The 1,053,334-nt window shown below is 38.8% G+C and overlaps 3 protein-coding genes, 1 long non-coding RNA gene and 1 pseudogene across 7 annotated transcripts; 1 reads left to right on the forward strand and 4 right to left on the reverse strand.

Annotated features, from left to right (window-relative positions):
• Nucleotides 1–134,927: 134,927 nt before the first annotated feature.
• Nucleotides 134,928–813,053, reverse strand: ATRNL1 (attractin like 1). The gene is made up of 29 exons (XM_060768490.2): nt 811,729–813,053; nt 710,639–710,722; nt 709,253–709,366; nt 706,844–706,972; nt 705,041–705,249; nt 695,628–695,802; nt 692,192–692,279; nt 684,934–685,189; nt 670,002–670,185; nt 668,738–668,892; nt 660,995–661,079; nt 659,604–659,812; nt 653,561–653,679; nt 645,777–645,909; nt 641,790–641,971; nt 633,993–634,206; nt 629,991–630,179; nt 621,486–621,704; nt 615,313–615,450; nt 600,143–600,236; nt 578,194–578,246; nt 542,825–542,919; nt 539,202–539,280; nt 536,034–536,191; nt 482,578–482,639; nt 457,691–457,769; nt 336,941–337,048; nt 229,860–229,974; nt 134,928–137,589 (listed from the first exon to the last, which is right to left on the reverse strand). The coding sequence occupies exons 1-29, from the start codon at nt 812,013–812,015 to the stop codon at nt 137,465–137,467; spliced, it is 4,137 nt and encodes a 1,378-aa protein (XP_060624473.2). The 5' UTR covers nt 812,016–813,053; the 3' UTR covers nt 134,928–137,464.
• On the forward strand, nt 350,935–377,498 carry LOC132770976 (uncharacterized). Its single transcript, XR_010909589.1, has 3 exons — nt 350,935–351,023; nt 360,233–360,326; nt 377,204–377,498. It is a non-coding gene; the product is annotated as an uncharacterized lncRNA (long non-coding RNA).
• Nucleotides 661,216–661,416, reverse strand: LOC132772400 (U2 spliceosomal RNA; annotated as a pseudogene).
• Nucleotides 813,054–892,048: 78,995 nt separating the features above from the next.
• Nucleotides 892,049–948,428, reverse strand: TRUB1 (TruB pseudouridine synthase family member 1). Of its 4 annotated transcripts, none has more exons than XM_060768488.2 (8): nt 948,206–948,428; nt 945,719–945,814; nt 937,207–937,262; nt 923,513–923,594; nt 908,356–908,428; nt 906,139–906,278; nt 902,459–902,515; nt 892,049–892,335 (listed from the first exon to the last, which is right to left on the reverse strand). In XM_060768488.2, exons 1-8 carry the CDS (start codon nt 948,369–948,371, stop codon nt 892,232–892,234), a joined length of 774 nt encoding a protein of 257 aa, XP_060624471.2. In that variant the 5' UTR covers nt 948,372–948,428; the 3' UTR covers nt 892,049–892,231. The 4 variants fall into 4 exon arrangements, with proteins under 4 accessions (XP_060624471.2, XP_060624472.2, XP_060624469.2 ...); XM_060768486.2 differs by lacking the exon at nt 892,049–892,335 and adding an exon at nt 899,123–899,771 and having other exon boundaries at nt 948,206–948,426; XM_060768489.2 differs by lacking the exon at nt 902,459–902,515.
• Nucleotides 948,429–992,839: 44,411 nt separating this feature from the next.
• Nucleotides 992,840–1,034,280, reverse strand: FHIP2A (FHF complex subunit HOOK interacting protein 2A). Its single transcript, XM_060768485.2, has 17 exons — nt 1,033,987–1,034,280; nt 1,025,729–1,025,807; nt 1,024,727–1,024,896; nt 1,022,333–1,022,437; nt 1,022,060–1,022,182; nt 1,014,691–1,014,978; nt 1,012,770–1,012,966; nt 1,012,435–1,012,549; nt 1,012,264–1,012,340; nt 1,011,966–1,012,158; nt 1,009,857–1,010,026; nt 1,007,845–1,007,988; nt 1,006,444–1,006,534; nt 1,001,944–1,002,087; nt 996,096–996,236; nt 993,471–993,574; nt 992,840–993,380 (listed from the first exon to the last, which is right to left on the reverse strand). The coding sequence occupies exons 1-17, from the start codon at nt 1,034,029–1,034,031 to the stop codon at nt 993,275–993,277; spliced, it is 2,292 nt and encodes a 763-aa protein (XP_060624468.2). The 5' UTR covers nt 1,034,032–1,034,280; the 3' UTR covers nt 992,840–993,274.
• Between the last annotated feature and the right edge of the window lie 19,054 nt (nt 1,034,281–1,053,334).

Raw genomic sequence — 1,053,334 nt, forward strand, 5'->3', positions numbered from 1 at the left:
TAATTCTCTCACCTTGCTGAGCAGCATTTCAGTGCAGCAAGAGCCTTGAATTAATTTTGTGATTATTGGTGATATTTTCTTGGTAGTCAGACATGTAATTCTAGTCACCCTTGTGATATACAGTTTCCTCTTCATCACACATATCCCACAGCTTTTAGGTAAAATGCAGGCATTTATATCTAAACAGAAGACAAAGATTGGTTATAGAGATTCACTTGCAGTCTTTAGGGTGTCCCAGTTTTGCTTAATGGGATTTCTGTGAAGATGTATGTCTCATCACATAGTATTGAAAATGATTAACTGTGATTAATCCTGCTCATGCTGAGAAAAGCTGTCTGAATGCTCCTTTTACCCAGGAATATGTCAAAGTTGGTTATTTTGTATAATTCAAGCAGTCAAGAAGTGCAGCAGATGGAAAATAGGTTGTGAAGTTTGGATTACATTTGTATTAAATTATTTTATATTCTATTAAAATATTATAGAGACTTTGTGAGGGAATGGGGACTGAATTGAATGATAGCATTTGATAGCCAGAGTATTAAAATGCACTGTGAAAGGACTCTTAATTTGAGAGTACTTTCTTCCCAGGTTTGGTTTGAAAGACAGTTTGTCAACCTTAGTTTTCATCTGGTGCATTCTCATTACAAGTCTCACTTTATTATTTTATGCAAAGGATAAGTTTGTTTTCCTAAGGGTTTTCTATATCCACCTCCCTTCACTTCTCCTGCTGTTTATGATGTGTCGGGTCCCCTCAAATATTTTGCCAGTTAAGTTTTGTTGTTAAGGAATAAACACACTGTTGACTGTTCCTGTTGACCTTAATTTAGAACTTCATCACACTAGAGCAATGCTTCTCAACCTTGGGTCCCCAGATGTTTTTGGCGTACAACTCCCAGAAATCCCAGCCAGTTTACCAGCTGTTAGGATTTCTGGGAATTGTCGGCCAAAACATCTGGGGACCCCAGGTTGAGAACCACTGCACTAGAGCATCTATCCACTTCAACTCCGACTGCTGACTCCTGAAGAATTCTGGGGTTTGTAGTTTAGTGAGACTCAGGACCTCCCTGGCTAAGCAGTTTAAAGGATCCTCCCTAAACTACAAACCCCAGAATTCTACAGTAGGCAGCAACTGGATTTAAAGTGGCTATATGCTCTAGTGTGATGAAGTTCTTGGACTTGAACTAAGGATGCTATTCTCAGAACAGTCCAGACTTTGGAAGTGGTTTTGTGATTGTTTTTCTTTCCATGTTGATATAATGCTTTTGCACCACAAAAGAAGAAAGAAAATAAATATACATATCTGAAAGAAGAAGAAAGCCTCCACATAAACCTTGCTTTAAAAAAAAAGGAATAATCTCACTTTGTCTTTTTGCACATTTTTCAGAATTCCACAACACAACAAATGTACTGATAGTCTCAAAAGATTTTGGGAATATCTTGTAAAAGGTTATGGCAAAATATCCCTCTCTTAGGGCATGTAGGCCTATTGGGGAGTAAGTCCGACTGAACACTGGACAATACCAAGGCAACACATTTATGATAGTTTTGCACACCCCATTGGTGTAAATGGATCTAATATATAGAAGACATCTATTAGTAAGATACACAAAGTATTATGTTATTGTTGAAACTTCAAATATGATGTCATACAGGCCCATAGCCGGGGGCTTCAACCCCCCCCCCCCCAAATTCTCAGGGTGGTCCGCGAGAAGGCCTTACTGGTACATTATTTAAACTGTTATGTTTCTTCGTATCATGATCTGATCACCATGCTCAATATATCCCATATGCATGGGGGTATTGGGATAACGACACAAAAGGTTTGCTAGGGTAGATCCTGACCCCCCCCCCCCCCGAATCAATATCCTGGCTATGGGCCTGTTGTCATATGACAGGTTTATTACTTATAAACACAATATAGAGGAACAACTTCTCTTAGTCATGGATAAATGTCCATATTCATTTAGATAAACATAATAGTCCGATCTGTCATGTAATTGTAGTACCAGAGATTTGTCTCCTATTGTAATGTTAAGAAGAATTCATTACCTGAAGAAGCTGTTTTCATTACCAACACCGAAACAAGGAACTACACCCAGGATACCTTGTTATAACCTGGTCACTGTGTAGAACTCATCTCTGACACAACCTTGGATGCCACAAATAGTCCTTCGAAACATCTACAAGTGACTCTTTAAGTCATCAGACAGATGGGACTATTATGTTTATCTAAATGAATATGGACATTTATCCTTGACTAAGAGAAGTAATAAACCTGTCATATGACATCATATTTGAAGTTTCAACAACAATAACATAATACTTTGTGTAAATGGTTCTAAAACACAAATATAAAGCCCTATTTCCTCATGTGGCAGTCTGCAACCTTTTGATGTGAATGGGATGTTAATAGATGTAAAAACATTAATGTTTTTAGAATACTGATTTCAATAGAACAGTGTTGTGCATTTTTGCAATCGAACATTAGAATCAACCCCACAGGACATTATGGATTGGTTTATTAAATTATAACACACCATAGTAAGCCACTCAATGGTCAAGAACTTTATCTCAAGCAAAAGGTTCTGAGAAATTGAAATCTTAGATCAGTTTATTCTATGTATACATATTTATATTGAACTCAGTGGGATGTTCATTTGTTTAAGAAAAAAAACTAGGGAACTATTAAAGAAAAAACCCTGTTTGGTGAACTGAATCTTGAAGCCATTGATTTAGGGACTGGAGATATAAACCAAATCACAAAGTAGATGTTTTAGTTGGATAAATGTTAGAGACTCTTGTTACACCTCAAAGAAAAACAAATTATCTTCATAAGTGTCATCAAAGTATTTGTTGCTTTAAGAGAATAGATAGCACTGTGCTATTTGGTCATAAATGTGCACTTTATAGAAATTCAAGATTCACTTTAAAATTTATCTATTGCAATATCAGTATATCTTTCACTCATTTTAAAATTCAAGGGGGCAAAAGTACATCCCATGTTGTTTGGATCACATTTTCTGAAGAATAAACCTAGAAACAGACAATGAATGCTAATATGATATAACAATAAAGGCCTATTCTTTACATCCTTCACCAACTAAATATCTTCCAGGATTTTTATAATCAGAAAAATAGTAAGCTGTGAACCATTTCAGAATTCAAATGAAAATTATTGCAAAAGAACAGAAGGTAACCACAGCTTACTAACAGAAGTCCTGTTTTGCATACAGAAGGACCTGGGTTCAGTCTCCAGTAACCAAAGTTAAATCATGTACTTGCAACAAATGAGAAAGTTTACTAAGAGTGACACAAATCAAGCAGACCTTGGACTGTGCATATTGGATTTCCTAATCCAGCAGTTCTCAAAGTGTGCTCTGTGGAGCCCTTGAGGCTCCGTGAAGCATACTGAAGGGCTCCGTGGTTTCCTCCTTCCCCCTCTCCCTCCAAGCTTTCCCTCCTTTTTTTTGATCCCTCACCTCACCTCCCCCCCACCTCCCTCACCGCCAAAAGCCTTTTTCCCACAGCCACCTTGCTGCCCAGATCTTTTTCCATTTCCAAAACCCTATTTCCCTCCCACCTGTTGGGGTGCTTTGATTGTGCTTTTCCTGCATGGCAAAAAGGGGTGGGACTGGATTACCCCTGGGGTTGCTCTTATTACTCTTCTTCTTACCATTTTTTGTTTACTACAAAGGCTGGTTGGCCGCCTTTGGGAGGGCTTTGTGCTTTTCCTGCATAGCAGAAAGGGGTTGGGCTGGATGGTCCCTGGGGTCTTCCACTGAAATACTGTTAAGTTTATGTTGGTTAAAATTGTTCCTCAAAAGCTTGCCCATGCCTGATATAGATACATTATATATAATATATAAACATTTCTTGGGGCTCCACAATAAACCTTTGCTTCAAAAAGGGCTCAGTGACTGAAAAAGTTTGAGAACCATTGTCCTAACCAACAGAGACAATAATGGAAAGTAAGGAGAGCTACAATGATTCCCATTCCTGCCCTAAAGACTTTCCACCAATCAGAATAAATAATCCTGGCATAGACTAACATAAGGGTGAGATCCTATATTAGGTTGCGTATGAGTATCACGCAGCTACATCTCCATAGCTATGTTTCCCAATGGTACCTCCTCTAACCCACCTTGTAAGCATCACAGCAACCTCCCCCCCCCCCCCAAACATGGCCATTTCCATTTTGTTCAAGAAGGGGAATCAACAGGGATGTTATACATCTTCGTGGTTCCAACCTATGGTGACCCTAAGGAAAACCTATTACATTGTTTTCTTGGTAAGATTTACTCATAGGATTTGCCCTTGCCTTCCTCTGAGGCTAAGAGTGTGGACTGCCCAAGGTTACCCAGTTGGCTTCCATGGCTGAGCGGGTATTTGAACTGTGGTCTCAGGTGCTCTAGTCCAACTCTCAAACTACTACACCACACTGACTTCAAGTAGTGATACATCTAAGGTTTTTCCTGAGCTGTGACAGGCATTTTCAGGGACATTGAGTTTCTTGGGACACTCCTGTGCATGACATCTCAGTAGTATATTCAGCAACAGAAAAATAGCTATACACATCCATGAGGTTGCCCCTGGTCTCCAACAACATGTAAATGGCAGTGTTATGGAGACCTTCACTGTTTACAAAGTAGGATAGGAGGGGATTTAGTTGTTGTCTTGTTGGAACAAAACTCTTAACATCGACAGTGACCAAAAAAGTGAGCTGTGCCAGCTTAAGTCATTCACCAGTCAAATTGCAGCTGTTTTCATATCTGAAACAAGGCCTCTTCCCGTTGTTCCCAAGCATCCTAAACCATCAACAGGAGAAAGCATCTAGGCCAGTCTACGCCATGGTATACAGTTTTCTGTATTAAGAATGGCTTTTCTCCCCAACGTAGGATGACATTACTCTTATTCCAACATGGTTTAATTGAACTGTACTGAAACCATTTTGAAGGTTTATTTATGATAGGAGCAGAGCCTGGAAAACCTTTTTTGTTTCAAAGTAATTCATTCATCTTAATAAAGTTTTCAAAAGTAATATGTGGTTGTATTACATAATAATACATTATGTACAGCCACAAAACTAGAAAGGCTTCTGAGAAATGGTTGTGTTGTTCATTCATATTTTGTTCCTTTTCATTTTGTTTTAAAAATCAAGATTGATAAGTGATCACACTAGAATCATCTATATCAAAATGTCTCTAAACATATCTGCAGAAAGCAGACTTTAAAAGGAAAACAAAAGATCTTGCTCATTAAACCAATCAAGTGACATTGCTATTGCAAATATTCATGTTCTTTGTAACTTGGTGCTTCCAAGCTCTAGTTCTGGCTCTTTGAGACAGTTGCTCTTGTGTTCCACAAAATAAAAAGTGAAGGCTCAGATCCAGTTTTGTCATTTATGCATATAGCCTTATAAAGGAGGCTGCAATCATCCTGATCAGTTATTTTGGATGGATGAAGACAGCAGAAGGCTGGAACAGCTGATGCGGATGTGAGCAGCATATTTTATGAAGTTACTTTCAAAATAGCCCCTGCCACTGTTGCAGTGAACATATTGCAATACTTCCTCCCTTATATCAAAATTTTAGTGCAATATTGTAATAATTCCTATGAGCTATTTTTTAAAAAATATTCTGAATCATCCACCTTCTTCTTGAGTTTCAAATACCACCAGCTGGTTTCAACCCCAGTGGGCATTAAGCATGCCCAGATGTTAAACTGTAGGTGATAGTTTTTCAGATTTATATATGGCTTCAGAAACAGTTGTCATCATCAGTTCTGTCAGTTTTGGAGCTGCTGTTGTACCTGACATGGGACTAGGTTTGTGGAAAGTTTGTTTTTTTGAGTCTGAATGTACGTCGCAAATACACAATGGTCCTCTCTAATAGCACTGAGGTGGTAGCATGTTTGCTTTGTAAACAAGAGATCCCAGGTCCAATCCCAAGTAGCATTATGAGAAATCCCCAAACCCTTGTAAGCTGCTGATAGTAATTAGTGAAGCCCCATCTACACTGCCACATAATGCAGTTTCATAAAGCAGTTTAACTGCATTGAACTGTATTATATGAGTCTACACTGTCATATCATGAAACTGCATTATATGTCAGTGTAGATGGGGTCTGAAAATCTTGCATCTAGCACTATATTTGGTCTCCTGGACACACACACACACACTTTTAAAAATGGGCTAAAAACAAGAAATTCTGGTTAACTTTCTCCAAAACAAGTCACAGAACCACATTTTTACATTTGTTCTTATTTTTTTATGAAACAGTAAGTTGCCCACTTCTGCTTTTTTTCGAAAGGTGGGCCTATGATTTCCAGTGGATGCTGAAATCCGCACCCACATGCCAACATATCTTGCCTAGCCTTTGTGTTGTAGACAATAGTTTGATGAATCAAAAGGAAAATTTCCTATCTTCTGATGATGTATCTATACCAAGCATGGGAAAACTTGCTAACTTGGGGGCCGCATGGCGGGCTGGAGTGGGCTGGGAGGGAGGGGGTTCTCCCCACGTCCCCTCCCTGCCCTTCTTCTCTTTCAGAGGCAGAAAGTGAAGGAAATATGGGAAAGGTTTGGATCCCAAAGGGGTTAGCCTTGGTCAGGATGAGACGGTGGCCAGGAAAGAAAAAGTGCATCAATTAGACCCTGTATTGCCTACTCCAACTCTCTGCCATAAAAGAAGGCACAATCAAATAGACAGCCTCTGCAGAAAAGCCTCCAGAGAAGGGGACTCCACCACACTCCGAGGCAACCTATGCCACTTTCCAACAGCTCTTACTCTCAGAAGGTTCTTCCTAATATTTTCAGTTGAATCTCTTTCCCTGCCATTTGGAACCATTGCTTCCTTGTACCCTAGTCTTTAGAGCAGCAGAAAGTCAGTTTTCCCCCTCCTCCTCAATGGAACACCCTTTAAAACCTTGAAACATGGTTCCATGTTCCTTCTCTACCTTCTCCCAGCTAAACCCCTCAGGAGGAAGGAAAAGAAAAGGAAGGGCAGGAGGGAGGAAGAGAAATATGGAAGGGTGGAAGGGAATGGGGGGAGGGGGAAAGAGGGAAGGACGGACGGAAGGAAGGAAGGAGGGAGGAAAGAGGAGGAAGGAAGGATGAGAGGGAAGGAAGGAGGGAGAAAGAGAGAGGTAAGGAGGGAGGGAAGGAGGAAGGAAAGAGAGAGAAGGAAAAAAGGATAGGATAGTGAGAGGAGGGCCTGAGGAAAGAGCATCCGGCCCCCGGGCCTGGGTTTACCCATACCTAATTTATACTGTAGAATTAATGCAATTCAACAAGACTTTAACTCAATACTATGCAATCATGGGAGTTGTAGTTTAACAAGGAGATTAGTCTCCTCTGCCACAGAGTACTGTTGCCTCGCCAAATTACCAATCCCAGATTTCTATAGCCTAAGTCATGGCAGTTAAAGTGGCATCAAACTGCATTAACTCTACAACGGGAATGATATGCATACATATATGTACATATATAACAAAATGTTGTCTTCATTGTGAAAGACCATGTGGATCCAGAATAGATCATTTGAAGTCACTTATGGACCCATCACCAAGACCTATACCTTTGGAAGACAGTCATATGCAGCCACGAGTGATCGACTATGGTAGGTAACAAAATGTTACAACAAAGAAGATGAATACTTTGCATGTCAATGTAACCATTTTCCCTCTTTCAGATCTGCTATTGTGCTTATACTACAAACAGATCTCAAATCCATTTTTTAAAAAGACTGGCAGCAAGAAAAGCTCACTGGAATTCCTGCGACATTCATCCATTCAATACAGTACAAATTTCTGTTTCTCTGTTGTCTCTACTCAGAGACATTAACCTTACATTCACTATCCAGAGCTATTAATTTCACTTGACATCCACATCTTAAGGTCAAAATCATTAATCAGAGTTTGTATCGTTAGCTCAGGTTTTCTTTTCTATTAAGCGATCGCGATCACTTACTATTAATGAGTCATGAAGTTTTAATAAATTTTTGTTAGTGTGACATTGCTGAACAGTAATTATGGCACGCTAGGTATGGATGGTTTCTTTCCCGTGTAAATTTTGCCGTATGTTGATTAAAGAAAACCTGGAATATAATTCTCTGGTGGATTTGAAGTATCTATTTCCATAATTCCATAAAGACAGTAAACAACAAAGGCCAAGATCCTGCGTCGCCAGTGCAACTACAACAATAGAGCTCTATAATCTTAATTTCGACCAACCTTTATAGCCTGACAAGAGTCCTAGCTAAATGGTTTCTGCAGCAGTGGAGACTGGGGTGCTGGGAAATGCAGACATTTCCCAGTTGTGGGGTATTTTGTGAACAGGCAGTTGAAGCAACCATTCAAGGACTTCACACAACTGCTTGTCAACTGGAAAGCCATTGCAGATGTTTCCTGACATCTCGATTTTCAGTATCTCAGAAATCCTGAACCTGGTTAGGTAATATCAGGATGTAAAGGTAGTTTTGGAGGGTCATGATCAAATGTTAATGATTGTAAACATGAATCACAACAAATATGATATCATAGTGTGGTTTACAAACTCATAACCGACCACGAAAGAAGATGCCAGCCATAATTTGTTGTTGAAATCTCTGCAACTTGTTTTTTTTCCTTATTTGCTTTTATAGAGCTTTTTATTAAATGACTTCAAACCAAAGACACTGTTTACAAAGTCAACTTTTAAAATATCTGTTTGTGGATTTTTTTTTTTTTGTAACTAGAAAAAAACAAGAAAAGGAGAAACGCACCACAATTGTTCTGAGCTGATGGAGGAACATCACAGCAATGGCCAGAATCCAGTGTCTGCAAACACGTCTGGCTTCTCTTTTGTTGTCTTTTTGGTATTCATCACACAACCTACACCATACTCTGTCTTGGCTGGGTCTTCACTGTTTAATTGTCTGTTTAACACACAACTGCCACCCTTGTACCCCTTTAACAATAGAATGTATAAATGTGGTGTAATAAAGAGCTAACCTGGAACGTAAAAAATGTGAAAGGTGCATTAGGAAAAAAAAACCTAATTGATACCGCCGTAGCTTTATTCGAGTTTATATTTATACCAATATTGATGCTGGGTCTGATTAACCATCCACATTTTATTAGGACCATTACACACACATTTATTGGTGCACAGAAGCCAAATGATCTGGAGAGGACAAATAGTGGAAGGAGCTATAATTGAGTCCAGATGGATTCACTACTGTCCTTGAAGATATTAGGATGGCTGTCAATGTTGAAAAAATGCATTTTGACAGTTCGCTAGAACACAGACTGGGTTTCTAATGTTTGATTTCAAGTTATGCATTTTGATTAACCAGAATGATGCTTTTGTTACATCTTTCCTCCACAGTGTATTTGTTTGGAAACTAGCATCACGGCATTTAGCTCACCGGAGAAGCCTCTCAAGATGTCAGTGGCAAAATAGACCCATAGAAATGCCAAACAATAAAATCTGCAATGAACAAGATTTGGGTCAATACAGGTGACCCAAAGTTGGGACTTGGTACATCTAGAGCTTGTAAAGGATTATCTTGTGAAATGCTTGCTTCCAGCACGAGGCTAAGACCCAAAGCACTTTTTCAATCCCATTTCCTGTAATTTGTGCAAAAATGTCACTGCATAGAAACAGTGTCTTTTTCCTTTGTGTAAGTGAATGCGCACCAAAGACAGGCTGACTGATGAGAAGAGAAACCAGCTAACCCATTCAAACTTCTTTAAAAACCCCACAACCCAAGGCAACATTTATTGTGGTTTTTAATTTTGTACATTTCTAGAAAATGCACAGAATATATCTGACAGCAATCACAAAAAAGAGAAGAATTGTCCTGGGGTAAGGAAAAAGAACTGCATTTTTTCATTCAGTATGCAAAGAGGAACCAAGTCAAGATTTACACTCCCATTAAATCATCCAGTTGCTATAAGAGAACAATTGCCCTTTCCAGATGACCAATGATAATGTGTAGAAATGATAGCCATTGAGACCATTTTTGTACTTTCAGGCTCCATGGAGTGTTTCATTTGTAAGGGAGTATAGAAGCATATATCTTATATGTGTGAATGGAGCTCCCGGTGGTGCAGTGGGTTAAACCACTGAGCTGCTGAACTTTGTAACCAAAAGGTTGCAGGTTCAAATTCGGGGAGCGGAGTGAGCTCATGCTGTTAGCCCCAGCTTCTGCCAAACTAGCAATTCGAAAACATGCAAATGTGAGTAGATCAATAGGTACTGCTCCGGTAGGAAGGTAACGGAGCTCCATACAGTCATACTGGCCACATGACCTTGGAGGTGTCTATGGACAACGCTGGCTCTTCGGCTTAGAAATGGAGATGAGCGCCAATCCCCAAAGTTGGACACGACAGGACTTAATGTCAGAGTAAAACCTATATGTGTGAAGGTCACAATAAAATATAGAACATAGATAACATGGGTAGAGCATTTATGATCTGCACATGTGTGGGCTCCATTCAGAGGATGGAAAATACACATGGATATCAATCAGGTATGACCGCTTGGAAACAAAACCTTGGGGAATTCTGTCTGAAGTTTTAGATTTGATTGTTTCTGAAAGTTTGGGGAGAAAAATAAATGCTGTCTAGTTATATTACAGTGCATTTAAGCCACATTAGAGAATCAGTGAAGGCTGGCTGATGACTGTTAGCTTGAAGAAGGTATTACATTTCCATAGTTTTCAGAAGACTTAATAAAACCTCTGCAAAGACTTAATAAAATGTTCTTCCTTATAGGAAAGTTTCATATGGATGCTTAATCAAGGGTTAAATAGTAACATGAGTAGAAAAATACTCCACATTTCATCACACCAAAGCGCCCAAACACGAATCAAAGAAACATGAAAGGCACTGCAGACTAATTCAACCTGAGAAGTCAGCCATAGCAGAGTATCTGATAAACCAACCTGGGCACAGCATATTATCTGAGAACAGAAATGCAGGACTACTCTAACAACTACCATGTCAGACTACTCCGAGAAGCCATTGAAATCCACAAGCATATGGACAATTTCAACAGAAAGGAGAAAACAATGAAAATTAACAAAATCTGGCTACCATTATTAAAAACAAAACTCTAAAATTAGGACAGTAAATAAATAGCAACACTGAAAAAGAAGGGGAATTCCAGACAAGAAACAATCAGAGTCTGTTAATCACCTCCCAACAAAGGATTCCCAGGCAGCAACCAGCCAGGCTTTGAGGCTGCAAGACCATTAAATGATAATCAAGGTGGCCAATTGCAACATTCACACTTGCCTCAAATAGACAAGAGTTCTTTTCCCCACTCTGGACATTCCACATATATATATAAACCTCACTTGCCTAGTTTTGAACTGACCTCACAATCTCTGCCATAGATGTGAGTGAAACATCAGGAGAGAATGCTTCTGGAACATGGTCATACAGCCTGGAAAACTCACAGCAACCCAGTGATTCCAGCCATCAAAGCCTTTGACAACACATCAAAGGGATTATTTGACCTTTTCCTTTATTTCTTTCAACATGTATGTCCTATCCAACATCCAGTGATCTCATGGAGTGTGAACAGATATCATATTCCATCATTTAGAATCACTTTGAAGCATTTAAACCAGGTAAAAACTATGTAAACTAACCAATGGTTTAGCCCTCTGAGAAAACAATTCATCTATGCCACAACTGGCAATCTCTTCAAAGGAAGTCTGCAGCCTTTCTATACAACATAATCTTTCCTATGCCTCTAATGCAGAGGCCAAATCATGTTGAGGATCTGTATGCTGGCTCTGTTGCTTTTAAAAGGATGCCAAATGCCATAGTTCAGAGGCTTTGGATGTGTTTCCTTTGTCCTCGGGAAAGCAAAAGCCAAATACTGCTAGTCTCATTATCTCAGTTATATAGGTGATTCAGAAGCTCTTGGAAGAAACAGGAAAAATCTATAAAATTTATTAACATTCTACAGACCATCTCAGGTTGGCAGAATTCGGTATGAAGCAGCATTAACTCTTTCAGTAAAAAACCTGTCTTCATCTACGGAAAACACACATCCAGGCAGATTTACCAATTGGAAAGAAACACACAGTATAATTTCCTGGTATGTTACCACTTTAGAATGGAGATGGCATCCTTACATCCTCTGCCATGTCATAAAATGTATCTTCTGCCAAGATTTTGAGTTGAGGGATGCTCAGATGGTGTTTTGGTGACATACTTAAAATTTTCTACCACAGAGTTGTAGTTTACATTCAATACACTCTCTAGCATAGAATTCAAACTTCCTCAAAACCAACCAAAAATGAGTTGTGGTGTTATCATAAAGTATCTTCCTATGGTCCCCAACATCCTAATACACGAACAAGAAAATAATGTGCTGTGATAGCATAACTCTAACTTACACCATCACAAGTCAGTAACAGGATGTCAGCCTAGTAGTAGGGATACTGGTGGAAGCACTACATAACACTGAGGATATAAACCTGATATATCACAGGACTTCAATATGTCTTAATCTGGCCCTAGTGTCATTTTTGCAAGGTACAGTGAATTTCATCCATATTTGGAGATACTGTGGCATAGACACCGAGAACAGGGAAGCCCTGGCCCTTAAGAACTCTAACTGGAGGTCAGCTGTCACCAGCAGTGCTGTGGAATTTGAAGAGGCACGAATGGAGGGCGAAATAGAGAAACGTGTGAAGAGGAAGGCAGATCAAGCTAACCCTGACAGGGACCGCCTTCCATCTGGAAACCGATGTCCTCACTGTGGGAGAACACACGGATCAAGAATAGGGCTCCACAACCACCAATGGACCCAACACCAAGACACCACATCTGGAAGACAATCATCCCCGAGCTACGAGGGATCCCCTAAGTAAGGTAAGTAAAGTAAAGTATTTCTAAGTCTAACGTGTTCTGTTGATTTCAATTGGTCTCTTCTCGGTATTGCTAAGTCCAGATTCAACCTAACAGAAACATGAGCTATAACTGGACTTCCTAAGCTGTCCCTTCTTCAAAGATTGAAGCTGATCAGACGACAACCTTCACATTGCTGCTCTAATAACTTGAGCAGTTCCCTGTGGCAATCTCTTTGGCTGAAGGTAGAATGGAACACATCAAAAAAGGTGTGATGTGATAATGAAAACTCACATTTTTTCCAAAAGATTGTTATTTCCTAACTACCGGAGAACCTGTGAATCTCCAGATACTACTTTTTCCACATCACATCATCTCCAAGCAGGGTTGCTAGTTATCAGAGATAGTGAGAACACCAACAACTTCTAAAAGACTATAGGTCTTTCCTCACTCCATGTTAGATCTTGCTATCCAGTTCTCATACTTTTCTCTCCCATATATTATTTTCTAAACTGTATGGCCTCCTTTCTAACTTTCAGCCACACGTGTCCATCTTGTTTAATAAATAACAACAACAACAACAACAACAACAACAACACCATCTCCCTAAAGGGGACTCGGGGCAGCTAACATGAGGCCAAGCCCAAAAATACAATACAGCAAAATAAAATACAAAGAAACAAAAAATTACATCAAAATAAGAAACATGAAGTAACAAAATCAAATAAATAGTTGCAAAATAACCTAATGAGAAGGTAGAACATAATGAGTGGGCCAAATGCACAGGATAAAAATGAAAAAAAACAAAAACCCTGGATGAGATAATAATGGGAAAGTATATTTCTGAGGGAGGAGCTCATAAGAGACAAACAGTGGGGTTCATCTCTAGGCTCCTTCATATGTTCCAGTTGCTTTGCAAAATTAACATCTCATCATTCAAAAAGAAATCAGAGATGAAGAATTGGCTTAAGCCTGCCAGTCTGTGACCAAGTTGATCCCTGGAGGATTAATGGTATAATCTTCTGACCCCTTTGATTCTTGACCTTTAAATACATCCCACATGGACTTCAATTTTGGTAAGCTTGAAGCTTAGACGTTCATTGTCAGGCTAACAGATCTGGCTGGCTACCTGAAATTAGCCAGTTCTTGATATTTTCCATCGTTGTGGAGATTTCTTTCTTTCCTGTTTCCTTTTTTGTTTCCCCATAATGGAGAAGGGACGTTGTTACTCTGACTACTCATGACAATCTAAGCTTGACAACCAGCTGAGATGTAACTTTGATGGGCCATGCTTCAGTGACCAGCTGTAATTATGTACATGTTGAAAACACCATCTGACAACATGCCGAGGTACACTAATGCATTGAAAACAATTGCCCTTAAGCAGAGCACTCTTCAAAATGAGGTCTATAAAACCTTCTGGGAGGATCTGCTGCAATGATTTACCTCAGCTGTGAATATGTATTTAAGGGCACCTGAAGAGAGGAAACAATTACTGGCTTGAGGATGAAAAGCAGATCTGGGTTTCTCCTTGTTTGGTTTAAAATCTCCCAGTTACAAGAAGAGTCACTGCTGATTATTTTATATTATTTGGAACTTTTTCCTAAAATACCGCAGTCATCTTCAAGCAGTAGACTATTCATGACAATCAGTAGACAGAAACCTTTTTCACAACCTGCTTCACCTCAGAACATCAAGCATTAGTATGTAGTATTATTTAGAAGCAACAGAGGTATGTATTATATGGGAAACCATCGCCTTTTCATAGGAAATTAGTTCCCTCATGATTTATGTATGGATTATCTCACTGTTAGAGTAACAGACGGTAGAGTGATGCGATGTTTTAAACCTTGTGTTATGCAATTGTAAGCTTGGTGGTTTGTGGTTAAAAGAACCGAGAGTGGTAATGCTATGAAGAACTGAATTTATAGAAATATTGATGAGAATTAGCATTGCATCCTATTAGCATGTGTGGCTTTTGATGGAAGGACCATAATAAAACACAGTCTGCCTTTATATCAATTCTGTCTCCATTGGTCTTGTAAAATGCAGTTCTCACAAAGTGAAATTAGGCACGTTACAACTGTATGCATACAAACTGTATGCATTGCCCAAGGGTTTTGTTTTGTTTGTTTTTTTTTGTCATGTCATGTCAGGAGCAACTTGAGAAACTGCAAGTCGCTTCTGGTGTGAGAGGATTGGCCATCTGCAAGGACATTGCCCAGGGGATGCCAGAATGTTTTGATGTTTTTACCATCTTTGTGGGAGGCTTCTTTCATGTCCCTGCATGAGGAGCTGGAGAGCTCATCTGCGCTCTCCCTGGATTCGAATCTGCGACCTGTCAGTCTTCAGTCCTGCTGGCACAGGGGTTTAACCCACTGTGCCACCGGGGCTCCTTGCCCAAGGGTGAGAAGGAGTAATAAGAACCAACCACCTTGAAAATGTATGACGTGCTGGGAGCAAATGTAGTTCCTGTTACAGTAAGTCATAGCAGGATCAAGTGTGTGTGTTAAAGAAAAACCTTTTGATGTTAATTATTATGTGCAGCTGGTAATGTAGGTCAGCCAGCATGTTTGAGCCACATCCGGTGGGGTATAACTGTATAGATTTTAGACTACAGTTTGGAAAGTAATATGCTGCTCTGAAGGAGATGCTGCTATGTTCCAACAGTGATGCTTTTGGCTATGGTGGAATAGCTATTTACTCAAGGTTTATGTTTTGCTCTCTCATTTGAATCAAGATGTAGAAGCCTTATTCTGTATTACTTACAAGGATTATGTAAGTTTGTTGCACTGTTTGATTTTGTATGCAACACTTCAAGTTTATTACCTCTGCTGATAAGAGTAAAATTTTCCTCTTGCTTATGTGTCTTTTGCAAAGGGACCTGCCTAAAACACGCTCTGCGCAACAGTTCCTGCCCCTTAAGGTCTTTAAGAACAAGCAGCTCTTCCACTTTCTTAAAGGTTAAGAAATACATTTGTAGTATTTCAGAAGGGGTGGGAGAATCTGAGAAAGAACTAGGGAATTCCATTTAGCTTAAGTATGATTAATTAGAGAGGATAAATTCTTGCTGTTTAATTCCAAAACCCCTTTATTTGCTGTTGATACTTCCCCAAATGAAAGAATTATCACACTAAGCCATAGGCATACAAATGTAAAAGTTTGGCTGAGAAGAAAAGAAGAGCAAGAGAGCAGACATCAAAAAAGCAGACAACTATGTTTTCTTGCAAAAGTGAACAATACATCAGAGAGCAGTTCAAATGTGTTTGCCCACCTTCCCCAACAATAGGAGGTTGAGATCCTATTTCACGTCAAGGTCTAACATGGAGTTCTGCATCCACAGAAGGTGGACAATAGTGTCCAGATGGGTAACAAGTGCAAAGAATTTTTCCTTTGTTCAAACAGTGATGCTGGGGTCAAGGTAGAACTGTACCTTAAGTACTCTATTGTGCAAGGGGATACTGAATGCCTCCATACCTGGTGCTAGAAACAAAAAGTATTCCGACAGTCTAGCCTCTAATTTTTCTAGCCTAAAGCTTATAAGAAGATTCCAGCCCAAAGCTCCTACAAAAGGTTATATGTAGTCTAGCCACAACCACCTGTAGAGTTTTATCAGAGTAGGATAATAAGTATCTCATGATTCTAGGATGGGTCAAGGCTCTATCTTCTGTACACAGAAAAACTCCAGCGGTGGAAGGTGCCTCTGGCTGATTTTCAAATAGTTTTCTGTTCTCCTTCATTGCCCACCCCTATTCAGTAGGTACCTCGATAGCCTCTGAAGTATTTCCAGGTGCTGCTATGAAAAGGAGAGGTTTGACACATCCATTCTATCCTAACATTAGCCCAACATCAATTTCCAGCAGTATAGTTACTTGTGCCTAATAGGTTTACCATACTGGCATACTCCGTTTTGAAATTAAATTGATGATTTTCCTACCCCCATCACACGCTAGCAGACTATCTGTTTTAATCAGGAGTCCTCAGTTGATTTGCCATTACATTGTAGAGAGTTGTTCCCACTCACTGTCCCTCCCCTGTTTTCTTTGTGAAAAGAAACGCCTCCTCTCCTGGACTATGAGATTTGTTCCTGGGTTATAAATGTCATTTTCTAATTGGTTCTATCATAAACCCATGGGAAATGTTTATTAAACTACAAAAAATTGGCCTTTGCAGGAGGGACATCCTGCTATAGTGCATTTTGCTCTAGTTTTTCAATGATTGAATATCTTGTAGTGTCTCCACCAATTTAACTTAGTTTGTGAGCACAAAACTTAAGTTTCTGGGGCACAACTACTTTCAAAGTAAGAACTACACAAATAAACAGGAAATAACATTGGCAAAGTAGGAATATATTATTATTATTATTATTATTATTATTATTATTATTATTCAGAGGCAAGATGGCCATCTGTCAGGGGTGTTTTGATTGCACATTTGCTACATGGCAGAAAGAAGGAGGTTGGACTAGATGGCCCTTGGGGTCAACCAAAGGAAGATGAGGAGGGAAGGGGGTATCTGGGAGCTCTCCCTTTGCTGCCATTCCAGCAATCCTCCTCTCTCTCACTCTCCTTCCACATGTTGGAAGAAGGAAGGAGAGAAAGATGGAGAAGAGAAGGAGGTAATACATGGCACATAGAACACACGGAAGGAAGGAAGGAGCTTTGGATTTTAGCTCCCACAATTCATAACAGCTGGTAAACTGTCTGGGACTTCTGGGAGTTGAAATCCAAAACACCTCTAGGAGCAAAGGTTGAGATCACTGCTAGATCTTGGAAGCTAAGCGGAGTCAGCCCTGGTTAGTACTTGGACAGGGCACTGCTGATGAATTCCAGGTGCAGCAAGTGATATTTCAGCAGAAGGAATTAGTGAAAAACCCTCTTAGTAGTCCTTGCCGAAGAAAACACTGCTAAAATTATGGGGTTGACATTAGTCAACAGACTTGAAGGCAACTGCAAACTCTTACGAGCACACATCCTTTTTCTAGTAACCTTACTGTCTTTCCATTTAAACTACCATTGGTAGTTTATTTCTACACTGTGTATTTCTATTGCCTAAACCTGTTTGGCATCATACAGATGAGTACTTTGAATGCCCAAGCATCCTGGATTATTAGGATTAACAAAACTCCTTAGGGCTGGGAAGATTGAGAAGGCACTATGACTTGTCTGCTGGTGACTTCATTAGGAGAGTCACTGTTCAGTCATTTAATTGAGTACGAAGACATTTAAAACAACAAGCTGCCCGGGCTTTAGAAATTTTGTCCACCTATCACTAGAGACAAAGTTGAAGTACTTTGGCCACATCATGAGGAGACAGCAAAGCCTAGAGAAGACAATTGTGCTGGGGAAAGTAGAAGGTAAAAGGAAGAGGGGCCGACCAAGGGCAAGATGGATGGATGGCATCCTTGAAGTGACTGGACTGACCTTGAAGGAGCTGGGGGTGGTGACAGCCGACAGGGAGCTCTGGTGTGGGCTGGTCCATGAGGTCACGAAGAGTCGGAGACGACTGAACGAATGAACAACAACAATCAGAAAGCATATTTTTAAAACCTAGTTTCCATCATTCTGGAGGATAAATGGGGAATTCATCTGGCAAGGAAGAGAACGTGTGAGCCTTTGTTTATCTATTGCTTTCAAAAATCTGATTAGGAATAGCAGCGATTTAGCAGCGATTTGGGACAAATAGAAAAGAGTATGCTTGTAAGAGCAGACAGGAAAAATGATGAATGTTTAACATTTGGGTACTCTCTCATTTTGAATGAAAACATGTTGATGAATAGATCACAGTTTTTGTCCACACTAAACACAAGTCCAGGTGTATGGCGTGGTGTTGCTGTATTTGTATGCTGCCTGTCTCCCAGAGAGGGACTCAACATGGCTCACAAAAAACAATCAATTAAAAAATATTCACGATAAACCACATAAAATAATATAAAACCATTTTCATTCGTATTGCGTATCAGTAGTATCTATATTAAGCAGAGTACTGTGGGGTTAGTACAACATGAGCTTGTGTTAGAAACAGGGTTACTCCAGGTGCTCTTGTAAGGTTTAAAAAAGTGTTACCATACTAGGGGGAAAGTACTGTGGATCAATTGTTCTCAGGTAATGCAACTGATTTAATTTAGAAACACTGCAGAACCTAGGAGCAAAGGGATTGAAAAGAGTGACTGAACTAGGATGAATTCAATATAGGGATGGTCAGATTTATCAGTCACTTTCCCTCTGCTTCTAGCTTTCAAAATCTTAAATCTGGAAAATTGAGATGTTTTAAATATTTGAAAGAAAATTCATAATTTTTTACCACATTTATCCCAAACCCCATATTATTTATCAGAAATTAATTTCATTTGTAAATATAATTCTCATAAAACATTCAGAATGTAATGAACTGTGCAACATTTCTCTACTGTTCTTCCTTATATACACATTTTGCAAATCAATGTATTGTCGAAGGCTTTCATGACTGGAATTACTGTAAGTTTTTCGGGCTGTATGGCCATGTTCCAGAAGCATTCTCTCCTGACGTTTCACTTGCATCTATGGCAGGCATCCTAAGAGGTTGTGAGGCCTGTTGGAAACTAGGAAAATGGGGTTTATATCTCTGTGGAATGTCCAGGGTGGGAGAAAGAACTCTTGTCTGTTTGAGGTAGCTGTGAATGGTTCAGTTGGCCATCTTGATTAGCATTTAATGGACTAGCAGTTTGCAAGGTCTGTCTTCTTACTGTCTGGGGGAATCCTTTGTTGATAGGGGATTAGTTGTCCCTGATGGTTTCTTGTCTGGAGTTCCCCTGTTTTTGAAAGTTGTTATTTATTTACTGTTATAATTTTAGAGTTTTTTTTTTAATACTGGTATCCAGATTTTGTTAATTTTCATGGTTTCTTCCTTTCTGTTGAAATTGTCCACATGCTTGTGGATTTCAATGGCTTCTCTGTGTAGTTTTTTTGCAAATCATTTTTCTAATATAATGTGTTTTTACACCTTATTTTTGCTAACCTATACTTTTTAACACACTTAAATATGAGAATTTTATATTAAAATTTGGAAACTGCAAACTCTCAAAAACAATTTCCTTTTAATTCACAAATTGGTTTGAATATGTGTAAATTTAGGCAAAATTGTGTTAAGATAATAACAAAGGGAATCCCTCCACTGCCCCTAACTCCATTAAGAAATTAAGATATAGCCAATACTTGTTATGAAAACCTGTATCTGCACATCTTACAAGGTAAAAACCAAAGAGCAAACATAACACAGAAGAATATCCCAGTATAACAAAACCATATGATGAAGTATCTTTACACAAGAGCTTTTCTGCAGGAAAAGAGACGAAGGTATTAGGTTACTAAAACACATTACTGGTCATTTTGACTTGACTCAACCACCATTTGAGATAGCAGGTATTAAGCTTTCTTCTTAGCTTTTATCTTTCAGGATCTGAAACATTTATTTTCCTCCACGGGGATAAACATAATAGTTTAGTCTATTGACTAGTCATTCGAAACTTCTCCATGTACCTTCTATGAGATCATGCAAAATGCCTTGATGGATGATTATCCTGGAAGAATTTCTTGGATTTGTAAATGCTTGGCAGCAGTGAGAAGTTTCTTGTCTACTAACTCATTGATTCATGACAATTAATTAGTTGTCTACATTGAGTAACTGGCTTTTTAACAAAGAAATTGCTATGAAGATTTTTAGAAAAACAGGAGACCAACAAGATTGTCTACTTAGACTGTAGAAAAACACTAAGATGAATAGCGACATCTCCTAAAGATTACACTATTCCTGGTTTCAATGTGTTGTGTCACATTTAATTGTGTGGTACTTACTTTGAAAGTAGTCGTTATACCCCAGAAACTTCATTTTTGTGGCTGCTGCAAACTATGTTGAATTGTTTGAGACTTGATGAAATATTCATTGAAAAACTATAGAAAAATGTGCTCCAGGATTTGCTGTAAAAATTAAGTTTTTGCAGTTCAATAACCTTTTCCCATGTTTATATGATTGAACTAATTAGGAAATGACATTTATAATCAGGAACAAAAATTGTGCTACATAGTGATATGCATTTATTTATTTATCATATCAGGAGCAAACCAAACAGTTGTATTGTATTTCAAAAAACAAAAATACCCCACAAAGTTTGCAAATTTGGCATTCTATTAAATATTCTTTGACCAGTAGCTGGCCACGTGGAGTGCCTCTGGTGTTGCTATAAGAAGGTCCTCCATTATGCATGTGGCAGGGCTCAGACTGCATTGTAATAGGTGGTCTGTGGTTTGCTCTTCTCCATTCACATGCCGTGAACTCCACTTTGTAGCCCCATTTCTTAAGTTTGGCTCTGTGTCTCGTGGTGCCAGAGCACAGTCTGTTCAGTGCCTTCCAAGTCATCCAATCTTCTGTGTTCCTAGGAGGGAGTCTTTCATTTGGTATGAGCCATTGATTGAGGTTCTGGGTTTGAGCCTGCCACTTTTGGGCTCTCGCTTGCTGAGGTGCTCTAGCGAGTGTCTCTGTAGACCTTAGAAAACTGGTTGCTACTTCCCGGCGGATGTCAGGTGGTGCAATACCAGCGAAACAGTGTAATTTCTCCAGTGGTGTAGCACACAGACACCCCATGATAATGTGGCATGCCTCATTTGCAGCACACCCAAATACCTGGGAGTTACCCTGGACCGTTCTCTGACCTACAAGAAGCACTGCCTTGAATATCAAGCAAAACGTGGGTGCTAGAAACAACATCATAAGAAAGCTGACTGGCACAACCTGGGGATCACAACCAGATAAAGTTAAGACATCTGCTCTTGTGCTTTGCTACTCTGCTGCTGAGTATGCATGCCCAGTGTGGAATACATCTCACCATGCTAAAACAGTGGATGTGGCTCTTAATGAGTGATATACATGATACCTTCATTCATTCATATAAAATTGTCAATGGACAATATGCCATCCTCTCCATTTGTGTTGCAGTAGCCAATGCAACCCTGTAGTGCCTTCAGGTGACACCAAAGATCTCAAAGGAGAGGACTTCTTTTGACAAAAGAGCAAGTCTAATCTGAGAGGTAACAGAAAAGATTACAGCCTGATGAACTGAAAACATAAGTCAGTTGAACTCAGCAGATAAATAGCATTTGACTGATAAATTTTGGTGGGGATCATGGTCATTCAAAATGTGTACATCTGAAGTAAAGTACAAAGTGAACAAAAGTAAGTCTGAAATCTTATGTTCCCTTGAAATATATATCCTAAGGGTCACTTGGTGTAAGCAATCCCCCTCTATTCATGGACAAGGAGGAAACCCACCTTGAGAATCCTTCTCACTTGAGTACTAGTGTCATTCCTGCCTAAGGCATAGGAGGGTGCCATTACTGGAACTGTGTTCATCTTAGGCCCCTTCCACACAGCTGAATAAATTTCCACATTATCTGCTTTGAACTGGGATATATGACAGTGTGGACTCAGATAACCCAGTTCAAAGCAGATATTGTGGGTTATTCTGCCTTGATATTCTGGGTTATATGACTATGTGGAAGGGTTCTAACTGAAACCAATGTGGGGGAATGGTAAATGTCTTCTTTCTATTGTTCTTTCTTTTTTTAAGCGAGTGTAAAAGGGAAAATGCAGAGATTTTTTTCAATCTATTAATAATGCAAACCTAGTAAGGCAGAAGACGTGGTGTTTTGTGTATTCTGTCTTTCCACTCCTGTAGGCTTGCTCTGTTGAAAGAACAGTTTAACAGCATCAAAATGAAGTTCCATGTCGCTAAATGCAAAGTGAGATCACATTGGAGATATAATCTTGTCTTTAATAATATTGCAGGCTCCAATGTGATCATTGCCATTTTTGCCTTTTGTAGATGTAACCAAATATGCATTGTATGCACATCATTTTATGAAAACTTGAGATCCTTAACAATGCTAAGCTTCAAGCAAAAACTAAAGATGTATAGATCCATCTGTTATCTCTGTTTTGTTCCCCTCCCTCATCTGACACAAATGTTCCTTTTGTTACATTGAAATGGCATATGTCATCAAGGAAAAGATAATATACTGAAGGATGTGTATCATTTTTCAGAAACGATGACTGCTACTGTTAAAAAATAAAAGGTTGATGAAGAAGGTGATAGTTTCTTCCATGCTTTGTATAATAAAATTATATCCATGAAGGTCATGTTATGTTTTGAGCAAATAAAATAGGTTATCAGTCAGCACACTGGTTAAGAATTAATATTACTGTTAGATATCTCTTATGTAGACATGAGATACAGGGCACATCTACGATGTAAAATCAATGCAGTTTGACTCCACTGGAACTGCCATGGCTCCATGCTATGGAAATATAGGAGTTTGTGGGTTTGCAAGATCTTTAGTCTCTGCCAAATAGTGATGCTGCCTCACCAATCCAAGGATTCCATAGCATTGAGCCATGCCATTTAAAGTTGTGTAAAACTGCATTAATTCTGTAGTGCAAAAGCACTATTTCAGATTTTCTCTCAGGCAAAGCTTTTGGGGAACTTCAACAATTTGTATATACCCCCAGGGTTTGGTTAGCAATATTCTTGGCTTAGTGATAGAAAAATGCCTATTTTCAGCTTCCTGTCAGTGAAAGCTGTTCAACAGTGGAACTCTCTGCCTTGGAGTGTGGTGGAAGCTCCTTCCTTGAAAGCTTTTAAACAGAGGCTGGGTGGCCATCTGTCAGGGGTGCTTTTATTGTGTTTTTCCTGAATGGCAAGGGGTTGTACTAGATGGCCCATGTGGTGTCTTCCAACTTTATGATTCTATGATGAAGAGAAAATTAAAGTCATTTTTTCTATTTTTTTGATGTTGTTGCTTATTCATTCAGTCGCTTCTGACTCTTCGTGACATCATAGAATCATAGAATCAAAGTGTTGGAAGAGACCTCATGGGCCATCCAGTCCAACCCCCTGCCAAGAGGCAGGAATATTGCATTCAAATCCCCCCTGACAGATGGCCATCCAGCCTCTGTTTAAAAGCTTCCAAAGAAGGAGCCTCCACCACACTCCAGGGCAGAGAGTTCCACTGCTGAATGGCTCTCACAGTCAGGAAGTTCTTCCTCATGTTCAGATGGAATCTCCTCTCTTGTAGTTTGAAGCCATTGTTCCGCGTCCTAGTCTCCAGGGAACCAGAAAACAAGCTTGCTCCCCCCTCCCTGTGGCTTCCTCTCACATATTTATACATGGCTATCATATCTCCTCTCAGCCTTCTCTTCTTCAGGTTAAATATGCCCAGCTCCTTAAGCCGCTCTTCATAGGGCTTGTTCTCCAGATCCTTGATCATTTTAGTCGCCCTCCTCTGGACACATTCCAGCTTGTCAATATCTCTCTTGAATTGTGGTGCCCAGAATTGGACACAATATTCCAGGTGTGGTCTAACCAAAGTGGAATAGAGAGGTAGCATTACTTCCCTAGTTCTAGACACTATGCTCCTATTGATGCAGGCCAAAATCCCATTGGCTTTTTTTGCCGCCACATCACATTGTTGGCTCATGTTTAACTTGTTGTCCACAAGGACTCCAAGATCTTTTTCACACGTACTGCTCTCAATTCAGGCATTGTCCCCCATTCTGTTTCTTTGCATTTCGTTTTTTCTGCCTAAGTGGAGTATCTTGCATTTGTCACTGTTGAACTTCATTTTGTTAGTTTTGGCCCATCTCTCTAATCTGTCAAGATCGTTTTGAATCCTGCTCTTGTCCTCTGGAGTATTGGCTATTCCTCCCAATTTGGTGTCGTCTGGACCAGCCCATGCCAGAGCTCCCTGTCGGCTGTCACCACCCCCAGCTCCTTCAAGGTCAAGCCAGTCACTTCAAGGATACCATCCATCCATCTTGCCCTTAGTCTGCCCCTCTTCCTTTTTCCTTCCATTTTCCCCAGCATCATTGTCTTCTCTAAGCATTTCTGTCTTCTCATTATGTGGCCAAAGTACTTTTATGTTTAAATAAAACAGAGCATTTACTCTTCGCCATCACAGTTGTTCTTCGTATCCAGATCCATCCATTTCATTTGCCATCATACTCATTGATTGAGTCCCTGCCCACCTCCCCCTTTAAAAAAAAAAAAAACCTACCCACTGCCTGACTGCTCACTGGAGGGAAGGATATAAGAGGTATATAGGTATATAAAATAGGTATAAAATCAAACATTTGCTGAAAATAAGTCATCATTTGCAAAGCTTGCTAAACAAGCTGATTTTCCTTTTTGTGAAGAACAGCTGAAGCGCTTTATGCAGAGTCCACTATAAACACTGCACTATGTTGCGCCCCCAGTGACACCATGGGTTAAACCCTTGTGCTGGCAGGACTGAAGACCGACAGGTCACAGGTTCGAATCTGGGCAGAGCATGAATGAGCTCCTTCTGTCAGCTCCAGCTCCCCATGTGGGGACATGAGAGGAGCCTCCCACAAGGATGGTAAAACATTAAACATCCAGGCATTCCCTGGGCAATGTCCCTGCAGACAGCCAATTCTCTCACACCAGAAGCAACTTGCAGTTTCTCAAGTCGCTCCTGACACGGAAAAAAAAGATATTTCTCAAGATTTGTGTAAATGGGTGTATTTAAAAATCTTTTTACTGTTGCCATTGTTTTCATGACCCAACATTGAGCTAAAGAGACCCCATTTGTGGTGGGATCCCACGGTTTAAGAAAGCCTGATCTAGACCACCTTTCATTATCATGTCCTCTTGAATAGAAATGATCTTTTTGGTTGCTCTTGGCATTCAATCCAGCGTGATTACTTAAAACCACAGTAGATTCCTCCAGATGATTAAAGAAAAAGAGAGTTCTCCAGAACTGATCTTAAAATTGTAGAGTAACATCACATCTACATTTGTGCTGAATGAAATTCTTCAGGAGACCTGGCCCTGGATATACAATTGTAAAAACTGAGAGAGGAGGCTGAAATCACTCCCTGATCAACTTGTAAGAGATGGCAACCCAGATCAGCCAAACTCCCCCCCAAAGAACTACAGCAGGGTTGGGTGAATATCCTAGAGCTTTAAAAATGTCTGATAAAAAGAATAAGCTCTATGAAAAATGAAATGAGAAAAAGAGGAGACTCTGTGCAGTTTCCACCACCCAGGGAGCAATTCATACATGCTGTCAGGAAGGGAACATGATGCTTTGAACGATAAAGGTTTCATTCATTCATAGGCCAAAGGGGAGAGATTTTCAGATATGTATTTGTGAATGTGGACATCAGGGAGACATAGTTCTTTCAACCCACACTTTGAATACTTAGTGAAGCTAGGGAGTTACTGGGACAAGTTAGCTGAATTTTGTAAATACACACACACACACACACACAAACAGAATATTGATATTATGATCAGTAAAGGGGTTATTTCCCTTTCAGGGAATAACCCATAATCCCTTAAAAGAAGTATAAAAATATCATAGAAAGGACAGAGCTTGAAACATTGGATTTGAATATCAATTTGATAACACTTATTGTTTAGAAACTAGAAGATTAACACACGAATCTTCCCTGACATTAAGTCCAGTTGTGCCTGATTCTTGGTGCTCATCTCAATTTCTAATCCAAAGAGCCGGCATTGTCCATATACACCTCCAAGTTCATGTGGCTGGCATGATTGCATGGAGCGCTGTTACCTTCCTGATTTACTCACATGTTTGTGAACTGCTAGGTTCGCAAAAGCTGGGTCTGATTAAAATATTAGTAGTGGGATTTATGGAGAATGGCAGGGAGGGTGTCACTGTTGAACATAGTGGAGCACATTTAGCTAATACATCCTTCAAAGGGTTCTTTCTGTCCCTTAAAATTACTTTACTTTAATCAATAATTTTCCTCCCGTATGGACCACAAAACCCATTATAGGATTGTAGTATGGGATAGCCCAGCCAATTTTTGGGAAGGTTGCTCCAAAGCATGGGATTTTGACTTTAAAACATCTTCAATTCCATTTGCCATTCATCTGCATCTCTCTTTTCTTTTCAGCCCCAACAACACATACACTCCACTGACTTTTCAAATGCCTCATTTGTTAAATGTTGATAAGAAGTGATTTATTTTAGTTAAAGGATACTGCTCTACCACAAGTAGAGCAGTAAGTGCATAGCTGCAATGACTGGGCAGTGAATTAAGACTAGAGAATTCTTAAACTGAAATGTTTGACAATGCCTGAGTAGATGAAGAATATTTTTCTGCACAACTGAATCACTGCATCATTCCCTTCTCTCCAATCAGGAAGTCTGGTCTGCAAAAATCATTCATCAAGATCTGCAAGGAAGACCCCTCTCTCTGCTTTATCTCTGAGACACTGGTGAGAAAGCAAGCCAGGAAAGGAGGCTTTAAGAACTTCTGTCTCCCAGCTACACCTTGCTATCAGCCTGCCTGCAAGAACAGGAGAGGGTCGGCGTCCTGGCTGCATCTCCCCCACACTGGAGAGAAAGCAAGCCAGGAAAGGAGGCTTTATGAACTTCTGTCTCCCAGCTACACCCTGCTATCAGCCTGCCTGCAAGAACAGGAGAGGGTCAGCGTCCTGGCTGCATCTCCCCCACACTGGTGAGAAAGCAAGCCAGGAAAGGAGGCTTTAAGAACTTCTGTCTCCCAGCTGCACCTTGCTATCAGCCTGCCTTTCTAGGCTCTACTCGTGATGTTGGCCTATGTTGTTGCTCCCTGGAGAACTATTGTGTAGCTGCTTTTTGTGAACACAAAAAGCCCTGCTGCGCCGAGCTGCCGCGACCTCGGCGTCCCTGCTGCCGCGCGGCCGCGCCTGGTCTTCCAGAGGAGGCGGGCCGCGATCCTCCATCTGTCGCAGCCGGGGCCTAATGCGTGGTCCGGCCTGCTCCGCGGCCCGTCTGCAGTGAGGCGCCCGCAGCTGCAACTGCGCTGCTGCGGCTGCTGCGGCTTGCGTTGTTGCTGGCTGGCGGCTGTGTTGCTGCGCTGCTGCCGTGCGGCCTAGCTTGGACCTATTGTCGTCTTCCGTCTGCTTCCCCGGTGCCCCGACCTTTTCAGCCGGCGTCTGGCCTCGATTCCATCGGCCGCTAGTGCCTCAGGCCTGGTGTCCTGCAGGGCCTCCACTGTGGAACTGTTGCTGCGGTCCTCGGCGCGCCTGTCCCCGCCGACTCTTCGCGGCCCCAGTTGCTGCCGTTCGGTTGGCGCTTGGTTGGGCCTCCGGCGCATCGATCCCTGGCACGCCGGTCTCCAGTGTGTTGCTGCCTGCCGTGGCCCGACGCTCTGCCAGTCACTCGGTCATCCCTTTCTGTCATCCACCCGGCGCCTGGTCATCAGTCCGGCGTTCCGGCTCCGGCTCCGGCCCAACGACTAAGGACGTCCGGCCTGGCGTTCGAGGGAGTTCTTCATCGCGACGGCTCGCTGATCTGCCGTTTTCCAGCGCCCCAGTTCCTCCATCCTTCTGGGAGTAATCCGCCGCCATTGCTCGAGTTTTTATCATCTCGTCGGGCAATCCACCAAATCCGGAAGACCGTGTGGGCCATCCTTGTTTGGTTTAATTATTGCCATCTTCCGGCATCTCATTGTCCCCAATTCTGTGGGATACTAGCATTTATACTATCAGCACTTTAACCTAGTTAATAGTCAGTGGACTATTAATTCATATGAGCTTAGCACCTTAATCTTCTTAACCTTGCTCTCTATTTTTGAGTGTGCTAATCATTCTTGACGGTGCTAATTACCTCTGCTTTTATTGATTATTATTGTAGTCTATGTTGACCATCTTAATTGTGCTGACCGTTTCCTGATGGTTGCCAACTAATTTTGATTCCATGCCCAGTTGGTTACATCGTGTATTTTATTAATTGTTTGTGATCTTGCACTTTATGCCATTAGCACTTTAAACTACTTTTTTGTGCACTTAGCCAACTATAGCACTTTAATTTGATTGATACAGCTAGTGTTGAATCAGGCCTCCATGACGCACTTTAGTTAACACCTTGGGTTAATTCAAGCCATCGCATTTATTGTTGTTCTACTGTGCTGTGCTGAAATAAGTCTCCATCTGTATTTCAACAGCTTAACCCTGCCCTGACTGTGCTTAACAACTACTACTCATGCGACCATCTACTTTTTGGCATCTGTTAATTTGGTTGCTAATTGCATATGTGGGTAAGAAGAAATGGAATAGCACGAGGGAACTCGAATATAGCCTAACAGGACTGAAGAACACTTGGAAGGCAAAGCTATGGCAAACTGAAACTGTAACATGGCATGTAAACCGTAAAGATCCTTGGTTTATTAGTATAAGCATCAAATGCGTCATGGAGGAGGGAGAGGCTTCCGTTAACCGAGGAGTCCCCATAGAAGTCGTGGTGGGGAAGGGGAGATACGGGAAAAGGAGACCTTTAATTCGGCCTAGGGAACGTGGAACAACATTAGTAATCCCAAATCGGTCTCCTGATACGGTAAGTAGGTGTAACCAGGATGGCGGTCCCTCAGGATTGAAAGTGGTGCTGTTGAACGCCAGATCTGTCAATGGCAAAACAACTTTCATCCAGGATTTAATCCTGGATGAACGGGCAGATCTGGCGTGCATCACAGAGACCTGGCTGGACGAAGCCGGAGGGGTAAACTTGACCCAGCTTTGTCCTCCCGGGTTCTCTGTGCAGCATCAACCGAGATCCGGAGGGCGGGGAGGCGGGGTTGCAGTAGTCTATAGAGATTCCATTTCTCTGACCAGGACCCCCATCCCGCAGTCAACAAATTTTGAATGCGTCCACCTGAGGGTGGGTGACCGGGACAGATTAGGGATTCTGTTAGTGTACCGTCCACCTCGCTGCACTACAGTCTCCCTACCTGAGCTAGCGGGGGTAGTCTCGGACCTGGCATTGGAGTCCCAACGGCTGCTTGTGCTGGGGGACTTCAATGTCCACGCCGAGGCTGCCCTAACGGGAGCGGCTCAGGACTTCATGTCTACCATGGCGACCATGGGTCTGTCCCAACAAGTATCTGGCCCCACCCACAGTGCTGGACATACATTGGACTTGGTTTTCTGTCAGGGATGGGAGGAAGGTGGCGGTGTTGAGGAGTTATCCATCTCTCCGTTGCCATGGACCGACCACTACCTGGTCAGCTTTAGACTTACTGCACCCCCTAACCTCCGCAGAGATGGAGGACCTATTAAATTGGTCCGCCCCAGGAGGCTTATGGATCCGGAAGGATTCCTGATGGCTCTTGGGGATTTCCCCGCCACCTCGGTTGGTGATCCTGTTGATGCCCTGGTCGCTCTCTGGAATGGGGAGATGACCAGGGCAATAGACACGATCGCTCCAGAACGTCCCCTCTCAAGTAGCCGAACTAAACCAGCCCCTTGGTTTACCGAGGAGCTGGCGGTGTTGAAGCGAAAGAAGAGGGAACTAGAGAGCGTGTGGCGTTCGGATCCGAGCGAGCCAAACCGAACACGGTTTGTGTCCTTTTTAAGGTCATATGCCGCGGCAATAAGAGCCGCAAAGAAAACTTTCTTTGCGGCCACTATTGCGTCTGCAAAGAACCGTCCGGCTGAACTGTTCCGAGTTGTCAGAGGCCTTTTAAAACCCACCATTCAGGATGGGTGCCCTGATGACCCGGCAGCTCGCTGTGAAGCTTTTGCTCGGTTCTTTACAGACAAAGTCGCTTTGATCCGCTCTGGACTGGACACCACATTAACGGCAGTCTCTGAGGATGTAACACGAGCATCTGCTTGTCCGATTTCGATGGATTCATTTCAATTGGTTCAAACCAAGGATGTGGACAAGGTGCTTGGAGGAATGAGAGCTACCACATGCATCCTAGACCCCTGCCCATCCTGGCTTCTAAAGGAGGCCAGAGGGGGATTGGCCGAGTGGGTTAAGGTGGTGGTTAATGCCTCCCTTCGGGAAGGCATTTTTCCAGCCAGCTTAAAGCAAGCTGTGATAAAACCGCTGTTGAAGAAACCATCACTGGACCCCACTCAATTGGTAAACTATCGGCCTGTTTCCAATCTTCCCTTTTTGGGCAAAGTCATGGAACGTGTGGTGGCCTCACAACTCCAGGCATTCTTGGTAGACACGGATTATCTAGACCCGGCACAGTCTGGCTTTAGGCCGGGACATGGTACAGAGACAGCATTGGTCGCCTTAGTGGATGATCTCCGTCGGGAGCTCGACAGGGGGAGTGTGTCCCTGTTGGTGCTACTCGACCTCTCAGCGGCCTTCGATACCGTCGACCACGGTATCCTTCTGGGACGCCTCGCGGGAATGGGTCTCGGAGGTACTGTTCTGCAGTGGCTCCGGTCATTCCTCGAGGGTCGGTCTCAGAAGGTGTCACTGGGGGACTCCTGTTCTACCCCACAACCTTTGTTTTGTGGGGTTCCTCAGGGTTCAATACTGTCCCCCATGTTGTTTAACATCTACATGAAGCCGCTGGGCGAGATCATCCGGAGTTTCGGGGTGCGGTGTCATCTGTACGCAGATGATGTCCAGCTCTGTCACTCCTTCCCACCTGCTACTAAGGAGGCTGTCGAGGTCCTGAACCGGTGCTTGGCCGCTGTGACGGTCTGGATGGGGGCGAACAAATTGAAATTGAATCCAGACAAGACAGAGGTACTCCTGGTCAGTCGCAGGGCCGAACAGGGTATAGGGTTACAGCCTGTGTTAGACGGGGTCGCACTCCCCCTGAAGACACAGGTTCGCAGTTTGGGTGTGATCCTGGACTCATCGCTGAGCCTGGATCCCCAGGTTTCGGCGGTGACCAGGGGAGCATTCGCACAGTTAAGACTCGTGCGCCAACTGCGACCGTACCTTGGGAAGTCTGACTTGGCCACGGTAGTCCACGCTCTGGTTACATCCCGCCTTGACTACTGCAACGCTCTCTACGTGGGGTTGCCTTTGAAGACGGCCCAGAAGCTCCAATTAGTCCAACGGGCGGCAGCCATGGTATTAACAGGAGCAGGGCGCAGGGAGCATACAACTCCTCTGCTGTACCAGCTCCACTGGCTACCGATTAGCTACCGAGCCCAATTCAAAGTGCTGGTTCTGACCTTTAAAGCCCTAAACGGTTCTGGCCCTACATACCTATCCGAACGTATCTCGGCCTATCAGCCCACCAGGACCCTAAGATCTTCAGGAGAAGCCCTTCTCTCCATCCCGCCTGCTTCACAAGTGCGGCTTGCGGGAACGAGAGATAGGGCCTTTTCTGTGGTGGCCCCCCGGCTTTGGAATGCCCTCCCTACTGAAATAAGATCAGCCACCTCGCTAATGGCATTTCGGAAAAAACTGAAAACTTGGATGTTCGAGCAAGTTTTCAACTAATTTCCGATGTGATGTTGTTTTGACCATGGACTAGCAATCAAGGATAACGAATTGGATTACGACTTTAACTATGAGATGTTCCGGTCTGTATTGGTGGCCCAATACTATGTATGTATATGTATGTATTTTGATATTCTATTTTATATTTTTAAAGTGAATATTGTATTTTAAATATGTTGTAAACCGCAATGAGTCGCCGCACAGGCTGAGATATTAGCGGTATACAAGTGTACCAAATAAATAATAAATAAATGAGAGGTACAGGAAATGGGAGAGAGCTTCTTAGGGTCCTTTTACACATGCATTAAAACTCAAGAGGAAGCAGGTTAAAAGAAAGGGTGGCTAAACAACGTTTAGCCAAAGTACAAAAGGAATCAGGAGAAACTGGGTTAAGGGTTAGAAAACATGTGCCCTTTAAACCCGATTCTTTCTGGGAAACACACACCTTTTCATGCCTGTGTATCCCAGCAGGCATGGAAAACATGTGCTTTCCTTCCCACTCCCTGTGTAGACACCTCCAGAGCAGGTGTGTTTCTGAAAAACCCAAAACAGCTGATCAGCCATTGTACAGAGAAAGTGGTATATATTTTGTGATTAAATGTCTGATTAGGGGCAACTGTAAATCTGGATTATGCTGTGCATCCTTTGCTTCAAATGTATTGCAGAAAATTGCATAAGCATATTGTATCTATTGCATGCTAAATGAGTAGATGATCAGCTGCCAAACAGACACTGGTGGCTCAGGGCAGCACAAGTGGAAAGCAAATACAATTCTCTCAAATTCTGTCTATTACACTTTGTAATGTTAAACAGAGCTTGAATTAACAATGGGGAAGTCAGAGATTTGAGGGAAGCTTTTCTTTTAAAAATTGCTCCTTTATGTACTGTTTTTGAAAAACTTTTGCCTGATGTCACCCGTCCAGCCTCCATCTTAATCAGCTTCAAAAAACAGCTGTGAGGACAGTGGAGGAATATGCAGCGGGACTGGCAAGTCTGTATTTGGACTCCCTTTGAGATCCTGCATTTAAGAAACCCACTTCTTTGTCCTGCGTTTTGGCGCTGTCTGGAAGTGCCCTGAATGACTGCTCTCAGATTATGGAAGTCCTTTGCGAGGAAAACTAGGCTAGCCACCTTCTGCCCCTCCTCCAGCAAAGGCCTTCTTATTTGGACAAGTCTTCAGCAACTGTCTGCCTATTATGGACAAACATTTTAAATGAATGAGCTGAACTTGTAAATACATATTACTTCTTATTAGTAATGTGAGATTTTGAAGTGATTCTAATAAGTGTTTTAATAGAATAATTAATCCAATTATATGTTGATGGTCTTTTTCCTATTACTTAGTCCTGGGCTGAGCATATCCATCGAATTCATTTGATGAATTCATTGTTAAATCTCATTGATTCACTGAGTCTACTCTAGTTAGAATCAACAGTAAGCTCTATGTATAGCTTAACATTTTTATTAGCATTTTAAAAAAGTGCATTGGAAGCAACCTTGTATCCTAACCCTGGGAGAAGGATGAGATATAAAATCAACTAACCAATCAATATATTTCCCATCAGGTCCACCCAGCATGGTCAATAGTTAGGACCTGAGGAAGTAGAGGTTCAAGACACCTGGTGGGCTAGAATTTCTACTTCTGTGATAACGATTAGGATATACAAAATATAGAGAACTCATAGTAAGATATTCTACAAACAGTAGACATTTAGAATATGCATGCACACAATGTGCTATCAGGTAGCCATGGCTTAAGAGTGGAGTTGAATTACTAATTATGATAACCCTCTGATTGAAATGGCAAACAAACTAGGGCCACTAGAGCTGGCATTCACATTATTTTGTTGTTTATTCATTCAGTTGCTTGTGACTCTTCATGACTTCATGGGCAAGCCCACGCCAGAGCTCCCTGTCGGCCATCACCACCCCCAGCTCCTTCAAGGTCAAGCCAGTGATTTCAAGGATACCATCCATTCATGTTGCCTTTGGTTGGCCCCTCTTCCTTTTTCCTTCCAGTTTCCCCAGTATAATTGTCTTCTCTAAGCTTTCCTGTCTTCTCATGATGTGGCCAAAGTACTTCATCTTTTCCTCTAATATCCTTCCCTCCAATGAGCAGTCAGGCTTTATTTCCTGAAGTATGGACTGGTTTGCAGGCCTGTAGCGAGGGGGGGGGGGGGTTAGGGGTTCAACCCCCCCCCCCCCCCGAAATGTTTCAGATTTTTTTTAAAACCGGGTTTACTCATAAATTTTAACTGGTTAACCAAATCCCCATGCTAAGTCTATGAGACACAAAAAATTAAGAGTCCCTCCAGAACTGCAAGCACTATCTCAAGCAAATATTGACAATTTATTCACACTGTCATTACTTGCAGCAATAGCTGATGCAGCGAAGCAACCAAGTTGGGGGGGGGGTGTGTTGAATGCTCTCATTAAGGAGGCCAGACTTGGTGGAGGTGGTTGACAGGGGCGGAGCTGCAGGCTATTGAAGGCTGCTCTGCCCCCTGCTGTTTTCTTTGCTTCAGCGTGAGCTAGGAGGCAGGTTTCAACCCCTCCCCCATGAAAATTTCAACCCCCCCCCCACAAAAATTTCAACCCCCCCTACGAAAATTTCAACCCCCCCCCATGAAAATTTCAACCCCCCGTGAAAATTTCAACCCCTCCCGAATTTTTTTTCTGGCTACAGCCCTGCTGGTTTGGATCTTCTTGCGGTCCAAGGCACTCTCAGAACCTTCCTCCAACACCACAGTTCAAAAGCACCTATCTTCCTTTGCTTAGCCTTCCATATGGTTGAGCTCTCACATCCGTAGGTTACTATGGGGAATACCATTGTTTTAACTATTCAGATCTTTGTTGCCAGTGTGATGTTACTCTTCACTATTTTATCGAAATTGGTCATTGCTCTCCTCCCAAGACCTAAGCATCTTCTGATTTCCTGGCTGAAGTCTGCGTCTGCAGTAATAATTGCACCTAGAAATACAAAGTCTGTAATGGCCTCCACGTTTTCTCCCTCTGTTTGCCAGTTATCAATCAGTCTGGTTGACATAATCTTGGGTTTTTTGATGTTTAACTGCAATCCAGCTTTTGCACTTTTTTCTTTCACCTTGATTAGAAGGCTCCTCAGTTTCTCCTCACTTTTGGCCATCAAAGTGGTATCATCTGCATATCTAAGGTTTCTTCCAGCAATTTTAACCCCAGCCTTGCATTCATCAAGTCCCGCACAGTGCATAATGTGTTCTTCATATTATAATTGCAGAATGTATATAATTCCATAAATCACAGATGACCGTTATATCTTCTTAGTGATGGGAACTGGCAGACATAATTTTGTAGGATGGAACAAAAATGCTTTCGGGTCCTAGGAGTGTCTGCTGTCCTTTTCTACCATTAGAAATTCATGGGCTATCAAAAATTCGCAGGGCCCTCCATGTCTCTCTTCACCTCAGACTGATGTACCACCTGACCCCCCTCCCTAATTTGCTGATAGAGCCACAAAGTCCTAGCAAAAACACAAAAGCTGTGTTTTAGTCTGGCATTTGACTCTTCTCACTTGCTTTCTGTCTTTTTTTGCCCCCCTCAAAGCCAGCATGTGAAAGTCTTCCTATTGGGAATGGACTTACATTCCAAACATTTCACTGAGGGAGACAGAAGCAGAAGAGAAACATTTAAAACCAAGAAAATATCTCTGCTACTGAAAAAAAAATGATGGGAAGGTGAGGTTGTATAAGTACACGCGAGAGAGAATACAGCACTCACTATGCTGACAAACTTTAAAATGTGATTTACTCTGTGAAGGCTGCAGCCTCAGACATCAAAGCTTCAGATTCAATGCAGTGTCAAAAAACCATGAAGCTTTAAGATTCAACCAAGCAACGACACCATGCTGAAGAAGAAGCTTTTTACTCTCGACACCGCTGACTGAACGGATTAGGCTTTACAAAACACACTCCCTCCCCAGCCTTCTCTCCTAAAAGCCGCTAGTGAGGGGGGAAAAAATAAATGACTGAATGTGGAAGGTTTGGCCAAGTGGATCTTCATTTATTCCTCCTGATTTTAATGTATGTTTATTGACAGATGAGTACGAACATGCTTATGATTTGGGATGCATGCAAAGAGGAAGGGAAAGCTTTTGGAAATATACTTGTTATACTATCCTGCATTTTTAGAAATGGTTAGACTATTTGCCATATGATGCACATTTCTTGAGAAGGGATCATAATTTTGCCAACAGTTGCAAACAATATTTGATTTAGGGTCTGATATATATCTAATATTAAAAAATCCAGGATGGATTATTTGCTTGCGCAAGAGTTTCCCATGATTTTGCAGAGCCTTTGACCTTCACATTTCAATGCTAAAGCCATTAGTCAAATGGCGGGTGCTTTCGGTACAGTTGCTGGAAAACTGGCATGGACTTTAATGAGCCCTGTTTTTGAGTCTTTCAGACAAGATTGCAGGTTGGTTTGTACAGTGGCAGTGTAAATGCTAATGCAAATGAATAAAAACAGAACGAAACCACCAGTTTCTGGACAACCTTACTGTAAAATTCTGCTGCTCCCTCTTGGGGCACATACAATTGCAATTTATAGGCAAGTAAATCATAAAATACCACATATATATTATCGTATAAATAATATATAAATATAATAAATAGTAATAATTTATTTTCATATAAATAATATATAAATAGTAGCAAATACAGTACAATAATGTAAAGGAGACAAAAGAAAAAACAATGGCATGCAGGGGAAAGGTCCCAGCTGATTCTAACGGGCATCCTTCCTTGCTTTTATTAACGTTGAGACCAATTATGACGGACTGCATTTTTATTTCAAGAGTCTGTGCAGCCAACCAAGTTTACTGACATGGAACAAGTTGTCAACAGCTCCACAAACTGGCAACTGATTTTAATTGGATGAAAACATTTAGAAGTGTGTGTGTGTGTGTGTGTGTGTGTGTGTATATATATATATATATATATATATATATATATGGGATGTGTGTGTGTGTAAAAGAGAGACTGAGAAACTACAACTAAATAAGCTCTTTTTTTTTTCAAGTAAAGGTCATATCCATAAACTCGGATATAAAAAGAAAAGAATCGAGTTTGTATCTTACATGTCAAAAGAAAGAAACACCAAATTATATTGATTATGACTTTAGCACAACAGATATTCTGTAATAGGCATTCTTGACCCTAAATCAAATAAAAATAACCAATGTATTTCAGATAGGATTGTCATTACTAGTTTAATTTCTTTTCTTTGGGGGTTGGACTAGAGAACTTTTCTTTCTTTTTGTGGCAATTCTAAGTGGTCTATTAGCCAAACCTACTTAAAACATCCTGGCTGTACACTGTACACAAACATGTCAGGCTAGTAGGCCCATAGCCAGAGGGGATGAGGTTAAGGGTTCAACCCTCCTCCCCCAAAATATGTCAGGGGTTGTATCCTTAACCCCCCCCCCAACCCCCGGCTACATTCCTGCAGGCTAGAATGTAAATGGTGCAGGTTCAAACCTCAAACACAACATATCTAGATTTCGTTGTCCCAGTGGGTTTCAATTGGTTCGTGTAAACTAAGGACTTTATCACATGAGGCTATTATGGCAGAATATTTTATTTATTTATTTACAACATTTTTATCCTGCTCTTTTCAGCCTGAAGGTGACTCTGGGCAGCGTACAGATTGGCATCAATTAGATGCCACAACATACATACATACATACATATCAATTACAAACATTTAATATCACATAATAAAAAACTATAATAATCAATGTCTTCCAGTTCAACTCTTTAATAATTTTTTGATAAGTATTTATCACATTATATCATATGGTTCCTGTTGCTAGTTCCTTTGTGTGCACAGGGCAGTGGTTCTCAACCTGTGGGTGGTCCCCAGGTGTTTTGGCCTATAACTCCCAGAAATCCCAGCCAGTTTGCCAGCTGTTAGGATTTCTGGGAGTTGAAGGCCAAAAGATTCTAGAATCCTAGAGCTGGAAGAGACTCCCAAGGGCCGTTCAATCCAACTCTCTGCCATGCAAGAAGGCACAATCAAAGCACTCCTGATAGACAGCCCCTGCAGAAAAACCTCCAGAGAAGAAGACTCCACCACATTCCCAGGCAGCCTATGCAGTTATCCAATAGCTCTTACTCTCAGGAAGTTCTTCCTAATCTTTTCAGTCAAATCTCCTTCCTTGCCATTTGAAAATATACTGTGCAGAGAAGGCAAATGTGACTTTAAAAATATATTTAAAAGTACAACAAATAAACATTTTTTGTATGAAGACTTTCACTGTTTGCCTTTCCTTTTAATTCTATCCTGGTTTTCTCCCTACAGGATCTAAGATTTAGAAAAATGCCAAGGCAGAAATCTTAAATTGCTCAGATATATGTGTTTGTATCTTCTTCAGGAGAAGACAGTACAGGCACTATCCATGAGGTGTTTGTTCCAGATGGCGATACGTATGATAATAGTGCTGTATTGGTGGCTTTACTAGAAGTTGGCTTGGTTCCTTCCCATTAATGTTTGAAATGCAAAGAACTCCATACAGGTTTTGATCAAAGAGACTGTGATTGTTTGGGATGGCAGGGAATGTGCATATATACAATAGGACATGGTTGAATTTAAATTCTGCCTCCAAGTCCCTGGGCTGTGTTTTCCTTTCACATAATACTAAATCTTACATATCTCTGGGTAATTCTTTCATCTTCTGTTTTTTTTTTAAGGATACTGGACATTCAACAGTAGAGTTAAACTTGCATGCAACTGATCAGTGTTCATGCTTACATGTAATCAAACGAGACATTTCTCCTCTGATTAATTTCAAGTGCATTGTCAAAGATGATGCAGACAATATCAAATTTTCAGTATGAGGCGGCCCTGACGTCTCCCTATGTCCCAACTATCTGTTATGATGAGTGAGTAACAATCATACCCCCCTTGCTCTAGTTTTCAAGAGGGAGTTAGATCAAATACCAAAATGCAGAATTGTTCATGCATCACCAAGAGAGGACAGTCTTTTGTGTATTTGTCAGATTAACATATTCTCGAATGGCGTTTCCCAGAGGGAAAGATCTGTCTCAAGCTGTTTTTTCAGGTTCTTGCACACTGTCTGAATGGATCGTTATGAAATTGAATCACTAATGCTTAGAGCACCAAATATGGCTGGTGTACACTACTATGGAAACATTTAGTTTCCAGCCACACGTATCTATGTATTTGAAAATTTTATACCATACTCTTTACCAAAATAGATTTTAGAAATGAAAAAAAATCTAGATGTGCATTACCAAGAGTTAAACTGACAGGTTGTGTCCTTCAGTTTACAATCTAAATGAGACATGACACACATGGGAAAGGTGATTGAGAGTTGAAAGGAGAAGGGTGGGGGATTAGATTGCTGCTCTGCTATGTTTTGAAGGGTCTAGAGAAGAACCTGCTGTAGGCTCTCCATGGTCTGCAACTCTGTTCAATCAGGGTTTTCCATCAGGGAGGAAATCTATGTGTTGCAGAGCAAGAACCCATATAAAGAAATGCTATCCTTGAACATGGGGCCAACAGAGACAGCAAAGCTACAACTGTGGTGCATATTAGCAACATGACCCTTGTCGTGTGCCTTCAGGTTGTTCACAACTTGTGGTAACTCTAAGATGAAACTATCATCTGTTTTATTGGAAAGATTTGTTCATAAGTGGTTTGTCTTTGCCTTTTCTGAGGCTGAAAGGGTGTAACTTGCCTATGGCCACCCAGCAGGTTTTCATGACTGTGCCGGGACCTGAACCCTGATCTCCATTGTTGTAATTCAGTTCTCAATCCACTACACAATATTGTCTCTTTGAGAATGATTGCACCATCTCCCAAATGAAATTACTAATGACATCTGGAGGAAAAGTTCAACAGGGCAATGCTATTCTAGAATTGTTTGCCTGCATATTTCTTTATCTTTTGTCATAATTGACCAGAATGTCTAGAATCACCAGGTGAAACTAGGAACTTGTGTTCCACTTCTACTTTGCCTCCAATTTTTCTATTGTTCATTATCAGAGTCCCACTTACAAGGCCACTAAAAGGCATACCAAATTATGCAATCATGTAGGATAAATACTCAACTTTTTAATGGTTTCCAATTGGCAAGGGGGGGGGGGGCAGGCAAGAGTGCATTTTGTCAACCTCTTTGCTTAACTGGTATGCTGAACATATCACACATAAAACTAGATTAGACTTGGAGGAAGGAAGTGTGAAAATATGGGGCAAGAACAACAGTCATTAAAGATATGCAGATGATACTATACTACCAGCAGAAAATAACAAAGACTTGGAATGATGAAGAAAATACAAGGGCAGGTTTATAGCTGAACATTAAGAAAACAAAAAATTAATGAAAATGTTGAAATACCTTACCTCAGTCATTAATTAGAATAGAAAAGTCAGAAGAAAATGGACTGAAAAAGTGAAATGTTGAAATACCTTACCTCAGTCATTAATTAGAATAGAAAAGTCAGAAGAAAACAGACTGATGGACGGCTTTGAAGGAACTAGACTACTTCCTGAAGTCTCAAGAATACTAAAGTTGGGGTTGTCCATACTATTGTATTTTGCAATTTTGTATATGGTTATAAAGGCTGGACAGTGAAGAAAATCAGCCCATTTGAAATGTATGTCTATAGACATTACTAATAAGACAAACCATTGGGTTCAAGAGCAAATCAAACAAGACTCTCCCAAGAAAGCAAGATTACTAAAGTATGCTTGGGCATGTAATGAGAAGACATGCTTTACTTGAACAAACAATTCTGCTTGGTAGGGTAAAAGGCAGTGGGAAAAGAGGAGCACCATGCTGCAGATAGATTCAGTCAAGGAGTCATAGCCCAAATATGTAATGAGCAATGCAACTGAGAATAGGGTAATTTGGAGATCTCTCATTCATGAGGTCACCATAAATCCAAGTTGAGTTGAAGGCATTTAAAGCAAGGTGAAATTGCTTTTCAAATGAATTGGTTCCAGTTGTTGTTATAGTTACAACTTTGAAAGTCATTGTTTGTTTTCTCATTTCTCAAAGGTCACCAAAATAATTAATTTTTATTAAACACATCTGAATGTAGCAGGTTACAGTAGCAATACAACACGAAACTAGAACTCTAAACTGTAATACTCCATGACTTTGTGAAACAACATCCCTATAACTATAGACGTATGTAAAATTATTGATACACTATAAAATAAATAAAATTACATTACCATAAAAAAAGGGGGGGTGTGACTATTGCACAGTGAAAAGTTCCACTATGGGGCTTTCCTCAGCTGTCATCTTCAATAGGGCAGGTTCGTGGGCAAGTCACCTGCACACCCTTCATTCACTTGCCCTGGCAAGGTGTGCAGGTGAGCGATTATTATGTGAGGCACCGATTTTGCCATCCCAAAAATGTAGGTGCAACTTATATGTAGTGACAAGTATTATGTAATGAAATATGATATATAATTTAGTTATATATTCATTATGAGGAAAGGTGCTAATTATAAAAGCCTTGTAACAAAGTGCTTTCTTCTTTTGAAACTCAGCATTTGGGGGGAGGAGCTGCAAAGTTCACGAGGCCCCGCTGATATCATTGGAAAGTTACGAAAGTGAAGTAAATATATTTTCTCTCATTCTTTTCATAGTATGTTGGGTAAAGAAAATACAGCTTCTCCTAAATGCATCCCTAGATTGACATTATCTTGTGTGCTGTTATTGGGCGAGATGGATATACCAGCACCATTTACAAACTCAAAAACTGAAGAAGTTCTAATTTATATTGTTTACCAGACTCAGGTGCTCAAAGCAAATATTTTCCTTTTCCTTTGCCCCTCCTTTTCTTTCTCCCTGAAGGTTAGTTTGGACTTAACATCCCTATCAATCAGATGCAATCCTGCCAAGACGAGACATTGACATACAAAGTTACACTTCCCTTCGGAAAGCAACATGGCTCTTTTATTAAACTCATCTGTTTCAGTTGCCAAGGTTGTGAGTTCCTAAGTCATCAGAAGCTGCTTAGTTGCCTGGCATGAATTTGAAGAGGAAGGGATCTCTGCCTACAATTTGGGGGAAGACAAGTGTTCAGGAAGAATGCTTGCCATGAGTGATGTGCCAGCCTTCTAGGAGCAGTGATTAAAAATGAATATCATGGGATCTTTAGTCAAACTAATTTGCACTCTTTCATCCCTGAGACATGAGCTGAAGTGAGTTTGTAATGCAGAAACTATTGTACAGATTCAAGCAGTGTTCCATGCCATCTATCTCTTGATGGATGCACTTACCATCAGCAGAACAAGGGAGACGAAGATACGTTAGGGTTCTAATGAACATGCTTATAAATGTTACAACTTGTACATCACCATCAAGTTTACCAACAAGCTTTAGGGTGGAACAATTTCAGATTTTTCAATGTCTAGCTCACCCTGTGAGAAATGCTTGAAATGTTTGGATAGCTTTCCTTATGCTATTCCTGCAAGCTTGGGCTGCATATCTGTAGACTTCTTTGGTGACATTTGCCTGACAGTAAGTCTAGTCATGTCCAACACTGGGGGGTTGGTGCTCATCTCCATTTCTAAGCCGAAGAGCCGGCGTTGTCTGTAGATACCTCCTAGATCATGTGGCCAGCATGACTGCATGACGCGCCATTGCCTTCCTGCCAGAGTAGTATCTATTGATCTACTATTGATCTATTGATGTTTTTGAACTACTAGTTTGGCAGAATTTGGGGCTAACAGTGGGAGCTCACGCCGCTCTCTGGATTCAAACCTGCAACCTTTCGGTCAGCAAATTCAGCAGCGTAGCGCTTTAGCCCACTGCACCACCGAGGGCCTTTTATTTCCATTATTTCTCCCTATATACTCCTTTTTCTTTTCACTTTCTCTTTGAGTCTGCAGTGGAGCCACATTAGATTTTTCAGATGTCCCCATTTTTTTCCTATGGATGTGTTGTGGTTGTGCTTTTTGCAACTCCTTATTCAAGCACTCCCACCCTTGTGGGGTGCCTTTCCCCTCTTTTTCACCATTCCACCTGGTAATTTCTTGCACGTTAAAATCAGATTTCCTGAAATCCAATGCCTGTGTTTCACTTTAATCTTCATCCTCTTCCACAACTGCAAATTCTAATATTACATGTTCACTTCCCCCTAGAGTACCGATTGCAGTGCTTCCCATAACCAAGTTCTTCTTTCTGATTAGGATCAAGCCCAGGGTTGCTGATACTTTGTTCCCTCCTCTACCTTTTGAAATAGAAAATTGCCTGCAAGGCACATCAGGGATTTGTTGGAGGGCAGAGTTACTTTCTCGGAAGATATCAGGGTAATTGAGGTCCCAAACAACTAGTGATTCTTGTATCTTTGAGATTTTTGAAATTTCTTTATGAAAAGTGCATCTACTATATCTTCATGGTTTGGTGTCTTGTACTAAACTCCTACCACAATGTTGCATTTATTTATTTCACTATTTATTTTACTCACATTCTCTCAACTGGTCCACAATGATCACTCTCATGACTTTATGTACAAGTGAATATGTCTTTGAAATATATTGCTATTCCACCCCATTTTCTGTTACGTCTTTTCTTTTTTCAATAGGTCACATTATTCAATTGTGTTTTTCTAATCATGGGAGAAGCTCTTGTCTGTGTTCACAACACGTTCACAGACAACGAGAAAGGTTGCATTCAGGATCCTGACTCTATTCCTGTCACATTTTCTTTCTTATTTCTCCTTGTCTATTCTTTAGCTGTTTATACATGAGCTTTACATTATATAGGGATGTTTTAGTGTGTGTACTGGAAAAGATGGGAGTGATGCAAGAAGGCACCCCTACAAGTTCACCAAGACATGCAACTTCAGATGGCTAGAATGCAAAAAGCCAAAGAAATTCCACAGAAACCCCATTGTTATGCCCATCCAGATATGATTTAATGCAAAGTTAGCATATTTGGCCATGTTATACAATACTTTGGCTCTGATTCCTATTCCTATATGGACGGGCTTTAGCATAGCTGGTAAATCACCATAAATGATAAGATCTACCAACTATAAGGTTGCCAGCTCGAAGTCCTGGGTCAGCATGAATTCCCAACTGTCAGCCCAGCTTACTGTTTATTTAAGCAGTTCAGAAACAGCTTGAGCTGTAAGTAGAGAAATTAGATACCGCTAAAACAAGAAGGCGAGGTATTTTACAACTCCATAAAGAAAAAGATGAGAAAATGCCCGTAACCAAAAGGAAGGAGGAAGTCCTGATGGCTCTTCATCATAGAGGATGGAGCGACCCCACCCCCCACCCGTGGCTGGATTCGAGCACAACTTCCAAGGCACCAAAAAGCTGGATGTCGACACAATATACCTCCTTTCTGTTCTTTCTATCTGTCTTTGTTCTGTCTATTCCAAATGGCATTGAATGTTTGCCCTGTATGTGTATTGTAATCCACCCTGAGTCCCCCTGGGGATATAGGGTGGAATATAAATAAAGTATTATTATTATATAATTTTTTGACTTATCAAAATGACATCCATTTACTCTTCTTCAACTCGTAAATTTGGTAAGAATGACTGTCTGAAATGCTGGTATTGTGAACTAATTTTCAGAATGCAGTTGCTTTCCCTGAAATGGTCAATAGAAAGTGATTCATGAGTCCTCCTTCCCACCTAGTTTACTGAATTTGGTGCCATTGGCAGTCTGAAAAGCAGGCCTCTTTGGCCATTTTATGAGTGTTTTTAATGCATTTGCCTAGAATGCATTAAAAAAAGTTGTTTCTGTAGAGTTTTGTGGCATAAGGCATATCTCCTACCTCGTCTTTGTTAACGTTGTAGGCATAGTAACTCTATTCCCACTTCAAGTAGTAGTGCAGCTGTGGCCAGTGCCATCAATGAAAGACAAGTTAAAAAGAACCTGCTAATCCTCAAGGTACCACAAGATTCTTTGGTCATTATTCCTGCAAAAGACAGTGTCCAAAAAGTCTATTTCCCTTTATGTCAGTATGCATACACACATATCCAAAGCAAGCAACAGTTTAGTGTGGCAGACCTACTTCCCCTTTGACACCACCTCCCATGTATCATTCCCCTTTTGAAAATGAATTCTTTCAGCCCTGCTCTCCTATCCACTTCATAGCTGCTGTTTTGTTTCCTTCCTTTAGAATGCATTGAAGTACAGAATGAAACAGTACAATACTGACTCAAAGATATTCTGTCTGCAGAAAGATAGGGATAGCCAGAAGCATCTTATTCTGGCTGAACTGGCTTTTTTGCTAGTTCAGTTGGCATAACCCTCTTCCGACTGATTTCAGAGGTCAGTAGGAAAAGGGTTCTGCTTGCACAATTTACTTTTAAGACCCATTTAACTTAAAGGTTCCTGTTTGAATAGGAAAAGCAATCTCTTTTCCCAGAAGACTCCTTTTTCTGCTATCTATCTCTGCTTCCAGATGGGCTGGAGACTTACTTTTGAAAAAAAAGAAGAAGAAAGCTTAGACTCCAGATCAGCTAATGGTTCTAACAGATACTGGGTACAATGCCTAGAATCTGGATTTAATCTGGGCAGTCCATTTATATGGAACCCTACACTATGATCTTTTGATAATGCCCCCCCCCCCCCCCAAACTCTCCACAGGACTCATCATTCTGCCAAAAAGGAAACATGCCAAAGAAGGGAAATTATAATTCACATTTGAGGACAATTGAAAAGATAAAAGGAAAGAGATGGGGGAAAAGTGTCTACAGCTCCTTTAAGACTAACAGGTTTATATTTTAGCATGAGGTTTTGTGGACAGCAATCAATTTTGTCCATCATTGCATCTAGGGTTGGCATTTATATCTGCTAAAACTCGTGCTATAACATAAGGCAGTTAATTTTAAAAGGACTGCTAGACTCATCCTGCCCCCCCCCCCTTTTCTTGCAGCAGTTTAGTAGAGATGCTGCTTTGAGGGAAATCTCCTTTTCAAAAGAAAGCTGCACCTATTACTCCCTGTCTAGTGCCTCATTGTGGGAGCCTTCCTGGCACAGTTCACCTTTACAATCTCTTCTGTAGATGATGATGATGTAAAATGTTCTATCTTAATTTTCTGTGAGATTTTATTCTCCTTGTCTCCTGTGCTATATTAATAATATATTATATTGCATATAATACAATATAATACAATATACTACTACTATTACTACTACTAATAATAATAATACAATATTATAATTATATATTTTATATTACATGTTGTTCGTCGTTGTTGTTCATTCGTTCAGTTGTCTCCGACTCTTCGTGACCTCATGGACCAGCCCATGCCAGAGCTCCCTGTCGGCCGTCACCACCCCCAGCTCCTTCAAGGTCAGTCCAGTCACTTCAAGGATGCCATCCATCCATCTTGCCCTTGGTTGGCCCCTCTTCCTTTTGCCTTCCACTTTCCCCAGCATAATTGTCTTCTCTAGGCTTTGCTGTCTCCTCATGATGTGGCCAAAGTACTTCAACTTTGTCTCTAGTATCCTTCCCTCCAGTGAGCAGCCGGGCTTTATTTCCTGGAGGATGGACTGGTTGGATCTTCTCGCAGTCCAAGGCACTCTCAGAACTTTCCTCCAACACCACAGCTCAAAAGCATCTATCTTCCTTCGCTCAGCCTTCCCTAAGGTCCAGCTCTCACATCCGTAGGTTACTACAGGGAATACCATGGCTTTGACTAGGCGGATCTTTGTTGCCAGTCTGATGTCTCTACTCTTCACTATTTTATTGAGACTGGACATTGCTCTCCTCCCAAGAAGTAAGCGTCTTCTGATTTCCTGGCCACAGTCTGCATCAGCAGTAATCTTTGCACCTAGAAATATTACATGTAACATTACTAAAAATATTATAATATAATGGTATACCACAATATAGTAATATATAATACTGATATTGTTTGTTATTCATTCATTCAGTGGCTTTCGACTCTTCATGAACTCATGAACCAGCCCACGCCAGAGCTCCCTGTCGGCTGTCACCACCCTCAGCTCCTTCAAGGTCAAGCCAGTCACTTCAAGGATACCATCCATCCATCTTGCCCTTGGTCAGCCCCTCTTCCTTTTTCCTTCCGTTGTCTCCAGCATCATTGTCTTCTCCAAGCTTTCCTGTCTTCTCATTATGTGGCCAAAATACTTCATCTTTGCCTCTACTATCCTTCCCTCCAATGAGCAGTTGGGCTTTATTTCCTGAAGTATGGACTGGTCGGATCTTCTTGTGGTCCAGGGCACTCTCAGAACTTTCCTTCAACACCACAGTTCAAAAGTGTCTAACTTCCTTCGCTCTGATATTGTGCTGTGCTAATAATATAATATATTGCATGTATATATATATCTTGTAAGCCGCTCTGAGTCCCCTTTGGGGTGAGAAGGGTGGCATATAAATGTCGTTCATAAATAAATAAATAATAAATCGAAAGAGGGGGGGGGACACAGAGAGATGAGGGAGAGAGAGTAGAGTTTCTCTTATCCGATTTAAATGGGCTGCTAAAAAGTTGGATAAACAAAAATCTCAGAAAATACAGAGGGATGAAAGAAAAGCCTATTAAACCCGAGTAAAGGCAGGGTTTGCCTCCCACCTTCAGTGCCCCCCCTCTCTTTCTATCTTTCCCTCTGTCTTCCATAAAGCAAACATTTCCACTGCTGGTGAGAGAGAGAGAGAGAGAGAGAGAGAGAGAGAGAGAGAGAAGAGAGATGGGCCAGGGCTGCAGGGAGTGGGGTGAGGTGAGGATGGACACCAAGGTCAAGAGCACCAGAGAGCAAGGCCTTTCTTTCTTTCCATCCCTCTTTCATAAAGTAAGCATTTCCATTGCGAGAGAGAGAGAGAGAGAGAGAGAGAGAGATAGCCAGGCTGGGGCTGCAAGGGGGGGGGGGAGGTAGGTGGGGATGGATGTCAAGGTCAAGAATGCCAAAGAGCAAGGTCTTTCTTTCTTCCCCTCCCCCCCTTCCATAAAGCAAACATTTCCATTGAGAGAGAGAGAGAGCCAGGTTGGGGCTGCAGGGAGGAGGTGCTAGGTGAGGATAGATACCAAGGTCAAGAACACCAAACAGCAAGGACTTTCTTTCTCCCCCTCCCCCCCTTCCATAAAGCAAACATTTCCGTTGCTAGAGAGAGAGAGAGAGAGAGAGAGAGAGAGAGAATCAGGCCAGGGCTGCAGGGAGGGCTAGGTGAGGATGGGCAGTCTCGGTGGGACTCCCCCTTTACTTCCCTGAAGCCTCACCTGGCTTGAATGCGAGGCCCCAGGGAGGAGAGAGACAGCAAGGAGGAATCAGAGTCCGGTGAAGGAGCCAGCAAAGGAAGAGAGGAAGGAAGAAAGGGGAGCCTCATTGCAATTCTCTGAGGAAAAGCAAGAGCCTTGTTTTTATTTTTCCAAGCCAGAAGAAGCCAAGGCCCATTGGATAATGCGGAATGTTGGATAAGCGAGACTCTACTGTATATACACGTATATATCTCCCCATGAATTTCAGTTTCCTTAGGCAAGGAATACTCTGGTGGTTTTTCTAGTTCATTCCTTTGAAAACTAGCTTACTGCTATATTGGTAATTAGGGCTGACTCTGCTTAGCTTCCAGGATCACATGGGAATTGGTGCCTTTAGATATAGGAGTGTTTCTAAATAACTAAATAAGTAACTGAACTGTAGCTCTATACTTTCACAGATCTTAGTGACAAAAGAGGTAAAACTCAAACATGCCTAGGCTCCTCAAACCATAGTTAACACACACACACACACACACATACACAAAGTACTTGTACTGGAAGGATCGCTGTGGCTGGCCAAGTGCAAGTTCCTTAATGTGTGCATTCATTCACTCGTTTGGGCTGGCAGGCTGTAGGAAGGGAATGGGGCAGGGAAAATGCAAGTAGGCTGGTCTGGTAGTGTATGAATCTTCAAGACACACAGAGGAACAGCCCCTGCTGCAGACCCTTTCACTGCCAACCTAATTCCACCCTCTCTCCTTGTGCTCTCTCATCCCATCCCTCTCTGCTCTATCCATCTGATTGAGTAAATGCATGAGAAAACACTGTCGCCTTGCCTCCTTATTCTACTTGTCTCAGCTTCCCCTCCCACAAATGAGTGCAAAAGAGAACATATATTAACACCCTTCCTCCTTGAGATCCCTCCTTTCATCCCCTCTTCCCATCCCATCCCATCCCAGCAAATTTGTGAAGGAATGAGGACACTGTTGGGCAATCATTCCATCAGTATGATTTCTTCTCAGTGACCAAACATTTGACTACTGATTAAGTCTGACCTAACTGAGCACAGCTCAAGACAGGTAATTGTAGTATTGACATCCTTATTAAAATGTCATAGGTTAAAAATGGCATCATTATTAAAATGGCATCAGTACCTTCATTACATCTGTATAAGATATATTGATGTATTGATGTATCTAAAGAAAACCAATAAAAACTACTTTTAAAATGGCATAGTTCAGTGGCAAATAACCATGGAATAATCCAATTCATGAAAGTTAAACCCACAAACATATGTATTTTTCATATTCTATCAGTAAATCTGACACTGGCCATTTCCCATCACATACCTATGTCTCTTTTTCCCTCCCATCATTTCCATATGCAATGTATCTGAGATGGGGATCTTGTTATGACAAATTATGCTATTTTAATTTGTTATTGTTCTATTTTTAATTGTATGTTGCCTGGGCTTGGCCCCATGTAAGCCACGAGTCCCTTCGGGGAGATGGAGGCGGGGTAGAAAAATAAAGTTCTTCTTCTTCTTCTTCTTCTTCTTCTTCTTCTTCTTCTTCTTCTTCTTCTTCTTCTTCTTTCAAACTAGAGGGTTAGAACAGGATCCCAGAACAGACAACATCCTGCCAGAGCTGGGGCATGTCACTCAAAAGCATTTTTGTTAGTGGGAAGAAGTTCCCCCGCCATTCTATTCATCTTCCTCTTTCTCACTCTCCAACACTGCCTTGATCAACTGCTTCCATTACTGTGCTCATCTCCTTCAAAAATTTGCATTGCATTTTGCATAATTATGTTATGGTTGGAAACCTGCCAATCATTTCACTTAACTAATTAGGAATTTTCAGTTGTATGAACTAAGTGTGTGTGTGTTAGCCAAGTTACTGCAGCATAAACAGAGACGTGTTTTTGATGCATTCCTTTTCAAGCTACATCTGTGATGAAAAGGCTCAGGATGCAAACCTGTCCCGTTTTGCTGCACTGGAAACTTTGTCTTTGATTTCAACCAAGAAAGGAAAATGAATTTGCATTGTATCCAGAGTCCCATCATGTTAGCCTAGGGATATTGTTGGGGAAAGTTACTGTTTTGACTTATAATTCCCAGAATCCCTCAGCCAGTATGGATTCATTCAATGTTGGTTGCTGGGTTGTGAGAGGTGTAAATGCTTTGAGGTATAAATGGTTTCAGACAATGACTTTCTTCAAATTGCGTAATCCAAGCGGTGGAATGAAAATGCTGTAAGCCAAGTGTTGCTCCCTTTCCATTGGCATTTCTTTTAGTTTACAAGACGGATAACTTGTTATGGTACAAAATAGGTGTAAGCCAAAAAGAGGTGAAAGAAGGAGGGCTTGTGGGGAGAGAGTACTTTTTGTGTTTTTCTCCTTGTCATATATAGTCCATCTCTTCTCATGCTTAGGCTGTCAGTAATGGAGTTTACTCTTTTCCTTGTCGTGGAATATATGGATCTTATCATTCTTTCCATTGCTTTAAAGGACAGGTGTCGACTCTGCCTGACACCTCTGAAAAATGAATGATTTCCATTGTAGCATGATAGATACGCTCCCTAGATAAATCTGATCATGATCTACAGACAACTTCTTTAGAAGATTGACTCAAAGCTTGAAAAATGGTGTGCATATCCCCTTGAGAAGTGCAGATCCTTTCAAAAATAGGAAATAAATTGTCAGCGTGCCTTGGCTATTCCATCATTTTATCCTCTGATGGAAACGAAAAAGCTATTTGCCTGTTTATCACAATGATCATCAAGATGAGGAAGCCTTGCTGAGTTGGAACATGAAGCGTAAAGAGGGTCACTTGTTTGTGTCTTTTTATAAAGAAAATACTTCTAGGTTTTATCTTTGAACTAATGGCTGCCGAGGCCTTACTTTTCCTAAGTGGATGTACACCTGAGGGAATAAGGATTGTTCAGCCACATAACTCCCATAACCAGTATGTGTCACTACATAGCAGAGTTGGCAAAGCATCCCATGTTCATTGATGTGCATTGGGCACTGATGCACACTATGCACCAATGCTCACTAGACACGCTTGTTGGTGTCTCATCACACACCTTCATACTACCCGAAAGGAGTATCTTAGTGTCTCTGATATGTAGCTAGGTAACTTTAGAGTTATGTAGTGTAGATCATATGGGATTCTGGTAAATATTTGTCCAATGTTATTTTATCATTATCAGATTCTCTTATAATATCTTTACAATAATGAAAGCTTGTCCAGAGCTTTAAAATATTTCTTTTTTTTTTTTTGGGGGGGGGGCTATAACAACCAGAATTCACTAGGCAACTGGTCCAATTCCCAGAACCCATCACCCAGCATGGGATTCTGGGAGCTGGTCGTAACATATCTTTCTAATTTTCTGATATTGCCCCCTTGAGCTTTATTTAGGTCAGGATGTTTCCTAATGAAAGTTGGATGGCCAAATCAACATAAGGCATTTGTCAGTACAAGTAGGCATTTTGCCCTAACACTAGGAAACCTTTGATGTCAAACACATAAACCAAGAGTTTCCCGAAAAGGTGTTATATGTGTGTAGTTTGATTCAGATATTGGTGAACTGTGACCTAAATGTCTGTAGTAGCACCACATGGGAAGCTCAAAGGTTATGGATTTATGGATTCTGGAGATCAATACCAGGGATGAAGCTATACTACTCTGTCTTCCACACATTTGGCTCACAGGCACTGTTTAGTCAAACACATCAATAGTTTTTTCATAACATGTTTTTGAGAATGGTGTGAAACCTATGAAATATTCACAGCTTGGAACAAAGAAGTGACAAGTAAAAGAACCACCTGTGAAGAGTTACAAAATGACATATAAAAGTAAAACAACATATGGAGCAACTTTACTACCTTGGGTTTAATGTGTAATGCATTCTAGTTCCTTTCTGCAATCATTATTAAAAACAATTTTAGAGGCAATAAGTGGAAAAAATTATGCCATTTTCTAGTCAGTTGTAATTTTTTTTTCAAAAAACCGAAAAAGCAAAAGTAATATACAAGTACAGCAATGAACCATTTCTGTACAAAAACATTTACCTCGTCCAACCCATACTTTTGTAAAGTAAAGTGTATTTTGCACAAATCACCTTGCATCTGTTTGTGTGTATACAGTTTGTGGGCTGGGTATTTTTTTAGCTAAAAAATTCACACAATTCTGGAAATGTGAAAAATCATCAAAAATACCCAAGAACTATTTATTCTTACCTACAAGGTTTACATCACTATTCTTGATACCATTCTATTAAAGGTAAAGGCAAAGGTTTTCCCTTGACATTAAATCTAATTGAGCCTGACTCTGTGCGGTGATGACAATTTCCATTTCTAAGCCAAAGAGCCGGTGTTGTCCGCAGATGCCTCCAAGGTCATGTGGCTGGCATGATTGCATGGAGCGCTGTTACCTTTCCGCCAGAGCAATACCTATTGATCTACTCACATTTGCATGTTTTTTAACTGCTAGATTGGCAAAAGCTGGGGCTAACGACGGGAACCCATCCCACAGATTAGAAGCGCTGACCTTTTAGTCAGCAAGTTCAGCAGCTCAGCAATTTAACTTACTGTGCCACTGCATTTCCTACTTCTGGGAAGGCCTTGCTCTCGGTCCCGCCTGCCTCACAGGTACATTTAGTGGGGACGAGAGACAGGGCCTTCTCAGTGGTGGCCCCTCAGCTGTGGAACGCCCTTTCTACAGAAATTAGATCGGCCCCCTCCCTATTGGCATTTTGGAGGAAAGTGAAGACCTGGTTCTTCGAGCAGGCATTTGAATAGGCAATGTAATGAACATAAGAATACGGAACAACGGATGATGAGATTGAATCATGATTTTACCTGAGCCGCTAATGAGATGTTATATTGATGTTTAATTGTTTACTATGTTGTTTTCTTAATTGTTTTAAACTGCTTTATGATGTCAAGCATTGAATCTTTGCTGTTGTTAACCGCTTTGAGTTGCCCGAGGGCTGAGAAAAGTGGTATATAAATGAAGCAAGTAAATAAATAAATAAATACTACATAACCAAATTATTTTAGCTTCCAAATTACATGATCTACCTCCAATAGAAACGAATACCACTATCCTCATCTAGAAATTGCATCTAAAATGTCTCAGAGTAAATTTGCAACAAGAACTAATAAAGTGTTGTACTGTAGTTGACTACCCATACTCCAGAATTACAGCAGTTCAACACCACTTTAACTACCATGGCTCCATCCTATGGAATCATGGGATTTGTAGTTTGTTGTCAGAGCTCTCTGAAGAGAAGGTAAAAATTTAACAAAACTACAAACTGCATTATATGAATCTACATTGACCATGTAATGAAATTTCAAGCTACTGTATATTATATGGCAGTATAGATTGGTCCAAAGACTTCAGTGATGTTAAACATATTGCAGGGAGGATCTCATTAAACTCCAAAGCATTCACTTCTGAATAGACATGCCCAATCCATTTAAATCCTATTTTGAGAGAAAAGCAGGATCTAAATATATAAACAAATGCCCCTCTTTTTTTAGTGAAAGAGAGCAAGATGACACCCGAAATATTTCACTGCTGCCCACCCATCTACTATAGGCAACTGTAGCTCATGTTTTCCCTCTTCTCATAGTCATTCCTTCTTGACTATTTCTATTATATCATTGCTCGTGATAAATGTGAAACTCACACCTATGGGGAGGACAACCCATTTTTCTAAACTTCTAAAAAGTTCAATTAATTCCTTATCTTTATTAAACTGGGCCTAATTTAATTCTTATGGCTCTCTACAAAACTCTACATGGCTGACTGCCCTTTATAGCATTTTTAAAGACTTTAATTGTTTCTCTGCCACTTGGAACAGAGATAGCATATTTCTCTTCAGCTTTAAGATTCTCGAGCAGCCGTAAACTTTGAATATTAATACAATACTGCCTTTTCTCTACACCTTCCCACTAGTGATTAAAAAGATGCATTCAGTTTCTATTGGTGAGAATCTGCATGTTTGGGTGGATGAAGCAATTACAGCTGAGGGATTTAAGCACTAAGCTTTGCATTGCAGGAAGGTTTTGTTTTTTGGTTTGTTTTTTTAAATACATTTGAGTCAGTGACTGGTGCCCTGAAGTACTTAAAATCAACCTTCATAAATTCAGACGCTTTCCTTTTTTGCTGTCCTTCAGCAACTTGTACTGCTGAAGTTATGAGGGAAAGGGGGAAGGGTCTGCTTTGGGAAAAGTTTATCTGCTACTTCAGCAAATCTTCAAATTAGGATTTGGAGAAAATGCTGAGAACTAACTTCATACTTCAGCCATGTGGTTTTGTTTGTTTTTCCATTATGTAATATTTTGTGTGAGAGGCCTTTTGTTGCATGCATGATATCTGCATAGATAGAGCCCATCGTTTGGATTGTGCAGAAAGGTTGCATGGCATTGGGGCCACAAATAGCTAGTCATGCAATATATTTCACCTGGTATGGAAATAATATTTACCATTATTCATCTCCTGGCTAAAACACAGGTATTGTGACACTCAGTTGGAGAGGACAACAGAGTGGAGAGAATTTTGTGTAGCTTGGTACTGATATTCACATATCCCATTCTGGAAGAAGACAGGATATAGATCTAATAAATAAATAAATACATATGTAAAATAAAAATTCAAAAGTGTTCATAAAATAATCCTATGGATAAATATATGGAGTTTTCATTATCATTATCATCATCATTGGCTATCACTCATGGCCAACTATTATTACCTTCCAATAGTAGAGTCTTGGCTGTGGGTCCATAGATGACTGTAGAGATCTGTTCTTGATCTGCACGTTTTTTCATAGTAAGGACATCAATTTTCTACATTGAAATGTTTTGTGTATATCCTTAAAGCACACATTTTCTCCCTAAAATACTGATTTCACATTTCTACTTTTTTTTGCATAACATTCCATGTGCGTGCGTGCATACATGCATGCAAACGCCATAGCAATCTTGCGTTAACAACATATGGATATCTTGAAAGAGTGTTGTTATTTTTGTTTTAAAGTAAAAAAGAACAACTACCCATTGTTTTTAGAATACTATTTTTGGCATAATGTTTCTATTTTGTAAGTGCAATATATTATCTATTAGTTTTGCACACTCAAAGGCAGTTTTAAAAACAGGTAGATGTCTGAGATTCATGTAAATGCCTAAAAGAGTCACTATGTAACAAAACTTTTAGTATTACCAATTTTTGGGACCTTAACATTGAGCTAAGATGGTAGAGGGCACAAGAATCCACTGATCATAAAAATGGGCAAGGAAAACACTAGCCTTGGGCTACATGTTGCCTCCCGTGTTGTATAAAGTAAACATGCTGGATAACACTGAAACAATCAGCTGAATTGCTATCAAGAAAAAACAAAAAACAAATTGGGTATAATATAGTAAGGATAACATCACTTTAATTGTACACATTACTTACTTAATTCATATTCACAACAGACCTGTGGGATGATCACCTGTTTTACAGAAGGAAAACAGGAGACAATGTATTCAAACCCATGCAAAGTTATCCAGTAAACTCATACGGCTTTGTCACACCTGCTGTTGGAATCACCGCGGATCGCTGCAGATCCCACTGATTCTGGTGGTGCCTGCTTAGGGGGCATGGGACCTGTGGCCCCACATCCTGCACCATCCTGACTTTCCCCCTACCGAATAATAATACTAATAATACTAATACTAATACTAATATTAATACTACTACTAATAATAATAACTTTATTTTATACCCCGCCACCATCTCCCCGAAGGGACTCAGTGCGGCTTACAAGGGGACAAGCCCAAAATACAGAGTAAAAACATACACAATAAGATAAATAAAAACAAATTAAAATCACAACAACACCATAAAAACAGTTACAATCACAAGTACACATCTTAAAAACAGTATATGGCTGAAGATTAGGTGCTGAGTCCAAAAGGATCAGGAAATGTGCAATCCTTCCTAGATAGAGCCTGGGGAAAGTGCAAAATATGGTTCAATTCAGTTCGAGTCATAGCTAGGAGGGTAAACGTTCTTAGAGATTTACAGTAACAGGATTTCAAGTGGGAGCGCCAACAAAAGTGCAATGATGCAAAGGGCTATGGTTAGATCAGTCCAATTCTCTGGTGAACTCCCTAATCAAATGCATAGCGGAAAAACCAGGTTTTTAACTCCTTGTGTAAAATGGAGAGGGTAGGCGCCAATCTGATCTATTTGGGTAGCGAGTTACAGAGCCGAGGGGCCACCATTGAGAAGGCTCTCTTTCTCGTTTCCACCAGCCACACTTGAAACGGTGGCAGAAGCGAGAGCAGAGCCTCCCCAGATGATCTTAAAGTATGTGCTGGTTCGTAGGGGAAGATGTGATCTTGAAAATAGACAGGCCCTGAACTGTATCACATCAGGGGAAAGCATCTGCTGGCCAGTATAAAGGCTCCTTTATGCTATTTGGGCAGGGGGTCACACAATCCCACCATCTACCCCTAATTCATAAAGGCAGGCTTTATGGCCAAACCATATACTGGACAGGGGGCAAACGGATCCCAACACTGTCCCTCCTTTAATAAGGAATTCACACCACTTTGGCACTTAGATAACACTTGAGGGGATGTCTCTTTATTTAAACCTTCGCTGCCACCATAAGAATAAATGAACAGGCACCCTCTAGCTATTTAAGATGTTAAAAAGGTTGTTTAAAACACCAAGGACTGTGTCTTTTAGAAGGGTTCCTCTGAAGGGAAACAGGTTGAGGTTGAATTAAAAAGAAAAGGGACTAACTCCACAAATGGCACTTGACTATTTTTAAGTTTTAAAAATAACAAGAAAGGTTTATTGAATAAAAGTTACAGAATAAAGCGAATGCAATTGAATAAGCTTGGCTGTTACAATTAAAGTGTTCTTGTTCTTAAAAGCGTAACGGTTGCATGAGAGAATGGTTCTATCTTTGTTACAGTTCCTAAACAAAACCCAGCTATTTCTTCCCTAAAATAGCTGTAACCAGTCTGCCACAGCCTACTTTGCTGTGCAAACTTCAGGCAAACTGCCTATTCTAATCAGGAACTCCTACAAGCTTCTCTGATCCCACTCTGACTCTAACACTAACCAGAACTGAACTGAACTGACTAAAAGCAGCTTCTCACTTTCCCTCCAACAGGTTAACTCCGCCCCCCTTTAACAAACCAATCCTGGCTGTTTCAGGGCTGGCCCAGGCCTAAGCCACTCCCCCTCTCTGAACTGGAGTTTTTCCCTAAACCAAAATGGCTCCTGCCGCTCCCTGCCAGGCCTTCTAAGCTGAAACTACCTAGCCTGTCTCTTCTAGGCCCTGCCACCCCAGCTGGCAAGGTAAGGGATCTTCACAGTCAGCTTACTCCATTGAGGGCAATGCAACACGGGAAACCCCTTATGTTGCCGTTGGCGGCTTTTTTTGGTAGCAACTCTGGTTCCACAGCAGTTTTGCCATGGAGCTGCCCCAGAAGCATTTCTCCAGTGTGATGGGAGCTGGCAAGCTCTGTAGCAAAGCTGCTGCGGAACCAGAGTTGTCGTTTAAATTTTCCCTGTGTGACGAGGTCCCTAGTATCATGAGTAGTTTCTAATCCACTGTGGTATCAAATAATTTCTGTACTTGCATCAAACCAATGGCTATTTAATTTTTACAAGTATACTAAATGCCAACAAACATAACTAACACAAGCCCATATGTTGTGCACTGGGCCACAATATGCTAGCCTACTCAGACTGTACATCCTGCAAATAGTTGTTCTTCTAATTGACTTCCCACACCTCTCTTGAGTGAGCCCAATGATCTTTGTCTTTTCCTACAAATTATGTGACTCTGGCAGATCTATTTATGCTGATACACTCACAGGGCTTATATAATTGGCTGCATGTAAAATCTTAATAGAAACTATTGCCATCAGTCCCCAATTTGAGTAATTAGGGATAATAGGAATAAGGTACTTGCATTTCTGTGGCCTGCGCATGACCTTGAAAAGCTATTTTCACCCCATGATGTGATTACAAACGACGTGCATCTCTTTCTGATTTTAACATATTGTCGTTTATTAATACCTGTGGCTTTTAGCCTCCAGCTTTTCATATTGAAAATGCACTTATTAATATAGGTTAGAGATTGCTGATATAGTGTCTGTGATGCTGCAAATGATATATAGACCTCTCCAGCCTTCTATTCATTTCATGGTTTTCTCCTCCTCTCCCGCCGCTCCAACCAGCTTTTATGCATGTTAGCTCTTGCCATTCATGACACATTTTAAGCACAATCTGCTGTGAATGTGAGGACAGCCTGATGGAGGTTTTGTATACATTGTACAATTCTCCCATTTCATTAGTTTACTGTTAACTGTCATATGGAGAATTCGGATTATACCTTGATGAAGTATTTCAGTTTTTCAGCTAAATTACAGCATTAGAAACAACATTTATGTCCCACAGATCTTCAAACTCTGATGTAATCTGTTCTTCTCTTTCCAGTAGTGATGAGTTAGTTGCCCTGGGAAGTTCCCAAACTGAATGAGAAGGCAGTGACAATTAAGTCTACACATAGAATGAATGTAATTTGACACCACTTTAATTGCCATGGTTCAATACTATGGAATCATGGGGGTTGTAATATTACAAGATCTTTAACCTTCTCTGCCAAAAATTGCTGTGCCTCACTGAACTACAAATCCATAACACCGAGTTATGGCAGTTAAAGTGGTGTCAAACTATAGTAATTCTACAGTGTAGATGCACCCCATCACTTGGGGAAGCACACTGAATAGAAATACAGAGCTATAAATGGCTGTGCTGCTGCTTGGTTCCCCCCAATCACCAGGCACTTTCATTGTTTGGTTTTCATTGAGTTTTTTGTAGATTGGGTTCTCTACAGAACTGCTAAAACTTGACACTGTTTATTTCAGTTCATTTATTACTTATTTTATTTCAGTTTTGAAAAGATATATATTCTGCCTTTCAGCCCTAGCAAGGCCTCCCCTGCTGGTTTGCCTTTAATATTTTAAAAACAAACATCTACCTGACAAAAATAAAAGGAGGGAAAAGACAGATAAAAAACCATAGTAAAACAAGGAACTTGGCATATTAAATACAAAACTGTGCAGCACAGAAAGGAAATGAAAACCTCAGAATAGGCCAACATGCCTGGTGAAGATAAAATAGTCATAACAGTGCATCTATTTTCAGTCCATTCTGGTTGTCAGCATTGTTGCTTTGATGGCCAAAGAGCACCACCATCCATAAAAGATAGGCATCAATAGACTTGAGGAAAGTCCAAAGTTTTGGGTAAGTACAAAGAAGCTCAGAAAATTATTCTAATGGACCCCAAATAACCCTATTAAAACTCAGCATCTTCGGGAGATATGATATAGTAGCCCAATTTCTTTCTTATGGTTCTACATGGTGACTATTCTGGAACATGCTGGCAGTACTCACAGTTTGGAAAGTTCCTTTTCCAACCAGAACACCCACATCCTCAAGTGTAGGGATGCCTTGAGTAGTCCAATCCTTCCTCCACATTTGTGGTTTTGTCTCTCGTAAATTTGGATATTCAAGTATTTGATCAATAATGCTCTATTTTGAAATCTTTAGATCCTCTCGTGTGACCCTATGATCAATGTCACACCGGAGGAACTAGAGATTTCTAGAGAGCCGTTTTGAGTCCCTCTACGGAGGTTGAGAAGATCAGGATATAAAAGTTTTAAATACATTTTAAATAAAGAGAACACCTCTTAAGGAATCTCTAGGTTCCCCAGTGCAATTTTCCATTCAGCTTCCTGCAAAAGTTGACCACAGAGTCATGCTGGAAGACCTATAAATTATGAGAGTTTACCTCACAGGTAAAAAAAATAAAATAGCAATTTCCTTATTCATTTTTTAAAACTTTCATGGAGGTTCTGTACCCTTAACACAGTGAATGTGGAGGGCTGACTACAGTTCAAAAGGGAACTTTTCTGGTTGTAATGGGGTATAATTAGGCATAATTTTACATTTTATGGAAACTCTTCTTCTTCCAAGAAGCATCACTTACTTCTGTGACTCTGACAGCAGCAGGTGGATGGAAAATGGACAAAATTCTACATCTCAGGTAAATATTGGCCAGAAGAGTTCCCTTATGCAATTCCTATACTGAATACTAACATAATGCAATGTGGATAATTAGTCAAGGCACAAGGCTATTAACCCATTTTGATTGCAATTCCACTGCATTTAGGCAATGTAGAGAGACAATGCATATTCAAACACTTTTCTGTGCATTTTAATATTCTATTGCATTGAGCCATATGAGAAATTGCTAAGGGTTCCATGGAAGAACATGATTGTGAGTGAAAACAGTTTTTGATCAATATTTATGCAGGGATTCCCTGAGACTGAAAAATTATTTCAAGTCTTCCTCCAGGGTAAAAATGCTGAAAAAGTATTCTCTATGTGGTTGTTGTGTAGGGCAACTTTTAAAGGAATGAGACAATTTCAAATATTTATTTTGGAACACAGATGTTCTATTTTTAATTAAAATAGCTATCAGCCACTTCTCTTATGTATAGTTTTATCCAAAGCCTATCTCATTTATTTGCTAAATATCCAGTATTTCATGTCTTCTCCTTTGCTGAACACAGTAGATTGTCATATTTAGACCTTCTGCAACCCTTTATGTTTAGATAATTAAACTTGACTTTGCTTGAAGCAGTAATGAACATCATCAACAAAATGATATGAGGGAGCCCTTTGGGAGTCATTTTTTTCAACCCAAAAGTATTTCATATGGCTAGTACTGGGAGCTCTAGAAATGATATAATAATAACAACAACAACAACAACAACAACAACAACAATAATAATAATCTTTATTTATACCCCGCCACCATCTCCCCAACGGGGACTAGGGGCAGCTCACATGAGGCCAAGCCCAAACAACAAGTACAATAGCAGAGCCAGGTCTTGAGATTCTTTTTAAAGGTTTCTAGGGTAGGGGCTTTCCTAATCTCTCCGGGCAATGAGTTCCAGAGTTGGGGGGCCACAGAGGAGAAAGCTCTCTCCCTTGAACTCACAAGGCGAGCCTGAGAAACTGGCAGGGGCGAAAGGAGGGCCTCCCCCGAAGAACTAAGAGCTTGGGCTGGTTCATGGAGAGACATACGGTCACGAAGGTAGGCGGGTCCCAAACCAATATGATAAAACTTTGGTATAACTAAACAGAATGAACAAAGAGCAAAAAAGGCAGTATGTTGTCCTTGTAATGGAAAGTCTGTTGTTTTACGGCAGCTTCACTACCATCTCTAGTGTGTCGATGTTTCCATAATACTGTATGCTAGTTTTATATTTGTTCAGAGCTCAGTTTTAATTAATTTTCAGGTATGGCTCCACTCCTAAGTGACATGGTAGCATTCCTGAACTGATAAATGATTTGCTAAGTCTGAAAGGGGGGCATGTAGGCTTTCCAAGGCAAGAATGCACCTTTCTGCATGCTTCATTCGCCCTATGTGATTGGTCTGGGTTGCCACCTCCATATTTGAAAGGAAGTTTCTTCCTTCAAGTGACTATTATAAGTCAGCTCAGGAATGGTGCCAACACAGGACTAGCTAGTCCTGAGCATTCCTAATGGTCCCTTCCCAGTCATCATCATAGGCTATCACATGTGACCTAGTATTATTGTCTTCCATGAGTAGAGTCTTGGTGGTGGGCCCACAAGTAACTGTAGTGACCTATTCTGGATCTGCATGGTCTTTCACAGTGAGGACATACATTTCCAGATGGAAGGTGGTCCAAACAAAGGTTTGCTTGGTGCACCTTCCTCTTGGTACGTTTCTCCCTTTCGCCCTCTATTTGTACCTCTTCAAAATCCACAGCACTGTTGATAAGAGCTGTCCTCCAGTTAAGAGTGCTTGAGAGTATGCATAGGCTAAAAAGGCTGCATTGTCAGGTTTACTGTTAAGCAGGGTCAAGCCACAGCTGTTCTTTCATCATTCAACTTTACCAAACTCCCACTAAATATGTTCGATTACCCTAAACAGTTGTATGGTAATAGGCTTTGCATGGCATAATACAGATGTCTTTGATGTGAAGCTTCAAAATATTGCTTTTTAGACTATAATTCCCAGAACCCTCCAGTCAGCAGGGCTGTTGGTCATTCTGGGTGAGGGATTCTGGAAGTTGTCATCCAGAAAATTATTTTTCTATACTTCTCTCTAAAAGTGCCTGCTGCCCTTGAGGACTTACTTTTTAGCTGATTCTATACAGCATGATGGAGTTCCCTTAATAAAGCAAGACAGCTATGTAGCTTCTGGTGCTCTCCTTTGAGGGTCAGGAGGGGGGCAATTTGAGTATGTACATCCCAGGAGGCTTGGCACCTACTGCTGCATTTATTAGTATGAGACAGAAAAGACAGTCCAGTGAAACTGTTAAGGAAATTGGAATCAGCATGACTGCCAAGAGGAAAGTGCTGGAGCATTCCGCATGGATGTGACATGGCGTTGTGCCACTGCAGTGCCCTTGGCACAATGGGTGGTTAGACAATGCTGACTACAACATACTAGTTTAACACTCCTTCGGGAGTTATGTTCAATATGACAGCATCTGTAGCTTTCTCTCCCTGCAAATTTTGAGTAAAAAGATGCTATGATGCTAAGAATGTGGCTTTTGTAAGAATAGATGATTCTCTAGTGATTTCAGGTAAACTCTACTGGGATTCTCTCTCCTCCCTCTTCAGGCAACTCCATTGATCTGAAAGGTCTCTGCTGATCTGATGAGGCCTTGCAAAATTTCTCTTTGAGCAGAAAACATTCTCAGTAGATTGGCAGTTTACATAAGACAAACAGAACTCTTAATATATAAATTGCTGGAAGAGTGGAAGGATACCAGTGTTGCTGTGTATACTCTGTTCACAGAAGTGTCAGAAGAGTCTCTTCTGTTTTATGGTTGGTGCCACCTGAAAGGCTTTTTGCCTCAGTTTGAGTACAAAGAATCTTGAGCAGGGGCCTTGGATTTGCCTGCCAGTATCCAGCACGGATCAGGGATACAAGTTGGAACGTTGATACCAATAAACATGTAGGGGGAAAGAGAAGGGGAGAGTATAGCTGTGGCTGAGCACCTTTACTATATCAGTTTGTAAGAAGCTTCACTTTTAAAAATGTTTATATGTGTCCTTTTAATGTGTAACCTAGTACTGTAACTTGTATTCAGCTCCAATATGATCTTCAGCCATCTTCCTGTAGAATATCTTCAATGTAGTAACTTGACACAAATCTTTATTGTATGAATTGAAGATATGTTTATTTATGGATTCGCAGGCACATAAAGCATAATGGTTACACAGTATTTTTCTTCACAGTACTTCCTGGATATTGTTACTCTCAGCTTTTACTATTATGAATAACTAAAACTGTTACTATATAATATTCAGAATGGCTTATCTTATGCCAACTTGGTTTGGTAACTTTCTCTACTTTAACATGCAAGTCTCCTGACTGGGTAACTTATAACTTATATTTCTTTCTTTTTCTCAATAGTTTAACTGTAAACTTATTCTCAAAGAACACTTTTCTCCTCAGTCCCACTGACTGATGACTTATACTCAGATTATCCTTTTATTCAGTTCTGCCACTGAAGACACAATCCTATACTGGGATTTTCTTTCCCTTAGGTCACAGGCTAGATTACAATTCAAAATGGTTCCTTTAACACTTTAAATATCAAGGGTGAAGACTTTAACTTAGAATAGGAATCTCCCCACTCCAGCTCTCACATAGCCAGAGACATCTTCCCTTTAGCTTACCCGGCTAAAGACTGGCTCATATTTTAAAATGTCCACTCTTCTCCTTTTAGTTAGCTCTGCCCCTTTTTCCTCCTAGCTGTTCTGGAATGGATACATTTCTACTGCGGGGCTTCGCTACTATGGCAACCAATCAGCTGTAGTTAACTCTGGCCTGTGCTTGCCATATACCAACATTAATAAACACATTCAAAACCTCCACTGTAATTAGATTTTCCATTACACTAATACAATAAGAACCCATATTCTTAGAGTGTATGTTCTTGGACCCCAGTTACATGAATCTTGGATTTGTAGGCACACCAGAGCTGTATGGCTGAGATTTCTCCATGCCCCTGCCTAAGCTGCATATGATGGAACCATGCCAGTTGAAGTGGTGAAACCCCAATGCTATGTTGTGTCATGTGAAAGGTCCTGCATTTATAGACCACAGCCAGGATCCTTTTAGACCTATGCAATGGCATGAGTTCTGAACTCATGTTGACTCAAGTACTGAACGCAGCATTCCATCATTCTCTATCACCTCTATTATGCTTACTTAGTCTCCAACTGACCTCTTTCTGGAAGATTCATGATAATGCCTGGGAATGTACAGTAGCACACACACTCGGGGAAGAGTGGAACTGAAACTATGCCATTATTTGTATGCACAACTAACACAGGAAAGACACTGAGCCATCACTGCTTCATGCAGAGACAGTTTGTGATGCTTCCAGGCTTCCCGTTCTCCATCTGTCTTTTTCCCATGTCTGGGTTGACCAATTTTTCTGGAGAGGCTTTGGATTCCGATGGCTCAATTAAATGTACTAATATGATTAGAAAAAATGCCAAATGATTCATTTCCTTCCACCTCACCCACAGGGCACCTGTTCTTTGCTGTGCTTCTTTGGTTTCTCCCCCACAACACTTCGCCACCCTGGCTTATTGCAGAGGGAAAGGAAATGGCAAAGAATAGGCCTGCTAAACCCTGGCATCTTGAGGAGCAAACACAGCACGAGAACAACTAGTGCTGACCCTTGTCAGAGGGCTGTTGCTTTTCCATGGAACTTGCAGGATTGGCAGAGCTGCTCCTGTTTTCTGCCAGCTGTCATCTTGGGATTTAGCACTTTGCTTGCTGCAATATGTATTGACAGAATACAGGATGAATGATCCCTGACCTTGCAATTAATACTGACAAACCACCCAGAACACCGACAGAATACAGAAGGTGACTAGGTTGTACATTTAACACAGGAAAACACACTTTTTTGTCAGTCTTGCCTCGAAATGCAACAAATATCCTCAGTGCAAGCTTTTAAATCCTGTTTTTGGGTTTTTCATTTGGATGCACTTTATATGCTGGTGCAGTCATGTTTATAAAGGAATAGCCCAATCTGAATGGCAGCTTACTCAATATGTCCCATGCCTTCTTGAGACCTTCAAGATCACAAAGTCAGAAAATGCACATTTGAAGAGTATGTTCCCTGAGCTCACCTTCTCGTCACCAAGATACCTGGTCCCTGCCCAAATAGAGCAGTAACCAGGATGTTACATACCCACGGAAAGTAGTCTACAGAGTATATGCTAGGAATATGCCTATTTCATCTTAGTATGTCAGGACAAATAATTACAGTTGTTTCCTGCCTATTTCTTTTGGGGGACACTTACACCAACCATCCAGAACCAGACTGACAATTGCCATTCAGAGGACCTTTTAATTGGCCTACCCACAACAGTGGAATGATCTGTCAGAAGAGCTCTGACAGCTAAACGAGCTGTCAGAATTTAAGACCCATTGAAGACTCATCTCTTCCGACAGGCCTACCCAATCAACTTTCAGTCATGAGTTTTGATTTACATTCTATTGCTGCTATATGTTAATTTTGTACCTGTGTTTGGTATATGTTTTTTATATTGGTGTGTTTTTATTATTTCTTTATTTATTTACTGTATTTGTATACCGCCTTTCTCAGCCTATCGGCAACTCAAGGCCTATCGGCAACTCAACAAATCAGTATACATAGTATCAAAATGCAAATTAAAACATAAAAACAGTATAAAACCACCACAACACAATAAAACCATATGTTTTGATTTTGTTATATCTTGCCTTGAGCCATCAGGAGAGATGGGTAATTTAAAAATGTGTTGTTGTTGTCAGATAAAATATTACAGGGGAATTATACTCCATAGATAACATGTATTTTTTGCACACAAAACATTTTCTTGAGAAAAAGACAGTTTTTAATGCAGAAAACACATGTGTTTTTATGAAGAATAACTCCTTCACAACATTCAAATATCGGGATGTCTGTCACTGCTGATCGACAATTGCTTGTCTATTTTTCTTTTTATCTGTATTGTCAATCCCTAATGCATGATGTAGCAAATCAGATTATCACAGTAGAACACGCTGCCAATGCCACTTCATGCCACCATCCCATACTGAGATGGTGAATTTCTTTTGTCTTTCCCACCTCCATTATACAGGCTGTACTCAATACTGTGGTTGCCATTCACATGAATAATTAACACTTTTGCACATAGTTGTAATTTGTTGTGCTATTGCACCATGGTCATGTTTACAGAAACATCAAATTCACAGAAAGATCAAATTCACAGAAACAGAATTGCTTAAGTGTATCTGTCATGCAGTTGGTTGCATATTTTCTATTGTTGCATACTTATTTTGGGTCAGCAGAGATGTGAGATTTTGGGAGTTGCATTTTTTTTGCCAGAAACAGAACGCATTTTCCAAGCTCTGCCGGATATTAGATCTTTCCACTAAGGCATTTTTCCTCAACCCAGAGTAGTCCAAATGTGTTGGACAACTAGCATGGTTACCAGAGGAGAAAGAAGAGAGCCAGGTGCAACAGCTGTGTTTTGTTTGAGCAGCTGAGAGATGGCTGTACATTTGCCTTACCATACACCTCCTGTGCTCTTTAAATGAATGACTTCTTTCCACCAAACTTTGACAAAGTTTAGTAATTTTCAGCATTTTCCCTACATATATCCCCCTCCTTTTTGCTTTTACAAGAAACCATTTCTGAAGGAGAGATGAAGTCATTCAAAGAGGTTCCACCTGGCCAGGCAACTGGCTCTTCTTGCCAGCACTTAGAATTACTAACCTGCTATTTGTCATTTTTATTGCCATTTAAATTTGCAGAGTGCTTTTAATCTTTATGGTGTTCACTCCTTGCAACTGCCTCACAACGGAGATCACCCTTATGCCTTTGGTACAGGTAACAAACTGAATCTGAGAAGAAGTAATGCTCTCAAAGCTACGAGGATGGCGATGTGAAGGGAAAGAAGGAAAAAGTAATGGAAGCAACCTTTCTCCTGCTAATGGGAAGGTGTACATCTACAAGCAATGTGAAGAAACAGAACATAATCCTACAGTAGCAATATGCTACTAGGAGCCACCAGTGGCAGAGTGGGTTATACTTGTGCGGGCAGGACTAAAGACCGACAAGTCGTAGGTTTGAATCCGGAGAGAGCGTGGATGAGTTTCCTCTGTCAGCTCCAGCTCCCCATGCAGGGACATGAGAGAAGCCTTCCACAAGGATGGTAAAACATCAAAAAAAATTCCGGGCGTCCCCTGGGCAATGTCCTTGCAGATTGCCAATTCTCTCACACCAGAAGCTACTTGCAGTTTCTCAAGTCGCTCCTGGCACACACAAACACACAAAAATACTATTCTGTCAGTACCATGGAACAGGCAACAGTCCAAATTAGCCATTTCTATGGTGCTGCGGTCCCATGGACCCCCTTCAATAAACAGGGACCATGGAACGACAGACTTCATCCCATTGCAACTGCAGCCACCTTTTTCTTCTTTCCATCACCACTACTTTCCTCCGAGCTACTGACTTTGCTTTGTGTGAACTAATGCCGTTGCATAGATCTAAAAGGGTCCTGACTGTGGTTTATAAATGTGAGACCTTTCACATGACGCAACATAGCATTGGGGTTCCACTTCAACTGGCATGGCTCCTTCATATGCAATTTAGGTAGCGGCATGGAGAATTTTCTGCCATACAGCTCTGGTGCTCCTACAAATCCAAGATTCCTTATGATGGAACTACAGTATGTCCCCCTCTCCCAGAACCTGTGGGGATGCCTGGATTTATCATATAAAAAGGAAGTTGTTGATAATACTGAACTCTATTGAACTCAATGACTTCCATTGGGAGTTACTATAAAGTCACCCTGGAGGACTTAGAATATTCCACTCTAGGATATTTTCAAGGTGAATCTATGGAAACATCTGACAGAACTGCCTGGAGGACCTGAACAATCCCTAGAGATATCATATATTGTTGGATGTAAATCGGTGTCAGCCCCACTGGTACTAGGGTTGTACTGTACAGCAATTAAAAAGGAGTTACAGTGTTATAATTCTGAGTCCAACACATTTCATATGTAGAAAAATGCTCCCCTGCAGGCAATTGATTTATTTAGTTCTTTCAGGCAGCATAAGATGAATCTATTTTGAAAGAATAGAGTTTTGTAAGCAGGTAAAATTGCTAGGTTATGTTTTAGAAGGCAAAATCATGCTTACTGCTCCCTGTTCTCAGAAGGTCTGTCACTTAGGGATAACACTCAAAGCTCACAGCCAAGCCTTCTTCCCACAACTTTCTACAGGAAATTACAAGTTTTCTCAAGGTTCACCCACCTGTGGAATCTGGAAGTCAAAATCAATTATAATTGCCTTCAGAAACCTTCTTTTCCCATTAGCAATTCCCTAATGAAAACAAAGGAAATTGAAACCCTCCCATTGTATCTTTAGCTATAAGTTAGTTATGCATATTTAATAAGGGGAGAGATGTACTGTGCTACAAAAATATGGTTGTCCATGGAAACTGACATTCTTGGCATTTTCGCACCTCCTCAAAATAGTATTTTTTTTCTTTAAAAAAGAATAAAATAAAGCAATTGCCTTCTTCTCTGGACATCTTCAAAACTGTCTGGACAGTTACTTGCTGGAAACACTTTAGATGGAGATCCTGCATTGAGCAGTGGGTTAGATTTGATGACCAATAAGGCCCATGAATCCATTCTATGAGTTTGATATGTTGCTACAAATATGGTGGACGTGTGAGACAGTTGAAAGCAAAGTTGGGTTACCAATGATACTGTTATGGCAACTTATTTATTTATTTCAAATATTTGTACCCCATCCTTCTCAACCCTCAAGAGGGAACTCGGGTGGCTTACAATCGGCAGCAATTTGAAGCCAACACATACATCATAACAATATAGACACAGATTCACATTCATTAAAACATTAATTAATGTCCAGAGGAGGGTGACTAAAATGATCAAGGGTCTGGAGAACAAGCCCTATGAGGAGTGGCTTAAAGAGCTGGGCATGTTTAGCATGAAGAAGAGAAGGCTGAAAGGAGACATGATAGCCATGTATAAATATGTGAGAGGAAGTCATAGGGAGGAGGGAGCAAGCTTGTTTTCTGCTGTTCTGGAGACTAGGAAGTGGAACAATGGCTTCAAACTACAAGAAAGGAGATTCCATCTGAACATTAGGAAGAACTTCCTTAGTGTGAGAGCTGTTCAGCAGTGGAACTCTCTGCCCTGTATTGTTGTGGAGGCTTCTTCTTTGGAGGTTTTTCAAACAGAGGCTGGATGGCCATCTGTTGGGGGTGCTTTGAATGCAATTTTCCTGCTTCTTGGCAGGGGGTTGGACTGGATGGCCCATGAGCCCTCTTCCAACTCTACGATTCTATGATTTTATGATTAAATTATAAAATAGCCATTTAAAACGTTTAGAACATTATTAATAACAATATAATTGCATCCAACTGGCCAGATCTTTGGCTAGCTAAGTGGACTGAAACTGAAGGGAAAAGATACAGGTTGCTTTGTGGTCCTTCCCAGTCCTCCTGAATCCATCCATGTTTTTGACATTATCAATAACTGGTGTGTTACTAAGTAAATGTGGAAGGGATCAGGGCTGAAACTATAGTCACACATGAAAATTTTAATGTTTCTGTCTGTTGCACTATTTAGTTCAATTGTTCACACACACACAAACGCACAAACACACACACAGAGGGCCCTATCCTGAGATCTGCCCTAGATCTCCAGCCGCTTTCAGTTGGCATTGGCTGAAAGCTACTGCCAAGTATTTTTTTAAATAGAATTTAGGAACATTTCAAATAATTCCATCCATCAAATCCAAACAGGCCATAGGTAAAGGTAAAGGTTTTCCCCTGACATTAAGTCCAGTTGTGTCCAACTCTGGGGATTGGTGCTCATCTCCATTTCTAAGCCAAAGAGCTGGCATTGTCCGTAGACACCTCCAAGGTCATGTGGCTGGTATGACCACATGGAGCGCCTTACCTTCCACCGGAGTGGTACCTATTGATTTACTCACATTTGCATGTTTTCAAACTGCTAGGTTGGCAGAAGCTGGGGCTGACAGTGGAATATCACGCTGCTGCCCAGATTCGAACCTGTGACCTTTCGGTCAACAAGCTCAGCAGCTCAGTGGTTTAACCCACTGCACCACCGGGGGCTCCATACTTAACATTTTTAAAAGAGAAAATGTCCAAAACTAGAAATCTTTGGAAAGATTGGAAATACCAATTGCATTGGGAGAGTCGCCATCTGCTAAATATCAAAGTTGATTTTTTTTTCGAATAAATACAGATACACACAATCCATGCCTTCATTGCCAAAACACACAGAAATTGTTATTGTGAATGGGTATCCATTTGTAGATTATGGCAGTCACCAGCCAGCTCTAACCTTTGATATAATGCTAAATCTTATGTTCTTGTGAAATTTAATAGCTGGTCTAGTACTTTCCTATGATGACTATGATGTGCTCCCTGGATCTCTGTTACTATACTCATATGTTTCGGTTTTTCTTCTAAATTTTTATTTCCCCTGTTATAATTGTGGCAATATTTGGTATCTATATCAAGTAGAGTGTAGCAAAGCCAGTGCAATATGAATTCGTGGTAGACAACTAGGAGAACAGTATTCAGGATGGTCCTGTACAGCTGGAAAAAAAATTACATTGATTGTTTAAGGAAATCCCGCTTGAATATAAAAGGAAATACATACTGAGAGAGAGAGATCACCTATAATAGAAAGGCAGCTTGGGTGTGATCCTGGACTCATTGCTGAGCCTGGAACCCCAGGTTTCAGTGGTGACTAGGGGAGCATTTGCACACTTAAAGCTTGTGCACCAGCTGCGCCCATACCTTGGGAAGTCTGACTTGGCCATGGTAGTCCACACTCTGGTTACATCCTGTATAGACTATTGCAATGCACTCTATGTGGGGTTGCTTTTGAAGACTGTTTGGAAGCTTCAAATGGTCCAGCGGGCAGCAGCCAGCTTGCTAACAGGCGAAGTGCTCAGGGAGCATACAACCCCTCTGTTGTGCCAGCTCCATTGGCTGCCAGTTTGTGCTGGCTTTAGCCTCTAAAGCACTAATGGTTCCAGCCCAGCTTACTTGTCTGAATGTATCTCTCCTTATAAACCATCCAGGAATTTAAGATCATCTCGAGAGACCCTGCTCTCAATCCTGCCTTCCTTGTAGGCACACTTGGCGGGGATGAAAGATAGGGCCTTCTCAGCGGTGGCCCCTCGGCTTTGGATATTAGATCGGCCCCCTACCTCCTGAACTTTCGGAAAAGAGAGAAAACCTGGCTCTTCAAGCAAGCTTTTGGTAATATGGCGTAATTGGATAAATACAGTATGATGAAACAACAAACACAGAATGGCTTAAACGATGCAAATGGATAAGGAGTCGAACTGATAGACATTAAGTATTATAGTTTTAAATGGTTTTTATATGGATTTTTATTCTGTCCAATTCAATGTTTTTAACTGATATGTATGTATGTATGTTTATGGCATCTAATTGTTGACAATCTGTACACCACCCTGAGTAAATAAATAAATGCCCCTTAAACTGGCTCTCATGTGTGGGCTAAGCCATCCTCATCCTGCAAGATACTCCACCTCAAATGCAAGATACTCCACTTTGGCAGGAAAAACGAAATGCAAAGATACAGAATGGGGGATGCCTGGCTCGAGAGCAGTACGTGTGAAAAAGATCTTGGAGTCCTCGTGGACAACAAGTTAAACATGAGCCAACAATGTGATGTGGCGGCAAAAAAAGCCAATGGGATTTTGGCCTGCATCAATAGGAGCATAGTGTCTAGATCTAGGGAAGTAATGCTACCCCTCTATTCTGTTTTGGTTAGACCACACCTGGAATATTGTGTCCAGTTCTGGGCACCACAATTCAAGAGAGATATTGACAAGCTGGAATGTGTCCAGAGGAGAGCGACTAAAATGATAAAAGGTCTGGAGAACAAGCCCTATGAGGAGCGGCTTAACCTGCTGGGCGTGTTTAGCCTGAAGAAGAGAAGGCTGAGAGGGGATATGATAGCCATGTATAAATATGTGAGAGGAAGCCACAGGGAGGAGGGAGCAAGCTTGTTTTTTGCTTCCCTGGAGACTAGGACGCGGAACAATGGCTTCAAACTACAAGAGAGGAGATTCCATCTGAACATGAGGAAGAACTTCCTGACTGTGAGAGCCGTTCAGCAGTGGAACTCTCTGCCCCGGAGTGTGGTGGAGGCTCCTTCTTTGGAAGCTTTTAAACAGAGGCTGGATGGCCATCTGTCAGGGGTGATTTGAATGCAATATTCCTGCTTCTTGGCAGGGGGTTGGACTGGATGGCCCATGAGGTCTCTTCCAACTCTTTGATTTTATGATTCTATGGAGCCTCATGGGTCATCCCTTCCTAGACAAAGACTAACTTTGTAAAGAAGGGGGCATGCCCTCTGAAGGCAGAAAAGAAGCAAAAAGGCTTGAGTACATAGATTAAAAAAAGAATCGGAGGTGAAACAAAGGGGCAGGCATATTCTCTAGAACTCCATCTGTCACTAATTAGTCTGTACAAATGCTGATGCCTCTTTGCTTCCAATGATAATTGTTATGATTATGGAAATCAGCAAAAGACCATTTTCAAAATGAGGATAAGGCTGCAACAGTTCAAGTAGGTGGGACTGAAAGTTATACAAGTTATCAGAAGACTATTTGTAGAGGGGTTTTTTTTTGAATATGTGAGAAATGTGTGTATGTTTCTATTATCATTTCAGCCTAATTTGCATACATATAAACTCAGATAAGTAGGATGGGCTTAACTGTATCACAACTCTTCTTTCCAAGCAGAGTTTATTTCCATATCGTTTATTGTGCTCAAGAAGAAATGTGATTACTATTCATACTTAAGGTTTAATAATATGTACATTAAAAAAAGAATGAAAGCATGATGAAAAATGAAGGCAAAAAGTATTTTCCAGCTTAATCTGGGCCTTTTGATGCAAATACTGGTGAAGGTAAACCATTGAACTGCAGGGCGGGGGAATTATTTTTTTCTCAGTCAGACCCAATAGTTTGCCTGTTCATTAATTCTATGCCTTTACAACTATTAAAACTGCAGTTGCCCTGCCGTTTAGCTCTTTGATGATGCTGTCTCCATGTGATCATGCCTTTGTAACAGTACAAGGGATTTTTTAATTAAAAGTATTATAATAAGTTCACTCTATGTTTCAAAGCAACCATTGCAAATATTATGAGTTGTTTTCTTCAGGGATCTCATTAGTCTGTGCTCTTAATTGCCATTTAGTAATGAAATCTAGGCATGTATCAAGATGTGTTCAGTCTCAAACAGGTGCTTTATCTTTTATTTCTCAAGACACTTAACCATAGGTGTCCCAACAAAGACAAAATGTCAAGTACTGAGGAAGGGAATTGCAGCCCAAGTAAGGTGAAAAAGAGGTCCCAATTATTTGTTGTCAGACATTTTAGAGAATTGAAAAAGCAGGGAACATGATTAAACCATCAACGACCTTCCATGGGAAGATACCCTCAGTGGTTACAACATTTAAGTGGAAATTTCAGTGAACACAGTATGGATATTCAGAATATTAAAAAGATGTATGATCTCTATTGACAGATGCAAAAGAATCAGGCAAATGCTCCATGCCAAAGGTCAATTTGTCATAGTACTCCATCCATCCCAACAATCACATAGGGGAGGAGTTATGAAGAGGCAAACAAAAGAATGACTTGACAAAACATGACTTGGGACTTTGTCACACCAACCTGCTATTCCACTACAGCAGTGGTTCTCAACCTGGGGTCCCCAGATGTTTTGGCCTTCAACTCCCAGAAATTCTAACAGCTGGTAAACTGGCTGGGATTTCTGGGAGTTGTAGGTCAAAAACATCTGGGGACCCCAGGTTGAGAATCACTGCACTACAGTATGCTAGTGTATATGGTGGATACATACCTTGTTGAGCACCATCAATATAACTGGCCACCACACATTTTGGTGCCTCAAATGTTAGAGCTATTTCTAGTTATATTTGACCTGCTGATATTTGACCTGCTGATTCTAAAAATGGCACCCTATCATCACTAGAGATATAGAACATGTGCCATATAGAAGTCTACACTCTGCTTGCCCCTAAAAAACCAGGACATTTTAACATGGCATTTAAATTAAGCATAAAGGGACCATATTAAAAATTAAAAGAAAAGTGCACTACATGAAAAATTTACTTATTTCATACCGAAAGCACAGATTTATGGTACAAATTTCCCTTCATTCGACACACCATATCTAAGAAACTAGAGGTGATGTGGTCTATCCTATGGAATTTTCTGAATCAGCATCCCAAATAACCCAATGGATGGACCTAAAAACCAAGATTTTTTGTTGGGATGTGTAATGTTTCCCTCTTCATTAGCACTATTGCATTAATTTGTGTCCCTGGGGTCTCACAACCATATGTCCTCATATCCACATAATCTCACTTTCCTGCACTACCGTAGTGTCTCTCTCTGTATGTGTAGGGTGTGTGTGTGTGTGTGTGTGTGTAGTGTAATTCCAACATTTTTTTGAAAGAGCCAAATATAAATATAAAACAAAAGGAAAATAACCAGGTTGGGATTAGCAAGGGGAAAAACAGGAGCAGCTCATTGACTGATATCATTTTACTACTGGTATGTGTTATTCCCCCAACCTTATTTTCCATCTTTATCTCTATGATACTTCATCTTGTTGACGGGAAGCTTCCCACCGGAGTGGAAATCATCTATCGGACAGATGGCAAGCTATTCAACCTCAGCAGACTGAAAGCCAAAAGCAAGGTTACAACAACATCTGTTATAGAACTCCAGTATGCTGATGACAACGTCATCTGTGCACATTCAGAAGAAGACCTACAAGCCAAACTAAACACCTTTGCAGAAGCATATGAGAAGCTTTTTTTTTTTTTTTGTCATTAAACATCGAGAAAACCAAAGTGCTCTTCCAGCAGTCACCGGCCAATCCCTCTCCAATGCCAGAAATACAGCTTAATGGTGTAACATTAGAAAATGTTGACCATTTCCGCTACCTTGGCAGCCACCTCTACACAAAAGTCAACATTGACACCGAAATTCAACACCGCCTGAGCTCTGCGAGTGCAGTATTTTTCCGAATGAAGCAGAGAGTGTTTGAGGACCGGGACATCCGTAGGGATATCAAGGTGCTTCTTTATGAAGCTATTGTCCTCCCAACCCTGTTATATGCCTGCGAGATGTGGACAGTCTACAGACATCACATGCAACTCCTGGAATGATTCCATCAGCGCTGCCTCCGGAAAATCCTGCAAATCTCTTGGGAAGACAGGTGGGCAACGTCAGCGTGCTGGAAGAAGCAAAGACCACCAGCATTGAAGCGATGGTCCTCCGCCATCAGCTCAGCTGGATCGGCCATGTTGTCCGGATGCCCAACCACCGTCTCCCAAAGCAGTTGCTCTATTCCGAACTCAAGAATGGAAAATGGAATATTGGAGGACAGGAAAAGAGATTTAAAGATTTAAAGATGGGCTCAAAGCCAACCTTAAAAATTCCGGCATAGACAATGAGAACTGGGAAGCCCTGGCCCTTGAGCACTCCAGTTGGCAGTCAGCTGTGACCAGCAGTGCTGCAGAATTTGAATGGAGGGCGAAAGAGAAAAACGTGCCAAGAGGAAGGCGTGTCAAGCCAACCCCGACCGGGACCACCTTCCACCTGGAAACCGATGCCCTCACTGTGGGAGAAGATGCAGGTCAAGAATAGGGCTCCACAGCCACCTACGGATCCACCCCCAGGATACCACTCTTGGAGGACCATCATCCTCGGACTACGAGGGATCGCCTAAGTAAGTAAGTAAGTAAGTAAGTGAAGTACTACTGGTATGCTGGCATAGAAGTGAAAGAACCTATTGTAAAAAGTTAGATGACAGAAATAGCTTGGGATAGGGAGCTATTGATAGGTTTTATGTATTAGTAGCTAGAGATGGAATAATCATTGTGGGAAGAGTGGAGGCAAAAACAGCAGCATCATGTGATAGTAACCAACACAAAGGAGATAGTCCACTGCAATGCCAGTTTGCTTGCTTCATGTGATAATGTCCTGAATAATTTTGGATGGCTTTCTTTCCCAGAAGTTTACACTGTGAAGACAAAAGAAGTAAAATTGTAAATTTGTTTTTTTTAAAATTACATTTAATTACATACATAAATCCTCACTGTAATTTTCAAAGGACTGGTTAGAAGAGTGATGTATTCTGATATGGTTAATACATACGGCAGTGAAATTCATTATACAAGACAGTATAAGACATCATGCAAGAGATAATAGGAGAAGGACAAATGATGTCAGTGCAAATAAATAGCACATATTCAGTATCATGTTGACTTGCATGATACTTGACTTCTAGTTTTCATGTTGTAAATTGTGGCATTGTACATCAAACCTAGGACTAATGACTTAGCATAACAGACAGGTTCTTGAATTATAGTGGAAATGTGGGAGAAGTTTTACCACTGCTGTTTTCCATATTACAAGAATTACAGAGAAACCCAGATTTATATGAGAACACTTCATCTTTTTCCCAACATAGTTCCATTTTGCAGGGCACTAAGGACCTCATCGGATGGGTGGGTAGGTGGGTGGGGGAAGCTGGAGTAAGTGGAAGGAATTCTTATACCATTCCCGTCCATCTTTTCCCATCTTCAGGGATAGGCGGCCATACCACCTCCTTATTGTGCCTTCACCTATATTTCCTACTCTTTATTCCATTTTTCTCGATCAGGAGTCTATTTACACCCAATTCCTGATAGAGGTCTTTGGACTTTGTTTCCATGAGCTTGAGAAATGGAACACCTGAGTCCCACCGGAAGTGCCCTTGTGTCATCTGATGGCCTCCGGGGGACTCCTGTGGGGCTATGTCTCCTAACTGCATGGCATAGTGTACTTTCATTTTTTTCTGACTTATGGCAACTCTAGAACCTATTGTGTGGTTTTCTTGGCATGATTTCTTCAGAAAATTTTGCCATCTTGTTAAGCGATTTCATCTCTGTAATTTTACGGGTTTGGGGTCCTGGCATGCCTAGGCTTTGAAGGATCGAATGAGACACAAATGGCTTGAAGGCAAAAAACAGAGGCTTTATTCATTTAGCCAAAGTGGATGTTAGGGAAGTCTGCACTCTCAAATTAGACATAAAGGTCATGGATAAATACAGAGACATTTATAGGAATCTGACAGCTATTCAAAACAATGGATTCTTGCCACCCTGAGTGTTGACTGGTGAAGGTTGGTTGCAGCTAGGATCCACTTGCTGATTGGCTGAGGCATATCATCTGCAGCTGATTGGACTTCAGATCTGGCAGAATATTTGATAAAATGTCATTGCTCAGTTTCAAATTTGTTGTTTCTTGGGTTCATCTTATTTGAGTACGTTGGGGAAAAGGAATGTGGGTAGCCTCCACGTTGATGGGTGCTAATGCCTGCATTCCTGCTAGCCTGGGGTGGGGCAGTGAGTCCAGGCTGGCAAAACAATGGGGGGCAGTGGGTGTAGCATGCTTGAATGTATTCCCAGGAAAACATTGTGCTGGGCAACCTTTGTGACCTTTTGATTTGCCTCAGGATTAGTTTTTTGTTGGTTCATAGAAGTATTGTTATGGGATTATGCCAGTTGCCTGAAAGGATGATGACATTTGCCCTGAGTTCCCCCTGATGTGTATGTATATGCTCATACAACTTTGTAGATTCCAGACAGAGGTCGCCTTGTACAGGTTAGCTGAACTAGGTTTCTGGTGAAAAGGTCCCCCACAGTCCAAACCGCTGGAACACTTCTTTAGCTTTCCTGGGGCCAGAGGTATTGGAGACCTTTAGAGCTCCAGGGTTTTGATAACACTCTGATGAGGAGAAAGAGATACTTGTTCAGGTTTCCCAGTGTGTGTTCACAGCAGAGCTGGAATTGCAGCATAACTTCTTTGAGCCAAACTATATCTGAACCAAAGGATCCTTTCTTTCTTTTAGCTGTTCAGTTTCTCAAGGCTAGGAAATATATCTACCCAGTCTCTATTAGAAGACAAACTTTTCTGCTCATCATAAATTTATTTCATTTGGTATTCTTTACTTGGAAGCAGAGATTTTGCATGGCCACTTACAGGAAGCAGTTTTTCTAAACAAAACAAGCAAGCAATGATGTCTAGTGGACACAACATTATGCCTTTGAGCTAGTACCATCTCTTCCTTATTTGTACAAGCTTTTATTATAGTAAGGAGTAAGGTGTTACCCTGTAAAAAAGAATAACCACTATCTCCTGACACTATATATTTCTTTTCTTCACTCACCCACACTATTTCTTCTCTGCAGTCGAGTAGACTCCTGCAGTCTGTTCTGCTTCTGCCTCCTGGAAAAACGGCAGCCAACTAGACTACTAAATCTTGTCTTAAACTACCTTTTGTCTGCCTCAGCCGCTATTAAAGGCCATCTCTTATTCACCCACCTGACATATTGGCTCTCATCATTTTTGCTTCTCTGACCCCACTTGGTGTCATTACCATTTCAGTAGTGTTTTCTTTGTGTTCCTTGGACAGACAAAGCCATTAGTTTGCATGGTTTACTTAAGAGTCCATCTCTGGACAGAATCACCCATTTTAATGTCTTACTAATTTTCCCCTTCAATTCTTCAACCTGACAGGTCTCCCAGTTACAGAGTAAGTTGCTCTGCTGCTGAACAAAATGTCACTGGACAAAAAGCCTGGCTTGTTCACCAATTCCTTTTTGAAACACTTTCACAAAACAGAGCCTGAGAGGCAGGAAAAAGTAGTCAACACGGGGATGGAACGAGGCATCATATACTGCCAGCAAGCATTTTCCTCCCTGTTTTACCCTTTGACCTGTAAGCTTTCAAGACTAACATTAATAAAGCTGGTTTCTTCTTGGATGAGAGAGAGAGGCAGTGCTTTTTTCTCACTGAATTGAGCCAATGCAATTTGCAAAGGTTTTTTAAAACGTTTACTTAATTATTCTCCCTTTCTCTTTCCCTTAATAAATTTGAAAAGGTGGGAATAAGGGCAGAGACGAGCAGAGGAAGGAAAACAGCAGCAACTGGCGTGCTCGCTTGGTTTTCTTTCATATGGTCTTTTCGTTAAGTGTAAATAGTTTTAACTTTACAGGTTATGTAATTGTTTTTGAAAATCATTTTTATTTTTATACTTATTTTATTAATGCTTTATGTAGTTTTTAATCTGTACTGTTTTTCACACATTGTAACTCAACTTGGGTCCCATTAATAGGGAAAAGTCAAGATATGGACAGCAGTAACAATAATGACAACACTTCAGCCCTATTGGCAAGCAAGGATGCTTTCCTTCACCAGCAGTATCTTATGGAGGTTAATAATCAAGGAAGGAAGGAAAGATTGAAACTACATGCCTTGGTCCCAGCAAAAGTTGGATTCCTCTATGCTAGTTTTTACTAACTGTTATTAAAAGGGAGGTGACACTTTACATCTTGTTTTCTTTGCTCTGCACATAAAAGGAACTTCATCGATTCTGGTTCTAGAAACCCAAATGCACACAAAAGCAGAATGTAGCAGTGCCATCCTGTCTTTTTGTTCTTCATGCTCTCAGTTTGCAGCTTAGCTCTCCAAGAATTGCCAACATGGAAAAATAGAGGATGAACATCTCTTCTCCAAAATGCCTATGAAGAGAAGTGTTTTAGTTTCAGAGATTGTTTTGTTTGTTTTTTGTTTTATTGAATACCTGCCTTTGCATATACATACATAATTAACTATCTTGGCAATGAAGTCTAAACACAAAAAGCATTTATATTTTATTTAACTTTATACAGGTAATTTTATAACGTATTTTAATAATTTTAATAATGTTGTGCATGAAACAGTTTGTGGACAGTGATGCATCAGAAAGCAAAGGTGCTACTATTCTCAAAGTATAATGTCCACATTAAAAGGTGAAGAAACAAACTAAACTACTAGAGCACAAAAATTGATAGATTATCACTTGTGGTGACTTACAGAACCTGGCTGAGGGTGCTCCAGACAGCAGAAAAATGCGGGTGAAAACAGGTTCAAAAATGCAATTTTTGCCTGCATTGGAGTCCCCACACCAACCCCAAACCCTGGATTTCTCCTCCTGGGTCATTAGTAGATAGCAGTCAGCCACCCACAAAATCCCAAATTTCAATCCTAAAACTTACCCGAAAGTGGCTGCCATGTGCGGACCCTGCTTGTAAAGTTCTCCTGGTGCACTAATTAAGTGGTGCATGAGGAAAAGAGGGGATGACTCTGTGGATTGGGCCCAGGGATTGTGTGATGCAGTCCCCAGGACCATTCTACACAGGACCCATACCTGGTAAGACCTCGATCTTATCATAAGATCAGAAAAGAATCTTGTTGTTGTTTATTCATTCAATTGCTTCTGACTCTTCGTGACCTCATGGAACAGCCCATGCCAGAGTTCCCTGTCAGCCATTGACACCTCCAGCTCCTTCAGGGTCAAGCAAGCCACTTGGATTCATCAAGTCCCACATGTTGCATGGTGCATTCTGCATACAAGTTGATTAGGCAGGGTGAGAGTATATAGCCCTGCCATACTCCTTTCCCAAGCTTACCAGGTGTTTAATTAATTTGGAACAAACCAGGGAAACCCTGGTTTATTCTGAACTAATACAGTTTTAGCAGAGGAGTCATTTGAACACCTTCAGTAAAACTGAGACACATCCTGGGATATGAGCCTGTTTGGATGGTCCCTAAGAGAATAATATAGCCCTTTCAAAGCCTCTGTGAAGCAGGCCTTTATTGTCCTACAGGCAGCCTCCACATCTTAAATAGCTATTCAGAACAAGACATATAACATCAATGGTAATACAGGGACAGAATGCTGCCACAAACCCAGATGCCAAACCTATGCTCCCACATCTATATCACAGGGGTCAATAACAGCACACATAGCACCAGATGTAGATTCATTTGCTCTCCTGCTATGCCAGAAATGGCCTTCTACACTCTATATTGGACAAGAAGATAAATGGGAAAAAAAATCTGACATTAGAAATAGCAATATCCTAAAGCTGGTTGCAGAATGCTCCAACCCTCCTGGACATGCGGTGAGGGATTTAAAGGCTGTAGTCCTTGAGCAAGGACATTGCAAAGGAATATTGAAAAGAGAAAATACAAAAGAATTCAGTGGAACCTCGACTTAAGACTGTTTCAACTGAAGAGCATTGTGAGTTTAGACCCTCTGCTCGATCTAAGTTTTACCTTGACATACGAGCAGCATTTTGAGTTAAGAGCTAGCACCAGAGGGAGCACTGGTGCAAGAATACAGGGCTTTAGGGCTTCAAGGGAGCAGCCTCCATGTCTCGTGCTCTTGTCTGCTTTGGGAGATTGCTGTCTGCTTTGCTCTTGTCTGCTTTGAAGCACTGGGTTAGTTGATTTTGTGCGGTTTTTATTCCTGGTATGTTTGGCTTCATGAAGAGAGAGAGCAAGAGAGGGAGGGAGGCAGAAATGAGTACTGTGTGAAGTAAACGATGTTTCTGCCTCTTGACTTTGTGCTTCCTTCCACAATTTTTTCTTCTCCTTCTATCCGTGTGTGACAACTTTGTGATTTTATCATTTTAAAGTTGATCTGTCTTTTTGTATTGTTGCATTTGAATGTGAATTTACACATTATTTGTTATTTATAAAGTATATTTTCTTATTTAAAAACACGCAACAAAAATGGGGCTTCTAGGCAGCAATGATTAATAGCATTTCAATGCATTTCAATGTGAAAATTCACTTTAAGATAAGAGTGATTTGAGTTAAGAGCTCAGGCACAGAACAAATTAAACTCTCAAATCAAGTTATCACTGTACTATAAAGAGAAACAACTGGAATAAATTATATTTTAAAATTCCTATCCAGTATCACAGGTATGAACAAAGATAATTGTTTCATTGCACACTAGATATACGAATACAAGATTCCTTGTTAATGTAACAAAAATGATATACTACAATAGTGGTTTGAACCCAAAAAAAAAACCCTGAGTTTGGGAAGCAGAACTGCAGGCTGACAACTTTAAAGATCTAAAATACCTGTGTCATCTTAAGCAGGAAAATTTAGGGCAAGGAATCCTATTGCATTTCATCCCACTCACAACCATGTAAGTATATTTCATATCTGAATATGTATTTGCATTCTGTACTGCATCCAAAGAGGACTTAAATACACCTAAGGTGTCATGTCCTGTCTGATCTTGGAAGCTAACCAGAGTCAGCTCTAGGCAATGAATCCTATGGGCTGTAGGATATATGTCAGAGATGTTAAGGAAAACTCCCAAAAATACAGCAGAGCATCCAAAAGCACAAACAGGATACTTTTAGTTGAACATTCAGCTCACAAAAAGCAGAGCATGAAGTGTCGTGGCTGGAAAACAATTTAGAGCTTAGGAAGCAAAGATGCAGAATTCAATCTTTAAAGTTACAGAAGGTTTATTTACAAAAATAAGTACATTTTAATAGTAAAGAACTGAGTCTGAGCTACTCTAACTCCATCTCTTCTTGGGTTCAAAAGAGAGGGAAACATCTCCAAGCACTACATCTCTCCTGACACACACAAGCAGAGAGAGAGAGAGAGAGATCTCACTACAGTTAAGATGTAAAAAGCAGAAGTCTGAAACAAAGGCATGTACCTGATAAGTATCCATTCTACATAACCAATCAGAATAAGAGCAGAAAGAGAGGAGAGAACAGATACATTCCAACTGTCATTCAGGAGTCAGGGGGCAAGGGACTTCCTCAGTCCATTCTAAAGCTAACTAACTATTCCTCATTGAGGACTGCAGACTTGGGTAGTGTGTTGAATTCCAACAAGAGATAGGAAATGGCAAAATACCCTCTGAGTTTTCCTTGCCTGAGAAGACTCTATGGAATTTGTGGGATCTTGAAGGTACATCACACACGTTGCATCTAAAACAGTGGTTCTCAACCTGTGGTTCCCCAGATGTTTTGGCCTTCAACTCCCAGAAATCCTAACAGCTGGTAAACTGGCTGTGATTTCTTGGAGTTGTAGGCCAAAACACCTGCGGTCCCACAGGTTGAGAACCACTGATTTAAAAGCTTATCCAAAAATTAAAACCAGGTGGTCTTCAAAGTGCTGCTACATCTCTTTCCATCCTTATTCCTCCCTTCCTCTTTTTATGTTACAAGAGAATAATAACCCCATTTCTTTGCAAAATAAGTCATATGAATGGTTGATGGTGGTCTTCTGGAAACAGCAGCCACAATTTCAGTTGGAGTTTTGCTCTGTAACAGTTGTTATAATCCCAACTGCCCTACAATACAAAGCTCCTGGGTGATTCTTTGATGGGAAATACCTTATCTGTCCTAGAATAGCTAGCTACCACCTGCTTTCTCATGGAAAATGGATTTCTAGATTAGATGCTGGTTTGGTTCTCTAAAAGAATAAAATGTATCTGATCTCATTGAGACAAAAGGCAGATAAATAATATGATTTTAATGTTTATTTTTTAATTGCAGACATTTGGGTTCCAGCACTTTTAAACTCCTTCCACTAACCATTTTCTCACCAGTATTCTAAATTCACGCCTACTCTCACCCTCTGCTTTTCCATTCACCCTTTAATGACTTCTTAGCCTGAAAAGTTTCTTTGATGGAGAACTGGATCTTAATAGCCTGTTGGCTATTCTGAGTGGTTCTGAAGTCTTCCTATCCCCACAAGATTAGACAACTGGACAGGAAATAGCAAATAGCCACCTTGAAACCCCTTCGGAGTCGAGAAGGCGGGATATAAATATAGTAAGTAAATAAAATAAAATATTAATAATATTTACCATATAAGAATAAGTTGAGCAATTGCCTAGGAGTCTAATGGTAGGTAGGGAAGTTGTGTGAAACTGGGCATGTGTAGCTGTGTGTTTTCAAAAGTAGTCTATATATATATATATATATATATATATGATGCCAAAAAGCAAATTTGTCCAAAAACTTCATTGTCTTCCGATACATATCTAATCAGAAATGTTGTCCTACAAGCTTATTCACAATATGCTAAGGGCTGTAAGCAGGGAGCTTCTTTTGCTGTACAATATAATCTTAATAGAAATAAGCTGCACTAAAATGAATGGAAATGAATTCCCAAGAAAGCATATAGTTTGTTGATGTAATTTCAAAGAGACCACAAAGACCAAAAAACTCCTGGCAGATGGCAATCCATCCAAAAAACAGACTCCATCACACACTAAGGCCAATATCAAACAGCTCTTACCATCAGAAAGTTCATCCTAATATGTTGGTAGAGTCTCAGTTCCCAAAGTTTGAATTCATTTTCTTAAACACTTGTTCAGGAGAAGATAATACAACATTATTTTAAGTACCACATTTCTTTGATTTTAAGATACCATAAATTGTAAAAACAACACTAAAGCGCATATATATATATGTGTGTGTGTGTGTGTGTGTGTGTGTGTGTATACCCTGAAATTCTAAGACACAGTCCATTTTTAGAGATGTTTATATGGAAAAAGTCCACCTTATAATTGAAGAAATACAGTATTTAAACATGGTTATAATGTCACCTTCTTTTCTCCAAGGGCACATCGACACTGATAATATAATCCAGTCTGAAGCTAGCTCAAACCACAGTGGTTACAATGTGCATGCTGCCAAAGCACGCAGCAGCAGGAATTAAGGCCAGTAAAGCACATTAAGTAAAGTTGGGGGAAAGTCCAAATTAAGCCCCCAAATATGCTTCAGCAAGCCTGAAATCTAAACGAAATCATATGGCAAAATGCAAAGCTATTTGTAGACATCCGCCCATGCTGGTGCACTTTGTAAAACTCAGACCTTGGGGATGGGGCTGCCGAAAAGCACCCCAAGGAGATAGTTGGGCAGCAGGGGGCTGACTTCCTGGGACACGTAATTGGTTTCCTCCACTGATAATTTTGTTACTTTCCCCCTTTCCTATCTTGTATGCCTCTGAAGCATTTATGAGAATGGAGAGGATGAAAATCAGCACACTTTGGCTATGGTGATTCAACCACGTAGCATTGTCTAGGCCACATTTTACAAGCTTATTTTCAGGACTATCATGGAGGACCTTGTCAAAGACCTTACTGAAATCAAGATGTACTACACCCACAGCATTTCCTTCATCTACCAAGCTTGTAACTCTATTTTAAAAAGAGATAAGATTAGCCTGACATGATTTGTTTTTGAGAAACCCACATTGACTTTTAGTATTTATGGCATTCCTTTCTAAATGCTTGAAGACAGTCTATTTCATAATCAAAACTTTCCTGGCATTTGCATGGGCAATGGTGACGAACCTTCTCCTGCCAGGAAGCCACAAGAAAAGATAAATACAATGGGTTGGGATAACTAAAGGCCACAACTTGTTTACTGATTGCAAGGAAAACAGGGTTGGTGTTGGGGATTCCTCATCGTCGGAAGAGGAAGGGGAGCAGGGAGGTGCTCAGGTCTTGAAGGGAGAGGAAGAAGAATCTGACAGTGAGGCTTTGTGGGTGCCTACTTTTTTAGAAAGATGGAGGGAGTCAGAGAACAGGTGGCAGTCAGCTCGATTAGCGGCTAAAGGATTTATGAGCTAATTGGGTGATGCCCTAAGCCCTCCTGCATGGAGTATAAATCAGAAACAGGAGAACTTAGCTTTTCGCTGCTAACATCAACTCTGTTACTGGTGGAACCTGCTTTGTGTTAAGACCTTCGTGATCTGTGCCTTATTATGTGCTGATTTTGCTGGGACTTTTGCAAAAGACTTTCATTGGTGTCTGTAGTAAGACTTCCTTGTTTTCTTTTTCAATTGCATTTGCTTATTTTGTTTGCTGGAGTAAACCATTTTTCTTTTACTTTCAATTTTGTGTTGAGGCTGTTTTGAAGAGCAAAACAGGACAGTTGGTAGTCATGCATGGGTCTTGGATGAAGAATAGGCCAGCATGCTGCTGACCAATGCTGCTTCACAACAGTAGGGGTAATAGGCAGTGAGCTGACCAGTTCCAGCCTGGTACACAGGTACTGTCACACTCCTACACCACCAGGACATTCCCCATCCCTCACCAATATGCAAACCGGATCCAGGGCCCATGCAACACGCCACAAAAGGGAGGGACCTCCCCCCTCCCACTAACCCTGAACCATTGCAACCCAATAAATCTGAACCAGCAGCACCCCAGTGCTGGCCTGTCCCCACTTGTTTCCGTACAGGCGGATAAAAGTACAGGCGTACACGCAGCCAATCATGGTGCAGGCCACAGCTGCCCATTTGAGTGTGCCAAAACGCACAGGGCATGGAGGCTTATGGGTAGGAAAAACCCCAAGGAGAGGATGGTAGGTGGGGTGCACCAGCCACCACAATGTCCCTGCCTACTAAGTCAGGCAGGGCATTAAAGGCAGGCTGACTGGAAAGTAATTGTTTGCAATTGACAACCCGAATGGCTCCTGGAATATGCCTTTGGATTGTGTGCCTGTAAATAAATAATTTATTGTGCCTGTAAATAAATAAATATTTTTGATGAAGGGAAAATTTGTCCTCCTCCAGTCTGCAGAGATCTCTCCTGTTTACCAGGAATTCTCAGAGTATTGCCAGTGGTTCTGAGATTTCCCCCCCTGTCAGTTCTATTAATAAAGGATTGATACATTCTCATGTGCATTGCTCTAAGAATGTCGTTGTCAAGTGGGGAGAGGAAGGAAAGAAGGGAAGAGTGACCAGACAGTATCTATGTCAGCAGAAAGTCTGCAGGTGTTGGTGGGGGGGGGGGGGGAGGGCAGGGAGAACTTTGATTACTTTGATTACTTTCTCAGACTTATAGAGAGTAGCTGGATCTCAGTTCTCCTGGCTACAGAACCCCAGAACTCTATCACAAGTGAGATTGGCGGGGACGAGGAGCAGGGCCCTCTCGGTGGTAGCCCCCCACCTGTGGAAGTCACTCCCTGGGGAAATTAGATCTGCAACATCACTCCTTTCCTTTAGGAAAAAACTAAAGACATGGATCTGGGACCAGGCATTCGGACAAGCGGGCAGATAAAGAAAGAACTTTGATGATGATTAGGAAATGATTAATGGATTAGATCTATGGAACTCTGAAAGACGAAACGCTGATCACGAGAATAGTTTTACATGATGTGTTATGTACTTGTTGTTGATTGAGTTAATTGTGATAACTGTTTTTAACTATGGTTTTGTATATTATGTGTAATTTGTATAGGCATCGAATTGTGCCTTTTCTGTAAGCCGCCCTGAGTCCTCCTTTGGGGGTAGAGAAGGGCGGGGTAAAAGTACCCGAAATAAATAAATAAATAAATAAATAAAATTTTATATGGATACTAGCTGTCCCCTGCCACGTGTTACTGTGGCCCAGCCTGTGTAGATGTGCTTATATATATTTGTGTATATCTGTATATATGTGTGTTTGCGTATATATATGTGGTTTTGCACATGCGTTATAATTACTTTTTTGTTTTTTGGCTTTTTAAGTCTCTTCTGTTGTGTTTTTCAGTGTTTTTATGAGTGGTGGTCACTTTTTGGCCTGATAGGTGTATTGTGCCCAGATTTGGTGTCAATTCGTCCAGTGGTTTTTGAGTTATGTTAATCCCACAAACGAACTTTACATTTTTATTTATATAGATGTCCCGGTTGCATTCACACTGTCAGTAAACTGACATGGTAGCACTCCTGGGGCCTAAAAGGTACCTTGGGAATATAACATTTCAGTGTTGCATGAGAAGGAAGTGAATTTCTCCATGCACAAAATATATACTCACTATACACATATAGCTTTAAGGATGTCACCAGCAGTATGCATGGTGCATATTACGAAAAGGATACCAGCCATTATTATCTTTTTGTGTGTGTATGTGTATATATAATTCTTCCTTTATGTGACTTTATGTGGGGACTGTATTCTGAGACAGCATTTCAAAATAGAATTTCACTGAAAAAAGCAATTCATGTGTTCCTGAACAAAAAAGACTTAATGCTTTCAGCTGAAGTGCTTGTTATATTTTTGGTTTTGTTTTTTGTCAAGCATCAGTTCAAATGGGTAGGAGTTCCTGGTGGTATAAAAGGTATCCGTGTTACAATTTCACATGGTTTTTTTATATTCCCATTTACATGGTTGCAGCACAATAACCCAATTCTGTCCTTTCTTTTTCTTAGTCAGCACACTGTACAATAATTTCACATGAGCTTGAATCTTACAAGTTGTGTTGTGGTTTGGCAGAACTGTCACTTTCCTTACAATACTTTGCTTCTTCAGTTTGCATTCATTATGGGAGAAATATTATTTGTCCTAAGATTAGTCAGTCTCAGCACTATGCCTTAAAGTTAATTTGTAGTGATTTATCTGGGACAGATATCAGGAGCAAACAGCAAAAGTATGTGATTCCCCCCACATCTTATCTTGTAGTTGGAGGCTTTTGAGTCACAATGGCAACATGCAGGAGAATGCAAACCAGAAGCTGCCTTTTCATGGGCCTGGAAGGAAAACTTACTGGTTATTTTTTGAAGGCTCCAGAAATAAAGAACGCTTGTTTAGGTGCATCCCCATTGCAATTCTAGTTCAAATGAGAACACTTTGGTTTATTTCGTGGAGACAATATGTTAAAAGAGGTGGATCTGAATTCAGCTAGATGCTTATGGTAGATTGTTATGGTCACTTGACTCATATGATTACTGCAGTTATCATGTGTGATAATGGACCCGCCTATTATCTGGCCTACACAGGTGAGGAACCTGTGACAGGTCACAGGTTCGAATCCCGGGGAGAGCGTGGATGAGCTCCCTCTATCAGCTCCTGCTCCCCATACGGGGACATGAGAGAAACCTCCCACAAGGATGGTAACACATCAAAAACATCCGGGCATCCTCTAGGCAATGCCCTTGCAGATGACCAATTCTCTCACACCAGAAGTGACTTGCAGTTTCTCAAGTCACTCCTGACACGACAAAAAAAAAAGGTGAGGAATATAGTTTCTCCTCCATATAAACAAAGGGTTAAGGATGTGTTAAGTTACATTTATTGGGGTCAGCATCCCTAAAGACTTGAGAGACAGTTAACCAATGGGTATTCCAGTTTGGGAAATTGAACAAAAGCCGCAAGATCCTCCCAAGCAACAGATTATAATATCCTCAGGGTGGCACAAGCAAGAGAGATAAAACAAAGAAAGACAAAGGACTGAGGCACTTTATTTTGTGAGTAGAATAAGAAATGTTTAGCTAGACATGTTAGCATTTATGTTGCTTTCTAACCTCGGTGGAATATGACACAGGCTGTTTTGTAACTTTGTGACTACCTTTTTAGCAATGCTGGAAGGAAGGTACCTTCATGTAAAAAGATACCCTTTGGCTAATGTAGATTGTTTGCTTAGAATAAAAGCTTTTCTTAACTTCCCTTATTTCTCACCTTCTTTTCCATGTTCTTGCTCGGTGTGTGCACATAAATGGACATCGAATTCTCTTCTCCCACCAGAAGTGTAGGGAAGGTCTCTACAGAGTCAGAGGTGGTGAAAATGCAACTCAAAGCACTCACTAGCTTCTCTCTGAGTTACTGGATCATAAGGGGTTAAAATCAAGTGGCAGCTGGTGATACTCCAGGGCAAGAGTAGTATCATTTATATCATGCAAGAGCTGTAAAGAAGCAAGTTTCTGTATGAATATTACCTGTCTCATGTAATTTCTGAAGTTAAGAAAGATCAGATCTGATTAACCCTTGGATGGAAAACTACAAAATAACACCAGGGATTTATGGTTTTACCATGATATAATGTGAAGTTGCTTAGGAGATCAGTTTCTGGAGGGAGTCCCTCTTTCCTATTTCAATCACAGGTTATGTGTTCTGGTTTGAAACCAGGCTTGAAAAGGATATTTGAGGTATGAAAATGTCCAACAGCAACTCAAAAGAAAGAAATAGTAAATTGTTAGCTAGAAATAGCACATCATTTCTAGTCAAAGGAAAAAAAAATACTGTAATTACTGTGAATGTCATGATATCTAAGGGAATGTAATAATAATAATAATAATAGTAATAATAATAATAATAATAATAATAATAATAATAATAATTGTCAAGAACCATCATTGAGGGAAGTCAAAAGTGCAAAAGACAAAGAGTGAATACTATAAAAACACAATCCAGAGCAGAAGAGAAAACTAGTGAAAGAAGGCTCTCCATGGACAGATCTTGGGAAAAATAGAGAGCCAAATTGACAAAGAAAAAACATGGATGTGGCTCACAAATGGAACTTTGAAAAAGGAGGGCTTGATTCTGGCAGCCCAAGAACAAGCCATTACAACCAATGCCATCAAAGCCAGAATTGAAAAGTCAATGACAGATCCCAAATGTAAAATCTGCAAGGAAGCAGATTAAACAATAGATCACATCCTCAGCTGCTGCAAGAAGATCACGCAGACAGACTACAAGCAGAGACATAACACTGTTGCTCAGATGATTCATTGGAACCTGTGCCACAAATACCCTCTGTCTGCAACAAAGAACTGGTGGGATCACAAGCTGGAAAAAGTTACAGAGAATGAACACTACTCTGGGACTTCTGAATCCAGACAGACAGAATTTTGGAGCACAATACTCCTGACCTCACGTTCATGTTAAAAACAAAGTATGGTCCCAGTGGTGATCAGCACACTGGGTGCAGTGCCTAAAGACCCTGGCCTGCACTTAAACACATTCAGCCTGACAAAATTACCATCTGCCAGCCGCAAAAGACCACCTTACTGGGATCTGCACACATTATTCACCGATACATCACACAGCTCTAGACACTTGGGAAGTGTCCAATGTGTGATCCAATGCAACAGCCAGCAGAGTTTCTGCTGTGGACTCATCTTGTGTTTCAAATAATAATACAATATTTCTATTCTGCCCTATCTCCCCGGAAGGACTCAGGGCAAATTCCAAACATCAAAGGCAAACATTCAATGCCCAAACACAACAACAATACACCCATTTGGCAACCAAACATATAAAAACAAATGATGATCTAACAACTAAAATTAAATAAAAAAAACACAACCTGATATATCAGACATAAGACAAAACATCAAACATTGAACAGAAGCATCAATTTTCCAGTTTCTTGGGGCCAAGTAGATTGATAATTGGTAATGGCTGAGTCATAACTATGCAAGGGTAATTGCAAAGGGTTGCATCAGCCAGTGTCCCTTACTGAGGACCTATTAGTAGGTGGCTATATAAGGACGATGAAAGAATTCATCTTTGTCTCTCCTGTGTGATTTGGTGTGAGTATCTGCCTATGTTATATGTGACTATTTGATGACTCTGATTGTTTGCAAGTATCAAGGAAAGTGGATCTGTGTATCCTGTTTGTATATTTGTATATATTGCAGTTGTGAAGATTAAAGCCTCTGGATATTTTGGATGAAAATCTGAATCAGTGAGTTTACTAAAACAGAGATAGATATGGTCAGATGTTGATAGACGGGTGGAGAAACATATGCTTTTGCTGTGAAAAGGACTTTGCTGTATTTTTGCTTGTTTTTGGGACATTTGCTATCCAGCTTGCAGCAGTTTAGGGAAACTATGATTTGAAACTATAAATCACTTCATGTGCCAACATCCCACAACATAAATCTTACACATACTAGTGTGAGCATGTACAGTATATGACTGAGCTGATTGTTATTTTGGAGCACACATAGGAGGGTTTCTACACTACACAGTTATAGCACTATGATTCCACATGAACTGGCATGATGCCATCACATGGATTCCTGGAGTCAGTAGTTTAGAGGAGGGACCTTAGAACCTCTGACTGGGCTTTCTAAATGCTCTTTCCCCATCTGTCAGTCCCAGGATTCTATAGGATGGAGCCATGTCATATAACATTATGATAACTGTATAGTGTGGAGGGTCCTAGGGTAAGCAGCACTGAAAGATGACATCAGAAAGTAAATGAATTGGAAGGAGTGGCAAAGTGGTGAAATGGATTTACGGAATTATATTTAGCACTATTCTATAAGATTCTGAAAGCCAAATAACAGTATATTTTGCACTCACTGGAACATAATTTTGTCTGAAAGCAATATGATTTTGATAATGTTTACTTTCAGTTATGCATGCTTAAGCCTTCCGTCATCCTTTAGCTTAATGATGATAATAAAGAAAAGCACACTAATAGATGAAAAATACCTGCCCTTGAAATAACCACAAGAGTTCAGCAATGAGGGCAGAAGAGAAACTACCTTTCTGAGGTGTGGTTCATTGGATGACACTAATTAATCATTCTGCCTCTTACATTTATTTAAAGCAGGAAAATAAGAAAAATAAGCCCAAGTGTAGCACAGTATCTATCCTTTCTTCGTATTGTCGAAGGCTTTCATGGCCAGAATCACTGGGTTGTTGTAGGTTTTTGGGCTGTATGGCCATGTTCTGCATACTTCTTATTCTAATCTTTGTAAATCATTTTCCATTGCTTTTATTGGGTGCAGCCTTGAGATTGTATCTTATAGGGGGAATGTAACTATTTAATTGCAGTAATAATTAAATAAAATATTTTCCATTGGAATAGTCAGCACTAGATGAGAACAAAGAGAAAATCGATGATTGATGTCTTGTGAGCCGGGCTTGGAAATATTATGTTTGGGGGACTCTAGCTTCCAGAATCCTATGGTCAGCATGGCCATTTATAGAAATTCTGTGAGCATAGGTGATGTTTGCACAAATTAGTAGAAGACAGAGTAAAGTGACTTTCCTGATGATATTGGACTCCAGTGTCAGCCAATCAGTAAAGAGGAACAATGGACATAATCGTTCCACAACATCTCAAGAGCCAAAAGAGTAGAGTGAATGCATATGTAGGATGACCATGGTATGTATTTTCCAACCGCAAATGAGCCTACAAGGTGCTGTGGAACAGATGTCGAGACCATTTTTCCTTTCCTCCAAATATTTAATTTCATGAACGCTGCACCTATGTATTCCAATTACACACAGCACTCACTTTCCTGTCCAAACAACTTATCATGTGTGACAGTGGTGCAGTTCTGATGTAGTATTTCTAGGACACGGCCCTATTTTCTGCTACACAGAAATACTAGTCCAGCAGAGTGAGAAATTTAGCACTATATTTGGTAGAACACTGGTACCAGACGGAAAATAGGTATTAGAATATGCTTATCCAGGACTCCGTTTTATGTCCATTGTAAATACTGGTGACATGGAGATAATTAAATGGAGAACAGAAATTCATGACTGGTGCTAAGAGGAAACATAGGGGATTTAATCAAGGCCTTCGTTTCATGAATTACTGTACTCTTGTGGAGCCCCTTGATGCTCTGGCATTTGGGACAAATAGCTACGTTTTTTCAAAAGTAAAATGATGATATATTTTATTACTACAAATTTCACTGGTGAGTTTTCAAGTGACCGAGAAGTCTTCTACAGCTGTGTAGCATATTTTCAGCAGTAGAGAAGATATAGTTTTGCTTTTCTATGTGCGTGTCTTTCTGTAGCTACATTAAATAAAGATTCGGACACCTGGTTTCTGCAACAATTTAGCAAGACATAAATGTGTCTTAGGACCGCTTCACATTGACTCCCAGAACCGTGATGTATTGTAGGAAATCGTACTTTATGATTGCCATTTGTCCTGTTACTAGCTGTTTTCCCATCATATCTGTTTGCCTTTTTTGTAGTTTCCTGAGTTCATCGCCATCTCATGTTTCTCCTTTCTTTTCTCTCTTCCGTTGTTGATTGTGTTTCTCCATATTACCTTATGTGAGGTGACTGGCAGGACTCTCCTCCTCGTCTTCCTTCTCGCTGGCCCGGTGGGGCAAGGGGCCAGCCAGTCAGTCCCTCCCTTTCTGGGAAACCTAACTAATTGCTCCAAGATAAAGCTGGCTAATGGCTAAGAAGTGAGATGTGAGGTCTCTCTGGGAAACAAGGTTACCACTCCCCTTTCCTACCTGCTTTATAAGGATCTAAAGTCCTCCCATTCATTCTCCCTTGCCTTGCTACAAAACAGCACAAAAGAGTTAGGTGCTTGCCATTAGACATGTTTTTCACCTAATTTACTGATTTGGCAAATAGAGGGAGAAAACAAGGAGGCAGTGACAGACTTTGTATTTCTAGGTGCAAAGATTAGTGCAAATGCAGCCTGCAGCTAGGAAATCAGAAGATGTTTACTTCTTGGGAGGAGAGCAATGACCAATCTCGATAAAATAGTGAGGAGTAGAGACATCATGCTGGCAACGAAGATCCGCATAGTTAAAGCAATGGTATTCCCTGTAGTAGCCAATGGATGTGAGAGCTGGACCATAAGGAAGACTGAGCAAAGGAAGATAGATGCTTTTGAACTGTGGCGTTGGAGGAAAATTCTGAGAGTGCCTTGGACCGCAAGAAGATCCAACCAGTCCATTCTTCAGGAAATAAAGCCCGACTGCTCACTGGAAGGAAGGATATTAGAGGCAAAAATGAAGTACTTTGGTCACATCATGAGGAGACAGGAAAGCTTAGAGAAGACTATGATGCTTGGGAAAATGGGGGGAAAAAGGAAGAGGGGCCAACCAAGGGCAAGATGGATGGATGGTATCCTTGAAGTGACTGGCTTGACTCTGAAGGAACTGGGGGTGGTGACGACCGACAGGGAGCTCTGGCGTGGGCTGGTCCATGAGTTCACCAAGAGTCGGAAGCATGTTTTTGAACTGTTAGGTTGACAGAAGCTAGGGAGCATCTAACAGAAGGAGCTCACCCTGCTTCCCAGATTTGAACCACTGACCTTTTGGTCAGCAAGTTCAGCAGCTCAGTGGTATAACTTACTGCACCACCAGGGGCTCCTCAAGTGAATATAAAGTGTAAAACTACTGAAAAAAAAGCTCAATGTGATGAGGTTCTTACACTTTGTATTTGGATACTTTCATTACAAACCCATGTCTTTTGAAGCACAGTTACATACTAAGTTATACAATTCTTTTAAACTCAAACATCTAGCAATTATTTAACTAATTTCCCACAAGTTCAACAACATATTTTGAAAATGGATGGCAGCAGTTCAATCACTATAATTTAAAACCTTGTTTAGCAACAGTCTACGAATATTTTTCGTGACGGTTTCTCATTTGTTTTACATGTGCATTTCATCTACATGCAAATTTCTCATGACAGTTTTATGACAGCTCTAAATCAAACCTTAAGGTTTCAAATCTTAAGCTCAGGATCACTTCTGAACTGAACTTCATGCAATCTCATTTGGACAGGGCTTTGAAAGGAGTTGTGTGCCTTTAACCGAATGTGGCAAGAGGAAATTCTGTGGGTTAATCAAAATGATCAATGAGGCACTGGCTAATCACACAGCAATACTCAGAAGCTCAGAATCCATCCTTCCTGTTCATTTATATGAGTTCCTATTTCCCAAATAAGTTTTAATTTAGAAAATCCAGAATATAAACCCAGTGGAAAAGGTAATGAAAAAGGGAAGAGTGAGGAATGACATGACTGAACTCTTTAAATGTCTAAAGGCTATGACAGAGAGGAGAGTGAATGGTTAGTTCTCAGCTGCTTCGGGGCAGGACCAAGTCGAGTACATTCAAGTTAAAGCAGGGTAGATTTCAATTGAACATTACAAGGGACTTCTTGGCAGGAAGAGCGGTTTGATAATGGAACCAATTACGAAGAGAAGTTGTGGGGCCACTTTCTCTGGACATCTTCAGACAAAGGCTCAACAGCTACTTGCTGGAGGTGCTTCAGCTGGATTTCCTGCATTGAAAAGATCCTCTGGGGCCTCTTCCAACTCTATGATCTCATGATCTGCTGTTTGCATTAACTAATACAGTCATTACATTAGAGAAGGCAAAAAATCAGGGTTCCAGTAACAAGATGAAATGATTAGGAGACCTCAGCATCATTTTGGATCCCAAATTTGAGGTCTCTCATTCCCGCCAGCCTTGTTTGCGACAGGGTTGGGACTGAGAAGAGAGCCCTAAAAGTACATTCTTAGTCTTCACTTGGACTGTGAAGTTAAAACATCAGTCTAAAACTATCCAGGAATATGTACATGTCTATTTGTTATCACTCTATTGAGGTATTGGGCCTGTGGGGACTGACTTTCAAGGTTGCATTCTGTGACACTAGGCTTCTCTTAACAGTCCTCCTGGTGCAAGAAAAAGGCATCTGATGCGTCATTTTCTCACGCCAGGAGGAATGTAGGGAGAGGGCTGTGCTGTCGGCAGATCTTTTTGATAAGTTTTGGGCTTCAGGAATGGTCCAATTGAGTATGTTATTCTGATTATTTCTTATTACTTATGATTCTAATGGTTGGCTTGTTCACTTTGTTTTATGTGATGTTAGCCACTTTAAGCACAATTTCTAGTAGAAAATATACCTCATTAGTTTTTGTTCAAGTTGCTGTGGGAAATTTTAAGATAAAAACCAGATGGAGGCTGAGACAAAAAGCAAAATAGGATTTTTAAACAATTAATCAAGAAATCGTGGAAGATATTACAGAATTTGTCAGAGTGATTTTGCACCTCATTCAAGAGGCAATGCCCAGTTTCAAGCTGAAAAGTCAAAATGTCAAAAAGAAGGGGTTTGAAGCCATAACTTGTGAGGACATTTAAAATCTGAAACAATCTGTTTTCTCTACATCATAAACATTTTTACTTCTATTATCTGGTTTCTATTCTGAAATACCACAAACTGGGAGGGCTTCAGTCAGAGGCGGCCCTAGGTAATTTTCAATGGTAAGCAAACAGTATTTTGGCGCCCCCCCCCCCCCCCCCAAAACCAATCACTATCTATCTATCTATCTATCTATCTATTAGGCCTGGGTAACAACGCAAAAAATTGTTTCTAAAATCGTTTTGTAATTGAGGTTTTTTTTTGTTTCGATATTTAAAATAATTACAAAATTTTCCAAAAAAAAAGTTCGGTATTTACGAAATTTCGTAAATATTTACAAAACATTTTGTAAAGATGGCGCCCTTTTTTTTCAATATTTTTTCAATATTTTTTCAATATTTTTTAAATTTAATTATTAATTTAGTAGAATAGGGAGGAGAAATTAAAATTATTATTAAGGAGGGAAGGCAGGCACTCACTCTGGCGGGCCCTCTAATCAAGGTGGTCAGTTGAAACATTCACACCTCGCTCCAGCAGACAAGAGTCCTTTGTCCCACCCTGGTTATTATTCCACATAAATATATAAACCCTTTTTCCTACTTCAACAGACCTCACTAGTACAGGATGCTTGCCATAGATGCAGGCAAAACGTCAGGAGAGAATGCCTCGCTCGCCCCTCTCGCTCGCCGCTCGCTTGCCCCTCTCACTCGCCATAGATGCAGGCGAAAAGTCAGGAGAAAATGCCTCTAGGCCATGGCCATATGGCCTGAAAAAACCTACAACAACCCAATCAGGGACATCTAATCACCTCTCAACAAAAGATTGCTCCAGGCACTGCCAGGCCATCAAATGCTAATCAAGGTGGTCAGTTGAAACATTCACACCTCGCTCCAGCAGACAAGAGTCCTTTGTCCCACCCTGGTCATTATTCCACATAAATATAAACCCTTATAAATATAGACTTCACTACCTCTGAGGATGCTGCTTGCCATAGATGCAGGCAAAACGTCAGGAGAGAATGCCTCGCTCGCCCCTCTCGCTCGCCATAGATGCAGGCGAAAAGTCAGGAGAAAATGCCTCTAGGCCATGGCCATATGGCCTGAAAAAACCTACAACAACCCAATCAGGGACATCTAATCACCTCTCAACAAAAGATTGCTCCAGGCACTGCCAGGCCATCAAATGCTAATCAAGGTGGTCAGTTGAAACATTCACACCTCGCTCCAGCAGACAAGAGTCCTTTGTCCCACCCTGGTCATTATTCCACATAAATATAAACCCTTATAAATATAGACTTCACTACCTCTGAGGATGCTGCTTGCCATAGATGCAGGCAAAACGTCAGGAGAGAATGCCTCGCTCGCCCCTCTCACTCGCCATAGATGCAGGCGAAAAGTCAGGAGAAAATGCCTCTAGGCCATGGCCATATGGCCTGAAAAAACCTACAACAACCCAATCAGGGACATCTAATCACCTCTCAACAAAAGATTGCTCCAGGCACTGCCAGGCCATCAAATGCTTATCAAGGTGGTCAGTTGAAACATTCACACCTCGCTCCAGCAGACAAGAGTCCTTTGTCCCACCCTGGTCATTATTCCACATAAATATAAACCCTTATAAATATAGACTTCACTACCTCTGAGGATGCTGCTTGCCATAGATGCAGGCAAAACGTCAGGAGAGAATGCCTCGCTCGCCCCTCTCGCTCGCCATAGATGCAGGCGAAAAGTCAGGAGAAAATGCCTCTAGGCCATGGCCATATGGCCTGAAAAAACCTACAACAACCCAATCAGGGACATCTAATCACCTCTCAACAAAAGATTGCTCCAGGCACTGCCAGGCCATCAAATGCTAATCAAGGTGGTCAGTTGAAACATTCACACCTCGCTCCAGCAGACAAGAGTCCTTTGTCCCACCCTGGTCATTATTCCACATAAATATAAACCCTTATAAATATAGACTTCACTACCTCTGAGGATGCTGCTTGCCATAGATGCAGGCAAAACGTCAGGAGAGAATGCCTCGCTCGCCCCTCTCGCTCGCCATAGATGCAGGCGAAAAGTCAGGAGAAAATGCCTCTAGGCCATGGCCATATGGCCTGAAAAAACCTACAACAACCCAATCAGGGACATCTAATCACCTCTCAACAAAAGATTGCTCCAGGCACTGCCAGGCCATCAAATGCTTATCAAGGTGGTCAGTTGAAACATTCACACCTCGCTCCAGCAGACAAGAGTCCTTTGTCCCACCCTGGTCATTATTCCACATAAATATAAACCCTTATAAATATAGACTTCACTACCTCTGAGGATGCTGCTTGCCATAGATGCAGGCAAAACGTCAGGAGAGAATGCCTCGCTCGCCCCTCTCGCTCGCCATAGATGCAGGCGAAAAGTCAGGAGAAAATGCCTCTAGGCCATGGCCATATGGCCTGAAAAAACCTACAACAACCCAATCAGGGACATCTAATCACCTCTCAACAAAAGATTGCTCCAGGCACTGCCAGGCCATCAAATGCTAATCAAGGTGGTCAGTTGAAACATTCACACCTCGCTCCAGCAGACAAGAGTCCTTTGTCCCACCCTGGTCATTATTCCACATAAATATAAACCCTTATAAATATAGACTTCACTACCTCTGAGGATGCTGCTTGCCATAGATGCAGGCAAAACGTCAGGAGAGAATGCCTCGCTCGCCCCTCTCGCTCGCCATAGATGCAGGCGAAAAGTCAGGAGAAAATGCCTCTAGGCCATGGCCATATGGCCTGAAAAAACCTACAACAACCCAATCAGGGACATCTAATCACCTCTCAACAAAAGATTGCTCCAGGCACTGCCAGGCCATCAAATGCTAATCAAGGTGGTCAGTTGAAACATTCACACCTCGCTCCAGCAGACAAGAGTCCTTTGTCCCACCCTGGTCATTATTCCACATAAATATAAACCCTTATAAATATAGACTTCACTACCTCTGAGGATGCTGCTTGCCATAGATGCAGGCAAAACGTCAGGAGAGAATGCCTCGCTCGCCCCTCTCGCTCGCCATAGATGCAGGCGAAAAGTCAGGAGAAAATGCCTCTAGGCCATGGCCATATGGCCTGAAAAAACCTACAACAACCCAATCAGGGACATCTAATCACCTCTCAACAAAAGATTGCTCCAGGCACTGCCAGGCCATCAAATGCTAATCAAGGTGGTCAGTTGAAACATTCACACCTCGCTCCAGCAGACAAGAGTCCTTTGTCCCACCCTGGTCATTATTCCACATAAATATAAACCCTTATAAATATAGACTTCACTACCTCTGAGGATGCTGCTTGCCATAGATGCAGGCAAAACGTCAGGAGAGAATGCCTCGCTCGCCCCTCTCGCTCGCCATAGATGCAGGCGAAAAGTCAGGAGAAAATGCCTCTAGGCCATGGCCATATGGCCTGAAAAAACCTACAACAACCCAATCAGGGACATCTAATCACCTCTCAACAAAAGATTGCTCCAGGCACTGCCAGGCCATCAAATGCTTATCAAGGTGGTCAGTTGAAACATTCACACCTCGCTCCAGCAGACAAGAGTCCTTTGTCCCACCCTGGTCATTATTCCACATAAATATAAACCCTTATAAATATAGACTTCACTACCTCTGAGGATGCTGCTTGCCATAGATGCAGGCAAAACGTCAGGAGAGAATGCCTCGCTCGCCCCTCTCGCTCGCCATAGATGCAGGCGAAAAGTCAGGAGAAAATGCCTCTAGGCCATGGCCATATGGCCTGAAAAAACCTACAACAACCCAATCAGGGACATCTAATCACCTCTCAACAAAAGATTGCTCCAGGCACTGCCAGGCCATCAAATGCTAATCAAGGTGGTCAGTTGAAACATTCACACCTCGCTCCAGGAGACAAGAGTCCTTTGTCCCACCCTGGTCATTATTCCACATAAATATAAACCCTTATAAATATAGACTTCACTACCTCTGAGGATGCTGCTTGCCATAGATGCAGGCAAAACGTCAGGAGAGAATGCCTCGCTCGCCCCTCTCGCTCGCCATAGATGCAGGCGAAAAGTCAGGAGAAAATGCCTCTAGGCCATGGCCATATGGCCTGAAAAAACCTACAACAACCCAATCAGGGACATCTAATCACCTCCCAACAAAAGATTGCTCCAGGCACTGCCAGGCCATCAAATGCTTATCAAGGTGGTCAGTTGAAACATTCACACCTCGCTCCAGCAGACAAGAGTCCTTTGTCCCACCCTGGTCATTATTCCACATAAATATAAACCCTTATAAATATAGACTTCACTACCTCTGAGGATGCTGCTTGCCATAGATGCAGGCAAAACGTCAGGAGAGAATGCCTCGCTCGCCCCTCTCGCTCGCCATAGATGCAGGCGAAAAGTCAGGAGAAAATGCCTCTAGGCCATGGCCATATGGCCTGAAAAAACCTACAACAACCCAATCAGGGACATCTAATCACCTCTCAACAAAAGATTGCTCCAGGGACTGCCAGGCCATCAAATGCTAATCAAGGTGGTCAGTTGAAACATTCACACCTCGCTCCAGCAGACAAGAGTCCTTTGTCCCACCCTGGTCATTATTCCACATAAATATAAATCCTTATAAATATAGACTTCACTACCTCTGAGGATGCTGCTTGCCATAGATGCAGGCAAAACGTCAGGAGAGAATGCCTCGCTCGCCCCTCGCCCAAAATCTGGCTACCAGTACCCTCTAAAATAACCCTCTAAAATCAGAACAATAAATAAAGAGCAACACTAAAAAAGGGGGGGGGGATTCCTGACATGAAGCAATCAGGGCCAGTTAACCGCTCCCAACAAAGGATTCCTGGGCAGCAACTAGCTCGGCTTCGAAGCTGCAAGGCCATTAAATACTCATCAAGATGACCAATTGCAACATTCACACTTACCTCAAGCAGACATGAGTTCTTTTTCCCACCCTGGACATTCCACAGATATACAAACCCCACTTGCCTAGTTACAAACAGACCTCACAGCCTCTTGAGGATGCCTGCCATAGATGTGGGTGAAACATCAGGTGAGAATGCTTCACCAAGCACCAAAGAGCATTCTGAACTCCACCAATAATAGAACTGAACCAAACTTGGCATACAGGACTTTCATGACTAACAGAAAATACTGGAGAGGGGGTTGGGAAAAATAGACCCTGACATTTGGGAATTGCAGTTTACCAAGCACCAAAGAACATTCTGAGCTCCACCAACAATAGAATTGAACCAAGCTTGGCATATAGGACTTCCATTATTACCAAATACTAGAGGGGTTTGGGGGAGGCATGTACAGAAGATGACATTTGCAGTACCTTTTGACCAGGCCTCCTTGCTGCCCTGAGAGGGGTCCAGGCTCAGCTGCAGCAGGGAAGGAAAGCGAAAGAGAAAGAAAGAGCCTGGCTGGCTGGCTGGCTGGCTGCCTCCCTCCCTCCTGGCAGCACGTGGAGGGAGGGAGGGAGGACTTCCCTCTCGCCTAGTGGGCGGGCCTGCGCTTCTCCATTAGAAGGCGGCTGTGGAGGGCGCATGGGGCCTGCAGGAGGAGGCGTGGCCTAAGGACAGAACAGCGCCCCCTGGCAAAAAAAAGTATTCCGCCACCGCTTACTTCGAGTAATGGACGGGCCGCCCCTGGCTTCAGTCTTGCTCCCTGCTTAATATCTCCCCCTTGTTTAGGACAACATATCCAATGGCAAAGAACTGCGAGAGCAGTAGTCCAAAATATCTGAAGAGCCAAAGGTTCTCTAACCCTTCTTTTACTTGTCTTCATCATTTTGGTTTGCCTTTTTATGTGTTTTCCTGTCCCCCTTTTTAAAAAGATATGGCAAACAGGAGTGTGGATTTGCAAAATGCAGCAAATCAAGCGTTTGTAAAAGGCGCAGCTGCAAGAACTATTTGAAAAGTTGTCAACCTTCATTAAGTCTCTTACTGAGTCTGTCCCTTGAGGAAAAAGTTGAGAAGACAAGTCAGTTTGTATTGCCCTCTGCAATTTCAACATGTGAGAATATTGATTAATAAGAGAATGTGAGCAACTGTTTAAAGAAATTTACAGGGCGTAGAAACAAGCATATATTTTCTTGGTGGAAGAGAGACATTAAGAGGGACTATATTGTGGATGCAGTAGAGTTTTTACCAATGAAGCTATGAAAACCATCCTGAAATAGCAGTAGTTCAACTAAGCTGGCAGGCCAATAGGTCACACATTTAATTACACAAAGAGGGCAGGGGGTCTTGGAGCATGATTAATAATTAGCGAATATCAGCACCTGTCAGATCCAGAGGAATTAACGAGATGAGGCAGAACAGGTACAAAAATGAAATACAAAATGACGTTTCCCGAAGCAGAAGCTTGAACATGCCCTTTCATTAGCCTTGCTTCCAACACAAACATTATCATACATCTTGTACCGGAGTGGGGCAACAGATCATTCAGAAATACTCAGCCGCACCAGGAATACCTTGTTCATAGGCTACAACCTTAAGAACACTTTCTAGGGAATAAATTGGATCGGATATAGCAAAGCTTACCTTGGTAAAAACATGCCCAGAATATCACTGATAGGATGCAGTCCTATGCTCACTGTCTTGAGTAAGCTCTGCTGAAATCACTAGTATTTCCTGATGAGGAAACCTTTTTTAAAAACTTACACTGCAGAGCAGAGGTTCAACTTAGGAGTTCCATAACATTCTGAAGATATAATGTCAAATATTGTATTGGCTGAGAACACAGAAAAAGCTCAATTCCAGCATTGGAAGTTTGGAACTAAAGGAAATGCAAATATACAGTTTTTAGATGATAAGAGAATCATTAGAGAAGTGTGGATGGAAGATATATTTCTATTTGGGGGGGAGGGGACCCCAGTCTTAAGTGGCTCTGACTTGGCTGAAAACAAGCTTGCTAGAAAACTGTTCTGCAATATCAAAGCACATATGAGGGTTGTTCATTAAAGATTTCTCCTGACCTACTCCTATTTATCACAGTACGTTGAAACTGCACATGTGTAATAATAAGTCTCTATAAGTTATGTGCCAATTTACAACACAGAACTGATAACAGTCTTGATTTTACAGGTGCTGAAGTGGTGTGAGGTTTGATAATGGACCCAGTGGAATACAGAGCAGTCCTCAAGTTCCTTTACTTGAAAGGTCGCACACCAAATGAGATGTTCAATGAGATGAAATAGGTTTATGGTGATGATTTCACATCATATGATGTAGTCAAGAACTGGCATCATCAATTCAATGTGGTTGGACTTCGGTGGAAATAGCTCCAATTCCAGAGTGAACCCACTCTGCTATTGATGAACATACCATCCAGCAAGTGGAGGTCACAATTTTGAAAATTTGCCACGTAACCATTAGTCACCTAGCCCAAAATGTCAAGATTAGTGGGGGCTCAGTGGAAAAAATCATCCAAGACCGTCTTCACATGCATAAGGTATCCGCTCGCTGGGTCCCCTGGCTGCTAACACCTTTCAAGAAATAGGAACGAGATGAATGCTCTCAGGCTCTATTGACGATGTGCCATGGAAACCAGGAGGACTTTTCAACAGAATGATCACACAGGATGAAAGTTGGCTCCATCACTATGATCCTGAGATTAAAGTTCAGTTGATGCAATGGAAGCATCATGACTCACTTCCTCCAAAGAAAACATGTGCCCAACTCTCAGCAGGCAAGGTCATGCTCACAGTATTTTAGGACCACCACGGAGTGGTATCGATGGATTCCCTAGCAAAGGGTACCATGATCACTGGGGCATACTATGCTTGACTGCTGCAGAAATTGTGGGAGGCCATCAAAAACAAGAGATGTGGCATGCTCACCAAAGGTGTCCTCCTTCTACAAGACAATGCAGCAGTTCACAACTCAGATGTTGCCAAATGGAAGCATTGTCCTGTGGCTTTGAAATTCTACCACATCCCCCTTATTCACCCAGCCTCGCACCAACGAATTTCCACCTCTTTCCAACAATGAAGTTATTTTTGAAGGGCAAGCATTTTTCAGATGACAAAACTCTGATTTCTGAAGTCAAAGCATGGCTTTTGGAGCAACCTGTTGACTTTTACAAGCGAGGTGCTTGCAGCTGCTTAAAAAGATGGGAGAAGTGTGTGACCCTAGGTGGCACTCAGGCATGTAGCCGGGGGGGGGGGGGGGGCTTTGGGGGCTTCAGCCCCCCCCCCCCTGAAATTCTCATGGTGGTCTGCGAAAAGGCTTTACTGGTACATTATTTAGACTGTTATGTTTATTCATATCATGATCTGATCTCCATGCTCAATATATCTCATATGCATGGGGGTATTGGGGTAACGATACAAAACGTTTGCTAGACCCTTTTTCACTCAGACTCAGCCCCCCCCCCCCCGAATCAAAATCCTGGCTACAGGCCTGATGGCACTAATAACTGTGCCAAGTTTCATTGCTCTCAGTCTACAGGAAGTGAGCCAGGGGAAATCTTTAATGGACGCCCCTCATAATAACGAAAAAGATAAAATACACCTTGCAAATGTCCTCATGTAACAAGGACAGTCCTGATTAATCATCTGTTACCCCACTTTTCAATGTCCCAGTTTCTCTCTCTCCTCCCACTTTCCCCTTTGTCCTCCTTGGTTTAATTCATTAACTTTGAAACTAAGGCCTTCCACACAGCTGAATAAAACCCCACATTATATGCTTTGAACTGGAATATATGGCAGTGTGGACTCAGATAACCCAGTTCAAAGCAGATATTGTGTGACTTCCTGTCTTGATATTCTGGGATATAGGGCTGTGTGGAAGAGCCCTTAGTTAAAAGTGAAAAGGTATTTTCCACACAAATAAGATGAGGGAGAGGAAAGGGGAAGAATCTTGCCTTTCCAATGAGATTCAGGCAAAAAACCAACTACTGTATCCTCTTCTGACTGTGTCCTCTTCCCGGTTTTTCTGTCATATTTACCATATGTGGCTCCAATTTTCATCTGTGAAATGTTGGAAGGTGTTAAAATGTTGAATTTTAAATGCGGGTAGTCCCCTGTGATAAGTGGATTTTGAAAAATGTTTCTTGTTGTGGAAACAAGGCTTGGTGATAAGCTTCAGTGGAGACACCTTTTCCCCATGAGACAAATCTATCCCCCTTCCTCGGGGCAGATCTATCTCATGTCCTGTTGTCTCACTCCTATTCTTAACTATGAGTTATTTGTAAGTTCAATGCTTGTAATCCAGGAACTACCTGTAAATGCAAGGCGTTCAATTTGGAAACATTTTTTTTCAGAAAATGCACTATTATAGAAATAAAGGTCTTCATGGAGAAAAATACACTGAAATGAACACAGAGGAAGCCAATCGGATATTGAAGAAACTTCTGCAGTAAGAGAGCCATAGAAAGAAAAGGGTTAAGGCTGATCATATTTCTTTGCCCTAATGTTCCTTTAAGCTTGCTTTCCCCACTTCCCTTCCAGTTCCAGTTGCCATAAGAATTTCCTAGCCCTCTTCATCACTTATAAGCCATCCATCTCTCATAAAAAGACCACAGCCTTATCCAATTGTTCCCTTTTAGGGGTTGCTGCTTCTGTGGCAAATTCATCATAACACATTCAAAGAATTTCAAAATGTCTTCCTTCCTCCAAATAATCATTTTACCTTATCTATAAAGGAAGCCCAGCAGTTTTTATTCTAGGGCTCTCCTGGGTGCATGCTAGAGTTCACTTGCAGCCGAGTTCGGAGTCATGCAAAAGTCAAGGCCTTTCAATCTACACTACGATTCCACTGGAAGAAAATTCTACATTTGTTGTTAACTGCAATAAAATTGACTTCAATGTATGACAATCCTATGAATGAGAGATCTTCAAGGTACATTGTGATCAACCGCTTTGCTCAGGTCTTGCAAAGAAAGGGCCATGGCTTCCTTTATTGAGCCGACCTACCTCTTTCCCTACTGTCTTCCAACTTACTTATTATCTGTTCTTATGGTATGTCCAAAGTACGACAGTTTCTTCCTAGTTATCTTGGCTTCTAGGGAGAGTTCAGATTTGACCACATATTTGTCTTTTTGCAATCCAAAGTATCCAGTCATCTATTAATCCCAGAATTCCATAGGATGAAACTAAGGTGATTGAAGTAGAATAACAGCACTATGACTGTAGTATGAAAATCCCTAGGAAGACTGTTTCCCAGATTAGTCACCACGACAGAAAAGACTCATCTCACTCTAATGGAAGTTTCAGCATATTAAACATGCCACTTTTTTTGGTTTGTTTTGCATACGATACTAGATCAAAAATATTGAAACTGCTTAGAATTCAAAGCAACACATCAAGTTTGGCCTTTCGGAGGCTAAAATATAATTTCTCTACACAGAATAATATTTTGACAGGGCTACTTTGAAACATGCAGTTTCAGGGCTGATTACCATTTCCAGAACTCTACTTTAAGATTTTGTTCACTCATGCCATCCATTACCTCCAGTTAATAAAGCCTTCTTTAATGATCAACTCTGTGTTTTATGAGACTTGAATAAAGAAATGCAAGAAAACAGGAAACTGAGTTCATGATGGATGTGTCCCCTCATAGTGTTTAGATCTTTTTTGCTTGATTTAGCATTCTTCATTCTTCTTCATTGAATTGTTCAGAGGATTTCCCCCTCCCCTTACACAACCTCTCTCCTGATTAAAACAAATTAGTATCAAAGATTCCCCAGCTGAATGATGAATCATTAATTGCGAAACATACAATGCTCCTTAATTACCTTTAGAACAGTCGGAGAACAAATAATCTTGGGTTTCTGGGGGACTGTGGCTTCATTCTTAGTGTCTGCTAGAAGGTAACACCATTTACAAATACTTTGGGGGACTCTCCCTGCAGTCCTGAGTAAACATATAGTAGATTTCTTTTTGAGGGGAGGAAGAAGTGAATCAAGCTTTCAGATGATTTGGAACATGTCATAGTGATAAATTCTGAACTGGAAAAGCAATGTATGTGTGTGTCTAACACATGTTCATACTCTTTCTTTCACACAACAAGGGCAGTTGACACCACAGACAAAATACATGCTAAAATCCATGTTCCAATGTGGACCTTGATATAATTTTAGAAACGTGGAAAATGTAATTCTGAGGTCAAAAAGAAATGTTTTTCCCAAGCTACATGACATTACCATACTCTTCAACATTTCACTGATGAAATGAGGACATGTGTGGCTGAGCAACATCATAATTTGGCCAAGATGAGAAAAGTTATGAATGACAAAGAGCAAACAAGCTGAGAGAGGCTGCAACTGTTTTCCTTTGTCTCAGCCTACAGGGAAGGGAAAGATTCTGCCCCTTCCTCTCTTCTTGCCCTGCCATTAATTGAGTACAAACTACTTTCAGTCCTCCACAAGCACTGAGGTTAGGGACACAGGGCCCCTGTGAAAGTGAAAAACCATGGATTTAAAAATTAGGGGGTTTTAGGGACCTCATCACACACACTTATTTCCGGCAGTGGCGATTGAAGTATTTCATTCCAGACATGGAACCTGATGGCTCTCATCACATTTCATATTCTGCATTTAGACAGAGTGGGAAAGATGGGTTGAGCTGCTGAAAACAGCTCAACCCAAATGAGATGGGAGGAAGCCGTAATGGAGTGGGTCACGGGGCGATGGGTCCCCACGCCCCCTGTATGAGCCAGGATGTGGTGAGACACCACCTTTCCTGTGGCATGTGTGACAAGGTTCTAGGACAGTATAAGTCTTCCACCACAACTCTATAATCAGCTTTTGGAAGCTGACCATAGTGTCATGCTGGAGCACATACAGATTTCAAGATAGGTGTCCTCTCTATAAATCTATAGGTCCTCCAGTGTGATTGAATGATGTTTCCCATAGAGTTGAACTGGAGAATCTAGATATTCCTAGAGAGAAAATTTTAATCAAATGCATGAATAATCAAACTTGCAAAAATCAAACCCACAAATGGGGAGAGCTGACCCTTCTTTTGTACTTTGAAGAACCATTTATAGCAGTTGAAGTAAGTTGATGACAAAGTAAGAGGAGAGAGAAACTAGAACATTTTTAAAGCAGCTGAAAACTTGGGGTGATTGTCGGTTAATTGGGGCGTTTGTTTCAGGACAATTGGAAGGTATGAAATATTGCTCTGTGGTGCAGCTGTGGCATACATGTGGAAAACAGCCCATGTTGCACATCTGTATTGGTTCCCCAAAATAATTCACAGTCCTTGGGATTCCCTTTCCCTCCTCATTTCACTTCCCAATAATTGCTGTTTCGTGGTTCTGCCTCTTTTTTGTGTCTGGAGAATAATGTGGAAGCTCATTCTTTCTGTAATTAGAACATCACCAACACACTCACACAGACACACACATATGTGTCGGCTCTTGACATTATCTTTTCCTCCCGAAGAGTATAAATGCAACACTTCCTATAAAAGTGACATTTCCGGAGCTGGGGCTGCAATGTAGTACACCTACTTTCATTGTTCAATTGGGAATTGTAAGTTGGATAACCTAACGTGCTCACATTGCATTTACAATATTGTGTTTCTGCTGAAATCTAAATATTGTGAAGATAATGGGTGCTGGCCTTCAACTTAAGTAGCTCTTGATGGTAAATCACTCAAGTAGGCCTCCCTAGGGAGTATAAATTGCTGATGTCTGCCTGTATACTTGCATAGCACAAAATAATAATACACTTTTTTCCCTTCTAAATAACGCTCAGAAAAATTCTTTGCGCACCTAACCAGGTGACATCCCTTTTCACTCTGTCTAAATGCAGAGTATGAAAAAGTTACATTTAGGACAACAACTCTGAGAATCGTGATAGACAGCTTGTCAAACTATGTGTTGTGACATGTTATTGTGTCAGCTGCAGTGTGCATGTGTGCCACACAAACTTCATGAGAAACTTTTGAGCCTATTGAAATAATCAATAGATCATATAGTTTTAAAAATAGAAATGAAAGGTTCCCATGAGATATGTTGTATCCCCATACATTTCATTATTATAGTGTATATTATTATTATTATAGTGTATATGTCCATGTCTCTTATAAGGGGTTGGTTTAACCTCCGGTCTGCTAGTAAAAACTGAATAATTTGTGTCGTGAAATAATGCATTGCCTAAAAGGTGTGACACTAACATGAAATGTTAAGAAAGCTCTGCTCTAATCAGACTGGGAGATTTCTGCATTTTCAACAAGAGCATTACACTTTCACGTGCAAAAGCATACTTTGGTTTCTGTTGATCTCTTTTTATTTACTGCATCGAGAGGTCTGATTCACTAGATAATTGACGAACAGAAAAGTCATTGGGGGCTAATTCTGTGGTGATTTTGGTCTACTATTTTCATTCTCATGTGGCTTTTGAATAAACCGCAGAGTTGATGAGATCACCGTTTAACCATGGCCAGTAAAATAATTATTACTGGATGTAGAAATGCATATATCTTTGTCCAATGCAGTCATTGTATAAACTGTGCGTTGTACTATTTGGATTTTATTAACAGGGTAATCCCTGTCTGAAGTACCTGAAATGAGAGACCCATTCAGTTGAGTTGTGTGAAAAGAAAAACCCAATAGCATAATAAAACAGTAATATGATCAGAAGAGTATTTCTAGGGGATCTGCACGTGTGTGTTCCTTTAATAGCTCTAGCTGAGTTATAGTGAAAGGTCAATAGGTAATCTAATGAATGAGGTCGCATCAGCTGTGTGGCAGTGAGTTGGTAGGGGTTTATTATTTCCCAGAAGAAGTCGGGGGTGGAGGAAGCCCTCATTTTAAAATGCTATTTCCCGAATGGCACATTTATTATCCATTGTATCTAGGGAGAAATTACCATCGCTATGATCAGATTTATTACTTAGCCTATAGCTAAGACTCAGGGTGAGTGACAATGCTATTCATTCAATCTTCTACAGCCTAGATAGGTAGAGTAGAGAGTTTGGAAAGGTTACAACTCTCAGAATCTTCCAGGTAGCTTTCGAAAGAGGTGATATTTCCAGAGTCTGGTGCATTGCTATCATTTTCTGTTGCAAATGAGAAAGTAATGAACAGGGATCTAGACAGCCTTGATAGGAGACACCATGGCAAGTTTTGACCTCAAACTTCTGCCATTTCTGCTGCCTGGGGAATTTGGGGAACTGTATTCCAAAGAAGCCGTTTTGGTTATATGTGAAGAACAATCCCTGAAGTTTCTGCTTTTTGGAAATGGAAAGAATGTGATGGCTCTGTATGAACTATGCAGAAGCAATTAAAAGTTCACTCAATTCTATAAGATCATCGAATTGTGAAGTTGGAAGATACTCCAAGGGTCAACTGCCAATGTAGGAATCTATAGCTATAGCATTCTTCAGAGATGGCTGTGCAAGTTTTGTATAAAAGCCTTGAATGAAGGAGAAACTCCAATACATTGTTTGACTGCCATTGTTTTGCAATCTAACTTTTTTAAATTTGAACCCATTCTTCCCTTTTGTGCAGTGACAGAAAACAAACTCAAAATATTTGAAGCTGTGAGTTGATGCCACTTCTCAGTTTTGTATTCTTTAGGCTAAACATACCCAACTCCCATTAATTAGTCTTAATGTTTCCTGATGGTCAACTCCTGTAGATATGTTCCAGCTTAATGATAGTGTACTACTTGGAGCTAGACACAAAATTCCAATTGTTAAGCTCAGCTAGAGCAGCCTTATTGAGTCAATGGGAACTTGCAGCCTTATCACACAAGGCCTCTCTTCTGCTAGAATTGCATCGTCTGTAAAAGCATTATACAATCAGGATTGCTGTCTTTCCTTGGCCACCTTCATAATGATTCTGAGATTACAGCCACTGTTAGCACCAAAACCTTATTGCACAGTTTGCCTACCCATTACCTCCGTTAACATTATCTGTGCCTCTTTTCATTGTTTCTTTTCTGGCAAGTGTCAAAGAGGGAAGGAGGGGGAGAGAGTACAAGTGTGCAGTGCTAATCAAAAGCCAGTTGAAGGCCTTCCTTGAAAGAGTCGGGGGGTGGGGGGCTTCACCACATTTTGCAATCATGTCATTGTGCAAGAAAGCTCAGGCTTTATTCCTACTTGGAGGGGGACAAGCAGAATATCAAAGCCAAGAACTTCTTTCCTCGCTGTTGTATTGCTCTTTCACCTTAATCCTATAACAGCATGGGTATTTGTATGTATATATGTGAGAGAAAGAATGAGACATTATCATGCCATGATGTTGTTCCATTGTAGCAAGACATCTCCAGAAAATGGTTGGATCTTGATCTTCCATCCAAGTACTAGCATCTGACCAGTCAAAATTGGTGTAACAGTGCAATTGAACTTTTGCATAGGAAATCAAGCATGACAGAAGTTGAAACAGGTCAACATTGCAGGGTTATTTTTTTAGTAAAAAGAATAGCTTTTAAATGGTCTCCCATGGGACAACAACAAAAGAGCAATGTTGTCATATGGTAAACTCTAAGAGAACGCACTATTACCCAGATGCAGTTGTGATTTACCTGCCTCGTGTGATAAGACTCTTGATAAATAAATACTTAGATATGTTCTATTGATTCAGTGGGTCTAGTTTGGACCAGTAATTAGATTTTGGTCGTAACAAACAGAGTATTAATCTAGATTGTGACAACTAATTCTGATGATTAAACAAGTTGGATTATACCCTGACTTCCTTGAGAGCTCGGTCAATCAAATGTAGAGTTCAAATTCATGTGAATATTGATGAATGAAAAATGATTCTAGAAACTAATTAGTGAACCAGAAAGCTGTTTTGTTTCATTTATTTTCTACTTATGAGAATATAGCTGAAAAACAATAATTTTAAAACTGAAGTTCAAGTTCTGTTAGCTATTTGCTTCACATTACGTATTATGGCTGTCATCCTGTGAGTGACCTACCATAGCATAACTACACTCCACACTACTGTAACCCAGTTATTTATGGAACTCAGAATGCTGTAACAACCATATTGTTATTGTTACACAAAACTTCCAACTCACTGCTCAGCCCTCCAACACAGCCATTGTGTTGTTGGAAAGTCCCTCTAGCTATTTTCATGTGGTGGAAGGACAACATCTGCAGGAACATCTCAGGGAATTTCCAGAGGTCTCTGCAGATGCCTCTTAAAGCATGTTCAACTATTTCTCTGTTGAATCCTCTGCTCTCCAACAACATGGAAATGGTCAAAATGAGGGAGGAACTGCATTGCTTAGAAGGTAAGAGTCAGAGGGTAGCTCTGGAAGATGTAATTGTAGAGATCTACAAGATGTACATCACCCAATGCAAAATGTCACCTGGCATAACAAAGTTGTCTATAATCTGTCAGGTTTTAAAGGTCAATATACTCTTAATGAGATATTTTGCTTTAAATTACTCAAAATGCATTTGAATGCATAATATTCTAACATCCATTGCCTTGAATAATTTTTTAATGGAAAGCCTAGGATTCATTGACTAACTCTGTTTTTTTGTCAATCAGACGAGAACATAGGATTAGGATCGGATAAATATCTATACAGGATTAGGATTGGAAAAATATCTATACAGTGCTTGGATTGGGAGAAAAAATAGAGAAAAAATTTTAAGCTAATACGGTGGTCAAAGGAGAAGGAAATAGAATGATGAGGTGACAATTATGTTTCTCAGGGCAAAAAATGGGATAGACGTAGGCCTGCCCTGAAAAAAGAAGGGATGATTTTCATCCCTCCCCACACTACTCCACTTCAAGCTATGGAGTTACAGAATATCAATAATATAGTGTTTACAAAACCTAATGAGAAATTTCCAGAATGAAATGTTTCAAATCAGTATGCAAAAGCCTCTTTAGATAGACCTTGGAAAAGTGCATGTGTTTGGGGAGAGAGTGCCATTCTTTTACTAACACTGTACAGATTCCCCATCTGCCCCCTCCTCACAACTGAAGATTAGATCCTAGAGAAGTTACATTTTGGAATATAGATTCCAAAAATCCCACTTGGAGCATGGTAGGAAGAAAGTTATTTTCTCCATAGATCTAGCAAAATAGACTAAAATGTTGGTATTTATGCTCTTATGCCGTCATACTCATATAAACACTTTCTTGAACATTATCCATGGTGTCTTCATTAGGAGAGGAAACTGCATATTAGTTCCCAAGTTACCTGACTGAGATGACTTTTGGTGCTATCTCAATAGTCATCACACCATTCCCAGCTATAAATACCCTTGCTACCAACTCGCAAGCAGGCTCATGGTTTACGTCTGTGTTATTGTGAGGGATGCACAATATTCAGTTCATTTTCTATAATTTTTGCTTAGATCAATCTAGATCAGTTCAGCTTCTATAATTTGTTTTTACATCATTGATTATGTCTTCTTAATTTGATTAGGTGATGATGATAAACCTACCTCAACACTATTGCATGTAATCGTATACCATTTGTTTATTAAATAAGTGGGTATTTGTAAATGGGTGACTTTTTCTGGGTTCTATAATTTTCCTTAAGTAATTGCGATAAAATTCCAGTCATACTGGGAATAGAATTGACCACCCTACAGGCAAAACCAAATTCTATAAAGCAATATCATTCCTTCACAAAAGCTGCTTACTGTAGTATTTAGTGTTTTTCATTAAATAAAAGAACAACTGCATATTCAGTTGCAATGGAGAAAACTTATCCGTGTCTAATGATGCGAATTCTGGCTGGTAACCCACTGGTTACTCCTTGTTCTGTTTGCAGTTGAGTGGACATTAGCAATTGCCAGGCAACTGCAACCAATTGAACTGCCCGTAGTTTTTTCAGGATAGAACCTTATTGCCACAGCTTACTTCATCCCATCACAGTCTTTCATGACATAACATATGCAGTAGGTCTCCAGGTTGATGGATGCTTTGGGTTAAAACAGAAGGAGAATGACATAAATCCCAGGGCCACCAGAGTCTAGTTTAATTGGACAGACTCAGGAATACTGAATAAAATATATCTGGTAATTTGAGAGCAGCTGGGATAGAAAAAAATAGTATAGAAGAACAACATTGCGATGTTACTGGATGAAGAACAGACTGAAGCAGCTCAGACATCACCTTGTCATTTTATGCCATGGTAATAAATCTGGGGAAATTCCTAACTCCTCATTAGTTACACTCCTAAGAGTAAATTTGAATCCTACGGCTGTGTGCTAAAAGCACAGAAGTTAATCCACTCTTTCACTTCATTTAACCACTATAATGTTGGCATGATATGATGGTTTAAAGACTTAACTAATCCACCTTAAATTATCTTGCATGTGTAGCTCTAGATCAACTTTCGGTATAATCAGGAGTTTGCACTAAAAATGCATTTTTATTAGCAGCATCCAGCTTGTTACTTGTCTTCTACCAACAGAGAATCTCTAGTCTAAGGATATTACATTCCTTGGCACTCAAAGCACAGTACTATGCATTCTTGTTCGATTAAAGTGAGTCCTTCGTATCCACTGGGATTTGGTTCCAGTAAACAGATACTAAAATCCATGCATGCTCAAATCCCATTCTATATAATGGCATAGGAAAATGTCACCTCGTATGTAAAATGGTTTTTATTTTTTATTTATTTATTTATCTTGTCAGGGGCAACCAGACAATTGTATTACATTTCTAACAGAACAAAACAACAGACAAAACACAAAATTTGCAAGTTTGGTAGTTGATTAAATGTTCTTTGACCAGGATCTGGCCACTTGGAAGTGCCTCTGGTGTTGCCGCAAGAAGGTTCTCCATTGTGCATGTTAAATTGTGAAATCAAAGTTTGTCTTTTGCAAAAAAAAAAATTAAAAAAAATAGGGGAAGATATTTTCAAGTAGTGGTCAGTTGATTCTGTAGGTCCATAATCCTTGGATACTGTAGGCTAACTGTATTTATATTGTGTTGTTTGAAAGAAAAATCCTACTGTATTACATGGGATTGCTCATGGAATTGTTTAAAAATCTTGAACTGAGTCAGATCAGTGATTTATCTAGCTCTGCATCTTTTGCACTGAACAGCTTTGTGTCAGGGTAGAGCTTCCCAGATTGGTATTGTTTTGTGCTGGTTGGCTGTCTTCCTTGGAAGCTTTGCAAGCTTTGCAAACTTGGGAAGGTACGCAGGAAGAGTTGTCAAGCAGGGACTGCCTGGTTGTAGTGAGGAGGGACTGGAGCAAGCCTGGTTGAAGACTTACTCATGTATACGCCCCAAGAATACATCAAGCTGTTGTTGGGCCATGAGATGTCTGGATCCAGATTCATGCTAGGACCAACGACCTCCTCAGAATTCTGGGATTTGTAGTTTAGGGAAGGGCCTTTAAACTGCTCATCTAGAGAAGCCCTGGACCTCCCTAAACTACAAACCCCAGAATTCTGCAGGAGGCAGTCACAGCATTTCAAGTGGATTAAAATGGATGAATGTTCAAGTGTGATGAGGCCCAAAAGCTCTGTGTTTGAGACTCTTTGCCTACAGTTTCCTGTCCTATCACATGATGCATGGTTTCCTTTGTTAGCAACCTATAGTCAACTGTAGGCAAAGGGTCTCAGAAATGCAGTAAAGAAATGTGGAATCGAAATCGTGTTTTTTCCCTTCAGTATGTGTCAGGAGTGTGGCTTCTGGAGTTTCTAATGTTTCCAAAATCATAGCAAAGTAGGGAAAGTGGGGCTAATGCTGCTTGGTGTAAAAGACTTCAAAACTGCATAGCTGCACTATCATGTCCCTATTTCTCTGAGCATATCGGCATCTGGTTCAAACTTCACTGTGCATACGAAGGCAGAAGACAGTGAGCTGTTCCATATAAGTTGCATCTTAGAAAACTTGCTAAATTCTCTAGTGCTGGCTTTTTAAAAAAATGTCCACCATCTGTGTGTGTGTGTGTGTGTGTGTGAGAGAGAGAGGGGATGGTGAGGAGTATAGGATGGATTGGGAGGAGAAAACTCATATCCCGTATGATGAGTCAAATCACAATATTTCTAAAAGGTATGGAGAAAACAGAAAAGGTGTGATTAGATCCTATTTGCATTCTGTACTGGGAGGGGCCACAGCCAACAGGGAACTCTGTACACATCCAGCCATCATAAACTATGAGTTACATATAGAACTATCGTTTCCTGCTTTGTTTGTGATGAGGTCCTAAGTCTCTATGGCTACAATCAATAAAAGTTGTGGCCTTGTTTGTTTCAACAATGGTTGCAATGTGTACTATTTGGGGAGGGGGAGGGGGGAGGATACTTCTACTATGTGCCTCTGACCCCACAAATGTATCAGTTGTCTTGACAGGCATATGGTTTGGTCAATAGATGTGTATAGGTAGAAACAGGAAACCCTTGTCTTCATGGATAGCATGATATCTAAGCCTTCTATAACATGGTGCCAAAAACCAAGTTTAGAATACCAAGATTCCTAGCAAGACTGCTTTCTATTATATAATAATAATAATAATAATAATAATAATAATAATAATAATAATATTGCAGGCTGGAATCCTCATCTAGCTTTTTGCAATAGTGCTGGCACTTCCCTGATGATAGCCAAATACATTGGAGTGGACCGACTATGGCACCATGTTAATCTCTAGCCCAGTTGGATTATTACCTTGTCAACTGTGTCAATGCTACTCCTCTCTGCCAGCCTACAGTTCTCCACGCAAGAGCCTGGCACAATTCCTTCCTTTTTGCTGGTTTTGCAGGTACACCATTCTAATATCACAGACGTGGCCAGATGTTTGCAAAGAGAACCATTCATGCCAAAGAGTGACGGCAGTGACACAGGGATGAATCATCCTTTTCTCCCACACTGGTTAGTGCTGGTACAGTAGCCATCTGGATAGTGGATCAAACCAGAATGGACCCAATCCAGTGCAAATCTCCAGGATATTCAGGAGTTTCTTCCGACTTTGCCTAAAATGGGGCAAATTTAATTTAAAGCAAGAAAATCCACACCACCTGTTAAAAGTCAGCTTGGGTCATGGGACAGCGAGCACTGGATTTGAGGTGAGTCTGTGTTTCTTGCTCATGTAGAAGACAGGAAAGCTTGGAGCAGACAATGATGCTGGGGAAAATGGAAGGAAAAAGGAAGAGGGGCCGACCAAGGACAATATGGATGGATGGTATCGTTGAAGTGACTGGCTTGACTTTGAAGGAACTGGGAGGGGCCACAGCCAACAGGGAACTCTGGCGTGGGCTGGTCCATGAGGTCATGAAGAGTTGGAAGCAACTGAACGAATAAACAACAAAACTCGCTCCAAGAATATACAAGCAGGATCTCTATATTAAAATGGAAGGAGTCTCTTGTCCCTTTAATGATTGTGCAGAAGAGAAATCCAGCAGATGTTGCTTGTCTTAGGTAACAAGCAAAACCTGCTGAAATTAGTTTCTTGTGGGTTTTTTCGGGCTATAGAGCCATGTTCTAGAGGCATTTCTCCTGACATTTCGCCTGCATCTATGGCAAGCATCCTCAGAGGTTGTGAGGTCTGTTGGAATTAGGACAATGGGTTTATATATCTGTGGAATGGCTGGGGTGGGGCAAGGAGCTCTTCCCTGCTGCAGTTAGGTGTGAATGTTACAGCTGATCACCATTAGCATTTGAAGGCCTGCCTGAGCCTGGGAAAATCTCTTGCTGGGAGGTGTTAATGTGTGCCTGGTTGTTTCCTCTCTCTTGTTTTGCTGTTGTAATTTTGGAGTTTTTTAATACTGGTAGCCAGATTTTGTTCATTTTCATGGTCTCTTCCTTTCTGTTGAAATTGTCCACATGCTTGTGGATTTCAATGACTTCTCTGTGTAGTCTGACGGTGGTTGTGAGAGTGGTCCAGCATTTCTGTGTTCTCAAATAATATGCTGTGTCCAGGCTGGTTCATCAGGTGCTCTGCTATAGCTGACTTCTCTGGTTGAAGGAGTCTGCAGTGCCTTTCATGTTCCTTGATGCGTGTCTGGGCGCTGCGTTTGGTGGTCCCTATGTAGACTTGTCCACAGCTGCATGGTACACGGTAGACTCCTGCAGAGGTGAGAGGATCCCTCTTGTCCTTTGCTGAACATAGCATTTGTTGGATTTTCATCCAGTTCACCATAGAAAAAGAAAATGAAGGAATACTGCCTTTTCTAGATGTCCTAGTCATCCTTCCGGTGGACGAGCGCGGAGGAAGGTCAGGCTTGACGAGCTCTCGTCAAACCACCCGATTTTCTGGGTTTTGGGGGGGAAAACAAACCCCCCTCTCTGTCCTGGAGCGAGGGGATAGAGGTTCGCTTTGCTGAGCCCCTCGTCCCAGACCCCCAACCCCCACACGTCTCTTCGAAGGGGGCGGCAAGGGTCAAGCCTGTTTGGCAACGGCAACGGCAAGCGAGCCCAGTACCGGGAAGCAGAGGCAACTCTGCACTTACTTCCTCCACGGCCACCTCAAGAAGAATATAAACAAAGAAGAAATACGCTACGCAAAATAAGCGTGAGTAAGAAGGAACGAACTCACTCAATCATTCTCCATTACTCTCCTTAATGTTTTCTCCTTACTCAAGGACTATTGGTGGGACTGATTGCATATGCAAACAAGCAACTCTTTTATTGTCACTTTTTCCTAAGTTAAAGGCTATACTGAAAAGCGAATTAGTACAGACAGTGAGCGACCGAGAGCAAAGAAGACCAAGAAATACAGTATTATAAGAAAATAGTACTATAGCAACAAAATAATCAATGAATGAGGAACTAAAAACAGCTAGAGGGAAGAGCAGGAAGAGGAAAATCCGGGATAGATAGAAAATAAGAAACCGCAAAGAAACCACAAAGAAGAGATCGGTATAATGTCATTAACAGGCCGAGTGGATTAAACACAAAGGAATTGCTATAGAGGAACAGTTCAAGCAATATATTCTATACAATTCCAAGCCATCAGGAAGGGATTGCTACTACACCCAACTACAACTAACAAAAGCTAATTAAAGCTAATTAAAGCTGATAGCCTATTCCTACCCCAAATTAACGTGAAGGGACAACAGCTGCCTACAAGAAACGGCAGCGGAATTCCGCCAACAAATGCCAGCGGAACTCCATCAAACCAGCCCAGCAAATTGGGGAAAAGTAAATGCAACAGATAGTAAATTAACAGTAAACTAACTCAGCCTGCCCGACTGCGGCGCGGAGCGGCAGCAAAGTGTGACCGGGATCGGGGCCCAACGGCGGCTGGCGGCTACGCGGCGGCGGAGCGACAAGAGAGCGGGAAGAAAGCGGAAGAGTTAACACCCGGATGTGACGCAGCATCTCAGCGGCTCAACGTCTCAGCGGAGGCACAACAGAAGGAGCGACCAGGAATCCAAGCCGGGCGTGAGGAAAGGAGAAGCGAGGAACCAAGAGACCCAGGAGGGAGGGTGGAGGTTTGACGGCTTGGAATAGCGGCCTTCCCCCCCCCCCCCGAGGCGAAAGGCGAAGGCGCGGCGGCGAGGAGACAACATGGACTGACGACCAGAAGGATAACGCGGAATCGAGGAAGGACAGTGAGAACTGGGAGGGGGGGAGGAAGGCTGCGGAGGAGGGACGGTGGGGAGGGAGGAGGACGAGAGAGGACGAAACTAGAGGGCAATACGGAGGAAGGGAAGAGGAGCGATACCCTATAGTGAGGGGTCAGAATGCTATCGAATGCTATAGACCTTCACAGACCACCTCAATAGACCTCTAAAGGCCACGGACTAGAACACTAGGATACAAAATAGCCTCGGGGTATCTTTCCTTCCTTACCTTCCTCTTCATTTGCCCCTCCCCCTACAAACACCGAACCTCCTCCTTTTTTTTTTTTTCCCCTTCTTTCCCTCCCTTGGGTTCCCCCAATAGGAACCCATATACGGGCCACAACAAACATGTCCAACCCTAAAGGAAAACTAGACCCAAAAGATCTAAAAGAACTGAAAGACCCGAAGGGCTCCCTTAGGAGACATTCTGTGGCAGGGCCTCTGGAGGAACCCAGTGTAAAGGAAGTGGGACCAAAAGAGCTAGGGATAAAAGATCTGTTAAAGGAAATACAAACTGAAATCCAAGGGCTATCTGCGAAACAAGATAAGCTCCAAACTGATTTTCAGGCAAGGGCAGAAAAACAAGAGGCGCAGCAAAAAGCTATACAAACAGAGATACTAGAAATCAAAAAGGAATTTAAGGAAGATATGAATATAATGAAAGGAGAAATATCTGAGGCATTACAGGAGATAAAAGTAGTTAAAACAAATAATATGAAGATGGAGAAGGCACAGATAAAAATGGAAAAAAGATTAGCCTATATCGAAAAACAAAATCAAAGACTAGAAAGAGCGCAGGAGAAATTAGAACAAAATGAGACTGAATACCAACTTCGGTTCAGGAATGTTACAGAAGAAGAGAGCGAAAACACAAGGCAAATTATAATAGACCTGTTAAACAAATTAATGGAAGTGCCGATACAAGAAATTGATAACGGAATAGATAGAGTCCATAGAATTCAAACGAGCTATGCAAAAAGAAACAAATCCCCTAGAGACATTGTTGTGAATTTGGTTAGAAAAAGGACTAGAGATGAAATACTGAAAGTAAGCCGCCAGAAGACTATACACTATAAAGAGTCCAAAGTAACAATATTAAAAGAATTCCCTCCAAACACATTGAATAGAAGAAGAAAATACTTCTTGACCGATGAATTAAAAAAGCTAGACATCAGGTTTCGATGGGAAAAGCAGGAGGGAATTATGACTACTTACCAAGGGGAAAGATGGTGGCTTACATCGGAAGAGAAAGCCAGAGAATTTTACAAAAAACTGGAAAAGGAGGCTAAAATTAGAATGACCCAAAGACCGGAGGAGAAAAGGAAAAAGTCCAAGAGGAAGAGAAGTAAATCCCCTGACATCGGTAGAACGACCAGAGATTACGAACTTGGACAAGGAGAACAGGACGAGGACGAGGACGATGGCGACATGGATCAGGACGAAATGGAAGGAAAAGATGGATGACTTTATACAAGAGGTAAAATTTTATTCTAATAACGTGAATGGTTTGAATTCCCCTAGCAAAAGGAAGTCCATCCTTAGCCAAATAATAAAGGGAAAGTATCATATAGTAGCCCTACAGGAGACACATATAGCGCAACGCCACACCGCACACTTAATACACAAAAAGCTAGGCAGAATGTATTATTCGTCAGGTCCAGAGAAAAAGAAGGGGGTAGTACTATACATAGACGATAATATTCCCTCTGAGTGCATCTTCAAGGATCAGGAGGGGAGAATGCTAGGAGTTAAAATAATGATAGGATCAGAAAGCATACTGATCTGCAATATTTACGCACCTAACGGTCCCAAAAGGAAATTTGTGAAAACCCTAAAGGAAAAGATAACATCTGGGGAGTATAACCACCTGATAATATTGGGGGACTTTAATGGCATCATCAATCACAAATTAGACAAGACCACCCCTCAAAACAAGAATAAAACCACAAACACTAATACACTCCCGGGTTGCCTCCTGTCTTGTATGGAAGAATATGACCTTGAAGACGCCTGGAGGATACATAATGAAGGAATAAAAGACTACACATACTACTCCAACAGACACCGCGTGTGGTCCAGGATAGACATGATCTGGACCACACGGTCAATCATAACAAAGATATCAGAAATAAAAATACTCCCAAGGGACTATTCAGACCATGGCCCAATAACAATGATAATAAACCATAAACAAGGACCTAGAAAATGGCGATTGGATGACAACCTGCTTAAACAAGAAGAAGACATCAAGAGGTATAAAGAGAAAACAAAGGAGTATTTCCAGCTCAATACCAAAGAAGAAACAAAGACAGAAACGGTGTGGGATGCATATAAAGCGGTGCTCCGAGGGCACTTGATTCAACAGAAAATAATCAGAAATAAAGTAAAAAAGCTACAAAAAGAGCAGACTGAAAAACGGATAAAAAATGCAGAACAAGAGCTTAAAGACAACCCGGAAAACCAGGCAACGAAAGAAAAGTTGGAACTCCTGAAGAAAGAAAAACATAGATTGGATTCCGAAAGGATGGCTAAACAACTAAAATTTATCCGACAACGAGAATTTGAAAATGCTAATAAAATAGGAAAACTCCTAGCCTGGAAAATTAGAAAAAAAACACAGCAACAAAGAATTCCAAAGGTCAAAATAAAAGATAAAATCCTGATAAAAGACGCAGAGATAATAAAAGCATTCCAAGACTTCTTTCAAGATCTATATAAGAAGAATGAGACAAACGAAGAAGAAATAATAAACTACATAAGCAACCAAAAGTTAGAAAAAATATCAGAAGAACAAAGGAATTTGCTAAACAAAGAAATAACCGCTGATGAAATTAATAAAGCGATCAAGAGCCTACAAAATAACAGAGCCCCTGGTCCCGACGGATACACAGCGTGCTTTTACAAGGCAATGGTAGATGAGACTGTAGATGCCCTAAAAAAAGTAATGAATAAAGTACTACTAGAAGGCTCAATTCCAGAGTCCTGGAAGATGGCAGAAATTACCTTAATACATAAGGAAGGAATCGACAAAGAGGATATAAAGAACTATTGACCAATCTCTTTGTTGAATAATGATTACAAGATATTTGCCAACATACTATCAAACAGATTTAAAACCTTCCTTACAGAGTGGATTGGGGAAGACCAAAACGGCTTCTTGCCAGGTAGGAACATAAAGGACAACACGAGGATCATCTTGGATGCATTAGAATATTACGATACCAACCATCAGAAAGAAATGGCACTTCTTGCCATCGATGCCGAGAAAGCCTTCGACAACATCAACTGGCTTTTCTTCAAGACACTCTTTCAGGAGATGGATTTTGGTTTCCAGTTTAGAAATGCGATAAACGCGATCTACAAAGACCAGAGAGCCAAATTAATAATAAACGGGCTATACTCGGAAGAATTCCAAATTGAGAAGGGGACCAGACAAGGGTGCCCTCTCTCGCCATCTATCTTTATATTCGCCCTGGAGGTGCTTCTAAGGAGAATAAGGGAGGACACGTCGTTAAGAGGACTTAAGTTGGATAAGCAAGAACTCAAGGTCAGAGCTTTCGCAGACGACGTCATCTGCGTGGTGGAAAACCCGAGGGCAAACATATCTAAATGGCTGGAGGTAATTGAGAAGTATGGAAAGGTGGCGGGCTTTAAGCTGAACAAGGAAAAGACAAAGCTCCTACCTAAAAATATGACAAAACTTAATCAGGAAAAACTAGAAAAACTAACAGGAATTAAGACAACAAACAAGATTAAATACCTGGGAATCTGGGTAGCACAAAGAAACCTACATTTATTAAAAAACAATTATACACCAAAATGGCAAGAAATTAAGAAAGAAATGGAAGCATGGAGTAAATTGAACTTATCGTTATTGGGCAGAATTGCGGCCTTTAAAATGAATGCCTTACCTAAAATGCTCTATCTTTTCCAGAATCTCCCAATCATTAGGAACAATAAAGTATTTAAAGAATGGGACAAGGAGATCACAAAATTCATCTGGGGGAAAAAAAGGCCAAGAATAAAGTACACTGTCATGACAATGAAAGTCAACAAAGGAGGCTTTGGTCTACCGAATCTGCATTTATACCACGATGCGTGTGCCCTACTCTGGGCAAGGGACTGGACCAGACTTACCAACATAAAAACGCTGACAGTTGAAGGTTTCGACCTCCGTAAAGGTTGGCATTCGTACCTTTGGTACGAGGGGGAGAAAACCGAAAGCAATTTCGGGAATCATTTCATTAGATCATCAATTTTGAAAGTCTGGAACAAATACAGAAGATTTTACTACCATAAAACACCACTATGGATCTCCCCACTGGAGGCTAAACAACGTAGATTGCTAGGATGGACCCACTGGCCATCCTACAAAGATATCCTATGCAAGAAGAACGGAGTAATAGAACTGAAAACACAAGAAGATATAGCCAACGAATTTAAGAACGTTTCGTGGTATCAGTACGCTCAAATTAAAGAAAGCTACAAAGAGGATAAGAAAATAGGCTTTAGTGATGAAAACGGAATGTGGGAAAAAATCCAAAAGAAAGACAGGAAAATAGTAACATCCATATACCAAAACCTATTAGGATGGGCCACAGAAACAGAGACTATCAAACATTCAATGATTCAATGGGCTAAAGACATAGGAAAACCCCTCCATTTAAAGGAATGGGAAATAATCTGGAGGAAACGTCTAAAATATACTTATTCATCAGATCTAAAAGAGAACTGGCTAAAAATGCTGCATCGTTGGTACTTATCACCCCAGAAAATAGCAAAAATGTATAGGAACACAGACAACAGATGCTGGAAATGCAAAAAGAAGGAAGGCTCTTTCTACCATTTATGGTGGCTATGCCAAAAAGCGAGAGAATATTGGAGGTCCATACACAAAGAATGTAGAAAGATCTTAAAACTTAACATCCCCATGCTTCCTGAAATATATTTACTAGGAATGTTTGACTCAAAACATTTCCCGAACAATAATATGGAAAAATTATTTATCTTTTTTACAACAGCCGCAAGAATGACATATGCCAAAATGTGGAAACAAGACCTGACACCAACTAAAACCCAATGGCTAGGAAAGGTATTGGAAATCCAAGAGATGGATGAACTGACGTATTGGCTGCGCCATAACGACGGAAAAGGGGTGGTGATGACAGATTGGAACTTGTTTAAGGACTATATCGAGAATGAAACATGTGGATATACCGAACAATAAATGTACTGTTATGTAATGTGATGTTATAAAATGCTATAAAAGGAAAACTGCAATATAATGATCAGCATTTGTTGGATTTTCATCCAGTTCACCATAGAAAAAGAAAATGAAGGAATACTGCCTTTTCTAGATGTCCTAGTCATCCGCAAACCAGATCAACAATTGGGTCACACCGTCTACAGAAAACCCACACACACAGATAGATATCTACATAAAAAACTCCAACCATCACCCAAGTCAAAAAAGAAACACCATTAAAGCCTTGGCAGACCGTGCAAAAAGAATCTGTGAACCTCACCTCCTCCAAGATGAACTGAACCACCTCAATTGGGCTCTCCAGGCCAATGGATACTCCACCTCAGACATCAGAAGAACAAACCACGAGAGTAAAGATGAAGATCCACCCAGAGGAAAAGTGTTCCTGCCATACATCAAGGGAACCACTGACCGCATAGGGAAGCTGATGAGGAAACACAACATACAAACAATCTACAAACCCACCAAGAAAATCCAACAAATGCTACGTTCAGCAAAGGACAAGAGGGATCCTCTCACCTCTGCAGGAGTCTACCGTGTACCATGCAGCTGTGGACAAGTCTACATAGGGACCACCAAACGCAGCGCCCAGACACGCATCAAGGAACATGAAAGGCACTGCAGACTCCTTCAACCAGAGAAGTCAGCCATAGCAGAGCACCTGATGAACCAGCCTGGACACAGCATATTATTTGAGAACACAGAAATGCTGGACCACTCTCACAACCACCATGTCAGACTACACAGAGAAGCCATTGAAATCCACAAGCATGTGGACAATTTCAACAGAAAGGAAGAGACCATGAAAATGAACAAAATCTGGCTACCAGTATTAAAAAACTCCAAAATTACAACAGCAAAACAAGAGAGAGGAAACAACCAGGCACACATTAACACCTCCCAGCAAGAGATTTTCCCAGGCTCAGGCAGGCCTTCAAATGCTAATGAAGGTGATCAGCTGTAACATTCACACCTAGCTGCAGCAGGGAAGAGCTCCTTGCCCCACCCCAGCCATTCCACAGATATATAAACCCATTGTTCTAATTCCAACAGACCTCACAACCTCTGAGGATGCTTGCCATAGATGCAGGCGAAACGTCAGGAGAAATGCCTCTAGAACATGGCTCTATAGCCCGAAAAAACCCACAAGAAACTAGTGATTCCAGCCATGAAAGCCTTCGACAATACCTGCTGAAATTCTCTCATATATAACCATTAAACGTTCAGAAGCTCTTTCAGGTTTCAGTCTGAATACTCAAGTGAAGCTATTTTTTACAGCTTTGCACAGGGAGGTATCCAATGCAGATTTGCCAGGCAAATCTGTTGTTAGATGCAATTCCTCCCCCCAGATTCCAAGGGGTGCTTTTTTACTATGACAATGCCATGGTTGATTTTTGGTGCCTTACTTCCTCCCTCCAAACCTGAACACCTTATAGCAGTGGAACTTTAATTCTTACCAGCTTCAATAGGATCTCAGCCACTGATCCCTGCATTGGAAGCCTTAATTTTTAATTCTGCAGCAAGGCCTGAACACGTCGTTCCACAGGAGGCAGAAAATATCCAAGTGAGTTTATTTCTTGATACTATTAGCTGCCAGCAGAGTGTTATAAGTATTTACCTTTGTTGAAGACTGCTTGCTAAGCACAGTTATGAGGCAGGGAGAAGAAACGTGGCCAGCCCCACCTATTGGTGCAGCAATTCCAGCAGTTATGTGAACCTTAATTTTCTGAAGATTGGCTTTATTTGCTCTTATACTTTGATTTTCAAATAGGGAGATATACACGTATAAGCATGAAATGGAATATCTCAACAAGGCCACATACTTTCATCCTTTTTGCGAGACATCAAATTGCTGCTGCTGGATTTCACATTAAGGAACGTGGTGGTGGAGCTCCATGGAGGGACAAGTAATAATAGTTCAGATTCTACTGAAATGGGGGGGGGGGGGACTGAGTAAAGCGCAATCAAGGCTCAAATCAATATTATTCATGAAAGTTTCAATTAGAATGAAAACAGTGAAGCAAACTGAAAAATGGCAAAGATATTTTTAGAATTGCACAAGAATTTTTAGAAATCAAAGCCTAAATTCTATTCTTAGTCCCAACTGGAGCACACACTCTCCCGCACTGAATCAATCAGATTTAAATATGTTTTGACTCATCACTTAACAATTGATAATGAGTCTACTTTAGTTGGAATTAGTAAAAAGGATTCAACCAATGGACCATCGGTATTAAAAATAATCATAATACTATAAATAGCACATTCACATTAGGATGCAATTAGTTTTCTGTTTCTCTCTTTTTAAAAAAAACATTTTTAAAGGAAAGCACAAGAAAAGTAATTCATGATTTCATCTACCTTGTATATTATCCTGCCTCTCACTCTGCCATAAGAATAGATATGATTAGCTATTAATTATATTCTTAGTACTCATGAAAAGAGAACAGGGCTTCTGGGAGTTGAAGTCCAAAACACCTGGAGGACCAAAGTCTGGGTATCACTGCATTAGAGTGTGCCATTAGATGAGTGATTACAGAACATGATCACATAGGAACATATCTTTGGTCTTGTTTACATATGCACAGTTAATGAAAGTGCAACTGCTTGCAGGTGCTTGTGCACATGAGGGAATCACTTTCCCACGTTTATTTTGGGCAGTAATCTTTTACCGGTACTAAAGATGTGCAACTGGTGGTACACCAGGAGTGAGTGTAAGTACAAACCGAGATTTTGGTCTCTGTGTTTAATTAGCTACTTAGCCATTTTTATGTGTCAGATGATAGGTAAAGGACAAACCTGGGAATTGCTGCTGCTCCTCCTGATAATAGTAACAGTAACAGTAACAGTAATAGTAATAGTAATAGTAATAGTAATAATAATAATAATAATAATAATACACTTTATTTAGATTCCGCCCTTCTCCCCTAGAGGACTCAGAGCAGATTACAGTATTTACATATATAGGCAAATATTCAATGCCTTTACAATCACTTGAGACATACAAACACAAACAAAGGCAAGGCTTCTCCTTTCATTTCCAGCTTCTGAGGTGGTACTCATCTCTGGATCTGGGAGGTGCTTTTCTCCATCTTCAAGCTGAGGGGCCTGCGTTGTCACTTCCTGGTCATGTGTTGGTCTTTTACCACTGAAGCAGTACCTATTTATCTACTCACATTTGCATTTTTTTGAATTGCTAGATTGGCAGGAACTAGGGCTAACAGACGGGAGCTCACCCTGTCTTGCGGATTTGAACTGTCAACCTTCAGGTGAGCAGTTCAGCAGCACAAGGGTTTAACCCATTGCACCACCACAGCCCCTTTAATAAAAATGCTATAGAATGAGACAAATTTTTGAAAGCTGAACCATTTTATTTTATGGTTTTAAAATAATACTTTGCCTGAATTGTCAAGACATTCAGTTTTATTTTACTTCCAAAAAACATTTATAATTGCAAATAGGAGGAACATATTGAAGCATGCATGTATGAACTCTTTTGTATCTAATTTGACAACATTCCCACAGTTGTTTCTTCCCATCTTTATTCTGGGTTTGATGTACTATTCTATCATAATGATGATTATGATGATGATGATGATGATGATGATGATAATGATGATGATGAAATCTTGCCCAATTTTCCCTCCCTCCAAGCCAGTATGTCACTCCTGTTCATAATACATTTTGGTTCTGATAATGCACAAGTAGTTGTTGTATGCATATAATCACAATGTTTTACATTTTAGTGCAATGCTATTTCAGGTCAATGGAAGAATGAGGGATAAACCATAGTATTTAAAGAGGAACAGTCACAAGATGAAGGATCCATCACAGTCAACTTTGTACAAATGCACACAATTGTTATTGACATAATATTAAGTGCACATCTCATACAACATCAAATATCTACTGTGGATTGGAATGAGAAAAGCAGTGGCATCAGTTAAATTTCAAAATGCATATTCTGGCAATAGATGTAATTCAGAAAACCAAAAAAAGGCAGAAAATTGTGTGTGATATTTTGAGATATTCAAATCTCTTTATTAACCAAAATGTTGCAAAATTGGGTAAGGGTAGATATATCAAGGAAAGTCTTGGGCCTGTACCCCATGCTGGCAACTAGGCTTACACAATTTCTAGTTACAAAGCGAATGCACATTTTCAAAGTTTGTGCAAAGAAGCATCGCAGACCTTCTTGTACAAGTGGTTCTTGCCATTCTTCTATGTGAGGGCAGGCGCTGGGCAGGTTAACTTACATGCCAACTAGACACACATTCCCCTTATGATCAAAGACGGCAATTTATTGGACCACGGGAGATCCTGGAAGCTGCCAGACATCTTTACAAGTAGAACCAGGTACAGCAATTGCCTTCAATAGCACCATCTCAATGCATCCTCCTTCCCTCAAGTCTCGAAACTATCCCAGACCATGCACTGTTCATATTACAGTTTTTAGATGTAATGGGAATGGAGTATTTGCAGTGGAGAATCACAAATGGGGGTTGTTCAGTGATTTTATGCTGTTTGTTAGGTTTCAACTAGAGTTGTTCATGAGTTAGCTGGACAGAAGGAGAGTAATAATGTTGACAATAATGTTAATGTTACATTGCATTAATGGATTATTAAAGTAGTAATATCAGTCTTGCCCTAACCCCTACTCTGCCAGGTAGTGACTGACAAGGATATATTTCATTTCCCTGTGGTCTGTGATTACCTCAAAGGCTGATAGCAATTGCTGGCAATGGACCACCTTGCTGACCTTCACATCTGCCTTGTGCTATTGGGAGAACGCCAGGAGAATATTACTATTTTCTGAAGATATATTGACACATGCTGCTGACATATCACAACACAAGCTTACATCTCTTACCATTACACATCTTACTATGGATCTGTTTACAAGTGGCACTAACATTTCAAAAAGGTATGCAATGCAATTTTTTTCAAACCTGTAGAAGGTGTTTAAGTCTTTTGGAAAAGAAAAGATAGAATATACAAAGAGATCAGATTAATTTCAAGAAATGTGGACAGTATACTGATGTGGCTGTAGAAAAGTCAGATCTGTTCTTCTCTCTCTCATAAATCATAGCCAAAACCTTGATGAGATCTGATGCTATGGCAAGTCTCCTATTGACATCTGTGAATATGAGATGGATCACATGAATTCAAAAGGGATAGTGCATTTGATAAAGGAAGCTAGCAAAGTTAGAATGGGCAAAGGAAAATAATCCTGCCCACCCCTGCCTTACAAAGTACAGCCAAACAGATGGTAGCATGTTACTGAAGGACATTGGCAGAATATAGGCCAAAATGAAACTAGCTGATTAGCAAAGATGGATGAGATGACTCTTCAGCTCTTCACTACATTAATGAAAATAAACGAATTTTGGAGGTTGCTATAACACATTTGGATGGTGTCCTAAAGGTGTTGGAATTTTTGTCGGCTTTCATTTATTTATTTATTTATTTAGCGTATTTGTATCCCATCCTTCTCAACCCCCAAAGGGGGACTCAGGACAGCTTACAATTGGCAGTCATTAGATGCCAACAAAGAAACAGTCAGAGCACAACAATTAACATAAATAGGTCAACAACAATTTTAAAATACCTTAAAAAAGCAATAATACATTTAAAATATTGGCCCTTAAAATATTAACACAACTAAGTCTGAGTCCGCAAATCCAAATCATAGCCCAGAGTTCCAGTCCAATATCTCTTAATTGACAATTCTCATGAGTCATTACAGTTGTTCAGTGAGCTGCCCGAATGCTTGGTCCCAAAGCCAAAGTCACCCTGATTTCACTGGGGCGTGCATGCCACAGTTGGGGGACCACCACCGAGAAGGCCCTGTTTCTCGTTCCCACCAATCGCACTTGCGAGGGTGGTGGGATTGAGAGCAGGGCCTCCCCTGATGATTGTAAACTCCGAGGTGGGTCATAGAGGGAGATACATTCAGACAAGAAAACTGAGCTGGAACCGTATAGGGCTTTATAGGTCAAAACCAGCACTTTGAATTGATGTAAAATGAGAGCTGTTATCACTGCTTTGACTTGCCCTCATCCATCTATATGTAACAATAGATGTAGATCAGAGAAAGGTAGTCAATGAAAGAAAAGTGAAGATTGGGTCAGGAATAGAGGATGACAAAAAAGGACATTGATCTTGATGTTATGTTGATTTGCTGATGTATTGTTGTATTGTTTTAACTGCTTTAGTGACTGTGTAAATGTTAATGCTAATGCTATGCACTTTGTATACTGTCCTGTTGTAAACCGCACTGAGTCGCCTACGGGCTGAGATAGTGCGGTATACAAATAAAGTAAATAAAGTAAATAATAAATCTCCTCCAAAATAAAAATTACGTGTCCCTATCAACTCCAACTGAAGGCAATGATCAGGAATGGTGGATACTGTAGTCTAAAGGCTCATCTACACTTGCGGATTCTGGAATTGGTTTGAAGCTACCTTCCATGGTTAATATAATCCCCATCCTGGCCTCAAACATGTTCCAGAAATGACTGAATCCTCCGCATAGTAAAACAGGTTTTTACCAAATTGAATCTGAATGGACATAAGTGGTTACTGTAGATGAGCCCCAATTCAGAGCATTCCAGCTTGGGGAAGACTAAGCTTTAGAACATGACAGAAATCCAGTTATGTTGGCAAAACTGATTAAAATTTATATTTAGACATATTAAAATAAACCTACATACAAACCTACAAAAAACAAAACAACATCAACATCGAAAGATTAAAAATACTTTTTCTAGAATAATATTACTACATTCTCAACATCAAAAAATCAATAACTATAAACTACAAACAATCTACATTATCTAATCTAATGGCTTTTCATTTTCTCTCTGTTGGTTATACTGTTTTCTACATCCATTTAGTGATAAGGTACATACTTTCTTATATAATAGCACACTTTTAGTCCAAAAAAAACCAACACAGTGATTTGACCCCATCTTTGTTGGAGGAACACAATAAATGGCAGAACTGAATTGTCTTTCTGCAACTGGAGTTGTAAAAGTACAATGTGCAGATATATCAGCACAATTCTATATCAATGTAACAACCGAAATGGGATAAAGTAATGGAAGTCAATAGAGAGAAAGGAACTTGAACCGAGTTATATAACTCTTTGGGATATAATTACAATTGACTCTGTGTTTTTGTAGAAATTACAGAAGATTCATAAGGTTAATTATCCTTATGAAGTGAAACCCCCATTTCAAATCTTTAGCCTAATTTATCTGTTTAGACCTATAAAATCCTAAGTGATTTAGAATCGGTTATCTTCTGGACAGCCTGCCTCTCTCTGTGCTATAAAGTTCGCTTCTGGAACTTTACCATCTTTGGCACATATCTGATAAGGGATGCTAAGCTGAGTGACACCAGGGGCATGATATTGTTTGGCTTTTAAAGAAAACTATTAAAATGTTATGATCTAATTATTACTAAGCATTTTAAAGAGTTACTATAGTAGTATGATGAAACTAACATTATAGTTGTTGTGTAAATGTTCTGTATACACGTTGAACAACTCTTATTTGGATTTCCAAAATAACTCGAAAATTGCCCATACAGGTGGCCGAAAAAGCGACATCTTTGCTTTCTGATGATTTTATGAACAAAATTATTAAAAATAGTGAGCAAAAATAATTGTAAGCTATGTGTATATATGAAACAGAAATGAATTTGATTATGAGACTTGGGTCCTATTTCCACAAAATCTCTATACACGTATATGCAAATACAGGTATTCTGAAATCTGAACATTTCTGGTCTCAAGCATTTTGCATAAGGAATATTCAGCCTGTACCAGCTTCTGAGACCAGTGTACCCAATGTAAACAAATACATGCCTCACACAGTCCTCTCTTGGATGTTTCTGCTGTGAGAGGATATGGTCATGAATTTAAGGTGCTGATAATGACTGCTGAAAGAGGACAGAAAGGATGTTGTTATTTATATAGAATGAAGGTTAGGAAGATTTCTAGTAGCAAATATCATGGCTTACATACCATAGGTATTTAAAGTGACAGCCATCATATGGATCAGCAGTTTAAGGCAGTCAGCTGGTAAATGTGTTCTTTTTGTTCTTTCGACTTTTGAGCCCGTAGTTATGCTTTATCTGTCTCCTATTTGTTTTTGTTTGCATTCTATTTGTTCGTTGTTTTTCTATAGATTATATCCTTATTCTCAATTAGCTTCTGACATGATAAATAAATCTGTCTCCTATTTCTTCTGTTGTGCAGCCAGGATGGTTGTTGTTGGAAATATGTGTGTGCACGATTGCACTGTCTTCATGGACAATATTATCTCACCTTTGTGATAATGCTTCTCTGGCTTGCTTTTCAAAGTGCTTCATCTTGGCTCTGTGGAGCCCCCAGTGGCGCAGTGGGTTAAAGCCCTGTGCCGACAGGACTGAAGACAGACAGGTCGCAGGTTCAAATCTGGGGAGAGGCGGATGAGCTCCCCCTATCAGCTCCAGCTCCTCATGCGGGGACATGAGAGAAGCCTCCCTCAAGGATGATAAAAAACATCAAAATCATCCAGGCGTCCCCTGAGCAACGTCCTTGCAGACAGCCTATTCTCTCACAACAGGACGCTCCTGACACGACCAAAAAAAATTAAATAAAATCTTGGCTCTCTCCCTGATTCTATATTAGAAAAGCAAAGTATATCACATGGTGGATTTACACACTCTAGTGACTAACACTGTAGAGAGCCAGAGAGCCACGATGACATAGTGGTTTGAGCATTGGATGAGGGTCTGGAAACCAACCATGGAAACTCACTGGGTTACCTTGGGAAAGTCACATTCTTTCAGCTTCAGAAGAAAATAAAGGCCTCTGAATGAATCTTCCCAAGACAACTCCATTATAGGTTTGCCTTAGGATTGTCATAAGTTGGAGACAACTTGAAGGCACACAAGTAACTTTGTGACGGCATACCCGAGCCCTTTGAGAAAACTATGTTGTCTGGCTTTACTTGGGGCTATCTGATACCTTCTGTTAAGATTAAGACCCTTAGCAGACAGAGGAACTTTAGGCAAGGTGAAAAGATAACCAAGGATATATGCCCCAGAACCTTCAATAATTCAAATAAATCAAGGGAAAAATTAGGAAAGTTTACAGCCAAGTCTTTTATTTCTCTTTTGTCTTTCTTCAAATAATCATCTCACTGTTCATACATGCCAATCCTAATGACTTTTTTCTTTAAGCAAATCAACATTACAATGACAGAAGGGTTTTCTTTTTTCAAAAAAAATCAAAGACCCTTTTTGGACTTACAAAAGTTCATTAAGAATTTCCAACAGGAATCCTTTTTTGTCGTTGCCCTTATTCTGGAAGAACTTGAATAGACTTGCCGGGGCAGAAGTCTTTGCAGAATGGGGCTCTTTCTTTTAGACTAGTAACAAAGTGAGGTAAGAACAATCAACAAAAATAATCACACTGTGACAACGTAACTTTAGCATAAGAATTAGTCTCCTTTTGAGATGTGAAAATATCCCAACAATCATGCCAGCATAATTTATCAATGTGCAACTAATCAAAAGAGCAGAGCAATCATGATCAAACGGAACCTCATAGTTTTGGATGAGAGGGAACTAGATACTGTACAGCAGTTCCATTTAATGTCTTTCTTTTTGTACATTCAGTCCTCATCCATATGAAGTAGTAAAATGATATTACAAAAGAAACACTACCCAACTCACAAACAGGGCGTTATTACTGCTACTGCACCACCTTGGCATGCGAGTAACTATGTAATCAAAGTGTAAACAGTGAAATGTTTTCCCCTTTTTGAAAAAAATGAAAATTAAAAAAATGCAGATATAATAGTTTACATCAATCATATTTGTATAACTATCTTCCTTACTGCAACTCCACTGCAGGTAAGAATTCATACCTCTCTGGATACCTCTCATGCCGGCAAGCCTGTAAACTAGGTTCTGCCGCTCTTGGGAAGTTCTAGTAAGACTATTGGATTTTGTAATCTGCCCATAAGCAGATCTCAATTTACATCCTCTTCAAATTGTACATTTCAGTCAGGAAGCATAGAATGTTTAACTTGATGTGATCTCACATCAGCGAATCCAACATTCTCTTCACTGAAGGCCAGTGGGGCCAAAATATCAGTAAGCTTGACCTGCTGCTACCATCATCTGCAAAAGGTCTCCCTAAATAGAATGGACTGTTTTGGAGGGGCTGGGGAAACTGCAAAAGAATACTGGTTTTCTGAAAGGTAGCCCTTCTGCAAGTTGGAGAACTCTTTCCACAGACAAAAAGGCTGTGCACACAATTCTATCTCATGATTATAAGGCAGCAAAGCTGCTTGGTAGCTTCCCCCCACCCTCTCAAATATTTAGACAATGATTTCCATTTAGCTTTTTGCTGCTATATAACAATTTGGTGACCCCAGTACAGAAAAGCCATTCCAAAAGCCCTGAGCAACAGAACTGTCTACAGACTATCAGAGAGTTGTAGACCGATTTGTGATTTAGGGTGCAGTGAATTTTTTAAGAGGAGGGATAAAAAACGATGAGTGCAGGAGTCTGTTGGTTGGAGAAGGGAGGATTTTTAATAGCTGTGATAAAGGGGTCAGTGGTGGTCAGGGCGGCATTCTGCTGCAATGATTTAAACACTAGAGACCGGGACTACACTTCGCTGCAAACTCAGGGACATTTAAGTCTATTGAAATCAATGGCCTCCAGGATGCTTAAATCTACATGTGATTTCGGCCTTCAATGTTATATTAAGAGTAACAGAATCAAATGCGATGCTGCACTGCAATAAAGAGTTCTTCAATTTTAGAAATGGTTGATGCAAAACGAAAAAGGGAATCTTGGCTGTTGGACAGGCTTTTCTACACTCAATCAGCTCCGATAATGAGTTAGTTCATTGGCATGGAAGACAGCCACGCACTCTCTCCTGTTTTCTCCATACTGAATCCTTATGAAGTAGAGCATTAAAGTCCACTCTTCATCCTGTTTCAACTTGGACTGCTGCCGGGTGCTTTGGAATCCGGAAATTCTTGATATTCATAAATCCAGAATGTTATTAACTGAAATATATATGTTTTGTTTTTAATATTTCCCTCATTAAAATACACTTTTGATATCCACCTACCATCTAATTTAAATTTTGACATATCTGGGCAATACTAATAATATTTATATCCCTAATAATTCCAGCACCTGTTTTAAGTGTATGTATCTTAATGCTGATCAAGCTGAGAAACTGAACAACTCAAGTCTTCTAACAATATAATGAGTTCTTTGAAAGTACTTTAATTTTCAGTGATATATTTCCTTCCACATTATAAAACAATGTACAATCTTTTCCAATGTTTTTCCCCTCCTCCTGATATGCATAACAACAAATATGGAGAAATAGTTGTTTTTATATCGTAATGGATTTCAGAATCTTTTCCCGAAGTTCATCCATTATATTCACATTGGCCCTTCAGAATGCCCTACTTTGGGGGCGCAGCAGGAAGAAGTTCTTAATCCATCCAAGTCTGGTATTTCTTACCATCATCCTTCCCACCATCAGAGGTTGCCTCCATAAAAACTGAGGCTGTAGTTTAGCTTACCATGGAAGCTCTTTTAAAAAGAAAAAGAAAACATTACAGAATATACAAATGCATTCTCTTCATCTCAGACACAGGTCCCTTGGCGTGTTGAAAGGTGATGTTTTCGATTTCTTACTCCCAGACTCTTATCTTTACACTCTGAGGGCTTCTGTTGTGAAATGTCTATTAGTGCACTTGCAATTGCCAGTCCTGGAAGGAAAAACAAGAGAGGAAGAACAATTACCTTGCTGTGAAATGAGATCCCAAGTTTTCTATCTCCTTTTATGAGCAGCACAGTCACATTTTCTGAATGAGGGAAACTCACACCTTTGCTATGGTGGTTGGTCCTAGAATGCTTCTCAAATGTGGGTCCATCAGAACTGCCAACATGTCAAACATCAACTATGTGTCAAGGGAAATATTTGTCAGTGTTAAAACAAGTGGCTGGTTGCCAGGTTTGAAACTTCCTAGGTCCTAAAATTCAGGGACAATATTTGAATTGAAGGGATTATTTCCAGCATTTCAACCCCGTCCTTCTCAACCCCTGAAGGGAGACTCAGGGCGGCTTACAACGGCAGCAATTCGATGCCGTCAACATATAACACATTACATTCAACCTCACACAAAAGATAAAACATTAGATTAAAATACATTTAAAACATTATTATTCATCATATAGCCGAATCAAAGTCTGATTTAACAACCAACGACTCAGTCCAAAGCAACATTATGATTACTGGGTTGTAGTAGGTTTTTTCGGGCTATATGGCCATGGTCTAGAGGCATTCACTCCTGACGTTTCGCCTGCATCTATGGCAAGCATCCTAAGAGGTAGTGAGGATGCTTGCCATAGATGCAGGCGAAACGTCAGGAGAGGATGCCTCTAGACCACGGCCATATAGCCCGAAAAAACCTACAACAACCCAGTGATTCCGACCATGAAAGTCTTCGACAATACATTATGATTACTGCCAAATCTACTGTCTAAAAGCCTGGTCCCAAAACCATGTTTTGAGCTTCTTTCTAAAAAAGAGGAGGGATGGAGCTGACCTAATTTCGCTATGGTAAGATTCCACAAGCAGGGGGGCCTTCACCCAGAAGGTCCTGTTCCTCGTCCCCACCAAATGCACTTGTGAAGAGGGTGGTACCAAGAACAGGGATGGTTCCTAGTGAAGTTATTAAACATGATATATTATTTTATATACTCATATGCAAGTGATGACATTTTAGTAAAAGACATTGAATCCAAAAACCTGAATTGACTTATCCATAGGTCAATTAAATTACTGTACCCAAACTTCAACTTATGAAAAGAAAGGAATCAATCCATTTCTCTGAGTGATGACAGTCAAGAGCTTAGTCCATCCTGAGAGAATCTAAAAGAAGCAACAACCTCCTCTATTCTCTCCAACATGGTGCTAATTATGGTCTTTTTAATACTTCTGGATGGGAAAATGGCAATGATGGCAAAGGACTGCTGGTCTTTTGAGTTGTAGCTAGCGCTTCCCCCTCTCCATGGAATGACTTTCAACATCTGTGGATCAAATCAGAATTCATAATTTTGACCCCAAAAATTGTACTGGACATGAGTACACATAGTAAGTATCAGCTTAGTGTTACAGAATCTCTAGAATCAGACTAAATGATGAGCATTGAATGTACTTGACACTTAGTTCAAGCGGAGGTGACATTTTTCTAAGGTATCCTCAGGTTGGGAAAGAACTGCACCAGAACTTTCCTCCTGTCTTCATTTTCCTGAAATTTGCTTTGCAGAGTGTACTTATTCCTCTCACTCTGCAAAGCACTCTTGTTCCGAAGGAGATGCTAATGTTCAATCTTACACGGCATACTGGAACATGCTAGCATGCTGTTAGAGTTCCATTAAAATCAGGTCACTCCAGAAGATCGTTTTTCAAAAGTCACACAAATCATCTGATGAAATTCACTTACTGTGTTCTCCAGGCCCAACGTACTTCCTTGTTATCAAAGCAATACAATTAACTGGGGGAACAATTCATTATTTCAGACTGGCGGTCTAAAAGAATTTCATTTACCAAGTCAAAATGATGCAGAGACGCTGCCAGCAAAGTAGAATTTACATCAAAATGTGACCAAAGATTGATAAATACACATTTTTAAAAGCTGGGACTAAAATATTTACGATATTCTTTATTTTGATTTAACAGGCTTTTGTTTGTAAACAGCTAGAGTTAATATTCCTGGTTGGAAATATAAATCCTATGATGTCTACCATTTGTCATCCCCCTTGTTTCGTGACTTGTTTAATTTACCATGCCTTCCCTCTTTAAAAAACACCTTCCTTGCGACTGATAGCTCTTATTTCTTCTCCTTGTAGCAGGAGTTGAAGAGAATCAGCATGGTACAACTTCAAATCACAGAAGCCAAATGAATGAAACACATACATAAATCAAAAGCTTCTTTGTGATCTCAGAGTCTCCAAATTCAGCCTCCATTTGGGAATGAGATCTGCCTAATCAGTTTGAGCTTTACAAGCTTACTCGTAACTTCCATATAGACCAATGTGTAGTTTTAATAAATACTTAGACACACCAGTAAAAAAGATCTACAGTTCTAATAAATAAGTTGAAATGGTATTAATTACTACTATCTATTATTCAAAGTGCTGGCTTTAGCCTATAAATCCATAAACAGTTTCTGTCTGAATGTATCTCCTTTTATGAACCAGTGCAAGCATTAAGATCAGCTGGGGAGGTCCTGCTCTTGGTCCCACCACCTTGGCAGGTGTGACTGGTGGGGACGAGAAACAGGGCCTTCTCGGTAGTGGCCCTTCAGCTATGGAACTCCCTCCCCAGCAAGATTAGATCAGCCCACTCCCTCTTGGTGTTCAGAAAATAACTCAAAACCTGGCCATGCAAGCAGGCGTTTGGCGAGTGATAGTACTACTGAAGCAGCTAAATGACAACCATGGGACTGGTGCAATGTCTAATACGTTGTATGTCCATGTTTGATGTTTTGTGTATAGTTTTCAAAGGTTTTAATTCACAGTTACATGTTATTGATTTAGATATGTTATGTATTGCTTTTTACATGTTTGGCTAGACTTTTGATATATTCGATATATTTTAAGCGTTTGAAAGACTATTTAAATTGATATATACATGTTTATACAGTTTTATAATACTGTGTTTTACTGATATTGTTATTGTCTTTATCTGGCCATAGTTTATAAGCCACCCTGAGTTATTGCCATAGTTTATAAGCCACTCTGAGTTCCCCTTCGGGGGCAAGAAGGACGATATAAAATACAATAATAAATAAATAAATAAATAAATAAATAAATAAATAATTTTACCATTATTATGTTGTATAACACTTTGAGTCTCCCCAGGGGTGAGAAAAGCGGTATAGAAATGCAATAATAAATAAATAAATAAATAAATAAATAAATAAATAAATGTTATTGAAATAATCATCACCATCAACAACACTAACATGATATGCTAACAACAAAGCAATATTATCTTGGTTATATGTAGAGTACAGTAGGGTCAAGTACAACTCAAGGCAATTTAATGATAGTTGGTCCTTAAGCAGCAAATTTCTAACCATAAAATTAGTGGTGTGGGTTTTTAAATTTTTAAACAATTGTGCAGAAACAATTAATAAGTACAGAAATAAAGTCGACCACACCAAAGCAGATTGCCTTGCAAGCCATGTGCAATTTAAGTCTAAGTGCGATACTTGAGCAACGGGTCCTGAAAGGGGGTTCATTCTGAGATAACGTTCCTTTTCCCTCCCATACTTTTGAAAAAAGAGGCAGTGCTATACATTTTGATTTTCTGGGAAAACAGCTTCATTAGGCGTGAAAGGTTAATTGCAGGCTTAAGTGCAATTCAGGGAACAGCACGTGAGTCTGTGGTGAATAGAGCAGCCATCGAGAGAAGGCAGCATGCTATAAACTGTTTGCCCTGCTGAAAATGTTTTACTACCTCATTTACTAACTGTCTTCTTTTACTGCTTGCATTTGTAGTTCTTTTAAACCTTTAATAGCTACAGTTTTATTTCACTGTAATCAGATTTAAATAGAAATACCCAGCCTGGGATGTTTAAGTGATTCCCTTCCCCTTTCCCACAATCCTTGAATATAGCTACATACATACAAGGATCTGACGTAAAGCTAGATTATCTTCTTGGTAAGACACCATCATTTAATACTTCACTTTTATTTTGCTGGTTGGGAAATGCAAGCTTCTGTTTTGTTCATTTTAATTAAAAATTATACTCACATATTCTCTTTTGTAAAATAGAGGGGTGTTAAAGATGACCTGTGAGTGGGTTGCTGTGAGTTTTCCGGATTGTATGGAAAGCATTCTCTCCTGACATTTTGCCCACATCTATGGCAGGCAATCTCAGAGGCAGTGAGGTATGTTGGAAACTAAGCAAGTGGGCTTTATATATCTGTGGAATGTCCAGAGTGGGAGAAAGAACTCTTGACTGCTTCAGGCAGGTGTGAACGTTGCAATTAGCCACCTTGGTTAGGATTTAATGGCCTTGCAGCTTCAAAGCCTGGCTGGTTGCTGCCTAGGGAATCCGTTGTTGGGAGATGTTACCTGGCCCTGATTGATTCTTGGCTGGAATCCCCCTGCTTTTTGAGTGTTGCTCTTTATTTACTGTCCTGATTTTAGAGTTTTTTAAAATACTGGTAGCCAAATTTTGTTCATTTTTATGGTTTCCTTCTTTTTGTTGAAATTCCTTGATATATAAACCTCACTTGTCTAGTTTCCAACAGTTCCTTCAACCTCTGAGGATGCCTGCCATAGATGTGGATGAAACGTCAGGAGGGAATGCTTCTGGAACATGGCCATACAGCCTGGAAAACTCATAGCAACCCAGTGCATCTGACCATGAAAGCCTTTGACAACACAATGACCTGTGCGGTTTGGTTAGGAAGATAATTGGAATAATACCATTTTGGATACCTTAAATTATTAGATTCAATGTCAGACCCTTTCCCATAGTTCTGTAGAAAGTGAAAATCCATAATACAGAAGACACTGTAGTAAAGAGATACTGGTTTGGAATTTTTTATGCTTAACAGAAGTTCAAGAAATTTACCCCATAATGCCATTTAAAAATTATGAATGGATGAATAAATAAATAAATAGGTTCTCATGCAGACAAGTGGAAAAAAGGGGAAAAATGATCTTGCAATGCCCTTTGCAACCTAAGCTTCAGCCTTCGGCATTACTGCATTTTCCTTTGTTATTCTTCCTAAAATCAACTGCTACAGCTCAGAAACAGTGGAGTAAATGCAGTGCATTACAGCAATGAGCCCATTAGTATATTACTATCAGATATCCTGGTGCCAGTGACAGTTAATGCTAATGATTCCAAACAGTTTTAAAATCTACTGAGAAAATTGTGGGAATTAGAATGGCTAATCTATGGTTAACCATGGAACTCAATGAGTACCTCTTCATCCCTAGCTCATCAGCTCTATTTAGAATTACACACTGGTCATTAAAAAAAACCCAAAATAGGTACTGCTATTTATTATCATCGTTTCTGTGCTCTGTGGATACATATGAAAATATTCTGGTTCATCAACTCTGAACCATTCATAGCTGGGTGAATACTAGTTTAATGTGATACCATTGGTTTGTACTCTTGCCAACCTTTATTTACAAAAATTGACTTACGTTGCAGCCATCAAATTCAGAGCAAAGACATTTATAGAATGTATTATAAGCTGTTATATTCAAAATATCCATTCCTTTCTCATTTCACATTTCTGTAGCCATTGAAAAACTCATAGTACATTGCTGTTCTCAACTTTTGTTCATCTCATCTGTCCCCCCCCCCCCACACACTCACACACACACTCTCTGGGGCAGACTTTATTAAACTGAACTGAGCTGGTCTTTGTGTCTCCTCATTTTGCATCTTATTTTGACTTGTTTATTTATTTACTATATTTCTACCCTGCTCTTCTCACCCTGAGGGGGAGTCAGCAGCTTACAATTATTTATTTATTTACTGCATGTATATCCCACCCTTCTCACCCCAAAGGGGACTCAGGGCAGCTCACAACAAGGCAAAATTATGGCAAAATTCAATACTGCATTACACATACCGATAAACAAATATTCTTCCTAAAATCAACTGTTACAGCTCAGAGCAATAAAACAATTAAAACATATAAATACAACAAAACAGATTAAAAACATAGTGCCTAGTCTCATAGTTGTTATTTGTGTTGCTACAGTCAAGCTGGATTCCATATTGCACTACTCCCCATATGCCTGTTTCCAAAGCCAGGTCTTCAACTTTTTCCTGAAGGTCAGGAGGAATGGGGCCAGTCTGATGTCACTGGGGAGGGAGTTCCATAGCCAAGTGGCCACCACTGAGAAGGCCCTGTCTCTTGTCCCTACCAGTTATGCTTGCAAAGCGGGTGGGATTGAGAGCAGGGCCTCTCCAGCAGATCTTACTGGCACATAGCGGAGATACATTTGGACAGGTAAGTTGGGCCAGAACTGTTTAGGGCTTTATAAGCTAAAGCCAGCACTTTGAATTGAGCCTGGTAGACTTCTTCCCTATTTTTATTTGTCTCTTTTGAATGCCTTAATTTTTATCTTTCTTTTCTTTTCCAGGCTCTATTTTACTCTCTCTTTGCCCATCCTCTGGACCCTTTCTACCTAAGGTCTTTCCTCCTCTGCTCCTCTTTTCTATAAGACATGTCTTCATTTTCACTGTTGCTTTTCATTTATGATGTGAAAAGGATGTCCATAAGGAATGAAATCAAAACGTTCACATTGTAAGTGTCAGTGCTATTTACTTTTATGGAACAAAGTCCTGTTCAATAGAACACCTTTGTCCTGGAAAACTACATGGAAGTGGCTATAACCATATTAATCATTCCCACATATTTAATACAAGAACAATCCTTTATCTTCCAGGTAATTATGATTATAAACTTCATCTCTTGAAACAACCTGTTGCAAATAAATTTGGAAAGCTGAACTGATATCTGCTTAGCAGGTTCCTAACACTGCGCATAACTTCTTAAAAATCCAATTACACAGACTTCTTATTTAGCACTAATATTTCACATGCATGGTAGATCTTTTCCACTCATACAATCTGTTTTCCCTTTAACGGGTGTATTTACTCATTAACAGAGTATCAATTAATCATGAGGAAATGTACCTCTACATTCAAAATGCTGTTTGTCATTCTGATTTGTTTTCCAGAAAATTCTTATTCATTGATTTGGGACTTTATAAAAATATAATGTAGTGGGATAAATCATACACAAATATTGTGTGTTCTTCAAGGCAGAGGAGCATGTCCCGCTATAGAACATATGTAACTTACCGAAAATAATGAAGCCTCTGCAAGATTAATATTTTGTAGACAAATCAGTCATAGCTACATGATTAGAATTTAATGGGAACAACGCATAATAGGGACTGAACAATTGTGCCCCACTCTCTCATCGTCAGTAATTTCAAATCCTATGACTGGCATACATTTGTCAAAAGGATGGGCACGAGATGATACAAACACACACTCACACAGAGGGTGGATCAAAATTTAATGCCTCCATCACTCTAACTTTTATTTCTTTCACATCTACTAGACTATCTATGCATGATATTATAGAGATAATCTTACTCTACTGATAGAGTCTTTTTTTTCTGATAGACTGATTAGAACCATGAATCTGAAACTAAAATAGTCATCACGGAATTTCTGGCCAAAGAAGGTTGTGCACCTAAAATGGTTATTGATTATATGTGAGTTATATTAATTGTACTGTTTTACTTGCTTGTTGCCTTGTTGTTGTTGTTTTATTGATGTGTTGTTGGGCTTGGCCTCATGTAAGCTGCCTGAGTCCCCTTGGGGAAATGGTGGCGGGGTATAAGTAAAGTATTATTGTTGTTATTAAAGAAATCCATCATCGCTTGAAGAATGTTTATGGTTTGGCCCCTTCTGACTTTTACCTGTTTGGACCTCTGAAAGACAACCTATATGGTTTCAGATTAAATCACTTAAATGACATCAAAATAATGGGTCACAAAGCAAAACCCCGAATTTTTCCAAAATGGTTTTGCTGTCTGAGTTAAACAATGGTGCCAATGTGTACAAATTGATTGTGGCCATGTTGAACGGTAGAGGACAGTTCAGGCTATGATCTGTAGCAACTTCTGTTGTTATATGTTCATTCATAACATTTTCATAACACAGGAGGCAAAACTTTTTGACCCACCCTCAAGTATGTGTGTGTGTGTTGTGGTGTTATGTGTATATAGGTATGAATGCTTACATTCACAAATCAAGCATAACTATGAACTTCTGGCTTCATATTTTTGATTGGCTTGGGAGAAAGACAGTAGCTGAAAAAGCTTTTTTAAACTAAAATATAGTTTATGTTATTTATGTATGTGAAGATCAATGCAAATAGAAGACTTCGCTGTCACATCATCTAGATTTGTAAGTCCCTTATAACCCCGCTTTGGAACAGATGCTTTTTCATAAACACAGAAAGCTAGAACATTTATCAACTATTTACAGTTCTTAGTATAATCTCCTTTAATCCTTGTCTTTAGCTGGAAAATCTCATTCTGCTGTTATCCCCCGAGCCTATCAGAATGAGCTGTAGACAGAGAAATGTCACACACATCAAACAAATGACAGTCCTTGCAACCAGGTCTTTATTTTACCTAAACCTTTATCATATATATTTTCACTTTTACCTGTTCCATGGGAAATCCAAACCTTGCTAAAATATATACTTTGCCTGTTGGAGTATTGGATTGTTAAAAAACAGCCAGTTTGGGGCAATTGCCTATTTCCAGGTTCTAAAGCAGGGGTCCTCAAACTATGGCCCGAGGGCCAGATATGGCTCCACAAGGTCACTTACCCGGCCCTCACTCAGGGTCAACCTAAGTCTGAAATGACTTGAAAGCACACAATAACAACAACAATCCTATCTCATCAGCCAAAAGTAGGCCCACACTTCCCATTAAAATACTAATACGTTTATATTTGTTAACATTGTTCGTCATTTTAATTATTGCATTGTTTTTAAGTGTCTTTTGCATTACAAATAAGATATGTGCAGTGTGCATAAGAATTCATTAATGTTTTTTTCAAATTATAATCCGGCCCTCCAACAGTTTGAGGGACTGTGACCTGTCCCTCCTGTTTAAAAAGTTTGAGGGCCCCTGTTCTAAAGGAATTAAGACTACTAATAATCTATATTGCTGGGAATGCTGGAGAGCTTTGTAACAATTGTCTGTTTATTTTGCCCCCCCCCCCCCTGGAATTAATTATAAACTTTTCCAACATTACTCTTTGATGCCGCCTCTCACAAAATCCTGCCATTTCCATAGAGACTCGTGGTGTCTCGTTCTTACTTCAAATAGATGCCATATAATAGGGAAAACCTGCTCAATCTGAGTAATGATCAAAGCATCGCTATCTTGGCTGTTGATAACCTCACTGGGCTTGACAGCCTCCTGATAAGAGCTTAGAAAAGAAAAGAGAAACAGATTAGAGGCATAAAAACGCTCCATTTGTTTTTGCATCAGATGCCTCTTGGTTCCTTGTTGCAATCGATTCTTGTCAGAATTCCTCACTCTTTTTTTGAAGACTTCTCCAAGGAAAATCTCAGTTGTCTTCTAGGTAGCCCTACCATTAGGTATTATGAGGCCAATGCAAATTTTAGAAGGTGACAGGAAGGCTTTCCACAGAGCTTGACCTGCATCTCATACAGTTCCCCATTGGCTCAAGATGTGATGGAAGATGCCTTGCCATCATGACTATTGAAAAATGATTAAATTACCGCTTTAATTCGCTTTTGTATATTGAACAAAAGGGGCACCCCTTTGTTCTTCACTGAGGTCATCAAAATGCCTTGCGTCAAACCTGCTAGACTTCAGCTGTGACCCACAGAAGAGTGATACTGTTATTCCAGGTCTATTCCATTTCATATGACAGCCCCAGTTAGGCCTGGCTTTTCCTGAAGGATTACATTGAAGACAGAGCCTAAGGGCCAGGAGTAAATTATCTAAGATGTATAGCTGCTATAGACTTCTACAATTTCTATCAAGCAATCTATTCATATTTAATAATAAGGAAACAGTGATCACTGTAATGTGGGATGTGAATGTGTCATTGTTGTGTATTACCTTGGAGGTCTTGGTGGGTTCAAGAGTGGGGCTCTAATGGATTGCTCCCATTAACCAGTACATAAAATATAAAACATAAATATCTGAATGAATGAAGAACAAAGAACAAAATGTGTAGACCTCAAGCAGGACAGCTCGTCTGCAGACCATATGTAAAGCTGCACGTTCATATGCTGCATATTACTAAGAAAGTAATAATTTAGAAAGATTTCTAAAGTTACCTTTCAGTTTTACAAATGGTAAGTACTAGGGTTGAGTATGCTCAGCTTGGAGGAACATGAATGGGAACTCAAGGGAGTTCAACAGGCTTCAAATCAAAGGAACCTTTGGAAACAACTCCAAATATGTATCAAGTAGATTGGAAATGAGCAGTTGTCTTCTCGCTCACCCCAAAGTACAAAGGTCTCTTTCCAATCAAACACTTTTAAAAAGAGCCCTGGACAGAGTCTTTGGAAACAATCCACCCCCCCCCCCCGGGCCTGATTCTGCCAGGGCAAAAAAACCAAAACAACACTTTTGGGAAGGAAAGAGGGTAGACTTTCACCGAAACATGGGTGTCTTTTCCAATAGGAGACGGGTAATCAAAGATTCTCAAAGATAGTGGTCTTAAAGAAGGGGCAGGAAAGTGGAGCCATTGTTGACATTCTAGAAACCCCAATCCCTCAAAATAATGGCTTATTCATGTTTTACAACCACACCATGTCAATGGCCGATTACAGGAGCTCAAGCAATACTTTACCTATTGGTTGAGCTCCTGCAACTGGCCATTGGTATGTAAAATATTAAAACCAAATCCCGTTCCAAGCTGGAAAAAGTACAATAGCGAGAAACAGAATCATTTGCATAATCTACATACAATTAAGGAGCAACCAACCTCAGATTCAGAATTTGGAGATAAATTATTAAAAGTGATAAATTGCCCGAAACTAAACATCTGAACTTGGAGGTTAAGTAGAGGCAGTATTGATTAGTACTTGGATGGGACACCACTGATGAAGATTAGGTGCTGTAAGCTTTAGAGGAAGAAACTGGAAAAACCGTATCAAAGCATTCAATGCCTAAGCAACCCTATGGAATTTAAAGAGTTGTCATAAGCCAACAGGAAACTTGAAGGCACACATATTAAGTGAAGCTACATTAAACCACATCTGTAACCCAGCAAGGAAAAACTTCACTCCTTTCAGAGGGCAACTATAATGTTTTAAATTATTTTTATTTAGTTTACTGGCCTCACTAAAGAGTAGAAGAGGAATATCACATAGTTCAAATGATAAGTATCTTGTGACCTTATTACAAAAGGCTATGGATTTGCCACACATCGTGGTGACTCCATGGGGTCTCGGTGGGAGTAATGGAAAACCCATTCCTCCACAACCCACATCGCCTGACTTCTGCCCCCATTCCATGCGGGAAGCGTCACCGCCTGACTTCCCCCCATTGCTCCAAAGGCAACATGGGAAGCCTTCTATGTCACTGCGGTGGCAGCATATGCTGCTTGCTCTCCTCTTAAAGCAAATATAAATAGTAGATGCGTTTTGTACCACAGACCACTGACCAATGACATATAGTGTTTATATTCTTTAAAGAGTCACTAAAAATAACTGTGGTAATGTAGATAATTGTGAAAATAGTTACTTGAAAAGTATAATTATAATAGTACCCTGGAACCTCAGAACTTTAACTGTACCTAAGTGTATTTTAATGGTATCATTCCATGTCCTGTTAAAACATTAATGTGGTCCGGATTCCAGGTGGCCGGCAACTTTAACCATAATTAACTTTTGATCTAAAAGACAGGAACACTTGAAGAAATATTAAGTACCATTTTCCCTCCACATTTGTGGGCTTGATTTTTGTGGATTTGATTATTTGCAGATTTGCTTCAAATATCATCTCTAGGAATCTCTAAGTCCTCCAGTACAACTCTGTAATGACCATAAGAGTCATCCCAAGACCTAGAGGTAAAAACTTTGCAATTTTTAAATGTGTTTTCTACACTTTTCTGGGGGTTTCGTAATACTGACTCCAGCAAATGTGGAAAGCTAACTGTAATGTGTAGAAAAATACTAGAGTGGGGGAAATGTAGAATGCAAGGAGTTTCTGTGAGGCTGGAGAACATGGATGAGAATGGGTTACAATTATGAATCAGTTTGACTTGCTTTGCTTGTTTTGTGCCTTACAATGACAGATTCATTGGTGGTTTGAATAATGATACCTTGGCCTCTATAAGGCTAGGTTTACTGAACACTTCTGTTCAGGGCTAACTGTAATCTAATTGGCACAGCTAGTTCCATCTTTTGTGCAAAAGAACAGCAGCCTGAGCCTATTTAACAGTGACTGCCCAGGACACATCACCACATCTATGTCCCTCTTCTTTTTGTTCCTAGAAGCTGTGTCAGAAGAAAGAGATGCTTTTCTAAATATTGCTTTCAATGCTTTAACAAGTAGCCGAACCACTGCTACCATTTTACATGCTCTCAATATTTTTATTTCTCGGGGCCAGGGGCAGTTTCTCTGAACTCCAAACTCAAGTTGTGTCTTCAAATGAACTGAGCTTAGTGGTGCACTTCTGAAAAAGGCTGCACAATAGAACTCCTGTTGAATATATTCCAGAGCCATCTTTTGCCTTTTTGTCCACAAACTTCAGATGGTGATGAATATCTTCATGAAGACAAATTATTATGGAAATGTATTGAAATTCTGATATTCTAGTTTAATCAAAAGGAGAGATTTTATTTATTTATTTATTTATTTTTTGCATTTATTGACCGCCCCTCTCAGCCCGGGGGCGACTCGGGGCGGTGAACAACAACAAAAAAGGACGGTGTACAATAAATCAAGACAACACAAACCAGACAATACACACATAACAACACTTATCCTAAAAATCCGCTTCGTCAAGTCCTGGGGTCATAGCCAAAAAATCATAGTCCTAGTCCGTTCCAGTGTCATTCAGGATACATTCAGTTGAAGGCCTGCTCGAAGAGCCAGGTCTTCAGGCCCCTACGAAAGGCCATCAAGGAGGGCGCCTGTCTCACTTCAGCAGGGAGGGTGTTCCACAGCCGGGGGGCCACCACCGAGAAGGCTCGCTCCCTCGTCCCCGCCAGACGTGCCTGTGAGGCCGGCGGGACCGAGAGAAGGGTCTCCCCGGATGATCTCAAGGCCCTCGTGGGCTCATAGGCCAAGATGCGGTCTGCCAGGTATTTTGGGCCGGAACCGTTTAGGGCTTTGTAGGATAACACCAGCACCTTAAATTGGGCCCGGTAGCGAATCGGCAGCCAGTGGAGCTGGGACAGCAGGGGCGTTGTATGCTCTCTGCGTCCTGCTCCCGTTAACAACATGGCTGCCGCGCGTTGGACTAGCTGAAGCTTCCGGGCCGTCTTCAAGGGCAGCCCCACGTAGAGAGCGTTGCAGTAGTCGAGGCGGGATGTGACCAAAGCATGTACCACCGTGGCCAAGTCAGACTTCCCAAGATACGGGCGCAGCTGGCGCACGAGCCTAAGCTGTGCAAATGCTCCCCTGGTCACCGCTGAAACCTGAGACTCCAGGCTCAGCGATGAGTCCAGGGTCACACCCAAGCTGCGAACCTGCGCCTTCAAGGGGAGTGCGACCCCGTCCAGCACAGGCTGTAACCCTATACCCTGTTCGGCCTTGCGACTGACCAGGAGTACCTCTGTCTTGTCTGGATTTAATTTCAGTTTGTTCGCCCTCATCCAGACCATTACAGCGGCCAGGCACCGGTTCAGGACTTCGACGGCCTCCTTAGTAGCAGGTGGGAAGGAGTGACAGAGTTGGACATCATCTGCGTACAGGTGACACCGCACCCCGAAACTCCGGATGATCTCACCCAGCGGCTTCATGTAGATGTTAAACAGCAAGGGGGACAAGATGGAACCCTGAGGAACGCCACAGATCAACGGCTGTGGCGCTGAACAGGAGTCCCCCAGCAACACCTTCTGAGTACGACCCTCCAGAAATGACTGGAGCCACTGCAAAGCAGTGCCCCCGAGACCCATCTCTGCAAGGCGCCCCAGAAGAATACCGTGGTCGACGGTATCGAAGGCCGCTGAGAGGTCCAGGAGCACCAACAGGGACACACTCCCCCTGTCTAGCTCCCGGCGCAGATCATCCACTAAGGCGACCAAGACCGTCTCGGTACCATGTCCCGGTCTGAAACCAGACTGTGCCGGATCCAGAATATCCGTGTCTCTCAAGAATACCTGGAGTTGTGAGGCCACCACGCTTTCCATGACTTTGCCCAAGAAGGGAAGATTGGAAACCGGCCGAAAGTTGTCCAATTTAGTGGGGTCGAGTGATGGTTTCTTCAACAGCGGCTTTACAACAGCCTGTTTGAGGCTCGCTGGAATCTTGCCTTCCCGAAGGGAGGCATTAACCACCACCGTTACCCACTCGGCCAATCCCCCTCTGGCCTCCTTCAGAAGCCAGGATGGGCAGGGGTCTAGGATGGACGTGGTGGGTCTCATTCCTCCAAGTATCTTGTCCACATCCTCGGGTTTCACAAACTGAAAAGAATCCAACAAAATCGGACAAGCAGGTGCTTGTGTCACATCCACAGAGACTGCATCTAATGTGGCGTCCAGCCCAGCGCGGATCAGAGCGACTTTGTCTGCAAAGAACCGAGCAAATGCTTCACAGCGCGCTGCCGAGTTGTCAGGGCTCCCACCTGAAGTAGGGGGAGTTAAAAGACCTCTGACAACCCGAAACAACTCCGCCGGACGGTTTTTTGCAGACGCAATAGTGGCCGCAAAGAATGTTTTCTTTGCGGCTTTTATTGCCGCGGCATATGCCCTTAAAAAGGACACAAACCGTGTTCGGTTTGACTCGCTTGGGTCTGAGCGCCACACGCTCTCTAGAACCCTCTTCTTTCGCTTCATCGCTGCCAGCTCCTCAGTAAACCAAGGGGCTGGTTTAGCTCGGTTACTCGAGAGGGGACGTTCCGGAGCGATCTTGTCAATAGCCCTGGTCATCTCCCCATTCCAGAGAGCGACCAAGGCCTCGACATGATCACCTACCGCGGTGGCGGGAAACTCCCCAAGAGCCGTCAGGAATCCGCTCGGATCCATTAGCCTCCTGGGGCGGACCATCCTAATGGGTCCTCCACCCTTGCGGAGGTTAGGGGGCGCAGTGAGCCTAAATCTAATCAGGAAGTGGTCGGACCATGGCAACGGAGAGATGGACAACTCCTCCACACCGCCACCCTGCTCCCATCCCTGACAGAAAACCAAGTCCAATGTGTGTCCAGCACAGTGGGTGGGGCCAGTTATTCGTTGGGACAGCCCCATGGTTGCCATGGCGGACATGAAGTCCTGAGCCGCACCTGTGAGGGTTGCCTCGGCGTGGATGTTGAAGTCCCCCAGCACAAGAAGCCGTTGGGACTCCACCGCCAGGCTCGAGACCACCCCCGCTAGCTCAGGTAGGGAGACTGTAGTGCAGCGAGGTGGACGGTACACTAGCAGAATCCCTATTCTGTCCCGGTCACCCACCCTCAGGTGGACGCATTCAAAATTTGTGGTCTGCGGGATGGGGCTCCTGGTTAGATAGATGGAATCTCTATAGACCACTGCGACACCGCCTCCCCGTCCTCCGGCTCTTGGTTGGTGTTGCACGGAGAAACCTGGGGGACAGAGCTGGGAGAGGTTTACGCCCCCCGCTTCATCCAGCCAGGTCTCCGTGATGCACGCCAGATCTGCCCGCTCCTCCAGGATTAAGTCCTGGATCCAAGATGTCTTACCGTTGACAGATCTGGCGTTCAACAACACCACCTTCAAGCCAGAGGGCCCGCTCACCTGGTTACACCAATTTACCTTCGGAGACCGATTGGGGATAGTTAATTTAGATAAACGGTCCGAATTAGGCCGAATTCGAGGTCTCCTTCTCCCGCATCTCCTCCTTCCCACCACGACCTCTATGGGGGCCCCTCGGCTAGTGGAACACCTCCCCCCCTCCATGCCGCAGTTCTGAGCCATGTGGTCCCTTTCTCCTATAGTTGTTAAGCTTATAGGTTCTTGCCAGCATCCCCTCTCCCCCTCCTCCCCCCTCCCCACCACATCTTCAATCATAGGCTCCAGAGCACCACCCCTAAAGCCCCCCCCGCAACAAAGCAGCGACAGGAACAATACACAAATGGGGGCAGGGGACCACATGGGTAGCAGCAATACAGATGGTAACTGATGTTCCAACTACTACAGTAGGGCAGTTCATAAAGTGCTTAAAGTGCTTAGAATTGGGAGCAGTTCATCAGTAAACGTAATGATCGTAATCGGTTAGCAGCAGCACATATTCAAGGCACATTAACAAAGTGCAAGGTCTAACGACGCATTAATAAAGTGCAGATCTCAGTAAAGTGCTAGGCCTAAAGGCACATAAATAACGTGCAGATCTCAATGAAGTGCTAGGCCTAGAGTGCTCTACTAATGATAATAAAGTGCGGCACAGAGGGACAGGGAAGGGGCGTAAGTGCTGGTGTGGTCCGGCAGTCGATGGTAGGCGCCTAAGTACTCTATCCTATAAACAAAAGGCAGATGACAACAATGCCTACCAGGAGAGGACTAGTTGATGTTATACAATTCCCTATTAAGGGTGATAATGGTGGTAAATTAATTGAATTGCTATGACCCCAGAGTCAAGACGGATTGTAAGCCAGCGGATAGGCTTCCGGAGCTGGTGACTCGGAGGTGGGGCAGCACAGATCGACAAACCACACTCTTGCTCTTGCTCAGCGAAAAAGCTGGTCTACATATAGGTGGTTCTACACACTGGACAGGGCCCTGTAGGAGTCACGATGATGCCAGTCAATAATGGGCCGGAAGACACGAAGAGGCCAATCAACAATGGGCCAGGCACCTCACGTTGGTCTCTACCGGGGTGGTTCCCCAGGGTCCTGGTCTCCGTGCCCCGTGCCTACAGAATGGAATACTCGCCTGAGGTTGGCAGGGAGAGGGCAGGGGGAGGGCAGGGGCGGGCCCGCCTGAAGATGGCGAGCGGGGGCGGACTCGCTCGAAGATGGTGGTAGCTCTCCGTGCCTGCAGAATGGAGAATGGAGGACTCGCCTGGCTCGCCTGATACCAGCGGGGGGGGGAGAAGGCAGGAGGCGGGCGGGGGCGGGTCAGTATCGGCTGTGGAGGCCGGGGAGCGCCCGGCCTCCCCACCCGGTGACCGGCGGTGCTCTTCTCCCCGCCGGCAGGCCTCTTCTCCCTCTTCCGCGTCAGGCCTCTTCACCTCTTCTCCCCTGCCGCCTGCAGTGGAGGCCTCTTCTCCCCTGCCGCCTACAGAGATGAAGTTCGGCGACGGCGGCGTAGTCCGGCTGGGCCAGGCCGCGCCCGGCCTCTCCTCTCAGCTGCCGATGATCCGGCGGCGGTCCGGTGGTCCGGTCGGGTGGCAGTCGGGCGGCGTTCCGCCGTGCTCAATTTCCCCCTCGGCTGTCGGCTGCCGGCGGTGACTTGGCGGCGGCAGCAAGCCCACGGCGGGCCGATGGTCTGGCCGATCCGCCCTCGGCTTCTCTCCTGGCCGCGGCGTGATTCAGCAGCGATGGTTTGGCCGCAGCGGCAATGGCGGCAACGGCGGCCCGACAGACCGACCGCTCCGATGACGCCGCCAGCAGTTATGGAAATGGGGCTAGCGGCGGCGACGGCGGCGGTCCGCTCTGCCAGGCCCGGGATCCAGGCGGCGACGGCGCTTCGTGCTGAGTAGGCTGAGCAGGCCGAGCAGGCTGAGTAGGCCGCAAGGTAGGCCGGGGTAAGATGGCGGCGGGCGTTCCTTCTCCTCTCCGTTTTCCGGCTTTCGCGGCTCTTTCGTGATCTGTTCGGCTCTCCTCCCCCTCTATCGGGGGTCCAGAGCTTGAGGTTCCTCTCCCCCTCGTTTTGCGGGTGGTGGGCGGGTGGTGGGCGAGGGGGGGCTCAGGATTCCTCCAGATTAGAATTTCTGGCTGAGCAGCATAGCGTTTTTGCTGCCAGCCACCATACCGGAACCGGAAGATTCTATGTGTAGTATATACCTGTAATGTGCTCCAACATACATTACATTCAGGTAAGGTTGTGTAACTGCAGGAATCACAATTGTTTTGTTCCTCAGATTTGTGCTGCAATATATCATTGATTCTTCATTTTCAACTTTCTTTCTCATTTCACAACAGTTAAGCCAAAAACGCTCTAGTTATTCAATATCCAACTAAATAATACAATTAAACATCCTTGATTGACATTGTTGCTTGCAATCACTCTGACAAATAAATGATCCCTGGATTTTATTTCAGGAATTAAGTCAATCATTTCTCATAATTTTGAAAACATATTACTCTGTGACATCTCAAGGCCTCCAAACATTTATGATGCTCAATTACTCAGATCTGCAACACACCTATTAATTTCTAGTGCTATGGAGAGAAAGAAAAAGGAGTAAAGCAATGCAGTGAATTCTCTCTTCTGAAATTTGGGCTAGGTCCATTAGCCAAACTGGCACAGTCTCATTAAGCACATTGATTTTATTTAGTATAATCTACAAATTAGAGCCACAAGAATGTTTTTTATGTAGCAAAATTATGTAGACCTATATTTATTAATAGAAGGAAGTTTGTCCTCACATTGTCAAAATACGAAATATACTTTGCTTTGGATAAATAACACAAGATTTTTGAAAAGTGAATTATTCTCCTTTATCTGATACATCATATTATAATTCTAAATTAAAGATTACCTCTGAGCCATTCCTGATCTAAAAAACACAATGTAATAATCCATTTTTTTTCACACAAGCATGTGATTAGAGATAGTGGAAGGTTCTTACCCCTCATGTGATACTGGATAAAATCATTCCCCATTGTCACTCCATTACACTTCTTCATATACTGTATCCCCCCCCCCCCCTTAGCCAACAGCATCCTAAATCTCTGGGGGATATTACCACCCATTTCTGTCCCTCTGGCACCTTTTTAAAGGCCTCTCCAAGCTGAATTTTGCTATTGAAAACTTTTTTTTTAAAATAATAGCTCAAATCACTTCCTGATTATCAGTGGGGCCAAAAAATAGCCTAAAGGCCTAAAATATTGGGTAAGATGTTCCAAGCACACCAACATTTAGAGAAAAGGGCAATAGCATCCTTGAAACCTGGGGTCACTCTTTGGGGACAAAAGACTTTCAAAATTTTCAAGAAAGTTAGTGGCTCAGTGAGAAATTTGCAAAATGGTGACGGGGGGGGGGGGGGGGCACATGCATCTCTTTGCCCATAATAAGCGCAATGCAATTGATATTGGCTCTTGATGGTGAATATGGAGGACTAACGTAATTTTCCAGCGTGAGTGTGGCCACAGTCCTGCTCACTGGACTTTTCATTGTAGTCAAAAGAAGAACAAAGAATTTGCAATATAAGATATGCAGACCACATTCTGAAGGTGATCAGTACACTTCAGACCACTGAAAATCTTCTATTCTCAAACAGTATTTTTGTATATACTATGACAATTTGGATTTATATTATTTATTGTTTTGTTTGTTACTTTCAAGTTTCACTGTTTTAAGAAACGGTATGCAACTTTGAACATAGTTTTGTCAAGGCCATTCATAAATGTTAAAAATAATAAGTAATACTGTTCATCCTTGAAATTGATATTTTTCCTCTAGAACTTGCTTCAAGAATTCAAGCTATTCCAATATATCATAGGCCACACCGTCTATGATATTTAAAAGTAGCATACAATGTGATGTGACTAGGCTCTCTTCCTTACAAATTGTAAGGGGAAATTGGTGTACTGAATCATCTTTGGATTACACCTTGGAGAAGTGACCCTTATAATCATTGCTACAAGAGAGAGCTAGCTAGTATCTTACTGAAATATTTAATGAAATCTATAACTTTTTTGAGGGCCACCTGCTCAGTGTTGGACATCTAGTAGTATAATTCTTCCTATTTTTTGTTGCTCCATCAGGCAATTCCAACTAGCCAGATACATTCTTGAGGATCAATTTGTACATCTCACCCTTCACCGTGTGCTTTCATTTTGACCAGAACTATCAGTGGGATAGTTTCATCATGTTTGAATTCTAAGTCAGGATCCAATCCTGTGAAATATATTTCATTAGCCACTGTAGATTCCATGGCACTGTACGGAACCCTCTGAATTGGCAGCTTTCACCTTTTCCTGATTATTCATATTTTCCTACATGCTTTCCTCATATACTATGGGTTACAGAAAGATGAACCAACACAATTTCTGATTCATCATGGATTCTCTCTGTACCAACTTTCATAATCTTTAATATATATCGTAGAGATATATTTCCTCAGAGAATTTACTTTTCTTGTATGAGTCAACTAATGTCAATATTGACGAAACAGACCAAAGGCAGTGCATAAGCAGGCCCACTGTTTGCAGTTGTTCCAACCCATTTCCCCCCAAAATATGTCCTCCCCTGCCTCTCACGATGGATGATGTCTGACATCAATAAAGCATAAGAATTAGAAAATAATGGGATGCGAACAATTCAGTATTTAAGAGCAGTGCATATTTGAATGCCTGCTTTTGCTTTGGGGATTATTTTCAAGAGATATTGATTTGACAACATATTACACAACCACCCTACACTGTGCTCTTGGGAAGACTGAAAAAACATTTTCTGCTTAGCATTTCAAATAGTGTCCTAATTTAAATGAGATTTCAATTTTAATGTTTCTTTCTTCAGACTTCTCATTTGCACTAGAGCAGTCTTTCGATCCCTTATTAGCCCAAGTACACAAAGGAGAGGAGATGCGCTTGGCAATAATAATAATAAACACTGAAGGTTAACACACAACCTCACGTACTCAAAAAACTGAAAGAATATAAAATGATTTATTGCCTCGCATCCTACTTCAAAGATGAAGGACCTTGCTCCATATAGGGCTCAAAAATGTTAAGTTCACATGGTACACCTAAAAGATATCCAGTTCCTACATGTGTGTGGTGTAACATTTTATGTATCCCGTGATGTAACCAAACTAATTAAATTACACATCAATTGTGTATATTTTAGTAAATACTAATTCTATTCCCAATAAATTTCGAGTGAAACCCTGTGCAGATATTTATCTCTCTGAACATACAGTACTGTGTGTGTGTGTGTACATGTGTGTGTGTGCGTGCTATATTTATATATGGAGATATGTGTTTAAATCTGATGGCCTCTATGGGTGTTCAAGATTCCATCAATATAAAGACCTAGACTCATACATCTGAAAGCACCATAGGTTTTGATTGCACACTTTGATTATAGGTGCTGTTCAGACTGTCTATGTGAATCCAGGGCATTTTTCTATTTGGTGCAATAGAGAAGATGCCCCCCCCCCCCCCATGCGTACATAGCAATGTAACATGGACTGGCATATATATTTTTCTTCAACACTAACAATGGACAGTATCAATTGATGCCCCTAAGTACAGCAAGCTGATTTAGGGGCTGCAATGTAGGCTACATATCAATCAAAGCTAGTTCTTTTCTCTAACAGAGGAGGAGAGTTCGTGGATTAATTAGGGGTTGCCACTACTCCTCTCTTCACTACATCTGATGCCTAAAGAAGGTGACTTGCTATTCCAAGCAATAAGTTTAAACTTGAATTAAGTTCTGATGGAAGGATCCATAGGTATAATCCCATTTTCTGATAGAAAAACAAAATATTCACCTATATCGCTACAGGATTTATGGGCTGATCTTAAGCAATTTAATATATTGCAAAGAAGTGCACTAGAAAACTAAAGCTGAACTGGCATGTTCTATATAACTATCACATATTGCAGATAATGAGCTGGAAACAGTAATAAAACAGATAATAAATTGACCAAGCTTGTGAGTTTTTGCAAATATTAAAAATGAAAAAAAAATCAAAATAATACAACCTCTCAATCAATGAGCTTTTCTATTGGTAATCTGTATAGCAATCAGGTTCCAGGGCCTACAATGAGCCATTATGATGGTGGAAATAGATTTTTCTAATATCTATCATCTCACTTTCTCATCTTTCTCCCAACATAAAGCTCAAGGGGCCTTACAACATTGATTATCTTTTCAATGCAGCTGATGGTGTACTTTTCTTTTCTACAGCACTTTGCTGTATACAGTCTGGTAGGTTGGCATTAAGTGGGTCCCACAATGCCATACTTATAACATTTCACTGTCTCACTTCTCCCACATCAGTACATATTTCCCCGCTCGGGGTGAGAAGAGTGGGATAGAAATATAGTAAATTAACAGAAAATCAATATTTTGCACATATTTTGAGATAGGGTATAGAGGTCATGCCAGCTCCCAAAATAGAGATATTCAGAAGAAATTTTTTGCTTTTATTTCTTCCATGTGCTCTGAGTGTAGCTTTCACTTCACTTTCTAAAATTGATACTTTGCTTTTAAAAATCTGCCAGCTTTTCATCTCTTAGATCGAATGCTTCTGTGTATTTTTTATACTGTCCTTTACATTTTACTGAGCTGTGTAATGTTCTTTGCTGATTGTATAGCATCTCCACTCTTCATTTAAATTTCCCTTTGATTTCTTGGATCTTGTGGAAGGGGTCTCTTGTGCTTTCTGTTTTATTGTCTTTTCTATTTCTCTGCACTGATTTAGTAGCTACCCTTGTCCCTGCACACTGGCTTTGACTCTGTTTCAATTTTTGAACATGCCTCTTTGAAAGTCTTGAAAACAAGACACTCACTGAACAATAGTTTGAATGATTGCTACATTTCACATATATGTACTCTTGGCATTGACATGATACACATACATTATGTACACAGATATCCAAATACAACCAAATACAAAATATCAATTGAATACCAGCTCTAAAACAATTCAGAAACTAGATCTAAAAAGCCACCCAATAATGTGCAGTGTAATGAATAAACCTTTATTCTAAATACGAAAGAAACATGACATGAAAAGCTGCAATATTTATCATTTTTGAATCACAGGGGAAAAACCAAAGAAACTGAAGCAGGAAAGGTTTTATTTGTGAATTGGTATTATATTCTTGTCCCTTGTGTTACCAGAATGATAAATGCCTTTCTTGACGAAGAAAAGAAATGTTTTCATGCTAACAGCAGCGTCAATATATTCATGTCATTACTTATCTTCTCAAAGATATTTTAAAAGCTATCCTAAAAAAAACCCTGTCTCCATATGATCTTTTTATTCAGATCCATTAGAATGTGATGTATTTAGCTTTCTAATTATCCCAAAATTGAGGTACATATAGAAGGTAGGGTATAAAATATCGGATCATGTCCTAAATGTTTCTCTTCTCCAAAAGATGTGCTGAGTAAATCGAAAGTTGCATTCAAAGATCCTTTTCAGTGTTGCAAAGGATGCTAGGAAGAAAGCTTTCAAATCACATGGACTGGGACAAGAAAGTCACAAACTGCTCATCATTGATCCATATTGCATACCATGAAACTGAAACATTTTAATGTGCAATCCACTAGTGCTCTCATATATGCACCCTTCCTCCGGGAATGGGACTCAAGGTGATTCACAAAAAGAATCAGTTAAAATCTAAAAAGTTCTAAGCAAAGGAATCCAATCCAGCAAGTTTTGGCTGCTTTTGAGTATGCAGAAGCATAAGAGTTCTTTTCTCAGTTGAACTTTGCTTGAGCTACACACTATGGTCTGTCTTGTAGTCTTGCTTTTTGGCCATAATTTCTGATATACCAGCTTTATCTGCCTTCTAGCTTGCCCTCTGAGTTTGACTATGTCGATTTGACTCCTGGCTTGGTTTTGATTGGTACCCATAGTCCATAGCAACAGATTTTTCTTTTACTGAGATTTAAAATAATTTCAAGATTCAATTCTCCAGTTTTGCATTCATTACGATGCTAAACATGAAAGTTTGACGGAAACTACACTATGACCCCCCACATCTGCACCTTCATTTATCCACATCCAACACAATATGTCCTCTCTGGATATAAAAACTCCCTGGGGATGGGGATTGGGAGTGCTTCCAGGAATGAAATAGATGAAGATCTGTATCCCCACACATGAGTAGTACCACAGGGAAGTACTAAAATTAGAAATATAGAAGTTGAATCCATTATTTCTATGCAAACAGAAAAAATTATAGTGTTTATTAATATGGATGTAAAGTTTATTTTAAAACATTTGGAAAAATGTTGAATCCTTGGCAAGAAGAATCCTGAAAAGATTAGAATCTTTGGAGTTCTGTTCTGTGCAAAATACAACATTTTTCTGCCAATAAAATATTTCTGTGAAGAAATGCTATTTTCTGTACAGATAATGTTATTTTCCGCATAATTGCTGTTTTGGTACAGATAACATTGCTTACTGTGCAAAGATAACTAAAAACACATGCAAATTTTCACACATAATTCCTGAATTACAAATAGTCTTTCTTTGAACATGGTGAAGTTTATGAAGATCGTCTCGCAGAGGGAAAAACATTACTGAAATTACTTGTCATTCTTGAAGGAAGTGATGAATGGGTGAAGAATTATACCCCTAGCTGTTATCAAACTTGTTCATAAATGTCAAAGTCCCTGAAATAGATAATGATGACACAAGTGTCTATAATATGGGTCAACTCATGAAGACTGAATGCATTGTTCACAGAAGAGAAGGGAAACATAACCTTACCCTCAGTGACAGTCCTCAGAGGGGAACAAAATCTGACATAGTTCCTTCCTCCTCGCAATTAAGTGTGTGCTCCCTAGTATTTTGGGGGGTAGGGACAAGAAGAGAGACAGAGGAAGGAAAGACATCCATTTTCTGCTCTTCTTCCATGGCTCTACCACCATATAACACGAAGAAAAGAGTGAGTTTGAGTCATCATAGGCTGAAAGGGATGAGTTTTTTTTAATGATAGAAAGGTTGTTGATGATGGGCAAAGGAAAAGCTAGACATTTCTCTCTGCCTTGAATTTTGATTTGAGTGAAAATTATCTCAGGAACATGGTTTGAGAGTTCAAAAAAATCACTTGTGAACCAGGCTCAAGCGAACATGGCCATCTTACCCAACTATACAACATTACTAATGAGAATGGCTACCTTTACATGCTTGGAAGTGAGAACATGCAACATCAAACACTTTATCTTTCCCTTTGAAATGGAAAGCTTTTTTCCCCTATTGGTCTGAATAAAAATTTGTACATTCACAAGACTAAATTTTGGGCAAATTCCACAGCTATGTAAAACATTTGACACATTACATACATGTCTGAAATATACAGAAGCATTGGGTTGATTGCTTGTTCCTTTTTAATTAATCAGCCAGTTCTTCTGCATTTGTTGTGTATGCATACCCAGTTTCATAAAAGGGAAAGACTCCATTTTTTGCACAGAAACATTTTGCAAAAAACATGGGCAAATTCATGTGGGTTTAGCAAATTCTGAATCGACTGTCTTGATGTTTCTCAACAAGTTGAGACAGTCTGCCTCTGTAAAAATGAGGCAATTAACAAGAATCTCTTCATATTCATAGATTTTAATTACAGGGTCAAATTCTCTTGTAAACTAACATATACTAACCTTTTTCTAGGTACTATTTAGAGCTATAATGAAAAGTCAAGGAACACTTTTTCAGCTTTCATAGAACTGAGGCTACAGGTGTCAGTGTTAACACTGACATCAACAGCTATCCTTTCTTAAGAAACTAAATCCTACATCTAGATCTCTTTGGATAAACCAATTTAGTCTTTCACCTCAACCTCCAAAGACTGGTCTCATAGGACTTTATTTCAAGCAGAGACCTGTCAAGTCTCCCAACTGCCTTTCATTAATGAATTCCTTCAGTATGTTTACCCTCTGGTGTGTTAAAATAACAAAACCTGCATGGATTATTTCTAACAAGTAAAAAGGATACCTGAACCTGAAGCCCTCCCAGTTTTTAATATTTAAATCCACATCAATGAGAGACTAAATCTGTTTTTGTTTTGTAGTCTGAGCTGCTCATTGTTAAAATATGGAAACTGTATTCTTCTGCTGCATAACATGAAGGAGATTTTGAAAAATAGGCTAGAAATGGCTGAATTTGCATAGATTTTGTCAGTTAATGGCACTACTCAGTGCAGCTGAAAGGAATGTTTCAACCTTTTAATCAGTGCTATAAGTGAGTAAAGTGTATTTTATGTTCTGGTACACTTAAGAGGAATTTAAGATTCTTTTTGGCCGTCCTTTCTTGAAAGGTGATTCTATTTATATTCCTGGCAGTGTCCCAGATATTAAGACAGGAAAAACATAAAATAATACTATTGGAATAAGGAGATAATTACAACAGTCATTTTTAGTGTTCTCTCCAGCATTCTCTGTGCATATATATATAGCGCACAACCACACACACACAAACAAATAAATAATATGATATGCATTCTCTGAACCGGAACACAATGGATGAGAAACCCCTGCTAGCATGATGCAATACTAATGCAAATATTATATTAGAGGGCAAGAAAGCAATTAACAATGAAATCTGCTGATGGAACAAAGAAACCGTTCTAGAGATTAAATCTTCCTGATGTAGCTTGCATTGTAAGTCACAGCTGAAAAATGTGAAAAACCCACGATCACTAAGTTGTTGTGTGTCTGTTAAGTCATTTCTGATTTCTGCTGACCCTAAGGAGACCCTATTGTGGGGTGCCTCCCAGTTGTCATTCCATCCTTTAAGATTTCAGCTTGTTTTCCATACCCATTAAGCATGCTCAGTATTCACTGAATATTTTGGAGCAGTCCCTGAAAGCCCCCCCCCCCCCCAACCAATTACGTTTTGCAAATATTAAGAGTTCCCAAAAGCTTCCCTTTGGTGTGTAGAGGATGTTCTTTTGGTTATATTATATGATGAAAAATTGACATCATGGTTATTTTGGGATTTAATAGAAAATTGTAGGTGTGAATTTTTTAAAAAATAAATGGGATATAGCATGGTATATAGTTCAAATTATATTTGCTAAGTTCATGTATTTGGTATTGATATTACATAGCTCAGTCATATAAGATCTAAATGGATTTTTTCAGTCCTGGGATGCGATAGTAATAATGAATGCCAAGGTCATACTTATGACCTGTTCACATGGGCTTCTTTTCAGTGTCAGCAACAGGGTTTTTCAAGTTTAGGCAAGGAGACTGACAGCTCCCATCACACCCATTACAAGTACTTCCAGGGTGGCTCCAGCACCAAACTGGAAAACAATCCCTGCTGCCACTGGAAAGAAGCTGCTGGCACACGAAGAGAGGCTTCCCATCTTTCATAAGGAAAGATGGGTTGAGGCAGCTTATTGAGGCTTTTTCTTGTCTGATGGCATAGGGTGAAGCTGGGACGGTGTGGAGTGACAGGTCCCCACACCCCCTGGGTGGGCTTAAGGTCCCAGAGGCTTCTCTAAATGTGGAAGAGCTGTCTATCTGATTCTGCACCCTGCTTTACAAAAGCACAAAATTTTCAGATCAAACAAAGATGCCTCCTTACGTGTGCGATGAGGTGGTAAGTGAATGGCAGCTTAGCTTCCAGTGCCTATGCATGCCTGCTTCTCAATATGTATATGTTTGGAGAATCGTGGATCCAGCTTGAGCTTCCTTTGGGTGTTGCTGTACGGGGGTGGTGGGGGTCCGGAGTGGAGAACCTAATTCGGGGGAGACCTCCACTTGTTTTAGAAGAGAGGGAGAAGGAAGAAGAGAGAGAGAGCAAGCAAAGCAGTGGCTGTGGGAGCATCACCTTCTCCTCCTCCTCTGTCACCTTCACCTTGTCCTGCAGGACTGGCGGTATAAGGATGTGGTGGTGGAATGCTTGGGTGGCAATGCTCTTTCAGTGGCACCTGCAGTCCACACTGTCCTACTGGAGCATGTTCTTCAGCTTTGGTTTCTGCCTTGCTTTCCTGGGGAATATTCAGTTTGCCTTGGCTTTATCTGTCAACTGGTGTGTGTGTGGTGAGGGAGGCTCTCTCTCACCGGAAGTGAGGGGCTGCCACCCCCCGGGGCTCTGTGGCCAGGTCAGCCATCTATGTGACGGAGCATGAGGCAGGAAGCAAGGCACCTCCATAGCTCTCCTTCCTTCCCCCATGTGATGAGGGGAATCCGTGATGGAGTGGGGCATGGGGTGACAGTCTCCATGCCCTCTGTGTGGGTGACTCGGAAGCAGCAGCACTTGTTGTCATTGTCATCATTATTTGAACAACCGTGGCAGCCACACACCAATGTTGAAATACTCTTTTGTGAACATTATTGCTTCAGCCCTTCATAAACAGGATTAAATTAGCCTGGTTCTCCAGCCACACTCGACTATCCACATTAGACAATAGCTGCTCACCCATGTATAGATCTAATCTGGGAAATTACACGCACACTATGGGGCTTAAAATTTAAGCTATACTAAATACAGAGACATAACTGTATACCAATACTGAAGGAAGACAGATCCAGGAAGAATCCGTCTTCTTCTAGTTTATACCCTATGCAAGGTCTAATCTCTAGAGTTGTCAATGATGGGTGTAATGGGATGGGAGTGAAGAGAAGACAAATGTCTTCTTGTGGGTACTGCAAAGAAAGGGGGATAACCTTCTCCTGGGTGTTGTAAACTATTTATTTCTTCAGTGTAATGGTGGTGTCCAATTGAGTCCAATTGGCTCCTATGCATAGTTAGGTGAAGCTGAAGATCATGGTCCAGATCCTGCATGTGGAAACACAGCTACTTTTTTCTTTCCTATCCACCAAAAGGTACTTTTTTGGTGGTGCAGCTTTCCCTTCAGATGTTCCCATGATTCCAGTGTAGCGACACATGTCAGCTCCTCTTCCTCTATTAACATTGGTGGAGAACAGGAACCATTTTGAAACATTTTATTTGCCCGAATAAGTTATACTATGACAAAAAACAAAAACAAAAAAAGCCAAAAACAAAACAAAACAAAAACTCCAGTGGAAAAAAGTAACAGAGCCCTTTTGTCCTGGACTTTTGTATTTTGTATAGTGCTAGGCAAGTGGATAATATTCTGCAAAACTGTTTACAGCTGTTTGGCTGAAAATACTACATAAGGTCATATTCTGTGTGAAAGCAGTAGAAATATATCCTATCCTGGTGCATTAGAATTAACATAGTATGTAGTTTGAACCTAGCCTTTTACATACATTTCTTCAAAGGTTAACACCTATGGGCTGGAATACATGATAGCCTTTTGTAGTTGATGAGCCTAGAGAGTGGACATGCCATCCCAGTCCATATTATGTACAGTGAAGTGGACTGCAAAAGGCTATCATGCATTCAAGCCCATATTAACAATGGTTTGCCATAAATTTTAAACCATGGTCAGAAACAAAGCACTGTACGCTCGAAAGTCTTTTTGTTATTTCTCTGGAGACTTTTGATCACATAATAGTGTTGACGTTGGGGCAAAAAGGAAAAAATCTATTTACCTAGTTCATTCCCTTGCCACTTCAGAACGGCTTATTCCTGTCTATTCTCCAGAGCTTTGGTTAGTCTGCTATTGTTTACTAAGGACATTTAATCCTATCATACACACCACTAATTGTTTAAAGCATAATTATAGATGTTAAAATGTGTTGCTTTTTACGATAAAATGTCCTTTGGTGAGAATCAAAACAGAAATTAAATGAATGTAAAATGGAATTATTTAAAAATCAGTAATTGCACATGAGACAATTAAAATTAGAAGCTTTTGATGAAATAATTATTTTAATTATGCAGCATACTTAGATTTACCCGTTGTCAACACTTCAACATTTATTATTAAGATGGATTTTTATGTCCACTTATTCTGCTGTTTTTATTTAAGAAGAACAAACCAGAACACCCACAAGACAAATTCACAAACTTAGGCAAATCAAAGTATGCTGACTGATTAACATATTGCACTACCTTAGTAACATAGCTGCAGCCATGACCACAAATGTTACATTTCTCTGAACACTTTCCTGTTTGCATGAATTGTCCTTGTTGCTTCTAAATGCAGCCAGGAAATTTTTAATTTTCAGTATGACATAGGAGGTGAATTGCCACTACCTATGAAAATAACAGCATGCCTTGTTATTGTGTGCTCTGAAACTGTTTCCAATTTATGGTGATCCTAAGGCCAACTGATTGCAGGATTTTAAGGAGCTGAGAGTGTTTGACTCTCCCAAGGTCACCTAGTGGCTTTCCATGGCCAAGCAAGGAACTGAACCCTGGTCTCCAGCATTGTAGTCCACTGTTCAGATCACTATACCACACAGCCCCACAGCTCAATTAATGGATATCACTGTTCATTACAATGTTGGGAAGGTTCACCATGATCCCAAGAGTTACAAAGCTTTCAATGTCAAGAGGGAGACATTTTCATCAACAAGGAGAAATGCATTGTCGAAGGAGAAAAATTTCACAGTCCTTTATATTAGATTTTTTATAAACTGTGCGTCATTCCATTTTATTTTCAATTTTTAAACTTGATTTCTAACCTATCTACAATGGGTTATCTGTCTTCTATTAAGGGTTATATATCTATTTTGTTGGAACTAAGTTATAACAATTCTATTGCTTGTTAAACTTCTCCAAATCTGACTTGATGACTGGTGCACAATACGTGGCATTGCTGCAGATTTGGAGAATGTCATTGCTTTCTAAAAATCTACCCTGTTCGCCATAAAAGGCTGCATTCATTATAAGTTACACAGATGCCCAGTCCAATGGAATTGCTCTAGAGTATTTAATTTATTTCAAGGCACCAGCGACTTATCTCTGATTTGCTTATCTGTTTGCTTTAAAATCCCCTAAATATGTGCAAGTCAAATTTGAAATAAGAAATCCTTGCATGGATTTAAATATATAGCTTTAGTCATCCAAAATTGAAAATTCTGACCTCACTCACCCAATTTTCCACTCTATAAAATGGGACAAAGACTACTTAACAGCTCACCATGTTGCTGTAAGGCCCAATTTATGAATATGTTAGAGAAGTATGCAATTCTAGTCCTATAGAAATGGAAAGCATTTCATAATAGTCCATTCTTTACCTGCACTTCCTGCTTCCTCCTTTAAAATAGTGATCAAATTGCTTGACTAGATCATAAGACCGATTCCTGCACAAGGCACGACACAGTGCCTATTTTCAATTTCTTTTCCCCTTTTAATAAAGAGTTTAAAATATGCACATATCTTCCCAGCCAAAAGTGTTATGTTCCTTTTGCAGCTGTCAGTTTGAGTTCCTAATGGAACTGGCCCTGCCTGAAAAGAGTGTGGAGCTCTGCATATAAGGCAAAGGAAGGCAATATGGTACATTTAATGTATTCTTGACTGTAAGGCCAGGTGTTATGGGGATTCTGGGATCTGTAGTCCACACTATTTGATGGATGCAAGGGTGCTAAAAGTGGCAGTACTGATACTTTGGAGTTCAATACTTTTCACTTCTATGTAGGTCTTGGTTGTTAATGCATGCCTCCAAGTTATTTCCAATATTTGGTGATCCTAAAGGAAATCTACCAGTGGTTTTTGTCATGTAATGTGTTGCATAGAAATAAATGTGTCTACCTTCATCAAGGCTGATAGAGTGTGACCTGACCTATGATTTCTATGATTGAGCAGGGATTTGAGCCTTGCCCCCCAGAATTGTACTCCAGTACTCAAACCACTGCACCACACTGGGCTAGAAGAAACAGCTGGCAAACTGACTGGGATTTCTGGAAGTTGAAATCCAAAACACCTGGAGGACCAAAGGTTGGGGACCACTGAAATAAATGGGCAAACAATGTGTCTCAGTATAAGGCAGGATTGCACATCTTTCTTTTACTGTGATCTGAACAGAGCAGGTCTGATTGGGAGGAAGCTGACTTGAGTTCAATGTGTAAGTGAAGTGAGTTGGTATAGGCTCACATTCTCCTTGTTCTATGCAGTATGCTATGAATGGCATGTGCATTTTAATGTGTTATGTTCTGTTGGGCTTGGCCCTATGTAAGCCGCCCCGAGTCCCTTTGGGGAGATGGAGGCGGGGTATAAAAATAAAGGTATTATTATTATTATTATTATTATTATTATTATTATTATTTTACTGACACAAAAACACAGTATGTCACAGCAAATGAGATCTATATGCTGGATTTCATATCACAAAATTACAAGTCGAATACTTCCCAAGTGTCCAGGACTGTGTGATGTACTTTTTGAATGATGCGTGCAGATCCAAATAAGGTGGCCTTTTGCAGTTGACAGTTTGTGATTTTGTCAATGTTTATTGTTTTCAAATGTTGGCTGACATCTTTTGGCACGGCACCCAGTGTGCCAATGACCACCGGGAACACCTGTACTGGTTTATGCCAGAACCTTTGCAGGTCGATTTTGAAGTCCTGATAACAGCTGAGTTTTTCCTGTTGTTTTTCCTCAGTGCGACTGTCACCTGGAATGGTGACATCAATAATCCAAACTTTTTTCTTTTCCACAATCATGATGTCTGGTATATTGTGTTTCAAAACTTTGTCAGTCTGGATTCGAAAGTCCCACAGTATTTTTGCGTGTTCATTTTCCAATTATTTACTGCAGGTAGGTGATACTTGCGACATAAGTTCCAGTGAATCATTTGGGCCACAGAGTTGTGCCTCTGTTTGTAGTCCGTCTGTATGATTTTCTTGCAATAGCTGAGGATATGATCCATGGTTTCATCAGCTGCCTTGCACAGCCTGCATTTTGGGTCACCAGGTGATTTTTCAATCCTGGCCTTAATGGCATTTCTTCTGGTAGCTTGTTCCTGGGCTGCAAGAATCAGGCCTTCTGTCTCCTTCATCAGGGTTCCACTCATAAGCCATAACCACGTCTTTTCCTTATCAACTTTTCCTTCAATTTTTTCAAGGAACTACCCATGCAATGCTTTGTTGTGCCAGCTGTCAGATCTGGTTTGTAGTGCAGTTTTCTTGTACTGGTTCTTTGTCAGCTGTGCTTTGAGAAGTTTCAATTCAATTGGCTTCAACTAAAGCAGATTCTTGGCTTTCCTTGACATATTCTGCCAGGGTGTGTTTTTCTTCTTCAACTGCTTGTTTTACTTGTAAAAGTCCTCTGCCCCCAGACTTTCTATGCAGATAGAGCTGTTCAACATCACTGCGAGGATGTAGTGAATTATGAATGGTCATTAGTTTTCTTGTTTTTCTGTCCAAATTGTCCTGACCTGCCTGCATCCAGTATTATTATTATTATTATTATTATTATTATTATTATTATCATGGAGAACATTCATCTTGTAGACAGTCAGGTTTTTGTTAGATGAGGAGCCCAAATAAAGGCCTAGTTTACATGTAAGTTGCTGCCTCTACAGTTGTCCCCACACTGCTCAAGGAAATTTACAATTACTTTTTAGACATAAGATATGTGCAAGCTTGGAAGCAATGAGGGAGTAACCTCAGTCAATTGTGACCACATTACTAAAAGTAATTTCAGGACATGATTCAATGGTTGCAATCATTCTTCATATAGGCAACCCATCATTACATAATATTTCCCTCTCGAACTGAAGTTTTTATTGGCTACATTTTAGAACCTGACAATATCATTTGGGGAGGGGCTAATATGTCATAGTCCAAACTATCAAAATGAATAAAATATAAAGTGCTTACTTCTTAGACAGATCATTCCCAAGCATATAAACTTTTATCATACTTTTAAAAAACTGTCAAGCCACTCAAGTGAGCACTTTGAAAATATGATTTAGTAAAAAGCCCACTTCTTACAGGTAATAGGAACTCTGTAAAAGTCCTTCAGAAAAGAGAGTTGCCACTATTTTCAACAACGAAATAGTTATAGAACAGGTGACAAATGGGAGCAGCTAGGACAAAATCATGGCCCTGACATTCAATCATGTGCTCTTGAGATTGGTAAATAGTTCAGACTTGTGTTAAATACATTCATCACAAGTGACAATGAACTGCTGCCTGTCTTCCCATTGGTGTCTGAAATCAATAGGTTTATGGTTATGTGATAGCACTATGTAACATGATTTTTGTTCTTGGCTTATAAATGCCATTTCCTAATTGGTTCTACCATAAAAACATGGGAAATGTTTATTAAACTGCAAAAACTTTGTTTTTGCAGGATATTCTACAGCCCATTTTGCTATAGTTTTCAATGAATACTCACAGTCTCATACATCTGCCTTTGTGCTTTGCTACTCTGTTGCTGAGTATGCATGCCCAGTATGGAATACATCCCACAGTGGATTTGGCTCTTAATGAGACATGCCACATTAATACAGGATGTCTTCATCCAACACCACTGGAGAAATTATACTGTTTAGCCAGTATTACAACACCTGAAATTCGCAGCAATGAAAGGATAAAGGCATTGGCATCTCCGTCCCATTCTCTGTTCAGATATCAGCCAGAATGCCAATGACTTAAATCAAGAAACAGCTTTCTAAGATATATAGAGGTACTCACAGGAATACCTCAGCAAGTGAGAGTCCAAAAGTGGCAGGCTAAAACCCGGAACCTCAATCAGTGGCTGATACTGGATGAGAAACTCCCTCCTGGGCACACAGAAGACTGGACAACTTGGAAAGCGCTGAACAGACTGCACTCTGGTTCCATGAGATGCAGAGCCAATCTTAAGAAATGGGGCTATAAAGTGGAGTCCATGACATGCGAGTGTGGAGAAGAGCAAACCACAAACCACTTACTATAATGCAGTCTGAGCCTTGCCACATGCATAACGTAGGGCCTTCTTACAGCAACACCAAAGGCTCTTGAGGTGGCAAGTTTCTGGTCAAAGGAAACTCAGCATGATGCCAAGTTTTTAACTGTGTTTGTGACACACAGCTGTATTCTCAATTTGCTTCTGACACAATAGATAAATAAATAAATAGAATCTCAACCACTTAGTTTGTGGCAGCCACAAAAACGAAGTTTCTGGAGTATAAAATCTACTTTCAAAGTAAGTACTAGACAATTAAACAGGAAATAACACTTTCAAATCAGGAACAGACAATTTTTTAAACTTTCTTACATAGTATAATAATTGTTTCTATGTTTATCTGCTCTGGATGACCTTGCACCTAGTGGGATGAGTGAGTGTAATAATCAAGAAAATAAAACATGAAGGAAACGTCAATTCCATTGCAGCATGATTGGGATGGTGGCCTATTGGAAACATCAGCTAGTCCATAATGCTGTGTGCAGACTATTGACCCCAATAAGGCTGATTACAGAAAGAACATGTCTCATGCTAAGTTCATCAGCTACCACTTTGTTTCTAGGTAGAATTTCAAATAGTGCTGTCTATATATAAAACACACATGAATTGAGATCAATCCACATTTCCCATAGGATTGTGTCCCTCATTTAAAAACTCTGGTTGAGACTTTTTTTTCTGTCCCACTACCATCAGGATACATTTGGCAGGACATAAGGTTGCTTTTCTAGTGGCCACTCCATATACACACATACACATTTTGAGCACTATTACTAACAACTGAAAATAGAACAAATACGTGAAAAAATATTTACAGATAATAATTTATTTAATGTGGAGGGGAAATTTGAATGTAAGCAATGGAAACAATTAAGATAACTACAATCAGATGCCCATCTCTTTAAGCCGCTTCTCATGGGTCTTGTTCTCCAGACCCTTAATCATTTTAGCCACCCTCCTCTGGACACATTCCAGCTTTCAATATCTCCCTTAAATTGTGGTGCCCAGAATTGGACACAGTATTCCAGGTGTGGTCTGACCAGTATAGAGGGGTAGCATAGCTTCCCTGGATCTAGATACTATACTCCTATTTATGCAAGCCAAAATTCCATTGGGCTGCATAGATGTTCTAGTGATGGAGCATGCTGTGTGATATGTTATCTCTTTTGATTCATTCTTTGCACATTTGCAAAGCAAAAGGCTCCTCAATGAAGTTGCAATATCCCAAAATGTGGATCGGAGTACATATTCTTGCTTGGCAAGGCACTGGTATTATTTATATGATAGCTGGAAATATCAATTGCAATAGAGAACACCAGTGCAGCTAAAGTCCTATGTACATTTACCAGATAATAAGCAACACTGAACTGAATGAAACCTACTTCTGCATAGTTATGTGGAGGATTATGTGCTGTAGAGGAAGATAAAAATGCACATCTAACAGGATAACAAGTTTCATGTACAGCTTGGCATATTAATAACCACAAATATGCATTTTGGCAGCTTGAATAGCAAACCGAGCTACCTTAAAGGTGACACTTTTATCACCATCATTAAAGGAAAGGCAAAAGAAGAAGAACAGCTCACAATGTGTCAGCCAGACTTTCAAGTATAGATCCAAGCAATTTCTCCTATGGAAGGGTATAGAAAAAAATATAAGATATGACATAGCAAGAATGTTTCTCAATTTCTCCTGCAGAGCTGCAGTATTTTGTGGCAGTAACTTGGTTCCTTCTACACATTAGAGGTACGAATTATTTATTGTCATCAAATAACATTTCCTATCCATGTTATCTATAAATTAAATACCAACATGGTCAAAACAGATTCTCCAATACTAGTAGCGGATTAGCTAATTGTACATCAAGATTCACCAGGGGGTTGTACTGGATGGCCCTGGTGGTCTCTTCCAACTCTATGATGAAAAACATTTGAAACCATGTATCATGATACAAGGATCTAATTAAATGGAAAACCCATGTATGCATCTTTCCCAGCTTTTGCACAGCAGGTCTAATCCATGTGTGATCAAAGACTCCTTCTACACTGATAAAAGCAGCAAATGAATTCAACATTTTTTTAACCTTTGGTGGGCATTAAATGATTAAGCACATAATGATTAGTTACTGATTGTCAAAAACCTTTCTGTTTTTCCACTAAGACCAAAAAATGTAGGGATCAGCAACCACTGTGTTTGAATGCTTTGAAGTCACTTTGACATATGGTGACCCCATAGATTTTATGAGGTTTTCTTTGGCAAGGAGTACTCAGGGGTCATCTTCCTAGTTCCTTCCTCTGAATATTTTGTGAGCAGTATCCCATCCCAGCACCAACCTGTATCCCATCCCAGCACCAATATGCTTAGCTTCCAAGATCAGGTGGAATCTGGTACCTTAAGTTATGAGGAGGTCAAAGATTTGTATATTTTGCTGCAACATCAATTGAACCAATTACATCAGCTCCACTGGCTGCCAGTCTGCTACCAAGCCCAATTCAAAGTGCTGGTCTTGGTCTATAAAGGCCTATATAGTTCTAGTCCAACTTACCTGTTCGAACGCATCTCCCTCTATGAGCTATAAGAGCTTTAAGGTCGGCTGGGGAGGCCCTGCTCTCTGTCCGAAGTGCGATTGGTTGGGACAAGAGACAGGGACTTCTCAGTGGTGGCCCCTCCTCAGTGACACCAGGCAGGCCTCAATCCTCCTGATTTTTAGGAAAAAACTGAAGACCTGGCTCTTCTTGCAGGTGTTTGGTGAATAGGAAACTACGGAATGAGACTTTAACAGCCTGAATAATGGACTATGGATTTTGGAAAACAACTTGGACATGAGTCGGCATTTTATATGGTTTCAATGTGTTTATTTGTTTTATATGTGTTTTTAGTTGCTTATATGTTTAGTTTATATTTTGATGAGATGTGTTCATTGTTTACCTGTGTGGCATTGAATTTTGCCCAATTTGTAAGCTACCTTGAGTCACCTCTGGGATAGAAATGAAGTAAGTAAATAAATAAATAATAAAATGACTAAGTTATTGTTTTGGATAAATGAAATAATCCCAATTCAAGACATGTTAACCATCTGCAGTGCTTCTAAGTTTTTGTGTGGGAGGAGTGCATAGATAGCTAGAAAAACCTGTAAAAATGGAATTGGCTGGACAACCTCTTCTAATTTTGAACAATGCAAAATGTTTAATATTCAGTGCTGAAGGGCAACTTAACAGAGAAGCAACTCCTTCCCCCCCCCCCCCCATGAGATAAAAGGTGGCCTGGGGAATTTAGAGCGGGTTGAGGATCTTGTTGACTGACAAGTAGTCCTATACTATGTTCATCTCTGATTTAAGAATCCACCTAACTGGCACACCGCTCCTTTCAATTGAAGAAATAAGAGTAAAAGATTAGGTAAGAAAGAACTAATGGTCTCATCACACTAGAAAATGAATACACTATAAATCCGGTTGCTGCCTCCTGCAGAATTCTGGGGTTTGTAGTTTAGGGAGTAGCCTTTAACAAACTCACTAAACTACAAACCCCAAAATTCTGCAGCAGACAGAAACCGAATTTAAAGTGGATTCATTCTGTAGTGTGATGAATTAGTAAAAATGGTGTTGTATCTAACTTCAAGTATGCAACTGATTATGGTGCTGCACATTAGGATCTTCTACATTTTAAAAAAAGGCAGCTACCAATTTCCCCAAATCAAGTGCCAGGTAGAGAGGTTTTATTTTACCATGGAAAACACTGTATTCTCAAAAGCTGATATTTGCTACATGATGAAGAAACCCTGAAAGGAACCTATGGGCACAAAGATTGGGTTCATATTTATTTTATTTATTTATTTATTTAAAACTTTTATATCCCGATCTTCTCTACCTCCTTAGAAACCGGCTAACAGTGTTCTGGCATGGCTGTGCCAGGGGTTTGAATTCCCTTTGCCTTTCTTTGCTTGTTTGCATGAATTCCTTTAGGGCATGCATCTTGCAATCTGGCAGCTTCCTCCAGGGTGCAGCCATAGGGCCAGCAACCTGCCAGTCTTCGTTAAGTTCTTTAGTTCCGCCCCTCTTTATTTATTTATTTATGGTACTTCTACCCTGCCCTTCTCAACCCCCCCGGGGGGGGGACTCAGGGCGGCTTACAAAAAGGCAGGATTTGATGCCTACACAAGATATGCATACAAACAAACAGCAGTTAAAACAATTAGCAAGTTAAAATAATCAGTACATAACACAACACAACATAACACAATCAGTTGTGTTGTGTTATGTACTGATTATTTAAACTTGCTAATTGTTTTAACTGCTGTTTGTATGTATGTATATCTTGTGTAGGCATCGAATCCTGCCTTTTTGTAATTCCAGGTTTGGAGGGAAAGGGGATATTTAGCTCAGTTATCACGGAGAAGCCTTTCCAACAGGACGTGTGAGATTCTCCCACCTGTAGAAAGTTTCTTTTTTTTCACAAACTTCATGGGAAAACAGTCCTAAAAGCTTTTGTTGGGGAATTTACAGCCCCACAGCTTCTGAGGAAAGCAGTTCCACAGGTTTACTAAGAAATACAGCCAGCTTTGCTGGAAGGCAAAGGACACCAGATGGAAAATCTGCAAAGTCTTGGCCAGTAAGGTCTACTTGGGTTACCCATAAAGCAAATTGGAACCGGGAGTAGGGCCCCACACCAGCCTAAGAACAGATTGCCCCGGGAGAGGTCAAAGGGTTTCCTTTATAGAAGAAAGAAACAGTTCATGAAGCAAGTTGCCTGTCTATTTTGGGCAAGTTAAAAAGTATTTGATTGATTTGTTGAAGATCAAGAAGAATTTGATTGATTTGTTGAAGATTTAAGCATTAATAAAGAACCTTGTTAAACTTTCTAAGCTTCTAAAGACTTTGTATAGGGAAATCCATAGGGCCTCTCAGCTGAGGCACCCCGGGCGTCCGGCTGAGCATATAGAGACCACATCCTGTTAATGGACAATTGCTACAAGCCCAGCATGTGACAGCACAAACAGCAAGAATTAAATGCTAAACAGTAAAAATCTAAAACAACATGTAACAACAGTAAATTAACAATACATATAAAATTTGGATTGGATGCTAGAACCATTTTCTCTTAGTCTTATTAAAATGTATTTGCTTTCATATTTTGCATAATTCTCTTTTTGCTCTTTTACTAGTCTAAAACAATCTTTTTGTGTGCACATACAACAAATGGGGTAGTGCTGGTGAGGGATACATCTGTCCAAGGTTTACTTCAGATGGAAGATTTCATCCTCCTGGAGAATGTCACTTCTCTACTCTCCATGAGTACTGAATAAATTAGTTACTGTTTCACGTGAGACCTTGGAAACTACTGCAGACATCACTGAATGCTTTCAACCTCTTTATCTAGGAAATGTTAAGAGCATAAAAATTCAATGAAATATGAATCTATAAACAGAAGTAATAATAGGGTAAATACCTAGTAATTTCTGCTTTCTAAATCATTAAGCCTCTTAAATGTAATTATCAAGTAATCTACAGAAGCATGTAATTAATGTGTGGATACATGGCATTGTACTCTGCAAAAAAAAATTGTGTATTTACCAAAGGATTGCATTCAAATTTAAGCATATACATGGGAAAACATAGCTTCTTTGAAGAAGAAGAAAGGCATGCATGAGCCTAAACTAGGAATAATTTATTCTACTACTTTGGTTTTAAAGAAAGCTCCATCTCTTTTGTGTGTTTAAGCACCCTGAAAACAATGAAAACTCACAGTGGCTTTTATAGATACACTTCTTTTAACCTGAAAGACCATAAAAGGGTTTCTACCATTGTATGCATATCAACTCATACACTACGCCACCACCCCCATTCAATTTGTAGTACTGATTCGTGGCTAAGTGTGAATAATACTGCAAACTGACAAAAACAAAGACTGGGTGTAAGGGCATCTTAACAAGGAAATTTAAATTTCAAAGTGAGATGAAATATCTAATTGCCCAGGTGGCAACATTTTTCTTGGAGCAGCTGCAGATTCAACTCTGCTCTATAACATATTTCCAATGTACTGTTAATTCCAAATGATAATTAGATATTTTGAGACACGCATCATTAGACAGAAATTATTTAATGCTGTTTGCTTTAGCTGTGAGTTTCCTGGCAAGAACTGATACTCACTGCAGTAATGGTATTCTAGCAGGTACTGAAAACAGCAGGGGACAAAAAAACCCCTAAAATAAAGCATGGTTTTATGCAGATGGCATGATGACACCATGCCGTATTAAAAATGCAGAAATTTCCATAATTTGTACAGCATTCTTAACAAGTGTTTTTAAGCATATATAACTGAAATAAACTTAATTTACTAAGATTTCTATTCTGTCTTTCCAAAAGTGTATAGTAGACAATATCTCCCCAGGTGCAGGTGGGATTTTAACTGGATCTCACATTGCACTTTGCCATCACTCTGAGTATGATGGATATGTATTCTACACACACTACAGTACATCAGCCAGTAGAGAAAATGAAAGAGAGCAAGTGGGTGCCTGCTGTATGACCAGAATACCCAGAAATAAGGGGGAAAGCCTTAGTATTCCTTTTACCTTCTCAAACTGGCTTCCTATGAATACAAAATGGCCATTGGGGGGTTGCATTCTATAACATGTACATAAACCTTGCAGAGTTAGCTGCCCTAGGTGGACTGCACACATAGGAGGATTTTCAAGCCAGTTAACGTAAATTCTGTAGACCAGTGGTTCTCAACCTGTGGGTCCCCAGGTGTTTTGGTCTACAACTCCCAGAAATCCCAGCCAGTTTACCAGCTATTAGGATTTCTGGGAGTTGAAGGCCAAAACATCTGGGGACCCACTGGTTGAGAACTACTGCTGTAGACTATAGTCAAATCATATGTACTATTAAATATTATGCAACACACTTATGGGGGAAGGGGAGAGAAAAGGAGTGAGTTCTTCGAAGCTGAAATGCCTTATTTGGATCTGGAATAGGTGACCAGGGGGTTGTAAACTGAATAATAGCCTAAATTAATTTCACCACATTACACTCAAAGAGAGATTCTCAAAGGTGGGACAAGTCTTCCTCTTGAATAAGGGTTGTAATATCCATGGTGGCTGAAAGTTAGAATGTTTTAAGGAAACTTTTTATTAAACAGTGGAAAGGGGGGGGGGGGGTTGGTAGGTGTATGTGCTGTCATTTTCTCTTCCTACACACTTGACAACTTTGATCCACAGCTCAAGAACCAAACTACATAAGAGCAGGAATTTGGTAAATGTCTCAAAATAGGATCTGCACAAAAGGTGGAAATGAGTGGGGCCAGAAATAGAATACAGATTAAGAAGCAATATCAGATAAACTATTTTCTATTAGGTATAATAAGTTTGACATAAAGTTCAGTGGACAAAATATTTGAAGAACATTTTTTTAACAAGGTATTTGTTTCTTCCCTTCTCTCATTCTGGTATTGCTTTCTCTCTGCAACATCAGAACTTATGACCAAAAACATTTCCTTCAACTGCATATAATTTTGTCTCCTATATTTCATTTTTTTGTCATTCACCAAGTGATTTCATAGAAAAACTTTCCAAACAACCGAAAGAGTTCTATTTTCCACATTACCCATCTGCAAATTCCAAGAGATGACAGTGAGGTACATATCTGATGAGAAATGCATTTTTACTAAAAGAAAAAGCATTGCTATGACATATCTGGTCAACTTTCAGCCAGTGCCTCAGATCATACATTTGTTTTGCCTAGAAAGTATTTTTTTCCTGCACCATTACTTTGAGACATCTGACAAGGGACTCTTCAAGACCAGTACCATTTCATGTAGTCCAGGTTGAGGATCCAATATCTGAAATGCTTGGGACTAGAGTTGTCCTGTCCCATACTTTGGATTCTGAAATAGCCGCATACTTATACATAATATGTTAGAGATGGGACCCAAGTCCCATCTTCAAATTAATTTATATACAACTTAAACACATAACTTGAAGGTAATTTTATACACAATATTTGTAATAGTTTTGCACATTAGACAAAGTTTGTGGACACTGAAGCAATGGTACCTTATCTCAGGCATTTGGACAGTTTTGGATGTCAAAACATTTTGAATTTTGAAATTCAGGTCAAGAGATATTCAACTTATATTTATTATGAGTTCCCTGGTTTCACTTATTTTACATACCTATGGGATAGAAGTATGCTATGGAATTAGGAAATTGTAGTTTTGTACAGTGTTTAGGCTTATTTGCCAAAAGTGCTGGTGCCTCACCAAATTACAGCTTTTAGGATTCCAAAACATTTTGCCATAGCAGTTAAAATGGTGCCAAACTGCATTAATTTGAGAGTGTATATGCACTCTAAGACACAAAATAATGGGTTCAAATTGCAAGAAAATGATTCCACCTAGATATTAGGAAGAAGTTCCAGATGATAAGACCTGTTCGGCAATGGAATATGCTGCCTTGTAGGTTTTCTCTGTAGGTTTTTAACCAGAGGCTGGATGGTCATCTGCTGGTGGTGCTTTAATTCTATGTTCTATGACAGTTGTTCTCAACCTGTGGGTTCCCAGATGTTTTGGCCTTCAACTCCCAGAAATCCTAACAGCTGGTAAACTGGCTGGGATTTCTGGGAGTTGTAGGTCAAAATACCTGGGGACAAAATACCTGGGGATCCCAGGTTAAGAAGCACTGTTTTATGATTCTAAGCAACATTCTGTTATTTTCCCAATGAAAGCAGCTATGAAACCTTGAATACAATTATTTAATAAACTGCCAGTAGACAAAATTAGCTAATGATATGATGGAAACAGTCTGCTTTGAACACCAGCTCTGAGAAATTATAAATGTGTGTTATCGTTAAAATTGAATTCATCAACTTGCTTTTAAACAATTTTTAAATGAATGAGTATTACCTGAGATCTTTTTATACATTTTAAATTTAGCAATAGTTCCACTAAGCATTTCAAATGATTCAATATAATACTGTAGTTGCATTCTAAAGAAACCTGCATACTTTTCTCTGAGATACAAGCAAGAAAATAGAGCATTTTCTTTATGGAGTCTACAGTAAGAATAAATGGCCTTTCTGTTCAAAACTAATAGCAAACAAAATTGGTCCCAATTGTGAGCTGAACAAAAGAAACAAGTAGCAGCACAGTAGCTTCAATCAGATGCATTTTTCTCTATTTCAACCTCATTGGTCTGTGAGCAACAGGGATGCATTAAAATATAATCAGGGTTTATAACAAAGGAGCACAACTAGAGAGGAAACCGCAAACTCGCTCTTTAATTTGTAGAAGGTCATGTCAAAGAAATAAAAGTGGGATCATCACCATTTGGATCAGCGAAGTAAATCAGATTTACACTAAGAATGAATTAACACAGAGATAGTAGCATATGGCTGAAGTAATATGTAACAAATTTAATGGCAAATGCTTTTAATTACACTTTGTAAATATGAGTCATAGGGTGAGGAGTCTGATCTTCTGTTCAATGCAGGATCTTCAGCCAAAGCAGTGGTTCTCAACCTGGGGTCCCCAGATGTTTTTGGCTTTCAACTCCCAGAAATCCTAACAGATTTCAGGGAGTTGTAGGCCAGAAACATCTGGGGACCCCAGGTTGAGAACCACTGAGCTAAAGCATTCCCAGCTGGTAACCGTCCAGCTTTTTTCTAAATATGTGCAGAGAAGGAGACAGCACCACCTCTCTAGGCTATTGGTTCCACTGCTGAACCATCCTTTGTGTCAAGAAGTTCTTTCTAATATTCTATCACAATCTAACTCCTGTAATTTCAACACATTACGCTCTGGGGAAGCTGAGAACAAATCTGCCTCCTTCTGTCTCTGTCTCTTAAAGCAATGGTTCTCAACCTGTGGGTCCCCAGGTGTTTTGGCTTTCAACTCCCAGTAATTCTAACAGCTGGAAAACTGGCTGGGATTTCTGGGAATTGTAGGCCAAAACACCTCAGGACCCACAGGTTGAGAATCACTGCCTTAAAGTACTTAATACCCACTGGGATTTGGTTCCTGAACCCTTCATAGATACTGAAATCTGGAAGCTCAAGACCCATTATATATAATGACCTAGCAAAATGGTGTTGTTCATATAAAATGGCAAAATCAAAGTTCATTCTTGGGATTGTTTTCTTAAAACAAACATTCTCAAGCTTTGGATGACGGAATCTGTGGATACAAAGTCCAAGTATTTAAAATCCACAGGCATGTCACTCCACAATCTTCTCATCACCAAGCTCAATATGCCCAGCTTCTTCAATCTTTCCTCATATGTTTTGTTCTCCATCTCTCTTATCATCCTGGTTGCCTTTCTCTTAACCTGCTGCAACTTATCTATATCCTTCTTAAAATGAGGTGCCTAGAACTGAATGCTGTACTCCATAAAAAGCCAGTCTGGGCATCATATTACTCCCCTTGATGTGGAAACTATGTTTTTATTAATGCAGGCTAAATAGTAATTTCCTTCTTAGCATCAGCAACACAAGGCTGGCTCATGTTCAGTTTACAACCAACAGTAATCCCAAGGTTCTTTCTGCAGATATTACTGCTAATCTATGTATTCCATATCCTATAACTTTAACTAAGTGTTTGGATTGTATGAATTTCATTTTATCATTTTCTGCAGTTTTCTAGTACTCTACCATCTACAAATGGTATTCTACCATTCACTTTTTGTATCTTCCTTTCCCAGTGTAGTCTTCTATCTACTTGCAAAACTGATGAGGATATCACCAGTACCTCAAAAGTCTTCACCTTCTACTTTAAACGGCAATATATTGAATATGAAAAATTGTTCACTTTCTTTGGTCTTCTGAATAGCTGTCCATATCCTGATTACATAATTTAACTGTTTTGCCACAGGGGCAATTATCAAAGGTGTGTTTCAGAAAGAAGAGAGAGAGAGGAAAACATTCTGCAGAGGTGTAAAATCTTCTGATATTTCTTGAATGTTCAGAGTTTTTTTAAAAGGATATTCAAAGTAATTTGTCAGAGAATGACTTCTGAGTTCTGGAAGTAGGGAACATGCTGACATGCCAAGATTCTTGAATGTTTACACCTTTGTGGTTCCTGATTTATTAATCTGGACCCATCTGAGCTTTTTATAGACCAGCTATATTTTCTTTATTCTTTTGTCCTCACAATTCTAACAACTTTATTCTGCCTTTGGCACAGCATACTAAAGTTTGGTCTTGAGATCCTTTCTATTTAATGTCTTTATATTTGGTATGTATAAAGTCTGTGCCTTTGGTATCTATTTGCCTTCCAATATTTACCTTTTGCGTACACAACCAAATATTTCTGTATTTACCTAGTTTATTCTGGACACTTTAACCTTATTTCCTATCCTTATAAATAATGCAACTGCATTATAATTGGTTTGTGTGCATCTGCATTGTTCAAAGGAGCCACAGTTCTAAAACTGGTATCTGATTATTTAATTACTATTACTGAATGAATATGCTTATTGATTCTGACTACTTCAGCTATGTCCAAGGTTACATCTATTCACAAATATCTATTAAGATAAAGGATAAGTTTCTACCAAGCTCACGATTCTACATAAAGTAAACCCTAAAACCATTGAACCATGTACATTTGAAGACATAATAAGACAAAAACTCAGATCCTTACTGATGCACATGTTTATGCATGATATGTTTTGTAGACTGTTCACTTGAACTGTAAGACCCAGGGGGATTTTTTTAAAGTTTGATGTAAGGTTTTATATAAAATGAGAAAATGAGAAAACTTAATGAGAATTCTTATTATTATGAAACCATCCACTATCATGTGAAGTTAATAATTTATGGTAAGAAGATGCATGATATTGCGCCTTTTATTGCAGTCTCTTTACACAAGGCCTGTTTTTTCTTGTTTTGATCAATGAAAAAATCAGAGATAACAGAATACTTCACTGAAGCATAACGTCAGAGAGATATCATTTGAATAAAGCTCCAGATTTTTAATAATGACAGGAGTAAAAATTACAGAATTTCTTAGCAGTGTATTGATGAATCTAAGTTATCTGATTATACAGCTATATACTAGTTTTAGAGAGTAATATTTATTCCACAGGTACAGATTATCTCAATAATTAGAAAGCGCCCTTCTGAATGAATTCAACCAGTGAAAAGGTATTGTATATCAAAGTGTCATGCACCACTTATTCTTGGTGATAATGTGCAACATTCTCTGTATATGTCTTCAATAATTTTTTTATTTGTGTTATAACTTCATATTGCTTTTTTCATATAACTGACTTATTAAATGGTATCGAACTCCTGGACAGAAGAAGCTGATGGTCATACTCAAAGCACTGCAATAAGTTACATCCCTTTAACTGTAGCTTGTTTAGAAGCAACCTTTGCGATCAATAAGGACTAATTGACATTACATACAAATAGCTTTGTAGAATTTGCGGAAAAATGACAAAATGTTATCACAAAAAAATATATTTAATTTTAATTTTATAATTTAAAATATATTTAATTATATATATATATATATAAATTTTATAATTAATATATATACAAATATCATATATAATCACGAAACATTGCTAAAAAGACTAAGGGACTGATTAACAAGGCATATACTATTACAACTTCATTCAGGGTAAATAAAATGAAATACTTCTTCACAAAGTACATAGCTGAATAATAAAAATATGTTGCTTGAATAATTAGCTTTTTTGGAATACAATTCTCAGAATTCCCTCAGTAGCAATCATGGCTTGGAAATTATAATAATGGGTCTGATCCAATATGTCCCTTTGTACATCAGTCCTTACTAATACAAATATCAAAGGCCATAATGAAAGAAAGGCCATTTTAAATACTGGCCCATGTCCAATTGGGACCTGTTGGAATTTCTGTTCCTTTCTTCTTGGCTTTTGCTGCCATTATGTTCTCCAAGAGAACATGACAGAAGTGAGGAGATGGAGCAGTGACATCTACATACTGCATTCTGTTTTCTTTTCAGAAAGATGCCTTTTGATTTTGTGGGAGAGGCAAGAAATTGATAAGAGTATACAATGAAAAAAACAAGGTGTTGAGAGCTCTACACATAGAGAAGGAAGAACTTACTGAAAGTAGCTTGCCTGAGGTCAAACTGAGATCGACATTGCCTCTAATTATTTTATTAATTTTTATTAAATATTTTTATTACATTTCTAATCAGACAAAGTTTCAGATTCCTAATCATACACAGATTCCTTACACACACACACACACACACACACACACACACAGGTCATATTCTTCATAACATTATCACTATCAAAATGCCAGTTCACATCAGCAAATTTACAAAGTGATGAAGAATAATTTTGTGTCAATTGAGAATATAATTGAACAAAACCACTGACAGGGAAGTGGTGATGGACTTGACCAGGAAGGTTCTGTGTGATCCAGGCATGTAGCCGGGGGGGGGGGGGGGGGGGGGCTTGAGGGGATTCAACCCCCCCCCTCCCGAAATTCTCATGGTGGTTCGCGAAAAGGCCTTACTGGTGCATTATTTAAACTGTTATGTTTATTCATATCATGATCTGATCACCATACTCAATATATCCCATATGCATGGGGGTATTGGGGTAATGATACAAAAGGTTTGCTAGGGTAGACCCTCTTTCACTCAGACTCAGCCCCCGCCAAAACTCAGCCCCCCCGAACCCCCCTGAAACCCCCCCCCCGAAACGAAATCCTGGCTATGGGCCTGGTGTGATCCATGGAAATGTATGGGCACATCTACACTGGTACTTAGGTTGGCATGAAACCAGCTGAGAAGAAAGCAATTTCGCAATGGACTTGATTTGATGACTATCCCTGGAACTGGTTCGAGATCTTAATGGTGTTTACATACACTGCAGATGCTGGTTCCCAACTAGTACCCAGAACTACAATATCTGTTGTTTCACAGCAGTGCACGATTTTGTTTTTTTTTCTCTCTCTCTAACTCTCTCCTCTGCAATGCAAACATGTGGATCACTGGAATGCCTGTCCCTTAATTGCTTTGCCATGTGATATGGTTTACATCTATGTGCACTTATTTACATCTATGTGTGCATCTATGGCAGTGTTTCTCAACCTGGGGGTCACAAGGGGGTATCAGAGGTGTCGCCAATAAACATGAGAAAACACAGTATTTTCTGTTGGTCATGGGGGTTCTGTGTGGGAAGTTTGGCCCAATTCTATCATTGATGGGGTTCAGAATGCTCTTTGATTGTAGGCGAACTATACATCCCAGCAACTACAACTCCCAAATGTCAAGGTCTATTTCCCCCAAACTCCACCAGTGTTCACATTTGGGCATACTGAGGATTCGTGCCATGTTTGGTCCAGATCCATCATTGCTTGAGCCCACAGTGTTCTCTGGATGTAGGTGAACTACAACCCCAAAACTCAAGGTCAATGCCCACCAAACCCTTCCAGTATTTTATGTTGCTCATGGGAGTTCTGTGTTCCAAGTTTGGTTCAATTCCATCATTGGTGGAGCTCAGAATGCTCTTGGATTGTAGGTGAACTATATATCCCAGCAACCACAACTCCCAAATGACCAAATCAATTCCCCCGAACCCCACCAATATTCAAATTTGGGCATATTAGGTATTTGTGCCAAATTTGGTCCAGTGAATGCAAATATATCCTGCATATCAGATATTTACATTACAATTCATAACAGTAGCAAAATTACAGTTATGAAGTAGCAATGAAAATAACTTTATGGTTGGGGGTCACCACAACATGAGGAACTGTATTAAGGGGTCACAGCATTAGGAAGGTTGAAAATCACTGATCTATGGGCTGTATTCCCTGATTTTGTTTATCCCCGTTTAAAGACCTTAATACATGCTGCTATGTACATTTGTGGCATGCATAATTTAAACATCATACTGTCAAGTTGTCTTCAAGCTGGATTACATAGTTAGTGTAGATGTGCCCCAGGTCAACTATATGATGGCAAAAATATTTCTCTGTGCCCTGTGATGTACATGTGTGTAGTGGTTACTGGTTACCCTCTTTGGGCTGGATGCAGGCATGTAGCCGGGGGGGGGGGGGGGAAGGGGGCTTGAGGGGCTTCAGCCCCCCCTCCCGAAATTCTCATGGTGGTTCGCGAAAAGGCCTTACTGGTGCATTATTTAAACTGTTATGTTTATTCATATCATGATCTGATCACCATACTCAATATATCCCATATGCATGGGGGTATTGGGGTAACGATACAAAAGGTTTGCTAGGGTAGACCCTCTTTCACTCAGACTCAGCCCCCCCCCCCCCCGAAACAAACTCAGCCCCCCTGAAACAAACTCATCCCCCCCCCCAATCGAAATCCTGGCTACGGGCCTGGCTGGATGTATTACAATGCATTGGAAAAATCTTTAGTTTGTAGACATATATATTCTTTTATAATATATCCCACAACATAGAGTTTTGCTACTATTTGGTTTTTTCTTTCATTCTTGTAATCATCCTTTTTTGTTTTTAAAATAAAATTATTTTGAATGATTTTCCTGATTTTTTTTGCAAAAGAGCTTGCCAGTCACAAATCCTTATGTTGTACGAGAGGGCCATTACCAGGTGACTAGAGGTTGGGATTGGAGAAGATGACCTTTCTAAGTGGCATTGAATATCACCAGCCACTGGATGCTACTATACTTCTTTCTGTGGTTGGGAGACCTGAATTGAATTCATAGTTCTGAGAATAAATAGATCCCTTATGTATTAAGTGTGTATATTCTGTGCTTCTATTTAAATAACTCCAATAACAATTTAAAAATATAAGCACATTCTTTTGACCTTTAAAGCAACACATAATCTGGAATTTTAATATGAGAAATGCCTGATTTTATATTGACCTCTAAAGGAGGTCAAACTGACATATTCTTTTAAGTTTTTAGAATGTCTTTAAGATGTTATTGTTGCTGAACTGATTAATCTTCTGAGTTTGGGATGAATTTTAAAGACAGCTATTAGGTGGAATTGGGAATTTTCTTATTTGGGGTTTTGGTTTATTTCTTGTTTGCATATGTCTTATATTTCTTTTGTATTTATTTGATTTATAGGTTGCTCTGAGAAACCAGAATGGCATTCTGATTTGAGCATTGCCAGTATAAACACAGAAGCTGGGAAGTGAAAGAGTTTGTGTAATCTTTATTGTGGGCAGAAGCTTGAAGATATTTGATGGGGAACATTTGTCTAAATGAAGGATATAGGAAGTGGAGAAAGAAACCAGCCTTTAGAGAAAGAAGTAAATCCTGATAAGAGTTTTTTCCAGGGGCATATTTCAAATGCCTTCCATAAAAATATGAAAAAGAATTCAATAACTACGGCTGAAATGAAAATGGGAAAAAATAGAAATTTATGCCCCATTTCAAGGATTTCAGAAGGTAGGTATTTCAGTTAGCACAACCGCAGTAACAACCATGGGAGTCTCAAAGTATATGTATGTACTAGCTTTGTATCCCATTTTATGTACCAAACTTCTAGTGTAGTTTTAAACTGATTCTCTTTTGTACTTCTGAAGCACTGTACTTCAGGCTTAGCCTAAGAGAGTGAAATGAAACACTCACTCCAAAATAGCCCACCGCATGCACATCTGCTGAAAAAGGAGAGAGTATTTTATAAGGGGAGGCACACAAATATTTCCTGAAATAATTCAGACAGTACAGTGAGAGCAGGACAGTGATCTTGTTTCCCCTTAAACATTTTTAAAGCATGTATTGCTAATCTGGGGACCCCTGGTGGTTCAGAGGGTTAGACCGCTGAGCTGCTGAACTTGCTGACCAGAAGATTGGCAGTTCGAATCCAGGGAACGGGGTGAGCTCCCACTGTTAGGTCCAGCTTCTGCCAACCTAGCAGTTATAAAACATGCAAATGTGAGTAGATCAATAGGTACAACTTCTGAGGGAAAGTAACAGCGCTCCATGCAGTCATGCTGGCTACATGACCTTGGAGGTGTCTAAAGACAATGCTGGCTTTTCAGCTTAGAAATGGAGATGAGCACCACCACCCCTGAATTAGACACAACTAATTAATGTTAGGGAAAACCTTTACCTTTATTAATCTGCCCCCCCCCCCCAATTTCTGGAGAGGAATCCTAATGCAGGGTGGAGGGCAGAAGGATTGTAATTATGTATCATTTTCTTTGAACTAATCATTATCCTCTCCAGTATATATGGAGGAAAGTTACCACTCACTTCAATGGTAGCCCTTTCCCCATGTAAGTTACAAAGCTCCAAGTGTGCTGTGTGCTGTTTGTTTCCAAAAAGTTCTAAATATTAAAAAAAAGAAAAACCAAAAATGTGTTAAATGTGGCAACACCTTGTTGGTTAAGAGTAAATGCACAGATCAAAACTACCAAAATGAATCAAATCACTTTGGTACAGAGGTTTGAAAAATGACATTTTATCGCAAAAGAATGCACATCCTCAGCACGTTTTATTTTTTTATTTCTGTAAAAAATTGTTCAGATGGATTTGGTATCTTTTGGAAACAAATTCCACCTATCGACAACCAGTCTGCATCAGCTTTGTCAGAGAATTAAATATCACCCTTCCCTACAACAAGGATTCCAATTCAGATTGCTTTTTTTCAGTTGGCTTTTTTAAAAAAACAAACTCTCTGCCCTTGAGAGCAAATCAGATATGAATAATTCCAAGTGAACATTGGTTCCTAAACTTTCTACAGTATTTCAACTATTTGCAAATAAATAAATAAATAAATATATGTGATAAATATGTATGTTGTCAAATAACATAAAACAGGACAATGTATTTGGATATTATTATCTCTTTTTATCCCCCTTTGCTATGCTTCAGACGTTTATCTGCATGCAGAAATATTGAAGAAACCAAAGGGAGAGGATATGGCATACAATTTTAAAGCACTCGGGATTAAGAGCATAGTGAGCTAAATCCAGCTGATATATTTCCTTCCAGTTGGAACAGTTCTGGCAATACTTTGTGGTACAGTTTGTGTTCACACCAATTCCAAAAAGTAAAACAGAGCTCTACCACTTTCATTACTATATCCCTCTGCTTCATTTAGTTCTTGAATAATGTTAGAGTTCAGCATACTTCTGTACTGGAATTTCAATAGCTTACCTCCAAGTAAGAATACTTATGCATTAAAGCACTTTTATGCAGATGTGAGTTACTGGAATTATAATATGGATGAATGTAACCTCCCGATAAATGTTGAATTTAACTAAAAACAATGTTTTGAATGGGAGGACATTTGTAGGGACTTTCTTGGAACTTCTACATATTTTTGGAATACACTTTTTCAAATATTTGCCATAATCCAAATCTCAGCATTCCACCAAAGAAGTCTGAGCATTTCCTTCTTGAGACGGATGTTATCAACTGTGAATTAAATAGAAGGGGCAGATTGTATAAACATGGCAGTGTAAAAAATAATCACATGGCAAACCCTCTGTTTTCAATACCTCTACCATTGTTTCATCGCCAGCCTCAAATTAAAATCTCCACAACCCCACCCATTTAAAAAAATACTAAAACGTGATCAAAACACAATAATCCATGTAATCTAAACTGAAATAGATCATTTTGACAGCTGTAACAGAAACTTAACAGTTATTAATGTATTCATTTTTAGTAAGCTTTTGTGGCAGTCAGGAAGAAACCACTTCATTTGGGAGAAGGGCAGGATATAAATCAAATCAATAAATCATTTTGCTGATCAGTTTTGTGTTTTTATGTTGTTGCAAAATGTAGAAACCCAACAGCTTGATCCAGAATTATGTTTTAATATGTACTATCATTATTTCTTGCTGGGGGCATAATTATAATTTGATTTACTAAATATGAATGTTTTACACATATAAAACTATAAACATTTTTAACTGGGCCATGAATAGGGTGACAACATAGGTCATGTCTATACACGCCAGGCTGATTCTGGATTGATTGTGATGGTGGCCACACACACCAGGCCCAATCTCGTGTGACTCCATGCTGTTCTCCACACAGGCTAGCTCCAAATTATCCCTGCTGAATCACCCTCTGTTTTCAACACCTCTGCCATTGTTTCATCACCAGCCTAAAAGTTCCATAGAAAGCCTACCCAGCATGCCATCACTTCTCCTAAGGTCAGAAACGGACATCCAGACACACAATCAACAGGGAGATGTTGTCCTCCAGCTCCATGCTTATCTTATGGAGAAGGGAGATAGCCCAGCTTCTGCAATGGGGATGACTGATCAAGCTGAATTGGACCCCAAAAAACTTTCCACATGGCAAAATAACCCAATATATCTTCAGAGTTGCCGAGAAATACTTTCTCACAAACTTTTCTTAGCTAAGAGAAAAAGCTATGCTCTGGTTGGTTCTGATTGTAGCTTAACTTTGAAAAAACAATACTGCTGTTGTGGCTGAGCAGTCACTATATGCTAAAAGGTCCTCCAATTTTTTCCCCATACCGCATGGAATTTAAAATTATACTAGCAAATCTACCTCTCTTACTCCCTTTCGCACATTTACATAAATACCCCAGCAGTCACATAAATGGGAAGGTACTTATTACAACCAGACCACAGATGCATCCACACAGTAGATATAATACAGTTTGACACCACTTTAACTGCCATGCCTCAATGCTATGGAATCACAGGGCTTGTATTTTCATGAAGCACCAACACTCTTTGACAAAGAATTTGTAGAACTACAACTCCCATGGTTCCATAGCAATTAGCTATGGCAACAAAAGTTGTGTCAAACATTCTACAGTGCAAATGCACCTCATATTAACTGTAAGTTAGGGCTACTTCTAACTATTTTTTAAAAAAACACAGGGATATGTTACTTTCAGTGATGTATATTTAGGTATATTTAACAGAGTACATTTAGAAAGACATTTTCAGGAACATCTCACTGATATAAAAAACAAAAAAAATTCACTTATAAACTGAAACTGGAATTATAGCGTTAGTGTGAAGTGGTTTCTGGAAAACCGAGACAACACCTATTATTTCTTGAACAATTATTTCTGATTTCCGTCTGCACTGACATTACACTAATAATGGTAGCATCAAAATCATGACTGGTTTGTTCTTTTGTTTATACCTGTCTCTTCCAGCAAAAGGAGGTCTCCACACTAGGTTTTTTTCAAGTTTGAGGAGGACAAGCTGACCCCCAAAAACATCCCACCCCTCATTCCAGCTTGAAACTCAGCTGGTTGTTAACACCTCATTTCTTTAGCTGCCAAAACTCTGTATATCTCTCTCCTTTAGAACTTCTCACCTACATAGTGACATATGACTAATTTTCCCCTGTTCTCTAGAACTTACTTTTTAAATTTAAATAGACTAAATCACAAAGAAAGTTAGCCTCCTGATTATAAGTGATGGCCAATTCCAAATCCAATCCTTCTCATTGCCTAAAAGCCTATATCTGTTTTCCAAGTGACATGGAAGAGCAATTGATCTCAAAGAGGGAGGGTGGCCTTGCACAGAAATGGCAGAAAGATCTGGCCACTTCCTGTTTTTCAACCCAGGAATGTTTGGGAAAGGTCAAATCTGGATGCGTGTGAACTGAGTAGATATTCAAGTGAGACTTTTTCAAAGCTGGAAGTTTATATTCCAGATTTTCTCAATTTCAAATTAATTTCCATTACTATCCCTAATTCATTTTCCCATTTTATCTTTAGCACACTATACTTCAAGCTAGCAGAGGTGGGGTACCAGCACCCACCCCATGTTTTAAGATCAATACCACATTTCTCACTTACAAATAATTCTGCTCCTTTATCTCACCCTGAGTTTTTAAAATCACTTTATGTACATGCGGCCCGCTCACTGTTATTATGTTTGGTTTACTGCTTTAATTTTTTTTTTGTATTTTGTTTATTGTATTCATATGTTTTGTACTTTACTGCGATGTTGTTTATTTTATTGTAACTTGTATCCTATTTTATTGTATTTTGTTGTTTGGGCTTGGCCTCATGTAAGCTGCCCCGAGTCCCCGTTGGGGGAGATGGTGGCAGGTATAAATAAATTATTATTATTATTATTATTATTATTGTATCCATTAGCCATATTTTTAAAAATTATTCCTGGAAACTTGCCTGAGACAAATAACAAACAGTTCAACAAGGGTCTGCACCAGTTCATGGACCACCACTTTGAGCAGCACTCACTGTATTATAGTGTATAGTTTAATATTATGTCTTGGCAGAAATTTAGTATATGAAAGCAGTAAATATGATCATGTATTTGTCAATCAGATCAAAATGTCCCAAGAAGCAAGAAAATTAATGGTGAAATAAAGAATAGAACACATGTGTCAATCTAGGGTCTTCTAGAGGAGGAAATAGACAAAAATGTACTCTCAATGAGTATGGGAAGGTAGATTCATTTAAAAGACTGCCCAGTGTGCACTTTATGAATACACTGGCAGTCTGCTTTTACAGTGGTACTGGTAGGCAAACTTACTAACAGAGCTCTTATCAGCCAGAATCTTTGCGATCAAGAGCCATATTGAGAATTGTCCCCCGCCCCCCCCCCCAAAGTTACTTATCTAATCTCTACATTTGCTTATTAGACTACAGTCTCACAAGATTCCCTAGACAGCATGGTCATCCTGGGAATAGTTCAAGACCACTAGTGCTCTTCTTACCTGCCAGTCTTGGGCAATTCCCTCTTGTGATTTTAGCTGTTTCCTGCTCCTACTTTGGCTTCAGATAATAAAAAATTAAGTGTTCTGAAACTTAATAAACAAAAGAACCTGCAATCTAGTGTTAAAGATGAGACGCATTACATATTCATAATTTTAGCTAGCTGGAGGGGACAATAACTAGCATCATGTTCACACAATGCACCTGACTTGTTTAGTTATAAAAGGTGTTTCCAGCCAGTTGATAGCACAATGGGCATTCCCTGTCATGTTTGTCTTCTCTCTTGGATTTGGACTATAAGATTATTGTGGTACTGTGATAACACAGAAACTATTGTCATGTGAACAAGCACTTCACAATGATATGGAGTATCAGCTGGAGTGCCTTTTAATACATTGTTGAGAGAATAATGTAAGCCAATGAATGGACACAAACTGGGCCTTACAAATAAGAATGTACAAAAACCTGTGGAAGAGTATTTTAATCTTTCTTCACACTCAAGCTTTCAATTTAATACAGAAAAATATCAAAGGCCAATTGGAGTGAGAGGGTGTAAAATTGGAACTCATTTACCAAATTGACTGTATTCCTATGGGGCCACTCTCACAAGATAAAAGATAAATTGTGTACCATTTGGTTGTACACTGCATTTATGATATGTCTGAGCTCTGACAGACACAATGTGTTTGCTTTTTCTATTACTTTTAAGATATTTCTGCCTTACTACCTATCTATTGAAGCTGCTTTGCTTTCAATTAGATTTGTCTCTTATTATCTCTGATCATTTCTCATTTGTTTCTGTGCAGAGTGTTGTGTGCCTCCAAAACCTGCATGAGAAACTAAGGAAAACAATGACTTCTTCACACAGGGGTTTTTATGGCCCCCTTCCCCTCTTTGGGACATGGCCTGCTGAGCACCATCAAATGACATTGGCTTGGCCCTGCCTCCATTCCTACCAAAGTGCAAGATGCTTCCTCCTCCATGACGGAGAGGAAAGTTTGTTTTGGATAGCTTCAGTAGGGACAGGACACCTGTCCTGTTCCCACCATATGATGGGGGAAGGAAGGAGGGTGTGCAGAGTACCATGAGGCTCCCCACATGTCTGCCATTTCCCCAGCAACTGCCAACGAAATGGCACGGCCCCAAGGGCTGTGTGAAGAGGTCACAAAATGAGAAAAATCAGCATACACAAGGAAAGTATAATATCGCCCATATTGGATGTAGTAAGAGACATCTATTAATAAATATGAGGTCGATACACCAGATTGGTACTTGTATTTGACCGTGGTAATTTCACTTTGAAGGCTAGGTAAATGTATGAAGAACATAAACCCTGATCAATCAGCCTAAATCTCCAACTAGTCACCGCTATCTCCTGGTTCCTGAAATGGACAATCAATCATTCTAGAAACCTCACAAGTAGGACATGAGGGCAAGAGTCCTTTTCTACTGCAAGAAGTATTAAAGGGCATTTTGCTACTACTGAACCAAAAGACATATACAGTCCTCATTTTTAGAAACCACTGACAATCCTATATAGATTTATCTAATCCTCTCTTAAAGCTAGCTAACCACTGGTAGACACTTTGTAGATGCAAATTCCATACAACACAAAATGGACAATAAGAGCTCTTGGATAGTGAAATATAGTGCCTCAGAGTATGGTGGAGTCTCCTCTGGAGGTTTTTAAATGGAGGCTGGATTGCCATCTTTGATTGTGTATGGCAAGGTGGTAGAAGTAGATGACCCTTGTGGTTGAAGTAGATGACCCTTGTGGCCTCCTCCAACTCTACAATTCTGTGATAAGCTGCATGAAAAAAGTCTACCAAATGAATTTCATATTAAAATTGTAGCCTTTGCTCTTAGGGAAAAATGTCCAGCTACAGCCAATCTTGGTTGCTCTGTTCTGCATTTCTCCAAACACAACAGTGTATCCATTGCAATGCCATGCCCTTTTTGAGATGACCGTTCTTTATTTATTTATTTATTATTTATTTATTTTGAGGTTTTATATACCGACCCTCTCACCTTCAAAGAGGGATTCGGACCGGTTCACAACATGTGTTAACATACAAAAAATATACAATAACAACACAATGCCACTTCATTACACGGTTAAAATATCAGCACTATACATGTTAAAACATTATCATCACAGTTAAAAGAGCCAAATTGTTCGACACCATCACAATCCCATTCATCATCCTCCTTTCATGTGGGCAAAGAATTAAATCAGTTGTCAAATGCCGCGTTCCACAACCAGGTCTTTGTTAATTTCCTGAACGTCATGAGGGAGGGGGCAGTTCTGATCTCTAATGGCAGGGAGTTCCAAAGATAGCAAGGAACCACCACCAGATAGCAAGGGTATCACTATCTCAGTTACTCAGTTAGCAAGGGTATCACTATCTCAGTTATCACTATCTCAGTTCTTCTCCCTCACCAATGTAAGAAACAATGCACGCATCAGTGGAGAAGGTCATCTCTATGGTATCATCCTGATTATGTCGCTCTCTCTCACACACACACCAGTGATCCCTGGGTGTTTGATAGCCGTGATTTTTCAGTTCACGAGACATGTTTGCTTGCCTGAGTGAATGCACACCTGGGAATGGCTGGGAACATTCAGGCAAATAAAAAACAATTGCCTCAAGCAGCCCTTTCTTGTCTTCTCTTGGATATCACTGTAGTAACAAACTACATTAGGTTTATCCAGAGCTTCTCCTCCTAGTCCCAGACACAATCTGTTATTCAAGTTTCTTTTTCATCATTTTTTCATATGACGACTAATCTGCACTATCTTTATTGTAGGCAAGAAGATGAGGATATTTGATGGGAATCATTTGTCTAGGGGAAGGATAATGGATTTGTCTGCAGCTCTCTGCACAAAAAACAATCAGAGTACCTTGGACTTTGTGATATTGATCCAAACATTCATCAGCAATAAACTATAAAAGAGTTCTTTGCACTTTCTCTTCACACACACCTTTTTACCTAGGCTAGGCAGACACTTGTACACTTAACAAAGGCTATGGTAGACAAAACTATGTACAAATTATTTATGTGTGTGTGTGCGCTTTGTGTAATTTATGCGTTTGTGTCTATATATTTCTTACACAGTTCAAATATATTAGTTTTAAATTGCAAATGATTTAAACTTATATTCAGAACTATTTCTATATGGATGCTTTAATCTCATTTCATCAATATTGGAATTAAATAAACAGACTTCAAATGACTATAGAAACTTAAATAAAATAACTGGCAGGGTTGAAACAGAGCTCTAAAATCAATTGCTCGTTTGAACTAAAGAAGACCCAATGACTCTTCAATAGGCTTCTGAACATATTCTTATGAAAGTTTGATTGATTTAATGGATCCGCTTGAGTTAGGAGTAACAAATAGATTTAGGTCAAGGCTACACCCAATTTTCTTGAGTAAACATATTTGTGTGTGTGTGTGTGTGTGTATGGAGATGGTTGTGGGAAGGGTTCTGAAATGTTTTCAGAAATATATCCTTAAATCACCCATTCCATGCCAGTTCAGTTAATTGTTTGCTTCCCCTTAAGTCAGCTGCTGACGTGACCTTCTTTTGTTTTTCATCAGTGCTTCCACTCTACACTGAAAATTCTCAACAAGCGGAGTGAGCAATGGCATTGTGAATGTGATGTTGCCAAGGTGTAATGCTGCAGTTCTATACTTTATTCCAGGGCTGATCTGGAATACTGAATTCCGGATTGACCCCAGGATGATTTTGACCAACATCTCCCTAAGTCACTTCAGGTGACAACTGATGGACACTAACCATATTGTGCCCAGAGGTCACCACTATGACAAGAACAGGAGGGGGACAGCAAGCGCCATTCCTGGCTTACGTCAGACTAAAATTGCAGTTTGCTCTTTCTTGAGTGAAATTTAGAGCTACTATCAACTTTTAAAACTATGGTTCAAGGACACAGTAAGTGGCTTTAGGTCACATTAAGCCAAGTCAGTTTCATGCATCATATAGCCACCAAGGAGCTTTATTTACTTTCCCACCCCCTTTCAGGATTAATGCTCAGTGTATACTGTATGTGTCCAATGTCACAGAGCCAAATTCCGCCAAGTGAAGAAAACACACCTGACATCACATTACTGACTGTGGAGGAAAGAATGAGGCATGTGTGATCTAAATGAATGTCAAGCAGGGGAGAAAGGGGATGGCTATGCCCACAAGTTCTCCCAAAGTAAGAACTCTAAGATTTTTTCCTCTGATCTCCAAATTTCTAATAAGGCAGTAATGCAAAACTTCAGTTGAACATTAAGAAATACAGTTAAACATCCAAAGGTTAAGGGCAGGCAAAAAGCGTATATGAGCATAGCAAACATAAGAGTTCTAGGGGTGAATGGTTTGGGGCAATGCTAGAAATTTGGAGATCAAAATGATTTCTCATTCAATGGTGGCAATATTCTAATCTCCCCTCCCTTTCCCCAGTAGCTACACTCCTACAGATTGGTTGGATGCAGAACATCAATGAATTTGTTTCTGTGGTTGATGGAACAGCCTTCGAAGTGGTTTGTTAGCACTTGAATAATGAAAACATTCTTGTCTGAATTTTAATAGCAAGATGAGCAAAGCTGCAGTTTGTTCATTTAGCCTGAAAGTGAGGCTTTCCTTTGACTGACTGCAAATTGGCCCGAGAGGCTGGCCTGAGCTGAACAGTAGTTAAGAACTCAGAAGGATTTTGATTATAGCATATTATATAAGAAGATTGGTGTTCCTCCCACTGTAAGGATGGCATGCTGGGACAGAGATTGAGCTTTTGCCCTGAGTGGGAGCTGAGATACTTAGTGCCCCATAAAAGTGCTCAAAAGATTTGAGAGACAAATATGTGCTCTGCTGTGGCTACAGTTTTAAAGCTGTTCTGACAGTACAAGGCTTGTTTACTTCAGTGGGAGAGCATTTGTCTGGACTGAATCCCTACAGTCTGGGCATAAATGAAAGCTGAATTTCTCTGTAATTATGTCAGCGTATATCTGCTTGTGTGTGTCACTTTAAACCACAACACTTCCCAAGTTTAATTTCCTATAAATATCTCTCCAGGATACATTTTCAGCATTTCAAACAAATTCATTGTAAATGACAAATTTAAGCTGCCGACAAGATCATTCATTAGCCTCTTACTTGCTATCTTGATTCAGGAGGCAACATAGCCAAGGTTCCCTTTAAATCCACCCTAGTTAAGATAATCAGCCTCTTTTTCTTATTCTATAAATCAACAGAGAGCATTATGCATGGAAACGGTGATTCTATTTTTTGGGTAATATAGGCTCTTACAGAAAGGCTCCAAAAATTGGCTGCAGCTTTCAAATGCAGCTCTTAATCAAGGAATATTTAGGTGGGAATTTCGTGCTTAATTTCTCACCACTTTAAACATTCTGAGATTTATTTCCTACTTTTATATAAAAAAGCAGTATCTACATTTTTCTGTGACCAAAATGCCAACCCATCTAACGCAAATTGCAGGAACGGCAACAGTTATTGGTTTGCTTTCCCAACACTGATTTCCTCAATTACATCCTTAAAACTAGCTTTGGCATTTTGTTTTTATTTGCTGTAATAGCTTGCATTCTCTTTGAAGGCTTGCTGGCTTCATGTATTCAGCAATTAACTCCTGGCTTCTCGCTGTTATGACAGTACTTTGTCTTTGACATGTTTTGTGAATGCATCCTTAGGAAAAACCATCTTAATTAGATACTACTAAACTCATTTTGTCTAGAGCATAAAAGGCTGGTATTAAGATATCTCGCTACAATTACTGATTTGGTTAGAGGGAAGATCTCAGAGAGGTTAAATAAGAATGCCCCAGAATGTTAGAGACAAGTCCTGAAATCATCTCTTTTCTTGGCATGTATTTCCTCCCAAGGTTTCCTGTCATACAGTCAATTTTGTAATTAATTTCACTAAGCTGACTGAATATACAACAGCTCTAATATCACCACTGCATCATCGGAAGAATGTGTCCTTTGCATGCATGGCGTGTACCCACTTCCCTGAGAGAATGCCAATTCAATCAACACATAGTTATGTCCACATCATATTGTTGAAGGCTTTCATGGATGAAATCACTGGGTTGTTTTAAGTTTTTGGGGCTGTATAGCAGTTTCAACGTCAGACTTCTTACTGGCTGGGGGAATCTTTTGTTGGAAGGTGATTAGCTGGCCCATTCACACCATTCAAACAGACAAGAGTTCTTTCTCTCACTCTGGACATTCCACAAATATATAAACCTCATTTTCCATGTTTCCAACTGACCTCACAACCTCTGACATAGATGAAGGCTAAACATCAGAAGAGAATGCTTCTGGAACATGGCCATACAACCCGGAAAATTCACAACAATGCTATGTCTACATCATTTGTCGCATAATGTGGCATCGTGCTAAATCAGCTCCCATGAAGCTGAGCATAAATTTAAAGGGCAACAAATTCAAGCAAGAAACAGCACTCATGTATCATGTAATGTCACAGTAAAGACAGCAGCCTAATTATATGGAAAGTGTTTTTCCATGATCACAAATGCTCTCTCCCTGCACCACCATCACTAATAGCACAAGCAGGACTCAATAAACAATAATGGTATAGTTAACATTAGTTTTGATACTCCCAGAGTAAAGGTGCTAGATATCAAGACTTTAAGCTGCTTCTATCATACTTGCCCTCCATAACAAATCAGCTAAGAACTGTTTCCTCATAAATATCAAAATGCACATTAAAGCACAAGACACTGTTGGGAAATAATTGCCTGCAAAAATATCACTTGCAAAGAAGACAGCCAGAACGGAGAGTGGATTTGGCACATTTTAGCTTCTTGACACTAATGAGATTAGAAATACTAGAAAGTAAGCTCCAGATGAGTCCTTCCTTCCTTATGGTACAGCAGTACACGACCTTTAGGCTTCTTGTTACATTGCATTTTGTTCTGCTGTTGCTAAATGTGTTATATTCCTTCTATTTAGCCCTGCACATTCACCATTCTAATGTATCTCCTACAATGTTATGTTTTCAATGTTGAAGTTTTGGGTATTTACATTCAATGTTCAAATGGCAAATAAGACCCCTAAACACATCCAATAAAATGAAACAGAGACATGCATATTCATAAAACATTTCCCTTTATTAAAATGCTAGGTGTTCTACCAATTGGTGAACTAGGCATCAAAGCTGGTCTATAGAAATGACAGATGTACATTTCTGTTGCAGTGCATGTATATTTGAGAAAGAGAGGGAGAGAGAACACAAAGAAGTTGTGTGGAAAGTTGCTAGGATGGACACATACCAATAGAAGGTTTTTGAAGATGAGCAACGGATGGCAGCTTAAGAGTGTATAGTGCAAAACTGACAGCTAGTTTGACAGTTGTACACATCTGAAAAACCTCAGCTTAAGTATTCATAACTCTGTGAGAGGCAGGTCAGTTATACACTGAACTAGAAACCATTTCCTGATGCTGAGAAAAGTATTCAATATCAGCCTTGGTTTTAGAGGGGAAAAATGAAATACCATTTGGAGGAATAATTTAGGAGAATTCCCATTTTAGCAAAAGCCAAAAAAGGAAGAAAAGTAGGTTATTGGCATTAATCTACTTGTGGCAAAGTATTTATATAGGTCTAATCAGAAGCCAATCTTAAGTAAATGGGCGACAAAAGGACCTTGGGTAAGGAGAAATTAAATTCATGAATGAACAACGAATGAACAATTTTTATTGATGAGCCAGTTGGCCTTATCAAAAACAGACAGTGAAAACACAACGTACAACATACATCTAGTCCTCTTAAAATAAAATACAAATATACAGGTATTTGTCAGCTTGAAACCAATGTAGCTTAGCTGTAGATATATGCATCAATTATCCTCGTCTCCCCTACACTGCACTACAATCTGATCTATGTACCCCAAAATTAAATTCACGAAAAACAAACAGCACAAGAGGAAAAAGAACACTTGTGTACCTTTAACAGATAGATGTTCCAATTTTGTCTGACCAATAAGACCTGGAAAAAAAGAGATCAACCTGCACTTCTGAAACAGTGGACTCACTTAGCCTTTCTCCCAGATAACACAAAAACTGCTACCAGAAGCCACTTCTAGTTATAATTTTCGAACAGATAGAGTAGGTTTTCGTGGCCATGCTATAGTTTCTATTCCACTTTAAAGGAAAGATAAAGGTAAAGGTAAAGGAAAGATAGCAATATATAAATTTATTTATCATATCAGAAGCGAACTGAAGGTATACTTGTAATATATTTAAAAAACCATAAAGTTTTAAAAAATGGCATTATACTAAATGTCCTTTGACTAGTAGCTGTCCACTTGGAGTGCCTCTGGTGTTGCTATAAGAAGGTCCTCCACTGTGCATGTGGCAGGGCTCAGGTTGCATATATAAATAAAAATACTGGGAAAGGAAAGAAATATTAAACTTAAGAAGGCACGAGGCTTTGGAAATAGTTCATAACAGATCCTTGTAATTTTGAGTAGAAAAAGAAATAGAAAAGAGAAAAAATGTTTTTTTATTAAAAGGCACCTAGAACAATATCTGAAATATTGAAGAATAAAGAATATGCTGTTGTTATGTTCCTTCAACTCATATCCAATTTATGACAATCCTAAAGTGACCCTATAACAGCATTTGCTTGCCAAGATTTCTTTTCAGAGAGACTTGCCATTGCCTTCCATTCAGACTGAAAGAGTGTGACATGCATACACGACCACACCACACTGTTTCTCTCTTAAATAAGCAGCTGCATATTTGTAACACACATCAACCTTTAGAAGCAGAGCCATTAAAATCTATTACATCAAATAGGACTTAAAAGTCCACCAATGTCATAAGTGTGACTGAATGCTAGAATATCAGCATGAAATATCTTGAGAAAAACAGTTCTGACATTCTCATAAGATTCAAGAATCCTACACAAGGAATCATCATCATCAGAGGGACACAACATTTCCAGCGTGGCCCCATTTCCAATAGAGAATTAAGTGATCCAATAATGATTGTAAAAGAGAACAGCTGGATCTACAGGTTTCCAATATGTTCACACGATACAGTTTTCATTTAGAGGACAATACTACTCTTGCCGCCATCATAAGATTCAAGAACCCTACACAAGCTATCATCACCATCAGAGGGACACTGCCTTTCCAACATGGCCCCATTTCCAATAGAGAATTCAGTGATCCAATAATGCGGGTAAAAGGGAACAGCTGGATCTACCGATTTTCAATATGTTCACACTATACAGTTTTCATTTAGAGGACAATATTACTCTTGCCTCCTTTATCTTTTGAATGTAATTCTTAGATCCTGGGAAATCTATAACTAACTTATCACTCCCATTCCAACAGACACCATCAAAGAAAACTGAATTCCAAACATCTGATGTTTTATTCATACGAATACCTATTTTCAATAATTTTCTTAATGGTACTTTATGTTTATGATATCTCCCTGTGAGCCACTTTCTAACTAAAAAAAGGAGCACAGGCCAGTTGGTTATTTAGCTGTCCATGCGTGTGGTTCATACACATACATAGAAAAACGTACACAGATATATATATATATATATATATATATATATATATATGAATATTATATATATGAATATATGCAGCTATCTTTAAAATGAAGGGAAGCAAAAAGAACTTAGAATAAATATAACTTGAAAATAGGGAAAGGAGTGAGCAAAGCATAAATTATTATCATGTTTCCAAAAAAGGTGATAGGACTGAAAAGGCAAGTCAATAAAACAACATTAAAGTGAAATCCCTAGATTTGTGTAACAGTCCAGTGACATAAAATCATGTGGCAAAAGGAAATGAACCATCCTAAAATATATTTAATATGTGTGAAAGTATATAATAAGGGGGGGGGGGGGGAGGAGAGATACAAAACACATACTTGATGGATGCTTGATCACTGAGAAGGTAAGTTAAAAATAGCAATCAAACATAGCAGTTAGTCTAATTGTTGCGACAGCCATTTTTATAGGAATGTGACACATGAGGGAGTGCATAGTTCCATCTCAAATGGTAGCATTGCTGCAAAAATAATTGGAATATGTCTCAGAAGCATTAAAACACTTGCCAATAATAAGGAGATAGCCCAAAATACAGTGCCAGGGAATTCACAGCACGCTCAAATGCATGTTCACCAACCAAAGCCATGTTACTATCTCAGGAGAAAGATCGTTCTTACATATAAATCTCGACTGGGCGAGTAAGTAGCTGGATTCTATACTAATACTGGCAGTAGGGCAGCATTCTATGGCTGTGGACATAGGTATAGCCATGAATAGGCTATTTAGAAAATTTATAATCGGCACATGGGAATCAGATATGGGACCACTGGGTATAAACTGGATTTCCCCATAAAATATGTCACAAGTGCTGTTAAAGCAACGAAAAAAGGGAAATATTTACTTAGTGACTTCCCACTAATAATAATAATTTTTATTTCTTACCCACCTCTCCTTGGGGCTCAAAGTGTGGGACAACATCATTAAAACACACTATTATAAAACATTACATAAAATACATATACTAAAATGTATTTAAATGAAATACATATATAAAAATACACAGAACAAAGATTAAAATACACTAAACATGGGGTATGAATTTAAAATTCACAGTTAAAAATTAATTGGGTAGGCCTGCCAGAAGAGAGGTCTCTGAAATTCAGACAGCTGATTTAGCTGTTGGAGTTCTTCTGGCAGGTCATTCCACAGTCTTGGTGCAGCCGATGAAAAGCTCTTCTGGGTGATGGTCACTAGTTGGGTTCATTAGTGGGTACTAGCAAGTGCCAATTCAAGAACAGAAGGCATGCCTTTGCAGTAGTCCTTCCAAATATTGTTAAATTTCAACAAATCCCAGCATTGCTCACCGTACTATGAGAGTTTCAGACCAACAGCATCTGGGGAGCTGCACAATTTTTACCTCTGGACTAGTGTGAGTAGTTGCATACTAGTGCAAGGAAGATATCAAAATATAGTCATATCTACCTCTCATCATGAAAATTTCCCACCCTCTAACAAGCTGACAATCCTTATGTGATTTTTGCCAATTTTAACTGATACCACCTCAGTAAATGATGAGTTAGATTGCATGCTTTGTTTACCTGGAAGTGAGCCCTACTCTCAGCAGAACATGTAGCTATGCAAGCAGTTCTAAGTATCCATGGATTCAACCAAGTTAATAATAATAATAATCATAATCATAATCATCATCATCATTATCATCATCATCATTTCTATCATGCTCTCTCTCTCTCTCTCCCCCCCCCCATATGTTACATAATTTTCAAAAATGTAAGCCTTGATTTTGCTACTTTTAAAATAAAGGGCACAATTTTACCATGCCATTGAATATAATGGAACTTAAGCAGCCATAAATTTTGATATCCATGGGAAGGTCCTCGAACCAAACTCCACCAAGGATCCTCAGCATGTAGTGGGAGGGAGTGTCACAGATGCATTACTCTGTGTTTCTAAATACATAGAGGTTGAGTATCCCTTAACTGAAATGCTTGGGACCAGAAATGTTTTGGGTTTTGAACTATTTCCATATACATAATGAGATATTTGGAGATGGGATCAAGGGGTCTCATCATATAGATGGGGCCCAGTGTCATAATTTGCCAGCCTCCATGGTGAATCATGGCCACAGCGGGTCAATCTTCACACCAGCTGATGCTTCCCCATGCCATGTTGGGAAGTGCCACCATGCTGCCAAAGCCCCATTGTTCCTTTTGGAACAAAGGGTGGCTTCTGTGTTGGCATCAGAAGCACCCCACCACCCTGCCGCAGAGCCCCATCAGAAGGCATCCTTCTTTGCTTCTTTGTATTTTATTTTGCTGTACTTGTATTTTATTTTGTTGTAATTTTGGGCTTGACCTCATGTTAGCCACCTTTGGGGACAAGGTGGCGGGGTATAGATGATGATGATGATGATGATGATTATTATTATTATTATCCTACATTGTTTGATGGGCAGTGTGGGGTTCTATAGGTGAACGGGGCAGAAGTATGCTAGGTTGCTTCAAGTGCCCCATGGGATAAGCCTAAACACAAAATTCATGAATGTTTCATAATGAATTTATACACAGAAAATCACACACAATTTTGTATATTAAAGCAGAATATTTGGTGTAGTGAGTATTAAAAATCAATCTATACTAGGCCAGGGAAATTTACTAGGTGTTGAGCAAGTCATGCTCTCTCACCCCAAGGCCACAATGGAAAAGCTCATCTGAATTAATCATGCCAAGAAAACCCTCTGATGGAGTCACCATAAGACAGTTACTTGAAGACACATACCCACAACAACAAAGTTGGAGTTATACCTCTTTGACTTACATAGGATGCTATGTTAGGGTATTCAACTGGGTTTACTCTTCAATAATTGGCTTCAGTATTACAGTCTAAGAACGAATTAATCAGAAGGATATATTCCTAACAGATATAGAAGAACTTTTTCTTAAATTTCTCTTTAGTTTTACTATAATTTCATACACAAAATAATTTAAACATTTAGGAAATGTAGACTGCATTGTGCAAAATATTTATGTACCAAAACACAGAGGTATTTAGCATATGATACTTCTTCAGAAAAGCCATGGCAAAAGAAGTAGATGTATTAATGCCATTGCTATTAAGGCAAGTGTTTGTACGTATGTATGTTGCATTTGAGCAGCCATCCTGAGTAGCTGAACTGCATGGTGGGGATACAAAAATAATGTCTCAATATAATAGTTATGATTCGAGCTTCAAAACTGGCATCTTGAAAACACATAGTAAAGAAACTAGACTTTAACATTTGATCCACAATCAGAGGCAGAAACAGCACAAGAGGCTGAAACACATATTTTGAACTGTCTATGAAAGAACAGACACATCTAGAGCAACTTGAAATAGAAAGAGAAAACTTTCATGCAGCTGAAGGCAATAATAAAGCACATTTACCAGCAGCTGTGGGAAACTGTCAATAATTTTTCTTTCTCAAAGCTGGTTATTCATGTTGTATGGAACAAAATAGGGCCATGCGTCCATTATGCAGTTCACGAGTGATGAATTACTCCAATGAGCAATGATTGGATTAAGTCAATGGCAAAAAGCTACACAATGGCAAAAAGCTACACAATGTTTAAGGAAAAATATTTTGATGTCATCTACCTAGCCATTCAGGTCTTTATTACACCAAGCAGGCAAACCAACATTTCAGTGGGGTGCATCCTGCTTCTAATTTAGCTTCTTCTAACTCTTTCTGTGATTCTCCTGTATCTAACTATTGATGGGTAACACCATCAACAGCTCCTAATCCCAGTTCATTGTCATCTCCTACCTTAGTGTGGTGGGTATGTTCCATTTCTGTGCCAGTTACGGCAAAGGTAAAGGTTTTCCCTTGACATTAAGTCTAGTTGTGTCTGACTCCGGGGGGTAGTGCTCATCTCAATTTCTAAGCCAAAAAGCTTGTGTTGTCCATAGATGCCTCCAAGGTCATGTGGCAGAATGACTGCATGGAGTGCCGTGACCTTCCCGCCAGAGGGGTACCTATTGATCTACTCACATTTGCATGTTTTCGAACTGCTAGGTTGGCAGAAGCTGGGGCTAACAGCGGGAGTTCACCCTGCTCCCTGCTTTCAAACTGCCAACCTTTTGGTCTGCAAGTTCAGCAGCTCAGCAGTTTAACCTGCTACACCACTGGGGGCCCCGTGCCAGTATCATACCAGAAAAAGTAATGTCAGTGGGCAGGATTCTTCTCCTCTCCCTGTTCCCTTTGCTGTTCCCAAAGTGGTTGTTTTGATTTATTTTAGATATATTTTGTTTCTTTGTTTTTAATGCTGAAATTGCACAGATGTGCTAATAATAAATAAACAAACCATAAGGTACACAGGGTATGGAGTAGTATAGGGAGGTTGTGTGGAAATATTATTGTGGAACCATGGAATACCGAATTGGTGCAATTCCACTAATGGAGAGAATTGTGACATTATATGCACCCATTATCCACAGAGCCTCTGGTAGTGCAATGTGTTAAACCCTTGTGCTGGCAGGACTGCTGACCGACAGGTTGGCGGTTTGAATCCATGGAGCAGGGTGAGCTCCCCTCTCAGCTCTAGCTTCTTATGTGGGGACATGAGAGAAGCATCCTACAGGATGGTAAAACATCCACATGTCCCCTGGGCAATGTCCTTGCAGATGGCCAATTCTCTCACACCAGAAGAAACTTACAGTTTCTCAAGTCACTCGTGATACAAAAAAAATTATCTATAGTAGCACATCTGTAGTGGTATAGCAGGTTTGTGTAATAAAGTCCTCAATCAACCTACTCTGCTCTGATGCCTACTTTTACTTGGACATTTTTTAATGAAATATCTGATTGATTCAAGTTACTACTACTTAGACTTGATAAAATATTTTAATTTAAAATGGTATCCATCTGGATATTTCTCACCAAAGAATTTTGTTTTACAAGCCAGTGAAGACAAGGAGGAGATACACCAAATCAGGTGTTCTTACAAAAACTTGGCGAAGAATCAAGAGGAGCCCATCTAAGAGCATCTTATTTAGAGAGGCTTCAAATCTAGGAGCCCCTCTACTGAGCTATCCTCAAAGTTAGGCAACAATAGAAGGCACAATCAATGGATAAGAAGAAGTTTCTAAGTGAATGAAGAGAGTACTTCTCTATTCAGAGAAGAGGAGACTATTGATCTGCCAGTCCATAGTAGTAAAGGGCACTGCTGCTTGGCTAAGAGAATTAAGTAGAAAGGTCAGGAAGCAGCTCCTTCTCAACAGCCATAGAGAAAAGGCATACTTCTTATCTATATGCTGCTGGCCTTAATCTTGCCTGGATTAATTTTTAGTTAATTCTATCTCACAAAAAATATATCTGACTTCTTTTAAGAGAAATGTCACTGAAGGGTTTTTTTCTACCTAGGATCACGAAGCTTTGTCTGACCCAGTGAAAAAAAGATACTTTTCCTCATTCCAGATAAGACTGTCTATGCATTTTAAGTAATAACTGGGGCCCTCCTCCAGCTACTACAAACTTTTTCACCCCCAAAGGAAGATATTTCTCTTCATATAGATGGGAAAAGATAGCAGATGGGCAAAGACAAAGTGGGTGTCAGCAAAATAAAGGGAAATGGAGTGTCTGTTCAAGGCAGAATACGTTGCAATACAGGTCAGGGTTCAAAGGAACCCCTGTTAATGGTTTCCACATTTCACAGCCATCAAAAGTTATTGTATCAATGATAACTCCATAATCTAGGATAATTGGAGAGAGGGACTCTTTATAAGGCAAACATACAAACAATGAAGTTGTATACAGAGTTGTATACAGAGTAAAATGTTTGGCGGGCAACAAGTCTGTGAAGACAAGGTAAATAATAGTAAAATAGTAGAAGGCAAATCTTAATCCCAGAAGAACCTAAAAGAAGCACATATGATTCTCTCCCCCGCCCCCCTACTCTCTCCATCATGGAGCCATTTCTGGAAGAGAAAATGGTGGTGGCGGCTCCTTGGTGCTTCCACTCAAGGTATTTCCATTCAAGGGGGATCAGTGCTTCTTTTAGGTTCTTCCAGAATCTATTAGGTTTTTCTCTCTCACCATTCTTTTTAAAAGAGCTGATATTGATATTGAAAAAGTCCATCCCCTTCTCTTGAGTATAGTGACAAAAGACCTTTTTGTATGTCTGGATGGTAAAATGGCATCAACGATTGGGGCAGCTGCCCCCTTGAGGTGGCCCTGGCACTTTTCCCTCTCCATAAAGTGATTCCACAAGTTATATCAAAATCCATAATTTTTGTCTCCAAACAGATGCTCAACTTCTACATGAAGTCGATTTAAGCATGAATATATATCAGTGGTTCTCAATCTGTTGGTTCTCCAGATGTTTTGGTCTACAACTCCCAGAAATCCCCACCAGTTTACCAGCTGTTAGGATTTTTGGGAGTTGAAGGGCAAAACATCTGGGGACTCACAGGTTGAGAACCATTGGTATATATGGTAGGTCCTTACAGGTTCTAGTAAGGCTAAATTCTTCTCTTCCCATCCCAAACAACTTAGGGCCCTTGCAGACAGGCCCTATACCCCAGGATCTGATCCTAGGTTTTCTGTTTATCCCAGACTATCTGGCAGTGAGGACTCATACAATCCAATTTAATGCAGAAAACCTGGGGTCAGATTCTGGGATATAGGGCATAGTTGGAGGGGTCCTTAACCTACCTGATGTTTGTGTTGTGCCAGAATTTTTGTCACAAAATGGGTTTTGTGTTTTGGCATGATATATTAATCTGAGGGTAATTAATGGAGATATTTTTCTTATACAACCCAGTCAAATAATCCAACTAGAGGAATTTCAAATATATGCATGAACCTTGAGGTGTAAATAGATTGCATACATGCAAACTAAATCAATAGCTATTTCTGAGTGGCAAAATTCCTTTCACAAAGGACAGCTCTGCTTGGAAGGACATGTTTTTAAGACCACACATTCTCTGATGATGAACTAATGAATATGCTCATCTGTGATAATTAATTATTTCAAGTTTGTAGAAATACACTGTCTTCAGCAAGAAGCTTTAGAGAAGCAATAATTCTTAGGAACTTACAAAGGCACTTCTATATTAAAGTAATATCTCATAATACTGAATACTCGGCACAATCGTTTAATGAAACATCCTGACTTTTTCCATTCCTCTATCTTAGGACAGCTCTCCAGCCAAAGAGAAATCTAATCGGATATTCATCCTCCCTGAAAACTAGGTAAATTTTGTTTGAGTACATTTTGTTTTTGTTTTTTTAATCTACATTTTGTTGGATTTACATATCATTTAGGAGATACCCAATACTGCAGCCCCTGGCCTCTAGCTGACGTCTTTATAATGTAAAGGAATGAAGGGGGCTTGCTTCCTGCTCTGTTTTCTCTTTAATTTTTGACTTGACAACTATACCAGATATTATAGTAATAATATCTCTGCAGTCACTTCTGAAACCGTTTCTTGAAGTACTGAAAGGGCTGAGATGAAAAGATTCTTGAAATTGGACAGCTCCAAAGTTTTAAGTGCTACTTTCAAGCCAGAACTGTCCCTATCATGCTTTCAAACAACTAATAATATAAAGCCTTGACACCTTCCTGACAACATTTTCCTGCATCGCAAATTGCTTGTGCATTAGAAATTCTTCTAAAAGGCTCTGAAGTAAGGGTGGCTGTGAAATGCATAGGGAGGAAGATGGGTCTGTGGTAGATTGCAATCTTTGAACTGCATGCAGATGGTACAAGGTTCAGTCAATGATGTACTGGAATCAAGACTCACAGTGCCAGACTTTCTGATTATCAGAGATAGTTAAATCATTTGCCACCCAATTGAGGCTGATATGCTCCCCTTCCCCTCTTCAATTGACTAAAATACGTAAAGGAGCTGGGTGGAAAATAACTTTTTTTAAAACAATGGTACAGATTGTTGAGGGTTCCTGTTCATGTATTAAGACCAATTCATTCAAAAAAAGCTTTACGCTCTCCATGGACTCCTAGGCAAAGCAGGCTCACACCTACTCAACAGCTAAGTAACCCAACCTTTGAAGAGCCAAAGCCTTGATAGCATAAGCCCCATGGGAGTTTTGGTTTTTGAAACACAGAGTTTAGCACCAAAACAACATGCGCTCTGCGAAAATCACCCATAGAAGGATGGCTGAGTGACTGACAGGCCCGCTTGTGAATCCTCTGCAAGCATCTCCAATCGGTTGTGCTTTGGGGTAAGGAATGTGACACAGTTAAACTACCCAAGCGCTTTCTTGTTTCTACTCAGCTTGATGTGCTGTAATGTAGCAGAAGGAAGTGTTTTCCATTTAGTCTTGGGTTCAGTGGTCTTGCTTCAAGTAGCATTCAATCATCTTTACACTGGAAAAAAGACTTCGGTTTTAGTCTTTTACTTTTGTGGGTATTTAGTTTGTTGTATTGACCAGTGATTTCATTTGCCCCTCCCTAGGAAAAAGAAGTTATATTTATTTGAATCTCTCTTGCTCCCCTAAGATTGCAGCCAGCTATTTAGAAAAGGCTTAAACTTGCTTTATAGGACCGTAACTCCTTAGCTCCTGCATTTATCTTTCAAGGACACTTCTATGGATTCTGCAATTTCTATATAAACTTTCCCAAAACAAAACAAAGGTGAAAAAAAGAAAAGAAATAAACTCTTCCTTTTAAAGCCACTCTCAATCCCGCGCACACAATTGAGTACACCTCACTTTCCTCAATCTTAATACAGGTCCTTTGGGAGGGAAGGAATATTATAGTCCCTAACTCATCTTATTAGCTTTGCTCTAGATAACTGGGGAGTGGGATTTATATTCCCACTGCTTAAGCACAGTTTTCTTCTATCACAATAAACCTCAAGATTGCTATGACGGGGGGCAAGGCTGACCAGCAATTCTTACTCAAGATTGCTAGGAGGAGATAATGAGTTAACTTCCATCCTTATCCCAGAAAATTTGTTTTGGAAAGAGGTGAGTAAGGATTAGACTGCTTGAACTCACTATTTCACAGCAGAAATCGCTTCTCTTTACCTATTTCTTAGCAGAAATGAGTTCTGGTAAGCTCCCTAAATAGCTGATTCTGCTGCAGAATGTAGCACATGGGATGACGGTACTCATATACTCTATGACAGTGGTTCTCACCCTGTGAGTCCCCAGATGTTTTGGCCTTCAGCTCCCAGAAATCCTAACAGCTGGTAAACTGGCTAGAATTTCTGGAGAGTTGTAGGCCAAAACACCTGGGGACGCACAGGTTGAGAACCACTGCTCTATGAAGCAGCCATTAGCAAAGTTAATAGTATCCTTTGTGTGTTTGTGCGTGTGCGCGCACCTTTAAGTAACTTATTGATTTATGCAACCCTATGACTTTTCAAAGGATTTTCATTGACAAGGATAACTCAGAGACAGTACCAGATTTACCATTGTGTTTAGTTGTGCTTAAGCACAGGGCCCCATTGGCTAGGGGGCTCCATCTTCCTGCCAAAAAAAAATATATGATGGATTTTGCTTCTGTGGTTCAATTCTAAATTTGAAGGCGTACTGTTTCAGAGCGATTCCAGACACAATGATAGGGTTGATATCTTTGGTTGAGAGAAATAATCTTTGTTAGCAGAGATGTATCATTATTTCACATTAGTGTGTAATTTTTGTCTTTATTGTATTTGTGATAAGGTAGTTACTCTGCCATTAGACTCTTCTTAGATTTTGCCTTATGATTTCTGTGAAAGTGATCTATTTCACAACAAGAATGGGTTAAAGCATTATACCTGCACACACTCACAACATTGATGTGCAGAAAAGCACAATTGTATTTATTTATTGTTTGAGTTGTTTATAAATTACCTTTTGCTCCAATAATGCTTCAGGCAATTACAATTAAAATGAACACTAACAAGAGGAAATTGCATTAGGTACTATGGCATGAAAAACATCAATTTATGACAGCATTTTACATCTTCTTCACAATTATTATAAACGCATTTAGCATTAAATGCTGTGCACCGAGATGCCATCTGGATCTTTCATCCCATAATGAAGCACACAATAGCCCTATTATTCAGGTGTTACAAAAGTAAATTAAATGTTTGTGTGAAGACTGGCCATGAGTTAGTGCTTCCCCCCTCTGACCTAAATCAATTTGTTTATCTCAGCTGAATTAGATCCACCAAATCAATGGAACTTACATATGCATTGACTTACCAAGTTCCCATTGAGTCAATAGGTTCATTCATGCTCTGACTAACAATTTGAGTTAAAGCTAAGGACCCATTTTCTTTGCTCTTCACAAGTAGAGGGCTGCTGTCTGAACATGTAAGCATTCTGGATCTATATTGGTAACTATACTCATGATCCTGACATATGGGGAGCAGGGGCAAAAAATGGAAGCAAAGCCTGGATCCTTGTAGGGACATTAGGCTAGTATAAAAGTAGGTCCACACATACTACTTCATCACACTAGAGCAGTGGTTCTCAACCTTCCTAATGCCATGGCTCCTTAATACAGTTCCTCATGTTATGGTTACCCCTGCCCCACCATTTTGTTGATATATAACTGTAATTTTGCTACTGTTATGAATCATCATGTAAATATCTGATATCCAAGATGTATTTGTGCACCGGGATTGTGGCGCAGCTGGCTGAGTGTCAGCTGCATTAAGATCACTCTGACCAAAAGGTCATGAGTTCGAAGCCAGCCCGGGCTGGAGTGGGTGTCCAGCCATTGTGTAGCCCCTTGTCGACCTTTGCAACCCGAAAGACAGTTGCATCTGTCAAGTAGGAAAATAAGGGACCACCTTGTGTGGGAGGCTAAATTTAACTAATTTATGAGGCCATAAAAAAAGATGACTCCGGGGAATGTGGAATGCGGAAGAACTTCATCGGTGGCGTTGATGGACGATGAAAAGCAGCAGCTCCCCTGGCGGCCAGAAAAAAGTTAAATAGCCTTTGTCTGTTAAATGTTGTTTGTCAACTGGCATTGAATGTTTGCCATATATGTGTTTACTGTAATCCGCCCTGAGTCCCCTGCGGGGTGAGAAGGGCGGAATATAAGAACTGTAAATAAATAAATAAATAAATATTTTCATTCACTGGACCAAATTTGGCACAAATACCCAATACTCCAAAATTTTAACACTGGTGGGGTTGCGGGAAGGTTGATTTTGTAATTTGGGAGTTGTAGTTGCTGGGATTTATAGTTCACCTACAATTAAAGAGCATTCTGAACTCTACCAATGATGGAATTGACCCAGACTTGACACATACAACTCCCATGACCAACAGAAGATACTGGAAGTTCATGAGTTTTGGAATTGTGGTTCACCTGCATCCAGAGAGTACTGTGGACTCTAATAATTATAGATCTGGACCAAACTTGGCACGAAAACCCAATATGCCCAAATGTGAACCCTGGTGAATTTTGGGGAAAATAGATCTTGACATTTGGGAGTTGCAGTTGGTGGGATTTATAGTTAGCATACAATCAAAGAGCATCCTGAACTCCACCAATGATGGAATTGAACCAAACTTAACCCACAGAACTCCCATGACCAATACAAGATACTGGAAGGGTTTGGTGGGCATTGACCTTGACTTTTGGAGTTATAGTTCACCTGCATACAGAGAGCACTGTGGGCTCAAATAATGATGGATCTGGACCAAACTTGGCCTAAATACTCAGTATACCCAAATGTGAACACCAGTGGAGTTTGGGGAAAATAGACCTTGTCATTTGGGAGCTGTAGTTGCTGGGATTTATAGTTCACCTACAATCAAAGAGCATTCTGAATCCCACCAATGATAGAATTGGACCAAACTTACCACACAAAACCCCCATGACCAACAGAAAGTACTGTGTTTTTCAATGGTCTTTGGCGACCCCTGGAGACCCCTCTAGGGGTCCCGACCCCAGGTTGAGAAACATTGAACTAGAGAATGAATCCACTTTAAATCGAGTTGCTGCCTCCTTCAGAATTCTAGGGTTTTTAGTTCAGGGAGGAGCTTTTAATAGCCTCACTAAACTAGAAATCCAAGAATTCTGCAGGAGGCAGAAACTGGATTTAAAGTGGATTCATTCTCTAGTGTGATGAGGTAGATAGTTGAGTCCTTGCAGAAATTAGGTTTTGTCTCTTCAGAGGACAATCATTTAGCAAACATGTATGTACTAGCCCTCACTACTATAGACTGGAGGGTAAGAAGGTGACCTTAAAGCCATGGTGCCATTTACACAATTTTTGAATAACTGTTGAATTCAGCCTAGCTATGGAAGTATATATTTAAATTTTGTTAAAAGCATGTTTGGATCTGGGCCACAGAGGACAGGGTTAAGGCAGTTCCCTTTCTTCTGTTCAGTCTGCTTATAGAACACCTGAATAGCTCATTTGTCTATAAATATAACCATCTTATTTTATTATCACTACTCTTGAAATTTCCAGCTGCACATCCTAGAAGCATATGAGATATGAACAGAAGACTGTCTCAATGATGTAAAACTTTTTAACCCTTTGGTTAAGTCATTTTGTCTGCAAACAAGTTTCCTTTAAAGTTGTCACAAACAAGACATACTGCTGTATTTAAACCTTTTTCTCACCAAAATCCTCAAAGGGTAACTTCACGAGTTTGTTAGCTATCTTTAAAACTTTTTGCCTTGCCTTTGATGGCACTAGAATGTTCATATCAAAAGACTGAACAGTAAAGTAAGAATCCACAATGCTGAAGAAAGCTTATCCTTGTGAATTGCTTAAGGGCCTGCCTGGGGAAACTGGTCAAATTTGAAAGAACATATTCCCCTTTGCTCATGAACAGCTACATTTTACAATTCTATATCAGTTCCATTTAATACAGTGTTCCACCTTGGTGCACTTTATACTAGAGAAGTATCTCACCTTGGCACCCTGGGAAATGTGTCTAGTGATATATATCTCTTCAGATGTGGTTTGACTGAAACTCCCATCAGACCTAGCTAACATAACTGATATTAGAAAAGACTTGAAGGCATAAAGCAATAACAAGGGATGATAGGAGATGTGGCTCAACAACACTTGGCAATGTACCCCCTGCCCCAACTCGTCTTATGCACCAACTCTTCACTCAATGGCTGAGCTCTATATTTAGATCCCCTGTGGATGTGCAGTTCCATTTTTCTCTAAAATAGGTACAGCTCAGTTGAGGAGATTCAAGTCAAGGTGACTTCTGGATGGCTTTTGCTTTCCAAAAACGTCTTAATTGGGAAATTAGCTTCTCAGCTATTTCCCTTCATGGCAACACTCTTTTTCTCTCTCCTTCTTGTCTACCTGTTATTTTTGTGGTTCCACTGCTGTTCTGCCATTTCTGTTTTTCCTTATGAAGGAAGATATGAAGATTAGCTGGCTACACAAAGCAAAGGGCTTGGCTAGCTAAGAGGAGGAATTAGTTTTTTGCCAATGTAATCTGAAGTATCTATCATAAGATGAGGAAGAAGCAGTGTGTGAAGACTATTAAAACACTGCGTGGCTCAAATTTTAACTGACCAGATTTATAACATACAAGTCAAATACTGTATGGGGCCCTTTAGCATTAACAGTGCCACTGTTCATTATTGGCTGAAGAACAGCAGCACAGGGCCTGGTTAGCCATGATGCCCACTTTGTGTAACTCCTTGCTATAAAAGAGCTGGCTCCCCTCTTCCAATTTTCCAACTAGGAAGATGCTGCTATTTCAGCATGACTTCCTAGAGCTTGGGTAATTACTTTGAAGAAGAGTAAATACAGGTTGAGTATCTCTTATCCCAAATCCAAAATCTTCCAAAATTGTCCACATAGGTGATGAATCTAATCAACTTTGCTTTTTGATAGTCCAGTGTTGGCAACTTTGTTTCATGCACAGAATTGTTAAAAAAACCTGTATAATATTGCCTTTAGGCAATGTGTCTAAGGTGTTTATGAAACACAAATGAAAACCATGTTTAAATTTGGGTCCCATATTCAAGGTATCTCATTACATTTAAGCAAGTATTACAAAATCACAAAAACCAATCCAACCCCAAAATATGGAACAGTTTTGGTCACAAGCAATTTGGATAAGGAATACTCAACCTGTTAAATCACATCCTGAAGTTATTTGTAACTCAGTGGTGATGGAAATATTCTTTGGATTCAACCATATCTTTTGATGAATCCAGTCTGACATTGAATCAGGCATTGATTTATTACTGGATGTTTGTCTTATATAATTCTGTTGATTCCTTTGTTCTTTTTTATTTTTAAATCAAATGTGTTGGCGTTTGATAATTGTAAGGCTAATTATTCTTGTTTCATTGTTTAGTTTCTTTATGACTGAACAATCATGAGTTGCTTTGGGGTTATCTGACACAGATGGGAAAGTGAAATAAATTATTTTAATAAATAAATACCAAACAATTCACACATGGGCAGCAATTCTAGTTTTATGCCTTCAGAAATTGGCAGTGATATCAGCTCATTTGTTAGCCTTGTAAGTTGCAGCTTGTTACAGAAAGAAAAAAATTCACTGGGAAGAGAACGGAGGAATTGTTTTAATATTAAATGACACTAGAGGATATAATGATGTGTGAATATGTCATCCAATATTGTATCTAAAAACTATAAAATGTGAAATTTTATAAAGCTAAAAACTTTTGAAATTTCATAAATAATATATGCACAAATATTCTGAGACAAAGACACATTAAAGAGGCAGGTGATATTTTGGTTTTGGGGCCCAAACTCATCTTCTCACTCTTAGTGCAGGTTTGCAGACAATAATTAATGATGAAGAATGCTGGGGAATGATCCAAATTGGCCACATGCACTGAGATATTCTCAGTAAGGGCTAGCTAGTTATTTTGTGTGCAGCTGTGTTGAGTACGTAAAGGGCAAAGGCAAATTTTAATATATATTTATTGTTATATTTCATATATCCATCTGTCAAGGTAAAGACAGACATGCAAGATACATATGTTTATTTATCTAAAAATAAATAAAAGAAATGTCAATATTGTCTCATTCAGCCATTTTCATATTCATATATATTGATGCTATTTTTTAAAATGTCTATACTATAGTTCTTGATATAACATTGTGTAGTGATTGAGGATTTTGGGAAATTAGGATTTGAACCCCTGCTCAGATATGAAAACTATCTGGGCAACTTTGGTCAAGCCACAAACTCTCAGACATGAGAGAAAGATAGAGCTCAGAATAAATCTTGCAAAGAAAACACCATGAGAAGGTTCCTATAAGTCAGAGCTGACATGTAGATGCATAACAGGAACAAGCAATAGGCCTACAGGGCATCATTATAGGACATACTCCCCTCCTATATAGATTGTCACCTTGTGGTGGTGAGGGGGCTTCTGTGTTTCAATGAACTTGTGGGCGAAAATGTTGCTTCCAGGAGGATTTTCCTAGGTGGTAGGGCCACAGGGGAGGATCCACTGAACACTCAGAAAACCAAAGTGCTCTTTCAGCAGGCACCAGCCAATCCCTCTGCAATGCCCAAATTCAGCTTAATGGTGTAACGTTAGAAAACGTTGACCATTTTAGCTACCTAGGCAGCCACCTCTCCACAAAAGTCAGCATAACACTGAAATACAACACCATCTGAACTCTACAAATGTAGCATTTTTCAAATGAAATGGAGAGGGCTTGAGGATTGGGACATTCATAGGGATACAAAGATGCTTGTCCTCCCAATCCTGTTTTATGCCTGTGAAACATGGACCATATACAAACATCTTATTCAACTTCTGGAACGATTCCATCAGCACTGCCTCTGAAATATCCTGCAAATCTCTTGGGAAGACGGGCAAACAAATGTCAACATGCTGAAAGAGGCAAAGACCACCAGCACTGAAGCGATGATCCTCCACCATCAACTCTGCTGGACTGGGCACATTGTCCGATTGCCCAATCGCTGTCTCCCAAAGAAGTCACTCTACTCTCAAGTCAAGAACAGAAAACAGAATGTTGGTGGACAGGAAAAGAAATTTAAAGGTAGGCTTAAAGTTAACCTTAAAAACTTGGCATAGACACCAAGAACTGGGAACCCCTGGCCCTTGAGCATTCTAACTGAAGGTCAGCTGTTACCAACATAGCTGTGGAATTCAAAGAGGCACGAATGGAAGGTGAAAGGGAGAAACATGCCAAGAGGAAGGCACATCAAGCCTACTGTGACTGGGACCACCTTTCATCTGGAAACTGATTCCCTCACTGTGAAAGAACATGCAGATAAAGAATAGGTCTCTACAGTCATCTATGGACCCACTGCCAAGACCCTACACATGAATGGCAATCATACTCGGCCACACGGGACTGCCTAAGTAAGCAATAGGACATGCTATACCACCATAATCACATCTGATTTCAGAACCTAAGCATTGGTGAGCCAAGCCATGTACATAGAAAACCACAAAGGGACAATGGAAATCTCCAGTCAGGGCTGTGAAAAAATTCTGTCAGAAATGCTAGGGAGTTGCTGAGAGTAAGAGATGAAAATACTAAAACAATTGGAACATTGCTGGATTCAGCATAAGGTGGCTTCCTAATCATTTTCTGGCAGCACTTCTACAATGTTCATCCATCTGACATCCAAACATGAATAAACATGGCCCCACGCCCATTTACAGCCTCATCACACTAGAGTATGGATCCACTTTATATCTGGTTTCTGCCCACAGAGAATTCTGGGGTTAGTAATTTAATGAGGCCAAGTACCTGTCTGAGCAATTTAAAGCCCCCTCCCAAAACAACAAGCCCCAGAATTCTGAAGGACGCAGAAATTGGGTTTAAAGTGGATCTATTCTCTAGTGTGATGAGGTCTCTAGTGGCCAGATCATGTAGCATCCTGTAGCTCTGAAATCTCTGCTGGAGATCCAGAAAATGGCACCCTCTTTGTACTCCTATTTATTTATTTACTTCCTTACTTTACTTTACTTTACTTTATTTGTATACCGCTCTTCTCAGCCCTTAGGCGACTCACAGCGGTTAACAACAAGAACAGCAAAAATTCAATGCTACCATAACACGGTATAAAAAACAGTTAACATCATAACATATTATAGAAAAGTATACAATTAACAACAATATACAATTAACACCAATAGCCATTCGCTAGCGTCTCCCATCTGCAGAATGTGGCTGGATGCCAAACAAGCACCACCCTCACCTTTCTCTACCCTGTAAAAAATTGTAGGAAAAAGATATCCACACCTTTATAAGAAGGTGTGGCTACCTTTTTCTGCAATGACTTAAACTCAGCATATGCAGATGTAACAGAAGTTTATGCCACCAAAAAGATTCCAGCAATTACGTACTTCTCTGGCATCCACTTCAATAAGGGGAAACAAAATCTCTCTTCCAACTTCTGCATTTCATATCAATTTTAGGGTGTGCAAATAGAAAACTAAATGCTTTATGTATAATGATTTTATAATTTAGGTTACAAAATATTGGCATGTTAAAAAACCCAAAAACATTCTCCCCCATCTGTCATTTATAAATATTGTCTTTTTCCAAGTATTGATCTATAAACAAAGCCTTTAGAAACCAACAAGGAAAGGAGAATGAGGCATATGAAACAGAAACGAGAACAAACAGTGACACCCTGAAGCTATCTCATTTTGTTTAATTTTTGATTGATTTCCTTAATTAATCTAAAGCAGTTTGTACTGAAGCCTCAAAGTGAACAGCACCAACCCACCAAAACATCAAAATAAAGATCCCAAAATATTTCTAGGATCTTTTGTCAGACATAATATTTGTCAATCTGTGAAATGCTAAATCTCTATGACAGGTTTCATTTATGCACAGATCAAAAGCAAGCAATATTCCCTGGTGCTTTCAGCCGTGTCAGTTCATCTATTCTGTTAAGTAATATTGCCCCAATCTTTTTCTCACAATAAAGTGCTGTATTTGTTGCCTACTCACATTTTATGTAGTTATGCCTTATGTAGGCAAAAGCTATTGCAAGGCCTTCTTGGCATACTAGCGCTCCTGCTAATTCACTTAGTTCTTGTCCCAGAATACTGGCTGCTGTTTCATCCCAAGATTTCCTGTGGCCAGGCTCTGACAACTGTGCCAAATTGTTTGAAATCATGCAAGAGCTTTGTGCTGCCAACATATTTGCTATGGGGCAATCTTTCATTATTACCTGTCTTAGGTTAAAGTGCTTTCCTTGAATGTGCCTGCATGTGTAGCAACTGAAGCAAAACATTTGGGAGATTAATGATGCACCTTTCCACTTTTGCAAACCTTTCCATGATCAAAATTTGGCACCAATGTGGATAGTGTCTGCCCAGTCCTTAAGTGCAATTCCAAACTTATTTAGATTGACAGTAACTGTGTCAGAGAGACTGAGAGGGGGACGACGACAATAAGGATTCTTACAGATGGAATAATGTGTCCAAAAAGTATGGCAATCACAAAGTTCTACTCATGCTTCCTTCTGAAAATAGAACTGGAGATGGGGTAACGCTCTATGCAATGGCTCTTCTCTAGTCATGCTATCCCCACACAATTAGATGATTAAGCGGCAGGACTTCTAGATAAGCAGGACTTCTAAATCAGTAGTACTTGAATGCTAAATGAGCAGGACTTCTAAGTGAGCAGGCATTTTAAATGAGTGAAACTTTTCAATAAGTAGGATTTTTACTCATTTTTGCTCAATCATGAATACAACCTTCCTTTATCATCACACTTTAGCAATTATTCTAACAGTTCTATTGTCGGGATGATGTAGGAAGAAATCAAGAAGAAAAGGAAGCACAGATAAATGGGGAGCAAGCAGGTGGCATGAGGAGAGAGTGGGAAGGGGGCTAAGTGGGTAGCAAGAACATGGGTTGAATTTGAAGACAGAGGGACAAGAAATGAAGGAAAATGAAATAAGACTTTGATGTGTCCTTTAATGCCTTACTGCTACAAGCGTGTCGTCTGTAATATTTCACAGACACATCTTTGTTTTCAAAAAAGTTGGTGGCTTCAGAGGAATTCAATCTTTAATGAATTGTTCCATGTTACACTGTGAAATATAGGTGAGTAAAAATAAAAGTAAAAATAGTATTTGATCTTTATTAAGCCTTGCTTTAGAAACATAGCATTTTCCATTGTTTCCTAATGCTGTCAAATTCAAGGCTTTGATACCAAGAATCACACAATATAGGAATTATTTTTAACATGGACAGTATGACATCTCTTTTCATCAAGATCTACTAAATGCTATGTGCATCTGTGCCCTGGCCTGAGCTCATCAGACATTGCAGGTAAACCACCGTGCCTCCTAGGTTTGCTTTTAAGATAGCGTGGAAATATTCGAGAACAAATCCTTGATTTGCCATTACTGCTTTGCTACCCATGGCTCTGAAATCCCTGGAAAAGAACAAGAGCTCCACCAAAGTATTCAAGGAATCAGCACAACTACAATGGCTTTTTACAGTGGCCGATATGGGCTGCAGGAGGACAACAGCAACAATCTTTCTTCTCTCAATATAGACTCACTCTTCTAAGCAATGGTAACTCAAAGGATGAACTCTGCAGTAGAACAGGCAAGGTTACCCATGTGACAAATCTTTATCACTTAAACAAAGTAGATACATACTCAACCACAAGCTATGTGTAATAGCATCATACCCATTGATTTAAAGGAAGATCTTTTCCCATTGCATATGTGGTACTTTCTCTCGCTTTCATTTTGTCCTTCTAGAACTCTTCTGCAGTCTCTTTAAAATTTCAGTTTTATACGAGACTGGGGTGGGATCTCTTTTGTTCTATTCACTTTTACCTGAGAAATAAGGTTATATAAAACAGCATATTATCTGCAAGTTATACACACTATGCCACAACAGTTGAAAAATAATAAGATATGACATTACAAGAAAGGTTTTAAATAAAATTGCTGTTAGGGTGCTCATGGAATTGAGAAGGTATTCCTATAGAATGATAATGCTAGTCAGAATGGCAACTGTTAGAATGACACCCATGTGCACTTGCTCAAGTCATACTTACTGAAATGGGCTATTACTGAAAGGCCCTCCCAGTGGGCTTTCCCTTCTATTGTGAGAATTAAGAATAGAAGAAAATTCTTGTATTTTTTTTATAAGAAATTTGAATTAAGGCAATTGCTTATGTGTTGTTGAAGGCTTTCATGGCTGAAATCATTGGGTTGTTGTAAGTTTTCTGGGCTGTATGGCCAAGTTCCAGAAGCATTTTCTCCTGCATTCCTGCATTCCTATCAGCAGAACATGACCTGGATAGATGATACCAATTTTTGCTTTAGCTGTCTTTAATAAGAACAGGGCTTTCTCAGTGGTGCCCCCTCGGCTATGAAATGCCCTCCCCTGGGATATAAGATTGGCCCCCTTCCTTCTAACATTTTGTAAAATGGTTAAGACTAAGCTCTTCGAGCAAGCTTTTTCTAGTGGAGCATGATTAGATATAAACAAATATATGGAATGACTGACGATGCAACTGGACAACAATTTTAGTAAGGAGATGCCGAGGATCTTGTATTTACATATATATTTGTTTTTTATATTACATTTTAAATGTTGAATTGTTTTTATAATTGTTTTAACTGTATTTTGATATTTGTTATGACATTGAATCGACTGTGAACCGCCTCTGGCTGAGAAAGGCAGTATACAAATGTGGTAAGTAAGTAGATAAATAAATAAATAAACTTGCAAAATTCCAGATTTTTGTATTGAATGAGTTGGCAAAAACTCTTGAGATTTTCTTTAAAAAATGAACATGGGAACATTCTTACAATTGTCCATCTTTTCTAGCAGTTATACCCTGAGCATTTCTACTCTATAATCTGTACTATGGCAGGACCTTGTCCACAGTGCACTGTCCCTATCATCTTTTTATTTTGCCCTTATCGCAAAACAGAAAAGACTTGGAACAAGAAAAGAACGTGCAAAAGTAGAGTTGCAGTTGAACATTAGGAAAACAAAAAAGTGACCATAGATTATTTACACAACTTAAAAACATATGATGAAGATTTGCTATACATCACTACAGTAATGAGTCAACATGGAAACTGTAGTAAAAACATCAGAAGGTGACTTAGGTCCATTTACATCAGAAGGTCCATTTACACTGTAAAATTTGTGCAGTTTGACACCACTTGAACTGCCAGAAGTAGATAAGATCCTAAATTACAAAACTAGTGCATGAAATATCAAAGTCAGCATCATCCATGCCACTATATTCTTTGACAGCCAAGAAAAATGACAGGAAGAGAAGCAGTGTATCTGAAATGTGGTGCTGGAGGAGAGTGCCATGGATAGCAAATGACCAATAAAATAGTCCCAGTCCAAATCAAATCTTGGCTCTCAAAACAAACCAAAGTGACTAAATTAAAGTGATCATACTTTGAACATATCATGTGATGACATGTCTTCCTGGAAGAAGACATGTTCAGTAAACTTGATATCAATTGGAAAAGAGGAAGAACTTAGTACCAATTCAATAAAGGAAGCCATGATTCTGAGTTTTGAAGACCTGAGCAGAGCTGTTATGACCTAGGCTCATGGAGGTCTCTCATTCATAGCATTTCATAGCAAATAAGAAGAGTAAAGAGCAAGACTTCAGAGACTGGATGCTCCGTCTTCCAAAGTATCTTCTTTTGCTGCACTGTAATCTAACAGTGGAATACTTTAATGTTTTGTATGCATGGATATTCTTGTAGGTTAGTTATTGGCTTGAGTCTCTGGACTTTTCTACTCCATATCTACACGCAGGGGATAGATTGTGCTCATAGATATTTGCCTCCACATTTTGTGAAGAATGTTGTGTTCGCTGTCCAACAAGACAGCTTGTTGGCTGAAAGACAGAGAGGTTTCTAAGACTTTCTGTTCCCAAGGTTCTAAAAAGGACTAAATTATAGCTCTCCAATACTTAAGGCAGTAAACAAAACAAATCAGACAACAGAAATATAAGGGGAGATAAGGTAATGCATAAATTATCTGAAAAGAGCAAAATGCCAATGATGTGGCTGCAGCAGCAAGTGGAAGAGATAACTAACTCAAGGTCTGGCTATGTAGTTTGGGTGAAATATTGAACAACACACAGAGAACAATCTAGGAGCAAAATAAATTCTCTAGGATGAAGAGCTGAGAACATGTCATCACAAACAATAAAAATACCACCTGCAAAACAAACTTTAGAAATAGGGTTAGCTGCAAAGTGTATAAATCTTGGTCTCAACTCCTTGTGGGTTGGTTCTGAGTGAGGGGAAAATGAAGTGTCTTATAGAATATATCAAAGAAAAGTACAATTTAAGGTCTACTAAAGAAGCATACTAAACAAGGGAGCATACAAAAGTAGCAACGAAGCAAACACATTTACCCCAGCTACAGCTAAGTAAACATTAAGCTATAGCTAAAATTATGTTTTGCAAGGAATATTTTCCACTGATATAAGTGGGGTTTACTCTGAGTAAACATGTTTACGTTATGTAGTAAACCTTATTACATAAGCCATCACATGTAGGCATTAGCTCAAATTTCTGGAACTATTGGTTAACATGAGATAAGCAACAAGTCTGTCTAGACCAAAACAATACAAGTCTTCTGTGACATCACAGCAGTTAAGCTTGAGTTTACCCAACTATTCCATTTGCCATTTCATAATGTTCAAGCTGGAGAATGTCAGAGCTGGTTGCCCCATTACACCCAAAATCCCCAATTTTCTTGGCGGGGGTAGGGGGGAATCCTAGCACGCCAGAGAGAAGGATAAGTTTTTATTATTATTTATTATTATAAGTTCAAAAGCCACTTTTCCATCTTCTTGCTTCTTTTATGTGCACAGGCTTGTTTATGAGACTTTGCATATGTTTGTGTGCAAGTGATTTGGGATTTTATTTGACAAAGCTAGAATTTTCACTCATGCATCCCCATACTCATAGTATTAAATAATGCAATACAGGTATAATTTTACTGCATGACTGAGTGGGTGGGTGTGTTCATCCCGTCTGAATTTCTGGCTTAACTCTGCAGGTAGCACTTTACATTCCATCAATATTAAATAAGACATCTTGCACCTTATCAGTTCAAAACATTAGGAATATTACTCATCATCTAACAAAACACTGCCCATCTGCTTACCTTCTTTATCTCTACAGGGTTATTGAGTTCAGATATATGATGAACTACACACTAAATACCTCTTATTTCGTGGTTTGTGGATGTGAGAGAGGAACAGAGTTGTCCTCCTTTAAATAATTGCAATCTTGCTGAAGATATAGACATTTCCAGATCAATAGAAACAACAATATTTTTAGGTATCCAAAGTAGATCCAATTGACTATCATCGTTTGACATTCATCTAACATCAAAAACTAATTTCCAAATGATGTAAATCTTTAGTTGCTTCCATACACACACCATAACATAACACAAATCTGTCCCCAACCTTCCCCTCCCATACATGTCATTTGCTGTACACATTAAAATCGTATGTGTACATTATTTTAGATGGGTAAAGGTACTGCTAATATGTGAATGTCCTTAAAATCTTTCCATTAGATTTGTACATATAATTAACACTGATATATACTGCTATGTTGTGATAGCAGTATATATCAGTGCTAATTATATGTACAAATCTGATATATACTGCTATTACAACACTCAACCCTTTATTACCAAAAAAATAAAAAAGCGGAGGGGGGGGGGGGACGGGATGACAACTACAACTATTTTACAGCTCCTTGTTTGGGCACAGGCCATTTCTGATTCCATTATCATTTTATATAAGCAGACCTCCTGAATTATTACCAAAGATCAATACTTCCAAATCTGTCTTATTTTTCAATGGATCATTATTATGTTCCTTAATAATATATATGCTTCATATAAGGTGTGGGGATATTGATACATGGATATATTTTTGCCTCCCCAAAGGTTGGTATACTGTTTAATACCATTCTAGTTTCCTTAGCTCAAACATATAGGCTAGCACCCTGTTTCACAATTACAACGTCATCAGCAAGTCTTACAACCTTGTGATTTTTTTCCTATTAAAATAGACATTTTGGGACAATTTCTATGTTAGGGAAAAACTACCCTAAAATATAGCAGGGCATCCAAAAATAAACAGGATACAAAAGCTGAGCATCAGCTCATTAGTGAGCAGAGCGTGAAGTGCAGTGTGATGTGGCTGCAAAGAATTTAGAGCTTAGGAGGTAAACATGCAGGGTCCCACCTTTTAAAAAATGTACCTTTTTCTGCTCTCTTCTCTCTTTCTGCTCTCATTCTGATTGGTTGTTTAAAATGGAGACTTTTCTATTGCAAGCTTTTTGAATCTGACTTGTGCCTTCTTACACTTTAGTATGGAGAGTATATGTTGTATGCTTTGTTTGAGATCTCTCTGTGTGTGTCAGAAGGATGTAATGATTGGTGTTTTCTCCCTCTATTTGAAACCTTGGAAGAGTTGCATGTTAGCTCAGATCCAGTTCTTTACTATTAAGAAATGTGATTCCCAACTGTCATTCAGGAGACATGGGGGAAGAGAAACCCTTTGTGTATACTAAGCTAACTAACTGCTCCTCGTTGAGAACTTGAGACTTGGGCAGTGTGGGGTTGAATCCCAACATTCTACAATTACAAATGCCACCCAAACCCCTTTGAAAATCTAGGCAGCTCTACCAAGGGATTGAGTTCCATACTGCTGGCAAGTGTAGTGCTGAAAGATAGTACACCCAGCTCCTTCCCATAAGTGAATAGTAGTATGTTGAGTTGTAAAACAACTCTGCAAGGTAGGAGGAAGTTGGGCACATAATCCTTCAGTGTCTCAACAGCACTGGTAGAACTCTGACACTCATTGGTAGATATGCCTAGATTTTAAGTTAAATTTCTAGGGATCAGATAACAACAACAACAACAACAACAACAACAACAACAACAACAACAGGATTGAAGAGAAACAACTGGAAAAGCTGACATGATACGAGGATTTAAAGATTGAACTGCAAAGACTCTGGCACAAGCCAGTAAAGGTGGTCCCAGTGGCGATCGGCACACTGGGTGCAGTGCCTAAAGACCCTGGCCTGCACTTAAACACAATCGGCACTGACAAATTACCATCAGCCAGCTGCAGAAGGCCACCTTACTCGGATGTGTACGCATTATTTGCCGATACATCACATAGTCCTAGACACTTGGGAAGTGTCCAGTGTGTGATCCAATACAACATACAGCAGAGTGATCTTGTCTGCTGTGGACTCATCTTGTGTTTCAAATAATAAACAACATTGACAAAATCAATGTTTAATAATAATAATAATAATAATAATAATAATAAACAATAAACATTGACAAAATCGTGATCTGTCAACTGCAAAAGGCCACCTTACTTGGATCTGCACACATCATTCGAAAATACATCACATAGTCCTAGACACTTGGGAAGTGTTTGATAAAATCCAGCATATATATCTCATTTGCTGTGTCATACTGTGTTTTTGTGTCAGAATAATAATAATAATAATAATAATAATAATAATAATAATAATATATTTTATTTATATTCTTCTCTATCGCCTCGAGAGGACTCAGAGCGGATTATAGAATACATTTTTGGCACATATTCAATGCCTTTATACAGATTAACAAAGACTAACAGTACATAGACAGAAACAAGGCTTCCCTCTTTCTTTTTCATTTCCAACATCTGGAAGCTGTGCTCGACTCGGCATGGAGAGGTGCTATTGTTCCATTTTTCGATGCCTGAGGAGCCTGTTGCCCATGGACACCTTGCCGGCATGTCTTCAAGGGCGCTTTTTACATCCCTGTGAAAGTGAAACCTATTTATCTACTCACATTGCTGTCTTCAAACTGCTAGATAAGCAGAAAAGCTAGGGCTGACAGCAGGAGCTCACCTTAACCACGGCTTGAACTGCTAACCTTCTGGTAGGCAAGATTTTCTGTAGCTGGCGGTTTAACCCGCTGTGCTATCAGATTATGTTTATATGTCTGATGGAGGATTTGGTCATACTCTTCCTAAGTATGTAGTTTCCAACATATTATCTCAATTTTAAAATTATGTTACACTGATGTTAAATTTAGCTCCTAGTGAATACATTACCTTAACACAGCAATTAGACATGATTATGTCTATTTTTGCTATTCAGGTATGTGATGGTGGCAGCAAACTTTGCCTTGTCAGTTCAAGTTGACTTTTTTTTGTGCAAATCAACAACTCAGAAAGTTGCCTGCATTTTAAGCAGTTGAGCAAAGAATGCTTATTAATATAATTAGCTCAGCAGATATGGAAGAACAATGGAAATTGTAAATTGTGTTTAAACATGTGCACGCGTGCACACACACACAAGAACTTTGGATAACATAATAAATCCCCAAGTTATTAGCAGCCCCCATTGCTATAGACTGGATGGTTGGTAGGATTAAAAGAGGACCTTGATCAGTTTCAATGTTGATATAAATAGGCAGAATAGCATTACCCAATTAGTGCTATAGGAGGATTCATACCTGATTGACCTGGTGGGGGGACTCCAGACGATCCTCTTGGCAGGCATAAAAACACAGTAAGTACTGCTGCTTTGTTTCCTGAGCAAGGCTCAATGGCGATGGGTTTTGGAGAACCCTGAAAGTGAGACAAAAAACATCATTTTGCATGTGGAATACTCTCCCTTGGTATTTCTTTTTTTGTTTCCTAATTAAATTTGTTCATCCCTGAATGTTTCCCATTTTATATAAAAATGGTGTCTTAAATATAAAGGTTTCTTTATAAAACCTTAAAGATAAGGTTTCATATACAACTTGCTTCATCCAGTTAAACCAGAAAAAAAATGAAATGACCTAAAAGGAAGGTTGTTAAGTTTCACTCCAGCAATTCAGTAGCAGGTAGTGTTAATTATTAAAACATTCTGATCAACAATCTGATGTTTCAGCACTACCTATGCTCATGGGATTAGCATCACTCAACAATTTGCAGATAAAATACAGAAGGTATAATAGTATGCTACGTTTTCTAAATCAACTTTAATTGCAACAGAAGTAACAGGAGAAAGTATTGCTAAAGATAAAATAAATTTATTGATTCATTTTCTTTGCATTTTGCATCAAATATAGGAGGAGAAACCTCTTGGCTAAAATAAAAGGGGCAAAATCAAATACAAATTGGACTAGTAGCATGCAGCATAAATCAAAACATAATCATTCTGCACTAGAGAGTCAGAAGGAAGGTACTCCATTCCCATACAGCTCATATAGTGAAAATCAACAATCTTGCTGAAAGTGATAGGAACCACCTTGCTTGTTTTCATAAGAAAACTAGAGGAGCCTTGGTAGAATACCTCGTACCTTGGGAAGTCTGACTTGGCCACGGTAGTACACGGTCTGGTCACATCCCGCTTAGACTACTGCAACGCTCTCTACGTGGGGTTGCCCTTGAAGACGGCCCGGAAGCTTCAGCTGGTCCAGCGTGCGGCAGCCATGTTACTAACAGGAGCGGGATGCAGGGAGCACACAATGCCCTTGTTGCACCAGCTCCACTGGCTGCCGATTTGCTACCAGGCTCAATTCAAGGTGCTGGCGTTGGCCTATAAAGCCCTAAACGGTTCCGGCCCAAGATACCTATCTGACCGCATCTCGGCCTATGAGCCCACGAGGACTTTAAGATCGTCCGGGGAGGCCCTGCTCTTGATCCCGCCTGCCTCACAGGCACGCCTGGCGGGGACGAGAGAACAGGGCCTTCTCGGTGGTGGCTCCTCGGCTGTGGAACACCCTTCCCACGGACATCAGACTGGCGCCCTCCCTTATGACATTGCGCAAGAGACTAAAGACGTGGCTGTTCGAGAAGGCGTTCAAACAAGTAGTGCAATAACTGGTAATGACGATAGGAACGGAACAATGGAAAACGATATTGGATTGTGGTTCAACAATGAGACGACTCGAATGACTTTGTTGTAACTGTATTATTGATATTGAGATTGTGGATGTTATTGATGATGATGTTTTTGATATTTCTAGTTGTTGTTAGATTATGTCTTGTAAATTGCACCTTATTTTTACATGTTGTACACCGCTGTGAGTCGCCCCATGGCTGAGAACAGCGGTCTATAAGCACAGTAAATAAATAAATAAATAAATAATAGAATAGAGAAAAAACAGGGATTTTTTTGGTAATCAAGTCAGGTCATTGATCCACCCAGCTTGTGTTATCTGCAGTAGAGATCATATACTGGACAAGGCAACAAAGGTTTTTGTAAATGTTTGGGTGCTTTGTCATAATTTTGGAATTTTTGTGAAAAAAAATCATTTATGCAAAAAAAGAAGAAGAAATCTGCTTTTATTCAACAACAAATGCCATCCCCACATCCCACAGTCTCCTAAAAAGCATAAAAAATAACCATAGTTGACTATTTTCTCAATAGGGTGGTTCAGTATGCCAAGATACCTTTGTTATCAGCCTTCTTTACATCTGTAACCTATACTGGTTGAAGTATAGGCTTTCAGATGAGATGACTGAAGTATGACTTCTGTCTCTGTGGGAGTGATATTTGTGATTTCATTTATCCACTTCTGACAAATTATGACATCTCTAAGCGTTTTCTTGGTCCTTCAGTGTAACCATATGTTATTCCTAGGCCAGAAGTCCTTCATTTCAATATTATATGTGGTTTCACATATCTATATAATGTCCAATAATATCTTATTGATACAGTGGTCATACTATTTTTGAAGATGCTAGGGTTGGAGTTTGGGACCATTTACAAAGAAGTATCTTTATCTACTACTGGAATAAAAATTTGCTTTTTAAGACTGTAAGTAAATGGGGAGCATGTATCACTACAAATAATAATAATATCCTCAGCTGTTGCAAGAAAATCACACAGACGGACTACAAACATAGGCACAACTCTGTGGCCCAAATGATTCACTGAAACTTATGTCACAAGTACCACCTACCAACGGTAAAGAATTGGTGGGATCATAAGCCTGCAAAGGTAGTGGAAAATAAATACACAAAAATACTGTGGGGACTTTCGAATCCAGACTGACAAAGTTTTGGAACACAATATACCAGACATCACGATTGTGGAAAAGAAAAAAGTTTGGATTATTGATGTTGCCATACCAGGTGACAGTCGCATTGAGGAAAATCAACAGGAAAAACTTGGCCATTACCAGGACCTCAAAAACGAACTGCAAAGGCATAAACCGGTACAGATGGTCCCTGTGTTCATTGGCACACTGGGTGCCATGCCAAAAGACCTCAGCCGGCATTTGGAAACAATAAACATTGACAAAATCACGATCTGTCAGCTGCAAAAGGCCACCTTACTTGGATCTGCATGCATCATTCGAAAATACATCACACAGTCCTAGACGCTTGGGAAGTGTTCGACTTGTGATATGAAATCCAGCATATAGATCTCATTTGCTGTGAAATACAGTGTGTTTGTGTCAGTAAAATAATAATTTTATTTTTGTACCTTGCCTCTATATCCCCAAAGGGACTCAGGGCGGCTTACATGGGGACAAACCTGAGATTCAACATAGCTAAAATATAACACAAAAAAATCATAGAAAACATTTCAGTATAAAAACAACCACACATAATACAATATATAGTGAACATCTAACAACTGTCAGTGGTCTGAGTAGAGCACAGTTCTCAAATATTATTTCAAAAAGTGGGTGGGTGGAAGAAAAGAAAAGTAAAAATAAATTGTACAAATAAGAATTTCTACCACTTGCCTTTAAAAATATTTTAAATTAGTCATGTCTCCATATTTTACATATGATAAATCATATGCATTTTTCATTTCAGAAGTTTTATGTTTAATTGCATACTGAAGATTTTTCTTAAACAAATGTTGTTTAAATAACTTGTTTTGCTCTCTAATGTATAAATATTTAGAAAGCAACCCTATCATGCTTTAAGATAAAAAGGGAAATATACCATCTTTTGATTTACAGTTCAAGGTCCTTATACTTTGCTTTAGAATGAAAAACACAGAATATATGTGTGTATTTGTGAACATATGTGAGAACGATTTTAGGAAAATAAAACTTTATATTAAATAGGCTGATGAACTGTTTTGCATTATGGAGGTGGGGGAAGAATGTTCATTCCCACTGCATAAACCAGAGACTGCCACCTTCAACAGGCCTGGGGTAAAAATACAACAAAATAAAAATAAAAGCAAAATAGAAATTAAAAACATGGAAAGAAGACAAAGCCAAGCTTATCAGACGTCTACTTCCAGTTATGAAAAATTGGTAATTTTCTCATTTTAAAATGAAATAGGCAAAGTGTGTTTGTAAGCCTCATGAAGCCACATAGCTAGTTCTGAAGCTCTGTAAAGCTCAAGGGTCTTTCACAAGCACCAATGACTGTTGGACAGATCACCTTGAAAGCCCTAAATGCAATATATCCCTCTTCTCAGGGTATTTTCGATGCAGGAAAGACCTTACGACAACCTCCAATTTGCATCCTGGTTTTGAACTAAACATTCTTGTAACAAAACATTAAAGACAAATGACCAACTGTAGCCCCTAGCAGGTATCCTCTTTAGGAATTTGCTAAATCTTCCAGGGCAACTATATGTTACAGTATATACTTGAGTATAAGTCAAGTTTTCAGCCCTTTTTCTGGGCTGAAAAAGCCCTCCTCATCTTATACTCAAGTCAAGGTTACTTATTATTTTACTCTGTTATTATTTTTATGATTATTATTGGAATTATTATTATTAATAATTTATTATTATTATTACATTTATTATTTTATTTTATTACTATTACATTTATAATTTATTATTATTATTTTATTACATGTATTATTTTACTCTTTATTATTTTTGGAAGGATACAATACATAAGCAAATTTACATTGAAGAAGATTAAAATAATGATTTAATCAGAGTTGGACAGTCTTATCTTAAATTATGGTTTTATGTAAATATTCAAAAACATTAAGCGTACTGATGGCTCAGTTAATGTAATTTTATGGCTATATATTTTGATTTTGAAATTTCCAGTAGCTGCTGCATTTCCCATGCTCGGCTTATACTTGAGTCAATACATTTTCCCAGTTTTTGTGGAAAATTAGGTGCCTTGGTTTATATTCGAGTTGGCTTATACTCAAATATATACAGTAACTTCCAGTTTAAGCATGCCATAGGCTTGCCTGGAAGACATAGAAAAATTCTAGACAGGACATACTGTTTTGTCACATACACATGATAATAGTAATAATAATAATCATAATCATAATAATTATCATTATTAGTTGAAAATACATCACACAGTCCTAGATGCTTGGGAAGTGTTCGACTTGTGATTTTGTGATACAAAATCTAGCATATAGATCTCGTTTGTTGTGACATACTTTGTTTTTGTGTCAGCATATTATTATTACTATTATTACTATTATTATTATTATTATTATTATTTATGAAACCACGGGTATGGTCTCAAGAAAACTGGGGTTGCACTCTATGTCAAGGGTATCTGTACATCCAATATTGTAAAAGTACTTGCTGGAAGCAAAGGATTCCAAGCAGGAACATTGACCTTAACATTCTTATTGTTCAAAATATAACTGGGATTTATAATTGTATAACATTTCAGGAATGGAAATTTTGACATTTGATTGTTACATCTACTTTGAGTGAATTTTTGTGAATTTAACAACATTATTGTTAAAGTAATAATAATAATAATAATAATCTTTATTATTATTAATAAAGATTATTATTATTAATTATTATTATTATTATTATTATTATTACCCCGCCACCCTCTCCCCGAAGTGACTCGAGGCGGCTAACATGGGGCCAAGCCCAAGAATTACAAAAAGGCAAAATAAAATACATACAACAGACAATAACATCAAATAAAATACTAAATAATAACAAAGTAATACAATAAAATAAAAACAATAACATACTTACACAAATATAAAATGATAAAGGGATTAAACAAAGCGAGCTGGGACAAATGCAAAGGATAAAATTATAAATGTAATCAGTAATGTCCCTCTCAAGTTAAGACCATTGCAGCATATGTAGTTTCAATATCATGAGTATAACAAGTAATAGGACACTTTTAGAAATATTATATCTCAAGCTTTGTTACAGAAATGCAGTAAATAAATAAATAAATAAATAAATAAATAAATAAATCTATTCCTTTTGGTTATTTGGAAGAAATATTAGTTGTATCAAGGTTGCATTGGTGGAAGACCGAAGCTTTACCCACTTTCTCATTCCTCAATCTTCTCCCCAACTTCCAAAGAGCTGTTAGCCACAGAAGACCAAACAGGTATGTACTTTATCTGTAAAATACCTAAATAAAAGGACAGGGGATCTCCCCCCTCTTGTACAAATTAGCCTTTAAACATATGTATCTGAAACAGCTGATTTCTAGGTTTCTGGAATAGAAACACAACTTGCCAGCTCCCTTTTGGGGTTGCCATGTGTTTACTGAAACAAGTAGGAAGGGTTGGACAGTATTGACGACATTACAGAAACATTGTAAAAAACTGGGAAGAGGTTAAAAACATGTCTCACTTAAAATGTTAATATCATTAACGGTTTTCAGCTGAACTTCATCTAAAGCACGCACTGCCAGCATTTTCTGTGGGTTTTTGCCTGAGAAAATGTTTTATAGCATGTGAAGCCTGAGAAAGCAGAAGTGCAATCTTAGTGTATATCATTTCAATTTTGTAGCAAGAGACCCAGGCAACATAGAGTAAATGATAATAATTCAGATACCCTTAGGTTTGTCAGTTGTTTAAAGATAAATACATAACCATGAATCAAAGTTATTTCAGTGGGACATGACATGTTCTTTGAAATGTACAGTTTATCATAGACTCTCCACAGCTTTTGGGGAAAGAGATAAGGCACATGTTTGTTTGCCCAAAGCACTTAGTAACTGTGATTTATTTACTGGAATTGTCACATTTTGGATGGAAAGAAGTAGTAACTGTTATGCTGTGCCAAAAAAGCAACCACAGACAGCCAGACAGTTAATAAACCATTTGGAATGGATAACATAAAGAAGAAACACTGAACATATCAAAATAAAGTGAGGTGATTTTTCTTGATCAAAATTAATAACTGTGAAACTCTGCAAACAGCAGCAGTAACACCAAAATACACAAAAACACATTTAAGTATTGCTGAATCAAAATTTAGCACATTTCATTTCATATGATTTCAATGGCACCACAGTTAAGCAAATACCTAACCATTTCACACTGTCAAAAGAATCTTATTTTTATTGGATTGTGTCTGTACTATATTATAGAGGAAATAATATTTTTCACCCTGAAAAGTCAGTATGAATCATAGAGAACAATTAATTGATGTTCAAACTTTATGGGTTGTATGCTTTCACAAATTTTCTAGAGTTGAAAATATGGTATTTCCTATTTTCAGTTATTTTAAAGAGAAAACGTATGGCGAGGAAAAGCGAATCTCTCTTCTTCTTTTTAATTGTTGATTATGCAGACAATTCTTAGGCCACATATATTTTACTATCAAAGTTGAGACCATAAATGATCAGGAATTGAATCCAACTTTTTGGATATCATAGTTTCACCTAATACTAGAGCTAGAAGTGTCATGTGTAAGTAGCCAATAATTTACATTGTTTTGCTTTTAAAATTAAACCATTAACTTTTATCTTGGAAGAACATTCCACTAAAAATGGAGATTTATTTAAAATAAATGATATAATATAATAAATAAAACACTATGGCTCAGTCTACACTGCCATATAATGCAGGTTGAAACTGCATGATATGATCAGTATAAATTAAATTAATGCAGTTAACTGCATTATATGAGTCTACACAGACCCTATAATGTGGCTTCAAGCTGCATTATAATGCTGTGTAGCTGGGACCCATGTTTCCAGCTTAGCGATCTAAAAAGTATTTTACATTATAATTTATTTATTTATTTATCATGTCAGGAGCAAACCAAACAGTTGTATCGTATTTTTAAAAAACAAAAAACAACAACAACAAAGGGAAAAAAAAAAAGACAAAAACACACAGTGTTTGAAAACTTGGCATTCTATGTCCTCAAATGTCCTTTGACCAGTAGCTGGCCATTTGGAGTGCCTCTGGTGGTGCTATAAGAAGGTCCTCCATTATGCATGTGGCAGGGCTCAGGTTGCATTGTAGTAGGGGGTCTGTGGTTTGTTCTTCTCCACACTTGTATCTTGTGGATTCTACTTTGTAGCTCCATTTCTTAAGGTTGGCTCTGCATCTCATGGTGCCAGAGCCCAGTCTGTTCAGCACCTTCCAAGTTGCCCAGATTTCTGCCCAGGAGGGAGTCTCTCATTTGGTATCAGCCATTGATTGAGGGTCTGGGTTTGAGCCTGCCACTTTAGGACTCTCGCTTGCTGAGGTGTTCCAGCGGGTGTCTCTGTAGATCTTAGAAAAGTTGTTGGCATGCTGGCTGATATCCAAACAGAGGATGGGCCAGAGATGTCACTGCCTTGGTCCTTTCACTATTGGTTGCTACTTCCCGGCGGGTGTCAGGTGGCGCAATACCAGTTAAACAGTGTAATTTCTCCAGTGGTGTAGGGCACAGACACCCCATGATAATGCAGCATGTCTCCTTAAGAGTTACATCCACTGATTTAGTGTGGATTCAGCAGCAGAGTAGCAAAGCACATGGGCAGATGTCTTCGCTGTATCTGGTTGTGATCCCCAGGTTGTGCCAATCTGCCTTCGTATCATATTGTTTCTAGCACCCACTTTTTGCTTGATATTCAGGCAGTGCTTCTTGTAGGTTATAGAACATTACAATTGGAATAAACATATAGTAGAGCTTATGTAAAATGCACGAAGCAGAGAAGTGATTGCAAATATCAGTTATGAATTTTCTTGTCTCTATTAGTCGTTGATATGGTCCCATAAAGAAAATCATTCAACTATGTCCTATCCTATGGTGTTTATATGTAAACCATGTTGCAGCAATGCCATTAACCTTATGAGAGCTTAAATATATAAGCTGTCAATGGTGTGCCTTGAGACTACCAACCTCTTTCAATGTATTATTTTCCAGGTTGTTCGGTTTAAAAAATTCAACTCAAAACACTGTTTAGGTTCTGACACGTAAGCCTTATTGTGTATTCCTTCAACAGACCACTACACCTTTTCCTCACAAGTGAATGAAGAGATCTACATCTTACGACCTCATCAAATGGGTGGTTTTCCCCGTCAGTGCACTCCCAGTATGCTATCAGGATGGAGTCCGCCAGAGACCATCAAATGACACAGGACTATTTCCAGCAGGGCTCTGTTGGGATCCCCGAGGAGTCCGGTGACTACCCATTTCTTCATTGAAGAAGCTGGGGATGGCACAGAAACATTGTGGGATGGCAGCCCATGACCCACAACAGTAAGAGGATGAAGCTGGATGCTGTTCCATGGTTTCCTCCACTGTCCCCAGGTTTCTAGATCTTCATGTGATGAGGTCCTTAGATGAATGTGTGTACAACCTCAGGTCTTATAATTCATAGCACCACTGCTTGGTTACCAAACCCCCATGTCTACAGTTTAGGCCACATTTCAGACAATCACAGCAGGGGGTGAAAAGAGCACAGATTTCACATTCACTGGTTAGATGACTTGGACATAGCACAGATCTGCTACACAGACTTTATGATTAGTGGAAGAACTTGATGAATATGTCTCAGGTCATGGCAAAACAATATTATTCTCTCCTCAGCATACAGAGTCACCTCCATTTGATTGTATCAGCAGGTTCAGTCTGTTGATGCCAACTTGACTAATGTGCAAGAATCTGGGAAGGTGAGGGAGTTTGTTTACTTTAAGATAATTTAAATTCAGCTCAAGAAGATTTACCTAATCTAGCTGGGGGCACATATGTATATAACAACAGCAGCACGAGAGAACAGATGCTCAAATAGGTGCTTCAGTGTTCCTAGCAATCCTGAAACATGATTTGGAACACACTTAGTTCCATTCAGAAAATTAGTTACAGTTGTGCTTTCCTTTCCCCTTGACTTATGCTTTGGTTTTGGAGAAGAATGAGTAGATTAGAGTAAAAATTAATAAGATTCTTTAAAATATTTACTGTCTTAAGAAAGTGAAATGTACTGAATGTGTGAAAAGTTGCCTGATAATTTATATTCAAAGAAAAGGAGCAGTCATTTTATTTAAGTACTTGGCTATATATTTCTGGGCACTCATTTGAAAGCTAGGTGCATCTAATTTTTAAAAGTGCATTATTATGCCATAAAGACAAATAGATCATGAAAGACTAAATGGCTGGCATCTCATGCCAAAAAAGCAATTAGAAAATTGGATCAAGGAATTAATGTGGGTATGTTACACCTGTCAGCAGTAATAAGTATTTTGACACGAGCAGAATAAAATTTGTCAGAGTGCACCAATACAGATCCGATGTGCAAAGTATTTAAAATGCAAACAACTATGCATTAATCACTTCTGTGTTGCCAAACTAAAACATCTGAATGCTATTCTTATCACAGTCTGTCTATAAATAAAAGTGACTCTCTGAGCAGCTGGGATAAGTTACTCCTTTACAGATAATTATAATTTACACTAATGTAAATTAATTTTTTCACCTCAACTGAAATAAAGATGATTGCTTTGTACACAAACAATCAAGTATGTTCATTTGAAGCAATTAACACAGCGATCTCACAGCCTCACAGCTGCTTCTTAGATTTCTGTCGGTGACAACCCAAGGCATTCCCTTCATCCTTGGAAGAACTGAATGAAAATTAATAGGAATATAACTAGCCTTAGTATTAGTAAGACAGGGATCTCTCAGGGTACATCTACACTGTAGAATTAGTGAAGTTCAACATCCCTATACAACACTATAATTGCGAAGTTCAAACTAGGATTAACTCAAGCAATTCCAGGTTTAAATCTGCCAAGGTGGCTGGTTGCATCTTTCAGAGCACCCCATGTTTGGAAATCCTGCCCCAAATTATTAGCTGTACAGTTATTGTTAATTATTCAATACAATTTCTGTTGGCTCAATTATTTCACTGAAATAAAAGGAAATCTCATGAATAATTTAAGCATTAATGAAATTATTACACAAACACTTCTACTGAAATAAAATCTATGCTTCAGGAAGAATATCCTTCAGAAAATACTGCGGTAGAATATTGCAATAAGAGTATCTGTTGGTTAATTTGTGTTTGTGCATTCACACACACACACACACTCCACTACTTTCTCCACAAACATTCAATAAGCTTTTCCCCCTTTAAAATGATTCCATGTACAATGAGACACTAGAGGATGAACTTGAACACTATCAATGTTTTTGCATTCCTTCGCTGAATTGCTTTCCAATTGAGACTTTCACAGTGATTTACAACTTTAATTAATTAAACTCCACTTCCCCCTATGTGGTAGGTAAGCATTATTATCTATTTTAGAATAGTGATCTACTGGCAGGACTCTCTCCCTAGGTTTCTTAAAATGCTGCCACCAAACTGAAGGGGAAATTGAGCTAATTTCCTTTCTTCCACAGCTAACTCACTCTTGTCAAGGAGGATTTATCCTCAGGGTTCATAAAATTATATCAAAGAAGCACATTATGTTCCCTTTCCAAAACGCCACTGAAACCTTATGGGAAAGTGCAACCGCACAGAATAGCGATGAAAGCAGTAAGCTCTCTTGGATTTTTCACTCTTCAGAAACCACGACACAACAGATTTCAACATAGAATGATGACCTCCAATCTGGTCCACAGATTTCTATCCAGCAAGAATAAAAATTTTACTGCAGGACAAATAGATGGAACTGGCAACCATTCTGTTTATGACAAAGATAGTCAAATGTGATCCTGTCTCAGGCATGATCACAAACAGCTACATTTTAAAACCGGACCAAAAGAAAAGTCTAGAAAGAACTAGAGAAAGATTAGCTGCCAGAAATTATGTGGGGTGGGAATGGATGGGTATAGTGTGGTGAAGAAAGGTTGATAGGACAGGGACCGTGTCTACGGAAATAACAGGCATAGAAGTGCAGAGTCCAGTGGTTGGTTGATACCAAAGGGAAATAAATCTTGAGGCCACTGGTGTATAATAATGTTACCATATAGAAGCATGTCTGGAAAATTTTGATCTCAACACATAGAGGAATACAAAAATGACAAAAGAATATAGTAAACCAAATTTCCTAAAGATAATCAGCAGAACAGGAAAAATGCAAACTTGGCAATATATTTTCAAATTGCTAATAGCACCAGCATACTAAATTACTTTGAGCTATAAATACTATACTGACTTTTTAGGCAATTGAAAGTTGGAAAAACATGTGCAAAAGCAATGAAGGCATAAGTAAATGTTCAAAACCCTTGAATTCTTTGCAGGCAGATCCAGAATTGCTGTCTTATTCCCCATAATACCGTGGCCTTAAAAATATTATTCATGTGAAAAGGCATACAGCATTGTGACTCTTAAGAAGAAATGTGAGAATTATAGAAAATGATTACTATTCAACCATAGATGTCAGAAAGGAAATCAATGAGATATTTCTGAGGAGCAAAATGTCACTGACATTAGTCACCACAGAATTCGTGTTATTTCAGAAGCCTAACAATCTAAGTACACAAAAGTATATCTACAAAAAGCGCAATGTAAACATTATTCTGTTCCACCCAATATAGGATATATGGATTAATCCCTTATATATGGATTAATAACTGTTCAGTAGGAAAATGTCCAGAACATTTGAATTAATGGCATTGAACTGTAATCACTGTGACCAATTTTAAATTTCACATCATCCCCACCATTGAGAAGACTGTTTCTGTGGAGTGCCCGCAGAAAGCTCAGCACATGCATTTATGTCTCTGATTCACTACCCTGGCAAAAAGTGCCTATAGGAGATAATGATGATAGAAACGAGTAACTTGGCTTTATTTATCAACTGGTCCTTGCCATTATGTAGGCTTGTAAACCATCACTTATTTTATTTTTGTAGGCAAAAATAAATGATAGTGAGGCAAGAATGCTGCAAGAAGGAAACTTATTGATGGCTTCCACACTCAAGAGACCACAGAGGTCAAACCCCAAAATGCTGCATGTGATGAATGCAGGGTCTGTAGACTACTTGTGATTGTCTCCTCACTTGTCTCTTGGAATTTTCTCCTCTTTTACCTTGTAGTGTTTCTGGGGGACTCTGACAATTGGCTAGGGTGATGTTTATAAACAGGTTGTCATTGGCAGGCAATGGGAGAAGATTGGTGTTCACCTTGGTACTCATTCAGGTATAGGGCAGAGGTGTCAAACTTGTGGCCCTCCACATGTTTTGGCCTCCAACTGCCAGAAGCCCTATATAGCTTTTCCAATGGTAAGGAGCTGAAGCCTAAAATACTGGAAAGGCCACAAGTTTGACACCATTGGTGTAGGGTATAGCCCTGGAACAGCCTCCATAGGGTACATGACTTTGAGGAAGGACATGGGGGCAAGAGTATACCCCTAAAGAAAACTTTAGTATTTCAGTCTCATCTGAACTCATATGGCTCGGGTGAGTGTGTCTGAGATTTTTCCACTAAGTGACTGGCTGTAAACAAAACCAAATATCTGGACTGCCCTTGGGGTGTAAATGATTCACCCAAGGAAGGGCTGCAGGATTCAAGATAGACACCTAGTCTCAGTGCAACCACATCAGTTGACTCCCCGCTTGCTCCCATCAACTCTAAATAAATAGGACACAGTTTAAAGAAGATGGTCCTTATTCAACCTTTTTTTGTGATTAGTCTCATTATTACATTTTTAGTTATCAATAACATTGATCAAATATTTGCTTCTTACTCGGCAAGGCTATGAAGGAGTTTTGATCATTTACAATGATTTTTCAACTGATTACAATGAATTGAAACAGGGGTTATGCAAAAAACAAAGTTTTCACGAAAAGTATAAGTTTTTCGCAAACTATTTCTGTGTAAAATAAAAAAAAATATGCAAAACAAGATGCAAAACTTTGGTGAAAAGTGCTGATTCTGCAAGACAGAAAACATTTTGTGGCAGATGTCATTTTTGACAGTGTTGAGTCACACTTTCTTTGTGAGAAAGAGAAAAAATATTTTCTTTACTTCCTTACTCTCTTATTAGCTGAGCTTTAGAGTTCTGTATTGTATATGCTATATTACTAACAATTGCTACTGGAGCCTTCCATGAATGGGTACTAGAATTACTGAAGGAACACATTAAGTAAAGGTAAAGGTTTCCCCTTGAAATTAAATCTAGTTGTGTTCGACTCATGCACATCTCCATTTCTAATCTGAAGAGCCAGCGTTGTCCATAGACACCTCCAAGGTCATGTGGCCAGCATGACTGCATGGAGTGCTGTTATCTTCCCACAGAAGCGGTAACTATTGATCTACTCACATTTGCATGTTTTTGAACTGCCAGGTTGGCAGAAGCTAGGGCTAACAATGGGAGTTCACCCCATCCATGGATTCAAACCATTGATCTTTTGATCAGCAACGTCTGTAGCTTAGCGGTTTAATCCACTGTGCCACCACGGCCCAAAAGGAACACATAAAAAATAGTCTTAATAACTATGTTATCAATATCTTGTTTATGCTGTTTCAGAGATAGACAACCCTCTTCCAATCATATCAGATATTTAACTTGGAGATTACCTAAGATCTTTCCACAGTTGGGATTGGAACATTACATGATTAAATGGCAATTTGTCACATGGAGAATGGCCTCCCTGCTCCAACTCTAATAATCTTCTTAGATGTATGTGATATGATTCTATTACCACATATCCTTGTGCACATTTTCAGCTCATGTATAGGTCACATACAGGTTTAGGGTCAAAGCTATGAATTTTGATAATCGATGGATAAGTTGAGCACTATCACATGGAGATGGGAAAGCACACCTCAGGGTGTCACTGCCATTCTCCCACCCAGATATTTTAAAAGGCCAGAAGCAGTGCAGTAGGAGGGTGAGGGAGTAGAGGAATCAGTACTTCTTTAGGTTCTCCTAAAATGAACTAAGGTCTTATCTTTTGCTGCTCTAGTCAGAGAAGGGGCAGGCCTGTAGCCGGGGGGGGGGGGGGGGCAGCCCCCCTGAAATTCTCAGGGTGGTCCGTGAGAAGGCCTTACTGGTACATTATTTAAACTGTTATGTTTATTTATATCATGATCTGATCACCATGCTCAATATATCCCATATGCATGGGGGTATTGGAATGATACAAAAGGTTTGCTAGGATAGATCCTGAGTCCCCCCCCCCGGAACCAAATTCAGCCCCCCCCCCACGAATCAAAATCCTGGCTACAGGCCTGGAAGGGGGTGATATATATATATATATATATATATATAGAGAGAGAGAGAGAGAGGGAGAGAGAGAGAGAATAATTACATTGACCTATGGAAGGTTTTTTGTGTTGATTTTTGACTGAATTTCTTGACTTATACATGACTATATACAGCATATGTGTAGGAGGACCAAAAAACCAACTGCATATGAACAAGTACAAAAGCAGTCATTTTGTAGTGATTTCATAAGGTTGTTGTGTTTTGTCTGTCTCCTTTTGTGTTAATTTACAAATGTAAACAAAAACACACATTTTTGTCAGAGCACTATCTCCTTCCAAACAAATTCATCTTGTTTCTCCGGACAATTGGAAAATGCCTCTGATATGAATTCTCTGTGAGTGGTCACACACAAAAGGGCCCTTTCAGCACTTCTTGAAAACTTCACAGCTCTCTTTTTCAGAAAGCTCATTTGCTTCCATCAGGTCTTGCCTTCCAGAAACCATGAACACCCTCTTGTTCCAGAAGCAGGAACTAAAAGCAATTTTGTTGGAACTGACAGTCTCATTTTTCCTGAGATCTGCTACATGAAAAAGCCCTTCTGGCCTTGAATTTCATGCATCCTACAGGATACTTCTGAGAAATAAAGACGAGTCCATGTTAAGCTTTTTAGCCAAAATTGTTCTAAAATGTGAGGGGCTAAAACTCACATTTGAGGTGGGGGGGGGGGCAAGTGTACAAATATAGTTTAATCTTGTGTAAAGCTGTGTAAGTTGGTAAATCATGCAAAAAATGGCAAAAGAGGAAACATGCATTAAAATATGCAAAAATTCTGAAAGAAAAGACAAAGTCCTGAAACCCAGAACAAAACAAGGAGAAATAAGTTGGAAGTAGGTTTTGGAGAAACTGAATGGAATCAAGGACCTCATCAAATGAGGGGAAGGGGAAAGAAGGGCGAATCACCTTCTTACTGTAAAATTTAGTTCTGTTGTGTTGAAAAAGAGACTGTTTCATTATCCACATCCCATCAGATACTAGTCCTTTCTCCCGAAATTATCCATGTTCTTTCCCATCCCATGAACTAGTGCATTCCCTGCCCACCGCCCACCCCAACCCCTTTTAAAATTAGGGTAAACTTTGAAATTGTGGAACTTCCTATGGTTAAAAATAATTCATTTAAAAAATTTAAAAACTAGCATTATTGCAATTTCGAAAGCAAAGATTTCTACAAAGGAGAAAAGTCAGCAAAAGCAAAGTGGTGATATCTAACAACTGCACTATTCCTTATGAAAACTTTAATTTTTAAAAATACCATTCCAGGTTCATGGTAGGATTTTTCAAAAAGAAGTGGAACACCAGTGCGACCGCCCATAGGAATAGTTATTCTTCCATACCACGATCTAACATGGGAGAATCTGACAGATTCCATCCCACACGCAAGTAAGCACTTTCTCCCATTTCCATGCACATCGAGCTCAGAAGATGATTTCTCCCTATCTGCAGTCCTCCTGCCCTGTTTCTCCACATTTTTAAAACAGTTCATATGGACAACAGGCAGAAGTGTTTTTACATCATATGATAGGCTACATAAGACTATGTCTGTGCACGGTTTTAAAAGAATGTAGAAAGGGGGGGGGGTTGCATCTGATGAGGCCCTTAAAGCTCAGAGAGTTTCACAACCTTATCCGGAGGGCATATGAGACATAGTCCTATTTTTTCATCAATTCAGTTGAATCCCTCACGGTTTTCATTTGAAATATTATTGCTGTTTCAGTGGTTTCAGCACTCCATATCTGTTTGTTATACAAATGGAAATTGCAATAAAATGTGTTCTGTCCAGGGTTTTAGTCAACCAGTTCTGAGGTCCTCAAGATACTCCATTCTTCCTGGTTTCCCCTATTTTTTTCATCTTCTACACCCCATAATGCTATAGGCACTGAACATGCTCATTCTGTATTGATTTCTTTCAGTTTTGCCCTTGAGATTTTTCCACCCCCTAAATATATTTTTCCAACTTATAAACTGTGGTAGTCCCACCCACCTTTTAGTGGACCTGTATTGGTACAATCTCATGAACTATTTTTTAAAGTGTACATACACTGAATTTTATTTTTTCTGTTTGCTTTGAAAAGCCAAGCAGAAAAGTAGAATAAACACACGTAAACAGAAGAAATCTCTTTTTAGAAAAATAATATTTAGCTAGCTCAAAAAATGTGTTCCTTTGAGACTTTTTTGATTTTCCATAGTGCTGAACAAGCATTGGATAGTAATAGCTATATATCACATTATGGAGTTGCTTTACACATTTATCTTATTAATGAATAGCACTGTAGATACTATAGATGTTAGCCAATTTGCACATGTCTTTCCTTAAAAATAAGACTCAGCTAGTTAACTAACCAACTGTAAACAGAATGGTTGCATAATACATTTCACCATTGGCTTAGCAATACTGTTAGGCTGTTGTCATAGACTTCTGGGAATATACCCCTTTCACTACCATGCCAAGATTAATGCGAGAATCTCACAGTCAAATATGAATTAATATCATTTTAATTCATCCATTCAAACTCATTTTTATTAAGGGAGGACATCACTGTCCTAAAACATTTGGCGCTTCCTTATTCTAAGCACTTAACACATACCGTGATGCATTCCATATCTATTATGAATGACAGTAGAGAAGGTAATGTATTTCAGTAATGGAAAGTAATAAAAGACAGTAGAAATATTCCATTTCAAAGAGAAACTTACTTTAAATTTATTATAGGTTATTGTAGGCTGCTATTTTAGAACATGTACTTTTTCATGGTCAAGGACATTTTAAACAAATGTATGTGCTCTTTTTAGGCCTGTGTTATATATATTTTAAAAAACAGCACAATCCATCGAAATGTCCCCAAATGTATGCCCCAATCTTGTGGTTGGATTTAATATTGAAGGTTGAAGTAAAGAGATGCACTTGCAGTGCATTTACAGTAGAATAACACTATGTCGGAGTGGGCAAGATCTGGCCCATTCCCACCCTGAAATTCTTGGAAGTCTCTGAGAGTTTCAGTTTTAAATGAAAACACTTTGAGATCTCACACAAGCTTATAAAACCCTGAAAAAAACCCTCAAAATCAAAATGAGAAATTGACTTTTGTCAGTTTCTGCTTTGAGATTTGTTTATTTATGACTATTTCTGTGCCAGTAGGAAATATTATGTAAGCTAAAAATTTGTCTTGGAGCTTCCAAAGCTCCTCATCCCATTTTATATAGATTCAATGGCGCAGATAGTGTCACTTTCCCAAGACATGGTCCTTAGAATATGGCAGCTATGATGGCAATATTTAAGTAGCAATACTGGCGCTGTTGGACCAAATAACAGCCCATTTCTAGTAACAGAAAAGGAATACTGCATGTGCTATCTGTAATTTTGTAATGCAGACTTGACTTGAGAAAACTCAGTACCACCAGCTTTGTATGATACTGTGTGGTGGGCAGAAAGGCTGCTGTTCTTGAAATGCAAAATCCAAAATGCAATTGGATATACATCTTGTTGCACTTGAAGAAAGGAGAGTTGTTACTGATGTTCTCTTAACTATGACATTTTTCAAACCACAATGCTTAACATTGTTTAACTTCCAGACAGTGCCAAAATTTGTGCCAGTGGGTTTTAAAAACCTGCTTTGGCATGGATTCCCACCCCCCCCCCAAAAAAAAACACAGGGGGGTGTCAGGATGTCATGATGTAATCGTAGGGGGGTGTCAGGATGTCATGATGTAATCGCAGTAACTTCTGGGGTGGCATTCAGCCACCCTGAAGCCCCCCAAAACAAGCCTTATGTTTTTTAAAAAAACGTACTGGACCACTATTACAGTGGTCCTTCAGTCCTCCTGGCATGTAGAAAATATGTGCCAGAAGACCAGGAGTGGGGGTGAGGAGGAAGATTGCTCCTTGCCCCCCATCTCCTGCCATATCATTTCTACACACCAAGAGGACTGAAGGACCACCTTAATGGTGCCCTGGTAAGTTTTCAAAATTTTAAGCCATGTTTTGGAGTGTTTGGGGGATGGGGTGAGTGCCACTCTGCACCTTTGGGCTCTAGGAACCCAAAAGATGAAAAATGGCTGTGGCAACTCACCCCTGGGTAGTTCCGGTTAGTCCTGGAACTACTCAGGGGTGAGTTCCCACAGATCCGATAACCCATTAGATCTGGGACTTTCAGAAAGGGGTAACGAAACAATTTGGATCAAACCAGGGAAACTCTGATTTGATTCAAATTAATTCAGTTTATCGAAGGCATCATTTGGACACCTCTAGTAAAACCGAGACAAGACTCAATTTAAAGGCCTGTCTGGATAGGTCCAGAGAAAAAAATTGATATTTTAACATACTAAGATACAATGTATTCCATAAAGCATAATGATTATTTGAATCAAATGATTTCTCTCTTAGATTGCATGTAGATACAAGAGTTGGAAACTATTTTAATATAGTTGGGAGACTCTCACAGTTACATGTTGCTCCACCATTACAGTGGATAATTTCTATGGGAGGAAGGAAGTAACTTTAAACACATGAAGCACCTGGAGGGCTTTGTATTCTGATCTGAAAACAAGGCTCCTTGCACCACTAGGAGCAGCATTCAGTTCATGTTGGCTCAGTGAATTACCCTCAACTAAGGCTGTATCCACACTGCAAAATTACAGCCGTTTGACATCATTTTAACCACAAACACCACAGAATTCTGTGATTTGTAGTTTTGTGAGGTATGTATCCTTCTTTGTAAAACAGCTCTGGTCCCCCAACAAACTACAAATTCCAGGATTCCATAAGACAGGGCAGAGGCAGTTAAAGCGATGTAAAATTGCTATAATTCTGCAATGTGGGTAACCTGTAGGGTTCTTTCTCATTACACAATTCTTGCATTATGTTTCCATTCGTTGTAGTCTGGGAAGACACGGGATGGTTTTGGATGAGAATTGCAAATATCCTGGCCTAAAATGCAAATCACTCAATTGCAGGGGATGCTGCCATGTCCGTGAAAGTGGAATCATAGCACTAGTATTGCATAGTGTGAAGTCACCTATGGAACATCAGTTCTTTAAATAAGAGTACTGTGATATTGCAACCAGTGATACTCCCTGCCAATGACACTTGGAAATTATCCATTACCCTGCCAGGACTAGAATACAATATCCTCATAGTTTTGTTCAGTGTGTCCTGTATCCAGGATCCTATACTGTCCTAGGGAAAAAAGACCTTCGTTTTAAAGTTTTTAAATTATTTTTAAAAATAATTTTCATTAAAGTATATATTTTCCAGACCTAAAAGTATTAAAATAAATAAAGAAAAGGAATAGAAGAGAGGTAAGGAGGAACGGGAAGGGGCTGGGAAAGGATAAAGGACCTGGGGAATGAAAGGGGAAATTTTATGCAGTTCCAGTCATCTTCATCATGGTTTATTTATAGTCTTTAAACTTGTTTCTTTATCTACACTCCTCCCCTTCCATCACCTTTTATGTGGGATAATTTTTCTTTTAAATTGATTGAACTATATTATCATGTTCCATTTTCCCCTTGACATACAGTCTTTAAAAGGTAAACAATCTGTTGTTTTCTTGTGTTTTCCTTGATATTTTGTTACTAGTTGTTACTAGTTTATCCATATTCATAATATCCAATATTTTTATTAGCCATTGATCTATTAAGGGTGTTTCTTTTGTTCTCCAAGTTCTTGCATAGACTATTCTTGCTGCAGTTATCATATAATTAAACAGTATGTCCTTATTTGTGTCCATATCCTTATCTGTCATTCCCAACAAAAATATTCTGGTTTAAATTGTATTTTCATGTTGAGTATTTTTTGAATAGTTTCCTGGATTTCTTTCCAATAGGCTTTTGCTGTTCCGCAAGTCTGACAAATATGAAAGAATGTACAACATGTGTTTTGCACTTTTTGTAATATTTGACTAATTTTTGTGAGGTTATATATCACTGGTACATCATTTTGTACCAGTTTTCTTTCAAATCAAAGGCATATGAAACTTCTCTCTGTCCACTTTGTAGATTTAACATAAGCTTTGGTAACACTCCTATCTCCTACATAGTCTATTAATAACAGGAAATATTATTAATTTTGTTCCTGAGTGAATCATTTTTACGTTCCTCTGCAGAAGGAATGGCATCCCTACCCCACAGAAAAGTAGCTTAATTTAAATATTGATGTTCCTTGTAACACTACCTTGGAGTTCCATCAGAGAAAGCAACAACAGAAAAAAATCATAGTTCACAGATCTCAAATGAAGGCTCTCCAACAAATAGTTTCTAATGACCACCATGAGTTAAGGGGAGCTATCCTCCAAAGAAGTAACTCTTCCAACCCCTGCCCTTTGTATAAGTCTGTCTAAATCCTGTCTTGCATTTGTAAAAAATATTCATCTGCCTGTAGAACATCTAGCTTCTGTCTGCAGCTGTTCTCCTCAGATATGGCCAGTTGCAAACCAGGAACTATAGTATTTCTCAATACTAGATCCTTAGCCAGTAGTGACATCAGCTACTGGTATTGCAGGATACTAAAGGCCAGCTGCCTTTAGTAAAAACAGATTGGAAATCTGCAAGTATCTCACATTTGAAGAATACATTCTATGACCATTACAAAAAAATGTTTAATGACTTGAATAAACTTGGCAGGTATCACTGTATGTTTATGTGTTGTTTTGTTTAGTTTCAGCTGAACTGGCTACACGACAGCAATTGCAGTGATGTAATTGCTAGGACTGGTGCCTAGAGTGAGCGCTATATTTCAGCTAATTAGTCCCACATCACGCCGTAATTAAGCCGTAAGGTACAAAGAATGCAAGCTTAGTCAACAAAGTCAGAGCAACGTGATGAAACAAAAACAAACTAAAACAGCATTCCAAGCCAAGCAAAAGGAGAGAAGCAGCAACCCTGCCATAGCCTAAAGATACATCTCCACTGTAGAATTAATGCAGTTTGATACTATTTTAACTGCCACCACTCAATGCTACAACATTGAGTTCTGATTGACTAAATGCACTTCCAAACTGTTTATATGTGTTTATATGTTTTCATGGTTTTATATGGTTTTTATATTGTTATGTTGAATGTTTTCAATTGTATTTCTTTATGAATGTGTGGCATCGAATTGTTGCCAATATGTAACCTTAGGCCTGAGAAAGGCGGGCTAGAAATACTGTAAATAAATAAATAAATAAATAAACAAACAAACAAACAAACATGACTAAACTTTCCCTTTTTGATATTCCTGGAGCTTTCAAAGGAGGGATCTGAGCATGCAGCCAGGCATCTCAGGTAAGTTTAGGGAGTAAATGGGGGGCTGGAAGGGGAGGGTGGGGTACCACCCTGCTCCTTCAGACTCCAGCCCCCCCCCCCAAAAAAATGGGATTGCTGTGGGGATTGACCCCCAAGATTGCAGAAGTGGTGCCAGGAATCAATCCTCACAGGGCCCACATCTGGAAAGATCTGGACCTTACCTTAAGGTCCAGATATTTCCATGTGTTTAAGTAATCTGGAGTAAACTGGGAAATCCTAGTTTACTCTGGATCAATTCAGATTTACCTGAGGCATCATTTGAACTCCTCGGGTAAACCTGTGACAGGTCATGGGTTAAAGACCTATCTGGAAGGGCCCTGAAAATCTACTTTAAATAACTAACAAGTCATTACATTTTCACAGCATTCTCAATCTGTTGTATTGCAGAGGGTTGCATTGGATGGCTCATGTGGTCTTTCTAACCCGAGAATTTTATGGTTCTAAATATTTAATCACCCTGTTTATTGCTAGGATCAATCCTTTGAAAAGAATCCTTTTTCTGTATCTCTTTTCTATGTAGGCCTGAGTGGAAAGAACAGCTTGATTTGTTTAGTGAGGAAATCTAATTGTCTTTCCAAAGTCTTTGTGCACCTCTCTGATTTGAAGACAGCTTTCCTGAAACTTATATCAGGCATAGTGGGAAATGTGTGATCTTCCATACGTTGGACTGCTAGATTTCACCAGACCTCACAAAGTAGCAAATGTGGGATGAGTGACAGGTTGCAATCCACCAAACATCTGGAGAGCTACATGTGTCCTGTCCTTGATATAAACCAATAATATGCCTAGATTCTGTATCTATATCAATATTTAAAGACCCTATAATACCACCTGTTTTCACTGCATGTTCAGTAGCACCACAGTCAAAACGTTCCTTGCTATATCAAACTTTAGGCCCAATAATAATCCTTTACAGGTTGCCTTTACATATTATTCCATGCAAAGGTAGATTTGTTTTTATTTATATGTGCCATCAAGATGGCTTTGACTTATGAACCCTATGAATGTGTGACCTCCAAGTCACGAACTGTTCTGCTCAAGTCTTACTCATCAATTGTTCTGTCCATGGCTTCCTGGATTGGTCCATGGTGTTATGCAGTTTTCCTTCATTTCTTGTTGCTTTCAACTTTACCGAGCATTATGATCTTTTTCAATGGGCCATGTTGTTGTTGTTCATTCGTTCAGTCGTTTCCGACTCTTCGTGACCTCATGGACCAGCCCACGCCAGAGCTCCTGTCACCTCCTAATATGCCTAAGTTATGATAGCCTGAGATATCACTGTATAAGTCATTTAGGCTTATAGTGGGAGTTCAGACTTTGTTTGCTCTTGGACTTTATCCTCCTGCTACTCTTTTTCTTGTTTGAGACTCAAAGTATTTTCCAAATTTAAAAGCACATTGATAAAAATTCTATTAGTACTCACTGCACAACAATTAGAAAAATCCAGCCATCTGACCTTTTACAACTGATCATCAAATGTTGTTGAATATGATGACTATAACTATGGTGCATTGGTAATGCAAATGCCTAATTCAGGACTGTGGGAGTTACTTTTAAAGTGCATCTTCACCTGTAGAATTAATGCAGTTTGACATCACTTTAACTGTTATGGTTCAGTGCTATGGAATCATGAAATTTATAGTTTGGCAAGGCATCAGAAAGAATTCTTTGGAAGAGAAAGCTAAAAACCTTGTAAAAGTACAAGTTCCATGATTCCATAACACTGAGCCATGGCCAGGCGCGAAAAGGCCTTACTAGTGCATTATTTAAACTGTTATGCTTATTCATATCATGATCTGATCACCATAGCCAATATATCCTATGTGCATGGGGGTATTGGGGTAATGATACAAAAGGTTTTCTAGGCTAGACCCTCTTTCACTCAGACTCAGCCCCCCCCAAAAAAATCAGCCCCCCTGAACCCCCCCCCTGAAAAAAATTCAGCCCCCCCCCCCCAAAAATGAAATCCTGGCTATGGGCCTGGCCATGGCAGTTGTGTTGCATTAATACTACAGCATAAATGTGCTCTAATTACATATATATAGGCTTGTACTGCTTAAACAGGTTAATGCAAAATTTCTGCAAGCTTGCTCTTAGTTTAAGTATTTACTTCAAAAAGTAGGGTGAAATAACATTTTTTTTCTCTTTTCTAATTGCCAAGGAGGATCTGAGATCTTCTTCTTCACCATTACATTGCTGACATGACTAGCTCATTGATAAAACTTGTTGCTTGCAGCAATGAGAAGATCTGAATTGACTCTAAGGGAATGGCTCATCTTGTTAACCAATGTAGGATTAACACACATTTTTCTATGAAAAATACCCAATAGACAGAATTGATTTATTCATTCAGACAGGGTATCTGTCATATTGCTCAACCCTGTGAATTTAGTGTCTGCTATTATAAAATCCTATAAGCTGCCTCTAGCATGAGTTTCTTCAAAGGATTTGCACTGAAAAGCTTTTATGGGATTATTTCTAAAGATTTAAAAGCAATCTTAAAATCAAAGAGCTTGTGAGAAATACAGCTGGTTCACATCTGACCAAAATAATCAGATTTCAAAGCCCGAGAAAAGAAAATTTGCTAATTATAACTTGAAAAGATGCTTACTGTGGCTACGACAATGAACTTGCGATCACATATCTATTTCATATTACCCTGTGATATTCTTTACCAAATTAGGTATTGATCTCATCTTTTCACCAACTTTTTATTTTCTTTTTCTTTTCAGCTATGGAATTTGTTAACCTTCCATTCTTTTGTTATTGATTATCCTGTTATCAATTCCCTATCTCCACTTTTTAAATTTGCTATTTTTGTATTGGAAGCCCCTATGTTTCACTGGATAGCAGTTTCAGTCCAAATGGTGTCAGTAACATGAGACTAGGAACTTACAATGCTCTGAAGTCCTATTAAATGGAACTGAAGTTAGATTCCTAATGTTTTAATTGAGTATTGTATCGATGTATCTCTAAACACATTTATATACTAAGTATTTCAGAGAATCTTAGAACGTGGTTCAAATTTTATTTCGGTCATAAGCAAACCAATAATTTATATCAGTTTAGTACTGTTTTTATGCAGGGTTACTCAAATGTAGGGCCCCCTGATGGCGCAGCAGATTGAACCGCAGAGCTGCTTAACCACTAGACTAAAAGGCTAGTGGTTGGAATACAGGGAGCAGGATGAGCACCCGCTGTTAGGCCCAGATTTTGCTAACCTAGCAGTTCGAAAACATGCAAATGTGAGTAGATCAATAGGTACCACTTCTGCAGGAAAGTAACGGCACGCCATGCAGTCATGCTGGCCACATGACTTTGGAGGTGTCTATGGACAATGACGGCTCTTTGGCTTAGAAATGGAGATGAGCACCACCCCTCAGAATTGGACACGATTAGACTTAATATCAGAGGAAACCTTTACTTTGACCTTACTTAGATGTATATTTGCCCCCTACCCCAACTCCATCCACAGATTATATGTCTATGAATTAAACTAGCCACATCTGGAAAACAGTTGATTCAATGTATCTTCTCAAGTTTGGACTAATCAAGAATGAATCCAGGCTTTGATTCAAATTTCTGTTCAGCTGCAAATGGGCTGGGTAGCTTGGCTTTTTATTTGTTGGCCCACACAATGTTTTTATACACAACGCAGATGGCAATGCGCATTCTTTATTTATTTAAAACAGTTATAGCCTGATATTTCTATTGTTTAGAGTATCAAAAAGCAAGCGTGGAATATCCAGAAAAATCATAATCAGGGCTGTAGCAACTGTTTGGGATATATATGGACCCTTATGGACAAAAGACAGAATGTCTCACAAAATTTATGTATATATTTGGATGTCAGCTGGGCCAAAACTTTGGCTTTTTTTGTAAACAAGAAACACCAGATTTAGCTAGAAATTGGGTAAATGCCAAGTGTCGTCAAGTGCTGAGTGCATTTCCATTCACCAGTGTAGACACTTAATTCCAGTGCTGTGTTGCTAACCATCTGCTAACGCAACATGACATTCTCATCCCCCTTCTGTATTCTCTCTCTGTGCTACTAAAAAAACTTGCTCTGGGGGGTTCCCCAGATGTTTGAAGCAGGTTTGGAAGGAGCCTGGGAACTTGAAGGATAGGAGAATTGCTTCCACCCAATTCCACCATGGAGCAAACTTAAGCTGTTCCGCCAACAGAACGAACTTACTGGAACTTTTAAAAAGATAGGAAATGAAAGAGAAAAGAAATCAGTGGGACTATTGCAAAACAGCCATAAGTCTGACAAAGAAATTATGGAGCATATGTAATTTTAAAAAAAATAAATGGATAATGAAACTTGAAAATATTTTAATGAATTGGCATTCTTGTCCAGTGTGGTGAACCTTCCACTTAAAATCACCTTGAAAAGATTTCTTTTATCAATCTGTGTTTTTAAAATAGGATTTTCAGAGATCTTTTTCATCCCTTTTTATAAATGTAATTAATCCAAATGGGAATGTATGATACTGTTGCCTACAATGCCAAGTAAATAGCTCAACAATTCTATTGACAGCTGTGATAAATTGCAAGAAATGAATAAAAGGGTGCAATGTCTGCCATCACACAACTTAAAAGATCATAAAAAACAGAAAGCTTTAATTAACTCAGGAAATTAAAAGGTGAGTTTAATAAAGTAACCTTAATAACAAGACACACTCAGGTGAACTCAATTGCACATGTTAATCAAGAACAAGAAGCAATTCCAGGTACAGCAGTGATTAGGTGCTTACATAACTGCTAAAATTAAATAAAAGACAAATACATTTTACATGGCTCCTTGGATAAATGATGAAACCATGATATTGAGGCCCATAAACACCAACATGAATTACATGGTTCTAATGATATTTTAAAAATGGAAGCAGCATGGATGGCATCACGACACCTAATTTTATAAGTGGCCAGCTGAACTGAGAACCATGAAATGGAGAATTTCTATAGGTCAAAGTGTGAACACTTCATTTCCCCAGGTTTTTTTCTTCATTTCCTTCTTCTGCTTACCAAGTGATTAGGTCACAGAGCAATATAGGACCCTGTTGCTTCCTTCCTAATTAACTGAGAAAAATGCAAGGTAGAAATGTTGGAACATTGGCAGGACTTCCTGGAAATGGCAGTGGCACTTGTATGGTAATGAGCTTTTGGGGGCAATAAAGGCTTCTGGAAAGGTCGTTTTTATGGTCCCCTTTACCCTTAGGGCATGTTTGGTGAGTAATGAGAGAGAACTTTCTTAATGGCCACAGCAAGACTCTTTAACTCTCTGCTGATAAGAGTCTAGGTTGGCATCTCTAGTGCCCTTCCTCCACTGGATGAGGACTTTCAAAAAGAGAGTGTGTGAGAGATACATAATTGACATTTAAACTGTTGAAAACTTTTTCCTGATTGGGTGATATTTTTATTGCAGTGTGTGTTTAATCTGTTTTTATGTTTCAACTCTATTTCATTTGAATGTCATTACTGTTAGGTCCATTTGTTCATTTTTAGCAGAAAGGCAAGATACAGATTTAATTCACAGACTTCACGTACTAGCTTTTATTTGAATATTACATTTACATCCAATTTTTCCTCCAATGTTTCTAACCTGTGTGTATGGGTCACCTCATCCCCACTTCTAGAATTGCCAAAACCTGTGTGGTAGGTCATGTAGAATAGAATTGAATAGCTTTATTGCCATTGTACTATTGCACAATGAAATTAAACGCTTTCCCCAGGACACATCACAAAACAACACACCTATCCCTCCACACCCTATTACCACCATACAGTCTCCAATGAGAGATAAGCAGAAGAACAGATAATAAAAGCTCAAATTGAGGTAGTATCACTTAAATAGGTTGTCACAACATGTTAAAATTGGAATTACATTTGATAAGCTCTATGGAACTCCCTTTGTAGGTGAAGGATGGGTTTTTGAAACAGCCTCTCTAGGGTCTGTGGCTTGGGAAGATGACCCCCTTTGGGACTAGAATGGGGGTTTCCCACTATTGTGGCCTCCCATTTAATACTGACCAGGGTGAGAAACAAAGATTTTGGATTGCCCTCGGGGTACAAGTAGTGGCCCAGGGGTTGTCAGTGGAGGTAGTCAGAGAATTGACACCTGTCCTTTTACTAGACCCATTAGGAGGATTAACCCCTCTTTTATTCCTGCAAGTTTGCAGAAGTTTAATAAACAAATAAATAGATCAATATATGGCCCCTTAGTACCATATCCGATGTCTGTCTTCTTTATTTCATGATGGGGGTTCAAGATGTCCAGCCCAGAGTTGCCCAGTGAGTTTCAATGCTCAGTTGTAACTTGAACCGTGATCTCCTAAATTCTAGTCAACCACTACACCTCACTGTCTTCTTAGCCTAAGAAGAGTTTTAATATTAATTCCCTAAAGTTATATTTTTGGAATATTACCATGCTACTACATGTAAGGGTCAGGAGGATTTGGAGGAATTTAGTTGTTGGAAGACTGCACCATAAGAACCTCCTGATTGTAAGGGTTGTTTAATAGTGGAATATACTGCCTGAGAGTGTGATGGAGTCTCCTTCTCTGAAGGTTTTTAAGCAGAGACTAGATTCCCATGTGTCTAGAGAGCTTTAATTATGTATTCCTGCATGGCAGATGGATCGGACTGGATGGCTCTTGTGGTCTCTTCCAGATCTATGATTTGACATCATTTGTGTACTGCTGTGCCGAACAAGTATATTTCTCATCTTTACTACTCAGTTCTGGAGCAACAAAAATAATAGCAGTTACCTAGTAAATATATCTGACATTCCTCCCTCCACAATATTTTTTTATGAGCATCTCCGATAACCTCAACATTGAAGTTTAGAATGCATTTAGGCATGCTTCTTAGTTCAGTCAAATGAATTTTGGCAATTTACAGTTGGACCAAATTTATTTGCAGGAGCCTTTCCTCCTAGTTTACTCATTTCCTCAAGGAAATTGCAAGTTAATAGAAAAAGCAGCACTGGAACTGCCTCACATCCTATAGTTATTAATTAACAAAAGTCTGGTTCAGTAACTCTAGATACTAAAAAAAAAAAAAAGGTTAAACAAAGCCGAATGCTTCTTGAAAAAGTTTCAACTTCAGTAGTCATTCTATAAAAGATTTGCATTAAAATGTATATCCTCATTTAAAAATGCATAGGCAGGTTTTTACAGCACATGCCCAAATGTAGAAGGCAGGGATAATATGTAAGAAACAACACAGGCATCAATTTAGGTAATTTTCCCTCTATCACATCTAAGTGATTGCTCCTCAGTGTCTATGTAAGGAGTATTGCCCTATAATCAACTAAGCAAGAAACTGAGTATATGATTAATCGTGTACAATAGGTTAGAAGACTTTTATGCACTAATGTACAAAACCTTTAAACCTTTTGATAGCCATAAACCTTACAGACTAATTGTACTTGTACACAGCAAAAAATGTTAAGTGGACAACATGCTGAGGAAAATGTACATAATCTCAGGTTCTGACAATTCCATTTCTTCTATTCTCTCTAAAATATTGAACATTTTCTTGAAAGGTAACAGGTTATCATTACATTGATTCTTAGAATGAGATTGCACAAAAGACGCTGACAGATTTTCAAATGTCCCTATATATTCTAAGAAAGGAAAGATGACGGTTAAAACTTTAGGCTCTGCGGAGATGGCAGATGGTTAAGAAAGTGAATACAGAGGTTGGCATCTTAACACAAGTCTGATACAAGCTACAAACAAACCAAATAACAAAAGCATTTCTCTGAGGGGTAGTGGAATAAAACCACAGTTCCCACTTTAGATAAATTAAGAGATAGGAAGAGCTGTGTGAAGAGTGGTGTATTTTAAAAACAAAACTAATGGGCTTTATATTTCACTGGGTTTCATGAAAGGCACAGAGAAAACCACTTTTCACAAGTCGATCACCATTCATTCAGGTTTGCCTTAAGTAAGCCATTATTTCTGTTAAGCTTCTTCTTTTTTTGCCACCTCCAAACAAAACACAAGTGTCACAGTAGAAAGAGGTGGAGGATAGATGCTGAAGGTCACTTGGTAAATGAAACTCGGTGGGTAATGCTTTCACAGGATGAATTCTTCTAACCATGCAGGTTCTGCTTCAAATGGGAAGGTCTTGCAAACAGAGTGAAAGCATACACATGCACTACTCTCTAGAGCTGTAGTAAAGCTATTAGCTTTGGTTGTGTTATCAGCCCCACTATAACACAGAATCAGACAGTGAGGGATTTGGGAATTCAAACAGGACAAGTACCTTTGTCTAGCTTGATAGAGCTTTATTATACTGTTTAAGAAGCTCATCAAATGGGGTCCAAATCGGCACCAGTTGAACTCCTCTTTTGCAATAGAGCCTGCCGGCTCCCATCACATGACATCAAACTACTTCCAGCAGGGCTCTGTCACAAAAGGGAAGTTCAACTGGCGTATGCCACCATGGTGGCAACATGGCAGGACTCCCATATAACATTGAAATCAATATGGGGTAGCCGTGCGGTCAACACCTCCCCCATGGGATGGGGCAATCGGTGAGTCAGGTGATGCAGGGTGTGGGGTAATCAGTTCCCCATGTGCCCAACAGGCATTATTTGTGATAATGTATGGTGATTCTAATGGTCCATATGATAAGGTAGAAAGATTCAAGTTATAGGAACCCAATCCTGGATCCAAAATGGCAACTGTTCTTTCCTTCAGACCTTTTCCTAGCACCCCGTCAAACAATTTTGGGGCACAGTATTTGCACAACTGGGGTACACCTTAGATCTTGTTAAAATGTTACAGTTCTTTGGATCATACTACATACAGGTTGCATCCTTGTATGCAAGGAAGTATATTTTTTTCAAAAAGGTTATAAGTGCTGCCTAAGGGTGTGCAAATAGTGTGAACGTTTTTCACACAAATAAGTAACAATTACAGTCATCCTTCTACATTTGTAGTTTTGACTGACTTTTCATGGATTTAATATAAATGTACACTCTAGGAATCTGTAAGCCCTCCAGTGTGACTTTGTGGATAACTTCCTCCCGTCATGATGGAGGACATAAAGATTTCTAAAGAACATCTCTCTAGGAATCTGTAGGTCCTCCAAAGCAATTATATGGTGGGATTCCCATGGAATTTTACTACAGAGTTGTGCTGGAGGATCTAGAGATCCTTAGAGAGGTGTTCTCTAAGATATTTTTTTTCATTTTCACGGTGGGCCTGTACCTTGAATTACAACATATGTAATGCTGTAATTTATAGTATGTAAGACTATAATGTATTTTAATTTTAAATATAACATCCTTGTATTCAACAAAAATCAAAATTGGAGAGAGTGTTAAAATAAACATTCTAAAAAGAGACAAAACTTCCACTGCTGCTTATGAAAGGTAAGATAACTAAAAATGCAACCCCACAAGGTCTAGACAAAGCAAAGTCACTGATTCTTTATTTACTGAATGTATTTGAATATTAACATTTAGTAATATAACCCCACAAGGCTTGCAATATGAAAAAACAACAAAGATTTACCCATATTAAAGTCCTAAAGATAAAGAGCAAACAACCAAATGTAAGAACAGCAGCAGGCAAGCCATATAAATGACCAATAAATTAATTTCCAAAATCTCAATGGAATCGTTAAGCTCTGTCTTTGAAATGAGATAAGAGATGATACAATTCAAATCTCTCAAAGGAGGGATCCCCATGAGACACACTAGATAAATCTGACCTCTAAAATGACAGAGCTTCAAGGAGAGCTTCACTGGCTGATCATAAAACTTAGATGGACTCATAGAAGAGATACCACTTCCCAAGATGCTCAGGTCTCAGACCATTTATATGTTTCAAAGTTAAAAGCTTACCCTTTAGCAGGGTCTGGAAACTAACTGCCAATTAGTGGATAAATGGGAGTGGATATACACTGTAGAATTAATACCATTGACACCATTTTAACTGTCATGGGTCCTGGGAATTGTAGTTTGGTGAGGCACCAGCATGCTTTAGGAGAGAAGGCTAAAAACCTTGTAAAACTATTACTTAATATCTGACAGATGAAACACACATCATATTGAAGAATGTCACTATATTTGGGTTCTGGGTAGATTATAAACCAGTTCCATCTCAAAAGATACAGATATTTCCCTTCAAATTTATATTATGAGGTTTTTTGAGCTTTTAATATGCTTGCCAAACGCAAATCATCTGTAGATACTAGTGCTGTACAGTGAACCTACCCATAGAACACCCTGAAAATGTTGAGGAACATTGGAACAAACTGAAGACCTCCATCAACACAGCCTGCGAAGAAACTATTGGATATCAAACCAAGAAACATCAAGATTGGTTTGACGAAAATGACGAGATCCAACAGCTAATTGACAAGAAAAGGAAAGCCTTCCAAACATGGCAGAGGCATCAACTGTGCTGCTAAGAAAAAGATCTACGCCAGTGCAAAAGATGAGATCCAAGGAAGGACAAGAGAACTCAAGAACATCTGGTGGACAAGAAGGCTGAAGAAATTCAACACCTGGCAGATACCCATGATGCTCAGGGATTTTTCAAAGGCACAAAGGTCATATATGGACCAAGAAACCATAGCATACAGCCTCTACGCTCATCAGATGGAACCAAACTTCTGAAGGACAAAAGATCAATTGCACTACGTTGGAAAGAACACTACAAAAGCCTCCTGAACCGCAGCTCCACTGTGGCCGAAGAGGTTCTCCCACAACTCCCGCAACAACAAACCAGGGATGAGCTTGCAGCACTGCCTAGTTTGGAAGAAGTCAGCAATGTCATCAGCCAACAAAAAAATAACAAAGCCAGCGGACCTGATGGGATCCCTGCTGAAATCTTTAAAGAGGGAGAACCCGAGCTGACACAACAACTCCACCAGCTAATTGAAAAAGTGTGGGTGAATGAGAAAATCCCAGCAGATTTCAAGGATGCCACCATCATCACCCTCTTCAAAAAAAGGGAAAGAACAGACTGCGGAAACTATTGAGGTATTTCCCTTTTAACCTCCACTGGGAAAATCCTCGCAAGAATCCTTGCAAGCCGCCTTCTAACCCTCTCGGAAGACACCCTCCCAGAATCCCAGAATGGCTTCTGCCCCTCCAGAGAAACAGTGGACATGATCTTCACTGCACAACAGCTCCAAGAAAACTGCAGGGAACAAAATCAACCACTGTACATGGCATCCATTGACCTTGCAAAGGCATTCGACACAGTGAATTGCAGCGTTCTCTGGACCATCCTCCAAAAAATCGGGTGCTCTAACAAATTTATGAACGTCCTGCAGCTCCTCCATGATGGCAACAGTGACCAATTTAAGGTGGAATCAGGGATATGTTATTGCCCCAACCTTATTTTCCATCTTCATCTCTATGATACTTCATCTTGTTGATGGGAAGCTTCCCACCGGAGTGGAAATCATCTATCAGACAGATGGCAAGCTGTTTAACTTCAGCAGACTGAAAGCTAAAACCAAGGTTACAACAACATTTGTTATAGAACTCCAGTATGCTGATGACAATGCCGTCTGTGCGCATTCAGAAGAAGACCTACAAGCCACTCTAAACACCTTTGCAGAAACATACGAGAAGCTCGGCCTGTCAATGAACATCAAGAAAACCAAAGTCATCTTCCAGCAGTCACCAGGCAATCCCTCTCCAATGCCAGAAATACAGCTTAATGGTGTAACATTAGAAAATGTTGACTATTTCCGCTCCCTTGGCAGCCACCTCTCCACAAAAGTCAACATTGACACCCAAATACAACACCGCCTGAGCTCTGCGAGTGCAGCATTTTTCCGAATGAAGCAGAGAGTGTTTAATGACTGGGACATCAGTAGGGATATCAAGGTGCTTGTTTATGAAGCTATTGTCCTCCCAAACCTGTTATATGCCTGCGAGATGTGGACAGTCTACAGACATCACATGCAACTCCTGGAATGATTCCATCGGCGCTGCCTCCGGAAAATCCTGCAAATCTCTTGGGAAGACAGGTGGGCAACGTCAGCGTGCTGGAAGAAGCAAAGACCACCAGCATTGAAGCGATGGTCCTCCGCCATCAGCTCAGCTGGATCGGCCATGTTGTCCGGATGCCCGACCACCGTCTCCCAAAGCAGTTACTCTATTCTGAACTCAAGAATGGAAAATGGAATATTGGAGGACAGGAAAAGAGATTTAAAGATGGGCTCAAAGCCAACCTTAAAAATTCTGGCATAGACACTGAGAACTGGGAAGCCCTGGCCCTTGAGCACTCCAGTTGGCGGTCAGCTGTGACCAGCAGTGCTGCAGAATTTGAAGAGGCATGAATGGAGGAAGAAAGATAGAAGTGGTCCAAGAGGAAGGTGCATCAAGCCAACCCCAACTGGGACCGCCTTCCACCTGGAAATCGATGCCCTCACTGTGGGAGAAGATGCAGATCAAGAATAGGGCTCCACAGTCACTTACAGACCTACCGCCAGGATACCACACTTGGAGGACCATCATCCTCGGACTACGAGGGATCGCCTAAGTAAGTAAGTACAGTGAACACGCTGAGACAAAAATATGTTAAGCCACATTGTGTGACTATAGAGGCATCTGATTTATAAGTAATATTTGTGGGTTTAAAAAAAAGATTTACCTAGACTATAAAATGACTGGTCTTCCATTTTCCCCCCAATATTAAAAATATGCTCATATGAAAACAAACAAGTGAAATTGATGCAACTCTATGAATCATTTTAAGTGTGTTATGAGATATTTGCTTTGCATTTTTATTAAGTTCCAGAAAATTTATGCTAGTTGAGGACAATACAGAGCTGTCAGCTAAATGTCCTGGATCATGGTGTGAGCCTGGTAGGCCATTCAAAAGAATCACCAGAGTTATTTGTAGGATTTCAGAACAATTCTCAGTTGCTTTGAAGGACCTGCAGTGCAAATTTCTATCCCCACATGTTTCTCTTTTCTTTTCCAGGAGACAGCCCTGACTATGAATTAATAAGTCAGCTTCCAGAAGCAGAGTTCATAACAATACGAAGAAAACTAAGGAGGGGGAATGGATGAACACCATTTAATCTACATACCTGCCGTCCAGACCTGCTGTGAATTACAATGCAACACTTGTCCTCTATTCTGTTGATCTGAATTAAATGTTCAACAATTTGCATTCTTCCAGCCTGATTTGATATTCATTGAAAAACTGTCAGAAAGGATTGAATCATTATAAATTCTTTTAATAGGAGTGGTCTCGTTTCCATTCATCTCACTCCTGTCCTAAGATAAGCTTGAAATAACGGATACTCCCTTAGCCTAAAAGGAATCAATGAGTGCTTTATCTTGACAATACTTTTAGTCAAATATTATAAATGCTGCATGTATATATTCCTTGTTGAGGTCTGATGTAATGCTTGACAAAAATCTTGATGAGAGAGCATTGGAACAGGTGGAAACTTTATCACCTGTTGCCTTTCGCTTTACTTGCCATCACATGTTTTCTGCTTCCCCATAAAAAAGTACTTTTTAATCTGTTACACAACAGTCCATTCCCATAGATACACTGACTCCTATTAAAATCTCTTGCTGCTGTCTGATAACATCTAAATAAACTTTAGCATGAAATATGAACTTGACATTCCCCTCCTCTCTCTCACACACACAAAATAACCCCTATAAATTCTTCTCCATATACATGGATTCTGTATCCACAATCATCCACGGCTTGAAAATGCCCCCGACCAACCCCCAATGGCCAAATCTTAATTATGATACTTTATGTAAGGGAAACCATTTTACTATACTATTGAAAATAATGAGATTTGAGCTTCCACAAGGGAGAGGTGTGTGTCCTGTCTAGAGACACATTCTTTACAACCCTAAAAGAATCTTAGAGGTTGAGATATGGTTGAATGTCATTTCATCTCCATTCAGTGCAATGACCTCATCAGACGGGGTGCTTTTTTGTAGCATACACTGGTTGACCTTCCCTTTTTTGATGGAGTCTGTGGGATCCCATCCCACAACACAGAGCTACTTCTGGTAGAGTTCTGTTGCAAAAGGGAAGGTCAACCAGCATATGATGCTGTGGTGGTAACATGGGACACTTCCTGTGTTGAATTGAGACCAATGGGGGAAGCTGGGCAGCTGATGCTTTCCCCCATGGGATGGGGTGACAGGTGAGATGGGTGATGTGGGGCGTGGGGCGATGAGTTCCCCATGCCCCCTTGACAGAAACACCTGGATTTGCTATGATGTGTGACAATTCTTACCCTTTTTTTTGTATCATCAGAATCTAATTCTAGTAGTTTCACTAGTTGGCATGTTTCACAATAACTTTGTAGATTGGGGGCTTCCCACCCCCCTCTTTCTTTTGGGGAGTTAAATGACAAATTAGATATTCTGCTTTTATTGGGAAAGACTAGAGATGACAATAAATGGGTGGAACCACTGTTCGTGTCTAAAGAAAAAGATGAACAATAAAGAAATAAAATAAAATAAAATAAAATAAAAGGAAGCCCACTGTCATCAACATTAGAATGCTGGAAAAATGGCAAAACAAATTTCCATAGAACAAAATACTGACTCCCAATAGGAATATTAGACAATAAAAAGAACAGTTATATGGAAAAGTGATAATAAATTTAAGTAAAAACGATATAACAAAATAGGGGATTTTTAAAATTCAGATAAAACAACAAAAGACTGAGAGGAATTAAGAGACAAATGTTGATCAAGCAATTGGTTGTTATGGCATGGAATGTCACAAAAAAATTACAGAGTGAAAGAAGAAGGAAGGCCCTGAGACAAATTTAGATCAAATTTTACAATGGAAAACTGAGAAAAAGAAAGGAATCATGGGATTTATATGTAACAAATTAATAGATAGGTAAAGGTAAAGGTAAAGGTAGTCCCCTGACATTAAGTCCAGTCATGTCTGACTCTGGGGTGTGGTGCTCATCTCCATTTCTAAGCCGAAGAGCTAGCATTGTCCGTAGACACCTCCAAGGTCATGTGGCCAACATGACTGCATGGAGCGCCGTTACCTTCCCGCCGGAGCGGTACCTTTTGATCTACTCACATTTGCATGTTTTCGAACTGCTAGGTTGGCAGAAGCTAGGGCTGACAGCGGTAGCTCACGCCTCTCCCCAGAATCGAACCTGCGACCTTTCGATCAACAAGCACAGCAGCTCAGTGCTTTAACCCACTGCGCCACCGGGGGCTCCAAATTAATAGATTGTATTGGTTAAATTAATAGATAACCAATACAATTTAAAATCCACCCTGTTAGAAGTATGGGGAAAAGGAAATAAATGGCAATCAGAAGGACATAGAACTGCGGATAAATTCACTCAAAAAACTTAAACATTTAAAGATTTAAAAATACTGACAAAATGGTACAGGGCCCTCCAGCAATTAGTCCATATGACGAAAAGGACATCTAAATTCTGTTGGCATGAATGTGGGGAAATTGGATCTTTAATCCACATGTGGTGGGATTATGCCAAGGTACAATAATTCTATAGGGCAAATAAAGGAGTAAATGGAGGAATTATTTGGGCAAAAATAGGGTTGAACAAGAAACAGTTTTTTTATCCTGAAACTGGAAGGGAAAAGCGGCACTAAAGACTGGGCTGAGACAACTAAATAGAAGTTAGCTGTGGTACACGCTACAGTCGCCCTGGGATGGAAAGAGCATAAAAATGGGATATACAAAAATGGTATAAATATTTAGCAGACTATAGGCTGCAAGATTATACTTTGGACAGGAAAAAATGAATATATCAATGGACACCCCAGGGGAAAATGCGAAGGGAAATGGGAAGAAGGTATAGCCAAGGTAAAGGGTCACAGAAAATATTACGAATTGAACCAGACTACCCTTTTGATCGAACAAATAGGATGAATAATAAAGGAAATGTATGACTGTTCCCAGAAAAAGGGGGGGGGGGCAGTGAAAAGGAGAGGGGAGGGAAATAGTGGAAAAGTGATGGATACAAGTAGGGGATGAGAACAGTACTAATAAGGTGTAAACAATAGATGACACCAGAATAGGGTGAATATATATGGATTTTCTTTCTTTCTTTGTTAAATTGGATATATAATGTATACCTCACCTTTGTAACTTTGATGTTTTTAAAAAATTTCTTGCAAGGAAATGTTGTTATGTTAAACCTTATTTGTACGGTCCGAATATATAAAACAATGTGTGGTGATTCCGGAGGCCTGTCTGATGAGGTCGTATGTTTTGCAGTATAAGGAGCAGGTTGATACTGGACATTCATTAGCACTTTTAGGGTGTGATTCTTAATTATTTCAGAAGCTGTTTCTTGGGTGATAAGAACCAATTCAGAATGCAATGTAGTGTAAAAGTCAATGCAGCTGTCCTCTTCTCCTCCGTATCACTAAGTCAATTCAATTATTACGATATCTTTCACAACGTCTCCTTGTCATTGAAAAGTGCTAAAATGCACAGTTCCTCAAAACAATTGTGAAGACACTCATCCCTTTCTACTGTGATAGCTGAACCAGTTTATGCCTCTCTACTTTCCTTTATGTTTCAACATATTGCTCACCCATAAAACATCCCTTTTGATATGAACCAACCTATTTAGCTTTTTCAGAGTGAATAGGCAGCTAGTGGAAAGGACTTATTCAAGGCATTTAGAAATCCCAAGGACACCATTACCGGATTTCTTAGTAGTAAGTCATTGGAAAAACAGTGTCTCAATGCCAATAGAGCATGATAACATGAATCATGCCACCAGTGCATGGTGGTATAGAAGTATCTGTTGGTTTTACAACAGCAGTGGTGGTGGTGGGGTGAGCCATGCTTTTTTCATTTTAAAAGTCCAGAATCTTACCTAATCACCTGGATATTTTTGACTGATGTGGATTGACAGCATTCATCTGAAGGCTGAGATAAAGGAATTGTGTAATTCCATATGGTTGCACACTGCACACATTTGGCTACACTCTGATTTTGCAATGTTGCAATTTCATACAATTTTGTAAAAACCATGTAACTGTGAGCACACTTATCACCTTGATGTTCAGAACTTGTTTTATGTACAAAGTGCAATGTGTTTTTGAAAAGTGCAAAAAACAAAAACAAAAAGCAAAAAGGCCTTGACAAAATTTCAACATAAAACTGAGAAATGGCAAAATGTTACAGAGGTTTAACTATAGTATTTTAAAGGAGTTTCTAGACATCTTTATTCACAAAGTACAAGAAAAAAAAATGCAAACACTTATTTTGGTCTCTTGGATCTCTGATAGTGGCACAGTGCAGAACATGAAAAGCACTTAGGTTTCAGTCCACTTATGTGGAAAACTCTTCCCATGCAAGGTTTAAAGAACTCAAGGTGTTATGATGTTAAGACAGTCAGGTATGACCAGAACAGTGGAGTACCATGTAGACTCCTCCTCCCTACAAGTTGTTAATGCAGGTAGCAATAAGATCTCAGCATGAAACTGGATATGTCAAGGGTAGGGGTAATGTAGTTCTGTGAGCATGAAGTTAAGATTCATCTCCTTGATGTAGGATCTTGGCAACTGAATCAGAATTGAGAACTAGGAAAAGGGCTTATACCTAATGTCATAGCTTTGAATCAGGTTACAGGTTCAAACTTGTAGTCAGAACACATCAGAGCCAGGGGAAGAAGGACTGCCCCAAATTATAGTCCAATAGCAATCCTTTTACAGCTCTATCTGTAAAAAAGAGTCAGTAGTCAACTGCAGCAGAAGGAATTGGGTCAGTGCCTCTGATAATCCTTTAAAATCATGGAAGGTATTCCAAACTACCTCATTTTAAAGAGTTCTCACAGATGATTTGCAGGAAGGGCTACAAAAGGGAGCAACTACGCACAGGTACAGAATACATAATAATAATAATAATAATAATAATAATAATTCAGACAGACAGAGTTTTGGATCACAATACTCCTGACCTCACAATCGTGTAAAAAGCGAAGTATGGATTGTTGATGTTGCAATCCCAGGTGACAACAGGATTGAAGAGAAACAACTGGAAAAGCTGACACAATATAAGGATTTAAAGATTGAACTGCAAAATCTCTGGCACAAACCAGTCAAGGTGGTCCCAGTGGTGATTGGCACACTGGGTGCAGTGCCTAAAGACCTTGGCCTGCATTTAAACACAATCGGCACTGGCAAAATTACCATCTGCTAGCTGCAGAAGGCCACTTTACTGGGATCTGCACGCATTATTCGCCAATACATCACACACAGTTCTAGACACTTCGGAAGTGTCCGACGTGTGATCCAATACAACAGCCAGCAGAGTGTCTGCTGTAGACTCATCTTATTGTGTTAATAATAATAATAATAATAATAATAATAATAATAATAATAATCCTCTCTCTCTCTCTCTCTCTCTCTCTCTATATATATATATATATATCATTTGCTGTGTCATACTGTGTTTTTGTGCAGAATAATAATAATAATAATCATCATCATCATCATCGTCATCTTTTATTTATATCTCGCTGCCATCTTGCAGAGGGACTTGGGCGGCTCACAAAACACTCAAGGTGTGACATGCAAAATACAACAAGTACAAAACAAAACATATGAGTAGGCAATAAACTATCAACACAATGTCATAAATTCACAGTATCCCCTGATAAAAACAATAAAATACAGCAGTTGCTGTAGATAAAACAACAGTATTAGATCTCAGAAGTATAAAGTGCTAATAAAGAATCGAAAGGACCTCATATATGTTATTAGAGAGTCTAAACAAGGTTGAAGCCTTGTCAGAAAAGCCAGGTCTTTAATTGTGTGTTGAAGGTTTGGAGGGTGGGGGCTAGTCTGATCTCTCTTGGCAGGGCATTCCAAAGCTGGGGGCCACCACCAAGAAGGCCCTCTCTCCCATCCCAACCAACCATGCTTGAGACAGAGATGGGACAGAGAGTTGGGCCTCCCCGTAGATCTTAAAGCCTGTATCAATTCATAGAAGGAGTTGTGGTTGCAAAGATAGGTTGTACCCGAAGCCTATATGTTACTGTATGAGAAGACATGTGAAACACCAATCTTCCTAGACTCAGGTTGTCACTGTAATGTGAGTTGAAGTTAGTGCCCTTCACATCAAGGATGTCTGTGAAGCATCGAAGCAGGTTCAGAACTGAATCTTTTGTGTGCGTGTGTGTGAAAACAGTTCATTCCTGTACATTCTCTGAAACTGCATTTCTAAATGTTCAAATGCTATGGTAGATGATGTTTTAGCAATACGTATTTAGGAATCTGACTCATACATGATAGAGAGTACTAGTAATTAGAAATAACATAACTAATAAAATATCAGTAGAAAAAACACTTTCAGAAAAATAGCTTGTACCTCTAAGCTTTTTTGCTTTGCTCTTTTTTTGTAAAGTAATGGTAAAGCAGATTCATTTTCAATTATGAACAATTTAGTTGCCATCATTTAATAGAATTACGTGCCAAGCACTGTGATCTTTGCCTGGCATGGGATCCCTTTTAGCAAGTTTTCATGTGAGAAACCCTCTCTGGTTTTTGATGTAATTCCATTATTAACTAACATAGTCTTCTAGATACAAGACTCATTCAACCCACTTCAGGTTAACCTGGCTATTCTTTAAACACGTACAATGTATTAACGCATGACAAAGAGAAATCTCTAAAGTTGTCTGGAGAGTTCTCCAGAGCACAGAACCAAGACACAATGACCTGCTGAATACTGAAATACCTTTGAAAGCAAGAGGAAAAATCCTCTTTCAGACTTTAAATTTTCATCAATCTGACTCATTTCAGTAAGAAGATGAGAAATACAGTACAGCAGAATAACAGATTTCTTTTCCAACAATCACTCTGTTTCAATTACTAATATTACAACTTTGATTCTCCCTCCTTCTTCCAAAGAATTCCATTCCAGGTTTTATAAACCGCCTTATGGCCCTCCCTTTGTTTCTCCCCCCTGAGGAGCAAATTAAGTACAAACTACTATAGTAATTTGCATTACGTTTGCTGTAATTGAATGAAACTAAGGAACAAAGTTCCTTGATGTGGGGCTGCAGTGGAGCAATGAGTTAAACTGCTAAGCTGCAGAACTTGCTGACCGGAAGGTCTGCAGTTCAAATCCATGAAATGAACTCCTGTTGTTAGCCTCAGCTTCTGCAAACTTAGCAGTTTGAAAACATGCATCTATGAGTAAATCAACAGGTACCGCTTCGGTGGGAAGGTAACGGTGCTCCATGAAGTCATGCCAGCCATAAGACCTAGGACACATCTCCCTTTAGAGCAGATCTTGGAGTCCTCATGGACAACAAGTTAAAGATGAGCCAACAATGTGATGTGGTGGCAAAAAAGACAACGGGATTTAGGCCTGCATCAATAGGAGTATAGTGTCTAGATTCAGGGAAGTTGTCTTAGAAATGAAGGTGAGCACCACCCACCTGAGTCAGACTCAACAAGATTTAATGTCAAGGGGAAACCTTTACCTTTAAGTAACAAAGGGGAAAGTGGAAAGGGGAGGAGAAACAAATTGGGACATTTTAAAAACAGCTTAAAAAGTGGGATGGCAGTGGATGAATCGCCTTGTTTAATTCGGACAGTTGGGGATAATAAACTTTGATGACTTGGTATGGCAAGGGTTGTATGGAAATACTCTATATAGACAGGCTCTGAGTTACAAATATACAACTTACAAATGACTCATAGTTAAGAACGGGGATGAGACAACAGGAAGTGAGAGAAATCTACCACTCAAAAGGAAAATTCACTCTTGTAAGACTTATCATGGGAAAAATGTGTCTCCACTGAAACTTTTTCACCAATCCTTGTTTCTACAGCAAGCCACATTTTTCAAAATCCAATTCTGACAGGGATAGAAAGTGAGGTGAAATCTTGGCCACAGAGAGGCCAATGGGTCACAGAAAGCAAAATGAACACCATAGGGGTGTTAACCCATATGCTACCCAAAGCTTTAAAAACATGTTTTTGGCTGGAGTTACACTTTAAAAATGTACCTGTTCCAACTTACATACAAATTCAACTTAAGAACAAACCTACAGAGCCTATCTTGTTCATAACATGGGCACTGCCTGTATACACACATATATGTAGAAATATTAGTAAAAAAATAAACCTTCCGAAAATGGGTCAACTTATCCATGCGTCAATATCAATAATGTAATAATTATCTTATAAACAAGGAAAAATCACTTTCTATGACTAAAGTAGTAAAAGGCAAGAGAACCTAAAATAAGCATTGGGCCACTCTACTCTCTTTGCAGTATCACCACCTGTTGCCTGTTTGAATGCCGCAGCAGGGAAATGGCAGCAACTGGTATTGGTAGCTGGCCCCTGTGGTGGCATTGGACCATTCTCCTCTCTTCAGAATGACCTTTCACCTATCACCCTTTTCCCATGAACTGGAGAAAAATAAAACCACCCAGGTTTGCTCAATTTGAAACAAGCTCTTTTCAACTGCACTAGTATGTGCTTCCAAATATTTATCTATTTCCTGAATTTGATGAAGAAGATAGAATTTTGTAAATTATGTGAGAAGCATGCAGAGCTGGAAACTGTGTTATGTAAAGACTTTGCCACAATTCTAGGTTGGAGTTCCGCACAATTAATCAATCACTATTCAAGCTTTGAGATTAAAATCATTTCTACGTGTTTGCAAAGTATAGGATAAATGTTGATGAACAGTGACATATTTAGAAAATTACACTGGAGGACAATGTGTGTGCTGATGATTAAGTATATCTCAGGTACTCCCAGTAAAAGAGACTTTGGATAATTTATGCACACAACGAGCTCAAAGGTTGTTGCTGAATGTGTGTGTATGCCACTGAAAATCCATTTGATAACTACTTGAAGCATTCAGGACACGGCTGAAATAATCACACCTGTGTGTTCTGGGTAACAATCACAAAAGCAATGCCTGGTACATGCAAATCTGCAGTAGAGCTGCAAGTTGCATAAACCCATTGTTGTTTGAATTGGCCTTCTGAGATTTGTTAAAGAGACTCTAATTATGTGGAAATATCCAAAATTATTTTCATTAGAACTTCACTTGACAGTCTTATGATTTCTTGTCTAATTAGTAAAGGCATTTTGGTTTAAATAAGTTGCTCATTGCCAGCATCCTCTCCAATTTACATCAGAAATGCTAAGTTTGTGACAGCATAATTTTCATCCAGTTATTATAACTGCAAAGTATTAAAATGAAACATAGGAATTAAAACTTGGAAAATACAAAAGTGATATATTGCAAAGAACATGTTCACATGTATTTCAATTATATTCACTACATCCCACCAATCTTCTTGGAAGCTACAGTTTGTAAAAATACATTGGGCAGTGTGTTTGTCATGTGCTTCATACCTATAAAATTAGGATATAAAATCCTAAACAATTTCCAAAGCAACCCAGTACAAGCTAGGTATATGCAATGGGGGAAGAAGAATGGAAATATAGGGCATGTTACACTGCAACAGTCATACAGTTAGGGTTGGAAAGAAATCTTGCACTTTGTGCCTTGCATGACTTGTTTATAGAAAAAATGCAGTTTTCCTGAAGCACTTGCATACCTGCAAGCCTTACAAGGTGTTTCCAAAAACAAATATGTGTACATAGACAAAGCATATGTTTTTAAGACAAAAAGTAAAAGTGGGTAATTGGAAAATACATATAAAAGCAGAGTTTAATAAGTGGGGAAGCACATACAATTTGCAGAAATGCAGGAAATGCATTTTAAAAATGAATGCAGGAAAAAGCACAAGATTGTGTTAAATTTTGTGCTCTGAATTCCTGCTCTAAGGGTACATTTACATTGTAGAATTAAAGCAGTTTGATCCCACTTTTACTACCCAGGCTCAATAATATGGAATACTGGGATTTGTAGTTTGGTGAGGCACCAGCACTCTGGCAGAGATGTCTAAAGATCTTGTATAACTACATCTCCCATGATCCCATTACATTGAGCTATGGCAAAAAAAAAATGGTGTCGAACTGCCTTAATTGTACAGAGTACATAGGCCCCTTCTACACTGTCATATAAAATCAAGATTATCTGCTTTGGACTGGATTATCTGGCAGTGTAGACTCATATAATCCAGTTCAAAGGCGATCATATGGATTATCTGTTTTGATAATCTGGATTATATGGCAGTGTAGAAATTCCCTGGGCTTCGTGGTAACTGACTTGATCCCATGTTTGACTGTTCCATTTGGCTATGTTCATATTGTGAACGTCATCTTCCAGAATATCTGAGCATTGGCTATACTCGCTGGGAGCTCTTGAAGAGCAAAGTTTGGGAACCATTCATTTACCTCACCTGACCCTAGTATATATCTGAGGCCCCTTCTACACTGCCAGATAATCCAGGTTATCAAAGAAGAATATTCACATTATCTGATTTGAATTAGATTATTTTAAGGTCCTTCCACACAGCCATATAATCCAGAACATCAAGGCAGATAATTCATAAATATCTGCTTTGAAGTAGATTATTTGAGTCCACACTGTCATATAATCCAGTTCAATGTGGATTTTATGCAGCTGTGTGGAAGGGGCCTCGGGCGGGCAGAGTAAAATCCTACATTATCTGCTTTGAACTGGGATATATGGCAGTGTGGACTCAGATAACCCAGTTCAAAACAGGTATTGTGGGTTATTCTGCCTTGCTATTCTGGGTTATATGGCTGTGTGGAAGGACTCTTTGTCTACACTGCCATATAACCAGTTCAAAGCAAATAATGTGGATTTTATACATCTATGTAGAAGGGGCCTGATTTTGAACTATGCATAGAGGGGCGGTAACACATACTAGAAACAGGTGTGTATGTGTGTTATTTTTGTTTTACTATAAGGTTCTATGCTGACTGACAGATCCTAACAACAGCAATCTGCAAAAATAATGGGTTTGAGTTCTCGAAAATGTACCATGAAGCCATGAAACAACAATGTAACAGTCTTTTAGTGTTAAGCCTTAAGATCATTTCTCTCCTATTAATGTTTAGGTTCATATGGAATCACACATTCATCCATGGTGCGAGATGAACACCATGACTGAAAGGTTCAGCTATAGTTACGGTTCAAAGTAATGACAGGGGAAGCAGTATTCAACATTTATATTTCATAATCAAAATAATTTTGCTACTGAAAGAAGCACAGAATTGGGACAATCTCTTTAGGCTAAGTGGTAAGAGCTGTCTTCTTCTGTATGCGTACGAGTATTTTATCCTGCTTACAGAGTTTAAAATATTTCAAGCAGTCAGAATTTTCTTGGGAGCACACTGTACTGCTGTCAGGCTTTGCCCTGATAATTAGCTTCTGGTTTTCTTACATTTAATTGCATTATACTTAGGGTCAAACTTCTTATTGACAACAAAAAATAATGACTCCAACTTCTTGGCACTTCCAAAGCTTTTTAATGACTTCTCAGCAATAAGTGCCAGTGGTAAACAAAGTTTGCTAGTGTCAAATAAATATATTCTTTTCTTTGTTAAAAAATGCCTCCTTAAAGTTGCTGTTGTTTCGAAACCCTTTGGGTATTTATATTTACATAAAACAAAACATCTGCAATATCAATGTATTTCCTAACCATAAAGCCCAAGAAATAACCTCTTACATTCCGGTGGTATTTAAATATGAAACAAAAGTCTATAATGCACATTTCTCTATGGATCTGAGTCTGTTTTTGCTGGCATTCTTCTGAGTCCCAACTGCAATCCTGTCCCATCCTTTTGTTTGTGTCAGGTAGTGTGATTTCTTTGTACACATTTTCCATAATGTACATTCAATTTATTATGCATGTTTTCTACGTGCACATTTGTCTGTGTGTTTTCCCCATTGACTAAATCAATGATACTCAATCTTTGGTTCTCCAGATGTTTATTGGCATCAGCTTCCAGAATTCTTTACCCCTGATCATTCTTGCTTGGCTTGCTAGGAGCTGAAGATCCGAACATGGGGCCCAATGGAATAACACATATCTTTGTGTATTTTTTTCAATGGCAGTCATCTTCAGAAATTCAAATTTCAACAGTATATGTATGTTATACATATGCCTCAGAAACGTATACATTTCGGAAGCAAGATATGTTTTGCCTCACTATAAGAGTGCTCCATGACTTAGTGCAGGGGTCCCCAAACTAAGGCCCGAGGGCCGGATACGGCCCTCCAACATCATTTACTCCAACCTAAGCCTGAAACTACTTGAAAGCACACAACAACAACAACAACAACCCTATCTCATCAGCCAAAAGCAGGCCCACACTTCCCACTGAAATACTAATAAGTTTATATTTGTTAAAATTGTTCTTCATTTTAATGATTCTGTTGTTTTTAAATGTTTTTTGCACTAAAAATAAGGTATGTCCAGTGTGCATAGGAATTCATTCAATTTTTCCCCCCAAATTATAATCTGGCTCTCCAACTGTTTGAGGGACTATGACCTGGCCCTTTGTTTAAAAAGTTTGAGGACCCCTGACTTAGTGTATAGCAAGTTTGCATCTTGGGGTAAGCAAAGCAGTATGTGCATAACAGCAAAAGTGCCAAGTTGCTTCTTTTTCCCAAGGAAAAAAAACCCACCAGCCAAAGAGTTTGAAATCATTGGCTGATGATTGGACTGGAGGAAATCAGGTAGTATTATGCTGCCTTACATCCCTGGAGCTCCAGCCAGAAGTTACAATTGAGCTTCATTCAAAGCAACCTGCTGGTGTTTGGCTTTGTTGTTTGTAACTGTAATGTTATACTCTCAGTCATCACAATGTTCCCAGCTATATGGCATGGAATTTAGATCTAGGAAGGTAGTACAGGTTCACAATAATAAAGAGGGCCCTTTTAAGGGACCGTAGAGGTGTTGATATGCATGCTCATGCCTAGCTCACACCTTTCCAAGGAGTATCTGTCTTGACCACGGAAGAACCAGAAGTGGACTCCAACAGCTGCCATCCCGACAGTTGGCTCAAGTGAGCTATGGATAAATTATACACAGGTCGGTTCATGCCTAGATCCAAACACAAGTGAGCACTGGGCCTATGTATTGCTGTTTCAGTACTGGGCATGTTTTGGTGTTTTGTGTTGATAGACAGAACAGGACTCACTCATGAGCAGGCAAGTTTTAAATTTATAGTTTGGGCAAAAAATCTCATAGCTATTTCTTTCCCCAGGGAGTGTACTGACTGGATACATCAACATCCATGGAATAAACTCAGTTGGCATGATCCACTGAGTTTTTATATACATGTGTATTTTATATACACATTTACTACAAGTAGAGTTTCGATTTCTATGATCACCTCAGTGAAAGGGAATCTCATGTCAAATCACTAATGTGAGCTGTGTGACCTGTCTGAAACCAATATTGGTTTAATTTTGCACATAAGTATCCCGATACAAGCAGATAATGGAGGCAAAGCATGGAGTTCATAATTACTAAATGATATGCTGTTCTGGTTCTTCAGCTAACCTAAAATAAAGGTAGCCCAATGGCTTCAAAGATGATGCAGCTGAAGAATCTTCCTACTTTTATTTAACTTTTTCTATCTAGTGCTAATGGGCACAATGTTTTTGAGAGTCTAAACAGTGTCTTTTCAAGATACAGGAAGCAGATGCTACCCAGCTAGTATGGATTGATGTTTTCCTGATTACTGGAACTCAGTTATAATTCAAAGGCTGAGAAATGATTATTGTATACTTCTGAGCCAAAGATAACTTCACATAATTAGTTTCTTCAAAAGCCATGCAGAGCTTAATATTTATTAATTCCTATGATACCTAGATGGTGGGAAAAACACATCCATAACACAACTTGCAGATACTTTTCAAAAGCTGAATAATTTATTATGCAATAGCCTTTTCAAATAAAAGTATTTACAGCTATATCTCACATAAAACTTCAAAAAGCAACCTAGAACTTGGAGGGGGGGGGGGTATTCAAGCAACATTTCACAAATATATTTAAAATATATTAACACAGAGCTTAAAAACTTATCAGGGCTCACTAATAGCTAAGGGACATTGCCTAGATTTATTGATGTTTTAGTCCATTGAGGCAAAACATTGCTAATAGTTTAGAACTAGGGTGAATGGTAGTTAATAGCTTGTTAGATTTAAGCAGCAATAGAGGGATTAATTTGATTTGTATTAGCACAATTTTTAGCTTTGTAAAACATTAAGATTCTATATGTGCTATTGTCGTGGGTTTATGAATGGCAACTAGAGTTACTAGTTAGCAGCCCCAGCACTGCTAAGAGAGAGAGAAAAGTAAGAGTTTTGACAGTGGTAGTTTCTGGAAGTTGTATATTGGAAAAGCAATATTATTAAAGCAACGATCAAGACAAGCATTATCCAGTGCTTTGGGGAGGGGAGGAGATGAGTTGTCTTGAAAACATATTTCGCAGTCAGTGTTCCAGTCTTGAAAATATCTCGTCTTCCTCTGTTCTACAATAACAGGCCATGTGGGGCTGATTCAGCATCCGGGTGTCTGGATCATGCCTGCATGGTGTCTTGTCAGGGCCTCTCTCAACCACCTTAAAGATGGAAAGGGAGCTCCTACTGCCCAGCCACACTGAACATGGTTTGCTGACACTGGGCAGCCAACCTAGGGAGGACTTCCTATGTTGCAGATGTCCCCAGCCATGGCATGCCACCTACCAGCTCCTCAGTGCTCTGGCTGATGTCAGAGAGCCACCATGTTAAGGGAGATTGAGGGGGTGTCACACACAGGCTGAGAATAAGGTACATGGCATGTTGTGCTTAAAGGACAGCCATGGCATGGGGAGATGACAGAGGAGACTGCCAACTACCATCTGAGCCTGGGGAATATGGGATGATAGTGAAGATAGTTGCAGACGGATCTAGTTAGGAATTGACCCAACTGTCTTCATGGCTTGAGTTGGGCAATGACCCTCGACTTAGCTTTACCCAGGACATCGTCACATTAAGCAATTTTGAACTAGGTGAAGCTGTATCAGTCCCATGTGGTGTTTAACTCCTGCGGCGCAAATCCACTTACATACTAAATGATCAGTGTAAATGAAACCATACAGCTGTGATTGGCAGAAGGTGGTTCCAAATAATCCTCTAAAATTCCACTTTTTCAGTTGATTCTAAAATGTTCTGATTTGTCAGAGCTCCTTTCACTCTCCTCCCTTGTCCTTAGCTAATTTCTGTTGGTGCAAACTGAGTTCAGATTGCAATAGCAGCTTATACTTAAGTCACTCAACAGAGAGGAGAAGAGATCACATAAATGAAGAATATTTCATTAGTAATCACAGAGAAGTCTTCATAAGCTATGTGATGTTATGGGTTAGTATTCCCCGCTCCCCATAATGTGCCAGGGACCAACACCATGATTGTCCCCACTGGCTACCACTCTTTCTTTCCTTCTTTCCCAGACCCCCACTACAGACTAGTACCAGTTTACAGACCACCACTTTGGGTAGCATTGATTTAATACATTCTGGGAACTTGTAAGGATAACAAAGAAGGGGAACAATAAGTCCAAATGGCTGCAGCATCAAAAAGAACCACTCATACACTATGAAATATATAGACATAAAAATTAACATTCTGCAAGTGTTTGGAGGAGTGTGGCTGCTATGTATGTGCCAACTCATGCAAAAACCAAATCTCAATTCACAAAAAGAAAAGGACTTTTCTGCATCTCCATTCACCAAAAGGGGGTTAATCTTCACTACTAACTAGAAAGAGAATGGTAATTTTGAAGGAATTATTACAGCTACAAAGGATTATAAGTTAATAATCAAAGTGAATTAGCTGTTTATGATACCTGAAGAATATTTTCCTAGACTAAAGTAGCGTTCCCTAACCTGCTGCCCTTCAAATGTCTAAGACTTCAAATCCAGCAATCTCTTGGCATGAGCATTCTAGTTCAAAACATCTGGAGGGCTTCAAATGAAAAGGGATTGGGATGGACTGAAGAACTGATTCAGAAATGGATGTATGCTGACCGCTCATTCCTACATATTCTTTCCATTTGGTCCATGGCCTCTTTTTAGATGGTTCCATGTCTTTTGTCCTCCCCCCCCCCCCCCGGTTCATTTTCCACAGCACAATCCACCTACAAAAGAACAAGAAAAATGCCAAAATATTTCCAAGTAACCTTGCTGAGACTGAAACTGATCCTTCATAGACCTGTCCAAATGCTGAGAGGGAAAGCAAGATTTTAATAATAAATGCTAACCATGGGTCAAGGTAAAAGTCTCCTTTATAATTCTAAATTGTGAAGATTCAGTGAAAACACTTCTAATTCGTGGAGTCTCAGTAAGGGTATGCACACGAATGGACTAAATAAGTGAATTAGTAAGCATGATCTTATAGTACTCTAAATGAAATGGCTAAATATAAAAGAAGGTAAACACAGAATTATTTCTTAAGTAAAACCCCCACATTTGCTATATCTGTATCTTTTTATTTTTCATTAGAAAGCATGATCTTACAGGACATTAAGGTTTTGTGTAAACTTTTATCACATAAAGGCGAAACAATTGACTCCTTTTAGTTATAACACTGGATGCTGAGATAGGAATTGTCAAGTACTATTATCTCTGGAGCAATCATATACACTATAATTTGTGCTGTGTATGACAGTTTTGAAATGTGTCACAATACAGAGTGATTCATTCTTTTTATTTTCCTTGACAATGGATTTTAATACTTTCTGGTATTTATTGTGTCAACTTTTTGACAACTAACATTGCATTTCATTTTCTTCTTCTCAGAAAACTAAGTTATTTGCCTTGGGTACAAAATATGGCATATTGCTTGACTGCCACTTGTTCTCCCTCTTTTGTCTTTGTAGATGCTTTTGCCGAAAGAACATTACTTAGGACTGAGTCCTGTGAGGGAATGGATAAAGAAGAGTTTGTAAGAAAGCACGACCTTTTAAAATAAATATCTCCAATATGCCTGAAAATATTTTTATTACTTTCAAGGGCACTTCTTTTTGTCTCTTTGATTTTTGATGGTGGCACACATTTAGGCTTCAGTCCACTTATATAGAAAGCACATATCATGCATGATTTACAGGACACAATACTGAGGAAGTTAAGACAGAACTTTTAAGTACTGAGCACACCCAAATAACATTTTCTGAGCTCAGGAATTATTATATAATAAAGAAAATAGCAAAAAACAAAAACAAAAAACCAAACAAACAAAAACAAAAAACCACAGGATAGGAGCTGTCAAATTTGACCATGTTGAATTGCTTCAGTGACATGGAATAAGTTTATTCCTGTGGGCAGTCCCCCACCAAACACTGACAATTATCTCCCAAAATTCTGTTTTGGGAATTTTTAAAATTAATTAAACCATTACAAATATCAACATTTTAAAATATCTTTGTTTTTTTCTGTCTGTGGTGCTAGCTTTTTACATTTCAGACTTCTGCAATGGAGAGTGTTGAGATTTGGAGGAAAGCCTAGTATCCTCAAAGTAGTGTCTCTTTAAAACCAGTGTCTCCAGTCTACTTCAGAGCAGCACGATTGGAGGGAGGGGAAAACCCAGTATTCCCAAAGTGGTGTCTCTTTAAAATCTGTGCCTCAGATCTACTCCAGAACAGCAGGATTGGAAGCAAAGGCCCAATATGCCCAGAGTTTTTCCCCATGGCTTTTTCTTTTTTAAAAATAGAGTGGGTGGGAACTACACTCACTCATGCGATAAATCTGAAAATGGATGATTTCAGGAGAAAAAGGAAGAAAGAACAATATGTGATATGGAATGACAAATGGAACTATGTGCTTTGTAATGCTACAGGACCTAATGCCAAGCTATTGTGAGGCTCCCCCTCCCACATGGGATAACGTCCTAATTTGCAATAGAAAAAGTTGTTTAGTTATTTTAAATGGAGCTCATTCTTTACATACCAAACAGAAGGCAAAAATTGGATTTCTCATCTTGATTGTGACAGAAGTAAGGGCAAAGGGTTAAAAATGTATAATCTGTTTTCCTTGTATGCTAAGAATGCAATCTGTATTTTAAACCTTTTGTGAGAGATTCGCAAGTGTGTATACAGGGACTGAACTGCCATATAACTTGGGTTAGCTGGGTTACCAAACAGAATTGCAGTCATCCTATTCTGTTTGAACCATCACACTGAGGTCAATAAGCCGAGCAGTAGAGGGATTTGCTATGAAGCTTGTGGAAACTGCCTTGTGTCCTGCACTGCCCGCTGCACCTTTTTCCCTTTCACATGGGGAAAGTGTTGCTATCTGGCTTCCTCCCGTTCTTTTGAATGAGAACACAGGAAACGTCCTAGCACGCTTCCCTTTCTTAGTGTGATGAGGTGTGTTTAGACAAAGAGTAAAGTTTCACACCCATACCAACATTTTTGCATATATAGTTATAGATGTGACTACTGCAGGCACTTTACATAGTACACTTCTACTGAACTGACTTTAAAATGTAGAAGCACACTATGGACAAATGACAGGTGTACACTGAATTATTTACTTTGACTCAAAATGCAGTTGTTAGAGTATTTGTCTGAAGAAATGCCCCTAATGAGGTCTTCAAAAAAGTTGTCTTGAAGCCGACTCTATACCCCTAACAGGCTAGGAAGTCACAAGCAATTTCACTCTTCTTGCTCACATTCATTTCCCATTATGTGGATAACGATAACTGATAGTGTCATGGCTTCATTTACTAAAGGCAAAAAAGCCATCAATTAAGGTTTGTACAGAACTCAAGGGTTGAGAATGTGCTTATCTTGAAAGAGCAGAGTCGTACATCTTGAAGGAGGACAGAAAACATTCAAGCAAAACATCTTAGCCATGTAAGGTCCAGAAAGTAGGCTACCACAAAGTGAATAAGCCACAAGTGTTTCACTGTTTCTGTAATCATATATTTAGTGATAGTAGGGCATAGAAATGAGTTTAGACATAAAAACAATTGACAGGTTATCTTCTAAACCCATAACTATGGTTAGGTAAAGGTAAAGGTTCTCCCCTGACATTAAATCCAATCGTGTCTGACTCTGGGGATTGATGCTCATCTCCATTTCTAAGCCGAAGAGCTGGCATTGTCCGTAGACACCGCCAAGGTTTTGTGGCCGGCATGACTGAATGGAGCACCATTACCTTCCTGCTGGAGTAGTACCTATTGATCTACTCACATTTGCATGTTTTCGAACTGCTAGGTTGGCAGAAGCTGGGGCTGACAGCAGATGCTCACGCCGCTCCCCTGATTCGAACCTGCAACCTTTCGGTCAACAAGTTCAGCAGCTCAGTGGTTTAACCCATTGTGCCACTGGGGGCTCCCTATGGCTACATTAGCAGAAAATCAAACTTTCTGCTGATGAATGGAGCTGTACAGGTTCACAATTAGAACTGTGAGTCCCACATTAAATGGTTTTGAGGAAACCTTCCACTTCTAGGGAGTGGCTCCTTGTTTCAGTGTGATGAAGTGGGTGGTCATATGTGTAGACCACCCACTTCATCACACTGAAGCATTTTGCCCCTTTGCAGCACTTTGGGAATGGGGTGTGCCAAGCACTGTCTCATGACGCTCAGTAGGCCCAGCCTCATTTACCCTCCATGAGCCGAGGAAGCATTGCAAGACACTTCCTCGGCAACTACAGAAGGTAAATGGGTTTTAGGTACCTGCAACAGAGCTGACCACATTTTTGGGTCCTTTTCTCCTGTGTGATGGGGGAAAGGTCAATGCAGCAATGTGCGTTACTGCCCTTTCACCCATGTGATAGGGACAGGGCGCCAAAGTGCCTTGTTCCATTATCCTCATCTGATGGGGGAAGGATGGAGGGTTCACAGAGTGCCATGAACCACCCCGCATGACTGCTGGTAAAATGGCACAGCCCTAGGGAATGTGTGAAGAGGTCCCAGGACAAGAGGGAACAAATAAGGGGTACATGCTATTTTAATGCCCAGCCAGTGGTATTTCAAAGTATTTCATTACTTTGCTCACTGTTGCAAAGAGGAAGCTAGATTGAATAGAATCTTTTTCTGTAGTAGCAGCTTGTTGTCTATAGCCTATATAGAATTCAGAATGCTTTATATTTTAATTCTTCATGCAACCTCATTCCCTCTATGAAAAAACTCTAAGCTCCTAGGCATTAGTAGGTAGAAGCATTTATGAAAATCCTGTTACTGGTAATATCAGAGCAAAAAACAAGTAAGAGGCTTGCGGTCCTTTAAGCGACTCATGCAATAAGCTGTCCTTGACTGGGATATGTGTCTATAGATCACACTTAAAATATGATGATAAGGATACTTATTCATGCTAGCTTTAGACATGATAAGAAATTTAGTAAGCTACCTTGCACATTTGTTGAAAAGATTGCCCAAGCTGTCAGCCTCTCATGGAATGCCATTATTAGGGCTGAAATTGAAGGGAACCACAAATGCATGCATTGGGCTGGGTTACATGTTAAACGGGGAAGAGAAAGGATTTAATTTCAGCTTGTTTTTGATCAGGATTTACCAATGTTCACAAGATCTGAATTTGGGAGAAATGGAAACTGATAGAATTAGCTATCCCTAACTTGGTGCCACATTTCTCTGAAATCTGGGAGAGGTAAATCAGCTTTCATAAATTTAAGAAGGGCAATGGCTTTTTGGACAGTGGTTCTGGTGAGAAATACATCCGTTTCACAGAACTTTGTCTGCAAATGGTTCCAGAAGTGTCAACAGGAGAGTGGTAAAAAAAAGAGGATGAGGACCCAAATCATTTCTAAAGTTATCAGACAGACTGAATAACTCCAGCTTCTCTCTGGTTGGAACTGAAAATACATTGTCTCTGCCTCACAAGAATACAAGATGAAGAACTGAGAAATGTTTCTGTAAGATGGGAAACAGAAAATAAGTCTCCAAAAAACTAGCTTTCCACCAAGCAATGCAACATTTATAGGGAACTATCAGTGCCATTAAAATGGGGTGTGAAGCAGAGTCCTTAGTGCCATCAAACTGTCTCCCACATCAAATAACTTGGATAGCTGGATTGATCGTACCCCTGGATTGGAAATGCTGCTGTGGAATGCCAAGTCAGTAAATGGAAAAAAAACCCATTGCTATTCAGTATTTGATTATGGAGGAGCATGCCAAGCTGATTTATATTACAGATACCTTATTGGATGAGATTGTGATTCCATACTCCTGGTCAGGTGGTCATCTCACAGTTTACAGGGTTCAAGTGTGTATATCTAAGGATGGGTAGCCAGGACAGGATATGGATTATGTTGGGGTACTGCCCACTCCACTGTTCAATAGTCTCCCTTCTTGAGCTAGCCAGTGGTCATGGGGTTGGGGTTGGAGTCTCAACGGCAATACCACTGGGAGACCTTAACATCTAAGTTTTGGCTTAGCTCTCCAACCTGTTAGCATAATTTTGAATCCTAATGTTGTCCTCTAGAGAATTAACTAGTTCTCCTAATTTCTTCCATCTGTATATTTGATAAGTGTGTCCTCTATCCTATCATTACAGTAGTTTATAAAGATGTTGAGTAAGATTGGATCCAAGAAAAAGCCCTGAAGCAGCCACATTAGCACTTTTCCCCAAGATGAACAGAAATCATTGATGAGTACTCTCTGGATTCGGTCTATCAAGCAATTACAGATCCACTTAACTATAACTCTGTCTAGCCCACAGTTAGCCAACTTGCTTGGAGAAAGCTTGGGGAACTCTGTCAAAAAGATATACTATATCCACAGCACTTCAAAAATACTATCAAAAACAAAGATGAGATTAATTCAACATGGCCTGTTCTTGGAGAACCTATGCGACATTTTAGCATTTATTTCTATTTCCTCACAGACTGTTGCGTAATCTGTTCTAGAGCCTCCTGATACTGATATCAAGTTGCTTGGGCCTTCTTCTTTCCCCATTTTTGAAGACAGGGACGATGTTAATTATTTTCTACTAATCCCTTTACAGATTAGCTCTATGAATTTGCTTGGATGCAATGTAAACTTCAATTCATTTAAAGTGGCTAGATATTCCTGTGCTACCTCTTTCCTTATTTGGGCTGCATCAACCGGCCAATATTGTTGGACTGCAATTTCTAGCATCCCTTACTATACACTATTCTTCCTACAACATTGAATTATTGCCATAGTTTGTAAGCTGCCCTGAGTCCCCCTCTGGGGGTCAGAAGGGTACTATTTACTGTACTTATACTCGTACAGTAAATAATAATAATAATAATAATAATAATAATAATAATAATTTGCAATCCAACAATATGATCCCCACTAATATATATAGCTCTAGATGTATCAACTGGAAGTGATATATACTTTGGGGGGGGGGGGGTGAGGAATCTCAGAAGTATAGAAAAACCACAACCTTATTTTTGTTAGTGGTTTTTCTATACTTGTAGATTCCTCATCCCCCCCCCCCGCTTCCCCCAAGTATATTCATTTATAAAACAATTGAAATGTAAAAAAAAATGTAAAATGTAAAAAAGAAATGATTTCTTTAATGGTCTGACAAGAACCCACTGTTTCTAGGGCTAATGGAATATTGGGACTGAGATGTGGGGGATGAGGACTTGGTTGATACCCCAATGGCATATGCAATCTCAGTTGATGGGAGGAGGGTTGGAAGGATGCATTTCATAAGGTTAAAAAACATTTCCTTCTGTGCTATACTGAAACCTTCAGGAAGGGTTAAAGGACAACAAACACTTTTCATCTTGTCTATTTGAATCTTTTTATGTCATATACTATAAAGTTTTTAAACTATGGGAAAGAAAATGGATGTTCTTACCTCTTTCCTGATTCTGACCCTTTTTATATTTTATTAGTATGAAACAACAGAATGAGATTTTTGTTCTGGGTGGTTGGAACAGTACGATTTAGCATTAATATGTATTACTTTCAACAATTCATTGGGAAAGTGAAATATAAATGGTGATGACCTTGGAGACCACGTTATGGTTAACAATGTGGAATAATTCCTTACACGTGTTTTAGGAAAGGGATGCAGTTACTGTAAAGTACAAGTAACAGAACAGGTTACATCGATACAAGGAGGCAGGGATAGGGAATTAAGTTAATAGTGGCCTAGCAGCAATTCAATATGTTAAATCAACAAATCCATCTGAACACTCAAATATTCACATTGGTTGATCATATCTTGGATATCAATTCACTGACTCTATTAATGAACTCTTGGCATTTTAAACTTGGATAAATCATTAAGTATGATAAAAACAACAGTTTAATGCGAAACTACTTGTTCAGCTGAAAGGAAAGGTATACCATTAAGGCAGTGAACCAGAAGTAATGTAAAATTCTTTTGCATTTACCTGAGCAAAATTCTTATCTTTATCTAAAATATACAGAAGTAAATCCCAGAGGTGCTAATGTCAACATTTAACCTTTCTGCTGCTCAAAAATGGATATGCTTTTTAATAGTGCCATTTCAAGTTGTTAAAATACTAAGGGAGGAAATTCAAGATAATGAAAAGTCAGTATAGTTTGGATAAGGCATGGAGATGAGGACAAAGAGCACTAACAGGGAAAACCCATTCTGGCCCAGTTTCAGATACTTAATTTCTGTACACTTAAAAATTCTGCTGCCAATCTCAACATTAACTGCCCCTTTTAGATTGCAACTCAGGGAATGTGTAAAAATGACTTTTTTCCCATAGAAAAATTTTGAAAGTTACTTTTCGAAAGAATGAATATAATGAAACACAGGACTCATCTACACAGGCCACAAAATCTGGGGCTGGTATGAAAGAAAAGAGGTGATCTCTAACATATTGCACTTGCATAAAATGTAACATCACCAAAGGTGCCCAGCAGTGGACAGGAGCTATCTGGAGCTCTGTGGTCACCATGTGGTGACAAAAATGACAAAGGTAAGTGCTATCCCATTTTCAGGGAAGCTCCAAAGCATTCTTCAACTTTTCTGAATGCAGGGCAAAACCACAGTAACCAGTTTATCCCACATGGGGAGAGGAAAGGTCCTGTGCATTATGTGAACACACAGAAGTGACTTCTTGCCCGCTTCTGGGTCTGTGACCCATGTAGGCAGGCCCAGAGAAGGTATCCACAACTAAACAGTGAAAGAATAGCACGCTGATATTGACACACTTAGAGAGTTCTGTGAAATTAATTATCAGAGTCCATTACATAACACTTGTACTGGTGGGATTAGCCTAAAAACGACTGAAGTAAAGATATGAGAAAGCGGAGTTTGTTCCCAGTAGACTCTAAACCTGTCATCAGTGCCATCAAAGACACACCAAATCACAGAGACATATTCAGGAAATGTTTAGCACAGCATATTGTTTATATTACAAAGGTGGGCAGTAGAGAAAGCTTTTACTTTTTTCCCATGTTGTTGCTATTCCCATTGCCCACTTAAGGCTTTGATTATTTCCATGGGGGAAGAACATAAAAAGAATTACCATATTTCAATATCTAATGAAATGGTAATACATGTTTTTATTAAACTTAATTATCTTCCTCTTTCTCCTCCTTCTCTACTGGTAGATTCTAGGGCCTGAATCCTATTGTTAGTTCAGTTGAACAAGTGATTTAATTCTAGTTGGAATGATCAATAGAACTATGGCCAAAATACTCTAGGTGATTAGAAAACCATCCATTAGAGTTTAGTCATCTAGAAATCTACAGAATTGCTGAAAAAATGAGGATTACTATATATTACTTGAGAAATCAGAGACAGGTTTGTGAACAACAGTTGTAGAGCAACTGTGGGAGAAGATTCGTGTCTCATTTTACAAGGGGAATTTTAACAAGAGGGAGCTAATGTACTGGGTCTTAATTTTTTGTGATCGCTACTCTCTTTTTCATTTGGCAAGTTTTACTTATACAGCATCTAAAGGTTTTTCCTGATATAAAAGTATAGAGACATCTTGATCAATTTAATATTCTCTAAGAAATGGCCAGTTAACATGGCACAGGACAGGGGCATCCTGGGTCTCAAAGGAATTAGTTTTCTCCCTTTGCTCTTAGTCCCCACATGGCCAAGAAGAAGTTTGGTCGCTACTTGCATTGAGATCCCTTCTGACTATCTTAAATGACAAGAGGTCTGTGATTAATATAATCACTTTTCTTCTTTAGTATGATTTTACCATCTTTTCCTGAAGAAGCAACTAGTGAATCTTTAAAAGCTCTACATGGTTTTGGCATTGGAGTCTCAACGGCTTCTTGTGCTGGGGGACTTCAATGTACATGCCGAGACTTCCCTAGGAGGAGCGGCTCAGGACTTCATGTCATCCATGGCAACCATGGGGCTGTCCCAACAAGTATCTGGCCCCACCCACTGTGCGGGACACACATTAGATTTGGTTTTCTGTCAGGGATGGGAGCAAGGTGGCGGTGTTGAGGAGTTATCCACCTCTCCGTTGCCATGGACCGACCACTATCTGGTCAGATTTAGACTCACCACACCTTCCAACCTCTGCAGAGGTGGGGGACCCATTAAGATGGTCCGCCCCAGGAGGCTTATGGATCCGAACGGATTCCTGACGGCTCTTGGGGATTTTCCTGCCACCTCGGTTGGTGATTCTGTTGAAGCCCTGGTGTCTCTCTGGAATGGGGAGATGACTAGGGCCATAAACACGATTGCTCCGGAACGTCCCCTCTCAAGTAGCCGAGCTAAACCAGCACCTTGGTTCAACGAGGAGCTGGCAGCGATGAAGCGAAGGAAGAGGAGACTAGAGCGCGTGTGGCGTTCGGACCCGAGCGAGTTAAATCGAACACGGTTTGTTGCCCTATTAAGGGCATATGCCGTGGCAATAAAGGCGGCAAAGAAAGCTTTCTTTGCGGCCAATATTGCGTCCGCAAAGAACCGTCCGGCGGAGTTGTTTCGAGTTGTCAGAGGGCTATTGAACCCCACCACTCTGGATGGGAACCCTGACAACTCGACGGCCCGCTGTGAAGCATTTGCTCGGTTCTTTGCGGACAAAGTCGCTTTGATCCGCTCTGGCCTGGATACCACGTTAACGGCAGTCTCTGAGGATGTAACACGAGCATCTGCTTGTCCGATTTTGATGGATTCATTTCAATTGGTGAAACCCGAGGATGTGGACAAGATACTTGGAGGAATGAGAGCTACCACATGCATCCTAGACCCCTGCCCATCCTGGCTTCTAAAGGAGGCCAGAGGGGGATTGGCCGAGTGGGTGGAGGTGGTGGTTAATGCCTCCCTTCGGGAAGGCAATATTCCAGCCAGCTTAAAACAAGCTGTAATAAAACCGCTGTTGAAAAAACCATCACTAGACCCCACTCAATTCGTCAACTATCGGCCTGTTTCCAATCTTCCCTTTTTGAGCAAAGTCCTGGAACGTGTGGTGGCCTCACAACTCCAGGTATTCTTGGTAGACACTGATTATCTGGATCCGGCACAGTCTGGCTTTAGGCCGGGACATGGTACCGAGACAGCTCTGGTCGCCTTAGTGGATGATCTCCGCAGAGAGCTCGACAGGGGGAGTGTGTCCCTGTTGGTCCTGCTGGATCTCTCAGCGGCCTTCGATACCGTCGACCACGGTATCCTTCTGGGACGCCTCGCGGGAATGGGCCTTGGTGGCACTGTTTTACAGTGGCTCGGGTCCTTCCTAGAGGGTCGTACCCAGAAGGTGTTGATGGGGGACAGCTGCTCGTCCTCACAACCTTTGTCTTGTGGGGTCCCGCAGGGTTCAATACTGTCCCCCATGTTGTTTAACATCTACATGAAGCCGTTGGGAGAGATCATCCGGAGTTTCGGGGTGCGGTGTTATCTGTACGCAGATGATGTCCAACTCTGTCACTCCTTTCCACCTACTTCTAAGGAGGCTGTTCAGGTCCTGAACCGGTGCTTGGCTGCTGTGTCGGACTGGATGAGGGTGAACAAATTGAAGTTGAATCCAGACAAGACAGAGGCACTCCTGGTCAGTCGAAAGGCCGAACGGGGCATAGGGTTACAGCCTGTGTTGGACGGGGTTACACTCCCCCTGAAGACGCAGGTTCGCAGCTTGGGTGTGACCCTGGATTCATCGCTGAGCCTGGAGCCTCAGGTCTCAGCGGTGGCCAGGGGAGCATTTGCACAGCTTCGGCTCGTGCGCCAGCTGCGCCCGTACCTCGGGAAGTCGGACTTGGCCACGGTAGTCCACGCTCTGGTCACATCCCGCATAGATTACTGCAACGCGCTCTACGTGGGGCTGCCCTTGAAGACTGCCCGGAAGCTCCAGATGGTCCAGCGCTCGGCAGCCAGGTTGCTAACAGGAGCAGCTCTCAGGGAGCATACCACTCCTCTGTTGAGCCAGCTCCACTGGCTGCCAATTCCCTACCGGGCACAATTCAAGGTGCTGGCATTAGCCTACAAAGCCCTAAACGGTTCCGGCCCCACCTACCTCTCCGAACGCATCTCCTCCTATGAACCGACACGGACATTAAGATCGTCCGGGGAGGCCCTGCTCTCGGTTCCGCCTGCGTCACAGGCACGGTTGGCGGGAACGAGAGACAGGGCCTTCTCGGTGGTGGCCCCTCGGTTATGGAATGCCCTACCAAGCGACATCAGACAGGCCCCGTCGTTGCTGGCATTTAGGAAGAAGCTCAAAACCTGGCTTTTTGAGCAAGCGTTTGGCTAATCAGCGCAATTGTACACAGAATGACGGTAAACTGAACATAGGAACGGTATAAGGATATGAGACTGGATCTTGGTTGCGATCGAGGCACTGTATGAATGGTTGTGTGTTTGTTATTGGGTATGCTGTGTTTTAATTGTTATTGTTGTGGCAATTAATATTGTGTAAACCGCATTGAGTCGCCTATTATAGGTTGAGAAACGCGGTATAGAAATAAAGCAAATAAATAAATAAATAAATGGTTTGGGTCCAGATTGGCTATAAGATCGTCTTCTCTCATACAATCCACCCTGCACACTTAGGTCCTCTGGGAGGCATTCTCTCCAACCTGCCAGAACCCAACTGGCGACCATCACTCAGAGGACCTTTTCATCAGCCTCTCCAAAACTGTGGAATGACCTGCCAGAAGAGCTTAGACAGCTAAATGAGTTGTCGTAATTTAAAACACAACCTGAAGACCTATCTCTTCTGGCATAGTTTTTAACTATGAATTTTAAAGTCCCATCCCATGTCTATTGTATTTTAATCTTTGTTCTATGCATTTTAATATGTTTATTTTCCAGAAATATGTTTTAATGTATGTATTTTACTGAATATTTTTGTGACAATGTATTTTTAATTAAGCTGTACCCATGCCTGGAGCCCTGAAAAGAGGTGAGTAATTATTATCATTGTCATCACCGTCATCATCATCATTATTATCATCATTATTATTTATGATAAATTTTCTGCATTTTGGTTCACCAAAAGAGGTATTACTATTCTGTGAATTTTGTCAAGCCTTGTACCTATGCTTCACATTGGTATCTAGTTAGCCAATGCAGGATAAAGGGTGAGGGACTAAGCAGGCTGGATCAAGCAGAAGATTCAAAAGGGCCCTTCTTAATTTCTTAATATTAAAATAGCAGCTTTTGGCATTAGTTCTTATGAATTCTTAATTAAGCATTACTGTTTTCAAATATGTATGCTACATTTATGGATATTAATTTTAAAAGGGATATTACTGCAAATTAAACATTAACATACTAATTAAAGGGAAATCTGGCTGCAACATTATCCCCTCTACCAGGCACTGAATGGGTACACAGTACTATAGCCAGTTTTCTTGACACCACCACACAAGAGGTTTCCATAGATCCTGTGTATCTACAATACTCCTGAGTCCTGAGGTGCCCCTTACACATTTTTCTGCATAACTGTCCATACTCTCAATCCTTTGCTAAACAAAAATAAAACAAGACTTCTCCATCCTAGCAGCAGAAATATGCACTTCAATTACAGTGAGGTGGAAGAATCCACTCCCTGCACAGCAGCTGAGAACAAGTTGTGAAATGCCACAGCACAAAGGACTTGAAGTGTGACCAAAAGCTGTTCTCTTGCTACTCTGTTCTCATTGCTAAAAGGTGATCCTGGGTCAAAAGCAGTGCTTGGGTGAACCAAAGTTTTACAGCCGTTGAAAAGCTTAAGCCCAACCAGATTTTTAAAATGATGTCATAGCAGTGCAGTTATAACTTGTCTGCCATCGGATCCGCTGATAGCGGTTGTGGTTTGTATTCAAGGAGCTCAAATAATTGAAACAATCCATCTGCTCTATGTTCTCCTCTGTCTCTGGCTCCAATGTGATTACTTGTTGCCTTGTGATATTTGCCAGTGATGTCATACTTAATCAAACAGCCGCTTACCCTCTGGATCTCTAGAGAGAAGTGTTACTTTTAACAATGAAGCCTAGATAACTGAGACAATCCAACTGTTTGGGGCATTTTTCCTTTCCACCAATACCTGATGAGCCCTGATATTTGTCAAGGATTATCAGTCCTGCCCAAGTAACTGACAGGCTTGTGCATATTTCATGAAAGCTGATAGCGTTCTAATTCCTCATGAATCCCAAATCATTGAAGTAATTGACCCATACTGGAGATACTGCTTCAATTTCTCTTATAATAGAGCATTTGCCTATTGTCATGTTCAGTTTTAAAGCTGCAATGGGTATAAGTCTTAATTACTTTTTCCACAAGATAGAGTAGACCACAGAGGGAAAATTATATTATTTGCATAGCTCATTTTAGTGAACTGTAAGACACTAATCTGTTCTCCCTGTCCAGTTTGGTTGCTTTTCAATGTGGTTGCCATCTCAGCATAAATATTAGTAAATGGACACAAAGGAGGCACACAGGAAAAAGAAATATGGTTTCCAATATCACACTTCTTTCATTAACGCCGCTAGGAAAAAGGGGCAATTACAAACCCAAACAACTTAACAGTATCAGAGCCTGATTTTTCAAGTGCAGCCAAAGAATGGCTGTTCTTCCAAAGAAGCTGTCAAATATTTTGCAGCTGGACCGTGGCATTAAAATTAGATGTATTATATTGCTGAGGGCAAGAAGACTGGCGCAGGTTGACTGACAGAAATATTACACATTAATTTAAATAAGCAGGCTTCTTATTAACTACTTTTGTGCACTCTTTTGCTGTTGTGGCTACAGAAGACTAGTTGATCCATTATTTATACATGTTAATCATTTGTACTCGACCTTTCAAATAAAAATATTTCAAATACCACTTACAAGAACATTAATTAATGTTAGCACAAAATTATTAAAAGGGACATCTCAGAGTCCATCAGTAGCACAAACATTTTTAATGTTTGTTTAAGAGTCAGCAGAAAGACAATGAGATTTACTCATTAGAAAGTCTTTCAGAATAAGAAAGGCACTTCATGGCACTTTTAATGATAACAAGTATGAGGATTTGTCAATATCCCAGGGGAGAGAATGTATTAAACTCAAGTGCTCCATGCTTTTGGTACCTAATGTGATAAAATTAGAGTAGAGTCCCGCTTATCCAACCTTCGCTCATCCAATGTTCTGTATTATCCAACGCAGTTTGCCTCCCACCCAGATCCACAGCTGTTTCAGTTCATTGCAATGTTTTGGTGCTAAATGCATAAATACAGTAATTACTACATAATGTTACCATATTGAACTGCTTTTTCTGTTGATTTGTTGTAAAACATGATGTTTTGGTGCTTAATTTGAAAAATCATAACATAATTTGGCATTTAATAGGTTTTTCCTTAATCCCTCCTTATTAACCAACATTTTTTGCTTATACAACATTCTGTTGGCCCAATTATGTTGGATGAGATTCTATTGTACTGATTTTACAGACACCAGGACATCTAGAACTTGGGTAAATTCACATAAGCTTCAGATAACCCAGTCCTAAGTCCTTTGGGGCAGGAGACAAAATGTGGCCTTGTGAGCTCCCCAGAGTCCCCACTGCACCTTATGCCCATCAACACTCCATTTTCTAAAAAACAGAAAGACCCTTCCCATAGTATTCTGGGGCTTCATAGCCACCTGGATGGTTGGAATGGATTTCTTTTGGCCTGATCCATTGTCCAGACAGACCTCAGTACAATCACCCTTTCCCTGCGCTGATCAGCACATGAGAAGGGAATGGCGCGTTCCCATGGCTACCATTCCTTGCCAGCTACGGACTGCTTTGTGAGTGCCAGTTCATAGTGCTCCCACCACCTGCTGATATTAGACTGCAGTGAACACATGATCAGTGAAAAGGAGGCAGTTGCTCCAAGTCTTCCATGCTGAGCACATGAATTCTGATAGCAACGAATATTCTGATAGCAACGAATATGTCGACCAAGCACTTGCAGGGTGCTCAGTGACTAGTGGAAGTGGCAATGGCAACATGAGATCAAGGAAATGGGCCATTCAGGTGATGGGCTCAACTATCAAGATAGTCGCTCCAGGATCAGCAGGTATGCCAGATTCAGAAGTACCTCAGAGTAACCTGCCTGGTTATAAGCATGGCCAATGGCTCCTGATCTGGATAACATCCTCACAACAAAAACCTATGTGGCATACCCATATCTAGCATTTAGACACTAGGCTAAGACCTTTCTCCTTAAGGAGGCATTAGCTCCTTGATGAATGTCAGCTGAGTTGTTTTGTAAAACAATTATTTGAAAAAAAATAATTTTATTGTCAAATTCTTAGTTTTAGTTAGTGTTTTCATATCATAGCACAAAACTGTTACAAAGATATTGCCAAATGGGTAATACATACACATATACATATAGACAATAGGATATATCATCCTCCTTATTACTGTAACGATTCCAATCTCCATCTTTTTCTCAAGGCCTTTCATGATCCCTTTAATCTTTGGATTCCATATAGAGATGTCTGGCAATTGTAATACCAGAAGGTTATTTCTAAAGAGGCTTTCTTATCTGTGGCTATCAAAAATGCAGCATGTCTTTAATCATCTTCCCATGCAATATTTTAGGTCCTCCATTAACACCAAATGTTTCTGCAACTGAATTTTTGCTACCATCTACACAGTTCAACCTACTCTGAACAAAGAATAGAATATACAATAGCACACCTATCCTTCCTTTGAAGGACTTCTTACAACATCTACCATGTTCCTTCCTGTTTAAGCTTCTTCCGTTGAACTTGTCTCACCTATCCTTCCAGCACTGTAACTTTGTACAGGTAAGTGATTTTAAAAAGAAATGGCTATTTAAGGCATGAAAGAGTAGAGGGGAAATTTCACAAAGCTGCTCAGCACGGAAGGCTAATCTAACAACATCAAATGATGCAGTTAGCCATTTAACTATTCCTCATACTCAGTCTTTCCTTACAGTTTCAGGGCACACTGTTTCAGAAAGTCAAGACAATCTTGTGTTGAAAAGGACACATTTTACAACTAAATTGTACCATGAAAATGAGCACAATTTCGACCAGGCATTTTCTTCAGTTAAAGGTACCTTGGCAAAAAGAACTTCATTGTTATTATTGAAAAACAAGTCGCCAAACTTTCTTCCAGGCATAGAGTTGTTCAATATCAACTTCTAATTTAAAAAAAAATAAGTAGAATGTACCGATTTGGCTAGAGAAAAGCTGCCATTTAAATGGGTGACAAATTAAGCACTAATAAAACAAACTTATTTTCTATGTTAAAAATGTGTAGTTTCCTTCACTCATCATGTTACAAAATTTGAAAAAAATGTTCTTGGTTTGAAAGTGTTATTTCTGTTAAATTGTGCGGTACTTCCTTTGAAAGTAGTTGTTATACACCGGAAACTTCATTTTTGTGGTTGCCACAAACCATGTTGAATTGGTTGAGACTTTATGAGATCGTCACTGAAAAACTATAGCAAAACGTGCTGCAGAATGTCCTGCAAAAACAAAGTTTTTGCAGTTTAATTAATTTTTCCCATGTTTTTTTTTAATGACAGAACCAATTAGGAAATGCCATTTAAAACCCAGGAACAAATATTGTGTTACAAAGTGTTATTAACAAGGAGGGTAAGAGTGACAAAATCACTGTTGTACCCTTGCAGTTTGCAATGAGTAAGAATTGAGAAAGGGCACCCATTTGGTAAAACAATACCTTTACTTATGTGCTGTACACAATACCGGGAAATGAGTAGAAGAATGTAAAGAAGTCACAAGAGGGACTTTATTTTAAGATAACTGGTGTTGAACAATAGCAGAAACTACACACTGCAGCATTTTGTCAGCAGTGGGATTTAATTATCTGCCATTAATTATTTCCATGCGTCAAGAAAAGGGCAGAAAACAAACCTTTAAAACAAGACAAAAGAAGTCATTCTATAGATGGATAGGGCTATGAAGAAAGACAGTAGAGAGAATAATACAGTTTTGTGGCTCATAGAAAAGTATTTTTGTAATAGACACCCAGTGGGTGAAAATGTGACACTGAATCATATCTGAAACTAAAGGGTGGAGCCATGATGCACAGGACCCACCAGAATGTAATCCACTATTGTCACAGCATAGTCTAATTTTTATGGGTTTAACAAATCAGGACTGAAATTAAACAAAATTGGACACATCTACTGTTGTTACAGCACATCCTAATGGACAGTCTTCTAGTTGTACTTGAGTTTTAGCAACTAGAAACCGAACAAAACAAATCAAAACTCACAAAACAGGCTGAGGGACATTTGTTAATATTGAAAGGGAGTTTTTCAATCACAGTAAAACAGGATAAGCAATACCTTTAGGAGAAATCATGGAAACAAACTCTAAAACCAACAAGCAGTTTTGCTGGTAGGTTATAAATATTTGATTCAAAACATTAGCTTCAGAACATTCCTATTTCACTTTGTGTCCAAGGCTAAACGTTATTTAAAAATATGAGGTATATATGAGGTTGGATGAAAGTGTATATACCGCTTACAACAACCCAGTGTATATACATTTGGCAAATATATTCAGACCTGAATGTGGATGAAGGAAGCATTTTTTTACCATATTTTAAAAATAAATTTGCAAGTCACCTTTGGCTCTTACATGAAAAGATGGAATAGAAATTTAAAAAAAGATTTTCGAAGTACTTCCTTCTCCATGTACTCAGGAAGACTTCAAGTTCTTACTGAGCTGGATATGGATAACCTGTGTCATTGCAGGCTGTTAAATGAAAGGCTAGTAGTTTAATGCCCTGCAGCACATGTGTCAAACTCGAGTCCTATGGGCTGAATCTGATCCACTATGTCATTTTATGCGGCCCTCCAGATGCTGGACTCCAACTATAGTATTCCTCATGATTAGAAATCATGAGAAGAGCTGATGAGAGTTATGATACGGTATCATTTGGAAGATGTTCTTCCAAATGGAATTTGTTCTGTTTGATCAGGAGAGTGGGGTTCAAATTTAGATACAAAACTTGGCAATATAATGTCTGAATTTAACCATTGCATGCTGCTTTGAATCCCACCCATGGAAGAAAAGCAAGATATAAATTAATTAATTAATTAATTAATTAAATGTCCTTTAACCTTTCTCTGGCTTCAAAGACACAAGTGCTGTTGGATTGCAATTCTCATTATCCCCAGTCTGCATGACGGATAATCAAAAGTGATGGGAGCTGTAGTTCAATAACATCTGGGGAGCCAAATAGTAATGAAGGAATGTTAAACTAATTTTGAAGCTTCGGTTTTTCACTTCATTCCACAGTTGAAAGTATAAGATACCTTCCCAGATACATGTATATAGACAGACATATTCTGAGCCACTTGTATCGAGATGAATATTTATGGAAGCAGAGGAAAATGTAAAACTATAATTTCTGGCTATATACTTGCTCAAACTGCATGTTCCCATCCCTGGAAAATGTTAATGCTTTTGCAAGTTTCTAGACAGGTGACATGTCATGGATTTCCAAATTATAGTTGCTGCCTACAGACAGGTTTCTGGTTTCATCTGTGAAGAAGGAATTCACATGAAAGCAAAGCATACAATTGTGACTTGGTCCATACAAGTCATTTGCATAGAAGATAGGCTTATTACTGTGGTTGCTATACAAGTGGAAACTTCATCTAATAACTTAGCACACCTTCCTTGTGTATAACTAGGCTGCTAAATTGCCATTTAGGATATGTTCAGTTGCTCATTATGCTAAGCCTCCAGACTTCTGTTTAGGCATCTAGGATCCGCTCTTTCAGACAACGGTGAGCTTGTGCCATGGCTGCAGATCATTAAGCTGTCTGAACCACCTTGTTTAGAAAAATTGCTCTTGTTATGAACAATTTTGCAATGGTAGAAAAAGGCTGAGAAAGAATAAGTATTTCAGATAAATCTTTCAGGTTACACTGTTATACGAAAATTGAGCATTCCAATCAAATCTTCCAACATCTGAGCTGATTTCTGGCACTCAACTAGGGTTTTTGGAAGGACATGGGGAGGGCAATAATGTTCAGATAACTTTTGAAAAACTATGCAGCAAACTGTGCTGTTTACATTTTGTTCCAGTATATCCTTCTTATGGCTGCCAAGAAGGATTTGGATGTAGAAGGTAAAATCACCTGGGATACCTTACAGTTATGGAATTGGGTTTCTTCAATTTTTGTCTTTTACTTTGGGTTTTGCCTTAGGGGGCAATGGATTTTGGAAAGTACAAAGATTATTACTAAAATGCACAGTGTTGTTGGAGACAAGAAGTAATGTTTTCAGAATAAATGTAGACTCGGGAGGAACAAAAAAAGGGGTCGGGAGAACAGAAAACAGAAGAGCAGATTACATTAGCATAAATATTTGCAAACCAATCTGTAATTCACATTTTCATTGTTAATTGAGAAAATAAGCACAGAAAAGTGAGCATTTATTCTATCTTGTACCCTCCTCCCAGAACCACTTATGTCTAAATGACATCAGATAACAATCTACATCACAACAAGATGCATTATGTAAGTCTGGTCTTTGCAGGTGACTATAAGGGGAAACAAAGCAAGGCAAAATGTACACCACTTTTCTGGTCAGATATTGAAATTTTCTATAGTTGAAAGAGGACATGTCACTAGGCTCATTGCAACTAAACAAATTCTATATGTTATAGAATCATGAGGGTTGTAGTTCTGTCAGGACTTCGGTCTTCTCTGACAAAGAATTCTTGTGCCTCAACAAACTATAAATCCAAAGATTCCATAGCACTGACCCATGCCAGTTAATATGGTATTAAACTGCATTAATTATACAGTGCAGATGCACCCTTAGAACGGATTCACTACTCAGTAACAGGAAGCTATCAGGTGTTATTGGCATTATTCTTTGAATATTCATTGTAGTCCCTAATTGTTAATTTACTGTTCTAGAAAGATCATGAAGATGGCATACAAATTACAAGTTCGTGTGACTAGCATTTATTTAAGGCCTGTTATAGAACAAAAGAAATAAAAGATGTAAAAGTATTTCAAAGCATGAATAAAACATTACATAATTTGTATTTTAAAACACTGGCCTGACATTGTGTTGAAGCTGACATAAACATGTCTGATTATTGTACTTGGGAGTTTTTTTTCAGGATTTCCTTGTTACAGCATCCATTTTGTTCAACATAGATCTTTATGACAGTTCACTTAAACAGCACAAATGCAAAGTTCTTAGGTTCAAAAGGCTATGACTACAGCGAAAACAAAGAAGGCCAAAACCAACAAGTTTGCTTCATTTTTACCTGTCAGCACTCAAACAATTTGTGAAATGAGAAGGCCATAAGCTATTTGGTTTAAGAGCAACACAATAAAAGAAATTTATTTTTTCTTAAATCCTTCCTCAGAATTCTTCACAGCTAATTCTGGAAGTGAATAGCCAACTAAATATTCTGGATCAGATGGAAACAATCACCCAGTATTTCTAATTAGATGGGAGTGATGGAAGTTGTAGTCTGTGTTGTCTAGGGAACACCGCATTGGGGAATGCTTGATATTGATTATTTTGTTGTTGTAATTCTTTATTTATTTACAATCTAATTAAGGCGTGGCACAAAAGTCCAAGGGAATGGCAGTGTGGAAATGGATTAAGTCCAGCAGATACTGCCTCTTCCTCTCTCTTTTGGAAGCCAGGGCAGTGGCAGTTGGGAGGAAGGGAGAAGCTCCCATCTCCTCCTGGGACTTGGCATGGTAGTATTTAACCAAATTCAATACATCAGATTTAGTTGTGCAACTATAATATTTGATATGCAGTATCTTGCAAAATACATATATGTTTTGCAACTTAGGTTTCACAATTTTAGCACTGCAGAGCTAACGTACATGTGACTTTTGGTCATCAACAGAAGCCAAAAATGTTTTACAGTTGACAACGCCGATCAATAATATTTCATATTCTCTGTGATGCCACTATGGTCAGAAACTGTTGAGGCTTTATCACTCAGTGTCTTACCTCCCATTTCAAGCTGTAGAACTGCTTCTAAGCAAGCATGCAGCCTTGTGTTTGATGCTGTTTATGTAATGCATTGCTAGATTCTTTTTACATGTCTACTGCTGTGTTGCTTATTGAATTTTTGAAATAAAGGGACTAGGAAAACTAAAGATGAGACCAAGGGTTCAGATATTCTAAAGGCATAAAAGGCTGGGACATGGATTAAATATTTTTCCTCCACTGGAAGGCTGCTGTGGTGCCCGAGAGCACCTGCTGCTACTACTGTATGGTTTCTCTTTTAGATACCAGATAACTCAGAGGAGATGGACAGGCATTCTGCCATTGCAACATTCCAGCAAGGTGTGTTCAGCGGGAAGTAGAGTCAGAGATATTGAACCAGTTCCACCTAATCAAAGTGCTGTAAAGAAATAAAAATACTATTTGTTTGCAATGATTGTTGTAATGCCAAATGACACATTTGTTATTTTCTCTCTAGTAATGTTCAAGGGATGGTAAACATTTTTAAAAAGTCTAACATGTATTTCATTTCTACATTTCTCAGTAAAGATGAAAACCTGCTGGTAAATTATGAAGATGTGATCCAAATTTGGTCAGTAGTCAAATTTCAAGTACTTAGTTCCTCTTTAATTTTGTACTGTAAATATGTGTGAATATTTTCCAATCCACAACATACATTTACCAACCAATTCTTTATTGGGAGATGATGGTAAAAATTCAAAAACATAGCCCCATGAAATGCATTGGTTACCCTGACACTTACCATGGAGAGGAGGAGGTTTAGACATTGAGAGACTACTACCAGACCTCTGGTTGAGAACTATTTTATACTCAGGCTTCTCTAATCAATATTAGCGCACTTACCATCACTGACCATACAACCACTCTGGCCACAAAACCAACCTACACAATTTTGTGAATGATAGTTGGCTTCTGTAAATCAATGTGAATGTTTTACATTCCGATTTTACATCATTGTATAATTCTTGTAGACTTTTGGTTATAATTGGCTCCATTTATTGATGTTAGGTTCTAATGTTGTTGTAGTATGTGGGGATTTTCTGGGGTTATACTGTTGATACTTGTTTGCTTTATGGAGGCATTGAATGTTTGCCGTTGTATGTTGGAATCCTCCCTGAGTACCCCTGAGGAGATAGGGTGGAATACAAATGAAGTTTTATTATTATATTTATTATTACCACTATGTTTCTTATATGTAAAAAATTACAAGTTGACAATTTTTCTGTTTGTTGACTGATATGAAGTCCCACCATGTTAAAAACAATAGTCATCACATTTTTAATATTGATTTTACCCACAAAAAAAAGAAAAACGTATTTATCATTTGCACTTCTTTTTTATAGCTCTGCAATATCCATCCAACTGATTTCAGGTATACCATCTTTTGATTCTAGCAATGTCTTAAGAAATCTTTGATCTTAATGTTATGATGAGCTTTATTCTTCTTGCAAAATTATTATTCCTTATAATCAAATATACTTCACTAAGGTATGATTAAAAAGGGTGGAGGTAAAAAGAAAGTGCAAGGAAGGAGGTAAGGAAGGAGATAAGGAAGGGTGAGGGAGGGAAGGAAGGAAGGAATGATTCACTGCCAGTTACTAGGCTCTAAGGATTCAACTCAATTGCGCATAAGGTGACATCTTGGACTTAACCTAGGGTGCATCTACACTGTAGAATTACTGAAGTTTGACACCACTTTAACTATCCTAACTTGATGGTATGGAACCATAGGAGTTCTAGTGTTACAGGGTCTTTATCCTTCTCTGCCAAGGAGTGGTAGTGATTTACCAAACAATGACTCCCAGGATTCCATAGTGTTGAGCCATGTCAGTTAAAGTGTCAAGCTGTGTTAATTCTACAGAGTAGATGTGCCCCTTGAGAGAAAGCCATGACACTTCCGATGCTTCATAAAGTTGGCCCAACATGACCTTCTGCATTTGTGGGTATTTTCTAATCCCTATAAGACCAGCATGTGTGTGTTTCTATTTCTATCTATATAACAGTCCAAGTGTCCTGATCCACACAAGTATTGAACTAAGTAGTCTTGAGGTTCTGTCAAAAATGAGACAAAGTTACTGGTACTGCAGAATAGTACTTTACTGATTATGTAACAATATTAAAAAGGAAACAAAACCTGAAGCAAAGGTAAGGTAGCTCATGTTCCTTGAGTTGCCTGAAACTGCCCTTCATCACAGCTGTTGTTCTTTGGGGATCCCACAATGAATCAGGCACTGCAGAGGAACCAGGTCCTTGGGTTGGATCACAGCTGATTTCTTTTGATCTGTAAATGACCTCTCTCTCTTGTTCTGAAAAGCACTGACACTTTTACACACCAAGGGAGAGAATCACCCCATACAAACAAAGGAATAGCTTTGCAGACGTTTCAGGCTAGAACATCTTTGTTACAATATGAGTTGACCTCACTCAGCAGGTGAAGCTGCCTCTACTGGAAAGCAGAATTATTAATGTTTTTTTTTCTTACAGGTCTGCATGATTAACTAATAAATGTCCAGTTTCTATTCTATACATTCCTTAAGCACTTAATACCTATGCATAAGGTAAATTTGGGAATGAATTAATCTTCTCACCCTTCATGCAGATAGCATCTAGCCATCTACATTCCATCTCACAATTCTTATAGTTATCCATACACAGATTCCACAAATTTATAGCAGACCCAGTGGATCCAACTTGCCAAGGCTTTGGGGTAAATTTAAAGAAAAGACACAAAATATAATAATGATTAGAATACTGTAGGGTGTCACAACCACACACTGGAGAGCTACATCCAAGAATGTTCTTCTGTGGCTATAAAAGCACGTGAAAGCTCTTACAGAAATGGAGGGATGGAATTTATTAGGGAAGCCACCTCCTAAAAACATCTCTTAGTGCAAACATTTTTCCAACAGAATTCCAGACAATTCTCCTGCTACTCACTGTTATTTGGCTGCAACTTGTAGTCCATTGGGTAAAACTAGCATCTTCACATCTGCCATGTTGGAATCATATACTGTATAAGATTATTCTAATAAGAGGGTATTCAACAAAAGGGAAATTGCTTTAGCTTTTCCTGCTGGCAGTAGTTCCAAAGTATTCACTGGAGAACTGGGAAACACAGACAGTTTTCATGGGACATGATGTGGTGTCCACTAGTGTGATTATCTTGATCATACTTTACTGTAATCACTGAGGGAAATGAAGATCAAGTCACATTATTTTAAAACTAGTAGTGCTGGTCATTTTTTCCTAATATTTTCATGAATTTGAATTTCTCGGCGTTTTATGAAGTTAGAAATATGGCTGCCCCAAGCCAATTGATCCACATAGAAGTCAGATAATCACTATAAATTTCATTGTTTTCAAAATAAGACTATTTGAGGGACCAAAAGCTGCAGTGAGATAGTTTTCTTATTACTGTGCCCTCTGCGATCCAGATAATGCTTCTAAACTTGTAAATATTCAGGCTGATGCTATGACTGATGTAATGTAAGATTTTTTTCATGAGTAAATGCATATTTTTCTGTTGCAAGACTGAAGCAGCACTTTCCCTTTGAAACAAAGGCTAGCATTTGTTGTACATCTCATTATGTAATAGGTTCAGTTTTCCAACTAATTTAGCAAGCCTTAGAATTTATTTAATTAGACCAGAAACAATATTTTTTCCAGTGGAAACAAAAATGGTTACAGTGGATTAATTGGAAACAACATTAACAGTTAATTTTCTCCATGATATTGGAACACAAAAATAAAAGTTAATTTACACTGTGATTAATTAAAAGATTAACTAGTTCCTGTTGAGAAATTATGTGTAATGAGGGTATGTCAGTACAAGTTGCTATCGAATAGCTAGTTTAAAACACAATAGATATAGTGTGTTCAGGTGTGCAGATAAACTAATTGCCATAAATACGGATCTTTAGAAAATAAGTAATATAAACTGTCCTTCAGCTAACAAGAACTATTCCATAGACAGGCTGTCTCCAGGTTACAAACAAGGTAAGTTCTACACATTTGTTCTTAAGTTGAATTTGTTTCTAAGAACAGGTACATTTTGTAACTGTAACCCTGGCCATATATACATACTCCTCCCCCATTTTTTGTTAGTTTTTGTAAATCAAATTCATAAAAATTGTACTTATGACGTGATATCCAATGCGTGGGCATGGCCCACACCAAAAACTTAAGAATTGGAACGTACCCGATACTTTTTCGTTTGCATTTTGTAAATCTCAGAAGCCTCTCAAAGACCAAAAGGCTGCCTTTTCTCTTTAAATTAATGGCCTCTCATCATTAGGAGAGGGAAGCAGTAGAGAGAAAGCAGAGTTTGCTGGGGAAAAGATTGAGAAGGAAATAAATCCTGGGAAATGAAATTTGGGAAGACAAAGAGCCCTATGCCAGAGAATTCAGAAAGCCGTAAACTACATTTCCCAGAATTCTGCTCAGCATCAGAAAGCTCTCAATCAGGATAAGGGGGATTTGAGTAACATGGAAATAACTAACCACCCTAAATCCTTTTTGAGAGAGAGGTGTGGTTTAGACATTAATAATAATAATAATAATCATCATCATCATCATCATCACACAGTCCTAGACGCTTAGGAAGTGTTTGACTTGTGATTTTGTTATACAAAATCCAGCATATAGATCTCGTTTGCTGTGACATACTGTGCTTTTGCATCAATGATGATGATGATGATGATTATTATTATTATTACTATTATTATTATTATTGTCTGTAGCAGCCGGACAGAGTTCCAATCAATTGCTGAATCTGCAAACAGGAGGACTGAATGATACTTCTAGTAAGTACATATCTGTGTTGGACTATAAAAGAAATCCTTAAATGGAAGTTTTATTGGTTAATATGAGAGATATTCAATGAGATAGTTGTGTGTGTTTTTTTAAAAAAAAACAATTTTAAAAAACTTTTTAAAATTCCCTAAAGTCAGCAAATGCATGAATATTTCTGAAAGTTGGGAGGAATGATCCCCTCTTATCTTGTATCATTATATAGAAAATTCAATAGAAAATAAAAAATTCTCTCACTTCCTGTTGTAAGACAGATATTTGTAACTCGGGGACGGCCTGTAGAGCAAAGCTTCCCTAATCTTTTGAGCAACATGGAAATAACAAGAGTTTTGCTGGTAACTGATAGCAAGTGGAACTCGACTTATGATGACCCTGTGAATAAGAGACCTCCAGGGATGAGGGAATTCAATTATATCCAGTTCATGTGCTCAGAAGCTATCTAACCACAGATCCTTAATCTTTGCAGGACTTAATTTTGCTTAGCCCTCATCTAATGCACCACTCACTGGTCCATATTGTGCAACCTGACTCAGATGTGACAGAGAAATAGTATTGAGAGTTATCTCCATACTGATGACTCCTGACACCAAACTCTCTGATAGCTGCTCTTCAACACCTTGATATAGATATGAATAAACATTGGTGACAGGATTGTTCTCTGTGGCACCCCACAGTAAAATTGCTATATAGCAGCAACCCAAAATCCCTGTAACACTGTCTGGAACTTATCCTGCAAGTAGAAATGGAGCTGTTCAAAGACATTGCTCCCAATCTCATAGACACAGTTCAAGAAGCATGGTTAATGGTATCAAAAGCTATTGAAATATCAAGGAAAGGTCAAAGGTGACAATCCCACATCCATGTTCCAGTGAAGGACATTCATCAGGGCACCTGGGAAGACTTTTACAATACATCTCTCATACATGAGCTCAGCTTTTCTATGGCAGTGTTGTAAGGAACAGCAATAATATAAAACCATCCCCTAAAACAAAATAAAACTCAAAATCCAAAAACAAACACTCAAATCGCCCAGATTCATACACATACACACACACACAAAACTTTTTTGCTAGCATCTTCATGCACTCATGACAAACTGACACAGCCAAACATTTTCTGTTAATCTAAAGTGTGGCACATGGTATCCAATGTATAAAACCCAAGAGTTTGGGCTCTTCAGGAACTTTTAGGCTCTTCAAGGACTTTTCCAAGATGGCTTATTCCTTGATTTCTTTTCAGCTGCTGTACATGTTGTAATGCTTTCGTTGGTCCATTTAGCCTCATTTAGCTTCAACTCAACAGTGACTTAGACTATCTCTATTCTCTTAATCTCACTTTGCTTCTAGGAAAGCTCTTCTGCTCTGCCTCATCCTAGTTACATGTTTATTTGCCTCGTCTTGCATCTAGAGATGCAAATACTCATTTGATTCATCCTTCCATGTGATAGTGGGGAAAAAAATCAAAAGTGTTCTTTCTTCTTAGTGAGATTATAAGAAAGTACTTTTTCTTTTGCATTTTAAAAATATTTTTGTAGTTAGTGAATGTTTTGTGAAAGTGTCACAAAGGCTGGCTTGTGCTAAAATGTGGTTTTCTTGAGCTCCTTTGGCTTCTGCCATAATTGTATTTTGGGAGAAGAGGACTGTTTTGTTCCATTGTTGTTGTTTTGATATGGTGAGGATGAGGACACATGTTGCTTTGACTATGATGGAACAATTGCTTCTCTCCTTTTCTTGACCTTCCCTTCTTGGTTTAGGTAAAGGGATAAAGGTTTTCACCTGACATTAAGTCCAGTAGTGTCTATCTCTGGGGGTTGGTGCTCATCTCCATTTCTAAGCTGGAGAGCCGGCATTGTCCGTAGACACCTCCAAGGTCATGTGGCCGGCATGACTGCATGACCTTGAAATACCTTGACATATGATTTTGAGGCATAACACACTTTGGAATTTCCATTTCTTAACAAGTTCCTGTTTTGAACAAGGCACTATGTCATTTAATTTGTGAAAAGTCAACCCAAGATGTTTGTAAAATTAACTTCTACTCATCACTTGACTATGGTAAACTCCTTATGGAGATATTGTGTCAGTTAGTTTGCCTTTCTAAGAAAAAGATTTACAGGGTTTGAAACAGATTGATTTTTTAAAAAATCCCAAACAGCAAAGTCTTTGAAACACCACCTCAGAAATAGGTCAGACTCTAACTGCCTAGGTATTGGTACAAAGCATGAAAGCTTAGATACATTTTCTCATGCCTCCTATCCTTCTGGGAGATCTCATGGATCATTTCTCTCTTCAAAAATAAAAGGGAGGAGGAGGTGAGTAGAAAAAAGTATCAATTGACAGAAACTATCCTAAAGCAAACAAACTGAGCTGCCCATGGGGGGAAATCGGCAAAGTTAGTTTCAACAGTGAGCAACTGTGCTACATTGCAAAAATATGTTGACAGGATGGTGTGATGAGTTGCCTACTTGTTATCACAGTTCTTCAAGTAGCCATCTATAAATTAACACAAATGGATTTGATGTCCTGGCACAATGAATAATCTGGAATTTTCTAGAGCTGTTATTTTCCTCCTCCACTTGTCCATGTGACCAACCAGATTTCTGCTCAAACCCTCAATTCCCTGGCAGCAACCACAAAGTTATGGAGAGCAGAACATAATGTGGAGAGGAAGGGTGGGTGTTGTCTAAATTTATATGCCACTCACAGAGCTACGGAGATAGTTAGGTAACTCATTCTTCTTTATTGTGGTTTCTACGGCTCACACAAATAGGAGACTAGCAAGAAAGTGGCAAGGGGGTCATGTGACACAAAAAAACCGCATGGCTCTTTCAAAGGCAGCATCAGTGTATATCTAGTGTATAATGACTAATTTAAGGTCAAAGGCTAGGACAAAATAGGTACTCTACACATGTCCTCCAGTGAAATGCCTTTCAGAAAGGCAGATGATGAGGTGACATCTCTGGTGAAGCGACTGTGGATATGTATTTGAGGAACTTGCTTTCCTACAAGTGACCCACTCTGAGAGATGCTGAGATGAAATTGGCAGGCTCTTCTTGAGAGAAGAGTAACAGACAAAGAGTCTTTGAGACTTGTGAATGGTAGCAGTTCTGTCAAATAGAAAGCCAGCTCCCGTTGAACATCAAAGCAGCTCAAAGTCCAAGACAGGATTCTGTATGAATGCAGGTAAAACAATGTCCTGGTGTAAATGAAAACCTGATGCCACTTGGGGGGGGGGGGGGGAGCATAATGTCCACTCTCAATAACACATGTGTCCTCTATGCCCATTCCCAGCAGAGGACTGGAGTGCACAGCTTCCACTGAAGACTGGTCAGCTGCTCCCACTGCTCAGGCAACTGAGTGGGTAGGGACTACCACAGAGTGGTCCTAATGTTACCAGCAGGAATTCAAGTAGGCAGTAGGAAACGAAAATAAATTATCTTTCTTACTGAAAAAAAAATTAGGTATGATGAGTCTACATGAAGGGTCCTGCTGTTCTGACAGATGCAGAACTCTCTTTATCGTTCAGGTAAAGAGATAGATGTTACAAGAACCCATTGGCTTGAAATGTTTTCTGGAGAGCTGTGAAAGGACAACCTCCAAACTCCACTGCAAAGTAGAGCCCAACACTGGAGAATGAAGGTTCTTGTAGCCCTTCAGAAACAGTTTGACTAATGGGTTCTGGAAGAAGAAAGGTTTGCCTATGGGATGGAAGTTGGAAGAAATTGCTGCCAGGTAGCACTTGATAAAAAAAGAGAAACAGAGAGAGATCTATCAAGCAGCAAGAGAAACATAAAGTACATTTGTGCCTAATCAGGAGAGATCCTTCATGGTGACACGAATGACAGGAATTTCTTCCATTTATACACACAGGAGCACTGAGGAGCAGGCCTATGTGCAGCAGTGATAATCTCCCATATTAGCTCGGTAAGAGAGTCTACAGCAATATTCCCAGTCTGAGAATGTCCAGATTTGAATGCCTGACTTGCCTATTGTACATTGCCAGAAGGTTTGGGTGAACTGGAATCCTGAGATGAATGTCTTGGGAAAGGTTCAAGAGTGGGTTGAACTAAGGCTGCCTTGATCAGAATTAATCTGGTTCTATCTCTGAATTATGGCTACTATCCTGGTGATGAGGGGAAATGGAGGAAAAGACTACACACTGAATCTATGAGAGCCCTTAGAGCAGTGGTTTTCAACATGTGGGTCCCCAGATGTTTTGGCCTTCAATTTCCAGAAATCTTAATACCCGGTAGGCCAAAACACCTGGGTTGAGAACCATTGCCTTAGAGGAAAACAATTACAAATAATTTTGTGGGAGATAATTGTCACAATTATAGGGAAAATAGAGGAGTCTTTTTCATTCATCCAAATCCAGGATCCCACAAATATTATAATACACATGCAGAAGTATGGGTGTGCCATGTTGATTTCAATGAAAGCAGCAGATGCATGCACAGAAAGTAATGCATATGTGCATCTTAAGACTTCTCGAAATAAGAGCCTCTTGATATAACCCTTGGTGATGAAAGGCATTTTGTGAAGAACTCATTCTTATGTGCAATAGAAATCACTACACAGCAGTGACTGTATATTTAAACTAAAAGTACAGCAAAAGAAAACATGTTAAGGATACTCTTAAAAGTATTAGATCTCTACAAGTACAACTTAATTTTAGAGTGCCATGAAAACAGAACATAATGAAAACGTGTATAGATTATGAAAAGCAATTACCATGTAAATAGCACCTATTTCAAGAAATCTACTTCAACTCTCTATCTTTTCACACGTATAGGTTTTGAGGATAAGCCCTAGTACGTATTGAACAATATTATTTGTGTTTCTATTGCTGTTGTTCAGATTCACAGGCGCAACATATTTTTAGCTTATCATTGTTTATGTAAACACTTTAATCATTATTTATGTAAATACTCTCAAAGCATTATAGATTAAGGAACAAAATGTCTCAAGTGATGTCAAATGGATTTCTCCTGAACCTATAAAAGGATACAACATTCCATTAGTTTTTCCTGTTATTTGAATAATGAGATTGCTCATTTTCTTACAGCAAAGTATATCGACTCTTTTCACATCTTTCCTTTCAGCTGCAATTACCTTTTTATTTTTATTTTTAGATGTTTATTTTTAGAATTTTTAGTATTGCTCTCTGCATATATTCTAGTACCTAGAGACAATGCTTTAAACATCCTGAATCTTTTCTTCATAAGTTTTAACAGCATTGCACCAGAATATTGAATCAAATGGACCAATAAGAATTTTACATTGTTTTAGACAAAATTGCATTGATCCTCGTTCAAAAGTGTATAGATCATCTTTATATAAATATTGATTAAGAAAAAATAATCTTGCTCTGAACCTATACCTGATTACTCCTTTTTCTATTAATACAGCTGTAGCTGTGTTGACCATTATACAAATTGCAAAATCTGTATTGTGATTATAGCTTTATTGGGTCAAATAGGGGCAGTAATCCCTGTGCAAACTTTACAAACCAGGGGTCCATTCACATTATACACTATATTATTCCACTTGAACTGCTATGGTTCCATCCCATGATATTCATTTGTAGTTTGTGGAGGAGATCAGAAAACGTATCTACCAACTTCAGACTCCTTCTATAGGAGCCATACTAGTTCAACTGGAAAAATACTGCATAAGCTCCTGTTGTTTGTTCATTGGGCAAAAATGTATTTTAAAAGTTTTCAAATGAAGGACCTGCTGATACTATTAGAGACTGGTAGTCTTCATGATACCTTAAGATTGTATGGGTGAAGGACCTGAAGGTTTTCAAGTTTGGTTGATCAAGCCACAGCCTCAATGACTGTGAATTAAAAGGCGAATAAACGCAGCATAATGAAAACTGATTTTAATTTGGGAGAGCATAAAAAGTTCCCTTTGAAAGCTCAGTCTTCAGAGATAGGGGCAGAAAGAGAGTGATACTGTTAGGAGAGTACTACATGGCACCAGGCCCACATGTTCAATAGTGCAGGCATCATCTGAATCCCCAGAAATAGACTCATTCACTGCTTACAAGCCTTGCCAGCAGCCAAAGCATTTGACTAGGGGCAAGCAATTGAAGCCCCCATGAAGAGACCAGTGTTAATGCATTGATTGGTGTTCTACACCAGTTGCGGCAGAAGGGCGTGGCCTGGGCAGAGGGTTAAACATCTGGCCCCTCTCTCCTGCTTCAGTTGTTCATCCAGTGACCGCCACCCCACCCTCAGCACATTATGAGTGAATGCTGGTCGCCTTAGGGGGCCAGGTAGGAATTTTTTCCCTCCCCTAAAGGGAGGGATTTTTTGCCTACCCCATGTTGTGTCATTGGAGAAAGGAGTTAATTTTGGTGGTGCTACTAATTAAATTTTCAGTGGCAGGATATGGGGGGAGAACATTGTTGATGCTCACCTTGGCACCTTATATATGGGGGTGAAGGGGGGTACCCAGGATGGCCCTGAGTTGTGGGGATTGGGGGCACCTTGGGATTTTTCCCCTTGGGGCTGGACTGGGGGGGGGGTCCCAATGCCTCATAGAGTTTTGGGGCTCGGGAAAGAGTGCCCCTGGAATGGACTTCCAGTAATGACTGTTTGAGCCAGCAGGTCTCTGAGGTCATGTGTTTGCACAGGGTGGATGAGGAGGTAGTCATTGTGTGATACCTGGCCTCCATCATGACCTATTTCTTTGTTGCTCCCTCCAGATTAGTTTTTTACTGCTCTCTATTGCAATTTAAATAGGTCAATAAATGGCCCTTTGTTACATATTTTGTTGCCTGGTCTCTTATTTCACAGTCTTCACAGTCTTTCACATTGGTTCACAGTACTGCACATCTTCTTCAACAAGCATCTATTGCTCCCATCTCAAAGAGGCAGTGAATCCTACTACTTTAAATTTTAAGGGAACTGTCCCAGGTGCTAGTCTCCAGGGCAGCAGAAAACAAGCTTGCTCTATCCTCCCTATACTCTTCCTCATATATTTATACATGAGTATCATGCCTCCTCTCTTCCTTCTCTTCTGCAGGCTAAACATGCCCACATTGCCCAGCTCTTTCAGCCACCCCTCATAGGGCTTGTTCTCCAGACCCTTGATTATTTTACTGGCCTCCTCTGGATACATTCCAGCTTGTCAACATCTCCCTTCAATTCCTGGATTTAGACACTATACTCCTATTTATGCAGGCCAAATTCCATTGGCTTTTTTTAGTTGCCGCATCACAGTGTATAGAACAAATGTGACTTTGTCATGCTAAAGAAATAGGCCCAACTGTTCTCTATGGAAGAAGAAAAATAAATAGAAATGGTTCTCTTCATCTACCCAGAAAGTGTTTCCAACAAAAGTAAATGTCATTTTGCCACATCATAAAGATGTATCAAATGCAACTAAAAGAAAAATCAGATCTCTGAACAACAACAACAACAACAGGAGCAGCAGCAATAGCAGAAGCAGGGCAGGGGATTGTGTGCGAAACAGCAATGAATGCACACAGAGCACACATTTTCCAGCATGAACTATTGCTACATTTTTAGCTTTAATCTTTCTAGTCTAACATTAGCAAGAAATATTTTGCTTATTTGACAGCAATAACAGCTTCTTTCTTATTTGTGTGTACATTTCCCAGAATACCATTACAATGGCACCTCTTCATGGCAAGGGGACAATTGTTTCTATTTGTTTTCTATAGAGGATATTTTAATAGCCTTTTATACATTTGTTTATTAGGGATTGGCAACAACTCTAAATAGATACTTAAATATATAAAACTGTCTCCTTCATCTATGCTGAAGCCTACTTTATTCATACACAAAATGAGTAGAAAAACATCCTCCCCTCCCACCTTCAACTTGTTGTTTCCTAGAAGTTTAATTTGTGGCTCTCATATCAGTGAGGCAGTGAATCTCCTCCAGATTTCAGTCTGAATTTTAAGTATTATGAATAGATTTAACACCTACTCTTTCAGCCACTTGTTCTCCAGACCATTGATTATTTTACTGGCCTCCTCTGGACACATTCCAGCTTGTCAACATCTCCCTTCAACTGCGGTGCCCAGAATTGGACACAGTACTCCAGATGTGGTCTAACCAAGGCAGAATAGGGGGGTAGCATGACTTCCCTGGATCTAGACACTATACTCCTATTTATGCAGGCCAAATCCCCATTTACCTTTTTAGCTGCCACATCACATTGTTGGCTCATGTTTAACTTGTTGTCCATGAGGACTCCAAGGTCATTTTTATACATATTGCTATCGAGCCAGACATCCTCCATTCTATATCTTTGCATTTCATTTTTTTCTCCCTAAGTGGAGCGTCTTGCCATTTGTCCTTGTTGAACTTCATTTTGTTAGTTTTGGCCCATCTCACTTATCTGTTAAGTTTGTTTTAAATTCTGCTGCCTTTTGGAGTATTGGCTATCCCTCCCAATTTGGTGTTGTTTGCAAACGTGATAATCATGCCTTTTCATCCTTCATCTAAGTTATTAATAAAGATGTTGAACAGAACCAGGCCCAGAATGGAACCCTGTGGAACTCCACTCATCACTTCTTTCCAGGATGAAGAGGAAGCATTGGTGAGCACCCTCTGGGTTCATTCGCTTAACCAATTTCAGATCCATCTGTAGTTTTGCCTAGCCCACATTTGACTAGTTTGTTTTCCAGAAAGTCATGGGGGACCTTGTTGAAGGCCTTATTGAAATCCAGATACACTACATCCATGGTGTCCCCTGAATTCGCATGGTAAGCAATGCTAGTTCCTGTGGGGTCATACACCACTTACTATGATTTACTTTCTAATTTCCTTGGAACGTTCAGTTTATCAATGATATACCTCACTGGTTGTGAGAGAATATCAAAGGTTCAGGGGAGAGGTGTTAGTGGTCAGGGGCTTTTTGCAAACTCTTCAGCCTGTTTTAATGTATCGTGGTTCAGATCATAGCTACATGTTTTATAGCAATAAACGCACTGACAGGTGCAAAATTATTAAGAAAGGACTGATGTCAAAAACAACTCTAAGATTCCCTACTCTATAGATACAGAAAATCAAAGTATCTCTGGAATTGACTGAAAATAAGTAATAAGCAATGCAAGGAGCTTGGTTTATTCTGTGACAGTCATTTAACCTAAGGGGTGAACATCTGCAGCCTTGACTCTTTTCAAACAGCTGCATTAAATCTCCTTTCTTCTCGTTCTTATTTTACCTTCATCTTTTCTTTTGCCATAACATCTTTCTCTGCAGTTCAGAGGCTCTGTCCCAGCAAAATGTCCTCTAGCAAACTAAAGAAACAGGTGAAGCATGCCATAAACAAAGAGGACCAAGGGTCAAGTAGCAGCTGTTAGGTATCCATACAGATGGGTTTAAGGCATGTTAGAGCCCTAGATATGTTCAGTATTGTGTTTTTCTTCCAAATAGACATCACCTTGATGTATACGGTACAAGTATGTAAGTTTTATTTTTAATTGTGCAGAAATCACACAAAGAAGCAAAGGATAAAAGAAGTGAAACCAAATTAAGACTATGTCAGCAGATAATTAACTGAAGATACATTAATGAGGAACCATTAATGCATAAACAACTAGAAAAGATGGCCAAGTATCTAGCAAGGTGTCCATGTAAAGTTGATGTCCAAATACTACACATTTAAGTACTGAAAGGTAATTCCCTAGTTCAGTTATGGAAGGTGGATATTTCTCTCTCCAATGGTGTTATGCAAGTTTTTTAGCCATTCAAAGGACACAGAGAATCCATTTCTATAGTACAAAAGTTTATTACCAAGATGCTGGCAAAGCATTCATGAATCCATGCAAGTTCACAAAATTCAAAAATGCCAAGCTCTCCCTCAAACGAAATAACAATTAGACATAAATCAAACCATATGTTTAAGAGTCAAATGAAGAAAATTGAGCACCAGCAGTTGTATTCAAAACTTCAGTAAACAAATACCATATAGTCCAATATATATGAGATAAAATGTATTAATGCATAAGTCAGAGTTTTAAATCCATAGATATAGAAAGTATGGAGGTCTTTTGGTTTAGTAGAAGAGTGCAATCTCTGTGTCATTCCATTTGTTTCTAAAGCTCAGGATGTTATTTATATTGATTTGGCAGTATTTAGAAGCAAACATTGGGAATTCTCCCTCTACTTTTTATGTACTCAGTGAGCATTTCCAAAAGCAGGGGCACTAATTGCTTCAGGGACAGACCTAGGTAACAACATCTATTGTAACTGAAGACACTGCTATGCAGCTAAAGCTGAAGGATCATCATTAATCGAAGGGGTGAAAAACACTATCAGAAACAAACATTGGGCATAATCAAACAACTATTATTTTCTCCAAGCAACAGAACTACAACCAGATACTTCCAGACCACTTCCATCCTCCCTCTACCAATAGATGTAGCCCCATCTTGGCATTGCAAACAGGCCTGTAGTCAGGTGGTGGTGGGAGGTTAAGGGTTCAACTCCACTCCACGAAATATTTTATATTTAAAAAAAAACGGGTTTACTCATGAATATTTAACTGGTTAATCCATTCATGATTAAACCAGGTTTTTAAAAAACCTGAAACATTTTGGGGAAGGGGTTGAATCCTTAATCCTCCCCCTCCTTCCCCTCTGGCTACAGGCCTGATTGTAAATTTGCCTTGTAGGAGGAGTCCTTGTTGAACACCTTTTTTATATTGCCCCATATTTTACAAGCATGATGTATGCTTTCAGATCAAGCATTCCAGGGTGGTCTTTGTTAAATCATATTAGTAGACTTTTGGTGATCCGTGAACCAGCATCTTGGTGTCTGAACTCAGAACATACTACAAGATAGAAAAAGAAGAATTGAAGTCTCTGCGTACAATCAACTAAAAGATGACAGTCGCTTTTAAATTAACAAAGCAAGTTTTTATAAAAGGATGATATTTCTTCTTTTCCTTTAATTAAGGAAAGCAAAGTTCAGAATCTTGAGATCACTGGTCTGAAGAAGTGAATTTCTGTCATAAGCTGCTGTCAGTATGGCACAGTGTTAAATGCCTTCATATAACTCCTTGGTTTGTCTTCACATCGATGAAAACACTGATTTTTATCAAACGAAATGCTAACTCCTACTACTCATTAAAGCTGTCAATTTCTCCCCTCAGCTTCATCTAGCTCATAATTGAAATTCTTATTTTAAGAGTGTCATTTTAACGTTATTGCTAGCTATGGAACGTCTTGAGAAGATTGCAACATTAGAGTTAATTTGGTTCTACATCTCTGTTAATGGATACTGTCTGAAATATAATAAACTGTGGGTACCCAGACCTCAGCTGAAATAAGTCAAGGTTACTTTCCCAATTACTGCAGTTTGTTAGATAGCAACAGACAATTGGGTATCATTCCTCATGTCTCTCACATTTCAAATTGCTTATAACATTTTTGTTGTGTTTGCAAAACTGAGTTTGTTAATACAATATGACATGGTCTCTGTATGTGACTATTAATTAACCCACGTTGATGTAGTCCTCTGGCATCTTTGACTCATCATAGTTGGATGAATCTGTATAAAACTTCAAAGAATACATTTAATGAATATAATGTTAAAACATTAAAGATATATATACATAGCTGAAGTTGCTAATTAATCATGATAAGAGTAGAGCCAATGAATAAAATTTGGCAAGGAAGTTACCATATAAGCAAACCCTTTGAGTCAATTGGCCCATTTATTTGGGAGTAACAATAGGATTCATGCCATAATTTCTATAACATTAATTTGTAAATAAATCCCAGCAATTTCAATGCAATTTATTTCCCACTTTGATTTCCAGTCCAGGATTGCCATAATCATGGTGGGTACCCCAATATAAATCATGGTGGGTCCCCCAATATAAAAGCTGTACTTTGCTGAAATATCACAACAATAACTTAGACATTCACATATAATCATGGTGGGTACCCCAATATAAAAGCTGTACTTTGCTGAAATATCACAACAATGACTTATACATTCACACCTCATTCATGCTGTACAGTACAGAAAGCAATCATGTCCTTCCTATTTAGCATTAGTGACATATTTAGCATTATGCTTTTTTTCCAGTTTGCAAAACTATTCTGATGATCAAACTGGTTTAAGAACCATGTGGAAGATTTCCTTGCTGCTGCCCCTCCTCATGCTGTCAAAACAATGCTAGTTTCGCCCCATTCATATACCATATATTTTTGTGTTTGTATTCAGTATGAGGTGTCAGGGCCTTCCTTCTTTCGCTACTAAACAACAGCTTGGTCAGCTTACAATATAAGATAAAGTATCAGTACATTGATGCTATAGATAGTCCACCAAGAAACCTATTTCCATGTAAAAATGTTATTTATTTATTTATTTATTTGCTTCGAGCATTTATATCCCATCCTTCTCACCTCTGAAGAGGGACTTAGTACAGCTTACAACAGGCAGCCATTAGATGACAACATTGTTAAAATTAACAATGATTAAAACAATTATAAACAATTCAATTGAAAAATAGTTCGCCAATTCAAAATCATACTCCAGGTCCATCTATTGTGGTCACTTAAAACATTCTCTTCCCAGTTGTTCCATCTATTGTTCAAATGCTTGAGCCCACAGCCAGGTTTTGAGTTTTTTTTTACAAAAAGTCAGGAGGGAGGGGGCAGACCTAACTTCATTGTGGAGGGAGTTCCACAGCCAAGGAGCCACCATGGAGAAGGCCTTGTCTCTCGTCCTCACTAGTCACACCTGCAAAGGTGGTGGGACCAAGACCAGGGTCTGCCTTGATGATCTTAACATCCTTAGTGGTTCATACATGGAGATACATTCGGTCATTTAAGCTGGGCCGGAACTGTTTAGGGCTTCATAGGTTAAAGCCAGCACTTTGAATTGTGCTTGGTAGCAAATAGGCAGCCAGTGGAGCTGAAACAACAAGGGAGTTGTACGCTCCCTGCACCCCGCTCCGGTGAACAAGCAGTCTTCAAAGGCAACCCCACATAGAGTGCATTGCAGTAATCTATTATAGAAATAGGCTAGGCATCTGTGCTCATTGCCGGCATTTTGTGTGTATGATGATGTTATTTTCACTATTTTTGAGATGATTTTGGAATAAATAGCACTTCTGACTATCCATCATGCACCAAAAAATCAGCTTGAGAAAGCAAAATATGCTTTCTTTAAAAATAAATATCTATGGGAAGAAATTACATCAAGAGAGCTTGTACACATGCAGCTCGCAACCCAAAATGGTGCCATTGTTCAGTGCATTCTATGCTAGAAATAGTCATGCACATTGTGACATTCTTTTTCAGTTTAAAGGTGTTCCTTTTTTCTGCTGCAGCAATTCACAGGAGCATTGTAATTCCTGATCTGATGGTCCTGTCTTCCCAGCTTAAGGAAAGCCACAAGGGAGAAACAGAATTCAAGTCAGTTGTCGCTGATATAAACAGTCTCTGCAGCAGGGGTGGAATAAATCAGAGAAGATAAACATTGCTCTGGGGCAGAACAATTTCTTTCACACATCAGAGACACTGTGTATTTTCTGTAAATCAGTAACTTTCACATTAAACATGCAAAAATGCTTTCTGGGAACAGTCCTGAAGGAAGGTAATTTCGTGTGACACGGGAAATACAAAAAAGACAGTACAGGTATACATAAACCAAAAGGTACACCTCCCTTTATAAAAGGTATATGACAAAACAAGTGACACAGCAGTATTGTGTGTTGTTATTTATGCTGCTTTCATTTATTCTTGTTTAACCAAAAAATGGTAGTGTGGTGCAATTATCTCAGCAATGGATATTTGCCTGTACCTTAGCTGAAATATGTCAAGGTTACTCACCCAATTACCACTGCAGCTTTCAGTTATTTAAAGATGATTTTACTCTAGAGTTTTCAAAAAAAAAAGTTTTGCTTAAATTGTTAAATGCTTTTCTTCAGAAACAAACACGTAAATCTGTGTTTGACCTTATTTTAACCCCCGTCTGAACAAGTGCATGTGGGGAATGTGCATTAAAAGGTTATTGACACCGTTACTAGAGCTGAGGAATACAAAACAATATTTTAGAGGGAAAATCTCTCTAATATTTCGGTTTTATCCTTGTCCCTATTTCCTAATGTACAGGTTGAGTAACTCTTACCCCAATTGCGAAGGACCAGAAGGTTTTTTGTATTTCAGATTTTTTTTCAGATTTAGGAATATTTGCATATACTTACATAATGAATGTCTTGGAGATGAGGACAAGTCTAAACATGAAAGTCATTCATGTTTCATATGTACCTCACACACATAACCTTAAGACAATTTTTATACATTTTTTAAAATGTGTGCATGTTTGTGTATACTGAACAAAGCAAACAAAGGTATCATTATCCCAGTCACTCATGTGGACACTTTTGGATTTTGAAATTCTGGATGAGGGATGCTCAACTTATATGTTGTGTATTCATAGTAATCCAGAAAAATACTAAGTTAGAACAACAGATCACTGAGAGGTTTATTGTTAACTGCCAGCAAGTTAACTTTGGTTTATGGCAATTCTATGATTGAGAGACCTCCGTGTCACCTTCTCATCAACAGCCCTCCTTAGGGCTCGCAATCTCAGGGTTGGAGCATCCTTAATTGAGTCTTTCCAACTGTAATGCAGTCTTTCTATTTCTCTTCTGCCTCCCACTTTACTGAGCATTATTGTCATTTCTAGTGAGTCATTCCTCTCATGTTATGGTCAAAGTATCACAGTCTCAGTTTAGTCATCGGCTTCTAGAGAAAGTTCAGGCTCGATTTGCTCTAAGACCCATCTGTCTTTCCAGCAGCCTGCAGTATTTGTAGAACTCTGCTCTAGTACCACATTTAAACAGAGTTTATTTTATTCCTATCAGCTTTCTTCACTTTCACAACCATACACAGAAATTGGAAATGGCATGAGTAATCCTAACTTTAGTATTCCTGACACTTCATGTTCTTGCCTATTTTTTTCATTGCTGTCCTTCCAATACCTAGTTTTGTCATGATTCCTGACTGCTGTCTCCATTTTGATTAATGACTGAACTATGTTAAATCCACAATGCCTATGACAGTTAGGACTGCTTACTATCAGCTGATACGCCAGCTGCACCCCTTCCTAGATTTGGAGGATCTAAATATGGTAGTGGTAACGCGCTTAAGATGGTAGTGCATGCATTGGTAATGCACTTTACATTGGTAGCCCAATGTAAAGTGCATTGCAGAAGTCAAGTGAGACGTTGGGCTCCTGCAATGCACCTTACATTGGGCTACCTTTGTACCAAGTTGGGAAACTCCATTTAGTTCAAAATACAGTAGCCAGATTGGTTACAGGAACATTTAGGAGTGAGCATATTGCACCTATCCTAAAGTCACTCCACTGGCTGCTTATTAGTTTCCAGGGTATTGACCTTTAAAGCCCCACATGGTTTGAATCCAGGTTACCTACAGGATCGCCTTGTCCTGTACAATCCGTCCCTAACACTGAGGCTCTGGGAAGCATCTGCTACAGCCTGCCAGAACCCGACTGGCAACCATCACCCAAAGCACCTTTTCATTAGCCGCTCTAAAACTGTGGAACAACCTGCTGGTTGAGCTCTGACAGCTAAGTGAGCTGTCGGAATTTTAAAAACATATAAAGACTTATCTCCTCCTGAGGTTGGTTCTCAGGAAAGACTGCCATATAATGCAGTTTGAATTGCATTGAAGTACATTATATGGGTCTACACTGCATTATACACTTTCAAACTGCATTATATGACAGTGTCGATCCAGATAAAGACCCAAGTATCCTTGTTAGATAAGACAACTCTCATATAACCTCTGCCATTCAAGCAGAGGGAATGTTGCCCTGGCCAAGAACTTCCTTCTTTATGTGTAAGGCAATCTTCCTGGATGAAGCAGTTTAATGTTTTTAAATGAAAATCCTTCTGCCCTGTATATTATAAGAAACAGGGCATTCCTTTCTAGTATCCCAAGACTTGTGCACTAGGTGGTCCCTATCTCTCTCGCAGACAGTGGGTCTTCTTTGCCTCTTTTTTTTCCCCAAAATAGTATCAATATTGCAGAGAAGTATGCCTGACTTTAATTTTTTTTCTCTTCCCTTCTGTTCTGATTTTCAAACCTTACACTTCAAGTCTCCTTTTTACTGCTTTTCTTCTCTCTAGCCCTTCTTTTTTATCTGCTAACCCATTGAGTGACCCAGGGCTGCACAATATCATAGGAAACAAAGTGAAATTTGTAGAGGAAAGAACAGGTGGAATCAATAATAGTAGTAACAATAACAGGCGCAGCAGCAAAAATGCCTCACATTCATGAAACAACACCATATTCTTTGCTTCAAAGCTCTGCAGAAATGGGCAATATATCACATTTCAAATATGTCTATTCATAGTCAGTAAAATATATACTTTGCTATGAATCTTAATTACTAATCAGCGGCCATACTAAGCACAAGACAGCAATTCATCTAACACATAATCACTAAAGCAAGGAGTATGCTATGCATTATGGATCCAAATTAAAAATAGCAGCATGAAGCAAGTCTTTCCTTTATTTTCAAACCCGTCTTCTTTCTTTTCCACATATTGCAATCTTTTCCTTTTTACAACACAGTATAATCCAAACATACTTCCAAACCTCAACATGTGGGTAAGTAAATAGTATTATTCATCAGTATTATTCATTTGTTTAGTTCTAGGACTGCCCATTGATACTTGAGTCCCATCATATACAATGTCATAGTAAAATGATATCCTTTATATAAAATGGCAAATAATAAACTTCACTTTTGGGAATTTTTTCTAAATATTTTCAAGATGTGGACCTTTGGATCCATGGATGCAGAACCCCTGGATATGGAGAGCTTGCTGATTTATTTATTTGGAATTGCTTTGCGTGTTTTATGTATGCTGTTTGTACCCATATTTTTAAGGTAATTTAAATGAAGGAAAGATTCCTTTAGATACAATTTTAAACAATGACAATGACAAGCTCTTAATCTTGAGCAAACATAAAACATTTGGTTTGTACTGACTAAAAATGGACCTACATAATAAAAGAATCAAAAATATTAAATGTAATTGTTCCAGCGAAGTAGACATTTACTGTGTTTTGTTCCATTCTAAAGTTTGCATACAGATAAAATTAATTTTATTATGCTTGAAAATGATCAGGCTTTGTATTTTGATATTGCTAATTTAAAAATATGCACATTCAGTCATATTAATTTGTAAATTATACATTTACTATGTCAACATATGACAAGTCACCTACACATAATCAATCAGCTAAATTTTACACATATGAATGCTGGTGAAGCATGAAATCTTATTCAGTGATAAATCATGAACATAAGACTTCTTCACACTGCCCATGGGGAGTGTGCCCTTTTGCCGGCAGTTGCCGGCAAAAGGGAAGGCATGTGGAATGCCTCGTGGTGCCTATGCATCCTCCCTCCTTCTCCCATCACATGGTGGGGATGGGATCAGGCATGTTGGCACCCTGTCACTGTTCCCATGAGATGGGAGGACGAGTCACAACATGCAGCAATATGTGTTGCCCCACCACCCTTTCCCCTATCATATGGAAGAATCTGTGGGTTTCTTCAATGGAGCTATCCAGAAAACACTTTCCTCCCCATGGTGGAGGAGGAAGGGTATTTTTATGCTTCCCCTCCACTTCGAGAGGAATGTGGGCAGGGCTTGCCATGTGCTATCTGATGGTGCTCGGCAGGCCCCATCCAAGCCCTGTCTAAAAGCAGCGAATCAGGGCTATTTTGCCCTGTGTTAAAAGGTCCTTAGTTATGATGAAAAATGATCTCTATTGGCAAGGTAGTAACCCTCACAGATAGTCAAGGTAAACTGAATGAACGGGAATTGATACTAGTAATATAATATTGATATTCCCTTAAAATAAAATGATATGGCAGGAAACTGACAATCCTGAAGACTTGAAAAGATCCTTTTTAAATACTGTTCTCCCAACCACATAAGCAAATCAGTTATGTACATCTAGTTGTATTCCCTCCTTTACTATTTTCTGGAAAACGTTGAGAAAGAGATCAAAGTGTTAGAGCACAGCATTTTAGGGTTATACAGCTTAGCCTGTGTCCCATCAGCTAGTCCAATATTCTCAGGTATAATGGAGGTTTTTGTTCTTTGACCAGTGTCAACAACAACAACAACAATAATAATTTTATTTGTACCCCGTCCCATCGCCCTGAAGCCAGTGCAGCAGTAAAATTGCTTGGGTACTTTGCCCTGTACTCCAGACAGATAAATCAATCTTGGTCTGGTCCTACTGACAGCCTTCTATGCCTGGCCACAGCCATATTTTCATTCCTCTTGATCAATGGCAGCAATCAGTTTTCTGCCCTGGGCTCACACCAATCCTCCCCCCACACTTTTGTTATCTTCTAGAATTCAAAACCTTAGATATTTGTTGGCATTAAATAATATAGAGGGTGCAACCTATGTAAAAGATGAACTTGTGCTTCTGGAATCTTCTAGGAAAGATGATTTGTTTGTTTCTTGTACAGAAAACATGCTTTCCAATGTGTCTGGACAGTTGGGGAGACAGGTATCCCTAAAACTATAGCTCCTCCACCACACTGAACCCTCTTACTCAACCTACTGAAATACTATCATGACTAATGTAACTATACTATATAAGCAACACATGGTGTAGGATTACATGGATGCTTCTCAGAAAAACCCCCCAATAAGAACAGCGCTTCTCTACATATTAAAGATTTGCTGGTAGCCAAAGGTTTACATATAGGCAGTTTTTCCATGGCATGGCTATTAATAAATCTTTGGTGTATTGAAGAAGCAAAGAAAGTCTTCCAAATTGAAACATTCTTGACCTGACTTGAGGCTATGACTTTCACTCTTTATTCCTTACTATATACAGCAAAAGCTAAATAAATTACACTTCAACATTATGTCAAGTGCATACTTTATCAAGATTAAGTCTAAATTTGTGCTGTATAGGGAGTTCAGTCAAAATATAGGACTGGATGTAACATTATTAGACAGCTTCAGAATCAACATTATTATATGAAAAATGGATTTGAAAATAAATAGTACAAAACTTTCATATAACAAGATTGGCAGGTTTTTCTTTTGTCTACATTATATGAACAGGTAGAATCATTTGGGGCGGAGGGATAAATGAAAATTCTGTTTTCCTCAGAGGCAAGCACTATTCTTCAACAAAACAACTACAAAATATCTTTTCTGAAAATAACATCCTTCATCGAGGTATCACAAAATATTTTTTTCAGAAAGAACCTGGCATTAGCTAAGGGGAAAAAAGAAAGGTCTTGAAGCAATATCTCAAATGAAGAGATTCAATAGCTTGAGAGACAAAAATGTCTTCCAGATAAATGAGGCAGCCTGAGTGGAAGGGCAATTTCTAGCTACACAGAGTTATGACAACTAGAAAAAAATAATAGTGGATGAAGAGGAGGGGGCAAGTAAGAGGCTGATATTGTATGTTCTGAGGTCAAAATGTGGAGCAAATCAGTGGACATGCAGAAAAGTAGAAAAGCAATTTGAAATTGGATTTGGAGGAGGAAGAAAGCTTTAAAAAATGACAGAAAATGGGCTGATACAATCTTCCATTTCCTGGGGCAAGAATGGCATGCAGCACCACAATTATGGTGACTGTAGTAGACACTGGGTAGTTGAAGTAATAAATAGAATTACAGAAATAGCACAGGAAAGTAAGCAAAGAATGGAATCCAGCAGCTAGACAACATGTGATAAATGTAAAAAATTGAAGCAACATTAGAAACTTTTAGTAGGAATGAAGGGAAGAAGACTAGCAGATGCATTGTTGTGGGCTGAAACACCACAGTCTTATTTTGATCACAAAAGAGTCACATCGTAATATTTCTTCATGAATTTATGCTTTGTGATTTCTCAAAAGATGGTGTGATTACACTGTCAATGGACAGATTTTGAACATTGACCCACCCTCCCCCATCTTCACCAGTATACTGTGAAAGCCTTGGATTCTTTGACTATAGAAATTGTGAGATTTAATATGATGGTGTAGTACAGCTGGAGCTGATAGAGGGAGCTCATCTGCCTCTCCCAGGTTTGAATCCGGGGAGAGGCGAATGAGCTCACTCTATCAGCTCCAGCTCCTCATGTGGGGACATGAGAGAAACCTCCCACAAGGATGGTAAAAACATCAAATCATACAGGGGTCCCCTGGGCAATGCCCTTGCAAACGGTCAATTCTCTCACACCAGAAGCGACTTGCAGCTTCTCAAGTTGCTCCTGACACGACAAAAAAAAATGTAACCCTAAACAAGCAAGTAAGCAACAAAGGGGGGGAGGTAAAGTAGGATGGACAAAGTGAAGGCTGTAGGCTTGATTGTTGTAGGGTTTATTTTTGGTTTTTTTTTGCTATATGGCCATGTTCTAGAGGCATTCTCTCCTGACATTTTGTCTGCATCTATGGCAAGCAACCTCAGAGGTATTGAGGTCTCACTACCTCTGAGAATGCTGGCCATAGATGTAGGTGAAACGTCAGGAGAGAATGCCTCTAGAACAGTGGTTCTCAACCTGGGGTCCCCAGATGTTTTTGGCCTTCAACTCCCAGAAATCCCAACAGCTGGTAAACTGGATGGGATTTCTGGGAGTTGCAGGCCAAAAACATCTGGGGACCCCAGATTGAGAACCACTGCTCTAGAACATGGTCATATAGCCCAAAAAAACCTACAACAACCCAGGGATTCCAGCCATGAAAGCCTTCGACAATAGACTGTAGGCTTATTTACAAAAAAACCATGATGAAAACCTATCAATGGCATAAACAAAAGTCCACCTTGCATCTGCACATTTCCTTTTGTTTTGTCTTTTCCTACCTCTTCCCTTCTTGAGGAATGGCATTGCCATTGAGGAACTCCCTTCTACCAGACACTGATCAGCCATCCCAAGTTACAATTTTACTACTGTAGCCTCCTGGTCATTCTGCCCAATTTTTTGCTATATTGCTTTGTTTTGAATGTACCGTAATTTGTCAACAGTTTCCTAAGTAAATTCCTAAAATGAAACCTAGTCTTTTATGAAGGACACCACTTGGACAATAAGGGATCTATGAGACAGAGCTACTGAGCACTGAAATAACTTGTGATGAACAGGTTGAAAAATACATTTCCCATGTCCACATCTTCTTCTGATAGAGGAGTAAAGCAAACATACCTCTGCTCACACATACCAGTTTCATTTTATACAAAACAATCAAGTATGCTTGGGTTGCAGATTTTAAATTGGCTCATTAAATTATTTAAATTAATGGGGAGAAATAAGTCCAACAAAAACTGTATTTGTTTGTAAAGTGAGTTTAAAAAGCTCTGCCACACAATTCGCAAGGAAAAACAGGAAATTAGCAGGTTAGTATAAACTTCAGTTGTAAAATGTAAAAAACTGAAGTACAAGTAGCCCCCAGGCCGCCCCCTATATGCTCTGTAAGTTTGTTCTTAAGTTGGATGTGTTTATAAGAAGGAACAGATACATTTTTAAGTGTAACTCCAACCATATATTGTTTTGCTGTCTGTGCCCCTGTTTGGAAGATTTCACCTCCCTTTCTGTCCCTGTGATAATTGGATTTTGAAAAAAATGGCTTGTTGTGGAAACAAGGATTGGTGATAAAGCTTCACTGTAGACACTTTTTCCACATGATAACTCCTTCAGGAGTGAATTTCCCTTATGCGGGGTGGATTTTTCTCACTTCCTGTTGTTTCAACCCATTCTTAACTATAAGTTGTTTGTATGTCAGATGTTAGTAACTTGGGGACCACCTGTACTGGATCTCACTGTACTTTACATAAACCCACTTCTTTTTCATCTGTTTCTTATAGCACAGTGACAGCCAACAGCATTAAAGTTTGGCTTTGGCTTTAATACCTGTGCAAACACACAGCCATGGCCTTGTGATAGACTCCTTACATTTATTTTAATCACTTTTGTTAACAGGGGAAAATTAATGGATTTATTTCTACAGTTTTGGAAAATAACCTCATGTCTCACTGGGAATTATATTATACATGTAAGTGCATTTTAAATATATACATTGAAATATATCATGCAAGTAAGCTCACAGTAGACTTTGGAGATTATCACATACATATACCAAAAATGAGACGAAGATAAAATAACTTTATGGGAAAGTACTAGCAAAAACATATGCAGGAGAAGAGTGCCACCACCAGCTGTAGAAATATCCTTGAATTGAGATATACAAACTGTTGGGTCAGGTGTGTCACAACATTAAACTGTAAAGATTAGTAATCAAAAGGAGAAATATTGAAGACCCAAAGATCCTTGGCCAGAGGTCTAAGCATATTTGATCTGGGTGTGTTTTATGCCTTTAAATACAAACTTGATAAAGCAGATCAGCTTCTCTGAGGCCCCATCTATACTGCCATATAATCCAGTTTCTGAATCCAGATTATCTGCTTTGAACTGGATTATATGGCAGTGTAGACTCATATAATCCAGTTCAAAGCAGATAATCTGGATTTAGAAACTGGATTATATGGCAGTGTAGATCCTGCCTGATTAGCAATGCATTCTCAGATCAGAGCCTTGCAGGGTGAAAAACCCTCACACAATTCATAGTGGAAATACTAAAGACCATACCAGATATGCCCCATCCTAGTACATGCTTCCATATTTCTTCCCTCTATCTTTTCAGTGCCTCCTTTCTTCACCAGCATTGCTCACTACAGTGGTGCAAATCAGCCATGGAACAAAAGTTGCTGAATATTAATATGAATCCATGACCTCATCTAGGCTGCCATATAACACAGTTTGAAATTGCATTTTATGATCAGTATATACTTATATAATGCAGTTCGGTGCTGTTAAACTGCATGATATGAATTTATACTGACCAAATAATTTTGTTATTCTTCACTTTTCTTCATTCCTCTTTCCCCTTTTTGGACTAGGATGGTTAAAACTCCAGCTTTAGCCCTATCTGCTCCATTGTTCTTTTCCATGCAGAAACACTTCTAAAACTGTTTCACCTCACAAAAACATATCTGGAAGAGATGCAGCCACCATGTTGATGTACTTTCTCCAATTCAGCTAAAAAAATATGCATCATGAAGAATCTTTTTTTGTTAAATGTCATATAAAGAAGTGCAAAAAATATGACCCTTCTACATACACCACCCCAGTGGTACAATGGATTAAACCCTTGTGCCGGCAGGACTGAAAATTGACAGGTTGCAGGTTCGAATCTGATAAAAGCAATCTGGTAAGAGAGCGGACAAGCTTCCATTGTCAGCTCCGGCTCTCCATGCGGGGACATGAGAGAAGCCTCCCACAAGGATAATAAAACATCAAAACATCCGGGTGTCCCTTGGGCAACGTCCTTGCAAACGGCCAATTCTCTCGCACCAGAAGTGACTTGCAGTTTCTCAAGTTGCTCCTGACATGGAAAAAAACCCAAACAAACTCCAAACGTGCAGATACTGGAATATATATTTATGTGCCTCCATATATGTTTATTTAGCAAAATTTGTGGAGAGAGATTTGCCTTTGCCCTTCCTCTGATTATGAGAGAAAGCGACTTGTGTAAGGTCACCCAGTAGGTTTTCATGGCCGCCAAACAGGGATTTAAACCTTGATCTCTAGAGTCATAGTCCAACTTTTGAAACCTACATTAAGCTGGGTCTCAGAGTTTATAATGGGTACAACTCTAACCTTTAAGCATTTCCTTCAGATTAAAATGCAAGCTGTTTGCTTCTTCAGCAAGGCTACTAGTGTTCCAGAAAATCTCCTGGAGTTTTAATAGGCATTTAAATAAGATTTGTAAGAAAAATATGTGATACTTATCTTGTGTTTCAGAGGAATGGATGGAAGGAGGAAGGCTAGTAACAGCTACACTGCAGTCAACTGTGGGGGAATACCCCTGGGAGGACAGATCATTAATGAAGTTAAATAAAATTCATTAAAAATTACATTAAATTAAACAATGTCCATGAAATGCATTATTAATGTGTTATGTTACTCATTAACCATGATTCCTGGGTCAAAATAATAAGTAACATATCATTTATAATATTTAATGAACAAGGAGTAACATGCTAAAACTTGGTATTTTTAGAAGTAATCTAAGTTGTGATTAAGACTGCTTTGGCCTGCCATATATATACCAAAACACATCAATTATACCTCTTAAGAACCACATGTTTGGTACAAGCCCTCAATGAATGGATTTACACAGGTTTCTTCATGTAAACAGGAATCTTTCTCATTGAATGGAAAAGTCCTATGTGTATAGGATTTGTTCTCACTGAAGCTGAATATATGACTACCTGATTGTGTGGTATGGACGTAACTAGAAAACTCTAACTTACTACTATCCTCACAAAATAAATGCACATATTTTACATTAAGTGTGTGGAACGCACATAACCGTAACTCTTTTTAAAATAATAACAACCCCTAATTGAGGAAAAATGCTAAGGCGGAATGGAATGGCCCTCCTTCTAGCCTTTCAACATATTCTCCCAGTCATATATGTATTTGAGGATTGCTGTTCTGTATGAACTGTTACGATACTGTGAAAATTAATGCTGAACACAAATTGGTAAGCAGACGTCCAGTTGCCCCCAAAGTGAATTGGGTCCCACTCAAGCAGCTGGATTAAGTGCCTTGAAGAAATGTTAATATTGCAAATAAAACTTCAAGGATTTCAATCCCCACTACTTCAACAACCTCTTCCCAATCCAGATGCCAAAGCCAGACTTCTTAGGCATTCAACAAGTGTGTGCAAACAGAATAAGCACACTTAACCCATTCTAATTAGATCGTGTTTCTTATCCACATATTCCAGATCAAAAATTGGGAAAGAACATTTGCCATTTTGAAATCCTTAGCTCAATTTCTTATAAGAAGTTGCCATGAGTTCACATATGTTTACATGTAAGTACAGAAAAGGTGCAAACAAGAATGATCACGCCTCTGTCAACACACAAGTTGTGACCAAAGTCATCTGTCCTATATCTCACAGCTCTTATTGCATTATAAAACAGAACCTCTATCTATCATTTTTACTTATATTTTTCTGTTTTCATCATAATCATGTATTTCAGATCTATATATTCTCATATGGTTAGTTTCAAATGCACATAGTAACACCTAAATCCTCCTCTACTGAACTGAGCCACTTAACCACATAGCATGGTACTGGCAACATGAGGGAAAAGACCATGGGTGGCATTGGAAGGAAAGATATTAGGCATTAGTGAAACAGTGCTTGAAGCCAACAAACTTAGGATCACTTCCCATGGAGCAAATTTTGGTGGCAACTCCAGTTCATCAGCAGTTTTGAACGGCGCCCGCCACTTCCCATCAAACATCAGAGAAGTGCTTCCAGGTTGGCTCCATGGCAAAACTGCTGCAGAACCAGAGTCGCCACCGAAAAAAGATGGCAACGGCAACACAAGAGGCTTCCTGTGGTTGCATTGCCCTCAATAGGGCAAGCTGGTTGGCGGACACTTCACTCATGTGATAAGGAAGGGGGGAAGCCACGACAATGCGGGGCATGGGGTGATGGGTTCCCATGCCCCGGACATCTACCACTAGAATCACCACCATCTGTGGTGATTCCTGTGGCATGTCTGAAGAGATCCCTAGTTTGCTTTCCCTCACTATACAAGCAACAAATAGCTATGTACTGGTTGCTTACAGTTTTCCAGGGTTCTATGATGAATCAACCCTGGAAAACCATGAGCAACCAGAAACAGAGCCCACAAACAGAATGTCTAAATATATATAACATCTCCAAGTAAAGAATATTATGCCAATAATCAGTATTTGCAGAAATTCCTCCAAGTAGAAACTTACAACACAAGGTACAAGGCAGGCAATATTAAACTGAAACATTTTTACTAGCAAGTAAAGCAGGAGACATATAACTATGGATAACGACTACTCTGGCATTACATTGTGTCCCACAAGTCAATAGAACATTACTGGAAGTAGAGAAGTTATTACAATGTCAATGAAAGAATGACATTGGCTTTATATCTGATCTAAATCAGTTTTGAATTAGACACAACAAAAGAACACTGTGGAAAAAGGTCAAAGTGATGGCAACTTGTAATTGTGCAATTCTTATAAGTGAAAGAGCTTATCTCCCCCGTGTGAGCCTAACATGCAAATACTAACTGGTTCTCCTGGGAGAAAATTCAACTGGCAGCAACATGTTTATTCAAAATATATTCAACAACCACAAAGCGAATACAGTTTATGCATATGCATATATTACATGGATGCCATATAAAAAAAATGCAAATATAATAATAGTGGTTATTGTCAAAACAAACATAATTAGAACAATGCAACAATCCACTTTTCCCTTTAAAGCATAGTACCAGAAAGAAACAAAAAATGAATGATAGATTGACCCCAGTAAATCATGGTGTGATTATATAGTAAAATGAAAGTGGAAAAGCAGGACAGTATGATACGATACTATTTTTGTTCCAGCTTTCTGAACAAAATAAGCCCAATTCAAGTACAAGGGCTAAGGGGAAGGCTTGCAATTTTAGAGCAAAGGTAATTTTATTACTTTCCTTTTATAAGTCCAAAACAGACCTGTAATTCAATTTTATAATACAATGTTCTTTCTTTGTATTGAACTCTATGCAGTAGACATCACAGACCAATCAATATATTGCACCATATTACGTTAATATTCAGGGCAATGCACCTTCTTGCTGCAGATTGCAGTCCTCTAGTGGAAAAAGTTGAGTGGCATCCAACTCTATATATGTTAATCAGGCCAGGAAGAACTTATCCAAGGAGTAAGTACAAACACAATTACCAGAAAATGCTTAAAGTAGAAATGGGAGTGGATGTCTATTAAAAACTCTCTTTAATAAATGAAAATATTTCAGCTTGCATACCCATTCGTTTCTAAATAAAAACATGTCATAGAAAATGGTAGCAATTAACTTTTGATGTTTACTTCTAAGATTTAATTAAATATGCAGTAAGTAAACGATCCAAGCCTGTGCTCCCACTACCCACTCTGGGTCCCTTCCCTCCAAACAGAGCATAAATGTTCTCCAGACCAATTACACAAAACTTCAGTTTTATTTGCCAGCCCAGAGACCTGTATGTTGTCGGCCTGAATAACCTGCTACTTCCTTTTGTTTCTTCAAAATGGAAATCTACACAGCAGCTTCTGCAACAGCATATTATTATTATTATTATTATTATTATTATTATTATTATTCAGAAAGGACTGATAAAACACCCCATGCTTTGAAAATACTCAAATTACATTAGCAATAAATATTTCCAATAGCATTGATTTATCAGAGGCACTGAAGAGTATGGTTTTAAGCTTATCACAAATGTGATAGACTTAGGCAGGTTGCTGGGTACACAAACAGGCTTTTCTAGGAGCTTTACTTTTAGTTCAATAAGTGTACTAACAGGATTTATTAGTTGCCAACAGTTGTGCCTGATGCTTTCCAGTTCAGGGGGAACTTAAATCTGATCTGGGTTTCAGTCCAAACTTTAATGGGGTTATTCAAGGTGCTTAACTCTATCACCAAAATTCAGCACCTTGGATGCTTACTTTGAAGCACAAACACATAAACTACTCCACTGATTGCAAAATAGCAAGTCTCTGCTGGTTCCAAACAGAATCTGCCTTTCTACAAGTCTCAAACCAAAATATTTTGTTGGTGGAACATTATAACCCATCTCCTTAATACATCAGTCACATGTGTAACTTTATATTTGTGCTAAGTAGAATATTCCTAACATATTCCTGTCCCACTCTGTGACATTTGAAACATTACTTTTGTTTATTTAAATTGTTTTGTTGAGGTGTTGTGACCATTTGATCTACCCAATGTTTGAACATACAATTCTTATCACCCACAAGGGATGATACTAAGGGACTGAGGATTTATAGCCTTAAACATCTGGAGAACAAGGGTTCTCCACCACAGCATTAGAGATTGAACACTATTTTGCTACAAAAGTCCTCATGCAGCTTCTTCTTTTGAAAAGAGCAGATATGAACCAAGATTATCTACACTCCCCTTGTCACATAACCCATGCAAGCTTGGGCACCGAAGCAGCATGTGGAGGAACTGTCATGATTCTATGGAGTCCTCCAGCTCGTGTGTTCAGTTAAACATACAGAACTACAACACGGATGTCTGGGAGTGCCTCTCATGTCATGATCTAGCTTTTTCTTGTAGCTGATACAAGCTAAGCTCCAGATCTGCCAAATTTCCAGAACCTAGAAGAGATGGGAATGTGGGAAATGGACATGTACCTCAAAGTATCTATAATAGCCTACTTTGTTTTATTTACTAAAATGAACTAAGATTTTTATTAAGTCCTGGAACAAGATCTCTTCTTTTGATTATATAGCCATGGATTGCTAGTGTCCTTATTTATGAAAAGAGAATACTCAGGACTTTAATTTTAAAAAACGATTTAACAAAAAAAAGAAGACCTTTCTACGCTGATAGACAACGTAGAAAGGTCTTTTTTTATTATATGAGAGACAGGGCCCCCTGGTGGTGCAGCAGGTTAAACTGCTGAGCTGCTGAACTTGCTGACTGAAAGGTTGGTGGTTCAAATCCAGGGAGCAAGGTGAGCTCCCGCTGTTAGGCCCAGCTTCTGCCAACCTAGCAGTTCGAAAACATGCAAATGTGAGCAGATCAATAGGTACCACCTTGGCAGGAAAGTAATGGTGCTCCATGCAGTCATGTTGGCCATATGACCTTGCAGGTGTCTACGGACAATGCCAGTTCTTTGGCTTAGGAATGTAGTTGTACACCCCCAAGAGTAAAATACGACTAGATTTAATGTCAGGGGAAACCTTTACCTTTACTTATAAGAGCCACCTGATACAATGCACTAAATCTTGGTAGCTGTGCTCATGTGTTTGTGTTTTAATGATGCATATGTTAATTTGGTTTAATTTTTTTATTGTTTAATCTTGTCTTAACCTTTTTTAATATTGTGGATTTTTTTTAATAGTTGTAAGCTGCTTTAGGTCTTGAAAGAACACCACCACCACATAAATACATTTGCAATGCACAATTTGGAATAATTTTAGAACTATCAATTTAATCCTAGAAAAGCTATATGAACAATCATAAAACTACATTATAAATAAAAGCATAGAAATACATGAAAACTGCATGATTAATCCTCCAGTCGTGGCTAGATTAGCCATCATCGTCCTAAACTTGTCGTTCTCTTTTTATTTTTAGGTGACTGTTCCGAAGCCATTTCATGCATTATTACACTATTTCAATACAACATTGCATTCCTTAACCTATCATAATTTTTCTTTCAGAGTGTTGCCTTTACAATAAAAATGTCATAATGTATCCATTAGTCACAAACGACAACGTACTCAGTAGACAGCACTCTCCAACTCTCACAAATAAAAACAGAATAATGACATGCGGTGCAAAGCTCATTTTGAAGACCAATCTTGGTTAATTAAGATAGATGTGAACAGTTAACTAGGGGGCACTGTGCACTCAGAGGAGGACTTGATACAAGGCTTGTTTTATACATGCCTCTTAAATTTCTTCCGCTCTTACCCACCAAGAAAGGGCTGCCAGGTGAGCAGATTGTCACTCTAGCCTAAGCTAATAGATTCTCCAGTGGCTTTTGTTACTGCTCATGTCATACTAACGTAATGATGAAGCTCAAAAATGGCACAACATATGTAGCTGCAACTTGTCAGCTCCAGGTAATCATACTCATCTTTGGTTTCAGAAGCAGATGCAGATGAGACCAGTAATATAAATATGCAAATTGCAGTGCTCCCTTGTCAGTTGCATGTTCCTACCTCCAATGGCCCTCGTAGAAAGTCTGTTTGCTCAGCTCCGACTTCAAGTGCGACGTCCACAGAAGCAAAGGGACGGCTGGCCATCTGCTGTCGCTCCCGCATAAGTTGCTGATGGAAGGGGAAAAAAGGGATTTTAATGAAATATCATTAAGATAACATAAGGCAATAGCTGGTTTCTCTTAACATTAATCAAACAGTAATAAGTGAAAATTTTCAACAGTTCATCCCAAAGAGCAAAATTGTGGTACCTTACAGAGAGATGTTCTCAACTCCAAGGATAATGTGATAAAAAGCAACATTTGTGTGTCGCTTTTACATAACCATATAGGTAGCATCAAAAGATTGAATGTACACAACACCACATAATTCCTTTTCTCACATTGGATTAATTTGTTTCACTCTAGATGTAGAAGTGGATGCATGTCTTTGAAAGGGTAAACTGTCATGTGACCATGTTGAGTGGGATTATAGTCATCTACCACCTCCCTTGCTTTCTCTCTGAAGGTCAGTTAAGTTTACCACTGGATAAAATGTATTCAGAATACTGAAATACACAATCTAAGCATCCCTGACAGATGACCATCCAGCCTCTGTTTAAAAGCCTTCAAGGAAAGAGCTTTCACCACACTCCGTGACAGAGAGCTCTTACAGCTCTTACGGTCAGGAAGTTTTTCTTAATGTTCAAGTGGAATCTCCTCTCCTGTAATTTGAACTCATTGCTCCATGGAATCTGAGTCTCCAGGGCAGCAGAAAACAAGTCTGCTCCCTCTTGCTTATGACATCCTTTCACATCTTTAAACATGGCTATCATGTCTCCTATAAACCCTCTTCTTTGAGCTAAACACACCCAGCTCTTTAAGCCACTCTTCTTAAGGCATGGTTTCCAGACCTTTGAAAGGTACAAATTGAGCATTCCTTATCTAGAATTCCAAAATATTCCAAAAACCAACATTGCCCACTTGAGATAGTGACACGTTTGCTTTCTGATGCTGCAGTATACATAAACTTTATTCCATGCACAAAATTATTAATAATTGTGCCTGAAATGACCTCCAGACTATGTTTATGAGGTGGATATGAAAAATAAATGAATTTCATGTCTTGGGTCTCTGATCCAAGATAATGACATAATGACATACCCTGTTTCCTCCAAAATAAGGCAGGGGCTTATATTATTTTTTTCTCTAAAATGCATTAGGGCTTATACATAGCTGCCTTGATGCTATTTAAATTGACCTTTTAATGAACTGTAACTAGGGCTTCTTTTTGAAGTAGGACTAAAATTTCAAGCATCCTCCAAAATCCTGAAAAATCATGCTAGGCCTTATTTTCAGGGTGGGCTTATTTTTGGGGAAACAGAACATGTCATTATGTACATATATACAATTACAAATTCCAGAATCCCAAACACTTTTGGTTCTAACCCTAAACTTAAAATAAAATTGCCACCCCCTACTCCTGCTGTCTCTCGCAAAAGTTCATCCAAGCTCCACATCAATCCATCTAACAAACCACCCACTTATTTCTGTCTGAGGGGACTAGAGAAGATGTGTTGGGAGTTATGGCACCTTCTTCCCTCTTTAGTTCTTGCCATTTGTCAATTGGCTGCAAAATGCACAACACCTGAGCAGTGGAGAAGAGAGGAATAATCACAAACCAAACAAGGAAAGAAATGTAGAAAAAGGAGGAAGGAGGAAAAAGAGGGGAAGTAGAGATACAGTCAGAAAGAAGAGGGAAAAACAAAGGAAGGGAGAAGAACAAGAAGGATTATTAAATGGAAGGAGCCATAGGAGGTGAATGAGTGCCAGGAACCTTTCCAGCTCTCTTTGATTTGGTCAGAGTACAGTAGCAGCTATGGGAGTTATGGAATAGGCAGGGAATGGAGTTGAAAGCATCCATAGAAGAGACAAAGGGTTTCACTCTTTCCCACCATGTGGCAAATTGTGGTCAAACTGAAGTTCAATCTTCAGACATGAGCAAACCTGCCAGGTTGTTTTTCATCCATCTTTGGATTTTATTAATTTTAATAAGATTGAGATCAGAAAAAGAAATGAAATTAAAACCAGACCTTTACTAGTCATGAGGCTCATGGAAAGAAGTCACAAGCCTCATTTAGTCTGTGAACCACTGGTGTTCCATTCCATCTAAGAAATTCTACCAGCTCCTTGCTTTTTCATCAGTGACTATTTTGAGTTACAATCCACCTTCCTAAAGGAAAGCACTTTCTTTCAGCCCTTCAACTACCCAAACTCTATTTCTCCTTTTAAAAGTGTGTTACTGGCATCTGACATCAGTATGAAAAAACCAAATGGCTTCAACGTGACTGCCCCCATATTACTACCTAAAACCATACATCATACAAATACATTTCATTTGTATAGCTTTTAGCAAACAGTTGTCACCTGCTATCAGGTATGCTATATTTCCTGATATACATTCCTTATAAGTGGAACAAACATACATAAATGGTGCTTTTCAGCACTCTACAGAACTACTAAATCTTTCTCTTCCACACACACACATACACACACACACACATGGCATTTATCTTAAACTGGTATCACATATGTAGAAGCAACAGCAAGAGACTGTCATCCAAAATCTGATCTCATTGATAAAGGAACAAGCTCAGTGAACCTGTGCCAAGAACAAGCCCTTTCAGTCTTTCGATTCCCTATGCATTTGTACTGAAGCCAGATGGAGTTATTAGTGACAGTGTCTGCGGCAGCTTATATGAGGTCCCTTTTCTGATTACTTAAACATGAGGAATAATGTCTGAGCATTAGAGAGCAGGTGCCAGGGTAACTGAGCAACCTAAAGACCTAAATTAGACTCAGGTTGCTCAGTCAATCCACTGACATCATGCCAGTGTTCAATGAGTGACTAGCAACATTCTCCCCAGTATCTTTATACTTTCCTCCTCAATCTCGAATGCTACTACTAATTTAAAAAAGAACAAATACAAATGGTGTGCAACACTAAATAATATAAATCTTTCTTCTCGCGATCTGTGAAACTAATAAAGGCGGTATTAAATATTTAAATCAATTTAGTTTCCCAATTAAGTTTGCTTCCTTCCTTTTTCATATGAAGAGGATGGCATGGCATGCTGAAGGGGGGAAGAAAAGGAGCTGACCGGGTCAGATTCATGGCTATATATATCAGTGTGCTGCTGCCCAGTGTGATGAGCAACATGGTCATAAGCTAAAACAGCTTTTTAGACAATATAGAGCTTTTAGAATTGGGGCGACTTTGCAAACTGGTTGTTGCTATTATTTTTATTCTCATTTATATCCCACCTTTCTCCCAATAATGAGACTCAAGGTAAATAACAATATCATTAAAACAATGCAGATTAAGGTTATATAGACACACACACACACACACATACAATAAGTTAAAACATTAAAAGACAAAAATCATTAACATCCCAACAAACAAATCTTAATAATAGCACTGCACAGCATTTAAAAGCCCATCCCAGTCAATGTTTAAACTTTCTCATAGAAGGAGAGCAAAGATGATGCCATCCTGGTCTCTCTAAGGAAGGACTTCCAAAGTTTGGGAAGAGTCATCAAGAAGGTCCTCTCCCTTTTTCTCACCAAACAAACCTGAGAAGATGGTGGGGTGCAGAGAAGGTCCTTGGGGCTGTAATGGGCTCATAAAGAGAGATATGGTCCTTCAAACAACCTGGACTGAAGCCATATAGGCAGAGGCCCTAGGTAATTTTCAACAGTAAGCAAACAGTATCCCCCCCCCCCCCCAACCAATCACTGATATATATTTTCTGTTTGTCATGGGAGTTCTGTGTGCCATATTTGGTTCAATTCCATCATTGGTGGAGTTCAGAATGCTCTTTGATTGTAGGTGAGCTATACATCCCAGTAACTACAACTCACATATGTCAAGGTCTATTTTCCCCCAAGAGTGCCTCAGGAGTGCCCCTGGGCAAAATCAACTATACTGCAAATGCTTACTTTGTGTAATGGGTTGAGCCGCCCCTGCATATAGGACCCAAGCTATCATGAGCACTCTGAATTGTGCCCAGAAACAGACTAGTATGCAGTGAAGCTGTTTCAACAAGGAAATTGTGGACTCCCTTTGGTTGGCACCAATTAACAACCTGCCTGTAGAAGTCTGGGCAAATCGAATTTTCTTAACACAGGCAGTGCTCAACTTACAAACATCAAAACTACAAATGACCCATAGTTAAGAATGGGAGTAAGACAACAGAACATGAGAGAAATCTACCCCTAGAAAGGAAAAGGCACTTCTGAAAGAGTTATCATGGGGAAAATGTGTCTCAACTGAAGCTTTATCACCAATCCTTGTTTCAACAACAAACCAACATTTTCAAAATCCAATTATCATGGGGACAGAAAGCGAGGAGAAATTTTCTGAATAGGGGCACAGACAGCAAAACAAACACCACAGGGCTGTTTACTCTCCCTATGCTATCCAGGGCATATCTATCTATCTATCTATCTATCTATCTATCTATCTATCTGGAGTTACTGTTTTAAAAGATACCTGTTCCGACTAACAAACAAATTTAATCTAAGAACAAACTTATAGGACGTATCCCATTTGTAACTTGGGGACTGCCTGTACTTTATAATGGCAGTGCCATAAAAAGTGTACTAGAGTAATCCAAACAGAATGTAATTATGTATGTGTTACCATGGCTTGCTTCAATTTCTCTAAGAACATGCACAATTGGTACTAGTTTAATTGTCCAAATGCATTCCTGGTCACTACTAAAACATGGGGGCTTTCTACACTGGCAAATAATACTGTACTCATTCCAAAAGAGTTATGAGGGATTTAAAGTCAGATGATACTCTGGAGTTTGCTGGATATCCTGTGGAATATACCTTCCAATTCAGACCAATCTGCTTTGTGTGTGTATGTGTGTGTGTGTGTGAAGTGACTTGAGAAACTGCAAGTTGCTTTTGGTGTGATAGAATTGCTTGCTCAGGGGACGCCTGGATGTTTTATCATGCTGTGGCAGGCGTCTCTCATGTCCCCGTATGGAGATGCCTGTCACAGATGGGAGTTCACCCTGCTTCCTGGAGCCCCCGGTGACACAATGGGTTAAACCCTTGTGCCAGTAGAACTGAAGACCGACAGGTCAAAGGTTCGAATCCAGGGAGAGTGTGAATGAGCTCCCTCCATCAGTTCCAGCTTCCCATGCGGGGACATGAGAGAAGCCTCCAACAGAATGGTAAAACATCAAACATCTGTGCATCCCCTGGGCAACGTTCTTGCAGACAGCCAATTTTCTCACACCAGAATCAGCTTGCAGTTTCTCAAGTCCCTCCTTACCCGAAAAAAAACCCCCTGCTCCCCAGATTCGAATCTCTTACCTTTCAGTCAGAAGTCCTGCCAGCACAAGGGTTTAATCCATTGCACCAACAGGGCTCCGACAATCTACTGTTCAGGCTAGACATCACCCTTTCCCTATGCTCATTACAGGGAATTGTGCTCTAGCCAGCTATGGTGCTCCCACCAAGCTCATTGTTGTCATTGGTGCCTCTGCTGATGTTAGAATGGGATGCCCATGTAATCCACAATAAGAAAGGTGGATCTCCTTCTCTTTCTTACTGGTCATGTGGCCATCCTTTCTGACATCAGCAAAAGTGCCTGTAACTGTCAGGAGCTTGGCTGGAGCTTCATGGTTAGATCGGTGCAGTGGCAACAACATGGAGAGGACGAGATGTGGGCCACTCTAGCAGAGCTGATATTGTCCCAGAGTGTCTGGCCCTGGATTTGGCACTGCTTGGGGGTAGATTTACACTGGGTAAAACTGCTACATGCTAAATTTGAAAATCAAGTTAGGTTAGAGAGCTCTGATTAACTCTTTAAAACGAAAATGTTGAAAGCAAACCTTGAGTTTGCCATTTTATATAAGGAACGCCATTTTGCAATATCAATGTATAGTCTATAACCTCAGCTGACACTAATCTGAAGGTTTACCATCCAACAAATATCCACTAGACTGCTACACAAAAATGTGGTTGGATAGTTTGAGGAATGCAGCATACAGATTTTCCCCCTTATCCCTAAACTGGATACAACCTGAAGTATTATCTATGATTAATAGAAAGCTAATCAAACTTAATTCAGTACTTTTGAATGCAGCAGGTCACTAATTTCACACTCATATTCTAGGAAATGAGCTCTCAAGCAATTCTGATTTAGATTGGAGTGTACAAGACTATGAAAGACATTGCTAGGATTTTCAATTGATTTCCAATAAATTCTCCCTTTACCAATAATTTTCTTTTAGGTTAGGTCATGTAGATATAAAAATACGATTCCCATCAATTGCCCAAATATCCTTCAAGCACACGAAGAATAAGACAGCAAGTACCAAATGACCATAATAAGATAAATTACTGATTCGTTACAATGACCTGACATATTACTTAAACTGCACAAAATAATCGCATGAGCTCAATCACAATGTCTTTCCAATCAAAGACTAATTTTACTGGATGTGTTTTACATTTATTCTTGAATATCACAGTGAACAAATTGCAGGTCAAATTTATATTTCCAGAAAAATAAACCAATCTTTCTTCTTAGTATTTTTGAATGCACCGTGTCACTAATTTCACACTTACATTTTAGATATGATCATATAAATGTTGTACATTTATATACCTCCCTAGTGCTTCCAGATAGTTTAAGTAAGACTATTCTAGTCTAATGCATTTGAAGACAGTTGCCTCTTTTTATACACAACTTACCAAAAAAAAAAAAAAACCCTCAAGGCCTTGCTTCAATAGAGTATTGTATTACTATTAAACACTGAAACTTCTGTACTTCCCTTTGACCTCATGCATCCTATCCTATGTTTTTTTTGTTTTGTTTTGAGAATGTATGGGGTGGACAATCAGCAAAAATGCTTTCTCAGGCACTGTATACACTGCTGCATATACTTTTTCTGTCCTTTTTTCTGCCCTTTTTTAGGCTGAAAAAGGCCCCCTCTGCTTATACTCAACTTTAAGGTATTTATTATTTTTACTGTTATTATTATTGTTGTTGTTATTATTATTACATGTATTATTTTACTCTATTTATTATTTTTATATTTACATTATTTTACTCCATTATTATTATTATTACATTGATTATTTTATTTTGTTATTATTATTACATTTATCATCTTACTCTAATATTATTACATTTATTATTTTACTCTATTATTATTACAAGGATATGTAAACATGTTTACATTGAATAATGGTTTAATCAGAGTTGGACAGTTTTATCTTAAATTACTGTTTTATGTAAATATTCAAAAATATTTAACCTACTGATGCCTCCATTAATGTACTTTAATGATATCTATTTTAATTTTGAAATTTACCAGTAGCTGCTGCATTTCCCGCCCTTGGCTTATACTCAGGTCAATACGTTTTCCTAGTTTTTTGTGGTAAAATTAGGTGCCTTGGCTTATTTTCGGGTCGGCTTAGAGTATATACAGTAATAATCAAAAGGCACAGTATGTTGATCTCATTTCTCACTTAGGGAAGTTGTTGAAAGTCATTTAGATGACTTAAATCAAGGGAAAGAGAGTGAGAGTGAATACCACTATGTATTACTGAGTATTTTTTTGGTACAGTGGGAACTGGAGTCAGTAATTCCACTCCTAGGAAGCTTCAAAAGCTGGTCCTGGGGACTTTGCTTTGCAAACTGGCAGATCTATTTTGTCCCACTCTACTTTAAATGCCATGACACAAACTATCGAATCATGAAAGTTGTAGTTTGGTGAGACACCAGCACACTTTGACAGAGAAGTCCAAAGACCTTGCAAGCTGCAACTTCTGTGATTCCACAGCCTTGAGCTATGATAGTCAAAGTGGTGTCAAACAGCACTATTTATACAGTGTAAATGCTTCTGGCACTGAATGCTATTAGCTGACCTGAATAACCGCTTTACACAAGTCTACACTAGCCATATGGTGCAGTTTCAAACTTCATTATATGACAGTGTAAATAGGGCCTAATTCCTGAAGGTATGCTCAAGTCACAATGAGGGCCTATAATGAAGCCTGATCTAGGAAAAACTATGGAGATTGTAGGTTTCTAGCAGTTCATTTTGTTCATATTCTCCAAAAATTACTCTATTTTCTCTTGCTGCTGTCTCTGAAATTGCAATGCTTTGTGGTTGTATTTTGTACTCTGCTAATTTTATCTCATTTTTTTAAAAAAAATCCTATAATTTTATTGAATTTTTAAAAATCTGACAGCTGGTTTTGGAATTATTGTTTAAGATGGAAAGCCTAGGTTGCAATATGCAAAATAATAAATAAATAATTTCCAGAACCCTGTCATTTGTATTTGAAAGCATCTGCATACTAATTTATATCTCTCAGGCTGCCAGTCTTAATTCCCAAGTGCTACTGCTTTAACACTTGGGTGGTTATGTTTATTTATGAGTGGTTATGTTTACTTATTCTAAGTGCATAGGGATCTTCAGTTTCCCAAACCATGCAGCTAAATCTAAAAACCTCTCATTTTGTATCCCCCCCCCCCCCCATTTCCTAAAAGTGGCTCCAGATTAAATGAGGCAGATAAAGGCTTGGCTTTGTTTGCATGACAATTAAATGTAGTAAATATGTAATAAAATGAAAACTATATTGTTTGGGATTATGGATTTAGAATATTTTTAAAGAAAAAATATTGCCAAAATTATATAGATTTTAGATGAATGAGTATATCGAGACCTATTTGTTTGTTTGCTTGCTTGTTTGTTTGTTTGTTTATTTGGAGGCTGCAGAGACTCTGCCACCAATATACAATATTCTGAGGAGCTTTTCCTATGGAATCGGGCTACCACCAAAGTCAAAAGGGGTTTTCAGTTGTTGTTTGACCAAAGATTTAAAAGTAAGCTGGATGGTGCTGAATTCGAACTCAGGGCGCAGAACACTGAGGTGGATATGATTGAAGTCTTCAAAGTATTTGTTGCCACCAATCTGGAAACTCTGTTTCCCTAACTTGCTATGGAACTTCTTCACACAGAGGCACACTGAGACAGTTGTTTGATAACAAAGAACAAAGATGTTTATTTGTGTGGTTTTCACAAACACAGGCACTTAAGCGTAACGGTTGCAAGAATGAGATGAAACTTATTTAGTTACTTTAAAACAGGTCAGTACTTGGTTTCCAATAACAACTCTTAACTCTCTCAGGAAACTAGCAAGACTTCTTCCTGACTAGAATCCTTTTACTTCAAACAGTCCTTTTCCTGGGATCTGTTTAAATCACTATACCAGCTGTTCTTCCCTAATAGCTTTCTAAACTCTCTAACTAACTCTTTGGCTTCACTAACTTCCACTCTCCTTTTCTTAACTCTCTCCTTCAAACACCAAAACCTTACTGTCTTTTTCAAAACCCAGAACCTAATTAACTCTTCAAGACCCAGAACCTGACTAACTGTCAGATTTCAAAAAGCTCTCTTCAAGGCTCTTTTTTTCTGCACTTCAATCAATCTCTGCCCACTTTCTCCCAGCCAATCACAAGGGTTCTCCACATTTCTCCCTAGGCTGCTTCTAAGCTCCACCTCCACTAGGAAATGACTAACCTAAGATGGCTACTTCCAGGCACTACACAAAATGGCTGCCAAAAAAACTGGGTCTAATTCCTGAGCTTACTCTGGTCTAAAGGTAGGCAATTTGTCACAATGAGCATATAATAATAATAATAATAATAATAATAATAATAATAATAATAACTTTATTTTTTAATCCTGCCTCCATCTCCCCAAAGAGACTCGTGGTGGCTTACATGGGGACAAACCCAATCAACATAGTTAAAATATAACACACTAGAATAGATAAAAAAGGTAAAGGTAAAGGTTGTCCCCTGACATTAAGTCCAGTCATGTCTGACTCTGGGGGTTGGTGCTCATCTCCATTTCTAAGACGAAGAGCCAGCGTTGTCCGTAGACACCTCCAAGGTCATGTGGCCAGTATGACTGCATGGAACGCCATTATAAAACAACATCATAAAACAATATAAAACAAATAACATTATAACATAGTATAAAAACAACCACTGAGCAACCAACCAATGACCTGAAATAGTAAACAGTTTCTGGGCTTGAGCAGGCTGGGTGCAAATCAGTTGTGAAAACAGGGCTAATGGATAAAGTGCGAAAGCCAGATGAAAAAAATCACAAATAGAGGGCAATATGAAATAGAGTACTATATCTCAGCATAATACTGCCAGAATTATGAAACAGTGGGTGGTAATTCCAGTTTGAACTCCATGGAAAATATAGCAGGGCCACTGACTGATCTCATTTTTATATATATATGCTATATTAGATTTGTGTAGCTTGTGTAAAGCAATTGCTCATAAATGGCAAGCCCGAGAAGGACAAGAGATGAAAAGACCAATTCGAAAATCTACAGAGGCTTCCAATTGGGTCATTAGTGTAAACTCCAAGGGACGTTCTACATTAAATCTTACAGTGGAAAAGAGTTTGAGCTCTGTGATTCCCCTCTTCTATTCATCAAATTCAATTAAATTAACTCTCACATTCACAAGGTTCTTTTGTAGCATGGATTCTCCATTACATTTGAAACTGCTGTGTGTGGCTCTGTAGAGGGCACTCAACTTAGAAAGGCTTTTAAGAAGTGAAACGGGATTTTTAAAAAGATTAAGCCACCAATGAACTCACCACTGACCACACACACAGAAGAAAAACACTTGGCTCTTTTTGCTTGCATTCAGTATTGTACTCAAGTAGAAAGAAACAGGATTAGGAGCAGAGAAAGAGAGAGAGATTGCAACGTTTTGTAATCTGCTTTGTATGAAGAAAAAGGTCACTAACTGAATGCAACCGTTTATAGGCAAGATTTCAGAAACAAAAATCCCAGTTGCACAGAATACTTTAATGAGTTTACAGTAAAGTAATAAACTGATCAATAATTTGGAAGTTTTGGAAGCAGCAAACTTTTAATAGTAAAAATTTAACTACAGTACTGTCTTTTGCTCAATATGTCCTGCATCTGCATCAGGATAATCACTGAAATATCCAACGGCTGGAAAAACAGGAAGGAGAGTGATCAAATTTGGCAGAAAGAAATATGGGGATGTAAACTTTGACTTGGTTCCTCCTTGCATGGTAACAAGAGTAACACACCTACGATTTCACCATAACAGAGGGATTATACTTAGAGTATTGTGATGTATTGTGAAAAATTAGCCTTGAGCATTTCTGTAGAATGTACATAAATGAAAAATATAGTAACCGGGTTGTTGTAGTTTTTTTGAGTTATATGGCTATGTTTTAGAAGCATTCTCTCCTGACATTTCACCTGCATCTATAGCAGGCATCCTCAGAGGCTGTGAGGTCTGATGATAGACCTCACAACCTCCGAGGATGCCTGCCACAGATGTACGCAAAACATCAGGAGAGAATGCTTCTAGAACATGGCCATATTGCCTGAAAAACCTACAACAACCCAGTGATTCCAGCCATGAAAGTCTTCAACAATACAATATAGTAACTGGCCGTTGCTATTGCATAGATTATTAAAAGCAGTGGTCAGTGCCAGATTCTGATTAAGCTCAAGCCACCTTCCTTAAAAATTGCCTTCACTGAGCTGCAATTTCAAGTAATGTTACCGCAGTGTTAGATAGTTGCTACCATAATGTGCCATGGAAAAACAGACTATGTAGTTGTAGTCAATGTCTGGTAGGAGACATTGTGCATTATCTGTTGGTCTGCCCATTGTGTAGTGATCCAAGAGAAAGACACCTGAATCCTTTGATGACACAAGGTAAAGGGAACTCTATTGCAGAAACAGTGCAGTTTCGGCTGAGTGACACAAATGACTACGTAACTTACAAAGTAGACCTTTTTGCTCTCTCTGCAAAAAAGATCAAAAAGAGTTAGATAAAATTGCCATCAACTGCCGGGATAACCAGACCCTCTCCGAAAATGTACTTTAATTATTGTAAACTTGCTTTGCATTGTTTTTGCTCTTTGTGGGAGCATGCTTATGGTTTCTGTTTAGCATCTTTGCTGCCTGTTGCTCCAAATGTATACTGTATGTATGTGGTGCTTTTTGTCATGGACTTGGACCTGTACAATAAACTATTTTGATGATGATGGTAATGCATGGAATGTAAAGGTCTTTATGATAAGTCTGTCCTCTTCTCCTATCTCTCCATCTCTTTCTTTGGATTCATGTGTGATTAGCTAAAGAAAAGAGGGAATTAGTTTTGTACAAAGATGGAAATTTGGTACATATGTATTTTCCTTCACTAAACACAGCAAGGGCTCCATTGGTGCCTTCTTCTCATGCTGAGTGAAAACTAATGTTGAGTCTGGACAGCCATTGAGATTGCATTTTTGATCAAATTCCCAGCAAGATTTTTTTCAAAAAATATCCTGTCACAATATCAGCATAAAATCAAAGCCTCAACTAGGCAGTAACAGGAAGCACTCCTGAAACATATGGGCCTCCGTTTAATAAAGAATGGATGATTATTCCAAGAAAATGATAAGGAGAAAAGATTTCTATCATACTTCTTAATGTCACAGAATCATTTTTGAAAACTCAACAATATCTTGAGATGTGAAAAGAGAGTGAAAGATGTCTATATGGCTAGGCACAGATGTCTCACACAGGTTGTCATAACGTGGAATGCCGTCACTAACAATCATTGTGCTTGCAGTTACACAAACAGCTGGAATTGGATACCTGCATTCCAGCATCCAATTTTCTTTGGACTAATCAATGCAAATGCCAGTCTACATCTTTTGTAAAAGAAAAGGGGAAACAATACTGGAGACACAGTCTCTTTGTAGGTTGGAATACATTATGCATATGCCTTATTATTGCACTGGTAATTGATGGCTCCCATGTTAGTGGCATGAGGAATATGCTATAGGTTTCAGTTTAAACTTTACAGAAGTGACCCACAGGTCTGAATCTACTTTTGGAATATGTTTCACTAGCTCAGATTGATAATTTAAAGTATGGGCAAAAATCTACTGCACAGTGGCTCAGTAGTTTGCAAAGTCCACTCTTGAGAGGATCATCATTAGTCAAAAATAGCTTAAAGGTATACCACAAAGTTAACCACATTTTGATAGCCATATCAGGTAGTTGATCACATATGGAAATGAATTTTCATTCCATGAGTACATATTTTCATAACAGAATCCCTTGTATAAGATTTAGAGAAAATATTTTAGCCCACATGCATCTGAACAGGAGTTTTGCCTCTGCATCATCCATAATTTTGTAAATGTCTGAAGTGGCTAAATGTTTTGGATCAACTCTGGAACTGCAAAGAATTATTTGTACAGAATGATGGTCTAAATTCAGATATGGAGAAAAATCAACCAATTGTAAATTGTAAATTGAATAGTTCTATGATTCAACAGATGAAATCCAGTAATGTACCACTATGTTCAGAACCAATTAAACTCTGTTCTGTCCGGCTACTAATACATTGAATCTTTAAAGTAAATTCCTATCAATCGCAATGTAAGTAAGAACACTTCATCATAGATTTTCACCAAAAACTATGGCTTATTTGTGCTGAATGATATTATTACCACCACATTACATCTTTCAAATTCATAACGAAACATTGTCACCAAAATAAAAGTCTTTGCAATGGTGTCAAAAACCAACTGTTAAATGTCTTTCTACTTTAGAAAGTATTATATATAATTTTAAAACACTCTCCAAAATAATAGTTTCTGTTGAGAAGGCTGCCTTATTCAATTATGCATCAATTCTGTTTTCCATTTTATAAGAAAAGAGAAACAGCTTATTTCCATGTTATTACTACTATAAATTCAAAATAGTGGATACAAATATAGCTCAGAAATAGTTTCTAGCCTCTCATCATTATAAAAGCAATTTAAAAAGATCTTACATTTAGACTTTGATTGGGGCTATTGATTTTTCAACCTGATAACTTGCCTTGGTTTGACATTAACTGATATTCAGAGATGCCGGCATTCATGGGACTCTGTGAACTATTTCGTACCCTTTGAAGTGACTAATTTGCAGAGCATTTGCACAACTGATGAGCTGAAAAGAGGGTAAGTTCAAAGCAAGACTTTTTCTTGTTTATCTTTGTCAAAGTACATGTTTGTTTGTTTTTTGAAGAAAAAAACACTTTAAGTTCACTGTAGTTTCAAAACTGTTAATATCATCATTAAATAAACCCATTTCTAGTTAAGGAAGCATTGCACAAGCAGATTTGCTATCCAGATTCTAGGTAAATTTTACCCTTTGGTGTCAAAGGGCATGTTTGATAAATTATTCTACAACGGGTAATAATGCAGTATTTTCATCTTGTAGTCTCAAAGGCTTTCACCAAAATTATCTCTTTGTATTGTACTGAATGGCCATTACTTGCTATTCCTATTTATCTTGTGAAATGTTGATCTTTCCTATATTGTACATCTATCCGTTTTCATCTCTTTGATACAATTTTTCATTATGAAGGAGTGGTTAATGAGAGAATGGGAGGAGCTGGGATGGTCCTCTCTTGTTACCTAATCTATCTATTCCTATTCTCCCATCCCCTTGTTCCATCTTTTCCTGATTCCTTTTAGATCAAGTGAAGGGAAGAAGGAACGTGAATGACAAAATCCAAATACACATCTTTGGTTAATTAGCAGTAAATAAACACACACATAAACAAAAGTTTGCCACGTTAAAGTAAGTACCTTCTTCACCACCGAAGTGGAGAAGAAGGAGATCACATCTTTAATCTCACCATAGTTGAATATGCCGTTCAAGCATTCCGCAATGGTGCAAGCATACTAATGTAAAATGTTCAAGGAAGGGTTCTGAAATACCATGGTCTGCATCCATTCTGTTGCTGTAAATCTAGATAAATCTTGATGGTGAATGGACCAATGGAACAACTACAGACTTGAATTTGGATGGCGTGATTTTAATAACTGTTTTAAAATCATGTTGTTTATTAATAATACAATAAACATCCACAATACAATAAATGTTATTGTATTGTTGATGTTTAATTTTTTATGCTTTATGTCTAAATGTTATTTTATGTTTATGTCTTAATTTGGTTAGGTTAATATATAGTTATATTTATTGTGTTGCTATTGTCTTTTGGTTGTTACATATATGTACCACATTGAATTTTGCCTTTATAATGTTGAAAACCACTTTGAGTTTCCTTAGGGGAAGAAAAGTGATATATAAATGTAATAAATAAATAAATAATATGCACAAGAAGAACAGGAATTGATCTGGCCAAGATGAAAAAAATGTGTGAAAGATATACCTTCCCTTCCTAATGTACAACAAACCCTAAACACAAAAGGAAATTGCATGGAACAGAGGAAATTTTAATTAATAACTTAGTCCCAACATGTGAAAGCTGTTCTTGATCTCAGGAAAATAAACCCATTTGATAAGAAGAAGCAAATCCCAATAAAAATAAATATGTGTAAATAGATGAACATCACATGTCAGGATGTGTCCGTACCAGCCAGGCATGTAGCTGGAGGGGGGGCTTGAGGGGCTTCAGCCCCCCCCCCCCCAAATTCTCATGGTGGTCCACGAGAAGGCCTTACTGGTACATTATTTAAACTGTTATGTTTATTCATATCATGATCTGATCACCATGCTCAATATATTCCATATGCATGGGGGTATTGGGGCAACGATACAAAAGGTTTGCTAGGGTAGACCTTCTTTCACTCAGACTCAGCCCCCCCACACCCGAATCAAACTCAGCCCCTCCCGAATCAAAATCCTGGCTACGGGCCTGGTACCAGCTAAACCAACAAGCTGCTTCATCCACTCCATGCCAGTTTGATTGGAATGGGAGTAGAGCTATAGCTTCTGATAAGAGCCATCTGGACTGGGGGGGGGGGCGTGGGAAATGTAGCCTGTTTCATGGGAATTGAATACCCATTGGAGATAGTTAGTAAGACGGGTCATGGCTCAGCTAGATGATATACTACTAGTTTGGTGGGGAATAGTCAGAACTAGCTTTGGATTCTCCTTGGCAAGAAGGAATAATAAAGCTATTTCTGAGGACCTTCCTTTGTGAGCGTGCTTTTGTTCTAAAACCTGCCAGGGGCTGACATCACATTACCAATTTGAATCTATTCACTGTTGCATCCCTTGTGAAAGGAATATTAGATAATTTAGAAGGAGGGATAGGCTGGGTTTTTTTTAGGAGAAGCAGTGGGATCAGTTACAGTAGCCCTTATATACACAAACAATTATACAGTGGTGACAAACAAAATCTATATTTCAGTATTTGAAATGTACACACACTATCCATTCAGAAGAGCTAAGACAAAGAGGGCCGAAATAAAATAGATTCTAGCAAAATTGCCAATGGTAAATGTGAGGAAATATATCTTTAGTTTCAGGGCAGGGTAGTGTCAATGTTTTATCAGGATGGTTCAAGTTTAAAAATCTAAAACAGAAAGACACAGCTATTGAACTTCTTGAGAATAGTCTGCAAAGTGGGAAATGCACCAACTGATTGCGGCACCTTTCTCTTGTAACACTATCATTTGCCATGATACCTGAATGTATGAAACTTCCAGACCAATAGATTATATTTCTTCAAACATACACATACAAAATGACTGTTCTCTGTCTCCGTTTTTGAAAGGAAAATAATATCTTACAGTTTCCCAGAACCAAACCAAGGGTGAATGCCCCTTTCTTTGTGCTTTGTTTTTTTTAAATATGTCTAAAAGATGGAGTAAAGGAAATATTTTCTAAGGAGTTTGGTACAGTCTGCCACAAGCGAGAAAAATGTTTCAAGTACTTTATGTCCTGGCTTTACACAAAGGCGAAAGAAAGGATTATTTAAACAAGGCATAATCCAAGAGGCAGCAGCTAAGATTCACTTAAAACAAAGTGCAGGCTTGTCCTTCGCCCACTTTTGTACTCCTGTTCCTGCCCCCTCCAAATGGTACCAAAAGGTCAATTTGATGTGTATCCTTTTTGGAAACCAAATACCAGGTGCGTGTAATTTCCCCAGAACAAATCAAAAAGAGAAAAAGGATGATCATTGAAAAGGTCAATCTGTAGCTAGATCCAAGCAACATTTAGTGTTCCTTATGTTGCTGCTAAAAGAACAAAATGTGAACCCACTATACCAGTCTGTGTTAGGACTACATAAAGGACCAGAATACATTTTTCCCTTTCAAAGTACTTCACTCTTTGGGTGAACAACAACAGCTATGGTGTCATTTTTGAAATAAGAAACAGTGTTCCTTTGTGCTTATTCTGCGAAGCAAAGCAAAAATACACAGCTGACATTAACAGTAAACACACACACAAGACATCCAAAATAATGAAGTTAAGCTACAGATTATCTATATTTGCACCACTGAAATCCAGTATCAACTATCACATTTTTCTTTGTGTCTCCTTTCATTTGCTGTTAGAGCTGAGATAGTCAAGCCTGGCTCAATACATTTTTTTGCTGCCTAAAGCAAAGAATAGGATGACACTTCTATTCCATTTAGATGCCATATGAGAACTTGACTTGCAGGTGAATCTTCCTTTAACACTGGTGATGGGACACTATCACATGTCTCTACACAGACACGTAGGTCCTGGGATTTCTTCCCCTGCTGTCTTCACAGGCTTCTTCTGTATCAGAAGAAGATGGAGGGCAGACAATGGACATCCGGTAGAAGGTTGTTTTTTTTTTTAAAAAATAACTTTGTTATGCTCTGGACCGTATATGCACACACACAAATATCTTAATATAAATTGAAGCAGATTTGACCGAGTGTGCATATGATGTTCAGCACATAATAGAGGATTTTTTAAAAGAAAACTTTCACTGGATATCTCTCTTTTTTTTTACATCTTGTTTTTTGTCTGTTGCAGCGAATCAGCACACACTTAGCATTAGCATCATGTAACCACCACTCCCTTTTAACTTGGAAAATCCCGTGTTTTCAGTGCTGTGTAGATGAGCCCTAGGAGAGTACAAAACAGGCCATAGAGAACTCAATTATTGCCTCCACCTCTCAATCTCCTGCCTAATAAGAGGATCAGCTCTGAAACCAGTACCAGTGTCTTGGCATACTAGTCTGGAGACTATATAGCATCTAAAATATTTGGAGCAATCTTGTATCAAAGGTAGCATCCATGTCTTCAGTACCACACTGATTTGAGAAACATGCATATATGACAAGTAGCAGGCAAGAGGGACTCAACAGTTTCCTGTATTGTTTGCCTTTTTCTGCATAATTACTAATTTATTTCAGTACCAAATTAAAATGTGTAATTTTTGGGTCGAATTATACTTTTAACATACACATGGTTTGCACTTTTCCAACTTGTTTTGATGCATTAGCGTAATATATGTTATGATTTAAATTGTCTTTAAAATTATTTTAAATTTGTTTTAATCCAGTTTATTGCACTCTTCCATGAGATCCTACCATGTAGGGATAGCATTTTAATATTTCAACAAACAAACAAACTGAAATTTCATACATATAACTTGCTATCTTACTGAGAAAAGGGACAGTTGGATTGGACTTGTATTTCCTCCCTCCCTCCCTCCCTCCCTCCCTCCCTCCCTTCCTTCCTTCCTTCCCTCCCTCCCTTCCTTCCCTCCTTTTTAACCAACAGACTTAAACAATGGAAATGTCTCTATAGGAAAAGTGATAGTATCTAGATCCATCAGCTTCACCTTCCTGGTTGCTTTGCTTTTAAAATAACTGGGAGATTTGAGTAACACAAACTTACATTTCTGAAGGTTATTGAGAAGAAACAGATAAATAGAACAGAAAAGACAGAACTCTTGCTGTTCTGTAAGTACTTTTGTGATTCTTGTTACAATGCAGTGTGATGAATCTTTCAACAGATATAGTTTTCCCCTGAGAATTAATCTGTTAAATAAAGACTTTTGTGGAAGAGCAATCAATATAAAGCTCAGGATTCAGTTTTGTCCCATAGAGCTCTGGCTTCTTCTCACTTAAGTGTAGTGCTAAATGCGACTTAATCCAGTTATCTTTCTCACAATAGCAGACCAGGCATTCATGCTGAGCATTTGTGTTGTCTGCTATGATAATCATGTTACCCGTTTCTCAAGAGGTACTTAAGTCTTGCAATAATCCCACCTGACTCCTGCACTTATCTTTTCTTTTTAATCAAGCACATTAAAAATATTTTCAGCCAAATTTGATTACACTGCTATTAGTGATGCTATTTTTTGTTGGGGACAGAAAGGATGTAGAGACACTTGAACAATGACATTCTTACATACAGGAAGAGAAAATATGAAGGGAGGCATGATTCCCAGTATCATTGTTGCACAGCATACTCTGGTGTTTACCCAATACAACTATGTAGATATACAATGAAACGTTGAACAAGCATATATACTCATAAATAAGCCAGCCTCATGTATAATTTGAAGACAGGTTTTGAAATACAAATTATGAATTTTGATATGACATGTGGATAAGTTGAGTATCATTCCAGACAGAGGGGGAAATATCAATGCCATCTCAAGGGGCCAGCCACCCCTGGCTGCTACCAAGGTATTCAAAAAGGCCAGGAGTGGTGCCATGACAGAAAGAATCAATGACTTCAGTGGTTCTTTTAGGTTCTCCTGGGGTGGACTAAGGTCTTGCCTTTCTACTCAGGTAAGAGAATGGCTCCTTTTTGAAATAAGAGCTAAAGCACACTGATCTCTGGATATGTCAGCCCAGGTTTTTGGACAGATTTTTAGACGAACATTTCTAGACTTGTACATGATGATATAGGCATTTGTTTTTGTGATTTAGAATGCTGGATACAATTCTGAATCAATACCTTACTTTATTAAAACTGAGCGCTTTGCTCTGGTCATGCTGTTTAGAGTTTAAGACTAGACTCTAGCACAAGCATGGGCAAACGTTGGCCCTTCAAGTGCTTTGGACTTCAATTCCTACAATTCCAAACAGTCCGAAAACTGACTGGGATTTCTGGGAGCTGAAGTCCAAAACACCCAGAGTGCCCAAGTTTGCCCATGCCTACTCTAGCACCTGACCCCAGACAATGCTCTCTTCTTACCTTTGAACATGTTCCATAACAAGCTATACTATATCCAAACAAGCAACAGAAGAGTATGTATGTATGTATTTCTTACTTCTCCGTATGGATTGAGACAGGGAACAACAGATTAAAATACCATACATAACATCAATTAAAAACAAATAAACCAATTAAAACACAACATCAGTTTAACATAATACATAAGACCAATATATATTGAAATTGTGAGTAAAAAAAGTATTTGAAAATAATCTATATAAGTCTACCAGAAGAGACTAGCCTTTAATGCTGTTTTAAATTCAGACAGCGTATTCAGTTGTTGAGTGTCTTCCAACAGGTTGCTCTGAACTTAATAGACAGCTAAAGAAAAAGTCATTTGGGGGACAGTTGCCGAACTAGTCCTGGCTGAGTGGAATAAATGTCCTCCAAAGGAGTTGAATGTATGGGACAGACTGTACTGAGGAGGTGAACCTGCAGGTAACCTGGACCCAAAACATGTAGGACTTTAAAGGTAATTGCCAACACTTTCCACTTTGCCCAGAAACTAATTGGTATATAGTGGAATGATTTTAATATTGGTTTAGTATTAACATTAAACAGAACTCAGTGGTGACAAATTAGGATCATGTCTTATGACTTCCTGACAATAATGGGTTCTGGTCATACAACCTGTACTATATATATATATATATATATATATATATATATATATATATATATGTATATATATATAATTTTATTTTAAAAATTATATAAAGCACTAATCGCTCCCCCCTCCTTTCTCCTAGCACGTTATTTGTACATGCCAGGAGAACTCTGGCAGCCATCCTAGGGATGCCGGGGGAGTTCTTTTCTTTTTTTACTTAGTTTAGAGGGGCTTCTGGGGTGGGGGCTTAGCCTCCCGATGTTGTACTGAGAAATCCCAGTACAACATTTGGACACCCACCTCAGAAAGCATGCACTTTCTGGGGTGGGTGTAGACAGCCTCCCAGGAACATCCGCGTTTTTTAAACATGGATGCCCCTGGGATAAAAGGCTGTCTGGATCCGCCCTTAACCTGTATCTGTGAAAGTGGATAATACATGCTTTAGTCCAGACTCAGAAGAGTTATTGAAGGTGCTGTGTCCTACCCACAAAATAAATGTCTTTAGCTCCTTTGAAGTTCGATTTAATTATGTAATGGATCTACCAGCTAACTGACATGGCAGTCACCAGCTCTTACTAGACTTTCCTCATATGATTTTTGTAGTTGGAATAAGGAAGAGGAGACCAATTTATTATTTACGGTATTTGTATATCTCCCTTCTCAACCCCGAAGGGGACTCAGGGCAGTTCACAGTGTGCTCTGCCTGAAACTCACTGTAGTCAGAAGTAAGATCTAAAGGTAATGAAGGTATATATTAATCACAAAGATGCCTTTGATCTCTCCTAATCAGAAATGGAAATGCTAAACTTTTCTACAAGTATATTTTGTATACTTGTATAACAGCAAGTGTATGATTGTTCACATCAGTTTAAATAATACCCACTCTTTTGAAATTGTATGGTCTTGTTATGTACGCAAAAGGCAACCACACACTATTAACGAATTATAGTAATTATTGATATTAGGCCATGGTGCATTACAATAAAACAAACAAAAACAATTGATCCTGCCAAATGTATACAATCTAAAATCAGGCATAATTCATTTGGGTTACCAGGCAGCAATCTATTAATGTAAAATACGGAGTTGTCCTCTAGTAAACATTTGGATCCAGACAATAACAGAGACACATTTTTCCGCCTGATTTAAAAGTAGTTATTGTTTGAGTGAATTTTGTCTCATTTCAGTCAATTAACCAGAAACAAGGTACTATTCTTTTAGTTGCCACAGTATTTAACATCCAAAGACAGGATATAAATTATAAAAGAATGACAAATGCATTGATGTTTGTCTTCACCCGGATGCTCAACAGCATTATGGCAATGCAAATCAAAGGGGCTTTTTTGAGTTCCAGGCAGACTGGTTCAAGAGAAAAAAGTGGAACAATTTGGAGTTCATCAATTATATCACATCAAATTAGCCTCCATCATGGGCTCAACTTGACAGCTTTCATCTATTCTAATTTACAACAGAAAGGACAGCCAAGTACAGAATAGTAGCAATGACAGAGTCAAAGGGAACTTCTATAGCTTTAGTGAGCAAGAATTATAGTCCTTTTCAAGAGCAGCTTCCGTTTGGATCAAAATCTCCAGTCGTAATTAGTTCCTTAAGTCCTCTTGATCAGATAATCTCTATCCTCATTTAAGGTAGTGAAATGATACACATCTTTTTATCAACCCTGTAGGTTCTGTCCTTTTACAAATGATGTTTTATATACAATCTGTATCAGACAGGGAACTGGTTGTTGCAACTGAGGATCTTAAAGTAAAGCCCTTATCAGAAGTGACAGTTCTTTGTGCACATGATCTGTTTTGCTGGAAATCATTTTATACTTACTTTATTGATCAATATATAACTAAAAGCTGTCAATGTAACTCAATTGACTTTATAATTCGGTACTTGTGGTGAGCATTTTAATACACTATAACAGGAATCATTTAAAGCATGCTGAAAGAGTGCTTCATATATTCAACCTTGAGTACATTTCATCATTATTCAGTCATCGTAATAGGAAACACCCCCTGCCCCTGCTTTGGGGAAGGGTATTTCAACAAACTGTAGTGTCCAAGTCCTGAAACTGTATCTCAGAAGAAACAAAATTGATGATATCCCTTGGTACCACAATAATATTTGGGTGTTTTTTTATAACCCCCATTGCCATGGTGGCACAGCGGGTTAAATTGCTAAGCTGCAGAACTTGCAGACCAGAAGATCAGCAGTTTGAATCCGTGAGACAGGATGAGCTCCCATTGTTAGCCCCAGCTTCTCACAACTGCATTGCAAATGTAAGTTGATGAATAGGTAACACTTCAGTAGAAAGGTAACGGCGCACCATGCAGTCATGCCAGCCACATGACCTTTGAGGCATCTACAGACAACGCCGGCTATTCAGCTTAGAAATGGAGATGAGCACCACTCCCAGAGTTGGACTCGACTAGACTTAATGTCAATGGAAAACCTTTACCTTTAACATTTAAATAATATTTGTGTGTTAAGTTCTACTTAAGAAAGGCATAAGACTGTTTTCAGAACCAAATCCAAGACTTGTCTCAGAATCCCATGGTCTAATTCTCATATATTTCATCTTTTTTCCAGCCAAACAAGGCGAAAAAGATAATATCACTGGAACATCATTGTCTTAAAGGAAATGCTTTGATTCCCAGTAAAAAACATCAGTGATATGCGAGAGGTAAGCACTCCCCCTTCCTTTACTGCAGCAAAGAACCCTTTGGCAGGTGACAAAGCTGCATTGATTTTGTGCAGGTTTGTGGGGAAGGAAACGTATATTATGGCCTTTTAAACCAATTTGGCCAGATGTTGGGTGAAAAATCCATATGAACATTGGCATGGAATTTTTTTAAAAAAAGGGATTTGGGGTTTGCCAAGGGGCCCTTGAGTTTCCATGCAGCCTACAAACCAAAGCACACATATTCCACACTTCTGCTCTGTAATTCTTAGAAGACTGCTATTAATTTTTTTTTTAAAAAAACACACCATAATAATCTAGTTTCTTAAGTAATGGATGTGAATCTGAAATGCGTTGTTTTTATATTTATCAACAGGGAACATTTTCCCAGCTGGTAACTGTTTTATTTACCAAGAAAGAGCAAGGTTGTTGCTGTTTTTTACAACTATGTCATACATTGAAATAATGATAAATGATGATCCAGTTGTAGGCTAAAGTGTGTTCCCTACAGTAAAATCAGCATTAACATGACTGTGAGGCACCTAAGAAGAAATAATCGTGCCCAATTATTCCCTAATAACTGTTGGTTTCCTGTAGGACTCAATGAATCAAAGCTTCATGTTAGGAGAATAAACAACATACAGGGATGAATAAATGCCAATCCAAGAATTTAAACAAGTAATTTTAGATTACAGCTCACAAAATGTTCTGTCTTGCATAGCCAATGGGAAGGAAGGTAGTGTTTCTGAGTACTGATTAATAATAGGTTCAAAAGACATATAAAACATGGTGCAGAAAGGTCTGAGTATTACAGAATGCATATTACAGATTTACAAAAGAATGCACGGGGAGAACAGAAGGGATCCTTCCATTCAGAAGTGATTACTGATTCAAAACAGAAATACCAGTAGTGGAAAAGGGATCTATTTTTCAGTTCCTTTCCTTTTATAGTTCCTTATCCATTCTAAAAATCTACTGAAAAGACAGGAAATTCCAAACAGAATGTTTGGACTTCCACAAGAGAAGAAATTGGCAGTAACAGAAGCAAATTCTCCTCCTATTTAGTAACAATAAGGACTCCAGACACCTAAGATGAGGTGATATATAAACACTCCAAATCTATAAGATGACAGGGCAAAACTGACAAGCTGTGAGAACAATCGAAAATGAACATTTAATGATTTTCTGAGTAGATTATAGAAACATTAAGTATTTAAAGAGTAGAAATTCAAAGTGTACTGCCATGAATATTTGGGAAAGCTTACTTAATATATACTTCTTTACTTTAGTAAATGCTTGAGTGGGGAAATTCATATGCTGGAAATATAAAAGCTACAGAAACCGCTGCTTTCAGTTTGTGCAAATACATCAGCATGCAATCAATCACAGGGATGGGACTTGGCTTAACAATATAATAAGACTCGACTCTTCAAGCTACACAAACCATTATTATTTTGAATTGTTTTCATTTTCATTCCTGTGATTTATGAATTAAAACTGGAATAGTTAGTTGCTGTCAAGAAGCATATTTCAGTGGCTAAATAAATAAATACATAAATATGAGGCAACCATTCCTATCTTGCAGGAAAGAGGATTTTTTTTAAAAAAATTCTCTTTTGTCCGCTAATTAAAAATGTTTAAAGAAAGGAAACATCAGCTAATTCTCTAAGTAACTTTTAAGCCAGTAGAAAAAACTGTTCGGCTGTACATAATGGTGTCAGGTATCCTAAAGACTAACACAGGATACAACAAGCAGGCTATATAAGGCTGCCTCAGGTCTTATAAGAGGAAGTCCTCTTGCAAGACCTGGGGGGCAGGGGTGGCTGCACCCCTAAAGCCCACACAGATCTTCCAACAATAGGTCAACTATAATGAGTTGAGCATTTTGCTGTTTGGCACCAGCACAGCTGGACAAAGGAGGTCTAGACCATGCCTCTAGACCAGGGGTCCTCAAACTAAGGCCCAAGGGCCGCATGTGGCCCTCCAAGGTCATTTACCTGGCCCTTGCTCAGGGTCAACCTAAGTCTGAAATGACATGAAAGCACACAACAACAACAATCCTATCTCATCAGCTAAAAGCAGGCCCACACTTCCCATTGAAACACTAATAAGTATATATTTTTAAATTGTTCTTTATTTTAATTATGGTATTGTTTTTAAGTGTTTTTTTCACTACAAATAAGATAAGTGCGGTGTGCATAGGAATACATTCATCTTTTTTTCGAATTATAATCCGGCCCTCCAACACTTTGAGGGATTGTGACCTGGCCCTCTGTTTAAAAGGTTTGAGGACCCCTGCTCTAGACCATGGCCATACAGCCCGAAAAAACCTACAACAACCCAAAGGAGGAATAGTACCACTGTGCCAGGTACAAACCCCCTTTATAATAGATATGCAAGACCTGATTGCTACATATGTACCAGCAGGACTGATGGCAGTAGGACTGGTGCACATTCCCAAACATGGCCTTTATAGTGACCCATATTATTTCAATAAAAGCCTGAACTTTATGCTTCAATATAGCTGTCTTGTACAAAATGGGACTCTTATGAACTCCAAATGTACATCATCCCTCCACTTTCATCTATGGCACATAGTTCCAGTTTAAAACTCGATTCCTTTCTATTCCTATTCCATCTACAACCTTAGAATTACAGAACTGAATATATTTTGCAAGATGGAAACAGGCATTTGCACATAGGTTGACTTATCAGTGTGCGTTATAACACTGCTTTTTAAACTGTGTGTCCCAAATGGAGTCCCCTTAGTTTAATGTTGGGGTCCCAAAAATTTGGCAACAGTAAAAGTTTTCTGAATGTCAAATAGCAGCTATTTTAGACTTTTACATGAATCTGCTGTGCCTGAATTAGGATTGCACCAGCAGCTTGTATTCAAGAGAAATAGAGTAACTTATTTCCATATAATTAGTTGCAACTCTGCTTATATCAAACATCTATAGTTCTGCTAGTCCAGCTGAATCCAAAAATACATCACAGCAGGGCATTTCTAAAACTTCTCCAACCTCATTATGTAGCAAAGGGAACACATAATACACAAAGCTATTGTCTATCTACTTCAGAGACAAGAATCACATTACCTACAAACTACATATGGATTCCAAGCCATGCTTTTCAGTCCAAGGTCATCCATATTCTATGTTCTCCTCACATTTTTATTATTTATTTATTTATTTGCTATACTTGTATACCGCCATTTCTCAGCCTAGCCGGCGACTCAACGCGGTTTACAACAACTTATAACAAACAACAGTATACAGTTTAAAAGCATAAAAACACGATCCACAATACATATATCAATAAACAATCCAATTCATCTCTTGACACATTTTTGGCCAAATGTGTGCCTTCTTTGCATATTGTTTTGAAATTTTATTTTTCTCACATCGGAAGTGGATTTCTAATCACTTCTGCCACATTTCAGCAGTGAATGGGCAGAGTTCACTGTGGGTACTACCATGGGAAAAGCCCTCAGAATAGATCTGTCAAAGCTGTCTGCCCATGCACTGGAGAAAAAGAAATGACTTTTATAAGGATGATATATAATCATATCTGCTGAGAGCCAAACCAGGAAAGGGAAGCTCCTAATGTTGCTGGACTACAGATGTTTGTGACATACCATTTCCAGCATCTTAGAACACCAGAGACCAGAACTGACGGGCACAGAATTCCAGAAATATCTAGAAGGTCATGGGTTACCCACTCCCTAACCCATTAAATGCCATGGTCAGGTTTTAATGAGGGACAAACTACAAAGGGAAAGTCACAACCATTACAACTTGTTTGTGAATTATCATAGGCACGAGAAACAAAATGGTAGCCTGATCAGCAAGGAAATCTTTATGCTTTCCTGTTTTATTGGTCTATCAATTGGTAAATGAATGCTGCTGTCTTGAAACAGCAACTTCACTATATGCTGGTAGGAAATCGGTTATGGATAAAGAATGCCTGATTAACTGGGCCCACACTTCATTATTTTTTGCATGCTTCTGTTGGTTCAGGTTTGCCTCTCAATGATGTAAGTATGCCTAAGACTAGAATTGAGATGTTATCTCAGGATAAGTGATCAGATAAAACCAGCGTGTGACAAGAATACCACACATTTTGGTGTGTTCTGAAATCTGAACAAGTAGTACAGAAACAGAGGCAAAAATGTATGTGGATTTATCACTATTCTACAATATTGTTCTTGTGGATTTTCCTTATATCAGAACAATAGTTTTTGCAATGAGGCAAACAAGAAGATGGAAACATATTTACCTTGAATGACTGAAAATTACAAAATTACTTTTTTATTATTTTAGATTTTTTTTAAAAAAAAATAGGTCCTGCACAGGCTTTATTAAAGATGTCTATGCTTACTTTTTAAAAAGTGGCTAACTTCTCTCCTGCCTTTTCCACCCATTATTTCTTTCCCGGTAATTTATATTCTGAAACACTGCTTCTCAAACTGGAAGTTCTACTTCATCATAAGGATTCAGAATTTGGAAAAGTTACTTTTGTTGTATAGTTCTCAAAATCCTACTGTCTATGGGACTTGTAGCCCATAAAGTGACTGTTTATTGATCTATTTCGTATAAACTGATCAAATTCCTTTTGAAAGCAATTGCAAATCACTAGACCTATCGTCCTGGCTTTACTGCCTATTTCTCTAACCCCTTCTGTAGTCATCAATGCCAGTGATAATCACCATCATCATATTCTATCAGAAAATCCCATAAATAAATAATATGTGTGCCAGTAAGTACTCTCTTTTGGCTCTGGTGAAACTACTGCCAATCAATTGAACTGACTAACCCTGAGTTCTAGTAATGTGAGAAGATAAAAACTTTTCTCCATATTATACACAGTTTCATAGTTTTCCCCTCAAGTTTTAAATTTTTCATAAATGCCTTTCCCACTGCTTCTAAACTTCTCAGACATTGAACCTGTTAGAGATAATTACCTTGATTACTTTGAAGTGATTACTGTTCCAGTTGTATCATATTTGTTTCGATAGATATTACAATATTGATTATTTGTTTCACTTCCTTTCATATTAGTCTCTGTTAAAAATGGAATATGTTTTACTGTCTTGACTTATACTCATTGAGTGATGTACCAAGACTACAAGAACTTTTTTTCTAGCCAGTAACTATGATTTTAGCTATATTGATACCTAGATATCAGTGCAGAGAACTAGTGTGTTGTAGTGGTTTGAGTGATGAAATTAGGAATCAGGGAGACCTGCCATAGCGACCCATTGGGTGAGCTACAATCTCTCACTCTTAGAGGACGGCACTGGCAAACTTCCTTTGAGTAAATATACACAAATGCCTCAGTTCATGGACATTACTTCTACAACGGAAAACTCATTACCAGAGGCAGAAATATCATGGAAAGATTAGTTAGGTTCCCATACAATCAAAATGGAAATTTAAACATATTTCAGCATGTTTTATTCTTCAAATTTAACAATATGCTCATGTGAAATGAAACAACCAAATTAGCTAAGCCTATCATCTATATCTATATATCTGCTCTGTGCATAATGAGTACCTTAAAAACAAAAGAACCAATGAAGAAAATCACACCAAATTTGGCAACAAAATGTCTCACTACACAAGGATTGACCATCACTCAAAAATTATGATTTTGTCATTTGGGAGTTGTAGTTGCTGGGATTTATAGTTCAACTATAATCAAAGAGCATTCTGAACTCCACCAACAATGGAATTGAACCAAACTTGCCACACAGAACTCCCATGACCAACAGAAAATACTGAAAGGGTTTGGTGGGAATTAACCTTGAATTTTGGAATTAAAGTTCACCTCCATCCAGAGAACACTGTGGACTCAAACAATGATGGATCTGGACCAAACTTGACAGGAATACTCAATATGCCCAAATGTGAACACAGATGGAGTTTGGGGCAAATAGACCTTGACATTTGGGAATTGTAGTTACTAGGATGTATAGTTCACCTACAATCAAAGAGCATTCTGAACCCCACCAATGATAGAATTGGGCCAAACATCCCACACAGAACCCCCATGACCAACAGAAAGCTCTGTGTTTTCTGGTGGTCCTTGGTGACCATTCTGACACCCCCCTGGTGACCCCCCCCCCCCGGGATCTTGACTTCCCAGGTTGAGAAATACTACCTTAAGGCCATCCAGTCCAACTCCCTTCACCAGGGCAAGAAAAAATAATCAAAGCCCTCTTGACAAAGGGCCATCCAGCCATTCACACACACACACATATGTATATGACAGATGCCGTATCAAATATTTGAAAGGGACCCCTAAAGAAGGACAATGATATGTTCCATGTTCCAGAGTTGGCAAACCAGACAATCTCCACATCAACACTGGCAAAGAAACAGCAAGAAATACTGTTTACACACAAACATAAAGACATTACATATATTAGAAAACAACACGTGGCAGGGGATTGCTAGTAAGTCAACAAAAACCTTTGAGCCTCCTAGAGACCACTGGATGACTTCTTCCAAAATGCATGCAGCACTGGTTTTTTATTTCACCAGCCACCATTCTTCTTATGATTTCCATTTTGGTCAATGATTTTATAGACCCTACAGAGTTTTTTTTTTTTACAAAATCATGTGAGAGCTTTAGGGATGGGTTTATCAGCTTGCTACTTTTCTGTATATTTGCTGTTCAAAATGAGAAATCAGCTCTCTCTAGGAATTTGTAGGCCGTCCAACTTGTTTCTATGGTCAAATTCTAGTTGAAATAACCAGCAAAAAGGAGGGAAATTGTTTTTTCTCCTTAAACTCCCCACCATAAAATGGACTACCTTTTTCTGTCCATTTGGAGTTTGCCCAAATACAGTACCATTTTTGATTCAAAATTTCCAGTGACCATTGTGGCCAGGGGATTCCACTTTCTTTTAAATTCTGAGAAAAAAGCACATGATATATTTATTCAGCCTTTCCTGACATGTACTCCCAAAATGTGTAGTTTGGTAGGAAAAAATGTTGAAGAAAGTAATTAAACATTCTGTCACCAAGCAGAAGGTCTGGGTAAAAATCACATCAGCTCACACAAGATAAAACTAAAGGTGACAGAGGAGAAAGAAACTGAAGCCAGAATTTGAAGTGTTGATTCATCAAGAGATGTAGTTCTACAGTTAATGACATGAAGCATATGGCTGCTTCCTACAAAATATATACCAATCAAGCAGAAGGTATTTTCCCTGAGGTTGCCAGTAACAGATACAGATATAATGGAAATGCATTAAAAAAAACCCTCTGCGTTATTCATATTGACACATCGTAATCAAAAGCATATAATATATGTGCAATTTAGCTTTGATAGCACAGGGGAACTTATTTGAAAGATATTTGAAACACGGAAACACTTTAGCCTTTGACTCCAAGATTAGCTTGTTAAAATTTCACTCAGGTTCTTGGCACCTTATGGCAGACTGATAAGGCTGCTCCTCAATGTATTCAGACAGAGGGTGCTCTATTTCCTTTCCTCATGATTTTTGAGCTCCTGATTTGTAATTCTGGATCTTCAGATACAATGAGGGCTTTAATGGGAGGAATTTCCTTGAAGGAACCTAACTTTCCACAGCAACCCATACGTAGTTAGCAAGGATGGAGAGGTAAAGAAGCTCTTCTGAGGATGGTGGAGATATATATATATATATATATATATATATATATATATATATATTAGCACATAGAAGAAAAAAAATCAGTTTCCCTGTACCAACCTGATTATAGAAATACATCACAAAAATAATCAGTTCTGTGACAATAATGTGTGCCTCAAAACCATTCTGAGTAGCAGCTCTTTGGCACAAAGTGAATGTGGATTGGATTTCAACATTCATTGGTGTTTATCAAAGAATGTGTGCTGTTTTTCAACATATGTAGGTTAGTGCATTAACAGATCTTGAACAAGAATGATATGATGTAGCTGGTGTCTATTCTAGAAACCAGCATAAGAGTAAAGGGTAAGAGAACTAGTTAAAACAGGTTATGCTGAAGAGATCACTGAATTTCCATATATTTGCTTGGGTGAGCAATACAAAAGCAAGAAATAAAATCATTGTCGTTGCCACTACCTGCTTTTTAGGTCAAGCAACTGCCAAAGGAAGGGAATGGATCCAGCCAGCCTTATCCCTATTGCCAACTAGCAGCATTTACAAAAATTGAGAGCTTTCTATTATGGAAACTGAAGGGTGGTATCAAAAGTGTTACAAACTTATTTTTTAGTAATAACCAGAATCTATTGGTTTATTCCAATAGGGATTAGCAAGTGGATTTAGAATATAATAAATGATCAATTCCAGAAGATAGACGGATTGATAGAGCGATAAAGAAAAATAGCATTAAACTGATTATGTGTGTTCATTTGTTATAGGTTCAAGGCATAAAACAGTAGAATCAATGACAAGATGTTAGGTGTACTAAATAAAAACATTATTTCTTCTAATTGACAATATAACATCAGTTCTCCTTAGGTGACCCTAACAAATCAATGCCTGCAATTATAGAATGACCTTTAGAAACGTTGCTTCACCTTTAGATCATTATTTCTTCTCCATAAAGTATATTTCCAGATTAATCTATTGATGGCAATAGTTTCTTGAGTTCCTAAGAACTGCATCAACTGAAATCATGATACTTTATATCCTGACTTTCAGCTTTAGTTTTATCTGTCTCAATATTGATGACATGAAAAGCTACTATTTAAGATTAACACTTTAATATCAAACAATGTAATTATTGTAATACTATCTAGACAATTATTGTAATACTATCTAGCAGCATTTTCAAACAAAAAAACCCCAATAAATTTGTAGTTCATTTCTTATCCAGATTTGAGAGATAAGTAGTTCTACAAAGTAATGTAAGTTGAATATCCTTTAGCCAGAATTCCAAAATATTATCCATTTGAGTGGCTAAGATAGGGCTTTGCTTTCTGATGATTCAGTATATACAAACTTTGTTTCGTGCACAAAGTGATCAAAATATTGTGTACAAAATGATATTTTGGCAAGGTGTATGAGATAAGGGGTCACGGTGGTGCAGTGTGTTAAACTGCTAAGCTGCAGAGCTTGCTGACTGGAAGGTTGGTGGTTAGAATTCATGGAGCAGGTGAGCTCCCATCATTATCCCCAGCTTCTGCCAAACTAGCAATTCAAAAACATGCAAATGTGAGTAGATCAATAGGTACTGCTCCAGCAGGAAGGTAACGGCACTCCATGCAGTCATGTTGGCCACATGACCTTCGAGGCATGTTGCCGGCTCTTTAGCTTATAAATGGAGATGAGCAACCACCCCCCCCCCACCCTCCCAGAGTCAGACTTGACTAGACTTAATGTCAAGGGAAAACTTTTACCTTTACTATGAGTTTATATGACACATGAATGAATTTCATTTTTAGACTTGACTCCCAACTCCAAGCTTATGCATGTATACATGCATGCAGGGCAGTACCTGAGGGGGGGGGGGGAGGGTTAAAGGGTTCAACACCCCCCCCCCCCAATGTGTCAGTTTTTTTAACCAGGTTTTTTTTTAACCTGACACATTTCAGGGAGGGAGGTCCAACCCTTAGATCTCCCCTCCCTTTCTGACTTAAGGCCCTGAATGCATGTACCTAAGTTATCTTTGGTCTGATCTCTTGATTCCTTTAGTCCACTGGATATTTTAAAGGGGGGTTAATACTGCAAACTAAGCCATTTTAATCATCAGATAATACATATGGAGCAGTTTTCTTTGGAATAATTAAGGAGTAGGTAATGATTTATGTTGGCATGAAAACAGGGCAAAACAATTGGGATGACATCAAATTACCATTTGGTGTTAACCACTGGGGGAAAAAAACAATAGTGTTTATTAGCCTCCAATTGAAAAACCCATCTTGTGGCCTGGACAGCATTATTTATTTGCTTAAGCCAAACAGGCCCTTTATCAGCTTCTGTCTTTCCTTATGTTCTCATTTCCCTGCAAATATATGGTAATCAAGGTCTTTTTAACAGATGTTCCTCCAGACTCATTAACTTCTGAGCTTCATTGTTTATGTTACCCAGCAAAAGCTAGTTTATAATAGAAAACAAGCAGGGGGGAAAATCAAACTGCTTGAAGCAAGAATAAGCTTGGAGCAAGAATACACAGCCTCTTCAGCCCATAGACGATACTCTCTGAGGGGCTGTGCACATATGTATGCAAACAAACTCACAGAAATGCAAGTGAATATATACGCATACATCTCATCATGCTCCTGTTGACTAGATTAAGGCTGCCAAGTCTCAGGGCTTGGGTCTGAGGCTTTTCTGTGATCTTCATAGTAAGGAAAAGGATTTCAGGATGACAGGGCAATCTTGAAAAGTGTTTCTGTTTGTGCGTGTTTATATGCAGTTGACTCTTTACATTTGTGGGGTTAACAGTTGGAGCTTTGATTATTTATAGGTTTTATTAATATGTTTTCCCTAGGAATCTCTAGGTTCTTCAGAGGGATTTTATTGTCAACTTCCACTTAGTCATGCTTGAGGACCTAAACATTCCTAGAGATACCACTTCCCTAGATATCTCTAGGGGCCCATCCAGACACTGCCCATAATGCAGAAGATCCCTCGGTTTTACCCGAGGTGTCCAAACGACGTCTTCGGTAAAACTGAATTAATTCAGGATAAAGCAGGAAAACCCTGTAAAGACCTGGATTTTTCATACAATCCATGTCTTTCCAGGTGTTGGCCTTGTGTGGAACGGGCCCGGTGATTGCGCCGCTCAATCCTTGGGCTTTAACTCACACCCAACCATGAAGTTAATCACAGAATTGCCCTGGAAAAATCTAGAGAATTCTAGAGAGGTCTTCTTTCAAGTGAAAAACATAGTATTTTAATTTGAGGCTTTTGTACTTTTGTTTAAAAATGAAGGGCCTACTGCATGTATGTGTGTCTGTTTATTCTCCATTTATTAGTATTGAAGTTTTTATTTGAATGGCAGACTCTGTGTAAATATGATTGATGTTTCATTTATCATGCTTAATAACATATTCAAGGGCTGCTTCATATGACATCCCTTGGGATAGTAAAGGAACTGAGGAATCTACATTTGGGACTTCAGTAATAGCAATCTTGAGACATAACTCAGAAAGCCAAAAGCAAAGTAATTCAGCACCTAATGCATCCTTAAAAATAGACACATGTTTCTTCATAGACTTCACAGAAGTTTACTAAAATTTAAATATAATGTACTTTTAATAGCTGCACTGGAGACAGTGTTAAAACTATCATGTTAGCAATCTGATGTTTCACAATTAAAAATTCAATCAATATGCCTTAATAGACATTTGTTGACCAATAAATATCATGTTGTATGGATTAAGTAATAGATAAAGATATAATAGTTTTATTAAAATGGATTAGGATGTGAGGGCTGCAGGTTTTGTTAGCTCCAAAGGTATATTCCATTTGTTACATGTTAGCCTGGATTAAGCACTCAAATATCTTGGCATTGAACTTGATTTTATCACTCAGTGGGCTAAGAATAAAAATCAAGCACACATGACACACAGAATCACTATGCAAAGCAATATAGATATTCGAGCTGTGCAAAATTATCGTTAGTCCTCATTAATTGGATCAAATTTGTTAAGTTTGTACAATGCAATATCCAATACATGGGCATGGCCCAAACCAAAAACTTAAGAATTGAAATTTACCCAATACTTTTGAATTTTGTACACCTCAAAAGCCTTCCAAAGTCAATTTCCTTTTCAGTGTAAGCAAGCAAAGCAAAGCCAAAAAGGCTGCCATTCCTTTTTAAATTAATGGCCCCTTGAAGCAGGAAGAAAGCAGAGTTTCCTGGGGAAAAGACTGAGAAAGCACAGAATTCTGGGAAATGTAGTTTGGGAAGGCAAGGAACCCCATGTCAGAGAATTCAAAAGGCCTTGCCCTAAATAAAATTTCCCAGAATTCTGCTCATCATCAGAATGTCCCAATCAGGATAGGGGAGAGATTAGTCCCTCTGTAGCAGCAGCCAGACAAAGTTTCAATAAACTGTTGAATATGCAAAGAGGAGGACTGACATTTCTAGTAAGAAAACATCAGTGCTGGACTGGGAAGAAATTCCGAAATGGAAGAATGTATTGTTGAAGGCTTTCATGGCCGGAATCACTGGGTTGTTGTAGGTTTTTCCGGGCTATATGGCCATGTTCTAGAGGCATTTTCTCCTGATGTTTCACCTGCATCTATGGCAAGCATCCTCAGAGGTAGTGAGGTCTGTTGGAAGTAGGAAAATGGGTTTATATATTTGTGGAATGACCAGGGTGGGACAAAGGACTTTTGTCTGTTGGAGCTAGGTGTGAATGTTTCAACTGACGACCTTGATTAGCATTTAATGGCTTGGAAGTGCCTGGGGGGAATCTTTTGTTGGGAGTGATTTGATGTGCCTGATTGTTTACTCTCTGTTGTTTTGCTGTTGTAATTTTTGAGTTTTTTTTAAATACTGGTAGCCAGATTTTGTTCATTTTCATGGTTTCTTCCTTTCTGTTGAAATTGCTCCTAAATGGAAGTTCTGTTGGTTAATGTGAGAGACATTCAATGAGACAGCTGTTGTGGCTTTAAAAAAAAGGTTTCTCAAAACTTTTTTTAAAATCCTAAAATTAGTAGGTGTATGAATATTTCTGAAAGTTGGGCAGAATGATCACCTGTTAACTTGTGTCATTGTATAGATAATTCAAGGAGATAGATCTTGTAGGTTTTTTTAAATGTTGTTTATAAAAACTTTGAATATTCCCCCCAAATCCATGAAACATTATGAAGCTTGATGGGCTAACAGTGGTACATTTATTATATCATTATAGCCAGTTTTACCCCAATAGCTGTACAATTGAGGGAGAAAGGAGCCCCTGAAGTTTCCTCATTTGTGCAATTACTATAACGAAAAAGTAACAAAATTTCATTACTCTCATTGTAGTAATGAAATTTTCACTAATGATAATTTAGAAACACTTTGGAAATTAAATGCTGGTGCCTCCTAATTTTGTAATGAGTTTTGAAACTTTTTTATTGATTACACCGCCCTAATAGATATGCATTCCAAACGGTCAAAGAACAACTTACTTATAAAAAGGTAATTAGAGAACAGCTCTTTATTCACAGTTCAGAGGTGAGAATCAGGTGGCCCTTAATTTGTTATTGGACTACAACTCTTAGTATAATAACAGTTGGAGGGCTACATGATTTCAACCTCTTCTCCACATCAAGGATATACAACCTGTGACCTCACACCATCCTTGATATAAGTCCCAAGTATGCTGGGTTTCTACAACTAAATTCATCCTAAATTATTTTCTACTGAAGGAGGAGCCTTCTGAAGAAGAATTATAAACAGAATGTTAAGAAAAGACTTCCTTCTCATTTCTAAAGAGATCTTAATACAAAGGACATAATGTGTACATCTTTTTTTTTTGTAAGAACAGAGAGCCTCTTCTTTACTCCCTTATGCAATGATCATCATGCTACTATTGTTGTAGTTACGTCACATCATTTCTTATGTATCAACACATCACAGACTTTTCTGGGAAAGATTTGTTCAGAAGTTTGTCATTGCTTCCCCCAATGGGCTGAAGAGAGTGACTTACACAAGGTCACCCAGAGGATTTTACATGGCTGAGTGGGGATTCAAACTTTGGTATCCAGAGTTGAAAGCCCCATCTACACTGACCAGCTAGCATGAAACTGTGATGGCTAGACAACAAACGTCCACAAAAGTGCATGAAAAAAATGCTCTTAATGAATATTGGTGTTCTGTGCTTTGTATAATCATCATCTGCATAACAAAACTACTTTCTTCAAAACTGTAATAAATAGTCTATGTAGATTAGACCACAGACTGATACCCAAGCTACTGCATCATGCTGGCTCTCATCATCAAGCCAGTTGGGAGATTATAAGAGTTGTAATCCAAAAAGTAACTTTTGTAAACTGTATGAACACTACTGGTTTTCCAAGGTTGCAAGCTGTTGGCATGTGTGAATGGCCCTTTAGGAATGAATGATTTAGAAAGGCAACAAAAGAAGGTATTGAGTTTTGGCTCCTACAATTTTACATGTAACACATGCATGCATGCATGCACACACACACACACACTTAAAAGCAGCCATGTAATCCATAATCTTTTTATAGGAAGACAACTGGTATGTAACAAAAGGTGTAAAGGATTATAAAGGACCTTATATGGGGAAACCTATATGCTAATGTTTATAGTTATTTCCACTAGCTGAAAATACATGAATGTTTAAAAATCCTTAATTTTTTTATCTTTCAAATACTTCCTTCTCATCATAAAACCACCTCCAAAAGCTTGAATAAAAAACCAAAATTTAACTCGATTTCAACATGTAGCCATGTAGATGAGAGCAGTACTGCCTTCACACAGTTCATCCTATAGCTTGTTATATCCAAGCAGTCCTTTAGAAAGCAAAAGCAGTGTTAGAGACTGGTTGATTCCTAGTGTCAACTGGAAAGGGTTATTTATTGGTAGAATAGAGGGGAAGGCACTGCATATTAGCCTCTTTTTCTATGTACATCTTCTTTTACCTGTAAGTATAAAGTTTGTTGTTTTTTCAGATAATCAACATATCTCTTGTGTACCTTCTTCAATTTGCCTATTTATGAATCCTTTCCAGTCACAAAATGTGGCTAGGCATATAAAAGAGCCCAAAGTTTAGCTTTAAAAAACCCATTTTATTAAGTGAAAACACCAGAGCATTATTTTTCTTCCCTTGCATGTTACGTTTTAAAATGGAGTCATTGGAATGCTAGGAACAGCCTTGATTAATAAGAAGAGAGTAACATGGATTTGAGATATTTTTTGTACTTTATGAAACTACCAAGGAGCCTGTCTGTAATCAGGTTTGCTGTGGAAAGAAACAAACGATTTTGGACTGCAGCCATTTTATATATGCTAATATATTTATTTGTATCTCTGGAAGATCAAAAGTCTTCCATCATGACTATTTTTTTCTGCCCTGTAGACTTCCAGCCTCCTTGAGACAACTGATACTTTGAAGAAAAAAATCAGCAGCTACCGAATGTATTTAAGTTCCTCTGTGGTTCAAGAGGAGCCAAATCAAATTCAAAGAGTAGTGTGTGTCTCTGGATGTTTCATTGGAATTTTCTCTTCTTGGTCAATGTCTCTGTAGATATAACAATGGTGCTGCTAATAGCATATGAATGAGGAGGTGGACTTAACCCTCCAAACAGTCTTTTCTCCTCTTCACTGCAATTAAAAGCACAACTATGAAAAACACTCTGTCTTGATTTCATTTTGTTTCTCCATATTCTGTCCACATTCCTATCCCATGCTTGTTTGTAGCAGGAGGCAATTTTTTCATTCTTCAGTGGGAAATCCATGCACATTTTCTCATAATGCATATGTATTTATGTATTTTTCATTGTTTGCTTTTTTTTTTTAAAGGCATGTCTGATTTGGAACTATGACACATACCTTGAGTCTTGCCAAAATGCAAATTTATGAGACAAGGTGTATTGTATACTTTTAATGGGTTTTTTTACATCACCTAGGAAGGATGTAAAGTTAATATGTGAGTGGAAAGAGGTGGAGGCAGGAGATAGAAGAAGGAAGCAGAGCCGGGTGTATACGAGAACAGTGAATAGAAACCTTGAGACAAATATTACTTAACATTACCATTAATAATTTTTAAAATGTATATAACCATACAAATCTAAACAACACCTATTTTATGTAAATTTGCCCATTCAAAAATAATAAAAATGATTATAAAAAAGTGCAGTCCAGTTCCTAGCATTTTTAAGTAGGAGTCATAAGACATAATATGGACTTGCCATGTACACAGCTTGTACTTTCTTTTTTCTTTGCACAAAAAGTCACAATTTTCTTGCAGTCTCCTCATTGCAAGACAATTGTAAAAAAAGAAAAGAAACCTTTTATTTTACCAAAATGTTACTGCTACTTCTTGTAGACAACAGAGCACTAGATGGAACAAAAATCTCTTGTGTAAGCAATTACTTATGTTCCAACAGCCAAACCTTTTTTTGAGCTTTAATAAACTATACTTTGTGGCACTGTCTTGTTCCAGGTAGAACCTGACTAGACATGCTTCAATGGGTTCAAAGTCTTAACCAGAAAGGAGGTGTTCCAGAGAAGGGCAATTCAAACTAGGTCACAAAGTAGTTCAAGGGTTAGCTCAGGTGGGTGCAATGTAGTCCAGACTATCCAAAATGAGAGGCAAAAGCCAAGGAGAGCGTAAATCTGAAGGAACTGGAGCCAATGGGTTACAGAAAATTTATATATATGTGTGTGTGTGTGTGCACAATCGATCTTACTTGTGCACAGCTCATCAGTTTAAGTTTTCAGAGCACATTCCCTGGCTCAGTTGGACTTTCTCAAAGGTCCTTGTTTCCTAGAAGGCTGTTTGTCTTGAGACATTTTTCTTGCAAGTGGGCACTCCTTTGAATATATACCAACGCTGTCCCTATTTGTCACCTCTAGTACTAGGTCAGGATCTGTCTCCCTCTGTGACTCTTTAGCAGCGGTCTGCCCCTCTCGGACTGGGGCTCTGCTTTCATCTGAGATCCTGGGGTCACCTAGAGTTGCACTGCCATCTAGCTCAGGAAGGTCTGGTTCATCCTCTGAGGAGGATGAAAGCCCAACAGTCACAGATTGGCTAGATATCAACTGCATCCTTTCATGGGGTTTGACCTGTTGCAAGACCCATCTAAAGGAAGTTGAGGTCATATACTATAATAAAAAAAGCTTATGTTTTAAGACTTAGATTTTAGATGAATGTTGAACACTAGGGAATAGACCCGCACCAGAAAAGCCATATGTAAAGCCTTCCTATTTTCTTTGCAGGCTGACAGGATGTAAGAAGCAAGGAGGAAAAGGTTTAAATCTCTCTACAGTCAAAGCATATGGAACTTGTCAACTCAGAGGCAATCAAGCTTGGCTACTTTATGCAGGAGAAAGGAAGAGGAAATCTGGGATTATAAAATCCAGTGCACAGAGTGAGAAATGAGTCTGTAAATGGACCATGCAAAGGAGCACTTTTAATCCTAGAACTGTGTTTTTCATTCAATAGGAATGCTATGGAATGCTGAACTTGTACATTCAGTTCATCCATGGGTACATGTCTTAAAATAGAGCACATATGTTATATTTCAAATTGCATGACACCTCATGAGAGCACTGGATCAAGCTATACAGGGTTAGTCAAAATGCATAGGCCAATAAGCCATTCAATTGAATGGCTTATTGGCCTATGCATTTTGACTAACCCTGTACTATAGATTCGATATCATAGGAACATTGTATACACAGAAACCAATTTGTCTGGCTTCCTTTTCAATACAGCACCTGAACTATGCTGGCCCTTTAATAAAATGAAGCTCTTACTCTTAAAACATCATTAAAATGCTGCAGGCTTCTAAATAAACAATGCTTGATGTGTTTATATTGCTTTGTGTCTCCCTGATTGTGTCTTATTCTGCTAACCACCTGTCCAACTTAACTTTGATTGGCCATGTATTGCCTGCAAATAATTCAATAGGAAACAAACACGTTACTGTTGTATTAAAAACAGAATGTTTTGTGGGATGGCAATTACTGGCCAGTGTAGGAATTTTCCAGGCATCTGGATTTCAGCCCACACTGAATGCAGTGAATTATATCTCTATAATTGAGGATGATGAATGATCTGACCCTTTCAAAATGCATAATAAGTAAAAAGCCAACCACAGAGGGAGAAGAAGTCAAAGATCGGGTATATATGACTCAAGCAGTAAGTGCATGTGTTTTTGTGTAAGAACCTAGCCACAACTCGGCACTAGAATCCCAGCGGGTGCTATTGGTTGGGTAATATGTTACAGGCCCTGAGTAATATAAGTCTCAATGAGAGCAAGAACAAACACTACAATTGATTTTGTAAGCCATAAAAAGACATACAATGTCAAACGACTTAAAGGATCTGAAGAGTATGACCACACAAAAATGACAACACCTAACCTTTTGTTTAGGGGACTCCCTTACTTGCCTGAGAATAATTCTAAAAAGGGCTATAAAATGCTCTTCTGGCTTGCGAGATGAATCACAGAAGGAAACTAAATTGCTCAGACATATATTAATGTCACCTTAGCAAGGGTAATATCCATGTTTGTGCACACAACTCATTCCCACAGTTACCAATATATCAGGTTAGAGGGCATGCTTATGCCTAACTTAATCAGCTTGATAAATTAGCACTTTTTTTACTGGCATGTCACACTTGGATGCCATGCTGTGGCAAGAGACTGTCTCTGGCCCAACCCGCCACTCTTATGGGATATTAAAGCCAGAGGTCAGTTCATTTTCCTTATTGCCTTTCTCCTGTTTGCAGCTGGTCATCTGCTCTCAGCAGCATGCTGAATGGAAGAGGGGGAAGCCAGATGGAGATTCCCTTGTCAGACACTGAAAAAGAAATGAGGCAGTGATGGGCAAAGCAAAGAGGGAAGGGAGCAAAGAAATGAGACTGAATTTATTAGTCAACAACAGACACAGAGGATGGACCAGACAAAAGGGAACTAGCTGCCACATTGTTTTCTCACTGCATCAGAAAGCACCCAACCACACATCCACAATGGAGAAAAAAGAAGAGGCTCTCAAAAGAACGCAAGTCTTCTGCTCATAGCATTGTACTGCAACACAATAAAGGTAAAACAAAAAGAGAGGATGACAACCAGCACAAAGACACAAAATCTGAAGCTCCTCCCTTTCCATTCACTGTTCCTTGTCCTTTCCATTTTCCACCTAACATGTCAACCAACGGCTCAAAGATGCAAATGTGATGGGTATCTGGGATCAACATTAGTCATTTCCTGAGTTGCTCCTTCACTAGCAGAATTTAAATATGAATGACAAAGTCTAGCAGCTGATCTGATGAATCTATTGTATGGGCCACCAATACCATTATGGCAGAAGTCTAGTGTCCATTTTGCAAACAGATATGCAGATAATGCCTATTCATTATAGTTTAACAAAGAATACTAACAAACACAAATGTGCAGACCATCTCAATAGACTGAACCATTCAAGGCACAGAAGATGCCCATTATAAAGTTTCAATTTTCCAGTAACTAGAATTGTTGTTTCACATAAGATCACATTACTAATTATGGACAAGACCATGATAAATATATCTGCAATAATTTTACAGCATGCACCCAATCTGAACTTTGTAAACATAATTGTATAGATTTCCTCTGAAGGACGTAGCCAAAAACAATAAATGGTTTTGTGTTACTTGCTTCTCCATCTTTTACTTATTTAAGTGAAAATAAGACTAAGCTATGTGCAGCTCACACAAGCTGTTAGTGTGGCCCACAGAACATCATCCACTGCCACCCGCTGCCCCCACCTCTCGCAGCTCATTGTCCCCCGCCACTCACCATCATCCCCCAGGGAGGGATGGAGGAGAGGGAAAGAAATAAAGAAACAAGGAAGGAAGGAATTCAGAAAGCATGGTGCAGTGGTTTGAACAATGAACTATGGTTCTGGATCCACTGGGTGGCTGAAGGCAAGTTATATCCTCACAATTTCAGAGGAAGGCAAAAGCAAATCTCCTTTGAATAAATCTTGACAAGAAAACTCTGTGGTAGGGTTGCCTTAATGTTGCCCTAGGTCTGAAATGACTTGAAGGCACACAACAACAATCCTATTACCTTACTTGGAAAGTTAAGTGCTAAAAACCTGTTTGCAGCCCCAAGAGGCTTTGCTTATTTAATTTTGGCCCCTTACTACTGACTAGTTCTGCAGGCCTGATCTACACTGTGGAATTAATGCATTTCAACACTATTTTAACGGCTATCCTCAATGGTATGGAATCCTGGGATTTGTAGCTTGGCAAAGCACCAGTTGTCTTTGACAGAGAATGCTAAAGACCTTGTAAAACTACAACTCCTGTGCTTCAAAATAATTTAGTCAAGGCAGGTAAAGTGGTGTCAAACAGCGTTAATTCTACAGCATAAAGGTATCCTAATATATAAGAAAGTTGAAAGGTAATGGCAGGAAGAAGAGTCTAGATATAGATTCCTTTCACATCTAACTCACTCTGCTCCTCCAGCTACTGGCACTATCAAAACTGAGTGTCATGTCCATTTGACAGGCAACGGAAAAACATCTCATCCAACCAAAATGCTGATTTTAACCTGTAAGACCTTTTGTATATTTGGATTATACCCAATGCATAAACAACTTTTGTTTGTCTGAGACAGAGTAAGTCTACTAGATCAATGTTACACACCAGGGTATACTAAAGGGTATACTCCAGCTAGTAATTGGATTTAGGCCTTACATACATAGAAAAACCACAATAATAACAACAGCAATAAACCCCCAAAACCTCTATATTTATCAGTAGTATTGCAAACAAATTAGACATGTTTATTGATATTGTTAGCAATGCTAGAAATGCATTTGCAAGAGATAATCTTACATTCTCCAAGGTGACATGCTTAAATGCATTACAAGTGATCCAAGACAGATGATTTCAGGAAACTATGACATGGTGGATTGTTTTAAAAATTTGCAATAATTAATTTGTTAAAGAATAGAGCTCATGTATATGACACAATTAGTATAACTATGGATTCATTTTGCATGAATATAGTCACTATATTCTATATATAGTCACCCGTGTCCAAAGATTTGGACACGGGTCATAAGTGGTGTTTTGGTAAATCCACACTCACGACCCGTTATATGACCCGTTTGTTTTTTGTGCCCCCCCTCCCCCAACAAACACATTAAAGCAGCCATTTATGGAGTTGTTTTTTTTTTTTTTTTTGAAATTTGTCACTTTTTGTAAGTCGCAGTGAGTCAGCTTCTTTTTCAGCTCAAGGGAACTCTCCTGGGTGGCACAGCCAAACATGGTATGTCACATGCTCTCCTCAGCCTATCAGAGCTAAGGGAAAGGGGAAGGGAGGAGGCACTTCTTGCATTTCCTTTAAATGCAGGAGTCATGTTGCCTCTGCGGTCATTGCGCGAGTAAGCTGGGAGGGAGCTCAAGGGTAGCGCAGCAGCTAGGAGCTGAATTTGTTCATTCTCAAATGCTTTTGGATGTGCCAGGAAAGCATAGTTCACCTAGCAGTTTAGGATTCCTTTTAAGGTCATCACAGCTGAGCTTAGAATCCTTTTAGAATAATTTTTCTTTGCATTTGGGGGGGGGGGTCCATTTAGGATTCATTTGGGGGGGTTCATTTTTCCCCCTTTGCATTTTTTCACAAACTTTCTTTATTTTCTAGTTTATTTTAATTCTAGTCTGGTTTTCATGCTTTCCTTTCTATTGGTTTCAAAAGTATAATTCAATTATCCAAACTACAGTGCTTTATTTTCTAAAATCCCAAGTTGCTAGGGGGTGCTGCTGTGGTTGCTTGCTGTTGCTGAAGCCAATATTAAATCAAATGACAAACAAACGTACATTTTGGGATCAAGTGAGAAGAAGAATTCTAGTTTAGTCACCATTGATCAACCAAACCAACCTGTTCCATTCCTTCCCTACATTGTGGGGGATTTGAGGTAGTATCAAATACCTTGCTTTCCTTTCTATTGGTTTTAAAAATATAATTCAATGTATGCTTTATGTTGTGTCATTTCAGAGAAATTCAACGAGATAACTCTTGTAGTTTTTTTTAATGATGCTGTTAAAAACTTGAAAAATTTCCCAAAAATCAGTGGATGAGTAAAACACTCTGAAACTTGGGGGGAGAAAGGTTATAGTGGTAAATGGGTGCTACAAATGTTTCATCCATATAGCCCTAATAATGAGGAAGAAAGGAGTCCCAGAAATGTTTCCATTTACGTGCATGGACAAATAACAGAACAAAAAACTATCAAAAACTTTGGAACTTCATACGCATACAATACGGATCTTTTAGGAATTTTTCAAAACACTTGGGAAACAAAACGGGGGTTGCCCAAATTTTGTAAAAACAAACAAAGTAGATTTTGGCATTTTGCACATCTCTAGTAGTCACATATATACTAGGCTTGGGCGGTTTCGTTCGTTAATTTTGTAATTCATTATTAATTCGTATTTAAATTAGCTTACGTTCCAATATTGAGCCATGCAGGAATAGTGTGAGGAGTAAATTAGATCTGAAACAATTTTTTCAATTTATTTTGTTATTATTTCGTTATAATTTCGTATTATTTCGAAATTATTTCGTAATTATTTTCGCATGTCTGGTGGAAGTTTTATAGTTGTTGTTTGTTTTATCACACCAACAGTCAACAACAGAGGGAGAGGGAAGCTTCAGAAGCTCCCCCTGTCCCATTTGGAGGTTTTTTTAGCATATTGCGCAATCGCGTCCGTCATTAACGAATCGATTCGTAATTTTACGAAATTTCGTAAATTTTGAAATTTTTAAAATCAAAATTTCAGAATTCTTAAAAAAAACGAAACGCAATGGACCCCTAAAAACGAAGCGAGTTTAGAAACAAATTTTTCCATTGTTACCCAGGCCTAATATATACCACTGGCTAAGTATAATATTTTCAAAAAGATGCATACACTACCTGGAAATTTTTTAGCATTATCCTGTTTTTATAAAAATGAGCTTGTACTATTTCTATATTATGTTTGGGGCAATTGAAAAAATATGATTAAAGTTTTTAAAAAAACACCCACACACATGCACACCTTTTACCCAATTTGGTCTTGGATATTATATTTTTAGAAAAGGTGATAAGTAAGGGGGGGGGGCTATGTTATTATGTTATGTTGATAATTCTTTATTTATTACATCCAGATTTTCTCAGGGAAGCTCAAGGAAGCTATGTTTTCCTCATCCATATTTATATTATCTTAAACATAATCCATAATAATTAGTCCAAGGTCACTTTGTGAACAAGGTAAGGTTTGGATTCACACCCTTGAGTCCAAATCCAGCATTCTAACTATTACACCATTCTGACCCTGTTATATTATACCTGAAAAAGATCTGACATGGGATTGCTCTGTAGATCTGTCTCTTTTTTAAAAAAAACATGGAAATTACACTACACATTTCTGTGCCTCACTGCACATACTGGAAGAGGTGCCAAGCCACTTTGTTAACAAACTTATTTCCCAGATGTGGCTAAAGCAGAGACAGAAGGCTCAAATGTTCGAACATACCTAACAATTCAATTACAGTTATCGTACGGTGCCATCACATATTTTTCTTTAACAATCAAACAGCCTCAGCTGGAAATTCTAAGCAATAACATAAATAAAGCACCATCTGGCAAGAATAATTAAGGAAGGCTAGAAATAAAACATTAATTAGCACAGTATTTCAAACGACCTTCAAAGGCCTGATTATGAAATTATCTCCAAAACAGGTAATCACTTATTTCATGTTGCAGTTAAATTTAAGCATGCATAAATAATTCCACACTTTGAACCTACTACTGCATGTTATTGACTTAAACCAATGATCAAATTGTTTCATTTTTGTACAAAACAGCCAGGACATAGACAACAGATAAATAATAAGCCGGAACCAGCTGTATTGTATTACTGTCTCAAACAGCTGAGATAGCAAGTGCATGATCATTGTTTAGCCCTATCCTTTCTGTTTACCAACATCCTTAAGCATTTTGCATGATTTCCTTCTAGTACTCATTAGTGTCAACAAGTGTTTTGTCTGCTTAAATACATCTCTCATTCAGAAAAAAACATTTCTGAGACAAACCCTTCATGCATTTCACAAAATCAAGCCAGTCTTTTCATCTAAGTATATTCACAATTCAAACCTATGTTACTAGGGCACCCTAAATCCTGCAGATAGAAAAATTCAACATATTTTATTAGAAAGCGAGGCTATTACTTTCATACTATTCCTCCCCGCCCCCCTCCCCCCCCCCCCGGCCCACCAAAATAGAGAAAATGAAGGTTTTACTAAGGGGAGGGAATCATATAATAGACCCAGCATGGTATAATGGTTCCATCATTGGACTATGACTCTGGATACAAGAGTTTGACTCTCAATTCTACCATGGAAACTCAGAAGCAAATCCCCTCTGAACAAATCTTGCTCATAAGCTCCATCACAGAGTCATCTTAGAGTTGCCATAGGTCAGAAACAACACACAAAACACACAAAATCAACAACTGGAATCATGCCACTCCCACCGGCTCCTACCAGTACAGGCAATGTTGAGGATTACAAGGAACTGCAATCTAAAGATATTTGAGGTTCTGCATGATTTCCATACCTAGCTTATGCTACAGTGCTAAACTCTAGGGCCCCTTAAAAAACCTAGCATCAGTCTCCTGAACTTTAAACCATCCAGAGATATTAGACTCATAGTAGTCTTGCTATTTGTTCTTGTTCATTCATTGTTGTTTCCGACTCTTCATGACCTCATGGACCAGCCCTTGCTATAGACCAAGTATAACTGGGTACAGATGTCATAGAGTGTTAGAATACTATCCTAGCTCGCCAACCACATCAAATGGTTGCTAAAATAATCAGTATAGATTTTTAAAAACTTCCAAGAAATGAAATGTACAAGAGTTCATCAGGGCTGATTTACTTGAGCTCCCACTCAAAATAGCCACATTTACATCTGAAAAATAATTCTCAGCCATGGACTTATTGCATGGTCTCAGATGATTTGCTAGTGAGTTCAAATTTATTACCTGGACAAGGGTTATATTCAAGATCAACTCTAGAGACTGTTGTGAGGGCTACCAAGATGTCTGTAAAATGTTTATTCCTCAGGCCAGAAATAGGAATAGATTTCAAACATAATACTCCATCATTGTTCACTTTTTGTTTTGTTTGGTTGAGGATAATGAGAGCAGAAGTTCAATAATATCTACAATTTCCTTCCATCCCTGCTTTAGATGATTATGAGGTTCTAATGTTGTTTTCATATGCGGGTTTTTTCTGGGATTACTATGTCAGTACTTGTTTGTTCTATGGAGTCATTGAATGTTTGCCGTGGCATGTTGGAATCCGCCCTGAGTTTTCTTGGGGAGATACAGCAGAATATAAAGAAAGTTTTATTATTTAGTATTTATTATATAGGAAGATCAGGCAGGAAAAAATTACACTGAATAAATTCCTGCTACTTTTAGTCACAGTGCATTTGTGGATGATCTTATTACTCTTCAAGTGCTTCATATCTGAAAATACTATAAATAGGCGTTTATTTGCATGACATGCTTGCCTCATTTAGAAGTGCTTCCACTTTAAAAGGCAAACAAATCCAACAGTTCTTTGTTTAATTAATCCAGTTTAAAGCAAGTGTCACTAAAAAATGATGAAAAATCATTGCCAAAGTGTAAGTCTGGACTAATGACATGACATATGAATGGAAATGGAACAAACTATTGTGTCAATAGAGGACTTGATAGTTGAAGAGGATCGAATCTTAAATATGATTCAATTTAGCAGGGTAGAAAGAATGGGTCTGATGAGCACCTATGGCACCTTCTGGTTATGATTCTGGTTATGATATGATAAGGATATGATTCTAGAATTGCAAGTCATTCCACCAGAGAGCTGGGAGATTATCTTTGAAGCTGGCATCATAATTAAGAGGTCATGTAATTTGAGGGTAGGGAAGATGACTGCTCTGGAAACAACTGATATTTTGGGGCTCATATGTTTTTACCTAGGAGAAACTGGGGAAGGGGAGTCTGAGAGAGAATAATTTCCCCAGCTGCTCCTGAAATAGGTTCCCGATTTACCAGGAAGGTAGTTGTGGCAGGCACTCCCTCCACTCACCATTTTGCCCATCCTCCTTCTTCCCAGGAGGCTCTAGATTCTTCGCATTCCTCGGTGTGCACAGGAAAGGCTGGCCAATCAGAACGAGCCTCCTGGTAAACTGATTGAGTGGTAGGAGTGGATCTGAAGAAGACTCCTTTCCTCAAATTCACTGGCTGGGTATAAAATCCAGCACTGTAGCTCCACTGCCTTCATTTGCCTTCGAGCTTTTCCCTACTGCCTTCATTTGCCTTCAAGCTTTTCCCTACTACTCGGGCTTGTTTATTTTTGTTGCCTTTGTTTCTTGTCACAACTTGGGGGCAGTAGGCATGGGCTTTGGGTCAGATTCTGTCTTTTTTCCCACAGGGAATTGGCTGTCTTCTGGTGTATCGGGGAGATGTGGCTATTCAGCAAGCCCAGAGCAGCACTGGATGGGGACTTGTGTTATGCCCCTTCCTGTGGTGCCATCAGACCAGCAGGAGGGCTGCCTGATGCTGTGATCCAGGACCCATGTAAGGCTTCCAACCCTATTTACAGCTGCATCCATTTATTTATTTATTTATTTATTTATTTACAGTTCTTATATTCCGCCCTGCTCACCCCGCAGGGGACTCAGGGCGGATTACAGTCAACACATATATGGCAAACATTCAATGCCAGTTTGACAAACCACGTTTAACACACAAATACACCAAGGCTATTTAACTTTTTTCTGGCCGCCGGGGGAGCTGCTGCTTTCCATTGTCCATCAACGACACCGATGAAGTTCTTCCGCATTCCACATTCCCCGGAGTCTTTTTTCTTTATGGCCTCATAAATTAGTTAAATTTAGCCTCCCACACAAGGTGGTACCTTATTTTCCTACTTGACAGATACAACTGTCTTTCGGGTTGCAAAGGTCGACAACGGGCTTCACAATGGGTGGACACCCACTCCAGCCCGGGCTGGCTTCGAACTCATGACCTTTTGGTCAGAGTGATCTTAATGCAGCTGAGACTCAGCCAGCTGCGCCACAATCCCGGTGTTGTGGCCTTGTTATCTCAAATTCTGTATGGCCTGTTGTTTGTTAGTGTGGTCCAGGGTGGTTGCCCTGTGCACACACCTTGTGTGTGGTCTCATTTTTCCATGGGTTGGTCATCAATGTAATTCTGTAATTCGCTCTGTTGCAATCTGGACCAACTACAATTTCCAAAGACTCTTCAAGTAAATAATGGAGCATGCAGGCAGGGATGGATGTAAAAGTTGATAGGTGCATAATCCATATGTTTATTATATAGATTTTAGTGGACATGTGTTTTTTGCCCTCATACCTTTTGTTGGAAAATACTATTGGGGAAATCTGACAGTTCTACCAAAGGAAGTAACTAAAACTGATAATAAAGCTGTTCCAATCTTCTGAGTGCCAAGTACTACAGATAACAATGATAAAAAATAAACACAGCTGTATTCTGAAATACTGGCAGCCTCCAAAAGTACACTCAAAGCAAAGAGCATTTTAAAAAATAAGGTGTTACCAATTTCCAAATGAAGTGTGTTTTTAAAATAAAACATAAGATGCTTTCTCAGAATTGTTGTTCCCTAATTGCTTATTTTCTTTACGAAGTAAGACAATCACCTATTAAAAATACTGAGGTGAAAATGGTATAAATTAATTAGTATAAAACTATCTTCTTTACATGTTCTTTTTATGTAAACAGTGTGGATTAAATATAAAAACACACATATACACTTTTGCTCGGTTTATCACACCAGGACTAAAATCTGGGAAGGTAAAACTTCTATCTGAGGGATATTAAGATAAGCTAATTACTTTATTTTCATATTATGCATAGTATCACATAAACAATGAGCCAAGGGTCTCTTCATCGAGTGACTGAGTCACCTTCTCTTATCCCTGGGTTGTCTGATGTCAAATGACTTGTGCAAACTTCTTTTGGAATGAGGCCAAGGAGGAAATACTTTATACAATATCCAGAGCATGATCAGACTCCTAAACATCCCAGACACCATCTGGAAAACCAGACACACAGGTCAAAAAGCTTCCTTGGGGAGTCGCTGAAACAACCTCCTCCTTACACAAATTCCCCTCTCTTGGTGGAAACGTACCTTATTAGGGATGCAACAAAGACAGTTATAGCGAAGGAAGAAGAAATCCAGGTACCTTGCACAGTTTGGACCATGGCAATTCTACTTCAATTCTGCAAGGTTTTTACAAGCGTGACCTTCACATTGCACTCCTGTACATGTTTAACTTCAAAGCATTTGCCCCGGCAAACAGAAAGGATATACTCTAAAACTTACATGTGTGGGATTACAGGTTTAATTGTGAAACCTGAGAGCTTTTAGCATTTGTGTAATTTTCAAAATTTACAAAGGACTTTTTCTTTAAACATGTCAAGGTATACTTAAAGGGGATCATGTTAATGAACTGCCTCATTTCAAGTTCATTGGCATAATGATGCATTTTCTTCTACTTATTGTTTCTCATCCTGGCTCTGGTTGAGATGGAAAGGCTGTTCATAGATCTGCTGTCCTCATGGACACACCAAAATCTCATAGAAAAATATCTAGCAGTATGAGTTTTTTCACCTGTGTAGAGCCAGGATAATACTGTCAGAAATAGCTGAGGTTGGGGTACAAGCAAGTATTTTTCAGGAGAAAATATTTTTCACATGAACCTTTCTGCATTCAAAATTATGGAATTTAAAACAGCCAATTCAAGGTGGAATAATATTTCAACATGCACAACAGACAGTGGACTTTAAAAGCCACCAGAGAAGATGATTAAGAAGACCTTAAAATGTGGATGTTCAAATGTGCCTTTGATCACTAAATGAATTAGCCCTTCTAGCCATAACTTAATTTCCAATTCTTGCACTTTACTATTATCCCTGCCCCTGGAGTTGTATTGCACTTATTAACTTGGCCCTTCCAGCTCTAACTTATCATCTGACTCTTGCACTTTTCTATCAGCCCTGTCCTTGCAGTTGCATCGCACAAGTCCTTGCCTCACCCCTTAGTTTCTGAAATGCCCACTATGCTTGGCTGCTGGTTGTTGTATGGTGATGTCTGTTTTTAATGCTGTTTTGTATATGTATTTTTATTGTGTTGTATTTGAACTCTGTTTGACTGGGCTTGGTCCCTATGTAAGCTGCCCCGAGTCCCTTCAGGGAGATGGCGGCAGGATACAATAAAGCCTTCGACAATACATTTATACTTATATATCTTTCCCCCTACTTTCTCCATGGTAGAAGAAGGGCATAGGCATAATGTATGGCACTGGAAACCCTAAAGAGTGAGAAGGCTTGTGCAGCAGCAGTGGAAACACTGAACCCTTCATATTTCTCATTCATTCAGCTAGCTAGTAAGAAAAATAACCATTTGAGAGGAGTCCCTTTCTTCGGAGTCATCCTTCAACCTATCATGAATAATCATAAGATTCACCTATTTAATCTCACACACCCAGACATGTCTATTTATTGCTTTTATTTTACTGCTTTACACTGAAAGCACTCAGACATTGTTAATTATGAGTAAGAACAGCTTTCTGAGTTCAGTTCTCCACCAACTTAGTGGCTAGGATGTAAAATGCATACATTGATTTATTTTGTGAATATTCTGCTAATCCAATTGAGAATATGCCATTACAGACATGTCTTTATGCAAACTCAGAAAAATCCTGACTGCAGAGCATCCTTTTATGTTTATATTTTTATTGTTATATGTTTTTAATTGTGTTACTTTGTAACCTTTGTGTATATAGGGCTTGGTCCCCATGTAAGCCACCCCGAGTCCCTTCGGGGAGATGGAAGTGGGATATAAGTTTGTGTGTGTGTGTGTGTGTGTATGTATGTGTGTGTGTATGAATGATTAAAAGATTAAAAGTACAAATCCAACACTTCTTATTGATTGATTGGTTGCAAGGGCAAAAAGAAATGTATTTCACCAAAATGCTAGCCTAAGCATTTTATATTAGATATATTTTACTGGGTGAATCACTAAAGCAATAGATGATGGCTAGATTTAAAATATGATATGTCTAATGATTCCTGAAAATGTGGGAAGTGGCTCCATTAGACTTAATAGACTTGTAAGTATATGGATTTTCTGCATATTATTTGCTTACTAACCAGCGCACAATTAAACTCATTGTTCCAGTTTAAATTTTAGTTGCCATAAAAGAACGAGTATAGGATCTCGGATGGCTCAGATCCATCTCAGCTGAAACACAGGTATTGCGAAGCCTTTGAACCATACTGTAAATAGGTCACTGCTTAATATGGTTGATCAAATTCAAGTGTCATTAGAAGAACTAATGAATTGGTTTTTTGTGTAGCATGAAATGGAAAATCTGTCTAGCTGAAGTCAGTCAGAGAATAGAAAGGATAATTTGGCAAAGATAATAAAAGTTCATGGTAATTGTGATATACTGCATATCAAAAATATGGATTTATTGAACTGGCTTAAAGCGCTAAATAAAATAGAAGAAAGGAAGGTTGAAGGTTTTAATGAAATATTTTTCATCACAATATCTCCCCTTTAAAATCTTTAAGGACATTTATTCAAGGACTCCCAAAAGTAATGCAGTTCCATTGATTTCAACAGAACTACACTACTGTAAGTGGTGAATAGCCAGTGTCTGAGCATTGGATTGCAAATCTGGAGACCAGGGTTTGAATCCCCGCTCAGCCATGGAAACCCACTGGATATCCTCGGGCAAGAAGGTCATAGCAAATTGTGCCAAGAAAAGTCCATGACATGTTTGTATTAATGTAGCCAGACATCATAAACAAGTTGAAGTCATACAGTAACAGCAACAAACTTTAAGTGGTCACTTAATGACACTTTCCTTATTTACAATCAAAGTAAAACTGATCACTTACCAATGTTATCAGATGAGGCAAAAGTCAAAGAAAACTACTACTATACTTCTTCACTTCTAAGATGCACTTTTACCTATACAAACATCTCTTAAATAAGGTGCACAATAGAATAGCAGGTGTATCTTACGTGTTTTTGTTGTCGGTGATGGTACTTAAATTAGGGTGCGCCTTACCATTGAAGAAACATGGTAGTTTCAATCGGGGGAGGAGGGAGGTCTGTGTTATGAAGAATCATTTTCCAAAGAAATTTGAGGTGCCAAAAGCTTATTTCATTGTGATTCAGGCAGGCAGATAAAGTAACTGTGCATTATTTGACAAATAATGTTTATTTGTTTAAATACTATAAGAGCAAATGATCTCTTTTTTGAAAAAGAATTATCTTCTATTCTTTTAACATAAAGACCAAACGATGATCATGTTTTCACATTATTCCAACGAAACCATTCTGTGTTCTTTGGTTTTTTGACAATTACTCAGAGAAGATTTATTTCCCATATTATGGCTCAAATGGAATGAACAGTTGCTTAAGATGGAGAGAAAAAAGCTCTCAAAAGCTCTTGGTATCCGATGGGATTTGGTTCCAAAAATCCCTTAGATATCCAAATCTAAGCCCCATTGTATACAATGCAATACGAAAATTGTTTCCTGAATATAAAATCAAGGTTTGATTTTTTTTTTAAAAAACAACAACAACATTTTAATTCATGGATGGTTGAATCCATGAATGCAGAAACTATAGATATGGAGAACCAACTATACCTGAAGTTACAGTTAGAAGAGACAATAATATGATTCACATGCCAACCAAACTTTCACTTCCCAAATTAAAAGTTGAACATGGATCCAACTTTCTTTTTGGCTACATGTTTTCCCAGATCTTGTGATAAAGTCTCCCATATAAAAATATACATACATTATGGACAAATTAGGGCTCCCTGCTGGCACAGCAGGTTAAACCGCTGAGCAGCTCAACTTGCTGACCAAAAGATTGGCAGTTTGAATCCAGGGAGTGGGGTGAGTTCCTGTTGTTAGGCCCAACTTTTGCCAGCCTAGCAGTTCAAAAACATGTAAATGTGAGTAGATCAATAGGTACTACCTTGGTGGGAAGGCAATGTTGCTCCAGGCAGTTATGCTGCTTTTTCTCCCTTTAAACTACAAAATTAAACAGCAAGGAATAGAGGCATATCAATGATCAACAAAAACATTTCTTGTAGAACAGCCAACTGTATTTTGATGCTGAGTGTGTAGTCTGCATGTTTTCAGTGTTATATATAGGAAAGAACATTTAAATTGTACCTGTCCCATAAAATATTATATAGAACATGCTTTTGAAACTTGAAAAGCGCTCCAGAAATAACCACCAGTGTCTTTAAGGCACACATTTAGTTTATAATTGAATCTATAGTTGAATCTATAGTTGCTCTCAGTCCTGCCACCTGTGCAGGTGCGTCTGGTAAGAACAAGAGACAGGGCGTTCTCAGAGGTGGCTCCTCAGCTGTGGAACTTCCTTCCCAGTGATATTAGAGCAGCTCCCTCCTCCTGGCCTTCAGAAAGAAAGAGAAAACTTGGCTCTGGGGTCAAGCCTTTGGAGATTAACTGCAGTGAAATAATAACTATGAAATATGTGCAATGATGCTTGGAATGGCTTCAGATTACGATTGTGGATGGCGTGATTTTAACAGTGGTTATAATGTTTATATGTTTTAAAGTGCATTTTAACTCTAATTTTATATGTTTTAAAGTGCATTTTAACTTAAATGTATTTAATTGTCTGTTGTCGAAAGCCATCAAATAGTTGCCATATGTACAGCTGCCTTGAGTCCTATTCGGGGTAGAGAAAGGTGGGATATAAATAAATAAATAAATCTTTGCCATATCATCTTTGCATCTCAGTCTGATTAGTGCTGATTAAGGAGAATAAATGTGTATTCCCGCCACAGTCACACTTCATGTACAGAAGATGGATGGAATGACCACTGAAAACACTATGTAACATGATTTTTGTTCTTGGGTTATAAATGTCATTTCCTAATTCGTTCTATCATAAAAACATGGAAATGTATATTAAACTGCCAAATATTTGTTTGTGTTGGACATCCTGCAGCACATTTAGTTATAGATTTTGCATGAGTCTCAACCAATACAACATAGTTTGTGGCAGCAACAAAAGCAAAGTTTCTAGAGTATAACAACTACTTTTGAAGTAAGTACTGCACAGTTAAGCAGAAATAACACTTTCAAAACAGGAACAGAGGGGTTTTTTTCCCAAATTTTATTACATAGTGATATTTTTCTACTGCAACCAAAGACTACCAGGGCATCCAGCTGTTTCCTTTATCTTACTATCCCAGATCTGGGAAACTCTTTTCTTTTGTCAGGTACCTTGCCATTGATATTTAGTTGATTGTTCCTATCTGCTCTTTATCTAGCACAGATTATAATGAATTTCCCTTTTTCTTTCACATAATGGTAGCCACAGAACTGAATGTGAAGCATTTCCCCACAGATTCCATTGGATGCTCCCAACACTGAAGTTTTAGGTAATATAATATGCTTCTATTTTTGTCATAAGACAAATGGGAATAGTTACAAGGTAATGACAGAGGTAATTTCTTAACTGTCTTGAGAAGAGATATGGGCAACTTAGCTACAATACTCATTGGGTGGTATGGCTTAAAAATAAGTTCTGATAGCAGTAATAACGCCATGTGTCACAGACTATACTACTGAAATTTGTATGAGCAGAATGTTTTCCATCCATAAATACCCATATGGTGTATCGTTGCCCTTTATCTGAAAGATGCAGACAATGGAGAATAATGGCTCCAACTTCATTGATGTTACTCCAGGTTTTAGTCTGAACTTTACAGGAGCTATCCAAAGTTCTTAACCTATTTTGTTGTTGGGCTCAGTAACTAAGATAGCTCATTTAAAGCTTGACTAAAACCCTAAAACACATACCACATCAGAGATACTAGTTTCTCTTGGCACTGGGCTTTTGCAAAAGGGAAAGGGGGGGGGGGGAGAAAAAACTTTTAGCTTTTTACTAGTCACTGCCAAAATTCCTTCTTTTGATGGTCATCTTGTTGCCACAAGGCACTTGGACACTGAACACTTTGCAGGAGGATTCAGACTAAGATGCTGAAAAATCTGGTCTTCCAGGTCCACCACCCACCCCCCGCAACTGTTTCCCCTTCACTTCCTTCCATAATTACAGAAGTTACATAAAAGCAATGGTGTATCAATCCTAAGCATGCTCACTTTGAAGTTAAACTCATTGAGTTCAGTTGGATGCAACATCACTATACTATTCAATACATTTTATTTATTTACAGTATTATATACTGCTTTCTTCACCCCTGGGGGGACTCAAAGCAGTTTACAAAAAATAATGGCAAAATTCAATGCCTTAAATCATAAATCAAACAGCATATGACTAAGCATAAAATACAATAGCACAAATTCTCCAGAAGTTAACAGGACATTTAAACATGAAGTACAAAAATTAAAAACACCTAACAAAAACATTATAATCACATGATCTAAACTCATAGACCGGGCCATTCCAGATGTCTATTGCACATATTCCATATTTACTTCTTGTACTGCGCTACTTTACTAGTCAAAAGCTTGCTTCCTTAACAATGTCTTTGTTCTCTTTCTAAAGGCCAGGAGAGAGGGCACTGATCTAATCTCACTGGGGAAAGAGTTCCAGAGTTGAGGAGACACCACTGAGAAGGCCCGTTTCTTGTCCCCACCAACCGCACTTGCAAAGCAGGTGGGACCGAGAGAAGGGTCTCCTCTGTGATGGTTCATAGAAGGAGATATGTTTGGACAAGTAAGCTGGGCTAGAATGGTTTAGGGCTTTGTAGGCTAAAGCCAGCGCTTTGAATTGTGCTCAGTAGTAAACTGGCAGCCAGTAGAGCTGGCATAACAGGGGAGTTGTGTGCTTCTCTGGTGAGAAACCTGGCTGCCACCCGTTGGACCATTTGAAGCTTCTGAACAGTCTTCAAAGACAACCACACGTAGAGTGCATTACTTGGAAACGTATCCTTTTAAAAAGGTAACTCTAGAATATAAAGACAGTTACTGACATGTATTCTATTACTACATGCAGAAACAAACAAACTATGATTGCTTTAGAACCAGAAGACATGTAGTTAAAGGGAAAGCGATTACACTGTCCCCTTCTTTTCTAAATAATGCTTTGAACCAGAAAACCACAATTTTAAAACTTATACACAAGCACATTGAAACACCCATATGCACAGGGAAAGGGCTTGTATTTTATCAATTGTTACTTCCAAAAATAATTTTAGATACTGGTCATCTTGCATTTCCCTGAATGGTATGTTTCTTTACATCTTGACACCCATTCAGCAAGGGAGGGATCTTTGTATGATAAATGAAAATTGCCTATGTTAAAGTTCTATATACCTCCATTGCCTCAGGATTATTATTAACAGAGAAGAGCTTGCATTTCCATTATAATTTGATTCCCTTCACAGTCTGTCCTGAGATTTTATGACATTTTATAGTACAATTTAATCTTTCATTATTACCAATAGATTAAGAGAGTTATCTTAGGCTCAACATACTCATAACTATGGAGGGTAATTCTATGTCAGAATAAAATATATTCATGTCAGCTTAACTAATGTCCAATAAATGATTTAAATTCATCTCACACAGGCCTCTTACTGAAGGAAAGGGTTTATAAAATGACACAGAGGGGATCAGTTTAGGATGTTGGTAGCCATACTTAACAATTATAAATGAATGCACAAGAATTCACTAATCACTGGAAAGCTGATTTGATGACTGAGCAGAGAGGTATCGGAAATGTTTACTGCCATTTAAATCAAGGCTATATTTGTTAAAGTTATGACTGGATACACATGGCTGTTTGTTAATTTGCGGCAAAATTATTGAAATTGCTGGAAATTATTGGGTGGTATCTAGATTTTCTCATATGTACAACAGACATACCGAAATCAATGGGGTTCAGGCTAGTCACATGGGTGTGATTTGCTCAACATGCAGTCTGCTCTAAGAAGAAATCTGGATCCAACCTGTTTTTCCTATATCATATGGTCTAAAGATGTGAAAAGAGAGATATTTTCCTTATATCCCTACCCATTATTATGAAAAATGTATTTTAAACTGCATTTTGGGGAGAGGGTCCACAGTAGTTGTCACATTCTCAGAAGGGTTCATGACCCTCAAAAGAGTCAAAGCCTCTGCCCTATATTATGAAATACTGTATATGCTTGAATTAGTTATCTGTTGTGTTTTTTTGACACTAAATCCTAAAACATGGGAACCTGCTTTCTGAATAACCATAGCAGAGAGACCAACCAGGATCAGATTTATGATTGATTGTGAAGATTTAAAAAATATTTTAATTGCATTTCAATCCTGTCAAAATTGTCCTCTCAACTATTATTTACATTGTAATGGGCTCTCATTATTGTTAACAACAGCATCCATGCCTGTGCAAATCTGTCAATGGGGTCACCATAGTTGTTGTCATCATCATCTTTAATTTCTATCTTTAATTTTTATCCAACCTTTCTCCCAATAGGTAGATTACAATATAACTTGTGTGTGGTGGTGGTGGTGGTGGGCGGGGAATCAACAATGAGTAATTTGGTTGTGTGTGTGTGTGTGTGGGGGGGGGGAGGTGTTGGTTTATTCCAACTTTGCCCTGCTTTAGGAAAAGTTGGGGGATACTCCAGAGCAGTATTTCTCATACAATCTCATGAAATATGCCATGTGGTGATTCCAGTGGTGCCTGTCAGAGGTCCGGGAAACCCTTTGCCCCATGCCCTGCATCACATGACTCATTGGAGTCCCCACCCAATGGTAGGAAGTGTTCACCGCCTGGCTGCTCCCTGTTGATCCAAGGCAACAAGAGAAGCCTCCTATGTTGCCTTGGCTAAGGCATGCTCTGTTTCACCTTCCCTTTTATGATGGAGCCATGCCAGAAGTTGCAGTGTGCTGTGGGATGGGAGCCAGTGGGTTCCATCACAAAAGAATAGGCAGACCAGCGCATGCTGCCTAATTAGTTTAATGCGATGACGTCCAAATCTGCTCCTCCAGGTGTTTTGGACTTTGGCTCCCAGAAATTCCAGCCAGTTTACCAGCTGTTGGGAATTGTGGGAGCTGAAATCCAAAACATCTGGAGGAGCAGAGTTTAAGAAACACTGCTCTGCAGTATCCCAGGGATTGGCAGCAGTCAGGACAGCTGGATCAAACCAATCCTCTTTCCAGACAGACACTGCTGCCATCAGCTCACAGAAAGATCTTAAAACAGGGCATAATGGAGGCACATACAAAAGTTACAGTCTTTCAGACCAGTGTAGAGCTTCGTATGTCACAACCAATATTTAAATATTTAGCTCATGAAGCTGTTCCAAAATGGGAGTTGTGTTTTTCAATATAGCCTATAATCAGAGCAAGGAAGTAAAGAGTTTAAAAGTGCACATGTATGGGTGCACACTGCACAATTTCTACTTAGCCAAAACCAAGTAGTGACATTTCTTCTTATGTTGCTATTATCTGACATTACATTATAAGCCATTCACTTTCTAATGAGCCACCCTCATGTATTACAAAATCCCCTAGTATGAAATTCGACAACTTATGTTTGTCCCATGATGTGGGACTTCAACTCCCATCAAGCCTTGTCTACTTAGCCAGGGGTGAAGGCTACCTACATTTGCCAAGTACACAGTACTTAGTGCAGCATAGCTACACAAAAACATACGAGTAAATCTAGCTTGCTAAATATAAAGTATTTTGTATAGGTTGTCTGACATGTGGTTGTTCTTGATATCTGTTAGCTATTTGTTCTTTGCATGCCCACCCCCTTTTTGTTGCATCCTTTATGTAACAGACAACATAAATTGTGGAATGTCAGGTGACAAGCTTCCATTATTATTTTTAATGTATGCCTTACATATTTGCCACAAAACAGCTTAACGTCAAAAATCTAATCAATACAGTTATGTAGAAACTTGTAGTCTCTAAAATTTATTTGACAGAGACCCTGGGGGCATGCCTTTTATTCGCATACTTTACCTCATCGCAAGATAATTATTTTTTATGCCAGCCTCAATTCACAACTCAGTGAAGGACTAAAAATGATATAAATATTTTATATAGCGTTTCTATGTCAGTTACTGCTTACCTTCCCCCTGCAACAATATGACCGTGAGCTCCTACTGCAGCTCAAATGAGATGAAGCTAATCACAATTTAAATTATATCACACCGTTACTGTTCAAGAAAGTGTTTAGTTAAAGATTAAATGAAGTGAGAGAGAAAGTGTACCATATTTAATGAAAAAAGCTATGGTATCTGTCGCCCCAAAAGCTAGAAGCAATTTTTGTTTAGTAGTTCACACTTTTTAAAATATCTACTCATTTGGGGATTTACAAAAGACACCTTAAAGCTGAAATTTGATCCTCTCCCTTGGTTCATTGTCCTTCCTTCTGTCGTTCCTTCCTTCTTTCCTTCCTTCTTTTTCAGTAGGAATAGGTAGATGAAAGCACTATTATTGTCAGTCACAATATTGGTTACGATGTTTGTCTAATTACAATGTTTTATTGTTTTTAGATGTTGACAGTATTTTTGTGCTTGTTTTTAATATTATTTGCTGGGCATGTCCTTTGTAAGCTGCCCCAAGTCCCTTTGGGGAGATGGAGGCGGGGTTTAAAAATAAAGTTATTACTATTATTATTATTATTATTATTATTATTATTATTATTATTTTATAAGGGTTTCATTGAAAGGGAATGGGTATCTCCTCCCAGTTTAGTGAACCTTATCTCCCCTCCTCCTGAATTTCTGCCATTGTTTTGCCTTCCATCACACAACTTGGCACCTTCAACCATCAGTTTCTCCTATATGGAAGAGAAACCTTCTTTGCACTGCCTGCCCTAAGGATCCTGCACAACTACTTCCAGGACTCACAGCACACACAGCCTCAGGTTTCTGGTGTTCCAGAAACAATGCTTTAGTGAACACACGAGCTTGATTCTACTGTAGCTAGCTGTATAGGCTACAGAAACCTGCAGCAGATAAGGACAAAGCAGGCAAATATTTGTTGCATCTAGGATCTCCTACTGAGTTTACAAAGAAGAGAAAAACAAAGGGAAAGGGGGGAAGTAGACCAGCCTGTCTCATTAACCACTACCCCCATATTAAAACAACATACGGCAGATCAACGTGTTTGACCGCCAAAAATCAAGATCACAAAAAATAGAGGCTGACAAAATCAAAGTCATCTATGACTGTAGCTTTGTGACATAACGCTTAGATGACACGGTGTTGCATATTGTTAGTTTTGAATGGTATAGGCACATATAATTTTTCTATGTTATTCTTATCTCTTTTATTCCTATCTCTTTAAACTAGAAATGTCCAGCAATGCATCTACTTTGTTAACAAAGTTATAACTGTATATTTATTTATCACTTCAAGACAGCTGGCACTCAATAAGGTCTTTAACCTTTAAGTAGCAATGTATGTTGAGATCTACATCATGTCTATTACCAAACCGCATCACTTCAAGACAGCTGGCACTGAAGTTATGAATGCTTTCTCATGTACACTAGAATATGATAGTACATATCAAGAAAAACGTTCTCCCTTAGGCTTCCTCTTAGTGTTATCTTAATTTGCAGTCAGTTAGGCTTTCCATGGTAACCCACTACTTCATTCAGATATCTGATACCACATCCTACATCCAAAGGCAGTTTGGTCTAGAAGCAGATTCATGACACAAAGTTGCTAATTATTCTTTTGTCCCCTTCCTTATTCTCATATACAATAGACCCTATATATCAGCTTTGTTTAACTTGAAATTTCAGCATCTGTCATATTTATGTCATTTAAAACCTTCTGCTGTATTTCTCTGTTGTGTAAGAAAAATAGGGTGATTTTACACCTGATTCAAAGGTACAGGAGCTACAATGCAAAGGATGCACTAATATGGATCGCCCATGAAAGAAAGACATTGCCTAAGCTATAAAAAAGTCTAAGTTAAATGTTCATTAGACTGAACAGATCGCAACAAATGTGAGCTGAGAAATTCCAGAAGAATGGCCGTGTCAGCTTTCTATGCTGTTAGTAGTGATGAGTGCCGGAGGGGAAATGGAAGAGGAGAAATAGACTTGGACAGACACAAATTGACTATAACTTTGCTAGATATAGCTTTGGGTGAACCTGTTGTAGCCTGGAATAAGAATCTAGTAATGGAGTAGCCTGTCTGCTAATCATTGGTCATCCCAGCCTACTGGCTAAGAAACTAAGGAATGTCAAAGCTCAGAGTTTGCCAGTGTATGTACTCATGGAAGATCAACTCTAGTACCCGGAGGCAGAGGCAGTTGTCTGGATTAGAGTCAACCATCAGGGCCCTTTTGTATTTGGTATATTTCCCAAATCTCCCTAAATAATAACCACATCCAATCATTTAAATTTGTGAGAAAAAAAGGACAATGCATTAAAAGGAAAGAGCACGCAAACTGGTACTGTAGAAGCAAAAAGGCATTGCAATAATGTGGCCAATATGGTTAACCTCATACCAAAGGTAGGGAACATCTAAAAGTAAGCAGCCAAGTGCAGGCTTAAATAATCTGGGGACAGAATAAGCAGTAGGATGTACCCTACTGGCCAACCATCATAACCCTTCTTTGAGCTAGCCATGCATCACCTCTGACTGGTTGAAGACTCCTTCCTCTACTTCTGTTCAGAGGCTATCCTTCCCACCATTATCTGCAAAATGCAAATCTGGCCTAGAGGTAAGTGGAAATCCAGTCTTGTACTGTAAAGTGTTTTGAATTTTTTAAGAAACTGGATGCTAAACTGGAGGGTTCTTTGATATAGAAATAGAGATTAGTGGTGTTTAATCATTACAAAGAAGGAGCACAATAATAACCAATAATGGAGCTGATGCCCCTCCAGTATAATGAAAACACAATTTTATCTCTTTTTTATACATATTTCTGGAGAACCGGATGAAGAAGACAAAGATGGAGATGAAGATATAATGACAAAGAAATTGTCAATAATTACAGAAGCAGGTAACTTCATCAGGTCTGGAGACAAACTTTAGCTCCCTTGATGCCACGGTGGGATTTATCTCAAGGGACATCTCAAGGACAATATTTTAATATTACTTTCAATGAAATCTAAAGATTTCTGGCGGGGAGTGTCATGCCCTATCAAGCCCTCTTGGCTTTCTGTACCTCTAGATGTGATGTAATAGCTCCTCCCTTCTTTCTCAGTGTTATACTTGTTGCTCCTCCCTTCTCTCTCAGTGCTATACTTGTTGTTCTAAAGAGAAAGCATGGCTGCTCAGCTCCTGGGAATTTATCATTTTTCACCTACTGTTGTATGATGCTTTACAAGGTTTACCTGAATTAAAGCATCTGGAATCATATCTACGTCTCCTCAGTTGAGTTGAACACTGTCTGACAACATATATCTATATAAGTACATATAAGTACTAGTTAATAGAGAGCTAACAACCTCACACTTGCAGCCAAGTTATTGAGTCAGAATAATGCATCATCAAATTTGCAAAGTGTGGTAGCAAGTAGAAGTTGTAAAAACCTCAATTCTGCTTTCTCTTAGTCATCTTTCTGTGCTAAAACAAGGTGCATGTTTCCCTCTACGGAGGTAGAGAAGATCAGGATACAAAAGTTTTAAATACATACATACATACATACATACATACCTTGTTTGCATGTGGCAATGCATGAGTTTTGCCAATTAGCTGCAGGTATTAAAGGAATACATGTAGCCCATTTGCTGTGTGAAATATTAGACTACAACTACCATGATCTCCAGCCACCATATCAATGGCCATGTTGTTTGGAGGTTCTTGAAGTTGTCTAAAGCCCAATTTCTAAACTCTGCTTGATGCTGTCTAGCATGTTCATGACAAAGTCAAAGGTAAGATTTGAAAATGGGAAATGATTTATTATTCAGTCTCTTTATTACAGCCCAGGAGCTCATACTGGAAACAGTTTACAACTGTAGATGCAAGGCAACAATGTAAACATTTTAAATGTTACCAAGTGTATATATACGCTGTGTTATTGCTAATGTTTATTGCTTACTTTTTGTTTATGAATTTATTTATTGTTTGTATTACTGTTGCTATTGTTTTTATTGTTGTATTGTGGGCTTGGCCTCATGTAAGCCGCACCGAGTCTCTTGGGGAGATGGTAGCAGGGTAGAAATAAAGTTTTATTATTATTTATTATTATTACCAATTCCAGAGCCATCGTATTTTTTTTTAGAAGAACTAGTTGCAGAAAAGGTAAGCCAGACAAAATTATAATGGTACCAATTTATGTTCAAGGAATGTAGAAAGACTTGGCTGTAAAAATAAGATGTGCAAATTGTACGTGGGAATTGCTAAAGATTATAGGAAGCTTTCAAGATTTGGTTTACAATGGCAAGTGCAGTCATTTTCTGCTTCACATCTACTAATAGTTATAGAATGATATTGAAAGTCTCTGTTGATAAAACACCCTAATTATATAATAATGTCTGAAATCCTCAGAATTGTGTGAAATCTATACATCAGTTGAAATACATTCCAGGCTTTATCTGAGGTTTTTGAACTGCCAAATGTGATAGTCAGCCGTGCTTGCTTATCCTAAGATGAATCTCCCCTGCTCAATGGAATTTAATGCAAAGGACCTTTCTTTTATCACACCGTGTATGTAGTATGATACAGCTAGTCAGTTCCACATCAACACTAGCTATATTAAGGGAAAAACATTAATTTTTTTCATTTATTTCAAGAACTTTATAACAATACTACAAATTATGTATTCCTCTTTAGGATTTGAACAAAGAAAAGCACAGATTGCATACCTAACCAGAAAATGGGACAGAGAACTAGGTTCAGGTATGTCAGCAAAGCAATATTGTCTCAGAGACAAAAGATGACACAGAAAGAGAAAAAGAAGGGTAACACAGTGTGCAAGGTTTGGCACAGAAAGCACTGGAATGATATCAGCATTATACAGTATTTAACTCCTCTTTCAGTATGTGATTCTGTAGAATTATTGTTTTTCAATCAGTAACTGACAATGTAGATTTAAAAAAAATCTCACTAGCAGAGCTGGTTTTGAATGTCCAGCTTTCCTCTGAATAACTTTCAATTATCTGTCATGCTGAAGCTAAACAAGGAAGGAATAAAGAAACATAATGGTGAAAGGCAGTCTTCATGTGCGTGTACAAATAATGAAATACTACAGACCCCAGAAAAAAGGGTCCAAGGATACCAAAAACATGTTGGATTGTTTACCATATTAATACTGAGAACCAAATGCTTGCTTCAACATCTTTCACGTCTCTCGGCTCTATTCTCTGTTAACAAGGCTTCCTCAAAATAAAACAGAGAAAGCTACATTTAGATGTCTAATCCTATAAACCACAATTTGGAAAATCAGGAGAAAGCCACGTACAGTATTAATGAATTCCCTCCTCCCTTTCTGTTCCTGTTTTGATAACATGCCTCTTATTTCTGAACTAGGAAACCAGCTTAAACAAACCTTAGAAACTGGGATCACACCGTGTGCAATGCTGGTTGGGAAAAACCACTCTAACAACTGCCATGTCAGCCTACACAGACTACACAATGGGCTAGCATTTGGAGAAAGATAGAAAATGATGATGATGATGATGATGATGATGATGATGAAATATTATGCTGGAGCTATCCCCTATTATTGTCCACCTGAATGTCAGTGGATAACAAGAGATTTAAAGATAGGTTTAAAGCAAATCTAAAAATAATATGGTACAAACACGAGGACCTGGGAAGCCCTGGTACTGGAGCATTGTAACTGGAGGTCAGATGTTACCATCAGTGCTATGGATTTTGAGGAAGCATGAATAGAGGGCAAAAGGGAGAAACATGCCAAGAGGAAGGCATGTCAAATAAACCCCTGTCATGACTGCCTTCCATCTGGAAATCTATGTCCTCAATGTGAAAGACCATGAGGCTCTAGAATAGGCCTTCATAGTCATTTACAGATTTACTGTCAAAACTCTACCTCTGGAAGACAATCACACTCAGCCACAAGTGAATCTGCAAGTTCTCAAACTGGTGTACCAACAACTCAAGGTGGAGGTATAGGGCAGGAGGGCAACTGAGAGTAAAATTGAGCATTTTCCCAAGTGTGAATAACAGCAAGCTGAACCAATAAAAAAAGAAGAAGAAAGAAACTGTTTTATTCCCCTTTGTACTTTATTACACCAGAAAGGAAACATCTTCAATGGAAGTAGTCTGCAAGGCACACTGAGTAATGGCTCAGGACTCATAACATATTGGCTAAACTCTTTGGAGAGCTGGCTTTTGTTTAATTGGTTGCTCTCTTGCTGTATATGTTCATGCGGAAATTATTTTGGTGCTTTCTTGCTGAAGCAGCAAAACTGAAATATACGTTTTAGTACAAATTCCCTCCCACACCAAACATCTTAGTTGCAGGACAAGAACATAATAGAAATTAATGATCGGCCAAATACACCAGTATTTAAATCAGTTGCAGAGTTTTAATTGGATACTGCACGATTTATAAATTTTTGCTTTTGAAACAGGCTATGAATTAAAACTACTGGAAAGAACACTGAAATGCTAGAGTTGGTAAACAAAACCTATTAGGCTTTCCGGTAAAATATGAAATTAACTGTTCCAAATACCATTTTCTGAAGCCCACTGTAATTAACAGCTAGACACTACAATCCTGCTTTTCTCTTTCATTCTCGTATTACTTTCCTTTTTATGCTGCTCAGTTTATATCAGTCTGCTTATTTAACAACTCAATCTCATGGACAATTAAACAATACCCACAGAGGTATACAAATGTCCGACCTAATCAGTTCCACCTTATTAAACTTCTTTCATTGTTGTGTTGCATCCGGAACAATACTACTGTAAAACAGTCCTGTGGTCACAGCTGCCTTTATGAATTCATCTGACAAAGTGGAAACTACCCAAGGAACAGATTTCAGTAAAAGGTGCAACAAATAAATATATGCAATATTATAACATTAGTTTTTAGTACCATTTCTTTTCTGAGGTTTTTTTTTTCTAACAAGAAAGGAAACGGAAAGCTTTCCACAGATATTGACATGTCAAAAAAATGATTGTTCTTCAGGAAAGCTTCTAACCAGAGCGTTTCTAACTTGATTTGGAATACAGAGTGCATTCACATTGTGGAATTAATATAGTTTGATACCAGTCATGGCTGAATGTTATGGAATCCTGGAAATTGTAGGTTTGCAAGGGTATGTAGTCTACTCAAAACGATATTGTATTTACTGTTGGTTTCACTTTACGGCATTGAATAGTTGCCTCTGTATGTTGTTAACTGCCCTGAGTCCCCATTGGAGAGATATGACAGCATATAAATAAAGATGATGATGATTAATAATATTATTTGATACACAACAAGATTAGTACACAGCAAACAAATCACTATGCTGGCTTTTGTACTGGATCACATGCCAGACACTTCCCAACTATCTAGGACTGTGTGATGTATTGGCGAAGAATGTGTGCAGTAGAGTGGCCTTTTGCAGCTGACAAATGGTAATTTTGTCAGTACCAATCGTTTTTAAGTGCAGGCCAAGGTCTTTAGGCACTGCACCCAGTGTGACAATCGCTACTGGGACAATGTTTGCTGGTTTGTGCCAGAGTCAATGCAGTTTGATCTTTGCAGTTTGAGTGGAGCCCCTGGTGGCGCAATGTATTAAACCCTTGTGCCAGCAGGATTGCTAACAGAAAGGTCAGCAGTTCGAATCTGAGGAATGGGGTGAGCTCCCATCTGTCAGTTCCAGCTTCCCATACGGGGACATGAGAGATGCCTCCCACAAGGATGGTAAAACACCCAGGTGTCCCTGGTTACGTCCTTGTGGATGGTCAATTCTATCACACCAGAAGCAACTTGCAGTTTCTCTAGTCACTCCTGACATGGAAAAAAATCAGTCTTTAAATCCTTGTATCATGTAAGCTTTTCCGGTTGCTTGTTGTCAATTCTTCTGTCACCTGGGATTGCAACATTGACAATCCATACTGTGTTTTTTTTCTCCACGATTGTGAGGTCAGGAGTATTGTGCTCCAAAACAATTACTACATTGGTGTCTCACCAAACTACAAATCCCAGGATTCCATAGCATTGAGACATAGCCTCTAAAGTGGTATCACACTGCATTAATTCTACAGTGGTTATCCAGAGACAGATGGCCAGGAGATTGAAAATCAAAGAATGATCTGTCCAAATTTAGAGGACAAAAGAGCAACAATATGTGTGACTTCCAGCAGCTGGACAAGTATTACCAGCTGTAGTCCCCCCGCCCCCAAATCCTTTCTGGGGTTGAATTTTATTTGTCAATATTTCTGTTTCTATAGTATCAGCATATTGTTAACATTCAAATTTAGAATTTTAGAGCAGTACTCATGTTCCTGACATCACTTCAACTTCACCATTGAGACCGCTCACTGTCGTGTTTTTGTGAGTTTTTCCTCACCTTGATTGTTTACCTCCATTCATTAATCATCACTGTAGTTAAATAAATCTAGGCCTCTTTCCGACTACACTAAAATTTGGCTGATGGAGCTCTGAGTTCATCAGACCTCAGTTAAAACAGCTACCGTCAACATTCATTATACCTTGAAAACATATTTTCATCATTTTGACCAACTCTATCAAGATGCGGACTTCTGGAGCATTCAAGACTGTGCCATAACTACAACGAAAAGGGTAGATCGAAGTCCTGTACTAATGAGCTTTGCCACACAAGAAATGAGTGACCCAAAAGCCTCTAGAATAATTCCCATCTTTTATGACAGAACACACAGTTTTGGCAGGTTATGCCTCCTTGCAGCGCAGACCTCTAAGCGATGGTAAATGAAACTATTAGATAGAAATCATTTTTCAAAGTGACTGCCAACATCAATGCTTTGTTTCAGTAATAATCATGAATCGGCTGTGACATATTCAGGCTATTTAAATGTAGGTTAATAATAAACTTTTGTCCAAAAGCATAATATACATAATATATTTTGTAATTTTTGCTCTCTGGCCAAGCAAGCCATGACAAGCACATTTTGAACTAAAAGTTCGGTCTTATTTCAGATTTTCCCAGAGTCAGTGTGTTTCATACAATTTTATTTTATTTATATTAATTTGCTTTATTTTTTATCTCCACCTTTCTCCCAACTTGGGGACTCAATAACAATAAATATAAAACAACACAAATTAAAACAATGTGTACATTTTAAAATTGTTTATTACTATTATTATTTGTTTCATTTATACCCCCACTTTTCTGACCCCGCAGGGGACCTGAGGCAGCTTACAACTCCAGCAAAATTCAACACCATCAACTAAAACAATTGAGCAAATAAAACACATGGAATAATAAGCAGATTAAACATTTAAAGTGCACAATTCAATTGATCTATCATTTTAGCTCATAATCCTTATTCAGACCGTGTCAAAATCCATAATAACTTATTCTTCAAACGGTTGTGTACAAAGCCAAGTCTTTAGCTTTTTTTCTGAAACCCAAAAGAGTTGGGGTCTGCCTGATGTCACTGGTGAGGGAGTTCCGCTGCCAAGGGGCCACCACTGAGAAGGCCCTGCCTCTTGTCCCACCAATCTCACTTGCGAAGGAGGTGGGATCGAGAGCAGGGCCTCCCCAGCTGATCTTGGCTCATAAGAGGAGATGCATTAGGACAGGTAAGTTGGACCACAATTGTCCAATGTTATAAAAATATAACATTTTAAAATCAATTAAACAATTCATGCAGTGGTCTGATGTCCTCACAATGTATTCTTTCTTTGATGACCTTATCAGATGTAAAAGCAGCTGTGAAAAGGGCCATATTAAAAGATAGTTGTGAAACAATAAATACTTTCAAATATTTGTAACTGCTGGTTATCTTTAAGAGAAGTGTTATAACGCCAGCTATAATATGCAAGTGCTTAGAACTATAGGCTGCTGCTAATGCTAAAAATAGGTAGTACAGTTTAGTTCCTTTAATTTTCACTGCATGGCAAGCTTTTAAGATAGACCACTGATGACATGGAAATAGACTTATACTGTTAGAGCTACTAAGAGTCAAATTTGGAGATAAAAATAACTGAAAAACAATAGGACTCAATTTGAAAAACACCACTTTATAAATCAATATCTACTCAGATCAGAGAAAATGCATTAAAATTATTCATAAATGATATTACTATACACTCAAACTCCTTAAGGTTAATAAGGAAGTGTCAAAGCGATGTTGGAGGTGTTGCAAAATAGTAGATTGGAATCATAAGTGCCTAACTTGTCCAAAAATGTGTAGATTTTGGAGGGACATATTTTGCGATGTTGGGCCAAAAAAAATAATCCAATACAGAATGGCACTATTATTCATTTATATACTCTAAAGGGAAAATGAAAACTTGCCAAATAAAGATCTTATAGTATTTATATCAAATGCTGCAACGTTAAAAATAGCTAAAGCTTGAAAAATATTAGACACTCTCTTAATAAAAATGGTTTAGTAGGATATCATAGAATCATAAAGTTGGAAGAGACCTCGTGGGCCATCCAGTCCAACCCCCTGCCAAGAAGCAGGAAAAATTGCTTAATTTGTGAGACTTAACATCCTTGATGTATCAACATTGGAACCATAACTTTTTTTGCTGTCAAGGTTGCTATGTACGCAAACCAGATAATTTCTTACAGTGGTTTTTTTTTTTTTTTGTATGTGTCAGGAGCAAGTCACTTTGGGTGCATTGGGATGTTGTAGCACCTTTGAAACTAAGCGAGGGAAAGAAGTTGGCAACATAAACTTTTGTAAGTTGCTTCAACAGATGCATGGAATGAAGTGCCTATGAAAAAGCATTGATACCTGTGAATGAGCAAGAAAGGCAAAAACCATGGATATAGAATAATAGAATTGGAAGAGACCACATGTGCCATCTAGTCCAACCCTGACATGCAGGAAAAGTACAATCAAAGTACCTCTGACAGATAGTCATACAGCCTCTGTTTCAATGCTTCCAAGGGATGACCTTCCACCACACACTGGGGCAGAGAGTTCCATTGCTAAATAGTTCTTACAGTCAGGAAGATCTCCCTAATATTCAGGTGGAATCTCCTTTCCTGTAATTTGAAGCCATTGTTACGTGTCCTAATCTCCAGGGCAGGAGAAAACAAGCTTTATACAGGACCATCATGTCTTCTCTCAGCCTTTTGTTCTGCAGGCTAAACATAATAATAATAATAATAATAATAATAATAATAATAATAATAATCTTTTATTTGTATACCACTCTCCAAGGGGCCTCAGTGCAGTTTCCAGTTTTTTTGCACCGGGATTGTGGCACAGCTGGCTGAGTGTCAGCTGCATTAAGATAACTTCTGACCATGACTTCGAAGCCCGCCCGGGTCAGAGTAAGTGTCTGACCAATTGTGTAGCTTGTTGTCAACTTTTGCAACCCGAAAGACAGTTGCATCTGTCAAGTAGGAAAATTAGGTACCACCTATGTGTGGGGAGGCTAATTTAACTAATTTATGAGGCCATAAAAAAAAACGCTCCAGCAAAAGCACTCCAGCAAAGCATGCAGGGAATGCGGAAGTACTTCATCAGTGTCGCAGATGGATGATGAAAGCGACAGCTCCCCTGGTGGCCAGAAAAAGTTAAATAGCCTGTGCGTATGTCTATATACGTTGTATGTCTAATTGGCATTGAATGTTTGCCATATATGTGTACATTGTAATCCGCCCTGAGTCCCCTGCGGGGTGAGAAGGGCGGAATATAAATGCTGTAAATAAATAAAGCATTGCAATTACTGACACAAAAACATACAAAATAATCATTATAAAACATAGACATTATACTATATAACAGTCTTACATATTAAAATTACAAACCAGTTCAGTACTAATTTCCATCAGGCGAGTTCAGCTCTTTAAACAGTCTCAACTCTTTAAGCCTCTCCTCGTAGGACTTGTTCTCCAGAACATTGATCATTTTAGTCACCCTTTTCTGGACACATTCCAGCTTATCAACATCTCCCTTAAATTGTGGTGCCTAATGATAACCAATGGTAACAAATAAGGGTAGCAATAGGTGACATAGAAGGTGATAATCTGAGATTACCCACCTAGTATCTGAGATTACCTACAAGTAATCTAGTATTACTCAAGGCAATACTAGATGTAAAACTCCTTTGATTTAAGAGAGATTTTACAAAAAACGACTACTGAAATTATGTTTTAATATATAAACAATATATAATTATTGGGTTACCATGGATCCCTTAGGATAAATACATGTATTAATAGTTTTGTTTCCAGATATTTGGAATTTCAGTTCCCAGAAGCTCCAGACAATATAGCACTGTTGGAGTGTTCTAACTTCTGCTTTAAAGCAAGGCACAAAGAGTCCTTGGAATTTTTGTCCCTTCAAGTGTAAAGTTTGTTATAAATGCTGAAATATGTACTAGCCCCAGTAGTTTATGTCAAGTCTTATGTCTGGGAAATGCCAAAGGCACTGTGTTATGGGAATTCACAGCATTCATCAAGCAAAACCAAAAATACAACACGGAGAAGAGCAAAATAAAACACCAAAGAAATTCACCAGATGAAAGTAATTCACCTTGAAATGAAAAATGCACAAGAAATAGATCTCCTTTTAATTTAAATATTTTATCCTATTCTCTTTTAAACTGTAAGGCAAACTTTATGTAATTAATGTAGGAAATATTAAGGGAAACATAATAAAAGTTCAAGACTGTGCCATTACCACTGAAATAGCAACAACAGTGAAGTTCTTTATGCTAACCTTGAAGGAGAAATAATTGTGAAGTATTATCCCTGAATACGTATTTTTCTCTATGTAGGAAGCCTGTGTGTCCCTCACATTCAACATGCATCACTGAACTGTAACAAACACTGACAGGTATACTGTGCAGCTTGAAACACCACAGTATTCTTACTATGACAGCTGGACTAAAAAAGCTGGACACAGTCACATTTTTTTATATTTGCTTTAAAAGATCTACTACTCTTATCTTCACATGTCACTAAGAAAAAGTAACAGAAAATCACCTACTTATAGAAAAACTAAACATCTCAGTTTGTCATGATGCAATATCAAGATACTCATCTGATATCACTGCTGCTATTCCAAAAAACGTGAATTTATTACTAGTTCTGTATGATCTCTGTGCATGATTTGTTTGCTGTGTACTAATGAGAACTGTTACCATTTTCAACAGCCCCCGGTAGTGGGTTAAATCACTGAGCTGCTCAACTTGCTGATCAAAACGTTGGCGGTTCGAATCAGAGAAGCAGGGTGAGCTCCCGCTGTTAGTCCCAGCTTCTGCCAATCTAGCAGTTCAAAAACATGCAAATGTGAGTAGATCAATAGGTGGGAAGGTCATGGCGCTCCATGCAGTCATGCGGCCATATGACCTTGAAGGCGTCTACGCACAACTTTGGCTCTTTGGCTTAAAAATGGAGATGAGCACTACCCCCCCAAATTCGGACACAACTAGACTTAATGTCAAGAGGAAACCTTTACCTTTACCATGTTCAAAACCTTGCTCTGTTTTAAAATAATTCCTGATAAATCTAATTCATGGTAGCAATAATACTTGCATAATAGTTACACATGAGGATGGAGACTTGGCGTATCACAACAGCATGCCAAAAAACTCTCCCATAAATTGCACTTTCCCTTATTAAACACTCACAAAAGTCAGCATTGTAAAAGAACAAGATTTAGAACATTTCACAACTGTATTTTGAAATGATGAAAGGATAGGAAAATCTGTTAATGTATCCTTTTCACTGGAGGTGCCAGATAGGGATAATTTTCTGATTCAAGTTAAATTGAGTCCCCACCTCCCATTACTAGTTTTTACAGCTCTGAGATAATTTAACAGAGATGGCAGTGTCTATTTTATCATGTGATTCAAATAGGCTTATTTTATTTTATATGCTCTTGATACACATTTTCTACCTTCTTAAAATTCTTGCCATGCATTTGACATGGCTAGAATATTCTATCACAGTTTGTATGTTCATCACAATGGTTACTGAAAATTGCATGAGGCTCGGATATTGTAACATTTTTTCAAAGCAAAACGGCATAGTTAAAGCCTGAGCATTGACCAAGAAACAGACAACCTGAAGAAAAAGTCAAGACATTGTCAAGCAAATTCATGTATGGACAGTCCCCAAGTTATGAACAAGATAGATCCTGTAGGTTTGTTTTTAAGTTGAATTTGTTTGTAAGATGATACAGGTACATTTTTAAGTGTAACTCCAGCCAAATGCACACACACACATAAGCTTTGGAAAGCATAGGGAAGGGTGAACACGCCTGTAGTGTTGTTTTGCTACCTGTGCCCCTGTTTAGAAGATTTCACCTCATTTCCTGTCCCTTACACAATTTGATTTTTTTAAAATGGCTTGTTTTGGAAACAAAGGTTGGTATCAAAGCTTCAGTTGAGACACCCTTTCCCCATTATAATTTCCAGGAGTGAATTTCCCTTCCGGGGGGTAGATTTCTCTCACTTCCTGTTTTATCAGCCCCATTCTTAACTATGAGTTGTTTGTAAATTAGATGTTTGTAACTTGGGGACTGCCTGTACATGAAACAACTGTTTTTGATATAACATTGTGAAAAATTCTAAAGGGATTTCATGACCATATATAATTATATTTCAGAGCTTCTTTTTCTTGTAACAGTTCTAAAGATTAATATTTGAACAGAACCTAAACAGAACAGATTTGTGGATATTCAGTTTTTTCAAATTATTACATCCATATGGTCGCTCAAACAGTTTTCAATTAGTGCTACTTTACATTGGAATCTGTCTTTGTATTTATATGCCTTCATTTTTTTTAAAAAAATGGCTAAACTTGATAATATAGTGATAACATTTAAATTAATTAATCACGGTTACTCTGGATTCTGATCAAATTCTTAATTTAAATTTCCAGGAAACCATGTATCTGGGTAATTAAACAGTTCTGAACTATTTCTTGTCTGAATCATATAGTTGTTTTATGAACTTAAATGACTCCCATTAAAAAGTGATAATAGTGTTACCAATACTATTCATGGAGCTGACCTGCTCAGATCATTATTGTGAGCAAACGTTAGCAATGTGACACCAACATAATAACCCTAAAAAGTTCTTTTTTAAGAAACAAAGTGCATCCGATTCAATAATCATTTGGAGAAACTAGGTAACAATTCCAAATTCATTTACTTCTCAAGCATGTGAAAAGGACAGATGAAAAAAAGGGATTTTTGGGTTTTCTGAAAGAATTAATTGTTACATATTCTGAACGTTTTCTGCCCCATTGGCGAACTCACACTTTGAATGGTCCATTAGGGAGATCAATTGAGATAAAATGGAAAAATTGTGCTAGTCTTGATCTTCCTCCTCCACCTTTGTCACAACAGAACAGGATCCAGGCAAAATCTGACAAAGCAAAATTTTCTCTAGAACAATATGTAGGATTTTTAGCTGCAGTTGGCCTCAGAAAAATGCACTAATTTCTCTACTTTATTATCTTCTCCTTCTTCTGTTCATAATATGGAATCTAAACTTACTGAGATTTTTTTTACAAGATGTTTTATGCAGTTACAGCTATACTTGGTAGTACCACCAAAATTAATGGTCTGGTAGATAACATTTTATGTCTTTCAATTGAGGCACTTATATTATGACATAAAATTCTTCTCTATTTGAAACCTGAAGACAGCTCCCAAGCAGCACCTGTCAATTAGAGTAAGATGACAGTGTCACCCTCCTGCACTCAATCCTTTTCCAGAAGGATAGGGTGCTCAGAACGTCTAAGCAAGACAAGGTGCTGGGGCTGGAGGGGGGCAATTTCTGTCCAGATGTATCTTTTCAGTTTATGTATTTCAGAATTCAGATGTTTGCTACAATTGCTAAATATATCACTGCTTGTAATTTTTCATAACATCTGAGTATGATAGTTTGCCTCCTCATTTCCATTTCACAATTTATTTACTTATTTATTGAGTACATTTCATTTCTGTCTTAAAAATGACACTACACTAATAATTAATTTCTTCTTGCTTACTTTTTGTATATACTCATGTAGAAGTTGACCTCATGTATAAGTTGATGGTAGGCTTTGGGACCTGAATTTTGAATTTTGATATAACCCATAGATAAATCGAGGGTCATTCCCCAGAGAGGAGAAAACACCAGTGTTAACTCAAAGACCAAACCACTAGCATTTCCCTCACCCAGGCATCAAAAAAATAAAAAAATAAAAAATAAAAAGGCCAGAAATACTCCCATGGAGATAATAGAGGGAGCTAATACTTTTTCTGGTTCTCCTGGGATGGACTAAGCTCCACCTTTCATCATTCTATTCAGAAGAGAGTAAGGCCTCTTTTTGGATAAGAGTTAAGGTACAGTACTTACATGAATGCACAAATAAGTCAAGCCAGGTTTTTTTTTGTTGTTGATTTTTTGACAACAAAAAATATAGACTTATATGAGTATATAGGGTAAACATATAATCAGGGAGTTGAACCAACTGCACAAAGATAATTATTTCCTGGCACATTACAAATATTATAACACTATTTAATGCCCTAGGATTCTCTTGTCCATTATATCACACCTCTTTTCTGCTTCCCAGCCAGGATCATATTGCTTTCTACCATTTCTTACCACCATTCATATCACTATCTACTAACCTTAGCTTTTGACATTATTTTTCGTCCATATTTGTCCCCCAATAACCATAGCTAAAGCTAAACATGGCACCTCATCACCATGGGGATAATGGGCCAAAACTAACAAAATAAATCTCAATGATAAATGTAAGATACTACACTTAGGCAGAAAAAAATGAAATGCAATTATACAGGATGGGTGACGTGTAATTCGACAACAGTCAAAGAAAAAAGATCTTGGAGTCCTCATGGACAACAAGTTGAACATGAGCCAACAGTGTGATGCAGAAGTTAAGAAAACCAATGGGATTTTGGGCTGCATCAAAAGAAATGTGGTGGCTAGATCGAGGGAAGTCATGGTGCCTCTCTATTCAGCTTTAGTTAGACCTCACCTGGAATACTGTGTCTAATTCTAGGCACCACAATATGAAAGAAATATTGACAAGCTGGAAAGTGTCCAGAGGAGAGCAACTAAAATGATGAAAGGTCTGGATATCATGCCCTATGAGGAACTGGGTATGTTTAGCCTGCAGAAGAGAAGGCTGAGAGGAGACATGATAGCCACATATAAATATGTAAAAGAATGTCATAAGGAAGAGGGAGCTGGTTTGTTTTCTGCTGCTTTGGAAACTAGGACTTGGAGCAATGGGTCCAAATTACAGGAAAGGAGATTCTACCTGAACATTAGGAAGAACTTCCTGACTGTAAGAGCTGTTTAGCAATGGAACTCTCTGCCTCAGAGTGTGGTGGAATATCCTTCCTTGGAAGCTTTGAAACAGGCTGTATGACTATCTGTCGGAGGTACTTTGATTGTGCTTTTCCTGCATGGCAGGGGTGGGACTAGATGGCACATGTGGTCTCTTCTATTTCTATTATTCTATATCCACAATTTTTGCCTTTCTTGCTCATTCACAGGTATCATTGCTTTTTCATAGGCACTTCATTCCATGCATCTGATGAAGCAGTTTGCAAAATATTATGCTGCCAACTTCTTTCCTTCGGTTAGTCTCAAAGATGTTAGATCATCCCACTGCAAGGAATTACCTGGTTTGTGTACTTAGCAACCCTGACAGCAAGAAAAGTTATGGTTCCAGTGTTGATACACCAAGGATGTTAAGTCTCACAATTAAGCAGAAACTGGAAGAGAAATAGTCAGTAGTAAGAACTTCTTTGTGAGAAGCTTACTGTGGAAACAACTAAGGCAATTGAATCCACATCAGGCTTTAAAAAAGAAACACCCTTTCACAACTCAAAGTTTAGAAAATACATTCATTATTTCAAAAATGCTCTATGATCATTTAGCCAAACAGAGTGCAAAATGCAATGAAACAGAGACAGGTTACTGAGTGCATGGCTTTAGTGAATACTGCAGTGGGCTTCAAGGATATGCTTTGATGTTTTCTGAGCTTTGCACCTGACAGCCACAGAACTGAAGGACCAATATAAATGAAGTGGCAGCAGCAATAGCTTTGCCCCTGGGGCTTAGGCTCAAGGATGTTATGATGATAACCCAGTCAGCTTAAACTCTTTCACTGTACAGGGCCCTTAATTCTGTGCACTTCAGAAGCCTTGTTGTGGATCAAGAACTCATCTAAGGCAGACAAGTGTCACCCTTTCCAATCTACAAAGAGGGTAATTTAAGTTCAAGAATGACACTTATGAAGTAGGAGGCATAGTAGCCAGGTGTGTTTATATCAAAGAATAAATTGCGCAGCTGAGCTCTGAGAAATTGCTAAATTGCATTCCTGTATACAGACAATACTTGAGCAAAACTGGGACTAGAATCCTACCACATATTTGTTATGTAGCAAATATTGCTCAATGGCAACTAATTCAAATAACAAGTAACTTAAAATTAATTAATTCTATGGTGATTACTTGAAGATAAATAACTTCACTTCCTTTAAACTTGTATAGTTACCAGTATTTGTATGGGTATGACAGTTAGGCCTTACTAATTGATCATGAAAGACTGTGACAAAATTCAAGTGCTGGTTTGTAGTGTTGCCTGCTATTCTGTTGTAAACATTCAAGACATAATATAAGACAGAAGGAAAGTTGTTTTATCCCATAAACCAGTGGCTTGAAACATTCAGGTCTCATCAATGCAGGATTCTCTTCATCAGGCTTCCCAACACTCAACCAAGACATTTTTAAACAATTTCTCAAGTATCCTTTCCATCTGTAATATGTAGCTCACAAATTATAGAGAATTATATCATTATTTTTGGTTTACCCATGATACATGGCAAATTACTTTTGGAACTTTGGAAAACCTCCAAAAGCAACACATGAAACAAAACAAGACTCTGGTGTTTCATGATAGTGATCAGCTATTTGCAAATCTGTATTATTTTTGCTGAGATGTACATTTTGTGACATTTCCATATTTATCTGGACTAAAATAAAAATATAGGCAAAAATATATTTAACTAAGCATCCCAAGATATGTTTTCTCACAAAGTGTACTTTTCAAAATATACTTTTTCTCAATATCTATTTCAAAATGTGTTGGGACACTTAGGAAGTATGACAGCTAGTAAATAACTAAGGGTTCTTTCAGACTGTCCAAAAGTCCTGTAAAGATTGGGTCTTTCTACTTCAGGATTTCATGCTTTATAAAGGTTATTTTTGCCCAGATATCCAGACATGTCTTAAATATTCCATGGTTTGGACATTTTATGGTAGATATTGGTGATGCCCAGGCCCGTAGCCAGGATTTTGATTCGGGGGGGGGGGGGGCTGAGTTTGATTCAGGTGGGGGGCTGAGTCTGAGTGAAAGAGGGTCTACCCTAGCAAACCTTGTGTTTCGTTACCCCAATACCCCCATGCATATGGGATATATTGAGTATAGTGATTAGGTCATGATATGAATAAACATAACAGTTTAAATAATGTACCAGTAAAGTCTTTTCGGAGACCACCATGAGAATTTCGGGGGGGGGGGTGTGAAGCCCCCAAAGACCCCCCCCCCCCCCGGCTATATGCCTGGTGATGCCTAAATCAATGAGTTTTCTCTCAACCTAACTTTTTCTTCTGCTTCAGGTAGGCTATGCAGTTTTCTTTCTTGCTTGTCCTCCCTATATAAATTCAGCTCCATGGTCACAAATTTCAGGTTCCCTCCCTCAAACACATTTTTAATACCTCAAAGTACTATAACCACTTTGGTATGACATTGTAATATTTACTAAAACTATAGAAGAAAGGTGAGGAGAAAAAACCAACCACTGAATCTGGCAATCAGCTCTTTCATGGGCGAAAAAGGGACAGTGGAAAACATTTGTGGCAAAATTCATATAACCCATACCAAACCAGGACTGCCTAAATTACAAGATGGATCAAGAAAATGATACATATGTGTGAGATTTATCTTAGACAGTATTAGAAATTTCTAGGACAGGAAATCACAAGGAAAGGGAGAATGCTGCAAAGGTAGCAGGGAAAATCCTGATACTACAATTATAACTCTCACAAGGTTTTGTTTTGTTTATTTGCTGTAAAGGGTCAGTCTAGAAAAGCCCCAAGGACTGATATTAACATCGCATCAATTCACATCAACATTTGTAGAGATGTAATGCTTCAGGTACAAAAGTTCAAACGTATGTATGAGGCATATGGACTTCATTGGTTTCATTTGTGACTCTGGATTACAGACAAGATACTATATTCAATTGTCAATCCCAGCTGAGTGAATTTCTGAATAGAAAATCAACATTATAAAAGTCTCATTCATTCAACAGGCGCCCGGTGGCGCAATGGGTTAAATCCGGGGAGAGCGCAGATGAGCTCCCTCTGTCGGCACCGGCTCCCCATGCGGGGACATGAGAGAAGGCTCCCACAAGTATGGTAACACATCAAAACATCAAAACACCCGGGCAACCCCTAGGCAATGTACTTGCAGACATCCAATTCTCTCACACCAGATGCAACTTGCAATTTCTCAAGTTGCTCCTGACAGGAAAAAAAAAACCAGGCCTGCTCTAGTTCAATTGGATTTATCTGAACTCCACAATGTCTAACTTGTTTTCCATTACAATAGATATTTTAATTCATAATAGCACTAGTGTTTGCATTATGTCTACAAATCATAATCAAGAATTCAGAAAAACAGAATTGATTTGCGCAGGTTTACTGAAGAGCAAGGGAAAATACTCCAGTACCAGACAATTAAATCTAAATATAATTGATCTTGCCTTGACCGCTCCATGGATTGATCACTATAATGAACTATGCATGGATCTCTGCATGTAGTCTGCCCTTCAATAATAGTTTCAATTAAACAGTTGAATAGGATTGTAGAATATCTTCCATTCATTGACAAAATCAAAACATACTTGGCATATTGACCCATATTTTGTTTCAATATCAGCTTGTGGTTTGAGTTTTGCCCTTATTGTTTTTTTACATTGTTATTTCTAGTAGTGTTGTAGGCACTATCTGGCCTCCATTGCATCCATTTATGGAGTAACTTGCGTCTGCATTTACTGCCACTGTCTGTAGTCAAATGTTGAAACTTTGAGAGGTTTTTAAAGAGTTCTGCTTACACTTCCTGAGTAACTGACAATTCTAAATCAAAGACCCTGCCCAGTATAGGGCAAGATTCATATACTCCGACAGCTGTGAAAATGTATGACATCTTTGCAATCTTCTATTTTTCCCCAGTTGCTGATAAGAGAAAACTATGTCAAAGTTCAAGACAAACAGACGTGGGAAAAAGAAATAGAGTTCTTTTTGGACTCTGAGCTGCTCAACATGACACACTGACTTTTGCGATGTATTGATTCATTTAGAAACTTCAATATGTTTAAAATCCAGCATCGGTTAAGTTGAAGAGGCCGATTAAAAATACATTCACCAGGAAGTATACATCATCCACATGGTGTGACTAAAATGAATACTGACATGGAATTTTTAAACTGGCTAGTTCGATCACGGTAGTTTTTGTTAACTGAAGAAAATATTAATGTTAGTCTATGTATTTCTGAATGCATCACTGATGATGCACTTTGTGGCCCTGTTTGCAAATACTGCTTTTGTTTTCTTGTTTGTGTAGTTTTTTTTTTTGGCACTTGCAAGATATTCTGAGTAAATAAACAAGAGCATTAGAAAGTCAGCCTTCTACTATATCTGAAAAAAATAGGTTGAATAGAAATAATGATGAACTAAACCAAGTCCTATACTCACAAAAGTATTGATTACTGTGCCAATTCTGCTACAGTCTCTGTTGAAGTTCCATTTTTTATGTATAGTATCCAAGACACTTCTTCATTTATTCAGGCACTTCTAAGAAAACAGCAAATTGTTTCTTATCTCTGTTGAACTGTCAATTAGAAAACAGCCATGAAATCATTTTATGGAAATAATGAGATGAAAAATTGCCATAAACAAAACTGCAATGAATCCCTGAATAACAAATATTTATTTCAGAGTGAGGTGAAGAAGAAATCACCGAACAACATTTCAATAGTAGTGTGGAAAAGTTCTGATTAACTTATGATTCATTTTACAGAAAGTTAAAAAAATGTCTTTGTTCATTTGCAGACCTGCCATATTTGAGGATTTAATTAGTGATCGGTATTTTATTTTACAATGCAAACAAATAGAAAGAAATCTAATGTGACATGGGAACAAGGCAAGGTAATTCACCAACTCATTTTTGAATGAGTCTGTCTTTGCATAAGAAAATGAACTATAATAAGACATGATAGGATACAGAAAATATTATATTCTTGTCATACAAAAAAATCAAGAGTTGTATTCAAAGTAATTTCTCAAAGTTAAATATAAAAGAAACAAAATTACATATCTAAACTTGTGACCTAACAAATGGAGATCACTCACTGCATCCTCAGATAGCATGGCACAAATTCTGGGAAATGAAGTCCAAAATATCCAGAGGACAAAATGTTGAGATCTACTGTTCTAGATCATTCATACTTAAACAATTAGGGATGGATTTCAAAGGATCCACAAAAGAAGGACTTTCTCATCTTCCAAGACATTTGACCACACAATTCCTTCTCATTCAAAGTGCTCAGAATGTGTGAGTATTTTAAGGATTTTTTTTTGCAGTGGAGAAATTACAAGGAGGGGAGGGTTACTTGATCCTTGCAAGCCCAGCAGCAAGGATAGGAGGCCCCACTCTGGTATTGGTATTAGCTTCAAGTCATTTAAAGCAATTTAGAAATGTTCATACAAGTTTTATATTATTTTGAAATTGTTGTAAAGGAAGGTGGTGGGGCTCTATTGGATCAGAAATGGCCCAGAGGGTCCCCCAAATGTGTCAAAAATGCCTGCATTGTTTAGAGACAATTTGTGTGTGTGTGTGTGTGTGTGTGTGTGCTGTAGGAGAAGGATGGGACCCTCACAGATCCTCTGGTGGGCCAATGTGTTCCTACTCATTCTCCAGCAATTTTCTATTGCAGCAAAGAACTTGAACACAATGATATTGAATGGTGGATTGTAAAATGATCAGATCCCAAATGAGGGAAAGCAAAGCTCAAAGTATTTTTTTTATCATTACAAGAAGCATCTTAAGACACTTCTACTATTTTTCACATGGCGATATAAAAATGTGGAAGAACATACAGGTCAAGAATAGGTCTCCACAGTACCAACGGACCCACCACCAAGACCCCACGCATTATCTGGCATGAGGGATTGCTGATAATAAAAATGATGATATATAAATGAAATTATCTGAAAAGACAGCACTCATTTTAATGTACCTTAGTTGTATTCAAATGGGACTTTATGGCTTTTAAAAATGAGCTTTCTGAAGCATACTTTGAAACACTGATGACCACTCTGGTATATTGGTTAAAATATGGGTACTCAAATTACCTCAACAACCTTACTTCAGATTGCCACTAAGACACTGATCTCACTGGGTGACTTTGGACTGTTATTGATTCTAATTTTCTTCATACAGTTATGATGGGGGAGATTCAAATATGCCACTGAAACTCTTGGAGGAAGAAGGAAGTTAAACATAATAAATAACAAATACACAAAGGTTATAGCACACTATTAAAACAAATTACTAATGGAAATTATGTTGGATCTGGTCAAATGGGGTCAACTTTAGTGTTCCAAAATCCTCATTATCTGGACAGGAAGAAACTCTGAAAAAGGCATACTTAATGGGTCCACCTTTTCTTTCCCAGTTCAGATGTCTCCAATGAGTAACCTTTTTTTCTGGACGGAAAACCACATTGCATTAAAACAAGTTCCTACACCATAGGCATTTCTATGGCTCTACATTATGTAGGGCACTTTGCATTCCTAATATAAATAACAGGAATGAACGTTCTAAAAATAACCCCTCAAACTCTGCTAGTAATAACTGTGTCATGAACTACTGAAGCTGAGCCATCTTCCAGCTATGCATCGTATTATAGTAAAAAGTTGGCACTTTGACATTTAAGAAGCAGCAAATATAAACTCACTCCTGGTGGTTTTTTAAATATAAAGTCCTTCTACTGCCCTCACATCATATGCTGTCCAGAGAAAAATGTGTTTGCACAAAGGAATTCTATGACATCTAATTCACAACAGGGAAACAGCTTTCTAGCAGGTAAAGTCCCCTGGTTATTTCTGACTTCTAGATGCAGCACCATGATGTCTTACTGGATCCCTAGAGCTTTGGTTTTGACAGTCATCAGGGACAAGCAGTGTGACAAAGGAATGCTGCAAAAACAGAACGTGCCATTGTGAATAGTGTCAACTAAACGTTTGAGTATAAACAGTAGCTGTATTTTGGTTCCCATTTGACTTTCTCTTTCTCTATCTCTTCTCAAACTATTTTGCTCTCACTCCAAAGAGAATTACAAAGTGATTTTCAAGTTACCTTTCCATACTTGGTCTGACCTTCGACAAAAATCTTAATTGTTCTGTAAATTGTAAGCATTTAAAACAAAAGGGGACAAAATGAAGGCAACATAGTGGAGAATGTTCTGTACAGTGATGAAAAAATTAATTTTGCCAAAAGTATTAGTATTTTAAAATACACTAGGTTTAACCAAGTGAAATTAATATAGATTAACATATATTAAGTGGCTGTAAGCAAAGAAACAGATATTAAATTACTCATGTGTTTGTGGATGACACATACAAGAGGCAAAAACCTAAGACTATGAGTACGTGTACTCTATGGAATTAATATAAATTGTCAACACTTTAACTGCCATAACCAATACCATGCAATCATGAGAGTTGTAATTTTGCAAGGTCTTTAGCATTCTCTGCAAAAGAGTGCTGGTGCTTCACCAAACTACAAATCCCAGAACTCCACAGAATGGCAGTTAAGGTGATTCTTTTTTTTTTGTCATGTCAGGAGTGACTTGAGATACTGCAAATCACTTCTGGTGTGAGGGAAATGGCTGTCTGCAAGGCCATTGCCCAGGGGACGCTGGGTGTTTTGATGTTTTACCATCCTTGGGGGAAGCTTCTCTCATGTCCCCACATGGGGAGCTGGAGCTGATAGAGGAAGCTCATCCGTGCTCTCCCCGAATTTGAACCTCTGACCTGTCAGTCTTCTGGTGCAAGGGTTTAACCCATTTCACTACCGGGGGCTTCTAAGGTGATTGCATTAATTCTAAGGTGATTGCAAATTGCATTAATTCTACAGTATAGATGGACCCTAAAAACAGAGTAGTCTATAGAGATGACTATCTAGTTTCCCTTGGTGTTTAATTAAATGCCTCTGAAAAGTCCCTAAATAGAACTCAAGGGCAAATATCCCCTTCAGTTCCTCCACAGTAATGCAGAACATGCAGATTTGGAATGGAAAATGATATATAGCCACTATGCAGATATTGTGTTTTCTTAGGATATTGATTGAAAGCATTCCCTAATGGAACCAATTTCCTCCACATCTACACGTCATCTCTCTGTCTCTCTCCCACTTCATTTTTTACTTGTTGGGCGGAAAACCGATTGACTGTTGGGTAGTAGGTGAATCAAAGGCATTTGTGTCCATTGTGCTATTAACAGTAAAACTGTGATGGTCATGCTAGTTATGAGGTCAGGTCTAGTTATGCTAAAGTGTATAGGACCCGTTCCATATTTTTCTTATCTGTGAGGTTTCCCAAAGTCTGCAGGCGCACAAGTCTTATGTGAATTCTGTTGAATTTTGCACAAAATGCAATCCTGCACATGCAAAAACGATGCTTTGTGCAAAATCCATTTTTTTTGTAATTGCTGTTGATGTGTTTATATAGTGGGGGGAGGGGGGGAGGTTGCCGGTCCTTTTGTGCAGTTGCAAAAAAAAAAAAAAGATCTCAGCAGTTAAAAATAGTTTAGAGAGGATGACTCTGTGTGTTGAGACACCTTTTTGCATCAAGGTTGAGAACATTTTCAGGGTTCTTTTTGCCTAGTAAATTAAATATGAAACTGAGTACTATTTAGAGAGGAAGCAATGATACATTACTAACAAAAACACATTTGTAGTATTAAAAGAAACCTATTCAGATTGACAAGTCAAACTGATATTTTCAGAAAAACTAGGAGGCTTTCACAGGTACACAAATGGGTGCTATTCATGGCACTTCTGCACTTATTCATTTGTTACTCCCTTGTGTGCAGTATGGTAATAAAAATAGAAGTTCCACCAGACAGCTAGACAGGCAAAAGATCAATGTGCTTTATCTTGAGTGTGTATGTGTGTAGGAGAGAAAGAGAAAGAGTTTTCTTAGTGAATAGCTGATTGCTTTTTGACACAACTATCTACATAGAGCCCTTACTGCACACTGCAAGGGCAATCAGATCACCAATTTGGCAAGGCTGTTTAATCTATCATCAGAGCATCCCCATATAGCCCATATCACCCAAAATACTCTTATGTGTTCATCCCTAAATGTCTGTGCCAGAGTTTCTTTAAAAATGTTCATGCATCTATCTGGATTGCAGCCAGTATCTAAATGGTCACGTCACTTACTGATTCCCAAAGAAAAGTCAGCTAATCTCTCAAAAAGCTTCACTTAATGCAATATATATATGGAAGTATTCGTGGCTAGCTAATATGACAAAGTCATTCATTCTTATCATTATTTTACTTCATTGGTTTATTCAAATGTATGTGGATAATTTGATCAAGAAAAAAAATCAAGAACTGATTTATAATTGTCGCTCCGGTCATTTTTTGGTGTTTGCCTTCAATAGAATTGCTATCATATAAGCCTTGATCTTCAATTTCAAATGGGACTTGAGAACTCTGTTAAAAACTGCTAATGAAAAGAAATTCATCTTGTTGACTATGCTGAACTGGTTGATGACGTACAGCATATAGTGGGCATAATAGGAATTAGATGTAAAAATGTATCATTGGAATGTTTTAATAACAATACACCCCTTACTTTGAAATAGAAGGTCATTGTGTTCTGCCATTGTGTTATTAATGGAAAAAGAAAATGCAACATGTAAAGGCTGCAGTCCTGTTCTGAGTTACTTATCGATTTACAGTGAAAGGAACCAAATAAGGAAAATCCTAGAAGAGGAGCAAAGAGGACACCCAAAGCAAGTCGAACATGCAAAGTTCCTTGTTTTAAAGGAAGTAAAGAAAGAAACATATTTCATCCATGACAGAGTGACTGAGATCACAATATCCACAGAATGACTCTAAGGACACAAGCTCGTTCAACAGAAAGAACAAAAGTGCAATTCACATGCCTGAATAAGCCTGCTAATCTTGTTAGGATATGCATTTATGTAAAATTAGTCTCTACATCTCTGTCAGAAAGCAGCACTTAGACCCTTTTAATTTTTATGGCCGATGGCAATAAACGATTGTAATCATTTAACAATCAGACTCTTTACCATTCAGATTGGTTTTCTAAGAGCTGCCGCAGCCAATAGCTCTCCAGTGTAGCAATGGTGAAACGGAGCTCATTTATTTAGTCTCACAGCATTCGGGGATGTATGTTTTGCATTATTGAAATCGGTTTCTGGGCAAAAGCTTCCTGACCGAGTTATAACACACCCATTGTGTCAACTCCAATTCTATTGATCTCATACCAAAGGCTGATCAACAATGGCAACACAGAGGACACACAGCCTCAGGTTGCTGTATGATCACGCTGTCATTGGCCACTATGCCCTGACCTTTCTTATTCGTGGCTCAAAGTCCCATCCTTCATCAGGCATTGTTTCGAATGAATCTTTTATAGGAGACGTCTGTAAAATTTACACATGTCAAACACTTTTGTTCAAAAGCAGGACATGTCAAAAGAAATTAACATAAAATCACCTGTGGATTCTATTTATTATCTGTAATAGATTAGCTGCTCCACTTTTTTAAATACTTTGGCCCAAGAGATTTCAAAGCAGGAGACTAATATTAAAAAAATCCCAAGAAGCTGAGTAAGCAAACACTGTCTTAAGAATTCAGGAGAGCTTAAAATAACCATTGAGGAACATAAATGTATGAAACTAGGTCACATTTGTAATCACTATTAAGCAGCTAGAAAATAAATTACATGACTATTCATTAAAACAGAAAACTCTGAAGACAAATACTAACTTTAGATTTCTATTAAAAGGCTATGTGCCCCAAGTCACCCCACGAGCATGTTGCTTTCTTTCAACCATTCCTGAATACACTTAGTAGTCATCTTGGAACAACAGCTGCCCCTCTGCACTAGACTATTTCCACAATTTGAACTGTACCCATAACCATTCATTTTAAAACTGAAAAAAGAATGAAAATGACACAAATCGGAGGATTATGCACATTGATGATTTCTGCCCTAAGTTATCCTCTGGGGTTGGTGGCTATTCACCCTCCCAAGTTGCAAGGATGTTTCAGTCAGCTAAAACCTTGAGGCTTAAGGCTGTATTAACCTCCTTTGCCCCTCTATGTCCCAAACACTATGTAATATAAAAGGGTTGTAGGTGAAGAGCTCAGGAGTATGTTTTATTTAATGTTAATAAATTGTCAAAATATTGAATAGATCACTTTCCCTTTTCTGTTGACAGACAAAACTATTGCTGGACTTTTTGACAGATGGCAGAGTAGGTCATGACTACACTGATTGTTGAAGTTGTAAGGGCATTTATCATTTTGTGGATATATACTAGAATCTCTATGAATGTTTCTTTCGAAGGGTAAGGCATGGCTAAAAACAATCTGATGTCCTTACGCCTAATCCAAATGAAATCAACACTATCAATCAAAGAGGTCATTTTCTTTCTTACCATGTTTATTTATCCAGACTTCAGGATGAGAACGGCATGGACAGTTCCAGAACATTAGATACTGGCTAAGACATCCAGGTTGTTCTGGTTTTGTTCCATCCCATGCTCATGTTAAACTTCTATTTATGATGTAGAATTCACTGTGCAAAGCCAGTGTGCATTGGAGGGACATGGAATAGACTGAAGACCTCATCACACTAGAGAATGAATCCACTTTAAATCTGGTTTCTGCCTCCTGCAGAATTCCGGGGTTTGTAGTTTAGGGAGGAGCCTTTAACAGCCTCACTAAACTACAAACCCCAGAATTCTGCAGGAGGCAGAAACCGGATTTAAAGTGGATTCCTTCTCTAGTGTGATGAAGTAGTATATAGTGCACTATATGCATATGAAATCAAAAATCTAGATTAAATACACACACATACACACACACACACACACACAGAGAGAGAGAGAGAGAGAGAGAGAGAGAGAGAGAGAGAGAGCACAAGAAGCAGTAACTGTGTGAAAGACCAGTGGCGAATTTTCAACTCTCACCCTACATGATTTCCTATTTTGCCTGGGTTTTTTTGTTTTTGTTTTTGTTTTTTTTTTTGCTGATTCTCCCCCCCCCCCCCCGAGATCAAGGGGGCTAGAATGGGGAGAAAAAACAAACTGTGGCTTTTGCAAGTGGTTTATATTTGATTGAGACAGATTTCAAGATGACACTATGCATTAGTGTATGTTGCACAACAACCCCAAAACTCAATATAGTGGGCAGTGAAGATTCTTGATGCTGTAGGTAAGGCGAGAGTTTAGAAGCATTTTTTTTTACAAATGACTCCATGTAATACCTAGAAACAAAATACTTGTTTGTTTGTTTTTTCAATAAGAAAAGCAGACCACAATACATTACAGTAACTCAGTGAGTTATCTGTTCAACCCTTTAGCAATATAATTGTAACTTTTAGTTATCTGTAGTTGTGAAATGGATTGAGTGCGTGTTCACACTGTTTCATGCAGCGTAGTTGCGCAGTAGACAAAAAGCACCTCATCATAGAGATGACCCCCCCAAACTTATTATGTTTTGCCAGCAATTGCCAACAAAACATAAGGCACATGGGGTGCCTTTCAGTGACCTGTACGCCATCCTTCCTTACCCCATCACTTTGATGCATCAGGACAAGGCGTGTTGGAACTCTGTCCCTGCCCCATAAGTAGAGGGAAAGGGTGGCAAAATGTGTTGCAGGATTGCCCTTTTCCTTGTCTGATGGGGGAAAGGACTGAAAATTGTGGGTAGCTCCATCAAAGTTACCCAAAACACGCCTTAACTTACATTGTTGGCAAGAAAGCATCTTGCAATGCTTCCTTGCCACTTCAGCCTTCTATGGGGTGGGACCATGGCCAGCATCATGTGATAGTGCTCAGCATGCCCTGTCCCCAAAGAGGAGCAAAGGGCAAAAAAACAAAAACAAAAAATCAAACCTGTGTGATGAGGTGGAAGAAGAATACACATGTGCATAGACTGAACATTAAGTTGTTTTTTTTTTAAGAAAAAAAAGATAATGAATAGTAATTGTTATCACTTTGGAGAAAGGAAAAAATAAATAGTTTTACAAACTGAAATTATAATAGTACTAAACTAAGCATTTGGACCTTAGAAGTACTATGGAAAGTATAAACCTTCTTAAAAAATAGTTCTGATAGAGAAAAGTATTGATGGCATAAAGCACTGCCTCATCTCATAATCCTGAAATTCTAAATGACAATCTTTTAAAACAAACAAACAAACAACAACAAAAAACAATCAGTACTGTTCCATTATCCAGACAGAGACATTTGTAATTGTTGTCATGTCACTACTGCCGACATTTTAAAAAGCAAGTATATGGAACATGTTTTAATGTTTATATTGGAAAGTGCTTGTTGTAATTTTAAACGTTGTATGTTTTATGTCATGGCCTATGGCTAGTACAATAAACCATTCATTATCCAGGCAGAGGCAACTAGGGGGCAGCCACCTCTCCACAAAAGTCAACATTGACACTGAAATACAACACCACCTGAGCTCTGCGAGTACAGCATTTTTCCGAATTAAGCACAGAGTGTTTGAGGACCAGGACATCGGTAGGAATATCAAGGTGCTTGTTTATAAAGCTATTGTCCTCCGAACCCTTCTATATACCTGCAAAATGTGGACTATCTACAGACGTCACATGCAACTCCTGGAACGATTACATCAGGGTTACCTCCGAAAAATCCTGCAAGAAGACAGGCGGACAAATGTCATCATACTGGAAGAAGCAAAGACTACCAGCACTGAAGCGATAGTCCTCTGCCATCAATTCCGCTGGACCGGCCACATTGTCTGAATGCCCGATCACCGTCTCTCAAAGCAGTTGCTCTACTCCGAACTCAAGAATTGAAAACGGAATGTTGGTGGGCAGGAAAAGAGATTTAAAGATGGGCTCAAAGCTAACCTTAAAAACTCTGGCATAGACACTGAGAACTGGGAAGCTCTGGCCCTTGAGCGCTCTAGCTGGAGGTCAGCTGAGACCAACAGTGCTACAGAATTTGAAGAGGCACGAGTGGAGGATGAAAGAGAGAAATGTGCCAAGAGGAAGGCGTGTCAAGCCAACCCAGACCGAGACCTCCTTCTACCTGGAAACCAATGCCCTCACTGCAGGAGAACATGCAGGTCAAGAATAGGGCTCCACAGTCACCTATGTACCCACCGCCAGGAGACCGAACTTGGAGGACAATCTTATTCAGACAACGAGGGAATCACCTAATGAAATGAACTAGGGAGCACTAGAGAGAGAAGGATAGTTCATTTTACAGGCAGGCAGTTTTTTTGTTTTTGTTTTTGTTTTGTCGTGACAGGAGTGTCCTGTTGTGAGAGAATTGGCCGTCTGCAAGGACGTTGCCCAGGGGACGCCCAGATGATTTTTTGATGTTTTATCATCCTTGTGGGAGGCTTCTCTCTTGTCCCCGCATGAGGAGCTGGAGCTGATAGAGGGAGCTCATCTGCCTCTCCCCGGATTCGAACCTGCGACCTGTCGGTCTTCAGTCCTGCCGGCACAGGGCTTTAACCCACTGTGCCACCGGGGGCTCCGGGGCAGGCAGTTGAAGGAGGAAAACAATTTTCCCCGTTTTTGCTGGTTATTTCCCCTCCCCACTTCCCATATCATAAATGTTTCCACGATGGGGACATGGGTGAGGGGAATAACAGGAAAACAAGAAGAAATGGTTTTCCTCATTCAACAGACCCTCAACCCCCATCAAATGTAATATCTTTCTCTCTCTTTTTCTCTCTAGTGGTCTATGTCCAGATAATGGAATGGTATCAACCAATCTAATATAAATGTGTCTTACATTTGTTCTTGAGCCTCCTACTTCTACACTTTCACTCCTTATTGAAGAAAATTTAAACAAACAAAAGTCTGTTTGTTGGGAAAAGAATGAAAAGCAATTTTAAAACATATGGACAAAGCTTCCTGTAATAATGAATCTCTGCACAGCCAACAATAGTAAGACAACAAAGCACATTATACAAGAATGCTAGGGAAAGGGAACTTACCAGATGTCAAAAACAAAACAACTATCTCAGTCTGATTTTTCAAAAAAATTAATCCTATTTAAACCAGACATATTCTGATAGGCTGGAAACAATAAGAATGTATAACTGAAAAAAATATATAGTTATCGAGTGAGTTGACATATTTTAAAACTTTGTAAACAAGTTTAAACTGGCTTAAATGCCAGTATTATAGAGCTTATGAGAAACAAAGCTATTATGCAACAAATAAAATAAGGGTGTTTTTTAAATTAAAAAAATCTCACTTGAAACCAGATTTTTATTCAATCACAGAGCAGACAAATATTCATGTATGTCTCTGATTTTCTCACGCACACCGCTAGGCATTACATGATTTCACCCATATGGAGTTAAAACAATGATTAATAATTTGGGAGCCAACTGAGATAAAGTAAAAATTGTTTGCTTCAGTCTACAGAACATGGAACAAAGAAATTATATAGTAATTAAAATATGCATTCACACATAGGTGGATTTTACACAATTAGTATAAAGTAACAAAAAGATATGGTAGAACTGATTTAAAATGGCTTGATTGCACTTAGTATCTGTGATCTCATTAACAGATGCAGCATTAAACTAGAATATATTTTAAATTATAATTTGCTTAACAAAACACTTAGTACGGATCATAACTCCATGAGTAATACAGATAAGATATAGAATGACCTTTTATCTTTCTGCTTCATTTTGATCCAATTTATTATTGAGCTTAATGGAATAGTGGTTACTCCACCAGAAGAAAACTGAGAAGTCCAGGATGTTAGTATAGCTCTAATGACTAGGTAGTAGTATATCTGTAATACTGAGTCCAGAGTGATGAGCATGAACAGGTGTGAAGCTTTGTGTCAGCATTTTCCACTCCCAACGTAGAGACAACTGGCAACTTAGGGTCTTAGAGGAAGGGCTGTATCACCCTGTTATGTCAGGTTAAAGTGCTTGCAGGCTCAGATCATGAGTCACTTATCCTACACATTTACAAGACAGTGTGGTAAAGTGGTCTGAGTACTAGACTAGGCTCTAGACTACGATTTGAATTCCTAGTCTAAAGGGATTAAAGTCTTAATGTCAGCTATGGAAACCTGTTCACATTAAGATAATCACACTCAGCCTTACATAAAGGCAACGGTAAACTTTCTTGGAAAAAAAATCTGGGAAGAAAACTTTATAAGATCAGCATATGCGGAGCTGACTTGCAGGTATCTAACAACATGTATACATAACAGGCTATCTACACACATGAGTCTGTGCTATGCATGTATGGGATCACTCAAGGAAGAAATCCCTCTGCACTATATTCCCATATGTGTTTTTCAAATGCAGAAATAGAGGTTTAAATCTTAAATAGTTAATAGGGCAAATGACAGGGCTTTGTTTAATCCAATGGACTCACTATTTTAAGACTGGCCATCAAAAATACACCAATTTCTATATTAGTGTCACTGTCGAATTCATGTGATAAGTAGCAGAAGAAAAAGTGAACTACGAAAGTCAATAAATTTACACCATGAGTCCAATTTGGTCCATCTATTGAGGCAATTCTATATTTTGGCAAGCAAGACTTTTTTTAAATTGCTCAAAAATACGGTGGCAGTATGTCACCAGAAGCTTGCCTGACTCATAAACATCCAACTGAAGTACACAACAAACAAATAAAACACTTCCAGTCTTTATGGCAGCATTAATTAAAACACTGAAATGAGAACAGCGCTTACACCACTACCAAATCAAGGTTATATAGTGATGAACTTTATGTGATTGCGTGCAACAGTCATGAAAGATTCAGTGCTACCCAAACAAACGTGCGTCACTTTGCCAATGTGGTGAAGAGAGGGAGGAGTGTTAGTATCGGCAAGAGATCCTTGCTGCCAGCTCACACAATCTGGTTAATGGAAAAATAAAACCACTTAAAGCTTGGCTGTAGAATATTGGTATCGTGGAAAAAAAAGAAATGGGTTTAATGGGCAAGACTCTTAACGGAGCAGAAAACAAGCATATTCATTTGAATTGTAAATAGTCGCTTCATGCAGAAGCTCTCTATTTCCCCATGCTTTGTGAAGAATTGAACAAAAGCGCATTTAGCGAGGTGTAAATACATGAACAGAACCTCCAGCTCAACCAGAGCCAAGCAAGGTGTCTTTGTATAATGGAATAAACATGCATATTGAGTCAGAAACAGCCAGAGCAACATCCCAGATAATAACAACCATTTTAGCTGAACAGATGGCCAGGTGGCGATATAATGCTTTGTTAACTTTGTAGCAAGGGCATAAAATGGATTTTTTCTCTCACTTTATCATAGCTGAAAATAAAGAGGAAGTGGGGAGGGAAGAGCAAAGCCTGCCCTTAGAGCTGTTTACAATGCAGAGTTCATCTGCTGTGTAAGACTCTTCCTTTTGCACAAATCTCTCATAAACTTTACAAACTTTATGAGAAAATACTTACAGGACTTTTTTTCCATTTCATTCTTGTTGCAGGCAGTAGTAACACTATATAACAGAAAGTGGCAAGGCTGAAGTACAAATAATCATTTAGATCATATTTCTAGTATCATTCTTCCAACATGACATACAACATGTTTTATTACAAAGCTTTTTGCTGAGGTAAGAGGAATTTTTGTGGCCATATAAAGAGGAGAGTGAACTTGGTCCAGTTTAGAGAGCATGATCTCTCTCTCTTCCTTTTTTCCTTGAAGTTATGGGAATTTTTACTTTAATGCACTTTGGACAAGGAGCTGAATGTGCAAACAGCTATATTAGAATAATTCCATTCAAAAGAAATATTATGGTGGTAGCCAGGCAGAACTATGGCTGTGGGATGCATGCTGAATGTGTAAAGCAGATGTGGCCCAGGTTCAACTGCAGTTAAACCTGGGCTGCTTTCAAGTCCTACAGGACTGCACTTTCCCTTTTTATTAAATTTAGACAGATTTTGTTTTGCTGCTTCACTTTTTCAAAATACATTGCCCTTACAAGTACTGCTTCTATTTTGTAAAACTACAGAAAATTCACAAAATATTGTTCCCTCTCCTTTTTTTGGTCAATACAACTAATTCTGAAAGCAAGGATAGAAATAATGTTCATTCTTTTAGTTTTCAGTCTTATGTGGACTTGCCTATGTCTTTTCTGAATAGAAATGGGGCTTACTTCTGAATAACCATGCACTGGAGTTGCATCAGACCAAAACATGGTGGTTAGGAAGGCAGAGAGAGAGACCATAGATGAACTGTGAAAGTGCCAACACAGGGCAGAAAGCATACCGAGCAATTTTCAGCTAGTTGGCAAGTGAAAGAGATGGTAATGGTTGTGAGGCCAAGGTTGGGCACATCTGGGTTCTAGTTGGCCCCCAACGTCAGACAGAGGGGTTCCGGCACATATGAGACATATGACCAAGACCAATTGACTAATGTGTTGGACACTTCCTTTTCCACTCCCTTCATCCTCCTACACCTTCCCACTTCAGTGTCACAGACTCTTCCTTTCCCAAACCTCCCTTTTAGAAGGACAAAAACTTCACATTGCTACTGCCTTGCTAATGCAGCCAGCATCACACAACCTAGTGGTTTGCTGCTTATTTTCAGTGACAAATGGCACTTGGGGGAGCGTATTCTTCTGAGGTCTGACAAGGACTATTTCAGTTCTTTTGGGGGCTATGGTGAACTTGGTGGAGTGGAGGCTATATGTAGCCCATACCGTACAACATTTCACAGTTGAAAACAGGGGCATGTGTGGCTAAGGAGTATGTCAAAATGTCACAAATTATTAATTATTAAAGTCAGGAGCAGTGTCAGCAGTTTGCTTTTGCCTGAGCCTACTGGGAAGTACAGGAACTTGTCCATATTTTTCCTCTCACTCCTCCTGAGCTGAATATTTTTGCATTTTGAACTCAGTCTATAGCAACCAAAGCAAACTAAGGACAAAAGGGGAGACCGTGAGAAGGAGAGACAAACCAGGACTTGCTAAAATAAGTTGGAAAAGTGAGATGACAGAAGATTAATTGGGACTCTCATTGCTAAATCAGGACAGTTGAATAGTATGGTACCTTATGATCTGCATAGCTACAGCCAGTGAGCAAATAAAGGGATTAAAGAGGCAGGTCCTTTCCTTCAATTACACTTCTTTACTACCTCAATTGTTTCAGTGATCTATGAACTCTAAGAAGAAAGCATTACACTCACTGCCATGATCCAGTTCAATACCGTGCATGTTTAGCCCACTTCTTGATGCTACAAACATCTGCATAAAATCTTAAATATTTAAAAAATATTTAATCAAAGTTTTGTTGAAATCTAGTAATCATCTTAGATTTTTCAATTCATCCTCACCCTACAGATTCAAGTGAGCTAATAATAATACTAGCGAAATATTAATCACAAAATAAAACTTCTAGATAATATGGAGGCCAGGCAATCTTGGTTCACTAGAAATTCCAGAGGAAAATGTGGGGTCATAAAAATATGAGGACATTATGGTTTTGTGAAAACCAGTGCAGTGCAGTGGTATGAGATCTGACTATGCTCAAGAGACCAGAGTTAGAATCTACACTCAGCCATGGAAACCCACTAGGTGACCTTGCGAAAGTCACACTCTCTGTCTCAAAGGAAAGCAAAAACAACACTTCTCTGAACAGATTGTGCCAAGAAAGCCCTAAGATCTACCTTAGGATCACCATAAATGATAAATTACTTTTAGGCACACAACAACAAAAATTGAATTTATTGTTTTGCAGGAATGAGTAAGATCACCTCTGTATGGATTCTTACCATGAATTACATAAATGGTAGAACTAATTGGATGGCCTTCATCCAACAGGAATTGTGACGGAATAAGGCAGCCATCTAACTATGTGAGTTCAGAGTATGCAAGGTCTAATGCAGCAAATTCCATCTCTAAGAACTCTTGGCATTATATGCTAATTGCCCCTAAAGCATTGGCATAATATGACAAGTAGCTACTAACAAAATCTTCTGAACGATGTTCAAAGGTACAAATAATACATTCTCCCAATGAAGCTTGGAGAGACAATCAGATACATTCCACTAATTGTTTTGAGAAGTTCTGTACTATTAGAGTACATAAGAATTTTTTAATATTTGCCAAGAAGCTTCCAAGTTTAAAGAGAAAAAAAACCTGAGTTGTTTTTTTATTTTTATTATTTTGGCTCAGGCTAATCCTATCTCTCATCATCACATGAAAAAATGTCAATTAAAAATCTGAAGGTAGAGTGTTTAGTGTCACAATATGTTTCAAGCCAGTGAATAGAGAAATGTCAAATAACCCTTAGTGTTTAGAATTAGAATGCGTAAACAAAATGCAAAGTCAAATCTGTTCAACATAAGTAACTTTTAATTTACTCTTTGTAATGACTTAGCTGCAAAAAGATCTCTAGAGTTCACTGGGAGAAAAAAAAACTTTAGCATTTTGGCATCATACTGAACATCAGAAATAAAATGGGGTTAAATTAATGGAAAATACTGAAAGTTCTTAGTCTTTAGAAAAGGGCTGTTTTACTTGTTTCATTAGATGCACAGAGTCCAAAATGTAGTTTAAAAATATGCTACTTGAACTAATTATAATATTTATTTATTTATCATATCAGAAGCATCCAGCAACCAGAAGCGACTTGCAGCATGCAAACAACCAACCAAACCAACCAACGGACCTATTCAGGACCAACTGTGACAATAATCTCAATCAACATCAAAGACATGTCAGCTGCCAAAGAACTGATTATAGTGCAACAAAAAGAGAAAAGTTTTGACTACAGTGTTAACAGTGGGTGGCACTGGTTACATATAGCTGCCCAGTGAAGCTTGGAGCCCAGCCATTGCAACCAGACAAGACTATTTGGGGTGGGGTTGATACTGCCCTGGTCCTCTCCATCTATACGTAAAAAGAATTTGAGAAAGCCAAATTCTGGACTCTGTATGAAGCCAACTTGTGAAATCAGCAGCAAAGAATTGTGGCTTGTATTATAAACCAAAGTCTCCAGTTTGAAGTGGAAGAAACTTAAAACTATGACTAAAGTGTGGGATTGTTAGTCCTCATGGAGAGAAAGGTAGGGCATAAAAAAGAGGAGGAGGAGGAGATCATCTCAAAATTTTATATTTTAATAAGATTGGTAAATAGATGTGCACTTGATTGGGGGCATCATTTCAAATTAAAAGAACATCTGTATCTTGCTACTTGAAAAGTTGTTGGAAAAATGCATTAGGAAAAAAACATTTTAAAGGGGCCTAGGGCAGGCAATATCAGTGGATATTTCTAGGAAGTACCTGCATAAGGTCCCTTTTTTTGTAGTACAACCCAAAACCCACTGTCGATGCTGTCTGATATATCCTGGCCATTGTTGCCCAAAAGGAGACATAAAAATGGAGAATAATCTAGCAGTCCTCATTTCCTATTATTAGAAAACAAAACAAAAAATGAAGTGAGATCTTGGGTAGCTCCCTATATTATGAAAGAGGTGAAGTTTGGCAGTCTCAGAGATGGCCTTCATTTCTACCTGTTTGTTGTTTTATTAGGGGTGGATCTACACTGACCAGTATACTGGGGCCAATTCAATGTGGCACATGCCAGATTGGCCCTGAAGTGGGTCAGACCAAGTACACCCCCCCCCGCACTGCTGCAGAGATGGGGAAATCCTGATATCCTAGCAGCACCAAATGCAGTCTAGCACTTTTGCTTGACCACCCTTACTGTCCCCTCCTATTCTCTATGTTGTAGTGGGCTGTCACCTGAAATGACATAGGCAAGAGAAAGAAGGAATCCTACCTCCTCTCTCCCTCCCTTCCCAGATCATCCTGTCACCATGGCCAACATCACTGCAAGTGATGGCCCACAAGTAGGGACTATGTTGTGGCCAGGAACTGCTGTAACGCAGGGAATGTCCACGGGAGACATGGGATAGCAGTAGGAACAGCTGTGCTTGTTTCTTTCTGGAACCAGCCCAAGTGTTTAGATACTAAGAATTCTGGATAAGAAATTTAGAATAGCTCCTGATTTCAGTTAATGTGGGGCAAGATCATATTAAGGTGGCCTTGCCCAATGTTACCCAGGTCAGCTTTGTTGGAAACAATCAACCTCTTTCTAAAGATTGGTCCAAATCACTTTGTATCCAAACAATTTGTTTTGGATTCAAAAAGAGATGAGTTGATCTTGTTGAGTCAACACAAAGCATTCTGGAACAGTTCAGTATTTGACCAAAGTGCTTTGTAAATGAAATATGATTAAAATGATAATTAAACACAAATTTTCTAGATTGAATACAAATAATATATCGTAATGAGGAAATTTACTATCTGAATTCTAATTCATACTGGCTATTTGTCAAACTGGTGTCAAAGATGTCTGTTTGAGAGGCTTAATGTGACAGTTGCCATGAAATTATCAGTTCTCTTGCTCAAGTCTCTGCAACAATAAGTTCACTGACAAATGGAAAGCAAGGAAATGGGTGTGAGGTAAGGGGGAACTTGATTATAGTTTAGTCTGAAATGATTCTAAACTTCCAGATGCATTCTAATGTTCACTTTCATTTCAAAATGTTTCTTGTAGACACATACCTTGGGTTTATCATTTTACAAATCAACAATTTCTCTCTTAGGCCCTTCTCACACTGTCCCTATATACCAAGATCTGATCCTAGATTATCTTCTTATCCCAGATTATCTGGCAATGGAGACTCATATAATCCAGTTTAAAGCATATAATCTGGGATCGGATCCTGGGATATATGGCAGTGTAAAAGGGGCCTTAGTTGTGTGGGAAATATCTTATTAATGTTCACCAAAGTGCCATGAAATATTTTCCAGTCATTCATTTATGAATATAGTAGTTAAAACCAGGGATGTAAAGAATACTTGCTAATTCCTTCATTCTTAGAGAGAAAGGTTATCTCAATATGCAGAGCCATAAATTTACATATTTTGTTAGGATTTACAGCTTAGATATTTGGAGTCAAAGTCTATGTCACTGGTCAATATTTGTTGGTTTGATACATGCCAAGTGCTGACTTGGTTCATGCCATCAAGTTATATGGCATGAATCAAGTCAGCACTTGGCATGCCCTCTGCTTCTTATCTGCTGTGCATTACTTGATCTGACACAAAAAACCCGAAAGCAGTAAAATTCAGTATTGTAAACATGGAAATAGTGTATGCTAAAGTTATTAACTGTCAGAAGGGGATGGTCTCTAACATTATTTGTATTAATCCTAGGGTATATAAAATAAAATCAGGTTACCTAGCTTTACTCTTATTCCCCCAAAACTCCCCCAGATTGAAGGAAGAATATTTTAGCTTTCTGGTTGTATTTGAAATTACTTTCGTTTTCCTTGTTTAAGTAATGTATTACAGAAAACCTATCCTATTTCTGTGCTGTTCTGACATTAGGCCAAGTATAACAATAATGGCAAAAACAGGTTCTTAAATTAAAAACATTAATAAAAGAATAGCTTGTGGAGATTTTAAAATTAATGTTGTACATAAATAATGTTCTCAAAACCTGATTAGTAATGCTTTTTTCTACCTTAGTTCAGAAAAGTACTACAGTAGAGTAATTGTCCGAGAGCATTTTAAAATGCTACTACAGGGACAAACATAATGATAAAAATGAAATTGCCAGTCCTCACTAGAGCACACTGATTGAATCAATGGGATTTACATAAGCACTGACAACTCATTCAGTAATTATTTCAATGGGCTATTGAATAGAGGCCTGAGTGTAAATATTTGAGTATATAATACTAGTTATTGACTTCTAGATACCTTATTTATATGAAAGCATTATTCTATTATCTAAAATGGTATTTTCACATCAACCTCCCCGCACCCCCCCCCCCCCCCAATCTTTGGATATGTATTCACATGTTATGGTGCATCCAACCAATACCATTGTCAGTCTATTACTTCAGTGTTTTCTGAATCCCCCCCCCCATGTGTTTTCTCCCTCAATTTGGCAAGTGGTCTTGTGATAAAATGAATTTGCAGCATCCAGTGTATTTAGTCTAGCTAGGCAGTAAGCTATTAAAACAGTGTTTCTCAACCTGGGGGTCAGGACCCTGGGGGGAGTCACAAAGGGGTGTCAGAGGGGTTGCCAAAGACCATAAGAAAACACAATATTTTCTTTTGGTCAAGGGGGGGGGTGGTTCTGTGTGGGAAGTTTGGCCCAATTCTATCCTTGGTGGGTTCAGAATGCTCTTTGATTGTAGGTGAACTATAAATCCCAGCAACTACAACTCCCAAATGTCAAGGTCTATTTCCCCCAAGCTCCACCAGTATTCACATTTAGGCATATTGAGTATTCATGCCAAGTTTGGTCCAGATCCATCATTGAGTCCACAGTGATCACTGGATGTAAGTGAACTACAACTCCAAGACCCAAGGTCAGTGCCCACCAAACCCAGTATTTTCTGCTCGTCATGGGAGTTCTGTGTGCCAAGTTCGATTCAATTCCATTGTTGGTGGAGTTTAGAATGCTCTTTGATTGTAGGTGAACTATAAATCCAAGCAACTAAATGACAAAATCAATCCCTCCCAACCTCACCAGTATTCAAATTTGGGTGTATAGGGTATTTGTACTAATTGTACTAAATTTGGTCTAGTGAATGAAAATATATCCTGAATATTGGATATTTACATTATTATTCATAACAGTAGTAAAATTATAGTTATGAATTAGCAAATAAATAGTTTATGGTTGGAGGTCACCACAACATGAGGAACTGTATTAAGGGGTTACAGCATTGGAACCTCTGTATTAAGACTTTGCATTCCTAGAATTATCAGCTGTAGTTTCCTTCATGTTCTGTTATCATCAGAGGTGTGATGGATGTTGATGACCACATGTTTTTCACGAATTATGTCCAGGAAACAACAAAATCCAAAATCCATAAAACAGCAATACCTTTCTTGTCCAGCTGAGGCATACAAAATGCATCATTCAAGCTTCCAGAGACCCACTAATGTCTTCATTAGGCCAAAAAAAAAATCACGCATAAAAAGACTGTTTTACATTTACAAACCTACATTTTATCTCTAACGTTGTTGTTCGGTTGGTTTGAGGCCACTCCCCTGAAGGCATCCAGGACATGGAATACCTTTCCTCTTTTTAGAGGTTGATGTGACTTTCAAAATATAGGCCTTCAACAATGTGCAAACAGTATTTCCAGTTTTCAGACCTTCAGTGGTCACTGATGCCATGGTTTCTTAGTACTGCATTTTTTTTGCTGTAAAGTTCATTTTACAGCAAATAAAAGAATTTGTCATTTTTTCCTGACTTACACTTTAGTTCTGCTGTCGGTTTTATTTTATTTTTTTATAGAAACCCTTGGGCAGAAAATGATTAGCAGAAATGAATATAGAAAACTGACATGCCTCTAGTTGCCTTAAAAAAGAACCAAATCTATCCTCATAGCACACTTAGTCCATCTCACTGGTTCCTGTTGTGGCCTCTGGTTCCTTGCTTTAAAAGGTTCTAAAATGGGTAGCTGTCCATTTCTTGATTTTTGGTTGAGTGACTTTAATTACGGCTCACCTATTGTTCTTTTTAAAAGGTTGAACGCATATTGTAAGCCCTCACTCTGCAGGAAGAGCTACTGATATTGTGACAACAAGGGAAATATCACAGGTTATTTATCACTAATAACCAAGCAAAGAAGGAGGAGAGGGAGGAGGACAACCACAATTTAAATAACCAAGTTTAAATGTGTCAGAAATGTTTTCAGACAGTGTTAGAAATGGTTTTTGCTGAACAAAATGTACCTGATAGCAGACCTAACATAAACATCTCAAAAACAGAAAATGTCATAGAAATCGAAGAAGGAACCATTAAGGAAGCAGAAATATCTAGAAATGGGCATCATTACCATGTTATCGTTAGGAGTGCAAATACACTTCAGACCATTGCCAAAGCGTGAAAATTTAAGGATCAAGATTGCAAATTTGTTTCTTCAGATTGCCTATAATCCACTTTAAAACACAATCCCGATTCTCTAACCTTCCTTTTAACTGATCAGGAACATCTGTCTAATCTGGATTAACTTCTATTTGTTTGCCCTCATCCAGTCTGTTAATCATATATACTACCTTAGAAATTAAGCTGCTTCCTCAGCAAGTTAAAATTAGAGTTGAGTGTTATCACCATGCTTGTGACAATGAATCCCTGGCTTTTTGAAAACTATTCAATTGGTTTCAGATATATGTTAAATATCTTGAGGAACATGTCTGATTTCTCAGTAACACCACAGACCAATAGTCAGGGCATCAAGTAGGGCCCCAGTGTCAACTTTGGAAATTGTCCCTCCAGAAAGGACTGAATTGATTGTCTCACACATGGCCCAGAAGAAAACTGTGGATGATAGTACTGAAAGGTCACAAGAGATCCAGAAGAATCAACAGTGCCACATTCCCCTGTCCAACTTCTAGTGCAGGTTCTCCATCAAGTTGTTCAAAATGATCCATGTCCCATAATCAGGCCTGAAACAATCTGAAGCAGCATTGTACAATCTCCCTCTAGCTCTAGGACTCACAAGTTATCACGTGCTCATAGGCTTCCTAAATATGTAATATTGAGATTTGGCAGATACTTTTCCAATATAGAGGGGGTGAATCATTTTTTTGTTGCACAGACAGAGGCATTTACCATTCCTCTTATCCAACTGACCACATTATAAGCTAGAAAGAGCAAGGACCCAGCACACATCATGGAACTGCACAGGTCCAATTACTCTGTCCACATTTTTGAACTGTACAAATAGCAAGGTTTCCATTATTACCAGACCAGCACATGTGAAAATTACATCCAAAATTACATCAATGGCAATGTCAAACTAAGAACAGATCCAAGTAATTTTATCCGCAAAGTGCTCTGAAAATTGTTCATATTGACCTGTCAAGTGGTTTACATTCTTCTTCATGGGCTAGAATGTAACAGAAGTGAAACAGTTTTTCTAAATTCACTGAGTAGATCCAATGTGAGCAAAGAAGGATGCTTTTTGCCACCATCCGAAGGCCTTTCTATGTAGTCTGGCTAATGTAGAATCATTCCAATGTTTTCACGTTTATTACTCAGGTTGCCATCCCTCTTATTTCTCTGTCAGCAAGTCCCCAGTAAATCAAGAGACTAATTTGGTTCCACTGCACTGGAGAAGACATTCAGGAAAAAAGGTGTCTACTGTCTTAATCATTTCCTCAGTCCAGAGGTTAACCACAGCTGCCTGCTAATAATAATAATAATAATAATAATCATCATCATCATCATCATCATCATCGTCATTATAATAATAATTATTATTTCTATCCTGCTTTTCTCCCACATCGGGTCTGAAAGTGGCTAAGACACCAGATCTAGCATCACTGATTAGTGAGATTGATGGTACATCATCAGAATCCTTATTTTGACCCAGTCCTCAAACATACATCCTCAAATTTAGTAGATTATGGGTCATGGTAGTTGTGGTGAAATGGGACCATGACAGATCAGTGTAACTCCATCTCTTACCCCTTGTCCCTATATCTTACCTACTCATAGACAGACAGCTCCACTGGGCAATAATGAGAGAGATGATTATCCCCCACAACACCATCACCTCAAAAAAACACTTTAATGCAGTACAGGCCAGTACTCTCATCTGTAATCAAGTTATGGGTGGTTGTTATTTTCCTAAAGAGTGACCTGACATTCAGCAGAAATATTTTCAATTCAGATGTTCTGTTGATAAGATTATCTAGAATATTTGAAACGGAATAGTTAAAGGGAATCGGCAAAGCATTGATGCCTTTGGCACATTATAAAGTGAAGGCCATTCATATTTGGAAGGGTTTACAATGCACTTTTTAATAAGAAATCTTTATAGAGAAAAGAAAGGCAAAGTCAGGGACACCCCTAACCATTTTTACAGCCTTCTTGTTCAAAAGCATGGTGTGCTCACTTTACTAAAAATAAAATAAAACCTAAAGTAAATGTTTCTCCTTCAGCTCCCAACTTGCAAACTGAGTATTAGTGCAAATCTCCAAGTTGCATGAAAAATATCAATATCCTTATCTTATGATAAGTCCCATATAACCTCGGCCTTATTATCTTCTCAGACATGTATTATATATGCAGGACACATACTACATAGAACAATAAACCGCTGCCAGCCATGATTATGTGTACCCACTCTTATACAAGTTATTTTATTGTTATCGTAAATGCCAGCCATTCAGCATCAAAGGCACCTTCAGCTGATATTCAGCAAACATCTATCTTCTAAAAGAAAACTGCAATTGCAGTAATGGGCTGCAATAAATATGTTCAGAGCACAAATGGAAATGAAACTAAAATGAAAGGTGACCACCAGCATCAAAAGTACAAAATATAATTAATGAATTGCCACCAAGAACTTTGTAAATCTACATTTTAAAAAAATTAGAAACCCACTACAAGTTGAATATCATGGGAAAGTACAGTCTTAAACCATGCCAGTTATCTTAGTTGCTAGCTATAACTTGTTTTTCAGAGACAATACATTGCACACTTTATCTAACCCCTTGTTTAGACATTCTAGAAAAATGAAAATGCTTTTCTCCTGGCACTGTTAAGATTCAGGCAGAAAATACTAATGAACACATCAGCAAACATCCTAGAACCTTTATCCAACCTGAAGCATAAACTAGGTATACTCAAGCGCACTGGGGGCCATGTGCCAGCAATGTACAAGCCCATAGCTCAAAGTGATATCCTATTTTAAAATACATATTGTAGCAGTAGTTATTCAACTATTAAGGAAGGGATTGCAATGTTGGATAATAGAGGTTTAGCCAAGCAGCACCCCTTGTATATTCCCATCCTGCAATGAGGCTTTTTTTAGAAAAAGCTTTTGTTGGCATCAACTGACTTGTAAAAGTTGAGAGAGTGTTATGCCAAATACATTTAGGGACATAACAGAGGTGTCCTACTCTTCAAACAGACAGCTGCTTTCCTGTCATAGTTCACAAAGGGTGTCATGTTGGAAGACCAGCCAATGACTTGCTTAACACCAATTATTTATATATTTGCTTCATTTCTACCCCACCTTTCTTGACTCCGGAGGGGAATCAAGACGGCTTACAAATCCAGCAAAAATTTAATGCCGCACAGATAAACAATAAAACACATCTCATCAAAATATAAAACATTCTAAACATGCAAGCAATTACAATATACCTCAATAAATCAAAATCATCTAAATTGCCAAGTCATGATCTCAATTAATCTGATCCATGATGGCCATCAAGATTCTTTCCAAATGTAGACTCCGAAGAAGAGAGATAAGGCATAAAATGAACACCAAAGCCCTTCAAGAGCCCTCTAAATGAGCCCTTCTACAAATAACACCTAAGGATCATCTACCAATGGAACACCCTGAAAATGTTGAGGAACACTGCAATAATCTGAAGACCTCTCCATTACAGTCTGTGAACAAACCATTGGATATCAAACTAAGAAACATCAAGACTGGTTTGATGAGAATTATAATGAGATCCAACATATAATTGATAAGAAAAAGAAAGCCTTCCAAATATGGCAAAAGAGACATAAGAAACACATCTAATCTAATACAAAAGCTAAGGTCCAAAGAAGGACCCAAGAACACAAGTATATCTGGTAGATAAAAAAGTCTTAAAAAATCTAACACTTTGCAGATGTCCATGGCACATGGGGATTTTTAAAGCCATAAAGGTCATTTATTTCCCAACAAATCATGGCATACACTTTCTATGTTCATCAGCTAGAACTAAAGTTCCAAAGAACCAAAAAAAAAAAAATCAGTCGCTGCTGCCACCAGTTCCCTACTCAGACATTCAAAAAGGACAGAAACAGCACCACAACAAATAGGAGAAGGGTTGGGGCTCCTAAGATGAACTAAGCTCTTGTCTTTTGCTACTCTCCTCAGAGAAGCAGATGGTTCCTTGATAAGAATTAAATATAAGTGAAAACTCAACTGGTATTAGGGTGTTGTCCAAACTTCACAGATATCCAGAACTCTAACAGGGTGAATCAAGCCAACTTGCTTCGTAAGAGATGGAAAAGATAATCAATGGCAGTATAAATAATGTGACAAAGAAGCTACAGTTAAGTTACACAGGACATAAACATAAAGCTAGAAAGAAAGAAAACCCAGTAAATATCCTATTCATTCTAGAAAGGAAACATAAATGTAGACAGCTGATAAAATAAGTATGATAGACTGTTTGCTATTATCACATTAATGTTTTCTGAAACCAGAGGATTGGATGATAAGCTCTCCATTATAAAGCAGTTGAAGTCTTAAAATATATGCTTAGCGTTAGGTATATTAGTACCAGTTCCATGGTGACACTATGCTAAAAGAGTCCCAAGGTTACATTGCTGTCTTGCAGTGCCACCACAAATATTAGTTAGCACATGGAGTAAATAAAAATCCCATTGTAACCTGATAGTTTAAATTTACCCCTCAGTCTGAATAATTCATTGCCAAAGGCCCTACTGAGCTTCTTGGACTTTAATTTCTTCATGACACTTGGCTGCATATAGTCAAATAGACCTAACACCAATACCTTGCTAGACATAAGTGTACTCATTGGCTTCTTGGCCTTGTTATGGTTCAGTGCTCCATGCCATGGTAATTAATAAGATATTATATGGTTTATAATTATTTCACATACTCTCAGCCTAGGAGCTATAGGAATCCAAACACAAGCATAAACTATAACCTGTATGACTAGAAATGACAGAAGAAGATGCAACCTGCTTTCTTCCAATTTGGGATTCACCTGAAGCAATAGAAGCCACTGCTTGTACTGCTGTCAATAAAGCTACTGTAATGTCAGTTCAGACTGACAATTTTATTCTAAATATGCATACCTAAACAAAAATCAAATTCTAAAATTAATTTCATTCTGTTGATTACATGCGTTTCAGTTGATTAACAGCTCTGGTTTACTATATTCAAATATGTTCTAGTCAAATGTACCAGCTTATTGTTCACAATTGACTGGTGTATAAATTGAATACTACAGATTAAAAAAGTAACAGCCTGTTCAAATATTCATGATATTCCCAAAAGTATATTTCAATGGTCCTGAAATAATGCTGTATTCATTTTAATTAGCTATTATATTTCAAAGCATTCTTTGCACACACAGTCTGATTTCATATATCTTATATCAATACTTGATGATAAAAGAAAAGGCAAAGGTTATGTGTAAATTATTAATTTTGTAGATGAGGAAAGTATAGTTAATTCAGCAAAGATGTAGCTGTCCAGATGAGACTAGCTTGATAGATTCTTGTTCTATGTTACAGGTAGATACTTTACAATAGTGTCTAAGACAGCATTTCTCAACCTGGGAATCAGGACCTCTAGGGGGGTAATGAGGGGGGGGGGTCAGGGGGGATGCCAAAGACCATTAGAAAACTCTGTATTTTATGTTGGTCATAGGGGTTCTGTGTTGGAAGTTTGGCCCAATTCTATTGTTGGTGGGGTTTAGAATGCTCCTTGATTGTAAGTGAACTACAAACTGCAGCAACTACAACTCCCAAATGTCAAGGTCTATTTTCCCCAAACTCCACCAGTGTTCACATTTGGGCATGTTGAGTAGTCATGCCAAGTTTGGTTCAGATACATCATTGTTTGAATCCATAGTGCTCTCTAGATGTAGTTCAACTACAAGGTCAGTGCCCACCAAACCCTTCCAGTATTTTCTGTTGGTCATGGGAGTTCTGTGTGCCAAGATTGGTTTAATTCCATCGTTGATGGAGTTCAGAATGCTCTTTGACTATAGCTGAATTATAAATGCCAGCAACTACAACTCACAAATGTCAAGGCCTACTTTCCCCAAACTCCACCAATGTTCACATTTGGGCATGTTGAATAGTTGTGTCAAATTTGGTTCAGATACATCATTGTTTGAATCCATAGTGCTCTCTGGACATAGGTGAACTACATGGTCAGTGCCGACCAAACCCTTCCAATATTATCTGTTGGTCATGTGAGCTCTGTGTGGCAGAGTTGGTTAAATTCCATTGTTGGTGGAGTTCAGCATGCTCTTTGACTGTAGGTGACTACAGCAACTAGAACTCACAAATGACAAAATCAATCCCTCCCCAAACCCCACCATAACTCTAATTTGGGCATATCGGGTATTTGTGCCAAATTTGGTCCAGTGAATGAAAATACATCCTGCTTATCAGATATTTACATTATGATTCAGAATAGTAGCAAAATTACAGTTATGAAGAAGCAACAAAAATAATTTTATGGTCGGGGGTCACCAGAACATGAGCAATTGAATTAAGGGGTTAAGGGATTAGGAAGGTTGAGAACTACTGGCCTAATACAATATTGTGCCTAAAATATTTGTCAGTTTTGCAATCCCTCCCCCCTCCCCGCCCCGCTTAAAAAAATAGAAAAATTAAATAAAACAGAGATAACTTTCACTTGTATCTCAAGAGAACACAAATCTCAGCTTGGATTTCTTACTTGATCAGAAGAAAATGTGAAAAGTGATAATCTCAAATTGTTGGTATTAATGCTTCTCTAAAACCTGTGAATGAAACACAATTCAGGCCACACAAACAGATGGCCTGAATTGTTGCAGATAGAAGCAGATTACTGCAGATAGGAGCATCATTACTGTAACAAGACTCCTATCTCCTAGACTATTTTTAACCTCCGGACTTTTTTATAGGCATATTATATATACATAAGGTACTATGAAATGTGATTAACAATTTCCATGTGATTTACCAAATGCATGTAACTCAGAGAATATCTGGTTTGCTTTTGTGATCCTTCCATTCGCAATGTATATTCACTTTTATTTTGTTTGTTTGTTTATTGATTGATTGCATGTATATACAACCTTTCTACCAGAATGGGACCTGCTTGATATCTGATTTCTCACAATTTGGAGATGGGTGATTTTGAAACAATTGTGTGATTCCTAATGAAACAGAGAAAATATTGATGTCATTTGAAATACATGAAAATAAAAAGGAAAATGTTTCCCCTTGACATTATGTCTAGTTGTGTCCAACTCTGAGGGGTGGTGCTCATCTCCATTTCTAAGCCGAAGAGCTGGCATTGTCTGTAGATACCTCCAAGGTCATGTGGCCAACATGACTGCATGGAGTGCCTTTACCTTCCCGCAGAAGTGGTACCTATTGATCTATTTACATTTGCATGTTTTTGAACGGCTAGGTTGGCAGAAGCTGGAGCTAACATCAAGAGCTTACCTTGTCTGTGGATTCAAACTGCTGACTTTCAAGTCAGCAAGTTCTGCAGCTTAGCAGTTTAACCCAATATGCCACCATGGCTCCATGAAAATGCATGTATGAAAATAAAAAAGAATATATGATAACCAGAATCCCAAGAAGTTGCTTCCATAGGTCTTGATTACTAGAGAGAAATTTTCATCTTCTGCTCTAGATGGCTAGATAATTGTCAGCCATTCCACAAAAAAACTCTTCACGGGTTAAAAGCACTTTACCATGAAATTGCAAGGAAGGTGTTCAAAAAACACAAACCCAATACATGACTAAAGATTCAGAACAGTATCAGGCAGTTTTGGGTGGGATGTGAGCCCCTGCCAGCAAAAAACATAAGCGCTTTTGAAAATCGAAGCACCAATTTGACCTGCATTTGCTGCTTCCTAATAACTATATGGCTAAAAAAAGCTCCAACCATAATATTCAACATCAATAACATCAAAGTCTATACTTATGCATAAGAGACCTATAAAGAAGAAAGCATTCACTTATAATACCACCACTTAAAAGTCTCCTCATAAAAAGCGACTGAACTTCAGGCTAATTATTTGCCTCAACTTTTGCAATGGATGTATCAGTGCCCAATTCCAACTGCCTGTAAAGTTGTCATTAATGAGAAAGAACAGGACCTTTACATTTCAAAGCAGTTTGGTCTCAAGGCCTGATGCGGTGGATTAGTTATGCAGGGCTTAAATAAAAATAATTCATAAACTAGACTATTTTCCTTTGAAGGTAGGCAGGATATGGTGGCATAACTCCAAACATTACCTTGAATGGGAGCAGAACACCAGGGACAATACAGAATTTATTTCACGGACAGCACATCGCTGTCTCTCTCGCCAGATAGCTCATTACCCTTCTTACTATATCACAAATCAAGAGGCTGCTGTTGCAAGTTTTAAAGTGTATTTACATAAGTTAAAGGGCAACTATTCATTGCCTGCTCAGTTTGCCAGGTGGAGATTGCTCTTCAGGCAAGGGAACCGGCAATTCTGCAGATATTTTATAGGGCTGGCTGAGTTGATCAATGTTTCTGGGGCTTGAAGTCTAAAACATTTCGAAGGCCTTGCTATAGAAACTGAAAGTCCGCACACATAATATGGTACAATTGCAGGTTTCATTCTTCTTAACTTTGTTCTTACGTTTTCTATTGTAAAATCAAAATTTTATATGTTTATATTTACAGGATTCCTTTAGCAATAATTAAAAAAGAAATGTGTTCAAATAATGTATTAACACTAGCTTTTAATACACATGAACTATCAGTTTTATTTTTGCTTCCCAATTAAATTAGAGACCATTTGTGTACTGCTCATTAATAGATGAGTGACTGTTTCCACAAGAGTATGTTGCATCTATAGTACATATCTGCTGGGTCTGTATGCATGGAGCCCTCAAAAGGAGTTGATCAGTTGAGCAGGTGGGGTCCTTGTTTCAAAGGGCTCTTCTACACTGACACTACAAATGCAGTTGGGAACTGATTTGGAGGAACTGTTTTTGCTGTCCGGGCATTTAGATTAACATGTTTGAGTTTGAGGCCAGGTGATGTGAACCATAGAACCTGACCTTAAATAGCTCCGCAGGGATGTTTTTCCTGTTTCTGAGAGAGATGTGCATCAGTCCTACAGAGGCACAAGAGGTAACAAAAAGGGGGGAAAGTGACAGTTAGGAGTGAAGATAACCAATTAACCCAGCCAGGGGTTCAACTGGCCCTCTGTTAGCCAGCTATGCATTTTGAGCATTTTTGGCATCTCCCTCACCCCACATTACTAATTCTACAGAGCACTACAACAAGGGTATGTGTATACAAATTGCCCAACTTCTGTGGAACCCATTTCGCTCTGGGATCTGGGAAAAACTGGGATCTGCTGCAATGCATTGAATGTTGCACCTCAGGGTAAAATCACCTTGCTTAAGACACCAAAGAACACACCAGCAGTAGTCTTTATGGACAAAAAGTTCAAAAGGCAAAAGTATATTTCAAAAGATCAATCCAAAGTAACATAGGCAAACAAGATCCATGAAGACACGGGCAAGGCAAAGTCCCATGAGAACATGACAAAGTCCTGAAACATGAACATGAAAGTTGTAAGATAAATCCAAAGTCTCTTGGTTGAAGCGGGAAGTTGCTCTGACACTGAGGCATATTGAAACAGCCTATTTAATACTCTATGGACAACATGAAGGTGTTTCTATGGCCCCGAGCCTCCCTCTCTCACCTGCTAGTGATCCTGACGCTCCTTCGAACCTTAAATTCCAACCAATCAGCTCAATTTAAGCCTCCAGCTCCATCAAGATCAATTTCCTCATTAGTGCTTTCCCCTCATTATCAGGCTGAGAACTATCTGGTGAGAATCGTCCTCCCTTCCTGAATCCACTTGGCTCTCAGTAGTTTCACTTTCCCCAGCGTCATCCCTCGCTGTGGGAAACAACTGAACTTCTTCTCCCTGTTCCTGGTCTTCTTCGTCTAACGCAGGGACATCATAACTTTGCACCTGACTGTGCATCTGAAACCCATCATCCCCATCAGAATCATTGACACTATCACTGAGATTCCAGCTGAGTCACAACATTGAAGGGCTCAATCCAGACTTTCCTGCGGCATTCTTGAATGTGCTCTATACACTTAAATCTGTGCTGCATCACACATTGGAGGCATGTGCTTTATGGCTACCACAGTTTTGAGTCACCTTGAAGCCATAATATAGTGTCAGTGTAGATCTGTCCAAAGAAGAAGAGAGGTTGGCTTAGTTTTGCATTCCCTTCCTATTACACAGTTATTTGTGTAACTATTACAACTTTCATATTTTTCCAGAACTCAGATTTTGGCCCAAAGACTTAGACCTTAGATCTTCCTGCAGGCCACATGGTAGAAGAGAAATATCAGACAAGGGGTCAGTCTTGAGACAAGGGCTCAATCAGGATACTTCAGGCTCTCTAGACTCTTTTGGGTTAGCTCCCATATATTTTGCAGGGGAAAAATCAATCTAATATCTTTCTTCCCTACCTCTTTGATTTCTCAATGTTTCTCAGACAAGAGACTGCACCATGACTCAACAAGAGGGAGGTATCAGTGTGAGGAGATACTGAGTTGTCTCAATAGTTGCTCTCTTGGGAATCTATGCTACACTATTGCTGCTTTGTGGCTTTCCCAGTTCTGCTTCCATCTTTCTGACCCTATCTTAAATAGTTCTAATCACAGCACAATTTTCTTTTCTGAACTTGAATGCTGGTGGGCAGCAACATGCATTACTGAAAAGAACAGCCCAGTGTCCTCCTTCATCAGCGCTACTTAGAAACTTGCTGCCAAAGAAGCAGAATGAGATCTTCCCATCAGGGAAGTGACAGGAATATGACATGATCTGCAGCTATTGATGAGTTTTCCATCAGGGATAGGTTTATCACACAGAGGTGGTAGACCAGCAAAGGGTTGCACACAGCATCGTGCAATTGAATCAGCACCAAATATAACTGTCCTGCTTCAATGTCTGTTTGCCACCTTCACACAATGAAATCCTTAAACATATCCTAGAAAAAAGTCTCTTTTAGCACAATCAAACTTATTCCTAAAGACATGTATAGGATTGCATTGTAAATTACTTGAACTGAGGTCTCACTTAGAATCATAGAGTTGGAAGAGACCTCATGGGCCATCCAGTCCAACCCCCTCCTAAGAAGCAGGAAAATCACATTCAAAGCGCCCCTGACAAATGGCCATCCAGCCACTGTTTAAAAGCTTCCAAAGAAGGAGTCTCTACCACACTCCAAGGCAGAGAGTTACACTGCTGAACAGTTCTCACAGTCAGGAAATTCTTCCTAATGTTCAGATGGAATCTCCTTTCTTGTAGTTTAAATCAATAGCCCAGTGGTACTTAATTTAAATTTGACCTGATCACACCTTTCAGAGTGTGATACTTAATTAGACATAACAGTTGCTCAATTCATAGATTTTGTTAATTATCCAATATTTCTATTGTCATACATAACTGTTCAAAAATAATTAACTGGAGTTTAGGTCTTTGTCAAATAGCACTGCCAGATAAATTCCTACCAAAATATCAAGTCATGTTTCATAAGTGACTTGTGTACAAGCATGGATTAAAAATAATGATCTACTCAAATATTCATGATACTCCCTATGGTATTTTTCGCTGATACACCAGTGTCCTAAAATAAGATTACATTAATTTTAATTAGGTTTTGCATTTCAAAGCATTCTGTTCACATACAGTGTGATGTTCTGCAGCTTATGTCAATACTAGTAGATGAAAGGAAAAGCCAAAGGTTGTGTGTTAATTATTAATTACCTGTTGAAAATAAATGTAGCAGGCTTTGTTTGTATTTGCTCATATTACCTGAGCATGAATGTGGAAAATGAACCAACCCTTCAATGAACACCATCCACAATGAACCCACAAATACCACAACACTAGCAGGGATTTCTGTTGCAATCTCTTCAAAAGGCTACTATGCCTTTTGAATCATGTAGTAGATAATGTAGTATTACAATCATGTAGTAGTTAATGTCTTAAATAATGATGATGATGATGTTTGTTTATACCCCATTCTTTCTCTCCACAGGAGACTAAAAGCAGATAGATGGGTTGGTTCATTTTCCACATTCATGCCTACATAAGGACAACCAGCTAGCCTGCTATTTTGTAATTATGTATACGCAAAACACAAACTGATATACAAGTCCTTGTACATTTGTTCCTGTTGGACTATAGTTTTTCTGTCACAGTGACAAGGCTCTGGAGCTATCAACTACTGAACAAAAAAAAAAATCTAAAAATTATTTTACTGAACCACTGTGTGGATGAAGAGCAGACCTGTTTGGATTAAGAAGCTATCCTGAAACTCTTTTAAAAAATGCCCAAAAGTCAGTACATTTCTTTGATGCAGCATCAATGATAAAGGGCAGTTCCAAAATCACATTTAATTTTATATAGAGATAATAAATAAGCTAGTATGCTGGTGACCAATGGTTAGTATGAATATATTGTTCTGAGAGCCTCAGAACAATTGGAGTCACTGGAGAAAAGAAGAACAATAAGAAAAGTGAAAAAGTAAACAGAAAACCATAGATAAGGATGAGCAAGGCCATATGTACCCTTGCCTGGCTGATTTCACATACCTCAACAGCACCAGACCTTCAACCTTTTCCTGTCAGAAAAAAAAGATTGGCATGCTTCTCATAGGAATGATGATTCACCTTTGGAATGAGATAGTACCCACTGCATTTTTATCATTTAAAAAACCACACACGTTTTTCAAAACACAAATTAAACTTTCAGCCACTTGGGGCTTGACTTTTGCCCTCCCAGCTTTTGGCATTTTTGCACTCTTTGTACCCATGAAGTGTTCCAGAGACAAAATTGGCCCAAGAGGTTGCCCATCTCTGCTGTAGTTCGAATAATAATTAATACAAGAATACAGGAAGCCCTCAAAGAAGAAAAAAAGGAGGTGAAAAATAGAACAGAAGCTTCCTAAAAGTTGTCAGAGAGCCATTTTTACTGACTTCAAAAATGTCAGGTCTTCTTCTATCACAACTAAGAATTTAGTAGGTATTTTGGAGGGCTCAGGCCAGGGCATCATTTTACCTCTCATTTTATATAACAGAAGCTAACACAATTGCTGAGAAAAACTGTATTCCAATTCCCTGCAAATGTATGAGGCATGGAGACTACAAAAAAAGAAAAAAGAAAAGAAACATTTTTACACAATTCAGCAGTTTGCCACATTCTGAAAAATGCATTTATCAATTTCGCATTTATATATGCACTGATACTAATTACTTTTAATTTCTTCTAACTGCCTATTCTCTGTAATAAATATATGACATATTAGTTATCTACAGTTATACATGAACTCCATCAATGGATCTAAACCAGTGGTTCCCAACCTGTGGTCCGTGAATTGCTAGTGGTCCCTTCGAATGAAAATATGATCTGCAGCTTCACAATTACTACACCGTTGCCTCAAAACCATGCGGCAATGGGAGCAACTGGTTTTGCCAAACCCTCTTAATAGTGCTGAAGTAACGGGGATGTTGGGAGGGGAGAGGCTGACTATCCCTGAAGGATTACTACTACCACATCCGCTCTAGATTATTAAATATAGTTTCCTGTGGGCAAGGAGATGGCGACTACTGGATGGCATATATTCTCTATCAGAAACTAGAGCTGATGTGATCTATCCAATGCAATTTTCTGAATCAGCACCCCAAATAACCAAACCGAATCTGCAGTTGACCCAAAACTGATTCACAACTCTTTTGGTACTAATGCTGGATAGTGGTCCCTGGTCAAAAATAGGTTGGGAACCACTGATCTAAACAAACTTGAGACTACCAATGCCTCTTAAAGAAAGAATAACTTAAGCTTAAACTGTCACTGCAAAATCCCATAAGCATAGTACTTAAGTCATCGTCTAAGTTTTTTTAAAAAAATCTGTCTACATAAGTAAAGAATTGCAGCAGATATACATTCAGAGCAATTACATGACTACATGGCAGGAGGTGGGATAATTTTTAACCTCATCTGGATGTTTTAAGAATACTTGATTGCAAAAGAACCTTTATAACAAAGTGGCCTTGCTGTTATAACAAGCTCTGCAAAGATACTTTAAAAACTCACAAACATGCACTTATCCAAACAATAGAAACAGATGTAATATTTGTAGATGTACATGTTTTCGGCATTGGAAAGGAAATATTTTTACACTCTTCATTTTAAGAAATGTTTATATTCTTACTGTACAGGTAAAACAAAATAAGGCACAGCTGCCAGAAAAATGAAATCTTGCAAACAAACAAAAACCCACATTCTAGTAAATGAATTATTTGTTTTTCTTTACAGTTTACACAATCAGTTTACCTAGGTAATATAGCACCCAGAACTCAGGCTATGGGGTAGCAGCCTTTTCTTCATCTATCTTAGTTATAGCAATAATGACCCATGATATCAGAGCATTCTCAGTCACTGGAAGCCAAATTCCTTCATACACACAAACCCAATATCCACAATGGATTGATTCCAAGGTCTACCATGGGCACCTGAAACCATGGATAAGAGCACCTATATTTTGACATGGGGCAGAACCATGCCATAGAATCACTCTGGAGGATCTACTGGGCCCCACAAATGCTAGTGTGCAGGAGCGAAGAGAAGAAGAAAATTTTGAGCATGAGGAAGTGAAGCTGTGGATATTGAATTGTAGATAAGGGAACTGTATTGCATAATTTAGTAGTTTCATATGTTAGATGAGCTGTGGTGAGAAATGTGATTTACTAAATCTAAAAAAGTCAAAGTCCACAATATTTTCCCTGATTGCCACTTCCTATATATTGGTCTAATAGCATGTGCAAAATTTTAACCTTGGAAATTCTGGACTTGCATCTCAAGTTGGATTTCTGAAGGTTTGACTAATGTCTTATCTACAGAGACACAAATCCTTTTCAGTTGAAACAATACAAATAAATTAGTAAACAAAATCCAAAATGAATCAAATAGAAAACAAAAGTAGAATTTTGTAAATATAATTTTCTTATATTTCATCACATCTCATGAGAAGCTTAGCGTATCTCAGACATATTAGCTTAACATATACTTGCATTTAGCCATGTCCACAAAGTAATCTATGCAAGAGAGGCAGTGTATTGCAAGAACTTAAAACGTAGCTTTCTTTTCTCTTATTCCCAAAACCAAAATTATGCAGCTATAGGTAGGGAGAAACAAATGGAGTCCCTTTCGCTTAAAATAAGGCCTAGTAGAACCAAAGAAGGAAAGGAAAGACATGGACATCAGCTTGGATGTTTTCCTTCTTCTAAGCTATTAAGCCTTTCTGTTGGATGGAGAACTCCTATTTTTCTTCCGATTTTCAGAAAACTATAAAATATGTGAATCCCACAATAGATTCATTTTGATAAACCATAGTATGATAATCACAAGGAAACTGGATGAATACATGCTAGAAGAGCATCTAGAAGGTCATCTCACTCAAATACTTATTCAAATGATAATAGTACAACAGGAATCTTTACAACTGAATATACACAAAACTATGTAACTGCTTCCAAGTAAGAAAAAAAAATCTTATTGTACACTCCAATTCTTTTATGAATATTCACTCCAATACCCCAGTCCTTCTTTGTTCTTTCCACCCTAGCAAGAGAAAGGATGCATATAAGTTGGGGGTTTAAAAGCAATATGCCAACACATATTTAGGATTATAGTGCTCAAGCTTCTCTAGCAGAAATTCATCTTGACGGTCACCAGTAAATTGTTTATGTGCATTTTCCCACCTTAAAAATGCTCAAGTTCCATTAATGCTATTAGGAAATGTTGGGAAATCTTGGAAGAGACAATTATGACTCAGAAAAAGCATGAAAAAGATGGAACACTGAAAAAAAATGTATATATTCGTCTTACTGAGGTTCTTACTATTGCTTCTCGCTACACACAACTAAGGATGTATACATCCAACAAGTTTATCTCCTAGCTAAGCAAGAGAAATTTGGCATACATGTATATTAGAGCCCTTTCCCTCCTCCAGGCTGGGAAAATGCTCAAAATCTCCATGTGCAACTTCAAAAAAGAAAAGTTGAAGGCAGTTCATTTAAAAGATACATGTAGGGGAAATAGTATATCATTAGAATATAATTATAACTGATTTGACAAATATAAACATAAAACTAACTCTTAGCCATATTTTAAGTGTTACATTTAATTTATAGTTTAAGTTTTCTTTATAAAACCTACCTATCTGTCCTGATTTCTGTTATATAGAAAAATGGCCAAAAAAGCGAAAATGTTAAAAAGATGTATGACAAGTAGCTTGTACCTGCAATACTCTGTTTCCTCTGCATAAAATAAAATGAAAGAAACCCAGAACACCTATCATAGTGACTCTAATGTTACACTTACCTCTCTCCGTCGAGAAGCCCAGCAGGTTTGTTTGATTTTCCAGACCACAGCAGCCACCAACAGCAATGACAAGAAACAACTGCAATTGTAAAGCATGAAAAATGAATTAGAAACCAGAGCGTACTACACAACTCTTTCTGAAAAGTATTGACATTTGATGGCATGGAGACGATAATGCTGGAGGAAATATATCGAGAAAAAAATAACATCAAAAATGTCACACACCAAATTCTGTATCTCTTTTGTCCTATAACAGATGCCAGCTTTCCAATGCAGTATAGAGAAGCTGCAAATTTTCTAAGATTTGATGTTCAAGAACATAGAAAAATCAGAGTTTCTTTGTTTAAAGGTTTTTCCATACTGCTTATCGGTCACAACAAACATTTCAAGCAGTATAAATATAACAACTAGAAACAACTTTTAAGTGAACACAAGTTCAGGAAGAGTAGTTTCTACAATACAATGCTGATAAAAAAAATGAACCACCTCATTGTTTTCCCATGAAATGTCAAGTCAATACTCTTGGATGTTTTATTTATTTATGATGCTTTATACACAACCTTAGATGACATTTATTCCAGGAAGTTTACAAGATAAATTAAAGCAAAACAAAATATACAATGAAATAGTTAAAATCAATAATAAAGGGAATACACCTTTCACTTTCTTAAAATAGGCAGCATTAAAATAATAAAAAATAACTCAACTCAAGACATAAAAGATGACACAATATCTTTGTCACCCTTATCAGCCTAGCTTCCTTACAGAAGGAGTTCCACAAAAGAAAAAGAAAAAAAGAAAAAAAGTCTCCCTGTTATAACCCATATTATATAGAATGGTAGTGGTTCTCTGAAGAAGATCTGAATGAGGCGGTATTACTGTCTGGGGCAGTTGATATAGAAAATATATATTTTGCTTAGGTCCCAAGCCAGAAAAGACTTGAAAACCTCTAGAAACCTATGTAGAGAAGATTGTGGTAACCAGTCCGCTAAGTTGCCAGCGAATAGTTAATAGTAGGTAATTTTCATTTTCCAAGAACAGTCAGTGCACATATGCACTGTCAGTGCATATATGCAGATATATTGTCTTTTAAAAGACATGGTTCAACTGAAGATTTACCAGAGATAATCAGAAATATGACAAGATCAGAAGTATTTCAAATTAGCAAGCTTAATATTTTCAACATGACAGCGTTCATAGAATTTGAGAGTCACTTGTTACTTGTAACATGTTATATTTGGATATAATAAGGCCACAAGAATATTTTTATAAAAATAACATTTCATAACTCTAGTTTTCTGGGGATATTGGAAGTAAAATATATATTTATGTGTTCAAAAATATTTGGGGTGATATTACGCCATTTCTGGCATCTTTGTATTTTTGAGGAGATTATTGTGCTCCTTCCTCCAGCTCTCAAAATAATGCTACAAGAATTCTGCATAGATTACTTAGTTGTATGTGTAACCCCATCATCTACTTTACTAGGCATGAGCCACAGTGATAGACAGGCATGTAGCCAGGGGGGAGGGGGGGCTTCAGCCCCCCCTCCCCCTGGAATTCTCATGATGGTCTGTGAAAAGGCCTTACTGGTACATTATTTAAACTGTTATGTTTATTCATATCATGATCTGATCACCATGCTCAATATATACCATATACATGGGGGTATTGGGGTAATGATACAAAAGGTTCGCTAGGGTAGACCCTCTTTCACTCAGACTCAGCCCCCCCCCCCAAATCAAACTCACCCCCCCCCCCGAATCAAAATCCTGGCTACAGCCCTGCTGATAAGAGATCTGTTCTGGCACCGTCAGGGCATGGGTGGATGACATTTCCACTTTTGCCTGGTAACAAGTAAGGCTGTTGCATGGAAGTGAAATGAGGATTCTGCTTCTCAAATGTTGAAAGAATTGAGTTGTTTTTCTTGATGTGGCTGATGCTCAGTAAAATAATAATAATAATAATAATAATAATAATACTTTTTTATAGACCACCCTCTCTTTCTGAGGGGAGTCAGGGTGGTTTAAACACACACAAAAAGGCAAACATTCAATGGCCAATGCGAATTCAAACATCTTTAAAATAATACAAAATAATCACAATAAACTTATAACAAAAGAAAAATTAACATCAAAAATAATACAAAATATGAATAAATTAATATAATTATACTAATAACATAATTAACAATTAAGACATAGACACTGACAAAATGATTAAAATACATAAAATAGCTGTCATGATTGCTCTTTCTCATGTATGATAGCAGCAGTGGAATGCAAATAAATCGGCCAGCATTTCGATGGAATGAAAAGTGTCATACTCCTCCTCCTCTTCATATGCTAAAGTGCATAGATGTGTTTTCAAGAGTTTTTTTCAAGAAGAGGAGGATGAAGGCCATTTTGATTTCTTTAGGAAGGGAGTTCCAGAGATGGGGAGTGATCATGGAGAAGGCCCCCTCTCTCATTCCGACCAGCCATACTTCAGACCGAGAGCAGGGCCTCCTCCGTTGACTGCAGCGTACAAGATGGCCTGTAAAGGGGAATGCAATTAGACAAATAGTCTTGACTCAAACCATTTAGGGCTTTATAGATAACAACCAGCACTTTGTATTTAGCCCGGAAGTGGACCGGCAATCAGTGGAGCTGCCACAGCATGAGTCATCCTCTCACAATACAGCGCTCCAGTTAGTAATCTGGCTGCCGATCTCTGCAGCAGTTGCAGCTTAGAACTATCTTCAAATGCAACCCCATGTAAAGAGCAGTAGTCTAAATAGGATGTGACTAAGGCATGGATTACCACAGCCAAGTCAGGTGTCTCAAGATATGGGCACAGCCAGCACACAAGTTTTAACTGTGTGAAGGTACTCCTGGCCACCATCAACACCAGGGGTTCCAAGGTCAACAATGAATTCAGGATCACCCCTAAACTGCGAAGCTGTATCTTCAGGGGGAGTGGGACCCCATGAAACATAGGCTGTAATCCCATACCCTGATCCACCTTATAACTGACCAGGAGTACTTCTGTCTTGTCTGGATTTAATTTCAGTTGTTGGCCCTCCTCCAGTCCATTACTGATTACAGGCACCGGTTCAGGACCAGAACAGCATATTTGGTTTTTGGTATGTATTTGTGGGGAGGAGCAGTTATGATCATGGCCATCGTGCCACAATTGTGGCTACAGAGGGATCATAAATATGAATTAGTTGTTGTTAACTGCCATCAAACAAACTTCAACTTATGAGAGAGAGCTCAGTTACGAATGCGTAATTCCTATTTACGCCTCCATAAGAGTGATACTGAATTCCAGCCCATATTAATAATATGTTAATAGTGTATTACTTTTTTTAAAAGTGGTTCTTGCTAGTACATATTTTTAAAAAGAATGTGCTAACATCTGAAACTGCTAGAAATTCAAAACTATCAAATGCTCTGAGTTTCTCTGTATTTTATTGAACTCTTATCATCAATTCTGTACTAAGCTCCAGTTTCAGTAAACACATGTTATCATGCTTTTGGCTCAAATAATTGTACCTTTGTCCCTTGTATATCTACTGATCCCATTACCTGTTTGACAGCATCTGTCAAATGTCTATTGTGGTTGTTTAGCTTCAGAAATCACTACTGGCTGTCTGCCAGTTCACTTAAAAGTTTCCAAACCCACAAAATGTTAAAACTGCAGCAGCCATAGAAATAGTGACTTTGGAACTGTAGGCATCTAAAATTAAAGCATCCCCTGTTCAGGAACTGTTCCCCATGTTTCAACGGAGATAATGTGAAGTAAGAGCTCAAAGGGCCAAAGGGACTTTGCTTTTTGATCAGCATGGTCAATGATGAACTTTTTCAAGCTTCCCGTTTCCCACTGAAAGTAAATGCAATCCTCACTGTAGATAGGTGAGGATTGCAGAAAATTTCCCCAGAAACAATATATTTTTATAAATTATAATTTTATAAATGCAAAGTGGAAGTTTTGGCCTTGAATGCCCACCATGCACTATCATAGGGATCTGTGAGTCTGAAAATGAGATTTCCCTCATCCTTAGCCCACATGGGAGTGGGAGATCAATTAAACTGAGTTCAGTTAAACTGATGTTTAAATGAAGTGGAGGAATTGTTGCATATAGGGGTTACTCTACCCCTTCTCTCCCTCTGATCTATGTAGATTCTCCCTCTTGCCCATTTTTCATGCTTTAAATATACTTGACTAAGTAAAATCCTACCCTCACTTGTATTGTCATGAGGACTTCACAATAGCCTAATGGTGGTGCCTTAAATAGCTCCTGATTGGCAGGTTTTGTGGGAAGATGAGTTCAGTGAGCACCTCTGCCCCCTCCCCTTTTGGTGAAGAATAGGAAGCTGGAATTGCCCTTGGGAATCAATCAATATGGGGTGCGGAAGTTACTGTTCTTGGGTCTTCACCAGCATCAAAGATCCATGCAGCTTAAGGATCAACACACTCTGATCACCCTTCCAGTTTAATTGCTTATCTGAGAGCAATCAGCTTTCCTTTAAGGCAGTGCTTCTCAACCTGGGGGTCGGGACATATATTTCTGATGGTCTTGGGAATCCCTTTGGCAGAGAAGGCTGAAGATCTCTCCGCCTATCCTTCTCTTCCTTTTTGGAAACAGATGGTGAATCCTCCTATCAAAAGCTCTTCTTCTGCTCTCTGGATGTAGGTGAACGACAACTCCAAAAGTCAAGGTCAATGCCCACCAAACCCTTCCAGTATTATCTGTGTGCCAAGATTGGTTCAATTCCATCATTGGTGGAGTTCAGAATGCTCTTTGATTGTGGGTGAACTATAAATCCCAGCAACTACAACACCCAAATGACAAAATCAATCCCCAACCCCACCAGTATTCATATTTGGGCCTATCAAGCATTTGTGCCAAATTTGGTCCAGTGAATGAAAATACCTCCTGCATATCAGATACTGACATTACAATTCATAACAGCAGCAAAATGACAGTTATGAAGTAGCAACAAAATAATTTTATGATTGGGGGTCATCACAACATGGGGGAACTGTATTAAGGGGTTGCAGTATTAGGAAGGTTGAGAACCACTGCTTTAAGGGGCTATGGTGATTTCCTCAAAAAAGTTGGCAAGGAGGTTTAGGTGAGTAATGTCCCAGCATCTCCCACACCAGGCCTTGCCTATCATTAAAAACAATTTAATAAAATTGTCTTTACTTTTTGTGTGTGCTAGTCTATTTATTGGTAAGTAAAACCTTATTCCTGTTACAAAGAGAAAAATGCTAGATCCACCAGATCTGTTTTTTTTTACCTGAATTTCTCAACACCTTACTGCTGTAGCTATGAGGATTGCAATGATCAGCTGTGCTTCAAAATTTGCCACAGCAATTCTCTCAGATCATATATGAAACTCAGGCCATATTTTACTGAGTTCATCAGGATTCCCAATTGTCTATCAAAGAATGTTGCACTATTGGCAGATCTATTAGCAATTGGAAAGCCACAGATATTGTGGTTTTATGGCATGGAGATATCATTTTCTGTTTTTGTAATAGCCTTGGGAGGTAGGGAAGCAGAGGAAATTAGAAATCTTTATCAAAAACTGTTTTTTTAATTTTTATTTTAGTATCTAAGCTGCTCAGGACTGCAGCAATCGCTATGTATTTCCATGGGTTCTCTCATTCAAAGGTGTAAGTTTTCTTTGCAAGTTAACTTTAGGCAGTTTTTTTAGAGAAATCTTGTGGAAAACAAACTAAATATGAAGCAAATTAAGGTATGTTTACCTATCATCAAAATTGTAAGTGTCTCTTTAAAAATGGCTACTAGAGAAAGTCACTAAATTCTATGATGGAGAATGTTTATGGGTAGTACACTTTTAGATTATTACTATTGAACAGATGCTATTGGATTCCACATCACTGAAATATTTGAAAATGTAGGTAAATATCAAATGGTAGAATTAAGTCTGCATTAATAGAAAAGAAATAGACAAGATTACTACATTGCGAGGTTTCCTGTGGTTTTTATGCTTTTGAATTCCGACGGCTGCAGAAATTCAGCAGTTTCTGATGGTCGACATATTAATTTCCTTGATGGCTTGGGTTGGTAAATCAAGCAGTAAGAGCTTCTTCAGTATGTGAAATGCTGCAAACAGCATTTAAAAGAAAATTGTTCTGCTATACTTCTGTAGAGAACAGCACTTCAACAAAACTAGTTTTCATTATATTTGAATTACTGAAAGTGAGTTGCAAAGAGCAGGAAGACAAATTTGGGGTGTGTCAAAATCACTGCGAGTTCAACATTTATCCACATCAATGTGGTTTGTATTTTGGGAACAGGACGCTTAGGAAAAGGGTTGTTTTTCATCCATCTTTGTAAATTAATCTGCAACTTTTAATATGTTGTGCTCTAATAGTATTGTGAATATTTCCATTGTGTACTGCTATTCTGGACTTCCTTGCCCCATGCACTGCAATCTCAGATAATGTAAATGTAGAGAGCTGAATTATCTCTTCAATGGGGCTGATTCTGAGCTATGAGCTTGAAATTCTGGCACTGTTATTGACAAAATTACATTAAGGCTGAATTGAAATATCAATACGGAAGTACCTATTAGGCAGAGAACTATAGCTGCCCAGAGAACATATTTGGATATACTGAATTAGCAGCAACGAATAATTTATTTAATCTGCTATTTTACCAGTAGGACAGTGAAAGCTATTTGTGGAATGCTCTTCCTCATGGGCCCAAGGAACCTGGTTGGCTTTGGATGTTATGTTCCTTGATCTGAATAACTGAGGGACTTGATTTGGTACCGATCCCATGCAGCAAAATGATCAGAATTTTGCAGGTAGTGCCATCATTATACATGATGTGATAACGATAATAACCTTTTAGGGAAATGCATTTATTGAAAGAGTAAAGGACTGTCCCTCTAGAAGATTCAGAAAAAGATTCAGGAAGAAAAAAATAATTAAGATTGGAGGAAATATATCACATAGATCTGTTATTAGAAAGTGTAATCCAGCAGAAGAACAGCAGAAGAACATTGAAAAACTGGGGTTGGGAAGCAACTGTAAAAGAATGTAAAGGCAGAAAGAATAGATCATGTAACAGAACATACAATATACAAAACTGTATATTATAATTTGGGTTTGCTGTAAGGAATCTCTTTGCAATTTTTTATATAGGTTTATCTTTGCTCACACATTGCTAGACACTGACATAATTAAATGGAAATTTCCTTAGACCTTTCCTTTTCTCTTGGTTCTTCCCTCCATCCTTCCATTCTTCCTACTGAATTAGATATTTTGAGGAGGTTGATGCTTGAAGTCAGAAGATACAGTAGAACCTCACTTATCCAACCTTCGCTTATCCAACGTTCTGTATTATCCATTGCAGTCCAGGGTGGGAAAAAGAAAGAAGTCTTATCTGTTTTGGTGTTAAATTTGTAAATACAGTAATTACTACATTATGTTACTGTGTATTGAACTGCTTTTTCTGTTGATTTGTTGTAAAATATGATGTTTTGGTGCTTAATTTGTAAAATCATAATGTAATCATAACATAATTTGATGTTTAATAGGCTTTTCCTTAATCCCTCCTTACTATCCAGCATTTTCACTTATCCAACATTCTGCCAGCCCATTTACGTTGGATAAGTGAGACTCTACTGTACTAGAAAGACGCAGACACATTCCCATCTTTGTTTTTGTTTTAAACTATTCAGAAGTAAGTCTCGTTGACCTCAATGAGCAATATACATATATTCCAACCCTTATCTTTGAAGCTGATGTTTATTTGATTGAACGTGGGAAGGCAGACAATATAAAGTGATTTAGTCGTGCAGAAATTTTCTACAATAGTTTGTCATTTTCTTTGCATATGTTACTAACTGGAAAAAATTGTCTCCTTGCTTATGTCTTTCAGCAAAATCAACATAGTAATACTATGTAAAGTAATATAAAAATGAAAAGTTATTTTACTATTCACTTTTAATTCTAAATTAGCTCTTCTGACTCATACTGTATTATGTTTGTATGTGATCAATAAAAATGTATCCCATAAATAGATGTAACACTGCAAGCCCATGTCTAAGCATTCTGAAGCATCACTGAAGTGAATGTGATATAAAGAAAATTGGAAAAATCAACAGCCACAAAGACACTGAGATCAGCTTCCTTCAACAGCAGGAATAGTGGAAGTTGATAGTGATGAGGTGTTTCTTATAGACAATAACACTGACACTTTAGCTAACTCTTAGCAATTCTGTGCAGAAGTTGACATGGGCAAACCACTCATGTCTCAAAACTCCAATGAACAGATAATCCAAAAGGAAGCAGATGGTAAGAACTGGAAGATGAGACCCACAGTTTGGAAAGCATTCAACCAGCTAGTTGGGAGGAGAACAGCAAAATATGAATGGCACTGTGTATGATAACTGTATTGAAAACTGGATTTGCGTCAAAAGGATATTAGGCTGCTGTGAAAAACATGTCTGAGGCTGCACAACACAAATAATAGCAAGATGAGATGTGAGGATCATCAAGCAGAGAAAGCTAGATGTCATAAAGCAAGAACTGGAATATATACTGAGTCTCCTTAGGGAGATAGAGCGGAATATAAATAAAGTTTTTATTATATGTTATATTTGGTGTGACTGAACTCAAGTTGTATGGAATTGGATATTTTAATTAGGTAAATATAAACTGTTTGCTTTGGAAATGACAAACTATGAAACGACGTGGCACTGAGTGTGAGATATGATGAAACAAAAACAGTTGGAATCTATAATGAAATAATAGTATCTAACCAAATGACATTGTTCCTGCAGGAAAAATCTAAAAATATATTAAAATCTGAGATCTGAGCATAGCTATTAATAACAGAATTTCTTGGAAGAAAGGGCTATCATAAATTGAAGAAGTAAAATTGACATCACATAACAACAGCAACAACAAAGCAGCTTCATATCTGACCATCAACATGATTGTACAAAAGGAAGGTAAACATATATGGTATGTAGAAATAATACTAATTATTGAGAAGGAATGATAATTTCATTTAGTGATAAGTTGGCTCAAGCTACAAAAGTGCCTGCAAGCTACTAAAGTGAACAAGATGGGAATAATTAATTCTCCATTGCAACAGTGATTTTCCCATTGAGCTCAAAAGAGATAAAGAGAATTCTCCTCTTCTCAGATATGCCCATGTACTATTCAGTGCACAAAACTGCAATATTTTAATTATGCAAATTTGGATACTGCTATTTCCAATTCAAAAGCAGGAAGTCCTGTCATTTGTTTACCTTTTTAGTCCTTTCTACATTCATTCAAAGCATTTCATAAGCATTACCGTGCCAGAAAATTCAGCTCTAGAATGCTAAAATGAGAAAGGCCAAAATTTTTGTTCATTATTATATTTTCTCAGCAATTAATATAGATACTGTGCTATTCCTCAATGTAGTAGTTGTTATTAATCACTTACCCATTGCTACTCGATTAGTATGAATGTTTAATCATGCCAATTTAAATTATTTCTCTGAAATCTCAAAGGGATGGATGGGAATATTCTTTTTCATTCTGAAGTGTTGCAGATGAATTATTCTGCAGGGGAAAAACACATATTGGTGCAAAACCATACTTTCTGTTCTGAAAACAGGTTTTTGTGCACACAGAAAATGTTTTTCTCCATGGAATAATCCCTCTGCAACATTTTGAGGCATTTGAATATGGGGAGAATAGTGTGAAGGGATACTTGTCCCCCTCCCTCCCCACAGTAATGGGAAAACTATCCTAATTACTCAACTTTGTATGCAATGATGTATTAGTAAAGGATTTCTATCCCTGCTATATCTAATTATTACTTCCAAAGAAAGTAGACTCACTTGATCTCTGAAGACTTCGCGAGTCAACATTTATGTACACGGTTTACTGAACCAGTTCTAGTTGGGATTGATCACTGTATTTAAATCACAACATATAGTGATAAGAAACACCATAATGTTACAGACTGGAACAAAATGCAATATAATCTAACATAATGCCATAATCAATCCATCAATCAATGATTTATTACGGTAAACAACAATCCGTATGCATTGATAATAAACAACAATAATATACATTCACATTCTTAATGCCATAAGAATGTGAATGTATATTATTGTTGTTTATTATCAATGCATATGGATTGTTGTTTACATGATTTTAATATGTTGTAAGCCACTTTGGATCCTGTGAGGGAGAAAAGCAGAATATAAATAAATAAATACAATTATTATTATTATTATTATTCAATAATAAGGAATACTAATTATAAATTCAGAAAAGATCAGGTGAAATTCCAGCAGATTTAAATGTTTTTATATATTGTTAACATAACAGAATACACAGTATTTTTTCCTCGCTATAAATGATTACTTCTAATTTTTTCATACCAAAATGAAACAAACACCAAAAAGTTTTATATTAATTTTTCTCTAGACAAATTAATACAAACTGGAAAAATGTATGCTTATTTTATAGGGACAAAGACAAAGATGCTACTAAAAATAAAGTTAATATGAGTGCTATCACAGTATGTAGTGAAATTGAGTAATATAAAGTGCTATTAAAGTTCCAGTTTATCTGCACATAATTCTTTGAGGGGATTGCTGTTATGAGAACTACACCACAACTTTAGGTTATGTTTCCATACTGTTACTAGTTTCAGTTCCATGCTGTTTTGAACAGTAACATATGTCATCACTAAAAAGGCCTTTAATACACAGTATAGTGTGACAAAATATTGTTATCTAATTTATCCTAGCTATTAAAGAAACTCCTTAATCTACCTGTAGCTTGCATGCATGTGAGCAGATTCTGTTTTACCCCACAAACAAACCTAATTGATTTTTCTTTGTTTCATGCTTCCATTATCTTACACTGAGAAGGTGTAGAATCTTGGAAGACTCAATAGCTGTGACATGTAGGGTGTGTCAATCATAGCTTCTTCTTGTTGATTGGAAAAGGGATTATGTCATAGCTGATGTGCAAAGTACTGGAAGAGCTACCCCCAAGCATAAAATTATCTCATAGTTGGCTGATGAAAAATGCTGCTGTTTTGATGGCCACATAATAAACTAAGTCTTAAATAATTTCCAACTACTTAAAAGTATCCTCCTTTCATGAGTAGATGAGGTTCCATACACCAGCTCCCCATATTTATTTATTCATCGTGTCAGAAGCAAATTGAGGGTACAAGTATCATGCATTTAAAAACACAAACAAACAAAACTTGGCATTATACTAATTTTCCTTTGATCAGAACCTAGCCACTTGGAGTGCCTCTGGTGTCGCTGTAAGAAGGTCCTCCATTGTGCATGTGGCAGATCTCAGACTGCATTGTGGTAAATCGTCTGTGATTTGCTCTTCTCCACATTCGCATGTCGTGGACTTCACTTTGTAGCCCCATTTCTAAAGATTGGCTCTGCACCTCATTGTCAGCCTCTTCAGTGCCTTCCAAGTTGCCCAGCCTTCTGTGTGCCCAGGAGAGAGTCTCTCATCTGGTATTAGCCATGAATTGAGATTCCGGGTTTTAGCCTGCCACTTTTGGACTCTTTCTAGCTGAGGTGTTCTTGAGAGTATCTCTAAAGATCTTAGAAAGTTATTTCTTGATTTAAAGCATTGGCTTGCTGGCTGATATCCAAACAGAAAATGGGTCAGAGATGTCAATGTCTTGGATGCTACTTCCCGGCAAATGTCAGGTGGGCCAATACCAGTTAAACAGTATAATGTCTCTAGTGGTGTAGGGCGTAGACATCCTGTGATAATGCAGCATGTCTCGTTAAGAGACACATCCACTCTTTTAACATGGTGAGATGTATTCCACACTGGGTATGCATATTCAGCAGTAGAGTAGCAAAGCACATGGACAGGTGTCTTCACTGTGTCTGGTTGTGATCCCCAGGTTGTGCTAGTCAGTTTCCGTGTGATATTATTTCTAGCACCCATTTTTTGCTTGACAGTCAAGCTGTTGTAGTTCAGCGTGTTGCTCGAGTTGCTACTCCTAGTAGCAGGGAGAATGGGTCTACTTTGGAGTCAGAGGGAGAACAGCAGTGTCAGCACATTAGAGAAATCATTATGGCTCCAAGCAATACTGACACGTTTCCAGGTTTCTCCGATTGTGAGATGGGGGATGGGGAAGTAAGCAGAGGTGTAAAGAGGGCTGCTCGGGAGCCAGAGTCTGAAGGGGAATTACAAAGGAAGCGTATTCGGGAAATACTTTGTGCACCAACAGAAAATGAAGATTTCTTTGGGTTTGAAAGGAGTTCTGGGACTGGGAGTGATATGGAAGATGATGAAGAGTTAAATTGGACCCGTGAGCAAAACATAAGGGATATCTGTAACCAGCCCACCTCTAGTGAGGAATTTGAGGGGTTCACTGGGGATTGGCAGCCAGGGGACTCTTGGCAGGATCTGAACCCTGATAATCGTTGGCAAAGGTGGAGGGATGGGCATTCAGCTGCAGGTTTGGGAGCAGCTGAGAGTGATGACGAGAGGGTGGGGAGCTCATCAAGCTCTGAGGAAGAACTTTGAGATAAAAGTGGGTTCAGTTTGAACTGCAAGTCGCAGAAGGCAAAGTATCTTTATGGGACATAATTCTTTGTACCTGCCAACTTTCCACCTTGGGTCCTGGGCTATAGCTTTGTGTGTTCCTGTGCTCCTGTTTCCTCGGTGACTCCAGCGTTCCAGCTTTGCTTCTCAACGGAATTGACTACGGACTGGTTTGACTTCGCTTTTGGACTTCTGGACTTTGTTTGCTAATATCTTTGTGACTTTAACAACTTTTAATTTTGAAATTTCGTTATTCCAGCTTCAAAGACTGTGCTTTTGTCCTGTGCTTTGATTTTTAAGCAATTTGCTTCATCTTTTGATTATTAGGCAGCGCTATAATCCGGATTATATTTTTGTTTTTCCTATCGACTTGTTTTTGGTGCCAAATTGCTCCAGCAGACCTTAGCACTGAAGTTAAGTGCTTTATAGGTCCTTTTGTTTGCAATAAAGCTGTGTTTGAACCTTTAATCTGTGTCTGGTGTTGTTTAAGGCTTCTGGGTCCTGACAGAAGCAGTACTTCTTGTAAGTTAGAGCACAGTCCAGGGTAACTCCCAGAGTGGAATGGAAGGAACTGGGTGATTATGCACATGTTGTTGTCCTTCAACACAGGTTACAAGCTCCCAAATTTGTTGCTTTTCTATTTGAAGTGCAACCTCAATGAATATAATTCTGATCCAGGAAATTGGGATGGGGACAGGTAATTATCATAATCCTATCATAATATTCCCAAGTCCTATGAAAACGTAAACAAAAATCTGTAGGGTCCATTGCAAAAAAAAAAAAAAAAAAAAAAAGCCTAATCCACTCCCATTTGTTTCCTTTCTGTGATGGAGTGAAGAACATTAACCGACAAAGGCATCAACATTAAACTTTTTACTATCGAGTGTGCTACAGTTGAGGTTCTCACAAAACTGTCATCTGGTAGCAGGTTAGTGTCAATCGATACGGTTTATCATCTCAAATGCCTTAAAAAAATTCTGCAAACATGCCAGGCCCAAGGCCAAACTTTCCAGAAAAGAACAAGTGATAGTACTGCTTCTTCTCCACCCTAGGCATATATAAAACATGTAGAGAACGGTGCAGATAATGATTTCAGGTTGGTAGACTCCCATTAAACTAGCACTACGCATCTCAAGACACTACCATACGATAAGCAAACTAAACACTATGTGTCTGCTTATGTTCACAAATTACATGAGGAATCATGAAGACTATGGTGTGCTGGGCTTTATTTGGCATAAACTTAAAACATGCACATTTTTCTCAAACAACACTGAAAGGAAAAGTCCAGTTTTTCTGTTTGGAGAAAAGATCAAAGAGTTTGTGATAACTGGCTATCCCGCATCATCTCCATCATCTTCTTTTTCTTCTTATCTTTTCTTAAAAAGCTTACTATTTAAAACAAGTACAAACCATGGAAGGTAAAAGTACAAAGACATGCAAAAAGTGCCCAACTCTACACTTATTTTGTAATACAAGAGCTATTTAGCATTCATCCAAACACATATTTATTTATTTATTTATTTATTTACTTTATTTGTATACCGCTGTTCTCAGCCCTTAGGCGACTCACAGCGGTTAACAACAGAACAGCAAAAATACAGTACATGGTAAAAAGAAAACAGTAACATCTTAACACCTAAACAATCCTATATAATTAACAGCAATAGCCATTCACTGGCGTCTCATCACTGAAAACATGATCCACATCCGTCATCCATTGTTCCATTCCTATGTTCATTACACTCATTGCACTAACTATTCGAACGCCTGCTCGAACAACCAGGTCTTCACTTTTTTGTGGAATACCAATAATGATGGAGCTAGTCTAATATCTGTGAGAAGGGCGTTCCACAGCCGAGGGGCCACCACCGAGAAGGCCCTATCTCTCGTCCCCGCCAGCTGTGCCTGTGAGGCAGGCGGGATCGAGAGCAGGGCCTCCCCGGAAAATCTCAAAGTCGTGGTGGGTTCATAGGCAGAGATGCGGCCGGATAGGTATCTTGGGCCGGAACCGTTTAGGGCTTTAAAGGTCAACCCCAGCATTTTGAATTGAGCCCGGTAGCAAATCAGCAGCCAGTGGAGTTGGCGCAACAGGGGGGTTGTATGCTCCCTGTGTTCCGCTCCTGTTAGAATCATGGCTGCCAAGCGTTGGACTAGTTGAAGCTTCTGAGCCATCTTCAAAGGCAACCCCACGTAGAGAGCGTTGCAGTAGTCTAAACGGGATGTAACCAGAGCGTGGACTACATACACAGAATAACAAGATGGATAACCGACAGAAAACATACACACACATACCCACACCTTTGCAAAATAGAATTGGCACTCCAATATGTGGATTCGACTTTTGGAGATTTGATTATTCATGGATTTGATTAAAATGTTACCTCTAGGAATTTCTACGTCCTCCAGTGTGAGTCTAGAATGAGCTTCTTTCCTAGAGCGGTGTTCTGTTGGGTTACAATAGATTTTTCCCCATTCACAGTTTTTTCACTTTCAAGAAGAGCCTTTGCCCCTAACCTCACTTAATGGGGAGAGATAACTGTGTCAATTACACCTTCACTGTTCTGGTTTTGATCTTTCATATTTGGGGCAGATAATCATTATGCTGCCACATTGATTTTCAGTCAAAAAGTGACGTACAATTTTATTTGTACATCACTTTTCTCCCAGAGTGGGATGCAAGGCAGATTCCATAAAGGGTCTGTTTAAAAAAGCTGAATAAAATAAATATCTGCATTTAAAATTTATTTAAAATGTATTTAAAAGATGAATAAAACATGCCTACTTATACATTAGGCGCCTCATCATACGGGCAATTTAAGCACCCTGTTTTGAGGATCAAGCCACTGGGGCTTCTCTCCCAACACGGGAGCCTACTCATGTTCTGCTGGCTCCAATGGAACCAGCACAGGTCCTTTCCAGGAGGGTGACACTTCCCACATGTGATGAGAAAAGTGTTGCTGCAAGGAAGTGGCATGCGGGGTGACAGATTTGTCCCACTGCTCCCTCTGTCTAGTGGCAAAGTAGGACGCATCACCTGGTCTTTGTAATGAGGTCACAGATATCTGATTAAACAAGAAGGCTCTGATGTGCTTAGACAGGACTGTGTCCCTCTTCTCTAAAACTGGTCATTGACCATAAAGTGTACTTGAAGAAGGTCTTCACCTGCCAGTGTAAGTAGAACAGTTACATAGCTTCTTATGGACGGAATTCCCAAGGTGGGACCAGTAATTGAAAAGGGTCCCTCTCATGTCCTCACCAAGCAACACTGTGATGATGGCAGGCCAAAATAAATCCTTCCCCTGGAGATCTTAGAACCCAGACAGGTTTGTATGGTGAGATATAGTGTTTTAGTCTGCATCCATGCTGTTTAGGGCTTTATAGGTCATGACCAGCACCAGGTATACAAGCCATAAAGAATGGACTGTACTTTTTTCCAAATCCATATTTCCCTATACTGGCATTCCAGCACCACATTTTAGTCAGTAATGTAAGCAAAGTCTAAACATGGGTTATATAATGTCAAATAAACTATTAAAAGACAAGTGCAATCAAAAGTAATTTAAATGTTAATGTGCATTTTGCTTCTGAAGTGGAATTTTCAAATTAAGCACTATAATTCTACTTCATTTCAAACTCATTGTACAGAGAACTGTGCTGCTTTACACAGAAGGCATGCCTATTTACATCACTTGGCTATACTTCTGTGAGCTGAACCACTAACTCAGTTTTCTCCCTATAAATTGTGCTGGACAATTACATTTGCTTTTATTAACTCCTGTATGAATGTATGAGGTCGGTACCGACATATGTTACCAATAGACAAGTAGCAGTAGTTACTATTCAAAGACAGAAATTACAGGTAATTTGACCCTACACTAACTTCAAATAAAACAAACAGTAACCTGAGTCAGGTCAGCCAGATGTGATTATAAATTTGTAGGTTGGATTAAACAAGGACCACAGAAAGGACATGACTTTTGCTATCAGGAAACTGAGTGTAGGCTTTTTTATATTCCTGATGTTCATTTTGGTATTTAGATAGTATCTTAAACTCTTTCCACCTGGGATTTCTGCACATAACAATTGGTAACATTAGACAGAAGTAATTTTGTTGAAAAAGACAACTCTACATGAGGCAGAGTGGTACATGGAGTCTATGATACAATAAAGTGCAACAAGCAACAGTGTGTTCTTATCTTTCAAGCAATCTATGTCTGGCTTTGGTATTAAACTGCAAAAATCATTAGCCCAGGGGATGATGATGATGATGATGATAATCTTTATTTGTAACTCACCTGAACTCCCCAGGGGAACTCAGGGCAATTCAATGCCATAAAACAATACAAAATAAACAAATAACCCCAAGAATAAAACATCTATAATTTTTGCAATAACTACTTCATAAATTTAAATAATTAAATATAACATGTAAATCTAATTAAGCCAAGGAAGTAGCAACTAATTAGTTTAAAGCAGTTAAAATTAACTAAGCCATTTTTATATAAATTATTCGCCAGCAGTAAACCAGGTTAAAATGCCATGTTCTAGTCAACATTGCTTATCCTTCTCCTCCCCATAGGTTAGAGAACAAAGATATGTTGTGAGTAGGAGAGAATAAAAACAACAACAATGCTGCAATGACAAAAAAATGGAAAAGGTAGTAATGACTATCCAGTGAAGTTGGTTTTAGCCTGACTGGACAGTCAGGATTCCATTCCCACTTACTGCCTCAGTGCTTTGGACTGGCCTCAGATACAGGTCACTATATAGATAGGCCCTTAGACTAATACATGCTGTTAGCAATTGATTATCTGTTATCTAAAATGCTTGGAATGAGATCTTTTTGGTTTTGGATATATATTTCTTTGGATTTTGGATTTTCTGTATTTGTAAATGTGTATATAATGAGATATCTTGGAGATGGGACTCAAGTTTTAATATGAAATTCATTTATATTACTTTATATGTATATTTTTGAGCACCAGAAAGCAAAAGTATCATTAACCCGCAGACAATTTCAACTTCCGAATCATTTTGGATTTTAAAATATCAGAGAAAAGATGCAGTAAAGTAGTCTAAACGTTAAATGCTGGATAACTAATACAGCACATGGCTCTGATCTCCCCATTCATACTTTAAAAACATATTAACAAAGAAATTCACAATAGAAAAAATTATTCTACAATTATAGATCTAACTAGATAACCTAAACAGGATTATTAATATCCACAAATTATTGCTTCATCACCATTCTTCTTGCTCAGAAAGTCCACAAATAGTTTCCAATTTTTGAAAAAGACTATTAATTTTTTCCTGCAAGATCCATGTTATTTGACAAATTTGAGCGAATTCAGCAACTTTAAGAATCCAGAATTTTTGTATAGATTGGCCAATCTTTACCCAGAATACTTGGGGCAAAAACTGTTTGGATCCCCCGCTCTTGGATTTTAGAACGTTTACATATACGTAATGAGGTCTCTTGGAGATGGGACCGAAATTGGAACATAACATTCATTTATGTTTCATGGATACCTTATACTCATAGTCTGAACATAACTTTACACATAATATTTTCATAGTTTTGTGCATGCAACAAAGTTTGTGTACATTGAACCAGAAAGGAAAGATGTCACTATCTCTGCCAACTTGACAATTTTGGAGTATTTCAGATTTTGTGATTCCAGGTAAGCGATGATCAATCTGTACCTTTTAATTACAGAACACTCACATTAATTTTATCTTAATCAGAAAGCTACTCCTATTGAGTTCTATAATAAAAGCTTTTACAGCACAAATAACTAATGAGATTCTAAGAAGAGGTTATAAGGATTGAGGTGTGGACTAATTCTACTCATATACAGTGCCATATACTTTTAAGCTTGCATACTGTTTCAGATCAATGTGTTGGCAGAATAGAGGAGTGCAGTATGATGACACAGATTATGCTTTCTTCATATCAACTCTGATATTTTAAATGTCTCATTGTGTTCACTGGCACCAAAACTGAAATGGGAAAGGTGGATGCAGAATCAGTGAAATGACAAAGTAGAAGTTCAAATGGATTTGATTTTTTCCTTGCCCAAAACCTCTATCATGGCAAACACATGAAAATAAAAATGTTCATTCAGGAAGGCTGATAAGATTACAAAATTCTATGTGATCTAAATATCAGGCAGTCCTTAATTCTTTGTAAGGAGACTGTATCATATGCCAGGGGAAGAAAAAAACCTTAATTGACAGCATGCACTTAATGCACACTGACAAAGTTCTCACAATTTTACAACATGCTGTCAAATGAAAGCAAATTCTCTGTAAAGTTCTTATTGTATACAGCCTAATAAAGTTCTAGATTTGAACTCTAGTAACTCTGCAGTCCTTCCTTTCATCTATTTCAAAGAAGTAAGAAAGATTTATAGCCATAGTGGTTTAATTTTCTTTTTCAGAAAAATGGAAATAGAATCTCCACAGAATAAATAAAACATCTGACCCGTTAAGTGTGATTCCTTTTCTATGACTCATGGAAAAAGTCTTTCCTGTTTCATATAATGTTATATACCTATACTGAAGAAAACTAAATACATGACCTTCATGCCTCAAATATTTTATATTTCTTCCAAGATGTGAAGTTGCTTTAAAAACTAATGTGTGACTGGATGCATAAGTGTCTACTTGATTTCACATAAATGCTCTTGGGAGCCACTATATGCAGTAGCCAGTCTATGCAAAATGTACCTGTTTTTCTCATCCACATGATATGCTCCTTTAACACAATGACCTCCTGAAAACCATACTAATTTCATATGAGAAAAAAGTTGTGAAATAATCTTTGTTGGAAAGATGTACAAGAAGATTATAGAATAATAATAATATTAATATTAATAATAATAATAATAATAATAATAATAATAATAATAACACTTTATTTATATTCTGCCCTATCTCGCCAGGGAGACTCAGGGCAGATCACAGTACACATACAGAGCAAACATTCAATGCGGTTTTGGACAGACAATACAGAGACAGACGGAACTAAAGGAGGTATGTTGTGTCAAGGTCAACATCCAGCTTTTTGGTGCCTTGGAAGGTTGTGCTCAAAATCCAGCAACAGGGAGGTGCTGTCGCTCCATCCTCTATGACGAAGAGCCATCAGGACTTCCTCCTTCCTTTTGGTTGCTGGCATTTTCTGGTCTTTTTCTTTTATAGTGTTTCAAAATACTTCTCCTGCTTGTTTTAGTGGTACCTAATTTCCTCTAATTAAAGCACAGACTGTTTTCAAACTGCTTAGGTCAACAGTAAGCTGGTCTTGACAGTCTGCAGCTCACGCCAACCGGGGTTTCAAACTGCCAGCCTTTCAGTTGGTAGATCTTATCATTACTGGTGATTTACCAGCTATGCTAGGTTGGCAGAAGCTGGGAATAACAGCAGGTGCTTACTCCACTCCCCAGATTTGAACCTATGATCTTTCGGTCAGCAAGTTCAGCAGCTCAGCAGTTTGACCTCATTTAAACCATTAAATTGGGTTTATTCAAATTGCAACCAGCAAATGGATCGGGTCTGTTTCAACATATATAGCAAGGATATGCAAATAAGAAAATAAAAGGTTTTCTAGCTGAATTTAACATTACTTCTAAAGTTTATTTTATAGACATTTTGGTATTTATTATTTTCATAAGTATTTGCTTTTTCCAAACCAAAACACTTTCCAAACTATTAAAAGAGATAAAACAACTAGTAATGCAACAATATATCATTTTAAAATGATTACTTTTTAAACACAATTATGAATAATGTACATATTGGTAGAAATAACTTTCTAAATTTGTACGTGCAACTGTCCAACACACTACTTATTCTGTATCATACTTGATAAAATCGGTCACTACTATTCAAAGCCAATTTTATTCCCCGAAGTCTTTCTCTATGCAAAATAGGACTACATCAAGACTACTGCCGGTAAGTATATGTATAGGGACTGCAGCTTTCATTTCCTTCAGAGTCTTGTCTTTGCATTTGTTATCCATTGTCCTTTCCCAGCTGCCCTTTAGTGTCTGATTGCAGGCTGTTTTCATTTAAACTGATTATGAATACAAAATGCAATCAGAGAACCAGGCAGTCGTGGCAGTGCAAACTAGTGAACTATATGGACATATAAGTCATGCCTGAACTGCAGTGAGAATATGAGAGGATCAATGTAAATTCAATACAGGAACAGGAAAGCTGCATACCTATCCATCAAAAAAGATGAAACAATGCCGGGATTCTGCATAAAACTATTTTTAATAGAAAATAGCCACTTTCTGAAATGTAACATGTCTCATATATACTGTTCCCATTGCTATTTTATTTGATGCATTTACACAAAACAACATATAATACTACTTTGTAATAATGTATAGTTATTAGTGGAGAAAGACAGATGTCAAGGGGATGAGCATCCCCCCCCTTCCCATGTCCTACTTGTGTTGGTGGTGAAATCCAAGCAGGTGGAGTTAAGCATTCTTAAATGTTTGAATGTCAGAATATTTATATGGCTAGAATTAATAGGCCCTCTGGTTATCCTTATTTATTACATGTAATCATAGATATACAAATATATGCTTTCCCCTTAAAGTTTTTTTTTATGTCAGGAACGACTTGAGAAACTGCAAGTTGTTTCTCATGTGAGACAACTGACCATCTGCAAGGACATTGCTCAGATGTTTTACTATCCTGTGAGAGGATTCTCTCATGTCCCCACATGGGAAGCTGGAGATGACAGACAGGAGCTCACCCCACTCCCTAGATTTGAACTGCCAACCTTTCTGTCAGCAGTCCTGCCGGCACAAAGGGCTTAATCCATTGCATCACCTGGGGCTCCTTCCACTTAAGGTGAAACACAGTAAATATAGAAATTACTACCGTGCATTAAACTGCTTTTTCGGTCGATTTGTTGTAAAACATGATATTTTGGTGCTAAATTTGTAAGATCATAACATAATTTGACATTTAATAGGCTTTTCCTTAATCCCTCCTTATTATCCAACGTTTTCGCTTATCCAACGTTCTGCCGGCCCATTTATGTTGGCTAAGCGAGGCTCTACTGTATAGTTGTTCAAAAGGCATCAATAGTTGTATTTCATCCTTTAAAAATATTTTCATTAAAATGTGTTCTGAATGAACAGAGCTTTTCCAGAGATCAGGCTTAGGATTTCTGAAATAAGTGTAATTTATAGGAATTTCATAATGCATATAATAAAAATCTCAGAGCAGCACACAGAAAGGCACAATTCAATGCCATACAATACATATCCAGCAAATAAAAACATGTACATTAAAGCATCCACTTAAAAACATTTAGCGGATAAACCCTTGGCTCAGATAGCTGCTTTTAACTGGAGAGGAGAATAATGTCTTGCCATCAAAAGAAGCAAACAACAAGAATGAAGAGTGTGCCTAAGTGTAAGCAAAGTATTTCCAAATTCTAGAGCTCCTTTGCACCTGATTTGCTTAAAGATGCGAGGAGTTAAGATAGCAGATTTTCAAAAGACACAGAATAACCTAAAATCATTGTTGTAGATAATAGAGAGGCATGATGTAAACTGCTGCTCATAGGGAACCGTCAATACACGCCTGCAAAGTGACTGCACCTAAGAGGGAGCTCCTGTGGGAGGCAACCTCTCTTAGTATTCCACCTGAAGAAATGTTAACTCATTCCCAGTGAGATTGTTGTTAGGAAATGGAACACAAACAGTGGGATTTTAGGTTCTGCACACATCAAGACTTAACAGATGTATGAGCCAACTAATACATACCGGTGTTTCTGATTTGTGTTGAGAAACAGAAATAAGTTCTATTGGTGACTCAAATTAAGCCAATTTCCTAAGTCCTGTTATTTCTATTATTCTCGTATTAGGTATTAAAAAAAACTTTTCACTGTTTCTAGAGGCTCATAATAGTGGAAACTAAATATTTTATCTCAATTCAATCTAATAAAGAGTTCTTAAATGGTGCAAAAGAGGAGGTAGAGAAGTCAAACAAGATGCATCTAGACAGATTTATTTGTGGAATAAAATGCTGAAGACATTGACACAACAGATTCCATAAATGTCAATCACACTATGCTTTGCAATATGTCTACTTCAAAGCAAATGCCATGGTTTCCAATGACACTTACTCTCAGGGAAGTATATAAAATACTGCAAGCTTTGTCTGACCATGTGACATTTGTAAAGTAAATGTCATGTGAACCTTTTTAAAAATCAGATGCAAATTGGAGTCATTGTCATTTTTCATTCTATTTCCAACAAAGAGAATGAAAAATAAAATCAAAACTATTTTAAAGCATTCCTTATGAAAACATACAGACTGGACTTTAAGGTTTTAACATTCAGACCTTGTAGCCTCCTCTTTATTCTCCAAATTAACTTCGAAATAAGATTCAATCAGAAGTGCTGGTGTCACAAGATGATAGCTGGAGCATGACATTGGAACCTCAAAATGCATCCAGGTAATTGCATTGCATAATGAAACACATTGGAAAGCAGCAAACTGTTCCTCAACACAATATATGTGATAAACCACAAAGACCACACATGTGGAAAGCATAAATAGGGAGTGATTAGTTAAAATCTTTTTAAAAAGATCTAAACAACATATTAGCTAAACTATTACTTTAACTTCATCCAGTTTTAAGTCATATGCTGTAGGAATTCAAAACCTACTAACTTTAATTACACAAACCAATCTTCTAAATGCAATTGTAATTGTTTTAATTGATTTTCTCAAGGAAAGTGCAAAAATTGTATTGACGTATGCTTAAGAAAATACATTAAAAGGCTTATTGAGCAGATACAGACATAATAATCTTTAGTTAAGATATCTATACTGAGACCAGTCGTGATCATCAATGAAAATAAAACAAAAATAGGAAGCCATCTATCACCACCCCTTCCAAAATTTAATAGGAGAACTATAAGTTCCAAAATGAAATTGAAAGAGCCAACCTGAAGTGACCTTGGGAGGTAACAAATGAAGTACAGCCATTTTGGTGCACTCCTACTTTAATTTCGCCCTAAACAGGGATGTATCATGCTCAAAACATCCTTAGCCTGTAACATTGTTTTTAAAATGAAGTGTGGCTTGCAAATAAACCCAAATAACTGGATGTAAAGAACACTCGATATACTAGTGTTACTGATATTTAGATAAATCAAAATTAAAGCCATGTATGTGTGTATACACACAGCCTAGTCTCTCATGTTGTTGTGAAACAATATTGAACTTTAAATATAGGGATACAACCTAAAGTGAAATAAGCAAAACCAAATATTTTCTGATTAATTTCAAAACAAACAGATTGTCTACTATATGCTTATGGATGATGCATTTTCTTTGATTTTTTAAAAATGTATTCAAAAAGTAGAGAACTCACATTTTGGCATTGTATGTGGATTGTATAAGATTTACTATGAATAGAAACATGGTGTTGCGGTTTCAATGTTGGGCTAGGACTTTCAGGAACCCAGGATTCAAATCCTTGATCAGTCATTGAGTAACTTTGGGCAAGTCTCACATGAGACATGCTGCATTATCACGGGTGTCTGCGCCCTTCACCATTGGAGAAATTACACTGTTTAGCTGGTATTGCACCACCTGACATCTGCTGGGAAGTAGCAACCAACAGTGAAAGGACCAAGGCAGTGACATCTTTGGCCCAACCCCTGTTCGGAATCAGCCAGCACATTAATGACTTAAATCAAGGAATAATTTTCTTATATCTACAGAGACTCTCACTGGAACAACTCAGCAAGCGAGAGTACAAAAGTGGCAGGCTAAAATCCAGAACCTCAATCAATGGCTGATATCAAATGAGAAACTCTCTTCTGGGAATACAGAAAACTAGTAGAAAACTGATCGAGATGCAGAGCCAACCTAAAGAAATGGGGCTACAAAATGGAGTCCATGACATGTGAGTGTGGAGAAGAGCAAACCACAGACCACCTATTACAATGCAACCTGAGCCCTGCCACATGCACAATGGAGGACCTTCTTATAGCAATACCAGAGGCACTCCAAGTGGCCAGCTACTGGTCAAAGGACATTTTATAGAATGCCAAGTTTGCAAACTTTGTGGGGTTTTTTAAAAATACAATACAACTGTTTGGTTTGCTCCTGATATGACAAATAAATAAATACTTCTCCTTAGCCTCAGAGAAAGGCAATGGCAAACCTCCTCTGAAGATATCTTACCAAGCAAACCTCAGGAGGAATGACATAAATCAGGTTGACTGGAAAAAGACATAAAAGTAACAACAGCAAGAAAAAAACATTACCTGAAAAATGTGACAAAAAACTGCACCAGGTCCATGATGGTGTTGTGTTGTGAAAACGCGATCTAGGAAGAAAAAAGTAAAACAATACTACAGTCATTTTTACAAAATAAGAAGGGTCATTCTGTACAATCAGTTAAATACAATTAGAATGAATAGAGTCTAATGGGATAGTCAAATCAGTGTGTTGAACATGTATCCGTTTGTAAAACTGCAATACATTAATTCCAGCTACCAACTCTGGTGCTTGAAATCCCAGTGAATAGCTAAATGAGCGAAGAATATGAAGATAATGTCATGACTCTAGGGTCCAGATTCTATAAAACTCTGAGAAGACGTTTGAAGATGATGAGGCTAAGACTATTTCTTCCCAAAAATGATCTCTGGTACATTCTTCTACAGCTCTAGTATCTGCCCTAGCATGTAACTGTTAACTCCTATCAGACTCAGAGAGCAAGTGCTCATTAGTAGTTATATCTTCCCTAGCTGATGGAAGCCAACAGATGTAGAATCAGGCAATGACTAATTCAGAGAAAACAGCTAGATCAACTAGGGGGCAGTTATGATAAAGTACCTGCAAGCCTACAAAAGGCTTTACGTGATTTCAGATCTCTATTGAAAACAGCACCATTCCTAAATTGTAATGAGATTGGTGAGAGCTTCCAATAGTACAACATATTAGAAGCTGTCTATATTTCTAATTCCTCTGAAATTTTCTGACATATGTTAGCATCTGTCTTGATTGTGACCCATGTAACCTTGCCTGACTAGACCGGCTCAAAGGAGAATTGTGGTTGTGTTATGTTTTTATTTGACTGATTTTAATGCTGTTTCTATTTGTAATGTGGCCTTGCCCCCTTGTAAGCAGCTCCAAGTCCCTTCGGTGAGATGATGGTGGGTATGAAAAATAAAGTTGTTGTTGTTGTTCTTTTTCTTCTTGCCCCTTCTACTTTCTCTGAGCCTCAAAATCCTCAAGGACAAGGTAAGTGAGGATAGCTTCTGAATAGAAACCACAATGCAATTCGATAAATTCAGCTTAGGAGATTTTTTTTCCTCCTAAGTTGAATTTATTGAATTGCATAGTTGTGTGTGGGTGTGTGTGTGTGTTAACAACTATACTGGGAAGGCATGTTCTCTTTAAAAGTAATCTGCATACACAAATCCATCTTCATCAAACTTCTCTGGTGGGTGAAAAAAGATGATTAACAATAAAACCTTTCAAAAGAGTGGTTTATGTGTGTCATCTTGGCTGTAAAATGTGAACACAGTTATATCAGGCCTTAGGTCTTGAGGAAAGCCTACATTGCTTACTTGCTTGCTTACTTACTTACGTTAACCTTTTTTGCAACGTATCTGTCTTCAAAACATATTTTAAAAGCTTTCTTTTTAATCTGCATCAGCTAATGATATCCCTAGAGTCAGCCTTGTTCAGTATTTTGCAGTATATATGCAGAATTTTCAGTAATTGTACTTTCAAAATACCTTGTACAGAAAACTTCCACAAATTGCTTACAGAAGCACATTTCTACTTAAAGCTGATGGCCTCTGAGGGCTTTACTAACACTAAGCTCCCTTGTTGTTGTAAATTCCAACTGTATGTCCTAATGCTAGATGCTTATCTGCATTGCTTTGTTTTCCTACAATGCTACATATTTCCTTACACATGTAGATAATACCATGTTTTGTGGCAAATGAACAATTTAGGGTGTGTATACATTGCGTCTACTTGCACATCTTATTTTGAAAGCTATTTCTCTCTCTGGCAGGTGACCTGATTATTAGAAGAACTATATACATGTTATCTATATAACTTTGATTTTCTCATTGAATCGTGCCATATGCTGCTTGATGCCATATGCAACACAATCTTGAACTTTCACAGAACGAATCAAGAAGGGAAAAGAAAGCAATTTATCCTGAATAACAGTTTTGTGAAACCCCCTTGGCCTAAGCTTCAAGGATATCATATCAATCAGAGGAAACCAATGTAAGCTAAATAAACCAATGGGTTGATGCAGGATACATTAAAGCACTGGGCTTCAAGAATAACAACCTCTTCACATGTGTTGTGGTGAATCCGGTGGCCACAGTTGGGGAATGGGGAACCCACGGATCCCTGTTGGGGAATGGGGAACCCACGGATCCCTGCAGGAAGTACAGGTGCATCATGAGATGGGAGCCAGTGAGCTCCATGGGTTAACTAGGCCTGAACCGACAAGTTCTCAACCTGTGGGTCTCCAGGTGTTTTGGCCTACATCTTCCAGAAAATCCAGCCTGTTTACCAGCTGTTAGGATTTCTGAGAGTTGAAGGCCAAAACATCTGGGGACCCACAGGCTGAGAACCACTGCTCTGTGACAAAGAACTACCTTGTACCATCCCTCAGTCTGGGGATTGTATGTAGCAATGATGCAGGAAGAACATAAGGGAAGCGTGAAATCTAGCAAAGTTCGCTCAACCTGCTGCTGTTGACAAAATAATGCAAACACATAACAATTAGGCAAAGCTCCATCATAACATGGAGTGGGCAAAAAGGTGTGTCCAGGTCCAGTTAGGGTGAAGGTGACTACTCAGTCAAAAATAATAACTAGTAACATTATGCTATAAAGAGAAAATAGTAGGGTTGTTTTAAAAATGGAACAGACTGAAACCTAAACTCCAGTGCCTTCAACAGACTGAAACAGTCACGTTGTAAGGAGACATATTCACATGATGCAAATGTTCAGCATCATTCTCCACACTTGGCTAAAGGCCAGAGGAGTGAGATTGTTGAAGAATTTTATATATTCTGCATAATGGCAATTATTTTCACTTACAATGTGAGCATTCATTCTCATTACACAATTATCCCAAAGCAAATTGTTCGCAATCAATAACTTCAGTCGTGGTGATTACAAATGACAGCCATATAAAAGTATTTTTTGTATGTCATTTATCTCCAGATTGGATAAATATTTTATCATATCAAAATACAAATTAAATTAATAATCAATAAATATATCTTGAATAGGTGTTGTGTATCACTTATCTACCCAGAGATATTTGTAAATAACAAATTGAACAGCCTTCATAACCAGATTCACTAGAAACATTGAAGTGAGTGTTTTGATCTTTGTCTCATGTTCCTAAAAACAGCTGTTGATATTTTTTAATATATAAGATTTTGGCTAGGAAGCATCACCATAGCATATAGTGGTTGTGCATGTAGAGTGAAATAAAAGTAAATGTTGTACAGAGCCACCACTAATGTTAGATCTCTCATTTTAAGCGGTTTGCTACCTTAATGGGAAAAACTGCTTGACAACAACAGAGGCCAAAGTAGCTACCAATGAAAAGTACAGCAATATCTAACAATGGGTGCATCTACACTATATAACATGCAGTTTGACCACTTTAACTGCCATGACTCAATACTATGGAATTGTGGGAGTTGTTGTTTTACAACATCTTTAACCTTCTCTGTCCAAGAATGCTGATGCCTGACCAAACCATATCTCCCAAGATTCCATGGTACCAATCAATGGAACTTAAATTGGAGTCAAACTGTATTAATTCAATTGTGTAGGTACACCTTATGTCATAATAGGAAATGCCTATTAAACAATGTAACTGCGCTATACAACTCCAGACATCTTCCATTTCTATGAAGTGATATAAGGCTCCTAAGGACATAGGTCCCCTCTCTTTTTCCTTCTTATATAGCAACTACGCATGGCTTTCACTCTTTCCAATCATATCTTCAGTGATTACTTACAAATGCTTTTGCAATCAATTTAATTTCCTTACAATAACACTAACATAATTTATCTCTTCAAATTTATAAAGCCAGGGAAATAATTGCTGACAATCCTTTCTTTCCGTCAGTAAAATTATTAGTCAAAACTATAATCTATATTCCAAACGGAGACAGTATGATCTTCTCACTGAGGCCAATTACTGCTTTCTAATGGCAATAATTTAATTATAACAAGAATGCTGGTTTTCAGTGGTAGGCATACCACAGCAATATTTGTCTTGAAACAGGCTGTTGGTTCAGCATACTCCTGATACCCAACTCCAATTAACAACCTAGTTATCAATTCCCAGCTCTAGTTAGCATTTTGTCTGTCACCCAAAAGAATATTCTGGGTACATTTTAAGGCACATCTGCACATGATGCTTTGAAAGAGTCCAGACATGTTTTAACTAAGGGAAGTATCGTCACCATGGTCAGAACTTGTTGCAGTGGATTCTGGGCTTTCTCCTTCTCCTTCTCTGACCAGTTGAGCACTGTTTCTTTCCAGCACACAGCCACTCTGTGTCCTTCTTTTCCACATGAAAAGCATCCCATTTTTTCCACCTTCCTCTTCTTGCTACTCGCCCGCAAGCGATTTAGGGTTCGAAATCCACCTCCTCCCATCGCCACAGTGATCTTCCTTCCGGAAGATAATTGTTGCAGTTCCCCTTTAAATTTTACTTTAAGTTCTCCTGGATGCATCCTTTGCCCTAGCAAGGCAGTGGAAGTTCCTTGTGTCAGGGTCCAGGACACTACCCTCTGTGGTCCTTCTTCAATCTCTCCCACTGAATATAAGGACTTGGTCATGCTCCTATTCTCAGGAGATGCCGTTCTCTTAAGAGCTTCACATTTTCCTGACTCTGGTTCCCATAACTCGTCCAGCTCAGGCTGCCTTCCTCTCAAATGGAAAGAAATATTCTGGAGCATCATCTCCACCGACTGCAACTTAGCTTCTAAGGTGGACATTCATTGGAGAGGTCTTCTCCAATAGAGGCTCCTGTCTCTTCTTTCTTCTTACTATCACTCTAGGCATATCAGTATACTGGTTTAATAATTTTAGCAATGAAACATGTATATTACATGTTTAGCTAATGAAAAAAACATTTCAACTGTTGACAGATCACTTTACCTATTATGAAATTTATAATCATGTGAGAGCCAATTTAAGAAGAAATATCAAGTATATATGATACTGAATCTATAGAAAGACTGACATCTTGTGAAATTATTAAGGATTTAAATCCTGTCACTATTCAACCTGCCTATTACACCTTACATCTAAAATTAGTGACTCCAATCCAAAAATTCAGGGCTTTGCTTCTAAAAGCCTATTTAAATATTCAATGAAATCAGTAAAACTGTTTTTTTTAAAAAAAATTACTTCTCTTTCACTAAAATACTTGCTTCTGCCAGCAATTACTATGATAGCAGAAACACGTTTTTCAACATTCATTATCTTTTTGATGTTAATAAATTAAGAATTCCAAGTAGGAAAGAAGGGAGTTAAATGTTTCAGCAGAGGATATAAGACTCAATGGGCCTTAGTAACATATTATGGTCAGGCATAATGCAAATAAACTGCCTGGAAAATGCTGATATGGATACTCAAACTCTATAAAATTATTACTTCTTACGGTATCATCAAAAAGTGTAATTGAATTTTTTCCTGGATAAAATTACTACATACTCCCACAGAGCTCAAATGCGCATTCTGTTGTTGAAAGATCCCAAATTAACAAAGAGTAGAGATTAATTCATTTTATTGTCAATCCTTTGGTATTATTTGTCCAAGGGGGAAAATGCCACCCTTTTTGATTGAGAGAGATTTTAACTCTAGGAGTATGTGAGAGAGAACATCAGGGAAAGCAATTGTGCTTGTGATTTCTTTGTAACCTTTTCAATTGGAGAATAAAAGTACAACAAATGGCATTGACTTCTCTTCAACAAGATGCAGCACACAAAATATAATGACACCATTACTTGACATGGCAGTTAATATAAAAAGGTGGTGGCCAGAGGAGCTTTTGCACAATTGAAACTTGTGCGCCAGCTGCACCCGCACCTTGGGAAGTCAGACTTGGCCATGGTGGTCTATGCTCTTGTTACAACCAATATAGACTACTGAAACACACTCTACATGGGATTGCCTTTGAAGACTGTTTGAAAGCTTCAATTGGTCCAACAGGCAGCAGTCAGATTGCTCACTGGAGCGGTGTACAGAGAGAGGACATCCTTCCTGTTGTGCCAGCTCCACTGGCTGCCAGTCTGCTACCAAGCACAATTCAAAGTGCTGACTTTACCCTATAAAGCCCTAAACGGTTCTGGCCCAGCTTACCTGTCCGAACGTATCTACCCCTATGAATCCCCTCAGAGATTAAGATTGCCTAGGGAGGCCCTGCTTTTGATCCCACCTTCTTCTCAGGTGGGATTGGTGGGGACAAGAGATAGGGCCTTCTCAGTGGTGGCCCCCCGACTGTGGATTGGCCCCCTCCCTCCGGGTCTTCAGTAGGAATGTGAAAACTTGGCATTGGGATCAAGCTTTCAGAGAATAGTGCAATACAGTAACAGATATGGAATATGTGTCATGGTTATGTAACAGCCTTGGACTATGATTATGGATGGTGTGGTTTTAATATTGAATGTAATGTTTTTAAATGTTTATTATGCATTAATTTTAATTAATTTTAATTTTAATGTTTATTGGAATTGTATGTGTTCTAAGGCATTGAATAATTGCCTATATGTAAGCCATCATGAGTCCCCTTCGGGGTAGAGAAAGGCGGGGTATAAACAGGGTAAATACATAATATGGGCTAAAGTTGAAAATACCAAATATTTTTCAGGTTGTCTCCTTCATTTCAATATTTGATCTCCATATTGATATATAATTCTACAAGATGTAATGACTGTCACCAATGTGTACAAAGGTAAAGAAAGATGAGATCAATTAATGCTTTCAGCAGCTACTAGCCATAAGGGCTATATTTTCCTCCACCATCAGAGGTAAAATGCTACCATGTAATACAGAAATTAGTTATACAGGGATATCTTGAGTTTAATTCGTTCTGTGCTCTTAACTCAAATCACTCTTATCTCAAAGTGCATTTCCCATTGAAATGTGTTGAAATGCTATTAATTCATTCCACCTCCCCCCCCCTCAAAAAACTTTTTTGTTACATGTTCTAAAAGAGTTATCATTCTTAACTCAAAATGCTGAATGCTCTTAAGATGAAGTTCCATTGTACTATAAATACATGATATTTACCTCATATACTGCAGAAAATATACTGCAGAAAATGAGTTGGACATGGAGAGAGCACCATTGCATTTGTATACTACTTGTGAATCTCCCATAGACATTGGCTGGTCACTCTGAGAAAAGAACACAGGGCTAGATAATCTTGTGCTGTGATCTAACATTGGGCTCAGTGTGGTCCTCCAGACATTTAGGACTCCAACACCCAGAAACTCTAGCCAGTTGTAATGGTTCCTTTGTGAATCGGCTGTGTTGCTATAGATTTAGTCTTCTCTTGAAATAATTCTCCAAGATGCACAGGAGCTAAGGATACCGAGGATACTAAGGAACATCTTTATGGTTCAGAATATGTGAAAGATGCTCTACAGCCCATATATAGGGCTTTACTTACAATGTCATAAATCACAGAAATCCTCTGATGCTTGCCCTTCCCCACATATCGGAGCAATTGCCCATTTGCAATAGTAAGATCAACAGAACTATATGATTCTACATCTATGGCCAGTTAGGAGCACTGCAGTCTTGTCAGGAACTGTCCAGCACTGTTGGCAATGCAAAAGAAGTAAGGCTGCATAGGTGTCCTCTACACAGCATAGGCTCTATCAATACTAATACAGCTACAAAGGACAGTGCAATCCTTTTGTTGTTAATAATAGCTTCACTATTGCATTTCTGCTTAATGCACTCTAACACTGATATCCTCTGAACTTTGCAAAATTCTTGACATCTGAGCAATTTGCTGACTAACAACCTATATCTTATGACCTTAAGCTGATTGTTGTCTGCATCTCTCTGAGAATATTAAGAAAAATATGAGGCTCACCCTCATTTAGTTTGATTTATTTATGTTAACCTCTGTCTATTTCCTCCGTGTTCTTAGCTTTTTCTTTTACTGTTAACCAGACAACCAGAGGCAAGTATTAGTTTCTGTTCTCCTGCATTTAAACATTTCACATTATTCTGGAAATGAAAATCATGGCTTTGACAAGAATGAATTCAGAAGAAAAATAGGATTTAAGGTTTCTTTACTAATGAAAATCAATGAATTTCAGACAGTTGATAAGAAGAGGTTCTGGGATCAAAAGGGAAAGAAGCATGTGTATTTCAGCTCAAACACTGAGAATTTCTGAAAATGTGAAGATTTCTCAAAATGTTTACTCTGAGGAATAAGAAAAGAAAAACTATTTTTTTTCAGGGCACCAAGGAGTTTGAGGTGGCTCGAAGAAAATGCCACTTTCATTGGTTCCCCTGCCTCCAGTCGTGGAAGTTTAGCCTCCGCTGGGAAAGACTGCTGGTGCCTTATCAAACTACACGTCTATGATTGCTTTGCTAGTGAAGGCCATTCTCTTCCCCGGTCCAGCTCCAACCTGGCTATCATACCCTGCTGAGACATGTCTACACACAGGCCTCCTTTAGTTGTGATTTGGGGACATGCTCTTTTTCTGGAGCATAAAATATAGCATCTGGGTTGTTATGTGTTTTCCGGGCTGTATGGCCATGTTCCAAAAGCATTCTCTCCTGATGTTTTGCCTGCATTTATGGCAGGCATTCTCAAAGGTTTTGAAGTCTGTTGGAAACATTCCAGAGATATATAAACCCCATTTTCCTAGTTTCCAACAGACTCACAACCTCTGAAGATGCCTGCTATAGATGCAGGCAAAACGTCAGGAGAGAATACTTCTGGAACATGGCCATACAGCCCCGAAAACATACAACAACCCAGTGATTCCAGCCATGAAAGTCTTCAACAAGATAAGAGATGTTGTGGCTAGAAATTGGTTTAAGACCAGTCTGGTAGATTGTATATGCACTCAATACATTGTGGCCACTCATGCATTTAAGAATCACAACAGTTAAATTGTGCAGTATCAGATCTGCTTTTTATATTAAGCAATTTCTACCAAAGTGCTTTTGGGATTTTTCAGTAAAACCAGCTGCATTTCCAGAGCATATCAGAGGTCATCTAGTTAAATTATTTCATTAGATCTTCCTCATCCAAAGCTCTCATTAAATTAAGAAAATGTATTTTGTGATCCATCGACTTTCTTGAATACTGGCATGATTTTATCACTCATAATACATAAAACACAAATCCCAGGCCTGACTGGAAGGTGGGCAGTGTTTTTCACTAGACTTTAAGGTTTATAGGCCTTGGCACATGTTGATGATGCCAATGGCATAAATTAAAGCTTGGATATTTTAACTTATGCGATGGCCTAAAGAGCAAAAATTAGAACCACACCTCTGCACTTCAATACATATAATTTCACAGGAGAAGCAAAGGAGTAGCAGAATCATCCCAATTGTTTTGGTCGATGCAACGGCAAAATTGCCTGAACAGGATCTAAGCATCATGGAATATTTAATTCCTATCTACAGAAAGGCAATTGTAAACTTGAAATTATTAAACCATGACTTTTGTTAAGTCAGAATGAAGTCACTGTTCAAAACGCATCCTTCTGAAAGTTTTAAGATATAACTCTAGTGGAATTGTCTTCTTTGGAGGCTTTTAAACAGAGGCTACATGGCCATCTGTCGAGAATGTTTTAATTGTGCTTTTCCTGCATGGCACGGGGTTGGACTGGATGGCTCATGTGGTCTCTTCCAACTTTATGATTCTATAAATCTATGATTCTGTGAACATTCTCAACTTGCTGGCATAACATGATTAAACTATATAGGTCACTGAACCAAGTGTTGACTTGAATATCCAAGTTTGATTTTCTTTGGTGTTTCTGCCCTAATATATGAAGGAGGTTAGGCTAAGCATTTTCCTCAGAGAGAATGTGTGGAAATGAGATCTCCCTGCCCCTTCTTTAACATTCGCAATATCTGAAAAGGGACATTGAAGCTTCACAACAGAGATCCTTTCGCAAGGGCAACTCCAAAAGCGCCAAGGATGTTCAGGTGTGTCTAAACTACAGTGCCCTGTAGCAGATCACAGTGCCACACAAGGATATACTTAAACTGCAAGAGTGGAATATCATTAACTTTTTTGAAAAATGTTTAGCATCTAAACTTAATCGCGAACTTGTTTTTGATCCATTGACAAAAATTTCAGTGTGTTTTAAAACCATTTAAAGTTTTAAATTATATTCATTTTTATTTCATTCCTTCTTTCTTAGCCCTATGTATGTGGCATAAAATTAATAAAACCAAAATAATTAATTAAAACTTAATTAATTATAAAAATAATAATTTATCAGATATATCAGACATAACATTTAGCTATGATAGGTAATTATATATTTTGCTCAATATATTTATTTATTTATTTATTTATTTAACCTATTTATATCCTGTGTTTCTCAACTCCGAAGGGGACTCAAGTAGGCTTTACATATAAGCAACTATTCAATGCTTTTAAACAACATGCAATTCAAATGCACATTTAAATTAAACATTAATATAGGAACTGATGCATATTAAAACATTTTAAAACATTTCATTTATTATTAAAACCATGGCATTCACAATCGTTATTCATTGCAAAACGAATGTAACTGATGTATGTTACATTCATTTTGCAATGTTACATAATATGCAATTCTAGAAAAACAACAGAAAATTAGTTAATCTTTGCCAACACATTAAATGAGACTTCTAAGCTTACTAGGACAATTGTCCTTATGCATGTATATGTGTATGCGTATGCTCTGTTTACTCTGAGCTAAAATAAGTAATACTGAGGGGTTTTTTTAACCAGTCATACAACTTTCTCATTTAAAAATCATATTACATAATCTTTCTTAAGAGTATGAAAAAGTTGGTTTGTAAACAGAATGCTGAAACATGTACCAATATGCTAAATCTTCCTGTAATTGTTGAGATGTCAAGGAAAGGGTAAAGCATTTCACTAAATATAACAAGATCAATTTCCAAGTGTCACTTTTATATATGAAGATAATGCTAGTGAGCTATGACATAATTTGTTTGTTTTTTAAATCTGCATTTCCAGTATTGCTTGTTCTTGGATTAACATATTTATGAGATTGCTTGGAGAGGTTCAGTATTTTACCCACAATTCAAAAGGTTTCTTTTCTTTTGTTTTCTCAGTTCAATCACCTGTCATAATAATATATACGGGAGGCTGTAGCCTATTGTGGCCCATAGTAGCTATCTTTCATACGAGTTATATCTCCAGTGCCACTCCAAATAAATTACATTTTGTGATCTTGCCATGGCACCAATTTCCTCTGTATTTTGTTAGACACTCTAGGCTAGATTCTTTTAGCCAGGAAAAAGGCTCATTTCTCTCAAAGTCTGTCTCCACATCTCTTAATGAATTGTTGTTATTACCAGGAAAGACTGGTGTATATTTAGTCTCTCTCTTTGTTAGAACCAGAACATGCCTATCAAATTGGCACAGAAACAATACTTTTTTTTAAAAAAAAGGAATATCTTGGTTACTTTGTCGTGTGACTCCAGTGATACCATACTATAATTACTATATAACGCAAGCCAAATGTAATACATTAAAAACAACTTGGTTACTAAATAAAGTTAGTATTTCTATTTATAGATATTCCATAGTAGTGCAATTCTTGAAAAGAGAGATTATTAAAAGACCCAAAATCAAGGTGATTATAGTTTGGCCAGTTACTTAGAGTAAAAAAACCTTTATACTGTTTCTATAAATCAGTTTGGGGTAATACTTGGTAGGTCTATAGAGCTGTACTGCATAAATAATGCAAACAATCAAAAAATAATGGCTGATCCATATTTGCATGCACATGATTATGTTTTTCATCAGTTTCAATAGCTAAAAATATCGATCAACTTCACTTAAAATTATTATGTTAGCAGTAAGGTTGCCAATTCAGGTGCATCCTAGGCCTTGATACCTTGAAATCTAGGGGTTACTCTTATTGCAGAGAGTCGCCTCTCTGCAATTAAACATGAAGCATGAAGCTGCCACAATTGTTTAGAGCATGCTGTGTGTGTGTGTGTGTGTGTATCTCGAGAGAGGTTCAATTTTTCAGGCTCTGCATTGAATAGAAACCAAACTTTTCAACTCTGTTTGCAACCACTACTTGGAAGAACACATGGCATTGTCCAATCCAAGTAAATTTGTCCAACCTGTACTTTGAACACAAAACCTGTATGGAGTCACTGCTTTGCTATTATTTGTTTCAGTACAGGGCAGTCAAAGTTTAATCAAATAAACTTCTACAAACAATAAGGAAAGTCTTCTTTTTTTCCATTGATCGCACAGGCCTAGTAGATACATAATGAATCCCACTCTGGCCTTCTCAATTCTCATTTACCAGTTAGTAGCTGCTGCGATGAACAGGAGCCTGATCTAGTCAATAACAAACTCTCTGGCCAATGACCTCACCCCCTTGCAGAAGCGATCTTCATTGCAACAGGTAAAAACAAGGCACCTGGTGTAATCCCCCCGTGCTGCAGAAATTGCTCACTCTGGAATAGAGAGGTAATGATATCTATTGATGATATCAAGTCACTTCCATAATGCATAAACTCCCACTGATCACAGCAACTGTTGATCAGTAAGTGGGCACCAGGGAACTTTCACAGTCCCCATGCATTCTATACAGAAAAAGTCAGTGTGGTGTAGTGATTTGAGCACTGCAGTGTGCATCAGAAGACCAGGGTTCAGTCTGTCATGGAAACCCATCGGGTGACCTTGAGCAAGAGAAATTATCTTAGTTTCAGAGGAAGCCAAAGGCAATCCTTCTCTGGATAAAACTTGCCAAGGAAACCTTAAGATAGGGTTGCCATCAACAAGAATGCATGTTCAGGGCCCGTGAACATAAAAGAGCCACAAATGTATAAATGAAATAGAGATCTACACTGCATGAGTTTCCAAGATTATGGATCCCTGACTATTACATCTGCATTTACCAACACAAAGTAAATTATGCTTTACCTTAAAACATCTATTTTTGGATTACTGTATAAGTATCCACAAGCATTTTAAGGTTAGCATCACAATAAAAAAGAGGTCCATTTGAGATCATGTAGTGAACTATACTTGTAATGCCACAGGCTCTTTTCAAGAATAGCAAGGTACATCAAAGGTGTCATTTTGTCAGTAGGCATGACTTTATTCTTCACCCCTTGGGTGCCTAAAGGAAGCTACATTGACAAGTTCTCTCTCTACACCCCCCCCCCCCAATGCACGAAAACGTAAGGGTAGCCGTTTTCCTAGATGAGGCATATCCGATTCTAGGCCTTGTGAGAATAAGTATGCCTAACAAAGTATGGCTGTTCAATGTGTTTCACATGACATTTCAAATTCGCTAGAGGTCATCTGCCAATCAATTATGGAGAAATTAGATGTTTCCCATTGGCATCAATTCAGCATTGAGATGAAACAAGGGCACATGAGAGAATAACAGATTTCTACAAAAAGGCACTTGTCATTCAGTACTATCAAACAACAGGTAGTAAGCTTAAAAACACTGATTTTGAAAACAAAATTAATCTCAACCTTGAAAACTCTTACAAGGCTGGGATTAATTTTGAAGGCTGTACAAGACATAATGGGAATTAGTCAGCTCTTCCTTGAAGCTTGCTATGTTTGTGGGGTGGGTGGTGGGAATCCTTTTTCTGCAACTGCACATAAGGGACATAACCAAGTGAAATAGATTCCCAGCCTATTCTGCATTTTTTCTGGGGGATCAGAAACAAAAGTAGCGGGAAATTGTAGGGGTGAATCACAGGAAAGTGCTGTCCACTGACACAATAGTAAATGGAATTAACAGCTTTGAACTCAGGTGGCAAAAAAATAATAAAAGCTGTTTTTGGAGATGCTAGAATCATAAGGCAAGTTAGAATTGTATGCTAAAAATATAAATTATTTTGTAAAATTGTGGTTGATTTTACAGAGGACGACCATTGAATACAGCTGGTCTACAACTTAAGAGTGGACATAACATTTCTTGTTATGTGGCTGCCAAGGGAGATAGAAAGGAAACCACTACTTTTGGGGCACCCCCTTATGACATGGGAAATGAGAGATCAGTTTCAAGTCCGGGATGTTGGTATGGGTCACTAGTAATTTTGATGTGAGCCTAGGGATGATAAAGAGAAATTGTTGCTGAAAGTTAAAATGTAATTTAACATTAACACGCCTTCTTACTTCAATGAATAGTTTGTGCAAGCAAGTGATGCCATTACTAAGGAAGGAGGACTTTGGTTTCATAGCCCATTGCTATCCTTTCCTAAAACCTCTGCATGAACAAGACAAAAGGAACTTTTTTCTTTAATTGTGTCAATCATTGTAGCCAAGTTGCTTTACTTCCTCAATAATATACAATAACAGGTATTTTAATGTCAGTTCATGTGCTTGAAAATCGCTCTCTTCCTCTTTTTCCTATCTGCTAGTAAACCACTACTTTTCTTAAATTAGGGAGAATGCAAGAACAAACACTTTAAATATATTTACATGTGTGGATGAATGTCATTGTCTCATTTCAAAATCGTAGTATTTTATTATGCCTCTGAATTTGTACAGAAGAGAGAACATCTTAAGTAGCACCTGAGGGAAAATGTCAAATACATTAATTTGAGAGTCTGGAAACCTGAGATGCTCTTTTTAACATAACCTTTGATTGAAAGATGCCAGCACATCACCATAGCAACACAAGGAATGGTAATACAGCACTCCATCCTGCTTCACACAAATCCACAACAGTCCCATTGAAATTCCAGAAGTGTATTTTCAGTTCTTCAGCAGGATCAAAAGTTTTCTCTTTAATAGTCCCTTTATGATATGGATTTTTTTCACACACAAAAACACAACAAGGATCTTTGGAAGTTACTGGATTATTTAAGGAAAACATTTGCCCCCCCCCCCCCCCGGCAATATCCTTGATTTAGTAAAAAATATATTGCATCCATGGGACAAGTATACATAGTTTCATTTATCCATAAAACACATTGTCTCTGGACATTTTTTAGATTCTTTGTCCTGTCTCTATGGTATTCTTGCACAAGAAGTTCTTCATTTCAATAGGATTCACTATTACCCACTGTTTTGTGTGTACGCAAAATGTTCAGAAATGTATACCCCACATATACAGAGGCCATAATTACTCTACTCTGATGACAGTAGATATTGTTTTACTACCCATCAATGGACTGTCACCTTGTCATGGTGAAGGGGTTTGTGTGTTTCAGTAAACCTGTGAGCAAAGCTGTCAAAGTCATGTACTCCCAGAAGGATCTCCCAAGTTGGCAGAGTCACAGGGAACCAGACTTGCACATGGGTGGAGGATATGGAGTCAGTCATTGTAACTCAAAGTCCGAGACAGTTGAGCAGTTTGGAAGCTGTATCCATGAATGAGCAGCCCTATTTAGGATCCACTCTGCTCACCCGATATGGGGAGAGGGCTAGAAAAGGTACCCAAAACATAGCCTGCCTTTCTTAGTTATCCCTGACTAGACTGCTGCATCCAGAGGGGTCAACATATTGAAGTCAAAAAGAGAGAAAAAGAAATGATATTTGGAATTTGAAACATGCAGACACTGTTGGATAACATAGACAATGAACTTTCTGAATGTAAAACTGCTATTATTGCAAGAGAGCTGAGGTGCTTTAACACCAATACAGCAACACTCCAAGAGTCCTAGAGACTGGGAGAGGGGCAGCTGAAAGATGAAAAAGGAAATATCTTATTTTAAGAACTGTCTGAATAAGAATGAAGAATACATGGAGTTGGCTTTGCAATCAAGAACAACCTCCTGAAGCATCTGTCTGAAGCACCCATCAACATTAACAAATGACTCTCAATCCTCCAAATCAGTCTTGCAAAAAACCAACAGGAAACTATCATAAGTGCCTAAGCACCAACACTAGATGCTGAAGAAGACATCAAATAAAAGTTCAACTGTCAACTGGATGCCATCTGAGATACATAAGGAAAACAAAATCTTCCTCCTAGGTGATTTTAATGCATGATTGGGCATTAATTTGGCATGATTTTGACCGGTGGCCAAGAACTATAGGGAAAACAGGGTTGGAAACAGCAATCCAAATGGCATCCTACTTCTCACCAAAGGTGGAGAACACAACCCTGTCATCAAAAACACACTCTTCCACCAAAAAAGAAAAAAAAGAAAGAACAGAAAAGCTTAAGACATCATGGAAGCACGCCTGGCACTGGCACCTGTTACATGATTCTGCATCCTCAGGAATAACAACTGCATTTGGCACACTACAAAAAGTACCCCTTCCCATCAAATATATATCCATCTTGAAATTCTATGATATGCAAATACCAGTAGCTGCAATGTTTCTTTATTCTAGATTTTAAAAATATCATGCCAATACACTGGTTTAGAAATAATGCACCTTCATTCTACTTATACTCTCAGTCTCAAGTACACTCTGCTAAAACCAAAATATTTGTGTAATAGAATGCAACAAAGCAACAGATTGAGCATATTTATTTTTCACTGCATCAAAAGCTTCTGAAGTAACCACTATGTTTATTTCTACTTCTATTTTACTTTACTCACAATTATTGATATTTTCTTTCATTTTACATTGATGTTTCTGATAAATATAAATACACAAATGTCTAGAAATGAAATTGGAACTTGGCTATAAACTATACTCCAATAAGAAATAAAAATGGTATATGCCCTTTCTTTTTAGGTTATAAAGGACCCAGAAGAAGATTTCAGGGTCTCTCTCCCTTATGCTATATTTCACACATTTTGTCCATTCTCTCCATGAGTTTAGACAACTGCCCAAGGTCATTCAGCTTTCATTACTTTGTCATTTTACACCCTGACATGAATCAAAGGCACAGAGCTCAAGTACATTCTCAGGTCAGCCATTTCATTATTACAAGTTGATATGCTTCAAGGTATTTCCTATAATATTTCATTCAATATCAATATTTCATTTGACATACCTTTTAAATAGATTGTTTTCCAAAGCTATTGGCAAAGAGTAACTTCAGCCGACAAATCAAATCAAACCCTCACACATATGCTCCAATGTTCCTGAACAGTTTAATGCAACCATGGTTTTGTACTGTAACATCCAGTTGCCATTTTATAGCTCTATTAAGACATATTGCTACCACAACAACATGGCAAAAATGCCCAAAGACAGATTTTGAAAGATGAATCACTACTGTAAAGTGTAGACCTCGTCACAGCAATACATGTAATGGAAGTATGAATATCAGATTATGTTGCTGGGTGATATTATACAAGGTGTACTGTTATATAAATCTTGTAATTAGTAAGGTTATAGTTCTAAAACATAATATGCACCAAAGACAAAACAGACATTTAAAGAACTATAGTTCTTCGAGTGCCCTCATTCAAATGGGCCGCATGTTTACGCAGAACCTGAATAGCTCTATATACTTTGGACACGAGGATAAATAGTTCAAAGAGCTATTTCCTTCCCTTAATTCTGCTGTCTGTGGTGAGCAGAGTGGATTTGGGGAAAAAATAGATGAGGAGGGTGATTTTTTTTTTCTGAAGGGACTCAGACCTGCATGACAAGTCTGGCTAGTACTGAATGCAACATCAATATGCATTTGGTGAATTCCCAGATGGTTTGAGCTCAATCTGGAGGAAGGAATGCAAAATCCAGCTTGGGGTCTAATATAAGACCACACAGCCCTATATCCCAGAATATCAAGGCAGAAAATCCCACATTATCAGTGTGTGGACTCAGATAACCCAGTTCAAAGCAGATATTGTGCACTTTTCTGCCATGATATTCTGGGACCTAGGGCTGTGTGGAAGGGCCCCTAGCTTCTATGAAGAGGAGTATTTTGGAGGGGGTGAAAAAGGACTTCTAGATTCACCAATAATTACAAGGACAATGATGAGAGAAACGGTAATGCCTATGTCCTTGTGCAATATGGTTGAGAACCACTGCTATATAGTGTTTTATACCTATGAGACCTTTTTTTTTAACTCAAGAAACTGCAATTCAAGAAGAATTGGGTTCAGAAATGGGGGAGATTGATAGATAAAATTGAAGGAAAGGAAAGATATAAAGAGCTGAACCATTCTCTTTCTACAATTGTTCAATTAAAATTATATTTGAATGAAGGCAAGTACTGTTCCCAGAGGGTGAGGGGTGAGGGGAGGGGGAGAGGGGTGTAAAATTTATAGACACAGGTAGGAGATAAAGGTAGAATAGGCAAGGATAAGAACACTAAGAAAATAATATTTGATAGGTATTCTGAAATGGAGATGGATTGTGATATTATTCTACCTCTTTTGGCAATAAAAACATTTTTTTAAAAGAGAGAAAAGTGCAAGTGTGAGAGAATTGGCTGTCTGCAAAGACATTGCCCAGGGGACACCTGGATGTTTTGATGTTTTACCATCCTTGTGGGAGGCTTCTTGGCATGTCCCCGCATAGGGAGCTGGCGCTTACCCTGGATTCAAACCTGCGACCTTTTGGTCTTCAGTACTGCCGGCACAAGGGCACTGTGCTACTGGGAGCTCCCCGAGACCCATGATATGACACATGCAAGCCATACAGTGAAATACCAGGAGAAAAAAACCCACTGTGAGTGGAGCTGCTAGATGACGTATTTTTGAAGGAAGGTTGCGATCTCATGATGAAATACCCATGATGGAGGGGTGCTGGGGGGGGGGGGGGGTTAAGTCAAATGTGTAGCTTGAGTATAAAATGATAAGCACCAGTAGATTCACTGCCATTTGGTTTTTGTGTGTTCCAACAAACAGAGCAACATCTTGTATTAATAGTCCTGAAAGAGAACTACTATTGTTGCAGCATCTCCTTCTCTAGATTTTTAGCTGGTTATTGAAGCAGTATTTTTAAACAGAATTGAAATTTATATTTGCTAAGTAGGGTAACAACAGTTATACATTATCAAGATTTGGGAAAGAATGATCATCAGCTCTGTTTGATCATCATTCCTACAGGTTTGGGTGAAGATGATCATCAGCTTTGTCTGATCATCTCTCACTTCCAAGCCCTAAGTGAATGATTCTCAGTATGAATGACATATGTAAAACTAATTTAAATTATGACATCACTTACTAATCACTTACAATCAAGAATAGTGAATTACCAAATCTAATTTACTACGAACTTTCTAATTTAGAATAAATTTAATTCACTTCAAATGAAAATGTGATGCATAAATGTTAATGATTTTCACTGCTGTGAAAGAATACACAGCAATATAGTTCGATGTTGTTTTTGAACTACTCAGATTTAATGTGCCTTCTTTCACTAGGTAAATAAAACAGAAATGTTTCATATTATAGAAACAAAAGTGATAAACTACTGCAATGGACTACTGCAATGCGCTCTACGTAGGGCTGCCCTTGAAAACGGCTCGGAAGCTCCAATTGGTCCAGCGGGCAGCAGCCAGGATGCTAACTGGGGCTCATTATCGAGAGAGGTCTACCCCTCTGTTTAAGGAGCTCCACTGGCTGCCATTTATTTTCCGAACCCAATTTAAGGTGCAGGTGCTCACCTACAAAGCCCTAAACGGTTTGGGACCACCCTACCTGTGTGACCGCATCTCCATCTACGAACCCACACGCGCACTCCGGTCACCTGGGGAGGCCCTGCTCGTGATCCCACCCACGTCGCAAGCACGCTTGGTGGGGACACGGGACAGGGCCTTTTCTGTGGCGGCCCCCCGACTTTGGAACGCCCTCCCAAAAGATCTTCGACAGGACCCTACTCTGTCAGTTTTCAGAAAGAACCTAAAAACTTGGCTGTTCCGATGTGCCTTTTCAGATTAGGAATTCCCCATCACTAAGTCCTAGAAGCACTTTAGTAGAATTAAGATCGCTGCACACCGCACTTATTTTGATCCTACGTTCCTCCTGCCATTTCAGCACTTTTAACCCTGTACCCACTGCTCTGGCCGGCCCAGTTTTAAAGTGTCCTGATGTATTGTTCCTGTTGTTGTTATTTGCTTAACTATTTTGATTTGCTTCTGTTTTGTTGTTGTGTTATGTTTTGTTGTACTGTGTTTTGAGGCTTAGGCCTGTGTAAGCCACATCGAGTCCTTCGGGAGATGCTAGCGGGGTACAAATAAAGTTAATAAATAATAATAAATCTATATCTATCTATATATATAATAAAGAAGAGTGTTTGTTTGTATCGGACAGAGGAAGGGCGGCGGGCGGAAGGGCGGAAGGGATATGTGGCAGCGTTCTGATTGGCCAGCCTGAAAGTTCCAACATTCGGATTGGCTGCCGCAGTGGTGCTATTTGCATATGGTCTCTGATTGGCCAGCTTCAAGAGGAGCCCCTGGTGGAGAAAAGAGTTCATGGCAGAAACGGGGACATGAGAAGGAAATTTGCATATGGTCTCTGATTGGCCAGCCTCAATTCCAAGATTCCGAGATGACAGAGGAAAGGAAAGGCCAGAGGGGGCTGAGTCAGACAATTACCAAGACAGACCACACTTGGCAAACAGAGCACACAAGACCCACTCGGCATCCTACTGCAGTTTGGAGGAGGATGAACCATGGATGATGGGACTTGCAGTACCACCACTCACATTCTGAGACCGCTGTTAACCTTATCCAATGACTGATCAGGACCAAACTTCGCACAGAGACCTCTCATGACCCACTTTACATCCTGCTGTGGTTTGGCCGGGGATGGACCGTGGATTATGGGACTTGCAGTACCATTGCTCAATTCATCAGACCACTGCAACCCTCATCCAAATACCAAAAAATACCAAACTTGGCACACTGAGTCTCCATGACGCACTCTACATCCAGGTGCAGTTTGAAGGAGGATGCACCATGGACGATGGGACTTGCAATACCTGCACTCCCTTCCTACGACCATTACAACTGCCAACAATGATGGGTCAACACCACAATTTACACAGAGAGCCTGCATGACCCATTCTACATCCTGGTGTGGTTTGGAAGAATTTGTCAATGCATGATGGGACTTGCAGTCACTGCACTCACTTCCTGGGACCACTGAGACCCTCGCCAATGACTGATCAAGACCAAACTTGGCACACAGAGTCTCCATGACCCACTCTACATTCTGGTGCACTTTCTAGGAGGACAGACAATGGATGATGGAACTTCAAGTACCTCCACTCCCTTCCCAAGATTGCTGCAACCCTCATCCATAGACCAATCTAGACCAAACTTGGCACACAGAGCCCCCATGACCCACTCTACAGCCTGCTGCAGTTTTGGAGGAGGGTTGACCATGGATTATGGGACTTGCAGTACGTTTACTCACTTACTGAAACCACTGCGACCCTAATCCAATGACTGATCAAGACCAAACTTAGCACACAGAGCCCCCATGACCCACTCTACATCTTGGTGCAGTTTGGAGGAGGACAGACCGTGGATGATGGGACTTCAAGTATCTCCACTCCCTTCCCAAGATTGCTGCAACCCTCATCCATAGACCAATCTAGACCAAACTTAGCACACAGAGCCCCCATGACCCACTCTACATCCTGCTGCAGTTTGAAGGAGGATGGACTTTGAATGATGGGACTTGCATTACCTTCACTCACTTACTGAAACCACTACCACCCTCATCCAATGGCTGATAAAGACCAAACTTGGCACACAGAGCCCCCATGACCCACTCTATATCCTGCTGCTGTTTGGAGAAGGGTGGACCATGGATGATGGCACTTCAAGTACCTTCACTCACTTCCTGAAAACAATACAACCATCATCCAATGACCAATAAAGACCAAACTTGGCATAGAGAACCGCCATTACCCACTTTCTCTAATAACCCGGGCAGCGCCGGGTCCCCAAGCTAGTATATAATAAAGAAGAGTGTTTGTTTGTATGGGAAGGACAGAGGAAGTGTGGAGGGCGGAAATGTATGTGGCAGCGTTCTGATTGGCTGCCGCTGTGGTGCTATTTGCATATGGTCTCTGATTGGGCAGCTTCAATAGGAGCCCCTGGTGGAGAAGAGGGTTCATGACAGAAACGGGGCATGACAGAAGGAAATTTGCATATGGTCTCTGATTGGCCAGCCTCAAATCCAACATTCCGAGATGAGAAAGAGAGGAAAGGAAAGGCCGGGGGATGGGTCAGAACACTCCCAATACAGACCAAAATAGGCACACAGAGCCCCCATCACCCACTCTACATCCTACTGCAGTTTGGAGGACTATGAACCATGGATGATGGGACTTGCAGTACCACCACTCACATTCTGAGACCGCTGTTAACCTTATCCAATGACTGATCAGGACCAAACTTCGCACAGAGACCTCTCATGACCCACTTTACGTCCTGGTGTGGTTTGGCTGGGGATGGACCATGGATTATGGGACTTGCAGTACCATTTCTCATTCTTCAGACCACTGCAACCCTCATCCAATTACCAAAAAATACCAAACTTGGCACACTGAGTCTCCATGACGCATTCTACATCCAGGTGCAGTTTGAAGGAAGATGCACCATGGACGATGGGACTTGCAAAACCTGCACTCCCTTCCTAAGACCATTATAACTGCCAACAATGATGGATCAGGACCACAATTTACACAGAGAGTCCGCATAACTCACTCTACATCCTGGTGCGGTTTGGAAGAATTTGACAATGGATGATGGGACTTGCAGTCACTTCACTCACTTCCTGAGACCACTGAGACCCACACCAATGACTCATCAAGACTAAACTTGGCACATGGAGCTTCAATGACCCACTCTACATCCTGGAGCAGTTTGGAGGACGACAGACCATGGATGATGGGACTTCAACTACCTACACTACCCAATACTGCTGCAAAACTCATCTAATGACCAATCAAGACCAAAGTTGGCACACAGAGCCCCCATTACCCACTCTACATCCTGCTGCAGTTTTGGAGAAGGGTGGCCCATGGATGATGGAACTTCCAGTATCTTCACTCACATTCTGAGACCTCTGCAAACCTCATCCAATGACGGATCAACACCAAACTTGGCACATAGACCTCTCATGACCCACGTTACGTCCTGGTGTTGTTTGGAAAAATTTGGAGATGGATGATGGGACTTGCAGTACCTTTGCTCACTCACTGAGACCACTGAGACCCTCGCCAATGACTAATCAAGACTAAACTTGGCACATGGAGCTCCAATGACCCACTCTACATCCTGGTGCAGTTTGGAGGAGGACAGACCATGGATGATGGGACTTCAAGTACATCCACTCCCTTCCAAAGATTGCTACAACCCTCTTCTAATGACCAATGAAGACCAAACTTGGCACATAGAGCCCCCATGATCCACTCTACATCCTGCTGCTGTTTGAAAGAGGATGGACTTTGGATGATGGGACTTGCAGTACCTTCACTCAGTGACACCACTGCCACCCTCATCTAATGACTGATAAAGACCAAACTTGGCACACAGAGCCCCCATGACCCACTCTATATCCTGCTGCTGTTTGTAGGAGGATGGCCCATGGATGATGGGACTTGAAGTACCTTCATTCACTTCCTGAAAATAATGCAGCTGTTATCCAAAGACCAATAAAGACCAAACCTGACATACAGAACCACCATTACCCACTTTCTCTAATAACCCGGGCAGCGCCGGGTCCCCAAGCTAGTAATAAATAAACAACAGTAGGGGAATTTGGTCCCAAATTAGGTATCACATCGTCTTGCCTGTCTTTTTGAAGAGAAAAGATAATAATGTACCTGTTGGTTTTGATCACAGTAGATTTAGTTTAGTAGAAGTGTAGGGTTTAGTTGGGAAGATAGAATTTTATGTATTTTTTTATTTCAAACAATATGCAATGTGATTTATAAACCAAAGTTGGAAGACTTGTAAAATTGTGGTTGTCAGAAGGATTTTTGCTGCATTTTGTTTTATAATATTTTTCTTTTTTCTTTCTTTTCATATCTATTTGTGTATATTTTTTATATTTTAATCTCTGTACAAATGCACAACAAAAATACCCTTTAAAAACTGTGGATTATGGCTTTTGGTGCCACCCATCTACATCTGCCGGATTGTTTCTGTTGTTGATATATATTGCAGTGTAATAATCTGCCACTACATTGTTTATAACATGCAAGTTTATATAAGAGATAATTCTTCCTAAATAAAAAAAATGTATGATATACAATTCTATATTTATTCTGAATACTTAGTTAAATGTACTATACTGAAATTTTAGTGATTTAGTCAAGAGACAGTATGATATAGTGTAAGGGTTCTCAACATAAGGCCTGGGGGCCGGATACGGCCCTCCAAGGTCATTTACCCGGCCATCGCTCAGGATCAACCTAAGTCTGAAACCACTTGAAAGCACATAACAACAACAACAATCCTATCTCATCAGCCAAAAGCAGGCCCACACTTCCTACTGAAATACTAATAAGTTTATTTTTGTTAAAATTGTTCTTCATTTTAATTATTGTATTGTTTTTAAGGGTTTTTTTGCACTACAAATAAGATATGTGCAGTGTGCATAGGAATTAATTCATATTTATTTTCAAATTATAATCCGGCCCTCCAACAGTTTGAGGAACTCTGACCTGGCCCTCTGTTTAAAAAGTTTGAGGACCCCTGATATAAGTGGTTTGAGTAATGGATGAAATAATGTAGGATTTCATGATTTTTTTTAAAAAAAAATGAATTATAGGAGCTATCTCCTTGAATTTCTATTTTCAATAGTACAACATAACCAGGGCTTTATTCACCCCAAGTTTCAGAAAAATTTGCACATACACTGATTTTTAGGGAATTTTAACCAACTTAAACTTACCAGTAGTATTTCACTGGAAGACCCCAGTGACCATTGAGTCCAAACCCCTTCTGCCAGGCAGAAAAAAGCACAGTCAAAGCATCCCCAACAGATGTCCATCCAACCTTTGAAATAACAGTAGTAATAATAATAGGAAACCTACTAAGTAAACTTTGTAGTTACTGCCTCTCAACTTTGCCTACCTCACGAGGTTGATTCAACTCCCAACAATCCCCTTTTATCTTGAAATCCCTTTGGAAGAACATAGGTTTTTCCCCATCAAAACGTTCAAGGAGGAGGAGGTACAAGGTGGAAGCAGAATTCTGGAAAATGTAGTTTTAGAAAGGGAGGACCCCTGTGGCAGATAATTCAAAAGTCCCCCCTAAACTAGAATTCTGCTTACTTTAGAATACTGGGGCTGCCCATATCAAAGTCTCAGTGTGATGGTCTCTGTTGTCTCTCCCTAGGCCGGCCAGGTGCTGGAGGGGCTTCTTCCTTTCCCAGTCATCCATCCAGAAATCCCTCGCTCCCACCTGGGCCCCCTTCCCTGCCCCCTTTGGAGAAAGAGCTGGGCTTCTCCCTCAATTCTGGGCCCTGCCATCCTCCTCGAGATCATTTCGGAGGAGAAGCAGTGCCTGCAACAGAGACCTGGAACCACTTACAAGACTTAAATAAGTCTTCCAAAAAGACATAGGTTAGTTTTTTTATTTTAAGTTTTTTAGCGTGGGCAATACTCATGTTTCTTAATATTACTTCTTATGTATGAATCTTACAAAACAGATTCGACATACAAGGTAAATATGACTTTTTTGCACAGCCCTATGGTCTATATTGTGTCATTCTTTCCGTCAATGCAATGAGTGAACTTTAGATTTCTTTGAGCCCCAAATACCAAGTTAAGTTAGGTTTGCAGAATAGAAATGATGTTTTACTAAGGAAGGGCTTTGGATTCAGCTCAAGTCTAATCCAGTGAAGTCTAACCTGAAATGTTTAAAAGTCTTAAAATCTTAACTTTTAACTTTAGATATTTCTGTGCCACAATCTATATTTTTCATCTTTTTTCATGGAACTGTTGTGTGTATGTGTGTGTGTGTGTGTGTGTGTGTGTGTCCCTGAGAAAGTTATTTATGGGCTAACTCCACTCAGCTTCATTTGGAACCTAATTGAAGTGGTGGTGAATCATTTGTACTGTGCTAACAAATGTTTATAACTACCCTTGAAATGTCAAAATGTCATCTATTTTTCATCTAAATCCTGAACATTTAATCCCAGATTAGACCAGCAGCCTCCAATTGCATTGGACACAACTCTAATTAACACCAGCCAACATGGCTAATAATCATGGATTATAAGAAATGGAGTTCAAAACATCTGATGGAGACTAGTTTGGGGAGAAACAACATTATAGCAAAAGTCTCCAAGTGCTGACTTTAAGGCTTGGAAAGCTTTCCAAGACAATGGCTCCTAAAAGACTAGTTTGGAAATGTCCTTTTCTTAAGAACAAGATTGAAAACTGTGTCCCTCCAGAGGTTTTTACAATAAACTGGTTAAGCATCATAGCACCACTGCTTTTATGTGCATCAGGAGAGACTTGAGAAACTGCAAGTTGCTACTGGTGTGAGAGAACTGGCCATCTCCAAGGATGTTGCCAAGGGGACATCCAGATCTTTTACCATCCTGTGGGAGGCTTCTCTCATGTCCCGGCATGAGAAGCTGGAGCTGACAGATGGGAGATCATCCTGCTCCCCGGATTTGAACCGCTGACCTTTTGGTCAGCAGTCTTGCCAGCACAAAGGTTTAACCCATTGCACCACTGTGGTCTCCTACCACTGCTGTCTGTTTCATATGCTTCAAAGTAAATACTCCTCAAGTCCATATAACAAGTAAGAGCCCTGTTCTTCCATTTGCATTATAGGTGTGGGCTTTCAAGCAGGACTGAATTGTAGGAATAATTAAGCTAGGTGGTCCCAAGACTTCTAATGCCCCAAAATATGAAGCAATGTGACAAGATAAAACTGGGTTCCCTCCATGTTAATTTCAACAACAAAAAGAAAAAAAAATATGTGAGGAAAGGCTGTCAGTACCTAACACTGAAATATCTCCTCTGCATGTAAGTAACTTTTAGATCAAGTTGTATTCTTTTTGTGGCAAAGTGTTCTTATAACAAGCTCATGTTGGATTTAGTAAAACTGGGAGCCTGAGAAGAGAATATGAATTATGTTTATAAAGTAGAATGCACATTTATGGAATGCACAGAAATGAAACATTTTTAAAGATTATTTACTGGGAAATTCTAGACACAAGAATCCATTCAAATAGTTTGCCATGCTCCTACTTTAGATCACCATAGTGAACTACCCTTTCACATAATACAGTTTCTAATTTCACTCAATAAAAATTGCAAAGTATGTACAAGAAGACAGAAGGAAGGAACTGAAAAGCGTACATCATTTAAAAACATGAAAAAAAATGTTAAGAAGTCTGCCTTCTTTCTCTTGGCAATGGTTTCTATCACTCATAGAAACAGAGTTGGAAGAGACCACATGGACCATGGACTGCAATCCCCTGCCATGCAGAAAAAGCATAATCAAAGCAACCCCCCCCCCCCCACAGATTGTCATCCAGCCTCTGTTTAAAAGTCTCCAAAGAAGAAGTTTCCACCACACTCCAAGGCAGAGAGTTCTACTGCTGAACAGCTCTTATGTTTAGGAAGTTCTTCCTAATCCAAATGTTAAGATCAGTCAGCAGCCCTGGCCTACAAATACAGCACAAAAACTCACAGTGGCAAAACTCAAAGTTTCAGGATAAAGATAAGCATGTCTACCTGTTCTGTCTTACCAGAGTTCATAGCAGCCAATGTTACATTATTTCAGTATCCTTTCTGTCAAAAATAAGGAATTAGTAGTTCAGATATGCTTGAAGAATAAGTTCTTGTAAGGTCTTGGAATGAAGACACAGTAATTACTGGAAACAGGCCTTTATTTTCCTCCTTGTCAGGATACAAAAAAGCTAATTCTACTAATCTATTTCAAACTTCTTACTATATACTCTTTGAAAGCTCACCCTCCCCAGATCAGGTTACATTCCAACATCCTCAGTCCATTTGTTCCCATAACAACCTAGGGCAGATGGCCCTTACAGTATCTCTTCTCCAACTCCTCTCCTTGGTTTTCCCTCCTTTCCCAGTGTCTTTGGCCATCCATGTCAGGGTGACTATTCAACAGATTTCCATTTCTGAATTGGATTCCTGACATGCAGTATGTGTTACTTATTTAACTTATTTCATTTTTAGACATGGGATCCTCTATTAGCATTTCAGTCTTCGGGAAAGTCGATTATCTACAGGAAACTACAGTGGAGAGTAAGTAACACTGGTTTCTTCTTCCTTTGGCACCAGAAATCACCTGATCCCAGGTCATGGCCACTTAACTGCATGCTTAGCAACTACAACCACCTATGGAGAAGATTGCTACAATTAAACAAATCAGTTGTAAGAAGGTCTAATGACTCTTTGTTACATATCTGGACCAAGGCTAAATACCAAGGGTGGGTGCATTTTTCAGTTGCTGAAAGATAGAATTTGAAAAAGTTAGTTTTTCACTCTAAGCCCCAGAATGTCATAGCCACTATGCATCTACCCTGACACAAGAATACAATATGATACCTGCTAGTTGCGCTAGCAGCTCCACTGTTTTTGGTGTTAACATTAAGAGAAACAAGGAGGCAAATCCTTGATTATTTCACAATTGCACACAAGAATGAACCATTATGGTAATGTTTGTCTTGCTGGAGGAGAAAATGAATTATTGCTCAACAGCTTTCTCCCCAAATTTGAATGTCCCAAAGTGTTGCACAGACATTATTTTACAGAGAAAAAACATTTTTGTTCACAAATCCCTGGACAGGGATCAATGTTTTATGCTCAAAAATTATTTTCTGCACAAAATCCATAAGCATTTATTTATAAAGTAAATTTTGTGCACCAGTATCAAAATGTTCTAGTATCAGGGAAAATTGTGCAAAATCTGACTGTTAATATTCTTCCCAATATGTTTCCTTGCACAGAAATGCCGTGTTTTAACCACACCCCAAGCAAAAATACCTTTCTTCATTGTGTCTTACCTTTCTAGCTGATTTCTTCTGGCACATACACTCATTTTTTATCTTACTATGACATCCTTTTAAAGATGAGATAGCTAGAACTATACACAGCATTCAAAATGTAGGAAGATATGATGTTATTGTTCACATTTTTATGTATCACATGCATTTTCATTGTATGCCACCTTCCCTTCTGCTATTCAACAACTCAATTTGGGCATCTCCCTTTTGGATTCGGTGTAGCCTTTTTTCATTTTGAATAACTTCATGTCTTCAATTAACCTGCCTGTTTCCCGATTTGTTTCTTACATTTATATAATTCATGAATATGTTTAGTAGTGCTGGTTCAAAAGTAGAAATGCTATTATTTTGCTATTATTTTAAAAACCATATTATTTTAAAAACAAAAGTCAGATTCACAGTCATCTTCAAGGGCAGGAACATGTGAAGTGCATTGCAGTAGTCTAATCTGGAAGTTACTAGAAAATGAACTACTGGAGTTAAGTTATCCCAGCCCAGGAAAGATTGAAGTTGGTGGACCAGTCAAAGCCGGCTCCAAGCAGTACGAAACAAGGAATCCACCTAATTCCCAAACTACACATAATCTTCTTCAAGGAGAGTGCAAGTGAAACCAATACAGATAGGTAAACCAATTTCAAGACCAAGAGTGACTGAACAGAATCACAGAACTGGAAGAGACCACAAGGGCTATCCAGTTAAACTCACTGCCATCTATAAATACACAACCAAAGCACTCCTAATACAGTCATCCAGCCTTTAAAAAAAGTCCAATGTAGTGCATTCCACTGTCAAACAGCTCTTACAATTAGAAAGTTTTCCCTAAGATTCAGGGGGAATATCTCTTCCTATAGCTTGAATCCATTGTGCCATGTCTTATGGTGTGTATACACTGTTTGTTTAATGCAGTTCAACGCCACTTTAACTGCCATGGCTCAATGCCATGGAATCCTGGAATTTGTAGTTTGGTGAGGCACCAGCACTCTTTAGCAAAGAAGGCTGAAGGCCTGATGAAACTACAACTTTCATGATTCCATGGCAGCTGAAGTAGTAGTGTCAATCCGGATTCATTCTACAGTGCAACTGCACCATAGTTGCCACAGCAGCACAAAAGAAGCTGCTCCATCTTCAATATGACATCATTTCAAATATTTAAACACAGTTATCATCTCGCTAAGCCCTTTATTTAAGGCATTGGTTTCTAGACTTTGATTGCCTTCCTCTAGATAGGTTGCAGCTTGTCAATACCTTTCTTGAATTGTGGTACTAAGAGCTGGACACAGTATTCCATGTGAGGTCTGTTCAAAGCAAGGGGTTTGCAGAGTAAAGCAGAATTTGGATTATACCTAAGGCTCTAATTCAGGTCTGGCAAACTTTGTCCCTCCAGGTGTTTTATAATTCAACTCCCACAATTCCCAACAGCCGGTAAGCTGGCTGGGATTTCTGGGAGTTGAAGTCCAAAATATCTGGAGGACCAAAGTTTGCCCATACCTACTCTAATTCTTTCATAAATGAAACAAGAAATGATGCCTCCTTTTTTAACGCTGTTATGTAGGTGTTACAGAAATACATACAATAACTTTTCCCTGTAGATTTATGGTAAAAAAAACCTGGAACAAAAGAAACATCTAGTAAGCATGTAAACAAATAGGTCTTTTATCAATGAGTATGGCCAGTCGTTTTCATTGAAATTCTGACAAACTGAAACTAAAAAATAAAGCATGAATGTTAACATATGCTGTTGTGTTTTTCATACAGAAAATTATTTGAAAATCAGTGGTGGTGCGCCTTTTGATGCCGCACAGTACAAAGTAAAGTTTTGCTTCAGAGATTTTGGAAGGATTTTTATTTTATAATATTCATTAAAAATTAAAAATTGCAATGCAAAGCCTTGTATAATATGATGAGAAATATTGCCTTTGGGAAATACAAAGATCTTACAATGCCCATAAACACTGTGTTGTGTAATTTGATATTTTTCTCAAGTTTTTACATCCCTTCTAAGGATAACATTTCTTGCCTCAAGGGATTCAATTTCTTTAGTTCATTTACTTACTGTCTAGCAAAATGTTTTGGTTTGGGGCAATGAAACATTCCTTGTGATTCATTTGTTGTAGTTTAGAAGTAATTATATGTTTTTCAGTTGTGAGGGGTACAGAGCCTTGAATTCTAATAGAAACAATGATAACAAGAAAACCCTTCCCCTCTATTTCCCTCCAGAATAAGCAATCTCTTCAGCATACATTTAATGTGTTTAGATTTCTTAAGATTTTGGTACTTATTCATTAATGTGCAGTTCAACAATTCGTTGTCTCTTTGTCAAAAAACTGAATAGCAAAGAACTCAGACCTGGTAATTTAACTTACTAGAAATAAACATCGGTTACCTCAATTCTAACTATCTGCTCTAGTTCTAATTAAAATCTGACAACAAATGTGGAAAATAAACAACAGCTCACCGATTGAAACACTCGATATACATTTCAGTCCCCAGTTGTAACTACACAGCATGATTTTCCTATTCCCAACTGATGTTCAAAATTCTACAACAAAGACTTCTACCATATTGGAAGCAAGAAATGCCAGATATTAGAGCTGTGTTCAGGGAAGGAAGAGACACCAAGAATCATACTGCAAACATATCAAAGATTTTGTTTTAAAAATTAGCCTGTGCTTTATTGATTACAGCAAAGCCTTTAACCATACAGATCATGGAAAGCTATGAATTGCTCTTAAACAGTTGATTGTCCAGATGTGTAAACCTGTATTCAGTTCAAGAGTCTACTATTAAAACAGAATGGGAGAAACAGGATAGTTTCTAATAGAAAATAAGCTCAGGCAAGGCTGCATTCTATCACTCTATCTGTTTAATTTGAATGCTGAAAATATCATATGCAAAACAAGATCACTCTTGGAGCAAGAAGGTAAGAAAATTAGAGGAAGGATCATCAATAAATCAAAATAAGACTAGGACTTTGAGGAACATCTGTGAAGTAACTAGACAAGTAAAGAAGATCCTGGGAGATCCTGAGATGTCAACATATATTATTGTTAGTATTGTCCATGAGTTTATTTTCAATTTCTGTATTATATATACTGGTATGTGGTAGTGAATGCTAGACAATGGAAAAATCTGACAAGAAGAAAATCAGCTCATTTGAAATGTGTTGTTGGAGAAGAGTTCTACAGATACCATGGATTGCTAAAATTAACAGATTAATGGATCCCAAAGCAAATCAAGCTTAAATTCTTCCTAGAAGCTAAGATGAGCAAATGGAGACTGTCATAATCTAGACCTGTAAGAAGAAGACTTGGTTTATTAGAAAATACAGCAGTGATTGATAAGATAGAAGAGAAGGCTATAAAAAAGAAGAGCACATTAAAGATGGAGAGACTTAACCAAATAAGTAATAGTCCTGAGTGTGCAACACCTGGGCAGAGATACTGATGATACAGTGGCTTGGAGGTCTTTCATTCATATGTTTGCCATTAATTGAGTTCCATTTAATGGCTGTTAATAACAACAGATAAACAGAATGTAAGTAAAGACATCCAGAGATTAAAAACAAGGTTTAAAAAAGCTTAAAGAAAGAATAAGGGAAATAGCATTTTCGTTTGGCATAAATGTTGCACAATTTTATCCCATTTAAGATTACTCCCGTTTCTCTCAATAGCAATTAATTTTACTCCCTGGCCTTTAGCTCTTGAGTTATTTTATTGGTGGGCTACCACATACAATGATAAAGTTTAGCAGATAAGTAATTTTATTTGCCAAACTCTATCCCAGGTTCTTGAAACATTTGTTGGAGTGAAATAGAAGAGGAAGATGGAAAAAATGATTTGTCATACTTATCTGTGGTCAAGGGTTAATAAAATATTATCTCTACTAGCAGGAAGAAGTTTGACTGTTAACCCCCTAAATAGCTTACCACCTATTATGGGGTTTTTTTTCTTCCAAAAAAAGCAAGGTCAATCCAGCTGAGCAAAAAGGTAAAAAAAAACAAACCTGTGAATACTGCAGCTGATATGTAATGTACTGCAAATCTCAGGAAAAGGTCAAGAAAATACTATACAACTTTCTGATCAGGACTTTAAAATATTATCATTAAGTGCTCTTATAAAGTGTATAAAGTCTATTTCCAAGTCCACTATGAAATAGCAACATACAAATTATGTACCATTTAGATTGCTTGCCATTTCTGCCCACACATTTCATGCACAACACTTTGATGTGTTTTTGATTGTCAATATGATTGAAGATTTAAGACTAACTTGGCTCAGCCTTTCAAAGCATCTCTATTTTTAACAAATTTCTATTTCAGCTCATCATTTAAACAGAAAATGAACTACAAAGGAATTAAGAGATCACTATTTTTGTCTCCAGTGATCCAAAAAATAAGCATTTGATCCACATAGCTGCTAATGAATATAAATTAAAATGCAATAGGCTACTAAAAAGTTTATATTCTGCTGTTAGGAGGGGACAGCAAGTTTGGGATTGTGCTCAAAACAACAACAGTCTGAATATAATGTTTTAATTTAGTGTTATGAGTGCATACTTTATACCTTATATCCCATCTATTGGTCAATAGGGAGAAGCAAGTAAGAAACAGCAGCAGCAGCAGCATTATCTTGCACAAATGTGTCAAACTCAAGGCCCATGGGCCAAATGCAGCCTGCCATGTCATTTCAAGTGTCCATCCAGATCCTGGACTAAAACTCCTGTATTCCTCATTATTAGGCATCATGACTAGAGCTGATGGGAGTTGTGATACAGTGACATCTGGAAGGCTGCAGTTTGTTATCTTTAATCAGAATAGTGGGGTTAGTTTTCAGACACAAGGCTTGTGGATATGATATCTAACTTTCCTTGAACCTTTCTTCAACCTCAAAGTCACAAGTGCTGTTGGGTTACAATCCCCATTATCTCCAGCCTGCATTGTGGATAATCAAAAGGGACCCCATTATGCTGTATATCACCCTCTGAAAAAACGTAACTGCTGGTATAGGAGATTTTTCACATGAAAGCCGGTGAAGACATGACCCAGCCTTGAGTTCTACACCCAAAGTAAGGAGGCACTTGTATTGATTGTCCTTCTCTGGAACCCACTGTTCCACACAACTGGAACACTTTTAAAATAATACCGGGGAAGCCATAAAGTGGCCATTAGTGAAGCAATGGTCAATGAAAGAACGAACTAATAAGACCATCTGACAAGTCTATAGCTGAGAGATAGCCATGACAGTTCCATAGAGACCACGGAGAACAAGACAAAACCATAAATCTGACAAATGAAACAGAGTCACACTGTGTATAGGTAGCAGTAGCCTAAAGCTACTAATGGTGCGACTGCAGTGGTTCTCAACCTGTGGGTCCCCTGATGTTTTGGCCTTCAACTCCCAGAAATCCTAACAACTGGTAAACTGGCTGGGATATCTGGGAGTTGTGGGCCAAAACACCTGGGGACCCACAGGTTGAGAACCACTGTGGTACTGCAACGGCAGAGGAAAAGTAACTAAAGTGGGAAGGATCCTACACAGCAGCACTAGAAGTGGTTGGAGCTACCATCAAAACATTATGTCAGAGTCTACAATGTTCCAAAGGATGCCCTGCACAGACACAGATAACCCCATTTGTGTGAGTCACAGAAACCACAAATAAACTATTGGTGCATCTACATTGTCAAAGTAATGCAGTTTCACACCACTCTGTCATGCTCAGTGCTACGGGATTGTGGAAGATGTAGTTTCACATGGTATTAAGCCTTTTCTAACAGACTGCTGGTGTTTCACTGAAGGACAAATCACATGATTCCCTAGCGTTGATCCATGACATCTAAAATAGTGTCAAACTGCTTTACTCTAACACTGTAGATGTTTCTCAAGGCTCTCACCAGAATATTTCTATCACATTTTTCATCCTTGTATATCTCATATGATTGATGCAACCAAAAAGATTTGGTCCGTTTCCTTTCCATGACTTTTTTCCCCCTTCCCTAATATTTTCATATAGTAGACCTTTTCAGAATAACCTGACATACAAAAAAAAATCAGAAATGCATTTTATTATTTTCATTTGAGCTTATTCCTATGTAAGTGCATACAAGATTGTAGCCTAAATCACTTTAATTAAACTACAGTTCAGTAGGTCGAAGTCTAACCAAAAGTCTTTAGCAGGTAGTAGGCTCTACACTATTCACACTCTTAGTTTAAATATATTTTTCAACAAAACTCATTCTCCTGGGAAATTGGGTTTAACTGAAGACAGACATGCATCATTTCAAAACAAGAATCCTTGTTTGCTTATAAAATTGACCACATTAAATGCATGTTAAATAAGGCTGAGATTTTCAAAGTCACCTAAGGAAATTTGAAACACTGTTGCTTGTTAAAGTTAATGGACAGAGGATGTCCAAATCCCCTTAGTGGCTTGAAAACGACAACAAGAAGATCTGTTACAAATTGCATAATATGACAGCCAATTAAGGGAAATCTACCTTTAATAATGATGTAGGGGATACAGTACAAATGGGTCGTATTATAAACTTAACTACATTATTTTGGAAATACAAGTGCTGTTGTGCATGACATTACAGGAGAGAAACAAGCATGAGCTACTTGATTGACTTTATGATATAGTGATTTTGAAACTTTGACTCTCTTCGGTGTGATAACAAATTGCATTAAGCCAGTGTACGCTGTTCAATAGCTTGGTACAACTGTATTAATATGTACATAATGAAATTAGAAAGCTGTTCAAACTAATTATGTTTGTTTTCAGCGCAAAACAGCAAGATATCTGTTAAATATTCAATTTGCAAAATATTTATGCAATTTTATATCATTATGATTAAGCCAGAATGGGAATGTGAGAATCTAAATTGATTCAGCCACTGAAACATTTTACAGGCCATTTCCCAAACAAAAAGAATGTGCCAATCTTTATGGAAACAGATCAGTGGTTCTCAGCCTGTGGGTTCCCAGATGTTTTAGGCTTCACCTCTCAGAAATCCTAACACCTGGTAAACTGACTGGGATTTCTGGGAGCTGTAGGCCAAAACACCTAGGGACCCATAGGTTGGGAACCACTGAAACAAAGATTGTGGATGAACTCCAGTGCTTAAAAGGAGTACTTTCCATTTATGCAACATTTACAACTGTAAAAGGGAAAGCCAAGAGCTTTGCATGTGCCTCTTAAACCCAGTACATTTTTGGGACAGTGAATTAACAAGAGAGATCTGGCACAAATTGTGGCAGTATAACCTCCCCTTCATGGCTACAAACATTATAGACAGTCTTATAATAAAATGTTCCTTACTGTTCCATGATTCTTTTCCGAATAATACTTCAGATCCTGGATACAACTAACAATGCTCAGTCTGCATTGGAATAGTTTGGGAAGGATTATTCTTCTTTGATAATTATCCTATAGTTTCATGTTTATTGACTTTTATAAAAGTTGACAACACAATTCATTACCACTCTCCAAACAGTAATAATTTATGAATTAATCTATGAATTAGGTTGATATATAAGATGCAGAAAACATCATCCCAAGGTGTCCTTCATTAGTGAATGGTGCACTTCTGAAGGAAATCAGTCACTTCTGTTAGGTTTGGTAAACTTAAAGGTCAATTCCCATTAATCAGTAACAGTAATGTGGTTCCATTTTAACTGGCATAGTTGCATCTTATGGAATCTTGCAGTTTGTAATTCAGCAAGAAACTAGAGCTCTCTGGTGGAGAACCCAAATATCTCTATCTACCTAAAGTGCAAATCCCATTATTTCATAGGTTGTAGTCAGAATGCTATAACTGTGTAATGTAAATACATTATACGATTCATAAAATATACCTATGCCTCAAGCATGCCTTGATGTATCCTTAGTGAGATTTTCCATCGAAATTACATATTAGATTAGTGATTGAGGATCTCATCACATCGAGGTCCAAAGAGCAGGTGATAGCAGGGAGGTTCGCCAGGTAGTGTGGCAAGTCAGTCAGGCAGTGGGGAAAACCATTACCCCATGCCCCACATCACCCCCTTCCTCATCCCATGGGGAGGGCCTCGCCACCCAGCTTTCCCATGCACCCGCCCTGTTCTTGTCTATGAGAACATAAGAAGCCTCCCTTGCTCTCTGGGCAGTGTCTTAGGATGCTGATGGACTCTGGCATGCACCGTCTTCCCAGAATCCTTGAAGTATTCTAGGATGCTAAAATTTGGAAATGTGATGAAGTCCTAAGAGTCAATTCTTGGTCCAAGTGCATTTCAGATCATAATATGTGTTTTTCAATTTGATGTTTTATTTTTAGCCTTGGTGTTTTTCAAGTATTGTTTGAATTTTTGATGCTATCTTTTGTTTTTGGAGGAATTGAGCGTGCCAGTGTAGTGGTTTGACTGTTGGGTTGAAATCCCTGCTTAGCCGTGGAAATCTACTGCATGACCTTGGGCAAGTCATACATCTCAGCTGACCAAATCTTGTCAAGCAACCTCATAAATCAAACTACTTGAAGACACAGAGTAAGGAACTGGAAACTGGTATGTTCATTAACTGAAATGCATTCTACTGAATGAAGCAACTTCAAAGTTCCTGGGAGTGTTCATCTTGATATGAAACTACTCCTCTGTAGTGTTATAAAGTGATGCAGAAGTTTATCATGTGTTTACAGTGTATGATATACCAGAGGAAATTCTGCATAAGGTCTGTATTTCTGTCATTGTTGTCTCTGATGCATGGATGTGCGTCTGAAGAGTGTCTAAAAAAATTGTCAAAGTCTGTATTTTGTGCTATATTCCCAAGGAAGGAACTGGCAGAAACACCTCTGAGTATTCCTTGCCTAAGAAAACACTATAAAATTCATGGGGCTACCACGAATCATCAGGTGACATGAAGACAAGCACATGCGAACGCGCGCACACAAACACATTTATAAGCTTGATTTGGGGATACCTCTAAACTTGTTGCCTGATCTGATATACATCAAAACACATCCGTAGATTTGGAATATCTAACATTCTTTGTTTTCATTAGTCATGTCTTTCTCTGATTGTTTTAATCCCTGGTATTTCCTCATAGATTGGGGATTCACTTAAGAGCACTGAGATGTGCTACTCTTAGAAGCCATTTTTGACCTCAACCTGTCAACATTCAATCTTATGAGTTTACTATTTAAAGAAACTACAAGAAAATATTGCAATGTCCTCCCTGTGCTCCAGTTCAATACATTAGCAAACCAACCACGACGCTTCATTTGATTACCCACTCTCCATTTTCTAGTTTTGTTTTCCAAATGACTCAACATTCTGTTGCTACTAGGCATGCTCGCTGCTGTTTTTGCACATTTCCATTGTTTTTAAATGATGTTTTGAACTTGTTTTCTCTCAGACATGATTTATTGGTATATTCCTTTATTTAATATCCTGTCTTTCTGACAAAAAATGACACTCAAGGCACCAAACACCAATAAAACTCCAATAAAAACAAGGATACAATTAAAACATACAACAGATTGAAAACAGAATTAAACTATATCAGTTAAAAAATATGACAGTAAAAAGGAAGCAGCAGCACTTGACTAGATATTAGAATGCCATCAACAACACCCTAGTTTAAATAGCAAGGGTATGTCTGAATAAAAAAATTAATGCCAGTCAGTGGAAGAACAACAGACTATGTGATATAAACTGCCTTGGGTCCGCATTGTGGAGAAAGGCAGGGTAGAAATACCCTAAATAAAATAAATAAATCCATAAATAAGCTTGTGGGTGAATAGTATGCCATACCAGATCATGTGAGGATCCTGTTTGCCATATAACCATCCTTCTTCCAACATTTTCCCCAAGAAACATGGGCAATGGGCATATGCTTTGTTCTACCCTGTGAGAAACCCACCACATGTGATCCCAAAAGTAATCATGGAATGAGTTAAGCCTAGTCTAATGAACACCAGGTACTGTAGGCCAGTGTTTCTCAACCTGAAGAGACTGGCCAAATCATCTCTGAGTATTATTTGCCTAAGAAAACTTATGAAATTCATAAGTAGGCATGTGACTTGAAGTCACAGGGACAAAACAGTTTATAACATCAACAGTCTGACTGTGAAATTTATCCTAGAATTCGAAGTACACAAGGATAATACATAGCAAATTGTGGCAAAGTTAGATGAAAGTCACTTCCAGTCTCAACAGAATTAACATTTGTGAAGCATGCTAGCAATCTTTTTTCTACTGCATTAGTTTTTAATTGCCTGATTTTTCCCTTGTCTTGTAATCAATGTTAACTAGGAAAGTTAATACGTTTTGCAAAAGAAAATTCATTAGCATTTCATTTAAGATCTCTTGTTCTGTTCACTATATAGCAATCTTTATAAACCTTTAAAAGACTACAAGGTTAAAACAACAAAGTTTTGCAAAAGGTCAGAGGGGGCTAGAAAGCATTGTCGTGTAAAGTGTTCTCCTAGCAATGCTACACTTTGCCACACTCTACTTTTCTTCCCCAGCCAGGTCAACATTGGAAAGAGAGAGTGTATGTATTATTGTTTGTGAATCACAAAACTTTATTTCCTTACATCACTAAACGTGCGCGCGCACACGCACACACACACACATATAAATATTCTCTAGTTTTTCTTCTGCTGTTGTATATGATGAACTAGAATAGAAATTTATTAAAAACAGAAATTGCTTTGAATGCCTGAACCAATTTAATGTTAAATCCTCAATCATATTGACAATCAAAAACACATCAAAGTCAGGCTCACAAAATATGTGGGCAGAAATGGCAAGCAATTTGAATGGCAAATAATTTGTATGTTGCTATTTCACAGTAAAGATGATCTATAATTAGGTCTCCTAACAAACATAAAAAGTAGAACAGAGTAAAAAATCGTCACAGCTTTCCAAAATGCTATAAATGAAGGAATACATTGGTTATATCCTCCTCCTGGAGGGAATTCCATCAAGGAAAGAAGAGGTCTCTCTAGGGGCTCCTTATCCAATGGCCATCCTACAAATGGGGTGTAAACCCAAGGAAGGTCCTGCTCATGTTTTCTAACTGTTAGGTACTGGACATTGGAGGATGACCATAGAGTTCATGTGGAAAATGGTGATCCTTCTGATATCCCAGTGCTATAAAACTTCTAGAAGTCAATGTAATTGAAGTATGGTAGTTTCAGATCAAATGTTTTGTGATTTATTTATTTTTTTTTAAAAAAAATGACACAGCACTTAACAACTGGCTTTTTAAACCGCAAAGTGTTTGTGATTGAAAATGTGTTTTTTTTTCTAATCTTGATGTAAGGATGTCCCAATACTTTGCCCTTTCAAGCTGTGAGAATTCAATGTTTTGTTTTGTTTTTTTGGAGGGGGGGTGCAATACTTTTGTCAAAGGCCCCTTCTATACAGTTCCTATACCCAAGGATCTGATCCCAGATTGTCTGCTTTATACTGGATTAAATAAGTCTCCACTGCAAGATAATCTGGGATAAGCAGATAATCTTGGCTCTGATCCTGGGATATATGGGCAGTTTGGAAGGGGTCTGGGAAACTAGCAGGCTGTAACAGGAAAAACCCAAAGTTATGATAAGGAAATCTATGTTTCTATGTATATCTATTATGTATTTAATACGTATTCTATTTTTTCTCCAAATGCAGAAGCCAAGGCAGCTTACATCAATTTTTTAAAAAGAAAAAAAACTTTTGCACCCTAAACTGTATCTATAGAATCCCTAGAAAATGGAGCTACGGGTTAAGAACCCTCCTGCCTACATTATAACTCACAAAGTGTCTCTTCACTCTCAAATGGACTCTGAGCTTGTGTCAACTTTTATTTCCCCTCTCTTCTGAAGTACATACAGAGAAAACTTGTGCAGCAGCACTTATAAACATCTGTGCACCTTTATACCTTCTTGCTTGTTTATGGTTTTCTCTGTTTGGCTCAATAATTTTTGGATTCATTCAAGAAAGCCAAGGTTCTCAAGGCTAGAGCAAGACTGTTGATAACCAGGGCTTTTGGAAGTCCCTCATTCATTGGGTCTCTGAATATCAAAGATCTTACCAGCTTGATCTGCCTCCTACTTATACCACTATCATCTCTCTTACTCCATCCTCCTGACCGGAAACCCTTTCCATTCATTCATTATCCATGTTTCCAGCTTCTGGCTGCTGGTATGTTTTGGGTTCCACCCTCTGCAACAGTTTAACAGAGTGGAATAAGTTGTGCAGTGATTTGCCCATTACCCTGACATCAGTTTACCTCGAAGAAATGGAGAAAGGGACGAACTATTAATTGGTTTTTCTGATTATAGGCACTCCCCAAGTTACAAACATCTTACCAGCAAACAACTCATAGTTAAGAACAGGTCTGAGACAACAGGAAGTGAAAGGAAATGTACTTCTAAGAAGGGAAATTCATTCCTGTAGGAGTTATCATGCAAAAATGGTGTCTCCACTGAAGCTTTCTCACCAATCCTTCTTTCCACAAGCCAAAAATTTTAAAATCCAATTGTCAGAAGGACAGAAAATGCAGTGAAATCTTCTGACCAGGGGCACAGACAGCAAAACAAAGACCACCGGGGGGGGGGGATGTTAACACTTCCCTATTTATTTATTTTTATAGTACTTATATTCTGCCCTTCTCTGCCCAAAGGGGACTCGGGGTGGATCACAGAACACATATACGCCAAACATTCAATGCCGATTATACAATGGCAAGAGAGACAACAGATAGAGGTATATTTGGGCTCTTTCTCATCATTGGACATCTGTGCTCAGTTCCAGCCATGGGGGGGGGGGGGGTTGTTGTCACTCCATCTCCTTGCTGAAGAGCTTTCTTTGTTCATACACTTTCCTCCAAAATGCCATCCCTAAAATACCTTCCTGGTTAATGTAGTTTCTATTTATCTCATCTCATTGCTATTTTTGTTCTGCTAGGTGTTTGGGAGAGCTGGGCTGAAGGTCAGGAGCTCAACCTGATCCAACTTCGACCTGTCAACCTTTCAGTCGGCAAGATTTCCTGCACCTGGTGTTAAACCTGCTGTGATAAAGCCAGCCTCTATGCTATCCAAAACTTACATTTGGCTGGATTTACACTTAAGAAATTTATCTGTTCCAACTTACAAACAAATTCAACTTAAGAACCAACCTATAGAATCTACCTTGCTCATAACCCAGGGACTGCCTGATCCTACTATTTTATAAGCATATTCAATAGCAAAGTTGTTGTTGTTTTTTTAAAAAAATCAGGCTATTGAAAGGGATACAGAGATAAATCAAATAAACAAAAGTTATATAAACATTTAAGTATTTGTCATATGTATATTACTTATGTTTGACATAGACAAAATTCAGAAGGAAAATATGTGTTTTTTTCCTCTGTAGTAAAGACAAAAAACAACAGCAGCAGATCTCTCTTTCAACCCTTCAGGATACCTCTTCAACTTACAATAGAAATAAATTGATTGCTTTGCAAGTAATACCAGTGCAATTGATTTTTCCCCTACCTGCTCCCTGGCACAGACAAATGCAATTTTTAAGAAGTATTTCCAAAACAAATACCAGATTTTTTGTAAGCAAAATGCCTACGAATATAAATGAACTTTCATTAGGTTAGAAAAATCAGTGTAATCATTTTCCAAAAAGTGCTTAATCAGCTTAGGGAGGTTATTACAGGCACAGTATGCATTAAGTAGCATTTCCAACCCTTCCAAATAGCTATGGGAAAAGAGAGAGCTGAGGGAAAAATCTATTTCCATTGATGCACAAAAGATTAACCACTTCAACACTTCCTAATGAATGAGTTTTTTTCCAAGGTAAGAAAAACCACCCAATGGTGTTCATGGCCCCTTTGTAACTCAAGAAATGTATGAAACCCTGTGCAGTGTTATTGAACTTCACACGCTTTGCAGCATGAAAGCATCATGCTGCCGTCAAAACTAATAACCTCATATTAGTATCAACAGGATCTTCAGACGAACAACTGGGAGAAAAGCCACTCAGATTTGATTAAAATCATTTGTATATTTTAACAAATGCTCCCGTGTTTTTATATCTTGCCAATATGCACAATTTTCCTGTTGGGGATCCTTCCGCTTCTCAGTCCCCCTCTTAGAATTTTTTTAATGACATTTATATGATATCTCATCTCTGGACAGTTATGGTTGCATATGAAATACAATACTTCAGAGAAATCTCCAAGGAGTCCTGCTTTGTTTTCTGAACTGATTACAGGGATTTTTCCCCCCAGCCATATGTATGATGTACCAATGCAACCTTGAAAAGAGTCTTAGCTGTTCTCTTCTTCTGAAGAGGCTGTCCCTTGGTTTTGCTTGCCAGGACAATAACTGGGATGTTCTCATCTTTGGACATCCCGCTGGCTACCTCATCCCTCCATCCCTTCCAGTATTGTAGTACAAAGCATGTATTAATTCCAGCTTGCATGTTAAATAATCAGAGATGAGAGGAGGTACGGTTCAGAATAACTGGAGTGCAGTTTCTTGTGACTGCATTACGGACAATGAAATCAGAGTTTCTACACATTTAAGAAACTGCAACCCACTGTGCCCTCACACACTGCAAGTTTCAACTCTGGAGGTGAGGTGTTTTGCCATTTCTAAAGAGTTCCTGAGTTGATTGGCAAGTGACATATTATTACATTTCTCACACAGAGACGGGCCAAATGTCCAATTTCCCAGTGTGATGTTAATCGCTGAAGCGTGCTTTTGTTGCTCACTTGTAAATAAAATGATAACACAGTGTGTGGGAGGAGCCAAAATGCCCATTTCCCCAGATCACCAGAGGACTGGGGGAAAAGGTCAATTTAAAACCACTTCCTACGATCCCTAATGCAAAGGCTCTAGGAAAGAGTTAAAACCACTTCCTGTGATGTGGGGTGATGTTTTTGTTGTTGTTGTTGTTGTTGTTGTTGTTGTTTTTAAAAAAGGTAAATTGAAATCCTGGAATGACAATGGGAGGAAATCTCAGTGCATATGACACCAGGAAAAGTGCTACTTTAAGAAAACTGCTTCTGTTTCAGTCATAGGTCTTGAGTGCAAACTATCCCAGAGCTACCTTAATAAAGGCAGTGGTTCTGAACCTGTGGGTTCCCAGGTGTTTTGGCCTTACACCTTCCAGAAATCCCAGCCAGTTTACTAGGATTTCTGGGAGTTGAAGACCAAAACATCTGGGGACCCACAGGTTGAGAACCACTGATCTAAGGGGTTTGGAGGCAGTGCTGCCTTAAAGGATGCCCGTTTTAAAAAGTGTGCTGGTATCCTTGAAATGGGAGGAGTAATTGCCTGCCCATATGAAGGGAATTAAATGTGGAGTTAGAAGCTGGAGGAAGTGATCTCAGTGTGATGGAAGTGAGTAAATTCTTCATCTACTTTAAACCCCATGAAACTCCACTCTTTCCCCCACTTTGCCTCATTTACTCCAGCTCAATGTGATGAAGGCCTTGGAAAGGTTGCTTTACACCATTCACTTTCCATCATCACAGGTTGCTAACCCAAAGAGAAGTCAACCTATGACAAGGACTCATCTACAAAGTATCCAACTGCTGCCTTAAGAATCCATCATGTGTAATAGTTGGCAGATGCTAGCTATTTAATGTTTTGATGAGGACTGACAGGAGACTTTTGACTAGTGGAGCATAGCTAGCAATAAAGTTAAGATGTTGGTTATGGAGGTTGTAGGTTATTTGGTTCTGCTGTCAAAAGATTTATGAAATGCCACACAGAGCACAAACAGATGCCAAAACATTAAATGATCTCTAATTTCCCACGGCAGATGTAGTATCCAAAGAAAGAAAAGAAGACATTCACTACAGCTATATGTCAAAATGAATATATCCGATTCACAGACTTATAATGCTTAGCTTGTGTATTAGGCTAGCTTAACAACTAGCCTGATGCAATGAAGAATATTTACATACTTCCTACTCCTTGGGGAAGTAAGAATATTACTGACAACTCACATTAGAAATGACTATAGGGTGCTCTCAAGCTTAAATTTGGCCTAAGGGCTTCTGTTATGTTATGATTCCAACAAACAATTCTTTGAAAGCAAGAAAACAATCCTAAGGCCTGGAGGCAATGTGGGCGTTCCACCTGATTTGGCTGCAGCATTGTTGAATTATTCCAGCTAGAAGTTATGGTTTTTTCAGATCCCCCCCCCCCCCCCCCAATGAGATTGGGTTACTTTTAAATGAAAAATAAAACTGTATTTCCTTCCTCTGGAAACAGAACAGTTTTGGACACAGTAGTTCCAAGACCATCTTCACTACTCTTGAAACACCCCATTTTGAAGACCTGTGCTCATTTTTGCCGGAAGGAAAACCACCAGTAGTACCACCACTCCACTGCCACAGGGGTACATTCATGAAGTTCTAACTGCCTGCAGCAGTCAACATAGGGAGGTGCTATAACTGCACTGAAATTTTAGAAGTCACATCAAATGCAGCATTAAATGACAGGAGGCATAGCCTGATCACAAAGCTGAAGGTGAGCTTCATATTCACAAACGTATTGATATAAAAGACAGGAGCTTTGTTTTTCACAACAGAAAGAAACCTTTTGATCAACATTCACTATTAAATACTAAACTACTAATTAAAATGTGCTTAATTAACAAAATACATAAAATTAAAACTTCAGAAGCAGATCTCAATATCTGCATCTAAAACAACATAGCAACATGCCTTTAATTTAGAATACAAGGTCTACCTATCTGTGTTGTGCTTTCCAAATCATCAGTGGTTCATGTTTTAGCCTATTTCTGGTAGTGGAGCAGAGATACAATTGTAGTAAGAGTTGCTAAAATTTCATTCAAGTATTTAAGTGATATTCAAATTAAAATACCATGTGACTGGAGACTAATTCATTCTTAATAAGGTATTTTACCTTATTTTAAAGTATCCACTGTATCACTTACAGTACACTCATTCTCTCAGATTTGTAATGTGAATTATTTAAAAGAACAATGCATCTGGAAAGCTAAGTCCTATCCATAAACTGTGAAACAAAGTGATACTTTTTTCCCAGCAAATTATCCAGCCGACATATTAAAAGAAAAATTCGAAATTATACACCTTCCCAGCCAAATTGATGCATTTCCCAACCTCTGCAAGGAACTTCCTTCTTGTGTCCAGATGTATTTCAAGTCCATTAACTTCTCTTTCCTCACTCATATTAGTCATGATTTATTTGGCAGCAGTAGATCCCTTGCACTCTCTCTCTCTTTCTCTCTCCCTCCCTCCCCATTTATAAGTGTGTGTCTATCTATCCACATGCTCTTCGCAACAATTTGTGCAAAGCTGTAATAAGTAGATAAAAGTACCAAATAAAAGTACCAAATAAAAGCTCCAGCAAAGGATCACCGCCTTGTCGGGGCGCTGGAGCTTGAGCACCTCAATGATGTCATGAGCGAAACCGTGAAGGGCCACCCAAGACGGGACGGTTGTGGCAGAGAGGTCAGACCAAGCGTGATCCCTGGGGAAGGCAATGGCAAACCACTCCAGTATCCTTGCCAAGAAAACTAAATGGACCAGTACAACCAGAGATATGTCGGTATGCCATTGGAAGATGGGACTCCCAGGTCGGAAGATGGCCAAAATGCTACTGGGGAGGAGCAGAGGATAAGTTCAACTAGCCCCAGATGTGATGACGCAGCTAGCTCAAAGCCGAAAGGAAGGCTAGCGGCCGACGGTACTGGAGGCGAACGACGAATCCGATGCTCTAAAGATCAACACACCATAGGAACCTGGAATGTAAGATCTATGAGCCAGGGCAAATTGGATGTTGTTATTGGTGAGATGTCAAGACTAAAGATAGACATTCTGGGGATCAGCGAACTGAAATGGACTGGAATGGGCCACTTCACATCAGATGACCACCAGATCTACTACTGTGGACAAGAGGAACATCGAAGAAATGGAGTAGCCTTCATAATTAATAAGAAATTCGCTAAAGCAGTGCTTGGATACAACCCAAAAAATGACAGAATGATCTCAATTCGAGTGCAAGGAAAACCTTTCAACATCACAGTGATCCAAATATACGCCCCAACCACAGCTGCTGAAGAAGCAGAAGTAGATCAGTTCTATGAGGATCTGCAGGACCTAATGGATAATACACCAAAAAGAGACATTATTTTCATTACAGGAGACTGGAATGCCAAGGTGGGAAGTCAAATGACAACTGGGATCACAGGCAAGCATGGCCTGGGTGAACAAAATGAAGCGGGACGCAGGCTGATAGAATTCTGCCAGGAAAACTCGCTGTGTATAACGAATACTCTCTTCCAACAACCTAAAAGACGGCTTTATACATGGACTTCACCAGATGGTCAACACCGAAATCAGATTGACTACATCCTTTGCAGCCAAAGGTGGCGGACATCCATCCAGTCGGTGAAAACAAGACCTGGGGCTGACTGTAGCTCAGATCACGAACTTCTTATTGCCCAATTTAGAATAAAACTAAAGAGATCAGGGAAAATACACAGACCAGTTAGATATGATCTCACTAACATTCCTAGCGAATATACAGTGGAAGTGAAGAACAGATTTGAAGGACTAGACTTAGTAAACAGAGTCCCAGAAGAACTATGGACAGAAGTCCGCGACATTGTTCAGGAGGCAGCAACAAAGTACGTTCCAAAGAAAAAGAAAACCAAGAAGGCAAAATGGTTGTCTGCTGAGACACTGGAAATAGCCCAAGAAAGGAGGAAAGCAAAAGGAAACAGTGAAAAGGGGAGATATGCCCAGTTAAATGCGCAATTCCAGAGGTTAGCCAGAAGAGATAAGGAACTATTTTTAAATAAGCAATGCATGGAAGTGGAAGAAGACAACAGAATAGGAAGGACAAGAGACCTCTTCCAGAAAATTAGAAACATTGGAGGTAAATTTCAGGCAAAAATTGGTATGATAAGAAACAAAGATGGCAGGGACCTAACAGAAGCTGAAGAGATCAAGAGAAGGTGGCGAGACTATACAGAAGATCTGTATAGGAAGGATAACAATATCGAGGATAGCTTTGACGGTGTGGTGAATGAATTAGAACCAGACATCTTGAGGAATGAGGTTGAATGGGCCTTAAGAAGCATTGCTAACAACAAGGCAGCAGGAGATGATGGGATCCCAGCTGAACTGTTTAAAATCTTAAAAGATGATGCTGTCAAGGTGATGCATGCCATCTGCCAGCAAATATGGAAAACACAAGAATGGCCATCAGACTGGAAAAAATCAACTTATATCCCCATACCAAAAAAGGGAAATGCGAAAGACTGCTCAAACTTCCGTACAGTGGCCCTTATTTCTCATGCCAGTAAGGTAATGCTCAAGATCCTGCAAGGAAGACTCCAGCAATACATGGAGCGAGAGTTGCCAGATGTTCAAGCTGGGTTTAGAAAAGGCAGAGGAACGAGAGACCAGATTGCCAATATCCGCTGGATAATGGAGAAAGGCAGGGAGTTTCAGAAAAACATCTACTTCTGCTTCATTGACTATTCTAAAGCCTTTGACTGTGTGGATCATAATAAATTGTGGCAAGTTCTTGGCGGGATGGGCATCCCAAGCCACCTTGTCTCTCTCCTGAGGAATCTGTACAAGGACCAAGTAGCAATAGTCAGAACTGACCACGGAACAACAGACTGGTTCAAGATTGGGAAAGGCGTACGGCAAGGCTGCATACTCTCACCCAACCTTTTTAACTTGTATGCAGAACACATCATGCGATGTGCGGGGCTGGATGAATGCAAAGCTGGGGTGAAAATTGCTGGAAGAAACATTAACAACCTCAGATATGCAGATGACACCACTCTGATGGCCGAAAGCGAGGAGGAGCTGAGGAGCCTTTTAATCAAGGTGAAAGAAGAAAGCGCAAAAGCCGGGTTGCAGCTAAACGTCAAAAAAACCAAGATTATGGCAACAAGAATGATTGACAACTGGAAAATAGAGGGAGAAACCGTGGAGGCCGTGACAGACTTTGTATTTCTAGGTGCAAAGATTACTGCAGATGCAGGCTGTAGCCAGGAAATCAGAAGACGCTTACTTCTTGGGAGGAGAGCAATGTCCAGTCTCGATAAAATAGTGAAGAGTAGAGACATCAGACTGGCAACAAAGATCCGCCTAGTCAAAGCCATGGTATTCCCTGTAGTAACCTACGGATGTGAGAGCTGGACCTTAGGGAAGGCTGAGCGAAGGAAGATCGATGCTTTTGAGCTGTGGTGTTGGAGGAAAGTGCTGAGAGTGCCTTGGACTGCGAGAAGATCCAACCAGTCCATCCTCCAGGAAATAAAGCCCGACTGCTCACTGGAGGGAAAGATACTAGAGACAAAGTTGAAGTACTTTGGCCACATCATGAGGAGACAGGAAAGCCTAGAGAAGACAATTATGCTGGGGAAAGTGGAAGGCAAAAGGAAGAGGGGCCGACCAAGGGCAAGATGGATGGATGGCATCCTTGAAGTGACTGGACTGACCTTGAGGGAGCTGGGGGTGGTAACGGCCGACAGGGAGCTCTGGCGTAGGCTGGTCCATGAGGTCACGAAGAGTCGGAGACGACTGAACGAATGAACAACAACAACAAAAGCTACACAAATCATTAAATAAAAAGTCATTGATGCCTAGCAAACACCAATGTTTTGTGACTCATGAACCAGAGCATCACCCATCAGGAAAGCCATCGCCCTAAGTCCGCAATATGGATTCAGCGCTGCAGAAGATAGGGTGACTTGGAAGTCTCTTCTTCATAGGTCTATTTAAGGGACACATCCATTGAAATGTATTCCCCATGGCAGTCATCCAGAGGCAGGTTTTTAAATCTGACCTTGAAGTTGGGACTGACTCATTTAAGTTCTATCAAGTTCTCTTTCTCAAATTTAAGTTTACCAAAACCCTTTAAACCTCTCTTGTCCTGGTCCAAAGCCCTTTACAATGCATCATGAATTTTCAACTTTATCACATCAGTTGTATTACTTTTCCATTTAATTATTTATACCTTAATGTCCAAACCTTTGGAAACAAGATTGCTAACACTGAAGATTAAACCCATGACTTCTCCTTGATAAACTGAAAGTGAAGTTTAATTCTGTTGTATGTGTTTGCCAATTAAAAGCAGGACATTGCAGAGTGGTCTTAGTGTGCTTTCATGGCACTCCATCTTCTTTCCTTTCTCTCCTCTTTTTCCCTCCTTCAATTATCTATTAGAAGATTATGTGCTCCCACAATATTCTAAGTGCTATTCCTATGTGGGCTTGTTGTGTAAGGCAGGGCCTTTTTCGGCTAAATGATTTGCATCAATGCCTAAATTTGCTTATATCTCCTTCATTTATATGGATGTTGCCAATCTGAAGTTTCCCAGTTCTTTTACTTGGAAATGAATTAGGGTGAATATTATTTCCCTCCCTACTTTATTTATAAATTTAAAGTTATGAACAAAATATCTATAGCTCTATTATGTTCAGTTTAGAATAAGTTAAATAATAGCTTTTCTGAAAATCATTTCCATGGAAGCTTTCTTTCTAACCAAATGAGAGAACAAATAGACTATTGAAAGGATTCAACAGCTGCTAGTTTCAAGGTTTTCTGACACACTTGATATTATACACCAAGTACACATCAAAGTAATATACAACTTTAAAAGGCAGTATTAAGCCTGAACAACCATCCTGATGACTCCATGCCCTGTTTTTAATATTAGAATTCCATTTCAATACTTATCTGATACCATATTTTACTGTTACTGAAATGGCGTATTCAAAGTAGTTCTAGAAAATTAATGTGCCCCCGCATGATGTTATCGATGCACAATCAATATTTCAAGAATTATAGTCTTCACACACAGCCATACTATAACTGCTACTAGCTGCCCTGAAAGCCATTAAGGTGTTTAGAAAATTGAACCTTGAACAGTAAATCACTGTTATTACATCACTTATATTGCTGGGAAGACTTCTACGTGCAGCCTTGAGTGTGTGTGCATGTAGACATGAATATGACTGTTCATATTGTTTTATGGAAAAATAGCAAGTGGTTTTAAACAGGATATTTGTTGCAACACTCACATTACTTACTGAAGTTTTTAATTCTTTAAACATTTTCTCCTTCAATATTATAAAAATGTATTGATGACTGAAAAATCTTCATTTATGGATAGTAAAATATTGAAAAAGTTATTTGTTTGCTTTTTTGAGATTAATTACAGAAATACATCAGAGATTTGTACTTTTTATGCATAGAGAAGTAGAGTTGGAAGGATCAAACTTCTCACTCAGAGAGATTTTTGAGGACGCATCTATACTGCAGATTTAATTCAGTTTGACACCCGTTTAACTGCTATGGCTCAATTCTATGGAATAATAGAAGTTGTAGCTCGGTGACGCACCCTTACTACTTGGAAGAGAAGGCTAAAGACGCCATAAAACTACAGAGTTCATTATTCCATAGCACTGAGTCAAAGCAGTTAAAATGGTGTTTAACCACATTAATTGTACAATAAAAATTAAATTAAAATTATCTGCTAAGGAGATTGAGGAGAAAAATCCTTGCAAGAATATAATAGTTAGAAATTTAAACCCTGAATTAGCCAAAAGCAAAATTCATCAAACTTTCACCAAACAACTAAATTAATCCGCATATTAACTGTCTTTGTCCAGCCTTTCAGTTAAACATGAATAATGTACACTTCAACAAGTCCCAAGTAGCAAGTAGTTCCTGATTACTCAAGTGAAAAATTACAGCAACAGAGGTCTCATAGGTAATTGGAAGAGGACTATTAATTCCAAATATGGCAGTCCCAGAGTATAAACTTTCAAGGCCTATCTAGGCATGCCTTCTGCAACTGATGAGACTGTTCATAAATTTAGGATTCACTACTTAATGCACATTCCTAATAGTGTTTTATGGGAATCGTATCTGTTCAGATAACTATGTTTCAGATCAATTCAGACTGTTGCCATCTCTGCACAATGAATGAGGCTGGGTATAATATGGCAAACAAGTCTGAGGCCAATGCCAAGTGGTGTAATTCTGCTGATGCAAATAATGTTGATAACAATTTTCATTCTGCATTGTGTGCTAAGGGGGTATCCAACATGTTGTCTAGCTGCACAACTGGTTGCAGAGCTGTAAAAGTCAACAGAATTAGGCTAGCACACTGTTTTTCTCCATCAACATTATACTGCATGTAAGACAGATGCTCACTCCTGATACTACTATGCATAGGAAAGAAAAATTAGAAGGGCAATCCAAACACAAATTTCTTGAAACAAACAAGAAAATATCTCACTCTCACATGTAGGCAAGATTTTATTAACCACTACTTTAATGTTGCTAGGACATGCAAACAACACTAGTGAGAAACTTGATTTCTCACTCAACATGACAATCATGATTTATTTTTTTTGTAAAACACCTGCACTTTAATTATATTTGGCAGCCAAAGCACAAATGCATTAATAGTTTTTTTCTTCACATTTTCAAACTTTGTATGGACTTGATGCACAAATTCTCCACACTATCTGTGTCATGTTACACCCTATTCCAGATGCTGGCTCCGCATGGAATTTCAATTGTAAAGAATGAAAATGTCCATTACACAGAGAATTCAATACAGAAAGGCTCCAAATGGGCCTATTTTCTAATTCAGGGGTGTGAATCTGAAGACTCCCAAAAGGTTTTTGCCCACAGTCTTTGCCACGTAGCTAATTAGACAAATATCTACAGTTGCCTGTGAACAATGTCATTTCTAATTGATGTTTACTATTTGGCACATATGGATTAGGTGGAGCCAGCCTTCTATGATGTGATGAGTCAAAACACTATATTTTCAAAGGTGTGATGGAGTTTGTATGTATCCCATGTGAATACACTATACATCCAGTCCTTAAAAATGTGTGTGTGTGTGTGATAACATGGCAATATGAAGTAGAAAACTGAAGCCCTGCTCTGTGTACATGAAGGATGATCATCAATACAGAAGCACACTCAATGTTCTGTAAACTCCCACTTCTAAAACAGCATGGGAGATACAGATAGGGCTGGAGAGTTAATAAGGAATCAATGAAAATTGTCATCTTTCCCTCTCTTTTTTCCAGCAGAAAGCTTCCACTAAATTGTGACAAAATTCATATTGTTTATGTTCATCACAACCTGATACACTTGCCTAAGCCTTTTCAAATTGGCAAGCAGAACAATAAACTACATTCACAACTTGCTTATATGTTACTAACTCTATGTCTCAGAGAAGAGACCGATTAGTGATTTCCCAATACAACAGAAGTAGACCATACTGGGTGAAACTCTTTGGTATCATTTAAGCAGAGAAAATCAGAGAAATTATACTTGTGGGTTTTTTTCATCTGCACAAACACCATTCTTCTTCTACAAATTAATTCAGAATGCAAACATCTTTCTTAATCAAATAGTTAAGATGTGCCCTTATTTTTCTACTCAATGTCTGAAGTAGCAGTAAGATTTAGAAAGCATATTTAAAAAGTCAATCCACACATAGGTTGAAGGAATACTACAAATTACTCGCAGAGGCAAAACTATCATAAATACAGCAGTGTTTAATTTGTGATGGACAAAAAATTCAACTCAATACAATACATATCAACAACTATCTATGCTGTACTAACCTGTATTTTGATTGGCCATGAAAAGTTGCTGACATATACATAGAAAGTGATATTTGGGTTGCTTCTGAAGTTGAACTTTTCACAGGAAAAACTATCTCTGTATTCCTTGATATTAGCCCTTGAAATCACAGGGACCTCTTCTCCAGATATTGTTCCAGCTATAAAAAATACATAAAATAAATGGAAGTTAGGACAATTTTTAGAATTCATTTTATCTTGCATCTCACTCATTCAATGATACAGGGTGTGGAGCAATATCAAATTAATAAACATAAAGGTGTACATAATTCTACTCAAAACTGCAGAGTGAAACAAATTCAAATATTACAGAGCTATTCAATTTCATTTGATTCATCTGTTTAATTTAAGAAAATATTGCTTCAAAATTGGATAAATACTGAGGAAAAAAGAACCTGACATTATTTTAACCAAATTTCCTCTGTATGCTGTTTGAACAGAGCACACAGATCAAATAATAATAATAATAATAATAATAATAATAATAATAATAATATTTTATTTATATACCACTCTGTTTCCCCAGGGGGACTCAGGGCAGTTTCCAAGCAGCAACATCAAAACATACAGAGTCACAACATGAACAAAAAATAACAGTAACAGCAACATAAGCATGGAATTACCCAACAACACATCAGTATTAAGATGTATATATACTGCCTGCTCTTCATGTCTATTTGTTAGGGCATGGAAAAAGAATGGGTCAGGACAATTAAAAAGTCTGGGTCAAGACTGATACAAATTAAAATAAGATGGGACTGACATTTGGGTACAGTATTGTAATAGGTAAACAACAAAAGTGGGGACGGGCTATAAATAAACACTATAAAGATAAAGGTTTCCCCTTGACATTAAGACTAGTTGAGTCCAACTGTGGGGGATAGTGCTCATCTCCATTTCTAAGCCGAAGAGCCAGCATTGTCCGTAGACACCTCCTAGGTCATCTGGCCGGCATGACTGCATGGGTGCAATTACCTTTTCATCAAAGCAGTACCTATTGTTCTATTAACAATTGTATGTTTTTGAACTGCTAGGTTGGCAGAAGCTGGGGCTAACAATGGGAGCTCACCCCATCCCACGGATTCGAACCCCCAACTTCTGGTCAGTAAGTTCTGCAGATTAGCGGTTTAACTCGCTGTGCCACTACGGCCACCAATAAATAATATAGTGATTTGGAAAACCTTTAATATGGTTGTGGAAGCAGAAAATAAGTCTAAAATAATAATCTAAAATACATTTAAATATGAAAGAATAGAAATAAATAGAATCTAAAAATAAGCACTTATATTTTAGAAAGCAATATAAATATAAAACATGAATTTATAAATATATCCCTATTGTATATCTATCCCAATGAGTGCTTTCCCAAAACGTAGCTGATTCATACACACAGAAACATCCATGCTGAGTTTATAGAAACTTCATCCCACTTAACTACATAACCAACATATTTTTTCACAAGTAATTTATATACAAATTGCGTAAGTTATTCAAGTGTGGAGGGATATAGTTCTCTAGATGATAAAATATTATCTTATTATCTCAACTATTCTTAGGAAAGTTAATATCAAGTCAGATAAACAAGTCTAATTTGCAAGACATGAAACTTCTGCAATTCTGTTTGATCTTTCTCTATTTCTAAATTACAGAAGTGAAACAAAAGTCTGCGATATATAAAAAAGAAAAAGAATGGGTATACTTAATTTTAAGAATCACACAGAATATCAGAAAAAACTATCATTAGGTTGGCAACAGGCATTTAATAGTAATATTGGTATTGTGTTGATTTAAACGCTGGAATGTAAGTTGCAGAGGAGAGAGAGTGTGTGGTCTTCTGCTAATTTCCCTCAGGAAATCCATTATGATTGTGGGTGGCATGAGGGACTGGAGAGAAAAGCAGAAAGTTGGATGAATTAAATTATTTCAATACAGCATGCTTGTTCCTTCTTGCAATCACCCATTCAACTTCAGTACTGGAAAAAATAGCATCTAGAAGTCACATATTTATTCAATGGACAAGCACTTACTTCTAAATGTAAGTATACATTCTATAACAATGTAGGAAGTATATGCTTGAAAATTTGGAGCAGAAAACTCATTCTCTTTCACTGTTGCAGAACAAATATTGTAATTTATCTGCTTTGTGTTTCTGACATAAGAAGATTCATAACCTGACACTTCAAGGCACTCAGTGCAACAATGCAATTGTCTATGTTACCTATTATACTAAAGAATACATAGAACTTCAAGTTCTATGTACTGTTAAAATGAATTGCTCTGAGGGCTCTTCACACACTTAGATGGCAAAATTTCCACCAAAAATTTGCAGTAGAGGATGGTGGCTCTAAAACAGAATGGCATATGCCCTTTGGAACCACATCTGATTGTAAATCATTGATGTGTATCCAACATATCAACAAATGCACATTTGTCCTTCAACTATTGTGATGTTCACCATGTTTAAATATAGCTTGACACTTAGAAAAACAGATATATTGCACAAAGTGTGATTTGCCTGTCGCTCTTAACCATTCTGCATAATTGATTAAAAATGCAGTCAATGGTATTCTCCTTGGATACATTCTTAGAAAGTCAACAGAACCAATTCAAAGAAACTTTCTAAACAAAGCATTTTATTAAATACAATACAGAAACTGGGTTCACAAGTGGGGGTGGGTGGATGGGGGGGGGGGAGAGAGGAAGATAAGCAGGTTCTTTTATCAGCACACACAGAAGGATTTTATTGTTTGATATCAATGTTAAGGTTAATAATTAAATTCCTAGCCTGAACATTGTAACAAAGAAATTAAAAACTCGGTCTCTGCAGAAGCTAAGACAGTAATTTATCTTAATTAAAATCACTGCGTTCATAACTCTGCCATTCTAAAAATTTAAAGAGCATACAAGGTTTTGCAACCCAAGTAATTTTAATTGAATAGGGAAGAAAGTTAACATATTAATGAACCTTTATTCAGATTCCAAATTATCTGAGTTTTAAGTAATATCATTAATAATAATATAATGAGAACGGGAAAAGAATATATTTTATTATGCTTTACTAATAAGAAACAAAAGGCAATCATGTAAATATAATTTGAATATAACTATTTCAGATAATACAGAAAAGAAGGGCAATTCAGATTTTCTTACCTGTAGAGCCAATGGACCAAGTGATATTCAGGTTAAAGTTATTTGATGCATTAATTGATATGTCCAAATTCTTGTTTGACTGAAATTTTCAAAAGAAAAATATAAATATTAAATAAGTATATTGCTTAGGGGAATAACAAAAGATCAGTCATCCAAATACCCTTCCTTAACTTAAAGACATTGGGCATTATCAGTAACAATTAATGTCTCTATGAACTTCCATAACTTGCTTGCCAATGATAGTGGTTGAAGTATTTTATCTATATTTGTTTTAAAGTTAGCTAATAAAAAATTCAATTAGAAATCCCACTGGTTTCTGCAAATTTTCAGATTGATACAAACCAGAAAAGCTGGTGCTCTTGAGCAAAAACAGGAGAAAAATACCAATCTTACATGTGAGATTCTGAATGATGGCCCAACACCTCAAACCACAACCCCATGAATGCTCAGGTATCTACACAGTACATTTGAGTGCATGGCTTTCTCAAAATATACAAAGGAATATACTTCTAGCTCACTACAATGATAAAAAAAACAGCACATTATCACTCCAGAAAAAATGCTGCAAAATTTTGGGAGGTCTTAGAAAGAATAGAATCATAGAATCCTAGAGTTGGAAGAGACTTTGTAGGCCATACAGTCCAACCCTCTGCCAAGAAGCAGAAAAATCACATTCAAAGCACCCCTGAAAGATGGTCATCCAGTTTCTGTTTAAAAGCCCCCAAAGAAGGAAGGATGTACTTGAAGCTTCTAGTTTGTAACATCAGGATGGTCTACCATAAATGTAGGTGAGATGGGTTTATATAATGAAGTGTGTAAAGAAGCTTCTCAGCTTTGAAAAAGGTACTGTATAAATATAGCCTAAATCAGTTCTTATCAAAATAGTGGGCCACAAACTGATTTGTGAGCTGCTTCCTCCCTCCCTCCCAAATAAGTTAGTTTGGGGTGAATGAACTCTGTGGTATTCACATGATGCATGGTATCCATTCACCTTAATGAGGGAGAAGGCTATTTGACATGTTTTAAGTTGTGAGATGCTCTGGTGTTTCCCAGTAGCTCTGGAACTCACCCACATTTTTTCTGCCATATTTTGGGCTGCTTCCTATTTCTATTGTGCTGTGGCTGTTCATATTCCCTTTTCCCTGCTCAAATCAGTTATGTCAGCTCATTGCTCTGGTTAGCATCACTACAGACGCAGAGTGATCGTTGTCAGTTTTTTGTCAGTGGTCACTACTAGGGCCAGATCAGCATCACCGTTTGTGGCAGACGTAGATAGACCAAGGGGCTATCTCCTCTCACCTACCCTCAACAACTTTGCAATGAACAAGCCTACTAGAAGTGAATACATCCTGCCTGCTTGGACTCAGGACTCCCTCTTTTATTCTAGCTGGAGATAAAAGCCTTTTTTGGTAAAGCAGGCCTAAAATCCACACACATTCACTCATTCATTTGTGTATTGGTTATAATCAAACCAATGGCAGCTGTACTCATAACATTGTAAGGTTATTTGTAGAAGGAGGTGAGGGAGGCATATAAATATAGGAAGGGATTCACAAGAAACCCAAACAAGTTCCAAAGGCAGACATTTCTTCATTTTGAAAGAAGCCTTCAAAGTGGAGTCGAAGGTTGAGATTGTTTTATGTAAAGCTTACCTGATCTGATATTTTTCTTTCACATGTGCATATTGTTGGTTTATAAAAATATTGAAATGTGCTAAAAATATAGCTATTATTTCAATGTAATTTCTGCCTCTGTGCAAATTTTCTATGAGAGAAACAACATATCAATGCCATGCTTTCTGATAGTGAAGGGAAAGATATTGTGTTTGGATCTGTAAACTATAATGTTGTCGGTGAAAATATGGACCTAAAGGGTTAAGCTATACTGTACTGAGGTAGGGAATTCCTAAAAGTAAGACATAGCTTACTCCCTTGTATTCAGGTATTCAGTGACACTGCTTCTCTTCCACTATTTTTCTACAGATTTTACAGATCTGGGAATAAGAACTTTTCTTTCACTATCAAAGTGCACCCCACTGATATCTAATATCAGTCCCTTAATACTCACAAGGTGTTCAGCCCAGTCAGCTATAAGAAAGCAAATGTGTAAGTCACCCCTGCCCACATACTCAGCAGGGGCAGAGTTATAGGTATACATACCCTATGGCTACCTCCCAGACCCTTCCTTAGAATTTTTTTCTAGTTTTCAGAAAATATGATTGGGAACACCTAGAATTATTGGATTGTGGAAATTGCAGTCCCCCAAAGTATTACCGTACTTTTTTAAAACTCTGGGTCCCAGCCATTCTTACATTTACTTCTTTGAACATATGACCTACATGCTACACACACTTGATCTTAGCCAAATACCTAGGACTCTGGTTCAGTAACAACCGTATGACCTACTGATATAACATTTTTATAATATATGCATCAAAACTGATTTAGCTGAACACACTGAGAGTTAGAAGGAAGTTTATCTGGATGGAATCAGAAATTGTGTGATGTATTTTACTCATATTTTTTAAATTTTATTATTGCGGGGGGGGGGGGGGGGAGAGATTTTCCCAATTTTATCCTCAAATGCTTTAGTTATATTGAAATTGCTGCTGCTGCAGCTATTACGATTCAAACCTTTCTCAGCCTTGCAGCTCCTGCTGACTAAAAAAGAAATAGCCAGTCCACACCACATAATCTGAGAAGAACTGCCTCAGAACAGAGATGAGCAATTGTGCTCATCCAGAAGTCCCTAGACTGCAAATTCTGTCACTCCTCATTACAGCTCATGCTAACCAGAACTGATGGAAGGTGCAGTCAAACAACATCTGGAGAATCTCAAATTGTTTTCTATCTCTCCCCCCCTCCCCCCCAATATTTAAGATCAGGATGTCAACTCTAATAATAGCAGGAATAATTAACTGGATAAAAGTTGATAAAAGTTTATTTTGGACTGTGTTGTTTTAATCATTGGCTTTAATGTTTAGATGTTTTTCATTTAATGGCTTTTAATGCATATGTTTATTTTATTTGTATACCTGCTTTATGCGGTATTGAATTCTTGCCTACTTGAAAGCTGCTCTGAGTCTCTTTTGGGGTGAGAAGGGTGGGGTATAAATATAATAAATAAATAAATAAGTAAGTAACACACAATAGTATATAAGACTTTGCAAGAACCAAATGCATCATTTTTTAACTTTCCCACCCTATTACAAGTACAAGTATGGTTTGTTTTTTTAGAATAGGAATTATCTTTCCATACCATAATCTAATCCATAAACTATCCGAAATTTCTGTGGGAAATATCCAAGGAAGTTAATAGACCAAATATCTTTCTATTTTTTTAATTTTGGTCACTTCTTCAAGTAGGATCTAACAGGACTACTGTAGACTAATTTAATTACCCTGCAGAATTAAGATATGGAGCAAGTCATCAGGCTACATGATTCTGTAAAACAAAAACCTAGTCTTGAATATCAAGAGTTCCACAATAAATATTCAAAATGTTTGACTTTATTAAGGAAATCTAAGATTTGTGGAGTTATGCTTTCACAACTAAATCCATAGATAAATCCATGTTTCAAGGTGTGGTGCTGTAGTCACTTGTAACTGCTTGGAACAACTTACCTGTTCAGGACTTGCAATGAAATTGATGGCAGTGTGATAGCGATCATCTTCTTGTAATAAACTGAAGGTAAACTGATAATCAATCAGTAAGCTATCTGTGAAGAAAACATTTTAACATGAGTAACTACTCTTATATCGTTTATACAGATGCTGCAGATTTTGTTATTCCTCAGATTCATTATGTCTTTATTATGACATGGCCAATATTTGTAGCACAATCAATACATTATTATTACAAAGAGACTATTCCTGACCTGAAAATCTATTCCATTTCAATAGTGTTGCACTGATCTAATCATTCCTTTTATCTCATGCCTGACTACTCAAGCCATAAGAAGGGTACAACCAGGTGAAATGTAACCAGATTAAAAGTCAGGCATATCTCCATTTACAGTCCTGAGAGAAGTTGTTATAAGCTTAATACATTGAGTCAGACATTTCCATCATTTTTTTAAATTTGCCAACACTTAAAATATTTGAGTTGAAGTCCAATTGTTACTCCTAATTAGATAGACTCATTCAATCAAAGAAAACGTTTCCATTAATATTACATAAATTACATTGATTGAATTATTTACTCAAGTTCAGGTTAACAGTTTTATGCCTTGGAACGTTATGAATAGAATACAGAACTATAAACCTTACCCCAAGCAACAATTAATTACATGTTGCATTATTTTTCACAGAACACATGTTTTACTCCTACCTAAATTAAAATATCCAACCACTGACATTACCAAATTATTATTTTTTCAATATAATAAGAAAACACTGTGAAGGTATACATTCCAGATTCTTACACAAAATTTACTCCGACTTCTGTTAATTACATGTATTAGCATACTGTATTTAACAAGGCACGTGGCAAAGAAACTTCTTTGAACTAAGTATTTTTAAAGTAACCTAGTTGGTTGTCCTTGTTCTCTATCTACTATTTTAGCAACGTTGACATTGGGATGATAGTGAAGACTGGAAATGCATAGACTCTCCATGTTCAACTGCAGTAGTGTGTTTGTAGTAAAAATGCAATAAAAGTATGGTCCACAAAGAGCAGGACTTTATCCTATCCTACTATAGCCATGTGTGCCAACCTACAACAACCAAAGTAAACAGCAGCTACTTCCAGGATTGATTGCCAAGCACAAACAAACAGCAAAAAAATGAAAATGAGAGCGAAGACAAGCCTGCCTCACTGGCTACCCCCAATGTGTTAATAAATCATAGATCTGTATGTCTCTGGACAAATAAAAATGGAAATATAGTGAAAGCTGATGACTAATAAAAGAAAAAGTCATCTCTACATATGTTTTGAAAGAAACTTTGCACTGAACTTCAGAAAGTTCAAAATGTTTTATATCCACTTTTGCAAGGCTGCTTGATCTGGTTATTTGATTTCACATGTGCATATTGTCAGTTTTGGATTTTAAAAATCTGTTAAAACATGTTGAACAGCTCTTCTTTTTGATTCAATGTCTAACCAGGGATATATCTACTTCATTAACTGAGAGGTACCTATACTTAGTTTTCTGATTTTAGCTTGGCAATACCATTCCCAAGCATTACATGTCTGGCATTTTTGGGCACAATTATTGGCATACTGGTTTTCCCACTTGTGGGAGGACTGGGAGGCAGGGAAAGGACAAGAGAGTACTGATATTTTAACTAACCATTCATATGCTAAAGCAAAGTCAGGTGAATTATCATTGGGGTTTGTCAAATTAATAGGTATATGTTTCTTTACATTTTACAGCATAATCTGTTCGACTATGGTAAAGCAGGACTAACGTAAAAAAGCATATGAAGGTTTCAGAAGTTGCATTCAAACTTTCTCGAGCTGTTTATGGGCTAGTTTGGAATACATAAATCTGTTTCCATGTCAGCCACATATTTTTAGAAAGTGTATTTGAGCTTGCAGAAAAACAATTATGAAGCCAGAAAATCGTTATTAGAAAACACCCTTGAGTAGTTTTCATGCACTTCAGCAAAAAAAAAAAACAAAAAAAAAATGTACAGCTCCTATGTTGACTAAACAGTATGCAAATTAAATCACGGCTCAAAACTTGAGAAAACTATATTTCCTACCAATTCTAATTAATACAATTAATGCAAACTCTTATGCTTGTGATTTTCCAGCAACTGTTTACATTTCTCCAACAGTTGTTCCAACACTTCAGTAGGATAGAAGCTTTTGTGAAAACACAAAATCTCTCATTAGTAGACAGTAAAATTGTATATACTTAAGGCACTCACAAATTATGTAAACATTCATTATAAACAATATGCCTTAGGTTTATAAGCACTCTACAAACATTTCAAAAAAGATGACTAAATACTTAAAATTTAGAACTAATTTAGGTGCAAGATCACAAGTCTTTTATATTAAATATAATATTAACATAAGAAAAAGGAACATAAGTCTAGATTTATTTAGAACACGTGAATGTATACCCTTACTTTAAAATCTTTTTGATCCCAGTAGCAATAATGAAAGCATAGTAATAGCAGCAGAAGCATTCGCCTATACAATGTTATAGCAACTACCAAAGTTCTTAGCAACCATATCATCATCCATCAAACACAATAATGTTCACTGACATTATCCCTGTGTGAAAGGCACCAAAACACAGTGATAGTAGGAATTTCAAGATGATGTTACAGAACCCATTCCATACCACAAGTATGCTGGCAGAAAGCACACGCAATGTTTCCCTTTCCACAGGTTTCTACCCTACTTGCTAGAGATATGAATGCTAATAGAAAAGCTCTATTGGCCAAGTTGCTTAATGACAAATCAACATGTATACTAGAATCAAAAGTTACTGAAATAGTATTTGGACATACCATGAGAAGCTCACTGGAATAATAGTAAAAAGGATGAACATATTACAGATGATTGAATCAAGGAAGCCATACCCTGAGCTTGATCAATGTGAACAGGCTCAAAACCCAATGATTTGTCACTTATAGGATAAGAAAAAGTTGAAATCGGCTTCATGCCACAGAACAACAATCAAAGTCAACACTCATTTCTTTTATTTTACTTGTTTTTGAAGAGTCACTGCACTCTAGTGGTTTCAGCATTAGATTAAGACTCCAGGAGACCACATCTCCACTCAGTAATGGAAAGCCACTGGGTGACCTTGGGCAAGTCACATTAGCTCAACCATAAGGGAAGAGAATGGTAATTTCTACTGAATAAATCTTACAATGACAAGGTTGCCATAAGTCAAAGTCAACTTGAAGGCACTTAATAACTTGTTTTAAAACTGCACAGTAAACACAAAGAGAGATTTTCTCCTTCTCTCAAGCAGAGCAGGCAGAGCCTCTTCCAATATGACATCACTTATAATGAATGTACAACATCTAAAAAGAAGGTACACATTTCTGACTCAAAACAGTTTTTGAAGGTGGGATGTATGTGTATGTGTGTCTATAAACACACACAGAGTAATCCTGCAAATCAATTTCAGGACCTTTTGTGTAATATGATTTTGATGTAATCTGGAACCCAATTTGTCTTGCCTGAAATGAATGATGACTTGGGCTTCTGGCCAAAGGATATCACAGAAACATCCCAGAGAACCAGGTCACTCTTCCATTCTGTATACCATATTCTAGCATTTTGTATTCCTGTTGAATATTTCTAAAACAACTCCCTCCTATCTATACTTAGGAATTTCTCTACTGTGGGAGATGCAATCACATAAGATGCTTATTTATTACTTTTAAAAGTGTTTGTATTACCCCATCTTTCTTGAAAGTTTGTCCCTCGTCTTTCCTTAAGATTTTCTTGAAACAACATTTCAATTTGTGTGAACTGCTGCTGCCATTTGCTGCCTCATTCAAAAATAACTGTTCTATGATAACATTGTGATATTTGAACTCATTGCCCCAGATATTCATAAAATTCAGAATTATCCACTATCTCACAATGTATTTATTTTTCCTATTATCTGCTATAAACTGTCCCTTTTCCTCTCTTCCTTTCTTTACCTTGACGTATTGCTTATGTTTACCAAAGACAAAATTCAAAATGCGTCCCAGTTCAGAAAGTTAGCCAATTTTACTCAGTCTGCTGTAGTCATAAACAAATTGGCCTTAGGTTTGAAGATGAAATTTCCTTCTGAAAATCCAGAGGAACCTCTGTGTCCCCTTTGACTTATATAAACACGTATAGTCTGTTTGATATCCTGACCTAAATGCCCTAAAAACACCATATCTTACCTGATCTTGGAAGTTAAGTGAGGTCAATCCTGGTTAGCACTTGGATGAGAGACTGCCAACAAATACCAGGTGCTGTAGGTTATATTTCAGAAGAAGGAAAAACCATCTCTGAGCATTTCTTGCCTAAGAAAACCCTATGGAATTCATGGTGTTGGCATAAGTCAGCTTCTGATTTGATGGCCCATATTATTTAGTTTTTAACAGACCTTCCTGACATATGTATGCTGCTTTATCCTCGCCAGCACAACAGGAAGAGTGATCATATTTTGCACATGGAAAGTATGGAAGTGTTTTGTGAAAATTACCTATATACTATCGTTTCTTGATTCCTGGGTTCCATTTTGTACACTCATGGACCTGTGTACATAGTGACAATATGATAATATCCTTAGGTAAAATTGCTTGTGTTCCTTGCAAGAGAATGCTTTCCTTTTTCATTACTCCCTCCTGTATTAGACACTAGCTGTCTTCATTGACTCCAGAGAAGGTGCTTAAAATTTCTTCTACCCCTTTTTCTGTATGTTTCATATTATGTTCATTTTTCAGCATAGGATGGTACTCACTTTCAGTTATACAGCATTCCAGTTCCACCTGCCTTCCATTTTAGTATAGTTTGTTTAATGCAAATTATGTTCATATCCCCATCACTTTCCACCAGAGAATTAGGGGGATATGACATGACTAAAGCCCCACTTTAAACTCATAATAAAACTGTGTCAGGTAGAGATAGGGACTGATCCAAGATCATCCAATGATTTTCATGGCTCAGTGGATACTTAAACCTGCATTTCCCAATTCCCATTCCAACACTCTAACTTTTACAACAACTGCAATGTTACACTCAATTATACAAGTTCTTATGACAACATCACACTTAATGAGTTCTAATTAACATCCAATGCAGGGACAGATACCTTAATTAGCCTCACATTTACTGTCTTACCTGTCCTGTGTTTCTTAGATGTGATTAAATGATAGTAGACCTTACTATTTACTGCTGCAGGATGGAGAATTAAGAAGACAGGGGCTCCGGACTAATGATTTATATATACAGTGATATCTCCACTATCCTTTCAATCTTAACATGAAAAGCCTGAATGACGCCAATGATGTAATTACTAAATTATTTATTCTCAAGTAAATTTGTTTACAATACTGTAATTCAAAAGTCCAATGAAATAAGAAATTCCATAGCAATTCTATTTTTTTCAGCATGGCATCATTCAAAGAATATGTTTCAGGAAGGCTGAATATTATTTCTTTCTGTTACATTTCTTGAGCTACATTTGACCATTATGTTAGCCAGCAAGCTGCTGCAGTAATTTAATATACTGTACATTAGATTCCTGCACCCCTACACAGTCACAGTTGGACAAGGCTTAGTGAAATTCACACTTTCCCAAGATCTTATAGTTTTGTATTTTCTGCCCATCAGATTTCAGTATTAGATAGTTTCCTCAGGGACTTGTGTGCCAAGGATTTTTCACATCCCTAATACAAAAAGTAAGGGAAACACATTTGAGTCCTGGAAAAACTTTATTAGTAGGAGCAGATAAAATGAAGATTATTCTCCCCCATGCTGAATAGTCATTTCTTAACAGCACACGAAGGTGTTAAAATGGAATAAAATGCTGCTGCTAAATAAAGCAACAAAGAACATGATTTTATAAAATTCATTACAAAAAAGGTAACGTCCACATTTACACTGATGAATTGTATTGCCAGAACACACATATCGGTTAACAAGCATGCATGGAAGCTTTTAGTTCTATTACAAACAGTTAATCAAAAATACTACAGCTTATATATCCATAAGTTTTATGTCCAATAAATAAGACTATTTAAGGGCCTGTTTCAAAACAGATTCACAAAAACAAATTAGTTTAATTAAATAAGAGACCTGTATTGATTGTGACCAAGTTAAAGCACTATGATTAGCATTAGGAGAGTGAAAATCACATGACCTTAAAACTGCCAGACGTTATGTTTCTAATACCTCACTGCTACCTGTGCTATAACAGCAAGGGGAATATACAGTGCACATCACAGTAGTGGCTGGAAAATATTTATGAGCTCATTTGCAGGATTTGTAGACCAAAAACTAGAATTAAGGCTGGATAATCTGAAGTCCCTTCCACACAGCAGAATAAAACCCCACATTTTCTGCTTTAAACTGGAATATATGACTGTGTGAACTCAGATTACCCAGTTCAAAGCAGATACTGTGGGATTTTTGCCTTGATATTCTGGGTTATATGGCTGTGTGGAAGGGACCTGAGGTGAAACTGGAGCAAAGATTCCAGGGCTCTTAATGTCTTGGAAATTCCCAATGTTGGTAGCGCTAAATATAAATACACAAACACAAACAAGCTGTCAAGACAGACACCAATCTGCAAAAAGTGGAAGTCGACATCTTTGTTTGCCCAACATATCAAAAAGTTGGTAGAACTGACCACCCACTCTGTTTTCAGTTCCCAACTGGAAAGGAAGTGAATATATCAAGGGTGAATTGCAGCGATTACTTCCAAGGTTCTGGTTTTAGTATCACCAACTCGGACACAATCAGGGGATATCCCGAGATACTTATCCACTAAAGTACTGACTGTGGTAACAGAGAGGGCTTCTCTTGGTCTGACAACATTGCCAAGTTTGATATATACAATATATAGTCAGTATCTGCCATGCTACCAGTATCCAAATACTGGAGAAACTTGCGCAAAAGGTCTCTTTTGGAACCGGCTCCAAGGTTGCAACCTCCTTAATCTGACTATGTCCTGAACCACAAGAAGACAATGGATTCCCACCAATACAAAAAAACACAAATTCACTAAAAGTTGTGGTACATAAAGGTCAATATTGCCTAATAGTTTGTATATTACAATATTCAACAAACAACAAATTTATATGGTATAGGCATAACACAGTGTATAATGAACAACAACCAGTTGTTTACAAAGATTACACATACATAACATAAAGAGTCTTTTGGTGTAAAGACAACTTGTCTTCAGGACATAAGATCCCTTGCTTTAGAGTAAGCGTAATGTAAAGAGTCTTTCTTGGTGTAAAACCAACTTCTCTTCAGGGCATAGGATCCCTTGCTTTAGAAAATTTTCGGTTCCTTATACATGGATATGGATATTTGTGGATGTGGATATCCATGTATAAGGAACCAAAAATTATCTAAAGCAAGGGATCCTATGCCCTGAAGAGAAGTTGGTATAAGCTTTTTATAGAACTTGTTCGGCTCCAATTACTCAACTATGAGAGATCCACAAAACCAGACATTTAAGGTGACACCTCCTGGAGACTGATTTAGGCAAAGAAAGGTAAAAATTCCAGAAATTCTGAAGGAGGGATAAGATTTTTTTCCCCCAGAAAAATGCAGAGGAAGAAATGCTATATTGGTACTTCTTACAGACTGGGCACCGCTTTGCTCTTTTCCTAAAAGGCATGGTGTATAATTTGTCTGACACATTAACAATTTCTCTCCAGAAAAGCATTACATATTATATTTATCTTTAATGTGTGTGTGCTTTTTTTTTACAACTAGAGCCTCAAGATTCTGAACAGCTCACCTATTAGAAACCGCTTTGCCTTTGCCAGTTTATGAGGAGTTCATAATTTTAAAAATAATAACAGGGGAAACCATCAATATTACCAAAACAGATATATTTTTTGTTTCATTCAGACCCTCCATAGTGTCTCATCTTCATAAAATGAACTCAGAAAAGGAAATCAACACCAGGAATTACAATGATCTGGGATCCTATATATGGTCTTAAAGTTTTACACATAACATGGGGCAGCTAATATATGTTTTATTCTAAAGGAAATAATTAATCAGTTTAAAATTAAATATCCTGTAAGTTTTTTTAGTTTTATGTTTTATCTGAATGTTTCTGGGTTTATCACCACACCCCACACCTCAAATTAATTATATAGTGCATGGGAAAACAATAGTCATAGCAACGGAAAAACAATATTGCCAAATCATCAAAAATATTACACTGTTGTTACTATAATGGAACACAACTGAGTGATATGACTACTTTTTATCAGAAAAGTTGTATTTTCTGAACAGTTTATTTTAAATCACCAAAGTCTTTCCAATACTGTCTAGATTTCAGATTGCTATATTCTCCCCACTAACACCCAGTGTGCTCTGTGGTCCTTTTTATTTTTGACATTAAATTTTAAAACCATGGAAGAACATAAAACGATTAAGCACACCTATGCATAAAAGGCATATTTTCCTTTTGCTTCACACGTTAGTAGTAAATTACATCAAACTCAACATAAAACTCAGCACTAGCACAAAAGCATTTTCAACCACTTTGCACTCATTACGGTCAACAGAAGGTCAGAACCATCTTCAAGCAAGCCATTCCATATAAATAGTTTGAATAGTTTCTTACAAACAATGGACATACTAGTAATTATTAGATTGTAGTGGTGTTTAATGTATCCCTGTAGGAAACCACCATATACTGTGCGGCTGTGGACAGGTCTACATAGGGACCACGAATCAAAGAACATGAAAGGCACTGCAGACTAATTCAATCACAAAATTCAGCTATAGCAGAGAAGATGATATATCAACCTTGACACAGAATATTATTTGAGAACACAGAAATTCTGTACCACTCTGACAACCATCATGTCAGACTACACACAGAAGCCACTGACATCCACAAGCATGTGGACAATTTCAAACCATGAAAATGAACAAAATCTGATTAGCAGTACTAAAAAACCCACCAGAATCAAGACAGTAAATAATGAACACTACTCAGAAACAGGTGAACTCCAGACAACAAGCAAGGATCGTTGACCAAGTATGATGGCCACCCAAGTGTAGTGTCTTGGTGGTGATGCGTGGGTGACTGTAGAACACTCTTCTTGACCCTAATGTTCTTCAACAGTGAGGACATCAGTTTCCAGGTGGACGGTGGTCCCGGTAAGGGTTGGCTTCACATGCCTTCCTCTTGGCATGTTTCTCCTTTTGTCCTCCATTTGTGCCTCTTCAAATTCCACAGCACTGCTGGTCACAGCTGACCTCCAGCTAGAGTGCTTAAGGGCCAGGACTTCCAAGTTCTTGGTTTCTATGCCACAGTTTTGAAGGTTAGGTTTAAACCCATCTTTAAATCTCTTTTCCTCTTCCACCAACATTCCATTTTCTATTATTGAGTTGCGAGTGTAGTAACTGCTTTGGGAAATGGTGATTGGGCATTTGGACAACGTGGCCAGTCCAGTGGAGTTGATGGCAGAGGACCATTGCTTCAATGATGGTGGTCTTTGCTTCTTCCAACACACTGACATTTGTCTGCCTGTCTTCCCAAGAGATTTGTAGGATTTTTCTGTGCTAATGGCAGTGCTAATGGAATCCTTCCAGGCGTTGAGTAAGACATCTGTAGACGGTCCCCTTTTTGCAGGCATGTAACAGGGGTGGGGGGACAATAGCTTTATAAACAAGCACCTTCTTATCCCTATAGATGTCCTGGTCCTCAAACACTTTCTGCTTCATTTGGAAAAATGCTGCACTTGTAGAGCTCATGCAGTGTTGTATTTCAGTGTCAATGTCAACTTTTGTGGCGAGGTGGCTGCCAAGGTAGCAGAAATGGTCAACATTTTGTAACATTATACCATTACGCTGTATTTCTGGCATTGCAGAGATATTGGCTGGTGAGTACTGGAAGAGCACTTTGGTTTTCTCGATGTTCAGTGAGAGGCCAAGCTTCTCGTATGCTTCTGCAAAGGTGTTTAGAGTGGCATGTAGGTCTTCTTCTGAATGCACACACACTACATTATCATCAGCATATTGGAGTTCTATAGCACACTCCACTTGCCTCACTGCCAACAGCACCTCTGAACATACCAGCCACAGATGCAGATGAAATGTTAGGACAGAATGCTGCTGGAACATAGCCATACATCCCAAAAAGCTCACAGCAACCCTGTAGTGGTGTTGTTTTACTGGATTGTTCTGTTTTCTTTCCTTTTTTGTTGATCACTCATGCAAAATGCTTCCAAATTGGATTGTTTTTTAAAAATATATATAATAATTAAGAGCACCACCAACATATGTATGGTATATATATATATATATATATATATATATATATATATATGGAAGTAAATAACAAGCAGAACAGAAAAACACATGTCCTCCCCCGACACACACATTCTTAAAAAATAAAAGACAACCCTTTAATATAAAGGTACGTTCTGAATTTTTAAAGAGCATTGTTTTATTCTGATGAGCCCACGAGATTCTACAGAATGTTAATGGGAGAGTTACACTTGTAAACTGTGGGGGATAAACACATTGTTCTAGTCCAATTCTTGTAAAATATTCTTTAACACTTAGCCTCTTAAATGCTTTGCTAGCAGCTATCTTCCATCAGAGTGGCCCATAAATGTTCCGAGAAAAAAACATAAAGAATGCAAACCTATGCCTCCAAAGGGCAACGTTATTGTAAAACAAAAGTCTTTCAACTTTGGACAGCCCATAAAAGTTAAACTTTTAACAAAAAATCATAAAAGGAATTTCATACCATATTGCACATTCAGTTTTGTAACTTGATTGGAACAACACTGTGATATTGGAGACATTGGGCTACAGAGATATTACATTTGTACCGCTCTTGGCCTCCTCAAAAAGCACAGCTATTTTGGATACAATTCCCGCAAAAGTTGGTGTTTTACAAAACTGTGGCTGAGCTTTAGGCATTCAGTAATAAACAAATTAATGTACTTAATGAGCAATGCAGCATAAAATGGGAAATTTTTGAATAACAAAAATTTGGAAAAAGGCCATGAAACAATACAAAAAAAATTCACACCCCAAAATCCCTTTTGTTAAAGGTCCAATGATGGGTGTGTGTGGCATTTGAGAATCAGTTCTCCACCCATGGGGTGTCTTAATCAGTCAAGAATCCCTTTGGTGTTGAAAAAACATTTGGGAATACTTTTTACATATCTAGCAAAGGCTATATGTAAGGAGCCTTGAATCACAGAGCTGGAATGTACAAACTGAGAGAGAGAGTAGGAGGAAAAGATGAATAAACCTTTTTTCTGATTTGCATGACTATAGTTCATAATAGGAAATTAAAATCTTATATGCCACAAGACAATTAATAAAAAGCCTAAACAAAATAACAATTGAAAGTATAATAGAGATTGTGATGATTTAGTAGGACTTTACATGGTTGATGAATGTGGTAAACAAGGTTAAACAAGGTAAGCCATGTGAAGCCCAACATCATGTCATATTGTCATAATGAACTCATAATATTTTTCTAGGGATCTAGATTAAACTGGAGGAAGATACATATCCATCATCATATACATATGGAATGATATATTGCAGAAATGAGGACTGTTTTTATATAACTAATCTTGACTTTGATACGTAAACGTTTCCCCTTGACATTAAGTCTACGAGTGCAACTCGGGCAATGGTACTCATCTCCATTTCTAAGCCAAAGAGCCGCATTATCCGTAAACACCTCCTACATCATGTGGGCAGCATGACTGAATGGAATGCTGTTACCTTCCCACTGAAGTGGTACCTATTGATTTACTCACATTTGCATGTTTTTTAACTGCTAGGTTGGCTGGGCTAACAGCAGGAGCTCATCCCTTCCCACGGATTCAAACTGCCAAACTTCTGGTCAGCAAATTCTGCAGCTTAGCAGTTTAACTCATTGTGCCACTACAGCCCCGTGACTTTGATAATTTATTGTTATTTATGTATTTAATCAATTTATTTATACATTCAACTTTTCAAATTATGCAATCTGCTTTTTAAAAAATCAATGTTCCATTACTCTGTTCAACATCATTTCAGGCTTTGCAGATATCTGTCACAACTCAGAGTAGTTTTCACCTTGCTCAAGACACCAACACACACCAAGGCTGTAGTTTTATAGTTTATTGAGAAAAAGCAAAATCAAAACAGAGAAATAAAGATGGAGAAGTTCCAAAGGCAAAATAGAGTCTTAAATGCAAATTTATTTATTTATTATTTATTTCTTGCATTTATTAACCGCCGCTCTCAGCCCGAGGGCGACTCGTGGCGGTGTACAATACAAAAAGACACTTTACAAAGCATTCAGGACAACAAACTAACATTACTAATACACAACATTTAAATTACACTAAAAATCCGCTGCGTCATATTATGGAATCATAATCAATCTCGTAGTCGTAATTCATTCCGGTTGTCATTTCCAGTAACATAGCGCTCAGTTGAAAGCCTGCTCGAAGAGCCATGTCTTCAGGCTCTTACGAAAGGCCATAAGAGAGGGTGCCTGTCTGATGTCAGCAGGGAGGGAATTCCACAGCCGGGGGGCCACCACCGAGAAGGCCCTTGCAAAGGCAAGGTTTCCAGGATCCACAGAAAAATAACATGAAGCATCATCCCTTAGCAATGGTCAAACAAGAGTTCATGACAAAGAGGTAAAATCAGGATCAGAATCCCAGTCTTCAATAAGCCAGAAGCGGACCGCAAAAGCCGAGGCTATTCCACAGCAGTTAACTGGTAAGAAGTAACATTGGACTGACAACAAATGCCTGTCAGCTACACCATTAAATAAGCCTCTCAAACATGAAAGCATTGCGTTGACCTTTGGCTTCCCTCTTGCTAGCAAGGCATGTGCTTTGGCGAACTCTTAATTGCAAACGGTCCTATCTGCTCATTAATTCACTATTATCTTCAAACACCTTATCTTGGCCCAGCTGGGCCGGATCACTCTGGGAACCGAAAGGAGTTTCCAGCTGCACTTGTGGGATTTCACTGTCTCTATCTAAAGGCACATTCCTTTCCCCGGGGAACAGGCTTGCTGTTTCTTCTTCAGAAGGCACACTATCAGAAGGCACACTATCAACCCCATCTGGAACATGTACAGAAATCTGCAACCCATCAGTCTCCTCATCATCCTACCTAAAATCATGCTCAGGCTCAGAAGACCCAGGCCAGGAAGGTCCAAACAGTTCAGTGTCAGACTCACACTCTTACTGAGCCACACCACTATCCACAAAATAGAAAGCTATCCAGAAAAATACTAAAGTCTACAACTTTCTACAAAATGAAGAGACATTCATTTCTGGAGCAATATATTGAAGTGAGGCACACCACAAAGCCTCTATCTTTGTAAACAGAATTAACATTTAGCGTTTAACTGTGATAACACATTAATTTTATAGCCAATGCTTTGATATTTTTTTTAGTAATTTTAAAGACCTTTGCCTTTTGATTTCAATGAGAGAAGGATATGTGATGGGAGAATAAGACTTAAAATTTGCTAGTGCACATGAAGTAAGATGAATCTCCAAAGAAAACTTAATTGAAGAATAGAGTAATAAATGTAAAATAAAGTGGCTCCAGAGGGGGGGAACCCCACTTCATAATATTTTAATAATATTGCACATATTCATCATAATCTTGCCTAACTTTATTATTTTAATATACCCTCTTTATAAATTTTAAATAGTGTATACTATTATCAATCTGTTGTACAACCATTGCTCATTCTTTTGCAGGCTTTACAGATACTATTACATATTTCTGGTAAGCACTGGTTAAATACAATCTATTCAGAACAATTTCCATTTACAGAGCCACAACCTTTATGATAGCACTGTTCCTGGCCCATACGGCATGTATCTACAGTTGCAGCATGGTAAAATTGTTCTTTATATTACCACTCCGAAAGTGATTTCAAATGGGCATCATTTCTTTTTTTTTCTTTTTGCTTAGGTATGTAAAAAAGTTAAAAGCAAAAAAGAAGTCTAGTAGTTCTGAGAGCCAATATAAACATAACACACATCTGATAGTTTAGTCAGGGATATTTTTTCTATTCTATGCTACCATATATGAGAGTGTCACTAGGGTTACTTTCATTTATATGAAGAGAAATTTCAAAACTTAAAAATTATATTTATGAAACTACTAAGATTATGACACATCAGTTCTTTCTTATATCTATATATATATAAATGCTCTGTGCATAATGAGTACCTTAAAAACAAAAGAACCAATGAACAGAATCACACCAAATTTGGCAACAAAACGTCTCACAACACAAGGATTGACCATCACTCAAAAAATTATGATTTTGTTATCTGGGAGTTGTAATTACTGGGATTTATAGTTCACCTACAATCAAAGAGCATTCTGAACCCCACCAATGATGGAATTGAACCAAACGTGGCACACAGGACTCCCCGACCAACAGAAAACACTAGAAGGGTGTGGTGGGCATTGACCTTGAATTTTGGAGTTGTAGTTCATCTACATCTAGATAGCGCTGTGGACTCAAACAATGAGGGATCTGAACCAAACTTGGCACAAATACTCAATATGCCCAAATATAAACACAGATGGAGTTTGGGGAAAATAGACCTTGACATTTGGGAGTTGTAGTTACTGGGATTTATAGTTCACCTACAATCAAGGCGCATTCCGAACCCCACCAACAACAGAATTGGGCCAAACATCCCACACAGAATCCCCATGACCAATAGAAAATACTGTGTTTTCTGGTGGTCTTTGGTGACCATTCTGACACCCCCCTTGGTGACCCCTCCCCCCTCGGGGTCTTGACTTCCCAGGTTGAGAAATGCTGTCTTAAGGCCATCTAACTCCCTTCAGCGGGGCAAGAAAACATAATCAAAGCACTCCTGACAAAGGGCCATCCAGCCATTCACACACACACACACACACACACACACACACACACATGTATATGACAGATGCAGTATCAAAGATGTGAAAGGGACCCCTAAAGAAGGACAATGGTACGTTACATGTTCCAGAGTAGGCAAACCAGACAATCTCCACATCAACACAGACAAAAAAATAGCAAGAAATACTGTTTAACCACAAGTATGAAGACATTACATATATTAGAAACCAACACTTTCTCATCACATTATTTTCCTGATCAACAGACTGGGCCACAGCAATGCGTGGCAGGGGACCGCTAGTAGGTTTATATAGGTTTCTCACAAAGAATTGCTTAATTGTTAGTATCTATAACCTGATTACACTCACCTCTGGCCAGAAAGGCCAGCCATATGGACCGAGGGGAGCCTTTGAATTCCCACATCAATGAGACTAGCATTGCAGCCTGTCTGTGGCTGGGAGGGGCTTAATAATAATAAATAATAATAAACTTTATTTCTATATCGCCCCATCTCCCCAAGGGGAGAGGCAGATGAGCTCCCTCTATCAGCTCCAGCTCCTCATGTGGGGACATGAGAGAAGCCTCCCACAAGGATGATAAAAACATCAAATCATCCAGGCATTCCCTGGGCAATGTCCTTGCAGACGGCCAATTCTCTCACACCAGGAGTCACTCCTGACACGACAAAAAAAAAATCTCCCCAAGGGGACTCAGGGTGGTTTACAACAGAAAATTGGCAAACATTCAATGCTGGCATAACATAACAAACAAATCAAATCATAAACAATAAAATAAACAACATCAGGTGTACTTATAGAACAACTCAAAAATAACAAACTTAGATATTTAAATATATAAATCAAACATTTAGAACATGTTTACTACTAGATCTAATGATAGCAAACACTCAAAACATTAAAAGTAAAAAAGGCATTTACAGATCAACAGTGCTGAGGCGGTGTCCAAGTCAGAGTGATTAAGATGCTGGCCGAAGAAAATTATTATATTGCACAATTCCACATGTTAAAAAGGACCTGTAAGGGTCCAGTTACCACCCTCCCTCCTACACCCACCTCCCCATAATATCCACCCCCATTCTTTATGCCCTCCCAGAGATTCCCAGTTCCTCACAATTAAGGAGTCCTCTGACTACTGAAGCCTCCTTGGGTGTTAGCCCCTCCTCATCACAGTTGGTTTCAGGCAGCACAACCCATCCTCCCACCCTCAGTTCAATATGAGTTAATATTGGTCGCTCTAGGGCCAGGTAGCATTTTTCCCCTCCTTAAAATTGGGTTTTGTTTTTTGTTTTTTGTTTTTTGTTTTTTGGTTTGTTTGTTTTGTTGTTTGTTTGTTTGTTGTTGTTTTTTTTGCCTAACCCATATTGTAACTCCTGGGAGAAAGGAATTTGAATGGGTGAGGCTGTCATAATAAGGTCTCACTGGCAGGAAGTGGGCGGAGAACATGGATTGGTGTGAACCTTGGCACCTTTCCTTTTGATCTAAAAGGGGACTTTTGGGGTTGACTTCTATAGGTTCTGGGGCTTAAGGGGTCCCACAAAATATCTCCTTTGGGGATGACCTGAGGGGGGGGGGGAGGGCTTACCTCTCTCCTATTGGCTCGGAAGTCATGGCCACAGGAATGGCCTTCTAATGACAACTGGCCAGGATAGCAAATTATCACTTTGGAGTGCCCCCGGGGTCAGGTGCTTCACCCAGAGATTGGCTTGGCAGGTAGTCAGAGAATGATACCTGACCTCATGCCATTGCCCTTGTTGCAGTGCTCCCCCCACAATTCGTTACTTAGTTGTATTTCCAGTTTTAATGGGTCAATAAATGGGCCTTTATTTCTCCATATATCTTGTGTCTGGTCTCTTTATTTCACGGCGGGGATTCAAAGCTTCTCGTCAGTGTGAAATGCATTTCAGCTGTAAGACTCGACACTTTCTTTACTAAAAGAGAAAGACAGTCATGGCAAATAAAATAATGTAATTAAGGACTAAAATGTTTAGATTAGCAATAGGAAGAACAGATAATCATAAATTACATTTGTAATTGCCATTACTTTGAGCTCATAATGGAGAAATGGTCTCAAGCAATGCAGAATGGACATCCTGTGGCCACATTCAGATCAATCTGCCACACTTTGGTTGGCATTCTTCTAGTATGATGCAAACCATATAAGGGGAATTGTTTTGTTGAAACAACTGAAAAATATTCCAGCCTCTCTATTTGTGCAAAGCCTTTTCAGAGAAACAACTTGACATTGGCAAAAAATCTTAAGACTTATTACAGGGGAAAGGTACATATTAGACTCTATCAGTGTGCTACACAATGACCATCTCTAACATATAAATAAATAGAGGCAGGGGAAGCTTACTGCCACACTGAGTTCAAGATTAAAGTTTCTTTGGATTCTTTGAGCATTTTTAACAATACTACGTATGTTACAATACGATGAAAGGATGTAAAAAACAAAAACACATAACCTTGTTGAAACAATTATTGATTTATTTTTGTTTGAAAAATTTCTCCATATCTTGAAAAAGCATACTGTAATTTAAAAACAAAAACAAAATACAATCAAACAAGTAAAAAAGAAGCCAAAGAATACCAACAGAATACTTAAAAGCAATGGACTCCAAAAATAAACGTGTCTCATAAAAGTCATTCACAAGAGAGATCAACAGATACTAGGGATGATATCATCTCAGGTTTGGAATAGTTGGTGTAAACACCACATTTTTAACCACAGCAGCTTTTACATTATGCAGAGTCCTAGATGTACATATTACCATAATCAAAGCAAGACCTATAGCTCTGTAGATCCATACTTGTCCCATTAGGGAAATTATTAATCCATCAATCAAATGCAGATCTCCATCCACAATAACATGCTAATTCTCTAATTCAAAGTCCGCCCCCTGCCTTCATTGAGTGGACAACCACTTTCAGTTGATAATTTAACTCAGATAAAACAAGTCTATGTTTTTAAGAAGTGGATATAAAGAGCTTTGTATGACACTTCACTTAAGAACTGTGGGTGGTATCTCCAAGTGACATACTTCGAAGAATACCACGACTGAACTCTAAGGAGCCAATGGTATCTCATTACTCCATGTTAAATTTTTTAAAATCAAAATAAAGCAAGAAACTGGTATAAAATTCAACTCAAGTTTGGACAATGTGTCCCCAGGGCCACTTTTGTGTCCTCTCAGGCCCTCCAGTGGTCAAAAAATTATTTTATGCTTTCCTCTCCCAGGCAATAAAAAAAACCACTTCTTTAAAAAGAGGATTTTAACAGGTACAGGCCTGTCCTGTACCTAAAAGAGTTGAGTGATGTCTACAAATATGGCAAAACACATGTCACTATCCTGGAGGGATGGATGCTTTTTAAAAAGAGAAATAAAGACCCTCCAAAGTCTATAATTACAGTAGGGATTAATACGGTCCCCTATCATTTCATGTTGGTCATCTCCTCTCTAACTGCTCATTAGAAATACTGTAACAAGAGAAAAAATCAAAATGCAAAATAGACTTCAAAAGTGACAAAACCCAATTATTTCTGATATGCTAACATCCGTAAATGGCTGGAGCTCTTCTGCTTACTTGTGCTGAACTATTTTTTTCTAGAAATAGATGATAAAGACAAATCTAAGACTTGTCATACTTTTTTTCTCTTAATGTTTGTTAAAAAGAGCAAAAAAAAACTTTAAAAAAGGGGACAACTTGGATTTGTTCATCAGAAATATTAATATTTGCCTTTGCCCCACTAATGTGGTTCCAACTCATTTTCGACTTTAAGGAGCAAGGATCCAAATGTTCTTTTTGTTATACATCCCCCATGTATTAAGCTTATGAATATTGCTTTAATTAATTTGTTATTACATTGAATCTATATTCTACAGTTTGCAAATTTTATTACTTTTTTAACAAAAGCAGTATGAACTTTAAGATAACAGAAACAGCTGTTGTGTCCCGTCAAAGCTACTTCTCTTTTGCCCTTAATTAACATAAATTAGTAGATGAATTACTGGTAAAATAAGAGAAATAAGGAAAGATCACTTTATTATGGGGTTTTGAGTGAAATGTCTCATTGAATCCTACCTTGTTTGGATGAAACATTAATGGATTCTTTTTTCATGTTTGGCCCATTTTCAAAAATTCATATGAATATATGAGACAAAAATCAAACTTTAGCAGTATTTACATTCTATTCTGTTTCTAACTGGCTTATGCTTTAATCTGATTATGATTAACAGAGGAAAACCACAGTCAAACTGAAAAAGATTATAAGGAATGTCATAAATAAAAACAGATTTATAAACAAAGCCTATGGGTGAAATAAGTTGAATTTAAGTAGCTCCTAAATACTAAGCAAATAAGAACAAAACTGTTCAGGCATAGGGATTTTTTTCATACTGTACAGAACATAATAGAAGAAGTGTATTTCAACAACTGAAATAACTGATATCTGTCATTCACTGAGATCTTACTCAAGTCAAACTCAGCTAGAATGAAGACACACATTGTATACAATGCTAAAGGCCAGATGTACTTAGTGAACACAAATAGAAACATTATGTTTGAATAGTTCAGGATAGCAAAAAAGGAGAAAACAAACTACTATTCTTCTAAGAATATGTTTACTGGAATTCTCCATTTAAAGAAAACCTATCTTCTGGACCCTTCAAGATAAAGAACGATTTCATATATTCAGATGGATGATCCATGTTAGTCGCTGTAATGTTGGCCAGAAACTTTTGATAGCTTCAGGGCAGGACTCTATTCAGACCTATGAAGATAAATGAAGATTAACTGAGCTGTCCAGCTCTACATGTACCTGTGCTGCATGTTTTTAAAACATGGAAGTGCTAAAAAGGAATATAAACAGAGACAAAAAGTTAATTTAAAAGCAAATGGGGAGACTTAAAAATGATTTAAAGGAAATGAACTTTTGGAATGTGACAAAACATACCAGTGAGACCTAAAAGGAATTAACTGTGAAGGAAATCTGAGAAGGTAATAAATATGTAACAAGAGAAAATGTTTTCAATACATGCATGGGCAAGACGTGGTAAAAGGATTTGGCTGTTGCAAGAGAATCACAGAATCATAGAGTTGGAAGAGACCTTGTGGGCCATCCAGTCCAACCCCCTGCCAAGAAGCAGGAAAACTGCATTCAAAGCACTCCTGTCAGAAGACAAGAAGAATTTTGATAGATCAGATTAAATTCCATCTGGAAGTGCAAGACCTTCGTTACTTCTTTGTAACATCTGGTATCCAGAGAAATACTCCCTAAGGATAGGCTGTTAGGAATTATGGGAGTTGAAATCCAAAACACCTGGAGGACTGGAGTTTGCCCATGCCTGCTATATACGCATGTACAAGTCTGGACAAAATCAAGGGGGAAAATCACTCAAAAACCTGGTTCGATTTATTCCTTAACTCTATTTTTTTTTTTCAAAAACCAACGATTCTCTTCTCTGAGTAGAGTAGTAAAAGGCATAAGCTTAGCCTGTCCTAGGAGAAACTAAAAGAAACACCGCCCCCTTTACTCTCTCCACCATGGCACCATTTCTGCCCTTTTAGAATTCCTGGGTAGGAAAATGGTGATGGTGGCCATAGCTGGCTGGTCCCTTTAGTTTGTGCTTTTCCCCCTCTCCAAGGAATGATCCTCCACTTATGCACGGGTCATAACAAAATCCATAATTTTGGCCCCAAAATCTGCCCTTGACTTTGACAGGAGGTCAACTTATTCATGAGTAGCTATGGTAAGCATTCGAAAAAGGTGGGCCATTGTGCTTGATGCCTATGCTCACAAGCTGTCTGCCTCTGCTGTGAAGTTCACAAACTTTGGGGCAGATGGCAGGTTGTACTTCTGGAAGCATCTAATTTCCACAAAAGAAATTGATGTTATTCACATCACTCCTATTGAGAAGATACGCTTGGAAGAATACAGCATACAGGAAAACATGCAAGCCTGGATGCACTGTGTATTTTCATCCATGCAATTGAGAATCTTAACTCATGATTCTCTGGAAGGCCAAAATGTCAAAACAGATTGGGTTTTTATTCCAGAAGCTTTTTTTTTTTTTTTTTTTTTTTTTTTTTTTTTTGTCCAACAGCTTAATTCTGTTATAACATACATTTTGGGTAAATAGTTTGCTAACTCTATTAGGACTTACTCACTATATTGAAATTATAATTCAAGATACCATTTATTCCACCATTCATATTTAAATATTACAGATATTTTAGATGGTTTCTTTTATTTCTAAATTACAAAATATTGAAAATACAATGACAGTTTGTGGCGATCATCACTACTACATTTAACAGTCATAAAAATAGCCTCAATCTCCAAAGTCAATTAGTGTCAGACATAATTGCTGGAACTCATTACTCTAAGTCAAGCATGACAGCTTTACAATTACAGTAGGTATTTAGTTTAAACAAATGCTGTCCCAAAAGAAAACTAGCAATAAAAAGGCAGTAGCAGAAAATCAAATAGTTAGCTTATATGTCCCAGCTCACCCAGGCTAGCTATACTGGGTTTTTTGTTTTGTTTCAAAGGTTTTTAAAATTTTGAAACAAACCCGTTTTTGTTTTGTTTTGTTCTTGACCTATCAATTTCATTGATTAAAATTGATTTCCCCTAACACATATTAGGATTTTTTCTTTGATATTCAGTACTCACTAAATTGTCTTTAACTAGCCATTTAAGTATGGTAAGGCTGCCACCTAGTGCTTGACAGCCCTTTCTACTATTCCTTCTTGAATAACATTGAAAATTTAAATATCTTTCTACAATCATTAACATATTATTAAATACACATAATTACTTACATGTTTTCTGTGTGCACACACATTTGGAAAGCACTGAATGTATTGGCCAAGATGTTGATGTGCAGTGATAGCAGGAGAAAAATCCTACAAAGGCTAGTTCTACACTTAAAATTAATGCAATTTGACCACACTTTGATGGCCAAGGTTCAATTCTATTCGATCCTGGGAGTTGTAGTTTGGTGAGGTACTAGCACTTTTCAGCAGGATGGTTTTAGTTCTGAAAATTCCAGGAAGTTGACCAAAAACGAAATCAGAGCAAAAGGAAGTGTAATACAATAGAGTCTTGCTTATTCAACATAAACAGGTTGGTAGGACATTGGATAAGCAAAAATGTTGCATAATAAGGAGGGATTAAGGAAAAGCCTATTAAACGTCAAATTATGTTATGATTTTACAAATTAAGCACCAAAACATCAAGTTTAACAACAAATCAACAGAAAAAGCAGTTCAATATACAGGAACATTATGTAGTAATTACTGTATTTACAAATTTAGCATCAAAATATTGTAATGTATTGAAACAACTATGGATCTGGGTGGGAGGCAGACTGCGTTGGATAATACAGAATATTGGATGTGTGAAGGTTGGATAAGTGAGACTCTACAGTATATGGATACGGGAGGAAAGAATTGCTAATCAGCTACTAGCAAACTCATGATCAGGAGGGTCACTCTCTATACCTTGATTTAAAGGAACCCATACATCCTTCAAAATAAGAAAATGGTTCTAAGTTGTTCTCCATAATTACTAGCCTCTAATTAACTGACATTAACCCTTGTCACTTTTGCACCAGCTTTCTAAGGCCACCTGTTTTCTCGGGTGGAACTATTTTATTCAACACAGGACCATATGTAAAACCCAGCTGCTCTAGAAACTGAGCCATTTTGGAGACCTGTCATGAGAAAATGAATTTGTGACAGGATTCCTGCTACCCATGTGCCTTCAAAGAAAAATGTAACACTCACTGTAGGGAAATTCCAAAAAAATAAAGTGCCCATGGACATCAACGGAAGCTAAACAGTAGAAGATGCAGAACAGAAAAACAAAAATGTTTCACACAGAGCATAGTTAAACTGTGTAATTTTTACCACTACTTGAAGTGATGGTGACCAGGTTTTTGATGCTCATTTATTTCCAGGCAGAGTAAAATGGCACCTATCTAAAATAACACTGTTGCATTACAGCTCCACATCACAATGTCATACCTTCAAATTAACCAAGTTCTAGGTAATGAAACAAATGCACATTTTTGGCCAGGTTTTGCTCTTTGGGTACCTGATATTAAGGAAACACACCCCTCTTTAGAAGGATCAGCTAGTGAAGAGAATATTATTTTGGAGGAGATAAGGAGCAACTATGATATAAAATTGTTGCAACTTGAACAATATTAAGTTGCTCAAAATCTTTTCAGATAAATTGAGGCATTGAAAGGAAGTACTGCTTTTAAAATGGCAGTTGTAGAAGAGTTTCCAAAATAGAGAGTAATTGTGATTACATCTTCCCCTCCCCCAATTAAAATTTTAGCACTTCATTTGAAGGATCACTGATTGAAGAATAAGTTGAAGGAGGCCAGTTCTACATAGCTTTTAAAACATTTATTCAGACCGTCTAGCTGTTGAGTAATGCGTCTCACTATACATTTGCTTGAAGAGTCTCAGTGACTATGTGGGCTACTAGGCTTGTGCATTTTGGCTGAACCTCAATGCGTTTCTGCTGGCTGGATTCCGTTTTTGTGTGCCTCTGGCTAGATCCAGCCCAGTGGTGGCAATGGGGAACTTAGGAGGATTCCCTTTCTGTTCCTGGAACCCTTTCCTTTTTTCCCTTCAAGGGAGCCTGGATTTCCACAGCAGGGTTAAGGAAGCAGACACAGCTTGTGTAAGACATGTCATGGAAGTCTTCAATTCAGTTTGGCCCAACAGACAGGGCTCACAGGGATACCCTGTGCAAGCAGCATGTGGCAGCCTTTTTGCTTGCCATGTGATGTGAAATAGGGAAGGAGGAGCCGTGATCAGCTGCCAGGTGGTCCAGTTACTGACGGGAAAATGTGATGGCTGGGTCCTTGCCATTATGATCATCCAATCAAACCAAACAAGCCATATTAAAAATATAATTGTAATTCCATGGATCTTATTTAATTTGAAGAAGCTGGTCATGTTCAGCTTGAAGAAAAGAAGGCTGAGAGGGAATTATGACACCTTCTTTAAATATTTGAAAAGATGTCACATTAAGGAACAAGCTTGTTTTCTGCTGCCCTGGAGGCTAGGACGTGGAACAATGGATTCAAACTACAGGGGAAAAACGATTCCAGCTAAAAATTATGAAGAACTTCCTGGTGCTAAGAGCTGTTCAGCAGTGGAATATTCTGCTTCACAGGATGGTGGAGTCTCTTTCTCTGATGGTTTTAAAGCAGAGGCTGGATGGGAATCTTTCAGGGATGCTGTTATTTTATGTTCCTGCATGACAGGGGGTTGGACTGGATGGTCCTTGTGGTCTCTTCCAACTCTATTATTCTTTTTCTATTTTATAGGGCTTTTTCCATTTCAGGAGTGATTTGAGAAACTGCAATTCACTTCTGGTGTGAGAGAATTGCTCATCTGCAAGGATGTTGCCCAGGGGATGCCCAGATGTTCTGATGTTTTACCATTCTTGTGGGAGGCTTCTCTCATGCCCCCGCATGGGGAGCTGGACCTGACAGACTGAGCTCATCTGAGCTATCCCCAGATTCAAACCTCCACCCTACTGGTCTTCAGTCCTGCCAGTACAAGAGGTTAACCCACTGCGCCACTGGGTGCTCCATGTTTATAGGTAGAACTATACTTCTCTCTACCAGTCCTATTACCAATGTCAAAGAAACAAAAAAAAGAAATAATTAAAAAAACAAGTAAGAAAACACATGAAGAAACGAAATCAGTGGAGAAAAAGGGATGAGGCAACCTTAAAAGAGATGGTAGCAGAAGAATAAACACAGTGAGGATAACAAAATTGAGTTAGAGAGAGAGAGAAATGATATTCCTGTGCTGGGCAAGCAGACAAGGAAATTTTCCATGGTTTTGCTGACTGTGCTGGAGCACACTGGCTCAGAGCTGTCCAAGGTCCTGCTGCTCCCATCTAATTCTACTTCCTACCAGCTGGTGGATGCTATATCCCTTTGGCAATCTACAGCTGGGTTTGCTCAGGGCAACCTCTTTCTGTCCTGCAGGATTCCAATTGCAACTAGGATAGGAAAGTTGCAAGACCATTACTTGTGAAATCCACTTGTTATCTAGCAATAGCTACACCAGAGAAATTGTTAATTTGTCCTGGGACAATAACATTCTCAGTCTTTTATCCAATAGGAAATACAAAGACTAGTAGGTATCAGTTTGAACCAGAAATATGCTGCAAATATAAATAATCAACAGATGTGGTAGACAGTGATTCTTTGTTGGTTACCAGCTCTGACATTCATAGATATTACACACATTTAGACAAACATGGTATGTCCCTTTTTATGTATAGAGCATTTTATCAACTATGTAGAAAGTACCATCAGTTTATTTCATTACATATTCTGCAGTTATAGAAGTTTCTAGTCTTTCCAGTCACATTACCCAATTTTTCTCCTTGAAAAACAGATGTGCTGTTATTAATCCATTTACTTAGCTTTGGGTAACCACAATATTTTTTAATGAAATGTGGGGTTTGTTTAATGATGTTGCACTCCCAGCTTTTTGTTTAATATGATTTTCTAAAAGCATAAAGGTTGTATAAGATTAAACCATTTTCCCTATCTGTTAAAAACCATCTGTTTCTTTAACTTCTATACTCATACCCAGGAGCAGTGATTCTAAAACCACATGAGTTGCAGATGCTGACAGACGAATAACTAATCCAGGAATTTGGATGCCTCCCTCACCACTTAGGATTCATCAACATCCATCATTCAAAACAAAAGAAAAATAAATGCACTGTGACAAAACACTGCATTTGCAGGCTGTGTGTGCTCATAAAACTATAATTTGCGTCCAGTCAGAATTCACACATATGTGCCAAATCAACTTGTTCACTATTCACTCAATATAATGTTGGCTTTAGACAAAATGGGTTGCGGTGCACAATGTGCATACAGAGTGCTTTTTATATGCAAACAGCAGAATATCTAGTTTATGCATTACAGATCTCCACATACTGAAAAAATCTAACTCTTTTGTACTTTGTACTCTTTTTCTGCCCTTTTTACTTTTCCTGTATTTATTTTTTAACTCTGAGTCCATTGAAAACTCTGTTTTGAGTTGTTCTGCAATCACCTTCACTGAAGACTGGCGAAAACAAACATTCCCGACCATTATTATCACAATAAGAATAAAATATTTTCAATGTACATAATTAGTCTATTAATATAAAATAAAATGAAACAAAGACTTCACACAGTTTAACAAATCTGCATGAGAAAAGCAACACTGAATTTATCAAGAAGGTCAACCAAAAGTAACTGCCAGTTAAAAATTCTCCAAGAAGCTTAATTAGTTGGAAATTCTGTCCAGAAGCTTTGAGAAAGCTGAGTCAGAAGTCATCTAAAGGATAATACAGAAAACTGGTTGAGAGTTTCTGAGATATATTTATTCTGAATATTACAGAATATTGTTCCCTCCTTTATCATGACTGTTAAAAAATCCATCATTGTAATTAAAATTTGCTTTTAATTTAATAAGATATTTATCTTAAATATTTTCAATTTTTCTTAAAATAATTAATATAATAAAAGTCCTACATCAATGATACCATCATAGACACTAATTGTACAACTTATGGAATTATTCTATGAATATGTTAACAAGCAATAGATGAATGTGGAAATTGGTCGGTTCTATTCTTCTGGTGAATTAAATAGAATAATAATAAATATTATTCTATGTATTATTCTATGTAAATTCAATGCCGTTATACAATTAACAAAGACAGACAATACATAAACAGGGGTAAAGGCTTTCTCCATCTTTCCCATTTCCGACATCAGGAAGCTGTGCTCAAATCAGGCCACGGAGGGAGGGGGATGCTATTGCTCCATCTTCCATGCTGAGGAGCTTAGTCATCCTTAGACATCCTCCTGTTCAAATCACCAGTCATGTCCTTATGGGCACCTTTTATTACCTTCCCGCTTAAAGCAGTACCTATTTGTCTACTCACATTTCTGTTTTAGATCTGCTAGGTGGGCAGGGAGCTGGGCCTAACGGTGGGTGGGTGCTCACCCTAACCCGGGCTTGAACTGCCGACCTTTCCATTGAAAGGATTTCTGCAGCTTAGTGATTTAACCCATTGGGCTAGGCCTGGCCCCAAAATGGAATGTATACTATGGTCTTGCAACCATTCAAGTGCAAATATAAAGATCAATTAACAGAATTTTGGAATACATGGACAAGTAAGAGGAGTCTGGATAAAAATGCAAGGGAAACAACCTGATTTTAATAATTTTAACCTGACAACAATTCAGAACAATTGCTTAGCATTATCTTCTTATTTAATCTACAGCTCTCAATATTTATTAAGATTATATTAACCTATTACAACTAAAAAGATGAATAAATAAATTCTCCCTCACTTGTGATTTACAATGTGATTTAAATTTTAAATCTGAGAAATTCAGAAAAGTAATTTACAGTTAAAATTAAATCTATCCTACTATATGGCTAAACGACAAGTAACTAAAGATATTTAATTTATATTTAATTTGAGTAATATCTGCTTATTATTTTTAAAGAGTCATCCTTTCTTCTCTAATGTTAGTAATTTCCATACGCAACCACTTTGTTCATCCTCTTAATGTCAGACAAACAGTATTACAAACCACAAGATTGGTCAAAGAGTTGATTTTTGGTGGACATAGGTAATATTTCTATATTTAAGACATTCTTGTAACTGTGGCTGCTAGCTTCATAAGTCTAAAATTAGTGCTTTAGAAGGAGAAAATGAATAGAAAAAACTGCATACTGCTGAATACATTGAGGAGGAATTGTCATTTTTTTCCCTAGTCATATAGTAAAATAACAGTGAATTTATGACATTATTTAGCACCAGATTCCATTATCCTATATGAATCTTATGTAGCTAAAATGTTACCATCCACGAACAAGATCAGCAAGCTTGGAAAAATCCCAGTGGTACTCTGATCAAGAATACTCTGTTTTACTACATTTGTTACAGGTCCCACTTGCCTAGAGATAATCCAGAAATAATAATGGCACCATTATTTGTCAACTACTTATGCTACTTGTCCCCCTTTGATTGTATAACAGTCCAGTTAGATGGCAAAAGATTTTCAGCAGCTCCAGAAATATCTGCTATTTCTTAGATTGAATGTGTAGCTCTTTAAAAAGGGCAATCAATAATGTAAGGGTCAAAGCACACTGGGTTTTTATATAAAATAGGATAACAAAAAACATTATTTGAAGAATAACTTGCAGCGATCAATAAGCACATGAATGCATGTTTTTCATTTGTCTGCGGTTTATTTATTTATTCATTCATTCATTCATTTTCTATCCCACTTTTTTCTCAGTCAGGCCCATAGCTTAGGGAGGGGGTCAAGGTTCAACCCTGCCCCCAAAATGTGGCAGATTAAAAAAAACCTGGTTTACTCATGAATTAGTTAACCAGTTAAAATTCATGTGTAAATCAGGCTTTTTTAAACCTGATATATTTGGGGGATGGTTTGAACCCCCCCACCCCCCGGCGGCTGGTGCCAACAAAACCTTTTGCCATTCACCAATCTTGTTTCGCATTTTCCTGAAATAAATGTTGACCTCTGAGTAAAAAACAAACAAACCAGAATCAGCAGTGGCCTTTATCACTTAGGTAAAGTAAAGGTTTCCCCTGATGTTAAGTCTAGTCGTGCCCGTCTCTGGGGGGTGGTGCTCATCTCCATTTCTAAGCTGAAGAACAAGTGTTGTCTGTAGACACCTCCAAAGTCATGTGGCCAGCATGATTGCATGGAGTGCCTTTATCTTCCCGCAGAAGCAGTACCTATGGATCTACTCACATTTGCATATTTAAAACTGCTAGGGTAGCAACAGCTGGGGCTAACAGCAGGAGTTCATCCCGCTCCCCGGATTCGATCCAATAACCTTTCGGTCAGCAAGTTCAGCAGCTCAGTGGTTTAATCTGCTGCACCACCAGGGGCCCTAAGTACAGGACCCAAAGCAACTTATGCCAGTTCTGCCAGTTTCTGACAGAATAGCCTTATACCAGTATTAGCACAATTGTTTTCGTTACAGTGAAATCACACTCTAACAACGCGTAAAAGGATTTTCCTGAATGGGAACTGCTTGAGGGAATTTAGTGAAGAAAACAGATTTTTAGAATCAAATGATAGTACTAAAGTAACATTCCATAAATGGTACCTACATGATTAATTACTCAATTGATCTTCTTAAAGGAGATAGGGTATTTTGAATTTTTGTTTCAAAGCACAAGATTTATGTGAAGAAAATTTTTACATGTGACATGCATATATTGTATTGAAATATTTTACTTTGTGAAAAAAAACCAAGCAGTGCTAAAAATAACAGATGATGAGATCTCTGTCTCTTGCCAACAACTCACAAAACTTGCTAACAAGGAAGTTTCTATTATTCAGTTTAAAATTTACAGCTTTCAATTGCATCTCATTACTTACACTTTTGTTCATTGTTGAATAATTCATCCCCTTTCATGTCTACAATCTTATGTTTTCACATAATAATTACATATCCATCTACTCTTATCACTGCATCTTTTCTTGTGTAAATTTCTGACACTCCTGTTCATTGTCATAGAAAGCAATGCTGTGTCTTCACTCAGGATCTTGAAGGAGCAACACCTACATATACCTGTTCTAGAGAGATTTATATCTTTTCTACAGTATCGGTATTTACCAAAGCTTGTACACATGTACATTTAATCCATTGTGAGTAATACTTTAAAAAGATCCACTGAAATGAATATGATATAGTTGTAACTAAAAAGTGTGATATGTTTCCATGGATCTGTTCTGCATATGTAGGCTTTACTTCCTCAAAACACATGTATAAACAGTGTATTCTAATGCTGAGATAAATATTTTTGATGTTTATGTATGCATATAATGAACTTTTGTCCCGGCATTGAATGTTTTCCATATATATGCTGTGCTCCAACCTGAGTCCCCTTTGGGGAGAGAAGGGCCAAATATAAATGTTTTAAATAAATAATAAATAAATAAATATTCCACAAAGCATGGGTAATATATGCAGTGAAACTTGTTAGAACATTTGGGACAAAGACTTAACAAAAAAATCCTTTCCAATATTCCTACAATTGAGAGTAACGGTAAAGGTTAAGTCTAGTCATGTCCAACTCTGGGGGGTGCTGGTCATCTCCATTTATGAGCTAAAGATCTGACATTGTTGGTAGACACCTCCAAGGTCATGTGGCCAGTATGACTGCATGGAGTGCTCTTACCTTCCCAAAGAAGTGTTACCTATTTATTTACTCACATTTTCATGTTTTTGAACTGCTAAGTTGGCAGAAACTAGGCCTAACAGCAGGAGCTCACCCTGTTCCACGGCTTTGAACCACCAACCTTTTGGTCAGCAGATCAGCAGTTTAACCTGCTGCACCAACAGGGGGTACTCCTATGATTAGTACCAACAGCTTAATTCCATTCATTCCTACACAGGATTGCAACTTAAATATTGATTGTTCGTGTAAAATAATGATAGCATAATTCCTGTGTTGATCACGTTTGCACAAGTTCAGACGTATGAGAGACCTCTGTCTCATCTTGATTGAGTTTCAGATTTCCAATGAACATAAAATACATTCTATAAAAACCTATAAATAAACTATTGTAACTCTTTTCATATCTGAACACTGAAAGCTCCTTTTTTCCAAGAACATAAAATGTATTATTGTTTTATATTGAAACAGTAATTACTACTAATTTCTAATTTTTTAAAGATTGCTAATTACAGTTTAAGTAGAATACTACTTAGATCAAACTGAAGATTCTTCTAGCTCAATGATCAGGTTCATATATCTGGGAAACACATAAACAGAGCATGGAATCAACAGTTTCTACAGCAAGCAGAAGTCAGAGATATATACTTTTTATGAACCAAGGAGTTACATAGATCCATCATGATTAGTTGTCATTGATAGTCTCATCTCCCACAGATTTATTTAATTCTCTGGTCATCACTTCATCTTGTGACAGCAAATTCTATAAACCTGTGCTGCGTAAAGAAATAATTCTCTTTTCTCTCTTGATCTCTTGTCACTTAATTTCATTAGATAATCCCAGTTTCAAGTATTATGAGGAGAAAGGAGAAAATCATATCTGTTTACTTTCTTCACATCATGCACAGTTTCAGTGACCTGCAGTGTCTTGCTTGCTTGGCTTTATTAAAACAGAGATCCAAATATTTAAACTTTATACATAACTTTCTAGATAGTTTGCTTGCCTTTGCTTGTGATATTCCCAGCATATATGTGTATTTCTTGATATGTGGTATATCTGATACTCAGTACTTAAGATGTGGTACAAACAAAAACTATCCACAGTACTACTCTGTGGCTACACCATTTTTTTCTTTGCAAATGTGCATAGAGTAATATTCCACATAAAACAGTGTCCTTCAACAGTATAATCATTTCACAAATCTGCATTAGGTCTGACAAAATCCAGGGAGAGATATTATGTCAAAATTATTATTACAGCAGACAATTATGTACAAATCAGAGCTCATCTTAGGGGAAGTAGCAAAGAAGGCCACTTCCGACTCTGGGGTTTTTGAGATATGTTAGTTCCTGTTTCTGAATTCTGGCCCAGTCTTCACCATGAATACAAATGACATATATCCCACGACCTGAATGTTACTGCTGTTATTTTAAAAGCTGACTAAATCCATGTTGACTTAGCATTAAATTAAATACGATTGGTACACTTTATATGGCACAGAAAAATCAGGTTGTTGATGGGTATTACTGAGCTTGCACCATTATTCTTGCAATTCACGCACCAGTCATTTAAACTCTGCAACCATAGTCATCAGATAGAGAACAGATCCAGTGACTATATCAAAATATAGCCAAACCTACTTCAGATAGTTCTTATTTCTTGCATCCTGAAACTTGAGTGTCTGATGGTTATGCTTCCGCAGTTTGGGGGTCCTCCTGTACTCAGAGCTGACACTTGATGCTCAGGTGTCGGTGGTGGCTGGGAGGGCCTTTGCACATTTGAAACTTGTGCGCCAGCTGCGACCATACCTCGAGAAGTCTGATTTGACCATGGTGGTCCACACTTTAGTAACCTCAAGATTGGACTACTGTAATGCACTCTATGTGGGGCTGCCCTTGAAGATGGATCAGAAACTACAGCTGGTGCAAAGGTCACCGGCCAGATTGTTAACTGGAGCAAGTTACAGGGAGTGGTCAATCCCCGTTTAAACAGCTCCACTGGCTGCCGATAAGTTTCTGGTCCCAATTCAAGGTGCAGGCTGTTACCTATAAAGCTCTAAACGGTTCAGGACCTGCCTATCTGCATGACTGCCTCCTCCCTATGTGCCCACGTGATCCTTAAGATCTTCCAGGGATGCTCTTCTCTCACTCCTCCCCCCGTCTCAGGCGTGATTGATGGGGATGAGGGAAAGGGCATTCTCGGTGGTGGCCCCTCGTCTCTGGAACTCCCTCCCCAGGGAGATCAGGCTGGCACCCTCCCTATCCACATTCCATAAGAAATTAAAGACGTGGATGTTTCATCATGTTTTCAACTGACAACTCCTATGACATATGACTTGTATTGCAACCTAATTATTATTCAATCTAAATTCCTATAATCGTTACTACTCAGATTTTGTAAGTCAAACTGAATTGATTATGTTTTTGTTAAATTGCTCTGTTTTCATGATATTTCCTATGCTATCATGCATTTTATTCACCTTATTGAACCAATTATTCTTTAATCAGCCTGTATATTGGCCTTCACCTCCTTTTTAAATTAGTTTTTGTTGCTTGACACTTGTCTATTATTGTTATGTTGTTTTGTTTTTTAAATTGTATTTTATTATTGCTTTGCTTTTAATTGTATGTTGCCTGGACTTGGCCCCACATAAGCCGCACCGAGTCCCTTCAGGGAGATGGAGGCGGGGTAGAAAAATAAAGTTCTTCTTCTTCTTCTTCCAGAAGTTAGTACTATCATTACAATTAATGGTAGTGTATCCTTTGATTTTTACAAATACAGGACTAACAAGTTCAACATATTAGCCAAGCAAAGCAGGAAGCAGCGGAAATTTAGGAGCAGTTGGGGCGAATCTGTTGCCCCTCATGTCATCCCCTGTAATGAGCACATGGAGGGGAGCATTACCTGGGCAGCAGAGAAGTGTGCTGGCTCCACTGAAGCCAGAACAACATGGGAGACTTCAGTGTTGAGGGTGAAGGGTCAAATAATGCTTCCACTCCAGTTAGATGAGGGGAGAGGAAGCATCGTAGGATGCTTCCGGAGTTAAGTATGATGAGGTTGTAACTTTTACCATTATTACTAGATTTCCTGGAAATCTAGTAATGAAAAATAAGATAAATATGTCCTCTCATAATAATCATGACTATGCAAAGGAATCTTATAGTACCTTAGATCCTATCTGAGAGAAAAAATGGTAGCATAACCTTTTTTAGACCAGGGACAAATTTACATGGGCATGGACTTACCCTGAGTTGACTACGGGTCATCTTCACAATGTTCCTGCACTTCTGGTGAGTATTGAGGATTATGTAAAGTTAATTGACCTTTGCCCAACTTCAGGAAATGCTGGAATATCCCACAGCTTTGGGGTACAGTGGACAATTGGATCAGACCCAATTCAGATTGGTCCACTTTCTCTACAGGACATCACTAATATCACATTTGCCTGTGCTCAGAAAAAGTGGATGGATGGAGCCCGAGCCACCACTGGTGCTCACAGCCTGTCACAGAGCCCTTTGGAAGATCCTGGCCATTGCAAGTACCTTATTCCGACATTAGCAGAGGCATCCAGGCAACCAGGAAGAAGGGTGTGGATTGGGAGGTGAGATGATGGGGCTGGAGTGTGTGGATTCCAACCTGCTACTGCAGAGAGTTCAGTAAGGGATGTGCAGACACCTTCACAGTCAGTCCAGAGCATTTCTACTTCAGACTGGCTCCAGATTTAGACCAGTATAGACCCATCCCAGATCTTCTTCCTCAGATGCAACTATCTCTAAGTATTGTATTCTGATATCTCATTGCAATGTTTTTTAATAATAATAATCAAATGCCGAAATGCTATGCTAGTCATGAATATCTCAGGCCAGGAAATTATTTGTGAACTTGAATGTCAATGTTGCAATAGAAGCAAATAATCTAATTAGCCTATGGACCATAAACATTTTAAAACACAGTGCTCTCTTATTAAATTAATGATCCCCACACATGAATTTCACAGTGTATCTCACCCACATTAAACATATCTTGCTGTTTGGATCAATTAACTAACACAACAAAAAGCATCTAATTAATGAAGCAGCAACATGGAATACAAATTAATACCCAAAAATGATGGATTAATTCATACTGCAGGCTTTAAAATATAAAAGGTGACTCTAATTCAAACTACAATATCTTAAATATATCATTAAAATTTTGCTATTAGAATTATACATATTGGTCCAATTTATTTAATTCTGCTTAATAAGCCCTCCTTACACATTTTCTAATTTCATGCCTTCTTACTATTTAAATAATATTCAGTCTTTAACTATGTTAACTGGATTGCTATCAGTCTTTCAGTTTCATTTACCCTGTATCATATAATACCACATACTTATAAATAGAATATCTAGAAGTTTGTTTATTTGTTTGGTTTTTTGTTGGGTTTTTTGTTGGGTTTTTTTTGCAAATCCCAGGCCACTTATGGCCTCATGGGAGGCACTGAGCAAGCCACCATTTCTGATTCAAAATTTTGTTTCCATTGGGAATAAGAATTGCCTCCATGGGGTAATTGGAATAATGAATAAGATATGAACTTTGTTTTTCATAAGCATATCTAATTCTCTTCCAAGAAACTTAAAACATTAGTTTATTAAATTTTATTGTCATAATAATAATAATAATAATAATAATAATACTTTATTTATATACTGCTCTATCTCCCCTAGGGGACTCAGGGCACTTTCTACACATTTAATAACACAGAAGAAATATACAGAATGTTCAAAACAAAACACACAATTATTAACACAAAACATATTGTACAATTAAAACCAAAATCAAACACTATTCTATAGATTTGGAATGAGTTGCTAAGGGTAGTTGAGTGAGCCTAAACTGCCTAGGGTGGCTGGGCCAAGGATAGTGCAGAACAATATAGGACTGGGGAGATGGAGAAGATGCAAACCATTTTGTGTAGTTGTGTTTGTGAATCACAGTGACTTGTCAAAGATATATATTTTAAAAATACCAGCTATGTAATTTCCAACTCTTCATATTGTCATAGATCAGCAATTACTAATGAGATACATCTCATGGTTAATGAGATTGAAGGAGCCTAAGGGGAAAAATTAACATACACAATAGGCAAAGCCAGGAGACAATGAAATACTTACAGTAACATGTTCCCCTGAGTGGATTACCAAGGTATCTGTTTTCAGAGTCACAACTGTGGAGGAAAAATAGACAAGAAGAAATTGCAAGTTGATAATTATTTGATAATTATAAATTAAGAAACTAAACAATTTAAGTACAAATTAATTTAGGGCATCGCTATTCCATTTATCTTTTGCCTCTTTTCCAAGGAACTTAAGGTCATTTCCACTGCCCCCTCTCCATGCTGCCATTTACCATTATCACAATCCTATGAACAGATTAAAGGTGATAACTAGTTGTTATTCGTGCATGGATGAGTAGCAATTAACTTGGTAGACATCCTACTCTTAGTCTGACAAATACAATACTGATTATCTCTACATTCCTGTAACAATGAGCATTTCTAAAGTTATATTTTTATCACTTTAGAACAAAGAACTGTATGTATGTTCAATTATTTCCCAACATAAGCACTAAAGTTACCTACAACAAATTGAAACAAAGTCTAGTGACAAATTTATTACATAAAAGTTTCTAAAAATAATTACATTAAAAGCAAAAAGTAAAAAAAACAACCTTTAAAACACTTTAAAAACATGATTAAAATTTTGAAAGCACAGCATGCAACATTAAAAGGCCCATCGGCTGGAAGAGCTAAGAGTCAATGGCCTGCCTAAATAAGGTATCTGCTTGGCAGTAGCAAGATGACAGAGAGGGAGCCAACTGATTCTCTCATGGGAGGAATTGTCACAGCCCATGAGCAACCACTGAGAAAGATTGCACTAAAGAGCAACAGGGCAAGAGTACAACCAGAATGCATCTTAGAAAACTAATTATGTACTGCTGACTTTAATATCTTGCACTGTGTATAGAAACCCTGCAAAATACTGAATATTTCACCAAAAAAACAAAAATATTGTTCACACAAAAAGAGAGAAGAGCTAAGGGGGAAAAGAATGTATCTCCTTCTATAACATTATGAATTAGATATATAAAGAACATTAGTTAACCATTATTATAGCCTTTTTTAAGGTTAGCTTTGCATCTCGTGGTGCCAGAGCACAGTTTATTTAGTGCCTTTCCAAGTCACCCAGTCTTCTATGTGCCCAGGGGTGTCTCTCACCCAGTATCAGCCATGGCTTGAGGTTCTGGGTTTTAGCCTGCCACTTTTGAACTATCACTTGCTGAGGTGTTCCTGCGAGTATCTCTGGAGATCTTAGAAAGCTATTTCCTCATTTAAGGAGTTGGCGTGCTGGCTTATATCCAAACAGGGGATGGGGTGGAGATGTCACTGCCTTGGTCCTTTCATTATTGGCTGCTATTTCCCAGGTGGTGCAATACCGGCTAAACAGTATAATTTTTCCAGTGGTGTAGGGCATGGACATCCTGTGATAATGCGGTATGTCTCATTAAGAGCCATACCCACTCTTTTAGTGTGGTGAGATGTGTTCCACACAGGGCGTTCATATACAGCAGCAGAGTAGCAAAGCGCAAGGGCCAATGTCTTCACTGTATCTGGTTGTGATCCCCAGGTTGTGCCAGTCAGCTTTTGTATGATATTGTTTCTAGCACCCACTTTTTCCTTGATATTCAAAGTAATGCTTCTTGTAAGTGAGAACACTGTCCAGGGCGACTCTCAGATATTTTGATGTGCTGCAGTGCTCCAGTGGGATTCCTTCCCAGGTAATCCTCAGAGCTTGAGATGCTTGTCTGTTCTTAAGATGAAAAGCACACATCTGTGTTTTAGATGGATTAGGAATCAGCTGGTTTCCCTGTGTTTGGGAACCCCTTACCACAATGCAATTACCACAATGCCTACCACATGCACAGTGGAGGACCTTCTTATAGCAACACCAGAGGCACTCCAAGTAGCTAGCTACTGGTCAAAGGACTTTAGTATAATGGCAAGTTTTTTAAACTTTGTGTGTTTTAAATACAGTACAACTGTACCCTCAGTTCGCTTCTGATACGATAAATACTATAAATAAATTATAGTTCTGTATATGATCATGTATGTGGATACATAACTGCATGGATAAAGATTCACACTTTATTCAAAGGCACTTAGTAACCCTTCACAAAAGAGCTACTGAGAAGCTGCAGAGGATATCAATGAAATAACTGCTGCATTTCCCATATGTCCAGATCTGTTCACATTCCTATCTTTCTAAGCAGTTATCTACTTTATTCTCGGGCATAAACACAATTTCTTTTCTGAAACACAGCTACACAAATGACAGTAATATGGGCGCTTTGGCTTTCCCCAAAGCTTAAAAAATATCCCACACAAAGAAACACAGTTGGGAAGGTCAATTTGTTTTCATTGTACCGCTACAATATATATATTTTTATTTACTACAAGATAACATAATATTTGAGCAGATAATAAATGCCTCTTGTTAACTTACATTGTGGTAAAATATTTCTATATTATCTATTCACCTTCTTTACAAGTTCGTTCTCATTACATTTTTAATTTTTTTTTCTCCCACCTCCTCCTACCAAGTACCTTTATACTAAGGATTTTAATTGTTGAAATCAAATACATAGCTGTTCTGTTTCTTTTATTCCAAACTAATGGAAAAAACTGACATGAAGTGTTTTGTTTTCATTGTGGGAGAAAAAGAAATAATTATTATTAGGCATACCTACTTAACATAATCTGTTTCTTTTACAAAAGTTATGATTTTTTTAGTTTATTTGTTTCCATTGGTGTATTATTTTCTAGATTTTGCACAGCTTAATTGTTTTACCTAGTGTTGTTGCAGAACAAAAGCAACCCTAGAGAAGTTTATTAGGAGGGCTATACTAAACCAAAAAATTAAAGCTATTATACATGCTGGTTTTTGTTCCTTTACTCAGAATGTCATCATTTATTATTAAAACATACCTATTTTGTATGGCAAGACCAATTGTCTGGCAAAAAATATCATTTTACATTACAAGACTGAAGCTCAGTTATACCAATTTGTTGTCTTTCTATCCTCAGCTATATTACATTAAGAACTACACGCAATGCATGAGATAGTGTGTACATTTGTTTACAATCAAATTAAAAGGTGATTGTCTTTATATACTTCTTTACAGTGAATCCTACAACCACATATTTAGTACAATAGACTTTTATCTCTGATGAAAGAGATACAATCAATCATGTCAATTCTAAGTCCAAACTCTCTTGTTGGCTTATTCTATTAAATCCCCTTTGTTACTACTTTTGTCCCATAACACCTGGACCTCTGTGTTGCCAAAAGCTTTCATGGCCAAAGTCACTGGGTTGCTGTGAGTTTTCCAGGCTGTATGGCCATGTTCCAGAAGCATTCTCTCCTAACGTTTTGCCCACATCTATGGTAGGTATCCTCAGATGTAGCGAGGTCTGCTGAAAACTTACGTATTTTACTTACTTAGGCAAATTTACATTATCATCATTCAGAAAATTCACTAAAAATATTTTCTTTCTAATGATTTTTGCAAGTATTGAGTTTAATCCTCTAGAACTAAATTAGCAGATAGTAGTTAAAGTTACCAATTTCTGTGTTTATTCATGGGGACAAAATAACAATACCTCTTTGAACACTTGGTATCTCCCATTAAGTGGACCAGCAGAGCGCATGTAGAAATTTGGAGGTTTTTGAATACTTTTTTTAAAAAGTAGATTATTTAAACACAAAATATGATTTGCTGCTGTATTTGCATAACGTCTGAATTTGATTGTTGGTATTAATGGAATTTGAAAGTTTTTGGATGTTACTCAATCACCTGTACCCACCATCCAATTTTTAAAAAATATATATTGGAAGCCAGGTTTTTCTGCAATGACCCACTTATGTAGGCAAAAGCATTATGATACCTTCTCATTTTTGTTTTTGTTTAAAGAAAATCCTCCTTTTCACTATCATAATACATTGCTTTCATATTGCAGTTTTATCCTTCAAGGGGCATGTTCTCCAGACCCTTGATCATTTTAGTTACCCTCCTCCGGAAACATGGATACTGGATAGTATCAATCAATAAAGCCATGTTTTGGACTATTGATGATAACGTGATTTGGAGCTCTCTCATTCCTAGGGTCACCATAAGTTAAAGCTGACTTAATGGCAGTTAACAATATTTTCTCCATGTAGTTTCATATTGTCTGCTTGGACTAATAATTCCGTAGCAATGAACCATGGCAGAAAAAGAGGTGTCGTTTATTGTACAGTATACATGCACCCAATGTTTTCCAGCAAAGATTGTTTGTATCCCTTCCTACATTATTTCTTTAACCAAAGGTAAATAATCTTCTGGATGCAATGCTTATATTCAACTACTGAGCTCTGATCCCACATGCTCAACTAAACAAACTAAGTATAAAAGTTCTTTAGAAGAGAACTGTTGTATTAGCTTGAGTTGTTACACTGGGTCATCAGCTGAAGTTTAGGCTTTAGAAGTTATCATAGTTTGCAACTTCGGAAAAGAGATGTGAAGTGCCACACTGACTCATTCATCTATTGACGTTGTAAAATTATAGTGATATTAAATGTCAGAAAGCAATGTTTAAGAATGCTTTTACAAAACATGCAATTTTAACATTCAGCGCTTTCCAATAATGATGGATTTCATCCCTTTAAATGTTTGCATCACCTTTAATTTGAAGCTGTCTGGATTTTTATTATTTTCATTGTAACTATTGAACAGAGTTTGAAGATAACAATTCACGTGATATAAAGAAGAATGTCTCATTTTCTTCCTGCAGAAAGTTAATATTAACAGCTTAGGAGTATCTTGAAGATAATTCCGAGCTATTGTTGTATTCCCTCATCTACTTTTAATTTTCAATCACTTCTTCTTTAACATTTAAAATGAAAGTACATTTCAGAAAACAAGCATCCAAAAAAAAGTTTCCAGTTTTTAAGAAATTTAAGAGCATGTAGGCTTGCAGCATCACTTGCAACATATAATTTCTGTAATTAAAGGAAAAGAATATAAAGAATGACAATTTAATTTTCCACTTTCTATTTCAAAATAACCTTAATATTGTTTCAACCTCCTTAAACACAAAGTTTGCCACTGCATGAGAATGAAGACCTTTTTTTAGCGGGATGTCAATTTAAACTAAACCCATAATTCAAAAGTCTTGTATTCTTAAGAGTATGCTAATACAAGAAAAAAAAGGGAGGGGTTAATAGCTAAGCCAACTGTATAGCAATTACTACTTTTCATTTACCAAATAACAAACTATGAACTGTGGAACAGAAAAGATTCAGTCAAACTCATGACATAGTCCAGATGGTACTTGAAAAGTCTGATCTCTGTGTGGTAAGCCAGCATGCCAGTCTTAGCTCTGTTTTCCAAATGCAATCATTACAGACAAAACTTCTATGTGAAAAGGCCAAAAGCAGCAAATTGTCAACCTTTCAAATGGAAGCTGACTATTGCATTGGCTTGTGTGCAGCCATATTCACTAGGACATGCCTTAAGCAGCAGCAAGTCTAAACTGGCAGGCAACATATATACAACTTCTATACAGAGATGTCTGTCTAAAAATGCATCTTAAAGACCTTTAATCCCTATGCTATATGCCCAAATTGGGCTTAGTTCGCCAACTAGGCTGCAATAGAAGACCAGGAAAGAAAGGGAGACAGGAGAGACGTTTGAACTGTGTCTGTCTTACTCAATCTGTTTTTCCTTCATCCTATTGAAACTGCAGTGGCACAATGGGCTAAACTCTTATGCCAGGTGAACTGCTGACCTGAAGGGGTGAGCTCCCCTTCTGTCAGTTCCAGTTTCCCATGTGGGGATATTCGAGAAGCCTCCCACAGAATGGTAAAACATCCAGGCATCCCCTTGACAACATCCTTGCAGATGACCAATTTTCTCACACCAGAAGTGACTTGCAGTTTCTCAAGTCACTTCTAACACAAATAAAACCCTGTATGATTGGCCATTTGGTAGGAACTAGAAATGGGGAGGCTGTTTTTTCACACACCCCCCCCCCAAAATTCCATTTTTCCCACAGGCCTTCCCATCTCTAGTAGAAACTACAAAAATCACATAAATATGTATGTATGTATAATATGTATAAATAATGCCCCAAGGACATTGACCATATTGTCCGGCGTACTAGAAGACTTTTTAACCCTGGAAAATCCTCTCAGAAGTTAGAGGTTGTCTAATATGCCGGGTACAAAATTTATTATATTAAATATTTTGGAAGGGATGAGTAAATGTTGCTGAAAGGGTAGGTGCTTACTTCGGCAAGGGTGCCAAGCAAAAGCCTCAAGTCTTCCTAGTGGCTTCTCCTCCTCCTCCACTCTGTCGCCCAGTGGCTCCCTCACGTTACCTCCTCCTCCTCTTCCAACAAGGCGGGCATGGAGTGGAGGAGCCCCTCAGGGAGACTGAAGCCCTACTGGGGGAGCCAAGCAGTGCGGAGGGATGCAGCAGCAGTAGCTGCTTTGAGTGCCCTGCTCCAGTGGGAGGGCAGCTGACTGCCTCCTCCACCCTCGGTGTCCCAAGAGGCATGACCTGAGGAGGAGGAGGAGAAGGAGGGAGGAGGAGAAAGAGGAGGAAAAGGGCAGAGAGAGGGAGCATATGAGGAGGAGAGGCAAGCTGCATTGCCATGGAGACCGCTGGGTTGTCCCGCCGCCACCAGCCTAGTGGCTCTGCCTCATCATGAGTCTCCAGCAGAAGAGGACCCTCAAGCCTGGAGCAAAAAGCTCTCATCCTCCTTAGTTGCAGCAGGAGGAAAGGAAGGAAGGAGAGAGGGAAGGAGGGAGAGAGGGAGGGAGGAGGAGAGTGGAGGGAGGGAGGGCCCAGGGCAGAGGAGTGGCAAGCTGCATTGTCACGGAGACCGCTGGGTTGTTCCTCCTGCTGCTGTCGCCGGCCTATGCTGGCTTTCCCTCGCCATGAGCCTCTGGCAGAAGACGACCCTCTGGCAGAAGATGACCCTCAAGCCCAGAGAGAAGGAAGCTCTCTCAAGCTACTACAAAAAAGAGGAGTGGTCTTATACGGCCACTCAATTTTAGATGGAAAAGTTGGGGGTCATCTTATACCCCCAGTTGTCTACTAAACCGGAATATATGGTATACACCGTATATACTAATGTATTAGTCTATCTTGTGTATAGAAACAAGTATTAGGACCAAGATTATGAATTTTGATAAGATCCATGAAGATCTCACATCCCCCCCCCCCCCCCCAGTATTTCCCCACTGAAGCATTCAAAAAGGCTTTTGCCACTCTACTTAAACCAGGGGATAGTATCTTTTTTTTACAAGGATCAGGGCACAGGAGTCAAACTGACTCATGAGTAAGTCAAAGGATTTTGGGGTAGATTTTTTGACAAATATTTCTAGACTTGTTCATGACTATATAGCATGCTGTCATCTTTAAATTAAATTTGTTCTGCATGTCAACACCAAATCAGTCCCAACTTGTACTAATATAACTTTGAAAGTCTAATATTTTGATAATCATTCTTAGTTCCTAAGCACTTCACCATTTTCCTGAATTCTCCCTTCTTATTAATTACAAGAAAACCACAAAATTGTCATCTCATTGGTTATATGAGTACAGCAGCATTTTATGACGAAGAAGCCAATAATACATTTTTACTCATTTGCAAATCAGCTGCCTAAACCAGATTTTTGTAATAAGTTGATGTGCTTCCCAGGAATATTGACATTAAGAAAATGAAATGGGAAGAAAAAGAGAAGATATGAAATAAAAAAAGTCAATTGAAATGCACAAAATAGCTGAAAGGAAAATATGCTATGTTAATGTAATTTGGACTGAAGGGAGGGAAGGAAGCGAAGACTGACTTGAGGTCACTGAGTAGATGAGGAGGAAAGGCAGAACACAAGATGCAGCTTTACAATGTCAAACACAAAGGCAGCTCTAATCACAGATTCCAGGAGGAGAATTTAGAAAATTATTTCACCATGTTTCATAAGTAGTTTACAAAAGAAAAAATAAGCCCTACAAATAAGGAGCAAAGCTGTGTTATTAAATAGAGAGTATTTAAAGCCCCTGCAGAATACAGAAACCAGAGCTATCTTTTCAAGTCTTATCAACAGAAAAGATAAGGAAGAAAAATAGGTAATTTGAAATTATTTTTTACTTATATGAATACAAAGGTATTAGCAGAAATATCCCTTCTTCGCTATCAAAACTGTTGTCATGCTGGATGATGGGGAAATCATTTTCCACAACTTACTATGTTATTACTCATTTTCTGCATCATTGAACTTCTGAAAGAAAGGATTCACACAGAGGCCACTTGTGGGGCGACTTTTACTTTTGCCTGAATGACAGTAGATAGCAGTAAATTTGGTGAATTGTTGAAGTGCATGTCTCGATCCCCTGTTATTCTTTCTTTTATGCAGCAAACAGAAGTAAGCAATCTTTCTAGTTGCAGGAAAGCTACATTTTTATAGCCGTCATTTGTCAGTTTCAGTTTTATCTGAGTGCATCTCTAAAAGCAGACAATAGTAGAACAACAACAACAACAGCAGAATGAAAAAAGAACCATAAAGTAAATGCAAAAGTACTTTTCTGAATAAAGATTTGAATATAGCACTAACCCACAAAGAGGAATTCACATCCTTTGCTGGTGTTTCTTTTCAAGGTGTTTGATGATATATCAGTATTGAACCTGGGAAGGGTGAAGACTTTGATGTGCTAAAACGGTGTTATCAGACATCCATAACTATAAAGTGTAGAACCTGCACTGAATCATGATGGATGGCAAGCCGAGTGGCTGGAATCATGGGGCTAAATTAGATAGTGTACAAACCACATGGTGGATAGAAAGTGGGGGGGGGGGAGCTCTGAGCGGTGCATTTTCTTCTCTTTTTTCTGCTTCTGATATGTCAAAATGTATGCTTTGCCAAGTAACTGAATGGAGGTTACACGAAATCCCTGGGAAACTGCAGTCCTAGGGGAAGGTCAAAGGCTTATATAAAGCCAAGTTATGAAATCACACCTATTATCTTCTGAGATCTCAAACATTCTGAGACAAACTGAAAACATGTATTCCTTCATACTAAACAATTGTACACTTGAGTTTTCCTCAGATCTTCATTTACTTTCTAACTTATCTACTGTCTCTGTCACCATTTTCAAATAATATTAAACCTTAGCCAGAAGGAACCATTTTATACTAACATTTAATTACAGTAAATGGAGCCCCTTGTGACGCAATGGGTTAAACCAGTGGTTCTCAACCTGGGCCCCCCAGATGTTTTTGGCCTCCAACTCCCAGAAATCCTAACAGCTGGTCAATTGGCTGGGATTTCTGAGAGTTGTAGGCCAAAAACATCTGGGGACCCCAGGTTGAGAACCACTGGGTTAAACCCTTGTGCCAGCAGGACAGAAGACCGACAGGTCGCAGGTTCAAATCCAGGGAGAGCGCGGATGAGCTCCCTGTCAGCTCCCCATGCAGGAACATGAGAGAAGCCTCCCACAAGGATGGTAAAACATCAAAACATCCAGGTGTCACCTGGGCAACGTCCTTGCAGACGGCCAATTCTCTCACACCAGAAGCAACTTGCAGTTTCTCAAGTCACTCCTGTCACACAAAAAATTATAGTAAATGTTATAATTTTTACATACTATTAGGCATAGATTCTGTCGTAGCAAATTGGCTGGGGTTTTTTGATTAGCAGTAAGCCAATCCCCTTCTTCAGCATAAGCCTTCCCCCATTGGTTAAGGAGAAGACAAGCTCAACTTGTATGTTTTGTAGAAATCATTATATAATAGAATTTACATTTAGTCTAGCAGATGTTCTTAACTCTCTTCAGCCATTCTTTCAACACTTCAAACTCCCAATCAGTTCATACCTTCACAATATAAACTCTTCTCTCTGGTCTTCTTCATTAATCCTCCAACTTCTCTATATGTCCATCTCTAGAAGCTCAACACTATGGCAACCACAACAATGCCAACACTACCATCTCAACCAACCCCAACTCTAACACAGAAGCTTGTGCTTCTTTATTCTTTCAGCTATCCCATCCTGGCTGTATATTACTCAATGCTAGCCAGGTGATTAAGACCTTAATGCTTCCTGCTGGAATAGTTCTGATCCTTATAATTACTTATTGTCACTATAGAAATGATAGATTGTAAAAGAAAAACTCCTGACATATTCAGAAAATTATGAATACCAAGGATAGTTTTTCTTGCAAGGTAATGAAACATCTCTTTATTTCCTAGGAGAAAGGGGCCTATCCTAAAATTATGTGTTACAATGAAATTATCATAATCAGAACAGATAGGATATATGTAGTGAACATAAATTAAAACTGCACATGGACAACAATGAAGTAAGATGTGACAGTGGGACAGAACGGTACCCGAGGGGTGGGGCTGTGCTCCTAGGAGTATTAAGTCTGCATCAAATCTCTACAGACATAATTCCACCACCACCATTACCACCACCACCACCACCACCATTACCACCACCACCACCTACTGCCAATGTTAGATCTCTTTTCTATATCTGGCATGATTAGTCTACTATGCAATTATTGCAGGATACAGCAAAAAAAGACACAGATGTTGATTTTTTGCTCTCTGATTAGTGATGAGCCTAGTTATGGCTATTCTTTTTTTGTTTCTTGCATAAATAACTCCATCAATGTCAGTGAAATCATTCAGAAATCCATGCAAGGAATAGGCTTCAATTACATTCACTACATATTCAAGATGACATTAAGATTAGGATTAAAGCAAATAAAATCCAATACCAGAATGAACAAAATTTAGGAACAGTTAAAAAGATAAAGCAACAGGCTGATTGTATTGCCGAAGGCTTGCACGGCTGGAATCACTGGGATGTTGTGTGATTTCTGGGCAGTTTGGACATATTCTAGCAGCATTTTCTCCAGATCCTCTGAAGATGCTAGCCACAGATGTAGACAAAACGTCAGGATAAAATGCTGCCAGAACACGGCCATATGGCCTGGACATCATCACACAACATTGCAATCAACAGCACAAAATCCTGCAGAAACAGGGAAACATAACAAGTGACCATTACCTTCTCCTATTTGTGTATGTCGTATTTTGATATCCCTTTTCTATTCATGCCTAATTATTACAGTCTCATTTTTATAACAGCTTTCTTACACTTTTGCAAAGCACCATGGTAATTGGCACTAACAATAGCTGGCAAGAATGCTTCTCTGTAACATGAAAGACTACCTTCTGTCTTCAAGCAAAAAGATACAGTCTATAGCTATATCTTCATAGCTATAGAGACTACAATTCAATCTTTCAGGCAATAGTGTAAAGTGTGAATAAAGACTATATACTTCGTATTTACTCATACTTCACACTATTGCCTGAAAGATGGAGAGATAGAACATGGAAAAAACAGTATGTGTGTGAATATTAGCTCCATTGGGGCAAAGAGGGGGGGAAAGGGGGGGGTCAATATTTGCTACACTATTCAAGATCTGTCAGTAGCATCAAATCAATTTAGTTTTTAAGTATTATTTTATGAAATTAAATCTGCTTTGTTAAAGCTATGCTATATGCATGCCTGGGCAGATTATTAAAAATTGCCATTTAAATAAATGAAAACAGTTGTTGTTACTCACAAATATCCAGGAATTAGAAAGCATCACCATTCTTTTTTGTTTCATATTCATTTCCTGTTTATATGCTTGCATTTCCTGCTTCCAGGTTCCATTTTGTTTACGAATGAAAACTTTCTCATCAATGATCAGTCTCTCCCAGTATTGTTGTATCTGACATGGTGCTGTATTCAATGATATACTTATGAAAGAAATGGGGGAGTATGTGTTGGGATTCGGTGAGAAGGAGAAGCAGGGGAGAAAATGTTCAGACATGGATCTACCAATAGCTATCTGAGATTTTTTTTTAACCTGTTCATTAAAAACTAAGATCATTGCTTTGCAAAACACCAGGGAGCTGCCATACACTGGACATCAAGTAAAATGCTTCGAAGCTTTGTTATCGTTTTTAAATAGCATTTTTACTAATCATAAGGGAGACATGTATTTGCAGCCCATTGTGTTCTTATTCGTGGTTCATTTTTTTCTCATCATTGTCAGTGACTCATTCAAATTATGGTTTCAGTAATAGTAAAAATATGCAACCATCTCCTGTAGTTAGAAAAATAATCCTTCAAATATACAGTAAAGTGTATTTTTAATTGTTTAGACCAAGCTGATACCTCAACAAATAGCTTTACTGAAAACCACTTTGTATTACATATTGATACAACAATAATGTCAAAAAAGGAACAACAATAATGTCAAAAAAGTCTTAAGTACAGTCCTCAATTCATTGAATCATGTTTTCACATAGAAACAGCTATGAAAAAGAATGAGGACAGAATGGGTCAAAGAACAGACCTTTTTCCATGGAAACATGCTTGCTGTTCTTATTTAAACAAAAAAAAAACTCCTAATAAAATATGTTATTGACCAGGTTAACTTTCACAAGGAACCAAACAAAAACAATGTTGTATCATTCATTATACAGCAGAGCAGCACAATCAATGAAAACTTCTCAACAGGCTTTATTTACCACTAACCAATTCACAATGACCTTCCTCACTATATTATTTTCAAAATAAATATTCTTATAAAATAGAAAACTTCAGATTTTTTCCCCATGCATAAGCTAAACCTTTGCTCATACAAAGATATAAACCCTAATACTGAAAATTAAAAAAAAATCTAGCCTTATGGGGAGACACTACTCACTTTAGGCATATTTGGTTAACCAAATTAGTTGTTAACTACCTTCATATTGTTCTGGTTGCTAAATATAGAATAACTTTATTAATTATTATGGTAATTTTACAAGCAGGGTATCTTGGTAAATGGGATGGGGAGGGTCTAGGGATAGATGATCTTTAGAAGACCCACTGATTTTGACACAGTGGATAACATACAATGGGAAAATGTTAGAGGCGGTATTCTTGGTCTTAATAACTTATTATAGATCTCCAGTGGCCTCTGTTTCTATCCTTCTCTTTCCACTTAAATACTCAATAGCTGGGCTGGAAGGCTAAGTATGACTCTTTGTTAATGACTGCTGATACCATTGTGTGTTTTTCTCCCCACTTGTTTCTTCTTCATCATCATTCCAGTGTAAAAATTATTTCAAGTTGAGAAACTGAACAACTCACATCAAAACACTGCATTAGTTCTCAAGCATAAAATTCCAAATTTGTTCTTTATCATCTTAAGTCACTTTCACCATGTTTCCTTCAGCTTATGCATGCATATCTATCTGACTTTAGTTCAATGTTACTTAGTTGTGTAGTGCTTGATATTAAAAACTAGAAATGTGCAAAATTTCATTCATACATACATATGAAGCAATAGTAAGAAATGGAAGCGGTGGTCACACACACAAAAAACTTAAGATTCAAAACACTGACCTATGGCTTTTGGATCAGTTATATAAGCCTTGTAAATGGCTCCAGGTTTCTGTCACAGGTACCACTAATCCCCCAAGTGGGCTGGGGTTGGTCACACATTGAGGCTTTAATGCAGGAAGCAAGCAGAATTTTGGAAAATGTAGTTTAGGGCAGGGACTTTTGAATTCTCTGGCACTGCTGACCTGGAGGCAATATAGCACCTCTGTTTTAAAAGTAACTTCTCCAACTTGGAGAGGGAAAACCTAAGTACTTTAACACAGGAATCGAGCAGAATTCTGGGAAATATAGTTTAGGGTGGGGCTTTTTAAATTCTCTGCCATAGCAGTCCTCACCTTCCCAAACTTCATTTCATAGAATTCTGCTTACTACCTTGTGCCACTTCCTCCTCCTCCTTCTCCATGTTCATTCTCTAAAGTGCTTTCTAGATAAAAATGGATTGTTGGGAGTTGAATCTACCCTGTGAGGTAGGCAAAATTGAGAGGCAGTAACTCAAAAGTTTACCTAGGTTTCCTGTTGTTGTTGTTATTGTTGTTATTATTTCAAAAGCTGGATGGGCATATGCAAGCATGTAGCCGGGGGGGGGGGGCTTGAGGGGCTTCAGTCGCCCCTAAAATTCTCATGGTGGTCCGCAAGAAGGCCTTACTGGTGCATTATTTAAACTGTTATGTTTATTCATATCATGATCTGATCACCATACTCAATATATCCCATATGCATGGGGGTATTGGGGTAACAATATAAAAGATTTGCTAGGGTAGATCCTCTTTCACTCAGACTCACCCCCGCCCGAATCAAACTCAGCCCCCCCCCCCCGAATCAAAATCCTGGCTATGGGCCTGGGCATATGTTGGGGATGGTTCAAGTGTGCTTTTCCTGCCTGGCAGAATAAAGGGGGTTGGACTCCCCCCTCTTGTGCAATTACTTAATGAAAAGGAAGAATTTGTTATATCGTTAGAGTTATAGACCCCTAACAATATTTTAGAAACACTTTAGAAATGGTTCTCTGTGCCCCTCTAATTTAGTAATGAGTATTGAAACATTTTTTTCATTACTCACACAGGCCTATTAAAGACCTAGGAATCAAACTTTGCGACATTCTTGACTGGATAGCAGAAATTCTAGAACTGGTATCCCAAGAGTGCATGACTTACATCCAAAGGAATGAATATGTAATTACAATGAAAAAACTGTCTGGGGACACACTGACTACAAAAATACTTCCCCAAACAAATACATGCTAGAGTCTTTGAGAGGGATATGTTCCTGGACTTTCTGTAGATACATGAAATCATGGGAAATAGTAAATTCTAGAGGGGGAGGGAGGGAGGGAGCACTACCACTGGCCCTTCCAGCCTGTTTTCCTTCCCTCCAACTTGGTGGGACTTGGCAAGTGCTCCATATACTCCTTTCCATACTTTCTGGTTGTGGGATGAAGATAGCAGTCTGCCCCCTAACTGCTGTCACTGCCCTCTGCTTTGACTACACATGTATTTGTACTGTTGGCAGCATTTGAAACCCATAAAGACACGTTTTACAGGAAGGTTTCCAGGAGGTTATGAGATGGGCATACCTGTCTGATCGAGAGACCAAGAATCACCCCACCTCCCCTAGACCAAAGATATTCAAAATCTAGTGTTCAGCACAAATAATATGGTGAATGTCTCTTGGGATAACAAGGGGGTGGTTTTACTTGATTTCCTTGAGGATGGGGCAACAATGAACAGTGAATGTTATATTGCATCACCTGCAAAGTTTATGGATCTGTGTGTTTACTAATAAAGCAGCAGATAGTACAGTTAGCAGCATATCTCTGACCATATTCATGATAAACTTTTGTCTTCAAAACAGATACATATTATATAGCCATCATTTTATTATTCTTAATTTGTCAAAATACCACAATGAGCAGTACATCAAATTCAGTTAATTTGATAACAAAGTACAAAGGGCAAGGGTGCACTGCTATTGGGTGGTAGCGGTTTGAATGTAAGACTTAAGACTGCTTGACCTCTACAAAGTGTTCTTAGCCACTATCTTAGTGTGGTGCAGCCTAAATTCAGTAAAATCAGTATGGATGTCTTGTTCTTTGCTATGAAATAAGAACTGGGGCATGTGCAAAAAGAACAGCATACAATGAGATTTATGCCTTTGCATGAATAGCATTTTACTTGCAATACTCTTTCAGCTCTCCTTACTTGCAACTGGGAGTCTTTGAGTTGTACAAATGAGTTATCCTATTCAGGTTCTCTCTTTCTCTGCCTGTAAAGCTGGAAACAGGTTCTGATCATCAGCATTATTCCTTCAAGGTTACCTGGGTTTTCAAACTGCTGAGCAAGGAATCGTGAGGACAGATGGACAATATTCTCAAACAGAGAATCAAAATGTAAATGTGCCACTCATAGGTCTAATATAGTTCTTATTCTGAGACCTACAAGGACTCTAGAATCTGGAGAGTAAAAATAAAAAATATTCAAAAACCACTCAGTTCTGGAAAATTCCTACCAAATGTTTTATCAATCCTACATGACACCTGTCAAAATAGTCAAAATGCAGCTACAATTGAAAAATACATGCTGAAAATGCAAACAAGCAACAAGATCATTTTTCCATATGTCGTGATCCTGCAAGAAGGCAAAACACTTTTAGATTGAGATCCATGAAACTATTGAAAAAGTACAAAAGCTTAAAATACCCATGAACCCAGAGGCATTCCTACTAGGAATAACAGGCATATCACTTTTGAAGACATATGACAGACTCTTCACCCTGATGACAACTGTTGCGAAAATTGTTTGCGCGTGGGTCTGGAAATTGGAGGAAACACTGGAAGTAGAGGAATGGATGGTGGAAGTGGCAGAGGGGGCTGAGATTGACATTCTGATACGATACCTTCAGTCAAAAGACCCTTCAGAGTTTGGGAAGGACTAGGAACCCTTTAAAAAATTCTAGAAGTAAAGAGTATTTCAACATGGGGATTTCATGCTTAAAATGGAAAAATTGACTATTATAAAATTTAAATTTCCAACACATCATTCAATTTCCTCCTGAAGACAAACATGATGAAGAACCCTTTGGGATTATTTGGTGTGACTTTCTTTTCCATGATATACATATTTCTGTACCTCTCAGGGAAAGAAGCAATTAATGTTTTAAAATTAAGATTAATGTTAAGAAATAATGTCTGAGACATTTAATTATGAGAAATATCAGACATGACATCCCTTGTTCCAGCACTTCTATGGAATGATAAATCAGTTTGTGTTTTCCATTAATAATAGAGTTATCCATATTTGTCTAACAGTAGCCATAAAGTAAACATTAAAGGTTACATGTCATGTTTTACGTGTAGAGCTAGTTTAACTAATGTGGTATTTGAAATGAAGGACAAAGTCCTGTACAGAGGTAGTCACTGTTGCTTTCCCAAGAAATAGAAGTCAATGGTGCTAAAATCAAGATTTGGAAATCAAAAATCAAGAATGGAAAATGCTTGCTTGTGCCATGTTTAACTTATTTTAAAATTTTATTTTAAGAACTAATTACTTACTCAGAGGGAGATTTACTCTGATACTGCAACATTACAGAAACATCTATGTATATACTTTCTCTTTTTGCTCAGGACAGAAAAAATGTGCAAAGGTTATTTCACAGAAAACTGGGCGACTTAGAAGGCACTGAACAGACTGCGCTCTGGCACCACGAGATGCAAAGCCAACCTTAAGAAATGGGGCTACAAAGTGGAATCCACAACATGCGAGTGTGGAGAAGAGCAAACTACAGACCACCTGCTGCAATGCAACCTGAGCCCTGCCACATGCACAATGGAGGACCTCCTTGCAACAACACCAGAGGCACTCCATGTGGCCAGCTACTGGTCAAAGGACATTTAATCAACTACCAAGCTTGCAAAATTTGGGTTTTGTTTGTTTGTTTGTTAAAAAATTCAATACAACTGTTTGGTCTGCCCCTGACATGATAAATAAATAAATCCCTATGATACATCTGAAGAAACTTAAAAGATGTGTTTTCTCAATAGATTCTAATGAAAAATCGCATTTACACTTAGCAACAAAAGAAGAATATTTGTTGTATAACAAGATGTCTGTAACTATTTATAGTAGTTGCATTGGCACCTATTAATTTCCTCTGAAAGCAGTGCAAACCAGAAAACAACAAATTATTTTCAACATAAAATGTAAACACAATAATTATATTGTTAAAGTGTAGCTATTTTATATGTACAAAGATGAATCATGAGTCTTATCCCAAAAGAGACCTTTTGAAATTACAAAACAGCAAGTAAGACAGAAAATCACAGAAAAAAGAAAGCAGTTCTGTAAAAAGCCAACCCAAAAAGCCCCGCTAAAATAGAAACTTCAGATAAATATGGAGTAATATTAGGTTAAATTATAGGTAGCTTATGTATTGTTTATTTTATATGCAGCACTGTGGAGTGCTTTTGTGAGACTGGATGAGGGCCAACAAACTGAGGCTTAATTCAGGCGAGACAGAGGTCCTCCTGGTCAGTTGTGAGGCCAATCAGGGTATAGGATGGCAACCTGTGCTCATTGGGGTTACACTCTCCCTGAGGACACAGGTCCACAGTCTGGGGGTTATCCTGGATTCATTGCTGACACTTGTAGATCAGATGTTGGTGGTGGCCAGAAGGGCCTTCACACAGTTAAAACGTGTGTGCCAGTTGCAACCATACTTCAAAAAGCCTGACTTAGTCACAATGGTCCATGCTTTAGTTACATCCAGAATGGAGTACTGTAATGCAATCTATGTGTGGCTGCCTTTGAAGACAGCTCAGAAGCTGCAGTTAGTGCAAAGGTCGGCAGCCAGATTACTAACTGGGGCTAGCTGCAGAGAGCATACTATGCCCCTATTACACACCAGCCCATGAATGACAGGCCCCCAATTCCTGGTTTAAGCTGAAATCCAAATAAGATAAAAGGATATTATGTACTTGCAGTTGTGCTTAGGATAGCAGTTAAAATCAGCAAGCCTTGCTAATTTAAATAGTCAGAGCCATTATTCAGCACTATACGCAAATCTTCAATCTTTAATAAAATCATTTACTCTTACATCTTTGAACTAGAAAAGAAAGTATGTTATTTCTGAGTAGAAAGTAAGACTGTCTTGAAAAGGATAAGTGCTCTTTTCTCTCCAGACTTCTATAGCTTCTTCCACTTCGAAATAATTTGTTTTATAAAGTCTCACTGATTTCTAAAAAGCTTTTGCTCCTAGGGCATGGAACTCGTTGCACACTGCTGGAAAGAGAAGGGTGGGAGGAGCAACATCATTCCCTGTGGCAATGGCTTTGTAATCAATAGGATTCTTGACAGGAATATAAATCTAACTTACACAGTGAACAGCTAAAGTTTGAAATTTTCATGGAAATCCTAACTTTAGTAATCACAGATTTATAGGCTTGCTGCTGAGATTGCACAATGCTCTGCCCAACAATTGCAAAAACAATTTATATCCTCAGCTACAGTTCACCAGTATCTGAGCCCATTTACTGTATATAGGCTCTTGAATGCAGCAGCAGTAATGCAAAACAGTGAATAAAAGAAAAATAGCCAGCACAGCCCCTTCATCACTTTGAATATGATTTGAATATGAGATGTACCTTTAGAAGAACATAGCACACATTATCAATCCATTAAATACAGTTTAATGCTATGAGTGCTTTGGTTTAAATTAATTAAGACTTCAGTCATATGCACGCTTTCTGGAAGAACATCATGACAGTGGCAGTAGGCAGATTTATGGGTGAGTGAGCAAAGAAAGGATTAAGCTCTATCACTCATATTAAACCTTACTAGCCATTAGTATTTTTTATCACCTAAACATATTTGTTCATAAATAAAGAATGCAGTTGTAATTAAAACTCTAATTGAATATTTTTATTTTAATATAGCCTCTGAGTACAGTTAAAATTTTAAATGATTTTTTTCTTAATACTGATGGTGAGCCTTCTTGATAAATTGTCTCATAGAGGTGAACACATGCTTTTAACTCTGTACAGCAGAAGCTAAAAAAGGAAACCTTTTCTTTAGTTTGGATGTGGCTGTTGGTGCCAAAGCTTGGAATGAGTTGGGGGTTAGCTTCAGAATCCAACTTTGTTGGGAAAGTTTATTTCCATAACAAAGCTGTAGCCAAATCCCCTTTGTATTGGGCGTGACTTGGCTCCTGCCTTCCCTGCTCCTGCCTTTCCTGCTCCAGGTGCTTGAATTTTCTATAGTTTAAGGAGATTTCTATGGAGATGCTAGACAAGTGGTTCCCAACCTTTTTTTGACCAGGGACCACTTGACCAGGGACCACTCTCCAACATTAGTACCAAAAGTCTTTGGTCAACTTTAGATTGAATTTGGTTATTTGGAGTACTGATTCAGAAAATTGCATTGGATAGACCACATCATCTCTAGTTTCTGAAACAGAATATATGCCATACAGTAGCCACCATCTGCTCACCCACAGAAAGCCATATTTAATAAGCCCTAGTGCTATAAGAGGGTTTTGTGAGACCAGTCACTCTCATTGCAACGGTACAGTAATGGTGCTGCCACTGACCACATTTTAGTTCTTGCAGAGCACTGGTGGTCCATGGACCACAGGTTGGGAACCAGTGCGCTAGACATTAGGCATTGTCTCAGCAGCATCTTGGGCAAAAGGCTGAATGGGTGATACATTTGCTATGAATCCTGATTGTGGTTTGAAAACATTACTTCCCATGGGAACATCTTTCTCTGTTGATGCTGATGTGCCTCTGATAAGTCCCCTGCACTCAAGAAATGCAAGCTCATCATTAAATTACGGGAGTTAAAACCAAGAGACCAAGGGACCATATTTTAAATATGGCTATTCCTGGAGAATAAGGCTATCAATGGCTACTGGAAATAACATCAATATATTAGCTCTAGTAACAGCAGAATTATGCTTCTCAACACCACAAGTAGGAGATGTGATTGTGCTTATGCCCTACTCTGCAATTTCCCATTAGTGTTTGACTGGACAACTATCAATACTGAACCACATGGGTCTAAAGCTTAATTCAGCACAGCTTTCCTTGTTCAAAGACTCAGCTGTGTTAGTCTGTATCAGTATGTAACCGATCTTGTAGCACCTTTGAGACAAGCTGAGAAAAAGAAGTTTATAGAATAAGGTTTTGTAGATGGCTGAAGTAGAACTAATCTAAAAGTTTATGCTATAAAAGTTTTCCTCACAGTCTTAAAGGTGCTACAAGATCCCATGGCATAGCATTTCTTACATTTTCAACACCAATCATAAGAGACCAGGACATTTTTTTTTTTTAAAAAAGGAAGATAACATGTACAGATCTTAGTGTTTTAAAATATTGATTAGGGGAAATACTGAGAAAACCATAGGAAATCAAATACCAACAAGTGGAAATAGTTGTTAACTTTGATAAATAATCACAAATGTTGTTTTCCAATCAAACATATACTGACTAAATGTTTCAAACAGTCACAGTAAAAATGATACAATGCAAAATGAAGATAAAAGGGCAGGCAGAGCAAGAAGGCTTGTATATTATGACAACTACTACTATTATATCTGAGTCACATCAAGACCATTAAGAACTATGATGGGTAACTGTAAAAGTGTTCTTATGCATCCAATAAAGAGGCTTAGGCTATATTGTTTCTTACAAGGCAATTACTGTTGTATATTTTTCAATTTGTGTTGGCAACAATGTCCATCACAAGAAGGCTTTTTCCATACCTTCTCCTTCTGCTGAAACAATACTATGACAAACAGCATCACCACCTCAGTAAAGTATTAAGTATTGCTTCATAGCATCATCACTGAATTATAGGAAGAGAACTTTACCGTTACAAAAGTATACTATGCTTAGATATGAAATTTATAATACATTGAATTATACATACAATATTTTTTTAAATAGAATATGTTATTAATAAGTAACAAGACAATTGTAGTGGCAAGAAACATGTAAACATGTAAATATGTTACTGACTGAAGTTTTGACATCAATGAAGTCCCAACAATAACAATATTTTGCAACTCTCAAAACTGCAAGAAAACCCTCTCTTGCAGCAGATACATTCTAAATACAATATAATGAAGTATTTTATTTACTTCCATTTTTAAACAGGAAGGCATTAAGGTCCAAAGAACTTCAGATATAATGACCCAGCAGCATCACGCTTTCTATCATATGGGTCAGTCTACTAATTTCAATATCTACCTCAAAATGTTCCCAAAGTTTTAAAAAATTCTGAGTGTTTTATATAGAATAATTTACATAGCAAACAATTCACATGGTTCCACTAACAAATAAAATGAAAGTCCAGAATATACATTTTCCCCTACAGTGGTTTACAAGATCCATAAGTGTTAAAATGGCCATTAGTGCTTTGTTTTAAGAAAGACAATCGGTTGGGATTTCATACAAAATGGCCTTCATCAGTAGTGAAAGCCTAAGGTTCTAGGGATCAAACCACACAAAAAAAATTAATTACATTAGTTCGTTAAACTATAAATTGATAAATAAATTCAAGACTTTATTATTTGTACTCACAGTTGACACTGGTCTCCTTTGATCCCTTTAGTTGTGCAGAAGCATTTTCCTGTTTGCATGTGACATATATTTGCATGTCCACTGCACGTGCAAGCTATAGGAATAAAAAAAAGACATAACAACACACTGTAATTAAGTACTCATGAAAAAACTGAATATAAATATTATCAAACATACATTGTCTCCTTTCTCAGTGGACAGAAATGCAGCCAGATTTCCATCTCTTCACTCTGGAGAGAAGGGGAACAAACACCTTTCTCAGTAGAGAATGATGAATAGCTCTGTGTAACTGGGCTTTCTGCCATATTTGGCACTTGGTCCTGTTTCATCCACAGAAGGAGTCTCGATCTACACCTAAAACCTCATAATACAGTACACAGCCTTTATATAACTGACAAATATATGTATTGACAATATTTTGACCCAAATAGCTGAGGGCTTGTTATTAACTAGTGCAGGTTATACCCCCGCCCCCCGTCACAATGGTTCTGCTGGCCAACAGTATGTTTCCAGATTCACCTCAACATGCTAGTTATGATTTTGATAGCTCAACTCAAGGCTATCTGATAAACCTACAAGAGACTGCCTGGGTCCCAAGATCTTTGGGAGTGTCCCTTCACAGACATGTCTGGTGGAAACATTCTTGGCCTTATACACTTCAGGACTCCTACACTAGAGAGGCTAGGATAGCTCCTTCCTTACTGTCCTTCTACAAGAAAGTGAAAAACCTTTCTTCGAGAATTTTTTTTTTTAAAAAAAAGGATTGCAAGGGCTTTAAATATTTTGCCATTTTATTGAATGGCATGATTTTCATGGATTTGATGAATGGATTTATTTTAAAAGATTTTAATTCCATGGCATTTTAACAATATCTTTTCCTCCTAAGGTTATACTTACATCATTATATGTGCTTTTGGCTTGAGGCCCAGTTTTAGGGAGGAAATGAGATATGAATGAATTAATAATGAATTATGGAACCATCATGGTGTAGTGATTGAAATGGTAACTAGGATTTGGGGAAATCAAAGTTTTCGTCCCATTTGGCCATGGAAGCCCACTAGGTGACCTTGGGCAAGTCATACTCTCTCAACTTTCAAAGAAGGCAATGGCAACCCTCTCTGAACAAATCTTGCCAAGAAAACCCTGTGATAAGTTTGTCTTAGGGTTGCAATACATTAGAAACAATGTAAATGCATATAACTATAATTACTGCTTGTAGTAGTAGTACTATTATTATTTTAACAATAAGAAGTTATTGCAATACATTCAAAATGGTCATAATCCACTGTCTAGACACAGACTTTTTATCATCTTATTGAAACTGAACTGTATACAGAATAATGCTTATTTTATTGAACAGGACAATATGTCTAGTAGTCTGAGTAGTCATCTGTTTCAAACATACATACTTTGTTAACAGTCAAACATGCAAAAATTGGAAGTAAAGAAACACTGAAAGTTAGGTAGAAGATTGCAATTAAAAAATTGCCTACCTAGAACTTTCACCTCTGAGAATGTTCAAGAATATAGAATTTACAGGCGTGAAAGAGAATTTATGCAGCTTTGCAATCTTTTTGAAAGCATGTTATCACTCATGCATATAAGCAATAAAATACAGGTCTGTATTTGGACAAATAAGAAACCACTCCCGACCCATCACTTTTATCAACAAAGTGCTCTAGAAGCCTTTTGGTGAGGTATTTACATAATACACTAAATAAATAAATATTTAAAGTTATTTCAATAATAAAATGGAATTAAAGACACAGCAGGATACAAATACCCTAAGGAAAGAAATATTGTCAAGACTCACATGAAGGATACTGACCTCCATTATGCAGAAAGAAAATGTCCTTTATTAATGGTTTGAGGAAGTGTTTTCATAGGTTTGAACCATTATGGTTTCACAGCTTATCTACATTTTTACTTTAATCAATGCTAATTACAAGGCACATTCCACAACACCAGTTTAAAGAATTCAGGATGATGATATCCGTGACCCATTTCTACATGAAGTATGTTGCTAAATCATTGACGGAGCTCATTTATATGGAAATGTTCAGGACCTGGCTACAACAGGTAATGACTGAAAGCATGTATCTGATGAAAATTACTTGTAAGTAATATAAGTATCATTATTAGATTCCATTACATTATGCATGATCTGAAAAATCCATCAGCTGCATGAGCTTTTTTCCCTCCTGAATAAGGTATGCATGCACATATATGTATTTGTTGTTTATTCGTTCAGTCGTTTCCGACTCTTTGTGACTCTTTGAGATCTCATTGATCAGCCGACACCAGAGCTCCCTGTTGGCCATCACCATCCCCAGTTCTTTCAAGATCAAGCCAGTTACTTCAAGGATAGCAACCATCCATCTTGCCTTTGGCCAGCCCCTCTTCCCTTTTCTTTCCATTTTCCCCAGGATCCTTGTCTTCTCCAAGCTATCCTGTTTTCTCATTATGTGGCCAAAGTATTTCATCTTTGGGTTGTTGTGACTTTTCCGGGCTGTATGGCCAATGTTCCAGAAGCATCCTCTCCTGATGTTTCACTCAAATCTATGGCAGACATCCTCAGAGGTTGAGGGGTCATGACTTTAATATCCTTCCCTCCAGTGAACAGTCAGGCATTATTTCCTGGAGTATGGATTGGTTTGATCTTCTTGTGGTCCAAGGTATACTCAGAATTTTCCTCCATCTTCCTTTGCTCAGCCTTCCTTATGGTCCAGCTCTTGCATCCATAGGTTACAATGGGGAACACCATTGTTTTAACTATGCAGATTTTTGTTGCCAGTATGATGCCTCTACTCTTAACTACTTTATCGAGATTGGTGATTGCTCCCCTCCCAAGAAGTAAATGTCTTCTAATTTCCTGGCTGCAGTCTGCCAGGTATCATGCTTAGAAATACAAAATCTGTCACTATCTTCAAGTTTTCTCTATTTGCCAGTTATCAATCAGTCTGGTTTATATGTTTAGTAAGTTTAATATCAATCATAAACTCAGATGGTTTTGATGACGGATTATGAAACTGTCTTTCCAAACATGCACTGATTTCTCCATTAGACAGAGCAGAAATAGATCTGAAGCTTGCAAGTATTTTTCAGTAGTCATTACATTTCAGACAAATATATCAGGGATATATTTGTCTGAAATGTACTAGATTTATGGCTCAATGCATTGCTATTACAATAATCAGATGTAATAATCATGTACCTACACCTGAAAGGGTGTAGGTGAATGAAAGGGGTTTTTATAAATGCAAAATCCATTTTCTGGTTGAATAATCAAGGGGATTTAAATGAATGAATGAGCCCAGGAATGGGCAACTCAGTTTCTCCTGATCTTTTCGGACTAGAACTCCCTCCAAGTTCAGTCAGCATGGTGAATTATCGGAAATGATGAAATTCACAATGCAACAAAATCTACTAGAAGAAACCGGCTTTGTGTGAGAGGAAAACCATGTCAAATTGTACAAAGTATGACATGATTTCTATCAATTCTACTCTCCCTTCACAGCCTACTACACCACTGCCTATACTATCCCTAAGGTTTCATGGTAAATGTAGGATGATATTGCCTCATGTCCTGCAACTCAGGCCCCGTCGACACTGTTATATAATGCAGTTTCAGAATGCAGTTTAACTGCATTGAACTGGATTATATGAGTCTACACTGCCATATGTTGCAAGTTAAACTGCATTCTGAAACTGCATTATATGGCAATGTTGATGGGGCCTCAGTATGATTACAGAAAGGCGCTCAGCAAAAACTGTGCAGAGACAGACTAAATTTAATAGCTAGCAGAATGCCCTTCTATATCACAGTACAGTAACCTTAAGCAATATCTAAAAATACTGGTTTAAAGAAAACATTTTGACTTAGACACAGAAGCTACTCTTTTCCTAGGACATATGAGTTGTACCAAAATCTAACTAAACGGCTTCATTGGTCAGGGTATGTTAGTTGATCAAAGGATCTAGTAGATTTATTTCTTCACTTCTTTAAACTCTTGTCCCTGTCTACCGCAATTTCAAAAGAAGGATACCAGTAATCAGAGAAGTGCACTTATGCTGATTGGGAATGAACAAGACAGAGTAGCAAATAATTGCTGTGCAGATTTAATATACTGATTTGCATTTCTCTCTCTGATAAAGCATCTCCGGAACAAAGAGTCAAAAGGGATATTCCTTCTACTTTTCCAAAGATGAGAGGAAAAACTACTAAGATCAATCAAATCCTACTGACAGTACTAACACCTGATTTTACAAATGAAACTACATAACTACCTTTCACATTGTCACTATATCAGATTTATATCATCTCTTGGTAATTTTAAACACTATTTGTTAGTCATTAACTCAACAATCTAACAGTATATTTTGGGTAGACAAGGCTCCAAATCTTCTGAAATGAATATATGTTGAATCTTTAAACAACATGCATATTTCTGCCAGTTCCTCTAATAAAAAGAATGTAAATAAAATAAATAAAAAGCAGGTAAATCTAATACAACAAAAGCCTTTCAGATGCTATCAGTATAAATATTCTCGTATGTTGACTCAGAACTGCATGAGCAGCAATGACATGTTTTACAGAAATTTTAGTGAGAAACATATATTACACTTCATTACGCCTGCAAGTTGTGTTTATTTTTTCCACTTGTCTGCCCTTGAAAAATGTACAAGACATAATGAGCTTTTAATATACACAGTGCATACCGTTTAACTTACCACATTAAAGCTTAGCTGCTAGAGTTTATAGCAGATGACTACAAAACAACTAAATAAATTTATCACGGTCCAACATAGCCAACTGGCCAGTCTGTACATGTTGTTTACCATACTTGCTGCAGTCCAACTGAAGATTTTCTCCTGAAAACAACTATTTAATATTTCAGAAGTAATCAACTGCTAAGGAGCCAACAGTGCCAGGTAGCAGATATGTATTATGTATTAACTACCATACTTAATGCCACCGCTTTCATTGATTATTATTATTTTTTTTTGCATCCAGTTTCATTCTGGTCTCATCCACATCCATGCACACTGTGCACACATATCAGAAGCATGTATATTATATACCATTCATCTCAGGAAACAGTTTATTTCTCCAAACATATCTCCCTCTATGAATCATCTCGGAGGTTAAGAATGTTTGGGAAGGCCCTGCTTGAAGGTGCGACTGGTAGGGATGAGAGACAGGGCCTTCTCAGTGGGGGCCCCTCAGCTATGGAACTCCCTCTCCAAGGAGATTATATCAGCCCTCTCCCTCCTGTCCTTCAGAAAGCAAGTGAAGACATGGCTGTAGGACCAAGCCTTTAGACAATAATTCTCAGTGCAGTAAGTGTTTATGGAACAACGCAATTGATGACCAGAATGGCTCCTGGAATATGCTTTTAGATTGTGTGATTTTAATTAACTATTTTAAGATTGTTTTGTTTTAATTGTTGGTTTTAATGTATATGTTGTATTATCCTTTTTATGAATGCCATTGAATTGTGCCTGTTTTGTGAGCTGCTCTGAGTCCCCTTCAGGGTGAGAAGGACGGGATATAAATTCAGTAAATAAATAAATTCTAATAGAAATTACTTGTAAAACCCTTTGTCTCTGCTGTTCGACCAATTCATATTATCCCCAAAAGATTTTATATATAACTAAGTTAATTCCAGAGATGACTTTTCAAAGATGTAATCATTTCCCTTAGGACATCCTAGGGAGATATATATATATATATATATATATATATACCTTCTTTCAATATGTCTGTCAACCCCATTTTCACAAAGCATATTGAGATGACTCCTTCAAAATTATAAGGTTCTATGCTTTTCTTGAAATAAAGCAACATGTTAAATTTATTTATTTATTTATTTACCTTACTTCTATACCGCTGTTCTCACAGCGGTTCACAACAAATACAAACAGCAAAAATTCAGTGCTACAGTATAGAAACAGTTAACAACCTAACACATTACACAATTAATAAACAGTTACTACAATACCCATTCACTGTCGTCTCGTCATCAAACACATGTTCCAGATTCGTCATCCATTGTTCCATTCCAGTGTTCATTAACCAATCATTGCACTAATTATTCGAACGCCTGCTCAAACAGCCAGGTCTTCACTTTTTTGCGGAATACCTTTAGAGATGGTGCTAGTCTAATGTCCATAGGAAGGGTGTTCCACAGCCGAGGAGCCACCACCGAGATAATGTTATACTGTCCTTACAAGTGTGGTGTGAATTCTCTTTTCTCTCTTTCTACACTCCCCATTGCACACTTTCAATGTCTAATGCGAAGTATCCTCAGCCCTACATCTTGTGACATACTATACATTAGCATTATTCTTGGTGTTGTTGTGTGCCTTCAGGTCATGGTGACTCAACTATTACAAGATTTTCTTGGCAAGAATTCTTCTTTGTTGTTTTTTTAGTATTTATATTTACATTTAGATGTATTATTAGCCATCTTAAGTACCTATACTGGTAGAAAGAGTGGATAAACACAATGTAAATTTTTGAAAAATATTTTTTAAGATGGAAAATTATTCATTTTATAGCAGAATACAAAATGTTTGGCACTCCTATAAGTATAAGCTGCTCATTTTTTCTCTAAAACCTTAGAAAAGTTACCAACTGAATGACCATATTCTAATAGGTTTCTACAAGATCAACCATATCAGAAGAATAATCTTTAAACAAAAAAAGCCATCTACTTTTCAACACTCCCAACTACAGTCAAATTCCATGCACTCAATTACTGTCCAAAAATCATGAGATGATTTTATAATAATATTTTTCTGAACTGATTATTCCTTATGAAATTGTTTTTACATTTCTTGTGGAATGTAATGTGAAGACAGTTATTTATCGTGTCAGAGAGCAAGCTAGAACTGAATTATATGCACAGATAAATAACATAATATGAATTATCTAGAGATCTACCAATTCACACTGCAGGAGAAATGTGCATGTTTGAATGTAACAAAGCATTTCGTAGAAAAGTAGCATGCCAAGGAAATGCTTAAGTTACAGTATCTCCTTGATATTCAGATTTCCCAAGGATTTGTATATTTTTCAATGTGGGATTTCAAGCATGCAGCTCCCAAACCACAGTCCAGAATGGTAGAGTCAAAGCAACCAGATAATATCCAATCATTTGCATTGATATACTGGTTTTAATTATTTCACATTTAACATTCCGAATGGCAAATAGACATTGTCTTGACATGAAGACAGATTTGTATATGGGAAAATTTCATTGTGAATTAGTTTAGTCACAACATTCTTAAATAAAATGTATTAATCTTCCCCCTCTCACTACATACAAAGGCTGGATCTACACTGCACTATATCCCAGGATCTGATCCCAGTTTATCTGGTTTAAACTGGATTATATGAGTCTACATTGCCATATAATCTGGGAAAAGAAGATAATCTGAGATCAGATCCTAAAACACAGGGCAGTGTGGAAGGGGACAAACTTGGCATTTAGAGCATAAATTCTCAAGGCTGAAATCATGGACCTTCATTACATTAGAATGGGGTTTGTAATTAAATATCACTTTTATTGAACAATCTCTGAACCAAATATAGAAGTATATTTCTAAATCTAGTTAGCAGATAACAAACAACAATTGCTTATGTCAGACATAATAAAAATAAGATTCTTGAATGGTCCAACTGGGAAGATAACACATGAGAACAGGATGACAGACTTATGCAAAAATCCTTATAAGCTTGTTTAATAAACTACAGTTTACCAAGTCAATTCTCAGTACATCTGAAATGGCCCTTTCCAAACTAATTATGATTTAGGATCTCAAAAAAGAGATCTCATTTTCACATCTAATAGATTTTTGAACCAAAACTGGAACAAAGGGGAGGTGATTCTATGGTGGACATTAAAATACATTCCATTGCCAATATTATTTAAATATAAATAATAATTTAATACAATACTTTTATTATTAGACATTATTAACTGATCTTGGGCTGGCTCACATCTGATCTAACCCAATATTGGTATATTTCTCTATCATGGTACACATCAGTTTTATACAGTCTATAATATTGAAGCTTAATAAAACTTTAAATATGTAATTTTAGCACCACATGTTTTAAAGCATTAGTTGGGTTTGATACCAAAAGTAACACGTTTTTTCATTTACGAATAGCTATTGACATTTTCTTTAAATGGAAAAAAAATATGAGGCACCAAGAAACTGTAACACCTGAAGCTTATACTACATCTTTTGAAATATATTATTCCTAAGTTATTTGAACAAATAACTAAATGCATATTGGTATACACATAAAAATTGTAAGAATATGAAAAAGGCATGTTTGAAGGCAAAAAAATATCTACTGGAGAGAATCTATAAAATAATAATACTCATATAACATTTATTTAATAATAAGGCTATAATGTAAATGCTACTAGGCTGCTGGATCAGCATAAAAAAGCACTTCCTTATGCTGACAACAGAAAAACGAGAACCATTTCCATGAAACACTCATTTTAAAAAATTGAATTTAAAATGCAGAGGTTGCCATCATCTTTCTATCAAGCAAAAATTCTTTTCTGGAAATGAGTTCAGTACATTATTTACTCTGTGTATAATAAAAGTTACAATATTACACTAAAATAGTGTGCATAGATATTTTTTAATGCACCTGAGAAGAGTTTCAGTGTGTCTCCTTTAGGAAGCATTTCTCTTGTTTCTCTTGTTATTATATTCCAGCACTAGACTTTGTTGTTCTCAAAATGCTGTCGCACTTTTACTTTTCAATTCTATCTATCTATCTATCTATCTATCTATCTATCAATTTTATATACCACCACTCCCTGAAGGCTCGGAGCGATTTTATGCATTGATTATACAGAATTGTAAAGACTGAATGAGTCGGAAAAAAAAGTTGAATATGCATGTACACACACACACACATTGTGCAAGAGCTAACCCCCTCTTCCATATAAGGAAAATATAACACTGCTAGCCTTCATATCTCCCATCCTTGGCCCTTTCCTCTTCCTCCTTGTAATCTCTTTTAGCCCTTGCCTGATTTTCTCTCAGCAAAGAGCAATGCCATTGCGGCTGTTTGGGGCTTTACAGTAGTTCCACAGAGCCATCACTGTTGTTCCCTCACTTAGCAAAACTAGCAACAGTGATGGATCTTATTGGTCAGTGAGTGTGTGCTCCCATTATGTTCCCATCCATTTACTGAAGAACTGTTCAGCCTCATTTGAGAGCATATGCAACAGCATGCTTTTTACACTATGCAAAGCTCTCTTGATCTTGGTTTTTGGAAACAAGAGAATAGAGACAGTTGACTAAGCACACGTGTGAACAGAATGGGAAGGGGAATTTTCCCCTTTTGAGTGCTTAGTATACATGAGAAATGGTAGAGTAGTGGAAAGAGAAAAGAAATTAGTTGGATATGATATATAAGTTATCCATGATGGCAACAGGTAGAATCAGGTGTCAAACAGGGATGTGTTTTAATTTTCCATCTTAAGCCATGATACTACACCTTGTTGATGGGAAGCTTCCCACCAGCATGGAAGTTATCTATCTGACAGATGGCAAGGTATTCAACCTCAGCAGATTAAAAGCCAAAACCAAGGTCACAACAACGTCTGTTATAGAACTTCAATATGCTGATGATAATATAGTCTGCACTCATTCAGAAGAATACTAAAAGCTTGGCCTCTCACTGAACATCAAGAAAACAAAAGTGCTTTTTCAGCAGGCACCAGCCAATTCCTCTGCAATGCCAGAAATACAGCTTAATGGTGTAATGTTTGAAAATGTTGCCTATTTCCGCTACCTTGGCACCTACCTCTCCACAAAAGTTAACATCGGCACTGAAATAAACGCTGTCTAAACTCTGTGTGTGCAGCATTTTTCGAATGAAACAGAGAGCGTTTGAGGATCAGAACATTTGTAGGCAGACCAAGATGCTTGTTTATAAAGCTATTGTCCTCCCAATCCTGTTATACACCTGTGAAACGTGGACCATCTACAGATTTCACACCCAACTCCTGGGACAATTCCATCAGCATTGCCTCCAAAAAATCCTGCAAATCTCTTGGGAAGACAGGTGGACAAATGTCAGCATGCTAAAAGAAGCGAAGACCACCACCACTGAAGTGATGTTCCTCCAACAACATCTTTGCTGGTCTGGCCATGTTGTCTGAACGCCTGATCTCCATCTCCCAAAGCAGTTATTATACTCTCAACTCAAGAATGGAAAATGGAGTGCTGGTGGACAGGAAAAGAGTTTTAAAGATGGACTTAAAGTTAACTTAAAAACTGTGCCATAGACATCGAGACCTAGGAAGCTCTGGCCCTCGAGCGTTCTAACTGGAGGTCAGTTGTTAACAACAGTGCCATGGAATTCAACGAGGCATTAATTGGAGGGAGAAACATGTCAAGAGGAAGGCACATCAAGTCAACCCTTGTCTGAACTGCATTCCATCTGGAAATCCTCATTGTCCTCATTATGAAAGAACATGCAGGACCAGACTAGACCTCTACAGCCACCTATGGACCCACTGCCAAAATCTTACACTTGAAAGGGAATCACACTTGGCCATGAGGGATCACAGATGACGATAACAGTTATCATTATATCCATTATTTTATTTACACTTCATCGATCAATTTCTCCTTCTTGTGTCCCAAAACTATGTCCTGCATGGCTTTAGCAGGTTCATTATTTAAAATTCATATATAAATAAGCAAGGAATGGAAAGGGTAGAGTGGAGGAGAAGGAGGATAAAGAAAATCTGTCATAGGTACCACGTAGTCACGTAGTTTAAATAAGGAAGGAGAAAACCACTGAAATTGGAGAGGCAAAGTTGTGTCCAGAAATGGAATAGCTCTGGGTTTCCTCAGAAGGCGGAGGTGGTAGCATAAACATGTGTTAAGGAAAATATGGTGGCAGCTTTTTTCAAGGGGACATTCAGAAATTATTTGCATTGCAGATATTTCCATATGGAAAGGTACATCAGATTTTCCAAACATATTGAATATTCTTGGAATCCACTTGGTTGAATATGATTTATTTTGTTGTCATTAGATTTTGATATAACTACTGGAAAACAAAATTTAGGATGAATCGTTTCTGCCCACATGTAAGCTACAATCTCTGGACGTTTCTTTCTCCTTGATAAAATGATGCACAAGCAATATGTAATCTTGTTTTGTAATGCATATTTATTTTGAAAACAGCTGTCTCTTATCTTGAAATTTTATGAAAACAATGAATAAATGAAAACAATTTTATGAAAGGCAATAAAAACAATAAATACATTGCCAGTGAAAATGTCTTATGGTAGATGCACTGCAGCATGTTAGTTATGACATTCAAGATCCTATTCTCTCTAGTAATTATCATAAAACATATATTGCATAACAAAACTCAAGGGGAAAGCAGTGCCATCAAGATGTATGCTACCTCAGTGGGTAGCAATCTGCTTCATCTGAAAGAGAAATAAATGCCCACCCACCCACTCCAACAAGAACACAATGTAGTCCAGAAATCCATATGCACAGTGAGATTCTCCAATACAGTTTCTGTCTCACAAACATAAAAAGGAAAAAAAGTTGCATAAATCTCTGTGTAGAATACTCCTATGTATTTTACACCATGTCAGAAATGTGAATTCTTGCTTCTCACATATAAGAATGACAAATCATATTTTTTTCTCATTGCCTGTGATAGGGGAAGATAGTTTCTCCCCCTTTTCAGCGAATGTCTCAGGTATGCTGCTGTGTAGTATACAAAAGGTGTTGTCAGGTATGCATCTCAGCTGGCCTATTAAACCAGTTCCAACTATTCAGTACGCAAACACAATATATTTCTATGCCACCCGCTCTGATCTCGAGATAGATGTGAAACAGCAAGATGTAGAGTTTAAAGTTCTAGACTAGGACTGGGGAAAGCAAGTTTCAAATCTATGCTCACTCATTGAGCTCGAAGTGGTTGTTGAACCAATCAGCCTATGACATCTCGCAGAGCTGAGAATAACATTAAGCAATAAAGCATAAATATCACCTTTGCTCCATGGCTAAATGGCAGAATATAGCTAAGATGAATTCAGTAATTTCTCACTATAAAGTAGATATAGGCAGGCTTATTTCTCTCTATCCCATAATAATTCTATGGCTTCTTTAGATCTTCAATTATCTTCCCTGATGTTCAGTGGTCCTCTTTTCAGCCTTATGTGTGTATAGAATAAATACATACCAGCAGCTAGATTATCATTAATTCAAGAGTAAAATTGTTGTTTCAAAAATATATAAAATATGCAAACTCACAAAGCCAGGTAAGAAAATATTATTATAAAATACCTATAATTCTTGTTTTTAATTATATGGAAATTTAAATAGTCAAGCTCTGAAATCATGCTTCCAATGAACTCATTTAAATATCATGTAGCCAGAACTCCAAAAACAAACAGTAAAATGTATAATTGTATAGGGTTTATAAATTGATTTTAGTCATTTTTGTATCAGACATCATTCACTATGGATGACAGCATGCTTATTTAATCAGATAGCTAATGTACCCCTGAAGAATAAAGGCTACCTTCATATATCACTTTGCCATAGAGCAACTAGAGAAAGCAAAAAAACATTTTGTCAAATTCAGGAAATAAGACAACTATTAAGAATTATTTAAGGCATCATAAAACACTAAGAAACTGTAAAACTGACAATAAAGGGAGAGATTAATCCTCTTTTTGAATACCTCCCCAATGAATATCACTGCAGCTTATCAAAATATGTATGTCCACATAACCAGAGCTGCATTTTAAAATGCCAAGAGGGCAAGTGAGACATTAATAAATGACCACCTTAAGGAATCAAAGGCTTCTGCAAATTAACATGTCAGAAATACGTCAGCTAAAATGCTTAGGGTTTTTAGAGGTTTCAGGAAATTGTGTTTAGCTTTGTATTACCATCTGAAATATTCATACGCAACATCTCGTAATGGCTGGAGAAGAAAGAAATGCACTCACTGCGATTTATGTGAATTAAGCAATCACTTTATTCTGAAACTGATGAATTGAAGTAAGGTTATTATTTCTACTGTTGCCAGTAATAGTAATTTTCCACTAAGTGAATAGGATCACAGTACAATCCCTGTATCTGTGAGGGACTCCATACAAATACATGAATGAAATAATGTTTTGTGCTGAGACCAAATATAGAGCATTTGTTATTCCCCTCACTCACCTATTGCTCTGTGGAGGAGAGATAAGCTGAAGCAAAAGTTGTGGCATAGACTACCTGCACTGAGTTCTTGAAAGCAGTCCCAATCCTGAGTACAAAACCTGGTGGTAAGCCTAGCTCTCCTACTTCTCCCCGCCAATGAAACAGTCCTTCTGCTTCTTGACTAGAAGCAATAGCAGCTCTTCCCCCCCACCCCCCATTCCAGCAAAATGCAGTTCTTTTGCTTCTTTTACCAAGAGAAGCAGTGGTGCCTCCCACCAGATTTGGCAACCAGAAAAGGGGCTGTTTTCTAGAGCTCAGAGCAGGCAATCTGGTCCTCTGCTACCCACACTTTTCTCTGTGGAGCCTACAGCACCTGGACTCTGTGGGAGCTGGCAGTGGATGAGCAGAGGGTGAGCAAACGGCAAGGAGACAACCCTGCCGCTATGATTGCAGGTAAGTGAAACTGCTGACACTAGTCCTGTAGATATGAGGATCATCTTGTACTTCCAAATGTATATTTCTCTTCTATTCAAATAGGCTATTTTCTCTTTGAAAATCCAGGGATATAAATTGCCACATATTTAATTCCTATGTGCAAGTATTAACATTTTAGAATATTTCAGCAAAATTTCTGAGCAATGTTCATTCTGTGATATTGTGTGGTTTTGGATTGTATGGCAAGCCTGATTTGCAAGTGTTTGAGTGGTATCCATCCATTAGCATGTGGGTAACTGAGAAAATTGCAGAGTCAATAATGAGGGCATCTGCCTAGAAGTAGCTAGGCCTTTGTTCCTTTGGAGTGTTTATTGTATAGAGGCATCCTTTGCTGGGTGGTGTTCACTGGTCCTTGATTACTTGCTGCCTGGGGGCTTTCTTTGTCTGGGTGGTGTTCATTAGTTACTGTCTAATTCTGGTGTTCCTCAATACTGGTAGCCAATTTTTGTTCATTTTCATGATTTATCCCTTTCTGCTGAAATTGTCCATGTACTTATGGATTTCAATGGCTTCTTGTGTAGTCTGACAAAGTGGTTGTCAGAGTGATCCAGAATATCTGCGTTTTCAAATAATGTTCTGTGTCCAGATTGGTTTATCATGTGTTCTGCTATTGCTGATTATTCTGGTTGAAGTAGTCAGCACTGCCGTTCATGTTCTTTGAATCGTGTATGAGCAATACGTTTAGTGGCCTCTATGTAGATGTGTTCAAAGCTACACTGTATGTGATAGACTCCTGCAGTGGTTAGAGGATCCCTCTTATCCTTTGCCAACCATAGTATTTTCTTAGTGGGTCTGTACAGTTTGTAGACTGTGTTTCTTCATCAGTTTCCCTATGCAGTCAATGGTTCCCTTGATGGGTGGTAAGAACACCTTCCCTCTAGGTGGCTCTTTATTCCTGTGGCTTGTTCCAAGTCTTGCAGCTCTTCTGATGTCTGCAGAAGAGTGACCATTAACCTGTATTTTGCTTCAAACCAATTTGTTCCACAAATTCTTTTCCTTACCAAGTCCCAGAATGTGAAGATAGTTGTGATTGACCTCCTTTTCCTCATCAGGACATTACTGGTTTCAAGGCATAGATTTTTAATTGAGGGGAAATATTGATGAGTATTCTTCACTTTCTTTTATTTATTACATTGTAATATTTTTCAGTTACTAACCTGACCAAGAACGTACATGAAGGTATCTGGTATCAATGTTAATAGTATCAACAGCATATTGATTTCAAAAGTCTATCAGCACCAGGTTTCAAAGTTATACTATGAAAGAAGTAATTATTCTATCCCATACATGAGAACAAAGTTTGTTTTCCATCAATATACTGATTCAATTGCAACTCATGCCAAACATGATACATATTTTTCTAATGTAAAGATAATTATCAATTTAGGAAATAATTTCCTGACAGTCTATTTAACAAAACAATACAAATCAAGCCCTAGGGAACTTACCAGTGCACTGCCCTCCATTTGTTGGATCTCCATAATATCCTGGCATACATGTTTCACACTGTTTTCCTGTGGTTAGGTTTTTGCATTGATCGCAAACATTGCCATTAACACAGGTACTATGACCATTGCACTGGCAAGCTGTAATAAAAAAAGAGAAAAATCAGAGGTGGGAGTCCCTAAAGGATAGTAATTCACATAAAGCTGAAGATTGTGATTAGTACTTCACCATCACGTAAGGTTAAAGGGGTGAGTGTAAGTTGAGTTGAGAACTATAAATAATATATCTTGTGTATTTCATTGACTTTGTGCAATTAAGTTCATTCAGTGAAGAACTGCATTTTTCTACCTGCTCTATATGAGCAGAGGGGCAAATCTGTATGCACCCTAAAGGTGCACTGGGGATATGTGTGGCAGGGATAAGGGAGGTGGAGGCATTGGTTGGATAGTAGTCTAATGCCAGTAAGTTGAGCTAAGATAAAGCATTCCCTGTAGTTTAGTATTTCTACTAGGGATGGAAAGAGAATTCAGAATTCTTCATTTTCCAAATGAGAAAAATATTTGAATGGTGATACTTTTGCAAATGTGTGCTGCATATCTCCCAAAGTACCATTGTTGTGGGTAAGTCTGATCTATTATACATCCCAACAAAAAACATGGTATGTTGTTTTTTAGGTCTGTTCCTGGGGTTATTTGGAGCAATGATTCAAAAAATGGACTGGACAGACTACATCAGCTCAAGTACCTTAGACATGGGGTGTTGCATGACTGGAAAGTTTGCATCGTAAATCTGTGCTTTTGGTATGGAAGTAGATTTTCATGTAGGACATTTTTCTATTAATTTTTAATATTTCCTTCATGCTTAAAACATATTAATTAAAACACTACATTAAAATATCCTGATTTTTATTGAGCAAGCATCTGTTCTGTATCTCTAAAACTAAAGCTGATAAGGAAAAACTGATGCCGTTTTTGGAACCAGCAAGTCAAATATACCCATTAAAAGTTTTAGCATGTGAGGCACAAAATCTGTGTTGCCATTGGTCTCTGTTTGAAAATCTTAAACAGCAAGAAGACTGCCTAAGAACATATAAGTTACGTCGCATCTAATGACTCCCCTGGGCTCCTAAAGTAATAAACAGTTTGCTGGCCATCACGAAATCAGAAGTCTTCTATTGTAGCTCCTGCTGGAAACGGTGGTGAAGAATCCCCACAGCACTTTTAATGTAATTTGTAGCTATTGCTGTGTACCAAATGCTCAGGGGTTTGTCTGTTGTACATACTGCTAATAATGGTTCCTATCATTCACACCAAATATTTATTTAATGAATCCTCACAGAACTTCAGGTGTTTCAAATACAGGGACAGATCGTAGGGAAAATATTTCCACATTAGCCCTAGTATGTGAGAGTCAGGTATTTGTATTCCTTCCTTGATATACATTTCAGAATCCTTCTGGTATTTCAGAATGTAAAACAGATGAACACTTAATATTGCTCCAGTTATCTCAAAAGAACTCCCTACAGAAGAATTAACAGGTACTCAAATTAATATCCAAATGTAAGACTATCATAGCAGCAGTAAATGCACAGCAGCAATGCCAGAGCATTTCCAGAAAGCAGAAGCAAGATTATTTATATACAACTTCCAGATGCTTAGATGCAGTTGAAAATAAATGGCCCAAACCAGACCTACTGACTACTACCAATCATTTTGCGTGCTGAGCCCAAAAAATAATGTGAACACAAGTTTATTCCTTAATTATCAGAAATGCATAATAAAAATAGTGTTTACCTTTTTAACAATTTGAGACCCATTCCAAATTATGTTTGCAACAAGCATCTACAATGCAGAATTAATGCAGTTTGACATCACTTCAACCGTCATGGCTCAATACTACAGAATCTTATCAACTTTCTTTTAATATACTGGTCATTTTCTCATTTCATGTTGAATTGGGTACCAACATAAGAGAATCTTAATGAATGAAAAACTACACCCAGAATCCAGAGTATTGAGAAATGATTTTTCACTTCATTGCACGCTTCACTTATTAAATTATGCTTCAATGAGTGTACAATAATTGGAGGTTAGCAAGATATTAGTCTCATCAGTTTCATATGAGCAATTGAGCAGATCTTACATTCTTTTCTTCATCACAGAGCACTCCTAAATTGTTTTGGATCTGCATACACCATTTCTCTTTTCCTGAAATGCTTCTTGCAAAACTAATTAACTGTAAATTGTTGTGTAATATAATAAAACTAATACAAGGAGTCCCCAGTTACAAACATCCGATTTACAAATGGCACATAGGTGACAGAACAAAAAGTGAGAGAAATCTATCCTTCGGATGGCAAATTCACTCCTAAAAGAGTTATTATCATGAGAAAAAGGTGTCTTAACTGGAACCCAAACACCAATCCTTGTTTTCACAAAGCAATTTTTTCAAAATCCAATAGTCACAGGGACAGAGAGTGAGGTGAAATCTTCTGGATTGGGGCACAGTCAGCAAAACGAACACCACAGGGGTGTTAAAGCTATCTACGAGATCTATATGTTTGGAGTTACACTATAAAATGTACCTGTTCTGATTTACAAAAAAAATCAAGTTAAAAACAAATTTACAGAATCTATCTTGTTTGTAACTTGGGGATTGCCTGTAATGGGGACACTGAGCTTACTTGCTTTGATATACACTTAGTATTTGTTTCATGTAAAATCTCTATAGAACTGCACAGATAAATTCACTACTCAAGACTACATATCCATCTTCCAACATGTTATGAGAAAAATTCCTGAGGATCTTTGAATCTCCCTCCCTAAAGAAGAGAGTTAAGAAGACATAAAATGTTTTGGATAAATTCCACTCTATTACGCTTTTCATTTCACATCTCTTTGTTGCTCCACCTAATCTTGATCCTCAGAATCTTTAAAAGTTTGTTGTTGAATACTGATGCTATGATGAAGGACCATAGAAGATTATAATACTAGAGTTAAGTTTTCGTTTACCTAGCACATGCTTGAGAAATCATAGGTAACACTGCACTGCTACCATATTGAGTTACATCTGGCAAAATATCTAAAATATATTAAACAATAGTACAAAATGTATATCTTAAGTGTCAGAATATCCCTATGAGAAGAATTCTGGATTTATTAGAATCTCTCAATTCAGGATTCATTCTGTACACATTTCACACGTGGTATTTTTGAGCAGCAAACACATTTTCAGCAAAGGAGCTAGCATACTTGCACACAATAATATTGCCACACAGAAATATTTTATATGGGGAAAATATCTGTTTACTGTGTAGAAAGGTATTTCTTTAAAAATACATAATTGAATTTTACTCATATTAAGTCCACAACTACAGCATTTTCTGCATGTAAATAATGACCAAAATTCACTAAGAGTTACACATGCGTAGTTGGTTCATATTCACGATCCTCGGGTATTCACTAGTTTACAGAATGTATTGGGACTCCGAAAATCCCCTATTGCTCACACACAGGGCAGCAACTACTGCAAGTGGTAGTGATCTGTTCTCTTATCAATCAGAAAGCTGACTGGTGTCCGTCAGCCATCCTCCCGTTACACTAATCACTTGAGAAACCAGTGAAATAACCAATTGTGACAGGGATCCTGCTTCTCACTGTTGCACTAGAGATCACTCATGAAAGCAGGTGGTCAACAGGGAAACAGCTGCTGCTCAATAAATAGCTGCTGCTCAATAAATAAGGATCGAAACGTGGGGCTAGGAGATTATAATTGTAACTAAGATGGTTACAATTTCTCTGTAGAAATAAAAGCTATGATTTTGTATCATTTACTTGATGATACAAAATCATAGCTTTTATTTCTACAGAGAAATTGGTCTTTTGGTGTTGGAAAATGCTGTTTTCTGTGAGAAAATACTACTACTTACAAAAAATACCATGGGCAAATTTTACAGAAAACAAAGTCTAAACAGTTAATAGTCTTCAAAAATGGCACAGATTTTGAAAAGGGGAGAAAATTGAAAAAAAAAAGGTCATTGTTTCTTTTTGAGAGTAAACTTAATGCACAATGATATCCTAATTCTGAATATGTATCAGGAATTGAGTGAAGCTACTGTTAACATTCCTATTTCTTCCTCTTCTTCTAAATTATCAAAAACATGACTACTTCTCATGGGACCAAAACTGCTCTGCCACAGCTGCTTCAATGTGAACAAAGCCTCCCTATCACAACGTCTTATCAAGGGAAATCTTGGATGACAGGACTGTGCTTCAGGTAATTCTGCCCTGGCAGCCAAAACCCAGCCCTACTCTGTTCAAAGGTGATGATGAAAGCCCCCACCAAACAGGTCTTTGGAGAAATTGAGTGAAAATGCTTGCAGCTGCTGGTGACTTTAAAGAGAATTTTTGTTCTCATTGTAAAGACTAGCAACTCTAATTGGATTTTATTGCGTGTATTTTATATTCTGTATATCTCGCTTGCAGCATGGATAATTTATATTTATAATTCTAAAAAAAAAAACAAAATTAAAAGATAGGTATACTGCTCATAATACTGTTAAGTGTACTGATATTTGCTTACGGGAATTTACTGGTATAGATAATGAAATGAAATAAAATTGTAAAACTCCAATTATTTTAAATCACTTGAGAGGTCTGGAAAAGTGGTGTTTCTAACTGCATCGTGAAGTTCCAAAAGCAATGTTGAAGCTTATTACTGCATTTACTTGAGTTGAATGCTCGCCTTTTTTTTTTTTTTGGTGAAATGACCTTGCCAAAATTGGGGTGTGCATTAGATTTGCATAATACAATAATCTAACTGCTGAGCCAAAACAAAAAAGGTGCTTCAGGACCTACATCTGGAGCTCCTATTTGAGGGACCTCATCTCTAATTTAATGGCCATGGCTCAATCTATGCAATCTTAGGATTTGTAGTTTGGTGAGACATCAGCATTCTTTGGCAGAAAAGACTCAAGACTTTGCAGAACTATAACTGACATGATTCCATAACATTGAGTCAAGGTAACTAAAGTGGATTCATTCTACAGAATAGATGCACACCAAGTTTTTCGTTTCTACTGCTGGAAGCTTTGGTGTTATAACACTGTTATTTTTAAAGAAGGGATTGTAAGCAGGCAGCAACTATAATGTACATCTTTTTTGGCCAAACTACAAAGAGCACACTTTTTGCCACTGCGCATTACATTTGACAGAAAATACATTTTTGTTTTGGGACTTTGAAATTTGAGGTGCGCATTAGATTAGATGTCACATTAGACTCAAGGAAATGCAGGTAATTTGTCGATGGAGTACTATTTATTGTGTCTGGCACAGTTGCTCATGGTATACCGATCATGTGTTAGAAACAAATGATAATGGTAGAATAAGTCTAAATGGCTTCACATAAATCCCTTCCAGTTTAACCGCAGATGGAAAAAAAGTTTAAGTGCTTTGGCCATCTGCCTTTTATTTTTACTAGCTGCCTGTTACTTCCCTCTGTTTCCCTTTGTTTTATTCTACAGAAACCTGTAAAATGGTAAAGTGGCATAAGGGAGATAAAATTCTAATCAGTTACAGTATTTTACCCATCACTTTATCTTTGGTTATATCAATAAAATATCTAGATTTCTGGAACATTTTTGACCCACCACTGCTATCCTGAGTCAGCAGAGTTCCTTGCAGAGATATTGTGTTAGGTTTCAGCCACAATCTATTAAATATTTACAATTGTTCACAAGCAGTCTGTTTTAAAGTGAACTTTGCAGACCAAAATTATTATTCCTATTTTTATGCAATCATTTATCATTTGTGGTAAAACAAAATGGAGAAACCACAGATATATTCCTGTATTTCACCTAAATGTAATTGGTCTGTGCCCTCTTGAGCCTCATTTAATATCTTTATAGAGTATTACAAATACTCAGTTCCAGTCTAAATATGGGACATGATGGAGTTAGGATTAAACATGGGACCAGGGGTCTCAGAACAAAAGAGAAATGTGAGTGAGTTTTGCAGAAAACCAACATATTTAGCAAAGTTTTGAAAATGTATAACAAAGCAGCTAACAAAACCATGCTGCATGGCACAAGTGTATTCTTGCAGTAAAGTCACTAACCATTCCAGAGTTTTATTGGAATTATACAACCAACATAGATTCAGCAGTTAAGAGCTCCTACCTGGGCACTGGATGAAAGACCATTCAAAATTTTTCTCTTTGGGACAGAGATTGTTGTCAAGAACCATTTCAGTAGAATGCAATCCACTCAGCTTCACTGGTCCTCTTGAAGACCCTTCCACACAATGGCCTTTGCCTGTGTTACTGGGATCATTGCACCATCCACAACCAGGGTGTTCCAAACACTGTGCACAAGTCCTTAACCCAGAGCAGTTTTGAGCTGTAACACAGAGATAATAAGCCACATCTTTTAAAAAAACTGAGTATCTATGAGACTTCTCTAGTACAGATAAAGATATGAGGGCTTAAATACACCATACATTGCTTTCATATAAACAAGGAAAAACGTGAATTATTCTTGCAGGCATTTAAATAAAGTACAATTTGTCCAACAATGTTTTGATCATTCCCTCTGTGCTGTTGCGCGCTGGGCTCCTATAAAAGACTATAAACAGGACTTAATTTCTGTGAGCCCAACGGAATGCCAGGGTTGCCTCAGAGAGAGGTTTTTTGGGATTTTCCTGAAAAGATGGGCTTCAAAGTCTTTAAAGATGCAACAAAATCTTTATTACTGAACAAATAACAAGGCTTCAATGATTGGATTCAAAGTTTTCTTAATAAACTGTTGGCTTTCATGATCTTGCCCCAAGGGCAGGCAACTATTCCTTACTGTTGGGAAAATCCCTGACCTCTACCCTGGACAATCTGTCTTCTCTTCTGTTGGCGTGGGGCCCCTACACCCGGTCCAATCTGCTTTATGGTTGCTGCAAAGGGCCCTTACCGAACAGAGACCTTTGCAGAACTTCCAGGAGGAGAAAGATGTTCACTTCCCAGTGATGGCTGGCTGAAGCGCTGTGGGACTGGATCCCTAGCAAGAAAGCTGTGAGGCTGTAAGTTCCTCAGCAAACTATAAAGTCTCCAGCAAAGGCTGCGCTGAGACTGTATATCCCTGGCCAAGCTATGGGGCTATTTCTCCCCGGCCAAGCTGTAAATGATGAAGCCTTTTACAGGAGGTCCTGGTTTAAGTCCTGTAAGAAAGACTTCTCTGTGTGGACTGACCTAAAATGGCTCCTATTCCCTCCAAAACCCAAAAGGGGGGCAGAACTAGGGAACCTAATGATAATTGACAGGTCATTGACCCAATAACTGCAAAGTAAGGAAAGCCATCTAACTGCAAATGCATAGAACTTTGAAAAACATGCAACACTCAACAAATAGCAAGATAAGCTGGAGCTCCTGGTACAGCCGTACCAGAACACCCTCTGAAATATCAAATGGCCATAATCTAAATATGCTAGACATCTATATCCTTTTATAAGCAGAATAAAAAAAATTAAACAAAATGACCAACAAACATTAAAAAAACCACAACAATAAAACAGAACAGATTAATTAAAATGAATGCTATAAGGGGTATAAAAAGCAAAATAATGTTGCATGAACATGTCTTTGGAGGCTACTCTGGAACTAGACAAATTTTGTTTATAGGTAGAAATGTGAAAGCCTGGGAAAACATTTAAATCTATTTCCCCAAAAAATTTCCTTCTCCTAAAAATCCTGATAGTAGAACATTTTGCCATCATTGCCAAAATGATAGGAGTATGTCTTTCTATTCACCAGGCCTTCCAATCACATTTCTACAGAACATCTTTTCGAGAACGTCAGACAGTGACTACTTAAGAATCAGATTGATATAAAATGGACTGAGCTTGAAATTTTGAATCTAACCATAATGATTGCTTATTCCAGGAATGTTCTTTCAGTTTCTGTCAAATGTGGCATATCTCTACTATGTGACCTGTTGTCTTTTTAAAAAATATCTAGAGAGTGATTCCCACATTATTTCCTTACAACATAGTGGTTTCTGTTAATTGTGGTGGTGTGTGTTTATTTTGTTTTTTAACTAGACCAGCACTTCTGGTTAGCCTTTGGGATCTTGTTAGACTCTTCAGCGTTCATGCTGCAGAACAATGCCAGAAACGTCTATGTGCTCAAAGGCACTCCAAATCAGAATTCCTACAATAAATTTAAGTTTGTTTACCTGTCAAATCCCATGATTTTCAAGTTCACATCATTATTTTATGCAGCAATCCTATGTGCAAAAATACCCTACTTCTGAATGCATATTTACAGCATTGCACTATAGGAACAGGCATCATTGTGAACATATGCAATTGAGTTAAAATTCTCAAAATTCTTCAGTCAAAAGCATGTTTACTCAACAGTAAATGTGACTGTCTATTCATGCCACATAAGATTGCATGGAACATAGAGATCTACTATGTCACAGTAGTATTTGATACAGCATTGTAGGATTTTTCACATATGGCTATTCACACTATTTCAAGGTAAACAGTAATTGAAAGATCATAACCAGTCTTCACTTATGAGATATTGTGCTGAATCCTTTCATCCAACTGTCAGTAAACAGAAGCTCTAGAAAATTTGACAGCCTCTGGCAAAAACAAATAACAATAAACTACAGTAACATCCTGGTAAGCGAGGATGTTCTGGATGAGCAGAATACTATGCCAAAGGGTATGCTAGATTATGAGAGGCTGAAGCAAGAATGGAATGTATTTGGCTCTTAAAGCTTCTTCTATCTCCATTAAGAGCAGCAACTCTTCATGACACAAGGAAGGAGAAATTAGAGTTGAAGCATGGGGGAAGACTACTGAATTTCCTATATGTAGAGAATGTGTGGAATGTGACACAAACCACCGCTTCCTTCTTATACACAGTGTAACTAAATGTTTCAATGCAGGGTGTTTAGTCCATATGCTTTAATATGATTTGATTTAAGAGGTATATAATAACTGGATTATTATCCTAGCAAACAAGACTAGTAGTGTTTCCTCCCTGATTCCCTTCTACTCACTGATGGATCAAAAGTTTAAGAGAAACTGGAATACTGAAAATTACACTATGAAGAAAATGTGTAAATGTATTTTTTGGGATAGATCAGGTAGAACAATGGATAGAATTGCCTTTTAGTGGCTACTAAGGTTGCTAGTTCACAGGGCTTGGCCCTGAATCTGCAATATTTGTGCACCATCTCCAAGTAGAAGATAAAAGTATAAACTCTCCCATTTTTGTGGGTTCAGCTCCAGGCAAGAAAAAAAAAAGTTGTGTGCAAATTCTGAGCTAAACTAGCAGAATAACCACTTGCTGCAGTTGAAAACATGCAAATGTGAGTAGATCAATGGGTACCGCTTCGGTGGGAAGGTAACGGTGCTCCTTGCAGTCATACCGGCCACATGACCTAGGAGGTATCTACGGACAACGCCAGCTCTTCAGCTTAGAAATGGAGATGAGCACCACACCTGAGTCGGACACGACTGGACTTAATTTTAGGGAAAAACCTTTACCTTTACCTACAGTCTGGAACTCTTCATTGATTAGTTGCAGTAACTTGCAAAGATTCTCCAAGGAGTCTACGTATTTTATTTTCTTAACTTCTCCCTTTCCCTCTCAAGCAAAGACACACCAAGGCTCACTCTCTGCTCTGTTATACATTCAGCTTCTGACTATATGAAAGTACGCTAAAGGTTCTTAATTTCATCTCTCTCAGTAAATAAGGAGCAATGCCCACGTTTCACCTTAATTTGGAAATCGCCCCTTCACTCATATTTATCAGTGGAAAAAAGCCACCTGCAATATGTGACCTGTAGTCTGTTTATATTTATCTTATAGATTGTGTAAGCGTGGTTGAGGAAGAAGTCTAAAACAAGTTTATCTGAATACATATATTTAAAATTTGTCCTTATTTTTACTGTGCCAAAATAAGAAGGGGGTGCCTTAAGAAATTCTCATATATTCTTAAAATTTGTTGTGGAATTATTTTCTCCCTTAAGCTATATATACCATAGCTAAGTGCCATATCACCTAGTAGCCCAGCACAATGACTAGGCTAGGTGAATGTTCCTCATGTCATCTGGTGCAGATGACTGGATGCTACCTGGTGCAAATGACCAGAATCCCACCACCGCTACCACTACCACCTGTGCCAGAAGAGTATAATGTTTGAAGCAGTTAGCTACAATTGCTTCTTGCTTCCTGGAGTCTATCCATAGCTTGGTAGCTGACGGTTCACAGACCTGCACAACTCCATATGAGTAAAACCAACCATATGAGTCTCCAGAAGGGACTTGTTGCCAAAAGAAACTGGCCTCCCAGAATTTTTCGAACTAGTTATAAAAACATCTAGAATCTCTAGTGACAAATACTATTCTCGTTACTGCCTCTAATGTAACATTCTTTAGAGAAGACAGTTCAGACAGGAAAGTATCTTCCTCAAGGAGTGATTTCCCACCCATCTTGCTTCTTCGTAGCTTTCTTGCCTTGGGGGTTTAAGGATGGCTTTGCTCTTTCCTGGATGATGACAGGGGCCATATGTTCTTGAAGTGTGAGTTGTCTAAAATGAATTGTAGTTATAACTTATTCTCTTTGAGAGATTACAATGGGGTTTCAGTGAGAGAGGAAACATGGAGTTTTCTTTTAGGATATGTTGGTAGTATTTGTATATATTACATTATATTACCATTTTATTTCCATACAGACCAACAGCAATTGTTACATGTTCCTGATTTGCATTTTATTGTTTCATCTCTTAATATAAAGGCTTAGTACTCATCCACTAATAACATTAATTAGTTTATCGGGATTTCGGTAACTTTATATGAATATAGGTTTGCTTATTTTATTTTTATGCTTATTTTATTTTTTATGACATTTTATTTTTATTTGTTTTTGTTGAATTACTATTTTGCCTTTCTAGCAAAATGAGATTCAAGACAACCTATAATAATTTTTTAAAATGTAATTAAAACATTAATTTTAATAAGTATAAATGGAATTTAATATCACTATTATTAAACATATAATTAAAGACTATTAAAACTCTTAGAATATATTCAAAGCATCATTTCAGTGAAAGATTTAAAAGATTAAATCACACACAACTTACACACACACACACTACTGCTTCATAACAGAAAATCAAAAGGCTGCCTAAATAAAAATGTCTTCATATGCCAGCGAAAAGTAAGTAGGGAGAGAGTCAAGAGGGCTCTTATGGAAAGGTGTTCCAGTCTGGCAAGAGCAAAGAGAAAGCTCTCTCCAAAGTCCTCATCAACCATGTTTGTTAAGATGGTGGCACTGAGAAAAAGCTCTCCCACAAAGTTCTTAATGCTCATGCCGGCTTATATAAGAAGATGTAATCTTTCACATAGTCTGAACCCAAGCCACTTAGGCTTTTTTGAATACTTCCCAGAAATAGCCAGACTCGGTCAACGGTCTGGCTGAAGTTTCTGAACAGTTTCCAAAGGCAAACCCATTTAGGGTATATTATAATAATTTAAACAGGATGTAATCAAAGCCTGCTGTAAGAGAAAGGTATGTCCCAAAAAATCTAATTGTCTTTCATAAGTAACATGATGTTACTTCGGTCTGAACCAGCTGAACTTAATCTACAAATGTACTACTAATGAAATCTTCAATGGCAATATGTGTGTGTGTTATACATTTCATATGTTATGGCAATGTTATATTGTCATGCATTATCAACTTATGTGTTCTTATCAGTTAAAGTACTGTAATTTAAACTGGTGCCATTTTCTCATAAACTATCTTTGAGCATGGTATACTAATGGGAAACTGTGGTATATATTAAACAGTCTATTCCTATTTAATATATGAGGCTATACAAAGGCGGTTGCAGCGACATTTGCTTTTTTGAAGTCTTTTATTTCAGTGTTTCCATTTGTGATTACAGATTCTTTCTGGGTTACCTTGCATCAGCTTGTTTTATAGAAATGATTTCATTATACTGAGAAGCACAGTACAGGGTTCTTTTGAAGACAGGTCTTAAGATTTCTTATTCAAATGCACATTCAAAGAACAATTTGCCATTTCAGTCAGAGAAACATTACTGTTGTTGAACCTAGATTTATCTTGCCATTACCGATGTTAAGAGACCATAACGCCCTCAGAACAGCAGAGATACTAAACCACTGTTAAGAAACAAGATACTATAGAATGGTAATATCCTGTCCTGCTATTAAATGTATGCATTTAAAAATTACTGGTGCTGTAGAGTTAAAATTCACTCCTTGAAAAGAAGAACTATGGCATTAACTACATACTTCTTGGCACTCATCCATTTTTTCCATTATACTGAACTGCTCTTTGGAATACTAATATATCTGATGAATGAGAATATTACTGAATATAGAATTCTGCTAGAATAAATTATGAAATCTAATCTGTGATAGTATTTTGTATAGATAAAATCATACTTTTGAAAAAAAATTACATTAAATATATTATGGAAAACAATAAAAATTTAAATTAACAGTTAAGTATTACTAAGATCATTTATTTTCTTTGGATGTCTGATGAACTGGAGGATATCTTCATATGTATGTACCCAATGCTTTCTTTAATACTGAAGAGAGTGCATTCCTACAGTTATATGTTGAGAGAAATAAGGTTGAACATTATGAAAACCATCCTCTGCATGGCTATCAGCCTCCTCACAGTAGACTTAAATCAAGGAAAAGCTTCATGAGAACCACCACTCCTCTTAATGTTTCCCCAGTAACAGCAAGAGTATCTATTTGGGCAGTTAAACCAGGAAATCCCAAATAGATGGCCCCCATGAGGGTCTGCCTCCAGGGCAAACCAAGAATGAGCAACTTGAAAGTCCCAGAACAGACTTAGAAGTGGAGTGGGCGGAAAAAAAGACAACCTGGCAAAATGGCAGTACCTAGAAGACTCCTCCACCTTGTGAAACTTGTGGAGCAGAACAAACAACTCTACATATGTATGCTTGTCCAAAATACCCTGCCTCATGCACAATGCAGTCGCTGTTGCCTATTTCTGGTCAAAATTATTTAACCACTTGTGTTACCTTTATTTTTTATCAGTTTTATACTTATTTACCCAATGCTTTTGACACAAAATAAATATGTTGCACTGTATTGTATTAATGATTGTTTCATATGGTTGGCGTATGTTTGTGGTAGCAGTACTCCTGATGAGAAAAAACAAAAACACATTCAATCCAGAAAGTATTTGGTTTGGCTTTACAATGAAGTTGATGTGTTGCATTTTCAGCTTTGACTGCAAACCATGACATATTAGTCCCAGAATTTGCAGTCTTTGGGGGTTGTGCTATAATTAATCTAACTGTAGTTAGAAGAAAGCCAGCTAGTTCTCTTGGTGTTAGCTTTAATTGGTGTGTATGTTTGGAAACTTTTAATATTAAAAAGATGCTCCATGAGGAATTACCAAAAAGAAATGTTTTATTAGTCAGAAGTGTCCATAAAAATAAGAAATGATAAAGAAAATGATGAAAATACAATAATTTTTTAGGGAGGGGGGAGAGAATTTGCAATTTCTCAGTTAAAACAAAATATATTTTTATTTTAAATGGACTTAAAACAGTTTTTTAAGGTATTTATAAGATAATAACGATGATAAAATGACAAATACAACACACCACAACTAAAATACCACCTCCAACAGATCATTAACTTTCAAACTCCTGCCAATGGAAAAAGATTAGAGAGAGGGAGCCAACTTCCCACTGAAAGAAATTTCTCAGTCTGGGAGCAGTCACCAAAAGGCTCCCTCTCATGTCCTCACCGGACATGCCTGTGATGCTGGTGAAAGTGTGAAAAGGGGATCTCAAAAATCAGGCAATCTCAAATGGGGACATTTGGTTTTCTGATAGTCTGCTCTCGACATATAGGGCTTTAGAGGTCATAACAAGTACTCTGAACTGTATCTGGAAACACATTGGGAGTCTGCTTTGGCAGGGAAGTTACATGCTTTTTGTAACCAGCCTCAATCAGCAGTTTGGCAACAACATTTCAGAATTTTGAACAGTTTCCAAAAGCAGCTCCATGTAAACTGAGTTATAACAGTCTAAACAGGGTGTAATCAGTGTGCCCTCATGGCCAGATTTGCATCTCAGCGATGAGATGCTACTGTCAAACACATCTGGAGGGCATTTTGTCCTAGCCTGCATCATGGAATGTGCAGGCTCTTGCATACCCCAAATAGCCATTTCCATGCAGGCCAATGTAACAGCAACAAGCTCAATAAAATATCATCTCATCTGCAGAATCTTCCCAAAACCAGCCTACAAAGCCAGCCATTCTCAAACTGGAACTCTCCAGCTGTTTTGGCCTCCAACTCCCAGAAGCCCTAGCCAGCTTTTTCAATGGTAAGGAATTCTGGGGATTGGGAACCCAAATGACCACAGTTTAAAGATACCTGTACTAAGACATACTAGTCATGGGACCTTAGCCAACTGGAGGGAGGGGGTCCAAAACCAAGGGATGGGAGAATGGAAAGGAGTATCTTCAAAAGGAGCATGACTAGCAGGCTGGCTCAGCGGCACCCTACCCCAGGTGTCACTTGTATGCTTCCAATTTCTCACCACATTCACACTTTTACTAACTGCTACAATTAACAATGTTAATTTAATTTAATTACTTACGAGAACAGGTGGTTGTCTGCCACTCTAGACACTGTCCATATGGAAAGGAGATTATGTAGGCGTTTGAGTCAACACATCGTTTTGTGCTACTACACCACATGCACTCCATGCCACTGCTTGTGCAGTTGGAACAGGTTGTCCTTAAAGAACATGGTTTCTTACATGGTCTGGCATTTTGATTTGGACTAACTGAAAAAAAGAGAACAATAACAAAAAAGGAGAAAATCAGTATACTTCCTAAATTGCTTTATAATATTTCGGCATGCATGTTTCAACAGAAAGAAGTTCTCTTTCCCAGATTCAAATATGCTTTCAGCTACACTGGCTCATTTTTCTGTCTTGTTTTTTAACAACACAGAATGATAGACAGTTTTTCCTACACAACAAATGTGAGATGTAAGCTAACCATTATTCTACTTTTATTCAGTTATTAGTATATGTGATATCCCAAGTCCAAAAGTCAATTCAGTTAAATGTAGAATCATTGTAAAACATGACTGAATATATTTTAATAGGTGTTGTAATCCGTGACCTTCTGGTTCTACCACATTTGTTAAACAGTGCATAAACAATAGTTATTTACTTCACTGGTGATATATTCTCCCTTAAACTGTGTGCATTTTGTCTATGGCTATGATTTGTCAAGTGAACATCTGCCCCCTGGCGTATATATTTGCAGTCAGTGCAAATGCAATGAGAAAACAAAAAAAGAAGTAATATATAAAATCAGCATTTTTTTCACAGCAGAGTGCATTCTGTCTTCCTCAGTAGCGTGTGTTGTCCATAAAAGCAAAATATATCACCAGAACAACTATGAGGCAGATGTATATATGTTATTATTGGATAACATATAACTGTGAAGCAGGAGAACTGTCTAGTTTCCAGTTACATATAGCAAAGAGAAATGTATATAACACCAATGTATATATAGCACCCTGCTTTTCAAAAGATGCTTCAATAATATGGCTTTCAGTAGTCTGCACTAGCCAAATGTGACATGTTGTTATTAGGCTTTATACATTGCATCCATTATTATTGAGAAAAAAGTAATTCATAGAAGCCATGTTTTATGCCATCTATTTTGCAGTTTCCATGGAGAACTTCACATGACAGACATACAATATGAAAACGGTAAAGACAAATAAAAACCATGTTCCATTATTTCACACAAGAATATTTAACAAAATCTTAAAACATTAATATTAACATTGGCAACACAGTGGGCTTACAGATTACATCTAGTTACATTTCAGCATTGAAAGGATTTATGGATGCACAAAAGTTCTTTTCAGCACCGTTTCGTATTATTTCTTCTTGCATGTTGATTTCAGTTTGATAATACAATGTATACAATAGTTCTCTGCTACCACAATTTCATGTGTCAATCACATTATAATTCAAAACACAAAGAATTTCTATAGATGGTGCCTTCCCACTTTGGCTTAGATATATGGAATTCAACTGTGCCTTTTCTTTCTTCTCAGATGAGAGGAGGTGATCCATTTCTCTTTGGTCATCTCCAATTTAAAGCTTTATATCAAATGACAGCTGAAAAACACAGGTCTTTCTATCAAGTTTCAAAAAGATCTTTAACAAAAGATTTTGCAAAAAAAAAAAAAACCAAGTTTGATATTGGACCCTTTTTTTGCACACAGGTTTACTTCCACGGTCAGGAAACTTGCTGCAAAAAACAATCTTCAAAGGAGTGTTTGAAAGGATAATTCTTTTTTGTCAAAGAGAAGTAATGTCCACAGTTCACAAGCAGGTTAAATGAAGTGATGGGAAACACTGCCCTCTTCTTCAGTACTGTTCAAGAAACCCCAGTTAGAAACATCTGAGAGAAAACAGGCAATGGCCACGAGAAAAGAATCTCACAATGAGACTTTCCATTTGCTTTTGTTTTGTTTGTTTTTAATGAAGCATATAATTCTGCATCGAGATTGCAATAATATTTGGTCATTAAACATGATTTAAAAGCATCGCTGTAATGAAACATTTAACTTATACTGCATCTTCCAGTGTACCATTGTGTTTCTAGATGTGTTTCTGTGAGCATAAAGCTACTTTCTTCTAAGGAACTTTTGCTGGGTTCTTTGCTGTCTTACTTTAATTCTTATTTTACTTCTTGCAATTGCTACACATTTTTCCAAACCAAAACAAACTATCCAATAAAAAATAAAATTTCCCTTATGTTCACAACCAACAACATCAACACTTTTAGTTTTCATAGCTAAGGATCATTCTGTCAGTTTTCCATTAGTTGTTTTGCTTTATTTTCCTAATATATACCAGTTGGCAAGATCTAATCCTATGACACAATGTTCACACAATCATTATGTAACCATATCAAGCTGTATAATTTTGACTTCATCAACAAAATCATGTGAGTCACCACAAGTAAACCGTGAAGGGACACTGAAGACGGGACAGTCATGACAGAGAGGTCAGACCAAATGTGATCCCTGCAGAAGATAATGGCAACCCACCCCAGTATTCTTGCCAAGAAAACTAAATGGACATTACTCTGGGTAAAGGTGCTAGAAAAGAAAACAGCATAGAAATAAATAAATTTGCAAGAAACATTGAAAAATGGTTACAACTCTGAAGCACTTTTATCACTGATGGCTGAAAGTGATGAGGAGCTGAGGGGCCTTCTAATCAAGGTGAAAGAAGAAAGTGCAAAAGCTGGGTTGCTGTTAAACATTAAAAAAAACCCAAGATTCTGGCAACCGGACTGATTGATAACTGGCAAATAGAGGGAGAAAACATGTAGACAGTGACAGATTTTGTATTTCTAGGTGCAAAGATTAGTGCAGATGCAAACAACAGCCAGGAAATCAGAAGACGTTTACTTCTTGGGGGGAGAGCAATGACCAATGCTGATAAAATAGTGAAGAGTAGAGACATCACACTGGCAACGAAGATCCACATATTAAAAGCAATGATATTCCCCATAGTAACCTATGGATGTGAGAGCTGGATCATAAGGAAGACTGAGTGAAGGAAGATAGATGCTTTTGAACTGTGGTGTTGGAGGAAAATATTGAGAGTGCCTTGGACCACAAGAAGATCCAACCAGTCCATAATTCAGGAAATAAAGCCCACTGCTCATCGGAGGGAAGGATATTAGAGGCAAAGATGAAGTACTTTGGCCACAGCAAAGCTTAGAGAAGACAATTATGCTGGGGAAAATGAAAGGGAAAAGGAAGAGGGGCCGACCAAGGACAAGATGGATGGATGGTATCCTTGGTATCCTTGAAGTGACTGGCTTGACTCTGAAAGAGCTGGAGGTGGTGACAGCTGGTGGTGACGGCTGATAGGGAGCTCTGGTGTGGGCTGGTCCATGAGGTCACGAAGAGTCGGAAGTGAATTGAGAAACTGCAAGTGACTGAACAAATAAACAACAACAACAAAAGAGGCACTTTTGGCAGTCAGCAACAAAAAGAAATATGAAATGAGTTAGTTTCAATGCAGCTCTGCGTGCTGTACTTTACATGAAAGGAACATAAATATCGCACAGGGCTCCTCTCTTCATCTTCACAAAATAAATGGTGGAGTTTCACATGTATCCAAGCTCACACATATATAATAAGCCATTGGATTAAACTGTACAAGCCTCTGTTTTGCATTTGACTCCACTAATAAATTGAATGTAACACAAATTATTATTTTTCAAATTTTAAGAAAAAAACGTGCAGTTTTTGAAAAGAATATACTCCCCACTCAAATTACAAAAATTAAACACTGACATGTCCTATGAGGAGTGGTTTAAAGAGCTGGGGATGTTTAGCCCATAGAAGAGAAAGATGAGAAGACATGATAGTCATGTGGTCTCTTCCAACTATGATTCTGAGTTTACATCCTAATAATTTTTTTTACCTTAATCCAACTAGCACTTCCTAAAATTTCTCCAACAGCCATGCAATCAATTTTACCAATATTGAATAAATACAAGAAACATCTTATAGAAGTAATATTTTCTACACAACACGCCTTTCTTACCAACAGGTTTCTCACACACAAGACCATCAGCCACAGCTGTACATGGATTTGCTTTCAGACCTGCAACTTCAGCCCGTTCAAGATAGGCACAGAATCCAGAGTCATTTGGTTCTCCGGGAAGCCATTGCAACGTGGTGTTTGTAAAAGGAGACATATCATCCCATCCCCAATAAGAGATATTGATCTTACGCAAACCAACCCAGGGTGATATTTTCTGTAAAGAGAAAAGGGAGCATTTTAATCAATTGGATAAACAATGTTCACACAAACCATTATGTTAACTTATCAGTGATCTTTTCTTCACAATACTTTCCCCATATATTACATGTAATGCGTTAGTCATGATTTCTCAAACAATTTGTTCATAACTGCTGTTTTTAAGTGTGTGTGTATAGTATATATTTTAATGTCTGAAGTTTTAACTTCATTAATTGTTTAATAGTTTTGTATTTTATTGATAATCTTGTATTGTTTTTAATTTGTTTTGTCTAAAATATGTTGTTAGTCAACTTGACATTGGGAGAAAGGTAGGATTTCAATGATGATGAGGATGATGATAATATTTTTTTTCAAAAAGTTGCAGCTTTTGAAGATTATATTCAAAATTCTGGTTTTATTTTACATTCTTAACTTTGTAGGACATTCACAGGATTCCCTTCTAATCATTAGTAAATTGTCCACTAATTACTAATAAAAAATCTTATACACCTATATAAAATTACTCCAAAATTTATCTGGGCCATGGAATTATAGAAAGAAAGAAAAAATGGGGAGGTAATATATTAATGTATTAAGGTATCACCATCCCTGCACTGGGATCCAATTGAAACACGACATTCACGAAAGCCCTGGCTGTCTGAGCAGTTGTACATCATCTTGCTCACTAAAAAACATCCTGGACATTTCTGCATTAATGATTCATGACTATTTTGAAGAGGATGGGGAATAAAACAGAACTGGCTAACATGCTGACTCAGCAACTAAGCAAAACATTGCACATGAACAATAACAGGTCTGCCCTGTCATGGCAGCTGAACTCCCTTTTTTCCAATCAAACATAACAACAGAGCTGTGGTTTTGACCACAGCACTCATGTTGGTTTAGATATGGAGATGCAGTCTTTCATCTTCCTGACATTCCCCTTAAGCAAACCAAACTATGATATTCTACCCCAATGTCAACACTCTAATACTAGTCACAATGTATAGTTCCAAGAAACATTATTTTTTCTTCGTGGTCTCTGCGAATGCACACTTGTGGAGAGACTGCGCCTGCGCGGGCTCCAACGGAAACTTCTACATTTTAAAACTTTTCAAGTTTTGGCGGTAACCCTGCCCAGCCCCGGCAGGGGATAAAAGGGCGCCCCGCGCACACCGATCCAATTCCTTTTTTTCCGCCGCACGGCTCGCTTCGGTACTTCGATTGTTGGATAGAGATATTGTTGGATAGTGATTCTTCATAGAGTTTCTTCGAGTTGTTTGGCTGTATTATGTCAACAACTCGCTTCAAAAGATGCGCGAATTGTCCAAGGAAGATCCCTGATTCGGACAAACACGCTCTTTGCCTTTTGTGTCTCGGTGAGGCACACATTACTTCTTCGTGTCGTCATTGTCAATCGTTGACGGCACAGTCCCGTAAGAATTGGGTCCATCAGCTTCGATACCTCCTGTACCAGCAGACGTTGGCTCCGGTACCTTCAACATCGACATCGGCGTCGACGTCAGCTGTGGTATCCAGGCCTTCAACATCAGCTTCGACGTCGAAGGCAGCATCGACATCAAAATCTGTCGATCCCTCGGCGGAGACCGAGCCTCGCCAGACAAGGACGAAGAAGGCTGCACAGAAGAGGCCGAGAGCAGCTATGTCGACAACCTCTAAGGCCTCGGTGTCGGCAGCTTCCAAGGCTACAAAGCCTACAAAGCAGAAAGCTCCATGCACGGTCACGACCGAGACCGTACGCATCCGGCACTCTTCGACCAGCTCTGTGGCGTCAGTGAGATCGATCAGGTCCACGAGGTCGACGTCGGCGACTCCGCCATCTTCCACGCCATCTTCCAGTCTAATACAGTTATAATTCATTATAACTGTATTAGACTTGGCTGTGTGCTAGATACATCTAGATGCATCTCGCTGACTACATATAGTGCTTTTGGACAGACATATTTGTGGAAATGCTGGAGTTGTGGCACTTTTCAACCTAAAAAGGAGATTCCCAATTAGTGATTCTAAGGTTGAGGCTGTATTCTTTTGCTTGAAGGCTGATTGATCTACCACATTTAGGCAAGTGGGGCCCACATGATCACTCCAGATTGTGATGGGCCTAATGCACAACTTTCTTTGGTTTAACTGCTTCCTGGAGGTGTGCTGGTCCCATAGAATCAGCCAGGAATCATGTTGCTGAAAGAGTGGATCCAGGCCCCGTGTCTCAACATAGCTATGGAGCCATAGGCAATAAAGTCTGAAAACTTAATTGTGGGATTACTGCCTCCTTCCCATGCTTTCCAGTAAATGCTGTAACTCAATGCACTGACTAGTATTGCACTTGTTTTGTATTGTTTCAGAAAGGGAATTATAATATTCTTACCACACCAGGCATTCTGCATTGAGTGTGTCTAATCTGTTTGCATTTTACTGGTCAATGTTAGCCTTTAGCTATTGTTTTAGTTGCTCGTTTATTGTGATTTATTACATTCCTTTATTAAATTTAAGTTCTGCCTCTAATTATTGAGTGCTTCTTTGTCTCAAGTTAAATAAATAAATATCTGGATTGGTTTGAGAACTAATATCCCACTGCATTTTTGGTATCTTATGTATGCTTAGCACAGTTTGACTGCATTGCACTTCCAAGTATCTCTTTCACTCACACCAATCTTTTTCAACCCAGAAGAAATTGTTTTTCTCCAAAAGAGAAGAATAGACTGACAGTTGTATTTTCCTTTCAGTATAAATACAGAACATTATTCAGCACAATTACTTTTAGAACTGTGTAGCCATATCCCCTTTCCCCATTTGGGAGACAGCAGCCATTTCAACTCTTTTTTTTTTTGGTCGTGTCAGGAGTGACTCCTGGTGTGAGAGAATTGGCCGTCTGCAAGGACGTTGCCCAGGGGACGCCTGAATGATTTGATGTTTTTATCATCCTTGTGGGAGGCTTCTCTTATGTCCCCGCATGAGGAGCTGGAGCTGATAGAGGGAGCTCATCCACCTCTCCCCGGATTTGAACCTGCGACCTGTTGGTCTTCAGTCCTGCCGGCACAGGGGTTTAACCCACTGCGCCACCAGGGGCTCCATTTCAACTCTTTAAAAGATACTCATTCTGATGAAATGTGAACGCCATACTAGTAAAGTAATCTAGGGGTATATATTTATGATCATCATCCTCATTACAAAATCAAGATATAAAGTCCAAGACAAAAGGTGGACACACGGTCTGCAAATCACATGCGAGACCAACGATTTTGTAGTATTCCCCAATACCTTCTGCCACCAGTAGTGCAACTGGTACTGAATTTTTCACAGCAAGAGTGGACAAAATCTGATTATTAATCTAAAACAAAGTATATTTTCCATGTATGCCTTGTTCCCAATTAGACCCATATACATGGAAGCTCCATGTAAGTACAATTCTCTTTGTAAAAGAGTTGTAAAGAAATAACACCTTGTTTAAATGAAAGGTAACACTTCACCATCACCATACCCAAATTGAGTTCAGGGTATGCCACATGATGGCTATGGAGATGACAGTGCTCCTCTTGACCTTGCAAAGTTGCTTAGACAACTGTTTCACTATGTTACAAACAGGGGTGTTGCATCCTTGAATTATACACAACAGGGGTGAGTAGCACATAGCCCCTGGACTGCATATGCACCAGGCTCTCCATAATAGGGCAAGTGTCCAAACAAAACACTTTGTTCTGATGCAGGCCAGGAAAAACTCTGAACTGCTGGGTAACAATAAATATTTTTATCTGTCACTTAATTGATTCTTCTAAATAAAAACTCTCCAGACACACGTATATCCATATTCCTATTTGTAAATTATTTTGTTGATGCTACAAATTATTATTTTATTGAAGCGATTCCATTTTCAATATTTAAGACTCAAAAATAGAGATATTTTGGGTTAGCAGATATTTCTCAGATGCCTATATTTTGGGATATTACTCAACTATGTGTAACAAAAAGGTCATCTAAAATGAAATCAAACACCCTAAATCATGATGACTGGAGTCTGAAAGAAAAGGCATATGAAGGAACATCAAGGAAAATCTCAACAAGCTTCTCTGGCAAGTGATAGCACTTTCAGGATGACTTACACAGAATAAATCGAATGGGAAAGATAGACAGATAGGAATGGAAGAGAAATTACTTTTGGGGAAGAGAAAATCAGAAGTGAGATAAAACATAAATCATTGTAACATTTCATTAGAAGCTTTTCGATAAGCAAATGATCATTTAACCCAAGATATTGCCTTTAAGCACATGCATTTGTCTACTTTTGTGGAATACCACATGAGGGATATGTCAAATTTATAGAGCTTCGGTGTCTCAAGAAATAATTCAATTGAATAAAAATATGTTTTGTACACTGTCACCTTGAAGAAGTTGAAGGTGGGGAAAGCAATCTCTAGTTAGCAAACTTGTCAAAATCACAGCCACAAGCTGTATTCTTTCATTTAAGAATCTTGCAAACCATTCTATAGGCGTACATGCATGCATAAAATTCACAAAGTCTGACATCATACTATGGCGTAAAAATGATCAAGGGTTGCAAAAGGTTATGTTAGCAGAACAGGCAAGGTGAGACACTCTTTAAATATGGCAGTGGAGGCACATGGAAAATGGTTCTATGTATGGAAAAACTTTTGACCAGAAAGATGGACATGAGGTGATCAATTGGTAATAGCAACTGTGCATGGAACAGATAAAACTTGCATATATAAAGACCCCACCACACTGACAAAATCACAGATCTTTAATATGTGTCTAAGTGGATGCCGGCCACATAATCTTGGCAGTGTCTATGGACAACTCCGGCTCTTTGGCTTAGAAATGGAGATGAACACCCCAGAGTTGGACAAGACTAGACTTAATGTCAAAGGAAACCTTTACCTTTACTTAAGTAGATGTATTGATACATACATGCATGGACAGATCAACAGATAAACATGTATCAAATGAGTTCAAACTATTAACCAATTTAATTAGTTTATACTAGTTATTTAATCAGAATTAACCCTGATTCTGGTTCACCCTATAACATTTGGAGAAACAAATAGACAACTGTAACTGAGCTCTACTTGGTTTGCATTTCAAAAAGTTGTCTGATAACAACAAAACAAATCAAATCCATATAACACTCAGCCTTATCACACTGGGGCTGTAACACGGGCAGCCCTGTTCTTCTAGCACGAGCACAATTCTTGGAAAAGTAATTTGAGAAAACAAGGACCTCTGTAGAAAAGTATTCAAAAGGCCCCACCCTAAACTACATTTCCCAGAATTCTGCTCGCGCCAAAAGACTCGGGCTGCCCACGTGTGATAAGGAGGACTGGTGTTATAAAATGTGTTTTATTTATTAGAGTCAATAAGAAACTGTATAGAGTAGTGTATGTTTTTTTTAAACAAGAGGGACAAAGAATAGACCCAAAATATTTGAGTTGACTTATCCACTGGTCAATGTAAGGTACAGTATTAACCTGGAAGGGACTATAGCTTTGGCATCAGTGGCACAGCAGAGAGAGAGTTGGGGGGGGGGATTTTTTAGGTCACCATGGAATGGACTAGGCCTTTTGCCTCTTTATTTCTTTTTATATAGAAATGAATGCACTGCCAAAAGACACTGGCATCATTACGGTTGGTGTCACCCAGTGGATAATATAATCCCAGCATTGCACCTTCCCTTTGAGGCTACTCAAGAGTAAGAATGGGCTAGTTTGCTTATGAGTAGAAAAATGCCTCCCCCCATTTTGCTCAGGCCACTTTACAGTTCACTCCTTCAGCTCCTGGGCTTCCAGTGATGTGCAAGGCTGATCCAACCAACACAAGTCCTTGGGCTTGCCATAGCCATTCTGACATATAGGAACCAGAAGAAAGGAATGCACCTGTTGCCACCACCAAAGCCAGAGGGCAAAATGAACATGATCACAAGCACAGTACTTTGACTGGTGAAGACAAGACAGCAACAATGGCCCCTGAGAAATCATTGCCAGTTTGCCCTCTCTGCAGAATAACTTATCTAGAATTAATGGACATCAAAATCTATTAATTTTGGCATCAGAACCTACCCTTAACTCAGGATATTTTAACCATTCAGGATATTTTAGCCATGTAATCTGGGTGGGACATGGATTATAGAGATCCAGTTTGCTTTGGAGTGCCTACACAGGCACCCTACAAACTGGCTGGAAGTTGGGACAGTGGCCACAAAGATCTGCTGAGTGCATCCAATCCAAGGATGATTTTTTTCCTACTTCCCCCAGTGAGATGAACGGGTAAAAAACAGTTTCGCAACACTTATCTGCAGCAAAGCAAAGCAAGAGCTGGCAATCGAGCATTTCCATGGGAACACTGTGGTTTCCTTTTCAGGGAGAGGTGTTTGTTCACCTTTTGGTCAAGCTGTGAATCTAGTTTCTTTCCCTGATTACTGCAGCATTAGTCCTGTCTTCATAAGTAGTCTGACTCTTAGTTTCAATTGCCTGCTCTGCCTGGAATATACACACATTAGCTTTATGGCTTGATTAAAAATTTATGGTGAATTTTTAAACATGCTGTTTTTGGGTGGATTTGTGTTGGAGCTCACATTGGGGTGTACATTTTGTAGCCATCCCCACTTTTACCAGCTTCCAGTAGGATTGTAGTAGCTATGTAGAAGGACCCTTAAGACACAAGGTCGACTTCTACAAGAGTATATACCATGAGATTCTGTCAGGAGGGAATGAATGAATCAAACATTGAGAGTGAGAGGTGATTGACAGAATGTCTGAAGGAATTTAATAAGCCTAGAGTATAACAATTGGTGAGAGGAATAAAGAATGTTACCTGCTACATTTGTTAGAGTTACTAGTTTAGTGATGCAGATATGCTATGTCTTCCCTTCGACATAGCAGTAGTTCCACTATAATACTTAAACTTTATAACATTTTTGAAGCAATGTTTATCTTTTTTGTCATATTTTAATGTTGACCAAAATGTTCCACTGCTTGCATAACTGCAAACTACAATGGGAATAGAACAATAACAAAGAAGTCTTGTTATCTCACTGGCAAGACTTCTATTATTATCAAACATCTTTTTATCTTACAAAAATACAATCCATATGTCTGCAAAGCAAAAATAATGATACATATGTACTACAAAGCAACTAATACTAAAATAACATATGAAATAAATCCTGAAATGTTGAACACATACCACATGAGGATGAGAAAATTTAGCACAACAGATCCTGTAGTGAAGACAGAATTGGCACCCTATGAATATTTTCAAGATTTACCTTGGGACCATTCACACTACAAAATTATAGTGCTTTATTCCACTTTAACTGCCATGGCAATATTCTGTTGGTTCCTAGGTTTTGCAGACATGAGGTCCTAGAGCTTTCTCTGACTGAGAATTCTAAATTGACTTGAACTTCAGATCCTATGATTCCTTGGAATGTTGTTCTACTAATGCTGCCATGAAACTTAGTAGAATCATAGTAATATAATTGTGTAGTTTGGGTGGGAATTTTTACCTGAAATTATTGATAAAACCTTACATTTACATATGTGTGACTGATTTAAACATTCGTATTACCTGGAGCGTATACTTCTGTATTTCATCCAAAACAAATTCCACTTCTTTTGAAGTTGTCAATGAAGCAAGGATTCCATTTAAACCATAGCAGTAAAGTCTGGCATTGTCATAATTCTCACGACTGGAGTTTATACGGAGACATGCATCTCCAACATGATTCCATCCTTCTCCACACAGATGAGCTAGTAAAAGGTTACACAAGTTTAAACATAATTATGAAAGCAGAAGTACCACATTGAGAGCTAGGCTTTAGTACAACAGTTCAGCTAGTGTGTAGATGATTTACTATCAAACAAAAAAGGAAAATAACAAAAATCAATAAAATACTTCTAAAATGGAATACTGAAAAGGAGCAAGTCAAAGAATGCATGACCAACTGGGCAAAAAATATTCGCAGGACAATAACGATCAAAAAATGGGAGAAGATCTGGAATCACAAATGAAAGAACACCTACTCGTGTGATAAGAAAGAAAACTGGCTAAAAATGATGTACCAATAGTACATAACACCACAAAAAAAATCTACATATTACAAACATTTGAATAACAATTGCTGGAAATGCAGAAAACAAGAAGGTATATTCTACCACAGGTGGTGGTCCTGTGAAAGAGCTAAAACATATTGAAAAGACATACATGAAATCTGGCAAAAAATATTAAAAACGCAAATTCAATTTGAACAAGAACATTTTTATTAGGCATAGTCAATATAGACTGGAACATAAATAATGATAAACTATTCAACTATTGAGTATGGCAGCTAGGATTGCATGTGCCAGAATGTGGAGACTAAGTGAAAAACCCTCTATGGATCAATGGATAACAAAAATGTTCAACACTATGAACATGGACAGATTGACCTATCTAGTTACAAAGTCACAAGGCAAACATATAAAACCAACTGACTGGACGATGTTTAAAGTATATATAACAGAGAATAAAACAAATATGATTATTTTGAGTATTTGTTGGCTAGGTGGGCCAAGATGTGAGTCTGGTCTAATGTTGATTTCCCCTTAGCGAATCCTGCTTGTTCTGGGCCAATTATGTTGTTTTGGTTGACCCATGATTCTAGCTTAGTTTTCAGGAGCTTGGCATACATCTTCCCTATTATGAGAGCAGGCTAATGGGCCGATAGTTCATTGGATCGTTTTGGTCTCCTTTTTTGAATATTGGGACCATTATAGAGGAGGTCCATGCGTTTGGCATGTACCCCGTTTCGTTGATCCTTGTGAAGAGGATTGCTAGTAGATTTGCCCACCACAGTGGGTTTGCCTTCAATATTTCAGGGATAATGGCATCGCTACCTGGGGCCTTATTTGTCTTTAGGTTGTGTGTCAAGTCGATGATTTCCTGAGATGTAACCGGCTCCCAGCTTGGACCCACTAGCTCTCCACTGTCCTCGTTTTCTTGGGGAGGGTTTATTCCAGCGAACACTTTCGAGAAGTGCTCGGCCCATCTCTCTAGGGAGATATCTGCTCTGGGTGGTTCCTGGGGGTAGTTTGTTTTGTTTACTATTGACCAGAATTTCTTGGTGTCGTTTGATTGTGATGCCTCCAGCAGCTGCTTCCAGTCAGCTATGATGCGTGCCTTATGTTTTTGGCCCATAAGGAGCTGGAGCTGTTGCTTAGACTCTCTAATTGTTATAAGAAGGAGGGTGTTTGAAGTGGTGCGATAGCCATTGTAAAGTGAGCGAATCTGTTTATTTATCATTATGCACTCTTTATCAAACCAGTTTTTTGGTTTGGCGGTAGGTTGCTTCAAAGTTCTTTGCCCGTCATATAGTTTCGAAGAGATAAATTTGACAAGGGATTCATACCCAATGATTGCCACCTCGCAATCTGAGCTTTCGATAATCCTAGCTTCCATGGACATCGCTTCGTTAGAGCTTAATAAGTTGAGGCACATCTCCTTCGTCCTTTCATTCCACTTCAGTCTAGTATGTTGTTGATGTGATTGTTCGGGAGCAAGGAAATTACCTTGCTCTAAATCCAGGGTGAGGAGGAGGGGGAGATGATCACTTAGTAAATAGTTTCCTACAGCAAATGAGTCAATGCTGCTTGTCTAAGAGGGTGAGATCAAAAGATAGTCTATCACACTGGAACCTCTTGAAGACACAAAGGTATATTCGTCCGCGTTGGGAAATTGGATAAGCCCATTTAGCCAAAATAGGTTAAGCTGTGTGGCCATTTTGAGCAAGCATTTCCCGGCTTGGTTGCATACTTGGTCTTTAGAGTGTCGGGCTTCTGGAGTTAGTAAGGAGTAGAAGGGGTCTTCATCCAAGCCCTCCTCTCTCATCAGGTTTTCCAGGCTAGCCCCCACCCTAGCATTGAAGTCGCCCGCAATAATAAAATCACAAGAGGGATTCTCGGACTTTAAGCCTAATATGAAGGATGTTAGTTTGTCCCAGTGGTTGGCTGTTTCATTTTTCCCCATGCTGCTTGGGATGTAGGTGTTGACAAGAACGATTTTTCTTGACGCGAGAGTTAGCTGGACTGCTTGTGCCAATGGTGGGAGGTTTGTTAGACTGGAGGCAGCTATGTTTGATGCGATGGCTATGGCCAACCTACCCTTGGGGCGGCCAAGGCTCTTGGATTTGGTGGCTGGTAGATTAAATATGCGGTACCCTAAGATATCGATGTCCTTTTGGGCCCAGGTTTCTTGTAGAGCAATTACTGATGCGCTTTTGAGGAACTTTAAGAAATAACAGTTTGATATTTTCCTCCCCCAACCCGCTATGTTCCACGATATGAATAGAGTTTTTGGGCTTGAGTTTAGTCATTGCACTCTTTCCAGTTGGGTTATAGATGCTGTAGGTACCGGGCTAGGGGCTGAGATGGTTTTCTCAGGAGTAATATCTGAGGCTAGTGCGATGCCTCCAATATCCCCATTGAAAACACAGCTGTTGATGGAATCTCTTTTCTCCTCTCTGCCTTGCCGCAGATGTTGCTGTTGTTGTTGCATTTCTTTGGCAGTAGTGTTAATCAGCAGTGGTGTAGGGGGTGCACTCTTTCCTGGTCCAAAAGGGAGTCAAACAAGGGTGTGTACTAGCCCCACTCCTCTTCAACATCTTTTTGCACGATCTCCCTACTGCCCTGGCTCAAGTTGACGGGCATAGCCCTCCCAAATATGATTATACAGAATGAACAAAATGGATGGCAATTAAACCACTTCAAGTTCCAGAGAGAAGGAGGAGCAAACATGGAGAACCAGATTTAAAAAGGCAATAAAAAACCACAAAGAAGAGGTTTGGAAGATTGACGCATCGTTTTGTTTTGTTTCATTTTTGTTTTTAGTGGGTTTTTTGTTGTGTTTTTTCCCTCTTCTCCCTCCTTCTTTTCCCCTTTTTTCTTTCCTTTTTGGACCCATCTCAACAATATCCCCCCTCTCCTCGATCTTCCCTCCCTTCTCCCCACTCTTTTTAATCCTACCCCCTTTTTAAAAACTTCAATAAAATTTATTACAAAAGATGATCTACATTGTCATTTATTTTGTACATTATACTATATATAGTATTTTATCCTGTGCATTAAGAGATGTAGATAAATTCTTGCAAACTTTCTTACTAAATTGTCCCAAAATGTAAAAAAAAAAAAAAAAATCATCCCCAAATGTAAAAAAAAAACCTCTAACAATCTGAACCAACAGGGGAAAATTTTATTTTTTTCTTGTATGAAAAAATATCAATATCACTAGTGTGTGATGCAATCACAGTGCTATGATTGTTCTACAGTGGTTTGACAGTACTAACATTTTAGCAGAGCAATGCTTCAATGTAAATAGCAGTGCTATGAGCTACACAATGGGTATGACAACCAAATTCAGGAGGGAAATAAGTTTATGTGAGCTTCTAAATATTATTATGTTTTACACTGACAGATTTAACATTGTTGGGTATCTTAGAAAAGGCTCTTAATAATTACATCTAATCTCTTTTCTTTAACAAAAAATAAAAAAGAATTTCAAGTATATTTTTCCCCTTTTTACCTGGCAAAGCTTGACATTCTTGCTGTCGCTGGTCCCACTGGCAGTTGAGATTTAGTGAACAACTCTTACAGCTGGTCAGTTTATTGCATATCTGTTCATTTCTTACATGGCATTTGGTGTAATTTTTCACTGACTAGAATAAAAAGAGATATACAGAGTATTATATTCTCCATGAAGCAGAAACACAGAAGGGACTGATTACACATATAAATGATAGCAAGCAGACTGTGGATATATTACTTAATTTTATCAGCTGGTCAATGGACATTCCCAGAGTTCATTTGTGCCTTAAAGCATAATGTGATCTGCTACTTTATTTCATTATAAATATGGATGTGCCATGATCCATTCATGTAAAACGGTACCCATTGATTAAAAATGCTTCTAAGTGTTCATCAAGAAAGGCTCTGCCCTCTTCTTCCCAGTGTTATAATGGGTCACATATCAAATTTATATATGTGACCCATTCATACTTACTGGGAAATTAGGATCTCATTCTGTGTGCAAGCATCCATATCAGAAGACAAGACGTAAAGAGAGAAAGAAAAGCAACATATATCTGGAGAGGTTAAAATATATAACATCCATGTAAAAGCTAAAAAGGAACTGACACACAAAGAAAACAAGATTAATGGGGGATGTGATGAAAGAAAGAGATGAGAGCAGTAATTACAAAAATGAAGTGATTCAGCTGACATAATACATGTGCAACAAGGAAATACTGGGATTTCCTTTTGTGAGGAAAATAGATACATATCTAGGGAGAGTTGAATGGACTATAAGGAATCTTGTCTTCCGAATAGTTTGGACTGAAGGTGCATCTATACTGTAGAATTAATGCAGCTGGGTGCCACTTTAAATGCCATGGCTCAATGTTATGGAATACTAGGGTTTATAGTTTGTTGAGGCTCCAGCACTCTTTAGCAGGGAAGCTAAAAACCATATCAAACCATTTCCAGAATTCCACAGCACTAAGCCATTGCAGTTACAATGCTGTCAAAAAATTAAATTTATAGTGTTAATGTATTTTATTATTTATTTGAGAAATTTATATCGTGCCTTTCTCTGAGCACAGATCCAAGGCGGCTAAAACAGAACAAAAAAAACATACAGTACAAAAGTTAAAACAACCCATAAAATCATAAATATTTGAAACAGGAAATACATTTTAAATTATATAACTATTAAAACCAACATAAAAACCCAGAGCTTCCCTACAACTTCTTTGGCTTAATTTGGTTTCTTTGACTTAATGTATCCTTTGTTCGTTTGGGTTTGCTTTTTCATGTCAGGAGTGACTTGAGAAACTGCAAGTTGCTTCTGGTGTGAAAGAATTGGCTGTCTGCAAGGAAGTTGCCCAGGACACACCCAGATGTTTTACCATCCTGTGGGAGGCTTCTCTCATGTTCCCGCATGGGAAGCTATAGATTATAGATGGGAGCTCATCCCACTCTCCGGATTTGAACCGCTGACCTTTTGGTCAGCAGTCCTGCTGGCACAAGTATTTGACCCATAGAGCCACCAGGGGCTCCCATGTACCCTTAGTAATCAATACACTCTTCCTCTTTACAGTTAGACATTCATGATCTTCAAATACAAATTATTTATGGGGGCAAACAGTAGTTTACATAGCAGCAGCACACTGTTGAGATATCAACTTCATATTGGTTATAACCAGGCAGCATGGATTACTATAGTGAATGAAACTGTGTTAGTGCACACTCCTTGATAAACAAACTATGAAAGTCTGTCCACCATTTGTTTATTATGAGGTCTGAATCATACATTCTAACTTCCATCTAAACAGAGAAGCCAAAATCATAAGCCAAGAACACTCTATGGATTACAATTCTGACGTGTTTGGAAAGAGATATGCCAGAGTGCCTAATTCAGACACTGCAAATCAAAACCCAATTTAGTTGCTTCTGCTTGCAATGGGAGCCATCAAACAGGATGCAATAACATGTTACCTTCTATTCTAAAAGGATATACGGCATCTGAGTATATCCCATAGTTAGGTACATTATCCACTTGTATACTACCAAAGATTACATTCAGTATATCCATTTTTAAAAGCATTACAGATAATAGTAAGTTAGCATTAAAATGAAACAATAGGGATCTGAGTTAGAATCATAGAATCATAGAGCTGAAAAAGACCTCATGGGCCATCCAGTCCAACCCTCTGCCAAGAAGCAGGAAAATTGCCTCTGTTGGGGGTGCTTTGAATGCTATTTTCCTGCTTCTTGGCAGGCGGTTGGAGTATCTTGCATTTGTCTGTTGAACTTCATTTTGTTAGTTCTTACTGAAACATCTATTTAGATTACAATATGCCAGTTATTCTTAAAGTCTTACACAGAAGAGGCTTAGCATGAGTTCAGGTGCACACATGAAAACACCATGCTTTCTTATAAGAATTTTACTTAGCTACATAGATAACAAATTAGCCAAATCGATTATTGCAAGCCAACATAAGGTAAGCCTGTAAAAATATGATTTTCACAGAATCATTTATACTTATTTGCATTTAGTTTGGTTCAGTCATTATACATTATTCACAATGCTGCCTGAGAGGTATGTTACAATGAATTTTAAATTGCAAGTAAGTACCATCTGTTCATTGTCCCCACCTAATATTCCTTGTTAACATGTCATTATCACAATGTCAGATTCTTGAAAGGTTCAGGCCGCATTTCTAAAATGAATCCATATGTTAGTAAGCAATGTCAAATGAAATAACTAGAAAAAAATATTTTACCACCTTTTCATGATGTGTCTTCCTAACTATTGATAACCCAAAGCAACCTAACAATATTTAAAAGTAAAGTTAAATTATTCTCTCAATTCTGCTACCTATTCCCATACTCCCAACCCTAATTTCTTTTTAATCAAATTTGCATAGTCTTTCCCAGACAAATTTCATCGGCCTATCATAAATGCATACCCAACAGGTGATTCTTGTTACCACCAAGGCCCTAGCCAAAATTAACAAAACATATGATGAAAATTAAAACATCTGTTTCACAGGTTTTCCTATAGTATCAAAAATGTAAAACACCAGCATGAAAGGACATGTATGCGGTTACCCTTGTTGATACAGGATTTATCATAAAATATCTGCCACCATCTTAGGTATCTTACTTGATGATGGAAAGTAAACTACCATAATTCTCAAAGCCTGTGCTATAGGATGGATTACAAGGGAACGGAAGAACCCCAAAAGATACATTTTGCAACTGTTTGCTCAATTTGTAACGTTTGTTCTCTAAATCACCCAAAGGATGTCCAGAACTGTATTTAAAGTGGTGGGGTTCAACATTGGCAAGCAGGTGATTATTAATTTTGCTTACTTGCAGTGAGAGATCAAAATATTTTCCTCATCCATCATCACTGATTTTTTTTCCCTATGAAAACTAATAATCAGAATGTATACGAGAAGTCCACCTATGTTTTCAGTGTAGCTTCCAAATCAGTATGTATGGGATAGATCCATGCAGAGTTTATTATTGCTGGAGCCTGGAGGACAGGTTGAGTAAACGAGAACGTACGCCTATGTTAATTTTTCTGAACATTCAATGTTTCTGACTGATAATGTCTGAGGTTCTACCACATGTGGTGGACATGTCCCAAAGCTAGAAAATACTGGAGAACAATACAGGAAGCCTCTCAGAAGATACTTCAAACAACAATACAATTAAAACCAGAATATTTCCTTCTCGGCATCACGGATGAAGACATTCCGCTTGAAAAAAATAAAGACAAACTATTCACGTACCTGACAACAGCCGCAAGGATAATATACGCCAAGAAGTGGAAATTAAAGGAACTGCCAACCAAGGAAGAATGGGAAGCTAAAGTATCTGAAATAATGGATATGGACTTATTAACATACTATCTAAAAGACCCGGAGGGGAAACCCATACACCCAACAGACTGGACCCTTTATAAAAATTACAAGGAATCACAACTAAGTCCACGAAGACTTAATACTCCCAAGTGAGTACAAGTTATAGAATTGAAAACAAGAAATTAGAGACTTGAAAAATCCAAAAGAAAAGTGACCAACATCAAACAAAAGTACGGCACCCTGACATTAACTCTAGTCGTGTCCGACTCAGGGGAGTGGTGCTCATCTACATTCCTAAGCCAAAGAGCCGGTGTTGTCCATAGACACCTACAAGGTCAAGTGGCCAGCATGACTGTATAGTGCACCGTTACCTTACAGCAGAAGCAGTACTAATTGATCTACTCACACTTCAATGTTTTTGAACTGCTAAGTTGGCAGAAGCTGGGCCTAACAGCAGGAGCTCACCTTGCTCCTCGGATTCGAACTGCCAACCTTCCGGTTACCAAGTTCAGCAGCTCAGCGGTTTAACCCGCTGCACCACCGGGGGGCTCCTGTTAGGTTTACTTGGTACTAAAATCTAGTACAATTATATAAAAAAAATCTTCCTGGACACTGCATAAATTTCCTTCTATTAGTACTAGACTAAACTGATTGAATCAATGGAATTTACATAGGTATTATCTTAACAAAGTCATAATTTATTCAAAATTTTTACCTGGGACTCAAAACAGGAGTCTGTGGCCATAGATTTTCAGATTTTCAATTTGCTAACATTGTCCTCAAATTTTCTGATGTTTTACTGTTCTTCATGACTTATCAAAAATAATTACTTGTGGTTCACTATGTTCATTAGTTAATTCCCTTAAGATCTAGAGAAGCATATACAATGGCTCAGCTAATTAAAGTAGTTCAAGGTTTATCTTGTTTGGGCTAGTCTTCAAGATATTTTGAGCACTCCCCAGTTCCTTATCAACTTTACAAATGACATTTTTCTTCCCACATTCCTATGAAGGCTTCTATTTGTTTATTAAAAGTTTGATAATGATTCTAACTTCTTGAAGAATTATATTTTTTTCTAACAGACCTAGTGATATTTTTCTCATTGTGTTTTTCAGTCCATGTTGATTTGCTAGACTAAAATTTATAAATATTTTTCACACAATTAATTATTTGCTTACTAAACCAGATACAAAAAAATTCATGTCTCTCTCTTCTCTGTTCCCTCATCTGTGCATCACAATGATACTTGGAAGTGTTAAATGAATCACATTTTTCCATTATATCCACATTAAAAAAAACTATAGTCACTACCTTCGGAATAAGTCAGGATCTTAAAACAACCTAGCATGTTTCACCATGTTTAAATGAGGCACTGAAGAGTAAAGAAAGAGACTGATAAACAGGAGCTGTGAAATGATTATTAATATCTTATTATGGTAATATTTCAATGAAGGAACAAATTCACAAAAAATGAAACATGCAAACATTTTTATTTTGTTGAGAAGCAAATTTACAGATTCACAAAAACTGGAACATACAAACATTTTTATTTCTTTGGAAAATAAAACATGCTCTATTCAGTATATTGAGAAGATCATAGCATTTGGCACATTATCTGTTACTAAATCCCTTTGCCTATCCCTCCCATTGCCAACACTCAAGTACAAAGTGAATTCAGTTGCAGGACACTTGTATGTATCTATTAATGCTCAATGTATAGGCAATGCAATGGATCTATTCCTTTGTTTGAGTGTAGAGAAAGAGCGGGTAACTTAGAAAGATCTGTTTTAAAACTCTGTTTTACTATGTTTCCACCATTTTAGCATTCCTGACCCATTTGGAAGTTCAGCTCCATTGCTTTCTCAATAAAGATAATATATGATGTGAGATTAGTCCAAAGTATAATTTCTGTTCATTATCCAGCTGTCCTTGCCTAACAGGCCTTAGATGATGTATGCTTTCAATGTAATATTCTTGGCCTAGTCCTTCCTTTTATTCATTTCTTATCTAGAGATTTTACCATTGTTTTTCTAAGCATCACATATGAAAAAATACATAAACTGGTATTTGGAACTTTAAAATCGTTGCATGCATAAAGCTCTTTCAATTTTTATTTGCTTTTAGAGAGAAAAATTTATTATAACTATGTTTTTATCAACTCAAAAAAATACCCACAGCATTCTGATGTGCTTGCAAGGATTTGCTTTATCTCAAGTAATTTTACTCTCTTGTCAAAAGCTCTACTGCATGCCACTGATAACAAATAAGTAAAGACAATCACTTTCAATATTAATCTCTATGTTTCTTTTCAAAGGAACATGTATCAGTGTGATTGGGGGGGTATTGTCGCTTTTCTTTTCAAATGAAGAGAAATAAAGTTGTAGATAAGATCGCTCCCTCATTTTCCTAAAAATAAATATACGTATTGCATATAATATATGAAGACAGGAAAACAAAAATAACAAGAACTAATATTTTGTGAGAATATATTCCATTATTTGAAAGCAAATAATTCATGATTAACCTGATTATAATCTCAGACTTTTTGTAGATCCCAAAATCACTCAACAGCTATACCTTATAAATTACATGTTTATTTGGTATTGTATCATGCCTCCTCCTATATCAAATGTAGCAGAGACAACAATATGACCTTTTTGGTCATACATATGTACCTTAGAATACATTCTGATGAACTCTATGGAGATTACTTCTAAATAGACATTTATATGGGATTACATATTAGGTAATCGTTTTAATTTAGTTGAGTCAAAGGATGGGATAGGAATTCTGGACTATAGCAAACATCTGTCTGTAGCCGAAGACTAACACTCTAAATCAGCGGTCTCCAAACTAAGGCCCACAGGCCGAATGCAGCCCTCCAAAGTCACTTAACCAGCTCCCACCTTAAACTTTAGACCTAGAATTGTCCTAAGTCTGAAATGACTTGAAGGCACACAACAACAACAACAACTCTAATTAACTTGACTGTCTCATCAGCCAATACAGGCCCACACTTCTCGTTAAAATACTGGTAAGGTTGTGTTGGTTAACATTGTTCTTAATTTTAAATATTGTATTATTCTTTCATATTTTTTGCACTACAAATAAGATATGTGGAGTGTGTATAGGAATTCATACATTTTTTTTCAAACTATAGTCCACCCCCCTACAGTCCGAGGGACTGTGAACTGGCTCTGTGCTTAAAATGTTTGAGGACTTCTGCTCCAAATAATTCTGAATTTGTTCTATATGATTATTATGAACATTTCATCAATAATGAGCAGGATTTAAATCACATTTCTGTGATAAAATGTGGGTCCAATCCTACATTTTAGTTCAAGAAGCGTAAGTTTCATTTTAGTATACCTGAAATGTATACTCTTTGCTATTCTACCTCAAATTCATTCTGTAGCTGCAATGCTTGAAGCGTATCAGCATGGGATACAAAGGCATCAGATGTCATATACTGGGATCTGTTAAATGTGATCAGTTTTGTGATGAACTAAAGTGGTCACTGAAACTTTATTATACTTTCCTATGAATGAGATCCTGACTATTCCCAATTCCATTGGTTCATGATAGTCCAGCAACTGAGAAAGAGCTTTAGAGAAGAGGAGACAACTCACATGATAGCAAAATAGCTAGATAAAAAACCGTTTCTAGAATCTTAAATGCTTGTGAATGTCACCTAAGGCTGGCATTATTTGCTTGACTAGCGAGGGAAATTGAAAAATACAGTGGATGTATTAGTTCCATTATTTTCTTTTCCAATTAAATTAAATATCTTTGCAATTAATATATGAAGAAGTTAATTTAGGATGTATTTCAAACAGTGATTCTAATATGACATTTACATTTGATGGCACCAAAGAACAAGCTAATGGTTATAAAGCAGTGTCATTAATGAAACAGTCACAAACTCATATATACTCACAACACTGCAGTTGCTATTTGCTGAAATGCACTTCTTGTCATCACACCACTGGCAGCCATTTGTATTGGCAGTACAGCTGGCACAGTCTGCATATCGGTAACATCTGTCATCTGCTGCAGCTATAATACAAATGAAAGGCAAGGCAAAGCATCAAGATGAGAGACAAAAGATGTTATATGTTTTAATACACGCATTTTAATAGCTGCTGGAAACAAAATCCAGGACTTGCTCATAATACATTTATTAAGCTAAACATGTTAACAACGTTTTATTCATACTCTGTCACATGTTCATAGCATTTCTAGCATTTCTGTCCCCTGCTCTTTTGAATCAAAATTAAAAACATTAGTACCTAAATATGCTACTGAGATTTTTTTTGAAGGTTATTCATTAGTTAAATGAGAGATATCTGCATGGGACACCCATGATGACCTGGATTTCTCACAGAGCTCTGCAGCCGCCTGGCAGTGCTGACAACTACAATCCTTTTTTTCTTCTCTGATGAGCTCAGGAGGGGAATAGCGGCATTCCCTTTTGTGGCCTGCACAAGCCCAATTGAACTTGACCCTGCTGTCCACACTATTCTGAAGCTGCAAGTTTAGCCCTGAGTTGCTCCTGAGTTTCAAGCAAATGCCAAGAATCCCTTTACTTTTCTTAACACAGAGCTAACCCAATTTATCTGGTTTAGCCCACTTGAAGTACAGGAATTTCATGGGAACAGCCAGGATCGAAAGCACAGTGAGGAGAGATTTTTAGTTCTATGCTGACAAGCCCTGAAATGTGATTTGAATTGTTGCTTGCACCATTTTCTTCATTTCTGTATCAATCTTTCAGTGAATTTTAATGGATCTGAACATGGTTGAATAATTTTGAAAACAGGCTTTTATCACTTTTTATTGATGATTATGTATACTGTTTAAACTGTATTTTAAATCAGTTTTAAGATATTTTAAGTGCCAGTATTGAAGGTAATTAGGATAAAAATGGATAAACAAATAAAATTTGGGCGAAATGGCTGAGTCTAAGACATCTGATGCGTCTCATGTCTGAATAGGAATGTGAAGCCTCTTCAACCTGGGTAAAGTCCTGGGTTCCATCTGCTATTACTTGTTTATTATATATCTACAGGAATAGTTTAACAGTTAAGGCATAAAATATGATTTTAAAAACCTTCAACATGAAGACTGTAGACATTTGGTCTCAGGTTTTGCTGCTGCCAGCCTATACAATGATCAAATACAAAGATAGGTGGGAGTTCACAGTACAGAGATCAACAAAAAAACAGCTGTCCTATATGAACTATGACATTGATGAATAAAAGACCCCAGATTTAAGATATGTGCTAAATTGGCAGGCTGTGATCCTCCCAGTAGTTTGAGGGATAAATGGAAGGGAAGCATTCTTCCAGAAGTATCTATTTCTACCAGCACTTTAGAAGATAATAGACCTTTTCAACTATACATAGAAGAATATCAACAAGTTCATCTAGGGCAAAGCTTTATTGCATAGCTCATATAGCTCTAAAATCAGTGGTTCTCAACCTGTGGGTCCCCAGATGTTTTGGCCTTCAACTCCCAGAAATCCTAACAGCTGGTAAACTGGCTGGGATTTCTGGGAGTTGTAGGCCAAAACACTGAGAACCACTGGTCTAAATAGTCTGTACCATGACCAATTTCCTCTGGCAAGCATATCTAGATTATTTTAAATCATGAATTTTTAAATTACGAGTTGCTTTTTAAAATATTGTTTTTAATAATAATCTTTTAAATGAGGTTGTGCTCTCTTAACTGACTCTATATTTTAATTGGTGTCATGTATGTCTTGTATTTTAACTTATTATCGCCTGCCTCGTTACATAAAGAAAGGCACGTGAGAAATCCTATTATGCTCTTGTTTTTCCACACTTTTTCTATTCTAATCTCCAAATCCCTCAGTTCAATAAAATGATTATTAATTTGCATTCTGAACATTCAGTTTCTAAAAGATACACAGTAAACCTTCATTACATTGGTTTCCTTTCTCACTCACTTCTACAATATGATAGTATTTATTTGTGGAAGTTTTTCTTTTTTCTGAATCATGTACTTCTTTCACAAGCTACATTACTGGTACATTTTCTCATTGCATTTTTCCTCAAAATGATAACTATTCACTTTAGCAGTTATTGCCAGAAAGTAGGAAACAAAGACATACAGTTGAAACAAAGGATCACCGGGGGGGGGGGGGGGGGGAGCACTGGGAAATACAAAGCACTGAAAATCATGTTAAAATTACACAACTGAGTGAATGTGCTCCAAAGACTAATACATTACATGGAATACAGTAAATCAGATATATAATTTTCAAATCTAGATGTGTTCCTAAACTAGCATCAGCAAAGGATAATCACAAAATATACTTGAAAGACGAGGTCTTTTTTCTGAATATTGAGATCTCTCGTTCTACTTCTATCTTGAATATTATTCCCTCAGAACTCCTGACCAATACAGAAAAAGTATTACAGTATAATCTGCTTATCCCCTCTGCTTAACCACACATCATCAAATAGATGAGATTAAATTGATTATACAGTATTTCAATTTCAAAAGCAGTGTGGAGGTCACTTTCCTAAGAAATACTGCAACCCAGGGATTGTCTATACTGTCCCAAAATACCGCATTGGACGAGACAATGCTCCTGGATGTCCAAACCATGTCCAGGGATGTTGGGTTCATATATCATAAGTAGAATCAGTTAATCCACCTGCATCTATGGCAGGCATCCTCAGAGGTCTGTTGGAAACTAGGCAAGTGGGGTTTGTAGATATGTGGAATGTCCAGGGTGGGAGAAAGAATTCTTGTCTGTTTGAAACATGTGTGAATGTCACAATTGGGCACCTTGATTAGCATTTAATGGCCTTGCAGCTTCAAGGTCTGGCTGCTTACTATTTTGGTCCCATTGGATGGAGACAGCCAGTGAAATCACACCTCAGGCCACTCTGAGTTGATTAAGTGGCACATGAAGATGAGCCCAAGGGGCACTAACTATGGTAAAACAAGTATTATTTAGAAAATAATCGAGATTTACAAACTCACAATTCACCTATGATTGCTACCCAAAGGTCTGCCTATTAAGAAATTAAAGATATATTTCTTTCATTATACTCTTAAGCTACCAAAATGGAAATCTTATACATGCCAGCTAGAATCCTGTTTGTGACACAAATGCATGTAACTTGATGTTAAAATGTATATGTCTACTTTTGTATGTTGCAAAAATAGCTCATTTCACAAAACCTAACCCCTTCCCAGCAGCTGTTTACTTGTGTGACTTTATTTGTCCATTTGTTTTTCTTTTCCTATTGCTGCACAGTTAAATCCAGGCACTTTCCCGGCTGTCTCAACTTCTGCTTTCTGCCAATACTCATGGAAGTATCCACAGAGCTCACCTCAGAGAACTGTCGAACCATAGCACAACATGTACAGAATTTGATACTCCATATGAAAGAACGCAGCTGTCAGCTTAAAGCCATACTAAATTAAATAGACTTTATCTGAAGTAAATTGTCATGGAAAAGCAATCCTTGTCAAATGATTATTACTATAGCATTATTGGGTTGCTGTGAGTTTTCTGGGCTGTATGGCCATGTTCCAGAAGCATTCTCTCCTGATGTTTCGCTCACATCTATGGCAGGCATCCTCAGAGGTTGTGTGGTCTAGCATTATTGCATGGAATGTAAAATATTTGTGATTATATGTAAAAAAAGTATTGTGATATGACAATAATTATATAAAGATTAAAATATATTAAACCAGGTAGTTTTCAAATGAGCTGATTCTTGCTGTTTAGTTAATTCTAGATAAGCAAAACAAACTTCTTGTGCAATCTTTTACCTCTATATAACGAATGAGGACTATGTAGGCTCAGAATGTCCTTCTTTTTTAAAATAATAAAGGATAAAGAGTCCTGACTACTGCCTAATGAAAAGGATCCTAATTTCATTTAGAATAGACATGGAGCAATTTTATAGCTATCCCATTCAGTTTAAAAACATAGTCACCAGCTATAGGAATGGGTTCATTTTCATCAAAAAGCTGATAAAAACACAGCTCAGTAAGGGCATGGTTTAAATGAGCACTGAAAGGATAACCAATAAATAAGTAAATAAAATGCATCAAAATTGTTGGCAGAGACATTTATTTATCACTAGAGTTGTCTGAGGAAATGCAAGAAATCATTTTAATCATCTACAAGGAAAACTAAGGGTCTCATTCTGGAATATTTTCAAGTGAGTGCTCCAGGAAAAAGCTACCAGCGAACCCAAAGGTATGTCAAAATTCAACAGCCAGCGCCTCCTCTTGCTTCAATCATGTCATCAGACGCTCTTCTATATTTGAAATCCATTATTACATTCTGATTTCTTGACACATCCATTTCAAACTCTTCTTATCACAAAGGCCATGATGGCCTTTCTATATGCTTCCCTTACTGTTGTAGTTTCCAAAGACCTTTCATTTTACTTCACCTTTTAGTCTGGCATTCACATCTCTTTCCCTTTTATTTGTGAGATTCTCAATAACTAAAGAAATGTTTGTCCTCATTCAAGATGCATGTCTTTTCCCCTTAAAAAAGCCCTTACATTTTGCCATTCCACCCTGTACTTCCTCTGTTAAAAAAATACTCCTACTTTGCCAACTAAACATGCTTTACAGTGTTCCTCTCTTTAGAAACCTCATCACCTCTAAACATTATTTGCAGAAAAGGAATGTCTGCTTTATAGTAGTATTAGCAGCAGCAGCAGTGGTAGTAGCAGTTAGTGGTGGCAACAGAAACAACTATCTTTAAAATGGTTAATTAATCATTGTTTATTTAGTGTAAAACACAGAACCTCAGACAAAACACATTTTGTATTGATAGCTTATTAGTGAGGGATCTTCTGGTACTGCAAAGTGGGGGGGGGGGGGGCTACCAGAGCAGTTTTATATATGGATACATCTGCACTGACTACTTAGCTCAGTTAATCTCAGAATCATCTCTTTGGCAGCCAGACACCACATGAAACTGATCCAGGGTAATACGGGTCAAGACCCCCTTAATGCGGCCTTGCCTTGTGTTAACCAAAGTCAGGGGATATTCCATATTCTGGCCCAGAATTCAAACTGTTCCCTTACTGGGTACCACCTGAACAGTACCAGAATCAGCCACAACTATTCTCACTGCCATCCTTTGTCACCCAGACTGAGGTGGCTCAGGGACACAGGATAGAACTTAGAATTCCCTTCTATCCTCCGTGTTGTGCTTAGAATGCTCCATTTCCCGACACAATATGGATCCTACCTGCTGGCCATCACCTTAGTGACACCAGCTAGGACAACAGGATGATTGGGGAAAGGAGGGAGAGAGGAGGGAGCAATTCCTGCTCTCTTCTCTCCCTTGTCCCTCTTCTACCCAGCAGATGTTATCTCAGGCAACAGTCAACTGATAACACCTGTGTCATAGCTCAAGTTACACACTGTTACACAGAGAAGAGGAGGGATAGTAAGGGTGGCCTTCCGGCACCACCAAACCAGATTTGGCAACACTAGGCAGTCTGAACTGCCTCCTGTCACCGGAGTGGCTGACCCATACTGGGGTCAATCCAGCCTATAGAAAACTGGATCAGTAGGTCAGTGAATATCCATCCTATGTCACAACAGAGTTCCTGAATGAGTAGAATGGAGTTCTTCTCACACAAGGTGCCTCTCAAACCCAATTCCTCTTTCCTATTTTTTTTCTTGAAATGTCTGTCACATGCTTCATATGATTCATACATGTAGGAAATGTGGGACCATGGCTTCTGGCTTTGCTCTATATGTACATTCAGCAGATGCAAGAATGTCTATAGTAAAAGCTTTCCTATACTCAAGCACTGCTCTGTAAAATCAGTACCCTTCCCTATAAATTTAAGCACTATTACACCTTATATTAAAAACACTTAATAATAGGGGCAGGGGAACCTAGTACTCTATTACATGCATATAATTTTTGTTTAACTCATTATTATTGTTGTGAATAATACACCTACCTGTTCTCTTGGGACATTTTGCTCTCAAAATATTATTAGCATATCCAGATTCCCATGACGCACAGTGATTTTTGTTCCATAAGCACCTTAAGCCTGGGCCAGCAGTTTTACAAAGCTCCTCATCTCTGAATGCCTCACAGTTGGGAGGTTTGTACACGAGAATATCATTCAACAAGATACTTGAAAAGCCTCCAAATATGTACATAGACCTGTTGAATAAAGTACAATAATGTTACATTTCTAAAAAGGATAATACTATTGAAAGCCTTATTTATCATAATCCTTCATTATCAACTTCTTTTTGTGTATCTGTATTTTTTCAGTAAATTGTTCTAAATTTATGGAATATAGTAGACAATACAGTACTCCCTCACCTATCGCGGGGGTTCTGTTCCAGGAACCCCCACGATAAGTGAAAAACCGCGATGTAGGGACCTTATACTGTATATGAATATAGCTTCGCCCACTCCTTTCTCCCCTCCTCTCTTTCTCTTTTCTTCTTCTCTTTCTCCCTCCCTCCCCGTACCCTTGCTGGAGCCACTCTCCTCCCTCCCCCCCCCCTGCTTCCCCACTGGTATGGGCTCTCACCCGGTCGTTCCCTCACTACCTGTATTTTAAATTAATTTTTTTGAAAAGCCACAAAAACGGCAAGTCTGCAGTTAGCGAACCGCGAAGCAGCAAAGGAACACTGTATTGACTATACTAGACAATAACTAGCAGACTCAGTCAACTCCTTAAAAAAAAAAGAAACATACTGAAACACTGTTTGCTACTGTAGAAGTATAGTGCCTTCTGTAAACACAATTAACCTTGGCTTTATTACACAAGGTATGACAAAAGAATAGCATTCTTAAAATTACTTTAACACTGCACTTTTTGCTTTAGGAAATACAATATTAGCATTTTTGTTTTTAAATGGCTTCGCAGTCTATTTTCTGTATCTGCAAGTATTGTCAGGGGTTGAGAGAACATGGGCCCTACATGCAACATTCCAACATGTCCCCTCTCCAGTTTTCTGAACTAAAAATCCTCCTCTGGGCCAAAAAAGGCCTAGGGGAAGTAATTTTGTGCAGAAAATGTTGTGAAGGTCATTCGTCTCCCAAAAAAAGTTCAAAAGGGATGTGTGCTGTGTCCACAAGGACATATATGCTCCCACAGGTCACATCTTCTCCATCCCTATTTTAATTCTTCTGTACTTTTGTGATGAGTACTACCTATTTTTAAGTTAATCTAAACCTACTCAACTTTTTTTTCAATACAAACATCTCAGGACATTATACAGAAGACAAGAGTAAAATGTGAAAATCACATAATCTTCTAAATACAGACAATAATTGACAAATGTATCAACAATATGTATTTTAAGAGATCTTTTCAAAATGTGTACTTACCCATTGCTGACAATTGCAGAGTGACCAAATCTGTTCACATCCCGATGAAGATTAGGTTTAGGTAGAATTTTCCATTCATCACAAGCTAGTAAGACAAAAAAAGGAAATACAATTTCTGGTCATTAACACTGGAAAAAAATCATACATTAGCATAATTACGACAAATCCAAAGAGACCAATATTTGTTCACCTCCTGATGAAAATTAGATTTTTAGAACAATTTTCCATTCCCCAGTGATCATCAAAATAAGATATGACAATTAAATTTCCTTTTAGTAAATTTTAAAAAGAAGATATTTAAAATTTGTATGATTTTGTGTGTGTCTGTGTCAGGAGCAACTTGAGAAACTGCAAGTCACTTCTGGTGTGAGAGGAAAGCAAAGATACTACACTTGATCTTAGCCAAAAGGCCGAGAAGCGATTTCTGGTGTGAGAGAATTGGCTGCCTACAAGGAGGTTGCCCAGGGGACACCCAGATGTTTTTGATGTTTTACCATCCTTGTGGGAAGCTTCTTTCATGTCCCCACATGGGGAACCGGAGCTGACAGAGGGAGCTCATCTGTGCTCTCCCCAAATTTGAATCTGCGACCTGTCGGTCTTCAATGGGTTTAACCCATTGCGCCACCAGGAACTCCATTTGTATGCAATATTCCTGCTTCTTGGCAGGGTGTTGGACTGGATGGCCCATGAGGTCTCTTCCAACTCTTTGATTCTATGATTCTATCATTCATACAAATACAATTGTCTCTCTCGTCATATGTCTGCTGATTATCTATTTTTAATAGTTTCTGAGTTAGGGATACAATTGTCTAGAACAGAAGAGGTGATTGCCTACCATATGCAAATTCTGCTCACAGTAATAACTGATAGTAAAAGCACTTCTACTTAGATTGCCCTTACAATAGTGAATAATTTTCATAAACTAAAGCCAGGATGTTGCTGTTTTATCTCAGAAGAGTTGATAAAATCCCAATGTACTTGGGGAACTCATCTCAAATAAACAAGTTCAACACTGAAAATCAACATTCCTCTTGCTTGTAGTTTCTAACCTTGCATGATCTTGTGGATGCTGAAGGAACATGCTCTGCCTCTGATCTATGATTCCTCCATAAAGGCTTTGTTTCAGAATGTGGAGTTTAAAATGTGCTCCATGATTCTACATTACATTGGACACATGTGATTTTTGGTTTCTTTCTATGTTATCCCTTAACAAAAAATAATCACCCTTTCACCCTCACCCTTGCTCTCCTAAGAGCTTGTTATCATTCTCAGTGTTATAACTATAGCACAATACTTGCAGATACAGAAAATGGACTGATTTTTCAGCTAAAATGGGCTGATTCAGAGCTTATGCCCAGATTCAACATATAGAGCTAAAACCTGCCAAGACTACTTTGTTTCACAATATAACACTATGTCATTGCTAGTGACTAAGGCAATGATGAATAATATCAAGAATGTTTGGGGGAAAGACACTTTCCTAAAATAACAGTTGAAAAACACTACAAAGAAGTGTCACCACCAATCAGAATAGGTACTGATTGGAAGTGCCAGCACAAGAGATAGTGATATTAAAAACAAGTTGGAAGATCCCTTATTCCAATGCCCATCGGCCCTAGATGTACTTCTAGTATTTAGATGATAAGAGCTTTAGATAGGAATGATGTTATTTATTGGAAAATAAAAGTGATGGACACTTATGAATTCAATTTCTATTTCATTAACATTTTTTTCATGTGAACTATACAAGGCAGATGTGTTTTATCACACCAGCTTCCCAGCAAGATCTTTCAATTATGCTATAAATTCAAGTGTCTTCAAGATCCTATAATTCAGTGAATGTCTCAGACAGCTTACCAGAGCACACAGAAAGATCTATGCACACAATGACCAAGGGGAAAACACTTTCTGCAAATAAAATCCATACACACCATTCATTTTCATTGCGTGGGGGTTGGGGTAGTTGGGGACTTTGCCCACTTGGAGGGGGAACGAGGAAAGAGATGGGTTTTAACACTGAAGCAAACCCATAAAAATCATTATTAAAAGCCAAGTTTAAGATAAGAAATCCTTGCAGCCTCCAGATATAATAATTCCCTGCTTGCTCATGTTATTTGTCAAACTGACAGGTCTTTTCAATAGACTATAGAAAGTAAAAGAAACATGTTACAAATAGCCTTTCTTCTTATCTTTTCTAGCCTTCTCAATAACTGCTAAACATTGAACAGAGCTCTGTGCTAGAAAAATAGTTTTGCTCAATGGTAAAAAAAAATGTGACTACAGCTTTTCTGTACAGCACGTATTCATTTACTTGAAGCATAACTATTTCAAAGCAGATAAACATTTTACATAGGATACAATCTAGTTTGTCTTTGCTAAGAACTATTTCAACTTGCCCTTGCCTAAAGCAAACCATGCAAACATTTAGACAATGTGAAATGTGTTACAGAACAAGTCTTTGTTTGCTTCCTTATTATATACACATCCTGATTAAATCATTCAAAATATAATGATGTTAGTATGTATACCACCACCTCCTTGACCAAAATGACCTTAGGAATATTCAATTTTTTGAGAATTCAAGTAATTATAGATGCTATTTTTAAAGTAGAGTGTTGCAATGGAACTGTATGAGATGTAAACACAACATTCCGATAATTGAGTTTCACTGAAAATAAAAATTACTTCCATCTCCTCTGTGATTGAATACAGCCAGGTAGCATTACTCAGCACAAACGTATCTGTTTGCTTTCTGCTTCCAGACTCAGGATACAAAGACCAATAAAACATTGAAGTTTGGCATAAGAATAGGACATTTCTTTTTTGGTTTATTCAGTGGCAAATCAATATTTTTATTCCAGTTATAAAAGTACACTTTCTCATATAGATAGATAGATAGACCGACAGTCAGACGGGGGGACACTTCCAGACAGCACCAAAATCCGGGTTTAAAATGGGTGGGGGGGGGGTTTAAAAATCCCAGGACCTGACTGCAGGCCCCCAAACCTGTTAGTCCCGGGATTGGGGTCCCCCACCATCCTCACAGGCTTCCTCTGTATCGGAACAAGATGGAGGGTGGATGGGAAACATCTGGCAGAAGGTTATTTTAAAAAACTCCATTGTGCACTGGACCTAATATGCGCATACGCATATATACACACATGCACATTTCTTATCTCTCTCTTCCCCCAATTCTTAATGCAAGCTCTGTTTAATATTATAAACTGTGAAATAAAGAGTTTCAGAGAGTTCCAATTGCTCTCCGTTTGTGCTTCCTTTAAACTACCTGTGTGTCAGTTTGACAGCTCGATCAGCTAATCTGCTGTTTTGGGCTTGTTAAAAGCAGATATGCACTGGAGCAGTCTCCACAGAGAGGAGGGGAGGAAATCACATGGTTTGCATGACTGCAGGGTTATACAGTCATGCAAATATACGCATTTTCTGGTCAATAACAGAATATAAGGGGACTGTTTATCATGTGTTTTTCCTCTGTTAATGCAAATCAATGTGGATTTAGCACTAGCATCATTTAACACTCCCCCCCCCCCCTTTTAACCTTGTAACTTCCACATTTTAGGTGCTGCGTAGAAGGGCCCAAACAGAGTTGGTTGAAATATCATACAATACATTAGAACTATCTGTATACCACCTACTCTACAACCTATATTTAACAATAGAGTACATTATCTCCCAAACACCATTAAAATGTTGTGTCATCTATATGAAGCAATTTAAGTCCTATATCATTATGATTTTGGTTTTATAAATTGGGAGCTATAAACAGATAATTGTTGTTGCAGTTTGCAAAAAATATATAACTTTGCAATAATTACAACCACATGATCTGTAATCCACTGCAGCTGTTACTTTACATTTTGGGTAACAGCATGTTAATAATCTACTCAGAATTACAGAAATTTTGGTATAAATGTTGAACCATTCCCTCCATTTTCCCTATTTAGATATACCATCTGCTTGTCTATTATGGCAACTTTATTTTGACTATTACTTAAAACATAATAATGGAACATTTTACCTTAAAACGATTCCAATCTGATTATTCAGTTTTCATATTAGCAAAGGAATCCAAACATTTAATTCACTGGCGAATGGGGAAAACTCAACAGCAAAATACCAATTTAACTAAAGACCCTTCTGTATGGAGCAAAAATGTGGGGTAGATTCGACATTCCAGATGCAGGATCATGCCCATTTGGCAGCCCAACAAGAAGTCTATAAGAAGCTTCTGAAACATTGTCTATTAAAGAGACTATTTCATAATCTCAGAACAACTGTGGAGAAGACCATACAATGGACTTGTCACAACATATATGAAACATGATGCAACAAGAAAAACACAGGGTCTTTCTTGTTTTTGCTGCCAACCTAGATTTCTAAATTACACAGTATTTCATTCATATTAATCCAGAGCCTTGGCTATCAATAACAGGTGTGTCCACATAAATCCATAGGCTGAGTTCACCTGAAGAGAAACAGTTCCCCTAAATATTTAAACCTAAAGCTATGAATGGCCTAGCTTGTTTTGGTCAATACAAAGAATCTAAGCATAAACTATGTCCCAGTCTGCACTTACCATTTAATGTAGTTTGAAGCTAGCTAGCTTCAAACTGTAGCAGCTAGACAACAAACTCCCACAAAACTGTGTAAAAGAAAGCACTTAATGTGAATCAGTACTCTGTTGTTTGTGAAATTGCTATTCAGGCCTCAAAATGCTTCCAGGAGTTCCTATATAATTATCTGAACAGCAAAACCACTTTCTTCAGTATTGGTTTGAAATTGCATTTATTGGTCAGTGTAGATGTGTTCATAATTTTTGCAAAGAAGTCTGAAACATTTGAATTGTTTTTCTGGTGCAGTCTACCCGTCATAGAACTTATCTAATAGCTAATCCTACCGGTTATAGAAGCACATATAAACACAGCAAGTCCCTTCTTTTCCCAGCCCTATCTACCCTACCCTACCCAAAACCTACTTAAACCCATTTCCTATTATACTGCTTCGCTTTTTTATTTTTTCTCTATGTATACCAAGAAAACTTCCAATAAAATTTATATATATAGAAAGAAGTACAGCACACATAAGAAATAAAATTGATATAAGGCACCTCTGGGGCCTGTCAAGCCTTGTTTACCATGCAGTCAAGCAAGGTATCCCTAGGCTAATCAGATGTGGAAACTAACACTTAATCTATCCTAAAATGGCCTTCCACATTCAAAAATTATGATGTTTAGAAGGGAAAATATTTGGAAGTTAGAAGTGTCTTGCAGTATTCTTGCAAATAATTGCAATAGTAGGAAATCAGTGAAGATGAAAAAAGAAGCTACTGACAGTAAGTGTATTCAAACTGTAATTGTTCCACATGTGCGTTTTTCATCAGAGTCAAATCTATATAATTCAACAATATTTTCACTTGAGAAATCCCCTCTATCAGACCTTGGAGAACAGTAGGATTATACAGATTTGCTGTGATCAAAAGCTGCTCTTGAAATGAATGGGGCATCAATTCGGCCAATAAAATATTTAAGATTAGCATTGGATAGTTTTTGAGTGGGTCCTAATTTATTTAGAGCATTTATATTCTTGCAACAAGCCAAGGCAGATGTCACAGGTTATAAAACAATACCTTTTGCAATAAAAAACTGACTGATATCCATTTATTAACACAATGCATACATTGTAAAATTAATGAAATACATATTATTTGAATATATCATATTATACAAGAATAGCTGAGCCAGATGGATTGTCTAGATTGATATATTCATTTGCTGGCAGTACTGTCAATGCAAAAAGATCTATAGGACTAGACAAATCATACCCAGTTGTCTTAATTAATCCTGTTGTCTTGAGAGACATGATATACTGGACTTGGATTAAATGTGCCAAATCTCTAATGGATACACATTTTTTATTTTTAAAATATATGTCATTTTCTATTCTTAGGCTCAATTATTCCTAATTAGAGTAGAGACAGCCATCCACATTCACTCAAGTTAGGGGCATAGAACACCTGTAAAACTGCAAAAAACAAACAAAAAAACCATGCAAAATGAATGAATGAATGAATGAATTTTTTGACCTAAGAGAACACTTTTGTTGGAATGTATAGGTCTTTCAGCATAACTTTATGGTCCACTTCTACTTGATGTTGACCACATAATCACAATGGAGAACATAGTTATATCCCCTCTAGGAAATCTCTAGGTCCTCTATCATATCTGTATGGTTAATTCCCGAAGAACCACACAACTATGCTGGAGGACCTAGAGATTCCTAGGAAGAACATTATAATCAAATCCACAAATAATCAAATCTACAAATGTCAAATCCACAAATGTTGAGAGATGACTGTATATGAACTTAATCAAGAAAACATTTTTTTTATTAAATAGGTTCTCATTGCCACTGTGTTTGGAAAGTATAGCTGAATTTAGGCCTTAGCATGCATAGTAAGAGACAGAATGGTGTAGTAGTTTGAGTGCTGGACTAGGACACCAGGAGACCAGAAGAGTTCAAGGACACACCCCTCAGAACAAATTTGGCCAAGAAAATCTTTGGGTTGTCAGAAGTCAGAAATTATTTAAGGCAAATAAGAACAACAAAGATATTTATGTCTAAGTCATACTGTAGGAATGCAATTATATTTTGGGTTGTTGTAAGTTTTTCGGGATGTATGGCCATGTTCCAGAAGCATTCTCTCCTGACGTTTCACCTGCACCTATGGCAGGCATCCTCAGAGGTTGTGAGGTCTCACAACCTTTAAGGATGCCTGCCACAGATGCAGGTGAAACATCAGGAGAGAATGCTTCTGGAGCATGCCATACAGCCCGAAAAACAACACAGTGATTCCAGCCATGAACACCTTCGATAATACAACTATATTTTGTCTGAAGAAATAGTTCAGGAGGAAAAATTGACATTGGATTAATCTTTATACAAATTATAAAATAAGAACAAAATTACATCTGTTCTATTTATATTATATCAGATTAATAATGCATGGAAAAGGAAATTATAAAAATGGTTTATAATATATTAAGTGCTTTAATTATCTTGGGGCATAATAACATCACAACACAGCTTTAAAAAGAAAGCACACTGTAATTTTTTTATGCTTCAGAAATAAAATATAAGCTGTGCAAAATATTTAGCACTGAATTTTTTGATTGTCCCACTGCATTCACAGTTGATTATCATTTTTATATTATGTGACAAGAAAATATAACCATCAACAGTAATCCACTAAAGGGACGCATGGGACCCATGTACTTTAATTCTGTGTTACAAATAAAAATTACAGTGTCTGAGCAACTTGACAATTCCTTTCCAAATGAAATTAATTGGAAACTCATTATGTTAAAAAGGTAATCAAATTCAAAATGCCTTGAAATAGCAATAATTTATACTGTCAACAACTCAGTGGAACACAGTGCCATAGATGACAAGGTTTGAGATCCATTTCAATGGTAGTAGAGAAGATAGTCTTGACAAAATAAGAGATCATTATTGCTTATTATTAGTCAAATCACTAAATCTCTATTTAGTCAAGTGGCTTCACAGAGTAGGATCTTGGCTCTGGGAAACTTGCACCTTTCAAAAAAATATTTTTTACATAGTGAAGATTGTATTTAAAATAGGATGCTGTATGAACACAATAAGATTGCTTAGCTTACATATTAAAGATGGAGCTACATGGGTTCATACATGCAGTGCTCTGCTTACCAATGTCATAGGCCAGGAAATCAGCAGAAAAACACTTTGCCCCATTACTCAGTGAAGTATCATTATGCGTGTTTCCACCAAAAATTAGCATGGCTCCACTGATCAAGACGGCTGAATGGAGATATCTAGCAAAACCACTCTCTTTCAAAATTGTCCTGTAAAGGAAAATAAATTGAACACTAATATGAGTGCATGAGACAGAAATTATAACAATAAGATCCAACTAGTACTCCGAGCCAGTAAATTCATTTTTAGAAATACTCCTACAAATAAGTAACATTATCATCCCTCTATATTCACAGGTTCGATATCCGTGAATTCAATCATCCATGGCTTGTAATTTTTTTTAAAAAAAATCTGAAAAGTAAGCCTTGATTTTTCCATTTTATATAAAGGTCACTATTTTATGCACCATAGAAATTGAGCATCCACAGATTTTAGTATCCAGGGGCTGAAGCAAGGTCTTGGAGCCAAACTCTATCAAATACAAGGGTCCCACTGTAGAAAGTTTGGCCCTTCTCAAAACAGCCCAATAACTGTTCATCCACTCCTTTCGAAATTTACCATTGCTTGATACTGTTGTATGTTTTAAATATGGAAACCCAGTTGGGCTGCCTACTTACATTTTTATTGCTTTCTTGACTTTCCTCCTACTTCTAAGGAATAAAAATGTTATCCTGCTTTCCAATAGAAGTTTCTGAATCTTTTATAATCTATCAGGAGGGAGGGGGGCTGTTGATCCTGAAATAATGATACTACAGAGGCCACATTACATGTACTTAGAACCTGGCAACCTTTAGAACAAAATACTTCCAGCACTAGGAGCTGCACCTTTTCTATCAACGAGATTTATGACTAGTCAGAGAATTCACATCTAAATGGGTTCTACTTTAGCCGGTAGCAGCACCCAGAACGGTCACATGAAATTGCACAAGTCCCAAGTCATTTTAAACTTGTAGGGCTGCAATGGTACCTGGGAAAGAGGAGGTTATGTTCCTAGGTCATGGCATTAAAAGAACAATTAAGTATCAACCGAGGCCCCTTCTACACTGCAATATAATCCAGATTATCAATACAGATAATCCACATTATTTGCTTTGAACTGGATTATATTAGTCTACGCTGTTTCATAATCCAAATCAGATAATCTGGATTTTATATGGCAATGTAGAAGGGCCCTAACTGAAAGTTAAGGCAAGATCAGAAATATATAAAAACATCTGTCAATTATCTTCAGCTGTTTAATAACATCAAATATTCTTACCATGTCCTCGTATTAACTTCATATCTGTAAAGGTCATCAACCAATCCATATTTATTACCCGGCAATGCTTTGTATCCTCCATGGACATAAATGGACTTTGTTGTACCATCATAGACACTGGTATGGCCATATCCACCTTGCACAATTGCGCCTTTTGTTTCTGGTACAAGCCAAGAATTTGACCCTTGTTTGTAAATGGGAAAACAAAGTGAAAGAGGTAAAATGCAATTTTATTCTTGTTTTTAAAAGTGACAATTTTTAAAATAAATCTTTAAAAAAATTACTTAGAAAAATTTGTTAAACATTCATATGATAGCTTATACAAGGATAACGCTATATTTAGCCTACCAGATGTTATTACACCACAATTTTCAACATTCCTAATTAACACATTACTGGATTATTGTAATACATTGTTTGCAGGCAAAGATTCTACAGAATCGTTGCTTTCAAAGAACTGGAGTCAGATTGTTAAAGGGAACAATCAACTTTCTTGTAACAACTATTCCATTGGCTGCTTTTCTGTTTCTGGGCAGCATTCAAAGATATGTAGGTTCTGTACTGTTTTAAGTCCAGGTTATTTGAATCATAGAATCGTAGAGTTGGAAGAGACCTCATGGACTATCCAGTTCAATCCCCTGCCAAGAAGCAGGAAAATCGCATTCAGAGCCCCCCTGACAGATGGCCATCCAGCCTCTGTTTAAAAGCCTCCAAAGAAGGAGCCTCCATTACATTCCAGGCCAGAGAGTTCCACTGCTGAACTTATGATCAAGAAGTTCTTTCTCATGTTCAGGTGGAATCTCCTTTCCTGTAATTTGAAGCCATTGTTCTGTGTCCTAGTCTCCAGGGCAGCAGAAAACAAGCTTGTTCCCTACTCCTTCCCCTCATCTATTTATACATGAGTACCCTGTTACAATAAATGCCTTCTATTTAGTAATTTTAAATATGTACTTGCTTAGAAATTAATTATCCAATATTCATAGGTGACTACCATGATTATATTTTAAGGTTACAGTTTATACGACGAAAGATCACCTTGAAACAATTTGCAGCATAAATGTTAACATATTCTGCTACCACAAACAATCAAATAATTTGTCATTCATCTCCCACTACTTTAAAACCAGTTTATGTATATTAATACTGTACTGTCGCTGATCCAAAAAGCACTGTTTTTCATCACCCAGAAATTTAATTGGCTCTTCTAGGTCTATGTATCAAAAAAGTGCCGAAGAATTTAGTCATTTCTCTTTCATTTTAATATTTATATTCCAATTTATCTTCAAAAGGGGAATTTAAGCTGGTTTACAAATAAAAAATTATACATGTCTGCAAATAACAATACAAATTTCTTCTCATTGACAACCCAAGCAAACTATAATTTTATGTAGACTATAAAAGGGTCCACAGTGGCACAATCTATCAATCTCTTGTGCTGCTGAACTGCTGACCTGAAGATTGGAAATTTGAATCTGCAGGACGGGGTGAGCTCCTGTTGTTAGCCCTAGCTCCTGCCAACCTACCAGTTCAAAAACCATGTGAGTAAATAGGTACCACTTTGGCGGGAAAGGCATAAGACACTCAAAGCAGTCATGCCAGTCACACAACCAGGAGGTGACAATTCAAGCTACTCAACTTGGAAATGGAGAATGGCACCTCCCCCAGAGCCAGAGATGAGCACCGCCTCCAAAGCCAGAAATGAAAGGAGAAGCCTTTGCCTTTGTTTGTGTTTGTGTGTCTCACTGTATTGTAACAAGGCATTGAATGTTTGCCAGTATCTGTTTACTCTGTAATCCGCTCTGAGTCCCCATGGGGAGAAGCACAGAATATAAATAAAATATTATTGTTGTTGTTGTTGTTATTGGTATTATTTTAAATGATTGGGACAGCTACAACTAGTCCACAAGCTATAGCTTTCCTGGACAAGAATAACCACAATAGCCACAGTAGTCCATTCCATGGTAAATTTCCCATTACATTACAACACACTGTATACAGGGTTGCCCTTGAAGATGTGCTAGTGTCAAGTGCAGCAAAGGGGTTGCTGGCAGAAGCAATAGAAACCACATAAAATCAGTCTTACACACACACATTTTAATTGTATTAAGCTAGTTGTAACAGTTAATGCATTTTAACTCAGTTAAAATTATTTTCCATGTTTTAAACTATGTATCATTTGAAATAATTACAATTTATTTTACTTGTACACTACCCCAACAATCCATGGCAAAGTGTGAAATATACATGTTATAATAAAAAAAATAGAGCATCTAAATTAGAAGGGTGTACATTTTTAAAAATTATATATTGGTGAAACAAGTGAAATAGCAATAACTTTAGAAAGATGTTACCATACATTTAATCTGAAACCACTGAGTGAAATCATTACTTGAAGGAATTTATCTTTAAAATTTTCAAATAAAAACTTGGTTGTCAAACCCATTACAGAAGGCTTTGTCATAACCCAATGGTACAGAAAGTGTTTAAAAACACTTAAATTTCAAAGGTATGAAGCTGTTTTCTGTGTCAGAAAGACCTAATTAGGGTAGTGTTAATTACTGTATGTTGTTGTTAACTGCCATCAAGTTACAATACTAACAAAGTTTTTACTACTAAAACAAAGACACTGCCTTTGGATGAGAAATGCCATAAGGCTCAGGAGTTGTATCCTCAGATATGATATGACACATAACTGTTAAAAGATTCAGGATTCACATTCAAAAGTGCCCTATAAATGTCTGTACTAGGAATATATTCTAAGAAGGTGAGCAAGTTTCTGTATCTGAGGCAGTATGTTTAATTGGTGTTTATGTTTTTATCTTTTACTATATATTAATCGATTGACCCCTGCTTGAATCCATAAAGAGCTGAATGAAAAATAACAGCAATAATCATTATTATTATTGTTGCTGTTGTTGTTTTCATCATTCTTTATATGCACTCTTGCCTTTTTTTTACTGAGTTTCTGTATTTACTGATTTATGTTTATGAAGACAGATGTTATTCTTAGAATACTTCTGAACCTAGACACATCGTCAAATGGCACCATGAATACAAATGTACTCAGCAAGACTGTAGGCTGTAATAAGTATTTTCATTCAAAAGTGAAAACCACTGCTGCAATGGTACAGTATTAAATATATATGGATTATTATTATTATTATTATATTGAAAAATTCAAGAGGTTGGGGATTCTAAAGTCATTCCCATTGAATGACTGGACAATTTTAGAGACATTGTTAGCTTCAATAAAATACTTTCACACTGCTGTCATCACCTGCTGAAAAGTTGCATACTATTGCTCTTAACTAGTATCAATAAACTTTCATTAAACCCTCTAGAAATAAGTCTACCCTATTCTTGAATATGCTTCTTTTACTGTTTAAAAATAATAAGAAAGCACCAGTTAAATTACAACAAAAGCTGGGATAAGTCTATATGCTATGTATACCCATGTATAAAGTGAGGACAGGGTTTAGGGCCAAAATTATGAATTTTGTTATGACTTATTGATAAGGTGAGCGTCAACCTACAGAGAGGAGAAAGAACCAATATTGCTATGGGGGAGGGGCTCAAAAAGCGAGAAGTGGGACCATGTTACAGAGAATAGAGCAGATTGGTGCTTCTTTAAGGCTCTTTTAGGAAGGAATAAGTTCTCACCTTTTGTCACAGAGAAGATGATGTTCCTTTTTTGGTAAGAGGCTGCGTACAGTACTTACATTGTTCAATGGATAAACCAACCATGCATTTAATGGGGTTGATCCTAATTAACATTTCTAGACTTATGCAAGGGTATATAAGGTAAGTAGCAAATGTGTTCACTTACACTAAAATGTAGCACATAATACCTAAAGCATAAATATCCTGTTTTCTTGGAAATTCCCTAGGAATCACACAGAAAGCCTGCAATAGTTTCCTTTCCAAATCATTTTAATTCTCACACAACCTTTACTCATTAACATTTCAGCAAATGAAATCCCAACACTGTGCTCCTGGTTTGAAAGTGTTATTTCCCATTTAATTGTGTGGCACTTACTTTGTAAGTAGTTGCTACACTCCTGAAACTTAGTTCTTTGGCTACCACAAAATATGTTAAATTGGTGAGATATTCTATGAGATAGTCATTGAAAAACTATAGACAAATGTGCTGCAGGGTATCTCACAAAAACAAGGGTTTTGCAGTTTAATAAACTTTTTTCAATGTTTTTATGATAGAACCAATTAGAAAATGACATTTATAACTCAGGAACAAAAATCGTGTTACATAGCGTACTCTGGCTGAAAATGTCCTATTCCTGTTGACTTTAATTCATTCCAAGAATTGCAATGTTTATATGTTCCATGTCTCATTTTACTATATCTGGCTTGCCCCGATTTCTGCTTTTCTCATTCCTCACTCTTATACTTGTGCAGCTTTGGACTTTCCTTTCACATCTGAGCACATCAACAGGTGAACTTCCTTTCAGCTTGAGTCTAATTGCATCAGTTACAACATAACTTGTAATAATTATTTTCCTGTGCTGTACCACAAGTAACCCATTGTGCAATCTGTCCTGGGAGTATCATCACATTGCACTATTGTTTTATTTCTTTTGGATTATCTTATTATTGTAGGGTTGTTGTGAAAAGGGGTAAGCAAAGCACCTTCTCCGCACCTTCTCTAACTGTCACGCATCACTACTAGTGCTGCCCAGGAGTTGTTTGGCACATGTAGTCTGGCTCCTCAGCAAAAGTCTACCTGACAAGAGAATTCCTCTCTATCAGCAGCATTGCTGCTACTAGCAAAGCGTCTTGTCTCACAGGGGCACGCAATCCCACCACCACAGATTGGAAAAATACTATACATTATTTTATAATTAATATTGTGTTTATTTCTTAAAATGTTTTTTTAAAGAAGATGCACTGCTTGACAAATATTTTGACAGTTTTCCAGGCATTTTAGAAAGCCTCAGCACTTTGCAAGTCCTCAACTAAAGCATCATTAAGATAATTAGGCCTGTCAAATATTAACTGCAAAAGAAAAGGTCATAGACTACCCCATTCCTAATCACCCTTGTCAAATAGTGTCAGACGATGCATATATACTATTTCCACTGTCATTTCCAGAAGACTAATCTAGTCTAAAGAGGGCTGAAATGTTTGCATTCATTAAACAAGCTCGGCACCATAGTCGGCTCATTTTCAGATTAATATAAAAAGGAAGCCAAGTACAGTCAATGTGCTTTAAAACTTGCATATGGTAAGCATGGGATGTCTGACCATTATCACAGAACATACTTTCATATGCTTTGTGAAAAGAAAATTCTTTCAATTACCTTAATGGGTTTTTTAAACTGCAGACTGTGCTATAATCATTACAGTCAGCATTCCACTTACTCAAGTTTCATCCTCGTGGTTTTGATTATTGGCAACTTTGAAATGTTACCTTCTAAAGTCAGTGAACAATCCCATGACATCCTCATCCTCAGGGGGTGAGTGAGGGAGCTATTCAGGATGCATGTGTGCCAGAAATCTCTGTTCTGCCCATGCTAAGGAAGAGGAGGAGTACTGGTAGGAAAAGGAACGTGTAGCACACAGGGAGAGAAGAATGAACCAGTTCCTCCAGGGCTGATCCCTCCTCCTTTTCTAGTTTGCAACCTGTTTCTAGTCTCCTCTCAGTATATTCCTTCCTTGAAAGAAAGACCTGTGCCAAGAAGGAAGCAGAATAGCCAATAGGAAAAGTGAAGTGCTGTGGATGGTAGCTCCTCATCCTGCCACAGGGCTACAGCATTTGTGCCCTGTTACTCTGTAAATCAATTACATGTGCATATTTCAACAATCAGCAAATTATTAAGGAATTAAATATGAAACAATGCTGGAAAACTATTAATCAATTATACTGGGATAAGGATTATGATCTGTTAGGATCATACCTATTGGGTAGCAGAGTTTTGGAGATGTTCCTTTAATTTACTGAATAATGAATGATCACTGGGCTCATAAATAACTTGTTTCTAGTCAATGCTCCCAGCAGACAAATATTTAAGTAGACTTATTTTAAAATAAGTTTGTTTTACCCATAACTTCGTAATTCATAATTTCTTGTCATGTTAAACTTTAAAACGTTTCAGTTTGTATCTTTAACTTATTGTTTTTAACAGTCTTTTCAAAAATCATATTGCTCTGTACAGTTCTCTTTCATAAGAGTCTACTTTCAAAGAATTCAAGCATCAAGTTTTCTACCTTCCTACATGACTGAAAAACAGACTTCTGTACTCAAGCTGACTCAAGGCTTAACTGTCATCAAGCTGACTTAAGTGTCAACTGTCATTCTTCAAATGTCATCATGTTTAAAATTCATTCTAAACAGTCACGTGAACTGCAGCCCCTCCCACTGCCTCAAGTACATAGAACTAAGGAAACTGCAAACCAAAGAAGACATACATTTCAGGTAATAAAATGACACATTATAAACAGACATAACATTAAATAGAGGAGGCTTAAGAAGGTTGTTATCTCCAAAAAATTACAAGAGTTTCTACAATTTCAAAGATGATCACTAAAGAATGGGGGAAAGCATCATTTCACAAAATGAAATTTAATTTTTTTCTTCTGTTAACATTCTCAGTGCTTATGATGAAATAACAAAGACATGAAATTTCTTCCATTTGGTATGTATTAAACCAGCTTGGAACATGGAATACATCTTAAGGGACTAATGTTTTAGGGACCTTCTGAATTAACTTCATTAAAGGAATAAATTTAGATTGGGGCAATTCCAGGAGATTTGCAGAATATGATCTGTAGGAAATTTAACAAATTACTACATTTTAAATTAATGTTCTTGCAGTGCCTTTTAAAAGAATAAATATGAAAATTCTTTGTCCAGATTCCATGCAAAGAAAACCGCATTTGAACACTCATATTATAAGCACTTCATACTGAAGGATTGCAGGTTGTATTTAATTTACTTATTGTAATAAATCATGATTGGTGACATCATTTCCTTTTCCTTTACCACTGCTAAGATCTTTCCCCTACAAATATCCAAGGTATTAAAAGGTTTTAAAAGCTATTTTTACCTTTTGCAAGTCACCTTGAGTCATATATCACAGAAAAGGGTTGATATAGTTGTTGTTTCAAATCAACAATAGTAACAACATCAATAAAGAATAAGAGGAAATTCATCATTTTTTTCTGTTAGATTTCTGCAATGTGGAAGCTTAGAATTATGTTTATGCTCTTTTTAAAATGATCTTTATTAAATATTTGCAGATTACAAAGTTAGTTTTTAAAGAAATATAAATTTTAAAAAAGAATGAAGAATATATGTATGTATGTATACACACACAGAATACAGATAAGAAAGGGAAAAGGGGCTAGGTTTATGTTCTTGAGGCACGATCACCTCAGGGTGTCATAGTAGAACAAGAGAGCTTCCTTTTGCCCTTTCTTAATCTTCTGAAAATTATGGCTTTGGTGAGGAATCTATAAATCTCAGGAGAATAATTCTGTGGATGCTTTTACTAACTTTGACCATAAAGCTTTTTTTGGACTAGTCCACAGGGAAATTTATTTTGCTATAGGTTAGCAATACCTCATAAACTCTCAAAGAATCTCAATGTGAGTCTCAAGGAGAACATAATATTATTGCTTTGCTTTAGCTAGAACAATGCAGTGCCTTTGTTTTTAGAACATCTCTGAATAGTGTCTCTCTACTGGAATGACTTGTGTAGATTAGCTCCAGACTAGCGTCTACTCTCAGAGACAAGTGAAGCTCCTTTAGGGGGTTTTTTAAATTTTAAAAAAGAGCATTTTTGGCTCTAAGCAGAACTGCCTTGTTTTCTTTATTTTCTTTTCTTTTTTTCATTTCAGAAAGAATAATGTATGCTTCCTCTGCTCTCCCAATGAGATTTTGTCAAAATGCCCTAGGAGAAAATATGTTGAGGAAATGTAATGAAAATTAGATTTAGAAAGTTCCTTTCTGCAACCCTCTTTTTCTCGATTACTTCTCCTCAAAGGGTAGTGAGTACAAATCAAGGGGATAATTCTGTCATAAAAATACACTTTTTAGGGGAAAAACTATTGAAATTGGTCTACAAGTAAGTGCAAAATAGGTATTACCAATACATGACTGTGAGACAGGAAACTGCTCCACTTATACAACATGATTGGGAGTGCTCCTTGATCTGTTTCTCCAAATGTAAGTTCAGATAAAAAAGGCAGTCAGAAGTGCTGACTACCAGCTCCTGCTGGTACACCAGTTGCACCCCTTTCTGGAATTGTAGGACCTAAAGATCGTAGTGTACTTCAAAGCTGAATTTCTGCAATGCATTGTACAGTGGGCTACCCCTTGTACCAAGTTTGGAAACTCCAATTAGTTCAAAATGTGGCAGACAGACTGGTTATGGGAACATCTAGGAAAGATAATATCACACCATACTAAAGTCACTCCATTGGTTGCCAATAAGTTTTCAGACAAAGTACAAAGCTTTAAAGCATCACATGGCTTGCATCCAGGCTAACTACAAAATCACCTTCTCTCCTATAATCCACCCTGCACACTTACTGCCTCTGGGGAATACTTGCTCCAACCAGTCAGAACTTGACTGGCAACTATCACCTAGGATCTTTTAATGGCTGCCCAAAGACTCTGGAATGACCTGTCAACATTCAAGATTGAACTGCAGGCCTAAAAAATCAATTTTAAATGGTAAAATTTTAAATTTACATTCTATTTTTATTTAAATATTTGTATTGCATTTTGCTCTTTGTACTATGTATTCAATGCATGTATCTTAGGATGGTGTGTTTTAATGTATGTAGTTTATGGCAATGTGTTTTAACTGTGCCCCACCTCGATTCATGAGAAGAGGCAGGTAACAAATAAAACATATTCTTTGAAGTGGAAAAAGAGCTCAATAACCTTTCAAGAAGAGTCTTAACAACAGCAATCTGGCAAAGATGTTGTGTATAAACAAATCCAAATTTTGAGTCAAGACATTCCAATTTAGATCACAAAAAAGTATCAAAAGATAGCAGCCACGAAGGGTCTTTTAAAAAAAATGTTGTATTAAAGACCTGAACAGAAATAAGGTACACATTTACAAAACCTGAATTGGGCCAAAGGTCACTCCTGGATGCCTACATGACATTTAGGGACTTTTGGCCCATAACATGGGGGTAAACCTGGTTAATTTGATTTTATCCCCACATAAGAGGTCAAGGAATGCACTGGAGTTTACCCAAAATGCTGGAGCAGCCCTGTACTTCAGGGTTGGTGTGAACAACTGGGTCACATGGGCCAGTGCCACCATCCTGTTTTCTCTGTCCTGTATGGCACTTACCCGGGCTATTTTTCACACGGCAGCAGACATGGAGCTCTAGAGAACTCCTGGCCATCACCAGGCACCTTTGTTTTTGCCAAGTTCTGGACTGCCCCCAGATTTTGATGTCCATGTAGATGACCCAAGAACCAGTTTACACATGTATGTCACCTTTATAGCTATATTAGGATGAAGTTTTGCATAATAAACATGCTAGCAAAATTCCTGCTATTATGAACAGATCTTAGAAGCATATTATCATACAAGTAGAAGAGTCCACAAACACTTGGAATATTAACTTTTAAAATGCAATTAGTGAAAGTTATATTTACAGGAGGTCACTCATTACTGTTACAGTGGCAGTGTTTTTTTAAAAATAACTCTTATCTGCATGTTTCTTTTTTATTTAATTAATTATTAATAATAATTTTATTGATTAGCCCTTAGGCTATGTCACAATATCAAACCAGACAACAAGGCTTGATAAGACTTGATTGCACTCTATGTAGTAAGTTAAAATAAGACACTTATAACAATACTGTTAATAAAGATGATAAAAACGGAATATATACATCATATTTTCTTATCACCCCTACAATTTACCCTGATAATTTAATTAATTAATGTCCTGATACTTTCCCACTATGTGACATGAAGCAGATTTTTATTTTAAGTTATTCTTTTGATTACAAAATATCTGAATGCTACGAGTGCTGGACCCTTGGTGCATTTTTTTCTTGTCTACTTGCCTGGTATTCAACACCCACAACTGAACATAAAGCACTGAACTTGAACCATATGGAATTCCTCTCGAGTCAAGACACATATGTACATCTAAGCATAAAATTAATGAAAAGTTATCACTACACCACAACAGGAGTAAATCTATACTTTGTGAAACTAAAATTGCCATATAACCCAATTATACATTTGTTATAGCAAAAAATGATTTCAATTAATGTGATGGTTTAATTACATTTTTATTACTATATTAAATTAAATTACTTTTACTTCCAAAGCTCTGAGTTCTTTCTTCAATGAATCTCTGCTCTCTGGCCTAAAATATTTCTACTAGTAGTAGCTCATTCTATTGGGAGGGACAGCGGGTTTCACCTCCCATAATGATAATAAAAATCATCATCATCATCATCTTGTATCCCACCAAAGAAAGTTTGGATTATTGATGTCACCATACTGGGTGACAGTTGCATTGAGGAAAAACAGCAGGAAAAACTTAGCCGTTATCAGGACCTCAAAATCGAACTGCAAAGGCTCTGGCATAAACTAGTACAGGTGTTCCCAGTGGTAATCAGCACACTGGGTGCCGTGCCAAAAGATCTCAGCCAGCATTTGGAAATAATAAACACTGACAAAATTATTATCTGTGAACTACAAAAGACCACCTGAATTGGATCTGTGTACATCATTCGAAAATACATTACACAGTCCTAGACACTTGGAAAGTGTTCGACTTGTGATTTTGTGATATGAAATCCAGAATATATATCTCGTTTGCTGTGACATACTGTGTTTTTGTGTCAGTAAAATAATTATAATATTCTTGTATCCCACCAAATATATATGAATTATTTCTGTACATGTTGTGTTTCTGCCTGGAAGTGAATTGCAATCATTCATATATATTTTTGGAAGAAGCAGTGAGGTATATTTCTCCTGTCGGCTATCTTCCAGATTGAGTTTCTTTACTATGATAGAACACAATGCAGGGACATAGGTTTTTTTTTCTTTCTGAATATGACCAAACAATAACCACTACTATCAGACTTCCCCAGTCTGCTTTCTGTATTCCAGAGTTACAAAACCCAGGCTGTATTCAGTTAGCATCACCATCTGTAATTTTATAGTTTAAACATGAACCTACAGCTGCAGGTCTGTATATAAATGCTGCCTGGGAATTTGGGCAAGTTTATTACAAAATGTATTCAGTTATAGTGGAGAGAAGGTGTGGAGGTGAAATGAAACACAAGGATTATCAGCTTCAGAAAATGAACTACACAGAGGAAACCAAATCCTGGAAACCAAAGCTTTGTTATTGCTTTTTTTAAAACCCATGCTTACATAAATATCTAATGGCACTTCTAATAAAAGAATTTCAGACTACAACTGTTGTAATAGAAAAATAGGGTCCCTATTATAAATTTCTTATTAATATTTGATGTGGACAGCCTATTATCATTATACAGAAACACATACAGTTGATATTAACTGTGGATCATAATATCTGCTCCCTGTGCAAAATTTATTTAGCTTCTACTCACAGCTTAAAGCTATGAAGTGGAGTTTATGAAAATGTGCTCTGGGACAGAATTTGTTTTATAAACCTTAATATATTTTTTTTACATTGGGGGAGGAGGGGGTCATAAAAGACAAACCAGTCCTGCACTTCAACTAGACCCCAATAATGAATTATTCAATGAACAATTTTAGCTGTTAAATGAAGCAGAAGACCCTTCCCCTTTCAAACTAGCCAACCATATATCTAATAGACAGTGTTGCTTAGAGTCTTCCAAGTATCAGAAATAATTCATAATTCATATATATTTACTATATTTCAAAAATATTGTTCAAAGTATTCATTATTAATGCACAGTGCAGTTTTACTGCTTTCCTTTTGTTTGTTTCTTTTACATCACACTTGTTAGAGTATAGACCAGGTATGGCCAAACTCAGGCCTGGGGGCTGGCTGCGGCCCCCTGGGCTCTTTTCTCAGGACCTCTTCTCCCTCACCATCTTATCCTTCCTTCTCTCTTGCCTTCCTCTATTCCTTACCTCCCTCTTTCTCTCTCCCTCCCTCCTTTCCTTCCACCCTTTTGTCCTTCCTTCCCTCTTTCCTCCCTGCCTCCTTCCCTCTCTCTTTTTCCTTCCTTCCTTCTTCCTTCCTTCCCTTTTGTCTTTCCTTCCTCCTTTTTCCTCCCCCCTTCCCTCCATTCCCTTCCATCCTTCTCTTCTTCCCTTCTTTCCTTCCTTCCTTCTCTTTTTTGTTCCTCCTGGGGGATGTTTAGCTGGGAGAAGAGAAGACAGAGAGAGGGGACTTGAGAATCATTTGTCAAGATTTAAAAGGGTGTCCCATTGAGGAGGAGGGGGGCAACCGACTTTCTGCTACTCTAGAGACCAGACAACAAGGGATGAATGGGTTCAAATGGCAGGGAAAGAGATTTGACTGAAAAGATTAGGAAGACCTTCCTGAGAGTAAGAGCTGTTGGAGAGTGGCAAGGCTGCTTGGGAGTGTGGTGGAGTCTCCTTCTTGGGAGGCTTTTCTGCAGAGGCTGTATATCAAGAGTGCTTTAGATTGTGCCTGCCTACATATCAGGGTGTTGGACTGGATGGTCCTTGGGGGTCTCTTCCAGCTCTAGGATTCCATATCAGGAGTATGCAATATGCGGTCTAATGGATACACTTTTTCTCTCCTGTCCACTGAAACTTTTTGGGATCCTTCACTTTCTGCCTCCAAAAAAGAAGAGGAAGAAAAGGAAAGGGCAGGGAGGGGGCTTGGAGGAGAACCACCTCCCTCCCAGCCTGCTTACCCTGCTCTGGTCCTCCATGCAGCCCCCAAGTTAGAAAGTTTGCCCATGGCTGGTATAAACCATAAGCTCTAGGGTTTCTTTAAATTTTTAAGGATTGAGTAAATTTTATTAGTAATCAGTTTGTTCTCATTGCCCCTGGGGGAAGTAGGGATAACTCTGTCCAAACCATTTTATGTTGAGAGATGCCTCTTTGAGCCAGGAAATAAGCCATAAGGCAACTGGGTAAATTTCGTGGTTTAAAAAGTGCCATTCCTAGGTCTAAAACAGCCCAGAAAGGGAACCCAAGAATTGATAAAATGGCCAGAGTGCAGGAGGTAATTTTATTCAAAATGACTCATGCTCCTCATTAGGTCACATGTAAGGTTATTTTTTCAACATAATCACACAGGTTCATACGTTATGGTTGTTACTGATGCTCATTATAAATTATGAGCCCCCGGTGGCGCAATGGGTTAAACCCTTGTGCCAGCAGGACTGGAGACTGACAGGTTGTAGGTTTGAAACCGGGGAGAACGTGGATGAGCTCCCTCTGTCAGCTCCAGCTTCCCATATGGGGACATCAGAGACGCCTCTCACAAGGATGGTAAAACATCAAAACATCCAGACGTCCCCTGAACAACATCCTTGCAGACCAATTCTCTCACACCAGAAGCAACTTGCAACTTCTCAAGTAGCTCCTGACATGAAAAAAGCCTATAAATTATAATATTTATAGACCTGATAATAACTGATACAATGTATACACAGAGGAAGGAAAGAATTAAATTCAAAAATAATCAACTGACAAGAGTTTTACCCCATTATATTACTTTAAAAAACATTCCTTAACAGAAGTTACAATTGTAGCCATGCAGATTATAATCCTGATAGCACCTACTTAAAAAAAGAAACACTAATGATTCATTGGTAAGTATATTGTAAGTTTCAATTATAGATTCTTAAAGATATATTAAAAAATAAACTCAAAACATTCGGTCAATAATAGCAATGTAAAGGCCTGTAATTAGTAATGCTTCAAGTTATTGATTAGTTAACAGCTTTATTGTTTGCATTTCAACTACAAAACAATTAGACGTAATATTCATCTGCAACTAGAAAATAAATCTTTGAACAGGGAAACATTCAGCTCTTAAACATTGTTCTCTTTGTAGTCATAAGTGAACAAGGTGATATTGGAGTGCATCCTGCTGGACTTTAATGAAACTGCAGAGTTAAAAATTACACAGTGCCTTTATATATATATATATATATATATATATATATATATATATATAGCAATATGAATGACAGCTTCAAACAACACTTGGCAGTGACATTAAAATTGGGCATTATAGGTGTTGAAGTTTTTCATTTTATCAAACTATACCTTTTTAAACTATGGATTAAGAAACTTAAATTTAAGCACTTAAGTTTTTAATCAACTACCACCAGTGTTTTAGTGATGTGTCCTTTTTAGGTACAGTACAAGTATTTTTATGCCAGAAATGCCAGATACATTGGGATTATGGCTTTTATGGAAAGAGCTTTTAGGGCAGATGACCTTCCTTGGAAAAGAATGTGTTAAAAATCTTGGATGAAGAACTCCCTTCCACTTCCCCTCTCTGCATTTCTTAGGCCCCTTCAACACTGCCAATAAAATACATATTATCAAAGCAGATAATCCATATTATCTGATTTGAACTGGATTATATGAGTCTACACTGTCATATAATCCAGTTCAAAGCAGATAATCTGGATTTTATATGGCAGTGTAGAAGGGCCTAAATCACTGTCTGAAAATTTCCATGAATTTTCTGAAATTATATTCCCTTCACATCATTTAACAAATTAAAACCACATCAAAATCTCAGGAGCCTGTGCATGCCCTTGATAGCTCATGATATTTCATGGAGAATATAACCCCCTACTTTGAGAACACTGAGAAAGGCCAACTCATCCACAATTCTAAAGAAACATCAATTGTGAACTATAACAGTTAATTCCGAAATTAAAGCATGAAAAGAATGAAGAATCTAATAAAAGGGATTTCAGTTATAGAGAGGGATTTCAGTTATAGAAAGGGTCTCTGGAATGTAAACTTACTGATATAGTATTCTTGCACGGTGCTGGTGTAACCATATATTACAGAGTAACCAAAAATGATGACCATGACAACATCCCTGCTGTCCAGCTCCACTATGTGTGCAGAGTGACCCTCAACTGCATATTGCTGGCCATGAACAAGGACTGCTGGGATTCTGGTACTCCAGATCTGACTGGGTATGTTGAAAATCCACAATTCATCAGTGACATTCCCGGTATTTGTTTCAATCTTGCCTCCATACATGTAAATGTCATCCTGATTCAAAGAGAAAAAAATGAAATGAGTGTAAAGTTCAAGTAAAGTACAAACAGAAAAGCATGACAATTTCAGGAAATGTGATATTAGTACATTTTACTAAATAATAGTGACAGTGGTCTATAGCCATAATGGATCTACAATATATTTGAAAATCTAAATGAGATTTTATATAGGCAATGGTTTACTATTTACTTTTAAACCAGCAGCTGGTGGTTTTGCCACTGCTCTTCCCAAGTTGCTCCAAGCTGAATAGAAGCTCTGCTAGTATTGGACCTATCACTTAAAGGTTCAGCACCAGAAGAGGTCTTTATCAACTTGGAAAGCTGCAGAAGATCTTTATCAACTCGGAAAACTGCAGAAGGAGCAATAGCAAAATCAGAGTGGACTGTCACTTCTGCCAGTGGTCAAACCCCTATTTGTTTGGCCCGAAATAGAACCACTGTTATTCTTCCTACAATGTTCATATCTCCTGTACTTATCTCATTTCTACCTATTATTGCTTCATACTGCTGACAGATAAGTAGACAATGATAAAACAAAGCAACTCCCAAAAAATAATGCAATTAATCAAAACACAACTTTTTTTCAGGCCCTTTAACAATCTCAAATGTCACTGTATAGTAATCCTCTACTTCCTTCTTCCCTGCAAATTTTGATGCAATCTTCACAGTAGCATTGGGAAAAGGTAAGAGGCGATATTCCCAACAAACAATGTTTTATGAGCTATCTCTACTGTAATGCAAAATAATTCGGGGTAGAACCCTACCCTGCTGGAGGTGAAACTGAAAATAGTACATTTAATTTATAAGCATGACCACAGCTGACCACATTTTGAAATCTTTGTAGGGAACTGATGCTATGATGAAAACCTGAACTTCAAAATTTACCACTACACCAACTTTTTGCAGCTAGCCTATTATTCATTTCTTGCCAAGACCATTTATGTTATCATGTCCTTTTGTTCTACAAGCGTCTCAACCGTCTACCCTTTCACTAGTTCCCTTTCCCTCTCTTAGGTATCTCCCTCATTTTTCAGACAACGGTTTGATCTGAGAAAAGAAGAATAATCTAACCCATATGGTTTGCAAAAAGTCCAGTTTCAACATCTAAGTTATATAATCAAATTAACTTAGAGATGAGGACACAAGAATAATTCTGCCTCAGACGTGAAACATAACCATAAAGCATTGATTTACATAGAATAAGAAGCAACTCCATAGTGTACTTTTGTATGTCTGTAAGTCCATGGCTTTCAGTTGACTTGTCTTTTGGACTTTTGATTTTATGGAACTTTTTTCCACTGAACTTTGAAATCTTCAGTGTAACACGTAGGCTTGTGCAAAAATTTTGGATGTTTTGTAAGTGGTATTAAAATTCATTGAATCTGTACTTCTGAAGTGATATCCAACAAGTGGGTGTGGCCTGCACCTAAAACTTAAGAATCAAAACTTACCCAACCCTTTTACGTTTTATTTTTATTTTTAAATAATAATAAATTTTATTTATATCCTGCCCCTTTCCCAAAAGGGACTCAGGGTGGCTTACAAAAAAAAAGCCAATCAGAGTACCAGTGAATAATTGAATCTGCAAAGAAGACTGACTGATACTTCTAGTAAGTAGTAGTAATAGTAATAGTAATAATAATAATAATAATAATAATAATAATATTTAAATCAGTGCTGGCTGGAAAGCAATCCCTAAATGGATGGCCCTTGGGGGTCCTTTCCAATTCAATAGGGGAAGCGTACTAATTAGTTTAGAGACTGGATGGCCATCTGTCAAGAGAGATTTGATGGTGTCCTTCTGCCTGGAAGAAGGGGGTTGTAGTAGATGGCTCTTGGGGGTCCCCTCTAACTCTAGGATTCTACGAAAATGTAGAATTGGTTTCTATTGGTTAATATGAGAAACATTCAATGAGATAGCTGTTGTGGCTTTTTAAAAAAGCTTTGGCAAAACTTTTTTAAAAACTCCCCAAAACTGTAGATGTATGAATATTTCTGAAAGTTGTAGGGAATGATTTCCCCTGTTATCTTGTGTCATTGTATAGAAAATTTAAGGAGATGGCTTTGAAAATTCCCCAAAAATCAGTGAATAAGTGAAATGAAATTTGGTGGGCTAACAATAGTAAATGAGTTCTACCATTGCTGTACATTTCACCCCAATAGCAATGAGGGAGAAAGAAGCCCCTGTATGTTTCCCCAATTACAGTAATTATGTGCTATTACTGTAACAAAAAGTAACAAAATTTCATTACTCTCATTATAGTAATGAAATTTTCATTAACTATACTTTAGAAATGAAATGACAGTACCCCCTAATTTTGTAATGACTTTTGAAACATTTTTAACGACTGCACATGCCTAGTAACAGGTCTAGTGCCTGCCCAAGTCTTTGCGAAGCTTTCCAACAAGCTGAATATTTAGTTGATTTCAGAACCAAAGACTGTCACGAACATTCTAAGGGAAACATCTTCTTTCAATGAATGTTCCAAATCAGATCAGTCAGAATAGCTCAGCATTACCATTACCACCTAATCTTTCTGTACCATACACTGATTATCACTACAGATTGCAACATAATTATCTTGTTCCCATTATATTCTTTTAAACTACTCCTCTCTCTATCTACGCAAAAATGCTCCATCTAGATTACAATACCGTAATTAAGTACAAATCTAATCATTCCCTTTTATTATAGACACAATTACTGTTTGAATATCCTGTGAGAATTACAACTAAAAGCATTTCAGATATGCTTCCCATTTTAAAATAATCTATAAGTACATTAACTAAATCTGTAAAAACACTACTCGGCTAAGAGCCTCCTAAAAATAATCCCACCTTTGTTATCACTGACTTTCCTTAAACAATTTCCTTAGGGGGAAAAACAGTTCAAGTTTAGCAGAATGTCAGTGACACTCAGAATCACTGTGTGGAAACTATATAGAGACATCAAATTAAAACAGGGAAACAAAATTATCAATTAGATAATTTTCTCTTCCTTCCACTGTGCTCAGTGGACCTTGTGTTGATGAATAACAGATGACTGGAAGTAATACTCTGAATCTCTAAGCACCAATCAAGCAACTCTCATTGAAATAAATGTTGTTTTTGTGTGGCAATTGTTTTAGGAGCACAGCTCCAAATGTTTTTCAATAAGCTGTCACTTTTTGAGACCAGTTATGCTAGCATATCAATACAACATCAACTGAAGCAATTAAATTGAACTCATCAGACTACAACCTCCAGTTGAAAGTATTTTATAAAGCATCACCTCACATTTATCCTCCTACAGTGTTTTGATTTTGTTATGCTCTCTAAAAAGCTTCTACTCTCTGTGTGTGCATGTGCATGCGTGCGCACACACATAATTAAAAAGCAAACCAACAGTATTCCTTTCTGGATTCCAGAATAAAGACATTCTTTGCAACCTGATCTGCTGCATTTCTAAGTGGAAATGCTTAAACAGAGCAGATGCTACCTTTTTAAGAGAATAACAAATTGTATTTTAGAATTAAGCACCATGGCTTGGATGAAACAAATGCATACAAGCTGTAAAATACTTTAATGTCACAAGCAAAATGGTGATACAAGCAACAATTCCTTTATATTTCCTCCTTTGTTATACAAATGCATTAAATGAAAATGGAGCGATCCTATGCATATTTACTTGAATATAAGCCCTAATGTGTTCACATAAGATTTACTCTAAAATAGTTGTCAATTCCTAAACACAATGAGATATACTCCTCACTATCTAAATCAGTGGCATTATTCCCAAATGAAGCATGTTAAATACTTGATAGGATTTTATGTCAATATAGATTTGACTATTTAAAGATAATACCATATTTCATTGTGTAACAGTAACATTTTTTGCGCTTCAGAGGGAAGAGAAAGGGAGGACGACCGCTAACAAGAAGAAAAATTGCCAGACAAGCCCGTAGCCAGGATTTTGATTGGGGGGGGGGGGAGTTTGATTCGGGGGGGGGGCTGAGTCTCAGTGAAAGAGGGTCTACCCTAGCAAACCTTTTGTATTGTTACCCTAATACCCCCATGCATATGAGATATATTGAGCATGGTGATCAGATCATGATATGAATAAACATAACAGTTTAAATAATGTACCAGTAAGGCCTTTTCGCAGACCACCATGAGAATTTGGGGGGGGGGGGGGCTGAAGCCCCCAAAGCCCCCCCCCCCCCCCGGCTACATGCCTGTTCCCTCTTCCCCTTTTAAACAACAAAGCTGACTGTGCTCCTCACTTCTTGAAAGTAAGAGGGGGAAAGCCACAATCAGCTCCAGTTTATTTTGCACTAGTCATTGTCTGGTGTTATGAAGAAGCAAACATTTGCATCAACACCTAAAGAGTAACTGCATATCTCTCATGGAGCCAATATCCTTCTTCAATGGACATCTTTCTGTATGGGAGAAGACATTTAAATGCACTAACAAAGCAATTACAGTAGTAGTAAACTGACTAGAGGAGTAGCAGAAGAGTCCCTGATTGGACATTTTCAGATAATAACACTTCTGGTGACAAATTAGATGAGCTTAGGAAGTGAGGGGTCAACACTTCTAGAACAAATTTGGTTTCCTACAGGTCTGATGAAGAAGCAAGATTGAGAATTACTGTATTGTGCCACAATACCAAAGCCATACTTTCCCTACAAAGCAGGGCAGATAGGTTTGATGCTATGCCAGATTTTGCTTGTTATCTAGGGACTTCCTGGTAAAATAAGATCATCTGTCCCATTTCCATGATGTTCTTTAATAAGTAACCAAGTGACAAAAGTTATTACCTGTATAAAGATTCCACAGAACCAAACTAGTGCTTATAAGTAAACCAAGAGGACCTATGTGGTGGTATGCATATGGATTCCAATATGGCCAGTTGACCTGGTGCTGAAATTTCATTAAAATGAAGACTCAGAAGATACCACTCGTTGTTGCTTCAGGGAAGATGAGGGTTGAGATTGTCGGGATTCAGCATGGTGGAGATTGGGTCTTTCTAAGACACCACAGACACTTCAGTCTCAAGGATGACTGACTTGGAAAATAAGACATGAGCCTTTCCTTATTAGTAAATATAAACATATAACCTGCACATCACCCATGGGCTCTTGTGACTTCTCCACAATATGTCTCATATCAGTGAATTCTAGCAATGGCAAATCTGTAATCTCCAGGAAATTTAAATGTTTCAAGATGTGTCCTGATGTTGATTCAAAAATGGAAAAGAGCATAATTATAGCTTTAATTGAGCTATCCATATGGCATGACCTCTGTTTCCACTAAGCGTGTGTTCCTAGTCTTCACATGGATACATGAAATTGTGAACTTTATATAAATGATGGACTTCTAGCCCAAAAATACAATAGTCGTTCTGGATTACCTAGAATATGCACAGAGAGGATATGTTTCATTGGATGTGGCTAAATTAAACCACAGATACTAGTCCTGCAGATAGGAGAGGTTTTACTGTAAATAGTGGTTCCTGACAACCCTTATTCTTGTGTATCTTCCAATATGAGGAAGCTGATGTATTTCATTTGTATGGAATGTCATGAAGCAACACAAACATTGATGGTACACAGGAAGATGCTACAAACACTGAGGGCAACTGTAACACTGTAAACACTGAGGACAAAAGAGATTCTGTAGAAGAAAGTGATCCCAAAAAGAGTGCAGATGAAAATAAATTCTAGAACAATTCTTTCCTCTACAAGCAACAAACTTCTTTTTAAATGGGTTTGAAACAACAAGTGTCTGGTTTAATTGCCATGAACTCAGAAATATAGAAGTGATGAGAAAAATATATTTCAAGGTGTAGGAAGAACCACTGAGGAAATGATGAAGTACAATAGAAGCTGGGTGAAGAAGAAGAAAATATAAAGAAAATATTCAGCTAAACCAGAGTAGACTGAAATCCTAATGGACACAGGATTTCAAATTTGCTGCTGCAAATCTGCAGCAGGCAAGGAGAAGGTGGGAGGCATCATGGGCTCCATCCATTATGCACAAGTAGCAGTGGGTGAGAGTCCTCTCAAAACTGCGAAGTTACGCTCAAGGTGTTTCCAGTCTGCTCTGTGCAGGAATAGAGCAATCATATGTATGAGTAACAGAAACAAAGAAAAAAGAAAAAAAAATGCTGGTTGTATGAAACTGTCCATAAGCTGATCCACATAGAGACTACATGGATATATCTATGCCCAAAAGATCCTGAATCTACAAAACATAGCACCAATGTCCAATACCATGTGCATGACATTCCTTTACACTTTCTTAATCAGATAGTTGGTGCTCTCAGTTTGGACTGTATGGACTAATTCACCCACTGAAAAGGAACTGATTCTGAGTAGCCCTTGCATCCTCTCTTCCCAAAAGATGATCAGCACTGTCATAGTTGACAACATCAGGCATTCTTTCAGATATTGTGTTCCTAGCATGCAGCAGTGTAAGAAAGTGTATAGTACAAATAGATCCATACATCAAAATCAGTCTATGAACCCCTTGCTACCAACACATGTATCTCATTGTGAACCAGAATACAGGATCACATCACATGTTTTTCAAATTTGCTTCAGTTCCTAACTCCCAGTACATTGTGCTATAATGCTGTTACTGTTTTTACAGGGATAAAAAGAAAGCAATTGCAGAACTGGAAAATTTTTAGAAACAAAACCATCTCTGTAATTCCCAGTACTTGCGGACCATAGGTGATATTTTCAGTACACATAAAATTGGAGACCACATTATAAGAAACTTCTAATCACTGCATGGTTGTTTTATGGTATGATGGTTTACTCATGGAATAAAGTATGCTTTGTTCAAATTCTAAAATACAGAAACTAAAATACAAATTAACCAAATTAGACAATCATTATGCACAGTGGTTTAAGGAACTGAGTTTTAAAAGATAACTACTAGAATTTCACAAAAATATACAGTAGTAATACAGAAATTTGCAAATTTAAGTATTAACCTAGGGAAGCCAAACCTGATATAAAGCAATGGTGTGTCCATATCTTTGAAGGGGCCCTTTTGACACAGGTACCACATTCCAGATGCTGCTTTCCAAATTATAGCTAGAAAGACAAAAAGTATAAGTTTTGCTAGCTGGAAAAGTGTCCTAGATTTCTGCAACTGGGAAAAAACATTATTTTCTATTTATACATTGTATGCATAACACACTATGTGTACTCCAGCTTATTTACAGTTCCAATTAGCATCTCAATAGCTAGATGAGTATTTACATGTACTGCTTGATCATTTTTTGTTAGAGAAAAGCTCTAAATGTTAAAATATATATGTGGCCATTTAAAAGCATATGACTTTAAAAACCAATTAAACCACATGTTATCTAACAATTTTCCCTTTGGATATAAACAGCAAACATTTCTAGCCAAATACCACTGTGAATGTGATGTCTGATTATATTATATATCAGCCTTCCTTATTCATTGTCTTGAATAAGTTGAAATGGGTCAAGGATATGACACTGAAATTCCAATGAAAGAAGGTGACCTTGTAGAATGTGATTCTCACACATTCTACATTTTTAATTAAGACTCTGTAGCCTCCATGAAGAAATTATAGAGTACAGAATTGTGCTGCACAGAATTTGCATTACATTGCAGGGAAAAAAAACAGCTCACAGTTGTTATCACTTCAACACTCATTGATGCAGTATTAACATTCAACCTTGCTTTTCCTGAAACAATTGATATTTTCCAATGTATACAGCTTATGAATATACAAGATATCCTTGGAAAGTTGACATCAACAACATGTGCACTGGATAGTTAACATCAACCACATATCTCCTGCCCAAAGGAAACTACCTGACTGGGCAAAGGTTGGAGTGAATACCTCTTTGTACACAGAAAAAGTTCCACTATGACTAGAGCTGTGGTGGGATTGTTGCTTAGACAGCATTCCTCCTAACCTATCATATTGGAAAAATCTCCAATAGTCAATAAGGTCCTGAAGCAAATGGTGTCTTCTCACCTGCAATGGATCATGCAGGAGATGGACTACTGAGCTGAGCTCTGTTTAGATCTGGCTCCAGGCCTGGTTATGGGAAAGAGATTGCTGTTCAATTAAGTATACCATGAACTGGACAGTAGCAGTGTGTTTCATAAGTTTTGCAAACTTTTCAGCAGTGCTCAATACCACTGACCATAGTATTCTTCTGGGCCACCTCTCTGAAATGAGATTTGAGACTCTGGTTTCCACTGGCTTTGGTATAGTGCTGACAAATCCATGGCTCATGCTGACCCTCAAGAGTCTGTGCTATCTCTCATTCTGTTCTATATTTACATTTGAAATATTGCCCAGAATTTTGGAGTTCTGTGCTACCAATATGTCTGTAATAGCGTAATTATGTGTCAGCAACAGATTGGATGAGCATGAATAAATCAACTGACCAAGGTAAACACTTGGTCAATTGAAATGCAAATCAACTTCTACCAGGGAGGGTTACAGTCTACCTGAGATGTAGGTATGCAGTTTTGGTGCATCCCTGGATTCAGCTCTGATCCTGGGAATCCAGGTTAAACAATTAAAGCTAATAAGCTATCTCTGCATGTTTCTGGAGACCTCTGATCAGTATTAATTTATTTATACCATACCCAGCTTTATCTTCCCAAAGGTGACTCAAAGTGGCTTGACGTAAAAGCATTAGTATACAATTTTAAGTATACAATAATTAAAACAGAATTAAACTCAAACAGCACTAAAAAATTCATAGTTAAAATATATCAAAACATATTCAAAGTTAAAAACCACAGCACCCCCTGACTCGATCTTAAACACCTTCATCTTTAAATGCCTGTCTGAATACAAAGCTTTGTCCTGCCGCCAGAAGGACAGTAAGGAGGGGACCATTCTGGCTTCCCTGGGCAGGGAGTTCCAGAGTCATGGGGCAGCCACAAAGAAGGTCCGCTCTCTCATTCAAACCAATCGTGTTTGAGATAGAGGTGGAACCAAGAGAAAGGCCTCTCCTGAAGATCTCAGGGCCCAGGCAGATTTGTATAAGGTATTTAGGTCCAAATTGCCTGGACCTAAACTATCTAGGGCTTTAAAGATCATAACCAGCACTTTGAATTGTGCCCAGAAACAGAGGAGTTCCTACAACAGGGGGTTGTCTGCTCCCTGAAGCCAGCCCCAATTAGGAACCTGGCTGCAGCTCTTTGGACCAGCTGAAGTTTCCAAGCACTTTTCAGAGGCAGCCCCACATAGAACATGTTATAGTGATCCAGATGGGATGTAACTAAGGCATGGACCACCATGGCCAGATCTGGCTTCTCAAGGAATGGGCACAGTTGGCACACAAGTTTTAATTGTGCAAAGGCAGTTCTGGCTAACATAGATACCTGGGTCTCCAGGTTCAGTGCCGAGTTCAGGAGAACCCCCAAAACTGTGGACCTGTGTCTTCAGGGGGAGTGTGACCCTGTCGGTGCTGGCTGGATCCCTATTCCCAGGTCTGCCTTCTGACTGACCAGGAGTACCTGTCAGTCAGAAGGATTGTTTGGATTAAGTTCCAACTTGTTTGCCCTCATCCAGTTCATTACAGATGACAGGCACTGGTTAAGGTTCAGGACAGCTTCCCTGGCATTAGGTGGAAAGGAGTTGTAGAGTTGGGTGTCATCTGCATATAGGTGGCACTGTACTCCAAAACTCCCAGCAGTTTCATGTATATGTTAAACAGCATAGTGGAAAAAATTGAACCCTGATGAACACAAAGGGTCAACGACCAGGGGTTCGAACAGGAGTCCCCAGCACCACCTTCTCATTGTGTTTAGGAAGTGGTTTGCTTATTCATCTGAGTGTTACTTTACTCTGATGATATCCTTCTCTTTTAATTTCATTTAGCACAAATACTATTACGCACCAAGGTGAGTGGTGCTCAATGACCCTTGTATAAAATGTAATGTAATATGGACAGAGGACCCATTTTCATTACACTTTTCTTTCCAACAGCCACTGGTCTATTCAAAACATCAGTGTGACGCCTATACACATGCACACATACACACTACAATGTGAACTCCAAGCAATGAGGCACGCAGTGGTTGTGCTGCACACATTAGTTTTTCTTGTATTTTTATATAAATGTAGAAGCAAAGCATACTGGAAGCAAGCAGGCAAACTCTCTCTCTCTCTCTCTCTCTCTCTCTCTCTCTCTCTCTCTGTGTGTGTATATATATATATATATATATATAAAAAGCAAGCGCTAGCCCAGCATCAGATTCCTAGAATGAGCCTATTCATCTCCAAGGGTTTCACTTTTGTTCTTTTATGCAGCCTACACTTCTCTGTTTTGTGCAGAGCTGTAAAGCTATGAGAGATGTAGACAGATGTATGACAAAATGCTATCAGTGTTAATATTTTTGGACACAACTGGCAAAGGAAAGACAAAAGAACTGACTTACTTTAATACCATCTGGAAAGTACTGTAATTGAATGCATATCCACCAATCACCCACATAAACTTGCCATGTAGAACGGCTTTATGAGAAGCACGGCTTACAGATGGACTAAATGGCTTCACATTAGGCAGAATCCAGTATGATTCCATAGAAGGAACATTCAAAGAACAGTCGGGACCTGTTTAAAAAGAGATTGAGAGGAGAAAATCATCTGGACTGTACAAACATTAACCATTTGAAATACAGGTTGAATATCCCTTATCCAGAAATCGGAAATGCTCTAAAATACAAAGCTGATCACCTGGGGTGCTGGGGTGCTTATACCTTTGCTTTCTGATGGTTCAATTGAACACAAACTTTGTTTCATGCACAACAATATCAAAAATATTGTGTATAAAATTAGCTTGAGGCTATCTGAATAAGATGTATAAGAAACATTCATGAATTTCATGTGTGGACATGGGTCCCATCTCAAGATAACCTCATTCTGTATATGCAAACACTGCAAAAGGGGGCAACATCAAGGGCCTTATGTCTCCTTCCACTTCACAGATCACAGAGGAAGGAGAGACTTCCACAAGCCTCTCCTATGAAAAAGAAACCACAACAGTAGACAATGTCACCTCTTATCCCATTTTGATCAGCAAATGTAAGATCAGTCCCCTTTGGAACTATGATGTATTCATGGGCTAGAATAGAATTTGATTACTTATACAAAACAACTGAAGCATCAATATTCTCAATGGTTTGAGGGAATGATTTTCAAGGGGAACACAAGAACACTGGAATTAGCAGCTTGCCTTCCATACTGATTTCTGCCCCCATCAATTTGTTTGAGTTGGTTCAATGCAGCAAGATATTGTTATAGAAGAATTTTTTGGATTTCAGCAATAGTGCCCCAATTTTACAGATTTCCCCAAGGAATCCTGAGTTTAGGAGTGACTAGAGCAGAAACAGTAGGACAATTGGCCCAATTTAAAACAAGTCAAGCTGTTGCTCACATAGAGCGGCAATGCCTTCTGCACAATATATCTCAGAATCAAACTCCACACTTTCTTTATATGCAGCAAAGAAACAATAATGATTTTTGTACTAGTATTGGCAGAGAAATCTTATGAAGACCCACGTCAAAAGCACTTTTCAATAACACATTTCAGTGTACAGTGTTGAATCTGAAATAAGTAACATGCATACTACAAAGTAAGATAACTCTCTATTCTAAGTCATTGTGAAAGGGGCATCTGTCTTAGTCTTTTTCAGAACTTGGAAAAGTTAATGTTTTAAACTGCAACTCTAAGAATCCTTCAAACAGATTAGGCAATTTCCTGAAACTTTTTTTGGAATTTTATGTAACTGATAGTGTCAGTAAAGATTATTTCCTACCTAACCCTATCTGAACAGATTTTTGACAGAAAGGCCATAAGGTGACCTTTATTCTAAGGAATGTTGCTTATTGGAATACTGGAAATTTGTCTCTCATAGGACTGAGAGCTGTACCTTATTATAATGGATGTCCCCTGTCTGAGAGTTGGAAAGCTTTTCTTTTTATACTGGACTGAACAAGATGCCAACATTTTTCAACATTTCTGGAGTTTCTATAATGACATCAATCATTTAATTTTTGGATGTGGACAATATGTTAATTTTACAGGCACACATGTGGCTAAGTTAACTGAAATCAATACTTTTATTAGATATTCAGGTAAAATGCAAATTTGATCATAACTGCTTTCCAATTGTCAAAGCTGCATATCATAAATTCTGATAATCCTTTATTGCTATTTTGAAAATATAGCAAAACTATTTTATAGCCAACTTTAAAACCTGTATGAAAACACAAAACCAAACTGCACAAAATCAATCAAAAATATTTTCGTATACACAGCCAACAGCAACAGTCCTGAAAACATAAACTGCATTTTTAGTTTGCAAATGAGGGTGATGTCACAGTCTGAATTTCATTCTTTTTCTGCATGTTTAAAAACATGTAAAACATCCAGACACAGAAAAGATGTGCTTTTGTGTTTCTTTTCCATTTTTTGTGCTGAACAGTGACACCAAGTGGTAAATGACACAGAGAACCTGTGTAACCGTGAAACTCACAAAGAGTGAAAGCTTTTTTATTTAAAATTTGCTAATTCAAATTCAGCCTGCGATTCAAGAAAACATTCATGAGACACTAACATCCTCTAATTACAGCAATGATAGAATCACAGAATACACATGAAAACTATAATTGTTTAAAGCCAATTGAGAATTATAAGAATCCATGAGGAAAAAAATGTCTCTGAAATATACAAAAATAAAAACATGCAGATCACAAACTGTAATGTAAAAATGGATTGAGCAAAGATTAGCCCTGAATTTGCAGCAGAAGAATTATTCATCTGCAGCTGATAACCATTCCTGGGCAGCTTTTTTCCAATATGAATATGTCCATCATTTTCCCATCACCATGGAGCTGGCTTCAGTAGAGTAACACCATATGATGGATTCCATAAAGTCAACATGGCAAGGGTTCAGTCGCCTAGCATTCCCAAATGAAAAATGTGCAGATTAGTGATTCAACAAAGTTTCTGGCTTCACTGAATATGTAGTTTGGCATCCAGGTTAACAAATATTCTTCTGCTGCTATTTTCATTTTGCATTTTTTCCATATTTTAATAATTTCACTAAGTACTACATCATATTGCCAGGCACTTGACATTTGTTACTATCAACAAAGCTTTTGGTTGTGCCAGAATAACTGTTCTCTATATTCTATATAACAATATGTGCCAGTTACTCATGAACAGATTGACTTGCATTTCCTGAAGCCTCTACATCTGTGTGATGCAGCTGATTGCACTCCTACCTGCAATAGGCTTGATTTAACTACTTTTCTTCCCTGGGGATGACTGAGTGGCTTGTCTCTCTCCTGGCGGATGGTACGGTCAAATCAACACAGATTTCTGTTGTGGGCCATGTGTTAACAAAATGAATTCCTTAATAGCTCTAGCATATCAACTTAAATTAGTTTCAGTTTTCTGAAAAGCTATTCTGCTGTTCTGTACCAATGATGTCAAGTTATTCACATTCTGGGAAAAACCTGAGATCCAAACAAAACTACATAACTAGTTTTCCATACTGAAGAAGGTTTAAGGCAAAATATCCACTCAAGATTCATTCAAGTACTTCTTTGGAACCACGTGTAGTTGCTAATCTTAATTACATAAATGAACAATTTTTGCACATACCAAATTATTAAATTAACAATTTAAAGTCTTCTAAATATCTAGATCAATTGACGCGTATTTGGACAGAGACAACCGAATGAATTGTTAGAAGTAACTTGTATCTATATATTTCTCTTTGTGTCCTCTCAAACACTTCATAAACGTGTTTTTGGTTACATAAATTTGTTTCCTGGAGAAATTATTACTGTTCCAATACAGGAAAACTATTGTAATTCAGATGGAATGTGAAAATGTGTTCAAACTAAGAGAAGGAGGAGGATTTTTTTTCTCATGCCCTAAAATATCTCTTACCTTCAGAATTTCAAGTCTTTGGTCTGAATGGATCCTCACTTTTACTTATAGCTGAAAGGGAGTGTACAACAGTTCTGCTCCCCTTAAAACCAGTTGCAGGCAAAAACTGACAAATGGAAGCTGCAGGCAATCTGACTTTACAGGTCAGCCTTTTATTACTTCACACATTAACAGACATGCTAAGATTCTTGTGTCCTGCTTATGAAGGTTTCTTGAAAAAGATTAACCCATTGATCTTCAACTATAAACTGCTTTTAGAGGAAAAATTGAAGTGTGTTTTAAACATATTTTATTCAATCGTTCTGTGACAACTGAAATAGTGCTCACATATAAATCTCTGCTGTGCTATTACTGTACTGGTAATAGATTTTTATAACATGGTTTCAAGAAACAGTACTTCTATTCAATACTACAATTTTTAAATAGCTCTTTATTTTATGCTCAATAAAAAGGTAGACAGCTTGAGAATGTAGTGAATAATATTATGATGTTCGCATTATGGCAGTTATCTCGTGTATTTGGCTGTAATATATTGTTTAAATGCTTTATTTTCCAAAATCTGTTTACAAACACTGTACACTGTTCCCTCACTACTTCGCAGTTCGCTTTCCGCAAACACACTATTTCACAGGGTTTTTTTAAAAAATGAATTTAAAATATAAAAGTAGAGAGGGAGCACTGTATACCCTTTGTTCCTCCAGAGTAGATGCGGCCTCCTCCTCCTCTTCCCTCTTCCCTGATGAGGCCTTGCTCATCCCACATTTCCCTATGGCACCTCAGAGAAGAGGAGGAGTAGGAGCAGCAGGAGGAGGAGGCTCCCACATGTCGCCCCAGGCCCGGGCTTCCACATCCAGTTCAAGCAGGCTTCCCTGCTGCTGCTGATGTTACTGCCTTAGAGGTGCTGGGCCTGAGCGAGGAGCAGGGTGAGGCAGCCATGGCCCTGTCTTGGCGATCCCTCTGTTACTGCTGCCATTGTGCCCTGTCCGACCTCCAGGTGCTTTGAACTTCAACTTCCACAATTCCTAACTGCTGGCAAACTGGCTGGAATTTCTGGAAGCTAAAGTCCAAAACATGTGGAGGGCAGAAATTTGCCCATGCCTGTGCTATAGGCTATATTTCAGATGAAGGAATTGGGAAAAAAAAACAATTCTTGAGTATTCCTTGCCTAAGAAACTCAATGAAATTCATATGGGTCACTATAAGTCAACAGCCAACTTCATAGCACAAAGACACACATAAAAGTACTGGCACCAAAAAAAAGCTGTACGGTCGGCCCTCCATATTCATGGATTTTGTATCCACAGATTCAGTGGTCCAGAGCTAGAAAATAGAGGTGTGTGTGTGTGTGTTACAAATTCAAAAAGAAAATCCTTTTGTATATAAAGGGACTTGAGCATCCACAGATTCTAATATTCATGGGGAATCTTGGAACCAAATCCGAACGGATAGCAAGGACCCACTGTACTATTTTATTTATCACCACTTTTATTTGTTGTCAAAGAAGCCGTGAACATTTTAATTCAAGTGATGAAGCACTACATAATCAGAAATCATTTTATCTACACTTCTGCTCTAATTCTTTCCAGGGATACACTGGCTTTGATCCTAAATTATTCTTTTCAGTCATTCACAGGGAAGAAATTTCTGCCAACTCTTCTTTCATTTTGCATCATGATCTCCACTATTTCCAAGCTTCCAATAATTTGAAAGGGGGAATAGAAAGATACCAAAGCCCTGTTTCAGAAACCCAAACTGTTATATTTACAGAGGAGAAATTAGGAGCAAGGCTTTTAAAAATGACTAAAAAATCTTGGACCATCTTCAACCCTGGCAAATTTACTAGGGAATAATCTTTCATTGGCTAGACTCCACTTTCCTGAATTGATGAAATGTTACACTCATTTGGAAATAATTGTGTGTTTGTGTGTGTATTTGCCTGTGTGTGTATATTTATGTAGAAAAGGACTGCCAAAAAAAGAGAGTCAACGTGGAGGCACAAAACAAACACAAAGGAGGAATCATACACTTAAAATGGCAAATAAATTCAAAAGCTTTATAAGAGCACCAAGGAAAACACAAGCATTTCAAAATAAGAAGTCAAGTGACAAAGAAAGTTCATAATTAAAAGTATTTTAGTTGGAATGATGATGGTGTTCTAGGACTCTGGACAGCTCCTTAACTTTCACAGAAAAAAAGAGTTAACTGAGATGTCTTGAACTATTTCAGCTTGCACTTTTGATATTATGATAACACAGGAACTGAAAATGCTGGACTAAATTGTCATTTAGTGATGTTTTATACTTATTATCGATGTATTTGGATTGTTGTTTACATGATTATAATATGTTGTAAGCCGCTTTGGGTCACGTGAGGGAGAAAAGCGGGATGTAAATAAAGACCATTATTATTATTATTATTATTATTATTATTAAATGCAGCATGCATTATGATTTCTATTAATATTGTAGTCATATATCAGCACTTTATCCAGCAGTAGTAAGTAATAAGCCTAGGGGGCAACGGAGGAAAAATGGAACTCCAGCTCCTTCACGATGCTTTGATCAAAAGAAGAGAACTAACTACATTTGACTCTCCACATTTGTAGGAGTAAGGGGGTTAGAAACTGTGAATATCTCCAGGGGCTGGGCAAAGCTTCCTTGTATAGCTGGCAAGTGAAAGTATGTTGCTGTACTTCTCCAAAGCCCAGCGGAGCAGAGTACCAGTGACTCCAGTTGCCAAGCATCCTCCACCAAAGTCTATAAACAAGTAGTTTTCAGTGGGAGCTTTAACAACACCTCCCATTTTTCTCCCTCCTGAAGTCTGCTGGTTTGTAGATATCAGTGGGAGGTGGCTGCAAATAATCAAAGCTGTGAGTCCAAACCTACAAATGTGGAGACTGACTGTAAAGGTAAGGTGCCTTAGTCCATCAATCATCTAACTATACATGCCCTATTGCTGTGATGCTTTCACTCTATCAAGGGAAAGTATATCAAGAATTTCAGGAATGGCACTGCAAATATTCAGATGTCTAACACCAACTTTTATTTTAGTGACTCCAGATAGCAGAAGGTGACAGCTCAATGTCTCTCTTATTTAATACAAAACTGCCTTCAATATGGACTTCTCTTTATCCCTAATTTTTTTAGTAATGCCAGAAATAAGTAATTACCAAACACATCAGATAAACACAACAATTCCAAACTAGGCTGACTTGGCTTTTGAGCCAAAGTCAGCTGTTTCAAAACAGGTACAATCAAATATTTTGCTTAAACTCTGATTTCATAATGGCTACTGGTTCCTTGGAGAGGTGATATGGCTAATATAATGGTCAATCCCAAATTAACTTCTATTGTACACAATGCCTAATCAAAAAGCTCATAAAGGACAAATAAAACTATTAACATAAAAAGATAGATTGTATCCATTGTGAATTAATCAAACTTAATTTTAGTGATTCTAATGTGACTTAACTAACTCAACAGCAACCGTGTCAAACTTTTCTACTAATATAAAAATTAAAATACATTTATATAGGGTACAAATAGCTATCAGATATGGATGAGAGCTAAAATCTGAAGAAAGTTTGAAAACTGAATGTTCTTAATGTCTCCCTTAATGGATTTCAGGACATTCTATTTGGTAACTCACTGCATCATCTTATAGGAAGAATACAACAGCATTTGAAGAGCAAAATTATTGGGAAAATTGCACATTTTTTTTCCTTTAGTAGGTTAGAGAAATGTTTGAGAAATTATTGTTCTCTCTATTTCCCTAATTATAGCAATGTAATACAGCAGGTATGGCACCTATGGGCTTCCAAACATTTGGCACTACTAAATACCTTCAGTAAATTTCCTTCATTCTTGGCTGTGAAAGCTTGGGCAGCTGGCTTCTAAAAGTTATGTAATATCGAGGTCCATGGCTTCTCATAGCTTCACTATGCATTTAAATCCCAAAGTAGTCATACTAGAGTAACCCCAGTGAAATTAATGGGGCTTGAGTTATCTATTCCATTCATTTCAATGGCTCTGCTTTAAGTATGGCTACAAAATCCATTTTAAACACTTTACTTGCACATTTTAAAAATTGTAATCCTAACAGAACAAAGTCATTTTACAGTGGCATGGTACAATAACTTCCTGCTACCAGAGGAGCTTTTTCTTAGAAGTGATATGAACATGACAGAGGAGCAATAGCTTCCCATTTATACAATTATCTGCAATGAAGAAGGACTTTCATCATTTTAAAGAACTTCTATTTTCTGTGAGAAACCTGACTCCTCTCCTAGGTGTTCATTTCAAAATATCCACCAGATGTCACAATTGCTCAGAAAGACATAATATACTATGTTTATTACATATACTACTAAATTCTTCTGGGTGTTTGTGCCCTCAATTTGCCTGCCAATGTATGGTAACCCCATGAATTGCACAGGGCTTTCTTAAGAAAGAAATACTTAGACAAAGTCTTGCCAATTCCATCATTATAAGTAACCATTAGCAATATATTTCAAATAGGAATGAATGAAATGGGTGGCTGCACAGCTTTACTTTTTTTGAAATATTACTTTTTCAGTAGCAAGTGATCAAGTGAAAAAGTGTTAAAAGGATACTTTTTTCATTAAAAAAAGTATTGATAAAAATGTGGTAGCATGTCAAAGCACTTTTTAATGCAAACTTGCAAAGTGAAACATTTATTTAATTTAAAAAGAAAGAAAAAAACAACCCAAACAACAGAACAAAATATCTCATTAAAAGTATTTTCTCTTATTTGTGTATCCTACTATATGGCAGCTACATACACACAGAAAAAACAAACTTGTTCTTTCCCTAACTTCCCAATTCTTTGTCCACAATGTCCTACTTTCACAACATACATGTCTCCCTATTAAGCCCTTTTCTGTTGTTGTTTAATTCTGTCAAAATCAGCTTTTTGGTCTGAATAACTCACCATGCCTGTTTCCTTTCATTTCCTAGCCTTCTCATGTTTTCTTACCTTGGGTCTAATGTGGCCTTTGCTACCATCTCAGCAGAACAGTGAGATAAAAATTAAAAGACTTATGTCAGCACATACTACTGCATAAATAATACAGTTGGAAGAGACCACATGGGTCATCAAGTCTAACCTGCTGCCATGCAGGAAAAGCACAATGAATGTACCCACAACAGATGGTTGTCCAACCTGTTTAAAAGTCTATAAAGAAGCAGCTGCAACCACACTCTGAGGCGGAGAGTTCCATTGCTGAACAGCTCTCATGATCAAGAAGTTCTTCCTAATATTCCAGTGGAATATCCTTTCCCATAATTTGAACCCATTTTTCCGAGTCCTAGTCTCCAAGACAGCAGAAAAAAAGCCTGCCCTCTCTTCCTTATGTCATTCTTTCAAATGTTTAAACATAGCTATCGTGTCTCCTTTTTCACTTCTTCAGGCTAAACATACCCATCTCTTTAAGCTGCTTCTCATTACTCACATTCAGCTTGTTGTCCACTAAGACTCCAAGATCTTTTTCACATGGACTGTTGTCGAGCCAGACGTTAACTATCCTGTATCTGTTTATTTCGTTTTTCCTGCCTAAAGGAAGTATTCTACATTTGTCCTAGTTGAAATTCATTTTCTTAGTTTTGGCCCAACTCTCTAATCTATTAAGGTCATTTTGAATTGTGATCCCATCTTCTGGAGTATTAGCCATCCCTCCCAATTTGATGGCATCTGCAGACTTTCATCCAAGTCATGAATAAAGATGTTGAACAACACTTGGCCCAGGACAGAACCCAAGGTTTGCATACTGAAAGAAAAGGTAGCTCCTGGTCCATTCCATTAATTCTGGCATAGAAACTAGTTTTAAGGAATGGATTTGTATCTTTAAGGAGAAAAATAATGTAAACTCACCTTGCCAGCTATCATTACAAACACACAGCTTCTCTCCAGTTAGATCACAGTAGCCATGGTCAGGGCTTCCACAGTTAGCTTTACAGTACGGAATATCACAGGCTTCTCCTTTCCAGTATTTGTCACACTCGCAATATACTTGACTTGGAATTGAGCTACTTGTTGTACACTTCCCATGCCCTGAGCAGTTATTGGGACATGAATTAATTCTGTAATAAGGAAGATTACAAGGGAAAAAGAATGAATAGCAAATATAAACAAATTGGCATTATCATTTTATCTTTCCATGAAACAGGAGGGGTTATGGTAGATGACAGAACGCCATTATTAAATGAAGGTGTATCCAGAAAGGGGTTTCCATCACATATACATTTATGCTCTCCTTACACAAAACATGAATGACAGCACATGTACACTAACAACATAACGTGGTTGAAAGATTCTCAGAAATGTGGTGTTGAAATTATGCATGGTGTAAATATGTGCAAGAAAACACTTTAAATGTCTTAAACTGGGATAAGCAAAATCACAATAATGTGCCTTCCAGCATATCTCCTTAAACTGTGGTTTTCGCTCCAAATAAGGTTCCTTCAACTCAATGTTGGAGGTCACAAAAATATTGGCAACAGTAAAAGTTTTCTGAATGTTACTTAGTAGCTATTTTAGACATTTACACAAACGTGATGTGCAGTATTTATACTGGATTCTGTAGAAGATGTTCTAGCTGTACTTCATAAAAAGGGAAATCAACCTACTTAGTAAGCTTTGCAAATGCTGGTTTCTTATCAGTAATTATTTTGATTTTATACCTCTTTTATATATCTATATACCCAGGGGTCAGATAAACAATTACCAGGCTAAAAGAGGTCCCAAGTGAAAAAGGGTTTTTTTTAAATGCCTTAGAGGACTTATATTAGGATAAGCAAAATCAGATGATACCCCCCCCCCCCAAAAAAAGGCCTCATAATGTGCAGTAGCACACATAGGTGTAAACCATATCACATGGTAAAACTGATTAAGGGATGAGTTCTCGAATAATTTGCATGTATGCATTTGGACCGGGAGTGTTGGGGGGGGGGGGAATCCTCTACAGCCCTAAAGTCATAGATATTGCAGATCCTGGAGCAGGATCTGAGTCAATTCTCCAATGCATGAAAGTATACCAGGACTCAAACCGGTTCATGCACTTGATGTATGATCAGCTACATATTCACTTCCACCTCTGCCATTTTTGTCGTACATTATTTGGACAGTATAGCTGTACCACTGTTTCATGAAAAATGGTGTGAATTGCATATTAACTACCTAATTCCTTATTTGGCATAATCTGCCTTTGACGATCCTAGAAAGCAGCCCTGTTCTAAAAAACTGTTCCAGGCTAAACAGTATCTCAATGTCCTCCACACACACACATACACCCCTAATTGCTAAAGAGCAAGGTCTACAAATATTCCTGTTTCATGTATCAGCACGTATTAGATCTTTTTCTTTGTCTTGTTTGAGAGCACTCTCTTACAATAGATTTATTCTACAGCTTCACAAAGCAACACATCAGACAAAGAAAAAGCACCATTTATGCTAATCATTGTTCCTGAAAGGACTCTTTTAACTGTTTGCTACATTTCTTGTCATAAGCATCATTTTCAACATACTGCATGGGTTCTAAAACATCCTTTAGTTGTCAGAAATCCTAATTTGCATAAGGCTATTTCAAATAATTTTAAATCCTAAATCTTATTAACTATGAAAACTATGTATCTTCTGATTAATAAACATAAATATGACTGGTTAACAAATACTTACGAGTAGAAAATATTAAATCCTGTTAAATTATAAGCAGCATCACTAAAAAAGTGTAGCAATGCATAGCCAGATGTAGTAACTACTTCAGGTACAGTTTCATTTCCACGTACTTCAGGAACTATAAGACCACTGCAAGAGATTAAACATGAAATATTCATATTATCAATAACATTGGCAATAAAAAGCTAGCCATCTGAAGAAATGTAAGTGCTCAATGTAATTAGGAAACATATTAAAACTTTATTCCATTGCACTGATTGAGTACAGAAATTCATGACTATTAAATGAGACAAGATTTTGTAATAGCTATAACTTCAAAGATTTGTCATATTCCTATTCAGTGCATTTTAAATATCAGAAGTGCTCAAAACATTTCTAAATGCAGAATAGTCTAAAAGAATTGCACAGAATATTAACATTTTGATATCAAGCAGTATCTGGAAATCCAAATCAATGCAAAATGAAACAAAATGACAACATTCATATTGGTGGAAAACATAAAGGAACTCCTTGGGCCTTCCACACAGCCATATAATCCAGAATATCAAGGCAGAAAATCCACAATATCTGCTTTGAACTGGGTTTTCTGAGTTCACACTGCCATACAACCCAGTTCAAAGCAGAGAATGTGCGCTTTTATAAAGCTGTGTGGAAGGTGCCTTAGATGTATATCCTTCATTTCAGGAGGCATGTGTACATTGACCAGGTCCCTTTTGTGGCTGCATGTGACAAAAATAACTCCACATCAGGTCTGTCCCCCCCCCCCCCCAAAAAAAAGAGAGCTTTTAAACATGGTAAAACTTCCCTTTCCAACTACCAAATAGTTATTGGACAACAGAGTCAAATCTATTTAGTTAGAGTCAAATCTAAGATAAATAATCTCCAAAACAGCTCTCAGGTTTCTGTTGACTGCTGTCAAGTCAATTGATTTATGGTGACTCTATGAATGAGAGACCTCAATGTCACCCTACCATCAACAGCCCTACTAATATCTTACAAACATAAGGTTGTGGCTTCCTTGATTTAGTCAGCCAGTCTGTAGTATAATCTTCCTCTTTTGGAAAGTAGTGCTTTCTACCTTACCAAATATTATTGTCTTTTCTAGTAACTCATGTCTTCTCATGATATGTCCAAAGCACGACAGTCTCAACTTGGTCAACTTGGGTTCTAGGGGGAGTCCAGACTTGAGTTGTTCTAGGAATCATTTGTCTTTTTGATAGCCTGTGGCATCAGCAGAACTCCTCTCCAACAGCACATTATAAATGAGATTATTATCTTTTTATTAGTTCTTTCTTTGCCCAGTTATCACAACCATACATAGAAACTAGAAACACAATGGCAAAGCCAATTCTGATTTCAACAATATATCTCTACATTTGAGGATCTTGTCTTGTTCCATCATGCTGCCCTTCCAAGTCCTAACCTTCTTCTAATTTCTTAACTACTGTTTCCATTTTGATTGATGAAGGAGTTGAAGTATAGGAAATCTTTGACTATTTCAATGTTTTTTGCTGTTCTATTTTCTTGACTGCAGTCTTCTGATTCTTGACTGCATGGTGCATTTTGACTGATGATGGAGCCAATCTATAGGAAATCTTTGACTATTTCAATGTCTTCACTATCAACATCTGATTTCTTGGCTGCAGTCTCAATTTTGATTGATGACTGAACCAAGGTATTGAAAATCCTTAACTATTTCATTGTGTTCACTGTCTACTTTAAAGTTCCCTAAAACCGGTACTTTTTACCAATCAGAATATATGCTAGAAAAGGATAGAAGAAAAAACTTGAAGTAGAAACTCACTGAAATGACTAGTAAGAGGTATAGAAAATGAGCCTGTGATTGTAATTATTGAACAGAAATGTACTGACAAGAGAGTGATACTGACAAGAGAGTGTTAAAATAGGACAGAGCATGAACACAGCATCCTCCAAACTATGAAGAATGTTCCTTCCTACAGAAACTTGCATTCTTGTTATCTATTCATTAAAATGCCCTGCTCTTACTTGAACCCAATAAAAGTATAGTAGTAGTTTTCATAATTCTAATAAGGAAACGAATGGAGCTTGACGAGATGCACAGGGAAGTTAAATATGGTAAACTAAGTTCACTGAGGAAATGACCCAAAACCAATATGAAGGAAAGCTACGGTACTCCAAAAAATCAAACAATTTGAAGTAAAAACATCTTTCATCATTGGCCAGGTAGGTAAAGGCTAAGAGGAACTGGAGTCCAACAATATTTGGAGCTTCGATTATGAAGGACATAGAAAGATCTAAAATATGTTAACAGAAAATAAAGCCAGAGGAAGGGATGAACATTTAAGCCTTCTAATATTAAACTGTCTTATCAGGACACAAATATTCTCCCATATTTGTAATTAGAAGCTATTAAACTGAAATACTCACCTAAATACAGCTATTAAAGGTGCATATATTGAATCTCCATCGTAAACATACATATGGTCCCAGCTACATTCTGTAGCGAAATGATTAAATCTTAATCTTAAAACTGAATTAGGACTAGAAGAAAAAATGGAAAAAAAGAAAACCGTTAAAAGTGAATTTTTCACAAACAGCACACCTTCTAATAGAATATATTAAAGTGCATTTTATTGTTAATAATCATTATTAATCTATTAAAATACAATTCTGTATGAATATATTTCTACAATTTTAGTGTATTACATATATGCAGTTATTAAAAGTGAGCACGTATTTCATTTGAAGTCATAAGGAATCTGAGAAAATGTATTTATTTAATGGAAATTTATAGAATTAAGACAGACAATTTCCCTCCAATATCACCCTGGGAACAATCTATGTGTCCATGCTCGCATCCTACCACGCCCTTTCTCCTTTTCCTGTAATGCAGCTGGCTTTTACTAAGAACACTTTATCTTCAAGGACACTAATATCATAATATCTATATTTTAAAATATAACTGCACACAGGACTTACATCAGCATTGGAAACCTTGGCCAGCTGCCAGGACTAAGAATCTTTTGACTTTGATGCATGTTTGACCCTCCTACCCTTGGGTTGGCATGGCAACTACAGCTATGTCTGGAAAAATGCCCATTATGTTAAAATTTGCCAGTGTCCTAAAGCACCCAATAAAGTATCTATGTGTTTGCATGGCTAAATTTTGAACATGATAGATGGTTTCTTAAAATATAGCTACTACTGTCAGCTGTTAGGACTACTCTGCCAGGAGCATATTTGTTTGTTTGCTTATTATTTTGGACTGGGATCAATAATTTATTAGTGAATAGTATCTCCAATTAAGAAAAGAATTAGAAAATTTCCAAAGACTAATGTAGGGCTTTCAATCTGTTGGTGAAAGGGTTGGTCCATCCAACATTTATGCTCAAGCAATCATTGCCAAAGCCAGTCATGCATTTCTGACCAGGAGTAGCTTTAACCTTTGAACTAGTTCTTGGACTCCAAGTAATGTTCATTCAATCTTTCTGGTCCAATATGCATTTCAGAAATTCATCAGGAAATGGTCAAATCTCTCCTGGGGCCAACAACATTAATATATGTTTATCATGGAGATAGGCTATGTAGAATCAACAGGATTCTTCACATAAGACTATGATCTAAAGTTGCTAATATACATTAAATATTAATGTAAAACTGATCAAAGGACATTTAATCAACTACCAAGCTTGCAAGCTTTGTGTTTTGTTTGTTTGTTTGTTAAAAAAATGCAATGCAACTGTTTGGTCTGCCCCTGACACGATAAAGAAAGAAAGAAAGAAAGAAAGAAAGAAATGCAAAACAAGTACTTACTATCCTTCAATTAACCATGTACATTTAGTTTTGTATTTATAATTTATTGGTCCATCTGTTAAATATCCAGAAGGTTCAGTTAACCTAAAAAAGAATAAACCAGAAATAATTAACCCAACAAGTCAATTTTACAAACTGATACAAAAACACAGCCTATATATTATTGACTTGTTAATATTGTTTGGGAGTGATCCTGGAGTTTGGGAGTGATCCTGGACTCATCGCTGAGCCTGGAATCCCAGGTCTCAGCGGTGGCCGGGAGAGCTTTCGCACAATTAAAACTTGTGCGCCAGCTGCGCCCGTACCTTGGGAAGTCTGATCTGGCCACGGTGGTCCACGCTCTTGTCACATCCCGGTTGGATTACTGCAACGCACTCTACGTGGGGTTGCCTTTGAAGACTGCTCGGAAACTTCAACTAGTCCAGCGGGAAGCAGCCAGATTGCTCACCGGAGCGGCGTACAGGGAGCATACCACCCCCCTGTTGCGCCAACTCCACTGGCTGCCGATCCAATTCCGAGCACAATTCAAAGTGCTGGTTTTGACCTACAAAACCCTATACGGTTCCGGCCCAGTGTATTTGTCCGAACGGATCTCCCTCTACATCCCACCTCGAAGCTTAAGATCTTCTGGGGAGGCCCTGCTCTCGACCCCGCCACTCTCACAGGTGAGGTTGGCGGGGACGAGGAGCAGGGCCTTCTCGGTGGTGGCCCCCCACCTGTGGAACTCACTCCCCGGGGAGATTAGATCGCCGACCTCCCTTCTGGCATTCCGGAAAAAACTGAAGACCTGGGTTTGGGATCAAGCCTTTGGACACACTGGCAACTAAATGAAGGATCTAACGATAGACAAGGACAAATGGATTGGAATGGACATATGGACTCTGAACCCGAGCATGAGATTGTTTTTTAATATTTTATTGTGCACTGATGTTTTAATTTAACTGTTGAATTGTTTTTGTATTTTATATTGTTTGTCGATAGATTTAGGCATCTAATTATGCCTCCTATGTAAGCCGCCCTGAGTCCCCCCCGGGGTGAGAAGGGCGGGGTATAAGTAAATGAAATAAATAAATAAATAAAATTGTTTGCCTGAAAAGGCTTGCAAATATAATAATAAATCCATAGACCTCTACCCAATGTTACTGATATAGATTATCCATTGTTTTTGGTGGACACAAGGAAGTGAGGGAGGGCAAATAGGCAGGCAGGCAGGCATGGAAATTCACAACTGAGAGACAACACAGAAAATCTAATCCCAAAAACATATTACATCCATCTCAAAAGGAATTCAGAGAATAAATGGACATTATATAAGCAACATGTTCCCAAATATGCTCAGGAGCCCTGCCTAAACTGCAACAGAAAACTGTTGAAAATTCAAGAGCACTAAATTAACATTTCAACTCCTCACACCATTCTAAAGTAGCTGATACTTCCAAACAATTTTCAAAAGAATAAAACATCTTGTAGTAATTGATCTAACACAACCTGGGGGTCGGGACCCCTGGGAGGGAGGGGGGGTCACAAGGGGGATGTCAGAAGGGTCACCAAAGACCATCAGAAAACACATATTTCTGATGATTTTAGGAACACAGCGCTCTCCAGAGGTAGGTGAACTGGTGGTCATGGAGGATTTGTGTTGGTCATGGGGGTTTTGTGTGGGAAGTTTGGCCCAATTCTATCATTGGTGGGATTCAAGGGACTCTTTGATTGTAGGTGAACTATAAATTCCAGCAACTACAACTCCCAAATGACAAAATCAGTCCTCCCACGCCCAGCAATCCCACCAGTATTCAAATTTGGGCAAATCAGGTATTTATGGCAAATTTGGTCCAGTGAATGAAAATACAACCTGCATCCTGTATATCAGATATTTACTGTTATGATTCATAACAGTTATGAAGTAGCAACAAAAGTAATTTTATGGTTGGGGGTCACCACAACATGAGGAATTGTATTAAGGGGTTGCAGCATTAGGAAGGTTGAGAACCACTGGTTTAACACGTAAATGAAACTATATTGTCAATATATTGATTGCAACTTAGCCAATGCTGCAGACTTAAGTTGAAGCAAATTATCTCACAGAAATTGTGTACATGTTGCCCAGTCTCTACTGCCCATAAACAAAATTAGTTGCTCCTCCAACTGTAGGTAGCATGATGTACGTTTCAAATATCTACCCATATATAACAGTAATGGAAGATAGAAGATGGGTTTGATGCTGTAGGAAAAAAAGTTGCTACATAAGCCAAAGTATTGCGGAACACTGGCAATAGGTATCACATCGTAACGGGTACTGTGTTCATTCATTAAGACATCCAAGCGAATACAAAGGTACTGATTGGACTCAATTGTGTGCCTTTTCCACAGATTTCAAGAAAAGAAAACTGGAAACCTGTTTTCCCCACTGAACATATTTATCACTTATGTTTACTTTTACACATTCATGTTTTGTATATCTATGAATGTTTTGTATATCCATAACTGGACTATGTTCATGATGTAAAAGAAAGTGGAGAGGAAAGCACACAGGAAGTGGATAGAAAAGTCTGAAATAGCTCCTGCACTAATAATAGTATCAAAAGCAACTGGAATAAGCCTATACAGATGATGATGTGTTCTCCTTCTAGTGCTTCCACTACTCAACCATATTTTATAGTGCCAATGAAAAAAGCCCAATGGAAGCACAATGGGATTAATTAATATAAGAGGAAGGCAGAGTACACTGGCAGAAGATGAACCCAATATCTACAATTTCTCAGGTGTCTTCTTTGCCAATGAGTACTGTCCATTTCCTGTTACTTTGAATATTCATGATGTTCCAGGCAGAAACTGACAGAGCAGGTGAGCAGACAAAGCTCACCTGCTCACACCTGAAAAATGAATAGGTCTGCTTCTACAAGCAATATTCCATTTAGTTTAATAATGAAATTTGCACATATCTACTAAGAAATATTCCCCAATATATCAGTAGGACTTACACTCCTGGAAAATGTGTATGGGACTGGTCTAAATGAGACATAGTAATAGGCTGCTGAAAATTCATCACTTTCTTTATGACAATCATTGGGGTTTGTACCCCCCCCCCCCAAAAAAATAACCAATTTCATTCCATTTATCTCTTTGCGCTACAAATGTATATAACCCCCTGCTGTGCCAGTTCCACTGGCTGCCAGTCTGCTTCCGAGCACAATTCAAAGTGCTGGCTTTAGCCATAATTGGTTCTGGCCCAGTTTACCTGTCCGAACATATTTCCCTCTATGAACCATCTCAAAGGTTAAGATCTTCTGGGGAGACCCTGCTCTCGATCCCACCTCCTTTGCAGGCGCAATTGCTGGGGACGAGTGACAAGGCCTTCTCAGTGGTAACCCCTTGTCTATGGGACTCCCTTCCCAGTGAAATTAGATTAACTCCATCCCTCCTGTTCTTCAGAAAGAAAGTGAAGACATAGTTGTGGGATCAAGCCTTCAGACAGTAATCTGCAATGCAACAAGTGACTATGGGATAGTGTAATTTATGGAACGGCTCCTGGAATATGTCTTTGGACTGCATGGTTTTTAATGTAATTTATTTTAAGGATTATGTGTTTTAATTATTAATTTTAATGTATATGTTTTATTTTACCTTATGTATGCAAATGTGGCATAAATTCGTGCCTTTTTTGTAAGCCACCCTAATCCCCTTCGGGGTGAGGACGGGATATAAATGCAGTGAATAAATAAATAAACATTATTCTTTCATATCCTCAGTTTTGTTCTTATAACCATCCTGTTGGATAAGTTAGGCTAAGAAGCTGTGAATGGCTCATGGTAACTGAATTAGCTTTATGGGGAAGATGGGACTGGAACCTTACAACCTGTAATTTATAGAATCCTAGGATTGTAGAGTTGAAAGATATACCTAAAATTAATGCAATCCAAGACCCTGTAACTGCATGAATCCATGACTACGATGTGGCTCATTTTGTCTTGCATACTGCAACTCAAACAGGCTATGTGGGACTCAAAAAATGTTTAAATGAAAAAAATTATAATGAAATATGTTCTTCTGCAAGATGATCACTGAATCATCTTTGTGGATTCAGTAATCATCTGGGTAAAGTCAAGTTAGAATGTTACTTAAAGTATGGATTTGAGTGTAAATGTCGTTGGACCTTAGCATCTGCTCTTTTACGGCATGCCAAATATTTTGTAGAAAAAGTTTTTTTTTCAATTCTATATTTTGCAAACAGAATGATGAAAGAAACTCTGAATTATGTAATTCTAACCCAATCTGATATTGCGATTAGTTTGAATTCTCATGATAGTTCTGAAACATTTTTGCTATAATTAAAATGGAATGAAGATTCATGTTGACCCTCTACCCAAATATGAAATTTTCAAATAGTTGGTGCATCATATAATTTCTGCTCAAGGAATGTCATATAAAATCTTGATTTTTCAGAAAAATCACATTGCTGAATTAGCCTTTATTTGGTGATTATGGAGAACACACCATATTAATAGCTGATTGTCCCTTATTACCTTGCCAGTAAACTGTAACAATGAAAAACAAACTATGAAAGGGAAAAAATATCCATGATTTTTTCAGAACAGTATATTTTCCTTCATCATCCCTCCCCCCACCCCACAAAAAATCCCTACCCAAAATTATTTATAGCAACCAATACTACAGTAAGTATTTTTAAGAGAAAAGACAGTATATTTCAAAGAATTGTTTCTTTCCTTATGAAGAAAAGACTACTTCATCACTTTAGCAAGTTTGGTGGATTGTTCCCTTAATTCTGCAAATCTAAATGTTTACAGCAGAAATATTCCGCATTAACAACTAAGTAAAGATTTCACCAGTACATAGTGAATTGTTCCCTGAACTTTTTGGCTGTGTTATATTAATGAAGTTTCACTTAGCCACAGTGCTGAAGACCTAAACCATCTTCCTAATTTGTAAATTAAGCATACTGCTCCATTCATTAAGTATGCAGACTTTCTGCATGATTCATGAAACTGGCAATTCATATAATTGCACAATTGGAGGCAACATCTCTGCCTAATTCATTTAATATGCAGTGTTTCATCACTGCATGAGAAAACTTCCATGAAGTTAATCAAGAGTTACTAATATCATAAATTAGTCAATGTCTCTGGCCAGGTTATCAAATTTCTTTAAATTTTAAAACATTTACCAGAGACTTGATCAGCTTTTAATTTTAAAGCATTTAACATAATCATTATAATGATAAATTGATTAATCGAACAAGCGAGATTCACAGAAAAATTCCTCATACATATATAGACACACACATGCACATGTATCCAAACCTCCTTTGTCACAATTGTCCAGTTCCAAGAAAACCGACCCTTTAAAAGCTCCCTTTCATGCTTAGTAACACATACCAATGATTCAATACAGAAAGGTATGAGAAGGAAACGAAGTCACTCTGGACCATGCAAATCCTTTATATGTCCCAAGCATTTTTCATTGTAAATTCATAATTGTAATTATTTTCGTTGATAGGATACATGCATACATATATGTAAATTGTATACTAAATAGTGAGGAATAGAAGGCTGTACGTACGCTTCCTTGTCCGGATACTAAAACTTTGCAAATTGAATTCTGCCAAAAAAAAAAATCCCTCATTTCTATTTCCCTTATGCCACACTTTGGTGACTCACATGAATATGCCTCACTAGATCTTTGTTAAAAGAAGAAACAACCATGGGTGGCCTATCTTGGCAACAAAGGGCTCTTCTACACTGAACCATAACGCGGACCCAATCCGGGATCCCAGATCCCTGATCACGTCAAGGATACTCTCAGCTACATCAGAGAGGGGAAGAAGTTCCTATCACCCATAGCACCAAATATAGTTTGGGATACTCTAAGGGTCTCCCTCTACCCCTTGTGTCATGGCAGTCCCCAGCACAAAAGGCCACCTACTTTCTCTTCAGTGTTTCTATTTCAAAACAGAATCCACTAACAATCCCACCTTGCTCCTGATACTCTGTTTTCCACTCCTTGTGAATCATACTAAACTTTTATAGACATACTCTAAGGCTGGAATTCTCTTGGTACCTCGTGATAGTGTAAGTAGGAGGTCTGCTAGCAATTGTTTTCTACTGCTCGAGAGACAAAGACACAGTGAAACAGACTCAACTTGCAAGAAAAGAGATTCCACCTAAACATTCAGAAGAACTCCGTCATGGTAAGAGCTGTTTAGCAATGGAATTCATGCTGCTCAGAGGATGGTGGAGTGTCCTTCTCTGTAGGTTTTTAAACAAAAGCTTGATGACCATCTCTCTGGAGTGCTTTGATTGCATTTTCCTGCATTGTGGTCTCATTCAACTCTCTAATTTTTTGATTCTATCATTCTTTTTTCCTCTTTCTTTCTTTCTTTTTTTCTTTCTTTGTATTGCACAGAAAGGGGTCCTGAATCTTTCCAGACTTCACAATAGCTGTCATGTGGCCTAGGTACAGCTTCCATGGACCAAACAACCACTAATTGGTCAGGTAGGTCTATCAGATAATTCTATTTTGTTGTTATTCTCCTGCATTGTTTGTGTAAGTATACTCATTGTGCTTTACACTCCTCCAGGGCTAAACAGGATCTGAGTTTGAGTACAAACCCCCAATGCAGGTGGCCTACATAACAATTCAGGTGGCTTACATAATAATAATCAGATACAGAAACATGTGTCCATGAATCAGCTCAACTCGCCACAAGCAGATGCCCTTCACTATCTAGCAAGAAGTACATTGAGTACCTCATTTTTTCCACGCACAAAAACGTTTTGCTTTTGGAGAAACTAAGAAGCAGACATCTTCTAGCTGTTTCTTATCTCCTCAAAGTCATAACATACATGTGAAAAATCTTTGCCTCTCGTATTTGAGCTCTCTGTGTCTACCAGAGGATCTCTGAGAGGGAAATCAATACAAGCATAAAGAAATGCAGACAATCAAGCAATGATTTGTAGACTTTGTACAAAGAGAGATAGAGTATTAAGTAATAATTTGTGAAGCCCGTAACTGGAGGAAGGGAGGGAAAATTAAGGAACATGAGCAACTTTCCCTAGGGAGCCATTTTGTGAAGACACCCAGAACAGCAGTTTTACTGTAAACACTCAGCTCTTCAACTGAATTGTTTTCTGTGGAATAAGACATAGCCCTTTGTGTCCTGAGTTTGTACAAGGGAGAATAAGAACCCTGCCCCTTCTTTCTTTTGGAGAACAACTGATCTGCTCATTTGCAACAGAAAATGACATTCTGTTTTCTCTCCAATTTCTCTCATATGTGAAAAACACAAACACAGAACAGTAAAATATGCTACTTTAATCAGTCATTTTGGTATATCTCTACACTATTTTCTTATAATAACATTTAGAAACCACAATTTTATAGATGAAGAGACACTTCTAGATACAGTACTGCTTATTCTCTATTTGCACAAAAACATCAGAATTTCCAATGCAATTATCACTGCCCTTTGACACAATATGAAACTTTGTCGGCGATGTTCATTCATACTCTTTCTCTGGGCCACTAATTTTATATCCACAGAAAAAGAAGAAAACACTACTTTCGCCTCTCTTTCTACTTTGTACATCAGTTCAACTTGAGTAATTTTAACATCTTGGCTCACACAGAGTTGTGCAGAACAAACACTTCAAGCCTAAAACATAATTTCAACTCATGGTAATATTTTCAAGAAAACTGTAGCTCAGATGACACATTTCCTGCTGAATGTGATTAAAAGACTGACAATTTGAAGAGCCTTGAATGAGACATACACCACCATAAATTATTTATGACAATAATTATATAACTCTGCATAGAGATAATTTAGCAAATTACTAACACACCTAAATAACATATTTATGTTGCTTTTAAAACTATTATTGCAATTTAACCTTCTTGTATGTTTACAAATATACAACTCAATGCAATATTGTATTAACATATATATTTTACGTCATTTAATAAACACTTAAAGCTTGAAATCAATGAAACATTGTATTGATTAACACACTTAGTATCTTGTAAGTGTAAACGGCTACAGTGCTTTTCTCAACATGCATATGTCTGTGATAATATGAAATCTTATGAAACTGGCTGAACCTTTTGAGTGATTATTAACATTGCAAATTAAAAATGACCAGCTTCCATCTCAATTTTAAAGCTAGAGAGATGAGCAAGGATCCTCTGGATTATCCTCATCACTACCCCACCTTCAAAAGTTGGCTGACCTTCATCATCAGTCAATGATGTCTCAAAGTTAACAATTCCTGCCCAGACTTTCTCTTCATAAGAGTAAGGTTGAAACTATTTGATATCACTGTCTGAGTTGTAGAGCATATCCTGTGTCTACAAGCAGAGCGTGCCAGAAGAAGAGTTACAGGTGAATTGAGCACAGTATGTCAACGGAGTTGATCAAGGTTGAAGAACAGTGCAGTAGCAAAGTTTTGGCCATTCCAGAATCCAGCAACAATAATAAGTGATGCCACAGAGAAAAAACAAAAAAATACTTTAAGTTCATCTAAACATAACGAATCCAAATAAATCCATGAGTAGGAAGTACACAAACATCAGAGATAATGTACAGTTGTGAACAAGAATTCCCAGCAACTGCTATGGGATTTATAGCAGTCTAACCTTGGAACCTTGGCCCCCTGGTGGTGCAGCAGGTTAAACTGCTGAGCTGCTGAACTTGCTGACTGAAAGGTTGGTGGTTCAGATCCGGGGAGCAGAATGAGCTCCTGCTGTCAGGTCCAGCTTCTGCCAACCTAGCAGAACCGGTGGGTAATGGCGACAGGGCAGCCGCGCTGAGAGAGAGCTCTTGGCGACGGACCAGCGGTGTGGCGGTTCAGGGGTGCTAGACACCCCACACCTTGAGCCGGATTGAGTGCGAAGGTGTTGTGAGCCCGAGTTCGGCACGTAGACCCCAAAGAGCTCCCTTCCCTCAAGGAGGGGGGGTCGAGAGGGCCCGTGCCATATCGGGAGACATCCGCCCCGCAGGGAGCGAGCCGCTGACATCGAGCTCGCTTAACTGCCACCATCCCATTTTCAAAAAGAAAAGAATAGAAGAAACCCACGAGGGAGGGGCGTAAGTCCCAAAGAAGATTTCACACCAGGTAACGGGAGAAATCCCTTAACTCAAATTTGTGGACTTTGGAACGAACGAAGAGAGGTGATTAAGAGATACCGGAAAACAAGGAGAAAAAGAAGATTTATACCCCCACCCCCTTTCCTACCCTTTGAAGTGGGAAGCGGGAAGGGACGGAAACTGGAGGAACGAAGGATGGCAAACGAGTAAGGAGGGGAATTTACGAGATCTGGGAAAGGAAAGCCTAAGAAAAAGCTAAATTAGCTTAAACATTTGGCACAGCAATATTTGGCATAATTAATATAAAGTATCTCGGAAGAAATAATTAAGATAACAAATATAATTATTAAGGAAGTAAAAGAAGCCTTGAAAAGCCTCGAAAGAAAGCAGTATAATTGACCTTGGAGCCATATTGTTTGGTCTACGAGCCGCCCTTCTTCATAAACAATCTGGGTGACCGGAGGCTGGAGACCGGAAGAAGGAAGTGAGGTCAGCGAAGTAAGGAGGTGACGAGCGGCAGAGGGCTTGAAGCCTAAAGGTGGAAGTGAGTGGAAGAGGGCGGAAGACGGAAACAGGAAACAGGAAATTAGAAAACACCAAAGGTCATAGAGAAAAGACGTTCCAGAGAGGCAAGAAAGGCAAGAAATACAGAGTTAAAATAAAGATAGAGGCCGGTGAAAACGAGGACGAGAAGTAGACGTACCAAGTGAGGAGCGAGGAAGAGAAGTAGACGCGGCTAGGAGGAGAAGCAGACGATAAGAAGAAAGAAGAAAGAAGAGCGAGGAAGAGAAGTAGACGTCTCTCCAAAGAGCGAGGAAGAGAAGCAGACGGAAGGATAAAAGAGCAGTAGGAAAAGCGAGCGTGCCATCTAGTGGAGAAGACTGATAGTGCAAGAGTAAAAGACAGAGAAGAAAGAGAGTGATTTTTCCAGATGAGATTAAATTGAACAAATTAGAATAAATTACAACACTACCTATAGCAGTTTAAATTAATTGATAAATTGATAAATCGATAATATATAATTGATAAATATTAAATATTAAGTGAAGTATTAATTAGCAATTATCAAACAATATATGAATTGATTAAGCATAAATTTTGAGTGTTATATAATTAAGTGATTGCCTTCAATTAATTAATGAATTAGAGGGCTAATTTGATCTTTTTAATCTTTAATTATTGGACATAGAGGAAGTTGAATATATTGAAATATATATTGAAATTAATGAATTAATAGCTCATAAATATATGTATTGAAATTTAGCTAAATTAAAATTTAATAAGTAACACAACATTAATTACTTGGAAGCCTGGAGGCTAGTGACAGATGACAACGAAGGTTAACACAGAGAAGGAAAGAGATATTCGTACCTACGCCAGAAGAGGATCATTAGATATTAACCCAAAGATGGAGAATATATTGAAAGAAATAATGGCTCTAAAGAAGGAAATGACAGACAAACAAGAAGAACATTTTAAAAAACAAGAAGAAAGCTCTAAGGCTATGACAGAAGAATTTAAGAAACTCAAGACAGAAGTAAAAGAAGAATATGCACAAATGAAAAAAGATATCACCCATTTATATGGGGAGGTGAAAGAATTGAAGAGTAGTAAGGAAAAGAATGAAGAGGTTCAATCCCAGATCCTGAAAAAGATCAAAGGTCTGGAAAAACAAAATGAAAAGCTAGAATTGGAACAGGAAAAAACGCTCCAGAGGCAAATGGATTACCAATTACGATTTCGAAATATTATAGAAGAAAAGAATGAGGACATTAGAAAAATTATATGTGAATTGTTGGCCAAGAGTCTGAGGTGCGAGGAAGATGAGATTGAACAAGAGGTTGATCAGATTTATAGAATTTCCTCTTTGTATGCCAGGAAGAATAAGACGTCGAGAGATGTAATCGTACAGTTTTCCAGACGAACAATAAGAGATGACGTTTTGTATAAGAGCAACAGAGATCCAATTTTTTACAAAGAAACAAAAATTGCAGTACTAAAAGAATTCCCTCAAGCAACACTAAACAGAAGAAGGAAATATTATTTCCTTACTGATGAATTGAAGAAGCATGGAATCAGGTTCAGGTGGGAGAGAGTGGAAGGGGTGATGGTGACGTATAAAGAGGAAAGATTTTGGTTAACATCCGAACAGAAAGCGAAGAATTTTTACGAAAATTTAACGAAAGAACAAGAACAAGAAGAAGAGCAACAAAGAGATAGAAAAGGAGAAAGAAAAGATGTAACCCCTAGTCAAGGTAACCAACCTAAGAAAGCGAGACATCTCTCGCCAAAAAGTTATGGATCACCCTCCAAAAGCTACGAAAGTCGAAAAACACCCCTTCAGGAGTTAAGTGAAGGTGCCTGCGGATCAGACGAAATGGCAATCGGTTTGGCGCAATTGGATATTGGCGACATGGGATTGGACTTGAATAAGAATGATTAAAATGGAGGAAATGCAAATAAAATGCTTTTCAAACAATATTAATGGTTTGAATTCTCCCCAGAAGCGTAAAAAAGTATTTGACAAATTGAGAAGATTAAAATATGATATCATAGCACTACAGGAAACACACATCTCCCATAAACATGTGGCTTATCTAACAAATAAAAAATTGGGACAAACATACTACTCATCCTGTGAAAAGAAAAAAAGGGGTGTGGTGACATACGTGAAAGAAAATATTCCATCAGAACTGGCATTTAAAGACTTAGAGGGAAGATGTTTGGCAGTTAAAATTACAATGGGAAATGCAAAAATTTTAATCTGTAATATAGTGGAAAACATAAAAATAAAGGAAACTGAACTGAAAAAAAAACCGGAAAAGAAAAGTTTAATTAAGGAATTAAAAAGGTTAAAGCAAGAAAGAGATGGGTTGGATCTTGAATATCAAGCTAGGCAATTAAAATTTCTGAAACAACAGACATTTGAGAATGCTAACAGGTCAGGAAAATGGCTCGCAAGACAAGTAAGGAAGAAGAAACAAAGTAAACAAATAACAAGAATAAAGATAGGAGATAGGATGTTAACGACGGACAAGGAAATAATTGAGGAATTTAAAAAATTCTATGGACAACTTTATGTTAAAGAAAATATTGACAAAGAAGAGATTATGAAATATATAGGTAAAAGGAAATTCCAAAAGATTACAGAGGAAACCCGGGAGAAGCTAAATAAAGAAATTACGGATGAAGAGATAGTACAGGCAATAAATAAAATAGATGCTGATAAGGCACCAGGACCAGATGGATACTCAGCAGGATTTTATAAGGTATTTAAACAATCCTTAGTACCTATTATGAAAAAGGTCCTAAATGAGGCAATGTTCTCTCAAAAAATCCCAGATACATGGAAAGAAGCGGAAGTAGTTCTAATCCACAAAGAAGGTACTCCGGAGACAGAGATTAAAAATTATAGACCTATCTCCTTATTGAATGTAGATTATAAGATTTTTGCAAACATTTTGGCAACAAGGCTTAAAGAATTTTTAAGTGACTGGATTGGGGAGGACCAGACAGGATTCCTCCCGAAGAGATCGATGAAGGACAATATACGTACAGTGATTGATTTATTGGAGTATTATGAATCCAACCATCAAAAAGAATTCGCGATGTTATTCATTGATGCAGAAAAAGCTTTTGACAATTTAAACTGGGACTTCTTCAAAATATTGATTCAAGAATTGGATATGGGAATGAATTTTAATAATGCAATTAATGCTATATATAATACACAAAAAGGAAAGCTAAGGATAAATGGACAATTGACGGAAGAATTTCCTATAACTAAAGGTACTAGACAAGGTTGCCCCCTATCTCCACTTATTTTTATAATGGCCTTAGAGCCACTGATGAGAGAAATAAAGGAGGATGAAAATATTAAGGGGGCAAAAGTTGGAAAATATGAGTATAAAATAAGAGCTTTCGCTGATGACCTGCTAGGTATAGTAGAAGACCCAGTTAAGAATACTAAATATTGGTTACAGAAACTCAATGAATACGGAAAGGTAGCAGGTCTTAAATTGAATAAAGGAAAATCAAAAATAATAACAAAGAATGTGAGGGAAGAGAAACAAATAAAAATACAAGAAGCTACTGGTCTGGAAATAGTAAAGAAGATGAAATATCTGGGAATATGGGTTACAGCAAAAAATAACCAACTGTTAAAGAATAATTACGAAATGACTTGGACAAAGATTCAAAAGGACCTTCAAAAATGGAGAAACTTAAAACTTTCCCTGCTGGGTAGAATCTCTTTGATTAAAATGAATATATTGCCTAGAATGTTACTCTTATTTCAGAATATTCCTATTGTCAGGAGTCAATCCCGTTTCCAAAAATGGAATAAAGAACTTTTAAAATTTGTGTGGGCTGGGAAAAGGCCAAGAATAAAATATTTGAATTTAATAGATAGTAAGACAAGAGGAGGCCTGGATTTCCCGGACCTAAAAATATACCATGAAGCATGTGCTCTTCTTTGGACCAAGGAATGGATGACACTTGATAAAGAACAATGTTTAAATTTAGAGGGCTTTGACTTGCGAGTGGGATGGCATGCATATGTCTGGTATAATAGAGAATCTAAAGAAAAAAATTTTGGCAATCACTTTGTAAGATCATCTTTATTACGTGTATGGCAGAAATATAAAGACTATTTTTATAAAAAAACACCACTATGGGTATCTCCAATGGAAGCTCATCAAAGAAGGCTGTTGGGCTGGAGAGAATGGCCTACTTACAGAGATATATTAAGCAAGGGGACACAGGAGATTAAATCATTTGAACATTTAAAAGAAAAGTATAAAAACCTCACTTGGTTACACTATCTCCAAATGAAAGATTATCATAAACAAGATAAAAGAATAAACTTTGAACTGGAAGAAACTTTTTGGGACAAAATTTTAAATATGAAAAAGAAAATAATAACAGCTGTATATAGGAAATTATTGTCTTGGGCAACAGAAACGGAGCAAGTTAAAAATTGTATGATCAGGTGGGCGGAGAACTTAAGAAGACCTATCCACTTTAAGGAGTGGGAACAAATGTGGAACAGGAAGTTAAAATATACTTATGCGATAGACTTGAAAGAGAATTGGATAAAGATGTTCCACAGATGGTATACTACACCTGAAAAATTGGCCCAAATGTATGGGAATATGTCAAATAAGTGTTGGAAGGGATGCCAACAGATAGGCTCCTTCTTCCACATGTGGTGGACTTGTAAGGAATCTACGAAATATTGGGCTCAAATACATGTGGAGGTCCAAAAAATATTGAAGAAATCTTTTTAAAAGAAACCTGAATATTATTTATTAGGTTTTACCGACCAAGATTTAAAGCTTAATGAAAATGAGGATAGGTTGTTTACATATATAACAACGGCAGCAAGAATAACTTTTGCTAGTGTCTGGAAACAAGAAAAAATCCCAGAGATTGACCCATGGGTGGAGAAGATAAGAGAAATAAGAGATATGGATATTTTGACATTTTATTTGAAAAAGAATACGGGCAAGTCGATAAAGAGGACAGATTGGACCCTCTTTTGCGAATATGACAAAAGAAGAAGAGAACAAGAGGATCTATAGACAGTAAAAGGGAAATAATGGACTTAAAAAACCGAAGTGTGAAATGGAAGTCAATTTTAGTTAGTATGATGTGTTTAGTATAGGGTTGTGTTGTGTGTGTTTTTTTTTCTCTCTCTTTCTTTTTCTTTCTATGTTTTTCTGAACTTTCTCTCAAATTTTGTTCTCACTCTTTCGATGTATACGTTAAAATCAATAAAATTTATACAAAAAAAAAAAGAAAACATGCAAGTGTAAGCAGATCAATAGGTACCACTTCTGCAGGAAAGTAACAGCACTCCATGAAGTCATGCTGGCCACATGACCTTGGAGATGTCTATGGACAATGCAGGCTCTTCACCTTAGAAATTGAGATTAGCACCACCACCCCAGCGTGAGACACAACTAGACTTAATGTCAGAGGAAACCTTTATCTTTACTTGTTTAACATTGGAACACTAGCAGTTTATCTGTTCAGTGTTTCTAATTTAAGAGACATTGGCTCCTTCTCTGTCATTTCTTCTTATGATGCCTTTCCACAAATGAAAGGGAACCCTTCAATTCCAGTTGGGGTGGGCACTGACTCTGCTGAGGCTCCTTATCAGCCATTGGCTGCTCAAGTATTTAAGGAGCCATATTCTGGGGCCAAAGGCCCTAATTTCTGTTAGGATATAGCACCTTTGTGCAGCAGCACTCTATATCCCCAAGCTTTTGCCAGGAGAAATACAGGAGAAGCATTATTTATTAAAATTGCCATTTCTCCCAAAAATGCAGAGATGTGCCTGGTGATTATCATTTTTTAACTTGGTTATTATGACTAGCCAAAACTTGTGTATTGTGACAATAACAAAACCTGTCTTGATTTTTTCTAGGTTCACAAATAAAACAAAACAAAATCCTATCCCACTTTTGCATGCTATTCTCATAATAACCCAGATGCCCATGGAAAGCCTATAAACAGGACATAAACACTAAACAGAATATTTAGTAGTCATTTATAAGATGTCTTCGGACCAAGATTTTTGGGTGGGGCGAGCAGATAAATAAACCTAACAGTAATAGTAGCTCTTTCCCTCTCGTGATCACCAGAAATTACTATGGAAAAATATCATGGAAAAAATGTTACATTGGGCTTTGTGAACTGGTAAGTAAATAAGTTGATGCTCAGCAAACCTTTTTAAAGGGTGTCAATAAGTGGGGGGTTTTTTACCTATGCATTTTGTCATAAAATGACTCATTGTTCACTTAATGATCATTTCCATGAGGAAGTAGCCAACAGCAAAAAAAGAATATACGCTTTCTAAAACACACAAAAGAGAGAGAAAAACCAATGTTTCAGTCTATAACCAGTACAAATATTACAAAAAGCCAAGCACTGTGCAAGTGAAGGTTCATATAACAAAATCGGTCATGTTTCAGCATCTGATATATAGACTGAATGAAGTGCCAACAGTATCCAAACACAATTCTTCATTCTTTAAATAATTTATCTGCAGTAGAAATCAATGAAAATCTAATAGTATTCTGCTGTATCTCAAACAAGCAGCGAGAGCTGAAACGGTGCTACTCCGTGCTCTGTATGTATGGAAGAGAACAAGGTTCTAAGAGTGACAAAAGTAAAAGTACCTTTCAGTGGCTGATAGGAGAAAATGCTACAAGGAGGAAAATCGACAATCATCAGACTTTTATGGCTACTATACAGTTATAGGAATACCACATTTGTAGAACGTTAAGTTTAAAATGTATCAGTCATCTTCCTCCACTAAATAGGAATGATAATCTGACTCAGACTGAGACTGATATTTTACTAATAACCCCGATAAGTATAGGTTTCAGAAAGACATATGGCAGCATATAAGATATCATTTCTTGCATATGCAAAATTATTATTTCTTACCCATCTCTCCCTAAGGATCAAAATGGGGGACAACTGAGCAAAACACAATAGATTGACACATTACCCCAGTTTTAAAACCCCATAGGACTTCTAAGCTGCTAATATAGTCTTTCAGTGGGAGTATAACTTCATAAAGAAATGGTTAATACATCTCCAAACCCTGATTGACAATAAGCACCTCCATCTTGTCTGGATGAAGCTTCAATTTCTTTCTTTTTCTTTTTTTCTTTTTTCTTTTTTTGTCATCTAACCAAGCACCTCCTCCAGGCATTCATCCACATGAGGCACATTATTTTTAGCTGATGCTATTTTTGAAGGCATAGAGATATATTTTTGGATCATTGGTATACTAATGGCAACCTACTCTATGTCTCCAAATGATCTTGCCCAATGGATCTGTGTAGATGTCAAATAATATTAGGGGCATGATTTTAGCTTGTGGTACAGCATATAACACATCCTTTTTAGCAGTAATTCCCTAAGCACCACCATCTGGCATCTACATGAGCAAAAGAACCAGAAAGACTGAAACACAGTATCCCCAATTCCCAAACCACTACACTCATCCAGAAAGGGGGGGGGGGCATATTTTGCAGGATATCAGAATATTTAATACATTATTTTGTAGAATCTGCCATTCATCACTACCTCTGGACCTGGAACAACACTAGAATATCAACATAGTAATGAAAATCTTAAAAGGATGGCCAGCCTATCAACCTAGATTCTGTCAGGAAATCCACACAGAAATACAGTACGGTCACTCTGTATTTTCTGGTTTGAAAACCGTGGATTCAATTATTTTTAAAAAAATTGTAATTGCCCCACCATGACCACTTCCCTGGATCGAAATGGCATCTGTTTGAGTTCCTTACTCCACAGAGAAAGACGAATAGACTTATGGTACTTAAGAGTCCACAAACCTTAACTCAATTTCTTTTCCCAACCTCACCAAAGCATAGAATCATTGAGTTGGAAGAAACCTCATGGGCCATCCAGTCCAACCCCCTGCCAAGAAGCAGGAATACCGCATTCAAAGCACCCCTGACAGATGGCCATCCAGCCTCTGCTTAAAAGCCTCCAAAAAAGGAGCCTCCACCATACTCCAGAGCAGAGAATTCCACTGCTGAACAGCTCTCTCAGTTAGGAAGTTCTTCCTAATGTTCAGGTGGAATCTCTTTTCCTGTTGTTTGAAGCCATTGTTCCACGCCACAGTCTCCAAGGCAGCAGAAAACAAGCTTGCTCCCTTCTCCATGGGCTAAGGAACATGAGGAGTGCAACCAGCCGCTCTCATCTTCTCCTGAGATTTAAGGCTAATTCTCTGAAGGAGAGGAATACAAGCCATAACTCCCACCATGGCTCCACTTCCCAAAGCTGCATGTACTTTCATACAGAGTCTTCAGCTTTTTGGGGAAAAGGAAGGATGAATGTTTACCTCTGTTGCCACCTCCCTCATTTGAAGATGGGGCTGCCATGTGCACATTCACACAGCAGCCCTGTGTTTGGGGAGGAGAGAACAAGTGATCTCCACCTCGAACCCCCATCTTGAAGCTGGGACAAGTGAGCTTGCATTCACACAGAAGCCCCAGGAGAAAAGGAAAACAGATTGCTAAGGCCACCACTCCTTTTAAATCAGACACCATCGTTTGCACATTCACACAGCATAGATGGGCAAACATCAGATGAGTGAAACGTCAGATGAGAATGCTTCTATGGAAGGCATCCTAAGACGTTGTAAGGTCTGTGGTTTCTCCCAATATCTCTGCTTGTAGTCAGAGCAGTAAATTTCAGAAGACTTTTTGGGCTCAGTAATCTAAACAAGCCACATCATGAGAAGAAAGAAAAGCTTAGAGAAGACAATTATGCTGAGGAAAATGGAAAGAAAAGGAAAGAGGGGCCGACCAAGGGCAAGATGGATGGATGGGATCCTTGAAGTGACTGGATTGACCTTGAAGGAGCTGGGGGTGGTGATGGCTGACAGGGAGCTCTGGCGTGGGCTGGTCCATGGGGTCACGAAGAGTCGGAAATGACTGAACAAATGAACAACAATAAAATCTAAACAAGGGCATTTGGGATTTCTTCCCAATGGGATTTTAGCTCTCTTAAAATGGTAAGGGAGATGTTTCTGCAAGAACAAAATAAGTAACAGTAGCCATCTGTTGGGAAAGCAGTCCTGAAACAAAAATGGTCTAGGATAATTTATTAACAAATGAAATTGACAATTCACAGTCAATTCTAAATGGACAATGGTGCAGTTGTTACGCTTCCACAGCTGTTAAATATATGAATGGGGCAACCAAATAGTTCATGCAAAGCTTTCTAAAACATTGTTTCCCCCAATCATTCAAATGCAAACATGCATTTCTCAGGCTCTGGAATTGATAAAGTTTTTATAAAGGGCTTCTAAAAACACACTAATGTAAATCTAGCTTCTAAACATGGTTGTACTCTACCTGTGTTAGAAAATGAATCACAAAATGAGAGTCACAATAGGGTTTACCTTTCATTTTGTCCTATTCTGCTTCCACAAAACATTTCTTTGTAATATAAATATCGAATAATAAGTTGGAAGAGACCACATGAGCCCCCTGCCATGCAGGAAAAGTACAATCAAAGCATTCCTGTAGAAAGATACCAAAAGGACTGACTTCCTGAGAGCACATATAAAGCATTGACACATTACAAAGCATACAAATATACTCTTTGTATGCTTTGTATGAAGGTGGAATCAGTTGGCACAGCCCTGCTTCCAAAGACTGCTACATCTCCTGAGTATTGGTTTATGACCAGTAGGAGACCTACCAATTTTAGAATTAAAAGAAGTGCAGAATTAAGGTAGCCATACACCCTCTATTGCAGAAGAGAATCCTCTATTTGAAGCAATGCCAGGGGGTAGGGCTTGTGTGTGTGTTTGTTTTTGAAGATATATTCTATTTGAAGGGATGTCAAGTCCAGGTATGAATGGGAAGAAGATCAGGTGTTATAATGTTGCCTGTTCATGACATCTGGTAAGGTGACTCAACAAGCAACCAGGTGGTCACAGCCTTCCTTGTCTAAGTTAGCTGTCCTGTAATTCTCTTTGAATTATAATAATTATTTTTAATATTGCATCTCTGCATACACATTAGTATACACAATTTTTGACAAATTAGTTCCTGTTGTCTGGTAATTAATGCCCTCCTTCTGTTGGTGTAATCTGCCACACTGTGTAGGCTAACTGTTAAAACCTCTATTATGCAAAGCAGAAAGGCCCTTTAACACATTCAGCAATCTAAGTTTGCCTAATCGTGTTCAGCAAGCGTGTCATCAAGGTCAAGGCCTTATTGACTTGTACTCAAAGAAAATTCAAGACCAAGTAATTTTCACTTTAAGCTCTTTATTTTCATAATGAAAGCCTATCTGAACAAACTAAAATTAGAGCGAGGTGGTGTAAAATCATGTCTCAAAAAACTTCAAGAGAGATCAGAAGAACAATGAATTCCTGCAACTGTGGCAGGTTCAGTTTCCTGAAAAATAATATAAGGAAAGGAACAAGGTGGGTTGCAAGAAGAGTCCATGCTTTGATGCGGAGCATCTTCCCCCCCAAGTATTTGTAGTTCGCCAAGGGCCGGACGATGGATTCTGCCGCTTCCTGACCCAGCACACATAACTGGATTCCTGTTTCCTCTCTGTGAATTCTCTGGCTTGTGCACTGGACCCTGACCCCTGATCAGGGAAATGTAGTTTCCCAAAGGACACTGCTTCACAGATCGCAACCTGGAAGCCCCCCTTTTGAACTCTCTTGCTTGCCCTCTCCTATTGACTTTCTGCTCCACATCCCGGACTGTTTTCAGCCACACTTTTGGACTCAAACCTCAGACCAGGCTAGCTGGGAGGGACAAGCTGCCTCTAGCCTACATGCGCCTTCACCAAGGAGACTATGATTCCAACAAGAATGAAATACGTTCTTTAATAAACTTTGCTGGGTTGGGGATGGGGATTCATTTATGGAATGTATGAAGGATATGAAGCACGGTGAAATGTATATAATGGAAATCTATCATATGAAATGTACCCTGACCCTCTCCCCCACCTTTTCTCCCTCTGAACTTTGCCCCACTAAGAAGGAATGTGACCTGAGGTTACAGTTGGGGGAAATCCAATTTCCTCAGAAAAGACCCATTCATATTGACATTTTGCATGGACTGGGGTTGATTCTTATCTCGAGGCTCGTTTTCAGGGTTCAGACAATGACCCAGAGATAAGACAGCCGAAACCCGGAAAAGAGATTGATTAACTCAACTCATGGTATTTGTGTAAGCTCCTTTGTGATTAAGGGTCCCCTTGTCCACAGAGTTTTGAGATCCAAATGCCACCAATAGCCCCTTTTCATGTCTATACGCATCTGCAATCAGAAATCAGGAAATCCTTTGTCCCCCCTGTCTGCCACCCCTTGACAGACACAAAGGCTCGGAAATCAGCTGGCAGGATGCCTCCCGGGCATTCCGCCCCCTCTGAGCTGTCTAGCCATGTCCCGCCTCCGGGCTGCTGATTGGACCATCTTCGGAGGCGCTAGGGAGGCTCCGATTGGCCCCCTGGAGGCAGCAGCGCCCGCTGGTTGGTTGAGAGGCGGGACATGCAGCCAAGCCTCCTCCCAGCTGTTCCAGGGCCAGCCAATCAGGGCAAAGCCAGCTGAAGGAAGGCGGGCGGAAGTTTCAAACTGTTTATCCTTTGTTCTGTCTGTATAAATATGCCAAAAAATCACTGTAATGTTATGCTTATGGTGGAATTATCCCTGTAACGCATCCTTTTCAGCTGAATCGCAGAAATAAACGCTTCGGTCCCTGATACCTCTTCAAGCCTCTGGTGAGATTAATTCTTAGTGTTTTTGCATCTTTGGATTGGCGTTCGCTGGCTGCTCACCAAGGTCAAAGACCCCCTTGGCGGTCTTCTGGGGCCTTCCTCGCTGGGAAAGCCCCCCAAAAAGAGCTCGATATCAGCTTCAAGATATAAATGTAATTGTATGCATTGTATTGTATGCATGTGGAAGTTAAATGTAAATATTTGCATTTGTTTGATTATTAAATTACTAACTATGCTATTAACAATGCAGATTGTTTAACAATTGCATTATTTCCAAGAAATGACTTTAAATCTCTTATTTAAAAAGTGATAGTTCTGAAATTAAGTTAAATAATTAAACCAAATAAATATGAAGCCATTATGAGTCCCTGTCATGCTGAGGAATAGGAGTGTAAATAGAATAGAAAAGCCTATGTATTTTGCTATTTATTTATTTATTTATTTGCATTATTTCTACCCCGCTCGTATCAGCCCGAAGGCGACTCAGAGCGGCGTACATTGTCTTTCTAGAAATTAGAAGACCTGCCCTAAAATTCCAATTTTAAAAGGTTTTATTGAAAAACGTTGAAAAATGTCTTCTTGTTTCTACATGTCTTTTTAAATCTTGAAATGATGGGGCAATGTTTTAAAATACAAAATATCTGTTAATGTTGAGGCAACAGTTGGCAGAAGGTCAGTAGAACCACTAAAACAAGTGCCATAGCCAGAAAAAAAATGGGGGGGGGGGGGAGGGAAGGTTGCGAATCATGAAGAGTAGTTCCATAACACAAAATAATTTAAATAGTATGGTTTATTCTATATTTTTCTACAGACTGTTTATATATACAGTTACTCAAGCCGCTCGTGACACAAAAAAAATATAGACTTTATTAAACCAATTTCCTATTTACAAAGTTTCAAGTCTTAACATAACTGAAAATGACTGTTAATTGGTAATTTACGGTTACAAAAGAATACCACAACGTCTGTTGGAAACACTTGAAAACTGTGTCAATACACTTTGATAGAAATCAGGCTCCACTGATAAATTTCGGTAGACACTCCAGTCAGTCTTTCTTGCCCTATTGTGCTTCTTATGTATGTTTTCAAATGTTTAAGAGTTGAAAACGACCTATACATAGGCACAGCAATGGGAACCCTACTATTTGGAAAAGATGAGGGAGGGAGCAAGGAGGGAAAGGCCAAATTCCCCATTAGCCTCCTACCTTAAGCTGAAGCAAAGAGTACAGCAGGGGGGCAGAGCAACCGTAAATAGTCTGCAGCTCCACCCCTGTAAACCATCCCCACCAAGTCTGGTCTCCTTCATGAGGGCCTTCATGTATCCCTCCTCCAATGCCTTAGGCTTTGCCTGCCAGTTATGAGTGGGCCAGCTTGCTTGCTTGCACTATATTGGCTAGTTCTGCAAGTAATGACCGTGTGAATAAATTGGCAAAATTTGCTTGAGATAGTGTTTGCAGTTCTGGAGGGACTCGTTTATTTTTTCCTTCTCACAAACTTAGCATGGGGATTTGGCTAACCAGTTAAAATTCATGAGTAAACCAGGGTTTTTTTAAACCTGAATTTGAGGGAGGGGTTGAACCCCTAATCCTGCCCCCCCCCCCTTTGGCTACAGCCCTATGCTCAACCCTTGACAAAAGTGTTCAAAAGTCAATGGAAAAAGCAATGGTTATTCATTTTCACCCTCCTCCTTTCATGCCAAATATTTTTGTTGTTGTTAAGACATCAGCATGCACTTTCATGACAGCTGTCTGATTTCCTCTTTATACTATCTCTGAAAAAGGATGTCTATAGTACTGTAATGGTCTTTCTTACTATACCTGTAACTGGAGCCACAGCCCAACAATCACTTTCAAAGCTGTAGTTAATCCCAGCATACCTTAGGAATTTGATTAACACAAGAGAGATTTTCAGCACTGGGGTTCTTTTAATAGAAAATAAACAAGCAGAGCAACTGGATATTCAAAAACTTCACTCATGCATTTGATCATCTGAAAGCCAGAAGAAAATCTTTTTGTATTGGAATTGAAAATATGGAAAATTCCGATCAGGGGGTATGCACAGTGTATTAATGTATCAAAACTGATTTAGAGAGGGAGAAAATGTATTTTGTACATGGGCAGCTAACAAAGTATTACCATCAGTGACTAGAATTTTTACCTGGATATTTCATGATCCCTTCTATATACTTGTTTATACCCTAATAAGCCATATGGAATATATCACATACAATGAGTACATAGGGCAATGACAAATTTGCTTCCTTAAATATATGCATATCCATTGGAAGCTATTAAGAAAGTCTTTACATACAAGTTGTTTTCATGCAAGCAGGACCCAGGTTTTGCAGATATTCCCAATCATCAAATGTACATCTATATGTTTGTGAATATATGCATATGTACATTTGCACATATATTACGCATAGGGACACACAGAAGAACTAAACAAGTGCATTCCACAGCTTCAAATAAGCATGACAAAGAAGCCTTTTTCTTATCTCTGTGTATTAATATTTATAGATATGTTGAACTGTGCAAGTATTATGTTAAAGAAATAAAAGGGAAACAAATAGGCAACTTATGGTCAGGTAGGGCCATTTCAATGTTGTTCACCAGGCTGTAAACTCTGCTAGTTATGACCTAGTTCAAGGTTTTAATTTAAGCTTCCTGAGATAGCCAGCTAAAGCTCTCTAATGCTGTATGTCAACTAACTTCCAACTCTTTCATGTACTATTTCTGATTACAAGCTCCTAATCAACAAATACTCATGCCCCAAAGGGCAAAGGATTTCTACCTGTCTTCCAGGCCATATGATAGCTGATCACCATGCTGTATGCTTTCTAGGGCACTATCAACATAGCAAAAACAATTGCATCTCAAAGTAATATCCTCCAATATTTCAAAGGTGGAAATCTGATCACATGGCCATGTGCATAAGGTGGTAAAAGTTATTAATGAAGGTTAACAGACAAGCTAGGACTGGCTGTGACAGTTATTTTTGCCATGTGTCTACTGAAAGGGCAACACTCTCCCTCCTCTTTCTTTCTCCCAGTGAATGAACTGACTGCAAAGTACTACTGCACTTTGAACTTAGTTTGCAGAAAATGAAGAGAGAAAGTAGGATGAGGAAACAGAAACTGGGACTTTTAGAAGCAAATGAATTCATCAGAATTGGCCCTCTAACTGGACAGTTGAAGGGTATGCAAACATTCTGAACTGAAATCTGGGTTCCATACTGTCTGGGTTCCATACTGTCCCCCATGCTGTTTAATATCTACATGAAGCCGCTGGGTGAGATCATCCGGAGTTTCGGGGTGCGGTGTCATCTGTACGCAGATGATGTCCAACTCTGTCACTCCTTCCCACCTGCTACTAAGGAGGCTGTCGAGGTCCTGAACCGGTGCCTGGCCGCTGTAACGGTCTGGATGAGGGCGAACAAACTCCTGGTCAGTCGCAAGGCCGAACGGGATATAGGGTTACAGCCTGTGCTGGACGGGGTCGCACTCCCCTTGAAGGCGCAGGTTCGCAGCTTGGGTGTGACCCTGGACTCGTCGTTGAGCCTGGACCCCCAGGTTTCAGCAGTGACCAGGGGAGCATTTGCACAGCTTAGGCTCGTGCGCCAGCTGCGCCCGTATCTCGGGAAGTCTGACTTGGCCACGGTGGTACACGCTCTTGTCACATCCCGCCTGGATTACTGCAACGCTCTCTACGTGGGGCTGCCCTTGAAGACGGCCCGGAAGCTTTAGCTGGTTCAGCGCGCGGCAGCCATGTTACTAACTGGAGCGGGTGGCAGGGAGCACACAACGCCCTTGTTGTCCCAGCTCCACTGGCTGCCGATTTGCTACCGGACCCAATTCAAGGTGCTGGTGTTGGCCTACAAAGCCCTAAACGGTTCCGGCCCAAAATACCTTTCTGACCGCATCTTGGCCTACGAGCCCACGAGGACCTTGAGATCGTCCGGGGAGGCCCTTCTCTCGATCCCGCCTGCATCACAGGCACGGCTGGCGGGGACGAGGGAGAGGGCCTTCTCGGTGGTGGCCCCCCGGCTGTGGAACACTCTCCCGGCACACATTAGACAGGCGCCCTCCCTCATGTCCTTTCGAAAAAGCCTTAAGACCTGGCTGTTCGAGAGGGCATTTAATTAAGTGCTAAGCAACAAACAATACGGTAATGAGAACTGGAATGGTACAAGGAATATGAGACTGGCTATGATTCCACTAAGAGACGAAGCGGATTTTGTGTAGTCTGTAAGTGTTGTATAGTTATATGTTGTTGACACTGGCCTTTTGTAATTGTCTTTTATATGTGTACTGTACACCGCCATGAGTCGCCCGTATGGGCTGAGAATGGCGGTTAATAAGTGCATCAAATAAATAAATAAATAAATAAATCTGAAACAGGTGGTGACACCTGATAGTTTTATGAAATATTTTGGCAAGCCCAAGCCAAAATGAATTCATCACCTGCATATGATTTTACAGACCTGGCAATGAAGCATACAGTGGACCCTTTGTATTGCTGTGGTTTAGTTCCAGGACCTTCTTTGGATACCAAAATCCATGAATGCTTAAGTCCCATTGTATATAATGGTGAAGTAAAATGTTATTCCTTATATAAAATGGGGGGGAGGGGGTTCTAGCTGTGGGTAGTTCAATCTGTGGATGAATGATGAGTAGAGATGGAGATGTACTACTGAAAGTTTAAAATGTGAGAAAATATTAAAGGATTGTGACTGCATATTTTGGCTAAAATAAAAGCCAGTGTGGTACAGAGGTCTGAGCATTGGACAACTCTGGAGCCCAAGGTTTGAATACACTCCATGGAAACCCACAGGGTGACTTATAGAAACTTATACTCTCTTAGGGCCCTTCCACACAGCCCTATATCCCAGAATATCAAGGCAGACAATCCCACAATATCTGCTTTGAACTGGGTTATCTGAATCCAGAGTCATATAATCCAGTTCAAAGCAGTTAATGTGGGATTTTATTCAGCTATGTGGAAGAGGCCACAGCCTCAGAGGAAGTCAATGGCAACCCACTCACAAAAAAACCTACCTCAAAAAATCCCATGTTAGGGTCACTATATGTGAAAAACAACTTGAAGGCACACAACAACAACAGTAATTCCGGCCAATATTTTGATGTCTACATGACCTAGAGACTTTGAAAGAATGAACGCTTGGAATGAAGGCTAAGTAATCCTTCCAAATTGCTCTCAGTAACATGTTGAGATTTTCAATAAACCTAGTCAACTGGGAAATATAGAAATCACAATTAAAGTAAACTATGGAGTAAAATAAGGAAGAAAAAGATGAGATAAGGAAGTGTGTTGGGTGGTTTCACCTCTGGACTGCACGAGTGTCTTGTGTCATCAAGTGAAGTAAAGAATTAATCCATAATGTTGCATCTTCCCCAGCAGCACATACAATTACGTCAGGAATCTTGTCAGGCTCATGTTCACAGCCATTCATTTCTTCCTGCACACACATGGATAAGCATAAAAATTTGTGTGTGCCTTCAAGTTGCGTCTCAACGCAGGCAAAGCTAGTTTAGCATGCCATCTAAACACATAATTATGGTTTATCATACCCAACGAAAGTAGGAATTTAAACTAGCTTTAAATCAGAATTCATTTCTGGCTTGCTTCTAGGTTCAAGCTGGCAGTTTCCCAAGTACAAGGACTTATTAGTTTAATGGCTTCTTTCAGCTTTCTTACTTCATGTACATAATTTAAACATTTCTGAACATTTTAAAAATTCCATAAAGGATCGGAGTGGGGAAAAGTGATAATTTATATATCCTAATATTTTAACTTAAATTATTCATATTAATTGCACTTAACTATAACTCTTGACAGAAGAAAAATGAATCTGAATTAAACTCCATCCTATGAATTTCAGTGGTAAAAAGGAGGTCTTCATTTCTCCTCCCCACAATCCCCTTCCCAGTTGTCTCACCCCATTCTTAAGTATGAGCCATGTGTAAGTCAGATGTTTGGAATGTTAAGTTGGAAAATGGCTAGATTAATGGGAACAAGAGAGCAGGCCTTCTTGGTGGCTGCCCTTCAACTCTGGAACTCCCTGCTCAGGGAAGCCAAAATGACCCTCTCCCTGTTGTCCTTCCAGCAGCTGACTAAAACCTTTTTATTCAGATAGACTTTTAAAGAAGGTTTTAAGATCAATTTATGGTGAAGGGGGGGGGACTGTAGTTTTCAACTTTGAGTATGTTTTGATGGATTTTAACTGTGAAATTTTAATACTGTTTATATTTAATTCTGTACAATGTATATTTTAAATTGTACACTAATGCTTTTATCTCAAGTCACTTTGAGTCTCCTTTGGGAGAGATAAAATGGGGTATAAATCAATAAATATAATAAGAAAAATAATAATTTGAAATGGCTAAATACATTCAATATTGAAAACTGAATTCACTATCAAAACACTAATATTTGAGGTCATTTAATTGCTTGTACTATTGCCAGATAATTTGTTACTTAAAATGTTAGTATTGAACCAGACCTTGGGATTTGCTGAGAATGGAATGTCGATTGGCACTGAGAGCATATAGAAACAAGTTTTATTATTTACTCCTTCAAAAGGAATATTGTTCGTAGGGTTTTTTTATATAGGTAACTTTTTTCTGTGTTAATAAAAATAATCTTGTCCTTTTAACTATTGCCATCCTCAAACACTCATTTTCCCCTTTGAATGTTACAAAGCCCAGTTCTGTTTCTCACGCTTTCCTTTCCATCCCCACCAACACATAACCATCACTGACTCTTTGAGATTAGTAGTCCCAGTTTATTCTGCTTTTGTGGAAACCTCACATTGAATACTGAGTCCAGGACTGATAATCACAGCTCAAGAAGGATACTGACAAGCTGAAATGTGCCCAAAGATCAACTCAAATGATCAACGATCTGGAAACCAAACCTTTTGAAGAACAAATGAGGGAGCTGGGTGTGTTTAACTTAGAGAAAAGTTAAATACACCCAGTGGGAGGTCACATGATAGGTATTTTTAAATTCTGAAGGGATGTCATGTAGAAGGTAAATCAAGCTTGTTTACTGCTACTCCAGAGACCAGAACACAAACCAATGGATTCCAATTAAAAGAAAAGTTTCCACCTAAACACCCTTTTTACTATAAGAACTAGTCAACAGTGGAAGAAACTGCCTCAGAAGGGCAGACCCTCCATATGTCAAGGTCTTCAAACAGAAATTGGTTGGCATCTTTCAGGAGGGCTTTAGTTAGGTATTCCTGCATTGGACCATGTGCCTCCTAGTCTGATTTGCCCGTAGGCTTTTCTCTCCTTCTCCTGCCGTTTACCAAAGAATCACACAGATAATCCTACTGAACAACAGAGGTACATTTCTTCCAATTCTATTTTTCTCTCTCTTTTATTGAATCTGACAGGAGACACGCCTACATAATGAATTCTAACAACCTTATTTACTGTTTTTTTTAAACTTATACATTAAATGAGAAAAAAATAGAAAATGCTGGAAATTTTAGTACAAGATGATTGTTGCATCAACTATGAGTGTCCCACAGGAATATGGAAACACCATTCACTGTACTTTTGCCCAGCTGTCAACCACTGCCCTCTGAGACTTTCATGTAAACATATGGTAGAGCAGTGTTTCTCAACCTGGGAGTCAACACCCCTGAGGGGGTCACGAGTGGGGTGCCAGAGGGGTCATCAAATACCAAATACAACTTCAAAACTCAGGCCATGCCTGCCAAACCCTTCCAGTATTTTCTGGTGGTCACTGGGAGTTCTGTGTGCCAAGTTTGGTTCAATTTCATTGGTGCTGGAGTTCACTTTGATTGTGGGTGAACTATAAATCCCAGCAACTTCAACTTCTAAATGACAAAATCAATCTCCTCTCCCAACCCCACCAGTATTCAAATTTGGGAGTATTGGGTATTTGTGCTAAATTTAGTCCAGTGAATGAAAATAAATCCTGCATATCAGATATTTACATTATGATTCATAACAGTAACAAAATTACAGTTATGAAGTAGCAACAAAAATAATTTTATTGTTGGGGGTCACCACAACATGAGGAACCATATTAAGGGGTTGTGGCACTAGGAAGGTTGAGAACCATTGCTGTAACAGGTTATGGACTGCCTGCATTAAATAACATTCTTCTTTATATCATGACAGGTGAAAGTTTTAACTAGAAATTCAATACTATCATAATGAACCTAAAAGCTCATTATTCAGTTATTTGACTAAAAGCATTATCATCATCATCATCATCATCATTTTAAAAACAGCATTCTTATTACTAGTTATAAATTGGTATGTAAATCATGTTTGTACGTAATATTGTAAAATTATTGTAGTACACTTTTCTATGTTATTCATTTGGAATACAGGTGTATCTCAATTAAGGAAGCAGATGTGTTCCTGGTCTTTATTTAGCCAAAACTAGAGATAGAAAATAACATGGAAGGGATAGGGGCAGGTTCCCGTGCCACAAAAAAAAAAAAAAAACATAGTTCAGTAGGTTTCAGCAAACTTTGTATTCAAAACTGGCATTATTTATAAGTGAAATGAAACAACTAGGTCAGGTAAGCCTTGCATAAGTAACCAAAACATTTTGAATCATCTAGAGATCACTTGAAAGCTTCTTCCAAAATGAATCCTGGGATTTTTTCTTTCTTTCAACAGCATTTTTCTTATGGTCTCCATTTTGATGGCTAAACTTATCACAAATTAACACATCAGAGTAACTGGTGGGGCACGCTATTCACAATTCCCCTTTCTTATTTTGATCTTTATACATGCTAGTAAATGATTGTGGAGGCAGTTGTTTAATGTGTCCATAAGCATACAGCTACAGTAGAATCCCATTCTTTCCCAGTTTAAGCTTTATTGCAGTTTCCTGTAGACCAGGTATGGACAAACTTGGGCCTTCCCGGTGTTTTGGACTTCAGCTCCCACAATTCCTAACAGCCCGTAGACACATTGTTGTAACCAACACTGAAAGTCTGTCATCTTCCATCCCTTCATCATCCTCTCAATAGCAACAATGCAAGAAAAGAAAAGATTCCCAGAAGACAGGAGAAGGGGCTGCACTGAGCTCTTCTAAAACGACTTTGTAAAAAGACCATATTAGGAATGGCTTTGTTAGTGTGGATAAGGTTTTGTTAATTGAGGTGTGCTTGCATTCATATTTCTCTTTCTTCTGTCAGCTTTTAATATGACTACAGATAGCCAGGGGAGAAATCAATACATATTTTTTCAAGTGGAACCTTTAATTTCTGGAAATAATTCAGAATGAGAGGCCTTAGGCAAGTGGTACTGAACATTAAACCGTAGTAACCATTTAGCTGATCTCGGCTACAAAGCAAATATAGCTGCAGAGGAATTCCTTGGGCAGAAAGAACAAAAACCTGTTATAGTTGCAAATGAGGGTGTATCTACACTGTAGAATGAATGCAGTTTGACACCACTTGCTTAAATGCCCTGGAATCATTATTTATAGTTTATTGTGGCACTAGTACTCTTTGGCAGAGAAGGCTTGTAAAACTAGTACTCTTTGGCAGAGAAGTCCTTGTAAAACTACAGCTCCCAGGATTCCATAGCATTAAGCCATTGCAGTTAAGTGCAGGTGCACCCTAAGTTTACTTGCAATAGTGGGGGGATAATTCTGTCATTAGTTCAGAACCAATGGTTAAAACCTAATTGGAATGCTTGCAAGTTCATGGTTTTATACATCAGTACACTCTTTATGCTTTCTATTATATAAGGTTCAGGACCAACTTACATTTTCATATACGTCTGCTAGTAAGATGTACCTTTTAGTGACAGAGCCACTCCATAAATTATACGTACTAAAGCTAACTGGATACAAAATGTCTGCTTATTTGTTCTGGTCCTTCAGTACATATGCTAACTTTTTTTTGGCATTTGTCACATGTTCCATATGATCATAATTTCCCCGGTAATCACTCAGCTTAACATTAAAACAAATTTATTGGCATTAATTCAATAATTATTTTTTAATGGTAGTCATGGCTGAAAATCATAACATTAATCTATTGCACTAATTGTTACTAATTAATTAATGATGCCTTAATTGTCACTAACACATTGCTAACATAACAGTAGTGAACTGGTTAGCTGTAAATTTTAAATAGATTCACCAACCAAAAATAGCCTTCATTTCCTGCCAAGGATGCTTTCAAAACACATTAATTAAAATAATGTGAAATGTTAATTACTCCTCAACCTGTTGACAGCACCCCTGCTTAACATTAAAAATAACTTGTTTTTTTTTAACAAATCAAGAGTAACAATTTAATTTATAATGATGTAATTCCAAGCTCAGCATAATCTTACATATCAGACAGTGAATATATTTGGCATTCATTAAATTGCTCTTTTTATATCCGTTCTGACCTGTCACTTGGCCACAGAAAAATTGCAAAATCATCAGAGACTCCATCTACAGTTTGAAACTGCATTATATGGTCAGTGTAGAATCATACAATGAAGTACAATACAGTTAAGCTGCATTATAGGAGTCTACACTGGCCATATAATGCAGCTAAAAACTTCATTATGTGACAATGTAGATGGGACATTAGTAAAGGCCTGAATCTATAACACTGGCCAACAAATATTTTGATACCTCAAATGTTAGCCCTCATTCTGGGAATATTTGACCAGCAGATTCCAAAAATGACATCACGTGTAGTTTTTGAGATACAGAACATATGCCATCTATCAATCACCATCTGCTCACCCACAGAAAATCATTATAACTATATCTAAGAAACTACAGATGATGGTGTCTATCCAATGCAATTTTCTGAATTGATGCCTGGAAAAACCCCAGAAACAAGCCTAAAAACCAAGACACCAACAATTTTGTTGTTGTTGGGTTGTATAATAAATTACTAATATATAAGAATCAATCTAATTGTTATTATGTTAGCTAGGGAATTTAGATGAATTGGAATCATTATATTTAAGTCTATTTTAGGATGCTTAAATTGCCTTGATATTAAGTTAACAGCATGGGCACTGACGTTAATGGATAAAATGTTGCCAATATCCATCATAAACATCGGGGGTTGACTCTAGCCACCTATTCTTATTTATAGCTTCTTATCCATTCATTCTTTAATGTTCTATGTCCTCTTTAACTAAAGAAAACTGAACTACAAAGCAAATTCACAAAATCCCCCAAAACCCTAATAGCAACAATAACGACAACAATACTTTGTATTTCTCATCTGCCTCTCCCTAAGGCTCAAGGTGGGTTACAACAATTAAAATACAATTTTTAAAAAACATAAAAAATGATATAAACATAAAACCAATTAAATCCATGACATGCGAATGTGAAGAAGAGCAAACCACAGACCATCTGCTACAATGCAGCCTGAGCCCTGCCACATACACAGTGGAGGACCTTCTTACAGCAACACCAGAGGCACTCCAAGTGGCCAGCTTCTTCTGGTCAAAGGACATTTAGTATAATGCCAAGGGTTTTTTTAAACTTTGTGTTTTTTAAATACATTAGAACTCGCTTCTGATACAATAAAAAAATTAAGACACATACATAGATTTAAAACACATAGACAAGATTAAAGCATGCAATAAAATCAATCATAGCTATAAAATATTAAATTTAAAATTCATAGGTCAAAATTCACTGGATAGGCCTGCCAGAAGAGGACAGGCCTTTAGTTCTTTGAGCGATTCCATACAATGAACCATGACAAAAATGTATTTATTCTACATGTAGATACACCCACCTTTACATTTCCCTGCTGGCCCACCCAAAAGGTAATTAGCTACTATTATATTGTATATTTAAAAGTTGTTATTTGCTTGTACCTCCCCCCTTTCTCAAAGGTAATTTTAAACCCTTTTAAAACTACAAAGTTTGGAAGTCTGTTAATATTAATTAGGCATACGTCTATAAAGAAGGATATATGAGTTTTTAATTTTCCTGAGAAATGCCAATACATCACTCTGGAAATCCAAGATAACATTTCCTCTTAAGAATCCTCTTAAGCTTTATGGAGAAAGATGACATTCACAAACATCTGAAAATCATAATCTTTTGTAAAAGTATGTTCTTCCAGAAAAGTGCCATAAAACATGTTTGAGCAAAATCTTCTCTTTAGTGGTATATATCCACATGTACTTATGCAAGGCAATTTGGTTTTCAGTTGTTAGACTGATAATCTGTTTGTCTCTGATCTGTTAGGAACAAAGATTATGCCAATGCACAAAATATAAGTTATTCAGAAGTGTTTTTTCAGTGTCCAAAAAAATCTACTCTCCCATAAAACATGTTATTTCTATAACATGCTCTCAAAAGAAAAAAAATAAAGTAGTCTTCATTAAAAGTCACATGTTTGGTTTACTCACAACCTTCATGTATTCAGCATACAGTCACATAACTTATCAATCCAGTTACAGATACGTTTGAAGCAGTTTCTCAGTGCAGATAATGCAGGGCATCTTTCTTACAATCAACAGCAAACATGAGTTTCCTCGTAACTGTCCAAAGTCTAAGCAGGCAAGAGACAGTCTTAACAGTCTGAGAGTCTAATGAAGTCTGAGGTCTGAGCAGTCTCAGATCTGATCATGTGGTCTGCAGCCCTTCCCACAACCCTTAGAAACGTAAAGAGAAAGCTGCATACCAAAGCATACATATACAATGAAGTAAGCAAACAGAATCATATGCAAACAAATTACTAGTGGAGGCTTGAAGAAGGTTGCTATTTCCAACAGACATAGCTGTATTCTGCACTTCAACTCTACTAAAAGCAATATACCAACAACAACAGAGAAAACTGATGTGAAAGTGCTATATGGGGATACAATCAGCCACCTTATGTCATCAAATGATAACCTACTGCAAGGTCACCATTTTGTTAGTGCTACTTAACTGCTGACAAAGTACTACCAGAATACAGAAGAAAACTGAGCCAGGAGATGTGGCAGAAAGGGGCTTGAAAATATCCAAATGTCTATACATTCTCAGGGTTTGCCCAATTGCTAATAACGACATACAATTAGGCCTATGAAAGAACATAGCAAGCTATACCTTCTCGCTGAATCCAATTGGGAGCCTAAACAACTGACTTATTTTTTCTCTGTTCCATCAGAAGAGATTATTTATACTACCATATTCAGCTCTCTTAGTTCTAAAATTAAAAAAAGCTTGGAGCACATGCCAGAAGCTGTCATACAGATGAAGTTTTGTGAAAGAATGCTTCACCTAAATACCACGCATTCAGCAATCAGGAAAGATAAAATGAAAGGCAGAATTACACTTAGGTTTAGAACCATTTCATCTGAAAGTCATCTAGGGTAATACAGTGAGGACAACAGTACATAAATTCAATTAAATGTATGAATGGGTTCCTTCAAATGCAAAGGATCACAACACTGAACTAAATCCAATTATTATTTTTAGCTAGAGTAAGCCCAGTGAATCAATGGCACTTATGTAAGTGTTGACTTAACAAGTCTCATTCATTTAATGAGTCTACGACTGGAATTAGCTCTATTTTTAGTGATCATTATTCCACAACCAGTATAAATAAAAAAAATAGATTTTGTATATTAAGATGTGCTTTTGTGCCTTGAACCTCACTGAGCGCTTGTGCTTTCAAACTTCCTTATATTTTAAATACTTTGCTGTTTGACATCCATGCATTTGATCATTTCTCCCCAAAACTCAGTCTCTTTCCTATCCCTATGGGGTAAGGAGCAGGTAAGCACCATTCAACACTTGCCCCAGGCTTGAAAGAAGCATACATCCTTCTGTTTTCTCAGTTTACCTAGCAGCTGAGGGAGAGAAAACAGAGTGAGTATTCCTTCTTTCAGACTCTCCCAACATGCACTAATTTGCTCTAGGACATTGGAAGTTTATTACATTCAAAGAGAGCCAATTGCCACCACCCTCCCTGCACCTCAAAGAGCTGTGCATGCACACAGACCAGCTCTAGCTTTGGTGGTGGCAGTGATTGAGTGTCCCTTCCTGAACCAGTTCCTGCTGTGTGAATGTGGATATGGTCCCAGGCAATAGGGACCATCAAGGGGAGCAAGACTCACTGTCATCTGGGAGTCCCCTAACTTTCACAGGAGTCCTGCACCCCTACACCCCGTGAAGGTGGGGGACCAACTGCATATACTAAGCAAATGAGTGTTCCAAATCATACATTTGGGATTAGTAAACCTGAAAATTTCACCTGAGAAATGGGGGAAATTAGGTTGTAACAGCGTTGTGTTTAATTTCCAATGAAAGTCAATGGGAGGCATGAATATTTCTATTTCTGAACCCTGACTTACATGTGAGATTATAATCAAACTGGACAGGTTCTGGTTCGGTCCAAATCAAACTGGGCTATTTTCCAAATCACCAAATTATGGTCCAAAGTGAATTTTGTGGTTGGTGTATATATTGTTTGGAAATTCAGTAATAATTATTATTGTTAGTTATTTATGTATTTATTACCTGCCTCTCCTTGCAGCTTCAGGTTGGGTACAACATCCGTAAAAGCACAAATTAAAACATACACAAATATGTGCCACAAATAGTGCCAAGTGTGGCACCAGAACCGCCACTGTAGTATATTTCACTGGAAGTTTTTCCATACTGTTTATGTGTTTCATTGGCTATTAATAATCCTTGCTAAAATGGATTATTGGTTCACTTCCCAAAGCAATAATTTATTAAAGACCATAGTATGTTCTGTTGTACCCAGTTCTGACTTTTGCCAAATACAAAGCAGAACTACATAATATTCTGACTTGCAGGTGCCCATCTAAGATGGAATCTATTACGACCTGCTAGCAAGGTCTTAGATCTGTCTTAACCAATTTGAAACTTTTATAGAATTTGTAGTATTGTCTAGATAATTTCATGTGATTGCACTAGAGTTTGTTTTAATTATGCGCTCCTGAATGTAGTTATAGAGCTCTGACTCTAAGCAAAGAAAGACATAACAAAGAGTCTCGTTTTATGATCTTACAATGAACCTTTGAAAGCAGCCTGTGAAATAGTTGTAAAACCTTTATCCTCTTTGGAAGTGTCAACAGAAGTAATTTTGTTACCTTCAGAGTAAGACAGCAGATTATAAACAGCAAAGCCAGTTACAAGCAAAGATTTGAAAGCAGAATTAATGCAGTAAAGTTCTGAAGGCTGACTCAACGCATATAAATCTGAAGTGGCGAATTTCCCATAATAGTGAGTGTTGATGTAAAAATGAAGTAGTAAAGTCACCATGCTGCCACAGTTGTCAGCAGTTGTTCCTTGCAGAGCTAAAAAAGCAGAGTGCAGTAACAACAGCAGTTCTTCCTGGGAACTACAGACCGATGAGCCTGCTTTGAATAATGGGAAAACTTTATGCACACTATCTGTGTATGAGACTTTCTTCCCTCTTGGAGTCAAACAACACACTCTCTGAAGCAAAAGCAGCATTTAGAAAAAAAAATATTCAACTATTGATCATTGCTTAGTGCTCTCTCATCTTGCTGAGAAACATATCTGATTGCTGTTTGTGGCCTTCATGGACTTGAAATCAGCATTTGACTCCACCTCTAGAAATAAACTATGGGGAAAATGGGCAAGACCTTGAATGATAATAGATTTCTAGGCCTTATTAAGGCCCTTTATAGTATCAGTATGATACAGCAAATGTGGCAATCTGGGACAACTTTCTGGAGAAATATCCATGTCCAAAGGAGTCAGACAAGGCAGCATCCTTGCCCTAATCTTGTTTAATATGTTCATCAGCAATCTGGAAGAAACATTTGCCCAAGCTCGGAACATGGAGAATCCCCTTATTGCTCTATGCTGATGATGTCACTATCATCTGATGCTCCAGGGCAAGCCTAAATTTCCTATTAAGGAAATTCCTAAATTATTGCTCACAGAATAACCTAAAAATCAATCATGGGAAGTCTAAAATTATGGTTTTTAAGGAAAAAAATCTCCCATGCAGATGGTACCTTGATGGGCATATTTTAGAACAGGATAGAAGCTTTCAATATATGGCACTGCTTTTCCACCACACTCTGTCCTGATCCACTTAATATCTTCTTTTTCTCTAAAAGCCCAAGTAAGCAGATCAGTCATTTTACGTTTTAGCAATACCAAAGGGGGTCCGTATATACCACCAGCTAAAGTTTTTAACAACAAGACAGCTACCCAGTTGCTGTGTGCATCCAGCATCTGGATTTGTGGCTTAATACCCAAGATAGACCAGCACCAATCATAGTTCTTGAGGGCCCTTTTCCAGTTCCCCAGATGTGTGCCATCCTGTTTCTTAATGTTAGAACCTGGAGAAATTCCCCTGTTAACAAGAACTTGGCGGTGGGCCCTTAAATATTGGCTCATGGTCAGTGTTTTCAGACTGGGCTTAGATCTGATTCACCATCTAGCCCAGGATGATTACACTTGCAACTGATTCAAGCTTAACTAATTTAAAATCCTCCTCTATTGGCCTTTCTTCATCCCTCTTGTCGTATCTGGGTTATGACATGGCACTGAAATCTATAAAACAAAGACCATGAGGCATTGGGTTTTTTTTAGCTGTGTTCTCACTCATATGTTTCTTGTTCCCCAAGAGCCCTGAGTATACACTATGCTGGGCCTCTCCTTGAAACAAATTATCTTAAGATCTTGACTTTGGCCAAATATCGCTGCCTATTTTCCAAGGCAAGGTGCAATGTGTTCCCATTCAAAGTGCTTTGAAGTACATTTGCAGGAGTCCCATATAATGCAAGACTTTGCCCATGTAATAACAAGAATGTTGAATGTATGTATCATATCTTATTGTCCTGCAGTTTCTACAAACAGGCTCGGCTACATTTTATTAACCCACTACTGAGCAACCTACCCAGCAGATCAACATGTAAAGTTTTTACTAGGTGACAATTTTCCCCATGGGATCTTAGCAATTGCCAAGTTTCTGTCTGAGGTAGCCAGGATAAGACAACTTCATGTATTAGACCCAGGTTGAAACTTGTGTTGTATATATTTGAAGTGGTTTTACCCTTGTTGATATGCATTTTGCATTGCACTTGTCCTGTTTGTCTTATCAGTTTATGAATCAGTTTCCCTGCTGAGCAAAATGGGTATTTGTACTGTAATAAAGATTGATTGATTGATTGATTGAGTTCTTCTTGAGTTTGATTTCAAACTGCAGCAAACTGGTAGGAATGACTTTACAAATCCCCCCCTTCCTCCCAGTTATCATGACAATAAGTACTGATAAGGACAATAAAATGGTCCGTTTTCAAAAACAGCCTTCCAGATAGCAACCATCATGAAACCATGAAACAGTACCTTCATTAGATTATCAAGGCAGTTTTCAGGGACAAAATTGTGGATTTTACTATGACCTGTAAACAAGGACAAAACTTGGGTGCATATAAAAACAAATATTTTCATTTCCTCTTTAAAAATTAATGGAAGGATCATAAGTAGGTAGAACTAAAGGGGAGGAAAGGTTCTTGAGAAGTTACAATGTGGGACATTAAATTGCTTTGCTGATCTTAAAATGTCTACATTTATACAATACAAATACGAAAAGAAAGAGGATGCAGCCTGAAAAAATTGGGTATATGGAGAGAATACAGAATGCAACCTGTCTCTATTAAGGAGGCAGTACAAAGGTAGTGACAAAAGGTAGACGCAAGCAGCTTTCAACGATTTATTGGGTAAGGGAGGGCCCTTACCCAAACCAAAGACATAAATACAACCGTCTCTCTTTTTTCACTGCTTTTTATGTTCAAGCAGCATTTAGCAGCAACATAGGAGAGCCTAAATGTGGTGTGTCAATTATTGTTGCATACTTGAGATGAAGCAAAATGGTTGTGACCATTTCCAGTAAGTGCTAACTGCATAAACCTCTATGCAAAGTGGCCATTTTTAATAGTGGCAGACAGACATTTACATTAAGCCCATATTAGAAATGGTCATCACTGTTCTGCTCCACCTGCAACACCAAAATGGTGGGCACACCACATTCTTCATGTCCCTATATGTTGCTGCTGAATGCTGCTCGGGTGGGGAAAATAGTGAGGAGGGGAAGGGGACTAAAACTAGGTGGGAAAAAATAACAAGGAAGGGGGGAGAAACTATAAACAAGGGAATGCTGTAATCTTCAAACCATTATTTTCTATACATTTTCCAGATTTGACAACATTTTTAGATGAAATAAATGGAAGTATATGCAGTACCCAAAATGTGGGACATTGTAGATCTATATCACAACATTATGATAGTTCACATTCATTGAAATATCATAATGTTGATATAATAATGTTAGGCGTGAAAATCATAGTTAAGTTATGCAGTGTAAATGTCCATCAGTATAAAACAAATGGGCATCCTGCAACTCCTAGATTTCAACTTCCAAGAATCCCAATTGGTATGGCCAATGGTGAGGAATGCTGTGACATGCAGTCCAACATCTGAAGGATGACATGTTACCTATCTCTGGTCTAAATTACATCCTGGATGATTCTCTAGTTTGACAACTGATTATTTATTCCTCATTTAAAACAGCAAGGAAAATGTCTTTCTGACTTAATGTTTGTGGAATGCTGCAGGGTGACATATGCTGTACTTTCACAGTTATATCTCAATTATGACAACTTAATTGATACAGATGATCAATCAAAGTCAGTTACAATACCACTAAAATATAATACAAAACACAAAAATCAAAATATTAAAAACTACGAAGACCTTTTTCTGACAATAGTAGGCCTCTGGTTTAGCTATATGCACTGATACTTTACTTATGTCATTGTATTTATATTTATGTATTGTTGTCTGCATGTGGCACTTGAAGTGCTTATGATGATGGTGGTGGTGGTGGTGGTGATGATGATGATGATGATTATGATTATGATTATATTATTATATGCCACCTCACTATAATGCCATACTGTTTTTTCATAAATTTTCATGTCCATACTAAAACACTGTGTAATTATCTGATGGAAACTGTTTCATCCCATCTATTTTAACATGCTCACAAAAACAGTGCTGCTTGTACATAGTAACATATAATGTGTACTATTTACTTCCATGCAATTATCAAACAATGGAAAATAAATTAACAAACTGTAGAGTTCAAACTCTGAGTTCAATCTATTAAAGGACAATGAAATCCTTTTTAAAAAAAATTCATGTTCTGCCAACAAAGGTGGAATAATTCTTTATAGTCGATCAGAAACATAACTGTAATATTATGACTATGAAGGCACATTTTGCTCCTACCATTTTGCTGAAAGACTGTAAATTAAAACTAATATAGTAACTTTATTTAATACCATCATGTAATTCTTGCTATTCTCCTGTTCACAGTGATTCTTGTTGCTCTCTTTCTGTTCTCATTATCCCCCAACCAATTTCTTTCTGTTTGTAAGAAAATCAGAGCACAAAAATCCCCGGGGGAAATTCTAAATCAGATAACTTTCTGTCATTCAGAGGAATGGCCTGAGACTCTATCAGGGGAATCTCAAATTGTAATGGAAAGACAGGTGTTCTTGCAGACAGTTACTTTTTCTAGGGCACTGGTAGTATGGTAGCAAATAATTATTTCCTGTAGGTACTGTGACCAGAAACCCAAAGCAACTAACAACAAAGATAAGTAACCCCTTCAGTACTTTTCATGATATTGTGGTATCTACCAAAAGAAGTGGTCATAAATCAAGGAAATCACTAATTTTCTATGACCAACTCTATCACCACATACATTTCAGAGCCATATACACAATTTTGCTTTGAAAAACCATGTTGGAGCTTTTTCTTTGCTCACTAATCACAAACCCTCTAATCCAGGGGTTCTTAACGAGGGCCCCACAGACCCCTGGTTAATTCAAGGAGTCTGTGAGCTTGGACTTGAAAAAAAAATCAACGTATTATTTTTATTTATTTTTTACTTCTAACTGAAATTTCGCATTTTCTTCACTTATTTATGTATGCAATAAACAACAGTATTATCATTTTATATCACATTACAGTTGTTGCATATCTCAAAAAAATTGCTTATACCCATCCATACTTGGAAATTATGTTAGTTGTTAGACATAACACTAGTTCACATGTGATCATTGTTTGCTGTGTATAAACTATAGTTTGCCAGCAGCTACCTGGAGACCCAGAACAGGTAACAGAAGGAAATATCTCAAGTAGTGTATTTGATCTTGTGAAGTATAGGGGTGCCATTTTGCAAGGATAAATCACAGGGTTGGCATAAGTTATAGATGTCAAACATTTCAAAGTTGAGTGTCATAAAGCTATCTGGTGCTACATTCTGAAAAGGGCTCTGTGGTTTTCACCTTTTTCCCATTTTATTATTGTTCACTTTACAAAATACAAAGGTACAAGAATACTATTGAATATTTATACCTCAGTATGATCAAGCATGTAATCACTTTTCCCCTGGTTTCTACAGCTATTCTTTAGTTTAAACACAATACAAATAGATTGACTGTAGCTCAGTCTTCTTGATCTTATACATAACTGTCTGTCTAAGGTTCTCAAAAGTACTCATTTTGTTTTCTTCATCATCCTGTATCCCATTTTACATGATTTCCCCTCCTTCTCCCTTCCCACTCCCCAGAAACAGTTTACTAATCTTACTATGCTTATTATAACTGTTCAATTATGAGGATAGTCTCACCTAATTCCCCTTTATTCTGGAAATGAGAACCTTCCATTTTGTCTCGGTCTTTCTGGTTTGGCCCATCAAAAATAAGTTTTCCTTTCACTAATGAAGTCTGAGAAGAGCTCTGTGGTTTCCACTTGACTGACAAAGAGGTCTGTGGAACAGAAAAGGTTAAGAACCCCTGCTCTAATCTATGCCCATACCAGAACAGTAGAAAGCCATACAAAATTTAATAATAGATATATGTATACATGACACTCAATCTAAAGATTCCTTCTCCTTGATAGAAATAGATCATTTCATTCCAAACCATGGACCAGTCAGCCCTCCACACTCAAACTCACTGATATTTGATGCAATACAGTTTGTTGGGCATATAAGAAATCAGTTAGTGAGTGTGTTAACTGTAAAATGCAAAGCACAAAGCTGATTGGTTGGGCCATGTCCAGGGATCTAGCTAAGCCTGGGAGTTTTGGCAACAGTTTCATATTCATGTTTGAGCTGTGTGGGTGCTTGCAGAGAGAAAGAGAGACAGTTCTTGCTTCATGAGTTGATAGGAAATTTTCCACATGGACACTGAAAGACCATTTCAATCTGTCTTAAAGGACATTGTGTGAGTCAATGCAACTGATCTCATGATTGTATATACATTGTTTTGTGTTACAAAGAGTAAACTACTTGTTCTTTATTGATCATCTGCATGGAACCTTACCATCTTCATCTTTCAGATTACACTAATTCAAAACTGCTGAGTGTCATGATCTTAAGAAGGAGCAAAGCTAGGACTGACATACCGAATAAAGGCTCTTGGGGCTGCAAGGGAGCATTAAAGAACAACAACAACAACAACCACAACAACGTGCTGCAAAAAGCAAATTTTGGTAAGGAAAATGTCTTGCCAGCATTACAGTATTTTTGTATGGTTTGATGGCACTTGGAATACAGTGCATAGTTTTCACCAACATACTTTGAAAAATATCTTATTTAAACCAAGAATATTTGGAGTATAGCAAAAAAGTAAGAGGGTGTGTGATAGAAGTATAATATCATGCACAGCATGAAGAAAGTCGACAGATGGTTGGGTTTAATTCTCTCTCAATACTAGAATCTGGAGTTATCTAATAACGTTGAAAAGTAGCAAAACTTGATTTTCTTAGGAAGAAGCAGAGCTGGACAAAAAACTTCCTAATACTCTCAAAGATGTGAATGGGACAAGCTAATCTCCTCCAAAGGCTATTTGGTTTGTTCATCAACACAGGCTTCTCAGGAGGGCCATGATTCAATGCTTTTTAGAGAAGAATGAGTAAAATGATTGAGAAATTTATCGAGAAATTCAATTTCTTGCAATATTACACAATATTGGTCCAATATATAATCCTGCTGCAGTGTAGATTGCAGCAAGATTGTAAGCCGTCCTTCTCAACCCCTGAGCAATTTAAAACATTAAAAATAATATTATTACAATATCAATATAACTGCACCCAAGTTCAATTGAGAGCCCCAGTCCAAATATTGGTGACCTGTGTTGTTTGTATATTCACAATACAAACAACACATATTGCTAAGTCCTAGCAAACATGAAGGATACCTGATATATGGGTGCTGCATGCTCAAATTACACATAAAATAGCTTGACTAATTCATTCAGTCTCTTACTAGTCTATCAGTCATTCGTCAAAACATTGGCACCTCTCAGTCTATGTAATTATATATGACAGAGGCCACCACAATGTACTTATCACAAGAGCCATGACAGACACTGATGACTCCTGAACAGAATAATATATAAATAAATAAACTTTTTTTATATACCATCCTATCTACCTGAAGGGACTCAGGGCAGTGAACAACAAAGTCAGCAAACGTTCAAAGCACATAAACAAATAACCATCCCACCCCTAACCCTCGCAGATCCATATTTGAACCCAAAAAAAGACTCATTATTACATGTAACATATGCAACAAACCACAGTTAATTTAATCCATGATAGCCACCAAGACCACCCCTAAACAGAGACTCCAAGGTAGAAAGAAAAGGCGTAAAATGAACACCTAAGGTCTTCAAGAGTCCTCCAAACGAGTGCTTCTCCAAACAACACTCAAGGATCATCTACTCATAGAACACACTGAATATGTTGAGGAACATTGGAATAAACCGAAGACCTCTATCATCACAGCCTGTGAAGAAACCACTGGATAACAGACTAAGAAATACCAAGACTGGTTTGATGAACATGATACTGAGATCCAACAGTTAATTGATAAGAAAAGGAAAGCCTTCGAAATATGGCAGGGAGACAGCAACTGTGCTGCTAAAGAAAAGATCTACACCAGTGCAAAAGTTGAGGTCTAAAGAAGGACCAGAGATCTCAAGAACATCTGGTGGAAGACATCTTCTCAGAATCCCAGAATGGCTTCCACCCCTCTAGAGCAGGGGTGCACAAACTTTTTAAACAGAGGGCCAGGTCACAGTCCCTCAAACTGTTGGAGGGCCAGATAATAATTTGAAAAAAACATGCGTGAATTCGTGTGCACACTGCACATATAGTATTTGTAGTGCAAAAAACACTTAAAGGTAATACAATAATTAAATTGAAGAACAATTTTAACAAATATAAACGTATTAGTATTTCAATGGGAAGTGTGGACCTGCTTTTGGCTGATGAGATAGGATTGTTGTTGTTATTGTGTGCTTTCAAGTCGTTAGACTTAGATTGACCTTGAGCAAGGGCTGGGTAAATGACCTTGGAGGGCCGTATTCGGCCCCTGGGCCTTAGTTTGAGGACCTCTGCTCTAGAGAAACAGTGGATATGATCTTCACAGCTCCAAGAAAAATGAAGGGAACAAAATCAACCTCTGTACATGGCATTCATTGACCTTGCAAAGGTATTCAACACAGTGAATTGTAGTGCTCTCTGGACCATCCTTCAAAATATGGGATGCCCTGACAAATTTGTGAGCACCCTGCGGCTCCTCCATGATGACATGATGGCAACAGTATTGGACAACAATGGCTCCCAAAATGTCCCATTTAAGTTGGAATCAGGTGTCAAACAGGGATGTGTTACTGCCCCAACCTTATTTTCCATCTTTATCGCTATGCACCTTGTTGATGGGAAGCTTCTCACCAGCATGAAAATCATCTTTTGGACAGATGGCAATCTATTTAGCAGACTGAAAGCCAAACCCAAGATCACAATGTCTGTTATTGAACTCCAAAATGCTGATAATAATGTGGTCTGTGCTCATTCAGAAGAAGACCTACAAGCCACTCTAAATACCTTTGCAAAAGCATACAAAAAGCTTGGCATCCCACTGAACAACGAGAAAACCAAAGTGCTCTTTCAGCAAGCACCAGCCAATCCCTCTGCAATGCTAAAAATGCAGCTTAATGATGTAATGTTAAAAAATGAACTATTTCCGCTTCCTTGGCAGCCACCTCTCCACAAAAGCTTACATCCACACTGAAACACCACCTGAGCTCTGCAAGTGCAGCATTTTTTCCCAAATGTAACAGAGCATTTGAGGATTGGAACATTCGTGGGGAGACCTAGAGGCTTGTTTATAGAGCTTTTGTCCTCTCAACCATCAAAATGTGGACCATCTACAGATATCACACCCAACTTTTGGAATGATTCCATCAATATTGCCTTCGAAAAATCCTGCAAATCTCTTGGGAAGACAAACGGTCAGTATAGCAAAATTAAAGGCTGTCTGGGCAGGGTGGACAAACAATCAATCCCACCTCTGCCCCTCAAGGCAAGGGAGAATAAAATATTATAAATGACCGAATGTTGCTTGGTAGATATAACTGCCACCACCTCAGCTTCTATTGGCCTGAGGAACCAAAGGTGTGAATGTGTTGTAGGTAAGGTGTGTTTGAGCTCTTGATTCTCCTATTGCTTCTTCACTGGATGACTGGACTTTAAAATGGTTTGACAGACTTAGTTAGTTCTGTGGAGATTGACATACTGAAGCTGACACCAGTTAAAAGTGAACTAAGAAAGATTTTATTGAATTTTAAACAAACAGATAGCGACTCATATAATGAGCGGTACAGAAGCGTAATTCAGTTGTAGAGACTTAGTTACTTAAACAAGTAGTTCCACTGACAGTAAAGCTTTCATCAACTGTGAGATTCCTTAAACACACTGCTCTATCTTTAGAAACAGTAACACTTGGGGAACAGATCCCTATCCGTCTCTCCCATAGGGCAAATAAGCACTCTTATACTTTTCCTCAGTATAAACAGACACGTCTTTCTGTTACTGATCCCACTAATACAGTAACCCTAGCCCTTGTCTGTCTGCTTATTCCCTCTCTTTAAGGCTCACTCTAAAACTTTCTGTCCCTGTCAGATTCCTACTGTAACTTCCTATCTTAACATTTCATCCTTCTGTGTCTGATCTCAAGACACTTCTCTCTCTGTCAAAAGCTGACAGCTTATGTCCCTCTCTCAACCGACTCCTCCCCCAATTGCTATACCCAATCAGGAGTCGGCTTGACTCCTCCTCCTGTCTCTGCCTGCTTTCCAAGATGACAGCTACTGTCATGCAGGCTTCGGCCTTGTCGTCTTAAAGGTAGATTCCACTACAGTCAGCATTCTGGAAGAAGCAAAAACCACCAGCACTGAAGGGATGATCTTCTGCCATGAACTTTGCTGAATGTTGTCTGAATGCCCAAACACTGTCTTCCAAAGCAGTTACTATACTCTCAACCCAAGAATGGGTTGGTAGACAGAAAAAGAGATTTAAAGATGGGCTTAAAGTCAGCCTTAAAAACTGCGGCATAGACACCGAGAACTTGGAAGCCCTGGCCCTCAAGGGTTCAACTGTTACCAACAGTGCCGTGGAATTTGGAGAGGCATGAATGGAGGGTGAAAGGGAGAAACATGTCAAGTGGAAGGCACGTCAAGTCAACCTTTGTTGGGACTACCTTCTACCTGGAAATTGATGTCCTCACTGCAAAAGAACACGGTGGGTCACCCCATGAACCAGATTCTACCTGCAAAATTCTGGATCCAAACATGTATTTTCAGGCACTGTGCTCATTTATAAAAAGTAAACTGCTAGATTATAAAATAGGCCTGTGCACATACGCAGAGACACTGAGAACAGATGGGGTGGAAGGCTTTTACTATACAAAACACTTTTTCACAAGTTCTGAAACTAGATTTTAAGAATAATATATTTCTTAAAACAAAGGATCTTAAAACTGAGGAAGCCCATCACCTTTTAGAGAAGGTGTTCGTACATTCATCCAATATGGCCCATATAGTTTGTTCACTGAATTTTTACAGTGTTTTCAAATAAAGGTGAAAATAATTCATTTGCACTAAAATACTTCCATCAGAAATCAATGAAACCTTGGGGTTTGGCAGAATCAAAATCATATATTTAAATTTCACAAAATTACATAATTAAATAGTAGCTATAAATTAACATGCCAAAAGGAGAATAAAGTTTAGGCTTTCACAACACTGCTAATTGCCATTTTACTGCCAAGTCTAGAATTATGTTAGGAAAATGCGACATTAAAGTGAACATTAAAAAGAACACCATTTGAGGATACATTTTCTTATTATTATGGGCCTTTATAAAATGCGAGTGAAGCAGGAATAATTTGTTACATCTGCATGACATATACAATTCCTTCTAGGCAATACGTCGCAAACCAGTATTTTTTATTTTTAAATCCATTCAAACTATGCAACACTGACAGAGACATTGAAATCACTACAGGGAGAAAGGGCAAAGTTTCCAAGTCATTTGCTGTATTATTGCCAAGTGCAATAGGAAATAGAACTTAATTGATAAATACCCTCCATTTCTCTTTCTCAGCATGAAACTCAATGATACCTCATCAGTTTTTTCCTTTGCTTCCGAACAAAGCAAGAGATAAAATGCTTTTAGATTCAAAAGAACACATTGACGGATCTAAGTCATTAAAACTGCAGCTGGTACACAGTGTCGTGTGTGTGTGTATGTGTGCCTTCAAGCCATTTGTTGACTTATGGCAACTCTATGAATTTCATACCATTTTCCTAGGCAGGGAATACTCAGAGGTGGTTCATAAGGTCTCCATAAGCCAACAAATGACTTTAAGCCTCATACACACAAAGACACATAAAATTGCAATCTAATCATTAGGCAAAACAGGGTAATACAAGCCATTCACTTGTCGTACAAAACACACACTCTTCTCCTTTACTGCAATCCAGTGAAAACTATAAGAGTAACTAAAAGCTGTCCTTTATTAAGAAGTAAATATTGTATTGTTAAGTCACAATCTTAATGTGGTTGCATCTTAGAATTGATGTTGCTGGTTAAAGTGTAAACAAGGGCAATAACCTGATAGCAATGAGATTATCAAGTTCATCATACAGTAATAGCACAAATTAATAGGATTTGTGCGTGTGTTTGTGTATACACACATACACATATATACATGTATGCACATACATAACTCCATACTCCAGATGAACACTTGATTCGCCATTCTAGAAACTGGATCAGCCCCACATTCCTTGTCAGTGTAGAAGGGCCCAAAGGAAGGCTGAGCTTATTCTGAACCATAGCTGCTCTGGCTTCTGTCCCACAGATATTGGGTACGTGTTTGTATTCCTCTTTTGTGATTTACCCCTTCTTTCATTTCTCATGCACATCTCTTTTAGATTCAAATCTAAAATATCAGATCATCTGAAAGTTCTGTGTATTTTCAACCCTGGTTTCTTTAGACACTGGAGCTGTTTGCAAATGTGCCTTCCTAACTTCTATTCATCAATTTCTCTAAGCTTTCTGAAATCGGTTTTGTTGTCTATGTGTGACTGTCACTTTCTTCTGTACAACAAATCCCTGGGGAGTTTGGTTTCTCCCACTCAAGAATCTCACAATTTCCATCCCATTGACTAATTTATCTATATTGGCTAGGATTAAATCTAACATAGCTGAGCCACTGCAACCTCCTCCACCCTTTGTACAACAAAATTGTCTGAAAGTCTAGTGAGGACTTTGTTGGACCTTACATTCTTGGCAGAGTGTGACTTCCAATGAATATCATGGTGATTAAAGTCTCCCATTACTACTGTTTATTTTATTATTATTTTTTTGAGAATTTGATCATATGTTTTAAGATGGCATTGTCCAAACTTTCGGTCAGGCTTTGGAAAGAGAACCTATCAACTGGTATATATCTATAGTACATCACAGAGATGAGTGTATTTCATTTATCAACAGCTTCATAAATGCTTTCTTTAACAAATGAAAATTAGGATCTTGACTACTGAAACTGAGCAAGAGCAACTTACATCATTCTAACTGAATCATATTTAGGATGTGCTTTGTTACAAAAATGACATGTTTCGGATTTGATCTACTGTAGTATTCTGCAGACATGTTTTAAGGAAAGGTTTGATCTTTTTTATATTAGTACTAGATTACAAACAGGCATTGGCAAACATCTGTGTGTTTAGTTAGCATTAGTATCTGCATGAATATTTATTTATTTATTTATTATTTGCACTTGTTAACCGCCACTCTCAGCCCGGAGGCGACTCGTGGCGGTGTACATAACACAAAAAGACAACAATTTACAGTAGCATAAGACCATAACACAACATATAAAAATCCGCTTCGTCTAGTTTGGGTCATAGCCAGTCTCATAGTCATAGTCCATTCCGGTGGTCATTCCAAAAACATATCCCTAGTTGAAGGCCTTTTCAAAGAGCCAGGTTTTCAGGCCCTTGCGGAAGGCCATGAGGGAAGGCGCCTGTCTGATTTCAGCAGGGAGGGAGTTCCACAGCCGGGGGGCCACCACCGAGAAGGCCCGCTCCCTCGTCCCCGCCAGGCGTGCCTGTGAGGCAGGCGGGACCGAGAGAAGGGCCTCCCCGGATGATCTTAAGGTCCTCGTGGGCTCGTAGGCCGAGATGCGGTACTCAAGGTATTTTGGGCCGGAACCGTTTAGGGCTTTGTAGGTTAGCACCAGCACCTTAAATTGGGCCCGGTAGCTGATCGGCAGCCAGTGGAGCTGGGACAGCAAGGGCGTTGTGCGCTCCCTGCGTCCCGCTCCGGTTAACAACATGGCTGCCGCGCGCTGGACTAGCTGGAGCTTCCGGGCCGTCTTCAAGGGCAGCCCCACGTAGAGAGCGTTGCAGTAGTCAAGGCGGGATGTGACCAAAGCGTGTACCACCGTGGCCAAGTCAGACTTCCCAAGATACGGGCGCAGCTGGCGCACAAGCCGAAGCTGTGCAAATGCTCCCCTGGTCACCGCTGAAACCTGGGGATCCAGGCTCAACGATGAGTCCAGGGTCACACCCAAGCTGCGAACCTGCGCCTTCAAGGGGAGTGCGACCCCGTCCAGCACAGGCTGTAACCCTATATCCTGCTCGGCCTTGCGACTGACCAGGAGTACCTCTGTCTTGTCTGGATTTAATTTCAGTTTGTTCGCCCTCATCCAGACCGTCACAGCGGCCAGGCACCGGTTCAGGACTTCGACAGCCTCCTTAGTAGCAGGTGGAAAGGAGTGACAGAGCTGGACGTCATCTGCGTACAGGTGACACCGCACCCCGAAACTCCGGATGATCTCGCCCAGCGGCTTCATGTAGATGTTAAACAGCATGGGGGACAGTATGGAGCCCTGAGGAACACCACAGGTCAAAGGCTGTGGCGTTGAACAGGAGTCCCCCAATAACACCTTCTGGGTACGGCCCTCCAGAAATGACTGGAGCCACCGCAAAGCAGTGCCCCCAAGGCCCATCTCTGCAAGGCGTCCCAGAAGAATACCGTGGTCGACGGTATCGAAGGCCGCTGAGAGGTCCAGGAGCACCAACAGGGACACACTCCCCCTGTCTAGCTCCCGGCGGAGATCATCCACTAAGGCGACCAAGACCGTCTCAGTACCATGTCCCGGTCTGAAACCAGACTGTGCCGGATCCAGATAATCCGTGTCTCTCAAGAATACCTGGAGTTGTGAGGCCACCACGCTTTCCATGACTTTGCCCAAGAAGGGAAGATTGGAAACAGGCCGAAAGTTGTCAAATTTAGTGGGATCCAATGATGGTCTCTTCAACAGCGGCTTTATAATAGCCTGTTTTAGGCTCGCTGGAATTGTGCCTTCCCGAAGGGAGGCATTAACCACCACCGTTACCCACTCAGCCAATCCCCCTCTGGCCTCTTTCAGAAGCCAGGATGGGCAGGGGTCTAGGATGGACGTGGTAGGCCTCATTCCTCCAAGTATCTTGTCCACATCCTCGGGTTTCACAAGCTGAAAAGAATCCATCAAAATAGGACAAGCAGGTGCTTGTGTCACATCCACGGAGACTGCATTTAAAGTGGCGTCCAGCCCAGAACGGATCAAAGCGACTTTGTCTGCAAAGAACCGAGCAAATGCTTCACAGCGCGTGGCCGAGTTGTCAGGGCTCCCACCTGAGGTAGGGGGAGTTAAAAGACCTCTGACAACCCGAAACAACTCCGCCGGACGGTTTTTTGCAGACGCAATAGTGGCCGCAAAGAAAGTTTTCTTTGCGGCTTTTATTGCCGCGGCATATGCCCTTAAAAAGGACACAAACCGTGCTCGATTTGGCTCGCTTGGGTCCGAGCGCCACACGCTCTCTAGTTCCCTCTTCCTTCGCTTCATCGCTGCCAGCTCCTCAGTGAACCAAGGAGCTGGTTTAGCTCGGTTACTTGAGAGGGGACGTTCCGGAGCGATCCTGTCAATTGCCCTGGTCATCTCCCCATTCCAGAGAGCGACCAAGGCTTCGACATGGTCACCTACCGAGGTGGCGGGAAAATCCCCAAGAGCCGTCAGGAATCCGTTCGGATCCATAAGCCTCCTGGGGCGGACCATCTTAATGGGTCCTCCACCCTTGCGGAGGTTAGGGGGCGCAGTGAGCCTAAATCTGATCAGGAAGTGGTCGGTCCATGGCAACGGAGAGATGGATACCTCCTCCACACCGCCACCCTGCTCCCATCCCTGGCAGAAGACCAAATCCAATGTGTGTCCAGCACAGTGGGTGGGGCCAGTTATTCGTTGGGACAGCCCCATGGTTGCCATGGCGGACATGAAGTCCTGAGCCGCTCCTGTGAGGGCCGCCTCGGCGTGGATGTTGAAGTCCCCCAGCACAAGAAGCCGTTGGGACTCCACCGCCAGGCTCGAGACCACCCCCGCTAGCTCAGGTAGGGAGACTGTAGTGCAGCGAGGTGGACGGTACACTAACAGAATCCCCATTCTGTCCCGGTCACCCACCCTCAGGTGGACGCATTCAAAATTTGTGGTCTGCGGGATGGGGCTCCTGATCAGATGGATGGAATCTCTATAGACCACTGCGACCCCGCCTCCCCGTCCTCCGGCTCTAGGTTGGTGTTGCACGGAGAAGCCTGGAGAACAAAGCTGGGAGAATATATCTTCCTCTCAGTGGGAAATACACAATGCAACTAAAGGCAACTTACGGCAACTTGTATCATGTTCCTCTAGCATACATTTTGAGATAGATGTCTCTTAAACTGTATAAAAGCTTCAAAGTAGAAATAATTATAGTGCAATGTGCCAGACCTTTTAAAAAGCATTTTAAGAAAAAATACTGGTTTTTGTAAAACAATGAATTATACTGCCAGAGATGTTCACTGTGGGTGTACAGTGTGTGTGTGGGAGGGGGTACATTAAGCATTCTGGAAGCATTCTTGGAAACTTGATCTATAAAACAATATACTGGCTGCACAAAACCAATAGAGTGATTTCAATGAGAGAGGGGAAATAACATTTTAACTTAACCCAGAGGGATTTATTTTGTCTTTTTGCACATACCAATATCCAAAAAGAAATTTCTACATGCACTAACAGAAGCAGTGATATGTATTCAACCTACTGACCCTGGGTACATGAACACTGTGGAATTAATGCAATCTGACGTCACTTTAATAGCTTTGGTTCAGTAGTATGGAAACATGGGAGCTGTGATGTGATGTGATGTAAAACGTGCACTAATTGGCAAAGAAAGCAAATACTTTGGAAAACTACAACTCCTGTGATTCCATAGCATTGAGCCATGACTATTAAAGTGATGCCATACTGCATTAATTCTACAGTTTAGAGCAGGCATGGGGAAATTTCAATCCTCCAGGTGTTTTGGACTTCAACTCCCCCCAGGCTGTTAGGAATTGTAGGAGTTAAAGTCCAAAACACCTGGAGGGACAAAGTTTGCCCATGCCTGGTTTAGAGACACCCTGTTACACAAGCAGAACAGATCTCTATCAGTGCAACACATGTACTTATTGGAGTGGAACACATTTAGCTCAGCCTCCATTTCTCATTTTACTTTTGAGTATTCATATTATCCATTTGTCACAATCCTTAGCTACTTTCCTCCCTACACTGAAGTTTGTTTTTTGTCTCTCAAGGATCCTTACGCCCCCAGCAAGGCCCGTAGCCAGGATTTTGATTCGGGGGGTGCCAAGTTTGATTCGGGGGGGGGGGGGGACTGAGGATCTACCCTAGCAAACCTTTTGTATCATTATCTCAATACCCCCATATGGGATATATTGAGAATGGTGATCAGATCATGATATGAATAAATATAACAGTTTAAATAATGTACCAGTAAGGCCTTCTTGCGGACCAACCTAAGAATTTCGGGGAGGGGGCTGAAACCCCTCAAGTCCCATCCCCCCCCCCCCCCCCCCCGCTGCATGCCTACCCCCAGCTAATTATTTACTTGGACATGCCTAGACTGCACAAATCTGTATGTAATCTATATCTCCTAGAGCACAACAGAATCCACTCAGTGGATACAATAAACATAATTTGGATATACAACTAGGAAATTCTTCCACGTTGTTTCAGCTGCAGCTTTCCTTATGATGACACATCTTTTATTGTAATAATCAGATGATTTCAACAGTCACTTTTATTTGATCTACTAATGTACTGCCAAATAATAATATAATATACATGCATAACACTACATTTGTTTCAGAAACTGTTTATGAAGGAATACTTGGATTTTGTCTGAGGAACAATGCTTTGCTAAAAAGATGAACTCAGATTAAATAGAAAAAAATATATCTCCATCCAATGTAATAGGCATTTATCATTGTATTTCCCAACAGCTATCATTCTCTTTGAATATGTAATGGCAGTTCAGTTAACAAACATCACTGGAATCATGGAGCCAAGATGACTCACGGCAATTATTAATAATTCCACACATGCTGCAATTGCCTGAAACACAGTAAGTAAATACAATCAGTTCATACATCCCAATGACCTCAAAATAACTATCCAGAAAGATGAAATAACAGATGACCTAGGAAATCTCTTTTATCACTCTTGAGATTCAAGCTCCAATTCCCAAACCTGGTATCAGCTACCTCTTTGTGAAGCAAATATAAAGGGACAACTTGATATTAGAAGTAGGGTAACTATAAGCCTGAAGTATTATATGCAAAGCTGAATAGCAATCTTTTCCTGAGCCACATCCAGCTGCTGGACAGCTGGAATATTCCTTATCTTGAAATCTGAAATGCTCCAAAACCCGAACTTGTCCACATGGGTGGTTGAGATAGTGATGCCTTTGCTTTCTGATGGACAAACATGCTCAAATTTTGTTTTAGGCACCAATTATTTAAAATACTGTACATTAAATTACCATCTGGCTGGAGTCCCCAGTGGCGAAATGGGTTAAACCCTTGGGCCAACAGGACTGCTGACCAAAGGGTTGGTAGTTCGAATCTGAGGAGTGGGGTGAGCTCCTATCTGTCAGCTCCAGTTTCTCATGCAGGGACATGAAAGAAGCCTCCCACAGGATGGTAAAACATCTGGATATCCCCTGGGCAACGTTCTTCCAGACTGCCAATTCTCTCACACCAGAAGCGACTTGCCGTTTCTCAAGTCACTCCTGACATGGAAAAAAAACCCAATCAGGCTGTGGGTTATAATTGATTTTTGTGTTTTAACTTGGGTCCCATCTGAAAGATATTTCATAGTGTATAATGAATATCTATTGGGATTTGGTCCCAGATCCCCCATGGATGCTCGGGTTCCATTATACACAATGGCATAGTGTCTCAAGTCCAAAAAAGAAAAATCCATGTTTCTTTGGATTTTATTATATTTTCAAATGGTGGGTGGTTGAATCCATGGAGGCAGCATTTGTGCATATGGAGGGCTGACTGTGATTGCAAATATTCCTAAACAAAAACATGAAATCCAAAACATTTCTGTTCCCAATCATTTCAGATAAGGGATACTCAACCTAGAGTTTCACACATGGAACTATATTACAGCTGGCCATTCTCCATTTCCAATTGAAGTTGTCCATCTGACAATTCTGTGGTTGATACAATACATACTGAGGTTTGGCTGGATCCTTCAAAGGGCTCAGTGGATAATGCAAGCATTTTACATCTCACTATAGGCATAGTCATTCATTACTCCACCAGCCACAGAATGGCATGAGGGATTATATAGTAACTCCGCAGTAAGTGCAGTAGGGAGGCTTTTCTCATTGCAGCTGGAGGAAGAGCCTAGCAACCTCCATAACAATAAAAATGACACACTCAAGTGTAAGGTTTACTTATACCTGCATATGACAATAACAGATGAGATGGGGGGACAGAAAGGGAAAAGTGAAAACAGGTGGATATGAAGGAAAGGACACCAGAAGATGTTAAAACAAAGGTTTTATAGCCTGTGCAAAGCTAAATATTCCTGCAAGTGTTTTTATGGGATGAGAATGACCAAACCGAACACACTAATTTTTATTCTGCAATTTTTGCAGCACTCCTGATACACTGAAACATATCCCACAGTTGCTGTGTTGATCTTTACAAGTTATACATCTGCAGCAGTTTTATTAAAGACAGATGTTTGTTACCATAATTGCCAAGTTGGGGCGAGGTCCATCACTGGCAACAAATGTACATGTTGATATTTGATTATACATGTGGGAGACATGTTTCAAGTCCAAACGTTCCACACTCAACCCCTCTTGCGAAAAATAATAGAATAAGTCCCATCATTTTTGTATTAGCCCACAATTATCTCATCCAGTATGCCAAATATTACTCCCTGAAGATTTAAAGTTTGCATGCATAAATGTGCTCAATTATGCAAAAGGGAATATATTTCTGTTATACACTTCATCAAGCACAAACATTATAGCATAAAGTCTACCACTGATGACAAACCAGAATTGTACCACCTGCAGTACAAAGTAGATTAGTTAAAGTTAAATTGCAAAATAAATCATTAGAGCTTGATATGATCTACCACATGCTATCCTCAAAAAAGACTATGACCCTTAGCAATTCTACCTTCTGACGTGCAGTAATATATGTCACATTTATCAGATCTTATGTGATTAATGTAGATCAGGATGGGCATATATAACCTTAACTGATGTTATTAGACTGCAATTTCATTTAGCTCTAGCCTGCATCACCAATGATGATGGATTGAGGAATGAATTCCAAAATAACTGGAAGGGTACATTTACTTTCCCCTGACTTTAGACTACCTGAGCCACTTTTAACATTCATAAGCAATAATTTCAACCTAATTTTAAAATACAGTGACACTGGCCATATTAATAATAATATGACCTTCTAATAAACTCAGTAGTCATGGATTAGTCATGGATTAGATATCCCCCCTCCCCCCACCCAAATTAAAAAAAGAAATTTTTGATTTTGCCATTTTGTATATATAAGGGCTAAGAAGAGCAGTATACAAATATAGTAAATAAATATAGTACTGTTATATATACCTTGACTTAAGAGTTTAATTCATTTGGTGACCAAGGTCTTAACGCTCTTATCCCAAAGCAAATTTCCACACTGAAATGCTATTATTCTGCTCCAACCTAACAAACCAAACCCACATTCTTTAATGTGTTGTTAAAAACAAATGTACTTTATAAATAACAAATAATGTATAAATTGCACATTCACATGGAACAATAAAAAAGAAAGATCAACTTTAAAATGGTAGCAGCACAAAGTTATGCCAAGGAAGCACAAAGCACAAAGTTAAGAGGCAGAAGCTTCATTTCTTCATATTGTACTCATTCCAGCCTCCCTCCCTCTCTTCCTCTCTCTCCCTCCCTCTCTTCATGAACCCAAACATACCAGGAACAAAATCAACTAAACCAAAGTTGCTCAAAGTGGACAAAAGCAGAACAGACATCAATCTGCACGAGAGGACATGAGGACGAGGCATGGAGGCTCTGTACTGTCGAGCTAGTGTTCCTGTGCTCCCTTTTGTGCTAGCTCTTAACTCAAAATGCTCTTAAGTTGAGAGGTTCTAATGTAATAAGATTTGAGCATCCATGGATTTCAAGGCACCAAATCACAGGAGATACTAAGATCCCACTATATCTTAATAAGACACAGTTGGGCTTTTTATGTGATCATTGAATCATTGCTAAACTGATTTTAATCCAAACAGTTTGCAATTTATCAAAAATTATATCATTCAAACTGTATTCCTGGCTGTTTCTGTTTGAAGCGATGTTAAATCAAAACTGTTTATTTAGATGGCCTCTCTCTTATATCAGCACACTCCACTTGTTGTCACTTAAAAACAAAAAACAAGAAAAAGGAGATGTCTGAAGATTTACTCTTACCACTTAAAGCATGAACTGAAACTACATACGCAATACTTGAGCTCCAGTAACTCTCCTCTATGGATCAGATTCGTATCAGAGTATTGTTCTAAGTTCCTTAGAGAACTTTTTAAAAAGCAGTATAGAAATGCTTTTATAAATAAATGTGCTTATGCAAGAGCCAAGTTACGTCTGCAGATTTTTTTCATCATTTTAGCACAACTGCATTGCTGAGCATGTGTAAACGATTCCAACAAACAGGAAATTCTACCACTGTGTAATGGAGTAAGCTACTGCTCACAGCCCTCAAATCTCCTAAAACCATGTGCTGATAGAAAAGCTCACAGATATACCCTATTTACTTGATAATGCTCGCCTTTTGGGGCTAACTGACCTTGCCAAAATTAGGGTGTGCATTGGATTTGCACATGGGATGCTTGCCATAGATGCAGCCGAAACGTCAGGAGAGAATGCCTCTAGAACATGGCCATATAGCCCAAAAAAACCTACAACAACCCAGTGATTCTGGCCATGAAAGCATTCGACAATACGATTTGCGTAATCTTAGTGCTGAACCAAAGCCAAGCAGGAAACTGCTTCAGGAGCATCTAGAGCTCCTCTTTAAGGGATCTCATCTCTGCACTGCATCCTGTCAGATCCCCAAAATCTGGAGGAAAGCAAGAGTCATCGCCATCTTGAAGCCAGGCAAAGACCGTAATGACCCAAAAAGCTACAGACCAATCTCCCTGTTGTGCCACCTCTACAAAGTTCTGGAAAGACTTATTTTGCATAGAATTATGGAAAATATAGACCCCTGTCTGATCCCACAGCAAGCTGGCTTCAGAAAAGGCAAAAGCTGCACATCGCAAGTGCTGAACCTGACCCAGCACATAGAAGATGGCTTTGAAAGGCAGCAGATCACAGGAGCTGTCTTCATAGACTTGTCAGCAGCCTATGATACTGTGAACCACCGCCTCCTCCTGAGAAAAATGTATAATATCACAAAGGACTACCACCTCACCCGCCTCATAGGAAATCTGCTACAAAACAGGAGCTTTTTTGTTGAGTTCCAGGGCCAGAGAAGCAGATGGCGGAAACAGAAGAACGGCCTGCCTCAGGGGAGTGTGCTTGCCCCATCCATGTTCAACATCTACACAAATGACCAGCCACTGCCAGAAGGGACAGAGAGTTTCATCTATGCTGATGATCGTGCCATTACTGCTCAAGCAGGGAGCTTTGAGATGGTAGAACAGAAGCTCTCCGAAGCTCTAGGTGCTCTTACTGCCTATTACAGGGAAAACCAGCTGATCCCTAATCCATCTAAAACACAGACATGCGCCTTTCACCTTAAGAACAGACAAGCATCCCGAGCTTTGAGGATTACCTGGGAAGGAATCCCACTGGAGCATTGCAGCGCACCCAAATACCTGGGAGTCACTTTGGACCGTGCTCTGACCTACAAGAAGCACTGCCTGAACATCAAACAAAAAGTGGGCGCTAGAAACAACATCATACGAAAGCTGACTGGCACAACCTGGGGATCACAACCAGACACAGTGAAGACATCTGCCCTTGCGCTATGCTACTCTGCTGCTGAGTATGCATGCCCAGTGTGGAACACATCTCATCACACTAAAACAGTGGATGTGGCTCTTAATGAGACATGCCGCATTATCACGGGGTGTCTGCGCCCCACACCACTGGAGAAATTACACTGCTTAGCCGGTATTGCACCACCTGACATCCGCCGGGAAGTAGCAGCCAATAGTGAAAGGACCAAGGCAGAGACATCTCCAGCTCATCCCCTGTTTGGGTATCAGCCAGCACATCAACGACTTAAATCAAGACATAGTTTTCTTAGATCTACAGAGACACTTGCTGGAACACCCCAGCAAGCGAGAGTCCAAAAGTGGCAGGCCCAAACCCAGCACCTCAATTCATGGGTGATACCAGATGAGAGACTCCCCCCTGGGCACTCAGAAGACTGGGCGACTTGGAAGGCACTGAACAGATTGCGCTCTGGCACCACGAGATGCAGAGCCAATCTTAAGAAATGGGGCTACAGGGTGGAATCCTCGGCATGCGAGTGCGGAGAAGAACAAACCACTGACCACCTGCTGCAATGCACCCTGAGCCCTGCCACATGCACGATGGAGGACCTTCTTGTGGCAACCCCAGAGGCACTCCAAGTGGCCAGATACTGGTCAAAGGACATTTAACCAAATACCAAATTTACAAAATCTGTGTGGTTTTTCTTTCTTTCTTTTTTTTTCTTTTTCTTTTTAAACTCTGTGTTTGTTTTGCTCTGTTAGAATTGTAACACAATGGTTGCTGATGACACGATAAATAAATAAAAATAAATCTCTAATTTCATTGCTATGGCTCAATGTTATGAAATCCTGGGATTTGTAGTTTGGGAAGGCATTGTTATTCTTTGGCAAAGAAGGCTCAAGGCCTTGTAAAACTGCAGCCCTCATGATTCCATAACATTGAGCCAGAACAGTTAAAGTGGATTCATTCTATAGCATACATGCACCCCAAGGTTTCTTTTCCATTGCTAAAAGCTTCGGTGTTCTAATACCTCTGTTTTCAAAAAAGGAATTCGAAGCATGAAGCCACTGTAATGTGCATCTTTTTTGGCCAATAGTAATAGTGCACTTTTTGCCATTGTACATGACATTTGGCAGCAATGTTTTTGGTTTCAGGGTTTTGAAAACTGAAGTGTGTATTAGATTCAATGATACGTTAGTCTCAAGTAAATACAGGTAATGATCACAGCACAATGCAAGGGAACTGTCCATGTTCAAACTGATGCTTGAACTCAACCCCAATAGCAGAAGAGCTGCCAGTATTACTAAATATAATATTACAATACTGCATCATGTTTAGAATGGACAGAATTGTATGTCTTTTCTCATTCTTTGACTAACCTGAAGAATTTCTATAACCTACACAGTATCTCCCAACCACAGGCATGAGACTGTGATTCTTCATCAGATAAGTGTTAAGAAATGGGGGGATGGGCAGGAGACATGGAAAAACGTCTTCTGAGCTCATGATTTGCATGAAAACAAGAGAAAGTGGGGGGAAACACATGGGACGGGATCTGTCAAATTTACCCGTGTTGAATCATTTCTCCTTCACAGTAATCTTGGCTTTCAAAATGTGCTACTGCTAGCTGTGTGAACTTTGTTTTCCTTTTTTTAACCAACTACAGTAGACTCTAGTGCCTAGTAAGTTTCGGACTTTGGCAATTGAGAGTAAGAAGTTGTGTTATTTACAGTGTTGCAAGTTGTTCTGAGTCCCCTTGGGAAGATGGGGTGGGGTAAAAATAAAGATTATAATAATAAGAGGAGGAGGAGGAGGAGGAGGAGGAGGAGGAGGAGGAGGAGGAGGAAGGAGGAGGAGGAGGAGGAGGAGGAGGAGGAGGAGGAGGAGGAGGAGGAGGAGATTGGGAGGGAAAGGAGAGGAGCCCAGAGAAGAGGTGTCTACCTTTAAAATGTTTCCTGTTGTCTCCTTGAGAGTAAGGAGATTGGGAAGGAGAGGAGCCCAGAGAAGAGGTGTATTCCTTAAGAATAATGCTTTCTGTCTCCTCTACAAATAGGCAGGTGGAGGCAATCATGTGTGATGGGGTAAGTAAATTCTTCATCTTCTGTAAAGACAGAATCCCATGCAAAGAAGACGGTTTCTCCTATTTTCCCCAGCTCCATTTGATGAAGTCCACAGAGTAAACAAACTGATACAAGTTTTCCTAGCTTCTGCTCCTCAGTGAGCCTACATATATACTTAGAAGGGTGAACATTCTCCTACACAAGAGGTTCCTCAAACTCCAGCCCTCCATCTGTTTGGGCTTCCAACTCCCAGAAGCCCTAACCAGCTTGTCAGGAATTTGGGGAGTTGGAGGCCAAAACAGCTGGAGGGCCAGAGTTTGAGGATGCCTGTTTTACAACAACCACAAAATGTCTAAATAAAAAGATAAACACAAACAAAAACAGCTGAAGCGCAATGGCTACAGTGTACAACTAAGATTTAAGAATAAATAATATCTGTTTCATTCATTTTTTTCATCAGTGCAATCTCCACAACCCATATGTAATAGAATTGTTATCTAAGAAAAAAGACAAAAGCATATGGCCATATTTTCCCTTCCTTAGAACTCATGGTATACTGCCAGATGTAATTCAAATATTAGTAATGAAAAGGCTTAGTATAGGTAAGTCACTTGAGAAGGCCGCTGAAGACTCCATTGCTTTACTAGAATCTCATTTTACGGACAGAATTATCTAACCTTTTCTAACAGAGGAAAAGTGAAACTGCCAGACATTTAAATAATCTCCAAGATAATCAGACATTTCCTGCTTTTGATGGATATGTAACAAAGAAAAACTTTTCTCTTAGAGAAGGCAATGACTGTGAATATATCAAACATGAATGGTTCACATTCCCTTACCAGCTGAAACTGGAAAAATCTCAGAACAAATTCCTAACCAAGTTGAAATCAAACAATGTTCTAATTAAAAATGCATGTAAATTCATTGCCTCATATAAATAATGGAACACAATACAATATGGCTCTTGACATCTTGTTCTGATGACATTTAAAAGCATTTCTGATCATAGTGATCAGCTCACAAACTCTTCTGTCCAGAACTTTAGGATGATACCTTCAAAGCAAAGTTATAGGCCCAAAATTCTGCTTGTCAATTTAATCACTATCAGTAAGACACTCCGTATTGTTACAGAAGAAGAATAAAATGCAGACAATTGAATATTATTAACAGATAGTTTAGATCCTTGTATGTAAGATTCATGAGTAGGTGGATATTTCAAATGTATAATTAACTGCATAAGTATTGTAGTGTTTTTAGAAGTTCCAATAGTTGATTCATCTATTAAATGGTCTAATGGACAGAGTACACTGTTCGGTCAAGAAAAATACAAAAGCTCTATAAAGAAGTGGGCTTGTGGTCACATGGGAATAATAAATTAGGGCTGCCCAATACATCACTCTCAAAATGTCTTATTGATTACATGAATTGACAGAGTAAGGGTTCTCCAGATATTTTTCTTTCACAGGTTGCAGGCTTCAACTCTCAGAAGCCCCAGCCAGCATAGCCAGTATAGTGGGCTGTGGCTATCCACTAGGCTTTCCTTGAAGGACATCACCTTACATGAATACCAAATCCATAGATGCTCAAGTCTCATTAAATACAATTATGTAGTAAAATGGTGTTCCTTGTATAAAATGACAAAATCAAGGTTTGCTTTTTGTTTGGGGAGGTTTGTTTTCAGTATGTTGAAGCCATGGATAACAGAATCCTAGGATGCAAAATCTGTGGATACAGAGTGGGTGTAGTTAGGAATTTGGGATACGAAGTAAGAAAAATGGAAATAACTAATATTGTAGTTCTACTACTAATACCATAATAAAAACAAAAGGTTAAACAAAATTTAGCTAATAAAAGATACAGCCCAAAAATAAAACAAATGAGCAATTAAATTAAAGGACTTCCGGTGGACTTGCGCAGAGGCAGGTCGGGTTTGACGAGCTCTCGTCAAACCACCCGATTTTCTGGGGATTCGGGGGGGTATTCAATCCCCCCACCTATGTCCTGGAGCGAGGGGACAAAGGATTTCGCTATGCTGCACTCCGTGTTCTGGACTCCTCTCCCCAACAAGAGGGAAATGATAAATAAAATTATGATCAGCGATCCTTATCTACCCATCATCTGTCCTCAGTCCATTATAATTTGCATGTAGGTGCTAATTAATGTCCTCTTATGGGCTTTTATATTGAATCATGTTGTAGTTGTGTACCTTCAAATAATTTCTGTCTAATGTTGATCCTAAGAAGAACCAATCACAGCTTTTCCTTTTCAGATTTTATTCAAAGGCTCTTGCTTTCCAAGTCACCCAGTGGATTCCCATGGGGATTTGAACCTTTGTCTTCCAGTATCTTAGTCCAACAATCAGACCACTACACTACAATGACCCTCATATTGAACCATAGGCACAAAAATATCCTAAATAGGAAGGGCCAGCAAGAATAGAAAGCAAAAAAATAAGAATTGAAAATGTTTTGCTCTCAAAACCTGTTAAACTAGAACAAATTATGTGTTGGTCATGAACTAAGCTGGAAAACCACCTTCCCTTGAGGTCTCCATGCAGTATCCCCTGGGGAAAAGCTATGAAAAGACCACAACAGAATGAAAATTGCAGGCATACAGGGTAATTATTTTATAAGGCACATGATTTGGATCTCATTCCAAAAATGCTGGTGTGGTGGGCTCCTCCCACCCTAGAACCAATGGGATAATATTTGATCTTGAATTTCCAGCTCCATCTGGATGTTTGTACAACAGCAGCTAATGCAAAGCTATTTCTCTAAAAAAAAATCACACTATACCAGTCCTTCTCCATGTTCACAACCAGATATTGGATTGTGAAATGGACAACTTTTATTTAATTCTTTTCTTGGGAGCTGCAACACAGGGTACAAACCCAGTGTGGGAGAGGCTATAGCAGGTGGTCTTCCCCCAGATCTCTGCCTCAGTTTTGCCTGGGTGAGATCCCTGAGCCCGAAGGAGAAAGCAAAATCTGGACTGCTCCCCAGCTAGCCCACATCTGGAAGGCCAATCCAATGGTCTTTCCCTGAAGTCGCAGGAGCATTTTGCCTTTAGGTCAAACCCCAGTTAAATTCCATTCCTCAAGCCCTCTTTTCACAGGACCCTTTCTTTCACCAAAAGGGGGCCATAGATGCTTGTCAACATACCTGCAAAGTGATTGTTCTAGAAAACTGTCTATTTCAGTAGAATAGTATGAGGCAGACAAAAAAAAAAACCTGTGGAAAGGTGAGAAAATTCCACGCAGCCCTATAGCAACAACAAAAATGTCACAGTGTCAGTAGCTTCTATCGCTTCTTGACATTTTTATTTTGGAAGATTCCTTGAAATAATATTCAGGCCTCAGGAAACACTTGAATGAGAATTATAGGTCTCAAAGAACCCCCACATAAAAACAATTATCCATACCTCAAAAATGTTGACAGTCTAAGAAATACTTTTTTTTCATGTATACCTATAAGGTTCACAAAACATAGCTATGATATAATGTACTGTGAACTCCAATTTTATACTGCATCATTTTAATTATAGATCGTATTTTATATTCAATAAATGCATTAAAATATAATGACCAAAATATCAATAACTGTGGTGATAGGATGCATTTGCAGTCTTTGATCTGCGCTTTCATAACTCACTTACAAATAGGGATCAATCCATATCAGCATTCGGTCAATAAACAATTAACAAGCCATGTTAGAAAAATGATTATTTATTAAGTCAGTAAAATATTGTTTTGTTAATAATAGGTCTAATATCATTTCAGGCTTCTGGGATATGTGGCAAGTTTGAACACAAGAAATCAATGTGGAGTGGCAAAGTAGTGCTAATCTAAAAAAAAAAGTTAAGATTTCACATGTCTTTCATGTTCAAGTTAAAGTATGGTTGCTCATATATCCATACCAAAGTGGTACAATATTAGTAGGCATGGTAGACCTGTAAATTTTGTTGAATTATAATTTCAGTTTATTATTTAAAGACAAAAGCAATTCTGAGAGAAAACACTACAATATGGCTTCAGAAAAATGTATTTGATAAACATAATTTCTTTAATTTTAATAAGCAAAAGCATTACATATAGTGAGAACACCTGTAGTATCTTTCACTTGATTCTCTTTCAATCAAAGTCACACCTTAGGTAAGAGAAGCCATCTTGCTACTTGTAGTTACTAAGGTATTTTTTTTTAATTTCAGTAGATTCTAACTTGCTACAAGAACTTATTGTTTTTGCTACATCTAGATGTTGCTGCACTCCTACTGTTGAGAATTGGCTTTATGGTTAATGTTCTGAGTTTTTTCATTCTTGTTTCACTCCCTATCCTCAAACTCCCTGGATGATCTTACACTATCTCATGGAGTTGTTATTGGGAGGATAACATGCAGCTATTTAATGTAAACATAAATGACAATTTAATATACATTTAACCGTTAAGACATTCCTTCTCATACTTAAATGTAACTAAATTAGATTTTTTTTAGGCTCGGGATTGGCTTAAACGCATTAGCCCCTTTCTATTAACATCTATATATCTATCCTTAGGATCTTAAAATGCCAGACCAAATTGAACCAGAAGTGCTGAATTGCTGCAGATGTTACGGAGTGCTGTGTGTTCCTTTGCTGATTATAAGAACATGTGGCCCTTCAGAACCATAGTGGCAAATTCTGCTTCATTTTATTTCCATTATGAATATTTAGCTCCTTGGAAGACAGAAGGAGTGGGCCTTTTATCTCCAGTGACTATGCCCTCAACCACAGCTCCATTAGCTACCACAGCTTTGAACTTCCTTGGCTTCAAAATTTCATAGCTGGGTGTTATGGAATGTCTCTCCATTGTTTTGAATACAGTAATGACATTTCTGTTGTTAGATTTGGGTCCACTTATTCTTTTGTAAAGAGAGGTGGTGGGCATCTCCTTCTCTGGACATCTTTTAAAAAGGGGTGGACAGCTACTTGCTGGGTATTTTTAGCTGGAGATCATGCATTGAGGAGACAGTTGGATTCAATGGCCCATGAGACACTTTCCAACTCTATGATTCAATAACTCTGTGACTGAGATTAAAGAAAATGGGCTGTGAATTTGAGACATAGCTTATAGCCTCTAGTGATGCTAGTAGCACACATTAAAATAGTTATGATGAGTTGCATATCAGTCATCTACTACAGTACCATACTAATCCCTGAAGAAAGGAGATCTAGTAAGAAATGAACACTACTTTTTTTCAGGATCTAAAAGTAAGAGAGTGTCTAATTTCATGAGATCAAACCCCATCTTTACAAGCGTTATTTTAAAAAACTTCAAAGACTGGATGTTTGTAGGAAACAATGTGCTTATTGCTTAACATGCATGTATATACTTTTTTAACCCTGAAACAGAGCTTTTAGTCTTCTGAACCACAAAAAAGATTTTTTTAAAAAGGCAAGCAAAACCAGCTGGAAGGAAGCAGATATGAGCACCCCATTCAGTTCAAAAGATTCCCTCTCCAAACCAGAATCAATCAGAACCAAAGAAAGTGTGTCTTTTAAGATGGAAAGTACTCAGCATTGTAAACCATTAAGTCATTGGTTTTTCATCAGGTATTCTAGAGATAAAATTCTAGAGATAAAATATTCAGAGATAAACGGTTCTGGCCCTACATACCTATCCGAACGTATCTCGGCCTATCAGCCCACCAGGACCCTTAGATCTTCAGGAGAAGCCCTTCTCTCTATCCCACCTGCTTCACAGGTGCGGCTCGTGGGAACGAGAGATAGGGCCTTTTCTGTGGTGGCCCCCCGGCTTTGGAATGCCCTCCCTACTGAATTAAGATCAGCCACCTCGCTAATGGCATTTAGGAAAAAACTAAAAACCTGGATGTTTGAGCAAGTCTTCAATTGACCTTCGATGTGATGTTTTATCTGACCATGGATTAGCAATCAAGATAACGAATTGGATGATGATTTTAACTATGAGATGTCCCGATCTGTATTGGTGGCCCAATACTGTGTATGTTTTTTGTATGTATTTTTATTTTAATTTTATATGCTTAAATGAATTGTATATTTTAACATGTTGTAAACCGCAATGAGTCGCCGCACAGGCTGAGATATTAGCGGTATACAAGCATACCAAATAAATAAATAAATAAAATTATGTTATTCATTGTCCAAAAACCGCATTAATGTAACTTGTGCTTCTACTGAATGAAGCATGACTAGTGAGGTTATTTCAAGAATGCTAACTGACCTATTTTCCTCCCTTGAACTGTTCAACTGTTTTAGCTTGGCATCACAGCCTAGGAATGCATTGTGAAGGAATTTTAGTTCAGTGTCAGGCACAGAGGGAGCATCAGAAGTTTAAGCAATCGTCCAGCATATGCCTATAGAAGAGACAATAAGATAATTTCCAGCAAGGAGAATGGTATCTGGCTTCCATAATATTTAGGATGCAGGTACAATTCAACTTGTAAACTCAATTGACCCTTCTGATCTGTATTCTATAGCTTATCTCTCTGGAATGTACACATTTTATAAAGGTTAAAGTGAAATACTTGGGATCCGAATACACATAGAGAGACAGGCTCCTCAACCCTAACATATTTTCTTGTGTAGTTTAAGAAAGTATCTCTTTAAACTACAATCAACTCATGAAACATGTAGGTGACTCAAACGGTATGAAGAGCTATAGGTTACAGTAAGTTGTGTATATCCCCTAAACAAGATTTCTCTCAGGCATAGTGAGAAAATAACCAATGGCATCACTATGGGATGCAAAGTACACTGGGACATACCATCAAAGGGGAGGGAGGACACCAAAATGATTATCTATATAATAATAGTGTATTGTTTCAGCAGAGGTTTATTGCATTTTTATGTTAAAATATCCCGGTAGTTAGATATACCCACCAAAACATTTTTGTTACGTCCAGCTTATGTGGACTATCAGTATCAATTGATAGCCTCGTATCAATACAAGGCTAAAACTCTAGACTAATTTACTTTTGAACCCTTCTAATATACATGTGTTATGGTCAGAGTTTATTATTCAATTACAATGTTGTTTTTAATTGCATGGTTTTGTCTGCATGAGGCCAAATGACTCACTATTGGATTTATCGAGTCACTGATTTTGTCAAATTTTCTAGCATTCTAGCTACAATATTATGATCTGGTCTGGTTACAGGAGGAAGTCTGTGGGGGTAACACCATGAGTGACTGCACTGGGTGACACCAAACCTTCAAAAATTGAACATCCAAATGACACTTTGTCAGCTTCTGTATGGAGAAGGAGATCCATGGCACCATGCCATCCTTGGCCTCAATCAACAAAATCTTTTCTGTTTGGGCCTTGCTACCACATTAAGATTAATGGAGCACAGTCATCCTAAGAATCTAAAGTAATTTAGGTACACCATAGCTTATAATGTAACGCACTGTCCTCCAGATTGCTGATTTACCTTAAATCAGTGGTTCTCAACCTAGGATCCCCAGATGTTTTTGGCCTACAACTCCCAGAAATCCCAGCCAATTTAACAGCTGTTAGGATTTCTGGGAGTTGAAGGCCAAAAACATCTGGGGACCCCAGGTTAAGAACCACCACCTTAAATATTTCAGATAAATATTTACACAGATTGGGGTGCAGCAGTATCGCACCTCAAGCCAAATAAAAATCCTTCCCTTTTTGCACAATCATACATTTAAATCTTCAAAACAGAAAATACTGCAATTGTTTTCCACACACACACACTGGAATGAACAGACTAGGTGCCTGCCAGAGATTGCAAGGCATAGGGAGTTACATCTTGTCTTTCAGCTTGTGTTCACATGATGTTACATCTGTTTCCTTGCCTCATATCTGGACATTCCATCCTGCAAACAAAGCCAAGAACCTCTACAATGAAAGCATCATAAGGATAATCAAATAGTTCACAATTCCTGTGCTGTATTTTTAGATAGAAAAAAAATACTGATTCATCCTACTCCAGCTGAGACTAACAACTGGATTGGCTCAGGGATGGGAATCGTGCAGTTCTTCAGATATTGTTGGATTACATCTTCCAGCATTCTTCACTATTGTCTATGTTTCCTGGGGCTAGTAGAAACTTTACGAAACATAGCCCAACTATATCTATAGGGAAGGATGATTCTAATTAATGTAGGGCTAGAAAACAGAATCGGCATAATACACAAGGTGTAGGTTAATCTGAAATAGTAAAACAACAGGCTTTTGAAGCAGACTTTTGATTAAATAGGCTATATAGTCCTCCCCACAGACAATTTGCTTGAAATTAATGGCACTTTAAAACTTTTGTGCTTCTCAGTTTCCTCTCATTTGTTCACTATGTCAAGAAGCATCAGCTTCCAGCAGAAGTGTACTAGACACATACTTCATTGATGTTTTGAGTAAGAGCAGAAATAGGTCACTACATACTTCCTTAGAATTAGGTCAAATTTAAACAAGTCACTCATAAAAGCTTCTGATTTTAAACAGTTTCCAAGACCTGCTCATAAGTTTTTATTCTAGTTGTGTAATAAAAATAATAATTTATTGAATAAATCTCAAATATATCTGCATTTGGATATTTAACAGACTATTACCAAATTAAAAAGACAGCTAAATAAATACTGCACGCTGAGATAAAATTATTGGCCAAATCAGTAAATACCTTCATAAGCACTACCAATCTTATTAAGCTCCCTTAAATATAAACATATTTGCAGTTATTTTGGCAGTCAATCAGGGATTTGGAGAAATATGCAGCAATAATGAAATATGAATTCCCGCACTTTTGTATAAGAAAAATGAGTGAACAGGCAGCAGATCGTTCTGTCATCTTGCAGCAATCCCATTGTTGAAGTAAATGGGAATATACTGATAGCATACCCATTCAAATCAGACAGTGATCCCAGGAATATATCCTAATATGTCATGGGAGCAGCCAAAATAAGCTCCTTCCTTGGAGGTTTTTAAACAGACTGGATGGCTCTCTATCAAGGGTGCATTGACTGAGATTTTCCTGCATGGAAGGGGGTGGGACTAAATCAAGCATCGGCAAACTAAGGCCTGGGGGCTAGATGCACCCCCCTGGATGCTGACATCATGTCCTTCTCATTTTCCCTGTCCTCTTGGCATAAGTACATGGTGACCCGCCTTGTCCTTATGACAAAAAGACAAGGGAGGAAGGCACACAGCAGCTGAGAGCCCTCTAGAACGCTCTCTGAGAGCCCTGTGTCTCACTCTCTTCCTCCTCCCAGCATAAGGATGGTGCAAGTAGCCTCATTTTTATGCTATGAGGACAGCTTGAGAAAAGCATGTAGCGGCTAAGAGCCCCCAGAGCACTCTCAACTGCTGCCTGTCTCACCCTCCTCTCGGTATAATGCCGAGGATCGGAGGAGGAGGGGATTGGGGAGGGTTGGTACTGTAGTTGCATGTCCTTCCTTCCTCCTGACATAAGGATGGGGCAAGCAGTTTCGTCCTTATGCTGGGAGGACAACCTGAGGATGACCCAGCCCTTGCCCTGGCCTCTCCCTCTCCTGAGCTTGTGCACACCCATCATGTGCCCATCCGTCCTCCTAGTCTTGCCCTCCAGGCCAGACCCACAATGCGGCCCCAAGACAAAAAAGTTTGCCCATGCCTGAACTAGATGGACATGTGGTCTTTTCAAATTCTATGATTCTATGATTCTATGAATCATTGACAGGCTCTAGTAATGACAAATGTGAAGCACCAATGGGAGATACAACCTCATATGATAAATACTGGCTACAGATACTATTGTCCTGATGGAATTGTAATTTATCAGACTCATTTGATAAAGTTCTTAGTTTCAGGATTATTGCAAACCAATTGAAACTAAAGTATGTTTTGGAACATAAAACACTCTGTGAGCTCTGTGCACAATGGAAGTTGGTTTTGAGTCATGTTTACTTTCTTTTATTGAAAACACTGTATATTTGTATTAGACATGCATGGTCAGTTCTGAGGTTTTTTAAAGTATGACAATAAGAGACACAAAACTACAGCAGCAACTAGTGGCTGCACAATACACAAATTGGAAGCCTTTAAAATTCTTTAAATTGTTTAAAATTCAACTCTGAGAGTTCTTATCTATATCATGTTTGTTTTTTTTGTTAAAATCAGGAAGAAAATTGCTGCTTTTCTTACTGAATCAGTGGGAATTTTGTAAACTGACACTTATGTAAGTTCAATTTGTTTAATAATTTACTCTAACAATAGAGAAACAAATGGATGTAGGCTTACATCTTTTACATGTTGTTTAGTTTCAACTGCATATCTGCATGTTCATCTCCATCACGATGTGACTAGTCATGCATAACCACCAGTGTCTTAAATTGGACTTGGGCATAAATATTTGATTTTAAAGCTCGCTTGAGCAGTATAGGAGTTAAAGCAGCACAGGCAGAATTTTCATACAGTAACCATGGCATATCAATTGTCCTTTTTGCTCGACAAAAATAGGAGTCAGTTTAGAATAAAAGCACTCCAAAATCAGGATAGTATGAGATCTTCCTTCAAGTATCAATAAAATTTCTTTTATAGATATTTAAAACAGGCATAACTGTAAACACACTTTTTCACTGAGTCATTAGTCCAGTGGTTCTCAACCTATGGGTCCCTAAGTGTTTTGGCCTACAACTCCCAGAAATCCCAGCCAGTTTACCAGCTGTTAGGATTTCTGGGAGTTGAAGGCCAAAACATTTGGGGACCCACAGGTTGAGAACCACTGCATCAGTCCATTTTAGAGTTATCTAAAGAACAAATATTTCTCAGTGATATCATAAGACTACATAAATTATACAGGAAATCACCATGTAATCCAAGTGTACAAATAAATATAACCACAAGCAACAAATATGTATTTATTTATTTTTGAATTTTATAATCATAATCAGAACAATAGTACGTCCCTTTCTTTAACATTTACCTTTGAAATCTTTCTGTATTTTCCCTCCCTCCACAGGCAAGTGTAGAATAATTGAGTTAGAAGAGAAACAAGGGTCATCCAGTCCAACCCCCTGCCATGCAGGAGTAAACTATAGATTGCTAAAGAAAATAGAAAAATAATATGCATCCAACAGCTTTGTGCTGAAAATGTAAACTGCATTGATCCAATTTCATACATATTTGTTCAAGCTTTAAAGAATTATTGGGCAAATGTAGTTAAGAGTCCAAACAAAATTACAAGCAGAAAATTGCCAATATAACGTACTGTTCAATGCTCAAGTAATCTTGATAGTGTGACACTGATGAAGAGACTTAGTTGTATTTATGTTATTGCAATACAGTTAAACCAGAGAAATAAAAAATATATGGCATACAGTATTAGCATATAGGGCGTATTATGACAGACTGAGCGGGCAGTTTTGTAAAACAGTGAAATACAATAACGTTGTGAAATTCATGATAGCTATTTAATATGTTTCAAGTAAATTTATTATTTTTTTTGCTTTTCTTTTCTTTGAGAAACAAATGGCATGTCAGTAATTGATTCAGTATAAAAACAGAATCTAAAAAAGACCCTTTGAACATTTATAATTTTTTAGACAGATATAAACATAGCTTTCTTCCCATGTGGATGTCTGCCTGTGCAACAGACTCCCCTCTCCCATCTTATATTTATCTAAATCTCCAGGTCATATTTTGAGGAGCTGCATAGAATTGCAGAAGGAGGGGGAATCTTGTCTAACAACAGTATCTATTCTCTGTATTTTCCTATGTTTTCATAATTTAATTTTAAAATAAAAGTTCAACTCACAGGGGCCTTTTTCTCTTTGGTACAAATGTTGCTTCAAAATAATCCTTTCCTTCAGAAAAGTGTTTGCATATTCCTTTTTATGTTGAGTGAATCAAGACCCCATGAATTTCATAGGGTTTTCTTAGGTAATGAATGCAGATAGTGTTAAATATGGGCTTTATCATACCAGCCTGTAGCGTCATTGCAATTGCATTCTTTAAGCAAATGGAAACATACCATTACTGGAACATTATGTGGATCAGTCACTTCCACCTCTGACTGCAATTTGTGCAATACTTTCTTGGTGCAAATTCCCACAATAAGTCTTCTGAACAGTCTCACTTGTAATCCAATTGGTGCCCGAATCAATGTATAAGCTCTGTATTTTTTTCAATTTCCAACAACAACTTTATCTTGTCACAGCTACGAAGTTATGCAGATTCAGCCCTTCCTCCACTTAACAATATCAGGACTTCAGCAGAAGGACTTTATCGCACAAGGAAGAGTGACAGAAGAACAACAATATTGGATGGGTTCTCCCATCAAGGAAAAGAGATTATTCAGTCACAATTTAAGTGTGATGCAATTATGGGAGAAACATGAAGTCATGAGGCAAACTCCATCCAAAGACTTTAACTGTGCTTTATCATCCTTGTGTGATAAAAACCTTCTGAAAGACACATAAATTTCTACAAAATGAAGAGATATAGCAATAGGCCAGTTACTCTTCTCACCTTCTTTATATCATGGCTTGTAATACCTCCAACCCTATGTGTAAATGAAATTATATCTTTAATGAGTGATTTCCTGTCCCCTTGTGGGGCAGCTCTATAATTACTTGCTAGTTTTATTTTATTAAGTGCAGTCTTGTGATTGCAATAAAAGTGAACAAGTAATTAAAGAGTTTGCTGCTGTGGAACGGGAAATGAAACCTAAAGGCTTAGATCTTATTCACTGTTCCTTGAGGGTAGCCCTTAATAAACACAATGCAGACTGCTTCTAAACATACACGAACAGAACTAATTTTGGTACAGTTTAAAGCTGCCCCTTGATGTTTAATTATATCCCATGAAGATCACAATATTTTCCTTCTCGTTTGCTTTGAGCAATGTTTAGCTAACAAGCATTATATACAGCAGAATTCTTCCAAAAATTCCAGTGTTTAATCTCTCCACATTTCTGATACATAAAATCAATAACTAAGAATATAAATCAAATTTAGTACTTTCAAAGCTATCCTATATATTCATGTATAAGTTTAGAAATTTTAGTCAAAATCAACAACCCAATAAACCTGAATTGATCTATCCATGAGTCAATGTAAGGACTGTATCTTAATTCTGATCAAAAAGGAATCGTCCCCCCTAAGTAGAGTTGTTAAAGGTAAGAGTTTTGTCCATCCGAGGAGAAACTAAAAGAAGCACCAAGCCACTGTACTCTCTCTGCCATGACACCACTAGGTGAGAAAATCGCAGTGGCAGCCAGGGGCAGCTGACATCCTGGGGTGGCATTGATGCTTTCCCCTGTCTGTAAAATGACATTCAATTTATCTATGAAATATATCAAAATCCATAATTTTGTCCCCAAAACCTGACCTTGACTTATGCATAAAGTCGACATGTACATTATATATGGCAAATTAACATCAATCTAGTGTTTACCTCTTGAAAATAGGCTTGTCTTTAACTTGTAAACAGAAGGAGGGAAGTATGTTTCCCTTGCTTGTTGAAAAATAATCCTTTACCAAACAGAAGGTAGTTGAAGAAGAACTGAATGAGATTTACCTCAGATTAAAACTGATCTCAGTGGAAAGAAATTAAATTAATTTGATATTAGCTCAGTGGAGAGCCACAACATATCATAATGCGTTCTAAGGGTTAGTTAAAATCATCGTATCTATGTTTTCCTGTACCTTCCTCCATTAAGCATTCAATGTAAGAAAAATATATTAAAAGGCAAATGTTTTAATAAAAATAATTTCTACATTAAGCTTTGGATTTGTTTTAAAATAATATTTAATAGTTTTCTTTCATGTATTCAAATATTTCTGTTCAATTTTTTATGAGGTGCTAGAACAGTAAAATGCTTAAATTTCATACAGTTAAATAAAATAAGATAAAATAGACTAGTCTATCTAGGCAATGGTGGACAATGGGTGGGATCCATAGGTTCCCAAACCTATTAATTTGGAAAATAAAAACAACAAAAATGGTTAATCACACCCACAAAACCTTTTGAGAGGTTAAGACTGGCCATTTAAATTACATACAAATTGCAGGCCTTTCTTTAAAGCCTTACGTTTGTTATTGTATGCCTTCTTGTCATTTCCAACTTATGACAGCCCTAAGGTAAACCTATCACAGTTGACTTTGTTCAAAGGGAGATTGCCTTGCCTTCAAAACCAACCAGTAGGTTTCCATGGTGGGGCAGAGATTCAAACCCTTGTCTTCCACAGGCCTAGTCCAACGTTCAAATTACCACACCATGCTGGTTTACATAGCAGGAAGTGATAATTTTGTTTTTTAAAGAAGCTATTTCAATCATTTTAAATATTCAAGCTTTCTCAAAATTGGCCATATTTGCACATGTCCCTAAATATACAGTGTGGGAAGATTAAGGACACATCGGGATACCAGAGACTGCAAATACATCCTGAGAAGATTTGTGAGGAAATACCCTCCAGATCCAATGAAGTTGCTCATGCTCAGTTAAGGTCACTGGAAACTGCATAGTTCATCTAAGTCAATTTTAACATTCACTGGTCCAATTCTGTTAGAATTCTCTTTCCTTGTCTTTATTTTTTAAAAACTCCACTTTTGAGAGAGCTAGCCCCACTTCAGTTAAATGGGATCTGGCTGATGATCACAAGAACAGATTGATAAAGTGCCCCATTAAAGTCACTTTTATTTCCACCTAGAGCAGAGTCCTGAAGAGTTATATGTCAAGTCTGCCAAATGGCACTAGCACTGAAGCAAACAAGGTGGCAGGAGTGAAGAAGGGGGTTGTTCAAACTTTCAAACATCCTACTCTCCCCAAGAGAGTAGATTTTACTAGTATACTGAAGACACTCGAGAGATAGGATGCCAGACAGCACCAACCAAGAGAACCAGGAATACAAGAGAGAGAGAAAGCAATTCATACACTTACTGTTAAAGCATTAGCAAGGTAATGTAGAAGAGCTGCCCAGGAGGGTGGGTTAAAAGAAGGCAGAAAGGGCTGAGATGCTCAGCCTTTGAAGCAAACTGGCCAGGCTAGGGAAATCCATACCCAGTGATCATTTGTGCCAGGAACAATTGGAAACAGCTTAATGGAAAGCCAGGAGCACATGGTGGCACAATGGGTTAAACTCTTGTGCCGGCAGGACTGAAGACCGACAGGTCGGACGTTCGAATTCGGGGAGAGCACAGATGAGCTCCCTCTGTCAGCTCCAACTCCCCATGCGGGGACATGAAAGAAGCCTCCCACAAGGACTGTAAAACATCAAAACATCCTGTGGGAAATGTCATTGCTGACAGCCAATTCTCTCACACCAGAAGTGACTTGCAATTTCTCAAGTCGCTCCTGACATGAAAAAAAAAATGGAAAGCCCAGCAAATATAGGATTCCGGGGTTACTGGCATGATCGGCCATTGTAGGGAGATAGATTTAAGACCTTTCAACACCCTAAGGGAAGGTTCACATTGATACTTTTTTGTACAATATGTTTTTTGACATAACAAGTTCTTTGTCTTAAGAGAGAGAATAGTGATTTACAAAATGCTGTGACATAACAGTGCCTTTGAAAATATCCTGTAAAAACATGGAATAAGACTTTCACTGAAACCACAGTAAAACCTTTTAAACTTTCAAACCTGATATAAACGCATGGAGAGCAAAGGAGATAGGCTATGTTTCCCTGTCAAGAAACAGCACCACACCAATTTTGTTTCAAGTATCTTTAAAACAATAAAATATTCCAAGAAACTTGACTGTTTTAAATACAAAGTTTTTACAATCCTCATTCAACTGGACAAGATATTTTAATAAACCGAAATCTTTTTGTTGTTGTTGCTGAAATCATATAGAACTAGACATAAAAAGAGACACTGTACAAAAAACTGTCACCCAAATACACATTTTTCTTTTCTTTACAGACAACAAACAGCTGGAACAAAAATTGTCACGAAAACATCTAGTGACTTGTGCCACTTGGCTACATTTTTTTTCTCCCACCTAATGGAAAATATTGGAACAAAAAGATCTCACTACATGTTGCACTTGAAACATGATGCTGAGTTAAGTTGAGTGTTTGGATGACGAATAGCTCCTCCACTTAGCCAAACAGAGAGAATCTGGAAGACAATTGTAACCTGAACTCTGCAACCCTCATAAACAACCAATTATTGACTAAGATAGTACAGCATCCTGTTTGTGAAGGCAAAAATATACAGTCAGCTGTTTTGTAGTCAAGGCAACACACTGGCATTCAGGATTTCTGGTGGAAAAAACTGACTTCACTGGAAACAAATCTATTGTTGCCCTCTTCCACATTAAGGGGGCATACAGATTTCCAAATGAATTTGCTCTGTGCTGGATGGGGCAGATAAGGACAAATTCACATTACTGTTGTTTGATAGATGAGGATTTTTCTCACTGATAGGGTATCTGAAACAAAAACCACCCCTTTACTGGAAGCCATTTCCTTTAGGAAAAGAGAAAAATGGGGTAGAAAACTGTTCCATGAAACAAATAATATTAGAGGTTCCTAAAAACAAGAGCTGTTTGAATTATCCTTGATTCTGATAGATGACAAACTATGTTAGTTATATATATTTTGCAGAAAGGAGTGCTGACAGCAACTCAAAATAAATGTTGCACTTCATATGAACATGTGTTTTCCAACTCCCAGTGATTGGGTATATTGGAATACAGTACTTTTGATTCTGTTCCTGCAAATACCCCTATGGATTTGAGATCCTGAAATATGCTGGGATTTTCAGGGATTCAGATTATACCCTATAGGTAATTTAATGCAAGTTGTTTTATTTTGAAATCTGGGTGAAGTTTAATGTTTTAAGCTGAACTTACCATGAAAAATCAAACGATTTCACATAATTACACCATCCTAAATAACTACAAAAATGTAATTAACATCTGGAAATTATGAACTTCATTTTGCAATCTATAATACAGGAAATGAGAGCAGGTGAAGCCTCGGGAGGTATAAATTAAAGACTGTGGTTGTGTCCCAACACATTTTGAGTCAAGGGCCATTCTTCAAAACAAAATAATATACAGGGATGCATAAGCTAACAATATAACAGTTCTTGGGTATCACTCCTTTAACAGAAAATGTGATATTAAGGTAGATATAATATGGATAGAATATAGATAGGTTCCTACAACACAACAAAAAACAAAACAGCCATTGGACATGTACCAGGAATCTTGTTATCCAAAGCTAACAACAAGCACATATATAATGAAAAATCTTGGGCAAATAAACCTTGCAGCACTATTACTACTACTATTACTACTACTTACTAGCATAACAAAATACTTGTAGGAGTTCATTGGGGATTTGTTGTATAATGCCTAATAAATGGAGTTATAACTCTCCAGAACAAAAGTAGTAAAGCTTCACTCCTTTTGCAGTAAAGCTATGACTTTTTAATTACTATTCTAGTTGTGAGAGTATGGTCTCACTAAACAGTGATGGGTGAATATAAAATGCTGGCTCCTTATGTAATTTCTGCTTCTTAATTAAAACCATTAGGAAGACTTTTAAAAAGTAAATATCATAATTGCTTTTTCCAAACCAAGATAGCAGTACTTATTTTTTAGAAAACAGTTACTATGACATAACTAATTACTTTAGAAGCTTTGAAACTATGGAATTGATTACTTTTTAACTTCCAATCTACAATTTAGGGGAAATGTAATGATTGCATATTTTGGATGTTACATATATAGCAATCTATACTTTTTTCATCATACAATTAAGGTTCCTTCTAAGTACAATATCAAATTTAGGGTACAGATAACACAACCGACTTCCTTTGTCCCACATAAATTTCCATCTGTTCTGATAATACCCATACCAGCTCGTCAGCTCAGGGAGGTGTACATGGTTCATCTTAGAATCATAGAATCATAGAGTTGGAAGAGACCTCGTGGGCCATCGAGTCCAATCCCCTGCCAAGTAGAAGAAAAACCGCATTCAAAACACCCCCAACAGATGGCCCTCCAGCCTCTGCTTAAAAGCCTCTAAAGAAGGAGCCTCTACCATCCCAACACACTGATACAAACAGTACATTGTATCTTTGCTACAATGCTGTTTGATCAAGAGACCAAGGACAGCAGTGTGAAGAATTATAATCAGTGCATACCCAGTCTCCTTTAAGGTACAAAAATATGAGAGATGGAACAGCAATTATTATTCAACATAATGGGATTTTATTTATTTATATGCCTTTTTTCTCCCAGATGGGACCCAAAAACAATTAACTAAAAGAATTGTATTTTAAAACACAATTAAAAGTATCCCATTAAAACAGTAGACTGGGAAAATAGATTGTAAATCATCTGAAAACATAGAAAAGTTAAAAATAAAATATCATTCTGCATAAGTCACCCTTCCGCAAATACTGAAATTACACATCAAATCTATTTGAATACCAAAGTCAGTTAAAAGAGGACAGGGAGATCCTATGGGAGGAAGATCCAGAGAGTGGGAAGCCGCCACTAAGAAGGCTTTAACCCATTTCCTCACCAAACTAGCCTGTAATTGTGGTAGGATTGCGAGAAAACCAGCTTTTAAAAAACAACGACACTCCTTTCTAGGTACCATGCAAGTACACTGATAATACAAATGCATTCCCCACTACCATATTCCCTTAATGAAGTCCCCCCACACCAAGAAGCCCACATGGTTGGTCTCATAATTTAAAGAATGTTGATCACATCCTTGAGAGATACAAAATTAAAAAAAAAACATGACACATAGGCATAAGGAGACTTTTGTACTCAAGCTGGCTCAAATACATTAAAGCTAGCATAACACCAGCTTTAACTACGTATGTTGGCTAAAGCTTTGAAGGCAGACAGCATATCATCTGCAGGGTAGATTGAATTCCAGCATCTCATTTTAAATAAATTAATGAATAAAAGAATATCCAACACATTATATCCAAATACCAGCACCTAATCAAGATGCTAAATCATGAAAGTAAACAAGTTGTCACATGAAAGCAACAAGGAGAGATGAATGTGAAAAGTCCTTCCAAGACTGACTAATAGGTTGAGGAGGAAACAGACCAGACAGCAAAGAGCATCCGAGGCAGAACGAGAGAGAGAGAAAAGGAAGGGAGGGAGGGAGGGAGGGAGGAAGGAAGGAAGGAAGACAGGAAGGAAGACAGGAAGGAAGACAGGAAGGAAGACAGGAAGGAAGACTATATAGAATTAGCACTGGAAGGAGGTGCGGAAGGGAGGAGACTATGACTTTAATATTTACATATGGACCTGAAAGTAATAGGACAAACAGTGAAAGCATGCTTCAGTCCTACTTACATTCATCAGAACTTATTCCCAAGAACAACAGATGTATACATCCCACTAATGGCCTATTTGAGTTTCTCACCTACTGCTGGTGAACACATGGAGAAACAGACGTATAGGCTCTTGTTGTTTCAACTGTTTGTAAATCCAGCCTCCTACACCAGCAAATATCCTGCTTTTTGTTAGTTTGAGAACAAATGTGTTCTAGATTAAGTACAGTATATTTTAATTCTCAAACCATCGCTCTCCCAAAAGGTTACACATTTCGAACAAGGAAAGTATTATTTTCCTTCCTCTCTCCTAGTTTAACCTTTGGAATTTGTACCAGATGTCACAGGCTATATTTCTGAGGGAAGAACTGGCAAAACCATTTGTGTGTATTCTTTGCCTAAGAAAACCCTATGAAATCCATGGGGCTGCAATAAATTGACAAACAACTTGCACATACACCCATGCTTGTTCAAAGAAGTGTGTATGCACAATTTTTGTCAGATTCACAAAGGCACATTTCCTTGACCATTTAGAAGCTGGAGAGAATGTCCTGCTAGCTTCACAGATACTAAGGAAGTTTCAAGTGACCATCTCCTTTCCCTTTGGCTGTTTTTCTAAAAAAGAGATAAAAATTCTTCTTTCAAGTGGACTGTAATTACACATGCATCCTTGATTAGTTATTAATGCAGGTTTTTAAAGTTTGTAAGATTTCTCCAACTGCATTAGTGTCTTTGGAGTGTTGGGAAACACAGAGGCTGAAATAGTGGTGCGGTAATCTGGAAGGACACCTCTAGAGTTGTATCTAAGTGTAATCTCACAGCAGTCACATCTGGGATAGAAAAAGGCTCAGTAACACTGGCTCAATAACAGAAATCATTTTGCCTTCCAAATATTGCTTCATTGGAAGTCCCAACAACCTTAGCCAGCATAGGCAATGATGGAAAATGCTGTGAGCTGAAGTCCACCAACAAATGGGAGGACTGTATTATTCCCAATCCTGCACTACCTAGAGATGGTAGCACAATATTTAAATATATAATTTATGAACTTGTGTCATTTAACTAGATCAGAGGAAAATTTCAGAGTTCCAATTAAAGCATTTTAAATTGTCATATTGCTCTAGATATGCATACAACTACAGCCTAAGAAGCAAAGAGCATACAAGAAAGAAGAACGTAAACATGAACAACAGTAACAATCCCTCAAACAGTAGCAAACAGGTACATTTTGGCTTCCCTCTATTTTATCTGTATACTACCAGCAGCAGAAAGCATCACTATAGAAGGAATAACACTATGTAACATGATTTTGGTTCCTGGGTTATAAATATCATTTCCTAATTGGTTGTATTATAAAAACATGGGAAAGTTCGTTAAACTGCAAAAACATTGTTTTTGCGGAACATCCTGCAGCACATTTTGCTCGTGTTTTTCAATGAATATCTCCTAGAGTCTCTACCAATTCAACAGTTTGTAGCACCCACAAAAATGCTGTTTCTGGAGTATAACAACTACCTTCCAAACAAGTACTACACAATTAAACAGAAAATAATACTTTCAAACCAGGAACAGGATTTTTTCAAATTTTGTTATGTAGTGCAATTTACCTATGTAGTTGGCAAATTACTACAAATATCACCACATCTGCTACAATGCAATTCCCTACCACCACCAGCATTCTATTCTAGCCAATGACCTAGAAATAAGGTACTATTTTTAACCAGTTTGGCATACTAACCTTGGTTGTAGACACATTGCACAATACAAGTGCCTGCCTACTTGCTATTCAAGCTCATATCTCATTGCAAATACATTTTTAAACATGGGAGGAACCAATGCACTACTGCTGTCTAACTCTCCCAAGCAGACATCAACAGATGAGTGGTGCATTGCAACTTGGCATAATTGTGCCAAAAATTCAAAGGAAGATATCATAAACAGATAAGCATGTGTATCCCCATTGCTTCCATTGAAACACTGGGAGAGGGGCAATCAAACACATCAGTTTACCAGCTTTGAATCCAAATATACAAATAATTAAAAATCGGGATTTCTTAAAGACAATGTTTTACTTCTGGTACCAAACAAGCAAGTGAAGAATATCTCTCCCCAGATTACTGAAAAAGTGTTAAGTATAAGAAAAACACATCACTTTCTCTTCACATTTCCTCCAGTTTGTTCACATGACCAAAATGACCCTAAAAATAAAAACAAGATGTGGGAGAAACTTCTCCCACAAGCCAAAATGAAACCAAGAAATAATTTTACAATTGCTGTGTAAGCTCTGCAGGCATAGATATAGCAATATTAATTTACATTACCTTCCAGAATTAGTCAGAATGCCTAAACAATAGAAAATTAATTGCTAAAATGTGCAATAAAGTAGAAGATTATTTTAAAAGCCTATGCTACTAACCTCATTTTCTCGGCCTTTAAAAGTGCACCTATTTGACACTTAGAATTTAGGCATTGATACCACTTTTGTTGACATGTCTTAATGCTATTTAATCCTGGAATTTGTAGTTTGGGGAGGCACCAGCACTCTTTGGCAGAGAAAGTGAAAGAATGTTTGAAACCACAATGAGCCATGGAACATAGACTTGTGTCAAACTGCATTGGTTCTACAGTGTAGATCAGGCATGGACAAACTTTGGCCCTCCAGGTATTTTGGACTTCAATGCCCACAATTTCTAACAGATGGTAGGCTGTTAGGAATTGTGGGAGTTGAAGTCCAAAACAACCGGAAGGCCAATGTTTGCCCATGGCTGATGTAGATGCACTCTAAGGTGCTGTAAGATCCTTTGCATGCTAATATACCAGATTAGCAGTTATGACTTTCAATCATTTTTTAAACATTGACAAAAACGCAGACATCTTCAGATCTTCAGAATAGCAACTATTTGCTTCCAACAAAGTTATCTACCATAATGGATGTATGGCATGGAGCACATTTTACTTTGAAAGCTGGGACTCTTGCATGTTTTATTGGTCCTGAAAGGAAGGGCCATCTAGAACACTGAAGAGAAAGACTTAAAACTGCCTACTAAAAGACCAGTTAAAGTGCTATATTTAGACCATGGGGAAGCAGAACAGCTCTTACTTCAAGTGCAAAGGAATTCTGAATTTAAAAGAAAGAACAGGAAATCCCAAGGGAAACACACGAGGTTACAATAATGTTAGACTCCATTTATAAAATTAAAATAAAAGTTTTCTGTTTTTTGTTGTCTCAATATCAGATGAAAGATTTTTGTTATTTTATTATTTCATTCAGGGTTCATAAAGTCCAGCATGGTTATTTACGAAGGTATAAACATACTTTTTTCCTGAGCAGGGAAGAATAAGTGTTTTAGCAACATACATTTATAAAGTCTGCAATCTGTATTTGGAGACAACATTTGCAGACTTCATACTTGATTCATACTTGACTTTCAGTGCAACTTTAACACAGGCACTTCATCTTTTAAATGAGTCCCACCAAAAGTGTAGTATTTTATATCTTTCCCAGTAAAATAATCTTTGTAAAACACAGATTTATAGGGGCAGAAATTATTGCCTTGTATTTCTAGGTCACTGGCTCTGGTGTTAACATATAAGAAGAAAAAGCCATGGTTCAAACTCAAGGTTCATGGGCCAAGTCCAAACCACCCTGTCATTTTATGTGGCTCTCCATATGCTGGACTATATACAACTCTTGCATTCCTCATCATTTGACATCATGACTCAAGCTGATGGGAGTTGTGACACAATAACATCTAGAACAGTGGTTCTCAATCTGGGGTCCCCAGATGTTTTTGGTCTACAAATCCCAGAAATCCCAACCAGTTTACCAGCTGTTAGGATTTCTGGGAGTTGAAGGCCAAAAACATTTGGGGACCCCAGGTTGAGAACCACTGATCTAGAAGGTTGCAGTTTGTTCACCTGGAAGGCCACAGTTACGCAGGATAGTGGGGTCTGCATTTAGATACAAGGCTTGTGGTTTGTCTGACTTTAAAATGTTGTTTAACCTTTCCCAACCTCATAGCCACAAGTACTACTCAGTTGCATTATCCCTGGTCTGCATGACAGATAATCAAATGTGCTGGGAGTTATTGTTCAATAATCTGGGGACAAAAACTTGGTAAAAACTAAAGAGCACCAACCTCTAAGTCAGTGGTTCTCAACCTGTGAGTCTCCAGATGTTTTGGCCTTCAACTCCCAGAAATCCTAACAGCTGTTAAACTGGTTGAGATTTCTGGGAGTTGTAGACCAAAACACCGAGGGCCCACAGGTTGGGAACCACTGCTCTAAGATATGTGTGTGTGTGTGTGTGTGTGTGTGTGTGTGTGTGTGGTGTGTGTGTGTGGCCACCGATTCTCCGTCAATGGATTCAGTGCCCCTTTGAAGGCAACCATAAAGCTAATGTGGTCCTTGGTGAAAACGAGTTTGACATCTCTACTGAATTAAATAAAAGGACACTTCCAAATCATTAATGAAAGATATGCCAATGAAGAGTGGGGGAAAATAATCTTTGTTTCTATAAAGGATTGTAAACTTGGACAGAGAAGGAGAGATAAAATACAGCTTGCCCTCCAAATTCATGGGCTCTGCATCCATAGGTCCAACCAACTATGGTTCAAAAATATTTGGGGATTTTCCAATTGATTTTACAACATGTCAAGCACTGTTCAGATGTGTAGGCTCTATTTCTCCCATCATTTCACAGATCCTCAGGCTCTCTCCAGGCTCTCGTTTGAGTTATTCACTATTTTATAAAAAGGGTGTGATTTTATTACAATATTGTATATAACGGTATTTGAACATCTACAGATTTTCATATTCACATGGTGTCCTAGAACCAAAACCCAGGGGATATTGAGGGCTCACTATATACTTTTTTAAATACAAGCAACTCTTCAGTAACATACTCTACAGTGAACAAAATGTGTATCCTACTATCATACTTGAATACTTGCATACAGTACAACAGGTATATACAAGAGGGGTGGGCAAAGTGTAAGCCCTCAAGTCCTCTCAAAGATCCAAAAGAGCCCTTTTCACTCCCAAATGCTCAAATGCACTTAAGAGAGCATTTAAGTCTCCCCCTCCAATGTTTGAAGGATGGGCACCCCATTCTGACATCCAAGCAAGCAGCTTCACTAGCAAAGCAGTTTGTCCAGGTAGGCAGCAGCAAGCAAATCATTTCGGAAGAGAAGCAAAAATAAAAACAGTGCTGATTTGAATGTGTGAGGTAGACAACAATACAACTTCAGAGTTAGCTGTGGCACTAAGAGGGTGAAACCCAGATAGTTTCAGGGCTAAATAATCTGAATTGGTGGTGTAAACAAGCTTTTGGATATCTTCTTCAAGGTATGGATCAAAACCTGGAATGGAACTAGTGACTTCTCCTCCAAATTAAGTAAAATGCCCTTGAAGCTTCAGGACATACAGTACTTTTCAACTGGAACTGTCAGCATAATACAGTGAATTGTAATACAACAATAAAGAACTGCTTCTACAGTTTACAAATTCTAAAATAGGAGAGATGGTCACAGAGATGTTTTCTTATGCAACAATAAGTAACCGACAGCATGTGTGGATGTGTTTTCATCCTCTTCCCCATTTCATTCAGCCCTGCTCTCCTACAGAACATTCTGTTCCACTCATATGCCAATGTTCTGCATTCCACAGACACTAAGTATGCTCCATCCTCATTGCACTATTCATAAACCCAGATCAGGTATGTTTATTTATTTTCTCTTTTTAAAACATTTCTCTATATATTTTAACTATGCTGAACCTGCCAGTACTTATAGATGGCTGATACCACATACAGGAGCTTTGCTGCTTTAAACAAAATGCCAAAATAATCAAGGATCCTGTTTCTCCCATTCACCATTCAGGTGGCTACAAAAAAAGCCCATTAGTAGGACATGAGGGCACTAGCAGATCCCTCTCTCAGATTCTCCAAAAATTACAGTCAGACTCCCACATTTGCTGGGGTTAAGGACACGGGTTCCCCTTTAAAAGGGAAAAACTACAAATACAAAATTTACAAGGTTTTCTTTACCTGAGAAAACATATAGAAATGTTTATGTCTTCCGGTACAACCCTATGATCGTGATCACCTTCTGACAGCAAACGTTAGAGACAGAATCACATTAGAGACCCTGTCTAGATATCTTTAGGTCCTCCAACATGACTGGAAGAAAGCATCATCATGACACTGGGACTCTTTAGATTCCTAGAGAAAACATTTTTATCAAATCTGTGAATAATCAAATCTGCAAATGTGTATGGATGCTTCTAGTATTCAGATACGTGGTACCTCTGATTCTGAACATAGCATACAGCTAGCATGGCTAGTAGCCACTGATAGATAAACTTTTTCAGAATAAGGGCTATTGTTTTTTTTTTTAAATGTTCATGCTGGAAGGAGATATACAGCTGTTGAACATACGAAAATGGGAAAGATCGGAATTCACCAGAAATCAATAAAAAAAGAGTAAAGGCTGTTATTAAACAAACTCTGGATGCTTCTAAGGTGCTTGTATGGAAACAAGTGTTGTGCAACCCCTGAATAACAGAGCAAATCATATTGATTAAGACCAATTTGGACCAGCTCCAGAATGTATTTATTTGACCCAATTCAGTTGTATAACACAACTTTGGGGAGATTCCAAAATCTGGACATTTAAAAAATAAACAGGAAAAGGCTAGAAAACACATTTCTAACATGGGCCATAAAGGAAAGATGCCAAGGTGGTGTGATGCAACAGGAAAGAAAGAAAGCCAAAGTGTACACACTGATAAATCTGTCAAGCAGGCTGAGATAATAATCTCACCAGCACCATCAAGTCACAATGTTTATGAACAGGGATTAGTGAGATCACCGAAGTTATATCATCATTATTTATTTCTATTAGTAGCAATTGGGGAAATGTTCTGGTAAGAGCTGGTTGGCTGGTGCTCCAGATGGCATGTGAACAGATCTGAGTCTTGAAATTTCTTTTATTAATTTTAATGATGGTATATACAGCCCATTTTTTACCTAGCTTACAAAAATGTAAACAAATAACAAACAAATGTTCACTATCTACATAGTTAATGGCATGCAGTAATTTACATTGTCACCTCTATGGACTTCCTCCCACACCAGAACATATTACAATATTGCAAGGGGTTTTTTTTTATCATGTCAGAAGCAACTTGAGAAACTTCAAGTCACTTCTGGTGTGAGAGAATTGGCCATCTCAGGAGACATTGCCCAGGGGACGTCCGGATATGATACCATCCAGTGGGAGACTTCTCTCATGTCTCCGCATGGGAAGCTGGAGCTGACAGATGGGAGCTCTTCCCATCTCACAGATTCGAGCCACTGATCCTCAAATCAGCAGTTCATCCGGCACAAGGGTTTAACCCATTGCACCACTGCGGCTCCTAATATTGCAGTTAAAATACCAGAATCTTCAAGTACCTATACTTCACTGTTCTTCTGTATCTACCCCACTCCTCACACACACACACACACATACATATGCACACATATATGCACAGAGATAATCCAGTTCCTTGTTCCTGAGCCTGCCCTGGGAGCACAGCAAAGCATGGCCAATCTGCAGAAATGCAAAGAAATGCAAAGAAAGTGCAGTGAAAGACCTGTACGGTTAGCAGCAGGAAATGTGTCTTTCAGCAATCAGAATTGCAAATTAAGTCATATCTACCTTCACAAATCAAAGCATGCCACAGAAAAGCATGTACTTTGGCATAGAGTGGGAAAAGCACAAGTGGCTGTTGGTGCGGTCAAAAGTCATGTTAGCTGCTGGGAGAGCAACTGGATGTATGACAGAGAGTGGGAAATTGGTTGAAAAGTGAGTCTGGCTTTTAAAAATCTGTATCTATTGTTTAGTGCAGTTCTTCTCAAACTCTGGTCCTCCTGGTGTTTTGGACTTCAGCTCCCAGAAATCCCAGCAAGCTTACCAGCTATTAGGAATTGTGGGGGCTGAAGTCTAAAACTCCTGGAGGACCAGAGTTGGAAAAATGCTGGTTTAGAGAAAAAGAGGGGGATGTCAAAGAAGAGGAAATGAAGTAACTAACCTCTCTGAATATGTGTGAAAAAGAAGTGATGGGGGGTGAACATGGGGACATGGAGACAGAATGAGTTGAATTGCTGTGAAGTAATCCAGTTGAGAGTGGAAGGACAGCACTCTCCACCACCAGCATTAATTGAGCGGAAAGCATTACTTGGCTGCTTTTCCTACTGCCTTGCCCACCTCCCTCACAACCCCCATAGTTGTCATGAACCCTATGATATCACTTGGTATGGACTCTACACTCTAGTGACCACACAGAGTTTAAAGCAGACAACACAGCATATTAATAAAGGCTCTTTCCCCATGAATAATTAGTCCTCAAAGGCTTGCCAAAATAAAAACAAAAACATTCATCTGTATAAGAATAGTAAGTGTGGTACCAGTCTAGTCTCTCTAGGAAGGGAGCTCCAAAATCTAAGAACAGCCAGTAGGAAAGTCCTCGCCCATGTTTCCACTAGGTATATCTATGGTCCCATTTACACTGCCATATAATACAGTTTGAAACTGCTTTATATAGTTAGTATTGACCCATATAATACATTTAAACTGCAGTAAACTGCATTATATGAGTCTACACTGACCATATAATGCACTTTCAAACTGCATTCTATGGAAGTGTAGGTGGGAGCTGTGATGAAGGCAGAACACAGAAAAGGGCCTTTCTCAATATGCAGTCGTTTAGATATTCCAGGCTTAATTGGTATGGATAGTATAGTTTCCAATAGCCCCAGTTAACAATCTGGTTTGCAACTCTTGGGACTATCTAACATTCTGAACATCTTCAAAGGCAGGTCAGCACAGAATGTGTTACGGCAATCCTAACAGGATATAATTAAAGCATCTTTCACTGTAGCCAGATCCGACATCTCTAGTAACAGGTGCAGCTGGCATGGAAGCCTTAATGTGCAAATAAATTCCTAACTACTACAAAAAGCTATGCTTCCATTTTCAGTGCTAAATCAATGAGTCTGAGGACTGATGCTTTCAGAGAGAATGTAACCCCATCCACTTGCTTTGTTAAATAACCCTGTTTGACTTTCCTATTTATCTTTTCAATTAGTCTATGTGAATTTTAGATCCCCCTCATATTGTTACTATGCCACCATAGGAAAAGCAAAGAGAGCCCTGCCTGAGATTATTTTGAGGTAGAAGAGAATCCCAGGAGTACCATCTGCATTTATTGCAGGTGGCAAATGAGCTGGGGCAAACAATATAATAGCTCTAACAACCTGCTACAACATTTTAGAAAGATACAGAAAACAAAGCAGTTTGGCTGGAAGGCAAGACCCATCATATATGAAAAATAAGTGTGATGGCAGCAACAATTCTCATCCCTCCAGGTTTAGATAATGGAAGAGATGGGATGTCAGTTCCTTACCAAAACAGGTTAAGGGGAACACAGAGATTACAGCCAGTCCACAAGTTATGCATAAGTTAGGTTCTGTAAGTTTGTTCTAAAATTTAATTTGTTTCTAAGTCAGAACAGATACATTTTTAAGTGTAACTCCAGCCCAATATATCTATTTTCTAGCTTCTGTTAAGTACCGTATATTCTGGCGTATAAGACTACTTTTTAATCCAAGAAAATCTTCTCAAAGGTCAGGGGTTGTCTTATACGCGGGAGTCGTCTTATATGCAGGAGTCGTCTTATACACTGGAGTAGCCTTATGCATGGGAGTCGTCTTATAAAGCGGGTGCTGAAACTTCCAATCCGGATTGGAGTATCTCTGCTTGCTGCTTATTGTGGGGGGAGCTCAAAAATGGCAATGGCCGTGTCCCTGCCATATGCAGCAGCTGTATGAAAGCATTAAGTGTGACGCTGTACACGTACGGTAGAAGAAAATCCATTCATCAGGATTCATGGACTTAATGCAGTCTCGATTGTGAGGTGAAGGGGTGCCTCACCGGGAAGGTGTAAGTGAAGGGCAGAGCAAGCTGCAGGTATCCAGGGCGCCCAGGGTATGGAAAAAAGAGATAGAGTGGCTCTGGGCCCAGAAAAACACAACTCGTTTACCTGTCTGGTCCGCCCTTGTATCCTATTACCATACCTCCTCCTCTGCCTCTCAGATCTCGCTCCTGAAGACTGCAGTGAAGTGGTGCAGGTGCGCATGTGCGAGATTTGAGAGGGAGAGAAGGAGGTACAGTAACAGGAAAATTGCCATATTGAAATCAAATCTGATGCTTTTAAAAAAATTATTTGGTGTGTGTTGGAAGAGGGGTAGTCTTATAAGGCGAGTATATCCCAAACTCTATATTTTAACTGAGGAAGTTCGGGGTCGTCTTATACGCACACTCATCTTGTATGGCAGAATATACGGTAGGTTTTGTTGCCTGTGTCCCTGGTCTGAACATTTCAAGTCATTTTCTGTCCCTGTGTTAATTGGATTTTTTAAACTAGGACTTCCTGTATATCCATCTCACTAGCTGGATAGCTCATCCAAATTTTTTTTTTTAAACCCTCACAAGCCTCCTATATCATCATCAATTGATTTATATACAGCATGACCCCTGGAAACTGTGGGTACAGAGGTCATACTGTATTGTCTTATTCCCAAGGCTGAAACTTAACTCAGATTACAAAAAACGCTATCAATATATATAAAAATAATTATAAATACATAAATAAAACCATAGAAATGGTAATTGTCAAAATATAATGCAAGTTATGTTAAAACCTTTTCAAAAACTCGTTAAGAAGACAAAGTCAACAATACAGCATGCTATTAAAGATTTTTGCAGTCAGCTCCTAAAAGCCTGACAGTACACAAAAGTTTTCACTGCTGACAGAGGGAAAGTAAAGAGGGATCCATCCTAGCCTCCAGGGAAAAGCATTCCAGGGCCTGGAGACAAATACTGAGAAGGCCCGCTCCCATGTTCCCATCAAATGTGCCGCAGAAGGTGATGAGACAGAAAGCTGGGCATCTACCAGAGCTCTTAAAACCAACAAAGCTCTTATAGGAAGAGATGTATCTTCAGAAAGCCATACAGTGCTTTAGATATCATATTCAGCTCTCTAAATTATACCTACAAATAGACTGATAGCCAGTTGAACTGTTACAAAAGATAAGATGTTTATTACTTAAACCTGCTGCCGTCAGTACTCTAGCTTCAGTTCTTTGTGTCAAATGAAGTTTCACTGCACTTTTCAAAAATAGTCACATATAGAATGTGTTCCATTGATTCAATTTGGAATGCAACCACAACACATGTTGTTGTGGCAAAATAAAGTATTTCCAGTAACATACACATTTGACACAATAATTTTTAACTGGGCAAATGCACGAATAGACACTATAAAAAACTAAGCTTGCTGCTGAATCCAGTACATCCAAACTATGAATCTGTCTTCAGGAAGATAGTAACAGAATGAATCTGTGCTCCTGATCTGGCTTTAAACTGATCAAGAACAACCTATCTTATCTGAATTAAGCTTCATGTTGTTTGCCCTCATCCAGACCATTAGTAATGACAGACATAGGCTTAAAACTGAAACCGCTTTCTGGGTGGAAAGGAAATATGCAGTCCTAATTAGTATACTGGTGATACCTGATCCCAAAATGCTAGAAAATCTGTCTAAGCAGTTACATATGTATGTTGAACAGTCGAAAGGAAAAAAAAAACATAATATAAGGCATTCATTCAACAGGCCAACTGCCAAGGAGCCAAGGTTCTCCCTTCCAGAAAAAAGCCTCCAAGACTCACTCAAAAGGATACCATGGTTGATCAAACAGAAAACTACTGAGATGTCCAAAAACAACAACAACAACAACAACAACAACAACAACGAGACATACATTTATTCTGCCATAAGTTATCTACCAAGATCAGTGGATGTGGTACTTAATGAGAAATGCTGTGTTATCACAGGATATCTACACTGCAAACCACTGGAGAAATTATACTGTTTAGCCGGTATTGCACCACCTGACATCCATCAGGAAGCAGCAGTCAATACTGAAAGGACCAAGGTAGTGACATCTCTAGCCCATCCTCTGTTCAGATATCAGCCAGCACGCCAATGTCTTAAATCAACAATTAGCTTTCTAAGATCTACAGAGATACTCGCAGGAAACCTCAGCAAGCAAGAGTCCAAAAATGGCAGGTGAAAACCCAGAACCTCAATCCATGGCTGATACCAGATGAGAAACTCGCCCCTGGGCGCTAGAAAGTGGAGTCCATGACATGCGAGTATGGAGAAGAGCAAACCACAGACCACTTACTACAAAGCAGCATGAGCCATAAGAAATGGAGGACTGTCTTACAGCAACACCTGAGGCACTCCAAGTGGCCAGCTTCTGTTCAAAGGACACTTAGTATAAAGCCAAGTTTTTAACTTTGTTTGTGCTTTTAAATACATTATAACTGTACTCTCAATTTGCTTCTGACACAATAAATAAACTAATCTACCAAAATGACCAAAGCTTTCTTCTCTCCCATAATCAGGCCTGAAGGCAGCTGTAAATAGATCCAAATAATCCAGGAATCTCTGAAACTGGGAGGCCAAAATAGACTTCAGTAACTTGCTCAGAAATTTAGTTCTGGAGAATAGCTGTTAATTATCTAATACAATAGAATTCCCCCAATATAATAGAGAGGATTTTCAATAGATATCTGACAACTGCCTTTTTTTGGGTATTTGAGGGCATTGCCATGCTGATGGGAGACAGGGACCAATCCCTTTGCCTCTTCTGGCAACTATAATGAACAATGAGGGACTGAAATGAAGGACACATGTGGTCGCTTTTACCTCTACTCTCAACAACTTTGGGCGGCACTAATTGGTTTGCTGGTATAATAAAAAAAGTCATCAAATGCATCGTCATTATCAATAACATATATCTTAGTTAAGGTTTGCTGCCTGATTCTCCTGGGAATGTCTCCATGGTAAAAAATAATATGTTAAATGAAGTACCAAATGTGAGCAGTCAGAGTTTTATTGTTTTGTTTTTACTAACAGCAAATTTTACAGGAGCCAAACACAAAATTATCTGGACTCACCCATTTGAAACTACGTTGCATTAATCATCAATTTGTAGTCCATCATGTTGCTCAATTTTATAGAGATATGTGAAAAGCTGCATTTATCTATTAATCAGGTTGGTTTAATCAACCCTAAAAATGGGATGTTAAGGACTTGTATTTTATTTTGAATGGAACTTCTGTTTCAGTTTAAATGCAAACAAATAAGGCAATATTTATATTTGGTTACTAGTTGTATAGTTTCGATGAATAAAAAGTTTCATCTTCCTCACACATGGGAACACAGTAAACTAAGAGATCTGCCCCCAAAGAATAAAGACATGTAATTACTAATATTTTGGTTTAAACTTTCACTATGCCTGATTGCAGCACTATCTTTACCAGCCTCTGAGTTCACCTGACACATTTGATGAGAAGGCTCTGAAGGAAGAATTCAGTGTAAGCTTTATTCAAACCTTGTTGTGGAAACAAGGACTGGTGATAAAACTTCAGTTGAGGCACCTTTTTCCATGATAACTCTTTCAGGGGTGAATTTCCCTTCTTAGGGGTAGATTTCTCTCACTTCCTATTGTTTCACCCCTGTTTGTAACTATGGGTCATTTGTAAGTTGAATGTTTGTAACTTGGGGACAGATTGAACTTGAAAAATGGTGTGGGAGAAAATTTATAATAGCAAAAAGGAAATGAAGCTGAATGGATCCTTGAGCAAAGAGATTAGGGAAACAATAGGGCAAACAAGAGTTTCAACCCATATTTCAACACAAGCATCTTGTAATGAACTGGCAAAAAAGAGTGTGTTTGCCTTACGTTTGTAAGTCAAAGATATAGTGCAAAAACAAGGGAAATCGATGTTGTAGTACCTCTGCTTCTTTCATACACTGAATACCACAAACATAAATAAAACAAGTTGAGAATTGCAGTTTCACTTATTTGAGTAACAGGAGTAGGAAAGGCACATGTATATTCTGTTTTACATTCAATTTCAGTATCTTCTATGTTGATATGCTTCATAAATCCATGTCTTTGGGGTCTTTTTATTTTCTTACTCCAGTTTGTATGCTAATCAGTCCATTCAGTTCTGGAAAGGCCCTCTCTGGTTCACATTTGGCAGCGGAATGGTGCAGCTTAGAAGCATAATATTTAACAATAGTGTGCCAGTTTGTACAGAAGAGACAAATAGCAAATCTCTTACTACCTTGAACCCCAATTGTTTCTTCCTTACCATTTATCTCTAATCCATCCCAGAGCAGCATTTAAAGAATAATTGTACCATTTTAACAAATTCCCTGCAGAGGAAATGCTAGGTTACCATGGAATCAGTCAATTAACTTTGACACATGCTTACCAAGATTGATCAATCATGGCTGATGCCTACCTACTAAGTTACTGTTTTTTCAGCAAAGGAAAAAAACTCACATGAGAATTAATAACACCCAAATTTCCAAGTGTGATATTTTCTTTGTGTCAATCCCAGTGGTGTTTGCTATTGTCAAACATGAATGCCATAATGTGATGGACTATGTGCTAAACCTCTCAGTATGAAGGACTGTGTATGATAGCAGTAATAAGAACAAAAGCCTCAGTTTACTGAATTCTTGACAGTTCATAAAAGAAATCTTCACTAGTTAATCAAACACTTTAACATTAGGTTTACACACACTAGACTTCAAATCAATTTCTTCAAAGTATTTCTGAGCTGAATGTTTTATAACAAAATCTGAACACAGTACAAATGTATTAAAATCAAATTTCTACTTATTCTAAAATATTTAACGAGCCATGTTATTCAATTCAGACAGCACAATTCAGACAGGACTTTAGCACAGCAGGTTAACCACCAGCTGCAATATATCTCGCCAATGGAAAGATTGGCAGTTTGAAGCCCGGGTCAGGGGTGAGTGCCTGACCTTCAGCCCAGCCCACCTAACAGACTGAAAACAGCTTTGTGTAGATAAATAGGTATCTGCTTAGCAGGGAGGTATTTCAATGGCACCATAAGGTAAATTCCAGTGATTCGATCAAAAAAGGAGGAAGTCGGTGAAGAGAGATCTTTGCCATGGAGGATGGAGCAACAGCAACTCTTATGGCCAGAATAAAGCACAACCTCCAAGACACCAAAGATGGTAAAGGCCTATATACCTCTATATAGGCCTATATACCTCACAACCTCCAAGACACCAAAGATGGTAAAAGCCTATATACCTCAGGACAGACAACAGATGTACTGTTGTCTGTCCTGATTGTGTATAATAGCATTGCATGTTTGCTGTATATGTGTTCTGTGATCTGCCCTGAGTCTCCTTCAGGGTGAGAAGGGTAGAATATAAATACTGTAAATAAATAAATACAATGTGAATCATGTACAGACAGTCCCAGGATTATGCGACTTTGTTCTTAAGCTGAAGTTGTATATAAATTGGAACAGGCCCAGCACACACTGCTGTCTAGTGCACAAGGGGAGTGTCACCTTCCATCATGGAGACACAGGTAACCGTTCCATCATGGAGCATCTTCTGTTTATCCTGCCTCAGCTTCCTTGGGGTGCATCTACATTGTAGAATCAATGCAGTTTGATATCACTTTAACTGTTATGTCCCAATGCTATGGAATACTGGGAGCTGTAGTTTTCAAAGTCGTTAGCCTTCTCTGACAAAGAATGTTGCTGCCTTGCCAAACTATAAATCCCAGGATAGGATAGCATTGAGTCATGGCAATAAAAGTGATGTTAGGGAGGTTAGATGGAAATAGGGAGGACGGCTATGAGTTTTAAACACCACTTTAAGAGTATTTATTGTATTTTAATCTTGGTTTTACCACACTATTACTATTTAATTGTTTTTTAACTTTCATATTGCACTTTTAAACTTGTATATTGTGGGATTGTTATCTGCCCTAAATCCTCCCAGGAAGAAAGATGATGATGATGATGATGATGATGATGATGATGATAATAATAATAATAATAATAATAATGTCACACTGCATTAATTCTGCCACTTACGGGGGCTAGGCAGGGAAGGAAATCTGGGGAAAGAAATAGACAAAAAGGAAATGAAATGGGGAAAAGACACAGATACAAAGGAAATGGATGGGAGGGATAAAGACACTAAATTGAAATAGAAATGTAGAGACCGGAAAACAATTAGGTAAACTTTAAGGACTTTGGCTGAATCAGGTTATGAGTCACACTGCCAAACATATTAAGTACACCCACATAACAACCTCTCAGCAAAATAAAGATTTATATTCATAAATTGTTTCTGGATTTAGATTACTCTAGTCGATTAAATGATATCTTAACAACAGCCTTCTTAATATATAAGCTTGAATAGTTCTGTCTTCCACATCAATACTAGATACCCTCTGTCAGCTCCAGCTTCCCATGTGGGGACACGAGAAAAGCCTCCCACAAGAATGGTAAAAAAGCAAAACATCCGGGCGTCCCCTGGGCAACGTCTTTGCAGACGGCCAGTTCTCCCACATCAAAAACAACTTGCAGTTTCTCAAGTCAATCCTGATACGAAAAAAATAGATACCCAAAGCTGTCACAAACAGAAATTCCTGCCATATCTTATTTGCATTCTTATTTTTGAGATAACTCTTTCCATTATAAACCTTCCATGTGAGTTACACCGATCCCTAAGTACTCAGTCATTTTATATTTGATATTGGCCTTGCATCATCAGGTTCACTCTAGTGTTCCCCAAATGCAAAACTTTTTTTAGTGGTAGTGTTGACATAAACAAAATATTACTAAAATATGAATCAGGACACTATTATCTTACTGGACACCCTCTGAATATTTTGTTTCCAGGGAATCCCAAATCAGTTTCCTAAATCTAGCATACAGGCATCTAGGACACTATAAGATGGTTTTTTGAACTTAGAAATAAAAGAGTCAATGACAGGAGTACTTTTATTTTAATGGAAATCCTCAGGCTCCCATGATGAGAACACTACTTCCGTTCTGTGAATGGAGAAGTATGGCTTTAACATACAGCTTAATAATTCTTACTTGTCAATGAGGGTGGGGGTCAGTCAGATTACTTATTAGTCCTAGACAGAAAGATTAATAACTATGCCATCTCTCAAGTTTCACTTTACTCATGCAAATGATGTGTGTTTAAAGGAATCCTTTAATACTAAATCATCAAGAAGTATCTCTGAGACTATACTGATATTATATATTGATCATTATAATCATTACCTACAAGATACAATTTGATACAAAATGTAGACCTATGACTCCAATACCATCACTTTTCCTCTCCTTTATAATTATTTAACATCTTGTTGTTGATGAAGAAACTTCAAAAGCTTGCATAATGTCTTTTGTGCATTTTAGTTATCCAAGAAAGGTATCACTCTTGTGTGTATTTTGTTTCATTGTATGGCACATGATATATGTCATCACTTGAAGGTCTGAATTATTAGTACAGAAAATTATGCAAGTGACACCAAGCTAGAGGTTAGCATCCAACGAACACCATGATAGGAAATCACATTACCAGTGACCACATGGCTTATTATCAGTACCAGGACCAGCTACTGTCAGATCATCTAAAAGGTATACAGCAAAACCTCATTCAGTGCACTGTCCTGAGACAAGCAAAAAACCTGATAATCAAAATAGGAACTTCTTGACCTCATCACTTTTAGGCCATCACTCATATCCACCTCACTGACTAACACCAACCCTGTTCTCCAACAAAATTCAGGGTTCTTTCTGTGGGGAAAAAACCTTTTCATCCATCTCTCAAGAAAACAGCTCACCATCTACTTGAAATGGGATCAAAAATGATCCAAGTGCATGTACAATTTCAGTTCTATGCAGTTATTAGCTCAAAGATCAGCCTTTAATATATATATTTTTCCAGCTGCTAAAGCGTCTATAATATTCACATTAATGCTATCCTATTACCAGCCAGCTGTTACAATGTTATATATCAACTTCAACATTTCAGATCATTTTATAGAAGTAAATACTGCCTCTCCCATTTTCCCATCTGGCTGGGAGAAAAAAAACCAACATAGAAAAGCAAACTCATTGTCCAAGGTGACTTTCAGGCTTAGGAGATGCATAATCCTGAAATTACAGATGAAAAATACTATAAAATACATCTTAAAGAATAAGAGACCTCACATGGGATGGTTCTAAATGAATAGCAGGCTCTTTATCAAGAAACTCTTCTTAAATTAGAGGAACTAAACCTTTTCATGGAAAATATTTCAACATAATTAACATTGTTGTTGATTAAGGGAAAGATGTCCATAAAACCATCACAAGACACCACACCAAGGTGAGCATCCCAAAAGAAACCACAATAATCTCCTACTGGATTCTTCTCCAAGCCACAATAATAGATTCATAGAACGATAGACTCATAGAGTTGGAAGAGACCACATAAGCCACCTAGTCCAACCCCCTGTCATTCAGGAAAGTACAATCAAAGTATCACTGGGTTGCTGTGAGTCTTTCAGTCTGTATGGCCATGTTACAAAAGCATTCTCTCCTGACGTTTCACCCACATCTATGGCAGGCGTCTTCAGAGGTTATGAGGTCTCTTGGAAACTAGGAAAATGGGGTTTATATATCTGTGAAATGTCCAGGGTGAGAGAAAATCTCAGAGCAACCCAGTGATTCCAGCCATGAAAGCCTTTGACAACAAATCAAAGTTTCCCTGAGACAGATGGCCATCCAGCCTTTGTTTAAAAGTGTCCAAGGAAAGAGTTTCCATGACACTCTGAGGCAGAGAGTTCCATGGTTGAACAGCTCATATGGTCAGGAAGTTCTTCCTAATGTTCTGGTGGAATATCCTTTCCTGTAATTTGAACCCATTGCTCCAAGTCTTCCCAATCTTCTTCTTCCCAATCTAGGGATCTTTGGCATTTACCATTACTTTTCTTTTGCAAGAGGTCAACAACCAGGCAAGAAGTAGTATCATAGACTCATAGAGTTGGAAGAGACCTCATGGGCCATCCAGTCCAACCCCCTAACATGCAGGAAAGTACAAAGTTCCCCCTGAAAGATGGCCACCCAGCCTCTGTTTACATTCCTCCAAGGAAGGATCTTCCACCACACTCTGAGGCAGAGAGTTCCATTGCTGAACAGCTCACAGTCAGGAAGTTCTTCCTAATGTTTAGGTGGCATCTCCTTTCCTATAATTTGCACCAATTACTCCGAGTATTCCCTATCCTCTCATAACATCCAAGATCTACCGATCATAGAATCACATAGTTGGAAGAGACTTCGTGGGCCATCCAGTCCAACCCCTTACCAAGAAACAGGGAAATCACATTCAAAGTGATCCTTGACATTCACCACTACTTTTCATAGAATCATAGAGTTGGAAGAGACCTCATGGGTCATCCAATCAGACCCCCTGCCAAGAAGTAGGGAAATCATGTTCAAAGCATTCACAAGAGATGGCCATTCAGCCTCTGCTTAAAAGCCTCCAAAGAAAGAGCCTCCACCACACTCCAGGGCAGAGAGTTCCACTGCTGAACAGCTCTCACAGTTAGGACATTCTTCCTAATGTTCTGGTGGAATCTCCTTTCCTGTAATTTGAACCCATTGCTCCGAGTCTTCCTAATCTTCTCATGACAACCAAGATCTACAGAGTTGGAAGAGACCCTGTGGGCCATCCAGTCCAACCCCCTGCCAAGAAACAGGGAAATCACATTCAAAGTGATCCTTGGCATTCGTCACAACTTTTCATAGAATCATCGAGTTGGAAGAGACCTTGTGGGCCATCCAGTCCAACTCCCTGCCAAGAAGGAAAATCACATTCAAAGCACCCTCAAGAGATGGCCATCCAGCCTCTGCTTAAAAGTCTCCAAAGAAGGAGACTCCACCACACTCCAGGGAAGAGTTCCACTGCTGAACAGCTCCCACAGTTAGAAAGTTCTTCCTAATGTTCTGGTGGAATCCCCTTGCCTTGAACCCATTGCTCCAAGTTTCCCAATCTTCTCATGACAACCAAGATCTACAAATCATAGAATCATAGAGTTGGAAGAGACCCCGTGGGCCATCCAGTCCAACTCGCTACCAAGAAGCAGGAAAATTGCATTCAAAGCTATCCTTGGCATTCACCGCAACTTTTCATAGAATCATAGATTTGAAAGAGACCCTGTGGCCCATCCAGTCCAACCTCCTACCATGAAGCAAGAAGATTGCATCCAAAGCTATCCTTGGCATTCACCACGACTTTTCATAGAGTCATAGATTTGGAAGAGACCCTGTGGGCCATCCAGTCCAACCCCCTACCAAGAAGCAGGAAAATTGCATCCAAGCCTATCCTTGGCATTCACCACGACTTTTCATAGAATCATAGATTTGGAGGAGACCCTGTGGCTCATTCAGTCCAACCCCCTGCCAAGCAGCATGAACACTCATCACATTCAAAGCACCCCCCCCCCCCCCGACTTTTGTTTTGTAAGAGGTCAACAACCAGGCAAGAAGTAGCAGCATCAAGAAGAGGGCAAGACTTACTTGAACCTGCCTTGGCAATGCTGGCAGAGGTCTCCCACCCAGCCCTGGTCGCAGAGGCAGGTGGCGTTGACACATCGCCCCGCGAAGCAGGAGGTCCTCTCGCAAGGCTTGGCCTGGGAGACTTGGGCATAGAGCACCAGGTAGAGTAATCCGTAAAAGAGCAGCCAGGTATTCATCTCCAGGAAGGAGGAGGTGGTGGTAGAGGAGGAGAAAGGTCTCCAGGCGCCCAAGAGCAGAGGCGGGCCTCCCATCCTGCGCAGGACTTTCCCCAGTGACTCCATCCACATCCAAGGAGGAAAGAAAGGCAGATTAACCCAGTTCCTGGGAGGAGGAAAACAAGCCTGGCCACTCCATGCAGGTCGGGAAAAGAGCAAGGAGAAGAAGAGCAGGAGGAGGAGAAGAGGCGTCCTGAAGATGAGTTCAATTTGGAGAGATGGAGAGAGGTCCTGGCAGCACCTGTGGGGGGAGGAGAGAGGTCTCTCTCCCTCAGGTGGAAAAGGCCGGCCTTCCTCCCGCCTCCTCTTCCTCTTCCTCCTCAGGGCTCATGGCCCGCCGGCTGCCATCAACGCAGGGCTCTCCCCTGACCTTGGCTGGCTTTCTCCTCGCGATGGCTGACCCTCCAAAGAAGCCACAGCCAGCCCCCAAATGCAATGCAATGCAACGCAGCCCGCCCTTTTCCCCCCACTCAAAAAGCCTCCCTTCAGCTGCAGAAAAGGAAGAAGCAGCTCCCTCCTCCCAGCATCCCAAACCCGACTGTGGAAAGAGAGAGAGGAAGGCAGTCCTCCTTTTCCTCTTCCTCCTCCTCCTCCAAAATGAGACTTAAAAGCCCTCTCCTGTCCCAGCTGACAGTTTGGAAGCAGCCATTTTTAAAAGGCTAATTGTAATCTGCTTTCCGAGGCGAGTGGCTGAAGGGGAAGAGAGGGAGGGAGAGGGGGGGCTCCATCCCTCCTCCTCCTCTCTCTCTCTCTCTCCTCCTCTTTCTTCCCTCCTTCCTCCCTTCTGCTCCGCCTCCTTTTTCAATTTTTTCCCTTTTCCCCTTCAGACTGAGCCCCTAAAAAGGGAGGAATCCCTGCAAACGTTTCAGGAATGGGCTGAAGAGGGGAAAGGGAAGGCTTTTCCTTCAGGGGGAAAGTTCCCTCCCCAGCTGCCCCAGCAGGGCGCCTTTTGGGGACTGAAGAGTCGCGCAAGGGGCAGAAGGAAGCAAAGAGGCGCTTCCTCCCGTCTCTCCTCGCTCGCTGCCTGCCTCCTCTTTCCCTTTCTCTCTCTCTCTCTCTCTCTCTCTCTCTCTCTCTCTCTCCAGCTTTTTGCCAAAGAGCTGGAGGCATGAGAAGAGGAGAGAGGGGGGGGAAACTACCGCACAAAGGAGAGCTGAGCATGTGCGGCAGCAGGAAGGGGAGCCTCCTTAAAGGAGCCGCGCGCCTCTCTCCGCAATGGGTCCCGGGTTGGCTTCTCTCTCCAGCTCATCTTTTCCCAAGGAAAGAGCGCCGGGACTTCAGAGAGTATTGTCGAAGGCTTTCATGGCTGGAATCACTGGGTTGTTGTAGGTTTTTCGGGCTATATGGCCATGTTCTAGAACAGTGGTTCTCAACCTTCCTAATGCCGTGACCCCTGAATACACTTCCTCATGTTGTGGTGACCCCCAACCATAACATTGTTTTTGTTGCTGCTTCATAACAGTCATTTTACTCCTGTTATAAATCATAATGTAAATATCAGATATGCAAGGTGTATTTTCATTCACTGGACCAAACTGGGCACAAATACCCAATGCACCCACATGTAAATGCTAGTGGGGTTGGGGGAGGATTGATTTTGTAATTTGGGAGTTGTAGTTGCTGGGGTTTGTAGTTCACCTATAATCAAAGAGCATTCTGAACTCCACCAGCGATGGATTTGAACCTAATTAGCCACACAAAACTCCCATGGCCAACGGAAAACACTGGAAGGGTTTGGTGGGCATTGACCTTGAGTTTGGGAGTTGTAGTTCACGTATATCCAGAGAGCACTGTGGACTCACACCAGGCATGTAGTCAGGGAGTGGGGGACTTGGGGGGCTTCAGCCCCCCCCCCCGAAATTCTGATGGTGGTCCGCGAGAAGACCTTACTGGTGCATGGGGGTATTCGGGTAATAATACAAAAGGTTTGCTAGGGTAGACCCTCTTTCACTCAGACTCAGCCCTCCCCCCCCCCCCCGAACCAAACTCAGCCCCTCAAACCAAACTCAGCCCCCACCCTCCCGAAACAAAATCCTGGCTACGGGCCTGACTCACATAATGGTGGATCTGGACCAAACTTGGCACAAATACTCAATATGCGCAAATGTGAACACTGGTGGAGCCTGGGGAAAATAGACCTTGACTTTTTGGAGTTGTAGTTGCTGGGATTTATAGTTCATTACAATCAAAGAACATTCTGAAGTGCAGACTGAAGTGAAACTTCCTACATGGAATCCCCATGACCATCAGAAAATACTGTATTTTCTGATGGTCTTTGGTGACCCCTCTGACACCCCTTCGCGACCCCCTCAGGGGTCCCGATCCCCAGGTTGAGAAATAATGTTCTAGAAGCATTCTCTCCCAATGTTTCACCTGCATCTATGGCAAGCATCCTCAGGTTGTGAAGTCTGTTGGAACTAGGAAAATTGGGTTTTCCTAGTTCCAACAGATACACTACAGAGCCTAATCCAGAGGTCCTCAAACTTTTTAAACAGGGGGCCAGGTCACAGTCCCACAAACTGTTGGAGGGCCGGATTATAATTTTTTTAAAAGCATGAATGAATTCCTATGCACACTGCACATATCTTATTTGCAGTGCAAAAACACTTTAAAACAATTTTTTTTGTCATGTCAGGAGCGACTGCAAGTTGCTTCTGGTGTGAGAGAATTGGCCATCTGCAAGGACGTTGCCCAGAGGACGCCCGGATGATTTGATGTTCTTATCATCCTTGTGGGAGGCTTCTCTCATGTCTCCGTATGAGGAGCTGGAGCTGACAGAGGGAGCTCATCCGCCTCTCCCCGGATTCGAACCTGCAACCTATCAGTCTTCAGTCCTGCCGGCACAGGGGTTTAACCCACTGCGCCACCGGGGGCTCCATACTTTAAAACAATGCAATAATGTAAATGAAGAACAATTTTAACAAATATAAACTTATTAGTATTTCAATGGAAAGTGTGGGCCTGCTGATGGCTGATGAGATAGGATTGTTGTTGTTGTGTGCTTTCAAGTAGTTTCAGACTTAGGTTGACCCAGAGCGAGGGCTGGGTAAATGATCTTGAAGGGCCATATCCAGCCCTCGGGCCTTAGTTTGAGGATCCCTGGCCTAAGCTATTCACAGGAATTGGATCCAAAGGTGTAAAGACAGACAGGCACTTACAACAGAGCCAATTCAACAACCTAAGATAAGAATAATACCCGAAGAAGATATTGTGAAACAAGGAAAACAACCCGGGAGAGGGGTTCCTGACATTATGTTTTGATGAAGAATCTTTTATAACACAGAAATTAGGAACCCCCGATGGCACAGGGGGTTAAACCCCTGTGCCGGCAGGACTGAAGACCAACAGGTCACAGGTTCGAATCTAGGGAGAGCGCAGATGAGCTCCCTCTATCAGCTCCAGCTCCTCATGCAGGGACATGAGATAAGCCTCCCACAAGGATGGTAAAACATCAAAAAAGAAAACATCCAGGCATCCCCTGGGCAACGTCCTTGCTGACAGCCAATTCTCTCACACCAGAAGCAACTTGCAGTTTCTCAAGTCGCTCCTCACACGACATAAAAAACCCACAGAAATTGTTACTTTGGAAACTGAAATCTCATTATATTCTAAAAACATTGATAAGCAACTTTGCATGAGGTCATGAACAAATGAAGAATAACCTGGTATATAGTAATGGTCATTTTGGAAGCTTAAATTTCATTGTGTTTACAGAATGTTGAGAAGCAACCTTTTATTTATAAACAATTACTAATCAGTAGTATTACTGTTCCCATGTTACGTTTAATGAAGATTTTCCTGTAATATAAAAATTGTGATTTGCAATTTGCAGTTTTTTGTAATTGTTGTTATAGATATCTGTGCATGTTACACCATCAAATCAAATCAAATCATTTATGTCGGTCATTGACCAGCACAGAAAATAGTCACATTTTCATACAAACTTGGTATGTTTGGTACATTGAAAATATAAATATAACTACTGAAGCACAATATGGGTGAGGGAGCGAAAAGGAAGGGGAAACAGGGTAAAAACATACAATGCCCAGATCCATCACCAAATTGTAGATTCAGAGAAGAAGATTACTGGACACACAGTTAACTTTTGGGACTAGTCATTCCCTGACGGATTTTGTATGCTGCTGCACAGAACTTTGCAACATTTTAGGTTGTAGCTGAATTAATATCTGCAAGTAGCATGGAGGTATAAAATTGTCCTGAATGGCCTGGGTGCTTATATAACAGAGGCAAGATAAACCTGGCACGGATATCCCTGTAGAACGGGCACTGAAGGAGCACATGTTCTATTGTTTCTACATGACCCGAGTCACAGGGGCAGAGTTGCTCTGGGAAAGGGATCTTCCGGTAGCGGCCTTCGAGTACAGCTGATGGGAGAACGTGGCATCGAGCCAGGGTGAAAGCCCTTCGATGAATGGGAACCTCTAAGTTTGTTAAATATGCCATAGTGGAGGCAAGATATCTGCTGTCTTCATTGATAAGGAAGGTTGGAACCGAGGCCAGATCTAGTTGTCACTTTGTATCTGTGATACATTGTTTAATAAGTGCTTTGGCTTGATTGTAATCCATAGCGAGTAGTAGACCTGGAGAAAATCCCAATGAGGAGATTTTTGATGCTACCGCCTGCTTCCATGTGGATTGGAAGTCATCCTTCATGGTTAGTGGGGCAAGACCAAAGGGTGCATGGGATAGTCTGAGCCAGAGGTTGAGTATGGCCACCCACACCCTGGCCTCCACTCTCATAAAGCCTGTCTCTAGTCGCAGGGTGGCATTAGAAACACATTTTGTACCTGCAAGTCCGATCTCAGAAACTTTGACTGAACCAGCTCTAATGGGGAAAAGTTACACCATCAAACATAGAGCCTGTCCAGACAGTACCTTTATTGTGGTATCTACCCACAATAAAGGCAGGGTTTTCCAGACAATGTTCTGGACAGTCCTGAATTAATTCACTATGTGGCGAATTAATTAGATAGTGGATTTATTCCACGCCTTCATGGAAGGCGCAGGATAAACCCACTACTTCCGGTGTCTGGACTAAATAAGCCCGGTAAACTGGGAATACCCACCCCCGTCCCCGAAGCCCCCAGATCTCTTTGAAATGTAATGAAAATATCTGGGCTGGGTGTCCAGATGTTTACAGAATGTTGATAAGCAACCTTTCATTTATAAACAATTACTAGTAATCAATAGTATTACTGTTCCCACGTTACGTTTAATGAAGATTTTCCTGTAATATAAAAAATTTGATTTGCAAATACGGAAGCAAATACGTTATTTTTTAAATTATTTTTCAGTTGTTTGTTTATGATAGTGATAGTTTATTGTTTATGATAGTGATAGTGATTGTTTATGATAGTGTTTATGATAGTTAAACGTTATTAAATTTCCAAACTAATACTCTAAGAGGAGACATGCATATGAAACAAACATGGTTTACTCAATTGTTGTTTGTCCTGATGCAGTTTACTCAATTTTTAAAAGCTTTGTTTGTTAACAGTTAATAAGTAATTTGGTTAATAACAAATTATTTATTTGAGTTAGAGGACACTGATCCACTACAGGGATCAGTGTAAACTAGAAATATCTCCTAGTCAATTAAGAGTGGCAAATTCTTAATATTAAATTTGAGAATCTCTGAGAATATGCATACTTTTGTGTCCAATTGAATCACTGCCTCCTTTTTGCCTCCATTCTCCCAATAAGGAAGTCTGGTCTTCAGACATAATTGTTAGTGCACAGATTTATCACGCAGAAGCCAGAAATCTCCAATCTAATCTGCATTTTTAATGATCAAGTATCTAACAAGCCCATTCTTCTGTGGGCCTATCTTATCTTAACTGTATAATTTAAAGGGTGGGAGTACGGAAGAAAGGGGGTAGATAAAAAATAGAATGGGTAGGGTAAGGAGGAAGGGGGAGGTTTGAGGGGAAATGGTCATAACAAAGTATGTGCAAGATTACAAGATTTATTTCAGTTTATTATACATACTATTGCAAAAGATTGTGTATTACAGGATAATAGAAATCAGTGCAGACTAAAATCATTAAAAGAGGAGGAATAACTGAGGAGAATCACAATGTTCCAACACTCCAGAAAGACTCCTAGCTCCTGGAGGTGCAATGGGTTAAACCCTTGTGCCAGCAGGACTGCTGACCAAAAGGTCGGTGGTTTGAATCTGGGGGACAGAGTGAGCTTCCATCTGTCAGCTCCAGCTTCTCATGCGGGGACATGAGATAAGCCTCCCACAGGATGATAAAACACCCAGGCAACCCCTGGACAACGTCCTTTCAGACAGCCAATTCTCTCACACCAGAAACGACTAGCAGTTTCTCAAATCATTCCTGACATGAACAAAAAAACTTCCATGGGGGTAGAGAAAACACCAAGCTTTCAGATTTAATGGGTTTGACATTCTCAAAAGGAGCTTTGACTCCTGCTAAACAAATCACTTCTCCCATTCTTCTTTCTTAGTCTTCTTTAATCTCAGATGCCTAAGCTCAGATCTTCTGCTCTGACAATTATGTTGCCTTCCCAAAGAAATCACACAGATTTTTTTTTGTTGTGTCAGGAGTGACCACTGGTGTGAGAGAATTGGCCGTCTGCAAGGATGTTGCCCAGGGGACGCCTGGATGATTTTTGGATGTTTTATCATCCTTGTGGGATGCTTCTCTCATGTCCTCGCATGAGGAGCTGGAGCTGATAGAGGGAGCTCATCCGCCTCTCCCCGGATTCGAACCTGCGACCTGTCGGTCTTCAGTCCTGTTGGCACGGGGCTTTAACCCACTGAGCCACCGGGGGCTCCATCACAGATTATCCTGCTTAACAACAGAGTCATTCCTAAGCGGTCAGTTCCCAAAGATATATCAAATATCTATTGTGAATGAGGCAGGACAAATTATGAGAAGGGTGCAGAGTGGTGATGTATGTCACAGAGCAAGTACAACCAAAGATCATTGTTCCTATTACACAGAGTGAGATTGGCAAAATGCCATACTGTTCCCTGGATGGAGCTGCATTCCCACTAAAGGGCAGACACGTTTGGACCTCCAGTTTTGTCACTGGAGGTCCAAATTGGCCTGACAGCTTGGCCACAGATTTAATTGATGTACCAAATATAGATTTTACTGGATAGTCCTATCAGAGTAGTCCATGCACTAGTTATTTCCAAATTAGATTATCATAATGTGCTGTACATGGTGCTGCCTTTGAAGATGTCTTACAGCAGCGGTTCTCAACCTGTGGGATACCAGATGTTTTGACCTTCAACTTTCAGAAATCCTAACAGCTGCTAAACTGGCTGGAATTTCCTGGAGTTGTAGGCCAAAACATCTGAGGACGCACAAGTTGAGAACCAATGACTTAGAGACTACACCTAGCAGAAAGATTACTGACCAGAGTATCATATGGGCACTGGTGAGCTACTTGCTGGCTTGTTTTATATAGTTTTATCTTGTTTAAAATATTTTATCGTTTTAATATGGAACTGTTTTATATTGTTTTTATGTATATGCTATTCTGTGATCCCATTATAAAGGGCAGAGGATAAATATCTTAGTTTATAAATGAATGGTGCATTACAGGAAATCTCTCGGAAAGCCCTAGTGAGTTGATAAGATCATAAATTAATCAGCAAATTATTTCTATCTTGGATTAGAAAAAACTATAACATTGGAAGGAGGCAATTTTCAATTACTGAAGTTACTAAAGATGTGTAGGTTGAATTACTGCTGGCAGCAATTCCCCATGAAAGTGTTAACTGCCTTTCCAATGATTTTTTTTTTAAATAGAAGAATTCCCACCCACCCCTTATCTAGAATCAGTAATGCTCTATCCAAGAAACATTAAGTAATGTGATGGTTTCTTCAGATACTGATAAGGTAGTAAATACCTCATGGAATGAGACAGAAAGAAGGATCACTTTGTTCTTCTTTCCAGAGGTTTTCATTACAAACAGGTATGATATTATGCCTTTCTGTTGAAGACCAATATACATTTGTTACTAGAGTCTCCACTTGCATGAAAGAAGCTAATACTAATAATATATTAATAAAATATAATAGGTATTACAGTTGTATAATAGCTATTATATTACATTGGAATGAATTACCTAGCTTGCAAATACTTTGTCTTATGTATTATACAAAGGAATGGAGCGAGAGGAATTTCTCAGTATTTTAGTTTGTTAATTATCCTGAATAAAATGTGATACAGTCCACTGAACAACTATCTGCAGTTAAAGAATGGATGTGAAACCAGTGGTTCTATTAATTTAAGATTATGTATTGAGATACAAATGAGTTCAAGCCCAGCTTTTCATTTCATACCACATTAAGCAATCTGTGCTCACACTAGCACAGAATGAGGAAAGTTTTAGAACATGCCCACCTTCTATTCCCCATGATTTTTAAAAGATCTGTTTTATGGAAGGTTTTTAAGAAATCTCTCTTAACTTTTATTCTTTTTACTAGCTATGAAAACTTGGCCATTCTTTCAAAAACTTGCCAATGCAATTGAAGGCAATTCTGGTGAGCCCTTGCCCTTCAGTTTTGTTAAATGTTGTCCTTTAACAATTGTTTCAATTTAACATTGTTGCAGCAAGGCTGTTTCCCATATATTTTAAATTCTCTTCTGAAGGATCTGCTCCCAATCCCTGTAATCTGGGGAAATATGAAATCAAACAGTAAACAAAATTTTACATAAACAATGAATGCAAAGAATTGGACCCTTAAATATATATCTACCTGCATAAAACAATCAAGCAGTTATGTTGGCTCATTCTAAACATCCATAGAGTTGAAATAGCAATTTAAATCATATTGATCATTTTTAAAAAACTGAACAAAGTGGAGTCTTTGATATACAGTGATACCTTGACTTAAGAATTTAAGTCATTTCCGTGACCGTATTCTACTGACGTTTAGTCTAGTTGTGTCCAAATCTGGAGGGTGGTGCTCATTCTAAGCCGTAGAGCCAGTGTTGTCCATAGACACCTCCAAGGTCACATGGCACTATTACCTTCCTGCAAAAGCAGTACCTATTGATCTATTCACATTTGCATGTTTTCAAACTGCTAGGTTGGCAAAAGCTGGGACTAACAGCGAGAGCTCACTTTGGTCCCCGGATTCAAACCACCAACCTTTCAGCCAGCAAGTTCAGAAGCTCAGTGGTTTAATCCACTGAGCCACCAAGGGTGTGTAAACTCAACTGCAGAGAACTTCGTAAAGCTAAAAACTAAAGACTTACATTGAGAGGGTATGTTGTCAAGCCATGACACAGCCCCTCCCCAAATTATCTTTAAAAGACTTCAAGCAAGATATATGATTTTCTCTTTTTAAAAAACACTTTTCTGCTCTTTCAAAGTTCCACTTTTCTGAAACCACTGGAGACTCTAGGGGGCCCCAGCAGCAACCGTACCTCAAACTATATCATAATTAATGTATTAAACGATATTCTTGTATAGCTTGTATTGATTGTATACTGTATCAATTCTTAAATGTATAAAATTTCATCAAATGTCCCCCAGTGCCTCCTATTTCAATAAGCTTTTGGGAACAGAGATTGTTCAGCCATCAAAAGGTCCCTCCGGCAATCTCCTTAAGGAGAGGAGAGACAAAAGTCTGGATCACAGTCGTTCTATTGCATGCAGGTGTGATAGTGTTTATTTTCAAACTAGTATTTCTCCCAATTTCTTTCCACACCATGATTACTGTGAGAAAACGGGCTGGAGTGATAAAGTCCTTGTACCAGCAAATACCAATGCAGTCTATGAGATAAAGTAATACAATATCGATGGACCTGAACATTAGACTGTAAGAGTTCGACAGCAGCACTAAATGAGATTGCTCAGCCATCAAAAGGTCCCTCCAGCGATCTCCTTAAGGAGAGGAGAGACAAAAGTCTGGATCACAGTAGTTCTATTGCATGCAGGCGTGATAGTGTTTATTTTCAAACTGGTATTTCTCTCTATTTCTTTCCACAACATGATTACTGTGAGAAAACAGGCTGGAGTGATAAAGTCCTTGGACCAGCAAATACCAATGCAGTCTATGAGATAAAGTAATACAATATTGATGGACCTGAGCATTAGACTGTAAGAGTTCTACAGCAGCATTAAACTTGGAAGGAAATTCAGAAGCCATTTAGGAGAAACAAAAAGGTATAAAACATGGGAGAACTACCGATATAAGCCGAAGGAAAATGAGAACATAAATCCTTCTAAATTAATAAAACCATAGTTTGTGAGCTGAAACAACTGTAAGCTTCAATCATTTGCAAACATCTTCATTTGCTTCTAGGTTATTCTGCCTACTTATGAACAAATGTGCCCCGTAAAGTATGCTTTTAATCAGGATTGCAGTTGCTATAAGAGCCCAAATTACCTGTATATAAACAGGATTTTTATATAATAATGGGATCTTAATGAAACGAATAGCGACTTAAGTCTTTCTCCATCTCAGCATAGGTGGTGTGCTATGACAATGTAATAAATGAAAAGAGCTGTAATCCTCATTGTCTTGAGATACTGAGGGTATTTCATTGAAATTATATTTTGTAATAATAGTAGCAGTAAGTGAATGTGCTAAATGGAGATTCTGTTAGGCTGGCAGCTGATAGACTCCAACTGAAGATGATTAAGCAAGAAAAAGATTTGGGATAGGATGCCAAGGATGGGTAGCGAGTCCAATCCAGGCATATAAACACGAGTATTTCATCCACACATACAAGGAGGAATAAAGCAGTTTTCTCAATGCAGTGGGAGGAAATAAGCAAATAAAAATTATCCACAGTATTTCCTCTGTATTTCACCTTCCTAAGGTGCTGCACAGGAATTATTCTGAAGAGAAAATCATGGAATTCTTTGTACAGAAAGGAAGTTTTCTGCACAGGAAGACTGCTTTCTGTAGACTTATCCCATTTTCTGCACAGGCTGCCTGCTTTCTACTAAAAAAAAAAAACAATTTTCAGCTTTGGAAACTCATTTTCTATGTGAAGGGAAGGAGGGAAAATGAAAAAAAAAACACTGTGTTTTTTGCCACTAATTAACTCCTGCAGAACACTACAGAATATCGAACACCAAGAGAAAAATTGCATGATATTCTTGCTGTTTTATTGTTCTTTCTGGTGGGACCTAGCTACAAATTATTACAAATATCCTTTCCATTTCTAGCTTGACTCACAGAAGATGGAATACAAATGGCATGAGACAGACAAGCAAATAAGAGATTTCAGAAAATAAGAACTCTTGGTCCTGAAGTGAAGAGTACCAAAATAATATTTGAGAAGATTGGTGGGACTAAGAGTGCTTCTACACAGGATGGAAATCTACACTAAAGCAGGTTTTAAAAACTCACTTTGTCACAGATTTGTGTCCCCACAAGCCCCAAAAAAACAGGCTTTCCTGGGAGTGAGTGACCAAATGCCATCCCTTAAAAATAAGCTTACTTGGCTACTATAACATTCCTCCTCACACCCTCCTGGAGTGAGGAAATGACATGCCAGGAGACCGAGGTGTGTGTGGGGGGGGGGGGGGGGCTGAGGAGGAAAATCTCTCCTTGCAGCCCCCCCCCTGCCCCCGGTCTCCTGGTGTATTATTTCCTTATACCAGGAGGGCATGAAGAGGAACATTATGGCTGCCAGGTAAGTTTAACTTTATTTTTAGGGACACATTTGGGGTTTGGTGGGGAGGGATGGTGCCATCTCAAAATGGCTGTGTAGATTGGGCCCAGCAATTGCATGACATGGTCCCAAGGCCCAATCCACACAGATCCACACCTGGGAAAGCCCAAATCATACCATTAGATCTGGATCTTACCGGATGTTTAATTAATTCGGAACAAACCAGAGAAACCCTGGTTTGTCCCAAATTAATTTGGTTTCATGGGAAACATTGTCTGGATGTCTCCAGTAAAACCGAGACAGATCCCACATTGAAGTGCCTTTTGGGGGGGGCTAATTAGTAAAGAAAGTGTTATATGTTACTATTTTAGTTTTATGCTTATCCATTTAGATATATTGTGGTACAGAGATGTATCCAGTGCCCTATTCATGCAGAAGAAGGAATACTCCATTTTAAAAAATGCTGTATGTCATACAAAGTCATTCAAAAGAGCAGAATCCTGAATTGTGTAAAATATGTAAATAAAACATTGTTTTCTAATCTGCTAATTTCATGATTTACATTTGTGCCTGGTCTGAGTGAAGGGATTCTATTGATCTGTAATCAAATGAATCCCTTTTCTTTTGATTTGGTATTTCATCTTCTGCATAATTTCTTTCTTGAAGATATGAAACATGGAAATACACTTGCATTTTTAACAGTGTCTTATATCCTCAGCAGTGTTTTTACAGACACCAAACTAAGTGTGATTAACTTACTTTAATAATTTCTTTAATAAACTCGAGTGATAAAATGAGGTAGAAAGGAGAAGAAAGATTTTTTAAAAAATTAAGAATACAATTATTGGGGGCCATGTAATTGTGTTTAGTGTGTGGAGGGGAGGGTGTGTTGTTTTTTTGTGGTGTGTGCTGGGGAAAGCATTTAATTGTGTTGTTTAATGTACAATGACATTTAACCTATTCTATTCTCTATATTTGAGGGATACATTATACAATTAAATTATAGCATTTCAAAACTATATTATCAGTATAACGCAATGACACTGTTAATCATTTTTAGGATGTACAAACATCAAGGATGTACAAGAAACAGCCATATATTACTTATGCTAATATGAAAGGTGTTGTGGATGGTCCTAGTTTACATTTACAAAAACCAGGCATGTAGCTGGGGGGGGGGGGGGGCTCAGGGGGCTTCAGCCCCCCCCCCCCCCCCCCCGAAATTCTCATGGTGGTCCACGAGAAGGCCTTGCTGGTACATTATTTAAACTGTTATGTTTATTCATATCATGATCTGATCACCATGCTCAATATATCCCATATGCATAGGGGTATTGGGGTAATGATACAAAAGGTTTGCTAGGGCAGACCCTCTTTCACTCAGACTCAGCCAAATCTGTGAGAAATCTACAAAATCTTATCTAGGATCAAATCACATGACTCTCAGTGAGTCTTACTTCTGAATAGACTTGAACAGAACTGCACTGTGATTCAAACATATTGAAACTTTGAACTCAGTCCAGTTTAAAAAACTGAGACAGATATAAAATATTTTATCAGATCATGAAGAAAGCTTCGGTTCCTAAAGTATGTATTTTGTGATGCCAATCAGACATACTAAAAGCCATCATACTGTGATCTGGTTTAGAAAGGAAGGAAGGTAAGAAGGAAGAGAGCAAGCAATTCAACGTCCACTACTTGAGGCCCATGCTTTCATCCAGGTCCTAGAACTTTGGATCAGTTTCTCTTGTGTTTTTATTAGCAGTTGTACCTGGTTCAATTATGACTTATGTATCTTTCATGAAATGCCCTCACTGCGGAAGAAGATGCAGATCAAGAACAGGGCTCCACAGTCACCTATGGACCCACCGCCAGGACACCGAACTTGGAGGACCATCATCCTCGGACTACGAGGGATCACCTAAGTAAGAAGTAAGTTTCATGAAATGTGTACACTAATGTAAATTTTATTATGTAGTTTCATTTGTTTTTACCCCAAGTAATTATGTTTAATAGTGTTTGAAGTATTATTTTAAAACCTTGAAAGTAAGCACACTACTGCTCTCTTGCTCTTACCACTTTCAAAGATCTCTCTTAGGTTCAACTTCTTGTTCCTCCCACTGGGGTATAAAATGTGTGCATGTTCTGGGGTCTTCATCCATACCAGGTACTGCAGTGGTTCTCAACCTGCTGCCTTCTTGGTCTTCTTTGGTTTTTTTCTTTTTTGCCATGAGCTCCAAAAAGTTCAGTTACTTTGATAGTTTAGGAATCTTTTGGAGCCAGGTGGATGAAAAGAAACACTAACAACAGCTAACAGGGCTTTACGTTTCAGAACAGTAACTTAAGCTAGCAGACAATTGCACAGTAAGACAGCTATGTTTGGAATTGTTCAAAGAGGTAATGTATCACAGTGTTTCTCTGTTTTTGCAGATGAAACTTTGGATGTGAGTACCTCAGAACATTTACCACTCTTGGTAAGGTATGTTGATGTTGAAACTGCAGGAATAAGAAAATGTTTTGTGAAGATAATTGATATGACAGGTGGAGGATTAGCAGGCATTATTTTGAAAACACTGGAAAAAAATGGACTGAACCTGCAATACTTGTGTGGGCAGGGCTATGATCGGGCTGCTAATATGAATAGTCATATTAGTGGAGCACAGGTAATTATATCGCAGAGGTATCCAATGGCTGTCTACATCCACTGCAGTGCTCACTCACTAAATCTAGCCTTAGTAGAGACTTGTAGCATTTTACCTGTCAAAAATTGCCAAGGAACAATATAATCAATAAGTTTGGTTTCACAACCCTGTGTTAACTATAAAGCCCAGCAACTACAACTCCCAAATGACAAAATCAATCCCCCACCCCACCAGTATTCAAATTTGGGTGTATTGGGTATTTGTGCCAGTGAATAAAAATACACCCTGCATATTAGATATTTGCATTATAATTCATAACAGTAGCAAAATTATAGTTATGAAGTAGCAACAAAAATAATTTTATTGTTGGTGGTCACCACAACAGGAGGAACTGTATAAAGGGATTGTGGCATTAGGAAGGTTGGGAAACACTGGCTTACAATATTTGGTATTTGTTGGCTGTCCCCCATCCAAGTGCTAACCAGAGCTGATTCTGCTTAGCTTCTAAGATCAGATGGGCTCACCTACCTTTAGGGTATTTAGGTGGAACTACAGCCTTTCCCACTGCAAAAAGACATGGCTGTCTACATAGAAGAGTGAGAAATGTCTAAAGTTTCCTATTAAAAAAAACAGAAAATAAACCTAGCACATTTAATGTCATGGGTGAGTTTGCTACTTGGCAAGAGATGACAAGTAATTTGTGGTTCTAAAGAAAAGAAAAGCAACACAGCATGAAATGCATCTCTAGTTGCTATTGTTACCTGAACTTTATGGGCTCCAATGTAAGCAGAAAAGCGTGGGTGATAAAATGAATGTGGAAGTAAGAATGACAGTAGTGTCTAGCCACCAAAAGGAGATTAAAAACCAGAAATATTCTGTCTGGGAAGACAAATCCTATGAGATTCATTCTACCCATATTCAGAGAAAACTTTGACCTGCTAGTAGTTCACCATGTCCAATCAAGGTTTCAACCCAGAAATAAAACTAAATACCCTTTTGATACTGCAGTAGAAGTATTTGCACCTAATAGTAATCCAGGAATTTTGGCTTTGTAGTGTGAGTATACCGTATCCACATGCATGTGGAAATACCATATTCAGCTTGTTTTCTCATTTGGTTGAGCAAGTAAATAAATCAGAGAACAGAGAGAACTTTGTGTGACATCTGGTTATGGTAAAGGGTTTCCAAACAAACCAAAATCATAAACTACCTTTAGAATTGACTTTATTGTTTTACAAGACTTTGCTTGTGTGAGCGAACTTAATCATAACTGTTATTTCTAATGTCATGTGAAGCTCTTCAATTTCCAGATAATAATAATAATAATTAAATAAACTTTATTTCTACCCTGCTACCATCTCCCCGATGGGGACTCAAAGCGGCTTACATGGGGCCAAGCCTGGACAACATATTACAGCAATAAAATCAAAGCATATGCAACAGACAACAACAACATTATTAAAATGACATTAAAAAGAGAAAAAAGAGAAAAAAATAATAAAATAAACATTCCAATAAACACAATCACGGTAGTGATGACAATGGGCGGGCCACTTGTTCAGGATAAAAACAGTTACCAAACTATGATGAGATAAAATAGGAGCAGGACGTTTATAAGGAACTCATAAAACACAGAGAGTTGTGAAGCTGAACATCCTATTTGGAGGGCACGAACTCCATTAGCAGAAAATGTTGAGGGGTGCAAAATATGCTGTGCACCTACTCACCAAAGGTGCAGCAGAAAAGCCAGGTTTTGAGGTTCTTTTAAAACATTTCTAGTGAAGGTGCTTTCCTGATCTCCCCAAGTAAGGAGTTCCAAAGTCGGGGGGCCACAGAAGAGAAGGTTCTCTCCCTTGTGCCCACAAGACTAGCTTGTGAGATTGGTAGGGCGAAAGGAGGACCTCCCCCAAGGAACGAAGGGCCCGGGTTGGTACATCGAGAGAGATGCGGTCACAAAGGTAAGCGGATCCCAAACCATTTAGGGCTTTGTAGGTGATAACCTGTACCTTGAATTGGGACCAGAAAATAAACGGCAGCCAGTGGAGCTCCTTAAACAGGGGGATTGACTGCTCCCTGTAGGTTGCCCCAGTTATTAATCTGATTGTTTCACATATATATTATTAGGGCAGATTGAGAACTGTTTGTTCAGGTCTTGGTTTATTAAGACATAATTTCTGTTTATCATTATGGTCAAGGTGCTGTTAATGCAAATATATGCTAACATAACTTCACTAGGTCCCACCGTTGTTCAGGTGGGTAATAGATACCCCACATTGTGTGATACTTGATTAGCTCCCACTCAACAACTGCACAAGGGACTGTACTTATGCAACCTTTCCAAAAGTGCAAGACTTGTTGTTCATTCGTTCAGTCATCTCCAACTCTTCGTGACCTCATGGACCAGCCCACGCCAGAGCTCCCTGTTGGCCGTCACCACCCCCAGCTCCTTCAAGGTCAGTCCAGTCACTTCAAGGATGCCATCCATCCATCTTGCCCTTGGTCAGCCCCTCTTCTTTTTGCCTTCCACTTTCCCCACCTAGTAATACAAAGTCTGTCACGGCCTCTACATTTTCTCCCTCTATTTCCCAGTTATCAATCATTCTTGTTGCCATAATCTTGGTTTTTTTGACGTTTAGCTGCAACCCAGCTTTTGCGCTTTCTTCTTTCACCTTGATTAGAAGGCTCCTCAGATCCTCCTCGCTTTCGGCCATCAGAGTGGTGTCATCTGCATATCTGAGGTTGTTAATGTTTCTTCCAGCAATTTTCACCCCAGCCTTGCATTCATCAAGCCCCGCACATCGCATGATGTGTTCTGCATACAAGTTAAAAAGGTTGGGTGAGAGTATGCAGCCTTGCCGTACGCCTTTCCCAATCTTGAACCAGTGCAAGACTTACATAATTATATTTACACTTGTGTAGTGTAGGATTCCAGTCTATATGGAAACACAGCTCTTGGGCTTTCTCTGTTGAAACCTGTAGGGGTTTTTTTCAAGAAAAAACTGGATTAGTTTAACAATATTGTTGTTGAACACGAACCCACCCACCAATGCCCACCGCAACAATTTATAGTTTCCCAAGCGTGCAACAGAGGTTTTCTCACTGATACTTTATTGTTTCAACTTCTTAATAAAATGTATGCTTTCTTTCAAATTTCTGCCTACCTTGTATCTTTTAATATTATTTATATCCTTTTGTGTGTATCTGCAGTATATATGATCTGTGTCAAAATATAACTAGACAAGTCTCAGAGGTCTTTACCTTTCAGCCACCTCACCCAGGCATTTCCTGGGTTGTTCTAGCCACTGCTGTTTATGGCAAAGGTAATAATTAAGGTCCATTGTGTGTATGCATGTAGAACAACCCTTCCAAGAGGCAGCAAAGTCATCAGAGCGCCAGCCTATCAGGGCACGGAGCCAAACTGGCCCTTCTTTTTGGTCAATTTGGGGAGGGAGCGAAAGGCTTGAATAGCTGTCAAATGTATAAAACCTTGTGTATCTGTTTTAATGTTATGCTGTACCTTTGAAAGCATTTGCTTGTACACACATTCTTTCTGACCAGATCAAATAAACCTCTGTGGCTTGTCTTCACTCTGGTAAATGAGTTTTCTGTGATTTTGGTTTAGCTTGAATGTTCGCTGAGCATGGATCCTTTTATCTACGGTTCTAGCTCTAAATTTGACTACAATATGATTGCATCAAATGTTGGTAAATCACTTTGGAAAAATTTCCCAGAACAGTATCCAATTGGTTCATACATTTTCATGGAATTCTTTGAATTGAATGAAATAGGGTCTTACTATTTCAAATTAGCAAGTGTTGAAATAGTTGATTTAAGCAAAACCAGAGCCAACAATAAGCAAACTATGGATTGAAGATCTATAGTTTACTGAGACACTTCATTTGTAAGCAGGGGAAATCATGCATCAACCTGCTCCTCTCAGTTGGACACTGAAAACTTAGGTCCCTAAATTGTTGTATTGCACAAATCTATCTACTGTGTTATCTCTTGATTGTTTTCAGCAATTCATTCTACTTCTTGTCTCCTATTTGCAAAGTCCCCACTTTTAGAAACTGAATCTGAATACTGGAACTGAATTGAGATTTTTGTCATTCCAGACACAAATTTACTCTTGTTTCCACCAATATTTTCATTTCAGAAGGATAATTTGGAGCAGGAAAGTCATTTTGTTACAAGTGTTAAAATAATAATCAAGAGTTAGAAATGTAGGTGACACTCCATATTTGCGGGTTTGACTTTTGTCAGTTTGATTTTTCATAGATTTGATTTAAATGTTCTCTTTTGAAATCTCTAGGTCTACCATGATGATAGGTGATGATCTGTGATGACCTAGAAATTCCTCAACGGGTCTGCCATGTAAAAAAATTGATCTCTCATAAAAATTTCTCCAGCAAATGGAAAAGGCTGACTGTACTGCAGTTTATCCAGGGATCTACCGATAAATTCAGATCCATGTTTGGTCACCCCTGTTTCATATTATTATTCCATAAGCATTTTCCTCAGTTTCCACAAGACCTTTAGAATTTCTCCCCCAATAATAAACATATCACTCAGGGACATATATATATATAGTTCCGGACTGATGTTGTAACTACTACATCAAACACCCCAACACTCCTGAGGTATGTGTACATTTCACTTCAGTTTTCAGTTCTGTTGAGCAAAGTATTCTGTGCTTCCAAATACATGCCTGGCATTTTAGTGATTTATTTCTCATCTAATTTTGCTAGACATCACTTACTGGAAGCTTTTTTAATGAGCGCTTGGAGAGGCTGCCTATCCATTATGCTCTTCAAGAAGCTGAGACAGCACATTTGTTCAAATCCAGGATTTGTTTGGCTCCCTTCCAATGCTCGATCAAGTGTTAATGTATTTTAAAATCCAATTCTTGTATAGTAGATCAGTGACGCTGATGCTCATTCTGGCTATATGCAAGAACATATATATAACTCTACAGATATTAACTCTGGAACCTCCAGTTGTTGTTGGACTCCACTTTCCTTGCCACTTGTTCTGTCTGCTGGGATTTGCAGTCTGGTAACATCTTAATAAGTTCCATTCCTTTGCTATACAAAAGCAGAAGAAGATATCTTCAAGAGTAACTAAGGGAAGCTTTTTACTAGAAATGAAGGAACTGTTCCACAGTCTGTGCTTAAGGTATTACATCAAGTACAAAAGAAAATATTGAAACACATATTTTTCAAAATAAAAACATGAAATTTCTTAAAATATTTTTAAAATATTTATTTATTTATTTATCGTGTCAGAAGCAACCAGACATTTGTATTACATTTTTAACAAAACAAACAAACAGACAAAACACAAAGTTTTCAAGCTTGGTAGCTGATTAAATGTCCTTTGACCAGTATAACTTAGAAAAAAATGTACATGCAGAGGGGAAAATACACATTTTGAAACACCCTGTACTTTGGAAGGAAGGAGGAGCTGAGAAGTGTGGTATAGTGTTTTGATTGTTGTACTAGGACTCTGCAACCAGAGTATTAATCCTACTCTGCCAAGAAAACCTACTGGGTGACAATGGGCAAGTCACATTCTTTCTGCATCAGAAGAAGGCAATAGAAAACCCATTTTTAAGAAATCTTGCCAAAATAACCTCCGTGATAAGTTTATCTTATTATCATTATAATTCATAAGCAAACGAAAAGCCCACAATACAGACTTGGCTTGTAAAACAGGTGAGCCACCTTTCACAAGTTTTCTTCTTCTGCTGCATGTACTTTTCAGGAATGTCTGAAATATTATCTAGAACAGTGTGGGATTGGGAAAAGAGACACTATGGTCCTGAAGTGAAAGTGGAATGTATTAAAGTGCTTTCTAGCAGATACTTCTGCTGGATCCAAATTTCTCCATGGGAAGATGGAGCCTTCCGCAGATAGCAGATAGCTGAATCTGCAGGTAGATTAACACACTACTAGACTATAATTGTAAAATAAAATACCTAGTTTTACCATGCATTCCACAATTACTATTTGTGTTCCTTTTCTTGAACCATTTCTGAGAATCAAGGAACCTCTATGAAGTTATATTTAATGTGGAGGCTGCAGTAGAACAGGGGTCTAAGGAGAATTCACCCAGGTTTACTTAAGCATTTACTGCTGCACTCACACAAGCCTTGGGTCCAGATTTTTGGTTACAGTATGGTAGATGTGCAACCAAAGAGACCTCACTGTCCAGAAATAAAGTTACTTATTGTGGGTCCTAACCTACTGCTGTGAGGGCAACTGAACCTTTTTACAAGCCTTTCCGAACAATGCAGCAAAACCATGTCATAGCAATGTATTGTCGAAGGTAACAGCAAATATAGCAATCTGATCAACTGAATCCATCACTTGTGAGAACCCTAATAAGTACATCCCAGTCAGTTACATGAATGCACACCATAAATGCCATGAATCTAAATGCAAACCTGCAACAAATATAGAGTCAGACTGTTAGCATAATTGTCAACAATTTTGCCAAATAACAAGTGAAATGAAGTGGCAGAGTCAACCAGATAGGGAACATGAATACAGAAGGTCAGTGTTTATCATAAACATGAGCTTACTCATTATAATAACAGAAGAAATCTAAAGTCATATTATGGAAAAAGCCTTGTAATATGCAATTTGTAATTCAAGGAAAAATCAGTATATCTATAACCTCTAGGAAACAGTCCATAAAAAAGAAGTCTTTATGAGCTCTTCCAGATGGGGAAAATGTGCCAGGAGGTGATGGTATTTGTCTCTGTAAGTCACAATTGTTTAAAACACATTAATGACATTTAGCCAACCAGATGTTGTTTCAGGCTGTTTTTCATTCTTTTATGTTGCATTCTGAAACATTTTGGTCTTAGCCAAAGGACAATGTGTTGTTTTTTTCCTAAACAGGGGTCTACATTTGTTGAATCCTGTCTGATCCTGGATGCTAAGCAGAGTCAGATCTGGTTGGATTGACAACTGCCAAGGAATACATGTGCTGCATGTTCTATTTCAGAGGAAATCAATGCAAACCACCTCTGAGTAATCCTTCAGGGGTGCAACACAGATGCATATGTCAGCAGGCAACACAGATGCATATGTCACCATCACATAAACTATTATTATTATTATTATTATTATTATTATATTTTATTTTATTTTATTTTATTTTATTTTATTTTATTTTATTTTATTTTATTTTATTTTATTTTTATACCCCGCTTCCATCTCCCCGAAGGGACTTGGGGCAGCTTACATGCCCAATCAAGCCCAATCAACAGAGTTAGAAACATAGCACATTAAAATGTATGAAATCAAATCAAAACAGCATAACAACATTATAACAAAATATAAAACAAGGATCAAAACCATCAACAATAGGATAATACAAGTTTCAATATGGGTGAGTGGACTGGTGGGGCTAGGGCAGGGCTAGTGAGTAAAGTTCATACGTCATGTAGCAGCAAGGATAAGAGCAATATAAGAGAGTCATTCTAACATTCTAACAGAACATCCACGACTTTACATCTTATAAACTGTGATAATTCATGCAGATATGTCCATTCTCTCATCTGCTCATCCACCCACCCATTTTCTGGGTGTTTCTGCCCTCTTTTACTCCTTTCCTCTGTAGAATTTCCTCTTTTAATTTCCTCTAGCCTTTGCAATAGAGCAGTGTTTCTCAACCTGGGGGTCGGGACCGCTGAGGGGGTCGCGAGGGGGTGTCAGAGGGGTCGCCAAAGACCATAAGAAAACACAGTAATTTTCTGATGGTCATGGGGATTCCATGTGGGAAGTTTGAGCCAATTCTATCGTTGATGGAGTTCAGAATGTTCTTTGATTGTAATGAACTATAAATTCCAGCAAGTACTACTCCCAAATGTCAAGATCTATTTTCCCCAGACTCCACCAGTGTTCACATTTGGGCATATTGAGTATTCATGCCAAGTTTGGTCCAGATCCACCATTGCATGAGTCCACAGTGCTCTCTGGATATAGGTGAACTACAACTCCCAAACTCAAGGTCAATGCCCATCAAACCCTTCCAGTGTTTTCCATTGGTCATGGGAGCCAAGTTTGGTTCAAATCCATCGCTGGTAGAGTTCAGAATGCTCTTTGATTATAAGTGAACTATATATCCCAGCAACTACAACTCCCAAATTACAAAATCAATCCTCCCCCAACCCCACAAGCATTCACATTTGGGTGTATTGGGTATTTGTGCCCAGTTTGGTCCAGTGAATGAAAATGCATCCTGCATATCAGATATTTACATTATGATTTATAACAGTAGTAAAATGACTGTTACGAAGTAGCAATGAAAACAATATTATGGTTGGGGGTCACCACAACATGACGGACTGTATTAAGGGGTCACAGCATTGGGAAGGTTGAGAACCACTGCAATAGAGCAAGAAAAGATGCTAGGAAAGATGACAACCCTTCCCCCAAACACACACTAGTTGATTTCAACTTGGATTGAATCTGCAAGACTGGAAAAGGGAAGAGAGAGACCTCGTATACTTGAGCTATTATTGGGCTTCCCAGCACAGGACTCTACTGCGATAGAGTATATAAAGTATCTACATCTATATCTTTATAGTGCAAAAATGATAAACAGTGATGATGCTATTGCTTGAACAAGGATCAACATTCAATCATACACACACATACTGTGTCATTAGCACCACTGGAGGGGACTGTCTACAGAAGGGCAGGTGATCTTTTGCCATTGGTTCTCAACCTGTGGGTCCCCAGATGTTTTGACCTTCAATGCCCAGAAATCCTAACATCTGGTAAACTGGCTGGGATTTCTGGAAATTGTAAGCCAAAACCCACAGGTTGAGAACCACAGTAGGCAAACACCGCAACCCGGATATTTGTTTTCATCATTATTTTTTACAACTTTTCAAAGATGAATTTGGAATAGACTGCCAAATAGTTAATATTTTAAGAAATATTTTTAAAACAGTTAAATTTTAATTTACACTTTCAATTATACAACTCTATTGTTTTTGGGTTGTTGTAGGTTTTTTCGGGCTGTATGGCCATGGTCTAGAGGCATTCTCTCCTGACGTTTCGCCTGCATCTATGGCAAGCATCCTCAGAGGTAGTGAGGTCTGTTAGAACTAGGGAAAAGGGGTTTATATATTTGTGGAATGATCAGGGAGAGACAAAGGACTCTTTTCTGCTGGAGCTAGGTGTGAATGTTTCAACTGACCACCTTGTTTAGTATACAATGGATTGACTGTGCCTGGAGCAAACTTTTGTTGAGAGGTAATTAGATGTCCCTGCCTGCTTCCTCTCTGTTGTTGTGCTGTTGCAAGTTTAGAGTTTTTTAATACTGGTATTATTGTTTTTCTATTTTTATATTGTTTTTCATGTTTATATTTGTATATATCTGGTACTGGGAGACTGCAGAAGGAAGTTGAACAAAGGAATACTACAAGGCAAGTGAATAGATTGAGTTAGGGAGCTCAAGAACAATAACAACATCATGTTTGAACTCTCACACTGTCTGGCATAACTGAAGAGAGAGAAAATAACTTAAAACTATTAAAATACTGCAATCTTGCATTGTCCTGAATGTATTCACCCCAAGAAATCCATTGAGACTTGTATAAGAAATAGTAGAATTTGGTCCATTCTGTTTTGAATATGTTGTTTTTGTGCAAGTAATCTTTTTTTTACTGTAGTCTTAGAATGAAAATGTGCACGCATTTAATAGTTCATATGTGAGTATGTACTGCTTTGATTAAATGTCTTGATGTTACTGCTTTGCTTCACACAAGATGTCAGATTCAAGCAAGTATCTCAAAATATATTTCAGATTTAGAACCCAACTGAGATGGATGTTTGACTGAATTTAGATAGGCTAGATATATAAAAACAAGGACAGATGACAATTGAATGACACACGTTAAATTTTTCTGCTGTTTGTTTCCATGGCTAGTGATTACTACTCATTTTGTTCCAATATTGAATGATAAATATCATATTTATTTCGGTTCCCCACCCACATATATTGTCCTCTGAACTGTTGCTGGCTTTACATCATGGAGAAGCAGAATATTGATCAGAATTGAAAGTCTGATCTCACATTATGCACAGCACTCAGAGCAGAACATAAGATCTAAGTATATTAAGTACCAATGAGTTAACATTCTGTGCATCATGTGTACAGTAATGCAATCTGTTATTATTTTTCATATATATATTTGTACTCTCATATAGTTACACATACTTGTCAGGCATGATTGGTTATTGATTTTCTTCTTTGGGTAGTCCTATGTTATTTAGTTATCAAAGAATTACTATTAACCAACTGTAGAATCCATCTTTCATGTAAGTTTGTGATAGCTTCACCCAATGACCCCTGCCTTGTTCTATTTTATCCAGTGGCTATGTGTGATTAAAGCAACTATTATATCAACAACAGCAGCCTTTACTGCAGTCAACAGACCATTACACATCACATAAAATACATAATAAAACATGGAAAAAATTCATATTAAGAAATCATTACTATCATACCATTTGAAATATAAAATATCATTTACTATATTTATTACTTATTACAAAATAATAAATAAATAAATATTGCAAAACAATATTAAAAACATAATTAAATATTTTTGGCATTTTACCATAAGAATAGATTTTTTTGCTAATATAATTTTTTATTTACATACATTAGGTCGCTACCTAGTGAGATCAGGCAAGCCCCTACCCTGGCAGCTTTTAAGAAAGATCTAAAAACTTGGCTCTTCCGATGTGCCTTTGGCGAGCGAACATATATCCTACATTATGCTGGTTCCAACTACAGTTCCGCCCTCATGATGCACTTTTCCCCATCCTTAATGAAGGTTCACCCCCACATTTCGTCTCTTATGAGCTCCTCCCTCAGAAACACACTCTTCCACTACTATCCCATCCAGGGTTTTATCAATTTTATCCTGTGCATTTGGCCCGCCCATTGTGTGCTATCTCTTCATCATGTTATTTTGTAACTATTTATTTATTACACTTCTATCCCGCCCTTCTCCCCACAGGGGGCACTCAGGGCGGCCTCACAAAGGCATCAATGATGCTTACAACATATACATCATATGAATACAATAAAATAGTAAAACAGTAAAAACATCTTAAAACATCGTACACATCACTCAATAAATTCATTTACCAATGACATTAAAATGTCAGTAAAACCAAAAATCAAGAATCAAGCCAGGAAATCCAATGTCACAAACCCAAATTGTCACTTCCATATAATCAAACGCCTGGCCACAGAGCCAGGTCTTCAGTTGTCTTCTAAAAGACAGGCTGGAGGTGGCCAACCTGATGTCTTTAGGGAGGGAGTTCTATAGACGGGGGGCCACTGTCAAGAAGGCCCTGTCTCTCGCCAAGCGCATTTGCGAGAGTGGTGGGATTGAGAGCAGGGCCTCTCCTGACGATCTTAAGCTTCGTGATGGTTCATAGCAGGAAATACATTCGGACAAGTAATCTGGGCCAGAACCGTCCAAATCACAAGTCGAACAGTTCCCAAGCATCTAGGACTGTGTGGTGTATTTTTATTATTGTGATGTATTATTATTATTATTATTATTATTATTATTAGGTATTTTTATTATTGTGATGTATTTTATTATTGTGTGATGTATTTTTATTATTTGTGATTTATTATTATTATTATTATTATTATCATCATCATTATTAACAGCTAACAATGTAAACAGGACACAAAACAATGAACATTTTACAAACACATAACCCCACCACCAAGGCCAGAAGAAGAATAATTTCCTTTGCCATGAATTTATGAATCAATGTTACCTATTTCTATAAATACATTGTTCCAAAAACTCTTCAGGTGGGGGCATTCCCACCATAAATGAAAATATGTTCCTTTGTGCATGCCACATCTCCAGCAGAGGTAACTTTGCTCCCTATCCATATGGTGTAGTTTAACCGATGTGGTATACCATCTCCATATGACTATGTACACATTTTCTTTTAATATTATGGATAGATTCTTAACCACTCTCCACTTCAGAACCCTTTTCCAATCAAGATCCATCAGAGGCTCTAAATCTGCTTCCCATACCTTTTATAACAGCTTCAGTCCTGTTTCTTCACCTATTAATCTATTGTATATGTTCGCCAATTAATCCTTTCTCAGATATTTCTTACTTTTAAAGTTTACTTAGCCATTCTTCATATTTATTCAACTCTCTACATCTAGGATTTTTACCTAACCAGTTTTTACCAATTATATAGCTGCTGCCTCTCAAACCAATTCAAGACACCTTGCTGTTCTAACTTATTAAATTTGCCCATCGAATTTTGTATCCATTGCTTCCAAGAAAGAGCTGTTTCCTCCTCCATTAATTTTTTAATCATAAGTTTAACTCTCAGGTCTTCTGGGAAATTTTCCAGTAAAACTATTGGGGTTAGGGGAGAAACTCCAGGAAATACCTTCTTTTTTAATTTAACCAAAAACTCCATAACATCTTTAGCCACCCCTTAATTACTTTGCCTGTTTTTGAAATGAAAAACATTTCCTCATAATCTCTTTGCCAACATTTAGCTTCCAGTTCCCATCAGATTAATTTATTATTTATTTGTTATTTATTTAGTGCTTTTCTGTCCCATCCTATCTCAATCTCTGCAGAGGGACTCTGCAAAGGGACCCATGGCGCCCACATCAAAACATGAATATACAATTTAACAACAATATAATAAACAGCACTATAAGCAGCATAAACAGTATAAAACCATATGAACAATATAAAAGCAGTATAAAAACAGACAACAGTCAGTCAGCGGTCACCGATTTAAACATTATCCAGGGACAGTCCATAAAGGTCAGTTCTATAAAGGTCAGCACGTTAGCAAGTTAGCCTACTCTCCAAAAGCCTGATCCCATAGCCAGGATTTTACTTGTTTCTGGAAGGACAAGAGGGATGCAGCCCATCTAATTTCACTTGGGAGGGAGTTCCATAGCCGAGAGGCCACCACAGAAAAGACCCTGTCCCTTGTCCCCGCCAAACGTGATTGTGACAATGGGGGGACAGCGAGCAGGGTCTCCTCAGATGATCTTAGGGCCTAGGTGGGGCGTAATGGAAGATATATTCAGACAAGTAAACTGGGCCAGAATCGTTAAGGGCTTTATAGGCCAAAGTCGGCACTTTGAATTGTGCTTGGAAACTAATAGCCAGTCAGTGGAGCTGGTGTAACAAGGGCAGTGTGCACTCCCTGTACCCAGCCCCAGTGAGCAGTCTGGCTGCCAAACGTTGGACTAGTTGGAGCTTCCGGGCAATCTTCAGAGGTTCCAAGAGCAGCCTAGACAAGGCCTTTATTGTATGTGTCTGATGGTAGGTTTTTAGTTCTAGCCCCAGAGCTACCAGTTTAGTTTTAGCCCCAGAGCTACCAGTACCAGAAGTAGATATTTCTTAATAACCCACTTTATTATTATACTGCCATCTCAAAAATAATATATAAAACACAGAAGTGTCAATTAAAATTGTAAAAACAACCTAACAAGCTAGTAACATTGCGGCCATAAGGCAAATCCAAATATGGACGGCTATACTTCACTGTAAAGGACAGAAAGGACTCAGAGGTAAAATGCTGTATTATGTTGTCCAGGCTTGGCCCCATGTAAGCCGCTCTGAGACCCCATTGGAGAGATGGTGGCAGGGTAGAAATAAAGTTTATTATGATTATTATTTAATCAACCAAATTAGACCTCCACAACAAGCCTTTCATCAGCAAAAGTGAGGGCTATTGGCCTTTAAAAGGTGGTATGGTTTATTGTTATGTGAATAAGTCTGGACCAAAGTGGATGTGAGGAGATCAGAAGCTTCTGCCTTCTACTTCTATCTAACCACTATTTAATATTATTCCTACACCCAGGGAAACAAGGATTAGTCTTAATGGTGGACTAATGAAGTCAGATATGATTAAATTGTCTATGTAAGCATTTGTTTGAAGAAATAGTAGTTTAAAAGAACTATATTTTGAGGTCTGGGCATCAAGCTAAAAACGGCTGAATGGAGATATAAGTGAAACCTTCTTAAACTGTACCATGGGGAAAAGGGGGGAAAGAATGCAGAAGCCTGTTCTTTTTTCCTTATCATTTATCATTATATCAAAACACACCTGCTATCTCTGCGTATCTCACCAAAGAATGCAACACACAGCTTTTACAGTCACAGTACACCTTAAAACACCTGTTCAAATGCCCCATCCACAGTAGCTTTCTAACAACGCCTAATGACCTCTTTAGGTAGTTTTTCTTCAAAGCACTTCATTTTGTTTCTCAGTGCTGTAAGACTTTACACTGTTTTTTGACTTTACCTTCTGTTTCCTTTACTGCTCTTTGCATTATTATTATTGTTGTTGTTGTTGTTTTGCTGAAATAAAGCTTTTTTACTTACTTTTACTCATGTTGTAAGGCAACAAAACATGACAGCATGCACACCCGATATGCCCAAATTTGAATCCTGGTGGGTTTTGAGTGGAATTGACCTGGACATTTTGGAGTTGTAGGTTCTGGGATTTATAGTTCACCTGCAATCAATGAGTACTCTGAAGTCCACCAAAGATAGAATTGAACCACACTTGGCACACAGATCCCCCATGACCAGCAAAAAAATACTGGAGGTCTTTGGGGAAAATTCACCTTGATTTGGGGGAGTTGTAGTTCACCTACATCCAGAGACCACTGTGAACCCAAACACTGATGGATCAGGACCAAACTTGGCACACATACCTGATATGCCAAAATTTGGTTACTGGGGTGGGGAGGGTTGGGAGCAACTGACCTTCCTTTCTTGGAGTTGTAGTTCACCCACAACCAGAGAAACCGTGACCCCCACCAATGATGGACCTGGACCAAACTTGGAACACAGAACCTCCATGATGAACTAAATGTACTGGAGGGGTTGTGGTAGTTGTAGTTTCCCCTACAGTCACAGAGTGCACTGAACCCCACCAATGATACATCTAGAGCAAATTTGCTCAACATAACAAACTTTTAAATACTGATGGAGTTTCTCGGGGTTAACATGATGTGAGTTGTAGTTCACCCACAACCTTATGCATTTTGTGCAATGAAAAAGACTTTTTCAAATTACTCAGGGTACCCCAAGCTAGTAATAAATAAAAATGGCTGAAATGGGAAATAGCTATACTTAGCCTGATTCCCTCCATTCCCAATTACTGGGAAACAGTCACTGTGATTGATGGGAGCCTGTTGCTCTGTATGAGGAAAGCAGCTGGTTGCCATGAGTGATCTTCAATGCAACAGGCTGAAGCAGGATTTTGAAGAAATCATAAATAAGTGAATAAATAAATAAATAAATAAATAAATAAAATGTATTTGGATCTGTGAAATCTGTACTCTGGAGAAATGCTCCAAAAACTCAAAAAGATGTTTCACTGAAAGTCATGTCTATCTAGCCTGCTTCTATGCATAGATTGCTCAGAGGCATGTTGCAGAAATTTTTTTGTTCTCTGATTTCGATTCCATGAATTCCTTGCAGAATTGTTTGGTGCCAACAGATATTGAAGTCTATATGATCAGACATTTCACAGCCGTATTCATGGAAGAATTCTAATTTAACTAATTTCTTGACTGGCAATATCACCCTGCTGTTTGTTCCTGGGTTTACTACTGCGCACAATCTCTTAATTGTACCAAAATAAGAGCAGAGGAGGTTTTTCTTTCCTACACATATAAAACTGTTTTTCTGAAAAAAGAATGCATTTGAAAAGGGAGCAAAGGGTAAAATGGGAAGGGGAGAGAGGTCAGTTAAAAAGCTCTGTGTGATACCACAGACAGAATGAAAAATATTTCTTATGCTAACAGATTTTTTTTCCTTTTTGATTTGATAAAATGAAAGGGCTTCTTTGCAGTTTCATAAACAAATTCAGTATTATACAGAATAATGGGGAAGAATAGTGAAATGTGTGTTCCCTTATTTCAGTTCACTTGTTTCCTTCCTTCCTTCCCTCCTTCTCTCCTTCCTTCCTTCTCTCCTTCCTTCCTTCCTTCCTTCCTTCCTTCCTTCCTTCCTTCCTTCCTTCCTTCCTTCCTTCCTTCCTTCCTCTCTCCCTCCTCATGCTTTCAAGGAGAAAGTATGAAAACAATTTGTTCTGATATTTCCACTGTAGAGATAATCTATGTTTTCTATGCCTTATAAAATTGATACGTTGTGATGAAAAAGCACACTAGTATGGCAGCGTTGACATTAAAAGAGTACATGCATTTTTAAATAGAAGGATACCCTACCAGCTTTAGATATGATAATATTGAAACAAAGAGAAAAATTGCATCTTCCTGCACTTCACTTCTACTAGTGACACATGAAGATGGGAAATAAGAAGAACTGCAGCATTCTAAACTAACTTTGATGGCAAAAGGATTTTCTGCAAAAATCAAGTTCCATGTTCAGGCTTTCTGGAGGAGATCCTGTAGAATACCTCATTTTGTAATACTTGAAATCATATTCTTATGGGTTAATGTAGTGACCATTTGTCATGTAGTATGGACTGTAGTGATGATTGTTAGCTATTGCCCTGGCTGGTGTCACTTATCCTTGAGTTGATAGCATTAAAAAAAAACCTCCAAAATTCCAAAGAACTGAATTATCTGTGTAAGTTTTGAGAGGGCATATGAAAGGACAGATTCCTTTGCCTAGCATACTGTGTGGTTGGAAAAGATGACAATATTATTATCTAGGGGCCCTTCCACACAGCCATATAACCCAGAATACCAAAGCAGAAAACCCCACAAGATCTGCTTTGAACTGGGTTATCCAAGTCCACATCGCCATATATTCCAGTTCAAATGTGGGATTTCATTCCCACATTTGGAAGGGGCCTAAATTGGGAGTGTATCTACTGTGGACTATTCAGGTCTATAATAAGAGCCAGTGGCCCGTCCTTCCTTCCTTCTTATTTTAGAGAAGTTGTATCCCATGGGTTTTCCCCACCAAAGTTCTCTTTACAGAGTCAATAGAAACAGGACTTGATATATTTCATTGCTCAGATAATCTGATAAAAGCACACTCCTTAAGTGTAGATGTAACACTTGAAACATCTCATCTAGAGGTTTTTTTTCCACATGCTACCAGCTGTAGCAAAAGCTTTGGCTCCTAGCCCCATCACCATACATATTGCCTTCTCACCTTGCAATTGCTGAGTTCACCAAGACAATGATAAATATGCTGATATGGGGAGACACATCGCCTTGCTGTCAATTTACAGAAACATTCCACTCATAGGCATTTCTGTGGACAAAATCATCTTGGATTCTCCTTCAAATGCTTGAATCAAACCATTCAGCTATTGTTAACCTCACCTGGCATTCATTAATTTCAAATTGAATATGATGAGTTTTAGTCTGACACTGTAACTAAGAATATAAAATAATTTTATTAGCATGGAGACATCATTAGCCTTTGAAGACACCAATCTCTGTTCTACTAATTTTGGGCCACCAATAGGACACATGAGCAATTGGAGACATGTTCCCACAGACCTTGATGTCAGTGAGAAATTATCCTATAATCCCATGTGTACCAAGGACAAAGACAGAATGGCAACAAGCTCTCATCCTTTCCACATTCAAAATCATATGTTCAATGTTGTCCATCTTTGCACAAATAGTTATTATGCATGTGAATGTTATATTATTATTATTATTATTATTATTATTATTATTATTATTATTATTTCACACATTTGTACCCTGTCCTTCTCACCCTTGGAGGGGGCTCAGGGTGACTTCACAATGGGCAACTATTCGATGCCAACACATAAATTATAATGAACAATTACAGTTAAAAACAAACATATATATGGGCTGAATCTCTTACACAAAGCACCAGAATGCCCAGCATAAACCTGCCTTTAACCTTTAGATTTGCACAAGAGGCAAATCTTATTATGCTATCACTTGGAAAGTGACATGTCAGAGAGATGTGTCGAATTTTGAAATTTCTCCCTCAAGAGATATATTTGGTGGCAACTTTATTGACATTTTGGTGGCAGGCTATCACTGATTTATTCACCCAGATACTTGTGGGTGGTTGAATTTGACTGGATCTCTGTTGCATTTTTTTTAAAAAAAATCTGCTGCCTATTACTGATTTTATTATATTTGCAAATCTTATTGATATCATTTTATTGTATGTATATAGTAGTGCATGCTGTATATAGTAGTGCATGTTCAGCAAGCTGTCCAGTGAAGCAGAGCATTATTTGCTCAAAGACTGGGCCTCCTACAGATGTCAATTGTGATACATTTTCCAGAGGGAATTTTGCACAGATTTAACTTGGGACTATTACTTTAAAGCAGATTAATGCCTTGATATATCAGAGCATTTTCATATTTTGGCTTCAGTCTCTTACTTGTTGTTGCAAAGACTATGCTTGGAGGGTGACCACTTGTAAGCTGGATCTGTGCCAGTCCTGGCTAACGAAAGATAACTGGGGGAAAAGCCGAGTCCTTTGTTGGCTACTGTTGTTCTCGCATCATTAAGAAAGGCAGGAGGCCAGATGGCCTAAAATTCAGTGTTTGGACCTGGTTCAAAGAAACAAACCTGAATACTGTTTTCCTTAGCCAGCAAGACTAATCTCAACTTTCCATTTAGTACAAAATCATTCTACTTCTCAAGAGGCACATGGATGCAATCCCTTTTCTAAATCCAAATGTCTGGTATTTCACCTGAGTAAAGAATTGAGATTGTATTTGTCATCTGAAATGATTATTTTTGATAGGGTGATGGTACTCTTCTGCGTCTGTTAGATAGTGAAAGATATATTTTGCCTGTGTTCAGTGCATGTTGACAACATGATTGGAAGACCTAGTAAATCCCTTCTGGGATCAAGCCATATTCATCGTCATCTCCACTCTTTATGTAATTTCGAATTGGATTACATCTTAACCACCCTCTTGTTCACTATGAATACTTATTTGTTTGTTTGATCTATACATCACCCCTATTCCAGTACTGCATTCCTAAGTGGTCTCCAATATACATTTAAACTAGGCTTGGGTAACAACGGAAAAATTTGTTTCTAAACTCGTTTCGTTTTTAGGGGTCCCTCGCGTTTTGTTTTTTTTAAAGAATTCCGAAATTTTCCTTTTAAAAATTTCGAAATTTACGAAATTTCATATAATTACGAATCGACTCGTTAATGGCGGACGCGATTGCACAATATGCTAAAAAAAACCTCCAAATGGGACAGGGGGAACTTCTGAAGCTTCCCTATCCCTCTGTTGTTGACTGTTGACTACTGCAATTAATTCGCATACTACATGAAGGGACCACATTGAAAATAAGATGTACCCCTCAAGGTCATCTCACTAGGGCTGTTGAAACTGAGAAAGGTGTCAAGCAGGGATGTACTTTAGCTCCACTTCTATTTAACTTTTATATCAACTCCATGGTGGAGCACCTTTACAACTTGGACTACCACCCACCAAAACTGGCAGGAAGACACGTGTCTACCCTGCTTTATGCAGACGATGCAGAGATACTATCCAGAACTCAAGTAGGCCTGAAAAGAGCCTTGAGAGCCCTAACAAAATATTGTAATGAAGAACAGCTTCATCTCAATTATAAAAAAACCAAAATTATGGTGTTTGCGAAAGGACCCAAGCATCATACTTGGAGACTAGATGGACACAATATTGAACAGGTCTCCAGCTTTAAATACCTGGGAGTATTTTATCACTGCACTGGAAACAAGAAAGTACATGTGGATTACATAGCAGAGGCAGCGCAAAAGAGCTCATATGCTATCCTAAAGTTCCTCAAAACGGGAGGAGGCCACTACATACCTGCTGCACTTAAGCTCTTTGAGGCAAAATCCATAGCACAAATGATGTATGGAGCCCAACTTGGTCCCTTCACAAACTATGCCCCTCTGGAGCAAGTACAATCAAAATTTCTAAGATCGGCGATGCAGGTCCCCAGATGTGTCTCAAACGCCACCCTGCGATTAGAGACAGGTCTCGTGGGAGTGGAGGCGAGAGTGTGGACAGCCACCCTCAATTATTGGCTGCATCTGTCTTTCTCACCATGTGGCCTCGCTCCATTAACTCTGAGAGATGAATTTCAGTCTACATGGAATAAGGCAGTGGCAATCAAAATCGCTACTCTAGGCTTCTCTCAAGGACAACTGCTAGGTATGGGATGGGACCAAGCCAAGGCTCTTATTAGACAACGGATCCTGGATATAGAGCGACAATCAGACTTAGCCTGCGCTCCAGCATTCACCATTAGCGAAGATAGCAGATATCTCATCGCTCCCATGCCTTACTTAGCTAACCTGGAGGTGCCTAAACACCGAAGAGCTTTCACTTTGGCAAGATGCCATGCCCTTCCATCGGCAGTACTGGAGGGGAGGTACAAGAAGACCCCTGCCCAGGAGAGACTATGCCCGTGTGAGTCTGGCTACATCGAAACAACTGAACATGTGCTCCTCCAATGTGTGTTCTATAGAGACATTAGAGCTAATTTCATCACTCCTTGGCTTTTAAAACATCCAGGGCGCACTGAAAGATATTACACCTCCCTGCTGCTCTCGGACTCTTGCCCTGCGACAACCTACAGTGTTGCCAAGTTCTGTGCAGCAGCAATCGACATTAGACGGCTGATGACAGACTCCACCAGGCAACTTCCTGCTGGGAATATAGTTAGAATGATTTGCAATAACTGAAATTCTGTAAATGCTCCCCTCTCATCCCTTTTATAGCTTCCCAGTCGGCTGATATTTGTTATTAGCCGCCCCCTATTTTAGATACATACATGCACTTTAAACTATAAGTTTAGTCTGTTTTATCTTTTTAATTTTTCTCTTTTATAACATGTTTTTAATCTGCTTTTAATCTGCTATTATACCTGATCTACTTGGGAACTGCGATTCCCTTCCTTGGGCACCGATGCCCCATTCTGTACTGTGCTGGTCAAAGACCGTAATAAATCATTGATTGATTGATTGATTGACTGTTGGTGTGATAAAACAAACAACAACTATAAAACTTGCACCAGACATGCGAAAATAATTACAAAATAATTTCGAAATAATTACGAAATAATTACGAAATAATTACGAAATAAATTGAAAAAATTGTTTCGAATCTAATTTATTCCTCACACTATTCCTGCATGGCTCAATATTGGATCATAAGCTAATTTAAATACGAATTAATAATGAATTACAAAATTAACGAATGAAACCGCCCAAGCCTAATTTAAACAAAAAGCTAGGACGATATCCTCACAGTTAAAGTTAAAGGTAATCTGGGATAAAGCCTGGAATCAAATCTTGGGATGTAGAGACTGTCTGGAAGGGTCCTGAGAAAGAAATCATTTGCTGGTGAAAAGACTCTGCTGTCATACTGACTAATTGAAATACATTGTATTTCAAATTTGAAATGCAGTATGGGCCCAATATCCATGGGGGATGCGATCTACCACCCCATAGATACCTGAAACTGCAGATAATAGCTAACCTATATATATATATATATAGAGAGAGAGAGAGAGAGAGAGAGAGAGAGAGAATGGATATAAAAATGGATGTAAAGTAGGGGTATTTTAACATCCTTTGTTATTGTCTTCTTCAATAGTTATCAAATACAAAAAACGTTTCTATGATGTTAAAAATATTTTCTTATCTAAACTGAAATAGAAAAGCGGGTATTGATTGAATTAAAGCCAAGAAGATAGAAAAGTTAAGAAAATAAAAAGGCAAGCTCTTTCTAACACTTTCTACCTTTTCACTGCTGTCTTCATAATCCAAAATATCTTGTTTGTCATATGTTTTCTTATAGTAGATTAGCTTTTCTGGATCCCTTGGATGACATTGGGGATCTTGTCATTAACTTCCTTTTTTTTCTTGTTGTTCCTCCATCTCTGCCGTTCTGACTTGTTCTTACCAATATGAAAACACCAATGCCTTTATTGTATTTCTTTCTTTAAAAATCAATAAAAGGCTGCCAGCCTTCTTTAAATTGGGGGGGGGGGGGGGGTCTGGCGATTGTATATGTAAAGGTAAAGTTTTCCCTTTGACATTAAGTCAAGGCAAGTCTGACTCTGGGGATTGGTGCTCATCTCCATTTCTAACCAAAGAGCCATTGTTGTCAATAGGTCATGTCCAAGGTCATGTGGCCGCCATGACTGCATGGAGCGCCATTACCTTCCTGCCAAAGTGGTACCTATTAATCTACTCACATTTGTATGTTTTCAAACTGCTAGGTTGGCAGAAACTGGGGCTAACAGCAGGAGCTCACCCTACTCCCCAGATTCGAACCGTCAACTTTTCGGTCAGCAAGTTCAGCAGCTCAGCAGTTAAACCCACTGTGTCACCAGGGGCTCCAGTGATTGTATAAGCATATTCTAATTGTCCATTTCTGTCAGAGCCATAATTTTTGTAATCCATACATTTTGGGTGGGGATTTCTTCTTGGGTGGGGAATTTTTGCTGTGGCAACCATATATTTTAAAAAATTCAAATTTCTTTCTTTCCTTTGCAATATTGCATTTGCAAATCCCTACATAAATGCTTCTGGCTCTAGTGGTATCTTAATTTTAAATATATTTTCAATGTTCTTATGAATTGTAATCACAAAGTTTTGGCTCTAGGACATGTTCAACACATATGGTAAAAAGTTCCTTCTTTTTGTTGGTATTTCCAACAAGTATTTTTCACTTTTCGTTCAATCTTTGCTAGTCTATCCCGTGTCATGTACCATCTGTATATCATCTTGAAGAAGTTTTCTCTTAGTCCATAACATCTTGTGTATGGACCAAAAATAACAAAATGAATTTCAACAAGGAGAAATGTAGGATACTTCACTTAGGCTAAATAAATAAATAAATAAATAAATATGAAATGCACAGATACAGGGTGAGTGATGTCTGACTCCACAACAGGACATGTAAAAAGGCAACAGGACATGTGAAAAAGATCTTGGAGCCTTAGTGGATAACAAGTTAAACATAAGCCCACACTTTCATGTAACAGCTAAAAATGTAACAGCTAAAAATGTCAATTCTGCTTTGGTCCATGTTAATGTCAATAGCCTATTCTTTCTAATCCACCTAAACAAAAAACTACCAAATCATTTTCTTTTTATACATTTTGCAAAAAAAAAAAAAAAAATGAAGGGGGGGGGGGTAAGCAGCTGTCAGTCTTTAAGAATATCCCTTTCTCTAGTCAAACCAGACATTTTATTAATTTCTGCTAAACCTGTCAGTTTGAACCATCATACCTTCATAGGGGTGAATTTCTCCATCTTTCAACATAAAACAGACATGGTGCTATCATCTTATACTGAAATAATGTTCCATGACTCTTTTCCAGTGCCACATCCATCAGTCCCAAAAGCAAGAGTTCCAATTGTAATTGTGAATACTTTATGTTTCATGTATTGCTGCATATTATTTGCATCTTTTTTGTTGACTTGGCAATTATTTTTATTACACTTAATAAAAATTAAGAAAAAGCAGGGTGGGTCAACTGAGCATCCCTTAAAAGGGAGGTTCATACCTTAGGAGTCATCACCAAGAAAGCTTCCCATCTATGTCTTCAACAGATGAGATGGTGAGACTGAGAAACACGCTTAGCAAGATTGTCATTACTACAGTGATGCTGTCCAGTTCTTTTAATGTTGCTTGCATTTTTAGGCATGTTCCTACCGCAATGCCAAGCTATGGAGGGGTTTTTTTGGACCCATTAATTATGTGTGGTGTTTATTTTAAAAAATGGATCAATTGATTATGTGGTGTGGTGTTAGTCCATGCCTACTTTCTGTTATGAACTCTGCAGTCTGTACTCCTGGATCTATCACTGTGTACAGCAGTGTTTCTCAACCTGGGGGTCGGGACCCCTAGGGGGGTCACGAGCAGGTGTCAGAGGGGTCGCCAAAGACCATAAAAAACACTGTATTTTCTGTTGGACATGAGAGTTCTGTTTGGGAAGTTTGGCCCAATTCTATCGTGGGATTCAGAATGCTCTTTGATTGTAGGTGAACTATAAATCCCAGTAATTACAACTCCCAAATGTCAAGATCTATTTTCCCCCAAACTCCACCAGTATTCACATTTGGGCATCTTGAGTATCCATGTCAAGTTTGGTCCAGATCCATCATTGTTTGAGTCCACAGTGCACTCAGGATATAGGTGAACTACAATTCCAAAACTCAAGGTCAATCCCCACCAAACCCTTCCAGTATTTTCTGTTGGTCATGGAAGTTCTGTGTGCCAAGTTTGGTTTGATTCCGTAGTTAGTGGAGTTCAGAATAGTCTTTGATTGTAGGTGAACTATAAATCCCAGCAACTACAACTCCCAAATGTCAAGATCTATTTTCTGCAAACTCCACCAGTGTTCACATTTGGGCATATTGAGCATTCGTGTAGAGTTTGGTCCAGATCCATCATTGTTTGAGTCCACAGTGCTCTCTGGATGTAGGTGAACTACAACTCCAAAACTCAAGATCAATGCCCACCAAACCCTTCCAGTATTTTCTGTTGGTCATAGGAGTTCTGTGTACCAAGATTGGTTCAATTCCATCATTGGTGGAGTTCAGAATGTTCTTTGATTGTAGGCAAACTATAAATCCCAGCAACTACACCTTCCCAGTGACAAAATCAATCCCCCATTCAACTCCACCAGTATTCAAATTTGGGCGTATTGTGTATTTGTGCCAGAGTAGTTTGACATATTCATTCTCTGTAACTTTTTCCTCCATATCAGATATTTACATTATAATTCATAACAGGAGCAAGATTACAGTTGTGAAGTAGCAACAATAATAATGTTATGGTTGGGGGTCACCACAACATGAGGAACAGGATTAAGGGGTTGCGGCATTAGGAAGGTTGAGAACCACTGGTGTAATAATAATAATAATAATAATAATAATAATAATAATAACTGGTGTACAGAGAACCTGATTTTGAAATAAGAAGATATCACATTGGAATGCCTGATAATTAAAATTTTGCCATCATAAGTTTGTTCATGGTTTGGGACATGAGATACATTGGTGTCTCTTTTTTGTTGTGGTTGTTGAGCAACTTATTTTAGAACAATTTCCAGGAAGCACAGGACAAATTAATGACCTTATTATCTGTCACACTACAAGCAGCAAAGATGTGCTACTTTGGTTGCAATATCTAACATTTCTGTGACAGCGAGATCAATGATCTCACTTTGTGTTTCTTATTATTAGGAACTGGGTAGTTAATATTTTCTCAAGTTCATAGTGTGTTTCTGTTATTTTTATTGTTTTAATATACAGCGCATGGATATGATGTATAGGAACTTACTACAGAAATTTCACTGTACTGCTATAGTTTTCTGCTAAAGCAATGCAATTTTTTGTCATTGCTGCTAGGAACCTAGATTTAGATAACACCTGGGATTTTCATCAACTCCATCTGATGAAAAATCTGTGGTACTGAGAAATTCAACCACCATCAGTACCTCCTATCCATTGAAACATTTGAAATGAAATCTAAAACCTGTATAGGTATGCCTTTAACCATTATTAGAAATGTTTGGCTGACGCATTTCTCTCTCCCCCCCCCCCCTTTTCTCTTATCTATATCAATAATGAATGATGCATTTTCCATACCTGAAGTCTGTTATAAAACTATGTTGACCAAGTATCATTTGTTTAATGCACAAAATGTTGCCACATATTTGTAGCTGGACAAATAACATACTTGGATGATTAATCTAGAATATCAGAATTGGAATAAATTACATCACTCTATCACTTAGCTACCACCTTGGCTTTCCATCTTGCTGATCAGTTCTCATCTCCTTTTGCAATTTCCACAATATATTGGCATGTGACATATTCTGAAACAGTCATTGGAAAAATTCAGAAATGCTTAAACAATAAGACATTTGACCAAATTTTTAAATGTTGAAATGTATTTGTATCTATTCAAAATTCAATAGGACTTGCTTCCAAGATATGATACTGGGGAAAGTGGAAGGAAAAAGGAAGCGGGGCCAACCAAGGGCAAAATGGATGGATAGTATCCTTGAAATGACTGGCTTGACTCTGAAGGAGCTGGCGGGGTGACAGCCGACAGGGAGCTCTGGTGTGGGCTGGTCGATGAGGTCATGACCTAGGGAAAAGAAAGACTCCCATAATAAACAACAACAAAAATGTGTAAATATCCCACTGGTGGCACAGTGGGTTAAACTGCTGAGCTGCTGAACTTGCTGATCGAAAAGTCACAGGTTTGAATCCAGAGAGAGGTGTGAGCTCCCGCTGTTAGCCCCAGCTTCTGTCAACCTAGCAGTTCAAAAGCATGCAAATGTGAGTAGATCAATAGGTACCGCTTCAGCAGGAAGGTAACAGCACTCCGTGCAGTCATGCCGGCCACATGACCTTGGAAGTGTCTATAGACAACACCGCCTCTTCGGCCTAGAAATGGAAATGAGCACCAACCCCCGGAGTCAAACACGAGTAGACTTAATGTCAGGTGAAAATCTTTATCTTTACCTATTCAAAATTCAATGTGACTTTCTTCTAAGATATGTGTAAATAGATTTTTAGCCTTCATGCCTTTGGAAAGTGTGTGTGCATGATAGAGAGAGAGAGAGAGAGAGAGAGAGAGAGAGAGAGAGAAGCCATGGATGGGTGGGTTATGTGTGATGTAAGCAAACTCTCAGAAGGGATTCTCCAGAGTCAAACTCCCACTCAGCCAAGAAGTTCACTGGGTGACCTCCATCTAATAATTATCTCTCAGCACAACCTATCTTGCAAGGTTAATTTATCTTGAGCAGAAGATGAATATCTTCACATGCTGCTCATAGCTTATTTGAGGAAATACAAGATAAAAATGTATTATAAGGAGGCAAATATTAAATACGGCACAGCAATTTAATTAAGATCTGATTTGGATTTGATTATTGCAATCAGTCTAAGGGAAGAAACTTACATTTAAAACAAAAGATGTGCCTTCCAGGCAATCCTTTGCTCTTGTAATGGCCACAGACATTAAAAGGGTTTAAATTATAATACATGTTGTTTATTATGAAAGACATAGGGACTAAATGGGAGTCTTTCTTTTCCCTAGGTGAATGCAGACTCAATATTAAGTATCTGTGCTGTTATACAACTGACCTTTGATGAGATAATTTATTCATCTGGATCTCATCAGATATGTAGCCATGGTAATGGGAGAATGTGTCACTACATGAACCTTTCAAAACGTCTTCAAGCTGTGATGGAGATTTAATATGCAAAATAAAGGATGCACAGAGATTTATGTAAATCTATCACTGGCTTATATTTCTTCGGGATTCTTAATTTAAGCAGTTTCAACGCATGTTCGTAATCTGACTACTGCGGCTTCTTTGTTTTCCCAAAGGCAAAGATCACAGCAATTCAGCATTAAAAGACCTGAGAGGTATGAAAAATGTGTTCCTTTCACAGTCTTAGTTAAACATCTGTCCTTCTTGGTCTCGGTCCAGTTCCTAACACAAAATAGCATGTCACGCAACTGCTGCATTTGAGGATTGAAACATTTAGTTTTTCTATTGTTCCTTCAGGTTATTCCTTTTTAAAAAAAGCAGTGCAGTGGCTACTAACATAGCCACTGCACTGCTTTTTTAAAAAGGAATAACCTAAAATGACCTGGTGGGTCATTTTAGGACATATTCAAAATGGGGCAATTTTGCATTTTTAAGTGTATTGAAAAATTTAGGCAAGATAAAAAAATGTTTCAAAAGTCATTACAAAATTAGGGGGTGGTGGCATTTCTTTTCTAAAGTATCATTAGTAAAACTTTTACAGATACTTGGGTGAAACTTGCTACAACAATAGAGCACATTTATCACTATTAGCCCATCACATTTCAGAACATTTCACTTATCCACAGATTTTTAGGGAATTTTCAAACTTTTTGTAAACATTAAAAAACTACAAGAGTGATCTCCTTGAATTTTCCCAGGGAACTCTGCTTTCTCCCTGCTGCTTCCCTCTCCCAATGGCAAGACCATTAATTTAAAAAGGAAAGGCAGCCTTTTTGGCTTTGCTTTGCTTCCTTGTACTGAAAATGAACCTGACTTTGAGATGCTTCCGAGATTTACAAAATTAAAATGAAAACATATTGTGTAAGTTTTTATTCTTAAGTTTTTGGCATGGGCCATGCCCACACATTGGATATCACATTGTACGTACAAATTTAACTAATTTGATATGACTATCGAAAAAATTGCACACCCCTACTGAATAACATTAATGATGACTATTCGAATTTTAATAAGTCACAACTTATAGAATACCTTTAAAAAACAAATGTTCCAAGCTTTGCAACTGATGACATGGCAATACTCAGTGAAGAGTATTGATTTATTATTTAGTTAGTATTTACTCAGAAATACAGTTGTAATTATATTATATTCTCATGAAAAGTCAGGTCACACTTACTATTTTCTAATCATCTGAGGGTGAAATAGGATGAGGTGCCAACTGCAAACAAGTAATTTAAAATGTCAGATCCTCATGCTAGTGAATTACAGGTTTGCTTCACTAACAAATTAGAGCTATATTTCCAAACTCAGCCAAAAACATGTATTGGGGAGAAATACAAAGTAACATGCTTTGCCAAGCATTCCAGTTTACAGTGATTCATAAAGGTCTCACAGGGAATATTCTGGGGATTATAGCAGGAAAAGAAAACCCCAAACCTGTACTTAACAAGTTCTTTTAAATAATATAGACACCATTATGTAGCAGCTACTCCCAAAGACATCTGCCCTTAGTACACTTCCTTTGGTCTTTGGATCTCAGGAAAAAAGTGGGTGGTGCCTTTGGGAAAACCAATTTTTTGAACTTTCATTCAGGAAACTGTGCTTTGTAGCTCATTGCCAGAGAAATATTACTATATTATTTGCAGACTTCAATATCTCCTTATACTTTGGAGCATCAAGTGATATGGTTCCACAATGCAACAACCAACTAATACAGGGTCTCGTAAGGTCCCTAGATCTTTTTCACATGTACTATTTTCAAGTCAGGTGTCACCCATCCTATATTTGAAAATTGCATTGCTATCTTACATTTATCCCTGTTGAGATTCATTGTGTTAGTTTTGTTCCAGTTCTCCAATTGGTCCTTCTAATTTTGTGTCATCTGCAAATTCGATAAGCATGCTTTATATTTATCCTATAAATTGTAGAGTATTGTAGTTCCAAATGGTCAACTAATAGTCAGCTCTGACAGTTCTAACCACCTATTTGCAGGTAGGTGTTAACATAATACTCTGGATATGAATCATGGTCAAAGACTTGAATTCTATTTTTTAGTTCTAAATCCAACACTTACTTGATATCTTTCCTCTCGCTCCCATCTCAGTCACAGAGCACAGGAGACCAGCAATTTAAAAAAATAAGCATAATAACAACATCAACATCTTACCTTTTCTTGACAGAAATACAGACTTGTAAATACTATGCAAACTTTTCTCATACCATGGCAATTTTTATTTCTCAGTGGGTTTGAACAACCTCATTTTAAAAGTTAGATTTATTGCACTCCTCTCTTCCAGCAGAGATGTCACTATTAAATGGAATATGTTTACTGTAGTCAGCTCTTCCTAAAACTAACTGGATATAAACACTTCTTTTGGAGACATTAGAAACCCATGTTATCATCTGAAACAGTCTCTTCCTATGACAACTGAAATCTTACACACGAACGAGTGCTTCACTATTATAGGCAGAAATAACCTAAGGTACTTCCCTCTAGAAATACAAAGTTTATTGTAGAAAATGATGGTTATATACTGATATTGCATTATCCATATAAATAAAAATGCAATGTTCATTTGTGGGATTAACAGAACTCAAAAATCACTGGATGAATTGACACAAAATTTGGACACAATACACCTATTAGGCCAATGAGTAACTATCACTCATAAAAACACTGAAAAACACAGCAGAAGGGACTTAAAAAGCAAAAAAGATGCTACAGCTCATGCGCAAAACTACTTCCCATGGCAAACAAAACACACAATAGCATTTCCACACTCTCTTTGGGACTAGCTCCCAGCATCCCCTAGACCAGGCCCTTTAGGAGAGGAGGATGCATTGCTTCCAAGCTGCGGGCTTTCTTCTCCATGAATTTCTTTGACAGCATCCCAATCCCTGCATATTTCCAATTTCCTATTCCTGGACGGCAACTCCCAGCAATCCTCCAGATACATAAGATCTATAGATTAGATAGAGATAGATAGGTAAGTAGATTGATTGATCAGGAGGACTGCTGGGAGTTGCAATTCAAGAATAGGTAGAGAAGGAAGGAAGGAGAGAAAGAAAAGGGAAAGAGGAAAGGCAGCCTTTTTGGCTTTACTTTGCTTTGTTTCCTTGTGCTGAAATTGAAACAGATTTTGGGAGGCTTCCAAGATTTACAAAATTAAAACAAAAATGTATTGTGTATGTTTTGATTTTTAAATTTTTGGTGCTGGTCATGCCCAAGTATTGGATATCACATCGTAAGTATGAATTTAACAAATTTGATACTACTTAGTAGATATATTCAGCAATAATGAAAAACATGAAAGTTATAAACAACACTGTTTGAATCTCATTTGCCAATCAGAAGAATGCTATAAATGTTTTATATGCATTTGCTACTCTGAGTGCTGATAACTGTGATCATTCTTGATAGAGAAATGGAAATCAGCTAAGTGAAGGACTTTATTGCAAGCAGTCAAAGTTATACTGTGAAACATGACAGTACATTAACAACCAAGCTACAATGGTTTTCTTTTCTTTTTTTAAGCAAAACTGCTTTAGGTTAAATTATAGAATTCTAGATGGAAATATTGGTTTCTGTTCATAAGAATCCTTCCTTCCAAATTGTTTCTATGAGTGTTTTTCCTGTGAGTGAATGTGCTGCAAGATGCATAAATACTTTGCAGTCTAGGCCAGACATTTTTTGCTGAGGTGGAGCTATTGCGGGCTGTCTATTGTACTTCTCGGAGACAAGTAAAAGCCTCTTCGTTACGAACACATGTCAGAAAGATGACATGTTTTCATCACTCTCAGAATTAGTTATAGGTCTCTGAATGCATTAACTCACTGAAGGAAAGCTATCAACCAGGCTTTGAATCACACTGGCAATTGGCAAGTACAAGTGGCGATGTAATTTTAACAAGCACTCAACACAGAACTCAGCGTTTCATCATTAAAAAAGCTTGACAATCCCTTTGCAAGGAGAATAAATGGAAGGAAAAACAATTTTTAAAAATGGCAGTGCCTATAAATAGAGGTCGGATGGCATAGGATAAAGAAAGGCTAGAACATATCATTCTTTCAAGTCCCCGTCCTGCCACTTAGAAGAGATGTGGAGAGGCAGGGAACAAAGAAGTGGTAGGAGGATTATCGGTTGGGTACAACATGTGTGTATACATGCCTTCAAGTCACATGTCAATTTATGATGACCTCGTGCATTTCATAGGATTTTCTTTGGCAAGTATTAGCCAGTCATTTCCTTCCTCTAGAATGTAGCCCAAGGCAATTGGTATTTGTTGGTCGTCATCCAAGTACTAACCAAGCTTGAGCTGTATGAAGCATCAAGCCACACATTATTATTATTATTATTATTATTATTATTATTATTATTATTATTACTAGAATGCACCACAAACTTATGGTGTATGATTCAAAGGGACCACATCTTCACTAGTTACACTTTTCTAGACAGAGTTTTTCTCACACATAAATTACATTCATTTCACTGCTGCTAGAGGAGTTGGTAATATACAGCAGGTGACCACATATAATTAATATGATGGGATGTCACTTAGATGGTAAAGCTCATACATTCTGCTTAGAGACCACCTTTATTGCATTCTGCCACATGCTTGCTAATTGCATATATATGCTCCTGATAGACAACCCAATGACTTGGAGTCAGAGAAGAGAACATTAAGAGATAATATGATTGTTGTTGTGTGCCTTCAAATCATTTCTGACTTATGGGGACACTAAGGCAAATCTATCACAAGGTTTTCTTAGTAAAAAAATTTTCAGAGAGATTTTTTGCCTTTGCTTTGTTTCCCTTTGAAGCTGAAATAATGTGACTTGCTCAAGGTCACACAGTGGATTTTCATGACAGAGTGAGAATTCAAACCCTGCTCTCCAGCTCTAGCCTAACTACCCCACTACACTACACTGGCTCAAGCCACTACACCACACTGGCTCTCAATAATATGATACCCATCCTCAAATGTCTGAAGAAGCATTGCATGATGGAGTAAGCTTGATATCTGATGCTTCAGAGGGTAGGGATAAAGCTGATGACAAAAACTTACAGAAAAGATTACAACCAAAGGGGAGAAAGAATACCCAGATGTGAATAGATGTACAACACTGAGATGGACCACATCAAAGGATGGTAGGCCCTCTTTTATTACACCTTTAATCAAAGGAAGGATGGGTTGCTGTAAGTTTTCTGGGCTGTATGGCCATGTTCCAGAAGCATTCTCTCCTGACATTTCACCCACATCTATGGCAGGCATCCTCAGAATTTGTGAGATCTGCATTAAAATCAACCCAATTAAAAACATAAACATTAAAACATTACTCAAACAGGTTGCTCAATGAGCCAGTATGTGGCTATTATAGCTACTGAGTTGGTATGTGGCTACTGTGAAAAAATAATGACCTGGTAAGTGGTTACTGTGAAAAAGGAAAATTCCATGTTATCAGGAAAGCATTTTTTTCTTTTTATAAAAAAATAAGCCTGCCAATGTCATAATGCCATTATATAGGCCTATGATGAACATTGTGTGTAGTTCTGGTCATTGTCAGAATGCTGTAGAGTTGGAAAATGTACAGCAAACTCAAACATAATGCTCAACAAATGGGGGCAACTCATCTCTAGGGAAAGGTTACAGTGTTTGGGACTTTAAATACATAGAAAGGAAAATTTCCCTCACGCAATATAGAATCTCAGGGTTATCAAATAATGGTGAATAGAGAGAGATTCAGGGCCTTTAAAAGAAATTAGTGCTTCACACAGCATATAACTACATTGTGGGACATCGTGCCACAGGATGTAGCAAAGTAGTTTCAAAGACCTTGAAAGGGGATTAGACAAATTCATGGTGAATAAAGCTCTCAGTGGCTACTAATCATGATTACTATAGTATTACCTCAAGTATCAGAGAAAGCCTGCTTTTGTAACACCAGTTGCTAGGAGACATGAGCAAAACTATACTTTTTCATTCATTTTCTGTCTGTGGGCTTCCCACAGTTATCTGTATGGCAACAAGAAGAATGGAACACTGGACTATGGTCAAAATTATCCTGGCTCTTTTTATGTCCTAGTATTAGCTTTAGCCATGTTTCAGGCACAAGAAATATAAATGGGCTTGCATCTATAGATTGAGTTGCCCATCAAATTTATTTATTATTTATTTATTTAAAACTTTTATATCCCGATCTTCTCAACCTCCGTAAAGGGACTCAAACCAGCTTACAGCAAGGATTCAGTGCTAATAGTACAATCTAAAAACATCATATAATAACGAGTTAAAAATACATATTGATTAAAATTACATATAAGCCAAATTGCCAAGATATAATAATGTCCAACTTAGTCCATGTGTGTGGTCGATAACTTTGTTCTGTAGCCGGTTTCAACCATTACTCTGGGAATGCTTCCTTCCATAGCCAGGATTTCACCAGCCTCATGAAGGACAGGAGGGAGAGGGCAGATCTGATCTCAATTGGGAGAGAGTTCCATAGCTGAGGGGCCACCACAGAAAATGCCCTGTCTCTCGTTCCCGCCAGACACGATTGTGAAAGTGGTGGGACCGAGAGCAGGGCCCCACCAGAAGATCTTAATTGTCTTGGTGGTTCATAGAGGAGAATACATTCAGACAAGTAAACCAGGCCGGAACCATATAAGGTTTGTAGGTTAAAATCAGATCTTTGAATTGTGCTCGGAAGCTAATTGGCAGCCAGTTGAGCTGGCGCAACAAAGGAGTTGTGCGCTCCCTGTAGCCCGCTCCTGTTAAATCTGGCTGCCGAATGTTCGACTAATTGCAGCTTCTGGGCAGTCTTCAGAGGCAACCCCACGTAGAGAGCGTTGCAGTAGTCAATACGGGATGTAACCAGAGCATTGACCACCATAGCCAAGTCAGACTTCCTAAGGTATGGGCGCAGCTGGCGCACAAGCTTTCACTGTGCAAAAGCTCTCCCGGCCACCACCGAGACCTGGGGTTCCAGGCTCAGTGATGAGTCCAGGATCACTCCCAAGCTGCGAACCTGCACCTTCAGGGGGAGTGTAACCCCGTCAAGCACAGGCCGTAACCCTATGCCCTGTTTGGCCTTATGACTGACCAGGAGTATCTCTGTCTTGTCTGGATTTAGTTTCAATTTGTTCAAACTCAAAATCTCCCTTCTGTAATGATGTGCATGAAAAGAAAATGAAAGTCTTCTGTGTTTAGCTTGATCTTTGCTCTCTCTCTGCCATTGGATGATACTTTTAGGATTCAGACAGAAATATTGGGAAATTCTATCTCCTTTCCCACTGGAGGAGATTGGCATCCCAGTTGTTGGACTCCCACTGAACCTCAGGGCCTTCAGGAAAACCCAACACCATCACCATATTAGTGAGAAAAGGACACTTGATACCTGTAATTATTTAAAGAAGTAGGAAAGAAAGCAAATATCTTTTAACAGCCTCTTTCAATGTCAATGGAAATGTTTCCTTCCTCTAAAATGCATTAAATTGTTTTCTGGATCCAAGCCATTATTCCATCGCGAAAAGTTGTTAAAAGCTAAGATAAATATAGGTCAGACAGGAATGATATTACACAGGGTATTGCACTGAATTAAAAGAGACGAAGCACAGCAAACAACCACAAATTATATATTGAGGGAAGCAGGACACCAAGTCCATTGCAGAAGTGGTGTAAATAGGAACCACCACCACCATGTCCAGTGTATACTCCTCTGACTGAAGTGCTACCAATACGGAGACCTCTAGTTGAAACTTCAAATGAGGTGTAAAGATAAAGTAGACAAGGATATGGAATAATTTATTAACAAATAGGACTTGTCCAGCTGATTAAGCTGAAGTTGCCTTGTCGCATTCTTCTCTCATATAGAGAGACAGGTTGTCCTTCTTTTTAACACGAGTAATTTGTTCTAGACTTAGATCTACACCTGTACATTAATGCATGCATTTATGTAATTTATGCAAGTCTGCAATGAGTAAATGTCCAACAACAGAAACTGGTAGCTTCTGTATACCTGGTATAGGCATTGGACTAAACATTAACTGAGCTATCCAGGGTGCTGAACCTATTTTGAGGGAAAAGGCTTGACAGCTTATGTAACTCCTTTGAAGTTCTAATTAAAATCCAGAGCGCATACATCATTCCCCTGTTATAGGAGTCACCAGGTACCACAAGTGTTCATCGTGAAAGAGATGAGTTGGTTTCCATTTTTAGACTTTCTTTGCTGGTGGGACACTCTCTTTTTTGAATAACAGGATTGGGAAGAACCCAACCATTCTAGGTTGGGAGTGGGCAGCCATCAGACACAGTTAACATTCTATGGCCTATGTAACTCTCCCTGAAAGTTGAAGTTTTCCTGATGTCGAATGTTACCTCGGGGCATCAAATTGCCTTCTCTGGGTTTTTTGGGGCCTAAAAGAGACATATTTTCCAGCAGGACACTTCCTGTCCCTTTCTAAAACACATTGTGGGAACATGCAAAAATAAATCTTACAACCCCAGCAGCCATTTAGAGGCTTTTTTTTTTACAAAACAGTCTGGAAGGGGCCTTGAAGGCCACAAAATCATCTCTTCAGTGTAAGGTAAAGGTAAAGGCTTCCCCTTGACATTAGTCGTGTCCAACTCTGGGGGGTTGGTGCTCATCTCCATTTCTAAGCTATTGCCATAGATGCCTCCAAGGTCATGTGGCTGGCATGAATGCATGGAACACTGTTACCTTCCCACCAAAGTGGTACCTATTGATCTACTCACATTTGCATGCTTTTGAACTGCTACGTTGGCAGAAGCTGGGGCTAACAGTGGGAGCTCACTTAGCTCTCCAGATTTGGATCACTAACCTTGGTCAGCAAGTTCAGCAGCTCAGCATTTTAACCTGTTGTGCCACTGGGGGTTATGTGCCCTAAAATCTATAATATCACTGCTGTAGGACTTACACATACATGTACACACACCACAAAATATAATCTTTTATTTGCATTGCATAACACCCAATTTAAATCCAACCATTATTTTCATCTCTCTCTTTCATTGCTAGCAATGATCCATAGCTAATATAATAAATTTTCAGCAATAGATAAATCCAACTAAAGATTTTATTTCTTAATTATAGAATGCAATCTTTCACTTGAATTGCATCTTTGTGTGTATTATAGTCAAAATCCAATGCCATCTTTTTATGTTTGCTCCATACAAGTAGAGAAATACATTCTGTTTTATAATAAAATGTTAATGAAAATTTCAGAGCATTATAAATTTCCCAGGGAAATGTACATGTCATCAGATCCCGAAACACACATTGAAATTTGCAGAGGTATTAATAAGTCATTCCATTTTTTGCATTTGGAATTCATTAATGTGCAAGCTCAACCTTGCAAACGCTCATTTATGTTTGTTAGGACCAATCAGAGCCTGCTCTGTGTAAGTAGTCATGCTGTGTTTTTAGAAATTTCCGTGCTTGCTTTGTTAATTGTACAGTGGAAATTAATTTAGCCAAACGGCTTGGGTTGCGCGCACAGCATAAGGAAACAGAAAATAGTCTGACACTAACAAGTAAATCTGAAGTAAGCATGGAGTTCTACATGTTGTGAAAAAAGAATATTGAAGCAATCTAGAGGCATCGCAAATATAATGTGAATTCAGCTGTGCTAATATATTGCAAAGTCTAACAACCAAAGTGCATATGCAAGCAAATGTTGATGCATCATGATGCACAGCGTCTGCAGGATTATTAATAAGTAATTACATTTTTTGCTCTTAGTTCATTCATCTGTATGTATAACCTGGCTAAGTAATAATTGCTGTCAAAGCAATCACTGGTGCCAGGGTAGTGAACTGGTCCTTTTACAATTGGTCTTACTAGAGACAGGAAGGAACCACATCAATGGATGACAGCAGGCCATGATATATGTCTCATACATAGATTTTCATTTGTCATTTGCTCTTTCTTGTGCTTTGTTACAGGGCACCTACACACGGCAATTATTCTGAGGAAAAGTAAACAGTGCATCTCTTCACTGTAGTCTATATTATATGATGGGGTGACGAAAGTATGTTGGAGCATGCAAGGAATCAGTGTGTGTATGTGTGTGTGTGTCAACTGTAAATAAGATGCATGAAGCTGATTGGTCAGGCAATGCCCAGAGAGCAAGCTGAGCCTTCAAAGAAGAAGGCTCTATGATTACTCTAGGCCAGGGGTCCTCAAACATTTTAAACAGAGGGCCAGGTCACAGTTCCTCAAACTGTTGGAGGGCTGGATTATAATTTGGAAAAAAAATGAATGAATTCCTATGCACACTGCACATATCTTATTTGTAGTACAAAAAACACTTAAAACAGTACAATAATTAAAATGAAGAACAATTTCAACAAATATAAAATTATTAGTATTTCAATGGGAAGTGTGGGTCTGCTTTTGGCTGATGAGATAGAATTGTTGTTATTGTTATGTGCTTTCAAGTCATTTCAGGATTAGGTTGACTCTGAGCAAGGGCCGAGTAAATGACCTTGGAGGGCCACATCCGGCCCCCGGGACTTAGTTTGAGGACCCCTGCCCTAGGCAGTACATTCAATTGTTGAACAGCTCACTGTCAGGAAGTTCTTCCAACTGTTTATGTATACAGACCCCAAAGCATTCCTCCAATACATTCCTCAAGCTCTCAGATACCCCTTATTCAATATAAGCTTGGAGCTCAATGTCTCCACTGCTGATGCAGCTGAAGGTTTGTAGCAGCCAAAGCTCGGCGATTTGCCTGCCAGACTTGGCAGCCTTGATTTGGAAGAGACCCAACAAGATCTAGTACATTATTTCCAGGAACACCTCCCACTCTGGACTAAGAATTGCCAAGTGCCACATTCCTGTGCCCTTTCCAGTGATTTAATCACAAGATACATTGGACTATATTTTACATGCTCATTTCAGCATTAGAGCTGTTTTTACGTTCTTTTGTGTGTAGGCTAAGATCCAAATAGTTATTTCAAGTGCATGGGAGCATGTCCTTCAATAGGAATGCCAAGTCCTTTTTTATTGCAAACTACTTTCAAAATCCATTTAAGTATCATCCAATAATCTCAAGTTCATGTCGAACTAGGCTTGATGCAAAGCATTTTGGCAGATGTCTTCCTCCCCTCTGATATTCTGTGTATAGAAATGAACAGAACTGGTATTTGAACAGCACAGGTGGCACCAACAGCACTGTCCTCCTCAACAGAGAACAATAACTGGGTTTGCCATTGCTTCTATGCAACACTACTGAAAGCCGTTGCCCCACTCTGCCTTACGTCATGGTCATGGCTGTACAGAGATATTTGCATGATTCTTTAGACCAGACATCTTCAAATTGCGGCCCTCCAGCTGTTTGAGCCTTCAACTCCCAGAATTCCCAACAATTGAACAAGGGAATTCTGGGAGTTTAATTCCCTTGTTAGGGCTTCTGGGAGTTGTAGGCCCAAACAGCTGGAGGGCCACAGTTTGAAGAAGTCATAATGTATTATTTTATTAAAGTCACATGAACCCACTAGTAGCAGTAAGGATGGGCATGACTAAGACCCCTTCCACACTGCCCTATATGCCAGGTTCTGATCCCAGGTTATCTGCTTTAAACTGGATTATAAGAGTCTCTACTTCCAGATAATCTGGGATAAGCAGATAATCTGGGATCACATTCTGGGATATAGTGGCAGCGTGGAAGGGGCCTAAGTTGGTTTTCTTCAGCTAAAACAGCGAATGTGGCTCTTAATGTGACATGCCACATTATCACAGGATATCTATGCCCTACACCACTGGAAAAAATTAGCTGGTATTGTGCCACCTGGCATCCACTGGGTAGCAGCCAATAGTGAAAGGATCAAGACAATGACATTTCTGGTCCATCCCCTGTTCAGATATCAACCAGCATGCCAATTCCTTAAATCAAGAAATAGCTTTCTGAAATCTACAGAGAAAAGGAACACCTCAGCATGTGAGAGTCCAAAAGTGACAGGCTAAAATCCGGAACCTCAAGCCATTGCTGATATCAAATAAGAGAGTCCCCCCTGGGCACACAGAAGACCAGGTGACTTGGAAGGTGCTGAACATACTGCGCTCTGGCACCATAAGGTACAGAGCCAACCTTAAGAAATGGGGCCACTAAGTGGAGTCCACAACATGCGAGTGTGGAGAAGAGCAAACCACAGACCACCTACTACAATGCAGTCTGAGCCCTGCCACATGCACAATGGAGGACCTCCTTAAAGCTACACCAGAGGCACCAATGGCCAGCTACTGGTCAAAGGACATTTAGTATAATGTCAAGTTTTAAAACTTTGGGTTTTTAAAATGCATCACAACTGTACCCTTGGTTCGTGTCTCATATAATAAATAAATAAAATTCAGCTGCTTTTTTTTTTACCATTTTTGGTCGCTACATAATTCCACATCTTCCTATGACAGCACTGAAAAATGGACTCTTTGTCCTCTGGAGGGTAAAATGGCCGCATTGTTATAGACAACAGTGTCTGCATTGTGTTACTGCATAAGCAGCAGCAGCAGGACACATGATTAAGAAGAAGTGAATACAATAAGAAGTGCCAAGGATAGTGTAAAAAACTTAGCTGCTACGTGACCTAGAAAGGAACTCTATCAAATTGGTTATTTTTAGAGGAAAATGGGCATGTGTATAAATGTGAACCAAACCCAACTTCAGTACATGAATTCCTCCTTCCTCTTTCATTCTCAAAGGACACGTTTCTGGGCCTTACTTTTTCCCTGTTGCTAAGCAATGGTCATCAAATCATGTATATTTCACTAGAACATGGGGCTAAATGTCCTAAGAGAACCAAATTCTGACTTATGTTGGAAGCCGAGCAGTATTGATTAATTAATACTTGGATAAGAGACCACCAAGGACTCCAAGTTATATTTCAGAGGAAATCTCTGTGAATCTGCTTTGCCTAAGACTACACTATGAAATTCATGAGGCCACCATAACTCTACAAGTGACCTGATAGAAAACACACACACACAGTACATGGGCAAGCACTAAAGCATTGTGATGCCACAATAATTTTATCTAAACAGAGGACTTGACTGTGTGTGCTACCCTTTTTGGGAGTCCTTGTTGCACACGAATTCCGACCCATTCTTCCACTCCCTCTTTTCTCATGCTGATGGGAAATTTTAAATAGACCTACAACCATGGTCAAGTAAACCCAAATAATTCCATATGTCTGCTTTATCTGAGTTTCCCTTAGAATGGAACCCTGTAATTTTATTCAGGCAAATTCAGTTATAGTTCCTTTTTACGCTATCCATCTCAATATTAGGAAAGAGCAGAGAGGGGAGAACTTGAACTCCCATCCCTGGATCTCTCTATGCACCTACAGCAATGAATCTTTGAGTAGATTACTATCTATGTGATTTCCTCATCTTCTTGTATTCAGAGCTACAGAATGTTGGAATATATCAAGAAGTGTGAAGCATAGCCTGTGCAGCATGAGCTTGTGACAGAAAACAGATATTCAGGATGCTTGTGTAAGGCTAAAAGGTAAAACTTATATTTCAGATGGTTTCAGGGAGAGAAATAAGGTTACTTGAATTTCCAGTTTCTGATTCCCCCCCCCCCCCATATTATGTTTAATTGAAATTGTCTAGTATGATATTTATTTATTTACTCGAAATGGCAATTAGGAATGGTAAATGTTGTGTTTATGTATGAGTATGTCCGTGTGTGTGTGTGTGTGTGTGTGAATGAATAAAAGCAAAATCCTGTGGGGGGAAAGGACACAAAGTGGCAAACAAAATAGAAAAAATAAAAACTACATAATATATATGACCACCATCCTCCCAACCCAACATATATACAATAAATCAACATATTGCAAAAAACACAATTTACATAAATATAAATAAGGCTAAAAATAATCACATATATCATCATCATAAAAATCCCTATGCCTCAGGCCACTGAGGTTATCCTAAAAGATTAAAACATTAAACTTACAAGTCTCAGAGCTCCAAGTCTTGGGACTTCTGAGCCTTATCCGATTGAGATAAGCTGCTATTGTATTTTTGCTGGGGAAGGCCTGCTTACATAAAACAGTTTTCATCTGGGAACTAAAGGCCAATAACAAGGGGGTCAAGCACACTTCTTTGGGGAGGGAGTTCCAGAGCCACAAGGTCACCACCAAAAAGGCCCTCTCTCTTGTTCTCACCACCATACTTGTGATGGAGGTCGGACCAAGAGAAGGGCCTCTCCTGATGATCTCAGGGCTCATGTGGGCTGATAGGAGGAGATGTGGTCCCTCAGGTAGGATGAGCCCGAACCATTTTGGACTTGATAGGCTAAAGCCAGCATCTTGAATTGTGCCCGGAAACAAACTAGAAGCCAGTGTAGCTGCTTCAGGAGCAGGGTAGCTCTTTCCCTGTGTCCCACTCTTGTAAACAGTCTAGCTGCTGACCTTTGTATCAGTTGTAGTTTGCGAACTCTCTTATGGGGCAGCCCCATGTAGAGTGCATTACAGTATTCTAGACTGGATGTGACTAAGGCATGTATACTACAATGGCCAGATAGGGCTTTTTATATGAATAATCGATGGTGTGAAATTCTATTCCCTCTCTCAATCATTCACACACCCCGTCATAAAACATACAGGGTGTAAAAGGCAGTGTAGAGTTTCAAAACACAACCACAGGAATCAATGATGAAAACTTTGGTAAAATATTAAAAGTGTTTGCCTGGAACCTAAGAGATTTATCTGGGAAAGAAGCTTCATTAATGAGAAATCATAGCCATCTTCCCCTCAAAATGCCCTCTCTGTCACAGAAAGGCTTGCCAAAGCACATCTGCTCATTTCATGGCAGAGTTGAGACCTAAATTGATGACCAGCTGATTCATAGCTCCTTGCCAGCATGCATCCAGCTTTGTAGTGGAGGCAGGAGGAGTTGCAAGGACAAGCTACTGGGATGTTTTAACAGTGACAATGACATCATTTGTCATCACCACCCTTTCTGTGTTTTCTGAAAGCTTATTTGAAATCCTCCAAGTGGCTGATTGGGTTGATTTTTCTCACTCCAGACTGGGAGTAGGGTTCTCCGGGAAGGGCAGGATTGTGTGTAAAAGTGACGCACCAGGAGTGTGTGTGTGTGTGTGGGGGGCAATCCCCCCCCCCCCCGCTCTCATGTCTAAATGCTGGGAGAGCTGGCCAAAGCATGTAATGGAGGCCGGATAAGTTTTCATTACTTTTCTAGGGGGCCTGGCCGCTTGGGGGATGGAGTTGGTATTCCCATAGTTTATTTATCCTGGTAAACTGTGGGAAAACTGTCTGGACTGTTGTATTCTGCAGTCTTGAACTGGAAATAGTGGGTTTATCCTGTGCCTTCCAAGAAGGCATGGAATAAACCTACTAACTAATTAATTTGCTACAAACCAGGGTTTTCCTGGTTTGTAACATATTAATTAGGGACTGTCCAGAACTTTGTCTGGACAGCCCCTCCTTTATTGCAGTAGATATCGCAATAAAGGTACTGTCAGGACAGGACCTTCATCTCTATTTCTTTAACACATATTTAATAAAACACTGAAGATTCTAACAATTTTAATTTTAAGTCAATTGGTTGTATCTTCTTGTGTCTTCTCGCTTTATCTCCTGGTCTTCATATATTCTTTTCTGGTTTTTCTTCAGTGAAAGTTGATCTTAATTTTTCATAACAGATTGTTTCACATTAAATCTTTTCTTAAATTATTTGCTATTGTTATCCATGAAGAAAATTCTACAGTTTTCATTTAAATTGTTGGCAGGTTAGTATTTATATTATTTTATTATTATCATGCTTTCTCTCCTTCTGTATTACATCAAATCTATATAATTCTATATAACCAATCAATTTTTATAACTCATCTCAATTTTATTAGTTAATGTTGTTTCACAATTTTGACAGGGGCCGAGCTTTAGCACAGCAGGTTAAACCACCAGCTGGAGTAAATCTTGTCAGTCAAAAGGCTTATTATATGTCCGCCTGTTCACCCTGTGATTGTGTCTGATGTTCATGTTGATTTTCATGATGGGAATGGGGATGACATTCCTGATGGTGGGCCTGTGTCTGTTGGCATTGGGGATGAGTGCTTGCTTGGACCTAATCTGTCTCAGGAAGATTCACAAGGCCACATTCTTAGGAGAGGCCTTTCACAACTTTTCTCAGAACATAAATCTGAAAATGATTTGTCAACTGCAGAAGTTAAAGAGAGAGAAGATAATGAAAGCTTGGACAGAAAGAAAGGTTTTAGTAAACAGAGACAAAGTCTTCAGAGACTAAGACAATTGGTTCATCTACAGCAAAAGAGAGATAACAAACCTTTATCTGGTAGGAAGGTCAAGAAAAATGCTTCCCTTTCAGTTTTGGGATCTGAAAAGGCTTTATAATCATTAATGGGAGAGAGTTGCCTCAGTCAGGTCAATGTTGTTATTTTATAATGGTCTTGCTTTCAAGTGCTCTTAGTTTCATGTACCATTTTTTTTTTTGCCAAGCTTAAGATTTATTTATGAGATTTTCCTGCTGTCTTGTTTCATGGATTCAAGTATTTCGTTTCATGGAATTTTATGTACTCATGGATCTTGTTTTCCTTTGAAGCTTATGAACTATTTTATATAATGGACCTTTACTGTTTTTGCTATTAACTGCTTTGTCTACATATATTCTTCAATAAACTGCTTGCTGATTTTACCAAGCTGGTGTGGTATTTAAAGTCAGAGGTGTTCCTGCTCTGGTGTATGACAAGGCTGCCAGTTTGAAGCCCAGGTCAGGGTGAGCTACTGGCCTTTAGCCCAGCCACCTACCTAGTGGTTTGAAAGCAAATGTGAGTAGATAAATAGGTACCACTTAAAAGCAGGGATGTATTCTGAGGCACCCATAAGGAATGCCAGTGATTCGATCAAAAGGAGGAAGTTATGAACAAAGCTCTTCAGCAGGGAGATGGAGAGACAGCACCCCCCCCCCCCCAGTGACCAGAACCAAGCACAAAGCCTTCGAGATGCCAAAGATTGAAAAAGCCAATATATACCTCTATCTATATATATAATTGCCTGTCTTGTTTGTGTATAAAAACAGCATTGAATGTTTGTTGCATATGTATGTTGTGTGATCCACCCTGAGTTTCCTTTGGGGTAAGAAGGGCGGAATATAAATACTGTAAATAAACAAATAAATAAATTGACTTTTGGGTTGGTACCAAACACAAGTATATACATGCAACACTAATAATAATAATACTTTCAATCTACAACTCTTGGATTCTCATTTTCCAGGTTTTTTAAATGAATCTTTTAATGGGATTATCGTGATGAGCACCCTCACTTTTAAAGTGATTCACTACAACACGATGCAAAATTTTATTCCAATTCTCTGTTTACCAAGCAACACAGATTATGATACTGAACTTATTATTTTTCCATTATTTTAATGGATTCTAATTGAAAACCTGCTTTTCTAAGCATTTTTAAAATCTTTTCCAAAACTCTGTTAAACTGCATTGATTTCTATGACACTGGCATCAGCAATGAACCACAAGACAAAAGGCGCTTTCTCCACCAATTCTAGACATATTTAAAGAGACAGTTCAAAGAAACAACAAAGAAGCACATGTAATTCTATTTTATCTCTTGCTGTCTTCTAATCTTGCTACATTATTGATGGATTTTTGTCAGCAGCCTTTTTGTGATGGGAATTTCCTCTTTATTCACTTAAAGGAAATCAATACTGTTTTAGGAAGTCCAATTGCTTAATTCTCTGCTATAGTGGGTGGGGAAGACGTCTTTTTTCTCTTTTGTGTCAATGCAGATCATGTCACAGGTTTAAAATGTATTTAGCTGCAACAATATTGATATTTAATATGTTTGCTTTTTCACACACCTGTGATCCAACTACTGCATTCTGATAGCAAAGAAATGTCTCCATTTTTTAAAATCCTTGAAATGGGAAATTACAAACCAAGAGGCATCAAATAGTATATTAACCTTATTTAACCTTGACAATCTTCCACCATTTACAAGAACATAGCTTACAGCTCTTAGTGGTATATGAAAGTCATAGTAACATACAAAATCCAGCTAGGAAATGAGACTAAATATTCACCTGAAACTTCATTAACATTTGCCTGCTTCAGAGTTATATCCCACAATGTTTGCAGCTCGACTGGAGCAATTCTCAATCTTAATACAAGGTTATGTCCCTCTCCCGATATACTTTTTAAAAATTGCCAACACCAGCTATGCAGATTAAAATGAGACATCTATTTTAGTGATAGATGGGGTAGTAGGGATGCTCATAAATTGCCTTTCTGTCCCCTGGGGACATCAACATGGTGTACAACATAAAACAACATTTGTTCTGTGCCTTCAAGTCATTTTCAATTTATGGTGACTCTAAGGTGAATCTGTCATGGGGTTTTCTTGGCAAGATATGTTTACCAGCTGTTAGGATTTCTGGGATTTGAAGGCCAAAACATCTGGGGATCCATAGGTTGAGAACCACTGTATTACAGGTTTTTCTTGGCTAAATTTGTTTGGAGGGAGCTTGCCTTTGCCTTCGGTGGCCAAGCAGAAATTTGAGTCAGGGTTTCCAGAGATGCTCAAACCATTATACCATACTGGCTCAAACCATGCTCAAACCATTATATCATACTGGCTCTTAATTCTGCCCTGTAATATAAAAATAGACCTTGTGAGCTCTGGCTCAAATGGACAGAAGGTACTTCTGACTGCTAGACAAAAACTCTATCACCACCTCGCCCATCCTTTCCTTCTTCTGATACTGTAACTAGTATTGTGCATTGCCAGAAATGCCCAAAAAGCTTATTGATCCACCAGATAGCTACAAAGAAGGCCTCTTGTACAGAAGTAAGCTTTCCTGTTAGTTTGGCCAAGGACTGTCATCTGTCAGTCGAAAACTGAAATGTGATCTTCACAATACCTTATTGTTTTAAAAATGAAACTGCTCAGGATTTTGTTTCTTTGTTTTACAGCCTGGGATGCTTCTGCTGACTGGGGAAGAAACAAACAGATGGTGCATTATAGAAAGGTTTTACAATGGAGTGAGAGAAAACACAATTCAGTGCTATCAACTACTAAGAGAGTATCTGTCACTGGAAAAATTTCTGGAGATTCCTGCAAATTATGTAGAGTCTGGAATTGTGCATAAAGAAATGAAGCATATTTATGCAGGGATTTGCAGCTGTTTAACTTATAAAGCCCCCCTGATAGTGCAGCAGGTTAAACCGCTGAGCTCCTTAATTTGCTGACCAAAAGGTTCATGGTTTGAATCCAGGAAGCAGGGTGAGCTCCCACTGTTAGGTCCAGCTTCTGCCAACCCAGCAGTTCAAAAACATGCAAATGTGAGTAGGTCAATAGGTACCGCTTCTGTGGGAAGGTAATGGAGCTCCACAGGACCTTGGAGTTATCTATGGACAACGCTGGCTCTTCGATTTAGAAATGAAGATGAGACACCACCACCCCGCCCCCCGCCCCAAGTCAGACACAACTAGACTAAGTATCAGGGGAAACCTTTAGTTTACTTAAACTGATAAAGGCCACTGCTGATTCTGGTTTGTTTGTTTTTTACTCAGAGGTCAACATTTATTTCAGGAAAAATAAAAAAAAATGATGAATGGCAAAAGGTTTTGTTGGCACCAGCAACCCCCTATTTAATGGTAGATACCATACATGGGATATCAGGTATCTGTGTTCCATGAACCATGGCTCAGGTATTATCCTAATTGGAAAATAGTTATCTACATGTAGAACCTTATGTAGACAAAATAGTCCTATCCAAAGACAGGTATCAGTAGGCAGAGTAAAACCTCAAAGTTTGGGGAAGTGCAAAAAATATAATTAGGAAAGAAAATCCCAAGGAGATGGAACAACCCAAACTGCAATGTTGATTGGCACAGAGCTTGGAACACACACACACAGACAGACAAAGAGAGAGAGAGAGAGAGAGAGAGAGAGAGAGGTTCCCCCAACTAGCACTGTTCTGAGAACCTTGTGCCCCTTCTACACAGCTGTATAAAATCCAGATTATCCGCTTTGAACTGGATTATTCGGCACTGTAGACTCACATAATCCAGTTCAAAGCAGATAATGGATTATATGGCAGTGTCGAAGGGCCCTTAGATTTAAGAAAGGACACTTAAAAAATATTTAGCTAAATATAGAAAATTTGGGTGAGTCAGTTAATGGGGTGTAATAGTCTGGAAATGTACATGGTTACACCAAATTGCAATATTTCATTGTAGATCCAACCTATCAAGCTCTATCACTTACTACAGAAGGTAGTTTTCTTGAAAACCATTTAAGAGAGATTTTTTCCATTCTGCAATGTGCAGCTATTCTGGAACAGACAGAACAAATGTATCCAATTAACTGCAAGAAAGAGCCCTACTGGCACTTTTCTTGAATTTTATGTTTCCCTAGCAGGTGGGTGTGGAAACCGGATGCACATGAGCTAATGCATAGCATAGAGATCAGGATATACATCTGGCCTTCTCCATATGTATTTCCTTAAACACTCTCATTCCAGAATGCTGACTTATTGAAAAGGTGATGTTATGGTAGGGTTGCTTCTTATTCTCCAGGGTCAATTTATATTGTACATTATTCATACATAATTACATGGACATATCAAATGAACTATATATCTGAATGAGACTACATATGGATCTCATCTCTTTCTTCCCGATACTGGAAAATTTATTTATTTATTTATTTCCTGCATTTGTAACCCGCCCTTCTCACCCCCGAGGGGGGACTCAGGGCAGCCTCACAACAAGCACCATACGGTGCTGTCACAATTATAAACATTCAACAATACAATTAAAAACATTAAACAATTAATTAAAACAGTTAGTTAAAAACAGTTAATTAAGAACAGTCAACTAAAACAATCTATTAAAACACGCCAATTAAAATTCTAATCCAGGTCTGGGTCAATTCATTATCACCAGTTGCTTAAATCTTCTTCTCACATTGCTGCTATTCAATGGTCAAACGCTTGGTCCCATAACCAAGTTTTGAGTTTCCTTCTAAAAGACAGGAGGGAGGTGGCCAGTCTGATGTCCCTGGGGAGGGAATTCCACAGATGGGGGGGCACTGCTGAGAAGGCCCTCTCCCTCGTCCCCACCAATTGCATTTACGATGGTGGTGGGATCGAGAGCAGGGTCTCTCCAGATGATCCTAGACTTCGTGATGGTTTGTAACAGGAGATACGTTTGGCAGTGTACATCTAGCCTTAAACTATTCAAGTCCTGTCCTACAAGCCTGAACCTGAAAGGACTGTTTTGTAGGGCTGGGCGGTTTCGTTCGTTAATTTCGTAATTCGTTAATAATTCGTTATTTTTCTTGATAACGAAGCGATAACAAACCATTCAGGAGCAACTAAAAAACGAAACGAATTTTTAAAGCTATTTTGTAATTGTTTTGTAATTGTTTCGTTATTATTTCCGTATGTCTGGTGCAAGTTTTATAGTTGTTTCCCTCCCCTCTCCCTGGTTGCAAGCGGTCGGCATTTACCCCACTTCCGGGTCCCTGGCCTCTGCTTAAGTGGATCAAATTCTCCTTTCCTCCTGTCATCACCTCACCTCGTTCCTCACTCTGGCCTGCGTGCATTGGGCAAAGAGACACAGCAGTGCAGCACTCAGAGACCTGCCTGTTGCCTGCCTAACCTCTTTCCTTCTCCAGGTTAAAACTATTATATTTATTATTATTATTATTATTATTATTATTATTATTATTATTATTAAGAATGGATGGCCATCTTTCAGTAGTGCTTTGACTGTGCCTTACAAGCACGAAGGCAGAAAGTGGTTTGTTATTATTATTATTATTATTATTATTATTGAGAAGCATTGTCAAACCAGAATAGAGATCTCACCCCTCCTCTCTCTCTCTTTCCCCCCTCTTTCCTTCTCCAGGTTAAAACTATTATATTTATTATTATTATTATTATTATTATTATTATTATTAAGAATGGATGGCCATCTTTCAGTAGTGCTTTGACTGTGCCTTACATGAACAAAGGCAGAAAGTGGTTTGTTATTATTATTATTATTATTGAGAAGCATTGTCAAACCAGAATAGAGATTTCACCCCTCCTCTCTCTCTCTTTCCCCCCTCTTTCCTTCTCCAGGTTAAAACTATTATATTTATTATTATTATTATTATTATTATTATTATTAAGAATGGATGGCCATCTTTCAGTAGTGCTTTGACTGTGCCTTACAAGCACGAAGGCAGAAAGTGGTTTGTTATTATTATTATTATTATTATTATTATTATTATTGAGAAGCATTGTAAAACCAGAATAGAGATCTCACCCCTCCTCTCTCTCTCTTTCCCCCCTCTTTCCTTCTCCGAGGTTAAAACTATTATTTAAAACTATTATTTTCACGTTGCGCAACCGCGTCCGCCATTTTAACGAATTGATTTGTTAATATTAACGAAATTTCGTAAATATTAAACTTTTTAAAAGGAAAATTTCGGAATTCTTTTAAATATCGAAACGCAAAAAACCCCAAAAAACGAATCGATTTTAGAAACAAATTTTTCCGTTGTTACCCAGGCCTAGTGTTTTGCAGTAAAAGAGGCAAAACGCTTAGAAGGCGAACAACAGCAGGGGAAGGAATGAAAAGGGACATCAATCCGGTTCAAATATACACGCTGAGCATCTCTTATCTGGAATTTTGAAATTTGAAATACTCCAGCAGCCAAAATTGTCCACATGGATGGCTGAGATAGGGGCAACTTTCCTTCCTGAAGGTTCGATGTACACACATTTTGTTTCATGCACAAAATTGTGTATAAAATTTGGGTTCAGATGAAGCTTAAATGAATTTCATGTTTAGATTTCTGAACCATTCTCAAGATCACTCAGTATGTATGGGTAAGCGTGTACTCTATACCTTGGTCACCTCTTAAGAGGTAGGGATGGGTGGTTTGTCTTCTAAAATCACCCCCACCCCCAAATTATGGATTTTTTCTGGTCCCTGGGTTAATCAAGCACTCAGTTTACTATAGTACACTGGCTTTGACAGAGAATACACAGAGCCACATAAATTCAAATTGGTAAACCTGGAATTACAGTTTATCACCCATTCCTTTCTGGTGGAACAGTTATATGGAAAAACACCCTTTCTCCAGTAAACAATGGTATATGCTATTCAATTAAACTTTGACATGGGGGGAGGGGGGTGCGCATTTATATGGAGGTGAGGAGGGAAGAAAAAAGGGAAAGGTTAGGAGTTAGAATCAAGGCAACACACCAGACCATTCTGCCATTTAGCTAAAAAAAATTGCTGTTCAGATTTCTCTGCACAAGGTTTCAGTATTATCACATGAATGTTAAATACTTCTTAAGATAAAAAGGGGAAGGGACACCATTAGAACTCTTCATTCTTCCTGAAAAGGAAACTATTATCATATTCATTTCTCTGGGGCTAGGAAGTCATGAATACATCTGCAGCAATTTGACCTTTGAAATTACTATTTCAGATTCCTTTAATGAAGCATTGGGCCACATTGCTAAGAGGCCTTACACTCCCACTGTCTGGGACATTTGTGGGTTAGCCTACAGGCTTTTATTTGAAACCTGAGGCTCTTAGGCTTCCTTCTCCCTCTTTTTCCTCTCCACCTCTTTTTTCTTTTCTTTTTTCCTGAAAAAAGGGACATTTCAGCTCTCCTTGCACTGCAAAGGTAACTAATGTAATGGCAGTGAGTTCACCATTCTTTAAGAAGCCACGTTGCAAATTTGGTCCCCAATAGGGACTACATTTTCATTCCCCGGATTTTATTTAGGCTTTCTTAGCACTTTTGTAGGACTGATTCATCATTTGGCTTTTTTTTTCCATGTCAGGAGCAACTTAAGAAACTGCAAGTTGCTTCTGGTGTGAGAGAATTGGCCATCTGCAAGGACGTTGCCCAGGGGATGCCCAGATGTTTTGATGTTTCACTGACGTAGTATCCAACAGACACCTCAGCCTCTGAGAATGCCTACCATAGATGTGTGTGAACATGGCCATAAATCCCACAGCAATAAAGCCCTGTACGGTTCCAGCCTAGCTTACCTGTTCGAATGTATCTCCCTCTATGTCCCACCTTGGAATTTAAGATCATCTGGAGAGGCCGTGCTCTTGGTTCCACCCCCTTCGCAAGTTCGTTTTATGGGGACAAGGGACAAGGCCTACTCAGTTGTGCCCCCCCGCCTGTGGAATGCTCTCCCTAGCAAGATTAGATCCGCTCCATCCCATCTCTCTTTTATAAAGAAGCTTAAAACATGGTTTTAGGACCAAGCCTTTGGACAGTAGGTTTGGCAGTAATCATAATGTTGGAATTTTGACTATGACAGGCTTTGGACTGGGTTGTCAGTTGCTAAATCAGATTTTGATTCAGCTACATGATATCAATAATGTTTTAAATGTATTTTAATGTAATGTTTTATCTTTTGTATAATGTTGTACATAATGTTTTGTATGTTGTCGAATTACTGCTGTTGTAAGCTGCCCTGAGCCCCCCTTCAGGGATTGAGAAGGACGGGGTACAAATGTTGGAATTAAATAAATAAACAAACCCAACTATAGTTCCATTCCTGTCCAAAGCCAATTGCTCTAGCCTTCCCACATACCATGCAGACAACCTGGGATGGATTTTAGTTAGTGTAGGACATCCTTAAAAAACAAAAACAAAGAATGGATCACCTGCAAACATTACAGGGGAGTTTACAAAAACAAAACAAAACAAAACCCCAAACAACATTTGGGGCTGTCTATCAAGAGCTCTGAAAGCAAGGGCTCTGCAGCCCACATGCAGCTTGCTGTCTGAATGATTCCAATTCCATTGCATAGGCCTGTACCCAAGAAAGCTATCAATATATCTTTCTAAAGCAAACGAAAAAGAGCAGTTTCTTTTAGGGGGTGGGAGACATTAAGATCCAAGACTGTACAAATCTAGGACAGTTATTAAGGCAAGATTTAGTTCCTCTCCAGCAGCTTTGTCTGAAAAAACACTTTTTTCTATGTTTTTTGACAGTCACAAGAGCCAGGTTGTACATTGTCTTCTCTCCAAGTGTATACATTCAATCTTGGATAAATCTGTCTGTGTGATATAATTATCAGAATCTCTAGACTACAAATGGAGAGACAGAGGTTGAAGTCCCTGCTCTGCCATTAAGATGGATGACCCAGTCACTATTTCTCAGGCAAATATACCCATTGGTAAAATTTGAGGAATCAAAGACTACATCAAACTCCTCGGAGGAAACTCAGAATGTATAACCTGTATGTGAAAAATATGAAAAGAACAGGATACTCTACAATCATTTTGCTGCCTTTTACAACCATCTGAGTTGTAATTTAGAGCAATAGCATCATTCGAAGACATAGTGGGCTACATATGTGGTATGAATGCATCTAAAAGCAAAGTTTGGATCCTTTTAAAATGATAGCAAATCATATGCATGTTTAAAGTACCAATCAAAAGATGCCAAATGCAATCTGGTCCATTTCAAAATTCAATGTTAATGTTGCAAGCATTCACAATGGCAATTTATCAAAGCTTTGGTCCCAGCTGGAGAATCCCGGCTCCAGCGATACAAACAATAAAACCCTTAATGAGACAAGTACAACAAATAGAGCTGCAGTTTCAGATTTTCCCTGATTGTCCACACTCACCCAATTAACACTTGGCAAAAGCCTAAGCAGCTTTGTCAACTCTGCTCATCAGAAACATTTGGCACAGGAAGGGAGTGTGTGTCTTTGCAGGGACACAGAGACAGGCGAGCAGTGCACTCATCTTAAATCCTATCTTAACAATATACTTTGTAATATAACCCACACACACATATCAAAGCATATTGTCAGTCTCCTTTTTACTTCCCAAGATTAAGCAGCAGATGTTTAAGCAAGAGCTCATGTTAAGAATCCTATCACTTTTACATAATACATCACTGCAAGCTTTGTGCAAAATAATCTGACTTGGGCTACCACGGTCCAGTTAGCATGGTAGAGATGAGTGCATTTAGAGAATGTAATCTTTGCATTCTTGTTCACCTAAGACCAGGCCCGTAGCCAGGATTTTGATTTGGGGGGGCTGAGGATCTACCCTAGCAAACCTTTCATATTATTACCCCAATACCCCCATGCATATGGGATATATTGAGCATGGTGATCAGATCAAGATATGAATAAACATAACAGTTTAAATAATGTACCAGTAAGGCCTTCTCGCAGACCACCCTGAGAATTTCAGAGGGGGGGGGGGGGCTGAAGCTGCATCCCTGCTTAAGACAGATGCCTGATTACACCAGGCATGACCTAGAACTGAGTTGACATTCTGCCAAAAGTGAAATGGGTGCTATCAATATCCAGTTGCATCCATGTAGTGACTTTTCACTCTACCCAGGACCTCTGATTCTTTTGTTTGTTTGTTTTTTGTTTTGTTTGAGTATTGTTGTTGTTGTTGTTTTAAGGCACTAAGTAGACAGAGAGAGAAAAAATCCAATGTTATATATCTGTATATTGCATTATAAATGTAAGCAAAATACGGTCTTACCACCAACATAAAATATAACATGCCCCCTCCCCCCAAATGCATTCACTCAACATGGGGGAAAGAAGGCAAGATGACAAGAAGTGGCAGAATTCAGAGACTGGTTTTCTATGACTTCTAGAGTGTGGGCCATTATGACTGACAGGGTGCATTGTAAAATTCTATTTATATAAATGTACCACTTGAGGTTTGTGTTTATATGTGTCAGAGCAACTTGAGAAACTGCAAGTCGCTTCTGGTGTGAGTGAATTGGCCATCTGCAAGGATGTTGCCCAGGGGATGCCTGTATGTTTGATGTTTTACTATCCTTGTGGGAGGCTTCTCTCATGTCCCTGCATGGGGAACTGGAGCTGACAGAGGGAGCTCAACCCGCTCTCCCCGGCTTTGAACCACTGACCTGTTGGTCAGCAGTCCTGCCAGCACAAGGGTTTGACCTATTGTGCCACTGGGGGTTCTGGTGAAGCAATGGGTTAATACTGCAAGGAAGTAACCCTGAATTGTTTTTCTGAGCCTTTTGGCTAAAGTACTTGAAGTCAAAGCAGGAGATAAAATTACCCATGCACTGACTGCCATGAAGTTCTTCCTGGTTTTTAAGGGATGCTGTGTAAATCTGATCTTATCCTCAAACTTTGTAGGAGCAAACTGCAGCTACTTGTAAAACACTTTGGCCACTTATCAATTATATTTCAAATTATGACTCATTTACTTTGTCCCATAAAATTTGGCTTGTTGTAGAAACAAGGATTAGTGATAAAGCTTCAGTGGAGACATCTTTTCCCCATGATAACTCTTTCAAGAGTGAATTTCCCTTCTGAGGGGTTGATTTCTCTAACTTCCTGTTTTCTCACCCTCATTCTTAACTATGAGTCATTTGTAAGTTGGATGTTTGTAACTCAGGGTCAGCCTGTACTGTAATATTAACACACAAATTAAAAACACGATTTAAAGGAAGAGCAACTTGCACTCTGAAAAGAGTCTCTTCTGCAGCAATTGGTCAGTTAACAAAACCCTTGTTCGGTGCCTTCATATCATTTCTGACTTACAGGAACCCTAAGATATACATATCATGAGGTTTTCTCAGCAGAATTTATTTGGCAGGTGCCTTTGCCTTCGTCTGAAACTGAGAAAAATGTGATATGCCCAAGATCACCCAATGGGTTTCCATGGTCAAGCAGGGATTTGAGCCCTGGTTTCTCAGTGTCCCTGTCCAGCACTGAAATCATTATTCCATGCTGATTCCACCTGAAAAAAAATGCTAGCAGTAGAATAAGAGGGAGGAAATCAGCCCACAAAATGTGCCATGTGTCAAGATAGAATGGATGGTAAGTTAGAAAGACCTTTTGCTGCCTTGGGCAAAGGACATGATGGCCCAGACTGCCCACAAAAGCTGACTAGGTGGGCGGTTGTATCATACTTCAACAAGGTTGATGTCCTCCTTCAGCTTTCTTCATACCTGAAATAGATTGGTTTAGAGGATTAGTTATGTGACCCCTAACAATAAAAGGCTAACCAGGAGATTGTCACTACTGTCCCCCAGTGGCACCTGCAGCCAGAGGCTTGTCTAAAATATTTTAGTGTTTGAGATGAAACAATTGCTGTGCTGGGTTGCTGTGAGTTTTCCGGGCTGTATGGCCATGTTCCAGAAGCATTCTCTCCTGATGTTTCACTCACATCTATGGCAGGTATCCTCAGAGGTTGTGAGGTCTGTTGGAAATTAGGCAAGTGTGGAATGTCGAGGGTGGGAGAAAGAACTAACTCTGCGACTGTGTTTATTGTAATGTTATTTTGTTATTGTGTTCATATGTTTTTTTAATATAATTTTGATGTTTATGTTTTGGTTTTATTTTGATGTAATATGTTGTCCAGGCTTGGCCCCATGTAAGCCGCTCCGAGTCCCCATTGGGGAGATAGTGGCAGTGTATAAATAATAATAATAATAATAATAATAATAATTATTATTATTATTATTATTATTATTGCCTTGAGGCAAGTGTGAATGTTGCAATTGGCCACCTTGATTAGCATTTAATGGCCTTGCAGCTTCAAAGTCGGGATGGTTCTGCCTGGGGGATCCTTTCTTAGGAGGTGTTAGCTGGCCCTAATTGATTCTTGTCTGGAATTCCCGTTTTTTTAGTGTTGCTCATAATTTACTGTCCCAATTTTAGAGTATTTTAATTGTTGTGCTCTGTGATAAGGGCAGAGTATGATTATTTGCAAGATTTGACCAGGTTTACAATGTGAAAGGCTGGCAGAGGTCCTGTAGATTTAATGGTTATGCAGATAAGGAAATTCCATAGGCACAAGCACAGCCTTCCCTTGCTGACCTGCAAAAATACAGTAATAATAAATAATTCAATATTTTGTTGCCCTTTCATAACATACCAAACTTCTTGCCTGAAATAACTGCCTCACTCTGCCTGTTAGTAGGGATACTCTTTGGAATCAGGGTTGAATTAGGTCATGGGGAAAATTCAAGTCCTATAGCCCTAGACAATGTAGCCAATGGTGAGGAATTATAGGAGTTGTAGACCAACAGCTGTAGAGCGTTATGATTTCCACCCCTCAGTTAATAAGAGATTCCCCAGGCTTGTGGAGATATCATCACATAGTCCATTAAATAGGTGTCGCTGGACTTGCTGCGCCTAGATGAAATCAGAGGCTTCCTGCAGCCATTCAGTCCTCAAGAGATAATGGGTTTTTTGTCTGTCATCCTGACTGGCATAGCTTTTAAAGCTTTTGTGCCATGTGTTCACAGTTATACAATTGTGAATTAAGCATTCAAAGTGATACAAAACAAGTAGTTACTGAGGTGTTCAATTTCCATATAATCAGGTTGCAGCAGTCACTTCTGCTCGATATAGAATTGCACAGGTGTGAGATTATAGTTTACCTTTAATTTGTTTTTGCACTTCATATGAACAATAGTAGATGTTGCATTTTGACACTTTCCGTACTTCGGCATTCTTTCCTGTTTCAGTAATAACACACTTTCATATTATTATCATTTGCATGCTTTGAACCTACACACCGCTATTCAATACAGCTTCAGGGCCCTAAGCCCTAGAGAAATTTAAACTCCAATAAACACAGCAATTGCTTCTTAGTAGATTTGGATGGAAGTCTGAATGAGCACTCAGCCGGAATCAGGGAATTTTGCCACAAATGTGAAGCACCTCAACAATAAGGGCCCTGTGAAAGTTTCTAAAGCACTAACAATCATTTGCAACCCACAGTAAATATTTAGATTTATTATTTGTGTGTACCTGTAGGGCACTTTTTCCTCTTAAAGGCTGAAGGAAGAGAAATTGCTGCTGTCATTTCTTTTTTTCTTCCAGTGCACTCCGGCTCTTTCACGCTGCTTTAGCATGCTACCAATAAAGCAAAGCCATAAAAGAATGTACAAAGCACAGTGACAGCCTTTAGCAAAACCAGATTTGAATTTCCATGCTGGTAGCTTGCAGGTAGATACTGTGGAGAAGTAGGGCAAGCTTCTGCGGGTCCCAGCAGAGAAGGAGCCATTTATAGTCGAGCTGCCATCACTTCCCATTGAAGAATCAACATTCCCAGGGGAAAGGGTCCTGGCTGAATAGAAATGACAAAAAGTCCAAGAGCTACGATTCTGTTTTCTGCAAGCTCAAATAATACACATTGATCGTAGACAGGTTATGTCGTAAATGCAGGTGCCTATTTCCCAGCATTAGTTCACAACATTTATCAAAAGCCTCATGCAATATATTTTCCCAGTCAAAACAGTCCTCAAGGTCATGTTACCTGAACAGTAGGAGGTAGGAAGGTGGGAGGTAAGAAGAGTAATTACATTGAAGCCTCCCTCCCCCCCCCCCCCCAATAACCCTCAGAATATAACTACAGCTTCCCTTATTGAAGAAGTGTGCAAGTGTGACTTCCCAGACCTTTACTATTGACTGTGGTGGTAAAAGCCGGTGGTAGTGGTACTTAAATAACAATCTATTTATTTATTTCCAGTATTTCTAGCCCATCCTTCTCAACCCCCGAAGGGGGACTCAGGACGGCTTACACTTGGCAACAATTTGATGCCGCAACATATAGCAAATGCAATAATATAACAACAATTAAAACAATAAATAGAACATTAATTAAAACAATAAAACAGTATTGTCAGATGTATCACTATTCCAGTCCGATTCCACATCCAAAATGCTGTTATACCTGCTGTCCAAAAGCCTGGTATGATTTCAATTTCTTCCTAAAAGACAGGAGGGATGAAGCCGATCTTATCTCATTGGGAAGCAAGTTCCACAGGCGGGGGGCCACAGCCGAGAAGGCCCTATCTCTCATCCCCACCAAACGCATTTGTGAAGCTGGCAGGAGCTAGAGCAGGGCCTCCCCAGATGATCTTAAACTGCGAGGCGGGATGTAGAGGGAGATGCATTCAGACAAGTTAGCTGGGCCACAACTGCAGATTCACAATGGCTCATTCCTGCCTTTGTGACAAAGATGACAATAACCACAAAAACAAGAAAAGCATAAACAACAACCTAGTCTTTTGAAAAATACGTGGAACTGTTGTTTATTTGTTCAGTCGCTTCCGACTCTTCATGACCTCATGGACCAGCCCATGCCAGAGCTCCCTGTTGGCGTAGCCACCCCCAGCTCCTTCAAAGTCAAGCCAGTCACTTCAAGGATGCCATCCATCCATCTTGTCCTTGGTCAGCCCCTCTTCCTTTTTCCTTCCATTTTCCCCAGCATCATTGTCTTCTTCAAGTTTTCCTGTCTTCTCATTATGTGGCCAAAACCTCTAAAATCCTTCCCTCCAGTGAGCAGTTGGGCTTTATTTCCTGGAGTATGGACTGGTTTGATCTTCTTGTGGTCCAAGGCACTCTCAGAATTTTCCTTCAGCACCAGAGTTCAAATACTTGGAACTACTGCAATTTTATAATTTGAAAATGATTCTTGGCTCCATGGTAAAACATACGTTTTTCACACAAAAGGAGGGTGCCTCTATAGTCCAGGCATGGGCAAAATTCGGCTTTCCATGTGTGTTGTACTTCAACTCCCACAATTCCTAACAACTGGTGAGCTGGCTGGGATTTCTGGAAGTTGAAGTCCAAAAACACCCGGAGGGCCAAAGTTTGCCGATCTCAGCTCTGTAGAATTAATGCAGTTTGATTGCCATGGTTCAATACTATGGAGTCCTTGTATTTGTAGTTTTACAAGGTTTTTCGCCTTCTCTGCCAAAAATCTCTTGTGCTTCACAGAACTGCAAATGCTATGATTCCATAGCAATAAGGCTATATTGCAATAAGCACCTAACCCATTAGTGGATGCTCCTGATTCTGGACATCCATCGACAAGTGGGCTACAGAATCAAAATACAAATGAACAATCACAGAAGCGGCAGAAATATACAATGCCAGAATACCGCACTATTATTATTATGTTTATTTATATCCCGTTTTTTCTCTCCATATAGTAATAATTTTATTGATAAGCCCTTAGGCCATATCACAATAAGAAACAGAACAACAAGGCCTGACAAGACCTGATCACACTCCACGTTCTCTCCATATGGAGACTTAAAATGGCTCCCTACTGAAAGAATTGTAATATAACTTAAAATATACAATATAAGAGTATTAGAACAATGTTTATCATCATTAAAAGCATATAAAATCTCAGCAGCTCCTGACAATCTTAAAAACCTTCTTCTTTAAAAGACAGCCTGAATAAAAATGTTTCAACCTGCTGCTGGAAGGACGACAGGGAAGGGCCCATTCTGGGCAGCGAGTTTCAGATTTGAGGAACAGCCACCAAGAAGGCCCGCTCTCTCATTCCCACCAACCGAGCTTGAGATGGAGGTGAGACTAAGAGAGTGGCATCTCCTGAAGATCTCAGGGCCTGGGCAGGTTTGTACAAGGGAATGTGGTTGACCAAATAGCCTGGACCTGAATTGTCTTTGTAGTCAGAGGTAGAGAATTGGTGTCTTTTTAGAGGTTGTTGGGTTCCAGCTCCCATCAGACTTTCAGTCAGCATGTTCAAAGTTTAAGGGAGCTGGAGCTTAGCAACATCTGGAAAGTTACAGTTTCCCAGCTCTGCCTTAAACTGTTTTACGTCAACCGCAAAAAATATTATGATCACTAAGTCTGTATGTAAACTGCATTCCTTTTTTGTTATCTGGTTTATCTTTTATTTCAAAATAAAGTAAAATACCATAGGAAGAAGAAAACAGTGAGTAAAGGAGCAGCACTGAGCTTTATTAGCCAATACACCTGAGTGAAAAAAATGTGTTCATGACCGTTTGGAAATAAGTCTCTTCACTGAGCATTGAAAGGCCCAACACGCTCTACCCAGAGCCTTCCAGCATCCTGTTCTGATTGTACAAATCTTCTGTAGCAGCAAACTATCTTGGGCCTTGTTTTCCTTCTGTACATTCTTAACAAGCAGAAACACATCTTCAAATACTGCCCTGAAACATGGCCATTAAAACATCACAGGCACTACTGACTATTCCACAATTTATCTGAATTGTATTTATAGCCAAAACTTAATTCCAGGCCAGTAACCTCCGCTCACTTGCTTAGCAGCTTCTTTTCCCTGGAGTTTTCACGCCTCGACTATGGAAGTACAATATTTCCTACCTGTCAAGAGAATCCAAGGCTCAGCACTCTATGGATAATTTCCAATATCTACCATTAAAACAACAGCCGCCTTCCCTCGCTGCACAAGTGATGGTGATTCAAACAGTCTTGTCAGAGCTTAACCTTTTAAACACTTTGGTTTTAATCAGCCACTGTATCAGCACAGAAGAATGCCTTAAAGCCCAAAGTGGGATTATGTGGCTTTCATGTATTAAATTACAACTCTGATCATAAACCACCAATGACTATGCTAACAAAGGCTCAGGGAAGTTACTTTCCAACATTCTCAATCCTTGTCTTAAAGCACTACAGTCCTACACCCAGGAAACCATACCAATTGCTATTGCTTTGACCTTGAAGAGAGAGAACAACAGCTGACATTTACTAGACTTAATCCTTTCCCCTGCTGCTATTCCCTTTCCTTGTGTTTCATGCCTTTTTAGATTGCAAACCTGACGGCGGGGAATTATCACAATTTGTAGGCCTCTCTGGAAGTGCCAGCATGTCATAGTGGTTTGAGCATTAGACTATGACTCTGGAGACCTGGGTTCAAATCATCCATGAAACCAGCCAAGTAACCACATACCGCCAACTTCAGAAAATTTATTTATTTATTTATTTACTTACTTACTTACTTACTATATTTGTATACTGCCTTTCTCAGCCCTCAGGCAACTCAGGGCAGTATACAATGGCAATGATCCAATGCCCAAAAACACCATAAAACATTTAAAAACCTTAACAAATAATATAAAACCATAACAAGAATATTAAAACATAGATCATTTGCGTCTCTTAATAAAAAACATTGTCCCATGTCATCATCCAGTCATTCCAATTCCTATGCCTTTTACCTAGCATTTTCAAACGCTTGCTCAAACAACCAAGTCTTGGCTCTTTTCCGAAATGTTAAGAGGGAGGGGGCTGATCTAATGTACCCAGGAAGAGCATTCCATAACTGAGAAGGCCCTGTCTCTCATTCCCACCAAATGTGTTTGTGACGCAGGCGGGATCGAGAGCAGGTCCTCCCCGGATGATCTTAAAGTCCTAGCAGGTTCATAAGGGAAGATGCATTCAGGCAGGTAAGTTGAGCCAGAACCCCATGATAAGGTCATCTTCATGTTGTCATAGTCAGAAATGACTTGAGGACACACAAGCCACTTTGGGAGCCTTTTTGGCTAAATGCTCAAAATAAAACAAAACAAATTCATACCCAAAGTCCCATTTCCTGTTATCAGATCCAAAGTTGCATCCCCTCGTCTCCACAACCAGAAACTAACGATCTTGTTGCTTCCTGTTGGGGTAAAAGGCCTTTCCTATGCTGAAGGTGGACATGTGGCAAAATTGTTCACTACACCCCAAGGGAGGTATTGTGGCACAAAAAAGGTTTCAGGCACTTTTTTTGTTTTTGAAGTTGAAAGCCATAGTTATTTACTTACTTACTTACTTACTTACTTACTTACTTACCCTATTTATATCCCACCTTTCTCAAACTCGTAGGAGACTCAAGGCAGCTTACATATATAGGCAATGATTAGATGCCATGTAAACATACATACATAACAAACATATAATTTGGAACAATCATTAAAAACATATCAAACCTTTAAACACTTATTAAAATCTCGTTATCCAAAATCATAAACCATGGCCATTCCAAATTGGTATTGCACTATTCCATAATTCTCTAGTGGGTTACTAACTGAATGCTTGATCCCACATCCACTTCTTTAGCCTTTTCCTGAAGGTCAGTAAGGAGGGAGCTGACGTGATTTCATTAGGGAGGGAGTTCCATAGTTGAGGGGCCACCACTGAGAAAGCTGTCTCTTGTCCTCACCACCTGCACCTGCGAAGAAGGCGGGACCAAGAGCAGGGCCTCCCCAGATGATGTTAACTTTCTAGTTGGCTCATAGAGGGAGATAAACTCAGACAGGTAAACCGAGCCGGAACTGTTTAGGACTTAATAGGCTAAAGCCAGCACTTTTAATTGTGCTTGGTAGCAGACTGGCAGCCAGTGGAGCTGATGTAACAGAGTTGTATGCTCCTTGTACCCTGCTCCAGTGAGCAATCTGGCTGCCAAACAGTCTTCAAAGGCAACCCCGCATAGAGGCGTTGCAGTAGTTTATTCAAGATGAAACTAGAGTGTGAACCACATTGGCCAAGTCTGACGTCCCAAGGTACGAGCGCAGCTGGTGCACAAGTTTTAATTGTGTGATGACTATCCTGTCCACCATTGAAACCTGAGGTTTCAGGCTTAGCGATAAATCCAGGAGAACTCCCAAGTTGGATACCTGTGTCTTAAGGGGGAGGGTAACCCCGTCGAGCACAGACTGCCACCCTATACCCTGTTTGGCCTTGCAACTGGCCAGGAGTACCTCTGTCTTGTCTGGATTCAATTTCAGTTCGTTCGCCCTCATCCTGACCATCACAGCAGTCAAGCACCAGTTCAGGACCTGAGTTACAGTTCTGCAAAGGGCCCTGGAAAGCAATGTTCACTAATCTCTGACATCTGCCCACCCACTGAATAGCCATAGCCATAGTTCTGATCTCATAAGTAAAACTATTTGAGCAAGAAACTACTACGCATTCTTTGGAAAGTTCATATTTATTCAGGTGTTGTGATACTTCCAAATAATGTTAGCTTTCGTGTAAGAAGCACTGCGTATATTCCTTGCTTGTGTATAAGGCTAACCAGAGGCCTATCTCTTAGTAGGTGTAATTGTTTTATGTATCAGGACTGCATGACCAAAGACTTGGGTTTTGATCTTTTAAAAAAAAGAAAGAAGTGTGATTAGAAATCAATGGATTACATTTTACTATTGCAGTCATTAGAAGTTGGAGTCACTTAGTGAAACTAGTTGGCAGTGAATTCAAGAAGAAGGGTCAATGTTTACTCTTTTTGTAGGCCAAGTGTACAGGTTTTGGGCTTCAAAATCTCAAGTTTTAGGTGGGGAACATGCAGCCACTTGACCTCTTTTTGTGCCACCCCAAGGCAGATTTTCCTTGACCTACTTCCTAAGGTAGATTTATTTCACCCCTCACCCACTGCTATAAACAGTTTAAAATGGAAATTAGACCATTCAAGGAGGATAGATCTATTAGCAGTGGCTTCCAATAATGGCTACACAGATTCCCCAGATGCAATGCATCAACGAATGCTGGAATGAAAGAGTGAACTAAAGGTACTACTTTCAAATTTGTCTGTGGATTGTCCCAGAAGGCTGTGAGGACTAGGTTACCACCCCATCGCATTGGCTAGACTGGTTGGGGGATTCTGATATCTGAAGTCCAAAAGGTAAATTCTGGACCAGATGGACTTCTGTTCTTACTCAACAAGGCTACAATGTTCTCAGCCTTTAAAAAAATCAAGCACCACCTTTGAATTCTCAAATAAATTTGAATAAAACCTCCTTTATGTAAATTATGTAAATTTGAATAAACCTCCTTTATGTAAATTAGCCAGGAGTATTGACCAGGCAAATTTGAAGCAAGCCGCTGTCATTTCAATATCTATATACTAATTTTTGGTTATTAAAACATTTAGGACAGCAGAGTATGAAAAGATACATCACCATATACGCAGCACTCTAATTAAGGTTTGCTAGGCAAAAAACTTCTGAGGAAGGTTAGCGGGAGCATCAACTAACCCACCACCCCATGTTAAGAAATGTTCACTGCAATTCTAAAATGGCAAAAGCAGAGCCACATAATTGATCCGTATAATGAATTGTCATTTATTTTGCCAGAAATTGCTTTTCACGGTCTCTAGAAGGTCTTTTTTCAGCAGTAGTTTGAAAACTTCTGATGAAAGATTTAATAAACTGATTTTGATCTATGCCAAGAAAATAAAGTAAATTCCTGTTTATCCTATTGAAGCAGGATATCGAAGCAAGGGCAAACCAATCCAATTTACCAAGTTTGGGGAGCCAATCCAGCTGGGTTCAATGTACACTGGAGCCATTGCCACATCAAACACAGTAATTCTGGGATTTTTTATTTTTTCATGTCAGGAGTGATTTGAGAAACTGCAAGTTGCTTCTGGTGTGAGAGAATTGGCTGTCTGTAAGGACGTTCCTCAGGGGACACCTGGATGTTTGATGTTTTACCATCCTTGTGGGAGGCTTCTCTCATGTCTATGCATGGGGAGCTGAAGCTGACAGAGGTCGCTCAACCCACTCTTGGTTAAAGTAACATAGGATTCTGTAACCTGTGCTCCTGCTGTGTTTGGACTCCAGTTCACATCAGGCCCCTACAATAGCAGGCAGTGGTTTCCATCTTGATAGAACCGTGAATATAACCCAGGTTTTGACTTTTAGGGAGGTATTCAAGATGCTAGTGCTGTTCAGTAGACCTAAGCACCTTGAAAAGTTTTTTTACAGCACTAGATCAGTGATTCCTAAGCGTTGGTCTTTTAGTTTTTTGAGACTTTAACTCTCAGAAGACCTAGGCAGCTTGGCCAACTGGCAGGGATTCTGGAAATTAGAGTCCAAAACAAGCAATGAACACAAAACATAAGAATGCAATGAACAATCACAATAACAGTGAGCAAGCCGCATGTACGATAAAATGATTAAATACTCAGGGTGAGATAAAAGGAGCAGATTATTTGCAAGGGAGCATTCATAGGGAAACAGGGTAGTAAACAGGCCTTTGTACAAGGGGGAGGTGTACTCCAAGGACAAAAGCGTTGAGGGGAGCAATAGCATAAGGTTGTATGGCTACTCTCCAAAAGCGCAATGACAGAGCCAGGTCTTGAGATTCTTTTTAAAGGTTTCTAGGGTAGGGACTTTCCTAATCTCTCCGGACAATGAGTTTCAGATTCGGGGAGCCACAGAGGAGAAGGCTCTCTCCCTTGTAACTACAAGACGAGCCTGTGAAACTGGCTATTTTAAATACAGCAACATGTAGCCGAGGTTACTCAGTACTATTGGAGCAAAACAACTGTAGGGAACTAAACCTTTCCTCCCTACACAGGGAGGACCTCACCTACATAATGCCCCGTACCTTTGTCAGTAAAAAAATAACATAAAGAGCACTAAGCCTAGTCTGGACTTCTGATAAAACTGGACTGAGTCCAAAAGCTTGTAAAATTCAAGTGAGTTTGTAAAACCGTTTTTAGATACTTTTGAGAAAAAGACAAGTAAGCCATTGCCTTTTAACTCTTAAGTCATTACTTTGGGGGTCTCTGTAGTACAAATGAAATTAGTAAAAAGTAACTTCCCAAGCTATACCCTGGCAAATGGAGTGTATTGCAATATGAAAACGCCTTGATATGCAAAAAGCAGCAGGGACATCAGGAATTCATTCAGGCTGCATTCTGAGTATATCATCAAGAGCAACATCTGTGAGGCATATTTGAAGCAGAGACTTTTTAATCAGAGAAGCAAATGTTTCAGGCATCTGACAGACTACTAACACTGGGGTTATCTGACACTTTGTCTACCTGGAGCAAATGTGAGTGTACTTAATCTGCTCCTTCAGGTTTTATTATGAATGCAGATTGTAAGACTATGATGAATGGGATTCCCCATCACTACATTTCCCCCACGGCAGGCACTGTTCTTTGATCTTGGCACTGATGGAGAGGCAGACGGAAACCTCTTCTCCCAGTTGACTCTGTTCCAACACTATCCCCACCTGCAGTTAAGAAAAGGGAAAGGTTGAGAAAGGCTGGAGAGCTTGCAGGTAGGATATTCCTCCGTTTCCAATGCTTTTTATATTGTCTCAGGGTGCAAACTAGTTCATATAAGCAATTGCACTTAACTTTGCTTGGTATTAACCTTGAAATCAATACACAACCTGGATATCCCAAGGTCTACCTTCCCATGTTCCTTGCTTCTTAAGACTGTGATATGCCTAGCTGGCTTTCTTTTTTTCTTCTTCTTTTTTGTAGTTGGAGGTGCTGTGGCAGACATCATGGGTCTTCAGGATGACCTTATAAAAGACATCCTTCTAATGTCTCCAACAACAGGAAAACAGCTGGACACATCCCTATTCAGCCCCCTTTCCCTCTGGTTAACCAGGAACAGTTGAGTGTCTGTGTATGTGCTGTACACTCCTTATAGGGTGGATTTTAGAGGGGATATTGATCATTGTGGAGTCATAACATAATTTGGGACTCACAATAACAAAAAAGAGGGTTTTGGCCTGAATCCAAATTACACCACAGGCCTGTGTCAAAAAATACATGCATAGATATTGCAGGGTCACCCTGTAGGAGTTTCCTCATTACCACAAAAGATGCTACAGCTATCATTATTGTGGTTGCATATATTTAGCTTTTACTTCACCAAAACATTAGTTGCTCCATGTAATTAAATCCAGTATTAAGTGGATTCCGTTTCAGACAACAAAAAGCTATCCATCCTATATACACTATTTATTCAGCTATACAATAAATAAAATTTAATGCCTTTCTTATCCCAGAGAGAGTTCATGCCCCATCATATAATTAGCACTCATTATTTGTACCGTGCAGAATACTTTTTGGAAAATATACTGTTTCACTAGAAACTCATTTTATTCAAGTCCCCAATTAAAGGTAATTGCATGGGCCTTGAAGCTTTTTCTCATGTTACAGACGAAGCCTGTATATTTAAAAATAAGTTCCTACCTCCACCTAGTAGCAAGCGAAGTAGAGGTGAGCATATATCCTTATTGGTCATATAACATGAGCTATCTTTCCTAATGCTTGCAACATGCAAAGACATGAAAATCCACTTTAAGGTAATCTTTAAAACACAGGACTGAAAAACTATAGCTTCTAGCACTTTTTTTGTCGTGTCAAGAGCGACTTGAGAAACTGCAAGCCCCTTCTGGTGTGAGAGAATTGGCCGTCTGCAAGGACGTTGCCCAGGGGATGCCCGGATGATTTGATGTTTTATCATCCTTATGGGAGGCTTCTCTCATGTCCCCGCATGAGGAGCCGGAGTTGATAGAGGGAGCTCATCCGCCTCTCCCTGGATTTGAACCTGCGACCTGTCGGTCTTCAGTCCTGCTGGCAAAGGGGTTTAACCCACTGCGCCACCGGGGGCTCCTCTTCTAGCACTAATCCACTAGCATTTTCCCAAGAGTTTATACCAGGGATGGCCAAACCTTTTTGTCTTAGGGCCACATTGTGGGCTCAGCCAGGAGGGCCCGGCCAGGAAAGAGGGTAGCCAAGGTACACGCTGAGTGAGTTGGACCTAGGAGGGGGAGGGCCATGGGGAGGGCAGAGCCAGGAAGGGCAGGGCCAGGAGTGGGTAGGTCATCCTCAGGTTGTCGTCCTGGCATAAGGAAAGGGCTGCTTGCTCACCCTATCCTTATGCCAGAAGGAAAATGAGACATGCGGCGACTGCCCCAATCCTTCTCCCCAATCCTCCTCCTCAATCTTTGGGCTGTCCTCTCAGCATAATACCAGGAGAAGGACAGTGAGATAAGTGATGTCTGAGAACGCTCTGGAGGGCTCTCAACCACTGTGTGCCTTCTTTGAGTCATCCTCCTGGCATAAAGACAGGGCTGCTCACATGGCTTGGAGGAGGGCCAGACATGCAGTGACTGAGAGCACTCCAGAGGGCTCTCAGTTGCTGCGTGCTTTCCTCTCCCATCCTTTCTGCGCAAGGATGCAGCAGGCCACTACGGCTTTATGCGAAGAGGACAGGGAAAATGAGGAGGGCCTGTGGTAAGTGCCCAGGGGGCCACATCCGGACCCCAGGCCTTAGTTTGTCCATGCTTGGTTTATACAATATAATATGCAGGTATTCGACTATTCACCTTTATCTACCTGCCCAAGAAGAGACAACGTAAAGTTAAGTTGGAGAACGGCTGGGGATTTAAGTTTTCTTTGGCTCCCCATTCCCTCTGCTTATCACACAGTATAAAGAACTGTGATTCAACTACAGGAGCCAGACCATAGCTATGACCATAATCAACCCATAGATTCTTCAAGGATGTGAAGAATTTGGGGCCAAATATTTAGACAGACAAGGGCATAATGGAAGAAGCAGCTCATTTTGTAAGGCATGTTCCCAATTTTACCATTGTGTCCTTGTTAATTGTATAATCAGCATTGAATGTTTGCCGTATCTGTGTTCAGTAAAGCCACTCGGGGTGAGAAGGGTGGGGTATAAATACTGTAAATAAATAAATAAATATTTTCTTGTACCACTGAGACCAGTTTAAAATGAAGTATCATCATGTCACCCCAGTATTTGTTCGATTCTATGGTATACTTCCAGTCAAAATATACGGCTCACTATTACACTGGTCAACACACATTTTGATGCCTCAAATGTTAGACTTGTTTCTGTATATATTTGACCTTCTGATTCTAAAAATGGTACCAGTTTTCATCTGCTCACCCACTGAAAATCATGATAACTGTATCAAAGAAATGCAATCAATGCAATTTTCTGAATCAGTACCTTAAATAACCCCAGGAACAGGCCCCAAAAATCAAGACATCAAGACTCTTTTGTTTTGTTGGGCTGAGTTATCCATAGTTTCATGTACCCATGGTGTGTGGATATGGGTGTCTTTGAATATATCCCTTGTGGGTATGGGAGCCATACTGTAATAACCCAAAACTCATGTGAGAAAAAGGAAAAAAGTGAAAAGAAAGTAACTGTACCTAAAACAACTTGGCAGTGGTATAATAGAAACAGAATAAAGGAAGAGCATTAGATAGACACCAGGAGAGACTGGCCATCTCTCTCTCCTGGAAATTAAGATCCACTTGGAAGAGAGCATTCTACCAGATCCCAAGAAGGCAAATGTCCCAGTCACAGATGGAACCGCATTCCCTGCAGATATTCTCAGATCCAGTTCTGCTGCTGATGCATTTGGTGCTGGCTGTTTTCCAGAGTCCTTTTTAAATCATCACCATTTGATATAGTATGCTGACTGCATCTTATTGGAGAAATCAGATTCTGCTACTGTCATTCATGCCAACACTCTTATGACAATTTGAAAGACATTGCCAAGAGAGAAGAAATTAGAAATGGGAGCACTGGACCAGAGAAAATTAACAATGCATTCATATCTATTTTTGGATCTCACTAAAATACAGACGACAGTTAATGGTAAAATGTGCTGAGAATTGAAAATAGATTTGGCCGAGGAATAGATTTTTTATTTTGTTTTTGCAGACATAGCCAGAGTATTGCACTAAAAATGTCAGTTCTTTGGAAGGGAAACCTACTAGAAACTAACCACCAATCTCAATGTGTTTGATAATACTAGCAAACTATTGGCTGTATGTAATCATGGTTTTCTATGCCATTGGCCTTTATCTTGTATGTACTAATATGCTGTACCAGAGTGCGAGATCAACAGAATTATCATCATACAAAGTAGGAGGTTCTCTAAATGTGTTTTTGGAATAGAACTTTGAAAAGGTTGATGGTTATTTAATGTCTAAACTATAACGCAGTTATTAAATCAGAGGTAAAAATTGTAGAGCCCTCCATATATTGCTAGAAAACAGCTCCCAGGCAACCTAGCCAATACAAGCAATGGAGAGGAAGGATGGAAGTTGCAGCTCAATAACATGTAAGTTCAACCCAAATTCAAAAATTAGCAAAAGTAATTAAGAGATTTGGAGCCCCCAGTGGTGCAGTGGGTTAAACAGCTGAGCTGCCGAACTTGCTGACTGAAAGATTGGCGGTTTGAATCCAGGGAGCGAGGTGAGCTCCCGCTGTTAGCTCCAGCTTTTGCCAACCTAGCAGTTTGAAAACATGCAAATGTGAGTAGATCAATAGGTACTGCTTCTGCGGGAAGGTAACAGCGCTCCAAAAGGCATTTACGGATAATGCCGGCTCTTCGGCTTAGAAATGGAGATGAGAACCACCCCCCAAAGTCAGACACAACTACACTTAAAGTCAAAGGGAAACCTTTACCTTTAATTAAGAGATTTAACATTAAACTTTACTGGCCTTCTCAGGATTTAGACATGAAAAGAATGAGCACTATTTATAAATAGTTCAAACCAACACTTGCACAGAAAAAGATGTTGATGGTAGCAGCTATCAATGAACATTCAAGTTGGCATCTAATTTTCTTTCAATACTTACACATTAAGCATAGTCATAATGACTTCAGGCATTCTGAATTCTATAGGATGCCATGTACGTTTCCCATTCACAAAGTGCATTTATATGGGCTATATATTTACTAAAAATATTTCTAAACCATTCTTGTTTGTGGCATTATTTGTTCAGTCGCTTCCAACTCTTCATGACCTCATGGACTAGCCCATGCCAGGGCTTCCTGTTGGTCATGGCTACCTCCAGCTCCTTCAAGGTCAAGCCAGTCACTTCAAGGATACCATCCATCCATCTTGTCCTTGGTTGGCCCCTCTTCCTTTTTCCTTCCAGTTTCCCCAGCATCAATGTCTTCTCCTAGATTTCCTGTCTTCTCATTATGTGGACAAAGTACTTCATCTTTGTCTCTAAAATTCTTCCCTCCAGTGAGCAGTCTGGCATTATTTCCTGGAGTATGGACTGGCTTGATCTTATTGTGGTCCAAGGCACTCTCAAAATTGTCCTCCAACACCACAATTCAAAAGCGTCTATCTTCCTTCATTCAGCCTTCCTTGTGATCCAGCTCTCACATCCATAGGTTACTATGGGGAATACCACTGCTTTAACTATGCAGATCTGCATTACCAGTATGATGTCTCTAGTCTTAACTATTTTATCGAGGTTTGTTTGTGGCATACTCATGGGAAAATATTTTGTTTCTCTGGAGTGCAAACTGCCACACAGACTATTCTTTTTATTGAAAGTTCAAAGTAGAAGATTTAACTGAATATGGCCTACTTTTGAGAGCTGGAAGGAAACTTGAGAGATCAAGCAGTCCACCCCATTGCTCAAGGCAGGGACTTCAGAGGAGGATACGGCTACAATATCCATGACAAATGGCAATTCAGTTTCTGCTTAGGCATCCCTAGCAAAGGGGAAAATTTTGGTTAATTATCTTGTTAATGGAATGCAAGACTGACTTTCCCAAATCAAACTGAAGGACCAGCTTCTAAAATAAATTCATCTTCATAGTATCTTCCAATCAAAGCCATACAACAACATGGGAAGTTTAATTCTTGGCTAAGACTGAAAGCAACCAACAAATACCTATACGTTTCCTGAACTAGGACACAGCCTGAAGGTACATAATGCAGAAATGCTGGTGAAACTTAGAATGTTTATGTCTTTATGTAGTATGCAGATTTTTTTCTTTAGTATATTTTATTCTATATTATTATATAATGCTAATAAAATGTTTTTTAAAGAAAACTGCAGGCATGTGGCTGGAACCTGACACTCAAAATCCAATTGTCCAGCTTTTCTTCACCATCTTCCCAATGCTGATGTTGCTAAAAGAAACCTCTAGTAGCTGGAGGACCAAGATATATGTGGTGATGGGCAGGTGTAAAAAGGCTTTGTGAAAATGAGCTACTGTATATACTTGAGTATGACAACTCGAATATAAGCCAAGGCACCTAATTTTACCACAAAAAAACCTGGGAAAAAGTATTGACTCTAGTATAAGCCGAGTGTAGGAAATGCAGCAGCTACTGGTAAATTTCAAAATAAAAATAGATACCAATAAAATTACATTAATTGAGGTACCAGCAGAATAAATGTTTTTGAATATTTACATAAAACTGTAATGTAAGATAAGACTGTCCAACTCTGATTAAACCATTAGTCTAACCTTCTTCAATGTAAATGTGCTTATGTATACTTCCAAAAATAATAGAGTAAGATAATAAATATAATAATAATAATAATAATAGAGTAAAATAATGGAAATGTAATGACAGTAATAATAGAGTAAAATAATAATAATAGATTAAAATAATAAATGTAATAAAATAATAGCAATAATAGAGTAAAATAATGGATATCTAATAATAACAATAAAAATAGAGTAAAATAATAAATGTAATAATAATAATAATAATAATAATAATAACAGAGTAAAACAATAAATAACTTTGACTCGAGTATAAGCTGAGGGGGGGTTTACAGTCTTAAAAAGGGCTAAAGAACTCGACTTATACTCAAGTATATACTGTACTTTGCCAGGGGCTTTGTTAATGGAAGTATGCTATACACAAAGTGTTATTCATCCCTTTAAGATACACTGACAAGATGTATCTAGGGAAAGATCAGTGTTCCCATTAAAAATCTTACAAAGAGATATGTACATACACTCATATTAAAATATCTGGCATTCATTTTGTCAAACATACAAGAACATTATTCATACTCTCAACAGAACTAGAGTGAAGGTTGGAAGGAAAAAATGAAAAGGTAGAAGACTGGAAGAAAGGCAGCCCCCGTTCCTCCCATATAACTGTATAAATATAACAGCATGCCAATGCCTCCTTTGAAAATTGTGAGGCTATTTTGCAGGACTCAAACATGTTTTCCAAAAATTGCTGTCATTACTGGAGTTCATGAATTTTTATTGTACCATTTTCCCCACATTCTTCTTATAAACTCTTTTTATTCAGTGTCAACATTTCAAACTGCTTTATTTCCCTTGAAAAGCAGAATCCAAGTATCTGCAAAAACATGGAACTGAGATCAAATTAAAGAAACAATGTCCTGCAAGCTCCTTTCAAGGGTATAGTGATGACCCTGCTTCCCTGACAAATACGTTTACAATGCAACACAGACATTATGGGAAGAAATAAATGCTGGACATCTTCTTATGTCTCTCAACACAAGCAGGAGAGATAGAAAGGCATTGTTTCCATTGCACTGCAATTTGTCATCCTCTACACACAGGACTGTAAATTTACGAGGGAAGACAAGACAATCCCGGAGTAATCTGAAAACGTCTCAGTCATTCAGTCTTTTTCCTTGACCTGACTTATCACTTATCTTCACAGCTCACAGCGTGTTCTTCAGACAGTTCTGTCTTTAATTTTTTACGAGATGGTTCTGCCTGGAGAAGAAGCATGCAACGCTCCAGGGACTGGCTGATTTCACCAATTGTCCATTTGTCCTCAGAAAGTGCATGCTCTTCCAGTGTAAATGGTCCCTGTTTGGTTCGGGTCAGCTCATGTACAGTGGCACAGGAAGACAGCTCTAAAGCATGGGGGGGGGGGGGGGGAGTGGAAACAAAAACACAAACCTGAAAGAGCGTATCAACATTTAACAGGATCAGAAATAGCATCCCAACAGAAAAAGATAATTAATGTGATGTTAATTAAGCATACTATTTAAATTGCAAAGCTGAGGGCAGGAAACTGTTTTATTGCTCCCTACTAGAAAAGCACAATGTATAGTAATGAAGCTATAAATACATGATAGTAATCATTATCATCATTATCATGTGTATAATAGTCAACATGCATATAATGAACTGGAACCAGTCCTAGTCACGCCTAAAGCAGAAATGCTGGAATGAATAGAATTTAAGTTAGATATCACTGAAATAAACCATTGATGTCAAGGAGTATGTGATATGCAGGATGCATTTTCATTCACTGTATCAAATTTGGCACAAATACCTGATTTGCGCAAATTTGAATGATGGCGGAGTTGAGGGAGGGACTGATTTTGTCATTTGGGAGTTTTAGTTGCTTAGATTTATAGTTAACCTACAATCAAAGAGCATAAACAATATAACTGGGCCAAAATTCCCACACCGAACACCCATGACCAAAAGAAAATACTGGGAGGGTTTGGTGGGCATTGATCTTGAGTTTTGGAGTTGTTGTTCACCCACATCCAGAGAGCACTGTGGACTCAAACTATGATGGATCTGGACCAAACTTGGTAGGAATACTCAATATGCCCAAATGTGGAGTTCGGGGAAAACAGACTTTGACATTTGGGAATTGTATTTGCTGGGATTTATAGTTCACCTACAATGAAAGAGCATTCTGAACCCCACCAACGATAGAATTGGGCCAAACTTCCCATACAGAACCCTTATGACCAACAGTAAATATGGTCATAGGGGTTCTGTATGGGAAGTTTGGTCTTTGGCAACCCCTCTGACACCCCGTTGTAATCCTGACCCCCAGGTCGAGAAACACTGTCCTAGGTCATGTGGCCAGCATGACTGCATGGAGCGTCGTTACCTTCCCGCCAAAGGGGTACCTATAGATCTACTCACATTTACATATTTTCAAACTGCTAGGTTGGCAGAAGCTGGCCTAACAGCGGGAGCTTACTCCATTTCGCGAATTCGAATGGCCAACCTTTTAGTCAGAAAGTTCAGCAGCTCAGCAGTTTAACCCACTGTGCCACCAGGGGACCTGGGTCTACTCTACGCATGACTAAATCTGATTCTAACCCACTATTTTGATGGAGGGAGGGAGCTAGGCTAGCATTCTTCTTTCCTTAGGAGTATGTTTTAATCCCTTTTGGAAGAGCTGAATAGGGGTATGCTAACTCCGATACTGCATGTCTTCAATTCTAAGACACACTTTTCTCCTATAAAAACATCTCTAAAAATGGTGTGCATCTTAGAATTGCAGGTGTATCTTTTATATTTTTGGTGGTGGTACTGAAATTAGGGTGCGTCTTGCAATCAATGGCGTCTTACAACTGAAGAAATATGGTATTAGCCACAGGTAGTCTGGCACCAACAACAATGGACAACTGCTGAAATATTTTCTGTTTATGTTTTCTATAGTTTAGTTGTGAAAAGGGGTGTGCCTCAGGCAATGTATCTGCCTTACAGTGATCATGTTGGATGAAGTACAAGCACATAAAATTCTTCATACAAATTTAATTTCAGGTCAAAATGTGAACTGATTATGTGGTTTCAAAAAGTGGACATAATCCAAACAGAGTTATTATATCAGGTGAATAAGGGTATACTAACTCATACCCAAAATTAATAAGAGCATCAGCCCTGGCTTTGTCTTATTCAACTGCGGAGTATGCCTGCCCTGTTTGGCATAAGTCTAGCACTGAACAAAACATGCAGAATAATCACAGGATGTCTCAGTACTAGATCTGTCAATAAACTCCAGAGGCAAACCAAGAATGGACAACTTGGAAGTCCCTGAGCAGACTCAGAAGTGGAGTGGGCAGATCAAAGGACAACCTGGCAAAATGAAACAACCTAAAATAATTTTCCACTCTGTTACTGTGGAGCAGAACAAACGGCTCCTCCTCTGTATGCTTGTCCACAATGCCCTGCCTCATGTACAGAAGAATGGTTTAAAGCTACAGGCAATGCGGTCGCTATTGCCCAGTTCTGGCCAAAAATTAGTTAGCTGCTTATGCTCCTTCTATTTTTATCAGTTTTATACTTATGTGTGCACTGCTTTTGGCATGAAATAACTAAATATCAGGTTTAAGATAAGGCTTTATGAATGCTGGTGTAAACCTTAGAGTAGAAACACTAAAATGAATAGGATTTACAGAAGCAAAGGTGATGAATAAGCCCCATTCATTTTAAAGGGTTTTCTTGAACTGAGTCTAACACTGGATTGAGCCAACGAATCCTCACCATAAACTTTACAGAGAAGAACCATCTTGGTTTTAACTTTCTCATCTGACTGGGATGAAAATCAGGGGGAAAATCATATTACATCCTCCTAATATTGTGACCAATCCACTACTTTACTACTGCCCTTACAGAATTCCTTTATAGCCACTTCAGTCAAGTTTATTACTAATAGCATGAAAGCCAAAATCACAGCAAAATGTTCGAGAGCCTTAGACCACACATCTGGCACTGCAATGCTGAAAACAAAAATGGTTGTCTGTCAACAAAAGCAAATACTCCAGAGTGACGTGCTTTGTGTGCCTACCTCTGCCAATGTCGTTGACCAAGCTTCTGACATAAAAGCCACCGCCACATTCAACATCTGGAATATTAACAGCAACATGGTAAATTGCCAGTGAAGTGCAAAATCTACTTTACATAGAAATGTAAAAGTGCACTAAGCAAACAAGAGAGTGATTAAAATATTTATGGGTTGTAATATAAATTATTCATCCTGGTAACATATGTGCGGGTGAGATTGCAGGCGGGCAAAAAGAAGAAAGCAAACAGAAATAAAATGCACCACTTCATCCATCATTCACCTTATAACTAATAGCTTCAGGATCTCAGTAAGTAGTTCAAGCCCTTTGTTTAGAGCAGAAAGGAAGGAGATGCCACATGATGTCATAATATTTATCTGTTGGCGATTGTGGAAAAGTTATTTTAATGTGCTGGCAAAAGCCAACTATGAATGTTTTAAAGCACTGAGTCTGAAGTCTGTGCCTAGCATTCACAATCCAATTAAGGGACAAAGACATTTTCAAATCGACCTCTCATTTGCCACCCTGCCCACTGTAGAGGGTTACAAGTCACTGAGGCAATGAAATTACACAGTCCACTGAAAAAGTTTGTATATTCAGCTTGCCAAACAAAAGTGCAAGTCAAATGGCTAGCTTTATGAACTAATGTTCATGATACATTAAAATATGCAAAGTTGTTTAGCTTTGCTTGAAAACAATGAGTTCCAACCCACCCTGGACATAAGACAAGCTACCAAAACATCAATTTGATATAGGTTGAAAACCAGATTACTTTGCCAACTCCCTTGTTGCTTCCAATGCTGGGAAGACTTTACAACGGTGGTCTTTATTGCTTGTTCTAATCTTATTGCTTCCAACAAGATCTGGACAATCCAGATGTGTTTTCATAAATATTCTCAAACATGATCTCTAATAAAGATAAAGGTTTCACCAAACATTAAGCCTAGTTGAGTCCGACTCTAGGGTGTGGTGCTCATCTCCATTTCTAAATCGAAGAGCCGGGGTTGTCCATAGACACCTTCAAGGTCATGTGGCCAGCATGACTGCACAGAGCGCTGTTACATTCCCGCCAAAGCGGTTCCTATTGATATACTCACATTTGCATGTTTTGGAACTTCTAGGTTGGCAGAAGCTGGAGCTAACAACAGGAGCTCACCCCATCTCACAGATTTGAACCACTGACCTTCCGGTCTGCAAATTCTTCAGCTCAGCGGTTTAACTTACTGTGCCACCATGGCCCCCCATGATCTGTAGTCGGAGTGGGGAATCATAGACCTTAGAGATGTTTTGGACTACAACTCTGACTGTTCCTTATCATTAGTTACCTAGATGAGGTAAATCCAACTTCTAAAATTTAGCCTCATATTAGCTTTAAGGTAGGATTGTAGCTTGGATCACCAATCTCTAGCACTCCCCAGTGATAGTTTTCCCTTATGATTGGATTATCATTAATTCAAAAATCACTTGAAGACACACAACTTAAATCAATAACTATGTAATTGGTTCTAGTTTTTTCTAACTTGGATGAAGATTGTTTATATTTCACTGGTGTCGAGGGTGACTACAGTCTAGTGATGAGAGTGCTGTATTTTCCTCACTGAGCCATGTATCTCAATGGTTGTCTTGAAGCTGTCAATCTCTCTCACACAGGGCTGCTGTGACAATAACGTAGGGAAAAGAAGAGCTGCCTTGAGCTCAATGGGAGAAAAATAGGCAAGATACAAATGTTTCAAATAAAATAAATAATTCTGGATGAGACACGTGGTTTCTTTTATTTGCCCCTGACAATTGCCATATTATATTATTGCATATACTGTGACACTAACATAGCTGTCACCATCCAGAGAGAAATGTGTGAAAATAAACACTTGTTCCACCCAAACTTTTAAACAGGCACAGAGCTTGGAAAAGTTATTTTTTGGAGCAGAACTCCCGGAATCTCCACCAGCCAAGCTTGTTGAAATATTCTTGGAGTTGGTTTGTTTAATGGTTATTGTATTAATTGTTCATGTAATGGCATTGAATTGCTGCCTATGTAAGCCATCCTGAGTCCCCCTTTTGGGGTAGAGAAGAGACAGGATATAAATACCAGAAATAATAAATAAATAAGTTGCTATCTAAAAATTTAATGGGAGCAAGGGTTGAGGAAGGGATGAAAGAAATGAATGTCATCAAGAACAATTATGTATATTTAAAAGTTGGTTCCAGTTAGAAATGAAGAGTAAATTGGTTTTTGCAAAAATCTAAAGGAAGAGAAAAGGAGCACAATGTACCTGTTCATGTTATGGAGTGGAAAAAACATAGTTAGATTTTCAATCATGAGCAAGATGTCTTTGGACTAGTGAGCATGGAAAACCTGAAGAAGGAGAGTGCACAATCAAGAAAATTGAGTGAATACGGTTGCCAAGGAGCATTAAAGGGAAGGACAATATTTAGTATTGGCTAAATATTTAGTTAGGCCCAGCTTCTGCCAACCTAGCATTTTGAAAACATGCAAATGTGAGTAGATCAATAAGCACCATTTCAGCGGGAAGGTAACAGCGCTCCATGCATTCTTCCTTGCCACATGACCATGGAGGTGTCTACGAACAAGCCAGCTCTTCAGCTTAGAAATGGAGATGAGCACCACCACCCCCAGAGCAAGACACCACTAGACTTAATGTGAAGAGGAAACCTTTACCTTTTCTTTACTACAGTAGTGTTTCTCAAACTCTGGGACCTCAGGTCTTTTGGCCTACAACTCCCAGAAATCCCAGCCAGTTTACCAACTGTTAGAATTTTAGGAAATTGAAGGCCAAAACATCTGGGAACCCACAGGTTGAAAACCCTGTGTTATAGGATTGGACTGGGATATGATAAAATGATCTAAGAAGGATCGAAGCAATAAGAGTGGTGGGAAGAGTTATTTTGGACGAATAGCTGAGATACTTGTTTCAGTATTTGTATTCCACCTTACAGACTGGCTCACATTTAGGGGAAGGAAGGAGTAGGTTATTTTCATAATTTTGTATGGGGGAATGATTTGTCCTCTATGTTTCACCCAAAACAGGGATGTTAAATTTGTTCTGGATGCAAGTAAGAATCCGACTTTGATGTGAAAAGTTTTCAAAATACAGGGTTCTGTGTAATGCTCTTTCCTAATAGTATTGATATATTTCCTTATGTGGCTGGGGATGAAGAAGGAAGAAAGGGAACTGAGCCATGCACACTCATCTGGTTGCATTCCAGGGTAGCTTTGATTCCCTCCTTACTTTACAAACACAAACATTCCTGGGAAGCTTTTCCTGCCCTGTGCTTCCCCCTCCCCCCGCCATCAAAGTGGAGGCACAATTGGTAAAGGTTACCACACTTATCTCTGATTAGAAATAATACCAGACATTGCCTTATATAACTGTGAGAGTGAGAAAAGTGGGGTTATTCTCTGAGAGGGAGTGCTGTTATTCTCTCTCTGCTCTGTTCTTAGTTGTGAAAGTTTTAATGAGATAAGAACATTACCCTACTCCAAAATACTCAGGACCCTTTGTGGACAGGCCAGGGGCTGCATGTAGTTACATTAGGGCTATGATCTGGATGTTATCTTCCCATTTAAAAACGTATCAATGGAAAATATTGTTTTTTTAAGAAGTGTGAAGGCACACTGAACTTACATCAGAACAGAGTAAAAATGCATGTTTTTGATTCTTACCAAGTGTGAACAAGGGTGGCTTGAAATTTTTGAGAGTGAGATTGTAGACCACAACTGGCCTGGCAGGCTTTGCTTCCACCAATTCTCCTTTCTTAACGAGAGTTGACAGTCTCTGTCCACCTTTCTTCAGGGCAGAATAGCTGATGTGTTGAAGAGAGCACACAAGGGGAAATTATTAATTTCACGAGGAAACAAATTTAAGATGCTAGGAAAGTAATTGTCGAAGGCTTTCATGGCCAGAATCACTGGGTTGCTGTGAGTTTTCCAGGCTGCATGGCTATGTTCTAGAAGCATTCTCTCCTGGTGTTTCACTCACATCTATAGCAGGCATCCTCATAGGTTGTGAGGTCTGTTGGAACCTACAAACTATCTACAGGCCCACTAAGAAAATCCAACAAATGTTACGTTCAGCAAAGGACAGGAGGGATCATCTCACCTCTGCAGGAGTCTACCATATAGCATGCAGCTGTGGACAAGTCAACATAGGGACCACCAAATGCAGCACTCAAACATGCATCAAGGAACATGAAAGTCACTGCAGACTACTTCAACCAGAGAAGTCAGCCATAGCAGAGCACCTGATGAACCAACCTGGACACAGCATATGATTTGAGAACACAGATATGCTGGACCACTCTAACAACTACCATGTCAGACTTACAGAGAGAAACCATTGAAATCCACAAGCACGTGGACAATTTCAACAGAAAGGAGGAAACCATGAAAATGAACAAAATCTGGCTACTGGTATTTTAAAAACTCTAAAATTAGGACAATACTGAAAAAATGGAGGAAATCCAAACAGTAAACCATCAGGGCCAGCTAATACCTCCCAACAAAGGATTCCCCCAGACAGTAAGAAGCCAAACCTTGAAGATGCAAGGCTATTCAATGCTAATCAAGGTAGTCAATTGCAACATTCACACCTGCCTCAAACAGACAAGTATTCTTTCTTCCACCCTGGACATTTCACAGATATATATACCCCACTTGTCCTAGTTTCTAACAGACCTCACAACCTCTGAGGATGCCTGCCATAGATGCAGGCGAAACGTCAGGAAAGAATGCTTCTGGAACATGGCCATACAGCCCGGAAAACTCACAGCAACCTAGATGCTGGATGGCCAACTGTCAGGAGTGTTTTGGTTATGCATGGCAGGGGATTGGACTGGATGGCACTTGTGGTCTTCCAATTCAATTATTATAACTAATTAAAGGCAAACCCAGTAACAAAAGAATAACTATATAAACACTCTGTTACTATGATTGAATGTGTATTGTTATTATGACAGAAGATATAGCCTGGAAAAGGAGAAGATAAACGTCATCCTAAACTAGAACTGTGCTTGGCAGGATATTCCTTCCTTTTTATCTCCACTTATGAGGATTAGAGTTATTTTTCTGCAGGGTTGGTTACAGGTTTTATTTCGGAAGCTTATTACAGCAAGGGCACTGCACCACTCAGGGCGGCTTCTGTGCTTACTGGGCTCCAAGGGACACCAAAATGCTTTTCCTCCTAATGTAAAAGTTTCAACCTTCAAGTCCATGCTTATCAGTTTTTTTAGAAGCACTAACCAAATAACAGAGAGAAGTAGGATATCAAATAAAGCCTCTAGTTTTATGTGATATTCTCAAGCCTCAAGTAAAACTAAGACAAACACATAAGCCAATCCTTGATGAAAGACAGCTACCATATGGCTCACCACTTCCCTGGATTAACGTGACCCACTGAAATGAAGAGATTGATAATGGAACTAGCAAATAGGGACAAGCAAGATTTCTCTTGCCAAGCACACTTTGCGCTCTTTGGAAATGCAAAGTATGTGCAATCAGTATGTTACTTTAACTTCCATCAGGAAAAAATGCCAACATCTTTCAAAAGACTTCCTGCTTCTGGTATACATATGCTTAATGGAGAGCAACACTGCCCAATGAATAGGGCCATTTCATTTTGTCATATGTATTCCAGGCAAGCGAAACATTTGCTTCAGCAATCATCAACAGCTTTTAAAATGCAGTCTAAAAGGGCCACTCGCATGTACTGTTTAAGTCAATGTCACTCTTGGCTTTGAGTCTGTCAAGTTAATTCATTCTTTTTCAAGCTTCCGTTTCTTGCCAGCTTTCTGCCATACGAAGGTCATTTTCTATTGCCAGCAGAATTTATTCCGCAAGCAGGTTTTCCAACAAGCTAGTTGGTTTTAAAATCAAAGTACTTACAGTGGGGGAACCTGCATGATGTTCCCCGTGAACTTCTGCAGGACATTCTCAAGATCCTCTTTTGTGATCTGATCTGTTAAAAAAGGGAAAAGCATACACATGATGATGATGATGATGATGATGATGATGATGATGATTATTATTATTATTATTATTTATTTATACCCCGCCACCATCTCCTCAAGGGAACTCGGGGCAGCTTACATGAGGCCATGCCCAACAATGCAGCAATGCAAATAAACAACATACAATGACAGTAAAATATAAAAATAAAATTCCCAAAAAAATATAGACAATCAAGCAATGTAAAATCACAATGATTTAAACACAGAAAATAAATCACAGTGGGACGTTGTGTTCCACAGTAATGGTTCATCAAACAGCAGCTTTGCATATTTCACAATGGTGTAAAGAAACAACTAGAAGTATTGTTGTGGGTTTTATATTAAAGCCAAGCCATAAAAACTCCCACAACCCAAGACTTAATCTTATGAGAGTAGAAGGATAGGGAAGTTGGGTTTCAGACAGATGAAGATGAGGGGATTGGGGTTTCAGAGCCTGAGCGAGTGGGAAATGAGGGGAATTCAGAGCAAGATTCTGTCTGTGAGAGGGAATTTGGAAGTGGAACTGTTTTGGAGTCCAGCAGACAAGAAGAAGACCTTTTGCCCCCAAGGATTTTAGCAACCCCTGATAAAGACCTGGCAGAACAAGACAGCTCATTCGAAGGAACAGCAGGCTGGATCTGAGGGAAAAAACATCAGGTGCAGGAAATCCAAAAGAATCCGCGAGAAAGAAGTGCAGACAAAGTTTCACAAGCCAGAACCTCAAGGTCAAAGAAATACTTTCATGTTTTGCAGCCCTTAAATTTGTGTCTCATTGAGATTTCAGATCAGGCAATGCTGCTTAAGAGTGAGGATATCAAGTCTTATTTCCTGTTTATATTTTAGCTTAAGTTCCTGGGAGTTTTGATTTGTGTTTTAAGAAGTTCTTATAGCAGTGGGTTTTTCTTCTGGCTTCATGTTCATGTTTTGATTCTTGTTTCCTTGGATTATGCTCATGTTATGATTCTTGGGGTTTTTTTTTTTTTGTACCATTTGGATTCTTTAGATCATTGCCATTGAAGTGTTTTACTCCTCACCAGCTTGGTTGGGTTTTTACATACTGACTACCTTTTCTGGTTACCTGTTGGATTTTGCCTTTTATATTCCTTTTGGTGACTTTCCCCTTTTTATATCTACTCTCTTCAATAAACTATTTTACCACTGCTTTTGGGTACCTGGTTGGTGCTAAGGGCAAGGTGAACTCTGGCTGGGGTGCCACAAGGGAAGAGGGAAATAAATATAGGATCTGAATTAGCTAGTTGGTTATTGCTGCTTATCATACCAAGGTCTGTGCATTTTATAGCTGAAATACCACAGTTGGCAACTACTGCAGCATATCAAAAGCTTTAACTGATTAGCAGAAGCCAACCTGCAGCATTTCAGATGGTGTCAGGACTAGTAATCATCTCTAGTCAATTCCAGAAAAAGTCAGACAGTTTCCCTTAGAATTTAAGTAGGACAGAACAGCAGGGGTGTGTATATTCTTCCCTTGCCCTTTCACTAACACCATCTCATGTTCAGTCATTCATAGATCATTCCTGACAATCTTGAAAAAGTGGAGGTGGGGGAAAATCTGTCTGCCTAAATCTCGACTGTAAAAATGATTGAGTGGGTTCGGATGCAACAGGGACTATAGGGAAAGCAAGAAGTGAAATGCATTTTGCGTTTTCCATCGCCTGGCTTTCCCACAACCCCATAAAAGAAAGGGACAAATGCAGAAACATTTTGTGTGGGTAAGCTGTATTTCAAGGAGGTCTGAGAAGCAGAAGCTCCCATTTTGTCTATCACCATTTACCACCACATCCAATGCCCATAAAGTCCAATGCTAGGCAGGCAGGACAGTACAACAGTCAGAGCACTGTACCAAGACTGAAAATCCCTGGATTCAGGTCTACTTCAACTATGATGTTCAACTTGTCCTCTTAACTTAGGGTGAACTGTACTATTGAATTTATGGTTAGCTATATGTTGTTTGATTTATGATTTGGTTTATGTATGTAAGACATTGAATTTTGCCATTATTTTTTGTAAACCGATTTGAGTCCCCCCGGGGGTGAGAAAAGCGGTATATAAATACTGTAAATAAATAAATAACTTCATAAAGATAAAGCTTCTGCATCAAGATTGGGCTGCTGTTTGATTTCTGATCTACTTTGAATGCTCTTTTCAAGTAAGACTGCAAAAAAAAATCTTCCTCTTTCAAATTATAATGTATGCTAACACCATCTCCTTAATGATATGCAAAATAGAAAGGGGGCAAAATGGCTAAAAATACTCATAACAAAAAACTCCTTTCTTATTGAAGAGGTTTTAAAGGAAAGTATTGAATAACTTACTAGAAATCCACAATGATCTCAATCTATGTTTTTCATGCATACAGCATCTAATCCAGCGTTTCTCAACCTGGGGGTCAGGATCCCTGGGGTGGTCACGAAGGGGTGTCAGAGGGGTTGCCAAAGACCATCGGAAAACACAGCATTTTCTGTTGATCATTGGGGTTCTGTGTGGGAATTTTGGCCCAATTCTGTCATTGATGCGGTTCGGAATGCTTGAATATAGGTGAACTATAAATCCCAGCAACTGCAACTCCCAAATGTCAAAGTCTATCTTTCCCAAACTCCACCAGTGTTCACATTTGGGCATATTGAGTATTTGTGCCAAGTTTTGTCCAGATCCATCATTGGCTGAGTCCACAGTACCCTCTGGATATAGGTGAACTACAACTCCAAAACTCAAGGTCAATGTCCAAATTTTTCCAGTATTTTCTGTTGGTCATGGGAGTTCTGTGTGCCAAGTTTTGTTCAATTCTATCGTTGTTGGAGTTCAGAATGCTCTTTGATTGTAGGTGAACTAAAATTCCAGCACCTACAATTCCCAAATCAACCCCACAGTATTCAAATTTGGGTGTATTGGGTATTTCAATTCCCCAGTATTCAAATCTTAGTGCATAAGGTATTTGTGCCAAATTTGGTCCAGTGAATGAAAATACATCCTGCACATTTCCATTATGATTCATAACAGTAGCAAAATTACAGTTATGAAATAGCAACAAATATAATGTTATGGTTGGGGTCACCATAACATAAGGAACTGTATTAAGGGGTTGCAGCATTAGGAAGGTTGAGAACCACTGATCTAATCCAGTTACAAAATATTTTCTTCCCTATCAAAAGGCAAATCGAACTAATCACAGACATATGGACCCCAAGTTTTGTCAAACTGAAAGGAATTATATTAATACCTGACTGGTGTTTTGAGTTTGGTATTATATTGAATTAAACCAGTAGTTTCGTCATATAGGTTGCATGCTCATGTCACACTAGGTTGCTTTTCAGCACAACTTTAACAAATGAGAGTAAGATATAGCAAATCTAGTGCTCTGATTGTATTTACATTTCCTTGTCCCCAATGGCTGAGAACCTTTGCTTCCACTTATAATCAAGTATAGTTTTACAGTTGTCTGGGCATGGAATTATCATTAATCATAACGTGGTTGGTTTAGACTGGGAGAAAAATGACAAGCACAATCCATGGGCCCAAATGTAATTCCCGAAAGCATTCCTTGTGACCTTGAGGTCCACCAAACCACACTGTCAACATTCAGTGGTAAACCTCTACACCCTATTTTTGTGGCAACGCTCATGCTAAAGAAGTTCCATACTTGTCATCAATGTTGTTTATTCATTCAGTCACTTCCAACTCTTCATGACCTCATGGACCAGCCCATGCCAGAGCTCCCTGTTGGCTGTGGCCACCCCCAATTCCTTCAGATTCAAGCCAGTCACTTCAAGGATACCATCCATTCATCTTGCCCTTGGTCGGCCCCTCTTCCTTTTTCCTTCCATTTCACCCAGCATCATTGTCTTCTCCAAGCTTTCCTGTCTTCTCATGATGTGGACAAAGTACTTCATCTTTGCCTCTAATATCCTTCCCTCCAGCAGTTAAGCAGTTGGGCTTAATTTCCTGGAATATGGACTGGTTTGATCTTCTTGCATTCCAAAACACTCTCAGAATTTTCCTCCAACATCACAGTTCAAAAGCATCTATCTTCCTTCACTCAGCCTTCCTCATGGTCCACCTCTTGCATCCATTCCACTACGGGGAATACCATTGCTTTAACTATGTGGATCTTCATTGCCAGTGTGATGTCTCTACTCTTCACTATTTTATCGACATTGGTCATCGCTCTCCTCCAAAGAAATAAACATCTTCTGATTTCCTGGCTGCAGCCTGCATCTGCAGTAATCTTTGTGCCTAGAAATACAAAGTCTGTCACTGCCTCCATTTTTTTCTTCCTCTATTTGCCAGTTATCCATCAGTCTGGTTGCCATAATCTTGCTTTTTTTTTTTTTTTTAATATTGTCATCAAGATTCCTTAACCAATCACACACATTTGCAACATGCCTCAGGCCTGCTGGGGCTCACTTCATGTGTAATAAAACTAAGACCCAGTATGACATGTGAATGCGATTATTGAATCAAAATCAAGAGACACAATTTAGGGGACTTTTAAATAATGTGAAAGGAGTCAAATTTGGGCCTGAGGTTATAATTTTCTCAAAAATTAATCTGAATATTCCCTCTGTGCACATTTCCTCTTTCTCTACGGAATCCCAGTGGATTCTGCTGAACAAACAGAAAACCAAGGGCACGGCTTTTGTCTTATGTGTTAATCCCTGCTCTTTATTTCTTCTCAGTACTTGCAGCTCTTTCTTCCTGAACAGATGGCTCTTGTGATACAGATAAAAAGGTTATTCCCTGAAAAGAAAACATTTCATCTCTTATGCTGCATCGGAAGGAAACAACTTTAATATCTCACTTTACACAAACGGAACATTTAGAACCATGATGGCAGATGCTGCCACTGTGCCCAGCAGCCATCTAAATGAAGTGTCATTAACAAAAATGCTGTAGCAGTTCATAAATCAGGGCTGCAGGAAGAGAATAATACATACCAGAATAAGGGGAGGGGAGAGGAGAGGGGGCAGGCCAACTCCCTAGTACTGTATATTTCTCGTTTTGTTTCTAAGACCGGACTCGTATTTATTTGAAGCATTCGTTCCTAATCACAGAGTTGGAAGAGACCTTGTGAGCCATCCAGTTCAACCCACTGCCAAGAAGCAGGAAAATCACATTCAAAGCACCCCCGACAGAAGGCCATCCAGCCTCTGCTTAAAAGCCTCCAAAGAAGGAGCCTCCACCACACTCCAGGGCAGAGAGTTCCACTGCTGAACAGCTCTCACAGTCAGGAAGCTCTTCTCATGTTCAGGTGGAATCTCCTTTCCTGTTGTTTGAAGCCATTGTTCCGTGTCCTAGTCTCCAGGGTGGCAGAAAACAAGCTTACTCTCTCCTCCCTGTGACCTCCCCTCATCATGTCTCCTTTCAGCCTTCTCTTCTGAAGGCTAAACATGCCCAGCTATTTAAGCCGCTCCTCATAGGGTTTGTTCTCCAGACCCTTGATCACTTTAGCCACCTTCCTCTGGACACACTCCAGCTTGTCAACATCTCCCTTCAATTGTAGTGCCCAGAATTGGTTCGCAGTATTCCAGGTGTGGTCTGACCAAGGCAGAATAGAAGGTAGCATGACTTGCCTGGATATAGACACTGTGCTCCTATTTATGTTGGTCAAAATCCCATTGGGGTTTTTTGGGGTTTTTTGCCGTCGCATGACATTGTTGGCTCATGGTTAACTCCAAGATCTTTTTCACATGTACTGCTGTCGAGCCATGCATCCCCCATTCTGTGTCTTTGCATTTAATTTTTTTCTGTCTAAGTGGAGTATCTCGCATTTGTCACTGTTGAACTTCATTTTGTTAGTTTTAGCCAATTATCTCTCTAATCTATTGAGATAATTTTGAATTCTGCTCCTGTCTTCTGGGGTATTGGCTATCCCTCCCAATTTGGTGTTGTTTGCAAACTTGATGATCATGCCTTCTAAGTCTTCATCTAAGTCATTAATAAAGATGTTGAACAGGACCAGGACCAGGACAGAATCCTGTGGCACTCCACTCGTCACTTCTTTCCAGGATGAAGAGGAAGCATTGGTGAGCACCCTCTGGGTTCATTCGCTTAACCAATTCCAGATCCACCTATTTGTAGTTTTGTCTAGCCAACATTTTTTCTGCCTAACTGGAGTATCTTGCATTTGTCTCTGTTGAACTTCATTTTGTTAGTTTTATAATGATGATGATGATAATAATAATAATTACAAGATAGTCTTGAATATATTCCTGGGCCCTCACATTTGGTTAGTTCCTATTTGAAATGAATTTTAGTTTCATAAAATCTCTAACAATAATGGAAAACAAGCTACTGCTAGCACAAATAACCCAAGGAGATATTGAAAGGGGGCTGCTTTTCTCATCTTTCCTCCAATCGTTTGTTTTTTCTTAAAGGAAAATGAATTTCATACTGTTTGATTGACTTCCTAGTGCCGCATATTCTCGCCTTCCTGCTGAGGTTTTTCAATCGCGTCTAGACTATCAAGGTCACTGTAATTCAATTTAGCAGACTTTGATAAGGGCTATTTCGGTTCTCTGGCTCATTTTCATGATCACACATAGACATAAACATAATCCCCCTCTTTGGATGTGTATATGCTAATGTAAGGCATAGAAAAGCAATTTTATTTGAAATGTATAATACAAAGGAAAGCTTTTGTAGCAACTATTCTTTAACCTGACTATGTTTATGTACTAAGTTGTTTGGCTGCTAAAATGAGGAAGAAAGCTTCACCTACAATTGAGTCTGAAATCTTTAGAGTGTTAATTCTCTGAGTGCCATCATCTTACTACACAAATATATATGGTATTTTCTCCCAGTGGTCCGTCTGTATAATGCCAAACTCAAAACACCAGAAATTGCACTTGTCAATTCAGGGCAATCTGGATTATCAGGTCAGAAGATCAGGATTGAAACTAGAATACTAATTGTGCATGTCTAATAATAGAAGCAGTTCTAGAGGGTTTTTCTTTTGATTGTAAGATCACTGCAAACCAGAATCCAATTTTGACCTCCAGGGATTACCCTGGAGCTTTGCAACAGGCAGGGCAATACTGCGTTGTCTCCTCATTATGCTGAATGACTTTCAGATGCTAGGCTCTGCACATATGTTTTCTGAAGATGTACATATGACCCGCTGCTAATCTACATAAAACATGAATGTGAGGCTTGAACGTTAGATTGTTTGTTGTTCAAAAGCAAATATGGCTAGTGTATTTTTCAAATGTAACCCATTGGATTCTTAGATGTTGTCCCTCTTGGGCATTTTGGCCACTGAAGAATGAGGCAAGTTTTAATCCATGTCTTACAGCAAAAATGAAAGAGCTTTCCATGTACCCTGTGTATTGATGCATAAGTCGAGAAATTTTAGTGAAAAAATCAGCCTCCAAAACAAAAAAAAATGTCAAGTCTATTTTCCCCTACCTCCATCAGTACTCACATTTGAGCATATTGAGTATTTGTGCCAAGTTTGGTCCAGATCCATCATTATTTGAGTCCACAGTGCTTTTGGATGTAAATGAACTACAACTCCAAAACTCAAGGTCAATGCCACCAAACCCTTCCAGTATTTTCTGTTGGTCATGGGAGTTCTGTTTGCCAAGTTTGGTTCAATTCCATTGTTGGTAGAGTTCAGAATGCTCTTTGATTATAGGTTAACTGCAAATTCCAACAACTACAACTCCCAAATGACAAAATCAATTTCCACCCCACCAGTATTCAAATTTGGGCGTATGGGGTATTTGTGCCAAATTTCACGCATCCTGCATATCAGATACAATTCGTAACAGTTGCAAAACTACAGTTATGAAGTAGCAATAAAAATAATTTAAGGTTGGGGATCACCACAACATAAGGAACTGTATTAACAGGTTGTGGCATTAGGAAGGTTGAGAACCACTGATTTAGCTCCTTCAGAGGTCAGACTGCGATGCCCATCATGTCCTACCAATGGCTTTGGTGGCTAAAGATGGCTGGAGCTACAGTCTAGCAACAGCTTTTCCCACTACTGGTTTAGAACATCTAAACTCATCCAAAGGCTAGTTCTGGTCCAAAGGTAGTTCAGCAATGCATCTGAAGATAAATCTACATTTGTGTGAAGCAAATGGAGGAATGCCAGTGAAATATCTTTAAACACTTGCAAAAGTGAGATCCCACTGCATGAAAGCAGAGAGAAAGAAAGGAAAATGCACAAAGACCCCTTTTATCACTGCAAGATAACAGAAGATAATTTACTGCTGTTACCTGCTATTGGGTATTATAGGCACATAAGATTGCACAGCAGTTGCTAGGAGACCAGCTATCTATAGCTTTCTTCTTTTTTCAGATGTAAAATAATTAATGGGGATAGTTTCAAGTTTACTCCCCAATTAGTGGCATGCTATTTCTCCGAAGAACCGAAGCATCTGCACATATGACCAAAAGCAAGGCAAGCAACAATACAGAAGCCTAGCAACCATTTCAGGTACTGAAAACATATCTCCTCTGTGGGTTGGGTGGATTTGTTTGCTTAACCTTTTATCTGAACCTTAAAAGAATGATCAGCCGGGACAGAGAAGGTCCAAAGAAAGTCTGCACTCCAAGAAAACCTTAAGAACAGAGGACTTTCCCCTTTATAAACCTCATAATCATTACCATCTCACCGATGGGTGCCCTGGAAAAAAATATTTATAGCATAAGCAAGCTATTATGGCTGAAACCCATATATGTTAACAAAACAAGATGCCTTTTCTTTTCTTATGAGGATCACATCTTAAGCAGATGTCATAAATATGGCCTCAAACCCAGCAGGAGTTTTAAAATATTTCCTCTATACTGCACAGTGGGTTAAACCACTGAACTGCTGAACTTGCTGACCAAAAGGTTGTCGGTTCGAATCTGGGGAGCGGAGGGAGCTCCCGCTGTTAGCTCCAGCTTCTGCCAACCTCCCAATGCGAAAACACGCAAGTGTAAGCAGCACTTCTGAAGGAAGGTAACAGCGCTCAATGCAGTCATACTAGCCACATGACCTTGGAGGTGTCTACAGGCAACACCGGCTCTTTGCCTTAGAAATGGAGATGAGCACCACCCCTCAGAGTCGGACACAACTAGACTTAATGTCAGTGGGAAACCTATATTGCAGTTATAACCCACTTCCATGTTCCAACTTACTACTGACATGCACAGAGTCCAAAGTACTTGTTCATTTATTTATTTGTATTTTATTTACATTCTATCCCCCCCCCCCCAATATGGGGACCCAAAACAACTATAACGAATAAGCTACATGCATTATTTTTAATTTTTCAATAAAGTATAATTAAGCTACATTACATATAATTAAGCTACATTACATGGACCTCTCCAGACGGTCAACACCGAAATCAGATTGACTACATCCTTTGCAGCCAAAGGTGGCGGACATCCATCCAGTCGGTGAAAACAAGACCTGGGGCTGACTGTAGCTCAGATCACGAACTTCTTATTGCCCAATTTAGAATAAAACTAAAGAGATCAGGGAAAATACACAGACCAGTTAGATATGATCTCACTAACATTCCTAGCGAATATACAGTGGAAGTGAAGAACAGATTTGAAGGACTAGATTTAGTAAACAGAGTCCCAGAAGAATTATGGACAGAAGTCCGAGACATTGTTCAGGAGGCAGCAACAAAGTACGTCCCAAAGAAAAAGAAAACCAAGAAGGCAAAATGGTTGTCTGCTGAGACACTGGAAGTAGCCCAAGAAAGGAGGAAAGCAAAAGGAAACAGGGATAAGGGGAGATATGCCCAGTTAAATGCGCAATTCCAGAGGTTAGCCAGAAGAGATAAGGAACTATTTTTAAATAAGCAATGCATGGAAGTGGAAGAAGACAACAGAATAGGAAGGACAAGAGACCTCTTCCAGAAAATTAGAAACATTGGAGGTAAATTTCAGGCAAAAATTGGTATGATAAGAAACAAAGATGGCAGGGACCTAACAGAAGCTGAAGAGATCAAGAGAAGGTGGCGAGACTATACAGAAGATCTGTATAGGAAGGATAATAATATTGAGGATAGTTTTGACGGTGTGGTGAATGAGTTAGAACCAGACATCCTGAGGAGTGAGGTTGAATGGGCCTTAAGAAGCATTGCTAACAACAAGGCAGCAGGAGACGACGGGATCCCAGCTGAACTGTTTAAAATTTTAAAAGATGATGCTGTCAAGGTGATGCATGCCATTTGCCAGCAAATATGGAAAACACAAGAATGGCCATCAGACTGGAAAAAATCAACTTATATCCCCATACCAAAAAAGGGAAATGCAAAAGACTGCTCAAACTTCCGTACAGTGGCCCTTATTTCTCATGCCAGTAAGGTAATGCTCAAGATCCTGCAAGGAAGACTCCAGCAATACATGGAGCGAGAGTTGCCAGATGTTCAAGCTGGGTTTAGAAAAGGCAGAGGAACGAGAGACCAGATTGCCAATATCCGCTGGATAATGGAGAAAGGCAGGGAGTTTCAGAAAAACATCTACTTCTGCTTCATTGACTATTCTAAAGCCTTTGACTGTGTGGATCATAATAAATTGTGGCAAGTTCTTAGTGGGATGGGCATCCCAAGCCACCTTGTCTCTCTCCTGAGGAATCTGTACAAGGACCAAGTCGCAACAGTAAGAACTGACCACGGAACAACAGACTGGTTCAAGATTGGGAAAGGCGTACGGCAAGGCTGCATCCTCTCACCCAACCTTTTTAACTTGTATGCAGAACACATCATGCGATGTGTGGGGCTGGATGAATGCAAAGCTGGGGTGAAAATTGCTGGAAGAAACATTAACAACCTCAGATATGCAGATGACACCACTCTGATGGCTGAAAGCGAGGAGGAGCTGAGGAGCCTTCTAATCAAGGTGAAAGAAGAAAGCGCAAAAGCCGGGTTGCAGCTAAACGTCAAAAAAACCAAGATTATGGCAACAAGAATGATTGACAACTGGAAAATAGAGGGAGAAACCGTGGAGGCCGTGACAGACTTTGTATTTCTAGGTGCAAAGATTACTGCAGATGCAGACTGTGGCCAGGAAATCAGAAGACGCTTACTTCTTGGGAGGAGAGCAATGTCCAATCTCGATAAAATAGTAAAGAGTAGAGACATCAGATTGGCAACAAAGATCCGCCTAGTCAAAGCCATGGTATTCCCTGTAGTAACCTACGGATGTGAGAGCTGGACCTTAGGGAAGGCGGAGCGAAGGAAGATCGATGCTTTTGAGCTGTGGTGTTGGAGGAAAGTTCTGAGAGTGCCTTGGACTGCGAGAAGATCCAACCAGTCCATCCTCCAGGAAATAAAGCCCGACTGCTCACTGGAGGGAAAGATACTAGAGACAAAGTTGAAGTACTTTGGCCACATCATGAGGAGACAGGAAAGCCTAGAGAAGACAATTATGCTGGGGAAAGTGGAAGGCAAAAGGAAGAGGGGCCGACCAAGGGCAAGATGGATGGATGGCATCCTTGAAGTGACTGGACTGACCTTGAGGGAGCTGGGGGTGGTAACGGCCGACAGGGAGCTCTGGCGTGGGCTGGTCCATGAGGTCACGAAGAGTCGGAGACGACTGAACGAATGAACAACAACAAGCTACATTACCATTTCATCATGACAATGCATAGCTTCAGGGTTTTTAGACTGTAAAGATCTTTTAATTACTTGCATGGTTATTGTCTAACCATGTTTTATACCAATACTTCTAGCATTATGGTGGTTCTTATAATATAAACATATGTTTACAATATATGATATATTTCTCTCCCCCCCCCCCCCCTTTAACAGTGTGTTTTCTTTTCCAAATCATCCCTGCTAGCTTGAGAGGGAGAGAAGACCGTGCAAGTCAGGAATATCCATTTATTTATTTATTTATTTACTATATTTGTATACCGCCCCTCTCAGCCCGCAGGCGACTCAGGGCGGTTAACAAAGGCAGCAATTCAATGCCAACTGCAGCATAAAACATTTAAAAACAATGACATATAACATAAAATCATAACAAGATCAGTTAAAACATAAATCACAAGTGTCTCTTAGTTAAAACATTGTCCCTTAATCCTATAAAAGCACTTTCATCTGAAATATTTGTTAATCTCTATAATATATAGGCATTTCCCCCTGCAAGCCTTTGCAATCCCCATGTACCTATATATCTTTCTATCTATATACATTCATTTTATATATGAATTTTCCCTTTATGTGTTTGCAGGTGTGTCTGCAGATCTTTGCACATCCTATATACATATAGATATCTAGAGATTTCCACGTACCTGTATATCTGTATCTATATGTATACATTATTTTTAAATATGAATTTTCCCCTCACATGTTTGCAAGTCCTTGCAAATCCTATATGGATATAATTATCTATATATAGAGAGGTGTCTAGATAGGCACAGTTGGCACACTGGCTTCAGTGTATGTCTTACTGTGAGCCACCTGGGGAGAAAAGGCTTACCCTGTTTCATTTCATTCCAAGAACACAAAGGTAGTACCTTAACACTGGAGCAACCGGAGTTACACCATAGCAATAAACAAACACATGCTTTCTTTGGTAACCATCAATGGGGTAGAAAAAAGATATGTGACCGAATTGTGAGGACAGTGGTATGTTGAGCAGAGGGAAGAGTTATGAACTACACTCCGAACGAAGGGAGGAAATGCACACTTTTCAAAGCACACTTAAACATTCATTACAAAAGGGAAGCACAGCTTGGCATTTAATCAGCCCAACACATGGAGCTGTAAGCTTACTCTAAATGGCCTAATAATCTGATGGAGAAAAATGATGACTTGCAAAGACAGAAGAAATTGTACACCAAGAAATATGGAGGCTACACAACCCAAGGAGCAAAATTGCTCGTGGGCTTTGGAGCAAAAATGGATTCCTTTTGGGAGGAAACAAAACAGAGCAGAGGCAGAGCAGCTATAATGATAATTAGAGTCCCATTTTTGGAAATAAGACAGGACATGAGGAAAGATGATGGTGATGACAATGATAACAGACTTCTAGGGGAAAAAAAGAACTCATGGCTTGGTTGGTTGGCAAATGATGGAAAACTGTTGTGATACTAGACTAACCCTTGGGTTTCTCTCATCGTAGCTTCACATTAAAAATGTGACTTAAGCAGACAGATTGATTGAAATATTGCTTAGAAGATGGCAAGAACATAATTAGAATTTGTTGTAATGACACACTGTCATGAGGATCATCACAGTCACAATATATATATATATTTAAAAACAGTTTTAGATAGAGAAGCTTTGCCAATCAAGTTTTCCCTCTGGGTGCCCAATTAAATTCAGATATTCTGTGTTCGCCATGAAAATGTGATACTATTGTAAAGGAATTCCTAAGGAAAAAAGAAGAAATAGACTACCTGAGCTTCAAGTCACTTGTACGGTTTGAGACAACAAACACAGAAAGTGTTGTTTTATAGCCAGGATCTAGGACAGTGGTCCGGAAACCTATGGTTTCCCAGATGTTTTGGCCTTCAACTCCCAGAAATCCTAACAACTGGTAAACTGGCTGAGATTTCAGGGAGTTGTAGGCCAAAACATCTGGAATCTCACAGGTTGAGAACCACTGATCTAGGATTAGTTCAACAAAAACTAGCCTATAATTCTGGGGAATAAAAAACAAGCCCAGGGCAATTCTGCCTACGAATTAACTGATATCTAACTAGTTGTAAAAAGCAGCATAGTGCAATGCTTTTTGTCGCGTCAGGAGCGACCTGAGAAACTGCAAGTCGCTTCTGGTGTGAGAGAATTGGCTTTCTGCAAGGACGTTGCCCAGGGGACGCCCGGATGATTTGATGTTTTTATCATCCTTGTGGGAGGCTTCTCTCATGTCCCCGCTTGGGGAGATGGAGCTGACAGGGGATCTCATCCGCCCCTCCCCAGATTTGAACCTGCGACCTGTCAGCACAGGGGTTTAACCCACTGCACCACTGGGGGCTCCAGCACTCCAAGTGCCACATGCAGACAACAATACATAAGTATAAATACAATGACATAAATATAATAAACAGGACATAACAATATCATTGATAAAATTATAAAAAATTGGAAAATTATAAAATGCTGTGGAACTGGAGGGTTGTCATAACAATCAATCAAAGTGTGGGTCAGTACTATCAATGATTCATCACACTGGCCATGGATTACTCAGGACCAAAGGCCTGTCTGAAGAGCCATGTTTTTAGACTCACCTGGAAGGCCTGAAGAGAGGGGGCTAATTTAATTTCTTTAGGGAGGGTATTCCAGAACCAGGGAGCCATCACTGAGAAGGCCCTCTCTCTCGTCCCCCCCAACCATGTTTGAGACGGTGGTGGGACCGAAAGAAGGGCCTCCCCGGCAAATCTTAACATTCGCGCCAGTTCATAGAAGGAGATGCAGTCTCGAAGATAGGTTGGACCCGAAGCGTATAGGGCTTTATAGGTAATCACTTCTACATAAAACATACCATAAAGAAGATTCAGTTGGGGGCCAACCTTGCTTATCTTTCTGGGAGGTGAGGAATGCTTCAGATTCTGGGGAAGGACTTTGAATGAACCAATTTAAAAGATACCCACGCAGGACAAGTAATGGAATGGCGACCTGTTAGGCTGTTGTGCATTTTGAAGATTATGGGAAGCAACTCCCTTTAGTTTAAGCAAGGAGAAAGCTTGTTAACACTATAAATCCTATGACTTCAGCAACTCAAACCCTTGGTAACAATACCTCTGGCAGTATTTCTGCTGTCGGTCTAAAATTTCAAAATTGGTTACCGAGTGTACAGATAATGCCAATTATTAATTTCATAGCACACAATACATTTATCATCATGTCCAGTATTATTTCAAGATATCCTTATTTCAACAAGAAACTGAATTTATTGTTGCTATAAGCTCAGAAACCAGAAATGCTTGCTGAGCGATTGCGTGTCACCTGAACATCTATTTGTAGATCCTAATCTGCTTATCACCCACTCTGCAAGACAAAACTCATTACTTCACAAATAAATTGCGAATTTTAGATAGATGGCACCTTTGCTGCTCGGAACATTTGATTATTATTTACCATAAGGTTTTTCTTCTGTGACTTTTCCTGAAGAATCAAATGTGTCTGTTGCCTTTCCCAATTCCCCAACAGCCGTGTATTTCTGTGAAGGAAAAATAATGAGTGTATAACAAAGGTAAAAGGGAGAAACTGGTTTCATCAAGAATATCAATACTGTTAATACTATGCTACTAGGCTATTTGAAGAACGGAAACAAGGCAAAGAAATTAGCATTAGGATTTAGGACTATTATGTACACATGCTCTTCTGATTTACTGCACTCATAAAAATAGAAGCACACTACTTGGCTATTATGAAAAGTATAAGCCATGAAAGGGTACTAATGTTAGAATATTTTAGTGAAGTACATGGGATTTAACACTGGAATGCTCTCCACCAGTTTCAGTGAGCTTGTCATCAGGAAGGATTGCACAAAGCTATAAAGTTGGAACATTAAAAAAAGGACGGAAGGAGGGAGATGACTTCAGTGCTCTCTGTAAATGCTGTCACCTCTCAGGAGGGAAAAGGAAAGTGAACCTACAGCAACAGAGACAAGGAAAAGTGGAGGAATATTATCTCTAAATTGAAAGTGAAGCACAGGAATTTCAATCTAAGTGAACACTCTGTGCATCACTGCTTCTCTTTAAAAAAAAAAACCTTCCCATTTTTGCCCTTAGCCAATATCAAGATTTTTGCATCATTATTGGCAAGAATAGGATGAAGAGAGAGGGAGAGCAAGAAAAGATCCTTTCAGCTGGCCCCTATGGATTGTTTTTAAACTTGAAGATTTCACCAGCACAGCAGAAAATTATACCTGCCAGTGAACGGCAGTGAACTGAAGTGTGCAAAATACTTTACAGAGCTTGGGAAAGTTACTTTTTGGGCTATAACTCGCAAACAGAATGGCTTCTGGCTATTCTAGCTGGGGCAGTGCAATACAAAGAAGGATTTATCCCAAATTTGAGTAGTTGTTAACTCAAGATTTTGGGGACCTCAGTTATTCCAATAGAGAGAAATCAATGAACATCAAACCTAAAATTGACTGCAGATCATGACTGTTCTGCAAAGCCTCTTTTTCCAGAGACCTTATGTTACTAAATACTATTTGCAGTATTCTATATGTAGGAAAGGCTTTTAAACCCCTACTTTTGGGCTGTCTAAAGGGGGCTGAATAGTGACTGAAAGCCAGACATTTGGTCTAATCTAGCAGGATGCTTAACTCCAATTTATGCTGCTGTTTGTAAGGACTAGGCTAGGTTCCTACTGAGACAGCAAGTATGCTTCATTCCAGGCACAATGGGATGAACAGAAAGGACTGAAGGATATAATAATAATAATAATAATAATAATAATAATAATAATTTTATTTCTTGTCCACCTCTCCTCACAGCTTGAGGCAGGTTACAGCATTGCTAAAATATAAACAAATACATAATCATTTTAAAACAATCCATAAAATACATATATTAAAATATACCTTCATAAAATATGTAGCAAAATACATAAAACAAAAAAAGGCATACAGTGGAGTTTATAATTCACCACTGAAACTGCTGGGTAGGCCTGCCGGAAGAAATAAGTATCTTAAATTCCAACAGTTGATTGAGATGTCAGAGCTCTATTGGCAGGTCGTTCCACAGTCCCTGATGACAAGGTCCTCTGGGTGATGGTTGCCAGTCAGGTTTTGACTAGTTGGGAGTAACTGCCCCCTAGAGGACCTAAGTGTGAGGGAGAAGGTGATCCTATAGGTAAGCTGGACCCAAATCATGTAGGGCTTTATAGGTCAAAACCATCACCTTGTACTTTGCCCAGAAACTAATTGACTTTAGGATCAATGTAATATGCTCACTCCTAGTTGTTCCCGTAACCAGCCCGGTTGTTGTATTTTAAACCAGCTGGAGTTTCCAAACTTGGTACAAGGGTAGCCCAATATAGAGCCGCATTGCAGAGATCCAACCTTGAGGTTACTAGTGCGTGCACTACCATCTTCAAGTCCTCCAAATCTAGGAAGGGGTGCAGCTGGCGGATCAGCTGAAGCTAAGAGTAAGCACTCCTGACCATCACATCTACCTAGGCTGACATTTGGAGAGACGGATCCAGGAGCACCCCCAAGCTGCAAACACCATCTTTCAGGGGGAGTGTAACCCCCCTGGTTGACACACCTCCATCCCCAGAATAGGACCTTGGATGGCAAGCACCTCTGTTTTGTCTAGATTCAGTTTCAATTTGTTTTTCCTCACCTAACCCATTAACACTGCCCCCGGTGGCGCAGTGGGTTAAAGCACTGAGCTGCTGAGCTTGTTGATCGAAAGGTCGCAGGTTCGATTCCGGGGAGCGGCGTGAGCTTCCACTGTCAGCCCTAGCTTCTGCCAACCTAGCAGTTCGAAAACATGCAAATGTGAGTAGATCAATAGGTACCGCTCCGGCAGGAAGGTAACGGCGCTCCATGTAGTCATGCCGGCCACATGACCTTGGAGGTGTCTACAGACAACGCTGGCTCTTCGGCTTAGAAATGGAGATGAGCACCACACCCCAGAGTCAGACATGACTGGACTTAATGTCAGGGGACTACCTTTACCTTTTACACTATCCTTAACTGAAGCTGTTTTTGAAAGCATGAAGAAATATATTTGGGTGTCATCAGCATACTGATAACACTCTGTCGGATAGTAAGACAGTGTCATCTCCTGTCCAGTTGATGTAAATAGCAGGCAATTTCAGATGCATTCTATAAAGAGATCAATTCTAGTGAAATAAGATTATGAAAATAATTACAGAAGAATTAATAAGGGAATTACTTAGAATAAGTATGATTAAAGCATATATGAAGTTGTGATTCGTTTTAAGGATTAAGAAATCAAACACGTCATCTTGGTGTAAGGCTAAAAGGCAAATGGGAAAACAAATATTGGGAAACGTGATGCTCTGCCAAAAGGATTCTGTTAATGATTATGTAGTGTGTCCGTAGTTGATATACGTATGTGCAAATTGGTAATTCTCTCCATAAATACTGGGTTGATTTGGGTAGTGCGGTGTGCTTCTCCAGCCGTCTTGAAGAGCTGGGCACCCTTACCTAGGTAAGAATAAATGCTGGAAACTTGCAAAGCTGTCTCTGTCTTTTCCTTCTCCACGGATCTCTATGAATCCTGAAAATTGGCAGCAGGGGGCTGCCGTAACATATGGATGATCTCTCTCAGCGGTTTCATGTAAATATTAAAAAGCATTGGGGATAAAATGGCACCTTGTGGGATACCGCATAGCAGCTCCTTTTCTGAGGAGCAGCTATCCCAAGCACCACTATCTGGAACCTGCCTGAGAGGTACAACCAGAACCACTGCAGCACAGTGCCTCTGATACCCAGCTCACCCAGGTTTTCCAGAAGGATACCATGGTCAATGGAATCGAAAGCCGCTGAGAGGTACATAAACATCCCCAGGGACACACTCCCCCTGTTGGTGTTGAGATGAAGATCGTGACTATAGGAGTCACGACTCCGATTCCTGCTCTGATGCCAGTTTGAAATGGGTCAAGGGATATTCTGCAGTCAATGCTGAAATGTAATTAGTTTCTACGACGCATTGGATAATGATCCCACTTTAAAATGCACATTTACCTGCACTTTAACAGGGTGCAGTACAGTCATATTAACAATGCCCGTTTTCTTTCTAAATGCTGTAATGAGCACAGATCACACAGACTCAAAGCAATTGCAGAATTTCAGACAACAAATGCTTATAAGTGATTAGGAACAATCTGGTTGTAGGATTTAACAGGAAGGCTGATTGGAGATTGCATTCAGACCCTTGTTTCCCCAACCTAGTTCATGGCAGTTGTAGCATCCATAAGGTTTTTAAATATAAGCAACAGCTCTATTTATCTATATCTCACAATAATAGAAGACATTAGATCAAGTCAGACATACCACACACATCAGTAAAAGGATAAAGAAGAACCACAGAAAACTATGATGTTCCTTGAGCTTCTAGCAGGTATCAATTTCAGTGGGAAGGAAGCCAAATTCCTGAACTCCTAAATTATCATCTACTTAAAAGCTTTTAGAAACCACAAGAGAGAAACAGAGACTAAACGCCTTAGATACAGCTGCACACAATGGGACATGCTGGCAACCATACTGGTATAAAGCAAGGATGGAGAAATATGTGACGATGTAGAATATGCAAGATACTCTGCTTTATGCTTTCCAATATGTGTCTAATAAGATTTCCCAGAATGTACTATTTGGTCAAGAGGGGTTTCACATATTTTCTAAAAACAGGTCTCATTAATTAGTCTGATCAGCATCAGCATTGCCCTTAAGGATCCCTCAAGCACTGGACTATGAGGACATCGGAGCAGGAGACTAGGATTTCAGCTTCATAACCGATGCTTATTTCTGTTGCATAAATTCAATAACTATACATACTTAAAGGTATAGCTACTAAAGTAATCTATACCCACAAATACAACAGTATGTATAGGTCAATAATAAATAATCAGGTACGAAATATATACTTATATTGGGTAAACAAGTTCAATTTTACAAGTATAATGTCGATGCTCCATACATCGAAATTAGTAACAAACTAAACATAAATTTGCAGCTTGTGAAGTCAGTCCGTTGAGCTTAAGAGTCTGTAGAGCACACTACCAATTTTGACTTTTTTAGTCTTCCTCAGGCAAACTTATAAATTTCTGTAATAGTCACTTAATATTTCTCTCCCAAGTGGTCTTCTATGTCTTTTTTCTTTTTGTAAATTCTATCAAAGGAGAGTAAGTTTACCATGAATTTATATTTCTTACTCTGCTCACTTCTTTGATTCTTATTGCGAGTATGGAATGTTACTTTTAAGTAGATGGTAAACTTACCCTCCTTTGATAGAATTTACAAAAAGAAAAAAAGATTCTGGCCATGAAAGCCTTCAACAACACTTTTTTTTTTTTTACTATTGTTCAACTTTACAACTTCATTTACCAAGTATAGAAACACAAACTCAAAATAAGACTGTATCTCTACATTGACAAGTCAGCAAAAGAAAAAAAATCCAAATCAATTACACTATTGAAGGTTTTTTTTAAAAAAGAAATGAAGCAATGAAAGCTGAACTGTCCAATAATTACAACATTAAGGACAAAATCTGAAGTCCAAGAGCATGTTCTCTAGTCAACAGAACAAATATAAATTTAATGAACAGCCAATAGGCTGTCTTGCTATCAAACAAGATTACTTCTCTATCGTACAATAATTTTTCTCAGGAGAGAAAAAGCTGACTTTGTACTAACACAGCACTATTTTTATTTTACTGAAAGTCACTGTAATTATATTGTCACTGTTGAAGCACAATCAGACATTTACACCAAAAATAGCTTGACCCTGTAGATCCACCTTTGTTTTGAAACTAGACAGGCTCAGAGGGTGACCTGACTTCCAGAAGGAAGGTAAGAAACATTGGTGTTTAAAAGGTGAATCTATAGGGCAGTGTTTCTCAATCTTCCTAATGCTGCGACCCCTTATTGCAATTCCTCATGTTGTGGTGACCCCCAACCATAAAATTATTTTTGTTGCTACTTCATACTGTAATTTTACTACTGTTATGAGTCGTAATGTAAATATCTGATCTGCATAATGTATGTTCATTCACTGGACCAAATTTGGCACAAATACCCGATATGCCCAAATTTAAATACTGGTGGGGTTTGGGGTGGAGGGAGGGATTGAGTTTGTCATTTGGGAGTTGTAGTTGCTGAGATTTACAGTTAATCAAAGAGCAATCTTAACTCGCAAACGCGGCTGGTGGGGACGAGGGACAGAGTCTTCTTTGTGGTAGCCCCCCAACTCTGGAACTCCCTCCCCAAGGACATCAGACAAGCCCCTACGTTGGCAGTCTTTAGGAAGAGCTTGAAGACCTGGCTATTCCGGTGTGCCTTTCCAGAATAGGAAAATCCCAGCAACATGTCCCAAAAGCACTTTATTAGAGATTAAGATTGTCCGCACATAGCACCTATCCAAAAATTCTTATATATCACTCAGCACACTCAGCACTTTTAATCTGTACCCATTACATTTGCCCGGCCTAGTTTTTATTGTATCATGGTGTGTTGTTTTACTGTTCACTGTTATTGCTTTAATGTTTTTGATTTGCTTTGGTTTATATGTAATTGTTATATTGTTGTTTTATTGTGGATGCCTCAGGCTAACCCAGGCACAGACAAACATCATCCCTCCAGGTGTTTTGGACTTCAACTCTCATAATTCCTGTTAAAAATTATGGGAGTTGAAGTCCAAAACACCTGGAGGGCTGACATTTGTCTGTGCCTGGGTTAATCCATTTCCTCTCCCACATTATGTATCTGTGTAGATGGGGTCTGGGACATAGCTAATTGGTAAGACAAACCAGCTACTTCTCCACTATGCAGCACCAGCTCTACTGTCAACCATACTCCTATTGTTTTATTCCATCTTCTTGGATAGTGATAACAAATTAACCAGCTCCTCAAACATATTCCTTTCTACTCACAAGTAAATATAACTATTTTCCACAATACTTCTTCCAACAAAATTAAGCATGGGGTTATATGCGCAATATTCTCTGTTCCATGGAAAGGTACCCTTCTTCAACACTCAAAACAACAGGATACCTAGATCAGAAAATGGCATTTTTTTCAGAATTTGCATATGTATCACTTGTTGATTGCACCATCAGACACTGTTTAAACCATCACCAGTCTAACATAAAAAAATGTACAACAATTAATTAACTGATTTAATCTCATTCCAATCACTGAACAGACCTTAAAATAGAGTGTTTTAAGGATCTAAAAGAAAAATGGAAAAATTTGGTGTTATAGCCAGCAAAGTAGCATTAATTCTTTATTTGCTCAGATTCAATTTGAAATAAGAATAATTTACTATAATTACTTACACACTGCAGGTGTTTAATATGTTTCAGGAAGAACTAATTTGCACAAACATCAATAATATTATCTGTTGCTAAAATGTACATCACTGCAATCTATTCAAATTGCAATAAATATATAGAGCAACAGATTCAGGTTACAGGATTTCACCTAAACATTAGGAAAAACGTACTGATGGTAAGTGTTGTTTCTATAGTGGAATACGCTGCTTCGAAGTGTCATGGGGTCTCCTTTTCTGGACTTTCCTTATGTGTATACACTTGAATACTGACCACAAGTGCACCCTTTTAAATAAGAAAGGAATCCAAAGACTACATCCCACGCCTTTAGGACTCAGTTTCCATGCACTTTGGAAACAGAGCCCCATGAGTGTCCCACTGAGGCCATCACATTATGGTGGAAACAGAACCCTAAAGCTGTCTTCAAACAGTAGAAAGTGGGGGAAAGACATCATGGAAACAACGTAGGATGGCTGGCCAGCCCAGAAGTGGGAGAAAGACAAGAGGGAATGGGATAAGATGGTTTCCTCCGCTTTCCCATTACTCATGGGATGAGTTCACAAGTTAGAAATGGACGCATACTATCGGAAAATCATGGAAGGAGTAACTAGGGAAGAGCATCACAAGACAGTCAATAGACTCACTCCACCGAAAAGTGAACTACTCTCCCTCAAGAATTCTTTTGGAAGTAAGCCTGTATCAGAGAAGACTGGTTTCAATTTTATTTCAGTCTACTAATTAAAAATAGTATCCATGGGTGGTTAATTGACTGAAAAGACTCTGAGCTATGCAAGACCATGGCAGGCTAATGTTTCCCTTGTTCCTTTCATCTTTTTTTCATCCCTAAGCTCAGGGACCACTGGAAGCTTGAACCTGAAGTTATCCAAATGACATTTTGACAAAAAGTCCTGGCACTGGACCTGTACTCTCAGAGCAAACTAAAGTCACTATGCCCTGACTTACTTGAGGGAAAGTAAAACTACTTTTATACAGAAATTAGAACTATACCATGTACAACACAATAACCCAAATCTTTAAAAGGAAGTTACAGAAGCACATGTATTCTTAGCTAACATCTAACTTGGCTTGAGACGAGGTATACCTTTTTCCAGATAATACAGAACCAATCAGAAATTGTTGTTGTTGTTGTTATTTGAAACACAATTAAGATTTGTACATAGCGAACAAAATCGCTATGCAGACTGTTGTACTGCATTACACGTTGGACACTTCCCAAGTGTCTAGGATTGTGTGATATATCAAATAATGTGTGCAGATCTGAGTAGGGCGGTTTTTGGCAGCTGACAGTAATTTTGTCAGCGCCAATTGTGCTTAAGTGCAGGCCAAGGTCTTTAGACACTGCAACCAGTGTGCTGATCAACACTGCGACCACCTTTACTGGCTTGTGCCAGAATCTTTGCTGTTTGATCTTTAAATTCTCTTATTGTGTCAGCTTTTCCGGTTGTTTTTCTTCAATCCTGCTATTGCCTGGGATTGCAACATCGACAATCCATACTTGATTTTTTTAACACGATTGTGACGTCAGGAGTATCGTGCTCCAAAACTCTGTCAGTCTGAATTCAAAAGTCTTAGAGTAGTTTGATGTGTTCATTTTCTGTAACTTTTTCAGGCTTGTGATCCCACCAGGTCTTTGTCACAGGCAGATGGTATTTGTGGCACAAGTTCCAATTAATCATTTGAGCAACGGTATTATGCCTCTGCTTGTAGTCTGTCTGTGCAATCTTCTTGCAGCAGTTGAGGGTGTGATCTATCGTTTCATCTGCTTCCTTGGAGAGTCTACATTTGGAATCTTTCATCGACTTTTCAATTCTGACTTTGATGGCATTTGGTCTAATTGCCTGTTCTTATCGTTTATTTTAACCCCATTTTTCTCCCCATAGGGACTCAAGGCGGCTAACAAATAGTTAAATGGATAGCTTGAAACTGTAAATATGGGGCAGGAAGACTTAATGTTTATAAGAGCCACTGAGGCATTGTTATTATTTGCAGAATTAGAAAAAAACTGACCCACAAATGAGCTAGAATACTCTTGCAAAGGGAGAAACAAACATGAATTATCACACTGCTATATGGATTATAAGGCTAACTTAATCCAGTTCTGTCTAGGATTTCCCATTGAGTGCTTATTACACCATAATTTTTGGCTGTCATCTCCTATTAGTTCAATGATGTGTTCACATTTAAGTGATATCAACCTGGCAATATGTTAGTAGAGTGGTGGTGGCGCAATGGATTAAACCCTTGTGCCAGCTGAACTAATGACCTGAAGACCAGCGGTTTGAATTCACAAGACAGGGTGAGCTCCTGTCTTCAGCTCCAGCTTCCTTTGAGGGGACATGAGAGAAGCCTCCCACAGGATGGTAAAATATCTGGGCGTCCCCTGGGCAACGTCCTTGCAGACAGCCAATTTTCTCACACCACAAGCGACTTGCAATTTCTCAAGTCACTTCTGACACGATAAAAAAGTAGAGATTGTAACTCAGAAAACTCAGAAAGACCCAGAAAATAAGTTAATTTGAAATTTAAACCAACAAGTTAATTTCCTGTTTTTCTAAATTAACATCAAAATTACACTGTAAAACAGGATGAAGTTACTCCGTATTAAGTTACAAATGTAGTACAATGTAACCAAATTACACCTCACTTTATAAGGGAAAATTAATTAAATGTGAGTTATTTGTAACCAGTTATTTCCAAGTTCTGGAAATGAAGAAAGGAAATCTGAATCTAATTAATTTCATGCCTTGACAAATGCAAGAATTGCAAATGCAAGTAGTGTTGAATACAAGCTTAAAACCTATGCATGATATGCTCAAATCTCATAAGTAAAGCACTAAGCCTGCTCTTCTAATGAATTCAAAGTATCCGTGAATTTTAATAAACCTGCACAGAAACGCACTGTGAAAGGTTCAGAATGTATATGGTGCTCCATCTAATTCCAAACAAGGGCATCACATTTTCCATATTGTTTTTCACACAATGTGAGGCCTGAACTCACTTTCCCTACTGTCAGTACATATATTTGTGAACAAGCATTAAACTGTACCAGAGTATATAAAGTGAGATCTCAATTAACCAAGGATAATTTCTCCAACAAGCAAGGATCTGCCATTTCGAATCTTGCGTGAGAAATTTCATACAGTGCATCAAGCAAGAAGTGCAACATGTCAACCAGCTGGGTCCAATATAACCATGCAGATTATTTCATGTTACTCTCTTCCAAACATATCATGCATACTAACTGCCCCCAACAGCCCTAGAAACAGCACTTTAGATATTGAAAAATCCTTCTCTGTTAGTACAACAGACCAAGGCCACATACAGAAATACATGGAAGACCCTATTTTTCCACTGAATTGATATTTGTGGAAAGAATATATCATAACTGGTAATGAAGGAATTGGACTATATTTACATAGAAATTAGTGGAAGAATGTCACTGTGTGATGAGATATTGTGAGCTTATGGGTAGATTTCTCCTGGTAGGGCTATTATCCTAGTCCAGTGTTTCTCAACCTGGGTGTTGGGACCCCTGGGCGGGGTCACCATGGGGGGTTTCAGAGGGGTCACTAAAGACCATCAGAAAACATAATATTCCTGATAGTCTTAGGAACCACTTCGGCAGTGAATGCTGAAGATCTCTCCTCCTGTCCTTCTCTTCCTTTTTGGAAACAGACGGTGAATTCTCCCACCAAAAAACCTCCTCCACTGTGACTGGCCAGCCTCTCAGCCTGCCTTTCAGCCAAGGGGAGGGCTGTTTCTGAGACTCCAAGTGGAAAGGGGAGAGCAGGTGTGCTCGGAGCATGGCAGCGTGGTGCACATGTGCGGGCGAGGGAGAGCGTGTAAAGCTGAAGGGAGGCTTGCAATATCAAGTCCTTTCAAGGCATGGGGGTTCTGTGTTGGAAGTTTCGCCCAATTCTATCGTTGGTGAGGTTCAGAATGCTCTTTGATTGTAGGTGAATTACAAATCCCAGCAACAACAACTCCCAAATGTCAAAGTCTATTTTCCTCAAACTCCACCAATGTTCACATTTGAGCATATTGGGTATTCGGGCCAAGTTTGGTCCGGATTTATCATTGTTTGAGTCCACAGTGCTCTCTGGATGTACTACAACTCCAAAACTCAAAGTCAATGCTCACTAAACCCTTCCAATATTGTCTGTTGGTCATGGGAGTTTTCTGTGCCAAGTTTGGTTCAATCGTTGAGGGAGTTCAGAATGCTCTTTGATTGTAGGTGAACTATAAATCCCAGCAACTACAACTACCAAATGACAAATCAAGCCCCCCCCCCCCCCCAACCCCACTGGTATTCAAATTTGGGCATATTGGGTATTTGTGTCAAATTTGGTCCAGTGAATGAAAATACATCCTGCATATCAGATATTTACGTGAGCTTCATAACAGTAGCAAAATTACAGTTATAAAGTAGCAACTAAAATAATTTTATGGTTGGGGGTCACCGCAACAAGAGGAACTGTATTAAGGGGTCATGGCAATAGGAAGACTGAGAAACACTGCCCTAGTGCAACTATTAAAATATATCCTAAACATTTTTGAAAAATGAAGCAGAAGGGAAGGGGCAATTGTACATACCAGTATATCATTTATAACCCAGCTAAAAGACTAGGGATTACATAAAAAGAAACACAAGAAGACAGGCCTTGCTCAAAAGGTTTACAATCTAATTACACAAAGACAAAATATTGATACAAAAGTAAAACTTGGTTATAATCAATGCATTACATCATGACCTCACCTCAATGAGTTAACACATTTTTTAAAGAGAAAGACAGATAATCAATTAAGTACTTTCTGGTTAGCTAATGTGTTTAGTGGGAAAGGAATAACACAAGAAAAATCATAAGAATGCAAGATAAACAAACTAAATGGACAAGAGAAATAGCGCCAGATTAAAATAAATCAAAATCATGAATGCATAAACATATGCGTGGGCACATCATATGAAATGGGTAGCAGCACTTAAACACAATTGAGTGACTTAAGGTGGAAACAAGATCGGCCAAGGAAACTTTGCAATAATTTAGTTGGCATCAGAAAGAGCACTAAGTGGCTGCATTCCCTGGGAGGGGGAGGTAATGTCACCTATAGCTGTCAGTTGAAAGTGACAGGATTTTATCTAATGATGAAATATATGGAAAACACTCAAATAATGAGAGAAAAGATATGCTTAATATGGGGAGATATCTGAAGGAAGAGTAGTTCTGTTTCTAGAAGATTTGACATCAAAGGATGAGCAGACAAGTATGAGGAAGGAGCAAGCAGAGATGAAAGACTAGCAAACAAAGAAGAGAACTGAAAAGAATAATCGAATACCAGCCACACAGACATTATTGAGAAAGACTAAATAAGATGCAAATGATGAAACTTCAAAAGAAAATATGGACGGACTGACAAAAGCAAGAGAGAATCACTGAAGGAAGTATGTACACCCTCTTTCTAACTGTAAAACAATGGTTCCCAACTTTTTTTTTGACCAGGGACCATTTGGCCAAGGACCACTTGACCAGGGACCACTTTGACCAGGGACCATTCTCCAACATTAGTACAAAAGCCTTATGAATCAGTTTTTGGTCAACTTTACATTTGGTTTGGTTATTTGAGGTGCTGATTCAGAGAATTGCAATGAATAGACCACATCAACTCTAGTTTCTGATACAAAATATATGCCATTGAGCAGTCGCCATCTGCTTGCGCACAGAAAACCATATTTAATAATGTAGAGCCAATATGGTAGTAGTAATCTTTCGTGAGTAGTCAGCCTCTCCCCTCCTGACATTCTCATTGCCTCGGGACCATAAGAGGGTTTTGTGAGACCAGTTGCTCTCATTGCCATGTGGTTTCGAGGCAACGGTGTAGTAATGGTGGAGCTACAGATATTTTCATTCTTGCAGACCACTGGTGGTCCACAGACCACAGGTTGTGAACCACTGCTGTAATGGAAACTCAAGATGGAATACAAGCACAACACTCCAAATCCCTGAGAACTGGGACATTATTTACACCAAGGGTACATCTACATGCCATATGGAGATGATTTGGGTGAACATAGGAGAAGGCCAACTTCATATGGCCTTGCCCCACATTAACCAGTAGTAATTCCAGAATAAAATATCAATCCTCACTGCCAGGCTCAGGCAGCCAAGAGAGACATGATGGTAGTCCCCATCCCTCCATATCGTTGTAATCTTTGGCTGTGACACAGATCCTACCTGTCCGCCATTGCCTGCAGTGACATTGGGTACTCTGTATGTGACTGCAAGCAATGGCAGATAAGTAGGATCCTTGTTGCAGCCAGACACCAATACATCATGGAAGGTGGGAGGGAATGACTAGGGTGGCCATCCAATGCTGAAACCATGTTTGACACTTACAAGCCCTTTAGAGAGGCATAATGTGGTGATTCGATCATGACTTTCTTTGTTTGGCCCTGGAAAATCACTGGGTGACCCTGGGCAATTGACACACTCTCAGTCCCAGAAAACCCCATGACAGAATCACCTTAGTGGTGCCATAAGTCAAAACTGACATGAAGGCACACACCAATACCAACTGAAGAGATGCCACCATGTCCTTAACCTGCTACTTGATGCCATACATTACTATGAAGTTCTCATTTGCTTCATTAAGTTTTAGTGTTTTTGTTTGCCTCTGAACTTAGTGACATCTCTATCAGCCTTCCTTACCAAACGACTTGAAAGAAATCGCAAAGCATAAAAAATGCAGGTACACAGAAGAGTGGTTGCTAACAACCTTCCTTACCTTAGAACCAGCCAACATGCCACTTAGCATTTTAGTTCCTTTTCCAATTCCAACCACTGTTAAGAAAAAGAGACACAACTTCAAAAATTGAAACTCTTATCTTGGTGTTGACTACTACATTCATTTGTAATATATCCTCAGTCAGGAAGTCTGTGACACATCTCTGCATCTTCCCCTAATTTCTAATCCTTAAAAGATTAAAAAAAAGAAGATAACTTACTCCAGTGCAAGAGGGCAACAAATTGATATGTGCATAATTATACATAATGGCCTTTTGAAGGTTTGGCAGTCTTTGACCAATTTTGTTGGCACCAATGTTCTGAACAATACGTGCAGGCATCTAGTTCTAGACGATGCTCAACATGTTGTATTATTGATATTCTGATACATTATTTAATTTTTAAAAATCTCTTTGACTGTGTATGCGCATTCAACCTGCCTGCTAACTTTGTGTGTGTGTGTATGTATCAGAAGCGGCTTGAGAAACTGCAAGTCTCCTCTAGTGTGAGAGAATTGGTTGTTTGCAAGGACATTGCCCAGGGGACGCTCAGATGTTTTACCATCCTGTGGGAGGCTTCTCTCATGTCCCCACACGGGAAGCTGGAGATGACAGATGGGAGCTCACCCCATCTTGCAGATTCGAACCGCTGACCTTCAGGTCAGCAGTCCAGCTGGTACAAGGATTTAACCCATTGCACCACCACAGCTCCTTGTTACCTTATTGTAATCCCATGATTTTTTTAAGTAAAGAGATTCTCAAAGGTGGCTTTATCAGTTCCTTTAAAATATAGTCCACAGCACCTGGGATTTGATGGCAGTCTCTCATTCAAGTGCTAACTAGGGCTAGCCCTGCTTAGTTTCCAAGGTGAGACAGGACCTGGTGCTTTTAGGATATTTAAGCAGGCAAATGTATGAATGTATAAATCTCATGATATATGATGGTTTAGTAATAATTGTGTCCCTTATATAAAATGGCTAAATCAAGGTTTGCTTTCAGAGTTTTTATACACACACACACAAACACACACACACTTTTTTTTTATTTCCAAGCCATGAATAATTGAAAACATGGATGCTAAATCCATGGATACAGAAGGCCAATTGTACCTTGTCGTCCAGTACCTTGTCCTGATCAAAACCAAGTCATTTGTAAAATAGCTTAAATTATACAGCTTTAGCACTGACTAATATTCCTTTTCTTATGTTGGGTGCACCACTGTGGTCCCAGTGGGCCCTGGAACGTAACATATCCAGACCCAGACACCAACCCTGGAGATCCCATGACTCATATTTCTCTTATAACTTGAAAACTAGCCCTGGACTTAAGTATCAGAGACATTATTTATTTATTTATTTATTTATTTCTGGTACTTTTACCCCGCCCTTCTCAACCCCTGGAGGGGGACTCAGGGCGGCTTACAGAGAAGGCAGAATTCGATGCCTTTATACATTACACATAGTATACAAAAATATACAAAAACAAATATACAGAAATATAATTAAAACGATCATCACAGTTAAAACATCAGCAGCCGGTGCCCAACATATTATATAAAATATCATATAAAAATTCTTGTAATCAGCGTTTCGTTTCCAGAGTTCCTCGTGTCCAGTCCGTTAGTCATTTCCTAGCCATCCATAAAGTTCTCTCTTTATCTACCCGCCTGACCAAATGCCTGGTCCCAGATCCATGTTTTTAGTTTTTTCCTAAAAGAAAGGAGCGATGTTGCAGATCTAATTTCCCCGGGGAGTGAGTTCCACAGGCGGGGGGCCACCACCGAAAAGGCCCTGCTTCTCGTCCCCGCCAATCTCACCTGTGATAGAGGCGGGGTCGAGAGCAGGACCTCTCCAGAAGATCTTAGGCTCCGGGGTGGGACATAGAGGGGGATCCGTTCGGACAGATACACTGGGCCAGAACCGTGTAGGGTTTTATAGGTCAAAACCAGCACCTTGAATTGTGCTCGGAACTGGATCGGCAGCCAGTGGAGCTGACATAACAGGGGGGTGGTATGCTCCCTGTATGACGCTCCGGTGAGCAATCTGGCTGCCTCTCGCTGGACTAATTGTAGTTTCCGAGCAGTCTTCAAAGGCAACCCCACGTAGAGTGCGTTGCAGTAATCTAACCGGGATGTGACAAGAGCGTGGACCACCGTGGCCAGATCCGACTTCCCAAGGTACGGGCGCAGCTGGCGCACAAGTTTTAATTGTGCAAAAGCTCTCCCGGCCACCGCCGAGACCTGGGGTTCCAGGCTCAGCGATGAGTCCAGGATCACTCCCAAGCTGCGAACCTGAGTCTTCAGGGGGAGTGTAACCCCGTCTAACACAGGCTGTAACCCTATACCCTGTTCGGCCTTACGACTGACCAGTAGGACCTCTGTCTTGTCTGGATTCAATTTCAATTTGTTAGCTCTCATCCAGTCCGACACAGCAGCCAAGCACCGATTCAAGGTCTGGACAGCCTCCTTGGTGAAAGGTGGGAAGGAGTGACAGATTTGGACATCATCTGCGTAGAGATAACATCTCATTCCGAAACTCCGAATGATCTCCCCCAGCGGCTTCATGTAGATGTTAAATAACATCGGGGACAAGATTGATCCCTGTGGGACTCCACACAACAACGGTTGTGGGGCCGAACAGGTGTCACCCAATAACACCTTCTGGGACCGTCCCTCAAGAAAGGATCGGAGCCACTGCAAGGCAGTGCCCCCGAGCCCCATATCCTTGAGGCGCCCCAGAAGGATACCGTGATCGACGGTATCGAAGGCCGCTGAGAGATCCAGCAAAACCAACAGGGACACACTCCCCCTGTCCATTTCCCGGTGAAGATCATCTACCAAGGCGACCAAAGCTGTCTCAGTACCATGTCCCGGCCTAAAGCCAGACTGTGCTGGATCTAGATAATCAGTGTCTACCAGAAACCCCTGGAGTTGAGTCGCCACCACACGTTCCATGACTTTGCCCAAATAGGGGAGATTGGAAACTGGCCGAAAGTTGTCAAATTGAGTGGGGTCCAGTGATGGTTTCTTCAACAGCGGTTTTATAACAGCTAGTTTTAAGCTCGCTGGAAATTTTCCTTCCTGTAAGGAGGCATTGACCATCACCTTTACCCACTCTGCCAAACCCCCTCTGGCTTCCTTGATCAGCCAGGATGGACAGGGGTCTAGGATGCATGTGGTGGGTCGCACCTCTCCAAGGATCCTGTCCACATCCTCAAGCTGAACCAATTGAAACGAATCCAACAAAACTGGACAAGCAGATGCTCTCGTCATATCCTCAGAGACCGCCGTTAACATGACGTCAAAACCTGACCGAATCCGCTCAATTTTATCCGCGAAGAATCGAGCAAATGCTTCACAGCGAGCCACCGAGTTGTCTGAGGCCTCGCTTTTTGGCGGATGTAACAGGCCCCTGACAACTCGGAAGAGCTCCGCTGGACGATTCTTCGCAGATGCAATATTGGCTGCCAGAAACGTTTTCTGTGCCGCCGCTATTGCCACCTCGTAGGACCTTAAAAAGGTATTCAGAAGTGTTTGAGCTGGATTGGTGGGGTTCCGACGCCACACGCACTCTAGCCTCCTCTTCTCTCGCTTCATCGCTGCCAGCTCCTTAGTAAACCAAGGGGCTGGTTTAGCTCGGCTGCTCGAGAGGGGGCGTTCCGGAGCGATTGTATCAATGGCCCTGGTCAACTCATTATTCCAGTGAGAGACCAGAACATCGACAGAATCGCTAGCCAAGGAGGTGGGAAAATCCCCAAGAGCCATCAGGAAGCCATTTGGATCCATAAGTCTCCTGGGGCGGACCGTTCTAATGTGTCCACCACCCCTGCGAAGGTTGGGAGGCGCAGTTAGTCTAAACCTGATCAAGTGGTGATCGGTCCATGGCAAAGGAGCAATGGTCAGCTCCTCCACCCCGTCACCCCCATCCCATCCTTGAGAGAATACCAAATCCAATGTGTGCCCGGCACTATGGGTGGGACCAGATATTAGTTGGGACAGGCCCATGGTTGCCATGGCGGCCATGAAGTCCTGAGCCGCACCGGAAAGGGAGGTCTCGGCATGGACATTGAAATCTCCCAGGACTAAAAGCCGTTGGGAGCTCAACGCCATGTCCGAGACCACTCCTGCCAGCTCAGGTAAGGAGACTGTAGTGCAGCGGGGTGGTCGGTACACTAGCAGAATCCCTATCCTGTCCCGGTCACCTATCCTAAAGCCGGCACATTCGAATGCAGATGACTGTGGGATGGGACATTAAGATAGAACCTGGACAAGCAAATGTGACGTATGTTGGTTTTGAGTTTGTCATTGTGTAACTGAGGCTGGATCTACACTGCCCTATATCCTTGGTTCCGATCCCAGTTTATCTGCTTTGAACTGGATTATATGAGTCCACGCTGCCAGATAATCTGGGATAAGCAGAAAACCTGATATTAGATCCTGATATATAGGAACAGTGTAGATCAATCCTGAATATTCTTTTTACTAGTTAAATAAAAGTACTGCAGATAGAGATGTATAGGTCTCATTGATGAGAAGTAGATTAGGGCTTCTCCAGAAGACCTTAGGCAGGTATATAAAGGCAAAGGTTACCCTTCAAGTGTAAAGATACCAAGCCATTTAGAGCCTTGAATGACAAAATAATAATTATTTTCAATTCATTTATATTCTGCCTATATCACAATAATGGGAAACAGGGTGGATTAATTTTAACAGCGAGTCTTCTTACTATAACTCACAAGATTTGCCCTTATCCCAATCCAGTAGCATTTTATAGTTCTCTCTCTTAAGGCGAATCTACAGATATCTCCCCAACCAAAACTGTATTCAATGAATGATCTCCTGCCCACTATTACTTAACATACATAAAGAAACATTCTGGAAACAGCTAGAGTTTTTCAGAGCGGTTTTACTCCTTTTTTGGAAGTACTTTGGAGGGAATAGCTTTCAGCTTGTTTCTATGTCAGACTGCACAAAGATCCTGAAGAAAAACAGATTCTTTTCATTAAGAAAAGAAAAACACATAAAAGTGCCAAGTTGCTATACAACTCAATATTACAGGAAATTACTTTACATCTCAGGAAATTAGAGAGCACTCTGTTACAAAATACTGAGATTTATTGAGACACATGAATACATCCCCAGTACTCAAGTTTGTAAGATTCAATCAAATTTGAAACACAGTTCAAAATAATTCAGCTATTCAATCAAACAAGAGCTTCACATGTTAACATGACCTGACAGCTAGTTGTCAGTCTTCAATTCAATCTATTACAAAATGTGCAAAGCTGAAAGTCATCTCTCTCCCTCTCTCTCTTTCATCTATTCACAAGAGAGGATATTTTTCCCCTACATCTCGGGATAACAATTGCCATTGCTTCTTCCATCTCTTAAACCTTTGGTAGAGATATCCAGTTCATAGGTGTAGCAAAGCAGTGAAAGACCCAACTGTATCAGGACTATTTCCTTTAATCTATGGAATTATTATATACCCAGAGAATTATACATCAAACTGTTAAAAATCTCCATAATATGGTAAGCAACATCAGCGTGTTTCTTTTAAAAATGGAATGGGAAACTGTGGGAGGTTATAGTGATGGATTAGTCTCAGATGACTTTGATGAATCACGACAAACACCAAAAAACCCTTCTGAAAAAAAAATGTTTTAAATCTTCAAAAGTTTCCTCTATGGTCCTTGGTGTTCACCACTTTTTAAAGCTCACCTTAGCCATGTTTGCCTCTTTTTTAAATGACAAGAAGTGACCACAAATTACTTCCTATTTATTTTTGTCTGGATGGTTGTAAGTTTGCTAGTCCCTGATTTACAGGAAAATGTGGGGGCTTTTTATCATGTCAGAAGCAACTTGAGAGTTGAGACTATACTGCAAGTTCCTTCTGGTGTGAGAGAATTGGCCGTCTGCAAGGACGTTGTCCATGGGATGCCCAGATGTGTTACCATCCTGTGGGAGGCTTCTCTCATGTCCCCGCATGGAAAGCTGGGGCTGACAGATGGGAGCTCACCCCGTCTCGTGGATTCGAACTGCTGACCTTCAGGTCTTCAGATCAGCAGGTTAGCCGGCACACGTGATTAACCCACTGCACCACCATGGCTCCAGGAAACTATGTGATTTGAGGTATTTTCCAAAGAAACAATAGTATGATGAACTTTTTGTTTTCTAGCCTCCTGTGGTGCTAAGACTATAGATCTTAATTTTTGATATTAGCTTATAGTTCACCTACAGAATCTTCTTTGACTGTTATGGCAATCATGTCCTGTTTTGCCCCAGAAACAGCCTTACAACAAGGCTTAAAGCAACTAAAAACTTTACTTCAGCAACATCCCAAAACAGAACAGAAAGAAAATCCCAAAAGCAAAGCAAAAGTCCTACATCAGATATGAAACCAGAGTCTTTGGCAAAAAGCCTTTGCGAGGCACTTGCTAGAACTGCAAGCAAGGAAACCGGAGCACAGAAGCACTGAGTAGACAAATTGCTGCCAGCATTGACCACTTGCTTTACTGTTGATTTATAGCCCTCAGCTCCCAGAGACAGGTGTTCCCAGGGCAAGGTCTGATTGCTCAGCATCCTTGCAGCAATTCTAGCTGACTTTCTCCTTTCTTCCTTCAGCATTCCTGAAAGGTAGAAACCGGCAGTATGTTTCCTCCAACCTCTTATTCCTCCTCAAAACTTGGCCCCAAATCCCCAACTCCTACATCTTCACCTCCTGGTCTACCTCCTCCTCAGAAGAGGAGTACACAACAAGCCACACACTCTCAACGGCCCTAAATATGTCTATAAAGCCACAAATTTTGCCCAGCAAATAAAACAATGGCTAGATTTCTTGATTATAGTATGTATGTATGTATGTATGTGTATATATATATATATATATATATATATATATATATATATATATATGCTATCTATATCTATCAGAGGGCATGTCTACAAAGGCCACATATCCCGAATCAGGCTAAAAGAAACATTTAGGTTGGTTCTCATTCCAACAGGAAAAGAGGGTGGCACATATTTGTTGCTTTGTTACTCCATGCTCACTGCCTCGGCAACAAATGACAGAAAAGGGTGGCCGATGGAGCCAAACTGGGTTTGATCCTATGGGACAGTCAGGACTCTATCTTGCTGCTGTTGCTGCAGCATTCTTCAAGGTAGGCAATGTAGCCACTCCTAGGGCAAGGCCAGAGTATTGCCATTCCAGCCTGGCTCTTGATTCTGTGGCTGTGTAAACAGGCCCCAAATAACAAAAGTGCAGAACTGGAAGGAATCTCAGGAATTACCTAATTCAAAATTCAAAGTTGACATGTGGCTACCCAATTCCTACTTTTACAGAAATGTTTTAAAAGGGAAAGAAAAGGAAGATGAATCCCCTTCCATTCAAGGCAGTCTGCTCCAATACCGGAACAGCTCTCACTATGAATTACTTCCCAATGCTTTATGTCCTATCCTATGAATAAGCAGAAAATAAGTTTGTTTCTTCTGTGTTATAATGCTTCCAATAAATGGTTCTCTGATTTCTGTGACAGCCAACATCCTCAACCATTCCTTACGGGACTGTACTTCCAGTTCCCTCAGCATCCCTGCTGTCCTCCTCTGGACAAATTCTTGCTCTGTATGACTACTGCATCTAAGTCAGAGACCTAAAAACTTGAGAGAGAAAGCCAGTGTTGCAGTGTTTTGAATATTGGACAATGACTCTGGGTTCCCCAGTCAGTCATGAAAACCCAGTGGGTGACTTTGGGTGAGTCACATGCTCTCAGCCCCAGAAAAAAAAAACCATGAAAGGATCATCTTAGGATCACCATAAGCTGGCAACACCTTGACGGCACACAATCACCACAACAATATACACTTGGGAACTTTACAAAGCCTTTGTTCTGCAAATCTCAATTGCTCGGGAACTTAGTGAGAGCTTTAAGTGTTTTGCATTTAGAAATAGAATATATACACTGTGTTGTCAAAGGCTTTCATGGCTGGAATCACTAGGTTGCTATGAATTTTCCGGGTTGTATGGCTATGCTCCAGAAGCATTATTTCCTGACATTTCGCCCACATCTATGGCAGGCATCCTCAGAGGTTGTGAGGTTTGTTGGAAACAGGGCAAGTAAGGTTTATATATCTGTGGAATGTCCAGAGTGGGAGAAAGAACTTTTGTCTGTTTGAGGCAGGTGTGAATGTTACAATTGATCACCTGGAAGCAGGAAGCAGCCAAGCCTTGAAGCTGCAAGGCTATTCAATGCTAATCAAGGTGCTCAATTGAAAAAATCATTAGCCTCAAACAGACGAGAGTTCTTTTTCCCACCCTGGACATTCCACAGATATATAAACCTAGTTTCCAACAAACCTCAAAACCTCTGAGGGTGCCTGACATAGATGTGTGTGAAATGTCAGGAGCAAATGCTTCTGGAAGATGAACATACAGCCTGGAAAACTCACAGCAACCCACATATACACTGAATAAAATCACTATTTAAATAAACTACTTATTTTAATATGTAAGTCACCTAGCACTCCTGAAGCGGTGCTATCCAGAATCCCACCATGTCCAATCTTTAACATATGACTCCTCTTCCTCCTACTAGGTTTCGGCAAACCAGCTTCTGAAAAAAATAAAATTTCAAATAATGAGACATTTCATAATAATTTATAGAAACACACATCATAGTATATAAATCTGCATTCAAATTGGAATATACCAAAGTGGCATAACTAATTCAGTGGCAGTAGTTTAATCCCAAGGAGGGTGGCAAGCTGAATTGAGAGCCTCAGAATGCAATATTGTACAACAAATAGTTCACATAAGACTTATTTTCCATCTGTAGCGTTGGCTGGCATCTGAGAGTTAATTATGTTAATATTTAGCACTCTGGGTGCACTATATCCCACAGTAGTGTACAAGAGACATTACATTTACTTATTTGTTAGAGAAATAACATCATCACTAGCAACAGTGACAGAAATCCTCCTGTATTGTCAACAGCACACAACACCATCTCAATAAATTTTCTAGATGTAATTACATATAACTGCTGAGTTCCAGATGACTATATGCATAACTCAGTCCCTTGCTGGCTATGGAAAGGTATGAGATTGGAAGCTGCTCCATAATTAACAATGAGAAAGTCCAATTTCCACAAACATACATAATAACTGGATCATAAGTGAATGGCTATTGTGCTAAAGCCAAGGGAGGCAATGAATTGAATTGCTTTCTCTATCCCAGTGTCATCCAGATACACAGGACTAAAACGGCCTATGTAAAACAGACTAAAAATACATATGTTTGCTAATGATTCACGGTGCAACAAAAAAAAAATCTTGGTGTCTTGGTTTTTAGGTCTGTTCCTTAAGTTAGTTGGGGCATTGATTCAGAAAACTGCACTGAACAGATGACATCAGCTAAGATCACTAGAAGAAAACTGTATTTATTTATATCTTTATTTACTATATTTATAGTTCGCCTTTCTCAGCCATACGGCGACTCAAGGAGGGTTACAGATCGGCACAGTTCCGTGTCAGGAATTCATAAAAGTGCCATTAAATCAATCAACATTACAATATAAAACATATATAAAAACCGTTAAAGCATATAATCATTGGTGTCATCCTGTTAAAAACGTTATCCTATAACATCGTCTGGCCATTCCATGTTCATCATTCATAGTTCCGTATTATCTATTCCGTTGCATTCTCAAAAGTTTGCTCAAAGAGCCAGGTCTTTACTTTTTTTTGGAAAGTCAGGAGGGAGGAGGCCGAACTAATATCCCTGGGGAGGGAGTTCCATAGCTGGAGGGCCACCACTGAGAAGACCCCGTCCTTCGTCTCTGCCAATCGCACTTGCGAGGCAGGCGGGATCGAGAGCAGGGCCTCCTCAGATGATCTTAAGCTCCTAGACCAGGGGTCCTCAAACTAAGGCCCGGGGGTCGGATGCGGCCCCCCAAGGTCATTTACCCGGCCCTCGCTTAGGGTCAACCTACGTCTGAAACTACTTAAAAGCACACAACAACAACAACAACAATTCTATCTCATCGGCCAAAAACAGGCCCACATTTCCCATTGAAATACTAATAAGTTTATATTTCTTAACATTGTTCCTCATTTTAATTATTGTATTGTGTATCAGTGTTTTTTGCACTACAAATAAGATATGTACAGCGTGCATAGGAATTCATTCATGGGTTTTTTCAAATTATAATCCGGCCCTCCAACAGTTTGCGGGACTGTGACCTGGCCCTCTGTTTAAAAGGTTTGTGGACCCCTGTCCTAGATGGTTCATAGGAGATACGCTACGAAAGGCCCTTCCCTAAACTACAAACCCCAGAATTCTGCAGGAGGCAAAAGACTCTGGAGGGTGGTGCTCATTTCCATTTCTAAACCGAAGAGCTGGTGTTGTCCAAGGTCATGTGGCCAGCATGACTACATAGCGCATTGTTACCTTCCCGCAGAAGCAGTTCCTATTGATCTACTCCCCTTTGCATGCTTTTAAACTGCTAGATTGGCAGAAGCTGGGCCTAACAGCAGAAGCTCACCCTGCTCCCCGAATTTGAGCCGCCAACCTTTCGGTCAGCAAGTTCAGCAGCTCTGTGGTTTAACTCGCTGTGCCACCAGGGGGGCTAATATTGTTGTTGTTGATAATGATGTTAATATTCCAGTGTGGATTTCCCTCTTGTAGAATTTTTAAAAATTACAATTAACAAATGCAGTATCTAGGATTCTCAATACACATGATTCACCCTGCTCCCTTGAAACGATCAGGGCTCTCTGGGTGCATCTACACTGCAGACTTAACGCAGTTTGCGGCCGCTTTAACTGCTATGGAACCCTGACACGTGCAGTCTAGTGAGGCGCCAGCAGCACTCTTTGGCAGAGAAGTCTTTGCAAAAGGGCAGCTCCCAGGGTCCCTGAGCCGTGGTGTTCGAAGTGGTGTCAACCCGCGTTCATTCTACAGTGTGGACGCACGTGAACCCGAGCCCAGCCCGCTGGAGCGGTACCTGCCAGGAGCATGTCCTTGAGCTGGTTCAGCACCGCGGCGGAGGTGGGCCCTTTGGGCTTGCGAACAGCGAAGAGCCCGTTGAAAGAGAGGAGCTGGGCGGCCAGGGCTTTCTCCATCCCCGCGCCTTGCCCGGCCATCAGCCAGCCAGGAAGGCAGGCATCCATTCCCGGGGCCAGGGAGAGGCAGGCCTCTGCTTTGACTTTCCCTTTGGCAAGTCAAGAGATCCGGGTACAAAGGCGTCTGGGAGTTGTAGTCCCCGCGCCCTTTCGCTTTCTCCCAGCCTTGCGTGATGATTCCACAGCTCCCAGGGCAGTTAAAGTGGCATCAGACTGCATTAATTCTGCAGTGTAGATGCACCCTCTGTTTTCTCCGTCTTTGGGTATTGCTTTATCCCAAATGTTTTGAATTTTGGTTTGTTTTGGAATTTGCAGTGCAATACCTTTACATGTGAGACATCTTGGAGATGGGACCCAAGTCTAGAGAGGAAATCTGTGTATGTTTCAGATACACACAGCCTGAAAGTAATTTTATACACAAATATTTTTATGGCTGCATGCAACACCTTTTGTGTATAATGGACCATCCGACAGCAAAAATATCTGGATTGTTGTAGGTTTTTCGGGCTATATGGCCATGTTCTAGAAGCATTCTCTCCTGACGTTTTGCCTGCATTTATTTATTTATTTACTGTATTTGTATACCGTCTTTCTCAGCCCGTAGGCGACTCAAGGCAGTCAACAGGGTAAAAATCAATGCTTGCAACATCATAAATACAATTAAAACCATAACATATAATAAAAATTAAACATATCAATAAAGTATAAATTCATAATATCTCCTTGTTAAAAATGTTGTCCCGTCTCGTCGTCGTTCCATTTTCCTATGTCAGTTACTCTGCATTTGGAAATGCTTGTTCAAAAAGGACACAACCTCTGTGGATGTTTGCCATAGATGCAGGCAAAATGTCAGGAGAGAATGCTTCTAGAACATGGCCATATAACCCAAAAAACCTACAACAACCCAGTGATTCCAGCCATGAAAGCCTTCGACAATACAGCAAAAATACCACTCTTGTCAGCAATCCAAGTGGACAGTTTCTGAGCATTTCAGCATTTTTAATTAAGTGATGGTCAACTTGCATTTCAGTTACTGTAACACCTTTCTTGGAATAATAACAATAACAATAACAATCTTTATTTATATCCCACCACCATCTCCCAGAAGGGACTTGGGGCAGCTTTATTTTATTTATTTATTGTGTCAGGAGCAAACCAAACAGTTGTATTGCATTTTTAACAAGCAAACAAACAAACAAAACACTAAGTTTGCAAGCTTGATAGTTGATTAGATGTCCTTTGACTAGTAGCTGGCCACTTGGAGTGCCTCTGGTGTTACTATAAGAAGGTCCTCCATTGTGCATGTAGCTTACATGCAGCTTACAAGGCACTACAAGTGGAGTATATAACATGGAATCAACCAAACATCACAAATGGAAGTTTTTGGGAGCAGTTCTTCAGGTCAGATGATACAAAACCTGGCACAAGAAAAAGAAAGAATACACTAAATGTGGTTGGTATACAATGTGATCTTGTTGGATAATAAGGGGGGATTAAGGAAAAGCCTATTAAACATCAAATTACGTTATGATTTTACAAATTAACCACCAAAACATCATGTTTTACAACAAATCGACAGAAAAAGCAATTCAATACAAGGTAACGTTATGTAGCAATTACTATATTTACAAATTTAGGACCAAAACATCACACTGTATTGAAACAGCTGTGGATCCAGGTGGGAAGCAAACTGTGTTGGATAATACAGATAATATAGTTAATGAGGTGTTCTTGCGAGTATCTCTGTAGATCTTAGGAAACTATTTCTTGATTAAAGGCATTGGCTTGCTGGCTGATATCCAAACGGGATGGGCTGTCAATGTCAATGCCTTGGTGTTTTCATTACAGGCTGCTACTTCCTGATGGAAGTCGGGATACCAGCTAAACGGTATAATTTCTCCAGTGGTATAGGGCATAGACATCCTTTCATAATGTAGCACATCTCATTAAGAGCCACATTCACTGTGCAATTCCTGATAATTGTATTAATTAAAAATAAAAGTTTTATGAAGTAGAAATACTGGTGAAAAAAAAGAGCGTTGAGACTCAAGACCACCCACAGGAATGCCTACTCTAAACATCACTAAAACGAATGGATATGGGTAAATCAGACAGTTACCACCTCACATGTAAATAAGTCTCTTTAGCCATTTCTGTACACATCAGGGGCTCTGACTATGATTGCTCCCCAAGTTGAGTATCCTCTCAATACCTTCCAGTATTTGCTGTTGGTCATAAGGGTCCTGTGTGCCAAGTTTGGTTCGGTTCCATCATTGGTGGAGTTCAGAATGTTTGATTATAGGTGAACTATAAAACCCATAAACTACAACTCCCAAATGACAACATCACTGTTTTGAGTGATGGTTACTCCTTGGGTTAGTAAGTGTCTTGTGGCCAAAGTTGGCGGCAATTCATCCAGTGGATTTTGTGTTATAATGTCACTCAAAACGAACAGAGCATTTTTAGATAGATGGATTTAGAGCATTTTTAGATAGATGGATTTAGAGCATTTATATTCTGCCCTTCTCACCCCGAAGGAAACTCGGGGCAGATCACAGAACATATATTCAGCTTCAATGCTGTCCCAGCTTCAGTGTCCTGGAGGTTGTGCTCAATTCCAACCACAGGAGGATGCTGTCATTCCATCCTCTATAACGAAGAGTCCTTGATCACAGACTTTCTCCATTCTTTGATCGCCACATTTACTGGTATTTCCTTTTTATGGTGCTGTAAAATACCTCCCCGCTTAAGTGGTGCCTAATTTCTCTACTCACAGCTCACAGCTGGTTTTGAACTGCTTAGGTGGACAGTGAGCTGGGCTGAAGGTTGGGTGCTCACTCCGACCCAGGATTTGAACTGTCAACCTTTTGAATAGTGTGATCTTATTGCTGCTGATGATTAACCACCTGTGCTAAAGCCCGCCCCATTTTATATTTCATTTTTCTTCCATAAATCTCAAGACAACATACAATCACATTCCCATTTTGTTCCAATAACAACCCTGTGAGGTAGAGAAGCTGAAGATAGTGACTGAATTGGGGAATCCGAATAATTTAGTCTAGCTCTGACATTCAAGCTGACACATTTGCTCTGTTGTATTTTCATTCTTTCCATCAAGTTGAACTAATTTATGCTTTTAAAAAGAATTCTGATTGCTCAAGGGAAGCTCATGACAAATCAAAATCTCATCTCATGACAAATCAAGGTTTCAGCAGTTTAAGTCCTTTAAAGCATCCTAAGTTTTCCTGATTATTATTATTTTTTCTGCTGTGGGAAAAAAATTGGAACCTTTGAATACTAGCTTGCTTTAGAAATACTGGATATAATATCTTTACATTAAGAATGCAACTCCAGCACCGAAGCAAGATCCTGAATTAATATACAGCAGGACATTTTCAGGAGCCAAGTCTTGGATAATGACAATATCATTTGTAGCAGCTGTCATGCAGGACAGATACCACATTTAGTCTATCATGATTACCAAATTATCAAATCCATGGGGTATATCTGACACATAAAAGTACTCTAGGACCCTGCGTAGGTTGTGATCCATTTTTCACAGCCGTTCAAGGAAATGAATGACTAGAACTAGGTGGAGGAGAAGCCTGAGCTAGGAATTCTTTATAGGCCTCAACACAAGCACTTAAGATTGATGGACTAAACAACTGGTCAGTGTCACATAATTCTTTAAGTCGTGCCAGGAAGGTGCAATGACTATCCAACTGATGGGAAAGAGGATGGGAGCAGCAGAAGCGTTCTCAGACAATTTATCAGAAATCAGTGGCACCTCTTTGCAGAGTGTGATGTATTGCCACAAAAAAAATCCTTCTATTTCGGTTAGGTGATTGAGTGTGAACTGAGCAGAGGTCTAGGTTGATAGGAAGCAAAATTTATGGGTAAATACTGCACACAAATGTGATATTCAACCAATGTGATATACGGGAAAGTAAATTGCCTAAAAGGTGCAAAAGTACTCCAAACTCTCATCTCAAGTGGAGCCAGTCTCCATAGTCATCCTTTCAGTAGTGCTTAATAAATGGAGCTGTATGCATTAAAAGTAGCATCGTTTCTCCCTCTTACCCCAAAGTACATTAAATGTATCAAAGAAACCTTTTCTTTCTTTCTTTCTTTCTTTCTTTCTTTCTTTCTTTCTTTCTTTTTATTTATTTATTTATTTATTGGTGTTAGGAGCGACTTGAGAAACTGCAAGTTGCTTCTGGTATGAGAGGATTAGTTATCTGCAGGGACATTGCCCAGGGGACAATGGTCATAATAACCAACCACATGAAGAATTCGAAGTCACAATTCCACAGCATGGATGCAAAGGGATCTTGTAGCACATTTGAGTCTAAAGAACTCATCAGATACATCTATATAGTTCTGAAACAGTTTACAGATGGAACCCATCATACGACGCAAAACTACTTCCTCCAGTCGCACCATGGGACTTTGTAAACCATTTCAGAAGTGTTTGGAAACAGAGGATGACCTTGAGTTTTGGAGTTCTAGTTCACCGACATCCAGAGAGCACTGTGGACTCAATGAAGGATCTAGACCAAACTTGGCACTAATACTCCATATGCCTAAATATGAACACAGATAGTGTTTGGGGGAAATAGACCTTGACATTTGGGAATTGTAGTTACTGGGATTTATAGTTCACCTACAATCAAAGGGCATTCTGAACCCCACCAATGATAGAATTGGGCCAAACTTCCCACATAGAACCCCCATGACCACCAGAAAATAGTGTGTTTTCTGGTGGTCTTTGGCGACCCTTCTGACATCCCCTCGTGCTGACCCCCCCTTCAGAGGTCCTGACCCCCAGGTTGAGAAATGCTGCCTTAAGACCATCCAGTCCAACTCCCTTCACCAGGGCAAGAAAACATCTGACAAAGAGCCATCCAACCATAGGTATATATAGATATATATGATTCACACACACACAGATATAGTATCATAGATTTGAAAGGGACCCCTAAAGAAGGACAATTATATGTTGCATATTCCAGAGTAGGCAAACCAGATAAACTCTACATCAACACTGACAAAGAAACAAGAAATACTGTTTACCCACAAACATAAAGAAATTACATATATTAGAAACCAACACTTTCTCATTACTTTATTTTCCAGATCACCAAACTGGGTCACAGCAACTCGTGGCAGGGGACGGCTAGTAAATAAATAAATATGGAATTACTGGCTAGTTAATATGATGCTTTTCTTTTACTCAGTACAGCCAAGGATAAAGTAACATACAGCTCACAGAAACTCCTGTCCTTGACATTTCTGATAATTGTGTATCCTGGATCAATAGTACTAAACTTGAGAAATTAAATTGGGATGTGTGTAAAGGATAAGAAATAATTACTGAGCAGACCAAACTGCTCATTTGTATGAAAAATAAACTTCTGATGTGTCGGTATCTGTTTGTCATTACAGTTCTTGTCATTCTGAATTTCATTTTCCACATGGGAAAAAAATAAAAATGAAAGACTGTGCCTTAGGGCTAGGTATGTAGGGGTTGCCTATGGAAGGTGCTTTGGAAAATTAGTGGATCTGGCTCATCTTTTAATAACGTAATTCTAGAGGCTGTAAGGTGTTGGGAGCAGCCTCTCAATGAATGATTATTTTCCCCCCACTTTTTGCCACTCCATTTCCTTGTTCCCAAGCTGTGACCATTCAACTTCCAGTGAGCGTATGGAGAGGACTCTGACTTGCCTCTTTTGCTTCGCTCGCTTCCTTTAAAATATATATGGTCACTACAGGGGCCCCTGGTGGTGCAGTGGGTTAAACCACTAAGCTGTTCAAATTGCTGATCGAAAGGTCAGCAGTTCGAATCCGGGGAGCAGGGTGAGCTCCTGCTGTTAGGCCCAGCTTCTACCAACCTTGCAATTCAAAAACATGCAAAATATGAGTAGATCAATAGGTACTGTTTCTGTGGGAAGGTAATGGTGCTCCATGCAGTCATGTTGGCCACATGACCTAGAAGGTGTCTACGGACAATGCCAGCTCTTTCACTTAGAAATGGAGATGAGACTACACCCCAGAGTCGGACACAACTAGACTTAATGTCAAGAGAAAACCTTTACCTTTATTTTAGGGTCACTATATGTTTTTATAGTTTATTCCTAGTGCTACTCTAGTTTCTCTTTTTCTCTTCATGGGGGATATACTGCCAAGATATTTATTTTGGAAAATGTATTGCTCTGTGTGTTCAGCTACATTTATGCATGCACTTGCTAGCAGCGCTGATTTGTTAACTAGGATTGCCTTATGAATGTGCAGGCATGCCATTAATTGTGATGTGGTGCACTCAATTCAAATAGACACCATTTTGAACCCTTGGAGTTCTGTTGGCCCAGCACCATAAAACGACATTTGGCACAACTGCACCATCCCTAGGCAACATGTGTTATAAGGCTATATTTATTATGTCATCCTTATTTATTATGATGGGAGATACAAAGAGACATATGCATACAGGGCAACTCGGAACTGCTTTACTGCACAGCTGAGAAATGCTGCAATAATGTCCCAAATCTCAAAATTTTGCAATTTGTCCCACCATTTTTTTAAAAATAGGGGAGCATGAGGTAGGAAGGTTGAGAGAAGTGTGGTGTGGTAAGCAGACAATGTGATCTGTGTTCATAGAGTACTGTTAGGGGGACTCTGCTGGTATTGCTGTGCTGGTAGACTACAGCTTTCTATGAGAACCAAAAGGTTGGCAGGTCAAATCTGGGGAATGGGGTGAGCTCCCACTGTTAGGCCCAGCTTCTGACAACCTAGCAGTTCGAAAACATGCAAATGTGAGTACATCAATGGGCACTGCGTCTGCAGGAAGGTAACGGCGCTCCATGTAGTCATGCCGGCCACATGAACTTGGAGGTGTCTATGGACAACACCGGCTCTTGGGCTTAGAAATGGAGATGAGCACCACCACCTTGAGTTGGACACAACTAGACTTAATGTCAGGGGAAAGCTATTCCCTTTACTATAGGTGTAGAGAACCAATATGGCATAGTAGGTGGGATTATGATTGCAAACCAGAGTTTGGCTCTACATGGTGAACCTTCACAGGTCACACACTCTTAGCCCCATAAAACCCTGTGAGAGGTTAGCCTTAGGGTTAGCGGTAATGAATTGAAGGTACACTATAACAAGATGGATATGATTATTAACTTTCTTTTGTCTTCTTTTACTTGAAAAATATTCTTTTTTATGTTGGTTTTGGCTTCCTTTCCAGGCCAAACTTTTTATTAGTATTTTCTATAAGTAATAACACTGTATAATTATTGAAATCCAATGTGTTCTTAGTCTGTTATACAAGGTTTTGCTAATTTTATGTGTTTTTTATTCTATGGGAAAGTAAATTCAAAGCTTCTTGTTTTTGTATTTCTAGAGCAGGGATTAAGGCAGGAATTTTTGGCTGTAAAGTTTAAAAAGTCCCAAAGCAGCTAGATAGCTTAAAGCAGGGGAAATCATCCCGCCCTCCATATGCTGTTGGGCTGCAGCTGCCAAATTTCTTTACTAGTAGGTCTGCTGGTTACGTCTGCTGAAAGCAAAAGTTCAACAACATATGGAAGTGAGTGCTTCACTGTTTTACTGGTCCAAAGCAATGCTTCTTAAACTGTGGATCCTGACCCTAAACGGGATCTCCTTGGTTCAATAATGGGCTCAGGAAAAAATTGGAGACAGTAAAATATTTCTTTGTGCCCCCCATTTACATGAATCTGTAACCTGCAGTGTTTACAGTGGAATCTGCAGAAAATGCTTTAGCTGTACTCCACAAAAAGGAAAATCAGCCCTGCAATTTACTATCAATAATTTATTATTTCCTACATTTATATCCCGCTCTTCTCACCCCCGATGGGGGACTCAGGGCAGCCTCACAGCAAGCACGATTGGTGCTTTCACATAAACATTCAACAGATACAATTAAAACATTAAAACACTTAATTAAAAACAGTTAATTAAAAAGCAATTAATTAAAAACACCATTTAAAATCCAAAGCCAGGTCCAGGTCAATTCATTGTCACCAGTTGCTTAAATCTTCTTCTCGCTTGCTGATATTCAGTGGTCGAAGGCTTGGTCCAGTAGCCAAGTCTTGAGTTTCCTTCTGAAAGACAGGAGGGAGGTGGCCAGTCTGATATCCCTGGGGAGAGAATTCCACAGACAGGGGCCACTGCTGAGAAAGCCCTGTCCCTCATCCCCACCAATTGCATTTGCTATAACAGTGGGATCGAGAGCAGGGCCTCTCCAGATGATCTTAGACTTCATGATGATTCGTAACAGGAAATACGTTCGGACAGGTAAACTGAGCCAGAACCGTTTAAGGCATTAAAGATTTAGGGTTTTAAATATTTAGTTTTTATACCTCTTTATACCTATATACCTAGGATCACATAAAAATGCCTGAGGCAGAAAGATCGCAAGTGGAAAAAAGTTTTGAAAGCCGGTGGTTTAGTGTGCTCAGGCTAATGTTAGATGGGGTTGTGACAATATAGTCAGACCTTATAGATGCAGAATCCAGAATCTGCATCTATGGATTCAAGCAGCCATGATTTGGATTTTTTTAAAAAAAAAATCAAGAAACAAACCTTGTTTTAAAATATAAGGGACCCTGTTTTACAATGCTATTTGCATATAATGGAACATGAACATCCACAGATTTTGATTTTGGTCCTGGAACCAAGCTCCAGAGGAGATACTAAGGCCCCATTGTATTTCAAAACTCTTTTCTATAAAAAGTAGTGTCTATCTGAAGGGACTGTTTTTCTAATGATCCTTTGTTCAGACAATATCAACTTGAGAACTATATGTTCAGCTTCTGATCGTAAATTGATTACTATTTTCAGCAATTGTATAATTGTATTTCAGTGTGGTTTTAATGGGGCTTTGTTCATTTTGTAAGATTGTATACCACTTTGAAACATAATTATGCGCAGGAAGGGATTTGTTTCCTGTTAACTGCCATTAAATCGACCTCTGGTTCTGTTATCCTGTGAATGAGAGGACTCAAAGACAAGCTATTATCAGTGACCTTGCATAAACCGTAGACTTAGGGCCATGGCTTCCTTGATTGACTGAATCTATCAATCTTTCTATCCATGGCTGAGAGCAGATTCAAACCCTGGTCTCCAGAGTCGTATCCATTGTTCAAACTCACAGTTTGCAGTTGAAGTTTCTTGATGTGCTACATTCTCTTCCTTGCAGTGTTGTTGCCAGGAAAACATTCAAATATATTGCCCTTGAACTTGAAGATCGAAAAGCACTGCTGTGGCTAGAAGCCATTGGTCTACCTAACTTCGTCTCTTGAGTTGGCCTGAGCTGAGACTATAGGCAGACCCCAAATTATGAGTAAGATAGGTTTTGTATGTTTGCTCTTAAGTTGAATTCATACTTAAGTCAGGACGGGTACATTTTTAAAGTGTAACTCCGATATATGAATAGCATAGGGAAGGCTTAACACTCACTCCTCTGGTGTTTGTTTTGCTGTGTGCCCTTGTTTGGAAGATTTCTCCTCACTTTCTGTCTCTGTGATAATTGGATTTTGAAAATGTTGGTTTGTTGTGGAAGCAAGGATTGCTGAGAAAGCTTCAGAGGACACCTTTCCCCCATGATAACTCTTTCAGGAGTGAATTTAACTTCTTAGCGGTAGATATCTCTCACTTCCTGTCGGAACCTAGACGCCTTAAAGAGCCAGACTCAGGAGTATGTCCAAAAGAATAGTTTATTAAAACAAAGTAAACAAGACTCAGAGACACTTACTTCAGTGCCTCTGGTCAAAACTCAAAAGTTGCAGCAATTTCCAGTTTAAGAATCAAACTAAAGCAATAATCCGGATTATCCTGGCAAAAAATCCAGATTAAACAGGAGTTCTTCCAAAACACCCCAAAATCACACAGTACATGGAAAATAATCAAACAAAGAGCCGTGAAGAAGAGCCGTCGCCCAAATGAAGTCCAAAGTTGAAGAAATCCAAGTCCAAAGTTGCAAGGTTCCAAAGTCCACAAGGCAGCGTCATCGTCAAAAGCAGTCCGAAGTCAAGGAGAGGGGAATTCTGCACTTATGAGAATCCAAGCCAGTCGGTAACACGAAGCAAAACAGCAACCTGCAGATCCAGGACCCAAGCCCAACAGGAAAGCGGCAGCGACAAGACCCAAGGCACGAAACCAACACTGCCTACTGCAAAGTTCTACCATTTCAGTGCCTACTTTTATCTTACAACTCATCATCCGATGATGAGCTGCCCTCCACCCCGTCCTCATCACTCTCAGCTGGTTTAGCCTCCATAGCTGAGCACCAACGCCCATCCCTCCAACTCTTCCACCTCTTCTCAAGAATTAGGTCTCCCCAGAATTCCACAGTATCACCCGATTGCCAATCCCCACCACCAGAAAACCCCGCAAATGTGTCACTAGATGTTGGTTGAGTACACACATACTGAATCTCTTGTACCTTGGTCCAATCCCGTGATTTCTCCTCATCCCCATCACTCCCAGACCCATCCTTCCCAGAAAAACCCATGAAATCCTCTTCTTCTGTGGGAGCAGTAAGTATATCCCGGATTTTCTTTCTTTGACACTCCTCATCTGACTCCTGCTCTCGAGTAATTCTCTTAATTCCCCTATTCACATCCACTGTATCTCCTTCCTCCTCCTCACTCATTTCACTCTCAGAAAATCCTTCGAAGGACTCTTCATCAGTGGGTGACATAAGAAACTCCCGGATCCTCTTCCTCTGCTGTTCCTCATCCCTCCTCTGACACTCCTACTACCAGTTGCAGTGTTACCAACAGACTCTACTACAACACTTCCTGTTGTCCCACCCCTGTTCTTAACTATGAGTTGTTTTCTTAGTCAAATGTTTGTAACTCGGGGACTCCCTATAACTGCATTTTTGGCTAGTGTAGAATCATATAATGCAGTTTAACTGCACTGCACTACGTTATATGAGTCCGCACAGACTATATAATGCAGTGTAGATGGTGCCATAGGGACAGATGACAAAATATTATAATGGTTGCAAGGGAAGCATCCATTAACAGAACTTGCCATTGTAACTATTTGTAAAACATCCCTACAGTCACCTCTCCACATTTCCATATTTGACCTTTGTGAATTAAATTATTAATGAATTTGATTAAAAGGTTACTTCAAGGAATCTCTAGATCCTCCAATGTGATCTCTAGGTGCAACTCTGTGATCCTCTATATAATATAATAATAAACTTTATTCATAACCCGCCACCATCTCCCCAAAGGGGACTCGGGGCGGCTAACATGAGGTCAGGCCCAAAATAATACAACATAATAAACACACAATAACAAAATACATCATAACAAAATATAAAATAACAAATCAAATCAACAATATAAAACAACATAATAAAATTAGGCACAGAGGGCGGGCCAAATGTATAAGGTAAAATGTTAAAAAGTTAAATCCCTTGGTGAGATAGGGATGAAAGTGCATTTGTAAGAGAGGAGCCCGACAAGGAGGAACAGTGGGATTTAGCCCTTTTAGGGAGCAGGGAAAGTGCTTTATTCTGAGGGCAGCTATAGACTAAAACAGCCAGGTGGGTTAAGTGGTCATTCTCCGAAGGCACATCGGAAGAGCCAGGTTTTTAGATCTTTCTTAAAAGCAGCTAGGGTGGGGGCTTGCCTGATCTCCCGAGGCAGCAAGTGCCAAAAGCGGGGGGCCACAGCAGAAAATACCCTCTTCCTCATTCCCATAAGACGAGTCTGTGATAGAGGAAGGGGTGAGAGAAGGGCCTCTTCCGTTGATCATACAATCACACTGGAGGACCTAAAGATTTCTAAAGGGAACATCTCTCTATGAATCCCTAACCTCCAGTGCAATATAGATAAAGGTAAAGATTTACTCCTAATATTAAATCCAGCCATGTCCAACTGAGGGTTGGTGCTCATCTCCATTTCTAAGCCAAAGAGCCGGCGTTGGCCGTAGACACCTCCAAGGTCGTGTGGCCAGCATGACTTCATGGAACATTGTTACCTTCCTGTGGGAGCGATACCTATTGATCTACTCGCATTTGCATGTTTTCGAACTGCTAGGTTGGCAGAAGCTGGGGCTAACAGTGGGAGCTCACTCTGCTCTCCAGATTCGAACCTGCTATCTTTTGGTAAGCAAGTTCAGCAGCTCAGCACTTTAGCCCATGGCTAGAGAGTCTTCTCTCACATTAAAAAAAATTAGAGGTTTTTTAAATTCACGCTTTTGCACTTTTACAGAATATGTGGAGGGTTGACTGTATATGAAATCATGCTATGCCACTAGAAGTCAATTACCACATTGATTTTTATCCATTCACAGTACGGCTGATAAAATAAAATTTGATATTACCGACTTTTCTTCTGCACAGAAGGAAATCTCAGTACATATTAAAAATGCTGACATTATTTATTGTTCGTGGCTCTACTCATGATGCCGGTTATTCTGAATAGAGAGGATTATTTCTTTTTGCAGGTCTTTCTCTGTTTGTTTTCTGTGCATGAAATTTAGGCTATCTAAAGCATTGCTAATGAGTCACAGCTGCAAAAGAAAATTATTCTGAATTGCAGTTTATTTACTGAAGACATGTTAATGGAAATCTGTGAGTGTGCATTAATGTTAAGTGACTCATTTCGATGGCTTCCGCTGTTATTTTCCATTCTGTACAGACAAATAATTGCAGGAAGAAAAATTATATCCCCGAGGGCAGCCCTGTTGGTATCACAAGATATTTTAATGATTAGTTCCATTTTTCAGATTGGAGAAAGAATTTAGGACATGGCAATTGATTCATTCATGCCCACTGGGGCTTCAGCTCATACTGGTCCTTGGCTTCCATGGGTTATTTGCCAAGATCAGGAGTGGGCAAATTTGTCAGATCTGGGAGTCATTTTTATTCTCTTGATACTTTTGATGGAGTGTACCGTGCTGCTGACAAAAATAATTTGCAGCATGACAATGACCAGTAATGCCATCTGTGGCCTTGTTTAGACCCAAAACTCTTGTTTTTAAAAAGGCTATTTGAATTGGTCACTTTCTTAGTCACTTGAGATTGTGTAAGAGTGACATGGGGAAGATGAGACTCACATATGAGCAATTTGGGCCTTAAAAGGACAAGGAGGACATAGCATTCGAATGGCCAGTTGTGACCTCCAGAGTCTTCTGTGGGGCATTTTTATGCTAGGAGCATTGGTGTGAGGTTATGGACATCCTAAATGTATTGATACGTGTCTTACTAACAAATAGCAACACACAAGAAAGATCCTGGTATCAGTGAAAGGTGAATAGTCCTAGTGATAGCATATCAGACACTTCCTGGCATCACTTCTCCAAAGTTCCTGCACAGTATCTTTCACCTGAACAAAGACAAGACAGACAGAAGCAATGACAGCCTATTGACCATTGATTGTTCTTAGAGCCAGGAGCAGGGAAGACTTTCTACAATCATCCCTTCACATTTTCTGGGGTTAGAGCCATAGGGCTCCCATGAAAGTGGAAAAAACAGGAATTTTTTTTACCTGAAAGAACACCTCTCTGGGAACATTTTCTCCAGCTTGACCCCATGATCAAGTTCTATCTGATCTTGAGAACTAGATGAGATGAGCCCTGGTTAGTAGTTGGTTGGGGGACTGATAATGAATATCAGGTACTATGGTTGCTCCTGACACGACAAAAAAAGGTAGTATGGTCTATATTTTAGAGAACCTGTCAAAACCACCTCTTGAGTGTTCTTTTTCTAAGAAAATCCTATGAAATTCACAGGGCTCTCATAAATTATTTCTTTCTTTCTTTCAAATATTTGTACCCTGCCCTTCTCAACCTCCGGAGGGGGACTCAGGACAGCTTACAGCCGGCAACGATTCGATGCCCCCACATACAACATAATAAAATACAATAATTATATACAGGTAAAAACATTAAATACATTCAAATTAAAATCTTTTTTAAATAGTACTGGCTGGTTGGCCTTATCTTTATCCAAATAAATTAACAAGCAACATGACAGCACACATATGTAGGCTGTTTTTCTAAGGATGATCAGCTGCACTCCTTCATCCTTGTCTTAAAAACTCTGCAAGCAACACAATTATCATTCCCCCTATTGCCAGCCCTATGAGATCATTTGACTTTGATCTGATGGTATTGGATCTGTGGTACTAGTTGTGGAGAAGAGTATGATAGAAAACTCTGTTCATTTCATATTTAATTCTTTTAATGTGGATTTGTGCAGGGTTTTAAAAATGGTGCATCAAGAATACAGAAAGAAAGAAAGGCTCAGGTGGAGCTGCATGTGAGCTTTGATACCAAAATATCTGTGAGTCTATATCTGCAATGGCATACGACAAAGCACAGCGTGGCAACAGAAGAATTAGGGACAGGAGAAGTAAGCAAGATATATTCTTCAATATTCAAACGTATTTTGAACAGAATTGTAGAAGATTTTGTTTCACTCTAAAAAGCATTTTTCCCATTGTAATTAATTTAATCAAAGGAATGTAGAAAAGTAATGCCGAATGCATTCTCTGTGAGCTCTCGTTGGCCTTCCAGAGTTCCTAGAAGATGATATTGATGTTGTACATCCAAGCCATAAAGACATAGCTAGGTGCTCCTCCACTCCACTGACTCCTTGCACTCCACTGACTCCTAAATGGGTCCCACAAGACATAGGTGAATTTGGGTGAGTTGTAGGTCATTACACAAGGGATATGTTGAATTCTTCCCTCCACAATATATATAAAAAATACATATGCAGTACCAACATTGCAACCGTGCATTTCGTTAACAGGATGCCAGCCTTAGCCAGCAAAGTATAGATGATCGCAAAATAATTAAGTGCAAGTCTGTATTGAAAAAGAAAAGGGTAGGTTACTTATTTTCCACGGCATGGAGGATTCTATATTCACCAATTAGGCAATGCGTATTTTGGAAAAAAACTGACATTTCACAAGAAAACCACCATAGAATAGTAGTTTGCACATTAGACTATCAACTCTAGAGACTAGGATTCAAATTTCCCTTTGGACATTGAAATCCACTGCATGACAATGGGCAAGTCACACACTCTCAGCATCCGGGGAGAAGTCACCGGTAGCACAATGGGTTAAAACCTTGTGTTGGCAAGACTGCTGACCGAAAGGTCGGCGGTTTGAATCCAGGGAATGGCATGAGCTCCCATCTGTCAGCTCCAGCTCTCCATGCAGGGACATGAGAGAAGCCTCCCACAGGATGGTAAAACATCTGGGCATCTCCTGGGCAACATCCTAGCAGACGGCCAATTCTCTCATACCAGAAGCAACTTGCAGTTTCTCATGTCGCTCCTGACATTAAAAAAAAAAAAGCATCAGAGGAAGGCAAAAGCAACCCCTTCCGAACAAATTCTGTCAAGAACACCCTGGTATAAGGTTGCTTTAGAGTTATCTTAAATCAGAAATGACTTGAAGGCACACAGCAAAAACATTTCATAAACAGAGCAAGCGTCTGCGTCCTCCAAAAATATCACCAGATTGGATGATGAGAAAAATATGGGTGAAGGGTCAGGAAAGAAAAGCTAGCTTGATGCTTTAACCACAAAGTCCGCATTTGATTTCAGCCTTATGATGAAGTATAGGATAAGTGGCTTAGGACTTTATACCCGGTGGGACTTAGACCAGGCTTAACAAGCTGCTAGATAGTCTGGTTTCAAATTGCACCCAAAATGATTGAAACACACAGTGGCTTATCTTTCACTTATGAACTTTTAAAAATCTCTTTAAGGAGAAAGTCTTGAGGGAAAGGAGGAGGTTGTTTGCGTAAGTACAGCTTTCTCAACAGAAACAAAAACCCAGCTGATGTTGTTTTTGTAGTGTCTTTATTCTGTTATTAATTTTATTGGCAGGAATCCTGTTGGGGGCACAATGCCAGCATAATAATGATTGTGGAGGAGGTCGAGTTTTCTCCAAGGCTGCATAATTTTGGTCCTAGCAGTGCCAATTGTTCCACAACCGCATATACATAGCCCCCACCCCTCTCCCTTTTGACCTAGTGGGTGTGGAGCTATGTGGTCTCTGCACAACAGAAGAGCTCGTCTCATTCTCAGTAGTAGAGCATTGGGACACATATTCTCAATATATGTGAGTGTGTCTGATCTTGGTCACTGTATTTACTTTTGATTTGCTGTTGGTTTCCCTGAGAACCATGTAAATATTAAAATAGTGAAATAGTTAAGTTCTTTTTTTTACATGCATGCAATAAATGATTGCAACTCATGTGTATTGTGGCATGAAGGAAAACGTCAGCATGTATTGTGCCTTTTCATAACCAGGCTTTATGCTTTCAGAGGAGAAATGCTGCAGTGCAAGAATGATTTGAAATGCCCCCTTTCACATAGGTATGTTTATCTTAATTCAAGATGTATTGAGAGGGGTTGTAATTACACAGTGATAAAAGATCAGGAGCCCCCAGTGGTGCAGTGGGTTAAACTGCTGAGCTGCCGAACTTGCTGATCAAAAGGTCGCAGGTTCAGATCCGAGGAGCGGCGTGAGCTCCTGCTGTTAGCCCCAGCTTCTGACAACCTAGCAGTTTGAAAACACGCAAATGTGAGTAGATCAATAGATACCACTCTGGCAGGAAGACAACAGTGCTCCATGCAGTCATGCCAGCCACATGACCTTGGAGGTGTCTAAAGACAACGTCAACTCTTCGGCTTAGAAATGGAAATGAGCACCAACCCTCAGAGTCGGACACGACTGGACTTAATGTCAGGGGAAAACCTTTAATTTTACCTGAAAGATATTCTACATGTTTTTTAAAAACCAAATCCTATTTGAGCCCTACTTTTCCAGTATGTAGTTTAGGACTGGTTTTCTGGACCAAAGACCAGTGACTTCACAGACAATGGAGGACGTTGTAAGCTGGAGTAAACAATGTTCAGCATCATATCCAGGCTGGCAAAGACCTACCACGTTGCAAACGTGCAAAAGTCTGGAAGGATCCTTCCTTTATTGTTTCATAATCAGAAGTAGCTAGTCAAATATGTACATACGTCCAGATTATTATTTTATGTATTACTTTATTTATTATTTACTTCATTTATACACCACTTTTCTCATCCCGGGGGGGGGGGGGGGACAACTCAAAGGGATTTCCAACATATTAGTGTCAAAATTAAATGCCTTACAAAAAATGAAAACCTAACATAAAACAACAGTTACATAAAACTAAATCAAATCATAAAATGTAACTACATTTACAAGGGATTAAAAATATATTAATATAAACACTAAAATCACATTATCCAAAAGCATGGTCCAGGCCATTCCAGTATCAAATAACAATTATACATAATCATTGTTAGTTTCTTTTCCTGCTTATTGCCCAAATGCTTGGTTCCACAGCCATGTTTTTGCTTTTTTTCCTGAAGGCCAAGATGAAGGGCGAAGATCTGATTTCATTGAGTAAGATGTTCCATACACAAGGGGCCACAAATGAGAAGGCCCTGTCTCTCATCCTCACCAGTCGTGCCTGTGAAGGAGGCAGGACCGAGAGTAGCGCCTCCCCGGACAATCTTAATCTCCAAAGTGGCTTATAGAGGGAGATATGTTTGGATAGGTAAGGTGGACTGGAATCATTTAGGGCTTTATAGGCTAAAGCCAGCACTTTTTATTTTATTTTTCTTTGTGTCCCTGGCAAGTCATACTCTCTTTAATTCAGCGGATGGTAGTGAGGAGACAATAATCTCAAATAAACAACTAAGGGGAACGTCCCATGGGCTTAGATGTCTTTACACTAATGCCCAGAGCATTATGCCCATTTTCGGGAGGCAAATGAAAATGGATACAGGGGTCTACCGAATCCAGTAAGCAGAAACGGATCATGGTTCAGTCGAACTGCACAAGCCTATGGGATAACATAGGGAAGGGTCAATATCCCTGTGGTGTTTGTTTTGATGCCTGTACCTCTGTTGAGAAGATTTCACTTCACTTTTTCACCCTGTTATAGTTGGATTTTGGGGAAAAAAACACCCCCAGCTTGTTTTGGAAACAAAGATTGGGATAATGCATCAGTGGACACATCTGTTTCCCATGAGAACTCTTTCGGGGGTGAATTTCCCTTCCTGGGGTAGATTTCTCTCACTTCCTGTTGTCTCACCTCCATTCTTAACTATTTGGGGACTGCCTGCATCAGGAAAGCAGAAGCAGTTCTATGCAACTTCTGTAGCCCAGGGGCAGAAACTGTTCAAACTCTCCAGCTGTTTCCAGCAGTGTTGGGCAGCACAGGCATTGATGATAAATGTTGCTGTTCAATGTCATCTAGAAGGCATCTGCTATAGCCAATAAGTTACTCTGCTTCTGAAGTACATCTGTTATTCCTACATCCAGTGCATTATGTTTTTCCTCCTTTATGAAACATGAGCAGCAAAGTCCCTGCACAGCCATACAATTTCTCTGATTAGGTCATTCATGTTTAATGTGCTTTCTGATTTCAGTTCCTCCCAACAGTAGTGTACTGGATAGAGTTGTATTTTATAGTCAGAATATTGTTCCACTTACATCTAAATGAGTAATGGCTATGGCAGATGGTAGCTTGGCACTAGATTTATCTAAAAACTTCGAAGTGTAATTGTGCATATTGCTACCAGCTTAGAAATTAAAACACTCACCATTTTGCTTAATGACAGAAATACCCAGTCAAAGAGGAAGTGACATCATATGCGGCCATCACAGACTTGAGACTAATATGGGTCATATGCTATATTTGTCTTCCATTTATCAGAACATGCTGTACTACTCAAGCCCAGAGATGCAAGATCAGAATAACAAAGACATTACATCTGCTGAAAATGCCAAAAGGATATGAGAAGTTAAAGCTGGGCAAGCCTGGTCAGAGCCAACTCATGGAGTGCAATGAAGAGGACTTTATTGGGAAAGGGCTAGAAACTAAGGCCCCTTCCACACACCTCTATAAAATCCACATTGAACTGTATTATATGGCAGTGTGGACTCAGATAACCCATTTCAATGCAAATATTATGGATTATCTGTCTTGATATTCTGTGCTATATGGCTGTATGGAATGGCCCTATGAGGGATGTGTGGAAGGGCCCTATGAGGGATGAAATAGTTTTGTGAATGTGTAATGTACACCAGTGGTGCAGCAGGTTAAAACACTGAACTTGCTGATTGAAAGGTCAGTAATTTGAATCTGGGAAGCAGGGTGAGCTCCTGCTGTTAGCCTCAGCTTCTGTCAACCAGACAGTTCGGGGGGAAAATGCAATTGTAAGTAGATCAATAGGTTTGAAAAAAGAAAGGTTACTGTGTAGTGTACATGTCGAGCTGGCATAAGGCTAGATGTTTATTTTATGTGTTATATGCATTAATTGGTACTGTTCTTATTTTCTATGTCTCTTGTCTGGATGTTGTGTTTTAATTACTGGTTATGTTTTGCCACATTTAACTCAACACAGTAATTTGTTCAGGATAGCAGTCACCTAGCAGCATAATTATCACATTCAAGGGTAAAAGGACTACAGTTATGTCTACATTGGATGATAAATCTGGAGCCAATCTGAATAACACCAGAGACAGCCCTGCTACATGCACAATGGAGGACCTTCTTGCGGCAAAATCAGAGGTGCCCCAAGTGGCCAGATACTGGTCAAAGGACATTTAATCAACTACCAAGTTTGCAAATTTTGTATTTTGTATGTTTGTTTGTTTTGTTCTGTTAGAAATGTAATACAATTGTCTGGTTGCCCCTGACACGATAAATAAATAGCTGATGCTACTGATAGGAGGAGGAGATCCCCATGGTGGGAAGACCATTTGATGGATGCTCAGTTTAAAGGTCCAGTCTATTGCAGAGATATCCCCTTGGAAGGTGTAAAACTGGGAGAAATGATTACATGGCAGACCGTGCAAAAAGAATCTGTGAACCCCACCTCCTCCAAGATGAACTGAACCACCTCAACTGGGCTCTACAGGCCAATGGATATTCCACCGCAGACATCAGAAGAGCTGCAAGACCAAGAACAAGCCACGAGAGTCAAGATGAAGATCCACCCAGAGGAAAAGTGTTCCTGCCATACATCAAGGGAACCACTGACCGCATAGGGAAGCTGATGAGGAAACACAACATACAAACAATCTACAAACCCACCAAGAAAATCCAACAAATGCTACGTTCAGCAAAGGACAAGAGGGATCCTCTCACCTCTGCAGGAGTCTACCATATACCATGCAGCTGTGGACAAGTCTACATAGGGACCACCAAACGCAGCGCCCAGACACGCATCAAGGAACATGAAAGGCACTGCAGACTACTCCAACCAGAGAAATCAGCCATAGCAGAACACCTGATGAACCAACCTGGACACAGCATTTTATTTGAGAACACAAAAATGCTGGACCACTCTCACAACCACCATGTCAGACTACACAGAGAAGCCATTGAAATCCACAAACATGTGGACAATTTCAACAGAAAGGAAGAAACCATGAAAATGAACAAAATCTGGCTACCAGTATTAAAAAATTCTAAAATTGCAACAGCAAAAACAGCAGAGAGAAAAACAGGCAGGGACATCTAATCACCTTTCAAGAAGAGTTTGCTCCAGGCACAGTCAGCCCATTGTATGCTAATCAAGGTGGTCAGTTGAAAGATTCACACCTAGCCCAACTTACAAAAGCCCTTTGTCTCACCCTGGTCATTCCACAGATATATAAACCCCTTTTTTCCCAGTCCCAGCAGACCTCACCTCTGAGGAAGCTTGCCATAGATGCAGGCGAAACGTCAGGAGAAATGCCTCTAGAACATGGCCATATAGCCCGAAAAAACCCACAAGAACGGAATGATTACATGGTTATCCAGATGATTCCTTTATTGATTTAAGTGTTCAGTTCCGTAGAGACAAAGGTGCAAGACTCAAAGGACAAAAGGTGACAATCTCAAATAGGGGCTGGACTGCCTATTCAGAAGGCCAAGGAATTCATTATTGTTTAGCTTTCTCTTCTGTGGGAATGGCAGCCTCCAGCCTTAGTTGAACAGAGAAACATCTTAAGCTCATCTTGGTGACAAAAAGGATCATTTTGTCTTACATACATACACAAAGAGTTTTATATTATCTGGCTTGGGAAATTGCTGGAGGGACCTTTCTTTAATTATAGAGCAATCTCCACTCCCAGGGGCTGATGCAAACAAGGGGGCACGAGGAAGCAGCTGCCTTCAAGATACATTTGATACAAGTTTATACATTTAGAAATGGATACAGCACACAAGTAATACAAGTTACACAGAAAATATCAATTTTATACATTTATTAAAGTGTTTAGCTTTGGTAGAGTTTGGGGTACAGTTGCTGCTGGGTCTTGCCAAAATCTTGATATTGTGAAATGTTGAAACAGTAGGAAATGTTTAAGAAATAAAGAAAAAAATCACATATATTTCCTGAAGTCTCTTTATTGTCCATAAACATTTGGGAGGGAGTGTTGTGGCTCGACAACAAAAGTATAGTTTGAATCCATGTCAAATTACGTGTGTGTGTGTGTGTGTGTATATATATATATATTCAGAAGTTACTTATGTCCAACGTATTCCTCAGCTTTAAAAAGAGTTTAACATAACTTGTTCAAATTCTATTACACAGATGACCTGAAATCACTTCAACTGTGGTCTTCCAACAATCCATTTTCATGCTTCAGTATCCTTGCAAATGCTCAAAGCTCTGCTTCTTTCTTACTAATCAACGTTCACTTTGTCCCCTGCTGCTCCCAGTGCACATCATCACCACAGAGTTGCACCTTGTGGGCGCAAGAGACCCCTCAAGATGTCATTTAGGTTAATGGTCCTCCCAATAGCTGTCATGACACCATCTCTGAGGCTTTACAAGCAACCATCTCTTCCCTTCTGCAGTCACTTGAATGAATGATCAAGTGAAATTAAATTCTCTTGTGATGCAATGTTCCAGTTCTGAAAGAAACCTACTGCACTACAAGCTAGGCATGTCTCTCTGGAATTAACGCATTAAACAATGAGCTTCAGTAAAGGATTACTTTCTACACAACAATTTGAGAAGTTAGAATGTTTCTGTGCAAACTATACCTAGATAAAATATAAAAATTTAAGAGAGGTATCTTCAAATTGAAGCTTGAGGGGGGGGGGGGGGGGTTTCTACTAACCTATCTCCCAGGTTTGCTGTGAGCATAAATTGGAAATAAAAGGAATCACTCATGTTACCTTGAGCTTATTGTCAGTCAGGCTTTATTGTGAGTAATAAATAAAATAATATCTTATGTCATAGCTATACAGAATAGTAGCATGGTATAGGTAAAGGTAAAGGTTTTCCTTGATATTAAGTGTAGTCGTGTCCGACTCTGAGAGGTGCTGCTCATCTCCATTTCTAAACAAAAGAACCGGCATTGTCCGTAGACACCTCCAGGGTCATGTGGCTAGAATGACTGCATGGAACACCATTACCTTTCCGCCTGTTGATCTATTCACATTTGCGTGTTTTCAAATTGCTAGGTTGGAAGAAGCTGGGCCTAACAATGGGAGCTCACCCTGCTCCCCGGATTCGAACCACCAAGCTTTCTGTCAGCAAGTTCAGCAGCTCAATGGTTTAACACGCTGCACCACCAGGAGGCCCTAGTAACATGGTATATATGTATCTTAATTGTTTGAAGTATTTTAACATGTGTCTATGTAATGTGTTTCTTTAAAAAAAATAGTGTCGTGTACAATATATTGTATTAATTAAATTATGTTTTAAGCATCTGTTGTGAGATGGTCTGGACTCTATATTGGGAAAATGATGGATTAGAAATTTAACAAATAAGCTTGACTTCCCTCCTTTTGTTAAGGACCAGTAATCATTTTGTCAGTGACCTACCACAGGAGCCTGCCCAAAAGATGAAACCCTCCTGTACGCCTCAATATCCCATGTGGCTTGACTGGTATATACACGTGACATGTTTTTCTCTGTAGCAGCACCCCAACTAAGCAATTCCCTGCCAAGGAAATTAGGCTGGCTTCACCTTTTCTGAACTTCTGGCAACAAGCTAAAATGCTGTTGGCCTTTGGTCCTTGCAATTCTTCTGTTTTAACTGATTGGTTTTAAATGTTTAATGGCATATTTTTAGTCTGTTTATAAATGTTTTAAACTGTTGGGAATCAGAGTTGTTAGGCTCAAAATAACCCTCACTTGGAGTGCCAGAAGCACAGTTCATAACCAGCAGAAACTTACGTGGATGAATCAGGATTGCAGAAGTCACAACTTTAGGTTCCAAATATATATTTATTGAAGTCAAAAGAAATCCATTCTAGATAGAAAAGGGTCTTGGAACTAACTAGCTTACTAAGCTATCTTCTAAGAAAGGTAAGAAGGATAAAAATATCAAAAGTATTCATGCAGCTACATCTTGCCTGGAAAAAGGCAAGATGCATCCCTACTCGAAGGAAGACAAAGGCAGAAGAGAGAGGGCCAAATAGAGAAAAAACAACATGGCCAAACCCAGGGCAATAAATATACATTTGAAGTGGAAGTTACCTCATCCCTCACAGAGATAACATTGTTACATCTTCAAAAGTGAGGAAGAGATAGTGGCAAGAGAAGAAGGAGAGAAAAGACGGAGCCTCTTCTGCGATAAGCATGCATAGGAACAGGGGCGGTTCAACCCATTATACAAAGTAAGCATTTGCAGTATAGTTGATTTTGCCCAGGGGCGCTCTTGAGGCACTCTTGGGAAAAAATAGACCTTGACATATGCGAGTTGTAGTTACTGGGATGTATAGTTCACCTACAATCTAAGAGTATTCTGAACTCCACCAATGATGGAATTGAACCAAATATGGCAGAACTCCCACGATGAACAGAAAATATATCAGTGATTGGTTGGAGGTGGTGGTGGTGCCAAAATACTGTTTGCTTACCATTGAAAATTACCTAGGGCCGCTTCTGCAGAGGAATGTGGGGAAGGAATCCCACATTCTAATTGTATCTAGTCAACCTACTCATTGAGGACTGGAGACTTGTGCAGTCAGGGATGAAACCCAGCATAAACTATAACTTCTTTTGAATGATTTTAGTCATTCCTTTGGCAGTCTTGGCAAGACTGAGAGATAAAATATATAAAGTGCCTTAAATAAATAAATACCACAATAATGACCTGAAAAGTAAATTCAGAAATTGGATTCATGAGTTACATTTTGATTTTACTTAACTTTTACTTAACTTCTGTGCCAGTAACATCCACTGGATCACTCTCAAGTCTTTATACACAGATTCTTATGTCCCATTCCTCCCCCCCCCCCCAAGTGCTTCATTGCAAATAAGCAATTAGACATGCATTTATTGCAAAACCTGCTAGCAGGGTTAATAGTCCAATGTATAATCTCTACATGCTGTCCCTGGAACACTTGTTAGGACAGCTTGGACTCTGCAAAAGTAATCCAGATAAACACTTTGGGAAAAGGCCACCAAAGCCAAATCACTTAAACTAGAGCCAACTAACAGATGGTGGGAACTAAATGTTCAGGAAAAAATACCTTTGTGGACATTATTGTCATTGCATGAGACTGATATTCTGCCAAATTCAGGGGCAAGATGAACTAGCAAGAAGCTTATAGGCAGAGGAGTGACTCGTATACAAGGAACTGATATTATGGGAATATAACAGTTCAACAAAACCCTACAAATGGGTAACACATGACATAAATGTGTTTTTTAACAATATGAACATAAATCACAAGGCTAGGTAGTTCATTGTCAGGTAAGAATTTAATAGTACAGTTTGGGAAATTACCATGCAATAAAGGTGACACTTAACACCAAGCAGTGAGCAGATATAAGATCTAAGTGCCAGATAGAGTTGCAATATTGGGAAGAAATCAGATTTATGTGATATATAGGATTTGCACATCAATGTCCTTGTTTTCCAAATAGGATGTTCTTGTTATTTCACAGAATGCATAACTTCTTTCTCTCTACATAAAAATAGATTATATGTTGTAGTTTGTCAGAAGAACTTCAAAAATTGGGTTTTGAGACACGGTGTACACCAAGTGGTATGTTCCACCTCCCATAAAATTGGATTCTGATCAAAAATCATGTGGGAAATGGTAAATTACTCAAGAATACCTGAAAATGCACTTTAGCGTATGGAGAGGAGGAGATTTAGGACATTTTAATCCATTGGTACGCTGGCTAACCCACTTGTATTTTATGGCTGCTACGATACATCTTAAATTAATACTGGTGTTGGCCATTTTAAAGCCATTTTAATGTAATTGTATCATAATTGCTTTTAGGGTATATGTTGTAATGTTTTACTCATGCTTTAGTTTACTATGTCTTATTGGATTGTTTTTTATTATTTTTCATCTTGATGCTTAATTGTTTGTTGTAAGTTTACTGTCGTTTCTGTGCATTATCTTGTATTATTTTGATTTGTTTGTATTCATTTGATGCATTGAATTATTTGCCTTTGTTTTGTGTCTGCAAACCGCCCTGAGTTCCCTTCGGAGAGAAAAGGGCGGTCTAGAAATAAAGTATTATTATTATTATTATTATTATTATTATTATTAATGTTGCAGAAAGAGCACTTTTCAGAATATATCAATATCTGGACCATCATACAAACATATTTCAAGAGACATAAACTGTTTTGCATGTGTTTGTATATGTAGTAAAGCAATATTTGGGGGGGGGGGGGAGAGAGAGATATTAAACTGAAGGCAGACGTTGGAGCCTGAGAAAGGAGAGACCACTTTGGAAGCTTTTCGTTGAAGTGGAAATTAGTTGGCAGAGTAAGCAAAATTTCGGAAAAGACAGGCTATTATACTATGAATACCACATGGGATAACATAATTCAGTGGAAAAGATAATAACACTCAGTAAAGTGGAAAGCAGGAGGAAAAGAGGAAGATGCCACTACAGGTGGATTGGCTCAATAAATAATAATAATAATCATCATCATCATCATCTTTATTTGTACCCCACCACCATCTCGCCAAAGGGGACTCGGAGCGGCTTACATGGGGCCAAGCCTGAACAAAAAATTACAATATAACAATACAAATTACAATAAAGGAAGTAATGGGCCCGAATTTGCAAGACCTGAATTTCCAAGACCTGAATTTATATAGTTGGCATACACTGAAACAAATAGAAACAAAGTAGTTTTACCTTTGGAATAAATGTATTTGTCTGCTTATTCTGTGTCTATAGCCTGGAATCACATTTTCTGGTTTTAAATGGTGAAAGGAGAAATAGGGAAATAAGGAAAGATTATGATGTTATTATAACTATTACTGTTATTGTAACTATTATTATAATGCTTTTATTACACATAGGCAATTTCGGTGACATAAAACTGGGATCTGAAGTCAGAAGCAAAAGAAATAATCCCACCTTCCATATTTGGTAGCCAGCATGTGGGATAAATAAAAAGTTAAAGTCCTTGTGCTCATTAGGAAGTGCCTTCTTGGAGTTGTTAAAAGTTCAGATTGATTTCCACATTATAATCCCTTAAGACCTCAGTATAAAAACTTAGACTTTACCATACAGACAGGCAAACTGCCAGTATAGCCCATAAAACTACTGCTTTTTTTTTGATACTGGCTAATTTAACAGCTTTTATTTCATTTTGTTTTTGCAGTGAATTATAGTGAACAGTGAACAGAAAAGTGTGGCTAGGAAAACTGTGCATTGTAATTGCAAATGTCTAATGCAGAACAATAATGTTTCTACTGCTGACAAAAATCAGCAGCAATATTAAAACAATTATTATAATCAAGTCATCCAGAGTCAAATCCAAGGCCATTCCATTAGTCATTTCACAATTCCATATACTCATATTGCACTAATTTAAAGATGGGCTCAAAGCCAACCTTAAAAATCCTGGCATAGACACCGAGAACTGAGAAGCCCTGGCCCTTGAGTGCTCCAGCTGGAGGTCAGCTGTGACCAGCAGTGCTGTATAATTTGAAGAGGCACAAATGGAGGGCAAAAGAGAGAAACGTGCCAAGAGCATCAAGCCAACCCCAACCAGGACTGCCTTTCACCTGGAAACCAATGCCCTCACTTTGGGAGAACATGCAGGTCAAGAATAGGGCTCCACAGTCACTGCCAGTACATCGATCTTGGAAGACAATCCTACTTAGACAATGTGGGATCGCCTAAGAAAGTAAGATTACACTAATTTGCTGGCCAAAAGGTTGGTTCCATAACCAGGTTTTTACTTTCTTCCTGAAGGTCAGGAGGAAGGGGGCTGAGCTGATTTCAGTGGGGCGGGGGAGTTCCATAGCTGGTGGACCACCACTGAGAAGGCCCTGTTTCTTGTCACCACCAATCACACCTGTTAAGGAGACGGTACTGAGAGCAGGGCCTCCCCAGAAGATCTTAACCTCCGAGGTGGTTCATAGAGGGACAGGTCACCCTTTTTCATTGAACATGACAGCTTTTTCGTACACTCCCAAATCCATAGGAGTAATCTTAATGGCAATTGGGGTGCTAATTCCAAGACTATCTTTTACATCAATAATCAGCAGACTCAAGTAAACAGAAACTACAAATTAAAACCATTCACATATATTTTGTGGCTGTACCCTTGTTAAATATAAGGAACTAAATGCAAGCCCTGCAATACTTGATAATACATTCTTCCAACAGGAACATTTTTAATCTGATCTATCTTCCTCTCAGGCCCCTTCTACACTGTTGTATAATCCATATTATCTTATTTGAATTGGATTATATGAGTCTACCCTGCCAATGCCACATAATCTGGATTTTATATGGCAGTGTAAAAGGGGCCTAAGATGATAGGAATCTGAATGTCTAAGGCTGTGCAGATCTCTAATATTTGCAGTCTAATCATTGTGATCATAATGTTAACAGAAATTATGGTTAGTGCAAAGGGAAATCCCCATCTGCATTTATATTCTGCTTTATCTCCCCAGGGGGACTCTGCGTGGATTGCAACATACATAGATAGGCAAGCATTCAAAACTCCCATCCTCTTATCCCTACTCTTTCAAAACCCAAGGCTTTCTGGCCATTGTTTCTTTGAAAAAGATCTGAATTCATTCTGTAGATAACATTATCTGTAATGTGCTGGTAGATATATGCTCACATATCACACATTAAGGATAGACTTTGGAGCTTTATCTTCTTTCCAGGAGACTGATTGCTGGGATTTAATTATTTATCTTCCTTGAAAGAACTCCTCAGAGCAATAGCACTCAGGCTGATGAAGATGTTTACTCTTCTTTGGCCAGGTGACCCTGTCTCCCAGTACAAATTTATCTTCCTGTCTCAGTAAATCTAGTTTTATGTAAGTCGTCCTCCCCCCCCCCCCCCCAAAAAAAAAAAAACCAAACTAGGCATATAGGAGCTAGATCTAACTCTGTTATTGTATTGACAGAACTACTCCATGATAGGACCAGGAAGAAGGAGCAATCCCCCTTCCTCCTACAGCCTCCTATGTATCCCGATATCTGTTCTGAAGTGCAAGGAAACCACTTCCGGGGCAGTTTTATGTAGGTTGACTTCTGTTGGTGCACTTCTGCTAAGACAGCATTAGATTGAAGTCTATGGTTTTGCGGGACAAAGAGGAGTTCTGGAGAAGACTGGCAGGACAAGAGGGTATGGTTTCCTCCCCTCAGTTTTTTTTCCTTACTCATAAGTTTTGAAGGCATTCACCATAAAACGTAAGTCATCTACATTTGCATACTGTGACCTGTTCCATGGGTATAGGGAGGGCCCTCTAAAACGATGTGGATTTTTGTCCCCCCAAAGAAATGTCAGGATAGTGTTAGCAGACCACAGAATATCTCGGCCCCTTTTACTTTTAGTGTGATTAAAAACTCAAAAAATACACGTGAGTCTGTTGCTTTAAGTAGAAAAGAAAATATAGTTCAATTCACTGTATTTCAATAACACAAAGCAAAACAGAAAAGTTATTCTCACCAATGTATAACAAACAATGACTCCGGTGAATCTTCTCCTTTAAATGATGACATGCAAACACATAATATATATTTCAGTTTCTCTATTTTGTTAACAGTAAAATGTCCTTATTTTGCCTTAAATAAGCAGTCTTCCTTGGCACTCAAAACAGCTTCAGTCTTCAGCTTCAGGATGATGCAGCTCCTGGGAATTTATTATTTTCACCTACTATCGCATGATGTTTTACAAGGTTTACCTGGTTTACAAGGTTTTACAAGGTTTACCTGGATTACAGCACCTGGAATCTTATCTACTTCTCCTCAGTTGAGTTGAACACTGTCCGACAACATATATCTGGTCTAAGTACTGGTTAAATAGAGAGCTACAGGAAACTCCCACAACCTCACACTTGCAGCCAAGATATTGAGCCAGAATAATAGCAGCAGGCCAGGCCAGTTTGGCAATCTGTGCTCAATGAAAAGAAACCACACACTCTTGATTATTGTTTTTTACTCCCCCCCCCCCCCCCATTATTCCAAAAGGCATCCTGTTGTAGTACTTATTATTGAGGGATTTCTGCATTAGGGGAAAGAACAAATTAATTCTGAAAGCAAAATGTGAAATTCAGTAAAGCTGTCAATCTTTTGTTTGCAAGAGGGCAAATCAGATTTTTTTCTTTGCAATTAGAAGCAAAAAGATAATCCTTCTCTCATTATAATAAACAATTTATTCAAAGGTTGTCGTCAATAACACCAAATCAACTACATAACAGTCTGTCACTGGGACTTGTTTTTGGCAGATTTCACTATAAGACGTTGAACAATAATAATTGGTGTTGACAAGTTCACTTCGGAAAGAAAATCAAGGGAAAACACGACTGTTTCAAAGTGATCTCTGTGCCCCTTTACCTTTTGATCTTAGCAATCAGAAACAGCACTAATTGGCTAGCGTGGGACTCGTTTCTTCTGGAGAAAGAAAAAGTGAATCCATTTTCAGGTGAAGATCAGCTTTCAACAGGAAACTGATGCTCGAGTTTTAGTTGTAGTAATATAATCTTACTTTGCAATTCAATGCAGGGATCTAATGAAAGGAAAAAAGTACCAAGATTCCAGAATATTTAAAAGGACTAAAGCTATGACCAAAATAATGTACACTCACTAGTTAGCTGATGAGGGGAGTCCAAACAGCTGCACACCTGGACTTGCAACAGAAGTGTTGCATCCAATCATTAATTCTTGTCAAGGAAACTTGGAATTTATTCTGGAAGCTCTGGAATGATCCCAGAGTTTAGAAGGAGTGGGCAGCTCAATTTGGCCGAATCCACTGTCCACTTCTCTAAGGACCCATTGCAGTGTTTCTGCCAGCAACCAACTCCGTGCCAGAGTGACATTGCATTGCTACTGATGTCATGCCCAGCATTCTGACAAGAAGTTGCTCTTGAGCTGCATCAGAGCACCTCCAGAGAGCTTTCACCCATCATATTTGTGTAAGTGTAGACATGGCCTAAATTATGTGTAAATGATCCTATTTTTCCCATTAATCAAGTTTCCTAAATGCTCATTTTAGATGTCTTTATCTATACATAGGTAAAGCAGTGGCATTCCCCATAGTAACCTATGGATGTGAGAGGTGGACCATAAATGAAGGAAGCGAGACACTTCCTGAACTGTGGTGCTAGAGGAAAATTCTGAGTGTCTTGGACTGCAAGAAGATCAAACCAGTCCATACTCCAGGAAATAATGCCCAGCTGCTCACTAGAGGGAAGGATATTAGAGGCAAAGATGAAGTACTTTAGCTACATAATGAGAAGACAGGAAAGCTTGGAGAAGATAATGATGCTGGGAAAAATGGAAAAAGGAAGAGGGGCTGACCAAGGGCAAGATGGATGGATGGTATCCTTGAAGTGGCTGGCTTGACCTTGAAGGAGCTGGGGATGGCGATGGCCAACAGGGAGCTCTAGCATGGGTTGGTCCATGACGTCATGAAGAGTCGGAAACAACTGAACGAATAAACAGCAGCAGCAACAACAACATATATACATTTCATTCCATATACGTTCTCCCCCTTCCTTATGACAGTCTTTTAAATATTTAAACATGGTGCTCATGTCTCCTCTCAACCTTCACTTCTACAGACTAAACATACCCAGCTCTTTAAGACACTCCACATAGGGCATGGTCTCCAGAGCTTTGATCATTTTAGTTGACCTCTGGACAAGTTCCAGTTTGCAAATATCTCTCTTGAATTGTGGTGCCTAGAATTGGACACAGCATTCTAGGTGAGTTCTGACCAAAGCAGAATAGAAGTGCACCATTAGTTCACTTGATTTAAACATAGACTCCTTCTGATGCAGTCCAAATTCAACTTGTTGTCTACTAAGACTCCAAGATCTTGTTCGTATGTACTGTTGTCGAGCCAGGCGTATCTGTGCATTTCATTTTTTTCTATCTAATTCTACCTTTGTCTTTGAAATTAATTTTGTCATTTTTGGCCTGGCTCTGTAGTCTATTAAGGTTCTTTTGAATTCTGTACCGGTCTTCTGGAGTATTAGCCATCCCTCTCAATTTGGTGTCATCTGCAAATCTGATAAGCATGCCCTCTAAATCTTCATCCAAGTCATTAATAAAGATGTCGATGATATTAATGATAAATGCATCCTCCTGCCATTTGACGTCTGTGCTAGGTTAGAAAAGGAGCATATACCTCTTCTGTGGTTCATTCGCCAGATTAGATTGCAATGTAATTATATCCTGGAACTAACAGGGTGTGTCTGGTGACAGAAGGGGTTCAACCAACAAGCTGCTGTTACTCACTGCACCCCCATCTTTTCTGTCTTCTTACAAACTTGCTCCATGGATATAGGGCTGAGCAGGTGGGGGATGGGGAGGGTTGAAGGATGAAAGGGAAAGGAAGAAGAAAACATTTCTGCCCCACTGGGGAAACCTGTCACCTAGCTTCTCCCTATGCCCATCCTCCTGAACTTACAAGGCTTTAATGAAAAGTAACGCTTCTGCTTTCATTACTTGGGTTTGGATGGGAATATTTTAATAAATCAAATGCAGAAATAATCCTTAGAATGTGCTCTTTAGCTACCACTATTCACTTTTCAAAATAATCAACAGACAATTGGATACATTTCTGCCAACAATGAACAAGTTTTCTGAAGTCGTTGCAGAAGAAGTTGACACTTTGTTTCCGCAACCAGTGTCTCACAGTTCTCTCATAACGAAGTCCCCACAGATCTTCTTTCATTATCGGGAACAGATGAAAGTTAAACGGTGCTAAATCTGGACTGTTTGAAGTATGCTGTATGGTGGTGAGATTTAGTCTCTGAAGTTTTGCTGTGGTGGCATGTGAAGTGTGTGGTCTGGCATTGTCATGCTGCAGGAAAACATTTCCCTTTTCCTTTCAGATAGATCTTCCGATAGCCAAGCAAAGCAATGTGACCCACACATTCTTGTGAAATGCCGATTATGCTTGAAATTTCTCTATGAGTGATACGACAATCGTCTTGAATCAATCTGTCAACCTTTTGCTTGTGAAACTCAGTGGTTGCTGTCACAGGACATCCAACTCTTTGTCACACAAGTCAGATGTTCCCACCTCAACATCTTTAAACTTACTTGCCCAAAGACGCACAGTACTCACATCAACACAATCACCATAAACAGTTTGCATTCTCTGATGAATCTCTTTTGGGGTGACACTGTCTGCTACCAAGAATTCAATGACTGCACGTTGCTTAAGTCGCATTGACCGACCATCTGTGCAGGGTTCCATACTTCACACTTCAACAATGCTTCAACAATTCTAAGGCTTCCTGCCAAAATGGAACTGTAGAGGGGAATCTACTGAACAAGCCAGTACCTGCTACATACTAGTACTGCCATCTGCTGAGGAGTTATGAAGGTGGAAGCATTACTTTTCATTCAACTTTCGCACAGTTCAGCAACAATGGTTTTATCTTTGTTATTTCAAAGCAACTCAGGAATAGAAAAATCAAGAATGAACTTTTGCACACATAGAACACTAAAACCGAAAGATCTAAAATTAAATGCTGTGAAATTTGATTTTAGCCTTCATGCTGTTTAGAAACAGCACATCATAATCCTCTTCTGCTCCTGACAGACAAATCTGTACTGATTTGTAATTTTTTGAAAAAAATATAGATGAAAAAAATATTGGAATGATGAGGAAAAATCCCATTTCCCAGAGCTGTGATCTGAGAGAAAAGCCCACATATTAACAACCTTCTCCTTCAGTTCCTCCCCATTTTTTAAAGGAAAGAGAAAGCCTCTCTTTCACACTGCATTTTTAAAAGCATGCTTAATCATCAATATTCGACAGTAGACTGGCAGGCTGGAAAGCAAATGACTTTAAAAACCCTCTCACTATTGAATTCATTGTTGAATTAACGAGCCTTTGGTAATACATACCATTTGATTGACTTTGCATTGTCCTCCCTGGAGACAGGCTCAGTATATCTGGATTGAGAATGGAAGAACATCACAGTTGGTGAGATCAGATAATCATTTTTTTGCTGCCAAGTGGTTTTACTAAGTCATGGGGCCAGAGTTCAGTGTTAACCTAATCTGAGGAAATGCTACCTAATCAATGAAATGGAGGTTAAGGGCATCTTGTTTGATTGATAGTAGCTGCAGTGGGGATTTTATTTTTCATGAGCTAGTAAGCAATTTCTTCTCTCCTCCTCTAGGACAGTTCTTTAAACATGTTGCTCCAGTGATGAACCAAATTTTCACAGCCAGTGTGCTCATAAATCGTGTGATTCTGTATTTTTATTTTCAAGATTTGAAGATAGTTAATACTTTAAGTCTTTAACTTCATTTAAGCGACATGCTTAAATAATAATAATAATAATAATAATAATAATAATAATAATAATATCGCATCCTCAGCTGCTGCAAGAAGACTGTGCAGACAGACTACAAGCAGAGGCATAATATCATTGCTCAGATGATTAATTGGAACTTGTGTCACAAATACCATCTGCCTGTGACAAAGAACTGGTGGGATCACAAGCCTGAAACAGTTACAGAAAATGAACACATCAAACTACTCTGGGACTGACAGAGTTTTGGAGCACAATACTCCTGATGTCACAATTGTGTTGATTGTATGGATTGTCGATGTTGCAATCCCAGATGACAGTAGGATTGAAGAGAAACAACTGGAAAAGCTAACACAATATGAGGATTTAAAGATCAAACTTCAAAGATTCTAGCACAAGCCAGTCACAGTGGTCCCAGTAGTAATCGGCACACTGGGCACAGTGCCTAAAGACCCTGGCCTACACTTAAACACAATTGGTGCTGACAAAATTACCTTCTGTCAGCTGCAAAAGGCCACCTTACTCAGATCTGCACACATTATGTGCCAATACATCACACCGTCCTAGACACTTGGAAAGTGTCCGACATGTGATCCAATACAACAGCCAGCATAATGATCTTTTTTGCTGTGTACTAATCTTGTTGTGTTTCAAATAATAATAATAATAATAATAATAATAATAATAATAATAATGTCCCAGTGGTGATCGGCACACTGGGTGCAGTGCCTAAAGACCTTGACCTGCACTTAAACACAATCGACGCTGACAAAATTACCATCTGCCAGCTGCAGAAGGCCACCTTACTGGGATCTGCGCGCATTATTTGCCAATACATCACACAGTCCGTGGGAAGTGTCCGACGTGTGATCCAATTCAACAGCCAGCAGAGTGTCTGTTGTGGACTCATCTTGTTGTGTTTCAAATAATAATAATAATAATAATAATAATAATAATAATAATAATAATAACTGTAGACTCTGGTACATATAACATATAACAGTAAGATATAATCAAATCAATAAAACCAAAAAAACCTCAACCGACATCATAACCAGCAGTGGGCATGTTCAGGATTGATTGGGCAGGGCAAGGGCTTGTGCAACGCAAAGCTGTAGGGCCAGGCTGGAAGTAAAGTGTTGGGAAATCAAAACCATAAGTTAAGGATTGGGCAGTCCTAATCAGGCACTAAACCATTATTCAAAAGCACATTGGAACATCCAAGTTTTCAAGTATTTCTGGAAGGTGGACAGAGTGGGGGCTAATCTGATCTCCCTGGGGAGAGAGATCCAAATTTGGGGGGGGGGGGCACCACTGAGAAGGCCCTCTCTCTCATCCCCACCAACCGCATGATGGAGATGGGAGCAAGAGAAGGCCTCCCTGAAACATCTTAAAGCCCACGCAGGTTCATAGAGGGAGATACGATCACAAAGATAAGCAGACCTGAACCATAATACATATGTCTACTAAGACATAAACCCTGTTATGTGTGATGAGGACTGTCCCTAATAACTGTATGTGGATGTGCAGTCTAAATGACTTTATTTATTTTATTTATTTATTTACTGTAGTTGTATACTGCCATTCTCAGCCTATCGACTTTAAATATATTGCTGTTTCAATATACAGAGAAATCAATTTTATACATTACTAGCCATCCTCTGCCACACATTGCTGTGGCCCACATGGGGGTTCTGTGTATGAGGTTTGGCCCAATTCTATCGTTGGTGGGGTTCAGAATGCTCTGTGATTGTAGGTGAACTATAAATCCTAGCAACTACAACTCCCAAATGTCAAGATTCTATTCCCCCCCCCCCCCCAAACTCTACCAGTGTTCACATTTGGGCATATTGAGTATTCATGTAGAGTTTGGTCCAGATCCATCATAGTTTGAGTCCACAATGATCTCTGGATGTAGGTGAACTACATCTCCAAAACCAAAGGACACTGCCCACCAAACCCTTCCAGTATTTTCTATTCATCATGGGAGAACCGTGTGCCAAGTTTGGTTCAATTCCATCGTTGGTGGGGTTCAGAATGCTCTTTGTAGGTGAACTATAAATCCCAGCAACTGCAACTCCCAAATGACAAAATCATTTTTTTTTTGAGTGAAGGTCATACATTGGGTTGTTAAGTGTCTTGTGTCCAAATTTGGTGTCAATTCGTCCAGTGGTTTTTGAGTCCTGTTAATCCCACAAACAAACATTACATTTTTATTTATATAGATTCAGAGCAAATTCTATTTTGCCATATTCACCCATATCTGATTTTTATATGACTGCAATGCTATATGTATGTTTCTAAGTATTTCTCAACATATTGGTCACAGTCCCACTCTGGATAGATCTTGTTAGATGTAAAAACCAAAAAAGACAGATTTAGTAGAGATATCTTCTTTAAATTTGCTTTTTTAAATAGCTTGCTTTTTCGCTCCTCTTTTCACCCTCTCAACATGTCAAAGGAAAAGGTTTTCCCATGACATTAAGTCTAGTCATGTCCGACTCTGCGGGTTGGTGCTCCTCTCCATTTCTAAGCTGAAGAGCCGGCGCTGTCCGTAGATGCCTCCAAGGTCATGTGGCCAGCATGACTGCATGGAGCACGGTTACCTTTCTGCTAGAAAACATTTGCATGTTTTCGAACTGCTGTGTTGGCAGATGCTGGGGTAAAAGCGGGAGTTCACCCTGTTCCCCGGATTTGAGCCTGCAACCTTTCAGTCAGCAAGATCAGCAGCTCAGTGGTTTAACTCATTGCGCTACTGGGGGCTCCCCATGCAATCACTTACAAATTGAGTTCAAGGTGTGAAAGCAATGGGAGAGGAAGAAAGGACTGAACATTGACCTTCTAAAGAAGCTTCACGGAAGGGATGGTTTCAGACCATCGCAGGTTAGACTTCGTGCCACTGCTGTACAGAAAAGAGCCCTTCTCAGGGGCAAAAGCAATCATTTTCAGTCCTAAAGGGGAGATCTGATCATCCACCTTGTCCTCCTCCAAGCTACATGATTGAGGTTATAGCATCAAACATTGCAATCATTATGTGCCATGTACCTTCAGTCGCTCTGTGGGTGGCAAATGTGACCAGGGTTGTTTATAAACCCATGGGGACAGCAGGGAAAGAAGGGGAAATAAACAGATTTCCTCTGCCAAAGAACATTAATCTCTTTAGCAGTGTAGTACAAGATATAAAGGCATAGTCTCTCTGTATGTGTGTGTGAGAAAGAGAGGGCGGGGGGGGGGGGGAGTGAATGGGAATAGTATATATATGTCAGAAAAAGATGGGAGATGTATATTGGTTCTATGCAGCATGTTTCCAGCAGACATATCTTCTGCAGGAGTGATGCCTTCAGGAATACAAAAGCTGCTCATCCCTGTTGTATGGAATATCATGCCACACTGCAATGAGTGACTTGATATTTCAGAAACCCACTTCAGATTTTCAGTTGGTCTTGCATTCAGTCCCAGATCATTAGAATACGAGCCTTTGGTAATACATCCAATTTGAAAAATGGCTGAGGCTGTAAATAATGTGTTCCAGCGAAACCTTTTAAATGAGGTAATGCTGTGGAAGAGTTATATGTGATGAAATGCTAGCTACGGTTATAAAACACTATGTGCTGGCCAATTTTTGTGTATCCATGCATAATGTACAACCCTCCGGAAAACACTTTTAATGATGAGTAACCCATAATGAGGCACACATTAAACCAGATTTAATGACAGCAAGAATCCTTGGCAATGAAGAGATTTATTTATTTTTGCAAAAGGCCGTGTGGGTTGAAATATCATTTGTTCTATAATACTCATTTAACAAAAAGCCCTACCATGATCAGGTCCAGAACCTTTTGACAATGAAGGGTTATATTTTCATTGCCATTTTCATACAACTTGTAAGTGAAATCTGTGAAAACTGGATCACTCTTCTGGACCATATGCTGCTGCCTATTCTATCTCTGCATGGTTTCTGCATGGGCTGGTTATGTTTTCATCTTCAGGCATATTCCATGGCATATAAGTTTTGCTACTATTGATGCAGAGATACAGTAGGTTTAATTATAGATCAACACATCATCTTGCACCACATGAATTTTATAAATTCTTAAACTGTGTTTATGAAGAAGTGTGTGCATCCCAATGGTCCAGAGACCCTCATTCCATAAATTTTAAATGCTTGAGCAGTTTGGAGAAGACAACAGCTCTGAGCACTGGGGATACAACTGCAAAAGGATATTAATTTGCTCCAGATCACTTAACATTGATTTGATTTTCTTAACTCCACTGAGCACCCTATTGTACTCATTGGCATTGTGGCTTGAAATCTGAACTTCCCATCTACTCTGATTACTCTCATCAAAAAGCAGGTCCCAAAGCAGTCACAATAGATAAACAAAATGACCAAACCCAACATATACCTGCAAACTTGGGAGTTCAGAGAGCTGGTACAATAGTTTCAAGATAATAAACAGTAGTTATTGCTTTGATGCAATTTATTAAAAAACCTTTATTTCCCCATTTCTAAATTAAAAATGATTGAAATACTGCTGGTCTGTGTTACAAAGGACCGTATAACTTGAAGGCTTAACCAGGCATGGGAAAACTTTGGCCCTCCAAGTGTTTTCAATTTCAACTCCCATAATTACTAGCAGCCGGTAACCTGGCTGGGATTTCTTGAAGTCCAATCCAATAAGCTTTTATTGGCATATATAACAAAACAGTATAAAATACAGTATAGATTACAGAATAGGGAATGTCACATTTGTTACATGTTCAGTTTACAGACTTCATTCAGGACCCTTGCTGAGAGGCAACAGTTAAAATCTTGGAAGTTTAAAAGCATAATTACTTTGTCTGGGTCTGTATGGTTTTTCATAGAATCTATAACTTGTAGTAACAAGCTAGATTTTGGTTCCTGGTAGAGTGGGCAGGGCAGAAGAATATGGGGGATAGAGTCCAGTATCCTGTACTACAGGGACAAAGCCTCTTGTCGCTCAGTAGACCATTGAGTCTTCCTCTATGGAGCGGAGACGGCATAACATGAATATAGGCTCTCCTGTATGTGGGGTTAATGAGTGCTGCAATATAAAGGGCTGGGTTTCCCTGTATGAATGGAATTGCCATGTTCATAAGTGAACAGGATTTATTGGCCAAGCTCAACCGTTGTTTATAGTCCAATTCTAGCAACCTCTTCTTAATGAGGGTAAAGATCTCAGTGAAATTTAGCATATTCAGGAAGTGGCTATCATAGCCCAATTCCCTTATCTTTGCTAGGACTTTTGTACACGAGTTTCAGTGGTGGTGTTCGCTCAAAGTGAGTTGAGTCAAAGAGTGAATGGGTTTTTGGTAGTGAATATATAACCATAATTTTATGATGTTTAGCCAGATAGTGGCCTTGTTCCGTCTCCCAGGAGACTGGGTTTATTGTCTCATTGGGTTGCTTAAATTGGTTGCCCCTTGCCTTTCTCCTAGGCCTCTGCAGCCTCTGCAAAGGCCTAAAAAGTTAGCAGCCAGAGGCAGGAAAGCCAGTTTTCAGGCCCTCTGCAATAATTGGCCAAAGAGTAGCTCTTTGGGCCCGCCCCTGTTTCCAGGATAGAAGCAGCCATTTTGGAGGTCTCCCTGCCCCTTCAGTTTTAGGAGGAATCCATGATGTGCTGTTGGCAGACAGGTACCTCAGAAAATATCATTGTAAAAACAATTTAGTTTAATTTAGTTATAGATAGATAGATAAATTTAGTATAATAGATTTATTGAGTAATTTAGTTTAATCGAGACCGATAGATAGACAGATAGACAGATTCATTGAGTTATTGAGCTATAGGGAATAATTGAATACAGATAGAGTTTATTATGCTATAGAGAAATTATAGATAGATCAATAGAAGAGCTATTGAGTATTTAGATAGATAGTATTGGGCATTTGCCTCCAAAGCTGATTTTGAGTTATAGATAGGAGCAAAACCTGCTTTTTCTTACCATAGGGGCTCAAGATTAGGGTAGAATTCCACAATTCATTATACCTTTTGGAGGAAAGGTGCCTCAATATCTGTATATAAGAAAACTTGTCTCTATATTTTACTCATTGATTGTTGGTAACATTAATAAGCTGAGCCAAGTCTACAAGGACTTTGTTAATACCCTGTTTAATATTTAAAATTGAAGTGGACTCGGTTATTCAAGAAAGCTCAATCTGCCTAAAGAAAGACCCCAGCAGTTTCGCCCAGACATAGATAGTGGCACGTCAAAGTTTTATTTTAAAGCGTCTGGGCGTAACGGCACAGGCCTCTATAGAGTATTGGCCAGATTCTAAGCATAGAACTGTGTATGGGATGCAGTTTGGGATGCCAATTAATATGTGCAGGAATTTTGAGTGGAATGATCTAATGGCACTGTTATTAGGGGTTAGCCAAATGGGAGCTCCATAGAGTAGTTGTGCAGCAAAACACCTGTAGGGCCAAAGTTTGTCCATGTCTTAGACCGGTGGTACGCAACCTGTGGGCCCCCAAATGTTTCAGCCTTCAACTCCCAGAAATCCTAACAGCTGGTAAACTGGCTGGGATTGTTGGAAGTTGTAGCCCAAAACACCTGGGGACTCGCAGATTGAGAACCATTACCTTAGACGCTCCAGTCTGTCTTTGAGTTTGTGATTGGCCAGGGAGTAACCCTGAATCTCAGGGAGTCCTCTTGGGAGCTAGTGTTTTCACCTGAGATGCTGGAGAATGTGGCCCGGGCTGGACCTACTGCCCCAGCCACTCCCACATCATTTTTCTCTTCTTTGTTTTGCTCAGCACCAAGAAACAAGTAAGTAACAATACGAATTCTGAGAGCGCCTTGGACCACCAGAAGATGCAACCAGTCCATACTTCAGGAAATAAAGTCCAACTGCTCATTGGAGGGAAGGATAGTAGAGGCAAAGATGAAGTACTTTGGACACATCATGAAAAGAAAGGAAAGCTTAGAAAAGACAATGATGCTGGGGAAAATGGAAGGAAAAAGGAAGAGGGGCTGACCAAGGGCAAAATGGATGGATGCCATCCTTGAAGTGACTGGCTTGAACTTGAAGGAGCTGAGGATGGTGACGACCGACAGGGAGCTCAAGCGTGGGCTTGTCCATGAGGTCACAAAGAGTCGGAAACAACTGAACGAACAACAAACAACAGTAAGAATGCCCTCATTATATCCAATGTCTGTGTTTGATCTCGTTATTCCTGGGGTTGGACAGCAAATCCCATGGCTCAATTGACCACACTGTTGACTCAACTTGTGCACTGCTCTTGCAGATGCTGTTCTACTTTTGTTCTCCTCTTCCCGCCATCAGCTGAGTTCAACCTGTAGCAATCCTATGCATAAGAGACCTCATAGTCAACAGCTCCACTCAAATAGGCAGCTCAAAAAAGCAGACTTAAAGAATAATGGTGCTGTATGGTGCATTTTACATGATTTTACAGAACATCCTGCATCACAAATAAAATTAAACAAAAGCAACATAATAGAAAGGTGAAAAGGTGCTTTTATTTACATAAACATGCATCAGGGTAAAAATTAAAATTGGATTTGTATTTTAAAAACAAACGATCCCCACTTTCCTCATCCACTCACATATATAAACACTGTTGTATCTGAAATAGTATACCACATACCCAATAGTTACCACTCACATCTTTACAAATGGTGGTTGCTCATTAACCACATGTTCTCCTGTGTTCACTGGAAGGTAATAAATAACCATACATGCATCTATGCACACACACACACATTAGTCAGAATAAGGATGGTTATAACATGCATAGATTCAATCAATTCAAACAAGGACCCAACTAACCCTTAAAGTAAAAGTGCATGGAAAACAAGATTATAAATTTCAACAAATTTATATTCGGGAAGGAAATTTCAATGTGCTTTTACAAAAATAAAAAGGTTGCTGCTATAGCTTATGAATTCATAAAATCAACTCTCATGACAAGAGAAAGGGTTAAAAACGTGTCTAGGCTTGAGACACGTATTACAATAGAGGAACAGCCATCTTAAGCCTTAGACGGGCACGTAAAAATATTGGTGTCTTCAAACAACATTGCCATTTACTGGCAAAGAGAATGCAACTTGAATATTTATGTTACTTCCTTAATACATATGGTATCTGTAATCAGGATTTCAATTGTGATATTTAAAAAGCAAAAGGAACAATCTTGATGTTCTATCTTTCTTGAATAAGAAGATACTCTAACCAAAAAATATATAATTAAAATTGAATACAATGTAGCTGAATAGCTATTTTACTGAATTAGAAGGCAGTAATAATATAGTTCATTTCAGGGATAATATCTCTCCCTGTATGTTAAAATAGCATAGTTTAAGGTTGCCTTCCACTCGCTTTTTCTTATTATGGAAGAAGTTTCATTATGGTGGGACTCCAAAAGGACCTCTCAAGAATAGATCGGCCCAAGATACAGCACCAACAACATACAGAACTCAAGCATCCATGTTATACCATGTGCCTAGGCCTCAAGAATTTAACTCAAAAGGTTAGGCACGGGATTGATTTAGATGTATTTGCTCAAGCTCTACTGTCTTCATAACACCTAGATTAACACAAATGTGCATTAATCACAATTATACTCATCTGATTAAATAAGCTATGCTACTTACACTTGGTTTAAAAAGCCATCAGTTGGGCCCATTTTCATAAAATTATTGTTTACCTTTCACCTAATGTCCATCTGATGTTCAGGAAGATGATAAGCTTAGCCATATATTTAGCTTCTCAAGTTGCGTTCAAAAACTTTGGTACATGAATACTTTAGAAAACCCACACTGCAGGCCTCCGATCATGACGATTAAAGTACAGAGTAATCTACTCTGTTAACCTGCTCCTTCTTCACGATACCTCTCTTGGACAAGAGGGCAGAACTATATTTTGCTCAATAATTTTCTAGTTGTGTTTTCCCCAAGCATGCCTACAAATGTAAGCAATTGTAACCAAATTATTCTATTTTCCAACACTGTCTTCATGTTCTGCTACATGAGAACACGGCAACCATGGAAATGGTTCAGGGCCACTATTACTGTACAAACCAGATTGTACACCACTAACACAAAATGCAACTCAATTTCCACAAAACCAAATGGGAACTGAAGCATGCAGCAAATATGTAAACATGTTATTTAAAATAGAGGATTTTAAAATTAACACCCCCCCCCGCCCCGCCCTCAGAGAGAGAAATGCTTCCATGATGTAATGTCAGTAAGAGAGGAGGGAAGCAAACGATTGGTAAAAGCAAGTTTTCCTCCTGAGTTGTGATAACCAATCTGCCCCACTTCCTTCCTAATAGAAGCAAAAATAATAGAGAGACTGTGCGATTCAAGGTAGAGAACTACCTGTTTAAGGTTTTCAGCCAAAGAGGAAATGGCAACAAGGTTAGGAGAAAACAAAGCGAGGCCTGAGTTGCTGTGAGTTTTCCGGGCTGTAGGCCATGTTCCAGTAGCATTCTCTCCTGACGTTTCGCCCATATCTATGGCAGGCATACTCAGAAGTTGTGAGGTCTGTTGGACACTAGGCAAGTGAGGTTTATATATCTGTGAAATATCCAGGGTGGGAGAAAGAACTCTTGTCTGCTTGAGCCAAGTGTGAATGCTGCAATTGATCACCTTGATTAGTATGGAACAGCTTTGCAGCTTCAAGGCTTGGCTGCTTCATGCCTGGGGAAATCCTTTGTTGGGAGGTAATTAGCTGGCCCTGATTGTTTCATGTCTGGAATTCCCGTTTTTGAGTGTTGTTCTTTCTTTACTGGTCTGATTTTAGAGTTTTTTTAAAACTGGAAGCTAGGGCCAGCTAATCACCTCCCAAACAAAGTATTTGCCCAAGCAACAACCAGCCAGGCCTTGAAGCTGGAAGGCTTTTCAATGATAATCAAGGTTGTCAATTGCAGCATTCACACTTGCTTCAAAAAGACAAGAGTTTTTTCTTCTACTTTGGACATTCCTCAGATATATAAACCTTACTTGCCTTGTTTCCAACAAACCTCACCTCTGATGATGCCTGCCATAGATGTGGGAGAAACGTCAGGAGAGAATGCTTCTGGAACATGGCCATACAGCCCGGAAAACTCACAGCAACCCAGTGATTCTGGCCATGAAAGCCTTCGGCAACACAAAGTGAGGCCTCTCAACCTTTATTTATTCTAGCTTCCCTTTTAGGCCAATCTGCGTGATGCCTGACAACAGTGAACTAAAGTAATGTTATATTCTTCTTGTTATAATGGAAATCCTTTAGAAAACAAGACCAAAATTTGCAATCCAGGGCTTGAGAAATATAATCTGAATTGAGACTATTAAAAAGTGGCATCAGCAATAAGAAATATCAGCTATTTTTTGATCTGGATGTTACAGCCGTTCAAATGAGCTAAGCAACACAGTATTGTAAAAATGGAGACCAATAAAAACTTCAAGTCAAGGCACAAGATACTTTTCAGCCAATTGATTACTGGAGAATCTAAAAATTCCAGTCACATCTGCATATATGGACATGTGGATCAAATAACCTAGAGTTTCAATTCAATACGGAAGGCAAATAAAGTTAGGCAGCATAATAAGGGAGAACAAACAAGAATTCAAAAAATAAAACAGAGCAACTTGAGTATACTTATTGTCTGCTTTAGTGCAGATACACCAATAAGAGAAAGAACATAATGTATTATGGACTCATACAATAAGAAAGAAGTTGTGTGTGCCTTTGCAGCTTCTTATTTCTTTTCTGTTATTTTGAATAATTTAGAAGGCTTTAATAACCTGCTGGCTTTTGTTTAAAGGGATACAACATGCCTCATATGAGATACTAAAATGAGCTTTTAAAAGCCTATGAACTCTAGAGTAAATAAAAATGTCTACCTCCCAGAATGTTGTTGAAATAAGAGACAATTTGAACTAAAGTCCTGATGTGTGCAGCTTTTAAAGCGTTTTCTGTTATGCTGATCTCGCCTTGATTGTGTTGTGGATCAATCATCCATGTTCTCTATTCCCATGGTCATCACCAATGAATTAAGACACAAGCACGACGAGTTAAATGCATCCTCAGTAAGTCCTCCCAATGTATGTCGACATTTGCTTTTCACTTTCTCGCCCAGGAAAAGTCATTGAGTTTTTCCCCCTTGCTTGAAACATGGGACAATCGAACAGTTTGGACACTTAGGGTGTGGACGAGGCATGGTACTTCACAAACGCAATGGCAGCCAGCTCTTTACAAAATTCTTCTAATACAATCACACCTTCAAGTAACGTCATGTGGTCAACGCTGTGAAAAGAAGATGAGGAAATAATGAAAAGATGCATACAACAATCTAGAAACAATATCCTAACACACTGTGGCAAGTCGTATACTTACATAGGGCCTTCAGGTTCTAAGCCAAGGAGACGCTTCCTGACCAGTAGAAGTTTTGGTGTGAAATCAGGTATGCGTTGTATCCTCACCATGAGATCCCCAACAACCTGCATATTGTGGGCAACAGGACAGATTTAAATGAAGCACAAATTAGAAGTGTACATTACTCAATTGACCTGTTCCTAATCCATCAGAATACTCTGACTTAGTTGGTTTTGGCTTAGTTGACTCTGCTGATCTCACTGGCTCCACTGGCATTATTGACTGTATATTTTTAGAGACCCCCTGGTGACACAGCAGGTTAAACTGCTGAGCTGCTGAACCTGCTGACCAAAAGGTCAGCAGATTGAATCCAGGGAGCTGGGTTAGCCACAGCTTCTGCCAACTTAGAAGTTCAAAAACATGCAAATGTGAGTAGATAAATAGGTGCTGCTCCGGTGGGAAGGTAACGGAGCTCCATGCAGTCATGCTGGCCACATGACCTTGGAGGTGTCTACAGACAACACTGGCTCTTCGGCTTAGAAATTGAGGTGAGCACCATCCCCCAGAGTCAGACACAACTAGACTTAATGTCAGGGGGAAATCTTTACCTTTTTATATTTTAATAATGATTTTAAATTAATGTTAAGTGCTGTTTATATAATTTATGTTTAATGTCTATTATGTTAGATGTTAGATCAACCAATTGTTTTTGTTTATATTTGTGTACTGGATCTGGCATTGGATATTTGCCATCTTCTGTTGCAATCTGCCCCGAATCCCCTCAGGGAGAGAGGGTGGAATATAAATAAAATTATTATTATTAAATTAGAAGAGAACAGAGTCATCTGCTGCCAAACACATTCATTTAGACTGCTTAACACTGGCTCAGGATTGAATAGCCTAAACATTGCAAGAAACCTAGTCAATGTGTTATCTATTCATAAAACCAGGGGATGAACTCTGTGTCAGGAACTGAGTAACTGAGGCACATGTGTCAAACTCAAGGCCCGTGGGCCGAATCTGGCCATCCATGTCATTTAAGTGGCCCTCCAGACGCTGGACCACAATTCCTGTATTCCTCATCAGTAGACATCGTGGCTAGAACTGATGGGAATTGTGATACAGTAACATCTAGGAGGCTGCAGTTTGTTCTGTCTAATTAGGAGAATGAGGTTTGCATTTAGATGTAAGGCTTGTGATTATGATGCCTGGCATTAAAACATTATTTAACATTTCCCCAACCTCAGAGCCACAAGTGCTGTTGGGTTGCAATTCCCATAATCCCCAACTCATATGGCAGATAATCAAAAGTGATGGAAGCTGTCATTCAATAACATCTAGGGATCCTATTGGGTTAAAATTTAAGAAAAAAAGGTCCTGACTTTCCATCCATAGATTCAGCGCCTCTTTGAAGAGAACCATAAGGCTGATGTGCTTCGGTGAAAATGGGTTCAACAACCCTGCTCTATGGGTTCAAAGAGTGATGCACAGCCGGTACATGCTTGAACATAACACTCAATCACAACTTGGGACCCTTCCAGACAGGCCCAATATCCCAGGATATGACCCCAGGTTTTCAGTTTATTCCAGATTATCTCGCACCTGGGATATAGAGCCTGTCTGGGAGAGCCCTTAATATTACACGACCTAGCTGCCAAAAGCCTTGTATCTCCATGTATGTCTTCTCTTCCTTTTAAAGAGCTGGAAGGAGGATGCCGGAAGCTTTTCTGTTTGATTCTCCTAAAATGTTTGTTGTCATTTTATCTGAACTAGGTGATTTATCACCAATTAGGATCTGTTTAAAAAACAAGTGAACCTCAACATGAAACAAAGTGTTATCAAGCTGTCTTGAGGAAACTAACCATATTGCTTTCCAGATGATACAAGACACTACCTTTAAAGGAAACCAAAAGGAAAAGCTCCCAAGGTTCTCCTCTTGGTTAATCAGAAGGATTAATCAGAAAAAGACATACAAACCAAGGCTCATTTATTTATTACTAATGCTAAACATGTATTGTTTTCTTTATTGGATTTATATCCCATCAATGTATGACTTCCTTCATCAATACTCTAGTGTACATGTAGTTTTCTATATGCAAGGGTATATTTTTCTAGGAGACAGTAATTGTATGGGGAAAATATAACACGGGAAGAAAACTTAGATTGTAGTCCTACGCTCACTTAAGTATGGATGTAAATCATGATAAATTCACTCTCACAGACAAGAAAAACTCATTTTATTATTATTATTTTCTCACACTGTGAGAAAGTAATTGAAAACTTTGCAGATTCCAAAGACAATTTGTTATTCTGTGTACACACTAAAATTGCATGTGGTTTTTTTAATGAGACTTTCTGCACTGAAAATAGAAAGGGGGTAGGTATGTATATGCCTTCACTGTGAATTTACTACTTAGGACCTCAATCTTATCATGGACTAAGTTCTGGAGGGGTTCTACATAGTTCTTGTTCCCAACTAGCAGATAAGAAACTTTTTAATATATATATATATAAAGTAAAATGAATAAAATGGGCCACCAGTAAAGAGAAGAATAGTTTTGAGTTTTATTGATTGTTAAACAACAGTCACTGGAACTGTGACATTTTGTGCCATTGTTCCAAGTGGATGGCCCTTTATTTACTCACCCTGACAATTACTGAAAAAAGGGAGCGGCAGCCAGAAGCCAGATTTATGTAAGGATCCAAAAGGTATTCATGGATGTGCGGATGAGGAAATAAGGAGAGCTTGGACAACACAGATGTAACTTGTAGATTGACATCATACGGCTGTGAGGGAAGAAAACAAAAAACATTCCCCAGATGTTAACGCCGATTATAATAGTTGCCCAGGTTTCTAAAGATTAAAAACTTCATAAGGCAAATAAATATTAGAATATATGATGACCATCAGATGCAAAGGCACACTTTTCTGAATACACACTCTCTAGCCGCAATAGATGCATCCCATGATATTAAATAAGATTAATCCTTTGCTGTATTTTCAGCTACATTTGTTTGAGACTTTTTTATCCTAAGCAATTTATGTGAAAAATATCTCTAAATGAAAGCAAAGATAGCAAGGAAGGTATGCAGTGGATTAGGCTCTTGTTCCTTTTTAGACTGCTTCAAGAGCCCTCCTCAGGCATTCTATAAAGTAATATACAAGCAAGTGGACAAGAATAGTAGACAAGATTCTTCATTCTGTGTTTCCATTATTTTCTCCCTGGTGACCTCAACTAAACCATCCTAAATCTTGGACATAAGACACACACGGACTCTTTTCGCATTGCTGTAAAACCTAATAATAATAACAACTTTATTCTTATATCCCTCACCCATCTCCCCGAAGGGACTTGGGGTGGCTTATATGGGGACCAAGCCCAGCAGAAACAGAAGCAAAAATAGCACAATTAAAATACATTGCATTTCAATAATTAAAAAATAAATAAAATAGAGCAACAGACATAATAAAATCATAAGAACATCAATAAGCATCAACCAGAAGCCAAGAACAGCCAAGAACTGTGGGCATGTTCAGATCTAGGACTAAGTTAAAGTCCTCTCATGTACACACAACAATGATGTCTTTGGCTGTATTTCACATACATATGGGCATGGCAAACCTTGGGGGAGTAATTTGAAGTCAAAGCCTATGCCTTCACACGCACCTATCCAATCCAGTTAAATCAGTGGTTCCCAACTTGTTGTCCATGAACCACCAGTAGTCTAAAATATGGTCCGCTGCCTCACTGTTATTACAGCGTTGCAACAAGAGTGACTGGTCTCGCAAAACCCTCTTAATACTGCCAAGGCTTATTAAATCTGGTTTTCTATGGGTGAACAGTTGGCGACTACTGGATAGCATATGTTCTGTATCAGAAACTAGCGCTGATGTGGTCTATTCAATGCATTTTTCTGAAACAGTACCCCAAATAGCCAAACTGAATCTAAAGTTGGCCAAAAACTGATTCATAACCCTTTGGGTACTACTGTTGGAGAGTGGTCCCTGTTCAAGTAGTCCCTGGATCAAAAAAAGATTGGGAACCACTGGGTTAAATAGTACCATCCCACATTGCCAACAATACACAAAAGCAACATGGGAACACTTTTTTTCACACAACCCAAAGGATGAATATTTAAATGGCAGTGGAAAAGTGTGGATGGATCTCTCATATAATGTTTTTAATAATAATATTTATTATTATTATATTTCTTATCCACCTCTCCTCATGGCTCGAGGCGGGATACAGCATAATTAAAACACACAAACATTGTAAAATTCTATAAATATACATATTAAAACATATCACTATCTAATTGAATAAATGAGGCCTTAAGGGTTAGCAAAAAAAACAAGCCAAATTCAAAATATGTCAGTTAAATTATTTTACTGACACAAAAACACAGTATATCACAGCAAACGAGATATATATGCTGGATTTCATATCACAAAATTGCAAGTCGAACATTTCTCAAGCATCTAGGACTGTGTGATGTATCATTTATCAGTTAAATTATTATTGTCTGAAACACAACAAGATGAGTCCACAGCAGACAAGATCACTTTGCTGGCTATTGTATTGGATCACATGCCGGACACTTCCCAAGTGTCTAGGACTGTGTGATGTATTGGTGAATAATGTATGCAGATCCCAGTAAGGTGGCCTTCTGCAGCTGATTGTTGTTGTTGTTGTTATTATTTTACCCCGCTTTAGATGAATTGCTCAGAACCTTCATCTTTTAGCCTGATGCCGGAAAGACAGCCGGGGGGGGGGGGGGGGGGGGAGGCTTTCTGGCTTCCCTGGGCAGGGAGTTCTAGAGTCGAGGGGCAGCCACTGAGAAGGCCAGCTGATAAACGTGATGGCAAAATTGCAGGGTTATTTCTATGAACATACATGTGAGATTTCAATCATGAAAATTATACAATTGTGTAAAAAAATGCAACACGGCTGTGACATGCCCACCTGGCCTCCACATCTTGTTTTATAAAAATGGAAAATAAAATGCTGAAGATCCTGTTTTTCCTTTATCCCATCAGCTGTTGACCTTAAATGTATTCATATCACAATCTTTCACCAAACAACATGAAGCAGCTGGCCGAGCCATCTCGTGGTAGTTCAAGACACTGCAATGAGCTGTTATGTCAAGTCTTTTTTTCTGCATTAGAAGTAATAGCTTTTTTATTGCTTTCTGTTCACCACTTGCTCATTGATTGCAAGAACAGCATTACATAAATAAATCTAGAGTTAAATGAAGCAATTTCTAGCCTAACTAAACTGAAGCATTTTCAAGGAAAGGAAAAGGAAATCTGAAAGGATTAACGAGAGAATTTAGTATTCTCCTATTACACCTAAGTCTTAAACTTAAGAAGTACCTGGTTTTCTGCTCTCAGAAAGTAATCTATACAGAATTGGAGGCTGAGGGATTTCCACTCTTTATATAAGGTCTCCATCCTTTATCTCCCACTTGTGGTCACCCACTGTGGGAGTCCAGTGACAGCACTACTAAAAATCTGCACAAAGATTAGTGGCCTTATGATTGCAAGACTGTACCACCAAAGTCTTCATGTGGCATTCTCTTTAAGCTAACAATGGTATCAAGGTTGTCATTTTAATCTGAATGGACTGGACCAACAGTTTTCCATTTCTGACTTGCATTAGTATTTTAGAGCAATTTATCCCCTTAAGGGGGATAAATCATTTTGGCTCAGAGTTAATACATGGGGGCTGGGAGAGAGGTTTAGCGATTTTTCCCTTCTTGCTGCATATTTGATTTCTCTGTGCATCAAGTATTGCCCTTGACACAAGAGAGAGAACTGCAGCATGCTTGACTGATCCAGATTTTTTGTCATTTTGACAGGTACTATATCAAATTGACACTGGGCCACAATAACCTACAGGCCTTTTCTTTCTTTTTCTTTCTTTCTTTTTGGCAAAACCTACTAAATACTTCTTCCGCTGACAGTCTTCAGGTAAGAGTTTATGCTTATTTTTCTTTTTGATGATTTGGGCATCATCATTGGGATCAGATTTCCATATGTATGAAGATTAGTATTCCTAAAGCTGTTGAGATGCAGGTTTAAGACTCAAATCCAATATTCATTTTAAATGAGGCATGTGCAGATTGCAGGTTTAATAGAGACCACTTTACACTTTCCTGCTAAACATTCAGAAATACATGAAGAGAGTTGGGCAGCAAAGAGCTCCACGTGAAAATACTCAGATGAAAATACCATATATATCCTTGACTATAAACTGAGTTTTCAGCCCCCTTTTTAGGCTGAAAAAGCCCCCCCCCCCGGCTTATATGAGTCAAAGTTATTTATTATTTTACTCTGTTATTATTATTATTGCATTTATTATTTTACTCTATTTATTATTACATTTGAATTATTTTACTCTATTATTATTATTACTACTCTATTTATTATTTTTATTACGTTTATTATTTTACTTTTTACATTATTATTGGAAGGACATTTATACATTTAAGCACATTTACATTGAAGAAGGTTAGAATAACGGCTTATCTGAGTTGGACAGTCTTATCTTAAATTACAGTTTTATGTAAATATTCCAAAACATTTAACCCACTGATGTCTCAATTAATGTAATTTTATTGGTATCTATTTTTATTTTGAAATTTACCAGTAGCTGCTGTATTTCTCACCCTTTGCTTATACTCAAGTCAATACATTTTACCACTTTTTTGTGGTAAAATTAGGTGCCTCGGCTTATATTCATGTCAGCTTATACTAGAGTATATACGGTATATAGATCTTTATTTTTCTACCCTGCCTCCATCTCCCCGAAGAGACTCGGGGCAGCTTACATGGGGCCAAGCTCAAGGCAAAATACAATTAAAAACAAAACAATAACAAATTAAAACAGCATAAAAGTGTATAAAACAATGTAACAATAATAAACAAGCATCAAAAGATCTTAAACTGTGGGTAACAGTTATACCACACAATCACATTGGAGGACCTAGAGAAGCCCACAAACTCTTCTGGAAGAAAATATTTTTGAAGCATACGTAAGTCAAACCATGGATATTGAATTTGTGGATCTCAAATCCGTGGATAAATGGGTCATACTGTATATATTGTTTGTAACAAACATGTCAAATTTGTCATGTAAGGATTATTATTATTATTATTATTATTATTATTATTATTATTATGAGTCACCCAAGGGCTGAGAAGAGCGGTATACAAATATAGTAAATAAAGTAAATAAATATTACGTTGGGTGAAAATCAATTTGATTCCATTTCCATTTTCATTCAATAACATTAGGATAGTGGATTGCTGTGAGTTTTCTGGGCTGTATGTCCATGTTCCAGAAGCATTCTCTCCTGACGTTTCACCCACATCTATGGCAGACATCCTCAGAGGTTGTGAGATCTGTAGGAAACCAGGTAAGTGGAGTTTGTGTATCATCTGTGGAATGTCCAAGGTGGGAGAAAAAACTCTTATCTGCTTGAGGCAAGTGTGAATGTTGCAACTGGCCACCCTGATTAGCACTGAATGACCTTTCTGCTTCAAAGACTGGCTGCTTCCTGCCTGGGAGAATCCTTTGTTGGGAGGTCTTAGCTGGCCCTGACTGTTTCATGCCTGGAATTCCCCTGTTTTCTGGGTGTTCCTCTTTATTTGCTGTCGTGATTTTAGAGTTTTTAATATTGGTAGCCAGATTTTGTTCATTTTCATGGTTTCCTCCTTTCTGTTGAAATTGTTCACGTGCTTGTGGATTTCAATGGCTTCTCTGTGTAGTCTGACATAGTGGTTGTTAGAAGCATGAATTCCAGGCATGAAACATTCAGGGCCAGCTAACATCTCCCAACAAAGGATCTCCCAGGCAGGAACAAGCCAGGCTTTGAAGCTGAAAGTCCATTCAATGCTAATCAAGGTGGCCAATTGCAACATTCACACTTACCTCAAACAGACAAGAGTTCTTTCTCCCACCTAGGACATTCCACAGATATATAAACCTCATGTGTTTAGTTTCCAACAGACCTCACAACCTCTGAGGATGCCTGCCAGAGATGTGGGCCTAACGTCAAGAGAGAATGCTTCTGGAACACGGCCATACAGCCTGTAAAACTCACAGCAACCCAGTAATTCTGGTCATGAAAGCAACACATTGAACATTAGGATAGGTTGAGGAGAATTAAGAGACACACTGCTCCATGCATTTGTGAACTCTCTGTCTTCACTTCAATGACATATGCAGAAATGTGCTTTCCCATTTGAGGAAGCAGGTGAGTTCTTTATGTTGTTATTATGATTATTTGTATCCCAGTTTTCTCTCTAAAAAGAGGCTCACAGCAGCTCTTGTTAATGTGTTTTTTAATATATATTTACAGTGCCCTACAGATATTTAGAAATGACTCCTTTTTCTTGAAGAGGCTGGTCAGAATGATAAAAAGAAAGAATTATAAAATTATTGTAAACCAATCATATCAGAAGGTAAAGCATCAAGAAGTGCACACTTACTTGATCCAGAATTCTTCCCATTCTATCAAAGAGAACTTTCAGAAAATATCCTTCAAAGAACGCAGATTCTAAATTGCACTTTTCCAGAGGTTTAGGAGAGCCTGGCCATTCCCATCGTAAGCATATGGCACAATAGTCTCGAAACTAGAGGAAGTAGGGGGGGAAATCTGCTTTAGAAACTCATTTAGGAAAGATGGACTAAATTTTAGTTTAATAAAATAACTTTATTGTCTTTGTACATAGTACAATGTAATTAAATTCTTTCCCCAGCACACATCACAAAACAATACACCAATCTCTCCACACTCCCACCACCACCACACAGGATAATGGATAATCAATAAAATAAAGATTGGTAGAAATTATCTCTTTAGAGTTCGGCAGGGAAATTAGCTTCAGTATCTGATAAACAGTTTGCAGTGTATGTCCTGTTTTATTCACTGGCATTTTTTCCAAATAAACAATACCATTCAAATTTACATAGATACTATCTTCATTGGCTATGGGCTGAATGACAGTTATCTCCCACACTTTTCTATCCTTTGCACATTTTAATTGTGCAAGGGATGTTATCTCCCAAAAGACAAAGCGATCCTAACACTGATGAAGGAAGTGAAAATGGAGGATTAGATGGGTATGCCTTGTATGGCCCTCTGACTGCTTTGGAGAAAGTTTTTCTATTTTAAATATATTGACTATTTGAGAATGAGATAACGAGGATGTTAATCACCATATTTCCAAACTATATGGCTATCACTACCATATGATTGTCTACACCAGTGGTTCCCAACCTTGTTTTGACCACTTGGATCAGGGACCACTCTCCAACATTAGTACCAAAAGGGTTACAAATCAGTTTTTAGTCAACTTTAGATTCAGTTTGGTTATTTGGGGTGCTGATTCAGAAAATTGCATTGGATAGACAACATCAGCTCTAGTTTCTGATACAGAAAATATGCTATCCAGTAATCGCCATTTGCTCTCCTACAGAAAACCGATAAGCCTCGGCACTATAAGTGGGTTTCACAAGACCAGTTGCTCTCGTTGCAACAATGTAGTAACAGTGAGTCTGCATACCATATTTTAGTTCTTGCAGACCACTGGTGATCCATGGACCACAGGTTGGGAACCACTGATCTACATGGTTCAAACTAGAATCATACTGGAACTATATGTCCAAAGGAGGAACAATGTGATCCTATTTTTCAGGGCAAGCAGAAGTCTTGGATTGTCACTTCAGAGAAAATGGCAATTACTGCTTGCGTCTAAGTTGAAAGGATTTTTTTAAATAAGAGAAGGCTCATTCATGTAGCATCGAACTATTATTTGGCATTATGTCTGAGTCAATTCACTGGAACCAATACATATGTGTCCCCACAAGCTATTATGTGTTGTTTCTAATGCCACCTGTGAAACCTTTGTGGGGTTCAGGCTGCACCAAAAAGAGGTTCTTTCAAATGTTGCATCTTTGGGGGACATATCTATTGAAAAATAGCTACGTCTTTCAATTCTGCTCAGACAGACATATGCTAGAATCATCAGAATATTAGAATTCTCCAGATCTGATGGTATCTAGTATCTTAATTCAGTGGAAGCACTGGCAAGAAAACTAAATTCTTTTCTGCATTCAGGTATGGAACACTATGTAAATCTTTCATATCCGACTTCCCTTATCTCCCCTTTTTAAATCACATCTGGGAAATCTGGAGAAACAAAATATGTGAAACTGAGAGCAGAAAAGAAATATTTTCTACTTGACTGGATACATATTGGATTTGTTTCTGGGAGCACGACATCTTGAAAATTATCACTCTGCATCTCTATGTAGCTGTTACTCTGTTCCCTTGCCCATCTTTCATTCCATTACATACACCCAAAGCACTCTGATGATAATTCACAAGATATGTACAAGGATGCAATCAAGTTCTGTTTGTCCTCAGATCAAGGAGAAAGAGAAATCCATTTGTGGTTTCAGAATAGGAGCATTATATTTCACTTTCCCCAAAAGTATTACCCACTTCAGAACCGCATGCCTGGGGCTGCACATTACTTGTGCTATGGTCTTACTTTTTTTAAAAAAAACAAAACATGGCTGTGTTAACAGCTTTAGCTTTTCCACAGTGACTTGCCTCGGTCAAAGAACATGCCAAGTAAGAGAATGCAGATAAATATAAGGCAGACTAAAGAAGCAGTACTGAATGGCATTAAAACATTACTACACAGTCATTTAGAGCACAGTAAATAGCAAAACTATATTACTTGTGATATAATTATTTCCTGTGAACTAGCTAATTTCCAGAGTTAAGTGCTCATAATGGTCTCCAAAATAAACTACTAGTCTGTCTCTTAAAAAACAAAAAATAGAGGCATACAAAATTACACAGCCCAACAATTTTTTTTCTTGGTGCCTTGGTTTTTAGGCCTCTTCCTGGAGTTGTTTGGGATGCTGACTCAGATAATTGCACTGGGCAGCCCACATTAGTGCTATTTATTATAGTTATTATGATTTTCTTTGGGTGAGCAGATGGCGGCTGATAGATGGCATATATTCTAAAAAAAACTAGAGCTGGTAGGAGAAAACTGGTGTAATTTTTGGAATCAGCAGGTCAAATATACCCAGAAAAAGGCGAACATTTGAGGCACCAAAATACAGTATGCGTTGCCATGTTATTTGTTTACAGCTCCTGAAGAAGAATATTGGGACTCAAACAAAATCCAACTATTTCATTGTATTATTCCATTAATTATTTTCTCCGTTTCTAGTTTTGTCTATTGAAAACATGCGTTCAAAAAAGGGAACCAGCAACAATACTAGAGTTGGGTGTCATCAGATATTAATGGGAGCACCTGGAGGCGCAGTGGTTTAAAGTGCTGAGCTGCTGAACTTGACGACAACTTAAGGTCGCAGGTTCGAATCCGGGGAGTGGTGTGAGCTCCCACTGTTAGCCCCAGCTTCTGCCATCCTAGCAGTTCAAAAACATGCAAATGTGAGTAGAGCAATAGGCAGGAAGGTAACAGTGCCCCATGCAGTCATGCCGGCCACATGACCTTGGAGCTTTCTATGGACAAAGCTGACTCTGGACAAAGCTGAGTCTTCAGGTTAGAAATGGAGATGAGCACCAACCCCAAAGTCAGACACGGCTTGACTTAATATCAGGGGAAAATCTTTACCTTTACTATCCCAAAATGCTGGGCAATCTCTTTCAGCAGTCTCATGTCTATGTTAAATATCAGGGAAAACAAAATAGAGCTCTGAGGACCCCACCCCCCATCCCCTGTTTTAATGGCCGAATAGGAGTCTCCCAGTATCACCTCCTGGATTTCCCTGTGCGGAAAGGAACGGGGCCATGTAAAACAATACCTCCAAGTCCCATTTCCAAGTCCAGTTCCCTGCCTAGGTCATCCAGCAAGGTGACTACAGCCGTCTCTGTCTTATAGATCAGACTGAAATGTATCAGAAATATATCGAGGACTTAGTTATTCACTTCACTTCTGCACTTTATGGGGGCTGGTATTGTATACAGTCACAATATTTGCAGCCTGCTGGGTTTTATATTTTAAACTAATTGGGGTTTTATGTGTTGTTTTAAGTAAAATTGTTGGGCTAATTTTATTATTATTATTACTTTTTATCTTTTTGAATTTTGTTGTATATTGTTGTACTGTTGAGCAGCCCTCAGTCCCTTTAAGGAGGTATTATTATTATTATTATTATTATTATTATTATTATTATTATTATTTCATCCAGAAATCTCTGGAGTTGGGAGGCCACCACACACTCCAATACCTTGCTCAAAAATTGAAGGTTGGATACTGACTGATCATTATCCATTCTAAAGGGATGCAGGGATGCCTTTTTCAACAAAGGACTTACAAACTGACTCTTTTGGTGTGTTGCCTTCATCTACCAGCCACTTCCTCACTGGCCTGTTTTTTAAGTCTAGTCGTTTTCAATATGTAGGTTCCCCAGATGTTTTGGCCTAACAGCTGGTAAACTGGGATTTATGGGAGTTGTAGGCCAAAACACCTAGGGACCCAGAGGCTGATCTAGAAGGACATGGGTGTAGCTAGCACATATGTGGTGGCTCTCACCTTTCCACAGAACTAAAGAACTGACCTTGCATCCTTAGAATAAGAAAGAAAACAGAAAGAAACTGCATATTCTGTTCCTCAACACCTGAATACGAGATAAGCTGATAGAAAACACAAAGGACACTGAAGTTCTGTTATATAGAAAGGGCTGTGAGAAAAGTCTACCTCAGCACAAAACCTATTGGCTCAAGTTCAAGATGCAACCTCCAGCATTCCTCATCACTGGGTATGCTCACTTGGGCTGTTAGGAAGTGCAACCCGACATCATCTGGAGTGCCCCATAATTTCCACTCCTGGTCTAAACAAATATATTTTGTCTATTTGCAAAATCATCCTGCTTTATCTACCGCTCTTTTCTTTATATAAGGTGAGTCCACTACCAAACAGCATTTTCCTTTTCTCACTTACTTGTCGATGGGCATCTCTGAGGTAGGTATCGTAACCTGTGCCCTCCACGTGGTAAGAAGATTTGGCTTCATCTGGTACAAGACAAAGAAAACTGAAAAGAGAAGCAAGTCAATATAATTTGTTCCTAAACCATTATAATAAGGGGTAAGTCAAACAAGATTTTACGTGGGAATTACTTCAGTGTATATCTACAAATTCTGTGTTTGTACCTAATCTATGTTTTCTGTTTGAAAAGGCCTGCATAATAATGATTCACTTTCTGATAAGTTACTAATGCTAATAATACTGTACTTGAGTAAACAGAACACAGTTTTCCATTCTAGGGGGAAAATGTATGTCAGAGAATAGGTATTCCCCCCTTTGCTTGATTTGTTTGCTTGTTTTTGCTCTGCATAAAATATGGAAGTTCTATAAATCTTTCAACAAATCAATTATGTTTGTTTTTTTAAACAACAAACCAAGAAAAAATGTGGGCACAAATCTGAATTGATTTGTCACATTAACTACTCTCGGAGAAGCATCTCCACCTAGTGGCATTCATCTTGCTACACATTTTCTGTTTTGTAGTTTCTAATAAACAATTGAGAAAACAAACATTTTTTTCTCTAGTATTTCCCTTGGCAACCTTCCTTCTTTTTCTATCCCATTATATGTAGAAATGGTTTCTCCCATATACAAGACAGTAGTTTCAGTTGTCTTTGGAGAGAAAAGTTAAAATCTAATCTGCTCTCATTTATATCTTCAGAGTTTAACTCATTGGAAATTGAAATGATAGACATTTCAATGAGTGTAAGTTATTTTATCGCCTATGCAATCTTTCTTACTACGGGTGGCTGGAATCACTGCATAACCAATATGCACAAAAATAATTATAAATGTTATTAATTGCCGTTATGTGACGGTAATTGCCGTTACGTCCCATCTCGGAGCTTAAGATCTTCTGGGGAGGCCCTGCTCTCGACCCCGCCTCTATCGCAAGTGAGATTGGCGGGGACGAGGAGCAGGGCCTTCTCGGTGGTGGCCCCTCACCTGTGGAACTCACTCCCTGGGGAGATTAGATCGGCATCCTCCCTTTTGTCATTCAGGAAAAAACTGAAGACCTGGATGTGGGACCAAGCCTTTGGGCATTCTGGCAGCTAAAGGAAAAACCCGATGATGAGCAGGAATTGATGGAACGGAATGGACATTCGGAACTCCAAACACTGAGCATGAGTTTGTTTATGTATTGATGTTTTTAATCTGCTAATTTGCCTAAACTGTTTTTGTATGTTTTGTATAATGTGATATAGGCATCGAATTGCGCCTTTGCTTGTAAGCCGTCCTGAGTCCCCCCTCGGGGGTGAGAAGGGCGGGGTAGAAGTAATTGAAATAATTGAAATAAATAAATACTATTCAACTTACCTATTTACAATTTTATGAACTTCAGTCTTCCCATCATTTTTTGAATGGTCTGGACTGGCAGATGGTGACGCACTAAGCCACTCTTGGTTTGACAACATGGTATTGGGAGAAAGATCAGTAAATAAGGGATCCTCTTCCAGATCTCTGTGAATGTGTAAGAAAATAAGAACAAGTGACTAGATATAATACTAATATTTCCTTTGTGTATTTCTTGATATCTGAATGCACAGTGAGAGGGATGCTAAGGGAATTTATTTGTGCAGAGAGAGAGATAGACTCCTTTGTCTTTCTGTAAACAGAGAAGCAGAAAATGAGCATTGGGAAGGGGCAAATGATTCAGGGAAGAGCCTTGAAGGTCTGTGTCCCATTCCCTGATCTCATTTGGCTTGCCATGTTCGTCTGGAAGGAGGAATATAGTTCTTGGGATAAAAACGGTTTCCTAGCCCTGACGTATTGCGATCCGGGGTTGGGAAAAGGGCAGGCTATAAATAAAATTCATCATTATCATCTGTTCCTTTAACTGATCTTGAGCTAGACAGAATAATGGTTTTACTCGGTTAAAAGCAGATTCTTATAGTCCTAGATTGAAGTAATTATTCAATTACGGCAAGCACAGAGACATATAGCCATTAGTACTAAACTGATACAGTTCTACACAAGTGATAGATACACCCCCTGTATACAATCAACCTTATTTCTGAGTAAGTACATTCAGAACTGCAACTTAAGATACATATAAGGGGATATGTGCACTCTTTATAAATGAAGATATACAAATATGATGTAAACACTCATTTTAACATACTACATCACATTACTGATAGTTTATAACCAAGGAGTTGTGTTTTTTGTTTAATGGCCTAGTAATTTATTTACAGGTTATGAATGTGCTGAATTATGTCTATTATGAACTATGAATTATGTAAACCAGTACACAACCTAAAATAAAAAGAGAAATGGTGAAAAGATATCTTTATGGCTTACTTACCATTTATACCTGAGTATAAGCCAAGTTTTTCAGCCCTTTTTTAATGCTGAAAAAGCCCCCCTCGGCTTATGTTTGAGTCAACACTAATTATTATTATTATTATTATTATTATTATTATTATTATTACTATTATTACTATTTTACTCTATTATTATTATTATTACATTGACCTTATTTTATTCTATTATAACATATATTATTTTATGTTATTATTATTATTTTACTCTATTATTACTGTTATTATTACATTTCCATTATTTTACTCTCTTTATTATTATTGGAAGGATATGTAAGCACATTTCCATTGAAGGAGGTTAGAATAATGGTTTAATCGGAGTTGGGCAGCCTTATCTTAAATTACGATTTTATGTAAATTTTCAAAATATTTAACCTACTGATGCCTCAAGTAATGTAATTTTATTGGTATCTGTTTTTATTTTGAAATTTACCAGCTACATTTCTCACCCTTGGCTTATACTTGGGTCAATACGTTTTCCTATTTTTTTGTGTGGTAAGATTAGGTGCCTCAGCTTGTATTTGGGTCGGCTTATATCAAGTATATGGTTATTATTTTACCATGAAATTTTGTGGTACTGCTATTATCTACCTGTATTATCTCACACAGCTCTTTTAAAAATTATAGGCTGGGTCACAATTTGCATCTTTCTGAATACTATTACATTCTATCTGGCTGCCAGAATATACTTGAAAACTTGTGGCTTTAACATCACTCTATCAAAACATCTGAAAAAGTGGACAGATATCCATGAAACTGCAGGCTCAAATAGATAAGTCAGTCTTAAAGATACTGTTAGGCTCCTCTTTCTCTGTCTTTACACTGTGACAGACTAGCATGGCTATTTCTTTGAAAACAGCCAAAATAGTAACTGTAGATTCAACTATTTCAGCAATATAAAATAAAAATACCTTGCCTTAAAATTGATCTTTCTTTAGGATTAGAACAACCGAAAGATATTAAGAACATTTCAGTGCAAAATGACAAACAGACAAAAAGAAAACGTACACAGCTCCTGCTATCTGGCCATTCTCCACCACGTCCTTATCTTCTTGGCAGGGTGGTTTATATTCCATATAGTTCCTCTCCTCTAAATTTCTAAGAACCAAATTATAAAGAATGTGTTCATCGGGTTTTTGCAAAAGGTGCTCAAACATTCTGAGAGTCATTATGCTGATCTGTAGTATCAAAAACAGAAAAATATATTAGAAGACGCGGAAGCAAGGTCCCCTTGTAGCACAGATCCAACGCAGATCTTTACAGCCCTGCACCCATGACGAAGTTTTTCATGTCTTTAACACTTTTTCATGTGGATCTTCTTGATATTGTTAAAACTTAATTGTTGAGGGCAGAGGACAAAAGAATGCTATATTCATATATACATAGATACAATATGTGTATATAAACACATACATATGCACACTCCTAAAAAGAGTTAACTCTATTCTAATGACGTTATCTTCCTTTGTTCTAAAATAAATGTTTTCTATTTTTGCTTAACTAAATTGGACCTCTGGTATGCTTTTCCTATGCTTCTGTATTCATTAGGAGAAAATAGTTAATATATTCACCAAGAAAAGCTAATAGTTTTATAGCAACAACAGAAATTTATAAAAGAGCAATAAATACAGGTAACGACAGCCTCCAATAATTTTCAACAAGGTTGGCATGAACACAAGAGTTTGCCAACATTTAGTGGGCCAGAAATTCCCTGACCATGATATAATGAAACAGAAAAAAAATCTAAAAAATGGCACAGGCCTCACATAATAAGGTAAAATGTAAAGGTTTCCCCTGACATTAAGTCTAGTTGTGTCCAACTGTGGGAGGTGGGGTTCATCTCTATTTCTAAGCTGAAGAGCCGGCATTGTCCATAGACACCTCCAAGGTCATGTGGCCAGCATGACTGCGTGGAGCACTATTATCTTCTCACAGAAACGGTACCTATTGATCTACTCACATTTTCATGTTTTCTAACTTCTAGGTTAGCAGAAGCTAATAGCAGGGGCTCACCCCACTCCCCGGATTCACATCGCCAACCTTTTGGTCAGCAAGTTCAGCAGATTAGAGTTTAACCTGCTGCGCCATCAGAGGCCCCCTAACAATTAAGAGTGACCATAAAATATAATGTAGTAACATAATACTCTTTATCCCAGTGTTTCTCAACCTCCCTAATGCTGCAACCCCTTAATACAGTTCCTCATGTTGAGATGACTCCCAACCATGACATTATTTTGATGCTACTTCATAATTGTATTTTCACTACCGTTATGAATCATAATGTAAATATCTGATTTGCAGGATGTATTTTTATTAACTGGACCTAATTTGGCACAAATACACCCAAATTTGAATATTGATGGGGTTGGGATTGATTGTGTTATTTGGGAGTCGTAGTTGCTGGGATTTATTGTTAACTTACAATCAAAGAGCATTCTGATCTCCACCAATGATAGAATTGAGCCAAATCATTGGCGACTTCTCCGAAACCCGTGTCTCCCCCAGGGTCCCGACCCCCAAGTTGAGAAATGCTGCTTTATCCCCATGTAGACTTCACTGAAGATCATAAGGCTGAACTAATACTTTCCAGAGTAACTGTTTATACCTTTTTAAAGTGCTTAAATGCCTTTATTGTAGGAATAATGCATGACTGGCCAAAGACGCAACAGCTACACTACTATTAGTTATGGGCAGAAGCTAAGATCTTAGTTTTGCCTGTCTCCAGACCCTTGGCTATTGGCCAAGGACTCTGAACTATTGATCCTCATTCTCTACCAGCAGCATGTGAAATCATGACTAAGGTAGACCTCATATTCAGGACTTCAGGTCTCTGAATTACTCTCTCGCAAAATTTTTCTTCTGATATAAGGATAAATGAGCCTCAAAGCAGGATCAGTGTTCACTGTTGCAAAATGACACTAGTGCAGCACTGAATGAAATTAAGAACATTGTATCAGATGTCTAAATATGAACCCCATAAACAGTCAAGAGTTCTTCCTAGTTTAAAAAAAATGTTGTTGGATATCAGGACTAATGATTCAAACATAGCTGTTTACTAGAGAAATGGCAGCGAATTTGGCAGCACCACAGCGTACATACTATATTATAACTTCTTACCTCATCTGAGATGTGATCACAGTGCTCAATTAAGCAATGTCGCAATGGATGTCTGTTGATGTCTGCCTGTTTTTCTGGCTCTCTCTGTTCTCCAAGGATAAAGTATACCATTTCGTGCATCAAGGCGTCTGAAGTGACTTGACGAATGATGCGATGCAGCAGGGCAGTAGACGTCAGGATCCCAATCTCTGAACTGGCCCAAGAAGAATGATTTTTAAATACTTTTTTAAACAAGATGGGGGGATTGAGGGGACGGCACACAACCAATGTCCTTTTACAACAGCAAAGGTTTACTCACGTTTGCATTAGCTGGGGTTCCATTACACCAACAAAAAAACGTTCCCGCACTGAGCGTGCCATAGCAACAGCAGTTGTCTGGAATGCGGAGAGCACCAAAATATTACCTTTCTAATTTTGAAAACGTAGTTTGGACAATACATAGGTAATGATTAAAACAGGTATTACAAACCTTATGTGCTTCCTTAATGAGCTGATCACAGTAATCAAACCAGGATAGAAATGAAATCAGAGCTCTTTTGCCAGGGAATGCAGATGCATCTTCTTTGTGACTGTAGGAATCCAAGCTGAAGTGCAAAATGAATGTAGAAAGAAGGCATTTATTGAATATCACAGTGCAATCTGAAGCAGCATTTCTAACTAAACATTTGCTTTTCCTCTTTTGGGCCACCTCCAGCATAATTTATTTCAGCATTAAGGTAAAATACAATACTAATCTGTGTAATTTAGAAATGTTTCATGTGACACCCATAAAGTAAACATGCAACACAAATAAGTAAGCCTTACCCCCAGTTAACACCTTCCACTGTTTCAATATCTAAGGGATCCATCGACTGAGGAAGGGCTTTGTAGAGAGAGGACAGCCGGTCTGTCAGCAGTTTGCATAGGCATGTATTCTCAGTTAAACATTTGGCAGCTGCTGGCTCAGGTAAACTCACAAGAAGCATGAGACCTTCACAAGCTTTCACAGCTACTCGACCATCCTACCACACAAGAGAAGGCAAAAGTAAAATGTGTGCAATTGTCTTATTTATGGTGGCCCCATGAACTAAACAGAGTTCTTCTTGGCAAGGATTCCACACAGCTGTTTTTTCTGAGCTCACCTTGCTTAGCTTTTAAGATCAAATAGGTTCTGGTGCCTTTAGAATATTTAAAAGTTAAAGTTAAGGTTTCCCCTTGACATTAAGTCTAGTCGAGTCTGATTCTGGGGAGGGGGTGCTCATCTCCATTTTTATGCCGAAGAGCTGGCATTGTCCGTAGACACCTCCAAGGTCATGTAGCCAGCATGATTGCATGGAGCGCCAATATCTTCTACTTACTGATCTACTCACATTTTCATGTTTTTGAACTGTTTGGCAGAAGCTGGGGCTAACAGCAGGAGCTCATCCCACTCCACAGATTCAAACTGCTGACCTTTTGGCCAGCAAATTCAGCAGCACAGTGGTTTATCCTGTTGTGCCACAGGGGGCTCACACAAAATACATCCCAATATATTAACATATCATTTTGATTGCAGGCTTGTGAGAGATTTGCAACCAAATCATACGCATGGTAACTAAGAAGGAATAATTTATAATGTACTGAATACCATCCTATAAACCCTTAATGTAAAATTCCCTGAGAAATTGCATAAATAAAAGCAGTGCTAAAAAAAATCACAGCAATATCTCAGAGGTCAAGAACTTGGAAAAATAAGTAATACATAGGTGCCGCAGTAATGTCACTGGAAAGAGACATCCATAAACGAGGATAACTTAGTCAAAATGTCCCTTCCCTAAAAGCCCCTAAAATCATGTGCCTCATTTTCGGTTATAGAGGTATCTTGGGGAAAGACTGCGAAGATGATTGCAGTATATAGCGAGGCGGATACAGAAGACCTTCACCCAAGTAATTTATTAAGTCCTGCAGAGCTTTAAAAGAAAGCATCATGGGAGGTGGTGGGGGGTTACAGGACAACCACAGATTGTTCCAGATGGCATCACCAACTAGTTAAGGGCAAAAGTGTGAAGTTTCTGATAGCAAAGGCTCAACTTTCTGAATTCCTTCTCATTGCAGAGGAGACAGCCTGCTAGGTAAAGGATCACTGCTTTTGTTCAACTTGCTGAACTCTATAATCTACAAACACAACACATGGGTTTTGTACTGCTTTATTCTAGTACATCCTATTTTGAGCAAGGCAACATACAGTATGACCCTGAAAATTTTTTGTATTGCCTACGGGCTTTGGTTAAAAATAAACTAGCAGCCATCATTACAACGAGGAGGATGAAAAATGACAGAAGAGCAGCCTCCATACCTCAGTTTTTTAATTTCAGCTTATCTGAAAGCTCAACTTACAATTTCGAGGATATTAAAATATTTCTGAACATTTGAAATTAATAAAAGAAGGCTTAGTTTTTATTCCATCTGTTTGGAATACTTAGTTGGGATGGTGGGAAGACACCTCACTTTAAACAGGTGTGGAAGTGGTTTGCAAAAACTAAGTGAAAGAAGAAAAATGTGTCTCTGTTCCCATATGCCAACGATATTCAAAATAATATAAAACTTAATGACTGGGCACTTAGCAGTTTGTAATATGTTATACATTTGAGATCCTTCTCCTTTATTTCTATGTAATCAATAAAAACCCTTCAGACAGATCAAGACACAAATACACATTCTCCTAAAACCTCAAACATTAATCCAGCCACATCTGATATTGACTCACTGGGCTTTTGGTGAGATTGAGCAAGGAATTCACTAAATTATAGTCCCCGTGTGGAGGAACAGCCAATGCCTCAGGGGATGGTGTAACGTTTAATTCATCTAGACTTGTGGACAGGTCATCTGCCCGCTCAGGAAGGTCATTCTCTCTCTCTGCTTGATCTGCTCCACTTGATGTTTCTGCAGGCTGAAGAGCCTGCCCTGTATCTGTTGTCACCGAATCTTGGCCTTTTAGCATGTCTCCTGCAATTAAGCTTGCTGTGCTTTTGGAAGCCAGTCCTTTTAGCTTGTTCTGAAAAGCATTAAAGACAGAGAATTATGAAGACAAAATTGCTATTTGCTAAAAAGCAGAAATATAGCAACATCAATGCTTTGTAAATCCAGTAGGCAGAGATTCAAGTGTGGTTATCCAAAACACACCAAGAAACAGAAGAAGAAACAATCAAGTAGAATGATCTTTCTCTCAAGAAGCTAATTGGTTTTCAGTTTCTGAAATGTATTCATGTGAATATGAAGAAGGTGTTCTCCATTGTTTGAGGACTCTTAAGCACAGAATTTATCTTTGATTTTACAAGCCAAGAAGTATTTTTCATCAAATATAATTTCAGGTCATTCTGATAGAGATATCTATCACATGTAGTTTTTGTGATGATTAATGCATTGACACACTGATATCAATAAAATCTAATTGACATCAGTGCGTAAATGCACGAATTATTCTATTTGCCTCACTGCAAAAATGACACGTGATAAGAGGAAAAGTAAACACAGATCTGAATTCAGTGCAAAAAAAAAAAAAAACCCTCTATAAGAATGACCTAAAAATACTTGTTTGCTTGTGGTACACGAATATGACGTGAAATGTGTAGACTTTATAGTAGTCCGCTGTAATGTACCATTCGTCCTATTTTTAAAAGTTGACGTGATGGCAAAAAATAAAGACATATCTAAAATCAGCATAAAATTGATTTAAACTGTGCTAATCTCATTTCTGATTATTACCAAAAAATTATTTTGTTGACTTGTGTTCTTTGAGAGTTAATCTATTTCAAGCCAATACTGAGAAGATTCAAGATGTTATTATTTTTGTCTAACTTACACAGACTACTGAGCAGTCATGAATTGGATTAGTTTTTCTCAACTACTATCTCATGATTTTTTTGAAATGAAAACCACTGGGCAACCTTGGGAAATTCACACTCTCTCTCAGCTTCAGAGAAAGGTGATGGCAAACCTCTTCTGAAGAAATTTTGCCAAGAAAAGTTTGTCTTTGGGTTGCCACAGGTCAGAAACGCTTTGAAAGTACACAATAACATTATTATCCCATGTAGTGACTTTCTTCTTATGTTTCTTGTTTTCTCACCAAAATACTTTCCATCAATAAGGTTAGATGCAGTTGTTATATGACAAAAAGTTAAAAAAATGACAAAAACTTAAAAGCATACTTCAAACCTTCCATACATTCTAAGATAAAACAACCCCGAAACACTGTTAAGATGAGTCAACACTTCGGGTGCAGGAAAACACATAACAGAACCACAACCAAATCTAGACAGAGCTCTTTCTATGGAAAGGCAAGTGACCAAGATGAACTTCAGTGGAAAAAGTTGTCACTGAATTATTAGTGGATGCAGGATACAGAGAAAACATCAGAAGATGACAAATAACCTCCAGATGGACCTCTCCATTGTCTTTTAAATCTCCTTTTGCCCCAGTTATTCCAACAGTTGTTCTATCACCAAAGTATGAGAGGATGTCATTTGATTTCAATATTCTATAGGAATGTCACAGTCTCAAGATGCAGGCAACCTTATGATACTAAAGCTTTCAACAGAAAATGTGGATTTTCAGGTCAAGAAATTCACTTTATCTTTCTCACTCTGCAAAGAGCCTTAGATTCCAATCTAATCGCGCTACTAAACTGTATAATCTCTAAGAAAAACAACAACAACAACAACAAAAAACAAATACACTAAAACTAGCAATTATTTTTAGGTTGTTTATCATTCTAACACGGTCCTGATTCTTTTGCAAGTCCTCCACATCACCTATTTCATGGGCAAGATTTGCACTCCTTTCACAAATCTACATTACTTTTTGAAAAACGTACCCTCACATTTGCCCACAAGTACAAAGATTCAGTATCTTAATAGCTGCATTCGACAGGGGGAAATGTATATATGAACATATAACTCATAATCCTTGAAGATGAAGTTAATGGATCTCGTCACATTCTTTTTTACAGTCCAGAAGAACTTGGATTCTCTATTAAAATAAGCTGGCATAAACACCAATTGGGCAAATAACTATCCTACAACTTTGAGCAATATTTACCTTTGTGTTCTTACAAGTGATGGGATAACATGCATTACAGAAAATGAACTCAGATCCAGAAATTATATATAGGTTAAGGTTATAAAGTAGTATAATATAACAGGATGATTCTCAGTGTAAACATAGATGGGAAGAAAAATGGGTCAAGTAATAGTGTTTGCATGTCCCAATGTTCCTGTAGCTTTCCTGAAAAAAATTCTCACAGAAATGTTGATTTGTTTCTAAATGAATTAGATATAGCTCCCTTTCCTCCTAGGAATATAGTCAATTTAAGTGACATCGATTATTTAAAATATAATTTTCCACACTGGCTTATATGCAAATATATCAATTGAGATACCTGGAAGCATTAGGATGCCAATGCAGTGTGTACATGGGCCACAAATTCTTCATGCACTAATATAACACATACAGTGTTAGGCATTGTGTGAAAACATTATGTTCAACATAATCTTACAGGTCACATTTTATTTTAGCACAGGATGAGTATCCCTTTTCTAAAACATTTGTGTTTTGGGTTTCAGATTTTTTCTGTTTTTTGGAAAACCTATATTTATAGATATGTAGATATTTTGGAGATGAGACCTACGTCTAAACACAAAATTCATGTATACTTCATATACACTTTATACTCATAGCCTGGAGGTATCTTTATACCCACAACTTTTTATAAATCTTGTGCATGAAACAACAGATGTGCAGTGAACCAACAGAAAGCAAAGGTGTCGCTACCTCAACCATCCACATGGACACTTTTGGATTTCAGAATATTTCAGATTTTGGAATTCTGGTTAAGGAGTGCTATATCTGTCGTTTGATAACTCTTTTAAATTGGACCTTAGACCAGCAGAGAGTGCACCAGCTAGCATCTGAAACTTTCAGTGGTAATCTTTGTACTAGTTCCAAAATAATAAGGAAAAAATACTTATGAAGCATTGCTAAGTCAATATAGGGACATGGATCCAAGGGATTATGCTTAGCTCTGAAATGCAACCCGATCTAGCAAGAAACCAAATATTTATTCAGCTTCAAGCTGTCTGTTTTTTATGAGTTAGTACAGGGGCATAATTTATTCCTATACAGTGATTGTCAATAGTCATGTGCATTCGGGCCAAAAGGCATATCGTTTTCAGGTCTGTTTTTGTCTGACCCCTCATTTTGTTTACCAGAAAGTCACCTGAAAGTGGAGGGGCATTTTCCATTTCATTCGGCAGAGATTTGGCCCATTGGCTACAATGGGAAATTTTAAGGGATCAATCCTCATCCATTTTATGATCTATCTGAATGAAACCTACCTCAGTTGTAGACCCCATTTACAACTGCAGGCCTGCCAAGTTTCGAAACAATTCACAAATCTACTGATTTTTAAAAATTATTTTAAGTTTTAAACATAACAATTTTTAAAATAAGACTAACCGCAAGAGAGGGTTCTGGGAATTGTGGTCACCGGTTGTGTCCATTCTCAGTCAATCAGAGTATGGACACTACCAGGCTTTTCATTGGGTGAGACACACAGTGAAAAAAAAAATCAACTCCTATCATGCTCTGAGAGGAACTTTCAATGGCCACTCTATGCTAGTGCCACAGGAAAAGTGTTCTAAGGACCCTCTCTGGAGGAAGAGGGAACTTTCCAATAAAAAATAGAGGAGGCTTCTTTTGCCAGGAGAGAAAAAGACGCCACAGATCCCCCTGCCTCAGGTATTTTGTGGACTTGATTCTTTCCAAAAAATATTGTCTCTCTGAATTAGTTTCACTGGTCTTTTAGTGTCTCTCTTTCCCTTCCTGTTTTTGGAAATTACATGAAAAAGGCCTTCCAAAAATTACAAATATTTTCGTTAACTGTGATTCAGGCCCAACTCTAATAGTCAACCAGAACGTTGCCACCCATATTACAATGTTAGTGGATTAGATAAACAACAACAGTTTGTTACAGCAAGCCTCAGGAAAAATGGTCAGGGGTGCCTGGCCTGTTCATGCAGTGCTGAGGCCCACCTGCTCACCTGCCTCCTAGGAGCATGCAGGACAGGATCATGAATCACCTAATAGGAAAGTTTAATGAAATAGGCTCTGTGCTTTCAGAATCAAGATTAGCAACACAAAGGACTTCACTACCAGATCACTGGGAATAACAAGAACAAGCAAACAACTTGCTGAACTTAACAGAAGGAAAAAAAATCAGTTTAGTGGCACATGGAAGCATTTTTTTTGGGTTAAGAAAAGAATGTCAAACCAAAAAAAAACCAAAATTAAAAAAAACAAATATTCCACAGCAGCAAATAAAAAACCAAGCAAACCTGACTATATGAAACTTTTTCCAAAGCTATTTTGTACCTTTCACTTCAAACTGCCTTATACCACCACCAGAAAAGAGCAATCTATAAAAATAAGCAACATAGAGATTTTCCCACAACACAGGAATGTTAGTTTATACCAATAATTTGAGAAATGCAACAGTGTTTCTCAAATTATCCCCTCCCCCCCCCCCAAAAAAAACCCCCAAACAAACAAACAAACCAAGTTTGATCTTATGAGTATTTTCTGTACTGGAAAATCTGCTTTCACATTTCTAAATCTTATTGTAAATGTGATCCTATGTTTTTGCAATATCACAAAATTATCCAAGAAACAGCTTTCTGTGACAAAAAAACAACATATCAATTATTGGAAATCACCCTTTAAACATTTTTTTCACCCTGCTTGTGGATAAATAACTTGGAAAGATAGAAATATACTATGATGAAGGCACAGAAGTAGACAGAGGAGATGTGGGAACAGTTTCCAGTTATGAAAAGACTTTATTGACTTAACCAATATGCAGAAACACCTGTCATGATCAAAAGCTCTTTCTTTATGTTTCTCCACCCAACAGAGATCTTTGTTACCCACTCCTGCTGAACATTTAAAATATATATTTATTCTTAAACATTAAGATAAACATACAAAATTGCAAACTTGGAATAATCTATGTTGATCATTAAATAGGGTTCATTAGTACAGACTTCTCCCTTATACAGCTTATTACTGCACAGCAAAGTGTCTACATAAACAAATGCCATATACTATTTTGGTGAGGATGCTACACTACAATACATGCCATTGAGCTTGGAGGATTATTTTCCATGGCTTTGCTTCTCATGTAATGTTTCAAACTATGGAAAATGTGAAGGTCCTACTCACCACTGCTTTATTGACTGACTGCACACAAAAATAGAATTTGCTATAGGGAACTACAGGAAAAACACTCCACTGAAGATTCAAGGAGAAGAAAAACATCCCAACATGTAGACACATGTTGGCAGAATATGATGGTAATGTGCTAATAAAATGCTCTTATATATATTTGCAAAACTACTGCAGAGTGCAGACTACCATTTTCAATATGTCAGGCTGTATGCATAAAATAATAATGCACTTGGGGCTTTGCTTGAATGCAACCCCCTCCCCCCCCCCAAAAAAAAACCCCCAAACAAACCAAGTTTGATCTTATGAGTATTTTCTGTACTGGAAAATCTGCTTTCACATTTCTAAATCTTATTGTAAATGTGACAAAGTATTCCTACTACTCTCAAAGTTAAAATGAGAAAGCAATTTCAGAATTATAACAGGTAAATGCCTGAAAATAAACAAAATACTTCTGCTTTTGCTCTACACTCCATATTGCCATGAATGAAATAATTCTTAACGTCTGCTATCAACTTACAAATAGGCAACCTTTGCAGAATGGCTTTCTATATGTAAGGGTTTTACTTGTTTCTCTCCAACATACTTTTTTCTATTCCTAAACTCAATTTTAATTCTATAACCTCTAAGGTAAAAGAGATTCAGAAACCTGACTTCTCAAACTCACACTGCTAGCCCAAGGTTGCAGGTTGCCTCCCTTCCATTACCTTCAACTGCCAACCTGCTGGCCAATGAGTGAGAGGGAGGCAGCCAGCAACATAAAGCAACGTCCTGTCTTATGTAATAATTATGGACTTTGTTCAGGGAGGTCTGTCAGTGTCCTTTCCAACCCATACGTTGTGCCCCACCTCGAGCTAAAAGGGGATGTGGGTGTAAGGGAGGTAAGGGGTCTCTTATGCCTGTGATAGGGGGGAATCTTTCTTTTCAATCCCACCGCTGCCACCACTGTAAGGAAGATAAGGGGTCTTATATTACACGTGTGACAGGGGGGAACCTTTCTTTTCAATTCCACCGCTGCCACCACTGTAATGAAGATTGTGTATTCTTACAGGCAGGAGAGACAACACACTGTCTCTAGTCCCTCCTGGCAGACCCAAAGCGCTTCCACATGAGTGTTGTTGTTATAACGTGAGTGTGTAATGGTAGGTTTGCTGCCACCACCCCAAATTACAGTTTGAGGAATTGTCTTGTTGTTGTACTTGAGGTAATACACTGGCTCTTCCTTTTGGCTCCCTTTCTGGTGACTGAACTGCAGAGATATAGAGGCTTACTGGATCTAACCTTTTATGATGAAACAAGACTGAGGCAGATTAACAGTAAACTAGAGAACAGGTTTATTGAAGTATTTGAAGCAATACTCTTCTCCCTGTCTGAAATCCTAATCTTTTTCTCTGCTAGATCAAATCCTTCTCTCTCCCTTCTGTCAGAAATGACAGCCTATTTACACTCTCCTTCAACTCCTCCCCTTGGGGTCTGAACCAATCAGGAGTTAGCTGACTCCTCCCCTTGCCTCTCTGCCTATACCATCATGTCAGCCATCCTGAGCTGCCTTCCCAACATGGAGGCCAGCTCACTGACTCCCAGGCTGCGGCCTACGAAGAAAAGGTATGAGTTCATTGCAGTGGGCAATACATTAAAATAAAATTATTGTTGGTGTTGTTCCATCTAAGGTGCTTCTATCACTTTATAAGGTACATAATTAGGAAGCAACTATATGAAGGGCTACTATTGTTACTGTGATTGGGATTTTCCAAGGCACACGTTTTTAAAAGATCTAGTTTAGAAAACTTTGTTGTATCTTGGATAGGATGCATTTCTCATAATAATAATTTCATTAGAAAGCAATAATATTAACCCACCTCAAGGAAGAAGTTAACCAAGTATGGATCTTGTTTCAACTTTGCACACACTGTGCAAAGAAAATGGATCTCTTCATTTTCAGTGGGTGTTGCTAGGACTTCACCACAAAGTCTGATTAATTTCTGTCAAAAATAATTAGTAACAATCAAACTATAGAAAATCTAAATGCAACAAAATACAATAAGAAAATTGTAGCATTTCACAAAATTGAACTATTCCATTTATTAAAACAGTCCATTTTAACATGCAAACATATGAATCTAATTCAGTACCTGCACAGGTCTGTGTACATTTATGTGTGGAAGCAGAGGCTGTTGTATTCTTCCCAGAAGTTTTGTATAAAAAGATAAAACTTGTTGTTTCATACCTGGAGGACACTATAAAACAAAGATAAAAGAAAAAAGGTATTAAAAAGAGCTGCAAACTGATAAAGAAAAGCACTTCAATGCATAGAGTTATGAATTTAATGACAACTATATGAAATACATTCAAAATTTGATTAATCATACATTAAAGAACACTGTTATAAAACATTAGAATTAAATCAGCTATGGAGGAAATTTTTTGTAAGATAAACTATGAAGTACACATCAACATTTAAAACATGGACTAAAATTCAGAAAGGACTGCACATTGACAGAAAGTTTTGCCTTACGTGGTCCCATCAATTGTTCAGCAAATTGCTGATAATGCTTCAGTACTGAATTGTTGACACAATTAGTGACATTTTTTTTGCATACTATATTTTAAACTGTAAATGTTCTATATCTAATAGATTGCAAATCACATTGGGAACAAATTTGTTTATACAAGTGGCACACAAATAAATGAAGAGCTACAACATGCACATAATATTTTGAGTTTTTGTATAGGAGTCTCTCGCACTTATTGAAGTACTATGCAAAGGAATGAGGCTGTCAAGGTGTGAGGCGAGGCGAGGGGGATTAAAATATTCTACCATAGCAACAAATGCTGTTAATGATCATTATGGAAATTCCTGTTTCACTATGCTGGACTTTGCAAATTCCACATTTTGTAAAATAAAACAATATAAAAAGTGGGCAAAAATGAACACATAATAGTCTATGTAGGTGCAAACTTGTGGTTGAATCAACTCAGCTACAGAGTAAAATAAAAACTGGGTGCTTCATTAATGAGTTTGATTTGCAGGAAAGGTTCTGGAAGGAGCCATGCTATAAAATAATCTGAAAGCTTATAAGTTTGATTCTGGCTATATGGCAGTGGTTCCCAACCTTTTTTTGACCAAGGACAACTTTGACCAGGGACCATTTGATCAGGGAGCAGTCTCTAACATTAGTACCAAAAGGTTTACGAATCAGTTTTTGGTCAACTTCAGATTTGGTTTGGGGTGCTGATTCAGAAAATTGCATTGGATAGAACACACCAGCTCTAGTTTGATACAGAACATATGTCTTGCTCAGCGACAGGAAAGGAGTGGCAGGTGGCAAGAAAGGAGAAGAAATAAATAAAATAAAATAAAATAAAATAAAATAAAGAGGAAGGAGGCTTGCAAACCAGATTTTTGTCCTCGTGGCCCACTGGTGGTCGACTGCTATAAGTGCTGCCATGACTAAAAGACAACTCTCTGGATCTCAGCAAAGCATTTATTTGTGCTCATCAGTCTAGAAAGGCTTATGAAACAATTTCTAAGGATTTGAGGCTCTGAAATTTTACATCATATACAACACTATAACTGCACTTCAATGGCCTTGGCTGTATCTCAGGGAGTGCACATACTTTTTCTAACCACTCTATGCGTATACTAGAAATGAGGACACTCCAAAAAATGCCCCCAAAAATAGCTTTTCCATGATACAGGATCAGGGAATGGAAGAGGCCAGGAAAATGTTATTCTCCTTTGAGTCCATCACATTTCTAATGCATGTTGTACAACACAGGCATTGTATAAGCATTTTCCCATCTCTAAATGCCCACTAGAACACTGCTTCTTAAATTGTGGGTCCTGACTCTAAATGGGATCTCCAAAACTCAATGTTGGGGTCACGAAAACTTTGGCAATAATAAAAATGTTCTGAACACCACCTAGCGGCTGTTTTGGACATTACACGAATTTGTTAGCAACAATTATAGTGATTACAGTGGACTATGCAGAAAATGCTTCAACTGTACTTCATAAATATAAATATAGGAAATAAATAAATAAATAAATAAATGGGAAATCAGCCTGTTTAGCAAGTTTTGCAAACGCTGGTTTCATATCAGCAAATATTTGGTTTTTTATATTATTTTATATACCTTATATACCCAGGGTCGAGCGGAAATGGTCAGAAGTGGAAAAGGTTTAAGAAGCCCTGTTCTAGAGGAAGTGGGAGAATTTCCTTAATGTGCTTGCACTAAAACCTAGCAAAGAAGACGTTACATATTGCCAGACATGCCTTGAAGATCTTCAGCTATTCTTATCTCTAACATCCATGTGTGCAGAGCTCTCCAGAAATGCTGTTAACAGTTCAGCCATCCTCCTGCTCACTCAGACTTTACTTTGCCTGTGGCTTGAAAACTGTGGCAGGTAGATTGATTGCAGAGGCAGGTAATGCCTATTCAGGCCAATAACAAACTGTTTATACAGCAAACCAGGTCAAAACTGTGGAAGAGGCATTTTGAGAAATGAAACCTAGGATACTTACATCAGCCTTGCCTAGAGTATACAGAGTCTCTAAGATCTTGTGATGCAGCAGATATTCCATGCAAGGCCCAGTCTCTCCAGACTCTCTTTCATTTTCTTCCTGAACTAAAATATCCAACATCTGCTCCAGGTGAGATGGTATGTTGGTATCAGTCACAGGGGCTTTATCATCTACAGAAAGAGTCTCCATTAAAATACAACTTCCATTCGCATTTAAATAGTGTATCTCTACTCTCAACACGCATCTAACTTGTTTTTCCTTATACAGGATAATTGTGTTTAATTATAATCAAGGGAAATGGTGGAAAAATGCAAGAGTATATGTGTTACTTTACCTAAGCTCCTTCATGGAATCTCAATTCATATTAAAATGAACAAGTATGACTGTAAATTTTATTATATATTTTATATAACTAGGAATTAAGCTCAACAAAAGAGATAGAAACAAGATGATTGAGCTTCTAATTACAGGCTGCCTGTGCATTATTTACATTTGTGTAGCCTTTTTCATGTGCTAAATCACAATATAAAACATTGGTTAATTTGTGCAAAGGGAAAAATAAATTTTTATTCTAATGTTATACTGGCAGAAATTAATAAACGGAGTCAATATTGTTTTTATTTATTTCCAGAAATCTGTATTTAGTTTTAGCAGACTGAAAGCGAAGGTAATGCAATTTCAAATGATGAATCTACAAGCTATTTTACTGCATGCTACAAGCATATAAATAATCCAGTGGCAAGAAAGCAATCCCCCCTTATGCAATCTCTACAAATAACTGTCATTTGAATGCAAAGAGGAACAAGGTCATAGAACAAATTGCAACAGCTAAAGATCTCAGATTTGTTTTAATGCTACTGAATTTGAGAAGTAGCTGCAAAGCATAGTCTGAAAGGCCACCTATTACAGCTCCCTCAATTTAAGAGCATTTCTTTTAAGCGATAATGAAGTTTTCCCCCTCCACTTATTTTGATTATGAAAGTGTGATCAAAATTATCTCACCTGATGTTTCTATGTAGTAGTGTGTAATGGCCTTCCAGTGATAAACAAAATCTTCTTGTAATGGAAGAGATGGTGCAAGCTGGAGAGAAGACAGAAGGAATAGGCATAAGATATTCCCAAACTTTTGGCCTACAAAACTATTCAGTTAATGTTTCAAAGCATGTATGTGGACACACAATTCAATGGACACACAATGGAACTTTTGGCCACAAAAGCTGGCTGTAGAAAGTACATGGATATAAAAGAAACTTCCCAACTGTTTCCAAAGGAAAACCAGTTTTGAACGATAAAGGAACTTTGTCTTCCGTCATGGCTCTAACAGTACTTCTGAGTGTACACAGAACTCTAAACAGAGCCACTAGTCCACATTTCCTCCCAGTTTGACAGGTCAAGGTAAAAACGATCAATCAAGTTAGCCAAACTGCATTTTATGACTCACAAATATTTCTAGGACTTTATTATATCTTAGCTTTCCCTTCAGCTACTTCAGAAGTACGCTTCTGATGTCCTTGAAAATAGACTTCATGAAGCACTCCGATTCTGTGACCTCCTTGTAAAAGTGGAACCTAACAAGGTTGCCCCCCTCCCAAAAGAAATATTCAGGAAAGTTTTGTCTTCCTCAGAGACAGAAATGTGTTGACACATAGCATAGCATGTGTCAACACATTCCACAGCTCAAATCAACAGGGACCACCAATACAGGAATACTATTGCCACTACTCAATAAGTAATCTAAAAAGCTGAGCTATTGCTCATTGTACATAATGATATTGTACATAATGAGACATCCTGAAGATAGGATCTATGACTAAACATGAAATTCACTACTATTTCATATATATGCAGGTTATTGTATACACCAGTATTTCTCAACCTTCCTAATGTCGCAACCCCTTAATACAGTTCCTCATGTTGTGGTGACCCCCAACCATAAAATTATTTTCGTTGCTATTTCATAACTGTAATTTTGCTACTGTTATGAATCGCCATGTAAGTATATAACATGCAGGATGTATTTTCATTCGCTGAACCAAATTTGGCACAAATACTCAATATGTTCAAATTTGAATGCTGGTGGGGTTGGGTGTGTGTGTGTGTTTTGACATTTGGGAGTTGTAGTTGCAGGGATTTATAGTTCACTTACAATCAAAGAGGATTATGAATCCCACCAACGAGAGAATTGGGCCAAACTTCCCACACAGAACCCCCATGACCAACAGAAAATACTGTGTTTTCTGATGTTCTTTGGCGACCCCTCTGACACCCCCTCATGACCCCTCCAGGGGTCCTGACCCCCAGGTTGAGAAACACTGGTATACACAATGTTTTCTATAATTTTGCATGAAGCAAAGGTTGTACACTCTGAGCCATTAGAAAGCTGCCTTGGTCATCCAGGAAAAGTGATGCTATACCTATAATGTTAGCTAACTAATTCACTGATTTATTCTGGATCATGTATCTCTTCACAAGATAGTACAGCACAACCAAAAAGAGTATATTTATTTTTGTTCACGTGCAGGACAAACACCTTGTTGGAAAATGTTTTCTCTAAGATAGTATCTGCTAGTTATGGCATTGTACATTTTTATACTGGAATAAATGAATCGATCAAATTCAATGAATCTGTTTTTGGCTGCAAAACCTTTTCAGCTTCCTATGTTCCTTGACCCTGGTGATGCTGGGTATGGTTGCTTGCAGTTGCACCAATATCTGGAGGACAACGCCTTACCCAACCCTGTTATACGTAGTTACCTGGGGGAAGCAGGCATGGGACTTTAAGTAAGCATCCTGTGAGTTAAATAAGGCCCCATCTACACTGACCATGTAATGCAGTATTGAAGAAAGTGGTTTCACTGTACAGTACAAATGATTATATTGGAATTCTGGAACTGAGGATGCTTGCCATAGATGCAGGTGAAACATCAGGAGAGTGCTTCTAGAACATGAAAAACCTACAACCCAATTCTGGAACCAGTTTGAGGTCTAGATGATGATTACACAAACCACACAGCACTGGTGCACATTAAGGCCCTGCCTTTGTGCATCTTTGTGAATGTTTTTTGTCTGGTTGCTGCAGTTTGAATATAGTTTCGAATTGCATTAAATAGTTAGTGAATTTACAGATTTATGCAAATGATTCATCAACTGAATACCTCAATAAAAACCACTTTAATGATTAGAAATTAGTTTTACTATTAACACTATTTCTCATGGCATTTTTATAATTATTACTCTCTCTCTCTCTCTTTTCTTTCTCTTCTATCCCTCCCCATTTATTCCTAAATTCTATCCCCGCCCCCCCCCCCCCCCCAGGTATCCTTTTTCCTATCCCATCTCCATTTACCTGGATTTTACCCTGGAATTTCCCTCTCCCCTCCTTTTAAAATCATTTTTATTTATCTTACTTTTTTATTTTTATGTTTTTCATCTCCCCCTCCATGTATGTTGTAGAAAAATCCCTTAATAAACATTTATGTTAAAAAATTATGACTGCACATCTTTGCTACTAACATTATAGCATAAAGCTTGCAATTTCTGATAAATTGGACTGATACCCGATTTGATGTCATATATGAACACCTCTCATTCTGGAGTTTAGTGACAATACTATATCTTGCTCTAAAGAACTGAGAAATGGATAGCAAATGTTTATACAGCTTTGCATATCTCTATACATATATATCTGATTATCTAGTTATCTGAGTTTAAGAACCTGGAAAATTTATCTCTGAAATGGGCTACTGCTTTATGAACACCTAAACTCATTGATTTTGATGCATGAGGGTTGGCTATGGCACTTTCTTTTTTGCTTATTCAGACTCTAACTCTTCAGACTAACAAAATTAGAGATGAGATAGCACTCCGCTTTCATCCTCTTTAGAATCTGGAAGAAATAAAATGTACACATCCATTCAGAAAGGTATACTATTATGCGTATTTGATTACTGGGAAAACAACTTTCAGTATAAACTGGAGTCAGATTACAAGTTGCTTGTGACTTATGGTGACCCTAAAACAAACCTATCACAGAATTTTCTTGGCAAACCTTGTCTTGGTCTCCCTCTGAAGCTCAAAGAGTACAGCTGACTCAAGGTCACACAGTGGGTTTTCATGGCTTAGGTTTCAGTCACAGTGTGCTCAGTTATTTGAGTTGCTTGGCCACTTTGAGTCTCTTTCAGTAGAGATAAAGCGGGGTATAAATAAATAAATAAATAAATAAATAAAAGTATGCTATGGCCTGCTTTATATGTACCCCCCAACTTGATTTTTAGAAACTGAACTAAGAGTTCTAGAGGAGACTCAAGCTAATGTGGTGACTTGATTTTTCAGAAGAAACTATAAAATTAAACAATGCTATCAGTTCAAATTCCTACTCAGTCATGATTACCTACTGGGTGACCTTAGGCAAATGATGCTCTCGCAGCCTCAGAGGACGGCAAGGAGAAAGCTCCTCTGAACCAATGTCACCAAGAAAATCCTGTGATAGGACCACCTTAGGATCACCTTAAGTCAGAAATACTTTGAAGGCACACAGCAACAACAAAACATGACTTCAGTAGGATTGTGAAACTTCTTTACATTCAACAAACTGAACAGGACACCAAAGCAATGTTTGCTTTTGAGTTTTTTTATTGAGCAATATCCAGAAATAAGAGAGTCAGTGGGTCTGACTATTAGACTAGAACTCAGAGAGACTACTGAAAATCCACGGGGTAATCTTGAGCAAGTCATGTTTCCTAACACCTAAAATGAAAGTAACAGCAAACTTCCTCTGAATCAATCCTGACAAGAGACCCCTATGTTAGGCTTGCCTTACTGGTGTCTACTTGAAAGAACATAAAAACAACAGCAGGAGCGCTCTAGGATTATATAATAATAGTAACAACAACAACAACACAACAACAAGTTTATTTGTATTCTGCCCTATCTTGCCAAGAGGACTCAGGGCAGATTCCAACAAAAAATGGCAAATATTCAATGCCATAGTACATTCATAAATACAAGTACAAAAAAACAAACCAACCAGATCCCAAAATAAATAAAATCAATAGCACAAATAAACAGTGGCCTTACCACTGAAGAGAGTACAGAAATGATAATAATTAAACTATGTATAGCAAATCTTCTTCATGGGGTCCAATAAACGTGTGATTTTTTACTTTTGTGTAAATAAAATGAAATAAGATATTTATTCAATATACTGTGAACTAATTCTAAATAATGATGTAGTTATTCCCAGCAATCTGACAAATATATTGGCACTTTATATATTTGCTACATCATATTTTATATTTCAAAGCATATATGAATATATTTGTAAGCATATATGAAAATCACTTATGTATGACGCCAGCGTACTTTAGAAAGCAACATGTGAAGCCATCCATTGGAAGTCTGAATCAGGAACTCTGACAGTAAGACATTAATATGGTGAGAGGCCTTATAAATTATGTTCTTATAATTTTTTATTTAATGAAAGGCTTTTCTCTTCAAAAATATTGCTGGGAAACCACAGGATTATTCTGTATTGAATGAGGCATTCAAATTTTATCGGGGAAAATGATAAACTCTGGAGGCTTCACTTTGTAGTCATATTGTGCAAGACGCTATTAAAGTACATTAAAGGGCATTGCAATTACATGAAGGCAAGGTATACTTTGCACAAACCTATCATCAACCTTTGGAATGCTTTGCCACTAGTAACAGAATTTGTTGGGATAACCTGACTGGCTTATGGAAGGTAAACGAGTAACTTCAATGAACTTTCACCAAGAGTAAAAAAATGTGCTGCTATATGAAGTACAGTATATCAAAATACCTCATTATATAGGTATGAACTGTTAACAGATTTTGATGGGCTTCTGATATTGCTAACTTAATGCTTAAATAGCACAGTTACCAACATGCACTGCCACCTGATGAAAAAATGTCAACTTTCACCTGAAAACTTCTAATAACAGGAGTACTAGAGACTAAAAGGAATAGAAATATTAGTGATAAATTATTGGTTTTGCTACCACCAATGATGTATTTTTAAAAGATAATAAAACAGGATTCACTAAAAGATTTCAAAGTAGTCACAAGGGGAATTTATTAATGTAGGATAAGGGTAAGGTTTTTTGAGACATTAGTTTCACACTGGATGGTGCCAGAAGTCATGGGTGGTGGTTCACAGGTGGGGGGTTTGGGGAAATGGCATACCTGTGTTATGTGTATTAGGTTACCTTTACATGCTTTTCTTTTTCATATTCTGTATGCCATTAATTCACTTAATAAAAGTGTATTTTTAAAAAACTTCTAATAATGGGCATGCTATTTTAAGCCACCCTAGGGGAACCACCCCTCAAAGTGGAAATGTTTCTCTACTTTCTGCATATTTTGTTGGCATAGGAAAGGACTCTACATTCATTTGTGGATGTGCATGAAGTAAATCAATATGCTTCTGTATCCTGTTTCTACTCCTGACAAATGTGTCACTGGTGGAAAACAATTTCTGCAGGAGACAGATACCATGGCTGTGGAATTTATCAGTGGTAACTTTTGTTTTCTTTCAGAGTGTCATGTACCGTATCTTATTTTATTCTTCTGTGTTATTCTTCAAAATTTTATATGTTCATCATACATAGATCTCTGTTCTTGAAATCTGAGACGCCTAGCCAATGAATACCAGACTCATTGTTGGTGGTGTTTGCCTTCAAGTCATTTATGACTTATGGTAATTCTATCAAGCAGCAGGATTTGTTCAGATGGGATTTGCCACTGCCTTCCTCTGAGGCTCTGACTTGTCCAAGGTCACCTCTTTAGTTTTCATGGCCAAGGTGGGATATGAAACCAGGTTTCTTGTGTCCAAACCACTACACCATGCTGGTGTGTGGTTTTTCTCACAAGAGTGGTCTGTAAAAGAAAGGTGAAGAACTTCATCCTATTTTTATCGGGTCCTAATGAGAGTAAAATCTGTCTGTCAAAGATTTTTCAAGTATTCTCTAACTGCTTGCTTGGCCCCTATGTTAGAAGTAGAGGAAAGGTGATTCTATCTCTGCACAGAACAAAAAACAACAGGGAAGGCCCAATATTTTTTACTGCATGAAAAAGAGCAACATATAGAAATTGCTTGCCTGAACCCTGCCTTACTAGCCATGTTACATAGCCCCTAAAACCAGGCAACATATTTTGGTACCAAAGGCAGAAAATCCCACAACCACCTCTCTTTCTTCTTGCAGCAAAAATACTACAACAATAAACTAATTGGGTTAGAATTTGCTGCCCTTTCATGGCACCCAAAATCTATAACCTGAGGCAATTGTCTCAAAGTAAGACAGACCGCTAAAAGTAGACCAGTAGTGAAGGGATCAAGCTATGTGTGCAATATCATTGCCTGTTTGAGGCCATGGCAGCTAAAGTGAAATCATAGCACTACAACTGTGTGGTATGAAAGAGTCCAAGCTTTCTTCTACTTAGATAATTGTCAGCCAATTTTATCTATACCTTTAAAGGGCCCCTTGCTCAAGTGGGAGTCCTTCCAATGCAGAACAGCCTCTGGCCGAAGGAAGCATGTTTTTGAAAACCAGAGTTCCCCCTTTTCTCACTTAGGCAAAATACAGCTTTTGAAAAGCTACGTTTTATTGTAGAGGCACATTTGTTATTGTCTGTAAGGCAGCCAGAAGAGATTCCCCAGAGAGACAGTTTCCTGCTAATTGTTCTTTTGGCACCAACAAATCAACCTTTCTATGTGTATTGTGTATGTCTGTGTTGCATTTATATCAAATACACACACATATATACACACATGCAGTGTATCCCCCCCCCCCCAAAAATGGATACAGCTACTATAGTGATGGCAATTATCTGAAGGCTAAGTAAATACGTTATAGTAATGATTTAATTGGAATCACAAATTCCATCTTACATTACAGTTTTATACAAGGTGTCCAAATTGTTGTCCCTGAGCAATCATGCACTCCTTGCATTGTCAAAGCACAGAGTTGCAAACCTCACTTAAAGTTTCTGTATGTATGTAAATGTGTGCATATCTGTGTATACATTTGTTGTACTTATTTCATACACACATACACATATAGCGTAGGTCAAAAGTCACAAAAGGGTTTCAATATTTAATAACTCCTTATTTTTTTGTTTTTAATTTACAATACTATAGCAAATACAAAACCATTTCCAAAAAAGAAAATTTCAAAAAGGTATTATAAAACATCAGATGACATTGTGACTTTTGGTGCACCCTGTATATATATATGTTTATGTATCTGTTGTGTGTATGTGTGTATATACACTATACACACATACATATATGTATGTGTATATATTGTGTATATCTGTGTTGCATTGATATTATATACATAGGTTGCATTGATATTATATACACGTATATGTACATGTATATATTTGTTGCATTTATTTCACATATACATATAAACACAAACATATATACACATATATGTGTGGGTGTGAATACATATTTGTACATATTTCTGGTACTTATACATATGTATATATGTATGCGTTATTTCTGTATTTACATATGAAATAAATACAGCAAATATATGTACAAGTATACACACATACTTATATACATATGCTCAGGTATATATATAAGTACAATAAATATACTACACATACACATGCGTGTATATACTATGCAACAAATATACAGAGATATAAACATATATACATACATATGTATGTGTGTGCACACACACATACTATATACACAGACATTTGTGTGTATTTAACATAAATTCAACAGAGATAGACAATATACACACATGTCTGCGTATTTAATATAAATGCAACACAGATATACCCAACATATAAACACATACACGTGTATATAAATGCACCATATAGACACAATACACACACACATATATAAATATGTCTGTGTGTATAATATAAATGCAACACAAATATACATACAATATATATATATATACACACACACACACACAATGCACACGCATATATGTATAACACAAATGCAAAGCAGATAAACACAATGTATGTACAGAAGCAATACATACAGCACATACACACATAAACATGGATTGTGTTTATTTCGTGCATACACACATATGAAAATAAGTACAACCAATGCCAAGGGTACTGCCAAGCTCTGGGGAGAAGGGAGGAAACCAGCTAGGCCCTGGAGACTGGGGAAGGCGAAGGGCAGGCCTATGTTTCCCAGCGAGTCCCCTTCTCCGCGCAAGGCCCGAGCGGATCCCGGGCCTCGCGTGGGACCTTACCGCCTCGACGGCGTGCTGCAGGATGGAGGTGAACTTGGAGAACATCCTGTCCCTGGACTGGAGCAGCCGTTGCCGGGAGGCCCTGGAGAGCTCCTCGATCCGCCGCCGCCGCCTCCGCTCGGGCTCCAGGGTGAGGGCTGCATGCGCGGGCGCCCGGCCTCGGATGCCTCTCTTGCTCTCTCTCTCTCCGCCTCAGCCTCGCAGGAGGAGGGAAGAGAGAGAGACACAGACACACAGAGAGAGACACCGTGGCACTCGCGGCCTGCGGCTCCCTCTCCGCCTCCAGCCCTCCCCCCTTCCCGGAAGCCCAGCTCCCTCCCTCCCCGCCCGGTCCAGCCTCCAGGGCCCGCGCAGGCAGCAGCCAGGCCGGCGCAGAGGCCCAGGGAGCTGGCCTCGGGGCAACGAGAGGCGCGGGGAAAGGGAGGCTTCGAAGGCCGCAGTAGGCCCATGCTGCACTTGGAGAGGCAGAGCTCCAGGGAGAGGACAACCAGGAGAAAGGGGCCTATCTCAGGACGCACTGCTGCTGCTACAACACAGCCATACAGCCCAGAAACCATACAAAACCCTATGCCTGAAACATTGTAAACAGAGAGCCACTTCAGGTCAGTGGTTCTCAACCTGTGGGTCCCCAGATGTTTTTGGCCTTCAACTCCCAGAAATCCTAACAGCTGGTAAACTGGCTGGGATTTCTGGGAATTGTAGGCCAAAAACATCTGGGGACACTAGGTTGAGAACCACTGAGCCCCCTGAAGTGGCTCTCTGTTTACAATGTTTCAGGCCTAGGGTTTTGTATGGTTTCTGGGCTGTATGGCTGTGTTGTAGCATTAGCAGTGCCTCCCTCGTTGGACGAGTAGGATAGTCTTCCAGGATCAGTATTCTTGTGGGTCCATAGGTGGCTGTGGAGCCCTATTCTTGGCCTGCATCTTCTCCTACAGTGAGGGCATTGGTTTCCAAGTGGAAGGCGGTCTCGGTCGGGGTTGGCTTGACGCGCCTTCCTCTCGTCACGTTTCTCTCTTTCACCCTCCATTCATGCCTCTTCATATTCTGCAGCACTGCTGGTCACAGCTGACCTCCAGCTGGAGCACTCAGGGCCAGGGCTTCCCAGTTCTCAGTGTCTATGCCAGAGTTTTTAAGGTTGGATTTGAGCCCATCTTTAAATCTCTTTTCCTGTCCACCAACACTCAGTTTTCTGTTCTTGAGTTCGGAGTAGAGCAACTGCTTCGGGAGACGGTGGTCAGGCATCCGGACAACATGGCTGGTCCAGCGGAGTTGATGGCGGAGGACCATCGCGTCAATGCTGGTGATCTTTGCTTCTTCCAGCACGCTGACGTTTGTCCGCTTGTCTTCCCAAGATATTTGCAGGATTTTCGGAGGCAGCGCTGATGGAATCGTTCCAGGAGTTGCATGTGACTTCTGTAGACAGTCCACATCTCGCAGGCGTATAGCAGGGTTGGGAGGACAATGGCTTTATAAACAAGCACCTTGGTATCCCTACGGATGTCCCGGTCCTCAAACACTCTCTGCTTCATTCAGAAAAATGCTGCACTCGCACAGCTCAGGCGGTGTTGTATTTTGGTGTCAATGTTGACTTTGGTGGAGAGGTGGCTGCCAAGGTAGCAGAAATGATCAACATTTTCTAATGTTACACCATTAAGCTGTATCTCTGGCATTGGAGAGGGGTTGGCTGGTGACTGCTGGAACAGCACTTTGGTTTTCTCGATGTTCAATGGCAGGCCAAGCTTCCCGTATGCTTCTGCGAAGGTGTTTAGAGTGGCTTGTAGATCTTCTGAATGCGTACAGATGACATTGTCATCAGCATACTGGAGTTCTATAACAGATGTTGTTGTAACCTTGATTTTGGCTTTCAGTCTGCTGAGGTTAAACAGCTTGCCATCTGTCCAATATATGATTTCCACTCCATCCTATATCCCAGAATAGTAAAGGTAAAGGTTTTCCCCTGACATTAAGTCCAGTCATGTCCGACTCTGGGGTGTGGTGGTCATCTCCAGTCCTAAGCCAAAGAGCCGTCGTTGTCCGTAGACACCTCCAAGGTCATGTGGCCAGCATGACTGCATGGCGCGCCATTACCTTCCCGCTGGAGCGGTACCTATTGATCTCACATTTGCATGTTTTCGAACTGCTAGGTTGGCAGAAGCTGGGGCTGACAGTGGAAACTCACACAAGCTCAGCAGCTCAGTACTTTAACCCACTGCACCACTGGGGGCTCCCATATATCCCAGAATATCAAGTTAGAAAATCTCACTTTATCTGAGTGTGGATTCAGATAACCCAGTTCAAAACAGATACTGTGGGATTTTCTGCCTTGATATTCTGGGATATAGGGCTGTGTGGGTCTCGCAGGATCTTATATTGGGATATAATCCATTTATATCAGTGGTGCAGGAACACCTCAGCAAGCAAGAGTCAAAAAGTGACAGGCTAAAACCTGGAACCTCAATCCATGACTGATGCCAAGCATCGGGAGTCAGCTGCATTAAGATCACTATTGACCGAAAGGTCATGAGTTCAAAGCCAGCCCGAGTCGGAGTGAGCTTCCGGCCAAATTGTGTCGCTTGTTGCCGACCTTTGCAACCCAAAAGACAGTTGCCTCTGTCAAGTTGGAAAATTAGGCACCACTTATGTAGGGAAGCTAAGTTAACTAATTTACGAGGCCATAAAAATCTCCAGCAAAAGCATGCGGGGAATGAGGAAGTACTTCATCAGTGTCGCAGATGGATGGTGAAGTGAAAACTCCCCTGGTGGCCAGGAAAAGTTGGAATGTTAAATAGCCTCTGACTGTTTATATGTGTTGTGTGTCTATGACAGGGATCCTCAAACTAAGGCCCGGAGGCCGGATGCGGCCCTCCAAGGTCATTTACCCGGCCCTTGCTCAGGGTCAACCTAAACCCGAAATGACTTGAAAGCACACAATAACAACAACAATCCTATCTCATCAGCCAAAAGTAGGCCCACACTTCCCATTGAAATACTAATAAGTTTATATTTGTTAAAATTTTCTTCATTTTAATTATTGTATTGTTTTTAAGTGTCTTTTGCACTATAAATAAGATATGTGCAGTATGCATAGGAATTCATTCATGTTTCTTTCAAATTATAATCCGGCCCTCCAACAGTTTGAGGGACTGCAACCTGGCCCTCTGTTTAAAACGTTTGAAGACTCCTGGTCTATGACATTGGATGTTTGTCATGTATGTGTTCATTGTAATCTGCCCTGAGTCCCCTGCGGGGTGAGAAGGGCGGAATATAAATACTGTAAATAAATAAATGAGAGACTCCTCCCTGGGCACACAGAAGACTAGGTGACTTGGAAGGCACTGAACTGACTATGCTCCGGCATCACGAGATGCAGAGCCAACCTTATGAAATGGGGCCACAAAGTGGAGTCCATGACATGCGAGTGGAAAAGAGCAAACTACAGACCACCTACTACAATGCAGCCTTAGCCCTGCAACGTGCACAATGGAGGACCTTCTTATATCAACATCAGAGGCACTCCAAGTGGCCAGCTACTTGTCGAAGGACATGTAATACAATGCCAAGTGTTTAAACTATGGGTTCTTTTTAAAAATACATTACAGCTGTACCCTTGGTTCGCTCCTGATACGATAAATAAATACCTGGTGGTGCAGTGGGTTAAACTGCTGAACTGGCTGACCAAAAGGTTGGTTTGAATCCGGGGAGTAGGGTGAACTCCCGCATTTAGTCCCAGCTTCTGCCAACCTAACTGTTTGAAAACATGCAAATGTGAGTAGATCAATAGGTACTACTCCAGTGGGAAGGTAAATGTGCTCCATGTAGTCATGCTGGCCACATGACCTAGGAGATATCTACAGACAATTCTGGCTCTTTGGCATAGAAATGGAGATGAGTACCATTCCCCAGAGTTGGACACAACTAGATTTAATGTCATGGGACACCTTTACCTTTTATCAGTATGTGTCCCATTTTTAAAGTACTGGATGCATACTGTATTGAGACGGGATGCATATTGTCTCCTCCTCACACCTGATTATTATGATTCTTCTGATTTGAAAATACTGCACTTTGACTCAGGGCCCTTCTACACAGCCATATATCCCAGCATCCATCTGCACAGTACACTTATCCCAGGAGCTCCCAGTTCAAAATGGCAGGTGGACAAATGACATCCACAGGAGGCATTGCTACAAAGTGCTAAAAATGCAAGATTTTCAGTTTTGGGAATATCTTGATTTTAACCGGAAAATGCCGATATTCGAATATCTGTATGGGCCCTTCCACACAGCCATATAACCCAGAATATCAAGACAGAAACCCCCATGATATCTGCTTTGAACTGGGTTATATAAGTCCACACTGTCATATATTCTAGTTCAAAGCAGATAATGTGGGATTTTATTCAGCTGCGTGGAAGGGGCCTAAGTCTACATTTACACTGTATGAATTCAATTTGATACCTGGCTCAATGCTATGGAATTATGGGAATTATCATTTTACAAGGTCTTTAGCCTTCTCTGCCAAAAAGTTATGGTGCCTCACCAAACTACAAATCCCAGGACTCCATTCCATTTACTACATCTCCCATTATTTCATGGCATTGCACCATGGCAGTTAATTTCCACAGTGCATGAATTCCAAAGTGTTCATTTCCTACTCAGGTGCATCATATGCAGAAAGGTTATGTTACCAACTTCATTTTCTCATGGCTAGTCTACATGATTTAAAAAACCTGTTTGGTACTGCATTTTTCCAGTCCATATTGGCCCTGCAGTGACCTCATTAATGCTACACACATCATACATATCAAAGTGACATTACCATGAACAGCCACATATTTCCCTGTGCCGTAGTCTGCATTTCCAATCATTCACATTATTATTATTTTTTGGCAACCATAGACATTTCCTGCCATGTATGCAAATAAACATTTTTTGTTCAGTGGTGACTGCCACATTGAAGGGGTGGCAAACCTGGTCTGGGTTTTAGTCTGAACTTGAAGGGACCTGTTCAAAGTGGTGAGGTTTTGGAGGGGAATAGAGCTCCTTTGAAATTGGGGCTAAAACCCAGAGCACATCCACTGTTGCAGAGCCAAGACAATTGAAAGCATAGCAAACATTATGAGTATTAAAGTGAAGCGACCGTTAAATTGTTAATGACATGCTATGGACAAGGCCAGAACATTGCTGTGCGACTGACAGTTGTAGGTTTTGTGCACTGATTTGATTGTAATCAAATATTACAAATGTTTGATTAACCACATTTTATTGACAAGCAGAAAAAGTGTTCATTTAATTTTCTTCATTAGATTTCCTATATTGTGCCTTGCTTTGGTACATTGACTTGGGGTGCATATACACTGTAGAATTAATGTAGCTTGCTACCACTTTAAGTGCCATGGCTCAATGCTATGGAATCCTAGGAGTTATAGTATGATGAGGCATCAGCCCTCTTCGGCAGAGAAGGCTAAGGGCCTGGACTACATCTCCCAGGATCCCACAACATTGAACCATGACACTTAAAGTTGTAAGGCCAAACAGGGTATAGGGTTAAAAGCCTGTGTTGGTCAGGGTTGCCATCCTCCTGAAAACACAGGTTTGCAGCTTGGGAGTTCTCCTGGACTCATTGCTGAGCCTGGAACCTCAGGTTTTGCTCGTGGCCAGGGTAGCATTCGCACAATTAAAACTGGTGCGCAAGTTGCACCTGTACCTTGAAGAGCCAGACTTGGCCACGGCGGTCCATGCTCTCTTCACATCTTGTTCAGATTACTGCAATGTACTCTACGTGGGGTTACTCTTGAATACTGTTCGGAAGCTTCAAGTGGTCCAACGGGCAGCAGCCAGGTTACTCACTGGAACGACATACAGGGAGCATACACCTATCCTCACCCCATTGCATCAGTTCCACTGGCTGCCAGTCTTCTACCGAGCACAATTCAAATTGCTGGCTTTAGCTTATAAATCCCTAAATGGTTCTGATGCAGCTTACCTATCCGAACTCATCTCCCCCTATGAGCCAGCTAGAACACTAAGATCTACCGAACAGGCCCTGCTCTTGGTCCCACCACCTTCACAGGTGTGATTGGCAGGGATGAGGGCAGGGCCTTCTCAGTGGTGACCCCTTGGCTGTGGAACTCCCTCCCCAGGGAGATCAGATTGGCTCACTCCCTTCTAGCTTTTAGGAAACAACTTCAGACCTGGTTATTTAAGAAGGCATTCAGTGAATGACAGAAATATGCAAATATGGAAGTAGTTAAAGATATTCTCGGGATTGTTCAAGGCCTAAATGTTTTATGTATTGTGTGTGACTGATGTTTTATAGTTTTATAATTTTAGTGGTTGAAATCTGTTGTCGTTGTTGTTTTGATATGATTGTTTTGAACATGTAAGGCATTGAATTTTGCCATTGATTATGTTGGGAACCGCTTTGAGTCCCCTAGGGGTGAGAAAAGCGGTATATAAGTGCAATAAATAAATAAATATAATGTCCTGAATCCCCTACCAAGAGGACCAAACAAGTGCCTCTTTGAACCACTATACTACAGGGTGTTTAAAAAAGATGCATTCCATTTGAAATTGCTATATTTTTGCAACTATGACTCCATGAATATAACCCTTATAACCCTTACCACTAAATACCCATTGTTGTTATTGTTGCCGTCATTGTTGTTATTGATGGTGATTATGATGATGATGAATTGCAATCTTGAAAGATGAATTCTGCAAGATACTGTGACGGAAGATAATGCTAGAGAAAGATATGGGCATTTGTTTCAAATGAGTTTTCAAAAAGCACTTTACTTAAGTGCAATTAATTTTTCCCTGCTCTTTGCTTGTGACAGATTACGGCATGCACTGGATTGTCTGTGGAAGATGCTGTCTTAATGTAGATGAGTCTTCCAGAACCTTCCAGTACAAGGGATTCAATTATTCTAAATAATGGAAAGGAGAAACCTTGAGGTCAGCAATCATTGATATGGCTCATCATTCTCTGGAGTGCATCTAAAACTCATTCTTGTGATGGAAAGCATCCCATCTGCAGGACTCATTACCAGACGTATAGCTCAGCACACCTATCCAGTGGCAAAGAATGCCATAAATCTCTCTAGTTTTGCACTTTCGATTAGAGGAATGGCTTTTGGGTGCCATGTTCTCAATGAATATTGTCTCTTTAGAATCAGCCTTGAATCAAAAGAATGTAAGTTTTAGAACTAAGGGTACATCTGCAGCAGAGATTTCCAAACTCTGTATTGTGATACATTGGCATGTCGGCTGTAGTGTGTAAATGTGCCACATAAATGGAACGAGAAACCTCTATGTGAAATAAGCCATAAATCATATATTTTTAAAAATGTAAACGAAAGATTTTCATGAGATACGCAGTGTCCCCATAGGTAAAGGTTTTCCCCAGACATTAAGTCCAGTTGTGTCCAACTCTGGGGGTTGGTGCTCATCTCCATTTCTAAGCCAAAGAGCCGGCCTTGTCTGTAGACACCTCCAAGGTCATGTGGCCGGCATGACTGCACGGAGCGCCGTTACCCTCCTGCCTATTGATCTGTTCACATTTGCATGTTTGCGAACTGCTAGGTTGGCAGAAGCTGGGGCTGACAGCGGAAGCTCATGCCGCTCCCTGGATTCGAACCTGCAGCCTTTTGGTCAACAAGCTCAGCAGCTCAGTGCTTTAACCCACTGTGCCACCGGGGGCTCCCAGTGCCCTCAAACCTTTCATTATTACAATTTATATATGTGGGACTGAAAAAAATCATAGCAGTGCATAATTATTTCTAAAAACAATGGCTTTATTTTGCTATCCCCATAATTACACAACAAAATAAAATAATAGCACAACAACAAGAATAGCAAACACACCTGATGTGTCACATGTCTGTTCTAGGTAAAACAATTCAGATTAAGGCTCTCAGAAATAGTATTTTATCACCAGAAGAGGGCATTGGTGCACAAAATTCCTGGGATATCAAGTGCTTGCTAAATTGTGCCACTGTTCACATGAGAGCAGAATGGATTTTCTGTTTATTTTCCAAAACTACTAAATAGTTCCAGAAAATAAATGCTGTACTAAACTCTTGTGATCCAAAATAAAAAAGAACTTTTAAAATGTAAAATGAGTGTTTATTTATTTATTTACAACATTTATATCCTGCCCTTCTCATTCAGAAGGGGACTCAGAGCTGCTTACAAGTTATATGTGCATACAATATATTATATTATTAGCATAGAATATATTAGTGTTATATATTACTACATTGTACTATACCACTATACTGCAATATTATTAGTAATATTACATGTAATATATAATACATTATTATTATATTATATTATTAGTACTATTATTATATTGTATTACAATATTATGATCAATATTATATATACAACCAACATATTATATTATTAGCATGGCACAATATTAGTATTATATAATATTATATAGTACTATATCACTATACTGCGATATTATTAGTAATATTACATGTAATATATAATATATAATGTGTGTGTGTGTGCATATATAGATATAGATATATTATAATATGACAATTTGTGCACACCCAAAGCTAGGTTCACGAGTGCAGGGTAAGAGAGGCAGAGTTTTAATAAGAAGTGATTATTGTACAGTTATTAATAGCTTTTATATTATTTGCATTTGATTACTGTATAATGTGTTAATTTTTTTCTTTTCTTTTTCTGTATGCATTTTCTGTTTTTCTTTTCTTTTCTCATATACACAAAAATATTTTTTAAAAAGCAAGAATATAAATGAACATATTGTATTGGTTTTTTTTGTCTTGGAAATACATGTGCACATTCTAGACTCCATTAGAAACACAAGAGCAATGGGTGGAAGTAATGGCAAACAGATCAATACAGCTTGAACAAAAATCAATCTCATGCATTAAACCGAGTTGTGAAATGGCAGGGTCAAAGAAGAACCAATGATGGTGCTGGGCATGCCTGGATAAAGCAATGTCTGTAATATATTATTTGCAGCCTGGATTGTATGGCTATTTGTAATGAAAAACTATTATACAATCATGTATACTAATTGAAATTGGTAGGTATCTTCTCTCTACCTTGTTTCTTCCCATGGTTGGTTTGTGAGCTTGGTTGTGCATTATTAATAGTGTAACAAAGCATAGGAAATTAAATCTTCAGCCTGAAGTAATATAATTGTGACAAATGTTGCCCCTGTTCTTTTCATTGGTTGTAATGGGACCTGCAGATGGCAGCAGATTCACGCTCTTTAAAGTGGATTCAACCAACTTCCATAGTCTGCTCAGACATGCACAAGTCTTGAAAAAATAAATAAATAGGAGATTCTGATTTTTGAATTTTTTTGGGGTGGGGGGTGGGATTTTCCTTGGACCATATTAACATAAGAGCAAATCTGTTGACTAAATCTTCCATGTTAGTCCCTCTCCATGCCAGGAAAACATATGGAGAAGTTGATTTGTTGAAGGCTTCCATGGTTGGAAACACTGGGTTGTTGTAGGTTTTTTGGGCTATATGGCCATGTTCTAGAAGCATTCTCTCCTGACGTTTCGCCTGCATCTATGGCAGGCATCCTCAGAGGTTATGAGGTCTCACAGAGGTTGAGGATGCCTGTTATAGATGCAGGCGAAACATCAGTAGAGAATGCCTCTAGAACATGGCCATATAGCCCAAAAAACCTACGACAACCCTATGGAGAAGTTCTTTGTGCCCAAAGCTTCTAATATTTGACTGTGAAACTATTGTTTTTAAATGGGAGAATGGCTGAAGTTCAAGAGCGAGGAGTTTCAAGCCAAGAACAGCAAGTTTCCTTCTACTTTGATAAAAAAAAAGCTATTAGCAAAACCTCTGAGCTTGGTTTTCCAAACAGCAGTGCATATATACTAAGAGTGACTAACCTGCATTCATCTGAGTTTTGTGTTGTGCTACAAATTTAAAGCACCTTGGCACTACTTTTGCTGATAATCCTTCACTTTATTCAGAGGAGTGCACTAGATTGTTCTATCAGAAAATTGTAAAAACCTAATTAAATCACAAACCATAGAATTCTACGAGTTATAGCTTGGCAGTAAATATTGTATTTGTTTGTTTGTTTAATGTATTTATATCCCACCCTTCTCACACTCAGAGCAGCCTTACAATCGGCAGCAATTTGATGCCATACCAACAGACAATAAAATAAACATATACATTAAGACAAAAATTAAAAACAATATAAACATTAAAACATATTAAAATCACGCAATCCGAGGACATAGTCAAAAACCGTTCCCATCATTATTGCACATAATTCCACTTCACTTATTGCACTGTATTACTGGCCAAAGGCTTGGTCCCAGAGGCAATTTTTTACTTTCTTTGTGAAGGTCATGAGGGAGGAGGCTGACCTGATCTCACTGGGGAGGGAGTTCCATAGCCAATGGGCCACCATGGAGAACGCCCTGTCCTTTGTCCCCACCAACTGCACCTGCAAAGGAGGTGGGACCGAGAACAGGGCCTCCCTGGACAATCTTGATCAGTTAACTGTATAATATAGCTATCTTTTTCCTGAAACAAAATATCTAGAAAACACAGCTTTTAAAATTTCAGTTTGTCAAAAAATATAATCAAATTATAACTTTCATGGATTTAACTTTCTGCACAAATTTACAAATTTGTAATCAATAATTAAATTGAGTTTATTTTGGACTATTTCAGCCTCCTGTAGAATATTGCAAATGATGTTGAGACTAGACAATGTCAAGAAAACTAAAAAAAGAAACCCCAAAAAAACCTGTTGTTGTTGTTCATTCGTTCAGTCGTCTCCGACTCTTCGTGACCTCATGGACCAGCCCACGCCAGAGCTCCCTGTCGGCCGTCACCACGCCCAGCTAAAAAAACCTAATAGGTCACAAATGCAATATATATATATATATATATATACACACACACACACACACATACACATACATACATACACGCACACACATATACACACACTGTACTTTTCTGTGTTCTTATCAAATTCTTAAATTCTTATCAAATTTATGAATGATATAAAACTGAGGAATAGAATCATAGAATCATTGAGTTGGAAGAGACCTCATGGGCCATCCAGTCCAACTCCCTGCCAATAAGCAGGAAAATTGCATTCAAAGCACCCCCGGCAGATGGCCATCCAGCCTCTGTTTAAAAGCCTCCAAAGAAGGAGTCTCCACCACACTCTGGGGCAGAGAGTTCCACTGCTGAACAGCTCTCACAGCTTCAGATTTTGACTCTCACATGTTTCTTGGATAGATGAACTGAACACGCTTAGGGTCCTTTCAGACAGTCCCTATGTCCCAGGATCTGATCCCAGGTTTTTTGTTAATCCCAGATTATCTGGCAGTGGGGACTCATAATCCAGTTTAAAATAGAAAACCTGGGATCTGATCCTGGAATATAGGGCCTCTCTACAAGGACCCTTAAAGAGTATTAACTGTTTAGCTCCAGATACAACAGTTACAAAATAATGACCATTATAAAAAAAAATTAAAGATGCTATATTTCTGTGTTTGTCATGTCATGCAGTTTGTCCATGATAGTTCCTTCAGGGTTATGTCTGATTACGGTATCTTGTAATTCTGCTCTCAGCCATAAAAACATTTGGATTCATTATTCTATTGTTCTGTCAGTATATAATATAGTACAGATGGGGGCTCATTATGTTCTTACAAACTCTGATAAAGGGTGTCGATGACTAGGAGCAAGGGTGTTGGAACCCAGACGCCTTAAAGAGCCAGACTCAAGAGTATGTCCAAAAGTAGAGTTTATTTAAACAAACCAAATGAGACTCAGAGACACTTAACTCAGTGCCTCTGGTCAAAACTCAAAAGTAGCAATTAGTTCCAGTTCAAAAGGTAAACTGTAGCAATAATCCAGATTATCTGGAGAAAAGATCCGGATTAAACTAAAGCGCTACAAAAGTCACACAAAATAACACAGCAAGTAAAAGGCGAACAAACAAAGAGCCGCAAGGAAGAAGACGTAGTCAAACAAAGTCTGAGGTCGAAGGAAGCCAATTCCGAAGTTGCGAGGTTCCAAAATCCACGTAGGCAGCATTGCAGTCAAAACCAGTCCGAAGTCAAAAAAGGGGAAATCTGCACTCACGGGAATCCAAGCCGAGTCGAAACACACATGAACAGAAGCAGCAACCTGCAGATCCAGGACCCAATACCAACACGAAAACGGCAGCGACAAAACCCAAGGCATAAAACCAACACTTTGCCTTCTGCAAAGATTCCCCATTTCAAAACCTACTTTTATCTTACACCTCATCATCTGACGATGAGCTGACCTCCGCCTCTTCATAATTTCTTACAACTGTCCTTGACTCTACGCGTGAACTCCGACGCCCATCCCTCCAACTCCTCCATCTTCTGTCAAGACTTAGATCTCCCCAAGACTCAGAAGTATCTCCCGACTGCCAATCCCCACCACCAGAAAATCCCACAAACGTGTCATTAGACCTTAGCTGAGCACATACATCTTGTACTTCTTGTACCTTAGTCCAATCTAGCATGTCATCCCCATCCTCATCACTCCCAGACCCATCACTCCTAGAGAAACCCATGAATGACTCCTCATCTGTAGGAGCAGTAAGTATATCCCGGATCTTCTTCCTTTGTTGCTCCTCATCCGATTCCTGCTCCCGAGTAACCCTCTTAGTTCTCCTATTCACATCCACTGTATCTCCTTCCTCTCCCTCACTCATTGACCCTTCACTATCAGAAAACCCTTCGAAGGAGTCTTCATTGGTAGGTGACATAAGTATATCCTGGATCCTTTTCCTTTGTTGTTCCTCATCTAGCTCTTGCTCACGAGCACTCCTTTTCTCCCTTCTGACACCCATACTACCACTTGCAGCGTTACTAACAGGCTCTACTACAACAAAGGGAGATGAATGCCACCATCAAACCGAGGCCCCAAATAATGGAGTCTATAGTGTTGTCATTATTTTAATAATCTTGTTTTTTTAATTTGCGTGCCATGGTTATTTTTCTGAATCACATTCAGGGAATAAGAGTCACATTCAGGGGAAAAAAACATATCAGAGAAATTATCCCAGGACTTGGTTTTCTTTTTGATTCACACACACATGCTCACACATTAAAAGGCTTTATCCCAGTTATGCAATTGCCAGATGGCAACAAGAGCGGGGGATTTGTCCCCTTTCCAACACATTAGTTATTTGTGAGGCAACCTTTTCCCCTTTAAAAACCCTTGAAATCTCCAGTCTGATTTTGCTTCCTCTCCTGACTCTGGTTTATGGTTGATAATGAACTTTTGTTAGCATTAGACCAAAGATGCAATTTATGGAGATTTAAAGAGAAAATGAGCCTGTATGATTAAATAAGATACACTAAATCTCCACTCACCCATTCATTTTAAATATGGAACCATACCGTCTAGAAGAAAAATAAAGCAGGAGGAAGGAGTTTGCATTCTCTGCATCTCCGGAAGGGCTGCCAGCTGGTTTGCGCGAGTGACATTGGCATCCAGCAAGTGGCACTTCCCTTGTAACATGGGGAATAAATCTAATGATTGCCTGTAGTTAATAAAAATGGACAGTGTAGGCACAGATGGCAAGAGTCAACATATGCTTCATGAAAATTAATAGCAAAAATGAATAATGAGGCCTTTCCCACTACTCGTGTTAATATTCTTGTGTGTGTGTGTGCCTATGTAGTGGCTGCCCCACAAAGGGAGAAGGGATTGAGTGGGGCAGGCAGGGCAGTCCTATGGGGAATTGGGTGAAGGCAGACAATGAGGCAAAATTCATTACTTCGTGCATGGTCTTGCAAGTACATACTGGCCAGGGGAAGGTCGCTCTGGACTATTTGGGGGGAAGGGAGGGTCAAGAGGAGAGAACTTTTAATGTCCAAGTTGGTACATAGACCTGTGCTTTACAATCAAGATTTTACTGCCAGTGCTTCCAAATGGGGTATTCTGGGGAAACAACATTGGAATGGGAATACTGAAATTAACTTTGGATCCACTTTGTTTAAAGTAGCTTCATTCTCCCAATTCAGGACAAATGCAGATCCTGAATTGGGAGAATGAAGCTACTTTAAACAAAGTGGATCCAAAGTTAATTTCAGTATTCCCATTCCAATGTTGTTTCCCCAGGATATCCCATTTGGAAGCACTGGCAGTAAAATCTTGATTGTAAAGCACAGGTCTATGAAAGACAATTGAATTCAAAGATGTTCCTACAAGCAACACAAGGTGTTTATGTTAGATATTACTGTGTTAGTCTGTCAGTTTTTGTTCATCTGTGTTGGCATACAAAGGGATTTTGTAATATCTTTGAAAGGGGTTGTGGTGGTGCAATGGCTTAAACCCTTGTGCTGCTAAACTTCTGACCTGAAGGTTGGCAGTTTGAACCCACAAGACGGGGTGAGCTCCCATCTGTCAGTTCCAGCTCCTGCCAACCTAGCAGTTTGAAAACATGCAAATGTGAGTAGATAAATAAGTACAGCAAGGGGGGGGGGGAAGCAAAGATTACTCTCCAAGTAATCTTGCCACAAAACCAGGAGGTGACAATTCAAGCTCCTTGGCTTGAAAATTGAGAAAAGCATATTCCCAGAGCCAGAGATGAGTACCGTCCCCAGAAGCTGGAAATGAAAGGAGAAAAAAAGTGAATTTGTCACTCACTCATAACGCTCAAAATTTCTTATGCAAGTCAACCTGGATAATGCCTGGATCCTGAATGACAATGTATCATCAAGAGACTAATAGTTGAAATATTGTGCTATGGTCGTACAATTTTTGAATTAGAAAATCAAATTAGTTTTTTTCTTTGAAATGATGTGGCTAAAAGAGCCTGGAATACTCTGCATGTATTCCAATCAGCTCAACAGTGAATTGGCCTCTATGAATAATATTTTTGGACAAACTTTAGTAGCCTGTGCTCTCATGTTAATGAAAATGCAAAACATTCAGCCTAAATAGATTTGAAAGACTATCCAGAGGCAGCTTCCATGGTTGCTTTTTAATCTTTGTCAGTGAAAAGGCAAACTATCCAGTTGATACATTCATTATATCAACTGGATTGCAAGATGTCATATATTGATGCTGCCCCATGCCAATAAAACTTTCTGAGGGGAGTAATTGCAGTATAGGCCAAATGAGGTCTGGCCTTTCAGAGTTGCCATCTTATACTGTTTTGAAAGGCTAGGTGCAATGAATTTGTTTTCATGCCCATTCCCTTCACCACATTAACAAACAGGGTATAGGGTTAAAGCCTGTGCTGGATGGGGTTACACTCCCCTTGAAGGCGCAGGTTTGCAGCTTGGGAGTGATCTTGGACTCTTCGCTGAGCCCGGAACCTCCAATTTTGGTGGTGGATAGGGGGGTATAACGTAATTAAAAGGATATCTGGGCAGGGGGGAACCAAGAATCCCACTGCTGCCACCAGTATAACGAAATTAAGGCTGACCATAAGTTGAATATATCAATGGCCGATGTTATTAGTAGTATTAGCCGCCACCACCTCAGCTTTCTTGGTCTGAGGAACCAAAGGTGTGAATGTGTTGTAGGTAAAGGTGTGTTTGCCCTGGGTATCTTCTATTACTCCTTAACTGGCTGACTGGACTTTAAAAGTGTTTGACAGACTTGACTTAGTTCTGAGGAGATTGACAGACTGAGGCTTACACCAGCTAAAAGTGAACTAGAAAGAGTTTATTGAGCTTTAAACAAACATCTACTCATAGAATGAGCGGTACAGAAGCGTAATTCAGTTGCAGAGACTTAGTTAGATTAAACAGTTAGTTCTACTGACCAAAAAGCTTTTAAAACTGTGAGTTTCCTTAAACACACTGTTCTATTCATAGAAACAGTATCTCCTAGAGAACAGACTCCTGTCTGTCTCACACACAGGGCAGTAAGATATCTTAAACTTCTCCTAAGTTTAATAAGACAAAGCTCTCTTTTACTGGTCCTCTCAACTCAGTAAAACCCTAGCCTTTGTCTCAACCTTATTCCCTAACCTTAAGGCTCACTTTGAAAACTCTTCTCCCTGTCAGAACTCTCTTTAGCTTCCTCTCCTAAAATCTTATCCTTCTGTGTCTGATGTCAAGACACTTCTCTCCCTCTGTCAAGAGCTGACAGCCTCTTTCCCTCTCTCAACCGACTCCTCCCCTAATTGCTCTACCCAATCAGGAGTCGGCTTGACTCCTCCTCCTGCTGCTGCCTGTCTTTCCAGATGAAAGCTACTGATATTCAGGCTTCGGCCTGGTCGCCTAAAAGGTAGATTTACTACAGGGGGCTTTTGCACAATTAAAACTTGTGTGCCCATACCTTGGGAACTCAGACTTAGCCACGGTGGTCCAAGCTCTCGTTATATCTAGGATTGTCTACTGCAACACACTCTACATGGGGTTGCCTTTGAAGACTTCAAATAGTTCAACTAGAGACAGCCAGGTTAATAACTGGGGCAGCATACAGGGAGCACACAACTCCATGTTGCATCAGCTCCACAGGTTGCCAGTTTGCTTCCGAGCACAATTCAAAGGGCTGGCTTTCGCCAATAAAGCTCTAAATGGCCTTGGCCTAATTTACCTGTTTGAACACATCTTCCTCTATGAACTACCACAGAGACTAAGATCTTCTGGGGCGGCACTGCTCTCTAAATGTTTTAAATAAATAAATAAATAATGGTGACTCCAGGATGTCTGAACAAATTACCCGAGAAGGGCCATTTCTCTGGATGCATACCCCCTAACTGTCCAAATTTGAATGGGTTAGTCTTGATTAACCTCCTTTTTCAGCACTTCTAAAGTGACCTAGCTTTTCTCCCCATCTTCCCCCTTCTCCTTTTGTTCTCAGTCTCAGCTTGGAGGACTATCTTACACAGACAATGAGGGCTCACCTAAATAAGTAAGTAAGCAACTGTCTAGTTTGACAACCTCTGATACCATTCCTGAATCAAGGATCAGTAAAAAACAAAACAAAAAGTAGCTTTAAAGCAGCTGCAATTTTCCAAATGGACACTAGTTAACAACCCAGAGTGATGGCTTAGTGATGGTGAAGAGGGAAGTAGATAATACATAGGGGTCAAGGGAAGCAAACCAGGAACTAAGCAAAAGAGTAAGGATAAACCAGTAGACAACTTGTTGATGGCCAAGTGTTAGAGAGGATTCAATTCCAATGTCCTCACAAGCTTCAATTCAATTTTGCAAGTATCAAAAATACTCAGAGTACCAAAGTATGGTACTCACAATACTATTCCAGAATGAAACATGCTTTATCAGGCCTGTATCCATGTGTTAGCCTGAAATATTACAAATGCTAACCTAGCAATCCATGTCTCAGAAAGGCCATTGAGAGATGATAGCACTGGTGACTGTTAAACTTTGTGTCAATAGGATGATGACTCCAATCTGAAGGTTAGTTTGAACTTTAGAAAAGCTATTCATCCCGCCGAACCCTACTTACCACATGCTACTGTTTCCTTCTCTTGTGCTTCTAACCACTAAAGAGAAAGTACTGGCTAATTGGAGGAGCCCCCGATGGCACAGCGGGTTAAACCGCTGAGCTGCTGGACTTGTTGACCGAAAGACCAGCAGTTCAAATCGGGGGAGCAGGAGGAGCTTCTGCTGTTAGTCCCAGCTTCTGCCAACCTAGCAAATGTGAGTAGATCAATAAGTACCACTCTGGCGGGAAGGTAACGGCACTCCATGCAGTCATGCCAGCCACATGACCTAGGAGGCGTGTACTGACAACGCCGGCTCTTTGCTTAGAAATGGAAATGAGCATCACCCTCCAGAGTCAGACATGACTAAACTTAATGTCACCTTTACCTTTACTTACTGGTTAACTGGTCTACTAGGAAGAAAAAAGAGTGGAAAAAACCAGTGGAAAAGCAGGTGGGAGGAAAGAAAACAGAAGAAAATGCAGAGGGAGAAACAGAAGGGTTGCTAATGCTTGCAAATCTGGGTACTTCTGCCAGTAGAAGATACACTCCGGTATTTCTAAAGGTCGTTGAAGCAGAAATGGACTCCTTTTCACATCAGGAGATTTGCATCCTCACTTATTGATGTTAAGAGATTAAGTAAAAGCTATTTTGTCCCCATGTGCCTGTGGTACAACATGTCCTTGAACATTAATTTTCCCCTGACAACATTTGAAAATTAATTTTGTCTTCCTTTTGTTTTATATTTGTCATTTTTTAAATATATAAGTCTAGTTTAAACTGGCAATTAACAACCTTTGAAATACAAGTAACAGAAATGAAAATGGCCTATACAGAGTACACCTGAAGAAACCTTACATATATGTGTATTCTCTTGCATATCTCAAAGCAATACATAGTTTTTTGATGCCAAATTGTTTTAAATTCTGCCATTTTTCCCCCATGATTGCTTTCTGAATACCATATTAAGCTTCACACGGGGGCACCCATGAGAATAATGTAGACCTGGAAATAATATTAAAGATGGAAAATCCTGTCATCAAATCACACTGCATGAGCAAAATTTTTGACTCTCCCAGTACACGAGTAAGTTTGCAAATGGGGCTGTTTAATGATTGCATATATAAGAGGGATGAAGAGTCGATTCTGAAACAAATGCTAATGTATGTTACTTCACTATAGCACTAGATCAGCTTGTAAGGCTAATGCCTTGGGGATGGAAAGGATGGAGGGAGGATAATTACTTATTTAATTCATGCCTGCTGCAGAAATCATTGCCATTTGCAACAATACAAAAGAACATGATATGAAAAATAAGACCGAACTGCACTGGTTGCCAAGGAAGAAAAAGCTGGGGAAAAATTAGGTGTTATTCCTAAAGGTGCCTCAATCAAAAATGTCAAATCTGAGATACTCCAGATTTTAATTTCTTTGGCGGAAAAATGTCCACATGCCCCTCTCTACTTATGTATTTATTATTTACTAGCTGTCCCCTGCTTCGCGTTGCTGTGGCCCAGTCTGTGTATATGTGTTTTTGTGTGTGTATATATGGGTGTGTGTGTGTGTGTATGTATGTATGTATGTATATATATATATATATATATATATATATATAGGTTTGCACATTTGTTGTAATGTTTTTTTTTTGTTTTTGGCTTTTTAAGTCCCTTCTCATTGTTTTTATGAGTGATGGTCACTCGTTGGCCTGATAGGTGTATTGTGTCCAAATTTGGTATCAATTCGTCCAGTGGTTTTTGAGTTATGTTAATCCCACAAACGAACATTACATTTTTATTTATATAGATTCAAAGCATTTATATTCTGCCCTTCTCACCTTGAAGGGGATTCAGGGCAGAGAACAATATATATACAGCAAACATTCAATGCTGGAACATAATATAAATTATAA

This window comes from Anolis sagrei, chromosome 3 (assembly GCF_037176765.1).
Source record: "Anolis sagrei isolate rAnoSag1 chromosome 3, rAnoSag1.mat, whole genome shotgun sequence".
In the NCBI taxonomy this organism is placed as follows: Eukaryota; Metazoa; Chordata; class Lepidosauria; order Squamata; family Dactyloidae; genus Anolis; species Anolis sagrei.

Bases quoted from the DNA above. Each gene is read 5' to 3' on its own strand.
- FHIP2A (XM_060768485.2), bottom strand. From the start codon at position 1,034,031: ATGTTCTCCAAGTTCACCTCCATCCTGCAGCACGCCGTCGAGGCG. The intron at 1,022,438-1,024,726 runs GTAAGTATCCTA...TTTGTTTTATAG, and splicing joins ATACTCTAGGCAAGGCTGAT to TGTCCTCCAGGTATGAAACA. The intron at 993,575-996,095 runs GTGAGTAAATAA...CACAATATGCAG, and splicing joins TTTTTTCAGTAATTGTCAGG to GTTGTTGGGGATCTCATGGT.
- ATRNL1 (XM_060768490.2), bottom strand. From the start codon at position 812,015: ATGTGGATGGAGTCACTGGGGAAAGTCCTGCGCAGGATGGGAGGCCCG. The intron at 653,680-659,603 runs GTAGGTGTATTA...TTTGTATTATAG, and splicing joins AAAATGTCCCAAGAGAACAG to CTGCAGCAGATGACAGATGT. The intron at 641,972-645,776 runs GTAAAAAGGGGA...ACCTTTTACTAG, and splicing joins AGAATGTCAAGCTTTGCCAG to CTCATCTGTGTGGAGAAGGA.
- TRUB1 (XM_060768486.2), bottom strand. From the start codon at position 948,371: ATGGATGCCTGCCTTCCTGGCTGGCTGATGGCCGGGCAAGGCGCGGGG. The intron at 945,815-948,205 runs GTACCGCTCCAG...TATTTTTTTCAG, and splicing joins CAAGGACATGCTCCTGGCAG to AAGCTGGTTTGCCGAAACCT. The intron at 899,772-902,458 runs GTAGGCACACAA...CCCATGCTTTAG, and splicing joins GGTCAACGACATTGGCAGAG to AGCTGTCTTCCTGTGCCACT.